Source organism: Acomys russatus, chromosome 21 (assembly GCF_903995435.1).
Source record: "Acomys russatus chromosome 21, mAcoRus1.1, whole genome shotgun sequence".
Classification (NCBI taxonomy): domain Eukaryota; kingdom Metazoa; phylum Chordata; class Mammalia; order Rodentia; family Muridae; genus Acomys; species Acomys russatus.
Window position 1 is genome coordinate 46,398,563 of NC_067157.1, and position 1,153,433 is coordinate 47,551,995.

A 1,153,433-nucleotide genomic window follows, 5' to 3' on the forward strand; every position below is an offset into this window, starting at 1 on the left:
ACTAAAGATCATCATTCCTGTCTTTTTAAAGTTTTGACCTGAGAGTCTTTTGCTATTCCCAGATCTCAGCCGGAAGAAAGCCATATCCATAAAGCTCTCTGGGCTGTGACGTTTTCTCAGGCTTTCCTTGGTTTCCTTGTTTGAGTACCAGGGAGGTGTTCCATAGACTGTGTGCTGCCCCTTGTTGGGACTTGCCTGATAGTTTTCTCAAAAAAGTGAGACTACAGGATTCTTATAGGGAAAAACTTGCCACTTTTGTCACGCTATGTCAAGTGCACACTCCCTCAGTGTTAGGACTACGATGCTGATCTTAACTGCAGGTTGGGTAGGGCTTGTCAAATATGTCCACTGTAAAGCCTTTCACACCTGCCCTTCCACACCTTCTCCATGGAAGGAAGTCCCTGTGTGCAGCCCTTACTAAAGGAGAGGAGTTGCTTTCCTCCTCCTCCATGAGAGTACAAGATCTATGGGAATCACCAGGATTCTGCCTGGTAGATTCGTCTACTCAGCCTTATTCCTCTATCCATCCAATCATTTCATGAAATTAAAAAAAATTATATTATAATATAGCACAATATGATACAATACTACTTTATTATTCAAGTTCTTCTGGCTTTGGACACACACACACACACACACACACACACACACACACACACACACACACCCTGGAAGAATAAAGTCAACAGAAGAAAAACCCACTGTTTTTCTCAGTGGATATTGTTTCTGTTACTTGCCCATTGAATAAACTTCTGTTGACTATAAGTTAAGAAGTAGCATTTCTATGTTAGTGTATTGAGATAATAGAGGAAAAAGAAAGAAGGAAAAGGAAGGCCTGAGAGACACATTTTTTTAAAGCTGGGTGAAGTAACACGTGACTCAGGGCTGAAGACTCGCTTTCCTGTGCCCACTCTAAACCGCTGTGGTGTCAATCTCTCCTGGGACAATGACAAGTCTCTCCCTGTGGCTATCCTTGGACTACAAGGTGTTGCCACTTTGACTTCCCTAACTGCACTCCTTGAGTTCTGATGGCTGCTATTTGTTTTAGTCCTTTTAGCATGTCCTTCTCACCAAACAACTTTTGTGTCTATGAGCTCTTCCTTTCGAAATATCCTGTGTGTCCCCCCCCCCCCGACCCCCTGAACTCTATGTTTTTGTCTATATGTCTGTAATGTTCATATTTGGCTCAGGACTCTTTAGAAGATGGAAAGTTTAAACTTTGTGTGGGGTAGATGGAAATGCTGACAATGCAGACTGAACAATTTCCATTTGAATTGACTGGATGAGGCTCACCCACCTATGTTCCAGAAGTCAATGACTGTACACCTTAGCCATATTGACAGGATAATTTCACAGTAATACCCCATCTAACCAAGTGGAAACCTAAGGCTGACTATCATAGTGACAAAGATTAAAAAAAAAAATGCTATGAGCCAGCCCAGAAATAGAACAGTAAGAAAGAACCTGGGTGAAGGGGAGGGTGGATCACAGGCAGAGTGTCTCAAACAGTCAGTTATTCCAAGGCATAATGGCATTTCTACAGTTACCAGATAATCTTGGTGTATTTGTCCCAGGGAGCTAACTGAAGAACCACTAATTCTGAGTATACTTGTTTCATTCCACAACTACTCTTGGGAAGGCCTGTGTGGTGGTTTGAATAAGATTGGCCCCCATAGGCTTAGTTACCAGGGAGTGGCACTATCTGAAGGGATTAGTAGGGTTAGGAGGTGGGGCCTTGTTGGAGGAAGTGTGCCATTGGACGTGAGTTTGAGCTTTCAAAAGTCCATGCCAGGCCCAGAGGTCTCTCTCTGCTCTCAGATCAGGATGCAGCTCTTAGCTACTGCCCCAGTGCCAGGCTTGCTACCTTGCTCTCTGCCATGATGATGATGATGATGATGATGATGATGATGATGATGATGGACTGACCCTCTGAAGTTGTAAGCCTGCCCCAGCTAAATACTTTCTTTGATAAGAGTTGTGGCCATGCTATGTCTTCCTAGCCATAGGAGAGTGGCAAAGATAGCCTGTTAGCCTGTTAGAGCCATTACTTCCCCCCAGAAGGCTCCAGGTGCTGCAACTTTGTGGAGAAGACACAATTTCAAGAGAAAAGTGGCAATAAGGTGCTGCTGCCGCGTGAAGACGAGGCACAGACGGGGTTGACACTGAACACAGATCCCGGCCATTTTAATGAGATATGACCATAGCTCTGGGTTGTCACTCTGGACAAGGCAAGAAGCCATTAGGTCCTCAGTTTCCCCATTGGTTCAAAGAGGTGGACATGAATAAAATCATTCTAAACTATATTTTGATGATACGCTCGAGTAAAGGCATGGTTTAAGACATTGCTATCTAGTGAGGAGTATGTGTCGTGTGTGGAGGTAGTTCACGTATTTGCGTCCTGCTCCTCCTCTGTAGCTAGGAGCTCACCAAACTCTTAAAAGCCTTGCCCTTCACATGTGTTGGAATGGGATGGGTTCAACCACATGGCCTCCGTTGTCATCCCAGCCCCGGTGTCCTCTAGAGACTTGTTGCAAGGTGCTCAGAACGCTTCTCACATTGCCATGCTTTTAAATATGAATGCCACTGTGCTCTAGGCCAGGGCCGCAGCTTTGCAAAGCCTGAACCTCTCTCTCCACCCGCCACCCCTCAGGATGAGGTTTCCCATTTTGGTTCCACCTTGTTGTTCTGGTGAGCTGCAGAGCAGAGGGCCTTGCTTTTCCAAAGAGTGGTTGACCCAGGAGTAATCATGGCTTCTCTTAACTGAACACATACTTTCTTCACCCCATTCTACTGCACTTGGTTTACAGAGCAGCTAGGAAAGAAAGCGATCACTTTTCTCCCAATTTCATGTTTTTAAACATCAACGGACACCCAGTTATGCACCCAAATGACGATAAAGGAGGCATTTGGCTTCACACGAGGGTAAAATGAACAAACCTCGGGCGCATTATTTGTTGACTGATTTTAAAAGTTTGTGGTTTCATGTATAAAAGAATATTACTACACTATTTTTTTCTGGTAGGTATCAAGTTGGCCATTGAAATAACTGCTATACTACACATAACATACATATCTGCCATGTGATCCCCTGAAGGGTCGTGACCCACAGGTTCAGATATGCTGGTCTAAACTATTGGCCACGAAATCCACTTGTTCAATTTGTTAGCGGGAAAAATGAGGAGGGAAAAAGCCTAATTCTTTGAGAGACTGTTAGTGTGACCCTTATGCTGGAGGGTGGGCTGCATGATGCATAATTGTGGAATATTCTTGTGCCTCTGCTAGTTTCATGGGGTTTTTTCCTTCCACAAAGTTAATGTAAAGCAACTTCAAGGATTTCTGGTCACATTTCTGGTCCAAGCATCAGAGGCCCTCTAGTCACTAACTAATACAACCAGTCCAGTGTAAATATGGAGGTGTAGGTTTCATTTAATGTACAACCCTTCACCTTTCCAGGACTAAGCCCAGACAAGCTTGCTTACTGCCGGCAGTGTGGTAGGGGAAGTCAGCCTCTTCTTTCTTCCCTCACATTGATTTATCTTTGTGCATCTGCCAGCCCATACTTTATGATCCCTGTGGCGTTGGCACACGTGGACCAGGAGCAGAGGGAGGGACCCGGAACACTGGTATGAGCTGGCCTCATGTTTTCTGAGTCTTTTTTTTTTTTTTTTCTCTTCGAGACAGGGTTTCTCTGTGTCGCCTCGGCTGTTCTGGACTCGCTTTGTAGACCAGGCTGGTCTTGAATTCATAGAGATCCACCTACCTCTGCCTCTCCAAGTGCTGGGATTACAGGCATGTGCCACCGTGCCCAATTGTTTTCTAAGTCTTTAGCACGTGTTAGAAGCTGTCCCCCTTTTGGCTCATTCCGAGACTTTCTGGATACGCTCTTTTGTACGCCAGTTCTGGGTCCTGGCACCTGTGGACCCCTCGATGCAGGTAAAGGCACACCCTCTGCCTACATTTAGGAGTCAGCTCTCGAAACTACAGAGTAGCCGTTGTCTTCGTCCAGCAGCCTTCTTGGGGTGGATCCAAATTGCAACGATCCTGATTTTCTCTTAACAAAATCCTTTTACGGGAGGAAGTACTTTTCCAGACTCATGGCTCAGGAGACAAGAGCCCATTGTGGTGGAAGGGGCGTGTGGCGGTCAGGGAATCAATAGCTGGGGCTGAACTGGCTTCATTATCCTCTGACCTTACTCCTACAGCCTTGTGACTGCCAGCTAGTCCCCACGTCCCAGATATTCCACAAGCTTCCCAAACGGCACCGCCAGCTGGGGACCAGATGTTTATACGTGTGAGCCCGTGGGCGACATTTTACATCTAACCCATATCAGTCCCTGGTTGCCATAGGCTCATGGCCATCCCATGGTGAAAAACCATGTTCAGTCCAAGTTCAAGATTCCCCATAGCCTTAACAGTTCCAATACTGTTCAAAAGTCCCGAGTCCAGGGAGCCTTCGGGAAACGCGGGGCAGCCTGCTAGCTGTGAGCCTGTATGGATGAGGCATTTGCTTCCTCGCCCCCTGCCAAGCTTTGGTGCTTGCTCCTTTCTGTCGGATGGCGCTTCCATTTCCTCCACACTTGCATCCACACTCTGGTTTCTGATTCTCGTCCATTCTTCATAATAGAGTTGGTTTTTGTCTTAGGGCGACTCCTTCGATCCATTGTGTGACATCTGCGCAGCTTCTTATTCATCTTGCACCCCTGTATCTTACTGGGAACTCTCCTCTTAAATGCGTACGTATTCTGCTTTGCACACACTCTGTAACAGTTCTGCCTTTGGCCCGCATACACTTTGAGAAGCATCCAATCCTGGTATTATCTCTTCTCTCTAGCCCTCGGGATAGAGGCCAGGATTGTGAGTCATGTACCTGCTGCCTGCCTGTGAATTCTTCATCTGGGGGTTGAGTCAAGCCTCTTTTTCTGGGCTTTGGTGAGGCAGGTTTGGTCCACTTCTGCATGGAAGAGATTCATTAGAAGGAAGTTCTTCAAAACCCTCTAATTCCCCATTTCCTGATGCTTTCATAATGGTCTTGAGGTGCAAGAGGTGTCCGTCATCACGCATGGTACAACTTTTGCATTATATTGACACCAACAATCAGATCACCTAACACAGTTAACCGAAAGACTAAACTGAAAGCTAGTTTTCCCAATACACACCGCTCCACAGCGGGCAGACCTGAGTGGAATCCTGGCTTTAGGAATCCTATGCTCAAGGAGTTTTGTGATTGCATTTGGTGGCTTGTTCTAAAATGCAACTTTCAGGACCCACGAAAAGACTGTATAGAAAGTTAGATTGCACCTTCCTCCAAGAGCATCAGGTCCAAGCAGTAAATACTATTAAAGGTCTTGAAGAGGTAGGTAGTGGCTGAGCGGAACTGAGCTTGACCAGGTGCAGAGACACAGAGAACCTGGAAGTCAGTTATCCCATTTGTGGGTATAAGGCTTTAGGGGGACCCTAGGTTTGCTCTGTTGTTCCATGTCTTAGCTTTATCAGCCATATTGTGAGTCTGTTTATTGGGTCACATTGTTATGAAATTCTTTAAGTCGTTAAGGTGCAATATAAATGTGGGCTGATCGTAGACTCAAAATCTCAGGGCAACCACCAGAAAGCTCATGTTGACTCAGGAGTACAAGGCGGGCCTGTGGGACACATCACTCTGAATCCATTGCTTATTACTTGTCATCTTGCCCTGTAGCCTAGCTAGTTGATAACATTCTATGTTTCAGACACCAACAAACACTTGATAATTGCTTCATGACCCCCAAGCAACAGATACAACATTTAAAAACACCTTAGATGAAGCTAAACAGCAAATTTGATTATTGTATTCACTCATTCATTTTCTTCCAGCATATTTGCTGGCTACTAAATATATGCCGGTTAATATGGTACTGGCTGCAAGGGAACTTAAAATCTAGTGAGGAATTCAACATGAAACATATGTAATTCAAAGAAAAAAAAAAAAAAAAAAAAAAAAAAAAAAAGGCCTGTGCGTAGCAGGCTGCCAAACTACTTCCCTGTAGAAAAATTAGGTTTACTTAGTTGGTTTTTAGAAGTGTAGTATGCAGTATGAAAACATGTTTAAAATGCTGTGTGAATATGATGTTGTTAATAATTTCCTCTTCATTGAGTCCTACAAATTTGGGATATAGTGTATGCAACTATGGAAAATGTCCATCATATAAACTGTCCTTCATATCTTGATATGGATAAAAATTTCATGAATGCACAATAGGTTGGGTTTTGTCTTAATATTAAAAAAAAAAAAACCTATTTGGGCTCTTTAGAAAAGATGGAAACCAGCCACAGGCACATGACCTCTTCTTTCTACTCAACAAAGGTCACAATCATTGTTTTTCTCACATTGACTTCAGTTGGTTTCTGTACCCTTCAGACATAGTTTTTCATTGATTATATGAATAGAAAGACTAAAGGTTATGCTTAGGACAAACTGGATGAAACGACATTAGATCCTTTTGCCATTCGTGTTCCAAGAGCCTTAGCTGTATAGAAAAGCATCTCACTCTAAAACTGACAGGCTACTTCCAAATATTTTCCTTTTCTTTGTGTCAGCCTCATTCCTTCTCTCAACATGTCAGTGAGGATTTTGTCCACCAATCTTTCACTTAGTGGAGGAGGTTTAATAGCTTGTGATTGGCATTTGCTCATGTTGTAAAATATCCCTGCGGGAACAATGGAAGGTGGTTTTCAATGGCTCTGTCAACATCGTTTAATAGTAACAAGTGACACTACAACCATTCATCTCTGTAGCCACACAGGAGGAGCGATTTCCCGGTTTATGTGACTGGCTTCAGATGCCATTATGCATGGTGATCTTTTATCCCCAGGAAATAGTCCTGGCTTGTACTGTACCACAAGGACATCGTGCTAAGCAAACAGTCCTTCTGGAAGTGTCACAAGCAAGTTTTGGACAATAGATCCTCATTGCATCCAACACTTCATTTTGATAAGGTTCAGCCTTCCACTACCCCCACATCTACCCCCCCACCACCTCACCTCCTCACCCACCCAACTTGGGAGTTTTCTTCTTCTTCTTCTTCTTCTTCTTCTTCTTCTTCTTCTTCTTCTTCTTCTTCTTCTTCTTCTTCTTGTTCTCTTCTTTCTTCGTTCTTCTTCTTCTTCTTCTTCTTCTTCTTCTTCTTCTTCTTCTTCTTCTTCTTCTTCTTCTTCTTCTTCTTCTTCTTCCCTCCCCCCATAATCCATTTGTGTTATCAAACTACTCTTGGGAGTGAGGAGAACCTTCCAAGGGCCACATAATCCAAGAGAGATGATGCTCTTTCTCCCAGTAGCTATCAAAGGCCAATAGCCCCTCAGCTAGTGGTGGGATTTTGTAGCCATCTCCTCCCTCAACTACATCCTGGGAGTTTGGCTAAAGCTTGCCCTGGACTTGTGCATGATATCACAATTGCTATGAGTTTCTTTGTACAACTACCCTGTTGTGTCTGCACAACACTGTTTTCTGTGATGTTATCCATTTCCTCGGGCTCTTAATCTTCCCACCTTTCTTTTCTGCTAAGATCCTTGGCCCTTTTGGGGAGCACTGTGATATGTAAGTCCCATTAGGTCTGAGGACTCCATAGTTTTTTAATCTTTGAGCGTTGATCAGTTGAAGGTCTCTGTCAATTGTCATCTACTGCACAAAGAATCTTCTCTTACCGAGGTTGGGAGATGCACTCACCTTTGGGTATAGCAACAAGTCATTAGGGCTCATTTTTAACACTGTGTCCATTTAACAGAACAATAGAATTAGGTTCTCTAGGGTCTATGAACTTCTTGGCCTTGTTGGCAAGACAGGAATGGGGTCTGTCTATTTTAGAAAATATATTTTGTGCTTGTCTTAATTTGGGTTTCTATTGCTGTGAAGAGACACCACAGCCACAGCAGCTCTTATAAAGAAAAAACATTTAATTGGGGCTGGGTTAAAATTTCAGAGGTTTAGTCCATTATCATCATGGCAGAAAGCATGGCAACAAGCAGGCAGACATGGTGCTGGAGAAGGGGAGTTCTGCATCTGTATTGGCAGGCAGCAGGAAGTGAAAGGCAGCCACTAGGCTTAGAAGCCCACCTTTCCAGTGACACACTTCCTCCAACAAGGCCACACCTACTCCAACAAGGCCACACCTTCTAATAGTGACACTCCCTATAGGCCTATGGGGCCATTTATATTCTAACACCACACTGGTAAAACGTATTTGAAAACAACAACAACAACAACAACAACAACAACAACAACAAAACTCTGATGAGATGGTCTTGTTCACACTGCACTTATCAGAAGGGAAAAGAAATAGTCTTCACCGTTACTCTACTCACAAGGAAGTTACTGCAATCTGGTTGCCTTGGCCAACTTTCTTCCTCTCTACCTCCAAATTGGAATGAAAGCAAAACCTGCCAGTGAGGTCTATAAGGCTTCCTGGTAGAAGACTTGAGGATGTTTTGGAGCATGCTCCTCTTCAAGAAGAAGAAGAAGAAGAAGAAGAAGAAGAAGAAGAAGAAGAAGAAGAAGAAGAAGAAGAAGAAGAAGGAAGCTCAAGTATTGTCTGATGACACCGATGGGCAGCTGTGGTGATGGACAGAGAGGCAAATCTAGGACTGAGTGATGGTGGATTGCAGCAGGTTGAGAAACACTTGCTGGAATGAATTCACCCTTATATACAAGAAACAGCATGTCCAGGTTCACTGAGCGAGAACTGTACTTAATTTAGTCAACCTTACATCCATTCAGAAAAAGCTGTGTTATCATATCAGGAGTCAAAGATCTCCTGTGAAAGAGAAACGAATGGAAATGGGACCATTAGATTGCAACTTTGGGGCATTTTATACTAGTGTTTGTGAAGAGGACCTTATTGCCACTAATTCTGTTTACGTACCCTGCAGCCAATGAGTACATGGGCTTTCCATTTTCTTTTGATTGACTCATTAGCCTCTTTAATCTAATGGTGAGTTGTCTTTGCTCATGGCCACAGGTGATGTTCATGCTTGTTCTTCATATGCTATTCATTATTAGCATGTGAATAAGGACTCTACCCCCATGGAGGTAAGCGGGACACATCCTTACTGAAACACAAAGAGCAGTTGTCTTGGAAAACCCTAGAATGGTTTAACATGGCTGCTACCTCCTCCTCTCTTTAGAATCTCTTTTACTTATAAAAATACAATATATTTTGTTCATATCCACCTCAACTACTACTTTCCTCTTCCTCTGGACATATTCTAATGCATTACTCCCCAAAAGTTGTTGTTGTGTGTGCGTGTTCTATTTCTTCTCCCTTGTCTCTGAGACATGCTATTCTCTCTTCCTCTTTATCGATTTGTCAATGAGACAGGACTTGCCTCTGTGCTTTTTGTTTGATATTCTGAATTTTTCCTTTCCAGTTACATTTGTTTGGCTATCCTTCAGGGGTACTATTGCTTTACTAAATTCTCTTTTCATATCTTGAATTGTTTCTATTATTCCCATTCAACTGTTTGTGGTTTTCTTTTGGTGAAGTCTTTCATTCAGGTGTCTATTCATATCCTCTTTAAACTCCTTAATCACATTTATAGTTACTAATTCACAGTGCTTGTCTTGTGTATCAGCCATCTCTCTTTTCTTGAGGCTATGATAATGGGGTGCCCGCTGAGTCCCACTAGTGCTGCCTGATGGGATGCTGACTGATTTGGCTGGCTTGCCCTTGTGAAGGAGACCATAGCTACAGTGAGTTCATGAGCGCAATGGCCACGTTTTGTCCAGATGACAGCATTTCATATTGTTCCTCCCCAGATTCTGGCTCCTACAAGATACCCAAGCTTTGCTGGAAGGGAGGGGCTATGCTAGCGGCTTATTTTCATTAATGATGATACTTTATGTCTTGAGAGAGAAAAGTAAGGAATGTCTTCTTTTACGGAAATGCTTCCTCCCAACACCTATGCTTTCTTCCCTATACATTTGCAGTTCTATAAGTTAGAGTTGCTTTCATTTAATGAGCTCTCTCTATAAGAGTCAAGTTCCTGCGTGAAAGGCAGGCTGGAAATGGGTTCAATTAAGATAGTACCCCTGTGCTGTTAGTGGAATGAGGGTGTGGGGACTGAGCCAGCTTGGATGTTGCTCTTAAACTGGAAGGAAGGGCCACGAAGGCTGTTTAAGAAGGGGTATTGTTGGCTGGATCTGTGGAAAGCAGAGTTCAAGGAGGGGCACTGAGGACTCCAATGTCACAGAGCATCCCAGCTCATCAGATGCTTTCTCTGATGGCACGATCTGGTCAGAATCTGGGGCTGGTGGGATGTCCCATGATGTACAGCAGGAACATGGCCCTGCTTAGGAAGACCTCAGGGAACAGATAGGCTGGACCCCATGATAAAAGAAGATGGCCTGCTGTAGGACCTGGAAATGGAGTAGGACAGAATGCGGAAAAGGGGCATGGGAACTGTACGATTTGTACAGTACAGCTATTTGGTAGCCTCTGTATACGTGTTTGTGGAGTTTTCAGTCTGGATTTGTGGCTCCAGAATCTATTGGCAAGTGTCAGTAAAGTAATCTCTTCACGCTGCCGCTTCCTGGGAGTCCGCCGGTGAGTTCCCCTGAGCCTGTGCATGTTTCTGCTCTTCCGAAGCAGCTTCCCAATTCCTTTAAAGCGGCTTCCTTCATGGCTGTGGGAGCAACGTAGACAGGAGCCTTAGCGGCTCTCAGGTTCCATTCCCTTGGAGATGGAAACATATCGCTTCAAGTCAAGTAGTTAATTTTGGCTTTGTTGTTGTTGGCTAAAGGTCTTACATTTGCAAGTTTGTGCAGGTGAGAAGCTGCAGGAAGGATTTAGATGTGTTTTTGGGAGCAAGAAAGTTCAATTCAAATTATATGGAGAGAGAGAGAGAGAGAGAGAGAGAGAGAGAGAGAGAGAGAGAGAGAGAGAGAGAGAGAGAGACCTAAATGAACAGTCTTCTGGGGAGCCATGGATGGAGGGAAGATTACTCATTTCTTCATGGTCTATTAAGGCAAGACATGTCCCCAAACACGACTTGCTCTGATGTTTGTGGAAAACATGGTGTTCTCAAACCCAATCCTCATCTCAGTGCTAGTGATTTGGAAATGTGAAAGAGCAGTCTTCTCATGTTGCCCAAAGAAATGAGGATATTCAAGGCTCTAAGAATAGCACACGGAGCCAGCAAGACGATGCCTTGATTATATTTGTGTTGAGCATGGAGGATGTAGTACCCACGGACCAGGGCATAGCTTAGGAAGAAAGACACACCCTGAGTCAGGTGCATCTGAGGACATTAATTACACCCCGTGCTTTGCCCATGCATTTCTGGGCCCCAGTCCTTCACACACGCATGCCCAGAAACCTGGACGCGATGAGCAGATGTGCCATTAGTCGTAACGACCCTTTCTTTGATAGGAAGCATGAATTGTTCTAGAAAATGCGAGTCAGTTTCCAAAATGTCTTCCAAACTCTAGATCTAGATTTTAACAGCAGTGATCACGCCTTCCAGGCTAAGCCGTTAGGGATGCCAGTTACAAGGCAAAGCTTTCTCTAGCTATTATTCATATGGTATTTGTTGGGGTTCAACTATACCTCAGGTGCCTATGCCCTGAGACTTTGAAAACCACATGTGAGCCTGTTCATGCATTTACAGGCCATGGAGGGGCAGAGACAGTGAATAGGAAATCCAGACTCACCCGGGCAGGGCAGGAGTGGTGCTGTGTATTATGTGTACTATATCCAGAAGGAATGTTAGCTTGAACATTAGCTTGATTCCTCTGTGCCTTACACATAAGCTTCTTCATCAGGGTAGCACCCAGAATCAGCCTTCCCACCATGGGCGTCCAGCTTCCAGAATCACAGCCAAATTAATTCTCTCTCTCTCTTTTAAGATTTTATTATTTTATGTATATGAGCGCTCTGGCTTTTCATGCACACCAAAAGAGGGAATCAGATGCACATTACAGATGGCTGTGAGCCACCATGTGGTTGCTGGGAATTGAACTCAGGACTCCTGGAAGGGCAGTGCTCTTAAACCACTGAGCGTCTCTCCAGCCCTCCAAATTAATTTTTATTGTGTATTATTATTACATGGTCTATGGTGTTCTCTGAAGGCAGCAGGACAGACAAAGACCAGGGAGATATAGGCGTTTTGTACAAGCATCCAAGAGGAAATCAATCAAGGCAGGCTTCCTGATGGCTGCACAGTTTTCAAGGAAGACTACGTGGGAGACAGATTGTAAAGGGAAGTCAGAAAGGTTCCATTCAGAGCAACCTGCATATGAGAAAGCTCAGCTCAAAAGAAAGCCTAGTGTAAGTATTTGCACAACACGGAAATTATCTGCCTGCAGGATTGTAAAGCCTCTGGGATAGGGGAGAGGAAGTGACTTCTGAGAATCAAGGATCGCAATACAAGTTCCTTCGCTTGTGTGGGAGACTGCAGTGGATGGGAAATGCGAGCAAGGAGGCAGAGCCAGCGGCCTGGAAGGGAAGACAATGACCTGGAGGTCATAGTGTGTTTGAGAGTAGAGGTGGACTCAGAAGAGATTAAGGAGCTAGAAATAAAATAGATTTGTGATAAACCTAATAAGAGAACCAGGGTGTAGAGGGCTGAGTTTCTTTGGGCTTGTGCAGTGATATGTATGAAGCACCATCTACAGGATAGGGCATGGAGAGACAAGAACAGGTCAGGGAAAAGCGAAATTAATTATGAAGACGTTGAACATTAAATGTGAGTATAGAGCAGAGCGCTCAATTCATGTTTCTACACTGAGTGACCACGTGGTAAAGGAGTGTTCCATCTGGAAAGGGTCTTTCTTCCAGATGGGAGAATCTTGGGTTGGTGCTTTTCTACTCTGGATGTTTTCAAGGTACAGGTGAAACTGAACTTATGGGGGGTTGCCTGCTGTGGTGATCAAGAAGGGGAGACTAGAGAGTAGAGGAGGGTGTCAGGCCCTGAAATGCACATCAATGGCAACAGCAACCTCTCACCACTGGAGAACATCTCAGAAAGGCCTCAGTGCGGAGGAATTAAGACAGGCAAATGTAAGGAACGGCCTTGGATAGGGCATGGTCCGGAGGGACTTTCCATAGAGGCCCGGGGTTTGGTCCCTAATATCCACTTAAAAGTTAGATGCCTCTGGGGAGGCAGAGACAGAGGACCCTGCAGCTTGGTGGCCACTCGCCTGGTCTAATTGGAACTTTAGGTTCTGTAAGAGACCCCGTCTCAATAATAACATAGAGAGTGATTGAGAAAAGGACTCCATGTCTGCCTCTGCTAACAGAACCTTGTTCACACTGAGTGCACACACCAATAACATGTGCATAGACACAAGAGAAAAAACAAACAAACAAACAAACAAAAAACAAAAACAAAAACAAAAAACAAAACAAAAACAAAACAAAAAACAAACAAAAACAAAAACAAAAACAAAAAACTACTGGAAGAAAACAATAGAAATAAAATCCAAACTTTTGGTAGCTTGGGGGGTAGAAACCTTTGCTTGGTTCGTTTTGGGCTACTCATACCAACTGAATCAATGCCCTCTTAAAGCCATATTTGGAAATCATACCCTCCTTATAGGGTATCTCTATATAAGACCCTGGGAGGTAGTTAAGGTTGAGTGACACCATATGTCTTATTAAGCCATATCAAGAGGGAGGCAGTGCCTTCCTCTTTCTTCTCCTCCTGCTGTCACTCCGTGAGGACCCAGGCACAGGAAGAAGAAACCAGCTACCTGCCTGTTATGAAAGGGATCTTGCTCTCAGATTTCAGTTCCCTAACCAAGGGAAAGGAAATGCCTGCTGTTTGATTCCCCTCCCGCCTGTGACATTTTGTGATGGCAGCCCTGAGCTGACTAAGACAGTACCTGAGACTTCAGAGTTGCTCTTGGTAAATACAGTAATCAATATTGCTTCATTCAACGAATGAATGAGTCATTCATTGGCACAGTTACAGCCGCTCCACTCCTCGGCATAGCAATAATTGCCACTGGGCAGGGGGGGGGGGGCGGACGGCCTTGAGGGTGGAGGGGCATCTGGTAGCTAGGCTCAGGGTCCTGGATTCTTAGTGAGAGTGGGAGTCAGCACTGGCCTGTGACTAAAACACAAGTTTAGGCAAAGTCTCAAAGCTCAAGCACCCTGCTACCCCTTGGCTTTTCTCTTTAACACCATTTATTGGGCGTGGCTTTGAAATTGGAGACAATTCTTGGCAGGTTACATGTTTGGTGTGTGTGTGTGTGTGTGTGTGTGTGTGTTGGTGGGTGTGGTGTATGTGTGTGTGTGTATGTGTGTGTGGTATGTGTGGTGTGTGAGTGTAGTGTGTGTTAGTGTATGTGTGTATGTGTGTATGTGTGTGTATGTGTGTGTGTGAGTGTATGTGTGTGTGTGTATGTGTGTGTGTGAGTGTATGTGTATGTGTGTATGTGTGTCTGTGTATGTGTGTGTGTGTATGTGTGGTGTGTATGTGTTGTATGTGTGTGTGTGTCTGTGGGTGTGTGATGTGTGTGAGTGTATGTGTGGTGTGTGTGTATGTGTGTGTATGTGTGTGTGTGGTATGTGTGTATTGTGTGATGTGTGTGTGTGTATGTGTGTGTGTGTGTATGTGTGTGTGTATGTGTGTGTGTATGTGTGTGTGTATGTGTGTGTGTGAGTGTATGTGTGTGTGTGTATGTGTGTATGTGTGTGTGTGTGTGTGTGTGTATAGTCTCCTAGCATTAGATAAACTATATGAATTTAAGTGTATTTAGCCATTGGCTAGTGCACTGCACAAAGGAATAACATCCTTAAGTTGACAATGCGATTCCTCAAGTAAACAATAAGTAAAGGAAGGAAAAGGACGCTGTGGGACAATAATTGGGATATTTGCAACTCATGTGTTACTCATGGCACTTACCATAAAAGCCCTTTCTCAATTATCTTCTACCACATGCAATGTAAGTAAATAGTATAAAAGTTTCCAAGATGTTTGGAAAAAAAAATACAGTTTCCAAGAAAAGATAAGATGAAAGTGACTAAATTCTATTAAGCTGAGCATCGTCTGTGAGTCACTCATTGATCTGTAACAAAGACTGGCCGTTATGCTCAACAACCAAGAATGGGAATTGTCTTCAGTCATCATCAGGAACACAGAGAGTAGATCTGAGGTCACAGGGTTTGAAAAAGGCCATTGGAAGAGATATTGGTTTACAAATATTCTTTCTTGTATTGACAATAGGGTGAAATGATAAAGTTACCCATTGCAGGCTTCCATCCAAGCTTAACATTTCAGCATGTTAAAAGTCTACTGCTCTTAAAAGGTCTGCGAATGAAAGGATGTTGGTCAAGCTCAGGAGTTTTTGGTCCAGGGGTTCCTCCCCAGCAGGCAGTGGGCTCTGCCTGACAAAATGATAACTTTACACCCTGATGTCAGGGGAACTGATGCTGGAAGCCAGCGCCCTGGATGAGCATTGCGGTTACTCGGAAGTGGGTTATATGTGCTCCAACTTGTGATAACCTGGGCCAGGCAGAAAAAAAAAACATGGTAACAAATCAGCCTGTAAGGGTTGGGGGCATTGACTGGAAAGTGTATTAAGGGACTTCTGGGGTCAATTGAGATAGTCAAATGGTTTATTCTTTGATTGATATGGTAATTAACAGTCAGATCTATCCAGTTTTGTCAGGCTGTATACTTTTGCATACAATGTGTTACATTGTACATGAATTTTGCTTCAAAAAAAGCAAAACTCTAAGGTCCAAATCTAGGAAACTGTTAAAAAAAAAAAAACATTTCCCAAACTATCTTAAATGAGAACCTGGGAGATCGTTGTGTTTCTGCTGTTGAGGAAGACAGTACTAATCAGGACTCAAGGGGTAAGGTTCTTAGCTGAAATCATCCCTGTGATTTCAGCATTCTGCTGGCTGCGTCAGGAGGCTGGCTCATCATGAGCTTGGAGCCATCCTGGGCTTCATAGTGAGTTCCTGAACAGCCTGAGCTTCAGGTCGAGACTTTGTCTTAAAAAGCAAGAAGAAAAGAAGAAGTGAGAGAAAGGAAAGAACAAAAGTGAAGGAAGAAACACATATGCACACACATACACATAGACATATGCACACATACACACATATGCACACCAGAGGTATACACACTAATGCACACATACAAATATACACATGTATATGTATGCTCACACACACTCATACACAAACACATATGCATACATAGAGGTATATGCACAAATGCACACATGTACACATATGCTCACACACAAACACACACACATATGCACACATACAAACACACGTACACATACAGACATATGCACACACATACCCACATACACATACATCCACACCTACACACAGATGCACACACATATACACAACGCACACACATATACACACATATACACATGCACACACATATGCACATACACTATTTATAATCTGGGTAATATTCAAACTGTCCAGAGCTAAACTTTTCCCATCTCAGTGCAGGGATCATGGTAGCAGCATAAGCCACCATGCAGCAACATTCCCATATTTTTCTTTCATGTTTCTGTAGAGAGATAATATTTTTGTAAACATAAAAAAACCTCCAGTGGAGCTCGAGAGGAAGCTCTGTCTGGTCCTCGAACTGCCTGGCTAAGACCTGCAACGGAATGCTCTGGTAAGTCATGCTGCTAGGCACTGCCGCCTCTGCTGCGAGATTCGATGGATGTGACATCTGAGTTTATGGCCTCAGTTGCTAGGAAGATAGGAAGATAACATCCTAGCAAAAAACAGTTTTGAAAGTGCCGGGCAGTCATGGTCATGTGGTAAGTTGGTTTTCAGAAAGAGTCACTCAGGCCGATGGGATGTTAGATAGGAAATCAGTCCATATTTGGTGACCACACCATGGCCAGACAGGAACATTCACGTGCTCAGAGGCAGACCTTGTGTGTGAGTTGCTCCTCAGTGGGATGAGGCCATAAAAAGAGCATCAGTTCAGGGAGGAAGGTGACGAATGGTGGGGAAGTACAACTGGGACTCAGAGGAGAGAGGGCAGGGAGGGCGGCCATGAGGGCGGACGTTCTGGTGCTTGGGCCTCCAGAAGGCAGATGTGTTTGCTGCAAGCCAGGAAAGTGACTATTCTAATGAGAGAAGAAAGAAGGAAAGACAGACAGACAGAAAGAAAGAAAGAAAGAAAAAGGAGAGTAGAGTAGAGTATAGGAGAGGAGAGGAGAGGAGAGGAGAGGAGAGGAGAGGAGAGGAGATAGACTAGAAAGGACAGGTCTGGGAGAGAGGAAGGCTTCCGTTCTCAGAGAAGCTGGGATTTGGGATGTGGTGGAGCTGAGTTGTGACAAGGTAGAGTCTGCAGCAATGAAAAGCCGGGAGCAGACAGAAACTCTCCGGGACCTGGGAAGCAGTGGGGACAGAAGGAAGGGTCCTCCTCTGGAGGCTCTGTGGACAGGTGAGCTAGGAGGCAGCTGAGAAGGGGTAGGGGAATGCAGTGAGATGGGAGAGAGCTGCAAGAAGACAGGTTCAGAAATTGCTCCTTGGCTGGCTATAGAAAGAAAAAAAAAGTCAGGCCCTGGAGAAAATGGTGACGTGTTAATGTGGGTGACTGGAGGGGGCAGTGATGGTGTGTCCCTGGAGAGAGTGTGAAAGGAGCGCTGTGGTGAAGTGGGCGTAGAGTGCGGTTGGGTGCTTGTACGAGCCCAGCTCTGAGCGGGAGATCACTGGTGGGATGACCTGAAGGTTGCACTGGGCTGGAAAACCAGGGAAGCTCACATGTTTCCGTCTCACCTGGGCATGCCACGGAGTCACCCAGCACTCCAGTATGCCCAGTGCGGCAGTCAAAAGAGAGAAGAATTAAGGGATGAGAGTCCAAGAGAAAATTGGTGACTAGAGCACCAGGGGAAAACCAACATGGTATGCCGTACTTCCCGCCACAGCCCTGACCCTGGGTGACAAAGTTTACCAAGAGGAGTCCACATACTCTGGTGCCTCACATTTGACCATGTCCCCTGGAGGGTGAGACCTGGTGGCACTCAGAGGAAGGACAGCAGGTTGCCAAGAAGAGACTTGATACCCTATGAGAATATACAGGGGGAGGTAATCCCCCTCAGGAACAGTCATAGGGGAGGGGAATAATGGAAAAATGGGGGGAGGGAGGGAGGAATGGGAGGATACAAGGGATGGGATAAACATTGAGATGTAACAAGAATAAATTAATAAAAAGAAAAAAGAAAAAAAAAAAAAGAGGAGTCCCAAAGTCATTCCTGGAAATATCTTTCTTGAGATATCTCCACTTACTGGGATTGTAAACCTCACCACAGCCATTTTGCACATTTTGTTGTTGTTGTTAGACTGGCTTGATGAAGGGGTCATCCTGGTTGACCTATAGGAGGCACCACTGTTGTCATCAGGAGTCAACACTGTCCACCAACAAAAGGTTAACAACCTTTCTTTTCAATACTTGTTTGTTTCTCTGTGCAGTGCTAGAACTCAAACCCATGAATTTCCGCTGTTAGGTGAATACACCACAATGCTCAACATTTATTTCTATTTTATATTTACCATCATTGCTGATTGTTGAGGAAACTTATCTAGGTTCTGATATTATGACGTTGGGTCTTTCCAAGCGCGGAAATGTATAGCTGTGGCATGCTGTCATTAGTACTTTCTTTCTGTTTCTCTTTTTGGTACTGGCTCAAGTGCCACTCATAAATCTCTTGGTAACTGCCTAGGGTCCTAGGGCTGGAGACTGGCCACCCTGGCATTGTGACTAGAGTCACTTAATACCTTAAGGTGATGGTGATGAACTCCTGGCAGCAAAGGCTTCATTGGGTCTCCTGTGTCCTGGATGAGTAGGAGGCAGAGTCAGGGCCGCTTACTCCACTGCCTTGTCCTGTGGTGGAAATAAGAGTGAACACCAGGTGCCCCCGTGTGAGTGCTGCCGGAAGTAGGAGAGCCCTGCCTTCCAGCAACGCCAGCACAGCTGTGAACCTGTGATCAGCTTAAAGCAAAACTATTTCATGCTCCTAACTCTAAGATGAAGATAATATTTCTTTTTTTGATGTGTTTAGACAGCAGTCAGTGGGCTCTTGGCGGAGAGGCTCCTGGGTTTGGTTAATGTGGCGGCGGGGCGGGGGTGGGGAGGGAGAGCATAGCGTTTCAGTTGCAAACTTATCCCTGGAATGGCAAAATATTTATTGCGAAGTCTGACTTCCTTATGCCACCGGTAGCATGGTCACTGAGCATCTTGTTCAGAGAAGCAGGGCTAGGGTGTTTGACCCAAATGTATCCCAGAAGGCTTTTCTTGTTAAATTACATTGTTTTAGGAAGAACCTCCCCCTGGTATAGTTTGTAAACTTCATCTCCACACTTTGACTGCCTTTCCAGTTTAGCTGTGAATCTGCGATTTACAGCCATCTTCGTTTTTTAGCAGAAAACACGGGACACTTCTGGCTCCACAGGTAGGGAGCAAAGGGGGCTGGAGTTTCTTCTAGGCGCGCTGACTCTAGCTATGCTACTGCTGTCCCTCAGCAGAAAGCAAGTCGCCTGAGTCTCACAGCCATTCATCCAGTCGTTTGTGCAGAAACCCAGCTGCCGCGTCTGCCGGGAGGGGCTGCCAAGTGCCCTGCCTACTGGCTGCCACTCCACATACAAACACATCCACACGCTGTGCCTTGATCACACACGGAGCCACTCGATCATTCGAGCACATTCCTTCCTTCCTTCTTACTGTCTCGGTCCTTGACTTCTACAAACCCATGGAACATTTCTGGAAAGGCGCTCTTGAACCAGCAGGGTAGGATCTTTTTTTTTTTTTTTTTTTTTTTTTTTTAATTTCCTCTCTCTCTGTTTCTCCCTGTAGCCTGAGCATTTTGAGAAAGCAACTTACCTTTCTGCCTAGTGTCTGTATCCTAGCTGGAGAGGACGCTGTGCTATTTTTCTGTTGGGGGTGGGGGAGAATCTGTGCGGTTCCTCTTTTTTTCCCTTTTGGACTTGTAGGAGTCTCTGTGCCATTTATATATAATTTGGCAGGCTCAGATTTTTAAAAGAGCCTCATGAAGTGCTTGCTTTTGCATGTGTTTTTAAAAGGCATTTGAAAATTGAAAGTGTGATTTACGGAAACTAAATCATCTGTGAAGAGATTGCTCTAGAAAGTAATGGTTGCTGGCCATAAAGAGAAATATCTGTGATTCACCTAATGTGTTTTTAACCCTTTCCTTGCTGTCACCGACACTTAGGGATGCCAAACTGAACTTTGTCTTTCGATTTAAACCAGTTTAGGTGTGTTTCATCCAAAATGATCTGTTTTTCTAAGAATTAAATAAACAATGTACTTAGTTGAAATATTTTTAAAGTGTTACTGTTAGTAACAATAACCTTGGCATGTGCATGCCTCAGGTTCTCTTTGGGGGTATGTAGGATAGCTATTAAAGTCAAATGTTAATGATTATTTTAGGGGCTATCAGGTTGGGGCAAAGGCAGTTTATTAAAAAAAAGTACAAATTATCCAAGCTTATATCTTTTGTTACAATAACAGGTGTGTGTGTGTGTGTGTGTGTGTGTGCATGTGTGTGTGTGTGCAAAGAGAATTTAATTCAACACTGAATTAAAAGCTTCTTTAAACCTCTTTGTCATTCGAATAGCAGATTCTGTGTGCCCTTCCCTAAGTGAGCCCATAGGGTCCGTTTGTAGAATTCAAGAGCTGAAAGGCAGGGAAGCCTTTCAAAAGTTTCTGGTTAGACAGACAAGCTTACCCCATTGCCAGAGCCTTAGTTAAGGACCCCAGGTGATATGTTATGGGGAAACGTCTCCTTTCATTCTTAGTTTCCTCAAGTTTCCGTTGCATAACCTGTGGAAGGCAAGGGACACCCAAGTGTGCCCAGCCGAAGGGTTTTCTGAATCATATCCCTATGAGAATTTCTAAAGGAAGCAAATTTTGGTACCGAAGTCCAACCAAAACAGAAAAGCCATGCTGGGAGAATCTGCCATGGCTCTGCTGGAAGGAACCCCTTAGGGGAGGTTAGTTTTTTTTTTTTTTTAAATCCACACGAGGAAGCTGAAGGCAAAGGCTGGCAGTTTTCTCTTGACTCCAGCGCAGCTCTTCCTATACATGCTCTGTCTCCTCACTCCTGGCCCTAGATGCCTCCTATCTGTGTCCGCTGATGCTAAATATAGCTGTCTGTGGCTGGCTGCATATGCAATCACACACCCCATCCTATTGCCATATCTCGGTTACAGATACGGTTACCCGTCCTCCCAGGGTCATTCAATGCACACACTACGTACTTCCAGTCAACAAGAAGACTGAATCAAACAGAAAGAGAGACAAACAGAGACAGATTGGAGGCTGGCACGGGGCACACAGGCAGCACATTAAGGAGGGGGAAAAACACAAAACAAACTGCCTGTAGGGGGTGAGGACTTGGGGGGAGGGGGCGCGGCGGCTGGTGGAGAGCCCTCCCTGCCTCTCACCCCCTGCAGCCTGCAGCGAATTCAGCTGCTAAGACCAGGAAAGTTCAGGGAAGCAAGCGGTTCTTTGAGTGCGCGCGCGGTGTGATGTTTCCAGCAGTGCCTGGAGGCTGCAGCCCCTGGTCAGCAGGTTTGCTGCTGATGTCTAAGAACTGGGGAGACCAGTATGTAAAGTTGGGAGAACCCAGGAGTGGCTGGGTGCGCTCGCTGGAGTTGAGCCACCTGGGCTCTGCAGGATCCCTCTGCCCCTGGTCAAAGGCCAGCACACGCTCCAAGTGGACCTGCGCTGTGCCTCTCTAACCGCGGGCTGTGGCTTTTTTCTAGGTGGCCCATCTCTGTTGAGCCTCTGTGTGCGCGGGGAGCCAGTCTGCACCTCGCCAGTTCCCATTGACCATGACCATGACCCTCCACACCAAAGCGTCGGGAATGGCTTTGCTGCACCAGATTCAAGGGAACGAGCTAGAGACCCTCAACCGCCCGCAGCTCAAGATGCCCATGGAGAGGGCCTTGGGCGAGGTGTACGTGGACAGCAGCAAGCCCGCGGTGTTCAACTACCCCGAGGGCGCCGCCTACGAGTTCAACGCCGCCGCTGCCGCCGCCGCTTCAGCACCGGTCTATGGCCAGTCGGGCATCGCCTATGGTCCCGGGTCCGAGGCGGCTGCCTTCGGTGCCAATAGCCTGGGGGCTTTCTCCCAGCTCAATAGCGTGTCGCCCAGCCCGCTGATGCTGCTGCACCCGCCACCGCAGCTGTCGCCCTTCCTGCACCCGCACGGCCAGCAGGTGCCCTACTACCTGGAGAACGAGCCTGGCGCCTACGCTGTGCGCGACAACCGGCCCTCCCGCCTTCTACAGGTACCCGCCGCGCCCCGTCGGGGGTTGGCCCCTGTGCCAGAACTGTCCCGGGGAGGGACCGCGTGAAGGGGCGGGGGTGTGGAAACAATTGAGGGCCGCAGGTCGCCCACTCCCAACCCTAGCGGAAGTCAAGAAGGAGTCTTTGTGGAGTCCACCTTCTCTGTACTGGCTTAAAAAACACAAAACAACAACAGCAACAATAACATCTACCCCGCAGATTCCAAAGGCTCCGTGTTTCCCTCCTAACTACACAAGCATTGGAAAACAGTCCAAAGAAGTATTTATTGGGGAGAACCCGCAGAAATTAGCAACCCCCAAGTGATCCAGGTGGTTTGTGCCACTAGCAGGAACCCCTTTATTATTAAAGCTGGAAGTGTTTGGGGCTAGCAGAGCTCAGGGAGATTTATTAGTCATTATTATTATTATTATTATTTTTTAAAGTGTCAATGGTCTTTATTCACCTAGAAGTTTGGACTGGACAGAGACAAAAGTATCCTGAAGAAGTTGAGGTTTTAGGTGGAGTCCCTAGTGTCTCTTTCCCTCATTCCTTGGTTCTGGATTGAGTTCAGGTTGCTCTGAAGAGCTGGTATGGGAGTTGAATGGGTCTGAACAAGTTTTGCTTTCTGGCTGAGTTCGAGTTCGAGCAGATCGCTGGCATACGACTTCTGACAGCTGGCAATTTATAGGTGTCCGTGTGTTTAAAACATACCACATCCAAACAGCAGTGCCAAGCAGTTCCCTTGCAGCGAAGTTTTCATGCTGGTCCAGCAGGCAAAGAACGCTCTGGATTGGCATAGGGGGTTAGCTACGTCCTGCCCCGCAGGCAGGCAACTGTGCAAGAAGCCAGGGCGTTCAGGACATAGGAGAATCCAGGACACAGAGTCTCGTCGTGACCGAAGTGACAATTGTTTTGTGTCCCTCAGTTTTAGTTTCTCCTAAGAGAGACTTTTTTTAAAAAATTTAATTAATTTAATTAATTTAGTTATTTATTTTACGTCTCTTGCTCTCATTTCTGCTTATTTTCGTTTTGGGCCTGCAGAAGCTCAGGTGGGTGGGTCTGGTAAACACCTGTCAGAGTTGCCCAGGGGACAGTAAATGCAGAGGCCAGGTATAGAGTCTTCACGTGCCCTCAAGGCTGCTGAATCATGCAAACGCACTACACATTGACTCTGGCTGTTGGTTCCTGCCGCTGTTCAGAACCTTCTGCATTGCATGCCCGCGGTGGAGCTTTTTCCCCCTTATGTGCGCGTGTGCTCAGTGTTCTATTTCTAGATGTATTTATAGCAGAAGAAACAGGACTAAGTTTGTGGATTGGCCCGAGAAGATATGAAGGGTGAAATCCTGCTGTATCCCGGCTCATCTTTAGCCCACTCAGGAAACTAAAGCAGCCGACAATTGAGTGGGTCCAGGCCCAGTTTCCACATTCAGTATAAACAGTGAACAAAACTTTTAAAAAAAATTGTTGGGTTCAATTAATCTCATTCGCTTAATTCAGGGTGATATGGAAGAGGAAAATATTTATATTCTCTTGACTTTTTTCCCCTCAAGCTGGAGGAACAAAATCTAGCGATTAAGTCTAATTCATTTTTTAAATTTCTTGCTGTTAAGGACACTATTGGTAGAATGAGGATTCTGTAACCTTATGATGGAGTTCCGAAAGTATTTTCTTTTCCATTTAATTTTCAGTTCTTTTATTGCAAATTAATGCCACTCAATTTCAATGGGGACTAATGAGGCTGCTCCTTGGAGGGTTATTTACTGCCTTGCTAATAATTACAAAGTGAGCATGGGGAAATAAAGAGAGATCACATTTTATTCAACACTGTTCACCATCTCCGTGGGCAAAGAATCTCACTGTAATATAACACCATCTTAAACTTTCACTCCAATGATATTCAGATACTTTTTTTTTTAAAATACAAAATTACAAGGAGTTCTTAAAAGAAAACTTAAAAAAAAATATCACACACAGGTGGAATTCTGGCTGGAAATTTAGTTTTAGAGTGATTTTCAAAATTTAGCTTATTTCCTATAACACTTTTGCTATTTCATTTGAATTCTGCCTCTTATTAATTCAGTAGAAAGGGAATTGTCTGTGCAAATGTTTCAAATGAATGTTTTATGATAATCCCCCTTTATTTTAAATAACTCTGGATTAAACAGAAAGAAAAGAAAACAATTGAACAGGCTGCCTAACATACTTCACTTTTCCTGAGTACTTCTCAATAGTTTGGGAGCTGAAAGCTGTGATTTTAAAAACTGCTTCTTAAGATCCAGTAGATGGTGAAGTCACTTGACCAAGCTTAAGTTTTAAAAATGGAACAAACCCTGAAAGAATAGTGTCTTAGAGTGCACGATAATGCAGTCAGGGCAGGCTTTAACTTTCTGAGTGTATGGGTACTAGATTGATGAAAAATGTACTTCTTACTGTGGGTCGGGGTCAAAGAAGTTTGGAAGATACAGACTTAAAATGTTTTTAAGGGAAAACAAACCTCTGATACAAGTGGCTGTAGTTTTATTTGTACAAATCAAAAGCCAATTTGTCCATCTTCATTTTAATTTTTCCATATAGGTTGCCTTGGTGTCAGTGGGCCAGTAGGACTAAAATGTACTATATCTGATGGTAGAAGGGGGTGCTTTGTGAGTTCTTCCCCCCTTGCTTGTCCCAGTGGGTCACAGGGATGTTCAGGGAGGTTGGGTGAAGTTTGAATTATTCAGCATCTGTATGTTGGGGCCACTTTTTCCACTGGCTATTAATATGCAGCCATATTTAGCTAGGAGGAGAGGTAGCAGGTAACACTGCTTGGGGCATGTATTAAAGTGAGAAACACTGTCACCTGCCAAGGTAACTTGTTACAGAGACATGAAACCTTTGTAACAGACAAGCTATGCCTTTGTAGGTTGTGTCGCAGAGGAAATTACATGGGAGTCATTTTAGCCGGAATTCTTCTTTAGGCTTTAGCCAACTTTGAGGATTTCAAAGAGAGTGAAAGATGAAACACTTTCCTCAGCAGGTTTTAAATTCATTCGTTCTAGGTGTTTAATGCTGCCTGAGCATTTTAACTTTGGTTTAATCAGTTGGTATTTCTAAGGGCAGAGCATTGCCTGCTTCTCCAATGGAACGAAACTTGGCAAATACATGTGCAAATCTTCCACATCCGCCCTGATAATTTGGGTCCTGATGTCTGTGTAGTTTGGAGAGCTAGTTTGTCTGTGGTGACCAATGAAGGCTACCCCTCAGCTTTGAGGAGCTCTAGGAACAGCGTAAAGGAGCTGGTGTTCAGGGTCCCGGCAATTCCTTCTGTGCACTTAAACATCTGGCCACCCTTTTGGCTCATGCATGCTTGAACCCCTTAAATTGTTGCTGGCTATTGATGTGCCAAATTGGTCTAAGACTAGTGCAAAGATTCATGCATCGCTCGGGAAGGAGTGTATGCTTGTATGCAAATGGAATTGCATCTCTGAGCCCTTTCTTTCTTTCTTCTTTTCTTTCTTTCTTTCTTTCTTTCTTTCTTTCTTTCTTTTTGAGCCAGGCTCACGTAGAAAGAGCTCTGAGGGGTGACTGCCACTTACTCCCAACTTCTGTCTTGGGCTCTGTTGACTTGGATCCCAGCCATACTTGTTTGTTATTTACTTTTTATGAATATATGTGTATACTTATGAATATATAGAATATATATATATATATGCTGTGAAGTTCATAATTTGAGACAATTTAGGTTGAGTGTTTTTGGTTTCTTACACTTAAAAGCATAGAAGGAGAGGCAGCGGACAGCAGAAAGAACAGCAAACAATGTCAGCCACCAAGGATGGCAAAAACATAGGGCTACTACACACGAGCCGGGGCATGTGAAGGCAATGTGTGAGCCACACAAGGATCACACATTTTAAATTACTTTACCCACACTTGAATATCTGCAGGTACGTTTGTGTGCACTACATCAAGAGGAAGGGACATGCCTGAGTGGCCAGGCGTTTCCTCACGAATAGAGAGTGGCGGCAACATGAAATTTGTTTTCCCCTGCAAGCCAAGTGTACAACATTTATTACTACATGACGTTTGTTTGCACTCTCTTATGTGTGTTATAGGTACATTCTTAGAACTTCCAAAGTCTAAGTGATCATGTGAAAAGTTTTACACGAGGAACTTCACAGATTTGAATCACGTTTTTACCAGCTCCATACAGTACACAAGATGAACCCTCTTCTATGTTCCCGGTGGTGTCTGCATCATTCTTAGTGTAGTTTTAGAAGGGCCATGTTGAAATGTATTCCCCCTGCCCCGCCCCTGCCCCAGGAGACTGTGGATAGGGAAAAGGAAACAGGTTAACTTTTCATTTTAGTGTTGCGTTTCCGTTCACTTATTCAGGAAGGGGAAATACAGAATGGCCATGCTTGTTTAGAACCAAAATGCATACTCCCAGAGAGATTCTAGATAAATCCAAGAAGCACAGCTGTTTGCAGGCACACCGAACAGAGTGAAAGCATATGGAATTTCACCAAGAGGAGGCAGTGGCGGCTCTTCAGAGTTAGGAGTTTTATTTTATGGGTTCAGGTCTTGCTGTGACTTGATGGATGGATAATTTTGTTTTTTTGAAGAGTTCCCTCTTCATCCTGCCATCTTACTCCCGAGTGTTCAAGTAGCCTGGAGGTTACAAGATGCTTGGTCTCAGGATAGGAAAGAAGAATAGTTGCTCTGTTCGGTGCCTGGAGAATATTATTAGGAACTGCCTTAATTAGTAGTGTTCAAAATGATGTATTCTTATCTATATTTCATTAAAATGTGGTGAGTAGGAAGATACTTGTTCAGTTCCCAACCAACAGAATTTATGTAGTTGAGTGAAGTAATTTCAAGTAAGTTGGTTTAATCAGTAAGGTTGCGGGTACCATTTATAAATGATAGGGTGGTGGTGACCTGGGATGGTGGTGTGGAAGATGGTGGTGATGATGATGATGGTGGTCATGATGATGGTGGTGATGGATGATGATGATGGTGATAGAGATGACGACAGTAACCGAGTGCTGGGCTCTGTCTGGGTACATACTGCTTTCCGCGTATTGTGCACAGGAATGTTTATCCTATACAGACACCAAAGCCTTCCAACGCACTTGATTATTTGCCTATTATTTAAGAATCAGAAAATTCCTGCGATATGATGTATTGTACAAGTCAGTATTGTAATTCTCCTAAGTACCTATGACTGCTATGTGGAAACGGCAAACTTGATCAAATCACAAACAAAGGTGGACTTCCCCATCTTTGAAGGTTTTAAAGGGACAAACGTTACAAGTCTGGTCCCCAAACTTTTTCCTACTGGACTCGGCCATCTTTAACAAGGTAGTATAGACTTTTCCCCTGTAATTTTCTACTTTTGGGAGCTCCTAGGCATTACTCTTAGAAAAACTATGAGAGTTCAGTTAGTGTTAATAAAGTTTGTCAACTATTTCTCAAATAAAGTTTGTTCAGAAATATGTATATTAACATGAGTCCTTAAAGTTCTGCAATTTATTGTCGATCTGGAGAGTAGTAAGGAGCCTCTGCAGGTTTCTCCTCCGGGTTGAAAGTTGTGTAGCTGTCTGCTTTAGCTTCCGTTCTAGTCCCGCATTCTTCAGGTTTTGCTCACGGCCCACTTCCCAAAGGCCAATATGTTGTTTAGGGGTCTCGGCAGTGAGCTTGGGGTGTCTGGTGCTATTCAGGAGGCAGCTTTGTTATTACTGCTCCTTGACTCTCTTACAGGGTTTTAATTTATTTTAAGACCACAAAAGCAAAAGACAATTAATATTGCTTAGTTTCTCACAGCTGATAACCTCAATTAGTAGGTTAGAAACAGCCGTCTGTGCACTGCCCGCTTCTTTTTTTCCGGAATTGTTTTTATTTTCAATTCACTCTCATATTTTCTTTGTATTATCTTCACATAAATGAAAACTTTATACTCCTTTTAAAACAGTTTTTGGCTCTTTCTCCCACCAAACTTTCTTTTCTATTTTTTTTTCTTTTCTGTTTTAGTTCCATCTGTTTATGCTCATATTTCCCCTTCTACCTTTTCTGGCTTATTTCTTTATAGACCTCATTCATCTATTATTTTAACGACATCTGGGACAGGCCTTGAGACTCCTCTCTACCATAGGAAAGCCGATAGTGTGAGGCTTTGCCTTTGTAACTCAGAAGGCCATTAACTGGATTGAGAGGTCCAAAAAAGGATCCCCTGCCTCAGCTTTATGGATAGAAACTTGAAAGAAAATAAGGAAGCAATTTCCACTTCATAGAACGACTTGCATACTTCATCTATTCCTCCATTTGGCTCCCATGTTCCAATCTGAGAAGAGCGTAGAGGCCATATTTTACAGTAAAATACACTGTTGCATTCCCCGTGGCACCGCTTATAACGGCTGAGAAATCTTATTCACTGACGTTTCAAACATAGTTTCTTTTTTCTTTTGGGGAGAGGCACTATATATGGCACAGAGATAACCAAAAGTGCAGTTTGGGTCATTGTTCTGTGGAGTTCTAGAACCATGTGAATTTGTGCAAGACGTTTTTGCTAATTTGCTACACCAGCACCAAAAACACTCATTTGGAAAACAGTTTGAGTGTACTTATGACTCATTTTACTTATATCACGAAAGTATTTAAATAGTGCTTTGTGGAGAGCCTGAAAAACTTCCTTAATGCTTCGTTGTCAGAAATATAATTGATTCTAATGATCTTTTATGGAGATGAGTTTTGTTTCGGGGGTAGACTTTAGAGCATTTCTGCCAGGATATTTCAAACAGTGTGGTGTGGGAGGGTGCATTTCCTATGGTGAACACGAGACACACATTAGTTACATTCAGAAAGTGTTTTCTTTAGTTATAGGAAAAGGAACTGTGGGGTCTGGGGGGAGCCTCTTCGGTTTCTATTAGGCGGGATCTTTGAGCCCTGACTGCTCCAAACAGATTCCACATTTAACACAAGTCCATTTCCCTCAACTCCCACAACTTTGAAGCTGTGGAGATGAGTGTGTTGAGGCTCTGCTGGTGGGGAGGATGGGGGGTAGTGGCTGGGAAGCCCAAGCTGTGGCAGTTTGCTGGAAAAGGCCCACACAGCAAGGGCTCCTCCGACATCTTTGGAAGAACATGGAAAGTCTGTTGATCTCTCTCTCCCTGGGCAATGAATACCCAAAGAAGGATCCAGAGAGCATTCCACATACAGTCAGCCCATTGCACATAGTCAGCCATCACAGATTCAGTACTTAAAAACTCACTCACCCACTGAATTGATATGAAAACTCCAAGTCAATAGAATGTCTTCTTGGTGTTTTGCTGATATGTGTGGATTGCCAAAACCTTTTAGACATCTAGTATCTTTTTTTCTAAGGCCAAACGTGGTATGCTTCCTTCTTGCTTCATAATATAAATGTGTCCTTTTGGGGGTCTATTAGTGGCTGAGTGTTGGCATTTTTCTCCCTCTTGTTTGTGAATTTTACTGTGTGTGATGCCCGCCTGGGCACAGTGCTGAAGTGTAGCTAGTGTTTCTCAGTGCAAAAGGCTGCCAGGGATGAACTGTGTTTAGTTATAACTTGCAATGTGGTTGAATAAGTGTGTATAATGTTAGTGGAGCAACAGTTTATATTAAACGAAGCACTTTCAACAGAAACACACATAAAGTAAGGTTTTGCACTGATGGGCTGGTAAACTGTGACCAGAGTCCCTCCGAGACCCACCCTGTTTTCCTCGCAGAGCGAGGCTTTAGTACCCATTAGCCCTGCATTCACAGTGGCTTCACAGAACGCAACTACCAGGAATAATTAAGGGCATAATGAAAACACGTGTTTGGGAGCCAGGCAGCCCATGGCTCTATTCTGCCCTGACTCTTGTCTAGCTGGCATCTTTGGCAAGTTGCTTAATTGTGTGCCAAGGTATATTTACCTGAAATATGACGCCGACCAGAGTAGGAACTACATAGTTTAGATGTTGTGAGGATTAAATGCTGGAGACACGGACTTGTAACATGCCAGTGGGTTTGCGCCAGCCTTTTGTTTGTTTATTTCTCTCCCCCCCACCCCCACTCCGCATCCCTTTTCCCTCTCTTTCTCTCCCCCAGACCCCGTTTTTCTTTTTCTCAACAAGCTCTTACTATCTAACCAAGACTGTAGACTGTCCTTGAATTCACGGACCCCTTGCATTCTGGAATCACCAACCCAAGCATTATTTATTCTTTCTTTAAAAGGAAGTTGAGACCCATCCAACGGTTAAAAGAGGGGGCTCTTTTTTTTTTTTTTGAGTCCACAGTGTTTGCCCTTCTGATTAATTTGCCTACACGGAACCAACTTTAATACCCTATTGTGATGAGAAGTTAAAGTTTTCCAACCAGAAGGAAGCAGGAACTAGTATTCTTGAAATGCTTAGGGTATGCCAGCTACTGTGCAGGCAAAAAACAAAACAAGCTGCCACCTCCAAATAAGTGAGAATCATTCAGCTGATAAAGGGTGCGGCTGGGGTGGGGGGGGGCAAGGCGTTAAGTCTGATGGGGTGAAGCAATCTTAGGGAAGGGGGAGGCTGAGGTGAGCTCCTTGTGGGAGAAGCCATCACGTGCAAGAGAGGGAGGACAGTCTTCTGTGACTTGGGGCAAAGGAACATGTCTAAGTATCGGCAGGGGTGGCTTTATACTGCTGGTCCTGGAGCATGGAAGACTATTGCAGAGAGCCGTCTAGGTTAGTGAGCAATTACTCAGACCTGGTCCATATCTAAAAGACTCTGATCATTGCTCCGAGGTCAAAGTTGGAGAGGCAGTTAAAGAAATCAGCAAACAGCTATTTAGGGTTTTTCTGCTCAGTAGTCCATGGCTTTGCAGTGTCCTTGAATGTCTCTGTTACTGCCCCATGTGGTGGAATGGTCTCTGGTGGGCTCCAAGATTTTGTTCCATTTGAGACTCCAAATCGGACTTTTGACTGACTTCCTAGCCGTCCTCCCATCAGGTATGGATGCCTGAGGTAAAGAGAGCGCTGAGGACAAAAATGACGGATTGCTCCTCTGTCAAAATGAATCGGAGGCGAACAATTGCAGTTGATATAGACACAAAGAAAAGGATAGGAACAGGTGGACTTTTGGCACAGGATGTGAAATTAGGAAATAACAGAAATGCATGAACACAAACCCACACATATGCTAATTACCTTGCATGATCTGAATTTTGCTTGGGGCTTAGATTAAGGTGATGGAAGCTCCTTAGCCCCACAGCTCCATTAGAGTTCTCTTTCATTTAGGCCTTTGGGAGAGCGACTACAGCATCAGGCTGTTAGTGGCAGATATAACCTCTAGAACAGTGCTTCTCAACCTGTGGGCTGAGATCCTTTTGGGGCTTGACCAGCCCTTTCACAGGGGTCACATATCAGACATCCTGCATATCAGATATTTACCGTACGGTTCATAGCAGTAGCAAATTACAGTTATGAAGTAGCAACAACATAAATTTTGTGGCTGGGGGGAATGATCATCACAGCATGATGGGTCACAGCATTAGGAAGGTTGAGAACCACTGCTCTAGAACCTGCAGCTAAATTCACATTGATGTAAGTGATTGGCTGCATAAGAAATCTGGTTGGCCATGTGGAAAATTCCTGATTTCAAATCCTTGAACAAGTTCTTCTTCTCTTCTTGTTTCTTCTTCTTTTCTTCTCTTGTTCTTTGTTTGCTTCTTGTTCTCTGTTCTTCTTGTTCTTGTTCTTCTTGTTCTTGTTCTTCTTCTTGTTCTTCTTCTTCTTCTTCTTCTTCTTCTTCTTCTTTCTTCTTCTTTTCTTCTTCTTCTTCGTCTCTTCTTCTTCTTCTCTTCTTCTTCTTCTTCTTCTTCTTCTTCTTTCTTCTTCTTCTACTACCCATCTCAGTGAACTTCTGTACAGTTGGGTTGACCATTCTGAAGCCATGAGCTGGGAGTAGGGGTTCATACTGTTAATTACATTTATTTATGTACTTGTCCACAACAAGAGGAAAAAAATCTGCCTCAGTTAACCTAGAAAAACAATTAGCTTTAAATCCTCTTTCACAAGGTCTTCTAATCTACATCCTAACCCTCCATTGGCACCTGGTACTAGTCCTTCTTCGTTTCCTTCCTAAATGGACTACACCCATATTTATAAGTCTTTCACGCGGGAGGACTCGCTTTCGGCCTTCTGTCATGAAATATCTGAAAGATTAGTAATGCACTCAGAATGTATGATATTCTTGGTGCTTCTCCCTTTCTAATTTTTGGCTTTGTCTTAAATGACTAATTTATCAAAGGAGGAGAGGATACCATGGGCCTGTATCTTCACATATCTGCCTTGTGCTCTCTTTGCTAAGGCTTCTTTCTGCGCTGCTCGATCCTCAACCCTGTTTCCTTCTCAGCCATTAGGTCTGGAATAAGCAGCTAGAAGCAAGACTGAATTTCTTAGACACATCTACATGCATTTCCTTGGGTGTCTCCTCTGATGCCCACATTTCTTTTCCACTATGTAATATTCCTTAAAATATATCTTAGTTAATTTTCAGGAAAAAATAAATAAATGAATAAATAACTTAAAAGGAGAACTTACTATAATATATTTTGATTATACTTACCTCACATATTTCCTCCTAACTCCTCTCAAACACCCTCTTTGAATTCATGAGCACAATAGTCTTTTCATATCCTGACTCTTAAAGTCTTTCTGGTGCCTTTTGTATGATGGTTCCCCCCCCCCCCAAGCCTAGGAGAGGGACCTATTTGGGGCTGAGCATTCCATAGACGTGTATGTTCTGTACTTTGGCCAGTGGTGTGTTTCTGTGATTATCTACTGCACAAAGAAATGTCTCTCATGAGGTCTAAGAGCTGCTACTCTGTGGGTAGAGAGATATGGATTTCGAGGACAGTTTGCTACTATGTCCAGTTGGCAGAATAATAGTAGTAAGTTCACCCTTAGGGCCAGTGAGATCCCAGACCATGGGTTCTTGGCAAGATTTACAGTGCCAGGCATGTGTTTTCCTCTTGCGGAGTGGGCCTTAAATACAACCAGAAAACAATTGGTTGTCCTTGTAACATTTGTGCCACTGTTACACCTATGGCATATTCTGCTCTTTGGTTGCTATTGGACCTCAGAGGGCTCATAGGTGGACAATGACCACAGCTCTTGGTTGTCAGGATGTAGACATGAAACAATAAGGGATTGGTACTTGCTCTCTAGCCCGGTACCCTCTGGTTATTATTGTTCCTGGTGCTTAGGAATTGTGATTGATAAAGCCAAAGTAGTCCCCCACCCAATTTATTGAATTCCACCTTCTTCTAAGATTTCTGTGTTTGCTGATAACCAGGAAGTGGCCAGCAAGCTTATCCAGGGACCCTGGAACTTGTGGAAAATTCAACTTCTTGAGATCTTATAATGACCCTTATGTGATGGACATGAGGATGGTGCCAGTCAGATTATGGTATGCCTTTAAAAAACAGATATGACGGTTCTCATATGTCTCTTTTGTCACTTTCTGCTTTCTTTGCTTAAAGCTGGTCCTCCTTTACTGCTGTTGGAAATTTGGATCTTTCTGGCTCCAGAATTTATTGAATAATCTTTTAGCTTGCTGTCAGAATACCTAACTCCATGTTTGGTTTGCCCATTTGATCTGATCCTTCCCTGGCCTCAGAGTGATCACAGACTATGCATTCTAAGTAGAATGACATTCAAACTCCTGTCATTTCATTCCACTCAGTCTCCTGTTGTCCCTCCAAGACACTCTTGTCCAGAGCCATGTCCACTGTGCCTCTTCTTTGTTTAGGAAATGCCACTGGGAAGTCAAGGTGGAGTTCAAATGCCCTCTGTCCAGTGTAGTATAGAAACTGTTGTATACACCTTTGACCCTTTTGTTGTGCTATATGTGCACTTTTTTGGCTGTAAAGAGATTGGTGCCTTCTATCTGTTCAATACTTGTATTATAGATTGCAGAGATTTCAGAGGTTTTGTTAACCAACTCATCAATTTATTCACTCAGCAAACTCCACTGGATTTTGATCATGTTCTGGATCTTCCAGCAGGTACAACGATCTGACACATTGTTCTCAAGGAGTTATAGTCAGTGAGACAAATAAGATTCTATAAAGAAATGACAAGACCAACAGAGCCAACTAACCAGGGCCCAGAGGGGCTTGAGGAGACTGAAGCACTAACCAAGGACCGTGCATAGACTGGACTTATATAGCAGCCAGGCAGCCCAGGCTTCATGTGGGTCCCCTAGTAAGCGGAGCAGGGGCTGTCTCTGACACGGACTCTGCTTTTTTTAATCAACCCCCATGGTGGGGCTGCCCCTCCAGGCCACCAAGGAAGAGGATGTGCTCAGTCCTGATGGGACTTGATGAGCTGGGGTGGGTGCTTAGGTGGGGATTCCATTTTTCTGAGGAATAAAGGAGGGGGAGAGAGGAAGAAGAGCAGAGGGTAGGAGAGGAAGGAGGGGGCTGCAATCAGGATATAAAGCGAATAATAATAAAAAAGAAAAAAGAAATGACAATGGACTAAGAATTGAGCTCAGAAAGAAACCACTAGAGGTGCTGTGGAGGACATTTAATAAAATGGCCAGCCCTAGCTCACTGAGGCAAAGGGTTTGACAGAGCTAGAGATGCTCACCTGGGACTTTTGAAGCATGAGATACAGCCAGGTGCAGGAGCTGGACAAGGCTGTGAGCAGACGCCAAGCTTGGCTTGCTAAGGCAGTGTATCCTTGCAACTGTGGAGATGCAAATACTCAGAAAGCCACTTTTTTGCACTAAAAAAATTAAGGTAAATTATTAAGAATCAAAGAGATAAAAATACCAACAGCTTGTGCACTTGGGGAGTTTTGAGCACAATGTCCTGGGCACCTTGTTGATATATTTGCAAGGATGATCTTGTTTAATTTTAATGCCAGCCCTAATAGCCAGCACTACTATTGTTTTTATTTATGAATGAAGAAACTAAACTTTAGAGAGGCGAAGTAGAAGGTCAGAGGGCCAGAACTAGAGGACCAGGGACTCAAAACCTAAAGAATGAAGCAGAATGCCTTGTGGGAAAAGCGTGGATGTCTTCTGCCACTGATCAGATCACTGGCCTGTTGGTCTGTTGGATTATTGCAAATCTTTATTTTTTCAGCATGGCAATGCTTTAATCTTTGACTATGTCCTGGGGCTGCTGTTCTCGGTTTTATGGGGAATGACTATTTTTTATGATTCTTACTAAAAGAGTGTTTAAACAATTTCCCATTAAGTAGGGGAATGTTTTCTCTTCTACTATCAGAAGGAGCTATTAAATGTTATCCTAACGTTTTCTGATAGTGGACTTATTAATATCTTTGCATGTGAACCCAGTCTGAGCATTTAAAATTGGGTCAGAATCACAGTGTTCAATTGGTCCAACCCTCTGTCCATGTTTATAAGATCATAAAACCACAGTGTTTTTAATCTAACGGAGAGGCTAGGCCTGCTCTGCTTTAACCTTTTGCCTTTGTAGAGCAGAGACTACAGATTCACAGCATTTTAATCTAATGAGACATCTTAGACAGCATTTCTCTCTACTCTTTCATTCTCTGGGTAAAGGAAACAAAATCCAGAGAGGCAAAGTGACTTTTTCCAGGTCCCCCAGCTGGGAGAACCAGTCAGGGCTGTTTCAACACCTGACTCTGTTCACTCCATCACACTTTTAATACACTGAAGCGCCATCAGTCCCCAATCACACAGAGCCATCATGTCTAGCTAACTGTTGTAGTTCAGGCATTGTAGTGGAAGTGCCATGAGAACAAAGCAGAATGGGGGAATGCTTGCTTCCGGTTGCTAAGAAATTAACATGATGGCTAAGGTGAGTGCACTTGCTGCACCTGCCCAGACTGCCCTTCTGTTTAGCTGGTATATGGTCCATGTGAAAATGCTAACCTCTTTTTGAAGGTCAGTTTTAGCTCCATTGTGGAGACTCATCTCCCGTAGTTAAGTTTAGATTGTTTTCTCGCCGTCTTAAATTCGATATCTTCTTTGCTTTAGATTGAAGATGCCCTTTCCTGTTTTCCCTTTCTTTTCTCTGTTTCCAAAGCTTAAAGGTTAGGGATTACCTTGCCAGACATCTCTAGAGCCTCATGCTTACTATCTTCAGATTTCAAAAGCAGGTGGTTGCAATTTTAATTCTTCTCTTGCCGATGTGAAAAATGAAACCACCATCAGTTCATTTTAGCAGTGGCCAAGCTAAAGGAAGTCAAGTTATCTCTGTTTTAAAATTGTGTGCCTTCTCAAAGACTAATTTCTAAGCCTCGCATGGATGTTGTACTATTTACTATTCAGTTTTCCCCTCGGTGGTTGAATATTGTCCCAGAAAATGAAATGTAAGTTTAATAAGAACAACAAATGGGTGGCGACACATGTTAGGGATATAATTAGTCTTCCTGATGAATGTTTAGCACATTTCCTGTGGCTGGAGCCTTATAACTGCAAAACAAAATGACAGCTTGTTCTGTAGAAAGTTATAGTCACCAAGATTCGCTGTAGAATTTTAAGGAAGTGAACCACCTTTTTTTCCACCTTAACATTTTTAATGAGTTAAGGAGTTATTAGAACTGTCAATTAGAATATTTAAAAAGCCTCAGCAGTCATTTTGCATTTCACAACACTATAAAGAGAGCAAGTAGGAATTAAATACACTCTGATTGGCACCTGGTGTCCTCTGGGTATAAAAGTGAGATGACTTGAAGGGAGAAGACACTCTACGGACTTCTTAAGGTTGGATTTCATGTTTCCCTTGTTCTTTTGTGAACAATTCTAGATCAACAAGTCTTTTCTCCTGTTTTGAAAAACTACTGTCACTATCTTTTTGGTACTGTGATGCCCACTAGAGAAGCAAACCTTGCGATATTTGGAGAGGTGAGTGCCCATCACAACTGCAGTCTCAAGGCTCTTGGACACAAATGACACTGTGTGTAATAAGTCCAGTCACTGACACTTTGTAAGTCAATAACCCTTCTTCATGGTAGTTGATTATTTTAATCTTGAAGTCAAAGTCTCTCTCTCTCTCTCTCTCTCTCTCTCTCTCTCTCTCTCTCTCTCATATCTATCCTTCCCCTCTCCTCTCTTTCCCCCTTCCTTTTGAAAAGGTTTCACTCAATAGCTCAGCCCTCTGAACTTGTTATATAGTTAACCATGACCTTGAACTCCCTTCTTTGTGTTGGGATACAGTTGGGGGCAGTGGTCCCCACGCTTATTTTATGCAGTGATGAGGGTCAAACCTCATGTATGCTAACCAGCTCTCTTCCAGTTGAGCTATATCTCCAGCTGCTAGCCTTAAGTTTTCTGATGGGGTCTACCAAAGGATGACATAGACAGATGGAGAGCAAGTGAGAAGTCACTGAAACCGAGTGCCTCATGGAGTTTCACCAGTGAGACATCTTTTTGGTGACTGTGGTTGTTTCAATGAAAAAATGTCCTCCAATGTTCTCTGTAAAGTGAGAACTTGGTTTCCATCTGGTAGCACTGCTTGGAGAGGTGGTCTGGCATTGTAGGAGGAAGTATGTTTTGAGGGTTCATAGCCATTTCTTTCTCTGCACTGTGTTGTGGTTGAAGATGAGACCTGTCAGCTTTGCACTCTGCTGCCATTCCTGATGCTTGTTTTCAGGCCACACCCCCACCCCGTCATAACGGCTCATAAACCTCTGAAACCATAGGTGCAGATAAACTCCTTCTTCCATAGATTGCTTTTGATCATGGTTTTTTTTTTTTTTCCACAACAGCGGTAAACTAATTAATACAATAACTTAGGCTAGGGAGATCATGCACTGCAGCACCTACCTCCCAGACAAGTACAGTAAGCAGGTGAACATTAATTTAATGTCGCAATCCACTGGTCCAGGTGCATGCTCATCACTCAGATGGGATTTGGTCTCTTGATGGAGAAAATAATGAGCAAGCATGTGATCATTAACATTTTTCTGCTGTTGAGAGCTCAAGCATGCAAATGCAGTGGGACCCACCCATCTTTATGGCCTTCCTTAAAAGCATCACATGTAGGGTTTCCAGATCAAATACAAGTTGTAATGTAGGTTAAGTAACAAATGACTTGTAAACTATGCTGTATATAACAATTTCTTTTTAAAAATATCTGAAATTCAAATCTGACCAATGCCTTGCCTTTTATTTATTAACTTATTGGGGTAATCTGACAGCCTTTCTTGAGTTGCCTGTTCACTGTAATTGGGATTTGAAATGGGGGGGGCATGCATATTTTGTGTTAGACAGCACTTTCTCGTCACTATACAGATGTCACCTAGCCTCTTTTATCTGAGTTTATGGGAGACATTTTTCAAGGCACCTTGATATAGAATTCCCCTGTGTTTTCCCCATTTCCTGCCCATGAGAGTGACCTAGATCTAAATCAAGCATGGACTTTGTTGCTCTTTAGGTAATGATATGTCTTGATGATATGTCAAAATATGTACATATTTTGATTGTCATATAGTATAAGGAAAATGTTACAATATATGATGGGAGAAATCAAGGGACAGGAATTGGCACAAAAGCCTTGCTTGTCACTGTGAATGCCACTGGGCACTATAGAAACATTTCTTTTGGTTGTCACAGGTGGCTCTCTTATTTTTGTGCCTTTATTAGATTTCAGAAAATAGTGCCTCAGAAAGCAAATCTCTGAAAAATTTCCTAAATTAGGAAAGACTTAGGAGGAAGGAACACACCTTCCTTTCCAGGAGACACTGATGAGCTCGGGACCCCAGACTCCACCTGTCTGTTCCGTTTGTAACACTTTGTGTTGGTTGGCCTACAGTCGGAGAACTTGAGGTGGTCTGTCACTTGAGAAGGAGCTTGCTAGACAAACATGGTGGCACACACTTGTAATTCCAGCACTTAGGAAGGCAAGGCAGCACTCAGGAGTTTGAAGGCCAGCCTGGTCTACAGGGCAAGCCAGGACAGTCAGGGCTACAGAGAGAAACTGTGTCTCTAAAAACTGAAAACAAACAAACAAACAAACAAAAAAACAAAAAGAAAGAAAGAGAAGAGAAGAGGCTTGCTGTTTGCAGAGTTGCTTGTGTGCAGTCAGGCATGGAAGTATCAGGGAGCACTGGTGCACAGTAGAGTTTGTAGGCAAATCAAGGTCATGGCCTGCAATAATAATCACCAAAGTACAGACACCAGTTACTGTCCTTGTGTGGTATTTTAGGGTTGCTTCTCTGAAATCCTTCTGAAGAAAACACAGAGAAAAAAGAACGGGAGAGTTGCTGGCCCTCTGAGATAGCTCCTTTGACTCTGCTCTGATGCAAGGGTGGTCAAGGGTTCCCAGAAACACATTCCAAGATTTCTGGGAAATGGAGTCGGCACGAGGCTGGAGGTGTGCCACCCGTGGTTTTCAGGTGCTCAGAAAACATGTGGCTTCAGCTCATAGCAGCCCAGCCCAGTGGCTAAAAGATGAATAATTGGCCCGAGTTTGAGCCGCATTTGAAGAAACACAGGAAACGGGGAAGAGAGTGGGATTCAAGATCTCTTGTTGGGTTTGTTTCTTGGCTTTGTAACATTTTATAGCTTGGGAGGAAGTATCTAATAGGACAATCAGAATTTCCGGCCTAATAAAATGTTTGCTCTGAATGTCACATATAAGAGAAATAAGAATACATAACGTTAGTGTTGGTTTTCCTCTGCACAAGGTCAGACAGAATAGACGAACGGAAGGTGGGAACCTATGCTCTCACACCAGAAGGCTTCATGTTGCTTCTCATACAAATGTGGGCAAACCCATCACAAAGATGCTGTCTAGAAACGAGAGGGTTTTTTTTTTCAGACACAGCGACTGCCTATGCTGGGGCAACCTATGCTGACGACCAGCAACATGGCTATAGGCCGGGGTTCTCTGCTGCCTGCCTTGTTCCCTAGGCTCCAAAATCCTTATTTCATTAAGTTTGCTGATTGCCTAGGCATTGCATGGGGTCCTTGATCTTCGCTGTAAGAGAGCAACTGAAATCACTATTAGCAGTCTGATTTACAGTGACCAACACACAGCCTGCCTCTCATGCCCCCATTCCACCCAGGTGATATTGTCAAAGTCTCCAGCTAGCTTCAATGGGTGGCTGGCTCAGTTTATTCATTCATGCATTCCGCACATGCTGATTGGCTAGTTACTGCATGCTAGGCACTGCTCTAAGCCTGCAAAGAGAACAGCTAAAGAAAACTAGAAGAAAGATGACCCGAAGAAACAACGAAAAAGAGGAGGGTTTTGTAGGTTTGAAATAGTCTTGGGTCCCTGAACTCTACCAGCAGTGACTAAAGGTGGGGATTGGAAGAAAAAAAAATAAGAGCAGAGACTGCAGACCTACACAACTCAGGGACCTTGGCACTGCCCAGGTCGGCAAGACTGGCTGGAAAGAGTCCTGATGCACACACAAGATTCTGGAGAGAAATGTGGATCAAGGATGGCACAAAATGAACAGCGATTCCTCCACACGAACAGCTAGCTCAGCTATCTCCTTGTGGCAAGGCCAAATCTTAACACAACCACAGACCAGGTGCTCTGACACATACCTCTGCTCTCTACCAAAATCAAGCTCAGAGGGGGAAAGACTGTTTCCCTGCTGGCACAGCGATGACAAAACCAGTCCTGCTTAATTCTCAGAAGACATAGGAAGGGCACTGCAGTGTAACCAGGAACTGTTTACACACGGTGCCACCAGGAGACACAGGCGCACACACACTGCGTACTACGTTGGTGTCAAAGTGAGGGAAGGTTGGGTGCTGTGTGGGACGCACCTTGTGAAGGGGCAGCAATTGTGTAACCTGTTCGGGGTTTGCAATTGTGACCATCATCTCTATACCTCAGGCTGCCGAACAACGTGTTCTTTTGAACATCTTAACCTTTCCCCAGGTTTGTGTCCCCAGTGTTCCTTTCGCCCTTTTTCTGTGCACTTTGTAGTTCCGTGACCAATTAACTGCCGTTTCTCACACTGCATGCCTTGGCTCTTGTCGTATTCTGTGTCCTCCCTCCTTCTCCCCCTTCCCCCCCCCCCCCCCCCCCCGCCGAAATCCATTCCCAGGGCTGGTGAGGCCAGAGCACACCTTGGCCATTCCAGACCCAATGGCATTCCGATGCAGTTGCTCCTCGTACCCACTCTCACTGCCTGTTAATACACAATTCCTCAGTCTTCAAATCCACTGGCCTGTGAGATCCTGTGCAGGAGGCAGCCTGTCAGTCTGTTGAATGCATTTCAATGGAATTCTATTCAATTAGAATGCACGTATCTACCTCTATGATAGTCCTTTAAATAATACAAGTTGTATCAAGGTTAGATGGTAGATCGATCGATCCATCCTGACAAGTGCCCCGTGGCCTTCTCCAAATCCCCACAGCCAAGAAAGGACCATATAGAAACAGATCTTGGAAGGTTACTACTGTTTAGCAGGACTTTCCAAACTGCCACTCCGAGTCTCTAGAACAAGTGACTAAACATGTGACTTGGATCCTCTTCCCTCATTCTTCACCCTTCCCTATGGTTTCCTAAAGCGGCCTGTGTGAGGGCCAGTGCTGTGAGTAGTCACTAACAGAATGGCTCTTCCTGACCATTACCTGTGTTAGCATGCCTGGTGGTGCCACCACTGTTGGAGGACAAAAAGACTTAACTGTGGCACTTTCCTCGCCTCCAAACTTCTCTTAGGCACTTTGTTACTCTTAGGAAAGAATTCTGAGAAATGGGCTGTACCCTCATGGGGCTCATTGAATAAATTCTAGCTGGCTGCAGCTGTTCCTGCTGATCTGAGCTATGGGAGAGAATCGCAGGCACACACATGTGGTGCCAGAAGGCATTTAGGAAACACGGTTGTAATCTCTCATTTTAAAGATAGAAACAGGTTTTTTAGAGGAGGTCTGCCTATGCCATACAGCTGTTACTGGGTAGATTTCTGTCTAGAGCCTGACAGTTCTGATCAGTCTCGAACTTGGTCATCACAGTTCATTGCCCTCTGTGCTCCATCCTGAAGTTTGTCGCACTTGCAGCCATGGGATGTGTAATGGCTTCAGGTTTCCAAATGATTTGTGTAAGCAAAAGTTCCCATTTGCAATACTGGAGATGCATGTGTGTGGACTTTTATGTGATGACATATTGGCTCTCTCTCTCTCTCCACGATGGGATTATAAATGAGATGATTTACAGCTCACCCTCAAAAGCAAGCAGGAGGCCAATGCTTGAGAGAGGCTGTTTTGGGTCCTGAGTGTGGTGTGTTTCAGAAAGATGCTCACAGGACTCTGCCTGTGATTTCGTTTACCCAGGAACCTATGTACTCTGGATCGTGTGATCTGCCTCCCAATGCAGAGGCTGCTCTGTCTCTTTTTGTACTCCCGCCTTTCCTGCCCCCTCTTTTTCCTTCACTTTCTATATCTGTGCCTTCCTGGCTGGTCATACATAGCTGCCCACGCTCAGTGCTGTGAGTAGGTGAATGGATTTCTTAATAATAATTCAGCACGTACGTTGTAGATGTATTCTTCTAACACATGTCGTCTTACCCGTGGAAATTAGACTTTTCAGTCTTTGGAAGGGAAGGCGTGGAGTCAAACTGCAGCTCTCTCTGTTACTTTACCTCTTTTGTGTCCTCAACATACCCTGATTCTTGCCTCGTTGGGCTCCGGGACCTCACCATTCATTAGCGCTTGTAACAGGCTGGTGTGAGCAAGAAAGGACAGGTGATGAAATTCAAATTGGGTCATTTGGTTACACATTAGTAAGTGACAAAAGATAAAAAGATATCGAGCAAATGGGATTTTTCAGGGAACTTGAGGCCAGGCTGCTCTTGTTTCCCATTAGTGTGGAAAATCAACGCTTGCTTGTATTTTGGGGTGAAGACATTTTTCTTAAGTGAGTGGGAAAACCTCTTGACATTTCAGAAAGAGCCTCACTTTTGAATGGAGAATGCTAATGCTCTTTGTGCATAAAGAAGTTTCGAGCTCTTACCTATGAGCTTTTAATGATACACCATTTTCTATTTGCTTGTGAATTAAAATAGCTGTTTTCCAAACTGGTAGACTGGGGCATGCCAGATAGTTGAACCCTTAGAAGGCTGAGGCAGGAGGATTGCCATAAACTTAAAGTCAGCCTAGGCTATATCCTAAGTACCAGGCCATCCAGGGTTACACTGAAAAACCTTATCTCCAAAAATATGAAATAAAACCGAAACAAAGTGATAGACTCTGAAATCCCATTTTAGGAAACACTGAAGCCATCATCAGTCCCTCTCAGCTTACTAGCTCCATTTTCATGGAACTCAATTGAGTTTTCAACCTTTGCTCTGGAAATTAAATTAACATTTTCCCCTCTCCAAACATACTATTGGCCTTGTAACAAATAATTACAGGCAATTACTGATGGGATTTATGAGTCTATGGATGAGTTCCGAGGCAATGACCTTGTTTCCAGATGTGAAATCTTTGCCTTTGGCTTGCAGTGCCTTTGGGTGGGGCTCCCCAGAATGGGGATCTGTGGAGGATCCTGGGCCTCTGGGTTCAGACTGCCTTGGTCCTTAACTCCAGGGTTCACGGCTGCTTGACTGGCATGCCGTCTCCTCTCGCTGACTGGGCTCCCTTGCTTCAGAAGCAGCTGCAGCTAAATACTGTTGTCATCCTAGCAGTTCTCAGAGGGGTATGAGCTGATGTCGTGATGGCCACAGCCACCTGCATAGCGTGGAAATCTGCTTGTCCACTGGAGAGCAATTAATTTTGTCCCTTTTAAGGAAGTGTCTTTGCTGCCTTTGTTTATTAATTAAAAGACAATAAGTAAAAAGATAAGTTAATGTGTGAATAATATGAGTCAAGAGATGGCTAAGCATTAACTTTCTAGATAAACAGGGTAAAGAACTTGAATCATTTCTAAAGGGCTTTAAGTGACTTATTTTGTCAAGCAGAAAATAGTTTATAGCTTACGTATTCTATAACACAACTATTATCACTTTGAGGGGAATTTTCTAGACTTGACTCAGGTCTCTTTTAATTTGAACTTGCCTAAAAATAAACTTCGAGATTTTTCCTTTCAAGACTCTCTTAATTAAGACAGAGACCATTCTTATTCAGTATCTTAAATAATAGTTATTTACTTCCATAAAAAAAACAAAGAGAACTAGGCATGGTGGCATATTCCTGTAATTCCAGCATTTAGGAGGGTTGTCACATGTTCAAGGCTATCCTAGAACTACAACATGAAATCATGTCTCAAAAATATGTCAAGATCTAAATACAAAGTTGCATATAGATTAGATATATACCCAAGATGTGTTCCAGTCCTTGGCAGAAATCACCTTTAGTTTGTGCCCATCCATATGAATATTTAAGTCAAAGAGAACACAGGAGACCACATTCGGATAGGTTACATGGTGACAAACAACATCAAGTTGCATCAGGACTAAGTGGATCCTCTACCGAGGAGGCCTGGCAAGGCAGCCGCCAGGGGGGAAGTGATCAAAAAGCATGCAAAAAGTCCTTGTCATTTTATTGGTTACTTTCTAGTGCAAAGAGATGCAGTTGTGTGTCCTTTTAAAATTTCTGTGCCTCTGGTGGTTTGAATAAACATGGCCTCCCTAGGCTCATAGATTTGAATACTTGGTCATTGGGGAGTAGCACTATTTGAAAGGATTAGGAAGTGTGGCCTTGCTGGAGGAAGTGTGTCACTGGGGATTGGCTTTGAGGTTTCAAAAAGCCCATTCCAAGCCTGTCTTCCTGCTACCTTTGAATCTGATGTAGAAATCTCGGCTACCATGTCTGCCTGGGTGCGCCATGCTCCTGCTACGAAGATAATGGACTAAGCTTAATGAAATGCTTTCCTTCATAAGAGTTGCCTTGGTCATGGTGTCTCTTCACAGTAATAGAACACCAACTATGACAGTTGCGGTGACAATCCATGACAAAAAGCACCATAGATGAGGAAAGAATTTATTTATTTAGTTACAATTCCATGTTATACTCCATTGTTTCAGGGAACTCAAGGCAGGCACTCAAGCAGCTAGCCACATCACACCCAAAGTTGAGAGCAATGACTAATGGACTTGCAGTGGACTAAAGCTGTCCTTGTATGCTTGCTTGCACTCAGCTACCTTTCTCTTTTCTTACATTGTTTAGGGCCTCCCTTCCCCACCTAGAGAATGGTGCTGCCCATTATGGGTTGGCTTTTATGTTTCAATTCACAATAAAGACAATCCCTCATAGGTATGTTCACAGGTCAACTTGACCTAGGTAACTCTTCATTAAATTTTCCCCTAGGCGATTCTAGGTTGTGTCAAGTTGGCAGTTAAAACTAATCAGCAGAAGGTGTTACAAATTGGTGGGTGATAAAAATATGTAGACGATGGTACCTATGTTCTTGGAAAGCTTGTAATCCGCTTGGGAAAGCAAAACATACAGTGTGAGACACTTGCTCATTCCACAACCATCTGTTGAATGTCTGCTCTGTACCAGTAGCACACAGATACCAGGAGCAACAATAACTGTAGTGATGTCTCTTTTCTGGAGACTAACAGTGAATAAGCAGCTATAGAAAGATGACAAAGATTCCAGAATGGTTATGAATAAGCTATTCTATTCAAAGAGGATTATTACATTTGAACTCTATGGCTAATCCTATAGAAAGGAGTGTTTGTCTTTTGGTCAATATAGAAAGAAAGACCAAGATAGTTTTTCTGGAGGAGATGCTAGGCAAAGAGTATAGGGTTAGCTGAGCAAGCATAAAGATGTGAGTTCAATACCCACCACTCACATAAAACCCAGCATGTTGGCCCGTGTTTGTAATTCCAGTTCTGAGGAGGTGCAGGTAGATAGGTCCCTGGGGCTTGCCTGCCAATCAGCCTATCCTGATGGGCAAGCCCCAAGTCTTAGTGCCAGACTCTGTCTCAACAGGTAAGGTTGGTGGTTCCCGAGGAACGGCACCCGAGGCTGACCTTTGACTTCCACGTGCATTTGCGTACAGCTGCACCCGCAACTATATACTAACACACACACACTCACATAGACATGTCTTATAATTAAAATTGTGTTATGTTCTAGCAACTCTTATGAGTATCTGAAAGACTTCAAATGTGTGTCTTGGTGAAATATTTGTATAGTCATGTTTATATAACGTTGTTCACCAGAATTCAAAGGTATAAACAACCCGTGTGTGTGTGTGTGTGTGTGTGTGTGTGTGTGTGTGTCTATTTGTCTGTCTTTCTGTCTGTAGTCAATGTATAAATGGTTAAACAAGATCTGATAAATATATATACTGGAATATTACTCATCTGAGAAGGGAAGGAAATTTTAGCCTAGCATAGTGGTGCACACCTGTAATCCATAGGTTGAGTCTGTAGGATCATGAGTTTGAGGCCAGCTTGGGCTACAGAGTGAGCTCAAGACCATTCCAGGATACAGAACAAAAGCCCATCTCAAAAACAAACAAACAAACAAACAGCAGCAACAACTAATAAAATGGGAGCTGGGTGTAGTGTCTCACGCCCTTAGTCTCAGCACTTGAGAGGCAGAGGCAGGCGAATCTCTGAGTTTGAGGCCAGCCTGGGCTACAGAGTGAGTTCCAGGACAGCCAGAGCTACACAGTGAGACCTTGTCTCAAAGAAAAAAAAAAAAAAAAAAAAAAAAAAAGGAAGAAAGAAAGAAAGAAAAGAAAAGAAAAAAAGGGAAGAAAAATTTTAATACATGGGTGGATCTGAAGGACATTATGCTACATACACTATACCAGATACCAGACCCAAACCACTCAGATACTCTCTGATTCCATTAGGCATAGCTGTGAGAGCCAGGTCTCCGCTGACTGAGAAGGTAGGAGGATGCCTGAGAGTAGTTCGGGAAGGGAGTGATTGTTTAATGCAGGCAGCTCAGTTTTACGAGATGAAAAATCCTAAAGATTGATTGTATATCAACATGATTATACTTAACACCACTTAACACTTGGAGTGCTTAACACAGTAAATTTTGTTATGTGTATTTTTACTGCAGTGAAAGTAAAATAAGATAAAGCGCAATGCAGTTGCTTTGAACTATGTGGTTATTCGAGGCAGAACCCCTCTCCAAGCCCCCCACTCCCACCTGCCTTTTTTGTTCTCCCCTAAAAATTGAAGAACATCATTAACAAATACCTGTGGTTTGCTGACTTTGTTTTGAAAAGAAAGAAAGAAAGGAACCAAGTTGTAAACGTATATTATACATTAAAAATAAAGTTCTTGGAAGATTCAACTTGAGCAAGATATAAACAATTTAGAACACGAGAGAGACTAGGTTAAAAAAAAAAAAAAATAACCGTGTTTGCTATCACCCTGAAGACGTCACTCTGGATGAAAACAATGCAGGCTCCCCTGTGCTGCATAGATAACGTGGATCTTTGTGTTATCTGGTTAGGAGGCTCAAAGCAAGCCTGTGAGGTTCTCGGCTGTGGTCTCTTGTCTGTTGCCTGCCACTGGGATTGGAATTTCTTCTGCATTCCCTCCTGCTGGACTATGGTGAATGGAGGTTGGTGGGGATGGTGAATGGATCTGTGCTCTTCCCTGACCCTTGCAGCCTCAGCTTGGATGGATTCTCAGCTATTGGATAGCCCACTTTTGTCAATTCTCCCCTTTCTTTTCTGGGTGACTGAGTGGTAGGTACCGCAGTGAGTAGAGCACAACTACTGCCCTTGAGTCTCACCCTGAGTTTTGCATCCTCTTTCTTGACGCCCCTCTCTAGGCTGCCTTTGGCCAGTGAGAAGGGCTCCTGCAGAAGGATCGTTGTCTGTAGCTCTATTCATAGTCTCACTGGGTGCCCTGGGTTTGCGCATCCATCATTTCACCTCCCCAGGAGGGTTTGAAGCATTGTCCCAGACCTGTGGGGTCTCAGCCTGCCGGAGGGTGGGAGCCTTGGTCTGTGGTAGGGTGGGCATTGTTGCGCTAGGCCTAGGGAGAACTCTATGAACCTCTCATCTTCTCTTCTTTTTCATTTTTCTGGCCAGTTCTGTTGGTAATTGCAATCAGGACCCCTGAAGCAGGGATGGACAGTGTCTGTGCTGGGCAAAGCTGGCTCCATAGTAACTGCTTGACCTGGAACTCCATCAGGCCCTGGAGGCTCACTACTTCACGCCTCTTTCTCCTTCCGCAGTACCAATTCCAGTCCCTCCGTCTTCTGTCGCTCATGCTACTTCCTGAATCTGGGTCTTTCTGGCAATCTGGAGCACAAACCATCTTCCTTTGTGTCCTTGCTGATGAACCGTTGCGTGACAGATTCCTGGGGAGAAGTAACACATGAGTCGACTCATCCCAGGAAGAAAGCTTTCAACAGACCAAAGTAATTATCACATCAGTATCTAATTTGGTGAACCACTAAGTTTTTTTTTAGTTGGAGCTGTTATTTGGGCTACCTGTAACTCCAATCTCAGGGGAGTCTGATGCCTGTGGCCTCCGTAGATACCTTTACCCATGTGTGTGCGCAGGGGCACGTGTGGAGTTTGGGCAGTGGGCTACTTACAAGAATCTGGGGTAACTCAAAAGCAACTGCATTACCAGAAAGCCCAACCCAACATGGCTGTGACTCCCCCAAAATGCAACACTGGGGCTCTCTAGGCAGTTTGCAGGCAGCTTCTCATTCTGAACACCCCCTTCTTTCCTCAGTTTGGCTGGTCAATGTCTACCTCAAGCAACTGTTACTCCTTTTTATATTGCTGGGCAAGGACCCTCAAGAATCTTCATGTTTTGCCCTTCACCACAACATATGATGTTTTGTTACCTCCTGAGGCTCATGAACCACCTTTCCTCCTGGAGGAAATGCTTCAACTTGAGGGGTACGTTGCCGTGAGGAGGGACATAGCACACACTGCAAACCTACACACTCGTTCACTCAATCACACTGATAAAACCCAAACCCTGGTTGTGATGACCTTGGCCCCCTCACACCCCCTGCTAGTGTTTCACAGGATACCTCCCACTTTCCTGAGTCTGTGCCATGAGGCTGCATCTGTGGCTCACTCCTCTGGCATGGTGATAGTGGTCTGGAGGTATGTGACAGCCACAGGTCTGGATCCACTCAGCTCTCCATCTCCATGGGCAGTTCTCACTACCATCAAAGTCCCTGTATAACCTCTGGCTTCCTTAAAGTGACCCAAGTTCTGAGAGCCTTCCATATACAGGAAGCATCCCTGACAGTGTAGGTAGCCCAGCATTGTGTTCTATGGACCATGCAGTAGTAGACAGTGAAATAATCAACCCGGAGATGCTTCTTTTTTACTGCAAGACAATTCAATGGAGAAATGAATTGCATTTTTATTTTAACATTCGACCCACACTCTAAGGCACTGACAATAGGAGGGACCACAGTTCACAGCATTGCCACAGTTAGTTTTCCTCAGCGACAGGTTGACGCTACGCCACTGTTCTTGTTCCCATGTCTTTCAGCCTCAGATGATCTTAATTTCTGTTTCACTGTTGATACGGTTTAACTTTCTATGAGAGTTTTGTATATCTTATCCTTAATATGGAATAAATTATTGCCTGTATATATTTTGTGAATTTGTGACATGCTAACTTTTTTTCAACTTCTTCTACATGCCTAGGCTCTCGTTTCTTTTCTAGCTACATGTTAAAAAAAAAAAAAAAAAGAAACCTGTGTATCCCAAATACCTGTGGTCCAGGAGTCGCCTCTATTCTGCTATACATAGATGATTGGGAGAATATTTGGTCCGTTATCTCTTTCTTGTGTATGCTATGCTAGCAGTTATTCATTCTGCAGATTTGCACTGAATGCCTACTGCCTGCTGGGCACTGAAATAGCAGTGCAACGGTTAACAAGGTACGAGACTCGTTAGAGTTAGAGTTAGAGTTAGAGTCATACTCTGCTCTTGAAGAGGACTGGAGTTTGGTTCCCAGCACTCACAGTGGACAGCTCACCCAAACCTGTAAATCCAGTTCCAGGGGAATCTGATGCCTCTGGCCTCTATTGGTACCTTTATTCATGTATGGGCACTGTGCACGCACACACACAGACACACACACACACACACACACACACACACACACACACACACACACACAACAATAGAAATAAACATATTCTAAAAGACACTAAGTTTGTCCAGTTCATACTTATTCACAATCCACTCCCATCACCTAAGGCATTGGGATTTAAACTTAAATATTCACAGCTGCTTCCTACTGGCTTGAATCGTGCATAAGACATTAGTAAACAAACAGTAAAAAGATCCGAGGTTGACAGAGGAGTTCAACAACACGATGATGAAATGGAAAGAGACGGGTAACAGAATATGAACAAGAATTGGAGGCTTTGAGCCAGTGGCTCTCTAAGGATCATTAAAAAGTAAAGAAATCCTATTTGAGGCTGCCAACCCCAGAGCTAAGTTATTTAGAGTGGAAAAAGTTGGCCAAGTCAGATGTACTTAAACCAAGGAGCCAATATTTTGTGAGTTTTATGGCCTTTGTGGTTTATGAACCATTAAAATATTGTATACAATATTAATGAGGAAGAAGGGCAGGAAGGGTTATGAAGTCTGAGCTGAAAAGAAAGCTGGGATTCTGAGGGGAGGACCAGTGACAGCTCATGTGGCTTTGCTTTTGGGGAGATGGTGGGGCTATGAGGAAGGGAACAGGAGCTTCCTTAACCAAGATGTCCTGGGAGCTCTATCCACATCTTAGTTGGCTTTGAAAGTCTCATAGGAGCTTTCCCACTTACAATGTCATTTAACCACTTCCACAACCATCTCTGAACATTGTTTTCATTTACTTAAATATATTATTACAAAGCCCAGTGCCAGAAGCCAGTTTCCTCTTTTAGAGGTGTTGGCCCTGAGGCCTTATAGACACTCAAACAATACCAGCTGCTGCCATTGCTCTAATGTCCGGAAGTTGACATTAAGGCCCTGTTGTTGAGCACGCCACATACTTGAGCCACAGAATGTGGAGAAGTCAAGCTGGGACTATCCTAGATTCTCCATCCCTATTGGCTAGCTTTCATAGTGCTGGAAGTTGCAATGTACACTCCTGGGATAGAAAAATAATCACTAGTATTACTCAGCTGTGAACTTTGGGAGCAACAATCATTACAAACCTAGTAAGATATGTCCACTGTGCAGTAATGGCACAAATGTCCTTGGAGTAACAAACCACTTTCTGATTGAATTTAGGGCCTACTGTACAAGAGCAAGACCATACCAGATACCATTAGTGGGACAAAGAACCTGTGATAGATTGGTTATATGGTGCAGGGGATAACTTACTACTATTACTTTGCTAAGGGCGTAAATTATTAAATTCACTCCTTAAGACATTGTTATATACATAAATTAGTGTATTTTTAACCCAAATCAGTGAAGCTTCTGTTTGTGGCAATTGACAGTTAATATGGAAACATGCAATTGGCCAGTGTGCAGAGAATAAGAGACTGTAGAGTACCTAGCCCTAAATGAGATATTGGCATTGTTTCTGCTATCCTAAAACTCTTGGATCATTTTGAAAGAGGGGCTGGAAAGATTATAAGAGCGAAAGACAGTGAGTGGGGCACATATGAACTCATAACAGTTGTGACAACATGCATAAACTCAAGCTAGACAAAATTCCAGCATGGGAGGGTAGGAGGCTTACCCCTAGCTAAAGAGCTACTGGCAATTTATAGCTGCTGAGGTGGGAGAGTGTTAGCCTTAAGAGGATGACCCTTGGTAGGTTTGCTGTGTTGACTTTAATGAAGCTGGTCTCCAAGGCTCATATGTTTAGCCCCAGGTTGGGAAGGATTAGGGAGTCTGTGCTTGTTGGAGGGGTTATGGTCCTGTCAGTGTTCTCTCTCTCTCTCTCTCTCTCTCTCTCTCTCTGTCTCTCTCTCTCTCTGTCTCTCTCTCTCTCTGTCTCTCTCTCTGTCTTTCTCTCTGTCTCTGTCTCTCTGTCTCTGTCTCTGTCTCTCTCTCTCTCTCTGTCTTTCTCTCTTTCTCTCTCTCTGCTTCCTGCTTGTGGATCAGATATAAGCTCTCAGCTACTGCTCCAGCACTATGCCTTCTTGCTTGCTTGCTGCCATGCTCCCTACCATGGTGATCATGACTATTAACCCTCTGGAATCATAAGCCCCAATAAATGTTTTATTTTGTGAGGTCATAGTGTCCCTGCTCAGTAATACACAAGTAATTTAAGACAATTGCCCATACTCAAGAGGATGGCCACACATCCAAGAGTCCATGAGTACTTCAAATTGGATTTGATGTGTTTAACACAAAAAAAGTATACAAGTTAGGAAAGGAGGCATAGATCTGGTCTGGGAAGAGATGGTAGACAGTGTGAGAATATAACCAAAATACACTGTATGAGGAGCTGGCTCAGTGGTTAAGGGCACCGGCTGTTCCTCCAGAGAACCCAGCATCTACATTAGGAAGCTGAAAATTACCTGTAGCTCTATTTCTAGAGAATCCAATGCCTTCTGTCCTTCATGTGTACTAGTACATACATGGACCACACACTGACATGTGAAAATAAAATATTTTTAAAAAATATATTGTATGAAATTCTCAAACAATTAAAATCTCTATATTATTGAGTGAAAACTTCATACCAGGCACTGTGCTGGGTTTGGACTATGCACATCCAATGAATTCTCTTACATCCTCTTTTTTTGTCTGAACATGTCTTGAATGTCTTTCTTGGTCAACACATTGTCAGCCCTTTTCAGGATCAGATGAGAAATATAAACTTACCCTCCTTGATTTCAGGTATTCATTCTTTGCTGGGGACTGTTTCCTTCAGTCTGCATGAGGTCTTTGCCATTCTTTCTCATTCCGTCTTTTAGATTTTTTTAAAGCTATTCTCTTGTTTTCTCTTTCTTAATTTTCTTATGAGCGTATAAAAATGGCCTCCTTTCATCTCCACCTTCTCACTCCATCCACTCTTTGATTATGGGGTTTTGGTAGAGGTGGGTACCTTCCCCCAAAAATCCTTTGCTTAATCCCAAATTCACACTAGCACTTCTCCCAGTGGATTTCCCTGCCCCACGTGACATATTGAAAACAAGTTCCTTTTGTAAAGTGTTCTTCAAGCTTTTAACTCCCCCATTTGCTTGGCTCCCCCAGATCGCAGCTCTTTCCCTGTGCACTTTCAGCTTCATTCCTGGGATTTGCTCCTTCCACAAGGGCTTTAAAGGTTGAAGTAACCATCTGCGTTTCTCAGCTCTTCACATCCCACATTTGAATATTGAAGCATTACAGCTTCAGTTGTAGTGTCAAGTTGTAAAAATGGTCACCCGGGGTCACCTGATGACAATGACGCAAGAGTTGGAATTGTTATTGTCTGCTATGCGGAGTCTCCATAGGTCATCATTTCATCTGTGTTCCAAATCGTCCAGCTGTTGTAGGCTTTGTCTCTGTTTCCTAAAGACCTTTCGTATGGTCTAGAATGCGAATGAGACTGGTCGCTTTTTGGCTCCGAGTTGATTGTGAATCTCTCAGAAAATGAAGTTTGTTAGAAACTTACAAACTTCATTTTGTTGTTTTTATGGATACTCTGTTCTGGGAGTATGCAATCCATTTCCTAAACAAGTTTGTATAAAACAATTTTCTTCAAGGTTAATACAATAGGCGAGCACCTTTCGCTGCAGGAGTCAGCAAAAGACAATAAAAGATCAGCATATATTATGAATCACTATTTCAAAATGTCAGAATAAAGTGGGCCTGCTACACCTCCCCCCACCTGCCAGCGCTCTCACTCTTTAGGGGAGAATACAAGGCTTGCTTCTCAAATGCTAATGCATTCACTGTTTTTTTCCCCCTTGCATCTCACCCCCAGGTCCAATTCGGAGAATCGACGCCAGAGTGGCCGAGAGAGACTGACCAGTAGCGGTGACAAGGGAAGCATGGCCATAGAGTCTGCCAAGGAGACTCGCTACTGTGCAGTGTGCAATGACTATGCCTCTGGCTACCATTATGGGGTTTGGTCCTGCGAAGGCTGCAAGGCTTTCTTCAAGAGAAGTATTCAAGGTAATAGTGTGTTGTCTAAAACCCACCCTATTTATGACAACTAAAGGCAGAAGAGAATGAGAAAGGAAGAAGGCAAAGTCTTTGCACAAAGCTGTTTGTACAAAACATGAATATCTAGTGAGTCTCTGTTCTCTCTGGTAGAAACCTGGAGAAGAGAAAGACTCCTAGGAGGAGCGGTTGTGCCAGGGAAGCTGTGGCGGGCAATTTCTGCTTCCTCCTGGCAAGATACAGACAGCTTTGAGCAGCTCCACCAGAGGACCTGGTAGCTGTGGCTCTTGTGTACAGAGAAACACCTCTGGCTTGATTCAGGGCACGGCAGGCACACACTCTCATTCTGTGGGCAACTAAGCTCACACGATGTGGTGTGTTAGCGTCGGCACATAACCATCCCTCTGCCTTGATCTTGTCCAGTTAAATATTCTGTTCCGACCTTTGCTCCAGGTTGGTTCTGATTCGTGTTGTTCTTTTCCTGCTTTGCATCTCTTTCTTACCTCAATGGATGACATGACCATTTGCTAACACGAGCAGATTTAGTGTCTGAAGACTTATAGGATGGACACACCGTTGGTACCACGTTGTTACTAGGAATCAACAGTATCATTTCAGCCTCTTCCCTGCCTCAGTCCCTTTTGTATATGGCTTGCCAAATACAGCTCCTCTGACATACCATCAGCGACATCCTGTTACTGCTTCAGAAATGCCAGTACTATTACATTATACAGAGCCTCAGTGGAGGCTGTCAGCCATTTTTACTACATCAGGTACATATGCTAAAGCCCTCTTGACGGGACAGACACCTCATAGAACTTTTGGTGCTGAATTCACATTTTTTTGTCTGCACTGTGGAGGCATTTTTCTTTCTTCTTACTCCCTTACCTTTAGAGCTTAAGTAAAGCTTAGTGTAGAAATATGAAGAATACTTCTGCGGTGCCGTCTACAGAAATGCAGACTTAAGAAACTCGTTGAAAATCAGAACCCGCTAGATTAATAGACACTGACCCACGAAGAGACTCTTAGGAACTTTCTGCCGTGGCTCTTCACTGCCACAGGCTGACGACCGGGGGATGGTACACACTATTTATCTTTCCTCCACTGCTGAGAGAACATTTTAAAAAGCTGTTCATATCTTAATAGAGTAGCCTGTGAGGTCAATGTGGTCCATTTTAAAAGCATTTTCCTTGACACGTATTGCTTTCAACATCTTTTAGAATTCTTCTGTGAGACTTGGACTCTTTTGTCTGTGTTCCTACAAGAATTAATGACACTTTGTATATGTCTCTGTGTTTGAAGCAGATCACACACAGAGTATTAGTTTTATTAGCCGATACTATTTTAATTCAGAAAATAAAATTTAAAGCTGGCTTTAAGTTAGTATAGACCTTATAGGCCTTTTGACGTATTAATTTGAGATTTTATTTTTATTTGATTTGATAAAATAAAAATTATCTTTTTTTTTTTTTTTTTAACCAATGATGGGCTTACATAAAAAAAAAAAATCAATGAAAAAAATTAGCCTTTTAAAAACAGGTATCTGGACTCTAGGGAAATCGTTCAGTGAATATAGCACTTGATACCCAAGTGGAAGGTCAGAGTTTGGAATCCTAGAACCCATGTAAAATGTCAGGCAGGTGCAGCCTCTGCCTAGAATCCCAGCCCTAGGGAGTCAGAGACAGGTGATAATGGCTCATACTGGATACATCAACGAGTTAGAATTGGCAAACTCTGGTTTCAGGGGATGGCTCCACCTCAGTAAATAAATAAAGTGAAAACTGATTGATGAAGATAGTTGCTGTCAACTTTAGATCTTCACATATGTGTTCCCCTACCATGTAAACACACACACACTCACACACACACATACACACACACACACACACACACACACACACACACACGATATGATTAGTGGATATGCTCAGCTATGCAGGTTGGTAAGTCATTTAGTGAGCCTGAGTTTTTTCATCAACAAACACTATTTAGGGCAGTGGCCAGAAAGATTTTTATTTAAAGGGTCAAAATAGCAATCATTTTAGCCTTTGTATGACCATCCTGTCTCTGCTGCAGTCACCTGGGTCTAGTACTCTAGGTAGAAAAGTGGGAATAGGCAGGAGTGGCTAGGTGGGACAATATGCAAATAAGTGGGAGTAGTCTTGTTTGACAATATGCAAATGAGTGGGAGTGCCCACACACCCAAATAACTATAAATACAGGTAACTGACCAGATTTGGCCCATAGGCTATACTATTGTGATCCATGATTTAATTTTTATTTGTATTTCTATAATCTAAAGGTGTCATTTATGAAAGGTATTTTTTTTTAAAAGATAGGCATTTTTAAACCTAAAGTTTTGATTATTCATACTTTATAGGAACTTAGTCTGTATTTGTCTGGTTGTTAGGAGGGGAAGTTAAAAAATGTGTGAGACACACTGAACTACCTGAAGACATGTAGAATTTCACTTGGAAAACTAGAGACAACTTACTTTCCTGGTATGGCCAGAGAATAGGAATACACGCCTGGGCAAACATAAAGAAAACAACAGCTGATGCAATTGAAGAAACCATTGCTGGCTGTAAACTTGAAGTTGTTGCTATAGAAAGAAACAGCAGCAGTATTGTTTTAAAAATGGTTTCCATTATATTTGTATACCATTGGGGGCATGCTAAATAAAATCCCACAAAACCTAGTATTGACTTAAGGCATCAGATCAGAAAACAATAACATAAAAAGAAAAATACACTCACAAAATAGTGAAGGAAATATAAGCTTACACAGTAAAAATTTTATTAGTATAGCAGTATCTCAAGTTCAATATATTTTGAATATTTCACTTATTTTCGACAGTCAAAATATATACTTTTATCTCCATTTTATATAACAGACTAAATATAACTTCAGTACAATTGTACCACACGACAGAGCAATTTCTACGTGGTTTCAGAAACTTCTTATGCATGATGGTGTGGTCACATCTGCAGCAGAACAATTATTGAGTTCAGAGTTCTGGAAGAATCCTAGAAACAAGGCTGAGTTTTAGAGATAGCATGGGACCTAATAATGATTAAGGTTACAGTATTTGCTAAGGTCATGTAGGCATTGGATACTTGTTCTAGGCAAAGCACAGCAGATAACCTGGAGATACAATGACAGGGAAAAAACTCACACTGAGATTATAAAAATAGAGTCAGAAATGAATAAACAAACCAGCAACTAAATTACAGTGTGACAAATGTCAAGGTAGGGGTGTCTGTGGATTATCAAAGGAACCCACACTTCACTCAATCCCACAGGACAGCGAGTAAGACTTTTTTGAGAATTTATACTGATTCAAATTAAGTCTGAAGAACAAGTCTGGAGAGCAAAGTGGAGGGAGGTAAAAATGAATGTTTAGTCATCTGGTCGACCATATGACCGACACCCAGGAAGACTATAGAGGTCTTGCAAATAACAGTTAACAATATTAATATAATAATGGCGTTCCTGAGCCTGAGTGTTTGACCTGACACTGTCAAGGAGCAGTGCTTGGTTCCTTTTCCATCTTGTTAGTGTTTGCATCTACTTCATCTACTCCCAGCTCTGCAAAAGGCTTCCAGTCCTGTTTTCTCATCTTCATACCTGGAGACTAAAAGTTTCCCCGAACTCCCATGGCTAGTTGTGAATCACAGTGACCCTTGAACTCCCGTGGCTGGTTACGAATCACAGTGACCCTCCAGACACATTTAAGGACAGTGAAAGGCCTGACTCGTGGGTGGAAAGTCCTGAAGATGCCCAGTCTCTGCTTCTTTTCCTTGTTACTTAAGAAGAGAGTTAGAAAGGAGTACACGTCAGATAATTTTCTCCCTCTAAGTGTTTTGGTTGAAGAGGCAAAGTGTTTGACTTGAAAGCGTACACATTTCTATCCCTGCTTAGTGCTCAGACCTGATTACTTAACAAACTAGGTAATGGCTTCAGTTGAAAGCATTTTTTTTAATTAAAAAAAAAGCAGAATAAAGGATCCAATTTAAGTTAGAAGGATGAAACTGGATATTTTTAATTTATCAATCCTTATAGGCTTAGAACGATGTCTTTACACACAGACTGTGGACTGAGTTACCTTATCAGAATATAGATTCAATTATCAGGTATTATCTTGGGTTTTATTGCAAGGAGAAAGGACTTGATAAATTCACTGCTCCATTTTCATTTTAACCTCAGAAGACAATAGGGCCCAGTGGATACCTGATTTATCTGTCTACCATTAAACTATACAGTCACTTCACACTTTAACAGTTATGTGTACAAAATTGGTCAATATTGAATCAGTACACATGGTGAAGGCATGTGCTAGCTCACAAGGTAACTGGGACAAGGGGGAAACGGTTTAAAGATGGTCTCTACTTGAGGTTAATGCAATGGGGCCTAGAATCTAAGGAGGGAAACCTAGAAAGAGAGATCCATCTGGGATTTAGAAAGCTTCAGGGTGAGAGCATCCAGCACCCTGGATAGCTCCTGCGACAGCTGTGGTGGGCAAACAGATTTACTTTTCTTAAGAATGTTAGGCTTGGGGCTGGAGAGATAGCTCAGCAATGAAGAGAATTGGCTATTTTTAAGGAGACTCTGGTCCAGTTCCCAGCGCTCACATGGCAGTGTAAAAACTGTCCGAAATTCCAGTTCTAGATGATCTGACATCCTCCCGCAGACAGACATACGTGCAAGCAAAAAACACCAATACACCTAAAATAAAAACATTTTTAAAACTTCAGGCTCACTTAGTAGGCTCTGTATACTTGTAGAGATCTGTTTCTTTAATCTTGGGGAGTCAATTCTGCCCATTCAAAAGGGGTTGTGTTAACATTTCTTTTCACATTATTTTTTCTATCTCTGGGTGGTTGTGTGCATCCATGTGAGGTTTAGGAAGACATTTAAAAGTGGAGAGGTACTTGTTTCTTTCCAGGGCTATTTTATTTCTTAGATCCTTTTAGACGTATGTTTGAAATCCTATCAACATATGAGAAATATTAATTCTTGTTTTCCACATTTGACTTTTAGATAGTTAATTGACTCATATGGTTTTGAGTTTAAAACTCCCAATGCCCTTAGATTAAAACTTTTTTTATTGAGGCTGTAGAGATGGCTCTGTTACTACTCTTCCAGAGGACATGAATTTGATCCTCAAAAACCACATCAAGCAGTTCACAATGGCCTGTAATTACAGCTTTGGGGTAATGTAACAACCTCTTTTGGCCTCTGTGAATGTCCACATTCATGTAAGATACACACACACACACACACACACACACACACACACACACACACACACATACACACACGCATGCACACAAACACAAGAGAGAGAAATAAAAATAAACTTCTAAAAACTTAAATGATTTACATATTCCTACACATGTCAACTCCTGATAATTTCTCCCTAGTCACTGTCATTCAGCTGTATTGGTCTTTTTTTCCTCTGTCCTCAACATGACAAAGTATTCCTTCATCAGGACCTGAGTGGATGTGATTCTCTCAGTGTCTTTGCTTGGATTACTGACCTATTTTCTTGACCAGCTCCTTTTTTTTTTATATGTATGTGGTAGTGTGCGTGCATGTGTGTGTGTGTGTGTGCGCGCGCGCGTGTGCGTATGTGTGTTGGTGTGTGTAGGCTCCAGGTAGGTATCAGATTTCTTCCTTGATCACTCTTCACACTGTTTTGTGAGGCTGGCTCTTGCTGAACCTAGAACTCTGTTTTGGCTAGTCCGGCTAGCCAGATGCTTCTGCAGACTCCCTCTGTCTGCCGTCGTGTGCTGCTGTTTCACTTGGGTTAGTTTAGCAAAGAAGGTGCTAATGAAAATGTTCCATTTGATAGGTTTGGAAAGAAACCAACGATTTCTCATAAGCAGTAACAATTTTGGAATAGGGGCTGGAGAAGTGGTTCGGTGATTCAGTTTGCAGTAATGACATGGCGGCTCACAACTATCAGTCACCCTAGGACTAGGGGAAATGAAGTCCTCTTCTGGCCTCTGCAGGCACTCTGTATGACTGTGGTGAACATACATATATGCAGATATAACATTCATTCACGTAAAATAAAAATGTAAAAATCTTTTTAAAAATTTTTATTAATTTATTCAGATTACAACTCAACTGTTATCCCATCACTTGTATCCTCCCATTCCTCCCTCCCCCTCGCTTTCCCCCTATTACCTCCCCTAGGTCTATGACTGAGGGAGACCTCCTCCCCCACTATATGGTCATAGGCTATCAAGTCTCATCTTGGTAGCCTGCTTATTCTTTCTTTGAGTGCCACCAGGCCTCCCCCAAAATGTAAAAACCTTAAAAATATTTTGGACCAGATTTCTAGATGTGTAAAATAGGATAAACTGAGAAACTGAACAAGGCAGTTTGGGTTTAGGTTATTGTCTTTGGCCCATGTTCAATGCTTAGATGTGCAAGAGGGTCCTATTCCTGCCTCTGCTTCTGTCTTTTTTTCTTCTCCCAAGTTTCCCAGGATATTATTTACATCTGATACGGGTTTAACTGTGTCCTCACAAAAGAGTTGCAGATACTCGAACCTCTCATACCCCAGAATGTGACACAGCTGGAAAACAAGGTTGTGGCAAATGTAATTTATCAGTGAAGTCATTCTGGAGTATAGGGGCTTTTAACTTAATATACCTGATATCCTTGTACAAGAGGAGGCTTTGGAGCCAGCCAAGTATGGCACTGAAAAGAGACTAGAGTGATATATCTACAAAGCAAAGAACAAAAAACTGCCATTGACCAGCACCAGAAGGTAGGCAAAGAGGCATGCAGAGCAAGCTTGGCTCTGCTGACACCTTTATTTTAGAATTTCATATTGTAGCACCATGAGACAATCAACGCATTTGTGTAATTTTAAGGCATTCATTGTGGTGCTTTGTGATGGCAGGCATAGAAAACTGTAAAAGTAATTAATTATTATATATATATTAATTAATGCTGTAAATTATTACAGCAGCAATTATTCATAAACCAGCTATTTTCCAAATAAAAGACACAGAAACTTATTAGATTTATAATAAGCCTTAAAGCACTAGAACTGGGAAGATACCAGCCCTTTAAGTTATCTTGTCTATTTCCCATTGAAAATTCTAAATACTTGCACGTGTTCCATTTGGGCTGCTTCTGCTCCATCAGGCCACACGTTCCTGGTTACCCATGGTGACTTCCCATCTCCTCTTGGTCTCTGTCACCTCTGGTCTCCTCTCCTTTTGGTCCCCCTCAGACTCCAAACCCCACATCCTTAGCTTTGTCTACCTTTCTTCTGCTCAGCCCAGGCTGTCAGCAACCATATTAACCAATCAGGGATAGTTAAAGAGCATTCCTTATATCGCATGGCTACAGAGGATGACTTAATATACATAACAATGCCTGTGGCAGGGTGGTAACCAGACCTCAGGGCACTGAAATCAGCATCTAAAAACACAGCACACAAGACCCTCCTCCAACATCTCCTCTTTTTAGTCCAATGAAAAGCTTTCTTTCTTTTTCAAAAAAGATGTTTTTAGATTCGTAATGCAAATAAGGATAGAAAATAACTTAGGTACAGAATTATGAACTCATCTTGATAGATTAGATAATAGAATATTTTTCCCAAGGTTGCCAAATGCATATGAACTGGACATTGTGAATGTAAACTTACCTAATAGTTTCACCAATTGTTTAATAATTATTATTATTGTCTATTAGTTTATTATTGAAAGAAAAGGTACCTTTTATTGGACTTAAAGGGGAAAATGTTGGCAAACCACTTTTGTGGGCTGTGTACAGTTTACCCTTGTTCATTTAATGCTGACTTCTCTACCGCACTATCTGGTTTCAATCTGGACATGCATTGTAGTGTTTATTACAAGTATCTTCTGTCTAAAGTTTGTGTAAACATGCCTACCATCTATTCTTTGTTCTGCCAATAAAACACTAGCCTGCTGAACAATACAGAGAATAGGGTGGGAGATCTCGGTCCAGCAAAGGGTGGGAAAAGAGAAGAAGGAGGAAATTGAATCAGGAGGAGAGGACCAGGAAGCATCAGGAGGAGTGGACCAAAGCCAGGAGATGATTAAAAAGTAAGTATGACTGGAGAATTTGCCTGGGAGAAGCTACAGTAGCTTGGAGGTTTAGGATAGAGTAGTTATTTGCTCAATGTTGTGCTCTAGGCTAATTAAATAAATCCTGCTCTCTCTGTGTGATTATTTTGGAAAACAGCTGGTTAAAGAGTAACTGCTGCATTACTAATAATATGACTCAATAATAATTATTAATACACATTTTTACAGAAAACTGATTCTATATTTACTATATCCTACACCTGACTCCTGTCTCGTTCTGACTCCCTAGTGACTCCTGGTTGAGTCCTTATGGCACCAGCAGCTCCTGGCTACAAGGCATGGCCGTTCTTTCACTATTGCCTCAGACTTCAACTTTGGAGTTCCAGCCAGTGTTGTGCTTGCAACCCTTGTTTCTAACGTTCTCAGCAGAAATCTTGGATAGCTCTATTGACTCTATTGTTTAAACAGATACCCACCCATTTCCCATTATTCAGACTTGGCTCCTTCACCTGAGATAATCACAGCATGTCAGTCTGTCTGTCTTTCCTCCTACAACATTTCTTGGGTTTGCTTTTCTTTTCCGTGAGCCGTTCTGCACACTGCTTGTCTATTAATAATGCTCAGAGAAAATTGTTAATCTTGTTAGTCTTTTGTACAAAATCCCTTAATGGGTTCCATGGCCCAAAGAATAATCCTTAGCTAACAGTGTGAGGATTTACCTGTATGTGTCTTGTTTTAGCTTTCCTTTTGAGATGTTCTAAGCTCACTGTATGTGGATGACATGCCAAAAGTTTGATTATTGATCAGCTTATTGGTTGGAGTTCCTGTCCAGTCTTGGCTCTCCAGAATTCTTGAACTTCTTAAACATGGCTGTCATAAAAAAACAAAACAAAACAAAACAAAAAACAAAAAAACCCAAAAAAACCAAGCCCCTCACACACTTGTGCAGAAGTGTTTTGTCTCCTGGAGTCTCCGCATGGCACTGTTCCATTGGGTTGCACACATTTGTGTACATTCGTTCATCCTGTTCTGTCTGTTGTGAGCTCCTCAGAGGTTGGGACCACATCAAGATTTTGTATTGTGGGAGTCACTCAACGAGCAGACAATAGCACCAATGGAAAGTTAAGACCCACTTGTGTTGTTTTGGGTATCAAACCACAGTCGGTTTCACTGGTAAGGTATCAATTTGGTACAGCAGTCTCTGATAAAGTTTAAACTGTCAGAGGCATGTGTGAGAGGTGAGAGAAAGGGGGCAGTGGAAGAGAATAGAGATGTCAAGATGACTAGGCATTGATATGCACCTCGTTTCCCTGTTTAAAGACATGTGGTGTTTGTGAAATGAGAAGAAGGGAAATGGAATGGAAAGCATAATTAATGAAATAACATATTAAAACGAGGAAACATGAAATTTATAACAGTGAAAAGAATAATAGCTGTTCAAAGGGAAATGAAGAAACAGGGGACATTTAGAGTCTGACCAATTAACTGAGACATGCTGAGTTGGAGATAGATGATAGCTTGATATACAGAGAGGATTATTCAGCAGCCACAGGATAGAACTGGCACTCTACTCTAGTCCAGGAGTGGGGACTAGAGTCATTTCCTAAATTAGTTTTAAAGGAACTTGATGAGAAGAATGGCTTCACTGTGAGGATAGCACATTTTTAATGATGCAAAAGTAACTGTCAACCAGCTTCCCGATACTCAGAAAATACCACGAACTTAAAGAGAGGAAGGGCTTGTCTTGGCTTAGGGTTTTAGAGATCTCAGTGTGGGGTCATCTGGAGCCATTGTTTTTTGGGGCTGTAGAAAGGCAGCATATCCTGGTGGGAGCACACAAGGTGGAAGAGGCCCACTCAACTCATGGCTGGACCAGAGGGAGAAAGAACAGGCTCATGTCCCATGTCCCCTCAAAGGCACACCCTGAGTGACTGGAAGGTTTCCTACTAGGCTCTATTCCTTAAATGACCACAATACCTCTTAATAGTGCCATGGGCTTGAGGCCAAGCCTTTGACACATGTGCCTTTGGGAGATACTTACCCAAGTCATAGCAGAAAATCCAAAATCTTCCTTTTGATCCTCAGAATAACATTTTAAAAGAGATCTCTGGATTTTATTGAAACCTTGTAAAAAAAAAAGCATCTTCTTTACCAAAAGTATGTCCACAAGAACCCACCAGACAGCGAAATCATGAATTAGTTAACAAGACCAAGTGATGCTCTTTAGAATTTTATAGTTAAAAAAGAATAGGCTGGTACCAACACATTGAACTGTACAAATAGTGAGGAGCAGGAACCATTATGAGCACTTTAATGACGTTGAAGAAAGGATCAAGACTTTTTGGTGGTTTGGGGATGTGGGTTATATTGTGGGAGTTCATTGACACCTCTTGTGGCCCAGAGCTTACCTGGTCCTTTGACTTATCAGAAGTCTATCTTAATTGTTCATTCTGTGGCAAAATGCTTAAGGCACAGTAGAGAAACACTGCTATTAAGACCCAAGGCAGAGAGTCTAAGTCTGTGAGAGAGAAACAATTGCATAATTTTCAAATGAAACCCTCAGAATTAACTTTCCTCAAAGATAGATATTATCTTCCGGCACTGATACATTTTCTAGGTGTTTGACTTTCGATTCTCATTACAGAGAAAGATGGCATCAAAGTCAAGACCAGAAAACCTTATTCTGTATAAGAATTTTCATGACTGACTTTATTAACATTATGTTGTAGACAACGTTTTATACAGGCCAGGCTGCAGCTCAAACTCCTGATCCTCCTGCCTCCACCCCCCAAGGGCTGGGATTCCAAGCATCCGACACCACACTTGGCTCCATTATTGGTTTCAAATGTTTGTAGCTCTTTACTGTGACAGTGCACCATTAGACACACATGTATCCATAGGCACCGTCTGTGGCTCTAGAGAAAGATGTAGGAAGGTCAGTGTCACGCTCTTTCCGCCAGCAAGATGCTGCTTTCCACATTCTTTCTTTCTCCCTTTTGGACAAGTAATCTTTATCCTGGAGATAATTAAGATAAAATGCCTCTGGTATATGAAATCAGTATACAATCCTGCTTCTTGGCAGCCTTTGTGGACATAGCTGAAGCTTTCAGAGGCCTTTGAAAACCATGGCAACAAATGCTTCCGAAGGGTAATCAAAGGTTCCAAATGGTTTTAATCGCTGGTGTTTTTTTTTATGCTACCACTTGGAGCATTCTTCTTCACTTTTTGTTCATCTGATTGAAATTAAATTTCCAATTTCCCTACTAAGTGGTTCTCTTCTGGTCATGGCATTGACTATTTCCATTAAAGTAGTAGTTTGTGCCCATGTATGGTTGTTAAGCTCATCAACAATCCATTAGAAAGCCCCATTTATGAGTGGCAATAATTTTCTACCAAAATTATAGACAGGCTTTAATGGGCACATATTCAAAGGGCATTAACTTGTCCTCAAAAGTATTGCCTACATTGTCCTTATAAGTCTACGGTGATGGTCTATGCTGCAATCCTCCCTAAATTCCCCTTTCTTTGCAGAAAACTACTGTTGACACCTTTATATCCTTTATAAAAAAAGAGAAAGATTTGTTCTCTGATGCCCATTCATTCAGAGGAAAGTATATTCTGAAAACTAGGAAGATAATTTCTGGGCCATATCCTCTGCTATTGCAGCACCAAACATGCAGACTAAACTGCTATTTCCCTGGATATTTGTGTGTGTGTGTGTGTGTGTGTGTGTGTGTGAAAAACATCATACACAAGAAAAATTGTTTCATAAATCTGTCAACTTTGAAGAATCTTTTCCTTCTTCCATGTTAATCCTGCAACATGTGTGGGTTAGTGAGCAGATCTGGTTCATTCAAAGCAGAAGATACGTATTGCTTGAGGAAAGGACTCCAGAGAGGAAAGGAAAGCCGTTTCCCCACCTGTCCCCCTTCCCTTAGGTGAAATAAAAAGATTTTATTCTTCACTTGCTAAGAAATAAGAGACAGGAAACATGATTTAATTATTAAATTACCACCTCTCCTTCTAATAGGCACTTATTTTCTCTATTTGCTTTGAGAAGGAGTAAATGGATTTTAAATTTTATCCAATTGAATGTTATCCTTATCTCATGCACAACACAGTTCCTAATCATGTACAAAGGGGTAAAGAGTGAATGGGATGGAATGGGATCCAATTATTTAAGAATGTATAGGTGAGTGACTGGGTTACACTTATAAATATAATCCATGTGGTTGGTATGTAAACACAATCATTTAAAATGTGGCTAGGACTCTTTATGATATTCCATGGAGTGATGCACAGAATTTGTATGCCATGGAAGATAAATTATAGTTTATAAGGTGACCAAAATTCATAATGTTTTTCCTTTGACATCTTGGAGGTAGCAATAAGGGAATACATTTGAAAATGGTTATGCTTTGCTGTTCCTACGTGGTGCAATAAAATCACCCTGGAGATGGTTTTCTTCTGACTCCCAGCACACACATCACTGTTTATGCTCTCACCCGCACTGCCTCTGTTCAGTTCCTCCGTTCTCCTTCCTTCTTGTCACTTATGACCATGAGCGCCTCCCTGCCCCTGCTACTCACACCCTCTTTCCCAGAGAGGGCTATCTTGTTGACTTAAGGAATTTCTATTTTCCCGTTGTTTTCATGCAACAGATATTTATCGAATGGCATTTCATAAAGGCACCACGAGAAACTTAAAGGTAAATTATCTGCAATCTAAGGATGTGCTCAGCTGGCGACCAATGGAAGAATATAATAAATCACACATGATTTAAACCCAGCACCAGAAGAGATAGATGCTCTAAGGCCTTGGAAATGAAGACGAGGCTCTTAAAGAAAGATCAGTTAGGAGTTCAGAGCTCGGGTGTAAGGACGCTGCTCTAGAAGAAACAGGACACCGTGGAAAAAGATAGCGCCCCAACGAGTGTCTGTCCAATGCATGCCAAAGGCATCGAGTCATTGTAAAGACCCTGGAATTTGTGTTTAGTCATTTTCTGCTCAGGCCTGTGTACTACACACAGCATTGGACAGTGTGTTCATACAGTGCATGCTTTTAAAATGACTTGTTACATAATTTTAGTACAGTTCTGCTGTACCACTATCCCATTGACATAAGCAGAAGCCTCTTACGCACCCAGAAATTGGCTGATGGTCTCTTTCCAGGCTGTGTGTGCAATATGGTATTTCAATTTATTGTTTAAGTTTAACACAGGAATAACATTAATAAAATATTTAAGGTGCTCTTTCCTCTGTAGTAATAGATAATGTAGTGATGATGGACATAAATGTACTATGTTTTATTATAATATAGAAAAAAACAGTTGGTTCCAAGTAAACAGTTATTCAGTAAATCATAGCTTAGAGTCTTGTGATTTTTATGTTTATGGTATTCTTTATTTTTCCTTAGTTTCAAGTCTACAAAATATTTATGAAGGGTGTTTCATCTTAGAATTGTGCACACACGTGTATGTGTGTATGTCTGTGTGTCTGGATATGAGCATGTGAGTGCAGGTGCACACAGAGGCCACAAAAAGGCACTGGATCTTCTGGAACTGGAATGACTGTGAGTCGCCTAGTGTAGGTGCTGGGACTCGAACTTGGATTTTCTGCACGAGCAGTCGATGCTCTCCACCAGTGAGCCATCTTTTCATCCTCAATGGTGTTTTGAACACTTTCCAGGGACTTTATTTATAAGAGTTGGTTTTAGGCTTCCGTACAGAAGATGGTATGTAGATACCTCATTTAATTCATAAACTTGTGTCATTAATAACTAGTTTCAGAGAAGGTATAAAATTTGGTAAGCTCCCACCAATTATATTACAGAGCATTTGAAAGATTTCTGTTCTTTCTCCCTATGTTCTTTCAAATACTTTCCTTAAGGCTGGTATGTCTCATCAAATGCTGTACAAACAGGAGACAGAAGAAACATGTGAATCTAGACCCTGTCAGTGTGCCCCATTGACCATGTCCTGTGTTGGTATAGTATCCTGTGTTGGTGGTGTTTTGTGTTGTCTGTATCCTGTGTTGTCTGTGTCCTGTGTTGTCTGTGTCCTGTGTTGATTGACTGTGTCCTGTGTTGATAGTGTTTTGTGTTGGCTGTGTCTTGTGTTGACTGACTGTGTCCTGTGTTGACTGTGTGCCTCCTAACTGTAAATCCATAAGAGAAGCTAAGGGAGTGATATGTATGCTAGGTCAGCTTTGGGGACAAAATGCCCTTCTCCTTTTCCTACTTTTACTCCCATATTTCCTTATCAAATCAAATAAGGATACATGCCTTGATTTGGACTCCATTTTTTCCCTGAAAAATAGAAATGCTGTCAAGTGCTCTGCATGGCAGCTATTGCTTATAAAATGCTTTATAGGTGGCTGCTTTTTCTGAACAGAATACAAGAGAAAGGATTTGCATTAAATATTTTTAATAAACCATTTTTATGTGTATGTGTATATACTAGTTACATATTGGTATATATATAGTATATATATTCATATATATGTAAACGTCTTATCTATCTATCTATCTATCTATCTATCTATCTATCTATCTATCTAATTATCTACCATCATCATTGTCCATGCACACACATGTATTATCATCTATCTATCTATTTCTATTTTTTACCATCATTATCTATGCATACACTCATGTATTATTTCTCTTCTATCTATCAATCATCTATCTATCTATCTATCTATCTATCTAAACTATCTATAATATATCTATCTATCTATCTATCTAAACTATCTATAATCTATCTATCTATCTATCTATCTATCTATCTATCTATCTATCTATCAATCATCTATTTATCCATCTGTCATCTATCTATCCATCTGTCATCTATCTATCTATCTATCTATCTATCTATCTATCTATCTATCTATCTTCTATCATCTGCTATGTATGCATGTACTCCTCATATATCCTCCACTCTTACCTTCCCAGTTGTCTAAAGAGTGCATGGTATTTGAAAATGTGTCCTTTAACATATAAGTAGCAACTACCTATGAATTACAAGGTCACAGTAACCTTTGCCTTTTATTTATTGGCATTGTTATTTTCTCAGCAATCATCTTTTGCTCATGTAATAAAGCACATTGCAGATGGGTAAGGCAGCTGATCAGGTGATTTAACACCAGCATCTGGAGTGCTTGTCTCTTGTATCCCACAAGGCTTCATTCTTTACTTTGAATGCTTCTTATTTTGTTTGCAAGATGATAAGTTTGCACTAAAGTGCAACTCTCATTTCATTAGCGGTGAGTCAGTGTGGAATTGTATTGAGTAGACCTTAGGTACGTGGCTCCAGGAGACCATCATTTGTCATTGATACTTGAGACATCATAGTGGAGGAGGTGAGGACTTTGTGTTAATAAACCCACCAGGAACCTCAGTGGTTAAAGCTGTAGTACTGGCTGATCAGGTGAGTCAGTTTAGCCAATCACCCAAACTGTGACACGGACTCTAGCCACGCACCTCAATAGGGAGGGAAGAGGCAGCTTTCTGGGAGGGAGCTGGGTTGTTATCAGTGTGGCTTTGGTCATATGCCTGCTTGCCCTGGGGTCTGCACATATCAGAAAGAGGGTTGTTGTGCATAACTTGATATATGTGTCCATTGGCCCTCCTCTTCACTGCCCACCCTTTGCAATGACTCCACGTATCAATGTTCCCAAAGTAACGTATGAATGAACTCTAGGAGCTCATTCTGCTCTCACTTTTTCATTTGGGAATAATTTAACTTTTATTCTGAGAGCAGTTGGAAAAAGAGTGGAATTTATTTTGTAACTGGAAAGCAAAGAGCTATCTGCATTGACTTTAATGGATCAGTTAGTGTAATGACAATACTTTGTAGCCTTTCCTGGTCCTCCTGGTCTCCCTCCTTCTCTTCTTCCTCCTCCTTCACCACTGAAAATAAATCCGAATAAATTTAAGGTGCTCTTGGATTAGTTCCCTATCAGCTGATTTTCTGGGGTTACGACTGAAGCTCCAGGGACTTTGAGCTCAGCTCTGGTGACTCCTGGTCAGTCTAGGGTACCATCAGTGGCGTGCCTAGAGATAACGCAGGGTATCTTCTTCTATAATAATGTGCCTTTAAAACGGGCTGCCCTTTTCTTTCCTTAAAGCAGAAGTGAAGTATTCTGTTCCAGTAATGCAAGTTTCAGGGATGTTTTTGTGACTTTCTTTTTAGAGATATTAAGTTTTCTCACACCACTATAGTCCTCTACCGCTTAAGGTAATTGTAGTCTTGAGGCCATGCAGGCTTTGTTAAATGTCTTTCCATTTCAGACCTTCTCAAGGGAGTTATACATTAGAAGATAGCTCAGCAGGTGAAAGAGCTTGTGGCCAAACCTGACAATCTGGGTCGGATGGTCGAAGGAGAGAACCAACTCCTGCAAGTTGTCCTCCGGCCTCCACATGCCAGCACATTTGCGTGCACACATTGTTAAATGTATATTCAAAAACTAAATGATACATTTGAACATTGAACTTTGAGGCAGAAAGGGAACTGGATCTGCCATGTGGGTGATTCTAGATTGAGCATCCAAACATCTCTGAGAAAGGAGGAGGACACTTTCCCTGTGGTGTGACGAGGATCATCTGAGGTAGTGCTCTCAGGAAGAAGTGTAACCATACCGAGTTGGGTTGTGTGTATGCCCAGGAGGGTGTGTTTTAATGACAATTCAACTTTTGTTGAAGAAATCATCCCCAGGTTTGAGGACCATGAAACACATGGGACTGGGCACACCAACTTGGGTGACATTTACCATGCAAAGCAGCCTGTGTGACTTCATGCATCCTGTAACAGTTCAGTGGCCACGAGATGAAAAAGAACTTTCTACTCATTGGCCATATTGATTATTTCCTTTTCTTTACTCTCTTGAAATTACATGTGGAATTGAAACATTATTTCTTTAAAAACTAGGTCTTGTCATTTGCAAGAACATGGGGAAATCTTGAGGCCGTCGTGCTAAGTGTCATAGAAAGAAAAATGGCCGTCAGGAAAACTAACATTGATTAATTCCCACTAGTTAGAAGAAATTGTTGGGGTTGATAAAGTAGGTTAGCTGGTATTTCTATGGAGGACAGACTGGTGGTTGGTTTTCATATTGTTGAAGAGGACTGAGTCAAATTAAGAAAAGCAGCAATGGCTAGACTATTGCTACAGATGTGCTAGGAAAGCCCCGATTTGTGGAATCTTAAATGCCTGGCTTTTCTATCTGTGGTTTTCATCAGACTCTCTAGGCAGAGTTTTGCCTATAAAAGAACTTGGGAAAGATTCCCAAAGAAAGGAGATTTTTTTTTGAGACAAGGTTTCTCTGTGTAGCCCTGGATGTTCTGGAAGTCTTTTGTAGACCAGCTGGCCTTGAACTCACAGAGATCTGCCTGCCTCTGCTTCCAGAGTACTCGGATTAAAGGCGTGCGCCACTACACCCACCTGATCATTGAAATTCTTAGTGAGAACTTAGGAAATCAGGAGTCCATAAAACAAGAGGGGAGGGGTTTCCAGTAGTTTGAAGGACCAAAAATATCCTCATAGTCACCATCACACCTGATCTCTGTCAATGATCTTTTCCATCCCCTTAAAGCATCGAAATGACCCTGACCTGGAACATGAGCTCATCCTTGACTCTGGGGGACAGGACACTTGGCAGAACCCTGTTCAGGGTGTCTGGGTTTTATCCTATCTCTCAGATGGTAAAAGACTTTCTCTTCCTTGCTTCTCAAGGTGAGAATACTTTGACATTCTCTCTACCATCTCTGGACACCAGGGTTTGGTCTTTAAGGGGGCTGAAGTGTAAAGAAAGCTTGGAGAACTGTCTGGAAGCAAAGAGCATGAAGAAGGGCCAGGAGGTTACAAGAATGCTGCCGGCCTTTGAATTGCTCACCTCAGTTGTTATCTGTGCCCTCATGCCCCCATCCCCCCCAGACCTTGGCACTATGCCCCCAGGAGGGTCAAAGCACAGTGCCAGATGGTACCTGAGTAGGAGGAACACTTTCAGAAGGTCCTATTCTGGGTCCCGTAACAGAGCTAACTTGTGTGTGGAACTAGGAGAGGCACTGCTGAAAGCGACTCATTGTCTCTGGGGGACTGTGGTGAGGTGGTGGTCACTCGTCCCATCCTGCTTTCCTTTATTGCAGCTGTTGGCTTGATTCTGTGCCAGGTGCTTGAAACAACTGCGGCTTTGCAAATGGACCATAGAGACTGGACACGAAGGTATCGTGTCAACATCTTTAGTAGACTAGGGTCTTGTGAGGACAGAGAGAATTCCTTCTGACTTTATTTTTTTTTTTTAATGTAGAAAAGGAAACTTTCCAGGGCTGTTGTCTTTCCTAGAATTCCCTCTTTAAAAACATCTTTTGGGAATATAATTGGATATTAGTAATACTTTCTGGTTTAAAGTGAAATACAATTTGGAAGTGAGTGTTGTCTCTGATAAGATTAGTTAGAAATGACTAGTGTGAAAATAGAATTTGGGATGCATGATTAAGCATTGTGTGTGTGTGTGTGTGTGTGTGTGTGCGCGCGCGCGCGCGTGCGTGTGTGCATGCACACTGCTACATACAGATGTGGTTATGAAACAGTTCAAACCAGGGCCCACTGAATGTCCTCACTGGACTTTCAGGAATGTGTTCACTGAGACAGCCAAATTTTATTTCATTTGGTTTGGCTCATTGCACTGGCTGTGAATCAGAAAGTATTCATTTTAATATCTGAGTGGAATTTTATTTACAAACACACTGCTGCAGTTACTCTTTCAAAAGGTTTAAAGTTTTTGTTTAATTTCCCACAAAAATTGCTTTCTAGTTTTTCTTTCCATCTTCAGTTTGTGTTAGAATACCTTGAGGAGATTTTCTAGAATTAAAAAAATACAAGCCCCGATCCAGAGATGAGTGTATTATCTTTCATGTGGCTTATATTTCATGTTTTGTGAGAACAGCAGTGTTAGGAGTCAGTCTGGGGATGATTATATTGCTGATTCTGAAACACTTCTCAACGATATATTGATTCATTAAACCATTGCATTATTATTATAAGCACAATTTAATATTTAAGTATTCTGAGTTAGTATTGAGTCTTTTTTTTTCTTTTTAGGCATTTGTGGCAGTATTCTGTAAAAACGAAGACCCATGGATGAGACAGCTCTGTATTTTAATGAGGGTTCTATCATCTACCAGCCAAGAGACCTTGAGTAAATTAGTCAGCTCCCTGGAGTCTCAGGTCTGACAATGTAACTGGAGTAACCTAACTCATTGTTTATGATATGAGATGAAACAAAGAGCTGAGCTGAACAAGAACTAAACAAGTCTAGTTTAGTGAGAAGAGCATGGCACATGGCGATAGCTCTCGGCCACGTGTGAGCAAATCAGAACAGGATCAGTTCAGTTTCCAGCTTTGACTCCTTTCTCACATAGATACTTATGTCAACTCCAAGTTCATTTTTTTTCAAAACTGTAGCAAAAATAACACAACAAAAAAATTACTACGTGAACTATCTAGAGTATGTAGCTCTGTGGAATTAGGTTCAGTTATGTTGTATGAACAACTCAAGTTGAAAGTGTGCCTTTTAAGCTGTAACTCCCTCACTTTCCCAGGGATCTTGCTGGCCACTACTCTGCCACCACTGTGTATCTCTATGACTGTGACTATTTTAGGTAATTCATGAACCCAGAGTCATTTTTTATCCTTTTGTGTCTGGCTTATCCCACTTAGCATATGTTTTCCAGATTCACTCACATTGTTGTATATTATATTGGCATTTCATTCTTTAGAGAGGCTAAGTGGTAATTCTGTTGTTGTTTTTATATGCCATTTCTGTGTGTTTCCTTGAGTCAGTAGTAGGCTTTGAGTTATCTTTCTTTTCTTTTCTTTTCTTTTTTTTTTTTTTTTTTTTTTGCTATTCTGAGTCATGTTGCTTTGAGTGTGCACACACACATATCTGTTTGAACTCCTGCTTTCAATCATAGATATATATATAAATTTTTGATGTTGGAAGTTGAGGCTAGGACATTGTTCTAGTTTCATCTAAGTTGCTGTGATAAAACACTGACCAAAAGCAACTGAGGGCAGGAAAGGGCTTATGTTGTCTAATGGGTTATAACACTGAGAGAAGTCAAGGCGGAGACTCGGGCAGTAATTTGAAGCAAAAGCTGTGGGGGAATGCTGCTTGCTGACTTGCTGAAAGGCCTCTGCCTAGGTAGCTTCCTCGGGACTCTTGGCTCGGGGAGTGATGCCGCCCACAGTGGGCTGGACTCTCTTACATCAATTACTGCTCCAGACGACCTCCCACAGATGCGCCCACAGGCCAGTCTGATCTGGGCAATCCCTCTCACCCTCCAACCCCTCCACTCATCGAGTATGTTCCCGAATTACTGAGCATTTCAATTCCAATTTCATTTTGACTTGACTTTAGTGCCTCATTTACAACCCTGCCGGACAGCTGGTTGGTGTCTTACTGAGCTCTCTCTTGACTTGTTCAGAACTGTTTGACACCCACTCTCCTGACCCTCCCCCCTGAGTAAGAGCCTCCTCCTGATTAACAGTAAGGACAGCTTTCAGGACATCCTGGAGCAAAGCAGGAGCCTTCCACTTCCTCCTCCTCTTCCTCCTCCTCCTCTAACCCCAGGTACTTGGCAAGCTGTTTAAACCTCCTCATCTTCTTTAACTTCCTGTACTTTACTACTCCAAGGTGATAAGTGTCTATTTTGATATGAATTTTTCCTCAGGCATAATTATGAATACTTCTAATCTTTCATTTTTTTAATGTCAGTCATTCCTACATTCCCTCTGTCACTTAAAAATCTTTGAGCTCTCCCCGTCTTGTTAAATCCCTGGCAGTCTTTCGTTTCTTCTGCTGGTGGCCCCAACATCACTGTCTGAACCTGGGTTTTAGTTTTGCCTGGCTTCTCTCACAGCATTTTTCTCCTCTGGTCCTAAGTGATTGATGTGTGTGACATTACCAAGATGACACCCCACTTGCTGGGTAGGGGTAAACTCTGGAATGCCCCATTTTTCTCAGGGTGTAAAGCTGGGTAATTCTCATGATCCTGTGTAAGTCATATCCAGCAGCCTGGTCTGTGACTGTCATCCTTTAAGGTAACTCTTTTGTTTTTTTAACCCCAGTGTCCAATATTAGCTTGTATGGACATATCTTGGATATTTTAAAATTAAAGGCAGTGGCATCAGCTTGGCTATCTTAATGCCCTGTCTTATTTCCTTAAGCATAAGCATCCTTGGTTTCAAAACTGTCATTGGTCAGATAGTTGCTGAGCGCCCTACCATGACTGCTGGCAGGAAAATAGATACTGTTTTTGAATGAAGAGCTCACTGGACAAGTTGAGCTTTCTCATAAAGGTTGTAGGGACAGATGAGTTCCGTCTCTAACGTGAGGGAGCCCTTGATTCAAAACCCAGCAAATCTCTTTAGCTGAGTGGCTTTGAGCAGCTCTAAAACCTTTATCACAACCCTACAACTGTAAAATGTGGATTAATAGAATTCCTTTTGCATAAAGTTGACAGGGGATTGAATGAAACAAGCCACGCGGTATATAGCACTTGACATATCATGTTCAGAAGGGTAGCAGTTTATTATCATGGGGAGAATGGTCAGATGAGCTTGTGACGGGGTTTCCAGTCAGGAAGTGAGATGGACAGGCAAGGAGGGCATGCTCTTTTCCGGATGCTGCTACTCCAGTTTTGTATAGCAGCGCTTTGAAAATCTGCCCACGGTTTCTGTGATTTTTCTCAAAACAATCTCAAACTACGATGTCTCAGAACCACATCTTCCACACCTTATGGCTTGAAGGAAAACAAAAATGGTCCCTCTCATGCACGATGGGTTGACTGTAGGTTTGCTAAGTTTGGCAGTGGTGTGAAAAGCTTTATGTGTTCAGAGGACACACTTTGGGTGATGAATTTTGATTCTTTCTCATGCCAGCAATGTGCAGTTTGACTCTGTTTGTGATGGTGGGCCACAGCAGTGATCACTTCAGGTGGCCACGGGTAAAGGTTGGGCCTTAGAGTGCTCAGTGTTACACAGCCAGGATGCTTGGTGAGCCTGGTGTATGAAGCACACTTTTATTTTGCGACAATTACTGTGTGGCCAGTTTATCAGGATATATCTCTGTCATGTCATAGGGTATCTGCACACCCATTTACTAATGAATTAAAAATCTCAGTTTTCTAAGCTGGGTGTGGTGACACACACCTTTAATCCTAACACTTCGGAGGCAGAGGCAGGTGGATTGCTGTGAGTTCAAGGCCAGCCTGAGCTACAAGGTGAGTCTAGGACAGCCAAGGCTAACACAAAGAAACCCTGCCTCAAAAAACAAAAACAAAAACAAAAAATCAGTTTTCCTCACTTTTCTCCTGCCTCAATGTCTGCAAGATCTAAATGTAACTCTAATGTAAATTCTCATAGGATTTAAAGCTGTATTTAACTCTCTACAAATACATATTGATATTTAAAGAAATAAATCCAGATCTCATTTCTTATATGAGATTGTAAATGATTTAGATGAAACTCCTGGATGTTTCTAATTCTAATAAACTCTTGTTAATTTAGTGGAAAAATTTTGGTAAGGGTGTCTGATAAGGAGAAGGTGAACGTAGCTAGAGTGCATTGGTGTTTCCTGAGTAAACGGGTCAGTGGGATGTGTGGCTTCGTAGTAAAAAGCACTGGCTGCTCTTCCAGAGGACCCAGGCTCAATTCCTAGCACCAACACAGGCAGCTCACCACCATCTATAATTCTAGTTTCAGGAGACATGACTCCTTCTGACTTCTACAGGGGCCAGGCATGCATGTGATGCACAAGCATACGTGTAGGCAAACACTCATACACATAAACAATCTAAAACAGTTTTTAAAAGAGAGATTAAAATGATGTGAAATCAATGACAGTGACATGTGACTTGTGAGCCAAGAAGGTAGCTCAGTGGGTAAAAATGCTTACTGTGTAAGCCAAAGGACCGAGTTCAAATCCCCACAGCCTACGGAAACCCACTGAAAATCCCAACACTCCTATGGTGAAGTGCAAGGTGGGGACAAAATAATTACCCAGAAGCTATGTGTCTAGAGGGCACATAGTGGCCCTTTCAGCAGATGAAAGGAAAGAATGAACTCCTGAAAGTTGTCTTTTGACCACCACGTGTTCACTGGTGTGTGTGTGCGCACGCGTGTGTGTATACGTACAAAGCAATAGCAAGATACAATACTTTTTAAAGTGTTGTTGGGGTTTTCCAGTGAGGCTTTTGGGTTTTTGATGTGTGGGTATTAAGCACCTTAGATTTCCTTTGTCCTTGAGAATTTACTTTGATTTGCATGACGTCCAGTGCGGGTGAGCTAAGTGTTCGAATGTGTTAACAAGTGTTACAGACTTACTGCTCACGTTGTCCGGAGTGCTTGTAGCTTGAGTGAGAAATGTCTGCTGTAGGCTCAGGTATCTGAACATTTGGCTGCCAGTTAATGATGACAGCACTATATGGGGAAGTGGTACAGTCTTGTTGGAGGAAATACATCATGGGGGGGGTGTGGGGAGGCTTTAGGAATTTATAGCCTTGCCTCACTTCCAGCTTGCTTTTTCTACATCATTCTCAGTGTTTTTCTGTGGCTGTCAGCTGCTACACTTCCCCCACCATTATGACATTCTTCCCCCCCCATTATGACATTCTTCCCCCCCTCCCCTCTCTCTCTCTCTCTCTCTCTCTCCCTTCCATCCCTCCATCTCTTCCTCCTTCACTCCTTCTCTCCCCCCCTTCCTCTTCCTCCACTATCTCTGGAATTCTAAGTCAAAATAAACTTTCTTTTATAAGTTGATTTTGATCATGATATTTTATTAGAGCAACAGAAAAGTGACTAACACAGCCTGTTTCCTCTTGGGTCCTGAGCTGCACAGACAGGCTGGTGGAGGGACAGCCAGAGCTTTAGTATCTTTGCTCGATTCAGCTAAAAGGTGTACCCACCCAGCTCTCTAATCTACGCCTGAGGATGATGATCTCCATGTGGTTCACTGCCTGACAAGCCTAACCCCATCTGCGGACTCACACAGGCAGTTAAAAGCCAGCATGGTGAGAGTGATGATAGGACTTAAAGTAAGCTTGGTTTTGGGGGCAGAGTTGTAGAGGAGCGTATTCCTTGAATGAAAAGAAGGGATTTCATGGGGGGGGGGGAGAAGGATGAGAGAGGAGAGGATAATCTTTGCTTGAGGGTGGAGCACTTTAATCAATGAATGTCATATATGTATGAAACTGTTAAGGAATAAATACATTTTTAAAATTAAAAAAAATGTGAGTAATAGAATAGAAGACCAATGAAGAAAGACACTCCAAATCTACCTCTGTCTTACACTCGCGCGCGCGCACACACACACACACACACACACACACACACTCACTCCCATACACACTCACTCCCATACACATTTGTATTTATTTTAAATACCTGGCTTTGCTTTGAAAAAGAATCAGAATCATTGATTTGATGGCTCTTTCTCTTGGTGGCTGTGTGTATGAGACCATGTGGTGGCGGTGGGGGGTTGGGGGAGGGTCCAGTGAGGAAAGGTGATCTACAGTGATTCTGTGTGTGGCTTCCTGGTGGGTGGGTTGAGAGGAGAGAGAATGTTGATGCGCAGAGATGGTCACTGCATTGCTATATGCTGTTGCTATGACAAAAGACATGACAGAAACAATTTAGGAGATGAATGAAGATTATTTTGGCCCACAGGTTCCGCTGTTGCAGGGCAGGCAAGGTTGCAGAAAGCTTTGACCTGTGGTGGTGGGAGTCTGAGGCAGGGGCTGTCAACTGGAGTCTGACTAGGAAATATAGAGTGAGGCAGAGCCAGGTTTGGGTGTTAACTTTCAAAGATCCACCCCCTAGTGACCTAATTTCCCCAGCCAGGCCCCGGCTTTGAAACAGGGCCACAAACTGGAGACTATGCATTCCAAATATAAGCTAGCCAGGGACATGCGAGATTCAAACCACAGCAATCAGTCCAACTGGTAATGCCAGTTCCGAAGGGTCTGTGAGTCAATTCTGGGTGGATGGGTGTTGGGTGTACAGACAGGGATAGAGCCCCAAAAAGAAGATTTGCTCTGGGGCAACTGCCAAAACGCCCTGAGGGGAGAAGGTGACAAAAGGAAAAGTCCGCAGTTTGAGATTTCTTTCAAGCTACTGCTTGTTTTAATTAGGTCTGTGTTTATCTTTCTCTTAAGTGTCTGGGTATGGAACGTTGTTTATTTTCATGACAAACAAATCTAGGCTTTCTGAGTGATAATAATAAAAAGGAAACAGATGCCATGGGAAAGAATAAATGAGAGAAGGAGAACGTCAAGGGAGGCCTTCCAGAGAAGTGGAAGGAAAAGTCCTCATGTGGCAAGAGCCCCATGTTTCTCTTCTGGCTTGTAGGTATCATTGGTATGCTGTCCCTACACTTCCCACTCGTCAAGCTATATAGTTCTCCAAAGGACTTTCAGTTCCTTTCTTTGTGCGTGATGATGACGGGACCCAAGGTCTTGTATATGTTTGACCACTCCCAGGCTGGCTTTTTATTCTTGATGAGAAAGAAAACAGAGTTTAGTTTTCCATCCTTCTGCTTGACTAGTCTGTCATAGACGCATCCATTTGTAATTCTTCCAGTCTTGTCACAAGGATATAGCTTCTTGTTTCTACAGTAAAATTGCTGCATCTTTCACTCATGTAATTGAGTTAGTTTTCAAAAATTAATTCTCCTTCATTACAATTTTCTCGCAAATTATTTTTCACAAGATGAGATAGGGTTATAAAGGAGTGGGGGTAAATGCTTGCTTTAACACCAGGCATTTACAGCGTTATCAAGGCAAACCTCCAGCTTTTGTAGGAGGATCATGGGAGGGAGGAACACAGGAGAGGGAGCACGAGGAGACAGGAGGACAGGAAGGAGAAAAGGCCGGGAGGAATCATCTCTGAGGATTGGTGTTAGATAGAAATGTCCCACATGAGAAGCATGATCAAGTCTTTATGGAATTATGGATGGGAAGGAGTCCAGCTAGGAACGGCTAAAGCAAATGGAGCCGGATGTGGGGCTGGGAGGTAACAAGGCAGCGCAGGGGATTGACATCTGCCCAGCCCCAGGTTTAAGGCATATTTAAAATCTAATACGTGTTTGTGTCTTTTATCAACATTGTAGCAGGTTAGAAAAATAACTGTTATAATAATTATATGGATTAATATAGATATTAATACTTTTTTCCACAATAAGCTTTGTTACTTTTAAAAAATCTAATATTAGTTGAAGACTTAGAAATAGTCATTGCTGGTGTTTGGTTAGGAAGGATTCATTGTGACTGAAGATGGCCAACATACTTGTTAGGATCGTTTTTCTAATCAGCTATTGATTAGACATTTCAACTTATGTTGGGTGTTGTCATAAAAGTCCTGCATTCTGGCCATAATCCTGTGCCTCTGCCCTCTTTCTTGTCACTTACATAGATCCAGTGCATTTTATGTTTTAGACATGTTAGTTCAAGAATTTCACCTGGTTTCATGAAGATAGACATCTATAGTGGCTAGCCAATCCAAACAGGAGAGGCAGCCAGTTGGTCTCTGAGTCACTGCACTTCTCCCCTCTTCTCGGGCTTGCAAAATACCTAGTTATTGGAGAGAAAGTGAGTCAATGTAGTATTTTGTTTAAGTAGCTACTGATATCTTTTTCCCCTCTGAGGCTTAATGTGTACTTAGTGTTTTTGAGCTAAAGTATATCGATATATTCTGTGTAAACACCAGAGGATGTAAAACACTCAAATTTCCCTCAGAGTATCAGAATATTGAAGCATTTGCTTAGAGTTTGTAAACCCTAAGCACATATCAACTTTATTTCTTATTCCATTCCTTCTTCAACTTCTCCCTATTAGTAAAGACAATTAAAAAGGAACCACTGTGCTTGGGTACAGTGGTACCTGCCTTTACTCCAGGCAAATCTTTGGAATCTCCTCCGTGAGTTCAAAGCCAGACTAGACTACAGAGTGATACTCTGTATTAAAACAAAACAAAACAAAACAAAACAAAACAAAAGCCAAAACATAATCACTGTGTCTGGATTTTTGAGGTAGTGTGAGATCTCTGGCCAGTTTCAAATTTGTAGTTCTGGTTTCTCTCTTTACCCATCTCTCTTATGCAATAGAAGAAAGAGATGTTACTTTGATCTGAGGTCACTTTACATGGAGGCTTTCTACAAAATACACCTAAATGTGAAGTCTTGCATATCTTTTCAAATCCCCATCCCACTCTGTTTTAGTTGGGGCTGCATCTTACGTTGCCATGAGTCCATGTTCAAACATTTCACTATCTTGGATCTTGCCCTTAAGTGAGCAGGGAGGCAGAGGCCTGTATGGCGAATCTAAATTAAATATGGAATATATGTGTGCTTTGTTTTGAGAATGGAAAATATAGCATTCTCTTAGTCTTTAGTCCAGATTCAAAACTTTCCCCTATGCAGTGCTCGGCATTCTGCAGACTTCATGTAGGAGCAGCGAGTGAGAGGTAACGAGTGTAAAACTAATGGCTTGTGGTGAGCCACTCAGGAGAGGTAAGGGAAGGTAACATTTCTGAGAGTCCAGTTGGGTTAAACAGGGCAGTGACATAAGGCAGAAGTTAGCATGGAGGGACGGGTTGGGTTTGCACATGCCCAAGTCCGAGGAGAAGCATTTGATGGACAGAATCAACAGTCAAGAGAAGAAAGAAAAGGGACTCATAATTAGAGTCAATCCGGAGCGCTGTCACATCCCTTGACATGCACTGACTCATTTTTGAAGTCTTAGAATAATGATGCAACAGTTATAAAAATTATTATATATGTGTGTCATTACCTTTTCTAGCTTAGACAGGAAGACAATGTGCCTTAGGGAATGGCCAGCAGCTTACTCAGCACCTCCTAGGTAGCAGGTGACAGACTGACTTCCACCCAGCCTGCGCCTCTGACATGAATTTAGATATTCTTCAACTCACCTGAATATCTAATTAAAGATTTACAACAGTTCTTTTGAGATTGTGTGTGATTGTGTGTGTATTTGTGTGTAGCCCAAGAAATTCCAGAAAACTTAGATCAAACCAAGCCACAAAACAACAGAAAGCTTATAAAGAGAAACCCTGATCTTGTGGTCATCCATCCTTAGGACATTTTCGTGCAGAGTAGGGGTGCTGTCCAGCAGCAGGGCTTACCTAGCATGTGGGGAGCCCTGGGTTTCATTTCCTGCACTACAATCAAAACTCACTTACATTGTTCAACACAGGTCATGTGAAGGGGAGAGAGTTTGCCCCAACAACTCCTAAAGCAGTCATATGAAGCAGAAGTTAAGGACAGCAGACATCTTGTTTGCCAGTAGAAGATGGAGACGAAGGAATGATTGGGTAGCTGTTTAGTGTGGCCAGGCAACAGCAATGAAACACACCTTCCAGCAGTTTCCACGTAAAGTCTGACCTCTTAGGCCTCCCGAAATGATTCTAACATCATCCTTTTGCTTTCTTTAGGCCATAATGACTACATGTGTCCAGCTACAAACCAATGCACGATTGACAAGAACAGAAGAAAGAGTTGCCAGGCTTGCCGGCTGCGCAAGTGTTATGAAGTAGGCATGATGAAAGGCGGTAAGTGCAGGTGCCTGAGGTGCAAATGCTCACGTCACTGGCTACAATAGCCCCAGGGCTGGCTTTTTTCTCCTGTATGACAATGGGAGGTTTAGTAAATCTCTATTTTTATCTACTCCTATTTTGGGGGGGAGGGAGGGAGAATCTCACGAATCATAGTATTTTCTTTTCACTGAGAAGCAACTAGAACCAAGCAAGAACTATAACATACCACTATATGTTTTATATTTTCAAGGTAAATATTACATTTTAGATCACAAGTGTGTGGGTAGTGCTGGGTAAAGGAGGACTGTTCCATGATGCACTCTGGCAGGGTGTTGCAGTTGCTGTTGATATGGCCAGTGTTGGAAAATGATATCAGGTGACAAAGCTGTCCTCAACTGAGACTCCCACTTGGGAGAGAGGAACAGCTGCCATGTGTTTCCTTCAATTGTCTCATGTTACTTGGGAAATCTGAATTTCAATCAAAAGGTATTGCTGAGGTGAGTCAATTGCACCTTCCATAGCCTCTGTGTCTGGTGTGATACTGGGGGTGGTTGTTGGGCAGCTGAATGCCCACAGATCCCCAAGCACTCAGGTTTGGCTGTGTTGCTTTATTTGTGGTGGGGGTATGTGGGTGCACATGCACACATTCTCCTGGCTCCTCATGTGTTCAGTCTCTCAGTTTTCTTCCTGGGATTCTGGAGTATAACTTTCTTTGGGGGGATTGCTAGGTGATCCTAGACAAGGTTATTTGAGCGATTCCCTTGAGTTCTTGGGTTGGAAATCTTACCTACATGGGACGCTGGGTCTAGTGTTGTGTGGCCTTCGCTGTAGTGACAGAGAACCGATGCTGTCCTATGGAAGTGGAATCCCAGATGCACTCAGAAGGCTCCACAGTGAGGGAAAAAGAAGCCTGAGGAAAAATCTAGAAGCAGATGAAGTTTGGGAAGACCCAAAATTGTAACAAAAAAGGGGCACCTACATATGTGGAAGTCAGAGGACAGCTTCGAATGTTGTTTCTCTGGTACTATCCACTTGTCTATTTATTTCCCCCAAGACAGGGCCTCTCACTGGTCTGGAAGTTCTTTAAGTGGGCTGCAATAGCTGTTCATTAAACCCTGGTCTTGGTCTCCATCTCACCATCACTGGATATACCATAACACTTTGCTGTGATAAATAGCCTGACAAAAGCAACTTAAGGGAGAAGGGCTTGATTTTTGCCTCGTCCCCAGAGTCACGGCACCAGAAGCCTGAGCTGGCCACAATGCAGCCACAAGAAGGAGGCAGCAGATGGTGACTGCCCGCAGTCAGCTCATTTCTTTCTTTCTTTCTTTTTTTTTTTTTTGGTATTTTTTTTATTAATTTATTCTTGTTACATCTCAATGGTTATCCCATCCCTTGTATCCTCCCATTCTTCCCTCCCTCCCATTTTCCCCTTATTCCCCTCCCCTATGACTGTTCCTGAGGGGGATTACCTCCCCCCTGTATATGCTCATAGGGTATCAAGTCTCTTCTTGGTAACCTGCTGTCCTTCCTCTGAGTGCCACCAGGTCCACCCCTCCAGGGGACATGGTCAACTGAGTGAGTTAACCCAGAAGCAGAAAGACTCAAATGGTATATACTCACTTATATCTGCATACTAGCCCAAGGGGCATGTCCCACGAAAGCCTTCACTTACCAGGAAACTGGGACAGAGGGGAGGACATCCTATTGGGACTCTAGATGAGAGTCAGCTCATTTCTGTTTTCCCTTTATGAGGTCTAGGATCTTAGCCCACAGCATGGTGTTACCATACAGTAAGGGTGTGTCTTTGCACCTAAATTAGCCCAGTGTAGAAGCTCATAGACACACACACACACACACACACACACACACACACACACACACACACACACACACAGAGATTTGTCCCCTTCTTCATTCTAGACCCTGTCAGGTTGACAGTTAGACAGTTAGGTTAGTCACCACACTGGGATTGCAAGCATCTGCATCCATACTCCGCTTTTTTCATGTGTCCTAGGGATCAAACTCAGGTCCTAAGGCTTACCAGAGAAGCTATTTGCCCACTTTCCTGTCTTCTCAGCACAGAGGAAAGCTAAGCTTTAACCGATTAATTACCAGGACAAAAAGGGAAGTAGAGGGAAACCCAGGAATGGAAATCAAGATGAAGGTCAAGTTGATTACCATGCGGCTGATCACGGAAATCAAGACGAGGGTATAGTGGATTATCACGCGGCTGATCATGGACCATGCCATCATTTATGGCCAGCATGAGAATGTGAAGGCAGCATGTGGAATTGTCTCTGAGTGAAGGGTTGAAATGTTGAATTTATGCTTTGTGTGAGATGTGACTATATGTCTTAAAAAGCAGCTTTAATTCCGAGGGTAATTAATTCTAAGAATTGAACAGTCACATTCAGAGAATGACACCTTGAGTCATAAATGGATTCAATATTTAGGGAATTCATCTTTCTTTGTACTGTTGGAAAATTACTCAGGTTTAATTAAACTCACAAAAGCATCTACTGTGATTTGGTAAGTGACAGGAATGTAACAGCTGCGTGGAGAAAAGTTCAGCTAGCAACAGGAGAGTCTAAGTCTCTTTTTTGCTAACTGCAGGTAGCTTGAGCGCAGGATCATTCTCTCTGAAAGGTGCAAGAATCACTCTAAATACATCCAGAGCATTTTGAAAAATGGAATGGTACCCATACATTGATCCCCCTTCCTAAAAATTATTTTGTGTTTTTAAAATTTTAATTATTATTCAGACAGTGCCCTCCTGGTTGCATAAATATAACTATGACACCCTTATTTTTGGTCTAACAAAAATTCCAATTTACAAAGGCATAACATAAGGCTTCTGTTTTCAAATAGAAATGCAGATAATTTGCCTGTATTGGGCCAATCCGTGTCAGCACACACTTGTATATGTGCGTTTGTGACTGCAAAAATGTGTGTCTGCGTTAGTGGTCTAGGACTGTCATACCAAAATGCTGCACACTGGGTGGCTTACATGACAAAAGTAATTGTCACTCATTCCTCGAAGCTGAAAGTTTAAGGCTCATAGGCTATAAAAAGTGGTTTCTGGGGCAGGCCTCTCTTTCAGACCTGGTGTATGCTCACAAAGCATTTTCTCTACCCAAATATTCATCTTTCTCTTTCTTAAAAGGACACCAGTCCCTGCAGGTCAGGGGCCTACCCTTCTGACTTCATTTAATCTAAAACAAAACAGTTTTTAATTTTAATTTTATTTTATGTATGTGGGTACTTTGCCTGACAATGTATCTGCTCACCATTTCAATGCTTGGTCCCCATGGTCGGAAAAAGACATCAGATCACCTGGAACTGGAGTTTCAAGTGGTCATGAACCTCCATGAGGGAGCTGGGACTTGAACTCGGGTCCTCTGGAATGGCAGTCAGTGCTCTTAACCTCTGAGTCATCACCCCTCTAGTCCCACCTTCATTTAATCTTAATTATCTCCATAAATGGCCTCGTCCAAATATTGTTTTGGATGCTAGAGGTTCAATATGTGAATTTTTCCCTATGGGGGGTAAAAGTCATTACTTCACACCACAGCTCAGGCGGCTTCACGAGGGAAACAAGTCTTGTCCTGGTACCAGAGGCTGGAAGCCTGTGGTCTGTTTGGCAGCTGTGGTTTCTCCTGGTGCCTCTCTCCTTGGCTTACTCCGTGCCACCTCCCCCACATCCTCACATGACCTTTCCTCTGCCCACACACTCTTTTCCTCTTATTGTAAGGAGACCAGTCATACCGGATTAGGGCCTTATCCCTATGACCTTGTTTAAGTTTAATTAGCCCTTCAAATGCCCTGTTTTCAATGGCAGATACATTCTAAGGTCCTCAGGGCTGAGATTTCAAAACACAAACTCTGCAGGCACACAAATTCAACATTTAGTTGTGCGTTTTTAGGGTTCCCCATCCACTGTTCAGTGTCTGTCTACATACACTGAGAATGGGTCTTCCTGGCCTTTTCTGTTTACATACATATGCCTTGAGACACGCTTTAACATAAAACCATGACCTGTGAGAACATCTCTATATTTTATAAAGTCATTTATAAAGACTTGTATAAAGTACCTTTTGTAAAGTGATAGCATTTATTGCATGGGATACCTCACATGACCTTATGACACCATATGTATAAAACTCTCTTAACATTCCCCTGGATAAAAACTTAATTTATAACTGGACGTACAGTTATAACTAACTATAGAATTTGTCAAAAACAAGCTATAACTGAATACTCCTTTGTAACAAGTTCACAACAGTATAGTTTCTTAACAGGGCTGGATACCAGTTGGGATATTGTATTTTATCTCTACATACACAGCAAAGAATTAATTGGATTTTAGAGTAGGGCTCGATACATTTATCAAAGATCTCTTCTAAGGAACTAAGAGTATGTGACTTAGCTACATGGGGAGATGATTTTTTTTATTAATTTACTCTTGTTACATCTCAATGGTTATCCCATCCCTTGTATCCTCCCATTCTTCCCTCCCTCCCATTTTCCCCTTACTCCCCTCCCTTATGATTGTTCCTGAGGGGGATTTCCTCCCCTTGTATATGCTCACAGGCTGGGGAGATGATTTTTATTTGTTAGAATGTCTGCTGTCCCAAGAGTCCCACATGATTAGATTTTCTCTGAGAAATGTAGTTCCTCAAGAGGCAACATTTAGGATGTGTACCCGGGATGCCTTCCCACCTTAGTACATGTGCCGAGCTTTCTGTCTTGGTTGTTCTTCCTTCTTCATCACGTCCTTCCCCTCATGTCTTACTTAGATTGCTGATGTCTATTAATATCTATCTTTTAGGAAGGTCCTCCCCACTGTCTCATGCTGGGTTAGATCCCTGTGTTCTTGCTTACGCAACACAGCACAGCTTTCTGAGAAATCCCACTGTCTGTCTTCCAGTTCTTTCTTTAGCCTATTTAACACTAAAACAAGCCATACAGCAAAAGTTTAAGGAGACTTTCTGCACAAATCAATGAACGGACTCAATCCATTTAAATAATTATACATTTAGGACTTCTTAAATGCGAGGCATTATGGGTAAAGAGACTATGGCTAAGACCCTAGTGTCTCCCATCAGTGTCCTCACAATACAAAGAGAACATCTGCATGTAATAAAAATTCAGAAGACATGTTGAGGCTTGCCTGGGTCAGAGGATGGGTGGTTCCAATTACAAAGCAGCAAGATGGGAGTCTGAGAATCAGATATCTGCTCTTGGATTCTATCCAACCCAGCAGATCACACAGGCCATTTGATTTCCAGGTTATATATTGTTTCCTGTGTGTTTGAGAGTCTTGGTTAATGGAAAGGGGGAGACTTCAGATGTGAAACCCTGATTCAAACCCTGGTTCCTGCTCAGACTTGGTAAAGCAACTCTGTAAAAGTTATTTTTTATGAGCCATGCTGATCTCAGGTGCAAGATGAGATAAACAATTTCTACTTAAGCAGTTTGTCATGAAGACCACAAATCACAACAAATAAAAATACTTTACAAATCCGAAGTCCTACACAAGTGTGAGTGATTACATCTCTCTTCTGTATTAAGAATCCTTACCAAAGAACTTCATCATCTGTTTGCTGCTTTTTTATTTTGTTTTGAAATTGGAGGGAGATATTGTCAGGTATCCATGTCTGCCAGGTTGACATAACTAATTTCTTTGCACTAGTCAAAACCTGGCATAGATAAATATGCCTTAAAAAACCCTTTGATAGCTATGCTGTGGACAGCTGCATGATGAATGAGATTTGCAGTTTATCCTTTAATTATGCCTTAGATTTACAGACTACTTGTCACAATAGACCCAAGACATGCCGATGCCAACATCTTCATTTTGCAGATGAGGAAATTACCACAGAGATGTTAATAGATGTGCAGGGTTTATTCATTAACTATTCTGGTTAGGTTTCATCACACCTAGCAATGAAATTTGAGACAGTAGAAGTGGTGAGCTAACCTCTAAGTATTTGATGACAGTATTCTAAAATAATATACCTATTTTTAAAAGAGTCATTCTATTTTATTTATGGGATAAGCATGAGCATGAACTTTTATCAGAGTTGTCAAGTGGTTGTTCTTTAATGTTTATTAGAATATTTTCATATTTGTTACTTTTACAAATTGTTCCTTATTGTTGAACATTTTTATACATATAGTCAAATATGATATTTATACTCCATTCCACCCTGCAAGCTTCCCAATGTGGCCTTCACAACTGTGTTTTGTTTTGTTTTGTTTTTGTTTTGTTTTTACAACCCACTAAGTCCAGTTAACTGTGACCATATATACCAGGTGTGGGACACTGAAACATATCAGTGGTCACATCCCTAAGGGAAAAAGACAGATTGTCTCTCCTCAGCTGTCAACTGCAGGAAGCTCCTCAGTAAGGGGTGGGGCCTGGAGACCATCCACCCCATCTTGGCTGGCTTGACCATAGATAGGTCTTGTGTAGGTAATCACAGTGCAGTGAGATCATGATTGTAGTAGTCATGCTCAGAGGACAACATGTGCCAGTGCTCCTCCACACATCTGCCTCTGACATTCTTTCTGCCTCCTGTTTTGTCATATCTCCCGACCCTTGGTCAATGTAGATGTTCCATTTTGGAGCAAATACTCAGTCCCTTATTCTTAGCATAAAGTAACAAATTTTAAAAAGTTATAATTTTATTTTTAATCTTGGTTCTATCTGTAATGCATTTTAACAGCCTCCCAGGACATCTGTTTATTTTTCTTTAGCGTCCTGCTGTCTAATGCACTACATAATTGATTTTAAAGTTATACATGTTGGATGTCTGCCTCTGCTACTGGAAGGCATGGAGCCATTTTACAGACTTCACTCATGGATGTATTGTGGTTTTCAGTGCTTGGTTACTGCTTTTCATTGCTCAATTATCTTTTGTTCAATGGATCCAAAAGATACTAAATGGAAAATTTCTAAGTCAACTAGTCATTCTACATTTCATTCTGTCCTTATTTGTCTTGTTCAGAGCACAAATCATGATCTTGCCTACAGAATCTATGTTGTACATGATACATGTACATGGTAGACATCACAGTTGTCAGATCAGCTTCAGAAACTGCATAGCTTATATTCAAATAATACTAATGTGGTAGCCTAACCCTATGTCACCATGCCTGCCTATGCCACTTACCTCTTTCCTTATCATATAAACATTGCAAGAACTTGAAGAGACTTGTGAGGCTAGTACAATCAGGAGAGAGAGAGCGAGAGAGAGAGAGAGAGAGAGAGAGAGAGAGGGAGAGAGAGAGAGAGAGAGAGCGCTAGCATAGCACATACTTCTTATTGCAGAGTTACTGTTCAATTTATGTTGTTTATTGATGCTAATTTAAAAATTTTTTCTTCCTTTATTGCTATTTTCACAGTTCCTAATTTACAAGTTAAGCTTTATGATAGAAATGCATATATAAAAAACAGTACAGATATTACTAGAGTCCTAGACCAGAGGGTGCCCAACTCTAAGGATTCTCAACCAATCAGGTCTGTTCACTCACTACCCTGGAAAATGAGTAATAGTGAAAACAAGGAGATGAATTTGGTATTCAGTATGGACACACATGGAGAACAAGAAGACTCACCCTTAGTCCTGTCTTCAGGGATGCTGATGCAGGCCTCGGGCTTAAATAGGGTGGGCACTGGGGCCAATGACAAGCTGCATGCATGGTTAGGCAGCCTTGTCAACTCTGGATTAGTTGATCATTATCTCAGGCTTGGTTTGTGAGGACTTGCTGGTACTAAAGAGGAAGTTATTAACCGCTTGAGGGACAATTCAGTTGCCATCATGTCATGTTTGCTTGCGCTTAGAGGATCAGCCTCATTTTTCATCATGGGGTAACAAATTTTATTTATGGGGTGCAGACTCATCAGACTGCAGGAATCTGCTGTTTCTGGAATCCATTGTGACTTCAAGAGAGCATGAATAAGAAAAAAGCACACATTTTCTTCAAGTTAAGAGAAATAACTGGGGACCTTTAGGTGTCATTTCAGTGATGTGAAAGTGTGGCAAATGCTTGTGTGTGTGTGTGTGTGTATGTGTGTGTGTGTGTTGCATGTATGTGGTGAACGTGTTCATGTATGTGTGCGTGTTGTACATGTGGAGTGTGTTGTGTATGTATGTGTGTGTCTGTGCACATGTGATGGCTGACAATTTGTTACTTACACAAACCTTGAAAATCTTGAAGACACTGTAGCTTCTCTTAGTATTTTCAGTTTCAAAGCAGACTTGCCATTAGTTCAAAAGAATACTCCCTAAATAATTAGTGTGCTTGTGTTCACAGTCTGAGAGGAACCAAACTTATAAATTGTAATATAGTGAAGGTATCAGATAAAAAACAAAGGAAGAGGAGCTGGAGAGATGGCTCACAGATTAAGAGCACTGGCTGCTCTTCTAAAGGTCCAGAGTTCAAGTCCCAGAAACCACATGGTAGTTCACAACTATCTATAATGAGATCTGGTTCCCTCTCCTGGTGTGCAGCCATACATACAGGAAGAACACTGTATACATAATTATAAACAAACAAACAAACAAAACAAAGGTAGAGATTCCTGCTCTGATGCCATTTCAGTTACTCACTGGGTACCTGCAGACCTAATTCATGACATAGCACTTTTTGGCAAAAGGAGTCTCTCATCCTTCTGTATGTAAGGCGTGGTTATACTTAGATTTCAGCATCCTCTCGGGATATTAAAATGTGTAATTCACAGATATGGGAGAACTCTGTATCTCAAGCACATTAGTGTTTGTGTATAGTACAGCCAACAAAGAGTCACTGCACCTATAAATTAATGGAATGAAGAAATACATCTCAAAGTACAAATATGGAATTATGAGTTAATTATGAATCAAGAGTCCTATTTTCCGAGTTAGAGCATGTCTGCTCGGTAGCTTTTGCCATACAACAGAATCTTATCTCAGGCATCAATGGCACACAGAAGAAGACACCTGTCACTCACGTATCATGAGGATAGGCTAAGAGACTTGGCTGGTATTCACTGTATGCACTCTAGTGTTTGGGGGCGAGCTGGCTGTTTTGACTAGAGCATCTTGGAAGACCTTGGTTCACTTTGTCTGCCTCTCCTTCTGTGGTCTGGTCCAGGAACATTCTAATGATAATGTCAGAGGCCCATAGCAAGGCGAGTCCTAAAAGCCCATGGGAAGCCCTTGCTTCTATCACTGGATGAGACCCAGTGGCCCACATCAAGTCAAGTGTCTAAGTACATGGGACGAATGAGAGAAGGACTTCAAGGTTATAGGGAATAGGTTGAAAACATGGGTGCATTTTTATTTTTATTATTTTATTTAAATACATTTTTATTGAAAAATAAAATCATTCATATTACATCTCAATTGCTATCCCATCCCATGCATCCTCCCATTCCTCCCTCCCTCCCACTTTCATCCCATTCCCCTTCCCTATGACTGTGACTGAGGGGAATCTCCTCCCCCTGAATATGATGCTAGGGTATCAAGTCTCTTCTTGGTAGTCTGCTATCCTTCCTCCGAGTGCCATCGGGCCTCCCCATCAAGAGGACATGGCCAAATATGGGGCACCAGGGTTCATGTGAAAGTCAGTCCCCAGTCTCCACTTAACTGTGGAGAATGTTCTGTCCCTTGGCTAGAACTGGGTAGGGATTTGATGATGACTGCATGTATTGTCCTTGGTTGGTGCCTTAGATTGAGCAGAACCCCTGGGCCCAGATCTGCCCATCATAGTGTTCTTCTTGTAGGTTTCTAGGATCCTCTGGATCCATCTATTTCCTATATTTTTCTCACCTAGAGTCCCAATAGGATGTTCTCACCTCTATCCCACTTTCCTGGTAAGTGAAGACTTTCATGGGACCTGCCCCTTGGGCTAGTGTCCAGTTATAAGTGAGTATATATCATTTGAGTCTCTCTGCTTCTGGGTTAGCTCACTCATTATGATCATTTCTAGTTCAATCCATTTGTCCACAAATTTTGGAAATTCCTTGTTTTTAATAGCTAAGTAGTATTACATAGTGTAAATGTACCACAGTTTCTTTATCCATTCTTCTACTGAGGGACACTTAGGCTGTTTCCATGTTCTGGCTATTATGAATAAGGCTGCTATGAACATGGTTGAGCAAATTTTCTTGATGTGTGCTGGAGCATCTTCTGGGTATATTCCAAGGAGTGGAATAGCTGGGTCTTGAGGAAGCCCTATTCCCAGTTTTCTGAGATAGCACCAGATAGATTTCCAAAGTGGCTGCACTAGTCTGCATTCCCACCAGCAATGAAGGAGTGTTCCTCTTTCTCCACATCCTCGCCAATATGTGGTGTCACTTGAATTTTTGATCTTAGCTAATTTGATGGGTGTAAGATGGAATCTCAGAGTTGTTTTGATTTGCATTTCTCTGATGATTAAAGACGTTGAACATTTCTTTAAGTGTTTCTCAGCCATTTGATATTCCTCTGTTGAGAATTCTCTGTTTAATTCTGGGCCCCATTTCTCAATTGGATTATTTGGTTTGGTGCTGTTTAATTTCTTGAGTTCTTTATAAAGTTTGGATATTAGACCTTTGTCAGATGTAGGGTTGGTGAAGATCTTTTCCCAGTCTGTAAGCTATCAGTTTGTTCTTTTGACAGTGTCGCCTACCTTACAGAAGCTTCTCAGCCTCATAAGGTCCCATTTATTAATTGTTGACCTTAAGGCCTGGGCTATTGGTGTTCTGTTTAGGAAGTTGTCTCTTGTGCCATTGTGTTCCAGGCTTTTCCCCACTTTTTTCTTCTCACTGATTTAGTGTCTCTGGTTTTATGTTGAGGTCTTTAATCTGCTTGGACTTGAGTTTTGTTCATGGTGACAAGTATGGGTCTAAATGCATTTTTCTACATGTAGAAATCTGGCTAGACCAGCACCATTTGTTGAAGATGCTATCCTTTTTCCATTTAATAGATTTGGCTTCTTTGTGAAAAATCAGGGGACTATATGTGTGTGGTTTCATCTCTGGGTTTTCAATTCGATTCCATTGATTCACCGGCCTATTGCTGTGCCAGTACCATGCTGTTTTAATTACTGTTGCTCTGTAGTACAGCTTGAGATCAGGTACGGAGATTCCTCCTGAGGATCTTTTACTGTATAAGATTGTTTTAGTTATTTTGGGTTTTTTTGTCTTTCCATATAAAGTTGAGAATTGTCCTTTCAATGTCTTTAAAAAAGTGTGTAGGTATTTTGATAGGGATTGCACTGAATCTGTAAATTGCTTTTGGTAAGATGGCCATTTTTACTGTTAGTTCTCTCGATCCACGAACAAGGGAGATCCCTCCATCTTCTCAAGTCACCTTCAATCTCTTTCTTCAGGGACATAAAATTTTTTTCAAACAAGTCCTTCACTTAGTTGGTTAGAGTTACTCCTAGATATTTTAAACTGCTTGTGGCTAACGTGAAGGGCGTAGATTTTCTAATTTCTTCCTTTGTATGATTGTCATTTGTATATAGGAAGGCTACTGATTTTTTTGAGTTAATTTAAAACTGGCTGGATACAAATGGGTGCATTTTAAAAAATAAGCCATCTCAGGAAAACATTTGAGCCAAACATAGACTGTAAAATGAGCAACATCACTTAATATTGGAGTAGGAAGGGTAGGCCTCTAGTCCATAGCAACCAAAGACTCTGGAGTGCAGCTTTTATTGGGGCACAGAATGCAGATATTTTCAACTTCATCTACCATGCTTAATGAGAACACATGATAAGGTAGACAACCCAGGAATAACAGATGTGAGACGTAGGACATATTTTCAGATATGGTAGTTTTCACTAGTTTCTTAAGATGTGAATTTAGTGTGTGTATATGTTAGTTACAACTGGTTCTGAATGGAGATCTAAAAGCCAAGTAAACACAAAACTATTTTCATACTTCCGTAAAAGTTTACAGTATATATAAAATACTGTGTATATGTGTGTATGTATAGTATGCATTTTATGAGCATATAAAATATACTTTTCTTTTTTTGTTGTCCTTAATTGGAAGAGTAATTTAATTTTTAAGTTTTCAATCGACAAGCTGCTTTTATTTTATTTTATTTAATTTTTTTCTTTTATTTGTTTACTACTATTATTGGTGTGTGGTGTGTGTGTGTGTGTGTGTGTGTGTGTGTGTGTGTGTATGATGTGTGCTAATGATATAGGCTATGGTGCATAAGCAGACAGAGAAGAAGTTTGAGCAGTTGGGTATCTCTTTCTAAGAATGGATTCCAAAGAATGAACTCAGGTCATCACCTTAGTGCCAAGTGCGTTTACCTAATAAGCCTCCCGGCTGGCCCAGCAAAAGTGTTTTAATCTATAAATATTTATTGTGCACAACACAGTGTTTTGAAGTCTATGCACATCTGTGAAATGGCTTAATCATGGTAATTAATATATTATCTCACAGTTTGGAGTTAGAACTCCCACATTCTATTCTCAGAGATTCTCAAGTAGTCAATGCATTGTTAATGACTCGTTGCCACCAATTTTTAAAATACATCTCTTGCACTTACTCTGTTGTTTTGTATGCCTTGGCAATTATTTCCCCAACCCCACTTGCTTACCTGCTCCCTGTAGCTACCACTGTACTCTCTGCGTCTGTGACTTCGGTGCTTTAAGATTTCATGTGCAAATGAAATTTCATGGACCTTCTGTCCGTGTGTAGCTTTTACATGATTTTAATAATCACAGGTACCGTCCATCTTTTGCAAATCTTAAGTGTCTTTTTAAAAAGTTGAACAGTTTTATACTGTGTCTGTATCACTTTTTTTTCCTTACTCATCAGTTCAGGCACACTTGGGTTGAGTCTATATATTGATTATTACAAATAATACTTCAAGGAGCATGGGAATGCACATAACTCTTTGATACTTTGTTTTAATTCTTCTGGATGTTCATCTATCCATTAGTGAAATTTCTAGGTCACATGACATATCTCCTTTTATAAATGCTTGGGGAATATTCATGTTACTTTCCATAATGGCTGTAAAAATTATATTCTCTTCATATTCTGTGAGATTTATCTGCATCCATGCCAATGCTTCTTATCTTCCATTGCTTTGCTGACAGTCACTGCAATACACTTGATATAACATTTCATTGTGTTTTTAATGTCTATTCACTTGATGATGAATAATCTTGACCATTTAAAACATTTTTTCCCCTGCCAACTGTTGACCATTTTAACCTTTCTTTTGAGAAAGGTTTTGAGTAACTTTGCTCAGTTTTCAGTTATCAGTTGTTGAAGAGTTAGAGGTTTTCTTGCTGGGAGTCACTAAGCTCCTCATGTATTTCTAAGCCTACGCTGTTATCAAGCACACAGCTCACAGATATTTTCTTCTATTCTGGTTGCCTCCCCATTCGAACATTTTTTTTTATTTGTTCTACTAAATCCTTTTAGTTAAATGAAATCTCATTTGTCTATTTTTATCTTCATTTCCTGTGCTTCCAAGACCATATTAAGAAAAAAAAATCACTGTCTAGACCAGATGAACTCGCCTCTTAATTATTTTTTTTCTAGTAGCATTGCAGCTTCAGGGATGCCACGTCTTTACTCCAGCTGTGTTGATTTTTTATATATGGTGTGAGGTAAGAGCTGTTGTTCTTCTGCATGTGGGTGATCTTCTCCTCGGCATCATTTATTTGTTCAGAGTGCCTTTTCCCCATTTCATGTTCTCTGGACTTAGGATGAAAATCAATTGACTGTAAATACATGGATTTGTTTATGAGTTATTTGTTCGGTTGGTCAATGCATCTGTTTGTATGCAATTACCATGCCCTTGTGTTTATAATACCCTTGAAGTAGAATTTGAAGTCAGTGTGCTGCTCCAGCTTTGTTCCTCTTGTTCAAGATTGCTGTAGAAATTTAGGAATTTTTTTTACATATGATTTTTTTAGGATTACTGTATTTTTTAAAACAAGTATTCTTAAATTTTGATTTCAATTACCTTGAATCTATAAATCACTTTGGCTACTGTGGATGTTTTGACAATTAGGATTTTTCTAATCCATGAGCATTGCATGTCTTTTCATCTACTAGTGTATTCCTCAGTTTGTTTAATTAATACTTAGTTTTCTGTGGGTGGCTCTTTCACCTTCTTGGATAAAAGTATTGCCTTTTACAGCTATCGTAGATGGAGTTGTTGCTTGGATAACCCATTGCTATTTACATAGAAACACTACTGCATATCTTTAGATGGCATCTATTTATGTAGGCCAGGGCCCTGGAATTCACAGTGCAGCTCAAGTTAGGGTATTCTTGATCTTTCCTTAGTCTCCTGAGTGCTGGGTTCACAGGCACATGTCATCATGCCCAACTTGTAGTGTTTTTTTATATGATAATTTTGGCATGATAACTAAGACAGGACTTATTCTTTCCAACTTTTCTGTGCATAGTATTCAGGGTTGTCTGTTTATAAAACAATGTAAAGCATAAATAGTGATAATTTTACTTCTGGTGCTTGCATTTATCATCTATCTATCTATCTATCTATCTATCTATCTATCTATCTATCTATCTATTTATCTCCCTATTTATTTTCTATCTATCTATTTCCTTATTTATTTATTTATTTATTTATTTTTATTTTTACTTAATTACTCTAGTGAGGACTTCCAGCACTATTGTGAGTAAAAATGATAAGAGCTGGCACCTTTGATTTTCTCCTAATTTTAAGTAAGGGATATTCAACGTTTCACTATTGAATATAGTTGTGGGTTTATGGCATATGGCCTCTAGTGTTTCTTTCACCATTAAATTTATTCAGAGTTTTTATCAGGAAAATAAGCTAATCTTGATTAAGGGCAAGTTTTGTCTCTATTGAAATGATTACATATGATTTCCCCTTTATCCTGTCACATTATAGGCTTTAAAGAGTTTGGGGCCAATCAGTGTTAGTTCTTTAAACCTTTGGAACAATTGTTAACGAACCTCTCGGGCCCTGAACTCACATTTTTATGGACAACCTTTTGATACTGATTCACTCTTGTGACTCATCATTGGTTCATCTTTTATGATTCAGCCTTAATGATTTCATGTGTCTAAGATTTTGTTAATTACTTCTTATTATTTAGGTTCATTGCTATGTCTTTACCAACTGTTTCCTTTGTATTACTGTATATCATTTGTAATTTTCCATCTTCTGTTTAAGATTTTTGTTTATTTGGGTTTTATGTCCTTTCTTCTGCATCTAACTCATATTACCTATCTTAAAAATCAACTCTTAGTTCTATTGATTCTTTAACTTTTTTTTTCTAGTCTCTGTTGTTTTTACTCAGGTCTTTATTATTTTATTGTTTCTACTATTCTGCGGCTTAGTTTGTTCTTTATTACTTATCTTTCTAAGGTGTAATATCAGCTGTTTTCTTTCCATCCTTTTCTGTCTCTCTTCCTTCCACTCTCCCTTCTTTCACTTTTAGTTTTAACACAGACATTCATTGCCAGTACAAATATATCTCAGAATTGTTTCTTTCTTTCTTTTTTTTTTTTTTGCATTCCATAAATTTTGGTATGATCTAGTTTTAGGCTTTTCTTTTTCTTATTTGACTGATGACTTACATTTCCCCCCTCTTTAACTTTCTGACTAATTGAATATCTAGGGGTACATTGTTTAATTTTCATGTTTTTGTGAATTTCCAAAAATCTCTTTGGTTACTGATTATTATTTTTATGCTGCTGAGGTTAGAAAGATAGTTGGTGTGATTTCAATCTTTCCAAATTTGTTGAAACTTGTTTTGTGGCCTGGCAAGTCTGTCCTGTGTCTTGCAATGAACGTGTATTCCACTTATTGCTAGACAGGCATTATATATCTTCATCTCCTTGGTACGTTTGTGCTAAAAATTCACCTCAATCTCGAGCTTTCTTTATTGATTTTTCTGTCTGGATAATACATCTATTGCTCAAGGTTAAATATTAATGTTGCTTGCCTATTATAGTTCTGCTTTCCTTTTCAGACAGATTGATGGATGTTTTATGTATTTAGTATTTAAGTTCTTGGTTTTTGGCTGTGTATTTATTTATAGTTATTTCATTATATTGATGAATTGACCCTTTTGTCATAATAAATAATTTCCATTTCAGCTTTTGACTTAAAGTTGGTCTTATTTGAGGCAACGATGCTTGCTTTCCTGGGGCTTCAGCTTTTATGCAAGGTCAAGGCCTACTCATCTGCGTGTGATCTAGCAGCAGTGACTCTCTCGCAGGCAGCATTCAGTTGGGCGCTTTGTGTTTTGCTGGCCGTTGTGCTATTACTGAGAAAATGGCTGTTCTCAGGTCATTTGATCTGGGAATTTTTTTTCATTTATATTCCAAGAAGTAAAACTTACCGATGTTACTCTGTTAGTTGGTTTTTGTTGATCCATTGTTACTTTTGCTTTTTCTAGCTCTCTTCTTTTGTGATTAGATGATATTTTACTTTAATAATATGCCTTAAATCTTTTTCTGTTTTCTTTTTTTTTTTTTGTCTTCTGATACCCATCACAGAACTTTTGCTTTCTGATTACCATAAAGCATATGAAAATGTCTGGCAGTTATAATAGGTTCTTCTAAACATTGATAAAATTTTTCTACTTATTTAACTTTTCTTATTTAGAGGTTATTTTAATTTGAAGAAGGAAAAAGGCCCTACATTTACCTTTCAAGAATTGCCATATATTTTTTCTTCCCTCATTTTATTTTTACTTATGTGTATGCATGTGTGTATGTGTATAACACCTGTGTTGTATAGGTGACCAAAGTGCATGTGGTCTCTGGAGGCTGGTTATGAACTGCCTGATGTGGATACTGGGAACCAAACGTAGGCCCTCTCAAAGATCAGTAAGTGCTTTTAACTGCTGAGGCATCCTTCTAGTCCCATAAACAAACAGCTGTGTTTTACTTTGAATGTTAAAAGAAATGGTGGCAGTGACTCAGGACTGAGTACAATCTTCTAAATGGCTCTTTCTGTCCTTGCATCATTTCTTTGTAAGATTAAGGAGTGTTTTTTAGGATATAACTGTTCTTCCTGTGGATAGACTCTTACAAGTGCCAATGCTCGGGGAAAATGGCATGAATGAGTTGCTACTTTTGAGCTCCATAAACTGAAGACCCCAAGAAATTCCTTGTTCTTACTCTTTGCTGCAATGGCTGGATCTAGGAGAATGAATTGTTTTTAGAATGGGAAAGTTCACCACATTGTTTGTCAGTTCATTGTTCTTATCCAGATCATACAGCTAATTAACTGTCAGGCAAGAAACCAGATTGCTCCATTTCTACACCAATGATTTATTTTTCATTGTACAAAATGGTTTAGCTGACCTGTTCATGACATGGATCATCATCAAAGATAGAGGCATGCATAGTAGGATATTAATATCCACACACCGAAACTGTGCCTTATGAACAATTTGCTCTGGACACAGTATATCACTTCTCTAACAAAAGCATTGGGTACTGAATTCAGTGTAGTTGTACAGAAGAATTACTACTGTGTCGTTACATAGAGATCATGATAGGTATTTTAAAAGTACTTATAGTAATGTAATTTGAAAGGGACACTTACTCCTTTAGGCCAAAAGTCATCTTTTTGAATAGGGCTCCTCACTAATGGTCAGTATGTACTTGGGTCTTCATGTACTGCCTAAGAATCTTTACAATATTACTTCATTTTTATTCTCTATTATGAATTTGATATGGTTTGTCTCCCAAGGATCACGTGTGGGAACCTGAGCATGGTCTAGAGGGAAATCATGCAGTCCTGGAGAGAACTGTTCTAAGAAGGCATTAGCATAGTTTGCCTGGTATCCCAGCTATTATTATTTTTTCCTAAAGAGAATGATTTGTCTGTCCCTGCTCTCTGGCTTCCTGTCTTACCATGAGATCCCTTTTTCACATACTCATGACAAGACGCTACCTTCCAGGGGTCCATGGCCAAAGGCTTTAGACTTTAAGCTTCCAAAACTGTGGACAAAATACAACTATTTTTACAAGATTCAAAGACTTAAATATTTTCTTGTAACAATGAAAAATGATTTAATACTGAGTATTTGCTCCTGAAAAGTGAAGGCCCAGGACTCAGTCTCTATGGTAGCTCTCAAATCTTACATTTTATATTTTTATGATTTAAGTTCAGATAAAGACAATGGGAAGATTGTAATGAAAAAATAAAGGGGATATATATGTATATATTAATATATATAAGATTTTACATATATATATATAAAATCTAAGAACACATTCAGCAATGATCATGCTGATATTTCAAGCTAAACTTAGCATAATAATTAATAATTGAAAATACTCACTGAAATGATTAGTTTATATGAGGTATGGATATGTTCTGAATGGAATGTGTCATGCAAACAAGTCTGATGCTGTCATCACTGCAATGAGAATACTATGAGCAGATGGTCGTGAAGTTGCCACAAATTATGTAGCCACATTAAAAACAAGAATTCAAAGGAAAAGTTTGGCAAGACTCTGGGAATATAATTAAGTTATTTCTATGAGACATGTAGTAATTATGACGAAGACTTGAGTCCTAAGATCTGGTGGGACTTTTTAGTTTCTGCCATCTGGAAAGAGGAAGGAAGATTTGAATACAGGGATTGTCAAGAAGTTCCTGAATAACTACCATACAAACTGGCTCAAACACTCAAAGCCCAGTTTATTAGAGACCACAAAACATGCCCTATTTCTAAAAGGAATTCTGAGGTAAGAAGTGCAGAGGGGATATTACGGGAAGTAATGTGATAATGATGGTCTGGAGGCAACCAACTCTTTGGTTCGGTTTATGTGGAGTAAGTGAGAGGAATACAAAATCACATTCAATTTTTTATACATTTAAAAGATTGATTCATGAGATTAATGATGATTACATTTCTTTCATGTGTGTACATTGACAGTTTTACTGAGATTGTTTTTGGTATATGGTAGGGACTGAACCCAGGACTCACAAGTGCAAAGCAGGGGCTTCAAACATGGAGGTACATCCCCAGCCTCTATCTGGAAGATTTGCTATGCCTAGTCCAAGTTTTTCATTCTAAAACCATTTGCAGTTGACCCCGATGAGCACCTAGATAAGGAAGTATTAGAGAGACCAGGAACTAGAGATGGGTTCAAGCTGCAGAATTTGGACAATCAAGGTGTGGACCATGTAAAAAAGATGACCTTTGTCTCAAAAGACCTAGGGATACACTGTTTTTGTTTGTTTGTTTCTCAATTGACTCTAAGGATCAGGTGAGCTCCCTCTGGTCATTTTTCTTTATGGTGTCATTTTCTCCCTAATGTTCCTGGAGACAGATGTTATTGACAGGTTTAAGTCTTAGCCTCCTAAATCTGTTTCACACTCTTTGTAGACTCTAGTCTTGTAGAAAACATATCTGTGCAGAAATATCAAATATATTTTAAAAGTGCGCCAAGGGTCAAAGCATGAACTCTGTTTTGATATTCATAAATAAACACATGGATACCAAGTAGTAGTGTTTGTGTAAGGTATTGATATTTACCCTTTAGAGAAACTATATGGAACCAAATCTGGATATCCTTGAACAAGATACATAATATTTTCAGATATTACTTTCATACATTGTCAAATGTAAACAACAATAGGATTGTAAAAGTAACTTTTATTGCTAGATGTAATTGTTGTCCCAGGGGGTTACTGCAGAATAAGCTCACTCTTCCTAGTTCTTTCTGAACTTTGGCTGGCTGGTTCAACTCAGCTGTTTTGGCTCAAACTCCTCTCCAAGCTGACTGATTCAATTTGGCTTCTCCCAGCTTCTCAGTGAGTTGCTTTGCTTGGCCTCAAACTAGCTCTGGTAATCTGTTTTAGTTTTCTGGCCCCTTCTTACTCTCTGCCTTTAGCTGCCTCTGATGAGTTGCACTGAACTGCCTGAACTTATTAAAAACCTCAACTGCCACTCTCTGTCACTCACAGCACTGAGCTCACAGAACTGACCCTTCCCTTCTCTCCACTGCTTTTTTTTGTTTTTGTTTTTGTTTTTTTGTTTTTTTTTTCGAGACAGGGTTTCTCTGTGTAGCCTTGACTGTCCTGGACTTGCTTTGTAGACCAGGCTGGCCTCGAACTCACAGCGATCTGCCTGCCTCTGCCTCCCGAGTGCTGGGATTAAAGGCGTGCGCCACCACGCCCGGCTCCTCTCCACTGCTTTTAAATAGCTTTTCTCCTGAGAGTTGGGCGTATCCTATCTCTGCCTCATTCTGTCGAATCTTTCTCTGATTCATCACTTTGTCTGCCCCTGAATTAGACGTCCCTTACAAACATGGCTGCTTCCTTCTACAAATTAATTTTACTTTACAGGTATGCACTAAGGGTGTGTCTGTGTTCCAGCCAGAGGGATTGAAAGTCTGTGGCTTGTCTATATCCCAGCTGGATCACACAGACCTACTTGATCTTTGGATGTGATCCCTTGCCAGAGCAGCCATGCTGCTGGATTAAAATTTCTCTACATATGATAATATGATGGCTGTGTTAAGGAGGTATGTCAGGGAATACAGAGCCTTTAATGTTTTATTTAGCTTATTTAGTAAACCTTCCCTATAAGTTGGTTATGGTGAGTAATGTGAAACATACACTTAACATTTTACCTTTTGTACTTATTCTAATCTCCAAGTAAAATGCAACTGCAGAATACTATAATCCTAATTAAATAAATATTACTAAACAATTAGCCTGTATTCTGTTCCACTTGGAAAATCAATTGCATATAAAATTAGGCAGATTTTTCCCGAGGCATCTACAATTTAGTCTTCTTCATTCTTGGCCCTTCTTGTTTTCCACTTTCCGAATCACACCTAATTTTTTTCTTTTACATTCTCTCTCCTATTTTCCTAACAGAGCCATTGCCACAGTGCACAGATCTGTTTACTAGCTACAGAATATATTTTGCTGTTTTATACATACCTTCAATGAGAAGTTAGTTATTATACTTTAATTATTAGGAACATACTGTATTGCTTGCCAGATTTCCCAGATTTCCCAGAAGTGACATCCCTCCCCTTTGAGTCACTGTAACCCTCTTGTCATGTGTTTGGTCTGCGAGTAGCACGTGCTGAGGTTTGTGTCCTACCTTTTGAGCACCGCTGGATATATAGCTCTGTGGTCACTTTTATCTGAGAGAGAAGTTCCTGCCACGGTATTAGGGTGCTAGGCTCATACCCTTACTTGACCTCACTTGTCCTCTGCCCTCTGCCTGACATCCATCCCTGATCTGTGGCATTCATTCACCTGTATCCGTTATCTGGCTAATCATTTTCTTTCCTTACTCTAACTTACTTGTCTGTAGGATTTGCTCTCAGCTAGTGGGAGGTGTGCCATCTTCTCCACTCTGACCCATCCTGCCTCTGAGTCCTTTGTGCTCTCCTACAAGTTAGCCACTTGGTTTTGTTTTGTTTTTTAACTTCATTACTGAGCCTTGAATGAGATATAGACATTGCTTTCTACACACCAATGTTTAAAAATGCATTTATTTACAAAAGTATAGTTATATGTCCTATAAATACCAATAGAATTTTGTTCCTAGGGGCAACTCATCGTTTATTTATAAGACTGTAATAATGGTGAACGTTTGTTTTTGATGGAGAGTTTCGGTGACAAAGAGAGCAGGAGGGGAAGGTTGGCTTACCATAATCTGTAGCTAAGAAACTCTCCCAACATATGACCTTCATACTAATCACAGAATTATGACTGCGGTTTTCTTCCTTCCTTCCCCTCCCTCCCCTCCTCTCCTTTCCCCGTGCAATCACAGCACTGGGAATATGTACACAAGATAAACTCTGAGGCTTGCTTCTAGCCATTGTAGTTGAATTACTGAACTTCAGCTTCACCAAGAGACTCTATATTTCAAAAATAAGGTACAGAGAGATCAAGGAAGATAGCTGATGCTCACCTCTGGCCTCTACATGCATATGTGCAGACATGCCTGTGTATGCCCATCCCCATACACACACACACACACCAACATGTATACACACACACATATACCAACATGTATACACACACATACATACCAACATGTACACACACACACACACACACACACACACACACACACACACACGGAGGAAAAGAAAGAAAGGGGCAGGGAGAAGACACCAAATGCTACAACTATTACAGTACATAAAATAAACTACATTAATTAAAAGAAGCACAGATTTTTAAAGAATAAAAAGAACAATTTCCCAAATCAAGTCAAAGCCAGACTTCCATACTATTGAGTTATTTTAATGACAGTCGAAATAAGAGGAAAAGGGAATAATTTTGTTGTCAGCTGTCACTCTTTGTGGGCACTGGTTGGAGAAGTTCTGGCGGTAACATCTTTCTGTTGAATTTCCTGTTTTTATTATGCTTCAGCTTATGCTTTTGTATGCTTATTATTTTGTCTCCAGGCAGATCCGGGAACTTACAATTCATGCTATGCATGAAGAGCCTGCATAATTTCCGGCAGGATAACAGTTTCTTCATGCACTGCTCTTTCCTACAAGCTCTTCAGCTGAAATACTCCATCTCCCCTCTCTTGCCTCTGTCTCTCTGTTCTCCTTGCTCCACATATGACATTTTTTCTTTTCTTTTTCTTTTGAGACAGAGTCTAATGAAGTATGTGATTCAGGCTGGCCTCAAACTGATGCGAAATTCTTGCCTCAGCCTCCTGGGTTCTGGGATTCCAGGCATGCATTGCCACACCCACTTTTAAATATGGTTCTAATACATTAAATGAAAGACTGAAGAATGCGCTAAGCATTTTCTTTTACTAGAGTTGATTGAGCAATAACTTGTTCTGTTTGGTCTAAGACTACAGTTCACTATTTATTCAGTCCAGCCCTTCCCCAAATTAAATGCCAAATCAAATGCCTGTGGGATTGATTTGTTTCACTTGGATGCACTGTTTACTTCCAAAGGGAGAGTCTGGTTTGGAGATTTTAATAGTGATAATGAGTCAAAAAAAAAAAAAAAAAAAAAACCCGCCTGACTCTATCTGTGTTGCATTTTGCAGTTGAACCCACTGGGAAAATGGCAGAGGGAGCAATAAGACTTGGTGACTTTTTTGACTAAAGTGCAAATGAAAGGGTTGGTGGGCTGGAGGGATGGCTTGGCTGGTAAACCGCTTGTTTCTTAAGCATGAGGACCTGAGAGTTTCTCCAGATCCTACGTGCAAGGTTGGTCATGATGGCACACGCTGGCAACCCCTACCATGGCAAGATGGGAGGCAGAAATGGGGAGTCCCTGGAGCTTGACTGTTAGCAGCCTGGCATGTCTGGGGAAGCCCCAGACCAATGGGAGACTGCATCTCCAAGAAAAGGAGGAAGTTACCTTAAGAACATTCAGAATTGTTAGTTGTCCTCTGGACAATACACACACTAAAAAAAAAAAAAACAAAAAAAAAACCAACCAAACAAAAAAACCAAAACCATAATAGGCCCACAAAATATCAGTGCAGTGCCCAGTAATATAATACTTACAGTTATTAAGAATATAAAAATAATCAAACCAAGTCAAATCCTCAAGGGTACTTAAAGTATTTGTGCAAGAGACGGCACAGTTGGTTGAAGGAAACCCAGCTATTGCCCAGGGATGGAAGCCACTAGACGAGGTCGGGATGAAAAGCCATTTTTTAAAGAGTGTTGGGCCAGTGTGTGCCCTTGCAATACTAGACATAAAAATGGCAGCAAACACAGCACCCAGTTAAGTGTGGCAGCAAATAAGTATTTGTTACAGAATTTGGTTGGTTGAGACTGTGTAAAGAGTTGGAGATAATTCAAGTACACCTGCTCAAACTAAGAGTAGGAGAAATTGGTTCCAAGCTCCAGTTGACCGGGTCATAGAAGAAAATAAAACCAGCCTTAGTAATGCTGAGAGTCACTCTCACGACCAAGGACTTGGATTTAGGGCGTAATGGCCACATTAGTAAGAGAGGAAACATTCCTGTTAAAGTGTGATATGAGTCTTTTCTAAGAGTTTCCTTCTGGATGTTTGCTTCATAGAAGGATTTAAGAAGGAAGAAGAAATCTAGGAAAGCATCCATGAGAGATGCAGCTGAGTGGAGAGCCTAGGCAAGCCTTCTCTTTCAGAAGGGAGGACTATCTCAGGATTTGAAAACCAAGTTGGTTTTCAATGTTTTGGAAAAACCTAACACACACATACACACACAAACACACCCTCATGCATACCCACTCATATACACTCACACTCGCTTGAAAAGTGACTAAAGAGTTGAAAATAGGTAAAAGACATACACATTAATTAACAGAATACCGATGCATAAAGGTTGAGGCATGGAGCTGGGAATGCTGTCTTCTCATTTATGATGTCAAAACTACAGGATGTTCCAGAAGCTGCAGGTGTGGATGGTGGAGGCAGGACGAGAAGTTAAAACCCCAGCAGTCAGCTCTACAGCCCCCTTCAGAATGCCAGAGGTTTACGCATCCTGGGAAGTTTTTGAAAGTACATGCCTTGTTAACAGGGATAACTAGTTATGAAAAAAATCCTATTAGGCATGCCTGTTTTAAAGAGCCCGCTAAGGTTAATTTAAACCTCATTAGGAACGAAACCATTTAAAATACTGAAGAGGAAAATAAAGAACATAAATACGCAGTCTCAGCACTTGGAAGGCTGAGGCAGGAGCATTATAGGTGTAAGGCCAACCTGGTCCATACAAACAGACCCCATCTCAAGCAAAGAGAAACTAAACAAAACCAAATGAAAACAAAACTCACAAAAAAATTGATGCTTACTAAAAATAGACTCACTGAACGTGTGTGTGTGTGTGTGTGTGTGTTTTTAATCACTTACTTTTTATCAGTATCATCTGACAGAAAAAAGATTACTTCTAATTTCTGGAATAATTTTTTTTCATAGTTTATGCTTTGAATCAGTTTCATAGATTCTTCCCTGGCTGCATACTGTAAACGTATTTATCTGTATTTTGTCTTAGTAGCATTAAAGCTCGGTGTTTCTCAGATTTCATTGCTGGCTTCACTTAAGAGATTCCTGTGCACTGCTTGAGGAAGGGATGCCTCCTTGTTTTTTTCCACCTGCACAGCCAGACTGTCCAAGAGTTCAGGAAATAGCTTACCATTTCCCACTGACATGGGGCGACTCATCCACCACAACAGGAAAGAGATTGGCTAGGAACTTTCACTGCAGTTTTCCTGTGCTGCCTTGGCTAACAGCACAGTTTAGAGTGTGTTGGTCATTACTTTAACTTCACAGTCCTCCTACAAAAGGACTTTGCTCGCCTTCAGATGTGTTTTATCTATTCATGGCTACATTTTCTTTCAAATGAATTTCAAATCAACTACTAATGAAACCACATTAAATTTATAAATGAAGTTGACAAGGACTGACATCTTTCTGATATTTTGTCTTTCTACCTATTAACATTTTGTAATTCCTTTTATGTTAGGTCTTTAAAAATCAATTTCAGTAAAAAATTCAGATTTTTTTCCAAAGGTCTTGCAGATTTAAGAATAGTCATAGCCATCTCATTCTGTATTGTTTTAAAGAAACAGCTTTAAAAATTATAGTATCTAATTATTTCAGATATAGCATGTAATTTTAGAAATTTTGTAAATTTGGGTTACATGGCCTATTCATTTAACATTTTTCTATACAGTTCCTATACTTCAAAGACAGATTATAAGAGGGCTACACAAATAGCCTAATGTAGTAATATTGTAGTTTATTTCCTGGATAATTGAATATTTACCAAGTTTCTAACTTTTATAACATTAAACGTGGCTGAATAGCTTTAACTTGGTTAAATCTTTGTATATATTGCCTTTACTTGTTTGGATATACTTCTAGAACTTAATTTCTCAGCTGAAAGGCATACGTGTTTACTTACACACACATACACACACACACACACGTAGACACACACATAAATTGTCAAACTCAAACAAATGGTGATTAATCAGGAATCATGGGAAATAGAAAGAGCAAAACAATGCTCTGAGAACATTACATTATGTTGTACAGAAATATATTTATTGACACGGAATATGGCCTAGGTAAAATTGACAGCACTTAAGCTATAGGCAAATGAGGGAGAAAATGATCCTATGAGGTCACACATCTGTGAGAAGCAGATCACTGGGGTAAGGTGTATTTACAAAGTTATTTTCTTTTTTCTTTTTCTGTATTTCATGTTTTTAGCAATGTGTATGGATTATTTAGGAATCAAAAATGTCGATGTAAGTTCAGTGTGACATTTCTCCCATTCCAGCCTAAGAATTCTTCATTTTAACATAACACATAAAGAACTTTAAAACAGAGACATCAAAACTCAGTCAGGCTGACAAATGGAGTAGGTGAAACACAAGTGATTGACATGCACATGCACTTAAAAAAATGTTCAACAAACATTGTCACCAGGGAAATACAAATGAGATCTCATCCCACCTAACATGGCTGTCACTGAGGAAACAAATGCTGAGGAGGGTGTGGGGCAAGAGGAACCCTTGTTCACTGCTGGAGGTGTGGTTACAGGAAACAGCATGGGGAGCCCTCAAAAAAGTAACACTGGACCTAACATGGCCCAGCTGGACCACTGCTGGACACACACATCTTCCAAGGACTGTCTGTTAACAGACTGGAGACACGTGTACACACATCTTTGAAGGACTGTATGTTAACAGACTAGAGATATGTGTACATCGATGTTACACACACACACACACACACACACACGCACACAAGAATTTTATGCAACCACAGAGGAAAAAGGAACTATGACGATTTGCAGCCAAACAGATATAGCTAGAAGCCATTATGTTGGATGAAATAAGCCAGACTGAGAAAGACAAATAACATGCTTTTCTTCTATGTGCAAACCCAAGATTAAAAGTATGTGTGAGGATTTACACAAACACAGATATATGATTTGAGTGTGTACTTATATAATGTGTGTGGACACACAGCGAGAAAGGGAGAAAGTGTAAGGGAGGCAGAAAATAGATAATGTAATAGAATCCATGCCACAGGCAAGCAGAGGAGGGCACCACTGGGGAAAAAAGGAGCCAGCCAGAGAGCCAGAGAAGCAAGTGAGAACAACACAGGTCATGTATGTGTGTAAATGCCTCCTGAGGGATTTTCTTCTGATGCTAATGTAACAAGTAATAAAAAGAAACTCTCCTTCGTGGAATTTCTTTTTGTTTCTAAATAATTCTATTATTGTTTGAAAAGTGAGATTTGCCAGATACCACAAGAACAGTGCATGTTTTCATTATTGTGTGTATAACTGGTATGTTTTAGAACTGTTAATTACTTATTTTATCCTACACACACACACACACACACACACACACAGAGAGAGAGAGAGAGAGAGAGAGAGAGAGACAGAGACAGAGACAGAGACAGAGACAGAGACAGAGAGACAGCAAGAGAGACAGAGAGAGACAGAGAGAGAGACAGAGAGACAATAATTTGGGTAAAATCATTATGACATAATAACACGTGCTCTAGCACTGCCTTTGAAGGCATTTTCATAAGGCTGTGCGTACATGACCTGAGTTGCATGATTTTCTTTAAAGCATGTGTTCCCAGCAAAGTGTTTCAAGGGTATCCTTGGGGTTCTTTTCTGAGGTGATTCTACGTTTCTGGGGTGATTGCCCACCCCACTTCCACTCTGAGTACAGGCTGTTCTTGAAAAGCCTCAAAGCTGAAATGTTTTTTATTTGGGCAACTTCCGTAACCAAGGTAATCTGTCCTATGCTCAGAGGATAAAGCGGAAAAAGAGACAACACAGTGTCTGTGACCTTAAGCTTCCATTGAAACTTAGAGACTGTTAGCTCAGCTGGTGAGAGCTTGGGACCAATGATACCAAGGGTGCAGGTTCTATCGCAGGACGGAGCAGTGAATCTCAGTGGAAAAACCCATCGCATTGGCACAGACCCCCGGAAACATCTGCTATCCATACGTGACTAGGCCATGGCAGTGGGTTCTTAAGTAAATCATGTCAGCGCACAGCGAGTCTCCAACTTGAGGCTAGTTGTGAGGCCAAGACGGGAAGTCTTGAGGCAGGAAAGCATAGTGAAGAATGAGAAAACCTGAGCTTGCTTCAGGAAGAAGGCCACCAGGAGCTATGCCAAAGAAGGGAAGCTTTCCATGCTTTGGATGCTAGGGATCAAATAAGTGAGGCTCAGCAACTTGTCTGAGAAGGAGGGGGCCTCCACCATCTTCAAAAGATCTGGGGGCGGAGAGCACAGAAGTTTTAACCGAATGCCATAGAATACACTCGCAGTTGCCACTTGGGTCAGAGCGGAGAGGCACACCAGAAGTCTCTGGCTCAAGTTGTATGACTCAACTAGTATTGCCAACTGAGCCGGTAGGGAGACGTAAAGGTGATGATGGTCAGGATACTTGCTGAGCTGCATGGCTCTTTGCCTAAGCCTTGGGGTGAGGATGTCGAACTTGCGCTCTCTCTGTGAGCATCATTTAAGTTGTAACCTTCACCACGTAAACCAGCTGGAAATGATGATATTCCTGGGGCCAGGAAAGGACCGGACAGAAGGCGGCTGTCAACAGCAACGCCAGCTACAGGAATCCATGAATACGGGTTAACAATAGCCAGGAAGAGGTAGCATTACCATGGTCCCACCTGTGCACTGGAGGCAGAGAATATGTTGTTGACGACAGCATCCTTTTCACCTGTGAACTTGCTCCTGAAGTATATGCAAATCATCCAGTGTAGTGGTACCCAATAGGGCTTTCTGTGATGGTGGAAGTATTCTGGTCTATGGCCGCTTCAGTTGCCAGTAGATACAAGCAGCTATGGGGCTAGTGTGAGCAAGACACTGACATTGTAATTCAACCTAAATTACATTTAACTTTAATTAGCAACATGAAGCTGGCGGTGGCTGAATTGGACATTGTAGATCCACAGGCTGCTGTGATAGCTGATGAATTTATGTAAAGAATCATTTAAATTGAGAAGGAAAAAAAAGCTGATATGGGTCTTCCCCATTATTCCTGGAGGCATACTGACCCCTTAATGCAGCACTCATCTTTAAATTTGTAAAATGTAAACCTAGGTAGTAGTCACGACACAACACTCAAGGACAAGATAGACTAATTTTTGAGACCTCTATTATGCCACCATATGTTTGTCTGTCAAAGACAGATTAATTTACATTGAAATCTTTATTTAAGCAGTAGATGACAAATGGGCTAATGTCTAAACAAGCACTCAAGTTGTACAGCAGTTATTTTCAAAGCAGATTGGAAACAGACAACTGGCAACACAAAATGTGGGAAGAACAGAAAAGAACAGCAGGTAGCCAAGAAGAGACTTGATACCCTATGAGAATATACAGAGGGAGGAAATCCCCCTCAGGAACAGTCATAGGGGAGGGGAATAATGGGAAAATGGGGGGGGGGGAGGAATGGGAGGATACAAGGGATGGGATAAACATTGAGATGTAACAAGAATAAATTAATAAAAAAAATAATTCCCTACCCCCCCAAAAAAGTTATATTAATAACAATCCTATTTATTGCACCAATATATTAATATAATTTAAAAGTACATATCTCACTGGGTGGTGGTGGTGGTGCATGACTGTAATCCCACTCAGGAGGCAGAGGTAGGCAGATCTCTGTGAATTCCAGGCCAGTCTGGTCTACAGAGTGAGTTCCGGGACAGCCAGGGCTACACAGAGAAACCCTGTCTCAACAAACAAACAAACAAACAAACAAGCAAGCAAACAAACGCATATGTCCCTTGGGTGTACTCATGTAAATATTATTCTTCTAGTAGAGACGTACAATCAAAAACGTTGGCGCTCCAGTCAGCAGTGTGTTTCTAGAACAATCTATCTATCTGCCCACGTGGCTTGACATTTACCATAGCTTCTATGGCAAAAGGGAACACCTCTATAGGGCGTGACCTTTTTCTACAGCATCAGTAACTGTACTGGCTGGTTTATCTGTTACGAGCACTATCTGCGTTATGCTTGGTGACCAACTTTATTTCTTCCCATGTCTCTGTACCTTCACAGCTCCCTCTAATGTTCTTTCAGAGTCAACGCTGGGTTTCACAACCGGGCAGGCTCACCGCTGCCTGCTATGACTGGTTTCCTCGAGGCTTCCTCCGCTCACAGCTGCCCTTAATTGGGCTGCAAAGAGGGTACAACAGAGCTGCAATCTCCGCAATCTCCAGTTCTCAGTGTCCCCTGCTTATGCAGACTCATTTATTGTTCTGTTTCAGAGTCAGTAACATGACTCGGGGGCCCTCCCTGAGCCAGTGTGTCACCTTCTCAGAGCGCTCCAGTTATTAGAATTGTTCTTGTCGTTCCCCCGGGGTGACTGTAACATGCACCCAGGGTTATCCTTGAGCACTGCCCATGCGTCATCAGGTGCCACTTAGCAGTTGCCCTTTATTCTAGCCCACGGTCTAATAGGTAGCCACTAGCCATATGTGCCCACTCAATCTAGGAAAACAAAATCCCATCCAACTGTAAGTCCAGCTTCGGTGTAGTAACCACAGCCACATGGTTCGTGGTTATCACCTTAGCTCAGTTACAGAACCCTTGGTCTGTCATTGAGAGTCTGAGGTGTAGGGCAGGTCACAGGGAAATGGCAGGATGGAGACGTGAAGGAGCGAGGGTCCAGTGTTTCGGAACCTCTTGACGGATGGGGGTTACTGGCTCATGCTGTCTTTTACGTTCGGAACTCGGTGTATGGATTCCTTCATTTTCAAGTCTGGATGTCATCCTTTTTGGCTAGTTCAACTGAAGGATTGCCTGGTGCTGCTTTCATTTTTAACTCAGTTTGCACAGCAAGCTTTCATTTCACAGGACTCCGGCGATGGTGGTGTGCTACTTTGCACCACTGGAGTCCGTAAGGAATTGTGTGTGTGTGTGTGTGTGTGTGTGTGTGTGTGTGTGTGTGTGTGTGTGTGTGTTGCACTGTTTAAAAACAATTTAATCCTAAAGGTCATCCCTTCTGAAATCTATACGGTTTTGCGGGGGAAGTGAACAGCTGGTGGAAATAATGCCAAGGTCTCTAACCTCCCCAAAGGGAAAAATAGTATGAGTGACTGCCCCTCCCCTCCCCCACCCCGTGACGTCTGAGCAATTCTGTGCTGTAGTATATCAGGGTAGTCATGGTCACAGGGCACCCCCGAAGAGCCTTAGGGTGTCAGGAACCTGATGCAGGGCACACAGCCACTTTAAAGCCTTCTGCATTTATTTAAACGGCAAAAGCTCTCATTTTAGTTGCTGAACACTTACTGATTTGAGGAGAGAGCTACCTGAAACTTTATTCCACGATGCCCACTCGCACTATGGTGGGAACTCTCACCTACAGCTCGTATTCTGTCTCAACTGCCGTCTGTCCTGCTCTGTAAGTGACTTGCATGGAGTCCTATCCTCCGTTCTATCAGAACAGATCGGTCCACTAATGGACCTAATTATGCTCGTTTGTCTTTGACAAGAACTATTAAAAATGATCACAAATGACTATGCAATTATAATTATAACCTCACAAATGCCTATGTGCTATTTTTTTTAGCAAGTTCACTCTGCTAAGCCTCACCCCACTTTGAAAAGCGACACCCAAGACACAAGAAAGAATTATTAAAATGATAGTTTTAGTGTTATCTCTAGCAGATAAAACCCCAGCTATTGTATTCAATAATTGTAAATATTAGCTCATTATGTATAGGAAATAATGAAAACTGTTTATTCAGTTAGAATACCCGTGGCAATGCACATAATAACTCAAGAGAATTATTTTTATCAGAACAGCTGAAAAGATTAATATGAACAGCTGTTTCCCAAGATTTGTTTTCCCAGGGTCAACTTTTCCCCCACCTGTAACTTCCCATCTTCAATTATAACTTCGTTCTTCCAAAGAAGGCCAAATATCCCCCAGTATGACACTATAGATTTTTTGAAAATATAATATTGTGAAGAAGAATAACATACACTAGATTTTAAAAAACATGTATTGGGCTAAAAAATTATAAACACTATCAAATTACCAGAAAATTCTTTTAACAACCAGCTCCAAGTTCATAAATGATCCATTTGAAGACTTGTGATCATCTTAAAATTCCAAAGTATTGTATTTAGAAAGTTTTTTTTTTTAATTAAGATTCTTGTTTCCATTCATAACATTTTATTGGAACTTAAAATTTTCTCCTCTGCTGTATGTGGTCTTAATGTGCTTTCTTTCAGAAAAATAAAAACCTTTAGTTTCAGGAGCCCCGTGTTCCCTCTTCCTCTACTTTAAAATCATGGGAGAGATAACTGTCATTTCTTTATCCTGGTGTCCAATTCCCTCATCATTTTCTGCCAGCCAATTTTCTCCTCTTTCTTCTATCCAGTCTTAGGAACTTTTTACTTGGCTCTATTCTCTGCAATTCAGGGCTCACAATTTCTTTGCGCTTCTCAGATTATCTTTTGTCCTTGTGTCTACTTTTTCACTAAAAAAAAAAAAAAAAAAAAAAATGGAAGATAGAGAGAGTTAGTTCAGCTTTATTTCTTTAAAAAAGTCGTCATCAAAATATTGCCATATTTAAAATCCATCTACATATTGATTAAACCTAACTTTCCATCTGATTTAATTGTACTAAGTTAAAAGGCTTCTGAATAATTTAAATTCATCGTGTATTGCAAAGGAATTTTCGAGCATCTTCAGGTAACTGTGTGACAGCTATGAGGCTGAAGTGTAATGAACACGATACTAGGAATTAATTAGAAGCCTTGCATATCTCGCGGTCTGTGACTACAAGCCCACAAGGCAAATTGCTATGGTGCTAGAGATTTAAGGAGCCATGCTGGCATTGAGAATAGGAGTAGGGAAATGACACAAACATGGGGTGAGCTTTTGCACTCCAAGTTTTGATTCAGTCCCCAATTGTGTATGTTTTGGGAAAAGTCATTGTTACCTCCTCACTTAGTCTTTTGTTTTTTCTCATCCCTCCTTCCCTCCCTCCCTCCCTCCCTCCCTCCCTCCCTTACTCCCTCCCTCCCTCTCTCCCTCTTTCCTATCCTCTCTCTCCTTCTTTTCCTCTCTCTCTCTCTCTCTCTCTCTCTCTCTCTCTGTCTCTCTCTGTCTCTGTCTCTCTGTCTCTCTTTCTCTCTCTCTCTCCTTTTCCCTTCCCCCTCCCGCCTCTCTCCCTTAGAACCATGTTTGGTCCTTCACTTCTGCTTCCATCCATAACACATACCTAAATAATTTCAAAGTTTTCAAATAGCGTAATTTTCTGATTGTTAATTTCAGTACGCATTTTAAAAGCATAATATATTTTAATAACTTTCTTTGAAATCAAGACACACTTATATCGTTTCCTCGCACTCTTCCCTCCTTCAAAATGCTCCTATGCATGCCTTGTGAGTCTCATCAACATGGCTGCATGAGCAAGACCTGAGCAAGGATGACACCAAGCCATCCAGACCTTCATTTCCTAAATGGGGGCTAAGCAGCCAGATGTTTCAATGGAGTCATGTGGGAAACCACTCCATAGCGCACAGCAGGAGAGATGCTTTGTAGTATTCTTTGCCTTGCTAAGAGTGGTATTTGAATTTATGTTGTGCAATGTCAGCCCATTATTGGCCAGCTCAAAAAGAGACCACTCACTTCAGTCACTGCTAATAAATGCACCACTAGGAAGCTACGCTTAACTTCATCTACTAACTTGGCCTTTAGCACCAGGCTCTATAGAATCTAGTGTGAACATTCCACCACATTACATCTCAACCCTTCTTCCTGTTCAACTGTATCTCTAATTTAGTTATACAGTTATACAGCAGGTCTGTAATCTGGCTTGGATGTTTTTTCCCTCTTTTTTTGAATAATTTCGTTAAGGATTTTAAAAACACTTTTTGAATGTATGCGTGCATGCATGCTTGTGTGTCTGTGTGTATTTATATGCGCACAGGTATATGTGTGCACATAAACACTACCGTGGCATGCATATGGAGGATCTAGTTGGTTCTCTTCTTCTACCATGTGAGTTGTGGGGGCTTGAATTCAGAGCATTAGACCTTTGCCCACAACAACTAACTGGCTCCTGCAAGGTTTTTTTGTTTTTGTTTTTGTTTTTTAAATTTTTTCTTAAGTTGAACCTTCAGACTGTTTTCTTTGGCTTCAGGATCACAGGGGCCTTTTCTGGAAGGCTTGAATTGGGGTCTCCAACATTAAGGTGCTCCTGTTTCTACACTTAAAGAGGCACAAGGTAAACTGCAATGGATGTTCCTCCCTGCTGAATGTGTGCCCAATGAGAGTGTGCTAGGGTTGGTTACAGGACACACACAATCAAAGTGCAATGAGTACAAGATGGATGGCTTTTAGAAATTGGCACAGGTGCAATAAATACTAAATACAGGATCAGGGAGTCTCCTTATTATCTTCATAATAAGACATTCACATTTCATCTTCCCAGTGAAAATGTGCTTCTTATGTCAGAACTAAGTCCAAACTACAACAGCCTGCAGAAGGTATCCACGAGCCTGTAGCAAGAGATGGAAGTTGGTCATGTCTGAGGACGAGTTTCATGGAGGCAGGATGGACGGAGTCCTCTGTTCTCTCTCTAAGGGAAGTAAGTGGCCAGAGGGGGCCCTTTCATTCCTGTGAATGTCTGGAATCTGCTTATTGACTTTTCCAGTTGTAAAGACTTTTGGAACATGAACTAGTTAGCTACAATTTTGTGAGCAATGAACAAAGTCTAGGTTAGTTTCGAAGTCATGGCAGTGACCGACCCTTGCTCTCCTACCTCCTCATTTGGGGATAAAATCATTATGACTCTTAATTCTTTATCTAACTTGCAGTTTGTACTGAATACGGGTCAGATGGATGGCTTTTAGAAATGGGTTCAGGTGCAATAAATACAGGATTGGGAAGCCTCTTAATTTAGTTGGATGTTTAAAGAATCAAATGATGAACTGCAACTTGTTCTGATATGCTTTGCTTCTGGGTGGGCTGTGACCCATCCTCATAACTTTCCTAACCCTTGAGCTGCTTCTTAAACACATGTTTTAAGACTTTGAATACATATTACCTAGGTTTTTAAATTAGGAATTATATCACGTTTCTTTCTTTGTTTTACTTTTTGTTTTTTTATTTCTCTCTCTCTCTCTCTCTCTCTCTCTCTCTCTCTCTCTCTCTCTCTCTCTCTCGTGTGTGTGTGTGTGTGTGTGTGTGTGTATGTGTGTGTGTCTGTGTCTGTGTGTGTAGGAACCTGTGTACCATGATGTGTAGGTTCAGAGGGGTTGGCTTTCTCTTTTCACTATGTGGTTCCTGGGTATTGAGCTCAAGTTGTTGGGTTGGCTGGCAGGCACCTTTACCTGTTGAGCCATTTCTCTGGCCATCTTATTCAAGCTTATGACTATTGTGGCTATTTTGCATTTTTCTGAAACTGTTTTTCCCAACTGTTATGGAGATTGAGTTTTGCATTCTTTATCTCTCCACATCCCCATTCTCCATCCTTCATTCTCCACCTTCTATCCTCTCTCCTTCCTTCTCCATGCTCCATCCTCCACCTCCCTCCTTCACCCTCCATCCTCCCTCCTCCCTCCTTTACCCTCCATCCTCCCTCCTCCATCCTCCCTCCTTCATTCCTCCCCCCTTCGTCCTCCCTCCTTCACCCTCCCTCCTTTATCCTCCCTCCTTCGTCCTCCCTCCTTCACCCTCCCTCCTTCACCCTCCCTCCTCCCTCCTCTCCTCTCCTCCCTTCTATCCCCTCCCTCCTTCACCTCCCTCCTTCCCCTCCCCCTCCTCCCTCCTCCTCCTCCTCCCTCTTTCTCTTTTCCTCCTCCTCCCCCTCCTTCTCCCCCCCCCCATCCTCCTCCTCATCCCCCTTCTTTCCTCCTCCTTCACCCCCCCTCCCTCCTCCATCCTTCACCTTCATCCTCCCTCCTTCGTCCTCCCTCCTTCCCCTCCATCCTCCCTCCTCCATCCTCCCTCCTTCATCCTCCCTTCTTCATCCTCCCTCCTTCACCCTCCATCCTCCCTCCTCCATCCTCCCTCCTTCATCCTCCCTTCTTCATCCTCCCTCCTTCACCCTCCATTCTCCCTCCTCCATCTTCCATCTTTCATCCTCCATCCTCCCTCCTTAACCCTCCACCTCCCTCCTTCACCTTCCCTCTTCTCTCCTTCCTCCTCCATCCTCCCCCTCCTCCATCCTCCCCCTCCCTCCCCCATACTCTATCCCTCCAGCCTCTCTTCCTCCTCTGCCACCTTCCATCCTCTCTCTTTTGTCTGCTTTGTATGACAGTGACACTTATGTCAGCTTGCTAAGAATCTTTCAATTGAAGTGTAATTATTTGACACCAGCGTGTACTTATCGTTTGGTATTTGCTAACCAAGCTTGTTTAAGATATTTTCAATATAGTTTCTGCACTCACAAGAATCCAGTTGTTACCTGGTGAGGTGAGCAGATGAGAACGTGCAGCCTCCGTTAGGATGCATTCATTTTTTTTTTCTGAAAAGTGTGCAAGAACCCATAAGAATGAATAGTGGAATTCAAGTCAGGTTGGGTGAGATATTTGATAATCAGGAATAAAGTGCAGTGTGATACATCCAGTACTTTGTTTGGACTTCATGGGAGAATTGTTCAGGATGAAGTCAAGCCAGAAAAAAGGAATATGGGAATACCATGGAGGAGAGGCTGGTCCTGTTCTCAGTGGGATCTAGTCTTTGAGTGGCACTGGCTTGGTTAATTGTGAAATGTGTGGCTCATTACTTAGGCAGGCTCATGTTTTTAGAAGGCACAGAGGTAGGCACTGTGAATACAGAGAAGAGATGTGGTCCTTATTATTCACACTTTTCAATGTAAAGGTCTTGGCTTGAGCCAGTAGGTTATTCCTTTGGGAACAAGCATGCATGCTGAAAAAGACTGCCTTTTGGTATGACAGTGTTAAGAAAGAGATGTTTTCTTTTGGTGACCTCACCCATAAAATTACACCAGAACTTCCTAATCACTTGGACTCAATCATTCCCACCATTTTATCATCCTGCAGTACTGCAGTGAGATATTTGATATATTGATCATTAGATCAATATTTTGGGAGCCGTTCTGGCTAACTCTGTTGATTTCAGCTAACTATAAGGATGGAATAAATCTGCCACATAACTACTCTTTATTGTGGGAGTCATTTACTTCAGTACTGTAGGGCATGGAAATTTATTTGAAGTGCCACAGTTCACAAGTGAGAACTTACTCAAAGGAGTGTGCATTGGTAAGCCTCGGGAGCTATGTCCGCACTTACGTTATCCATGAAACCGTTCGCTAGGGTGAACTGTGATCCAGTGTAGGACTGTTCTGTGGGGACCGGGCAGGCACTTCTTGACTGAGAGAATGTTACTGAGTGTTGGTGACTCAGCTGAGGCTGGGAACATCCATCCATGACCAAAGTAAAGACAACAGGGACTTTCTGTGTACCCAGCTCTTCCCTCATCAGCATGAAGCAAATGAGACACATGGGACGCTGGGGGAGACCAACTGTTTCTTCTCCAAGTTACAGAAGGAGAAATGGCATGCCTGAGTCGCAGATCTGTTAAGGAATGGGAGAAGAGAGAGAGGACTTCATAGGCCGAACCTGGGTGTCTTATTTTTTTTTCCTCTTGGCTACAGAACGCCTGCCAGCGGGAGGCTCATCACTAAGATATTGCAGGGAAACGAAGCCAGGCAAGAAGACCATGGATTGCTTTTCTCCTCACCCCATAAATTTTGTTATTAATAAATCAGATTCTTATAGAACAGCCTGTCACGGCTGCCTCTGGAAACAAGGTTTTATTAGCAGAATTTCCATTAAAACAGGGTACACGGTAGTTTTAAGAGCGAAGATTGTACTTTTGAGTGGAAATGGATGTCACAGAAAGCACACAGGCCTGTCATCCACCAGTCACCAGGAGCTGCTCGCCTAGTCCTTTATGCTTGGTTTTCATTGCTGGGGTAACACAACGTGGTTTGGTATGCAGTTCGAGGTGTGGAAACCTGTGGGGAATTTTCCCCTGTCTATGTTCTCTGCCATGATGTCTGGGAAAATGCAGAAGCAGTTCCATGTTGCACAACAACTCCATCTTTGATAGCTTCAGTTTCCACAAAGGACACACATTAAGCAGAGTGACAGGGCAGGGCAGGGGTGGTGTAATGCTTCCTGTGGATTCAGTTTGGGGCAAATGCTATCTCGAACGAATTGTACCTTTCCTTTCCAGTGTGAGTTGGTTAAAAGAGAGAGATTTATACTCCCCATGAGTTCGCTTTGCAGAGCTAATCTCAAAAGTTGTATCCATGCACACATATGCTTGTTCCTGGCTGCAATAACAAATACATGGTAATTGCAGAGGAAAGCCTCCGTGGTATCACGCGGTGGTGTCTGTCAAGTGTTCTTTGTTAGATCCTGGGCTCTCTCCAGAGCATAACTCGGCTTTTGTGAACTTGTAAAGCCTTTGCTGAGACAGGCCTGGCCCGGCAGTGTGCTAATTCCATTTCTCTGGGCACATAGCTGCAGCTGTCCCTGTTTCTCACTGGAGAGTTGCTATTGCCACAGCAAGCAGGAAGCTAGCTGAGGGCCCTTAAATAAGAGGAACTCAGTCTGGGCTGGAGGTGGGGTGGGGGTGGGGCGCCATCAGCTCTGGTTATGTTGCTGCTGCCAATAGAAGATTGGGGTGAGCAAGATGGACCCTTAGTGCGAGAGGAAAGGGAAGAACCCATCTCCGGCACTCCCAGGAGGAGCCATTTCCCATACAAGCCCAGGCAAGCTCAAGTGCAGTGTCATAGCATTAGCAAAGTTGAGAACCACTGCTTTAAGCTCTCAAAGTCTCATCCTCCAGAAAGGCTGCACCTTTTAAACCTCCCCAAACACTGCCACCAGCTGCGGACCCAGGATTCCACTATATAGATAGACTACAGGTGACATATCTCATTCAAACCACCTGATCCTGCTTTGAGAAGAGCTAAAAAATATCAATAATTGATAATGCCCCAGAACATTTAACATATCAGAGCAATTATTATACTTTTCATTATGATTGTCAGTCATGCCCAGTGATGTTTAAGTATCGAACTAATGTCTACCCGTGGCCGTCTAACAGAGATTCAGGTCAAAAGCAGTACTATAAATGGCAGAAGTAGTTTGTACTCCTGATATCTGTAATTGAGCCATCTGTGACCATTTGTTGTGATTATTTTACTTCTTTAATTGGAGAAGTTTTTATTTAAAATAGTGTTAGAGAAGAAAAATGGAAGCTGTGCTTCTAGAACGCTGTAACGGTCCCGCTTTTCATTCCCGGCTGGAGGAAAATTAGTGAAAATAGGCTAGAATTGGGGGTATTATATAATCCATCATTCATTCTGGCAATGAATCTTATTGCAGTAGTGTTTGTGGTGGTCTAGAACTTTGTGAGAGTGTTAACTATGGAAATTGTTATACTCCTACTATGATGGCTAATGAGGCCCAGGACAGAATTGGATTAGATTTTTGTAACCAAGCTTACCAAATGTTATCCCTTCCTCTACTGAGCATGACCTTAGCTCTGTAATAATAATAATAAAAAAACAACAACCAACAACAAAAATCATTAAGCTTTAAGGTGATGTTTTGATTTTGGACAAGTAGGAAAGGCACTGTGTTTGAGTGATTCATCCCTGAGAGTCTGAGAAGATGTCCCGGAGGGAAAGACACTGGGCAGCACCGAGGCAGACAGGGAGGAGTTAGGTAGGTAGAGCAGGGGTGTGCAATGGAGAAAGAGCAACCTAGGCAACAGCGTGCATGCTGCTACACACACACACACACACACACACACACACACACACACACACACACACACACTTTAAGAAACAGTGACAAGCTACATGGTTTGAACTCGCACTCCCAATTACTAACTCTGAGTCTGAACACTGGAGAAGACTTTGTAGTACAAGATATAGAGTCTTTGTCACTTTGATTTACAGGTTTTTTTTAAAATCAGAACTAAGATGTCAGTTTTCTACTTTTAAATGAAATCATTATTATGAAATTACATTTTGATTCAACTGTCAAGTGAGATGACATAGCTGCCCTTCAAACAGTACAAATGGCAGGAAGTGGCCATTCTTCACACAAAAAAGCAGCAGAAAGCCAACTTTAATATTATGTAAATGCTCCTGCACTTGGCTACATTAAAATCTTATTTTGAATTAGTTAAGGATTTACAGAAATTTTGCAAAGATGGCATGATGATTAATTCAATTGTAACTGAATCACACTAAGAAATACCAGGTCCCTGTTGAAGCTTACATCTCAGTGTACCGAGCAGGGCACCGCTGGGGCGATGCAGCCGGGAGGGGAGAGACTCACGTTATGTTATCATCTCATGTGCTGGCGTCCCAGACTGAGTAAAAATGGGGGAAGGAAAGGCAGATGAGCATGGGCGCTCTCCTTCTCTGCTGCCAAGTTGGCTCTGTGCGTCAAGACACTCTTTGCTGTGCCTTCCTCTCCTACTGCATGGCTCTGGACTGTAAGTCAGGAGGAATTCTTCAAGGGATCGGGCAAGGGTTTAGCTGGTAAAGTGCCTGCTGTACAAGCATAAAGACTTGGGTTTGGATTTCCAGCACTCATGAAAAAGCTGGAGGTAGAGAGGCACTACTGTAACCACAGCGTTGGGGCGCGGGGTTCTAGAAACAGGTGGCTTGACAAGCCGGTCCAGCCAATTGATCAGCTCTGAGTTCAGTGAGAGACCCTGTCTCAAACTGTAAGCTAGAAGTAACTAAGAAAGACAACTGGTGTTGACCTTGCATCCCTCCTCTCTCTTCTTCTCCCCCTCCCTCCCTCCCTCCCTCCCTCCCCCTTCTCTCTCTCTCTCTCTCTCTCTCTCTCTCTCTCTCTCTCTCTCACACACACACACACACACAGAGAGAGAGAGAGAGAGAGAGAGAGAGAGAGAGAGAGAGAGAGAAGGAGAGAGTCACTCACATACACCATATATAGCAGGCAAATGTTTTCTGCTTTAATTTGCTTTTGTCAGGTATTTGGTCAATGATAAGAAGTGTAACTAGTACAGGGACTCAGGGGATCCTCCTATTCTGCACACATCCCTGCATTAACATCTTATACTGTGTGGTGCATTCCTCACAGTAGATGAGCCAAGTCTGTAGCATTTTATTTACTAAAGTCATACTTTATGGTGCCAACTTTCTACCTGTGCCATTAGGATGTAATATAGTTAGAAGCCACACTTTCTTATGTTTCCCTTAATTATGGCAATGTTTGATGACCAGGGCAGGTCTGGTGGGTATGGATCAAGTACTTCCTAGACTGGCTTTTGCTGTGCTCTCAGGATTTGGGAGGAATACCAGAGAGGCTAAGCATGGTTCTTGTTGCATCATGGGAAGAGAGTTGTGGCAGCATGGCCTAGCTCTACTGATGCTTTTCCTCATCATTTCAGAAGCTCCTTTCTCTCTTATATACTAGTCTTTGAAAAGACGTCACTGTGGCAGCTCACACTTAAAGATCATGAAGTTATTCTCCATTTACATAAGAGTGGATTAGCTACATAAAAATTTTCAAAGGACTTACTATATCTATTACCTATTTATTTATTTATATATCTTTAAATAATTAATTTTTTTTCATCTGCAAAATCTCCTCTGTTCCCTCTGTTAGTTCAGATCCTTTCTACCCATTGAAATCTTGACAAGTACTCCTTCTCTGTTCTAGATCTTTCTGGTATTAATGTTCTGAGCGAGCCTATTACTGCTGTCATGCAGCATATTGATGTTTCAGACTGGCTCCTGGCACTTAGGCATCTGCACCTGTTTGTTCTCATCTTTTCATGGCTTGACAACTCATTATTATTAAGCAACAAATAATGTCCATAGTATGTATCTTAAAAAAATATCTACTCAGTTGTGAAGGGCATCTTAGTTGTTTCCAGTCTCTGGCAATTAAGAATAAAATTGCTGGAAATATTTTTTACAAAGGTCTTTGCATTAGCATTTTTTCAAGGTAGAGAGAGGATACAGGGAGGTGTCTCTTACATCACATGGGAAGACGGTTCTTAGCCTCATAAGATGCTGCCATTTTGTCTCTTGACGTCGCCGCATCACCTTGCATTCCACCTGCAGGAAATGATCATCCCTACAGCTGCATGGCCTTGGCAACATTTGGTTTTGTCACATTTTAGATTTCAGCTATCCTACTATGTGTAATAAGACTTAATGGCTTCTATTTTTATGAAAAAGATTAGAATTTGTCCTTGTTGTTTCTTAAATGTATGGTAGAAACCATCATAAAGCCACATGATTCTGGGAGTTTCTTCTTTGGAAAGTTATTACATATTTATATTATAGTATTCCTTTTATTACCCTTTTATTGTTCATGGGGCTACTAATGGTGATTCTTTTTATATTTTTGACTGATAATTTATGACTTTCCTTTTTGTTAATTATCCTGGATAGAAGTTTATCAACATTATCTTGATGAAGAAACCATTTATATTTAACTTATTTCTGTTATGCTAATTTCATTATTTTAATGATAATTATATTAAATCTTTTGGAACTTTATACAACGTATTTTGTTCATATTTGTGCCTGCTCAGGTCTCCTACATACACCCTATACACCTTCACTCACCTGTCCACTCAATTTTGAGTTCTCTTCTCCCTCCCAGTTGAGTCCTGTTTGTGTTGTCCAACTATTCACAGGAACGGGGCATGCCCTGGAGTGTGGTTGACCTATAGGGGGAGGTGGTCACACCACTGAAGAAAGCTGACTCTCTTTATTGCATCAGTTTTCAAATGTCAATAGCTCCTTCCCTAACAGTGGACGCTCATGTCCACTCTCCCAATGCATGCTGGGAATTTTTTTCTGGCTTGAGACTGTGAAGGTCCCTGTGCTAGCTGTCTTCTGTGTCGAGAAGAAGCATTTCCGGTGAGGCTGAGAGATGCCCGTATCTGTGGGCGCAACAATAAGTCACCAGGAGTCATTTTAACACTATCTTCATGTAGCAGAAGAATAGCATTAAATTCACCCTAGTGCCAATGACCTATTTAGCCACAGGTGCTTGCCCCTGCTCACATTTCACAATGCAGGCCTAATTATTATTGTTTTCTGTCCCTTTGGGATACCCAACCTTTTAACTGTTTTCCCCAAAGGCTTTTAACCTTAGGCTACCGATATGATGTTTTTCCCTCTTATTTAGTGTTATGAAATTTCCAAAAATAAATAAATAAATTTCTTTCACCTTAATGCACTTTAAATTTTATTTTTATTTTCACTTAATTAAAAATACTTAAAAGTCCCTATGAGACTTCATCATCTAGCCACACAGCCTTTAAATGTGCGTTGTTTAATTTCCGAGTATTTGGGGATTCTCCAAGTATTTGTCCCTTACCAACTTCTGGCTTAGTCCCTCTCTGGTGTGGAAAGGATGCTCTCTGTGGTTCCTGTCTTATACTCGAAACTTGGCTTATCCGGTAAGTTTCATAAAAGCTTGAGAAAATATCTACTTCACCGTTTTTTTTTTTTTTTTGATGGCGTATTTTGGAAATAGCAATTAGATCCAGTTAAGTGATAACATGCTCAATTTTATCTGTACTGATTTTCTGCTTGTTTGAGCTACAAATTATGGACAGAGGAGAAAAAAAGTCTGTAATAAACTGATGGCTTTGCATCTTTCCTTTCAGTTCTAAAGCACCGTTTTTAGGTCTCTACATTATTGTTCTTGTGGATGGTTTGGGAGAATCAATGCTTATGTTTTTATGTAATCTACTCTGAACTCTTGTCTCTTTGAACAGAATTAATAGAGAGGCTACAGCTATATTTCAATCAGTGTTGCCACAGGATTTCTCTCTCCAGACTTTTACTTTGCCCTCCTTCAAGACAGGGTTTCTCTGTGTAGCTTTTGGCTGTCCTGGGCTTGCTTTGTAGACCGGACTCACAACGGTCCGCCTGCCTCTGGAATCACAGGTGTGCGCCACCGCGTCCAGCCATGCTTTTCCTTCTAATGTATCAGATTCTTAATAGCTAAAGGAAGTTCTTGTCTAAACCCATAGTGCAGTCTTGACAATCTCTGCCTTTTAATTGGAGTCTTCAGATGATTTACACTTAGGTGCTTATCGATGTATTCTGGGATCAACGAGATGCATCTTTTCTTCCCTAGTTTCATTTCAGCATTTTAAATAATCCCATTTTACCTCTGCTCTTAGAAAATCAAGTATATGCCAAAATGTTTTTGCGTAGTGCCTCTGCAGAAGTTTGTACTATACACCTTTAGCCAGTTGAGGCATATGTTAAGGTAACACAATTCCACTCTAGCAGAAGCATCTTGCAAACCAGCATCACATGCCTATCGTTTCCTGTCTCTGGAACATTGCTGCCTCTTGTTTCATTCTCTGTACGTTACACCAAATACATGGTTATTATTTTAAGCACTGAGTTATTTTTTTAGGCCTTTTCAGAAATTCAAAATATTTACTCTCTTTTTGTTCTGTCTGACCTCTTCCATGTCTCTGTAGGTGTAAATCTCTGACTCTAAAGACACGTTCATCCTACCCAAAGACAATCTTTTTGGCATTTCCCATAGAACAAGTTTCCTGGGAACAGTGGCCCTCAGGTTTTGCTTGACTGATATTTACTCCTCTTTCATGTGTAAAAGATAAGTTCCCTGGGCCTGGAATTCCAGACTGGTATCTTCTTTGAAATTTTTACTGATGTTTTCTTGCCTCCACTCTCTATTAGCAGGTGGTACCCTCTCCCTGTTAGCTTTTAAAATGACTTCCTTTGTCCTGCCACACCTTGGAAGTGCAGTTTTCTTTCTGAGCTTCTTGAATGGATAGCTTAGTGTGTCTACTGATTATGGGCAGTTCTTGGCTATTGTTAATTAATATGTTTCATATCCTTTCCTTACTGTCCTTATGCCATTCCAGTGAGCCATGTCATTTCTTAGGCTTTTTAGTTTTCCGGTCTTTTACATTTCAGTTTAGCATGTAGCTATTGACTTACCAGCCAGCTCACTGATTCTTTCTTTGGCCACATTGAAGAGCTGAAATCATCTTTTTTTTTTTTTTTTTTAACTATAGTGTTTGAGGTCTGAGGGCATAGTGGGTGGTAGACACCTGAACAGCACTTGGGAGTTTAAGCATTTGCTTAAATTTTTTTTTTTATAATTCCATTCTGTTCCTCATTTATTATTATTTGTTGTCTATCTTTCCAGCCAAGCACAGCTTTGAATATGGAATGTGAATATGGAACAATTTCATGTATTTAAACACTTGGCTGTGCAAACAGGTCACTGGAGACAGGCCCTGAGGGTCATGGCCTGGCGTCACCTCTGGCTTGCTCTCTGTTTCCTGAACATCAAAATGTGAACCAGCATCAAGATAGGAAAGATGTTTTCTTCAAGGCTGCCAAATGCAAACAGCCAAAACACTGAGAATCTAACATTTATATAATTTCTTACCATACCATGGTTCTTCTTGCTGTAGGTAGTTTATTGTATATATGTGTAATAATATAAATGTATATATAAAAAAATAAAAAATATTTAATATAAAAAAAGATGTGAACCAGCTACACATCAACCTCTCAGCTATATTTAAAGAGCCACCCTCATATCCCATGCTGGACAGTGTCCCCTAATGCGTGAGCCAAAACAAAGCTTTCATCCGCTTGGTCGCTTCTTTTAGGTATTTGTTTACAGTGTTGAGACAAACACAACACAGGAAACGTAATCATGATGATTTTAAAATTTCTCTCTAGCTGGGCAGTGGTGATGGACGCCTTTATTTTTTTTATTTTTTTATTTTTTCCATTTGTAAATTTTTTTTTTATTTTTAATTAATTTATTCTTGTTACATCTCAATGTTTATCCCATCCCTTGTATCCTCCCATTCCTCCCCCCCCCCCATTTTCCCATTCTTCCCCTCCCCTATGACTGTTCTTGAGGGGGATTACGTACCCCTATATATTCTCATAGGGTATCAAGTCTCTTCTTGGCTACTTGCTGTCCTTCCTCTGAGTGCCACCAGGTCTCCCCCTCCAGGGGACATGGTCAAATGTGAGGCACCAGAGTACGTGAGAAAGTCGTATCACACTCTCCACTCAACTGTGGAGAATATTCTGACCATTGGCTAGATCTGGGAAGGGGTTTAAAGTTTACCTCCTGTATTGTCCTTGGCTGGTGCCTTAGTTTGAGTGGGACCCCTGGGCCCAAATCTGCCTATCATATTGTTCTACTTGTAGATTTCTAGGACCCTCTGGATCCTTTTATTTTGCTGTTCTCCCATGCGTCTCTCATTTAGAGTCCCAATAGGATGCCTTCCCCTCTGTCCCAGTTTCCTGGTAAGTGAAGGCTTTCGTGGGACATGCCCCTTGGGCTAGTATGCAGATATAAGTGAGTATATACCATTTGATTCTTTCTGCTTCTGGGTTAACTCACTCATTATGATCATTTCTAGCTCAATCCATTTATCCACAAATTTCGGGAATTCCTTGTTTTTAATAGCTGAGTAGTATTCCATAGTGTATATGTACCACAGTTTCTTTATCCACTCTTCTACTGAGGGACACTTAGGCTGTTTCCATGTTCTGGCTATTATGAATAAGGCTGCTATGAACATGGTTGAGCAAATTTTCTTGTTGTGTGCTGGAGCATCTTCTGGGTATATTCCAAGGAGTGGAATAGCTGGGTCTTGAGGAAGCCCTATTCCCATTTTTCTGAGATAGCACCAGATAGATTTCCAAAGTGGCTGTACTAGTTTGCATTCCCACCAGCAATGAAGGAGTGTTCCTCTCTCCCCACATCCTCGCCAGCATGTGGTGTCGCTTGAATTTTTGATCTTAGCCATTCTGATGGGTGTAAGATGGAATCTCAGAGTTGTTTTGATTTGCATTTCCCTGATGACTAAGGAGGTTGAGCATTTCTTTACGTGTTTCTCAGCCATTTGATACTCCTCTGTTGAGAATTCTCTGTTTAGTTCCAAGCCCCATTTCTCAATTGGGTTATTCGGTTTGGTGGTGTTTAATTTCTTGAGTTCTTTATATATTTTGGATATTAGACCTTTGTCAGATGTAGGGTTGGTGAAGATTTTTTCCCAGTCTGTAGGCTGTCGCTTTGTTCTCTTGACAGTGTCTCCTGCCTTACAGAAGCTTCTCAGCCTCATGAGGTCCCATTTATTAATGGTTGACATTAAGGCCTGGGCCGTTGGTGTTCTGTTCAGGAAGTTGTCTCCTGTGCCAATATGGTCCAGGCTCTTTCCCACTTTTTCTTCTAAGTGGCTTAGTGTCTCTGGTTTTATGTTGAGGTCTTTAATCCACTTGGATTTGAGTTTTGTGCAAGGTGACAGATATGGGTCCAGTTTCATTTTTTTACACATAGACCTCCAGTTAGACCAGCACCATTTGTTGAAGATGCTATCCTTTTTCCATTGAATGGATTTGGCTTCTTTGTCAAAAATCAAGTGACCATATGTGTGTGGATTCATATCTGGGTCTTCGATTCGATTCCACTGATCAACCAGCCTGTTGCTGTGCCAGTACCATGCTGTTTTAAGTACTATTGCTTTATAGTACAGTTTGAGATCAGGTATGGAGATTCCTCCGGAGCATCTTTTATTGTACAAGATTGTTTTAGCTATTCTGGGTTTTTTGTTTTTCCATATGAAGTTCAGAATTGAACTTTCAATGTCTTTAAAAAATTGTGTAGGTATTTTGATAGGGATTGCATTGAATCTGTAGATTGCTTTTGGTAGGATGGCCATTTTTACTATGTTAATTCTCCCGATCCATGAGCAAGGAAGATCACGCCATCTTCTCAGGTCATCTTCAATCTCTTTCTTCAGAGTTTTGAAATTTTTTTCATACAAGTCCTTCACTTGCTTAGTTAGGGTAACTCCTAGATATTTTATATTGCTTGTGGCTAATGTGAAGGGTGTGGTTTTCCTAATTTCTTCCTCTGCAAGCTTGTCATTTGTGTATAGGAAGGCTACAGACTTTTTTGAGTTAATTTTGTATCCAGCCAATTTGCTGAAGGTGTTTATCAGCTTTAGGAGTTCTCTGGTGGAGTTTTGAGGGTCACTTATGTACACTATCATATCATCTGCAAAGAGGGATAATTTGACTTCCTCCTTTCCCATTTGGATACCCTTGATCTCCTTTTGTTGTCTTATTGCTCTGGCTAGAACTTCGAGTACTATATTGAAGAGATATGGAGAGAGTGGGCAGCCTTGCCTTGTTCCCGATTTTAGAGGAATTTCCTTGAGTATCTCCCCATTTACTTTGATTTTGGCTATTGGCTTGCTGTATATAGCCTTTATTATGTTGAGGAAAGTGCCTTGTATCCCCGATCTCTCTAAAACTTTAAACATGAATGGGTGTTGAATTTTATCAAATGCTTTCTCTGCATCCAAGGAGATGATCATGTGGTTTTTTATTTTCAGTTTGTTTATATGGTGGATTACATTGATGGATTTCCGTATATTAAACCATCCCTGCATGCCTGGAATGAAGCCTACTTGGTCATGATGAATGATATCTTTGATGTGCTCCTGTATTCGTTTTGCAAGTATTTTATTTAGTATTTTTGCATCTATGTTCATAAGAGAAATTGGTCTGAAATTCTCTTTCTTTGTTGAGTCTTTGTGAGGTTTAGGTATCAATGAGACTATGGCCTCATAGAATGAATTTGGTAATTTTCCATCCATTTCTATCTTTTGGAGTAGCTTGAAGAGTATTGGTATTAGCTCGCCCTTAAAGGTCTGGTAGAATTCTGCACTGAAACCATCTGGCCCTGGGCTTTTTTTGGTTGGGAGACCATCGATGATTGCTTCTATTTCTGTAGGGGAAATGGGACTATTTAACTTGTTTATCTGTTCTTCATTCAACTTTGGCAAGTGAACTTGATCAAGAAAATTGTCCATTTCCCTTAGATTTTCAAATTTTGTGGCGTATATGCCATCAAAGTAGGATCTTATGATTCTTTGAATTTCTTCAGTGTCTGTTGTTATGTCTCCCTTTTCATTTCTGATTTTGTTGATTTCAATACTGTCTCTCCGCCTTTTAGTTAGTTTGGCTAATGGTCTGTCTATCTTGTTGATTTTCTCAAAGAACCAGCTTTTGGTTTTGTTGATTCTTTGGACTGTTTTCTTAGTTTCTAATTTGTTAATTTCAGCCCTGAGTTTGATTATTTCCAGGCGTCTACTCCTCTTGGGTGTTTCTGCTTCTTTTTTTTCTAGGGCTTCCAGTTGTGTTGTTAAGCTGCTTATGTGCGATGTTTCCAATTTCTTTTTAAAGGCACTTAGTGCTATGAATTTTCCTCTTAGCACTGCTTTCAATGTATCCCACAAATTTGGGTATGTTGTTTCTTCATTTTCATTGAATTTCAGAAACTCCTTGATTTCTTTCTTTATTTCTTCCCTGACCCAGGTGTCATTTAGCAGAGAGTTGTTTAGTTTCCACAAACGTGTAGGCTTTTTGTTATTTCTGTTGTTGTTGAATTGCAGCCTAAGAGCATGGTGATCTGATAGGATACAAGGTATTATTTCAATCCTCTTGTATCTGTTGAGGCTTGCTTTGTGACCTACGATGTGATCAATTTTGGAGAAGGTTCCATGGGGTGCAGAGAAGAAGGTGTATTCTTTCTTGTTTGGGTGAAAGGTTCTATAGATATCTGTTAGATCCATTTGACCCATGGCATTGGTTAATGATGTTATTTCTCGGCTTAGTTTCTGTTTCAATGACTTATCCTTCAGTGAGAGTGGGGTGTTGAAGTCTCCCACTATTATTGTGTGGGGATCGATGTGTGCTTTAAGCTTTTTTAGGAGATCTTTTACATATGTGGGTGCCCTTGTATTGGGAGCATAGATGTTCAGAATTGTGATGTCATCTTGGTTGACTTTACCTTTGATGAGTATGAAGTGTCCTTCCTCATCCCTTTTGATTAATTTTGGTTGAAAGTCTATTTTGTTCGATACTAAAATGGCTACACCTGCTTGCTTCTTGTGACCATTTGCTTGGAATATTTTTTTCCAACCTTTTACCCTGAGGTAATGCCTTTCATTATGGGTGAGATGTGTTTCTTGGATGCAGAAGAATGTTGGGTCTTGTTTATGTACCCATTCAGTTAGTCTGTGTCTTTTTATTGGAGAATTGAGGCCATTGATGTTGAGAGATATTAATGACCAGTGACTGTTAAGAGTCTTAATTTTGATGTTGTTTCCAGTCGAGCGTTTGTGTAGTTGTGTTTTTGCCATGGGATAGTTATCTATTTCCTGGGTACTTTTGGTTGTAGCTTGACCCTTTGGGATGGAGTTTTCCTTCTAGTACCTTCTGTAAAGCTGGGTTTGTGGATAGGTACTGTTTGAATTTGTTTTTGTCATGGAATATTTTGTTTTCTCCATCAATGGTTATTGATAATTTTGCTGGGTAAAGTAGTCTGGCCTGGCATCTGTGTTCTCTTAGGGTTTGCAGGATCTCTGTCCAGGCCCTTCTGGCTTTTATGGTCTCTGCTGAGAAGTCAGGTGTAATTCTGATAGGTTTACCATTAAATGTTATTTGGCCCTTTTCCCTTGCAGCTTTTAATATTTTTTCTTTGTTCTGCATGTTTTGTGTTTTGATTATTATGTGGCGGGCAGTTTTTCTTTTCTGGTCAATTCTATTTGGTGTTCTGTAGGCCTCTTGTATGTTTATAGGCATCTCTTTCTTTAGATTGGGGAAATTTTCTTCTATGATTTTGTTGAGAATAGTTTCTGGGCCCTGGAGTCTGATGTCTTCTCTTTCTTCAATGCCTATTATCCGCAAATTTCTTCTTTTCATGGTGTCCTTAATTTCTTGGATGTTTTGTGTCAGGAGTTTTCCAGATTTGGCATTTTCTTTAATGGTTGATTCAATATCTGTGATTGTATCTTCTAGCCCTGAGATTCGTTCTTCCATCTCTTGGATTCTGTTAGAAAAGCTCACCTCTGTGTTGCTCGCCTTCTTCTCTGAGGTCTCACGTTCTCGTTTTTCTTCTGTCTGTGTGTTTATCATTGAATCCATTTTCATTTTCAGATCTTGAACTGATTTTTTGATTTCTTTCATCTGATTTTTTGTATATTCCTGAGTTTCTTCCATTGCCTCTTTATAGGTCTTCAGAGCTTGAACCGTTTTACTTATTTCTTTCATCTGGTTGTTTGCATTTTCCTGCAATTTTTCCAGTTCCACTCTATGTGCTTCTTTTATGTCTCTCACCTGTTTGTCTGCGTCTTCCTGCATTTGATTACGAATTTTATTTGTTTCCTCCATTATCATCCTCATTACTAAGGATTTGAGGTCATTTTCTTGTATTTCCGTTGTATTTGAGTTCTCTGGGTGGTTTTCTTTGCGATAGCTGGAAACTGGAGATGCCGTGTTGTTTTGGGTTTTTTTGCGTATGCTTTTTCGTTGTCCTTTAGACATCTTGCCGTCTTTGTTTTTGTTGGGTAGCTTCCAGAGTTGAATGGAGGGTGTCTGACGATAGATTCACTTGTTTTCTTACGATTTCCCTAGGCTGCGAGCTCAAAGCTTCACTGGTGTGGATGTTAGGAGGTTAGCCCTGTTGTTCTGGTCTCTCACAGCCAGTGATCCTCAGTCCCCCTCTGCTGTGGATCCTGCAATTGTTCTGGGTCTCTGAATGAGCGTTGGGTCAGGCCAAGGTATCCACAGCCTTCTGTGTTCCCTGCCAAGTCCAGCCAGGAGCACTGGGACCGAACCACGGGCAGAACTCAGCTAGATTCTCAGGGCCTGAACCGTCTGCCAAGCTCAGCTAGGGATTTTGGGCCCAAAATGCACACAGGGTCCAGCCAGAATTTTTGGGCTGGGACTATGCACCAAGCTCCACTAGGGCCTTTTGGCCCAAAGTGCGTGCTGTGGTCAGTTATTGACTCAGGGCCCGAACTGACCACCAATCTCAGCCAGGAATTCTGGATTCAAACTGCACACTGTGTCCAACCAGAGTCTTAGAGCTGGTGGAACCGAGAGCTCTGTCCAGCCTGTGCCACAGCAGGAGAACTGCGGCTGCTCTGAGTTAGCGCCAGTGGTGGAACAAGTGCTCCGCCCAGACTGTGTCACCGCAGGGGAGCTGCCGCTGAGCTGAGGTGGTGCCTAGGATGGAACCGAGCACGTCACCAAGCCTGCGCCACAGCAGGAGAACTGCGGCTGCTCTGAGTTAGTGCCAGTGGTGGAACAAGTGCTCCGCCCGGACTGTGTCACCGCAGGGGAGCTGCCGCTGAGCTGAGGTGGTGCCTAGGATGGAACCGAGCACGTCACCAAGCCTGCGCCACAGCAGGAGAACTGCGGCTGCTCTGAGTTAGCGCCAGTGGTGGAACAAGTGCTCCGCCCGGACTGTGTCACCACAGGGGAGCTGCCGCTGAGCTGAGGTGGTGCCTAGGATGGAACCGAGCACGTCACCAAGCCTGCGCCACAGCAGGAGAACTGCGGCTGCTCTGAGTTAGCGCCTGTGATGAAACCAAGTGCTCCGCCCAGACTGTGTCACCGCAGGGGAGCTGCCGCTGAGCTGAGGTGGTGCCTAGGATGGAACCGAGCACGTCACCAAGCCTGCGCCACAGCAGGAGAACTGCGGCTGCTCTGAGTTAGCGCCTGTGGTGAACCCAAGTGCTCCGCCCAGACTGTGTCACCGCAGGGGAGCTGCCGCTGAGCTGAGGTGGTGCCTAGTGTGGAGCAGCGTGCTCAACTAAGCCTGCGCCACAGCAGGGGAGCTATGGCCACGCTGAGTTAGTGCCTCAGGCAGAATTGTTTGCTGGGCCGGGCCAATACCCGGGACTCTGGGGCCGAACTGTCCGCCGAGTCCAGTCTGGGTCCAAAGGCTCCACGCGACCCAAATCCTGCCCCGAGTCCCCTCTCCCGCAGCAATTCCCACCAGCCACCACACCAATCGCCTCCCCGGAAGGCTATGAGCTGCAAACCTCAGCCGCCGCTGCTGGTGCCGCTGGTGCTGCTGCCTCTGCCGCTGCCGCTCCGATCAGAGAAAAACCACGCTCCTCCTGTGTGCAGGGGCACGCAGGTCCTCCGCACCCTGGTCCCTCCGAACCGTGGAGCACTCCTGCTGCCGTGATGTTCGGACCTCGGTGTTCCTGGCTCAGAAATCTGTGCAATTCCCTGAATTGTTCACTGGAGCCTCCAAACGTGGTCCGCACTGCTCGCCGCCATCTTGGATCCTCGATGGACGCCTTTAATCCCAGCACTCGGGAGGCAGAGACAGGAGGATCTCTTGAGTGCGAGGCCAGCCTGGGTTATAGAGTGAGTTCCAGGACAGCCAGGGTACACAGTGAGACCTTGTCTTGAAAAACAAACAAACAAACAAAATTCCCCTCTCTTCAAAGTCCACATTCAATCCATCTGCAAGTCTCTATGGCTTTACTTTCACAATACATGCAGAACTCAGGGACTGACAGCCTCGGTTCCATCAGGTAAGTAAGTACCAGTGACCTGTTATCCGGCCACCTGTGGTGACATCTGATGGCTCCTTATCCTGTAGCTTTGCCTTTGTCTCTAAGGTCCACCTAGAGGAAACAAAGTAATATTTTAAAACTATGAATTCTGGCAGCTCTCTCTTCCACTCACAGCGGCTACTCCCTTCTCAGGACTCAGGACTCAGTTCGGGTCTTTGCCCTGGTCTCCTGGGCTCTGTGCAAGTGGCTTTTCTTTTCTTTCCTCCTATTTCAGGGCTGAGTTGCTGCCCTGCTCACTTCGTTCTGTTCCCCAATCCCAGAGATACATTCGCCATTTTAAGGACCTTCCCTGTCCTTTCCTTCATTGTTTTTCCCTCCTGGCACTTCTCAGTTCCCCACATTATTCATTTGTTTCTTAACTGTCTTCCTTGTACAATTAAAAACAACGTGAGGAGAGAGACTTTGTCCTTTTGCCCTGCACCAGTGTCTCCATGAATGAATGGATGACATGAAAGCTCAATCATAGCACATCATTTCTCTGCACACGCCTTTGCAAATCACATAGAACCCTTTTCAAGGCACACGGATTTTTCTAGCATTTCTCCCTCAGCTGGGGCATGCTTGGGAGAGCTAATCTTGACCTGTCCATTCTAGCCCATCTACAACATTTGGGGGGGGGTAGCCTATCTTAATATGTTTAATAGCCCAGCCACTTAAGGCCTTCTAATATGTAAAGTGCATAAATAATAGTATTAGTTAAAAAAAATGGGGAGATACACTTTTAAATGTTTCCAGACCATGGTTTAAATAATCTAGCATCATGAGTAAGAACTGTTATAGCTGGTAATTGCAGTGATTATGCAATCATGATTGTATCTATGATGGGTCAATAGAAGCAGTATCCTCTAGGGATTCCAGGCCCTTTGTAAGCAGAGCAAAGAACACAAACCTCTTATTTTACTGATTAACAGTGTCCGTAGGGTTGCACAGATTGCACCCATGCCTGGCTCCCCAGACAGGTGCCACATGATATTTAAGTATACTCCTGAAGCCAATGTAACTCGACTCAACCCCAGCTCTCCACCTCTGTGTCCATCCTTTCCATGCTGAAGATTGAAGATGAGGCGTTGCACTTGTTAGGCAAGCACTCTACCACTGAGCTACGCCCCTGGTCTTTGGCTATATCAGTTTCCTTGGCTACTGAAAGAGGTGCTGTATCGATAACCTGACATTGTAAAAGTTAAATTATGTCAGTTAGGCCGAGAGCTTAGATGAGCTCCTGGCATGAAGCCAATACTTAACAAAGGCCAGCTATTGGTATAATGATCACTACTGCTAGTGGGTCCAAGCAATACAAACTGGTTCCATCCAAAGTGATGGGGCTGGGTCACAGATTTGATGGGCAGACTGAAGAACAGGACTTTGAAAATGGGTGGGACAAGAGATACATGGCAGCTGGCTGGGCAGTCTGCAGTAGGAGAAGCAGGCTGTGAGCAGAGCCCAAGCTACCTACTTCACCTTAGAAGCCAAGGCCACAGAAAGAAGTGGTTATCCAATTTGTACTAGAAACCAAATTTTGACTACTATTACCTCACCTATTAGGGAAATTACCCAAATGTAGGATGACACTTAAGAAGCCAGGAAGCCAAGAATTAACAAGTGCCTATTATTGGAACAATCATTGAAATTTTTTTTTATTTCAATAATGTTTGAACAACACCTGTTCACAACAGCTGAATTTGAAGTCCTGGACAAAACGATGAAATCTCCCATCGTCCCCCAGTCCTTCTTCATTCCTCTCACCTTGGATTCTTTGTGGTGATTATAATTAGCTAAAATCCTGAAGACGAGCATGTGTAGATTTTACTGAAACTCTGCCACAGTTCAATCACGCCAATCTGTGCTTGATTTCATCAAGTAGCACCGACAGGGATGTTTTCCCACCTTCTACTGGGAACCTATTCAACTCTGGGAGATATATCATCCCACTGAACAGACAGTTACATTGGCACTGTGGTACCCAAGGAGGATGGGAGGGTGCACCCACTTCTTTTGCAGCCACTGGCATGAGTTACAATTCCAAGTTCCACTTAAAAGATAGGCAGCGACATTGATCTGGAGACCATCAAATGGCACAGTCAGACAAGGAGGGAGTGTGACCTAGGAAGCTGGCAGAAGTGCATGCTGCTTGCAAGCAATAAGCCACATTGTGAAGAGGCCAAGAGAACCAGTTTCTAGAGTCTGTGCCCCTGATTTTATCACATGGGAGGAGAGTTAAGTCAGGGGATGTGACGTGGTTATTGTGCCTTACTGAAATACTTCCTCCCCACCAGGGTGTTCTAAGTCGGGCTTGGAATGAATTCAGCTCACTATTCCTTATAGAAGAGGGGAAGGGGATGCTAATAAGATCCAAGGTGGTGAAATCCCAGAAGACATGGGAAATCTCATATTGACAGTTTGGTAATTGAGAGACTAGAAGAACAGGGATTTTTTTTTTTTTTTTACCAGCCTAAGGATGAAAATAATTCTTAGGAACATCTGCATGTGTTAGAGATAGAGGGCTGGTGCTAAGTTATCATCCTGTTAGAAATACTATGGGCAAGTAAAACCTCGAAAATGATATGACGTAACTCATTTTAAATGTCAGATGCTGAGCAGCGCATGATGATTCCCCAGGGGAACAGAACTAGAAATTCCTAGTTAAAACAACTTCATTCCCTAATCCCAAATCAACATCTGTGCGAGTGCACCACTGCCTCATCCTGATTGCCTTTCCCGTGCTTCTCGTAGCCTGAGGCTCAGACTTTTTCTGTCTGACGACAAATACACCAGTCTCTGGTTTGCACTTTTTTCTATCTTTGCCAGAAGATCACATCTGTTTTTCCAGGTATATTCACACCCTCTGGGCCTAGAAAGGGGCTAGGCTCCACCTCTGCCTTGTCTCCTGCATCCTCTGATGAGCTCAGAACTCGCTAGTTCTTTTTGCTTTGTGACAAGAACCAACCAATCCCGGGCACCAGTGAGCTCCCACCAGGGAACCACTTGAGACAGAGCAGAGGGTTGACAGACAGAGCAGCAGGCAGATGAAGCAAGGGGGTGGGAGGTGGCTCACTCACCATCTGAGTAGTCCAGGAGGCATCGGACTCAAGCTCCTCTGGGTTTGCCAGTTCCCAGCTGCAGCCTGAGGACCAGTGCAGGCTGTCCTCCTCTCTCAGCACTTGTTCATGCTCAGTCTTCTCCCCACCATCTCTACCAGAATGGATCATCATAGTCACTGAAGTTGCTAGACAGAATAAGCCCTTTGTCTCTAAAGCCACTTCTGCCAGGTATTTGGTCACCTGGACCTGAAAAGGAAGACGACACTCCTGCAGAAGGTCAGTGTGCTCACTGAGTGTGTTAGAGGAGAAATGGAGCAAGTGGCTGCACTGCAGAGATTAGCCAATCACCAGTTAGTTGGATTGCAGGAGGAAGTGAAGGCAAGTAAGTGGCTGCGATGACCTGCGTAAGGAGCGACAGAGAGATGATGTAGCATAGTGTGTCAGTCAGTTTTTTATTACTATAATAAAACCTTGGAGACAATCAACTTAAAACAGAAAAAGAATGTCTTTTGGCTCCTGGTTTCAGACCATGGTTGTTTGGCTCTGTTACTAAGAAAGCGGTGCTAATAGAATGGTATGTGGTGGAGGGGGCGCACAGCAAAAGATATTGATTGGTTCATTTTATGGCATCTTAGAAATGAAGACAGTGACTGAAAAGGGCCAGTGTCCCAACAGTTCCTTCAAGGCAATGTCTCCAGTGACCTAACTCTCTCTCATGAGAACTTACACTGGGGAGTTTGAACACCTCACGATAGTACCTGCCCTTAGGGTTTTTAATTGCTGTGAAGAGATACCATAACCATGGCAACTCCTATAAAGGAAAACATTTAATTGGGGCCTGGCTTACAGTTTCAGGGGTTTAGTGCATTATCATCATGGCAGCACGCAGGCAGACACCGTGCTGGAGAAGGAGCTGAGAGCGCTTACATGCTGATCCGCAGGCGGCAGAAGGAGACTGCGTCGTCACACTAGGCACAGCTTGAGCCTAGGAGACCTCAAAGCCCACCCCCACAGTGACACACTTCCTCCAACAAGAGCACAGCTACTCCATAAGGCCACATCTTTTAATAGTGCCACTCCCTACGGGCCAAGCATACAAGCACATGAATCCGTGGGGGGGCCGTTCCTGTTCACACCTCCACAGTGCCCTAGCCTGGTGCTGGTGCTGTAACACACGGTCCTTCCGGAGACTGATTGATCATAGCAGATGGCAGAAGCAGGTAGAAGTGAAGTTAATCAACAGGTGTCTGAGGAAATGCTTGGTCAGCCTAGGTGATTCTCTTGACATGAAGGAATGTTATGCAGGCAGTGCACAGGTCCTTAGCACAGCACACCGAGAGGCTGTGGCACATCGTTCAATCACCTATGACTATCAAACGCAAATCTAGCATCATTTAATGGTGATGAAGGGCAAAGCCCCTTAAGCTGAGCGTCATTATCCTATGTGGCCAACTAAGAGGCTCTGTGAAGACTTTGTTAACACAAAGTTGCTGAATGCAGAATGACTGGAAATGAATTCAAAATCAAATACTTAATGATCCTGAGGCTTTCCGGGCAGCACTCGCCCAGGTGGCATCTCACAGCTTCTGTGTGGCCTGGGTTCACAGCGTGAAGAGTTCTTATTTCACACACCACCATGCCTCACCATGGCAGTGAGTGCTCCTTGAAACAGCTGCACCCAGAATCAAGACTTTGCGGTGTCATAAATCGCAGTGTGTTTCTGTGTGTATGAAGTTTTCTTTATACAGGGAAACTTAACGGCTTCATTCCTGAAGGCAAACACCCTTAACATTTCCTACTGTCCTTTCTCAGCATACTAAGTGTCAAATTCATGTCTTTGGAAAATGTCGTGTTAGATAAACAGCCACATCCAGATAATTACTATGTGAATCGAATTTCACCTTTGATATGGTAAAACTGTATATAGCAAAGAATTTCCTTAAATACATTTTCTTTGAGATTTATTCCGAATTTATGCTTGATTTGTATAACTATTTTATACATAACTATTTTATATACCTATATACCCTGGGGTTACATAAAATTTTCAAAGGGGTGTGAATGGGAAAAGTTCAACAAAGATTTTACAGTCTATAGGATGCTACACAGGCTCTGGAGTTGAGTGGACCTGGGTTCGAGTCCTCAGCTGGCCTTAGACAGTGTGGATGATAGCCTAAGTCTCTTTTCTGTCCAGTGGGGGCAACACGAGGTCTTACCTCATGCACTCCATCCTGAGTGTGTCTGCTTTTCTGCGGCAGCTTTATAAGGCTCTTATCTTTATTAAATTTGTACCTAATCAGCGTGCCTACTTCTTTCAACATACTGAATTTAAAAAGCTTTTAGAGTATTTCTTTGCCTGGCTTTTTAATACCTCATGAGTAATGTGAAGTTACTGAGAAACAAAAGAAATTAATTATGCAAATGTTTGAAATAATAATACATTGAAGTAGTTGCTGGGAAGTAGGGGAGATTGCTGATTTTTCTTCTTTTTTTTTTTTTTTTGGTAGAGGCATAGGTTACTATGAGAAAAAAAAAAAGATCATTCCAATAAAGGAAAAATTGAGAGACTGCATTAGAAACCAATAATCCAGAAATTTCTATCATTAATGGATATTAAGATAGTATGTTAACTTTTCCTCAGATTCAATGGCCAAATCAAGGAATTTAAAAGCTGAAAAAAAAAATGAATGATTGAACTCCAGGTGGCAGGGCAACGTGTGCCTCTGAGCTCAGCATTTGTGAGGTGCATATAAGGAGATGGAAGTTCAAGGCCAGATACACATCAAGTGCAAGACCAGCCATAATAAGACCCTATCTTTAGGACGAGGGAGGAGCTGGGCCTATAGCCCAGCGGTAGATATTGCCTAGGTGGTCGAATGCGTGCCTAGTTGTGCAGGGGTACTGAGTTTTATTTCCTCCTATTGCAAAGCAACACGAAGCCACCTTGGATAACCAGAAATCTCTTTTCAGAGTGTCTTGGGCATTTGACTTATTAGGATAAATGTTTTGGTTTAGAGCCAGGGCATAACTGTCTAAGCAGGTAGAAAGGTTAAGCCTCCTTGGGGATCGGCAACCTCTGATTTCCTTCTAGCCATCTCCCAACTCTCAGGCAGTCTTTGCAGTACTCACCAGACCTACCTTTTCTAGGGACCCTTGCCTTTTAGTCTCTGTCAGGTTGTCTTTTTTATTGGCTTATAAAATACCCTTCAATTAATGTCCCCAGGATGGATTAGTGCCACTCAAATCCACACTGGGAGCTACCAGGAGTTTTGTATGTGGATTTTCTGTGTCCTCCCAGTAGGGCGATAAGGATATTATCAGTTCAGATTGGATGCGTTTTACATTTCAGGGGTCCAGGCAAGGTAAAATAGCATTTGCCTTCTCTGTAAAATGTGTGGCTCTGTTAGGAAAATCTCGAGAATGTGTTAAATGACTTTTCAAAGGATAGCTTTGCTTTGATGCAAATGTGATCTCATCAGTCACAGAACTTGGGAGGTAACAAAGAGCAAATAGTTCCTTGCATGCCCCGTTACAGCTTTGGGATCACCCTGCTGAATATACCATTCCATCATCTGGAAAATGAACTTTATGCCACTAAATGACAGTGACAGCATGTCTCCTTTTCATTGTGCTGCTCACTACAGTGACATCTGCTACAGATAAACTTCTTGATTGCCATTAGTTTCCCTGATTAACACTTGCATAATCTAGAGCATTATGTTTTTTTAAAAAATACTTTTTTCTCCTTTATGAATTAGTGGTTTAGTCATTTGACTTTTTTCTCTGATGATTAAAAAAAGAAACAGTCAAGGAGTGGTAGGTTTCTGTTGCTGCCTTACAAATAAATCTGGAAAATGTCTGGAAAAAATGTGATTTTAGTTTTCATCTTTGGATGTTAATTATCCCCATCACTATTTATTTTTGTTCTTTAAAAAATTAAATTATGATTATATCATTTCCCCCCACTTGCCTTTCTTCACTCTAACCTCTCCCATCTTTCTCTCCCTTACTCCCTCTCAAATTCATGGCCTCATTTTCCTTATTACACACACACACATTGATAACATTTATATGCAACCTCTTCAGTCCTGTAATGTTATTTGTATATAAGTGATTTCAGGGTTTACCATCTGGTATTGGATAACCAATTAGTGGGCACATTCTGGGATTGATTTTCTTGGCCATCATTAGTTTCTGGTAGCTCTTTGTATAGATGAGGGACCCCCATGGGACTTCCTCCTCCTGTATGAGCATGTTTAGTAGTGCCATCATTGTTCAGCAGGCATGTGGTTGAGATGTCACTCATGCAGGAGGCACAATGTCACAAGAGCCTTTCTTGATGATGGGGTGAGAACATACCTATGGGTGTAAGGATAAGCATGCCTCACCCTGTACACATGAGACTTAGCTGTGCTGCCATGGAGACACAGCCTGTGATGGTAGAGTTGACCTTTTGGGTTCACTTCATGTTGGCGATATAGAAACATTAGAAACAAAAGTTGGACCTTTCTGGCTTCCAGTTTCGCCTAATTCTAGTCAGAGTTTATTTCAACTTTTATTAAATATTAATATATTACCAACACTTATAGCATGCTGGAAGACCAGCCTTTTCCTCACTGGGCCATATTCTGGGATCCTCCTGTACCACAGTTGGCCAAACAATGTGCATAATTTCCTATTTTGTCTTGCCTGTGGGGATTCTGGCATGTGTACAGCACCGTGTCTTTGGAATAAATTAGAATATTTACAGGTGCGTATGGAGTCTTCCTTTCTCGGTTTGGCTGCCTGGCAGTTTTACAAATATTCACCTCTCTCCTGTCTCCAGTGGCATCTCAGAGTTCTATATCTCAAACCTGGGGCCATTTTTGGTTTGGGTTCTATAATCTGACTCATCTTACTGTAAGAAGCAAGTAGGTATGGCAGCCCAATGCATTATTTTAAACACTACTGGAACAAAACCATGCAATCTTGTAGTGTCCCCCAAGAAAGGAAACATCTCCAGCCGGCCTACTGCCCTGGTTCATTTGTAGTCAACTTGACACACCTGGAAGGAGGGAACCTCAGCTAAAGAATTGCCTTCCCCAGATGGTCTGTGTGCAAGTCTCCGTGTATTTTCTTGATAAATGATTGATAAGGGAGAACCCAGCTCAACTCTGGATAGTTCCATCCCTTGGCACGTGGGCCTAGGCTGTGTAAGAAAAAGAGCTCTGCAGTCTAAAGAGAACAATCCAGTAGACCTTGCCCCTCCAAGGTCTCTGCTGCATTCTTGCCTCCAGATCCTTCTCTGGCTTCATTCAGTGATGGACGTAACCTGCAAAGGATCTAGCTTTTCCTCCCCAGGTTGCTTTTGGTCATGGTGTTTATCACAACAGAAGCAAACTAGGATCGTTGTACGCTTAGAAGCCTCTGGGGGTTCTGCTTGGTGTTTCTGAAGCGGCTGCCATTACAAGTGTCTTCTTGTTAACTGCAGACTGTGTCTTCCTGCTGCGTTGTCTACGGTGGTTTCTGTGTGCTGCTTCTATGCTAGCCTTGGGCTGTTAGGTCACCATTTGAATGGATGCAGGGCCCACATCTGAGGACAGTACATTTGTTTCCACTGTGGTTTCATCAGTCTAGGCTGATTTCTCTTCATGTGGAATATGTTGTTCACTTGTCACATGACCTGAAATCTTGGCTCCTCGATGTTCTAGCTATTCTAGTTGGAACACGCTTATTTCTCTTAAATATGCAGCATCCGGTAATGAGCATGATGCTCCACATACGCTCTGATGAGCAAAGTCGAGCAGGACTATTATTTCCCTCAGTTGAGATGTTGGGACATTTGACCATGAGATAATTGAAGTATGTGACCATGCACAATGGTTAGTTACGTGCTGCTGCCTTTCTCTGCTGGACTTCAGTCATCCCTAGATGTGTTAACTTTTGTCCTATGATGATGAGTAAATTCCAAAACTGGCTCATCTGAAGAACAGAGAAAAGTTGATGTCCTCTCAGAGGCAGCATGTGAATACAGAGTCATCACCGAGGGGCTCCAGGCTGCAATCTGTTAGCGTGTGGCACCAAATAAGAACCACCACTGCCTGGCAGTTTCCAAGATTCACCTCCCGAGATTACTGTGAGGTCTAATTACCTGAAAACATCCTCCCATATACTGCACACAAAGTGCTTACAACACACAGCACATGCTCAGTGCACACAGTGATCAACACCACAAGCTTTGGGACTGGAGAGACAGATCAGCAGTTCAGAGCACTGGATGCTCTTCCACAGGACTCAGAGGACTCAGGTTGATTCCCAGCACCCACATGGTGGCTCACAACCATCTGTAATTCCACTCCCAGAGGATCTAATATTCTCTTCTGGCCTCCCTGAGCATTAGTTATACTCTGGTGCCCAGGCAAAACACTACCCATATAAATCAAATTAATAATAATTCGAAACATCAATTAAATATCACTCATTATTATCATTGCTTAATCCAGGACTTACAGTAATGTTCATTTTTAGCAGGACAGATATGGTTCTTTTCATCTATACATTGTCAATTAATATATTGAATTTAGACTCAAAAACAGTAAAGTTATTCTTTTAAAAAATCCCCAGCTATACATTTGTTCCAGTTTCACTCATTTATTTATGTATTCCATTTCTTGACAAATTAGAGCAAGAAAAAAATGAAATTCTTATGTCTGCTGTGAGTGAAAAAACAGATTGATATGTGCTATTTATTTTTCATGTGTTCGGTGTTAAAAATATTTGCACTAGCCAAGCATAGCGGTACATACCTTTAACCTCAGCTCTTGGGAGGCAGATGCAGGTAGATCTCTGTTGTTCAATACCATCTTGTCTACACAGCAAGTGCCAGGACAGCCATGGCTATATAGGGAGAGCACGTCCCAAAACCAAACAGAATTAAGTGTAGTGATGTTTTACTAAAATGGCGATCCCTTCCATGTAAGTCTAAAACTTAATCTGTACCTCACTATCTATTTTTGGATAGATAAGTTTGTAAGAAATACGTAGAAACTTGGGTTCATCTTTGGCCTTTGATATGGCTATTTTTATTGATAACATTTGGCCAGAACAGAATGGCCTTTTTCTAGGTAAGGCTCTAGTCAACGGCTCAAAGACTGCACAGCAGAAAAAATTGGACCACTTGCTTCCCTTCAACCTCTAAGTGAGAGTCACAAGTGGGTAGCCCTTTGGAAGAAGATTATTTGAAAACTATTTAAAACTTTCATACTTAGAGAAATGCATTTGTGGACAACTTAAAGCTAAGAGCACTGGCAGACTTGGGGCCGGCTCCTAACACTACAGCTCAGTAGCTGTGAGAATTTGACTGAGGGTCCCGGGATCATACTGTGTTGTGAGTAGATAAGCATTCTGTAGCATTCCGCAGCTAGAAGTCCATTAGGTGGTGATGTTATCTAGTGAATGTGTGTGTGTGTGTGTGTGTGTGTGTGTGTGTGTGTATACGTGTGTGTACATGTGTGTGCCTGTGCATGCATTTTTTGTGTGTATATGTGTGTGCTGTGGGGGACAGGTGTGTATGTGAGTGTTTTGTGCATATGTGCACCACATATGTTCCTGGTGTTTGCAAAGGTCACAAGAAGGTTCCATGTCCAATAGAACTGGATTTAGGGTTGGTTGTGAGCTGCTGGGTATGTGCTGGAAACCAAACTTAGGCCCCCTGCAAGAGCATCCACTTGCTCTTAACAGTTGAGCAATCTCTCTAGCTCCTAGTAAATGTTGCTTTTTTTTTTAATGCATAAAAATAATCTCAAAGGCTTCCAAACTTAGCTGAGGGGCTGTGAAGATCTCACTTAGCGAGTGAAGTACTTGCCTTGCAAATACAAGGAGCCAAGTTGGGGTCCCAAGCAGCACGGAAAGGCTGGATGGGCGCTGTATGCACACCTGTAATCACAGCACTGGGGAGGTGGAGACAGGGTGGTCCCTGGACTTTGCCTGCCAGCTAGGTTACACGAATCAGTAAGCCCAGATTCAGGGAGAAACTCTGACTTGAAAAATAAGGTAGAGAGTGATTGAGTACTCTTCAGGCCTCATTATGCACATGCACACCCATGTACACACTCACATACATGAGTGGCCCCACAGGAACATGACACACTCACACACAAAGTTGTCTGGTAAGAAAAATTGTATACACCCCTGGCACATACATATACAGGTAAAAATAACTTTTATTCTCCAGTTGTAATTGTCTCCAAGGCTTACTGCTTTTGTCTGCTAACTTAGTCCTGGTCCTGGAAGCGTGTAGCCTCCAAACAACCTAATCTATGCCTAGAATTCTTTCAGCCTCTGAGACTTATGGATGAATAAGATCACGCTTTCTAGTTCTTCCTGAAGTCTTGCTGGCTGGTTCAACTCAGCTCTTCTGACTCAAACTCCTCTCCTAGCTGACTGATTCAATCTGTCTTCTTTCTCAACCTATGACTAAATTGCTCCGCTTGGCTTCAAACTAACTCTAGCAAACTATTCTAATCTGGCTCCTTATTCTTTGGCCTGTTCTGTCTTCACCTGTATCTCGTATGTTTCCTCTTCATCTTCTCTCTGTAAAAACTCTCCTGGTAAAAACTGCCCCTGAGTTCCATGATTTGAACTGCCACTAACTCCACTGCACTGCACTGCCTCTTCACTCCCTGACTCAACCAAACTGAATGGAAAGATCTGCTTGCCTCTGTCTCCTAGGTGCTGAGATTAAGGCTGTGTACCAGCATGTTTGGATCTAAGCTTTTCTTTCCTTAAAACTTGCTCTATACCAGGCTGGCCTCAAACTCAAGAGATCTGCTCGCCTCTGTCTCCTGGGACTAAAGTCTTGTCTGTATTCCAGCTGGATCACACAGACCTAGAAGATCTTTGGATGTGATCTCTTGCCAGGGCAGCCATGTTCTGAATTAAAATTCCTCTACATACACACACACACACACACACACACTTCTATACATATACATCATATACATATATATTATATATATATATATTCCAAAAACATTGTCCTATTTCAATAAGTGAGGGAGAGATAAACCTGTTTTTGTTATGATCCCAAATGTGGCATGGGAACGGTCTTGTGAGAGAACAGGTGATGTTAATCCACTAGAAGGCAAACCACCTTATGCGGGAGCTTGATTGTTGCCAGCTGAACAGTGAACAGACTCTGGGAGGAGATATGTAAGTGAGCCAAAAACAAGAGGTGTGGCCTTTGGAGACTTGGGATAGTTTTGGCTGTTCATCGCACCACTTCGAGACACTCCTAGAGAGAACCGCTCAGGGGAAGGCTTCGGGGGGTCCTGCTCCTGCTGAGATTCTGGGTTCTGGTTACTTCAGGTTCCAGCAGAAGAAATCCTGCTGATTCCGCCAGGAGAATCGTTCCTCGGAACTGATATCCTTACGGTTTTGTTATTGTATTTTTTAATCCTCTTCTCCCATTGTTTTGGTTAGTCGGGTTATAAGTGATGTACTCTTGGTTAATAAGTTTGTAATAAAATATATTTGTTAAGAAAATTGAGCCTACAAATAAATAGTGTAATGTTCACATTGGGGTAAGCATCCCAGTTTCCTCATAGACTGATCATTTCTCTGTACTGAAGATTAATAATTTTTAGCTTCTTTATAATACACAGTTGGTTATCATCACCTGGTTACTGCACTGTGCAACAGAGCACTAGAGTTTATTTCTCCTGTGTGACTGAAAATGCAACTTGGCCAAACTTACTCCATGCCTCTTTTACTTAACTCTCCCCAGCTTCTTGGAAAGGCCAGTCTGCTCTCAGTGTCTGGGATGACAGACCATCTTCCAGCCCCACCCAGCTTGCTGCATATGACAGAATATCACCCCTTCCTATGGCTGAGTAGTATTCTGTGGTCCATATGCACCACATCTCCTTTATTCACCCTTCAGTTTACAGATGCTTGACATCATCTCTATTTCTTGGGCACTGTATTCATTGCTCAGTTTGTGGATACTTACAATTGCCTGGTTTGTGGGGTACTATGAGCAGTGCTGTTATAGACATAGTGACACAAATGCCCTTCAACAATCTAACTTGGTTTTCTTTGGACATCTGACCAGGAATGGAACGGCTGGCTGGAATAGTAGTTCTATTTTTAGTTTAAAATTTATTTTTAAGGATTTATTTATTTTATGCCTATGGATGCTTTGCCTGCATGTATGTATCTATACATCACGTACATGCTTTGTAACTATGGAGGTCAAAAGAGGGTATTGGATCTCCCAGACCTGGAGTTACAAATGGCCACGAGCCACGTTGTTGGTCTTGGAGCTGAGCCTTGGTCCTCTGCAAGAGCAACAAAGGTTCTCAACTGCTGAGCCATCTCTCTACCCTTTAATTTTAAAAAAGGAAACTATCTACTTAAAAAAAAAGAAACTGTGCTAATTTACCACCAGGCAAGCACAGGCCAGCTTTGAGTTTCTTCACTTTCTCATCAGTTTTTCTTGTTTTTTGCCATTTTGATACTTTTGACAAATGTCATTCAAACTGGATTGGGGTGACCTCTCACCCCATTTGATTTGCATTTGTCTGGTTATTAGTGATGCAGAATATTTTTCATATACTCGTTGGCCATTATCTCTTCATTTGAGAAGTGTCCCCCTTAGGTTGCTGGTCATTTCTAATTGAATTATTGTTGCTTTGCCATTTGAGCTTATACATTATGACTGTTTAGCTTCTTTTGAGGGTACTCTTGTGTGTCAATTGTTATTAAATCAATGCTCCTGTTGGGATTTGGTCATTGGTAGGTCTTACTCCATCGTGATGCTCACGTCTTCATTACTAAAATTACTGTCAATTTGCTATTAAAGAGTCTCAATAATGGAAAATCAGTCTTTGATATTAAGCAATATTTCTTGAATAACTAGTTATTATAATTCTGTTTTATAACATTTATTGCACAGATATGTACACATATGACACATGCACACACATACACACATGCACACACAGATATATACACACAAATACACACATATACAGACAGAGACACATATACACATAAAATACATATACAGATACACATAAACACATACATAAGCATACACATATGACACATACACATATGTGTATACAAACACACACACACACACAAGTAGCAGTGTGTTAAAGACAACTGCTACTGGCTCATAAAACACCATCATTAAGTTTTGGGGATTTTGTATACATCTTGTGTCAGACAAGTGACTTAAATTTGTTATAATGATATTATTTACTCCATGAATATCAGCAAATGCCACAAATCAATGCTGCTCCCCTTTTCATCTGGAGACACAGGTATTCAACACTTGCAAGTTTGCATGTGCTCTCGGTGTTTATTTTAATAAAACAAAGGGCTATTATCTTTGAAGACAGTGTATGTACTGAAATTTTCAGGAGAAAAAGGTGATTGAATTTGTTCTTTATTCTGCATTTTCAGGGATCCGGAAAGACCGACGAGGAGGGCGAATGCTGAAACACAAGCGCCAGAGAGATGACTTGGAAAGCAGAAGTGAGATGGGGCCTTCAGGAGACATGAGGGCCACCAACCTTTGGCCAAGCCCTCTCGTGATAAAGCACACGAAGAAGAATAGCCCTGCCTTGTCCTTTACAGCTGACCAAATGGTCAGCGCCTTATTGGATGCTGAACCACCCTTAATCTATTCTGAATATGACCCTTCTAGACCCTTCAGTGAAGCTTCAATGATGGGCTTACTGACCAACCTGGCTGACAGGGAGCTGGTTCATATGATCAACTGGGCAAAGCGTGTGCCAGGTAAGGGTGTTAAACACTTCTGTTTCAGAAGTGAATTGCTTTTCAGTAATCACCTGAGATATTCTCTCTCTCTCTCTCTCTCTCTCTCTCTCTCTCTCTCTCTCTCTCTCTCTCTCTCTGTGTGTGTGTGTGAAGCATAGTAATGTCCTATGTGATTAGTGACAAGGCTACATTAGGATTTGTCAATTGCCAATATTAACCCACTATATTATTCTTGAAACCTAGGAAAAAGTCTTTAAAAATAAACACCCAGAAAAAGAAAACCTTGGGCATACTATTTTTGGTCAGTGTTCTTTGCTCAAAAGACTTGGATGTATACTACATACCACATGCACATATGTGTCTGTCATGCAGATGTCACATATGAAAAGTATTTAATGCTTAGGCATCTAGGAGAGTTTTTGATTTCTAAGATGATTATTCAAAACATCTCTATTACGAAGCATTTTTCCATAAATAATTTCTTCATCAAATATTGTTATACACTAGAGGGCGAATAATAGGATTATTTGTGGAATCCAATTATTTACTCAGTTTGCTTTCTGCATGGCGCTTTCAGAGAAAGGGAAACACAATACGAAAACAAATACAAGCAACGTCCCTGGAAACTTCCAGAAAGATCCAGAAGCTGAAGTGACACTTTGCTCCTCCTATTGGTCTCTCAAGTGCTGCTTCTATAACTCTTGACTGTTCTCATTTAAGGAGAAGGACTCTAGCAATAATAGAAACAACACTGCCTTGCCCCAACTAGTGGATTTCATATGCCGAAGCCTGTGCTGAGGAAAGGAGGAGTGGACTCTCTTTTTTGACTTATAGATCAAATCAATGGGGGATTTAAATAAAGCTTTTCCCCCTTGGGCACAAATAGATCTGAATCTAAAGATATTTCCCATGACACATAAGATATATATATAAATATATATAAATATAATGGCACACACAATATATATGTATATGTATATGTATATTTGATATATGATATAATACATGTGGAAGTTTAAGGCCTTTGTTTCCAGAGTCACTCACATAGTCTGAGTTAATGTTCATCTCCCTTTGGGAAATCTTACATGCATTTGCATAAATCCACATAAAAACACGTTGTCCTTGGAATAGGAAACTGTAGTGTAATGAGCCAATCTTATTTCAGGGCATCTATCTAGGTGGTTTTGGTAGATCAGAGTATGTGAAAAAAAAAAAAAAAAGATTGATAGAAAAAGAAAACAGGTTTTGAGGATAATTCTATTGGGCAAGCAAAACTTCTTGGCCATCTAAGGAGCTGAAAGTGTACTGAGCGCCGAGATATTTTAGCATTGCTTTGTGAGATAGATGCAAATACCTTGGGACTGGAATTGTGTGGGGCTATCTGTTTTTCCTTGAACTTTATGTCTGTCTGCTTTTGCCCTGATTTTATACTTTGAGATTAAAATAAAATAGCAATGAAATGCACAAAAGATTTAATGTTCCTCTCCCTGAGAGCCAGTTCTTGGCTGCGGTTAAGTTTTTATTATTCTGTAAACATATGCCTTATGAGAGCCTGGCAATGCTAGTTCCAGGGCAGAACTTTGAATATACGATGAGAATGAGCATATATTTTTTTGGTTTTTTAGCTGTAGAGTCCCCTCTCAATATTTTATAATGACATTTTGCTGTTGTCGTTGTCGTCCTGTGTAGCCCTGGCAGGCCATGTGCTCATCTTTCTGCTTCAGTCTGAATGAGCTAACTATATTCTTCATTATGGGAGGTCCATGAACATAGCCTCAATTTAAGATGAAAATGGAGCAGAAGTCAGGATTAGACACGCACGGTAATGAAATACCTAGCAAAGCGACCCTCATATTTCTATATGCTAATTCAAAGGGCCGTAAAATCTCTGGGTCAAACTATATTTTGTTGATTGGTCCTTTAGAAAAAAGAATTATAAAAGCAAAATACAATTATGTACAGTCATGTGCCATGTAACAACATTTTGCTTAGTAATAGGCCATGTCAGTGATTGGAGGGTCTGTGTGTTATATGGGTTGGTTTGTGGCTAATGACAGATTCACCCAGGGATACATTTTTCTAGTATGTCTCTGTCATCAAGTGACACAAGGCTGTGTGTGTGTGTGTATGTGTGTGTGTGTGTGTGTGTTTAAAATGCATCTATTGTTGGTCAAAAGCCTACTTGTCTTGGGAAAAAGAATGAAAATAGCCACTGCTTTAAAAAGGATGAAAAAACAGAGAAGATCAAAGGCCTTCGAGAGAAACCCTGAAGATGACTGTAAAAAGTTGCCGAGAAAGCTGTATTTCAAAAAGGTTTATATACTAAACACCATCTGTCATTTGAAAAGACACTTCACACTAATGAGTCAGTATAGGCAATGTCACATTCGTGAGGTGATAATTTGAGAGTAATAATGGTGATTTCAAAAACGGGACGAGAAACACCATTAAAAAGTACAATGGCAAGGAAGCCACTGTGTGGAACCAGTGATGTGATATGAATTCGAAAGAAAGCAGGGAGGGGCACAAGAAAGGTCTGAAGGGAAGAACCAGAGGAGGGGAAATGAGACAACTGTATTATAATCTCAAAAAACAGTTAAGAATATACAGAGAGGGAAGTCAAGGAAACATTTCAACAAAGAAGCCAGAAGGGAAAGGAATGACTACCAGGGTAGCAATGGACTTCATTTTGAATGATAGATTTTTAATAACCGTAATCAATACTTTGGGTCATTTAAATTTTTCCCAATGGAATATTGTTAGAATTCTCAAGCTTTGATGAGTAAAATTGTATTTTTCTTTGTCTTATCGTCTGGTCCTATTTTGTGACTTGGTATGTAGGAATTAAGAGGTGAGCATATGTAAAACGAGATGTGAGCATAGTCATTGATTCTAACCCACAAGGCACTTGGAAAGGTGACTGTAAAGGATTAGTGCTTCCTTGACACGTCGTCTAAAGAGCAGCTGGGAGAACGGCAACTCTCACCTTTCCAGTTTAGCGGAGGACAGCTCTGTAGTTGAAATTCTTTGAAATGAAAGATGCTGCATTTCTGCCATCTGAATTTAATTTGCTTAAGCCTCCAACTTGTCTTTCGCTGTGTATGTAATAGCTAGAGAGATGACTCGGTCAGTAAGGGTGCTTGCTATGTGTGCACATGCAAACACACACACACACACACACACACACACACACACACACACACACACACGTCAATAAAATGCAATTAAACAAAAATTAAATGATTATACAAAATTTTTGGTATCCAACAAGTCAAATTTTAATATAAAGATGTCTTTCACTTAAGTAAAAGTGACAGATACTCATAAAATAAGCATTCTTGTGACAAAACAAATCTTTTCTTTTGGACTTAAATATCTCTTTTGACAAATGGATGTTTTTAACAAGATAACCATTTGTACTAGACATCTGAGTTCCTTGAAGCTGTGTGACTCCTCTGGGTTTTGAGTAGCTTTCAGGGTGACTGGTCTAGGTTTTGGGGCTTTACCTTTCATGTGTCTGGATTTCTGGGATCTATTTACTCCCAATGGTGGTCTATGAAGACCTCGTAGGCCAACCTGTATGCCTTCAGTGTCACCATGGCTGACTGAGTCTGGTTTGAATTCCGCTAATGTGCAGGGAATTTACACCTCAGTGATAACAGACATTAGTTGTATAATTCTACTATTACTACTACTTACTACTATAATTTTAAGGATTAACCACTGGGGAATTGTAGAAAGGAGAGAATGTCAGTATTGGCTCTCATGAGAGCTAAGTTAGAGGAAATATAAAAGGCTATGAATCCACCTAACGCACAGCCTCAAGGAAGTGGTTGACCATTGAAAGCAACTGACAAGCATTAGACTTAGACTAGATGAAGGATAGATCCCTCCAGATCTGGAGACAATTTAGATCCAAACTACAACTCAGGGGACAATAAACAGACAAAGCGTTTTCAAAAGTGGTTTCTCTTACCTCAAATTTTACATGTGGTCATTTCTCTCAAGAAAATGTTGCTGAGACGATGAAGCGGGGATGGGAAACAACACTCAGAGCCTTCACCCTGGCCTCCTGTGGCGTTTCCTTCACATTAAGAACTTAGGCATCATTGTTACTTCCCAGTGATTACTGAGCACTGTTGCTTACTAGGTGTACTCCGTGTAGAAGGACGGACTAAGGATCAAACCGGTAACATCCTCGCCTCTGAGGAGCGTACACCCCACTAGCCCAGTCCTGCATGGGGCAAGTGAGCGCAGTTATGGGCATCTGTATTTTATGTGAGGACATGACATGTACAAATAGGAACAGCTGCTGACAGGCTCCTGTACGGATGACACTGGCTTGTGTTCATCTTATGTGTGATGATACTGAATACAAGTGGGTTCATAGGAGGCAGGTTAGCATTAAAGACACACTTTAAATTCCAGAACATTTTCCTATGTGAATCTCAACATAAGTCCATAGGGTGTGTGTGTGTGGTGTTGTTGTTGTTGCTTTTAACTTTTTGAGACAGGGTATCTTGTATCCCAGGCTAGCTCCAGCTCAATATGTAGCCAGGGCTGGCCTTGAACTCCAGCTCCTCCTGCTTCCACTGCTCAAGAGCTGGAACTATAGGTTCATAGGCTATGATAGTTACTCCTGTTGCTAGTTTTGTGCTTTTGCTGTGATTAGTTTTGAATATAAATTGTTTTGTGTGTATGTATGTATGTATGTATGTATGTATGTATGTATGTATGTATGTGTGACAAGGGTATTCCATGGCATATCTGTAGAGGCCAAAGGACAGTTTGGAGGGACTTAGTTCTCTCCTTTCATCATGTGAGTCCCAAGGATTGAACTCTAATCATCAAATCAGCAGCAAGTGCCTTTATCCATGGAACCATCTTGCTAACTTATATTTGGCTTCTTGAGGAGAGTGTCTTGCTACATTGCCCAGGCTGGCCTTGAACTTTAAATCCTTCTGCCTCAGCTCATTAAGTACTGGGATTACAGGTGTGTTCACTACATCCATCTTGAACCCAACTTTAAAGAATACAAAGAAACTGTACACTAAAATCTGAAGATAATCCAAAATTTTGTAAAAGTAGAAGAGCTAGTCTTTAAGATACATCTAAATGTCAGTTCAGCACATGTTTCTTTTTATTTGTATTTTGTGTTCTGACAGCATGAGTTTATTTTTACTTTTAAAATCATTGTCTTATCACTATGTAAACCTAATTTAAGTTTGACTGGTTTTTTTTCCTTTGTTTTCATTTTGTTTTGACAATGTATTACAATAATGAAAAAGAAAATATTTGCTGAAATCTCTCAGCCCTTGTCAAACTTCCAAGTTAAAATAAATTAGATTTGGGTCACATTTGAATTCTTGAACATATCTGACTTAAGCTTAATATATTCATACATACAGCATATTTAAGTTTAATGTATTCATGCATAGAAATATTCAAATGAGGTAGAAAAATATACAGGCGAGGAAAAGTACCTATTGAAAAATAAATCCTATAGTGAGTACAACTGAGTATTAAAACAAAGCAAGCCTCAAATAATAACAGCTCAAGCAGAACATAAAATATATTTTAATTCACATAAATGAGTCTGGACTCATAAGAGTAGTATCATATGTTTACTATTGAAGGTTCAAGGAATAATTTAACAATAGTATCTCTCACTCAGTGAATATCTGAATGTGAATTCAAAGTCAATGTATGTAAAATTCAGTTTAACTAATGTAAAATATCATGGTCAGATTATGTCTTTAAAAAAAAAAATCAAAAGTTCAGGGGTAGGCAGGTAGCTCAGCTTGTAAAGTGCTTACCGTGTAAACATGATGACCTGAGTTCAAAGCCCATGTCAAAAATATGACTCCATCCTTAGTACGGCACAAACAGGCGCGGTGGCAAGTGCCTGCAATCCCAGCATGTAGGAGGTGGAGGCAGGAGAATCAAGTTCAAGGCGATTCTCACCTGCATCGTAGTGAGTCTGAGGCCAGCCTGGGATACCTGAACACTGTCTCAACTAGAAAAGTCTCTGTGGGCAGTTATTTAGGTCCTAGCAAAGCACTGTCATTTTCATTTGGAATATATAATGTTTTATGATGTATTCTCAGTAAGGTTCAGAATCTGTAACTCAGTTCAACACAAATCTGTTGAGCTTTAACATGTATTTGAAATAATTTCAGTAGGCACTAAAAATTATGAATTAGATGTTTTTAAATTTCTGCTGAATAATTTTGTACTGTAAAATATGTCCTCTCTCCCAATTCCTTCTGCCATTCTGATATGCTCATTAAAATATTTTTGTAAGCATAAAAAAATTATGCAGAATCGTAATCCCATCTCGGGGGAGTGGAGGCAAGCTGATCTGAGGGCCCAAAGCAGGCCAGCCTCGCTTATGTGGTGAATTCTAGGCCTATGAGAGAGAGCTTGCCTCAGGAGGAACAAGGTTAATAGGTCCTGAGAAATAATCCTGTGGTCTTCCTCTGCCTGCCACACACACACATGCAGCAGTGTGCACCTGCACATGCATGAACATAGACACAGAAACACACACAAATCCATAGAGTCCATAGTAAGGTCACATTCGGGACGAAGTTTATGATTTGTTTATTATCCTCTCAACATACCTGATGTTTCCCCACTACCCCATGGCCATTTTCTGGATAAGGAAACAGAAATATATAGACAACTAGTTTCCCAGATAAGCTAGGCACTGAGAAATTGCGGTTCCTGACTGTGTTATGGTGAGGTCATCATGGAATTCCGCTTTATTTTGTTGTTCAAAAAGTATTGCATGATGTTGCAATTGACCATCACAAGCACATAAGGACCATCTTTTGGGGCTTGTGTCTACACATGTGTGTGTGTGTGCTGTGGGCATATTTCTTAAAAATGCATGCCGTACATCAAAATGTACACATTCCCATGTAACGCTAAGTTCTTCTCTGCTAAGGGGAAAGTGTTCAGATATCAAGGGATGAATAAAGTTTTTGCATACCTGTCATCAGAAAATATCACTGCCCTAAGCCACAGAGTGCAGCCTCAGCGCCAAGAATGTGTGTGTCTGATATTCTGACATGACCTGTTAGCATTATTTCTGTTTTGCCCTTTTAGGGTGTTCCAAAGATGATGAATTGCAAGTGAGTTTTATTGTTTCCACTGGGAGAGGTAAATTTTCTGAGAAAGAGAGAGGGGCGAGGGAGGAGAGGAGCATGCACAAGCTTGTGACTCTAGAGAGACACTGAATGCATCTGCAGGGGTGTTGCCATTTCTAAGAGCAGTAGCCTGTGGAGAGGCCAGGGAGGAGTGCTTGCCTCAGTGAGCTGAACATGTACCTGAAAATGCTCCCTGATGTGTGAACTGGCTGTCTAAGGACTCCAGTGCTCAGCAGGAAATGCCTCCCCTTCAAGCACTGCCTTCTGAGCTGTGGAGCTTGGCTCTGGCTTGATTCTTCCATCTTTGAATGAGCCCATTAATCAGGATTAGTGAGGGATCACTCGCTCAGTCACCTGTGGAACATAAGCCTCTGATTGTTGGGGATCACTGGTGCGATGCACAGTAAAAAAAAAACAAAAACTCGTGAACAGATGCAACCATATTTTCTCATGAATTTTTCTTTGGAAAACATTTTCATGTTAAACAATTGTAGCTTTTCCCTTAGGTTTTTTTTTTCTCACAGTCTTCTCAGAGCCTGTGTTTTGCCCATGTCACAGAAATATCTCCCATGGGAGTTTGTGTTGTGTGGCTAGTTCCTTCCTAGGTACTAGCTTTTGAAGAAATTGCAGATCTAAGTCCTCAGAGGGTATAAAGATGTATTTAGGGTCTTCCAGAAACAAGGGTGGTTAACTGGGGATCCAGAGTTCCAGAAATTGCACACATAATGGTGGTATGGTTCAAATCCCCCTCCCTAGTTATTCACATCCCTCACACAGGAGCAACATGGGATGGACTTTGGTGAGAGGAACTATATACTAAAGAAGATTTTATCAAGTAGGTTGAGCCTTGAAAGACCAAAAAACAATGACAATGTCTCTGATTTTTTAGCTCTAGAAGCAGCCTGTGACCTCCCGTAATTATTTCTTGATTCCCATAACTTACCTTGGACCTGTCAGAGTTGAACTTGCCTTGATGGAGTGAGCATATTCATGGAAGATGTCCACTTCTTGGCATGAATATGAAAGATTGAATAACATGCCTTCTATGTGTATGGGTTATATTTAATTGTTTATAAAACCATGGAACCTAGTAAAATGAAAGTTTTACAATGGAACATTTTTTTATTTCTTTTCTTTAATGTTATGTTTCTAGAGCAGTACTTAGAACCTAATAGGTGATTATGATGTATTTATTGAACGTCATTAATAAAATAAAAGCCAAACTTATGCATTAATAAACCTTGTATTTGGGGATTACTTGAAAATCCTTTTGCCGTAGTGAGCTTTAGTATGATTGGAAATGGTAGCTATGTATTCCTCCATTTCTTTGCTACTTTTGCTGGTCAGGTTATGAGCTGAGTGCTTGAGATACAGCTGGCCTACCCCTTTGGTGCTTACAGTCTATAAGGAAGATAGGAAAGGGGTGAACTCTATAGTTTGGTTAATTTTGGAAGATGGTAGAGGTGTGGACAAAGGGGAACATGCAGTGTAGATAGCAGAGTGGGTGTCTAAGGATGCTTCATGGAGTGATCATTTAGGCAGCACTCAAAGTGGGGAAGGAAGTTGTTGTCCATGAGGATGGGACAGGGTTCCAGGCAGAGACCTCAGCAACTTCAGTCCTGACAGACCCAGAACTTCTATAAACAGGGAGCTGGCAATTATCACTGGAGCAGAGGGAGGAAGGAATTGGGGGAGGGCATATTTTGAGAGGTAAGGGGATGAGAAGCCACATGAGTCCCTGTGACAGCTGGAACTCTTAGGGACATGGGGACCTGTGGCAGAAGTTGGAGGGACAAGCTTCATTGGCTATTTGGGTGAAGGAGAGATCCAAAATGGTCCAAGATCCTTGGCAGCCAGGGCAGTGAAGAGCTTTCGACAGCAACTCAAGTCAGAGGTGAGGAGCTGTGGCAGTTCTGAGGAGGGCTGTGGCAGAGGTCACTGGAGGGATGGTCATATCGTGGATGCATCCTGGGTAGAGTTGACAGGCTTCTACTCATAGGCTGGGTGAGGAGTCTGTGAGGAAGAAAGGAGTCACAGGTGCTTATCTGAACCTGAGCATTTATAAGCTGTAATTGTCAACAGTGAACAGAGGGAAGCTCTCACAGGAGGAAAATCTACCCTGTGTGTGACAAGCATTGAGACTTTTCAGGTGGAGCTGTCCAGGAGTTTGAAAGTGGGTCTACACTTGACATAAGGTTGAGTTCACAAGAGATGGGGGATGAATGAGACCACCAATGAAGCAAAGTAAGTGTGCCCCAAAGACTGAACTGTGGGACACAGGGAGTGTAAGCTAGAAAGGAGGGGCGGGCCTGGGAAATGAGATTGGCATAGAGCCCATCTCACTCCAGCATCTTCAAAAGACAAATGAGATACAGAGAGCAAAGTGAGAAACTGAGGCCAAGGATGATGAGGATTGGTGACCGCCTGCCCCATCAGGAGTGGGCTTATAGGGCACTGGGATGGAGGCACCATTGGGGTTAGTTCTTGAGAAAATGGAGGAAAATGGCTTGGAAAAAGCAAGCCTAGGAACGTCTTCCAGGGGAGGGTGAAGGAAGATGCTAAAGTCATGCCACCCGGATGATCAAAGATGGATTCTCATGCCCTGTAAGAGGAGAGTCAGTGTTGGTTGTACCTAAAGCTGGGTAGTGTGCTTCCATGATGATGCTTTGCAAATTGTCCCAGTTCTTAGGTGTTCAGAACAAGGTTTTTGACTTAGAATGAATGGAAGGAAGATGGTGTGAGAGGATGACCTGGTGAGATAGTCTTCAAGGGGACAGGGAGAATGAATGGATTAAAGCAGAGGATGGTGATCCGGGAGAAAAGAACATCTATCACGTCTGATGTCCGAGTCCTGAAGGCATCCGTGTGTCTTCTTCAGCACGCATGTCTACTCCAGTGTCCCGTGGCATTGAATTTAGCCTCATCATCAGTTCTGCAAAATGAGAAAGATGAAATGAGAGATTGACCAGGGAGTCCATTCTGCATTCAAATGATGCCTCTGGAAAATGACGAGGGTGGGAAGGGGGAGAATATGGTTGTTGAGTGCAGTGGGGCAGTGGTTTGTGTAGGATTGGTTGGTCCCTCTAGGTATAAATTGTTCCAGCCTTTTCTCAATCAGAAGAGCACACTTTCTTGTTTGATGGACTTAAAGGCAAGGTTGGAACAAAGCCCCCATTCAGATTGCAGACTGGTTTTCAGTCCCTCTGACTCCCTTTTTTTCTGTGCTTAGGATCCCAAATGTTTCCCAGAAAACAATAGTTCACTTATTCATATCCTTTGTCCAGTTTAACCAGCTGTTTCCTCAATAGTTACTCATCTGATTTCTTCATATGTGGATAGAGATTTAATATAGAATTAAATATATGCTGACGGTTTCTTACTAGATTTTGGGTTTGCATATATTCCCTTACACTCTTGGGCTATCTCTTAGCTCTGTTATCCCATTCGCAGTGAGGAAGGTTTTTAATTTGATGCAACACTATATTTGCTGTTGTTACTCTTTCTTAGTGCTTCAATATCATGTCCCAGAAAGTCCTTGCCTCCAGCAAGATTTATTTTGTGTTTTCTTTCGGTAGTTTTTTAGTATCTCTGTCTTTATCCCATTTTGCATTGATTTTTTTTTTTTTTTTTTTTTTTTGTATATGGTGTGAGACAGGAGTTTTATTGAATTCTCAGCATGTGAAATCTAGTTTTCCAAGCAACATTAATTAAAGGGATGGATCTTGACATTGTGTGTCCTTGGCACTTTTAATAGAGTTAATTGACTCCAGATGTGAGGATTTATTTTGAGTTTCTTATCTGTCCATTGCTTAATAGGCTGATTTTTATGCAGTTCCATACTGTTTTGATTATAATCACTTTCTAATACAATTTAAAAATAGAAGAGTATGATACATAAAGCTTTGTTCCTTTTGCTCAAGGTGTTTTTTTTCTAATCAAGATCTTTGTGATGCCCAATAAATTCAATGAATATTTCTATTTATATGAAAAGTATATTTTGTTAGGTATTGCATCAAATACTGTGGTGACTTCAGAAATGTGAGCAATAGCAATTCTTTTAATTAACGAACATGCTATATTTTCCACTTGTTCATGTTTTCTTCTTTATTTTTACCTTGTTGCTTAAGTTTATCCCTATGGTGTTTTTTTTTTTCTGTGTGTGTTTATTTATTTGGGTGACTATTACAATTGTCTTCTTACTTTCCTTTTTAGATAGTTTATTATTAGTGTGTAGAGATGGCAATGATTTATGTGTGTTGACTTTGTACCCTGCAACTTTACTAAATTTAAAACTAAGTTTGAACATCTTCTTGGTAGCAACTTTAGGATCTTTCTACATCAAAAGTTATGATATCACAAATAGAAAATTTTTTCTCTCTGTTTCCACAATCATGTGATATACATAGGCTTTATTGTATATAAATGTAATATAGATTTATATATTCATAAACAAAAAGAAAAAAGCACAATTATATATCTTGATTTCAAACTATGTTATTAAGTTATTGTAATCAAAAGAGCATGGTAGTTTTGTAAAAGAAGCCTACTTGTTGACCAGCAGAAGAGGTTATTTGAAAAGTTTTATGAATACATACATACATACATACATACGTACGTACGTACATACATATTTTTGTATCCCTAAGGATTCAAACCTTGACTATGCCAAGCATATGCTTTACAGCTATTTCTGGTTTTATTAGAAGTTTTAATTTATTATTAAATACTATACTGACTTTACTTATCAGCACAAGACACCTATGTGTGACTCTTCATAGAAACAAAAGAACTGTTTGTTTGCCCTTCTCCCCAAAGCTCTTCTTCTTGCCCTTTTTAATGTCACTGATTTTTGACTTACAAGTTACAAAGTACATTTCATGTATTATAAAAATTCTCATTTTACAATGAGCTACCACAACATCTTTGGGGAAATATTGATGATCATTACACAACGATGATCCAAAAGGAATTTTTGGATTCCCCTTTTAAAAAATTGGGACATATACTTAAGTAGTTCCTGAGAATGCATATACATAAAGCTTATATGTATTTTGAACTGTCCGCTGATCAAAAGCAAACTGATTTCACATTTACTAATTATTTGATTGGCTATAAAATTCCAGGTTCAAATTCCTTCCCCTTCAGGACTTTGAGGACTATAGTCTAAACCCCACTACAGCTGGTGAGATGGATTTTCCTGTGTCAACCTGAGTCATTTCGTTGCTTAATCACCTAGGAAGCCGTGATCTATCTTCTGAGCAAGGCAACTCCTCTATTGCGTCTCTGAGTTCTAGTTGCTGCTTTGTTTAATCTTGTAAATCTTCGACACATCTGTTAATGTTCAGTGGGGCCCTCAGATTTTCATCGTCTTCGTTCAGCCTTGTGAAGTGCGGTTTTGCTTTCCTCTTCCCCCTTCTCGTCCTTGTCCCCTGTTGCTTGCATGCCTTTAATACAGACTTTCTTTTTCTTTGAGACTTGGTCTCAGTTATGGCCTAGGCTGGTTTCAAACTCATCAATCCCCTGCATCAGCCCCTAGGATGCACATGACACTACCGTAACTGGCTTTGGCTGCCTTCCTTCCTTTTCTCTCTATTCTTTCCTGCGTTGTGTATGGGTATGTGGTACATGCACATGTGTGGGGGAGTATGTGTGTCTTTGGGCTCACATGCATGTGCGTACACGAGCAGGCCTGACATTGACATTAGGTGTCTTCCTCAGTTGAGGGAGGGTCTCTCATTTGGACCCACATCTAGCTGTCCGCAGGGGTCTTCTCTCTTGTCCTCCTGATGGTTGGGATCACAGATCCCACACCCCCCTGACTTGTACAAGACCACTAGGGATCTGAGCATTAGTCTTCAGGTTGGCACTGGAGGATGGATGCTTCATCGACTGGTCCATCTCCGCAGCCTGTCACTGTCTTTCTGGGGACACTGGATTCTCCCAGGTGCCTTTTATGCCTTTGAGCTTATCTCCTATTTTGTTTTTCTTTCAATACCATATTTAGGATTCTCTTACACATGAGATGACAGATACTGGATCTTCAGACCAGCCAATTCTGTTATTCATTTTATCTGCGTATTTTTATTTATCATCTTGGCAACTGTATTTTCAGTGTTTAAAAGCCTGCTGTTTGTATTGCAGTCCCCCCTCCCTACCACCACCACCCTAAACCATGCCTTTTATACCCTGCAATGCTGGAACTTTCATACCACTTTCTTCTTCTTATACACTTGTCCAGCTACAAAGAGCTGGAATTCAAGGGTGGTGGTGAGGGCTGGAGGAAGGTTGCTGATGGAGGGGACAGTGTCTGGGCCGACAGAGGATCTGAAGACTGTAACGAAGCATTCGCACCATCATGCTCTGTACCACAGTGTTTTAAAGATGTGGAAGAGTGAAGGCATACTATGGCTATGTGGCCATCAGTGGCACATTCCGTGACAATCTAGATGTGCTCTCTTCATTTAGAGCGTTTAAGGAATGAAGTCTGAAAAGAGGGAGGAATCCAACCCTCGGTACTCCTTTCTTATCACAGTTTTCTCTTGTGTTTCATCCGAAAACAAATAAATCTAAATCACTCTTCCAGTTCCTTTCCCTTTGTCTGTGGGGACAGTCCATGTGTATTTTCTTGCTTTCTTTTCTGTCCAGTGGTCCGTGGTTGGCCTATTTGTATTGTTCTTATTTATTAGTAAGTCAAGGTTGGCATGGGCAGCTGATCAGAGCTAGCAGCACAGTTGTGTAATCTTGTTCCCCTGCTGTGCTTCTCACCCTGGCTGAGGTGATATGGCGCTGGGTCAGCGGATGGAGCATTTTCTCCCTTTTTCAAAATAATAATTAATTAATAGTTGCATTGGTGTTTTGTCTGCATGAGGGTATCTGATCTTGGAGTTACAGACAGTTAAGAACTGCCATGTGGGTCTCAGGAATTGAACTCTGGTCCTCTGGAAGATCAGTCAGTGCTCCTAACCACTGAGCCATTTCTCCAGCCCTGGAGCATGTCCTCTTACGAGCAAGTCTCTGGATTGATAGTAGAGGCCAACAGGGAGTCTCGGCAGAGCTGCCTTCTTGATCTTCTGTGTGTGTGTGTGTGTGTGTGTGTGTGTGTGTGTGTGAGAGAGAGAGAGAGAGAGAGAGAGAGAGAGAGATCGATAGAGGAGCTCGAGCTCTGTAGAGCCCGAGCTTCTTATTTTTCCTTGCTCCTTCTCTCTCCCTCCGCTTGTTTTATTAATCATTTTACTCTTTTATTAATTTTTGATAGGGGATCTCTCAGTGAACCTGGAGCTCACTGACTGACTAGATTAGCCAGGGAGCTCCAAGGATTCATCTGTCTCTTTCTCTCCCTACTCAGTGCTGGGTGCCCACACTTGTGCCAGGCTTTTCGTGTATGCACTGGAGATCTGAATTCAGGGCCTCATGCTGAGCTCTATTAGCCGGCATGCTTCTTTATCCTTCACTGTAGATATGGAGCTTCTTTGTCTCCATCTGGCATCAGAACTTCTGTTTTAGCCAACAGAGCTCTGGCTGTGTATGAATGCTAACGGCTCAGGTTTATTGGGTGACCTGATCAGCATATGGTACCATTTCGGATGGTCCTGGTGATCAGCCCAGGTGCTTTGTACTTATAGGTGTCTGCCTTCTAGGAAGGATCTGGTGCCTCTCCACAGGGCCTGTGGTTTCCTTCGTTCTAATTTCTGAAGTCTGTTTCAACTACCTCTCACGCAGAGAGACAGAAGAAGCACATGGTACAGTCTTTCTCCTTCCTTAAACATGATTCTTTATTCTGAAATGACCTGAGATCCTTTTCCTTTGTTTGAGACAGGATGTGGGGGTTTGAATGAGCACAGCCATCAAAGGCTCACACGGTTGAATACTTGCTCTCTCCTTGGCAGAATGGTTTGGAATGACTAGGAAGTGTGTCACCAGAGGTGAGCTTCAAGGTATCAAAAGGCATTCCCAATTAACATTTTTGGCCTTGTCCTCGGGTCTCAAGACGTGAGTTCAACTAGTGCTCTGGCAGCCATGACTGCCCGCCTGCTACCATGCTCTCCACCATGGTGGTCATTTCGACCCTCTGAAACTGTAGGCCCCAACTTTGTTTTATAAGTTGCCTCAGGCATGGTGCCGTATCTCATCAATAGGAAAGGTAACTAAGACATGGGGTCTAGAGCTTGCTATGTTGGCCTGGCTAGGCTTCAACTCATAGAAACTGGCCTGTGCTGGAGTGTGGAGTGTGGAGTGAGCCACCATGCCCAGCTGAGATACTTGCTAAGTAAAGCCATTCAGATAGATGTACAGCAAGCCTGAAACCTTGTAATGGACTGTGGATATACACATTTGGACACACAGCTGAGTATAAACACCCAAGTTTCTCGAGTTTGCTGCTACCTAACCATTCCAGCAAATGTAGGCAGTGCAGTGAGTGGTGGCTGTGATTTTTGCCATCAGTAGTGTGTGTCCCAGCTAGACTCTGAGCAAGGAGTCAGCCATATCAGCCATAGGAGAAAATGTGGAGTCAGCTGGAGATGCGATCCCCCTACCTCCTTCCCTCTGCTCTCGGCAGCAGATGCCTCCCTTCTCTACCGGTTTCCACCATGATCCACTGACACTTCTGTTGTTCTAGGATGTTGGGAGTCAGTGAACTCTCACTGCACACACTGAGCCTGTCTCTGTTGCTGATGTGACACCCCACCCATTTGACTTTCCTCTTGCTACAACACTTGGTGTCGTCCTTCATGCTAAGTTAAGTTATTCATTGTCTTCCCAGTGTGTCCCCTCTTTTCTGGTCATATTTTCCAGTCTCTGCTGCCTCAACTTTCCAAACACTCTCCTAGTTCCTCCCTGTCTACCTCCAGAGAGGGGGGTATCCTTCCTATTGCTGGCTCTGATGGTGACAACACCGGGCACTTTTCATAGATAGCAACCCTATTCCATTTCTTGTTGCCTTGTGCCTAGTACAGTGCTCTACATTCAGGCAGTAAGGTCAAAGGGCACCAGAGGTCAACAACCAATTGAAAGAAAGGTGAGTTTGGTGGTGATGCCAGCAGTTGACAGGAAATTGGCTTCTTTCTCACTCTTGAAAGTAGCTCTGAGTTAATTAAAGAAATATTATAACGGGAAGTTGTTTCATTACTATTTTAAAAGGAATTACTCACATGCTTTTATTGGTAACAGCATGGAAAGATTCTGGACAGCTGACTGAGAAGCTAACCCTCAGTACTTTGGTGCAGCCCCAGCGCTGTGTCTTGTCCTTTCACCTTTGCTCTTTGCTGTAGTCCAGCATTTGGCTACTTTGTTGGGTAATTTTTCCTACCTCCCTATGCCACCCCAGTCCCCTCCAACCCCATAACCCTAGGTAAGAGTAAAAGAAAGATCGAGGGAAAGGGAGCATAGATCTCTTTAGACTACTTCCTGCTGATCAGGGGTGTTGAGTTCCTTGGGGCAAGTCTAATCTCTGTCATCAGGTTATCTCCAACCAGCAACCCAGCAATCCAGAGAACAGCCAATACAATTAGCAATCATCAAAAGCAGGTGGAAGGGCTTCAGTGAGTTGCTGACTAGATGGTGGTAGAACCATTACATTTTATCTGCACTCAGAAGGGGGAGCTGTATTCATCTTTCCTGGACTGTAAACAAGCTAGGAAATGCAGGCGGACGTTCAGTTCACTCTCATCTTCATAGACAAATCACAGAGTCAGAGGGGGAACAGGAGTGGGTAGAATGGAATGGGCTAGGTGAGTGTGAAGTAGGTGGCAGTGAACCTGGCATGTAAAGAAAGAACGCCATCAGCTTTTTGTGGGGGTACATCAGTGAACTCATACAGGAACCCGGGCTGGGTCTAGTATCCACAGTTGTCACTGAGCAGCTGCCATTTTTCCTGAGACCTACCGTGACAGCAGTCCAAGCTCTCTCAGGCCTCAAGTCAACAGGCCTACAACAGTCAACAGGCTTCCAGTGGACTGTTACCCTTTTCTGCAAGCTACTTAAGGCAAGCATTAATGACCAGTGAGATGGGTCAGAGGTTAGAAGCACCCCTACACCAGTCAGGCAAGTTAAGCCCCATACTCTGGACTCACATAAAGATGAAAGGAAAGGAAAGAACCGATTCTACCTTGATGTCTCATGACCTTCCTGAACACAGCACAGCACATGCCTTACCCGACACAATGCACGTGTGCATGCCCATGCGTGCACGTGCACACACACATAATAATAAATTAAAACATATTTAAAAGCAAACACTGAGAAAGTTATCCTTCCCTTCTCACAACTTTGCAGAGGCTTCTAATGAGGATATCCTGTAAACACTCTGAAATACTCCTCAACCAACAGCTCTGTGGCTGTCTCCAGTCACAGATGGACTCTGGACAGTTTCCGCTCATTAATTCCCTTTACCTCACTCTAGAAATGCAGCAGCTCATGTAAAGCGGAAGTCAGCAGAATTTCTATAAAGGGCCAGATACTAACACAAGCTTTGCAGGTATAGGGTCTGTGCCTCAAACGATCCAATCTGCCACAGTAGCACCAAATTAGCTACATGTAACATGTAAACAAATGGCCATGGACATACTCCAATAAAACTTTATTTAAAAATGGAGGGGTCAGCCTGGGCTGTAATTTTCCAATTCCTGATTGAAAGACAAAGACAAAATGTGCTCTGCCCATTAGCACTGCCACCAAGGCTTCCTCTGAGCTTTCTCTAATTTTCTAAAACTTACGGAGCAGGAAATGGCTACATTGACGACAGAGCGGTCTAATTTAATCACTGAGCTAATGGTGGCTCGCACTGCGTGTTTGCTGTGTGCCACGCATTCTGCTAAGCACTTCACACGTTTTATATGATTTGTAAAGCAAGTGCTCTTATTATTTCCATTTACAGCTCACGGAACTGAGTCACAGATCGCTTAAATAGATGGCCATGCTCATATGTCACCAATATATTAGAGCGGATGTCTGATTATAGGTTCCTAGGGCATCCGCTCAGACTGAAAAGATGTCATTAAACTGAGAGGAGGGAGTGTGAGGCTTACACACAGAAGTCTAGATTAATATCTCAACCCTGTCCTAGAACATAGCACATTAACACCGAGCCTCTCCAGTTGGCCTCAGCGTCTGCCCTTCTCCCCTGACGGATTGGTGTCAGGGTAGACAGCTGAACTGTGAGCGCTCCAGACACCTTATTAGTAGTCCTTTCCCAATGTGAAATGTAAACCTTTACGTGAGAGTCTTTAAACTAGAAAAGCTTTGCCTTTTCATTACTTTGCTACTTAGAAGACGCCATCTCTCTGCTCCCGCAGCATTCGCTTCTCTAGGTTTTCAGTCCATTGTAGCTAGCATTGAGACTGTCTTCATTACCTCACTGTGATGGAAAGGTGAAGCAAGCAAACCACAAACACACACACACACACACACACACACACGCACACGCACACACACATGCACACGCACATGCACACACATGCACACATGCACATGCACACACATGCACATGCACACACACATGCACATGCATGCACACACACATGCATGCATGGACGCATCCACACATTCACATCCATGCTAAAAAGGGAGGAAAGAGAATGCTCTGTGAAACAAGGGTGAAACTGTTTCTGAAAGACATCATCGGTACTTCAGGGATGTAGAAATGAAGTAGGTTGCAGGGAGGCTGAGGTGCAGACTGCATGCTGAGGTGCTGACAGAGCCCGTTGGTGAACCTCATGCCACCAAGTCTTGTTAGAGGTTGGCTTGACTGGCACAGTTTCCAGACAAGCACCTCCCAGTTTCCTTCACCCCTCAGCATGACACCTGGCTAAATTCTGGTACCTTCACCGTTAAGATTAGATACTCCACACCTCCCCATCTTGGCAGATAAGGATAGCAGAAGAATGGGCTCAACCTTGAATGTGTCTTTTCTACCCAGGCCAAGTTCTTCATGATCTCATGTTCAGGAAATTCCTTTCACCCCCCCTCAGTATTCAGTATTTTATATTATACTTGGTTCTCTTTCATGTCTATTAAAAATCTATAACCATTTGTTGCATCAGCCAAGGTTCTCCAGAAAATAGGTCTAACAGGAATTATGTGTATGTCTGTCTATTGGTCTATGTAGCTAGCCCCATCAATCCATCATCTATTAAAGATTTTTAAGTCTTTGTGTATATATGGTGTGTGTTTGTTTACACAATGCGTGCGTTCATGTGTGTGAATACAGGTTTACATGTGTCACGGTATGCATGTGGAACTCAGATGACAACCCTGGGTTTGTTTTTTTGTTTTTTGTTTTTTTTTACTCTTCTGTTTATCTGTTTGCGGTAGGGTTTCTCATTGCTTTCTCTGCATACTCCATGCTAGCTGTCCTGTGGGCTGCCAGAGACTCTCCTGCCTCAGCTTCTTACCTCCTCACAGGAGCACTGTGATTACAGACTTGCACTACTGTGTCATGTCCAACTTTATATGGGTTCTGGGGATTTGAACTTAGGTCCCCACGTTCCCATTCCATCCGAGATATTAGGCTTTGGGGATCGCCTCACGCAGTTGTGGTACTGGCAGATGTAAAATTTGTAGGCCAGGCTGGCAAGTGGAAATGGATAGTTTGTGTTACTAACTTAAGGCAGAATTCTTTCTAAAAGGAACCCCAAGCTTTGCCCTTAAAGCCTTCCACAGATGGGACAAGTCCCACCCCCAATGAAGTGAACTCAATCTTACTCAAGGTCATTTTAAACTGTTAATTACTTCTAAAAACACGTCCACAGACACATGACGATTAGGGATTGACCGACAACTGGACCCTGTAGTCCAGCCAAGTACATAGCCTTAGCCATCACATATGGCAACTTATATTCTATCTGTCACGCTCAACTGGAGAGGAAAGCTGGTCATTAGAGAAGGCTATGTGTGTGTGTGTGGAAGGTTTGTATGGTGCTGGGGCTTGCAGCTCACTCACTGGTAGACGTTTCCTTAGTTTGAGCTCAGCATGTAACAAGTAGGTTCCTTTCAATAATACACATTATTTGAATTATCCCAGAAATTCTAAGGGTCCCTTTCTGTCTTATCTTTCAGGGTTCTGAATTTTGTTATGTTCAGTAGAGTAAGCTCCACTATATTTTCATTAAAAACACAAAATTGAGGATGATTAAGGAGCTTATTTTGGTCAAAATCCCAGTGTGCTAGCTTCAGTGGCATGTGGGGTGATTTCAGACACTCTCTGTAGTCATCAGAAGTAAAACAAGTCTGTCAACAGCAACTCCAAAGACATTGAGCTCAGAGAGGGTGGCTAATGTATAAAGCAGATTTGTACCTAAACGGTTCACAATGAATTGATCTAATGAATTCATGTTTACCCACCATAACTAGAAAACCTCTTTGGTTTTCCAAGTTCAAATTGTTCAGAACCTATGCTGCTGCAATATATCATAATAGTATTTATTATAGTTTTTCATGATGTCCAGGGTTGGATTAATTGGCAAATACTTTAATAGCAGCAATTCCTTTACATTTAAATTTTGTTTCATATTCTGAAAACATATAATAAAGAAAATATAGTCCAAAAGTAAAATTTCTTTTTGGTTTTTTGAGACAGGGTTTCTCTGTGTAGCCTTGGCTGTCCTGGACTCACATTGTAGACCAGGCTGGCCTCAAATTCACCGGGATCCACCTGCCTTGCCTCCCAAGTGCTGGGATCAAAGGCATGTGCCACCACCACCTGGCCAAAAGTAAAATGTTTTAACCGTGAGCTGGAATTAAGCTATCTTTATCCATTCTAAGGTAATAGCTTAAATATGTACACTTTCATGCAGCATCTTTGTAACTGGTTATTTCTCAATAGCCAAATATTTTATAGCTATCTATTGCTCCAAGTTTTTAAGTGCATGCGCACGCATGCGCGCGTGCGCGCGCGCGCACACACACACACACACACACACACACACACACACACGATATATAAAGTATAAATGTATAATAGGAATTAAACCTACGATCCAACATAATGGGAAAAACTTTGAATTGAGGCTTCTTGAAGTCTAAAATTGTTTGTTATCACTTTCCTTTGCTGATCTTATCAATGCTAAGTGCTATGGAAAGCCCATTGAAAACAACTGTAAGTACTGGATAACGTGTTGAAAAGCATCTTTAACAATACATCACTGAGCTGGCAAAAGAGTACACCATTGTAACAAACAAAAGAATGTGAAAGCAGGAACCCTGGGAGGCAAGAGAGCCTACAAATATTTATAAGACCAGACAGTGTCAAAATTCCATTCTGACCTGCACACCGAAGAGGCGAATAGCTTTACATATGTCTGAAGCTCTGTGAGCTACATCCTTGGGTGGCATTGGAATGAGTGGGAAATAAGCCCTGGGCAGGAAGAAACACTAAGAAAACTTGGCCAATGCATCTTTGGCTGAGAAGAGAGGAAAAGAAGGTATGCTTGATATACATGGGGACCACAAGCCAAGCCAGTGTGCTGTTTCTTCAAGGGAGGACGTTATCAGTGCACTTTGTAGAATCCACAGCCCATGTCCTTCAGTGTGAACCTGGGGAGGGAGTGATGGCAGGACTCTAGGAAAGGAGAGACAGGGTTAGTGCTGGAGAATGGAATTTCGTGTTTTTTTTCTCAAGAATTTCTCACTGAACAGATTTCAAAATACAAGTGTCATAGTCAGGAAGCATAGAACCAACATGCAATTCCTGGCACAAACTCCCAGGAGTGAGACATACATAAAATAAGTTGCAGGGAGCTGCAAGCAGGGGTGTTTTGACATGGAAGATGTCAGGTGTAGATGAAGTAGGTTTAAGGAGTAAAAGAGGGACTTGAAGATATAAGTGAGGAGGAAGGAATGAAAAGCTGGGTGAACAGGATAGAAGACAGAATAAAAACAATATTTGAAAATAAAATAGCGTATCAATGATACCGAAAACATTACAGATGGGCTAACAGTGGAATGAATAGAGCACAAGAAAAAATGTTTAACTGAAGAATATGTATACACACAGACACACACACAGAGGCACACAGACACACAGACACACACAGAGGCACACAGACACACAGACACACACAGATAGGCACACACACACACACACACACACACACACACACACACACACACACACACACACCTGTGAGGATCACTTGAAGTGCAGTGTATGGAAGTGTAGTTCATTTTTGCCAGGGTTACATAAAACACAGCAGAGACCTGAAATGCACAATGTTCAGAGAACATAACAGGCAGCTATTTCCTAGAAATGTTAAAAGGCACCAGACATTGGATTTAGAAGCTTGTGATATACAAGAATAAATGGAAAAAAGAAATCACAACCAAGACCCATATTAGATAAGCAAAACATCAAAGTGGAAAGAAAGCTTACCTTAAATATCTCCTTCAAAGGTAGAGGCACTTCATCTGAGAAGCTAGTATATATAACTCCAGTGTGGTGGGTGAGAGGACATAACTTCCACGTTAAAGCTCTATATAGCAAAGCCATCTGTCAAATGAGAGTGATGGAGTGATGTCATCAGACTGAAAGTGTGTGTGTGTGTGTGTGTGTGTGTGAGAGAGAGAGAGAGAGAGAGAGAGAGAGAGAGAGAGACAGAGAGAGAGAGACAGAGACAGAGAGACAGAGAGACAGACAGAGAGAGAGAGAGAGAGAGAGAGAGAGAGAGAGAGAGAGAGAGACAGACAGACAGACAGACAGAAAGAGACAGAGAGAGAGATTAAAGGAAATTTGGAGCATGTATTTTAAACCTAAGAAATAAGGTTCTAACCAAAATGTCTGATCTATAAAGATAAAGAATATGTGGGAAAATGAAAACACACATGAATTCATGAGACAATGGATGTTTCAGATAAGACAACTAAATAAATATAATTGTAAATCAGGAGACAGATAAGGGGACAAAGTATCACATGAATCTTGCATGCTTGGCATCCCTTCTGTGTGTCCAGCTGTTGCCTTCTTGGTAGGGTATCAGATGAACTGATGTGGGCTCAGCTAGAAATCTCATCTGTTCTTTCTAGGCAACAGAACACAAATCTTGATATATTTGCCTCCTAAGTACTAGGCTGCATAGGGAATTAAAATCAACTGCTGTAGTTTCAACAAGGATAATTGTTAATGTTGACTGGATAATATTTGTTATTGATTATTCAATAAGAGGTATTTTTGATTTTGCTATAGGCACTATACATATTTTATTTTAGTATTTTAAAAACTTCTGAATCACAGGCTATTTCATTGTCTTAACTTTCAACAATATGCACTACTTTTTAAAATTCTTCAAAAATGTCTTCAACTTTAGCTTAAAAATAGTCTCATCAACATTCATGATAATATATCTTCCTAATTTTCCTTTTGTGAATGGTACTTATTTTAAAAAATCATTTTGCCATGTATTTAATAGTTTAGTATATAACCAAAATTCATCTGTAAACATGGCTGATTTTAAATTTTGTTTTTTTTTTTTAAGGTGAGGCCCTCCCCTAGATGAAGAGCTACAGACAATCAATGGCTGCAGAGAAAGGGAGGATCAGTTTTCTCCAGGGATGAGTCCCAGTACCGAGTGTCAGCCCTGAAATCACATACATACACACAATACTAGATGGACCCCACAGACTATACATATGTATCAATAATAATTATTAAAAGAAGAGGTCATGACTTTGAGAAGGAGAGGGAGGGGCACAGGAAGAGTAGGAGAGGGAGGGGTAGAAATGATATAAAGATAGTACTGAAAAAAATCACGCAGGAAATTTTCCCACCAAAATAAAAAATAATAAAGAAGGAAAGAGAGAACAAAACAGGGCAAGCAGACAAGTACTGGGCTCATGACTAGCAGAGAGGATGGAACGTTTGTTCCACTTTTGCGTGTTCACTCACTTTGGAAGCAATCAGACTTGATGTGTTGTATTTAACATTCCATAAAATTTTGTATAACATTTTATTACGTATTTGTTGAGTAGAATGGTTCAGACAAACAGTGCATTACTAGCTGGCATGTTTTAGAATGCCTGTGTAGGAAGAAAAGATCCCGCTGGGATGTTGGTAAGTGATGGAGCATCGAGGAACCCATTGCATGCTAACTTTACTAGAAAAGATAACACACTCAGATGGCCAGCTGCATTCCAGTTCATGTCTCCCTTTAACATCCTCTCCTCCTTTGCATTCTTGAATTGTGACACTCCTACATGCTGGCTAAAGAAGTTGTTAGACTATAAAAAAATCAGTGCAATTAATTTCTCAGTCTCTTCTCTCTTTGATGCATCACTATAGGGCTCTGAGTAATTTTTGGCGGCTGGCGGCATTTCAAGGACTGTTTCTTGAACCGTTTGGTGTTGTGGAACAGCACTAAATAAAAAAAAAAAAAACAGTATTTTTTTTCCTAAATGGGTTAAAATATGTATTAGGTTTAAATAGTCTTAAATCATCTTTCTTCTTATTAGGTGACCTAAAATGGATAAGTAATTGGGCGAGTTAAGTTTGATCGAGAGCTCTTTGAAAAGCATTGCGTGTCTGGGTTATCTCGCCCAAAAGCTCAGCTAGATAAGCCTTGCAAACCTGACTCATCTCAAGTTTTCAAATGGCTGCAGGTGTCTTAGGAAAAGACTAATTTTCTTTCCTAATGACTAGAAAGAATGACCAGATCTAAAGTCCCGCTCTGCTCCTCACGTACTGGACAACGTGTTCCGAGTTTCTATTTTCAGTTGGACACTCTTCTTGCTCTTTCTGTATCTCCACTTCAAGGCTCAGGAACATCTCATCTTATCCTAAGGCTTGAGCCCTTATAAATCTGTACTCTTCCCCCGCCCCTGCCATTGTCATTCCTATACCAGTGACGTCCCTAGTGGAGTATAGGTGAGGAAAGACAGGATACAGTTAGGGACTGGGAGGACTTACTTGTTCATGGTCTATTCTTCCTTCCTTCCTTCCTTCCTTCCTTCCTTCCTTCCTTCCTTCCCTCTCTTCTTCTTCTTCTTCTTCTTCTTCTTCTTCTTCTTCTTCTTCTTCTTCTTCTTTCTTCTTCTTCTTCTTCTTCTTCTTCTTCTCCTCCTCCTCCTCCTCCTCCTCCTCCTTCTTCTTCTTCTTCTTTGAGACAAGGTTTCTCTGTGTAGCCTTGGCTGTCCTGGACTAGCTTTGTAGACCAAGCTGGCCTCGAACTCACAGATCCATTTGCCTCTGCCTCCCAGAGTGCTGGAATTACAGGCATGTGCCACCCGGCCCAGCTTTGTTCACGGTCTTAATATTCACTTTTAAATAAACTGTATCATGTATAGTAAGTGTTACTCAGCTGGCACTTAACCAATTTTCATGGCATTGAATTAAGTTTGGTCTTAGGGTAAGTAACAATAAAAGACAATATGGTAGACACCTTCAACTCAAGAGAAATATAGACTAAAGAGTTTGACTTTCTTTTTTTTGAATGGACTGAGAGTTTTGCTATTTGAAAAACAAATTCATATTTAATTGTAAAATACTTTTGATGACAGGTCAAGTTCAATAAAATAGACTTGTGAAATATATAGATAATATCTATTAAACTGTTATGAAATATATGTAAATATGAGAGCTACATAAAAATCATTGCGTCTTTAAGAATGTTGAACTATAAAAATTTGGGCATAGATAATATTTAATATCCCTTATTCTATTGGGATATTAAACCTTATTCAACATGATTTTTTGGTCCATTTGTCTTGTTGGACACTTGTCTGTCTATCTGTAATTGATACTCCTCACATTTATCAGAAGCCCCTTTCTTACAAACGGAGTAGTTTCTTAGGTAAATCTTAAATGCCGAGATAAGGAGTTGTGCAGTGGTCCCAGGCATGTTGTGGCCCACTTTTCTATATCTTTGTTTAACTTGACATTTAAATTACTCAAAGTCCTTTACAGGATACAAACATATTTTTACAACCTTATTTTTACTCATTCACTCTGTGTTTAATTCATTCAATAAAACGTATGATGGCTGCTACTTTGTATAAGAGGCTGGTAATGTAAAGATGACAAAGACAAGACTGTGCTAAAGGTGCCCCCAGCCAAATGGACAAGATGATGCACAGACAGCAGGGATGAAAAGGAGGATGAAGGGGGTGGGACTCATAAACTTGAAAGACTTGTCCAAATTTCTCTTTAAATATACTTCTGAGCATTCTGCATGAGTTGACTTTGGGGCTGCTGGCTTTTGCATTGCTGAGATAGGCTTCGTGTATAGTGTGCTGACTTTACTGAGTGGTGCTTGAACATTCATGCAGTGGCTAGAACAGTGCTTGTCTTCCAGAGCCGAACGAATTCAGGCCTCAAGCAGCTTTAAATGTTCTAGCAGCCATACGAAGGGAGTAAATCAACCAATGTAGTTAATGGCAATAATAGCTTTTTTTTTCTTTTAGGTGAATTCTTTTTTTTTCTTTTTTTTTATTAATTTATTCTTGTTACATCTCAAATTAATAGCTTCTTTAATAGTTAAATTTTGGCATTTCAACATGTAATCAATGTAAAATAGAATTTACCAACCATTTCTCAGATTTTGTTTTGTAATGTCTTTGAGATCCAGTGTGCACTTTCTACTAATGTTCCCTTTGAATTTGGGTATTAAAATTTCTCTAGAGTATGTAATGTGTATTTTGATTATTTAACATCTAGGGCTGTAAAAAAAAAAAGATTGACATTTGCCCAATGGCAAAGACCACTATTTTGGATAATGTAGGTCTAGAATGACAATCTAGCAAGTGTTGAGGCATAGAGAGAGTTGAAAAATTATGTTGTGGGTCTTGAAAACTCAGTAGAAAGTCACCAGGTAGAGAGTGGGAAGCCTGAGTAGTAACAGGAGAGTAATTCAATTAAAGTGAATCATTTGAAAAGCAGTGAATAATTGCACATGCATTAAATGCATTGTTCGGCTGGTACCACAGGTTCTGTGACATGTAGTCTCTGGGAGCAAGAAGCTCACCATCTAAATGTCCTTCCTTGGTCCGTTTGTTCAGAGAAGGGGAGATGGATACCCCAGAATGCTGTCTGTTTCTGTGACTCAGATTTCTGCCTTATCAGCTTTAAGGTTTCCTCATTAATAAAAATTTGCATTTTGTTTGTTTGTTTCTTTGACCTACAAACAAATTATGTTGCTTATTTGTTTCCAGTGTAAACCAACCACTAAAATACGCACATGTGAGCTAGGTACAGAGAACCACTGGTCAATGGCCACCTGTGTAAGCGCGAGGACTCCAGTTCAGATCCCAGCACCTACAGAAAAGCAGATGCAGTGGTGTGTGTAGCCAGCACCAGCTCACAGTCCTGGGGTGTGGAACAAGCTGATCCAGGAGGTTGCTGGGTGGGCAGTGTAGCTGTTTGGTGCACTCCAGTTTCAGGGAGACACTGTCCCTGATCGTGGATCGTGATAGAACTCTGGCCTCCGCACACACACTCACAGTATGTGCACCCAGAATCACACAGACTCACAGCTAACACGTGCTAGTTTTGCATATTAATGGCATGCAGCATACTATTTTAATAAAAGCATACGGTATGGATGAATCAAGTCTATACTTCTTTGATGTACTCTCCCCCACCCACCTCCCAGCTCCAGTAATCCCCATCAGTATCCTACATTCAGGTCATGGTTTCTCTATTTAATTTTCAAATACAAGAGGGAATGTTTTGTGGTGAGCCATCAAAAAAGACTCCTAATGTCAACGTTGGGTACACACACACACAGACACACACACACACAGACACACACACAGACACACAGACACACACACAGACAGACACAGACACAGACACAGAAACAGACACACACACAGACACACAGACACACACACAGACAGACACAGACACAGAAACAGACACACACACACACACACACACACACACACACACACACACACACACACCACATGTATACATAAGAGAAAAGTAAAATCGAGCCCTCAGAATCTCACTTACTTTACTCAGTCCCTGGGAGACAGCTGGATTTGAAGATTTCCATCAACTCTATGGACTATAGCCATTGCTTTGTTTCAGTTACCTGTCCACAAGGATTAGACGAACCAACCAGCCAGAAAAGTTAAAGCCAAACACCCCAAATCTCACACTTAAGAATGAACTGGCAGACCTAGAGAGGTTAGAGAGATTCTGTAGACTGTTTTGTCCAAGATTGCACTTCTAGTTTCAAGCTTTTCAGTGAAGGGTTTTTTGTTTTTTGTTTTTTTAACTGTCATCCTTGATGGAGGTTTTAGCCTCCTCTCATCAGCTTTCTAGTGACAGGAATTGTTTCTTAAAATCTAGCCTGCATGTGGTTTTTTTTTTCCTCTCATGGGCATCTTTATTAAGGCTACTTTCCATTTATCACAAAATTCCCTTTGTCTTTGGAGAGATGCAGGTTAAGGCGAAATCAGAGATGTTTCATAGGAAGCTGGGCTTGCCATTCAAACCTCGGTACGAAGAAAGAACACATGGAAGCAGGATTCAGTTTGAGAGCCAAAATACCAGAAATAACAAACTTGGTAATCAGGTTTGGCACTTGAACCCGGGCTCAAATCAACAACTATGGCACCCATGCACAAGTTCTTACACAAAGTGATTTTAACCTCTGTCGTTATACACTCGCTCTGTCTCAGTAGACAGCCCAGCCCCACTCCCGGTGGCCCCCCAATGGGCTGTGTAATCTGTGCACCGGGGAACTGTTATTCTGTCATTCTGCTCCTTTGTCTCAGAGCTGGAGATGTCTACGTTCTTAATAAGAGGCTTCTTTTCCCATGGTTGCATTCTGTCTTGGCGTGGCCCCTCTTTCCACAAGTCAGCAGCCCAGAGTGAAATCCCAGATGATTTGAACAAAGCACTTGATTTTTTTCCCTTCTCTTCTGAATGTCACCTAACTCAAGCTCACCATGCATGGATACTTTGGGACAACTTTAGAGGACACAGGCCATGAAGTTTGATTTAAGATCTGGTCCCTTGTGTAATTTGGCCCAAGGAGCTTAATCGCTTCTTCATCATTAAGGTGCCAGAAAAGTCCCACGTGAAGGACATGACGGGCAGTAGGATACCATGCATATGTACATATTACCACATACTGTACGGAATTTGTGAAACATCACCCAGTGTCAGTTCATGTGCTGCCGCTCATGGTGATGAGGTTGCCCTGGCATTGTTCTCCGTGTTGGGAGGACGACCACGCTGTAAGTACGGTGCTTGGGAGTTCATCGTTGAAAGGAACATCTCCTACAGAAAGGGCCAGTGTATCTTCTGAAGGGTTACCAGGGACAGGGGTGGGCTTCAGACTAGCTTGAACAGGGCAATAGTAACTACAGCTGGGGCATCTGTTTGCCCTTGGGCATTAGACATAAGAAGTTAATTTTCTTGTTCAAGTTTTTCATTGCTTAAGTTTCCAGTGTGCTACCTTGGGATGAAGAAGTTGAGTAGTTTTGTCATTGCTGAAGGACAGTGGCATGGGTGCAGTTCTTTGCTTTATAACAAGGCCAGGACTGAAATACACGAAATATGGCACCCTAGTCTTGGGCAAAACAAAACAATCAAACAAACAAAACCCTGTAAAACAAGACTCTATATTCAAGACAGTTTTTAAATTTAGTATTTAGAAACAAAATTAATGCAAAAGTCTATGATGATAAAACTTTAAAGCAAGACCTGGGTCTCTCTTTTTTTAAAATATATGTTATAAAATAACATTGTTTAAGGGAGAATAGCCCTGGCTGGTCTCCTCCTCTCATATAACCATTTATATTCATATTAATTTCTCTTCTCTACACCTGAGGATACCTCAGCTTCATTGCTATAAGCAGCATTGATCTGTAGTGGTGAGGTTATACAGATGAATAACACAAGTGCGCCTTATTAAAAATTGAGATTATAAAATGTGACAAAATAGGGAAATGTGCAGCAGTTTTTAGACTAAACATTTGTTAAATATATTATATATATTTAAAAATCATGGAGACTTGTATATAACACCCCAAAACACTTGAAGAGTAGTTGGATATTTAATTAAAAAGTCACTTTCTGACAAACTCTTTTCAGTGCCTTTGCCAGTTGAAATCACATTATGACCATTTTCACTGTAGCCACACCATTGTTTGAACTATTTACCTGTATCTAGACACCAAGCATGTTAATTTTCTCGAATATCCTGACTTTTTTGCTATGAAAAGTGAAAAACAAGTTTCCCCCCATTTCTTTCTCTTTCCCCCCTTTCCATCTCTTATTTCTTGCTCTTTGCTCAGGCAGAGTGTGAGTGTTCGAGGGGGCTAGGTGCTCATGAAACAGAACTTAATTTCTGTTTTTTAAAAACTTTTTTATTAATTTATTCTTATTACATCTCAATTGTTACCCCATCCCTTGTATCCTTCCATTCCTCCCTCCCTCCCATTTTTTTTTTTTTTTTTAGAACGATCTGCCAATGCCTCTGTCCTGACTGTTTCAAGGATGAGCAGGAGGCTCAGCCCGGGAAACTTGTCCAGGAAGCTCACTGAGACCTTTCTGTAGACCTTCTTTTCCTTTCTTACCCTTCAGCCTGGCTCTGCTCCCAGTGGGGGCCTTTGCACTGTAGGTACCAGCTAGCCTTCACGTCAAACGTTCCATCTCATCCCTCTATAAGCACCTTTCAGTTTACTTCCTCTGAAGTCCTTTCTTGGATTTGTTAGATGCCCGTGGTGACAGCAGTTTTAAGATTTTTGTCTCTTTTGCATGTTTTTATTCTTTAAATAAGCTTTTGGGTGTGAGTGCTAAGTCTTAAAAACATACCAATGTCTTTTAAGTATCTGTTGTCTTGCTATTAGGGATTTTCATTAAGATTTATCTATCTATAATCTATCTATCTATCTATCATCTATCCATCTTCACATCCATGTATAATTTACATATCTCATTTATTCATCTATCATCTATCTTTTTTTCTTCAAATAGAGAGAAAATGTTGTAGTTACCGCTTTTGCTCACTGTGACGAGTGGAGTTAAAAGCATAAGATAGTCGTAAAAATTTATTTCTATTTATATGAGTTCTTAGAAATGTATCCTTGTACTTCATTTCATTTTTATAACAGTCAAATCAGGTACATTGATTAGGACTTTCACCAACATATTATGCAGGATTGCAGCTGTGAGTGATAAAAGTTCTTCTTAAAAGATTGCTGGCTGCTTGCTGAGCGCCACCTCTGTGAGGAATGACCCCTGTTCTTCCTTGCTGGATGCTTAGCTTCATGTCCCTTTATTATGGAAATTAAATATGAATGTTTTTAGTTAATTACTACTTCATCTGGCTCTTGCCCCAGTTAAACCCCAGGAGCATAAAGTTTAAGACCCATTAAATAAGTCAAGCATCAAAAGTATATTTTCTGTCTCAGTTATAAATATTATCTAGTTGATAAAACAATTTAAATACATGTCCTAAACCAAAACCAATGTCACTTAGTTCAGGTTGAATAAATATATTTATGATTATAGAACATTCATTTTTCATTATCATTGTTTTCTTATACCTTTCTCTAGAATGAACTTCACAAATATATAGTAGGAGTGCTTACATTGTAAAAAATAGTTCCTTCTAAACCTAAAAAGCAATCAACTTGAAAACCACTTTAAATCATGATAGTTAAAAGAATATTGCTGGCTTAAATTGCTTTTCACAGAAGCAAAAATCACCTAATGATAAACACAAGATTAGACGTCACCAGAAGTGCTTTTCTGAAATTGAGAGTCTTTCAAATATAGATAAAGGAGCTAAGTGATTGGATAGGCGCAATTCTGAGTCCTGTTATTCACTGCTTATATCTCATTGATTTCTGTCATTGCTTGAAGCCAAAGTTTTGTGCGTAGATTTGCTCTCTCTATTGGGCTTGATGCACTTTCCCTTTGTGTGACACTGGCCCTCAGTAGCTGCATTGTCTCCTTCAGAATTGTCTTCCACCACGTTTGTGTTTGTTTAGTGAAAGTTGGATGATGAACATGTGTTCTGTTACCTGCCCTCCTCAGTGGTGCCCCACTCTCCTCTTGCATAGCAGAAATCTTATTGGCCATGTTGAGGATCAGTACACAGACATTTCATTTTGGACACAGTTCTTATCATGTATACTGGATTGAACAAAGCTACACGTTGTGTTTCTTTTAAGAGCTATTCCAGGGACTTTCCAGCTTCAGATTTGCAGGTAAAATTTTCTACAGGGTACACCAAGTACCAATATCTTTGTATGTTGGGGAACTGGTCTTAAATTACGCCAGTTCATGAATTTATGCTGTATACACTAAGAAGTTCTCATATCTGCATCCCAGCTGTGTCCCTTTCCACATTCAGAGATACACTCTTTTTTTCCCTTTTTTTATTATTAATTTATTCATATTACATCTCAGTTGTTAACCCATCCCTTGTATCCTCCCATTCCTCCCTCCCTTCCGCTTCCCCCCATTCCCCTCCCCAATGTCTGTGACTGAGGGGGACTTCCTCCCCCTGTATATGCTCATAGGGTATCGAGTCTCTTCTTGGTGACCTATTATCCTTCCTCTGTGTGCCACCAGGCGTCCCCATCCAAGGGACATGGTCAAATATGGGGCACCAGAGTTTGTGTGAAAGTCAGATCTCCTTCTCCACTTAATGGTGGGGAATATCCTGTCCATCGGCTAGTCTGGGTAGGGGTTCGAAGTTTACTGCCTACATTTTCCTTGGCTGGTGCCATAGTTTGAGGAGGACTCTAGGGCCCAGACCCGCCTGTAGTTTTCCAGGACCCTCTGGATCCTTCAGTTTCCTCATTCTCCCAGGCTTCTCACACCTAAAGTCTCAATAGGATGTCCTCCCCTCTGACCCACTTTCCTGGTAGGTAAAGTTTTTCATGGGGATGTACCCCTTGGACTAGTGTCTCGATATAAGTGAGTATATACCATTTAACTCTTTTTGCTTCTGGGTGAACTCACTCATTATGATAATTTCTAGTTCAATCCATTCGTCCACAAATTTCGGGAATTCCTTGTTTTTAACAGCTGAGTAGTATTCCATAGTGTAAATGTACCACAGTTTCTTTATCCATTCTTCTACTGAGGGACACATAGGCTGTTTCCATGTTCTGGCTATTATGAATAAGGCTGCTATGACCATGGTTGAGCATATGTCCCTGTTGTGTGGTAGTGCATCTTCTGGGTATATTCCAAGGAGTGGAATAGCTGGGTCTTGAGGGAGCCCTATTCCCGTTTTTCTGAGAAAGTGCCAGATAGATTTCCAAAGTGGTTGTACTAGTTTACGTTCCCACCAGCAATGAAAAAGTGTTCCTCTTTCTCCACATCCTTGCCAGCATGTGGTGTCAGTTGAGTTATTGATCTTAGCCATTCTGATGGGTGTAAGATGGAATCTCAGTGTCGTTTTGATTCGCATTTCTCTGATGACTAAGGAGGTCGAGCATTTCTTTGAGTGTTTCTCAGCCATTTGATATTCCTCTGTTGAGAATTCTCTATATAGTTCTGAGCCCCATTTCTCAATTGGGTTGTTTGGTTTGGTGGTGTTTAATTTCTTGAGTTCTTTATATATTTTAGATATTAGACCTTTGTCAGATGTAGGGTTGGTGAAGATCTTTTCTCAGTCTGTAGGCTGTCGCTTTGTTCTCTTGACAGTGTCTCCAGCCTTACAGAAGCTTCTCAGCCTCATGAGGTCCCATTTATTAATTGTTGACGTTAAGGCCTGGGCTGTTGGTGTTCTGTTCAGGAAGTTGTCTCCTGTGCCTATGTGTTCCAGACTCTTCCCCACTTTTTCCTCTAACTGGATTAATGTCTCTGGTTTTATGTTGAGGTCTTTAATCCACTTGGACTTGAGTTTTGTGCATGGTGACAAATAGGGGTCTAATTGCATTTTTCTACATGTAGACATCCAGTTAGACCAGCACCATTTGTTGAAGATGCTGTTGTTTTTCCATTGAATGGATTTGGCTTCTTTGTCAAAAATAAAGTGACCAAATGTGTGTGGATTCATCTCTGGGTCTTCAGTTCGATTCCATTGATCCACTAGCTTATTGCTGTGCCAGTACCATGCTGTTTTAATTACTGTTGCTCTATAGTACAGCTTGAGATCAGGTATGGAAATTCCTCCAGAGGATTTTTTATTATATAGGATTGTTTTTGCTATTCTGGGCTTTTTGTTTCTCCATATGAAGTTGAGAATTGTTCTTTCAATATCTTCAAAATATTTTGTAGGTATTCTGATAGGGATTGCATTGAATCTGTAAATTGCTTTTGGTAAGATGGCCATTTTTACTATGTTAATTCTCCCGATCCACGAACAAGGTAGATCCCACCATCTTCTGATGCCATTTTCAATCTCTTTCTTCAGAGATTTAAAGTTTTTTTTTCAAATAGGTTCTTCACTTGCTTGGTTAGAGTTATTCCTAGAGATACATTCTTTACCGAGTAGGCTTCCTGCACATCTGAACAACTGTGCTTCTTAGGTTCTCGAGACATGAATGTGGTGTTAGCTGAATGGCCGATTAGCAAAGTTTAAAAGTGTGAATAGCAGTAAATCATATTTGTACTGTTGTTAAACATTAACTTAGCAAAGGTTGGTAGTTTGAAGATCTTCGGAGAGGAACTAAAGAGCATAATTGGCTGTTACCAGTGCATTTTTTTTTATTTGCTTTATAAGTGAAAGGTCTTTGGGGAACTGAGCATTCTCCTATGTATATCTATGTGTCTGTTGTACAGAGGGAGAAAGAAAAACAAAACAAAACAATAAACACACATGCACATTATTTGGAAAGAATGTTGGCTGCCCTAGCAAAACTTGCAAATTTAAGTGATTCGTTATAATAATTATTTATTGCTCACACAGGAGTTCATTTCTGGGTTTTTTGTAAAGCTGTGGCTTTGTTCTACATGATGACTCAGGAAAGCAGTGCTCTTCCCTCTTCGGTGACGCTGTCTTGTGGAGCCTTGAAGCATCGAGCTTGTGACGCCCTGCGTGTCTAGCTTGAGGAACAAAAGTTAGAGGCTGAATCCTTCTTAGTAACTTTGGCCTTGCCCCATGCATTTTTCCTGCTGTCCCTCAATTGAGAAGAGCTTGTGGTATGAAGACGGTTCATAGAGTCGGGAATGGGAGAGACTCAGAAGTGTGGTCCCCACGGAAGACACCCTCTCGTGTGGTAAATGTAACTGCAAGAGGGGCACATGTAGGTCTGTTAGCTCACAGTATTAGAAGCTGAAAACCCAAATACGATAGAGTCAGGTCTGTAAGAGGGCATCGGGTGTCTCCTACCATGGCAGGTGGAGTCATAACAGAGGGAAGTCTCTCTCTCTCTCTCTCTCTCTCTCTCTCTCTCTCTCTCTCTCTCTCTCTCTCTCTCTCTCTCTCTCTCTCTCTCTCTCGCTGTGTGTGTGTGTGTGTGTGTGTGTGTAAGTGATCACATGACAGAAGAGGATGCTATAGTGAGAGCCTCAGTCTGTTCCATCCTTTGAGAAGAATGTTAACCCTTTAAAGACTTCTCATTTCGCCATGCTTCTTAAAGGTCATGTGACATCTCAATACCTTCTCACTGGGGACTAAGTGTTCAGCACCTTCTCTTAGGGGACAAACCATGCAACCCAGAGCAGAGGTTCGTAAACAGACATATGAAGGAGTGTTGTATGTTAAGCGCAATCATCAAAGAAGAGTTAAGTTGTTCAAATCTACACAACATTCCTCCACCAGGAACCCAAATATTTGGAGTCCAATTTCAGACCTCTTTGACTGCACTAAATTTTGCTAATATGATCTCATCGGGGAATATTGTTTTAAAAGTAAATTCTGGTACCGTTCTTAGTCCTCCCCTTGGTAGAGAATAGAGCTTTGTTAGGTCAATACTTTCCAATGGTTCTCTAGCCCTTTTTGAAGTCAGAATAGAATCAGATCATTTCTCCTTTCCCATTACTTCTATCCAAACCCTCCGATATGCCCCTGCTTTCTCTGTTCCCTCTCTAGTGGAAGCAGGTCACTCCGTCCAGGGATTGTCCCCAATACTAGACAGGATGTCCCCACATTCTTCAATCTGGTTCTTCTGTAATGGTTGTCTTTTCACACCAGCTACTTGGGAGCACTAACAAGGGAGCACGTTCTTCCTTTTTAATTTTTCTTATTATACCTACCCCACGTTTTCATTGTGAATAAATGTACATGGCACACAAATTTACCATTTTAACTATTTTAGGTGTGACATTTAGCATCTTGAGTATAGTCATTTTTTTCATAAATACTGATGTCATTCTTTTGACGAACTTTTTTATCATCTCACATTGAAACTCTAAGCCCAAATGGCAGTAACTCTCTCTCCTTCATCCCTGGTGGCCTCTAATCTACCTTCTGTGTCCATGAATCGGACTTCAAAGTGATAGAGTGAAGAGAATCACACAGTATAGTATGTGTCCTTTTGTTGCTGGTTTATCTCACTTGGCTAAGGTTGTTAAGGCCTGCCCAGGCAGCTCAGTGGTTCCTGGGCCTCAAAACATGCTGTTTCTATGTGGTTTTAATTTTTAAAGATTTATTTTTATCTATGTGTGTGACTGTTTGCCTGAATGAACGTATGTGTGGAATATGCATGGCTGGTACTCATGGGTACATACACACATACATACATACATACATACATACATACATACATACATACACACATACATACATACATACACACATACATACATACATACACACATACATACATACATACACACACAGAGAGACACATTGATACACATATGTATGTAACATCATGGATCGACACTTGGTATTGGACAATCAATTGGAGGGCAGAATCAGGAGCCAGAGGCCATGAATTTGAGAGCAAGCAAGAGGAGGTAAGAGGAAATAAGGGGAAGAGGTGTAAAGGAAGGGAGGATGACGAAAATGACATATTTTTATTTCAAGAAATAAAATGATGCCAAAATTTAAAGTGAAAAATTATAACTAGTCAATTTACCGTAGAATTTTCAAATATATTCTTTGATATTGACCACCATGTATTATCCTGGCCATGAATACGCTTGATAAAAACCTGTTGACTTAAATGGCAAAATATTTCCTCAAATTAACCCAAAATTAAGAGAGAAAGGCCTGCTGATGCCCTAAGATGCCCATTATGCTGTAATTCTGGACCAGTTGGTGGCAAGTCTTCCCCTACTTGCTAGTCCAGGCATGGCTAGAGGTAGCATCCACCTAGAACCTACCACCAACAGCGAGTTCAGGGAGCAGTGTCAGAGTAAGCAAGCAGCAATCGGTGCAAATGGCTCCTTCTGTCAAGATAGTGGAATACCGTCAAGATTTTCTCTTTCTCTGGCTCACTTTCTCTCTGTGTCTCTCTGTCTCTCTGTCTGTCTGTCTCTCTACACACACACACACACACACATGTGTATGTGTGTATGTGTGTGTGCGTGTGCGTGTGTGTGTGTGTGTGAGTGAGTGCATGTATTTGTGGACTGTCTGATTTGTTTTTCTGTCCACAGGATTGTCTTTTATTTTTGAGATTATAGTAAAATTACATTATTTTTATCTTTCTATTCCTCCCTTCAAACCCTTGCCTTTCTTTGTTTGTTTGATTTTTGAGACAAGATCTCTCACTGGCCTGAAACTTGCTCACCAGTTACCCTGTTTCATTTTAAGTATCTTTTCCATTGATCATTGAAACAGAGAAAGAATAAGCGAAGAGAAAATTGCATAAGCTGGCTCTTTTTTTTTTTCTTAGTGTATTTTCACTTTAAAAATGGACATTGAAAGGTTCCATCTTCCTAATTTCCAAGTCAGCTTTCTTATCATGATGTCAAAATCAACCTTTATAAATAATATCTGAATATGTAATTTTTAGAGGCAGGGAGAACATTTCTATGCCTTTCTTGTATCCTTCACGTACCTTAAGCATTTTTCAAACTGAAGTATGGAGCGTTTTAGAGGCGGCACCAGCAGGGGGACTGGATGAAGCTGACATGGGAGATGGAGTGGGCTCACAGGGCACTCACTCTGCACAAAAACAGACCCACAAGCATGAGCGGCATCTCCAGACCAAACCCTGAGGCCATCAGAATTCCAGAGCTAGGAGAGCAAGTGACTTCTGCCATAACAACTGCTCTCCCTTCTTCCTTCATCCATCCTGCATTCCACCATCCATCCATCCATCCATCCATCCATCCATCCATCCATCCATCCATGCATCTGCAACTTATATGCCAGGGAGTGTATGTCACACATTAGGTGAAAAAGCAAGACAAATCTATGGGCGTGAAGTGGTAGTTGGGAGAAAAATCTCACATGTTCTATATCTGATGATGACATTTTAACTCCTCATAGATACTCTAAGTACATTGTAGACTTAATCTCTCTCCTTCCACTTGTTCTTGTTTTGGTCAAATCATTGAAATTTGAATTATCATTGCCATCGTTACTTATTTAACACAAGTAGCAAAGACTTCAGAGTAAGCTGAGGAACATGGAGACCCAAATGAGTTTGTTTCAAACCCGTCTTGGATAGTGATGGTTAGACTTAGACCATGCTCACTTACCCACCGTGACACCTCTATAGGGAAGGTGCTCTATTTTAGCTATGCTCTTTACTCAGAAGAAGAGACAAGTGTGGCAAGTTAGGTGTTTTTTTCTAAAAGGTGTTTCCACTGTAAAGCAGCCAAGGCTACATGTCCTTGATGCTATGATCTCAAGCATTCAGCTCTATATAGCAGAACATCTGTCTCCTCTCACTGAAGTGTCCTTTGACCTTCCCTATGAAGACCATTTGTGCCTTTTTATACAGTCTGTGTTTCCCTCATCCCTATGGTGTGAGGGACAGCCTTTTTATTTACCTGTGAGGAATAAGGACTTCATGGCCTCCTGCTGGGATGACCACAGTAGCTACCATAGAATCACATCCAAACTTCCCACCAAGGTCTGGAGGTCCTCCCGAGCTGGCCTAGATTCTACTTTGGTTAGCATTTCCTTCTCCAGGTGTATACCTCTGCTACCCAGGCCTGCAGATGCTTTTGTGGTTTCTGCTCCTCTTTACCTGAAACGCAATACTACCCCCCACCCCATCGTCACTCATGTCTTTCTGCAACTGTAGTCAGCTCCTTGCCCATTTGACACCAGCTCTCTTCTCCCAGGCTTGTAAGCTTGCAACTGTGCTCCGTCCTAGATCAGGTACTGAGTCTCACAGTGCCATGTTTTGATAAACTGTGAGGTCATGTCATGTGTCTCTCTGTGTATTATTCACATTCAAGCAATCAAGAGCATTAAGCATGTGCATAGCAGGTAAAACTGTAAATTCTATCTCAGTATAGGAAGTACATTAAATCACACTAAGTTTCAGCCCTCAACACAGTACATTGAGTACAATGGGATTTCAACAAATATCTATGGGGGCAGAGGAAGACTTCTGTCATCTTGATTTGATTAATAAACATGGAAGTGCCCCAGTTGGAGTTCAAAGAATTCTGTTGGTTTGGGGCCATTTCAAAGACATAAAGGTCTACTCATTACTAGCGAAGGACAATGAAACTTTGGTGAGCAGAAGGGTTCAAGACCATCTGAAGACGGTACTCCCTTATCTCAGATAACAAGATGGGGCCCTAAGAACCTATTCTCTCCTTGTTTAGGAGCTTTTCCATATCTGACCAAAGCAAGCAAAGCAAAAAGCAATACAATAAAAAATTGCCCAGAATAGCATTATATTGCTATGGTTTTGGTTGGCTTGCCCTACCTTCCGGAATCCCAGGATCTTTGTGGAAATGGTCTGATTTTGGCTCCTGAATTTCCCTACAGTATGATTGTTATCAATCTGTTCAATTAACATGTAATCTATTAATCAGCTGCTAAATAAATGAAGGTTCCATGGTAGAACCTTCTAGAAATAAAAAAATGAGGCATGAGGATATGGCCCAATAGAACCCTTGTACTCAAGTTAAAGAATATGAATGTGTGTGTGTATGTGTGTAGCAACCTCAGGAAAATTGAATGATTGATAAAAAGATTAAAATAAAAAAATCACATCCTTGCTGTTGCAAAGTGAGGCAGAGACGATGTCTGGAAGACTGATGTTACAGCCGTAGGAACTGAGGGTGGACAAGTAAAATCCATTACGCCTGTTAATTCCAATGTGTCAGGAGAAGCTCACCCTGAGAAATAAGTGCCGAGGAAGCTAACAGACACGGGAACCAAGGGTATTTTTCCAACAAACTCTTGTTCCACTTTCTGTCTCTTTCCTGACAGTGACTGCTTTTAGCAGGGCAAAAGGTACCTGAAATTTTCTCGGTTCAACATTTAAATCATGGCCGCTTTGCGCACGCTCACTGGAAGCAGTGAAGAGAAAAACATAGGCATGCATGTGCGGTAGTGAGAGGAAGTGCTGGAGGGCTATCAGCAGCCTGAAGGCTTAGCAAGGCAGGGATGGGCAAGGGAAGAGAAACACTTGGTGGTGCCCACCCACTTCCCTCCAGTCTTTCAGAAATGCAGAGAGAAGTCCTAGCAACTTTGGTTTTTTTTTTTTTTTATTGACATTGTCCCCCCTTTCTTAGTATCTCTGTTTTGTTTTAAGTTGGAGGCATTTTACATTTAAATTCATTTCATTTATTTTCTATATAGGGTCTCAAATAATCCAGACTCATCGCAGGCTTGCTATGTATCTAAGGATGACCTTGAACTTCTGATCTCCCTGCCTCTGCCTCTGGAATGCTGGGATTACTGGCAACATCCCATCAGTATATATGGTGCTGGGACTTAAACAAAGGGCTTCATGCATGCTAGTCAGAAACGCTACCAACTGAACTGCAGTCCAGGACTAATTTAAATTTAGCTTAAACAGACACACAAAACAAAATTTATCCGTTATCACGGGCTATAGCATATGCGTTAGCTGCTTCTCTGTTACAGACACGATGAACAAGGCAACTTATGGTTCCGCAGGGATAAATGTCTATCCTGACATAGAGGCCTGGCAGCAAGAGCAGGAAGCTGAGAGCTCAACGCTTCATCCCCAGGCATCATGAAGTATTAATAGCAAACTGGAAGAGGCTTGAGGCTTTTCATCTTAAACCCCACCCCCAGTGATGTAATGCCATCAGCAAGGCTGCACCACCTAAACCTCCCCAAACCAGGCCACAAGTTCCTAAGACTATAGGGGACACTTTCATTCAAACCACCACGTCAAGACGCTGAGTTTTGTGGTTTCCAAAGCCCGTTCCAGGCCCACTCTGTGCTCTGACTGGGAACTGGGGTGTGAGCTCACAGCTACTACTCCATTGCCGTGTCTGCCTGCCTGCCACTGTGTTTCCAGCCATGGTGGTCATGGACTGTCCCTCTGGAACTGTAGCCAAGCCCTCAGTTAAATGCTTTTTCTATAAGCTGCCTTGGTCATATCTGTTCACAGCAAGTGACGAGTAACTGAGACAGATGGTTTTATCATTGCTTCCTGTTCTGAAATAAGACTTTCGTCTGTATCAAAGACGGTTTGATGTTAGAATGTTAGAATCCATAGCTATTTTACGGAGATGTCTGAGTGGACAGTCACAGAGTGACGTCATTCATTTCAACCACTCTCTTGATTGTGGATCAACGTCAAGGGCTGAGTTCTTTTCTCTTGGTTTCCTGGTCAGTTCTTGGTTCAAGCATTGGAGAAAACTTCAATTATTAGGCCAAGTTTTATGAGAGATTTGCAAGCTGAGAAGCATTTATTTTCAAGGTCTTCCCTGTCTACATACTAATAACTTATATTTTAGTACTCAAAATTTTTAGTGAGATAATAACGAAAACATTTTTAAAATCACACTTTGTAAGCAAAAGACATAACAGAATCTTCTTGTATGACTTCTTATTCATAGGTTTTACTGTCTTTTAAATATGAAGAAAATAGGTTTTTGAGGATCTCCAGGTTACTTCTCAACCTATTAAATTAGTGACTTCTTAAATTTAAGAATTGCCACAAGTTGAGCATTCCTTTAATATCAGTGCTCAAAGTCAGAGGCCAGGTCAGACTGGCCTTTATAGAGAGTTCCAAGCCATCCTGGCCTAGGTAGAGAGACCCTAACTCAAAATAAATAAATAAGTAGATATTAGGCATTTACCTTTAATCTTCAAATCTTGATGGACTTTCAAACATTCTTTATTTAGGTAAAGGCACTGAGGATTTTAATTTCTCTTAATAAAAGGAGTCATTGCACTGAGTCACCCAGGCCAGTTCTTGGGCCTGCTGAACAGCAGTCCTGTTGGTACGTCTTCTTAGTTCCTCTTTCCGGTCTCTTTGCTTTGTACATTTCCAAACGTACATAATATGCTCTCTGATCCTCAGTGATCTCACGGAGGGTGTGTGAGGAACAGCAGAAGATGGAGGAAGGTATGCCCCATTTTGGATGTGTATGGATAATTTTCTTTTTTAGTCTGTTGAGCTTTATATCCAAGATAGGATATATGATGACAAATTGAAGGACATAGAACCTTCCAGTGCAGTCTCAGGACCTGGATGTCAATTACTTCTGTCCTTACCCTATCATGGTCTTTAATTAGGAGCCAATGAAACCTTAAGAAGAAATTGGTTCCACTATAATTCTGTTTATTGATTTAAAAATATTTAGGACCTGGGGAGATGGCTCAATGGGTAAAGTGGTGGCTACACAAACACAAGGACCTGAGTCTGATCCCCTGTACCCGTGTTGCAGAAAAAAGCTGGGTATGGTATCCTATGCCTGTCATCCCAGCACTAGGAAGATGGCAACAGGAAGGCCCCACAGTTGGCTGGCCAGGCAGTCTAGCTGCACTGGAGAACTTCTGGCTCATTACCTGACTCCTGTCTCAAAAAGTAAGGTGGAAAATTAGTAAGAAACACAAATGATATTGACTTTTTACTTCCACACTCCTGTGCACACATACAGGGACATGTACACACACCCACAGACAGAAGGAGGGAGGGACAGAGAGACAGAGGGACATACACATGGAGAGAAAGACAGAGACACACATAGGAGAGACAGAGACAGAGACAGAGACAGAGAGAGAGAGACAGACAGAGACACACAATGGGAAAGAAAGGGAGAGAGGGAGAGACAGACACACAGAGAAAGAGGAGCAGGGGAGAGACAGGATTAAGTGTGAAGCAGATGCCCAGGTGCTCGGAAGAACCCTTACGCCTTTGCAACAGTTGATACACTATGGGGAATCAGGAGGGATAGCACGGCAGGACAGCTGCTCGCTGCCACCAGTGTGTTCCAGGAGCGATGACAGTTTTCTTATAGACACTATTGTAAATTCTCATTGCTTAGATGAAGATGCTAAATCCAAGAACAGTCCATACTTTCATTTCAAAAAAAGCCATAAACCATGAAGGCTGAAGGGAGGCCATTAGGGGCGAGGAGGAAGGCTAGTGGGAGGGCAAGGAGAGACGGTCGGGTAGTGCAAGTTAACCTGAGCAAGGCACAATGATATATGTGTTAAAATATCCTAATTAAGCCCATCCTTTTACCTCCCAACTTAAAAAAAAAAAAAAAACCAGAGAGGATACAGCAGCACCAGAGACTAATTCACCAAAGGTCACATGACTAACCAACCAGTGACAAGCAAGAGACCCAACACAGCTTATTGTCACTGTCACCGACTTGGCATCTTTATAATAATCTTATTTCATGTTGGAAAAGACAAAATTCCCATTGAGATGTGTAGAATTCTGAGAAGGTAGCCCATAGACATTGTTGTTATGTATGGAAACATGAAATAAAATTAGGATTTCCTGGAAAACAACGATGCTGCTTTTCTTTACTCTATCATTGTCTGGGAAATCTGGCACACAATTATTCTGTCCTGGAATAAACCAGTCTTCTTGTAGACCAGATTCTGGTCTTGTTATGATTTAGAATAAGAACGCCACTCAATGACAATGTCTTCATGTCCTTGTACCCAAGAACACATACCTATCCCCTGCCTTGTCAAGTACTTAGAAATCTTGCCATTTCATTCATTGTATGTTATTGCAGTTTTATGGGCCTTCCTTCCTTCCTCCCTTTCTTTCTTTCTTTCTTTCTTTCTTTCTTTCTTTCTTTCTTTCTTTCTTTCTTATCTTATCTTCTTTGGTAATCCTACAGATTTCAGACCATCCCACATGTATGGCCTGAAACAGAAGAAAGAGCTTTGCTGCCTCAATAACTAGATATACTTTAAGGCAGGTTAGTGCCCCCCCCCAGTTGGTAGCGTGTTGTGATGGCAACTCTAGGAGACTAAATAACTACAGAGTCTTACGTCCTCACAGTCTTTTTAAGTAAGTATGTCTGTGGTCCTGTCATCATATTTGGGAAATCAGCGCTATGGTTGGGCAGGATCTCTGCACTGAGCTAGGAAGAAATGTAATGGTTCTTGCTTCCCAGACTGTCTTGGGCTTGGCCTAGTCCCCAGTGCATTTTCAGGGTCATTATATATTGACTTGGCAAGATCAACCAGGGTCATAAAAGAAACCAATAAGGAATTTAAAAATGATTTTTATGACCTCTTTTTAGAATAATCTGCTTGTGTTTAGGAATCGCTGACTTCAGATATTGGAAAAGGTGGAAATCATCCTTTGCTTTTCATTTTGGTGCTGAAATGTATGTAGGATGTTGTGGGCAGTGCAGAGCTGAGATGTCTAAAAGAGAGGAAATAATCTTTTTGTCATAAGCCCCCCAGCTACCATATGCTTGTAGGCCCCCAGACTTGCCTTCAGCCTCTTTGTGATACTCAGACTATATTTTGTCACCTCAAGTCTCCACTGATGTATGGCTGTGCAGTTGCACACTCAGCCTGTCCGAGACAAAAATCTGATTCTTTGAAAAGGAAACATCCTCACTGAAGTTACGAGTTTGTACTAATTTTGGTTCCAGTGGGGGCGACTTGAGCTGAGCAGGAGTAGAAGGAATTTATCATGGATCACTTTGTGTGTGTGTGTGTGTGTGTGTGTGTATGTGTGTGTGTATGTGTGTGTATGTGTGTGTGTATGTGTGTGTGTGTGTATGTGTGTGTGTATGTGTGTGTGTGTGTATGTGTGTGTGTATGTGTGTGTGTATGTGTGTGTATGTGTGTGTATGTATGTGTGTGTGTATATGTGTATGTGTGTGTATGTATGTGTGTGTGTATGTGTGTGTGTATGTGTGTGTGTGTGTGTGTGTGTGTGTGTCTAAAAAAGGAGAGTGTCTGCTTCCCTCTTGCGGTTTTTGCGTGGATGACATTTGTAGTGTTTACCCAGATCACACAGTTTGGAGAACTCGGGCTGACATCAGAGGCCTATGAGTGCTCCGTAGGTCTGCTTCAGGACAGATGGGGAAGTGGATGTTCCCTGGACGAGTGCTTGCTGTGTTTCTGAGTGTAACCAGTCTGAGCTCTTTGTGAACTAACTCCAACTCACTCCATGGTGGTTTTCTTTCCTGTCCATTTGACAAACACTTAAAAGGACAGTCTTAAGTACTTCACTTTATAGTTTATTAATATTTTTGTCCTTTACCATGCAATCTACTCTCAGAAAACTGGAAAATAATTTCTTTTACTCCCTTCCATTTCTCATTTAAGCTGAAATTGATTTCTTTCTGAGCTTGAGGGGAGGGGGAATTAAGCTGTTGTTAATACAATTGCTTGTGCTGAATAAAAAAAAAAAAACTAGTTTATCTTCAAGCTGTGGTACACCAGGGTAGAGAGCTGCTCTGTCCTTCCCAAGAGGATTGTGACATGAGACATACAGAATTTCCTAGTGTCTCCATAGAATAGCAACCAATCCAAGCAGTAGTAGAATTGTTTATTTGGGGATGGGGGATGGTTTTCAGTGTGTTGGGAAACTGGGAAACCAGGAGATACTCATGGATTCCTCGGCTTCTCCAGTACTCTCCTCAAATGCTTATTGTCATGACAACCATCTCCTCATAAACCAAGGCTCTGCTTGCAATACAGATGGGGTTGGTGGCACGGAATCTTGCCATCTGTTTTGTTTTCTCAGAGGGACAATTTTTTTTGATCCCCAAATCTGATCCTCAGATCTACAAGTCCTGACTCAACTTCTCCTGGGGAGAGAGACACAGATGTAATGGTCATTCTTTTCTCCAGCTAAACTAGTTCTTTCCTTGTCTTTTATCATATAACCTATTGTTACATGGATTTAAAAATGATAATGTTCCTTCTGCGTGTGTGTAGAAACAATGGTGCATATTTGAATGACTTATTCCTGTATGTACTTTTAAAAATGTGATTAATATAGTCAAACTGGGATGTGTAAAAGGTGGGAACAATGCAGCCATCTTTGTAGGAAGCAGATGAACTTGTAACTGCTCTTGGACACGGTTGACGCCTTTCTTGATGATGGGGCTGCATGTGGTCTGCAATGAAGGTGTGAGGGACATTTTAGCTAACCAAAAGGAGCACCGTTAGGAAAATTGTTTTTCCTCTGATGAAATTGGAAGGTAATTAGCCACATGAATGAATATGTGATGAAGGATGTATCCCAGGATCTTTCTCCACCCTTTGCCATGCATACAAGGACATTATAATTTCTTTGTTACAGAATCTGGGGGTTGCAATTTTTAAAGGATGATTCCTAGTATTCCTCAAGTTTAGTTTTGCTGGCAGCCGAACTAAAAATCTTTCTCAGCCTTTGAAGAACAAAAGGCATGCCCTAGCCACAAAATTTATGTGGATAAGTTGAACTGATAAGTAACTGTTGAGGGAAATTAAAATAAAACAGAATACCTCATTGTATTATAATTATTTTACATATTTTACAGGTTCATAACAGGAAGTATTGAAATCTTGGAGCCTGTTTACATTACAGTTCCTTTTTTTTTCATTTCAAACAGAGAAATTCTATAATTGCTATTCTAGACTAGATGTAATTTATTTCCATATGCTGTTTTTATGACCTATCTGATGATGTGTAAACATGATAAAATATTGGCAAAGTGAGTAAAATGTAATAACAATATGTTACAGAGAGAGACAGAAAAAGAGACAGACAGACAGACAGACAGACAGACACACACACACACACACACACACACACACAGAGAGAGAGAGAGAGAGAGAGAGAGAGAGAGAGAGAGAGAGAGAGAGAGAGAGAGAGAGAGAGAGAGATATTAAATAGCAAACGTAGGATGATGTCCAAAACAGGAGAGGTTGTTGGAAAACTTTTAAACTATGGCCCAAATGCACTTTAGAAGTTAAGTCTAATCATTCTCAAAGGAGCATTATAAGGACTGTGACATAGTGAGATACTAGAATAGAATTCTGGATTGGGGTCCCATACCCAGCACTAGTTAAGAAAATTTGAAGCTATTTTTATTTAAGGTAAATAACCTGTGACAATATGCCCAAGACCGTGCCATCAGAATACCTCCGTTGGCATTTAATTTATATCATATATATGCATTCATAGGCAAAGTCCAGAAAGGGCATCTAGAGAACTGTTGGGTGTTCTCTTTCTTTTTTAGATCAAATTAGGAATAAGTGGAATTGCTATAAACTGTACCAACTCTGCTCATCTTAAATATACCATAGACTCATCATCTTTAAACGTGTGTGTGTGTGTGTGTGTGTGTGTGTGTGTGTGTGTGTGTGTGTGCCAATGCCTCTCAGAGTAAATGACACAGTTTTCTGCCTTATTCTGAAGGAACTGGCAATGATGTCACAAAAGCCTTCAGTGTATCATATAAAAAATATGACATAATTTTCAAAGAACAGAGCCAAGATTCGGAACTTTAGGGGCAGAGGGGATGGCTCATTTGGCCAAATGCTTGCTTAGCAAGCCTGAAGAACTGAGTTTAAAGTCCCACTTTCAGTAAAAAAAAAATGCTGGGCATGAGGGCAAGGCCAGAGTGGCATATGCCTTTAATCCCAGTGCTCAGGAGGCAGAGGCAAGTGGATCCTGTGAGTTAGAGGCCAATCTGGTCTACAGAATAAATTCCAGGACAGCCTGGAACCCTGTCTTGACAAACCAAAAAAAAAAAAAAAAAGAGCTGGGCATGATGATGCAGACAGTTGTTGTTGTTATTGTGTGTTCATATGCATGTATGTGGTGACTATATGGAAGTGTCCACATGCCTTCATGCATGTATGGAGATCAAAGGACAACTTTTTAGGGTCAGTGAGATAGCTCAGCAGGCAAAGGCACTTGTCACACAAACCGGATGACCTGAGTTTGGATTCCTGGAACCCACCTGAAGTTAGAATGAGAAAACTGACCTGGATCCTTGTTTTTATGCAGTTTAATAGACTGTTAGTTTGCTAAATGTAATGTAGCTTTTGTTGGTAGTTATCAAAGCCAGGGCCATACACATGCCAGGAAAAGCCTCTGCCACTGAGCTACATGCCCCAGCCCTGTGCTATGGTTGTAGAATGTCAACTTTGGACTGCTCAGCTCCTTCTCTGGCACTGGTCGGTTGCTGGGCATTTACCTGCATAGCCTCGCTTGGTCTTTGAGGCTGAGCAGTCCCTGGAACAAGTCTTTTTCTGTCCATTGCAAGGCAAGTGAAGAGTATGCCAAACAGTGCCCAGTAGTGCAGACTCCATAGAAACAGCCTCCTGCTTACAGTGGGGGTGTAAGACAACCGCACTCTGGGGACATCTAACACAACGAAATGCTTTGTGTTTAGTAAAAGCCAAAATATGCTCTTTTCTCATTTTTTTCCCACATGTATATTTTAGGCAAAATATATTCCAAATGCCTTTGTTCCTATTGCTTTAAAATCTTGATAAATGTTGTTTTGTAAGAGCTATTTGATGTCCAGGAAGTTTTCTATTATTTTTATTAGTTGTTTTTTACATGTGTCATAAATAAAAAGAAAAAAGAAACAGAAAACAAGTATGACATCATGAAGTAGAGCCAACATAAATTCCCAATTAAATTAGTATTCTACATGTTATATATTTTAAACTATGTCTCTTAGTGTCTGCAGCCTGCCAGGATGGGTTAAGGGAGAAAGTAGTCACTCTGGGTATCCTGGGACATTGGCTAACCCCTTGCTTTTGTAGTAAGCCTCACTGGTAGGACTCTCCATCTGCATTCTAGAGACAGGAAAGGCTTTCAGCATCTTTTCTTAAATAATTATTTTATTTTTCTACATATATACAATAGGTTACCTATGGCAAGAAGAACCATGATACAGTCAGGGATTATATAAATGTTACATTCTTAGTGTTTTGTCTATTTGTATTTGACAACCTTGAAGAAGACATCTTTCCTATTTGGTGCATCTAAATTTCTGAATGTAAATCAATCTCCATCACATATTGTCATTATCAACTTAGAACACCTATCTAGACCTAAAAACATCTTGACCCCTAAACAATTAAGCTTCATTGTAAAACTGAGCTACCTGGTCTTCAACTCCCTCAGAGACTTGAGAAGGAGTAAACTCGATTACCTGAGTATGCCGGGAGTGCAGGTTCTTAACCTTGAGTCTATCTACAATTTACGGATGGGAGATGCTTTCAGAGATCTCAAAAATAAGCAGACTGGCGAGCCAGGTCTACTTGACTTTTCGGTTGATAGTCTTCATTATTTCTGCCCTTCTCGTTCTGCTAGGGGTGGGTGGGTGGTACCTGGGAGCATCCCATATTGGGAAGAGACTTTCAAGAAGCTTAGTCATTATATTCAAGGACAAAGACTAGCATAGCCCCAAGAAAGTAAGAGAAGGCAGAACACAGCAGTGGTGATGAAGAGATCTCTGGTATTGTGATTCACAGTGTTTATAAACAAGTGCCTATTTGTTCTATTGTTTAATTTGGGGGCTGTGTGTTTCAATCATTTTATCTTCAATGGTGGTAGTTATTTGATAAAAGTTCTGCATGACGTTGACTTAAATGAGAAAATGTATTTCTTCTTGTTTATTTTTTTAATGATTTATTTACCACTTTTAGCTACGTTTCTGTCTCTGTGTGGGTATGTACATGTGAGTGCAATGCCCACAGGATCTCTAAAGAAAGCACTGGATCCCATGAAGCTGGACTTTACAGGGAGCTGCCCATTGTGGATGCTGGGAACTGAACTCTGGTCCTCGACCAGAGCAGCAAGCACTGTTAGCCACTGAGCTATTTCTCCAGTCCTTAAACTCATTCCCTAAAGATTAAGTTTTCAATACTTATACTATTGCTTAGATGTTTTAAAGTGTTATAGGATGGAATTCACGGCTCCAGTGGGCTGCCCTGGTATGTATGGGAGAACATTCAAGAATGTTTTTGAAATGAAGGAAGGTTATATTCAACTGCATCTTGAGGTCAGTAGACTATGGCTTTAAATCACTGCTTTCTAGACTAGAATTATAAGATGTAAAGTGTGAAGACTATTTGTCAGGTGATCTAAGGCTCTTCTGATAGGCTTTGTTCCATAGCATGTCCTAGAATTTCTAGTCGCATCCAACCTGTAGCTGCCACTGTGCCTTTCATGATTTCGTATCCTCTTCACCAAGTCTTTCTCATCAAAGGGAAAATAAGTGAATTATTCATTTCTTCTTCCATCACCAGGTATTGCAAGGCAGAGGAAGTACAGCAGGCAGTTTCATAGCTGACATTTTAGAGAACATCATGGTCATATTACTGAGAACATGATTAATTCGTTTGAAGGTCAGGAAGCTAGGAGATTTGCTAAGAGATCCAAGCACCTGGCTCCTGGTTTTGTAGACAGCTCCTCTCTAAGGAAAAGCTACTCTTTTGCTCAGACTGGTGTGTGTATTGTATCTGCAGATTGTATCCGTGTGGGCTGGTGAGTTGTTCTCCCCGCTGTGATGGGACACCTGACAGAAACTACTTACAAAAAAGAGAAATATTTAAGTACACATTAAGGAGATATTAGTTCACTGTGACAGGCAGGGGATGGGAGCTGGAGGGGCCAGAACAGATTAGCATGTGGCAGAGGCATCTTGTTGCATGCTTGTTATATCTTGGTTGACCAGGAGTCAAAGAGATAGAGAGGGAACCAGAAGTGGACATCACATTCAAAGTCAGCTTCAAAAACCTAGTTATGCTAGGTAGGTTCCATGTCCCAAAACATGCACAGAGTCCCAGAGCAGTGTCACAGGCTGGGGACCAGCTGCTCAAGTGCATAACCCTGTGGGAGGTATTTTACATCCAAATGATAACTTTTTAAGAATTTTTTATTTATGTGTATGTTTGCCTGTCCTTATCTTTCTGTGGGTGCGTAAAAACATGTCCACATGCAGGTGGATGTCTGAGTCGCTTAGAAAAGGGTACTGTATCAGCTGGGGTTGGAGTTGTAAGCAGTTGTGAGATGCTTAATGCAGGTGTTGAGTACCTAATTATGGTCCTCTGCCAGAGCAGCAAGTGCCCTTGACCACTGAGTCACCTCTCCATTCCCTCAAATGATTATATTTGAGATTGGGCTATGCTGGCTGATGCAAGGCAGTCAGGGCAGCCCACGGGGCTGTAGATCCCATCCCACTTCTACTGGGAGCTCTCTGCTTCCTGATCTACCATGATGTGAGAGTAAACCCAGCTCCTTAACACCTGCCACCATAAACTCTGCCATGCCTTCTACATCATGGTAGATTACAACTTCAGAAAACATAAGCCAACATGGTTCCTCATGTTGCTTCTGTCCAGTGAGGTCCCGGCTGTGAGAAAAGTCAGTTATGCCTATCCCCCAAAGAGTTTCAGTTTTTCTTTGAGTCTCTGTAGATTGTGTCGCGTGAAATTAAGAAATAGAATCCCCCTTTCAAAAAAAGAAATAGAGTCTCTTAGGTTTCCTCATGTTTCTTCTGAAAAGCCACTCCAACTTATCATTTATTCCAAGACCGTAGAGGGCCTTTCAGGTGTGCATATTAGTCATATTATCTGACGTTCTTTGTACATTTGGACATCATTTCTGAGAACTTGGCCATAGCCAGTAAGGGAGGTCAGGCTCGAAGGATTTCTTTTTGTTGCCAAAGCAAATTGAGCAATTTCTATAGCAATTCATGGCGACCCACAAAGGAGCAGAAGGCTTTGGATCTAGTGGGGCTCAGGAAGGGGGTTGGACACACTGTAAATATCTTAATGTGTGTTTGTTTGTGTGTGTGTGTGTGTGTGTGTGTGTGTGTGTGTGTGTGTGTGTTATTTTAGGTCTCTCCCATGAACTTGGAGCTTGTAATTCATCTAGTCTGGGAACCAATTTAATTTACCCAGGAGATCCCTGCCCCAGTCTCCCATGTGCTAGAATCATTGGCAGGCTGCCACATCCACCTGGCATTCCTGTGGGTACTGGAGGCCTGAGCCACAGTATTCATACTCTCATGACAAGTGCTTTAACTTCCGAGCCCTCTCTCCAGCCCCACAATGCTGTGGATTCTCGGGAGAAGAGGACGAATCAACCCCTACCGTGTTACCCATGTGAGCATCTGCTTTGGCTGCCTTCACTTGTATCTCATAAGGCATCCTACTAAGGATGCTCTAAAGCCATAAGAAGACAGAGATTTACTTTTTAGATGCTTTTTAGAAAATCTACTTGACACAGTCATTGTGTTCTTAAGGAAAATGAGGCAAGGAATTAAAATATGATGTCTAATATATATATATATATTTGGCTATGAGCTAAAAATACTCGTGGATATTTGTCTTACATCAGAGATGTATTTATCTCCTATGTGGGTGAAATAATATTGAGACCAGTATGTTGGAAGGAAGGAAAGGCTCCACAGAACAACTTCCCTTGTCAGTAGTCACATTCATTGAGAAGGTTAATTGACAGTCTCTTTGGGAAGATCCTCCAAACCCTGTCTGAGGAACTTGCAGATAACACTTTGCAACAGGTATAATAACCCTTGTCTGTAGGCAATGTGCACAGCTGGAAACTATAATTAAACAGAATTCAAGGTGCTTTCACTGCAGAGAGAAATCCAGTGTTCCTCCTCGCCGCTGACTGTGAAGTATTGCTAAGAGACATAGTCATAATTACCCTATTTAAATGGTACATGTGGTTGTGGGGGAACTTCTTAGAATCTCCAAAGATCACTGCAAGTGCCAAGCCTAACTGGTAGTACCATTTCAAAGTCAGAGTTTAAAAATATGACACTGTTTAGAGGTAAAGTCACCACCAGGAAGCTGGCATTTGGTTTTTCAAAGTAGATTGGCTCAGTGCAGGTCTGAACACATGTGGGGACGGGTTCAGCCTCAACCTGTGTGAATAATTTTTGAATAATTCATCCTAAGTTCAAACATGGCTGACAATAACACACGATGGCATTTTAAAAAATACATACTAAAAGCTAAATATCCCAAGAAGCAAGAAACAAACAAGAAGGGAAAGAAAACCTTGATTTTGAATGTTAATTTTTTTTCTGAGGGTAAAATGAAACTATCCAAACAATTCAAGAGATGTACTCAGGAATTAGAGTGTCCCTGAGGCCTGTCAACTCATGTTCATGCCTGGGTTTGCTTTATAGAATTGGAGAGCAAGAAAGAAAACTGCAGTAAATTCTTGTTTCTCCTAGGCAAGGCTGGTCCCCTTTGACCCAATACACTCTAGGCAAACAGCTACACTTGCTGTAGATCCCTACCCCTTTCCTCCAGGAGGGACTCAATCCAGATCGTGCAGCCTGGTCACTAAGACTTTCTTAGGAGCAGATCTGCTCTTCCTCGTTTTGGTAGCTGCCAGCTCTGTGTCACATGAATGGAATCTGCTTTTGCCAATGGAAAGACACATACTGGGGTAAAGGCTACATTGCCAGGGACTGTGGAATGGCTCAGTGAGGTAGTGAAAAGTATAATAAATTAGGGCTTTAAAAAATAAGATTGGATAAAAAAAAAAAAACATGTATTTTGCGTCTTTAGGAAGTATCTGCATGAAATATCTACATATCTAGTAGGACTTAGGCATGCAGGTATAATTAACCAAAATATACAGTACCAAAAAGATCTGGTAGAAAATGTGGAAATATCTCTTATAGTAGGGAAACACGAATGAAAACAACAACAGTGTGATGACTCTGTACCTCCACTGGTATCTTTAAAACAAAAATGACTGGGCTAGTGCAGCAGCTCATAGTGTACAAACGCTTACTGCCAAGCTTTTGGCCAGAGTTGGAGCCCTGGAACCCACGTGATAGAAGAAGAGAAATGGCAAGTTGTCCTTTGACCTCCATACGTGTGCTGTGGTATGTGAACATCAGCATGAATGTGCATGTGTGTACAAATAAACACATGCAGAAAAATAATTATAAAATCCAAAGGCATAGTGAGTGCTGTCAAAGACATTTGGAGCTTGAGAGTCCGCTGGTGGGTGTCTACAGTGGCACACACCCTTTGAAAACCATTGCTAGTCCCTTACAACCATAGTGCTCTTAAATATTTGTCCAAGGGCAGTGAAAGCACTCCTTTATCCAAAGACTCATTCAAAACCTGCTAGTGACAGGTTTAGTAGTAATAGCCAAAAGATAGAAACACTCTAAATGCCCAGTGTATGTATATCTGTATGTATCTGTAGGGTATACCTGTGTGATGGAATAGCATTCAATGTACACAAAAGAACAGACATCCACATATACAACAACTTGGCAGAGATGAGTCTTAAGAAGTCAGAAACCTATGCGAGGCTACTAGGACTGGCTTTGTGTAAATATAGAAATAGAAAGATGTGTGACCACTCAGGTGGGAATGACTGTGTCTGAGAATGAAAGGATAGTAAGGAGGGGAGCGTGGCCCTGAGGTCCATGTGTGACTGAAGTATCTACATGAATTGCCACCTAGTGAGTCAGGATTAAGTAAAATGTGGCACCTCATGGACTGTATATACAGCCACAAGCTAATTGTTTAGTGCTGAGGTTTACACAACTCCCAAGATGTCCAAGAAAAGTATCTTTCAGGTAGCATATACTTACAGTCCACTTCTTAGTTAATGTTTTAGAGTTTCTATAGCTGTAAACACCATGGCCAAAAGCAACTTGGGAAGAAACAATTTAATTTTGTACATCCAGGTAACAGTCCATCACTGAGAGAAGTCAGGGCAGGAGCCTGGAGACAGGAACTGAAGCAGAGGCCATGAAGGAGTGCTGCTTACTGGATTGCTCCTGATGCCTTGTTCAGCCTATTTTATTGGAGCACTCAGGACCACCAGCCCAGGGATGGCACCACTCATAGTGATCTGGGTCCTACCACATCAATTATCACTCAAGAAAACGGCCCACAGGCTAATGTGGTTAGAGGTATTTTTTCAGTTAAGATCCCCCTCTTCCAAGATATGTCTAGGTTTGTGTCAAGTTGGCAAAATCAAAGCTCAGGTAACAAGAGTAGGTTCAGCTGGGTTGTGGTGGTGCACATCTTTAATCCCAGCACTCGGGAGGCAGAGGCAGGTGGATCTCTGTGAGTTTGAGTCCAGCCTGGTCTACAAAGTGAGTCCAGGACAGCCAAGGCTACACAGAGAAACCCTGTCTCGAAAAACCAAACCAAACCAAAACCAACCACCACCACCACAACAACAACAAACAAGAGTAGGTTCTAATGGAGGACAACAAGATCAGTGGCAAACAAAGAAGACAGCATTACAACCAAAGGATTTCCATGGCTATTCTCCCACATCAGTGAAGATGAGGAGGGGAAAGGAAATAAAGTGGGAAGAGATGCCTCCTTGTAAAGAGCAGGGCACAGATTTGGAAAGTAGCAAACTCCCCTGCCATTGCTTACTTAATAATTCTTCAACTCTGGCCTCTCTGTGGTTGGATTTATTTAGTCCAGCTCTGACCTTCTACAGCAAAGCTCAGAAGAGGTCAGGCCACTCCTGTTCAAAAGCACCGACACCCAAGACTCTCTTGCAATCTCTGTCCTTAGAAGACACGCAAGCTCTCTGAGCCTTCGTGATTCGGGAACATCAGCTCCTCGCTGTTCTGGCTGTTCTATGAGTAAAGATGAGAAGAACTGGCTAGTGGAAGCCCTTAGCACTGCCTCCTGCCCTCAGCGAGAGACTTAATAACGTGATCTTCCTCACCATCATGTCCTTCTCACTTGTTTTTCCAAATATGTCTCTTCCTCCTCCTCCTCCTCCTCCTCCTCCTCCTCCTCCTCCTCCTCTTCATGATGTTTAGGCATCTATTGTCATTAGCAGCGAGAAGGAGGCTTTAATCTCTAATCAACCACTGGAAAACAAGGACACACATCAATGGTTTCTCCAAGGAGTAATTGTAACATTACTTTTAGTCATCTGATTCATCCTCCGTATGATTTATTTGCATATGTTATTTCATTAGCCTTTGTTTCACACTTGATGAAAAAAGATTGTGGCTCAGTAATAAAATGAAGAAATAACTAATTATTTTGGGTCTACCTGGGTCCTAATTTCTGCTTAGTTAAATAATTTAAGTTTAAAGCACTTAACTGTTTTCAACTGAATAAAAATGAATAATAATAGCTTTGTAAAATCATTAGATAGGCCTAAATAGAATTTATTTACTAAATACAAATATTACAAACAGTTAAATGGGTTGTATAAATTAGTGTATTTTTGCAGATATGACATTAATGCATTAAAAAAAAAAAACCCTTAAAGTCAAGTAGAAACTCATTGACAGAGCTAGATTGGAAAAAAAAAGTCTTGCCTTTCCTGTAAAGTAGTTCTATTTGTCTCATCTTCCTCTTTATGATGTTTAGGCATCCACCCTATTGTTATTTACAGTTTTTAAAAAGCTTTAATTTCCTAGTCAGCCACTAGAATAAAGGGGAACATATCATTGTTTTTTTTTTTTCTTTATTCTGCTTACTAAAATATAAACAGCCCACTGCTTCAAGTTCATGTTCAAGTCACATTCTTGTCACCTGTGGTGGATACATTCCCTTGGAACTAAGTGGGGCTTTCCTTGTGTTTCAGGCTTTGGAGACTTAAATCTCCATGATCAGGTCCACCTTCTAGAGTGTGCCTGGCTAGAGATCCTGATGATTGGTCTTGTGTGGCGCTCCATGGAACACCCAGGGAAGCTCCTGTTTGCTCCCAACTTGCTCCTGGACAGGTGAGTGTCCTGGCTGTGACCTGGAGAAACATCCTTCGTAACCACTCGTTCAGATCCAAAGCTCCTTTGTTCCATACTCCATGGAGCTTCAAAGAGTTGTATGCTTGGGTTTACTTTACGAATGTGTGACTCGAGAGAAGCCCAGCGGCCATGCTCATGGAAAGCTTAGGTGAGCTGTCTGCTTGCCGTCTCCTCGGCCTAACCCTATCGTCTCTAGCACAAACACACAACTACAAACTGGAAGTTTCCAGCTCTACCTTTCTCTTCTGTTATATCAAAAGAAGTTACAAAAAAATAATTAAAATAATCTTTTGGTGCCTTTACATCCAAGCCACAGTGGCCTTTCCATTTCTCTGTCTAATTTTTTCAGCACTGCAGTGAGAGAATCTGGCCTGAGCCTTCTGAAGGCCACTTGCTGTTCCAGGGACTGAGTTCAGGTCCCAGATCCCTTGTTTAACATTTTACCCTGGGTTGCCTTGCACTCATGGCCCTGGGTCCTTCCTTTTTTCAATTATTTCTTAGAGCAATAGTATTTAGATATTATTCAAAGATGTTTCCACCGATAAAGCCCCTGCCTGGCACCAGCTGCTGTGCTAACTCATTTCTCAGTTACGTCATATAATCATCACAGCACCCCAAAGGAGGCAGGAGCCCTCTCATCTCCACTCTCCCAGAAAGGGGGATGACTCTCTACACCCGCCTCCTGGAGCAGATCTACCGCAAAATTCAAGTGACAAAGAACTGGGCGAGTACCTACTTTCTGCTTTATTAGATATTAATTTAATTTTTAGGAAGCTTTGATGGTACTTTCCTATAAGTAGATTAAAGGCGACATAGAATGGTTTCCCTAAACATGGGGAGAGACCACTAGGCTTTTCCTTAGAACTTCATCTATACTGGAATAATGCCCTACCATAGAGGGTGTCTTTGGAAGGGTAGACGGACGTGCTGCCCACTTTTACCCTTCTCTCTCTTCCTCATTCTCTCTTCTTTACACCCCTTTTTCTTGTCTTTTTTTTTTTTTTTTTTTTTTTTTTTTTTTTTTTTTTAACACCAAGACTGGCACTTGCGCTCAGTGTTTAGGCTTTCATATGTTAACAAGTGAGCTGCTCAGCTTGGTGGGTGCCTTTCTTATCCTTATCTCCTATATGCTTTCTGGGAATAGTCAAAAAATATTGAATTTTAAATATCAAAAGATCTTTTGCTTTCCTTCACCCGAAAAACTCATAGAGCCCACGATGGGATGCTACCTGGGGTTTTCTCGTTTACTTTTCCTTCCTTTCCACGAATTCCTGTTGTGGTTCATCACCTCATCATCTCTCACAGAAGCATGAATAACTGGGTTTTCATCTTTAGTCATTTCTACCTAAAAAAGAAAAAGACCCAGAGTTGGAGTTTCAGATCATCCTGGATGAGAATTCAATAGCCTTTGCACAGTTATCACCCAAGTCTTGTCTTTCGTGGACTTGGGGTCTGTTTTGCCAATGGTAAGATTTTGGTAGCGCCTCTGGAAGCTGCCTCCTAGACCCTGGTAGCGCCCCCACCCCAAGTATGACAAGATGATAAGTATTCAAACGTTCTAGATGTTTCCTGTCCGTGACAGGGACAGGGGATGACAAATGGTTGAATACTCGATTTCCCCAGATAGTTCTACATTATTGTACCAAACAGCATGGAGACTCATCCCCAAAACTGGCTTCATCTCCTTTCTTATCAATTCTCATTCTTTGCTCTTCTCTTCTACCTTAGCACCATTACCGCATAGATAAATTATAGCCTCCATCTCATCCATCACCAACTTGTCTAGTGACCTGTCAAGTTTTCCCCGAGTGGTTTCTGAAGCCCTCCTCATGGTCTCATCTTCTGTTTGTGTGCTTCCCCAATGCTGTCTTGCCTTCTTGTTTTCAGCTCCGTTTTCCTTAAGTCTCACATACTCACTGACATCAGAGATGATAGCCCAAAGGGCCACTGTGATTTGGTGACTCCTGACGAAGCCTCCGTTACTCTCAATTTCTCTTGAAAGTGCCACATAGGCTTCTCATGTGTGTAAATCAAGAACGGCTTTAATAAGCTCATGGAACTCAGATTTTGCAAACTCAGTCAGATGACGTAAATGAAGAAGGCTAGTGAACGGGAGTCCAGGAGGGAGGGCTGCGGGTTAGGTGACCTCGTCCAGGCTCAAGATATTTGGCAGTTGAAGTTGACCTGCCACTTGGGAACAAAAAAAAATATGTCGAATTCGAGTTTTAAAATATTAGCTTTTGTTGCTTTGTGTGATGGAGTCTCACCATGTGACATGGGCTGTTAGTGAACTCATGATCCTCCCACCTCAGCCTCGCGAGGGTTGGGGATTGTATGCGTGGCCAGCATCACAGGTTTCTTCCATGGTTCTAAAACGGCTTTCTTGTTAGAAACTCATCCAGCTTTTAAGGCTCATTTCAGGTACCCATTCTCCTTAAAGCGTTCCTTCAGGTTTTTCTTCTCTTCAGCCAGAAAGCATGCTTTTTTTTTGCCTGGGTCCTCTGTGCTCAGTGTCTCTGTCCTCTGGAGCCTCATCCTGCCAGACGAACGTGCGTCATGTTATCTACCTGCTTACAAACTTCTTGTGGTCCAGAACCAAACGCTGTCCACCTTTGTGTTCCCTCCATCATACAAAGTCTTCTGTGACGCTACACAATACTTTTTAGTGGCCCTGGCCATGGCTGTTCTGGTAGCATTTCCTGAGTGAAAAGAACCCCAAGGTTGGTGAGTATTTCAGCCTCCACTCTCGTCAAACTCACTCACTTGTAGTTTATTTCTGCTCACTGGCTACTGGCTTATTCCATTATAGTCTTTGCAGAAATTACTATCCATCTGCTTGGGAAGTTTTTTTTTTTTTTTTTTTTTTTTTTTTTTTAAACTCATAGTTGCGTTTAGCTTGTGACTGTATTCCATAGACCTCTTAAGCAACTTTTAAATTCCAAAGACGATAAGCAAGGACTCTTATTTTTCCCAGAACCTGCCCCATTATTTCAGGTCTTAGCACAATAACTGATACTTAGACAATGTGGGTCTGGTCGTACTCTTCTGTAGTTGTAGCCCGGTGGAGGATGAGACAGGGGAATACCCAGTTTGAGTCCAGCCTGTGTTACACTGTGGATAACTGTCTCAAAAATGAACAAAAAGGCCCTTAGATAAGCTTGTGAATGTAATTAGAAAATGACAAACTCGGCTTTTTCCTGTAGATGAATGTGACTGATAATTAAAATGCTTAAACAAAGGTGTATATTTCAATGTGTTTCAAAAGATAGAATATGACCTAGAACATCAAAATCCAATATCTTTCTAAGCATTGACATACTAGTCAGTCTTATTTAATTTCATCAGTGTTTCATTACTTTCTCGGTGACTGTACATGGCAGGTATGGGTGACTCTGACAGATGCAGCATAAGGAAGGGTCCTGGGAACAGAAGCTTCTTAGAAACCTTTAGAAGATGCTCTGAGGGTCCACTGACGATGTGCTTATAAACATCACTCTACCATCTTCTGACCTCCATGAAAGAGATGAGCTCTCTGGTCACGATCAGTTACCTTGTCCTTCACATCACAATGCAGATAATAAACATCTTAATAGCAAACTATAAATACCTATCAGTTTCAGTTCAGTGGTGGGTTGAGAGCTGCGAGGTAGGGACTGAATATGAACATCTTCACTGTGGCTGGGTCTTCAGCTTTGGAAAGCTGCCTCTGAAAGATGAGCCACCTCTAAAAGGACATTTCCAAGCTGTGTAGAAATGAAGAAGGGAGACAGCTTTGAGTCCTACACATCTCCGTAACACGTGGGTTCCCATGGCTGCTAACAAGAGTGGGAGCGTTACCTACTTGGATTGCACATATGCTTTGTTTTCTCGGGTTTCCCCTGCTAGTCCCAAGCATTGGTGTCTTACAAAGCCATCAGAGGAGCAATGTGCCTACCCTCTCCTTGAGTCATGGAAGTGTTTGCATTGGCAAGTAGGAGCTGGTGGTTTTGAGACTAAAACCTAGTGGTCTGCCATCCAGGTTCATGAACAGAGGGCATGATTTGTAGCCTGGGACCATTTAAAAGAGAATTGTTGCCCTAACTTACCCCCTGATGTCAACCCATGATATCTTGATTCTGCTGGGTTAAAGCTTTCCTGGTAGTCACCAGCTTGTCAGCCAATTGTGTCCTTGCCAGGCTCCATCTGCCCACCATGTCTGGTCCTTCCCTGGATCCCGCAGCAATGAGGTCCACACAATTTGTGCCATCAAGCCTTCTTCTGAAAACCAAAAAAAGAAAGGTATAAATAAAAAAGCCCAATAATTTCTTCTAGGCCGTGTGTGTGTGTGTGTGTGTGTGTGTGTGTGTGTGTGTGTGTGTGTGTGTGTTTTATGAAAGGAAAGTTAAAGATACTAAGAATGCCTGTGAAAGCAATCAGGAAGTGGCGAGAGCTCATTTTCCATTCTAGCACCTAATCCACTGGTGTGTTTTGGCACTAGAAAACACACAAACTATGCCCTCTGCGTCTACAAGGAATGAGTCTCTTCATTTAGTCCCATTTGTGTCCTCACACCAGAAAAACAGAGGCTGCACACAGTAGCAAACCTGTTCTCCCCGCGTCACTCCTTGTGGGGTCTCTTGGCGTTTGCAGGAGTGAAGTCTGACGTCTCTGGAAGGCAGATTCAGTGTGAGAGGACACAATGCTAATTGCCTGTTCCGGAGACTGTGCAATTTCCAAGGGGATGTTTTGCTGGAGCCATCCGTGCTCACCAATTCTGAGAAATATTTGTGGATTTCTCAGGAAGCCAAAGCTTTCTCTCTCTCTCTCTCTCTTGATTCTCATTCACTCTCGGAGGGGAAAAAATGATTCATACATCTGAAAAGCAGGGACTAATTCGACAAGCAGAATTCTAGCATGCCTCTGGCCAGAGTGTTGTTGCTCCAGCTCCCTCCGTTGCTCCCACATCAGGAGGCTCTGCCTACAGGAAACAGTATTGAACAACAAAAGTTCTTTTGCTTGTAGGCATGGAATGGGATAAGTTCCCTTCCCTCAAGAGAAAAACAGGTTGCTTTACCAGATAGAGTGCACTGCCTTTTCTAAGAAAGAGAGGACTGTTTTCTGATAGTAAATTCATTTCAAATGAAAAAAAAAACTCACCTCATTTTTCTAGAAACAAAAGCGTTCTCATTTTAGATTTCAAAAAAAATGTTTCAGAAAATTACAAATTAAAAAAATGTTAAAAAAAAATCCTTTTTCAGTGCTTCCAGCAGTGGTTTTATTGGCTCCCCTCCCCCTTTCCCATGTAAAACGTCATTAAATTCTTTGCAGAATTTTTTTTTTACTGGAAATAATTAAAGATATATTGTTCTGAAATAAGTTAATGAATTCAGAATGGGATCTTTCCACATGTGTTTTTAGGGTATGAGGAAACGAGCCTCCCTTTCTGTTGCCCGCTCAGAAGTGCACCCTTGAGAAGTCAGGACTCTCATGAGGCACTGAGGAGCAGGGGAGCAGTCTGTGGGTGAGCAGTGTAGAGAATAAAGCCCCTACCAGCAACACTGGTCTCGAGAAGGAGATGGCTCCAATTATTCCCTTCGCTTCGCTCTGGACTCGGCGTCACTTTCCAGAAGTATTGACAAAGCCCTGTGCCCCCAGCTTCGTCTGCCTCTGCCTCATTTGCTCCCCCAGTTGATTGTTGCACAAGATGTGAGTGTTTTAGTGGACGAGGAATCACCGTCTGCTAACCTAGCACCACATTTAGGAAACCAATTCTGCTCCTAAGTGTTTTCCTGTCCATGTTTATGGAACTGGATGGTAAAGGAGTGAGAAAGGATGCTAACATTTGTCCAGCTTTTTTTTTTTTTTTTTTTTTTTAATGTGTATGGTCCAGCTCTGGCTTTATCTTTGAAGCTATATTTCATTGAGTGCACGAGAATATAGATGTGATGGCATTTTGCTAGTTTATACTCTAGCCTGGAGCTTTTGGTTGGTTGTTTATGCCTTTGTGACTCTCATCACGTAACAGGTAGAACTAATTGATTATTTCCCAGAGTCTTTTGTTTCCTGTTCAGAGCATAGAGCTATAAACTGTAAAAGCGGCACCAAGAGAAGGAGAAACTGAGGTCTTGAAGATGCCACCATCAATAAGACGCTTACTACATAAACAGGAGGACAGCCACTTAACACCTGGGTGTGGCAGTGTGTGCCTCTAATCCCAGCATGGAGGACGTGGAGACAAAAGAATCTCCCAGGCTCACTGGTTGGTCAGCCTAGCCAGGTCGGTGAGCTCCAGGTTCAGGCAGAGACTCTGCCTCAAAAATGTAAGGTAGAGAACAATTGAGGAAGACAGTCAACATTGACCTTTGACACCCCCCCCACACATACATCACTACGCAACACACACACACACACACACACACACACACACAGAATCACTATGAGAGCCATGCCCATAAGGGGTTATCCCAGTTAGGTTAATTGAGGAAAGGAGCAGACTCTCAATGTGACTGGCCCCATTCCCTGAGATGGACAGCAAACCAGATTAAACAAGAGAGCACAGCTGGGTACCAGCGCCCATCTTCTGCTGCTTCTTCACATCGGTACTGTTACCTCTGATGAAAGAGTAATTACATTACCTCCCAGACTTAAAAAACAGCTGAACCATATGCTTTCAGTAGGTCCTACCCATGATGCAGGACTACACATTAAGCATTGAAGTGGGTACATAATTGTATGCCATGAAAGTTCTATTTGATCATCTAGACCACTGATCATGAAAGTACAAGTAAAGACTCCATTGGAAACAGTAAAAAAAAAAAAAAATCAAACCAAGATTTCCAATTAAAAGCAAAAGCAATCAGAACAACGCTGCGCTGTGGAAGTCTTAAGCCACAGGTGTTTAAGTCCTTAGGGGGATTAAGCCCATAAGCAGTGAGGATCCACTCAATATATCTAAGTGTTCCTGGGAAAGGGCAGAGTCCCAAACAAAGACTTAATCCTGTGTGGGAGGTTAATTTGGCTTTCCTAGAATCTTTATATGCTGCTTTGCTTTCAGTTGCCATGTATTTTGAGCAACGAAACAACTGCTAAATTGAAATAATATTGTCACTGCCTAATTTAACAATATGCTAATATTGTTTACATTGTAACTTACCTACACAAGCATGATCAAGTCATTTCACCATCGTGTGATTTTTATGATAGGATTTTTTCCATGTTGATGTAGTAAAGGACACTTTGAGCCCCTTGCATAATAATAGGGATTTACCCAGAAAAGAAGGCAGCATATACTCTGCCACTAAGGCAACCCCTAGTCAGATCATTTTATTCCATGAGTGCTGCTGAGGCACAACTATAAGGGAAGGTGGCTACTTTGAAGTCTGTGCTGTTTAGAACGCAATTTATTTTGATTCAGTAGGGTTATATTGAGTGTAAAAGCATACATATATGGTTGAACTTGACCTTGAACTTGACAGGACTTAGTCTCTCTAAAAAGACAAGTCTCTGGGCATGCTCATGAGAGATTATGTAGATTAGGTTAATTGAGATGTACCCCCTAAATGTGAATGGCACCATTCCCCAGGATGGGGTCCTGGACTAGATTAACAGGTGAGAGCCAGAAGAATACAATCAGACATGCTTTGTTGCTTCCTGACTTTAGATGCAATATAACCTGCTGCCTCAGGCTGCTGCCCCAAGTGTGAGCCCAGATAAATTCCTCTTCCCCTTAGTTGCTTTTGTTTGGCATTTTGTTGCATCAAACACACACGTAACTAATAGAGTCATAAGAGTTTGCATTATACTGGAAGGCACAGAAAAGGAGATAAAATTAGAGACAGGCATTTACTGTCTAGTAGTGGGGTCATCCCAGTGTACGAATGATTTGTTCAAAAATAATTGATGCTCAGATCTCAGAGTGCCCATGCCAAGTTTATCTTCTTCTGTCACTTTCTAATTACCATGGAGTCTGAGCAAAAAGCAAGCTTTCTTCAACTGTATCAATACACTGGTTCCTTCTTGATATTTTCATGTGTTTAGTGTGACTGTGCTCATTATACATACATCCTGCCTAAAAGTATACTGTACCACATGCAAGGGCATGCACACACACACACACACACACACACGTACATGCATGCACATGCACACATATACACACACAACTCCAAAGGCAAGATAGTTATATGTTCATCCTTTTGAGGCAGACAGGAAGAAAACAAAGGATGTTGCTGAGTTTATTAAAGTAGGAGACTGTAGCTTACACAGTTTTGAGATACCACGTATAGCAGAGTGTTGGTATGATTTTGTTGCTTCATTGTGACATGTGACACAGTGGATTAGGATCAAATGTTTCTGAAGATGCTTTTAGAGAGTGGTACTAAGTCAGTCTCTAGTCTCTTTTGCTGTCTTCATATTCTCAAATACACAAGAGATATTAAAACCAAATGTTCAGTGTCTTCTTTGATTTTAGTCCACAAAAATGATCTAGTTTCTTAATGTGCATGCATGTGCTTACCACTGGCACAGCATCTAAGATCTGTCCATTGGAGAGGTAATGAAGAAATTGTGGTAAGGGAAGATTTCCAACTACATTGTCAGTATTCCCGTGCTTGCTAGATGATACTAGGTATCTACCCTGGACCCTGGATAAGCCAAGTCCTAAATATGTCGAGTTTGTGAGGACAAGCATGACTACTATACTAGTGGTAGATCATGCAGGAGGGATGACTCCCAGGCCAGTGGTCTAAGCATATGGGAGTGACATTGTCCAGCTTTCCTCCCTCCCTCCCTCCCTCCCTCCCTCCCTCCCTCCCTCCCTCCCTCCCTTCCTCTCACCCTCCCTCCCTCTTCTTCCTCCTTTTCTTCCTCTCTCTCTCCCTCTCCCTCCATCTCTCTCCCTACCCTCTCTCTCTCCCTCCCTCCTTCCCTCCAGGTCACTCTTACTACATAGTCTGTACTGGCCTCCAGCTTACTTACATCCTGCTGCCTCAACTACACAAGTTCTCAGATTACTAGTGAGAGCACACTTGCCTTGGAAATGTTGATACACTGGGGAGACAGGAAAAAGAGTAATCGGGGGGTTGGAAAAGTTCCCCCTTCACACGTGATGCTCCTAGGGGTCAGGTAATAGCCTGTGGATTATGTACGTCAAGCTAGAAAGCAAAAACCTTGAGGTCAGAAGAGAGAAGAGACTTGAGGGTCCAAGCTCTGAGTGTCACCTTCCTGGCTACAACTGTGGAGTGAAAGTGGCAACTAGTTGAGATAGTGGAGAGAGAGATGTGCAAAGGCTGAGGGAAGGTTTCTAAAGATGAAGAATTTCAAGGTGCTGGGTAGACAGGAAACTTGACTGACGTCAAGGAAATGACCTAGCAGGAGGCTTGCAGAATTTCTGAGTTTAAGGACAAAGAATTTGAAAACAAGCAAGCAGCAACAGTACCAGAGAGCTGGACTTGAGTGAGCACAGAGAGAGTCTGAGGATTTGCTCCCAGAAGATCATCGTTCTGAAAGGAAGAGTATACATTTTATAAAGTAGCATAGGAGGTAGGAGAAGAACAGAGCATGATAGATCAAATAAAAGTACATCATTCAAGGAAGAATGGTATTAGAAATAGGAGCCATAAGCAGTTGAGGTGTTTGTCAAGGCAAGATGCAGGAGCGCCAGCTCTCGATAGCTGCAGCATCAAGAGGATTTTTACAATTAAAATTTCTGGAATTTTTTTCAAGTGTGTACTGAAGATCAAGCTCCATGTTTCTCCTGAATAGTTTTATGACAACTTTCCACAAGATAGAGTCATCTGAGAGGAGGAAGTCTCAATTGAGAAAATGCCCCCATAAGACCAGGCTGTAGAAAAGCCTGTGGGGGCATTTTCTTCATTAGTGATTGATGGTGGTGCCTCCCTAGGCTAGTGGTCCTGGGTTCTATAGGAAAGAAGGCTGAACAAACCATTGGGAGCAAGCCGGAAAGCAGCACCCCCCCCACACACACACACAATTGCCTCTGCATCAGCTCTTACCTCCAGGTTCCTGCTATGTCTGAGTTCCTGTCTAAGATTTTTTTGTTGACAGACTATTTTCCTCCTCAACTTACTTTTTGGGTCATAGTGTTTCCTTGCATCAATAGAAACCCTAATTAAGACAATGCCCCCAGAGATCCAAGATGGCGGTGAGTAGTGTGGACCATGTTTGGAGGATCCAGTGAACAATTCAGGGAATTGCACAGATTTCTGAGCCAGGAACACTGAAGTCCCCACACCACGGCAGCGGGAGTGCTCCACGGTTCAGAGAAACCAGGGTGCGGAGGACCTGCGTGCCCCTGCACACGGGAGGAGCACAGATTTTCTCGGATCGGAGCAGCAGCGGCAGAGGCAGCAGCAGCAGCAGCGGCACCAGCGGCGGTGGCTGAGGTTTGCAGCTCAGAGCCTTCCGGTGGAGGCAATTAGTGTGGTGGCCGGTGGGAGTTGCTGCGGGGGAGGGGATTCTGGGCAGGATTTGGGTCACGTGGTGCCTTGGGACCCAGACTGGACTCAGTGGACAGTTTGGCCCCAGAGTCCCGGGTTCAGCTCAGTGCACAGTGCAGTGGAGACGCTGGCTCAGCTCAGCAAGCAATTCTGCCCGAGGCACTACCTCAGCACAGCCACAAATCCCCTGCTGTGACGCAGGCTGGGTGGAGTGCTCGGTTCCACCAGCAGCACTAGGTCAGCACAGCTGCAGTTCTCCTGCTGTGACGCAGGCGGGGTGGAGCGCTCAGTTCCACCGGAGGTGCTGGCTCAGAGAAGCCACAGTTCTCCTGCTGTGGCGCAGGCTGGGCAGAGCGCTCGGTTCCACCGGAGGAGCTGGCTTGGCTCAGCAAGCAGTTCTGCCCGAGATACTAGCTCAGCTCGGCGGACAGTTCTGGGGCGCTGATGCAGGCTGAGGTCAGCACGTAGATTCAGCCCAGAGGCCCTAGCTGGACTTGCCAGACAGATTGGGCACAGAGACTCTAGCTGAGCTGTGCGCACAGGCTCGGCGGCCCTATGACTCTGGCTGGACTATCCACACAGTTTAGGCCCAGAGTTCCAGGCTGAACTCAGTGCGCAGTGTGAGTCCAGAGTCTGGCTGAGCTCGGTTCACAATAACGGGACAGAGACTTGGGTGGAGCTTGGCATGCAGTTTGGGGCCAGAGTCCCTAACTGTGCTTGGCGGACAGATTGGGCCCAGTGACTCTAGCTGAGCTTTAGGCACAATCCCGGCTCTAAGACTCTGGTTGGACACAGTGTGGAGTTTGAATCCAGAATTCCTGGCTGAGCTTGGCGGACAGTTCGGGCCCTGAGTCAATAACTGACCACAGCACACACTTTGGGCCAAAATCCCCTAGCTGAGCTTCGTGCACAGTCCCAGCCCAAAAATTCTGGCTGGACCCTGTGTGCATTTTGGGCCTAGAATCCCTAGCTGATGGTTTAGGCCCTGAGAATCTAGCTGAGTTCGGCCCGTGGTTCGGGCCCAATGTTTCTGGCTGGACTTGGCAGGGGACACAGAAGGCTGTGGATACCTTGGCCTGACCCAATGCTCATTCAGAGACCCAGAATGATTGCAGGACCCACAGCACAGGGGAGCTGAGGATCACTGGCTCTGAGAGTCCAAAACGACAGGGCTAACCTCCTACCATCCATACCAGTGAAGCATTAGAGCTTCCAGCCTAGGGAAATCGTAAGAAAACAAGTGAATCTATCATCAGACTCCCTCCATCCAACTCTGGAAGCTACCCAATAAAAACAAAGATGGCAAGATGTCTAAAGGACAGCTTAAAAGCATACGCAAAAAAACCCCCAAAACAACATGGCATTTCCAGTTTCCAGCTATCCCAAAGAAAACAACCCAGAGAACTCAAATACAATGGAAATACAAGAAAATGACCTCAAATCCTTAATAATGAGGATGATAATGGAGGAAACAAATAAAATTTGTAATCAAATGCAGGAAGACGCAGACAAACAGGTGAGAGACATAAAAGAAGCACATAGAGTGGAACTGGAAAAATTGCAGGAAAATGCAAACAATCAGATGAAAGACATAAGTAAAACAGTTCAAACTCTGAAGACCTATAAAGAGGCAATGGAAGAAACTCAGGAAAATACAAACAATCGGATGAAAGAAATCAAAAAATCAATTCAAGATCTGAAAATTAAAATGGATTCAATGATAAACACACAGACAGAAAAAAAACGAGAACACGAGACCTCAGAGAAGAAGGCGAGCAACACAGAGGTGAGCTTTTCTAACAGAAAACAAGAGATGGAAGAACGAATCTCAGGTCTAGAAGATACAATCACAGATCTGGAAGCAACCATTAAAGAAAATGCCAAATCTGGAAAACTCCTGACACAAAACATCCAAGAAATTAAGGACACCATGAAAAGAAGTAATTTGAGGATAATAAGCATTGAAGAAAGAGAAGATATCAGACTCCAAGGCCCAGAAACTATTCCCAGCAAAATCATAGAAGAAAATTTTCCCAATCTAAAGAAAGAGATGCCTATAAACATACAAGAGGCATACAGAACACCAAATAGAATTGACCAGAAAAGAAAAACTGCCCGTCACATAATAATCAAAACACAAAACATACAGAAAAAAGAAAAAAAATATTGAAAGCTGCAAGGGAAAAGGGCCAAATAACATTTAATGGCAAACCTATCAGAATTACACCCGACTTCTCAGCAGAGACCATATAAGCCAGAAGGGCCTGGACAGAGATCCTACAAACCCTAAGAGACCACAGATGCCAGGCCAGACTACTTTACCCAGTAAAACTATCAATAACCATTGATGGAGAAAACAAAATATTCCATGACAAAAACAAATTCAAACAGTGCCTATCCACAAATCCAGCTTTACAGAAGGTACTAGAAGGAAAACTTTATCCCAAAGGGTCAAGCTACAACCAAAACTACTCAGGAAATAGATAACTATACCACGGCAAAAACACAACTACACAAATGCTCGACTGGAAACATCAAAATTAAGACTCTTAACAGTCACCGGTCATTAATATCTCTCAACATCAATGGTCTCAATTCTCCAATTAAAAGACAAAGACTAACTGAATGGGTGCTTAAACAAGATCCAACATTCTTCTGCATTCAAGAAACACATCTCACCCATAATTCTAGGCATTACCTCAGGGTAAAAGGTTGGAAAAAATATTCCAAGCAAATGGTCACAAGAAGCAAGCAGGCGGAGCCATTTTAGTATTGAACAAAATAGACTTTCAACCAAAATTAATCAAAAGGGATGAGGAAGGACACTTCATACTCATCAAAGGTAAAGTCAACCAAGATGACATCACAATTCTGAATATCTATGCTCCCAATACAAGGGCTCCAACATCTGTAAAAAATCTGCTAAAAAAGCTTAAACCACACATAGATCCCCACACAATAATAGTGGGAGACTTCAACACCCTGCTCTCACTGAAGGATGTCATTGAAACAGAAATTAAGCTGAGAAATAACATCATTAACCAATGCCATGGGTCAAATGGATCTAACAGATATCTATAGAACCTTTCACCCAAACAAAAAAGAATATACCTTCTTCTCTGCACCCCATGGAACCTTCTCCAAAATCGATCACATCGTAGGTCACAAAGCAAGCCTCAATATATACAAGAGGATTGAAATAATACCTTGTATCCTATCAGATCACCATGCTCTTAGGCTGCAATTCAACAACAACAGAAATAACAAAAAGTCTACACGTACATGGAAACTAAACAACTCTCTGCTAAATGACACCTGGGTCAGGGAAGAAATAAAGAAAGAAATCAAGGAGTTTCTGAAATTCAATGAAAATGAAGGAACAACATACCCAAATTTGTGGGATACATTGAAAGCAGTGCTAAGAGGAAAATTCATAGCACTAAGTGCCTTTAAAAAGAAATTGGAAACATCACACATAAGCATCTTAACGACACAACTGGAAGCCCTAGAAAAAAAAGAAGCAGAAACACCCAGGAGGAATAGACATCTGGAAATAATCAAACTCAGGGCTGAAATTAACAAATTAGAAACTAAGAAAACAGTCCAAAGAATCAACAAAACCAAGAGCTGGTTCTTTGAGAAAAATCAACAAGATAGACAGACCGTCAGCCAAACTAACTAAAAGGCAGAGAGACAGTATTGAAATCAACAAAATCAGAAGTGAAAAGGGACACATAACAACAGACACTGAAGAAATACAAGGAACCATAAGATCCTACTTTGAAGACATATATGCCACAAAATTTGAAAATCTAAGGGAAATGGACGATTTTCTTGATCAATTTCATTTGCCAAAGTTGAGTGAAGAATAGATAAACAAGCTAAATAGTCCCGTTTCCCCTACAGAAATAGAAGCAATCATTGATAGTCTCCCAACCAAAAAAAGCCCAGGGCCAGATGGTTTCAGTGCAGAATTCTACCAGACCTTCAAGGGCGAGCTAATACCGATACTCTTCAAGCTACTCCAAATGATAGAAAAGGATGGAACATTACCAAATTCATTCTAATAAAGCCATAGTCACATTGATACCTAAACCTCACATAGACTCAACAAAGAAAGAGAATTTCAGACCAATTTCTCTTATGAACATCGATGCAAAAATACTAAATAAAATACTTGCAAAATGAACACAAGAACACATCAAAGATATCATTCATCATGACCAAGTAGGCTTCATTCCAGGCATGCAGGGATGGTTTAATATACGAAAATCCATCAACGTAATCCACCATATAAACAAACTGAAAATAAAAAACCACATGACCATCTCTTTAGATGCAGAGAAAGCATTTGATGAAATCCAACACCCATTCATGTTTAAAGTTTTAGAGAGATTGGGGATACAAGGCAGTTTCCTCAACATACTAAAGGCTATATACAGCATGCCAATAGCCAAAATCAAAGTAGATGGTGAGATACTCAAGGAAATTCCTCTAAAATCAGGAACAAGGCAAGGCTGCCCACTCTCTCCATATCTCTTCCATATAGTACTCGAAATTCTAGCCAGAGCAATAAGACAACAAAAGGAGATCAAGGGTATCTGAATGGGAAAGGAGGAAGTCAAATTATCCCTATTTGCAGATGATATGATAGTGTACATAAGTGACCCTCAAAATTCCACCAGAGAACTCCTAAAGCTGATAAACACCTTCAGCAAATTGGCTGGACACAAAATTAACTCAAAAAAGTCTGTAGCCTTCCTATACACAAATGACAAGCTTGCAGAGGAAGAAATAAGGAAAGCCACACCCTTTACATTAGCCACAAGCAATATAAAATATCTAGGAGTCACTCTAACTAAGCAAGTGAAGGACTTGTTTGAAAAAATTTCAAAACTCTGAAGAAAGAGATTGAAGATGACCTGAGAAGATGGAATGATCTTCCTTGCTCATGGATAGGGAGAATTAACATAGTAAAAATGGCCATCCTACCAAAAGCAATCTACAGATTCAATGCAATCCCTATCAAAATACCTACACAATTTTTTAAAGACATTGAAAGTTCAATTCTGAACTTCATATGGAAAAAAAAAAAAACCCAGGATAGCTAAAACAATCTTGTACAATAAAAGGTGCTCCAGAGGAATCTCCATACCTGATCTCAAACTGTGCTATAAAGCAATAGTAATTAAAACAGCATGGTACTGGCACAGCAACAGGCTGGTTGATCAGTGGAATCGAATCAAAGACCCAGATATGAATCCACACACATATGGTCACTTGATTTTTGACAAAGAAGCCAAATCCATTCAATGGAAAAAGGATAGCATCTTCAACAAATGGTGCTGGTCTAACTGGAGGTCTATGTGTAAAAAAAATGTAACTGGACCCATATTTGTCACCTTTCACAAAACTCAAATCCAAGTGGATTAAAGACCTCAACATAAAACCAGAGACATTAAGTCACTTAGAGGAAAAAGTGGGGAAGAGCCTGGAACATATTGGCACAGGAGACAACTTCCTGAACAGAACACCAATGGCCCAGGCCTTAATGTCAACCATTAATAAATGGGACCTCATGAGGCTGAGAAGCTTCTATAAGGCAGGAGACACTGTCAAGAGAACAAAGCGACAGCCTACAGACTGGGAAAAGATCTTCACCAACCCTACATCTGACAAAGGTCTAATATCTAAAATATATAAAGAACTCAAGAAATTAAACACCACCAAACCAAATAACCCAATTGAGAAATGGGGCTTGGAACTAAACAGAGAATCCTTAACAGAGGAATATCAAATGGCTGAGAAACACTTAAAGAAATGCTCAACCTCCTTAGTCATCAGGGAAATGCAAATCAAAACAACTCTGAGATTCCATCTTACACCCATCAGAATGGCTAAGATCAAAAATTCAAGCAACACCACATGTTGGCGAGGATGTGGGGAGAGAGGAACACTCCTTCATTGCTGGTGGGAATGCAAACTAGTACAGCCACTTTGGAAATCTATCTGGTGCTATCTCAGAAAAATGAGAATAGGGCTTCCTCAAGACCCAGCTATTCCACTCCTTGGAATATACCCAAAAGATGCTCCAGCACACAACAAGAAAATTTGCTCAACCATGTTCATTGTAGCCTTATTCATAATAGCCAGAACATGGAAACAGCCTAAGTGTCCATCAGTAGAAGAATGGATAAAGAAACTGTGGTACATATACACTATGGAATACTACTCAGCTATTAAAAACAAGGAATTCCTGAAATTTGTGGACAAATGGATTGAACTAGAAATGATCATGAGTGAGTTAACCCAGAAGCAGAAAGAGTCAAATGGTATATACTCACTTATATCTGCATACTAGCCCAAGGGGCATGTCCCACAAAAGCCTTCACTTACCCGGAAACTGGGACAGAGAGGAGGACATCTTATTGGGACTCTAGATGAGAGAAGCATAGGAGAAGAGCAAAGTAGAAGGATCTAGAGGGTCCTAGAAACCTACAAGTAGAACACTATGATAGGCAGATTTGGGCCCAGGGGTCCCGCTCAAACTAAGGCACCAGCCAAGGATAATACAGGCGGTAAACTTTAAACCCCTACTCAGATCTAGCCAATAGTCAGAACATTCTCCACAGTTGAGTGGAGAGTGGGATATGACTTTCTCCTGTACTCTGGTGCCTCACATTTGACCATGTCCCCTGTAGGGGGGGACCTGGTGGCACTCAGAGGAAGGACAGCAGGTTACCAAGAAGAGACTTGATACCCTATGAGCATATACAGGGGGAGGAAGTCCCCCTCAGGAACAGTCATAGGGGAGGGGAATAAGGGGAAAATGGGAGGGAGGGAAGAATGGGAGGACATAAAGGATGGGATAACCATTGAGATGTAACAAGAATAAATTAATAATAAAAAAAAAAAAGAAAAGAAAGACAATGCCCCCAAATGGCTCTCCAGTTGTCCCAATATTTATTCACAAGTCAAGGTATTCTCAAATGGTGTGAGCTACAAACTTCCTTGGGCAATAAAATCTTCTGTTATACTTATTTTGTTCTCAATATTTAAACACCTGCTAACATTTGTTCATTTAGAAATCACTGTCCAGTGTCACATTGCTTTAATTGTGGAAGTTCCCAGTGTTTTAAATAAGCCTGTGACATCCCTTCTAATACAACCTTTTGAAAAATTTTTTTCAGAGTTCAACAGGCAATTCTTTGTTCCTTTTTCCTTGTGACCCTTAAAATTAACACCCACTAGAATAAATTGTTTAGGGAGTGTTGACATCTTTATGGTTTGAACTTGCTATCGAAAGCAAACTGTTTCATTGTATTGTGTGCTTGCACACGTGCCTATTGAAAGTATTTTTAAGCATCCTTGAATATGTTGCACATAAAGATTATTGCCAGTTATTTTATATAAATACATAAAATTATGTATGTAAATATGATATTTCTAATATATTATACACTATGTGTATGGTGTGTGAATACCACAGTTCTTCAATTTTGTATCTTAGCTGGGTATTTCTATATTGATCAATCATTGACTTTCTGTGGTCTTACTTTAGATATTACTCTGCTTAATTCTCTTGTAAACAAAGGAGGGTTTCATTAACTCCTCCTCATTGCCTGGTACACAGTCACATAACAGCAGGTAGATTCTTCTGTCTCTTTCTTCCCATCCTCAAGCACTTAAATGTTTTAACAATGGAACTGGGAAGATGGATTAGTGGTTAAGAGTATGCACTGCTGCTGCAGAGGATCCAAGTTCAATTCCTAGCACCCACATGATAGCTCACAACCATTTGCAGCTCCAATTCCAGGGGCTTAAAAGGCCTCTTCTGACTTCTGCTGGTACCAGGCAGGCATACGGCACACATACATACAGCGGGCGAAACAATTACACGCATAAAATAAAATAAGTATATGCTCTTAGAGTATTGAATTTCTTCTTCGTAACTTGCTATCCTCCTTTTGAGTGCCACCAGGCCTCCCCATCCATAGGGGGAGGAAGTCTCCCTCAATCACAGACATAGGGGAGGGGAGAAGGGGGGAAGTGGGATGGAGGGGGGAATAGGAGGATACAGGGAAGGGCTAACAATTGAGATGTAATATGAATAAATTAATAAAAAATATGGAAAAAAAAATAAAAAAAAATAAATAAAATAAGTAAATCTAAAAAAAAGTTTTAAATGGCTATAGCTTCATTGAATACCACGTTGAGTAGCTTATAAGAATTGTAGCTCAGTCTATAAAGTGTTTCCAGCCGACTCCTCCTTGAAAAGCTGTTTCTTCCTATTATGAATGGGAGGTAGTAAGTGAAGGTAGGGGATCACTCAGCATTTTCTGGCAATGCTCCAGTTGCAGCCAAGGGTGGTATCTCTGCGAAACTTTCCAGGGTTAAGTCCATTAAAGCTCCTACTGTGTGGCTTGTCAGAACAGATGACTTCAGTTTACTTTCAGCAGATACCTGTGAGGGATCATAAGCTAATTACAGTCTGCACGGCTACTCTTTTCTCCCTGTGTTTTCCTTTCTAATCCTTTTCCTCTCTGATTTCACTCTTTCTCTTTCTTTGCTGCCTCCCTCCCGGCAGTGGTGCCCACAGACTCCTTCACTGTTAAATCCTGCCTCACTTAATCCACCTGGTGAGTCAGTCTCTTCCTTTATATTCCTGAGAACTTGAGCCATCCTTAGTTCTTACAGCTGGTGAGGATCGCAGTTGAGAACAAGCAGACACATGGCATTGGCTGACACTGCATAGAGTCAGGAGCATCTGCCAAATTAATATTTTAAATTTTATTCTTTGCCAATATCATATATATATATATATCACCTATATTGAGATAGATATAGATAGGTAGATACACAAACTTCCTTATTTTTCTTATCTTTTTCCTCAAAGAATTTAGGCAGACTTCTAATTCATCGACATGTCAGAATCAAATTTAATTCTGCCAACTTAAAAATAATCACACATATATAATGTCTGACATATATTTTGATCATATTCACTCTCAATTACTCTCTCTGCCCTCAACCACTTATTTTTCCAAAACAAGTGCCCCCCCCCGCCAAAAGAGGAATTTTAATGGCAAAATGAGTTATACTCTGGGGACCAATAGGCGGTTCCTGTGAATGTTTGTGGCTTCAGCTAACTGAGCATAAGACAGTTTAGATTGTGTGCTGTACTGTTCTGTTTTTATAGCTTGTTAGTCATGAGAGAGAAAGCCTATGAAGTTATTTTCCATTTTTCAGCAGCTGTGCCCTATAAATTCCAAAATTCCATTTTAAAAAACTATGAAGGATTATACAGATAACATATTCTGCTCAAAACATTCTTAGGTAAGAAATTCTTTATTTTCCTATAATTTGCCTCAAAAAAAAAAAAAAAAGAAAAAAAGAAAAGAAAAATTAAGCAGAGTTCTACTTCATCAACAGGTTAGAATCGAATCTATTTTTGTCAACTAAAAAGAGTTAACATTATATATTCTTAGCAATTGCAACACTCTTATAATATTTTTGAGAATAAATTTGCTAATGAAATTGTAAGAACTTCACCAAGACAATTATAAACCTTCCTTGAAAGACAGTTCATGAAGCTTTGAAAAGAGGCAAAGCATGTCTGTGATGAGGAGTATTCACTGCTAAAAATGTGTTAATTCATCATAAATTGAGCTCTGTGTGTGTGTGGGGGGGGTGTAAGCGTGCGTGCGTGCTTCTGACCCTAATTCTAGGTTCATTTTAAAGTCCATATGGGAATGTCAAGGACCAAGTGTAGCTAAAAGTACCCTCCCCATCTGAAAGGTTAGATGGCAGAGCTAAGAACACTTTAAGAAAGAAAGATCACAGTGCTGCGTCAGATTCAGACAGCGTGGTTTGACGTAGAAGTGCGCACAGTGACTACTGAAGTAGAGAAGAGATTGTGAGAGCTGGACTGCGTCACAGAGAGCACCTAAGCTCAGGGAAGGGAAGACTCATTAAATCCTCAGGATGCCGAGGGGATTGTCTCTCTCCTCAGACAAAAGGAATCTGATCCCCTCTCATATATGAAAATTTAATACTAAATGAATGAAGAACTTCAATGCCCAAGCTAAAACGTTATAGGAAAAGAGTTATCTCAAGGTTGAGAATTATGTCTTACAAGATGTACAGAAGGTTTTAAGCACAAAACAAACAAACCAACAAACAACAACAACAACAACAACAAAAACAGCCAAAAGAGTAAATCTCTTTGACAATTTCTCTAAAGAAAATGAAAAGAGAGATAGGCTGTTAAGGAAATTGTGTTTATTTTATTATGCCTTTTAAAGCTTTTATTATCAAATTCTTTTGTGTGGAGCAAATATCACAGTAGAATATAGAAAGGAAAGAGACAGCAACCTCCAGGCTTTCTAAGGATGTTCCCGTTATGTCCATCCACAGCCAAGCTGGGAACCTGCATTACTTCTAAGTTCTCAGAAACACGAAATGGAAATACTTGTGGAGGGCCCTCACGGATGCATTTGGAGGGCGTATGCCTAGGAAAAATGGAATTGAAATGTTTTTAGTAAGAGTCGAGGGCCCAATCCTTGAAGCAGATGTCTGTCGGGTTTTCTATAGCATGTAATTACAACACAATACGACTCAAAAGCATTTCAATAAAGTGTAGGTGGAAGAGAAGGACGCTGCTTCGAGGGTTTCATTAGCTCTCTGCTCTCCACATTGGGAGGAGCCCTGTTTTCCTTGCTTCAGAATCCATTTTAACCCTCCATTGGGGTCTGGGTGGTCAGAGAGTAGCCATCGTCCTCGGGAAGACTAAGAGCTGGGGGTAGGGGGGAAACAACAATGCTTCTCTAAAAGCCTGGGATGGGCTCAGGCCTTGTGTTCACTCTCGTGGTTTCCAGTATGGTTTATGTTAGTGCCAATCACTGTGGAGACAGTAGGATCCTTTGCTTTTGTTTCTCAGAGGAGCTTTAGGTAAACTAGAACAATGGCATCCACTCCGTTTCGTGTTGTCCTAGAAGGTGGTGATATGGTCTCTGTCGGTTCTGTGGCCTGAAGCTGTTCCTTTGGAAATATTTAATAAGTGGCAGCAGCAGCAGGGGTGCTATTCATAGGACTGACGAAGAGCCAACACAGTTATCTAGAAGAGGCATCTGTGTGGTCTCGTATTTCTTTCTTGAAGGTCCTACTGCACTCAACTGCTACATCCATGGCAGGAGGGGGCGGGGCAGTTGAAGCCACCCTTAACCTTGGTGTATTTCTCTCAGTTTTGTTTCACATCCTACTAAGCATACTTAAGCTCCTTCAAGCAGTATAGTAATCTATATACGTAAAGGAATACTGTATGGTTTTATAAACATCTCAGTAACAAGCTAGCTATACAAACGTTCCCCAAATTATAGTGTTCTCTTACGATGAAAGGTGATAAATGCAGAAACTCATGGTGGGCCAGGAAGAGGAAAGCAAATGATAGATATGAGCCCCATCCCTAAGCACGCTGCTTAGACCATCCCCTCTAAGGTTCAGGGATCAGTGTTGAAGAGTGGACAGAAAGTATATAAGAGCCAAAAGATAGATAGATTAGATGGATGGATGGATAAGTAGATAGATAGATAGATAGATAGATAGATAGATAGATAGATAGATAGAGTGGGGAGTTTTGAAAAGCTCACACCCATTGTAGTACTGGGCCTACATGAAGTCAAGGTCATCCTTATCAGTAATCAGGTTCTATCCTTTACTACTGAGCTGTTGGCTATTGATGATGCAGGGAAGGGGAGGGGAAACTGTCATTAGTTGTGTACCCACTGCTGAGCTCAGGTGGTTCCAGTGTTTACCCCCAAAGCCAGCACCACACAAATGTCCCTGGTTATTCTTGGTGTGTCACAAAATAAAACAAATAGGCATGAATATGAGAGAGAGAGAGAGAGAGAGAGAGAGAGAGAGAGAGAGAGAGAGAGAGAGAGAGAGATATTTATTAAGGGGGTGGAGAGAGGGTAAACAGCGATAGCTGAGCTGGGGCAGTTAAGAGTGATCAGCAGCTGGGACTGGTGGGGCACACATGCCTTTAATCACAATACATAGGGAGGTAGAGGCAGGCAGATCTCTGAGTTCGAGGCCAGCCTGGGCTACAAAGCTAGTCCAAGACAGCCAAGGCTACATAGAGAAACCCAGTCTTGAAAAGCAAAACAACAAAAAAGTGATCACCATGTGTAGTACATGTATGTAAAATTGCAAAAAAAATTAAACTTAAAAATATTTAAAGTTCTTCTGGAAAGGATAAATTTTGATTGATGACAATTTGACAATATATACTATGATTGTGGCTTAAACTGTATTTCCTAGCTTACCAAGTCTTTTATGGGCTCATTACTTTTGATTAATAGTATAGATTAATAATATAGCTAGGTATTAGGCACATAGAAAAATATGGCACATTCTTCTCTTAAGATAGTATATTCTCTGCAGGCATGGTGGTATAAACACAGCGGGAGCAGGGAGGAGAGAAGGAGAGAGAGAGAGAGAGAGAGAGAGAGAGAGAGAGAGAGAGAGAGAGAGAGAGAGAGAGAGAGAGAGAGAAATTATATATAGTGTGTGCATGTGTGTAACATATATATATATATTCACAACTATTTACAAGAACATGTGGAGGTCAAAGGGTGATGTCAGGTGTCTTTTGTTTTCTCTCTCCACTTTATATAGTGAACCCTTCACTTTCTGATTCAGCCAGTCTAGCTAGTCAACTTGTCCCGCTACCCTCAGTCTCTGCCTTCCAAGTGCTGGGATTACAGGTGCATTACCCTCTTGGCTGGCATTTATTTGGGTACTAGAGAGCCCAACTGTGTTCCTTACATTTTCATGGCAAGGACTTTACTCACTATCTCTGTAGCCCTAAGACTCCATATGTTTAAAGAGAACCAGATAGCCAGCAAACAGGAGGTAGAGATGGAATGTGCTGTCTGTGGTGCACCCTTGACCCCACCTTACATAAAAGAAATGGCCATGAGGCATGACCAGTGGAGAATCAGATAAGATATCATCAAGAAGATGATATATAAAAGTTGTAGGATCTTTAATGATGAATCAGGAAGTAAGTTGGCTCATGGCCTTGGTCATAGAACAGACAGTGAACCCTCAGAAAAAAACAGGTGTGATATCTTCAAAGCATGATTGCCAAGGCCATGGTTCACCGTACTGGTGCTTAGGTGTACTAGGACGAGAGACTCTGAAGCAGCTTGCCTGGGAAGCTGAGTATAGGATGAGATACCACCACAACCAGGGGCAGTGAAAGTAAGCTCAGCTTGAGCTGTGGGTGGCAATGAAAGTCGGTTCCACATAATGTCTGAGAGCCCCAACTCTGACTCTCATTGTAAAACTCTCCCCAACTCAATGAAACTCTGAGCAATCTCTGTGCCTCAGTTTTCTTTTCTGGAATAGTACCTTTCTCTTGGTGTTTCTAAGGATTCAATAGCTATTTCATAACTAGGCTGTTCATTAATATCTCATTTCAACTCAATAAATGTAAATGTCATAGTTATTTTATCATTGTTGCTGGGACTGGTTGAGGAACTTCACTGAGGTTTGAGCACTGAAAGAATGAGACAATGAGAAAGAGTATTTTAAGGAGTATGATCACCAGGGATGAAACTTAGTGACTGAAGAACTAAGGAGTGAACACATTTATTTCTCAAGAAAGCTAGTGAGTCCATGGTATTTGGACTCTGTATTTTAAGTATCATTTTGAAGACTTTGATTTTTATGTTTGTACTTATCCAATCACCAGGTCATTTTAGGATTGGAATAAGACACTTTGACACTGTGTTTTGTGGGAATTTCCCAGAAGTGGCTGAGGGGCTTGCCTTGGAGAAAAGAGGAAAAATTGAGTCACTGGCCATTTTCTCAGCTCTTCCAACAAAGACGCATCTTGCCTCTATTTTATAGTTGGAAGGCTACGTATTGCTTAAGAAGACCTTGCTTCTAAAGATAAATTGAAAGTCATTCATTCTTCTGAGCCTCCTAATTTTGAGACAAGAGATTCTAGAATTGCTCCCAATGGGTCAATCATCTATTGACAAGAGAACCATAATCGAAATCCCACTCCTACCCATCACTGTGCTCCTTGCCAGTTACACAAGACTACATATTGTTGCCTGATACAAGACCACTGCACCCTTGGATCTTAACATCATCAAAAGAGATATTTTAAAAATATACTTTCATATCAGTAGCTCCATACAGAAAGAATTTCAAAACAAGTTATCATTGGCATTGGCAGTTGAGTCTGCACTTCTCCTCCTCCTCTGGGATCTACTCGCTCAGTCTTCTTCAAGGCAGTGCATTTCTTTCATATCTATACTTTCCTTTGGCTAAAACTCAGATTAAGGAACATGAGCTGAAGCTGTTATGGATTAGAAATTGGACAGCACGGCTACACTTGGTGGAACTCGCCTGTGGTCTTAGTGCTTGAGAGGTTGAATCAGGAGCATCGCAAGTTCAGGGCCAGCCTGGGTTGCATATTGAGACCCTGTCTCAGAAAAGCAACAACAGAAAAAGAAACCAATGAGCAAAATCAGAGACCTCATGGTTGACGTAAGGTAAAGACTATTTGTAGTTACAGAAAAGGAAAGAAATGAAGTGAAAGAATAGTAGCGGCAAGCTGGAGGGAAGATGCTGAATGCTTGACGTGTGAGCACAGAATTCAGAGGTCCTTTAGCATGGAAAGGTTGGGAAGCTTAGGAGGGAAATGGTGTGTGAGAAGATTATAAATTCATTCAAAAATTTTTCTGGCATTATTAGTCTTCTTATTGACTTTCAAAGCCAGAGCACCTTCTCCTGTCAAATCGACTGTCAAAATAAAAACTTATTTGTTCCAGTTGAAAAAAACATATACCCATGTGACTTCAAAACATAGTAGTCAAGCCTCAGATTGTGTGTTACCTCTTCAAGGACAAGCGTGCTCAGCACCACCTACTGACTCGCTTGGTTCATTCTCAATAATTAGGGATGATCTTGTTTGTACAGCCACCTGGCTGCTATCTGCCTGTCACACTTTACTGTAAGGACCAAAGAAGGATCTAGGAGAAGCATGGGACTCGTCAGTAAGTCAGTGGGTGAGAACTTTGCCTATGGAGTGACTAGGCTACAATAGTGTGAAGTTTATTTTCTTGCTGTGGCACAGACTTAAGGAGACATTTGCCCTGTGAGTCACTTGAAAGCAAAATCAGTGTAGAACAGAAAAGCCTGCAACAGAAGCTACCTGACTTGTTAGTTGATGAATGAAGAGGCGACTAAATTAAATTGCTCCTTATATTCCTAAGGCCTATCAGAGAGTTTGGCCTATATAATAAGCACACAAAACTAAGCTCAAACAAAATTGCTTTAATGAACAAATAAAGTGATTAATTGTATTTTCTTTTGCAAAACAATGGTTGGTTTATCAAAATCCAGAAACCCTTCCCATATATATAAAACCACATTCATTCATTCACTCATTCGCCTTTATTCCAGTTAGCCAAATTGGCTCAACTGAGGAGAGTGGAGAGAAACACACCTACTTTGTAAAATTCTCAAACATCCCAAGAAAGGTGACTGACTAAGACAGTCTTTCTCATGGTCCATACTTGACGTGGGCATTGTCAAAGACTGACCAAATCTATTTTCACCCAGATCTTTGATCTTCCACAACCATGAGAGGATTTTCATCCAGGCATTTGCTTTAGCTCGCAAAGTATCTAAACTGAACAAGCAAACTCAAGTGGGCCATTTTCTACAGAAGTGCGGAATCCCATCTCCCTTTGGCAAACAGTTCAAACCCAAAAGTGCATTTTACCCATTCTGATAGAAGCATCTACAATAACCAACTCCAGCTCCTTTTTGCCACTTTATCACCCAAAAGTGTAAGAAAAGAATGCATGTTGATGCTTTTTTTCTATTAGACAATATCTCTCTGCTTAAGAGCACTTTAACTATAATTCCCCTGGTACATCAAGAGTAAATACCAAAGATGTCCATGAAGCTTTTACTTCTGTGTAACAGGAAGCTTCATAAAGATAATTGAACATTTTGTGGATGTTTGAAGCTCATGTCAAGACACATCCTTCAGTAGGTCAATATAACATTCCCTGATATGTGATTTCCACAACAACCATTTACGTTAACATAAACTCAGAGTACTCCTGGGTGAATCATAGCGGTATCAATTATCGGTCCTCTGTGACCAGGGTCTGGTGAAGGTGCACAGTGACTCCAGCAAGGCCGCTTTCCACACTTGGGGATGGTAGGGAAGAACAAGGGAAAAGAGATGAAGATCTTCTTGTCCCGGCATCAGGATGTGACTGGTGGTCAGAGTGGTAAGACCTTCATTCTGGAAGGCACTAGATGGGAATAAAGTGTGTGTGGGTGGCTATAATAGCTGAAGTCTTTAGTAATGGTGTTTATGCTCCCATAAGGCAGATGTTAGAAGGTGAATTCTCTTTCTCTCTCAAATGGAAAATATTCATTTACATTCTCTGACCAAAAAAAAATATTATTTTCTTTATTTTCAATGACTATGAACTTCACTATACTAAATGACTCCATTGCACATTCTTTCCATCCTTTCATTTCATTAAAGACCTCCTCACTGAGACCCTATGTTGATTGGTTTTTCTCAGTTCTGGCCTCTCTCGGGTTTTAAATATCAAACCAACAAACAGCAACAAAGCTAACTGCAGGCACACACTAAGAGAAGACGAATGCTGGGCTGTTCCCTCCCATGGCCCTGTTCCCCGGCTCCCTCCACATGGTCTGCTGCCTCTGGAGGGGCATTTCGAGAGTCAGCATCTTTAAACCACTGCTGGATCACTCCATGCATTTACTCCCCTCACCATCCTCCGTGAGCAGGGCCTGGCTCTCGCTGTCTCATAGCAACTCTTATCAAGGTAATGGACCAAGAATCATTTCCACTCGAAACACAATCCTCCTAAATGAATCATGAGACATAGTTATCTCCATTTTCCCATAATAACCCCAAGAAGATGATGCTCTGGCCATACTCTCAAAATTGCCTCCTGTTTGTATTTATTTTATTCCATTTTCCCTTTAATTTTCTATCTCAATGTGCCCTCTCTAAGAGGGCTGATGGGTTTTGGTAGCTATTGTTGTATTTGTAACTCGTTTTCCTTGGCATACACCTGATGGCACCCTTGTTAAAGGGCACTCATGTATGACTATACAGCTTTCCCAAGGCTGATAGGTCCCCATGTGGGCTGACTGAAGGTTGACCACCAAGGACACACACTTCCCTTATAGAGAGATCATCAATCCTGTTCATCCTTACATCTTCCATACCATTGCCTTTGCTCAGCATAGGATCTAGAAGAAAAGCCTCAAAGCTTAAAGGACCTTCCAAGAGTCAGAAACTAATGTCCCAGAGTAATTTTCTATTTTGTTTGTTTGCCAGCTTGGAAGCAGCTGTTTAATACTATGCCTTGTTCTAATTATGGGGACTTTCATCTCAATACTTTAAGGTCTGTCTTTTCATTTAAGAAATTCTCCCCTGACTTTAGAAGTGTTGCCTTGGGAGCCTCAGTATATTGAGACAGAAGAGGCCTCTCTGCAGAGCCGGAAGCTCCAAGACATCCCCTTATCTTACCCCACCCCCACTGAGCCTGTTTGATCTTTGCGATTATTGCCCCTTGTTTTTTTATCTTTAATTTAGTATTTGAAAAAGTTGTATCTGCATGTAATGTATCTTGATCATCTCCTGTTCTTATGACCTATGGTTTTATTTTATTTTATTTTTTACCAGTTCATCTCAAGTCCTGTTATCGATCACTTTGATATTACTTTTTAGAATATCTACCTCAACCTCAGTGCATTATCCAAGAACCTGTCTCCTGCCTTGGGCAACATTTGCTGTGTACTCTTCTTTCCCATCCCCAGGGACATCATCAATTCTGGCCCATAGACTCATGCCTGGCTTTCTTGGTTTCTCTGAAATGTCAACAATGCCGACACCATCTTCTTGCATTGAGATGTCCCCACTCCCTGCTTCTTTCCATCTCCTGGACTCTAACTCCCACGTGTTCTCAGCTGAATTATCTTCCTCTTGGCTATGTTGCCTCGAGATGATGTCGTTCATTTCCTCTGTGTGCTCCCTCCATTCTAGAAATGTTCAAGGCTTCATCTACAGGTGCATATGTTTTTCTGAGATCCAGACCCACCATTTCCCAATGTCCCTTTAGATATTAAGAGGTCTTTGTAGGTATGGTTTTTACACCTCTTTGGCTGTTTGGTAGCAATGTCTACAGAGATAAATACATCTTTGTGTTCCAGGTGTTTTTCTTTTTTGAGTTGGGACAGAGAGGAACAGACACTCCTAACATTTTGGTTACTTGAGTATAGTAATGGTTTCTTGTCCAGATTATTGCTCAGTATAAGCATCTCCTTTGGCCTGTAACCTTATAATTGAGATGCCCAGAATCTTCTAGTTTCCATCTCTGTCTTCTATTAGGCCTTAAGTGCTCCAGATTAAGGTATGAGGTGAAGAAAAGATCAGGAAACACATGCCTGTGTCTTAATTGACGTTCATTACAGAGATCATTTCAACAGCTTCTTCTCATTTTCCATTGGTCAGAACATAGTGACACTCTTATCCTTCCTCGCAAGAAGATGGAGGAATGCTGTCTGAAAGGAAATCTAAGAGGGCAAGGGAAAGCATTTGGTGAGCCATAGCTTGGGTCACAGTTTTCTTCTGGCTAGCAAATACCCATCCTCTACACAGAGCATGCCCTCCGACACACTGAAATGCTTGCAGGGCACATCCAGACACACCATACAAAGATGTCTCAATGGTGCCCTTTTCTCTCTAGTTTGCTAGCCTCACTCACAAGCACACCGAGTTGCCAGGGAAGAAACAAGGATAAAACTGCTGTTACAAAAATGCTCATCCAGAAAACTGGAAGAAGGGCAGGCTCTATCTCTTCCTCCTAAGAAATGGTGGAGTGTGATTGATGGGCAGGCTCCATCTTCCCCTTCTAGAGGATCTGTGGACTCTGATGGGTAGACATGGGGGGATTTCTGCTCTGACAGGTTACAAAGCTCTTTGGTCCTTAATTTGCTCCCTGAGGGAAACTCTCAGGTTTTTCATTCAGTATGTAAGTATTCTGGAGATCCTTTTTTCCCTATGATTCCCTATTACAGGTTCTTTCTTTCGTCTGTCCTCATTGGTCAAAGCTGAAGCAGAGGTGAGGTGCTTGACCTGGTGCACAGGCAGAAGCCACAGCACTTCCTGTCAGTGCACAGTGAAGACTTGACGATGGTTGAGATGTCAACAGTCAAAAGCTTTGTTTTGTAGTTCAGGCATTCCATTTGCTTGGTAAGACCGTTGTCTCAGAACACAGATGGCTTCTTGAGACAGTTCCATATGCTGAAATGTAAAAGCACCTAAAGTCTCTTTTTTTTAGACATAGTTTTCTAGACTGCTAATTTTCTTTGATTATAGTATATTTTTTAATTGACATGCATAAAATTTGTATGTGCCTATGGTGTACAACATAAAGTTCGGGGATATGTGTACACTGCAGAATGGTTAAATGAAGCTAATTAACATAAGCGTTCTCTCATAGAGTTATCTGTTGTGGTGGTGAGCAGTTTTCCTGTATACATGCACTGCTTCCTGTTCAACACAGTTCTCATATTCTTTCTACTTACTGAACCTTTAGTCCTTTGTCTACGTTCCCCCTTCAAGGCCTGGGCAACCACCATTCTCCTCCCAGCTTCTAAGAACTGGACAATGTTGGATTCCTCATGCATGTGGAGTTTGGTGACATGTGTCTTTCTGCGCCTGCCTTATTTCACTTAAAGTGATGTCCTTCCAGTTCATCCATGTTGCTTAAAATGACAGCATTTCCTTTGTTGTTAGGGCAGAGTGGTATTCCATTGTGAATAGATATTTATATGTATCACATTGTCTTTAACTATTCATTGGTTAGTGGGAATTTTAATTGCTTCCATCTCCTGGCTACTGTGAGCTATGTTTAAAAGAACAAGAGACTGCAGGTATATAGGCATATATCTATACAAGCCTAGGGGTGAGATTACTTGGTCATATAGAAGCTCTATTTTCCATTTGTTTTGGGAACTTCAGATTGCTCTCCATAGATGCTTTACCAGGGTACTACTGCTGACAGTGTATAAGAGTTTTTTTCTTCACCTACAAGTCTGATTTGTGTGAGTGAGTGAGTGTGTGTGTGTGTGTGTGTGTGTGTGTGTGTGTGTGTGTTTGAAGGCCAGAGGGAGAACGCAAATATCATGTGTTAGACCCCCTGTTCACCTTATTTTGACACAGGCCTGGAACTTACCAAGTAGTCTAGTCTTGCTGTCCAGTAAGACCCAGGGACATTCTTGCACCCACCGCCTCCAGCACTGAGGTTATAAGAACACCACCACACTAACTTTTCACACAAGTTCTGGGGTTTGAACTTGGGTCCCTGTAGTTACATGGCTAATGCCCCACTGACTGGGGCCTCTCTGCGGCCTCAAGACTCTGGCATTTTTATTTACTTCTTAGTCATTCAGCTTCCTTCATATAGGCTGTTGTTGACCACCTTAAAGATGTTGAAACAATAAGTGTGTTTCGGAAGGTTGTGTGTGTGTGTGTGTGTGTGTGTGTGTGTGTGTGTGTGTGTGTCACCCTTTGCCGTGACACTAAGGGAGAGTTGTCACACAGTGGAACTCTAAAGAATCCCCAAATCTATAGATGCTCAAGGTCATTGTATGCAATGATGTGGCATTTACATATAGCCTATCCCATAGCCCAACACATTCTTTCCCATCTTTAGAGCTTGTATGGTGTCTAAAGATGCAGATGCCATGCAAGTAGTTACTGTGCTGTATTATCTAGGGGGAAATGGCCAGCAGGAAAACCTCACGTTCAGCACAGGTTTCCATCACAGGCTGATAATACAGTAGAGGGTTGGTTGAGTGTGCAGGTGTAGGAACCATGGGCACAGTAGGCTGACTACATGCTGGAAGCTGAGCAGTCCTACTAGGTCTTTCAGGCTCAAAGGTCCTCCTCAATTTCATCTCTTTATACTTCCTTTGAGACAGGAGTGGTTAGCACTGACATACTTGCAAACCCATTTGTCTTTGGTTTCCCTTCATCCCCCTTCAGTTCTTGCTTGACGATCATTTCAATTCTATCTGCACTCATCTGCGTACTTCCTTCCTAGTGGTGGCATAGAGCCCGCTGCCTTCCATCATCCTCCAGGAATGCAGCTTGCCTTCCAAGTGCTTTCAGAGCAGTTACTTTGTGGCACAGCTGCATGACTCTCTCTTGCTGTGTCCTGGTGATGTGGCCTTATAAAAAGAGGCATTGTGTATGGTTCTATTCTTCGTCAAGTGCCAACTTATTTCTTACTCTGCCTTGGCTTAGATAGTTCTTATTGAACTTCCAGTCCAATATGGATGATTCTGTCTCTATATTCTGTCAGGGACAAATAGAGTAATTGGTTCCAAGCCCCATAGTTAGTAAGCAGTGTCATCAGGATTCAAACCCAGGCAGCTGGATTCCAGCATCTAAATCGCCTTCTTCTAAAAGTCTGTACCTTTCAGTATTTTATCACATGCCAATTTCATAACTTTCTTGCATATCACACATATGCACATCACTCAAGTGTATGAATATTCATGCAATCAGCATACTTCAGATCATGTGCTTCATGAAAGATCAAGAAGCATGAGAAATCCAGGTTTTTAAATACAATTGATCTCACCTCTGCTGATTTTTAAATGGCTTCTTCACTTGGGACCCCATTTTGTGTCCATGCTGTACATATTGTTTTCAAGACAACTAAATTAAATGTCTTATAGTTGATCTCCTAGGCCTTCTCAGATTCCACTTGCCAACTTCCTTCTACACAAAGAGAACTTTATTTTCTGTAGGATGAGTTTTCTTTAAGATGTACAAGTGCAGCTTTGGTCATTAGAGCTCTTTCTTTCTCACAAGGATGAAGTGGTGCCTTCTGAAAAACAGGCTTTCAATTTTATAGAGGAGAACTGTCCAGAATATGCTATGAGCTAATTCTCTCTCAAGTTCTGCTCCTTCCCTCATGACTTAAGGGCAAACGGACCACATTTGAAGAGCATAAGTGACAGAACAAAGCTCCCCACAAGGGGATTCTGAGGTGCGCTGAAAGGCACACTGATATGATGGCTGGTAGAGCTGGCCATTGCAGGATGTCACGTCTCACAGTGGGAGTCATAGGCTGGTCTGCCTGCTAACCCTGCCTCTGATCTATGACTGATGCTGTGCTTTTTTTTTTTTTTTTAATATAACTTGTTTTTTTCCTCCATGCCCTGTGTTTCTCAGCCTCAGGAGCATTTGATGGATTTAGCCTAATCTTGTCACTTCTATCTTCTTAGTTATCATCCATTTCTCGTACGCCTTGGGAATCTGTTCACTTGAAAACTAAATTAAGTGCCTTAGACTGATTTTTATCCTTGATGTTAGTGTAGAGAATTCTGGCAGGGATTTGAAAAGAAGCTCTGGCCACAATATGCCAGGACTTCAGCCAACAGGATTGCTTTATGTCGGGCAGGTGACCAGAGTCTGCCCTTGGTGGCCACACATTTGTGCTGGCCCACCGGTTGATACATGGCTTAACTGGATCACCAAGCATTGACTCCAAGGAAAGGCCCATAGGTGCCACACCATCACCCAGTCATCAGGGTTCAGCCCACATTCTGGGATGAGCTGATCATATCAATGGGACCATGGAAGTGCGTGACTTTCATTTAGTTCACAAGAGGTAGCTGGCTCTAGTGTCTGCACAGAGTTGCTCCCATTGAAAGGGGGAAGGAGTTCATTCTTATGAAGATGTCAGCATAAACTTCTTCTAGCCTCTCATGGCACAGTGCGGACCATTCAGTTTCCTGGCATGGATTCTTCCCCAAGGAGCTCTCAAATTTCACACTCAGAGTCCCAAACATGAAACATGTCTATTTATATGGCAGGCAGGACACTGTGATTATGCCTCTGGGGTTAGTGGTCGCTGTGTGCTCACTCTACATGCCCTAAACATACCACATACACACACACACACACACACACACACATCCCCCCACCATACACCACATACCACACATGCACACACATGCACACGTGCATATGCACACACACAATCCACATATATCACACACAGACATCACATACATGCACACACCACACCATGTATTACATATCACACATGCACACACACATGCACACACACACCACATACCACACACATTATACACACACATACACACACATAGAGACACACACACACACCCAACACCATACACCACATATCACACACACATGCACACACATGCACTCACATGCACACACATGCACTCACATGCACACACATGCACTCACATGCACACACATGCACTCACATGTGCATATGCACACAATCCACCAAATACCACACACATCATACACACACATCACACACATGCACACACCACACCATACATCACATTTCACACATGCACCCACATGCACACAGACACATACACACCACACACCACACACATCACACACATATACACACATACATACCCCCATACACCACATATCACACATGCATACACGCACACATATGCTACATGTGCACATGTGCATACGAACACACACATAACCCACCATATACCACACACATCACACACATACACACACATATACTCACCACATACCACACATATCAAACAGACACACACACACATCACACACACACACACACACATATGCACACACAGGAGAATGCCAAGGAGAATCTGAGAAGTGCACCATTTCTAGCTCGAACAGTAACTGAGGAACAAGTCTTGTGTATCTCCAAGTTATAACCACTGGGTGGGAATAGCAGGGTAGCCTGGGAGCAGGGGCTGGAGGAGTTAAGAAAATCTCCTCATGGGAAAATGTGGGAGACTTTTGAGGAGGGAGAACTGGTAGGCCATTCCTTTCTCAGTTTCTGAGCTGAACTTTTGCTCACAGCAGGTGAGCCCCGGCTCCCTCCCACACTCAGGCTCTCCCCCTGCTGCTGTGCAGTCTGTTACATAAACAGAGACGGTCTGCTGAGAAAGGAACATTTCTCTATTTTGGCTGTGACTTGTTATTTTTAAAGCTCCATCCCACAAACATTTCCCCCACCCTTGCTTATTCTTTTCACTAGAAAGAAGATGGATTGCTTTTTAAAAATTCAACTATGTAACACACACACACACACACACACACACACACACACACAATTTACCTGTACTCTGCACTGTGTAACCAAGGCCAAGAGAGACTTCCATGTGACTTCTGGTCTCATCCCAGAGTCTGGTTTTCAAAGGTCCCTCTCTGCTTACACTGAACTCCTGACACCCGAATTTCTAGTCAAAGTGAATACATGTGGCATTTCTGATACTCAAGTTCAATGGCAAACCCCCACTCCTGAAGACACATCCCTCTATTTGTCAGTATTTCTGTGTTGGATACTTAAGAGCTGTCCCTTGTGTGTGAACTCTCCATTGCATACGAATACTTAAAAACTTTAGTCTGAGCATACTAAGCCAGTTGCTGGACTATATACCCAGGTTGCATGTGGGGAACCTGCTATGTATGTAGAGGCTCTATATACCTTTGAAGGGAATATATCCATGGCGTTGTACTTATCTTTTTCCTTGTTATTTCTCTTCCATTCTTGGTGTGCTGTCATACCCATGTGTCTATTGTCCTACTTACTCTGATATCTAGACCAATAAGTAATATAAAAATAGTTCCAGTAAGCCTTGTGGGATGAGCTAAAATAGAGCGAGAAAGGAAAAGAAGAGAAATTATGTCAGTATTCTTTTCTCTGGTCAGTAAAGCTTTAGGGGCTCACTTACCAGTTTGGGTCTAAATTCTTCGATGTGAAAATGAGAAAGAGCAACTCATTAACCTTGCTGGACAGGAATGAATATATGGGAAGTACCCTGCATATTTCAGTCAGTGTGAGTAACAGTGTTTTGATTAATAAGTGACAGTAATAGAAATTATTTGCTACCTGGAAGAAAATTAGTATGCTCAATCCTATCTTACCTGTTGCACCAAAAATAGTTCCAAAGGCTGGTCACGCAACTCTGTGATCCTATGGAAAGCCGATGAATTCTGTTCTGTCAATGGATGAATGTCTGGTATGTAGTTATATCTCAAGAGTTGTCAGAAAAATGAATGTATCTCAGAAGACCAAAGATTGAAACCAAAAAAAGTGCACAATTTCAACTTGAAGGAAGCATAAGATAATTTTTAAATGCTACCAGAATGAAGAGAGATCCTCTTGAAAGTTGTTTTTGTAGAAAAAATGCCAAGAACAAAATTAAAAGAAATATATGACAAACCAAAATATCTCTCACGTGAGACTAATTGCTATAATACACAGAGAGTTCTTAATAATCAATATGGACAAGAACAATAACCCTGAGAGAAAATGTAAGTAAAGTATAAGGGTAAAATAGTCAGAGACAAAAACCATGTTAATGTACATGGGACTCCAGTAAAGCTCAGATGGTAAAACATGTTTTAGTACATGAGAACCTACATATAAACCAGGATAAAAAAGGAAAAGACTTTTTCTATCTATTTTTGTATTTATAGACATAAGCTTTTGAATGTTATATTTAAGTAGCTCACCAAAATGAAGAGCATGCATATCCTCTCACCTAGGAATTCCAATTCTAAAAGTGTGTTTTAGCTTCCTGTACACATGAGAGACAAATATGAAGGTTATGACTGAATGAATTGTTGTACCAGCATGATGCTTGAAGGCAAACTAAATTTCAGTAAAGAAATATTTCCATCACATTCTGCCTAACAGTGTTTTGGTCAGCAGTGGACCACGTGTATGACGCGGTGCCCCGAGAGTATCTCCCTTGGTAACATCACAGTTATCTTAGTTTAAGGACACTCTATGAGGTTCACATGGTGACAAAATTGTCTAATTAATGATGCACTTCTCAGAATGTGTCCCCATCAGAGGACACATGATTACAGAGAACTGTGCTCAGTGTTAACCCGAGTGGGGAACTCAGAGAAGAGACAAAATTCAATGCTCAGCAATGCATTCATGTTTATGTTTGAAATGCTTAGGCGTCTTATCATTGCTTGCGTCTGCAAAACTGTTCCAACTTTAACCTCTTCCTGTACATTCAGTTCTTCATATATAGCATGTTTCAGAATGAATGAATTTCTTTCACAGATAGTATCTCATTTAATTTTGCAAACAACCCCATAGAGAAGATATGAATGCTTGTAGTAGCCCTTTGAGCTTGTTAGCTCACTACTTGTCAACACTGAGGCTAAATTCTTGATAGTACAAGATAAAAGCCTGACTCACCCCCAAGTGATATGGAGCATGTCGTTGGCCGACAGTTTCTAATTCCTCCCAATGTATTCCTTCTCTCCTCCTCAAGCCCTGCGCACCAGTTTTTGCTCTTCCATGTGAAGTTCTGTCTCTCTCCCAATTATGGATTCTCACTTCCTGATTAAATCTTGAATCTCTTAAGATGACCTTGAATGCCACTGATTAAGCTAGCCATCACCTGCCATCCCGTGTAGCAAAGTGACCCCAGGCCAACCACATGGTCTATAGCTGCTAGAGTTTTCCTCCTCCTCAAGAGTATCTCAAGACACATTGGGAGACACTGTATATTAATGGAAAGCCACAAGCACCTTAGAACTCAGCATCTTTCGCCATCCCTCTAACAAGTGCAATGTCTAAAACAGCAGCAGTCCGTAGTTGCACCCAAACCTCAAGCATCTCTGCTTACCCATAAGCCTTAGAACTCCACATTCAACACAGCAGATCTGGCCATTGAGCATCAGAACTCTTGTAATTATTTTAAGGCTTTGTGGACCAAAAACATTTTTCTGTCTTGTCTTCTCAAATTTAAATGAGTGGTTGCACTTGCCAAAAGAAAGTGGGCTGCCAATGGTCGCTACAGAGTTGAGGCTGGGGGCGGGGCAGTTTGCGAATATGAACCTTATGTCTTACAGAAGTTTTTCTGCACCTTAATGCTATTTAAAATTTGCTTCCGTAGGAATCAGGGTAAATGTGTCGAGGGCATGGTGGAGATCTTTGACATGTTGCTGGCTACATCGACTCGCTTCCGCATGATGAACCTGCAAGGCGAAGAGTTTGTGTGCCTCAAATCTATCATTTTGCTTAATTCTGGTGAGTTGCTAATCAGAGAGAATTTAATGCTGGGCTTCTGAGAGAAATATTTACTTGTTTTTTTTTTCTTTCCTTAACTAGATCCAGTTTATTCAATATAAAGTAAAATTGTGTACATTGAAAGAAATGACACATATTTCAAATAACCCATCATCACTGTAATTAGAGACAAAGAACCATATCGACCAAATGTGGTGCATGAAGAGATGATGGTTGACACCGACTCCTGACCTCGTATTGGAGTATTTCCCAATCCTTTTGCAATATGGGGCTACTTTTCTTTGCTCATTTGTGTATCTGCAGAGAGTTATACACACTAAATTGGAGCGAGACTAAGGGATGCTCATGTAATGACATGGGCCCTGCATGTGCAGCTCAGACATGGAGCCATGCTCAGGGCTCTGAGTTCAGTGCCTAGCACTGATAGGAAAAATAATATCTTCAAGATAATAAAGAGAACATGTATCTGGTTAAACTGATTAGCTAAAGATATGCTTGGCTTAAAGATTTAGAAACAAACAAACAAACAAACAAACAAACCAAACAGTCCTCATGAAGAAATAAGGAGTGCAGCTAACAATGTTGCATTTTGTTTACGCTAAGGGGCTCATAGTCCTCCACTACTGTCCCTACGCAGGACTCAGCTGAGGAAGCCTAGCTAGGAGCCGCTGAGGTTTTGTTTTTCCTTACCTTTCCTTTCCTTTCCTTTCCTTTCCTTTCCTTTCCTTTCCTTTCCTCTCCTTATATCTCTCTTGTGAGGATGGTTGATAGTTAGATGCAGGGAGTCACCGCAGGTCACGCAGATGGGAATCGTGGCTCAGCCTGAGTTAGCACTCTCCCCATTTCCAGCCCCTCTAAGTGGTATCCAGATCGGCACAACAGGCTCAAACTCCCTCTCCGCTGCGCAGCACATGCCCTTAACCTGGGATCTTTGACCTGCAGCCCCACTTTGCTGGATCTCAATGCCACCCTCCAGTAGAAATCACATCTGTCTCAAGTCTCAGCCTGATTCACTTCCTCACCCCGTCATGCTTGGTCTCAGATTTCTCAAGTGCAGAGAGACAGCAGGGTTGCACACACACAGAGAATCGGCTCTTTCCCCACGAGGTCTGAGGTCTGTCTCCTCCTCACCAGCCCTAGACCCTTCCCACTTCCTATGACAATTTTCCACTCTGGTTCCCCACCAACTCTCGACACCCGTATTCCTTAATAGTTATCATGGCAATCATCTTCGCTTATCAACCGAGAAATGGAAATTGGTACTGCTACAGTAGGCAAGGGCTGAATTGTGGAGTGGAAGTTCCATGAGGAAATAATACGAGGCGATGGGCACTCGGGAAGTGATTACCCGCCATTCAAGTTTCTAGTCCCACTCAGGTGCTTTGTGCTTTTTCATTTGAGCCGTTTGTCCTGCGTGTTGAAGGGGCCAGATCCCACAATGGCTCTTTATTGGATGACGGTTCTGGGAGTGGAGCCACTCGTCTGCACAGCGCCAGGTCCCGATCCCACTCTTCTTCAGTGTAGGGCTGGCATATGTGGACAGCCCGCATGTAGGCAATCTGTTAACTTCAGAGACAGCATGCCTAACAAGTGTTGGGAAGTTTCTTTTTTTTCCCCAGTCCCACTCTAATCAGAAAAGATTACCCAAGACAGGAAGTAAGTAGATCATTCAGACTTGTAAAAGGAGCACAGTGGATACTCGTGGTCATGAAAACTGTTGCCCACATATCCGAGTGGCTTTTTCTTGCAGTTTCGTTGTTGCTGTTCTTATGACGGTGTGGGTATATTCTTAATATTATGCAAAAATTAAAGACAGGACCCTAGATTTGTGAGCTCTGAATTTTTACAACCCAGCCTCATACTGTGTTTTTCTACTGCAGAACTGGCTTCCCAGCTCAGTCTTTGTGACACTCGACAAGCGTTCGTGCTCTGTCTTTGTCCCTTTCCTCTGTCTCAGAAGCTCTGTGCACATGTTTGCTCTGAAAGGAGTGGGACACTGTTTGGCAAAGAGAGGCACTGTGTACCGCAGAGTTCATAGCTAAATTTTCGTGAGCTAATGGAGAGCAGTTTATCTGTGCCATCAAGGACAGAACTGGCTCCAAGAGAGCTGCGACAAAGCAGAAGCAGCTGCCCGGCCCCAACACACAAAACCACTCTCCTCACCACAGACGTGAGCTGTGTTCCGGAAGGACAGGTCTGTGCCTTGCACAGTTCCTAGTGTCTGCTATTGTTCGTGGAAAATCAGAGTGAAACAGGATGAGACTCTGAGACACAATGGGCCAGTACTGAGAAATAAAAAGAAATAAAAGTGCAATAAAAAAAAATGCCACAGGAAAGTTACCACCCCACACATACCCAACACACACACACACACACACACACACACACACACACACACACACACACACACAACTGAAGGAGTTCCAGATGTTTCTAAAACCTAAACCAACTCACAACTTTTGAGCTGGGCCAACTCCTGACCTATCAGGAGACAAATGATAAAGTAAGTAACTCCAGGGATCTCTGACAGAAGCCACACCACCATGCTGGCTGGGATTCAGGAAAGCCAGTTGTAAGCTGCCCGCCCATCTCTGGCTAAGCCTGGGGGTTGGGAGGAACCTCTCATTTTCTGCTGAGTGTCTGAGGCCCAGTTCTGAGAAGGTTTGTTCCCAGTGGCCTTGGTTTTGAGGCAGAATCGGGAGAAATGAAGGGTTTCTTTGAGGGCCTCCTCAGAATGTCTTTGTGCAAGTCGCAAGAGGATCTCCAAAGGCCAGAATTTCCACAGAAGATCTCTTCATGGCTGTTTTTGAAGACGTTTAACACAATTTCTGTGTGAGCTGGCAATGATTTACTTGCTTACCAAAGGCCAGGATCATCCATAGGACAAGCACCGGTACCACATCAAAGGAGAGAGGTGGTCTTGGTTCATCCAGATAAGGCTTAGCAAAAAAATCAACGCCAGCTTCAAGTCTTCCTGAGAACCAGCTGGACACTGTCCAAGAGGAAGGCAAACAGGAAGGGAGCAGATGAGCTCAGGATAGGAGCCTGTCGAGGAGCAGAAGTCAGGGGAAGGGTAGGCATTCTAGCCTCAGGAGGAGTGGGGTGACAGACCTCACCACACTCCTCCTCCTCCTCTCCAGTGTGACCTCGGTTCTTCGTCACTGTCATTGAGACACACCTACCTACTGCCTGCAGACAGCAAATCTGCTTTCTCTTGACTACTAGAATTCTTAGTAACACATGCCCTACCATTTCAAAAGCTGGTTGATTTTATTATTTTACTCAAAAATTTCACTCATTTCTTCAGTGATTTTTTTTTCCAGCCTCACTGAGATCTTCATGTCAAACATACCCAAATGAACATTCTGATTTTGTTTTATTTTATTTTTACTTTTACCTATACATTTATATTATTACACATATATACAATAAAGTACATGCAGCAAGAAGGAGTATGGAACAATGAGGAGTTATATAAATGTTACATTCATTCAGAGTGTTTTGCCTCTTTAACAGGAATCATTCTGTTTCTTTATATGCTTATTTACCAATTTCCCTAAGTGGTTTATTGTTCATTTTGTGTTTCTCATGGTGTTGGGGACACATATTGTCAACAGACATTGCCTCATTCAACCCTAGAAGCATTCCCGGACATTGCCAGGGGATGGGCTGGAAAACCTTCATATTGTTAGTCTCTCCCTCCCACTCTGAAGCACCTGCCTTCCCTGTGGACTATCTCTGCGCCTCAGATTGTATTGATGATGGCAGGTCACGGAGCACGGGAGGCCTCAGGCAACGAAAGCTGTCATCGTCAGAGATGAGAACCTGGCTTTTTATAGAGTGGATCTCGGCTTTTTAGAGTATGGTACTTTAAATTCCCTCAGGTAGCCCTCCTACACCAAAGAGGTGAGGAGACTCAAGGCTAATAGTAATGGGGACCATAGCAGCTACCTGGAGACTTTGTTAATTATGCTGCTTAACTGTGTGTCATTAAGTGTTAGAATGACGTTGATTGTGTGGGTTTGGCCTTATGGTGACAGACCACAGTGGCAAAGCTCTGCAGAAACACTGCACGACACTTACTAGTTTGTGCTCTTCTTAGCCTGGTGCCCATTCCAAATCCACTCTCTGGCAGAATGCTACTGTGTCACTGTTTCCCAAGCCTCAGGAGACTCATTGCCGAAGCTTTGTGTGTATGTACATCTATCATCTGCACAAGGTGCACAGTTTAGCCTTCAATTCAACTTGTCAATGTTCTCTATCATTTTTGGAGCCGTCTCTTTTCTTTTATACACACACATACACGTGCTCTCTCTCTCTCTCTTTCTCTCTCTCTCTCTCTCTCTCTCACACACTACACACACATACACGTGTGCTCTCTCTTTCTCTCTCTCTCTCTCTCTCTCTCTCTCTCTCTCTCTCTCTCTCACACACACACACACACACACACACGCCTACAACTATGTATACTGTATTCTTGAGAACCCCTCTTACTTTAGTCTCTGCTAACTTATCCCGTTGGGCCCAGGTAGCTTCTCCAGTTCCCGGTTCCAGCTCTCTGTACGGTCTGTCTTACTCATAGACAGTGTCTGTGAGCCCAGACTCCCTCTCTTCTCCTCACCCAGACTCACAGGCTAATCCCAGCTATCCACAAGTCTCAGCATATCACCACCGGCAGGCTTTCTGGTTGCTCCTGGAACGTCTTGTGCTGTCGAAACTTGACACCCTGTTACCTACTCATCCCAAACTCAACTACCAATGACATTAGTCTTCCCACAGATGGGATTTTTTGTGTGTGTGTGCTCTATTCATTTTATTTAATTTTTTAATTTATTCATATTACATCTCAATTGTTAGCCCATCCCTTGTATCCTCCCAGTCCTCCCTCCCTCCCGCTTCCCCCCTACTCCCCTCCCCTATGTCTGTGACTGAGGGGGACCTCCTCCCCCTGTATATGCTCATAGGGTATCGAGTCCCTTCTTGGTGACCTGTTATCCTTCCTCTGAGTGCCACCAGGCCTCCCCATCCAGGGGACGTGGTCAGAAATGGGGCCCCAGAGTTTGTATGAAAATCAGACCTCATTCACCACTCAACGGTGATTTTAAAAAGGAATAAGAGCTAAAACCCACAGACAACTAAAAACCACAAGGGAGAAAGAGAGAGTTCTAGAAACCAAGTGACACAGTCTCTAACTGTATAATGTTGGTGTTCATTAAGGGAAACAAGGCAAGGTTGAAGAAAAGCATACATGTTACACACACATTTTAAAAGCACGGCAGCTGCCTTCTGTTGCCTTGCTCTGTTTTTTTCATATGCATGTCTTGTTTTCCTGGTGCCCTGATGAAAAGCACATGAGGCCAAAGCTGATGAAATCCCGTTCGTGTTTGCTGCATTCACGAGTGGCCACACTCTAACATTTATTTCGTGATGAATTATAACAAGTTTCCAACATAGAGAGTGTTTCTCCCACCCCAGCCTCTCCCCCAGTTCTGAACTATGTGTATTCCGTATTATTAGACATCTGCTTGGGAGCATTTTGATTTTTCAGGTTTAGAAATAAAACAATAAGTTTGAGAGGCCTCTATATTTAGATAAAAAGAACATTTTAAAACCGTATGACTTTAAACATCAAGGATTCATTAAGTCTCTGCAGTTGAAAGTTTCTGACAAGAACAGGCCTTAGAAATAGCAAATGGACACGTTGTCAGGGATGCCAGTGTTGTCACACCAGAGAAGCTGCTTCTCTATTGTCTCTTGACTTTTTTTTTTTTTTTGTGATGCCAAGCGTCCTCTCCACACAGTCATATTATTGTCATTATTTTGAGATGAAAGGCACTTTACGGTTAGCAAGTGGTTCACTGTTGGTCCCTCTGACTGAATCCTTTGGGTCCACTCAACTTTTGGAGCCTTTCCATTGTGACAGCTTACAATGCAACCTTAAGCCTCTTGGGTGATATGGTTCTTCTACACTCCGCTATTTACTTGAGGGATGGAACCCCTTGGTAAGCTACTTCTGTAACTCTGTTGGGTACAATGACTACCCAGCAAGCCCAGGGCCTCAGAACTGTCATGGCCACTGAGAGAATGCCCAAATAGGCAGTGCAGGATCTTGGCCTGCTCTCTGCATGAGGACACAGGTGAACACTAGTGTGTTTCTTCCATGGCTCCCAAATACAAGCGCCTTCCCTTGTGTCTTTATAAAAGAAATGGCGTTTCTTTTTTTAACTTTCGCAGCAGAAGAAATAATAGTAACTATTATTACAGCATGAATTCCTGACAGGAATTCTGAGGCCAGTTCTCACGCTCGCCCTTCACTATGAAGGGTCCACTCGCATGATGAACGCACTGTTGTGAGTAGACCATGTACAGGTCTGAGATCTAGTGGCTCAGATCCTGTATATGGCTTCAGAGGTCTCAGCACTTCTGAGAACTGGGAAGGTCAACTGTATGAACTGTGTTTCCCATCGTTGTGACAGACACCTGGCAGGAGACACCTGGCAGGAGACACCTGGCAGGAGACACCTGGCAGGAGACACCTGGCAGGAGACACCTGGCAGGAGACACCTGGCAGGAGACACCTGGCAGGAGACACCTGGCAGGAGACACCTGGCAGGAGGAAGCTAAGGCTTACTTCGGCTCACAGTCTAAAGGGTGCAGTCCATTGTACCAGGGAAGACATGGCAACTGTAACATGAGGAATCAGGTCACACCGCTGCCTCCCCAGTTAGGAAGTGCTGACCCGTGAATGTTGGTGCTCAGCTCAGCTTGCTTTCCCGCCTTTAAATTCAGTCCCAGACCTCAGCGAGTAGGATGTCGCTACTCATACTCAGGGCAAGTCTTCTAACTTAAGCAACACAGTTTTGGGAACATCCTCATAGAGGAGCTATGATTCTGTGACAATTCCAAATCTAATCAAATTGACAGTGAAGGATAATGGTCATGCCAATCTAAGTTCCCATAGGCTTCAGAGAACAACACGCAGAGTTCTGGTTTTCAATATGACATGTTAAAATGCAATCCCATTAGGAGGTAATAAGAGGAGGAAAGTCAATTTGACTATGATGTGCACAGATGGGCTTTTGAAAGGTGCCTGAGATTAGTCAGGGCCATGAGGAGGGCCCAGGGTACGTACATAGGTGTATGCACACTTCACATCTTTTGGTGTATAATGCCATGTAGACTTTGGGTCCTGCCATCATGAAGACCATCATTATACATGACCTTTAACCCTTGGACCAGAACTCTGAGCCATAACAGAACTTTTGTCTCTGTAGTTTACCCAGGCCATGCTGTTGTGGTCTTATCAACAGAAAACGGACTGATAGGTTCTTGGTACCAGCAAGTAGGGCTGTTAAATAAGCAGTTCCTGAAAGTATGGGAACAGCCTTGGGACAGGGTCAGGAGCACAGCACGGGAGAATTTGGAAACTCAAGTGGCCAGTTTAGGAAGAATTCAGAGTCAGAGAAAAGGCTAGCCTCGTCATCACACTATTGAAAGAGCCTCACTGCATTATGTGCAAGCTCTAAGGCTGTAAGGAAGGCCAGAGTTACAAAGAGACAGACTAGATTATTTGATGGAGATGTCTAAACATTAAAACCAGCTAATTTTAAAATTTTTTACTTTTATTTTTAATCATGTGACTGTGGTGTGTGTGTGTGTGTGTGTGTGTGTGTGTGTGTGTGTGTGTGTGTGTGTGTGTGTGAGAGAAAGAGAGACTGTAGTGCCAATAGAGTCCAGAAGAGGGTGGAAGATCTCACAGGTAGGCAGTTATGGGCTGCTGGTGGATCAAACCCATTATAGTAGAAGTGCATTTGTTATGAGCGATAGGTATGGGAATTTGAAAAGCTATCGGTATCTGTACACTCCTGCCCCACAGACATCATCAGACCACACTTTCATCTACTGGGAAAGAACTCCCGCACACATAAGCCATTTTGCCCTGTGGACCATGAGGCAGGCAAATGAAAGCTGCGGGATGACTAGGGAGCTGATAGCTTCCTTCTTCCCACCCCCTGCTGCTACTCTTAAACATCCACAGTCAGGGATTCGACACATGCACCACATAGGCACCGCCTTTGGAAGCCGCGTTTTACCAGAATTGGACTTTACAGTGTATACGTAGGTCCTGTCTAGTTCTAAATTATGCACAGACACCATGAACATAAACTACCCTCGCAAGCACTCGACCTATTCACAGGGTTGGCTCTCTTACATGTTACGTTCTCTCACTGATTTTTTTTTAAAGCAATTATTTTCAAAGAGCAAGGCAAGCTATTTAAGAACTTCGGGGAAATAATTATAAGTGACTCCTTTGGAGGTAAAGAACTGGGCTCCTCCCATGACTTTGCCAGCACTTGTCAGTGGTTGCTCTATTGTCTGATGATGGATGAGCATGGAAGAAAGTTTGGCACATGGCTCTACCTTCAATCCAGATGCCCATTTCACTACTAATGTGGGAGTTGGTGGTGCCAGCTGTGCCCTACCCAGCACCAACAACCCCCTAAGGATCAAGGGAATTTTCTGCCTCTCAGTTATCTGCAGACCGAAGAAGACATGGCTCTGAAGGCACTAGTGTCAGGAGGGAATTTGCTGGTTTTTTTACAATTACCATGGACCATAGTGATGAATGACACCTAGAATGTCAAAATTCTTTTCATCGTGTCAGGTGAAACACAGGCCTTTCCTGCTGGAAAGGCAACGTGAATTGCTAAATTAATTGAGCCTCTGTGTTCTATGAAAGCAAAATATGTAGAACCTTCTAGAGAAACCATGGTGCTGTGTCACCCTCTGGATGTGTTCTGGGAGCCACATTGCCAGGCTTTGAAACTCATCTACTGTTGTACTTAGCTACGCAGGTCAGGTTACTGATGATGTGTTGGGATTTTTTCCAAGTAAGAAAATCACTGGGTAAATTTTCAGTGACAAATTGGTTAGCTTCATTTCCTGCTGAAACCACAAGTTTGGAGAATCTCAGAAATAAGAATCACCTTAGAGACGATGGAAATAGTTCAAGAAAATTAATAAATAATATCTTCATAACAGTCTCTGTGTTTGTTGAAGGCCCCATTTGCCAGGTGTTTTTCTCACTCAACAACTCAGGTGCTGACATAGTCTGTGAAATAATAACAACTAGAGGCACTTTTTGTAGCTTTAATAGAATTTTCATTCTTTGCTGGGTTGCAAAAGTGATGTATACTCAGTGCTTGGAACTAGGAAAATATGAAAAAGACACCAAGAAAAATAGTCTTCAGGTCATCCTAATTCCATCACATGAATGTAGTCATTGTTAACATTTTGGTGAAAGTCTCTCTTTAGCTTAAGAGACTTATAGATGCCAGGCATGATGGCACACACCTTTAATCCCACAACTTGGGAGGCAGAGGCAGGTGGATCTCTGTGGGTTCAAGGCCAGCCTGGTCTACACAGTAAACTTCAGAACAGACAGAGCTGTAGAATTTCTGTTTCAAAAACAAACAAAGAAACAAAAAGAGACTCATAGAAGATAGCCAGCTACTTCAATTTCTTTTTTTCCACACTATCCTCTAGCTTGTTTTGTTTTTCATAGACAGGGTTTCTCTGTCCTGGACTCGCTTTGTAGACCATGCTGGCCTTAGACTCAAAGAGATTTGCCTGCCTCTGCCTCCTGAGTGCCGTGATTAAAGGTGTACACCACCACACCCAGCTCTCTGGGCTATTTTGAAAAGCAGAATTGCTCATAATATTTTTCACAATTAAAATTATTTTAATGATCTCAGACATCCAAGGAGGTGAGTCTGTTGGCAGCCATTTCTGGTTTCATGTAAGCCTTAGAGCTACAGAATTCTTAGTGTAGTGTTTGGGTGCTGAGCCAGAAGTCAGGCAGGTCTGGATTCTAGTTAGGCTGTTCCACACATTTAACAGCTGGGTGACTCAGTCAGAGGAACTATTCTGCTTTCTGGAAACACCTTCTAGTCCTTGCATCTGTAGGCCCCAATGCTTCAACTTCTTGCAGCCTTTGTTTCCCAACAACTAAAATGCAATTTGCATTATTTTTCTTCTTTAAATTTTTGCTTTTACTGGTACTATAAATTTGCAAAATGCTTGACTTGAATCTGTTCTTCATTGTTCATATTCAAGGTGCAACAGTAAACATTTGTTGTTCTAGTTCAGGGAAAGTGAGGACAAGAGGGCCTTTGAGATCCCTGGCCACGCACTCTAGCCACGGGTTCGGTGAGAGAACCTGTCATAGTTTCTTGCCTTCAGGTTGTAAATGATAAATGACTGAGAAAGACTCCTGAGGTTAACCTCTCACACACACACACACAAACACACATACACACACACACACACTCATACATGTGTATGTGCAAAATTACTTCCCCTATTTAGTAGAATTTACTTCTGTGTATAGTATTTATTATTTCCTAGAGAATTTCATAAAACATATCTTGATCATAGTCACCCCCATTCCTTTTCCAGTTTTTCCCAGATCTACTCCCTCCATCCACTTTGTATCCTCTTGTTACTTTTATTTAGAAGACATTGTCTTTCAGCAACTGTCCTAGACCTCTGACCCTTAACATCTTTGTCCCATTCTTCTGTGGCCTTCCCTGAGCCTTAAGTGCAGGAGTTGTGTTGTAAGCTTATTAATTGGGAGCAAGCACCCCTACCCCTGGTCAGTTGATCTCTGTATTTTGACCAGTTATGGTTTTCTATAATGATCTCTGTCTACTATAAAAGGCACAGCTTTGATGAGGGTTGAGAGCTACACTTATCTGTGGGTTTAAGCACAAGTACTTAGACATACAACACAGCTAGGCAGGGTATTGACTTAGGAAACTGTAATACTGGTTTCTTATCTGAATTTCACGGCCTCATCAGCCACAGGTAGTTGGCTAAGCTTACAATGTCATTCATGGATTCCCTTCCATTAAGGAAGCTTTAAAACCAATTTAGTGACGGTTGGTTACCCCCAAGACACGAGTGCCACTATTACACCTTTGGGAATGTCTTGTCATTGGCCATGTTATGGCTCATTGGCTTTGTTGTTGGGTAGGGCCAACAATTGCTTTTCTTCATTGGTGGGTTGCATGGTTTCTTCTGAAACTAAGAGAGCTAGTCCTCAGCAAGGGTGCTTCCAGGCCAGATCCAGATTAATTCCTTCAAATCCCATGTCTGAAGTTCAGCAATAGGGCCATACCTTCTTTTTTTCCTGGAAGGCCCATGGGCAGCAGTAATAGCCTATATTGCTTTGGAGATCTCTTGGGGTCCCCTGAACAACAGCTCAAGCAAAGATTTCCCATACCTGACACAGGTGGTTTTGTTAGATAGTCTACACTTTTTTTAGTTAGGGAGCACTGTCACCTCAATTTGTGTAACTTCAATTAAATGCTATGTATGTGTTTGTTTAATTTTCATATATAATCATGTAAATGAATAAATGTATATATGCTGTATGTAATTTTAAATAGGCATGAAGTAACATAATTCCCTATGGAGTTTTCAAACTTCCTCAGCGTTATCTATACCTCCACCTTCCCTCTCCCTCTGCGTTGCCATCCTACCTCCCGCCCCAAATAAGTCTCCTCCACATGTTTTTCCCATTTCTTCCTTTATACTGTGCCCTACTCTATGTTTTAGGACAGATTGGGTTCATACACAAAAAAATCTGAGTGTAAGAGTAATCCCACACATCTTCAGCCTTCTTACCCTACTTCATCTTTCCTCGCTGTCAGCATCTTGTATCAGGGGTGCATTTTTAACAATAGGCCTCAATTATCATTATCACCCCAAGAGTGTGGGGGACACTGATGTTTTGTATTGTGTGGCTTTCAACAAGCATTTCTTATTATTATGCAGAATGATTTCCCTACCCTAAAAACCATCTAACCTCCTCTTCTTCACCACCCTCCCTGCTTCTGCCAATCTGCTGTGTCACCCCAGTTTTGTCTTGTTCAGAATGTCTTGTGTTTGTAGCCTTTTCACACTGACTTTTTTCCTTCTACTGGTCACATTAGGTCCTTACAATGTCTTTTCATAGCTTGGTAGTTCATCTTCTATTAGCTGTGAATAATATTCCATTGCCTGGATATACCACAATTTTCCATTCACCAACTAAAGGAAAGCTTGCTTGCAAGTTTTCATAAATGTGGATAAAGCTGCCACAAATCTATGTGTGAAAATGTGTGTGGGTATAAATTTCTATTTCTTATGTGAACACTAAGATGTGGGATTACTAGATCCTTTGGTAAGAGTTGGTTATGTTTTGTTAGAAATTGCCAAATGCCTTCCAAAGTAGCAGTAACAATTTCTCCACCAGCTAAGGATGTGTTTTCCTGTTCCTCCACATCCTTGCCAGCTCTTTGTACTGTCAATATTATGGATTTTAGCCATTCTAAGGGATATATTTTATTACTGTTTTAATTTATAATTTCCTAAGCTCATATGATGCTAGACACCTTTTTATTCACCCAGTTGCTGTCTGTGGCTCTTCTTTAGTGAGACGCATGTTGATATTTCCCACTTATTTTAAATGAGGTGATCTTTTATGGTTGCATTTAAGCAGCCTTTTATATATATTGGAGAACAGTCCTTTATTGGATGTGTCTTTTGTAAATGTTTTCTTCTCTCTATGGCTCATCTTCTCTGTTTTTGGAGACTGGTAGTTTTCACCCTTCCTTCTGCTGAAGCCGAGGTCTCTGGAAGGGGTTACCTGAGAACAGGAGACAAAGAAGCAGCAAAGTCGGAGTGCACAGGAGCTGCTCCCCACTGCTGTTGTTCCTGCTTTAATCAAAGAAGAATGACTCAACAGCTTAAATGTGAGGGTTTTACATGAGGCTGACTTTGTCTGTCTGTCTGTCTGCTTCTATATTTACCTATTATATATATGTATGTATATATATATATGTCTCTCTGTCTCTCTCTCGCTGTCTCTCTCTCTCCCTCCCTCTCTCTCTGTATCTATCAATCAGTCATCTTTTTATGCATCTATTTATCTGCCTTGCATCATATATATGTATTTCTGCCTATATGTAGATAGGCATATAGAGATCTTTTGATTCTTCAAATAATTTCTAAACTATCAAATTAGTTAATATTTTTAAAGATAATTTTTCCTTTTTCTCTAAAATTTCATACATGTTTTCAACAAAATATGATCTTATCTTTCTTCTTAATCTCTACCCATGTTCCCCTCAACCCAACCACCTCCAAACTTCATCTCCTCTTCCTCTGCCTTCTCTTCCTCTTCTTCATCCTCCTCCTTCCTGCTTCTCATATTGTTGATAACCCACGGAGCCCAATTAGCTGCTCACATGGTTCCATAACCAAACCAATTGTTCTTAAGGCATCATTTAAACACACAACTCTAGAATCCCACATCTAAGGTTTTGGAATGTAATGTAAACTTTCTTCTCCTTAAGATAAACTAAGCCTTTTGCACTTATATGATGCTTTTTCAATGGAGTTTCTATCTAGTCCAATACTCGCTTAGCATGAAGGATGGGAGGGAGACACCTAAAGGTACATGCAACCCACAAGCTCACTTGTCTCACTTGAAAATAGGGAAATTTGATACTAGTTATAAAAACACAAAACAGCAACAAAAACCTAGACCATCAACCATTTCTATTCTTCCTCGGAAAAGAACAAGCATGTTTCCCTGAGGAGTTGCCCTTCAGGGTCTCTCACACTCAAATTAGGATGGAGAGACCATGACACTTCTTAGTGCCTGGTGCCGAACACTGCAGATGCTTGAGCGGGCTGCCCAGCTCAGGGTGATATGGACGTGTTTGCATAAGTTTGTCATGTGCTCTCAGTTCTCGCATTGGCTTTTCTGGATCAGAGACTGAGTGAGATGGTGCTTGCTGGTGTTTCTGGGCGCATCTTGTCACAGTAATGGTTTACATTGAACCACAGGAGGAAAAGGGACATTTCCCCACTGTTTTACTCACTCATTGCTATCCCACAGGATTCAAACTACTTACTGAATTTCACACAGAGTGGTAAACTAATAGTTAACAAACTTCATATAAAGGAAGAGCAATGTGAACAAAACACCAACTCTGTAAGCTATATTAACACACAGAAGTATATAGAACTCTTTAAAAAAAAATTCTTCTTGATAGCCCTATGTAGAAGAAAGAATGTTAGTGGAAAAATAGAGGGGGCGGTCTTTACTTCTCCTAGGTGTTTAGGTTGATTGGGTTCTTTTGGGCTATACCTGTCTCTGTCAACAGCAGACATAGCCAGCAGTCTCCTCCAAGCCGCTGATCCTCGCAGCGTTTCTCTCCATCTGTCTGCTCCAAACTGTCTGTCTCTGGTCTCTTCAAACTGCTACACACAGTGTGTAGCCAACACTGCACACACTGCCACACTCTCTATCTCTTATTTATATCCTCAGAGCCCTAGACCACACCCCTCTCCATGCTGCCCCTGGAAAGGCCATTACCAGCTGGCAGAAGCCATGCCCCTCATGGGACAATTAACAGGTGTGGACAAGCTAAAGCTCAGACTAAAATCCCACACTCGGGATTAGAACTGTGGCATATTTACGTAACACAACTGAGTTTGCAAAGAAACCAAAACTTCCATTACAGAAGTATCTCTGTGCTATTCCTAAAACGGGCTGCAGGGTTGGGTCTAAAGTTCTTGGCCAAACCAGAGAGAAGACATTCCATTGCAAGTCTCACCGGGTTCTCAAAAAATAAAAATAAAAATAAAAATAAAGTACACTATACTAGTTACTCAGTGGAACCTCCCTGAAGGCAAATCTCTACAAAGACAACTTCTTAACAACCCGGACTTGATAAAGATTGCACAACTGAGAATTGGTCTCCATTCTCCCAAGGGAAACTGGGATGCCAATGTTTTCCAGTTAGGGGGTGATCTTAACATTTTGGTTTCCTTTCTTTGGCTGTGATAAAACACTGAGACTGAAATCAACTTAGAGGAGATAAAGTTTTCTTTGGCTTTATACTTCTAGGTCACAATCCATTATTGAAGGAAGTCAGAGCAGGAACTCAAACACTCAACCAGGACTTTCAAGCAAAACAAACAAACAAACAAACAAACAAACAAACAACTACGGAGAACTGCTGCTTGCTTGCTTGCTCAGGTTCCTGCTCAGCTGGTTTCTTTTTTTAAAAATATATTTTATTAATTTATTTATATTATATCTCAATTGTTATCCCATTCCTTGTATCCTCCCATTCCCTCCTCCCTCCCATTTTCCTCTTACTCCTCTCCCCTATGTCTGTGACTGAGGGGGACCTCTTCCCCCTGTATATACTCACAGGGTATCAAGTCTCTTCTTGGTAGCCTGCTATCCTTCCTCTGAGTGCCACCAGGCCTCCCCATCAAGGGGACGTGGTCAAATATGGGGCCAGCCAAGGACAATATGTGCAGTAAACTTTGAACCCCTACCCAGATCTAGCCAATGGACAGGACATTCTCCACAGTTGAGTAGAGAGTGGGGACTAATTTTCACACGAGCTCAGCTGGTTTCTTATACACCTTGGTACCACCTGCCTAGGGATGTTGCTGCCCACAGTGGGCTGGGGCCTCGTATGTCAGTTAACAATTCAGACAACCCACACACAGATGTACCCACAGGCCAATCTGATCTCTAAGCGCTCTAGGCCGTGGCAAGTGGGCAAAGCCAACTAGGAAACCATGTACAAGACGCTTTTATTGTCAGCTAGACTAATTTAGTGATGTCAGAAGGGATCCTGTGAAAACTGTCACCTGCACATCTATCCAGCAGCATGAACCTGTGTTCCTACCAAAACACCCATATGCCCTAGAATTTGAACTATGAAGCATGAAGTAGCCCAGGCCTTCATATCATGACTTGTGGTTCAGACCATCAGGAATTGAACTTCCAACCTGCCTCTTCTTGATCCTTTTTCTCCCTGAAATCTGCTGTGGATGGTCATCTGTGTCGAGGTTGCTGCTCTTGCAAAATCAATTAACCCCAAACATAATGCTTAAAAAATATATTTGGTCATTAATTTTGAAAGGACAGTGATAGAATGGTTTGTGACTTCAGCAAAATGTCTGGGGCCTCAGTGAAGACACTCATCAAGTGGGGACTCTGAGCGTTGCGGACGAACATCACCTTGAGGGCGCTTTGCTGACACACTGGTAAATGATGCCAGCTGGTGTCTAGGTCATTGGTGCAAGATGTCAGCTTGCATGCTGCTTGTTGTCTTCTCCACACTGGGCCTCTTGTGAGGTGACAACTGTTCCTGATACAAGTGATAAAATCAGTCCCCAAAACAGTTACCAAGGCAAAAGCTACATGGTCTTTTATGAGATCTTCTTAGAAGACATGAAGGCCATTTCCAGCCTATTTCATTGGTTACATGCAAGTAATGAGTTCACCCAGACTTGAAAGAGTGGGTCCAGATCCCCTATGTCTCCAGGAAGAGTACCAAGATCCCACTGCAGAAAACAGGTATATGAAGGACTTGGTATGATCTGCCTCTGGAAAAATAATAGTTGCCTGAAGTGATACCGCAGTGTCTTGATGTGGAGTTATGTGTGTGTGAGCATAGGTGACCACAGAGGCCGGAGGCATTTGGCCACCCTGGAGCTGGAGGTATAGGTGGTTGTGAGTCACCTGATATGGGTGCTAGGAACTGAAGGTGGGCCCTCTGCAAGGGAAATGAACACTCTTAATCACTGAATCATCTCTCCAGGCCCCAGACTCTACATTTCCTGTCATGCATATGTTTGGAATGCCTACTTTCTGACCCCAGAGGGGGAGGGTTGAATTGCTCCAAGAACAGAAGACTCAACTCTGGGTGTCTCCTAACATGTTACAGATGTAGCCAACAGAAACGAACCTCCCATGCCAAATTTATGCCAAAACCAACTTGGTCCTGAGAGATTTAAGCTAGGATTTTATCTGTGATGAAAAATAAAATCAGGGGGTTTCAAATATAGTCAAGCACATGATTCCATTTTAATGCAAAATCCCATATGGCCCACTTTGCCTCAAGTTGACTCCATCATCCTGTCCATATCTCCATGGGAAGTCATTAAGAGATTTATCTTCTGAGTCAGCTGAACGTGTTGATGTGCTACATACTTACCTGCAAGAACATCTAGTACATTTTAATAAAAATTGCACCAAATTGACAGACATTTCTGAATCAGACCTGTATGGTTTAATGGCTGTTGGTGCCAAGAACTCACTTGTGGGGATAGAGGAGTCCCAAGTGAACAGGGCTACCTGTTCCTGTGTTGGATTCTGGAAGGGACATGCACTTAAAGTTATCACTCCCACTGTGACCTGACACAGAAGAAGTTGTCCACCTGTGTCATGTGATATGCACTAGCGTCATGGTATACATGTGCACTAAGACTGGGTCCTGAGAATGTTACTCACCTTGTAGGTAAATAACTGCTATTTTGGAAAAGGATAGATGTTTCTCTTCAGTTCAGTTCTCTTCAGTCACATATTTCCCAAAGCGATACTCTTTTTTATTTTCCCTAAGCACAAAAATGTTAATTAAGTTCTTGAATGGCATAAAGCAATATCTTTGATGTCCTCGGTAATGCTGTGTCTTTGAGTCATAACAAACAAAGCATGTCAATGTTCTGGGCTTGCCCTTTCTCCTTCAAATTTGTTCTTTGAAAACCCTGGCTGCTATGAAATATGTCGGTATTCAGAATGAATAGTAAGCATGACAGGGGATGACTAAATGTTTCTAGAATCAAAATTGTGGCTTCTGTTACAAAGAATAGCAACACTGGCATTTGGGAAGAAAAAGAATTCTGAGTAAGTCATTCTTTCTAAGGCCTTAAAATGTAGAAAATGTCAATGAGAGGAGGTACACTGAATTACCCTTCAGATGTTATGCCTGATTCAATGTACTTGTTTAACCAGGAAGAAATAGAAAACACTTCTTGAATTATATTAGAATAGGACACTTACGGTAACAGAGAGACTCCACACTGTGCAGTGACTCCAACGCTCAGATGTGTCTAATAATGCTAAGTCCATGAATATGTGCATGTTTGGGATATTGTATAATGCATACATGTGTCTGTCTGTCTTGTGTTTCCTGGCATGCAATTCTTAAAGCCCTTGAAAACTCTGAAGTGATAGTGTCTTTTCCATGCTGATGGGTTTACTGGGCAGCTAGGAGCCCCTAGGAGCTGTCAGGATGTGCTTGCCCCTGGAAAGGTCAAGGCTTGGTTAAATTGAAGGTCTACTTCATCTTTGGTGGTCAATGACTTAACCAATCATTCTTAAACAGCAAAGCATATTCCCATACCCCAAAGGCTAAGATTTAGAGCAGCTGAGACTATGGAGGCATAAAGAGTACAGTGCACCCCAGCAGGGAGGGGGCACAAAAACACCACCATCCTCCCCGGACCACACATCCCTTCATATGTGTCTCTTGGCTCTTGTTCTTCGTAAGAAACAGAAACCACCATTTCCCTGAATGACATGGACCACTCCAGGTCATTAATCAAACCCAAGTCAGGAGAGAGAGTGTGTGAGTGCCCCAACTGTCGGCTGCTCAATTAGAAACACAGGGAAAACAACCTGGAGCTGGACAAGTGTCTCTGGAGGAGGCGAGAAATGGTCCTGGGGACTGAGCCCTTCACCGTGGGATAATCTGCTGTCTCCAGGAGGAGGGTGTTAGGAAGGAGTTACATCAGATGACTTGAAGTGGCTTCTGCTGGGGAGCTGCTTGATTGTTGGTGAAGAAAATCTCCCATGCATTTTTAGAGTCATAGAAATCAGCTGTGCAGGTTACTGGGGTGTGAGAACAGAGGAAAACAGTGTCTGATTTGGGTTTGTAGTCTTTTGTTTTATGGTCTTCCAGGGACTCAGGGGGAAAAAAGGAAGAAGATTCTGCCATTTATTTATTATTTATTTATCCTTATTTTTATTTTATTTATTTATTTTTGGTTTTTCAAGACAGGGTTTCTCTGTGTAGCCTTGGCTATCCTGAACTCACTTTGTAGACCAGGCTGGCCTCAAACTCACAGTGATCTGCCTGCCTCTGCCTCCCGAGTGCAGGGATTAAAGGCGTGTACCACTGCACCCAGCAGATTCTGCCATTTAAATGAGCTGTTTTGTAAAACAGCTCACAGCTCTATTCTAGCAGCCATGACTGGAAAAGAGGACAGGAGAGGCAGGGCACACCTCACTCGGGAACTCCATGGGGAAGACAGCGTTAGACTTGTAGTGTGATGACGGGACCCTTTTCAAAGAGCACTGATCCACTCTGTGTTGTCAGGATTTTGCCTTTTGGTGGTCACAAGCTGTCGTATGATTCATCATTCTGGCTGTGTGTGAGTCACCGACGCAGTCTTGTTAACAAACATCTGTCAGACTCCACCCTTGGCTCAAAATTGTTAGACTTTGATGGAGCCTGGGCAGCTGTTGCTTCTTGTAAAAATTCTCAGGAGATTCCAAGATATTCATGAGTTGAAGATAAATCAGTGTGCTTTCATAACTTATACAAAGGAGAAATTACACTAAATTCACTTAAAAATGATAATTTAATTTTTTTTTAGCAGGAGTGCATACCTGTAATCCCAGCAATCAGGGAGGCATAGACAGGTGGATCTCTGTGAGCTTGAGGCTAGCCTGATCTACAAAGCATAGACAGCCAAGAATATACAGAGAATCCCTGTCTTGGGGGAAAAGACCTGCTATGGCTGTGTACTTCAGGGCAGATATACAAGACCTGTCAAAATGTCTGTAGTATCTGCTCAATGTCACTGTAATCAATTCCAGTAAATGTGCAGTTGGAGAGTTTACATGGTACCCCAGTTGAAAGGGTGCATCCAATATTCTTTTAAAAATTAAATATTTTCAATTTTTTCTTTTTACACATGTGTGCAATATATTGTGATCATACTCAGGCCCTACCCGCTTCATGTCCTCTGAACACCCTCTTTCCCCAAGAGTCCCTCTTTTACTTGAAATGACCCAGTGAGTTTAATTAGTGTTGCTTACATGGGCATGGATGTGGAGTTCTTTACTGGATCAAGGGCAGCTTACTCACAGCTATACCACTGAAGAAAACCAGGAACCACTAAGAGCCTGTAGCTCTTCAGCCTGGGGTGGATCTTCACAAGGCACTGCCCCGGGGAGGAGCTTCCTAATAACCTTCTTCCTTAGACATTTATCTGCATACTGCATCTTATGAGCCATTGAAAACAGGTGTGTGTGTGTGTGTGTGTGTGTGTGTGTGTGTGTGTGTGTGTGTGTGTAACTGAGGATGAAATTCAAGGTCTTAAACTTGGTAGTTGAGTGTCCTGGCAGTGAGCCCCAGCTATCCTTGCAAAACTTTTTGACTTCAAATTTGTATTTAAAGTATGACTCTCCCAGGCACTAATTTTTTCCTGCTAAGCTGTACGTCGGCCGTGCACTTTGTAGAACATCTAGATGCATCTAGACCATCTTCCTGCAAAAAACAACGGCATCAACCATGGTGCTGTCTAATACAACTGGCTGTATTATCATATTTTTCGGACTTAAGATGCACCTGACCATAAGATGCACCCACTTTTTAGAGCATTAAAACAAGAAAAACAGTTAAAAACAGCAATTAGACCATAAGGCACACCCTAATCCCCCCCCCACACACACACACTTCTTGGGAGGAAAAAATGCATCTTAAGGTCTGAAAGATATGGTAGCTGCTTTTCTGTTGCTGAAATGAATGAGTGTGACCAAGGCAACTTACAGAATAGTTTCTTTCCAGATGATTAGGGTCCATGATGGTAGGGCCATCAGGTGGCAGCCATGGTGACCGGAGCAGCCCTTGAGAGCTCATATCTTAAACCACAAACAGGAATCGGGAAGGGTGCAGTTGAAACCGGACATGGTTTTAAAAACCTCGAAGTCCACCCCAATGACATACTTCCTCTAGCAAGACCACACCCCCCAAAGCTCCTCAAACAGGACCACATGTTCAAATGCCAGAGACTAATAGGGGAAACCATTTGTTTAAACCACCATACTGACCAAGGACTGCATCAGGAATAGCACTACCCCTAGAAAGAATGGCGATTGTAGGTGAAACAGAGCGCCAGCAGGGACCAATGGCAACATGGTCTGCCTCTAAGGCACTTATGAGAAAAGACCTTGGTCATAGAGACACTCCTCTGCAGCAAACCTGGGTGTGCTAATATGTCACATAGTCTTCCACGAACACTGTGACTTCCTCCTGAGTCATGCTGAGTGACAGTCTGGTCCAAGTAACTTACAACTCTGGGCTTAGGATTCTTTACCATATTTTCCCTTTGAATCCTTCCTTCTCTTTTTTCTTTTCTTTTTTATCTCTAGCTGCTATAGATCAAAGAACCTTCCCAAGGTCAGCTACTACATTATTCCTTTTGGAAGGGGGGGGGACCAATTAAGATTGCCTTGCTAGGAGAGTTTTCTCTCCAGCAGCTGGCAAGCCAGCGTCTCAGCACTCTCCTCCCCAGCAGTGAGATGAGCCTCCCCAGTGGAGGTCAATGTCAGGCCAGGCCAGGAGCCCAGCAGTTGCCTAAGCTTCCTCCTGGGTATATTCAGGGATGGAGTGCTTCTGTCTTCCTCAAACTTCCAGAAGATTCCATAGGGTGGGAAGAAACTGGAAAATAGAAATGGTATTCCTGTGAGGCACAAGTGGAAAGAACGTGAAAGAGTATTGCAGTACAAGAGGATAGTTGAGGTCACGTGCACCTGAGAAAAAACTAGAGTGTGTCAAGATCTCTAGGCTGCCCAGGGAGTGTAGTCCTGTAATCCTGGCCACTCAGAAATTTGAATCAGGAGGCTCCCAAGATTAAAGCTTGTCTAGGTAGCAAAGTATGATTGAGTCAAGTCTGGGCCTCAGACACAGTGAAGTCCTGTCTCCAGAAGAAGTGGGAGTCTGAAGGCCTGGAGGTGCAGCTCAGTCAGCAGAGGGGTGTTGTTTAGCCTGGGTGATGTGCTAACTTCAATCCCCAGTTGTGCACATGTGTGCGCACACACGTGCACACACTCATGCCTGCGTACACACACACACAGACACACACACACGTGTACATGCACACAAATACAGTCCCTTACATTTGAGGCTGTCTTTGTGCTTTCTCTGTCATTTTCTTTGACACCACATTTCTTCCTACAGAATCTTCCTATGTCTCCCCGCAGAGGCAGAATATGCTCAGTTCTGCCAACTATGCTTCAAGATAGAATCCCCCTCCATCTTTGGGTTTGGCACAGACTGCAAAGTGGCTAAAGCCTGCCCTGTTTGGTCTTTCTGAAGGCCCTTTACTCTCTCCACAGTGGCCCCTGGCTTCTGGAAGTAGTGGCGGGATCTCTGTAACGTGGCAGAAACCACCCGAGCCACGGATAAACCGACAACTTCGTTGTGCTCCTGTTTATACACAGTGGTTGCCAGAGCACCTGAAGCATTCTGGGAATCTGGGTGGCTTTTGTTTCTCAAACAGCTCCTTAAGGGTGATAGGCAGCAAACAGGCACTGTGTTTTGCCAGGAAAGTCCAATAAGGACGGTGGTGGCTGTTGTCAATTACTGGCGCTTTGACAGGACTCTGTTTTTTGTTTTTGGTTTTTTTTTCCCAAAGTCTATTTGCACAGCTAGGAAGCGCATGCCAGCAAGGATGAGATGATAAAGCTGAGGTGGCGCCAAAGCAGGACTAGAAAAACAGGCTCACTCAAAGAGAGGTTCTCCATCTCTTGGGTGTGATTTTTTTCCTCTCTCTCCATGGGCAGAATCTTCTGTTAAATTGTTAACTCTTGAAAGGAAATGAACCGTGGAATCCCTGTCAGATGGGGTGTGCTGTATAGTGGTGTATACAGTAAGTTATCAATCAATAGATGCTTCCTGGAGGAAGGAACGCAGACAAGCATGTGCACTGTGGGAGAACCCAGAGCTGGCAGCCCTGAAGAAAACTTGGCTTGCTGAGTTGGAATATTGTGTCTTTTTCTCGAATTGGGAGAGGAAAAAAAAAAAAAAAAAAAACCACAACAACAACCTGTGCTGGCCCTCATGGTTGCTGAAGTTCAGCACAAGTGTGTTTTGTCACATGGTGTACAGTGGAGAGAGAAGCAGTGTGTGTGTGTGTGGGGGGGGGGGCGCTACCTCCTTTGGAAAGAACCCCCAAACTATTAGATGGTAAGTTCTGAGGTGCTCTTGAACAAGAAAGAGGTTATCGTTGAATGAAACCATCACCCTGGGCCATAATAGAAAAGGAAGTAGTGGGTTGATATTTCATCACTCAATATGAACTAATTCAGTCTTGGGGGCTAGGCCTGCCCTCAGGACATCCAGGCCGTGGTAAGTTTTCTAGGTGGTGAGACGGTGGTGTGCGTGATGAGACACGGGATAAGCCTGAGAGGGAGACACGTGGGGAGCCCAGCTGAGGTCAGTGCTGACATCAATTCGCCAAAGCATACCTCGCCACCTCCTATTTCCAGGCCAACCACCGGAGCCCAGACTCTGGCTTCGTTTTCTGATGGGCTTTCCCTTTCTTTGTCTCTAGTCCACATGGAACTTAGACAGAACCTAAGTCGGGAATTTCTCTATAAAAAGCAAATATTAAAATATGCTGCTTGTAAATCTTACTGCAGAAGTATTGAATGTTTTTAGGGAATAGCATGGAGCTATAACTATATACATGTATATGACAACATTTTATAGTTAATGAATATGCATTACAGTAATGCTGAAGCCGTACAAAAAACACATTTGAAGTAAACTTTTAGCAGTCCCCACTTGTCTTTCCAGATCACTTCCCCTCGGCATGGAAGCCCTGTGGGAACACAAGGAAAGGGGATGCAGGCTATCCAGATGAGACCTGATAGGCTGTGGTCAGATGGTGGGAGAGGAGCATCCCATCTGTCAGATGTCTAGGGGAGGGGAATAAGTTAGAAGTCGGAGGGTGGATGGGAACAGGAAGACAAGAGTGAAGGGATTACAATCAGGAGGTAATGTGAATAAATTATAATAAAAATATGGAAATAAGAAAAGAAAGGACCCTTCAGATTGTTGTATTTAAAGAACAGAAGCGAGCAAATGTTAAATGCAGATTGTGAGGGCTGATGAGTTGGTTCAGCAGTTAGGAACACTGACTATTCTTCCAGAGGTCCTGAGTTCAATCCCCAGCAACCACATAGTGGCTCACGACCATCTGTAATGGGATTGATTCCTTCTTCTGCTGTGTATGAAGACAGAACTCTCTCTCTCTCCTCTCCTCTCCCTCCTCTCCTCCTCTCTCTCCTCTCTCTCCTCTCCGCTCTCTCTCTCTCACTCTCCTTCGCCTCTCCTCCACCTCTCTCTCTCTCTCTCCACACACACACACACACACACACACACACACACACACACACACACACATATGGATATATCTCAGCACTTTCTTTCTTAAGCCTCTGCCTATTTGGGATCCTATACAGTCTGCTGTAGATCGGTGTTCCTGCTGGTGCCAGGAGCTGTGTGATTCCCCTGAGATCCACAGCAGCCAAGATTCAGGCTAGTCCTGTGCTGCTGTTCTGTTTGTTTTAAGCATGGCCATTTTCTACTCCAGGCAATTACAACTGTTTACTATGAATTCCTCAGTGCAGGTGTTGTCAACAGCAGTGTAGGCTTTCACTTGTCACAACATCAGCAGTAGGGTCAATGTGCGATAACACCCCTGGAGCCTTTAACATGAAGGTGCTCATGTGCAAGGGCAGAGGGGAAAAAAAATCGTTATGAACCATTCAGTGGGGGTGAGGAGAGAATGAAACTGTGAGGTTGTGTTGTCGTAACTGGAGTGGTCATCCAGCGTCATGTCTGTCCTGTAAGAGCACCTGGTTAGGCTAGAGGAGTTTATTTCCACCAGAGGGAAAAGTTGAGAGAAGAGCCAGGAGCGCCCTGCTCCATCCTGCCTTGCCTTCTTTTTGTTCTCAGCGTTCCTCCCCTCCTCCTCCTTCTCCCCCCCCCCCTCCTCCCTGCTGTTGCTCTGGGACCCAGGCTGATATCATAGCTTATTCCGACCCTCATCATTCTTCCGACTGCATGATCCTAAGCAAAGAGGTACTCTGTCTAGGCTGTTAGGAGGCACACTATGAAAGCTGCAAGGGCAGAAGGGAAAGATACAGGAAGAAGGACCCGTGACTGAAACTGATGCAGCTCCTCTCCCTCCCCGTCCTTCTCGCTCTCCTTTGCCTCCTACTCTTTCTCTTTTTTCTTTCCCCTCTCTTCCCTCCTCTGTCTCTCCCACTTCATCTTTCGCCTCGCTCTCTTCCCACATCTGTCTTTTCTCTCCCCATTTTCCTCACTTCTTCGTCTCCTCCTCGCCTCACTATCTCTCCATTCCTGCCTCCTCCCCTCTCGCCTTTTACTCTTCCCTCACGTCTTCCTTCTTTCTTGACTTACCCCCAACATATGTAGCTCTTTCCTCTGCTTGTTGTTACTGGGTCTCTTTTGCGGACAGGTCTTCACAGGTAGGAAGAGGGCTGTTAGGCGTGCTAGACGGTGTCCCCTTTCCAGAGTTAGACCGGTACATGAGGACTCTAATTACCTAAATTGGGACTGGAGCCCATCGAGGAACAGAACATCATGGAGGCCTCTGCCCAGCCCACTTTTGGCAAGGACAGTAGGAGCTCAACAGAGGAACCAGTTTCCTGGCAGGAAAAACAGCTGTTCCTAAAGTGCTCTGGACACACCCAGGTCACACACTATTCAGTCGAGGCTAAATTATGTGCAGACTCCACACTTTCCCAGAAGCAGAAGCAAAATAACTTCTAATAATAACTTGGCCAATTACCTGTGACTCCTTGTGAAGCTTTTAAGGAGTGCCCTGTGTTTCCTAGTGGACAGCCTGCCCTTCATTATCAGATGTGGAGTTGGCATACTAGGTGCAGCCTAAGTACCCCAATATGCCACTTGTGTTCTCTTTGCAGGAATCACATCTCTCTGTTCCTCCAAAGGAGTAGCTATGGCTTCCCCTTGGTTGTAGTCAGCATTGAATGAACAGTTCATGCTGATGTCATATCTACCTAAGAAGGATCTACCCAATGTTCCCATTTTTGGCTGCCAGGTCACTATAGTTCTTTTTTAGAAAATCTTGGATTAGACACAAGTGGCCATCCTGGCTTCTTGAGACTGGAAGATGTGCATATCCATTAAGAATGCCTGATAATCTCTTGGTGTCAAATGTATCCACTGTATCTCCATTGTTGTCCAACTGTCTGAGGAAGTTCTCTGCCCCATTGTGGCCTACCAGAGATGTGTTCTGTCTCTATGACCCTGTCCTTCCTTGAATCTTTCTCTCTCTCTTTCTTTCTCAATGTATTCAGGAGTCTACACATTTCTATCCAGCACCTTAAAGTCTCTGGAAGAGAAGGACCACATCCACCGCGTCCTGGACAAGATCACAGACACTTTGATCCATCTGATGGCCAAAGCTGGCCTGACTCTGCAGCAGCAGCATCGTCGCCTGGCCCAGCTCCTCCTCATTCTTTCCCACATCCGGCACATGAGGTGAGGCAATCCTGGGTCCCATGGGAGAAATAAAAGATGTTGATCCAATCAACTCTGTCTGACAGCCAAAGCAGGTCGGGCTGCTAAGTAGGCAAAATACCTTTGGGGAAAAAAAGTGTCTGACTTAAAAGGCTAGGGGGAGGACAGAAGAGGGAGCATAGAACCTGCCTGGGACATTGGGCAAGCATCAAGGAGGATACCCTAGAGGATGGGATGTGTACTGCTGGTTTAAAGCACATGCAATGCTTATTGGGTGGTGAGAAAAGGCCAATCAAAGAGTGTCAATGAGCATAAGCCATCTCTCAAGACATCAGGCACATCTTTTATGGTTTTGGCATTACTCTCTACTGACAGGGGATGCCGAATGAAAAAGTCCTGGGCTAAAAACCAAAAAAACCAAACAAATAACAACAACAAAAAAAACTCATGCAGAGTCAACATTGATGTACCCATAGCTATCAAAGCCATCTTGTCACCTCTTTGGCCCTTACTCTAATTCAAGCCATCACCAGTCATTTCTGCACTACCTAAAATGTTTCTTAATTTCAGTCTTTTCTATTGCACTTCCTATAAAGCAGCTGGAGTGCTCACTTTGAAATCAAGCAAGACTGTGACATGTCTCTATTAAATTCTTCCAGTGGTTTGCTGTTCGATGAGAGTGTGTCACCCTCTGTTTTAAATATGTTATTCCTTGTGACACAGCCCTTACTGGTTATCTTTTGGGGACTCCTTTATAATTGAAGCCATGCTACAGTGGCTATTTTCAAGTCATTTATGCATTCCCACTGCTGGCTGCAGCAGTCTCTGCTGGGCTCACTTATTAGCTCTGCAACACAGGTGGGAGGCCGGTATCAAGGTCTAGCCAGGTGGCTCTGCTTTAGGTATGGTGTTCTTCTTGTACGCTAGCTTAATGAGGACATATTTTAGCATCATCAGAGGCACAAGAAGCCAGGCCAATGGAGCAAGACCATCTTGATACTTCGATTATGTCATGTATAGTAATGTTTCATTATCCAATTGTGTAAAGGCACTAAGTCCCAAATCCTAGGGAGTGGACCACAAGAGGTGATCACACCCAGGGAAAGCTGATCCAGGCCTCCTTGTTCTTCTAATAGTATCCTAGAGAAGGAAGCGAGACTAGCTCAGAGGAACATACCACTGCCAAAATGCCTGGCTGAGAAAGTGAGTTTCCCCTTGAAGAAAACAAGATAACTTATATCCTTTGTGGGATATAAAAACCATATGACCTCTATGAGTATCTTCAGTTGTTGATAGGGTTTCATGACTTCACAAATGCATTATGTGCTTTGCTTATCAATACTAGTGAGCGATAAATACGAGCCATGGCTTACTGTACCAACAGTGACAATGTATTGCAGAAGGTTTAGCATGGAAGAGGGCTTTGCTGTTGTAAAATACAAGTGAGAGGTAAATTTCTTACTCAAGGTTTGAGCCCATCTCTACTCTCTCTGCATAGTTCAAGCACACATCTGTGCCTATACAAAATACTGTTTTTGTACAGTTTGACTCCCTGTAGTCAGTCTGAATCATTGAATTCTTGTTTTGTTAGCTTGACCCTAACCATGTGTTAGGGCCATAACATAAATAATTTAATACAAGATTTCATCTGGCTGTAAGTGTGGTTCATTAGACTGTAGGAGAAAGATGGTGGCAGAGCCGAAGCACTTACCAGTGCTTTAAAGTAAGGGCAAAACAAAAGTAAAGTAACACTTCAATGCCATTGATGTTGGATTTGAGTTCTTAATGTGATTTGTGGCACTGCTCAAACCTGGACTTATTACCACCACTGATGTGAGTATGATGAGGACATTTCTCTTAGTTCTGCCTGTTCATAATTTACACTGCTATAGTCTGTTTTGTTTTATTCTAATTTTGTTATTTTGAGACACGTTCTCACTGTGTAGTTGAGGCTAGCCTAGAAAATACTACATAACTTAGGCTAGCCTTGAACTCAAAATTTTTTACCGTACCCCACTTCCAAGCAGTAGGATTGCAGGTGTGCTCCATCACACCCAGGTACATACTCCTTATTTTTAAAAAATTTCAAGCCTTGAAAGAGTTATGGTTTTCTTCCTTTACTGACTACCTAGCTGAATGGGCAAAGAGAAGTCCTTTGCCTACACCCTTCTCTCCTTTTCTCCCATTTCCTATTGGGAGCACCATTTGCTTTTCTGGGTTATGGCAGAAGATGGGTGATGTGTACGGAAACACCTGATCAGTAGGGCTGAGCCATTGCCTCGGGCCAACATAGGTCTCCTGAGCACAAGAGGTATTTGAAGATTCCGTGGAAACACATTCAGGAAACGAGAACAGACATTCACATTCTCCAGGACTCCACGGGTCTTAGTTCCAATTAGGAGCAACTCAAAGGCCAGTGGTGGCTGAGAGTCAGTCAGTGCAGAATGAAAAACAGGGTTTCTCTCTGAAGGACATGAAGGCAGATCATTTGGTCCTCAGAGAGCCTAGATTGGAAAAAATGATTTTACTGATATTATATTATTTCCTGAATATTATAAAAAGCCACTAAAGAGTTTAGGTGAAGGTGCCCACACAAGACAGAGGAAATGAGAACAAAGGGACATGAGCCCCAGCCTGAGGAGGGTCTCTGAAGCCCCTAAGCCTCTACAAATGTCATCTTAAGATGAATCATTAATGGATGAAAAGACTGGCTCACGAGTGTCCCCTCCTCCCTCCTCCTGGGAATTTCAGCCATCCTGGGGGTTCAGCTGTGGTCTAACCTGCCTCCCTCTGTGTCCCCTCTCCTCCAGTAACAAAGGCATGGAGCATCTCTACAACATGAAGTGCAAGAATGTCGTGCCCCTCTACGACCTGCTGCTGGAGATGTTGGATGCTCACCGCCTCCATGCCCCGACCAGTCGCATGGGAGTCTCCCCAGAGGAACCCAGCCAGAGCCAGCTGGCCACCACCAGCTCCACTTCAGCACATTCCTTACAAACCTACTACATGCCTGCAGAAGCTGAGGGGTTCCCCAACACGATCTGAGAGCTCCCGGGCTACCCCCCCAGTCCCCCCCCCCACCCCACGGTTCTGAGAATCCCCGAAGCATTTTGCCCATGTCATGTATCACTTTCGCAGAATTCTGTCTCCTGCAGTATACTCTGGCATGCATCCACCACCAGCGGCTTTTCTAGTATGAGTGGCAGTTCATTTGCTTGCTCAGCTCTTAGTGGCACATCTTCTGTTGGGAACAGCCAAACAGGATTACGGGGCTAAATCTTGGCGACAGCTCTCTTTCCCCACCCCCCTTCCTGCATCACTAAGTGTGAAGATTCCTATAGTTTTCACGACAGAATTGAGATTACTGCAACAAAGCTGCTTGTTGAGACCCAATCCTAGAGAGTAATCATTTCATCTCTGATTAGCACTTTGCAATGGCTCCAAGAGTAAGCCTCGGCAGAGACTATGAAGTGGCTCCTTTCATTGAGGCCATAGGGAAAGCTATCTCATGGGTTCCTGACAGCACCCCTCTTGTACTCCTGTGGCAACACATGACTTCATTAAAAAAAAATCTTGAGCCCCTGTAGGAATACAGGATGCACAAAGGAAAGGAAATTTTCCCTTATATTTGTCAAGACCATGTCAACTTAACACAGTGCGCATCCTGGCTTCTAAAGTGTCAACTGCTGAGCACTATGCACAAGCCATGGGTTCTAGAAAATTCTTACTCCTCATGACTTGTCAACTTCAAGTTAACGTATGAATTACTTTCCTTTGTGAGGGCTGCATGGTGTTTTGATTTTATTTGACTTTCATTTTATAACAGCTGTCCGCCTCTGGGGCTTGCAGTAGAGGCAGCCTGGGAACCTGTGCTAGTGAACCAAGCATTCTTCCCCATTGTGGATAGGCCTGACTTGTTCCCACATAGAGCAACCAAAGGCAGTCACATGAAGCCTGCACGCTGGCAATACCTTTTGATTTGCTTAGTTTCTTTCCTGGTTGCGGGGGCGAGGGGGAGTGCAAATAATAACTGTGTAGTGACTGTGACTCAGGAGTGTCTGAAGAAAAGAGGAAATAAGGGAGAAGAAGCAGGAGAAAGCAGGAGAAATGTGCAGGCTCCAGGCAGCGGCTTCCCAGGGATGCACTTCACAGTCTCACAGCCCCACAATTCACAATGGGACTGACCTGGGACAGCCACTGGCTGCTTGCGTTTATATTTCAGCTGTAAGCCTGATTGGAAGAGGTAACAGTAGATGCCTGGGCTCCTGGAACACCTCTAGGAGCTTGGGGGAAGTCATGGGGGCTACAGCTTAGAGCACTCATGACGTAAGCCACTGAGGAGTTGTTTAGACCAGAGTGTCCTTGACTCTTCAGAACTTATCCTAAAACCAGCTGGTGTGGCCTTGGGGAGAAAAGTTTTGCACCAGCCCTGCGAGCCTGCCGCCCCCACGGCTCATATTCTTAAACTTCATAAGCCAGAGAATGAGAGCAGGATTGGCCCATGAGCATCCTTTGCACCAAGGGGACAGAAAGAAAGGCGTACCCTAGCCACAGCCACCCAAGGCCTCTGGGTTCTTGGCCTCTCTAGTGCAACTAAGGATTACTTCCTTTTCTTCACCAAAATGAAAGTTCAGTTTCCTTCCCTGACTTCACGATCTACAGTTTGAACTCCATTGAGACCAGATGTGTTAGGCAACAACCCAGGTGAATGGCTAGGCTTCTCTTGGTCTGTCCTATTTGGAGTGGTGGGTTCCATTAATTTCTGGTCTCCCAGTTAAGTGACTACCAAAGAAGTGGGAAGCTGGGTGGGCCAATTTATTTTCCTTCTTCTTTTTTGATTTCTCATGTTTGTGCATCCAATTCTGGGACACTTTTATGTATCTGCTTTAGGAATATGTTTAAGAACATAATTCTTTTGTTTGTGTTTGTTTAAGAAGCACCTTATATAGTATAATATATATTTTTTTGAAATTGAATTGCTTGTTTATCAGACAATTGAATGTAATAGTTCTGTTCTGACTTTTAATTTGACTGGGTTAATATTACAAAAACCAAGGGAAAAATATTTAGGTTTTTTGTAGACTTTTCAAGCTACTGAGTCATGTATGCAGTTACTAATGCCTACAGCCTGGTGATTTTCATTTATATGAAGATCACATTTCATATCAACTTTTATATCCACAGTAGACAAAATAGCACTAATCCATAAGCCTATTGTTGGATGTTGAATGATAGACACTCTTATGTAGCAGAGATTATGCCTGATAAGGAAAATTATTCAGGGCAGCTAATTTTGCTTTTACCAAAATATCAGTAGTAATATTTTTGGACAGTAGCTAATGGGTCGGTGGGTTCTTTTTAATGTTTATACTGAGATTTTCTTTTACAAAAATAATAAAAAAAAAAAACAAAAATATAAAAAAAAACTTCTAGGACTTTAGATGATGTAATATCAGCTAAATCCAAACAATACTCTAGTGGAAGGTTTTACATTATCCATCTACTGTGTTTGTATTCATGTTGTGACAATGCATTTGAAATGGGCAGAGAACACCGGACAGCTGAACTGTTAGCCCAAGAGTTTCAAACAATGTTTGGAAGTCTCTTTTTACCCTTATCTGAAGTGCCAATTTTGAGCAGCTGACATAAATCAGCTGCTGTTGTGTTGGGGCGTTGATGTCAGAGAGCCAAACCTGTAACTTCCCCTCACACAGAGGCAATTTAAAATCTGGATGTCATGATCTACCTAGAGAGTCAGGATGAGGTAGGTAGATCTAGGAATAAAGGGGGGAATGGGAATTAAAAGTGTAGAAATTATTCTGGCACCTTGAATATGCCCCAGGTTTCAGAATTTCACTTCTGTCTGCACTGTACTAAAACAACACCTAGCTCCGTTGGCAGCCATTTCCAAAATGGCGGCTTGCTTCCTGAGGGAGAGTGTGGTGGCAGCAGTGAAATCCAAAGAATAATCCAGCAAGGGGTCAGCCTGAGTTACTTTTAGCTGTTGCTCATCTTGCTGATTTGATTCTTGTCATCCAAAGAGAAGATCCTATCAATGTAGGTGACAAAATCCAGTCCCCAAGGAAGTGCTATTCTTGATAGATTTCCCTGGTTAACATTGCAGATATGTTTTTCCATGCCATATCTTATGCCTTTGGGGGCTGAACAAGTGAGTGACTTATGGATAATTTCCTTTTAATCACATTGTGGCGTCCACACTTCGAAGTCTTATACATTGAAAGGTCACCAACTCCAGCCATTGGTTGGGAGTTACCCGTATCCCTGCGTGAAGCCGATTACAAATCGCTTCCCATTCGTACTTTGCAACTCTGAGATGTATCGTGGATTGTGAGGATGATCACTAGGACCATAGTAATGTCGAATATTCACAGTCAGATCTGCTTGGGGAAGCTAAGTCCTTTCAAGGCAAATAGAGTCACTAGCGCACGAGGCAACTATGATTCTCTTTGGTGCAAGTCTTGGGAGGTTGAACAGCTGACATTGCGCACTTCCTAGATTAACTCCACGAAAATGTACTCTCTTTCAACTGGAGCAAACAAATTATCCATCTTTTCATTAGTGTGAGTATGCTCTGTGTCCAGCCTCATGTCTTTTCCATTTAAATTAAAGTGTGGTCTCTTTAAGCTTGTTTTCTAAGTGATTGCTGTTTCAATTATGGCACTTCAATTTTGCACTGTCTTTCGGAGATGTAAGAGAAATTTCTATTTGCTTTTTTTCCCCCCTTCTTTCCTTAGCATCCAAATGTGCCTGAACTTTTAAAATATGTAAATGCTGCCATGTTCCAAATCCATCTTTAGTGTCTTTGTACAGAGCTGTGCACCCTGGAAATAACATACAGTCCCGTGGAGGAGGTGCCTAAGACGTGGACCCCTTTGCATTCACAAAGAGGTCATTGGTCATAGAGACTTGAATTAATAAGTGACATTATGCCAGTTTATGTTCTTTCACAGCTTACAAACAATGCTTTTTGTGCACTGCATATTCTTCAGTGTAGAGCTCTTGTTTTCCGAGGAAAGGCACAGATGCCCGATTGTGTTTGGCGGATTACTGCACTCTCCTGATGCATACGACTATTGACGTGATCCCGTTTTGTCGCAGCTTTGCTTTGTTTAATGAAACACACTTGTACGCCTCTTTTGCACCTTGAAACAGTGAAGACTCCAGCGGGATTGCTCAAGCACCTGGAAACCATCTTCCCGACATATTTGATGTTCAAATAAAAATAAACTAAAGGCAACAGATTGTGTCTGGTTTTGTTTTGTTTTGTTCTGTTTTGTTTTACTTTAATGCTCTGTTTCTTGTTAATGGCTCATTGCCGGCCGCATAAAAGTAAAGAGACTCGAGGATCTGGTAGAGATCACAGTGAGTCTAAATGCCGAGTCCTCCCCACTTACCTGGCACCGAGTTAAGAGGTCGGGATGCTGATGTTAGAGTGACTGGGCTTCAGTCTGAATCTCCATAGTGAGCAAGTTTTTGAATCGTTGTCAGTTCATCAACACTTAGTTTGCATGGGATGGCTGTGAGGATCATGTGACACACTCATTTAAAGAGAGCATCAGAGAAATTATTGCAAGTGTGTAAATACATGGGTGCATGTTCTGGAACCGAAATAATTAGTTCAAAAAATCTCTCCCCCACTGTGAAGGCGTATCAAGGTAACTGATCCACCCCAGCCCGGGTTGCCATTTTATGATTCCCTTTCCTTCTCAGAGCTACCAGCAAGATCCCTTTAACAGGCCATTTCTATGGTTTAACTGATGAAAGGGGGAGGAGGGATTGCAACACCATGTATGAACATGCTCTGCAGCTAGCTTGCCTAATTGAACCCTTTAAAAAATTTTTTAAATTTAATTAATTCAGATTAATCTCAATTGTTATCCCATCACCTGTATCCTCCCATTCCTCCCTCCCTCCCGCTTTCACCCTATTCCCCTCCCCAGGTCTAAGACGGAGGGGGCTCTCCCCCACCACTATATGGTCATAGGCTATCAAGTCTCATCTTGGTAGCCTGCTTATTCTTTCTTTGAGTGCCATCAGGCCTCCACACTAAGGGGAGGTGGTCAACTATGGGGCACCAGAGTTCATGTCAGAGTCAGTCCCTGCTCTCCACATAACTGTGGAGAATGTCCTGTCCATCGGCTAGATCAGAGTAGGGTTCGATGTTTACTACTTGCATTGTCCTTGGTTAGTGCAATAGTTTGAGCAGATCCCCTGGGCCCTGATCCACCCGTCAAGACGTTCTTCTTGTAAGTTTCTAGGACCCCAGGATGCGCAATCAAATCCTTATTAATTGAACCCTTATTCTTCCATTTGACATGTGACCCTGAGCAGTTAAATTGTGTTCCCCGGTTTCTTGACTTGTAAAGTGTGGAGCCCTGCACTTTGCGTTGCTACAGCAAAATACTTGAGACCAAGGAACGAACCAAGTAAAGTTTACTTAGCTCCCAGTTCCGAAGGCTGAGAATGTAAACAGTGTGGTGAAGCTGAGACAAAAGTGTCATGGCGGGTGAGGTCACAGTAGGAGTGAAGGCAAGAAGGACCACACAGTGAGCCAGAGAACCAGAGAGCTTGGAGGGGCCAATCTTGCGTCTTTATAGTAATCTTCCTGCCAGAGAACTAACTGGGATAAGTTAGTTATACGGCTCTTACAAGGATAAGATCTCTTGCCACTGCCCTGTTTTGAGTCTTCGGCTGTCTGTGGCACAGTCCAGTCTTCTAATGGAGTATGGTGGAGGGGGTAGTGCCTGGATTGAGGGTTGCATCAGCTCACACAGTGCCTCAGGACCAACTCCCAAGATAGCTTCTTAGGGTTTGAGGGCTCACTTACACTCAGGATCGCCACGTTTAGGTTTGATTTTCTGAGAATTCAGAATGTACAACCAGGGCGAGGCAACATTTCCATATTTTTCACGATTTGGCTCATGTGTGTTAGGTAAGGAATGACTTTCAAGTTCATGTCTGTGATGACTTTCAACGGAGAATGAGTGGTTACTGCAGAATGAGTAGAGATAAGCACAAGGGATGGCGTCCATTCACAATAAAGATCCTCTGACGGAACCACCTACAGGTTGCCTTGGACACCTGATGGAAGTGAAGGGTGGGGGGAAAATTCTCTGTCCTAGGTGGCACTTTGCATGGAACAGTCAGCAACTAAGCAAAACACACTGGGAAAAAAAAATTTTTTCTCACATTGGAAACACATTCAGTTTTCCTTTCTACCTGAGAATAAAATAACGCACGCTTCCCTACACTGAAGCTCATGGCATGCATCTGTTTGCTTCACTCCCTATTTCCTGGTCCTCTTTACAGCTTTCTCCTGACAATAAAAATGCAGTTATCCAGCCAGGCGTGGTGGTGCACGTCTTTAATCCCAGCACTCAAGAGGCAGAGGCAGGCAGATGACTGTGAGTTCGAGGCCAGCCTGGTCTACAAAAGTGAGTCCAGGACAACCAGGGCTACACAGAGGAAACCCTGTTTCAAAAAACCTTTAAAAACAAACAAAAACCCAAAACACAGTTATCCTTATTTTGTAGGTGAGAAAACAGAAGCTTAACATGTGATTTTCCCAGAGTCACAGACCTAGTGAATGGCAATTGTGGGCTGGCTCTTGCTGCATTTAACACCTTCACGACAGGAAGTGCCTGCCCCTCTTTGAGCTCCCCAAGGGCTACTGAAAGAGTACCCATGTACTGTGGATTGTGCATTTATACAGGCTTTTACATTTATGAATATAGTATAAGGAAAACATCAAATAACTCTGAAGGCAAAACATAATTCTTCCCCTAAAATGTGCCACTGTGGGCAGGAGGCTAAATGCTGTGTCCTCGGCATGCTGAAGAGATGGCTACCTATGTCCTGACGGCCTTTGCATAGGAAAGCTTGAGAAGTGAAATGCTTCCCCTTGCGTTTAGGGTGGCAGCACTTTTGGATTCAGATGTTGTCCCTGGCTACCTACCTGCCTACACTTGGAAAAGCAACAGGTGACCAAACAGCTCTTTCCTCTGGTCCAGTGCATCAGAAGGAACTGTTTCCAGCCAATATCCTAGACCGTGAAGGCTACAGGTTCAGCCTTTGTGCCACACCAGTGTCTGTCTCAGAATCTGAGCATCCCAGGGCAAGGGTCGGTGCCTCTGTTTAAGCCTCCCTCCTCTTATGTGCTGGCTTAGGATCCAGCCATAGATAAGTCACTGGGCATCTGTGTAGCACTTTACAAGACTGTCCCTTTCATCCTAGTTAGGTGACTACAAAGAAAGAAGATAAAGGCAAAGGAGTATTTGGGAAAGAAAGAAAGAAAGAAAGAAAGAAAGAAAGAAAGAAAGAAAGAAAGACAGAAAAAAGTTGCTTTTCTTATGGATGAAAGTGGGGATGAGAGCATCAGTGGTCCAGCCAGGCTGGGAGTAAAGAAAGCAGCACTGAGGGGCCAGCCCTTCACAAAGTGACAACCATCCACACACTGCAGAACAGAAAGACATCCACACACTGCGGGATAGACAGACACACATGCACTGCATGACAGACAGACATACACACACTGCAGGACAGACAGACATACACACACTGCAGGGCAGAGAGGGATCTGGAGACTGTGTAAATACACTGTGTGCTCTTAGGCCTCCCTTCCATACGCCAACTTGTCATCAGCTGCCTCTTCATTGAGATGTCAATGACACTGGGCATAGCCAGTGAAAGGTTTGTGAGCTGGTAAATGTTTTTATGGGCTGATGGAGTTCTCAAATTAGATTCAGACTCAGTGGAGTCGAAAGCTGTAAAATGCCTGAAGTATTTCCACGTTTACAAGCAAGAAGAACATGATTGAACAGCTAGGGCCTCAGACCACAGGCTGGTGGGAAGGAGGACAGGCAAATGCATGCTGTCAGCTGCAGGCCAGCAGGGCAGCAAGGACTGGGTCACTCTGCAGGGAAATCTTTCCTTTGGGATGCCTGGAGTAGATCAGTCTCTGATGCTCAGTCCTAATTGGGGAAGCATTTCCTTTAAATGGAGGGAAAGAGTGGAGTGCGAAATGAAGAGTCTACTTTTCTTAATTCTCGCTCTCTCTCCTCTTTCTCTTTCTCTCTTTCCCTCTCTCTGTCCCTCCATCCCTTCTCTCTGTGTATAGATAGGGGTAAGGAAGTACACATGTGTGTATACAGTGTACTTGCAATGTGACCCAGTATGTGCTGGTGGAGGTCAAAGGTCAAATTTGGGTGTCATTCCTCATGATGACCAACCACCTTGGTTTTTTTTTTAAATTAAACATTCTTTATTTTTACATAGACATTTATATTATTACACATATATACAAAAACTACCTATAACAAGAAGAATCATGACACAATCAGGAATTATATAAATGTTGCATTCTTAGTGTTTTGGCTATTTGTATTTGACAGCCTTGAAGAAAACATCTTTCCTATCTTGATGCGTCTAAAATTCTGAACGTAAATCAATCTTCATCACATCTTGTTATTATCAACTTAAAATATCTATCTAGACCTAAAAACATCTTAACCTTACACAACTAAAGCTTCATTGTAATACTAAGCAACCTGGTCTTCAACTCCCTCAGAGACGTGAGAAGGAATAAACTTGATTACCTGAGTATGCTGGGAGTGCAGGTTAGTAGCTTTCCAAATGAGAAGATGACAGAGACCGTTTTCTACCTGAAGAGTCACCCAAAACTCTCTATAACATTGGAGCATTTTCTTCAGCCTTCTGGCCCAATATCTCTGACAGACATATTTGTGAGACAGGAACTATGGAGAATTTACCTACCCTGTCTTGGCAGAGTTTGGCCATCGACTTTGCCTGCATCCAAGCTTGCTCTTTTTGGGCAGAATTCTGTTTGTGGTAGAAATGAGGACACTTTGCCTAGTGGCTTGTTTGCCACATTTGAAGTCATCTCCATAAGGAGGTTCTTTGATGCTCATCATCCTCTTTGAGGTAGGCTGGGTGTTGTCAGGAATTAACCTGTCTCATTGTCAATGAATCTTTAAAATAATAAAAAAATTTTAAAATGCCACATTCTGCATGTCTCTGAGGTTTTGAAGACCTTGTCTAACTATCCTACCTTATCTTTCTATAGAATCATATCTATCTGCTGCATCTAAGATGTATATTCTTGTGATAAAAGTAGACTAGTGATCGACATGACCATGATTTGATCAACTACCAATTAACTTGTATAACTTATTCATCCTAAACAGCCTGCAATAGCACTTTCAAAGTATTGGAAGTAAACTTTGTATTATAATTGAGTTATATGGGTACAATACCTCATATTAGAGTAGAAATATATATATATATATATATATATATATATATATATATATATATATATATATACACATACATATAATGTGTGTGAAGAATAAACTTACATCTGAATTCTATACCACTGTATCTAGAATTAAACTTATTTTGCCTCTATATACAAAATTCTATACCAGTGAATTAAAAATAACCTTGTGAGTGACAACTGAGACATTAAGTTGAAGAGTAGATTCACTAATCTACTTTTTGTTCTATCTTCCCTGTATATGGTTTTGAGTTATCGCCTCTCACTGGAACCTGGAATTTGCAGGCTAGATGGTGCTGGCTTGCCAGTGAGCCCAAGGCATCAGCCTGCCTCTGCCTTTCTATTGCTGGGATTACAGAAGCACGGAATCACACATAGCTTTTAAAATATGAGCTGGCCCTGAACTCAGCAACTGAATTATCTCTAAGTCCCCGACAAGGAGTTTCCAAGTGTTTCCCGAGGAGGATGGACTACAAATCAGAGTTACTTATGGAGTTATTATTTTACACCACACTACAACAACGCTTAAGAATCCAATCCATCTTTGAGTGCTAAACTGCAGTTTTGGAGAATCTGATTCCCTCTTATGGCCTCCTCCAGGACCAGGCATGCTTGTGGTGCAACACACACACACACACACACACACACACACAGAGAGAGAGAGAGAGAGAGAGAGAGAGAGAGAGAGAGAGAGAGAGAGAGAGAGAGAGAGAGAGAGAGAGAGAGAGAGAGAGAGAGAAAGAGAAAATAGTAATAATTTTTTAAAAATCAACAAAGGTGGAAAAAGCCCCAGTAGTCATCAAAATCGATCTGAAACAAAGGAAACAAGTCAAGATTATTGCCTGGTACTTGTCTTGCCCTGTTCTGACACACCGGTACCTTAATGGATTTACCCCTCAGAACAAACCATGACTGTCCCACTTACAGAGGAGGAGGAGAAGGAGGCTGAGGACCAGAAGTTTAAGTAATTTGCTTAGTGCATGACTAGGAAGTGTCTGGGCTTCAGAACACATGCTATAGGGAGGAGCACTTTCTCATAATCTTGGCCGAGGCAGGCTTTATCAAAATCTAAATCATTAGTTCCTCACTGGGATTAGGGTGAGGTCTGCTGGGGCGGGGCATGTTATAGGGAATCAAGACCATCAGAGCCAGGCAACCATGAGAAGAATGTGCATGGAGCGGCAGAGTAGGACCAGAACCAAAGGCCAAAGCAGGTTGAGTGTGCAGTGACTGTGTCTGGAAAGAAAGGTACCAGGAGATGCTTTGGTGATTTCAGGGACACTTCTATTCATCTTCTCCTTCCACAGTGACTGTTCTAGGGCTTGGGGCTATGGCGCTGCCTGCAATGGCTTGACTTCACCTTCTAGCAGCCAACTTTGGTTGGTAGGTGGAGCATAAGAAGTTCCAAGGTTTTGACCAGGTGACATCTCTTCCAGGACACTCGTTTGGGGATTCAGTGGAAGGTGAGTCTACCTCCCTTAAATGCATCATTTCACCTACTTTGTGTGAAGGCCTTTGAATGAAGCAAGCATTGTGGTGAGCACCTGGAACTGGCTAGGGTTCTGAGACTTTGCTTTGTTGTGAGACAGGGTTTCTCTATGCAGCTTTGTCTGTCCTTTTAATAAATGGCCTGTCACCATTTATTTGGAATGTATCAAAAGTTTCTTCTAAATTAAAAAAACATCAAATACCACCTATATAAGAATAAAGATGTCTTTTCCATTTTCTTTTCAACTTGTTATCATTGTAACAGCAATATGAATTTAAAAGCTAAATTATACTTTGTGTCAAATTTAAATTATAAAAGCATTTAAGTGTGTTTTTCTATAAGTTCAGTCACAGTGCCAAGCTTTGTATCTCAAATATGTCTGTACTGATTTCCTTGTCTTGTGTGATGAATACACACACACATACACACAGACACATAAATACACATATACACACACATACACATACCATACCCTCACCACACACACACACACACACACACACACACACACACTATACATAAACACCACACACACACATATACACAGCATACACACTACATATATACACATATACATACACACATCATATACATTTACAAAGACATATACACACATACACAATAATAGTAGATAAAATTTCACAAAGAACAACGCAGTTTCATTGTTGTAGATACTAAATGCGCAGTGTGATCCATCCAAGAAACCCCCTGCAGAATGACAGCGAGGTTGCTACAAAGGCAGCAGTAACAGGAGGCATCTCTGTTTTGTTCTTGATTGGTTTTGAGACAACTGTCTATTCTTCTGGAAAATGACAAAGTAATATCAAACAAACACAAATCCTTGGGAAGCCGGATTTGATGATTGGTTGAAAATGTGGCCTGGAGTCCTCAATGTTTGAAGTGCCTAGAAGACTCTGGGATGCATATGATGGCTGTCTAAATTTGATGGTGGTTCTGTGGTTTAAAAAGCAGGGCTTCAATTTAAATAAAAAGGAAAAAAAAAAAGGCAGTGCTTCAGTGTGTGACGGCTTCAAGGAAACAAGAAAACCCCCCTCCCATCGAGAGTGAGACTGTCAGTCATCATTAGTTTTGCTGGAAATAATATGGCAGAGTTTATTTAAATGTATTAATAAGGTTTACATTGAGGGGCTGGAGAGATGGCTCAGTGGTTTAAAGCACTCACTGGCTGCTCTTCCAGAGAACCTGGGTTCAATTCCCAGCACCCACATGGCAGCTCACAACTGTCTGTAACTCCAGTAGCAGAGGATCTGACACCCTCACACAGATAAGTATGCAAAATATATAACAATATAGTATAAAAACAAATAAAAGTGTAACTTTATTATTTTTTTTTTAAAGGAAGAGTTAGACTGTACGTACCTGTTGATTCTGAACAAAGGATGCTTACGGCCGTACCGCTTAGCAAACTCCACCGAGAAAACAGGTGTGAGGAAAAAGATGCTCTGTTTCAGCGAGCATAATGTCCCCCAAGCCATCCACACTGTGGTAAATCTGCAGAGGCAGAGGAATAGGCAAGGGAGAGGAGGGAGGAGCCAATATAGATGAACACACTTAGAAGCGAACGGTCAGCACCAGGAGGAATGGTACTAGAACTGCACTGCACTGCACTGGGGATTTTATTCAGCTGCTCTGTCACACAAAAAGTGGCCATGGGGAGATGATAGCACTGCTAATTAGCTTCACTATAGTAACCGCTTTACTATCTCCATATGTCCCCCAGCACCATGCTATAAATCTCAGATGTACACAGTAAAAAGAAACAAAGATATCAGCACAGTAAAGATGGTTGCACATACAAGGACATGCCTGTAGATAGGATACCATGCAATTTTTTAAAAATAGCCCTAATTTTTAAAATGTAAGTAGCAACAAGACATTGAACCAGATTTTTTTTTTTGCAGTTTTTGTGGTTTTATTTACACATAAATAAAACAGGCACTCAAGCCATCAACTCATTTTCTTCACTGCGTAGCCTGGCGTTGGGATTGGTGACTCTGATGGCCAGCTGTGCCACTCTTTCTACGATGGCTTTTCGGTTCTTGGAGGAAACATTGTGAGCAATCTCAGCACAGTAAGATTTGTTGCACATCAGCAGCACTTCCAGCTCCTTGACATTGTGGACCAGAACCTTCTGGAAGCCGCTAAACAGCATGTGCTTGGTCTTCTTGTTGCTCCCATAACCAATGTTGGGCATCAGGATCTGGCCCTTGAATCTTTTCTGCACCCTGTTGTCGATACCTCTGGGTTTCCACCAGTTTCGCTTAATTTTGACATATCGGTCTGACTGGTGCCTGATGAACTTCTTGGTCCTCTTGTTAACGATCTTGGGCTTCACTAGAGGCCGGAGGGCAGCCATGATGCCGCAAAGGAGATGGCAGCCACCTCGCTGGCAGCGCCGAGGAAGAAGGAAGAGCTGGAACCAGATTAAATGCCTATCATTGACTAGTGGATATAGAACATGTGGGATGTATGCACAATGGAACTTTATGTAGCTGTAAAAATGTGATACAATTTTTATGTACATATAAATTAAAATAAAATTAAAGAAGCCATAGAAAGGTGCACAAAGCTGAGAAGTGGTGGTATATGCTTTTAATCACAGAACTCTGGAGCCAGAGGCAGGAGGATCTTTGTAAATTTGAGGCCAGCCTGGTCGACAGAGCAAGTCCCAGGATATGCAAGGCTGTGTGGTGAAACTGTCTCCAAAAAAAAAAAAAGTACACAAAAATTGGATGTTGATCAAAAGAGGGATAGGAAATTATTAAATTTCTTTAGAAATTAAGAGAATTTTTTAAAATTTAAGTAGTTGATTTTTATAAACACAATTGAGTTAGAGTTAGTGAGATGGCTCGGCAGTTAAGACAGAGCCCTTTCCTTGTAAAGAACCTGGGTTCAGGAGACCTTTACATCCTCTTCTGGTCTTCATAAGTAGGGATACACACATGGTATAGAAACAGATGAGCAGGCGCATATGCACACACCTATGCGTACATTAAGCATAAGACAATTGACATTCATAGTGGACACATACAGAGAAATGGCACTTGTCCTGAGACTTACAAAGCCTTAATTACATACTGCACCAGTATATTAATAATTACAATGCACATTTATATTTATTTGTACCATCTGTTTATGTGTTTTATTCCAGTAATATCTTAGAAACATAAATGTTAGAATAATTAGTTTGCAAGCTACAGGTACAAATAAAACAATAGTGAAGGCGAGTGTAGTGGCGCAGACCCACCACCCCATCACTCAGGAGGTTAAGGATAGACAAGTGTTCAAAGCCAGCCTGAACCACACAGTGGTACCCATCTCAAAATCAACAAAGCAAGGCAAAACGACCAACAGGCAACAATGGGTGATGTGCTGTTTTTCTTTTCTTGTCTCTGCACAAAACACCTGAAAAACAAATTAAGGAACAAAGAATGTACTTTGACTCACAGTTCAAGCATACACTGTCGTGGCAGGAAGTTCCAGTCGTACAAGGAGGAGGCAGCTGGTCACCTTCCCTTTATAACCAGGGCGCAAAGAATGATGAACACTGGTGCCCCAGCTCACAGTCTCCTTTTTAGTCAGTCCAGGTCTACAAACCAGGGGATGGCACTATGTGCATTTGGGGTATGGGGGCGTGTCTTCCCACCTCAATCTACTCAAGAAAATCCTTGCCAGACAAAGCAACAAGTTTATTTCCATGGTGATTTGAATCTTATTAAGTTGACAGCGGAGTTTAACTATCACAGACAGGTCAACAGCACAAGGCAAGAGTAGAGATTAAAATTCCGGGCTCTTGGAAAGCTGCTTGATGAAGCTGATATGGGTGCATTGGGGGGGATGGAAACTCGCTCACACCACTTGCCATTGTGGCCAATATAGGAAGGGTCAAAAGGCTCTTATATGGGACTATCTGGGACAGGAGGTGGCCTGATATCCCAGCCTACAGTGAGTGTGGTACAGATAGAAGATTGCAAATGACACTGAGTCGGTTGATAAACAGTTGATCAGAAATCCCGGACCCTGGCATCCCTTGATGCCATCAGCCTGAACATTCTGTGGGTACCAGTGGTGGGAGCTGGGAGCTGTGCAGGCTTAGGAGCGGAGCTGGAGGTTTACGTGGCTGCAGACATGAAAAGCTGCTTGGAAGCTCTGTTTTATGAATCCAGCAATTCTATCAACAAAGTGTCTCACCAGACTTGGGTCTCACCTGGAGACCATCCTCAAAGCTCTAATGATGTCTAGGGAGCATCTGGAGTTTGTTTTTTTTGGGGGGGGGGAGAGGGGGACGGGGCCATACACAGCCTCAGATACAATAACCTCAGCATCAGCAGCTGAGGAGAGATTTCTGATATAATTGTGGTCTCAAGTCCAGCTGTGTCCTCTTGCCTGTATAGGTAACAGGTAAAGGCGGGGGAGGGGGTCTCATTTTCCCCACAACACTCATGGTTTAGAAAGATTGTATCTCAGTGTAGCCAGCTTCCTCAGATCTGACTAAATGCTCCTTGCTGCTCATTTTGCTTGGCCTGTTTTATCAGCCATGTTCAGCATCTCAGCCCTCAGTCCCCAGAGGCCTCTCAACAATACCTGCAGGCAGAGTCCTCGGGCCTGTGGTGCTTATTCATCTGAATGAGAGGGGTCTCCCTAAGTCCATCTGTCTGTGCACCCCTGAAGGAATACTATGCAATGCTGCTGGAGAAGACAGCGAGAAACCGGGAACTGCAGAATAAAAGCCATTCTTTTTCAATTTCATTATGTCCGGGTGGCAGGAGGCATGACAGCCGGAGTTATCACAGTGTATTATTAAATCTAAAATTGCAGTGACCGCTCAGATAAACACCTCCTCTCATGACCTGAATTGGCTCCTCATTGCTGCATATGACTAAGCACAAAATTGTCTCCGGGCTTTGTAAACCACCCTGCCTGGCCCCTTTCTAAGGACTTACTCTTCAAAACTGTATCCCACTCTGCTGCAAATCAGGTGCTACCATGAAGCAAATGACAAGAAGAGGGAGACCCAATCTCCCTTCTCTGCCCATATTTGATCCCAGTTCTCTGGCTTCCTCTTTGCTTTCGTTGCCTATTTTAGGATGAGGTTGGGAGGGTACTCACACTTTTCTACATGTCAGTGGGGACTGCTATGAAGGGGCAATGCACAGGGAGTAGTGAGTTTCTAGCAGGGACTTGAGTCTGCAGAGGCTGGAGTCTTTCTCTCCGCAAAGCGCACGGGCTGCACATGGTCTGTCCAGTCCTTGATTGATCTACTAGCAATGCCTTCTGGGGCTGGTGACTACAGCACAGTTCCCTGTGGCTCTTGGGTGAGGGTGACAATGCATAGGAGGCCACAGAGCAAAGAATCCAATTAGCAAACTGTCCTCAGCTGTCCCCAGCAACACCCACAGTGGTGGTAAGAATTGTAGTCTCCTTAAACACCCAGTTGTATTATGTGAATATGGTTTTTTTGTTTTAATCCCAGATATGGGATATGGGCTGCTTCAGTTTGTCCGCCTCCGTTAACTATAATTGTCTTGTGCTCTAGGAGGGGTGTGATTTTTGCCAGCTGCAGATGGTATAATTCTGGGAACTCCTGAGAGGGTATAAATGGGAGATCCCCGAGAGAGTCTGGGGGCTCTGACGAAGAAGGCAGCTGCTGCTCTCCACTGCTGCTCCTGGTTGCTGTTGTTGCAGTTTGATGAGGAGAAGTTGGAGGTATCCTGACAACAAAGGTTGGACGTGCCCCAAGGAACCTGACGACCCTAAAAAGCAGGAAGTCATCTAAAAACAACTCAATGCTCCTCTCCCCAATAACCTTCTGTCTCTCCTACCTGGTGTTGGAGTGATGGAAGGGATAAGGGTTGGGAGGGAGGTACAGATATTAAGAACTCCAATAAAACAGACTGACAAATATGCCAACACAGAGCTCCTCCAAGGTTCTGACCATGTGGTCCTGGCCAGCTCTCCCAAATTACCTCACTCCATTTTTCTTTGCTATATGTTTCTACATAGCTTGTCGATAAAATGCTGAATTCATAATTTCTTAACACGATGACTTGGGGGACAGGCTGCATATCAGTCTACCCCAGTTTGCCTCTCTGCAATAATTGCTTGCTTACTTTTCTTTGGAGCTTTGGCAAGGTGAATCTTACCTCTAACACAGGGAGAATTACTGTTGTCTGAGTACCTAGGAAGCCTAAACCTGTCCCTTCCAGAACTGTTTACCTAAAAGTTTGTCATCTCTCTCACATTTCTTAATAAGTTATGGCTTAGAGATCCTAGAGTCCCTATCTTGTATTTTTCCTGGCTTTTCTTTGTAAATTTCCTCCATGACTGTTACTTGTGACAGTTCATATTTGGCACATTTCAACACCAACATGGCCATGTTCTAACTTACCTACCATACATATCCTTGGAACCTAATTCTTCTCCCCAAAACAGGGTGGAATACTGGAGGTCCATACTATAGAAATGTGATGTCAACAACCATCACTGCCCTTTATCCTCAGTATTCTTTAGCATACCCATCCCTTCCACTAAGCCTTTGATGAACATCTCCGTTTCCAGGGTAACAGATGGGTTCAGAGGATGATGCTTCTGTGTCCTCCCCTAAGCACTGAACATGGGGAGGGCCCTGGGCAGAGGTCTCATCTGTCACTGGCATGGCAGGGCTTAAATGGCCAGGCCACCATCTCCTGGCCCCAAGACTAGACTCATTGGATTCCCTGCTTCTTTATGTATCCAATGTAGAGTCCCACTTTTAAATGTTGAATGGAAGTTCACTTCACATCCTTTGTTTGGTGCTTCATGAGGTTAACGAAAATAATTTATCTCTGTAGGATCTGGGATGTATTTCAATGGCAGTGTATGCTTAGCATGTTCGATGCTCTGGGTTTGATAACCAGCAGAGTGGAAAGGATGGTTTTTTTTTTCTTTCTGACGTACTTAACACGGGATTCTTCAGTGATATGAGAAAATGAGTCAACTACACTTGGAGAAGGGATGCCTTTGAGGTCCCTTTATGCTTGCCTTCTCCACCACTCTGCTTCACAGTGCAGCTCCATGACCTGGAAGGACTGAATGTAGTGGGAGGGCCAACCTTCTGCCTCTTGTAGGAGTGATAGGGTCACGGGAGTGGAGACCTGAGGAATGACTCATCTTAGACCCATGCCTAGGGATTCTTTCAGCTCTGATTGCACACTGCTGGCAATCTCTCAAAGCAGCCTTTCCTTTTTATAAAGTAGCATCATTCCTGGGAGTATTTAGGGGCAATTAGGTAGGAACTGACTGACAGTAGAAGGCACAGAACTCATTCTAGAAATGTCACATCAAGAAAGTTCGGTGCAGGGAAGTCAAATATTGATGAGAAGTGACCAGACTATTCTTCAACTGGGAGGTGGCTTGTGAGCTGTCTTATGAGGGAGGATGGGAGGAGTCATGAGAATAAGAGAATGGAGTAAAGAGAACACAGAGCAGTGTTTGTCAAGAGCAGGAATTGCCTCCCCCAGGTAGATGTGTAAATGCAATGCCCACAGGCCTTTCCCCAGAGATGGATGAAAGGTCTGAAGTGAGTTCAAGTTGCGCAGCTCACTGAGCCTTGGAACACACTTTGCCTGAGATGGTACCGAACCTATAGCTTCGGGGCCTTTGAGGACCCCGGGTTGGTCTAAATAATTTATCTAAAATAGAATCTATAAACCTGACTATTTACGACTAGTGTGGCACAGGTGATGAAGGAAGTGGAGAGGACATAGATGCAACTAGGAACCTGTCCCTTTGAATTCTTAGAGAGCAGCCGATGCAGACCAGTAACCAATGCAACCTAGAAGTATGTTCATGGGCCACCAGAACCTTCTATTTCAAAGGGAAGCTTCAATGTATATCTGAATACGAACCTCTTAAAATTTCTTAATGATAAATTGAAATTTCATTTGCATCAAATCATTCTATGAGGGCTAGAATTGGCAAGGTCATGGGGCAGAATGAAATCAGTTTTATTTTTTATTTTTATTTTATTTTATGTTTTTGAGGAAAGGTCTCACTATAAAAGCCCACGCTGGCTTCCAATTCTTAATCCTCCTGTCTCAGCTTGACCATGGCATGTTGGCACCTCATGTATCCAAACATAAATACAAAGAGGAAAATTGTGTCGCGCCCAGTAGCTAAGGATCAGCAGGAGGCTTAATAGAAAAGAAGGTCCCTAAAGAGAGGGCTTTGGGAAGATTCGTGGCCATGTGCACCTTTGAGGTGGTGGGCGAGGAGGCCTCTGACAGCATCTGTAAGGAACTTTGCCAACTGCACAAAGGGATGGGAAGCCAGAATCTGTGAGATCTGACTTGCTCCACGGGAAAAGGCTCCTCCAGGTTCCCTTGGGAATACACACTTCCTCTAGCCACCTTTTTTCCCTTAACGCATCCTTACCTTCCAGCTTCATTCATTTAAAAAGAAAAGTAAGTGTAGGTAAAGCACAAAAATTTAGAAAGGAGACATACGGGCAACCTAATGTGTTTCTGTCTAGTTTTCATACTGATACGTAAATTTACCTTTCCGTGTACTGAAGTAGCAGGAACCATTTTGGGTTCCATATCCCCAAAGAATCCAGCATGTGCTGTTCCTCTGAGTCATTGACTGTGAAAGCTGGATTTCTTTTTAACTCCATTGACCACCAGAGTAACAGGAGAGAGACAGGACCAGTCACCTAGTATACCTGTCATACCGATCCAGTTAGAGAGTGTAATTTGTTCTTTCAAATTTGGGGAGGGGGTATTTGTTTTATAACTTCAAATTGTTCTCTATTTTTTTTCCTGTTTTAAACTATACCAAAGCATTCTAGCTATTGCTGTTAACATGTAAATTATATTGCCATACATAATGTATGGTTTAACAATAACAACACAAAGATAATTTAGGTTGCATCATACTGAATAATGAAAATTCAAGTTATTTTTTTTTAAAGGAAGAAAAGACACATATGAAGTGCTTTATAGTATCTATAATAAATGCAAAGAAATCAACAAACAAAACTTGGCTTTAGCAAACTGTACATACATAAATATCTTTTTTTATACTATAACATTCAATTTTCGTCACATAAAGCTTTCCATGATCTTATTTATTACATCCAGGTTTTCTTTATACCTTAAAAAAAAGTGCCTTTCAGATTTACAGCTTGTGCTTCCAAAGCAACATTAAACTATCATGCCCCAAAGGAAAAGAGGGTAGAAAGGAAGCTGCCTTATGCTCCTAAAAATGGTACGTGCGGAGGTTCTAACGACTCCTGCGGGCTGGGTTGGTAGATTGTACGATACTGACATGGTGCCGGGGAGGAGGGGCTCTTCGGTTGATGGAGCAGCACCATAGGAAAGCTGCCCAGATGGCCCACTGGAGCCATTGGCTATGCCAAAGGCCCAGACTTCATGGGTCTATGGAACTCTGTATGTCCTTAACTTAATTTCTTTACTGTTAAGGCTCAGAGTGTCAAAGAACACTGCACCAATCCTGTTCGCCTCCTGTTGTTTACCATCCATGTCCAACGGCTTGATTTTTTTTTTTTTTTTTTTCCACACAGGGTATGGAGGAGAGCGGAAGCTGCCACAGCAGGCCTTCCCGAGAGATCAAAGTCTTCTCAGATGGCCTGGGAATGGTTTGGGCCTGGTTCCTCTCCACGCTGCCAGCACTTGTGCAGAGGACACCTGCTCCCTCAGAGTGGAGGAGGACCGTTGGTGTATCTGAGCATGGGGTGGAATGATCGGGCGAAGTTGTTGGAGAGGGCACAGCTGTAGTCTTCCTCAGACACGGGTACAAGGCAGGTGAGCCCAATAAGGAGCAACAGGAGCAGCTGAACAGGGAGGGCAGCCCGCAGGACCCGGAAGAGGAAGGCTCGACTCTCCCGTGCTGGCCTGGGTGGTTCAGAAAGGGAGGAATCGGAGCCACCTTTTGTGGACCTAAGGGAAGAATTGACATAAAGAACTGAATACAGGATGGGAGCTTTGCTTTATTTATTTATTTATTTTTCCTCCTTTGGTGCCTTCCTGGAACTTAAAGGGCCATGCGAAACACAACCCAATTTGGCATTGAGTTGCCAGCTTTTGCCCGTGTCATTTCCCAACCACCAAAATAAAGAGTTATGAGCTGTCTGCGGGCACACTTCCCCACTACCAAAGGAACAGTGGCTGGAAAGTGCACTAACTCAAAAATAAATATCCAGTCAGTCAATTAAAGGTGACAAAACGGATTCATGTTACACTCCCTTTAGTCAATTTGGTGAAAGAAATTCCACCAATAATGAAAACTTTAGGATAATTAAGGTGTAGATGTTTGATTATTATTGTTTTCTGGGGGGTTTCAGAACATCAGAAACACTGTTAGACAAAATTAATTCTCGGAACCCCACAGTGTGCCACTTCCAAGCATCCCACATATGGTCAAATCTATGTCGCATAAGGATAAAAATGCCCCCAGTCATGCTGCTCAGACCCAGGAAAGGCACCCCAACCTCAGAGCATGCCCTGGTCCCGTCTTGCACCACGCCAGCATCTGGTCCTGTGTAAGTGGTTTCAAAGCTGCACAGAGGACCGCAATGGACTCTGTCTTCTTTTCACATCAGTCATTAACGCTTTGTTGGGTTACTTGTGGAAACAGCTAAGAATGGTTTCTTACAAGAACTATTCTATGGGCATGTACATCTAACAGCACCCTGTGAGCAGAAGGTAACAGGTGTACAAGAAGAAGTGTCCCTGGGGACCTGGTCTGGATTCCCTCACAAGTTCAGTATAATTAAACAGAAGGATACGGAATGCTCTGTTCGGAAAAGAGGATGTAAAACCTGTGTTGGTAAATCTGCAAGTTTAGATTCTAAAAAAAAAAAAAAAAAAAAAAATACGATGTTTGTAGCTTTCCCAGTTGGCTGTGAATTTCTGAAGCTGGATTACCTGAGATTAGTGGAGAAGGGGGGTTAGCACCTGAGAAGATAAGTGTTAAAACACAAGCACAGGTGTAATCTTCTTAAGGGTACAGAGGAACCATGGAAACATGCTATTAAGATGTAAGAGGAGTCGAGGAGAGAGGCTCGTGCTGAAGTCCTAAGCATTCACACTGCCCCATGTCTCTAGTATGGTTTTGAAGTACTTGGAGGGGAAAGAAAAATCACTGGCCTAAACTAAAACCTCACTTCTTGTGTTTTCTATTTTTTTTATGTTTCTTTTTATAACATGTACATTTAGATTATTACACATAAATAAAATAAACTACACACAGCAGGAAGAACCACAAGACAATCAGGAATTATAGAAATGTTACATTCATAGTGATTTGGCTCTTTGTATTTGGCAAACTTGAAGTAAACCTCTTTCCTATCTTGTTGGGTCTAAATTTCTGAATGAAAATCAATATCTATCATGTCTCATCTCTATTAACTTAAAACATTTATCTTGATCTAAAAACATCTTAACCCCTAACCAACTAAGCTTAATTGTAAGACTAAGCTATCTGGTCTTCAACCCTATCAGAGACTTGAGAAGAAATAAAATTTAAATACTTGGGTGAACTGGAAGTGCAGGCTAGCAGCTTCCAAAATAAAAAAATGATTGAGACAGTTTACTGCTTGAACAGTCACCCAACACTCTCTATAATGTTGGAGCATCATCTTCAGCCTTCTAGCCCAATATATCTGATAGACATATTTGTGAGGCAGGAACTATTGAGGGCTTTCTTAACCTGCCTTGGCAGAGTTTGGCCATCGACTCTGCCTGCGTCTAAGCTTGCCCATTTTTAGGTGCCTCTGTTGTTGCTACCTATCAGCTTCCAGGGCAGCGTTGTAGAAAGCTTCTGATCCCAATTGGTCAGCATTTCAGACTGTCCCACACAGGACTCCTATTAAGCCTGGAATTTCTCAACATTTAGGAACTGGACCACAAATGCTATCCCTGGCTTGCTTAACCATTTCCCTATTTTTTTTTTTTTTTTTTTGTCCCCTTCAAAGGTATTATTTGTCCTAAATCAGCCTGAAGAAACCTTAAGAGAATGATGTCCCATTTCCTCTAAGGGGGATTGGGTAGGTTTCTGTTTACTCTCTTGGTATAAAGATACCTATGTTCATCAGGAGTTGGTTATAAGTTATTATTAGTCTTATACAGAGAGAAAAACTAGGTTGGACTCAGGGACATCTCTCTTTTCCTTTATCTTTCTTTTATAGGTAAGGAGAAAGGAACTGAAAAGAAAGAAAAGGAGGATATAAAAATATACAAGGAGGATAGAACAAAAGGTAAATTATTGAATCTACTCCTCAACTCAAGGCCTTAATTGTTACTCAGAAATAAGGTTATTTTTAATTCATTGGTTTAGAATTTTGTATATTGATGCAAAATAAGTATAATTCTGATACACTGGGATAGAATTAAAATCTAAGATTATTTTTCATACACATATACACATAGACTATATATATTCTAATATGAGGTATTATACCCATCCAACTAAATTATAAAACAAGGTTTACTTCTAATACCTTGAAAGTGGTACTACAGCCTATTTAGGATAATTAAGTAATACAAACTAATTGTTAGTTGAACAAATCATGGTCATGTCAAATACTAGTCTGATTTTATCACAAGAATATATATCCTAGGTCTAACAGATATGATTATACAGATATATAAGGTAAAATAGTTAAATAAGGTCTTCAAAAGCCTCAGAGAACTATAGAATATGGCATTTAAAGATTTTTTAAATTATTCTAAAGATTCTTTGACTACAAGACAAGTTATCTCCCGGCAACACCCAGCTTACCTCACTTCTTCCTGAGGCCTCAACTAAAGGCAGTGCAACCCTGTCAACTCATCTTGCCTCTGTGTGAGCCTCTTCAAGTCAGGCAAGGCATCTTCTAGTTTTCCAACTCTATGTTCTATATGACTTACAGTGTTTACTAATTTGTCAATTATAACAGGCCCCAAACTGAGAGGCCAAAAGAGTTCCATCACCATCTAGTGGGAAAATTCCTTGACTGCCCTTATGCCAAACCTATTAAATTATTCGTAATGAGCTACATGGTAGAAAATGTACATTTTAAGGATAAGCAGTAAAGCATAAAGTATGTTATGTACCTTACCAAGGGAAGGGGGACTAGAAACTTCCACAGCTACTCAATTATAAATATTTTTGCCTAGGTAGTGCCGCATATGTAACCATTCTCCTCACTTTATAGGAAAGTAGTTAAGGAGAGTTAACCTTTATTCTGAAAACCACTAGGCAACATTCTAAGCATCCTCATTTGATTCCCCACACAGACATCTGAGGTATGTACTCACAAGCTTCATTTAAGGTTCACAGAATGAAGGCTCAAGTTTATATCACTAGGAAGGAGCACAGTGAAGGAAATCACCTGAGACTTCAATGATCAAAATTTGGACTCGCTATAAGAATCAGTGTGTGTGTGTGTGTGTGTGTGTGTGTGTGTGTGTGTGTGTGTGTGTGTGTGTGTACATTTTTGTGTATGTATGGGTAGTTGTGGAACCAAATGTTGCTATCAGGTGTCTTCCTCTGATGTTCTCCTTTCTATGCTTTTGTGACAGGGTCTCTCACTGAATCTAAGCTCATGGACTTGCCATACTAGTTGAGCAATAAGATGCAGAGATCCTTCTGCCTCTGCATCCTCAGCACCAGGATTGCGTGTGTACTTTTCACTAAGATGCTGAGCATCTAAATAAGAGCCTCATGTTTGTGCAGCAAGCACATGACCAACTGAGCTATCTCCCCAGCCCCAGAACTGACTCTCACAGTAGCCAAATTACACATTTTTTTAGAAAATCTATTGAGATCTTCCCCAGATCCCTTCCCACCTTGATATACTATGATCTATTGATTGGTGACATGAATGACAGGCATACAGGTCACATGTATGTCTCATTTATTTCACATGTAAAAATAAATAATAATGCTTGCACCCTAAAATATTGGGAAGTTGTTTTCTTGAGTTTAAGATCAATGTTTCTAGTCAAAAGGGCATTTGTCACATGCCATTATATCACTATAAGGGGACTATGTTTCCGGGAAGTTGCGTAATACACAGGTAGCCACACCTATTTCTCTGGCCTTCCTTTTCTTGTTTTCAAAGATGACGGATGACTTAGCATATTAAATACTGAAGCCATCTTTTCTTTGATGGCTTATAGATTCAATGGTTTGCTTTAAAGTATCCTGAGAAATAACGGAATAATAGGATAGGACAGACCCTGGGATGATTCTTTCTTTGGTGTGATTTTTTTTTAGTATGTGTTGATGTGAAAATAGTCCCTGACAGACAACATTGACCCCTGGAGCTGGATAAGTGACAGCACAATGACAGGAGAAAACCCTCCATTTCTAACGGATGTGTTTCCATCAGGAGACATTTAGACATTTTAGTGATGGGCAAAGGCCCACGAGCAATTGATAACTGTAGTGATGGGCAAAGGCCCATGAGCAATTGATAACTCAGACAGATCTGGATAGTCCCTCTCTGTCAATTATTAGCTTCTGTGAGGTCAAAGAGCAGCATCAAAACAGATGGTTTTGTCATGTCCAGTTCATTCCTAAAGAGAACTAGAAAGGTCATCGTTTGGAGAGCATGGGTTCTCAAGTGACAGACTCTTTTGAAGGACACGGCACATTTAACAACATCAGAGCAATCTTCATTAAAATGTAACTGTCACCTGACTTGACTGTTGAAGAATGCCACCCTAGGGAGAACTAATGGGCTGAAGTTGGGACAAAGAGGACACACAGTACTTAGTGGCCGTCAGGGCAGTTGTCTAAATGGCTAATCTGCTAACTGAGAGAAGTGCCCACCCCACCTGGAGTAACTACTAGAATTTCCAAAGTTTCAAAGTTGCTTCATCAAAGCGGCTCTGTCTTAGAGATTTTAGTACCAATACGTTAATGATCTCAAAATAAAGGGGTACTTTTTAATATTAACTTATTGACCTAAGATCATGCGAGTTTCAAGAGCCCTGGGAAATTCAACAGAAGTCAGACATAGGTGGCAAGAGATCTGGTTCACAGTCCTTGTTCACCAGTGTCTGTATAGATGTGGGTGACAGTGTAGACTGCATTTGCACAGGAAAACTTAAATGTGTGACTCCACCCGAAGAACTAAATTAATGGAGATATATTTATGTAATTTTTGTCTAGACTATCGTGTGCTTATTCTCTATAAGTAAAGATATATCCTGTTCCCCTCTTCTATTTCTTTCAAACTGATGGGTAAATGATTGCTTTGTCGCTTTTCTATAACACGTATTCACTTATGGAGAGAGAAGAACAGTAAAGGAGGGATCGGAGAATAAAAACACATGACACAAAGGAAGTACACGTGACAGGAGAATTGAGGGGCCTGAGAATCTCAATACAGTGGGCCACTTATTTTCAAATTCTACAGGTCCTAGGAAGATATAAAGAAATAATCCCATGCATACACCCAATAGAGCTGAGGGGAAAGATATTTTCAGTTTGTTTTGGCACTTGTTAGACATGATAAAAAAAAATTTGATATACCAGAAATTTCTAGGTGTCCATCTATGATCGTTGAACTCCAGCACTTTTGGATAAGTGGCTCAGAAGACACATTGCAAGAATCAATTGACACCTCTATTAATCCCTTATTCCAAATTGAGCATTCACCTGGTCCTATGCACATACTGCCTGATTTACCCTACTGTGGACATCCCGTGGTAGAGAGGTCTGTCTTCACGATGGTAGTAGCTTCTAGAGTGGTGTGAGAATTCTGGTAACACTTCTAATCCCTTGTCCTTGTCTGAAAGCTGAGGGCTCTAGCCACGTCATGGGGCTTTGAGGCTAACTGAGGTAATGCATACAGTGCTTAGCATGGTGCTTGAACCACATTCAGTACTAAATAAATGCCAGCGCCTGATAGTTATTCACTGCATGACTACACTGAGGTGTACTGAGTGGCATCGCTGGGAACTCTTGAGTTCAGCCTTTTTCTCAGGAAAACAGTTCTGATTTACTAACTGTGTTTTCAAAGATATTATTTCCCAACCTGCTTGACTCCTTCCCCGTGAATGCTGGGACAGCTTACTTCAAAAGAATAAAAGAGAAGCCTGTTGGTGTCCCACCCCACAGTTGTCCTGGGGCATGAAGGCAGCTGGCCACATAAAGGCAGCTGCATTATGCTGAGGCTCTTTGGATGCTTTGAATATGTGGGTTTCCAGGAAGTCTCCAACAGAAGGAAATGGAAAACAAATTTCACCAGAATCTGAATAGCACTTATTAGCACTTCCTAGTGAAGAAGCAAAAGAAAACCCCACTGGCTTGCTTGAATATATTTGACCACTTTGAACCAATTTGAAAGGATGCCTTCTTTCTTTTTTAAAATTTTATTTACCTTTTATTTTATGGGCATTGGTGTTTTGTCTGCATGTGTGTCTATGAGCATCAGATATTGGAGTTACAGACAGTTGTGAGCTGCCATGTGGGTGCTGGGATTTGAACCTGGGTCCTCTGGAGGAGCATTCAGTGCTCTTAACCACTGAGCCATCTCACCACTCCTACCAGGACTTCAGCCAATCCTTTTTAACTCCTGTGCCTTCTCAATTCTCTCTGTAGAAGGTGCCAAACCAAAGGCCTCTGTCTCTCACTGTTCTCAGCTAAAGGGTGAAGTCATCGTTCATCTAACCTCACACAGGGCAAAGAATCACAGTCTTCCATCTTGCTGAAAACTAGTATACAGCTTCCCAGGTTTCAACCATTACTCATCATGCATATCATCTGTACGGAGGGCTTTTTGGTGACAGGCTTACCAAATCTTAAGTCAGATGCTGGTAAAAGGGACCAGCTGGACCACAAACGGTGTTACTCTGAAGCCACAATTCCATGTGCTGTTTCTTATCGTTTCAGCAAGATCTTTGGAAGTTTCTTGTAATTGGTTCTAGGAATCTCTGGGTTCTGATACATTGCAAATCTTTTAGTGGAAGAAACCATCGTGTATTGATTTTATAGGTCTCGGGCCCAGACAATGTAGGCTCTGAGTAAACCAGTGGTCTCTATCCAATTAGACTATTATAATATTCAATGAGAACATGGGATTGCTAACTTAAAATTCAAGAAATATCTAACAGGTGAGGACATAGTTAACATTGAGTTGAAACAACAACAAAATATAGCCTCTTCGTTCAAACCAATACCTTTCCAAATTAGTTCCTTTTTGGTCTGAGAACACAGATCTGTCCCTGAATCACATGCTTCTTCAATAACCATTTGGATTTGCTGGACCAGTGCAAGATCAAACACAGGGCATCTCCAGTTTCATGCCAGGGAACACCATGACAGCCTAGACTCTAAGAGAAGCTTGCTTCCCCTCTGCACTCACTGTCAGGGTTGAGTGCACCCAATCTAAGGTGCCACGGGACTAGGAAGCCCCAGAATGGCAGCCATAGGCTGTCTGCCAAGGTGTTTGATGGAGCATGTCATCCAGGTGTAGTTTCTTTGTAATCTATTCCCTCCCGAATAACCAAGGGGGCACTGGTGAATCATCAGAAAGATGTTAATTAGCAATGCTGAGCAGAACAGAGCCGATAGGAGCTTCGTGGATAGTGCAGTGAGAATGCAGCTGACCCATTGGCAAAAGCCCTGTTAGGAGGCACATGGAAGCAACCGACGCCCTAAGAAACAATGCCTTAGACATATTCAGAAGGCCTATGTGGCAGCCTAAAATAATTAGGGGAGCAGATAGATTTGGTATTTGTGAACCAACGGGTGATAGAGTTACTCTTGCTATCGCCTAACAGCTCCCCCTCCCTATCACCAGCATCACTTGGGTCAGTCAGAAGACTGGACCTGGGGTTTTCTCAAAGGAATCTGTGGGATGCCTTCTCCTCCCACCATTTTTGGGAGAAGGGGAATTATATAATACAATGCTGCCTATAGGATGTGACCGCTTTTTCTATAGGCGGCTAAGAGGCTATAAGAACACCCACAAATGTCTATCCTTAACATCCTAAGTTCCAGGGGGGTTTATTCCGCACTTCCTTCTTGCTATTTTAGTACAGATTGTTAAAAACAAAAACAAAACCACAACATTGTTTTCAACACCCCCCCCCCCAAAAAAAAAGAAAAACCAAGGGGCGGGGAATACAGTAAAAGGAGGCTTGAAACATATAATCTGTAACCTCAGCTGAGTGAGGCTGGCCACAGAAAATAGCCAGCCCTGCAGTGCTGCCGACACAGCTGGTAAAGCAAAACTACTACTGAGTTGTAGTAGTGCATTTTCTCATCTCCCCCTTCCTTGTAGGCATTTAGATTTTTTTCTCAGTGGTGATAAGTTTCCAAGAGGGGCAGATATTTCATAGGGAACTGCCTGCAACTGGAATGAAAACCAAGCTACAAGAACAATATTTTCATTTCAAAAAAAAAAAAAAAAAAAAAAAGAAAGAAAGAAAGAGAAAAAAAAGGAAGAAAGAAAAAAAATTTCTGGAAAAAAATAAGCTAAGTTGTGGGAGGGCAGAGGCATACAGACATCACAAAAACAACAGAAAAGGCGAAGCATTGCTAACTGCAGGCACATTAGGGACTTCAGAGGCAAGCCTGAGGTATGGTGGCAGTGGTGACAACTGTGGGGCATCAGCTCTCAGGAGGCCACTAAAGAGGGCAAGAGCTGGCCCTGGATTCAGAGCGAAAGGGCTCACCAAGTGGGAGGAAGGTGAGTGGCTGAGTGCGCTGACTGGAGAAGGGTGATAGTGCGGGCGAGCAGAAGAGTCTAGAAAAGTACTTTGTGATTTTAAATGAACACCAAAATTAGGCTTTGCCATTTTGAAAAATCTAAAACCCACAATCTGGATAAAACAGAAGGGTAAAATAAAAAAAAAATGGGGATGTTAGTATATTTTATGCAGATTTGTGGGTTCTGTGAGTCATGAAGTAATTCATTGATCAATTATCTGCCTTATTGTAAAATCTAGAAGGAAAGAGGATGATAAAAATCTGCCATGAATTAACGGCAGTTGTGCCACTATGAATCACATATTCATGGACACACAGAGCATCCTTTGATTAACAGGACCAGACGGGGTAAATACAGGGAAACACACTTTTGATGGAAGATGGATATCATGCACTGTGAGATTTACCTATTCTCTACAGAGAGACGTGTCACCCAATTTACTGGGAAAGGGTGAAACATGGCCGCTACCCTGAGGCACACCAGATTAGGGGTCTCCCTATATCATGGGCAATTTTTATCATCCTCTTGGGGTTCTAGAACAGGTGGAAACCAGGAGAACAAGGTACCTGCTCTTTGGGCTGCTGACAGAGGGTCCAGGCTGTGACAGACTACATTTGCCTCGTGGCTGTTTGCAATGAACAGGGGGTAAAGAAAGAAGAGAATGTTCAGTCCAGGCAAATAAAGACAAGCTAACCAATGAAAACAACTGAGAGGGCAGCAAAGGGCAAACAAACCAAACGCAATGATCGGTACCCATGGATTAAGGAAACTGGCTTTTCTTCAGTGGAAGGAGTAGGATAGACACATATTTACGGTATCAGCCATTAATTTACCATGAGCTGAGATTGTGGCATGTGCCCACAGTGGGCACAGCCTCTCCCAGTTCTCCTGGCAGAAGCACAGATGATCTGTGTTGCCTAAGATGCTCTGTGCATTTAGTGATTCTAAACGTAGCATTCACTCTATCACTCTGCATACTTCAGTGGTAATTCACACGGGCTTTTGCATTTTGGCAACTTTGAAGGCACGGAGCCCATAGTAAGAATTTTAACAGTAAACAAACACGAAGCCCAACACACTCAAGATATATCAGGCCTAAAATTTGAATCGAAAAGCCAGTATTCCTTCACATTCTTGAACTAGGATCTATAGGAAACTAGTGAATGTCGGTTAAAAAAAAAACAAAAAACAAAAACAAAAACAAAACAAAATTCTAATAAGGATAACATATGTGTCAGCATAGAACGTAAGTATATATGACAAAAATACAAATGAGATCATTACTTCTAAAATCTAAGGGGAAATGGAATGAATATACTTATAAAGCCAGACAAGAAAAAAGTCAAACAAAAAATAAAAGCAAGCTCCTAATTACACAGAGAATGGAGGTACAGTTGGGAGCAGGGGCCAATTTGCCCTTTATCCTCTGTATGCTCTGGTGAGGCAGTTCTTACCACCGGCCATATATGGGGTTGGTTTGAGTAGTGGTGCTCTCAGGGTTAGGACCCCGAAGCCTTTGGGCATCATCACCCAGAAGCCCCTTTGTTTGAGAATCAATGCAACTGCATCTGTCTTTATCCACTCAGTCAACTCACAAGATGCTCACAAGTCACCCTGTTGTTTGAGGCACCCACCTTCAGGGCACGACACCCACTTCTGTTTAGTGGACATGCTGGTGGTAATTGGAAGGAAGGAGCCACCAAGGGTATGCATGAGCACCATTTCTAGAAATGGCCATTTAAGAAAAAAAGTAAAAAGCTACATGTGGTGCTCATTAAAAGAAAAGAGGGAAAAAACAGAAAAATCACTTTTTTTTGTTTTTTTAATTGCTGAGAACATGCTACAAGGCTGGAGACATAAATTTACATGGGTGAATGCCCTTTCCTGTTTGGGAGTTCCTGTTTTGAGCCTGTGGACCCTGTAGACACAAAACCTGTCACACCTCACAGTGCCCACCCATGGACCAGTCAGAAAGGGCCAGCAGAAAGTTACCGATTTCTGTCTGTTTGGGGTACTTCTTCCTGATGTAGGACTCACGGATCCTGAGGTGTCCACTTCATCTGCAGAAGACCATGAAGACAAATCCTGCAAGAGAAAAGGATGCATTCGACAACTACACGTCCCAGAGCACCTGGGGGCTCTGTTTACACTGAGCATTTCCCACCTCAGCCCTCTGCACCTTCATCTCTACATCTCCATCATAAAGATCAGACTATGCCTGGGCAATCCTGATTCAGATGATGACAAGAACAAAACCTAATTCTTCTAGTTTATTGGGATTTCTTGGCATAAGCTTGGTCCTTCTGGGAAACATAGCTAGTGTTTTATTTTTGTGGCTTCGTTATCTTCTTAGTGACATGGGCAGAAGTGAGTTGATACTGGCTTGGGGGCTGGCGGGGTGGTGAGAAAAGTCCTCTTTACAAGTACAGGTCACTCAGGACAGACAGAATGACAGAATCCAATTCATTTACGTTTGAAGCAAGTGACAGCTGTGTAGGAGTCTGCTTTGTAAAGGTCAGGAAGAGCGGATTGCTTCCTCTCTGCTGTGTCTCGGGGGAGGCTGTGCTTTGAGCTGCTCCAGAGGAATGAACAGTTTTGTGTTCATGAAAGGGGTTGACATCTGGATGTCTGAAACCTTACCAAGCACCAAGTATCTATAGGCGCATGTCTCAAAACTAACCATCTGACCATGATAGAGTTGTCCTAAGAAAAAAAACAGGCAAAAATAAATATGTAGGAACCCGTTTAAATGAAAATCCAAGATGGCAGCACCGATCACACACTGCATCTGATTAGCAGGAAAACCAGAACTGCACAGCGACCTAAAGACCAAACTGAGAGCTACAAAACACCAGAAATCCATTGCAATGTATGAATGAATGAATGAGTGAATGAATGAGTGAATGGGTGAGTGAGTAGATTCAAAAGAAGAGAGGTCATGAACTCCTGAATGCTTAACACAAAGCTCACATGCAATGATTGTGTTTGCCTGTCACTGCTGTATAACTGAAAACATGTCACTTCCTAAATAGACAGCTGAAATGAAATGCCACAGTAGTCACAGCAACGGGGTTGACGGTAGCAGGCTGAAGAGGTCTCTTGGATTTCACAGAATCAAAAGCACTGTCCTGTTATAAAAGTTTACGAGGCTGCTTTTGTATTTTGAGACAGCTCTTGAAAGAGTGGCGACGGAGAGTGGCCACTCCGGGTCTGACAAGTGGTACATCCAAATCTTTCTATGACAGGTGGAGATGCGGTGCTTCAGGTGCCACGGTGTCTGAGAGGGCTTACCTGCTGACTGCTTGACATGTCCAGTAACTTCTCCAGACCCTTGATATGATGGCTGACCTCCTTCAAGAGAAGCTTGAGCCGGTTTCCAATAACATGGACTTTTTCTTTGGCTTCTAGACGGTCTGAGCCCTCGGCATTCACCAAGAGTTGGCGAGACATGTCTTTCAATGAGGCCACTCTGAGCTGGGAGTTCATCAGCTCCTGCTTTATTTGCTGCGTATACAGTAAGAGATATTTCTTTAACAAGTTTTGATACATAGAGGAAGTTGCCTGAGTGGGCACATGACCTCCAAACAGAACTGCAGCTCAGGGCATGTGACCAGGGAACTCCATGATATATTTGCTATAGACCCTTAAACCACTCAGGGGTCTCACTGGACACATGGTTGATATTAAGAACAGCTGGAACATTTAAACTGAGTTAAGGGACGTGACACTATTGACAAAGGAAAAGCCTAAAGAAATGGAACCTAAGACAATCTGTTACACAGAAAAATAAAACATTAAAATCCAGGTATAGCAAAACTCAAATGCATCTAGGCATGCTCTGAGATCTAGCTAAATCTTTTCAAATTATCTGTAGTGATGGATCACACGTCCCTGCCCAGAGGTCAAGGCTCAGTAAAAACACAGGGGGACCACCATTTCCTATTGGTTTCTAGATCCTTCTAATAGTGAAATAAAGGCTACCAATTCAGGAGTTTGGGCTAGTGAGCTCTAAATGCTATGACGTAACATTGAAAGACCATTATGACAGACAAGATGCAAAACATCTCATGTTCCCCTGGTGACCCTCAAGCCTGCTTCCTTGTTATCTACTACCCAGCTACATTGCCTGTTAGACTGCCTTTTATATAGTCTTGTATATGAATTTGCACAGTAAATTTCTGGTTGAGTTTAGTGCCAGAAAAAGGTTCTATCTTGTAAGAAATGGATACATTTTGGTTTTGTAAGACAAGCATGGTTATCTCATGGTTTTCTGCAAACTTGCCGCCAAGGTCTGTGTCTCTCTCTCACCTGGCTTATTTAATTCCTCTTGAGTTGACTTAACTGTGCCTCTTCATTCAAGCAGCTTTCATTTCAGTTTTACAATAAGCCACTAAAACATTGTGGTGGTTACTGTCAACTGTCACCTTAATGGATTTAGAATCACATGGGACACAAGTCTGTGGCCATTCCTGGGGCGGGGCTGGGGATTATCCTGAATGAATTCACTGACCCGTGAAGAATCATTTTAACTATGAGAGGGGTCATTGCCTGGAAAGGGGACTCTTAGACTGCACAAGTGAAGAAAAAGAGCTGACTTCTAGCATTCATTTGTTCATTCGTTTGCTCATTCATTCATTCATTCATCTCTGTGCTTCCTGAAAACCAGGAAATCGTTCCTCTCCTAAGTTGCTTTTATCAGAGTATTTTATTACAGCAACAACAACAAACAAAAAGAAAGAAAGAAAGAAAGGAAGAAAGAAAGAAACCAAGATAGACACTTCGAGGTTCCATATGTAGCAAACAAAGCTTGGATTAAAAGTAAGTGGTCTGGAGAGATGGCTCAGAGGTTAAGAGCACTGTCTGTTCTTCCAAAGGTCCTGAGTTCAATTCCCAGCAACCACATGGTGGCTCACAACCATCTGTGATAAGATCTCATGCCCTCTTCTGGCCTGCAGGGATACATGTAGGCAGAATCCTGTATATGTAATAAATAAATATTTTTTTAAAGTATAATTCACTAAAAAGGCTGCCTTAATAGACACAAGGGAACTGAGATAAAGAACACGTAAGATTAGCAGCACACTGAGCACTGGCTAATCATGCTGGCAGGTGTGTGTATACATGTTTGTATCCTGACTAGAACCCCTACAGCACTAAGTTAGGGCCTTTAGTTAGAGCCTAGGTTAAGAGCATGCAAAGGTTTCTTTTAAAAAATCTTTGTTTAAAAAATAAATACAAACAAAAGACAAAAAAAAAAAAAAGTTATCACCATGAGTTGTTTGTGATGGTCCTGAAGTGTCTCTGCGTCAAGGGTTGAATCAATTGGGACAATTTCGTTTTTCCTTCTGTCAATGTTTTCAAGCATGAGAAGCAGAGCATGGCTCATTTCATGGAAATCCTATCAAAAAACCACAGAGCACAAAATAAAATAACTGCGGATATAAAATCATTTTCTAGAGTATATTTCAAATCTTTCTTTCTTTCTTTCTTCCTTTCTTTCTTGTCTTTTTCAAGACAGAGTTTTCCTGTGTAATAGCTTAATAGTCTTGGTTGTCCTGAAGCTCCCTTTGTAGACCAGGCTGGCCTCAAACTCAGCCTGAGGTCCATCTGCCTCTACCTCTCAAGTGCTGGGATTAAAGGTGTATGCCACCACCCGGCTTCAATTCTTTTCTATGGCTTTCACCAGTAAACACACAGCACCATTGTAAGCGGTACGTGACCCCGCCCCCAGGAAGGCTCTTTGTTACAGGAAGCTATGTTACATGCACACAGCACCATAGTGAGTAGTACATGGCTCCGCCACCCTCTGAGGAAGGGCTCTGCTTGTTACAGAAAGTATAGTAGCCATGGCTGCATCTCAGCACCCCTGTTGTAACTAACGCAGCGTAAGTTCATCTTTTTATCTAAAGCGTATAACTTATCCTTGTGGATATTTAGACAGAAAGCACAGTGGCATTAAAATGCTTAATTGCTGAAGAAAACAAAACAAAATGAAACTCGGCAGTGCTAGTAGATAGTCTGAAAAGAAGCAACTCTCATCAATGTGCTCAATCTTTCTGTTTTTGTTTTTGTTTTTTTAAGACATGGGCTCAATCCTGTATTCCCTCCATTCATCCTCTGACACCCTTACTTGATGTTGTTACTGATGAGCTGCTGCATACAAGGCTTGGCCTTCAGAAGACACAGCTGGAGGGAAGGGACAGTAGCAGGGGTTCTGCTCCCCCCCCCCAGAGGCTTCCCATCCTGCCCCACCCCACTGCATACAGTCCAAACACTGGCAGAGCCTCGCTGCTCTGAGGGACCTGACCCTTGACCTTCTGATCACTTCCTGCCTTGCTGGCAATAGATAACCTGGCCGCACTGCCATCTTGCCTGCTCATAAAGAGACAAAGTCATGGACCTCCCATCTCTTGAACTTCTTCGTATCAACATCCTTCCAGCATCTTCCAGACATTTACAGGATCCTTTGCCCTCCCTCCTGTCATGGCTTTGCTCCATTGCTGTCACCACTGTGTTTATAAATGTCTTGCATAGCTATTTCCTTACCTTAAATTTTAATTACACTTATTTATTTGTGTGTGTGTGTGTGTGTGTGTGTGTGTGTGATTTACATGCCATGACACACATGTAGAGACCAGAGGACAACTTTCGAGTGTCAGTTCTCTTCTTCTACCACATGAATTCCAGGTGAGTGGCAGGTGCCCTTACCCACTAAGCCATCCTGTCAGTCTCTTCTTAGACATTGTTGCTATTGTCTTTCTAATAGAGGCAGAAGGTAGGCTGTATCTTACCTGCTTAGGGCCTTACCGGGCACACAGAAAAAACTTGGCAAATGCCAGCATAAATGAATAAACATCTGTAATGCTTTCTTTGTTGTGCAAAACTTATCTGCCTAAATGTTTGGTAAGTATGTTTTGAGTGAATACATGAAGTAAATGAATGAGTCAAAGAAGGTTTGTCAACTTGGTAAACACTGGCTTCTTATAAAGATAGGAGATTAGGCAAAACTCCTTGAACGCACGTTACAAGTACACATTCCCCCATAATAAGAAAAGCTACCTCCTTCAAATGATGCCTTGGAAGAGCAGCCACATCTCAGGTCAGTGTGCAGTCTGGTGTCATCACCTGCGCACGGCCCTACCTACCTGGCACTGCATTAGTGCGTCCTGCAGCAGGCCTCGCCAATCCTCCAGCAGAGAGCACACGCGGTCCCATCTCCCGTTCATCTGGGATAAGCGGTCCTGTAACTCACGGCTCTCCTCGCTGTCAGCCTGGGTGAACTCAGAGCTGCAGAGGTTGATGGAGAGGATGATGGCTTTGCGGTGGTCCACGGCTTTCTGGAGCTCCTATAGAGAACAATCAGGCAAGAGCAATGATGAAAACATTTTGAAAAAGCACTTTCAAGACCCTTGAAAATGTTTTAATCAGACCCGGGGAAAAAGCTGTTGTTAAAGGCAGAACTTGAGTTCAAGCCCCCAAAACCCACATAAAAAAAGAGCCTGGTGTGGTGTTGTGTGCTGGTAACTCCAGAGCTGGAAACAGGTAGACTGTCTCCAGGTCACTCAACCAGTATAGCTTACATGTTGACCTCTAGACCAGTTAGGGAGCATGTCACAGGCAAAAGGCAGAGGACATTATCAGAATGACACTCAAGGACATCCTGTGTCTTTCACATGCACATATACATATACATGTGCAACTGCACACACACACACACACAGACACACACACACACACACAGATCCATGTTAAAAAAAAAAAAGAACTGACAGCTACATTTCCAGGATGTCTGCTAGGTCTTTGCAGAACAGGAATTAACAATTACAAAGGGGAAAGGGCTTCCCAAGGGAAGAAGAGCCTTGCAGAGGGGGATGACGACCCCTGTAATGAATGAAGGAGTCTGAACAACGAACCTCATCCAGGAACGGCCAACCACAGCCAAATAGAACAGAGACAGAGCCCTACGGTTTGAAAAATAAGACAGTTTCGTTTCACTAAAACAATACCATTCAAACTTCTGTGTGTGAGAAGAAAAATGAAAAGCTCTTTACAGCTGGGCAGTGGTGGCACATGCCTTTAATCTCAGCACTTGGGAAGCAGAGGCAGGGGATCGCTGTGAGTTCGAGGCCAGCCTGGTCTACAAAAGTGAGTTCAGGATGGTCAAGGCTATACAGAGAAACCCTGTCTCAAAAAAACAAAAAACAAAACAAAAACAAGAGAGAGAGAGAGAGAGAGAGAGAGAGAGAGAGGGAGGGAGGGAGGGAGGGAGGGAGAGAAGCTGTTTGCATTCTAGTATTCTGAACACCTGTGACCTGAAATGCAGGCACACTGGCCTATAAGATAATACTGATTGTGTCATAGAATACACTGTTGCTGTAGTAAAGAAAGTTAATTGTGTACTTCATGCTATAATCAATTTAGTTTGACTTCAAAAAAGAAACAAGACAACAAAATAAGCAAACAAACAAAATCCCCAGGCAACAACAAACACTTTAGAACTTGGCACCAAGAACTTGAATTCTTAATTCTGTATAAGTCAGGGTCTCTGTGTGCAGGTAAACACCCAAAGAGCCATCCTGGGTGAACAATTCTGGACACCACACTATGCAGGGTAAATTTTCTTACAAATTCTCATGATTTCTGTTATGTTCCTAACTCCTAACTCATTTTTTTTTTTTTTAATTTTCGGATAGGTTCTCAACATGATTCCCCAGTTGCCACCACAAAGAGAGCATAAATCAAGAGATCCTTGGTTACTCCATGGCTCAGTTGACAGAGAACATAGAATAGATCTATTGACAGAGGTTTGGAAAAAGGTGCGGGGCAGGTTAACTTCTGCTTGCCACACAGGACGACATCCAAGGTCTTATAGTCTTGCCTCATTTCACTGATTCTGGTGAACAGGACATGTCTCCTTTTTAAAGAGCCTGTTTATAATGCAATCCTGTCCACTAGACAGAAGGCTTTAGGAACTGTAGAGGAAAGAACAGCTCACTATGTAGCTCTTGTAAATCACATCTCATATTTGTGCTTTGCCCTGGAGTTCAAGGAGCTGGCTCAAAGAGCATCCCCTCAGATGCTCTTATGGAGATTGGTGTGTGGGAAGATTAATTTCTGTGTCTGAAAGTTGAAAGGAAAGCAACCACACCACCAAAAGATGAGCTACAATGACATCAGTGCAGAATGAATAGTGTGTTCTAAAAACCATGGGAATTGAAAAGAAGCAGCCTTATTATCCCAGGAGGCTTTGCCCTGAGGAGAAACAGGTTTTTGATGTTCTCCAGACAAAACCACAGGGGCTACAGGACTACCAAAAAGAAATGCAGCCCCAGGCCTGCAGGGGCTCCGTAAGTGAGTGTGTGCCACTGGGTGAGGGGGGTGTTTAAGAACTAGACCTGTGACCGACGGGGACCTCCTCCCCCACTATATGGTCATAGGCTATCAAGTCTCATCTTAGTAGCCTGCTTATCCTTTCTCTGAGTGCCATCAGGCCTTCCCACCAGGGGGAGGTGGTCAAATATTGGGTACCAGAGTTCATGTCAGAGTCATAGACCTAGGGGAAGGGAACAGGGTGAAAGCGGGAGGGAGGGAGGAATGGGAGGATACAAGTGATGGGATAACAATTGAGTCGTAATCTGAATAAATTAATAAAAGTTAAAATTTAAAAAAATCAAATAAATATTTTTTAAAAAAGAAAAAGAAAGAAAGAAAGAAAGAAAGAAAGAAAGAAAGAAAGAAAGAAAAGAAGCAGACCTGTAATTACAGGACAATACCTGTGCACTCACCAGTCCAGGCCAAAATCAGATGCCAGTGGCAAGGGTTTCACCACAAAAACTCAGTGGATTTTTATTTTATTCATCTCTATGCAATTGCTCTGGACATGGCCGTAATCAATTTAAATAATTTTTGCTGACTGGAGAAGGGCAAATGACTTCAATGGGTCTCCCTCGGACTCGCACTAAAGTGATCTCGGGCATAATGTCACCACTGAGTCTCACGAGTCTCACGTGTTGAATGCTTGATCCCCAGTTGGGGGTGCTGCTTCGGGAATCTCTGGAAACTTAGGAGCTAGTGCCTAACTAGTAGAAATAGAGGAGGAAGTTGTCTCCTTCCAAGGCTGTGTATAGTCCCCAGCTTTTCCCTCCTGTCCTGTTTCCTGCATGCTATGAGCTGAATGAACAGCATCCTTCTCCACACATGCCTGCCACAATGGTGTTGTGGCCACATGAGTGAGGACAAGCTAAGCACCACTAACTCATCAGAAACCATCAGTCTTTCCTTGCCTCTTAAAGAGTTGTTTACATCAGGCATTCCGTCACGCTGCTCTGCAGACTGATGCAGATACGTTCTGACTGTGGTCCTGAGGAAGCAATGAACTAGAGACAGAAGTTATGAATGGACAGGTTGGGGAGAAGACACTGCCAGCTAATGATTCACTGTGCAAACGTGAGGATCTGAGTTTGATTCCTATGACACATGCGAAACGAAGGTTGAGGTTAACGAAGCCAGGAAAGCTCTCTGCAGGGCATGGCGGAGTGTGCTTAAAAACCTTGTGATGGAGAAGCAGAGGCAGGAAGATCCCTGAAGCTCATTGGCCAGCCAACATAGCCAACAGTTACATTCTAGCCAATGAGAGACCCTGCCTCAAAAAAGAGAAACAAACAAACAAGAAAATCTCAGCAAACAGAATGATGAATACAGAAGTGAGATTGTGTACATATATGTACTCCTGTGCCTACATAAACATGTCTGCACACATGTGTGTGCAGGCACACACACACACACACACACACACTCAGACAGAGAGAGAGACAGACACACACACACACACACACACACACACACACTCAGAGAGAGAGAGAGAAACAGACACACACACACACAGAGAGACAGACAGACAGACAGAGACAGAGACAGAGAGAGACACAGAGACAGAATGTGTTCACTGATACATATAGTCACAGTCTTCTGGCTGCCGATGGAAGGAAAGCAGGGACAGGTACCTTGAGCTTTTTGATGTGACTCTCGATGGTGTGGATGTCGGTGCGCAGGGCCAGGTGCTGGAGCCTGTCCAGTTCCTCCTCGGTCTCTCCTAGCCAGGCCCAGATGTTGTTGAGGTCGGAATTAAACTGCTGCCATTTCTGAAGGTTCTGCTTTGTCCTCAACTCCTTGCTCAGCGCCTGGGCCTGCAGGAGCTCCCAGCGGTCAATCACACCTGGCAGGGCATACAGAGAGCAGTGAGCAGGAGTCCTACCCCTGGGAGGCTTAGGAGACACTTTGCATAGGCATGGTGGCTAATTTTAAAGGGCAACGGAAAGACGGGAACATCACTGCTATCATCTGTGGTAACAGTCAAGTGGGTGTAATGGCGCTGATTTCCTATGTGTTTCTCTATTGACCACAACGAGCCTCATGAAGGAATGCACAGCGTGTGAAGAAATCAGTCCATCCTTGACATCTTTCAAGGATGTAGTACCCTGAAAACATGTACAAGACACTGACAGTGTAGATCAGACGGGGCATTGGACTAAATGGAGCAAGAGAAGACACCGTATGACACTCGCCATCTCCCTCCTCTGTTGTGGGACAAAATGGTGTAGAGGGAGGCTAAGGAGCCAGTGGGACTTGGTGCCACAGTGTGATCCGGGATCTTGAGCCTTGCTCTTTCAAGCCAAGGGAGACACACTCACCAGCCGTCTGAGTCTCAGTGCTGTTGAGGTTCACGAAGCCGGGGAAGTTCTCCTCCTCCTCCTCCAGCTTGTACTCCAGCCTCCTCACGGAGTCTATACTGCCGCTGCATTCGTCCAGCAGCTTCATCTGTGCAGACACGCAAAAAACTCAGCCCTGCCGCCTCAGTCCTCACCGGCACAGAGGGCTTTGGCGAGAGCATCTTTGTGGTCCCTCAACAGGGCAGGGGCTGTGTTTTACTTCTTGGTGTTGCTCCAGGAAAAATAAATAGTGCGCGTGCACACACACACACACACACACACACACACACACACACACACACACACTCCAACTTGTGCAAACCCTTAAAGACATGCTTTGCATACACAACAGACATGTGAAACTCTTGAACAGTCTTATAACAGTGGTTCTCAACCTGTGGGTCACGACCCCAATTAGGGTCAAATGACCTTTTTCACGGAGGTCACCTAAGATCATCATAAAACACAGATATTTACATTACAAATCTTACAGATCATAATAGTAGCAAAAATGACAGTTATAAAGTAGCAATGAAAATAATTTTTATGGTTGGGGGGTCACAGCATTACTAAGGTTAAGAACCACAGTTTTATATTTATCTAAAGAGTTCATACTGATCTGCAATGTCAAGGCCACAGTCCTTAGCTGGTGAGACAATATCTAATTTTTGGCAAAATGTCTCTTCTTTCTTGTTCACAAACCTAAATGTGGAAGCACTAACATTACCACAAATCTCATGAGAACAACTTGTACATTAAATAGCTGAAATACTTCAGAGTTCAGAGCAATATAAAAGCCAGCTGTTTTAGGAGGAAATTTACAGCCATGCTTAATAGTCATCAAGAGACTAAGTTCAAAACTCAAAGAAGAACACCAAGCCCCATTTGTAATGTTCCATACAGTATTCAAATACTGAAAGAACAAATAACAGCTAGGCTCTGTGGCACGTGAGTGTGATCCTAGCATTCGGTGGGCAGAAAGAAAGATCACGAGATCCTCAAAATATAGGAAAACAAAACAGCACAAGGTAAAAGGAAACAGAACAAAATTCTCAACACATTCTTCTTGTCAGTAGAGTGTGATCTTATCTCTCAGTGTTTCTCACAATGACAGTGTCTTTCAGTTACTTTTTGTTACTTTTGATTGAGGTTAAGTGTCACCTCCTGTGATGTCAACACGGTCATCATGAAGCTGTGCTACACTTGATTTTTGTCTTAGTGCTGGAGATTGAACCCGAGTCCTTGAGGATGCTAGGCAGACACTTTACCATGGAGCCGCATCGCCAACCCTTGTATTGTACTTTAAAAAGAGATTTTCCTGACAGAGAAGTGACTGGGAGGGTACTGGTGATGGCATGCGCAGGGATAACAGCTCTCTCCCCAATTCCAAAATGCAGAACATGTGAGTGTGATGAGACTGCTGGGGATTAACTTTCCATTCCTTTTGACCACCAAGAGCTAGGGGAGAGATTTACTTTACAGTTCTCTTGCTTGAAGTATGCACAGGTCTGTTGCTGACCAAAAAAAAATATTACATAGTCAGTGACTAGAGTGCGTCGATTTGACTGGCTGCACTAGCGGCTGAAAACACAGAACTGCTCGAGAGATCTAATCGCTTGCTACCTTCTCCTGAAGCTTGTTTTAGTCAGGATGGCTTCCTTCAGACTCAGCACCCACAGAGGAGAAGGTGGGCCTGGGATGTAGCTCGGCACCACCACAGTGCCAGCCTAGTGTGTGCAAGGTTCGGCTCGCAGCATGGCAAAATCTCCCCAGATCAAAAGCAGAAGATTACAAACACCCCCAAGGTCATTAAACGAATTAAAATTAGCTAAAAGAACAACAACAGCAACTACAAAATCTCATGTTAGTAATCTGGGGATAACCTTGGTTCAAATTTTTTTAGCTGAATACGGACAGGCACCTAGTGATATTTGGAAGTGAGGGCCTGGTGTTGTCTTCAGCTAAACAGATCATACTAAGTGCTCAGTGAAAGGGAGCTTGTGGTGACAGTCAGCTCTAGGACCTGCAAATGGATCAGTGCTCTAAAAAAAAAATATTAACTTCAAACAATGGGGTTTTGCTTCGCACATCCGTGTCTATGAGTTCAAGGGTACCTCTGGACTTCAGGCCTCACGGGCCATGTGCTGCTGACAGATGGGCTGTGTTTGGTCAGAGCTGTAAACTAGGTCCAGGGCAGAACCAGGCTGGCTAGCATACTCACATAGCCCTTGTAGCTGGTGTCCAGGTCTGACCCGGTGGGAGTTTTGCTTCTGAGGATATTTGCAGTTTGTTGAATCTGAAAGTGGCTGTCATGCAGGCCTTTGTCCAGTTGCCTCATCTGTGACTCCAGTGAGCTGGGATCCCCTGTGGTGTCAACCATAAGAGTGTTTAGTGGGTCACAATGTTTGGCTTATGTCAAGCTTGTCAGTCAAGAGGCTTCAGAAAGCGTTTCAGCTGTGGCAAAGCAGAAAGAGTATGTGTCGGGGGAATCGTAAAGCAGATTTAGTGCTATCCTGCTAGGGGGTTAGACATTTAAGGGGCCAAGCCAGTAAGTGTGCTTCCTAAGGAACTTGGCAGCCTGGGCTGGCCAGAGAGCTCCCTCGGTGGATCCTAAACAGCCTCCGAGGGTCTTGTCCTTCCTCCAGCCAGTCCAGGCCAGTCAGAGTGTTACACACAGAGGAAGGCTTTCCCAAAGGCACCAGAACACTTAGCTGGTGGGGAGGCTGAACTTTCGGACTTGGCTCTATGTTCAGCACCACTGAGCTCCCTGGTTGCATCCTTCACTTAAGCATGGGTTCAGGTTCACCAAGAAGGGGCTAGCTCAGAACAGACATGCAGAGAGGGACACTTCCTGTTTTACAGGCTATCTCAAACAACACCTGGATTCTGCCTCTTCTTCAGGCATGCTCTTTCTCGCTGCCTAGGCTCCGCCTCACCGTCTCTTAAGAGCTTCGAACTTACAGTGGGCTGTGGGCATGTGCTTGTAGGTGTGGATCTGCGAGTGCATTACACTCATTGCTGACAAGGAACACTGATTATCTGAGCAGCACGAGGGCCAAGCAAGAATAACAAAAACAAAGCATTATGAAATGCATTCCTGAGTCTCCTTAGGAGGGACCTAGCTGGAAATCATTGAGAAGGTCACAGTAATACTGGTTTGATTTTTGTCCTTGTGTTGGTCTTCAGAAACTTCAAGCTGGTATAAACCAGACTTTGACTCAGAAATATATCCAGTGGTCTGCCACGTGTCCAAAACACTGACCTGGACCGTAAGTATGTACAGGGTCTAGTGTAACCTTGAGGGAATCTGGTTTCTCTTTCCGACTCTTCTGGTTTCAGAAACAGTTCTGGTGAAGGGCAATCTAAGGATGAGAGTATTATCGAGAACACAGAGAACACTTCTCACTGGAGGAGCTAATACTTTCTAAGTCAAAAGGAAATGTTTCCTCACCTACAATCTCTTTACACCCTCATGAGGGCTGGGGTGGAGGGTGTGGTCCACATTATTTGCCTCACCAGTGGCAGGTCACAGCACCACAAAGCTAGTACCCGCTTCCACCAAAGGGAGATGAGAGCACATAGGCTGGGTTGGGCAAGGGCTTGGGCCTCCTATATTTTCAGCTCTCACTGGGCGCTGAGTTCTCTCTGTAACGAGACTGATTAGCACTTGACAGGCTGAAGAGCTATTTCATGACCTGGCTATGGAGATCATATTCTTGGTGCCAATCAACCTGCAGCTTTTTTCCCCTAATGCAGGGAGAAGAAAGAAAGGCAGTGCTTTGGCATGCCAGAGCCCCAAAGCTGTGAGAGGCAGGGAAGCTGAGGTCAGAAAGGGGGGTTGTGGTGAGACGGCAGGTGTGGGAGGCTTGCTGTCGCTTCTTTGCGCCTACCAGAAGTATTTCTGATTGCATTTTCTGTGAGTTTTACATAGGCCTCTGGGTTCTCAGGGATCACTATATCTGCAAAAAGAGCACAGTCTAAGTTGGCAGCTAAGTACTGGACACCTCAATTCCCTTGTGGCAGGAAAATAGTACGCCCAAGGAAAAAAGAAATTAGTCGCTCTTGACAGCTCACTGGCATAAGGGGAAAGTGTGCATGCTCACCAAAGGCTTCCTGTAATGAATCCTGCTAAGAATTCACACCGACTGAGTGTTTTCTAAGGCAACCACCTTTTAAAGTGCTTTTATTCCCCTCACAGGAATCCTAAGACTGCCTGGTAGTGTTATTTCCATTTTACAGATGAGAAAACAAGTGTCTAGAGCAATGTGGTGCAAACCTAGAAAGACACAAAGAGACACTAAGTGGCATGTTGGCTTTGAGAGAAGGTCTCACACAGCACAGGAAACCCTTCAGGCCTCCAACTTAACAGCATAGCTGTGGTGGTGAAAAGAAGAGATATCCCCATAGGCTCACGCATCTGAATTCTTGGTCACCAGTTCACGATGTTTCAGCGGGGGTGGGGGGGGGGTAAGGGGGTGAAGGGGAGGGCTGTGGAACCTTTAGGAGGTGGAGCCTTATTAGAGGAAGTACATCACTGGGGGCGGGGCTTTATGAGTTTATAGCTTATAGCACTTCCTGTTCTCAGGCTCTGTGTATGGATGACAATAGCATCAGCCAGTTTTTTGCTTCTGTGCCCATGCCATGCATTTCCTGCCATGATGGATCCTTATCCTCTGGGAACATAAGCCCAAATAAACGTTTTCCTTAAGTTGCGTTTGGTCATGGTATTTTTCTCGCAGCAATAAAAAAGTAACTAATACAGTAGCAGGGATTTACTCTGAAATCGCTATCCTCTGGTCTCCTCATCTTGAACACCAGGCTACAGATGACGGGCACCATGCCTGGATTAGAGCAGGAATTTCTATGCAGACATTTCTTAGAGGAGCGCTCGCTGCTCCTTATGTCTGGATGTGAACCATGTATTAAAACTTAAAGGCTTGAGAGCTACATTAGAATAGTAACAAGTGGATTGGTGTCGTGCTGAAATATGATATGTAATCAACGTAAATAACACTAACAGTTTGTGTTCATCCTTTGTACGATTGGTGTTTGCATGTGAGAGCATTTCCTGTCTACAATCAACCTCGACACAGCAGCCACTCTTCAGGGCTTTCTGGCCATCTGTGGCTGAGGGCCACATGATACACAGCACCGATACACAGCACTGCTCTCTAACCATTTATCGCTTTTGTTTACCTTTGGTAAGAACCTCTGTTCTCAGTCTTCCCCTTCACTGTTTTGTTGTTGTTCTTCCCGATTTTCTCTAGCTGCATGGTCCCTCCCCTGCACTTGGCGAATTTCTAGTTACATGTAGGAGAATCCTGACCTAATGCGCATCTTTAGCTATGTATCTAGGCACATGCGTCTGTTTCTACACCGTAGGCTCTGGAAGTTCTACAGATGTCTCAAAATAGGGATGAAGACAACTGATGTCTGTACCGCCATGTTTTTACAACTTGCTCCTTCAACTAGGTACCCCACGCTTTCTCTTCTCATTTTTCTCATAGCTTAGGACTGCTTTGACCTTCCACCAAATGCTAAGTCCAGAGTTACCCCCACCTCTACTCAGTCATCTGGTAAGAAGGAATTCGTTTCTCATGACTAGTTACCCTTCCTGGTGCTGCTTCCTTAATTCAGGCTTAGATATCATCATCATCACCACCACCACCACCATCACCACCACCATCATCATCATCACCATCATCATCATCACCATCTTCATCACCATAATCACCATCATCATCATCACCATCATCATCATCACCACCATCATCATCACCACCATCATCTAGGCTCATCAGTGTCACACATCTAAACTCTCTAATTTCCCATCTGTGTTCCAGCCATGGAGGCCACACACAGCTACACTATGACATATACATTTGGTTACTTTTCTCCATGAATCTTCAAACACTCCAGGACAAGGACCAAACTCTTCTCCACAGTGAACTGGCCATTTCATGTGCAGACCTTTGCTCACTTTTCCATCATCCATCCTGCCCACTCTGTGCTATCCAACACTACCTTATCCTTGACTGACTTCATAAGACTGAAGTACCATGTCAGATCACAAACCAGGCAGCAGCTCCTCCTTCTCCTTCTGCTGCACACTGTGTTCACCTCACAGACTCATTATCATCCCTCTAGTCTCACTCAAAAGTCTCTACCCAGCCCTGGGACAGGTATCGTATGATGTCCCCGAATGACCATGCATATGCGTATGTATGCATGTACGTATGTACGTACGTATGTATGTATGTATATATGTCTGTATGTATGAAACCTTCAGGGATGATGAGTCCACATGGATTCCCAACAGGAAGTTTTCTCTCCTACCTGACAAGCCAACAGCTCCCCTGAGGTAGAACTCCTTGTCTTCCTCACCCTCTTCATCTTCTGAGGGAAGAGTTCGAGATGCCGACTCCAGGTCCCGACTGAGATCATAATCGTGATCCCATTCCAGGGGGATGGAGTCCACGCTGGCTGGGGTGTCTCTCCCTGACCGCTCACTCCGGAGGGGCTGAGGGAGGGAGAGGGAGGGGTTGGAGGAAGGCTGTGGGGAGGGCATGCCATCTGCAGAGGGGTCCTGCCAGCGTAGGTCTGAAAGAGTCGTGGAGTCTTCGAGATCTAGCTCTCGATCTGAGAGGTCATGGTCATCATCCGGTAGCTAAAAGGAAAGTCACACCGACTCTGTTACTGCAAGAATAGCATTTGCCTCTTACTCTGAACAGGTGTGACCTTCAGTAAATGCCAGCACATTTTACTGATGACATGACATTAACTTTATCAACAAATACAGAAGAACTTCCTGGTTTCTTTCAAAATACCTTATATATTCATCTATTTCAGCCTCAGGTTTATCACTGGTAAGGTGGGAATATATTAAAACCTACTCCGTTATAGAAAACTAAATAACATTAAATTAAAATTAAATTTAGAAAGTAATACAAATAAAGGACCAAGTCATGTGCCTCCAACTCAACTGGCTTACAATGGGACGGTATCCTTTTGCTTCTAAATGTTGGACACAAAAATGTGTCTTTATCACAGAAAATTCCAAATGTTTGGATAATGGCACCTTTACAAATGAGATGAAATTGTGGGGCAAGTAGAAAAAGGATGGAGGAAAACGAGTCATTGAAAAATAATCTCACAAGCTGAGCGATTACTCCTCTCTCTTATTACATCTCCTCATCTCCCACAGAAGAAGAATGCCACACAGTCTGCCCAAGTCTTTATAGAAAAACAACACTGTCGCTCACTAAGTGGACAAAACAGTTCTCCCTACAAGGTAGTGACTATGAGTAAGTCCACTTTAAAGTTGTAGAAACTGAGGTAAGGGAGGGAAAGCAAATTCTCCAAGGTTATATAGACAGTGGTATCAAAACTTAGAACAAACACAGAAATTCTGCTTTCAGACTCTGGACTTCCTGACTACCAACTAATTCTCACCCGCCCCCCCCCCCACACACAACTAATTCTCTCTAGATTTAATGAGAAATAAATAAGTGCTGCCTACAGGCAGGCGGATCAGTTTCTTGTGGTATCTTTCCACACGTCCAAAGACTTCCTGGCAGTAGCGTCGGAGTTCGTCCAGCTCCTCTTCGATGACAGCGGCGTCCAGTGGCTCGCTCTTCTCTATCAGCTGCTCCCCCTGGGCAATGATCTGTTCAATCTTACTGTGGTTCAGGGAAATCTCCTGCTGGAAAGCCTGAAGGGTGCAAAGGCGATGTGGATTTTACACAGCTCAAAATAAGGTCATAGTAAGGCACACTTTTCTCACAGTGTCAGAAAGACCATATAGAGGATAGCTGACTTACTGTGTACAAAGATGGAGCAGTTGTTTTCTAAAGTAAAATATAATGTTAAGGCTGAATGGAAATCAGAAAGGAAAACATTAGAAAGGAGAGTTTGGTAATAAAAATTTATCACCACATATAGTGGATATTGACAACCATCAACGGTCTTAACAGTGCCAGGGATCCCTGGTAAAAATGATGGTGAAATGAGCATTTTCACTAACTCCACATAATGTACATCATACGTCATACATATACTAAAGGAGGCCACAGATTCTCAGATCATTCTTTTGTTGTTTTGGATCATAAGCATCAAAGCATAAAGATATACTTATTTGGAAAAATTACACAAATAAAATAAAAGATTATCTGTACTCATTTTGTATGATTTCAGAGAGAGACATCATTGAGACATGTTCACTCAGTATAAGAATGAACCTGGGGGGGGGGTAGAAGAATGAACTGGGGAAGAGTTAGAATTGTCTATCATGGACAAAGACTGCCAAGGAAAAAGGAGGGTACTTGGCAGGCACGGTGGTTCACACCTGTAATCCCAGCACTAGGGAGGCAGAGGCAGGCGGATCTCTGTGAGTTTGAGGCCAGCCTGGTCTACAAAGTGAGTCCAGGAAAACCAAGGCTACACAGAGAAACCCTGTCTCAAAAAACAAAAACAAAAGAAAAAAGGAAAAAAGAAAGAAAGAAAGAAAAGATAAAGGAAGGTGGTAATGGGTTCTAAGATTCTGCCAGAATCTAAAAGGAAAAGATACAAATACCAATCTACTGAAATGTCTTGTTGAAATGTCCAAACATTGATTTGCCTGTGGGATGCACTGGGGTAGTTGTGTGGGGGAGGGGCAGGACAAAGCATTGGGTGGAGCATTAGTGTTTATGACTTTGCAATCTCTTCCACCTTAATACTATTATGGGTAAATTGTTGCAGGATCTTTGATCCCTTTGTAAACTCTGAGATTGTAAACTGTTTCTTGTGGAGTGGCTCAGCCCTAGCACACGCTGTAAATCAACCCTACGTCAAGAGGCAGAGCAAGAAACCAGCCAGCTGAGATTAAACCGAAAGGAGGGACATTCAGAGAAGGGGATTTAAGACAGCATGGAGAAAAAGAAGGAGCCTTTAGCTTTTTCCTCTGAGACATGAGCTGAGTAGGAAGGTCAGCTGGGTGCTTTCTCTGCCTCTCTGAGCTAGCCGGTTTTCACCCCAGCATTTGGATCCTGAGTCTTTACTGGCAAAATTGAATGATGAGAATTTTCATTTGTTATAATAACAGCAATTTCTTTTGTTTCATCATGAAAACCAAAAAGTTTGGCCTTGTCTTAGTCACTGTTCTACTTCTGTGGAGTAAAACTATGACCAAGGTACTTCTTATAAAGTAAGGCACTTAACTGGGGGCTTGTTTACATTTTCAAGTTTAGTCCATTATCATTAGAGCAGGGAACATGGTTAACACATGTGGCACTAGAGCAAAAGCAAAAAGCTATATCCTGATCTGCAGGCTGAGAGAGAACAGGTGGGTCTGGGGTGGGCTTTTGAAACTTAAAGTGACTACTTTCTCCAACAAGGCCACACCTACTCTAACAAGGCCACACCTACTCTGACAGGGCCACACCTACTCTAACAAGGCCACACCTACTCTGACAGGGCCACACCTACTCTAACAAGGCCACATCTACTCTGACAGGGCCACACCTACTCTGACAGGGCCACACCTACTCTAACAAGACCACACCTACTCTGACAGGGCCACACCTACTCTAACAAGGCCACACCTACTCTGACAGGGCCACACCTACTCTAACAAGGCCACACCTACTCTAACAGGGCCACACCTACTCTAACAGAGCCACACCAACTCTAACAGGGCCACACCTACTCTAACAGGGCCACACCTACTCTAACAAGGCCACACCTACTCTGACAGGGCCACACCTACTCTAACAAGACCACACCTACTCTGACAGGGCCACACCTACTCTAACAAGGCCACACCTACTCTGACAGGGCCACACCTACTCTAACAAGGCCACATCTACTCTAACAGGGCCACACCTACTCTAACAGAGCCACACCAACTCTAACAGGGCCACACCTACTCTAACAGGGCCACACCTACTCTAACAAGGCCACACCTACTCTGACAGGGCCACACCTACTCTAACAAGACCACACCTACTCTGACAGGGCCACACCTACTCTGACAGGGCCACACCTACTCTAACAAGGCCACACCTACTCTAACAAGGCCACACCTACTCTAACAGAGCCACACCTACTCTAACAGGGCCACACCTACTCTAACAGAGCCACACCTACTCTGACAGGGCCACACCTACTCTGACAGGGCCACACCTACTCTAACAGGGCCAACCTACTCTAACAGATGCACACCTAATCTGACAGGGCCACACCTACTCTGACAGGGCCACACCTACTCTAACAAGGCCACACCTACTCTAACAAGGCCACAACCTACTCTAAACAGGACCACCACCTACTCTAACAAGGCCACACCTACTCTAACAGGCCACACCTACTCTAACAAGGCCACACCTACTCTAACAGGACCACACCTACTCTAACAAGGCCACACCTACTCTAACAGGACCACCCTACTCTAACAGGGCCACATCTACTCTAACAGGGCCACACCTACTCTAACAAGGCCACACCTACTCTAACAAGGCCACACCTACTCTAACAAGGCCACACCTACTCTAACAGGGCCACACCTACTCTGACAGGGCCACACCTACTCTGACAGGGCCACACCTACTCTGACAGGGCCACACCTACTCTAACAGAGCCACACCTACTCTGACAGGGCCACACCTACTCTAACAGAGCCACACCTACTCTGACAGGGCCACACCTACTCTAACAGGGCCACACCTACTCTAACAGAGCCACACCTACTCTAACAGGCCACACCTACTCTAACAGAGCCACACCTACTCTGACAGGGCCACACCTACTCTAACAGGGCCACACCTACTCTAACAAGGCCACACCTACTCTAACAAGGCCACACCTACTCTAACAGGACCACACCTACTCTAACAGGGCCACACCTACTCTAACAGAGCCACACCTACTCTGACAGGGCCACACCTACTCTGACAGGGCCACACCTACTCTAACAAGGCCACACCTACTCTAACAAGGCCACACCTACTCTAACAGGACCACACCTACTCTAACAGGGCCACACCTACTCTAACAGGGCCACACCTACTCTAACAAGGCCACACCTACTCTAACAGGACCACACCTACTCTAACAAGGCCACACCTACTCTAACAGGACCACACCTACTCTAACAGGGCCACACCTACTCTAACAGGGCCACACCTACTCTAACAAGGCCACACCTACTCTAACAAGGCCACACCTACTCTGACAGGGCCACACCTACTCTGACAGGGCCACACCTACTCTAACAGAGCCACACCTACTCTGACAGGGCCACACCTACTCTAACAGAGCCACACCTACTCTGACAGGGCCACACCTACTCTAACAGGGCCACACCTACTCTAACAGAGCCACACCTACTCTAACAGGGCCACACCTACTCTAACAGAGCCACACCTACTCTGACAGGGCCACACCTACTCTAACAGGGCCACACCTACTCTAACAAGGCCACACCTACTCTAACAAGGCCACACCTACTCTAACAGGACCACACCTACTCTAACAGGGCCACACCTACTCTAACAAGACCATACTTCCTAATCATTCTAGTCCTTTCAAACAATTTCACTTCCTGGTGAAGTATTCAAATATATGACCCTATAGGGGCCATTATATTCAAACCACTACAGGCATTATAACTATTCTTTAAAAACAAAACCGAAACCAAACAAACAACACAACAGTGGAATATTATGGGAGGTGACTAAGTGTTACAGTTTCTATTTAGCATGTGTGATAGCCTGGGTTCAATTCCCAGTACAAACAATATTAACAAACAAACAAAGTAATTAATTTTGTTGTTGTTGTTGGTTTCTTGTGTAGCGTAAGCTAGTCTCAAACTTGTTATATGGACAAATATGATCTTGAACTCCTGACTTGCCTGCCTCTCAGACTCAGGGTCAGGTGCCTTATCAATTGAGCTACCCAAGCCTGCCGCTGTGTCCCAAGTGCTGGGATTACAGAAGTGTGGCATGATCTTTTGTTTTGTTTTACTTATTTGAAACAGGTTCTCAGTTGATAGAACTTATTATCCAGTCAGGGCTGACTTCAACCTCTCAGCCACCCTTCTGTTTTACCCTCCAGGGGTGCTGCATCCTGTGTGAGCCTCCATATCCAGATTACACTGGGGATAAGACTTCAGAAACTGTCTTGAAAACGATTCAGCTTGCCACTCCCTCTCTCACACAATCTCCCATGAAGGTTTCCAGCTAGCTGCCGTGCCTGAATCATGTCATTGACGATACAATACATATTGAAAATTAACTCAGCTTCCAAGAATGCAGAATATGTGGAGTGAAATCCCAAAAATAAGAGTGTTGCAATGTCAACCAGCAAAATGGCTCAATGGGTGAAGGTATTCACCACCAAAGGTAAGGACAGACCGGAACTCAATTCCTGGAACCCACACAGTGGAAGGAGAGAACCAACCCTTAAATTAGCTTCTGACAGCCACATGCTCACAGTGGCATGTGGACTACCCTGGCCTCCACTATACAGATACAATAAATGAAAGTAATTTTTAAAATTAAAGAAAAGAAAGTTTATTATTTTTTCTGGGGGCTACTTAAACTCTGTATAGATCTTAGAAATAGGTGATATGTTCAACAAAAACAACAACAAAAACAACAACAACAAAAACAACAACAACAATAACAACAAAACAACAACAATAACAATAACAACAACAACAAAAACATCAACAACAAGAGCCTCTACCAGTGACAACCCAGTTGGTATGTTTATAAAGTGTGTATGCTAAATGGTGGATCAGCCTGGCATAGTGGCTCACACCTTTAATCCCAGCACTTGGGAGGCAAAGGCTAGCAAATCTGAGTTCAAGGCCAGCCTGATCTACAGAGTGAGTTCCAGAACAGCCAGGACTACAAAGAGAAACCCTGTCTCAAAAAATTGTTTTAAAAGAAAAAAAAAAATGAAACCCCAAAATTCAATAGTTTTAGTATCTTCTCAATAGTTTCCAGATCACAAAGAACAAAATTTTCAGCAGCCCTCTACTGTACTCCACACAAAAGGATCTGCAAACCCTTCCCTTTATAGAATTCCTTCTCACAGAAAATTTGCAGACTCATTACCTTGAGTTGCTTTATCTTAGCTTGAACATCACATTCAGAAAAATGTTCAATGTTCGTTAGCTGCAGATCCATCTCTGTGAGCCAGACAAGAATGCTGTCCCGTGCGGTCTCAAACTCCTCACGCTGGCTAATAAAATGCTGGAAGCAAGAGGGAGACATTAGGCATTAAGATGTCTAAAGTTACCCACTGATATGGCCAGCCAATTCCAACCTTCTGGGAAGTCAATTCCACACAAGTGTGGAGCACCCTAAATTGTCCGTCCTCATATTGCTCCCCCCCCCCCCGAGACACTCTCCTGCCTTTCCAGCTTCCACTGTCACCACGAACATGTCTCACTATCATGCAAGACAGTCCGGGCTTGTCCTCTACACTAAATTACAGCAAGGCTTAATGGGAACCTTGAGTCTGCGCAAGATGGAGGTGACACGCTTCTGTAGGTCATCCCATCTCTGGTTGCCTCCGTGGACCATCTGTCTGAGGCTGCACGCAGAGTCTGTACGATTCTCTCTGGCCAGGCGGCGGTATTGTTTGTTGATCAGCTCTAGCTGGGTCAGGCTTTCGTGGACCTGCCGCTGGAAAGCCTGAGGGCACAGAGAAGCGAATCAGTGTGGGAGTTCCTTGAAGGACTCTAGGCTGGGTCTGTTGTTATTTATACTGTGGAGTCAGGACAGAAGTTACGATACCACAGACACAGCAGATCAACCAAGATGCAGAATGAAAACACAGGACTGTAAGGAACCATTGTATTTATAAATAGGTACATTAAAAAGTAAAATGTACATATGTATTTGCATACACTATACACACAAGACATCACATATGTAAATATACATACATGCCTATACATATAATGTAGTTTTTATAATGCACAATAAAACGAAGCCAAGTGTGGTGGCACAAATCTGTAGTGCCAGCACTCTGGAGGCGGAGGGAAGCAGAAGCATCAGAAGTTCTACCCAGAAAAGTAGAAGCCAGCCTTGGCTACCCCAAGACCAAAAGAAAAAAACATATGAAATAAATAATAGTCTGGAAACAAATTTTTATATCCAAGAAACCATTACAAGGACATACATGTGTATTTACATGTCAGATTGAAGTGTTCTCAAGATCTCTGTGTACATACTGAGAAATGATATCTAAAATGGCACTGGTCATTTGTAGAATATGTAATTTCCTAAAAGTGCAGAAATCACCTCAATCCTGGTGTCCATTAGAATAAAACTAAAACCATCTTTAGCAGAAGTGCCTCTAATGTAAGCTGTTAACTCTACTTTTAAGAAAATCAGTTTAGTATAAAACACAAGTAATTTTCTATTAAAAAACAAAAAACCAAACCCACAACCATTTGAAGCAGGTCCTTTCTTCTCTGCTGGTGAATTGGTCAGCTTTCACAGAAAGTTCCAGAGCTGCTATACAGGTGTGCAGCATGGATGCTCTGCTCTCCAGGACATGACACAGAACGCGAATGCTGCAGATGCTAGCACTTGGTTCTAACCTTGCTGCAGAATACAGCACTAACCAACCACTCACTCACCCACCCAAATAAAAGACAGCTTCACCCTTAGTGCACGTGCCATGACTTCTGACTGACCTTTATCCCAGATCCCAACCCAAGTGTTATGAATAGTTGAGTGGACTGTTTTCATGTACATCTCACACTTCTGCTTTTGTTGCTTCTGCACACTGCTCAGAAGATCATACGCTTGGCCTGTAAATGATGTGCCTTCTGATAGCTGCCTTAAGAATACACATCCTAGCAGGTCCAGTCTTAAGTTCCAAAAATTTAGGAGGTGCTAAGGCAGGTTCGACTTTTGTTGTTATAGTAAGTCAGAGTACAGATCTGCCCACTCAGGTGATGGAACGGCACTTAGGGCTGTTCCGAACATTTATGCAATCACACGGATCAACCTTAAGCAGAATTTGTTTCTGTGATATTTCCTGTCTGCAAGAAAGCTAAGTATAAGAATAACAATATTAAAAATCAAGTATTTCAGCACTGACCATCTGAGCAACTTTTGTCAAAATCTGAGTTGAAAATAGCATCCAGAATGATCCCCTATAATCTGCTTTGTGGTATAAGCCAATTATGAAAGGCTTTAACCTTTACAAACAGAGCACTACAAGACACAGGACAGGGTCACTTCCACTAGCAATGGAATGACCTGGATTCCTCGGCAGCTTATGGTGGCTTTTGCTAGAGAAAATGTTTTACAGAGGCATTGTCCTTTTCTTAATTTAGTGGTATAGTTTCATATGGATCTATCCAGAATCACTTTTACTTGTTTCACATGGCACCAGCCACTATTATAATCAGACAGCTCGTCTTCTAGGATTCAGATCTCTAAGTCAGACAAGAACAAGAAGAAATTTCATTTGTTCCCCAGTAGCTCAAGGTTTGGTTCATTGAGGACCAGTTACAGTGAGTACAGAGGCACACGTGTATGCACAGAAGGGTTTGTTTCATCCACACCATTGTCTCTGTGGAAATCAGGGCTAGCCAAATGGCTGGACTTCAGAATACTGTAGAGTGGGCTTAAGATTGTAAAGAAGATTTAACGGTTCCTTTCTAAGTGTAATTAGCCGTTGCTGTTTTCATCTCTTGGTAATTAAAAAGAGTCCCTGACACCAGAACAGTGCTGGTGTCTGCTGCCTTACTCAAAGTTGGCTGTAATGATAAAGTTCTGGTCAATTCTGGGGCCAACTGTATGTTATCAATGACTAAAACCATCCCTGTGCATTTGATTATTTAATTCTTTGAGCTAGCACACAAAGTACATTTCTGTAGATACACTGCAGCCTGCTTTGTTCTCATCACCTCCCTGCCTGACTGCCCCGCCTTCCCTTCCTCTTGACTCTGCTGATCTCCTCTTAATGTTGTCCCATACACACTCTAACTAGGCTGAAATATGGAAATAGTCATATCTTAATCTTAGAGGAGATGGATGAATTCTGATAAAAAATAATGTCATGAGGTTTGGGGGAGAATTGTAAGTCTTGTTTTCTAAGAGAGTTCTTTCCCCACCCCCCTCTTTCCTCTCTGCTCTTCCTTAGACAGGAAGGCTTCTTCACTAGTAGGCCAGGGTAGCTTTCAACTTGAAATCCTGCTGCCTCAACCTCCTGAGCGCTGGGATCATGAGAATTTGCTACTGTTTCGAGATAACATTTTTATTTATTACTATCTTATTTGTAATTCTGATCATCTCCAATTCAAATCTTCACCAATTAAAATCTTTACCACCCTTGGCGTACTCCCGGAGCCTGTTACCCATGGCTACCAAGCCAGTCCCCAGCTATGCGAACAGATACCAAGTGGCCCATTAGTCAGTCCGTGCCCGGGGGCATCAGCTACCAGTTGGCTAGAGTCATAGCAGAATGAGCAAGTCACCTCAAACTTCTTTAGCTCTTCCTTGGCAACGGTGTAAAGCACCCCAGAAGAACTGGGGAATGCAGCCGTCCTCTCTGAGACCTTTAGCCAGTCTTCAAAACGAGAATAGTCATCCAGAAATTTCTGCCACAGTCGCCATGTCTCTTCAATTCTGAGGCAGAGGATAGAAGAACACACCCCCATTATTAAGGCTGCTGATGCTCAGAACCCTATCTGATCCTTTCAGTAGGATTAAGAGTGCCAGAGCAAGCAACTGCTGTGCACAACAGTAACAGCTTTGAGCCAAACCGCCCAGGGAAAAAGACAGACAACTGTTGCAGCTAAAATAAAACAGCTGTTGGTTTGAGGAGAAGCCCTGCAGCTCTGAATTTGGAATTAGTCAAGCTGGATATTAAAGTGCACTGCATGAGCAGCGCTGGGGTTGGCATGGAAGGTTAGAAACCCTACAAGTAGACACTGTGTTTGGGCTAGTGCAGCCCTTAAATAAAACTCAAGTTCGAGATTTCCTTTAAGACCAACATCAGCCTCAGGGATAACAGTGAACCTTGACAGGCACACATAGGACTGGCCAAAGAACAGCACAGCTTTGTGCCTTAGACCATGGAGGTTTCGGGCCACTGAGTTTTTGCCACTGAGGTTTAGGCCATTAAGTTTTTGTCGCTATCACTTTCAAAGGGCTCGAACCAAAAGTAGCACAGAAAGTGATGGGCTTCATTGTAGTGTTAATTTCCAGGTATGTGTACCACTAGGCTTCTTATCTGCTCCTCCATGGCCCTTCTACTCCTGCTGCCCCCCATTCTTTCCTACTTCTTCCCTCGTTCTGCGTGTTGTTACCCCCTTTTATCCCCTTTCTTCTAAGTCCTTCTTCCTCTCTTAGTGCCTTTTTATTTTCATGTCCTATGTTTAAACATGCTATCTACATATTTAAATCTAGATTTATATGTGTTATCTATGCATTTAAAGCTAGAGTTTTAAATCTAGATCTGGAGACAACAAAAAACATTTATCTTTTTTGAGCCTGTATTATCTCACTTAACACTATGACGAGTGGAATTTTAATAAAGGAATGTTATCTATTTATAACTACAAATTTAATAATGTTACACTTACTTTGCAAGGGCAGATTTTAATTTTCCTGTGTAGTATTTAAATGGTCAGTTTCGATATAAATTGGCTTGTTGTAGTTTTATTATCTTTATGGCTACTTACATTTGCGATTATATGTAGTGGCAATTTTGGGAAACCAAGGCTAGTTTTGGACTTTCTAATCGATGGAAAATAGTAAACAGCTGACACAATGAATGGAAAATTGGGTGGAGCCTTTGGGGGGAGGGTTGGGATTTTGTTTGCTTTGTTGTCATTGCTGTGTTGCTTTAGTCTGTAACATCACGCCCCAGCTCACTTGAGTCTCCTCTCCATGGACATTGCACAGATGTTTCTCCACCGCCGGTCCAGGTTCCGAGTGGCCTGCTGGATGGAGTCACACTCGGCATCAGTGGCACAGGCATCGCAGTCATGCAGAAGGACCTCACATAAGTTGAGGACGGAGGCAACACCTGTGCTGTGTTTCTCGATGTCTCTCTGAAGCTCCTGCACAGGAATGAAGTGTGGTTTATTGTAAAAGTCTGTATGTGTGTGTGTGTGTGTGTGTGTGTAAATGACAGAACTTCAGCTAAGCGCACTGACTGATAAATGGCTACGTTGCACTCAAAAGTAGTTCACTTTTGGGAATGAACAAGTTTCCTGAGCCTTATTTAGGACATCCAGGGAGTTCAAGGTACAATATGAGGAGATGGATCTGGAAATATTCCATGTGTAAAATGCCAAAATATAAGATAAAATGGACTACACTAGAGGCTAGAGGGATGGCTCAGCAGTTAGAATACTTGTTCCTCTACCAGAGGGCAGAGTTCACACTCCATTACCTACACTGGGAGGCTCACAAATGCCTGAAACTTAGCTTCAAGGGACTCAATGCCCCTTTCTGTCCTCTGTCCATACCTGTAGATGGACAGGCTTTAGTAATCAGTGAAAATAATGAGTCGTGGATTGTGTTGGGGGATGGCGCAGCAGGAAAGCACTTGCCACACAAATGTGATAACCTGAGTTTAAATGCCCAGAACCCATGTAAAGCTAGACAGTAAGGCAGCACTCTAAGGCAAGGTGGGAGAAATCAACAGGAATGTCTCCAGAAGTTTGTGGCCCAACAAACCTGGTATACGCAGTAGTAAGCCACAAGAGACCTAGTGTCAACCAAGGTAAGAGGTGAGGACCAACACTTGACTGGAGGTGGTCCTCTGACCTCCACATGCCTGCTGTGGCACACAGATGAAAACACACATACACACACACAGAGAGAAAGAGAGAGAGAGAGAGAGAGAGAGAGAGAGAGAGAGAGAGAGAGAGAGAGAGAGAGAGAGAGAATGTTCTTGCCCTGGTTTTTACTAATCCATCAAGTTAATTCCAATTGATCAGTTAATTAACTCTGTGTTCTGTTCATGCACCTGTGAGTAGCTCCCACTTCATAACTGAGATTTAAGCATCACAGACGTGCAAATGCACAAGACAGCGTCAAGAGGTACAATGGCTAAGAAAGGGAGGCTCCCTTTCATAAATGAGATCAGCACTTCTTCCTTGGAGCACAGTTTTAAATGTAGGACAGAAATAGAACGTTTTTGATAAAATGCAGGAAACTGGATTTTATCCATCTCCAACATATGAACTCATGTTAAATGCAGAGACTGTGAACCAAAAACATCCATTATTTTCCTCCTTGGGACTTAGTATAATTTGGAGTTTTCTCCAAAGACCCACATGCCAAAAGCTTGCTCACCTACCTGTGGTAGCACTAGGAGGCAGCAGGACCCCCCCAATAGGCAGGGCCTTGTAGCCTCTAGCTACTTTGCTGGGAGCATATCTTTGTAAAGGATATTGGGATCCCAGCCCCTTCCTACTTCTCTTTTGAGCCTCTTGGCAGCTCAGAACCAACAGTTCTCCTGTGCCTCACATGCTTGCTACAGGGCACAGTGTTTCCATAGGCCCACAGCAACAGAGTCATGTGACCACAGAATGAAATTCCTGAAACCTTTAGTCAAAATAAAGCATCCCTTCCTGGAAATGCCAACCTCAGGTAATTTTTCACAGTGATAACAAGCTAATATAAGCTTTGGGAGTCCAACCTGCTCAAATTATTCACTATTAAAGTGGGGTTTGTAGAGTCCTATTCATCCAAAGGTGCCCTTCCTAATCCTGGGTATTTTTTTTCTCACTTTTCCTTAACAAATCTACACTTTCTCGGTGTGTGTGTGTGGGGGGGGTACTTTGTAGGTGTCATACCTCCCTCCGCCCCTTTGTCCTACTTGTCAGTGCTCTTAACATATTTTCCTTATTAAAAAATAAATAGACATCGGGAGATAAATTATTAAAACATCTCAATTTGCACATCTCCACTGTACCCTCTTTAAAAAATGCATCAGACAGATATTAACCCAAAATTTGAAATAGGTCAAAATGTTAACTGAATATTTACTTAAATATAAAAATAAAGATATTTCCATGGATAAGATCACTATCTCAAAAATCAAAGAGCAGGGCTGTATATTTAAAATTAATCTCAACTACCTAAACATAATCCAAACACTCAAAACCTGGAATTGCATTCAGTTTTTCCTAAACATTCAGAACGTTTGAAGTAGCCCAATCACCGTAAGGCATGAATGATTTTGATATCATATGTAATCAGGAAACAGACTTTAGATGTGTTTTAACTTCAATTGGTGATATGGTCTTGAGTCATCGTGGTGTCTTTGAATTTAGTTCTTCAGCTAGAATACAGAGAGATCTGGCCAGGTGTTTTTTAAAGTCCCCTCAAGTCTTTATAACCTGTACCCCCAGCCCCACCAAGAAAGTCTGGAAGAATTAAGAATGTTGGCCAGAGAAATTCTACACAGGGAGAGGGAAGAAAGAAAATTGCATTTCTCTCTCTCTCTCTCTCTCTCTCTCTCTCTCTCTCTCTCTCTCTCTCTCTCTCTCTCTCTCTCTCTCTCTCTCTCTCTCTCTCTCTTTCTTTTTATGAGACAGGGTTTCTTTATAGTCTTGGCTGTCCTGGACTCACTTTGTAGACCAGATTGGCCTCAAATTCACAGAGATCTGCCTGCCTCTGCCTCCCCGAGTGCTGGGATTAAAGGTGTGCGCCACCATGCCCAGGCTGAAAATTGCATTGAACGATTTAATCTCGCCCATGAAATTTCTGTCAGAATTTTCTCCTTTAGAGACAGGTAACTTTCAATGGATCTTTTAAAACATGAATCCCAGGTGGTCCAATCATTAGAGAATCATTTCCGAACATTTCCCACAAAACAGAAACCACAGCAAACCAAAAATAATGAAAATGAAGGGTACTGGGACCAGTGAGATGGGCTGCTGAACAAACCTGACTACTTGAGTTTGATGATTCTGGGAACACAAACACACACACACACACACACACTCACACACGTGCACACACTGTGGTACACATTCCCCAATATACATTTGAGACAATAATGTCATGCTAGGCATTGTGCTCAGAACTTTGGTCATTAACATTGCAACCAAACTCTGTGGTATACGTTTTTATAATCAGTACTCTATAAATAAGGAACATGAGTATGAAAATGGCAAATTACTTTGTCCCTTGTAACACAGTTTTAAAGCTGTAATTTAAAAATGTAATTGGGAATATATGTGTGTATATAGATACACACATATTATAATCAATAAGGAACTACTAGAAGACTTTGACTGAGTGAGGCTGGGCTCTTTTGAGCCCCGACCTTCTCAGAAGCAACCATGTCTTTCCCATGTATCTCTCTTTACTGATATTTACTGCGATGCACTAACTTATATAGCCATCTGGACAGTTCTGCAATGGGAAGGTCGCCAGGCTCATAGCACAGTTAGCAGCAGCAGTAGCAGAAGCAGCAGCGATCATTGCTTTTGTTGTGATTGGACTTACTCAATGCTTTTCACATTAGGGCAGCAAAGTATGCATGGTTATACCTCATCTTTTCTGGAGTTAACAATCCTCCCTCCCTCAAATTTATATTGCTTGTTTATAATAAGGATTAATTTAAGTTCCCTGTCTTCCTGCTGGAAAGCTCACAAAGAACCGCAGGCAACTAAGGGATGCTAAGGGTGGGAGACATAGGCCTCTTCAGGGAAGGGCACAGTGAGTCACTGATTCTCCAATACCCTGAAGACATATGCATACAGGCACTAGTATACAGACTGAGCAGGTTATATTTAAAAATACTATGCATATACATGTATGCATGTAACAACAATTAGTGAATAAAGAGGCTAAGAATCTTAAAAAGAGCATGGAGGTACCCCTTGCTATGGATGGGTTTGTGGGGAGCAGAAGGGAAAGGAAAATTATTTAATTGTGTTATAATCTAAAAAAGAAAAATATTAAAATCATGTAAAAGCCTTACATCAGTTTCCAGAGTATTAAAAAAAAATCAGTAAGGGTTATCAGCGATTGCTATCATTAGCCTCACTCATTCCCTCCAAAAAAAAAAAAAAAAGTATGAATTATCTTATAGGATTTGAAAAGTATTTTGTTTTAAAGCCAAACAACTTGTCTACCATGGTGTAATTGGGCAGATTTCTCAAAGGGAATGAAGACATAGGGCAACACGTTTGTAGCCGGCAACTGGGGTCTGAATGAACTTGGTAAGAATGAACAAAGGGGGTGGGAAGTAAAAATTCCCTCCACTCACCTTTTCAGGGCCATCCTCCTTCACTTTTCTGTGTTACACAGTCTGTCAGTGAGATGTGCTGCCCTAACTGTACATGAAGGTGACCTGACTGTGTACTGTCTGAAGATGGTACAACTCTCCTCATAGGATAGGATTGTTAAGTACAAAAAAAGTATTGATTTGCATTTTTGGCCTTCTCTCAACACCCTACAGTAAATCAAGGGCTTCTTTCTAAGTCTACAGTGGTGGGCTCATGTAGAAGGAAGCAATGGCTAATGGTTTGGCTACCTTTTGCCATGTTAGATTGCTCCCTGGAGACCCAAGAAGACTAACATGGCACAGGGATCTTTAAAGAGTCAATTCTGTGGTGACACAGAACCCCACCACTCACCTACACAGTTTCGCCTTCAGTACTAGTCCTGTCTAACTTCCTCCCTTTCTTTCACCCCAAGTCAACATCTCAGACCCACCCTGTTATCCTGGCCAAGAGGACACGTGCTCGATGGCTTAGCAACCTCTTTTCTGTCCTACCTGCTGCTCACTCAGCTTCCTCTGTATTTCTTCAGAGTTACAGGAATCATAGACTATGGGCTTGGCCAGCTCCGACTCGATGTGGGCCAGCCAGGTCCTCAGGCTGCCCATGTTTTTATCCAGCTGCTGCACGGCCACCAGGGTCTCCTTTAACTTCTTCACCCTGTGGGCAGAGGCGCAGAAACATTAAGAATCAATGTGATGGTGAAAAGCACTGATCATGCTGCCCTTGTGTGCAGAAGCCAATGCTGGGCCTAAAGCCAAACTGCCATGGTCCATCCTGGCTCAGTTCCTTACTGGCAGTGTGGTCTGCTGTATGTCTTGTTTGCTTGTTTTATAAAATGGTATTTTATAGACTATACAAGGATTGATAAGGTTTATATAAGTGTGGCAATGTAGAGTGACCAGCCAAGGAGAACATTCAGGAACTATTCACAACTATTATACCTGATACATGTAATGCATAATAATAATGATGATGATGATGACGACGATGATGATGTAAGTATGACAGCAACACCACAGCTTTTGAAGAAGTCATCCCCACAAATAACACAATTTATGCTTGCAGGAGGAGGAACACCTGGGAGAAACAGTCATGCAGGGAACCTGAGAGGCCTCACAGAAACATGCAGGAATACGATTGAAGAATGAGAATACGCCATTGATGAAACTGGTCGGCAGAGGGTGGAAGCTGTGAGTGGGTGCTGATTTAGAAGAAAGGATTGTGTTTTAGGTTTCCTAAAAAAGGACTAAAGAAAAAAAAATATTAAGACATGAAGGAGGGGGCTAGGGAGTTCTGATCGTAGTACACAGAAAGAGCCAGGTGAGCTAACCAGTGCCTGTAAATCCAGTGTTTAGGGGAGCCTTGAGGCATGCTGGTCAGTCAGCTGAGCTATTATATAGGTGAGCTCCAGGTTGAGGGAGAGAGGTCATCTTGAAAAGGTGGAAGGTAATTGAGGAAGACATCTGATGTCAGTCTCTGGACAGACACAGACATAGACACAGACAGACAGATAGGCGCGCGCACACACACACACACACTCACACACAAACATTTTTTTTTTTTTTTTATAAAGAAGGTGGAAGACTGGGAGAGTATAATGTAGACCAAAGATAGGATGGTCAAAAAGGAGACTCAGTCAGTTCGAACAGGCGCTATACCAGGGTTGTCTCACATCACTCCAGACTCCTGCACTCCAGGCACAGGAGGCTGAACCTCCAGGGATAAGGCTACAGAATTAGCATTTTAAACAGATGTGCTTCTTACAAATGCTGACGTGTGGGAACTACCTTTGCGCTACAGAGCATTGTAAACAATATGAAAAGGCCCTAGAAAAGACCTGATGTTTAGCAATCAGAAAGGCTCTGCAGGCCCTGAAGGAGTGCTTCATTCAGAGCTCAGAAAGACAAAACAAACTTTTAGGCTACCTAGGATGCTCATGGTAAGGAGGTGTAATTGACTATGTTGAAGGGGGGTTATTTATTTACTTTTATTTATATTTATGCCTATGTGAGCTTACATTCATCATATGCATGTACGTGCCTACAGAGGCTAGAAGACATTGTATCCCCTGGAGCTAGAGCTATAGGTGGTTGTAAGCTGCCCTGTGTGGGTACTGGGAATCCAACACAGTCCTCTGGAAGAAAAGAAAGTGCTCACTAATTTATTCTTCTCTTTTACATCACATGCAGACTGCACTCTCCCTCCCTCCACCCCAACAACTCCCCTCTCCCCCAGATCCATTCCTCCTTCATAAAGATGCAGCCTCCAAGGGATATCAGCTGAACATAGCATAACAAGTTCCAATAAGACTAGGCACAGGAAACTCTCTTATCAGGGCTGGACACGTCAACGTAGGCGGAGGGAAAGGGTCCCAAGAACAGGCAAAGAGTCGCAGACGACCCCCCTCCCACTGTTAGAGGAGTCTCACAGGAACAGGCAAGCTACACAGTCATAACATATGCAGAGGACCTGGGTCACAGTCACACAGGCTCCCCGGCTGCCACAAGGACACTTGTTCAATTCTGCTTAGAGAAGCTTTATTCATAATAGTTGGAAACCAGAAACAACCTAGACATCCCTCCACTGAAGAATGAAAAAAGAAAATGTGTTATAGTTATACAATGGACCGTTACCCGGCTGTTAAAAAAGTGTCATCATGGAATTTGCCAGCAAATGGATGGAACTAGAAAAATTCATCCTGAGTGGAACAACCATGCATGGTATGTTCTCCCTCGTAGGTGGATATTAGCTGTAAAGTAACAAATGGAAAACCATGCTACAATCCACAGACCCTGGAGCCATCTCTTTTTAGTGCTATAACTACTTACCTTTTAAAACATAGGCAATAAGGCAAGGACATAGAACTTCTGGAAGGATATATTTTTTTAAACACGATGTAAGCACACATAGGAAATACCCTATGCGAATTAACCTTCTGGCGTATTTAAATGTAGAGGAAGAAGCCAATACAGAGGAAGAGGAGGAGAAATGTCCAGATGTATGGAAATGAGAACGCAAGGATGAAGAGGAGCTGGTCAAGGGCATCTGTGGGGACAGTTAAAATAGCCCTGAATTTATTTCGTCCGGGTGGGCAGAGCATGATGAGCAGGGGGTTGAGATGAGAAGAGACTGTGTCTCAGCTTCCTATTTGTCACGTGGTGAGTGTTCATTAGGAGTCCCTGTTTAGGGTCTGGCCAGGATGACTGGGTATAGACTATTCCACAGAACAGGCTGATGGCCGCACTGAGTACGCAGCTGGGAATTTTTGTTACAGCTCCTCTTTAGAGTTCGGCTCTCTGTGTGGGCCTCCTCCTCCTGGACCAGGAAGCACGTAGACGATACAGGAACTGCTTTTCGTTTAAGTGATCAGATAGCCGGATAAAGAAAATGCTTCAATGTCAAAGTGGCCTCATTGAAAACCTCTCTTTTTGGGGGGGAATGTCAAGAGCCACATGATGTCTAGGACCACAGGATGCTAGAAATGTAAAAGCGGATCTTCAATAGATGTTCTCGGTGAATCACAACTTCCTTACGCTCAGATGCCCCATCGCTATGACCCTGACATACTAACTGAGCTGCTCTCCGTGTGGAGGACACAATCACCCCAAGGCACTCTCAGCCCACGTGCTGCAGCTCTCGGCTCCTTCCACGCCCACCTCAGATGACGTCTATGTTTCTCAAGCCAAAAGTCACTGCTCTGAAGAAATATTTCATCAACACGGTATTTTTAGAATATTGATTTATTTTTAGTTCCTTGAAACTGATGGAAGCCATCATTTCTACCATCACAGTTCAGCAAATCAGTGCCCGTCTCAAAGGAGACTAATCCAGATGGCACTGTTACATTTTCCCCTTGGGATTGTCCCCAAATCTACATCACACAAATGTTCTTTAAAGGATTCCCACCCTGCTCCCAGCATTCCTTAGTTGCCTATAGTTCTTTGTCTAGGTTTGGGGTTCCCTGGGATTTTCCTCTTCCATGCTCTCGCATGTCTATTGGTCTCATCCTTGCTCAGGCTTTATTTGGGGAAGAGTCACACCCCCGACCCCAATTGGCTATTCAATACTGAGTAATTAGCCCTGAAATCATGTACATACATATAACAGCACATGGACTGATCCGTTTGTATTTATGTTTAGGACTAGATGCGCATGTGTGTATGTGTGTCTGTGTGTATGTGTGTCTGTGTGTATGTGTGTCTGTGTGTGTGTCTGTGTATGCATGCGTGTGTGTCTGTGTGTGTGTCTCAGTGTGTGTGTGTATGTGTGTCTGTGTGTGTGTCTGTGTATGCATGCGTGTGTGTCTGTGTGTGTGTCTCAGTGTGTGTGTGTCTGTGTGTCTGTGCATGCATGCGTATGTGTCTGTGTGTGTGTCTCAGTGTGTGTGTGTATGTGTGTCTGTGTGTGTCTGTGTGTATGCATGTGTGTCTATGTGTGTGTGTGTGTGTGTGTGTGTGTGTGTGAACAATTAAGGAACAGAAGCATGAATTTGAAAAAGCAAAGGGGATACATGTGGGGATTAGAGAGAGGAAAGGTAGAAGAAATTATGAAATTATAATTTAATTTCAAGAATAAATTATTAATTATTAAAAAGAGATGGTCAGCTATATATGCCAGTTCCCACATGTGCATCTGATTAATTTTAAGTGGTAATCAACTGCAAGTGTGTGACTATAATACCCATCTTTATACAGTGACATTTTATATCTTAAAAGCACTCTTAGGTGAGGTATCTTAGAATATTTTTTGGAAAAAAAGTGTATACTTAAAAAAAAATCTGTGTTTATATTGTCAATCCACTGTATTGATAAAGAGTAAAAATATGGTACATTGCTTATCACAACTCCTAGTTTTACTCAGGATAGGAATTTCTCAATTAGTTGTATAGGCAGAAGTCAAGCTTGGTCCTTGGGCATTGCGTGGTACCATCTTTGAATATTTCTGAGAACCTTGAAAAATCATTCATGTTCCTGTCATTCCTAAGACAAAAATTCACGTGGGTAGTTAACGAATGAAGCTTTGTAAAGGCTGCTGATGCAGGTCTCAGAAAAAGCAGGGAGTGACTGTGGCATAGGCATAGAATTTAACAGAATGCCCTAGACTACCAGTGGCCCCACGGGGGAGGACTGAAAAAACGGTGCCTGACACCAAGAAGGTACCCCGGGAAGGCTGTGTTCCCTCCCCTCTCATGGGGCCGGCTTTCTGAGTTGGGGTTTGGCAGGGACTGGACGCTAACTATGTTTTGGAGCGGACTTTTATCCTGACCTTACAGTGCCCTTAGGGTTGACTGGAGGCTGTGGTGTCTGCTTCTCCTATCCTTATTTTACTGCCTGGCACCATCTGTGCCCAAGCTGGCCTTCTCTGTAGCAGTTCTTCCGAAGGCGAGAACTGTGAATATCTACACCACCATACACCTCTCAGTGTTTTTATACACAGCTGGACATTATTTAAAAATGACTGCTGACTATTAATAACTAGTATTCTAAGTAAAATACTTTCAATTAACGTCTTCATTAAAACCTGTTTGACAACGAATGTTTACATTTCCCTTCTAGGTCTGACCTTGTCACATGATGTAAATGAACTGATTCTTTTTACTCAAGATCACAAAAATGACCAAATAATCCAGAGCACAAGGATGTGAGTAAATAATATTTCTACCAGGCCAGCAAAATTAATGAAAGGACTTGAATCCTGTAAAACATTGAACGAGGTCCAAGGCAATGTGTCAAGGGCATCGTGACACGGAAATGCTTGTTCATGTAGTCCATTAGGGACAACTTCCTCTTTCAAACTAATATGAATTCAGTAAAGTCAATGGGTGAACACTTAAGTGGTTGTCCTTTATAATGTAAAAAAAAAAGTATACTTTCTTACACATTGCATAATACATTATATGTATATTGGGGGTAGCAGAAGGAAGCATGGAGGAAGTAGCCCACAAAGCCCCACTTACTTGCAATAGCTTATTAAATTTGATATTTTCAGGGGCCATTCTTGCACAGAAAAAAGTATCTCATTTTTTCTGTATTATTTCTTTAAAATAAATATTTAAACTATCAGAATATTTATTTATTTATTACAAGAAGCTAAAAAGTTTGGGCAACATTCCTTTGGATAACATCCAGGAATTGAATTTAACGTAGATGCCTATGTACAATAAACATGTACAGGGTTTTAACAAGCTCGATTAATCTGTAAGTCCTTACAGCTTATGTGTGTCCTTCTGGTCCAAAGTGTATCTCGGGCTTTTAACCTTCTTGAGAAGAGCCGTACTACTGAATCTAATTGCCTATAACATTAACACAGTGAATATATGTGCATGTGTAATTACAAACATAGACTTAAATATAACATAGTATATATACTTCCTTCAAATAATTAGTATATCCACCACCCCAAACAAAACAGAATTCAGATTCTAAACATAATAGAACCAAAATTGCTATTAGTAAATACCACCCACCCTCCTAAGAGAATTAATCCAAGGGTGAGAAGATAAAAGAAAAACATTTAAGAAACTGAAAATAAAAATCATATGGGAAGAGCTCTGAATCCTAAGCACTAGACCATCAAGGGTGTTATTGTTATTCTACATGAAGTAAATCACAAACTCAATATTTACATTAAACAGTAATTACTATTTTTAGACCTAAATTATAGTATCTGCGTATTTTATAAGACTTGAATGCCTGGATGGCCCAAGGTGACTGACCAACTCAAACAAAAGTGATTTTTCTCTCAGAAAAAAAAAAAAATCCTCTTTCATATGCTTTTATTTACTATAGAGAAAGCTTTTGGATGCAAAGCTGTGAACTGGCTCCCGTTTGGTCAGAAGCCACCATTTAGCTAGCAGATGGTGGCCTTGCTGAGTCTCTCTCAGTCTCGTTCCTGTCTCTGCGCCGCGGCTGGAGCCATGCCCCTTGCCTGACGCCTTTGGTCCAGATACAACTGAAACATCGAGTTGATCAACCTCCTGCACATGCCCAGTAGAGAAACAAGAAAACAAACCAACAAAAAAGCCCATGGCCTGCATTCTCCTGGTGCTACTCATGTCTACTTAACATCGGCGGGAAACATTCTAGATTAAAGAGGCCAGCGCCTATCCCGTGAGCCCCACGTAACTCTAAAGCTATGCCCAACAGAAGACACTCAAGAAGATGCCTGCCTGGAGACATCGCAGTCGCAGTCTGGGAGATCAGCTTCCGCACTGCCGTCCTCCGCCATCCTCGGGGCACGCAAGTCCTCTGCCACCACCATGAAGCTTCCACTTGCAAAAGTCAGGCTCTGTGGAGCAAAAGGCTCAGTCCTTCCTAGGTGAGGAGAAAGTTTCTCTCCTTGTCTGGGCTAGAAGTATGAAAATGCTCGTGGTGGACAAATGGTGCTGGTTGTCTGTCTGTTAACATGACACTGGGCAGTCACAAGTGGTCATGTTTCTAAATAAAACCCACATTCATGAGCATGTGCCAGGCTTGATCTCCTGGAATGTAGGCCACGAGGGTAAGAAGGGAAAAGCTCGGTGTAATCTGCAGGGAGGAGCAGGTTACGGGTCTAAAGAAAGGGTCGTGGCTGCAGATGCTCTGACGTTCCTTTAGGACGGTCAGCTTTTCCTGTGTGCTGCTGGCTATGCGGGGAAAGCTCCTTGGAAAAGACAACCTAGCCGCGTGCAAAACTACCAGCAAAACCTCCACAAAGGCTGCAGATCGCAGCAGCAAACAGAGGCAGGTTCCTCTTCTCTTCGGCTCACTGTGCCAGCTCAGTGGTATGAGTAGAAGGGTTTAAGAGGTTGCTAGGGAAGGGGGGGCAGGTCGCTGCACGGAAAAGCATCTGACATCCACTTTCTGACAGACTATAATGAGGAAATATTCACTTCCACTAAACAGACCTTTGTTCTTTGTCCATTAAAAAATAACAATGAGAGGTGGTCAAAAATAACATTATGTTATTTTTGAAATGTTCCTTTGTTGGATTGGATTTCAAGAGACTTTGTTTTGTGAATTTGGGGAATTGTCAAAATGTTTGCACAAGCATATAACAAATATGGAAAATGTACAATGTGTGGGTTGGTAATGTTGCTTAGTTGGGAAAGCGCTTACCTAGCTAGCATGAGTGAGACCGTGAGTGTGGTCTTCAGCCCTGCATGGAAAGGATATGATGGTATGTGCCTGTAATCTTAGTACTGAGCAAGGAGAAGGCAGGAGGATCAGAAGTTTAGCATCATTCTTGATTACATATGGAGTTCAAGGCTAGCCCGGGCTAAATGAGTCTGTCTCAGGGGGAAAAAGAAAACGTGGGGCCTGTGAATGGCTTAGCAGGTAAAGCCAGCTACCATGCCTTTGATGATCTGAGTTCCATTGGTGCAAGAACAGAGCTCATTCTGGCAGGCTATCCTCTGAATTCCCCCAATTCCTTCCGGTGTGCCCCTGTCCCAACTCTGCACAGAAGATACAAGTAATAATATAACTCACTAAAATAAAACTCCAAAAGCATGTACCAGGTTCTGATCTGTTTCACCAATTTTTTTTTTTTTTGAAAATATTTCACCAAATTTTTGCTGGAAAGGGAGAGAGAGAGTCACGAATGGCACTGAACAGCAGAGTTGAATAATGCAGCTGGCAGTTCGCAGCTGAAGACAGGTGTGGAGGAAGTTCACCCGGCCGGAGCCCAGTAAACAAGGAAACAGAAAGCAAATGTGATAGGCAAGTGGCTTCTGGGAGAAGCTGAGAGGACACTAATTGTGTGGCCTTATGCTGCAGAGCTAGTTGACAATCGGGCTCTAGTTTTAAAGGTGGTACTTAGAAATGGACACTGTTTCTACACAGAAGTTTCCCACAGGAATGCATCTGCATGACAAGACCTAAATGGTGGACACAGAGGGACATTTTAGAGACTGCAGTACAAAGCGCCCGTGTCCTAACAACATACAGCTAGCTGACTCAAGTTTGTTTATGTATCTTTGGGGGCAGTACAAAGGACAATATCTAGAAAATCCTCACCTGAAAAAAAAATCATACAAAAGTGCTGTATATTGGCACTACTGAGGGGCGAGCATCCTCCTCCTGTGTAATGTTAGCTGACAGCTGAGCAGAAACTAAGCCAGCTGCCTGAAACTGCACTGGTAAAGCCTATTTGGGATATTTTTTTGGCATAGTGCATCTTCCCTCTCGATATCATTACGACACTGAGGTTCATGCAAGTAACCAGCTTAATGGAATTACATAGACATGCACATCAGTTCATCACACCCACACACACCCAGAGAGAGAGAGAGAGAGAGAGAGAGAGAGAGAGAGAGAGAGAGGGAGTGTACCCAGGCTGTTGACCCAGTGGGAGGTCTCTCTAAGAAGGGCATTTATAGCACAGGAGGTTTCAATTTCTGCTCCTGAAATAAGATTTTATTATGATCTTGGTGACTGAGATGAAAGACTAAACATCACATTGGGATTCTGAACCATTGGACATTTTAGCTGTGGGATAATTCCACTGGGGAGGCGCATTTCCCTCCCTGAACGTCCCTGAGTGGGGAGCTCACTGGTTTTTGCTCAATTTCTTTCCGTGTATGCACTGCCACCCTATACCCTGGGGAGGAGGCCCTCCCTGCTGGCAGTCATTTTCTCAGCCTACAAGTCTTTGTGACATTCTGGTTACTTTACAAACAAAGGGCCTTGGACAGGCTACTCAGCTGGTCTACTACTGAGCCACACCCTAGCCCTGGCTACTCTTCTTGGGCTTTTGAAATGCAATGAGCAAATGGACGGCATTGTCTCTTAGCATCTATGTCTCTACTCTGGTCAGTCCCACTTTTATTGCAGCATATCCCCTTGCATCTTTAAGTCATAGAGCATTTGAACTGATGGAAAAGGCCCTCACATGTTCTCCCTTTATGTCTGCCAACCCTTTTATTCACACTGCCTGTCTCCTGAATAAATGGGATATAATATGCCTTTCCAACATGAGGCATGTAATTATGGTCACCATTATGGCTGAGCAAAAAGTTCCAATAATGAAGTAGCTTATTTTTGTGAATAAGCAAAGTGACAATAGCCTCGCTCTCACACCCAACCAACTAAACATATGATAGGGCTGTTTCAGCTCTTCCCCCCCGCCCCCATACAAATAGCAATGGAGTAGATTTTCTTTCTTCTCCATAGGTGTTGGGATACCCCCAAATGAAGAACCTTCTCCTGTTTGGATATCACCCTTTTTTCTCTCATTTGAAGCTAATGAAAGTGCCATTCCCCATTCATGGGAACAGCAGGAATATGGTGTAGTTACCCGGACAGCGTGGAGACTCAGGGACAGGAAGCCGGCTGTTACAGCCCGTTTAGTTCAATGGTTCTCAACCTGTGGGTCATGACCCCTTTGGAAAACCTCTGTCTCCAAAAAATATTTATATTATGATTCAAATCAGTAACAAAATGACAGTCATGAACAGTCATGAAGTAGCAATGAAAATAATTTCACGGTTGGGGGTCAGCATGACATGAAGAACTGTGCTAAAGGGTCGCAGCCTTAGGAAGGTTGAGAACCGCTGGGTCAGTGGAAATGACTGAGGACTAAGAGGGCTTAGCATCCCCACTGCGGGCCTCCCACTGCACCTGGCACTCTTACCTGGCTGCGATGAGATCCAGGAGATGCTGCCACCTGTCGTTCACTTTGCCGAGCTTGTACTGAATCTCCGCGGCTTTGCTTTCATGGCTGGCTTTAGCAAGCCGCTCTCCCATTTGCTGGAGCTGGATCTTGTTCTCTTGGGCAACAGCAATTTCCTCTTGATAATCCTGTGTAATAAAAAGCAATCACGGATGTCGGAAGGCACACTCTTCATGCATTTATCTGGTTCCTCTAGAAACGCGCTAATTACAGCTTGTACTGTTTGGGCAGAGTTTGGGCCTGAGGGACAGCATGTGAACATCAGTCCATGCGCACAAGCTTTACTGGTGCCTAGTGCTCCTGGCAATGTGGAGTCCAGACTCAACTATTACAGAGATTTTTTTTTCTTAAAGGAACTGTAAGGTACTTTCTATCTACTTAAAAGGACACTAGGTTAATGTGACGGCACAGGGCAACAATCCCAGCACTTGACAGGGGGAAGAAGCAGGAGAAGCATCAGTTTTCAAGATCTTTCTCAGGAACATAGTAAAGTTTGAGACTGTCCTTGGTTTCATGAGTCCCCTTTTCAAAAAACCAAAGCTAAACAAACATATAAATAAATGAATGCATGTTGTGGCTCATTTGGGGGGAAGGAGGCCTTAAGGGAGGGAGGATGGTAAAGATGAAGGCAATCTAAGAGTAGAGAGAAGGCGATGGGTAGAAAGTAAGAGTTTCATGGGAGTTGGACACAAAATCCCACAGTTTTGGAGCTATGAGCAATTCTTATTTGCTAGGAAGAAATAGATCTAGCCTAGAGCATAGTCCTTGATAAGCTGACCATTTTCCAATGGAAGACCACACACTCAAAAATATTTAGGCAGTACAAATTTGTCTTGATGGGTTAAAAAAATAAATTAAGAAAATTAAAAAAAAAAAAAAAAAGGACACAAAGTTAGGTGGGTAGGGAAAGGTAAGTACACCTGGGCAGATGGAGTGAATTTGACAAAAGCATCTGCGACAAATCCTCAAAGAACTAATAAAAACATCAAAATAGCCTTTGAATGTCTGGGAAAAGGTATTCCTAGAAGCTGTAGGTTATTAAACAAAAACCCCAATCCTAGGGGTTGTTAGTCAGAGATGTCCTTAAAACAAAACAAGCTGTGGCCATCTCTCCTGGATACCCACCAAGCACGAGATAAGACGACAGAATTGTGGCTGGAGACACCATGCACCTTACTTGCTAAAACTGAGTTGTAAGCTCTTCCCTGTCAGTTAGCTTTCTGAGTCTTAGAGGGGTACTATGTAGGTTTATGGAAGAAAAAAAAATCATCCACTGTTAACCCTCTGAACTACAAGACCAACCTGCCAAGCAGCATGTAAAATAGTGCTGTTAGCGCCATGGAGGCAAGCAGGTGTTCTTTGGCTGTATTTGAGGCTCCTCTACAGGAGTCCATGCTAGATACTGTCAGTGTGGCCAAAACCCACAGCTGGGGAGATCACTGGTCTACAAAAGTTAGTCCAGGATAGCCAAGATAGCCAGGGCTACACAGAGCAACCATGTATGGAAAAAGCAAAACAAAACAAAACAAATAAACAAAAAACAAAACAAATACCCAACCCCACATGAAGATAGGCTTTATCTGTATATTTTAAACTCTTCCTCTAAAGTTACATATTTCTAAAGCACTTGTGTAAGGAAAGGGGCCTGAGAGAGAAGGTGGTGGGCGAAGCCCCGCTGGAGCACAGGGCTGCATGCCCTGGGCAATGCCCTGCACTCCCTGCCCATCTACCCACTTTTTCATGTTATTCCAACACACAGGCATCCAAAACCTAAAATACTGACTGAATTTATTTATGATTTTATCATTTCATCACAAAATTAGGTTGATTTTATTAAGAAATGTTGATTTCAAAAGAACTACTCTACATTTCAAAATGCACTTATAGTAAAATGGTCCTCTTGGGATGTCATCTAAATTAAACATGCTTGTGTCAATGCCAATAGACAACAATAGTTGGATTCAAGTAATTTGTCACTTGGTTTTTCCCTTTGCTGTCAGAAACACTAAGCTCTTCTTAGTAATGCCTCACATTTACAAGAAAGACAAGACCAGGTTGGACTTTTTAGTTCCACAACTTATTTTATATGCAAGCTAGTTTGTTTCTTTTCCTTCTTTACTTTGCAGTAGTGGGGTTAAACCTAGGGCTGCGTGCATGCTAAGAAAGCACTTCACTACTGACCTAGGCTCTCAATATTGCTCTCCACTCCCTCACTTATTTTTACTCTTTATATATGAGAAGGGTCTTACTAAATTGCCTGGGCTAGCCTTGCACTCAATCTGTAGCCCAGGCCAGACCTTGAACATGAGATATTTCTGCCTCAGGCTCACAAATAACTGAGAGGACAGGGCCCAAACCACTGTGCATCTCTGCTCAAAAGCATCTCTGATGTCCTACCAAATAACATAATGAAATCATCACCACAAGAGGCTAAAGTTTTATTAAGTTTAAATTCTGGCTATATTTTGTTCTAGAGTTTTTTCCACTCCTAAAAATGTGCATTCTGAATTTTATAGTCAAAAGCATTGAGAATACAGACACACCTAACCAAGAATTAGTCTTTAGCAAAGCTCATTATGGTAACTAGCACATTAGTTCTACCTAGCATGACATTCTTTGACACCTAGCAACCAGCAGTTAGTGATGCTACAGTGAGACCTGTATCGTCTTGGCCCAGGAGTAAGAGCTTTTGACACCAAATAAGCAAACTGATCACATTTTTCATATTTATATAGAAAACTGATAAAGCCATCAATGCTATGTGTTGGCTTTGGAATTTATCTCATCTCTGTATGTGTGTGCATCAAGAACAAGATGTTTTCCTAATAACCACTTGTGTGGCTTTTCAGAATGAAGAAAGCCATAACCTCTGCAGTCAGTAAATATGAACTATGTGTTTTTGAGAAGTGAGGCGCTGCTGTGGATCCAAGGAGGACAGTGTGGGACCAGACAGACAGCGTCCACTTTCCGGGGAGGTTTGCAGCCCGATGGAGCTTTCCCTCCAGACAGACAGCGAACAAGTAAATACGGAAAATACACCATATGTGTGCTAAGGAGAGACTCAAACCGACGTACTGACATGGTTGTTTGCTCAGAAGCATAGACATTACTGAACTCATGTGAACATTTAAAATTATGAGTCAGCCCAGAGACCTGTTTAGATGTAAAAATGTCCTACATCCAAATGAACCCACACAATAACTTAATAATGCACAGACAGCTTGAAATAACAGGGACCCAGGATCTCCAGGAGTGCCTTAAATCTTACTGATGGCCTAAAGATCATATTTTGTAGGGGAAACTTCAGTTTAATTCACCCTAAAGACCTTCCCTCTGAAGTCGTTTGTAGTGATGTCTCTACAAACCAGCCTATGAGGAATAAAATGAGATAAAAGTGGGATGTTTAAATGATTCCTCCATGACAAAAAAAAAAAAAAAAAAAGCAGAAAGTTTATTTCCCCACAAACTAAATGCACCCTGTAAATTTGCATGTAATTTGCATGTAAAGTTTGTCTGTCCACACTAGTCTGATGCATGTTATGAAGAAGAGGTTTAATGCACTGTCCTCCTCAGAAGCGGAAGTGATGGGGAGTTAGGCTGCTACGTCAAGTACAGGGAAGCACCGGGAAGAAGGGAGCCGCTCACCTTCCTGAGCTTTTCTATCATCTCTTCAATGAGGATGTCTCCGTTCTGGGAGACCTTGCTCTCCATCTGGGTCAGCCACTCGCACAGTTCCTTGTTCTTCTCACTGAAGACGGCCCATTCGTTCAGTCGTTCGCTCGCCTGCTGCCGTCTTAAGGAGACCTGGGAAGTTTCAAATGGGATGTTTATGAGAAGGGATCACAACAGGAGAGCAACTCGTACCCTGAGAGGGAAGGAGTAAGCTGAGATGGGCAAGACCTGCACGATCCTGCAGGCCACTGTTTCCTGAAATAAAAGATTTGCCAAGAGACACATAAATAGAGGGAAAGGAGTTGCAGAAAAGGCTCAGACCCAAATGACTGCTCTTGCAGAGAAGCCAGGTGCACCTCACACCCACATGCAAGATGGCTCGCACACCTCTGAAACTCCAGCTCCAGATGTTCTCTTAGCACGCAAGACTACTTGCTGCCCTTGCAGAAGACTCGGTCCCGCTCCTGACACACACAGGATGGCTTACAACCCTGCGCAACTCCAGTTCTGGGGCATCTGGTGCCCTCTTCTGGCCTCGACAGGCACCAGGCACACATGTGGTAGATTTACATGCATCCAAGTAAACACTCATACGTGTAAAATACAAATAAATAAATGTTTTTTTTTTAAATAAGGGGAAGGAAGGACAGAATGGAGTGGAGAGAAAAAGTCAGTTGGGCTCCTGCATCCGGAGAGTGATCTGAGGGGCTTACAGAAAGCAACCATATACAAAACGACTCCTGGACTTTAGCCCTGCCCTGACAACTTTACCCCTACCAAGCTCCTTCTTTTCTCTATTTATATAATTTTTTTCATTTATTTTTGTTTCTTTTCCTTCTTTTTGGGTATAATTTTGGTTTTCATTCTATAGATACAGTTGTTAGCTTTTACCCTTTAAATCATAAATAATCACATTTTCCCATTAAGGTTGAACAGAACACAGGATTTTTTTTTTTTTTTTTTTTTTTTTAATGTAGAAGAGTATACAAGCTGAGCGTCCTTTATCTGCAATTATTGGGACCAAGAAGGTGTTTTTCTTGTTCGTTTGTTTGCTTTTTTTTTTTTTTTTTTTTTTTTTTTGGTCTGTTTTTATTTTAGCTTCACTGAAATATAATTTATATAACACATTCCTTTTACAGTATAGAACTGAATGCACTTTTGTATACTCAGAGTTGTACAGCTATGACCATGGTCAACTTTAGAATATTTTCATGTCCCACCTCAAATAACAGTGTTGTCAGCAGTATGGCAATTAGTCTTGCTTGTCACCTCGATGGGTTATAGAATCATCTAGAAGGCACAGCTCTGGATCTGTGACTGACTGAAGGGGAAGACTCACCCTTGATGTGGGCGGCACTTGCACTTGCCAGACAGATATAAAGAGGGCACAGAAAAATGGAGCATGCCCCTGTGTGCCTTTGATGCTGGTTCCTGAAGGAGTGTGGCCACCCCTGTGCATGCACCCTCCGCGGGCATCATATTCTAGATTCTTCGGCTCTCCAGCATGAAGTAAAACCGGTGTCTCCCCAGGGAACTCTTTCAGCACTGGATTGGGACCGCCCAGGCATGTGGCTTCATATTCTAAGCAGTTTCAGCTTTTTTGTTTTTTTCCTGAGTCTGTGCAGCATGCACACAGAAGTATCAGACCACCCAACCCCCAGGTGTGAGCAATCTACTGAATCCCTTTTTATAACACACGTGTGCGTGTACACACACATTCACACGCTATCAGAGAACCCTGCCTGATACAAGCGGTTGTTCTCTTTTCTCTACACATTTCTCCAGCTGTAATCTACCCTCTCTCTGTCTGCCCATTCCCAGCACTTCATAGTTCACGTTCTCTGACGGGCTTCTTTCACTTAGCATAGTTTAAAGTTTCACCCATGTTAAAGGACGAACCTTTCTGATTGTGGACAACAGTCCACTGTACACAAGTATATTTTACTTGTCCAGTCATCTGTGGACATCTTGGCTGGTTCTAACGCTGGTTTACTGTGAATAATGCTGCCACATACGGTCATGTATAAGTGTTGGCACAGACACAGGCATCCATTTCTTTAGGTATATACTTGAGTATAACTGCTGCATGATACAGTGACATCACCAAATTCTGTTCAAAGTGGCTGTGGTGTTTTATGCTCCCACCACTGGTCATTCTTTGTCTTTTTGTCTAGAGCTGTGTTACAGGTGAAAAGTGCTCTTCCCCTGTGGTTTTCATTCATCCTTCCCTAATGGATCGTGGTACTGAGAATAGTTCTTGGTCATTTGTGTATCTTCTTTACAGAAAATCAGCCAATTCATTTGCCCATTTTAGAAACTGGGTGGTCTAGCTTTAAGTTTGACGAGTTCCTTAACCAGTGCTGACCCAATGGTTTGTTTCTCAGAGACTAGAATGATTCAGTCTAGTGTTCTGTGACTTCATAACACTGGTTAAGTTACATAGGGGTGTCTCTAGTTGAGTGTCACCCCCTGTGATTAGCATGGTAAGCAGAAGGCAGGAGGATGTCCACCCAGGCCCATGGTACTGTTACTGATTCTGATGAATGAAATATAAACCTATCTAGTTTAGTTGCTTGAATTTTGGGGGGTTTTATTCTCAATTCTTATTATGAAAAGTTTCAAATAAATTTAAATGGAAAATACTGTATATTAAGCATCCAGGGTTCTGTACATGTTCTACTATACACTAAAATTGCTGACATTTTCCTACCTATTGCTATATATATATATATACACACACATACATATATATACACACATATATGTATGTTTATATTCATATTCCTTTAGCTATTGACCTTTTCGTGTTACTGTCATTTTGAGACAGGAACTCACTGTGGACCTCAGGCTTAAGCTCGCACCACACTCCCTCCCTGTTAGCACTCCAGACTAGTGTGGAGCACACGATCCTTCTGCCACAGCCTCCCGAGTTCTGGAGTTACAGTTATTGACTACCAGACCTTGCCTGAACTTTTTAGTTTTTTATTTTTGTGTGTTTTGGTTCTTTGGTAGAATGCCTTACTGTGTAGCTCTGCCTGTCTTGGAACTTGCCACACAAACCAGAAGGGCCTGGAAGGTACGATGGCAGTCCTTCTGGGGGGTGAGATGAGAGGCATGAACCACCACACTGAGCAATGTGTTCTAAAATGTATGTTAAATTAATCTTTTTTTAATATGGAAATAAAACCACTTCACAGATGTCCTGTGTGTCTTGGTTACCAATGTTACCCAATTTGTTCTATGAGTGATTAGTAAGTAGATAATTTTTTAAGGTCCCCTAGAGCCCCATTTGTCCATGATCTTATCTGAGAAGAGCTGGGGATCAGCTGACACCATTCACAGAGCCAATCTTAGGGACATGAGCTGCCTGGACAGGAGGCCATACAGCCTACCACAGCTTTGGAGAAATTTCCTTTAGAAATTCCCTCCTTTGGAGATGGGCGGTGGTGGTGCACGCCTTTAATCCCAGCACTTGGGAGATAAAGGCAGGTGGATCTCTGTGAGTTCGAGGCCAGCTTGATCTACAAAGTGAGTCCAGGACAGCGAGGGCAACACATAAAAGGCCCTTCTCAAAAAAAAAATTTTTTTTTCAAGAAAAAAAAGAAAGAAATTAATTCCCTTCTTTGAGTTAATGATGCCTATTTAAGTAAAATATTTCTCTGGGTCGGGTGTTACTATTGAGCCTACCAGTGGTAGCTCATTAATGTAATTCAGCGCACCATTTAGTTGACCTTGAGGCAGAATGATACAGAGGCGACAAGTGCCAGTGAACTCATTTGGGGCAGAAGGGTTAACAGGGAATACAAGTTTAATAAGTTAAAAGGTCTCCAGACTGTGTTCTACAGTACGATCCATCAGCACAGAGGGATCAGCTCTTCAGGAACAGAAGGACTGTGAATTCAGCTGTCATTCACACAGCATCAGACAGGAGGGGTGGCTGTGGCTAAAACTTGGGTTCAACCGATAGAAACACGAACTCTCAGGATAGGACTCCTTTCTCAGGAAAGGATGCTCCTCCCCTTAAAAGTTGGGACGGGTTTGTCTCCCTCTGAATAGCTTCCTCCAAATGTTGGCCACAATCCGAGAGTGTACGCTAGGCTTCCCCTTCGCCAACACTGGCAGAGGGTGGTCACATCGTGGATGGGTATCAGCCATTGCTTTGAGAAGTAGATGTACCCCATCCTCAAGGGAGCTGGACAGTTTAAGGTGTTGGCTTTTGGTCAGTCAAAGGCAGGATCAGAAAAGCTAGAGTCTTTGACACAGGCTGTAATGTACAGTATGAACACATACCCAGAGGCAAGGCCTCTGAGACTCAAGGCCAGTCTCCAGTAGGCTGCTGTTGAGCACATGGTTAAGTCACCCATCCGCTCTGAGTTTTCCTCCTGTCACTTGTAAACTGACATTACATTTTCTCCAAACAGGAGCATTTAGCGTTTGCCATAAACAAACCACCTTCCACATGTTAAGTGCTGTACAGTCCAGGATGTGGTGTGCTCACAGAAAGGCACAAGCAAGCAAAAACTTAGAAAGGGTTGGTGTGTGCCACAGGTTTGACGACACCACATCTTAGTTTAATCCTTTTTCTCCTTAGCATTCATGCGCTTTACACCTCCAGGCATCAACCTGAATACACATCGTTCGCATTTATCTCAGACCATGAAGGCATTGCTTTCAGTTGTTTACTGTGGAGCTACGACGGAAAAAAATACTCACTAAATATGTGGGCTGTAAGCATTGGGTGTAAGCCAGAGCCAAAATCTTTTTGCAAAGATGTAAATTCATAAAAAGGGTGGCGTTTGATGCTGTTTAGAAATTGAATATTTAAACTATACATAAGTGAACCTTTTCTTTCCTTGGGTTCAGTTGAAACCCTGAAGTTTATCAGCTCAACACATATTTGCATTTTCCTAAGGGTACAACCACAGTGTACTGCCTCTGGAGTGAGACAGCTGAACAGGAAGTACATTTTTTTTCTAACAGTAAATATTTTTATCCTGACATTGTGGGTGTAAACACACACACACACACACACACACACACAAAACGAGCAATTCTAGTGGTGTGGTGTTGTATATTTACATTACAGACAGTTCTAGAAAGCAACAGAGGAAGAAAAGCAATGTAATCCACAGTTGGAGCTAGCTACAACAGATCCCTCAGGGTGGCTGGAAGCTGAACCCCGTTCCGTATTTACTCTGATGCTTCACCGCATCTACTTACCCGCTGTCTTCCTTGTCTTCATCTGTGGACCCAGTTACTTCTCACTTCATATCATCTACTCTGAAAGGAGCAGAGCAGGCTGTCCCCTCCTTAGCAGGCATAACGCCACCTATGTTCAGCTCAGTTCGCTGACTTATGAGGAGCTGGCCTCAGGCCTGTTTCCTGTTGTGGCTTCAGATTTGACAGAAGTTCACCGGAAACAACAAACTCAAGAGCTGTGTCCCTCCTTGAGAATTATGATGTCCTGGTGCCGGGCCTGACCCAAGGCTAAATTCTCACGGGTTTTAATAACTGGATGTAGATTGGACTGTTACAGGATAATTATGTGTTAGCTTCATGCTTTTAGACTCTGGCAGAGGAAGTTTCTAGAAATGTGTGTTCTATCGGCTTCCTCTTTTTTATGCTTTGTCCTATGCACAGGGGCAGCATATATGGAATGTATCACATGGCCGAACTCCACTTTCAAGCAGTATTTTCAAGCAGATTTATCTAAATCTAGTGGGCAATTTCAGAACATCTGAATGTGTGACTTAAGAGTTAGAAAGAGTGACACTGAAATAATGGTGCTTCCATGGCTTTATTACACAATTCTTCTGAATTAGAAACTATCACATGACTATGATTTTCTACATCTCCAAAATATTATAATTCTGTCACTATCTTATCCTCAGAGAAACATAAATGTTAGGGACATAGTACACAGCCTTCATTATTAGCCATATGCAAAGAACGTTTAGTTTCTGTAGGCACTAGCTTGTCCAAAGAAATGGCCTTTGCATCTAAGGGCCTCAAAGTCCTGGGATCAGACTACAAATATTCAGGAAAGAAGATAGGCTCCATCATGACATGGGACAAGGAGGAAATGCGGATTGCAGGGCTATGAAGATGCCAAGGGTGGAATACTTCCAAAAAGGACATCACGGGCTTGTAGCCAGGGAAAGAAAATAGGTGCGAGAACCAAGAGGGAACTAGTCACCCCAGGCAAGAGAAAAGTCATGATCAAGGCCTCCAAGAAGGGGTTCTGTGAGGGGTTAGCATGAGGAAAAATGAGGAGAACTTTGATTCTGAAGGGACAGCTCTCTGGAGCCCTTGTAGGTACCAGCTAAAGAAATGAGTCTGGAGCTGGAGAGATGGCTCAGAGGTTAAGGGCACTGACTGCTCCTCCAGAGGTCCTGTGTTCAATTCCCAGCAACCACATGGTGGCTCACAACCATCAGTAATGTGATCTGATGTCCTCTTCTGGCAAGCACTATATATATAATAATAAATAAGTAAATCTTAAAGAAATAAGTCTGGTCCAAGTTGTTTCACTTAATTACTGAAAAACATCAAGAGGGAAAGTAGTTGTACACTTCTCTCAGAATTAACAGAATAAAGACTGGGATGCTGGAGAGATGGCTCAGCAATTAAGAGTGCTTAGTGCTCTTGCAGAGGACCTGAGCTCTGTTCCCAGCACCCACACTGCAGCTCACAATGCTCTGTACCAACTCCAGTTCCCAGGATCTGACACACTCCTCTGATCTCTGTGTGATCCTGCATGTGCACGGCATATGTACATACACTCGGGCAGACACACATACACATAAAATGACTACATAAACAAATATATCTTAAAAAGAAGACGGCTGACATAGGGGCAATATTTCTGAAAGGAAGGAAGGAAGGAAGTAAAGAAGGAAGGAAGGAGTGGATTCAAAGAGGCAAATGAACAAGGTTGTCATAATTTCTTATTATTAGTGGCCAGCAAGTACTTCTATTTATGTGTGTATCAGGATAAGGCCTGTATACTATAGCATGGTAATTGTGGTAATGTTTACATGTAGAAGAGTTCAGGAAATCATTTGTGTGATGATTAATATCAATACTCAACTCTCTACGAACAACTCTGTATAGACTCCTCACTGTATAGATGGAGAACATGGCACTGGGTGAAAAGTGGCCACTTCCATGTTGATCTCAGAATGTTAACATGTTCATGAGGGCCATCTCTTGCAAGGAAAAAGCCATAGGGAACTGTTGCAACATCATTCTAAGCATGTGGGCAAATACTCTTTTGATCCATGATGTGAGCAAAATCTGGGTTTAGATTAAGTATTTTGGGGAAACTTTTCAAAAAACACATTTGCTCTGAATATCAAATAAGTCATAAGGCAGGGCCTCTCATGCTCTGTTGGATGGTTCTAGAAGCTTGAAGATAAGAATTCATAATGCCAGAGTCCTCTTTCATCAGCCCACTCCTCCACATCAAACACCCACTTCTCTCCAGCCCACCCTCCATTTCAACCTTACCAATGACATACGTGCTCCCTGTACAACAATCTCTCCTTCACGCCCCACCTTAGCACTTAAGATTTATCCATTTCAAGAAGCATTTTCTCTAGTCAGTATATACATACATAAAGGTGTATTGTTTTCATCTGTCCATATAGACTTTTCTTCATAACTATATAGGACTTTCTAGGTTGACTTTAGTTTCAATGCAATTATAAACTTGATGGTGGAAATATCTATTATAACCTATGTTCACAATAACTGAGATAACCAATCCACTGAAAAATATGTGTGTTATAGCCAACAGTGTGGCAGGCATGGTACTCAGGGTGTGTTAGAGCCTGCAGTTTGTCAGGCATGGCACTCAGGGTGTGTTAGAGCCTGCAGTCTGGCAGGCATGGCACTCAGGGCACATCCCTAAAAGCAAGGCAGAGTTTTCTGCAGGTACAGCCACAGGCTCCTAGGCAACCAGCAGTCTTCATTGAGAACCTTTAACTGATGCTCATTTTTGCCCAGGATGCTTTCTTCCTGCCTCTTTCCCCCTCAAAGCCTAAGTTATAATCTCACTTAGCATCTTACACATAGAGAAAGGCATTTAATAAATAATTAGGCCTACCAATGCCACACATCCATGAATTACTAAGGACTGACTATAATGTTCCACAGATAAAACTATCTCTAGAAGATCAACTAAACCTAAAACAATGCATTTCCTCCAAATTTAAAACATAGAACACATGGCCAGTTCCTTCCCAGCTGAAGATTTACATCTAGAAAGTACAACAGTTTGTGCCAGCCAGGGAAAGGGATAGAAATACTTCAGTATAGATGAATCCAAAGTATGATATGAAAATATAGCTGTGCTTGTCATGACATATTCTGGCAATAATCTCAGGTTCCTTTGTCTATACAGTGAGTCACAAGGTGGGTCCAGACATGGATCGAGACTGTCTGGGATCATGGGTCACCTCCCACCCCTCCCATTATGAGAAGCTACTTCCTCATTCGGACCACAGCTCACCTGGTGGCAGAGTTCTTCCCACTGCCTTTGCAGAAGCTCCACACGTTCGCTCAGGATGGAGATGTCCTCAGCACTGATGTAGACAGCCAGGGAATCCCTCAGCAGCATCAGCTCTGCCAGGTCATCTGTCCACCTCCCAACTGCATTTTCCAATTCCTACATTGAGACAAGCTCCCATGAACGCCGATGACATCTACTTTCAACCCTCTGAAGGGGCTTTGGTGACCTCTCTTACTCATTCCCTTTCTACAAACTCTTTCTGAAACACAAAGCCTGAGCTCTGTTTTATTTGCAGCCTACATAGCTTAAAAACTGGCCAATCAGTTCTTCTGATAAATACCAAGGTTCCCTGAGGAACCCTCCTATCACTTACCTGTTCATTTTAGGATGGTGTTTGTGTCCAAGTTTGTCAGTTTAATGGCCTTCTTTATTCTAAGTTTGCATTATCCAACCACTCCGAGACCACGAACACATCTCAATTGATTTCAAACCCCCTCAAGCACCCAATATTTTTGTCCTGTTCCCAATTACACAATGCTATATTTAAAGGAGGAATTTTCTAAGCTGAACGTCAGTTTTAAATGCCGAGTGGACACGTTCTGTGATACTCACTTATCATGAACTATCAAGATTTGTTGTTGTTTCTCCTGCATTCAAAACTATTCACTAAGTGCACAGTATGTGAGGTCAGATTTATTCAAGCTATTGATTATGAACCTGTCCTTTGGGGCATTATTTAAAAGAAAAAAAAATCCTGTGACAAAATTTGCATGAGCAGATGTTTCTGCCAGGCTTCGACAGGTGACCAGTTTTGTAATTTGTGTCAGTCTCACTCTCTGCCAGCTGTCGTTTTTAGATTCCAGCTCACTTAGTGTATGAATGGAGAATTTCATATGGTTTGTTCTCTGTCTTTCTTGTCTCTTCACACCAGAGACAAGTTTCTAAAGGCAAAAGTAATTAACAGTTGCTATCTGAGGCTAACTTTCCAGGCAATTTAAGCAAACAAGGTTTTAGCCTGAAATTTTCAGGTAATTGCTTTGTTTTGCTGCTGAGGGTGATTTGGGAAAGAGCGTGACAAAGATGTGTGGAAACACTTCCTCCCAACCTCCAAACTCAAAAGCAGGACAGTTGCAGCCTCAAAATGAGAATAACTGGTTGAAAGACTAAACTGTCTAGGTAAATAAACACACAGCATTCTGTCTATACTTTTAGACAGATTAAATCATTAGGCCAGTGTAAAGACCTTACTCTTTTAATATCAAGCCTGATCCTCCCCACAACTCAAGCATCACATTTCATTTGTGGATTTAAAAAAAAAACAAAGAGTGGCCAGTGGCAGCAACTTTCCTATAATCCCAACACCATCTCCAGAGGCTGGGGTACAGGGGTTCTGTAAGTTTGAGGACAGCCTGGATTCCATAGCAAAACCCTCTCTAAAACCAAACCAAACCAAACCAGACCAGTGTGTGTATGTGTACACACACACTCACACACACACACACACACACACACACACACACACACACACGTGTAATACTGCCACATAACCTAAGCCCTAGCCCACTGGTTCAGACTCTGCACACTAGCTAAGGCAGTGTGGCTAAAACACAATCTCTAAATTCAGGCAAACCTATCAATTATTATGGTGAAGCATTAGTGTTATTGTAGAACCTCCCATTTTCTTATGCAGCAAATGAGAAATAACGATGTCCCTATGAGCTTGTGTCATGCCCGCGAGATACCAGCGGCGTGCGGGGAGCCTGGGATTAGACTAGACCCATTCCTGCTCATCAGATGGTTTCTTTAGTAAATCATCAGCACTGGTTTAAAGTAAACTCCTTTTAATGTTCACAGCCTTCACATACTTTTCTTTCGAGGCATGGACTCTGTATGTTTCCCAGTCTGGCCTTGAACTCGGGGTCTTTCGTGCCCCAGGTTCTGGAATGCCACCACATCAGCTGACCTTCACACACATCTTAGTATAATACATGGAGATACTTTATTCAGCATCTTTGGTGTACTGTGGATCACTGTTTAACTTTCCCAACATTGCCTTTCTTGAATTTCAATGCCTATCTTTGATAACATTTTTTTTTTTTTAACCAGGAATGGAAAAACAACAGTGAAAATGCAGGAAATGGATACATTGGAAGAAAAGCATGTATGAAGTGACTTTTGATAGATCAGCACATTACTCTGCTGAGAAGTGCTGGGCAGGCACTCCGCTTGGCTACACAGGTGTGTGCAGAATAAATCTTACAGCCACTAAATCATGCTGATCTCCGTGACCTCATAATCCAGGGAGCGGCCTGTGTTACTACTGATTGCTTCCAAGTACGATTAGAAGTGATGATCATAATTATGACAGGAGGTGCCAATCACAGTCTTTAAGTGGCTAAAGCCCTGAGGGATTTAAGGATTGGGTGACTCTGCTTTAATAGAGATCGTCTATTGTTTCTGCTTCCTGTATAAGGGGACCAGACATGGGGGGTGGGGGGAGGAAAGGGGCGGGGAACGTGAGCCTGCCAGAGAGAGTGCTTCTGTGCCACTGTCTGCAGATTTTTAAAGATGCCAAGCCAATCCTTCTTTCCATAAAAAAAAATAGACTTTTATTTGAACTATTCCCCAGTGTAGGTATTTCATAAAGATAGCTATTTATTGCTCTTGACTCAGCTTTTAAATATCATTCATGTTGTGTTTTCAACTTTTCATTCACTTCCTCTAGATAATCCATAAACTACAACTGTGATAAATTGGCAAAGGAAGTCTCATGTAGTGCAGGCTACCCTAATGGGCTCTCCCAGGACATCACGTGCTCAAATAGTTTCTGTGAGATGTGACCTCACAGGCAGAAGGACAGGCTACAGTGACAGTCCCCATCGAGACACGTACCTTGCACCGCATCTGCTCAGCATGGAGTTCCTCGTGGTGGTCTGGCAGAGGCTGGGATAACTTCTTTTTGAAAGTTCGGAGCTTCTCCAGAGAGCCAGCTATCCCTTTGTCACATTTCTCCCAGTCCTACAATTGGTGGTGAGGAATTACAAAAATATAAAATGAAAATTAAAATAAAGAAAATAAATATTCTTTTAAGTTCCAGGGATATAATTACACTTATGCAGTATAAGAAGGCATGTACACATTCCCTGCCAGTTTGGACATCATGCCTTTGTCATCACAAGAGCTGAGTTCAACTTGACTCTGTTAATCATCAGCTGTTTACTTCTAACAAACAGATAGTAATACATTATGCCTTAGTGTTCCCTGAGAAAATGGAAATACATGCTACAATTGTTGGAGAATAAAAGTAAGCAATGAGTATCAAGGCACTGAGCAAGTAATATACCAAAGGAATTTAAACATAGTATCTGAATCAAACTCTGTGCAGAGCCAGCATGGTTCCAAAGCCTTTAGTTCCCGTTATCTCCCTTTGTCACCTGTCTTCTCTTGCCTCAGTCCCTCCCACTTTTTGTCCTGACATGTTCTTGTTAGCAAACTACAGCTAATATTACCCCAAACATCTTCAGAAAACAAAAAAACAAAAAACAGAAAACCAAAAACCATTCAAACTTAGTGTCTTTTGTTTTCTGAGAATTTTAATCCAGGTCCTCATTTCTCTTTAAATTTTCTTCACAGAACTTCATGGAAGCCAAATGCCGCCTTCTCTTCCTAATTAGCACCAACAAAGGCCTGCAAACCAAAACTGAGACTCGGATTTGTTCCAATTCCCCTCCATTCTGCAATATTCTATGTGTCATTTTGCTTGCTAATGCTCAGTATTATAGAAATGATTTGTAAGCAAATATGATGATTCTCTGCTTAAATTTAACATTTTCAATTAAATCAGCATACACCCTAAAGCTACCAAGGCATAGCCAATGGCTGTTCACAGATCTGACACTGAGGAAGTCACTCCTTAGGACAAAAATCAACAGTAGAGATGCAAGCAAAAACATGACTATTTGGGGCATACATACCCAGAGCACTAGGCTAACAGCTAAGGATGGAGGATTATTACAGCATTGATGTAAAGATACATTAAAACAAGGCTGGGTAAACATGAAATTTCTGATCAATAAAGCTTTTCTTTGGCAAACAGAAAGTAATGTACGATTCAAAATTAAAGAAATCCTGACAAGAGAAGAATAGATTCCCTTCTCCAATGATGAGTTGGATGGTGAAGCCACTACTGAGTCTTTTTTCTGCGTGAATGAAGAGGAACTAACTTCATGTACTGTTCTGCAAACCGTCCATCAGAGCGACTGCTTTATACACAAACTGACAGATGAGACAAGCGAATCTAATGACCCAGACGCCATGCATTCTTATGTCTTTGGATTACCTCCAAAAATCACATCATGAATAAAATAATATATATGACTGAAACAGTCTCACCAGAGTGAAGTTACAAAGTTTTAAATCCTTGCCTGACACCAAGATGACGACAAATGACTCAGGAGTATTATGTTACCAGTGAAATTGTTCTGTAAGCAAATAGTGGTACTTAATACATGTTCTGTGGCATTTCTGATTGACTGTTTCCCATTCAGAAGGCTATATTGCATAAGGTCCCCAAAGTGAACCAATGGGTCTGAATATTTTAAGCTATATAAAAAATATCTACTCAGTTACTGTGAATGATCTCCTTCCATCTAAAGAGATGGCACACTGTACTTAATAATCACAAAAAAATTGGTGATTGTCAAAATATATAAAATTGCAACATTTTGGGGGTACAATTTGTAAGTGTTAATGACATTAATAATGGCAACTGCTGTCATTCAGGCATCCAGTCCTTCAGTGATTTCCTAGCTTCATCTGGCCAAGTCTCATAGCAGCCATATAGAGGAGGTAGAATTATGTCCACTCTGAAGGGAAGGAAAAAACTATGGTTTTCAACACAGCCTTATCTGAATTTAGGAAACATTCTTTTTCTTGCATTTTTAATGAATGCATATTAATAATACAAAATCATGTTTCCTTATGAATTGTTCATACATTTATAACTACTGAACTAAAGACAAATTACCAATAGAATGGGCATGAGAAAGAAGTTCATTACAAGCAAGACAGATAAATCTCAGTGTTCTTAGGCTCACTGTGTCTGTGGCTAACAGAACAGCCTAAGGTGCTTCTTGGAGACTTTTGGCCAATGGCAGCCTGCTTAGATAAACCAAGGCAAATCAAGAGACTCACTGTGGGTTATTTTTCTCCAGGGTATAAAATACAAGATATTGATCTTTAGAACCATTTAGAGGCTACAATTTAGGGAATGGAATCTGTTCTTTGAGTTTCCGCCTGGCTTTCTACAACTGTCGCATGCTTCAAGGCACTTCACTGGCCATTAATCAGAATTAATCGCTTGGACAGCCTTATTAAGAGTTTAAATTACTTTGTTAGGGGGTTTTCCTGAAAGATGAAGTGCTGAAAGTCGGGAAACTTTTCCAGTTCATGCAAGATAGGGCAGAGTCTTAAATAAAGCCAAGCAGCACTGGAGGGTATTGCTCAATGGCCTACCATCATGCTTCTTGAAGTGAAACAACGGGAGGGAACAGCACCACTCCTGAGAGAAGCCTCTAACCTGGACTTACCTTCAACAGGAATGCCAGCTTTTTCTTCTGCTCCTCCAGATGCATGCTGGCTGACTTCCATTTCTCTTGGATCTCTGTGAGCTCAGCCTGCAAGGCAGCCTCGGCACCGCTGTCAGCCGAGAGCAGGAGCTGCTTGCCGGCCTCCACTGTCAGGATGTAGCTGCCTTGCTGGCGCAGGAACACCTTCTCTTTGAACTGAAAGGGACGAGAGCCTTTTACTTTTTACCCTTCTTGTTGTTATAAGCACGATTTGGATAACGTTATGGGTGAGTGTGCATACTTCGCGCTCTTGTGTCCAACAAGAGCATTTTAAATGAACCAAGTGGAAACGCATGAGAAGAACAATCCCAACATATTATGAACTCTGCTTATAAAACTAGTGCCTGGCCGGGTGGTGGTGGTGCACACCTTTAATCCCAGCACTTGGGAGGCAGAGGCAGGTGGATCACTGTGAGTTCGAGGCCAGCCCTGGTCTACAAAGTGAGTCCAGGACAGCCAAGGATACACAGAGAAACCCTTTCTCAAAGAAATAAAAAATAAAAAAATAAATAAAACTAGTGCCCATAAATCAAAGAGTGGCATCTGCCCCAGCATGGATGCTCAGAGTAGGTCCGTCTCTCAAAGCAGTCAAGACTGGATGAGCCTTGAAAGACATGTGAGTGCAAGAAGAAATGAGAACCTGGGTGTGGTGGTGCACACCTTTAGTCTCCGCTTTCAGGGAGGCAGAGGCAGGTGGATTTCTGTGAGTTCGAAGCCAGCCTGGTCTACAAAGCGAGTCCAGGATAGTCAAGGCTACACAGAGAAACATTGTCTTGAAAAACAAACAAACAACCTTCTCCCAAAAGCAGAGACGAGAATGATGAGGAAAAGAAGAGGGGGTGTCCTTCTAAATGGAAACAAGAACGGATACGTTGACCATGTAGAAATATGATGAATTCAGAAAATACAGCATACTTTTCCATGGCTGGGGCATGAAGTGGATGTGAAAGAACGGTAATAACATAGCTGGCAAGGGACTTTTTAAATTTGATTTTATCTTAGGCATCTGAGTACTTTATTTGCATGGATCTCTATGAACTGTATGCATCCAGTGCCTGAGGGAGACTAAAGAGGGGGATTAGTGCCCTGGAATGGAAGCTGCAGATAGCGGTGGCTGCAGCGTGGGTGCAGGAAGCAAACGTTGGGTTCTCTGGGAAGGCAGCCAGTGTTCTTAACTGCCGGAATTACAGAAGCATGCATTCACGCCTAGCTAGGGATTCGGCTTTTACGTCATTACAGGCTAAAAAGCAGGGGAATGATGTATTCGGATAGCAGTTACAACAACAGTATATTTACTGGCTGGTTAGAGGGTGGGATGAGGAAGGGCACACACTGTATACGATGAGACAGGGCAGGCTACTGTTTACACAGGCAGGGACTGCTGATGTAGTGGCTGCAGGATGGATGCGCACGGGAGACTGAGTATGGGGAGTGGGAGACGAGGAAGAAGATAACTGTGCAATATGTCTCAGTAGTTAAAAGTACTTAGAACGTTCCCTCTGATAGGGACCTGAAACATGGAGATAGTCTGGTCCGGAGGTCATAGGCTCTGTGTACACGGACATAAACCTAAAAGGCAGCTGCCTATATGAATCACAACCCCAGTAACTAAACATGGCCACCAGAAAACCCCAGTTTCCTCTTCTCTGTTGGTTTTGGGTAGATGAGGACATGTCAGTTTTCTTGGGGAAACCGGGAGGAGGGAGGAGCCAGGCGAGCCCTCTTCAGGAAGAAGGGCGACTGCTTGCATCTTACCTGCACTTCATCAAAGAGGGTCCTCACTTGCTGCAGTGGTACCGGGATGCTTCCGAGACCACTCAGGGGCAGGTAAGACACTTCAACCAACCATTTACGGAGCTTCTCTGCCATCTCCCTATAACGTTGCCACTGGCGAATCTGGCTATCGATGATGCCCCTTCTTTGCTGGGCCCTGCGGATCACTCCCTGCCACTGATTACTGAGGAGAGTCAACTTCAGGCTGAACTCGTCCCTGGTGAAGAAAATAATTATGTGGTGAAAGGCCCATTGTCTTGGATTCTGTCACAGTGTCAGCTAGTGTACATCTTCCATAAATGGTATGATCTGTGACAGGAGACTTCAAATAAGCCACGGTCTGTTTGCTGAGTGGCAAGCTGTTTTTAAAGTTGGACTGCCAGGCTTACAAATGGTGAGTTTTTTCATATCTCAGAAGAGATAAAAAGCAAGACCATGGCAATGTTCATATACTCCTTCCCTGAGTGTGATGGGGAGGTGGGGAGTTGTCTCAGGAGCCCGTGACAGTCTCTTGTGCCTTACAACAGGGAAGAATGTGGTAGGAAACCCACCTACAAACCCCCTCCCCAGCTAGAATCCTATCCCATTTTGGAAAATCAAAACCAAGCCACTTAAATTACACTACCTTAGAAGTTTTGGGCTTTTTTCTTAAAAAAAAAAAAAAAAAAGTAATTCTCAATATTCCCCCACAGTGATGACGTCAGTCTCAAGAAAATTATTATTAAAAATTGTCCCTTGAAACTAAGGCACCAGCCAAGGACAATACAGGAGGTAAACTTTAAACCCCTTCCCAGACCTAGCCAATGGTCAGAATATTCTCCACAGTTGAGTGGAGAGTGTGATATGACTTTCTCACGTACTATGGTGCCTCACATTTGACCATGTCCCCTGGAGGGGGAGACCTGGTGGCACTCAGAGGAAGGACAGCAGGTAGCCAAGAAGAGACTTGATACCCTATGAGAATATATAGGGGGAGGTAATCCCCCTCAGGAACAGTCATATGGGAGGGGAATAATGGGAAAATGGGGGGGGGGAGGAATGGGAGGATACAAGGGATGGGATAAACATTGAGATGTAACAAGAATAAATTAATAAAAAAAAAAAAGAAAAAAATTGTCCCTTGAATATTTTAAGTAAATTTCCTATTTTTTTTTAGAAAAATGAACTTAGTCTATGCAGTATGTATAAAGGTTGTACTGACACTGAGAGATAGTAAATTTCACTTGAACCTTCTCAAATTTAGGCTAGGAATTGCCAGTGCTTCAATGCATTCTTCCTATTTTCAATCCTAAAAAGTATTGACATTGCCTTAAAGTTTTATTTAATATCAAACTGTAGCATAGAAACGGATTTTAATAAGGATGTGTGAGGCATCGAATGGGATGAGCTCCTTGGTAGATTTTAGAGCTGGTCACAAATGCAGCTCTTCTTATATTTCTGCTACTGCCTATACTCGATGCTCTCTGGGACTGATTACTATTCTAGAACTCTACACTACTTTGGAATCCTATATTGCTGATATACCAGATTATCTGAGATGACTGTAAAGTTTGAATTTACAACCAATGTATCATCACTTCCAAAAAAAAAAATCTTATTGAATAAATGAACTGGAAGAAATGATTATTAAGCAATATAAGTCAATTAGCCACTATGAGACATTGAAAGTACTGGGTTAAAAACCAGCAAAAGAATTTCTTACACTCGTTTTTAAAATGAGTTTGCTAGGACAAAGGCAAGATTCTGATGATCACGTTTGCTCCGGAAAAGAAATCAAATCCAAGCATGGGGAGCTAGCCTTGTGACATGTCCTTAAAGGGATATTTGTCACCTCAGAAAATGTGTGACCCCAAGACTTGATAATGACAGAGAACATGAAGAAGTGCAAGAATCACGTGACATTCAAGACTTTCCCAGGAGCCCTGTCTTTACTGTGTAAACTGTCCTGATCTATCTGCCCTCGATAAGCAGCTGAAAATGACTCTTCCTGCTGCTGAGGCTTAAGTTTTAAGAACAAAACTCCATAAACTGATGTTTATAACATAAATCCTTGTCTAGAACCTTCCTGGCATCTACAGACGCTGATCCAATTTGTCCCCCCCCCACCACCACCACCACGGACAACTCTCAAAATTCTTTATTTAGTTCCAGCTCTCCCATTTTCATCTCTTTTGTGTTTCCCCACCTAAATGTTAGCATTTAAAATTTAATAGGTGTTGGCTTGAATGGGGATTTTAAATTTTATTTTACTTAATGACTTGAGTGTTTATAATACTGTTAAAGATTTGGCTACAGAATGATAAAGCAAAAGATAAAAGGTAATTACATTTGAATTTGTTTTATTCTGAGAGGTTTAAGTTCTCAGTAATGTTCACATTTAAGTTTGGCTTGCTTAAAACAGAGTAAGTGTGGCGCCACATATTACTGTTCCAATCAGGCAAATCTTTCAATGAAATAACTGGTGAAGGCTGAAATTGCTTCAAAAACACTAAATATAAAACTTCTAATAAAAATGACTTACTTTTCTAATGATTTAAAGTCACACTGTTAATTATGATCACAATATTGGTCGCAAGTATGAGAAACATATGCAGAGGTATTAAACTTAATTTCCCAAATACAAACATGGAAATTAGGTAAGTGAATGGCATTCCTAGGAAACATAGACCCATGAAGAACTCAACTCGCATGTTGGGAAAGAAGGCAGAAGTGCACATCTGTGTTTTGAATCAAGAGTGAGTTTGTTGGGACATGGAAGGGGGATGCCACAATTAATACAGTGTGGTTTAAGGTGGCAAGCGATGTCGTAACACAGAAGTGCAGTCTGTGTTATTCAGCTAGAATAAGGCCAGTTCTGGGCACAGAGCACCCTTCACACCAAGCCTGATCTTGCTCCCACTTAGCTATCCGACCTCGCTCAGATCAGCTCCTGTGACCACCGGGAGCTTCTCACCTCTCAGTCAGAGCGGGACTAGCGCTACCTCTGCTCCTTTTAGGAATAAAACTTCAGTAAGTGCAGGACGCTATCAGCAGCATCTGTTTACTGATCGTTGATGCAATCCTTTCTGATCTATTCACTAACTCCAGTGCCTGCGGACGACTAGCGAAGGTTGGCTAGGTGATTTCCAATTACCCTACGTCCTTCATATCATATAATAGCAATCTCTGCAAAGATTCAATGCTCACTCATTTTCAGAGTCTCCGACAAGCCTTTGCTCCAATTACAGAGGCCCTGTGATAGTACAATTGCCTTAGGAAGATTGGATATACGCCCTCTAATCTCTCATTAAAAAGAAAATGACTAATTTACTGGAGAAACTTTCTTCCTAATAATTTCTCAAAGATCCTACCTGTCATCAACTTGACCTTGTTCTAGAAGATGCTGCCCGTCAACAGCGATGGAGTGCAGGATCTGCTGACGACTGAACATCTCGGCTTGAAACAGCTGTAATTTGAAAAAAGAGGGATATATTTTAAAGTCCCTAATTTCTTCTGATAACTTACTGCACGGTTTGTTTACAACAGGGCTATGAAAAACATATTCAGCCCCATCTGCAGTGTGGGAGTAATTTTTTTTGAAATTACCAATTAGGATAAACTTAGAGACAAAGTTTTAGTTTGGGTTTTTAATTAGGAGACAAACATAGCCTTATTGTGCCCTACTTTATTCATTAAAAATTAACCTTATAAGGTAAGCTAATGAATTTACAATTTTTATTCTGTTTTTTAAAAAATTACTGTTTTTTGATGTAGTCAAGTAGTTAAAATCATCTCATTGTGTGTGTGTACATATATATATACATATATATATATATGTACACACACACGCAGGGATTTAAGTGTTGCTCAATATAAGGCCTGTAGCTAGTACATATGAGGCCCTAAGTTTGATTCTTATTATACTCAAAACAATGAAAGCTAAAGATAATTAAAATCTCCATACAATGATGGATATTTCTAATTATTTCTTCTGTCTGTTAGTATTGCCTATTTTGAGGTGGGTTTTCACCAAGTTGCCCAGGCTGACTCTGAACTGTAGGCAGGCACCTGTGATCTTTTTGTCTCAGTCTCCCAAGTGTCTGGGACTGCCACACATACCTCTATTCCCACCTGCCTCTGCCTCCAAGTTCTGGGATTAAAGGCCTATGCCACCACACTGAGTCATACCTGCCTTTTTACCTATAGTTCTGGAACTCGCTATAGTTCAATACCAGATTGTGACAACGAACACGGGCCTGCAAACAATGACAGAGAACCAAAGCACAGCTCTAACTTAAAATACGAAAGTTGCCAGATAAAAGAAGAGGAAGAAACGTAATGTAGAAGTAGATGGAAGCTATGAATAATCCACCGCCCACATCTTTCAAAGATCAGGCTGGCCTTGAACTTGCCACAGTCCTCTTGCCTGTGCTTCCTGAGTGCTAGAATTAGCTTGACTGATGGCTGGCTAAGGCCTAAGTTTTAAAAATATCCTTAAATTGTTTATTACCATTTATTTATTATTTATTTAAATGTGCGTGCATGTGTGTGTGTGTGTGTGTGTGTGTGTGTGTGTGTGTGTGTGTGTGTGTTGTCTATGAGCACAGGTGTACTTGCCGAGGCACATATATGGAAGTGAGAGGACCATTTACAGGAAGGAAGGAGTTCCTTCCACCATGTGTGTCCTGGGCACCAGACTCAGGGCATCTGGCTTGGGGACAGGCACCTTTACCCACTGAGCCATAGCCTCAGCCACTACAACTTTCTCTTGGCTCCACAGTGCCTTGCATCACTTACCTCATGTGCTCTCTGTTGCTCCAAAAGATGCTGATAATTGCCTGAAATTCCCACAGCTAACTTGTGTTCTGTCTGGACCAGGAATTCCATCCACGTCTCACATTTTTCCAAGAAAGTCTGGTGCTGGAGCAAGAATGACTGCAACTTGCTGACCGATGACAGACAAAGACGAATGGTTATGTGGTCACCTTTGTATCACCCAAATATAAAATTAGATTAAATATTCTCTGCCTTAGTTCTGGTCAGATGTCTACAAAGATTTCATGTGGAGTGATAAAGCTTTGAAACCCAGAACCATCAGCACTAACCTATGAACTTTTCACTCAGTGATCTCATGCCTTCTGACAGTTCCCTTTTCTGCTGATGAAGAGCATCGTCATTCAAATGCCTAATTACTGTTTTTCCAGACGCTCTTCTACATCTGTAAGACACTGAAGGGCTTTTTGATGTTGTTTGTTTGTTTGGTTGGTTTGATTTGGCCTTTTGAGACAGGGTTTCTCTGCACCTTGTCTATCCTGACCTCATTTTATAGACCAGGCTAGCTAGATTGGAACCCACAGAGATCCGCCTGCCTCTGCCTCCTGAGTGCTGGGATTAAAGGCATGAACCACCACGCCCAGCTCACTTAAGAGCTTTCTACATGCAATAGAGAGACTCTATGAAGACCCTCCACCATCTGTTCCAAGAAAGTATTGTGGGGAGCCATGGTAGAAAATCAGTTGTGCTAGAAATCCTGTGCTTAGGCTGTGCGCTGAGATCTTCAAGTTGTTGACCCTTGCTGAAGGAGGTCTTGTGTTTAGGCTATCTTTGGATGGTTTACCTTTGAAAGGATTAAGGAAGTTCTTACAGGGAACTACTCAGAGGATTGTATTCTTAGCTAGGGGATAGGGGAAGTGAGATTGTAATAGATCTTGTGGTGTCCTTGCTGCATAAACCATACTCACTTGTAATAAAGTAAGCCTTGATCAGGAAAAAAAAAAGAAAAGAAAAGAAAAGAAATATTACCTTTTGAATGCTTAAAACTAGATCTATCCTTTGAATATAATCTCCTTTTAAACATTTTTATGATTAAAATATGGTTTATATTTTTAAACATGGGAAATTACAGCTTGAGTTCTCTTTTAGTTCACATTTTGTTTGTTATTGCTAGAAAGTTCTAGAATTTGCATATGTATGTGTAGATATACACATACATATATATTTATATATGATGAATTAATTGTCTCCTGATATTATTAGTTGTGTGGTTTCCATATGTCCACTTTAAAATTCTTGTGTTAAAAATTAAAGGTAAATATGACAGCATTTCAAAGGTAGGAGTTTCAAAGGTTCATTCTGCCAAAGGCCCCTCCCTCATGAGCTTTGGCTTTCTTCCATGTGAAGAGGCTCTCTTCCCTCTGGAGGCCTCGAAGAGCAGGAAGAAAACAGCTCTCCCTAGGCAACCAAACCTGCTGGCACCTCAACCTTGGACTTCTCAGACTCTGTGGCCGTAACATGATATACTCTTGTTTGCTTTTCTGATTGTTTTTGTTTGTTTGTTTGTTTGAGACAGAATCTCACATAGCCCAGGCAGATCTTGAACTAGCCACATAGATGAGAAGGATTTTGAACATGTGGTCTTCCTGGCTCTGCCTTTCAAGTGCTGGGATCAGAGGCATTCATTGCTGCACTCAGTTTATGTGGATCTAAGTAGCTAAGGATTGAATCCAGGGCTTTACTCCTGCTCAGCAAGTATCTACCAACTGAGCTACATCCACAGCCCTGAGGAAATGCTCTACTTTACACATTGGTAGTATTTCTGACATAGCAGCATGAAGCACATGGAGACTCCTGGAGTGACTAGGATGGTGCCTCACCTGAATCTTTCTGTAGTCTGAGAGGAGGTCAGAGACCAGTGGCGGTTCAGGTTCTGCATCCTCTTGATCTCCTTGTCATTCAAGGGTAACCGGTACCCCAACTCATTGAGACGGTCTATATCTGGAGCCATGCTGCTAAACCTTAGCATCTGTCCCTGTCAGTAACATTTGAAAGAAAGTTCAGCACCAGGCCAGGGAAGGCAGAGTTTGTTTGTTTACTGTTAACCATGTATGTCAGATATCCAGAAGCTAATGGCTTTTGCTCTGTTGAGCTCCTCAATGCCAGGCACACTCCCCAGCTGAACACCTGCCCAGATCTCCACAGCTTGATTGCCGAGATTGCCACTCTACTTCACTTACTCATCATCCTTTGATGGACAGTAGAAGCTTACATGTAAGATCTCATTTACAGGGAATTTTTTACTCCCCAAAGAACAGAGAAAGGATAAAAATTATGCTGATGACTGAAAAGTTCATTGCATACTCATTAAACTTAATAGATTTATGCTAATCCACTCTTTTATTATTCAATAACGGCTGCAATATAGCTCTTGGCATGAATAAACATTGTTATAATAGGGTTAAAAAGAATCACTCATTTTCTCCTTAAAACAAATGCCATGAGGCAAGCACCACTGCAGTTCCCTCTCTCACAATGGAGAAAGGGAAGGACAAAAGTCAGTGAATGTCTCTATGTGGTAGACCCGGGTACACAGAAGCTGCCCAGGTCTTGTTAGAAGGAACACAGCTTCATCTGGGCTTTGAAAAGATCATGTATTGCCTCGAGAGCATCAGTTTTATATTCTTGATCCCAATCCCCAAGTTGGGAAGCCCCAGAAAGACAGCAGTCAGGACTTCAAACAAACTGAAGGTCTATTTCCTGTGGGGAGTTTTGTCTCCACCTAGAAAATGGGCTATAGGAAACAGAATATGTCAGCCCACCTTTAGTATTCTCCCTCTCTCTCTCTCTCTCTCTCTCTCTCTCTCTCTCTCTCTCTCTGTCTCTCTCTCTCTCTCTGTGTTTGTTTGTGTTTTCACTGCATGCTCTTTGAAAGGCTCATGACCTCTAAAAAAGTAAATTTTCCTGATTATTTTTTAACTCTTTTTTTAAAAATTATTTTATTTTTGTACATATACATTTATATTATTATACATATATACAATAGATTACCTACGGCAAGAAGAACCATGACACAATCAGTAGAGTTGGAAATACAAATTTTCCTGATTATTGAACCTAAAGGGTTCAATGGTGGAATTTCCATGGCTAGACATGCACAACACTAATGAGACCTGGCCCTTCTCCTCACGCACTGACAGGCAGGAGCTTACTGATCTAACAGGAGAAAGCCCCAAAGAAACCACCCACTCCCACAGAACTGATTAAATGCCATGATGAACAATGGGATAGAATGTGTCACTCATAAAAGTGGAAAGCCTGACCCTTGATAGAGAGGGCAGGCTTTCTTAAGAGAGCCTCGTTGAGCAAAATGGTGATGAGTTTTGTATCAAAGGAAGCCAATGAGGACAAGAATCCAGAAAGGAGAAATCTCATGTATACAGACACGCAAGTGGTGTCGCTTCCAGTCGTTGTAGAAGTAGATGGATGGTGATGCAAGAAGGAGACCAGAAGCCAGGAAATGCCAGCCTTGGTCAGTAATGATGGTCTTAGTCTTGACTGGAAACTCACTGAAGGGTTTTTTGGGCAGAGATCTATGTGTGTGCGTGTGTGTGTGTGTGTGTGTGTGTGTGTGTGTGTGTGTGTGTGTGTACATTGAAGCCATAAGTCACTTAATATCAAGAGTTCTCATTGTGTGCCAGTGTGTGTGCAGGTGCATGTGTGTGTACACTGAAGCCATAAGTCACTTAATATCAAGAGTTCTCATCATGTGCCAGTGTGTGTGCAGGTGCATGAATGTGTGTGGGTGTGTGTACATTGAAGGCATAAGTCACTTAATATCAAGAGTTCTCATCATGTGCCAGTGTGTGCAGGTGCGTGTGTGTGTGTGCACTGAAGCCATAAGTCACTTAATATCAAGAGTTCTCGTCAATCACTCTCTACCTTATCCTTTGAGACAGGGTCTCTCAGTGAACTTAGAGTTCACCAATTTAATAAGACAAGCTTTCCAGCATGCCCCAGACTTCCTCCTGTCTCTGAGTACCTCATGGGTACCAGAATTAAAGGCACATGGGGGAATGGCCCACTTTTTACATGTGTATTAGACGTCTGAGCTAAGGTCCCCATGCCCACATGCAAACACTTTGCAGAAAGACTGAGCCATCCCCACAGTTCCCACATGGAGGATTTTAAGCAAAAGGATATATGATTATATTTGCAAGCCTACTATATTTTTGAACTTGGGTCTATTAAATATTTTAAATTGGTAATAATTCAATAAAACATTTTCTCTTCTAAAAGTCATGTTAATATTACTAATTGACAAATCATACTGTAAACAGTTGTGGGATCAATGTGATGTTTTTATACAGAAACGATATAGGCTGATTGAATCTACATAACTAGGCAAGACTTTAAAGACAAAGGTTTCTCTGCAGTTGAGAGAAAGGGAGTGGGAGGGGGAGGATAAAGATCTAGAGGAGGCTGCACAACTTGAGATGGGGTAGGCTGACCCGGGAGGGGGTCATATAGAGATGGGGCGGGGTGGGGGTGTGATGGGATCTGAGGAGGAAGGGCTGCCCAGCTTGAGATGGGGTAGGCTGACCCAGGAGGGGGTCATATAGAGATGGGGCGGGGTGGGGGTGTGATGGGATCTGAGGAGGAAGGGCTGCCCAGCTTGAGATGGGGTAGGCTGACCCGGGAGGGGGTCATATAGAGATGGGGGGGGGTGGGGGTGTGATGGGATCTGAGGAGGAAGGGCTGCCCAGCTTGAGATGGGGTAGGCTGACCCGGGAGGGGGTCATATAGAGATGGGGCGGGGTGAGGGTGTGATGGGATCTGAGGAGGAGGGCTGCACAACTTGAGATGGGGTAGGCTGACCCGGGAGGGGGTCATATAGAGATGGGGCAGGGTGGGGGTGTGATGGGATCTGAGGAGGAAGGGCTGCCCAGCTTGAGATGGGGTAGGCTGACCCGGGAGGGGGTCATATAGAGATGGGGCGGGGTGGGGGTGTGATGGGATCTGAGGAGGAGGGCTGCCCAGCTTGAGATGGGGTAGGCTGACCCGGGAGGGGGTCATATAGAGATGGGGCGGGGTGGGGGTGTGATGGGATCTGAGGAGGAAGGGCTGCCCAGCTTGAGATGGGGTAGGCTGACCCGGGAGGGGGTCATATAGAGATGGGGCGGGGTGGGGGTGTGATGGGATCTGAGGAGGAGGGCTGCCCAGCTTGAGATGGGGTAGGCTGACCCGGGAGGGGGGTCATATAGAGATGGGGCGGGGTGGGGGTGGGAACTTTGAAGCTATAAAAGGTGTGATGGGATCTGAGGAGGAAGGAAGGTTGGGGCGGTCCCTATGGACTGATCCTGGCAGAGCTCTCATCACCAGCTGTCCTTTCCTCTAGGGGATGAGGGCAGGAAGGGAGATCTAGGGGGATTTTGGGGCGGGGCATGGGGGTCAGAAGGAAGTGATTGACGGCGTGTTTCCCCTGGGGTTTTGAGGAGAGAGCTAAACCCTGGAAGAAAGATTTGCACAAACTTACTTTGAGTTCTTCCATCCTTTCCTGGATGGTGGAGAGGTCTGAGGAGTGAGTGGGGTCCTGTGCTTGGAGGATGTCCTCAGCCTCCACGAGCCAGGCCTCCAAGGCTTCCAAGCTCTTGCCAAATGTCTCATAGTCAACAACTCCAGCCTATGTTTTCACAAAAGAAATTGGCATTTTAGTGGAAGAGATTGGTGCTTTTATGAAATTTAGTAAGAGGGCAGCCGTCTGCGGCGGTGCCCTTTTGTGAGGGTGCCATTCCTAAAGTGCCAAGGCAATAATGGTATTTTCCTCATCACTTATATAGGCTTCCTTTGTTTCTGTGTAGTATCCCCTAATAAAAGATTAAGGATATTTTTTACTTAAGTGCATTATAAGCTCTTTTCTAAGTAAGTATTTTGGGGTTTGCTCAAGGCTATTAAATCCCTATGGATATTGCCATGGAAACCACTTAGTGTTGGCTCACTGGGTACTCTGAAGGGAGGTCTGACTTAGGGGTTGACAGCTAAACTAATCCAATTTTAAAAGCAAGTTGCAGAGAACAGAATAAAACAACTGCCTTTCTTTGACCCCACTGGGACTTCTAAGTTTAATTCTTTTGTTGTTGTTTGTCTGTTTGTTGATGTTTCAATGTTACCGAAAGTGTCATCTCAGCGCTGATGAATCTGCTTCCCGTGTTTCCCTCCTCCCCCCCGCCAGATGTAAAAATGACCACTCGAAAACACACATACCCCCAGCTGCCTACCTGCAGCACTGCCTGCTGTTTGCAAAGCGCCTGCTCCAGGGCACCCAGGCGCTGACTGAAGCACAGCTGCTCACACTGAAGGGCCGCAGCCGTGGAAGCATCCACCTGTTGCCCAAGCTGCTCGCCCAGCTCACGGAGGACGAAAAGCGAGTCCTTGACTGTCCCCAGTCCCTTGAGGAGGTCCTGAGGGAGGAAACAATACGCTCATTGTGAAGCATGTTTCATGTCCTCCTTGGTGTCACCGGAAGTTGGCAATGGGCCACATACTTAGGAAAGATTCCTGTGTGACCATTACACCAAATACCTTCACATTTAAAAAAGGAAGCAGGGACTGGCTGTACATTAAAAAAAAATATGAATTATATGTGTTAACAATTTAACTATACATGTTATATCATACATACACATGCACGAGAGAGAGAGAGAGAGAGAGAGAGAGAGAGAGAGAGAGAGAGAGAGAGAGAGAGAGCGCTCTTCTGAGTAGGTTGGGATACAGCTTAGTGTTGGAGTACTTACTTAGAGTATACAAACCCCTATCCCTCATTCCAGGGGGGAAAAACCAGAATGCTTATAATACAAGCCATAATAAGCTCATTGTATTCTCTTCAGAGAAATGCAAATAATGTACATAAATGTGGGAGAGAAAGAAAAACCCAAACCAAGGAAGAAGGAAAAGAGAGAAGTAAAGAAAGAAAGGAAGGGAAAGAGGGAGAGAAAAAAGGAAGGAGGGAGGGAGGGGCAGAGAAGAAGAAAGAAAAAAAGGAAAGAGAAAGAAGGAAGAAAAGAGGGAAAAGGAACAGAATGTGAGGGGTGGAGGAAGAGGGAGGGGAGAGAGGGAGGGGGAGAGAGAGAGAGAGAGAGAGAGAGAGAGAGAGAGAGAGAGAGAGAGAGAGAGAGAGAGAGAGAGAGAGATTAAAAAGAAAAGAGAGGGGAAGAAAAGAAACCATGATACACCAGATGAGGCAGTAACTAGAGGGCTTAGGTCATATTTTTCTTGCCCTTTTATGCATGTAAATCTATCAGACTGGAGATATGATGCTATAATTTGCCCTTCCTACTTACTTGCACAGAGGCCTTGGCATTAGTTTACCTGTGGTCACCCTACTGTAGCTACGACAGGGCTCGGGGGCCAGAGAGGTGGAGAGGGCAGAGATGGTTCAGGTGGACAGAGCTAAGAGCCTTCTCCACCTCTGTTTCCATGGCATCTCCAGCCCGTGTCTTCTGAAATCCAATTGTACGTGAGTCAATGGGGAGTCCCTGCTTCTGGGGCCTAACAGATCACAAGGGACTGCCTACCCCTGTTAACTGTTGGGGCCCCACTTGGACAGGATGGAGAGTGCAGATCCTGCCAGGCCTGAGTAGTACTTCCTGTGAGAGATCAGCAAAGAGCACCTTTAACCTTGACACTGATGACAAAATGTGCCTCGGTTAAGGAGCCTTGAAAATGACAGATCTTGTGAAGATGAGCTATGTCAACAGAATCCAAGGTTATCTTTATTGTGCATAATTACTCTGTCACTTTAAACCCTTAGTTAGACTGAAGGTACAAGCGTGTGTTTACGTTGTTGCTTTATAACTTGGGGATTTTAATAAACCGATTTGGGAAAGCTTTTAAGATCTTTGTAACAAAGATCATTAAAATAAAGACAAATAAGGGCTGATAGTAAGAGGCATGTAATGGGTGGAATAAGAGGAGGCCTTTCTCAAAAGCCCTAAGTAGGTTATTGGCAGCTACGGTGGAAAAGAGAACCGTTTAAACGCTATTAAAAAGTGTAGCAGCTAGCTGAGACAGACTTCTCTCTGCTGTTAAATTCCTGGATGAAGCTGCTGTCTAGATGCTCTGCAGCAGATAACAAATCTAAGTGGATGAGATCTTTAACAGTGGCCTTTGCAAAGCACAGTTTCCGCTTGTGGTTACATCTGACGGTGACTATTTCAGTACAAATGGATAACCTACATTTTCCCCACGGATTATACCCCATTAGGGAAAAGTAGGGGAAACAATTCACTTTAAAAAATAAAATAATGGGAAAGAAACTCACAAATTTTAAACATGTGCTAGGAGGCTCTGTAAGACAAGCAGGCTCACCAGTAAATAGGGTGATGATTTGAGGGATAAAGTGCCTCACAGATTCAGACAGCCCCAAAGCTTACACACATCTACACTGGCAGTGTAGAATCTATCTGACTAAAGAGCATCAGGGCAGGCAAGTCCCAAACCAGTTCCTGGGCGTACATCGCAATCCTGAATCCACGTGGTGACCTCATCGTCGGCGATGTCTTTGTTAGTGGCTGCCTTCAGCAGTGCACTGGTCCGCTCCTCTTGTTTCTGGACCGCGGAGGCGCACTGCGTGGAGTAGTCCTTATATCGCTGCCAGAGCTGAAGGAGGGCCTTGCTGGCATGCAGCTGCTCTGCTATCTCTTCCAGTAAGTTACTCCACCTGCAGGCAACAGTGAAGACAGGGCCGATTACCACCTGTCACAGAACAGAACGCCTCATTTCCTATGCTTGATCCTGGGTCACATGACTATGGGTAGACCAAAGCAATGACTCCCAAGGGGATGAAAACAATCTTTGGGACTGCAGCCGTCCTCATCCTTCCTAAATGTCCCCTGCCTGATTAGTTCTCATTCAATTCAATTTATAAAATTACAAAACATTAGCAGAGTAGACTCTGGCTCTCCAACTGAAAAAAATGCTAGAAAATTTTAATTATCCCATATTTACAGTAAGATGTAAAGCTAGCAGGTTCCATACCTCATGTTGACTTCCTGCAGAGTACTGGAGAGGGTTTCTGTCACGGGTGGGTGACACTCCTTCAGTAGCTGGTTGGTGATGGAGCTGAATTTCTGCAAGCCTTCTTCCTGCTTTTCTACATCATTATGAAGATTCTGCCCAAAGAAAGAGCACCACAGATGACAAACAGGGACTAACTCCTAACAGGCAAGTTCACATCAGTTTAGTAACACACACGCATGTGTTACTCCACCGCTTTTAAAAAGATAGTCATGGGTTTTTTTTTTTTTTCTTATAATTCTGTTCTTGTGGATGGAAGAAGAGGCATGGCAGCTGAGCCCTCCTCTGCACATACACGGCTTCTCCTTTAAAAGTTCATGAAGGATGTCCTTGCCTGGGAAGGAAGCTGAAGCTATGGTCCAGGATCTGTCTGCCACACTGTGGCTCTTTTTACCCAGGCCAGGCCACTGTGTCATTAAACAGCGAGAGTTGTTCTCCCAGTAGTTGATGAGTGAGACAGCAATTGGGGATTTTCTGAGGACCACCTCTAAGTTCTGTCTCATGCAAAGAATCCTCTAGATCTACATTTTTTAACTCACAGAAAAATAACTGTACATATCTCTAGGGCAATCAATGTTGGATAACTGTCCAAAAACACTTTATCTGTTTATATTGTAGGATGGTTAAATCAACTTAATCAATACATTCTCATATACTTAATGACTTTTTTCTAGAGCAGTGGTTTTCAACCTTCCCAATGCTGTGACCCGTTAACACAGTCCCTCATATTGTGGTGACCTTCAACCAAAAGATTATTTTTGTTACTACCTTATAACTGTCCCTTTTGCTACTGTTGTGAATCGTAATATAAATGTCTATGTTTTTCCGGTGGCCTTGGGTAACACCTGTGAAAGAGTCATTTGACCCACTAAGGGGTCATGACCCACAGGTTGAGAACCACTTGTCTGGAACGACCAAACTCACAGAACTAAAATAGAATGGTGGGAGAGAGGTGGATAAGGAAAGGAGAAGTGTACCTCCATGGAGACTAAGCTAGGTGGGAGACTTCGCATTCCTGATTGGGTGGCTACGGTTAATAACACAGAAAAGTCACTTAAAGCAGAGAGGACTTATTAGATGAGCTAGCACTGGTGAGGGGATGGGAACAAAGATGGCTCCGTGGAGCAGTAAAATCATAGCACTGGAGTGGCTGAGGCAGGGGGATCGTGTGTTCCAGGTTATGCTGAGCTACGGGCTGAGACCCTGGCTCGTGTCTCTGCCTGATGGTTTCCTGGAAATAGTGCTCAAATGATTGCCTCAGTTCTCAGGAAAGGAAAAGCAGGCTATGAAAATATATTACATTTGTCATTATCTAATTGCTTGAAAGTCAAAATATTTGAGGAAAAGGCCCTTAAACCTTCCCTATCTTGAGGTATTAAATACAGAATGTGACTATTTTAAAAGTTCTCCAAATTTTAAAAAAAAATGTAATTTTACATTTACTATGCCCAAGGTGAGTTTTGATGGTTCTTTGATGGTAACATCAACAAGTATTCAAGCTTTACAGAAATATTTACACATTGAATTCTTCCTCTTTCCCAAGTCCATCCTTAAAAGGCGTCACCTTAGAAAAGTCCACCTTGGGGCTCAGCAACATGTCAATGCAGGTCAAGCCAGGGATGTGGGCTAGACATAATAAGGCACATGCTGGACTCCTGTTGGCATCCCTAGCCTGGGAGAGCCTGCTCTCCACAGCCCATTGTCTGCGTATTTTAGCCAAGAAGAAAGACTGGTAACAGGTCAGTGTGGCACAGTGTCTAGGTAAGCCAGGAGGTGAGGACAGAGACCATGAAGCTGAGAGCAGTGACCTGAGAAGTGAGCTGGAGACAAACACCATCAAGTGTATTCTGGTGAATAGAGCATTGATGGAGAGACAGGAAAGCAAACAGTGACTGTTAGAAAGAGGGTGCTATGGCCATTGCCTTGGCCAATGGGATTCTTCTGATGAAACTGAAAACTCTGTTTTAAGTATTTACCACCTTGGCTATTTTCCTCTCTACTTTCTAGTCCTTGGACGATATTTGGAGAAGGAGGGTAAAGAAAGAAAAGGGAAGGCACAATTGATGATGATGGTGGGCCAAAAAGGTAGCCAACCACTTCATAAAACATACATGTAAGTAAGTAATTTACATAGCAGGATGTTAAAAATTATTTATAGATCAGCTAATCCAGTGTTTGTTACCCAAAAGTAGGTTCAATTAAGTTAAACTTTTCTTTTAAAGCAAGAAAATTAATATTTTAAATAATTAAATGCTAAGAATGTAAGACAATACTTTAGAATGACATTTCCACTTGTTATTTTGCTTGTTTGTTTTCTTTAAGGAAAGTGATGTTAATATGGAATAAACTTTTTATTACCTGCAGATTGTCGACCTGAACTTGAACAGCTTCAGAGGAACCGGTCAGCTGACGGAATCGAGACAGAGAGTACCTGGCCTCCATCACATGACTGCTGATCTCGTCAAAGGCAGCTTTGTGATTGTCCCACTGGTCAAGTACTGAAGTCAGCAACCTCTTTAATTGTCCAACCTTTTGGGAAGAAGAACGCCTGTCATGCCTCCATATAACCTAGTGTGATGCCACAGAAAAAGTGTACGCTCTGAAATACCTCATTGTGGGTTCGAGACACTAAAACCAAATGGAAACAAAACAACTGAAGTTGCCAGGCTGCTGGGAGTTGACCAGTGTGGAGATTGGGAAGTGAACCCGGGTCCACTGAAGAAGAAGTGTTCTTAACTGCTGAGCCACCTCTCCGGCCCCAAAGGACTAAGTTTGAATTTCTAATAGTATATATTTCTTGAACCAAACAATGAATGGGTTTCATACCGACATCTGTGTTCAAGTCCTAATGTACCTTGACTATTGTGACTCCCCACCATCCTCCCTGTACACACCTTCTCCTAGCCCCCTTTCTCTTCCTTCTAATGACAGCTCACACATGTGTGATCTGACATGTAGGTTTCACATGAAAAAAACAAACAAAAGATGTGATTTTTGTCTGAGTCTGGCTTAAATTTTTTAAACATAGTTACTTCCAGTTTCACTGACTTTTCTGCAAATGACACGATTTCATTCCTCTTTAGGAATGACGAGAGCTCAGTAAGCACGTGATATACTCTTTATCCATTTATCTCCTGACACACACCTAGGCTGAACCCATGACTTAGCTGTTGTGAATGTGCAGCAATAAACATGGATGTGCATGTGTATCTGCAGCATGTTGGCTGGGATTCCAAAGACAACACTCCTGCGCCTGCTCCTTCCCTGCGTTGACTGATGGCAAAGACCATTTCACTTTGGCCTACAACACTTAAGAGCATACCAACCTTAGACTTCTGCATGTCCCTGCTAGCCCTACACAGTCGGTGGATGATTAAGGGACAATCTCATGGAAATTAATTTGCATCTGCTCTCTCTGCTTTTTTCTCAACATAAAGGGGAAATGTTGAAGTCAATTGGGATACTATCTGATGGGCCATAGGACAAAGAAAGGGCCGCCTCAGATGTAAGGCCCGGGCCACAGGTGCAGGCCGGTGCAGGGCTGTTCTGAAGAGTCATAAAGTAGACTTGACGATGAGGGAAGGTGATCAGCGAGAGGTTTTGTGTCGTCTGTTTCTTCTCTGCACTATTATTTGTTTTTCGCAGGGCAATATTCCAATGAGAGAAATGCTTAACTGATGACAATATGGTAAGTTGTTCCCAGGCCTTTGTGGTGATTTATAGAAATGCATAAAATAAAATAGATTTAAAGCCATGTCAAAGATAATACGGAGCTAAAGTGGAAAGCTAGTCTGGAGGAAAGCCCATGAGTGGTAGGAGCTGTCTGACATTTCAGGCCAGGCACATCTCTGTACCTTGACAGTATTTACTCCCCACAACCCCTGTTCATCTCCTCACTCCACGTCCCTTTTCTTTTCCAAAATAGTCCCCTTTCTGTTTGCATGATATATGTGTGAATGTGTGTGTGTGCGCGTGCGTGCGTGCATGTGCCTGCATGTGTGCATATATGGATGAATGCATGTATGTGTATGTATACACATGTGGGCATGTGCACAAGTGGGTGAGCATATGAGTGTGTGACTGCATGTGTGCACGTGTAGAGGCATGCATGTATGTGTGTATACATGTACACACAAGCATGTGAGTGTGTGTGTGTGTGTGTGTGTGTGTGTGTGTGTGTGTGTGTGCGCTTGCCCCTCAGCTCCAGTTTGTAAGGTGTGCATAACTAACTGTAAGCACTCAGATGTGTTGGGGATCAATGTGACCTTACATAGAGCATCATAGGTACTCATTGTAGCCCTTACTGCTCTTATTGGAAGATTCAAAGACTCAGCACGCTACTGGGCGTGCTATCAAGTGTCTCTGGAGAGCTTACATTCCCATGCAAGGGAAAGCTACAGTATGCCAGGAAAATGGAACAGATGATCCAAGGTACGGTTAAAGCAAAAAGACCTTTCAGGGAAATAGTAGGAGACAGGATCAGAGATACAGTGGGAAAGCGGGGTCAGCACCCAGCTCTGGTTTCATTCTCTGTGAAACCGGAAGCTATTGCTGGATTTTGAACACGGTGACATTATGATGTGACTTCATTCTAGCTGGCTCTTCTGAGCTGGAGATTGCTTCAGAGACTGTGGAAATAATCCATGCAAGAGGTGGCAGGGGCATAATAAATCAGGGTGCTAGCTGCAGGGGTGGGTTGGACTGGATCTATTATGAGAGCGTATATCTGCCAACATCTTTTGATGGACTGGGTATGAGTATGAGAGAAAGAAGTGGGGTGTGGCTTCAAAAGCTCCGGCACAAGCAATCAGCATGACAGAGTTGCCACTAACTGAGATGGTACCAAGGGGAGGTTTGTGTGTGCGGGGAAACTGTGACTTACTTTGGGCATAGGAATTTGAAATGTCTCTTGGTCTTACAAGAAGATCTCTCTACTAATTTCAGGTCTCTCTTTCTGTCTCTATTTAGGATCCTTGGAAAAAGCAAGGATGCAGACAGTCTCACTGGAGAATGACCTGTGCCTAAGCAGTGTCTATGACTACGAGGATGGATGCAATCCAGAGAGCCATGCATTAAATGACGTTGACGAAAGGGAGTCAACAATACCAAGAGGCGATGCAGGGATCTGATAATTGTTTACTCAGTTGCTTTCAGCGAACACCAGCCCTGGGTTCCCAGGAGTGGGAACTGGATCTTGGGAGCAAGCTTACCCGGTGGTCTAAAGTAGCCCAGGTCTGGCTGAGCTCCTGCAGTAAGCTCATGACACTGCGAGAGGCCTCCTCCTTCTTGTTCTGAATCAATGCAAGTCCGTTCTGCTCAATTTTCTCTACTTCCTTTCCTTTTGCTTTAATCAAATCCTCTAGTTCCTGAAAGATTAAAAAAAATATATAGTTATTTTAAATTGTTCTATTATGGAACTCTGGGGTGCACTGAAATTGAGTCATTACAGTTTCATGCGCGAAAACCCTGCTACTAATCCAAAAAGACGACCATTCTCAAATGAGGGTCTGAACAGTGAGACTTCTTTCTATACTTAAATGTTAAAAAGTAAAGAGCTTTTTATACCCATAGTAAATTTAGCATAACCTGAAAAATATAAAATCTGATTATCCAGCTGATAAAGAAATATCATTATATGTATTTTTCAAAAAGTTCTAAGGAAAGAAATACATATCCAAAATTGTAATGGCATTATATTCTTAGACCCAAACATGCCGATGGTCTAAAAGTCACATGGCTTAGCCTGTGACAGGATGGCACCTGAAATTCAGGCATAGTGTTGCTGCTCTTTGGCAGTGCCACTCTGGGAAAGTGAGGAACTTCTAGTGAGTCTCAATTTCTTCAAATAGGAGAGACTAAAGTGATAAAGAATTCCTATTATCTTCTCTTTGTCCAATACCCTGATTCTATGTGATTTGGAAAGACTTCTTTGTGTCTTAAATCCTCATTTTCTTTGGAAGGTCCCTTTGTAACTGCTAGAATAAAATGTTCAATAAAGAAAAGCAAAATGAGAAAAGCTTCAAAGATCATCCGCAAATCACACATTATCAGGCACTAGGGTGATGGCTCCATGCTTAAGGGCACTGGCTGCTCTTCCAGAAGACCTGAGTTCAATTCCCAGCACCCACAGCACGGATCACAACCATGTGTACCTCCACATCTGATGCCTTCCTCTAACCTTTGATAACAGCGCCAAGCATGCATGGTATACAGATATGCACACGAGCAAAACACGCATGTTAAAAATGGTCATTTATATAAAAACAAAAGCCATGCATGATAACCCCACCCAACTATGCAAATGCCACTGAGGCCCAGTTAAACAACCTGAGATTGCTGTCAACATCATTATAGATGGAGAACCTGGATATCAAGCCATTCAACTAATCTGGGTCACAAAGTGACTGAGGGCTGGCTGCAGTGGAAAGTGACGCTTTTTACAGAGGGCCTTGGGGAGCCCATGAGGGGTGAGGTCTGGGGAAGGGTGTGAATCTCATATTGGGGTAACTATATACTAAGATGTGGTCACACCCTCACATTCTGAAGCGCATACCAGGCATTAAAGTAGAATCCAAAGACCCTTTGGCTTAGAAGGGAGGACATTTCAAAATACTTTAAGTTCAGATAAAATTAACTATGTAAGAAAAATATTTATCCTGTGACTCCTCTCAACCCATTCACATTTTTTTTAATTTTGTGTGGGTATGTCCTTGCATGTGGGCGTATGCCTTGAGAAGCCTGAGGTCAGTCTTGGATGTCTTGCCCAGCCTTTTTAACTCATCTTCTGACTCACAGATTGCTTACCCTGACTACCCAGCAAATCCCAGGGAGCCTCCTGTCTCTGCCTCTGCAGTGCTGGGAGTCCAGACACCATCACAGCCAACTTTTATGTGGATGCTGGGAATTCAAACCCAGGTCCTTAACGCTTGCACAACGAACTATTTACCAGCTCGATGATTCACAGATGGATAAGAAATGGTGTGGTTGAGTAACTGTTCAAGTGTTTCTGAGAGGTCCCCACTAAATTAAGCACAAATATTGTACTTCTTTTGAAGTTATTATTTCTTCAGTTTGCTTCTGCTGTGACTCACCATGTAGCCACAACTAACCTTTATCTTTCTGATCCTCCGGCCTTTACTCTGGAATTACAGATGCGCACCACCACTTCCATTGTTTGAGATGCTGGGAATCAAAGCCAGGGCTTTGTGTGCTAAGAAAGCAGTCCTGCATCGCTGAGCTCCAGTCCCAGCCCTCAGACGCGTCATCTCTCACTGTTCCATTTATAAAATAGGGCCAATAATATATCGCTTGCTTGTCCCAAAGGACCAAAGTTAAAATAAATATATATAAAATATTCTTCTGGCAAAACTAGCCATATTGTATTCAGTTACTTGGTAATCTGCCATGCTATCCAGAAAATTTATTTTTCCCTCCTGAATTATCATGGAGCTAATTTTGTCATAATGCACTAATCAGAAATTCATTTAATTATTAGCATAAGGAAATGATTTTTGTTTTTATGTCATTTTCTCATTGCTACTACTTTTGGTCAATATTATGACAGCTTTGATAATCACTGAAAAAATATAACAACATAATTAACTTCACATTTTAAAATATTTCTGTATTTTTCCTAAGAAATAAATAATCATGCATGATCATCTCAATTCATATTTAATACACAGTATATAATTATATATATGTATATTTTGGTATATAATAGAGAACCACAGTTATCCTTCCTCTAAGATGCTAAAATTTGATCATTAGAACTAAATATATCCTCATTAACCCACAATGGTAAATCTTCACAGAGAGCAATACTAAATGGATCACCCAGGTATAATGCATTTCGGCAGGGCTGCCTGCAGCTGGGCACATGTACCCGTAACAGTGAAACCCAGGAGCAAAGTAAGATTGAAATATGTTTCAGTGCAAGATAAAGGTGTGCTTGCCTTTCCTTTCAAGAATAATTTTTTAAAATGTTTTGGTTCTGATGAATGGAGGCAAAGGCCAATCCTAATATTTCTGTAATAGTAAATTATGCTCAACTTGGATTGATTCACAAATATCAGTTTTTATGTTGCATCCAATCAATAAATCACCTCTAAAAGAGACTGGAAAAATATTCAAGCTGTTTAAAACAAAACAAAGCCTGAATCTAGCCACTGGCTTGAATTTCATGCTGTGGGCCAAAGAAACAATTTCTCAAAAGTGACAATAAATTTTATCAAAGTTTGTAGAACTGCCAATTAGGACCTGCCACTTAGGGATTGTGACTTACATATGATGTCCCAAAATAACTGTGTGGGCTCCTCCCTGGCTTTTCAGTCTTGAAGGAAACGGCTTTTCATTTGAACCGTGAATTGGCACCAGCATGGAGTTCCTTAAGCCACAGTGTCAGTTGTGTCTCTGACACTGCCTGAAGTGACCCGCTGGGAGCCTAAGACTTAAGTCCCACATGTAATAAAATTTGGCTGAACTTCTGTAATATTTTTCAGACTTCAATGTGTCTATTAAAAAGAATACACACACACATACACACACACATAAACTAAAGAGACAAAACCATTACAGAGAGGGGGGGAAAAACTAGTGAGAAAAAGAAACTGGGCCTGGAGAGACAGCTCAGGGATTGAGAAGGAGTACTGCTGTTCCAGAGGACTGGAGATCAGGACCCTGCACTCAGATGAGGCAGCTCACGAGCCCCTGTGACTCCAGGTCCAGGGGATGCAGTGCGCCCCTTTCAACCTCTGAGATACGCATGCACACACTCGAGGTTAAATAAGACAAATATTTCTTTTTTTCTTTTCTTTTCTTTTTTTTTTGGTTTTTTGAGACAGGGTTTCTCTGTGTAGCCTTGGCTGTCCTAAACTCGCTTTGTAGACCAGGCTGGCCTGAAACTCACAGAGATCTGCCTGCCTCTGCCTCCCGAGTGCTGGGATTAAAGGCATGTGCCACCACACCCAGCAAGATAAATCTTTCTTTGAAGGAAGAGAAAACAAGAGAAGAAAGGAAGGACAAAAGAAGAAACTATACGAACATGGATCAAAGACCAAACTCAAACTCCACGGATGATGCCGACAAGGAACCTTTCAGTAGTGCAGTGACCCTGACCAACCGTGAGACCCGGAAGCACTCGCCCTGCTGACATTAACATTTAGGGGATGCCTTTTGAAATTAATGGAAATATTTTAACTTCAAAGACTCAGCAAAACTATCGCTTTTCAACTTTAAATGTGAATTTTTGAAATGCTGGCTGGCATTTTTTCAGATTTTAGAATTTATGGCCTAAATTGGACATATCTCTGGCCTCCCAGAAGATGCAAACTCCACTGAGAGCAGTTACTGGGCATGTTTGGTCTTCAATCTTTATTATACATCCATCTTCATTCTAAAAAATGATATTTAAGAGTGTTTCTCACTGGACATAGTGGGTACACTTATGTAACCTAAGTATTTGAGAGACAGAGACAACAAGGTCAAGAGTTCAAGGCCAGCTTTCGCTACATATTGAGTTTGGAGGGCATCTTGGACTCTATGAGACTCTTTGAAAATTAAACAACTAATAATTTCAGACAGCTTCAAACCTGAAACTATTCTCGGGCCATATAGCCTTCCTCTTCTTAACTCTAAGGCTTGTGTAAGGGCTTAAGGATATATAGGTCCTCATTGCATGTGTCCCAAACAGAAATCAGGCTGCTTAGAGAGAAGTTATAACTGACAGACAAGTGAGATGTGAAGGAAGGAGCTTCCTGTAGGGACACGTCTCATGGGAGCCTTGTTCTTATGAGACACCATGAAAGAAGGTCGTAGCTCACGCTCATAGGCAAAGGTATGTGGAAATTCCCTCCAAAGAACAGAGCTAGTCAACCACTCAGCGCAAGTGAATGCTTTATTATTGTTTTATCTAATACTATTTACTTATTGTTCTGAGAGTTTCATATAGCCCAGGCTATGTAGCCAAGGGTGACCCTGAACTTCTGATCCTTCTATTCTGCTTCCTACATTCTGAGATGACAGGCATGCACTGCCGCAGCTGGCTTGAGAGCTCTGAGGTTCAAAGGCAGGGCATGGTGTTTAAGTCATCATTTAAGAATAGTCTTAGCTGTCAACATGGTTCCTTTGAGTACCAAAGGATCCCTGAGGAAATACTGAGATAATATGCACTCCTGACACTGGCATATATCTGGAATCTGGCAACCTGCCTGGGCCCTGGATCTTCATCATCACTGCAATGAGCAGCATGCATGAGCTTCCGGCTGTGACAAAGCAGGAAGCAACAATGTCACCTATGAAGCTCTTACCCTTGGGTAGAGCAAGATTCAAACTATGACTCTGTGGTAAGAACAGGTTAAGGGACATTTTAAGGAAGTAGCCAGGCCAAGGCATGGTTTAGTTAACTGCATCAAAACATACTTAAGATGCTACAGAACTCTTACAGGCACATGCAGCTGGTAGACACTGCAGCCCTATTGAATAATGATGCATTTTAAAGATAGCTAAGGGTAATTCAGGCAGATTTCTATGAGTCCAAGACCAGCCTACTTGCAAGTTCCAGGCTAGTTTGGGACTACACAGTGAGTTCTTGTCTGAAAAATATATAAATAAAAAGATACCTGAAGCCAAGTGTGGTGGTGCACACCTGTAATCCCAGCACTCTGAGAGGCAGAGGCTAGCAGATCTCTGTGAGATGGAGGCCAGTCTGGTCTACAAAGTGAGTGCAGGACAGTCAAGGCTACACAGAGAAACCCTGTCTTGAAAAACCAAAGAAATAAAAATAAAAATAAAAATAAAATAATTGAGAGAGAGAGAGAGAATATGATTATGGATTAAGCATAAACATAACATAAGGGAATTGTTAATTTTTGAGGTATATTATGGTGACACAAACTATTTCTCAGATATTACATGAATTATATATAGAAGCAAAATGATATTCACTGATGTATTACATGTACACACTGGTTTGTGATAAATTTGCACATGTGTGTGCATGTCTGCATGGCTGCACATGCACAAGTATGTGTGCATGCATGTGAAACCTAGAGAAGTTAATATCCCGTGTCGTGCTTGACTTTCCTCCATCTTATACATCCAGGCAGGTCTGTCACTTGAATCCAGAGATTGCTGGTTCAGTTACTCTGGCTAAGCCAGTTGCTCTGAGGACCCCTGACTCCATCTCCTGAGTGTGAACATTACAGGTGGGCCATCACACCCAACCTAAACTTACATGGGTTTTGGGAAACCCAACCAGATCCTAACACTTGCATGGCAAGCACTTTACTTTGAGCTGTGTCCTTAGCCCCTGTATTGACATCTTTAAGGGAAAAATTGGGGCAAAATGTACAAATATATGTTAAATATCGATAAGTGTTGGGTCTGATGGTCAGAGTATGGGATTTATGTATCCCTACTACATGTGTCTATTTGATCCTTTCTATAAACTCAAACCTTTAAAGACAGGTGATGAAGCCTGGAAGAGAAAAAAACAAAAACAAAAACAAAAAACCAAACAAGGCATGATGGTACCTAACCATAATCCTAGTGCTAATAAGACTGAGGCTGGAGGGTGCCGGGCTTAAAATCAGCACTGGCTGTATGTAAGACTCTGCCTCCAAATCAAACAAGTTAGAACAAACAAACAAACAAACAACTGCCAGATGGGCTTGTGTAATGGAAGACATGTATCAGCAGATGCAATTATTCAAAGAGAAAAGAAAAAGAGTTAGTTCATAGAGCACAGGCCTGAAGGCATGAGGCAGCTCCTGTGGTCTGCCAGACGTTTACCTGACAGTCTTTCAGTGCGTTCTGAACAGACATCTGATCGCCAATTTGCTGCTGCTCTTGCAGCTTCTTCTCCTGGGTTTCAAACCAAGCTTTCAGCGTCTGTACACCACTTTCATAGTCTGACCACGACTCCAGCAAGCCCTCCAACATCTGGATCTAAATGAGCAGAGAGACGTAAATTTCAACAATTTGTTCTAAAGACAAATCACTGGCACAAAAATTTCTTAGGTGGTGGGTGCAAGTTCTTGGGAAGCCCTGGGGGTATGGAAGGACAATGTTAAAAGGGCATCACACGCTTGCATGGAAACGGCCTTACAAAACCCCACACGGCAAATTTAAAAATGTGAAGTGAAATTCCTAAGATACAGTCTATTGCATATATAGATTAAGAAAATGAAATTTACCAAGCATCAATCAATGGCTGTTATGGGTAAAGAAGAAAGAACTGTAGTCATCCCGAAGTAAAGAGAAGAGAAATAAAGAGGCGTCTTAAGAAAAAAAAAAAAAATCAGACGCATGAAATGTGCAGAGAAGGGAGACTGTGTAAAAGAAAAAATAAAGGGGACTAAAGCTTGGTCCCCTTCGGGGTGCCGTGGGAGGCTCTCTTGTGTTTCATCTAGTCACACCGCCAGTGAAATGGCTTCCTGGCAGCCTTAGCCTACTCTCGGGGTCTGCATCAGAAGGCCAGGCCACCTGGCTCACCTTCTCACCCACTCGGCCTTGCAAGAGCTGCCAACTTTTATTCATTGCTCCAAGCTGCTCAGCAAAATCCGTCTTATCACTGCGCTTGCTCTCCACATCCTGACTGCTGATCTGCAGCACGGACTGGTTCACAAAGTCTGCCGTCAGCTGCTTGCAGTTGAGGTCTATCTTGAAACCCTAAAAGAGAGGTGGGAGAATCAGGTAGCAGGCTCCTGTGTGTACAGTCTTAGTGCATTCCCAGGGGTTGGAAAGCCCTGTTAGCACTCCCATGACTCCATCCAAATGAGTTATTTTCCAGGGTGTTATAGTTTGAGTGGGTAATGACCTTCATAGGTCCATGTGCTTGGGCACTTGGTCCCCATTTCAGGATGCTCTTTGAGAAGGTTATGGGACCGTAGGAAAGTGACACCTCACTGGAGGACCTAGAGAGTGTACAGCACCATGGGCAGCTTTGAGGCTACAGAGCTGGCCCCACTTCCTGCTCACTATCTCTCTGCTTCCTGTGTGCAGATGAAATGTGATTGGCCAGCCTCATGCTCCTATTGCCAGGCAGTTCCCTCTGTTACAAACTGTAGCTCCACTTGAACTGTTAGCCAGAATAAGCCCTTTCTTTCCTAAGTTGCCGTAGTCAGGGTATTTAACCACAGGCAGATAAAAATAACTAATAATAAGTATCTATACCTTCATACTCTTGCTTTTAAATGTCTCTTTACTGTGTGTAGGATATATACATTCTAATCCCTGCTTTGAGTTTTTGAGATCCTTCAAATCAAAGTCTAAATGTAGCTGGGCAGTGGTGGTGCATGTCTTCGGTCCCAGCACTTGGAAGCCAGAGGCAGGTAGATCTCTATGAGTCCGAGGCCAGCCTGGTTTACAGAGCAAGTTCCAGGAGGACAGCCAGAGCTATACAGAGAAACCCCGTCTCAAGAAACGAAAAAGTCTAAATGTGTAACTATAAAAACCTCAAAGTGAGCCAGGCGTGGTGGTGCGTGCCTTCAATCCCTGTACCCAGGAGGCAGAGGCAGGTGGATCTCTGTGAGTTCAAGGACAGCCTGTTCTACAAAGCTGAGTCTAGGACAGCCAGAGAAACCCCCGTCTCAAAATACCTAAAACAAAACAAAAACAAAAACTAAAACAAAAAACAACAACAAAAAACTCTCAGCGTGCCAGCTACCTTATATTTCTGAAGGTATTCGTGGATTGCCTGGTAACCTATTGCATTTTTTATGTCTTCTTCATCCTTCAGGATGACACTTTCCATTAGTGAAATCCAACTCATGACCTCAGAAATGGCATGGCGGGAAGGCAGCTTGTCCATCTGGAGCTGTGAAAGGAGAGACAAAGTGAGTCCCAAATACTAAAATTCAGACCCAACTTCTGTTAACACAGCGGTTCTCAGCCTTCCTAATGGTGTGACTCTTTAATATAGCGCCTCATGTTGAGGTGACCCCCAACCATAAAGCTATTTCTTGTTGCTACTTCATAACATAATGTTACTACTGTCATAAATTGTAATGTAAATATCTATGTTTTCCCATGGTCTTAGGAGACCCCTGTGGAAGAGTTGTTTGATCCCACCAAAGGAGTTGCCAGCCACAGTGAGAATGGCTATGCAGATATCTACTAAGATACCAAGAGAAATAATAGCCCTTGTAGTTTCAGATGTCTGAAGCTTGAAACATCAGGCAAACACAGAAACATTAGTCACCTAACACTCACTCGCTATCTAATACCATAAACATTACATAAATATTAACTAATTAATCAAAACACAAGCAAGAAAGTATATTCTTACTTTAAAGCTAGTTTTATGGGTTAAAAAAAAAACCTAACTACAAAACATTCAACAGATGTATTTTATTAATTATCTTGTAAAATCTCTGTGTACTGTGACTCAGGAATGCTAAAAGAGAAAAGCAAAACACCACCCTGCAGGCTATCAGTTCCTCTGTTCTCCAGCACTCTAATGTGTAATCCTAAGAGCCAATGAGCTTTAAGATATACTTACTCCATATGTCAAACAAGTATGCATATCATGATTACAGTGACTTGTAAAAACAAAAGCAGTTATTTAAATATGTACAAATCTAAATTGCCTGGTATGTGGCGGGTCACGCCTATAACCCTAGCCCTTTCAAAGGCTGAGGCAGGAGGATCACCACAAACTGAAGACCACCAGAGACTACAAAGCTTGTCTCCAAATACATATAATATTAAATATATATGATCTAATTTTATATGGTGCTGAAAAGAAAGGATTGCTCCTCTTTTTCTAGGAGTATATTGGAGGAAAGCAGTATGTGCATTAAGAACAGCTACCATACCTGATCTACAGTGATGGATGTTAAAGAGACAAAGACATTACAATGTTCTAGGGTTCCAGGAAGATTAGAAGTATTACCAACCAGAATATAGTCATGAGCTAAGGAGCCTGTGCTGATCTCTGAGTTGTGATAAGTACATTCTGATATTCAAACTACGACAAAACAGGCCAAGGACCAATTTATCACAATGTATTGTAAATGATGCATGACTGTTCTTATAGTGAGTAAAATCCAATTTCCTTCTTGAATGCAAGATGGCAGATCTTTTAGGTATGTAGTAGGCCTTCACAATTGTACGAGGTGCCTACATTTCCCTATGAAATGTCAATTTAAGTCAAAGTTTTCAAGTCAAGTTTCCAACACACACACACACACACACACACACACACACACACACACACACACACACAGGGAGAGAGAGAGAGAGAGAGAGAGAGAGGAAGCACACTTTAGCAAACTTTGGCAAGAAATGTCATTTGGTGTGGGATCTATAGAATGGTTCAGGATTTTGTTGTTGTTGTTTGTTATGTTGGTGGTGGTGGTTGTTGTTTTTATCTTTTTGAGACAGGGTTTCTTTGTGTAGCCTTGGTTGGTCTGGACTCTCTTTTTAGATCAGGCTGGCCTCGAACTCACAGCAATCTGCCTGCCTCTGCCTCCCATTTTAATTCATGGTGCAACAGCAAAGAGAGAAACAAGCGCCTGGTTAACTCTCATTTGCATTTATAGGGTGAAAATCACCTGCTACCAAATGAACCAGCCTTATCTGTGTACCTGATGGAGCTTCTCCTGCACCACAGGAATGCTGGTCAGTAGGTCAGTCCACTGGCTGTCCATGCAGGACAGTTCAGCACGCAGGGCGGCTGTGTCCACTTTCTTTAAGCGAAGAAGCTGGTTTCCTGTACTGGTGACTGATGACTTCAGGGAAGATTTGGCATCTACTTCTTTAGAGAACTCCTTTAAAGAAATAAAAAGTCACCATGTTCAGTTTAGCATAGAATAGCTGAGCTTTTCATCGAGAGTCCAGACAGTTACTTCCACCTACCAAGGGCCCTGTCTGTCATGTGGAGCTCTTTGGAGACACTCGAAGGCAGCACACTTTTACCTTGCAAAGAAGCTAGCCCATCACCTGAAAACTAACTGGAAGGCAGCCTGGAGCCCTGCTCATTTGCATAAGCACCAGACCCACAAAGCCAACCTCAGAACTGTCTATGGCAGGTTCCCTTCTTTTCTGTGTCTGTTGACAACTGGACACCTTTACTCTGATCCAGGGATCTGGCCTGAGGAACAAAATGAGATCAAATGCCTCAGGTTCTCAGACTTACCAGGAAAGCGTTGAGATGATCCCGGACCATTTCCAGTTCTTGAGGGACCGTCACAGACTGCTGAGTCCAGAATGCCAGCCTGTCCCTGGCAGACTGTAGCCAGTGAACCAGCTCTGCAGACTCACTTTGATACCTTCAAATGTATTTTTAAAAAAGTCTATTAATGAGACATCCCATCTCTACTGCTGGTCGTCGGTTAAAGCAAGAGTCCGGAAGGACTTGGAAGAAAGTGTACAAGGTTGGTGCTCTGACACTTTTCTTCTGACATTTATATCTTAAGTCTAGCAACCCATTGCTAAGCTGGAAATAAGAACATCTTCCTGTCTCCTTGCATAGATGCCGTTGGGGAACACCAGCTCATGGTTATGAAAAGCTGTTTGAAGTAAAGGTGACTAAGAAGCAATGCTTCACTCAATAAAGTCCAAAGAATGGCGTCCCTTGACTGTTTCCTGCTAGTGTTTCAGTGTAAAATATTCCCCTGGGCATATGTGTTGAAGGCTTAGTTCCCTTCTGGAGACTAGCAAGTGGAGACTAGCACAGAGGTATCCTTGAAAGGCCCCCTCGCGCGCGCGCGCGCGCACACACACACACGCACACACACTCACACTCACACGCGCACACACCACACTTACTTCCTGGCAGCTATAAAGTGAGCTTTTCTACCATCTCTTCCTGACACTATTCTGCTCCAGGACCCAAAACAATAGATCAGGCTGACCTTGGCCTGAAACCTCTGAAATGTGAACCGAGATAAACATTCCTTCTGATAAACTGTTTTTCTCAGCTGTCAGTCACAGCAGTGAAACCCTAACAACGCATGTCCCATGGCCCTTGAGCAGGAATCTCTTACTCAGCATTCTCCCTGTCTCCAAGGCTTTGCAGTCACTAGACAAGAAGGGATGGGAGAGCACAGGTCAGGCGCGCCGGGCGCTGTCCTCCCTGCCAGCTTTAACAGGGGTCCCCCATCCGCAGCACTCAGGTTGTCTTTGTTTCCCACACTAGGCCATTTTCTAACCTAATCGTGCAAATCTTTTCCAAGCCCAGCATCTCCTAGTCTTGCTAATCCACCACAGAACTTATGAAAACCCAGGCCAAATATTCATCCTGGTACCTGGTCCAGTGTTTCAGTATGGTCTCCAGTCTGTGAAGTTCCTTGGACACACGGTTGGTGTTACTGAGCCAGCGCTCTCCCAGCTGATTTAGCTGACTTTCCAGATCTGAGCAGCTGACGGACATCAGAAGTCGCTTTCCGTCATCCAGCACTTGATACAGTTTGGGCTGGTACTCGTTAAGGCTGGATTTTAAATGCTAAAATGGTCAAGGATGTTGGGTTAAGAGTTTGGCTCCATGCAGCTTTTGTCCGTGAGCATTATCAGTCCTCTGATATTTATTACATTTCTACTACCTGCTACCAAACAAAAGCTAGCCTCACTCTGCAGCTCTGGAAACTTGAAAATGTATTTATCAAAATATAGATGTTCTCTTTTTAGCTTGGTAGAAACTTTGGATGTGTTACAGCTCTTGAGCTAAATTATCTCTAAGGTGGGAACACCAAATCGAACTACAAAAGAATGTTTGGTGAACATACTATGAAAGGTTTCAAAATGGGATCACTTATTACAAAAATATTGTCTATTTGTTACTTATTTATAATCTATAATCTATCCTCCATTATCTTTTATCTATCTGTATACCTATTTATCTATCATGTTTATCAATATATCATCTATGGCTATCTATCATCTATCATCTCTATGATTTATCTATACCTATATCTATCTATCAATCAATCTATCTATCTATCTATCTATCTATCATCTATCTATCTATCTATCTATCTTCTATATCTGTATCAGCTATTGTTATCTATCATCTATAACTATCTCTATCATCTATTTATTAATCTTTTATTTTAATCATCTATCTATCAACTGTCTGTCTGTCTGTCTGTCTGCCGTCTATTTTGCAGAGATGAAAATCTAGCTCATGGCACATTGCTTGTCAAGAAGGCCTCTACCACTACTACTGAGCTATACAGTACAGACCAAGAAAGACTATTTTTAAAAAAAAGAAAAAGAAATTCTAATTAAACCCAATGGGCAATACCCCCTCCACACACACACAAGGCATGAAAGTAGGAGGAGGCTTGTTGGAACGTAAGGGGTGAGGTTAAAATTCATTGTATAATATATGAAACCATCAAATAATATTAAAAACATATACACTAAAAATAATACAAACACACTCTGTGTACATCCATGAATCTCAGCAATTTTAAAGAAAAGTAAAAGATTTACTTAGGTTTATCACAAGCTTGTTTAAATTCTGTTTAAAATTATTGTCCAGTTTCTGAAGGAAATGTCATTCCTAGCGCTAAGAGTCCCTTGGGAGCCAGACCTGGTAGAGACTTGTCCTTTCCATAAGCCTGTCCTCGCTCTCCTCGACCAGGCCCACACTTGGGATGCTGTTTTCCACCGCCTCCAGCTGTCTGCCGAGCTCCTGGCGATTCTCATCCAGATGGGACCACATCTACAGAAACAATAGAAATTGCCATAATCCCAGCACTAGGGAGGATCGCAAGAAGGACACAAGTTCAAGGACAGCCGGGGCTGTTAGCATCAATGGGTCTCAGAAAAACAAAACAAAGCAAAACCAAGCAACCAGTATACAAAAAAATGTAGCGTTCTTGCCTGTGTGCAAAATTTGTACTTGCCAGGTTCTGCTTCAGTGTCGGGAATGTTTCATTGGCTGTTGGTTTTGGCAAACAAATGATGGCTCTAAAGCAAGTGATGCCATGGTGGCCCTTAAAAGTGTGCACTGCGCGCGTGTGAGTGTGTGTGTGTGTGTGTACGCGTGTGTGTATGCATGCGTGTGAATACAAAGAAGTCATGAAATTAAGAGTTGGGGGGCAAGGGAGAAGGTGGGGGGTAAAATGATGTATGTGCAGTTCTCATGTATTAAATTCTCAATAAATGTTCAAAAAGAGGGGGAAGGGAGACAAACATGACTCCTAAAATATTTAAGAGAAATGGGAAGATTAAGAGAAGTGGGCCAGTTTAGGGCAACTGATCTAATTATTAACCAAAGGAAGGGACTGGTCTACCCACAATCCACCCCAGGTTCTGTGGCTCACACTTAGCCTACAGAGAGTACTTAGTTTGTAATGAAGTTAAGAGTTGATCCAAGACTCTCTGAATCTAAAACACTGGCTTGCAAACTCTTTCCACAATAGACCACGTAGTAAATATTTTTAGCTTTGTGGATTATTTAATATCTACTGCAACCAGTGCTGTCTGCCCACTGGATAAAGGCAGCTGTAGATTAACAAACAAACCAATAAAACTATTATGTCCGAATAGCCTTTACAAAACACAGGCTACATTTGGCACAGGGGCTAGAATCAGGGCCCTGTTAATAAACAGCATCCCCTTTTCTGATGCTTTCTAAGATCTGGTATATAATAGGCTGTTTGCTTCCTTGTAGAGACATTCTCCTCTGTTCTGATTGTCCCACTGGACCTCAGTATCACTGAGGACAGTTCTGGGAACATATTTGTGTTTCCCTTGCTTGGGAATCTGGTGGCAACTTGATAAATGCTGAATAAATAAATACTTGATACCTTCACTAGGATGAGTAAGCAAATGCTAGTGACAGAAGGAGGAAGCGGAAGTCCTCAGGCAGAGCAAGGAGTTCCTATCTGGGACTAAGAACAGTGCATATGGCAGCCATGACCTGAATCTGCATTTTGTTATTTCAGTTCAGAGTTTCTGAGCTGTTGCTGATTTGCTTTTTATTTATTTATTTTTTGGTTTTCCAAGACAGGATTTCTCTGTGTAGCCTTGGCTGTCCTGGACTCGCCTTGTAGACCAGGCTGGCCTCGAACTCACAGCGATCCGCCTGCCTCTGCCTCTCAAGTGCTGGGATTAAAGGCCTGTGCCACCACGCCTGGCTGCACTTCAAAATTTTAATGACGCATATGCATGCATTCACATGGGTGCAGGTGCCCACAGAAAAGTTATGTAAGTTTTAATGACATGTATATTTATGCAAATGATATGTAGATGCATGAATACAGTCACATGACTGCAGGTGCTCACAGAGGACTTTTGTGGGCCTTTGTAAGCTTCCTGACTTGGTTACTGGGAACCAAACTCACATCCTCTATAAGAATACTAAGTGGTCTTCTTAACTAGGGTTGCTATTTTACAACAAATGAATGCTTTTTTTTTTCCTTTTTCTTTTTTCATCCAGACTATAAAGATTTGTACCCAGATGGCTGTCTTCTGGCTTCTAGATTCTAGTGACAGGTCTTATCACAAGAACAACTACATTGGGGACAGAGCCAGGGATATTACATTTTCTATGTTTCATGCTCCTAATTAGGTTTTTGGTTGGCAGCCCAAGCCCACAGGCTTCTTCACACACACTCTAAGGTTGGGATTCATCCAGCTGACTCACGTTATAGATGTATCACATAGCAAGTGTAAAGGGAACATAACCACTCAAGGAAAAAATAACCCTGAATGAGGGTGCCTGGTCAGCTCCATGTTGCAGTCAGAAAGATGCCCGATGGACGGTCTCACCTCCAGGATGTACTCAAGCTCTACGCCTCTCTTGTGAGCCTGCTTCAGCACGGCGGATGCCTGAGCCATGCGGTCCGTGTGGAACTGGCTTTCCTTCACAGCCACAAAGCCAATGATCTTCCTGAAGAGTATTTCAGTCAAAATCATATGAGATTCCAGACCCTGGAAGTATTCCTGCAAGTTTTGTCAGGCAGAAGGAGGTCAGCAGCTCACTCAGACATCAGCCCTGGGTAAGAACTGTTGTTTCAACCATGGAAGCTGATAGACCGCCGTTAACCAAAGGGCACGTAATTCCACTTGCTTCTCAGCTGAACCCCCACTGTGCCTCAGGCACTCTGTGCTTCCTACAGGGGATTCCTATAGAGATGGGCTCTGAGCTCCTCGCTGGCCTTCCCTCTTGACCCAGCTCAGGTGCAACCGCAGCATCACTGTGCTGTAAACAGAAGCCTCCAAAATAAAGCCCTTCATCTGTGACTGCATGACTCTATGCTCAGGGACCGTGATGTCATTAGCACTGTCACTGACCGACCATCCCTGCCACAGCACTGGCCTCCTGTGTCCCTTAGCTACACTACTCCCCTCACCCTCGTCTTCAGCTCTTTGTACTGTATTTTTCTCAAGATGTTCTCTTCTGACACATCAGTGTCTCTCCTTCCGTGGTTGGGCTTAAGATCTACTCTTTCAACACACAGGCTATTTATTTACTTTGCGTATGACATATTACCAGCACGGTTATGCATATAATAATTTTTTAACTGATATTTTAAATTTCTCTTGTATTTTACTTTGTAGCAGAACTGTAACCACTGTATAAACTTATATTTTTGAATTACTGCTTTTTATATAACAGATCCTAGAACAAGGATATGAGCCCTATTCTGCCCATTTCCTATGCCCAGACCACGGATAAAACTGAAGGACTAGGAATTGATAATAACCCCTGACACTGAGTTCTGGGGCCTCCGTAAACTCTACCCAACTTAAGTCATCCTTACGACAACTCTGAAGTTCTTTGAAATACTTCTATCTCTCACTTTACAGATGACCCCATAAAGCCACGTGGTCTATGTGGCTGGCATAAGGCCACCCAGTTAAACAGAACAGAGTGGAGGTGTTTAATTCCTATCACATGGCTGTCTCTTTGCTCCCTACCAACTCCACAGAGGTCTCCCACAGAGCACGGACTGGCCAGCAGAGGACAGGTTCATCACCATCATCATCATCATAACTGGTTGCTTGGGCTAGGAATGTAAACCGGGGCCCAGGAACAGTAGGCAACCACTACACCCCTGAGCTATGCCAGCAGCCTATGCTGTTTCATTGTTTATTCTGAGATTAAGACCTCATGTATTCACTCCTGCTGAACTTGCTCTTTAGCCTAGGTAGGCCTTGAACTTAAAACTGTTCCTGCTCCCACCTCCCACGTAGCTGGGACTGCCATGCAAGCCTGTGACTTCGAGCCCAGCTTAGAGTCATTATTTTTAACCAATCACTAGTTGATAAAAATAATCAACTATAATGGTTGGAAAAGACCTATCAGACTCAATGTGCATTTAGAGTCAAGCTTGCTTTCCACACAAGCCTACCTCCCACTCCAGCCTTGGCAGCATTTCCCACGGCCAAAGGGTCCCTTGGTGCAGTCGCAGTGGCAGCTGCAGCCTACTCTTCTAGAACTATTCCCTGACTATTCCTCTATTGCTCTTTGATCCCTGCTTTCCCTTCTGGGATAACTCAGAGTGATCTTTTATTGCTATGGTCAGACTTGAGAAAAAACAGCTGTGAACTTTAAAGCAATGTTTTCATAGCCAAATGATAAGGTTTTAATAAATCACAAAACTTATTGGACAGAAAACTTCTGGGAAAAAAAATTAGAAAAAAAAATCTGGACCCCCTGCCCCAACAATTCTCCCATAATAGCCCACCGAAGAGCTACATAACAGCACAATGGTGAGCATCTCAAAGTCACTGAGATTGTTTTGCTTTCCTTCTGGGAACTCCCATAGCCTGGGAGGCTGACTTTGTGGCCTGGTAAACTGCATAGTCATTGCTAAAACTGTGTTATGTTAGAGGCGTGTGTGTGTGTGTGTGTGTGTGTGTGTGTGTTATGCATATATTTATTCACTGAGGAGTATTGAGCCTGAGCTTCGTCTGGGAACACACTGATGAAGCAATCTCGGGGTTCCCAAATCTGACTAGATGGTAAACATTCTCGTCATGTCCGGGAAAACATCTGAGGCCAACAATAGCTACAGGAGAATGTGCTCAATGTCCAGGAAAACTGAATGGTGCAAGTAACAGATACCACCCTACTCCCAAAGCTGAGTGGGCGGCCCTGCGTTCCCAGACTCGAGGGAGGAGCCTGTGCCAGGACAACAAAGGGTGGAAAGAGCACCAGGGGCTAGGTGGACAATGGGCCCTAAAAGATGCACAGTGGGAAATAGAGTTAAGAATGAAGCTAGGAAGGCGATGAGTTCGTGGAGTCTTTACTTCTCACACACTCATATTCCTGGGTTCTATTCCCAGGACCACATAAACTTAAGCTTAGCTGCATATGCCTTTAATTCTGGATGTCAGATGGTGAAGGGAGGAGAATCAGAGGTTCAAAGTCATCCCCAGCTATACAGTGAGTTTGAGGCCAGCTTGGGCTACATGAGACCCTGTTGTGTATTGTTTTTTCAATGAATCTGGGTCCCTCTAAAGAAAGGCTTTGAGTTTCTCCTTGGCTATAGTGTATGTACGGAGATAGTTGGGTTAATATTCATAGGGAACTGATAAGTAAAATTGCTAATGAAATTACTTTTTGTAATTGAAAATTATAAAACTATGCCCTTTACCATTTCTCTTTACTCCAGAAGCTAGAGATTTTGAACAATTATTTATAGAACACTTAGAAGAGTAATTATACAAATACAACTCATAAAACCCAAGCATATTAGGCTTGAGATACCAAACCCAGCTACATAGGGGTTTGAGAATATGCTATTTCAGCTTCATTTCCCTGCTTTCTTCTCACCTTGTGCTTGTCAAGCAGCTGCTGGATTTCCTCTTTGGAGGACACAATGACTTTCTCGCCCCCTGCCATCTTCTCTTGCCCAGTGTCCAGCAGGTCTACCAGGTCTTGCAAAGCCTTATCATACTGACTCTTGAGTGCGAGGTTCTGGTTGAGGCCGATCCTCCGGGAGCTGATGGTCACCAACAGCTCGTCATACATGTCCTGAGAAGCAGAGGAAACAGCACTAGTCTCAGTCACAAAGCTGAAGTACTGAGCCCATCACCTGCCCAATATCCCACCAAGTACACATCTTTCCACAAATATATCCTCCAAGGATTCTCTGCACAGAAGCAGGCTGCCTGTCTTTCTTATGACTCTCACTAGAAAACTCTCAGAGAGAAAGAGAGAGAAAGACACACACACACACACACACACACACACACACACACACACACACACACTCTGGACATCTCTCTCTGTGTCTTTAATACGTATGCGTTAGACTGTAGCTTTCCTGGGGTTTGATCCTTGGGTGATTCAAGTTCTTTTGTTAATCTTGCTTGACAATATTACATACTCCTTTTTGTTTTAAACTTGGTATTTCACTTAATGAAGGAATCATAAATCGTAGACGGAGAACTGAAGAAAATAAGTTAAATTCACAAAGACTCAAGGATGGGGTGACCAGGGTGAAGGGTAAAACAAGTAGATAATATAATGTGGAAAGAACCATTTGGAGAAAAGTAAAATTTGAGACTTATGCCAAATATTAAGATACAACTTATATTTATTAAGAAGTAAAAATATAGGGCTGAGAGTGTGACTCACTAGCCTAGCATGCACAAGACCCTGGGTTTGATCAGCGGCAGATACACAAGGCTTAATCTTTCACGATTCTAAGGGAGGAGCAAGGGCTAACAGCACTGGCTGCTCTACCAGAGGACTCAACACCCACACGCTGGCTCACAACCAACTGTGCCTCCAGTCTGGGGAGATCCAACAGCCTCTTCTGGCTTCTGTGGTACCAGGCACACACGTGGTGCACAGTCACAGACGTAACCCAAACTCCCATACACATAAAATGTAAAACAAATAAATTTAAAGAGCTTCCAAGCAATCCAAAAACAAAGTATTTCCTAGAAATGACTTATGAGGAAACTTCCTGTCTTCTCGGGCTGTTGATCATCCGTGATGGGATGTGGGGTTAAGATGCTGAATGAAAATGTCCCCAATGTGAAGAGAGATGTCATAGAAAGACTGATTCTTATGGGTCAGTCATGATCTTGGCATTTATTAATCTTACAGTAAATGAATGAGTAGCTTTCTGTCTACTGAACAGTACCACATCTTGGACTGCCTTTCAAACGAAGAGCCAAAAACAAAAAAGGAAGCAACTTAAAAGTGAGCAGCAAAACCTTCAAACTTAAAAAGGCAACGGTTCTGCCAAACGTGGTGAAGGAAACAACTGTTTAATCTGGAAAGACATTTTAGGAGATGGTGAGACACCAGAAAAAATTTCTTGGAGGCATATGGACCTGATTACAGCATGGTACTGAGGTGGGGCAGCCAAAACTATCCAATCTGGAAAAGTTCAACTTCAATGCTTATTTACGGCTATGACGTTGGACTCTTATGCCTGACGCCGAAGCACTGGGGAAAAGGATGTAAAAAGAAGGGCAAGCAGGTTAAAGGAGGTTTGTCCTGTGATATTTCAAAATGTTAGCCAAAGACCTGAGACAGTCAAACTGAGAGTGACTTCCTGTTTCTAAGAGCCGTTCGCTTTCCCATCAGAAGGAAGGACTTGAGGCTTTGTGTTCGAGTCACCACCATCCCCAAGTGCTCTGCGGTGGTTCTCAGAGACAAAAACTAACACACTGTGTATGTCTGCACCCAACTACACATATTGTAAAAATACAGCTTGCTTTCTATAATGTGTTAAACTTCCCTTGTTTGGGAAGGTATTTCAGTTTTGCCTTTCTCCTATCCTAATTCTGCCTGTCAGAATTAATGTTAAATGGCTTCTATCTTTCTTTTTCCTCCCTCTCTCCCTCCCTCTCCCCCCCCTCTCTTCTATGGACCCTGAAAGCTAATGAAAAATATGCATGAGTTTCCCAATTTTCTACGTTTTGTTGCTGTTCTGGAATTGAACACTTGTATTACATTCAACCATGTGTGCCAGGTAAACTCCCATTTTGGAAACCACCTTCTAAAAAGTCTCACCTTGAGTATTTACTCCCTTAAATCATTCCTAGGAATATATTACAGTATTGGATAAAAATCCTCTCATTTTTAATTTTACAAGGTAGGGGCAATGATGATAATTCTTTTTTTAAGAGCAGAAATAAACATATGCTACCATTGACCAATAGTATGGTGTTTGGGCATCATCATAAGAACACATGTCAGAAAAAAAATGTGAATGTTAGCAGGCTGAGGTATAAATCATTCTATTATATGAAAAACGGCCAAAGGTTCAGAAAAAAAAAATTGTTGCTGGTACATAAAAGTCAAGACCTAAATGGCATGGCTTCTGTTTAAGCGAATTTCCAAGACAATAGTGGAAACGTTTTCTTGATTTTAAGTTAGGGTGGGCCACTGAGGCTGAGTGGCGTCACAGCAGATGGTACCTGGAGCTTGGAGAGTTCTTGCAGCGCGGGCTGCTCCACCTGCAGCTTGTCTCCACGCCGCTTCAGCTCAGAGATCCCGCCGTCAAGCTCCCTCAGTCCTTCCTCAGCCTGCTGGATGGCCTGGGTAAGGTTTACAGCATCTAGTTTAGACTCTGAGAAACAACCCTGCTCCACAGGAGGTGAGTGTTCGACTTTCTATTCTACTTCTCCCCACCTCCCCCCAAATAATTTTAAATATATAAGAAGAGACTAAATTAAAATAAATCACCACAGACTACTGGAAAAAAAGATGTACTTATATTATATTATATTATATTATATTATATTATATTATATTACATTATATTATCTTTCTTAGGCAAGGAGGAAGGGCAGAACGAGGGTGGAGAGCTGGGAGAAGAACGGTGCTCTGAAACAAGGGGCTGTGTAGAAAACTGCTCTATATAAGAAGCAGCATGTAGGGCAGACCGTGAATAAGGTACGTCTCTGAGATGTCTAGGGGGCCATGGAGCATCCTGACATGCAATGGGACATTACTGGAGACTGTTCCAGTGTGGCAACAGGAAAGTATGGGGCAGAAAGCCTAGACAAGGGCTGGTTGTTCCTCACTGTAAAGTGGAAAAGTCAGTTAGTTAACAGGGATTAAAGTGGCTGAGCATTGTCTGCCGTGTGAGGTCGGTAAGAAGAGAAGACCTTGCTCTAGACTTGAAGGAGCTGACAGTCCTGTCAGGATGCCAGCAGAAAACAAAACAAATCTAAATATAATTAGACACTAAAATCTGTGACACAGCTCATCTCTGATGGAGGAGTGGAGGAGGGAATTCCAGAGCAACGGACCCTGGTCTAAGCAGGTTTTTGGAAGAACCCAGCTGCCCTTGATAATGGCAGGAGTCTGCACTCCAGATGGCCGATAAAACATGTGTCCACTCTTTTCTATCCTGAAACCTCTCTGCAACAATAGCAAATATTTTGTTAGCTTATTTTTGTAGTGCTTTCTTCCACAAATCTGCTGGGATGAGGAAAACAGGGAAGATGAAAAGACCAACAAATTTTCAAAGTTAGGATTCAGAAATACACATGAAACTTTACTAAGACTGAGAAAGCTAAATCCTAAGCTACAGGAGGAATCATGCCACTAAATTGAGAGCATCAGGAGTCTAGGTAACACAGAGGACAGAGACAGAGAACTGATGAAAAGCTGCCAAGGGAGTAAGATGCCCATCCCTGCTTCATGCCACACAGCCCTTTCCTTCTCAACGTTTGTTACTGGAGATGGAAATGTGCTTTCTAGACTGAAGGATGACAGATGTGGCGGGAAGTTTAGTGTTGGATTAAAAGGAGGAGAGATGGAAGTGGTGGCTCATACCTATAAGCCTGGGGGGCAGCTCACCTCTCCAGCAATACCCTGGGGAGGGAGCAAGGGAAGGAAGGAGGGGCATGGGAGGAAGGAAAGAAAGAAGAAAAGAAAGTAGAGTGTGGAGATGACAAAGCACTGACGACAGGGCCCCTAAGTCTGCTTTGCTTTGGGAAGGGCTGTGTTCACTCCTATACTGTCCAGAGGATAAGATTCACAAGACTAACTGATGATGCTGCTGAAACCTTGAACAGAAAGGTTATCCAACAAACGGCCTGAAGAACCAGCATCTCCCCAAAATTGTTTCGTCCTTACTTCAGGTTCCCCCTCAGCTGTTTAATGTGAACAGACAACAGAAGATGACCCTGTGACCAAGAGAATGCAACAGATGATGGCAGAGAAGAAATAAAGGGACCTAGGGGAAACAGATGATGTGGAGAAAAAATAAAGTACAACTGCAAAACTGTGAGTTTATACAGGTATATTTTTTAAAATGCATTTGTTTAAAGGAAAGGGAAGGGTATTGCCAAAAGAAACAGGAAGAAAAAGGTCTCTTGAAAAAAATGAGAGCAGTGGAAAAGATATGCAGTATAATATCTCATTAAGAGGAGTTTCACAAAGGGTGGAAGATGAAAAGAATTAAGTTAACCATTTGAAAAAAAATTCAAAACGGAAAGATAGAAAACCAGCCAGAAGAGCCTGTTGAGTTCCCAGTACAGGAGCTAAAAATAAGCCCTCCCCAAGGCATGCAATTGTGATATTTCAAAAGCCTGGGACCTTTGGGAATTAGAAGGATTTTTAGATTTCTCAAGTCAACATTGGAAACAGGAATCTACAACTAAAAGAAATGTATTTCTGACCTGGAGTTCCATAAAGAACCAACAATAAAGTAGGCACATTGAATAAGAACATTTTCAGGGAGCTGGGCGTGGTGGCGCCCGCCTTTAATCCCAACACTCAGGAAGCAGAGGTAGGCAGATCACTGTGAGTTCAAGGCCAGCATGGTCTACAAAACAAGTCTAGGACAGCCAAGGCTACAGAGAAACCATGTCTAAAAAAAAAAAAAAAAAAAAAAGGAACATTTTTAGGGACTGAAGAGGTGACACAGTGAATAAAGACATCTACCAGCAAAACTGGTAACCCTAGTTCAGATCCCTAGAAACCACATAAAGCCAGACATGACAGCAGGCACCTGTAACCAAGGACTCCGACAATGGGATGGGAGCTGGAGACAGGGGAAGCCCTGGAAGCTCACAGACCAGCTAGTCTGTATGCTCAGCAGTGAACGCCAGAAGAACATGCTTCAAATAAGGTGGCAGTGAGGACCCACACCCAAGATTGCCCTCTTTATTTCCTATATCACGCGGTTCATGTTTGATCTCATTTTGGGCTAGCATATTCTTTCAGATCAGCAGCTGTCACTGATGTCACTACTGACCTCACGTTCCATAGTTGTGCGTAGAAGTGACCAAGTCAGTAACATCGGGCACTTCGTTCAAACCCAGTGTCGAAACCCAAAATAAACAATAAATAAAAAAGTGCTTTTGCTGCTGGGCGTGGTGGCACACAGATATAATGCCAGCACTCAGGGAGGCAGAAGCAGGCAGATCTCTGTGAGTTCAAGGCCAGCCTGGTCTGTAAAGCGAGTCTAGGACAGCCAAGGCTACACAGAGAAACCCTGTCTTAGAAAAAAAAAGTGCTGCCCTGTGGCATTCATCAGTCAAAGAACACGTGACATCCCACAGTAAAGCAGCTATCTATACATCTGCTATTCTCGGACATAACTCATACACACTTGTATCCGGGACAGTTGTACACACCTGTATCCGGGACAGCTGTACACACCTGTATCCGGGACAGCTGTACACACCTGTATCCGGGACAGTTGTACACACCTGTATCCGGGACAGCTGTACACACCTGTATCCGGGACAGCTGTACACACCTGTATCCGGGACAGCTGTACACACCTGTATCCGGGACAGCTGTACACACCTGTATCCGGGACAGTTGTACACACCTGTATCCGGGACAGCTGTACACACCTGTATCCGGGACAGCTGTACACACCTGTATCCGGGACAGCTGTACACACCTGTATCCGGGACAGCTGTACACACCTGTATCCGGGACAGTTGTACACACCTGTATCCGGGACAGCTGTACACACCTGTATCCGGGACAGCTGTACACACCTGTATCCGGGACAGCTGTACACACCTGTATCCGGGACAGCTGTACACACCTGTATCCGGGACAGCTGTACACACCTGTATCCGGGACAGCTGTACACACCTGTATCCAGGACAGCTGTACACACCTGTATCTGGGACAGCTGTACACACCTGTATCCGGGACAGCTGTACATACCTGGATCTGTTCTACAATGGGCTGCTCGAACACATTTGCCAGCTTCTGCAGAACGATGTACTTGTTGTCAGCTAATGATGTGAACAGCACCTTCATGTCATTCTGAGGAAAAAAGCAATGGGAAGACAATGTGTGAAACAAGGAAATGGTTACAATACCATACAGGTTCATAGAGATGATACACAGATGCACACCCGAGCTGTCGCTGAGCACTCTATAGCAGTTTCCTCCAAGATTAAAGCCTTCCAACTTGGGGGAAACTGGTTAAGACACAGGATGTTAAAAGGATGGTGAAAAAACAACATCTTCTAAGAAGAGGTGAAAGACTTCACTCTATAAGAAAGCACAGTAAGGGCTGGAGAGAGGGCTCAGTGGTTAAGAGTGCTGCCTGTTCTTCCAGAGGTCCTGAGTTTAATTCCCAGCAACCGTATGGTGGTTCACAATCATCTGTAATGGGATCTGATGCCCTCTTCTGCAGGTAAAGTAGCCCTTCTCCCACATTCCTCTAAGAACGCCAAGAAAACTCACTGATTCACCAAATTGGACTTTGGTGGCATCCTTACATTGGTCTATCATTGATTTCCCCCTGGGGTAAGTAGGCATTTGTTGACATTTCACAGGAACGCAGCATTACACAACACTTTGGGAATTTCTTCTGGGACCCTCTACAGACATGAAACTCCAGGGACACTCATGTCCTTTATATAAAACCACAAAGTGTTGTATGTAACCTGTGCATGCCCTTCCAGACACTTTATCTTAACAACTTTCCTCCTTGGGCTCTGAACATCTATATTTAATTTTAAAATGTTTAAGATTTATTTTTTATTTATGTGTATGTATATGAGCATATGAGTGGGGGTATCCAGAAAGGCCAGAAGAGGGCGTCAGATACCCTGGAACAGGAGCAACAGGAAGCAATGAGAGCTTAGCAACCCCAGTCCTCTGAAGAGTAGCAAGTGTTCTTAACTGCTGAGCCATCTCTCCGGCTTGTATTTTTGGCTTTTTAGGAAGTATGGAAATTAATGCTGTTTATGTACACCAAAGATACAGGAAATGACTTTACAAAAAATTCTCAGCCAAGTCTTTGGTTCATAAACATGATTCCTCCAACTGTCCAACATATATTTATATTGAGTGAGACATATACAAAGGAGAGAGAGAGACACCCAAATTCTTACTCATTTCAAAGGGCACCGTATACTGGAACAATAATTTAATTATGAAAATGCTGATATGTTCCCAGAAATACATGCTAATAAAGTCTTTTTCTTTTCTTTCCTTTATATCTTTAGTTTTGTTTTTGTTGCTCCTCTTGCTTTGTGTCACTCAGGCTTGAGCCCAGAGCTTCTCACACGCTAGGGATATGATCTCCCACTGAGGTACCACATCAGCTCTCTCTGTTTCAATTTTCTTTACAGACTCAGTCTTGCTAAGTTGCCCAGGCTGCTCTCAATTTGCAATCCTTTCACCTCAGACTGGAGAGAACTGAGACCAAAGGCATGAGCCACCAGACCTGGTTCTATCTCTCATGAATAACAAACAGGGATGTAAGACTAAGTGTTCATCACAGGCTGAAGTGTAGTCACGGCATCCTCCTCAGTGAGGAACTGGTCATAGACCATGAGAGCATATTCCCCAATAAAGAATATGAAAATTTAGTTTCCTCCAAGGGAGTCTCACTGGGGAAACAAACTACTCTTAAGGGTAGGCTGCATGCCCAGCAGCAGATGGCCAACAGAAACTAAACACAACAACATCTTTTAAGTGGAGGTTCCTTGTATCATAATGTTGTATCTGGGATTTTTCAAAAGTTACCTTATATATGTATATATGTATATTTCCTTTCGCTTTTTACACTATAGAGCCTTTGTAGGATTCCTAACTATGCAAACAAGTGTGTCTGTTTCTTGTGTTTTCTCTTGTGCTTCTTTTCTTTCTGTTTGTTCTGTCCAATTCTGATATGTTAACTTTTGTTTTATGTCTTATACTATATTATAGGATATATATGCACATATTATATATATATGTATATGTATATATATCCCAATTTATATATTCCCATAGAAGCCTGTTTGTTTTCTGATGAGGGCAGAAAGGAGGTAGACCTGGATGCAAGGTGAGGTGGGAGGAGCTGAGGGAAGTAAAGGAAGGAGAAATGGGAAATAAGGATATATTCTGTGAGGGAAAAAAATCTATTTTTGATAAAAGGAAATAGAATGTTGATTTGTTTAAATTGGGGGGAAAGGGATGTACGTAGGGGCTGGAGAGATGGCTTAGAAGTTAAGAGTGTTTGCTTGCTGCTCTTGCAGAGGACCCAAGTTTGATTCCTAGGAGCCACGTGGTCTCTCACAACTGTCTCTAACACCAGTTACAGGGAATCCAGTGGCCTCTTTTGGCCTCTTAGGGAACTCACTATACATGAATGTTTCATATATACATACACATATATATATATACATGCATGCAGGTAAAACACTCATACAAATAAATTGAAAATGTTCTTAAAAATGAATGTATGCAGACATCATAATGCCAGGCCCATAGCTCTCCACACACACCTACAGTTGCCAGTTCACGTCATCTGAGGGATAGATGAGTAGAAATAACCTAACACAGCATATGAATGCCATGTGTACATTCCCTTTATACCCTCTTTGTCTTTTTAAGAGGCTACGTCCCCTGTATTCTATTAAGGATACCAGAAAAACAGCTCTTACGTCTACAAGCCTTGGCAACTATTAGGAGAGACTCGGGAAGAGAACAGTACTGTGGTTCATGTGAAAAATCACTGGGCAAAAATTGCTGGATGGTGGTAACGGTTTTATGCTTGTTATTTTCTTAAGAATAATAAAAAAAAAAAAACAAGAACGAATAAAATCCAAAGAATTCAACAAGTTAATATTATTATTGTTATCACTGTTGTTGTTGTACTTGTGGTGGAGCAAAGGAATCAGTGTTTAATAGATATAGCAAGTATTACAATTTATTTTTTCAATCAGGGATTAAAATGAGGGTGTGAGCCACTTGAAAAACAAATTCATAGGGATTTCAAAGCCTTAAAATCCATAATGCTGACTCATCATTATAAAAGAATCCCTTAGTTTCTCACTTTTAAAAGTCACTTAAAAATATTTGGTAGTTTTGAAAAATACTGAAATGTATTTGGGGTTAAATGTATGGGTAAAACCAGAATAGTAACAGATAATTTTATTGCAAATCTATGCACATAATACTCAAAATGATGTACAGAGCATCTGGACGTCTTTTCAGGCAGTCTTGTTGCGGGGGTGGGCGGGGGGAATTCTAGAGCAATGTTGACAAGTGTGGCAAAAGGTAGTTTTTACAGATGATGCGGGAAGCAAAGGCATGCCATGCCCGAGGCTAAGAAGTACCGAGAACACAACCGATGCTCTGTGCAAGCAAAGGAAGATGGTCCGTGACTATGAATTGAGGTTCTTTCTCTCAGTTAAACTGGATCGTGAACATTTGAATTGTCACTTTCTGCTCAAAAGCTGGCCACCAACAAGTAGAAACTTCTTGGCCGAAGAAAAACAGAGGACACGGTTTAAAGAGAATTTTGTGATTACATGTTATTTCCGTGATCCTCTACAACAAACCAAACTCCAAAGAAGTCATGCTTAGTTCACAGTTTACTGTCACTGGTTATAATTACCAAATTCAAAGCTGCCATAAGCATTAACTTGGTAGAAGCAACTAGATAAAAGCAAATATGCCTTGGAGGGGTTCCCAACTGGACAGCTAAGCAAGCCTCTTGTGTGGCTTACAGACTAAAATGCCGTAATAATCTGGCATTCTTCTTTATAGAAGACAAATTTTAAGAGTAATGAAAATTAATTTCTCATGCTATAATGGGTCTTCTCACTTTGCAGACATGGTTAGTATATATTCATGCAAAACTACCTAACACACAGATAATCGACCTGCTATTCTGACTCCAGGTGAACTTCTCTCTCCTTTCGCTGTAACATCAACCTAACGAGCAGAGGTGTGAATCCCACCACGGCCATTCCCCTGTGCCATAGAGTCGCACACTCACATGCCTACCGTGACCCTTTGCATGCAGAGCTTAATGCTGCCTATATCTCAACCACAGCACTTAGAGGCAAACAGTCGGCTTCACTGGTCAGCGGCGCTGCCGTCTATCTGCTCCCTGCTCTGTCAAGGCCTCCAGATGTGCAAGCCTTGAGTTTCTTAGCAGGCATCCCTTCTCTCGTTCCCCACGTGCACGCCGTGGCTTTCACAGTGTATCTTGAGTCGGTCTGCTAGTCTTGTCTCTCCTGCCCACCACTCCAATATCTATCACGTAATGAAGAAGTGCTCTCCAATATCACGTAATGAAGAAGTGCTCTCACTCCTAAATCCCACCCCGCCTCTTGAGTGCTGAATAAGCCTGAAGAAGTAATGTACGTTTTCCACCGACTTTTGGATCCTTTATCCTTTTTTGATGCTACTAAATAGTAAAATTGATAATTATAAAATTTGTTGAGGGCGGTTTACGTATTATGGTCTACTGATAACTTACTGAAGCCTTACAGGATGATGAACCAGTGGCTATGGGTAGGATTTAATAGTTGAGGACACTGAGGCTCAAACTAATGAAGCAACTAAAGATTATACAGCAGCAAGTGAGAAAGCTGGAATTGGAAGCTTGGCATGGAGGCGCATGCCTGTTGGGATGAGGGAGCCTGGGCTACACGGTGACTCAAAGTACACCCTGTAGGATCAGCTTTAAAACTAAGGAGAGAAAATAAAGCCAACAAAACAAACTTGAACATGTGGTTTTGGCTTTATAGAACTTAAGTCTTAATTTTCATTCTGTTTGAAGAACATTTACTTAGTGAGGATATCACAGAGATTTAAAAATGATTCATATGAAAACTTGGGGACTGAAATAAAATAAAATAAATTAAATGCCTTAATAAACATATGCACTTATTATGTTATTTATTTATAGTATGTTTGCGTGTCACAGTACATGTGTCAAGGTCAGAGGACAACATGTGGGAGCCAGTTCTGTCCTCCCAGCAAGTAGGTGCAGGGCCTCAAACTCAGGTCTTCAGAACTGGCAGCTTCTTCACCCACTGAGGCGCCTTACCATCCTTCATCATATATTTTTAAGACGGCAGATTACTTGAAAATGTTAATAATATGCCTCTTTATATAGAAAATTCCATGTTTCTTGGTAAGTACAGCATTTAATACTTCATAGTCCCTTTTTCTACGAATCAAAAATTACATCAAATTCTCTCATGGTTGCTGAAAATAGCTTCCGTTGAAACTTACATATCTCGAGAAGGATCCTAATTATTAGGCATGAAAGACATCAACAGTAAAAGTTTATCAGTGACTTTTCCATTTTTTCCCAGTGGCTCAAGACAGAAAAGGTTTCATAAGCACAAAATTGCATAGCTGGCCCTGGGATTCTAATGTGGCGGTAAAAGGTAATAAATCTGAAGACTTAGGATTGGAAAGCAAGGTGACAGTTTCCAGTGTAATTCTGAGAGAGGGAGAAGAAATAGGACCAGAAGCCATTTCAAAAACCCCGAGCAGTGAGGTCTGGGGTGTTTTCTATATTCCAGCACCTCCTGCACATTCTTTGGTAACAAGAACTAATCTGTATTATTGCCAACTGGAAATTATGATAAACCATCATTTCACTTTTATTGGTCAAGTTTAAACTTTTAGACAACTCTTAGTCTGACTGGTTTTCTCAGCCTTCCAAGTCCTAAAGCATGAGACTTGATTTCTAACTCCTTAGTTCAATCCACCTGGTTTTCTGCAACACCCCAGCTCTTTGTTATCCATTAAAAGATGCTTATAAGATGGGCTGAGAGATAGTTCAGACACTAAAGTGCTTGTAGAGACCCGAGTTGGCTCCTTAGAGCCCATGTAAAAAGCTAGCTGCAGTAATGCACTCTTGTAACTCCAGCCCCTGGGAGGCGGGGGTTAGACCCCTGGGGTTCACTGGGCAGCCTCCTATCCTAAGAACTGTGGGACTCGGGGTCCCATGAAAGACCTTGCTCCAAACGGCATGTGGATGGGCCAGAAAGGTGGCTCAGTGGGCAAAGGTGCTTCACTCCCAAGCGTGGTGATCTTCGGTTCTTGCCCAGGCCTCACACGGTAAAAGGAGAGAATGACCTCTCACTGAGTTGTCCTCTGGCCTCGACGTTCATGCCAGGGCACATGTACGCTTCCTGCCCCCGTATATGCACATTAAATAAAAATGTAATAAAAGTTGAAAGAAATATAAGGTGGATGATTCCTGAGGAATGGCTCCCCCAAGGTTGGCCTCTGTCCTCCACACTCATGCACACACTTTATATATGTACCCACGTGTGAGTGTGCATTCACACATATATACCCTCAGATACCCCACTACAAACATGCAGCACATAATGAGTGTTTCTAAGATACTCTATTGATGATCACCACTGTTCCTTGAAAATGGCAGAACCCCTTTGTGTTCTCTCAATTACCTGGAAATTGAGGATTTGCTGGAGTCTTTCTTTCATCTGATGGCATCGCTGATTCACTACTGAATCCAGCAAGGATAGTCTGCCCAAAAGACAACCCAGAGTGTCTTCGATGACATCCCGGTTGTCACCGTCCTCTGGGAATGCTTGGGAAAACCAGTTCTTCTTCCTGTCCATCTCTTCAGACATTTCCTTAATGTCTTTGGCAAGAGCCTAGAGTCGATGAAAGCAAAGTCTCACCTCCTTGCACAGACTTCTGTAAAGGAATCACCCTCCCCTAGCAAGCTGAGGAAACCTTCCACTCATCAATAACCACACTGACAGCAGCTGAGTCTCTTTGGGGAACTTCTACAGACGGCAGGCAGATTGTTCTAGCAGTGACTTTCCTCGGCGACTTTATATCATGAGATAAGAATATGCATGGATCAAAATTAAGTTTTAAAAAGCACTGCTTAGGGATTTACTCCTTGAAGCTTGTATTTCATACAGAGAGAGTCTGAGATGCACAGGAAGCAGACTTCTCCATCTCTCCTGCTCTTGTACACATATTAAAAAGGGTGAATATGTAAATTGTATGTACTTTGAGAGCTTTTTATATTTATAAACTTCTGTTCCACAGCCTATTTCTTTCTTTTTCTTCTTTCTTTTTTTTTTTTTTTCTTTTTAGTTTTTGAGACAGGGTTTCTCTGTGTAGCTCTGGCTGTCCTGGACTGGCTTTGTAGACCAGGCTGTTCTCGAACTCACAGAGATCCGCCTGCCTCTGCTTCCCGAGTGCTGGGATCACAGGCCTGCACCATCATGCCCAGCATCACAGTATATTTCTTGAAAACACACCATAGCATTTTATTAAAGCTGTCTTGTTCTTGATAGCCTTTATATATGAAGTTAATTGTCCATTATCAACATTGTAATTGCTTTTACATTTCCATGCAGTCAGAAATTGTCAACCTTACCTCCTGGTTGAAGAGACAAGCTTCCGTTTCTTCTGGCAGAAGGGCTGTGGCCACAAATAAGCGCTCTTCAACGTCATCTAACCAGGTGGAAGTGGCTGAGACTCCATCATACAACTTCTGCTCCAGGTGAATATTCTGTCTATTTGCTCCTCCATCCTGGAATAAAACACACACACACACACACACACACACACACACACACACACAAAACAGATAAAAGAATCACTTTTGATCCAGGTGTAAGGGCACACACATGGAACCCCAGCCCTTGGGAAGTGAGGACAGGAAAAACGAGGTGTTTGAGGTTATCCTCAGCTATGGAGCTCATTTGAGGACAGCTTTGGCTACAAGAGATGCTGCCTGCACCCTGCCATTCCCAATGCATCTTTCAGTAAAAAGCAATTTATTGCAGTGTTTTGAAGAACCACGGAGAAATCCCAAGCAAAATGAGGTTGAGAAATCAGCACCTTGAAGCTGTGGAACGCATCACTAGTGCTGGGCCTCAACAGTCCTAGGCAGAGACGGGATGACTTTGCAGAGAACAAATGTCTTAATCCCAGAGAGACAAGACCAGGACAAGTGCACGATGGCACAGGCATACCTGTGATGACACCTCCTTGAAGGCCTGGTTCAGTCCATCCAGCAAGGACGTCACTGAAGATTTACCTTGAGTCTGCGCTTCCCCTCTGTATGGTGGCACACCTGACAGGAGTCTGTTCGGACTGCTGTAGAGCTGCAGGCAAACAGGGGCAGTTTACTTAAGAGTAAGGGAGCCACGGAGTCTTCCAGGTTGGAAGTGCACACAAAATGGGTATTGGAAGCCTCATCCATAGAAATATGAATTTAACAACATACCACGTCACTGTCAGATCCAGAAACAACCATGATTTTTAATGATGGAATAGAAAAAAATGGTGGAAATGTCTGAACATTTACCAGGGCTACCCATGAAATGTCTTCCCAGCCTTATCTCTACCTTTAGAGAAATAAATCATGCTAACCCTCTGGTCTCTTTTCCTTAGGATTCTCCTCTTCTCCTTTAACTGCTATCAGGCTTCCCCTGTGAGGACCACTGCCAAGACAAGCATTCAAATGCTTTGGGGATGTCTCAGATCAAACTCAGTCCTGTGACTTTTCAAAACCAGTTCATTCTCCCTTGTCTGAGGTGGCTGCCCATCATCCTGTGAGCGAGCCAGGCCACTCCATCTTATAGAGTGGACATGTGTCACCCAGCCTGTCTTTATCTCTTTGGTTGTCGCAACCTTAAATTTTGTGTCTGTGATAGTGGCTTCCTGCTGTCGTTTCATCCTGCTTTCCTTTGGACACCTGCGTGTGGAGTGGAGCCTCACATGGCTACTTATTCCCCCAGGAATGTGTGAGATAGTTCCTGGGTTGGGTTACAGGTTTGCAGAAGGTGGACCCAAATTAACCCAAATTAAAAAAAAAAAAAAAAAGCTTCTGCCTAGAGGCACGAAATACAACTAAAGAGGTGAAGAAAATTATCACCTGAGAGAATGAGTCCACTCGCTCTTTGAGCTACTTAATTTTAGGTCCCCCAAAATGTATCAGACTATTCACTTGAGAGAAATAAATACATCCAATGTATAAAGTTTCCAGTCAGTGGATGAGAAAGAGGAGACTTTGGAACACACAGATCTGTATCTCAGATCATCAGATCCTGAGACTTGCATCTCCCCTCTCCCAGTTTACATGTCTAGGAGGCGAACATAAAGCCTCTCCCATCTAAGTGTTGCTAAGTGTTGCTAGGCATACTAAGATCTAAATAAAAGAGGCCTGCTAACTTATCTCCCCATTGCCTCCGAGCAGCAGGGACTCTGGACTTGTCTATTTTCTATTCACTCTTCATGCCAGAGGAAAACCAGTGGCTCCCAAAAGGGAAGTGCCCCGATGCAAAACGGGCTGCCAAAAAGGACAGTTGAGGCTTCCCGTTTGTAAGCTGAAGGGCCAAGAAGGTCAAGAACATGAACCCAAACTTGGACAACAGCCCGGGTGTCACAGTAGAATGATGGTGGAAAGGGACACAGTGGGTCTAGTGAGCTCAGCATGGAAAATGCTGCACAACACTGACAGGAAATGTTCCCCACGGTGAGCTAAGTCTTTGGTACCAGGGGAGTCATGAAGGTTCTGTGGCCTGAGTGCACATAAGTAGACTAGTAGGCTCAGGCCTCCAGCTAAGGGATGGGAAATAAGTAGGACTAAAATAAGCATGTGACACAAAATGCTTATTTGACATAGAAGAATCAGGAAAGAATGCAGTCTCCAATTCAGGGCTGTAGCTCCGGCTTACATCTAAAAGGAACTGGAAAACTCTGTGGCATGAAGGCAAGCCAGGACTCAGGAGGTCTAACTCAGTCTAGTTCTGGATGTGAGAAACATTTGACCGTGTGTGTGTGTGTGTATGTGTGTGTGTGTGTGTGTGTGTGTGTGTGTGTAAGGAAGGGCTAATTCAGACAAAGATAGGTCTGTGAAAAAAGACACAGAATACTAGTCTCAGGGTAAATATGATTCTGGCACAAAGATATCCACGGATGGGGTGTTTTCGGCCACAGCTAATGACAATCCCTGCATACTCGCTGGCCAGCGAACTGGAACAGAGAGGCAAAGGTACGGTCGGCCAGGAGTTTTTGGAAAGCGGGATATAAATGCGTGGCACTGAAGGAAGAAATGCAATCATCTCCGGATGAACTGCCACCATTGGACAGTCTCCTTTCAGTTAGTTCTGTCCTGTTGCATCCATCCACTTTACAGTGCCCGCCCTGACGGCTCTGTTCGACTGTCATCCACTCCTGTGCAGCTAGCTCCTCTATCTTACAAAGTCCTGGGCAGAGTGATGAAAACAGGAGATTTTTTCAGAACCAAAAGTAAAGATCCTAGGGCTTACCCCACTGGAAAAAAAATTTGCTATCCTAGAGTGATCTGGGTGGATACTGCTAACTCAGAACAGAGGCCTGGCATTGTGTCCAAATAACCCTCTGAGCCACACAGATGCTGGCGGCCTCACAGGTAAGCCTGGGTTCCTGGCTTACTTATTACCCCTTTCAACTCTCAAGTTCCTCTGACCTCCCGCGTGGGTCCCAGCCTCTGCAAAGACTGAACCAATAGTTATTGCTTCTCTGGAACTTTCTGTTGCCTATTGAGTTCCCCTGGATTTTGTGTGGTGGAACCAAGCCCAGTATCACACAATATCCATCCCAGGAACCAGCCTTACAGATGGGCCAGTAACTGCCTGACTTGACCGGCAGCTTCCCTTGTTTTCAAGACCCTCTAGTGTTCCAATATGTTTCTCATTAAAACCTTCTGAGAGGACTCAACACTGGAAGGAACGGTGGAAAGTGGGGCAGCCTAGTGGTTTAGTTTCAGACTTGTGGAAACCCTCTTGATATGTATATCTTTGGTTTGCAACCATGATTTTCAATGTTGAAAATTAAATTGAACCTTAATGACTCATGCTAATGAAAAATCAGACATTGATCATCTTTGAAAAAAAAATACTATATAGAAATCAGAGAGATTTTCACATTCAGGCTGGGTGTGGTGGTGCATGCCTTTAATCCCAGCACTGGTGAGGCAGAGGCAGGTGGATCGCTGTGAGTTTAAGGCCAGCCAGCCTGGTCTACAAAAGTGAGTGCAGGATAGCCAGGAGTGAAGGAAATGTGAAACATGCCTTGGTAAGAAAAATATAAAATGAGTAACTTGTTTTACATCTATTTCAGAATTATAATGAAAATAAGATTATTAGACAGTTTTACCCCCTTAGTATAAGCTGTGTACCTCTTATCCTAGTTAATATATAAAAGCTATACTTAGGCAGAGCATGGGGCGGGTTCATGCTTGTGATTCCAATCCCGGAGAGGCAGAGGTAGAAAGGTCAGAAGTTCAAGTCCACCCTCAGCTAGATAGCACATTCCAGGGCAATCTGGGTCATGGGAGACCCTGTTTCACAAACCCAAAGGGGAACAAAGAAATGAACAAAATGTCTGATACCACTTGCTCTCGTTCCTGTTCCAGAACATTCTGTAGCAGTTTCTGCTTGGTACTAAATTCTTGATGTAGGCTTTCCCATTTCATTCTCATCTGGTCTTCAGCAAATGATTTTGCCTCTTCCATTCCCAACTCCTGGGATAACACATCAGGTTTTTCACTATTAAAAGAATAAATAATCTAAGTTTACAATGTATACAAAAAGAACAAAGAAAGAAGGGAGGGAGGGAGGGAGGTGGGAGGGAGAACAATGAGACAGATAACCTATTTGATATTAATGGGCCTGGCATCAAAAATTAGAACAAGTTTGTCTTAGTCATTGCCTTACACCTTCAAAAATATAAATTAAAATAGAAATGTTAAGACTATAACCATATTCTTCATATAGTTTATCATGAAAACATAAATATTAAAAAACACATTGAAAGCCAGATGGTGGTGGCACATGCCTTTAATCCCAGCACTTGGGAGGCAGAGGCAGGTGGATCTCTGTGAGTTCGAGGCCAGCCTGGTCTACAAAGTGAGTCTAGGATACAGAGAAACCCTGTCTCAAAAAACAAAAACAAAACAAACAAACAAAGCCCCACATTGAAAATGTCTAAGTATGAAATGAAATAACTGCAACCTTCAGAATCAGGAATTACAATATGACCAGAGAGCTTTGACAAATAGCCTATGAATTGGTTCAAAATCTGGAAAACGTTAGTCTAGCGAGAGCTTTTGCCGTGATCCCACAGGTCATTCAGGACACACTGTGGAGGGACAGAAATCAAGTGACAGGAGGAGGAAGTTGTGCTGGGTGGAGGAGAGGAGGATGCTTGACCTGAGGCTGAGAAGGTGTCAGCCGTAGAGAGTTTGCCCTGGTATGCAGGATGTCCTGGGCTCTGTCCCCAGCACACAGAAAGCAGGAAGGCAAGCAGAATGCATGCCGGTGACAACAGTTAGCACGGGGACACCAGGTAACTTGTGCCACATGTTTCTGAGCCTCAGTTTTGTCACCATATGAATGAATATGACATCCATATCATGCAGTTATGAAAACTAAATGGAGCATGTATGATGCCCATAGCTCTGCGATGAACCGCTACCATTCAGCCAGGGGAGGTTAATAATCTATGCGCTGACACAGACTGACCTTAAAAACTAATGTTTTTAAAAAATGTCTCACAGGAGACGAATGCAGGTGGCCAAGTCACTATGAATGTAACATGTATAGAATTCATTATTCTCATGATTGTCACATGGTTCTCCCTGCTGTATGTAGTTTGTCTTATACATGTGTAATAAAAAAAGAAAAGAAAAGAAAATATTTCTTTTAAAACTCCAAGACCCATATTTGACCACGTCTCCTGGAAGGGGAGACCTGGTGGCACTCAGAGGAAGGATAGCAGGCTACCAAGAAGAGACTTGATACCCTATGAGCATATACAGGGGAGTAAGTCCCCCTCAGTCACAGTCACAGGGGAGGGGAGTAAGGGGGAAATGAGAGGGAGGGAGGAATGGGAGGATACAAGGGATGGGATAACAATTGAGATGTAATATGAATAAATTGATAAAATATATTTTTTTAAAAATGTGTCCAATTGTACAGATTTCAAATGAAAAAGAAAGGAGTTTGGAGCTTCCTATGAAAGTTAATTTCTTTGTTGTGTTTGCTTTTGTGCTGGCTACAGTGTGCTTGTCTCCATTCATTTCGTCCGCATCAAACCTGGGGGCGGGTAGTAACCGGCATCAAACCTGGGGGGCGGGTAGTAACCGGCATCAAACCTGGGGGGCGGGTAGTAACCGGCATCAAACCTGGGGGGTGGGTAGTAACCGGGGGGGGGGGGGGGCGGGTAGTAACCTGGGGGCGGGTAGTAACCGGCTGGGTTCTTATATTTCACCACTGACACATATAAAAACAACAGCAAATTAGTTTTAAATTAGAATGTGGTCTTTCCATTTCTCATGGGAAAGTATTCGTCCATGTCAATGAATTCCCAGTTGGTTTTCCTTCATAGCCTTAGAAGGACGCCATAGCCTAGAGCCTTGACAAGACGATGTGAACTGGACTCAATCACACTGAAGGGCCATTTTCCTAAGGAACTTATATAACCATTGAAGAATTTGCAAGTGGTGTTTCTTAAGTGAATCTTCACAGAAAGCTAGCTTTTGACATGAGTTTAATATTTGAAAGAGCAACTTGTAGATGTTTATCTGTCATCTGGGTTCTAGCCAATGCTGAATGCCAAGGAGAAGTGGGGGGAAAACAGCAACATTTTTCAAACCACAAGAAAGTTGCACAAGATTCCCACAGCTCTTTTGTGGAACCTACTGTCTGCCAAGGAGGCAGCACTAACTGTCTTATTTGTAAAAAGAGACTTAAAAGACAGAAGACGATGAGGGGTGTGTGGACACCTCAGAGGACCGAGGAGCAGGCAGAGAGGGGGAAGGCTCTGCTCTGCTGGCTGGAGGAGGAGTAGCCCCCTTGTTTAGGGCTTCACTGCTCATGTATCTTAAAGACTCTGTTTACTAATCTTTCTAAACATAATGGACAGTAGCGATTGTTTTAGCTCCTTTGTGATTTAACAAAGATTTCACAATTTTAGGGTGACAGAAATGCAAAAACTATGAATCCCATAATATCTGTATATACTGACACTCAGAAACGTACCAGTGCTGACTGCACTGCAAAGATGCTTAGTGCCCGCATTTGCTATTTCCAGACTTATATTATTTTTCTGACCTGCATGAACACGATAATTTCATTTAATTCACACTGCCCTTTAGTTGCCATGTTTATGAATTCTGATAACACGATATAATATTGTTAAGATTATAGGTACAAACAATTTTTTCTTGATGCTAGTACATAATCCTGCCCTTTCAATTATTTGGCATTATAAATAACATTTTTATAACATCTTTCTAACATATACTCTCCCTTTTATATTATTTCTGCTGAAAACAATGTTTAGATTTGGGAAACAAAGCCAAAGGTGCTTGACAAGAAACACAAGCAAATTGCAAGCCTAGGCTACACACAGACACACAGGTTTTACTGAAACCTTAAAAAAAAGTGCTTCAGAGCTGAGTGGTGGTGGTGGCGGTGCACACCTTTAATCCCAGCACTTGGGAGGCAGAGGCAGATGGATCTCCTCCATCAACCAGATCTCTGTGAGTTGGAGGCCAACCTGGTGTACAAGGTGAGTTCTGGGGAAGCCACAATTACCCAGAGAATACCTGTCTGAAAGAGCAAGAGCAAAGCTGGGCGTGGTGGCACACACCTTTAATCCCAGCACTCGGGAGGCAGAGGCAGAGGCAGGTGGATCTCTGTGAATTTGAGGTCAGCCTGGTTTACAAAGTGAGTCCAGGACAGCCAAGGCTACACAGAGAAACCCTGTCTTAAAAAAAAAAAAAAAATGTAATGTCAAAATGTTTTGTCACGGTGCTGCTATTATTGTAACTCTATAGATAAGCACGTCGGGGCCCCAAAGTGAGTGGTTCAAAATACAGGTATGTTCCAGTGGCTGGAGTCCATTTACTTTTGCAATTTGTAGATAAAAGCCTCCTGTTTAGAGGTTTCCCTTCCCCTGTCTTCTCTTCTAATATTTTGTCTTTCTGTATGGAAGACTTTCAAAGTGTCCACTCCAAACTAGTCCCCGGTCTCAAGAACTTTACATGCAGAAATTCTAGGAAGAGACCTATTAAGAAGTGGCATCACTTACCTTGCACATCCATCCTTTTTTTTTTTTTTTTTTTTTTTAACAGAGTTCTTGAGAGGAAAATGTTTTGTGGTTACATATAATCACCAGCTGGAAATATCACAGGATCGACTGGATAATGCATTTCCCATTTGATTGAGAAAATGGGTGTCCCGGGGGGGGGGGGGGCTACATGTGCATCCAGGAAGGTAGTCGCTACTACTAGCCAGTTTCTATCCACACAACAAAACGCTTGGCAGGGAAGGAGCTTTTCATATCCCTAATTGAAAGGGGGTGAGCACACCTCGTGTGGATGACTGGAAACTGTGGGGCGAGGTGCTCAATTTTTGAGATGCCAGGGAAGCACAAGAGAAGGCTGCAGTTTCAGAACATACCCAAGGCCTCCGGAGCCTTCTGCGGAGGAACGCTGGGTTAGAATCTCCTCTCCGCGGCTAGCCACGGAGCAGAGGAGGCTCTTCTGCTCAGCCAGCTCCTGTTCGAACTCCTGCACAGACACAAACATGGTTGTTACTTCAGAGAACTGTCGCTGCTCTGTATCTACAGAATGTCACGGGGCAGGGGGGGGGGCTCGATTAACTAAATCTTGGCACAGAGTAAAAGGCATGATTTAGGTAAATTCTCTTATTCTCATTAACTATCTGGGAAAAGCAACCAGAATAGAAAAGTTTTGCTGGACAATGGTGCCCCCATGTGGTAAAACACGTTCCTTCCTTTCAAAGTCAATGCTGTTTTGGGCTAGCCAGGACAGACTCTTCTGAGGCATCTACTACACATTTCATTTCTTTGAAAAATATATTTACATATTTCAGAGCTTTGCCCATTCTCAGAGATTTTCCTAAGACTTTTGTTGTACACTAGAATAGAGGCAAAGAGATCAAATAAGAAAGCAACTTGCCCTGAGGAGGCAAGGAACAGCTGAACCATACAGTGGAACATGAAACATACTAGCTTTATAATGATTAGCCATTCCACCATCCAATCAGTTATGGGGAGGCATGCCAAAAATGCTAGCTATGTCTTGTTTCATTCTGAAATAAGGTAAGGGGCTGGAGAGATGGCTCAGAGATTAAGAGCACTGGTTGCTCTTCCAGAGGTCCTGAGTTCAGTTCCCAGCAACCACATGGTGGCTCACGACCATCTGTGACGGGATTGATGCCCTCTTCTGGCCTGCAGGTGTACATGCAGGTAGAGCACTCCTGCACTTAAAAAAATACATAAACAGAAATGAGGTAAATTCCATCAGTGAAGAACTGAGTCAGTGCTGGGGGTGTGTCTGCAATGGTGCACTTGCCTGGTCTGGGTTCCATTCCCAGCATTGAAAACAAACCATAACCAAAACCATGTCAACAAAAACTGTGGCCATAGACACCTCGCTCTCTGCCTCAAGTTCTTCTTGTGGCAGACTGCCATCTAGAGGAGGGGGTGGGGAATGCTTTACTTTTTGCTGCTGGAGGCTGCTCTGCCTCTGGTGAGTCCTGGTGGTGCGGGCTTGAGCCAGCCATTCCTGTACTCCAGGGCTCTGAGTGGCTGTGAGGTCAGCGTCATTCTCCTCTTTCTCTTGTGTGGTTCCCTGCTTTGAATAAAATAAGGCAGCAATCAAGGGCCATACTACACACAGGAAAACCTCACCCTCATGGAGAGAAGTCCCTTTTGGTGTGGCTGGTATACTGACTTCAAATCACCAGCATTTGGACATTACACCACTTTTTTTTTTTTTAAAGATGGTAACACAAGATGCATCTAAGTTGTGACATTTTCAGAATCAAGAAGAATAAAGAGATGATTATGCCCATAAGCATTTGTAGGGAATCACATCTTTTCCCAAAGTAGTCATCACATATTATCCTAATTTTTTCCCACAAAATTAGGAAACTCAACCCTTTTATGAACCTCTTAACACAAAGGTAAAATGTTGCTGAGATGATCAGTACATGTCAAAATTTGCTGTCCTTCCTCTAGAAGCTTCACCCTGATGCCATGTCTGTCTGGGTCACAAGGTTATCTGTCCATAACGGGCACAAGAGCAAATACTTGCTTCTCAAGGAATTTTCTAGAAGGCCACCAACTAACTTTGAGAGACAGTACGTCCAGATTCTAGAATTCAGGAAGAACAGGGCATGATGGCTACTCCTGACTGTCACCTTGGCTGGCTGGAGGGCACATAGGCAAACTGTGAGGCATACTCCTCCACAGGTGTATTAGATAATGAGGGCTCTGACCCAGCCCATGGCTTTAATCCACCCACGGACTCAAAAATCTAAGTAGACTGTTAGCAAGTGGTGGAACCAGGGTAAAGCAGCCTGGTTAAGGGAAGGGGTCAATGGCAGCATTTGAAGGGCATTTTGTTTTCTTGCCTGAACTGAAAATGCTTTGCTCTCCCATACATTTAGCCCATGACGTCCCTGCCTCGCCACTAATGTTAACAGCAGGTCACAAGCCAAACCTCTGAAAACACAAGCAAAAATAAATGTTTCATTCCTGGAGTTGTTTCTGTCTGGCATTTAATCATGGTGCCGGGATGCTGAGTATACACAGCAAGAACGTCCAAGATGGCTGAACATGCTCTGCTCTCCCCTCCCCCACTACCACAGCCTAGTCTCTTCAACTCCCCTTTCAAGAGCTGCAGGAAGTGGTCAACCACTGGAACACTCCCCAGAGCACTTCTAGAGGCAGGAAGCCTTTACTCTCCCCTGTGCCTGACAACACTGCATTCATAAGAAGGCAGTGCTAACTTGAGTCAGTGGGTGAAAAAAAATAAATTAAAAATTAAATTAGGACATAGAGTTGAAAGAGAGGGCCCTGAGGGCAGCTGAGGAGGGGAATAAGAAGTGAACACGATCGAGACACATTGGACTCTGTATACATGTTTAAAAGTTTCAAATATTAAGCAAAAATGTAAAAAGCTATACAAAATATTAAAATGCTTATAAAATAAGTCCTACCTATGAATTGCCTAGACTTGAATTGATTTTACAACTCTTGATTTGAGAATGTCTGCTATTCACAAGTGTCTATTTGTGTATTTCTGTATGATAAACAGCGCCCAGTGGCATGGAGGCAAAGGCAAACATATCTCTGGAGTTGAAGGCCAGCCTGTTTTGCATAGCAAGTTCCATAATAGCCAGGGCTACATAACAGAGAAACCCTTTCCTCTGACAGGCACCTCTCCACACCCCCAATAATAAATAGTTTCTGTTCAAAGAGGAGTTTTTCAGTGCCATTAAATTTAGCATAATAAACTGGTCGATGGTGGTACACAAATTTAATCCCAGCACCCAGGAGGCAGAAGCAGGTGGATCTGTGAGTTCAAGGCCAGCCTGGTATACAGCCTGGTATACAGTCCCAGGACAGCAGGGTTACATACAGAAACCCTACATGGGAGGAGATTATCATAAGTGTGTTGATTAACAGTGGGCATAGTTATCCTACAAATTAAAAAAAAATGACCTGAGGGTTTAAAAAAGGACTTGGTGTGATAGTTACAGGTGACAATCCTAAAACATGCTGCTGTCTCACTTTATTCCATGACCACCCCGCCCACCCACTGTTTCCCTGCCCCTTTGGTAAAGTTTGCCTAGGGAAAGAAGCAGGAAAACAGTCACTTACGACCCAGACAACCTTCTTGCCTCGTTATTCTAATGGGCTATCAAAGGTCCAAAGAGCATCATGCTTCCCACTGAGACCAACTGAGGCACAGGCCCTGTCTTTCTTCTCCTCTGCGTTCATATGTGAAGGGACGGGTCAGGTGGTTTTTATACAGTCCACTCGTTAAATATGTACCACGCATGGGACACTGCTCTTGGAACTCAGAGTGCTATGCATGAAACAGTCAGACAAGGGCCTGGGTAGGGATGCAGATAACTTACAAACATACAGTGAGACAAGGGCCTGGGTAGGGATGCAGATAACTTACAAACATACAAGAAAGGCCGAGTTACATAGCAGGGCCAGAAGAGAGGAAAAGGAGGCAAAGAGATAGAAAGGCTTGCTCGGCAAGGCTGAGAGCACTGTCAGGAGAACAGCTGCAGGGGACATGGAAAAGAGAGAAGCCTGGCCCAGACCTAGGGGAGGGTATCCCAAACTCAAGATCAGCTATGGCCCCGCTATGGCCCCATGCAGAAACATAATTGAGATCAGCGTGGAAGAGGCCATCATGGCTACAGGTCATCGTGCTATCAACTCTTGAGACCGATACTGTCCCTTGACTCCACCCAAGCAGGAAGGCAGATAGAGGCTACCATTCCAGCTCAGCCACCCCATGGGGAGGCCCTGCTTTTTCTCCTGGTTCCAGCATTCTACCTCACCAATCCTGTGAAAGAGCTTTGGCTTTCTACGCTTGTGTTTGCTTCCTGCCCCATCTCATGAGTCATGGTTTTGCGTGCTAGTTTTATGTCAACTTTACACAAGCTGGAGTCATCCCAGAGGAGGAAACCTTAGTTGAGAAAATGCCTCCATAAAATAAGGCTGCAGGCAAGTATGTGGTACTTTTTCTTAATTAGTGGTTGATGTGGGAGGGCCAACCCACTGTGGATGGGGCCACTCCTGGACTGGTGGTTCTCTGAGTGATATAAAACAAAATAAAACAAAAAAAGCAGGTTGAGTGAGCCATGAAGAGCAAGCCAGCAATCCAATCGGCACTCCTTTGTGGCCTCTGCCTCAGTTCCTGTGTCCAGATTCCTGTCCTGATTGAGTTCCTGTCCTCCATGATGAAATGTGATTCAGGATACATAAGCCAAACAAGCCTTTTCATGCCCGAGTGGCTTTGGTCATGGTGTTTGGTCACAGAAATGGTAACCCTAACTAAGACAATGGTGGAATGGTTGACAGTCTATATCTTTGTCTCTGTACCTTGGTGTCACTGACTTATGCTGAAGCAAGCCATCAAGTGTAGAAGGAATAGTCTACATCTCCATGTGAACTCCTATGTTCTTAGCATGTGCTTCTTTTCCCACGTTACAGCTTCCCAGCTAGAGAAGTTGGATCAGGTGAAACAATGTGAGGGACCCTGGTCTAAAAGATACTATTTGTATCTTGCTACATGTTTGGACTGGGTGACTCATCACATTGCATTCACTAGATGGCCCTCCTTCCCAGGAATTTCCCCTGAAGATAAACAGTGATTTTCTGGAAAGTAAGGGCTTAGATGAGTGGGCTTCTAGCACAGGAGACTGAAGAGCACCATCTCTGCACAAGGAGCTCTCAGAGACCCTGGCTCATTCGTGAAGGAGAAGAACCAGGCTAGATAGAAACTTTGTGCAACAGGAGACACAGTGACACATCAAGGAGCTGGCACACCAAGACTCAAGTCCCCAGCCACAGCTATTACAGCTGACAAAACACTGGTCTTAGAATGACCTTTTCTGCCTTTTCCCTTGGGATCCAGGCCAATTCCTCTCTGCTATTTCATTCGGCCGAGGTGTGCTTCCCAGAGCCCATCCAGAAGGTCCCTTTAGAGACACTTCACAGGCCACAGAACCTGCTGACACTTCTAAGTAGGTTATTTATTCTTTGTGGACTGCCAATGTGTTTTTCAAGTCACCAGAAAGGTTGTACTTGTAAAAGATGACAGTTGACATGTGAGGCCTCAGAGCTGTTTCTATTCAGACAGACCTTCAGGTTCTAAGAATTCATCTGTCTGACTGAGCAAAGACACAGCCTCAGATGAAATGAACAAACAAACCAAAAAACAGCATCAAAAACTGTCATTTAGGGTGTATTTTTTTTGTGTTGTTATATTTTGTTTTTTTAGTAAATTTCTCTGACTCACTTAGTTTGGAAGCTTAAGACTTGGCCCTCAGAAAGCAAAAATGATTAAGAATCCAGTTCAAATTTCAGTTGTTTCCCCCTGGGGTAAGGCGGTGCTGTCGGAAGGAGTGCAAGCCTGTACATTGCCTGCCTTCCGGGGTCTGACTAACAGTTCTCCCTTCTGCCTCGGGAGGAAGGAGGAAGTGAGGGCAGTTCTGTTGTTACTAGAGACTCACTGCGTGAGGCTACCTGGGATGTTCATTTTGGAAAAGTAGAACAGCCACCACTTTTCTTCCTGGAATATTCCTTGGAAGAGCAGTGGGAACCAGGAAATGATAAAGCTAAGTTGAACTATTTCTTCATACAGCAATTAGTTCTTTATATAGGGTGAATTCTATGCTACTTTTACAGGTGACATTGTGTGAAAATAACCTAAGTTTCTCATGAAGACAGACACTTTGTAATTCAAGAAATATTTTTACATGTCCTTAAGTCTACATTTCTTTATGTCTTCCTTGGAGAAATGGAGAGATTGGGTCCTTACTGATACCCATGCCAGATGTAAAAAACAAAAAACAAAAAAAACAAACAAACAAAAAAAAAAACGACATAAAATAAGTGGGACAATGGCTATTACACTTCACACGTGTACAACAGCATTGAGAAATATGGGTTAAGTGTGCAGCTCTGGGTCACAGCAAATGCTGAGATCTGCAGAGCATCTGATTCTGGGGTGGGGAACCCAAGGAAAGTAGATGAAAAAAAAAAAGGAACGGAAGGAAGGAAGGAAAGGGAAGGGGAAGGGGAGGGGAAGAGAAGGGGGGAAAGAAGGGAAGAGAAGGGGAAGGGGAGGGGAAGAGAAGGGGGGAAAGAAGGGAAGAGAAGGGGAAGGGAAGGGGAAGGGCCGAGCATGGCCCCTGTGCCCTTTCCCATTTGCCCTGGGTTATGATTGTTACTTGACTTTCAGCTTCTATCCCAGACCAACTGTGGGTTACCATGTCACTCCTCTATTCCCAAACAGCCCAATGGCCTTTCATGTGCCTCACAGTTAGGATCAAAGTCTTTAGGACACCTATGATGATGTCCCAGGCCCTTTGTTACCATTGGAACCTAATCCCTACTGTGATAGTAAATGGAAGGACCGGACTGTGGGAGGTGACACTACTGCCATTAGCTTTGTTATAAAAGAGATACCAGAAAGCCAGCCAGCCTCTTCAGGGAGAGGACTGTGAATCATTGGGCAGATAACCCTCACTGGACATTGGGGGCAGCTGGCATCTTAATCAGATTTTCCTGTGGGAAGGATTGTAAGCTTTGTTACAGGTGAAAGCAGTTTTGACGGGCTTTACCCTTGGACACACCATGGATACTCCCTGAGATTAAACTTGAGATAGACTGGGTGGAGCCATCCTGGGCCTGGAATTCAGGAAGCAGACCAAAGGACTCCACCTGGACTATTGTGTTTCTAATTGACCCTCAATGGGAGAGGGAGACCACCCCTTGCACATGAGAGACAGGCAAGTAGAGGGGACAGAGAGAGGAGCAGCAGGGTCAGACCAGGCTTGAGCGCGGAGCGAACAGGCCAGACCAGCACGCAGGCCAGAGACATCTAGGGACCCATTCTGTGGAACAGATACAGGAAGGTTCACTCTTGTTTCCCTTTAACCTTTTTTTCCCTTTTGTGTAAGTTAGTTCGGTTGTATAATAAAGTTTAATAGTTAAAAAACAGAGCCAACATTTTCCAGATTCTAGATCAGTGTGCAGTACGTTTGTTGTTTATAAATTACTCAGTTTGGGGAAGTTTTGCTATAGCAACTAAACTGCTTAAGACATGGTTTAACTTCATCTGTTCCTCTTACTCCACTACAGCCACACTGGCATTGGACAGACAGAGTATAATCCCTTCTGGCAGTCTCCATGCTAACTTCTCCTTTGGCTGGACTGTTCACACACACACACACACACACACACACACACACACACACACACAGAGAGAGAGAGAGAGAGAGAGAGAGAGAGAGAGAGAGAGAGAGAGGACAAATATAGTAAAATAAAATATCACAACAAATGTAAATGGGCCAAAAATGTCATTTAGAAGTGTGAGAAAAATCCTACAACCAATGAGTAGAATAGGATGTTTTGTATAAGAAAAAAAAAATCTAAAATGTAAGGACACAGAGAAGCTGAAATCAAAAGAAGTTGAGAGACAGGTCAGCAAACAAGCCCAGAGAACTCCAACAACGTGAAGTAGAATTGACTATCAGGATTACAGGGGGAGGATTCACCTACCTGGCATGAGGGAGGATTTGAACGCAGAAACCATAAAACAGTCAAACTACAGCTAGAAAGTGGACTGTAAGAGGAATCCATAGGAAAAGCAAATTCATCATGGCAGAACTTCATCCTCAAACCTATACGTCAATCAAAACTAATAGCCTCGCCGAAAACCCAGACCAAAAGCAGAATAGAAATAGATCAATGTGGTGAAATGTTAGTGAAAGCAAGTGTGTACATATGTGCATTCAGCCTCCAACAATTTTTTTCTCCGCTGCCACACTCACAGAGATGTATGTGGTTGAGTGTGTCTTAAGTGCCATGTCAGCCCAGGCTGTGGGTGGCCTTGCTTACCTGCATGTTGAGCTGTCTGTCATGCAGGGCCCTCTGTAGTTCAAAGAGGCTGCCTTTGAGCACCCTGAGCTTCACTGCCAGCTGCTCCGCCTCATCTTTCGTGTGAGCCTTGCCCTCCAACAACAGGTTTTCATTGTGCACAGACAGCTGGGACAGGGCCACCACTTTCTGTTCTATTTCCACGAGCATGTTCTGGAACAGCAGAGCAAGGACAAAGTGAGCACATCGTGGCAGCCCCTGGAACTGTTTGCAAGCACAGTCTCCAGTAGTCACCACACAAACAGGTCTCGGTGGCCTTTTCTACTTTGAAGAAGAAGGTATATGCTTCTGGGGGAAACTCTACCTATACTTATCTTTTCCTTTAAAAAAATTAGATACTTTATAATTAAAACTACATTAGAAAAGATATATAAAAGCCACATTTGATATAGCCAACAAACAAAAAGACAGGATTACTGCATGAATGTTACACCATTATTAATTTCATTATCTTCACATTAGATTAGCAATGTTAGTAAAATTATCACATGATAAACTTCTCTGTCAATTTAAAAAGGAATTTCTTTCAAAACATTGATTCTGAGGACCACACTGCCTCAGCCTCCTTAGAGATGGGATTATAGGCTTTGTGATAGCGTGATCAGCTTCTGATATGTAACCTCCCCCCAAAGGGGTCATGACCTATAGACTGAGAACCACTGTTCTAGTGCATCTTTGTACCTGGCAGTCCACCAGCTGGGCATCCATGTCCATGGGCTCCTGGGGTGTACCGAGTGTAACATCCAGGGTGGCCTTCGTGTTCAACAGCCAGTGGTCCAGCTCATCCGCCTCACAGCGGTACCTCTGCAGAGCCTGCTCCTGCCTCTGCTCCTCCAGCTGGTCACTCAGCTTCTCCTAAGAAATTAGGAAGAAGGTAACTGTTGGCATAAGTGTTGCTGTAGACTGTGTAGAGTTTTTACCCTCGTTCGCTCAAATGCTGATTCTCTACCCCACTATCTGGTTTCAATTTGGACAAGGCTTGTAATGTATATTCCAAGTGTCTCCTGTCTCAAGTTTGTATAACCACGCCCACCACTTGATCTCTGTATTGCCAATAAAAGCCAACCAGCCAATGCTGAGCAATAACAGAGAATAGGATAGGACATCCCAGTCCAGTGAGGGGAGGAGAGGAAGTAGGAGATGGAGCCATGAGGAGAGGATGGGGAAACATCGGGAGAAATGAACTGGACCTAGGAGGTGATTACAGAGCAAGTATAATGTGGGAAATCTGAATGGGAGGAAGCTAGACCAGCTTGGAGGTATAGGATGGAGTAGTTTTCTGTCAGTATTGTGCTCTAGGCTAATCAAATAAATCCTGCTCTCTCTGTATGGCTATTTGGGTCGATAACTGGTTAAGGAGTAACTTCTCCTTTATTAATAATGTAAGTCAGAATTATATTACTATGTATATTAATTATTCATAATTATTTATTAATAATTAGTTATTAATAATCTTTCAACAGGTAAATTGGAGGGAGCAGTGAGAGCTTGAAGATTCCATATAATGGAGCAACAGTCTCAAGCCCTGGCTACCCACACAAACAGCTGGAAAACAAAACAAATGCCCAGACTCAAACCACATCTTGGAAGAGTAAATCAGGATTTGTCTCAACATTAGTGTGTGCAGAGTCCCCTCTGCCCCTTAATGAATGGACGTGCCCTGGAGTTGAGCAAGGCGTCTTCAAGATGGCAACAGACATTTAACCTCCATTTCTGTGACATCCACTCACATAAATGACCAGCATTTAGGCAGTTGATCCCGTGGGAAGCAGCGGCCACTGGTACTTGTGTTAGTATAAGGCAAAACCCCAAAGTTTTATGCTCACTTTCAAGTTTTCCCAATTCTTGCAAATAATTCATGCGGAAACACCCAAGCCAAACTTATTCTGAAACCCTACACGCATTTTTTTTTCTAGAGTAGAGATAACATGATAGAATTAAAAAGTTAACTTTAAGCCAGGCCCGGTGGCGCATGCCTGTAATCCCAGCACTCTGGGAGACAGAGGCAGATGGATGTCTGTGAGTTCAGGGCCAGCCTGGTCTACATTTCCAGGGCAGTCAGTGCAGTCACACAGAGAAAATCTGACATGGGAAAAAAAAGTTAACTTCAAGTACTTCCAATAAATCATTTTAAAAACTATCCAATTAGTAGTTGTCATTATTATTTTTAAATGTATTTACTTTATGTGTAAACGTGCTTTGCCTACACATTTGTCTGTGCACTGTGTGTGGGCAGTGCTTACAGAGGCCAGAAGAGACTCCCTGAAACTGGTTGTGAGCCACTGTGTGTGTGCTGGGAACTGAACCCGGGGTCTCTGCAAGAATAGTCATGCCTCTTAACCACTGAGTTCTCTCTCCAGTTCCAGTAACAATTATTCTTTCATTAAAATCCTAACATGGAGACTAGTGAGTAGGAAGAATGTATTTTAAGTTTATGGAGAATATGGAATAGACACCCGATTTGGCTGACCTTGTGGGTAGTTATCAGAACAAGCCTACATCTTCGGCAGGGGGGGGCCATTGTAAATGCAATCATAATGTAATCAGTAGTAAATAAAATAATACTCAGTTTGTGTGAAAATATAATGGGGAACATTATGACGCAGAGACACAAGAAGCAAGATGCTCGCAGGGCCCGTCCGAAGCCTGTGGGCAAACCAATCTGCAGAGGCAACTACACAATCACGACATGTGCTAAGGGATAGCAATTATGAGAGAGAATATATAAGGAAAAGAACAGCTGGTTTTTAGCATTATATTATCATTGCCAAAATCTACCTATCAAATAACAGGCAACAGAAGCGCAAGGGTGTTTCCATGACTCCAGATGCTTGGACTGGCTAGCAGTGTATGGGTAGACGTCGCTTCATGGAAGCAGTGCTGTTCTTCATTGCAGGCTTTTATTTAAACACAGCAAACCATCACTCAAATCTACAGTTCCGGTCCATGGGGCTCTAGTATAGCAAGTACCAGCTTTCTCCCATGTGGAGCACATTTATAGATATGCCCTGCCTGTGTTCTGTGCTCAAGCTCCTGGTGCAAACACAATACCAGCTTCTGAGGCCTGGGAAACTATAAGGGATACTGTCACCCCAGTGTCTATAACACTCATAATAGCCAGACTATGGAGCGAGCCTAGGTGTCCAACATCACAGAATGGATAAGGAAAATGTTATGTGGAGCATATGTGTCCGTGTGTGTGTGTGTGTGTGTGTGTGTGTGTGTATTCATGTGTACACGGTGAAATTTTTACAGTCATAAAGAACAATGTAATGACATCATTAGAGGAAAGTTGACATGACCAAAGGTGATATGCATTGCACCTATTGCCAAAAGACAAATACTGTACGCTTTGTCTCATATGTTGTTCCCATACTTTACAGAGATATGTAAAATTTTGCGTATATATGACATGAAAATAGAAGTAAGACTTTTGATGGGGATAAAGAGGACCAATGGGAATAAAGGTGAGAATATGGAGGTATGAGGGCAAAGATATCAAACATAAAAAGAAAAAGAGGAAGGTGGGGGGAGAGGGAGAGAGGGAGGGAATAAGGGAGAGTAAAGGCTTAAAAAAAATAGATATCAAAAAGAAAAGGGGACCAGGGACAAAAGTAAAACACCACCCATGTAGTTCCCATCAGTACCCAGAAGAACTGCTGACAGGCCCTGAAGCAGGACTCAGAAACAGGACCTGTAGGCCGCCCAAAGCTAGTTACCTCCAAAAGCTGCCGCTTGCCGGCCGCTTTCATTCTGATGGTGGACATCCGCTCAGCCAGGACGGTGAGCGTGGACTGTAGGGCTAGCTGCTCTGCAGGGTCGGACTCCTGAGACTCGGCCACCAGCTCCTCTGCGAGGGACTCCTGGAGCCCGCTGATCTCATCTTGCAGCATCTGCACCTCGTCCATCAGGGCCTGTGGGGAGACTGACTGTGGACCCAAGGCTTTGCCAGCACACACGCACGCACTGACATCACTGACGGACACGCACTCGGGTGTCATTGGTGGAGCTGGCTACTAGATTAATGATCAAAATGGCATTGTGCAGCTGAGTACTGGGACAGGTGTTAAGAACTTAAACAGCTTTGACTACATTGACTGGCATTTCTGGTTTCCAATAGGAGAGGAATCTTCAAGTACGCCTATGTTCATTTTCTTCCTTGTGTACCTAACTCAAAAACTTGCAGTATTTTGGGGCTAGCTTCTAGGCTGGTGGCTCCCTCCAGAGCCCTCGGCCATGGTTTCAAATGCTTTCTGAGGTTGACCACCTCCAAGGCATACATATCTCGAACTCAACCTCCTGCATTCAGTTTGCGCTGTTCAATGGCGTCACCATCTTATTGTGTATCTTTAAATAACAATTAAAGATTGCTCTCCTTTTGGATTAGGCTCCTTCACTGGACCATAAACACCACATTAAAACCCGAACTGGAGTAGTCACCATGCTAAAGCTGCCTGTCACCAGACACAAAGCAAGGCTTTTGACACCATTCCAAGACTTGAATCCCAAATCCCAAAACTGCCTAGTTTCAGCTCAGAAGATAACAGCTCTCCCGGCTTTATTCCTTAAACAAGAGAGTCATTTAAAGTAACTACTGAACTGAAGGCCACCTTCCCTATTCTGCCTCCCAGCTCTGCCCTTAAAAGGAGAATAACTTAGAAGTGACTCAGTCGTCCTTCATTCTGGTCTGGTTTGTTTTTGAGATAAAGTCTTACTATATAGCCCTGGATGGGCTAAAACTTACTACACAGACCAGACTGGCCTGGAACTCACAGATACCTCCCGCCCTAGTGTTGGGATAAAAGGTAATGTAGCACCACACACAACCTTGTTTTTGTTTTTGAGTCAGGGTTTCTTGTAGCCCACGCTGCCCTCAAATTCTCTTTATAGCTGAGGATGACTTTAACTCTGGTCTTCCTGCCTCCACTCTTCAGTATTGAGGTTGCAGGCACACACCACCAATGGCCTATTCATTTCGTGCTGGGATTGGACCCAGGGCCTTGGGCACGCTAGGCAGTCACTCTACTAATGGTGCATCCCCAGTTCTTTCGGTCATCTGTCTGTCTGTCCATCCACCCGTGTGTGTGTGTGTGTGTGTGTGTCTGTCTGTCTGTCTGTCTATCTATCTGTACCTATCTATCTTCTAACTAGTTTTGTTTTTGCAACCAAGGTCTTCTTCACAGGGAAATCCCTCTTTAGGAATTAAACAGCATGTTATAAAGCTAGGCAAGATAGAAAAGGGGACTGTGGCCCCGTGGAGTAATATGGATGGTGCTAACGCCTTTGCTTATATTAGTCCATATCTCGTCCACAGACTGCAGATACCACAGTAGGCATAGTACCTCCGTAGAGTGCACTGTCAATAATATTGAAATAATTAAAAATATTCAATTAATTAAAATAATTAAATTAAAACTAACAAAGAAAAAACCCACCTCTCTTCCCTAATTTTGTGACCCATCCAACTACCCAGCTGAATTTGAACTGATCATTACCTCGATGGCACTCCATAGTCCTAGACAGGAAGTAGGAAGCTGTACACCTCCATGCTGCCACCGTCCTGACCAGGAAATAGTACATTTCCAGAACTCCGCAAGGCCCTTTGGACTTCTTCCCTGTGGCTACCTCCAGGCTTCCCAGCCACCTCGTTGACATGGAAACAGTTCTGCCCTAGGCCTGCCACGTCTGTCAGTAACCTGCTTGTGTGTGGACTGAGACTTACTCTTGCCCTGTGGCGAAAGCTGCTCACTCAGCTTTGTTTAACACTGCGCTGCAAACTGCTCTTTTGGACCGTTTCAGTTTCCAGCTTTCTTCTGGGTTCCTTATTAGAAGCCCACGGAGCTTGGTTTTGCAATTTCCTGGTGACGCTTAAGACCAAACCCTCCTCTGTGGTGGCTGCTGCGTCTTTGCTTGATCTCCACTTTAGTCTTGCCTTACTCAAGCATTTCAGATGCCGGATGCCTGTCTGGTTTGGTTCTGTGTATTACCAGTGTCTGCTCTTCCTTATGGGTACTGTCTGCTCCTCCATTGTTTTTCCCCTAACAACAAAAAAGATGTTTTTAATGGTGCCTTTTGATAATCAGAAAGTGTTCTGTTTTGCTTTTTGTTGTTTGATTTGTTTTGTTTTGTTGAGATGGGGTCCCAGTCCTAGCCGTCCTGGACCTCACTGTGTATAGACCCTGATGACCTCAGCTTTCTTCTTACTCACAGAGATCCACTTGCCCTTGCTGGGATTAAAGGCATGTTCCACCATGCCCAGCTAAAATAGAAGTTTTTAATTTGATTACAGGCTGATGTTTGTCCTTCATAGTTGGAGCTTTATGGTTTATCCCCTTTAAGAAAGATTGCGAGAGGAATGTGGTGGCTCAGTGGCAGGACTCATCTGAGCATGCATGTAGCTCTGGGTTCCCCAGGGCTAAATCAAAATGAACAAATTAAAAAAAGATAAAAGAATGCTCCTGGAGCCTAGTTAATTAATGGAATACTGTTAGCTTTCAAGAGCTTCTGGAGAGGTCTCTCTCTCTCTCTTTCTTTCTCTCTCTCGTTTGTTTTTTTGTTTTTTGTTTTTTCAAGACAGGGTATTTCTATGTGTCCTAACTGTCCTGGACTCACTTTGTAGACCAGGCTGGCCTCGAACTCACAGAGACTAATGGCGTGTGCCACCACACCTAGCTAGAGAAGTTTCTAATGAGATAGAACACGTGTTAGGAGATTTTACAGCAATCTGGCATCATCATCACATAAAGAGAATTTTAATTTTTACGAAGTATTGTCATATGATCAATGAGAAATTAAGAAAAAACTCTGAGCCTGGTGGTGCACACCTACAATCTCAGCACTTTTGGAGGCATAGGCAGGCTGATCTCTGTGAGTTCGAGGCCAGCCCTGTCTACAAAGTGAGTTCAAGACAGCCAAGGCTACACAAAGACAAACTAACTAACAAAAACAAAAGAAAAGGAAAACTGTGGCACTTTGATCAGTATATTGTCTTAAGAGTTCATTTTTGTTTTGGTTTGGTTTTGTTTATCAATGCTAATTTCATACTTAGGTCCATTATAATCCAGGTACAAATGAAGGTATCACCACCCCTCCCTTTTTCTCCCTCTCCTCTCTCTAGATATTTTGCAGTGGAATCTTTTCTATGAGGCAACTGTTCCTGGAAGGCCACTGCTGTGCAAAGGACACTCTCTTCATCCTTAGAGCATTGTTAAGGCTCTGGAAGTCAGTGGCTCTCAATGTGGGTAGAGACCCCTTTGGGCATTGCATATCAGATAGTTACATTATGACAACAGTAGCAAAACTGCTGTTATGAAGGAACAACAAAAGTAATTTATGGTTGGAGGTCGCGGCAGCATGAAGAGGGTCGCAGCATTAGCAAGGGTGTGAACCGCTGCTCTAAGTGGTAGGATATATTTTTCAACCTTAGCTATCTTCTTCCTTCCCTGGAAGGAACTGTTTGTTTTGAAACATGGTCTTACACAGAGCAGGCTTGTAATTTATGTAAGAGGATGACCTCGAACCTCCTATTTTCCTGCTTCTGCTGACAAATTCAGGGGTTACACGTCCTCACCACCACACCAAACTAGAGCTCCTGTTCTTTTGAGATACAGTTTTTTTATATCTGCAGTAACTTTTGCCAGTCCATATAAAACACACTGTACTATTTGAGTTTATTTCTAAGATTTAGTCTCCGTGTATAGGCCAAGGTGGCTTTGAATGTGCAATTCTCTGTTTCATTATAGGTGCAGGCCACTTTGCCCAGCCCTGGAAGTGATGGATTTTTGAGATTGCATAGACTTTATAGACTGACTCCTTTTATTGTTCATTTAAAGTATTTTCATCCATTATTTTGTAATCATTCATTGGAGACCCAATTGTCAACAAATATAACATCTGTATTATTAGTTCAGCTTTTCTAGACTCGTCTATAGTTAGTTGGCCTCATTATGTCTCCTCTTTTTGCTATAGTTGTGATCCACGCTCAGCCTCCCCTCCTTCCCACAGCTGTACGTACAATTCCTCCTCCTACCCACCCGCCATTCCTCCAGTTCTCAGATGCATTCCTTCCCCTCCGCGCGGGCTAGATGTCGCTTCATCTACTCCTCACCCCCTTTCATATGTAGCTCACAGTAATATTTCTGTCTTCTCTACAGCAGGCTTTCAAATCATATACTTAGAAAAGCCAGTATTTGGGCTGTTGGTCTAGGAGACGGTCACTACATTTAAGTTAACTAATTATAATTCACAATAGAGTTGATGTCTGAATCATATAAGAAATACCCAGAGGGGAAAACCTGACTTCTCATTTAACCTCAGTGGATTTGGCTGATCGGGGATGTGGAGAAGTTACTGGCTTCTGTTTCTAACTACCTCTCTCCTTGTCTGAATCTTCTTCAGTAAGGAAAAGCGTGGTTTGGTTCCTTGGCTCTGCCCTTCTGAGGCAGTCCTCTCTTCTAACTTCTGGCATAGCATCCAAGCTCAAAGGGAGGCTTGATTTGAAGTGATGAAAACATTTTAGAAACAGATAGAGGTGGTGCTGTGACGTGATTGCTTTAAATGTCAATGACTTGTAATGCTTTAATTTTGCTATGTGAACTTCACTGATAAATAAATAAATATATATATATATTTATATTTATATTCCCTCAGTCTCATAATTCTGAGAAGAGTTCATGGCTTGCAGCTAGACCCCAGCAAGACAAACTGAACAGAGGGAGATGGAATCTTCTTTGGGTTGCGGACTTGTGAGGGCATGTGAATGAGAGGCACAGAGTAAGACAAGTGGTTGGAGATTACTAGAAGCTAGGAAAGGGTGTGAAAAAGGAGAAGGGGAAAAGAGAGGTCAGATTTGATCAGTGCTCATGTTATATATATATATACATACATGTTGTGCTGACCCCCAACCATAAAATTATTTTTGTTGATGCTTCCTCACTATAATTTTTCTACTGTGATGAATCATAATGTACATATCTGATATGAAGGATACCTGATGTGCAACCCCTGTGGATTCACAACCCACAGGCTGAGAAGAACCACTGGTGTAGAGGAACCTTGTAAAAATTAGGTTAACAAGAAATAACCCATCTGACAGCATTCCGGGAAGTAAGTGACAATTGAAAGCACTTCTTTCAATTATTTTCAGGTGGAAAAGGCACACTGGACATTTTCATCACTGTTCAGTAGGAACTTAGAAACAGAGATTCTATAACAAAAGACTGTTCTGGACTTGAAGAACAGATTTAGATAGTGTGTTGGCACTAGCTTTTCATGTGGGCATCTTTGTCCCAGAATTTATAGACCTTAAGCACAGGCACCAAGAGTGAACAAAGATAGCTCAGAAGGGAAATGTTTGACTGTGGGTTTATGCAGAATTGTACAGAATTCACGTTCTCTGTGTCTCCTCACCTTCCATTAGACCATTAATAAGCTACATAAGCCCTGATGTCTGGCTTACTTACATCACTGAATCAGCTGTGTCTTCCCACTGTGGTGATGGGAAACACTGTCCCTGGCAACAGCAAAGGACACAAAGCCGTGGCCTCAATTGCAAGAGTACATACCTCATGTCTTTCTGATTCCTAATGCTTAGCAAAACCATATACTATCAGCTGCTCAGACTTCAGAGAATTATTAACTGCAGAGTGATCACTTTAAACAGTCCTGAATGCTATATCTAAATCAAATGGGACATCTAAACTGAGAAAAAGAGCCAGGTTAGGAAAAGGCATCTAAACTGAGAAAAAGAGCACAGTTAGGAAACGGTGTCTGCTGGACACATCAGAGTCCTCAGACCCTCCCCTCCCATGCCTGAGAAGCTTTGGCACGGAAGGCTACTAGGGTAGGGAGAATCTGTTTGTTTGTTTGTTTGTTAGGTGATGCCTGTTAGGTAAGTTGCTCATGCTCCTATGTGTGGCCTTACATTCACATGTAAACAACACTGACCAAACTCAGTGGGCTATGAAAAGGTGACTTGATGTTGAAAGACCTGGTAAGAGAGTCTGAGAGGAGTCAGAGGAGGAATGTATGTAGAGATGATCAAAATACGTTGTACACATGTATGAAATTCTTAAAGAAAAAGTAACAAAAAACATCTAAAATGATAAATGTTCTAATTTTAGTTTTCTCCACGAAATCCTTGGACAACACTTGCTTTATGCACAGCATACATTTTCATATTAATGATGATGGCCAGGGATGTGGTGGTGCTGCTTGGAGCTGATGTGCATGTTCTTTGAGGAACTCCAGGGTATGGGGCATCGTGGCCGTTTTCTCTTGCAGTGTACCACTCCTGAAAGGGCCCCTGAAGGCTCTCCGGCGAGCTGCGGTCTACGTTAACTAGGCTACAGGGATGACAAGCTTCCAACAGAGGTACAGATTACAGAAAGTAGACAGAACACAACCGTCAACACCTTCTCCCAGGTAACTGGTTCTCAACAATATGCGTGATTCTCAAATTACCCTGATACAGCCCTTAGAAAACTCACCCTACACTCTCTTTGGACTCTTTAAAGAAGTAGACCTTCATAGGACGGCCTGCAGAACTGTTTTCAGAAGGAGAGAAACTCCTCCCTCCTAGTACTGAGAAGCCCAAATGCAGAGACAACGAGAGAAGGAACAGCAGGGCTGAGAAGAACAGGTGCACCAGAGAGCCTTCATACACGAACGAGGTGACATCAACAACAAGAAAACAGGGACCATCAGGCAAGGACTGTGACACTGAGGCCCCTCGGAAGGGAGAGCAGTGTTGGGAGGGCGGCAGTGCTCTAGTGAGGAAGTGGGTGGTGGTCAGAGGAAAAGAGCATTGCAGTAGTCACCTGGGTGCCAGTGGGACCTCACGAAAACAAAGGCTAGTCTGAAGTTTATGGTCATCTTCCTGAGCCTGGCAGACCATGGGAAACTCTAGGGTGTCTAAAAAGTACTTTGTCAAAAGAAGCTCTGAAATAGATCTATCCTGTGTATTTAAATATCTACCCTAAGTAGTTGTAAGTGTCAAAAGCCTGAAACCACCATTTCTCAATACGCCATCTGTTGATGAAGTGTGCGCATTTTTATCATATAATGAAAGACCACATATTGCAAAAGAAAGCACTTGTACTTGACAGCCCATGTGAACAAGCCATAAAGTCCAAGTTACAGTGAACTCCAGATGGAGTATAGAACGTGTGTGTGTGTGTGTGTGTGTGTGTGTGTGTGTGTGTGTGTCTCCCCATCCTGGAGATCAAACTTGGAGCCTTGAGCATGCTGGATAAGGGCTGTACATATGAATTACAGGCCCTACCCTATAGCCTCATTTGTAAAGGTGATAAATTGCATTGTCTCTGATAAGCACACCCATCATCACACTGTACTTTTATATATCTCTCCTACGAAAATTGATGTTTTGTTCTCTTTTTAAGATTCACAATTTTAGGCCTGACATGGTGGGGCATGCCTTTAATCTCAGCACTGGAGAGGCAGAGGCAGGGGGATCACTGTGAGTTCAAGGCCAGCCTAGTCTACGAAGTGAGTTCAGGGCAGCCAGAGCTACACAGAGAAACCCTGTCGCGAAAAAAGCAAAACAAAACAACATCAACAACAAGATTTCTACTTTAAGCTTGGCGTGGTGATGAATGGCTATAAACCCAGCACTCAGGGAGGCAGAAGAAGGTAGCTTACTGTGAGTTCGAGGCTAGCCTGGTCTATAGAGTGAGCTCAGGACAACCAAGGCTACACAGAGAAATCCTGTCTTGAAAATAAAAAGATTCATATTTTATTGTTTATTTATGTGCGCATATGTCTCTGTGTGCACATATGTCACATGTGTGTGGGTGAAGACAGCATCTGAACTCCTAGAACAAAAGATACAGGTAGCAATGAGTCTCTCAGAGGGGTGCTGGGAGTCAAACTGAAGTTCTCTTGAAGAGCAAAAGTGCTCTTAACTACTTGGTGGCACGAAGCCATCTCCCCAGCTCCTGCTCTGTTTTGTGACAGTTCTCCCTAGATGGACCTAGTTGCTCTGAACTGCACCTTCACTTCCTGCTTGCTAGAAATACTGGTATGGGCCACACACCTGGCTTTTATAGTTTTAATGTGTTATGCTTCATTTATTTTTATGTGTATGACTGTTTCATTTCATTTATTCATATATATGAATAATATATATATATATATATATATATATATATATATATATATATATAGAGAGAGAGAGAGAGAGAGAGAGAGAGAGAGAGAGAGAGAGAGAGAGAGAGAGAGACCCCACTTGTGTGGCTGGTGTACACAGAGGTCAGAAGAACATGCCGGATCCCTGACACTAGAGCTACACATGGGGGTGCCAGGAACTGAACCTGTATTCTGTGCAAAAGCAGCCTGTCCCACCATACCAGACCCATAGCTCAGTTAACATTTAGAGACCCCTTTCCTCCCTTCTGCTTCTTATAGGCTTGTCACTTGCTCCTGAGTCCTGGTTAGGGTTGGGCAGCACTTTCCTATGTCACACTGACTCAGTGCACAGATGGAAACAGGTCTCCATCTCCTCAGCTTTACCACATAAGTGCATTAGCGTACTGACCATGTTCGGCCGGGAACTCTACATTGTGAGCCTCCTTGGCAGCGCCCACTTCCCATGTGTGTATCTTAGCATACATTTTGAGCTGATATATTTTTAACAGCAGCTAAGTTAGATGTACAGAATCAGCTCTTTTTTCACATAGATCTGACACTTTCTGTAACTTATATAAGGTTTTTAAGAATACCGGAGTCAGAGCAACACAAGATGAAAATTTAGAGCTCCTCATTGGTGCCTGGAGGTCATTCCAGGTGAGGTGGACCTGGGATAGACTTTATTCTTACAGCAACAGCTCATGACTAAACGGTAAGGAGACACACTTTGTGTCACAAGAACCCCAAAGCCACACCAATACACGTAGCTTTTAAAAATTAGAATCCAGGTCTGACTTTCTCTTTCTTTCTTGGTTCCCACCCTGGAGGAATGGCAGCAACTCCCAGCCTTTGGACTCTTGCTCACTACAACAAGAGCTACCCCTCTGCTCTCCAACAGGAGCCTGGCAGGCCAACTGCGGTGCACACTGATCCCATCACACAGGAAGCTGAAGTCATCGAGTCTGCTATTTTTACCTGGTGCTCAGCCATCTGGCTTTCTGGACTCCGGCCTGGCTGAAGGCTCTCGCTCAGCTTCATCTCCATGGCCTCCATTTTGGTGGAGACGGACTGGAGAGAGTCTTGGTACTTATGCTGGCGTTCCAAGGCTTCGTAGAGCGTCCGCTGCTTCTCACTGATCTGAACGAGAAAGGGGATCTTACCAACGGCTTCCTACTTCTTATCTTGCAGGTTGTGACATTTCTTTCCTCACAGCTTTACCCAAGGGCATCTGACTGTGTCCTAGATGTGTAACTCTGCAGGTATTTCATAAGACAATACCTAAAGTGATGGGTGTCTGGCGAGCTTGACCAATTTGATGCTTGAAAGGCTTACCACATTTTTTAAGGTTTCCCAGGAGCGTTGTAAGTCGCCCAGCTTGGCAGTTGCTGAGGGCTCCAGTCCTGGCTCATACAACTCATGGGATGCAGCAGCGGTGGGGGTAATCCTGGCAGCATCTGTCTGAAGCCCCTCGGCAGACAGAGCTTGGTAGTACGCAATGTCCTGGGTGGAAAGCCCAGTGTCAGAGTGGGAAGGAAAGGCAAGCTCAGCACGCTTAGCAAACTATCCTCATCACTGTGGAAAGGCTTAAGATTTACATTTGTTCTTGAGTGCCACATACTCAGGAGGCTAGGACATTTGAAAATAACATTTAAAAATAAAGATTAAAAAAAATAATAAAGTGTATTACAATCACTTTAATATTCACATCAATATGAAAAGAAATCAGCCTTATCAATATTTCAAATCACCAGAATTCTTTCTTATTTTATATTTGGTTAAATAGTAATGCAAACTATTCAAGCACTAGCCTCTGTTAAGCAGGTTTACTTCTATTTAACCAGTACACCTTCTATTTAACTAGTTAACTAACACTACTAATTAACTAGTACACCTCTATTTAACCGGCACACCTCTGTTTAACCAGTCCACTTCTACTTAACCAGTGCAGCTCAAATAACCAATACATCACTATTTAACCAGTATAGCTCTATTTAAGCAGTATATCTCTAATTAATTAGGGTACCTTTATTTAGCTAATATACATCTAATTAACTACTATGTCTGTACTGAAAAGGATGAGATCTACCCTATCTAGTTCCCAAACTGTAGTTCACAACATTGGTTACAGTTTTGAACAACTACTGAAAGGATTTTTTTTGTTGTTGTTTTTGTTTTTCAAGACAGGGTTTCTTTGTGTAGCCTTGGCTGTCCTGGATGCCCTTTGTAGACCAGGCTGGCCTCGAACTCACAGCAATCCGCCTGCCTTTGCCTCCCGAGTGCTGGGATTAAAGGCGTGTGCCACCACTGCCTGGCCTAAGGATTATTTTTTTAAAGACTAAGTCTAGGTAGAGGCCAGAGGATTGAGAGTTCAAGGCTACCCTCAGCTACATAGCCAATTTGAAGCTAGCTTGGGCTATAGGAGACTGTCTCAACAAAGAATCAATCTATAGATATTAATTTTGCAAATGAGGCTATATTTCACTATTCATAAGTACATTATTCATCAGAAATAATTATTTTAAATATTAAATGGTGGAAATATAAGAAACTAGTAATCTTTATTTTATTTTGGTTTTTTGAGACAGGGTTTCTCTGTGTAGCCTTGGCTCTCCTGGACTTGCTTTGTAGATCAGGCTGGCCTCAAACTCAAAGAGATGCACCTGCCTCTGCCTCCTAAGTGCTGGAATTAAAGGTGTGCACCACCATGCCCAGCACAGAAACTAGTAATTTTTAGAGATTAGTCTATGCAGAGTAGTGGTGGTTCATGCCTTTAGTCCCAGCACTTAGGAGGCAGAGGCAGCTAGTTCTGAGCCAACCTGACCTAAAAAACAAATTCCAGGATAGCCAGGGCTACTCATAGACACCCTGTCTTGAGAAGTAAAACAAAAACCAAAAACCAAACACCCATCTATTGATCTCTTAAAAGTACATAAGAATTCAGCAAAGTTGATGTTGAAAACTCATGATTTTGACTGTTTTTTAGTTTCTTGTGTTATGTCTGTTATGTACATACATATATATTTCTTGTTTATGATGCTGCTTATTATATACTTATATAATCTATATTTTATATATTATATCTTTTCTATATTTTATCAATAGCATGTATGTGTTATGTGTACGTGTGTGTGTGTTTGCATGTATGAACTTGCACTTAGAGGCCAGAGATTGATTTTGAGTGTCTTCTTTAATCAGCCTTTACCTTATTTTTAAAACAGAGTCTGTCACTGAGCCTGAAGCCCACTGATGCAGATAGGCTGGCCAGCCATTGCACTATCATCTGTGCCTCCCTGGTGCTAGCATGACAGATGTGCGTCACCATGCCTGGCTTTTACATAGATGTGGGGGAGCCAAATGCTTGGTAGGCACTTGCTGACTGAGCAGCCCCGGTGTGTTCAATGGTTTCTGTGTGCTTTCTTTGAACCTTAAGCTTGGAGCAGTGTTGTGTATTCTGTCAGTTGCTATCTTAAATCGCACTGCATTTGCAGCTGTGCTACTGAAGGTAATTATGGCAATTTAAAACACCAAGCCTTGCTGATAATCACGAATTGTGGAAAATCTTCAGAGAAAGGTTGCAGCCACATTGGAAAACATAACAGTGGGAAGTAATCTGATGTCTGGGGTGGGGGTGGACTGGGGGTGGGGTGGCCTGTCATGGGCCAGAAGAAGGGTAAGACAGCAGAATTGGCTCAGATTGGAGGTGGGAAGCTTGAGACTGTAGCTGAATTTTCCTCCAATGCTTAGTAACTGGAACAAATGATACTTGTTTTATGATTGGCTCAACACTGGGAGCGAATGCCACCTTCTACCCATCCTGTTATTGTTGCTGAAGCTCCCAGCTAAGTCTCTAACATTTACTGATGACACAGCAACATGGGTGCGTGCTCCTCCTCATTCCTTTCCCTGCCCACCAGCTTGATCAGGCCAAACTAACTTCCCAGAGTGCATTTGTACATGGGTGTCACACATAAAACACACACACATAGAAAGCACATGCAACACACATACAATTTATGTACACAATGCACATGTCCATAACACACACATACAGATCATGCTTTGTAGTCAGCACCACTTTTTGTTTTCTCTGTGATTCCTGAATACAGATGTGATGTGACCAGCCACCTCTCCCCAACGTTGTTTGTTGGTGAACTTTATCACAGCAACAAGTAGGTAACTAATACCTCCCCCGGACACACACACACACACACACACACACACACACACACACACACACACTTCTACTCTGTCCACTGAGCTAGAATGGCCTGTTCTAACTAGGATCTGTACATAGCTGCTAGTTAAATCACTTCAGTGATTCACTGCCATCTTCTGGATGAAGTCCTAATAAGTTCGTGTGCCATAAATTCATGTACACAGTCCTTCACGGTGTGGCTCCCACATCCCCTCCCAATCTTAGTGTTTCAAGCTGTACTGAAACTGTGTAGTTGCACCCGATGCCTTGTGTTCTGCTTCCGGTTTCCCACGTGGGGTCCCTTTGACCTGAGAACACGTCAGCTCCTATGACCCCAGCATGCCCCACATACCTGGTGATGCTTCCTTCCCTAACAACTAATGGGCCAGGTCTGATGCAGATCTGAAGCTGCCTGGCTTGGCTGCTGCCTCTGTGGCCTCCCGTTACACTATGCTCCTCTTTAACAGGCCACTTGTGACCCTCTAGCCTCATCGTCCCTTTGCTCACCAACTTGTGAGCTCCTTAATGACTGTCATCATGCCTGAGGCCTTTTTCATTCTGAGCATGTTCTATGTGTTCAGCAAATAGCTTGCAGGGGGGCCATGCTTAAGGAATCTTGGCCCTAAATTCACTTTATAGCAATGGAAAGTGATACAGCAGTCAACCTTTATCAATGCATGCCCTCACTCTCCACAGTCAACCATAGCCTTGAAACTTTAAATGGGGAATCCCATAAGGAGCACTTCATAAAAAGTGCACGTTTACACTGATAGAAGTGTCCTCTCTTATTGCTGGTAATTCCTTACTTCCCTCATACCATGGTAGGTGTGTATATGCAGTAATGTGTGTTTTCATCTACAGACACTAGTACTGCCACCAAGTTGAAAATACAAAGCCCAGCTCTAAATATCATAAAATTTCTTAGTTACATACCCCATTATAAATGAAGAATATTCTCCCCCCCCCCCAAAAAAAAGCTAGAATACAATTTGTTACCAAAACAAAATTTTTTGGCTCTATGTGTATATGGCTCATGCCTACATGACAACTGGCTTCTCAGAAGGAGTTGGAAGTTCATCATCTTTTACATATGAGTAACTTGGTTCTGAGTAGAAGAACTACCTGAAATCAATGAGTAAATCACTAGGTAGCCCTATAAATAACTACTATCATCAATACTTGGTACAGTGAGGAATGACCATTAAAAAAATATCTGTCTCAGTACCCATGTGTCTAAGGTGAAGATGCTGAAGGGCATAAATCTAGATGTATCTGTCTACATTTTGGTCCACATTTTCCTAATCTTAAAAGTATTGGTTAAACAGCTCATGTAAATCCCAGCACTTGGGAGGCAGAGGCAGGCAGATCACTGTGAGTTTCAGGACAGCCTGGTCTACAAGGACAGCCAAGGCTACACAGAGAAACCCTGTCTCGAAAAACAAAAAAGCAAAACAGAACAACAACAAAAAAAAAACCATCTCATGCAATGTTCATAATTTTGTGTTGATATCAATTTCCATTTGTTCATGAGGAGCTGAGGAACTTCCCAGGGACAGTCAGTCAGCTTGGACACTGAAGAGCTATGATCTCATGAAACTTCTGACCTGAAGGCCAATGATGTGACAATATTTGTCTCAAGTCTTCTGTGGAATCCAGACTGTGGCTTGTGTCTAAGGGGGTGGCGGAGCCTGCAACGAGTTCTGAGGACGCCTCCTTGCTTCTCCTCTCTCACCATCAGCGGTGGAGGGAACACACGGACTATGAGGTGGGGAATCTGTTTGTTATGTAACAGAGATCTACTTACAGAAAGAGCAAGCCCAGAGCCTGCCCTGGGTGTGATGCTATGAGGCAGCTATGTTGGGCTCCTCCTTCAATGGCTGTGTACATTCTGTACAGCACTGGGAGTTGAAGCTGAAGGACAGAGACTCCAGAGGCTCCTCAACCCTCAAAGCCGATTCTGGAATCTAGTGCGTTGTTGACCAAGCGGTCATCATTTCTGGTTGTGATCTGATTTACGCTGTGCATGTGCAACATGTGGCCAATTGATGGGGTCTTTGGATTCATTTGATTAGACAAGGCCAAGGATCCGCCGGCCGTTTCATAGCACCCCCAAGTCAAGCTGTCTGTCTCAGGCCAAGTCAGGTCACTTCTACTAACTAACAGGATTTCCTATCTGTGGGTTCGCCTAACAATGTGATTTAGTTGACATCTCCTCATGCTCAAGGGAACTTGTTAAAACTAAGACACAGGAAGCCTAACCTAGCACAGTTTAAGAAGTGATTCTGATTGATGTCAAGAAAAATGTGCAGGTGTATTGTCATAACATACTGGAATACTCACATGTACACCCAAATTGTTTTTCAAGATGTAGCACAGAAACAGACAATATTTTTTTAAAAGGCATATACATGACAGCACAGAGTCTCACGATCAGTATTAATTGTTCTACTTGAAAATTTTAAGAATAATATGTAATCCTTTCAATATACAATCAGCTGACTATAGTCCATTTTCTCTGACTTTAGTAACATCTGTGACCACAGGAAAGAATGTATCACCAAAGGATGAGTAATTCATATTTTTAATTCAGAACTTGGGAAATAGCTTCCTAAAACTCCCAGGGAGCGCTGAACATCTCTTTTTTTTTTTTCTTTTTCTTTTTTTTTTTTTTTTCTTGTTTTTGTTAACTTTCTCTTGTCATTATTCAGTTCCTGTCGACCTTTCTGCTCCCAGCGTAAGGCAGAAGAAGGTCTTGGGCTGGTCATACTCAGAGGTGTTTTGTTTTGATTTGATTGGTTAGTTTTGACATTTTTTTTTTTTTAAACTCTATAACCCAAGCTGGAGGGAAACTCAGGATGCAGGTTGAGTTGGCTTTGAACTCGTGGTAATTTTAGCTCAGCCTCCTAAATGCTAGGATCACAGATGTGAGCCACCGTACCCAGCTAAGGATGTGTCTGATGAATAGACAAATTAGGAACTTTCCTAGAACTCTACCGATGTCTACCAACAGACTCCTACCTTATCTAAAGGCCTCAGCGATGGTATGCCCCCTTTTCGTTTGGATAGTTATTCTCTTTGTTTAACCTTTTGGCTTTAAAATAAAAGCGATATGATAGATTTACAGTGCAGCCTACAATATGCTTGCTCTAATTAGTGCCTCCTCACAATATTATTTCAGCTCTGGAGCAGTTACATAACTTCTTATCAACATCATTAAAATCTGTCAAAATGTGTTTTGGCTAAAAATACAGTGCTGCTTATCATGCGTTAGAAGTTTTTTTTTAAAAGAGTATTTTGCTTATGTTGATTATATATCGCTAAATGTTTTGACACATAACCTGGAATACGATATACATAGTATAAGGTATGTTCAAATGAAGCTCATAACGAGGTACATCTGCATTTTTTGAAAAATAAAAGTCTAATGTGAATGCAAGTTTTTCTATTTAAAGCAAGCCTGGTTAATGTTAACACTGTGCTCAGTGCATGTTAACTGAGCCACAGAACCACACCATTGTGTCCTCTGTTGAGTAACAGTACCGCATACCTGTGATTGCTTTCAGAAGCCATGGGGCCTTAAAGGGACCTTCTTTCAGCTTTAATTTGCACGAAAGAATTTGTTTATATTGGGCCGTAACTTTCATCAACTAATTTTTGCTCATTTCACTGTCAGTAACTCAGAAGAGGTGGCGATATATGAGGCCACCAGCTATCTTATGTCACAATCATAACAAATGTAACCATAGCATTCAGTGATGTACCCCTGGATCCAAATTCATGAAGCCTGAGGTAACGCCCACAGGCAGATGAGGACGGAGCGTGTAGTACAGCATGCGCCTAGAGCTCACAGTGAGAGAAATGAGAGGTGAGGTACCTGGTTAACAGATGCTTCTGTGTTAGCCACAGGTGATGGGGAGCGACAGGCAGGTGGAGAAGAAATCTCACTGTTGGTTCCCTCCTCCCCAGACTCTTCAGTGACAGGTGACAACAAAGTGTGACAGCGACCTGCAGTCATCTGCCACATAAAACGTAGCCCAGAGGCCATAAAAAGCAGTTAGCTGTGTTAGCACAAAACCTCAACAGACACACCTCAGGATGGGGGCCAGTATCCAGCCAAGGTTGAAATGACTAATTTACATATTAACTCTGGGTTAGTATTTACAAGTATGACCTTTGAGTGAATATGGTGTTAACACTACTTCTAAACAGACAGATCCATGGCAGCATACCCCACCCGAAAGTTCTGCTGTTGGTTAAAAATGTCTCTTTTTATTCAGTGCATTTGTGTCTTTATAAAATAAGTAGAAAGACTGTGACTCAAACAAGGAAAAGAATCTATGAGACAAAACTTGGTCTTTTGGGACATCTCAGGTTCCAAATGTCCAGGGAGATAAAAGCCTCTAAACAGTGGCTCTCGACCTGAGGGTCGTGACAAGGATCACATGTTAGATTTGTCACAGTAACAAAATCACAGTTATGAAGTAGTAACAAAATCATTGTGTGGTTTGGGGTGGGGGGGGGGGAGGTCACCACAAAATGAGGAACTGTATTGAAGGGTCCAGCATGAGGAAGGTTGAGAACCACTGATTTACACATGGGTTTGAGCTGGATTACATATTACCTGAGGCATGGCATAGGTGAGGAAAATAGACATCACCAGAAGACACTGTGGTTACCAAAACGCTCAGTGTATTTTAAATTGCAAAATGTATGGGGGAAATAATGGTGCCAGAGGGAGATTAAATAGAATCTCTTTCTTTTGATCCAAAACTAAGCTTTGAATTTTCAGCGTCCTTATTTTTCTCATAAAAGCTTTTCTTCTTTCTTTTTACTATGCATGTATAGGTACATGCTTATATATATTCAACTTGGAAAACAGTTAAATATATGTGTCATGACTCTCTCACAGCCCTGTGGTGTAAAGGAATTAGTTTCAAAATAAAGCACAAAGTGGGTCAGTGTTATTGCAAAATTGCTCATGAATGAAAGGGCGGATCTTAGACTCCAAATCTAATATTAAACAGTCCCAACTGCCACTGTTTACAGGGCTAAAGATCAGCGCTGGCCCAGGGGCAGTCACTGCAAATGAAGGAAAGGGCTCCTAAATCAGAATCAACACGCTCTAAAGCGAGTCTCTAAAGAAGCGTGGCTATGGCTCCTGGGCCACCAGTCCCAAGAGCGAAGCTAGCTGCCAGAACAGAGTTGATCCTTACCATGACCACCGAGGGGTGGGCCGAAGGCGTGGGGAGGAGCTCGCGATCCAGGTCCTCGGTCCCTTCCGCCAGCCCATCGACCTCTGTCACGGTCAACAGCATAGTGGCATGCTTGGCTTTCATCGTCAACATCTTGCATTTGGAATTCAAAGAGGCGATCTGCTCCTGGTAGCCCTTGATTTTCTGTGCCAGCTCCTGAGGAAACATTTTCCCCTGTGTGTCAGCGCAGCATCAGAAGGAAACAGTAGTGGCGTTCATCTTCCTGCAGCTCCGGAGCCAATGGGAGGCGGAGCCGAGCCCTGAGACGCGCAGAGGCGGTCTGCAGCTGCCGGCTGCCGCACCTCCAGCCCAGCCCAGCCAGACCACAGCGTAGCCCTGCCCAATCCCAGGCAGCTCGCCCCAGCTAAGCTTGCACTGGGAAAATGGGGTGTGCAAATGGGTTTTGAGCCCTGACAGGTGACCTGTATGCTATCGTGAGCTTGCAGCATGAGGAGATGGCGAATTTCTCCAAAATACCTGAAGCCTCTGAAATTTACCAGATGGTTCATGCCATGGAAATTAGGTCATGTGATGACCAAAAAAAAAAAAAAAAACCAATGCTCAGCTTTTATACTAACTACATCCAAGAGGTGGCAGTCACTGCTTGCTGGTTGCTGTGATGATACAACTGGTTTTGTTATTGTTGTTGTTGTTGTTGTTTGTTTTAAATAGAAAATCTGAATATTACATATGAAATCTATGATACCTTAATTCGTGACAAACTATAGGAACAATGCCTGAAATTATAGTCTTGATATCTTAATTTGAGCGCCAGCTGACCTCCCCAGTATACTGGGTTTTCCGCCAGTGTTCTTTCAGCAGACATATCACACCTCAAGTGTTTCTCATAGTTCAAGCAGTGCAAATTAACATCTTCTAAGTTCATTTTGATATTTAAAAAGTGTTTTTTTTTTTTTTTTGAGACATAATGGAAACTTTTTGCAACTGTCCTATGGGCAGCACACGACTCCTAAAAGGATTACCTACAGCTCAGTTCCAGGAGTGTCATGAATCTAAATACTACAACTATACTTCCTTGCTTGCATAAAAAAAAACTGCAGGATATTAAAATAATATTTCCTGGTGCCTTTTAACAGATTGAAAATATATGTACTGAAATAGTAATAGGAAATGCTGAACTGCCTTTCTTTCCTTTTCCCTCTGTTTGGCCCCTTAGCCTGAGAAGCTGGCCTTTGCTCTTTGTACGGAACACTTTCTGTGACTGGGAATCAAGGTCCTAGAATAAAAGTTGCATCTGCCCTAAAGACGCCACCAGGCTGGTTGATTAGAACTTTAGGACTATTGCAGGATCGGGGGAAAATTATCACAGACTGTGTTTATTACCCTTGACACGTATCCATTATCCACCTCTGTCTGACCTGACCTCACAGTTAGGTAAATCCTATGGGGAGATATTAAGTTCTCAAAATGTATCTGAACCTATAGGAGAGGTTTCCTGTCTTTTCTGTAAAAGCCACCTACCCAAGCTTCCCCCTACGGCACTTGAAAAATGTCTTGATCTAGGACTGTTCTTTTGTTCTTTGTTTTCTATAGCTATAATAACAGCACAAAGACATTTCCTCAGGGTACCATGTGACAGGAAGACCATCTGAACCCATGTACCTCGACCAGGATCATTCATAGTTGGCACAAGAGTAATCTATTGCTTATTCCCTTTGAGTCAAGACACTGAACATCAAAGTCTTTGTTTTCATTTCCCTTTTTGAGGGGTATAAGGAAGGGGGGTTTTGCTTGTTTGTTTGTTTGTTTGTTTTGAAAGATAACAAGTGACTTGCTATGTAGATTTATCTGGTCTTAAACTCACACTCTTCCTGTTTTAGCCCTAGTGCATGCATGACCATATCAGGCTAAAATTAACATTTTTAAAAGATAGTACATACACATGCACAACATTGTCTCAGGACATTTGATTATTATACATGAAAACTTAATTGTTTGGAAAATATAAAAGCTTAAATGGGCCTACCTCAAATAGGTGGTGATGCACACCTTTAATGCCAGCACTCAGGAGGCAGGTGGATTTCTGTGAGTGCAAGGCCAGTCTGGTCTACAGAGTGAGTCCTGGACAGTCAAGGCCACACACACACACACACAGACACACACACACACACACACACACACACACACACACACACACAGCTTTTAAAAAATAGCTTAAATGGATGTCAGATGCAGTTAGGTGTGGCCTGAAGAGAGGCAGCTTGGGTGTGCTTCTGACAGGCTCCATAGATAAGAATGCCAAAGAGTGGAAAGTTCCTGCCTATTTTAAGACAAACGGGTTGGGAGAGCTCTTGAGGCCTTAGCTCTATGTGTGGGGGAGCTATTGACTTGGCTTGGAAATCAACACTCCCACGGCCATCCCCATCCCCATGATGGTGACATGGTTCAGCCTGCCAAGGGTGTAGAGGAGAAGTTAGAGACTTCTATAGCAATTGGACTTTGAGCGCTCTCTCTCTCTCTCTCTCTCTCTCTCTCTCTCTCTCTCTCTCTCTCTCTCTCTCTCTCTCTGGCTTGGAAGAGCCCTTGTAGGAGGGCTTGGGGTAAGAGATAGGGATTTTTCTCTCTGGGCTTGCAGGAACAACAGGGAGGTAGCTGGTAAGATCCAGGTAGAACCACATTCTAGAAAAGAAAGCTAGGCCGGGCATGGTGATGCACGCCTTTAATCCCAGCACTCAGGGAGGCAGAGGCAGGCGGATTGTTGTGAGTTGTGGCCAGCCTGGTCTCACAGAGATCTTCCTGCCTCTGCCTCCTGAGTGCTGGGTCAGATAAAATATTTCTAAGGAGCTAGCAGCTTAATTGTAGAATCAAGCTTGTAAATATGTATTTTGTATCTAGTTAAGAAGATAAATTGCTGGGCGTGGCAGTGCATACCTAGAATCCCAATATTCCCAGAGGCAGGGGGATCTCTGTGAGTCCAGGACAGTCAGGACTACAGGAGAAACTGTCTGGGGGAGGGACGAAGATAAAATTACCTCACTTAGCTAGCAGGTTCACCTTGGTTCATGCCTTCCTGGTCTTCATTGGTACAAATATCAGAATAATTAAAAAAAGACAAATATTACACTACATATGCACCAAGCCGTGGATTAGTTTGTTTCTGACCTCCCCTCCCACCTGAGTGTGAACAAAGGGGTGGGGGTGGGGCAGTCTAGCATAATCTAGCCAGTAGCCTGTCATCTAGGTAGTAATTCACTGTAGGAATTTAAAAATAAACAGGAAACAAACAAAAACCAGAAGTCTAATTTTCACTCCTGTGGCTAAAAGTACTAATTAAATCTAAGGGCTTTGTTTGTTTGTTTGTTTGGTTGGTTGGTTGGTTGGTTTTTCTGAGACAGGGTTTCTCTGTGTAGCCTTGGCTGTCATGGACAGCTTTATAGCCCAGGCTGGCCTTGTACTCACAGAAATCCATCTGCCTCTGCCTCCCTGAGTGCTGGGATTACAGCTGTCTACCACTGCCCCTGGCTTGCTTGCTTGCTTTTTTTTTTTTTTTTTTTTTTTTTTTTTTTTTAGATGCCTTGCCTCTAAGAGCAAAGCTCAGGAATCTCAGAGTTAGGGTTAGGCTTTGCCCACCTTGTAGGCACAGGCAGGTGACGGGCCCACTGCTGTGCCCCACATAAGCAAGCCCATGCTGACAGGAAGTCATCTATGGCCTTTGTTATTACTGCTGCCAGGACTTTGGTACTTAAAGGAATCTACACTGCATGGTCAGCCTGCTTGGCAGCAGGGCTTCCTCCTGTGAAAGCTGCCTGCCTGTCCTGACTAAGGCAAATCCACTGGCTAAGGTGGAACTCGGTGGGGTTAATGAGTTATTCCTTCTCAGAAAAGAATATATCCATGCACACTTTGATTTGGGCTAGACATTTCTACAAATGATTATAAGAGTGGATATGTCAGGGCCAACATCCCCTCCAAAGAATGCAACCCTCTGGGGCTGCCTCCTGTCCTCATGTGGAGAACTAAGAAGCCGGGGTGTCCTTTTCAATGGCTTCAAAGTAGCTGGGGGTTTGTTTTTGTTTTTTCAAGTAGAATGTGCCTTTTGAAATTTTTCAAAATATAAAATAATCGCACCTTAAGAGTGGGATTGTAACTGTATCATACTCTCCTTGAAACTGAAATTCAATAAAAATTAGTCAGAAAATACAGGAAGCAACGCACATCCCAATTTTTATGTTATTAGCACTCAGGCTTTCTCTGGCCAGCCGGCACTTCCCTTCCTGTGTTTGTCTTTTCTGCACAATGACCTTCATGTGTGTCTGTATAATTATTTATATGAAACATCTTCTAAGCCACAGGGTGAAGCTGACAAATGTCAACAAGGAGACTATATGGGAAACCTGTGACAGGATGAGACAGGTCACTGAGTCTCCTAGTGACTCTGCAAAGAGGTGGGCCTGAAGCCTGGTGTTGAGCTTCCTTCCTCTTTTTATGATGATATCACCCACAGTCTCTGTTCCATGGGGGTGGGGGATACAGTGTCATCAAAATTTCAACCCCAAATACTGAATTGACCAGCACTATATTCGAGAACTCAAGGGGGCAACTTTTAAAGTAGCTGTTTTATTAATCTTCCTTCCTTTTTTTTTTTAAGATTTATCTATTTATTAATTATGTATACAGTGTTCTGTCTGCATATAACACCTGCAGGCCAGAAGATGGCACCAGATTACATTATAGATGGTTGTGAGCCATCATGTAGTTTCTGGGAATTGAATTCAGGACCTTTGGAAGAGCAACCAGTGCCCTTAGCCTCTAAGCCATCTCTTCAGCCCTTTTTCTTTCTTTAAAAGCATATTATAGGTTGGCTGTGAGAGCATCCACCTGTAATCCCAGCCACTGGAAGGCTGAGACAGAAGAATTGGGGGTTTGAGGCTAACCTGGGCTACATAGTGAGACTTTGCATCCCCCACCCACCAAATCCTCATGGGGTTGAACAAGAGAGATGTAAATTTTAAAATTGATTTGTAAAACATAAGCTTACATTATTCCAGGCAAGTTATAAAACTATTGGGTCATAATAAAAGAGTTATGAAGACAGTGTTTTGGATTTGATAAAACAGGAATAATATATGACAACATATAATATACTATGTAGACATTGATTTCAAAAATTGGTGCTATTTGTTACTAGTTCATAAAAGAAATATCTAGCAGATATTGTCTGTAGCTGTAGACGTGAATGTAAACAGAATACTGATTTTGTAAACGACAGAAATGTACTATGCTGGTTATACTGTGTCAAGAAATTGTTTACTTATATGTGGAAAGCAGACATGACATGTTCCATGCTTCAAGGGAACATTTCAGTCTTTGAGAAACTTGCTACTATATTGGGACCAGAAAGTTTGGGCTCACGATAAAAGTAAAACAGCAGATAGAAAGCAAAACTAGATGCCTGTCCATGGAATAAAAGGAGTAAGATAGCTGTCTCAGAGTCACCCACCAAAATTTAGGGCGACGAGTGGACCCCCAAGGAGAGTGAATTGACCTGACAGATAATGACAGGCCAGGATAGGAAATTCTCTGCTGAATGCCACTGGGCCTTGTCACTCCGGAGTTGTGAGACCTGGGACCAAGAACATGCAGGGACTGTCTGGGGTCAAGGTCATTGTGCTGCCAAAAAGAGGAGACACCTTTGATGGGCGGGACCCCTGATGGTTCTTGATCTTAGTGAAAGAGCCTGGGCCCCGGAGAGGGGGAGATGACTCTCCCTTTAACATGAAGCTGCCCTTTGTGAGAAGGCTGGCAAAACAGCAAAGCGTTGAACGTGGTTGTTTCTTACAAGGCTTTAAAATCAAGAGTTAGATTGCTCAGTGTGTTGATCTGTTTGCACACGGAGCACTTAGTGAGATATGTCATGAACAGCCCATAAAGGCTGCAGAATACAGGGGAATACCTGAGTCAGCAAAAAACACTTTCTAAAATGCACAAACAGCTAAAGTGCTGAACCAGAATCAAGTAGACTGGCCCCCCAACCCAGGGCTCGGGAATCTCCTCTTCCACCAAAAATCAGTGGTTCTCAACCTCTCAACACCTTTGCCAGCCCAAAGATCTTTTCACAGGGGTCACCTAAGACCACCCCCAAAACGCAGATACTTAAATTACAATTTAAAACGCCAGCAAAATTACAGTTGTGAAAAAGCAGCAAAAATTATTTTACGGCTGGGCGTCCCCACCCCACGAGGAACTGTGTGAAAGGGTCACAGCATTAGCAGGCTTGGCCACTGCTGCCCTACATGAAACCGGTTTTCAGTGCCCAGTCTTGCTCTACCCACCCTTCAGCCTCACCTCGTGCCGAGCAATCTGTGCCTGTAGCTCCTGGATGTTACTGGTGGCCACGGGTTTGTCCTCGATCTCCCTGTGGGCCTCTTCTATCAGCTGCTGAAGATGCTTCATTTCCTGCTCATACTGTCCGTGCTGCGCCACGGCCTCCTTTGGGAAGGAAAAAATGAGAGTATGGTCCTTGTTTTATTCTTTGGGGGGAGGGGGAACAGGGTTTCTCTATGTAGCCCTGGCTGTCCTGGAGCTTACTCTATAGAGCAGGCTGGCCTCGAACTCAGAGACCTTCCTGCTTCTGCCTCCCAAACTCCGGGATTAAAGGCATGCGCCACCATCACCCAGCTGAATATGTTTTCCTATGTCAGTTCTGGGTGGCTTTGCAACTAATGTTCCCTTCTGTTTACCCGTGTCCAGGAACTCAAAAAGAGATGGGTAACGTCCTTTAGATGGAGCAAATTATTAACTTTCACTTAGACACACTGACTTTATCTTTTTTGAAATATTATAATAGAATTATGAATGACATCAAAATAGATGCTTAGTCTGGATTCTCTACATCCTGCTTACATAGGTTGCCCTGGAGATGAGCTGCCAGGACAAGAGGCTTCCTTCTTTGCTCTGTATTGACTAATGGGTTGGGGAAATGGCTCTGTTGGTAAAGTGCCTGCCATGCAAACTTAAGGATCTGAGTTCAAATCCCCAGTATTAAAACAAAAAGCCACATCTGTAACCAACATTAAGAGGTGAGGAGTCAGGCACAGGAGGCTCCCAGAGCTCCTTGGTGAGTCAGCTTAAGCAAATCCACTGGATCTGGGTCAAACAGAAGACTGCCTCAAAAAATAAAGTAGAGGTCAATCGAGAAAGACACTTACCTTACTGTTGACCTTTAACCTTCACATGTATGTCCATGAACACAAACCCCCCAACACCTACATACTCACAACTATCATGTATGTAACCGCACACAAAAGTGCAAAGACAACATAAAAAAACGTTGAATAATAAGACCCCAGCTAAGAGCTCCTGTCACACATAATATTAATTAAGCATGGACTGTAGCCCAAGGGCTCCAATGTCTAAGGAACGATCAAAGATGGTTACTCAAATGAGCACTCAGAATTTTTTGTCTGTCTGTTTGTTTTTTTGTTTTTGTTGTTTGAAAACAGGGTTTCTCTGTGTAGCCTTACCTGTCCTGGATTCGCTTTGTAGACCAGGCTGGCCCTGAACTCACTCACAGCGATCTACCTGCCTCTGCCCCCACACCCAGTTGAGCATTCATGGTTTTAATGAGATATAACTATTCATAAAGCAGGTGAATGCTAATTTAAAAGGAGCGATATAGTTAGTATCATCATTTCTTCATGGAAATGATTTTTCTGTGATTACTTCAAGAGATGAAGTGCTATGCTTGGACATCCTTCTTAGGGCAGAAAATGTATAAACTGGATGAGATATGAAAGCAATTGTCTCGAGATTGTTTTCAAGTACATAGGTGACCACATGTAAAATAAATGTCTATGAGTCATTCTGTATAAAAAAAAAAAAACTCCTCACCAAAAGATGGTTTTCACTAAAAGATAATTTTTAGAGAGCCCCCTCAGGCCTTTGTGGATGATCCACATAACAGAGCCTTAATCTCTTGATTTTTACATAACTACAACAGACTGTCAAATTTAGCTCTCTGGGTGTTTTGATGGCTGAGCCCACACAATGCTAAGAAAAGCAGCCCATGACTCATGTGCACTTGCTCTGTCGGCGTGGGCCGGGCTGACTGAACTGGCTGCACAGCTGAACCTGCCTGCATGCTGTTGTACTGCTGGATGGCCGTGTGCTGCAGCTGGCTGGCTTCCTCCTGCAGCCGCAGGGCTGCGTGGCACAGAGGCAAGCTGGCAACCACATCTTCGGGGATCCGGAGAGCGCTCTGGCAGAGCTGTACAGCTTGCACCTTTGGCTTCAGTGACTCCATCTCCGACAGAAGATGCTGGAAGGGGCCATGTCAGAGTTTAAGCCTTTAGTGATTTTTATCACGCATCACATAAACAAAGACATTTCCTGAATTGTAGCAGCAGGGTCAGCTCGATTTGCAAAGAATCTATGTTCTAAATAATGCATCCGTGTTAAGACTATCACTGGGTTTAGAAAACATTTTTCTTTCTATCCTATATTTAAAAAATAGAACCCCCCACCCCATTCATCTTAAATTATTGTGTGTGTGTGTGTTTGTGTCCATGTCTTTGTGGGGGGGGGGGGTAAATGCACACGTGTATTTGAGTTCCTACTTCAAGGTACATAACGGGGATTGCACATAGCAGATTCAGATAACATTATATCTGGTTATGTTTTTCAGTTTTAAGGCATGCTGTCTCACTGGCCCAGAGCTTTTGTAGGGCTGCCTAGGTAGCCAGCCAGCCCCAGATAGTTACCAGTTTCTTTCTCCTGGGCACTGAGATTTTAAGTGCAGGACATTCTGTCTAGTTTTGTTGTTTTTTTCTGACACACGATCTCTCTCTGTAGCCCTTGCTAGCCTGGAACTCGTGTAGCACTGGGTAGCCTTGTCTGCTGGTCTCTCTCTCTAAGTGCTGGGATTGGCCATGCCCAGATTTTTAACATGAGTTCTCGGGACCAGATCCTATGATTGGAAGTCAAGAACTTTGATGACGAGTCCACCCTAAATTAATTTTTGTGTTTGTTGTTTTTATTTTTCAAGACAGGGTTTCTCTGTAAAGCCCTGGCTGTCCTGGACTCGCTTTGTACACCAGGATGGCCTCGAACTCACAGCAATCCACCTGCTTCCCAAGTGCTGGGAGTAAAGGCGTGTGCCACCACCAGGCTCCCACCCTAAATTCTGTTTGCTTACCTGTCGATGGGACAGCTGTTCCTTGAGACTGAGGCGCCCCACTTCTGGAGAAGTCAGAATTGCCTGGGCTTGTTCCAAGGCCGCCTGTAAGTTTCTCAGCTCTCCTTCAAACTTTTTCATGTCCTGGAGAGCAAACCCCGCATTGACTTTAAAGTTCAAAGTCACAGCTGAAGAAAGACATACTGAAGAAACTATCTCCTCATCACGGGTGAACACTTTCTCTCCCTGAGCATGCCAGTTTTATTGTTGTTGTGGTTTGTTTGTTTGTTTTTACCTTGGCTGCATCTTGGAGACTCTGCAAACGAATTTTGATCCTCTGCCGTAACTCCTCAGTCTCCCTTCCTAACTGTGTCACCTGCTGTGACATTTGCTCTGTACAGTACACGTTGGCAAGGTGTTGCACTTTCTCCGCCATCGCCTCCAGGTCACTGTCAATTTCTCCAGACTCTTCTAGCAGCGTCTAGAGTGAAGTGTTGATATTTGTGAAACCTATACATAGCCAGGGGATACGGATATGCAGTATGGGCATAGAAATACAGATATGTGTACACGCAGTATAAACACCAATAGACCAGGGAGGGATCAAGCAGAGCTAACACAATGTGCACTGCCCTGTATGCTGTGAGGGCTTTTATGAGCATGGTACAGCGTTTGGCCAACTCACCCCCGTGAACCCATTTACAGACTGTACATTGTTATCCCTGTTGTATAGACAACACAGTAGTGTCCAGGATCCTTAACGGTTTACCAAGGCCATTTACTGAGTGTGGGACTTGCACGTTCACGTTCTCTCATGTCCAGGCTACCTCCCCATGAGGCAGGACATGGGGATTCCAGCAGCTTCGATGCTTGGACACACTGTGTGTCTTGATTATATTTCTGGGCCTGCCTTTTCTTGAATTTACACTAAAGCATATAAAGACTTCATGAAGTGAAAGCCAGGGCTCTCTGGGGAACAAAGGAGACTGACGGGAGGGGCAAAGCAGGGAAGGCAGGGGCACAGGGAGGGCTCTGTGGTACTGGCTGCTCTTGTAGAGGACCCAGTTTCTGTTCCCAGCACCCACATGGTAGCTCACGACTGCCTATTGTTTCAGTTCCAGGGACGCCAACGCCATCTTCTTATATACACCCAGGTACACACACACACACACACACACACACACACACACACATACACACACAAATAAATACACAAATAAATAAATAATAAAATCCCACTACAGATATTAATATGACATTAAGTATTTTCCACATTTTGGACTAGCATCAGTTAAGGAATCCCGGAAATAAAATCAACGGACAGAGCCGTGCCATCTTCAATTATCACTATATATTATGGTCACGGCTTTTCAAATTTAATTGTTTTTCATTTGATCTTTCAAAACAGGGTTTCTCTGTGTAGCCTTGGCTGTCCTGGATTCCCTTTGTAGACCAGGCTGGACTCGAACTCACAGTGATCTGCCTGCCTCTGCCTCCCAAGTGCTGGGATTAAAGGCGTGCACCACCACTGCCTGGTTCTGACTTATTATCTTGACAGTTTAAATTCCCTTTATCTTTCCTGCTCTTAAGTCTTCATCTTTGGCTTCCTAACAGTTGGCTGCATCGCCACTGTTTACCAGCTAATTTGTACCATAAGTGTAGTCTGCAGACATCTAAGTGTCACCACACAGCAAGCGGTTTGAGTCGTCTGAGAGGCACAGTTGTCTGGAGCTTGGAGCCGCGTACGTGACCGAGAAGGGAGATGATAGGGGCTGGAATCTGAGCCATGGAAACATTCCAGGAGGAAAAAAAATCCAGATAGAAGGAAAACAGGAAATTTATTTATAAGTCCTATGGGAAAATACAGACTACTGAGGCTACCCATGTAACCTAAATAAAAGGCAGCCTGTATTTTGTGGCAAGATATGTTAGAAAGGTGCATTTAATTCAACCATCACTTAACTAAAAGGAGGAAATAATTTCCAGGGAGTATGACCAAAAGACAAGGAACATTTTTGCCTCCTACGTTTAGCGGAAGTGAAGTAGTGCACCCTCCGGGGTGTGGATGTAGGAGCTGGCTGCTCTGACCTCCTAAGGAAGGTACATGACTCAGCCCTGGCCGCAGCCCAGCGGAAGCAGGTATGGGAGCCTGCACGGGGCGCCAGGGGGCGCCTGCCGGGTGGGTGCCTGTCGGATGCTGGCTCCCAGGGACTCACACAGGGTTATTATTGGCGTTTTCACATGAGAGGCGAAAAAGCAGATCTGAGCGACGCAGTGTTTTGTTCCTGATCACACAGTAGCAGTTGGTAGAGTTTGGTTTTTCCTTCTTTCTGGGGGTGATGTCTCTCGTCTCTCCACACTCTTCCCTCAGGAGGCAGAGGCAGGCGGATCTTCTCTGTGTTCAAGGCTAGCCTGGTCTACAAAGAGAGTTCCAGGACAGCTGAGGCTACACAGAGAAACCCTGTCTCGGGAGGGAGGGGGGATTTCCTCACCTTTAATCCCAGCACTTGGGAGGAAGAGGCAGATAGATCTTTCTGAGTTTGAGTTCCAGGACAACCAGGGCTACACAGAGAAACCCTGTCTCGAAAATCAACAAACAAAAAACAAACAAACCTACAAGTACCACCACGGGGCACAGGCCAGGGTTGGGGGATTTGGGTGCAGGGGCTGTGTGTGTGTGTGTGTGTGTGTGTGTGTGTGTGTGTGTGTGTGTGTGTGTGTGTGTGTGTGTGTGTGATTGTTTTCAGACTCAGGGAAAGGGTTGTAGAAAGCAAGTAGAAGATATGTGTTTATACTGTCTAATGAATTCTCACCCTTAGCTACTTGTGATCAAACCAAAATAACAAGGGTTGTTTTCTTTTCCTTTCTTTTCTCTTTTTAGAATATAGTTTCTTTATTAGGAGGGGGCACATACATGCTACAGCACACATGGAAGGGTCAGAACACAACTTGCAGAAGTCAGTTCTCTCCTTCCACCATGTTAGACCTGGGAATCAAACTTAAAGTCATCACACTTTGTGGTAACCGCCTTTACTCACTGGGTACCTCAAGCATTCTTTTTATATGAAACTTACAATAGATTTACACAGAAGTTATTTAAATGCTGCATCTGTCTAACCAGCTAAATTAACTTTTTTAAAAAATTACCTGGTGTAAGATATACTGTTCTCGGAGCTGGCTTGCAGAATTCCATGCAATGCTTCCGTGCACCAAGACTTTCGCTTTCTCAATCCACTTCAGAATGGACCCGAGCATTTCATTATACTCTTCTAAGTGGGACGATGCCTGAAAAGTCAGTAGCATCCAGATGAGCATAAATGCTCTTTTGTGAGAGGGAAATTCAACCCTAATCTGTGTTGTTAATACAGCAATCTCAGAAGGTGGCAGCTACTATAGCTCTGATATAGAAAGGGACCGTGGAAAGTCAGTTGCCTATGGAAAAACATGTCAAAGATTTTCTAGTGACTTTAGGGCAAAAATCCAAGTTCATAGTATGCTTGAGTGAGTTTTTTTTTCTCCCTCTCCATTCCCATTTTTATTATTATTATTATTATTATTATTATTATTATTATTATTATTATTATTATTTTCGTTTCTATCCTCCTTCCATATCCCATTGGGTAAAGGGGGTGACAGGCAGGCACTGCATCCTGCAGGATCTAAAACTCTCATTCACAACCAATTCCTAAGCTGGGCACAGCAGTGCCTGCCACCCCAATCCTTGGAAGGTGGAGGTGGGAGGATGAGGAGATCACGGTCCTACTTGGCTATACTGAGTGAGTTTGAGGCCAGCTTAGGCTATATGAAAAAAATCACAAAGAAAAAGCTGAGCGACTTATTTTAACTTTAACCTGATTGTAAAGACTTATGCCTAGTAGATTTGAAAAAGCCAATCTACAATCAAAAATTAAGATGATGTATATGGCCATGTATGGCCATTAAAATATTTGAATCTGCCCTAAACTGATTTTATAAAACTCATTCTTGGATGGCTATTCTTTTTACAATTACACCTCTAGTTTACAAAGTCTATAACTGCCAACATGTGAAATTTTGTCAAAGGTTTATACATAAATCATAGAAACGTTGCAGAAAATAAGCTATAGCAAAACTTCTTACGTGATTGCCAGTATTGTCTTTTTATTTATCTTTGTAAGAGAATGGTAAAATGCCTGCCTTAAGGCACTTGGGTTACCAGCCTGGGCCACATACATACCTGGTTGAGCTTGGACAGCCGGGTTTCAGCCTGCCTGATGGTTTGCTGATGGAGTTCAGTCACTTTGCCTAGCTTCTTGGCCAATGGCTTGCCCAGCTGACTGTGCCGCTCCGAGAATGCCTGTATGGCAGCATCTAATTCCATTAACTTTGCATTGCAGCCATCTAACTCTTCTCCCAGCATCTAAACGGTCATCAGTATGAAAGAAAAACACAAGATTATAGAAAATCCGGGATTTTATAAGATCCGAAAGATTATATTTAGGTGGTTAGTGTTAAGGGTAAAAATTATAAAAATAATCATGCTACTGTGATTTAGCTGCTTCCTTTTCTTGAGTAAGAGTGGCAGAGCAGGGTGTGCTCTGAACCTTCTATCTCTTTCCCCATTGAGAAGACTGGTTTTTCCTTCTACCTCACCCAATGAACCTGAGCTCTTTGGCTCATCGACAGGTTACAAACACAAAATGTGCGTCACGTTGGAACTTACAAGGTGATTATGAGTCTTTTGATACTCTGTTACACACACATGCACGCGCATCTGTTACTGCGTTTCTATTACAATGATCATTTGCCTAACTGGACTAAGTGTTACATTTACATAGTGTCTTTTTTTTTTTTTTTTTTTTTTTTTTTTTTTTTTTTGAGACAGGGTTTCTCCGTGCAGCCTTGGCTGTCCTGGACTCACTTTGTAGACCAGGCTGGCCTTGAACTCACAGCGATCCACCTGCCTCTGCCTCCCGAGTGCTGGGATTAAAGGTGTGCTACCAGATGTCTTAACTACCTGCCTTTACCACTGGGTTAAGTGGTTTGCTAAGAGCTCTATGTAACCGTAAACGAGTAGCCTGGATATAGCAGCAGTCTATCCAGTAGCCAGCAGCGCCCCTTGCCTTTCCATTCCACCATTCCCTTACCTTCTGGTCAGCCTTAGCCTGAACTAGATTGTCGGTTTTGGCTTTCAGCTTTGTTAGAACGCTTGTGAGATCTTTGGCTACTTTCTGGATCTGGCGACCGAACTCTTGGCTCACGGTCTGGGCCTGCTTAATTTCTTGCACCTTCTCTTGGATCTAAACAATCAAGAGGAACATCAAAAACAGTCATTGTCGAAATCGGATAAGAGATATTAAAATTCCAAAATGATGCTGACTGGTCACATTTTAGGCGGACAGTGCTGCTTTGACGCCGATGGGCTGCATGGAAGTGCGTCCGAGGGGCTGCAGAGACAGCTCAAGGTTCAAAAGTACTTGGACAACTGTGAGGACCAAAGTTGGGATCTCAGAATCCAGGCACCTGACCATAACCGCGGTTCCACAGGGTGCAGACACAGAGGGATCACTGAGGCTGCTGACTTCCAGCCTCAATGAGAAAACAAGATCCCCGCATTCAGGAAGAGACCCTGCCTCAAAAGGATGGATGGAGAGTGATACAGGAGGACAGTGGATGCTTTCTTCTGCTCTGCCCGCCCCATATGTGCATAGGCACACATAGGAATAAATAAATACTTTTTTTTTTTTTTTAGAGGAAGCAGGTACAAGCCCCCAAGGCTTCGAGGATGATTTACTCTCGTAGCATTTACTATGCTCCTTCTGCTGTTCCAGCAAGAAAAGAATCAATGTCTGTTCTCTGAGTCATTCATGAAATATTTACAGTCATTCGCTAGCATAGCTTTGTAGGCAGCCAATCCTCACCTCGCTAATCACTGACCTGTGATACACAAACACATTACAGCCTTTTTGTTCTTGTTACTCTGTGTACGTGTGTGTCTGTGTGTCTGTGTATGTGTCTGTGTATCTGTGTGTGTCTGTGTCTCTGTGTGCCTGTGTGTAAGTGTGTGTGTGTGTGTGTGTGTGTGTGTGTGTGTGTGTGTGTGTGTGTGTATAAAACAGCACACTTGTAAAGGCCAGAGCACTGACTCCTGGGAGACAGCTCTCTCCTTCCACCATGGGAGTTCTGGGGGCCAAACTTGGAACACCAGACTTGGCAGCAAATGGCTTTTCTAGCTGAGCCATCTTGCCATCTCCTCACATTTTTTTCTTCTTCATGAAATAGAAACCTACATACCAACAGTTGGAGGCATATAGATTATTTTCAAGCATTATTTTCAAAGCGTCTGATAGTGACATATCCCAGCTGTTTCCTTAACTTCGTTAGATCCCTAGCAGATACCAACAAAGCTGGAATGGATGCAACAAGAAAGAAGCTTACAAAATGTGATTCGTGTGTCACTGGGTAGGGTACTTGCCCAGCAGCTTCTGTGAGGCCATGAGTTTAGTCCCCAGCAAAACACACACACACACACACACACACACACACACACACACACACACACACACACAGTGGAAGCTAGGCATGGTGGCACATACCTTTAATCCCAGCACTCAGAGAGGCAGAGGCAGGTGGATCAGTATGAGTTCAAGGCCAGCTTAGTGTACAAACTGAGTGTCCAGGACAGCCAAGACAACACAGAGAAACCCTGTCTCAAAAAAACCACAAAGCCGGGCGCGGCGGCACAAGCCTTTAATCCCAGCACTCGGAGAGACAGAGGCAGGGGGATAGCTGTGAATTCAAGGCCAGCACGGTCTACACAGTGATTCCAGAATATCCAAGGCTACACAGAGAAACTCTGTTTCAAAAAACCAAGAAGAAACAAAAAGAAAAACAAAAAACAAAAAACCCCACAAAGCCAAAGAAAAAATAAAATAAAAATATAAATATAATGGGTTTGATTTGATTTATAGCAACATTCACTTCATGTATTTTTTTTTTCAAGAGTAAAATTCTGGGGGGAAAAATTACCAAGAACACAAAAGTCACTAGATGTGGTAATACTCACCTATTCCCCAGCATTCAGGAGGCCGAGGCAGAAAAAGAAGGACCATGATTTTAAAGCCAGGCTGGGTTACAGTAGTGAGCCTGTCTTAAGAATAAATAAGTAAATCACAAATATTTTCCCTTAGCTACAAGAAAGGTCCTTAGGATCCTCAGAGGAGCAGGGCTGCATTAGCAGTGTCTTGGTCTGTGTCATCTTGACTTAAACCACCAAAGTAGCCAGAGTGTACAGAATAATTCTAGCAAGCAAACAAATAAACTAAAAACAAACCTAAATTTGAATTTTTTTTGTTTTTTGTTTTGTTTTGTTTTTTTGTTTTTTGAGACAGGGTTTCTGTGTGTATCCCTGGCTATAATTGAACTCACAGAGATCCACCTGTCTCTGCCTCCCAAGTGCTGGGATTAAAGACGTGTGCCACCGGGGGCTAAAGCTGATTTTTTAAAAAGCCTTCTTTTAACATGTGTGAGTGTATGTATACATGTTTGTAGGTTATAGTCCAGAAGAGGGTGCCCAAACCCCAGAAGCTGGAGTTACAGGTTGTAAGCCACCTGACAGGGGAGCTGGGGGTGAAGCTCGGGTCCCTTGCAAAAGCGGCAAGTACTTTTAAATCACCGAGCCAGCTCTCCAGCCCCCTATAAGATTGTTCAAAGACCTTAACTAGTTAATTTATCCTTTTTGACTGATCTTCCAGTGTCCAAGACGTCTAATAGGCCAGTTAAATATTCAATTTTTAAAAAAAAGCATGTCTTTGTTTAGCTCAAAATCATGGTACAGCAGAACTGGATTCTGATATGATTTTTAAGCACTTGGCCTTCTTTACTGGGGATTCCAAAGTGCAGTATTGATGTGTGAGTTTTGCAGTTTCTGTTTTCTGAACCACAAACATTTTAGCATTAGTGCATGTTGTCCCTTTGTGCCATTTAGAATGGTCTATAATTGAGCTTTGTGTTTTGTTTTGTTTTTAGAGACAGTTTCCCTGTGCAGCTTTGGCTGTCCCGCATCTCCCTTTGTAGACCAGGCTGGTCTCGAACTCACAGCGATCCGCCTGCCTCTGCCTCCAGAGTACTGGGATTAAAGGTGTGAGCCACCACTGCCCTGCTTATAATTGAACTTTAATGGCTCTAGCAATCAGCTACAAAGACAATTCTAACCACCCCCTACACTTCCACACAGATGCTACATGATGCTTTTTTTTTTTTTTTTTTTTTCCATGAAAGTGTATCCCTCTTTATAGGAGCAATATCTAAAAATCCCCTGGTCTCTGTACAGGAAAGGACTATATATTTCTTGTTTCAAACAATTTTCTAGTCTGTACTCCTGAGTTGTGACTGTGGTGTGCCTTCAGTTGGTTGGTTTTTGTTTTTGTTTTTGTTTTTGTTTTTGTGGGGGAGGAAGGGCAGAACGAAGCCCTTCCTCTGGCGGCCTGGACTCTCAGCAGGGACACTTATGATAGTGACATCCCTGGCTGTACTTTCTTCCCATGGGTGTCCCTTTCCTTCCCCCACTTACCTCATACCTCATACCTTGCTGAGCTAAAATCACAGCTTGAAGAATGACTGGTACACTCTGGTTATTCAATATTGATATTGGAACATGTCATATCTTACTTTTTTGTTTGTTTAAGATATTATTTTACATGCATGGGAGAAGCAGATAAATTTTATTTCTCTGTTTGTGCCTTGAGTGCCAGGTTCCCAGTTACTGGGTGATATTTGGGCATGTTTTGGACCTTTTTGAGCATGGGATGTAGCTGGAAAGATGTGGGTTCCGGCGGGCAGCAATTGAAGTTTATAGCCATCTCTTCTTGTAGCCCAACTTTGTTTTTACTTTCTGGTCTCCAATATATGAGTCCCAGTCACACATCCCTGCCATGCCTTCCTCACCATGACACAACGTTCCCCCTGAGTCCCAGCAACTCCTTTTCCCCTGACTTGCTTCTGTCAGGTTTTCTGTCACAGTGATGAGAAAAATAAACAGTGTACTTGTATGGCGTTATTGTTCTTAGCTGTGGTCATGTGAATGCTAACTCTTCTACAGTGGCCTATTATTTACATTGGTTTATGATTGTGCAGACCAAGGTCCATCTCATAGGACCAACTCTGTGAAAGAATAGAAAGCCACCCCCAACTCCCACCCCATGTCTGTCTGTCTGTCTGTCTGTCTGTCTGTCTCTCTCTCTCTCTCTCTCTCAAGTTTACCTGATCATGGATCTTTAGTTCTAGTGCAACTTCGGCTAGCTGGAGAGAGATTTCAGACGGCAGAATAGCGTAAAGGCCCAAGTACTTATTCTTCTGTTCCTCTGCAAGTTTCTCAATGCTCTCGCGGTGGCTGGTAGCTTCAGCCAGGAGGCTCTGAAGAAGGAAAGCAAAACAGGAAAAATCTAGGGACCCGATAAGCAATACATCTTTTATGAACATAGAGATAAAGCTATCTAGTTTTCATCAGTGTGATTAAAGGTGAAACTAGGGAAATGAACTCCAGTGTGCTCCCTTTCATCAGGCAGATGTTCCCATAAGAAATAATATATTATATCTTATAAATACCATGCATACACCACCTTGTATATACCATGTATATATAATACATGCCTAAAATTCTAATTCACAGTCCATTAAGAGTGCATACGAGCAAGCAAAGCAAAGGCAGTGTGTGACGCGGAGAGCCAGGAGACTTCTGTACCTTCAGGCCTTCCAGCTGCGTGTCTATCTCGATTGTCGGGTTCCCTAAATATTCCTTCGTTTCTTGAACCCAAGACTTGACAGAATTAATACGGCTCTCCACTGCTTCTCGCTCTTGTAGCTCCTGCTTCAGCAGCTTGCCACGGTTCTTCGCTTTCTCCTGCATGCTTCAAAATAGCAGAGGGAGAAAGCGGAAGTGGGTAAGAAGCCGAAGGAACTCTCCCGGGCATGACATGGTTTCATAAAAGGCATAGGACGGGGAAACCTAGGATGCTCTGGCAGGTAATGTTACTTCCAATTCTTGCAGGTATTGTTTAGCGGCACCAAGGATCAGTTCAAGTATAACAGAAGAATTTGCGTCATGGGAGGTGAATAATTTATCTTTGGAAATTTGAGAGTTCACTTTGCTCCCTGCCACTAAATTGCTATTTATTTCTCTATGCAGGAAACCTAGATTGCCAGACTCTCTACTTCACCTTTCAAATTTGCTCAAATAGTACCGTGTCATCACCATTTGAATGTAATGTGTCATTGGAATGTATGTGGCTGTGAGATGCAGCCTTTAAAGAGAGACTCAAGCTTTAGACATGTCACCATGATAATGTCAATGACACAGGACATAAGAAGGCCTTTCAATATATGGCATCAGCTTACCCTATCATCATGAATAGCTGAGAGGTGAATATGGATTTGTATAAGGTAATGTTACTTAATAGACTAATTAAATTATCTGAAGACATTTTCCCAACTACACAAGAAGTGAATCAGAGATGAACTTTCTCCTAGATTCACTACTAGTGTGCGGGCTTAGCTGCCTAGATTTCTGTGTCATTCTTGCCCCCATCACCCGATACCCCCAGTGAGCCTTCAAGCTTCACCAAACCGACATTTTAAATATTGCTCAGTTGCTGAAGTCCCATGTCTAACCTGGGGACTCACGACATGGCCAGGCCTCAAACTCATGATCCTCCTGCCTCAGCATGCCGGGTGCTAAGATGGGTGATAAGTATGTGTCACTATGCCTGGCACTTGTTATCTATTGGGTCACTCATCCTCTCTCCGACCACCCAAAGGCTTTCTAAGGTTTCTTTATGTCGTTCCACCCCGATGACATTCTGATGCACTCAGTCTCCAGCTGCAGGACAGACACTGTCTTTGCCGTCCCTCCTAGACCAGCTGCCTCTGCTTATGGTTTTGTTAGCATCTGCCAGGTTTAGTCTTCACTGCCAGGGTCCCTGAAAGCATACGTAGAGCAGGTTTGTAAGGGTCTTCCCAGAGATGCTGAACTGGAGAGGGATGACCTCTCCTGAGGGGTGGGTGGCTCACCTATCCCATAGGCTAGGCTAGGCCCAGAGTGAACGAAAAGGAAAACAAGAGAAACCAAACTGGGTGCCACCATTAATGGCGGTTTCCCGACTTGGATGTGATGAGTCCATCACGCCTTCCCTGCTTGGTGGACCATATCCCCTCAGACCACTGAGCAAACAGACATTTCCTTCCTCGAGGTGCTTTTGTCAGCGTGACAAGAATTGGGACAAGTTTTTGCGGTCTTCATAGTACTTTGCTGAAAAGGCTCCTTTGTTCACTTATCAGCACTTTAAAGCATGTGCAGGGAGGGAAACAGTGAGTCTGGCTTCTCTCTCTGTGTCTCTCTGTCTCCATCTCTCTGTCTCTCTGTCTCTCTCTCTCTATCTGTGGGGGGTTTGTGGATGTGGGGGGGATAGGAGTGCATGCGTATGTACAGATGCATGCATGTGTGCATGTATATAGAGGCCAGAGGTCAAACTTGGCTGCAATTCCTCAGGAGCTATTCACTTTTCTGTTTTGTTTTGTTTTTAGATAGCGTCTCTATTACCTAGAGTTCATGGACTAGGCGAAGCTGCCTGGCCAACAAGCTGCAGAGGCCTGCCTGTCTCTGCATCTCTATTGATGGGATCATAAGTATGTACTACCATGTTCAGCTTTTCCTTTTTTAATTTTTTAAAGATTTATTTATTTATTTATTACATATATTGTATTCTGCCTGCATGTGTGCCTGCACACCAGAAGAGGGCACCAGCTCTCATTACAGATGGCTGTGAGATACCATGTGCTTGCTGGGAATTGAACTCAGGACCTCTGGAAGAGCAGCCAGTGCTCTTAACTCCAGCCCCTCCTTTTTAAAAATGTGAGTGCTGGGCATCAAACTTGGATGATTGTGCTTGTACAAGAGGTACTTGACCCAGTGAGGAACCCTCCCTCCTGGCTCTTATCACTGCATAAGATCTCTGTTATCAAATATATACTTGTCTAATGACGACTGGATGAGTTAGGCAAACCCAGAAGTAGGAAGGATGGGAGTGCCTCGCCACTGTTTGTGGCTGCATGACCGAGTACTCACTCCCAAGCCTGACTGCCACCATGTCCCTTTGAGACAGAGAACAAAACAGGGATGTAATTACTTGAGACACTGATCTTGCATCGCTGTGATTTCCTGCAGGACAGGCACCTCTTCTCCATGGCTAGGGAGAGCTCCGTCTTGCAGCATGCTCAGCGCTCGCTGCTGCAGCACACCCAGGGCCAGCTGCTGCTGCTCCAGCTCCAACAAGTATGTGTCCTGGCACTCAAGCAGGGCCATGAGCTCCGCTTTTGAGGCTTTCTCTGCGGAGCTTCCAGGGAATTTACCTTGCAGCTGGTCCATCATTTTGGCGGCTTCTTTAACCTAACAGCAAGTATATAATCATATGAAGCTCAAAGTTACACTGGAAAGAACATCGCGAGTCTGGTGGGTGCCATGCTTGACACCAGTTACATGATGATGTAAACTCTAAATTTCAGAAATGAAAACTATGATGGGCATCTTTAACATGAAAGACCAACTGTCCCACTCTGGGTTTAAATTATTAATCCCCAAGGCAGTCACAGACTACAAGTGGCAGAGAAACTTTAAATGGACTGAACACATAAAACATCCACACTTAAAGTTAGCTTGAGTGTGTGCACATGTGTGCGCACACACGTGATTGTGTGTGTGTGTGTGTGTGTGTGTGAGACAAAAAAAGACATGGCTAAAACACCAAACCTTACCAAATGGGTAAAAGAAATTACACACAGATTTGAGGAGTGTGTTAAGTACTTATTTTTACAACAAAGAAAAAAAATTATTTTGAACTTTTCCCAAAATACATTAAAAACAAACGGGGCTCACCCTAGTTGTGTTCATTTCAAAATTTCATTGTTTAATTTTAATTTTAAAAGTTTATTTATATATTTATTTTTGAAGCTTTTTATTATTTGTGTGTGTGTGTGTGTGTGTGCTTGTGCTTGCACTTGTGTGCATGCACTCAGGAGGCATGCATTAAGAGCGAGAGTACCGGTGTAGGTGTAACACACAAGTGAATACCATAGGACAACTTTTCACGCTCTGCTTTGTCACTTCACTGTGGGCTCTGAGGACCAAATCAGGGCACCAGCCTGTGTCACAAGCCCTTTTACTTGCTGGCCCTGATTTATTTTAAAGTTAACATACACAACAGCAGATGCCCTTCTACCATCTCCAATCTCCCTGGCTTTCCCGTGCTGCCCCTCGCATGCATCCTTCTGTCCCTGGCACTCTGTTGTTCTGATCTCTGTCACATGCCTATTGCTCTCCACATGCCGTTTGATCCTAACTTAGAACTAAGCTGTACAATGCACATAACAGTTTGTTTCATAGTTTAGTTTTCATGAAAATGAAAAACAAATAATGAAAGTCTCATAAGACTGATTTCAAAAGAGAAGCAAGCAGGTGGCTGTTTGAATGAGAAATGCCCCATCCCCGACCCTCACTCTGGGGTATTTGAATACTTGGTCCCCAGTTGATGAACCTACTTGAGGAGATTTAAGAGGTGTGGTCTTACTGGAGGAAGTGTGTCACTGTGGCAGGCCTTTGAGAGCTCAGGGCTTCCCCTGCTCCCAGCCTGTGATCTCTGCTTAGTGCTGGTGAGCGCCAACTGCCAGGCCTGCCTCTTGCCTGCTGTCTGCTGCCTGCTGCCATGCCTCCCTGCCACTGAGGAAACTAACCCTCTGGAACTGTACACCAAGATAAACTCTTTCTTCTCGAAGTTGCCTTGGTCCTGGTGTTTTATCACAGTAACAGAAAAGTAACTAATAGGATACCAGCTTTTTAAAACACACTCTAATCTTTGAGAAAGCGAACGAAACACAGCTTAAGGCAATGTGTAATGAAAGTTACCTTATCGCTCAAGCCCCTCCACTCATCTACTGCATCCTCCAGTGTCTTCTCCTGGTCCTGGGCCACAGCACGGAGACGCGTCCAGCGCTGCCAGACAGTGGTCATCGACCTGCTTAGGGTTGCTTTGCTTGCATCGTTTCCAGTTTTCTCTAGTTGTGATGCTTTTTCCTCCAGAGCCACAATTTTCTCATGGAAAGAGTCAACTACAGACACTAAAGCCTAGTGCAGGGTTGGGGGTGAGTAGAGGGAGTTAGAGAAAGGTTGATTTTTTTTTTTTTAAAGTTCTATGGACTTGGGTAAAGCCCAAAGACATTTGCAAAAAGGAAATATTTCTGTATAAATTTAGGTTCCTCAGGCAGTCATGGTGGTACATGTCTGTAATTCTTGTGGTGGGGAGGCAAAGCAAGAGATTTGGGGGGGAGGTCAAGGTATATTTGGTTACATGGAGAGTTCAAGGCCAGCCTGGGCTACCAGGAAACCTGCCGTTAAAAACCCAAAAGTAAATTAATATTTATGAATATATTTTGTTTCCTTTAATAACTTTGCTTGTGACTTATCAGAGTTGGGCTTAGATTTATTTTGAAAGGTAAAATTATTTATTTATGAAAGACAAGTTATTTTCTACTTGAGATGAATTTTTTTTTAAATTTCTGAAAAATCAACAAAAACGATAGCAAATTGACTTTAGTAATTTAGAATGCTATAGTGTTCCTTACATTGCTAAGCTAGTTGAGGGGCACTCAGGTATCATTTTCTGGATTTTGTTTGAGTTAATCCAATTAAGCAAGAGACAGTACTCAGTGCCATGTTAAAGGGTTTAGTTATTCTGGGGGCTATGGGCAGGTGTTAAAGGTGACTTTTCATGAGTCAGTTCTCTTTCCATTTGTCTTGTAGAGGGTGCCTCCTCTTGTTTTCTGTTGTTGTACTGATTCCTGGAGCTTCCAGGAGCTTCTCCCTTCTTGCTGTGGAGGTGCTAGGATCACTAACCTGTGCCTGAGTACCTAACTTTTTATGTGGGTTCAGGGGATCCTACTCAGACTGTCAGGCTGATGTAGCGAGCACTTATACCCCATTGAGCCATCTCCCCACCCCTTTGCTGCTATTTTTAAGCACCTTATATTACTAGAAACAGACAGTTTGGATTTCTCTTTTGAGTCTTAGCTATGCGTTTCTTGTGAGCATCCCCAACTATGAGATGTGTTTTTATTGTGCCTTTATCATGCTGAAGGACGCGAGATGGAAATAAAGACTTAATGATGTGATTCTGAAAACATCATAGCACAACAAAGACTCGTGCTGTGGTTCACACGGAGAAGCGTGAAAATAACGACAGGACTGACCTTGTGTTTTGACAAGTTTTCTTCGGCTTCCCGGCTGGAAGAAGTCTTCAACACTGAAAACTCAGACAGCTTCTTCTCTGCGTCATTCATCAACTCGATCACCTCTTCCCTTGCTTTCTGATACTCTCGCCACTGAACAGCACATCTTAAAAGAGTCCAATAGAGAGAGTAAGCCACACAGACCCAGTTATTTCTACACAGAGCCCTACTGTCCGCATGTCTGACGATAAGAGAGAAAAGTGAATTTATGCACTAATGTGTGTTACTACATACATTATATAGCATGTTGCTGTTTAGCAGGAAGCTGCTCTAAATACCTCTGCAGGAGTTCCTGCTGGGCGTGGGAGTCCTCGATGACCCTCTGGCTCCTCTTTTCTAGGGAAGCCATCTTCTGTGCTAGCTCTTCCTTTCCGGTTGGCTTAATGAGTGGGCCCAGCTTGGTCACAAGACCTCGGAGCTCCTCCACATTGCTGTGGAACTGACCCTCTGTTTTGAAAAATTCCATGTGACTTTTGAGGTTTTCTTCTGCACTCTCAACATCTAGGCCGTTGCCTGCCAGCTGCAACATTTCTTGGGCATCTTCAAGCCAATCATTAGCTGCTTGGAACACTTGATAGTACCTTTGACACTGACTGTGTACTTCTGTCAAGGTCGCCTGAAAGACAGTCATCATAATAGAATCAACTTCCATTTTCAGTAGGTTTGTAAGATGTCATTTTATTTGTCCATCTCTTGTTTAGTTCTCAGCTCTATAAATGCCATGAGAAGTTCACACATAAGTTGGGAGGAATTATTTCCATGGTGAATTCATTCGAATCCTTTATTTCTCCTTTGGCTAATCTTACTAGAGTTCTATCGCTGCGGATAAAATACATCATGAATACATAAGGAGAGAAATGAACTACAAATTTATGTTAGCATCTTGACTGGTTCTGAAACTATATCTCTTTTTTCTTTTAAAGACAAGATGCAAAGCTTAGTAGCGTGTTCCTGGCCACACGTTTTGCAAAGTAGTTATGCCTCAGTGGGCTTAAAGAATGACAACACTCAACTGCCAAACCGGCCTCCGCCAGCTTCTGGAAACGAACGGATTGCCCTTGAGTCTTCATCAGAGGGAGACTGAAATAGGAGACGTAGAAATCCACAAGGCTTGCTGCCTCAGACCCAGAAGGAACAGAAATACTCTAACCAAACATGAATGAACAGACAAGCAGAGCCAAAGGGACAATGAAGACAGCAACTCGGTGGTCAGGGCCATGTGCCAACAAGGAAGCAATGGCAGCGTGAGCATGGGCCTTAAACTGCTTCCAGGAATATTGTGACCTAACAGCCATCGGGGTCGAGACAAGCAAGACACAGAGGCAAAGCAGAGATAGCCTAACAGAGAGACTTAAGACTGTGCTCAAAAAGCATCACCAACTCAAAACAAATAACCAATGGCGTAGATCACTGGTTCTCAACCTGTGGGTCACGACCATGTATAGTGAATATATACTAATAAAAATAAGTAAGTTGGGCTGGAGGGATGGCTCAGCAGTTAAGAACACTATCTGCTCTTCCAAAGGTCCTAAGTTCAATTCCTGGTAACCACATGGTGGCTCACAACCATCTGTAATGTAATCTAGTGCCCTGTTCTGGCCTGCAGGTCTACATAGAGCACTCATAGGCATAAAATAAATAAATAAATAAAATCTTTTTAAAAAGAAGTCAATTGCAAAAATAAAAAAATGTGTTGCAAGCTACATTATCAAAATCATTTATTATCTCCTCTAAAGGTGAGAAAAAATAGTATACATCACCAATCTGAGCAAAATATAGTCAATAGAGGACACATGACAACGCCCCCACATCTAAACAGTAAAACGGTCTTTAAAAATCATCATTGGGGGTGACTTGATGAACCATCAAAAAAGCAGTGTTCAAGGGTTTTTTTATTTGTGTGTGTATGGGGGGGTGGTGGTCTCTGTAGCCCGGGATAGCCTCACAGTGGTTTGTGGCTGAGGATGACCTTGAACTCCTAATCTTCCTGGCTCCACATCCCAAATGCTGGATTTATATGCATGACCCTCACACGTGAGTGAAATAAAGTACTGGAGCTTTAAACAAAGAACCAACCCAAATGAGATTCCCCCCTTCCGCCATGTGTTTACAGATAAGCAGCCTGGAAAAGAGAGGCTGAGCGCCCCCTACAGACCTGCCGCGTGCGCAGGGCTTCCTGCACGTCTCCATCTAGCTCCTTGAGCTCAGCCAGAGTATGTTCCAGGTCTGCAGAAATCAGCTCCTTGGCCCTGGTGAACTTCTCCTGCTCCTTGTGACTCAGGGCGCTCATGATCCTCAGGCTGGACAGGACCTCCTCCTGGTGGATCTGGGTCTTTCTGATCTCCTCCTGGATGTCCTGGAGGCTGAGGTCCAGGCACACTGGCCCGCTGAGCTCTGCTTTCACCCTCCGAAGCCAGTCCAGGGACCGGCTCATCTCCGACTGAAAGTCTATGCTCTGCACCATTCTGCTTTCGCACTCTGTCACCATCTCCGCGACGCCAGCTGTCAACTGTTTCAGCTCCTCCTGCCACGCCTGGACCTGACCCTTGGCTTTCTCATAAGCCGAGGGGTCGAGCTGTGGACTAAGATCTTCCAGGTGCACGGCCACTCGTTTGAGCAGAATCCCCGAGTCCTGCAGGCTGCCGGCCAGGGAGTGGAACGTTTTGAGCTTCTCCTCCGCAGGCAGTGTTTCCTCATTCACTTTGGCCTGCTCTGTTTTCACGACTTCCAGTTGACTCTCTAGCTGCCGGCACATCCTCGTATGCTCTTTGTAAGCGCTGGTGGTGTCTTCTAATGAACTGACCCTTTGCTCTGCTTGGCGCTTCAGCCTGTGATACAGGGTGGCCAGCTGTAGCATCTTCTCTGGCTGCCAAGGCTGGCCTGTGCTGCGAAAACTTTCCTTTTTCTGGTTCAGTTCGTTCACAGCTTCCCCAAGGGCCACCACCTCACCTAGAAGGGCTCTGCAGCTCTCCTGAAGAGACACACTCTCCTCGATGATCAGCTCTGAGGGCATTTTCCTCATCTTTAGGAACTGGTCTTCCAGGTCACCCAGAGCCTGGGTTGTCAACTCGATCAAAGAAGCATACTCCTTTCGGGCCAGAATTGCTTCCTGGACTTTATAGAACTTGTCCTTAGCCAAGGCAACAATGACGTTGAATTGCTGGGGAAGAGCATTCAGTTTTTCGCTGAGATAGGAATGATCGACTTCGTTTAGCGATGGCAGCATGGCCTGCCCAGTCCTCTGCAATGTGAGCAGAAGGTTCTCATACTCTGGGGACTGTCCCAGAATGCTTTGGTATTTGTCTAATTGTGCTTCGAGCTCAACCCTCTCGTTCATGAGATTGATTTCAGGAAATGTGACAATGTCCGCTTGTTTAAGCCAATGGCAGGCTTTGTCAAAATCTTCCTTAAAATGCTTTCTAGAAACCAGATTTTTCTCTAGCTCTTGCAAGCGGTGGCTACATTTCTGCAAGACGGTGTCGTAGACCCCCTGCAACCCCTGAAGCTTCTCCAGCACCTCAGCTCTTTCTTGTTCCGTGATTCCTTTCATCAATTCTCGACCCTGTGCCCAAAGCCCAGTGACCTCACTTTGGTAAGTCTTAAGGCTGGCCTGCGTGGTCTTGCACGTTTTGACCTGCTTGCTCACGTCATCTGGAAGCAGGCAGATGTAGTCCCGGAACATGATCTTTCGCTCGTGTTGCTGGATTTGGCTGGTGGCCTGAAAGACCGCCATGAGAAACTGGGTTTTCTCAGACAAAGCCTTGTTCAGGTACCTTCTCCGCTGGCCCACTAAGTCGCTGAGACAATTCACATGCTTCTGAGCATCTGACAGTGCCTTCTGGATCACTTTCCGTTCATTGAGGCCAAGGTCAGCCATCACACGATCTGCATCTTTTGTCGCTGACTTCAGGAGCAGCTGTTTGGCCTCCAACTCGCTGCAGATGGCCAGGTGGTCCGTGAGGAGGTTCTGAGCCATGTCAGGAGGTGGGCTCTGCTTTAAGGCCTCCACAAGGTTGGGTTGCTGCTCTTCTGCCCACTCCATCAGCTCCTGGAACCGGGCTTGGACCACACTTAGTTCCTCCAGGTTGGTGACCGACACCTGGATTTTCCTTTTGACAAGGTCTTCAAGCTGAAACCAGCGTTGCTCAAAGTGACTGGTCTGTTCCCTCACCAGCTCTCTGTCATCCAGGCTCAGGTGCTCTATCAGTTTCTGTTTGTGGTCTTTCAAGTCTCCGATGGCACATTTCTTCTCCTGCAAGGCCAAGGCTAACTTCTTCAGAGCCTCCAAGTGGACAGCTGTGCTTTCTGCCTTGGCCCTATAACACATAGACAACACAGGGGCAAGTCACTTGGGCATTTTCACTGAGGGGACATTCAGAGCTCAGATTCACCTTGGTTACCTCAATTTGGGGTCGACTGAGAAAGCTGTTAGCATTAGGAATTCAAGTCTTGTTTAGCCCTTGAGTCTGATCAAGTTGCTTACGTGCTGCTCAGTTCTCTTTCTACTAGGCAATGCTGCCTTCCAGTCACGGCTCCATGTGCCTTTAGCTTTCTCTGGATCTTTATGACCTGCCTGGCAACATGGTATGTGTAGTGTTACATATGGAGAAACACAGATCTACTGCCTCATAAAACAGTGTTTCATGCAATCAATAATAATCAACTTATAGTCACTCTTACTGGATCACGGGCCAATAAGTGGTAATGTGTTCAATGTCACCATCTAGAAGGTCTAACTGATGGCTTAGGGGCTGTTTATATGTGCCTGGTTAAATCTCTGTGCATCGCTATGAGGACACTTTTAAAATAAATATGTGATTTAAATCACCACTTTTTTTTTTTTTATTTCAAAGCCCAGATAGATATCATGGTCTGTCTTGAATTTATAGGTGATCAGTTCTGAAGTGTAAGAAATCAGGCTTGTTGGCAGTACGATTGAGTTTGGTCTTGGATAAATTAGGTCTAAGGTACATATAGGATTAATGTAAGCTAGATATATGAGGAGGTGGAGCTGATATTGACAGAATTTATTTTAAAAGCTCAGTAAAATGCTGAACATTAAGAAACAGTAAACAAAACAACAACAACAACAACAACAAACAACAGCCGGGCATGGTGGCACATGCCTTTAATCCCAGCACTCGAGAGGCAGAGGCAGGCAGATCGCTGTGAGTTCAAGGCCAGCCTGGTCTACAAAGTGAGTCTAGGACAGCCAAGGCTACACAGAGAAATCCTGTCTTGAAAAACCAAAAAAAAAAAAAAAAAGAGTAAATTGATGAGAAAATTGTATGGCAAAATAAACGAACAGTAAAATACCACCATGGTTTATCTACTTCTACAGTAATTTTGGCAGTTTGTATTGCAAAAACCTAATATGTTATGTGGAAAAATTCATTTTTAAGTAATTGTAGTGTCCAAAAGCTTGGGCGTGTTTTCATATATTAGTGTGTATGGAAGAAAGGTACTTACTTTTCAAAGAATAAAAGCTACATGGAATTCAAGGAGCAAACTTCTCAAAGAGCATAATTTAACTGAATCTCAAATTGATTTTCTACAATATGGATATTGTGGCTTGCCACTGAAACATTCCCCCATTGGCTCATGTGTTTGAACACTTAGCACCCAGTGTGGAGACTTGTAGAACCTTTAAGAAGTGGGGCTTTGCTAGAGGAAGTGGTCACCAGAAGGAATAACTCAGCTTGCCTTCTTATCTGCTCTCTGCTTCCTGTTCCCAGAGGTGCCGGACCAGAGGCACATCCCTACCATTCCCTCTCCAGGCGACTCTATCCCCTCACACTTGGGACCTAAACAATACATGGTCAGAGCAACAGAAAAAAAAAAAGTATGTTCTACAGTGACCAAACTTGACTATAAAGTACATAGAACCTTTGGAACATGGAAGCTCAAGGTGGCCGTGGATGGCAACCAGTAATGGACAGTTAGGCAAGAGGGAACATTCAGTGTTGCTATCTTTGGAACAGTGTTGGAGACCACAGACCAACGTGTCTCTTTTGCCTACTGGTAAGCCGTGTTAAATTGGCCCAGGAAGCCTCCAGTCTGCACAGCACGGCACTAGTGGCAGTGCGTCAGTTTCTGACTGAGCATCGTGATCGACCGACCCCTGCTACCTGGCCAGGTTATCCCACTCTGTAGTAAACTTTTCGAGAAAGGCTTCGACAATATTCATGTGGCTGTGGTAGCTGCTCGTTCTCTGAAGGTCCTGTTCTCTCTGTGCACAGAGCTTGTCAGACTGGAGGCAAAGGTCTTGCCACTGGTCGTTCAGGTGGCTTATCTCCTTGTGTTCGGGAGACTCCTGGTTCTCCGTTAATGCGTTCACCTTTTCCACAATGGCGCTCACAGAGGCCTGTTTGCCCTGCAGCTGCTTGATGAAATCCTGAAGATAACAACGCAAAACAGGAAATAAGCTATAGGCCCCCTGAATGGAAACACAGATATAATACCTTTAAATATACTAAAAAAAAAAAAAATCAAATATTTAAAAAAAGAAAACACTGTTCTTCCTTGTGAACATGAATTCCCAACTGTAGAAGAAGCATAGTAACTTCAATGTTTTCTTTTTAAAGATTTATTTATTATTATGTATACAGTATTCTGTCTGTATGTACACCTGTACACCAGAAGAGGGCATTAGATCACATTGTAGATGGTTGTGAGCCACCATCTGGTTGCTGGGAATTGAACTCAGGACCTTTGGAAGAACAGGCAGTGCTCTTAACCACTGAGCCATCTCTCCAGCCCAATGTTTTCGTGTTTTGTGTTATTTGGAGAAATACAAACAAAATCTGGAAGTGGGTTTCCTTGAAGTAAGGTCTTAGTTTTCTCAAAATTGTATTTAAAAAAACTTTAAATTAAAGAGTAAAAAGTTAATGTTTTTATGGTTCAGGTTCACCCTATTCTTTTTTTATTCTGTAATTACAAATAATATTCCAGTAGAAAATATAAATAACTCATTACCAAAGAAAATAGTCTTTTTTTTTTAACCTTTCCTCTCTTTTTTTTTCTTAAAAGAAAATAGTCTTAAAGCTTGCTTAAAATATGACCCTCTTTCCAATCAAGTTAATACACTTATAATTCAAATATATACATTATAAATGATATTTCTGCTTTATTTAAATTAATTGCATATTAAGGATGCATTTAACAAGTGGGCGTATGTTACTACAGCAGTAGCTATATGGCACTAAAGAAATCTGAATAAAACCCTATGTTGTTTAAATAGCATTTCCCCAGTTTTGTGGGCTAAGAGCTGTTTTGCTTGAAAACAGTGAATGTTTTATATGAAAATGGCCATACAGAACTCTGAGAATATTCATGAAATGTTATTTTTTTACTTACTGAGACAGGGACTTGCCACCTTGCTTGGGGGAGGCTTGACCTCAAGCCACTTTCCCTCCCTCACCTCTAAACATGGAGGACTACAACTATGCATCAGTGTGCTCAGCCTATGTTTGTCTGCAGCTCATATGCCCTTTTAAAAAAAAAAATTTTTTTTTTACGTTACACAAACAGTGCTCTGCCTGCATGTATGCTTGCTTGCCAGAAGAGGGCACCAGATCTCATTACAGCCGATTATGAGCCACCATGTGGTTGCTAGGAATTGAACTCTGGACCTCTGGGAGAGCAGCCAGTGTTCTTAACTGCTGAGCCATCTCCCCAGCCCCTTTCTCTTGCTCCTTCAGTGACTGTGCCAGTGTCTAAGGACTCACACACAGCTGGACATACAGAAGTGAATATGCTGTGTACATTGAATCTCCTGTTCTGTCTTGGCCTCCCCCCATCCCTCCCCCACCCACCCCCATGGAGGCGCCCCTTTCCCACCTTCACTTGGGAGACCGTGTTCTGAGCAATATTTAGCTCCAGCTCCGAGTGCCTCCTCTTCATGTTCTGCAGCTGTTGGTCAGCATCCTGCAGGTAGATCCAGAGCTCCGCCTTCAAGTGCTTGACCTCCTCCCAGCCCTGAGTTAAGTTCTGTGCTTGGACCAGCCTCTGTTCAACCTGGAGAAAGCACAGCTGACCGTTACCAGTTCCCTGTGGCCCCACTTTGCTGTCCAGTGACTCTGTGGGTTCTCAGTGGGTCCATGGGCAGAGCCCGGCACCACTCACACTCAGCTAGATCCGAAAAGCACTTGTTTGTGTATGCGGTTTTTTTTTGTTTTGTTTTGTTTTTTGTTTTTTTTTAAGATTTCTTTTAGCCTTAAGAGTTTCTAAAGAATTAAAACATCTGAGAGTTCTCCCATGTGATTTTAATCAGTGCTGCATAAGATCCAAGAAATTTTAGCAATGTGTGAAATCAAAGGCTTTTCACACCAGGCCATGCAGTAGATACAACTATATGGCTGGCAAATTGGTGTTTGAGGAATTAAGAAAGACTTACACCTAGTTTACATTTGTCTTTTCATCTTGTAAAACCCGAGGATTTGATGTTGTTATTTGTTTTGGGATTTTTTGTTTGAAACAGGGAATTATACAGCCTAGGGTGGCCTGGAAGTTCTAACAGCCCTCTCTCTTCTACCTCGCCCACCCACAGCCCAGTGGTGGGACCTCAAATTCTCTACACTGCCACACACTGCCCTACTAATGTTTTAGACTGTCTTTAGATCTGCTCTTCTGGCTTTTGGAAGTGTAAAATTAATTTTTTACAACTATTGATGATATTTGAATATATCACCTCTTGGAAGGACTTAAGCACTAGCCCAGTGGCAAGTCAGATATAAAGGAGCTAGGGGAAGGGTCTCTTGAGATTGAGTATTAGTTAAGGAAAAGGATGGAAAGGGAGAAAAGAACAGAAAAAAAAAAGTGCAAGGGAATTCAAAAACAGAGAGAAAGAAACTGGTAATTAAAGTGGAGGAAGGTACAAGTGGTAGGGACTGAACTACACAGTTCAGCTGTGACTCCCCTCCATTAGTATCTATGTTCTATGATGGCTAAAATTCATATATTGAAGCCAGGCGTGGTGGCGCACACCTTTAATCCCAGCACTGAGGAGGCAGAGGCAGGAGGATCTCTGTGAGTTCAAACCCAGCCTGGTCTACAAAGTGAGTCTAGGACAGCCAGAGCTAAACAGAGACACCCTGTCTCAAAAAACAAACAAACAAAAATTCATATATTGATTCATTATTATGGATCTTAGAGGATTAGAGCAAGAATATCCCAAGAAATGTATTTTTTAAACCTTATAACCTCCGAACTCAGAAGAAGAGAATATAACAGACAAAACAATATGCTGCGATCATGGGCAGGTTTTGTTTTGTGTGTGTGTGTGTGTGTGTGTGTGTGTGTGTGTGTGTGTGTGTGTGTGTGTGTGTTTGTTTACCAGCTGTTCTGTTTGCTGAATGCCTTTGGCTGTGGTTTTCACTGAGGAGTTGGACAAGTCACACATGGAGCAGAGGAGATCCAAGTACGTCCTTGCCTGCTCTTGCAAGGCTCTGAAGTGTTTGACCTGAAAAGAAGAAGAAGAAGAAAGAAAAAGTATTGTCGGAGAGAAGTAGGGGTGCACTGTTTAGGCAGCGAGCTGTGTGGTTGGTAGCATTTTATTGAGATTTCAGAAATCATCCTGTTATGTCAGTGTTTTCAACACTGTCCTGAAATATATTTGTGACTCATGGGGGAGAATTCCAAACACACTGGTGGATATGTTTGCCAGCCATCTGCTTCATATTATAATTAAAGCTGTCTGCGTGGTCCGGGAAGGGAGAAAAACCCAAGGCTTGTCTCAAGGCCTTCCGGGTATTTCTACCAGCATCCTTGTTTGTTTTTTTACTTCAGGAACAGAAATCACAGCACACTCATCTCTGCGTATTTCCATGTTTGTGTATAGTGTGGAGACAAGGCCACAGTCGGGGTGGCGGGGAGAAGCTGGGGTTCCTTCCTCTGCGAGAAATCATCACCCATTCTGCCCTAGATCAAAGCCCAAGAGGGGCTTATGTGATAGATATTTGTTTTCCTTCTTCATAGAAACAGAGAAGCATGGTCTCTTTACAGATGTTTAGCAGTGAGTATATGTTTCAGACACTAAGTATAAAGTGGTCCACACAACACAACTTTGGCTCTCATGAGACTGGCACTCTTCTAAGGACAGACAAGGTAGTGGATGTTTGGCAGACTTTCGCAAAGTACTGCGGGCGAAAGGAAAGGTGGTGAGAGTCTAAACTGCATGGAGAAAGGCCTGCTCCTCCACACACAGCATTATCTTGAAGACTGCTCAGATAGTTAGATCTGGACAGATTTAGGAAGTGAGCCACAAAACAGGATAGGGGGCTGGAGACATGGCTCAGAGGTTAAGAGCACTGTCTGCTCTTTCAGAGGTCCCGAGTTCAATTTTTAGAAACCGCATGGTGGCTCCCAACCATCTATAATGAGATCTGGTGCTTTCTTCTGGACTGCAGGCATACATGCAGGCAGAGCACTGTATATATAATAAAAAATATTAAAAAAAAAAAAAAAGGATAGGGAGAATCTAAGGTGCGTCATGGCTGCAAAGGCTGGCACAGAGGAACAGAGCAGAGGTCAAGGGAGTAATCAAGATTTGAGTTGAAACTCAACTAATCCCAACACTAGAAAGATAGAGGCAGGCAGATCCCTGTGAGTTTGAGGCTGGCCTGATCTACAGAGTGAGTTCAAGGATAGCCAAGGCTACGCAGAGAAACCCTGTGTCGAAAAATCAAATTAAATTAAATTTAAAGTAAAAAGATACAGCTGGGTGCAGTGGTGCACACCTGTAATCCCAGCACTTGGGGAGGCAGAGACAGAGGCAGATGGACTCCCTGAGTTCGAGGCCAGCCTGGTCTACAAAGTAAGTCCAGGACAGACAAGGCTACACAGAGAAACTGTGTCTCAAAAAAAAACCTTAAGAAAAAAATAACAAAAATATTTAAAATACATGTAATTTAAAGGATAACAATATATTTTGTGACTAATAAATTACCTTAATTCTGACCTATAGAAACAGTTTCAAATGATTACTTCTAGAATTAACTTCATAGGTAAATATGGCATACTTTTTCTCATCTCCCCAATTCCTATTCCATGCCTTATAAAAACATGTGATTCTGAACATAATCAGATTATTGCAGCATTTTCTTGTGGTCACTTGGAATACTGCTGGTACGTGTGTTTATGGGGTGCTTATTACAAGAGAGAGTCAAAATGGGGGAGCCAAAATGAAACTTGGGGCCACCATGCAGATGCTGGTCAAAGCTTGACTCAAAATCTGCCTCTCGTGGCTTCCTCAGTGGTGGGATGTTCCAGCCATCTGTCCGTACTAGTCCTCTGTGAGGGGCCTGTACAGTCTGGCATGAAGACAGCATCTAGCAAGGAAAACACTAACTAGTGGGAACAAAGCAAAGAAAGGAAATTTGACAAAACAAAATTCCTCCGCCTTTAGTGTCTCAGATCCAGATGGGCCACAGCCTCTAATTTCTTTCTGTGGCTACTTTCAAGTGCGAGGCAGGCATATGGAAAGGCTGTGGGCGGGCAGTGGGGCTCAGAGCACCACACTCAAGGACTTGAGAAAGACTTTGTTTAGCATCGCTTCCCTTTGTGTGGCAACAAAGGAGAAAAATTAAGTTCTGTTTTGGAACGTTTTAATTAGAATACATCAGTAATAAAGGCCACCCAGAAGAGGGGTGACTCAAGGAAGCTCATAGTGCAAAGAAAATGTAGCCAATGGACATGATGGGGATTGATTTTCTGCCATAAACCAGAATGGTGGAGCTGAAGGTCTCCGTGCTAAGCAAAACAAGCCAGACTAAGAGGGACAAGCATCATGCTTTTTCTTGAATGTGGACTCTAGGAAATTTAAAAAAAGAACAAACTTGAGAGTAAATCAGGGTTATAGGGGCATGGATGGAGGCAGGGGTAGAGTAAGAGAGGGCAGAGGCAGGGGTAGAGTAAGAGAGGGCAGAAAAAGGGCTGGGCGTGGTGGAACGCCATGGAGGCAGAGACAGGCAAATTTCTTTGAGTTTGAGGCCAGCCTAGTCTACAAAGTGAGTCCAGGACAGCCAAGGCTAAACACACAGAGAAATCCTGCCTCTAAAAATCAAATAAATAAATGAACGAATGAATAAATGAATGAACGAATGAATGAATGAATAAATAAATAAATAAATAAAAAGAGAGGGCAGAAAAGATGTGACCAGAGATGTGCAAGCATGCCACAGGGAAACCTGTTGTTTCATATAATTTTAGTACGTAATAAATTGTGTAAAATTCAAAAGTCAGAATCCAAATAGCCTTCAACTGTTTCTTGGCTTAAAAAAAAAAAAAAAGCACATTCAGTTCTTTCTGATATGGCAGTGCCTTCCAAAGTATGATGTGCATCCTGGTGTGAATGTCTTTATGACTTACATAACGCACATCACTGAAGCCAGTGCATGCTGGGGTAAATGAGCACGTTCTCTATGAGGATGAGATGCACAGGGCGCTACACCGACGTCCGAGGTAAGAAAATGGAAACGTTTACTTGATACCATTAGTTCATCTGGCAGTAATAACATCCCCAGGTGAATTCGTCTCTAATACATTCCCACAAGATTCTATGTAGTAATCTGCTAGGCACAAAGGTTTAAAAAATACTGCATATTCCACTGAAGTTTCCGTAGTAGCCTGATTATAAGCCTACAGAGATTACACTACTATGCAACACGTTCCTTTCCTGTGACACAATTAACGTTCTTTTCTGCCACTCAGCCATCACTTCCTAAGCCCCTCATTTGTGGGTGGAAAAAGGCAACAGCGGGGGAGTCAGTACGGCTTTTCTGTCTACAACTGGCATTGCTTTGTGAGACGACATTTGAACTTCAGCATAGGCCAAGGTGTGTGTACAGTTGGCCCTCCAGCCTGTACACACAGGCTCAGCCCACTAAAAGCATTGAAAAAGACCAAAATTGTGTCTGTCATTAATATGCACAGACACATTGCCTCGTCGCAGCTGCCTACAGAACGTCATATAGCAGCTATTTTTTGCAGGATTATATTGCATTAAGTATTCAGAATAATCTAAAGAAGGTCTAAAGAACCTGGGTGGAGAGAGATAAGATCATTGCTAATATCACACACAGCATTTCCAATGGGGGACTGAATTCCTGCACACTGTAGTATCCACAGGGTCATGGAAGCCAACTCCTCACGGATGTTGAGTAACAGCTGTACTTACAAGCATCATTTCATACAAGAGAGAACTCAAGCTCGGAAAAACTAAGTGATGGAGCCAATAGACACGCACTGATAAGGTCTTAGGGTTGGCCTTTAGTGAAAGAACCACTGTCTTTTTTTTTTTTTTTTTTTTTCTTTTTGTTTTTTCAAGACAGGGTTTCTCTGTGTAGCCTTGATTGTCCTGGACTCTTTGTAGACCAGGCTGGCCTCGAACTCACAGTGATTCCCCCTGCCTCTGCATCCCAAGTGCTGGGATTAAAGGCGTGGACCACCACCATCCGGCTCCCACATTCTTTTTATTCCAGTCCACACACGCATGTTCCCTCCATCTCCGTGGTCAGAACATAGACTATTAATCCTTTGCTATTCCCAGAAGCCAGCACAGTTTTGAATGAACAAATGACTCATAAGAATGACAAACTTCCAGGACTCCACTACCTGCTTAACGGCTTCCGCCCTGCTGAGAGGTGGCTGTAGGCTGGGCTTCAGGTCTGGCTGGACTGCAGAGATCCACGCCTGGCACTGCTGCAGGGTGTCTTGCCTACTTACATGCCTCTGAAGTTCGTACTCCAAACTGCGGTATACCTGAGCCAGAAAGAGCAGTGTCGGGATGTGAGAGATGGCCTCTGTCTCTACAAACGTCACTGTAAATGAATAAGCATGTTGAGCCAGTCCACTGAAATCCCCAGGACTCCCTAGCACCGTGCACATATCTAACATGGCTGCATGCGTTCCAAAATGATATAAAATGAAATGGCCACAGCCCAGTTTATAATTCCTCGATACATCCACATATATCAATATTATAAATAACAGGCCTGGTTCCTATAAGGGGCAAAATGTGTTAGGATCCATGAAGCCACTGAAATAAACTCTCAAGAACATAAGCCAGAGAGTCTGGAAGCTCTTCCTCTGTATTATAAATATCATAGTTTTTGTTTAAACTAGGAGCTAAAAGCAACAACAACAAAAAGAATAAAAAACAATTTTGTGTGTGTGTGTGTCTTTTGAGACAGGGTTTCTCTGTGTAGCCTTGGCTGTCCTGGACTTGCTTTGTAGACCAGGCTGGCCTCGAACTCACGGAGATCCACCTTAAAACATAACTAGACTACTTTGTTTCTCAAGCCTTAGTAGAAATAAGTAATAGTACATGGAGAAGTGGAGGAGTTTGAGACAAGAACTATAGTGCAGAGACTGGAGAGATGGCTCAGTGGTTGAGAGCACTTGCTCCTGCAGAGGCCCCAGGTTTGGTTTCCAGGACCACATGGCTGCTCACAGCCATGTGTAAGGCCAGCCCCTGGGGACTGACAACCTCTTCTCTGTGGGGCACTGTGCACATATATAGTATAATACATGCTGTGGTGGTTGGAATAGGTATGGCCCCATAAACTCCTGTGTTTGAACGCTTGGCCCATGGGGAACAGCACTTTTAGGAGGTGTGGCCTTGTTGGAGTGGGTGTGGCTAGGAGGTGTGGCCTTGTTGGAGTGGGTGTGGCCTTGTTGGAAGAAGTGTGTCCCTGTGTGGGCGGGCTTTGAGGTATCTTATGCTCAAGATTTTCCCAGTGTGGAACACATCCAGTCCCTTTCTGCTGCCCAAGGATTAAGATGTAGAACTCTTGGCTCCTCCAGCACCACATCTGCCTGCACACTGCCATGCTATGATGATGATGGACTAAAGCTCTGAAACTGTAAGCCAGCCCCAATTCTTTTATAAAAATTGCTGCGGGGGCTGGAGAGATGGCTCAGAGATCCATCTGGTTAAGAGCACTGACTGGTTTTCCAACGTTCTAAATTCAATTCTGAGCAACCACATGGTGGCTCGCGTCCATCTATAATGTGATCTGATGCCCTCTTCTGGCCTGCAGGTGTACATGCAGGCAGAGAACGATATACATAATAATAAAAATAATAAATATTTTTTAAAAATTGCATTGGTTGTGGTGTCTCTTCACAGCAACAGAAACTCTTGCTAAGATACATATATTCAGGCAAAACACTCATACACATAAAATAAGTCTGAAAATTTTATAAAAAGAACCACAATTGGGACTCATTCATACATTTTTTTTCTGATATGGCTATTCAATTAATTCATTTTCAACAACTTGACCAACTTAGCTACCTTGGTCAATAAAATTAGCTCAAGGCTGGCCAGTGTAACTTAGTAATCTTCATTTCAAAAGAAAAGAAAAGTATGTTTTCAAGGTGAATTTTTCAAGTCTAAGAAATCAACTAATATCTATAATTTATTTATTTTTCTCTCATTACAAATACAGATCACTCTCATTTCCAGGGTATCTCATTAGTTCCCCCTGGCCAAGCCTAATAATGAAAACACAATGGAATTCCTTAAAAACAGACAGAAACATCGGGCATCATTTAAAAATTCTACAATAGCTGGGTGTGGTGCACATACCTTCTGGCATCATTTAAAAATTCTACAATAGCTGGGTGTGGTGGCACATACCTTTACTTCCAGCATCCTGAAGGCAAAGGCAGGTGGATCTTTGTGAGTTGGAGGCTAGCCTGGCTTACATAGTGAGTTCTATGTCAGCCAGCATGATGCAGCAAGACCCTGTCTCAAACAACAAATAATCAAAACAAAACAAAACACCACCACCAACAACAAAACATCCAAGAGTGGAAATAACAAGACCTAAAACCTACAACAATAGAAATCAACTTGCTTACAATACTAGTTTTTATTTAAAGAACAATTCTTATTTATTGAGATTTATTTTTATGACATTGAGAATGTAGTTTTTGTGGAAAGTCACCCATTAAAGTACAATTCAAAACTGATGTGGACTTAATCCACTTTTTCCATTTTTATTCAAGTGCCCAAAAAATATTGAGCTAAAATAGAAACCAGCCTTCATGGTGTTAAACAATTAATGGGGGAGGGGGGACTAAAATGCATATACTTTAGTGCTACAAAATAAGTGGCAAACGATAGAAGAATTTTGATGCCGTATAAATAAATAAAAACTTAATATAACTTTTCCTTTTGCTTGCTTTGAGATAGAGTAAGAAGACATTGGGCTCAATTGGATGGACTCCCTTTGCAGCCTTGAACTCATGGCAACCATCCTGCCTATGTCTTCCAAGGACAGAAGTTATAAGCATGAGCCATCACACCCAATTTAGCAAACAATTTTTAACTTTATTTATTTATTTATTTATTATTTTTGAGACAGGGTATCACATCGCCCAGGCTAACTTGAGACTCAAAATACAATGTGATGTGGATAACTATGATTTTCAGGCCATGTGGACTCTAGTTCTGTAGTTCTAGGATTACAGACATGTGGCACTATTCTTGGCTTACGTGTGCTGAGGGTGAACTCAGGGCTCTGTGTATGCTAGGCAGGCACTCTACCAAGGGAGCCACATCTGAGCCTAATATACTTTCTTAATCAATTCTCGGTCTAAAGGATTGGATGGAACTGATGTCTGCATTCAGTCTGTCTGGAGCATACACCTGACACATTTGTTTTGTGTGAACTCCATCTTCTTATTTTCTGTCTGACAAAACCCCAAAGCTACCCCACAGATTTGGGCATCCATCTTATTTATGAAAAGCTGGCCTTCCTATTCAGCCCATCACTGCATGGGATACTCTAGAGCACTCACCCTCTGGGCTGTGCTGCAGACCGCAGAATAACTGTCCCTTGTGCCCTGGAGGTGAGCTTGTACACTCTGTTTCTGCTTTGCTTGCAGGTGGTCCGGGCACTGGCCAATCAAAGTGTCACCTTTGGTTTTAAGGTTGTCCAGGCGGTCTTCAAAACCTGCTATTTCTTCCATCATTGCCTGCAGGGAAAAAGAAGAAGAAGAAGAAGAAGAAGAAGAAGAAGAAGAAGAAGAAGAAGAAGAAGAAGAAGAAGAAGAAGAAGAAGAAGAAGAAGAAGAAGAAAAAGAAGAAGAAGAAGAAGAAGAAGAAGAAGAAGAAGAAGAAGAAGAAGAAGAAGAAGAAGAAGAAGAAGAAGAAGAAGAAGAAGAAGAAGAAGAAGATAGACAACACCCAGGATTCCATTCTCAGCTTGAAATAACCTCTTGGTTGTTGCATCAAGGTTAAGGTCTAGTTCTATTGTGTAACAAACCTTTTAAAAGACATTTGCAATGTATCTAGGTTATGCATTAAGTAAAAACAAAACAAAAAAACAAATGCATATTTCAGGAAGCCACCAATGGGAAGAGTGCATGAGTTGTGTATCAGCCACATGACAGTGAAGTGACCTTAAGACTACAGTGTGTTCAGAGCTGGTGTCAGAAAGGTGTCTGCTATGGTAATACAGCCAAGCTACAAGATGTCCATCTATGTGACAAATCTGTGTTATAACATAGGCATGGATTTTGCCTTTGACAATATAATTACTACTTACTCACTACTCTAACATGTATATGAATAAAAGTAACTATCATGTTTTCAGGTAATTGCCTGCTGTAGCCTGGAAATTAGAAATAAGTGCTAATAGGCATGGGGTGCCACTGTTATGCAGCTGAGGGGCTAAAGCACAGAGAGGTCTTTATCAAAGTAACTCAGTAGTAAACAGCCAAGCTTCCCATTTTGGGACACTTCCTTCTGGACGTCAGCTCCCACCACTGCTCTCACATATATTATCCAGTGAGGATGCTCGCAGGTTGTTCAGGAACCAAGAAGGAAGCTTGTCAAATCAGCCTTGAGTTATTACAGGGCACACAAAGCTAATGACAAACGACACATCCCAACATAAGGATGCTGGGGAAGATACATCTCTACATAAAGGAACCATGGGTGGAACTTCAGCAATGCTGAGCTCTCCTTTTGTGGTAGGGTTGGGCTAGAGGACACAAAACCCAATTGGAAATCACTTTTGTACTGCTTGAAACAGAAATATCATATCCTGGGAGGGAGAGGGGGAGGGGGAAGGAGACAAGAAAGGGAAAGGAGAGCTAGAGGGGGAGGGGAAGGAGAGGGGGAGGAGGAGGGAGAAACCACACCCTGCTGTCTACAGGGATGGACTATCTACTGGATTAGGATATGTACTGGTTAGTTTTTTGTCAACATCACACAAGCTACGGTCATCTAAGAAGAAGGAACATCAACTGAGAAAAATTACTATGAAGTTGGTCCCTGGGCCAGTCTGTAAAGCATTTTCTTGATTAATGATTGATGTGCAGGGGCCCAGCACACTGTTGGTGGAGCCACTCTTGGGAAATTGGTCCTGAGTTATATAAGAAAACAGCTGAGCAAGCCATAGAGAGCAAGCCAGTAAGCAGCATCCCTCCATGCTCTCTGCTTCTGTTCCTGCATGAGCTCCCGCCTGACTCTTCTTCATGATGGACTGTAAGCTGTGAGGTGAAATAAATCTTTTCCTCCCCAACTCACTTTTGGTCATAGTATTTATCATAGCAGTAGGATACAAAATAGAACAATCCATTTTGGCGGCCTCACAGAAAATATCAGCACAACAGTTGCTCATCTCCCACCCAAGTACTGAGCATACTCGAGCCCGCTTAGCTTCCAGGATCAAAAGGCGTCAGGTATGTCCAGGGGAGTCTGGTCAAAGGTTATTAGTTTCGATTCCTATTTGTGAGGTGAAATTTTTCCTCTGACAAAGAGGCTTATGGCATTCATGGCATACCATAAAGTATCGATAAATGATTTCTCATCAAGATCATGGCAGCTCATCCCATAAAACGATCCACAGGCCATGTGTGAGCAGGCCATATAGTTACTAAGAACACAGACCTACAAAGATAAGGTCTATTCTCAGGGCTGTTCTTTGTGGATCATGAGATTGCATTCCCTATAATTTTCAGCACAGTTATGAGGTGAGATGGGAGTAGGAAAAACTATGCCCCAGAGGCTCATGTCCCTGCTAGGACAGGTGTGTGATTGTACTGAGACTTGTGTATTCTTTATTCTCCCAAGTATCAAGTGCAATGGCTCTTTTGACGGTTTGAATAAGGATGCCCCCATCGGGTCTTGTGCATTAATGCTTGGCCCATAGAGAGTGCCACTATTAGGGAGCGTGGCCTTGTTGGAGGAAGTGTGTGACTGTGGGTACTGGCTTTGAATTTCTATGCTCAAGCTCTGCCCAGTGTGACACACAGTCTCCTTCTGCTGCCTGCTGGTCAAGACTGTAAAACTCCCACCTCCATCTCCAGCACCATGTCTGCCTGCACTCCGCCATGTTCCCTACTAATGATGATAATGGACTAAACCTCTGAAACTGTAAGCCATGGTGTCTCTTCACAGCAGTGAAAGCCTAACCAAGACAATTCTCAATTGTCAGCTGTCCTTAAGACTCACACCAGGTTCATGAAGCAGTCATTATTCACAGCTGCACTTACACACACACACACACACACACACACACACACACACGCAGCTCCAGGGAAAACAAAGCCACCCTGTGGTAAGATTAGCTGTACCTTGTGATGGGCGAGCTGCTGAGTAATGGTCTCTAGGCTGCTTGTCTCCAAAAGGTCAGGTGCCACCAGGCGGCTGGACATCTGCAGCAGCCACTTTTCTACCTCCTGGAGTTCAGTGTTGTAGTCTTCATGGTCTCTGACTTTTGCTTCCAGACTGAGGACACGCTCCTGCAAAAACCAGGTGTTTGCCCAAGTTGACTTTTGAGCCCAAAACCTACTCAAAATTCTGTTATGTGTGAAAATATCTAGGGTAACTCATAAGCTAGGCAGAGTGAATTGTATCAGAAAACTACCAGGACGGGGCTGGGGTGCAGCTCAGGGGTAGAGAGTATGGGTAATATAGCCAAATACACAGGCTCCATCTCCAGCAGCTAATAAGAAACTAATTATGTAGAAAATCATCATCGGGAATGAAAAAAAAATCAGCTATCATGCTGTTCCCTGTGCCTCTGACCCATGGCAGTCCTCAAGTCTACGCCACAGAGGAAGGAGGCAGGCTCGGTTCTGGGGAGTCAGCGCTCACAGTGTGGCCCTCTCCTTACCTTTCCTATGCTGCAGAGGTCCTGGAAGTCACTTTGAAGTTTTTGCATCTTGTCCTTTAACATCTGATCCTGTACCAGTTCCAGAAGTGCCTCGCCCTTTTCCCGCACTGAGGTCACAGACGGCTCGTGGGACAGCACCATTTGTTGTAGTGACTTGAATCACAGAGACAAAAAGGGAGGAACAACCATCTCATCCGGGTGAATTAGAAGAAAATACACAGGGGCCTGTGGCAGGCACGACACCACCAGCCTCAGAGAAGGATCTGGCAAATATTTACTGAATCAGTAAATGACAAGCATTAAAGAGAGAGTATAGCTAGTGCCATTTTCAAATATTACACAAAGGAAAGATACACACAGAATGGCCTCTCATAGCAGAGAAGAAGAAAAAAATTTCATTTAGCTAAATTGAACACAGCTCCTATTTTCTGCTTCCCTTTTTTTACATTCAGCAGAGACAAATGTCAACAAAATGCAGAGTGAAGGACTGTCTATCACTTTGGTAGTCACGAAGTCTGCTGCACCCTGAGTTAAAGGTGGCCTTGGGTAGAGAAAGTCTAGAACCATACTTGCTGAGACAAGCTTAAAACATATGTAATGGTACCGGGAATTTGATGGGAATTGGGGGAGGTGAGGAAGTGATTCTTGTGAGAGCATCTTCACTGACAAGCTGCCAGGCCTGATGGAGAGAGGGGGGCAAGCACACATAGTAGCTAGAAATACCACAAGCTTCCTTAGAAGCAGTTTGGAGTGAGCTGGCATACTGTCCTTCTTAAAGACTATTGCTAAACCTTCTTGGCTATTTCAAACCCACATGGCCTACAACTCTGTCAAGGCACTGGGCCATGAATAAATAAATAAATAAATAAATAAATAAATAAATAAATAAATAGTGTGTGTGTGTGTGTGTGTGTGTGTGTGTGTGTGTGTGTGTGTGTACTTCTATGCCAAGATTTCCAGGTGGGCAGAAATGTGTAGGCCATTCATGACAATACATCACATGTAAGCTTTGGTGATTATGTTGAAAGTATGAACAGGTAAAATAAATAATTTTCTCTACCTTTTTACATATCTTCTGTATCTTTAGAGAATGCTACTGTTCCTTCGGGAACTTAATTCTCTGGTTTTTACCTATAATTGGTCTATTAGAAGTTATTGTCTTTAACTGTGCCATCTCAATTGTAATTTGCTGTAAGTCAGAGTCTGGGACTGGTGAAGCAAACAATGAACAGAAGTGACCACATGGGCTACGCGTGTTGCAAACAACCAAGGTCACACTTTTTGCATCATGCAGTCTGGTTACAGGAAAAAAAAACTGCAAAAATCTCATAATGTTTTTAAGCTTATGATTTTGGGGTGGGCGCCATTCACGGCTGCCTTCAGCCACGTGAGGCTCTCGGGTTGGAACTGAGCACTGTTGAGACGATCCATTGAGTAGAATTGAGTAGATCAACTTTTGCATAGTAGTCCCTAATGGAAAAGGACAATGCCAAGGCAGCACATTTAGCCACACAGCTGCATGGGTCAGCAGCAAGCAGAAGGGCACAGAGGGGTACGCTTCAGCACGCTAGGAGTGACGTGATATCTCTCCCATTCGGTCCCTGCCTGGCTTCCACACGCATGCGTCAGCATCAGCGGGTAGCAAGGCACTACCTTGTATTTGGATAGCTGCGCCTTTTTCTCATACAGCTCCATTTTGGCTTCTTCGGGTGTGTGCAGGACGTCCTGGTATTCCGCCATCCATCGGGTCAGCACTTTGCATTTGTCTGAGAACTCTTTGGCTAGGTGAAGGCCCTTCTCCAGGCTCATGTGCTCCTTCCGGATGGTGCCAGTCAAGTTCTTCATCTGCTCCATGTGGTTGTGGATCTCCTTCCTCAGTGCCTCAGCCTCGCTCTCCTCCAGGAATTTCACAGCCCTCTCTCCTTTCTCCCGAGCCGATTTCAGCAAACTGTGGCCCTTCTCCATGTCTTTCAGTAAAACCTGAGGAAGAGACTGGGTTATCATTGCTGTGCTGGGACCCCATGACCAAAAGCACCTTGAGAGGGAAAGGGGGTTATCTCACCCACAGTTCCATACACAGGTCATCACTGAAAGCTTCCTGGGGAAGGATCTGGGGGCAGCAATTGATGCCCCGCCTACTTTCTTATAGAGCTCAGAACTACCAGCCCAAGGGATGGCACTGCCCACAATGGGCTGGGCTCTCCCCTGTCAATCACTAATTTAGAAAATGCCCCACGGGCTTGACTACAGCCCAATCCTGTGATCTTCTCCGTAGAGGTTCTCTCCACTGAGGTAACTTCAGCCTGTGTCAAGCTGACATAAAACCTGTCAGCACGGAGGGAAAGCGTTAAGCAGATACAGAGTGGGCCTTACTCCCTGTTCGGAGGTTTTCAGGTTCTGTTTGGAGTCATCCTGTACTTCCTTGAAGCGTTCAAAGCCTATTTCTGGGCTGACTGGTCAAGGAATCTGAAGCTCCCTTCTTCAGTTCAACAGAGGATTTAAGTATTGAGCATTACATCATTTCCAAATCATAGTCTTCAAATGGAACCCAACGTGTCTTTTATCCACAGCAAACCCCCAAAAGGTTTTGGTTACTGTGAATGCACCAAGGTGGGAACTTAGGATGGGTTTTAAGATCTAACTGCCAGGCTTTGTCTAATTAAGGCCTGGAGGGAAGCTGCACAGAGGCCATTTCGGATGACCAGACACCACACGTGAGTAGAATCTGCTTTGGCCTTGGCGTGTATGTGTGTGTGTGTGTAATACCACGTTTGGATTAAAATGATGAGCTGAAGGCCATTAGTCACTTAGAGTTGGGAAGAGCACACATGCGTCTACATCTGCACAGGGAGAGGATCGTGAGAGAAGGAGGGAGGGAGGAAGTCGAGCCAGGAGGGTGCATGTCTACCTCCAACGTCTTCAGCTTTTTGCCCATCATCGCTTCATTGACTTGATCAATTTTGGTAGCCACATTCTTGAAATTTTTGTGAGTGGAGCCATACCAGTCTGAGTAGGAACTGAGTGATGATTCTGTCTCATCGAGACACTGGATTTCCTCTTCTAAGAATTTTATTTGCTCCTGTGAAAGCAAAGAAAAGACTGAACCATAGGCAAAAGCCCTGGGGCCAGGGCCACTGTGGACCACTGGCATCTCCAGTGGATGGAGGCGGAAAGACCACGTAGGATCCCCGTGCCAGCTGGTCCTGGTGGGGAGAGGAGGGGGAAGCTCACCAGCACTTGGAGCAGCAGGGCCTGGTACCGGGATGTCAGCTGGGTGGCCTGGCAGCCCATCCTGCTGCTCACACGGCCCTCATCCAGGAGCTCCTGTGCTCTGGTTCCCACCTCCTCCACTTCATCCCTGTGTGCCGACAGGTCTTCATGCCACTTCTGAAATGACATAAGGGACAGAGAGAAAGGAGCTCACCCTGGACATTCTTAAATAAGACAGATACTGGCTGTGTCTTCTGAAGAGGACACAACTTCTACATGTGCTTGTGAATGCGTTTATTCTGCATTTATTTTGAAAGTATAATAAAACATAATCATTGTGAAAAGTCATGGTAGCAACTGTATATTTATGACTCTGCGTACTTTCCTCTGTATTTTATACTTTGGTTCAAATGCCTTTCAAATGCTTAAATGCTTCCCTTGCAGTTTAGTCGATTTTAAAGTGCTGAAATGAATAATGGAAACTAATTGTCAAGGCCTACTCATCATTTTGGATGTGCAAGGAACTAAAAATTAGAATAGAACTAGTTGTGAGTTATTAACCTAAGGGACTATGTTAAAAGCCTTTCATATCAAAACATAATTGTAAAAGATTGTCATTTACATATATTTATAAAAGTCAACAGCAGACGTGAGAATTAAACACAATAGTTTCACAAAACTGTATTCTTTTTTTTTTTATTTTAAAAATGGATTACTAATGTGTGTGTGCGTCCACGAGTGTGGAGGTCAGAGGAAAACTTTAAGGTGGTCTGTCCTTCCAGTGTAGGTCCTAGGGACCAAACTCAGGGACAGGCAACGAGCACTTTCACCTGCTCAGCCATCTCACTGGCCCGGCATGAAACCATACTCAGTTAAAGACGAGCCTAAGAAGTAATTGTTGGAAAAAAAGAGAGACCCATTTCATTTATTTTAAATGATCTCAATAAGCAGAGTAAGAGCCTGGAAGACATTCACCTTAGACAGACAGTTCCTGAATTTTTTTTTTTTTTCATGAAATGAACTATGAACTATGCGCAAGGTAACTTGCTTTGACAAGACTTGGGAATTCCCCAGAGCTGCACCTTCATCTGAAGCAACTGGGTTTCCTTGGTGGATCGGCTACTTTGGCATTCGCTCCTGACACTAATTTTCTCCTCCATTCTCTTGAGCCATTCATCAACTTGTTGGGACTTCTGCTCCATCAGCCTGAGTTTGTTCACAATGTTGTTGAACTGCGTCCGGGTCTCAGTCAGTCTGTGCTGGTAAGCCTGCCAGTCCTGACGGAGAGACTCCAACACGCGGTCCTCCGCCTGGGGGGTGCCTGATGGGATCACATCCTCCCTGGTGTGAAGGGCTGAGTTCAGCAGGGCCTGACCCTCGGCACAGTGCACTTGAAGCTCCTACAGGAGAAAGTGAACGGGCATCAGATCTCTCTCATACCATACACCATACCAGTCAGCGTGTCTCAGCTAAGCCAGCTGGGCCAGCCTGTGGTCCACACTAGACAAAAGTGATTTCATTTTGCCCTATTGAAGAAAAACACATACCTAACACCAAATACTGTCTTCCTAAGTCTAGAGAAAGGTCCTGAAAATTCCCAATTCAAAGAACAATTAATTTTTCAATTAGGTTTCTGAAATCTAATTTTTTTTTCAGCTTGTAGGCAAAAGCACTATTGCTTAGAGCAATAACCTAGCCTTATTACAGCCCAGAAGCGTCTTACACAGCATGGAAAGGCTGGTGGCCTAGGCGTTAACTGTGGGCTACAAATGTGCCAAGGGGTGGGAGACCTCTTCCAGGTGTATGGTCTAGGGTGCAGTGGAAGTTTTGGTTTCTTTAACAACTCAAGTTATGCTATGTAAATATTTTTGTTTTAATCCGAAATGTGAGATATGGGACTGCCTTAGTTTATCCACAGCTGATAACAGCCTCATGCGGGGCGTGGTCTTTGTGGGGCATGGTCTTTGCCAGCTGGAGAGAGTTTAATTCTGAGGACTTGGGGAGGGCTTCTAAGTGACAGACAGAGGAAGAAGGCGGCTGCTGGTTTGCTCTTTGCTGGACTGCTGGATGTCTTGACGACATTGGTATTTTCCCAAAGAACCCGGTGACCCTAACCAGCTGGAACTAAGTCTAAAGAGGTCTATGTCCCTTGTCACTTCTAATCTTTCTCTCCTACTTAGGGTGGGGGTGGGGGGTTTGGAAGGGTGGTAGAGGCATTAAGCAACCTCAAATAAAACAGAGTTAAAAAAATAGTGCCTACACTAGGGAATATGGTGACCCAGAAAATTTGGACCAGTGCCCCTTGTAGGAATTGAGACCTGGAAGGCTGAATCACTGCACAGCCTACTAGCTGCTCCCAAGTACAAACAGATCCCTAGATTACAGTATAAGCCTCGAAGATTCATTCTAAAGAGCTGAGCATCAACATACCTTAATTAGCATGTATTGCCTCTTATAGAAACACCATATCCTTAAATACTCTGGCAAAATGGCATTATAGACTTTAAATTCTATTCATAAAAAAAATCAATCCATATTGAATGATGATTATCTACAACAAAAATAACCATATAGAAACCCCCACCATGAACGTTAAAGGCAGCAACACGTTCTTTCAGGATGTAGTAACGTGGATGGCTGTTTTGCTTGCTCAGCATGCAAAGGCCCTGGATTTACATCCCTAGTACCATACAAACAAATGAAAAACCAATAGAACAAAACTCGCGCAACAGTGCACATATGTGAGGCCAGTATTCAGAAGAGACTGAGGCAGGAGGATCACCAATCTGTGAGCAACTTACGATATATGTCAAGGTGAAGGCCACTCTGAGCTATCAAGTGACACTGTCCTAACCCTGCCCCTAAAAGAGAGCCCTGCGCCTGTTGCCTACAACTGTTTGAGATGGTGAGCATTTGATGGGTTTTCCAGGAAGACTCAGAGCTCTCACATGCTACAAAGTTACGCAGCACCTTCATTAAGTGCAATGTCAATGTTAGCTTGTATGCTGTGTACTTGTGTGCACAGGAAACAAGACAATACAAATTTACATACTAATCACACAAGCACAAAAGCTTTATTTCAAAATTCTTAAATTTTTTTCAAGGTGATGTCTTATAAAATTCCCTTAATTTGTTTGCATATTTTTCCTGTAATAAATACTGTAGGTTTTGTAGGTCTTTGGGTTGGCCTACCATTACTTAATCCTGTGAGTGTGTCATTCAGCCACAGCAGTATCAATAAAACTTTTATTTTTTTTTAATTTTTTATTAAAATTTTTACATAGGCCTTTATATTATTACATATATACAATAAACTACCTACCACAAGAAGAACCATGAAACAATCAGGAATTATATATATGTTACAATCATAGTGTTTTGGCTATTTGTATTTGGCAGTCTTAAAGAAAACGTCTTTCCTATCTTGGTGAGCCTAAAATTCTAAATATTAATGCACAGACATTGTGGCCATAGGCTGTAGTTAACTGATACCTACTATTCTAATTTATTAATCTCCTTTCTTTCTTTCTTTCTTTTTTTTTTTTTTTTTTGAGACAGTTTTTTTTTGTGTGTGTACAGAGCCCTGGATGTCCTGCACTCGCTTTGTAGACTGGGATAGCCTGGAACTCTAGAGATTTTCCTGCTTCTGCCTCCCTGAATACTAGGATTAAAGGCTTGTGTCCCCATGCCAAGCCTGTTTGTTGGTTTATTTATTTATTTATTTATTTATTTTAATTTACATATATTGGTGTTTTATCCATATGTATGTCTGTGTGACAGTCTTGGATCCCCTGGAACTAGAGTTACAGACATTTGTGATCTGCCATGTGGGTGCTGGGAATTGAACCTGGATCCTGTAGAAGAGCAGCAGCCAGTGCTCTTAACCACTAAGCCATCTCTCCAGCCCAGTCTTCTTAATTTATCTCCCTCATGTTTTATAGAAATAGTTTTATCTATCATGTAAACTATCATTCTACCAGATAAATTCTCATCTATCTCACTATATCAAGTATTTATGCCAAAGGGAAAGCAGCATCGTTTGATACATAACTGTGCATATATGTTCTGTGAATCAGATTAGACCCTCAGCTTATGAAAAGTAATTGGCTCCTATGGTCCACAAAACTGCAATGTGCCTAACATCTAGTACTTAATTGCTTTATGACTGGATCAATTGTTTAAGGTTTTCTTATTTTTATCTACCCTCACAGTAACTGTGTGGCATCAGAGAAGCTGTCTTGTATCTGATATCACCTAGTAGCAGAGTCACACACCACTGAACATTGTGAGAATATGTAAGAATCCTAGAGCAGGCCTGTGGTGTAGCAGGGAGTTACGGTGCTTCGCCACTGTTTCCTGGCCCCGCACCCTCCTTCCTCCTCAGCATTTGTGCGGACTCAAGTCAGGTAGTGTAGAAGAATGGGTGTCAAGGGCCTGGAGTTCACCTGGAGCCATGCTAATCTGATTACAGTGAGATAGAGTCTTCTGACCAAATCAAGAGAAACCTCTAGGCAGGAACTTGCTGGCTCCCTCCATGGTAGCTTAAAGAGCTCAGCATTCGCTTTTCGGGGTGTCTGTCTGGACTACAGTGGGAAGAGAGCAATGTAAAATAAACAAAGCCGATTGCTCGCAAGCAAATGGTAACAGCTGTTGGGTGTGGGAAGCCTGCTTGTAGTGCCTGCATTCCAAAGACTGCGGTAGGAATATCCTGAGTTCAAGGCTAGTCTGGGCTGTATACCAGGTCCCCGTCTTAAACAACGATAACATGCCCATGTACACACATGTGTATGCACGCACGCACACATATGCCTGTACGGTGTCATGGATCAGGAAACATATTATTATAACGCAGGAGATGAGAATCTTAAGTCACCTAATGACATTGTGACTTGTGTAACTTCGAGTATGTATTTATCTTATGACTAGGTCAGACATTTAAGTAAGATAGTTTCTTTTCATTCAGCTGTCACAGCTGTGTGGCGGGAACTGAGTGGGAGAGTGTAGTGTCTGAGTCACCTAGAAGCAGGCCCCATGGCGAACTGGAGTCTGAGATTTCTAATGCCCAGTCTGCTCACCTCTCGTTACACCACACTTCCTCAAACTCAGCACAAAGTCAGGGGTTGTGTACACCAGGGATAACCATGAGAGTCCTTGCTTCTCCAACTCATCTTAGCTGTCGGGACAGTTTGCTACTCTTAACCAAGTCTGTTTGGGTTTAGCCATATGTTAAGGAGTTCTAGTACACTCTCTAGTGGAACATGGGAATGGTCTTCTCAGCCTTTTCCAATTCTTTGCTGTGTGTTCCTAGTAGCCTTTTCTGGGAGACCTCCCAACCCCTACCTAACTGTGGGTATCAATGATTGAGGGATCAAAGCTGCCATAAGATCCCCCGTGCTAGTCTATTACTGTCCTTACCTCACTACTTACAATAATGTACACATGGGTTCGTTTTCCTCACTAAATTGCAAGTTCCTCAACAGCTGAAATTAATGGCCAAACCGCTGTTAAGCGCTGAAGCTTGGACAGTATCTGCTTTGCGAGTAACTGGGCGAGTGAGTATGGATGTGGGCTGTGACCACTGTATCCATATCCGCTCTATCTGACGTCTTGCCCTCTGCTGTGGTCCATGTCCAGAGCGTCCACACTTCTAGCTACTATGATTTCATCTTCTAGAATTCCAAGGCAAGTTCCACACCCTCAGGAGTGCAAGAGTTTCTTGTTTGTTTGTTTGTTTTTTGTTTTTTCCCCAAGACAGGGTTTCTCTGTGTAGCCTTGGCTGTCCTGGACTCGCTTTGTAGACCAGGTTGGCCTCGAACTCACAGTGATCCACCTGACTCTGACTCCCAAATGCTGGGATTAAAGGCATGTGCCACCACTGCCCTGCACAAGAGATTTTGACTGAAGCCAGGGGCCTACAGATCATGCTATCCCTCAGAGCCTGGCATGTTTTGTTGGCTCCTGCTGTTTTAGTCTTCATCTGAAACTGTCCTTCTGAGAGCAATAGAGAGGCATGGCAGCCAACACCACGCCCTAGATCAGTAGCTACTCTGATCAGAGGCCACCCTGATAGCAGAAGGGCGCCTCCAAGGGCTGGTTTTGTTGGTTTCAATTGCCTAACAAGGGATGGGAGTGTGAATGTTCCAGACCAAGTCTTACCTTAACTGAATGTGTACCAGCTCTCTGCAGGGGGTCACATTAACTTCCTGTCACTTGAAACAATAAATTATTTTTCATAGAAAGGACCCCTTTGATTCCTGATAGAATTACCTGAAGATCTCGCAGTGTTGTCTCATGGGCATGGGTGTCACCCTCCAGAGCCAAGCATCGGTCAAGTTTCTCTTGTTCTTGCCCCAGCCAATTTTCAAATGCCTTCAGGTCTCGCTGATACTCTTGGTGAAGGCGAACCAGCTTTTCCAATTTTGTTACTGCTTCCTGTAACCGGCATTTAAAATGACTTAGGAAAGAAACATACCACCAAATGCAGAATTTGCTTTTGGAATTAAATTTCCTTGTATGTGCGTGTGTGTGTGGTGTGTGTACACATGACACTGAATGCCTGTAAAGGCAGAGAACAGCTGCTTTTAAGCTCTCTCCTTCTGACTTAGGAATCTGGATCAAACTCTAGCTGCCAGCTTCAATAACAAGAGGCTTTGCTTGCTGAAACATCTTGTTGACTATACTTTTGAAATTTTGGAAAAACATACTTAGTCATTCAATATATACTACATGAAATTCTCAAGGAACTAATAAAAAAGAATGAAAGAAACTGCATTTCTCTTTCTAAAAAACAAAACAAACAAGCAAACAAACAAACAAAAAACCCCAACAAAATAGAGAAAAAAATATCTAAGTCTACAAAGACCTCAAAGATCTTTTAGAATTAACTGCCTGACCTGTGAGTTTTCAATGAAATGTTAGATGGACATACTACAAATGAAGTAACTTTACCTTTAAGATTCACCATGGCTAGCAGTGGGAACTGAAATGTTTACATTGTGTCTTAAATGAGAATTTGGACTTGGTGGACTGATTTTTCAGGACTCTGTCTACTAAAATAGAATGTCCTCCTAAAGGGTGTTATTTTCCTAGGGAAGCCTGGGTGGCAAGTGGTAAATACTACCAGTGAGTGGCTTCTACTTTAGAAAATTCCCATAGCCAGGTATCACAGAGAATTTAAGAGCTCTCAACTCAAAGCTCTCTGAAATTTTTATGAAAAATGTTTCATCTCTAGTTGTTTTTTTTGTTGAGAATTATTTTGCCACCTTAACTTTGAGGTGCTAGCAATATTTGAAGTTTTGTTTAATTTTGTTAGTGGTATTTTTTAAAATACTAAAACTCATTTAGCTTGTTTCGTCCTGTTTTCAGAAGGTTGTCAGGCTTGGAAATCATTCAGTGTGTAAGCGGTCGCAGTCTTCCTCCACATTGGGTGAGTCCACATGACTCTGGCTAGCCATACCTTGGCCCTCTCTTTGATGGCCTGGTGTCGTTCCTGCAGCTCCTGCAGTTCTAACTGGGTGACATAATGCTCTGTCATGCCTGCCCTCTTGACTTCAATGGTCTCCAGCAGGCTGCTATGACTCAGCACTTCTTCATTCAACAGCTAGAGAATAAAAGAATAAAACAGTAAGATGAGTTACTCACGCACAAGCACACCACTGACCTTGCAAAGATATGGGAGACAAATGACCTTTAGCTATCCATATGTTCACCTGACTTATACATACAGGTGTGCATGTAAAACACTACACACACACACACACACACACATATGTATATGTGTATATATACATATATATGTATGTACATGTGTGTGTTTCTATGTGTATTTCATAGTGTCCAGGATGTCTCTGAGACACTAATTCCCAATTATCTGCTTTCTATTTCTACTTGAACATTTCAAAATTTTCTATCTAGAAATGGCCTTCCACTCTATCACCACCCCACCTTCTTCCTCAGCCATGTCTGAAACAGGAAATGCCCCACCCCCACCCCGCCACCCCACCTCTCCAGTAGGCAATGTGGGACACCGCAAAGAGTCCCTTGTTCTCTCTGCCTATTGCAGGCCACTGTTAACTTTCAATTGAATTTTCACAGGAGTCTCTGACAGAGGTAAGGATTAGGGCAAACTGGGCTACAGAGTCTACTGGAGGCCTGAACACAGTGCAAGAGAAGACACCCATGCCCTCCCTGAGGTCACCTCCTAGCACCGTCCCCTGCTGTATCTGCTTCAGCAGTCTTCATCCTATAATGCACCAGGACACTTCCTGCCTTGGCCTACCGACATGATGGAGTTCTCTGCCTTTGATTCTGGCTAGACTACTCTCTTTGCTCAGTCCTTTAGGGCACTATCTGCCTGTCTCCTGTCTCACAAACCTTTCTAGTCCCTGTGCTCTGACTCTAAACAGTCTATGTTAACCTTCCAAATTAGTGTCTCACACCATACGATCTATCATTGTGACATCTTCTCTTTGTGATATCTCCAAGTTATGATTACTTACTTAAATGTTTATTATTGAGTATACATATTCCTATCAGAATACAACCTTTGCTTGCCATCTTACAAACCCCTGAGGGAGCTCAATGTTACACTGTAAACAACAAGGAACAAGTCCAGCAGTGGTGGCGCATGCCTTTAATCCCAGTGCTCAGAGGCAGCAGCAGGAGGATCTCTGAGTTTGAGGCCAGTCTGGTCTACAGAGTGAGCTCCAGGACAGCCAGATCTATACTACTTTGTCTCAAAAACAAACAAACAAAAAAAGGGGAGGGTGGGGGAGCAACATGGGGCTCTTAGTGGGTGAGATGGTCACCTTTACAGGAATATAGCAGCCAGCTGATCGACAAGAGACAAGGTGAGGATTAGGAGCCTTGCATGATGGCTTCTATACAAAGCAGATGGATCAGCAGGAACTATTGGTGATGATATGAGGATGGGAAGGAAGGGCCCTGGGTGAGGAGATGGACCATGTGATGTTGATCAAAATTGTGCAAAAGTAGCACTATGGGGCCTACGGTTTAGCTCAGTGCTACATTACTTGCCTGACATACACAAGGCCTTGGCTTTAATATCCAGCATTGAGGGAGAGTAAGCAGGTGGGAAAGAAAAGCAGTGGTCGTGCAAGAGAATGTAAGAAAAAGAATGTATGTTTACTTCTGAAAGTAAAGAGTTATTTATTTATTTTCCATGGATGAGGGACATCTGCAGGCCACCTGCAGGCCAGAGGAGGGCATCAGATCGTAGTCTAGATGGTTATGAGCCACCATGTGGTTGCTGAGAATTGAACTCGGGACCTCTGGAGGAGCAGAACCATCTGCTTAACCACTGAGCTATGTCTCCAGCCCCTATTTCTGACATTAAGAAGTGACAAATTTTAAATGGTCTGTGTCATAAAACTTGGGTCTATATGATTATACTGGAAAAGAAAATTTTCACTCTTGAGTAAAAACAACTGCCAACAACACTGCACTTAAACATTTTTTTTTTCAGAAATTTTAGCGCAGGGTTTAATTTCTTCATGTGTATGTCTCTGTGCTTAGGTGACCACACATTGGCTTGAAGTTTATGACAGAATGCAAAGAGTGTGCAATCCAAAACCTTGGCTTTTCCGAGGGCAGTCACTTTCTCCTGCAGCTCTGTGTGCTGTCTGTCGGATTCGGTGAGGCTGCCTTCCATAGCATCCAGCCAGCCGGAGAACTGCCGCACGTCATCCTGGTAGCTTGTCCACTTCGAGAGCGCTCCTTCCAGCTGACTGCAGGGAGTTGGAAACAGCAGGTTTGTTAATCCAGGTATCTCCATGGGTCAGATGTCTGTCATGTGCACTGGGTCCCCTCGGACCCAGCAGATAGTTGAGAGGCCTGAGATAGATAGCTGGCCTTGGTTTACCAAATCCAACTCTCAATTTCTGATGAAAACAGCCACAGAGAGCAGGGTACATTTAAATCCAAGCTGCAAAATGGGACTGAACAGGATCTCTAGGGCATCAAGGGGACACCAGGCACTGGGAGAGACTGAAGGCCTCCCAGAGTCTCCAGGTCAAGTCAGAGTAGAATGCCAACCAGAGAACGCCCACTGAGACCCAGCCTGTCAACCCATAAGGCTATCCAGAGTAGGAAGGACAGAAAAGAGTGACTACCAGAAGGAATGACAAACTTTGGGAAAAATAAGCATGGTGATCATTTTGCATGGAATTTAAAAATCAGAAAATCACAGTGGAAAATGGGGCAATGTTCCCCAAAGTGGTCTAAATATGAAAGCTTAATGTTTCCTCGCAGATAAGGACTTCCTTCACTCAATACAGACATCACCTGGTTAATGCTCTGAATTACTGAGACTAATCTTCATCTTGTGATTGGCCTCTGTACACACTATTAGTGGCCACTCACAGGTCTCCTCTGGTCTCCTAAGCCCAGGACTGCCACTGGACTTCCAGTGGCTGGATACTACATCTTTCAGGCTGAGGACAGTCCCTGGTCCCTGCTGTATTCCCAGGTTGAGAGCTGAAAACAGTGAGTGACAAGGAACTGTCACCCTCTAACAAACAGCCCTCAAGCCCTTCCTGTGTCCCAGTTGTTTCTTCTTTACCAGCTTCCTCTCTTTCTGCCCTCAGATGGAACAAATCAGAGGCACCTGTGTCACCCAGGCAAGAACGTCCCAGCTGTGCACCGTGGGGCCGGTTGGGTGAGATGCCTTTTCTCATCACTCCTTGATCAGTATCTCCTTGAGAATCCTCCTGAGTGAATCACTTGGTTTGAATCAAAATATCCCCATTTTATGAAACAGTTGTTATCCTTTGTTTTTTTTTTTAAAGCATGGATCAGCAGCAAAGAAATACACAATTTAGTTATGTTCAAACATAGGCACAACATTGCAGGCCAACTGAATGCAAGGTTGCACCCTCTAGATTCTCTTGCTCTTTATAGCTCTTAGAAGAAGGGGGTGGGGAATAAGAGAGGGAAGGAGGAAAGGAAGGGAAACAGGAAGTAGTAAAAAGGAAGGGAGGAAGAAAAGAGGAAGCTAGGAAGGAAAACAGCCACCACTGATGCATTCTTTTGTCTTTCAGTCAATGGCTCCCTGGCACTGTGCACAGCATCACTCACCTTTTACATCGGATCGCTGCAGACAAGAGCGACTCCCACATGTCCTTCACAGCCTGTAGCTGCTGCTGCACAGCAGGGCTGCCTTCCGGCGAGGTGCTCTGCAGAATATACTCCCCCCGGGTCATGATCATTTTCATCTGAATCTCTTTTTCCTGTTTCACTGACAACAGAGCCTGGGAAAAACAAACACAGAAGCCCTTGTATGTGTATGTTTAATATTCTTGGCTGGCCATAGTTCAGAGGCCCTGAAGACCTGATGGTCTCTGAGTGACCTTTGCATCATAATCTCGGGCCTTCTCTGCTTAATTCCTTCCTTCATCTTTCATTTTCCTGGTTTAACAGGGGGACTATATATCCATAAACACTCCAAGTTCTCCAGATGGAAAGTCTATATGTATCTCTCCATGGAAGCTGGTCACATGGATTGAGTTTTTCATAGGAACTGTTCTTTTTGGCAGGAAAAGGAAGTTTTTAAAAAAGATTTATTTACTTATTATGTATACAGTGTTTTGCCTGCATGTACTCTTGCATACCAGAAGATCTCATTATAGGTGGTTGTGAGCCACCATGTGGTTGCTGGGAATTGAACTCAGGACCTTTGGAAGAATAGCCAGTGCTCCTAACCTCTGAGCCATCTCTCTAGCTCAGGAAAAGGAAGTTTTAAGGCATCATTGCAAGACGGTTAGTACCTGCCAAAATGCAAACCTTGTTGTCACTTCTTAACCTATGTCTTACACCTTCTGCAGCTCAGCTGAGCATCTAGTGGCCTTGTGTCTCCTGTGTCAAGAAAAAAACATCAAGCTTGCCCTCAGTTACAACAGGGTTCTTCCCTCTAGTCTTTACCTCCATTTTCTTCTCCCTTAAATTTCCACACAGTCAAATCTGCACCAGGACATACCCTTGTTCTTATAAAAAAAATGCATTTACTTCAGGGGGTGGGGGAGAGGGAAGGAGGGAGAGGAAAGGGGAGAGAGTGGGAGGGGGAGGGAGGGAGAGACAGACAGGCAGAGCTAGATATAGTGAGAACAAGTTGGGAAAGCTGGTCCTGTCTTTCTACCATGTGATCTCTAGAATTAGACTCGGGGCTAATGGTGCAATTACCTTTATACACTGAGCCATCTCACCAGCCCATCCACCCATCATTCCTAAAAGCCTAATTAGGCGTTGGACTTCATGAGGTTCTTGCTCCAATGTTCAACCCCATCTCTCCTACACTGTTCCATCCCTGTGTGTATCTATAACCTACACACACACACACACACACACACACACACACACACACACACACACACGCACGCACACCTCACTGTCTGCAACTCTTATTTCCTACACTTCAACCTCAGCTGCAGGCAACACAGCTTTGCAGAGGAAAGGTCATGGCTTATTCCCTTTTGATTCCTTCCTGTCAAAGCAGAGTGCCAGGCTACTGAGAGGCATTGAAGTTATGAAGAAGATGTGAATGGATGAGGATTAATCATTTTCATTAGAGATGCAAAATGAAATTGAGACTTCAAGGTGGGAGAAGTATTGACTCAATGACACAGCCAGAAAAGTGTGTTGAATAAATGAACAAAACGTTCCAAGAAAATATTTCCTCAGAATTCATGTGTCTGTGATGGAATTTGAAGTTAGTTTCTTGATCAAGAACTAAGCAAATCACCACATGTGCATCTTTCTTTATTGTCTGTAGTATTTGTGGATGGATGGGTCACAGTTTACATGAATGACTAAGGCTTAGCGATGAACACACCATATAAGCAGAAACACATGCGTGGAGCGTCCAGAAATTTCGTATAGACAGAAGACCATAGTCACACAGGCCTCGAGAGACTTGAGGAAAGACAATGTGTAAGAGGGATGTCTCTCAGGACACATACCTCTAGCTTTAGCATCCTGCCGTCCAGCACACTTTTGTCAGACGTGGGCAGGCAGTACGAATCCAGCACGTGTAGGGCATCTGTCATCCAGTCCTGCAATTCTTTAACGCCCAGGGAGAACTGGTTGTGCTCAGCTACAATTCTGTCCAGCCTGGACAGTTTCTCCTGGAGAGGACAAAGATGTTCTAGCTGTCGGCTTCCCTGAGACTTCACGCCCTACAGCTGCTGAGACTGGAAACTAACACTTCATGAGAAGCTAACACAGTCAGTCCAAGGCTGTCCCGAAGAGGACCAAGTCTGGCCACTGCCTGAGGTATGGGACACACCTTTCTAGGTAGTGAAAAATCTGTAGAATAACTAGGTCAAAAGGCACAACAACTTCAACTCACTGCCCTAAACAGATGTACTTAGGAGAACCATGATTTACTTCTTACTCAGTATAGTTTCTCCCTAACGTCTACAGGCATTGAACTCACAATCATCTGTAGCTTTCACATATTATATTTGGTTCAACTGATACCACATATTCTTCCAGATCTACACTGTAGACAGAGTCTTAAAGAATAGCAATTTGATATCTTGCAATAGTTCCAAATTACGTCTGTGTAATATGTGTGGGTTTTTTGTTGAAACATAATCATTTTGCGCAGGAGTGGAACAGAGTGCGGGGCCTCAGTACATGTGCACAGGACGTAATGCATGCATCTGCATTTTCAATAACAAGAGAATGTACGTGGTTTTCCTCATTGTTTCACTTCAGATCATATCTCACACGTGGGTGAAGACTTCCTACAGCACTCACGTTCTTACAGCACTCAAATATCTTCCGCGTTTTAATATCTTAGCAAATACAAATGAATAGGAAGGGTTTTGTTTGGGAAGGCTTTTGTATTTGGGGTTTTTATTTTTTATTTTTTATTTTTTTGAGACAGGGTCTTGCTTATTCAGTCCAGCCTGGCTTTTAATTCACAGGGCAACCCAATCTGGCCTTGAACTTGCAGCAATCCCCCTGCCATTTCTTCTTGAGTCCTGGGGTTCCAGATGTGCTCTCACATACCAGGAGCAAACAGTTGTTCATAATTCATTCTAACTTTAGGTATGTGCCAGATTTTCTAAAGTTAGATAAAAGCAGATTTTTTTTTTCCATCAGATAACCATGGGTACAAATGGAGATGGTTCACATCAAGACTGCGTGGAGACCCAAATAAGCAGATCAGAAGCAACTTCAAAGTAAAATGGGCGAGGCCACATTATTTAAAGATCCATACGGTAGACTCCCTCAGCACTAACATCAGACATCTTAGGGAAGGAAGTCACGGATACAGTTTATGCAAGCTTAAAAGGACTGCCTCACCCACATCTTGACTACTATACAATAAGTCTATAGAAGCCAGATGATGTTTTTTAAATTACCCTAGACTTATTCTATGGCTCTAAGACATTTTCAACTGCTTTTGGGTTCATGTTTTTGTTGTTGTTGTTCTGTTTTGTTTTTTGTTTGTTTTTAGTGTAATTTAATCTGAAACTCTGAAATTTGCTTTAGGGTTATGTATTGAACCTTCAGAATCAAAGTGCCATGTAATACATTATTTTGTTAATGATGGAGACTGGCAGTGTTTTCTGTCTTTGAAACATCCCTCGCTGACCTCGGATAGCCACATTAAGAACTATGGTAAAAGTGATGTTTCATTACATGCCTTATGGTTGACCCAGAGACACCCTTCTGTGAGAGTGTGGGGATGGATCCTGCGTGACCTATAGACATTCCAGTTCTGCGACATCAGTATCACGCTCACACACAGCACATGCCAGGCATTACCTTGGTTACATTGCTTAGCGCTAGATACCGAGAAGACAGCTGCGACACTCTGTGCACAAAGCTCTTGCTGGCAGCTTGTCCTTCCCACAGCTGCCGAGCTTTCTCCTTCAACCTGTGGAGCTGAGGTTCGTAGCACTGTATCTCCTCAAGGACAGACTGGAAAGCACAAGCGGGTTACCATTCAGAGGCTGGGCAAGCACACGGAGGACAAAGCACGGGCCCAGAGGACGCGGGGACAGTGACAAGCAACTGGAGTCCCCTGAAGACTGCGCTCATTTCAAGCTACACACAGTGGAATGCTACAGAAAGAAAACAAAGCATGCCTCCTCAGAGGTGTCTCAGGAAACATGAGCTCAGTTCTGTCAGAACAAGAAGGAACACTGTATCCTAAGGTGGTGTTAGCTAAGACCAGGCTCCCAGCATGCATTTGGCCAGAGTAGACAGAGGAAGGAGTGAAGACGAGGCCAGATGGCCCAGTCCTATCACCTGGAGTTTCTGCTGTTCTCTCCTCTTGGCGGGCAGGTCATAGAGACGATTGCTGCCTTCCTGGACCAGCCTCTCCATTTTACTCAGCCAGTTCTGCACAGGTTCTGCACTCACTTCAAAGTCTTTCATCTGGATCTTTAGATTCTGCAAGGATTTAGGTTAACGTCAGGGATGAACGAGCAAACTCAAATCCCAAGGGGCTGGGGAGAAGGCTCACCAGTAAGTGCTCCCTGAAAGAAAGAGTTCAGGGATGTGAATTTAGTTCACACAGAACCAACATAAAACAAACAGGCAAAGCTAGCGTGGTGGCACAGTTTGTAATCCTAGAGTTGAGAAAGACGTACAGGAGGATCCCTGGAGACTAGCGGACTGTGCTGTCTAGGCTCAGAAAGAGACCTTGTTGTAAAAGATGGCGTTAAATGTGACTGAAGAAGACAGTTGATGCTGATCTGTGACCTGTTTGTGACAGACACACATGGACAGGGACAGGGACACAGAAAGAGAGAGAAGGAAGGGAGGGACAGGGGGAGGGAGGGAGGAAGAGAGAGAGAGAGAAAGAGAGAGAGAGAGAGAGAGAGAGAGAGAGAGAGAGAGAGAGAGAGAGAGAGAGAGAGAGAGATCCATTTACCCACAGTCCTTCGCTTGGCGGCATTCAGTCCTTACTCTGTGTGGCCCAGCTGCTTCCTGGCTTGTGTTTATCTAGTCTCGGTGTCTAGAGCACCTCATCCTTCTTGACCGTAGCACCTAGCTGACTTTGGAATGTCCTTTAGGAACCTTTAGGCCTTCACTTTCAAACCACAGCCATTTTCTTTAATTCTCCAGATAGCTCTTTTGAATCGCAGCGAATTTGCTTTTTAGAGCGGAAGTTTTATGGTAGGCAAGGTTAGCTGTGCACTTCCCTCTGCCACAGCTGTGCCTGGCCTCTGCCCTGACACCGGAAGGTCCACAGTGGAAGGGCCACAAACGCGGTGGATATCACATTAAAGCATGCTGATCGCTTGCTATACGTCTCACCGTGGCAAAGGAATCTAGTTCTTATGAATTGCTACATTTGTGTGAATCTGTTACTGAGGTGCGGTGTGGACCAACAGACGACTGAAAGGATTTAGGTGGTGTTTAGTAAAGCACCAGGGCCAGGAAGCATTAGCTGGGAAAGAATGAGGACTGCAGAGCGCATTGGCCATGGACTCAAAGCTCTCTCTGCATCTGGCCCATAGGCAACATTTTCAACAACAACTCCTGATAAAACGTAAGAAGGTCCATCAGAGGAGACGGTTTGTTCTCATTTCCTCTCTGCTGCACCCCTAGAGTCTAAATCAATCCTTGCCAAGCACTAACTGAATAACTAAATGCACTTGTGAACCCAACGCATTTCCATCTTTCTGCTATTGCTGTTTCTTGGAGCTGTGAAACATGGTTCTGTGAGTTCCGCAGGGAGCACAGAAGAAAGATGGGTGCTTCATCTGTGCACAGCGACTGTGTGCTAAGAGTAAGCATGAGCTTGACGTGGGGTCCTGGACCCATGCACTCACTTCCTTCTATGAGAAGTGTGTGCCAATCTTGGAAAATTCAAAGGACCTTCAAGGTACAGTTTAAGTGTCACTTTTCTGGACACTTTCCTTGACTTCTCCAAATACAGTCAGCGGCATCATTCTGTGAGTGTTCATGCCTTATCATGAATACCCCTGGATTACAGTAATTTAGTCATCTCTTTCATGGGAATTACCTTCTAGAAAATGGAGTTCCAGAAATAAGACTAAGACTTGCCCTCCTATGACCAAAAGGTATACTCCATGCCTATTCCTTTTAGGAAAGGAGAGAGGGGTGGAATTGGATAAAATAGAATCGTTGTACCTGCCATGAGGCAGGACAGGTTAATAAAACTGTCAGTCCCTGAGTTCCCCTGTTCTTGGGCAACAGTTGAGTAAGATGATCTGGCCACAGGAGCCAGATTCACACACAACTCTTGCTTTGGAGGTCACACTGCACTAAGGATATCACAGCGTCACAGGGTACGACCATGTCCAGTGGAAGATGCTTGCCAGGAACACCAATGGCTTACAAGGGAGAACCCAAAGCTCTTCGCTTACAAAAGAACCAGGGAAGTGTATTTTCTCTTTCTGATAGCAAGTCCTTATTATCATTTCCTTTCTATCTTGTATTCATTATGCCCATCATCAAATTAAGGATCTATCCTGGCAGGAAATGTTTTCAAAGGCAAGATACCTTCTGTATATATGAGTCAATAAAAGAATAAATAAAGAAATTCTGCTTTGAGGCAGAAATTATGATATGACATTAGTAATTGGAGGAAATGAAATCACGTGAATGCCATCTCTCCTCATATTTACACCCCAAACCTGATGCTAGTGTGAGTTCTGTGAACCCTGAGCCAATATTTTGTAGCCTTGCAGGAATTTTTCTGTTCATTCTTCTGGAATAACTTCTCAAACCGCAGCCTTTCAAATGAAAGACTGACGGGGATGCTCAAGTGTGATGTTGACTGCTCCTGCAGGGATGTGTGTGGATGAGCCTGTGGCAATGGCCCCTGGGTAAGAAGTCATCTAATCCTTCAAGGCCACTCATGCTTCCAGCACAGTCTTTTGCCACTTTTGTCATCTGGTTGCCTGTCCCAATGCAAAATGGGATGACCAAACCATCTGAGAACCCTGAGACACTGACACCGTTTACCTGCTACCAGTAAACGCCACAGAGCATGCCCAGGGGGCGGGTATGCTGTACCTCCAAGGCAGATTCCTTCTGGTGGAGATTGGCATGGAAATTCTTCCAGTCTTCTTTTGCCATTACGACTTTGGCCTGGACCCCTTCTGCCTTCTCTTTGGTCAGCAGAGAGCTCAGCAGCTCCCCTTTGGACAGCATCATATTTAGCTTATGCTGCCCATTTTCACTTTCTGAAAGAAACTCCTACAAGGAAAGTATATAATTAGGTACCTTAAGACACACAATGATCTGATATTTGATTTTTCTGTGTATGTCTCAGTGAAATGAAAGAAAACAAAATTGCATAAGTGAAACGACCCATGTTTTCCTTTAGCAACCTAGCTGTGAAACATTTCACTTCCTAATATAACTTCTGGATTGACTGCAAAACCCTGTGAGCTACTTTTTTGAACTATTATTAACTTGTTAAAATAAATAAACAGGGGAAGTAGTCAGGGCCAAGCGATAACCAGTGATATGAAATAATCCCTGGTCAACTTTAGTTTAGTAAAATAAACGCCACATGGTTCTGTATAATTGATGGGGCTGTCTTGTGTCCTTGGCTTTGAGCATCCAAGCTGCCAAAGTGAGAAATAGCACAAGCAGGTACAGGACTTACAGAGCCCATAGGATAAAATCAAACCACCTGTTCAGCAGCGCGCAGTTATCAGAACATCATGAGAGAGCTTCCCTGGGGGTTTCCAATAGAGTAGGTGAGATTGCATGAAGCGGGCGGACATTGGTTTTAGTAGTAACAGGATACTTAATATGGTTGTTGTTACAAAGAGCAAGTTCATGACATAATGGCAACATGAAGCATGGCCACATTCTGTAGGCTTCTCAACATTTGGGTTTACCCAGAAATTCATTTTCCTCTTGAAAAGTAAGGGCATTCTACATCTTAGAGACAATGCCAATTATCACCCCCAGACATTAGGGAAGAAAGAAAGGAATAAGTAGCTAGAGGCGATTTATTTTCTGTCAAGAAACATAAACACAGAGACTCTATGCTTTGGACTTTAATGAAAGCACCTTGATTAAGTTTGAGGGGGCCAGTTGTCCCCCATGGACTCGTGTGTTGAACTCTTGTTCTTTTTTTTTCTTCTTTTTTTAAATAGTTATTTATTATGTATACAGTGTTCTGCTTGCATATACACCTACAGACCAGAAGAGGACACCATATCTCACTGTGGATGGTTGTGAGCCACCATGTGGTTGCTGGGAATTGAACTCATGACCTCTGGAAGAGCGGCCCATGCTCTTAACTGCTGAGCCACCTCTCCAGCCCTGAACTCTTGTTCTATAGTGTGGTGATGCTTACAAAGTGGGACCTGACAGAGGTCCTGGTGCAGTTAGAGCCTTGAAAGAATAAAAATCATTATTTACTTATCTACTGTGATTGCATGTGCATGCTTGCTGCTGCAAGTGTGTGGAGGTCAAAGGACAACTTTCATGAATTGGTTCTGTTCTTCCTCCATGCGTGGTTCTAGGGATCGAACTCAGGTCTGTAGGCTTGGCAGAAAGCACCTTTACTGGCTGAGCCACCTCTCTGGCCTGAAGAGACTTCTAAGGAAACAAGCTGGACACTTCCTAGTTTCTCTTGCTTCCTGTCTGATGTAGCCTGTGGTAGTCTGAGTGAAAATGGTCCCTTGGCTCCTAAGGACTAGCACTGATGGGAGGTGTGGCCTTGTTAGAGGAAGTATGTCACTGGGGGTGGGCCTTGAGGTTTCTGAAGCTCACACTGTCTGTTTCTGCTGCATGAGGATTAAGGTGCTCCTCCAGCTATGCTTCCCACCATGATGATAATGGACTGTACCCCTGAAACTATATGCCAGCCCCAATGAAATGTTTTCCTTTATGAGTTGCCATGGCCACTGTGTCTTCTCACAGCAATAGAAACCCTGCCTAAGACACGGCCCTTTCCTCCTGATAACAGGTCCATATGCCATTAGACTAAAACTGATCCCAAAGCCATTTCCTACAGCCTTTAGAACAGTCAGGTAATCAAGCTTGTTTGCTTCCCAAATCACGCAAAATAGACCGATGCAGGCCTTCATCAAGACCTCTCTTTTGATGGATGGCTACTTCATACAAGCTACCAGGCCAAGAGTCAGAGAAAAGGCTGCTGCCCAAAAGAAGAATGGGCTTTGCCATCACAAATAAACTGGTGAGTGTTCACAGTTCTACCCACTGGCCTGGAGCAAAGCTGAGGAATTTAAATGCAGCACTTTTCCGAGCACAATCTATCTTATTACACCATGAGCTGAGATTCAAAAGAGACAACTAGACTGGTGTGGACACCATTATTTCAGAGCCTGTGTCTGGCTGACAAAGTTCTCATATGAGCTCTTCCTTATTTATAGTTGGCTATATCCATATGCTTTCCAGCAAAAAATTCAAATTCATGAGCCAATGGCTCAAGACTGCTAAGATATACTGTGACTACTACTACTGATGATGATGATGGTGATGATGATAAAAATAATCAGCCACATGTGACACACATTTATGAGAAACAAAGCTGAGGTCAAGGTGGCAGCCGAAATGTCACCATCGAGCTGTAGTTAGACGAGGGAAATATTAAAATAAAACCAAACAAATAAACAAGCGTCACATGTGGCTGCAACTCTGGCTGCCTCAGACAGAAGCCTTTATCCTACGACTTCCTGAGAACAATAATCTTCCATGCCCGTCATGGTTGGAGCAAAAATTAAGTGAAAATGACCCACCAGATACTCAGGCACAATGTTATTACATACAAAGAACTCTTACTGTTTCCTGAGCCTTTTTAAAAACATAAAATAGCTGGCATACAATTATGCATATGAATGGGCTAGTTCCCCTTCAGTTGTTCCAGAGGCAAGTTTATCAGAAATTTAAATCTTTTAGACTAGCCAGGCATGGTGGCACAAGCCTTTAGTCCCAGCACTCGGGAGGCAGAGGCAGGCGGATCACTGTGAGTTCGAGGCCAGCCTGGTCTACAAAGGGAGTCCAGGACAGCCAAGTTTATCACAGAGAAACCTTGTCTCGAAAACCAAAACAAACAAACAAAAATTTCTTAGGCTAAACTTTAATCTGTAATGATTGCGGTACAGAAAGACCCAGAGCCCAGTACTAGTCTAGCTCAGCACTGCATGCAGAAAGCACTGTCAACAGAGTTCTTACCTGGATTTTCTGAAGACTGGAAGAGACTTCACTAAGATTCTGAGGTAGATCAAAACACTTGGCGGTGGTGATTTTCGCGTTAACCAGCCACTGCTGGAAGCCCCTGAAGGCCTTCCGAAATCTTTGTTGCAAAATCTGCTCTTTGCTCTGGCAGCCCTTGGAAGCTTGCAAACAGAGACTGAAAGGGTGATTTGCAAAATCGAGGACAGAAGAAAAGTGACAAAGTTGATTAAAGTGACAAGCCTAATCTGATACCACATCTCATTCTCAGTTAACTGGTATTATAAAAATGTCCTAGCTTCCTTAATTCTTTCTATACCAGGTCTTACAGCTCCACCTGGGCTGTTCCATCACATGAGCTTAGACAGCCCTCCACATCAACCTCCTGAGAAGCTAGAATCACGGACAGCCGCTCCATGCTCAGCTTAGCTCCTACTTTGCGTGAACACATTCTGAAGCCAGGCGCAGCCTCATTTCCTGGGATTATAGCGGGGCTCCTAGCTCCCGCTGAGCCTGAAGCAGGGGGATCCTGGCTACACACTGGGACTCCCTCTCAAGGGAAATGCAAATGAGAAGAAACTATGTTGAGCAGCAGGACGGGCTGGCGCTCACCAGTTATATTCTTTAATTAAGCCTGAGACTTTCCCACTGTAGGGACTCAGGTCCCTGGAGAAGCGGCAGAGTTCATTCAGCTGAGACTTGAGCTCCTCCGTCACGGGCTCGGCCTTCTGTAGAGCATCCAGGATCTCCTAACAGAGACAAACAAGACAAGCACCAAACTCAGTGACTTCCATGCCTTCACACTCTGCACACACACGTCAGAAGTTATTAGTGGGGGCGCAGACCAGCACGAGGTGAGGTCTATTTCTAGGAACTGTTTGTAGCCACACGGCACTTGTGTAAACTGGATCTACTTCTGGCCATGCGCAGACTCTCCTGCATCAACTATAAAGCAGTCAAATAACGAATTCATCAATAATTTAAAGTAAGAGCAAAGAGAAAATACTGTATATTGTTTAGAAAATGGTCCAACTAGACTGTTTGAAATTGTCTGTCATTTAAGATATTAGGCAATCATTTAAAACAGTGGTTCCCAACTTTCTAATGCTGTGAATGTTTAATACAGTTGCTCTTTGTTGTGATGACCCCAGACCATAAAATTCTTTTTATCGCTACTTAATAACTGTGATTTTGCTACTGTTATGAACCGTAAGCATCCATGTTTTTGGATAGTCTTAGGTGACCCCCATCAAAGAGTCTGTCTTTCAACCTCCAGAGGGGTCGTGACCCACAGGTTGAGAACCAGTGATTTAAAAGAAAAGCGACATATGTTTTGTGCTTACAATATGTGAGTCAGTTAATTTTATGTAGTATACGCAGTGAACACTGGTACTAACAACTTCTAACCCCACAGGTATAATTTACCTGCTGGTTCATATACCTCATGATTTCATTCATATAGTCATCAAATCTTTGCCAATGTCAAGTATGCCATTTGGGGCCACTTCACTGCCTTATGAATGAAGGTTTCGTTCGCCTCTCGAATAGCTCAGAACCTAACCCACGAACAGCATGACGATGAGCACAGCACAGGCTCACACAGTCCCAAAGAGCCCAGAACCTAACTGCTGAACAATACACAGATAAACACAGGGTTAGACACACTTAGTTCCAAAATGAGATCCTAAGACTGAGGAGTGCAAGTCTGAAATCAAAGCATGGTCAAGTGGGCTCTAGCAGGTCCTTTGCAATTAAAGCATCCCAATTACATGATTATTATCAAGGGACAACTGAGATTGTGAGTGCCCAAGTCCTTAGCACAATTCCTGGTCCACTACGCAATGCCTACTTTGTAACATTACAAGGGAAACAACAGCCAAACATATAATGGAACTATACCAATAGTGTCAGAGGACAAAAAGATATTCTTAAAACTATGTGCACACATGTATATGCGTGTGCACACACACATACATGTACAAACACACACGCACATATATGCACACATACTTATGTATACACACACACATGCATGCACACACAGTTTAAACTAGAGAAAGGACAAATTGAAGAAAAAAACTACTCCAGTAGCTATTGCTGCAACTATTGCTATTCTTAGACCTCATGAACACACCAGGTTTGTGTGTTGTCATCCTATAAATGACATCACTAATTTCTAGCTGCTGTCAATCAGAAGATCTGGCATCATGTTATGGCACAGAGTTTTTTCTTCTTAATGAAAACCTTCCTTCCTGCAGGGAAGTGAAGTGTCAGGAGATACAGGAAACCCATGAAACAAGGTTCAAGAGGGTTGTGAAACTTACACGACTTGGGAAGTTCGGAAAATGACAAGAATCACAAGGCCCCTCCCCAGGCTTATATAAGAAGTGAGTGATGGTTGGTGAGGGAGATGTTTTCCAGAGCAGCAGAGAGCACTATCGATGCAGCTTTCAGGAGAGTCCCCCACACTAAGGTGAAGTTTTCAGTGTTACAGCTGCTTCTTAGCCTCGGGGGCTTTTGGGAGAAGCCCCCACAGTACTCACTAGTTCACCATCACTACACTTGGATGGAATTCTTTTTTAGGGTGACGTCTGTGATGTGTTGGGGGTGAATGAATGTCTGCTCACATCTCCCCAAGAAAAGCCATGGTACATACTCATTTGTTCCTCTCTCGCTTCATGTAGATTAACGCAAGCTTAGCCTATTCTAAGTCCTAGGTTTTTCAACCAGTTGGCTTCTTTGCCTCCTCGCATTCTTTCTCCTGGTCCCCGCTGACATCCTATAATTTCCTAGAATGACATAGTGGCTCTTAAATGACCTCTGTTCTCTGTTCTCCTTTCTTACATTTATCCTACCTTGCTGTTATTTCCTACCTCACCTCTCTGATCAAGTTGTAATCATGTCCCAGGGTTCAACTCTACCACTGGTTCCTCAGAGGATTCTCTGTGGCCATTCTGGATTCCCAGAGATGTTTATCTGAGGATGCTGGGCCAGGCTAGCTTTAAGTCAGTTTGACACAAGCTAGAATCGTTTGGGAAGAGGAAACCCCTTCAGAAGCCTGGTTTGTAGGCAAGCCTGCAGTGCACTTTCTTGATTGATTTTTTATATGGGTCAGCCCAGCTCACTGGGGGATATAACACTACAGAAAAGGTGGTTCTGGGTGCTATAAGAAACAGGCTGAGAAAGCCACGAAGACCAAGCCAGTAAGCAGCACTCCATGACCTCTGCATCAGTTCTGGCCTCCAGGTTCCTGCCCTGCGCTCCTGCCCTGACTACCCTCAATAACAGAGCGTGTCCTGAGAGTTGTAAGCTGAAATACAACCCTCCACCCCAGGTTGTTTTGGTTTTACCACAGTAACTGAAGCTATAACTAGGACAGATGCTCTGCATGCCTGGAGCATTTGTCATAATGAGTGTCCCTACTGGTTTTATGGTTCTCTATCCACACAGATTGTGATCATGAAGACAGGGGTGACACTCACAATGTTCATGTAAAGTAGCTCAGTGTCTGAGCTCTGAACCATGTATGGCTTGCTTTCTTCCTTTCCCTCCTTTTTTTATTACCTTTTATTCTCTCCTCTTTCTTTCTTGTGGTCCTAGCAGTGGAATCCAGGGCTTCACAACAAGCCATGTGAGCATTCTATCACCAGCCTGTATCCCAAAGTCCTCTGAAACACTTTTATTTAGAAAATTCACAAAAAGTAACCATACAGTTTCTCTTTGAAACTCTAAACACTAACCCAGAGATAACCCCATTTTTAATACTTTTTAAACCATATTGAACATTTTTAAAGGGAGCATTTTTAATGAGAACTAAAGAAATGTGATTATCTACCAAATTTTTAAAAAATGAGATTTAAGCAGGTCAGTTGTAAATTAGGTGACATTAAAAGTGAAAAGATTTTTCAGCTAAAGTTGACATCTAAGAATACACTCATGGGGTTGAAGAGAAGGCTCAGTGCTGAAGAGCAATTGCTACTTTCCCACAGCATCCAGTTGGGTTCCCAGCACCTACACCCAGTGATTCACAGTGACTGAGAACTCCAGCTGCAAGTGATCTGACACCCTCTCCTGTTTCCCATAGGTACTGGTACATATATGTATATACATACATGCACATACACATACTAATAAATAAAAAACAAACCTTTAAAAATATTCATAGTGCCATCAATATTTTAGCAGAACCTTTAATCTCATGAACAGTGCATTGGTTCATATACTTTTGGTTCCATCAAAGTCTGAAGACCTTTCTGAAGGTTGTTTTCATTGTCCAGTTCAAGAAAATGGCTGCATTTTCCAAACTAATAAGCCAATAGTTTTAAAATGAATTTTATAAATGCAACCAACAGATGTTTGCCTAGACCATCTACCTTAACGGAATTTCCAGATGATGTAAGACCAACACTTACAATGGCCGGGTACTGTTTACTGTGATTGTCAGGAGTCATGGCGCCTTCCTAACAGCAAAACGTTGCTGTCAGAGCTCAAGTCCATTTTGTTACACACTCATGGAATTTGAAGTGTTAGCTTACATTTTAGATAAAAAAATTTCCATTAAATGATTATTGACTATTGGTGTCATGTAGAGGAATGTTAACTCAGAACATGGCTATCCTGGCAAGTGAGCACATCCAGAACCTTCTATGTCCATGTGATCTGGCTGGCAAGAGAGCACATCCAAAGCCATTCTAGGTCTGTGTGATCCAGCTGGGATATAAACACGCCTTTAATCCAGGAGACAGAGGCAAACAGATCTGAGTTCAAAGCCAGCCTGGTATAGAGCAAGTATCAGGTAAAGACAAGCTTAAGGCCAGGCGTGATGGCAGACACCTTTAATCCCAAACAATAAAGGTAAAGTTAGTTTGTAGAAGGAAGCACCCATGTTTGAAAGTGATGTCTAATGGAGTGGCAGAAAAGGTGACGAGTCAGAGAGGACTGGACATAATAGAATATGCCCAACTCTCATGAGAAGAGAGAGGAAAGAGAAGCTACTTAAGAGGCAGTTTTGCCAGGGCAGTAATAGAGAGAAGGTTGCAGAGAAAGAAATCAGGTGAAGATGGAACAGGCCAGAAAATGAGAAGAAGCCGTATTAGAGCAGATTGCTGAGCTAGATTGAGGCCAAGCAGAGCAATTCCAGGCTAAGAGAGAAGCCAGATTGAATAAGTCAGCTGGGAGAAGAGTTTGAGCTAGAACAGCTGAGCTTAACCAGTCAGCCCAGAGCTCAGAAAGAACAAGTAAGGGTGGAGCTTATTAAGCAATAAGTCTCAGAGGCCGAAAACATTCTAGGCCTAGGTTAGATTGTACAGAGGCTAGAAGCTTCCAGGACAAGGCCTAGGCTAGCAGAAGGAGGCAGAAAGCCCATCAGACAATTGGAACAGGCAAATGAAAGATACTTGTACTGTCCCATTAGATGACAGTGACTGGTTTGAGGCAATGTCCTATTGTCCTCAGAATCAGAGTCAAACATAGCTGTGACAGCAGGGACTGTCTGTCATCCTGGACTCAGCACAACTGAAAACCCCCACTGCTGATTCCATCAGCACGTGCATCCTCATAGCCCTCCTTAGTATCCAATACTAGCCCCAACACAGGAGACGCTCATTGAAAACAGTAATTACTAGCTACAACCAGACCTTTCTTTAAACTTCTTTTCATTCACATTAATAGAACAGAAAGAAAGGGAAACAAACAAACAAAGAGCCAAAATACTGTAATTCTTCTTTTCTTTAGATATTTAGCTATTTAGAGGTTCCAGCCCCTCTGTCTGTGCCCACACTGCAGAGTCAAGTGACTGTGATTCTGGCTCGGTTCTGACGGCAAACCTAAGAGCGAGGGTAGCGCGAAGAACACATCCAAATGGTTGAAGAACATGCTCAGTAATGCAGCACCCAGGTGGCTACGGACTTTTATTTGCTAGTGTACCACGCCTGCTGCAAAAAGTTCACTTGAACAAAACAGCGCTGGCAATGCTCCTTGACTGGAGCTATTTCGAAATGATTATAGCATAAATAGAAGCAGAGATGTTGACTTCACGAAACTTCCTTTTAAGGACGGCCATGATTGCGGGCATTCTAAAGTGGCAAGTATTGAGCATTGCCAAGGCAGCCAAGAGGAGTTATAGAGGAAAGACATGGATACACCTCGGCTCCTCCTCCCTTCCCTGCTTCCTTTTCTCATATTCTAAGAGCGGCAACAGCTTTAAAAAAGGACAAAAAGGCCCGGAAGGTGACTAGTAAGTGCTAACATGTCTTAACAAGCTAATTCAAGTTCAGCTGTCAAAACCACGGAGAGGAAAGCCGGACACTGGGAAAACTGTTAGTTGTGCTTCGGTGGCTTATCAAATGTGTCTTTCAAAGCTACACGTTCAACCACTTAGTTGTCGGAAAGAGTTAACTGGCAAGAAAGCAGCTTATGACTCTCTGTCTATTTATGCCTCTGCCCACGGGCCATTTTCCAGGCTGAATGGCTGAATACCGTATTGCAAACTCTCGCACCATCAGAAACAGAGTAAAATATCCCCAGCAGAAAGAATGTTTCCTACCGGCGTAGTAGCACCACCCTCCTACGTAGGCTAACTTTTTAACCAAAGTTTGACTTACAGAAGGGAAACAAATGGACACTTTGCAAATTTAGTAAATGCTTTTTCTCTGCCTCTGGATGCTGCATGCACTTAGTTAGCATAGGCTCATGGGGTGTTTTGTTTTGTTTAGTCTTTTTTTAGCAACCATGAGAGCCAAAGAAATATTTAGCTTATCCCCCCCAGTGGTAAACAGGAAGGCAACCACTTACTTGTCCTTTGTGCCAGCTCTCCACTATCTCCTCGTCGGTGTTCTTGCCTTCCAGGAGGGTGAGCTGCTGGGCCCAGGTTTTTAGAAGAGTGCTGAGCCTGTCCAGGGTCTGCTCTAGTTGGGACACCTGGCCAGAGAATTCCTGCTCGGAGAGGGCCATTTCGCTGACCAAGGTCTCCAGGCTGCTCTGTGCTTGGAAGAGGCAATCTTCCCACTGCCTCCAGTCAGCGCGCAGGGCCTGCATCTCCGAGTTCAGAAGCTCACACCCACTGGCAGCTGTGTTCTGTTTCACTGCCGGGGCCAGCAGCTCCACTCTGCTTAGGCGGCCTGCGCCGATCTCTCTGGAATCTATCAGTGCCTGTAATGGAATATCGCCATGGAAACCAAGGAGGCCCTTAGTCACTTGGGCTGCCAGGTTTCAGAAGTGTGTAGACCCGGACGCTGTCCTGCTATGAAGTTTGAGAGAACGTGCACAGGGAAGGAGAGCCGCTGTGCCTGCAGCCTCCCAAGTCATAGGAGCAGCCATCAGAATGAGTGTCTGACTTATTGCAGAATCACTCAGCGCCTCTCTGTGGTGTCCTCACAGGCGGGACAGGCATGCCGAACACAGACAGGCACTGTTTAGGTATGTGGAAGTGGGGTAGTGACTTAGACATTATCTGTGGTGTTCAGCTCCTCTAGACTACAAAGAATCCCAGAAAACCATATTTCCTCTTATGTGGATGGAGAAATGAACTGTGTCCTGTTTGTGGTCTCTGCTTATTCCCACCATCTTCCACAGAAGGGTGGCTTAAATCACATTTCTTCCCTGCTGGGAGTCAGGCTGACCCATGGCAAGAAAAGGATAAGCACTCCTCAATCTCAGACAGTTCTGTACCCAAGGAGGCATTTTTATGGCTACTAAAATGAATAATTCACACACCAATGCAGTTAAAAGTTTAAAGCAAACTCTAGCCTGGGTTTATTTATCATTGTCATATTTTTTCACCTTAGAAAAAGAAATCTCACTAGAAATTTGGGAATTCAGGCACCATGTTTAGTCTTGAGGCTCACATAGAGAACAGGCTTTCTGGTGTAATTAGAATATCCATTGTGAAATAGGTAACTCATGGCATTTTCTTGGGTTAAGTAGAAAAAAGGAGGTTATTGGAGACAAAAGCAAGGAGGAGGAGGAGAGGAATAATGAACAAGACCAATCACAAGTTAACAACAGAAAACCGAAACATGAGTAGCGTGTCATACATGTGTCATAGGTGTGTAAAGTAAAACAGATATTTTAACATGTCTATGTCTCAGTCCTTGCATTTCATTTAGTTAGCCTGAAGTTAATCTGTCTTCACATATGGCATAAACAATAGGGGCACACTTTGGTGTGGATCCTAAATAATACGGATCTAATTAATATGTAATCCCAATAATTACAGTGCCTAATTACATGGTGGCCAAAAGCACAATCATGTGAAATGTGATTTTTATATGTGTGTAAAGCACGTTTTTGCAAACAGGACTTCATGTGTATGTAGTCAGCCTTTCTTGGCAACAGGATTCTAAAAGTCATCTTTGCTTTTAAGTCCATAGAGTGGTTAGTGGTTGAAAAAAAAAAAAACAAAGAAAAATCATAACTTAGAAAGTGCTGCATCTAACAAGAGTGTTTTAGAACATAATATTCAATCCTACACTGGTTTTTGAATTTGAAATTCAGAGAGTCTCTACTGTTAAAAGTCAGGTTCTTTAAATGCCTTCCTTTTCATTTTGGCATGAAACAGGTCCATACTGGCTAACTCTCACTCCATTCACAGACTATCCTTGTGTTATTCTGTGCCTGTGCATGTGTTAGGGATAGTAGTGTACAGGTGTGCACTGCTCATACGTGTGCACACAGCAATCAGAACAGGACATCAGGAGCCTCTCTCTCTCTCTCTCTCTCTCTCTCTCTCTCTCTCTCTCTCTCTCTCTCTCTCTGCCTTACTTTCTTGAGGTAGGATGCCTCACTAAACTGGAAGCTCGCCATTTTTGTTAGGCTGGCGAGCAACTACCTGACTCCACTCAGCAGGGTTGGGGTTACGGGCACGCAGCTCTGGGTCTCCACGCATGCAGAGCTAGTGTTCTTACCCACGGGGCCATCTCCGCAGCTCTCCCCCAGGTCTTCAATAAGGGCACTGTCACATTGTAATGGCTGTGCTTCAAACTAGATTTCGCAGAGATTTTCTTGCCCTGTATTCTCATTTTCACCCTCCCTCTCCCTCTCTCCCTTCCTCTCCCCATCCCCTCCCTCTCTCTCTCTCCACACCCACCCTCATGCATTCATGTCTTCATCCATGTAGACACTGTGCTTACAAGTTACATATCCTGAATGATTGTTTCTGTGGATGGGGGTGGCCAGAGCATTGAAGGGCAGGAGAGGTACTTACTTTCCTTACCCCCTCAAAGGTTTTTCAAATTAACTTTCCAAAGGCTCCATCCATCCTTGCTGCCTCCTCTCCCTTACCTGCCACTCCTTCCTAAATCCATGCAATCTGACTGGTTCATCCCTCCCTTCTGCTGTGGAAATGGTCCAATGGTCAAACCCAGAGGTCATCTTTAGCCTCTGTGCTGATGGTGACCCTGAATTTCTCCTCTCTCCCAAAACTCCTATATGCCCTAGGTATGCCTGGATCTTGTATTTGTGGCATGGATACATCCTGTCTGGGAACTCCAACTACAGACTATGACATCATCTCTTCAAATTCCTGTGAAAGAATGACGACGTGAGTGTTCATTGTGCCCTGGACTTTACTACTGCCTGGTGGTGAAAGTTTGGTATGTCCATCACTGAACATCCCATCTCCCCCTCACCACAAGTACCCACTCTCCTTAGATAAGGGCTCCCTTAATTTGGGGTAAAGACTTAACTTTTAGCCCTGGCCATTTATACTTATCTGTTTGTAGGCTTGATTACTTATTATTATTCATTTAAAATTTTTCTTTTTTAAAAAAAGATTTATTTACTATGTATAGAGTGCTCTCCGTGCATGTACACCTGCATGCCAGAAGAGGGCATCAGATCACATTATGGATGGTTGTGAGCCACCATGTGGTTGCTGGGGACTGAACTCAGGACCTCTGGGAAGAGCAGCCAGTGCTCTTACACTCGAGCCATCTCTCCAGCCCCTTTACAATTGTCTTTTGATACAGGGTTTTACTATGTATCCCTTACTGGTCCATGACTTGCTTTGCAGACAAGGGTGGCCTTAAACAGGTGGAGTCCTCTTCCCTATCCTCTTAAGCACTCACCTTATAGGTGTGTGGCACCAGGCCTGGATCACCCTTGACTCCTTCAACTTGGCACTTACTGTAAGTCAATCCCTCCCTTTTCCAAACCTACTGGACTTTCTTATTGAGCGCACTCCATGTCCAGGCAGGGTGCTAAGTGTTTTCATTTGAATATCTAATTCAGTCCTCCAAACGGCTCTTTGGAGCTGATTCCAAAAACTATAGGTTTTTTTGGTTTGTGTGTGTTTGTTCATTTTCTTCCTTGTGTATTTCCAATGAGACTGCAGGACATTGACAAAAGTGATTTTTCCAAAAAATATAACCAGAAAGTCAGGAGATGAAAGATGCCAGGAAGGCCCATTGGCTTCAGAGCCTAAACTTTAAAAAGCTTCCTAAGCTGTGGTTACACTGGGTTTGCTGGGCCAATAGAGTGGTATTTCTCAGTCTCTTACACTACAGCAGTACGTACAGCTGCATACAGAAACACAGACAGGCAAGGCCACAGGTTGCTCATAAGTGGAACTAAATTCCTTCCGATTATTTTTCTTACACTTTGTTTAGAATTACTGATGTATGGAACAATAAAGCACCAACCAAAACCAGAACGAAAACAAACAAACAAACAAACAAAGACAAGAAACAAGAATCTTATCCACCAAGCCCTTGTCTGCCACAGAACTGCTGAGCCTATGGACCAATGCAGAGTAATAGTGGCCTGTTTGCTCACCTTAATTTTCAGTAGCTTTTTCTGGGTAGCCGAGGAGTCCCCAGATGCGTCTGACCACCGGTGGAGCTCTTCCTTTGCTGAGTGGAGCCAGTCTGTGAACTCCTGGACGGCATCTAGGTACATGAGGTGGTCTTTCACCACCTCCTCTGCTTTCCTCATTTTCTCCTAGTTAAGAGAGAGAAAGCACGTGAACACTCGTGGTCACTGCCACCATGAGATCGGGTGAATGTGCAGTGACAGGTTCCACAGAGGTTTGATGTAGCTTGGAAGGCTTCACTTTTTATGCTCGGATTCTCTGTGAATTTAGTATCTTAAAAAGAAGTCATTACTTGGGAAGCAGAAACAGGCAGATCTTTGTGAGTATGTGGTCACCCTAACCCTAGTCTACATATGAAATGAAGCTCCAGGGCCAGCCATGAATACATAGTGAGATTTTGTCTCAATGAGAGAGAGAGACAGAGAGAGAGAGAGAGAGAGAGAGAGAGAGAGAGAGAGAGAGAGAGAGAGAGAGAGAGAGAGAGAGAGACAGACAGACAGAGAGAGACAGACAGACAGAGAGAGAGAGAGAGAGAGAGAGAGAGAGAGGAAGGGAGGGAGGGAGGGAGGGAGGGAGAGAGAGAGAGAGCAGTGTGTGTCAATACTCACATTTGGATCTTTTATTTATTTGTAAGTTAATCTTAGGCTAGCACACATTGCAATGGGTTTTGTCATAGCACCTACATACCTATGCATCATTGCATGTTTCTTTCACTCCCCCCCATAGCCCTCCCACATGTCCTCTCTTCTCTCACTGGTTCTCTTTGCTTTCCTGGGCAGCCACCCCTTCTGCGTTCCTAGTTGTACTTTAGTTCCCATCTTTCTGGAAAATGATCTTTATGGGATTCCTGCCCACCAAGCTTATACATAGTTTCAGACAGCCAGCTCCAGTAATTCAATCCCTGTAAGGGTCCTTACCTGCACTTGGAAGCATTTGCGTGGGTCAAAAGTACTCACCTTGGCCACGGTCATTATGTCCTGAAACTGCGTTCTCAGTTCCTCCTGGCCGGCTTCTGTGAAAGATTCGTCCTGGGTCTTCTTGTACAGCTCCCTGGACTTGGCCGCTAGTTGCTGCAGAGCTCCTGTGTGATCCTCTGCCTCGGACACGATGGACTGAAAGTGGTCCAGCAGGGCAAACTTCTCCTTCAGCCCTGGCTGCAGCTGTAAAGGATGCTCTACTTTCTCATCCACTGATTCCATCCACTGCTCCAACTGGCTTTTCTTCTCTAGATAGTTGTTCCATTGGTCAATCACAGACTCCAGGGTGCTAGAACAAGTGTCACATACCGTAAAAATGAGTATCAACTTAGGTGTCTCTTCCAAAATACAATTACAGGGCCAACAGATCTATTTACAGTGCTTTGTTGAATAATATTGTGATGGAATGTTGTTTTGAGTGCAGGGTGAAACAACTTTTTTTTGATCTGTCACGATTAGGGTTGCTTTAAACAAAATTAATGTATGCTAGGGTATGTCTAATTCACCCCTAACTGTCACCTTCTCTCTCTGTCATCCCCTGATACCATCACTCAAACCGAAGACTTTAGCATGCTGGGAAGTAATCAACTGATCAACAACGCACAGTTACTCGCAGCTCATGCTGGGTGAAGGCCCCCAGCATCTCTTGCGTAGGACCCCAGCTATTCTGGAGTCAGGATAACATACTCAATGAGCTTCCATCACCTGTTCAAATTGTTGTACTAGCACCCCATCTTTCTGGAGCGTTTCTGAAAAGTCTACATCGATGTCATCAGACTCCAGAAGCCACCAGAGCCACCTTCTGCCACAGCTGAGGGTCTTTTGCACGCTCTTGGCAGTACAACCTGAGTCTGTGTCATCTGGAATGTGCACTTCTCTCTAGCCTCTGATCTCCTGGCAAGCAAAAAGGACGTTGTTTTGGCTCATTGTTTGCTGAAGTCACTTCAACAAGGAAACCACCCAGCATGTAGCTGTCGGATTTAATTTCTTGCTGAAATAAGAGTCAGAACTCTGAATCTGTTTCTTGGATTTAACATTTTATTGTAACATCTGAAAAAAAAACAAAAAAAAACAAAAAACCTCCCACATCCCTATTCAGTTCTACAAAGTGGAAACCTGGCCTGTTGCCAAGCACTGGGAAATTACTTGAAGCCTACTACAGAATGGGAGAGCCCCCACAGGATCTGACTCCTTTCTTTGCTGATCAATAGGAGTTATGACAAAGATGCAAAGAGACACTTCCTCTTAATGTAAAATCCAAGAACCAAAGCCAGCAAGCGAACAAAACGCCACACTAATGTCAGGTGCCCCTGCCGCTGCCTGCACGGCGGGTGACAGCTGCAGTGGGGTTTGTGACTTGCAGTGGTCCTCCACCTTCTCCCTACGTACTTGCTGTGGTCACTTTGGGACCCACTCCTGGAGTGGTTGGATGGTGGAGTGTTCAGAATCTGGGTTCTGGTATGTGTTTTAATGTAATTCTCAGTGGTCGCTATTTATCTGACAAGCCAGCTGTATATGTACAGATAACTTGAGAAGACGCCCAGGGAAGGTGAACTCTTCCATTCCTAACAAACAAAGACAAACGTTTTTCTCTAATTCTTCATCAGTAACTGATGCAGGGCAGGCCTGTGATCCCTCTCTTTGTTCTGTCTTTCCTTCTTTCTTATCAACTAAAATTAATTTTTAAATGACACAGAAAGTTATGTATATTAATGTGGCCACATTGTATTTCCATACATGGACACATGTGCTTGACACCTCACTTGACAACACTCTTGGCTTATCCTATCTGGTGAGACTTTTCAGTCCATCTCCTCCTGGGTTTTGCAGTGTGTACCACAGCACTGTGATCTTCCCTCATCCTGCTGTATATGGAGCAGCACTGCCGACTCTCCTGCTCTTATCTAACACGGTTCGTGCGCACTGTGCGTCCTTTTGCATCCTGCCTCCCTGACACGGTCCTTGGTCCCTGGTTATCACCATTCCACTGTGAGCCTTTACAGACTCCATGTATGAGTGGGATCTGACCATCATGCAACTCTAAGTACTTCCGGATGCGATGTGTTAATGAGTGGCCACATAAGAACATCCCCCACTTTGCAGGATTTCATCTCTTCCACGCCTTAGCTACCTAATGCCTGGATGTCTGCATCACTGTGATAACCAGAAACACTCCACACATGTCCTGCGTCACCAATGTGTGATGACTGCAGGGTGAGGAACAGACAGACTCTTTGAGCTTGGTTATTAGCACTGTAACTTGCCAAGAACAGTTCCTTGCACATGCCTTTCAATAGCTAAGAGCTATTAAAGAATCTCTTGACTTATTAAGTATTCTTAAAAATATTCTTGACTTAAAAAGAGACATTTTTCCAAGCTTGTGTTATGTGCAAGATTCCGTGAGACGCCGGTGTGAAGGGGGTGGAGCTTGTGAGGTTGGGGGGAATGGAAAAAAATATTTTGAAAAGAAAACATAGAATCAAAGCATCACTAACATACCAGTACCGGTCTGTGCTCCATGGGGAATAGAACACAGGCAAAGACACTCATGCCAGCACATAGCAAAAATTAACATGCTTGGTAACTCTACTGCAGGCTGCCCCGATGCTGCGCCTTGACTTTATGAAACTGCTGGGTTTTATTTGGGCAAATAAACACTTAGAGAAGATTGCTGCACCTTTGCGCATGGACAGCAGAACTCATGACGTCAGCCCACGTCGTTTTAAGCATCTGGAGCTGAGCCTGAATTGCCTGTTGACCCTCCTTGTTGCTGCTTCTTAATGCCTGGTCCCCTTTGCCAATGGCCATATTCAACTTTACTTCTCCTTCACCCTTCATCAAGAGGATGTCCTGGAGAGGGAGAAGGAGACATCATTAGTGGCAATATGAAAACCTGCTGTGCTAAACAATGGCTGCTTCTTAGAGCTAAGAGGCTGAGGTCTGAAGTGAGAGTTCAGCTCACAAGCCTACAAGCCTGAAAATCTGAGTTTAATCCCCAGAATCCACACACAAAGCTGGGAGTGGTGGCATGTCCCCATATTCTTAGCTCTGAGGAGGCAGAGAGGGGCAGACCCAGAGCTTCCAGCCTAGCCCACCACAGGAGCTTCAGGCTAATGAAAGACTCTCAAAAAACAAGGTGGATGGTGACTGAGGGGGATAGCACCACAAGCACGCAGACAATTATGCATGCACCACTTCTTCCCCTGCCAAGAAAAATTAAGGCAGGGATATCTTTCTGTAAAATGAAAGTAATAAACATACTCAGGCCCTAGGCTATAATAATATAAGCTAGATATCAGAAGTATGGGGTCCAAAGATGAACTTAAATTCTTAGAAAACTCTGGGCCACATGCCAGTAAGTACAATTTTGTTGACTGGCTTCAGTGAAAACTAATTTAGACAATGAAGACACATCTTCAAAGAGTATAACCTCGCCTCTGTGTGTTGCCTGGCTGATTCCAACTGTTCAAGGTCATGTCTTCAAGAGGTCTGTCTACTCTGTGTTTACAAAGAACCCTTGTCACTCCATTCACAGCCCAGACCTGTGCTCTGCAATAACAAACAATTCACACACTGGTCTCTGACCTGCTGGAGCATGGGTCCTAACTACTATTTCTATATTCCTAACAATTCTCATAGTAATGGAGTAAGTAGTAAACTTTGATTAACTACTGAATAAAACAAGCAACCAAACAAAACTAAAGCTATTAAAACAATATGCTCCTTTCCCCAAAAGGAGAACACTTTCTCTGAGTGTTCGATCCATCTCTCCTGTGTCTCACATATTTTCACCTGACACTTCCCAGACTACTGGGGTCCATCCTAGCTTCTGTGCATTGAGTCACGTACCTGGATCTGTGACAATCGCCCTTCCAACATCTCCTTGTTCCCACAAGTGCTGTCCGCACAAGCCAACCTGTCTTGAACATCCTTCACCCGGGACCACATGCTCTGCGTGGCTTCTTCCAGAGCTTCGTGCTCCTGCAGGGCCAGCTGACAGCTGCGCAACCTCTCCTTGGTTACCCTGAGAAGGTTCTGGTAGCTGGTAAGGAGCTGGGTGCTCCGGCGGCCTCCCTTCCCTGCGCTGTGGCTTTCTTCACTGAGAAGCTGCCCTCTCTGGGAGAGTTTGTCAAGGGATTCTCTGGGCAAACAGAATTTCTTTTTTTAGTGGCAGCATTCTGGATCCAGGGGAATGAAAAAATGACTGTTGACATTGGATCAGGAATGAGACCAGAGCTCATGGCTGATTTGACTTTCACATTAAGATGCTGGGGATCAGGCTGGCTACCTGCCTTCTTAGTGTAGTCAACATGTGTCAGGGAATATGGGTCCATTTCTGCGATGCCTCTGTCTAAATTCCAGTGGCACAGCCTACATCTCTCTCCAAATTCAGTCCAGAAAGTGGGCTCAGCTCATCTCTAGCATCTCCCCATTCCTGTTTGATACCCTAACTATGAGAAGCTTTCATGTTCTGGTATGGATGGTATAACTCAAATGTGAAGTGTCCCCCCTATTGGTTCATGGATTTGGGCACTTGGTTCCCAGCAGGTGGCAGGTGGAAGTTTTGGGAGGTGGAGCCTCTCCTTCATGACAATTCTGTTTGTGCATTAGTTTCTGAGATGCCTCTTTACAGCTCAACACAAGCATCCCATCCCTAGGCAGTAGGCATGGCAGCCGGGAACAAGCAGGCTATGTGGCTATGTGTGCAGGACTCCTGTGCCCTTACTCCATGTCTTCCTCCTAACCCAATACACCTGTCTCTACTCACAGGTCTTCACTGTCTAGAAGCCAGGGTGACTGCATCCTTCTGCATCCCCAGGATGTAACACAATGCTAGGCAGAGACCAAGGAGGAGGGAAGCTGTTTTCAAATGCTGTGGTAGGAGCCAAACAACATCTTTGGTGTACCTTGAATGCTGGGTCTCTCATACTTTGGAGTTATGTTAATTGGGTCCAGAGTGGAGAAAAAAAAAACTCTCAACCCTAGCATAGCTCGGTTCAGAGTTCTTAGTGCAACTCGGCCAGCTGGGTTTTTTTTCTATCTTAATTATAAGGTAATAATTTGTGATCATGTAAATATACGGTTGGTAAAGCGATAGTGTGGCTTATGGGCACAGCGTGCAGTGACCAAATAAAGCAGATTAATGTATCTGTCATTTCACATACTTCACATATTTTCCATTTGAGATTATTTTCTTAGGGATTAAAAAAAAATACAACTTTCTATTTTCAGCTCCATTCACATGCATTCAATAGACCTATGACAGAGGGCTGGAGAGATGGCTCAAAAAAAAAAAAAAAAAAAAAACCACAAGAACTACAACTGAAACTGAAAAAACAAGAAACCCCCATGTTCCTCGAAGGTGAGGATTGTGTTCCTTTTGTCCGTCATTTCCTCATTTCTCTTTGGTTCAAAGCCCCCGGAAACACTGACCACGGGAGCCTGAGCTTCCCATGAGTATGTGCATCTGGGGAAGCCTGGGTGCTTAGCAGCAATGAGCTGTCAGGACTGCTGCATAACTGGGGAGGCTCGGTTGGCAAAAGTGCTCCCCACGCCTGCATGGGCACCTGAGTTTCGATCCCCAGAACCTGAGGAAAGCTCTGGGCTTGCTGACACATGCCTGTAATCCTAGTCCCTCGGAGACAGAGACACACGGGTCCCCAGAGCCCTCTGGCTAGTTAGCCTAGGAGAGATCTTGTCTCAAAAACTAAAAGGGAGGAAAACTTCTGTGGATACTCATTGCTGGCCTCTGGTCTCTACATACATAAATGCAGGCATGCATAAAACACACACACACACACACACACACACACACACACACACACACACACACACACACACCACTATTGAATATACTAGAAAAAGGAACATAATGTGAACCATGTACAACTCTGGCTGGTTTCTGAACAATTCTTTTGTAAACGGTAACTTTTTACCTACTCTGGGAGACAGTTACCCAACATGACTCCCCCTCTGCAAGACATCAGGACATTTGTAATCAATCTGCTTAGTGAGCGGGAAGGTGGCGCTACAGCATACCTGTTATGAGTTACATAATAACCAATATAAGCCATTTAATTGCTACTACAAAATGGTTTGCTCAATGGATGACAAACACTCCTGAGGCTCAGGTCCTTATGCCTTTTCCATAGGGTATGTCCCTCTAATTTTTGAAGATTGCCCCACTAATTTGTAAAGATTTGGCCACTTTATGACAGAAAACGTCCAGATGATTAGGAGAAGCAAGCAACACACATGAAAGAAGTAGGGTAGCTTGGGTCAAGGTGGTGGTGCATGCTCATAATTCCACCATTTTGTAGATTCGGACAAAAAGATGGTTAGCTGGAAGCCAGCCTGGTCTACATAGTGAGACCATGAAAAACAAATAAGTAGGTGGCATAGCGTGAGAAGCTGAGTGAGAGGCTTTCTGCTGCTGCTGGAAGTGGCCAGTTTGTAAGGAAAAATCTGAGTCAAACACACTGGAGGTCACTTAGCATCTGGTCCTAGTATATCTGGGACTGACATGTCATTAATTATATATCAATGTTACAATTATTAGCAAAACAGTAAAGGCTGGACTCAGTGATGTGCACACTTACAGTCTCAAGGCTGGGAAGCAGATGGTGTCGCTAAGACTCACTAGCTAGCCAGCCTAGTTTACTTGAAGAGTCGGAGGCCAGGGAGAGACCTCCCCAAATAATAAGGTGAAGGTGTCTGAGGAATAATAGCTAATGGCATCTTCTGGCTTCCACATGCACTTACACCCATGCACACTTGGGGCAAGGGGTGATAATGAGAGGTACAAAAAAAAAAAAAAAACCCAATGATGTTGTGATGGGCCACTTCCTTCAGGGTAGTTTTAAGATAATGATGTCAGGAGGAAGGGATAAAGATAAATGGCAGTGTGTGTGAAGAAATAGGGTCAAGAAGAGAAGCCATTCTCAAAGCATGGGAGGAAGGTAGGTGTAGGTTTGTCTCTATTATCTTGTATCTAGACAAGAGTCAATATTGGGAAAGCAAAATACAGTTTCATTTTCAGAGAGTTTAGTAAGGCTGATGTTCTTGCTCTCTTAATTCTGTCAACATTTTCTATTTTTTCAGACAATGGGAATGAAAAGATGGTAAGAACTAGGGTCTCTTTTGGGCTAGTGTTCAACTATAAGTGAGTATATACCATGTGAGTCTTTCTGCTTCTGGATTAACTCACTCATTATGATCATTTCTAGTTCCATCCATTTGCTCACAATTTCAGGATTTCCTTGTTTTTAATAGCTAAGTAGTATTCCATCATGTAAATGAACCACAGTTTCTTTATCTATTCTTTGGCAGAGGGACATTTAGGTTGTTTCCAGGTTCTGGCTATTATGAATAAGGCTGCTATGAACATGGTTGAGCATATGTCCTTATTGTGTGGTGGAGCATCTTCTGGGTATATTCCAAGGAGATTGGGATATATGCGGAGACTTCCTAATGGTACTCTAGGTGAGAGAAGTATGGGAGAATGGGGAAATAGAAGGGTCCAGAGGGTCCTAGAAAGCTATAAGAAGAACATCACGATGGGCAGATCTGGACCCAGGGGGGGTCTGCTCAAACTACTGCACTAACCAAGGACAATACATGCAGTAAACATTGAACCTCTACTCAGATCTAGCCAATAGACAGGACATCATCTACAGTTGTGTGAAGAGCAGGGACTGACTTTGACATGAACTCTGGTGCCCCATATTTGACCACTTCCCCTTGGTGGGGAGGCCTGGTGACACTCCAAGAAAGGATAAGCAGGCTACCAAGATGAGAGTTGATAGGCTGTGACCATATGGTGGGGGAGGAGGTCCCCTTCTGTCACAGACCTAGGGGAGGGGAATAGAGTGAAAGAGGGAAGGAAGGATGAGGAATGAGAGGAGACAAGCAAGGAGATAACAATTGAGATGTAATCTGAATAAATTAATAATAATAAAAAAGAACTGAGGTCTCTGACAAGTGCTCAGAGACAGGACAAAGGCACCTAGGAGCATGTCTCCATAGTTATCAAACTGGAGTGCCAACAAGTCCTTGGCTGTGCTCACCTTAACCTGGGGTTCTGCACCTGCAGATTCAGCTGCAACCTACTGAATCTGTATGTTAAATAATAATGTCTGCATTGAATGCACACAGAATTTTACAGTATATTGTAAGTGATCAGGAGCTGATCCAAACTGTGGGAGGACACAAGCAGGTTAGATGAGGTAACATCCTTTCATGGAATTGAGTGTTTATGGATCTTGCTCTCCACTGGGGTCTTGGACACAGCTCCCCAGATACTGTGGGATAATTTTAGCCATGACACATGTTCTGCCAGGCATTTGTTTGCAAGATTGTTCTTCAAGACCATGGACGCTGGCATAGTAGACCATAAACCAGGCTCAGTGGAAATGGACAAGGGCCGCAATCTTCTGAAGGACGCTCTGATTTCAGTGCTTTGTTTGATTACACAGGGTGGGCCCTGCTGTTTTCTGCCTCACAGACAAGCATGGGGTGGGGCTGGGGGGTGTGGAGGGGCCATCGTTAAGGAGCCCAAGTTCCAGATCAAGCGGCACTCCTTGGCGGGAAGCCTTGTACCTTACAATACAGGCAAAAGGGGGAAGGTTCCAGAAGTGAAGCAAGAACTAACGATCAAAACACTGCAGATGGCATTGGTGTCAAATGATAAGGGGACTGTACCCAGGAGAGGAGCCAGGGCAGCAATGAAGAGAGACTGTAGGGGAGAGAGACCGAGGGAGGGTGCGGGACCCGGTGGCCACAAGTCTCACGGCACCAATGATATTGTAAGGATGTGTGAACAGCACAAGGCTGGAGGCTACAGTGTGTGAAGACATGTATGGGGGTCAGGGTGGGGCTCCAGCTGTATTTTCTCAGTGTGAATGTGTAGTCTTTTCTTATGCCAGCTTCTTCTGGTGGTAACAAACACAAGCTGATCCCAGGAGGGGAAGTTCAGCATGCCTCATCATCATCACCACCATCATCATCATCATTATTATTACTATTATTAACAGGGTTTCTCTGTGTAGCCTTGGTGGTCCTGGACTTGCTTAGTAGACCAGGGTGGCCTCGAACTCACAATGATCTGCCTGTCTCTGCCTCCCTGAGTGCTGGGATCACAGGTGTGCGCCACCGCTCCCAGCCAGTATTCTTTATAAAATCTCTAAGAGTTAGAGAGATAAGGGGAGTGGCCTAACTCAGAGCAAAGGGAGAGGAAACTAACATGTAAATGAGCTACTCACTCCTAGCCTCACTTCCTGCAGAATACCACACTACCATAAGCAAGGCAGCCTGGTAGTTGAGCTATTCAGGAACAGAAGAAATCAGTACCAACAACCAACCAGTATGAGCAACCAAGAATCAAGCCACTAACTAACTAACCAGCCTAAAGTGTTCGCAAATCAATAACCCCCTCTGTTTCTGCTCCACACCTGGCAGCCAGGAGTTCTCCCAGGAACATCTCGACTTTATGGATTTCGTGTTTCTTCTCTGGAATATGCTGTTTCCTCTCCCCCAAGTTTTCCGTGTTCAGCCTTTCCTCCATCTCATGGATCCATAAGCTCAGCTTTCTGTGCTGGTCCTCAAAGCTAGAGGAGAAACAAACATCTCAGAAAGCTCTCAATGTGTCTGCTACTGTCCCAACAGCTGAGGTCACAACCTCTTCTTTGAGGCAACTAAGGCCACATGAATTTTCAACTTATACAGAGAATTCAACAAGAAGCTTGCTTAACTGGTCGATGGTCACAAGGAAGACAGCCTGATCCTATGGATGTCCTTTCTCCCTGTACCATGGAGTTCGCTCTCCAGTGTTAAATCCTCTTCCACTGGTGTGTGTGTGTGTGTGTGTGTGTGTGTGTGTGTGTGTGTGTGTAACTGACTGGACTCTTGATCCATGAAATTCAATAGCTGTTTTCTACCAAGACTATCCCAGTAAACATGGATACAAAGGAAAAGATATTGGCTATTGTACCCTGAGTAAGCCAAATTGACTAAAATGGCATGTAGCCAGGTCATTTATGATTACCCATGGATATAATTCCTTGGCTTTTTTTCCCCTACATTGGAAATAAAGCCAAATGAGACTTTCAAAGGTAGTCATCAATTATTATTAGAAATAACCTGTTCTTAAGGCAGGTCAACATTCACTATAATTCAACCTCACGGTTCAAATACTGTTTGTGGCTTCACATGAGCTGTTCCACTATGTGTTTGAAAAGCCCTCCTCTGTGTGATGAAACCAACCCACATTTATTACAATAACCTACCTGCCAAGCTCTGCAGCACAGTCCTGGAGAGCCTGCTTATCTTTAAGGCATCGTTTCAGGAAAGCTTGGAACTCTTCATTGGCTTTTGTGATCTGCTCCTGGATGCTGCTAACGACTTGCTTGGGCAGATGTGCGTACAAAGTTTGTCCTTCCTGAGTCACCGCATCCAGCTTGTGCTGCCCATCACTGACTGAATCCAGGACACCCTGGAAGCCAAGGCAATACAGATATCTGCTGTTATAAATGAGATTCTTCATTACAGCACTGAGCTGAGACAATAAAGTGAGCAGGGAAGCAAAGCATAGTCCAGAGGGAAAAAGTCTAAAGAGGCTAGATTGAGAAGGATGGACGCAGCTGGATAAAACTGAGGGTCCTCCCTGAGGCAGTGCAAGACAGGGAAGCAACAGGAACTGGGGAGAAATGGAAAACAGTAAGCTGGATAAGAGGCAGTTCCCACCAGGGCCCCATTTTCAAGTGTTTTCCTGTTCTTAATGCTCCAGTCTCCCGGCTCAGCTCCCATTTCCTCAAGTGGTTAGTGCAACAGATCTCTAACCAGACAGCGCTCTGTCTCTTCCTCCTCATCTCTGGTCTATTCTACACGAAGACCAGTCCTCAGGACAGGACCTTCCTGGCCCTGCACGCACCTCTTCTTTGGAAGATCTGTGCCCAGCCTTCCACAAAACAAGGGGAACTCAGAACTCAATGCTGATAATGTCTCCCTTGAATTCCAGAATGTTCCTTCAACTGTCATCTGGACATTTCTGTGTGGAATTCCACAATGTGGAGGACAGTTCTATGTTTGAATTTACCATCCCTCTGCAAAACCAGCCCTGTGCATGAACCAATAACCTGACTCCCAGTACAGTGGGTTACTGACAGTATTTTATGATCCAAGGGGCCATACAATTCTCCTGTACCTTAATGGGGAATTTTGGGGGATAGTTGTTTTATGGAGTATTGGCTAGCCTTAACTTAAGAGCCTCTTGTGTTGGCATCGTGGGTGCTGAGGTCACAGACTTGTACCACCACAATGGGCCCCATTGATTTAAAAAAGTAAATAAACATTGGCTTTTACAATACTTATCATTGTGCTGTATTCAGATAAGTAGCTATGAATAATTGACCAAAATCTCACTTGATTCTATCTTCTGAAAGCTCATCTTGACTTCTGCTTTAAAATAGCTGTCTTCCTGTATGCATATATTTTCCTTCATTAGTCCAACTCAAATAGCCTGTAATAGCCATTATTCTGATTTGAAAATATTTTCAAACTTAGACCACGAATTAAAAAAATAGGAAAAGAGAACAAGGCAATTTTTCCTTTTAAAAATAGACAATAAAAAAACTCCTAAAAGTTGCTAAATAGTGCTGGAAAAATACGTTTTTTTTTTCTGCGACAACAATTAAAATAAAGTTTTACTTTGAATGACTTTTACAGGATTGTCAGGTGGTTAAAAACACAAGAAGATGGATCTAGACAGTTTCTAGCTTGCTTTTGTTTTATCTATGACTTCTCTTGTTGCTTAACCCGGTCCAACTCAACAGCCCAACTCCATGATGGGAAGGAAAAGAGATGGACCAAAATAAGAAGGTTCAGGAAAAGAAACAGTCAAGGTCTGGCTCAAGGAAGTGTTTGGGAGAAGGAACGGTGTAATCAGCACCACAGCATCCATATCAGCACCACAGCATCCACATCAGCACCACAGCATCCATATCAGCACCACAGCATCCATATCAGCACCACAGCATCCACATCAGCACCACAACATCCATATCAGCACCACAGCATCCACATCAGCACCACAGCATCCACATCAGCACCACAGCATCCATATCAGCACCATAGCATCCATATCAGCACCACAGCATCCACATCAGCACCACAGCATCCATATCAGCACCACAGCATCCACATCAGCACCACAGCATCCACATCAGCATCACAGCATCCACATCAGCACCACAGCATCCATATCAGCACCACAGCATCCACATCAGCACCACAACATCCATACCAGCACCACAGCATCCATATCAGCACCACAGCATCCATATCAGCACCACAACATCCACATCAGCACCACAACATCCATATCAGCACCACAGCATCCACATCAGCACCACAGCATCCACATCAGCACCACAACATCCATACCAGCACCACAGCATACATCTAAGGACCACAACATCTGTACCTGAAGATCGTGGAGCTTGGCTTCTAGAACTTGGCTGTCACCAGTTAGATCAGACGATTTTCTGGCTGCTTCTTTTGCTCCTAAAAACCATTCTTGGAATTCTTGCATAGAACCTTTTGAAAATAATGAAAAGCAGAGATAAATCCAAAATGCTGAGTAGGCTCCCTGGACTTTTACAATGAATTATTTCTCTATTCCATCCCTTTCCATCTTGCTTTGTAAAACACTCCAAAAAGAAAATAATATGGAAAGTGGTATAATGTGATCTGCAGCCAGGCATATTTATGGTGGAATGGAGAAGTTACCTCTAAGAGACTGAAAAGTAACAGAGTGACTGGAATGCTTGACTTCCCACTATGTTCCTTTATTTTGGGAAAGAGTTTATAAGAATGCCAGGAACAACATTCTCAGGAGTGTTAAAGACACGTGTGCACATGTGCATATGTGGGTATGTGCACATGTATGCATGTGTGTGGAAGCCAGAAGTCTACCACAGCTGTTTCCCTCTCTTTCTCTCTGACTTTATTTTGTATGATAGAGTCCATCAGTGAATGTGTACTTCATAGACTCAGCCAGAGGGCTGTCTAGGGTTCTCCAGGGATCCACCCAGCACTGAGAAAAGAGACACATGCCACCAGAGTCAGCTTTTGATACAGAGGCAGGGGCTCCCTACTGGGCTGGCTCCCCAGCCCTGAACAGCCCTCTCCCAACCCTGAAAGACTGGCTTTCCTCAAGGCCTTGGCATGAACCACTGACTTAGAAAGCCACTATGTTCCCACAGAATGGAACATGGCTTCTCAGAAGCAAAGATGGGAAGTGGGAAGTTTCTGGACCATATGGCTGCCATTGCTATGGCTTCTTCTAGCATCCAAGTTTATGGCAACAATCCATCCTAGCATGACAAAGTGTCTCTAGCTGTTTGGGTAACAGCTGCTGACTGCGTGAACGGAGGTAGTTCTTCACATGCATAAGCTACTATGTAGAAGATCCAGATAAAATTAAGAATCATCAAGCCGGGAGTGGTGGCACATGCCTTTAATTCCAGCACTTGGGAGCCAGAGGCAGGTGGGTTGCTGTGAGTTCAAGGCCAGCCTGGTGTAAAACGCAAGTCTAGGACAGCCAGGGCTACACAAAGAAACCCTGTCTCAAAAGAAAAAAACCCAAAATAAATAAATAAATAAATAAATTCAGAATAATCAAAATGGGTATACTCCTGGTTTCACAAGGAGAAAGGGGGAACATTCTCTGAAAGGTTAGAGCATCTGGAATAGAATTTTTGTTACCCAAATCTCAGAGCATAAATGAATTTAAGTCTGATGGAAGGTTTGTTCAAACTTTTGCTGGCAGGTTCTAGCAGCATTTGGTCCAAATCCCTTCTCATAAACAGATGATTCAGACTAAAGCCCTTCAGCTCACCACTGAAGTGTTTTTCCAGAGAGTCCTGCACGCTGGCCTGGGTTTGGGAGCATAGCTGGCTTGTGGCTTCATGTTTCTTTATTAGCCCAGTCATTGCCCGGCCCAGGCTCTCCAACTCCACTGAGTGGTACTTCCGGCACAGACTGTTGAGATTTTCTTGGGTGGAGCTGATGTTGTTTTGTTGACTTTGAAGTTCTTTTTGTATGTCCTACATGATGAAAGGACACTGTAAATATACTGTGACGGATGCTCTTTCTGTTCAAGAGCTATACAATAATTATTGGACTCTGGTATGGATTTAGGATCTGAAATGAACAGTGTTGAAATTTCCCGAGTTGTATATACCTGTGGGTGGGGTTTTAAAGCTTCTTCTATATGGTGAGCCACTGTACCCATGAAATCTTATCAGGGTGGTCCCCTAAGCAAGATATGGACAATGAAATGACTGCACCAGTTGCCATCTCGTCATGGGTGGAAGGACTCTCACGAGGCCTCACCCCTAGACAAAGAGCTACAGGAAGTCAATGGCTGCTAAGAGAAGGAGAAACAACTCTCTATGGGGACAGGTTAGCCAGTCTCAGGTAGTTAGCTCTAAACACATGTATATATGATCAACACTAAACAGACTCAGTAGGTCACACACACACACACACACACACACACACACACACACACACACACATCAATAATAATTAAAGATGTCATGAATTTGAGAGGAAATGGGGGACACAGAAGCAGTAGAGGAGATTAGAATAGAAATTATGTAAATATAGCACAAGTAAAATCTCAAAAGTAATAAAAATAAATATTAGGAAATTGAAAAGAATTTGTATAATAGGCAAAATAACAAATTTTATAGACTATCTATATTCTATCTTTGCGTATGTGTGTGTGTGTGTGTGTGTGTGGGTGGGTGTTCCTGTGTATGCATGCAATGTATATGTATACATGTAGCGTTTAGAGGACAGCCACCAGGATCTTTCTGTCTTGATTTTGAGACAGGATCTTTCCCTGGACTGGTGCTCTCTGACTTACCTAGGCTGACTGAGTCACAGGGGTTTATCCGTCTACAACCAGCACTAAGATTGCAAGATTACAAGTTTGAGTCTCTCTCTCTCTCTCTCTCTCTCTCTCTCTCTCTCTCTCTCTCTCTCTCCCTCCCTCCCTCCCTCCCTCCCTCCTTCCCTCCCTCCCTTTCCCTCCTGTGTCCTTCTCTCTCTAAAGACAGTTTGGGTCCCCATGCTTGTCCAGCAGGCAGGTTACCAACTGAGCTGTCTCACAGTCCCTTGGGAACAAAAAGCTATTGGAAAGTAGTTGGAATCTGGGCTACAGTCTGTGATCTCGAACAAACTTAGCAGGTTGTCATAGTTGCTCAGCTACGACCTTGAGTTCAAGTTCTACATTAGGAACTAGTGCAGCTCACAGTGGTCGGTGGGTCACTGCGTGCTTTTGTGTAGGGATCAGAGGCCATGTGGACACACCAGCAGTTGATTTAAAGCCCTGCGACCTTGGCTGCACTGTAGTATAAAACTATGCTAAGGAAGAAGAGTGGCCAGGGCTGGAAAGCTGGCTCAGTGGCTAAAAGTTTATGCTACTTTCACAGAGAACCCAAACTGGTTCCCAACACCGAGGTTGGGAGGCTCACAACCACCTTTAACTCCTGCTCCAAACCCTCTTCTGCACCATATGGGCACCTGGACTCACATGTGAAAGCACACACACACACACACACACACACATACACACACACACACACACACACACACACACACACACGATGAAAGAAAGAGATCTTTTTTTGAAAGGACAATGTTAAAAAGTGAATACAATATGGATACTCAACAAATGGTTGAGCGGAACTGTCATCTGTTAAAGAGAGGCCAAAGGATGATTTCTTCACTTAAAAAAAATTACAGCATTCTATAGATGAATTAAGCACAAAGATAATTAAGTGGTGAAAAACTACTTGAGGTTCAAGCTTAAAAACTGATACAAAGTCAAACAAGCTTTCCACAGGCTTCACCCTTTTACAAAAAGAAATATATATATATACACACATTTTCGACATTGTTCTTTTGAAAAAGATCTCTTTCCCTCTTCCTGTGTGTGTATATGTATATATCATGTAATATATATACACTATGTACATATACAAAAATAGATACTATATACATAACACATACCATATAAATACAAATATATACACACATATATGCATAGCTGGCAGGTAGGGCCTACAGCAGTGTATGCTGTCTACCCATCTTTCACTTCTTCATGCTTGCATTTAGTTCTCAGGCCACTTTCTCTTCTTTGCCTAATATTATGAGTTAGTCTGGGTGTTAATACTTGAAATGTGGGCAACTGAAAGCAGACGTTATATCTTTATCATAACTACAAAATAGGAGAACGGACATAGACTTCAAGTGGAAATGATGAAAGCTAGTTTTCGACCTACCTTGACTTTCTTCAGCCCTTCACAAGTCCCGGTTTGGGCGCATCTGGTCAGTGATTCCTCCACATTGGTCAGCCACGTTGTTATGTCCTTGACAAATCTCTCCACTTGGGCGCTTTGAGTAGTGAAATCCTTCAGGGTTCCCTTGGCTTCCTCGGTGACTTCTTTGGCGTGCTCGAGCATCTGCCGTAAGTCTGCTTCTATAAACTGAATACAAAGCTCGGTTTCGTGAAGACCTGGAAGGACTAAGAGCACACTCACTCGCTAGGAATTCTATTTACGTGTGACTCCATCACGAACAAGGTCGGCTTGCCAGGGAAGCCATTCCAATACTAACAGTTTTTCTCAGGACGGGAAAGCAGGGAGTGTGGGCTGCCAAGAGTAGCGTGTGAAGGGAAAGAGCAGGGCTGCAGCTAGCCCTTCACCTGAATGGAGTGTGGTTTTGATGGAGGTTCCAGGGAAGACGAAACGGTATCCTAAAAGAAAAGCTGGACCAGAAGCCTGCTGCTGAGTCTCCACAAGGGACGCTCACTCACACAGCCATGCCTGGAAGTGGCTCTGACTGGGGAAAAACCCATCATAGGATTCAACGGCGGAGCAATTCTATCCTGTTAGATGTGTGGTACAGCTATTTGTTTTCTTCTGGGATGAGGTATTTCAGGAAAGTTGTTTTTTGTGGCTCTTGAGTTAATAAAGAGACGTAATAACTACTCTAAGCCAAAAGATAGGTCTCAATCCCACAACGCAAAGATCAGTGCTGTTTGGCAAAAGCATCAAACATAAAGGCTTGCTGTGTTTTTTAACTCCTAGCTCAGAGCAGCTGTGAGCCACTAGCTGAGAGCCTCTTTTCTTCTTGCTTTGCTGTTGCTGTGCTCTTCCATCCCTGCTTGGCACAGCTGGAGCCTCTACAGACCTGGACTGGCTGGAGGTGGGAGAGGGGCTCTGAACTGCAGACTCACGGATGAGTGTGGGCTGCCTCTCACAGCCCCTGCTTTTCTCTCTCGGCTGTGGGTTTTTTTCGGAGAACGCTCTCACTGCTGACTCCCCAGCTGAAGGTTGCTGGATGAACGCATACACTCTGTACTGCCTCTTTACTCCGTCTTTTCTCAGGCCTCAGCATCTCTGAGTTTATCTTCCTAGGATGCCTTCTTAGTTAGGCCAGCTGTCCTCACACTGTGGGCTCTAAGGGTGGTCTCTACACTTCTAGGCTGAGGCCACATGCTGGCATTCACCCCCACCCCAGCTGCCACCACAAGAGCTGCTGACATGGCAGGCCACCCATACCAGCATTTACATCAGAAGTCAGCCAGCCAGCTTGGCAAGGGTCTAGAAACCAGATGCTAGTGGCTGCCAGCTGCAAGGGGCAAGTTATGCTGCCCTCGAAGTGGTGTCACAGAAATCCTTCTACCTATACCATACTTGAGGGCAGCGATTAAGCCCTATCTATCACCATACTTCCTTGGGGTGGGGGAGGGGGCAAGAGAGAGAAAAGCAAGGGGAGGTGCCGAGGAACAAATAGTTGCTTTCACACCAAATCCTTGCTGAGTCCTCACTGTGTAATAGCTTGTTTGCCCACAGATGTCCCACATATATGTGACAGTGGTCATCATCCCCTTTTGTCAGTTGTGAATAGGAATGTCGCTTCCTTTGCTTAAAGTGACATGTCCCACACTCCCATACATGTCTAAGATCAGTGCAAGACATGGCTAAGTCAGTTAAAGAGAGAATCAAAGACAGTGGTACAAGAAGAGAAAATACAGAGAAAATCCATGAATATAGCTTCTGAAAAAAAATATGGAAAGGTACCCTAGGGACCAGAGACCTCAGCCAGGAGCTAGTGAGGCTGTTGGCCAAAGCAGACCTACCACGGTGGGTGGGTCTAGCCAACCCAGCTCTTCCCTACCGGCCTGTCTCGATGTTCCTGGGACTGGGACAGGCCGTGAAGGGAAGGTAGCAGTCCTGACTCTATTCCCAGGCCCAGTTACTATGTAGACAAATTAGCATATTATTAGTAAGAACACATACACATTAAGGGGGGGGATTCTATTCATGTCTAAACAGAAAACGTATCAAGAAACAATCAGGTTGATAATGCATCCAAAATTTAGTAAGAATAGGACTACTCTTATTATGACGTTATAATGTTTAAATTGTAAATATATAATAAATATTAGCACCTAGAATCTCACTGGTGTTAATGTTTAACCCCTATATATGAAAAAGCCTACATTTGCCAGGAATTATGGTGATACACACACACACACACACACACACACACACACACACATTTTGGGAGCAAGGACGTATGTGATTGGCTCTCATGTGATATTTATTAGAAATATGTGCTTACCTGAAGGTCTGTTGGTGTTTCTGGATTTTTTGTTAGTTCTTTAAGATCGCTGATTTTGGAATGCAGTTCTTCCAATTTCAAGGCTTTGTTTTTAACTTCAGACTATGAAAGCAAAGACACAGGGAAAGGCATCACTAATCTAAAGATGGACAGGCTATGCTTGGCCTCTCATGCTGAGAGCTGTCACGATGCCAGCTTCAAGCAGTACTTAGAAAATCTGCTCCACTTCTTCACAAGCATGGAAAATGTTACCATTAAAGTTCACTGAATAAGAGGGGATATGAGGGGATTTCTTCCTCCCTAGCCTCCTTTACTGGAATAGAAGATCCCCTGGAAAAAATGAAACACTGACCAAAAGTGGTGAGTCAGTGAAGATGTTCACTAGGCCACAGTGTATTCATTAGCAGTATTATTACTAGTTACTATGGCAACAGTAAAGTCTTACAGAAACATGCTCACACAAATGCACACCAAACTGCCCAGCGACTGTCAACAGTACACAGAAGACACACTTCAAACAAATATTTACAGGATCTTGAAGCAGAAATCATTTTGACATGTTATAGGTTACCTCCCCCACCCTTTTTTTTGAATCAACAATTAACACACAAAAGAATATCAAACCAAAAACCCTCATTGAGTAAAGATGCTTATAAATGTCATAGTTTCAAGTCACAAAAGAGGGATCAAAGAGCCCTCTCGGCTTGAAAAACAGAATTTAGTGTTTTGTGATCACAGAGCCTCCAATGGCCTGAGCCCAGGATGCAGTTCACTGTGACAATGTGGAACTCACTGCCTGGCTGGGTGGCCTTTTACAGAAGCAGCTAGCAGTTAGGGAAGTCACCGCTGAGCTACACTCATTTGGGGCAGGTGGGAAGAGAGGCCCAGCGGTATGAAGGACAGCGCCAGGTACTGGGTTGGTTCCAGTGTACTGATTCACTAACTGGCATGTCACAAGGTCAGCGACAAAAAGCCCATCTCAGAGAGACTGGGTTAAGTGAAAAATGTCCCCAAATGCTCCTGTGTTGGAAGGCTTGCTGGCCACTTGGTGGCGCTGCTTGGAAAAGTCATAGATGCTTTAGGAGGGAAGCCTTGCCAGAGGGTGGGGTGCCAACGGGTCGGACTTCGAGGGTTTATACCCTAGCCCTACTTTCAGATTTGTCTCTACTTCCTATGTGGAGATGAAATGTGCTTGGCCAGCCTCACACTCCTGCTGTGTGGAGATGAATGTGGGCGGCCAGCCTCACACATGCTCTTCTTGCCATGATGCACTGAGGGTAAACCCCTTCTCTCCAAAGCTGATTTCTGTCAGGGTATTTTATCACAGCAACAGAAAAGTCACTAATACAAGCCACAGACTAAGAAATAATTTTTTAAAAAAATGTTCAACTAGAGCCTAATATATGTTTTAAATCAAAAGCTGAAGAAGTTAGGTGACTTTTGTCATGGTCATCCATGTCTTGGAAAGACAGCATGGACTTAGGAATACCCATTTTTTTTCTCTTGTTTTATATAAAGATGTATCCCTACCTCTAGGTGTACAGATTGTCAGTTACCTCAAATTCTTTTAGGAATTCCTCAGCTCTGAGGCTGTTGTTCAGGTCGCTGATGTTTTCAGCCAGCTGTGGAAGGGAGCTGTTGGACCAGCCTTCAATCTCATCTTTACTTGAAAGGACGTCATCCCAGATGGACAGGCTCACCCTCAACCTGTCCATGTTTTCTTCAATTCTCTCTGAGACCTGGCAAAGAAAATAGGAGCCGGGTCATGAAAATATGAGGTTCTGGGACCCTCACTCCGCCCAAAAATGCTTTCCTGGTAAGACAAATTATATTCTGACAAAATCTTAAAGTAATTATTGTACATTAATTGGTGTACCTTAAATGCTAACCAATATGAAGAGTGAATCCTTTGATGGGAAAGTCATTTGAATTCTGAGACATTCACTTTTCATTTATTTAAGTTGGGGTACTAATGACAAAGGGTATGTTAGGATGCATAGAAGTGTCCCTTGCTACATAAGAGAATAGAGTAATGAGCTCTCTCTCTCTCTGCAGGTTGGTCTTTTACTTTCTTTCTTTCTTTTTAAAAACTTATTTTATGTGTATGGCTGTTTTGCCAGCTTGTACATATGTGTACCTGATGTGTGCAGTGCCTGCAGAGGCCAGAAGAGGGTGTCGTGTATCCCCAGGGACTAGGGTTACAGATGGCAGTGAGCCGCTGTGTGAGTGCTGGGAATCAAACCTGGGCCTTCTTACACGAGCAGCCAGTGCTCTTGACCTCTGAGCCATCTCTCCAGCCCTGTGTTTATTCCCAGAGCATCATTAAAGGACGTTATTTGTTAAGCTATGATATGCCTGTGGGCGTTAATTAGACTTGAGCATACCTATGATGAAGAAAATATGCAGCATCTGGCCATGGGCTGCAGAATAATGGTGCAAGAGGTAAAAGCCACACCTTTAAACTACAAGCTTGATGCTCTTCAGTGCAAACTACAGTCTCTGCCACTGTAAGGTGCTACTTATTGTGATTTGATTTTCCATAGGAGGTGGATAAATTATCTGATTTTTGCTGATTTAACACCAACATTTGGAGATGGGAAACATTCTGAGTTGTAACTTATCATGCTTGGAGTTATTAAATAGAATTCCAGAAACCTGTCGATAGGTTTTGTCAACTATTACGTGAATGTCATTTCCTTCACTTTGGAGTTGACTCAGCTCTCTGGTTAATCCTTTGCCAGCTGGACTGAGGGACCTGTGCATAAGCCACTCAGGGACACCAGGGGGCGCGCTTACGTCCAGCCACTTGTCCAGGGTGCTCTCCATGTCTGTCTTGACCAAGCTGAAATCCCCGCTGTGGATTTTTTTCAGCTCGGATAGCAAATGTTTGCCTTTGGTGGTAAAACTATCCAGTTCTTTCTGTTTAGAATTCATCTCGTTCCTGGCAGTTTCATGCTGTGGACATAAGTGTTTCTTTAATTAATAAAACAACCAGTGGTAAGGATTTAAAAACATTTGCCTCTAAGAGATGCATTTTGTTCTGTTTCTTGCAGAAATTAACAATCATATGTATGTGCATATATATACACATATACGTATATATAAGCATATACAGACATATGTATATGTGTATGTATAATTTTTTATTAAAAAATTTAGGATACTAGTGCTCTTAAAAAACAGTTGAAGCTGTTAAGAGGAATTATTCACACTAAGTGTACTAACAGAAACAACTGTGCAGAAAATTGCGTGAAGAGTAAAATGCATGAGCAAGCATGGTAGACCACTTAAATAAAGGCACTTGCATTTTTACCTTGGAAAAAGCCCACTTAAGGTCCTCTTGGTCCTTTATTGTAGCTCTCATCGCAATAGTGTTGCTAGCATTTTCCAGAACTTTACACACTGCTGACTTCAAATTCTGATATTCTCTTATTAAGTCAATCAGTCCACAGCACTGACCCTGGCTGTAATGATTAAAGAAAACATCTCACTTACCACGCATCAGGATGGGGATGGGTGCGCTTGGGCTAGACCCAATGTACCATTGCACAAACGCATTCTGAGGCCGGCATGGGCACCAAGAGAAAACCATGCCCTCCCCCGTGGTTCCATAGTTCCCGATGCCAGGCTGCTACCAAGCACTGCACCGGAAGTACATGCCTCTTTTGCTGGACAGTCTGAGCACTGCCAGCTTCCGAGTGGAAACAGGAACCTCAGAGTTCCAGGTTCCGCTTCCCTCAGGAATGACTAAAGCACGTATAGCAAGGTCTGTGCACAAGACTCCCAATCTCACAGTGGGTATGGAAAAGAGTTTTTCAATCGTGTTACTCTTTTTAATGAGATTGCCAGTAGCAGATAGCAGTGGAAATTTGAAGTTCTGAAGCTGGCGGTGATATTGCAGTGTTACAGCCCTTCCGTTCAGCCACTGTACTAATGGCAGAGGGTGCAGGCAAACACCCACTGTGCCTGTTCGGTTTAAGGTCGGAAGGCAGGTCTGGCAGCTGCTTTGTGGTGACCTAGGCAGCTATGGCTGCCTAGCCAGAAGTCTAGTCCAGGAGACCTATAGTAAATCCTTCATGGAGAAGAGGAGCCCCTCTTTTTCCAGAATAAATGACAAGTTGCATACGATCTTTGATGAAATAGGTGGTGCACTCTCTTTATTTCATGTGAACCAGAGACTTATAAACCTTGGGCAGTGGGGAGGGGCTTTGAGGATGAATCCATCTGATTGGCTGAGGCTAGGATGCTGGCGATGCTTGATTCGCATGGGGAAAGATAGTGGGAGACAAGGTCATGTGACAGATCAGCTGCAACCTTGGGCCTGTGTCACGTGCTCCTGAGGCAGGCACAGAAAACAGTGAGAGCTTTGTCCCACCTCTTCCGTTCTCAGGATGAGATTGTAAGTCTCAAATGTGAAGAAATTTCTGGGGTTTGAACATGTTTCATCTCTGCAGTCCGTGCCACTTCTCCTGGAGGCACGGTCCAGGAGCCCCACACTCCCCACTTACATCAATACTGCTGTTAGTTAATACTCTGTCACATAAACTCCAACCTGCTCCCCAGCTCAATCTTACAGAAGTCGCTCAAATCTTTCAAGTTTTAAAATGGTTTTTCATGCGGCTTTAGGGTTTTTTGTTTTTGTTTTTGTGGTTTTTGTCTTTGTTTTTTTTTTTTTTTTTTTTTTCAATGCCATAATTAAGAGAGGAAGGTAGGAAGAAAAAAACAGCACGTAAAACAAAACAATGTTTATGTGATCTGGTTAAATTAAAAACATATGTTAACATGTTAACAGTCATGATACAAGGCATTCCTAATTTTGTTTCAAAGACCTTTGTATATGACTTAATGGGGTCTGAGGTTCACTTCTTTAAAGCAAAAATGAGTGGCCAAATTTCCCAGCATCCTTCATTGAAGAGAACCTCTCCATCAAGTTGCTTATGGGGCATCATCAAAAGTGAGTTGATTGTGAGTGAGTGAGTGCATTTCTCTATCTTATTTGTTCTCTTGCTCCATTTAATTATTCTTCAACAAACAAACAAACAAACAAACAAACAAAAAACCACCGTGACCCAGGTCATCAGGTCATGTGAATCCTACGATCCCTTTTAAAAAATTAAAAAAAAAAGTTATGTGTTGCTGTTAGTGTGTGAAGGACAGAGCAATGCATCTAAAAAAACAAAAACAAAAACAAAAACAAAAACACACACTATTTTTTGGGCCAGGCTCTCTCACTGAACCTGGCTCTTGGCTGAATGTCTGAAGTGTTAACATCACTAGCAGGGTCTAGAACACATAGACTGGCTGTTGAACATGAGCTTTAGTAAGCAACAGGCAATTCATAGTGTCACAAAATGAGTTGGAAACTTTGACTTACTTTTCGTGAATTAGTCTTTTAGTGTCATCCCAGGCCGCTTCTAAGTGGTTTAGCTCCTTATCCACTTCAGGTGCGATCGCCACATCCTTCTGGGCAATTTGTTTTGCTTTGTCTTTCAGCCAGCAGAGCTCGTGCCCGTGGGAGTTTAGCTCATCCTCCAGCTGGTTGAACACTCTCAACCTGTAAATTCAAATGGGAGTTTAGTGTTCATCTAGTGAAGCCGTGAACTGGTACTTCCTAGTTCTCACTCCACGAGCTCAGAAAGCACATAATTAACATGGCTAGCAAACCTTCCAGCACAGCAACTAATGTGTTATCAACTGATAAAGAGGCCTTTCAAAATGATTTTGCAAAATGACTGTATTTCAGAAAATGCTGAAAATCACCCTCACTATTTATTGTCAACCTTTTCTTGAACTTTCATCTCTTTTTTGATGGTAGAAGTCTTCTCAAAGAAGGCTAATCTTTAAGGCTAAGTAGGTGAATTCTTTTTGTTTGTTTTGGTTTTTTTGTTTTGTTTTGTTTTGTTTTGTTTTTGAGACAGGGTTTCTCTGTGTAGCCTTGGCTGTCCTGGACTCGTTTTGTAGACCAGGCTGGCCTTGAACTCACAGAGATCCGCCTGCCTCTGCCTCTGGAGTGCTTGGATCAAAGGCATGCACCGCCACCCCCACCCCTGGCGATTTCTTTTCCTTTTTCTTTTTTTCTTTTAAAGGTCATCACGGGAACTCTTTCTGAGCTCTGGGATCCAGGTCACATGAATAATTATACTTCAGCATCATAGTTGTTTCACCTAAAATCAAAAGACCTCCACCATAGCCTTATTGAAAAATCTACTTTTAAAACCTAAATTCCCTCTTCTAGTAAAAAAATTACTGTGAGAAAGCAATCCTGATTTTATGTCCCCCAATGTATAAGCATTTGCAGATCTACGTATGTGGACACTCAGGAGGCCCCTGACTCATTCATGCATACTGGTGTAGTGAGAATTGTGGTTTCTTTCAAAATCCAGTTATGTTATATGAATATGTTTTTGTTTTAACCCCAGGTGTGGGATATGGGGCAGCTTCAGTTTGCTCACAGCTGTTAGCTATGGTTGTCTCGTGCACTAGCAGGGACGTGACCTTTGCCAGCTGTGGATAATTTAATTCTGGGGACTCTGCCAGAGCCCAGAGAGGGACAGGGAGCTCCAAAGAAGAGGAAGAGGCTACTGTTGCCCCTTGCTCTTGGTTGCTGTTTTTGTGGTTTGTCAATTGGTCAAGAGCAAAGAAGAAGAGAGTGGACATCCGGACCAGGAAGCTCAAACTTGCCCCAAGGAACCCAGTGACCCTAGGCAGCAGGAAGTAATCTGAAGGTCGACGCCCTCTCTCCCCACTAACCTTCTGTCTCTCCTATTTGATGTTCGGGGGTTGGAAGGCTTTAGGATGGAAGAAGGGTTGGGAGGGAGGTAGAGATACAAGAAGCCAAATAAGATTTAAAAGCACACCTACATTTTGGTGCTATGCTGAAGAGTACAATATGCACTGGCCCATCTATTCCCCAAGTGGCTGCAGGCAAATGCTCCCATTCTCTGCACCCAGCAAACATTGGGACAGAGTGCTCACAGCACCACAGCGAGGATCCCATATAGCCAAGACTGGATACGTTCAGAAATGCTTTTTAGTGGAATAGAGACAGGGCTCTTGAGCCCAATTTGGACCTTTATCTCCAGCAGCTCCAGGATTCCCCCCACCTGCTTGGCCTGAGCTGACCAGAGAGACTCATGGTGTCTTGCACTGCTGGTAGCTTCCTGGATGAGCTCCAGGAAGCATTTGCTCTCTTTACTTGGAAAGTTAGTTTTACTTTCTCAAGCCTTATTCGTTCTTGCTGATATGTTGTTGAGCTCCTCTGATATGTTATTATATCAAGCGATCTGATAAGGGGCATTCTGTGGTCCTGGGATTTTGGCTTCCTGTGTGCTTCTGATTAGAACAGGATGAGTGACAGAGGCCTTGGCGGGGGACAATGACCCTCACCCACCATGGACGTAGGTAGGAGTGCACCGCAGAGTTTCTCTGCCCTCAAAGCCTAAAACTGACCTCAAGTTTTTCAAAAGGGCCAAGGTTTCCTTCATGAAGTAAAGGAAGATTGCAGAGGGGGCAGCAGAAGATGAAAAGCACTTCCCACTTTACTACAGGAGCTGGCTCCCGGCTGCTTTGCTTTTCCACTGGAAAAACCCCAACTTTGCCGGAAGCCTCTCATCTGCCTCCTTACCTCCAGACAGAGTTAAAAGCAGTGGCAGAGAACCATTTGGTCAAGCTCACTGACTTCCCCTTAAATGGATGAACACAGACCTCAGATGGCCACCTGCCTCTCCGCTAAACTCCCCTTTGGAAGGAAGAACCATTCCATGCATGTCTTCGCCTCTGCCATTTGTCATCTGCTCACAATGATGAGCTTGCTCAGTCCTTACTGAAACACTCAACCTACCATATGGATCTCTGCCTGCACTCTTTATTTAAAAAAAAAAAAGATTAATGTGTACTTTATGTGTATTTGTATGAGTAAGCACTTGCATGTCTGGTGCTCAGGGATGCCAGAAGAGGGTGTCAGACCCCCTGGAACTGGAGTTAGTTATAGGTGGTAGTATGGCACCATGTGGGTACTAGGAACCAACCCCCAGGCCTCTGTAAGAGCAGCAAGTGGTCGTAACTGCTGAGCCATCTCTCCAGCCCTTCTGCATGCATTCCTGAGAGTAAGAAACTGCTTGCAATGGGTAATAGGATGTTTGGAGGACTCTCCTGTAGGTAAGGTCTCGGGGTGTCCATACATTGTCCTTAGGAAGGTCCTTAAGGAAATCAAAGAAATTTCTTAACAGTTCCCAAGTGTCACAATTAGAAAGAGAGAGAGAGAGAGAGGGAGGGACACACACACACACACACACACACCCAGAGGGGGGGAGGGAGAGACAGAGAGAGAGAGAGAGAGAGAGAGAGAGAGAGAGAGAGAGAGAGAGAGAGAGAGAGAGAGAGACAGAACAGAGAGTAGAGAAAGTTGTCCACCCACATAGGGCCCTATTAAAGCTTTGCAGGAAAACGAATTTCAGAACACACAGAAGAGACCAAGCAGCCTCCACAGGTTTCTGACCTGTGCTGCAGAGCCTGGCGGGTGGGTTCCTTTAAGCGCTCCTTGTCAGCCCTTTCTTCAATGTCTTCAATGCTCCTTAGCAGCTCTTCTTTCTGCTCCTGGAATGCTTTTTTCATTATTGCCAGGGCATCCGCCTCACTCTGCTTGGTTCCCAGAAGGTTCTGGATCCTCTCTACTTCTAAAGCGAGCTGGTCAGTGGTGGCTCGGCAGGAGGTCCTCTGCTCAGGGCTCCCACGTTTCAAGTGGAATTGGGCTTTGGTCAGGGTGCCGTCCAGACTGATGGCACTGGGTTCTAATGTCTTCACGTCTTGAATAGCTTCATTAAGCTCTTTTTTCAGGGACTCTGACTGTTTCTTATTCATGCTTTTGGTGGCTTCTACAGTTTGCCTGAGCTGGTGGAGAAGAGTGGACACAGAGGCGTGGCTCTGGAGGAATTCGGCTAGCTGTGACAGCGCCAGCTTCCGCCTCTCCACTACCTGGCTGGCCTCCTCAAAGAGCCGGAAGCAGTCATCAGCCTTGCTCTGGAGCGGGTGAAGGTCCTCAGCTCTGCCCAGAGACCGCAACTTAGCTAAGTGACCCTGCAGACTGTGTACATCTCCTTTTTTCTTCTCTATTTCTGCAGCGTGGTCCTGGAAGGGAAGAGAGTCTCTGATTCTCAGACATAGTATAGATACTACGGATAAACAACAGGGTTTGCAATGTCAAGTACATAGTGCAGCAATGGATAGCCTAGCATTTGTTTGTTTGTTTGTTTGTTTTTAATTTGCTATATTTCCATGTGTATATGTATATATACTTATTCATGTGTGCCTTGGCATGCATGTGTGCATGCATACATGTGAAGGCTAGAGGTCAGCACTGGCTATCTCCCTCAGTTGCTCTCCCCTTCATGGTCTCTCAATGAACTTTAAGGTATCTGACTTGGTGAGACTGGCTGGCTTGCGTGCCTCAGGGATCATCTTATCAGTGCCTCCCCGAAAATAGGATCCTAAGCACATACCCCCATGTCTGCCTTTTTTTTTTTTTTTTTTAAACACGAGTGCTGAAGATCAGACTTTGGCCCTTGTGCTTGCATGGCCTTTACTGACTGAGCCCTTCTCTCGGCCTTTAGCTTAGCAGTTAGAAGTTATCCATGGGTGCTGGAGAGATGATGCCTCTGTTCTTAGAAGTGATCATGCTATTTCAGAAGGCTCACAATTGCCTACATCTTCATCTCCAATAGAGTCAGTGGCCTTTTCTGGCCTCTATGGACAACTGCATTCAAGTATATAAACTCACACATCTACACACGCACACACGCACACACACATACACAATTAAAAATAAATGAAATATTTTTAAGTTATCTATAGTGAATTATTCAGAAACAGTCAAAGGCTTTCTCATTTTGCTCATCTACAAATGCCATATAGAGCATAACTCTGACCTAACTACTTTTAGATCATGCTTGATTTGAGACAACTGAGTAGGATTTTGACCAGCTCACAATCCAGCAGAAGATTGTCATCGGTTTTAGTGTGGCTCCCACCATAGAGAAACCATTACCTTTTAAAGCTTGATCATGATTACTTTAGATCGTGCCCAGTTTGACCATTAAACCACTTCTCTCTCTCCAGATCCCTTCTTTGTCCTTAAAGTGATTTTCCCGTAGAAAATCTCAGTTGTGTCCATTCTCTCCGCCCCTTTGGTTCTGGCCTCTGAACCATCCCTTTGAAATACAGTTATTCAGAAAATAGCCACTCTCTCACAGTCTCTTTCGGGTGCCAGAGGTAAGCCAGTGGTTCTCAACCTTCCTGATGCTGCGGCCCTTAATACAGTTCCTCACGTTGTGGTGACCCCAAGCATAACATCATCTTTATTTCTACTTCATAACCATAATTGTGCCACTGTTATGGATCGTAATGTAAATATCTGATATGCAGGATAGCTGACACGAGACCCCTGTGAAAGGGTCATGCAAACTTCCAAAGGGGTCGCGAGCCACAGGTTGAGAAGCACTTCCGTAGCTGTAAAACAGTTTCTGTTCTGTGGAATAGATGATTGTTTTCCCTTTTTAGAGAGGGCACAAAGCCAGTATAGAAAAAACACTCAGAATTATCTATATAGATTCTATATAGAAATTCCATCGTCCCAAATGTGTGATCAATATCTGATTTTGAACTCTAATATTACCACGGTAGATATTATTCATAGGTTCCAAGTAAGGGAAAATACTGATAATCCACGAATTTAGGACCATTCTCACACTGAGTGGTTAATTCATAAAAAAAATAATAATAATGAGCCTTTAAACACTGGGATCGGTATTAGTCTTTGGTTTTAGACTGAAACAAAATGGATATCCTTAACAATTTATGCTATAATTTTTTTTTTCCTGGAGTTAGCCACCTGCCTTATCCAAAGTGATTTTCATCTGCTTCATTTACCTGCCAAACACATTGGCTGGATCCATAAGTTCAATTATTAGGTCATTTTTCATACAAATTAAAAAACCTAAATTAGTGTCATGTATGTATTTAAGTGTGCTGTCCCTTTGAATTCAAAGGCTCTAGTCAGAATACTAGCTGAAGAGTGGCCCACTGTGAACAGTGCTTGGGGAACTGAGAGAGGCTGTGGGGGGAAAACACAGTGGAGATTTCACCTCAGGTCTGCTCTGTTCCCTGGATTGTCCTTGGGTATGATTTTGTGCCTCCTCTGACGAGCATTGAGATTTAATTTCTAAGACATGTTTATTCCTGTTGAATGTCAGATCACAGCTATAGTACCCGATCTGGCCAGTGCACCCTGACTCTGCATATGGCCTTGGGTCTCGCTTTTGTGCTTTCCCAGAAAGACTCTGTAGTGCATGCCAGACAATTGTGTTTGACTTGGTCTGTCCTGAGAGAGTTCTGGGAAAGGGCCGCTCCGTACACACTGAAACTGAAGGAAGGTCTTCTACAAATTCTTCCACATCCTCAGATCTCAGGTCAAGCAGACAAGATCTGCCCAGTTGGCAAAAGTCAACAGACACTTTTCTGAATATATCTGTTTTCCCGTCTTTAGAGAATCCATTTTACCTTGTGCCGAGTAACAGCCACTTGATGGTCTCTTAAATTTATATCCGAAGTCATTTGCAGGTCACTGAGGAACTGCTTAATCCAGACAGAGAAGGAAAATAGCAGCCCATCAAACTGCTTGTGCTCAGCCAGCACTGTCTGGAGGAAGTGCATCCTGTGGGGAGAGAGAGGCTTTAAAAGGCCTCCAGGAACAGAAAGGTTCCTGCTCTACCTTGGGAAAGAAGCTTATTCCCGGGCAAAGTAAACCAGCTATACAAAGACACGCCAGACCTCTGAACACATTCAAATCCCCATGCTCTGTCTTTCTCATGGTTTTCCTGGTCTCAGTGAACCACTGTCTACTCTGGCGGGTTGTTCTTCCTCCTTGGTGCTACCCCACCAGGTCACCCTCACCACATCTCAGCTGTGCCTGTTGCTCCCACAGCGTCATCACCACAAGCAAAGTGGTACCTCTCCCTGTCCCACCCAGCTCCAGTCTAAGTTTTATCTTCCCTTGCCCAGTTTCCAGAAGCATCCTGAAACAGCAGCCTTGCTGCACCCATACCCTCCACTGCCTACACTCAAGGTGACAGCCAGAATTGATATATTGGATTAGAGAATTCCTTTTTGTGTTTCCATGCCACTTCCTGTTTGCGTCTAAGGACATCCTTGGATTCAAACATGACTGATAAAGTAGTTTTCATCTCTTCTAGAATCATCCCTTGAGCAGCCGTGTTAAATGAGATCAAACAAAACACCCGGCTCACGCTTGCAGACACGTGAGCGTTATTAGAGGCCCTTTTGTAAAGAAGGACCAACCTTTTGCTGAGCATCTGCGGCAAGTCTCCCCAGCGCTCATCCAGCTGTTCCAGCTGCAGCTTCATCATCGCCACGTCATCTTTGGAGGCCGCTGAGAACAGGGCTTCCTTCAGCTGCAGGACATTGCTGTAGAATGAAGCCTGGGACACAACTTCATTTTGCAGAGCCTGAGGAACAGAGCGCAAAAGAGGCCTCACTCTAATGGGACTGACCCAGAGGACTGCTTGAGGCTGGCATTGCATTCTTCTGAAAACGGTTATAGACAGTTGTTACATGGCTTACCATTGGCTCTAGATCACCTTTAACACAATTCTTTTTGAAATGCTAGTAAGGCCTGTAAAGTTTTTCAGTATCCCAATGCTACTGTGTCTGTTAGTTAAGAGTGCCCTCTTGGTTTCAGCACATCTTGCTGTCAAATGATGCTTTGTGGATGGTTAAAAAAAAAATTAAGGGACTTAGATATTTCATTAATTTACTTTAAAAGGCAACCACTCTCCTTGAACTTGCCTGTATTAACTGCAGTTCACTTTCTACTTTGGCTCGGTCTGCAGAAATGTCCTTTTCTGGTGAGCTGGCTATGGCTTCACATCGCTCTAACCAGGTTAGAAAGGGTGACAGTCCCTTCTCCAACCTAAAGACAGAGGGGGAAAAAAAAACATGACTTCATTGAAGATGAAATCTCTCCAGGTTGGCAGGTCCAACTTTAACTGTTACACACGATGCACATTGGCTGTGTTATTTCTGCATATTAAAGTTATACACTTCATTCATTTTCGAGTTAATCTTTACACGGTTGCTCACATCTATGTAAAGATACATATGCTTCCTCTATACTCTCAGGCCTACGTCTCAATAAATATCTCACAGTAGACATCCAAATCCACTCATAATCTAGGGTTATTATTTCCTACCACCTAGAGCAGTGGTTCTCAACCCTGTGGGTCACAACCCCTCTGGCAAACCTCTATCCCCAAACATATTCACACCATGATTCATAACAGTAGCAAAGTAACAGTTAGGAAGCAGCAACAAAATTAATTTTATGGTCAGGGGGTCACCGCAACACGAGGAACTGAATTAAAGGGTCGCAGTGTCAGGAAGGTTGAGAGGCACTGACTTGGCGAACAGCTCACCTGCGTGCTCCTATCCACCATGGAGAGAAAGCCAAGAGTTAGCCCTGCTCACCTCTGCCAGTGGGCCAGCAGATCCTCCAGTGCCCTCTGTCTCTCTTTGGCTTTGTGTAGTATCTCCTCGTACTGTTGCTGTAGGGCCGCAGCCTCCCGGGTGCAGGCCTCTCTGTTCACCACCTTCTGGGCACTGGCTGAGAAAGTGGTGACCGTGCTGTTCAGAGACTCCAGGTTTTGACAGAGATCCTGTGGAGAGATCAGAGGGAACACAGGAGCTTCCTACTTCACAGGAGGTGTGGGCTGAAGTGATCTGCAGTACCTATAAATGCAGATGGCAGCCTATGCACAGTACGTTTTCTCTATGCCCGTGTCAAGTTTAATTTACAAGCCAAGAATAGCAAGAGACTGACAACATTAACTAAGACACAGCAATTGTAATTATGCCTGTGATCGTGATGGTTGGTTCTGGTTTTCAACTAGACTGGATTTGGAATCAACTGAGAGACACGCCTCTGGGTGAGTCTATGAGAATATTTCCTGGGAGGATTAACTTTTCACTACCTATGATATAAAAAAGAATGGGGGAAAAAGTTGTCACATTTTGCCTTTTCACCTTCATCCTTTGCTGGTGAGTATACCTACCCTCCTTCTGCTGCTGCCGCCGCCACATCCTTTGCTCTTCCAATAAGGAAGACAGTAGCTCTCTAGGAAACCTCTAGACCTTCCAGTGCCTGACTGGACTGTGGACTAAGTAGTTATCAGATTCTCAGCCACTAGAGCAGACAGCCATGCTGGACTACCCAGTGTGGTCCATGTGAGTCAGTCTAGTCAGTTCCCTTTGTAATATATGCTCATTCTGTCACGTCTTTTCCTATGGCAATGAAGGTTATATGAAATGTATGAGCTACTTATTTCTAGAATTTCCCTTTAGTTTCTTTAGCCTGTGGTTGACGTCAGGTACCTGAAATCATGGAAGTCAAGACTGTGGCTGAATAAGACAGCTGGACAACAGCAGCAGCACAGCAAGAACAGCAAGGGCCATTTTTCAGTGAGACCCATCATGGTTTATCCTTCAGCTGTGAAGGCAGCCATGGTACTAAACAGCATCTTGCCATGATTGTCAACAAGACATGGTGAATGTGAAGAGAAAGTTACTGCAGGGATGCAGAAATATGAAAGGAACTAGACGCTCTCCAGTCAAGAATCTAAGGCTAGCACCTGTGAGCCGGCTCGCTGGGTAGAGGTGCTTGCCACCAAGCATGATGACTTTGTTTTCGTTTTAAAGATTTAGTTATCTATTATTATGTATACAGTGTTTTGCCTGAATTACACCTGTACACCAGAAGAGGTCACCAGATCTCTTTATAGATGGTTGTGAGCCGCTATGTGGTTGCTGGGAATTGAACTCTGGACCTTTGGAAGAGCAGACAGTGCTCTTAACCTCTGAGCCATCTCTCCAGCCCATTCATGATGACTTTAATACCCCCGACCCACATAGAGAGAACTGATTCTGTAAGCTGTCCTCCAACCTCCACACTATCCCTGGTAAGAATATGTAAATGTCATTTTAAAAAAAAAAAAAAAAAAAAGTCATGACAAGTGTGTTCAGAGCAAGATCATGTCTTGTACATACATTTTCAAAAAAGAGTACGGAGCTGTACAAATAAACAACCTCAAAGTTAGACAATTTGTGAAAATTATTATTCATTATATACTGACTACATGAAACTTTAAAGTCCTAGTCTTCCCTTACAAAAACCACACGTAAGATGCTATAATACTTACAGAAATATATCCAGAGGTTCATAGACATGGCCTTTGGCAGGGGTGGCGTTGACGGTGCTGGTGATAAAGGAGCTCAGAATAGAGCAGTCGTGTTGTGTTGTGTTGTGTTGTGTTGTGTTATGTTGTGTTGTGTTATGTGCACTGTGTGAGTTACTTGAACCTTTGTGGCTGGGGAGATGGCTCAGCAATGAAGAGCCTGGAATGTGCTTCTAGAGAACCCAAGTTCAGATCTTAGCACCTGCACTGCGCAGCTCACAGCCATCTCTGTCTCTAAGCTCTGGTCTCTGCTGGCACTGCCCTTATGTGCAAATACTTCCCCCTACATAATACTTTAAAATATATATATAAATAAGATCTTTAAAAATTAACCTTCATAAAAATCTGAAGACATTTTAAATTTTATTTCGTTTGTTTGTTTGTTTGTTTGTTTGTTTGTTTAACATCAGAAACTCAAGACAGAAGAATGACTTATTCCCAAAAACCTAAATATTGAAAACCCAGAATGTTTTCCCGATATCTTAACATTAGTTGAATGTTAGAATAACTTCATCAAATTGGATTTTCCTACTTCCCTCTCTTTTATATTAAAATATGTAAATAATGAGAAGCTTTCTTGCCAAACATATTCAAGCAATCTGGAACCCACCACTCTTTCCAGGTGTGCATTTGGTAATATTTGTTTTCTGCTCCTGCAGCTCCCTTCCTCTGTAATAGAGACATGTGTGCATGCATGCTCCTAAAAGACAGTGTATGTGGTTTTGCCTATCAGTCAATGTGCTTCCTGTTAGTGTCTCTTTGTGCATGGTTCTTGATTTTTGCACCTTTCTTACTGAAGACTGAACACGAACTGGAGCTAAATAGCCAGGACAAAAACTTGGGTTCTCAGAGACCTGTTAGAAGAGACATGTTCCCTCACATCTAAATGTGGCTGTTAATATCTCCCCCCTTCTCTCTCTCTCTCTGTGTGTGTGTGTGTGTGTGTGTGTGTGTGTGTGTGTGTGTGTGTGTGTGATGCAAGTGTATGTTTGCATGTGTGGTCATATGGTGGATATACATGTAGAAACTCAAACTTGAGGTCAGGTGTTTTTCTCAATCATTCTCCACTTTGTTCATTGAGGCAGGCTTTCTTCTGAACCTGGAGCTGCCAGTTCTGACTGGTTTAGCTAGCCAGCTTACCCCTATGCTTCTGGCTTTGCCTCTTGAGTGTTACAGGAGGTCATTGTGCCGGTCCTGATTTTCTGTGGGTGCTTGTCCCAACGGGTACTTACATACGAGTGCTTTATCAACTGACCCATCGCCTCATATATATACATATATATTAATGGAAACTCATTTGCATACTTGAGTGCCTTGTAACAAGAAATGATGCTGATGGAACCATTTAATTCCTCAACTAACATAAAATAGTTCCAAGTTTAACTCTCTAACAATATTTACTGTTTTCCTTTCAAGTAGGAGTAACCAAATTTTTGAGTAGCTAAATATGAAAAAGGGTGGTGGTACACTCTCACCATATGCTCTTGGAGAACTTTGTATGTCTCTGCAGCTGAGGAACATATTTTAATCGGATCAGCCAGCCTCTCTGCAAATTCAGACACAGATTGCCGGATCTAAAAAAAAAAAAAAATGGTGGGACATAAAAATAAGTTAAGATACATAACAAGGCAGAGGAGATTATAGAGAATACAGCAACCTATCTGTTGGGGATGATTTTAACTAAATCTAAAATCATGCATCAATGAAATCTAAAAGTCAATGCATCTTATTTGAAAGAAAAAATATTAAGACTTAACTTTAACACAACGCACAATGACGTTTGTGTATCTCTTCCCAGAGATGCCCCATAAGCAATTCTGAATTTAGTGACCACTTATTCACATGTGGTCTTTCTTTATTCTCCCCTTTCTGGGGTGTTCACTATCCGTCTATATAATATCAAATATGTAACTTCAGCATGCATGGGCCAGTTCTTACCTTCCTCAGATTCTCTTCAAACTTTTGCTGCTGTGATAAATGCCCCAGGATGGTCCCCTCTAGTCCCTGTGCATGCTCTTGGAGTTCCTCCCAATATCTTCTTATTTGTGTCAACTTGGCTTTGATGCGAGCCGACTCTCCTGTGGTGATGAACTGGGCAAAGGACTGGGCTTCCTCTTCTAGCCCTACAACGCTGTCGACTTTACTTTCTATTTCTTGGATTGTGGCCTAATATTTAAAAGAAGAAAAAAAAAAAGTCAATGTGGGCAGAACCGGCTGGCCTTCACGAAGTGACAGAAACACCAGCAGAGGACAGTTTGCTTAAGTGACATCTGACTGGGGCAGGGGAAAGCAGCTGTAAACAGATGATACTACCTGCCTCCCTAACCTCATTTGGGGAGGACAGATGCATAGAAACTTACAAAAAGTGCATAGTAATGGTGGTTGCATTGGCTGGATGGCGAAGACAGAGAAATGGCCACTTCTTGTGGTGAAACAAGCCAGAAGCTATGCCTGGGTTCTCAGAGTGCCTCTGAAGACAGACAAGTGTCTCAGCTGATCTGGGGAAGCAGTGTGTTCCAGGAACTCACAAAAGTGGTAATATTTGAATGTACTTTTCCAAAAGTAATCCAATATGCTGTATTTACTAAGCCCTTTGCACTCATACAGGAAAACAGCCGTTGACAATGTATCATTTGTTTCCTAGGCCCGTGGTTTCCCAATATACAGCTGATCAGCATACTTATCCTCTATCATTGGGGACCAGACACCCTTAGTCTAAGAATTTTAATATCTGACAAATTCTCACGGGATCTGGGGACTTTACTGCTTTCTTCACTGGCTGGGTAGTCCCCAGGAAAATAATGTGTGCATATCATCCAATTAATTTGGGATAGAAAAGATACTTTATATACTATTAGCCAATGCAGGCAAAGAATTGAGAGCTACTTAGGATATCTGAGCCACCGTTGGGGAAGGGGTGTCTAATAAACATAAGGAAATGCAAGCCATTTCTCTAAGGAAGGCCGCAGAACAAGATGATGTAAAAATATTATGTCAAGTTTCAGATGCAAGTAAGTGGGAAACATTGGTACCCTAGGAAAAATAAATTTGTGACTTCTGTTAAGATGAGACAATTAGAAAGAGCTCATGTCACCTTAAATTCGGCTTGGCATGCCCTTTTCATTTTCATCTTTTCATACAGCAGAGTGCTTGCCAGACATTTATTATCTCAGCATAATTGGAGATGCTATCCTTTTTGTTTTTGTTTTTGTTTTTTTTGTTTTTTTTTCGAGACAGGATTTCTCTGTGTAGCCTTGGCTGTCTTGGACTTGCTCAGTAGAACAGGCTGGTCTCAAACTCACAGAAATCCACCTGCTTCTGCCTCCCTGAGTGCTGGGATTACAGGCATGAGCCACCATGCCCAGCTCCTTTTTTGTTTTACCAAATTCTTTCTCTTATAAGCTCAAAATGTACGTTATCTCATATGTGTTAATAATTTGCCTACATAATCACAATGCATAACAGAAGGAATGTTAACTAAAAGCGAAATTACGAGTTCTCAGAGCCACTCGTGTCATCAACAAATTCATGAACATGGCCACCCAGTTAGATTGTGCGGTTGTGGTAAAAAGAAAAAGAGAATTCTCTCAGAGTGAAGATGCAAGATGAGGCAAGAATATACTGTTGCTATTTATCAGTATTGGCTTGAAATCTCATATAATGGTGAAGGGGCTTGTCTTCATAGACATGCAAATGGTCCACTCATTGTTAACTGTAAGCTTGAGTTAAGGTGAAAACAATATTGCAAATGTGCTTTTAATCTTTCTGAATAGTGCTCCTCAAACCATCAGTTTGGAATTAGAACATGAACCTTCTATCTAGATCAAAGTCTGTTGGGCTCCACTCCGTTGTTGCCTCTGTTGATAAGTATCAATTTTGCCATTTATAGCTACTTAATGTATTTCAGATCATTTTTGAAGTGCCATTTTGGATGTGCCAAAATGTATTTCCATTACTGTTTTTCCATGACTATATTAACAATTAAATATTCCTAATTTTTCTGAGGAATGGGGTGGCATTTAATCAATTTTAAAATTCAGAAGTGCTTTAATAAGACTAAATTCAGTAAATGAATTACTGACAAAATAAAGTAAGTCATAAAGTGTTTGATAATTCATGGAAGGAGAAATTTTGAGATGAAAACAATTTAAATGTGGCATTTTCTTTTTCTTAGAACTCAGGGGAAAATGCTTAAATGGCAACTTTTTATTAAAGAGTTAAAAATAGTTCGTGAATTTTATTTTAGGGCCTGGCAGCTGTTTTCCTGGACAGGACAGAGGACAGAGGACAGCAGGCTGCATTTGTCACGTCCTGTGGATCTGCAGTTGTACCGGACCATCTGACAGGGATAGCATGTTCCCTCCCACCCTGCACATGGCTGTCATTCTGAGTCACAGCGAAAATGTGTCCTTGCCTTTATTTTGTTATATTTAATAGAACACAATGGCAAAGAGGTTTTTTTTCCACTTTTGTTTTGTTTTGTTTTGTTGGTTTTTTCCACTTTAAAAAAAAAAAAGGCACAGAGCTAGCGGAAGGAAGTGGCTGAACCTGAACCCGCATGGCATGAGATTGCATAAAACACAGAGTGTATATTTAAAAAGGGAAATAGAGTTGGAAAAGGAGACATGGCGGAGGTTCTGGAAGGAGTTAGAAGGGAGACTGGCTGGTGGATATGATCAAAATACATTGTACACATATAGAACATTCTTAAAGACTCTGTGTGTGTGTGTGTGTGTGTGTGTGTATGTGTATGTGTGTGTGTAATTATTCCAATCTCAGCTTTTCAGCCCATATTTTTTAATTGTTCTACTAAGATGGTCAGCTTAGTTCTTAGTTCTTTTGGCAGCAGGAAAGCTTATGCATCAAAAATACTCTGTCCAGTCAGGAAGATCATAAATGAAATGAACAAAGCAACCAGGTCTAAGAGCTTTCCTATAGGGAAGAAAAAAAAATCTTTCTAGCTCCCTCTTCTGGCTAAGTGGGTAGACGCCACTTACTTCTGAGTGTCACTAATACATTTTTGGAAGGTAGAGAGTGTTATTTGCTTTTGGCAACAGGGTCTCACTGCGTATCCCAGAGGGGCCTGGAACTCACTATGTAGATCAGGCAGAGCTTGAACTTGTGGCAGTCTTTCCTCCCTTTACCTTGTGACTTCTGGGATTAGAGACATGTGCCACCATGCCTGGCTAACACAGCTCACATCTGAGTCTGACATCTGGGATGATTCTTAAAACGGACAGTGGTAGATGATGAACACATTTCATGATGTGTAAATGTATAAACTTTGAACTCCATGGGTGTCAAACCAAAACCAAGGAAAAGAATAATGCAACCATAAAAATAGTTTAATGATATTGCACACAGTATTGGCTTTTAGTCTGTGAGTCAGACAGAATTAATACACAATTTCATCTATAAAGTATCATCAATCATGACCTCTTAGCTTGGCATGAATTTAATTTAAAAGAGCCACGGCAGAATGGCAGATTCGTCCTGGGGTCAAATAATGTTTGGTGATACAAATGTAAGAAAGGCATTTGTAAAGGAAGAGAGATTAAGCATAATGTGTGCGCAGGTCACCTTAATTTGGCTGATCTGCACGTCCAAGGCAGATGCTGATGTTTCCAAGGCATTGAGTTCGTTTTCTTTCTCAGTTATCCAGATGGACAGGGTCTCAAAATTACTGCCAAAATGATCCCACTTGGTTTTCACCATTTCCATGGTTTTAATACTAAAATTAACCAAATTAAGTTAAAATGCAGTATTTCGATAAAGAATAGCAAGACAGTTTTTTCCCCTACCCATGACCAGGTGAAAGGGTTTTGAAGATATTTATGTTTCTTTCAGAGCAGGAACTCTTTAAGCAGAAAAGTACAGGTGCTTGAGCTGAGTTGCCTATCTGACCCGAGCCTCCCTGTGTCTTCTGGGAAGGCAGTACAAGGGCTACACTGTAAGTGGCACTGTGCTTCGGATGCAGTGCACTGCACTGGCTCCAAAGGTCATAGCCCACATGGCCCAGCTCTGCATAGGAGCAGCCATCTTCAAAACTTCAAATAGGGGACTCTCCCAGAATAGCTTTTGGGGTTTGATAGTTCGACATATTGCCTTTGCTTTCAAGGAGGGTTGCTACCGGAACACATTCTACTAAAATATTTTGGTAAAGCACATGTTTGAGAATCAGGACAGAGCTATGGTCTAACTGCAGGCTGCAGGCAGTGCAGCACGTGCTCTCGTCTGCTTGGTGAAGCCTTTGGTTTATAACTGGTAATGTTTTCAGCGACTTGCAGACTTGCCTGGTTCCAAAACACTCTAGCAAACTCTCGTTTTTGAGCTCCATAACTATTGGCAGACAACACTGGGTCTCTGTGTAGCAAGTCTAAAAAATAGGATTCCAACTGGAGAGTCTGAGGTGGTATTAGCTCTGGATAGATAATGAGGAGACCATGGCTTTCAGCGGAGGAAGAAATTTTAGCACTAAACTAACTGATGTCCTTGGGTGAAGGGAAAGTATACCTGACTATAAAAGGCACTTGATGCCAAGAACAAATAATGGCATCAATTGATTGTCAAATCCAAGGGTCACAGTCTCAAATTTGTACCCTGTGTATGTCTAATGCACTTAGCAGTGTAAGAAATTCAAATGCAATCTATCTTATAGTTCAGGTTTTTTTTTTTAAATATAAAAGTTAGCTTCTAATGGATGTTCTAATCCATTTAGAAGCAGCTTATTTTCTAATATATTCTCAGATTTACTGTTTACATAGTTTGGTGGAGGACATCAAATATAAAGTTGTCAAGGTTTGAAGCCAGATTTGGTTTCAAATAAAATATGGATCAAAGTTTAAAGTTTAGACAAATATAAAATGTTCAATGCATGGCCCCAAGAGTACTAAAAATAGTTTTCACATCCTGAATTCCGACTTGTGAGTACAGTACTGTTTCTTGAGAGTCACACACTAGTATTCAATGCTAGCAATATTATTTTAAGGAATATTGACTATGATATCAAAAGCTGTCTCCTTCAAACTGTATAGAAGGATAATTCAGGGACACAAGATTGTTTCTTATTTTCAGATAAATATTAAATGTTTAAAAGCAAGATAGCATTTTGCAGGTAATTTCTGGATGGGTTATATGAGTCCATGGTAGTTTGAATACAGAGGCACTATGGACACACTCATGTGCTTTGAGTCTAAGATTTGTATTCTACATTATGTGTGCTTAGGCCTAGAAACTATGCTATCAGAATACCTCCCCTTCTAACTGGTGACAATAGAATAAAATAGTAAAAAAAAAAAAAAAAGAAAAGAAAAAAAAAAGAAAATGAAAGAAAAAAAAAAGTAAGTAAATGTGGGTTATTTTTGAGATTGCCTCTGCATCTTATGAAGGCCACAGAAATGACTAGATATGGCTTAGTGATGAATATACCAGTTCAAGATATGAACTCCACAACCCTTGTACACTTTTGTCATTTTAGACACCAGCCCCTGGGCTGAGGACAATTTCGCTTTGAGCTGGGAGTTGCTTCCTTAAGACAGCTTGAAACAGACCAACAGACCCCTGGAGGTTTTTGAGAGACCGGGATAGGAGACACAGGAGATGCTGCTCGGGGGGGTTCACCCCAGAGAGGAAGGTTTAGAAGTTGTGAAGCACGTACTCTTCTTCAAGCGTGTCTTCCAGCTTTTTGACCTGCTCCTTGATTGACTTGGCCTGCCTCTGAAGCCTGTGCTTATTCCTGGGCCCCAGTGGCATCTCTGAGGCTTCCTTGACGAGGTTCTCAGCCTGGTTGGCAATACTTTCTGTCCGCTTAGAAAACTCCTATTTAAAAAAAGGGTGGAGGAAGGGGGAAAGATGGCAGAGCTGTTAGGTGGGCATTTTAAACTCTTGGATGGTGCACCCAAGTCAAATGCATATTCTGCAGAGATTGACCAAGAGATGGCCATACACTGCTCTTTTTATTTATTTTTTTATTTTTTTGGGTTTTTCGAGACAGGGTTTCTCTGTGTAGCCTTGGCTGTCCTGGACTCGCTTTGTAGACCAGGCTGGCCTTGAACTCACAGAGATCTGCCTGCCTCTGCCTCCCGAGTGCTGGGATTAAAGGCCTGCGCCACCACGCCCAGCCATACACTGCTCTTAGTGGTAAGAAACACTCATTCTGCAGGCCAACTTAGATGGTTTGTCAAAACACTTCGGCTGGCTCTTGTAGGATGGTTTCTCCTTTCTCTGCTGATTGGGGCTTATCATCTTGAAATCTGTGATACTTATATTCATTAACTTATCCTCAGATATGGTTATTTACTACCAGCCAGCACCCAAAACAACCAGTTGTTATTGATTCATTAAACATAGGGACAGTAGATCTCTGGGCCAAGTAATAGATTGTTTATCCAATAGAGGGCTAGCGTATCTGATACAGAGCATCAGGGATTTTTCTCATATATTTTTCCCTGTAGGAAGAAGTTGTTAGTTCCCTGAGAAGTAATGTAGATCACACACACACACACACACACACACACACACACACCATGATGGCAAGAAGCTCAGGTCTTAGGGTAATTGAGACAGAAGCCCACATGAGCCAAGCAGGTCACTAGCTTGCTCTTGAACTGATCCCTCTGTCTCTACCTGCTGAGCCCTGGGATCATAGGTATACACTACAACACTAGGTTTACCCACAGAGGACTCTAGTCAGGGCTTCCTGTGTGCTGCGTGGACACTCTTCCAAGTGTGATCGATGTGCACCCAGCTCTTGCAAAGCTGCATTTTGAATGAGTCAAGCCTGTGCTACAGTTCAGAACCACTGTTTGCTCACACTGGTGAATTGCTTTTCAGGCTCTCTTGTGTGCATGTGAAAATGTGCACATATCACATTTTCCTGGAAGGGGAAGTCAGCATCCTTCAGCAGATTCTTTTCTAAGTGCCTGGCACTGGCAGGTACCAATTATCATTTTTACATCTTTCATACGGACAAAAACTGGTTTATTCTTCCTGTTGATTTTCAGCAGCTCTGAGCTATTTTAAATTCCGAAGTCTTAATTTGTATGAGGCTCTGCTATGCTCTAGGTGCTAGCTGAATTTTGTCAGGTAAATAATGTTGAATATTAAATTAGAAAAGCTAAACCTTGGTGATAACCTTCAGTGACGAAAATTAGTGTCTTATTTCTTCTCATGCAAAAGAAATCTGACAAGAGGTTTAAATATTCACCAGTCAATGCAGAACTTCCATGTAAATATTTATAAAAGGCAGCCTGCCATTCTAAGCATCTCCCCAAATTATTCTACAGTACCATGAAAGCCTAGACTTCCAAAAATCATTTGAAAGTCATTATAATGCAGTAACAGGCAAAATTACAACATAGAATCATTATAGCTTTTTGTTTGAAAGACTTAATAGCGCCGTGTAGGTATCACCATTACTACAGAGAAGCCACCTATGGTTCAAATAAAACCAGGCAGAGTTTCCTGTGGTACAGAGATGTATGGTACCCTAAAGTATGATGCTTACTGATGTCATAGCACTGAATCTCTCTTATGACCACCTGTGAGCTCCCAGGTGTTGCTGGTCTATCTTTAAAGACCATGAAACAGTGTTATTAATTCCTCAAATTCCACAAATGCAATCAGAAGTGTCATTTAGTGTTGTCATGCCCCCATCTTCTCCAGAGGCATGGAGAAGGCAATGTTTAAAAAAAAGTGTACGTGTGAATATATATGTGTGTGTGTGTGTGTGTGTGTGTGTATATGTTTTGTATATTTGTGCAATATATATGTGTGCACATATATATTAAAATATGTAATATTTTGCCTGAGCTACCCACAGTAAGTTGCAATGCAGAGGACGTCTAAGACCAGGAGAAGGTGGGCAAAACAAAATTAAACACAAATAGAATGATGTTGTAAGGTGTTGTCTCACTGTCCAGAGGATATGACGCATGGGTGGCAATGAACATATCAGGAAAGAACTGGTTTCACCAGGTAGAACTATAGGCTCTCCTGTTCGGTAGTGGAGTGACCTTGAGTTTCTCTGAGCATTCACTTTCATGGCAGGCCATGTTTGTTATGAAAATTTAACTTGCCATGTGAACATATCACACACCAGCACATGGAAGAAGCCAACATCACTTAGCACAGCTACCCAAGGGCTGCTGAATAGACTACGAATGCAGAAACTGTGTAAGGCGAGCAAGGAGGTCAGAGGGAGACATAAGGCTTGCGTGACAGCATCTGCAAGTACAGAGCAAAGCTCTGAATGCACTTTCTATCTGTACCCAGAGACCCATTCTCTCACTCTTTCCATTTGATTTCTATATCTGCCTAGACATTCACTGCCCTGAGGCACAGCTCCAGCTGTGTGACCTTCTAAAGAACGCTCCAGTGATCCAGCTCCATGCTGCCAGGAGAGTAACATTTGAGGTTTCATTGCCCAGACTTCCAAGCTAACATCCCTTTGTCTCACGCTACAGCACAGAACCATCATGTGTAGCACTTTCACACCGGATGGCACTCCTCTTTCCAGGATTGTCTGTCTGTCCTCCAGCTCCAAACCCTGCTTCTTTCAGACAGTTATAAATATCACTCACTCCAGAAATCCAACAGTTTATACACACCTCTGTCAGAGAACTGACACCTTCGGGGAAATCTTAGTTCTTAAGGTGCAAATCCTACTCGTACGAATCCTTGTTTCACCATGGACTGAAAAGAGTAGGTCATCAATAGAAAGCAAGAATTGCTAGGCCGGGAAATGGTGGTACACGATTTTAATCCCAGCATTCGGGAGGCAGAGGCAGGCGGATCATTGTGAGTTCAAGGCCAGCCTGATCTACAAAGCAAGTCCAGCACAGCCAAGGCTACACAGAGAAACCTTGTCTCGAACCCCCCACCCGCAAAAAAAAAAAAAAAAAAAAAAAAAAAAAAAAAAACCAACAAAACAAAACCAGTTGCTTAAATGTGTAATGATAATTAGTTACACTACTGGAGGAAAGGAGTTTCCTGAACGGATAACCAGGAAACACGTGGCCTTGACATACCTTTGTCTGCTCCAGCTCTGAGGACAGGCTTTCCAAACTGCTGAAGCTCAGGAAGCGCTCATGGCTGGACCCTGTCTGGAAAAGGTACCTGACCACCGTCTCCTTGTTTGTCTCAAACCGCTCCCATTTCCTCAAGCTGACCTAGATTAAGAATAAACAAACAGCACATCACGTCACATTACAAATGACCAGACTGAACCCTAATACACTGAGGCCTTCTCATTCGTTTTCCTAAGCTGACAGCTGTGGCGAGTGTGATGTCACACAACATTGCCTAAGGGTGACACTGGTGTCTTGATAGCATTTTCTTCCTACGTCTGGGTCTTCAGATGACCTGTGAGTTCCCCAGCAGATGCAAAGTCTTGTGTTTCTACAGATGTGGTTATAAAATGTAGATATATGTAGTTATAAAATGGAGTTTTAAAAATGTAGATAAATGACAAGGGGGAAAGAGCTTTTCAATCATTGTCAAGAAAATGTCGGGTAGGGAGAGGGAAGAAGAAAGGCGAGCAAGAGCGAGAAGTAGCAAAAATTCAAATCATTTTCAGGGCGATAAATCAACAGCACACTCAAGCATGGAGTGGCTTAAAGGTGAAGCTGCTGGACTTTCTGGATATGTGCAAGCTCACGGATCCAGACAAGTGTGCACTGCATGCTGGTTCACCATCAAACTGCGTGCGACACGGGGGACAAGCCACTAAACTCTCCTAAGCATTGCTGTGGGATGTGAAATGTTCTTCCTGTTGGCTCATGTCTTTGAATGCTTGGTCCACAGCTGATGAGACTGACTGGGAAGGCTGTGGAAACTTTAGGGGGTGGAGCCCTGCTGGAGGAAGTGGGACGATAGGGGTGAGCCTTGAGGTTTCATGGACAGTCTCTGCTTTTTGATTACTCTGTTTTCTGACTGTGGATGCAACAAAACAAGCTCCTGCCTCTGCTGCCATGCCTTCCTCACCATGATGGATTGTATACCCCTTGAACTGTAAGAAGAAGGAGAAGGAGGAGGAGAAAGAGGAAGAGGAAGAAGAAGAAGAAGAAGAAGAAGAAGAAGAAGAAGAAGAAGAAGAGGAGGAGGAAGAATAAGAATAAGAGGAGGAGGAAGAAGAAAAGGAGGAGGGGGAGAAGGAGGAAGAAGAAGAAAAGAAGGAGAAGAAGAGGAGGAGGAAGAAGATGAAAAAACAAGAAAAGAAGAAGAGGAGGAGAGGATGAGGAAGAAGAAGAAGAAGAAGAAGAAGAAGAAGAAGAAGAAGAAGAAGAAGAAGAAGAAGAAGAAAGAAGCAGCCCTTTTATCTGTAAACTTCTACTTCTTTCTGGGTATTTGATTACAGCAGTAATAGAAGCAATTGACATAAACCTCTGCATGTGCGAAATATGCTGTCGACAAGCCCCACCTTTGGAAGTTTCTGTCGTGACAAAAACAATCCGGGTAAAGAAAGTGCTTAACAAAATGCCACCATCAGCAGTGGAGGTGAACACTGGCTCTTGCTACAGACAGAAAGTCAAAGTGAGAAACCAAAGTTACTCCGTCTTAGAAGGCCAACTGCCATCTTTTGTGAAGGGTGACCTAGCCTAAACTCTAGTTCCTAGAAAAACCACAGTATGTACATTTGGCACAGGTGGAGACCAACTCCCCTAGCAAGAGCCAATCAACTTTAAGTGAAATAAGCCTCCCCAAACTTCCAGGTATACTTTTAGATATCATGCTGACAGTTTTTACTTTGGCCCCAATGTTTTGACCAATCAGTTTAAAGAATAATGTGCTCAACACCGTGTGACCAATTAGATGCTTGCCAAGCTGAAAATCCCTTAGCCTGTGTTTTTTGTCCTTAAAAACCCCACTCATCCTAAGTTCGGGGCCTCACATCTATGATCCGCTGCGTTGGTGACAGTATGTGCCTCTAGCTTGAGCTTGCAATAAAGACCCTTGTGTGTTTACGTCAGAATTGGCTCCCTGGTGGTCTTTTGGAGTCTTGAGACCTGGGCACAACAAAAGCACTTAGCCAGCTCTTGACAGCCTAGCCTTACCTGGATGCGTCGCTCCTGCCTCTCCCTGCTCTGCTCCAGGCCAGTAAGGGTGCTCTCCAGTTTCTGTAGCTCCTCTTGGCCTGGGCCTGCCTGCCCACCCTGCTGCACCTGCTTCATCTGCTGTTGGAGGTCTCTCTTTTTTGCTGAGATCGTCTTTGTCTTTTGCTGGGAACAAGTATTCAGTAGATGAATATAAACTTGTTTGTTATTGGTTTTTCAAGACAGGGTTTCTCTGTGTAGCCCTGCCTGCCCCAGAACTCGCTGTGTGAACCAGGCTGTCCTCGAATTCACAAAGATCCTCCTGCCTCTGCCTCCTGGGTGCTGGGATTGAAGGCGTGTGACACCGCCACTGCTAGGCTTGTAAACTTTATTATCTTTGAAGCTAGGCAGGCTATAATCGTGCCACTATCAGAAGTGTGGAAGGCGAAGACTCACAAGGTGTAGGCTCGAACTGGGTTTTAAAGTAAAGATCAACAGTTAAAAAATTAACACCAGGAACCCTGAATTAATCAAAGATGGGTGCTACTTCAACATAGCTTGTGTTCTGAATCGCCAAGATGTAAATAATTCGGCTTCCACATTTTAATTGTGTGTGGATTTAGAGAACATTTAACATATGCAACACTCCAAAAATACTTTGGTAAAACAATTGACTTGACACTCTTATTAAAATAATTGTTTTTGTCTTTAAAAAAAAAATCCCAGTCCATTTTTCATCTGCGATGTACAAATGCAAATATTAATAATTTTCCTCCTTGGGTATATATTCGAATGGTTAATATACTGAGCTTTCAGGGAAAAGCTCTGCATTTAAGAACAAAACACTAAGCAATTTTAATCACGCCATACAATTGTATGTAAATATTATTTTCAGATAGAATGCTGCACATATCGCCAGTGTTGAGTTTATATATCTTTACAAAGTTAGCATGCTCATGTAATCAAGTCCTGGCCCAGCCAGTTTTAAAGCAATACAAATACAAATATCTTGTTTGACTTTGGGACACTGACACGTTTCTAGTGATGGAGAGCTACGGACTTTAATTCCTTGAATTCCACAAAACTTAGAGGCTGATGATTGGCACATACTTCTAAGGCAATTAATGTTTTGTGTGTAGTATATAGCATTAGCATTTTCTACATTAAATTAGCTAGAAGTTCATCATTAAATATTTTATTTGAATGTACTTTGATTTATAGAGTTTGACAAGCACTATTCTCATATATACTACTTTACATAAGTATTTATATATTTATGTATATTATATATATCACTTATAATTAAAGTATATATGCAGATGTGTATATAAGTATATGTACAGTTATATATACCTATAAATTTATATACCTACATATGTGTATTTATATGTAAGTAGAGCATATATAAATACACTTATATATAAATAGTATATTCCATCCACACATGTCTACCACCAGACTACCAGGAAACAAAATTAATTAAAATAGCTTATTATTGGGGACCAGGGATTATGTTCAGTGGAGAGTTGGAGCTTAAAGTTGAGGTCCTGGCTTTAATCCACCACGAAAAACAAAGGTTGTTTATAAATATAAGCATATATACATACACATATATACACATACATACATACATACATACATACATGCTCACATATACAGCTATACTTTTATATTCACACATATATTCACATGGATATACATACATAATATATATGCACATGTGTATCTATAGATACATATAAAAATGCACACATATGTACATACATATAGATATACATATATATAATTTCTCTGCTTTCAGTTCTAAGCTTTTGCAAGAGCAAACTCACCTGAAACATCTGGCACTTCAAGGAAGTTATAAATTTCAAACTAAACTGTCTAGGAATTTGCCATCTAAAGTTGTCTGAAATATGTAATGTTTATCAGAGGGTGCAGAGAACAGAACTGCCAAGTGCCTGGAACCATCAGACCAGGACCCTCTCCTTTCCCTCCCTCTCCATCCCCCAGCCTCAGAACCTACTCTCCGGCTCTCATGGACACTGTGCATGTGGTGCATGGAGAGGATTCTGTACCTGGTGATGGAGCAGCAACTGTTGGGCCTCAAACAGAGTTTCCGTGTCTAGGATCTTCTCAGCCTCTTCCTGGCTTTCTTGGGAGCCGGACATCAACCCTTCAAGGGAACTTTTCACTATTTCTTTGTACTGAACACATTCTCCAAAGTTGCTTAACATCTTTTCAACCTAAATTTTCATAGAAAAGAAGAAGTAAATAATAAGCTACTTAGCAAAGGTTGTGGAATATTTTTAAATGGAGATGAGACTGACAATACTGTAGACAGCTAAAGTGCACAGTGAGATGCTTTAGGACACATGAAGTGGCCTAAAATGAATTTGCATTTTATGCGAGTGCTTTTTTTTTTTTTTAAACCTCTGCGTTCCTCCAGAGACCAGAAGAGGGCATTACATACCCTGGCGCTGGAGTTACCGGTGGTTGTGAGCTGATGCTTGGGTGGCAGGAACCTAACCTGGCCCCTGAGAAGAGCAGCCAGTGCATTTGCCTGCAGGGCCAGAGCTCTAGCTCAGAAATAACTTCTCTAATTAAGCTAATTAGTCCTTCAATCACTTTGCACATGCACACTTTGTGTTTGTGAGAGACTCGGGGTCTATTGTCTTAGATAATTTCAAATATATGAAACAGTTGTTTACCATACCACACACTACACCTATAGAACTCATAACGTTACAGTTTATTCCCTTCGAATAAAATTACTTCAATGAAGTCATGACACATAAGTGTATACAAAAACTGTGCCTCAACAGATAAAAATAGATTACTATATATCTAATTTCTATTACTTTGCATAGTTTTAAGTTTATTTAATTATTGTTCAGTGGTACAGCCACTGAGAATTTCATTTTACTGGACAGTATTCTGCACCCTATTAAAAACCTATTCTAAAATTAAGAAAAGAAAAATGTACAGGGCTTGATAGTCAAAGTAGAATAATAATTGTATCTGGTTTAAACTTTAAATCTTTGGGTCCCTTGATTACAACCCCATGAATATCATCTGACTATGATAATGCCTTATATAAAATATTGAGTCTATACTATTCAAAACCAATAAGGGAGAAAAATAGAAAAAAAAAAAACCAATAGAGCATTTTTTGAAAATGTCTTTCCAATCTTAGTGTATGGTTCTTTTCTGCCTTCCCTCTCACAAACCCACGAGCTTTAACTTTGCTCCATATTGCTTTTTTAATCTTCCTACTTGCACACTGAGTGAGTGAAAGAGGTTGTACTAGACAAAATGTTCCTACAATGGAATTATTATTATTATTTCTATTAATAATATGATTATTATTAATATTGCTGGTTATCAGCTAATGAAGACTTATCTGCCTCAACATTCTTCTTCCAAGTGCTTTATCTATGACATTGAATTTAGTCTTTGTTACTCTCTCATTGGTATATTTTATTTATTTATTTTTAATTTTTTAATTTTTTAATTCTGTTTATTTTGTAACACATTTGTTTTTCCTAAGGCTAAAATCAAGTCAATGTGCTTGACTGTCATTTATTTTTTTCTTATACATTTATTTTATTACACGTGCATAAACCAAACTACATATAGCAGGGAGAACCATGTGACAATCATGAGTTCTATAAATGTTACATTTGTAGTGATTTGGCTATTTGTATTTGTCAAACTTGAAGTAAACATCTTCGCTGTCTTGTTGGGTCTAAATTTCTGAATGAAATTCAATATCTATCCTATCTCATCTTTTTAAAGTTAACTCCTTTATCTTGTCATTGGTGTATTTTAAATTCTGCTTTAAAAGTAAAGAAACTGGGGCCTTGAGACCCTGATAAAAAACTCAAGATTATATCGAAGTAGGATATAAAGTTTAAGCTCTGTTATTGGGTTTCTATGACTTTTAAGGATATTTCTTTCCTTTTTTTTATTTTTATAGATAGGACTTTTCCATGTAGCTTAGGCTGGTCTTGAACTTGTTATATGTAGCCCAAGTTGCCCTTGAACTTTCTAGCCTCCTGCCTCAGCTAGGATTACAGGTATGCACCATCATACCAGGCTTCTTAAACTAAACGTTGAATTGTATCCTTAGGTATTCATGAAATAATGATGCTTTCAGTAAGAGCAAAAACCATCTGACTGATCATCTTTGGACTTTAGTCATGGGCCATTAGCTCAACTACTCAGCCATCCTGCTCATCTTTCCTAACAATCACCATATAAAGAACTGTGGTTACTTTGTAAAACTACTTGCTAAACTATATGTATCCAAAACAGAGATGGCCTTGCAGCCTCCTTCCCCAGAATGCCATTTGGTGCAATAAGTGACAAACCTCTGACAGTGAAGCCACAAGAGCCTTGAAAGAGCTTGACAGTTCTGCCAGCTCATCTCCTCGCTTTTGGCCTTCGTTCTCAGAAGAAACATCAATCAAATGTTTAAGCCTGGATTTCAGCCAGCTGAGAAGCTCTCCTTTTTTGGTGATGTCATTTCTGATCTCCTGGAATGAAAGGACACATTTTTAAAAAGTTAATAAAGCGTTATCACAAGTTGCAGCTTTCTAGCAGGAATGACCTGGACCCGAGAAGTGTAAAGTGATTGCAGTAGTGTGAGCTAGCTCTACACAACAACAGACTGACAAGAAGGAGAGAGCTAACAGTGTTCTTTGTACTCACGTGACACATGCCAAAAGGAAGGGCATTCCGGTGCCCACACCTAATGGGCAAACATCACCTTCAGCGTTAGATGAGATGCTTATAGATGTTTCCTTGAACATATCAAACTTGAGTTGAGCTTACATAAAACTAGGCAGAAAAGATGCCTAAGTGGGACCATGCTCTAACTAGCAAGGAGGGTTCATTAGCCATGATGGTGTTGGGGAGATTCCACAGCCTTAAGTCTCCATAACTAGTAGTGGAGAGCATGGCTCCTGGGGCAGCCACCTATACCAGCCATGGTTAGCCTGGCGCAGGGCAAAGTGCATACCAGATGGGAAGCAGCTGGCTTCAAAAGTGATCTGTGCATTCTAGGATAAGATTAAAAAAAAAAAAAAACTTAAACAGCAAAAGCAGAAAAACCTATTTTATATAATTACACAGAAGACAGTCGCACAAGGACAAAGCTCGTTTAATAGTAGGATGTGACTTTCAGGGGTCAGAAATGCCGAAGGAGAATTGAACTCTCTGTGTACCAAGTGGAGGCCCTACTGAGAGAGAGGGCTGCTGTGTGCTAGTCACAGCATGTGTGTGATATGCAGATCTGGAGCTCTGTTTCCTTGGCTGGGTTTGTCGCCTCTAAAGCAACTTGAATGAACCACTCCAGCCTGATTACAACAGATAACACCCAGGGAATTCCCTGATTCCTCTGTGTCCTCACGTTGTCTGCTTAAAACCGTATTGTACAAAACCACAGAGTATGCTTTTTTCCTGTGACAATTTGTGTTATTTATTTAACTTATTTGGTTTTCCAAGGCAGGGTTTCTCTGTGTAGCCCTGGCCGCCCTGGAACTCATTCTGTAGACCATGCTGGCCTTGAACTCATAGAGATCTACCTGCTTTTGCCTTCCAAGCACTGGGATAAAAGGCATGGGCTACCACAACTTGGCCATGACAATTCTTAAATCTATGCATGCATGCTGTTTCTTGCTCCAGCATTCCTTATTAGGTAAAGCTGCATTTATGGGCAGCGCTAAGAGTATTTAAATCTCAAAACTATCAATAGCTCCACAGAGGAGGAAAACCTACCCTTCCCCATAGCAATACAAAGAGATGTTGTCTTTAAAGAAATATAGAAACCTGTTTTTTGTAGAAAGCACACACACACACACACACACACACACACACACACACACACACACACACACACACACACACACACACACCAAACAAACCAATTACATTATGAGTAACTTAATTGAGTTACACTATGAATGCTTAACAATTAGATTATTAGAAATTATTTAAAAAACTTATTATTATTAGAAACTATTAATTATTAGAAGAATTAGAATTTTTCCTCCAGCAAGGACCAGCTCAGAACTTACATCCACCGCACTCTTAACCTCGTCGTGGGTGGCGGCAGCGATGGGCTCATCCTTGATCTTCTTCAGCCACGCCTCCTTCGCAGACACCCAAGATGAGAACTCAGAAAACCTGAAAGCACCCGAGCATTTTAAATGAAAAGGGACAAACTCTCAGGATGGTTGAGGATACACTTTCTATTTTGAATTCATGTAAGTGGGGCAAGTGATGACCAAAGTGATGACATTTGCTGGAAACCTTAACATGAAGCCCAAGGCAAGTGTGTTGCTATCCGAGGTCGCTAAACTAAGGGGAGCTTAGCTGAGGACAGTGATGTGTCTCGGGGCCTGAGAGGGAAGGAACTGCTTGAGGTCTGACTTCATATATCTCACCAGAGCAATAGCAGTCAATAAAGGCAGACACCCCCTTGGGAGGGAGGGAGATGATAAAACCGAGAAGAATGAGATTGTTTGGTCTCAACATCTAGATTATTTTGAAGGAAACTCAAGACCCTGTTTTAGACTGAAACCCATTTAAAAAACATAAAACCACCACCAACAAAACAAAATACGTTTATACAAAAGCACGGGTAAGATTAAAGCAGTCTGATTTACTTATTGCCTGAAACGAAATCTATACCATCCCATTTTGTAACGATCTCTGAAGGAGAGAGTTAAGATGGAGCAGAGTCTTCTCCGGACATGCCCCAGTACCTGCTAGCATAGTCTTTCCACTTGTCTGGGTCATCCATGAGCATCATGTATGTGTTTTCAATGGAAGCTTTGAGCTCTTTCAGAGCCGTGTGACAGGCTCCAGATGTGTCCCTTACTGGGTCCCGGACTGGGAGCTTCACACACAGGTCCTCTATGAGCTGTAGCCTCTTCTCAGAGAGATGGTGAGGGCCCTTGTCACTGAAGAAAACCTAAGGCATGAGAAACACTTTCACTACCTCGGTGAGAAGCCATAAAACACCTGTACGTTCTCATAGAAAAACTAAAGGCAGAGTCACAGAGAGAACGGGTGTAATGAAACCATTTCCCTCAGACCACTGTATCTTTACATTTCTTTACGTAGTTATGCGCTTTACATATTATGGCACATACCCTGTGTTCCTTGATGATTTTCTCGCTGCCTTCTTGGGGAGCCAGCTTGGTCTCTCGCTCCAGCTCGGCTTTGCACTCTTCCACAGCAGCTGAGAATCTGTTCTTCTCCACAGCAATTTTCAGATGGAGCAAATGATAAGGTGCTTCTCCCTGGAGATCCTGCGTGAACAGAAAGATCCGGAAAAACAGAATGCGCATTCCAACCAGGTATGCATCCTGCTGGGATGCCAACAGGTCCTGAACTGAGTCCTCTCTTACATCCAACTGCAGAACAGATTCTAGGACATTGATTTCTCACACTCCCGTAATTCCACACTCACCTTCCACTGTTTGTGCAGCTTTCTAACGGCCTCTTGCAGCCCCTGCTGCTCCTGTTCCGGGAGGATGTCAGTGAGCTCATCACAGGCTTTTAGGAAAGCGTTGAGGACCCTCTGGTCCAGCTGGCTGAAGAATTCCTGTCACAGAGAGAGGGAGCACAGTCAGGATGCTGTGCAGAGTAAAGACACCGGAAGAGACATCTCGGTGAGCCTGGTAGCCAGCAGCCGCCTTCACTGAAACTTTAGGCAACTCTATTTTTCTTTGGGCACAAACTATGACCATTCACAGTTTTGCATCAGAAGGCATCTCACTTGGCATTTCACTAGTACTGGTTACATTTTAAGGAGAAAAAAAAAAAAAACATGTCTTCACTGTTCCTAAATTTGGTAGCATAATCTGACAGTCCACTGGACTATCCTCAGATGCTGATTCCTTGGTGGTGGTGATATGGGTCCTTGATGGTAAATTCGGAATTGCAGTACCATATTTCCATAATCCCCTCCCTTACCTGTAATGTGTCAAGTTATGATGGTCATCATGAACACCTCACATTCCCCATGTGTGCACGTTAATACACATGCTGTGGGACGTCGCACCCTAAACCTAAGGGTGGGAGGATGTGGAGACAGGGCCTCAGAGAATATTATATTTAAGTGAAATTATGAAGGTACCTTCATAAAATTATTGAGGTAACAGGAAAAAAGACCTGACAGGGCAAGGTCTTCTTTCTGACCATTAACAACATGGAAAAGAGTTCATCTGGAAACAAGAAAGAGTCCTCGCTGGAATCCTTCCATCATGGTGGGCTGACCTCAGACTTTAGAATGGTGAGAAAACCCACTTCTGCCTTCAAGGCCAGCTACCTGCTATTTTCTTACAGCAGCATGAGAGAGAAAAGCACCACACGTGTACACACAGCCCTTCTCAAACAGTCTCAGCCATGTGTATGCAGAGAGATTTTTGAAACCAGGGTGATTCAAAGCAGAGGAGACATAATATTCACAATTATAAAATGAGTCAGATAGACGTTTTGTGGCCAGAGACGACAGCGGGCTCTAAAAAACAAAAACAGTGCCCCTTCTACGTGCACCATTGCTTGACATTAAGACTTACATTCAAATAACTCTCAAGTCTCAGTCCATATAGAGTACGTATTCTTATTACACTGTCTGTCGCTCTGTATCATTCAGCCATTACAAGTGTCCTCAGTACTAAAGTGATTTGAACAAGCGGGAGAAGAACGAAGGTGACTTCTCAATCTTTCTTGACAGAGTGTCAACTACTAAATGCCAAGGGACATGGCATCTATACTATGATGTGATGTGCCGTGGTGCTTTATTAAATGACCAGAAAGGACTTAGCTGCTCAGCATACGCTACTTATGAATACCTTTGGCTATGTCAAACTTTCTGAGCTAAACAGTGACCTTGTAGTTTGAGAGCCTGTGTCATCCTTACTCTATGCTGTCGCAGGGGCTCAAGAATGCTCTCAAATAACCCAACAAAGCTGTTTCTCTTGCAGTCTTGTCTTGTTTTTCATTGTTTGTTTGTTTGCTGCTGTCTTTCTGGGTTTTGATGCCCTTAAAATTCATGTGTTCCTGACTCCCCCTACTCCCCTCCATTAGGTCAAAACAGACTTTGTTATGTTCCTCTGAGATAGGCTGTCCCCACGCACAGGCGAGGTGTACTACACAGGGCAGACTCACTGTGTGCTTCCGAAGAAGTTCCTCGGGGTCCCCCTTCTCCTCCAAGCCCTCCTGAGCAACCCGCAGCACCTTCTCCAACTCTGCCCGAGACTCCTCAAATTTCTTCATCAGTCGACTGTTGGCTTCCACATGCTTCTTCCAATCTCCAGTTTTCTTGATCATGTTCTTAATGAAAAAAAAAAAAAAGAAAAATCCGTCTTCTACCCTTGCATTTGTTCCAGGAGCCCCAGAGTACACCAATGCCCACAAAGACCAGATTCTGTCTCATACAATGAGGTAGGGACAACAGGTAATCTAGGCACATCATCCCGCATACTCTAAAACTAACTTATCCCTGGATGACTTTTAATAACACATCAGAAATGTTACATAAGTACTTGTATCATTTAGACAATAGTAACAAAGAACCAAAAGATATATATGATATGTTCAGTATAGATGTTATGGTTATTTTTACAAAACAGAGTTTGTTCTCAGTTTATCTCTTAACCTGGCTATCACATAAATAACTGAGGCTCGTTTATATTTATTTAATAATAAGCTTCCCAACACAGTAACTGAGCAGTTATTACTCTATTCTTAACCATCTACACTAATCTGGTTTCCTCCCAGCATACATCCCAGAGATACTTGCACTGTGTGGCTTTCCTTGCTCCAGCTCTATCTTCTGATCTCTCTTGGACCTCTCCTGTTGCTGAATCCCCTACTTCCTCCTCTAACTCTTCCTCCCATGGCTGGCAGGAAGTCCAGCTCTATTCTCTCCCCTGCTCAGTGATTGGCTGTAAGCTGCTTTATTGGCATATCAGGGAACAACTGGGGAGCAGTGTTTTACACAAGATTGAGACAAGAGATTCTCAGGACAAGGATTGCAACCAGATATGGGGTTGTAGAATAGCCATTTGAATTACACAATAATCTTATGCTTACATACAGATGTGAATTTTCTCTTTAACTTTCAACTTGCTGTGGATACAACCTCCAGATGGGCCACCTGTATGTTTGGAATATACTAAAGACCACAACAGTAAACTGTTTTCTTCATTTTGGTATTGAGGCTTCATTTAGTCAGATGGTATTATGGTGTCACTATGAATTATTAACATTATTATTTGTTTGGAAAGGACCTGGAGGGAACATACTTCATTATAAGGATAATGAACAGTTCTGAATATTAACATTAGAAAAAAGGCAATGAAATGTTTGGTTCTCAAGTACCAGAGAGGGAGGTGTTTGAGGTACAAGTGTTTTGTCTGTCTTCACTGTATTTTCCTGGACTTACAGGTCTAAGGCAGGGAGAGAAACTTACCTGGAATGCGTGATGAACATCTGCTATCTGTCTCTGCAGCTTTGCATGGTCCCAGTGCTTCAACACGTGGCTCAGGGTCACGAGCTTCTGAACACTCTGACTGCCCTTCTCAATGAGGGTCAAGGTTTTCTTACAGCTTTCTTGACAAGCTAACAGTTCCTACAAAGGAAGGAAAGACACAGTGGCATTAGTTACTTATGCCTGAATGGAAGAGGATGGAGGGGAGATGAAAGGGGGGAAGGGAAGGGAGGGAGAAAAGGGAGGGAGGGAGGAAGGGAAGAAAGAGTGTTACAAGTAACAGTATTGTACAGCCCTCATGCTTTTAATGGATAGTGAGCAAAATCAAAAGTACAGAGAAGCAGTTCTTTTCAAAAGAACTTGGTTTAAGCAGTCATTGAATCCGTGCTTTTTATATGAGGCATTTAAATGCCACAGTGAGGTTTTATACTCCCTTATGTTTCATGCACATCTTACTTACAGAGTAAAAAATTGTCTAGTTTCTGCATTCCAACAGGCTGACAGGTAGGCCTATGGGTTTTCAAAAGAACAATTGAAACTAATATGCTTGTCGGGTTTTTAGTGACACTAAATTTAACACAATGCACACTTCCTTTAGCGAATCCAGTGCAACAGTTTTTCCATTGCTCCTGGATGCTAGATTTGAATGGATACAGTTACCAAGCTATCCACCTTCCTAATGAGATCCAATCAAGCAGGAAAGAGATTCACAGGCCTGTGTGCTCTTGCCACATCCCTCCAAATGGGATGTGGTGGTGATGGCCAGGACCTGCATCGAGTGGACACAGTCTAGTCCTCCTGAGATAGAAGGTCACTTCTGTCTTGAATGCAACACTTACATTTCTGCATTTCTAATGTCTTGAAAGGACTGTTCAAACCATTCCTTTGGATGCTGTTTTGGTCAGATAGATTTAAATATTTAAAGCAGGCCTCTTGCTCTGACAAAATAGAATTGGGGCATACCTTCTCCTTTTGAGCAATGAGAAGAAGTTCAAAAGGAAATCGAAAGTATTTTATAACACATTAATATTTATTGTCAATAATATACGACTTTAATGATGAAAAGAATATTTAAGCATACAATGCCATTAGAATGGAGTTTTCTAATAATGGTTGTGATTATACTACTACTACTAATAATAATAATGCTGTGAGTTATTTAATGTTAATTATTAGGTGTAAACACTGCTATTTGCAAGCTAGGACTATCCTGTCCCTCATTTCAGACACTCTGAACATCCTACTAGCTGAGGTCCCTTGCATGAACTTGTTTCAGTTAGTGTAGTGGCAAAGGTTTCCTACAGTTACGCTCTCATCTGAAGGACAGGCCTGTTCACAGTAATTCAAGTAAAGTGCACCTCTCACTAGGGGCTTCTGAGCACACAGATCAGCCCACTATATCTAAATATAAAATTTCATACTAAGAAAACTTCCATAATTTTTTGGTTAATCAGGTGTATTCCTATAGTCAAAGAAAAGAGATCATATGATATGTATTATAGACACATGGTTGAGGTGGAGTACAATTACCTACTTAATTTATACATTTTATAAAGCACAAAAGGAACCAAGGCATGAAAAATGTGCAGTTTTAGAAGAAATCAATCGTTTCATCAGCTAATGAGGTACCAGTAAGGCCCAAAGACATGTGTGCAGAGCGTCTCTAAGTGAATTCCTAAAAGAAAGTCAACAGAAAGATAAGAAACTTGAACACTTACATAGTTTCTATTCCTCTAAAAGTACAAATTAAAAAAACTTTAATTAAGCTTTATTTTGGAATTTTATTCATGAAATATGATCCATAGATACACTGGAGGAAACACGGGGTTAGACAATTAAATAGATGGTAGAGGAGCAAAGAGAAGCCCTTCTACCGTGTTTTTATTTTGTGACAGCTGAAGATGTGGCTCTTCCAGGTACATCAATTGTTATAGCGAGCCACCATGGAGACCCCTCCTCCCACACTCAGTGTTCAGAGCAATTTGTCTAAGTGGAAGCAGAGAAGGCAACAAGAAACGGTACTGAGCGCCATCAGCTCATGTGGCCAGTCCCAAGATGCAGAGGCAGTTGCTCAAAACACGCTTTCCTCTGTGTACTCAACTCAGAACTTCTCTCCAAATGAGTACACAAAGTAAGAAGCTTCTGGATGTCATTTTCAGACACACTTAGTTTTGAAGCCTCCACTTCTCTGTCTGGCTTCCCCTTCCCGCATCTCCCAGGGAACTTCTTACCTCAGAACTGTGGAGCTGGTTCTGACTAGCTCAGCCTGATCTAGTGTCCAACCTGACTGTCCCCTGGAAACAGTTCAAATCCCCAGTCCTTCCACTAAGCACAGAGCAGGGTTTCATCTCTGGATAAGACCTACACTTAGGCTTGAGTTATTAGTACCCTACTATTCTGAAAAAAAAAAAAAAAAAAAAAAAAAAAAAAAAAAAACCAAATGCTTTTATACTAACTGAATTTCTAATGCAGTGAAAAAATGCCCCAAACCTTACTAAATACACTTTAAAATGAGGGTATTTCTAAAAGGGATTTTTTTCTTTCTTACCTGGTGTTTTTGTTTGAATAGAGTGCTAGATTGTGCTTCATGTTCAAGGGCCGCTATGATACCATTGACTTTCCCAAGTGAGTCGTAGAAGGACGTGATCTGTGTCTCCAGTTCTTCCAAAGGAGCTGACAGCTGCTGGGCCTCGTGCAACAGTGGGGAGTAACATTCTTTGACCTTTGAGAGTGCAAAGAGCAAAACAAATCCCATGAGTGGCCTCTGGTCCTCAAAGCGCCCACCTTGTGCTTGCTTCTCAAGACCTTGCTTTTAGTGAGATGCTCAGGTGGTACCTAGACATCTCTGAAGGTGGCTCTCTTTTATTTTGTGCCAAGCTTTGCTGCTTAAATAAATAAGCAAATAAATCCCACAGAAATACTACACCACTGAGACAAATGAAGGGCTGTGGGATTTTCTCATGAAAATTCATCTGAGTTCTCCATCTGGATGCCACTTCCCCTTGTAAATTATTACAGTCAGAGAGGCAGATGGCATCAAATTCCCACTTAGACACCACGGTATTCACTGTCACTTTGGCCTTGGAATCTGATCCGAGATAGTCACGAATTATTACCACATTGCCTAGATGACATGAGTCTTCAAGCTGATGTTCCCGAGTTTTTTTTTTACATGAACCCTGAGCCTAGAGAAAGGTGTTACCTACCTCTTCCTAGATCCCCACTTTCCTCTCTCTCTCCAGCTCTAGGCTTTGCCTCGCTCTTTTGTCGATGTCCTACCCATCTCAAGGACATGCTGTGTACCCACTTATTCATAAAGGGTCTCACATCATAGGATGTCCACTCAGTCTAAACTGCCTAGTACTCATCTGTCTTTGTTTTCAGCATCTATACACCTATATTATCTTCATGGCAAGGGCCTACGTTCTTGGTACATCAGAGCTCTCTACCGTCTGTCTGGCTGCCTTTGTGTTGAGCTCTAGGATCTTATAGTTGCCAGGGAAATTTCCTCCCTTCTTGTTATCTTAAGGTTTCATTCAAAATACCATTAATACTTTCAGGCGACCAAGAAAAAAAGAGATACTCTACACTAACAATAAAATCTGTGATGGGCTAACTACATCAACAGTAAACCACAAACAGTATTCGAAATAAATATTGCCTTTTGTTACACTGTTGCTGAGGTGCATTTGCAGAAATGCATTCATATTCTAGTATACACTATTGAAAGATAAGCTTATCGGCTGAAAGCTACTATCTCTCTACTGCAACGAGACTCTACAGTCATTTGCTTGAAGGCCCCAGGAGAATCCGCCGATATGCATGAAGTCATGTTTTATTGATCTCTCCTGGGTTGGAACGGAAGGATGTCAGTGTGCTGCATCCTGACCTTATGTCAGCCTGTGTAGACATGTCCATTATCTCAACACCAAGGAAACAAAGGCAGAAGGCTGGACAGAAGGGTGGATCTCATTTCAACCTAATAAACTCCAGATACATAGGGAGATCTTGGCTCTAAGAATTGTAATAATGTCAACACCAACAAAAGAGAGAGATGAAAGAGTGGGGGAGGGAGGGGGAGAGAGAGATAGATAGAGCACTCTTAGATGAACACAAGGAATTAACTTTCTCATGGGTGGTCCCAAATCACTGCACCTAGACCAGGATGAGAGGTGTAAACTGTGAAGCCATGGAATTACAGCATGATGTTGGAAAACTGAAAATGCTGGCTTTTTTTTTTTTTTTTTTTTTGTACCTTTGTTCCAGCAAATTTTGCTGTTATGTAAGAGTAAAATTGATCAGTACCATTAAGTTAAAACTACTGGCAACTAGAATGTGTGAGAATAAGATCAATTGAAAATGATATTCTAAGTCAGGCATGGTGGTACACACTTTAATCCAGGTACTGGGGAGGCAGAGGCAGGCGGATCTCTGTGAGTTCTAGGCTAGCATGGTCTACAAAGCAAGTCCAAGACAGTCAGAGCTACACAGAGAAACTCTGTTTAGAAAAACAAAAACAAAACAAATAAAAAAAAGACAGAAGTTACATTTATAGCTAGGCATGGTGGTACATGCCTTTAATCCCAGCACTCAAGGAGGCAGAGGCAGGTGGATCACTATGAGTTCAAGTCCAGCCTGGTCTACAAAGCAAGTCCAGGACAGCCATGGCTACACAGAGAAACCCAGCCAAACAAACAAACAAAAACAAACAAATAGAAAAGATATCTACAAAATATGCCAGATTGACAACATTTTTCTATTTTAGGCTTTTTTATTCTTCTATTTTCACTTTTCTTTGCACTTGTTCAACTTTTCTATTAATTCTTCAATACCAATTTCACTTGTTGGTCTCTATATTCAAGCTCGTCTCTCCTACTTCAAAGATACCTCCAGCCTTCCTTTGGTGTCTGACTCCTGCTCACACAGCACTGCGACTCACGGGCTTACTCCATATGCCTCTCGTTTACTGGACTGCAATTACCCACACTTAGTGAATTTTCAAAACAATGAAGCTTTCTCAAAATTCAGGTTTTGGTAAGAGATTCCAACGGAACACTCAAAGCTCTTAATGAACTGTCTCTCAACAAAAGGGGCCATGTTATCAGAAGACAACATGAGTAGGCAGACTGGATTTATATTAAGCAAATCTTAAAATCTCAGTGCAATGTCCAGTCTTCTCCTCTTCCTCTTCTCCTGCTTTTCCCTCTTCCTCTTCCTCCTCTTCTTTGCCTGCATCTGTCTCCACCTCTCTTCCCACACTCTCTGTTTTATAACATTCAACAGCTCTTTCCTGGAAAACCCAGGTTTTCCTACTGAAGCCGAAAGTCTAGAGCATCTCTGGGCTTCACCATCCCATTTTATTTTTCAAATATATATCAAAGTTTCTACATCAAGAATCTCAATACGGCTCATAGGTGAACTAGTGAAGGATGTGGGTACAGGCAGCCATGGAAACAGAAAGAATCTAAACGTAGTATGATTACCCCAAAGCATGTTGTAGCACAGATCATTTTCCTACCTTGAATAGCTGTTCTTTGAGCCTGGACATGGTTGTAAACATTTCATTAGCTTCTTCTTGGGGACTTTCTTTGGCAATGAGATGTGCTGTCTTGGTAATCATCTTGTACTGAGCGTCCATCACAGGCACCCTCTTCTCAATGTCCTGTGTGTCATCGGAGCCACCCAATTAGTGCATGATCCATCTCCTATCTATTGCAGAGTCCCACAGATGTCAGGACAAAGATTAAAATGTACAGTCTAAAATTCTATTCTCACCACCAACTCCTATAGAAAAGACATTACTTTCCTTCTTAACTGTCACAGGCAACACTACACTACATGCATACATTAAAATTTCTGTCTTAAAGTGGTCAAATATTTTTACATCAACACCAAGGTTACCTGATATGCTCTTTATACTTTCTAAAATATGTTAATGTATATTGAAATACTCACACATATAATACATGTAAATAATGTGGGTGAAATCCTGACCTTAAGAATTAAAATGATATTTACTTTAAAAAACCCACATTGTCATTGGAGAAAATTTAGAAATTTAGCATGGTAGAAATTTTATTTTCTTATCATCTCATGTGGTGGCAACTAAATCAATACCTTACTAAAGTTGCTACTCTTTTTTATGTGTATTACTTTTAATTTGTTTTTTTACAAAAATTAAAAGGACAATATTTTGGTCTACTTACTTAAGAAATTGTTCACACTTCTCTTGTTATTAAACAATTCCATTATTTCACTTTTGAGAGATATAAACTCTTACGAAGATGTAAATGTCAAATTCATGCAACAAACCCTTTATTGTTCAGGGCGGCTATTTGGAAGTCCTGTCTAACATTTTGTTTGCTTGCTTAAATATTTTGCAATTCATATGTAGAAAAATTCCATGTTGAAACATTATTTTGAAGTTACTTCACATGTTCAAAGGATGTCTTTAAGAAATTCAGATTTATTTTCTGTGAAGGTCAATAAATATGTAGACTTGTTAAAATGATCTCTAGGATATGAACATAGTTTTTTGAAGACCTGAGCAGCTGGCTAGTCTTTATTTTCATGATTTGCATTTCAGTTTTGATCCAGAATGCCCTTACCTCCAAGTCTTGAATTAATAATTTGACATTAATAAGAGAGACTTCTAAGGGTTCTGAGAGTTTCCTGCTGGCTTCGGTGGCAAAGGCAGAGAGGGTGGTAGTGACGTCTGTATATTCTTTCTTCATTCTGTCGATCTCGTCAGCTCTTGCATACTGTGAGGAAAGTGTGGCGGGAAGCATTTGAAAGTCATTATGCTGATTCTGGAAGCCCACACCCTCACTGTGACACAGCCTCATGCATGGTAAGAAAAATTCTAATTCCCAACTCTTTTTTTCCCCTTTTTTTCCGACTCTTATTTTAAATAAGTTTGAAATAAATCCAGCCACTTTGACAGGGGGGGAAAAAAAAAAGGAATAAGCAAGCAGGAAGAGCTAGAATTTGAAAAGCAAATTCTCTGTCTGTGCAGGCTCCGTATGTCAACATAATCCTTAACCAAAAGCTATGTTCTGCTAATGCACTTTCACCATAAACAGAAAAGAATGAATAATTTACAATAAAACACAAGCAAGTTTTTAAAAAAACACTTCTACATTCTACCTTAATAAGCCCAGTAAAATGGCCTGTCAGCAACTGCTTCTCACACTGATGCCACACACATTTAAAGTGGGTGTAGATTTGAAGGACATACTTGCTTGACTTCCATGAACAGCTCCCTCCATCGCCCGTTCAGCAAGAGCAACTGTTGTTTAAGGTCACGCGAAACGATCTCATCGCACGTCTCAATCAGGAAGTTCCCAGCATCGTTCATGGCTGTGTGCTGCTGGATCCAGTGAGGCAAATTCCGAAAAAAATCCTAAGGGAGAAAGGACAAGCACTGGTAAGCCATAAACCAAGCCCTAGCCATGGGTATGAAGATAACCAAACCAAGGGGAAGATCTGCTCAGATGTGTGTGGAAAGGCTGGCGAGATGGCTCAGCAGTTAGGAGTGCTGACTGAGCTTCCAGAGGTCCTGCCCAAGTTGGGTTCCCAGCAAACACATGGTGGCTTACAACTGTCTATAACAGCATCTGATGCCCTCTTCTGGCCTGTAGTGTACATGCGCATAGAGCACACACACACACACACACACATACACACACACACACACACACACACACACACACACGAGTCTTGAAAAAACAAAAAACAAAAAACAAAAGTGTATGAAGCTTTAAGATAGACGTCAAATCTTTTTCAAAGCTCAGACTTTAAATAAAAATTCAAAATATGGGCTAGAAATGCCAGATGTTGTTGTTGTTTTTTCCCCTTTTTTATGTGTATACATGCACGTGCATCTGTATCCACACTCAGGGTTCTTTGGCTGCATTTGTGTGCACACATATGTGCATGTGGAGGAAGAAAGACAACGTTGGACGTGAGGTGTTTTTCTTCAGGTGTCAGTGATTACATCATTTACCTTTCATTTTTCGCTTTTCTTTTGAGCCGGGGTCTCTCACTGGCCTGGAACTTGCCAAGCTTGTCAGACTGGCTGGCCAGTGAGTCATAGGACCCATCTATCTTTGGCTCCCCAGCACAGGAATTGTAAGCATGCGCCATCACACATGCTTAGTTTTACATGGCTTCTGGGGACCCAGATCAGGTCCTCGTGAAGCACTTTTCTGGCTGGTCTGTCAACCAAGCCTGCCTTTTTGCTTTCTACAACTGCGCTCCACTCTGGTACTCAAACCAGTAGGCTTAGGCAACTCTCCACCCTGAGCCACCAAACATCTGGGAGTCCAGGTGCAAGCCAGTGCACCTGGCTGTTTGTGTTATCATTTATGGCTTATTTTGCTGAAAACAAAATAAAGAGGCCACTTTATTATACCCATTTTATATAGGAAGCAGCAAACAATCATTCAAATGTCAGAGGCTTTTTCTTGCTATCCAGACCAGTAAAACTGAGTGCAAGCAGTCTAAAATTTGAATATATATGCATACATATACGTACATACATACATACATACATACACACATACACACATACATACACACACATACACACATACACACATTATATTCAGATATCAAAAGAAACAGTTTTAGGTCAGACAATGAGGTCCACAACATTGAACACGGCAGCACCCTTTCTTATGTATGTAAGGGAATACACTTGGCAGTAAAACAGCTTCCATCTAATTTCAGATTAAGCACATGTGTTCGTTCACACATGCATACACTCAACACAGTGCAAACCTAACTCAAACTTCATTCCATAAGCTATGTGTGGGAGGCTTTCCCACGCAAATAGCTGAGAACACTCTTGTTTCTGGTTGCTACATTTCTTTGGATCAAGCTAACACATCTGACGTGTGCCGGGGCGTTATTCACCCGAGGAGAAAAAGGCAAAATCTGTACGAGTCCATGCTTAGTGCATTCTTTAGGTTTAATCTATATCAATGAAGAAATGAGAGAACAACATTAAAATGTTGCATCTGTTGGTGCAAACAGCAACAGATGAAGCAATCTTAAATAATTGATTAATATAAAGGTGTAATTGTTCTAATGTGTGTATTGTACTTCTCATTGTAATGTCTTTTATACCTGCAATAATTTTCCATGTGAAAATATAGGCTTACATAAAAATCATAGAGATTGTACCTACAAAACACACACACACACACACACACACACACACACACGCATGCACACGCATGCGCACGCATGCGCGCGCGGGCACATGCAACTGTCCATTTTGTTTGATATTTCCATGTAAAGGATGTTGGAGTAAGACAGTTACTACCACGCCCACATGCATACATGTTTAAGCACTGTTAAAAGAAAAGGAGAGAAAGACCTCACTGCCATGCAGAATAAGACTCTTGATAGAGCAGTTATAAAATCCAAAAGAGAATATCTAAAGAGATCAAGGCCATGATGGTCCAGCTATGGATGTGTACTGTCACAGGCATGTGCGTGCGTGCGTGAGTGTGTGCGTGAGTGTGTGCGCACGCGCCCTGTGTAGTCAACCACAGCTGGGAATAGGAAATCTAGACAGACCTCAGTGCGCAGGCGATGAAATTCATGTGCTTCCCGTTAAGCGTGGCTACCCCTTGCTGCCCTTCTGAATGGAAAGGTTGAATGGGTTGATCACACAAGGAGCTGTTTTTACAGAGCTTTCAGTTGCCAGTTCCAAGATCTGATCCCATCGAATTCACCTAGGGCTACATCTCTTAAGTGAGAATTCCTGAGTGACACCTGCAAATACCTGATACCCGCTAATGGCCTACACTGTGAGAGTCCTCTCCTCTTCTGGGATCCCTCTTACCTTCTTGGCGTTTTCTGACTGGCTCAGCATTTTTTCGGCATCTTCTAGCCAGGCTTGAAGGCTCGCCACGGTGTCACCATAGCGATCCCAGTTGGAGAGCACTTCCTCCAGCATGCTCCTCACGCTCCTCACCTCCACGGAGAGATTCCTCCACTGGGCAGTGGTTTCGTTCATGAATTTCATCACGTTCTCAGCTTCTTCCACTGAACCAGAAACAGCCAGTTACAGCCTCCATTCTGTACTTAAAGCCCTCCCTATTTTTTCCTACATTCCTATGCACCAGAGCAAGGGCGTCTATCAGAAATACAAGATCCGAGTTCCCACAATTACGGCAGGCATTTACCAGCTGTAAGCAAACATATCTTCCAAAGTTTATCTCCACAGAAACTTAAGCTCTCATATCTATATTAAATTTATTCCTTTTTTTTTTTTTTTTGCCTTTAATCCCCCTGGAGTTGAAACTAGGCTGAAAAATCGCAACTTAGGAAAATGAATGCTTATTTTGTTCAATCTTGAATGATTACACAGAGAACGGGGGCCGTTATTCAAGACAGACACCTCCCAGAATCCTACTGTCTTCTCTGAGATAAAAGCATAATCACAAAGATTCTATACAGGAAAAAAATAGTTGCTCTGACCCCATTGAAACCTGCTGGTTTTAAATTCTTAAGGGAGCAGCACCACAAGTTATAGTTTTTTTTCTTTGTTTGTTTTGTTGTTTTTGTTTTTTATTTTTATCATGAGCACTATCTCTTTAGGATGTTTTATCTGTTTAGGATGCTAAGTATGGCATCTTCATACATGCAGATAAAAAAAATCTTGGACCCTATTCACCCCAGTTATCCTCACTCAGTCCTTCCCCCTCACACCCCAGCACCCTCAGCAAATCCCTCCAGTGTGCTTTACCTGAGCCTTCCGCTTTGACGTACATCTCAGCTGTCTGCTTCAGGATCTTGTACGTCACTTCATACTGTTCAAAGAACTTGCTGTTCTCTATAAAAGACTAGGAAAGGGCGCACTCTGGGTGAGTAGGTAGCAAACGTTAGGCTTCCGCACAAATGACAAGATTTAATTTCCTTCATAAGCTAATGGGTGTTTTATCCAACTCTGACAACCTCACTCGATTGGAAAATACAAAATTAGTTCCACTGCCACGGATTACCCAGGTTATGTTCAGCCCATATATCGGGCCTACATATTCAATACCGACTCAACACCAGACTGAGAACACATTCTATTTCTTTACCACGCAAAGGTTTGTTTTTCCCAAAGAACAGACTTCTCTCCAGAAGGATCTGGGCCTAACATTTAGAACGTGCTAAATTTGGGGGAACATTTTAATGTCCCACTGTGCTGGAGCTGCGGAAGTCTGCCGTTCTTTGAACGTTAGCCCTGTGGGGGATAACTGACTGCCTTGAGGAACTTCCAGTTAAAAATAAATGACAGTGAAAAGCATTTTCACTAAAAATAAGAAGTAGAAAGTTTAAAAATAATTGCATATGCTGCCCATATTATCGATGGTTTCATATTCCAATTACCTAGCATGAAGAAGTACAGACTAAGATACAGCTGGATGTCAATCTGCACAGAATCTACAGGCATAATTAAATCAGTGTTAGCACCTGCAGACCATAGAATTGAGAACTCAAAATAATCTTAGGTAAATTTTGTTTTTATTAATGGTCAATGCCTCCTCCTCCACCCCCGTTCAAAAGTAGAAAATTAGTCCAAGTAGAAAATTAATAAAATTATAACTGATATCTTGTATCCAAAGCCTCCTTAAACTGTCCTACTAGCAGAATGGAATTTAAAGAGTTTAATCAATTAAAATGGTTGGCTGAGCTGCCTCGTCAGGCCATAGGGGAAGAGAATGCACTCAGTCTTGATGCCACTTGATGTGCTGGGGTGGGTTGGCGTGGGCTCCACTTTTCTGAGAAGTAGGGGAGAAGGTATGGAGGAAGAGGGAGGGAGGGTGGGCAGGCAGGAGAGGAGGGAGGGGGTATGATTGGGATCAAAAGCGAATAAACAAACAGATAGTTAAGCGGGATCATCACTATGATAAAAAGAAAAGTTATGATTCACAAACTGGAGCCTTGCACAGTGTGCTAGGAGTCCTGTAAAATATGCTAACTGATGCTTCCTAGAGAGACAAAGCAATTTCACAGACCTCCTTAGATTTTTACCAGTACTTACATTGTTTCAATATAAAACTTTAAGAGATTATATATTAGTGACAGTGTAGACTCTTTTATATTTACAGAACATTCATAAATTATTTTCTAGAAATAAGATGAATGCAGAAAGCTCTGAATCCCATGCTATGAGAGGCCTCTGTGATTGATATTTTATTGGACGTTTATGCATTGTGTTTGGCTGAGAATAGAGTATGAGAGTAGCAGTCTAGAAAATTCCTTACTTGGTCTCCAGTCCTAGTCTTCCTCTCAAATTAGAGAAAGAATGAACCATCTCAACCAACCAACCAAGCCATTTTTGTTTTTAAAAATGGAATATTATATGTAACACTTAAATGTGTTTAGACAATTGAAGAAACGACTGCATTTGACAAAGCTTTAAAAGTTGTCTCTGTGGAGGTAATGGAAACTGCAAGAAGCTGATGAAAAGACAGCCAGTGGGTAGCACAGTAGAGTCGGAACTGTAGTGCCCAGGTCGACATAAAATATTATTTGCCTGACTAGTCTGCAAATTAAATATAAATTAATACAAAATGTGTAAGAGGCAAGGTAAGAATACAACCAAACAATTCGTTATCTTTGAGCTTTCCTATTAGAACAATTAGACAATTGATTTTTTGTTTGTTTGTTTTTTGTCTTTTTTTTTTTCAAGGCAGGGTTTCTCTGTGTAGACTTGGCTGTCCTAGACTCACTTTGTAGACCAGGCTGATCTTGAACTCACATCGACCTGCTTGCCTCTGCCTCTTGAGTGCTGGGATTAAAGGTGTGCATTACCACGCCTGGCTTAGATAATTGATTTTTAAATAAAAAATGTTATTGGTTATTTCAAACTTTTATTGGCCCATGTAATTTGGTCTCTCTCGTTTTTTTTTTTTTTTTTTTTTTTTTTTTTTTGCTAACTTTGGAGAAGTCATTGAACAATGAGGTTTGTCTGGGACAGCCATTTTCACAGGAAGCTTGCTAAGCATCCCTTTTACTGTGCTAGACATGTCTCCTAGGAAAATGTATACTTTAAATGAAAACAACCCAGTTAATTTACTTATATTAAAAATATGGCTAAAACTGGGTTTCTGAATCAAGTAGAATATTAACGTGGATGATAAGACAAGAAAAGTTAAGGTAGCACTTATGATGTTGGAACCAAAGTATTAGAAGTAAGAATATTTCTGTCTTCAAGGTATAGACATAGTAAATAAAAAAACCAAGAAAAGCTAAATCAGATAATTATAAATCCTTTAGAATGTCTTCAGGTTGTCTATTTATTCCAAAACTTGTTGTGAATTCTATGATAAATATTCATGTTATATTGGACTTGAAATTTCTACAATTCCAAGAGTGGACATTGCAGGTTAACTAGCAAGTCAGCTGTAAACAATTCTAACACTGAGGGCTGAATCAATGCCTTCTGCCATCACTGGTCAGTAGCATATGGTCTAACATTTAAATATTTAAGAACTACTTTTAGATTTATTTATTTGTGTATGTGCTTTGCATGTCAGCATGCCTGTGCCATGGTGTATATGTAGAAGTCAGAGGACAGCTTGGGGGAGTTGGTCCCTCCTCGTCCACCTTGTGGGTCCCTGATCTTACTTAGGCTTACAGCAAGAGTTTTCCTGAGGAGCCATCTTAATGACCCACATATGCTTTCATTGTTTTCATAATGAGCATAAAAGCATTTGCCCGGGTTGAAAGTACACATTGGGCTCACAGCCCAGCCAGAAAGCACATCCCATCACTCTCCAACTGCTAAAACACATATTACCTTTTCCTTTTGAATGTGATTAATGTCAAAATTGAGACCTGATACCAAGAAAGATAATTTTGGACTCATTATAGCCTCTGGTTATTTTGTTTATTGGAAAACATAGTAAGGTGCCATGTTTATATTTTTAAGGGAGGGGGAAAATTCAGATATAAATATTTGACTTTAAATTTTATTGAAAGTATCTACACTTTTGGAAATGTTCTGTCCTGAAATGAATGTTTTCTTTTTCTCTAAAGCACCAAAAGGATGGGAGACACTTGTGGGGTGTGACCCCGAAGGAAGGCAGTACACAGGTCTGCCCTTTGGAAGAATCTCTTTTATTCTACTACAACCATCATCATGGTAAAATGGGGAAAAAACAGGAAATATAGATCATAGAAACTTGAATCATTCACAAGGTTCCATGGGTAGTGAATTGCTGAAACGTGACTAGAACACACACCTCAAGACAATGCTTCCGTTTCCCCAGACTTTCTACCATGTTGCCCACAAGTAAATGGCAGTGGCAATCAAACTGCTACAGTGGAAACATATTAAAAGGAACTAATATTTATGAGACCATCATTCTTTAATTCATACCCCCAATGTATTTACAGAATAATATTGGTGCCTGCCTGCAAGGGGTTTTGATTTGGAAATACCTAGACTCAAATCCTGACTCCACTTGTGTCACCTGGAGCATGGAGTTGGGACATCTGAACTCCAGAGCCAGTTCCACAGTGTCTCATCAATGTGGGTTGCATTGTAAAAACACAATTTGTTGAGTCTTCATTGAGCTGAAAAGTGAAGTACCCCAGGGGCCCACAGCTATTAAAATTACTCAACAAGAAGGGCCCTAAAGCCACTGAAGGAAGCGCTAACTTGGTCCTCTTCACTGGGTCTGGAGTCTGCACACTGCTGCCTGCTGGGAACGGAGGATAACTGTCTACTCTATGTGTACACGACATTTGCAGAGTAGTTTGAACTTAGCATCCCGGGAACTCTTTAACTTTATGGAGTAGGCCAGAAGCGCTGACATTAACACTATCTCTCTATTTATATATCTTTTGAGGAGTTTGAAAAGAATTATTAATATCATTGTTTTGGAACATCGACCTGGTAAAAGGTACTGAAATCTGATTGGCTGTTCTTAAATAGCTAGAGCAAAGGATGCAGTCTCTGTAATGAACTCCGTGCTCAGAGAGCATCACTTGCTATGACTAAAACTGAAGGTATAAATCCGTTCCTCCATTTAATTATTTATGAGACTAAAGCAATTAGTAGAATTTTTAAAATGGCTTTCTTTTCCTAACCAAAATAGCTACAAAGGAACAAAGTAACATATCCTAACAGGGTTCGCAGTTTTTGAAATAACTGTTACCTAGGGCATTTTAGTGACTGTAAAAAGAAGATGTACTAACCACTGGGTAAAATTTTTAGTTTCAAATTCATGCAGTTCAAATAACAGTTAAAGAACAAAAGTAAAACATAACAAAGCTGATTGTGGTTCCGTGGTGCTTCCAAAAAGACACCGTTTTAATATGAATTTAAGCACGCACTGTGTAGGTCACTGTGACTGATAAGGTTACAATAAGAAGGTTTAGAGTTTAGACCCTGTGCTTACATGGAAGTGTCAGAGAGCAGGGCAGAAATGCCCCATTAATGGATATTTTCAATCAAATATTGCAAATAATTTATGTAGCAGCATGACTGGTTCACTAAGAGGAAACAAATTATCTCAGAACATGAGATAATATTTAAAAATTATGTTGGTACAGAGGTTTGTAGACAAAAGTGCCCAGTGCCTGGGAATAAATAGACAGGTACACCAAAGTCCAGAAGGGAGACTCAGGCAGAAAATCTAACTCGGTGACAGTCCCATGGGGACAACTGAAAACAGTTCTGCTTCACTCACATTGGAAGCTTAGAGGACAGGGAGACAGTCTCTGAGTATGACAGTTTAATTTTAAAGGACTAATGGAGCTGCAACTAAGGGGATGTGAATGCGCGCGCATGCGCACGTGCGCGCACACACACGCACACACACACACACACACACACACACACACACACACACACACACGTGCATGCATACAAACCCTTTTGTAAGTAATAAAGCCCAGCTCTCGGGTCGGAAACAATTAATACTGGAAACCCTCCCAAAGTCAGGATTTACAACAACAAATTCCAAAGGCTCCAAGTTGATACTCCGGCTGCTAGTGAAAAGCTCCACACCTCACATGCAAGCCGCTTCCCAAAGCGGTGTTTTCCCACTTCGTAAGGTGGACCTCTATCAGAGCGCTAGAGACTCACAATATAGCTCTGCAGCAGCAGCTCCACAGACTCGCGTCTCCCGTACTTGATGATCCAGGACTTCAGCTTGGACTCAGCGAGGACCAGCAGGGACAGCAGACGGTACTTCAGCTCCAAAAACTCCATTTTCATCAAGTGCAGCTCGGATGTGGAGGACACAAAATGAAACCTAGGAACAGACAGGGAGAATTCACAGGACGTTACTAATAGTAACAGCGCTGGCTGAACCTGTTAACCCAGCAGCCTTCTAAACTCTCCCTGCTCACGGTCAGGGGATCTGATTCCTTCCTTAGCTCAGGGTTTCAAGGGTTGGGGGAACCCAGGACGGACTGAAGCCTTTGATTTAGCTCGCTTCCCTGCTAACACATCTCTCATCTGTTTCTTTTACAAGCTGTTTTTGCAATGTTACATAATGTTCCTTACAGTATTGAATAAAAATACAGCCTATGATGAAGCGAGCGTTTCTGTGATCTGCAGGCTGTGGGAACACTCTAGCTCGCTCTCTCCAGTTAATAATATATTAGAATGTTGGCACTCTTAGCATCTGTGTGGGAACCTACTTTGCATTTACCCAATGCAAGCATGCCTGTTAAAATTATAACAATTCATTTTGGAAGAGAAAAAAATACGAAGAAGAATACAAAAGCATCCATCTAACATATTTTGTAAGAGCCTCCATATAAAATCAGACATCCTCTTACCTCTCAGCCATGTCCTCTAGCTGGTCAGGAGGCATTGGGATCCCATTGACAGACCTGGTCCGGTAGATTTCATGGAATGCTCTTTTGTGGGCATCTGTATTTTGAAGCAGATCCTAACACGCAATTAAAAAAAATTTTTTTTAAAACAAGGAAACATGTTCCCAAGAGGCTGAGAAGCATAATTTTCAGGCTGCACTGATGAGTCAGTGTATTCAACAATTTGTTCCTGCCGCTACCTTCACACGCAGCCAGCGCCTGTCACAGGCTTTCACCTAGAACGGCAGCCCATGCCTGTGGAGAAGCCACTCTACTGGAGCTGTGTCTAACAGTCGCAGCACCTTTAAACACGCGCGGCACTTGCCCAGCAACGCACTCAGACCTTTTGAAGGTGTAAGATCCAAGCACTGTGCAATCAATGCTGGAAACAACCATGTCAGTGTTTTGCCTGGGCTTTGGAGATGCTGTTTGTTTGTTGTTGTTGTTGTTGTTTGTTTTTCCTGAAAACTGAGCACAACACACTTAACCCCTTAATGGTAACGGGGACTAGCTTCTCTGCTGCTATTTTCAAATTGAACGTGTGAGGGCTACTTTAAATACTACCTGCCAGTTACAATGTACTTTGAAAACACAGTTTGGTCAAAGAATTTGCCAGATGTACAAAAAGCAACCCCCCTAGCTAACAGCGAGGAGAGCAAATGTGTTTATGCATCTATTGATGCTGTTTCCCAATGCTATACAGCAGCAATGCAAATCTTTATTTGTCTACTGTGTATTTTGCCAGCTGCACACTTATTTATAAAAAGAATACATCTTTGCTACCAGCCCAAGCCCATTCCTCACGTACGTAACAAGAAAGGAAAGAGCTGGGGGAAGAAGTGGATATCTTATTTGCTTACATTTACTCTATATCCCTAAATCAAAATATAAAATATATGTCAGTCATGGAAAAAATTAAGATATGCTAACCCACCAAGGTTGCTAATTCAAATTAATATTATTTCTCTTATCTATTATTGACTAGTACTTTAGAGCAAGAAGCAGAAAGACAAAAGGCAGATACTTAAGCAAGTAGACAAATAAAAGTATTTAGAATATGAATTAAACTTTTAAAGCTCTTAGCTAGCAAGATGGCACAGAGGGTAAGGGCACTTGACACAAACCCTGACAACTTGAATTTGATCGTTGAAAACTACACGGTGGGTGGACGGGAACGACTGACTCCCACAAGTTGTCCTCTGACCTCCACATGTGTGCAAACATGTACATGCACACAAATAAATACATAGAAAGCTGGCTAAGAAAATAAATAAAGCAATAATATTCAAGGCTTGACTACATGAGAGGCACGTTAATTTTGTCACAAACCCCAGTCTGATCTATTTATATCCTAATATATTTTTTGTAATGTTCACATTTTGAAGTATTTAGGTGCATTAGTAAACACACAGACACAGACACACACACACACAGACACACACACACACACACACACACACACACACACACACACACACGTCATTCATACCAGATGGAGGGATCTTTGTCCGCAAGAGGAAAGAGGTTGAGACAGGGCTGTTCTGAGAACAGCTGCCAGTGGCGAGCCCTGAAGTCACTCTCCCAGCTTTTCAGCATGCCAACACACCTCCATGGCATCTGGTCTTGCCTGATACTGCTCTCCAGTGACCTCAGAGAATTTATGCCTTCACCGCTACTTCTCATTTGTTATGCCCAGTGCACTGGGGAAATTCCTTACATTCCACAGGTATGTAAAGGAGCTTTTATAGCTAGCATACATTGCCTGTTCCTAGGATGGGTGTGATCACTTTAAAACAGCTGGATACTGAGCAAAACATAAAACTTTAATTTCACTAGGCTTGCAGGCCAAACAACTGCTTAGATCTTCCCACAGTTAGCAAAATATGCTCCAAAATAGATCACAGACTGGAATCAAGAACAAAATTTTCAGACCTAAGGCAGGTCTTAGTCCAGCACTTTGGGACACTGGACTTAGGAATGAGAACCAAAGGAGACACTGAAAATGCATCTCCTGGATAACGTCAGAATCCCTAAAGGATGGCTAAGACCAGCTTGTAGCAAATACACTGGGGTGGGGAGAGCCAAAGTCACCAACATAAGAGACTAGCTACCAAGAGTGACAGCCAGTGGCACATGGATACTGCCAGCCATTCAGTGATGAACACTAGTGTGTAAGTAAGGGGTCTTGCTTCTTACAGTGATTATAGACAGTTAAAGCACCGATTTCCAATACTGTTAAATATCTGTGGTTGAGCTTCAAGGATGACCTGTGAGTGACAGTGTCAACCCAGCAGAGGGAAAGCTATACAGGAATGCAGACAAGCTGCGCTGGCAATGGTGGTGGCTGCCATCTATGATAGCACCTCGGGATGCTGTGAGTTTGAACCTCAGCTGCAGAATAAGACTTTGTCTCAAGAAACCTAAAAGAATGGATGAAAGGGAGGGAGGGGGAAAGGGAGAGAGAGAGGGAGGGAAAGGAGGAGTGAGGAGGGAGGGAGGGAGGGAGGGAGAGAGAAAAGGAGGGAGGGCATGAGTGAGGGAGGGAGGAAGGGAATGTTAGAAAACAACAGCCAGACAAAAATTACTCTGAAAATTTGTAAATAGCAAAAAGTAGGGAGGGGGGGCAAAAAGTAAATAGTCAAATGATTTTTAAAAATCCCCCAGTACAGAATATACTACAAATAAATGTAAAGTGCATAATTTTATGAGACAAAAGACTGAGATTGTCAGATCAGAGGAGCAAACAAAATCAGTTGAAATGAGAAATAAAAGAGTATATTTGTATGTGGATGGAGAAAACTTATACAAATCCTCCCTTTTTCATTCTAAAGGGAGGATTTGTGTAAGAGATCCATCTAACATTAGGGAAACAGAAAGGCTGGAACTTCTAGAGTGTAAAATACATCCGGAGACACTAACTGAAAAGCTGCATAAGCACCATAAGTTGGTGATCAGAGCCCCACATTACTAGAAGACATATTAATCCAGATATTGAATGTACATAGTAAGTTTCACAGTGTATAAAGCTGATAAAACAGCATAGGAACTCACAAGCCTGCATTGCTGTGGGAACCATCAGCACGTATCCTTCAGTTACCGTGATGGAGCAAGGGTAACAAGTGGATCCCGGATCCCACACTGTGGAATAAGGAAGGTGTAGGGAAGGCCCAAAGAAGAAGAGAAAGCGGGAAGCAGGAATGTCACTGGGAAAGGCATTTCCTTAGGGGTGGCCGTGGCAAAGACCTCATGGTGGAATATACTTGCCTCTTGGAGGTCATCATTACATTAAGTTTTCACTCACCTCATATTTAAAATCAAAACATCAACATTCCTTGTCTTTTTTTTTTTGTCCCCGGATTTTTATTTACTTATTTATTACATTTTATTATTTTTATCTTCATCCTCGCAAGACAAATCATGTCAGGGAACTGTGTCTGTCTTCGTGCATATGGTCATACCATAAATGCTCTGAACACTACTTGGTATGGTGCAGGTGCTCAAAAAAAAAAAAAAATCAAAGAAAAGCTAGAGAGAAACATATAGGAGTATAGAAAGAAAAGCAGGGAAACAAACAGAAGAGGAGTTTCATGCACACGAGAGCAGTTTGTAAAAGGTGTCTGATGGAAGAGGAAGGAGGGGGGCCGAATAACTAGACAACTTTGTTCAACCTGGCCTGGGTCACTAGGTGGCAATGGTTCATTACAGTAGTTTATGTAGAGAGAACTTGGTAATCAGAAAAGGAGACAGAAAATTCTTAACAGCTTCTTTGTATCAACGGAAGGAAGGCGTTTGGGCAGTACTTGGGAAGGCAAGTAGAGTGAAAAGAAAGACTGTGAAAACGTGTGCATGCACGTGTGTGTGTGCGTGTCCATGCGTGTGTGTGTGCATGCATGTGTGTGTGCATGCGTGTGTGTGTGTGTGTGCGTTTGCATGTGCGCGCGCGTGCGTGCGCATGTGTGTGGAAACCGAATGCAGAAGACAATGGAACAAGGGACATATATCTGCACTCTTTCAGAGAAAGGGTAAGTATAGTATCTAAGCCTCATAGGAGTAGCTGGCCTTGGTTGGGAGCACAGATGGTTTATCCACAGCAACAGAGTGAGGATCGAGTATTTGGGCACAGATGCAAGTGTGTAGGTTGATGGACTCGTGGGAGCTTGCGGATATTCTTTTCTGATCGTTTCTATTTTTCTCTGAGAAATAGGAAGCGGTGTCATCAGCTAAGAGAGAGGATGGGAAGGAGGTGAGGAAGGCCGAGGAGACAAGGCACGAAATAGATGTCCCAGAAATGGACAGGGCGTAGAGTTGGGAAATGCCTGGTGACTGTTACACAGCATCAGGAGCCCAGTTGTGTTAGTCAGTGTGTCAGAAAGTGTGGGTTCTCCAGCTTCATCGGCTGCCTGTCGGGGGGGGGGCCAGGCCTATGCAGAAACTGTTTTTAATCAGTTTTATATTTTTACCAGTTTAGTAAGAAAAAGAGAGATGTGGACAATGGAAGTGAAGATGTATCCAGTGGGTACATTTTATAAACCCGCAATTAAAACAGCACAAAGGGGATGGCCGAAACGATGAGGAAGACAGCAGAGCCAAGGGTGAAAGCACTAAAGAATTACAGGGTCCAGATGGACGCAGGCTTGCTTGACTGGAGAGTGGAATGCTTGACAGGGAAGTGATGGAGGGCTTCAGCTACTGATGATGATGAGTTTCGGCAAGGATGAAGGAGAGAATGGCGAGGGTAGGATGTGGTGGAGGATGCCAGAGAAAAGAAGGTGAAGGCGTTGACAGGCTGTGGCAGAGCGAGGATCATCCATGGCCCGCTGAGCTTTCCAATCATCATGCCAGGCATCATCAGGAAAGAAAAGCTCTCAAGAAGGAGAGAAAATGGCATGGGTGGGGTTGATAGTTCAAGATGGTGGGACCAAAGCCCTCTCTCCTGGTGCCTTACAACTCGCCTTGCCAACACAATATGGCTTCTGCTAAACCGTACATGTGCAACAACTTTGCGGGCATGTTTAAAGCTTGGCACTTGACATAGTTATGTGGCTTTGAATAAGGGACTTACTTTTTCCTGCCTGTAGTACATCCATCTACAAGAAAGGATGGCAATAGCTACATCATATTGTTACATTAAATACTCAGTAAAATTGCAAAGACTGAAACATGGCTGAATCCTCCATAATTGCCTGTAAGAGCTCTTCTCTCTTTCTAGATAACTAAGAATTAAGTTGTCTAAAAAACAGAAAGACCAGCAGCTATACATTGTATATTCTATATATAATTAATGTAGTCTGATATGCATATTAGTTAACTTTAAAAATATAGTAAAAAGAAAAAGTGGATTAAAGGGACTCACTGCCCTCTTCTTGCTTCCACAGGCACCACACACACATTCACATAGACACAGACATATGCACACAAACATAGAAATAAAACAAAATCAATTTCTAAAACCTAGATTATAAAAAAGACCATCAAACTGTTTATAAGTGTAAATTTTTATTAATATTTCTTTAAATATATTTAAATATTTAATTAAAAATTTTCTGTTTATAAATAAATAATAACAAATAATAACAAATAATAACAAAGAGTAATCATTTCTTTTTTTAATGATTTATTTATTTCTGTCTTATGTATGTTAGTGGTTTTTTGTGTGTGTATTTTTGTGTGAGGGTGTTGGATGCCCTGGAGCTAGAGTTAAAAGACAGTTGTGAACTGCCATGTGGGTGCTGGGAATTGAACCTGGGTCCTCTGGAAGAGTAGTCAGTGCTTTCAACTGCTGAGCCATTTCTCCAGCCCTTGCAGTATGCATTTTTAAAGAATAACTCTAACTTCTACCCTCTGGCTATGTACTAAGAAAATGTGCTATGTAAATATTCTTCTTTCCTGTGTGGCAAGTTCAGAAAACAAGCATTCTAGGTTTATGTAGCACGTTTAAGTTTTCTGAAATCGGAATCACTTGGTATACTAGAAAGGCAAGACAGTGCTTTCAAGCAGCCCTGTATATGTGCGCAGACTTCCCCTGCAGTCCCCAGGCTACTGACTCTCAAGTGAGTCCAATATGCCAGCACAGACTAATTACATCGCCCGGATGGACTGACTTTGCGCTGTTGAGAAAACATAGAATTTTAATTAACAGTGATCCAAATATCCTGTCTTCTCAGCTTAGTTTTTGTTAAGTACCTAATATGTATATTCTGAATAAACAAGAATTAATCTCATAATTACCATTATATTACTTTATGAATATGCTACTCTAAACACTCATAGCACAGTTTATTAAAAGGTCTACCTCAATAAAAAGATCATTCTGTATTTCACCCTGAACTTGGCTTTGCCTCCTACCTGCCTCTGTTTGTTTCCTGTTGTCTCATTACTGGATTCTTCAGTTTCCTCACTATCTTGTTTTCCCCCTAGATTTCAGACCCTCATCTTCTCTATCACTCACTCCTACACATCGCTCTTCTTCCCATCCTTTCTGTTTACTATGTCTTGTATGTCATATTTAGGTAGATAGTTGCATGGCTGGTGCAGGCACATGAGGTGCTCTCTCTTTCTCTGTCTGTCTCTGTCTATCTTTCTCTCTCTCTCTCTCTTCCTCTCATCAGAATGGCTTATGTGGTCAGCGACCCACACAGTGAAGCACATGAATCGGCCAACTGAAAACTCATCCTGTGAGGTGATTGACACCTTCTACAAAACCTTCTGTAATGTTTTAGTAAATGGCACACTTGCATTGATCTATGCTACAGCATTTAAATCCGATTTGAGTCCATAAACACCAGTCACATGGGTGTTTGTCATACCTCCACACTCTGTTTCCCCAGGGCTGGAAAGCTACCATAAAGGAGACCTTTCATGGACATCTCCCCAGCTAACACAAGAACTCACAACCCGTGTACATTCTACATTGCATGTAGAATTCTAAGGCAACTTGTTTAGTGTCAGACAGTCACATTAAGTTCAAGTACTTTCAGTTGTTACATAGTTTACATGAAACCATTATATATAACACATTTAATTACTAATGTGTGAGTGCAGAAGTATTTGTGCAGTCCCGTTTAGATTTTTTTCCCTATTTATATATACTTTGTATGTCACGATGGGATGGACCTAGTGTTTCTGATTCTGAATGTGTGATGCCTCCTGAACACAGTCTGGTCCTCCACAGCTTGGCCCCCAACTGCAGAGAATCGAGGCACAGACAGGAAGATCCAGACTGTCTGCACGTATTCACACAGATGGACCTCAGAGTTATCCTGTCAGTTGAGAAAGCAGATGACAGGAAATTCTGTATGTCTGTTTGTGCGCATTCATGGTGGCAGAGAGGAGAGGTGGCAAGAGATGATCATCAAATCAAAGGTTGCCTGAGCACAGTCACTCACGAAGCAGGGCAAGGAGCCCAGCAACAAGCCCACATGGCTATGATCAATTGATTTTTGGCAAAAGTGCCCAAAATACACAATTGGAAGGACAATCTGTTTAATCGACAGTTAGAAAAGCTGAAAATTCACACTATATAAAAGTAGATTCTTATCTCGCCTCGTGTAAAAAAATCAGCTCAAACAGTTTTTTAAAAAAGATTTATTTATTACATATACAGTGTTGTGCTTGCATGTATACCTGCACACCAGAAGACGGCACCAGATCTTATGATAGATGGTTGTGAGCCACCATGTGGTTGCTGGGAATTGAACTCAGCACCTCTGGAAGAGCAGACAGTGCTCTTAACCACTTAGTCATCGCTCCAGTCCAGCTCAAACAGTTTTAAATGAAGGACCTAATACTATAAAATGACAATAAACAAACAAACAAACATGCCTAAGAGAAGCTTAGAGTGGCCAGGTCTTTAATCCCAGAACTTGGGAGGCAGAGGCAGAGGTAGGCAGATCTCTATCTCTGTAGGTTTGAGGTCAGCCTGGTCTACATATCAAGTTATAGGCCAGCCAGGGCCACATAGTGAGACCCTGTCTAAAACAAAAAGAAAAAAGATAAAAAATGAAGGAAGGAAGGAAGGAAAGGGAGGGAGGAATGGAGGGAAGAAGGAAGGAAGGAAGGAAGGAAGGAAGGAAGGAAGGAAGGAAGGAAGGCTGGCCTGTGACATTAGGCAGAGATTGCTAGGGCCCAAGAAGCACAGAGGACAAATACAAAAGGAGGCAAATGGGACTGTGCCTTGCTAAAATCTCCTGCAGGATGAAGAGAGTACCAGAAACAAGTCATCCCAAGAGTTGAGGGGGCTTAGCAGACTCTTGTCCCTGTGACAAATTGTTTTCTATAAACTAGCTAAGGAGGGTGGTAGGCAAAGCCTCAACCACAATGTAGGCCTGGTAGGATGCTAGTCCTAGATGCAGGAGAGATGCACAGTCTTCCTAGGACTTGAAGTTATCATAGGGTTTGGTGTGACATTGAGTGCTCCTGTGTATATGCCATCATCATAAAAGAGGGACATGTAGCCACTCCCCACATCTGTGGCCTGGCTTTGCATTTGGAGGAGGCATGTTGAAACTGAGTTGCCCTCTCAGACGTGAAAACAAGGACCAAACAAAACTGAGGGAGGTTGGGGAGACATCCTGCTACAAAGGCAGTGTAGGAGATGGCACACAAGCGTCATAGAGAGGAATGGGGGCGAGCACAGAATGAAGGAGAAATGTAGGTCTCACCTCCTTGTTCTCTGATATACTTGACGATACTCCTCCCTTGGCTTGCATGTTGTTAGCATGTTCACATAGCAAGGCATTCTGGAGTGAGTGGAACCCTCCCCAGGACACACAAGAAGGTCATCTGAGCCAGCAGCAGTTCCCAGTACACAAAGGAACAAAGCTTATAAAGAAAATGCAGGGACTACATTCTTCCTGCACTCCTAGAGGCCTGTGGCCATCAGGGACCACTGGGTGAGACCCCACTGTCCACAATTCCCAGCCTGCCCTGTCCCCCTGGCAAGCCCAGGAGCAATGAGCCCTGCCCCATCCCCTATGCACGGATTCCTGGCCCACAGCTCAGCTTCCATCCAAAGAGGCCTGTGGCTGCCCTGGACAGGCAGATGAGAGCTCTATAGCCCAGCCCCTTGCCTGCTGGGTCTCCCTGCCAGCCCAGCAGCATGAGATAAATCCTGTACCCTGGGGGTCCTATCTCTCAAACCCAACACTACTACCTGCATTCCCAGAGGCCTACAAGCATCAAGGACCACCAGAGGTAAACTGAACCTGCTCCTTGGGGCTCCATTTTATGGCCCACAACTCACCCTGCATTACCTGAGGCCTGCAAATACCAGAGGCAATCTGATGGCTAAATGCCAGTGTAAAAACACAAGAACCAGGGCAATATAGCACTTCTAGAACCCAGCTATCACACTACAGCAAGCCCAGGATATCTTAACACAGCTGAAGCATAAAAAAATGACCTTAAAGAGAAGTTAATAAGTCCCCTAAAGAAATACAATAAGATACAACCAAACAGATAGAGGCCTTTAAAGAGAAACGAATAAATTCCTTAAAGAAATGCAGGAAAACACAATTAAACAGGTGACAGCAATGAATAAAACTGTTCAGTATCTGAAAATGGAAGTCGAAGCAATAAAGAAAACACAAGCTGAGGTGATAGTGGAGATGGAAAACCTAGAGAAAAGAACAGGAACTACAGACATAAGTATCTCAGGCCTAGAAGGTAAGATAGGAGAAAGTGACACATCAGCCAAAGAAAACGTTAAATCTAAAAAAAATCACTGACACAAAACATCCAATCAATCTTGAATACTATGAAAAGACCTACCCTAAGAATAATAGGAATAGAAGAAAGTGAAGAGCACCAGCATCAAGGACCAGAAAGTCTTTTCAACAAATTAATAGAAGAAAATTTCCCCAACCTAAAGAAAGCAATGCTTATAAACATACAGGAAGCCTGCAGAACGCGAATTAGGTTGAATCAGAAAAGAAAATCCTCCCACCACCTAATTATCAAAACATTAAATCTACAGAACAAAGAAAGAACATTAAAAGCTGCAAGGAAAAAAGGCCAAGTAACTCATAAAGGCAGACTTATTAGGATTACACCTGTCTTCTCAACAGAGTTTTTAAAGGTGGAAGGGCCTGCACAGATGTCTTGCAAACTCTGAAACCACAGATGACAGTGTAGACTACTATAACCAGCAAAACTTTCAATCACCGTAGATGAAGAAAACAGGATATTCTAAGACAAAACCATATGTAAACAATGTCTACCCAAAATCCAGCCCTACCAAAAAAAAAAAAAAAAATACTAGAAGGAAAACTCCGACCCAAAAAGGTAAACTACATTCAATAAAACATAGGAAATAAATAATTTCACACCAGCAGAAACAAAAGAAGCGAAGCACATACACATTAACACCACCCACATCAAAATAACATGAATTAACAATAGTTGATAATTAATATATCTCAACATCAATGGGCTCAATTTCCTAATAAAAAGACACAGGCTAATAGAATAGATGTAAAAATAAGACCCATCATTCTGCTGCATACAAGAAGCACACCCCAGCAACTAAGATAGACATTACCTCAGAATAAAGGGCTGGAAAAAAGATTTTCCAAGCGAATGGACCCAAGAAGCAAGCTAGAGTACCCACTCTAATATCTAATAATATAGACTTTCAACCAAAATTATCAAAAGAGATGGGGAAGGACACTTTATTCTCATCAAAGGAAAACGCCACCAAGATAAAATACTCGCAAACCAAAACCAGGAACACATCAAAAACATCATCCACCATGATCAAATAGGCTTTATCCTAGGGATGCAGGGTTGGTTCGACATATGAAAATCCATCAATGCAATCCACCGTATTAAAAAAAAACTGGAAGAAAGAAAAAAAAAACACATGATCATCTCACTAGATGCTGAAAAAGTCTTCAACAAAATCCAACACCCTTTCATGTTAAAAGTCTTGGAGAGATCAAAGATGCAAGGTGCGTATCCTAAACACAACAAAGGCAATATACAGCAAGAAAACAGCCAACATCAGACTAAATGGAGAGAAATTTAAAACAATTCCACTAAAATCAGAGATAAGGCTGCCCTATTCAATATAGTGCTTGAAATTCTAGCTAAAGGAATAAGAAAACCAAAGGAGATCAAGGGGCTACAAATTGTAAAGAAAGAAATCAAAGGATTACTATTCATACATAATATGATAATATTCATAAGTGACCCTCAAAATTCTACCAGAGAGCTCCTACAGCTGATCAATACTTTCAACAAAGTGGCTGGACACAAAATTAGCACACACACACACAAAATCAGTAGCCCTCCTTTATATGAGAGATAAACAGGCTAAGAAAGAAATTAGGGAAGTAACACCCTTCACAATACCACAAACAATATAAAATATCTTGGTACAATTCTAACCAAGTAAGTGAAAGACCTGTATGACAAGAGGTTCAAGTCTCTGAAGAAAGAAATTGAAGAAAATATCAGAAGATAGAAAGATCTTCTATGCTTATGGATCAGTGGGATTAATATAATAAAAATGGCCATCTTACCAAAAGCAATCTAGAGATTCAATGCAATTTCCATAAAAATTCGAACACAATAATTTACAGACCTTGAAAAAGCAATCCTCAACTTCATATAGAAAAGGTTAAAAGCCAGGATAGCTAAAACAATTCTGAATTGTAGAAGAACTTCTGGAGGTATCACCACCTCTGAGTTCAAGCTGTACTACAAAGCAATAGTAATAAAAACTGTATGGTATTGGCATAGAAACAGACAGGTGGCTCAATGGAATTGAATCAGAAACCCAGAAATTAACCTACATACCTATGGGCATCTGATTTTTGACAAAGAAGCCAAAACTGCATAACGGAAAAAAGAAAGCATCTTCAACAAATGGTGCTGGTCTAACTGGATGACTGCATGTAGAAAAATGCAAATAGATCCATATTTGTCACCCTGCACAAAACTCAAGTCCAAGTGTATCAAAGACCTTAGCATAAAAGCATACACTAAATCTAATGGAAGAATAGCCTTGATTGCATTGGCATAGGAGACAACTTTCTGAACATAATACCAACATCTCAGGCATGAATATTAACAATTAATAAGTGGGACTTCTTGAAATTGAAAAGCTGCTGCAAGGCAAAGTATACTGTCAATAAGAAAAAATAGCAGCCTACAAAATGGGAAAAGATCTTTACAAAGACTACATCCAACAGAGAGCTAATATCCAAAATATATAAAGATCTCAAGAAATTAAATGCCAACAAAGCAAATAACACAACTGAAAAATGGGTACAGAGGCAAACAGAATTCTCAATGGAGGAACCTCTAATGGCTGAGAAACACTTGGAGAAATGTTCAAAGTCCTTAGTTATCAGGGAAATGCAAATCCAAATGACTCAAGATTCCACTTTAGACTGGTTAGAATGGCTAAGATCAAACACTCAAGTGACAGCACATGTAGGTAGGGGGGTGGAGCAAAAAGAATACCTTGCCATAACTGGTAGGAGTGAAAATTTGTAAAAACAAAACAAAACAAAAGAAAACAAAAAAAAACCAAAACAAACAAATAAACAAACAAACAAAAAAACCCTACTGTGGAAATCAATCTGGACGTTTCTCAGAAAATCAGGAATAGATCTACTTCAAGACCTAGCTGTACCACTCCTAGGCATATATGTAAAAGTTACCTCATCATACAAGGATATTTGCTCAACAATGATCATAGCAGTTTTATTTATTTAATTTTTTATTTTTAGTTTATGTGCATTGGTGTTTTGCCTGCATATCTATATGATAGTGTCAGACCTTGGAGTTACAGACAGTTATGAGCTGCCATGTGAGTGCTAGGAATTGAACCAGGGTTCTCTGGGAGAGCTGTCAGTGATCTTAAACTCTGAGCCATCTCTCTAGCCCATCAGCTTTATTTTTAACAGCCAGAAACTGGAAACAACCCAGATATCCCTCAACTAAGGGGTAGATAAAGAAAATATGGTACATTTAAACAATGGAATACTACTCAGCCATTAAAAGAAAGACATAATGCAATTTGCAGGAAAATGGATGGAACTAGGAAAGTATCATCCTAAGTGAGGTAACCCAGACCCAGACCCACATAGCATGTATTCATTTATAAGTGGTTATTAGCTTTAAAGTAGAGGATAACCAAGTTATAATCCACCCACCCAAAGAGGCTGAGGAGAGCCCAAAAAAGGATGCTTGACTCTCATTTCCTCATGAAGAGGAAATAAAAGCCATCTGAAGTAAATGGAGGGAGGGAACTTTATGGGAGGCTTGAGACCCACCCCATTAGAGAGAACTTAACATTGTCCCTATTAAGGATACTATGCTATGCTTCCAGACTGGACCCTAGCATAGCTGTCTTCTGAGGAGCTTTATCCAGCAGATAATGGAAACAGATGGAGAGACCCACAGCCAAACAATAGGCTGAGCTCAGGGAGTTTTGTAGAAGGGTGGAAGGAGGGAGCCAGAGTGTCAAGGCCACCACAAGAAGACATACAGAGTAAACTAACATAGGCCTATGGGGCTCATGAGACTGAACCACCAACCGAAGAGCATCCATGCGATGGACTTAGATTCCCTACACATATGTATCAAATGTGCAGCTTGGTCACCATGTGGGTCCCCTAACAATGGGAGTAGAGGCTGTCTCTGACTCTGTTGCCTATTTTCGGGTCACTTTCTCCTAACTGGGCTGCCTTATCTGGCCTCAGTGGGAGAGGATGCACTTAGTCCTGCTGCAACTTGAGGTACCAAGGAGGATGTACCCTTGGAGGCCTCCCCTTATCTTAGAAAACGAAGAGGGCAGAGTGGGGAGAGGGGTGTGAGGGTGGGACTAGGGGGAGAAGAGGGCAGGGACTGTGCTCAGGCTGTAAAGTGATTAAATAAATAAATGAAATAAGATAAAATAAAGTGCAGCCTGGAGGTGAACACTGATGTTTGACACGCAACATGTCTAAACAGCCTCAGCATTATGTACTAACAGGCTCCAGCTATGACTGTGACTTATATACCTGGACACAATGGGTTGCAACATTGGAGGAGTTGGAAAATGGCTTCCTCCATCCTTTCTCCTTGAAAACAAACAAAAACCATGCTTTCTTTGCTTTTTCACTCATTTTAGTATCCTTTTCCCATTCTTTTGTCATCTTTTCACCAGTTCAACTTTATTTCTCCACTTTCCTTTAGGTTTAATCCTATTTTTGTGGCCTGGTTTTTTTTTTTTTTTTTTTTTTTTTCCTTTCCTTCATATACTATTGTTTTTCTCAAACTCTCTTCTTTCCCCTCTTTTCTTGTCTCAAAGATCATTATTAATTTTACTTTTATTCATATTTATCCTCCATTATCTCTGCCATTTTTTCCTCTGTAGACAGAGTGACCGAGAATACCTAGAGAGCAGCCATGTCTGCAAAGACTGATGGGTGGATGAGAACTGCAGTGGTGTGAAGCAGGGTGGAATGCTGTGGGTGCAGAGCTTAATCGTACCTCATCTTGGGCTAGCTTTGGCCCCCTTTAGCCCTGAAAGGCCATGTCTCGCCACCGATTTACAGGACATTCTGTTTTGTCACCTTGCACATCACTAGCTTCTGCCAATCCAAAAGCTAAAATTGTCACTAGATAGCATCCAGGGCTGTAGAAAGTTCCTCACCTTGCTGCCACTTGTTCTCTGATGTTTTCATCAATGTTTTCTTTAAATGTTTACATTTATCACTCTTTTTTTTTTCTGTTACTATAAAAACTCCATGAAACTGGAACACAGAACCTGGGGTCACGTGGATCCATGCTTCCCAGGTTACTCAGATATGGCTCCAGAACACCTTTATCATCTTTGAGGGAAGAACGCTGTATTTTGTGTTGAGAATGCTATTCTATTTACCTTTAATTTTACTGTATTTCTTTTGTTATTTTCCTTCTCCCTGCTTGGAAGGCTAGAATGGAGCCCAGAACACCGCACTTGTGGGGACCTGTGCCTTCTGGCTTGTTTTCAATGGTTCCATGTTTGGTTTGGTTTGGTGATGCTGCTGTCATGGGTATTATCCCGCCTCTGGGTGCTACTGGATACTGAGTCCTCAAGGAGAAGCATCTCACTGATAAGACACCCATATGGAGATATTCTCCACCATAGATATGTACAAGTTGCAACTTAGAAACATAAAACATATGAAAGAGCAAAGCAACATGATTCCTCCAAAAGTTAATAACTGTACAAAAATGGAATGGTAAAATGTTAAAATGTCAGCAATTTCAGGTAAAGAATACAAAAGTCTAGCTTAAAAATGAGCTAAGACCATAAAAGGGATCCAAATTAAAAAAAATATCATGGTTAAGAAATTCAACAAAGGGGAATCTATTCTTTAAAAATAAAAGGAAATGTTAAACATAAAAAGTTCAATTTATCAAATAAGATACTCAACTGAAAGCGTTACCAATAATAGCAAGACCAGATGAAAAATATATTAGTAATAAGGACAAAGTTGAGGAATCGTCATACTCAGAAAGCAATGAAAATAAAAACAAACCCACAAACAAAAAAGCAATCATAGTGACAACATTCAAGACCAAACCTACAAATGGATGGTATTTAAAAGGCTTTTAAAACTATAGTTTAAAGACAGAGAGAACTGATTCAATGAAATAATAGCAGAACAAAATCCTCAATCTAGGGAGGAGGATGAGAGGAACATCTGAGGATATAAGGCATTTTAATCCTAGATAGAAAGAACCAGAAAAGGAATCTAAGTTTTATTATTAATTTATATGATTATGAAACTTACAAGGAATTCTGAAAACTGCAAGAAAACCCCAAGCAACTTACAATCTGCCAGGATGAAGCAGATATCTCAGTGGAAACCTTAAAAGCCAAGAGAGCCTGGACTGCTGTAGTTCAGAACTTGAAAAAAAAAATAGCTGCCAACCTAGACTATTATAACCACCAAAACTGCCAACCCAAACTATTATAACCTGCAAAACCAAAGCAGAAATAGAGATTGCTCACAACGAGTAAAGGAAATCATCACCACTTAGTCAAAATTGTAGAAGATACTTAAGGGAACTACATAGGAAAAGAAAAAATACCATATATACAACAGTAAAAAGAGATTGAAAATAATAAAGAAAGGTCACAATATGAAAGACCATAGGGGAGAGGAATAGGGTGAAAACGGGAGGGAGGGAGGAAGGAGTGAATACAAGGGATGGGATAACAATTGAGATGTAATCTGAATAAATTAATTAAATTTAAGAACAGTTGGATTCTTTAAAAAAGAAAAGAAAGAACTAAATACAATTAACTCATTAACCTGCAAATCTGAAAGACAAATTTAGCACATAGCTTCTAACAATTATCTTAAAAATAGAGTCTTAAATCTCCATTTAAAATACTTTGCCTTAATAAATGGATTAAAAAAACAAGTCCCAACTATTTACTATATCCATATTGTCAAAGAAATTCATGGAGTGAGTCTTCCTAACAACACTCCCCCAAAGAACCATTGATTAACTATCAGAAACTCCAGCACCTGGCATGAGAAGGCCTCTTTTGAGTTCTTGGTCAGGGTTGCCCAAAAGACTCCTAAAATATTACATCCTTCAGGTATCCAGAAACACCTCACGCATTTGGAAGAAACTTATTTTTTGACAGCTATAGGAGGAGAAGTCTCTACATATCAGCTTGTTTTCATATATATGCTAGAAGCAAAACACTGGCAGAACAAAAGGGTAAAATGTGCACTGTTGTCTTAATGATTTGTTAACCAAAAATAGCATGTTTAGTGGATTTAGCCTGTATCATTACAAAATGTTTGAGGACAATCTAACCACACACATCACTAGTAGGTCATTAAAGTCCTCAACTGCATCTCAAGGCCTCTACTCCCCACACACAACCAAAGCACCAAAGGGCTGCAAGTTTTTGTTTGTCATCCTTTAAGAAAGAATATGGATATGAGGTATAGAGCCAATGGACAATCATATAATTATATAAATTCATATCATCTGTAAGCTTATCTTTTAATAAAAAACATAACCTATAGCAGCAGAAGTAATGAAGGCTACAGATACAAAACCCTGCTCCACAGTTATTGGAAAATACCTTATGAACCCAATGTACTAAAATTGTCAGTAGTGGGTACAGGCAGGAGCACTCCTGAGAAGAGAGTGTGTGAACCACATAGGATGGATGTTTACAGGGGCACACCCATGCCGATACTGATGAGGGCGCATCTCCAGGATGGCCATACTGAAAAAGTTTCTGTGGTGGTTCAAATGAGGATGGTCCCTATAGGTCCATGTATTTGAGTACTTGGCTCCCGAGTTAGTGGAAAGGTTTGGGGAGGATTACGAGGTGTGGCCTTGTTGGAGGAGGTGTGTCATTGGAGTGGACTTTGAGATTTCAAAAGCTCACCCCACTCCATTAGTTCTTCCTCTACTTCCTGCTTGTGGGTGAGATGTAAGCTCTCACCTACTGTGCCAGCACCGTTCCTGTCTTCCTGTTGCCATGGTCCCCCTTACAATGGTCATGACCTCTAACCATCTGGAACTGTGGCACCCAAACTAAATGCTTTCTTCTGTAAATTGCCTTGTTCATGGTGTTTTGTCATGGCAATAGAAAAGTAACTAAGATAGGTTCTAAGCCCAACTTTACCTTGTGTTGCTCAAGTTTCCGTTGTATGGTGTTTGCTGTCTCCTCATGGGCCTGCTGAACAGTGATCTCTTCTCTCAGGGCAACCTCTGCCCTGTACAGCCAGGCACCTATAGTGCCCAGAGGTGCAGGAAGAGATTTATCCAGCTGTATATGCCAATCGAAGAGCTGAAACAGGACAATAAAATGTCTCTGGTATAGAAGACAAGGCCTAAAAGTCACCCTTGATGAACTTAAAAATCTACAAAAAGACTCCCAGAGGGCCTGGGAAGACAGGACTGGGGAACATGCTCCCCATGTGAGCATGAGGATCTGGGTGGGACCTACACAAGAACCTGAGTTTGGAGGCAGCTGCTCATAACTGATCCCAGCTCTGAGGAGGTAGGGACAGGTGTGTTCCTGGGCTCTATGTGAGCCACCCCACCCTCTAGTCACAATTTAAAGCTGCAGTCCTGTGAGAATTACAGATGTGCATAAGCACAATCAACCGTTTACATGTGTTCTAGGAATTGGGTTTGGGTCGCAAGGCTCATACAAAAAGCACTTTTATCCACTAGAATTCCAGATTTCCATTGCTGCATCTCACTTTTCACACACATTCCAGGGGATTGAACTCAGGTCCTTAGGCTTGTGTGACAGGTGCTTGTAGCAGGTGACTCATCCCCCTTTGTCCAGAAACCAAAGGGCTTTTTTTTTTTTTTTTTTTTTTTTTGGCTAAATTTTCTTCATTTCTTCTATTTACCCAGATTCTCAAGTATAGTTTTCTGGTCTACAGGAATTCCAGCTTAGAAACTGTCCTACTTCTTGGTAAAGTTTGTAGGAAATATAAAATTATCTAATTAAATTACATGGTAAATTCAAGTAAAATATTTGTTAGTGCTGGAAGATGTTCAGAGCTTGGAAATCTTCATGGTTAAGGCTTGATGAAGGACATTATTGTTAAATAGGTCAAGCACCTCTTCCTTCACACTCAAGAATGACCAGACAAGCAGAGATGCTCCAGTGACAGAACATGAACTTGCCCATTGGAACACAAAGGTCCTGAGCTGCTGGTAAAGCAAGACTACAAAACATGAGATGTGCCGACTCTTCCAGGAAGTCTTTAAGGCAAAGGTTTTGCCTTTTCTACAACTGGGCAGTAAGGTCTGGAAGGAGACAGGACTCAGGAGGTCTTTCAGGAGTTTGGCCTGCCACCCAACTGATGCAGTCAGGTTAGGGATGGGAAAACAATAGAAGAACTGCTAGAGCAAGCACTTCCGGCAATGCCCAGGGAAGCCTGGCCAGAAGGCAGATGTGCTCCCACACGGTTAGTCGTTACCAGCCTCAGTCAGAGGCAGCAGGGCTTTGTGCAATAACACTGTGTGAAAGCTGGTGAGACAGAGCTTGGCTAAGACAGACCAGTCCAAGCAAAACCAACTTACCCTGGAGGACACTCTCTCCCAGCATTGTTTCACCAAAGCTTGGTCAAGCGACAATTTGCCGTCTTTCTGGAGTGGCTGTATTAAATGTTCCACCTGCTTCCTTTTTACTTCATACTGAACTCTGAAGTGCTTAAATGACTAAAAGAAAAGAGGAAGCATGGAGACAATGCAGCAATGAGTACCCCAGAAGCAAAAGCAAAGGAAAGCACATGTAAGTAACGGACCTTTCCGTTTGGGGAGCACTCCGCTATGTTGTTGGTAACATTGCCCACAGCAGTTATGACGCTGGCCCTGCCTAGGAGCTTGACCGTATAAGGTACTTTCTACATATCACTCTCCCTGGCTCTATTTATAGACACACACAAATATTATTGGGCATCCCATAAGTGATCTGACAGAGACAAGTAGCAAAATCAGGACCAATGCCCAGAAATTATGAGGTCTGCCTAAAAATGGATGGCACTGGAAAATGCCAATTATCCTGAGTGAACTCACTAGACCCACCATGTTTGTCACCAGCTCAAAGACAACCGTGGGAAACTCTGGCCTATGTGCATCTTCCCTTTGAATATTTGGTTTTGTGTATTTATCCCAGAGCCCATGTGGAAGGTGGGAAACTAGCAATGGGCCACTGAAGGTGAGAACCAATGGGCGAGGACAGCAAAATACAGGTAGAGTAAATGTAGAAAGTTTGAAAAACATGGGGGTTGATCAAGCATAAAAAGGGGTGGGGAACAAGAAAACGAGGTATTAGAGGAAGGCTTAACTGAAATGAAGGGTACGTGCAAATGCTATACGGAAGCCTGTGATCTTCTACACACACCCCATTCAATTAGAGAGACATACGACACAGGTGGCATGAGAGGAGAGCTGGACTATCCTCAGGGTTAAAGGGCCACGCTGAGGTGTGGGGGAGAAGAAGAGAGGAGGGGGTGAGTTAGCCAAAATTAAAGATCCATGATAAAGCCTATGGAAATCAGCTAGTTTGTAATATCACACACACACACACACACACACACACACACCACCACACACACACACACAGAGAGAGAGAGAGAGAGAGAGAGAGAGAGAGAGAGAGAGAGAGAGAGAGAGAGAGAGAGAGAGAGAGAGAGAGAGAGAGAGAGAGACAGACAGACAGACAGACAGACAGACAGACAGACAGACAGAGAGACAGACAGACAGAGAGACAGACAGAGACAGAGACAGAGACAGAGAGACAGAGCGAGGTACTAATTGGATTCAAGGGTTTTTAATAACAATAGTAGATAAGAGAGCACATGAGGGTAGGAGGGGAGTGGGGCCAGGGTGGGAGAGGTTGGGAGAAGTGGTGGGTGCATATATGTTGTATGATACACAAAACTTGGAAAGAGTAAAACTGTTACTTAAAAATAAATTGAAAACATTCAAAAGGACTAATTCTAGTTAAGAAATTTATGAGCTAGTTCATGTTTGTCAGGAAAACATAATTAAATACAAGTATGAATTTACATATACTAATGATGCAAATTGTTGCTTTATCAATAATTATTACTATTAATAATATATAACATTATTATATATACATTATAATATCATTATATATACTACATATGTCAAGTAATAGTGAATTAAACATGCCTAGATTTCCATTTAAGCAATCATGTGTAAAGAGGTTTACTTTCGGTGCCTTATTACTTTTATATTAATCATTTAATTTTATGCAATGAAATTCTTAAGTATGCCACAGACTATTTAAAACTTATCACTTGGACCTAACCCTGGGCTTAATATTAACATAAAAAAGTCATTCTGAAGTTGTACTCTTTTCTTATAATAACTTAGCACATCTACAAAGGGATTCTATTCACGTATGTCCATTGAAAATAACCATTAATTGTAAATTTGCACATCTCAAACATGACTCCACATCCAGATTTGAACTACGAATGCCATTAAGACAGACAATTGGATCCCAGAGCAGGGAGAAAGCCCTATGGAGTCTAGCAGATTCTGGAAGGAATTTCAGCTACAAACATGTAGATCCACTTCAGAGAATGGGGTGGGGTTGGGGGTGGGGGGAGTTAGGAACACTTTATAATTTCCTATAATCATGTTCTCGGCTTGCTGGATTGATCATCTTACAATGAAGCTAATCGTGGTAATGTTTATTTTGGGGGAAACAAGAAGACTATACTAAAAAAGCTGTAATAATGGTGGCATTTAGGTATATTTATACACATGTATAACATGACCCACACATGCTGTAAGTTGTTTATTGTCTACCATATTGGATTGAATCTTTTTTGTAGGAAAAGAAAAGAAGAGAAGAGAAAAATGATTGAAATGTAACATGGTGGAGTATGTGAGAGTACATGGCTCAGAATGTGTTACATTTAGCTAATCCAAAAAAATGAAGTGGAACTTGAAATAGAAGGAAAAAACGGCAACTCGGCAGGGAAGAACTCACAGGTTTTTAATGGGAGAAGCCTGCTGTTACAAGATCTTCTGTGAAGTGTAAATTGAAAGCAGAACACCAGCTTGTGGCACTGTGAGCAGACTGGACACCTCAACAAGAGACCTCTGGTCTTGGGCTAGACGGGTCACAGTGGCGACCCCTCCGTGGACCCTCGGCAAGCACGCAGGCTCAAAGTCTTTCCTAAGTTGCACTTATTTCAATAGATTTCTCTCGTCTCAAGTCAGTTATTCATTTTAGAGGCCTATTGTGTCAGTTGACATCTGTAAACCCAAAGGGTCTCTGAAAACAACACGGCTGTGTTTTTGCTCTGTGTTGTAGGTAAGATTGAGCTGTCAAAAATGATGAGACTTCAACCCCTCTGTACTATGCAACTTGAAAGGACCCACTGTGATAGAATCAGCATTGCTCTTTTCAAACTTAAAATAAAGTGTTACTTATTTTTTAAAATTCTCATTAACAATTTGGATTATTAGAAATATATTATATGAGATGGCTTCGTCTCATCCACAAAAAGCTTTAGAAAAATCTAACCCTCTTTGCCACACTTACCTGATATCTGTCCTGCAGACTGGACTCAGTCATCTGTGCCCTTGTCAAATCTCTCTCGAATTGTTCTATCCAAACTTTTGTTTCCTTCAGAATTAGTCTGTCATCCCGCTGGAAAGCAGAAAAAAAAAGTGAAATGTTAATAGTAACAGTAAAACCAGTCCCCGATTACAATGAGTGTTTGGTACACACCAGGTGTTTCTGAAAAGTGTCCTCTCTTTATTGTCCATCTTAATGCAGTATAAGAAACAAAACTGATGCCAGAGAAAATGTCTTCTAGGCACTAAAGTTATACTTCTCCCCTTCCCCCACTCAACATTAAAGAAAGTTAGTGTTGGCTTAACCTAGAGCACCAACCTCTTAATAAGGAAAAAATGTGCACAAAACAGAACTTCCTGCACCCAAATTATACTCAGAAAAAGATCTTTCTAGAACAGAAACATAAGTATGAGGGTTGCTTCCCAAGACAAGGTCACTGATGACCTAAGGGGCTGCTATGGATGGGGGTAAATGTCAGTTGTCGAGAGTCATCATCACGCTAACAGTAGGCAAAGCCGTCACATTACTATTGTAAATATACTTTCACTATATTTACTATATATAGACAGCACAATATTGTTCTCCTACCACCTGGCTGCACAATTCCTATTACAGCTTTGCCAAGTCATCTGTAGAATGAATTGTCTAGTATTCATTTACTTACTCATATCCAAAAATAAAAACAGGAACATTCCAGTACTGATGAAGTGAAAATTTTAATGGAATTCTTATATGAATGCCAAGGTAAACAGACAGAGATTTCACATGACTTTGTGTATGTGTGTACACATGTATGCGCAGGTGTGTACATGTGTGTACACGTGTGTGCACATGTGTGCACGAGTGTGTGTGTACACGCATGTGTGCATGTGTGCACTTGCACATAGCTTTCAACTCCAGCATCTCTCTGGCTTGACTGATCCATCACACACCCTTCCTGTGGTTTGGGCAATAAACTGAGGTCACCTTCTGTCGCACACCCAGAACAGAGATAGTCACAAAGTATTGGTGTGATCCATGTCTTGTCCCATCATCGGGTCTTGAGACGAGGCTATCCTTTTCCTACATACTTATTGTCCCCTTTTCCTGAGATCTTCTCTGAGAACTTCTTCCTGGCATCCAGGCCTGAGCTAGGAGTTGCTAGGCTAGCGCATCTGAACATTGAAGAGGCATTCTACTCATATGGAGGGACTGTGACGACCCAGATGGTGAGCATGCTCCTGGAATTCCTGGTTCACTAGACATGGAAAGACATCACAAATAGATATTCAGATGGCCCCAAGACAACAAGGTTAACAGAACTGGCCACCTACAGTGTCACGCAGAGGACTCTCTTCTGTGAACCTATAACAACAGCCTCAGCCCCTATACCCATCTCCAGCAGGCAGTATGGGCCTTGTCATTCGGTGTCTCTCAACAGATGACCAAGGAACAATGATTACTTGGTAGTGTATTTATTAAGAAAACATTGAAACTGGGACCACACTGCAAAGCCTCAGCTGTTCTGAATTAGCAGGGAAAATGTAATCAAAGGTCACTTTTTCTTATTGGTTAGCTTCATGCCCATCAATGAACTAATAATGAATCCACAGTTGTGATCTCAGAGGGAAAATGTCCCAGTCTATCTTATCTCCTAGGAACGAGAGGGTAGAGCGGCCACTTGTCTTCCCTGACCTTTGTCACAGTGAGCTTAAGACAGCATTGCCAGCCTCCCATGGCAAGCACCTTGTCTGTCGGCATCTGCTTCTGACACACACTGGGAACTGACCCTAAGAGCAGCTGCTGGTTGCTAATTGAAATTACTTCATGAATCATCTGAGGACTGGGCTCTGAAGTGACTGTATCAGAGTGTGTTCAGCAGCCCCTTGGCAGGGTCTGTTTGCCTACAGAGAATGACACTTCATGCCAAACATATCACATCAAGCAGCTAAATTGTCAGGACTCCCTTCCTTTCTCTCTCTCTCTCTCTCTCTCTCTCTCTCTCTCTCTCTCTCTCTCTCTCTCTCTCTCTCTCTCTCTAACACAAAGACGAATTTACTATTTTATGTCATGTTTATATATGCAAGAACTTATGTTGTATGAATCATGAAATACTCATAATGTTTGACGTAATACTCTCCTCCCACATGGTCCCCACTCTCGTTCCCCTCCCCATCCCCTCTCCAACCCTCCAACTCTCTCTCTTCATCCACTTCCAATGTCTATTTTCTTTTCCCTTCTAAGGGTTCCAGATTCTGGCTATTACAAATAAGGCTGCTGTGAACATAGTTGAGCAAGTGCCCTTGCTGTGTGGTGGAGCATCTTTTGGGTATATTCCCAGGAGTGGTAAAGCTCAGTCTTGGGGTAGAACTATTCCCAGTTTTCTGAGAAAGCACTAGCTCAATTTCCAAAGTGATTGTAAAAGTCTCCACCCCCCACTAGAAATGGAGGAGAGTTTCCTTTCCTGCTAGCATGTTGCTGTCACTTGAGTTTTTGATCTTAGTCATTCTAACTAGTCTAAGGTGCAATCTCAAGAGCTGTTTGGATTTACATTTTCTTGGTGACTAAGGACTCTGAAATCTCATTAAGTGTTTCTCAGCCATTAGAGATTCCTCTGTTGAGCACTCTGTTTAGCTCTGTACCCCATTTTTAATTGGATTATTTGGTTTGTTGGTATTTAATTTCTTGAGTTCTTTATATATTTTGGATAGTAGCCCTCTGTTGCATATAGAATTGGTGACGATATTTTTTCCCAATCTGTAGGCTACGATATTGTTCTATTGACAGTGTCCTTTGCCTTACTGATTGTTGATCTTAGATCCTGAGCTGTTAGCGTTCTGTTCAGGAAGCTGTCTCCTGTGCCAATGAATTCAAGGCTTCTCTTCACTTTCTCTTCTATTAGACTTAGTGTATCCAGTTTTATGTTGAGGTCTTTGACGCACTTAGACTTGAGTTTTGGGCAGGGTGATAAACATGGATCTATTTGCATTCTTCTACATGCAGACACCCAGTTAGACCAGCACCATTTGTTGAAGATGCTTTCGTTTTTCCATTGTGTGGTTTTGGCTTATTTGTCAAAAATCAAATGTTCATAGGTATGTGGGCTTATTTCTGTCTCTTCAATTAGATTCCATTGATCAAGCAGTCTGTTTCTATGCCAATACCATGCGGTTTTTATTATTATTGCTCTGTAGAACAGCTTGAGCTCAGGGGTAGTGATACCTCTAAAAGTTTTTTCATTGTACAGAATTGTTTTAGCTATCCTGGCTTTTCTTTTTTTCATATGAAGTTGAGAATTGCTCTTTCAAATTCTGTAAAGAATTGTGTTGGAATTTTGATAGGAATTGCATTGAATCTGTAGATTGCTTTCAGTAAGACAAACGTTATTACAGATCCATGAATATGAGAGGGGTAGGAAAGAGAAGGGTAATCAATTGGGGGGCATCTCTGGGACAAGGTAGAGACCTGAAAATGGGGTAGGCTCCTAGGACTATATGAGTGTGACTCTGCCTGAGACTCCTAGCAGTGGGGGGATATGGCGATGGAAGTGACCACTTCCTATAGCCAGATAAAACTTCCAGTACAGGAAGGGGGACAGCAACCCATCCACAAAACTTTCAATCCAAAGTTTACCTTACCTATAATGTGTGCAGGGATAAAGATGGTACAAAGATTGAGAGAAGAGCCAGACAATGACTGTCCCAATTTGAAACTCACCTCATGGGAGAGAGCCAACTTCTGACACTATCAGTGATATTCTGCTATGCTTACAGACAGAAGCCTAGCATAACTGTCCTCTGAAAGGCTCCACCCAGCATCAGATCGAAAAAGATGCAGAGACTCACATCCAAACATTAGGTGGAGGTAAGGGAGTCTTATGAAAGAATTGGGGGAAGAATAGAGGGACTTGGAGGGGACAAGAACACCAAAAGAAGACCAACAGAGTAAAACTGAGGACCATGAGGTCTCACAGAAACAGAACCACCAACTAAAGAGCAAGCATCGACTGGACCAAGCCCTTTTCATATATGTAGCTGATAGGAAGCACAGTTTTCATGAAGGTCACCTAGCAATTAGAACAGGGGATGTCTCTGACATGGATTCTGTACCTGTTTCTGGATCACTTTCCCCTAGCTAGACTGTCTCCTTAGACCTCAGGGGAAGAGGATGCTCCTAGTCCTGATTGTATTGATGTGCTGGGGCAGGGTGGGGTTTGTGTGTGTGTCTCCCCTCTTCTGGGGAGAAGGGGAGGAGGGAAAGGGGAGAGGATAGAAGGATGGGACCAGGAGGAGAGGAGGGAGGAGGCTGCAATAGGGATGTAAAGTGAATAGGTAAATTAATTTTAAAAATTGGTTACTTCTAGCTTTCTAACCCGCACAAGTCTATTGCACTGATAGATGTTTATTCCCAGGGCTTAGAAGTTATACAAAGGAGTGTAATAAAGGGAGGTTAAAAGATAGGCTAAGCGTGCAACAACTTGAATATGAGCAAGAAATTAAAATATTCATTCTGTAAATGCTTATGAGCACTTACTTCATGTATGGACCTTGCTGAGCCACGTGACTCAATGTGGAGCCAAAAAGATGTGAAAAAACTGAGGCAGAGAATACACTGGATTCTTACCATTGTCACTGCTTTTATGCTTCATATTTTAAGATATCAAAATAGTCATTTCACTTTATTTCTATTGTGTGTCACACTTCAAAAATACAACATAATCATTATAAATCTCCTCTTTGTGGTGTTGTTAAGTATGGTATTTGATACCATGTTGTATTTAAAAGTTAGTGGGCTTAGCTTGGCACTAATGTTGAGTTGCATGGACACATATTATTTTTTTAGGTTAGAAAGTAAAGGAATTAACATGATGAAGATATTAAAAAGAAGGTGTGCATGAACAAATACATGCAAAGGAATGGCAAAGAAGCTAAGGAGTGAAAAATATTTGGAACGTTCAGTTAAGACTCCTTAAATCTTACCTTAGAATTTTGTATATAATTTGCAAAAGATGGGTAAACTGGAAATGTTTCCTAACAAATATACAGACACAATATACATCAGAAGCCCAATTATATAGATAAAATAAAAATCATTGGTGAGGCATTTGTCTATTAATAGACAACAATTTAAGACATATAATCACTTAAAATGTTTACCTAGCTTCTACCAAACCACTGACACTATCTTGCCAGTGATGTTTTTATTTGAAGTTTAAATAGTTATGTGTGGAAACACATATAATTTGTAGGTGTGCTTTGAAATAATTTCAAATACTTCAGGTGAAATATGCAAGGAAAGACTCTACAGACTCATATCTTCCCCTGTGAATACATTGACAGAATATGCATCTCTTTGTCAGTACGCTCTGTACACCCCAAGATAAGCCAGTAATATTCTGAGTTGGGGGAAAATGGCTGAATGTTTATTAGGTAATTGAACTGAGTCAACAGCCTTTTTCATTTATTTATGACTTAGTACAAACTACCCAGGGAACATCTTATTGTTTGTTTGTTTGTTTTTTGTTTTTCGAGACAGTTTCTCTGTATAGCCCTGGCTGTCCTAGACTCGCTTTGTAGACCAGGCTGGCCTCAAACTCATAGAGATGCACCTGCCTCTGCCTCCAGAGTGCTGGGATTAAAGGCATACACTAACACACCTGGCCTCCAAGGAATATCTTTCTTTCTTTCTTTTTTTTCTTTTTTGTTTTTGGAGATAGAGTTTCTCTGTGTAGCCTTGGCTATCCTGGACTTGCTTTGTAGACCAGGCTGGCTTCAAACTCACAGAGGTCTGTCTCTCTCTGCCTCTCAAGTGCAAGGATTAAAGGCGTGTGCCACCACACCCAGCTTTCCAAGGAATATCTTAAGTGGAAAAGTTTCTTCATTAATTTTATTGGTTGAAGAACAGCATGGTCAATGTATCCTTCCAGTAAGAAAATGTACATATAAATAAATTAATATAAATAATATGTATGTTTATTTACATTCTACCTATTTTGTAATCTGTAAGGATTAGGTGGGATAACATGCTTCCGTAGGTCAAAGGTCAGAGGACCATTTGCAAGAGTCGGTTCTCTTTCTTACCATGTGGGTCCAGGGATTTGAACTCATATCAAGGCTTGGCAGCATGCTTCTTTAGCCACTGTGCCAAGTCACTGGCCCAAGAAGACATATTTTCAATGCATACATAACATATCTTATTTAAACAGAGTCATAGAGGGTGATATAGAAATAAAATATGCAAAATAAGCTGACATTACTAAGACCCACGTAAACAAATACCAAAGGTTCTGAGGCGACGACATGTGTCACTCTAATACAGACACCAGTAAAAGAAAATCTGCAAAGTTCATTCACACCATTATATACCTTAATGACATTGACAAATACAAGCTCTAACATATATTTTAAGTCTTAAAATATTTAACTTTAGATGCTTATCTAAATCTCATACTAATGGGCTAAGCTTATAAAACATTTTCTTAAAATTACTCTTAAGATGACCTTGAAGATGTCATCTGAGTCTTCGTATGAGAAAAAGGATAGGGAAATATTTTTTAAGTAATCACAATTTCTTACAGTATTTTTAATCTCTTAATATTGAGGCCTCTTTAGTGAAGTGTACTAAAAAGCATGTGTCCTCTGTATGTGTGTGGGTATGTCCTATTTGTGTGTTCCCTGTGTCTGTGTGTCGTTTGTGTGTGTTTCTATGTGCGTATGTCCTGTTTAACCTGTGGGTGGGGTAGGGGAGGGGGTGAGGTGTTTTCTCTTCTCTAAGAATTTTTGTCTTAAGTTCTTGCTCACAGGCATCCTCTTTTGCCCACAAGATGTCTCTAGTGTAGAGTAACTTGTCTGAAAGGACAGTTCACATCAGAGACATCCCCACAGTCAACACTGAGAGCCCAGAAAGCTCATTAATACACCTGGGAAACACACACACATTTCCCACAGAAAAGGCAGCTGTAAACCTGTATCATATGGGAATCCGGTACTTTACATAAAACTCAGACACACAGAAGCTTGCAAGTCCAGGGTTACCACCAAACCCCATAGGATCGATCTGCAACGCCCAGGTTATGGGTCTACACTAGCAAGGGTGTGGCCTTCACTTGAGTCTTTCCTGCACTGCTTGGGAAGATTTGCTTCATGCTCTTACTAAACTGACTTTAAAAGTCAGTCTCTTCCTTGATGCTGGAAAGAACAACAACAAAACTATCACTCTAGGAAGTGCAGTTCTAGCAACCACTCTAGAAACTTGGCCCAGGAGCATCTTGGAGCAGCAGACATTTTTGCTCCACTACATTTTATCCAGAGTGAGTGGCTGAGTTATCTTGTCAGTGCAATTCCTGCTGTTGTTGCAAACTTAGCTTCTGCCCCCTGGCTCTTCCTTTCTTGGGCCTGTTTGTAAGCTTTCATTATTTATTTATTTATATAATACAAATATATTTATTATTTACTCCTTTAAGAACATTTGCTTTGTATACATTTTCTCTATAGTCTCCAACAGCTCCAAAAGTCCAGTTGAGATCAGGGAAACTGAGTCAGAAGCACCTTGGAAACTCGTTCATCACTTGCCATGAAGCATTTAGCATTAAAATAAAATTACAATTTCATGGAAAATCCATTAGCTAGAGTTTCAAAAATGCAATGGAACTTTTAAGTATTAGGACATTGTGTCCATCGCTGTCACATGTGCAGGAACTGAGGCATCTGGTGTGTTGACTAGCACTCTACACAAAAGCTGAACAAGACTTCAAATATCACTGATGATTTGGCATTCAAATGGGAGGAGGAATTCCATGCCTAAGAAATAATCTTATGAGAAAATTTTATCCTGTTATTTGTCATAGGTAATTGGAAATTTACAGTGTTTAAGTTTATAAAAATAAACACACATAAGCCGGGCATGGTGGCGCACGCCTTTAATCCCAGCACTCGGGAGGCAGAGGCAGGCGGATCGCTGTGAGTTCGAGGCCAGCCTGGTCTACAAAGTGAGTCCAGGATGGCCAAGGCTACACAGAGAGACCCTGTCTCGAAAAACCAAAAAAAAAACCCAAAAAACAAAAAAACAAAAAAAAACACACACACATATGTAAACTGTACAGTTTTCCATGTTAATAGAAAAATAACTAAAGTTGTATGGATGCTTGTAATTTTTTCTAAAATGCTATGAGTATACATATACATAAAGAAGTTAGAAATTAAAACCAACATATTACTCTAGTTTATATTGCCTATAAAATATTTTATGTAGAAGACCATATACAGGTCATTTCCTTTTTTCTCCCAAGATTTTAAGTGTCGTGACAGTGAACATATGCCATCTGATCATGTTGAGAAGTAAAAATGTCATTTAAACTATTGAAGGCTGAACAATCTAATCACAATGTGCAAATTATGCCTTGTTTCCGTGTTTGCTGTGGCCTGATACATAAACTTTGAATTCTAAATTAAATTTCAGCAGATCAAGTAGAGCAAGGAGCCCCCGGGCCGCATGTACACTTACTGTGACCTCTTAAAACCTTAAACTGCTGCCTCCTCTTAATTTCAACTTAATTATAATGTTTATCACTGGCAGTGTTATCTCTGATGCACTAATCCCATCATATCTGCTGATATCTACTTCTTACTTAATTGTAATTATCTTTACACCCTTGGTCTCATGGTACAAAGCAGTCTGGTTAACTTCTTAAAAAGACAGCATGCATGTATACACGTGTGATCTCACAGTAGGATTGACCCTCAATTCAGAGAGACGTCAAATACCTACATCGTCTTCTCGCACATCGCAGCCTGCACCGTGGATGTCAGGGTACTGTGTTAGAAACTGGGCCACATAGGTCATAATAGACTTCTCATCCGGCTTGTCCACATCAACATCTGTAAAGATAAAACTCAAGTAGAAGTTAATTCATTCCTCAGGTGTTCATTACCATACGTTTTGAAATGTAGCTGCCATACCTCAAGGCTCCATCCTCAACCAGGAAGAACACAGACTCAATAGGAATAACAGTATTTCCTTGAGAGACCGCCTTAAAGCATCTCAGTCACCACAGTTATTAAAGCTGCTGATATTAACTCAAAATCAGCATATGTCAAGTAAAAAAATGCTTACGTGTTCAGTAATTACATATGGGGTGAAGGTACATAAGCCACTCAAATGAAAATAAGTTAGTATCAAAAAATGACAACCCATTTGCAAAGCAATGTGTACATCAATAGCAACCAAAACAAACTCCAAATGCCACAATCAAATATAAAACCAACTCGTTATTTTGTAAAGAGCCTTTAGAGTTGAAATATCATTTCTAGGGACTGTGGATGTTGGATTTCAAAGGTGAGACCACTCCAGGGAGTTACCAAAGTAACAGAAGATCTGGAATCCCTAAGATGAATTACAGCTTTGCAATGTCAAGATCCCTGATGTAGAAGACACAATGTGAAGAGGGAATAAAATTACTTCAATATGAAAAAAAGGTTATATTTAATGTATGACATATGTCATGATTTAATACATTTTGCTAATTCTGTGCTTACATGTAATATGTAATTTATTGATACCTAGTATAATCAATTTGTTACATACACACACATATACATACATACATACATACATACATACATACATACATACTATCTCCTTCATTAACCAAAGATTTTTATAGGCCTCTCATCTTAGAGGGAGCTCTAACAAGTCTCTTGAGTTTTTCTTGGAAATGCAAGAAAATATTCTTTCTTGTAGAGGTATGAGACCCCATTCTGAAATCTCATTTTTAACAAATTTGTTTTCACTGTATGTTTACATTTACATATTAATTAGTAAAAAGTCCCTAATTTCCAAACCAAATCAGAAATTATCTACAGGAGTTGGATAACCTACTTTGCTGTTTTAATTTCACCATAATAAACAACTTGTTCTTTTATTAACACCTGTTGAACACATCAGAATAGTCTTCGAGGGGTTGAAAGAACCAACTATACTTCTAACATGTCTTTGAGCGGCCTGTCTTTGTGACAGAGTGCCAAACAGCTGGTGTGATGAACAGCAAGCACCCCTGAGAACTTCGCTGATTGGCACCGAAACACCGGGCAGTTAGCGTTTCTAAGTGTCGCCCCCCTCCCCTTTTTTCTCATCTTCTATTTCTTCCAGACTTTAGGCAATTCTTTTAACCTGTCACAGCCCTCCCCCCTCACACATATACCATGAAAATATTTAAGCAGAATATCTTTTTTAAGCAATACCTATTTAAGAATTTCATACAATGTATTTTGGACATGTTTATCCTTCAACTCCTCCCAGCTCCATTCCTACCTCCCTAGGAGCAGACTTCATGTCCTTTAAAAAAGTAACCTATCAAATTCAGTTTGTACTGCCCACAAAGTCCTAGGTGTAGAACTATCTACCGGAGTATGGTTGACTTCCCAGAAGCTCTACCCTTAAAGAAAAGTGACTCTCCCATTCCCCAAAGCCTTCTGCAGCCCATAGCTCCTCAGGTATGGATGGTGCTCACGAACTCCATCCAACTCTATTCTAGAATGGTGACTAATCTGGTGTCATGCAGGAAATCACAGCTGCTACAAGCTCATGAGTACACAGTGGTCTTGTCATTCCAGAAGACACTGTTTCACTGTTATTCTCTCCAACAACGGACGCTTACAAGCTTTCCTCCATCTCTTGTGCATGTTCCATTAGTCTTGGGGAGGCAGGAAGGACACAGGAGCCTCACTTGTGTGTATGTGTAAGGGAGGTAATTTACTGACATTTGTTCTGGGCACTTTGGTCAGCTTCTTCAATAACCACTTTCCACTGCTCAAAGAAATTTTGATAAGGTCTGAGAGCTGCACTGATCTTTAGGGAGAGAAATAGGAATTTAGAGGCATCAACGGGTGTTTTAAGTTCTGGGCATCAGGCTGAGATGCCAAGGGCAAAGAGTTGCTTGCAGCATTGACATCATAGCCCATTCCGCAACAGGGTGGCAAGGACTCTGAAGAAACAGAGTGGGGGGCGTTATCATTCAGCCATGCACTCTTCCATTCCCTGTTTCTTAGCGGAATCTCAGAAGTCATGCAATGTGTGGATTGAGAACATGGAAACACACTACGGCCTATACATGTCAGCTGAGGATCGTTTGTGTACCTTCTGGATCAAGTAGTCTAGGGATGCCCAGTTGTGTTTCGGCGATAGTGAAGGCGTCCTCCAGGTTTTCTCTGTTGGATCTGCTTTTCAGCTTCTCCAAGTCCACCAGCTCAGGCCGGATGGCATGGATGACTGAGTGAAAGGCCAACCCACTTCTCCAGCTCTTCCCGAAGTCTTTCACTTCTACTCCGAGCTGCCTTAGTGTGATAAACACAGAAAACAACGTCAAAGTCTGAACTCAAAACAGCACTTTCTTTAAGGTTTTGAACAAAACTCAGTCACTTTACCCAAAGATGAACTATGTCAATCAAAGATAGAGTTTATCAATTGAATTTTTAGAAAATTAACCTGAACAAATTTTAATTATATCGTTTCCTTTCTTTTCTTTCGCTCTTCATTTCTTAATTTGTTTTGAGAGAGTCTTGCTAAGTGGGCCAGTTTGAATCTGCTTATTCTCTTGTTTCATACTTGGAGGTAAATACTATCATGCAGTATTTTCTAAATGATGTTTTTCAATTATTGTAGTAGACATTTAAAATACATTTTATGCTTGTTTTTGAAAGAAAATGGAATTATATTAAAATGTGAAAACATTTTTTAAAAAGGAAACATTAAGATATAAAATATAATGAATCACTTTGTCTTATGAGCACAGATTTTTTTCTTGCTTTTTTTTTTTTTTTTTAATTTTGGTTTTTTATGACAGGCTTCTCTGTGTAGCCTTGGCTGTCCTGAACTGCCTTTGTGGACCAGGCTGGCCTCGAACTCACAGAGATCTGACGGCCTCTGCCCACCTGAGTCCTGGGATTAAAAGTGTGCACCACCATGCCCCACTGAGCATGTATTTTTTTAATAGATTAAGATGATATGTCTAAGTCATGTCAAGTGCATTATAGAATGTAAAGGCAAGTCAATGCAATCACATATGCAATGAACGCAATCACATATGCAGATCTATGCAGTCATCTATGCAAAGTGCTCACCCAGAAACACATCCAGACGATAACTCCAGTTACTCCACCAATCAAATGGTCTGCAAACTTTTTTTTTCTCCCCAAAAGAAATGCCCTACTGGTGAATCTTTTTTCTTGGGTGGTAAATTTAATTAATGCAAAACCAATTCTAATGGATGCAGCCATTCAAGCTGGTGAAGATATTTTCTTGTTGAAAACAGAAGCATCACATGCTTTCAGTGGGAGCTTCCTCAAGTGTGTAACTTACCAAGTCTAAAGGGAACTCAGGAAGAGAGCTGCAGAGCACAGTGACCAGGGGCAGAACCTTATGGCTAAGCGAAAAGCTAGCACTTAGGTCACAGGTGGCAAACAAAGTTTTCCACGGTTTCTTTTCTAAAAAAATTGGTGTCAACAGGCCAGTGAAGTGACTCAGCAGGGAAAAGCACTTGCCGTGGAAGCCTGACCACCAAACGGAGCAGAATCCCACACAGTGGAAGGGGGGCAATCACCTCCCAAGGCTTCTCCTCTGATGTCCACCTGCATGCAGTGACAGGAGTGACTCCCCCATGTCTCAAATACACACACACACACACACACACACACACACACACACACACTCACACACACACACACACACACTCACACCCACTCAATCAATTAATAAATTTTAAGAAGTTAGTCTTATTGACTTTATAGATGTTTCTAAAGGAAGCAAAAATATCATTTAGGTTTTTTTTTTAAGCAGGTTTTTAAGGTTTCCATGAACAATATATTCTGACACATTCATGAGTAAGTTTGGTAGGTGCCCAACAATCTTAGCCTAAAGAATACAAGTTTGGTTCTCAAACAGACTGCGTCAGTGTACACTGTTTGCACAAAATATATATGCTAAAAGTAGCATCTTTGGAGCTGATGTTAACTTCTGAAATAAATATGGTAAAAGTATCTGTTAAGGCTTCTATAATTACAAATCAGATTTGAATATTCTCTTAACTCATTAGGAGTGTCAACCTTCCCAGTACATATGTGAATTTTTTTTTTCAGCAGACATCGGGTACCCCACACTCCATCTTTGTTTTCTGTTCATTTGAACATCGCCCCTCCATCTTTCTGTCCTCCTTACACTTTCCCTTTTCTCACATTTCTGCATGTAAAACGTTTGCCTCTTTAGACCACTGCAAATTAGCCTTTAACAGAGTAGGGTTGAGGAATTAGTAAGTAAGCAAGCTCATGAATATTTACCATATAATTACCTACTTTTCTGATTATCTTGGACTTACATTATTCAAATGAAGCATATATGGGTTCCTTAAATATTTACTCTCTTAGAGTAGTTCAAAATGTTAGTGTATTTTCTCCTGTTTATTGAAGCATACATGGAAAATGCATGTATGCATAAAAAGGCATATACATTGTTTTTCATCAGATAAAGCAAAGAGTTTGTCTTTCTAAAATAATTTTGGTTTCATCTCAAATTTGTCAGTAATTTTATACAGAGACACAAAAAAAGCTTAGATACATCACTCAAAGAAGTGACAAATGTATCCAGTACATAGGTTTTTTTTTTTTCTTCTCTGTACTATAAATCTACTTTGTGTTAATCTGGACACACACAGCTTCATTTGTTTTATTATACTATTAATTTCTGTCCCCAAATATAACTATTTTTAGCTGTTAATAACACACTAATGTTATAACTCAATGCTTTTATTTCTGATAATATTCATGAAACTTGCTCAAAACCTGAAGGACTTAACTATTTTGCATTCTAAAAGACATTTTTCACATAGTTTTGTGTATTGCTAAAGTCTATGTGGAGAAAAAAAAATCACATTTAGGCCAGTGACTACTGATGTAAGTCTCACAGAAGATAATTTCAGGGACATTGTCATTCACATGCTGATATGGGGACAGAATCTAAAGCCATCACTCTCTGTCAGATAAGAAACTGAGAATCACAGATTGGGATAACATAAAAGCCAATTTATACAAGAACTATTGACAGGTTAATATCACATGTTCTTGAATAATTTTTATAGCATAGCTTCCCACCCCACTACAGTTCATGTCAATACCCATGAAATAAATCTTATTATTGCATTGATGGGAAAAGGCATCTCAGGCCCTAAATTATATGTACATATATTTAAAGACAAGGAAAATACAAATTTCATTGATATCAGCATACAACTTGTAGGTACAACCCTGAGATGTCACCACATCTATACTCATGGCAGTGTCCATAACGCAAGCACATCATGATGGATGCGAGCATGAGATCGCCAGTCTACCTAGGCTGTGTCTTCTCCCTGCCCAATAAGACTGCACCAGATTCAGGGCTGCCCAACACATCGGCAGTTAAGTAACATTTTAGCAATGTAGGAGTGCTCCCAAATTTAACTTCTTCTACAGAATCTAAAGAGAAACAAAACTTTGCTTTTGGAAATATTGCTGATGATATCTTGCATCCTAGTCTCCTAATAAAAAACCGTCAACACGCTTTAAAAGCGAATCAAAACCACATGCACTACTAACGTTAATCAAATCTTCTCTTTTCAACTTCTCTCTGTTGAATTTTGCTCTTTGAACATTAAAAAAAAAAAAAAAAAAAAAAAAAAAAAAAAAGAACTCCCTATATTTAGTGCCTCAGTATTTCATAATAAGGTCTTGTTTGTAACATTTTCCAGAAGTAGATAAGTGGATTCAGACTGGACTTATGCAAGCAAACCTGGGGGGAAATGAGTTCGTTTTTCATATGATTGAGGAAGAACAAATGAAAATGCCACTTGTAAGTGAGGAAACGTATCCCCAGTAACAGCAACCACAACATAGTCATGATCAACTGAAACCCCCTGAAACTGAGATTACTAAATTTATATCCACTCTAATAAAAAACTTGGACCTATGAGGCAAGGCATAATGTGCACGCCTTTAATCTCCGCACTTGGGATGCAGAGGAAGGTGGATCCCTATGAGTTCTAGGTCAGCCTGGTCTACAAACTGAGTCCAGGAAAACCCTGTCTTGGGAAGAATGAAAGAAAGAGAGAAAGAAAGAAAGAAAGAAAGAAAGAAAGAAAGAAAGAAAGAAAGAAAGAAAGAAAGAAAGAAAGATGGACCTATGTAAATGTCGGTTACATGCAATAAAGCTAGAGTGGAAGTGCAGAGTTCTTGTTCTAGATGAAGACCAGAGTGGAAAAAAACCAAAAAAACAAAAGAGGGAGCAAAAGGTGTGTAGAAGGTTTCAGAAACTGCAAACCTGAACTTTTGCTTACATTGCCATTAAATAGAATTCAGTAGTTTAATGAAGAGATAATCAAGTATGAACTTTTTGTAATCTTTTAAATGAGAAGAGAAATCCAAAACAATGGCCTGATTAGCGTTAGCCTTCGTGCTGTGAATCAAATATAAATGATTAATTAATTTTATTCATCAGGCATAATCACATAAAGGAAGAGTTAATCATATTAGTATTTTCCTAGAGCATTAGTGTTGATTTTATGCTTATATTTAGTTTTTATTACTCTCTGGGTACCCTGGTGTGCACGTTGAGGTCGGATGACAACTTGGAGCAGTCCTCACCTTCCTATTCTCCTGGCATCTAACTTGGGCCGTCAGGCTCACAAAGCAAGTGCTTTTACTGGCTGAGCCATCTGGCCAGCACTTGCGTTTCTAGTGTAATCAGAGGAGAGTGAAGCAGTGCTTGAAGCAAGGACACTCCCACAAGCGTCCCTTCAAATTTCGCAACCACGAGAAGAAGCAATAGGAACATCATATTGTCATTGAGACGTGGTGTCCAGGGTTGCAGGTTGAGTGAACGGTTGGCACTTACTTGCCCGCTGTGTGCTGGACCCACTTTAACAGTGTCTTCTTGGCGTTTCCCTGGATCTTGGTGGTCACCTTGCGTTTGCTCGGAGGGCTGGCCGTCTCTGTGCTGACCATGCTGTCCACAGAGGAGGCGCTGCTGGACAGAGACTGCAGCTGGGGAAGGTTGCTAGTCAGCTCCTCTATCTGTTTTTTTTTTGGGGGGGGGGGAGCGAGCAAGCAGAAAAACAGTTAAAGTGACCTTTGTTCCTTAAAGTTTACTTCCCAATGGGGAATGACCGATCTTAGCATCCTTTATACCCCAAGAAAAATAGTAATTCTTACAGGGTATGGTTGATAGCTTTTTTTAAAAATGCTTTTTATTTTATTTTATGCTATTTATTTTCTTTTATGTGTATGAGTGTTTTGTCTGTATGTATACATGTGTGCCATGTGTACCTCTGGTGCCTCTAGAGGCCCTCAGATGCCCTGGAATTGGAGTTACAGAAGGCTTTGAGCTGCCATGTAGGTGCTGGGACTTGAATGCAGTCCTCTGGAAGAGCAGCCAGTGCTCGTAACCACTGAGCCATCTCTCCCGCCCTCTTGGTCTTTCTTGTACTTCCTATTGCATTGATGGGTGCAAGGTACTTATTTTCCATATTTATTACATATTTATTTCTATAACTATTGCCTGGCTAAGGGGATAAGTTGATGCTACAGTTTGAGCTGTTTTGGGAGGGTTGGGAGTTTTGTGTGGTGATATTGAGAGGTGCTGACATAGTCAAAGGCAGATCCTGGAAGGAACGCTTGGGAAGCTGGCTGGGGAAGGAGGTGGTGAGTCTTAGGGTTAGTTCTCATGAGTACAAGCCTGGCATGTCGCTCGTCTCTATGGCTTCTCTCATCATGCCATTTTTCCTTCTTGTTCATACCCTTGCTGTGGTGTGATGAAGCCAAGGAGCCCTTCCCACAGCTACCACATACTGTTCAGACTTTAAGTTTCCAAAACTGTGGCCTATAAATTTGTTTTCTCTGTAAGTTGCTGAGCCTCAATTGTTTTACCATAGTAATGAAAAAGAGATTGGTATAATTAATAAAGCAAACTTAGCGATTACTGTAGAGACAAAGGCAGGTAAATTCCTCCCAACCACGTCTAATAGGACTTAGAACTGTTCCTTGTGCAGACAAGAATAAAATAAAATTCTCCTGTGCCCCTTGTATAACCACTTATGTCTACAATTCAGATTGACCACCTCTGGTTTTCTATGGGTGGAGGGTTCACAGATAACACCCTTGAGTGGGAGAAACAGAAATATATCTCTTAAAATATGAATGTGGGGATCACTCCTCCCCTGAGGCAAGGCTCAGCCAAAGAGTATGGAAAAGCAGGTGTTATGAACATCTGCCACCTTCTCCCTCTTTGATGTTATATCAATCAAAACACTAAATGTTTTATCAATCAAAACACAATACCTGGAAATACAGGATGATGGTCCACATCAGCCCAAGAACAATTGACGGCCGGCCATCCGCAATATCAGTAGCATTAATGTTGACTAATTTAATCTGTTTAAAAAGAAAAACTGTGCTAGTAGCTCATCAGAATATTGTGACTCATGTAACCATGCAGTAAGTCGGATGCTGTTAGATAACACTGGTATTTGGTCATGCCTGTGTACTGGCACACAAAAATCATAAGGCAAAGCCATAGAGACAAACAGGCACATGCATTTATGGAAATTCCAGGGGCATTGGTTAAAAATATAGACTGAAAACAACTATAAGATTGATCCCAAATTTTTTATTTTGTTTAAAGTTAAAAAGCACAAAAAATATAACACCATGCAAGGAACTGCCAACAACAACAACAACAAAAATCAAACAAAAAAGCAGTTATTCTTTATATTTAGAAGTTGACTAAAATGAAAGGTAGCATTAAAAGATTATGTTTTATTTATTTTGTTTATTTATTATTTATTTTGATGCTTTTTACCAAATCAAAAAGAAGTTTATGTTCTCTTTTACCTATAAAAGTCAGCAGTTGAAAATTCTAAATTTGTACTAACCGGCGATCCTCTGTATATGGACTGACATGGAAAACAAAAGGAGAAGATAATGTGCACATGTAAACAAACTTTAAGAGTATTCAGTTGTCAGTGGGAACAAAGGGTAGACCAGTTAGCCCATGGCAAGGGGTTAGGAGTTAAAGAAGAACCAAGGAAAGTCAGGCAACTAAAGAAAGGAGATTGTTATCACCATGGTGTGAAAATATAGAGCTTGCAGAGTAGAGTTGTCTTTCCATAATTGTTTCCAATTGTCCACCAGGAAGCTTTCCCAACTATTAAAAGTTATTTCCTAAGAAGCGCCATGGGCTTAGAGGGTGAGGTGCTCTGTCAGTCTCTTGACATGCAAAGGGTGTTGGCCATCATCCTTCCCACAGTCCCTAACAAAGACAGGAAAAGGCCATCTGCAGCATCTCAGACTCCTCTCTCCGTAACTCTCAGCCAAGTTTTCAAAGACTGCGTCACCAACAAAGTCCAGAAGATTGTAAACAGTTTTCTTTAATAAAACTTTAATCAGAGTCTGACTTGCATTACTTTCCATGCTTAGTCAATACAATATTTAATGCATGATTCCTGTAGTTTGTTTTTAAGTGATATGTGGTTGTTCTATTAAATCAGACATTGGCTAAGGACGCCTTCTCTTTATATATGAAACTTCTATAAATTAAGTCATTAAAGTCTTCACTAAGACATTAATTAACGAGAGGGAATTTGTTCTTATATTGACTACTAAATGTTCCTCAGTATGAAATACAGCACTATTGCCAGACAGCTCAACAGGGGATGGGATAGCCTAAGTGCCTCTGGTGTCTTGTCCACTTCGCTTTCTGTGGAAAACTCACTGAGGATGAGTGAGAAGAGAACCACTCTGACGGAAGATGAGAGAGATCTGAATACAGTCCCAACTCTGCACAAGCAGCTACAGTTGTTTGTGTACATATCCCTATTCCAGGGCATCAAATTCATAAGATCCATTATATCTCCAATTTACCAAAATGTAAACTAGTTAAAGGATATGAGCTAACTTTGCTTCAAGTTTCTAAGTGCTAGAAAATATCCAATTACACATTCATGGAGCAATGAACTTATGCAGTGGATATGGACTGGAGAGAAAGTAATTTAAACATCCTGACCTCGGGAAGTGTGTGGGTGTCCACTCATAAAGCTGGGTGGGTATTGCTCCACGCAGACATTCTGTGCTCCCACAAATTACACAGGGATAAATCTGAGAGCTACAGCCTGTTGGGAGGGAAGTGTGTCACTATGTAATGTGTGCGCACTGACCTTTGACCTAGTAGCTACATCAAGCAAGCTACCTAGCAATGGACCTTCAGAGCTGCGTAAACATTTTTACCAACAGTTACAAATTATATCATTATTTCTATCTGAAAATTAATCAGAACTGAGAATGACTTACAAGCTACGTCATGCCCAGGCAGAGGGACACTATGCGACTGGGAAAAAATGAAGAAGGTAATACATATAAATTGATTTGGGGTGATTTCTTAAACACACCTCGAAATAGAAAAGCAAAGTACACCTATGGTATTTCTACCTTCATGTAAGAAAGGAGGAGGTGTACAAAAACGCACCTTACTTGTGAGAAGAGATACAGAAAGGAAGTCAGAAACTCGAGGCTGGTCACCTTGAGGGTGGCAATAGGAGAGGTGAAAATGGAAGAGTGGGGGGAGTGCAGAGAGCATCTGCAGTGTTGTTAGGCTTTCCCTCAAAAAACAATGGTGATGGGCAAGGTCTCCCAATAAACAAGAAACTAAAGGTAACTTCTGTACGTGTACGTGTGTGTGTGTGTGTGTGTGTGTGTGTGTGTGATTCAAAATGGAATAGAAACAGTAACAAATGAGCATGAGTCTTTTATATATAAAACGTAAATCATTTCAGTGGACAGGGAAGGACAGAACAAACCTAGGCCATAAAGAAAATAGTTTGTTTTTTTTTTTTTTTAAAGAAATAGATACCAATTGTAATGTTAAACACAGAAAGACTTGGGCAAAGAAAGATACCTACCTCTCTCTCTCTCTCTCTCTCTCTCTGCTCATTACAGTTCTGAATGGCACATGGATTAGCAATTCTAAAACTATTTTGCATTTAGATTAGAGTTGAAAGAGGAAAATACATTGTTGATGAAATCTAGGTTTCTCACTATCAGAGAAAGCTGAAACAAATGAGCATGAAAGTCCAGAGGAAAGAGTTTGGTGCTGGCCTGGAATCAGAAATAATATAAGTGAAAACTAGTAGTTAATGTACACACACACACACACACACACACACACACACACACACACACACACACACACATGAGAAGCTATATATGTGGGTGTCTGTGTGTAAAAGGGGGGAGGGAAGGAGGGAGGGAGATAGTGAGAGAGAGGAGGAGGGAGGAGTGTAGATAGGTGTACACACACGTGGATTAGGAAACACGTGTATTTTCTAGACCTGTGTTCCAAAAGAGCCTAGCTGCAATGACATCCCAGCAGCCATGCGTATCTAACACACAGATCTGGCTTGTAGGTACCGTTCACAGATAAAAAGAAAAGAACCTCCTTGGCGAAGGGGTCAGTTTCAGACCTGCGGAAGAGAAAATATGAGATAAGCCTGAACACATGTGGCTGTGTGACACAAGAGAGATGAGGCCAAGTCTATAGGATGCAGACACCAACTGAGGAACAGTCTCAACAGCCAGAGCCAGAGTATCAACACAACACAGCACACAACCAGAATAACCAGAAAATAAAACAAATATGTAGAGTTACTACCAACAAAAGTAAGTAGTAAATAAGCAATCCATTTCTTTTTAAAATAGTTTTGATATGCACACACAATGAGAACATAAACTCACCAGCAGGCAAGCGGAGCATTAACTATTTGAAGGGAATGAAAATTACATTTTTGAGAACTAAGTCATAGCATGGTTGCAATTATCTCCCTTAAATTATTTCTCAGCTATAAGTGGGAAAGTGGCAACATCATCGTATGACAACATTCAGATGCAACCTACTTATGATTTGAATGTGTCACTGACTTTTCATGTGAAAATATGATCCATAAATTCATGTCCATAGTATTTGTTGAATCAGACTCTGGTAGGTTACGAGGGTCAGATAAGGGCATTAATATGGGGGTTCATAGAGCAGGAAGGACAAGAGACTTGGGCTGACACAGGGTTGCCCTGTCTCACTGTATGAGATTCTCTAAGACGTTGTGATGCAGCCAGAAGGCAGATGCTGGCACCCCACGTCAGGCTCTCGGATAGATCAGCTTCCAGAACTGTGAGAAAATGATGTTCTAGTCTTTATAAGCCATCCAGTCTTAAGCGTTTTGTGATAGCCACAGAAAAGAGACTAGGAGACCAGTTTATCAAGCAACGAGTGGTCACTCCATCAGAACTCAATCGGGAGAAGCCTGGATCCGTCCACAGGATATCGTAGGAAGAATGTTACATTCCTTCCCTGGGATCCTTGCCAAGGGTGTGGAACTACAGTCTAATGGGAAGAGCATGCCACATAAGCCCAAACTGAGAGTCTCAAAAAATAACTAACTAGTGGTACGCAACATGAAAGACCAGAAATGCATGGAAACTTGCTGTAGAATGGGGTATTGGTACTGAATTGAATCCTGAGACAGTGTTTTCATTAATGATGATGTGCTGGCTTAAATTTTCTCATCTTGATAACAGTTCATAACATATGTTGTTTGTTTTGTTTTTTGGAGACAGGGTTTCTCTGTATAGCCCTGGCTACCCTGGAACTCATTCTGTAGACCAGGCTGTCACTCTGTAGACAACTGCCTGCCTCTGCCTCTTGAGTGCTGGGATTAAAGGTGTTGGCCACCATGCCAGGCTCATTTCATATGTTCTTAACATGGAGGTTGTTGAGTTGTATGTAGCTGTGGCCCATTTTTCACAATCTTTCTGTAAATCTAAATTGTTTTATTCCACTACTGCATGGCTTTGTTGTATAGACAGCATGTAGTTATAGCCTTACAGACAACATTGTGAATACCAGTATACCCAAGCTTTCTTCTTCACTGTTTTCATTTTGTCTCTTACCTTCCTCCCTTCAAGGAACTTGAGTGCGGTGCCAATGTTCGCCACAGCATGAATGCGCTTCACCCGGCGTCCTTGTTCACAGGGCTGGGGAAACGGGAAGTATGGTCATTTAATCGTTTCAAAGTCCACTTGAAGAGCAACCACCATGACTTCACCTCAGGGACTTGAGCAATGTCAGAGGCATGATATCCCAGCAGCACTTGGGAGACATAGTAATTTTCAATAGAGCATCAATCTCGGCAGCTTGTTCTCCTCCATTGTGTTTTCCTGGCTGTCTTCCAAGAACTAACATTCAACAAATTCTCATGCTGTCTATCGCAACAGTCCTCCCCCGTGGCAAGAGATAGTTATATGAAAAGTGCTTTTGCTCACTCAGCCCCTTTTCTTTAGCTATGAGGACATGCAAGGATATTGACCATTATTAGTGATCATTACTCAGTTGAACAACCAAAACATTTGAACAAATGAACCAAGAATAAAACTCCAAATGTAAAAATACACTTTCTTTTCATTCATTCATTCATTAATTCTTTCTTTCTTTCTTTCTTTCTGCATGTGTGTGTGTGTTCAACGCTGTCTATGTTTACATGATGAAAGTCAACCGTGTGCATTGTCTGTCACAAAAGTAACTTCAGTGATGTAGCTGGTCCATGAAGTTAACATTTTTCTTTACTTGCACCACCAGCATGAATGAGATGAAGTTTTTTTTTTTCCTCAAGGTTCTCATCTGGTAAGATGGCCCTCTTCTCTGTGAGCCTAGAGGCCTAAATATTACCCCAGGAAATCCAAAACCAGGCTCTCTGTTTCCACTGGGCGACAATTTTAGATTGTGATATTTTTTAAATATTTAATAGAAGCTATTTTTATGTGGTGGCTGTTGTTCTTCTCTAGGAACTTCTTTGTATCGGTGTATGGTTGGCTCATTACTGCACCATGCACCGAACACTGCCTTAGCTTATTTAATTTAACCATGCTTCGCCACGACAGAGCACTGTGAACCCGCCAACTAAGATAGCGCAATGTTCTTTCATCCCGCCCATATCCATTCTTACTTCCTGTCCTCCTACACCCTTGGCAAACATTTTAAATCCAGCCCAACACTTGCCTTCCTATGCAGACTCACTTCATTTATATGCAGTCTTGAAAGTACTTATTTTAAGCCACGCACAAAAAAGCCCACATCTGTCAGCCTGGCTTCCAGTTGGCTGATACAAGAGGATTACCATGAGGTGAAGCCAGTCTGGGCTAAAGACTGAGACCATATCACAAAAAAGAGAAACACACCAAAAAAATTGAGCTTTGACTTTATTTAAAGGGCATATCTGTACCCATCCCTTGAGGTATTAACTCATCCCATTTCATTGACAATATCTACCTCACTGTTTCCTTAAAGATCCCTCATTCATAGTCAGCCGTGTATGCATGGGCCATGTACAGTCTGCTCACGGGAGCTAGATTTGTTCCAGAGCACTGCTGACTAACACATCTCATCTCTCAGCTTTTGTACAAGCACCATTTCTCTTGGACACACCCCGCATTCCCAGAATTGCTGAGTCGGGGGGGGGGGGGGCGAGGACGGCGGGGGCAATACAACTTTCACTGTTTAAAGCCGCACTTTCCCACAGGTTAGAGCTATGTTCACTTCTGCAAGAATTGCAAAGATAATTCCATTGGGATAAACCCCCTTTAGCACTTGATTTGTCAGATGGTTTTTCCAACTTCTCACTTCAGCATATGTACTGTTCCCACTCCAGTGCACAGCCACGTATCCCTGAGCAGCACTGGAATAAGTGTCTTTTCCCCTGACTTGTGGATTTCTTCTGTCAAATTCCTTCCCATATGTCCTGTTCAAGTTTTCCTCTAGGTCATTGCTATCTTATTGATTAGTAAATGCACTTTATATATCCTTGCTCCAATCATTTTTTAAGCCCTCCCACACTGTACACTGTGTCAGCCTTAGGCAGGTAGGCAGCTTCCTTTGTTGCTTTATTTTGTTTTTGTTTTAAAGTGTTCTGAATTTAATTTTAATCAAATTAAATCAAGACTTTTTTTCATAGAACTTTTTGTCATATATTATTTTTAAACTCTATTCTGTAAAAGATAACTCACCTATCTTCTCTAAGTGTGACAGGGCCTTATGCCACTGGATGCTGAGAATACACAGAGATGAACTGTGCATATGTGTAGGTTCTAAAGAATAATTTCATTTTTTTAAATTTAAGTGTTTCTCTATTCCATTTATTGGATAATCCCTGCTTTCTCTGTATCTTACATGAATCTGTAAGTTATGTTGTAAAGTTTCATTATGTTTTTCCTATTTCTCAACTCTATTAAATTTATCAGAATGAAATCCCTGTACCAACCAGCACACATTCTAAATACATCTACAAATATTATCTGATGTCTCGTCAGCAAATACCTTCCTTCTGCCTTTCTTCCTCAGATGTATGCCAGCTCAGTGAAGAGGAGACAAGCATCTGTTGTATTATGTCAGCTCATATCTGATCTCCACACAATAACCAATCCTAGCTAGTAGCTAGTCTCAGTTCTAGGCTGTCAGCTCTTTGCGGGAAACATCAGCCATATTTCATTCACCCATGTTTCCCCAGAGACATAAGGTAGTGTCAGTTGTACAGATCTGAGAAATGTTAGCTAGCCAGCAGGCAATGCACGTAGCAGAACTGAGGTCTGCTTAGTGATGCTGAGGGACTGTTGGTGCTCAGGCTTTTCCAGTTGTCTACGGTTCACGTTCATGCCTGAGTGAATTATTAAGCAGCCCTGAGTGCAAAGTGCTAAGGAGTCTTGCCAAAAGCGTGGCTCTGGGTCAGCAGGACAGATTAGAAGAGGCTTCTCCACGGTCACTGATATGTGTCCGCGGCGTCTTAGTGTTGTTCTTTCTCCCCCACGTGGCAAAGGCTCTCGTTCTTTAAATGTCTCAAACTGATACTCAACCAAACAGGGAATCTCAGAAGAATAACTTGAAATGTTTAAAATTTCCTTAAATAAAGCCAAAGCCAAGGGAGCTGCAGCAAGTTATTAAACGGGACTAGACTATGGAGGCCTCATCCTGCCATGCTAGCAATGGGGAGAATGCTCAGGCGTTTGGCCACATTTCCTGAATGCTTATCAGAGCCAGAGGCCTGGGCTGTGCTCCTGTGATGCTCAGGGCACTGCTTACTACAGAGCTCCCCCCACACCCTGGGATAATTACAGAGTTGCCCTGCTGTGACACTCCTCAGGACAATGCTTTGTTAGCATTCTTGCTTTGAAAGGGCCTCTGTGCCTTAGCACTGCAGCCTTCATCTTCCTGGCATGCTGGACCACAGCACACGCATGTGCAGAACTGAAATCGCCCATTGGTAATCTCCAAGTAGCTTAGTGCATGTGGCTAAGCATCTTAAAGGGTTTAATATCAACAAGTAATGGGAAGGTCAGATCACGAGCTGTCCTTATGCCTTGGTTCCCCTCGCTGCCAACTGAAGCTGTAAAATGTGTGTTGCCTTTGTGATCCTGTAATCCTAAGGCATTGTGAATGAGCAAGGGCACTTGTACAGAGGAATTGTTTTATTGAAAGCGAACTACTTTTCTTTTCTAGAATAATTTAACCCAGAATTTAAATGCCCGTGGGCAAAAATTGATGGACAATTGGTCAGACACAACGGTGGAGTTATACTTGACACTTGGACTGACAAGTGCACTCTCTAACGCTCATGTCAGGGAGACTTAGGAGGATTTGCATCAGGAGGTCCAGGCAGTGTGCTTTCATTCTGGTGTTCCCACATGTTCCTGCTTCTCCCATGTCCTTAGCTCATTTACATGGCCACATGGCTGTTCACGTGTGATCTGATGGCCTCGTCCCATAGCACAGCATAGACAATCATATGGCTGTGTGTGCTTGATTGAGGTGGCATTCCTGGGTAGCTAAGGGGGAAGGACGTGTTAGGGGTAAGATTTAAAGAAGGAAAGCTAATCAAACGTATGTTCTGGAACTTTTTTAAAAAATAGATTTATTTACGTTTTGTATTTTATGAGTGCTCTATCCGCATGTACACCTGCATGCCAGAAGAGGGCAACAGATCCCAGTTTAGATGGTAGTGAGCCACTACGTGGTTGCTGAGAGTTGAACTCAGGACCTCTGGAAGAGCAGACAGGGCTCTTAATCTCTGAGCCATTTCTCCAGCCCATCCACATTGGAACTTTCTGCTGAGGGCAGCTGGGTCTGGGTCCCAATGGAGACTTTAATGAGAATACCTCTGTGAGTACCCCGCCTACCGCCTGCTCCCACCTCTCCCCTCTTGCCCTCTCCCTCCAATCCCCCCCCCCCACTCACACCCCTGTACATGTCTCCAAAACATACTTCCTAAGACTTTAAGGATCAAGCACCCATTCCTGGGCTCCTATTTTCACTACATAAAAATCCTGAGGGTGTTTTGTTTTTGTTTTGTTTGCGACCTCTGAATTCTCTCGCATTCCAGACTGGCAAACCATCCTTGAGGCTCTGATCAAGCCTGAGGGAGCAATCCAGAGCAGTGTCGTCACAGTATGCACAGATGTGTCTCCCGTCGCCAGAAGCAGAAATCAAAGGTGAGCCAAGATGCTGGGTGCCTGTCCACAAGCATCTGCTTCCCTATGAGTATAATTAAAATGACATGCACAGAATTCTCTCAAGCTTGTATTTCAAACACTTACAGCTTGCTCTGTTCAGGAGGGAAAGAAATAAAAACGTGATAATCTCTGTGACAATGGCTGTAAAGTCTTAAAGGATGAGTTGAGGAAGCCCAAGCCCTTGTGTACCTGGAAGGAACTTAACACTGTTCTAGATGTAGTCCGTCCCATCCTCGAGGAGAAAGAACCCAGGGTCAGGTCTCAACTGCTGCTGTGCACCTCCTGTCCTGGCTTGTCTTACTGGCTGTCCCATTTTCATTTTTTTCTGGAATAAACTCTGTGGAGCCCCCACAAAAGCAGTACCTGGTCACCTAGACTTTAAACTAACCTAAGGACAGAAGGCTTCATGGCAGATATGAAGTCCCTCTCCTTGGAGGAGATTGGAGTGGCCCAAATACCTAGGTGACAGCTCCAATCCATTCATCTTCTCTAGCTGTCAAGTGTAGAGCATGGATTTTGCTGCTGCAAAGGATGAGCTTCAGCTGACGTGGGGTAGATCCCAAGAACGTTGAAGTTCCCTATGTTATCTGTGTGAGCAGTTGTCAACATATCAGGGGTGAGGGAAGCCCTAAGTTAGCACATCTACTTACCAGACACACAGCATTAGCAGTGCGGTAGCAGACACCCATGCTGTAGTCTCAGCTACTTCTGTTGTCTCAGCTACTCCTAGACTCTGAGCCTGAGGGACCATGTGAGCATGAGTTAAGAGTCAGTCTGGTCAATGCCTGAGGCCTCACTGTGCCACCCTCTACCTCCAAGAAGCTACATTTACTGACATTTATTTTCTCTCACAAGCACACTGTTTTATCAAAAAGAACATAATTAAAGAAAGAAAGGGGAGTTTTGTCAGTTCCAGACTTCATATGTAGACTGTCATAAGTCATTTTGAAATTGTTTCCTGAACTCTGTTTCTCAATTATACCATCTATTTATTTATAAATACTTTATGTCTGCAAGCTACTTTCTCTTCCACTCTGATATGGAAAACAATACATATTTTATACATAATATACCATTCAATAGTGTAATGGAAATATACTTCACTGCTCACTGGCAATGTTGTTTGCCACTCTGTTGGTTCCGTGGGATAGGAAAACGCCTCTCTGAGTATTCTGTCCTTGTGACAGGTATTTGGTGATAGAAGATGTCAGTGAGAACATGGTAGATGCTGTATTGATTTCAAACATAATATCCAGCAGATAGCTATCTAAACACTCAAAGAAAAGTCAAGTTTTTTTTTTTTTTTTTCAGGGAGAAAACAAACATAGTTATGGTTAGGTTTTGTTGTTGTTGTTTTTGTTTTGGGGGTTGTTTTTCATTGGTTTTTTGTTTTGTCTTGTTGTTTTTGGGTTTTTTGTTTGTTTGTTTGTTTGTTGTCAATTTGACACAATCTGGAGTCATCTGCGAAGAAGGAGACTCAATTGAGAAGAAAGATGCCTCCATCATATTGGCCCATGAGGACATCAGTAAGACATTTTCTTGACTAATAATTGATGTGGGCAGGCCCAGTTCACTGTGGGTGGGGGCAAGCAATACTGGGTTGTATAAAAAGCAGGCTGAGCAAGCTGCAGAAAGCCAATAAGCAACATTCCTTCTCTGCCTCAGTTCCTGCCTCCAAGGTCTTGCCTTGAGTCTCTTCAGTGATGGACTATGACCTGAGAGTTTTAAGATCAAACTAACTCTTTCCTCCCCTAAGTGGTTTTGATCAGACTTCTATCACAGCAATAGAAAGCAAAGGAGAAGAACACTTTAGGTGAATTAGTTGTTGATCTGTAACTTATGACCCAGGTGACTATCCCAGAAACCATAGAGATGCATTATTCCTCATCTCAGGATATTGATAACATCTTCCCTCTTACATATGCCATGACAGTTCTTCTCACCGGAACAAGATGGCTAGCATACTCTTCATTTCCCAAAGGAGGAGCTAGGCCAGTGACTCCGGGATATTAATAATTACTAAGGAGAAGGCTTCTCTCCTGTTGGTGGTACCCCTTAGGCACACAATTCTGTCATTTCAGAGGGACACTACTGAGTTAGGTATTATGGTCAGAAAAGATCCTTACCAGTTTCTGCCCAGACAGGACCTCCAGGAGAGCAAGCAGCTTGACACCATCTTTCATGTCTTCAAAAAGGTCCTCCACCACCATGGGGGGCTTCCGCTGGAAGACCAAATGCCATTCATTGGGGTGAAAACTGTATATGCCTTATTGTTCACCCATCCATTCATCCATTCAGCTCTTATCTGTGTTATGAGTGGAACCAATGCCGTATTTTTTAAGCATATGCTTTACCACAAGCTATACTCCAGGCCCCTTGACTGCTTTTTTTTTTTAATGTAATTATCAGTTACATGTTGAAAGTTTCAAGAAGAAAATTCGATTGAGGTAAGTAAAGATGGACATCTAAAAACGTCATCGTACATGATTACTGAACACAGAAAGAAATAGAGCTGGTGTCTACCCAAGAGCCTTCACTGCTACTGACTAGTTAGTATTCATGGTACTGGAAGGTAGTCTGCAGACCACCTACAGAGGAGAAAGGTAAACACCAACACAGCTACAAACCCTGAGATCTGCAATGGTGACCTGCCTGCCAGATACACTGGTGCAATAGTGGCACAATAATTGTGGGAGTAACCAACCACTACCTGATTGGGATTAAGGCTCGTTCCATGAGATGGAACCCATGCCTGACAGTGCCCAGGTGGCCAAGAACCTGAAACAAGATATGCCAAGGACCTACAGGAAGGGAAAATACTACTGTTCTGCTAAAAGAACATAGAAATAAATGGGTCCTAATGGCATTCTGCTATACTCATCGTTCAGTGTCTTAGAGCTGTGCCGTCATCAGAGAAGTTCCTCCCTGCAGCAGATGGGAATAAATACAGAGACGCTAAGAGATCTTGGATCACTTATCCATAAATGGGATGCTTCTGTCATATGCCTCCCCGCAGGTCTCAGGGACCTCCGCAGCAGAGGAGGCAGAAAGATTGTCAGAGCCAGTGGGGATGGAAGACAGAAAGGAAACAAGGCCTGCTAGACCCAGCAGGACTGACGAAAATATGTACTCAACGGAGCCTTCGGCAGCATGCACAGGGCATGCGTAGGTCTGAGAAAGATGGAGGCCCAATGCTAAGAGGGGAAGTGGACACAAGCTCCCATCTCTAACCCAGAAGCTATCTGAAATTGGTAATCACTCACACATGGAAAAATTAGGTTTCTCCAATGGAGTCTCACTGGGGGTGGCCAACGCAAAACAAACCCAGTGGTGTTTATGGAGGTGTTTGAGTCCTACAGTGCTTTAACTGGGGTTTTTCCTCCTTTACAGATCTTTTGCTTATCTACTCTTGCTTCCAGTTTTGGTTTTATGTGCTTTCTGTGTGTGCAAATGTATGTATCGCAGTGTCTGAGCATATTTCTTGTGCTTTTTCTGTGCCTCTTTCCTGTTTGTCCTATTCTGGTTTATTTGTTTATAGTATTACTATACTGTTATTATTATGTTTATGGTTTTTAACAAAGGGTGGGATGGTGTCAGATAAGGGACAAAAGTCAAAAGCTAATAGAGATTAAGGCAGCTCCTGACAAAACACCAGAGTTTTCTCTAGACCAAAGGGGATCAGTGCCAATTCACTGTGAACAGGGCACCTTAGGGGACCCCAAGGAGCTTCGGCCTCTGAAGAACTTTTCCCTGAGGCTACGGAAACACGTAAGTTACTCCTGGAATATGCAGGCAGGCTGCACTGTAACTCACAGTCTGGTACACCTACCACCCCTCCTCTCGGAGGAGCTGAAATCAGGAGGCAGATGCCCAAGGGTACAATCATCTGAACCTTCCCATTGCCTGTATGTAGAAGAAAGGTCTGGCCAGTACAAGTCCTCCAGGTAATGATGTATTGAAATGCTTAGTCGCCTGGATTCCCCAGTGACCTGGGAAGAGTCAGCAATAGGTCAAGAAGCAAAGGTAGATTTGTCCACAGAGAGAGGGATGTGCTCACCATGGAGGCCCTGAAATCAAACTTCGCCCCTTCGTCAGAGTTCAACCTCCACAGTTTTCTGATTGGTACTGAATTTTGTTAAAGGCCTAATGCTTCCCTTTCAGCTGTTTGTCCTTTCTTTTCTTTTTAAAAATGTGTTCTGTGTAGAGGGCCAGTGACACACCATGTCCTACCAAGGTCCACTTTCTCATCCACCCGCTGACAGGAAGCGTTTATATTTCGCTCGCTGACTGCATGAGTTATGGAGGCTGAATGCTATAGTTCTAATTTTAAATGTATTTCTCTTTAAGAAGTGAACAGCTGAAGACATTTTGTCCTCATGCTGTGCGTTGCATGTTCAAAAATAACAGCGTTTGCATTTTCAGTCATTCCTTGTTGGATCTCAGCATTCCTGCTGCTTCTTAATTATATAGCAAAAATTAATATTGACTTTACATCCTAGGCATGTAAATAAAATTACTTAGAATAAAAAAGCCATTACAATAAAAATCCATGTGATATCAGGCAAATTATTATATCACCCACATGTTATCATTATAAACGGAATACAGGCTTCACTCAAAGTACTCACTTGTATCCTAATAAATTAAGAAAAACAGTAAAGAAAAGCTTATAGATATATGATAAATTTAGAGAGAAAATACAAGTTAAGTTTTACCTAGATACATAAAGAAAACTTTAAAGAAACTGGAAATTCTCATAAAATAATAAACATTATAAGAACTATGTCACCAAAGCTATGATATTGGATGGGTGATAATATGCATGGGTGATAACATACGTAGGTGACAACATGCATGGGTGATGACATGCATAGATGATGACATTTGTGGATGACAACATGCATAGATAATGCCATATTTGGGTGACAATATACATGGGTTATAATATGCATGGTTGACAACATACATGGCTGACAACATACATGGATAATAACATACATAGATAATAACTTATATGGGTGACAGCATGCATAGATAATATAATATGTAGGTGACAACATACATGGGTTATAACATGATTGGGTGACAACATACATGGCTGACAACATACATGGGTTATAACATGATTGGGTGACAACATATATGGGTGATGACATGCAAAGATGGTAACATACGTGGATGACAATATACATGGTTATAACATGCGTGGGTGACAATATACATGGCTGACAACATGCATGAGCAATTTCATGTGTAGATTATAGCACCCATGAACACCCACTCTGGCACTAAACACACACAGCTCTCTGCTTCTCTGGAGTCCAGCACTCCATGGCACTCCTGGAACTGGCTGTGGGAAAACCCCACAGTGGCTGCTGTCCAGGTCTCCAGCCACCTGGCCTGGCATCGCTGACACCATTCTCCTAGTGACAAGCCTCTGAGATCAGCTAGCTGGGGTCACAACCTTCCCCCTCCTCTCTTTTCTCTCTTGCTCCATCTTTTCTTGCCCAGCCTCCTCATCCTCTTTATCTTTTCATTTCCTTCTCCCCATCTTCCTTTCTCTCTCTTCTTTTCTTCCTAGCTGTGGTCAAACTCAACTGGGCATCATGTTCCTCACAAAATTGTCTGCATAGACATGACCCTTGAATCCTGCCTTTCAGCAGTGAGCGCCCTTAAAGACTATCAAAACTATGACAGATACTGTGTATTGTTTGTGGCTGCCTGCTTGGATGACGCAGTCAATGAAGGTGAGTATTATGTGACGCTAAGACTATATGCGTTTATCACAAACTACTCCAGAATTAAAGAGAGATCCCATTTTAAATCAAGTATTATCTCTGCACAGCACATGATAACTTGATGCCCACAGCACATTTATTTTTCAGGAGCAGTCAGATATGAAATTGTGCAGCTAAAGTGTCTCTGCACTTACATGGGCAGATACAGCAACACTATGACTTCTGGGGCCAGACTTGGATCCTAGGGCTGGAAGCTAGCCAAAAGGCAGACAGAAATGAGGATAATTGCTTGGAGCCTGTCTTAGCAGAGAGTAAAGGCTGTGATTTTGTTCCTGCTGCTTTCCAAGAACTGCATAGAATATGTCAAGTACCTCTCATGACCGTGATTTTGCTAAGTCGTCTTAAGTGTGTGTGTGTGTGTGTGTGTGTGTGTGTGTGTGTGTATGTGTGTGTGTGTGTCTAGAATATTTAGTAATCTCACTCACCACAGCCCCCTTGAGTCTTGGCAATCCATACTTAGTGGAAACAGAACATTTTCCTGTCCTGTCTGGGGTTTTCAAAAATGGACCTCGTCATTGCTTTACTTTTGTGCCATTCCTTCTAGATGCTTCCTCAAATAAGGTCTGTGTCCTACGAAGTGGCTCTGAAAAGATCTCCTGCCCACTCAGATTTCCAGGAGCTCAGAGCACGTACACAGATCTGTGTGACTGAGGAGTTAGTGTTTCCTGGTGAGCCCCTGGGTGGTGCATTTACTCAAGAGGGTAAGCCAGGGTGTGGTTCTCTGTTTCTACCTGTAGGCCTTTGTTTTAGCCACAGTAGCCTGGGATGCTTTGTAACAAGGACCACTGTCTTCTTTCTTGGACTGCAAGGAGATCAAATGTCTGTCTTCTTTTAAAAAGATTTGCTTTTATTTATACAAGTGTGTGTGTGTGTGTGTGTGTGTGTGTGTGTGTGTGTGAATAACTTGCATTTCCTTACTTGTCTGTAGGAGGCAGTGCATATTGATCTCTTATCCACCATTTTCTTTGGACTGTAATTTCATGATAGGATGGCCATATTTGCTATGCCATATAAATTTTATGTCCTGAAAAAAAAATCCTTTACAGGGAGAAGGAATAAGAGAATAATTTGAAGAAAAACATGTCAGACAGAACTGTTTACATGGCATGAAAATTTAAAGAACCCACACTCTTAAAAAGTACATATGAAATTAAAATATTAGTGCATAAGGAAAATATGACAAGATGGTCACAGAGTCTATGTGTATGATACCTATGCTTGGCACCTACAGCTTAGATGTTTATACACTTAAGCCTGCTAGATCATCCAATAAAGAAGAGAACAGAGTAGAGTGGGGAAGAAAGAATGGATAGACTATGGCTCAGACTCTGGGATGGACTACGCATTTGTCTTCCTTTGTATTTGCAAACAAGGAGCCTGAGTCCCAGCAAGACTGCATCCCCTGGCCAGAATTACATATGCTGAGTAACTAGGATGGGAGCCCAGGTTTGTTGTCACAGGAGCCACCAGGTAGCAAGCTGAGGAGAAAGGGAAAGGTATTACCATTAAAACTATTGGCTGATGAGCTGGAGTACTGGCTAACTCTACTGGAAAAGAGGACTTTATTAACTAGCCCCACTGTCCCATGTGGATCTGAGCAAGTCTGGACTGTAGGAGTAGAAGCATCCTGTCTGTGTCTTTACCATACTGGCATAGATACAACTCAGGCGGGCTCACAGTGTGTTCCCTAACAACCATGTTGTGCCATAGTCCATGATGAGCATGTCACATCCTCTGCTTTAGTAGAGGTGACGGCTAAAGCCAAATTGGCTCATGGCGGTGACATAAGGATGCATTGCCAGGCTCCTGTAGCTGAGGTTGCGATGCTACTCTACGCTGTGGCTTTCTGCATAATGGCTAAGTCAGAGTGGCGAGGCCTCAAAGTCATTCTCAGGCTGAGTGAGTGCCTCACAGGACACAGGAAAACTGTTCCACTCATGGTGACAGATGACACCTATTTCAATAAAAGGCATATGAATTAGATCAGTGCAGGGGAGAAGCACCCAGAGAGAAGTGTGAAGGAAGTCAAAGGCTGCCAAAGTGAATCACTGGTCTCCTCCAAGTGGATGCTCATGGACAGGCATGTGCACACACCTCAGTATTTTCACAATGACCTATGGGAAGATAACATAAGTACTGACAGCTTGGAAAAGCCACCCAAGTGTCCAGGATCTTTCATGGGAATCTGCATGCCCCCAAGACTAACTCTAGACACTCAGAATTTCCCCCTTCATCTTTCATCAATTTCAAGAAAAAAAATGGTGGTTACGCAAACCGTGATGTTTGTATGTAATGGCATAACCGAAGCGGAACAGTATGACTGAGACCCTGACTCTGAAATGACATTTCTTATAAATAGTATAAAGCACAGGGTCTCAGCATACTGATTCTCATCAGGCACACAGCCCAGGTGGCAGAAGATTTTCCCAGAAGACACTCTGTTTCCTAAAGACAAGCCATCCTCCCCCAACCCCGTTCCAGAGCAGGCCTAGGGCAAAGGAAGCCAGTAGAGTGCTTTCCTTCTTAGACTGGGACACCTGGGATTCTTTCAACAACATCTCCTTTGGGGCAAATCTTCAAAAATTAATTTTGTCCATTTGCTCAAGCAACACCTGTATGCCTCACTCTTGGTTAGCCTTCTTGAAGCATTGTTCTGGGTGTGGTAACTAATATTTGTGCTATTTCTCCCTTCCCACTGGATGATGAATTTGAGTAAGTGACTTCTGTAAGATGGGACTGTACCTGGTCAGAGGAACCAGATTATGTCTTTATACCAGTTCAATTATTACAATTTTAACTATGCTAAAGTACTGATAACCCAAGATTGGCCATTTCAAGTGTGTAGTTCAGTCATCAGATATTCCCATAGGATTGTGTTTTCGATCTCCAACTCTGTCCTCGTCTTGCAAAGCTGAAACTCTAAACCCATTAAGTAACTTCCTTTTCCTTCCTCTCAGGCCCTGACAACCACCTCCTGTTCCTCTTCAATGACTTTGACTGCTGTTGGTACCTCCTATAAGTAGACCGATGACATATTTGCCATTCAGTGACTGGCTTATTTCACTTAGCACATGTCTTCAAGATTCTTTTACTTAGCAGCAAGTAGAAGAATTCCCTCCCTCTTCTTCCACTGAGTAAGATTCCACTGTTGGTACACACCATATTCTGTAAATATAGTCCTGTCAGTGTGTTGTTTTGACCTTCTGGAAACAGTTGCAAATTGCTGCCATCAATTAGGGGTAATGATACATCTTGACCCTTTGGCTTCCCATTCTTTAAGTATAAAACCAGCAACAAAGTTGCTACATTATATAGTAATCCTGTTACCAATACTTTGAGGAAGAAGCCAATCCAGTTTTTAAAAATATCTTATTTAATTTTTCATTTATGTGCATTGGTGTGAGGATGTCAGATCTTAGAGTTACAGACAGTTGTGAGCTGCCATGTGGATGCTGGGAATTGAACCCAGGTCCTTTGGAAGAGCAGGAAGTACTCTTAACCACGGAGCCATCTCTCCAGCCCCAAACCCAGTTTTTATAGTGGTTTTGTTAAGTAGGAGAAGAGAAACCTACTTTCAGCACGACCAGAATGCTATTAATACATTAGTGAATTTTGTGGTGGTTGGGATGTAAAATTTCTCCCACAGGCGCATGCAGTTGAATACTTGGCTCTCAGATGTAGGGAGGTTATGCATTTTTCAGGTGTGGAGTCTTAATGGAGGACACATGCCATTGGGAGCGGGCTTTGAGAGTCTGTAGCATTGTCCTACTTTCAGTTCACTCCTACTTCCTGTATGTGGCTGAGATGTGGTCTCTCGGCTTCCTACTCGGGCCGCCTACTCCCAAGCCTCCAGGAACCATACTCCAAAATAAGCTTTCTTCCTTAAATCGCTTCTGGTTACAGTATCTTATTACAGCAAAAGAAAAGGAACTAATGTCAATATCTACATATCTTATAGACTTCTTGAGTCTTTATTGATTGATGTCATAAAGTTATAAAGCAGAGTTTCAGCATTAAGGATTTAGTCTTAATGCAATGTAAAAAGTGAAAAAAAAAAAAAAAAAGAAAGAAAGAAAGAAAGAAAAAATTCTGTCACCTTCCAGGGCCACTGTCTTTGGTCATCTACTAAGGATTTTGTTCTCCATGGGCAAAGGGTTGATCGAATGATTTATTATGCCATGAAATGCTAGGGTATGTCATTTTGAAATGATGACCACATTTCCTATGGTTAATATCACTGATTAGTGGAGATTTAGTGTCATCAGTAAAGCTGGACTAGAAAATGTCTAAGGGGTAGCCCATGTCACAAATGAAACCTTCTTTAGGTGGGACACAATTTATAAACAGGGTCAAGGGTTGCTAAGTAGGATACAAGGCCATGGCTTAGTGTAGTCACAGTGCTGCCTTCTGCACAGGGTGTCGGAATATGCGAGGAAAAAGGATGAGTCACGTCTTATTCTGGGTCTTATCCCTGAGCCTTCTGTGCAGACCATGGTCCCTCATCCCCAGGAACAGACAAACCGCTACATCTGACTTACATAAGCCTTAGGTAGGGATATAAGCTAAGGGAGAGTACAGCGGATACTTTTCCCATCCCAGAGCCAGGCAGAGGGAGCCCCATTTCCTGATGGTTATCTTCAGGGTGGGGCAACATGTAAAACAGGAACAGAGAGAAAAGCGGAAAGGAAAGAGAGGTTGACCAGCAGATGTTGCGTGAGTTACCTCTGGAAAGGTCGGCCAAGGGCCCACTGCACTACAGTTCAACAAAGTACCAAGCTAGTCTTGGACCAGATTAATCACGACTGTGTTGACCCCCACAGGCAGAACTAACTGAAAATAAAGGGACATCTGAAAGACCTTGCCATCTCATTCTGAAAACAGACATTCCCCGGAGCTCCACAAACAAGGTGAAGTGATTCAGACATTTTGCATGGGTCTGCTTCTCACTCAGTGTTTTTACGGAAGCGCTCCTACTGTTATTTTCCACCATTCTTTGCCACATGTGGGAAGATACTTCCATTCTATTTCATTTCCTCTATGGAGAGCATAGCCGTTTCCACTTCCTCCATTATTTAATTCAACATCAATTAAAGGCCCCAAAGACAACAGCCCCCTACGGCCCAGTGTCAAATCTGCCAGAGAACGCTCTGCAAGTAATGAGCTAATGGTACAATAAAATGGCTTCTACCGTGCACACAGGGTAAGCAGGTTCATCATTTCTTTCCTCTATATAGTAGACTAGTGTTGTACTTGACACCTGTCTATCGGGCACACCCAGCTCCTGATGATCCATCCACAAACTGTACTGGCTTCATTTTCAAAGCTCATCCAGAATCCTGTCATATGCAGCCACCCACGCTGCGGACAGAAATCGGTTTTCTTTTGTTCATGGTTTTGTGGACCTAGAATATAACCTAGGCTGAGAAATAACATTCCAAGTACATGCCGATATGTGAATATGATATAGTTTTAAAGAGGAAGCTTTGCCAAATTTTATCAAAATACTCATTAATCTCCATAAACCTTGGTTATTCGTGCTCTAACAGTTCCCAAGTTAGTGAATGTGATACATTTTGAAACGGGTTTCTTTTGTAACCATTTAATTGAATATTCAGAAATAATTAATTTTCAGTTCGACTCCTTTAGATTTATTAAGGTATAATAGCTAAAGGTTGAATATATTTACAATTTATTCTTGTCTTGCTTTGGTTTGTGCCCATATCCTAAAAATATTAAAATCAAGCTATTTAAAATATTCATGACCTCACATAGGTACTGTAGCTTTAAGAAAACAAGTGACGAGTGGGCCGGGTTATGACATTATGTTGACCCACTTCCTTTGCCATCTTCTTGCATGGTTGACTAATAGGCCCACCAGGGTGTATGAAAGGAAAAGGATGGGAGTATGCACATTTATGTAATAAGCTGTTGGTGGGAAGATAACTGGGAAAATTAAAGCAGCCATTAAAGTGATGTTTTATATCAGTGAAAACATCACTTAGTTTAATTAGCACAGATTTATAGAGTTTCAACCTGGAAATCCTAAGTTATCTTTTTAGAGTAATAATGCTATTGAACTTGGTATAAAACCGAAATGTATTCTTAATTGATGTCTTCTGTACGATGTTACAATTCCTCACAGTGTTTGCCAAAGACTTCAACTCCCATTACTTTAGAATGTTGCTGTATTTGGAAAGAGGGTCTTTACAGAGCTTGTCAAGTCAAAATGAAGTCACTAGCATGGACCTTATTCCAGTGTGGCTAGCATCTTCATATGAAGAGGCAATTGGAGCTCAGGTCATGATATGCACAAAGGCAGAGACTGTGGTGTTGCAAGCCCAGACCTTCACCATCAAAAGTTAGACAGAAGCAAGGACGATGCATCCCAGAGTCTCAAGGCACTGATGGCCTTCTTGCTCCCAGAATGTAACACAATACATTTCTCATTTGCTCTGTGAACAAGCATGTGTGTTGGGGGTTGTGGAGGTGGTGATGTGTGTTTATGGTGTGTGTGTGTGTGTGTGTGTGTGTGCATCTGTATGTATGTTATTAGCTTGCATGTGTGCACAGGTGTATGCAAGTGTGTGTATACACATGTGCACATGTGTGGAGCCAGAGGTTGATGTCAGTCTCTTTGCTTACTCCTCATCTTTCTTATTTTTAAGACAGGTCTCTGTGTCAACCTGATTCAGGTAGACCAGCTAGTCAGTGAGTTCTAGGAAACCACCTGTCTCTGACCCCACGGTACTCAGGTTACAGGCATTTAATGTGGTCAGATTTTCCCATGGTTTCTGGGTGGGAAGTCAGAACTCAGGTCTTTGTATTGGGTGGCATGCACTTCACTCTCAGGTCCCTATCACTGTATCGACTTCTTGATCTTAGTAGATGCCTAATACACACCTGATGAGTGAATATATAAATAAAGTACAGATTCAAGTACAGCACAGTGGTCACTGCTTGTTGAAGACAAAATGTCTGTACCCAATTCCAGTTTATGTGCTACAGGTTGACTCTTCTGTGTGGAAGCAGGTTGGGGGTGGAATGCTGGGAAACAAGAGGAGATCATGGATGTAGGAACCCTTGGAGGAGATTGATGAATATCCTTATAGCAGAAGGAAGAGGGACCAGCATCCATTCTCTGCCCAATGAAGACAGAAAGGACAGCAGCCGCATAAGCTAGAAGATGACTGTCACGGAGGCTGAGCCCCACCCTCACCCCCACCCCTAGCCCCTTGACCTTGGGCTCCTTAGGGTTCATAACTGGGTAGTAACTGTTGTGCATGCCAGCCTGCCTATGCTATTTCCTTACCATCGCCAACCTGATTGACAACATCCATGTTTAGGAAACTCAGGACAAACCTCAGCTTTGTTGTTCGCTGAATTGCCAAGCTTATTAAGTAATTCTAAGCTTCAAGTACTTCGCCTAGACTTTGATAGAAATAACACACGTGGTTGTCGTGAGAATTAAGTAAAACGTCAATGGCTGAGGCTCCATAGTCGGCGCATGTGCGCTCGGCCCCCGGCAGCACTGCAGTGTGAAGTGGGACTTCACGACGCATGCCTACAAGCTAAATGCACATCTGCCACCTCAGCTTGAGCATCTTATCTCTAAAAATCGCTGTCAGCATCAGGACGATGAAAACCACTCCCTTTGGTTAGCAGAATTAAAGAATAGAATGATATAGTTCCTTTTTTAATCGCTAAAAAGAGAATTAGTTTCCTCACATAAAGGAGGAGTCTCATCCTGGAAAAAATGATCAGTTTCATGAACCCATGCACTAGTGAACTGAGGGCAACAGTACATGGCATCAATCATCTGTGCTTTCCAATGGTGCAGATAACTGCAGAAGCATAGAGTCCAGAAACCAACACAAGAAATGTACAATTACACATACAACTTTGAATAATTTACAGCTGTGTACTAAAAATTATACACAGAAAATTCTTAGGTTTTCTCCCCTACCTCTTTAAGATATATGAGTTAATAAAAGTGTATTTTCAAAAGTCATGTGTGCCCTTATATACATGCCATCTTTTCATAATAGCTAAAAAATAAAAAATTGTGATAGCAGACTGGATGCCTGCCATCAATAAAAGAGCTGATTATTTAATTATAAGTCATTTCTAGCACTACAATTGAAGAAAGCAGAAAAGAAAGGAAGGAAGGAAGGAAGGAAGGAAGAAAGAAAGAAAGAAAGAAAGAAAAATTCCCATTAAAAACCCTCTGGGAGGGTGGGACTGGGAGGTCAGAGGGGATGGGGCTATGGCCAAGATGTAGAGTGAATAAATAAATAAATAAAACAAAAAAAATCCTCCTTCTAGGACAGAGGAACTCAGCATGTAAGGTGCTTGCCTTGTGAGCCTGAGGACCTGAGTTTGATCCCTAGTGGGTGTGACAAAGCCAAGAGTACTGGGGGCACTGCTTGACAAAGTTCCCGTGTCAGGACAATCATGTGTCCTGAAGACACTGCTTGACAAAGTTCCAGTGCCCTGACACCTTAGATTGACCCTTTACCCGCCCCTCGATGGAAATTTCTTACTTTTAAAAGCCTCTCTCCAAAGGTTAGAGTGGGACTAATGTAACAAAAGCTGGTGCTAATAAAAATTAATAAAACTAATAGTGGTTCCCTGGGGAAAACAGCTGTGCAAAAAAATTGAGTCTTCCATAGAATCTATTTAGATTTACTTTTAGATTATTAATGATATTAGTAAGCATAAAATAGAGGATCTGAGAAATTGTTTAAAGAGAAAAACTTAGGGAAGTTTTGAATGCTGATAAGCTCTAAATTTTGAAAGCTTACAAGCTGTAACTGAGCCACTAGTTTTTGGCACAGCCATATCTAATGCGAACAGCGAAGGCCATAGAGCCAGCACAGCTGGTTGACAAAGCTCCAGCGAAGCCGAGCAGAGTGATGCAATCACTGTGATAAGGCCCCCTACTTTTTGGTCTTGATGTCTATGTGTCACATGTTTGGAGAGCCTCTATTATTTGTACAATTTGGGGATATCGGATTGATGGAGATCTTCTTATGAATCATTTGTGTCCTCTTCCCGAGTACTGCTTCCTAGCTTCCCCAGGAATGTCCTGTCCATCTTAGCCCTCCCACCTTTAGGGAGATATCTTTATCCTTATGTCCTGGAGGTTGTAAATCAAATAATTATGCCGGAGACCGCCTTATGAGGCTCTGACTCAAAGACACTCTTTGGCACATCAGCCCCTGGATGTTCCTTACTCAGGAACAATATAATAAAAGTGAAATAAACTTATAAAGGTAAAAAATAAAAAAATATATTAAAAATAAATAAATAAATAAAAATAAAGGTAAAAAATATCTGACAGTAAGATAGAGAAGTTGGCAGCAGATCAAATTAAAAGCCTTTTCCTTATAATGATGGACAAAGAATGGTGTGGGTAAATGATAAAAGAAGAAAATATTAAGGCCTCCTTTTCTTAGAAAAAGATAACTCACATAGGACCACGACGCTGTCTTATGACGGAGGAAGGAAGAATACCAACATTAGATATTTAAGTAAATTCTGGAAGCATATAAAATAGAAACATTGTATTGTGGCAGAAATTGAATAATAACTGTAGTAACTTTGGTCGGAAGATTGTTCTTGGGCCTCTGACTATTAAAAGTTAATAATGCACTGCTTGGGACATGACAATTTGCCCAGGCTGGCTTAGAGATTTTCTTTCTGTCTAGTGCCCTTGAAACCACAACAGCCACCAACCTGAGAACAGGCTGTCATGTTTTGACAAACTATGCCCTTGAATCTTCAATATTGTTAAAAGTTGAGTTATGGGGTTGATGAGAAAAAATGATTGCAAAAGACAATTCTGTTTTGTCATGGTTAGTCAAGGATGACTAAACTTAAGACCGAGCAGAAGTTACAACACATGTTTGGGCACAAAAATGACATAGTCTATGTTTTGGACCAGCATGCATCCATCCCTGCCTGCTGAGCTTTGTATAGATAAAGAAGCACTGTGTCCTCCAGTCAGTCAGGCTCCCCCTCGCCTCCCTCACGTCCCTGTTCCTTCCCCTGTTGCTCTCGTGTGCACCCTTCTTCAAACCCTTCCCTCATCCCGGGACAGGACCCCAGCATGGGTGTATTAACATCCAGCACGGCTGAGTGATCTTTAAACAGAGCTGGGGATCCCTGGAGTTCACAGACCAGCCAGAAATAAGATAAAGCTTGGATCTTTCAAATTGTCTGAACCAGTGACCTCTGGGATCAGTGAGTGATCCTGTCTGAAAACATAATAGGGAGAGTGGCTGAGGGAGCACACATGGCCTTCTGGCCTTCACATGTACACATATGCCACACAAACACACACACACACACACACACACACACACACGCACACATCACACACCACATACCCAGGCACCCACCACACACAGACACACACATGACACACCACACCCCCAGACACCCACCACACACATCACACACCCAGATACTCACCACACACAGACACACACATCATACACCACGCACCCAGACACCACATACCCAGACACACACCACACAGACACACATATCACACACCACACACACACATCACATGCCATACATACACACATACACACACCACACAGACACACATATCACACACCACACACACACATCACATGCCATATACACACACATACACACACCACACAGACACACATATCATACACCACACACCACACAGACATACATATTACACACCACACACACACACACATAAACACACCACACACACACATCACATGCCATACATACACACATACACACACCACACAGACACACATATCACACACCACACACCACACAGACACACATATCACACACCACACACACACATCACATGCCATACATACACACATACACACACCACACAGACACACATATCATACACCACACAGACATACATATCACACACCACACACACACACATAAACACACCACACACACACACACACATAAACACACCACACACACACATACACACCACACCACATACTACATGCATACACACCATACACATACACCATACACACATCACACATACCACACACACACAACACAAACACAAACACAACATACATGACACACATCACATACCATACAAGCACACATAGCATACACACACAACACACCAAACACACCACACATACCACACCACATACACTAGACACAAACACACCACATACACAATGCATACAGACAAACCACACACAACACACAGATACCACATACACAACACGTACAGACAAACCATACACATCACACACACCACACACCACACGTCACACACACATATAACATATACACACCGCACACCAAACATCACACACACACACACACACACACACACACACCCTCCTCAAATTAATCTACATAAGTATCCCTGAATATATCCATAAGTACCCAAACCTAGATGAACTCAGATAGGACAGAGGTACCAACATTTCTGTACCTCAACTCTGCATCCCTCCTCCTATACCTGCCAGGAAGTTGCCTTTTATTATATTCAATTTCCTAAGTTGGTTTTGAAGAAATAGATAATATTCTTTTAAAAAAATAGAGGCAGTTAAATTATTCTTTAAAGTATTTTAAAAATAAGTATAGTTTGTTGAAACACTAAAGATAGCAAGATACCGTCACAGAATTTAAGGTTTATTGTTATAGTTTAAATATACAAAAAATTACTATAATTGTACAAAAGTTCTTAGCAAAATTCCTGTAAAACACTTACAAATGGTATTCCAGAAATAAGTTTTTTTGTTTTTTTTTTTTCTGGCTAATTCAACACTTTTCTCCTTTCATGTTCGTTCACAAAGTAAAATGACCTGGCCTATCATGGAGCATTTAAAACTAACATTTCCATTATCGAGAGGAAAAAAAAAAAAAAAACCCAAAACAATTTTGAAGCATTGGTCATTTTTCTTACTTTCATTGGTAGCCATCAACAGAAAGTTGCAGGGCGTGTATGGAGACAGGTGGGGGTATAACAAAGGAATACCCCGCAGTTTAGCTCTTTTCCATTGCTTCATTGCCAGCTTATCTTCAGCAATTCCAACGCACAAAGCTGTCTATACTAGAAATTACTACACAGGGAGTAGTGGGTCTCCATGAGGAGATGGATAGGTCTTGTAGGATGAGAAAGACCAGAGCTCCTTCTCTGTCATCCATGTGAGGAGATGAGAAGAAGGCAGCAGATAGCAAGCCAGAAAGGCCTTCATGAAAAAACAAAACAAAAGAAAACAACAAATCTTTGCTCCCTGAAATTGTGAGACAGTAGCACTCAATTGTTGAAGCCACTAGGCTTCTGAGGAATATTTGAGATTTAAACTATAGCAGAAGTCTCCCAGAAAGATTTGCCTAATGTATTCTGGTCACCACTCTCCTCAGCAGGTCATTAGCCGGATTCAGACAATTGTCCTGGCCTCAGTTGAACCTATTTTTTCTTAAATATAATGTCTTTTGGTTTGTTTGTTCTCTTTCTCAATTAGCAATGTGGGGGAGTAATTTCACTGTGACATGCTACGTTTGAAAGTCACATTGTGACATGCTACATTTGACAGTCACGTCATATTAACATACTCATTCAAAGACAGTACCACACGAGGAGGCGCATTCACCTGCCAACCTAAGGTAGACACTCTTGGATGACACGATCACCTGCCAAACTAAGGTAGACACCCTTGGATGACATGATCACCTGCCAACCTAAGGTAGACACCCTTGGATGTTTGAGTGTTTCTAGTGTCCTGTTACCTAGGTTACATTTTTACCAAGCTCCAAGGTCCAACAGTCAGGACCTACTCAAATAAAGCACAGTGCAGACTGTTCACTGCTGCTTTCTGTATTATCTCAACTGACACAGCCAAGTAAAACCCCAGTGTGAAGCCTCTCTCTGACACAGTACACACTGCCGTAGAAGCAATGATTGAGTGGATTATTTTTCTCAAGGCTCATAAAAATTACATAAAATAGTGTCTCTTGGACCAGCTGTCAACTCATTTTCCCCCCATAGGTGGTTACCAAACACCACTGTTAGGGAACAGCTTGCTAACCCATAATACCACCAACATCATGATCAATAATGATGACAGCAGCCTTTATAATGTGCCCCTTGTGGGCCTCATGGACACAGAGCTCCATAATATGAGCCTCTATCACTGGGTGGTTTTCTTTACCTTGGCCAGGTGGGAATTGATCCATTTTGTGAAGGTGCGTTTCTGTACAATCTCTTGTTCATCTAGAATGAAAAAAAAATTTTTTTTTGATTAGATAATCTGATAGGTTACAAGGTCATATTACCAAATGTTTGGTTATATTCCTTTAAAAGAGATCATAAAATATTTTATCTTCTAACTCAACTTACTAATTGTTGCCAAGTAAGAATAGACTTGAAGAAAAGTAAAGGCAACCAGGTGACATCCAACTGCAGCTGTTAGAAAACTGTGTGGTCCCTCTTGGTAGTCATATGAATGAATACAGACACATAGAACGGAATGCACATCCCGTCCTTGGGACACACACACTTGTCTCTCTGAGATAGAACTGGGTGATGGTGTTACCTAACGGAAGCGGAAAATGCTCCAGAGACTGTATAGTGCTACTATAACAAAATTCCAAAAGATGTGACATTGGCCTTGGGACCAGATGATGGAAGGAGGCTGGCAGGGCCTAGATGAGGAGCTTCCGGAGAGAGATGCGCCCTGTGTGTATATGTTCTGTCACTCATAGCACCTCTAATTGCTGTATCAAGCTATAGATCCCTGAAGAACTCTGAAAGCATCAAGTGGCTTCTTCTCGCTGCATCTTACAGAACACTAAAAGAAAGAGAGACGAACCTAGGAAGGGACTGATTTGCTTGCAAGCACAAGCTAGAAACAAAGGCAGCCCAAGCTTCAGTGGGTTGTGAGATAAGATGGTTAACTTTAAACCCCTTCCCAGATCTAGCCAATGGTCAGAATATTCTCCACAGTTGAGTGGAGAGTGTGATACGACTTTCTCACGTACTCTGGTGCCTCACATTTGACCATGTCCCCTGGAGGGGGAGACCTGGTGGCACTCAGAGGAAGGACAGCAAGTAGCCAAGAAGAGACTTGATACCCTATGAGAATATATAGGGGGACGTAATCCCCCTCAGGAACAGTCATAGGGGAGGGGAATAATGGGAAAATGGGGGGGGGGGGAGGAATGGGAGGATACAAGGGATGGGATAAACATTGAGATGTAACAAGAATAAATTAATAATAATAAAAAAAAAAGATGGTTAACTATTCTTGATTCTTTCCAGGAAGAGAATGAGCAAAGGAATAGCCTTGGGTAGAACAAAGCAAGAGTGCACCTGTAGATTCCATGGCTAAGGACTCAGAGTCGGATGGTTTTAGACCCCCCTCGTACATGAGCTCACATTCACTCTTTCTGTGTCTGGCTTATTTCATTTGATGCACTATTGGTCAGGATCACCCTTGCAGCAAATGGCAGCGCTGCTTTCTTTTTACGACAGAATAATGTTTCCTGGTTTTCTTAATATTACTGAAACGGTAATGAAACTACTACGGCCAAATCAACACGGGGAGGGAATGGTTTGTTTGTTTTACACTTCCACATCACTGCTCATCACTGAAGAAAGTCAGGACAGGAACTCAAACAAAGAAGGAACTTAGACGCAGGAGCTGCTACAGAGGACACAGAGGGGTACTGCTTACTGGCTCGCTCCTCCTGGCTTTCTCAGTCTGCTTTCTTATAGAACCCAGGACCACCAGCCCAGGGATGGTACAACCAACAATTGCCTGGATCCTCCCACATCAATTACAAACTAAGAAATGCCCTATTTCTCAACTGAGGCTCCCATCTTTCGAGTGACTCTAGCCTGTGTTAAGTGGACATAAAATTAGCCAGCACATTTCCTTTATCCATTCATGAATGTATTATTTTTTATTTTTGTATGATTTCACATTACATACATATGTCAAGTTATCACACCATACACACATAATATTTCAATAATACTGGAAAGTAAAAGAGAGAATTCAAAAGGTTTTGGGTATCACTGATTTCACCAGACAAACCAGCTTCTGGGAATCTCCAAGATATTTTCCCAAGCAGACTCGCATATAGCCAAAGTTCCTTTCAAACTTTACATTTGGAAGGGGCATATGATGAATTCCAAACATATTATTTTAGTGCGTCAACTTACACTAAAGCGACAGGACAGTTCAAATGAGCAGACGGCATCAGACTCTTGACTTTGCACTGGGATAACAGCTAAGAAAACCTAAGTTGCAGCCAAGAGCCACTCTTAACCAGGAAAGTGAGGCGTGTCCTCGCCTGTAGGTTACGGCGGTCGCAATGCATCTTGGGGAAGCGTTAAAGGACTCTGAATGTGACCTCTACCTTCTCTCTATTTTGTTCATTCTAGAACAGAAGTCCACACTACAATTCCCGGCCTGTCTCCTCATTGCGTGTTAGACAGATGGGGGACAGATGACCACTTTATCTTCCAGGTCTCTGGAAGTGAAGGAATTAGCTTGGCGCCTTGTCTGTGCCTGAACCTGATATGGACGACATAATCTAAAGCTTAGAGCTTGATACCAAGAGTCATGGCAGATGACACTTTGGGGATCTTAAAGGAAACTTGTATTTTACACGTAGAAAAATACAAATAATAGTAACCTGAAATCGGGTTTAAATTTTAAGCCACAAAATCCTGTGGCTCCTGGCTGCATCCACCTTTGTAGTATGAATTTGTACTTCCTCCCACCAAAATTGATGTTTTCCTTCCCTTGAGTTGATCTCATATTGTATTGGTGGGATTAATAATGCAGCAAGAATGACTTTTTGTTCTGACTCCAGGCTCTAGGAGATCAGCCATCCCATCTTAGTGTCCAAGATCTTTGCTGGAGAATTACTGTGTAAGAAAAGGAGTTGACGGCAGAGGGCTGAGAAGAACAGAATGTCACATCTTGTGGTCAGAGCCAATAGTCAGATGAGTCATCTTGGATGCTAGAGTTCAGCAAATGCTGCAAGTGAATCCTTGCAAATGCCCAGAGAAGCCAGAAAGCCTGGGCACCTGATAGTCACTGTCTCCCACACCCTGACAAACTTGCGTGCATAGTCTTCATGGGAAGAAAGCTTTCTCCCAGAGCTGTATCCCAAATAGCTCACTTCTTGTCACATTGTTTGGGTAGGTGTTCTTTGTAAGCCTGTCCACATCGGCTTGGAAGTTAGCCAGCTGGGCATACTCTGATCCAGATGTGAGTTATTTTAATGTAATTTTCTTCTTTATGTATTTTTTTAAGACAGAGACTCGTTATATAGTCCTATCCAACTGGGTTAGAACTCACTCTGTAGATTAGGCTGGCCTTAAACTCAGAGAACCACCTGCCTTTGCCTCCTGAGTGCTGGGAGGAAAAGCTTGTGTCACCATGTCCCGCTGGTCACCATTTTAAGGCACAACAAATATACATTTTACTTATGTGACAGATCCATTAATAGACAAGTGTAGTGTGTGTGTGTGTGTGTGTGTGTGTTATGGTGTGTGTGTGTGTGTGTTATGGTGTGTGTATGTGTGTGTGTGTGTGTTATGGTGTGTGTGTGTGTGTGTGTGTGTGTGTGTGTGTGTGTGTGTGTGTGCGTTTTCCTTCTGTGATGAAGAGATTCCAGTCCAGGTTTACTTGCTTACTTGCATGGGCTCATCCTCTTGGATTTTGGTGTTCTGGTGAATAAATAATGAAGGAACAGGACACTGAAATTACTGCACATAATACCCAGCAAGAACTAATGGTCAAGTTGAACAGAGGGGAGAGGGAGCAAGGATCAATAGACTTCCAGAAAGAGGGGTGCCCTTGAGGGGAAAGCAAGCAGGGCACATTTTTAGGACACTGCACGCTCTGACTACTGCTTACACTCACTTTCAAGTAACTGTCAGCAAAGACAGACTTTTCGTAAGACTTTGGGAATTGGGGTTGTATTTATTTCTTCAGTGTGTAAAGCCAGTGACTAGATCAAAAGACCCTGGTTTCGTTAAAATCCCATTGCATCACATAGTCGTACCCATCACTTTAGTGGAAGGCTCACAGCATGAGGAGGGTGTAATCATCAGAGTCCCTGAAATAAGGTTTCTTAGGCCAGAACTGTTGACATTATGAGCAAGATAAAATTGTTGTGGCAGGGGCTGGAGAGATGGCTCGCTCAGTGGTTAAGAGCAGTGGCTGCTCTTCCAAAGGTCCTGAGTTCAACTCCCAACACCCACATGGTGGCTCACAACTGTACCTGTAGTCCCATGGGATCCAGTGTTATCTTCTGGTGTGCAAATGTACACGCAGGCCAAACTATCCATATACATAAATAAATAAATCTTTTAAAAATGTTGTGGCAGGTTGTCCTGGCCATTACAGATGTTTGACGGCATTCCTGCTCTCTGCCCTTTAGATGCCAGCAGCACCCCAACTCCACACCACTCTAGCCTGGTAACTAAAGGCAATTTCTACTGGAAGTGTCCCGGCTAACAGCCACAACCTAAACTATGCCTTGTGCATCTACATCGACCAGCATGAACCCTGACTGTTACTGTTAGGATATTTTTTGAGATAAAAACTCCGTGAGTAGGTTTTTTTTCTATTTAATTTAATTTCATCTCAAACTATCATATTATGCTATTCCTACAATAATCTGTTTATTTGAGCAGAAATCTTTGATCTTATAATACGTTGTTTGTTTTTCTGTGTGCGTTATTTTTTAATTTTTAATTATATATGTATATATATATATGTATGTGTATGTGTATACGTATATAAAATGTTGTTTTGCAAAAGGCCAAAATTCAGTGAATCTAAGAACTTTGGTGAAAGTTATATAGAGCTAATACAACTTTATCTAATCTAATTTAAAATTTATATAAATCTGACAAACTCTGCCAGCCAAATCTAATCTTTTATGATAGAAACAAAATGGGCAGGGAGAAGGTATATCTATCTTAATATTGTGTTTGGTTTATGCTGCTATTATAAATTTTTAAAATATATTTTCTAAAAACACACAAGACAAATTAATAAAAATATAGTTGATAAACTTGAGGTGGTTATTGTTAGCTAAAAATACATTCTGAACTAATTATTATAACATTCTCCACTTGTCATTCTCAGTGCAGGAAAATTATACAGCATTATATAATTATATACAGCATAAAATTATGCTCAGCTATGTGTGAGAATTTTTTTTCTTTTCTTTTTTTTTTTTTTTTTTTTTTTTTTTTTTTTTTTTTTTTGAGACAGGGTTTCTCTGTGTAGCCTTGGTTGTCCTGGACTCACTTTGTAGACTAGGCTGGTCTTGAATTTACAGAGATCTGCCTACCTCTGCTGGAATTAAAGGTGTGCACCCCCACACCTGGCTGAGAACGCTTTCTTATTTGAAGAATGCATTTGTTAGGGGGGAGGCAGTCAAGCACAGAAGGTTTAGTAAGGACACACACAGGCCAGACGGTGTGCCCTGGGTGAGGTGCAGGCATGAAGCTATGGGGAAAGACTTGGATCCGGTGGGTGACCTTAATCTCTTAAAGAGGCACACTAGCTAAAACCTGAATCAAAACTATTTGTAATTGTAATTTTTATCTGATTTAATGTTAATACTTTTCTCAGGCGTATAAGTGTCTTTGGTTCCCAAGGGCTGCCACAGACTCGGAGGAGGGCCATACATACTAAATGGCATGGGTCCCATGTGACAATTGGAAAATTCTAATGATTCTGGCGTTGGAAACAGAGCTGATTGCTTAGCTGTCTTCATAAAGTACTACGTACGGAACAGTGGTAGAGGTGTGTGCTCAGAAGAAACAGTCATAATACAGAGATGGAACCGAGACACAGAAGCCAAAAGGCAGATGGCAGAATCTTCTGTGGCAGCTCCTGCTCAGAGCTCCTTCAATGCTTCTTAGGTTTAGAGAAAGATAATAATTTGAGGCTGTTTCAGCAAAATTTTTATACTTTTGGATATCATTTATTTATGGATACAATTGTGCTGTAGCTTTTGCAAAGGAAATGGCCACATAGTGAGACAATCTGAATGCTTTGTGTCTACAGAACAAGCAAACTGACACATTCCTGAATATTTGTCTCATTTGATCTCTCAAGCAAATTGCTGAGCACAGCAGAGCGGGTGCTGTGAACCCTGAAGCCGGATATAAACAAGGAAACTAAAGCTGAGTGGAGGTGACGCAATAAAGATGCCACTTTGGACTTGGAGGGACTGTGGTGAATGAAATAAGAGACAAGAGCCAAAGCGCCCTGTGAACTCACTCACATGGGAATAGAAGGAAGGTGACTTCATAGAACCAGGTAGAATGGTGGTTACCCCAGGCCAGGGAACATGGTGGGAAGAAGGGGTCAGAGGTTAACAGGTTCATGGGTCATAGATAATATGGATGAATTTGCGGGTTGGATGGCACTAGAGCGTAACATGTTTGATAATAATGCATCGTACCCTAACGTAGCTGAGGGGTTCATCTGAATGAACTGCTTTATAAGGAAATGACAAAGAGCTAAAGTGACCTATATGCTAAGTGCCCAACTTTAGCCAGTATCCAATGAATGCACACATCAAAACAGAGCCTCATAAACATGCAAAAGAATCATGTATCAGTCAAAAATAAAATTAACTTTAAAAGAGAAATAGATAATTATGGATGTAAAGAAAATTATAAACAAAGATATTTATAAAATCCAATGAAGTCTAGAGAATAATAAAATTTACAGAAATCAGCAGTCAGGTGTTCAGGCTCTTGCACTAAGTTAACTTTAACCAGATACATAAACCGATTCTTCGGTTTGCTGAAGTGACAGATTTTCCCATGTGGATCAAACTGACGGGGATGAGTTTGCGTTCCTGAGGTCTAGCCTGGGAGACAGAAATCAAAAGTAACTGCAGCATAGTTCAAGTTTTGTATGGAAAAATAAAAATTAGCATCTGAACAAAATGCATTAGCAGGTTTACAAAGAAAGTTTAAAAAGTGACTGTTGCTGGGGTTGAAGACAACGTGGATGTGGAAACTCCCCCACAAGCTCCACCGTGTGCCAGTATGAAAGCTACGGGAAATGCTACTCCTACAGCTGAGGGGAAGTTTTCCCTATTCAGTTCCACAAGAATGCCATGAAGACAATGGATCCTGGTGCATTTCCAGTTAGCATGGAGGCTACAGAAGAGATGGACCATTCTGCCTCATGCAAAACAGTCATTCTGCAAACAGACGAATGACGTCTGATTTGGCAAGAAAGAGACCACAACTATGGAACCTCTTTTTCCAGTTGCAAGCTCTCAGCAAGACCAACACAGTGAAAGGACGTGGCATTAAAAGTTTCCTAAAATACTTTGATATCAGCACTTACTTCAACATGAATGCACCAACATGCTACAATTTGGGCTAGTGAGGTGGCTCCGCGGGGAACAGGTGCTTGCTGCCAAGTTCATTCTTCAGGATTCATATGGTGAAAGAGGAGAATTTATCCCTTAAAAGTTGTACTCTGGCCTCTACCCATGTGCAGTGACGTAGGTGCCCCCATCCATCCATGCACCCAAAATAAATAAATAATATATGAAAGGCTATCTGTGGGTCAGAATACAGTGTTTTATTTTATGTAGGCAAGAAAAGAGGAAAATGATGCATCACATTGTCAGGAACCTTAGTACCTCAAAGTCAGTGTAGTTTTTAAAAAACCTACGAGCTTAAAGAGCTCAAGTTGAACATCTCAGTCTCAAACAATTCAGTCCCCGCATGTGCGTTCAGAAGGCTGCTGGAGGACTTCACTGGGTGGCAAGTCAAGTAATGACCACCAGAGGGCACTGTAGCTCGTGGCTGCTTCAGGGTTGCAGTGACAAGCAACTTGTTAGTGAGGAAGACTCACTGGTTCCCAGGGCCCTGTGCCAATTCTGCTGGCAGGGACTTCCCTGACAGATAGCATCTGCTATCCCTAGTGGGTCCCAATCAAAACATATGCTTAAGTAAGCTTATTTGTAATGTACGTGTGGTATAATATAATTCTATCATCTAGCTAGAACCTATGTGGCTGGCACAGTGCTGCAGGTAGTCATCTCTTCCACTTCTAATTTGCACACTGCAAACACTCAGTGAGGCGAGATCCACACCAGGCTCTCCCAATCAGTCTCCCGCTGGTCGCTGGGAGGAAATGGCACTCCTTACTGCTGAGTCTTTTCCTACTAGATTCTGAGTAAAGGAACGTGTTGAAGGCATCATGAGGGGACAACCGAGCCCTTCCACCCCACCCCCCACCCCCACCCCCCGCCTAACTGCATACACTAAGATGCTGGGGCTAGCAAGGCCAATCAACTTGCCCAAGATGGCACCAACACCAAATGATGAGCCACACACATTTGTTTACACCCTGATCCTCCCCTGCCCCCCCCCCACAACCTGAGTCTTCAATCACTTCATTCTATTCTCATGGACAAGTTGAAAAGAGTAGTTTCCAAAATATTTTGAGCTGACAACAGGCAAGGTAGACCCTATTCTAAGCCTAGAGATGGGGTGCCGAGAATAGTGTCCCAGCAAGTAAATGTTTTAAGCCAATTGATAAGCAAGTCATGCGAAATCCTTCTAGCACGCTGGCCCCCTCTCCCACGTTAGCAATGACGTGTCTAGATCCCAGCTGAGAGGTAGATTTGGCTGCTCAGCTAGGCAGATAGATTCCGCCATTGTTCTGAGCTACAGAGTGCCCTGCCTGGCGACACTTTGACTTTACTTCTCTCATTTTTTCCATCCTAATGGTCAGTCTATCCCATGGCTGCCCTGGGCCCCTCAACAGGAAACACAGTGCAACCAGATGTTCTTAGAAGTTGGCTCGCATGGGAATCCATGGTGAAATTTCCCTTCCACACAACCATGTCTGCAGCTGCCTCATAATCGTGTGTATCTGTGGAGACACTGTCTGGGAGAAGAGGGAAGAGGGATGTGCTCTCAGTAACAACTTTATGGGTATGAGGGAAACAGGACTGCATTGTTGGGGGTGGGGAGGAGGAGAAGCCAAGCTGAGGTGCAGTTTTACCCCTGAAACTGGGGTAGTATCGAGTGATGTTCTCAACAGGAGCAAAGAACAGACACTTTGCAGCAACCGGTCTGTGGGAGGGGCAAGGCTGATTCCTCCAAGGCTGATGGTGAGGTCCTGAAGGACTAATCTGGTAGCTTCAGCAAGATGGAGAATAAATGCCTCCAAACTGAAGGGCACAACCCAGGATGTACCAGAGAATGTCAGCTGTGTGAGCTCCAGTGTTCGCTACTAAGTCCAAAAGACAAAGAGGAGTGCTGCTCCCATTTGTTGCATGTCACATTAGAGACTACATTCAGAGTGATTGCCCCCAGGGATGCTTGGCACCAGAGCCAAGCCCTTCATCACCAGGAGACGCTGCCCCCTCTACTTATTTCAAAGCGAACAATGTCTCCAAGGCCCTCTTTGTGAGTCTTGGATCCAAATGAGTGCCAACACATTGGGTGGAGCAATCAAAGGAGACGGCCACACTGTCAGGAGCCTGGGCTGCCAGTCACGTCAAGTTGCCCAAAGAGGCCAAGCACATTAGTTCATTTACTACTTGGAGCCTTTCCTTGGTGATTTATATACTTCCTAAGTCTAACCAGTGATGCATTGGTGTGGCATTTCCACACCACGAGCCAGCCAATGCATCCTTCGGAATTCTCCCACCACCAAACACCATCTACTGCCGCCCTCCCCCAGGCCTCTATATTGCCACCCATTCGTGCTTGATGGTCAAGTGATGCCCCTCTCTGAGCTTAAAAATGTGATCATCCGGGCTGGAGAGATGGCTCGGCGGTTAAGAGCACTGTTTGTGATTCCAGGGGACCTGAATTCAAATCCCAGCACCTACATGTCAGCTCACAACTGTCTGAAACTCCAAAACCTGGCACCCTCACACAGATGTACATGCAGACAAAACATCAATGCACATAAAATAAAGGAAAATAAAATTTAAAGATAAATATTAAATAAGTAGACAAATAAATAAATGTAGTCACCCAGGAACCCATGGAAATAAGAACTGAGAAATGCCGCAGAGTGATATGCAGGCAGAATCTGAACTGACATGTGTTTTTAAATTTATGTGTAGTGGGGTGTGTGTGTGTGTGTGTGTGTGTGTGTGTGTGTATGTGTGTGTCTGTGTATGTGTGTCTGTGTGTTTGTGTGTAGGAATGCGCTTGAGTGCAGGTGACCTGCTGAGGTCAGAGATATTAGATTCCCTTGCGCTGGAGTTATTGACCATTGTGAGCCTACATATGGGTTCAGGGAACCAAACTCTGGTCCTCTGGAAAAGCAACAAGTAAGTGATCTGACCTGCTGAGCCATCTCATCTCTCCTTCCTTCCTTTCCTCCTTCCTTCCTTTCCTCCTTCCTTCCTTCCTTCCTTCCTCCCTCCCTTCCTTCCCTCCTTCCTTCCTCTGGTTTTAATTGTTGATCTTTTGGAGACAGGTTCTCACTGTAGCCTTAGATGACGCAGAACTTGCTGCATAGACCAAGCTGGCCTCCAACTCACAGAGAACCTCTTGCCTCTGCCTCTGCCTCCCCTGTGCTGCAATTAAAGATGGGTCCCACCACATCCAGCCTGCAGCTCTACTTTTGTTATTTTAAATCACATTATGTGAGTTTATCTGCATGTGGGTATGTGGACATGACTGAGGGTGTGCATGGAGGCCAGAGATGTGGGGTTATTCTGGAGTTAGAGTTTCAGGTAGTTGTAAGCCACTTGGGGTGTGTGTCTCTGTGTGTGTGTAGGGAACTGAATTCTGCAAAAGCAATGGTCTCTCTTAACCACTGAGTGACCCTTTCAGCCCCTAGGAAGACCACTTAATTAGAATATATGTATTTTTTTACCTTCAACTTACTTTACCTACCTTTTTCAGACCCATCACTCTCTGCTGTATTAAACCAGCTACTTTTCAAATCACCTGGGCATAGGTGATGAGTTTAAGGCAGTCGGCAAGAAGATGGACCTGCCATCAATGCTGGTGAGAGGTGAGAGATAGAGGCAAGAGAATAGGAAATCACAGAAAGGGGCAATTAACAAAATCGCCCCTTATTCACTTAACCTATTCCATTCTTAACAAGGAAATTATTTTTATTATGAGATTTGGTTGTAGTTTTTCTTATGGTTTTTATATTTCTGTGATTCCTTTTACCAAAAGCATAAGAGGGTGATTATTTAAAAATCACATTCTTATATTTTCACTCCATCCCAGTATTTTAATGTTTTGCATTTATGAAGGCACATTATTTCATGGGAATTCTGAATGATTATAAACAAAGAATTCTTCTCTGAAATTCTACAAGAGATAAATAAATTTACACCATTTAATAAATGTGTGATAAAGACCATAAAATATGATCAAAGTACACAGTACACATGGATGAAAATTCCAGAGATTAAATAAATGTAAAAACTGTAAAAATGGTATTTTATGTGTAACCAATTGACATATTCCAAATTTTAATTAGTTCTCAAGTATATGGTACATTTTATTTAAAAATAATAAACCTGGCTGGGTGGTGGTGGCATGCACCTTGAATCCCAGCACTTAGGAGGCAGAGGCAGGAAGATCTCTGAGTCTGAGGCCAGCTGGCTAAACCGTAAACCCTGTCTCAAAAAACAAACAAACAAAGTGGGAGGCATCAGGGCAGCAAAGAACTAGTGTGTTTGTGTCTGCTTCCCAGGTGGAGGGACTGGCTCAGCTTCCATTTTATATACCTCAAATTAGCACTGAGCAGTTTCTTGTGATGCTACAGCTCCAGGATTCAGGACTGCTGTGGTGGACTCAGATCCAGTCCCACTCCAGCTGAGGCAGGCTTTCATGAATGCAGCCAAGGGTCCAATCTAGGACCAGGACAGCTGCTGTGGCATCTGAATACTTTCTATAGACCCTATTTCCATGCTCATCATGGGGGACAATAGCATAGGCCCATCTCAGTGGTACAAGGTGTTGAGAAAGCCCCTGGATGTCCAGGTAACAGATCCATACGCTCCATGATCTAACCATCAGGCCATCCTGCTTTAAGACCAGAGCGAACCCTTTAGCTGGTTTGCCTATGGGCGGGCTGAATGGTGGGAGAATGGTTCTGTCTGTGAAGACTGGAAGAGACATCAATGACTTCAATTTCTCAGGCACCAAGAGAAACACAGAAGGTTGGCAAATAATTATGTGACAGCATCAAAGGAACAAATTAAGACAATAGCAAAAATACATGGAAATCTATGAACTGCCTGACAAAGAATTCAAAGTGTTTTTGAGTAAGAAATGAGAACATTTCCAGGTAAAAGCTTAGAGACTTCATAACTTCTACCTTTCAAGAAATGTTAAAGGATGTTATTCAAGGAGAAACAGAAAGAGTCTAAAGCATAAAATATGAAACAATAAATTCACTATAAAGCTAACAGAAGTCAAATTTAGAGCACTCAGTACTGTGATGGCCAGGCCAAGGCAAAAAACTAAAATCAAAAGTGTTCAAGATAACTATGATTATAAGGTGTTAATAGTTAAGTAAAAATATGTAAATGTTGATATCAATAACAGAACGTGAGAAAAAACGCTAAAGCAAAATTTTATTATAGCCAAAGTTACAACTATAGGATGTTACATATAAATTTCATGATAATCATAAAAGAAAAAATGTATAGAATTTTCTACACAGAATATAAAGGTGAAAGCAAGCATGCCATTTGCAAGCAATCATCAAGTCACAAGAGAAAGAAGACAGAAAAAACAGGCAAAGGGGGATGCAGGATAGTCAGAAAACAACGAAGTGGAAGAAATAAGTCCCTGCATACTAATAACTCTAAACATATATAGGTTAATTTCTCTAATTAAAATACATAAAAATTATGGGGGTGGAATTAACAGATCTTACACCAGATTAATTTAAGGGTACACAGAGGCTGACAGTAAAGAGATGTATTAACCAATGCCATAGAAATTGTGAATAAAAAGACCAAGGATTGCTACATATGTCTCAAGCAACATATCATGCAGGTGAGAAGTGTGAGAGAGTACATAATGACAGTAGCATCAGTTTACTAAGAGGCTATCACGTGTCGGATATCTATGTATATGTACCTTAGCATTAGATTACTTCAATATACACGACAAACACTAATATAAATAAAGGTTAACATAAATTATATAGTACAATAATAGTCTGGTAGTGGAATTAAATACTTCACTTTTAGCAAGAAACAAGTCACTGTGATAGAAAAATAAAGAAACAACAGCGAATAACACCTTAAACCATAAACGCTTAAAAAACAGGAAAATATGCATAAAAACAATATTGAGAAAGAAAGAGAAAAACTGGATGAATCATCCCGACTAATTTCACATTATCTTTAAAACTACAATAATCAAATTGTACGCTATTTGAATAGGAACGGAAGCAAGCATGGGGGCGGGGGGGGGAATCATGTGAAACACAGTGAATTAATCTTCAACAAGGTGCCAAGAACACACAATGGAGAGGGTGCCTCTTCAATAAAAGGTGCTATGAACACAAGGTATATACATGGGAAAATTAAGGTGACTCGTACCTTAAATTACACCCAAAAATCAAATTTAAATGGAACAGGGATTTAAATGTTCCAAATCTCAAAGCCGGAAAACTACCAGAGAAGCACATAAGGTGAAAGGCTTTTTTGACATTGGTCTGAAGAGTAGTTTTCTGAAACACACTCCCCACAGCAAGAGCTGAGAGGGATTATATCAAACCACAGAGGTCCAAAACTGTCCAGCAAAATGAACAACCCAAAGACTGAAGTGTCAGCCTTTGGACAGGGAAAGATACCCAGAAACCATATAAATGCTAAGATATGTGATCTAGATGAGGATGGTGGTGATGATGATGATGAGGAGGAAGAGGAGGAAGAGGAGGAAGAGGAGGAGGAGGAGGAGGAGGAGGATCTAAGACATGCAGGAAACAGAACAACTCCAGAGTAAGAAACACACAACCTCATGCAAAAGGGGCAAAGAACCTGTGCAAATATCATTCAAAAGAGGCCATGGAGAAGATTCAACATCAAAGACACTGTAATGTTGACCTTACATGTGGGACAATGGCTGTTACCAAACAACTAAAGAGAAGTGTTAAGAAAGATATAGCAGAAAGAAATCACCTGTTTTCTTGTGGCTGGGAACGTAGCGTGGTGCAGCCATTATGCGGTACAGTGTAGAGGCTCCTCATGAAGTTTACAACTGCTCTGTATATGATAGGACAATCTCAGCTCTAAGATACACCGTAAGGCTATGAAGTCGGTATGTTAAAGAAACGGTAGCTACCCTTCCATGTTCATGTAGCCTTGCTTATGTTATGTGTTATATGTCCATCATTAAGTAATAGGATAGAGCAAACATCTAGATAGATGATGGATGTATTATCAATAGATAAATAGATATAGATAGACAGACAGATAGATGGATGATAGAGTCAACATTATTCTGACTTCATAAAGGGTAACCTGTCATTTGTGATACGAAAGAAACAGTGATGTTATGGTGAGTGAAATAAGCCAGATACAAAAAGACAAAGCTGATACAGCTTCATCTGTGTTTGGAATCTGAGGAAGCTGAACTGAAGAGGGGCAGACAGAGGAACACGGGTTACCAAAACTGGGGTTTGAGGAAGATGTAGGTACGTTTCTGTGTCCAGAGAATGAAAAGGATGTGCCGCTCTGCTGCCCGAGTGATGAGCACAGCTAGTAATTAACATTACATGCTTAAAGTTGGCAAGGGTAGAGTTCAGCAAACACACAGACACACACACACACACACACACACACAGTAACTTTGTGAGGTGATAATATGTTAATTATGCTGTTACTGATAATCACTGTTTATGTTGATCAAGTCATATACATCAAATATATACAATTTGCTGTATAAAAAAATCAGAAATAGATATAATGAAATAATTCCATTATAGTCACATAACATGAAATATGTCAAAGCGCTTAAAAGTTAGACTTTTAAAAGCCATTCTATAAGGGGGAAAAAAGAAAATAGATTCTTGAAGAGACTATGACCACCTTTGTCCTGTGATTCAGGTTTCAGTAGCATCCTTATTTACCTGTTTAATCATCACTTCTAGCAAATCGGTCAGTCTTCATGCACTGATGTTTTTTATTTTAGATACTGATGAGGAATCATACAAAATTTTGCTATTTAGGTCTTCATTATAAACAGGTCTTTAGTTTTCCAAAGCCATAAATACAACTAATAGCATTCACTTCACTTCTATTCATTTTTGATTCATATACAATAATAAGAAAAAAATACTTTAAACTTCCTGAGTTGTTTTAAAGTCTATTCCAAGCATTCTTTACATTTTTGTAACCTTGACTTGCATTGCAGCAAGAAACAACTACTCACACACGTCCCAACAGTCACAACAAGCCGTACCTTTGATCACACCCGCAGTCCTGTAGTCAGTTTTCCTCATATTCCTCCTATTTTGATGACTTTTGAAAGTTGTCTCAACTCAGTAGCTAAACCAAACACAGTTTTCACTAAGGGAACGTCAGCTCTCTTAGCAGCCCTCTCCTTCAAGGGTCACTATAGCAACACGTCTGTGCAGGAATTCAATTCCTTCCTTCCTCGCCTTACCCCCTGTGTACAGACCAAATGCATCACTCCTGTGCCAGCTTTTCTCCAGGAGCTGTTTGCACATCAATTTATGAAAAATGCTTTAGTGGCATTTTCAAGGTAGGGGAAAAGGCCAGCTTCCGTTGTATAATTCAGGACCCAGGTATTTTTATGTTCTGCTCTTATTGCTGATTCCACTAGGGCAGACATTTCACAGTTTGTGCAAGCATCAAGTCACCACACCGTTCACCTTGGAGCACACGGTTTTGTCAATTAAAATCTAATAAAGCTAGAGGAAATAAAACACAAATAATTTCTAAAGATCTTGTTTGTTTGTTTGTTTTAAAACAACCATTCAAGTTAAAGAAAAACACCTGAACTTCTCACTTTAAAAATATTTTTTCAACCTTAATTTTACACTATGAGAGAAGAAACTACATGAATTTATTGTAGACTAATATCACAATGCTTTTTATTTGATTTGTACTATATACGGGTATATTAATGTTTGTTCTTAATTTGTTAAGTCAAATTCCTGATTTGTCTACAAATTTGTCTACAAAGCTGATATTGACACATGCATTGAAAACTATGATTAACACATTTGCCATGCACATTATAGCAAGTTTGCAGGGTAAAAGAGTAAATATTTTTCAAATGTATTAAATCAATAGTAGAGAAATTTTTACATTATTTGAGCATAGGAAGTGTCCGTAAGGAAAAACTCATATAAAAGGCAAATATTTGGAGTGAAAAGGCCCAAAGGGGGTTTAAAGTTCCATATAATAATGCCCAGAGCAGTTCAAGATCAGATGACCAAACAAGAGATGTTCACGGGTGTGCCAGCCTTTCCAGGACTAAAATAAAATAATTCCTTGACTTAAAACTTCCATTCAAAACAGGAATCAACCAGGACCATGCCTGTGGCTGTTAACCTGATATCAAAACAAGACGAATACAATCATTTTTCTTTCCCACTTATGATATCAGTGTTTATTGTTAATATCAAGCTTGTAAGTGGCCTGGAGTTCTTGGAGTAAAGGGTGTTGACTATTCCACCGACTTATAGAAAAACAACATCTAGTCTTCAGGAAGGCAGAAGGAAATGTGTTTTCTCAGCAGTGGATCTGGGGCCACATGTCTGACTCAGACTCAGACTCCTAGTGGTGTTATTTACTGTGAGACTTTAAGAAATTGAATAGCCTCTTCGTGCCTCAGTTTACCCATTTGGAAGAGAGAGATGAAAATTACATCAAAAAGCCTCACAGAAAAACTACAAAAAATTCACTTGACATTTTAACACTTAATTTTTTTGGTGCTTTATTTACTCTTTTGTTTTATGCATACGGGTCATTTTCCTGCATGTGTGCCCTGCAAACTGTGCATTCAGTTCTCGTGGGAGCCAGAAGAGCATGTCAGATCCCCTTAGTACAGGTACAAGTGGCTGTCTGTCACCCTGTGGGAGCTGGGAATTGAACCTGGGTCCTTGCGAGCAGCAAGTGCTCTTTACTATTGAGTGATCTCTCCAGGCCTTCACTGGGTGTTTCATAAAAATGCTTTGTTAGTTTTTTACCTTCATTTTGTCCATTTAACACCTGTGTCAGGAGAGAAGCACTGACCAGCTTCCTCAGACCTGGTTAGCGGCCCGAGCTTGAGCTAAGGCAGGCAAGCTCTGCCCTTCCTACAGGCCAGGAGAAGCTGGAGTCTCTATTTATAAAGTGGCCCTCCCTTTCTCGGTAACACCAAGAATCGGGGCTTCTTGGGAGACTTAGACAACTCAGCGTGTCTTTTCCGAGCAAATCTGAACCATTATGTTTCCTTTATCTTGGTATGTTCAGAGCAACAAAATTAAGTAATCATAAAATCATCCTGACACCTGAAGGGCAAGGTACTTCTGTAGTACGCAGCCGCCCCCACCCCCACCCTAGGGGACAGCATTTGTCCTCTGGAGTAGCCATTTTAAAGCCAGTGAAAAGATGGCATGGGATGCTTCCATGTTCATTATCAGTTCGTCTTTTCTACCTGCTATGTCTCTCCCCGCCCAGTCCCAACATCATCAACACTGGCTCTTCAGTCTTATTATTTCAGTCTCTCTTGAATTTAGGCAAGACCCGCTCCCACCCGAGACACTCAAAGGGTGCAGAACTTTAAATAACTCTCACGTTGCGTTACTTTCACACCACTGACCGAATAAGGATGTTCCTGAGAGACTTAAACAATACTTAGGAGATTTTTTTTTTCACTCCTTTCAAATTTCTCATTTAAACGTCATCCTCATTTGGGTAAGCAGCTAGGTGGTGCTGGGTAAGGGATGTGGGGGTGAAAAGTTACACTCAAAAGGAGTGCTGTCTAGTCTGGGTGCATGGGGACCTTCCCGTGGGAAGAGACACACCGGCAAGGAGACGATGTAAGATACAGAATCGGTACCCAGCATCTTTGAATGATTAGCTTTTCAAAAGCTCTAGAAAGGGTTTCTTGGTTTAGGGTTTTCTATGTTTGGGGGTTTTTTTCCCCTCCAACAAACAACAGTACCTAAGTGTGGTCGCGGCAGGGGGCGGGGTGGGGGGGGAGGAAGATTGGGTCAAATGGAGGCTATTTCCTCACCATCTTGTCATCTGACACAGAAAACTGGCATTTATTTGTTAATTATAAGTTGAGCACCTCTGCACATAGTGGGGAAAAAGTGAAAACAAGCTTGGAAAGACAGGGTTGGGGGAGGCACTGGCTTGTTTTATAATACCCTGCTCCCTCTTCTTAAACTCTAGTGAGCCACCAATTTGTCCTTCCCTTTTATTTTCGCCTCGCTGGGCTTCAAGGGTGGTGTTTCTTTTTGGCGAGAAGTAATAGCAACTTCAAGACTCAGTAACCACTTAGAAAATAGCAGCAGCAGGGGGCGGAGCTGGAATGAGGCACAAGGGGGAACAGGAAGACTCGACTCCGGGGCTGCGAAATATAGATTCCGAAGCAATTTCCGTCCAGCCTACCACCCTTCAAATGGCATTAAAGCGTGGTTAAAGTAGATGCTTGGCACCGAATCTCAGGTTTATGGTGCTGTGGGATGAGGCTTAGTGGAGTCTCAATGATCCACGGATGCCAAATGGACATCAGGCAGGAAGAGAAACCACAAATGAACTTCCAGCAAGGTGTCTTTGGGGCATCTCTCCAAGATGAACCTCACTAACGATGGTGGCCGCAGGAGGGCCTCCCATCACCTGAGGGTATAATTTCTGAGGTCAAAAAAGTTACAAAAATAACAACAACAACAAAAAACAAAACAAAACACTGCCCCAACTCTTTTTGTGTGGGTGCCTCACAAGAAAGTATCTTTTCATTTTTCAGCACATTATTTTAAGCATTGACTTGTTAATTTTTTTTTTTTTTTTTTTAGAATATCTACAATACCATTTGGACACATACACTCATATATAGGGTGACATGATCAGCAAAGTCAGCCATTATTACCTTTTATGTTTGTTAAGAGGACCTGAAATCTACTCAGAAAAAAAAAATCAGTGCCTTAATTTGTTGTTGTTGTTGTTGTTGTTGTTTTGGTTTTTTAAGACAGAGAGTTTCTCTGTGTAGTCCTGGCTGTCCTGGAACTTTCTCTGTAGACCAAGCTGGTCTCGAACTCACAGACAGCCTTTGCCTTCCAAACATGAGAACCACCCCTGCCTGGCTGCACTAAGACATAACTAGCAATAGTCAGCAAACCGGACCTTCAGTCTCTAGATCGTGCTGTCATGCTGCCTCACAGAATTGCAACAAGTCTCCCCACGGTCCAAACCTTCCTGCCTTACCTTCTCCACATGTACCTGAACCCCTGTTCTATTGTTTCTATGAACTGGTTACTTATTAGATTTCAAAATTTATGAAAATAATTTTCCTATGTCTAGCAATTTTACTTAGCATAATGTTCTTCAGGATCACGCATGTTCTCAAAAGTAGATGATTCTACTAATACTAATATGTGTATTTATGTATATGTGTTTGCGCACATATATGTGTGTATATAATGTCATGATACCCTTTTTCTTTCTTTTCTTTAATTATTTTATTTTTGTACATATGCTTTCATGATACCCTTTTTCATTAAGCCACAGGGATGGATGGGTTGCCATTAACTTTCCAATCATGCTACTTAATATTTTTTTCAAAATAGTATAAACCATTTCCTTAACCTATTACTGCTAGAAATGTAAAAATCTTTTTAAAGATATATTTTTTAAATTATTTTATTATGTTTCTTTTTTAACATATACATTTATATTATTACATACAGCTAAGATAAACTACATACAGCGGGAAGAACCATGAGACAATCAGGAGTGATATAATGTCACATTCATAGTGATTTGGCTGTTTGTACTTGACAAGCTTGAAGTAAACATCTTTCCTACCTTCTTTGGTCTAAATTTCTGAATGAAACTCAGTGTCTATCATATCTCAGCTCTATTAATTTAAATCATCTATCTTGATCTAAAAAGATCTCATCCCCTAACCAACTAAACTTGATTGTAAGACTAAACTATCTGGTCTTCAGCCCTATCAGAGACTTGAGAAGGAATAAAACTTAAATGCCTGAGTGAACTGGAAGTGCAGGTTAGCAGCTTCCAAAATGAAAAAAATGACGGTTTACTGCCTGAACAGTCACCCAACACTATAATGTTGGAGCCTCATCTTTGGCCTTCTAGCCCAATATTAAAGATATATTGATTATGTATACAGTGCTCTGCCTGCATGTACACCTACATGCCATAAGAGGGCACCAGATCTCATTATAGATGGTTGTGAGCCACCATGTGGTTGTTGGAAATCAGACTAAGGACCTTTGAAAGGGCAGCCAGTGCTCTTAACCTCTGAGCCATCTTGTCAGTCCCTGAAGAACTATTTTTTTTTTAATGTCATGATGACTTTAGCCCCAAACTCTCCTATCTGAACGGCAGCTAGGTATTACAGCGGCAGATTGGCATTTATTGATTTTCTTGGGTACCAAATCCAAAAAGTAAAATGTGATCATTAAAGCAAAGAGAGTATTTTTGGTATTCTATAAAGATGAGAGGCAAGACCCCCTCTTCTTCACGATTGTCTCAGGCCTGAAGTGAACCAGGAATGGCTATACCACGTTTCTTCTATCAAATGTTAAAATAAATGAAAATGAATATTTATTCCTTAGCACCTTGTGATAACAGAAGAAAGACATGGCACAGAGTGGAATAGAATACAGAGCCCAGAATGATGGTACAGTCCACCTTAACAGTGGAGAAGATCATTCAAGACTGGTTCTGAGAACCATCCAACTGGTTTGGATAATGAGAGGAAATGAAGTGACTAACAATTGCCCTGAAACATAGTAAGAACCAAGGCTTACTGGATGAAGAGGGTCATTCTGAGCCTGAAGTAACATAGCAGGGCGGCCTTGCTCGCCTCTCCGTTGCTGGGCTAGAACTCTAACCAAAAGAGAGCTGGGGAAGGTTACAGGTAGACTCTCACCATCGAGAGAAGCTGAGGTGAGAGCCCAAGGCAGGCGATGGAAGCAGAAACCAGCAGATGAAAGCTGCCTGTGGGCTTGCTTGGTTTGCTCAACTGCCTTCGTTATACAGCCACGGCCCACCTGCGCGTGGATGGTTGTATAAGCCCGGATATTATAAACAAAAACGGAAATGTGTGTCAGGATATATTTTTCCAAATAGAAGTTAAAAATGTAAATAAAGTCAATAAGAAAAACTTTAAAACCTATTACATTGCAATATACAAACCAGCAATTTGGCCATCATCTGGGCTGCTCGTGGACAGCCCACATTGACCCACAGTAGCGCAGACTGCAGAGTTTGTGTTGCTGTGTTGCAGCCCAGAGCTGGGTTGGTGCTGCCGCTGAGGACCATGGATGGGTGCATGGTCCTACTGCAACTGAGGTCTGCACTGATGTCCACGGCCAGAGTGAACACCAAAGGCCATGAGGATGCTCACTGTCTGTGCTGGTGCCTGAAGCCATGTTGATGTCCATGGACCATGCTGGTGCTGGGGGCTATACCGATCTGAGTGGTTTTCACTGGCCCCAGGGACATGCTGACATCTGTGGTCTGAGCTGCTTCTGATGGCCTTGTCTGGGTCTGTGGTCCTGGAAGCCAGGAGTCAGGAGTTGTGTTTGGGGTCTGTGCTGTCACCAGAAACTGTGTTGAGGCCCATGGTCCGAGCTCCTGCTGAATACAAAGAGCATGGGGGCTACTTTTGCTATGATATGGATGGCCGTAAGTGCACAGCTGAGAGGGCGGGACAGGAAAGGCTCTGTGCCAATCCCCTATTCCCACTCTAAAGCCCAACCCCAAAACCTAACAGCCTAGACAGGAAGCCACCAAAGATGGGGATATGCTGAAGGGCCATCTTCACAACTAATGGTTTCTGGCCACTGAGAGTTTGCCCATTCTCCAGTAAGTTTATCTACAATACAAAACAGATTTTTTTTAAACTTATTTTTACTTATTTTGGGGTGTCAAGGGGGGCAGGTAACAAGAGGGCAGATATGGAAAGACTGGGAAGTGAAGTGAGTGTGACGGGGATTCATGATATGAAAGTCCCAGTGAATCAGTGAAAATGTTATATTAAAAAAAAAATACCAATTCACAAAATGGATTTTAAAACTTGTGAAACAAAGCAATACTGAAGTTAAAAATAGAGATTGAAACAGTGAGAGAGATTTTTGAACATCATAGAGCTTCTATTTTTAAAACCAGATTTTTTTTTTTTTTTTTTGGTCCATCAATGGTTCTCAAAATGCCTAGGCCAGCCACACTGGCATCATCAGGAAGCTGGTGGTAGACATCTCTGGTGCTCAAGTGGCCTCCAGCATCAGATATGCCGTCCCCACTGAAAAGCCTGCCAGGGTGAAGAGCTAGGGAGGTGGTGACATTAGTAGAATGCTTGCTGTGCGACCACGAGGACCTGAGTTCAATCCCCAGCATTCATGTAAAAAGCTGGATGCAATGCTGCCCACCTGTAATCCCAGCGTGCGTAAAGAGGGAGGCAGAGACAAGAGGGTCACTGTGCCCTTCGGCTAGCCAGGCTAGATACAAGGGATAGCTGCTGAGAACAGCAGACGTCAACTTCTGGTCTCTGAAAGCTCGTGCACATACACGCATGTTCATCTGCATGTGCGCACGTGCACACACACACATACACACACACGCACACATACACATATATGTACACACACACAAATATACAACTCTCAAGTCATTTTTTGCATAATAAAGCTTAAGAATCACTTCCTGAATCACATACACTAGAAAGTTCTCTGAGTTTAGAAGCAGGTATCAAACTCAGTATTTTTCCCTCCTCTCCTTGGACGTTAGTACAGACTCAGTTTCCTCATGCAAAATGTGAATATTACCAACATCTGCCTCGTAATGTTATGGCAGACCTGGAGTTAATAATTAAATGCACATAAAACACTGCTTGGTGTATAGCCCTGTTTGTTATTAAACAAAACAACAACCACTTTTAATCAGGAAGGTCAAAGGTCCTATTAAATCTGTTACTAATGACATAGAAGGCACACTGTTAAAAACAACGAATGCTTTCATATATCTGTAACTGGAAGGGAAAAATAGTCCAGAATAGGTTTTGACTATGTTGAAATGATGAGGAAAAATAAAGCAAGGTGGGATAAAATAAATAAATAAATATGCACAAATCACATGCAGTATATCCTCAAGTGGTTCTGACAACTGAGAGCCCCGTGCCCAGTTCGCACAGAGATCTTCTGGGAGAAAACGCTAGAAGCGTGAGTTCTTATGTTCACCTAAACTGTGTCAGAATAGTAAGTGCCCGTCTTTGAGAGACTTTACATGCTGATGAAACGTCTACAAGGAACAGCAAAAAGCCAGCCGGAAGACACGCTTTAAGCAAGTAAACAGGTTCTCATTAAGTAACTAGGATTCAAATGAGATCTTAGCCTGTCATCAAGACGTGTTCTTAAGGATTTTAGTCTAATTAATTACTTGTTGGCTTTACACTTTACTGAACAATATATTTTTAAAACCAAAAGGAAAAAACCTCCACAAGTCTAGAAATGATCTCACTTGTTGTCTAGACTGTCTGACAGCTTCCCTGAAATTCTTCACTGGGTTAAGTCATTAAAAAGATCCAAATAAATTACCATAATTTCAAAGCAAAATAAATGAAAAAAACAAAATCATGCTTGTTTTTATTCTTTTGTTCAGCACCGAGTATTATAGAAGTTAAAGTCCTGATACTTCGCCTGCATTGTGTAAGCATTCAATGGTCGAAAACACATCAAAATATTTTTGTTATGCTTTCAAGCACTCCTCTAAGCTCTTTCTCCTACCCTCAAGTATCATTTTCATATCAACAGCTTACCCAGTCTAGCCTGTGCCTTTTGAGTCTCATAGATAGGAAGTCACTGGGGCCCATGAAGAGGTTACAAGGACCAAAGTGGATGGCTGAGCCCATCTGGAGATGCCCAACCAGTCTTGCATCACTGGGGACAGGGCTCACAGAAGCCATCTTGGGTCACTAGCTTCACAGCGCTGGGTCTTTCATATCCTTCAGTCAGAACAAGGTGGGGGGTGGGTGTACTCTACCTGCTCTAATGGGGAATTCAGGCTTGCTCTAGTAACTTTTCACGGGAGCAAGTGAAACAATGAACCCCTGTTCCTTCTACAGGGGAGACAGAAAGTACCAGAAAGCTTTCTCTGGTCACTACCCTTGATGCAGAGAGGCCCATAGTGAAATTGGTGTCCACAGCATCATGGAGAGTGGCGGGAAGGTGAGCATCCACTGTGGGCCTTTTCTTCCAAAGGGGCCAAAGATGGAAAGACTAGGGTGACATCACCACTTTGCGAAGATTCAAGAAAAGCTGGACCAAGAAAGACATGTCTCTCAAGGTGGGAAGGGTCTTAGATGAGAAATAAAACTGCTCCCTCAATGTAATGTTTTCTCTGGCTTTTTTTTTTTTTTTTATTCTTATCCAGGCAGGAATATAGAGATATTTTGGAATTGACAATTCTCTATCTCACTGACCTAATTTCAGTCAATGCAACACTAAATACTCCCCTACAGTGTATTCCTGAGGGTCCTTGCAAACCAGGAGAGTAGGAATGCTCCCTGTTGCTCTGGTCTGTATTTTGTTTGCTTGGTTGATTGATTTTGTTCTCTGGGGCTGTTTAAAGCCAGGAAATACAGCATACATGACTAGCCTTGCTCTTAAAAAAAAACAAAAACAAAAAACAAAAACAAAAACAAAAAAACACCTTGGCAGTGACCCCTCACTGAGAAGCACTAGTCTTCAGTTGTACCAGCGTATTTATAAAAAGAAAATCAAGCAACAAAATATAACATATAATAACCAAAAGAGCCAAGTGATTCCTTAGGGAATATGACCACAGAATCACAAGGTGGCAGCAAGTGAGTTACACATCTGTAATGTTTGGAAGGATTTTAAGATGAAGGGTAGAATATGTATATACTTCAATCCCATCTGAAAGGAGTGTTGCTGGCCAGAGAGTGAGCTCAGCAGCTAAAGGCTTGTTCCTAATGCCTAGTGCCTTCAATCCCTGGACCCACATGGTAGAAAGTGACGACTGAATCCTACCTACATCTTGTCCACTGGCCTACACATGCATGCCATGAAATGCACATATGCATGTGTGTAGATGCATATATATACAAATATGCTAAACAAACAAACAAATAAACAAATAAAACAGAAGGAAGACCACTTATTACCTTCTTGTCTTGAGATGTAAACACTTGACTGTGTGGCAAAGCCCATGGCTGTAAAGTATCCACACAGACAAAGGAAAGACACTCTCAGGAGCAAAACTAGTCTACTATGGTTGTGTTTGTATTGGGTCCATCACTGGGAGAGAGGTGGCAATTTCTGTGGCCGAAGAAATATTATCATTTTATTGTCTTAAATTATCAACAAGGAAAGTAGCATGTGACTAAGCTTAGTTTTAAGTTGTTACCTGTTTTCTGGCAATATGTAACTTTTTTGTTATTTAGAATGAATTATTTTTGAAAATTGATCATAGTCATCCCCACAGGTTTTCTAACTGTCTTTGCCAGGAGATCCACCTGCCCGGAGGCACAAGAACTCAACTTTTTCCTTTCACTTTTTCACTTAAGGGAAGAGTGGGGCAGCTTCCTAACCATACTGGGACTGTTCTTTTGCCTTGAGCACTTAAGAATTAGAAATTACATTTGTATATCATACCTGCATTTAATGACTGAAGGTGTCTGGCTGATATTCTCCTTTTTTCATTGTGTATATGATAATGGTATATATATGTACATATATATCCATGTATCTACACACACATATATTATATACGTGTTATTCATTTTTGTGTGCTGCTATTCATCTCATGAACACATGCAGGCCAGAAGTCAACATCTGGTGTCTTCTTCTATCACTTCCACCCTACTTTGGGGGAAGGTTTTCTCTTTGAATCTGGCACTCACTGACTGGCTGAAGTGGCTGGCTCCAAACCCAGAGAGCCTCCTGTCCCACTTCACAGTGTTGGGATTACAGGCATGTGCCACCCACTCCAGCTTCTTAACTGGGTGCTGGGAATCTGATCTCAAGTCCTCATATTTACACCACAGGAACTTAACCCAGGCCCTGGTGGTGTTTCTATTGTCATTACATAATACTCAATATTTCAGATGCAGCAACCAAGCTGATGCCTGGCACATGCTTATGCAAATCAAAACATCTACAAATGAAAATGCGTTTCTGCTTTTCTCCATAATGTCCCCTTTGGCTCTTTTCATGATCCTGGTTTAAGAACAGCTCCATTAACTGTCATGAAGCTCAGTCCTTCAGGCTTTCTCTCTCTCTCTCTCTCTCTCTCTCTCTCTCTCTCTCTCTCTCTCTCTCTCTCTCTTTGGTAAAAATGATCATTTCCTATTCTTAATAGCAGAGGTTCAAATTGGAAGAACTTCAAGGAAAATAAAGAGAATAAAAGAGTTCCCCTACTGAATTAAAAACTATACTGCTTTTGTGGATTAAGAAACAATTACAGGGTTCATGACCTGCCCAGTATCACAAAACAAGTCTATCACAGAAAGCCATAAATGAAACCCATCACTGCCCACACCCAAAAGTTCCTTCCTCTTGGAAAGACTAGCCACTGAACAAAGCCTTTCCAGAAATTAACTTATCTTCTGCTAGGGAAAGCTGAAACACCAAATGGGGGAAAGTAATGAGACTTAATTAATGCAAAGCCCAAAGCTGTAGAATAAGCTGGCTCCCTGGACTTTGCTGACTGATGTTTTATGCTAAGTAGGTGATGTGCATGTTGGTGTCTTGTCCTGTCATTTACCTCACTAGAGGGCACAGGGAGCATAAAATCTGTATCAGTCACAAGTGCTGGAACAGGAAGCTGCTTCTGGTCCAGTAAACATTCCAGGAACTAACACAGAGCAGAGAGGGCAGGTCTGTGAGTCATTCACACAACAGTGCCAATTACGCTAATTAGACAACACCTCCTGATCACCTCAGGCTATGGAAGACAACAGTATAAACCATGGAGGGAGAAGGGCATATTTTCTCAGGAGGAGGCACTCAGAGACAAACTCTATAGTGGTAGACTAGTTGATGAGAGTTCCTGTAGGAGAGACAAGCACCCACTATTTGATGGGAAAGTGAGAGGATTCTGAGAGGATTCTGTTTCCTATAACTTCTTGCTATTGGCCTCTATTAGCCAGTCTCCATTTTTTTTTTTTTTTTTTTTTTTTTTTTTTTTTTTTTTTTTTTTTTGGTTTTTCGAGACAGGGTTTCTCTGTGTAGCCTTGGCCATCCTGGACTCACTTTGTAGACCAGGCTGGCCTCAAACTCATAGCGATCTGCCTGCCTCTGCCTCCCGAGTGCTGGGATTAAAGGTGTGAGCCACCACGCCCGGCTCAATTTTTGATTTAGTGATTAATGCTAGAGAAGCTTCTACGACTCATCCTAAAGAAATATTGACAATCTCACTTTAGGAATCCCCCTGTCTCTACCTCCAGTCTTGCCTCCTCAGTGTTGGAATGGCAAGTGTACATGGCCGTGCCCAGCTTCACACATGGGTTCTAGGAATCTGAGCTCAGGCCCTCCTCACTCATATAGCAAAAGTTCTACCCAGTGAGACATCCGTCCCAGCCCAGGAATAAAAGTTTTGGAAAAGTGAAAGCATTGGAGTTGGAAAGGCAGCTCAGTGGCTAAGAGTACTGGCTGCTTTTGCAGGGGACCTTGGTTCTGATCTCAGCACTGTGGTGTTTCACAGTAGTCTATCACACTTGTTCTGGAGGATCTGATGCCCTTTGTTGGCCTCTGGGGACACTAGGCACACAAGTGCACACATAAGCATGCAGTCAAACATTCAGTATTCATAAAGTGCAAATACATTTTTTAAATAAAAAGCATTAGAAATATCCCACCAAGCTCTGCATCAACCTTATTAGTGGTACATTCCACAAAACAAATTACAGGAGGCCCAGATGTGCAACTTACAGCAAGGCCCAAGTGTGTAGGAGCCTCTTGCATCCAGCCATGGAAGCAGAAGCTGACGCCATTTAGTGATTACATTTGAGCTTCAGCATAAAAGAAGAGAGAGGTAAAGAAATCAGGCTGGCACTCAGCTAGAAGCTTCATGCCTGCTGACTAACCTCCATGATGCTGAAAGGTGCCATCCATGCATACCACTGGAGGTGAAAAGAATGGCCAGTCTTACCCAGCTGTGGACCCCAAAAGCTACAAACACGGCTGGCCTGGCCCAGTGGCATGAATGTCATAGGAATTACCAACCACTTTATGGTTGCGTTTAAGGCTCTGCAAATTGGAACCCATGTCTGGGGCTGTTACAGGCACTAAGAACCTGTGGCTGGATTGGTCATTGGCGCTAAGAGAGAACCTACTACCTTGACTCTGCTAAATGGGCATGCTCTTCCACCAAAACAGACTGCCAATGACTTGGTGTTAGATTCACAGGTTAGTGGTCTGTCAACCTTCATCAGAAAAGGCTTCCTTTTTGCAGCAATTGGTCATTAACTTAGAGACCCACAGCTAGTCAAAGTGTGAAGAGTAAGAGACTGTGGGTCACTCAGCCATAAAGGAGACGTCTACATCACAATCATCCTCCCCTGACAAGGGCATCACTGTAGGTGAGGAGAAAGAAAGATTATTAGAGCCAAAGATGGCGAATGGCTATTAGAAAACAGTGAGTTTTCTGGGCGAGGCAGAGAAGTTTCACATATGAACTCACAGCAGTTGAGACAGTGTATACAAGACCCATGCAAGCTTGAGGCAGGCAAGATCTCAGCAAGGAGGTGGGCAGAAACTCTAATCCCTTGCTCGTGAGCTATTGGCTAGTATTTACTATTTAATAAAGCTTCCTTCAAATTTGACCCAAAATGGTGGAGTTTGTTTTTCTGGCACATCTCAGGATTAACAGACATCTGGGCTTTGCTTCTCTACTTGTGCTTGAGAAACAGAGACACAAGGCTGAGAAGTCTGACAGGAACACTCCTCATGTAAGTCCTGTGCAAACTGAAGCCAAACAAACCTCTGCCACCTTCCATCCTAGAAGCTGCGTGACAATGTTGGTTGTGGTGGAAGTAGAAAACCATCCTGTTGAGATCAGGCCTTCCCTACACTAAGTTACTCCCTATGGTATAAAAGAGTTTTTCAGGCTGTGCCTTGGCCTGAGTGACAAGTAGCCCTTGACTCCATTTGAGGGTGGAGAAGGACTGAGCTCCTAGGTGGAAAAGTAATAGCATCTGTGTAGCATGGCCCACCGAGCACAAACTGATAAATGATTTATTCCTGGGAATAGAAAGAGTACTGCTTTATACATTTATCGGAGTGGATTAAGACTGCAGGGGGCCCACGGCTGTATTAAAGTCATATCAGGGAAACAGGCTCAAGAAGTTATCAGACACATAAGATTAAGGCATCATACAGAGTGGATACAAGTTAAAGAGGTTACAGCTGAGGTCAAGAGGTCTCCAAAGAGGGCTAAGACAAATGCATGTGTGCTCTGTATTGATAATACGAGGAGCTCAAGACCAATGGTGGGAAAGAGATGCCGCTGAAGCCATGGTGGGGGGGGAGGGCAAGCATTGAGAATGAAGAGGAAGGATTGAATCTAGCTGGGAGATGAAAGGCAGAGTCAGTGCAGGAAATCCGGTTCAGTTTCTAATAAGTGTATTGGTTAGGTTTCCTATTGCTGTGGTGAAACGCCATGGCCTAAAAGCAAGGTGGGGTGAAAAGGGTTTATTCAACTTACACTTCCTAATTGCTGTTCATCGTTGAAGGAAATCAGGACAGAAACTCAAGCAGGACAGGAACCTGGAGGCAGGAGCCAATGCAGAGGCCATGGAGGGTGCTGCTTACTGGCTTGCTCCCATGGCTTGCTCAGCCTGCTTTCTTATAGAACCTATGGTTGGCTCCACCCACCATGGGCGGGGCCCTCCTCCACTGATCACTAATTGAGAAAATGCCTTACAGCTGGATCTCATGGAGGCATTTCCTCAACTGAGGCTCCTTGCTCTCTGATGACTCTAGCTTGTGTCAAGTTGACACACAAAAGCAGTCAGTACAAGCTCCCCCACCTTGACCCACAAACTGGTGGACACCAAACAGTGTGCTGGCAGCAACCTCACATTAAGCTATAACCCAGTGCCTGGGGTGAGCACTGAAGACCCATAGACGGGGAACTCCTGACTCCCTGGGCCTTCAGCTTAGCTCAGTCCTTTCTGTTCATGCTGCCTACTAGACCACTATCTACCCATCTAGTTGCTCGCTTGTCTGAACCTGGACCAGAGATTTTCTGCACCATCCCTGCCTTTCACCGCCCAGCCTGATCCAGGCCTTCATCTTCACTCTCCAGCCTGACTCTCCTATAACCTCAGTGGCATCTGCTTTTCAACATTGGTCTCAAGTTCCTTGTATTAGCAATACAGACTTGCACATGCATTTCCATTAGCCCTCGTCGGAAACCTCTTGCGCTCTGCTGTAACCTCTTTAACTTGTATTCATTCTGTAAGATGCATATATGCATAGACAGGATATAGACAGATAGGTAAATACATAGGTAGGTAGAAAGATCAATAGATAGATAGATAGATACATACATATATACATACATACATACATACATTATTGTAGTTTGTATGTCAAGAGGTAATAAATAATTAGTAACTAGGATTGGAACAAAAGAATCTGCAATCAACAATATAGGTGGAATTACCTGGCAAACTGCTGGCACTGAAACTACTGTACCATATGAATTTATTGCTAGCCAATAAATTCTGCTTTTTGTAGGAAGACACAAAAGTGTTTTCCTTCATCTCAGGCATAGCATACTTGTGACACAACTCCTGAAGATTATCCTCTGACCTCCATGCACATTGGCATTCACACACACACACACACACACACACACACACACACACACGTGTTGAGATCAGGGCATGCCTTACTTCAATTGACTCCATTTTGTACTAAACACTGGAGATTCAAATTCACAAGCAGCCCACGACTCCATTCTGAGGGGGAAGGATGGCCGCTAACCTCGGGTGGCCTCGGATGGCATGGTTCCACACTGGCCCATCACCTGGTATGCTGCAAGGGCTGAAGATTCCCAGACGGCTCCCTCCCTTGTTGTTGACCCAGCCTACTGGGCTGCTTGCTGGCCCACCTGTTTGCCATCTGGACCTGGGCCTGACCGGCTGCCTCTCCTGCTCCCGGCCCTGCTCACTCTGTTCATCTAACTACTGAATTGTGCATTTTACTTTCAAAGCTGAGGCCTGCAACTCCAACAGCAACCCCCACCCCCACCCCCATCCCTACTCCACCCCACCCCACCCCAGCACTGCTCGGTCATCTTATCAATACAGACTTTCTCAGCCTACTTCTGAACCTTCTTAACTCTGCAGCTGTGTCTTCTGAATCGTAGATTTTATTTTTATTTTATGTGTGTCTACCTGATGTTTATCTACACGAATGTCTTATATCCAAAGCATGCAGGACTCTGAGAGGCCAGGAGTGTTGGATTCTAAGGAACTGGATTACAGATCGCTGTTAACATCACGCAGGTGCTGTGAACTGAAACTGGGTCTCCCAGAAAAGCAGCCAGTGCTCTGAACCACTAAGCCATCTCTTGAGCCCCGTGTCTTTAACTTGTATCCATTCTGTAACCCATCTGTATGTGGGATACATAGATGTATTCACTGTGTGCCCTGTGGGGTATGATGCAAGAGTACATGTGAGCCGTTAAGATTAGACTGAGGGCCGGGCGTGGTGGCGCACGCCTTTAATCCCAGCACTGGGGAGGCAGAGGCACGTGGATCGCTGTGAGTTTGAGGCCAGCCTGGTCTACAAAGTGAGTCCAGGACAGGCAAGGGTACACAGAGAAACCCTGTCTCAAAAACAACAACAACAAAAAAGACTAGACTGAGGAACTTGCACTCACCTTGGTCAAGCTCCCAGGGCAGGTGGGTTTATGACAAACCATTGTCATTGAAACCGCTAAACCTTTTATTTATTTGTTTGTTTGTTTGTTTATTTATTTATTTAACAATAAATAAACAATCAATACATTCTGACATAGTGGAAAGACCCACATGTGTTCATCTATGTCTTTGGCATAGCAGTGCTCATGACACACAGACACACAGCAACAATAGAGAGTAAATAAAATTTCTAAAAATTAAAATGAAACAGCAGCAGTAGCCACAGCCGCCTTCAGGATTCAGGACCTACACTGTGCTTTCACTACGGCATCAGGACCACATCTCTCACTGACCACACCTACACATTACTGTCATTATCCAAATCTTAGCAGCTTGCTATGGCTACGTTCATGTTTAAAATATTCAGTTTAAATGAAGTTTCTCTTGTAAGTCTTGGAGATTGATCAGTAATGCTCTGAGAAACAACATTCATAATCTGCCAAACAGGGACAGAGTAGAGCATGAGCCATCAGCGAGCATGCCCATGCATGTCTGTCTGGCGGCCTTCCTGCGATGCGATCACTCCTGCTGCGGTTTGTGTTTGGTTTCAATGTGTACAGAAGTGTCTTTCTTCACTGACGCTGACTGTAATCCACACTAACTCTTTGCCTCCTGCACCACTTCTTCCTGTGCTTTCACACTCTGTGACTTAAGGACTGGTCCAAAAAACAAAGAAATCAAACTGCATGAGCGCATTGTCAAGGGATCTAGCAGAGGCTCAAGGTTCCAGGGACAAGGAACAAATCCACCAGGGGGCATGATGAGGAAGGCTGGGGGCAGCTCAGGAACGGATGCAAGGGCACTTAAGGCATCACTATCGGTGGGCGCGAATATCTCGATGTTTAAGTCCTGTTGTGTGTACTTTGCAATACTCCCATGTGTATGAAGTACCCAAGAAAGAAAACCACACTTACATTAGAGACTTTTGCAAGGCTGCATGACTAGTAGAACTTCGTGATTCAGGGACCTTCACTGCAGACCCCGAGCCAAGTTATCTGCAGCTGTCTCTGGTCCCCCTTGCTACCTATTCATTGTCCACCTGTGTCTAATTCAATGTCTCTAGTTTTCAGGCAAAACAGTTGCTATGTATTAACTTGGCGGATCACCAGCTTCCACCAACACCAAAGCTAAGAACATCCTCGGATACCGTCAAAACTCATGGCAGAGTTTTATTTCACTTCATTGTATGTAACCCCCTGCGTGATGTTTTCATGAACAGATTTGAACAATGCCTTGACCTATTAGTTTTAAGACATAGAACTACTTCCACATGGGAGTACATTATTGCAGTAACCTGAGTCTATGGCCAGGGTCTTGGTCATTTCTATTTAGTTCAGAATAGATTATCACTTATTCTCTTTGAGGTGAGGGCCGTGTGTTCTGCTGACATCATGTTGCTTTGGTTTCAGAAAGTTCCCAAGAGGGCATCCTACCCAAGTTTCTTACTGTGATCCCTGCAATGATTAGCTTTCAAAACCTGCTTGATTTTTGGTTTGTTTCTTCTTTCAGACCAATTTGTCATGTTTTTTTTTCCTAAATAGGTAAGACAGAGGTCACTGAAGAATCATTACTGTGAAAGAATGGCTTGACCACAGGACAAAATGGTTTCCAATTAAGAATGATACACCAGCTGGGTATGGTGGTATTTTCCTGTAATCCCAGCACTCTGGAGGCAGAGACACGAGACTTCTCCTGAGTTCAAGGTCATTCTGGTCTACAAAGGGAGTCCAGGACAGCCAAGGCTACAAAGAGAAACCCTGACACTGTCTTGACCCCCACAGCAACCAAAGGGCTTTTCAATCTAAGATATATTGGGTGGGTGTGGCAGATGCAAGGAAGGACAGACAGATTTTTCATCTTCCTATTAAAAGCAGCCAGAGGAAGTACAGACTTTATTTTACAACCTCACCCCTAAACTGAGAGTCAAGAATTGTTGGAGAACCCAGCTTCATCTCTGAGCTTCCGTGGCTCCAGTCACACACGGCCCAGTTAGATTAAAGAAGAGTAGCTATCTCCAAATGCAAGCAGCAGGGACAAGATGCAATTTGATTAATGATTGAACGCTGGCAACTATCTATAAAAAGTAGATTGTGAACCTAAGAGAATAGGATTTGAAGCCATTATCTTCATACAAAAGGACTTTTTAGAAATAAATTGAAGCATGCAGAAAACACAAGCTTTTACTGTCAGGTGATTAAAATGTTCCATATTTAGGAAGAGACTTTTGCTCATTTTTAAAGAATTAAATGGAAAGCCAGGCATGGTGGTGCACACTTTAATCCCAGCACTTGGGCAGCAGAGGCAGAGGCAGAGACAGAGGCAGGTGGATCGCTATGAGTTTGAAGCCAGCCTGGTCTACAAAGTGAGTCCAGGACAGGCAAGGCTACACAGAGAAACCCTATATTGAAAAACCAAACCAAACAAACAAACAATTAAATCAAGTGTTGGAAAGAGTGAGTGCTAAGTCTTAATCACTGGGGCTAGTGGAACAATTTCGCTACTTGCCAAGAATAAACTTGCTACCATAGGTTCCACACTAGGAAGGATTTTCTTGGGGGTCATAATTAGCAGTTCCCCAAAGAGGCTGCATAACTGTTTTAAGGCACAAATACATTTTATATCATTAGACGTGTTCCTAAACAATGCAACAGTTTTTCCAGACAAGATTTGGAGTGATGCAATGATTGCCGAACTGATCTCACATTCCCTTGTTGCCAGAGGCTGGGGCATTGTTTATTTGCATATGTGTTTTGCTTTCTTAGCTTTGTAAATGATGTGCCAATGAAACACTTTGGGTATAGGTTGTATTCTATATCGCCTGCTTACAAAGGCTTGTACTATGTAAGAGGTCTTACTCAGGGGTAGCTATCAGAAAACAGCATTTCTCAGAAAAAAACAACTCCACACTTTCCTTTGCATCTCCCTTCTCTCCATACTGTTGCAACTTGCCATAGAGTTTGTGCGAGGTAGATGGAATATGTACAGCTCTGCGCATCTGTGAGGGTCACTGTCTCTTCCAAATACACATATTAGATACCAAGGAACAACAACAAAATATTTTGTATTAAAACCACACAATCCATATTTCCATATTCATTAAGTCCAATATTTTGACTTCGATATTAAGGTGTCCACTTGGAGAGGCGTTACGCCCTTTGGCCCCTCTGCAGATACTTTATACAGCTCTGAGACCCTTGTCTGTATTGCTTTCAGCAGTGAGGGGAGCTACACAACTTTTTAAGATTTACTTGACTTTTGTTCACTTGACTTGTGAATGTTCGCTGTGAAGAGGGTGCCAGATCCCCCGAGGTACCAGCACTTATGAGCTGCCAGGCGCAGGCGCTGAGAAGGAGGCTCAGCCCTGTGTCATCACTACTGTCTTCAAGGGCTGCCTCTTCTTTCTAAGTTGTCCACTTAAAACTCTAACATCTCAGTACATGATGGTAATTTAATATTCACAATCACCTCAAAAGACTTTTGATTTCACAGGCCTACTCAAGAAATGTGAAACTTCAAAAATACAATGAAACTTATCCATAACTCCTTACTTAATACACTTTGTTGGCTCAAATTTAGCAACAAGGATATTTCTTTATTTCTTTTTTTTTTTTCTTACCATTTTGCTTCTTGATTGAGTAATTCCTGACCAGCTCCAAGTGCCCAGTTCCTAGAAACTCAGAAGAAAACACGCTAGAGCGCCAGTTGGGAATTCCTTCTATTAACATCCGACTTCAACAAGGTTTTGAAATGTAAATATCTATCTTCCATAGCTTTCCATATTCATTTCTAAGGAATAAGTGATGGCTCACAATTTATGTAATTATGAAGAGCACCCATCATGGGATGTGTATTTTGTTTGGGCACAGTTGTGCCATGTCAGTTGCTCATCTTCCCAGTTCAGTCACTGTGGCGCACTTCACACCACAGCCTTTTAAACACCTGCTGGTGCTCATAGTTGTACAGTGAAAATACATTTTGTAGTTTTTAAATGCTTTATGGGAAAGTTTCGATCACAGTATCTCAAGGTGTTCTCTTAAAATCAGTTCTTTGGTGGGATTTGGTGGCCTTGGTTTTGGTTTGGACACGGTGTCTTCCTGAATCTCTCAGGCTAGCTTCACACTTCCGATCCTCCTGCCTCAGCCTTCCCAGTGTTGGGATTACAGGCATGTGCCCATACCCAGGCTTACTACTTTAAATATTTCACCAGGTTGTTACATGTACCATTTGTTGTTGATAATCATGGAAAAGCCATTACAACTTTATTAATGTTGTTTCTGAAGGGTTATAAATCATATGGACTCCATAATTATTAACAGCGAGTCATAGCAAGGTGGTCCTTAGTAATAGAAAATTTATTTTGCACCAATGGAAATGAGATTGTATATTCGGAGTTACCTTTGCTCAGATTCTAAGACAGTTCTTTTCATTAAGAAATGACTTGTTATCCACCCTGGCACCAAGGGTCATATGCTAGAATTAAGGAAGTTTGCTGCGGTAGAATGCTCATTTAAATTTTTTATTATAATTTATTCACATCCCGATTGTCATCCCCTCGCTCGTATCTTCCTGTTCCTGTCTTCCCTCCCTCTTCCGCCCTATTCCCCTCTGACACGTGGGATCCTCCTCCCCCACCTTCTGACAGCCTATCAGGTCTCATCTGGATAGCCTGCATCCCCTTCCTTTGTGTGTCTGCAAGGCCACTCTGCCAAGAGTCAGTAGTCTAGTCGTAGGCAGTGTCAGCGGCAGTCCCCTCCCCCCCCACCTCACACATGGAGAATGAGTTGTCCATAGGCTACATCTGAACAGGGGGTCTAGCTAAGTCCTCTACTTGTGATGTCCTTGGTGGGTGCACCAGGTTGTGTAGGCCCTCTGGGTCCAGATCTGCTCACCTTGACGCTCTCCTTGTGGAGCTCCTGAACCACCCCCGTCCATCCATCTCCCAACTCTTCTATACAACTCTCAGCGCTTTGTCCACAGTCCAGCTGAGAGTCCCAGTATCTGTCCTGATCCCCCACCAAGGGAAGTGTCTCAGAGGACATCTATTTAGGCCCATCACATTCCGCATTATTGAATCACACCACAGTCTACAGTTATTTCCTCTGAGAGTGTGGACATCGCATGACATCTCTAACGTTACCAGCTGAGTAACCTTGAGTAAATTACCACGCTGCCTCCACTTCCTTGCTTCTGAGGATGCTGATATGCCTGCCAGGGTCCTAAAGTTCTTCTAAGGAGTAAGGAGAATCATATGACATATACACTTATCATCCATCCTAACGCGTCTAACATGTTTAAAAAGTCTATCCAGAAACCTTAAAGAAGCAGGTGACTCCCCACCTCCAGAGGTTGGCAAACAGGTCCTATCTGTATTGGCAACTTCTAGAAGCTCTCCTGCCTTGCATGCCCTGTATCAGTCTCCGGTTCAGATCCTCCCCAGCTAGAGAATGACTTATCTGCTGGGCGAAAGAAGGTATTTAGAGAGGAGTGCGTACTGCTCACTCTACACCAGTAGATCTCAACCTTCCTATTCTACCCTTGATAAATAGGTTCCCCTAACTCTATTTGTTTTTGTATTGTACACATTTCCTTTCCATTTAACCTATTTCATAGACACCTATCATTTGCATGTATTTATGCAGTGTGTGGTAATTCAGTTCATACCTACACTGTGTGGTGATCGAATCAGGGATATTAGCACTTCTAACATCTAAGTATTTCTCATTTCATCATGTCAGGAGGCATCGAACTCTTCCTCCCCTCTCGTTCTTTATAAATCAAATGGTAAAGCGTCATGAACACTAGTCATCCTATGCTTCTGTACATCAGAGCTAATTTTCCTATGTACCTCCACTTTGGTGCTTAGCATCCAACCTGCCTCTGCCCCCTCCATTCGCCTCCCTAATGTCTAATGACGGCACTTGTGTTCTCTGCATAAATAGGGTTAACTTTTTACATATGAGTGTGAACATTTGCCGGCATATTTATATATTCAAATGTACAAATCAATTTCTTCTGTGTTCTGGGCTTTTATCAAGTGAGGAAAGGAAGGCCCTACTACTACTCTATAAAAGAGAAACCTTGCTTCCATACTTTCTTACAACAATTCTATGGTTTGTTTCCTTTTAAAAATATACTTTAATTATCTGTACCTATGAATGTCTGTGGGTAGGTATGTACATGTCAGTGCAGTGCCTGTGGAGGCCAAAAGAGGTCAGCAAATCCCCCTGTGGAGACCAGAAAAGGTCACCAAATTCCTTACAGCTGGAGACAGAGGCTGTTTGGATCCAACAGCTATAAATGTTGGGAACTGAATTTCTGTTCTCTGGCAGAGCAGTGTGTGCTCTTAACTGCTGGGTCATCTCTCCAGACCCTGCAGGTCACCTATTAAAATGTAAGATTAAAATGCATTAAATAATCAAATGATAATTTTTGCCTGTAAAATGTCAGTTTAAAATATATACACTCATACACACAAAATATATATGTATATGTATGCACACAAATATATATGTATGTGTACATATATTTATATATGAATGCATATACATGCACATGTATATATATGTGTGTGTACATACATGCATACATGTATATGTGTATATGTATATACATATTTGTGTATGTATGTATTATGTATGTAACTTTGTTCCACTTAAATGTCCCTGTGTATGTCTGAGCATGCCTGGACACATCAGTGAGGTCTGAAGACATGTTCTACCCCATGACTCCAGATCAGTCTCTTCCAAGGTGGAGCCTGTTTTGGACTACATACTCCAGCCCAGGAACGGCTTTGAATTCTGGGTCCGTCAGATACATCTCAGTTCTTTGTGGATCTGTTTCCCCTGCAGCCCTTTGTCCCTGAATGTTACATAACACTTATTCTGCCAAACGAAGACAATTGACAGAATTCTAAATTCTAAGAAATCTGTCTCTCGACTAATAATCTCAGCTTAGTTCAAGGAAATATGGCATAGTCCCAGTGAGTTTTTCCTGCCCAAGAGCAAAATATGTCTTTCAATTTAATTGTCATCTTACATATTTCTCGAACATACGTTCAAATGTTTCTTTGGATCATTTTTCCACATTTGAAACCTACCATCTGGTCAAATTTTCTTAGCAGTGCTAACAGTTATTCTTTTAATGTCATTATTATGACGGTGGTTATGATTATTTTGTGCTACTGGAGATCAAACTCTTTCACTTACACATGAATATTATGTAAGTGCTACTTACCACTATCTCAAAATATAAATACATATGCAAGTATAAATTCCATATGATTAGCTTTATACTTGGACAGGTGTATTATTTTATCTTTTGATTAATCACTAAGTCATATTAATAAAACTTATTACATTGAAATAGCTTTACTTTCCTAGAACAAATTTCATGTAGGTGTTTCTATTATTATTATTATTATTACTACTACTACTATAACATATTTTATTATTATTATGTTTTCTACATTCTATTTATACCACACCAAAAAGAATAAAAATCATCAGCCATCTTCACATCTCACTGGTTGATGCTCATGCATAGGGGGAAAGTCCTGTTGGAGGCTCTCTACAGCTACAGTGGCTTTCTCACAGGAATCTTTGGAAAGGGGCACTGAGGACCGCCATGCTTGCTGTCACCACCGTCACCATGGTCTGTGTCCTCCTTCTCGGTGCTCTGGATTCTGCCCTTGGTTTGCTCCAATGTCACTGTGTTTTGGCATATCCTTTGGAGTTGGATTATGGCCATTTTCAAGTGTGCCAACAGGTTCCCATTCTGTTTACTGCTTAATTTGTTGAGTATTTTTATAAGACTCAGCAAAGAATAAAGATATTGCTCTTCACCGGCCATTACTGGCACAGCCACTCTATTACTCTAAAGATGAATCTTCACTCCCTTGGGGTTCCTTACTTATCCATCAACCTCCTACTTTTAGATATTTAGGTTGTTTCAATTTTTTACTCTGTCTAATGTCCCTGAAAAAAAAAGTTAACTAGACTAGGACTGGAAAAAAAGTCCAGTTCAGTCACACAATATAATGACTAGCAAGGGAACTGGGGGATACACAATTACAAGGGAGCTAACGGGGGAGGTTGCTTTTCAGGGGTGAGCCACGCTGGCAGAGCAGAACAGAGAGGGAAGGAATCTGTGTGGCAAGTTCCTCTTGTTTAATGCCTCCTTTGCTTTCCCTCCCCCACATCCTCTTGCAAGCTGTGGCAACAGCCTAGAACAGCAGTTCTCAACCTGTGGGTCCAGTGCTTTGACAGGGCTTGCATTTCAGATATCCTCTATGTCAGATTTTACATTACGGTCCATAACAGTAGCAAAATCACAAGTATGCCGTAGCCACGGTATAGTTTATAGTTGGAGGCGGGCAGTGTCACCACAGCATGAAGAACTATATTAATGGGTCACAGTGCAGCGTTAGGAAGGTTGAGAACCAGTGGTCTAGATGGTGCTAAGCTAAGACTTAGGAGATGGCAATGGATATGATTCTGTTTCCTGTTGTTCTAGATTATTTGGGAATTCAGGGTTGTGCCTAGCCAACACAGGGATGGTTTGTGGGATAGATTGCTGCATGGAGGAGGCTCCTATGTGGAGATGTGGAAGTCAAGTGCACTGCACTGTGACTGTGAGATAGTCTGTGGACTTAGCTGGTGCTCCGTCTTCTTGGATTCTTTTTTTTTTTTTTTTTGGTTTTTTGAGACAGGGTCTCTCTGTGTTAGCCTTGGCTGGCTGTCCTGGACTCGCTTTGTAAACCAGGCTGGCCTCAAACTCACAGCAATCTGCCTGCCTCTGCCTTTTAGTAGACAGGAAAGAGCAGGCATTCTAGGAACAGTGGCAAAGGTGTAGTTTGGGCCACCTGTCCTGGACACAGGTGGTAGTGAGCTTTGAAGATGTTTCACCCTTGGTCTTCCCCTCTCTGAAGAACCTATAGAGTGATAGTCTCACCAGCATTAAAACTCCTCTTCAGCGTCTCCCCCACAACTCAGATGCAGATGGCTCAAATCAGACTGAGTAGTAGACAGACAGCTGGAAGTAAACGAACTTGAACAGCAAACTCCAAAGCCACAGAGCCTTTTAAAGACCTGCAGTGTTGAGTCAGTGGGAATAAAAAAGACGTCATGGAGTTCTGCCTTGTGTCTAAACTGAGTAAGAGAAAACATTCAGGCAGTGACAGCATTTGATGTGTGAAATAGGCAAAGACTGGTGAAATAGCATCACCTAGAAGCACGATAATGACCCTATGTGTGCTTTAGTCTGAATTCTTTGCTGTTTACTTGAGCAGCCAGGAGCCAGACAGCTAAGGAGAAACTTGACTAGTCATTATTACCAGACTGTCCCATGAGGCCCAGATTACACCTGGAGAAGCGGGGACACATTCTTTTAGAGGGCCAGGTTGGCCCTACACTACAAATAGCACTGGCTTGGGGTGGGAGGACAAGGGGAGGGGAAGGGTGAAAGGGGACAGGGAGAGAAGGAGCAAGTAGGGAGGGGAGGGGGGAGGAGACAGGGGAGGCATAGGGGGAAGTGAGGGGGAGGGGCCCTCTAAGACTTTGCAGATAAGCTCTTTGGAAACACATGCCTGGTTTCCTCCTTGTGCAGCCCTGATAAAGCATTGTGGAGAGAAAAGCATGCTGGTTTCAAAGATGCTCCCAAATTGACTCACTTCCATCCTTCCTTCCCTACTCTTCACTTACAGAAGCAGAATGTAATGTCCTTGTCACTGTCTCATGGAGAATCTAGAAGCCAGCGGATTTGACAATGTTTCTCTTACATAGACAGCCCTTTGGCTCTGTGGGTTTCAGATGCATAGATTCAATCAGTCATTGCTCGATAATGTGTCATTGCGGATACTTATCATGTGCATGGGATGGCATCTGTGAGGGACACAACAGTGTTTGCTCTTGTCATTATTCCCTGAGCAACGTGACATAACCGCTATTCGAACAGCATTGGCACTTCGTTGGGTCCTCAAAGTGATCGGAGGGTAATTTAAAGGATATAGGTAGACCTGCATAGTTTATGTGCAGATATTATGTGATTTTGCATATTAGGTGTTATGTTTTGACTTGGGCATCTGCACATTAAGGTATTGCAAGAGGAGGTGCTGAATCAATTGTCTATAGCTATCAAAGGACAACTATATTATTAACTGTGTATTTGGTATTTTCAGGTATATCCAACCTATCTCCACATTAACTTCCCTCCCCTCAGTGTTTCAGGTTAGGAAACTAGTCACACACACACACACACACACACACACACACACACACACACACACACACACCATCCATTTTGTTCAATTTCTATTTAGTTGGATTCTGGAGAGGCTGAAGTGAAGTAAAGAATCATTACCTGAGGCATAAGTTCTAGGAAATCTACTGTGTGTTGCATTTTATTGGAATGTAATCTACTAGAAGTGATATTTTACCATCTTATTTCTGTATAGAGTTGGAAGCCTTTCATGCAAAGAATAGATGACAGACAGGAGAGAGTGCATGTTGGTTAATGTGAAGTGCTGAGGAACCCAGATGTGGTCATGAACAGGTCTGACGGAGGTTGAGTAACCCAATGGGATAAAAACAAGATACAGACACGAAGCAACAAAGAGAACAGCCTCTACTTGAGACATGTGAAGAACCCTCCTTTTGATCCTCCATCTTTCCAGAGATGGCTAGGCTGGGTGGTCTGAAAAAATGTCGGACCCTATGCATTTAAAGTCATCTTAAACGTGCTACCTAATAGATGCATGAAATCCTTAGAGAACATTTTTGTGCTTGATGCTATAAAAGACTCGACTTACTGTAAATGCGATAGGCTATCTAGTTTGTAGGATCTTGAAGAAATTTTGTCATAAAGCATCTTTCAACTGTCCATTAGAATTAACACCTGCCCCCACTCCAGTGCCCTGTCTTCCTGGAGGGACCATCACTTTCTCTCAGCTCTACCATGAACGTTCTTCCAATGAATTCCCAATACACAGACACCAACTTCTTAACTCCTTGGTCCCTCTTGTCCCCTTTAGATTTCTGCTCTTACAGTTTCAGTGAAAACACTCCTGTGGGTGTCACATCTCCACCTTACAACATTAAAGGAGCAAGTCTCTTCTCACATTATAGGACTTTTCCACTCGGGGGCCTTGCTAGCTCCATTTCCACTCTCAAAACTCCATTTCCCCGGATGCCAGCCAGCCCTCACCACTTGCTCTCTATATATTCTCTCCTTCTGTAGAAGCTCTGTTGCAGTCATGCACTGATCTGCTTACATTGAGAGTGCTACATTACTCTTCATAGAGATACAGGAATGAAAGCCTTTTCATCACAACAAGTATATTGACAGATCAAAGGAAGGATCCCATCCAAGTACACCTTGATGAATTAATGAGTATGTCTGGGTTACAGGAGAGCGTGGAAGGGGCTCTATGCAGGAGCGCAGCTGAGACACTGCTTGCAAGGGGATTGACAAGTCCAATGCAGCTGCACCAGGGAGCAATCTCACCTCGGCCTGGGTGGTGACTCATGAAAACTACCATCACCCAAGTCCCATCCTTACTTGATCTTGTACCTCTTCTGTACTCCAGCATCCCCTTTGAAGATCATGTGCAGCTAAGAGTGCAGGAGGGAGCAATGGGTGGAATCACAAATAAGAGTCAAGAAGACCTGTGAACGGCGCCATTACTGTTATCATACACCTAGTTACTATGGTGTTATTTGCTTATCTTTCAGCCGTGACTATAGGCCGAGGGTATGCTTTATATAACCATGGCATCTCTGTCCCATGGTGCTTCACAATTATCATGAGAATCTCAGAGAAGGAAATGGTTCCACCACTAGAAGGACGGACAAATGAGATGTGAGCAAGACCACTCCCTTCCCCACTGACACTCTTCCTTCGATGGATTCCACCCAGATCAATGCTGTCGATTAGCTGCTCAACCACTATATTCTCAACTTCAAAGTTGCCAAGCCCCAGCCTGCTCCATAAAACTGATTTCGAAACACCTCCTAGGAAGACTCACAGCATCTCAAAGTGAGCGTTCTAAACCTCAACCCTTGGTTCCAATGCCTTCCTCATCCAGCTCCAGGTGTACTGGGTAAGCTTGTGTGGGAATTTGCCCATGCTCATCATGAGCCCTGGAGTGTGTCGCCATTAGGCCAAGGCTACATCCTCCCCATCAAGCCTTGGACAGAGCATTACTTTCAAACAATACTCTCACTGATGACAAACCTCATCTCAAGTAGTGCTGGAACAGTTTAATGAGTAACTAAATGAACAATCTGTGCTTTTTCTTTTATTTTTTTCATTATAATGCCCACAAAATGCTGATACTAACTATTCCAAACTGCCTTGCCAGAATCTATATATTCTTTCCCGGATTTGGAAATGCACAAACAGAAGTCTGCCAACAGAGTTGTTGCAGGGAAATGCAGTTGGTGCTGTATCTGCCCATCGTGGTGGTAGCTCTGTGAACCACAGAAGGTGACAAGGGCAGCTACCCAGAGGTCAGGTCCTGACAAGGCATTACAATTCAACTTGTAGTGCCTCAGAAAGATGTGGTTGGTGGGGATATGCTTTCTACCCAACTCTAATATTCTGTTTTTATGCTTCAAATGCCTACATCCTAATTAATTGGAAATGCTGGCTTTCCGTTTACTTATACATAGTAATGACTTGAAACTTCAAGCTGGCTTCCCTAGTGAGAACCATCAGTGGAGGAGAGCTGAGAACTGAGACTGGTCCAGCACACTTTTTCTCTAATGCTTGGCTTAATCTTCCAACAGTATGCTTGTCCCAAAGGATGATCCTGGCACAGTGGCCCTCCTCGGACCTGTGTTCCCTGTATGGAACGTCTTTTGAAGAGAGTAATGACTGGTATCTACCCAAGGGCTAATTTCACATGATGTGTTTTGTTTGTTTCTTTTAACTTTAGGAATGTTTACAAGCTGCCAGGCATGGTGGTGCATGACTTTAATCCCAGCACTAGGCTGGCAGAGGCAGGTGGATTGCTGTGAGTTCCAGGCCAGCCTGGTCTACAAAGCTAGTCCAGGACAGCCAAGGCTACATAGAGAAACCCTATCTCAAAAAACAAAAACAAAACAAAAGAATGTTTAATGTTCTGTGGACTATGCAGTAAGCTTGTTTAGTGGCGTAGTTGCCTGACATACACAACAGCTAAGTTTGCCCCTCTGGTACCTTGTAAATGGAGTGTGGTAGTCCATATTTTCCCATTACTAGGGTAGTAAAGGCTGGAAGAAAAGGAATTTAGGGTCATGACCAGCTAAGCAACAGGAGACTCTTATCTCATTTTTTTAGAAGTTTAAATGTCTTAAGAATAAAATAAAATAAAATGGTTATGGTTCTAGTTTTCTCCTGAGTCCACATCTATTCTTTTCATCTGAGCTTTCCATTACATTCAGTGAATGAAACATTCTATCTAGTCACATAAGTATTATTTTTAAGCACAATAAAAGGAAAAGGTTCAGAAATCACGATTATGTGGGGCAGTTTACTTGTGTCATTGTAGCTCTGATAGTCATAAAACAATTATTTAATGTAATGCAGGAAAAAATGTATTCTTCTCTCTTCAGGTTGGATTGGGCAGTCTAGCATTTAGACTTTCTCATTTAATGTAGATCTTAGCTTATTTCATAGAAGACTGGAGCTCTGTGATGGCTTAGAAATGGTATAAGCTAAAACTTATTCTGTACCAGGAATGTGACTCCATATGTGTAGAAAATGTGACCATCAGATTGGTGGGCAAAATAAAATCATTTACTCTCTTTTTACCGTACAGATATTTTTAACCAGGTGCATGCCTTTAATCCAGCACTCAGGAGGCAGAGACAGGCAGATCTCTGAGTTCAAGTCCAGCCTGGTCTATAGAGTGAGTTCCAGGACAGCCAGGAGCTACATAGAGAAACTCTGTCTCGAAACATCAATCTCCCCTGCTCCCAAAATGCAGATAATTTGATGACATGAAAATCTTATTAAATTGAATATAAAATGGAATCTTGTATTTATAGCATCGTTATGAAAGGATCTGGCTATCTAAGTAACCAACAGACCCTCAAGGTTTAAAAATCAAGATGTATTTCCATTAAGCTCACATGGGAGGTTAATTTTAGAGTATTAAACAGACAGACAGACATAATCTACTAACTAAAATTCCTAAAAAACAATCTCTCTGCCACAAGTATGAAAGCATCACTTTGCATCTGAGCAAGCATAGGACAGACATTTGTTTAATTGATTGACGAACTCAGTGGTCCAGGCACGTGCCATGTTCTGAGTTAGTTCAGGGGTAAAAACTCCAAAGACCACCTGGATTTACCCTAACTATCAAGGGTTTCCTCCCCAGGAAAGAGCCTTGTGTGAAGAATGTTATCTTTTTGTTGTAGTTATTACAAACATAGTTATATGGCTAAATCTCTCAAGGTGCAGCTCAGATATACAGTGTTACAGTCAGGTCAAAGTTTTTTCTCTCCTTAAAACTTCCCTTCTCGCTTTAAAACAACAATGGCGTTACCATTTGCTCTTTATATTAACAGGATCCGTGTAGATCTTATTTTGTGTTTCCTTTCCCTTTTGAATGTGTGTGTGTGTGTGTGTATTTATGTGGGGGAGGTATGTATTCAGGTGTGCATACATGTGTGTGGGGGTCAGGGAGAAACCTCCGGCATCTTTCCTCAGATGTATTACACCTTCTGCTTGAGAAGGTTCCCTATTGGCCTGTAGCTTCACCTATGAAGCTGGGTTGGCTGGCCAGGGAGCTGTGAGTGTATGCATGTGCCTCTGCCCCCAAGCTTGCCAATTCTGGGGTAACAAGCCACACCCCTGCCTTCTTTTGTGAGTTCTAGTGATCTGAACTCAGATTAGTAAGGAAAGCATGTTATGGACTGAGCCTTCTTCCCAGCTTTATTGTTCTTCTTATTTCTGAGACCAGAAACAAACTCATGAGCTCCAGTTAATTTGGCTGCAGAAGTGATGAAGGCACTGACGAACGCATTGATGAAGGCATTGATGAAGGCATTGATGAAGGTATTGATGAAATGGGGACAGCTAAATGGCCCTCTCATTGCATTTAACCAAGAGAATGGATGATTTCCTGAGGCTGAAGGAAGGGCAAGTTTAGAATATTCACACTCTCAGAAGCTGGCTATGCATACTAAAATACTGAAATGGTTCTTTAAGTAATTTAATCAGACACATTCCTGCATTCCTCCTGGAACTCAGAATGAACACTATCCAGTAACAATATCTCTTGCAGTAAAAATGGTTTCAGATCCAGAGATTTTAACACAACATGGTGTAAGCAGGGCACCCAGTCTTGGTTTTCTAGAGTAATTAAAGCATGTTCTATTTGTGGAGCACAAAAGGAAGAGACAGCATGAAATTAGCAGTTACTCATCACCCAGGACCACTCTCACAGCCTCTAAAATCTTTTCTTCTGCAGGAAGAAAACCAGGTAGGTTCAGCATCAACGACTTGTGACTATGCATTCAATATCTGATCTCTATCTGACAGGTCGTGCAGAGACCAGAGGAATCTATAACGTAACCGACAGTGTTCCCTATCAGCAAGCTGTATCTCCGCATGGCTTGCTGCTATGTATCCACGTCACAGAGAAAAGCAGAGTAACAGAAAATCCAAGTGAGGTCATTCTCTTTTGTAAGAGGTCAGAGGCCTCTTCAGAGTCTTTTGCAATAGTCAAATCACAAAACTGAGAGAACATCTGGGTTTAATATCCACCCTGCATAGAAGCTAAGTAAACAACGCAGTCCAAGCAGATGTACTAGGTTAAAAAATAACCCCAATAATAAAAACTCATGGGAGGGGAAAGGCACCATGCTACATGTCTTAAAAGCACTCATTGCAAGCCCTGTGAGCGCCTCACATTTTCACCACCCTCTGGCTAATTATGGCTATCCCCGAGTGCCAAGGAAAACATGGTCACAGGCAGCTTTCAGATGCTCTCAGAACACAGGAGCAACGTTTTTGTGGAGTCCTGTTTGGACCTCCTTATCTGATGGCGTTGGGTTATCACCCACGCACAGGGCTTTCTAGACCTCCCCCCGCCCCCGCCACTTCCCTCACCGGACAAGCTGAGTAATCCAGCCTCCCTAATATCATCAGATCAAAGAACTAAAAATGTCTTCCATTCCCTAAGGAACTGTGGCAAACAATCACGACTCTGGGACTTTGTGCTCTGAATATGTTTTATCTACCATGCCAGTGTTCCAGCTTCATTTCTGTTGCTGTGATAAAACACTCTTGACAGAAAGCAACTTATGGGAGAAAGGGGTTTATTTCAGCTCACAATCCCAGGTTAGAGTCCATCACTGTGGGGGAAACCAAGGCAGGGATTTCAAGCAACTGGTCCCAACATAGCCACAAAGGGGAGAAAAGAGTACACACAGGCTTGCTTTTTTTGTGTTCAGCTTGACTTCTACACTCTTAGGCAATTCAGGAGCCCCTGAGTAGGGAATGGGACACCCACAGTGGGATGGGCTTTCCCATATCCATTTGCTTAATACAATCCCCAACAGAAAAGCCCACAGGTGACACAACACAACACAACACAATCTCTCATTGAGACTCTCAGGTAATTCTGGGTTGCATTTGGGCTGACAATTAAAACTGGCCATCACAGCCAGACAGATCAGTAATTTTATAAATACAAATGAGTAAATTGCAGAACGCTACATGAGACATGCTCGATTTCCTCAGCAAGAATCTATAAACCACAAAGTACAAAACTGATGATTTATCAAGTTAAATTTCTTCTATATGTGCATCTCCCTCTTTGTGCGTGTGTGTGTGTGTGTGTGTGTGTGTGTGTGTGTGTGCGCGCGCACACGCACGTGTGTGCGCGTACAAACACAGGAGTGTGTGAAGGTCAGAAGTCATGTTAGTCATCCTCAATCACTATCCACCTCATCTTATGACACTGAACCTATAGCTTTCCAATTCAAGAAAACTGGCTTCTCAGCACACTCCAGGGCTCCACCTGCATCAACTTTGCTAGGCATGGGGTTGCAGGCATGGACCACTACACTTGGCTTTTTATATGGATGCTGGAGACCTGAGCCCTGGTTCCCACATTTGTATAATCAGTGTTTTACAAACTGAATCATCTCCACAGCCCCACAAAACTAAAGTCTGTCACCTTTCAGTGATAAGAATTAGAGTCCATTAGATGAGTCCATTTGAGTTGAGTTTATTCTAGGCTATAGCTATACATTATTGTGCCTTCTACTGTCTATGGAAGTCAGTGCTTCAAGTTAAACTAAGCTTTTTTTAAAAAACACATTTTAATAAAAAAATTATATCACAGTGGCCAGCAAAAGGGCTTCAAGTTGACACAAAAGTATTAAATTCATGGACTGGTATCTGGTAAGTGGAAGAGCAGACAAATGACTGAAGGCAACTGTGCAGATTGAAGGAAAAATTATGTGAGGCTTGTGGCGATTCACTAATTGCTGTGCACTTTCCCCTTTGGTGCTAGCAAAAAGCCAGCCACACCAATAACACTAGGCAAGAATGAGCATTTTGCTAACTGTCCTATGCACTAAGGGGGTCCTAAAACTTTACACACAGTTTGATGGGCAGAGAATAGTCTGGATGTGAAAAAAAGCCAGTGGAGAAGTAACAAGACAAGACACCAGACTACAAGGCTATGAGGAACAGACAGACACTGCCCAGGCAGGAAGGAATCAGCCCCAAATTTTCTATTTGCATTATTTTCCTCTAGACATAAGGAGTCTAAAAATGCACCATGCAAATGTGTATTCTAGTTCTGGTTGGTTGTAAATGGTGATGATTATGTTTGTAAACATTTCCTATAGACAAGTACATAAAACCAAGCCACATGCAGTAGTGCATGTCTGTAATCCCAGCACTCGAGGAGGCAGAGTGGGGAGGATCTCTGTGAGTTTGAGGCCAGCCTGGTTTACAAAGTGAGTCCAGGACAGCCAAGGCTAACACAGGGAGATCTCGTCTCAAGAAACAAACATGTCTCCTCTTTTACAGTGCAGAGAGAGTTTAAAGCAGAATATCAAAAGTGATCCTGTCTGGCTAGTAGGTATGTTAACTTTTCATGTCTATAGCAGAAATGTTTGCTGACAATATGCAAAACAGAAGTAATATCTGATGAAAATCTGCCCTGTGTCTTTGCAGTGGTCCCCAACCTTCCTAATGCTGCAAACCTTTAATACAAGTCCTCATGTTGCACTAGCCCCCAGCCATAAAACTGTTCATAACTGTAGTTTGCTGCTGTTACGAATTGTAATGTAAACATCTGTGGTTTCTGATGGTCTTAGGTGACCCCTGTGACAGGGTCGTCTGACTCCTCCCCCGCAGGGGTGGCGACCCACAGGTTGATGAGAACTGCTGTGAGGAATGCCAGCCAATTGTCAGCTCCAGCTTCTATGTTCATGTTCCCTCTTCTTCCTGACGCTGATCCGGGCTCTCTACATTGTCTCTGAGGCTCAGAGAGATGAGTAAATGGGAATTAATTAAAAGAGCTGGGGTGGCCGTGGAAACATCTTTTTCTTGGTGGATCTTCATTTCATAGAGGAAAAAGGATCCTGGAAAGTTCCAGAGATTAAAAAAAAAAAAAAAATCTATGCGTGGTGAGATTAAAAGCTCTCGCTTAAATCCAGCTACAGTAAAAATATCACTAAGAAACTAAAGGAACAAATTGATTTCATCTTCTTTTTTTATATTTACTTATTTTTATGTGTATGTGTGCTTCGCCTGAATATATGACTGTGTACCACTTGCATGCCTAGTGCCCAGCCCAGCTATGGCTGAAGTTACAGATGGCTGTGAACCACCTGTGCTAGGAGTTGAACCCAGGTCCTCTGGAAGACTAGCCAGTGCTCTTAACCACGGAACCATCTTTCTGCCCATCCTTCATCTTTTCTTAGTGGAACTCATTCTATAATCTTCCCACATATTTCTCTTTTATTGAAAATAATTTTTCCCTCACATAATACATTCTAATTATGGTTTCCCTTGCCTTTATTCCTCCAAGCTCCTTCTCCCCTCCCCTCCCATCTGGATCCACCTCTTTTCTGTCTCTCATTCAAAAACAAACAAACAGGCTTCTATGGGAAATAATAAAATAAAATATAATGGAACAGGGCTGGAGAGATGGCTCAGAGGTAAGGGCACTTGACTGTTGCTCCAGAGGTCCTGAGTTCAATTCCCAGCAACCACATGGTGGCTCACAACCATCTATAATGTGACCTGGTACCCTCTTCTAGCCTGCAGGTGTATATGCAGGCAGAGTACAGTATACATAATAATAAATAAATAAATCTTTAAAAAAATATAATGGGACAAACACAAAGTAACAGATCAGAGTTGGACAAAATAAACAGAAGGAAAAGAGTACAAGAGAAGGCACAATAAACCAAGAGCCACTCATTTGCACACTCAGGAATTCCATCAAAACAAAACTGGAAGCCATAATATAGACACGGAGGACCTGTAGGGTTGAAAGAAAAGAGAGAGAGAGAGAGAGAGAGAGAGAAGAATACATACATACATACATACACACATACATACATACACATATACACATATATGATACAAAATTAAATAATAAGTAAGATAAAAATTTAAAGTAGGAAAAAAAGAAAGGGCCCTTACATAACATTATGGAGACAAGGAAACTCCAAAGATGCAGCAGAGCTCATTTCCGGATGGCCATTCACCCCTGAGCATCTATCCTTCTTGCTGTAGGCTTAAAGTTGGCTAATTTGGGAAGACCAGTCACCCTCCAAATCTAAGATGACAGCCCAGGTATGCGGAAAGGAGAATGACATCGTTGTTCTGCCATTATCTGAAGTGGGGGAGCCTTGCTCAGTCACGTGAGGACACAGTATATGCTAATGATGTGCTCACAGACAGGTGCAGGCATTCCTGTCAAAAGCAGGAACCTTGGTAGCAATTCAACAGGGAGTTACACGTTTAAAAAATGAGGGAGATGAGCATCTGATGCCTATTTCAAGAGAGGGGTAATGGGTGATGGTGACAGGTGTCAGGACTATGAGCGGAAAACGACCTACTTGGATAGAATCCCAATTTCAGTAAGAAACTGAAGCTCACCCATCCAGATTTCAACCTGAAATATGGAATAATAAGTACATTTTAAATAACCGAGGAAAGGGAACAGAGGCTGGGGCCATCAATGAGAAATGGTGTTGAGATACCTAATAGGGAAAAAGTAAACAAACAGGAGAATTCATGGCAGTCCATAGGAGGTGAAGGAGGCTGGGAGTAGCGTAAGAACGTCGATGCTTTATTTTTCTCAAAGGATGGAGAGTCCGGGTGGTCCCGTGGCACAGCGAAGAAGAAAATAATGAGATTCAAGCTGAAGGCACAAGGAATGCCTTGAACCCTCAGAAAGGGTAGCGAGTCATCACCAGCAGCTTCAGAAGCATCACATTCAGCAATGGTTCCCATGGCAACCTTACTTGGGTACAAGTTCAAATGGGGCTGAAGCATCGGTGGACTTCAGGCTAAAAGAAGGAGTCTGCCAATAAAAATGATTACACGTGGGGCTGGAGAGATGGCTCAGCCACTAGAAGCACTTTGCTGCTCTTGCAGAGGACCCAGGATTGGTTCTCAGCACCCACAACTGTCCAGTTTTCCATGGGTACCCTTATAGAAATGCAGCCAAAACCCTCATATGTGTAAAATAAAAATAAATATAGCTTTAAAAGCTATGGTACTATGGTGCCTCACATTTGACCATGTCCCCTGGAGGGGGAGACCTGGTGGCACTCAGAGGAAGGACAGCAGGTAGCCAAGAAGAGACTTGATACCCTATGAGAATATATAGGGGGACGTAATCCCCCTCAGGAACAGTCATAGGGGAGGGGAATAATGGGAAAATGGGGGGGGGGAGGAATGGGAGGATACAAGGGATGGGATAAACATTGAGATGTAACAAGAATAAATTAAAAAAAAAAAAAGCTATGATATGCTTGCCAGAAGGAAGAAGGTGGCTGTCAGCATCTCTCCCCTGTCTATTCAAGACCTCATACAACTTCTTATTTCCATTCACAGAAAAGATGAGAGCTCAGGTGGTTGGATGTGGGGGTGGCCTTGTGCCTCAAGGGGCCAGAAAAATTAAAGCCATTTTCCCTACTTGCCTGCCCAGCACATGGTAGTTGAGGGCATTTTTCACCACTGTATCTTGATCTAGATGCTGTGTTTTGCATAACGACTAAACTCAGCTTTATGGTGCTACAATATCCTGCTGAACTCTATTTGTGTGTTTTAAATGAGGTGCTGGCAGGTCCTGCCCTCAGACACAGAGGACTCATTCTGAAGAGAAGAAAAGGGTGTGTCGGATCCTGGCAGGGTTTCCCTTCGGTCCTTCCCTGAGGCTGGGCACTGAAGCCAGGAGGTTCTGTGCTTCTGGGTTTAGTAGTTTGGGCACTTGAGAAAAAGAGTTGGGGACTTGACTGGAAAACAGTCCACAATAATGGAAAAATGACCCAATTTACTGTGACTGTTTAAATCACAATCATTACCATGGTCAGGGTACCATGATCTTGGACTCTCAGTTGTTTACATGATTATAAAACTAATTCTCAAAAAGTATAAAAATATTTCTTAAAGGAAAATTTAAATCAGAAAGAAAATATAGTAAAAGATGGCCAGATTTATTTGTAATACATAGTTGATATCAAAACAAAGGCATTACATTTGTAAGATAGAATCTTACCAAATATTCAGTTACTCAATGACAGTATAGATTTATATTTATTGATAATGCATAAAGCTGTGTCTATGCACTGCTTTCTACAAACGTCCTAGATTATAAAGCAGCATTCATACCATAATTTTTGAACATCTTTCTTTTTTATTAATTCATAAATTAATTTTTATGCATAAATATTAGAGGTACTATTCCACAAAATATATTCACCTGTCTATGCATCTAGTCTCTACCTCTCTATCTAGTTGTGGGGGGGCAGATTTATCACTTTTTATTATTTTAATTGGATATATTTATTTTATTGGATTATATTATTTTATTATATTATATTATTGATTGGATCTTAGGAAATTTGAGTTAGAATAAGTGTTTATATCTTCTTTTAAGAGGGGAAATGAATCCCTTTCCCCCTTTTAAGTCATAGAAGACAGCAAAGTGGTTCTACAGGGTCCTGGTTGTCCTTGACACTGAGAGGTGTAGCTACATTCTGTACCAATAATCTGACCTACATCAGGGCCTATTTTGGATAAGAGGAAATAGTTATATTTATCAAACATCTAAAGGCTCACATTAGTGAGCGGCTGATTATAAAGTGGCTTTGCCGAGAAGAACTGCATTCTGACTCTTTAGTGGCTATTTAGGCTCAGGAAGTGTTTCCACTAATAAGCTTGAGTTTTGAGTATCAACAATTGAGACACTTAAAGCCAATTTCTCATTAAAACTCTGAAGATAGTTTTCCAGGAGGAAAGTTGCCTGTAGAGTGTGACGCATACAAAAGCATTACTTTTCTGAGTATAGATCCTTAAATTTATTTTCATAGCTGTAATTAAGTATTTACACTTTTATAAATTTTAAAAGATCATCACCCTGGAAATATAGATTATATGTAATAAATGCAATATATTCATTAATATACTATCTTGTTTTAAATTAAATGAGCAAAGCATGACATTCAGTAGCCCATATCTTCCCAAGTCAAAAGTTAAATATTATAAGTAATATTTACTAATTGCTATTCTCAAAGGTTGTACACACAGAATAAAAGCCAGCATCCCCCAGCATAACGAAGACTAGGTTAACGTTACAAATCTGTAGTATAAATATCTCACCGATGCACCACAGGGAAGGAAGTGAGCAGCTTTCATCCTCCGCATTCACAGTCTATGGCTTGGCAGGGCTTGAGGGGACACAAGCCAGCTTGCTGCCTGCAACCCCATGGCCATCTGGAGTGTGACGGGGAAGGAACTCATTGGCAGTTCTGTCAGACTGTGGCCTAGTTCCTAACAGTGGAAAGAGCCAGCCCAGCACCTACACAGGGGGATCTGCACAGCACAAGCCAGAGAGACGTTGAGTCTGTAAGGATCTTGGATGAGCATCTGGAAGTGCCCTGGTCCTTGCACTTTCTGGGGAGACTGCTCACAGGCAAAATTGTCATTACAATCTCCCCAAAGGCAAGGTCCTGAGGGGTCAGGAAACAGCAAGCAGTGCAGTGTCAGAGTTGGAGCTCCAAGATAGGACTGGATCTCAAACACTGAGGCTTTTCCATATGTGATGTGAAGGAAGGAAAGTGCTCGCTTGCCTCCCATAGCTGCCTTTTATAAACCAAGATCACAACAGGCAGGAAGAAACAAATCAGACACTCAGCGACACTTTCCAGAGGAGAGGTATTAGATAAACCCCAGACAATAGTAACCAGTTCAAGTGGCAAACAGAGTGAACGGGAACTTTAAAGAATCTTGCCATTTTGCACAGCCCTGCTAAAAGCTGGAGTTAAAAACTACTAGAAGTTAAAGATTTGATCGCTTTGCTCTGTGTCTCATTATCTTGTTCTGTCTCAATCTTTACCTCTGTTCTGCTTCTGGTACTCTTTAAAGGTGCACAGTGAATGAGATGGGCCTGGCTAGTCTCATATGCATTCAGTAAGTGTCCAGAGGGGCTGGAGAGATGGGTCAACAGATCAAGACACTTGCCTCCAAGGCTGAGAACCAGAGCTCAGTCCCCAGGATCGATTTGATGGGAAGAGAAAACTGACCGCTGAAAGTTGTCCCCTAACCTCTACATGTATGCTGTGATATATGCTCTAGAGTGCATACACACACACACACACACACACACACACACGTAAATAAAATGTAAATATATATATTTAGGAAACATTTGCCATATTTTGCAAATTGAAAAAGATACTAGGTATGGATGGGTGAATTAAGGTAAAGGTCTAGAATCTCAACCAGGCTGAGGCAGGAGAATCATAGTTTAAGGCTAGCTTGGCTGGGCCATATAGGAAGAAGCAAGCAAAACAAAACAAAAACCCATGTCAGATGCACAAATTCCCACAGAGGCACTGGCTGTGTCCTAAGGGATGTGTAATATGTCCTAATTGTTAGTTCCATGGCTTGAGGTTAACCGGCCCCCAAATGACCCTGTGTTTAAGGTACATCCCTGGGAAATATAGTGATCTCAGAATGCAAATCTTGGAAGGTTTGTATGACATGAGGGCGGGTCCTCAGGTGCCATTGTAGGACCCTAGTCAGTCCCACTTCTCTTTGCTGTCTGCAGTTGGTATGACTGCATCCACCTCCACCATCATGAGAGTCCCAAAGCAATGGGGCTACTTAATCTTGTAGTGGGTCTTGATCTCCACAACTGTGAGCCAAAATAAACCTCTCTAAAATGATATTGTTTCAGGTATTTCGATGTAGTAATGGAAAATTAATATGATGGGTAAAGTTCACAAATTTACATCAGTGAAGCACACACTGTCAGTCTTGTTTTTCAACCATATAATTATCACAAATCCATCTGGAGGCAGGAAGAGTAAGTGCTCCTTTATCGTCGTGATTAATCGGTTTGACCTAAATGTTTTGGTAGGAAACGGGATATTAAAATAATTAACATTCAAAAGCTAAACCGGCTGGTTTTTTTTTTAAAAGAGAAGTATATAATTATGATCATTGGCAATTTTGTAACTATAGAGACAGGCTATATAGGTTCTAGCATTATTTTGCTTTAACTAAATACATGGTTTTGCATTAAGCAGTCTCAGAAACCTGAACTATTTATCTTTACAAAATGAGAGTTAGACAAGCTAATCTTTATCACTCCAAATCATGAAACTATATCCCCCTCAAAACAAGTACATTCCAGTGGTGGCCCCCCCCCCAGTACATTGTAAAAAAAAAAAATACACATCGTGCTTATAAATCAGGCAAATTGCTCAAAGTTTAATTCTTAATATAATGGCTCAGCCTCCAACATCTTGCTGTATGACTCAAAGCTGTAGGCTTAAGTGAATCCCTCAGCCTCCTGAGTAGTAATGACCACAGGACTAAACCATCATGTCCCATTTCAAACATGCATAATACTAAAGAGAGTATGATGAGATTACTATCATCATAATAAGCCTAAAGAACAATCCACAGGGCACTAAGGCATGAACCTATGAGTATCGTTACCCCCAATGTACACAAAGGCCGATGCCCTTTAATATCTAGTAAGGACCTTGGTCACTCACTCCACTGATGGAGAAATTAGTTATTCCATCTCAAAAATAAAAAAAAACTAAATTGTGAACTCTAAGATTCTATTTAAAAGCACATACCAAAAAGAGGAAAAATATATGAAGTTTCAAAACACACCAGAGGTGGTAGTTCTTCTTTGTTGGAATAGGGTCATGGTGGAGCTAGCAATTATTAGGAAGAGAAGTCATCACACAAACGGGATGTACTTCATAGAATATGTGTCTTAGTCTAGTAAGGCCATGCTTCCTGTTAAGTAGGAGCCCACAGTCAGGAGGTGAATGAGCCAGCAGCATCATTAGTGCACAGCGCAGAGGAATGCCAGGGTAACCTGTTTATACCATGTGAGAGCCGTGAACCTTGGCAAAGACTTCTCAACAACATATTTCCTCACCTTATCATTTGGAAATCCAAGACCCGTGCACTCTGTAGGGATTTTTCACAACTTTGCTGAATGAGATAAAATCAGAAAAAAAGAAAAAAACTACAAATCTCAACACTTTTTTTTTTTTTTTTTTTTGGATGTATGGTCTCATATAGTTCAGGCTGGCCTGGAACTTACTATGTAGCAGAAGATGATCTTTAACTCCTAATTTTCCTGCTTCTGCTTCCTGAGTGCTGGTATTATAGGTATGGGGCACCCAATTCAGTGCTAGGGACCAAACCCAGGGCTTCCTACATGTGGGCCAGGCCTCTAACCACTAAGCTATATCCCCTACCCAATTTATCTTTTTTTTTTTAGTTCTGATGACTTTTTTATTATATATTTTTTACTTTAGATATACATTTATATTATTACACATACATACAATAAACTACAGCAAGAAAAACCATGAAACAATCAGGAAGTATATAAAGGTTATATTCTTAGGGTTTTGGCTATTTGTATTTGGCATCCTTGAAGAAAACATCTTTCTATCTTGGTGCATCTAAAATTCTGAATGTAAATCAATATCTAACATCTCTCATCTCTATCAACTTAAAATATCTGTCTAGACCTACATGCCAACTGGATACAAGAAATAGAAGAGAGAATCTCAAATGTGGAAGATATGATTGAAGTTATAGATACATCAATCAAAGAAAATGTTAAAACTAAAAAGTTCCTGACACAAAACACCCAAGAAATCTGGGACACTATAAAAAGACCAAATCAAAGAATAATAGGAATAGAAGAATGAGAAGACTCCAAGTTCCAAGGCTCAGAAAACATTTTCAACAAAATCATAGAAGAAAACTTCCCCAACCTAAAGAGAGAAAAGCCCATAACCTACAAGAAGCCTACAGAACTCCAAATAGGTTTGACCAGAAAAGAAAATCCTCCTGCCACAAAATAATCAAAACATTAAATGTACAGAACAAAGAAAGAATATTAAAAGCTGCAAGAGAAAAAGGTCAAGTCACACATAAAGGCAAACCCATCAGAATTACACCTGACTTCTCAGCAGAGACTATGAAAGCTAGAAAGGCCTGGATGGATGTCATGCAACATTAAGTGACCACAGATGCCAACACAGACTATCGTACCCAGAAAAGCTCTCACCATTCATGGAGAAAACAAGATGTTCCATGATAAAACCAAGTTTAATCAGTACCTAGGCACAAATCCAGTCCTACAGAAGGTACTAGAAGGAAAACTCCAACTCAAGGAGGCTAACTATACCCAGGAAAACACAGGAAATAAATAACTCCACATCCACAAATCCAAAAGAAAGGAAATACACACACACTCACTCACTCACTCTACCACCACCAACATTAAAATAAAAGGAACTAACAGCCACTGGTCATTAGTATCTTTATAATATAGCAGTTGTTACAAAATTGACTACTGTATTACTAATTGTAGGAGTGAAAAAAGGATGCAATTAGTGTGTGTATGTCTAGAAATAAAAATAATGGCTACTTTATAATAATTCATCATGTTCATTGGATATAACCTAAATATTTTGGGTATTAAACAATAATACTCAAAATGATTTTTGCTTCTGAAGAAAGACACAGACAATTTTCAGCTGACTAAGTGGTCATGGATTTGCTTTTATGGTTGGTTATTTGTACTCTGAATGGTTAGGCCATCAATAATCCCAGGGACTATTCAGTCCTTGGTGCGTTTGGCTCATTTTACTCAAGGATTAGCTGTGAGTTCAGCCATGAGCTGAGATGCAGATGAGAGACTGTCCCCTCACTCCTCTTCCATGTAGAACCAGTTTTTTGGATCATCTAGATTTAAGCAGCTCTTAGTGGTTTGTTTCGCCTCCTCATTCTTCCCCACCTCATTCTGGACAGCCTAGAATTCCCAGGACCACAAGCTCTACAGAGCAACATCTCCTTGGGCTGGCTTCATGGCCGTGTAAGCTGAGTCACACAACAGTGCCCTGCATCTGTGGACTGCCCCCAAACCTGCGTCATGCCACATATAAAATCAGTCTTAGCGATTGAATGAAGGAGTTCAGTGTTTGGCTTGCTCTTCTAGACCAGCAATTCTCAACCTGTGGGTCACAAGCCCCACAAGGGGTCACATAACAAATATGCTGTGTATCAGATTTTTACAGCACGATTCATAAAAGCAGCACAATTACAGTTAGGAAGTATTAGGAATAATTTTATGGATGGGCATCAATACAACATGGCAAATGGAATTAAAGGGTCACAGCAATAGGAACATTGAGAACTATTGCCCAAGATACTGAACTTATATAACTACACTTGTCCCAGTCTGTGAAGACCCTGGCATCGGGAACAAGTAAGAAAGCTCAAAGCAGTGCGAACTATTTTAAGGACATCTTATTTCCTTAGAGTTCCTCAGAGACTTAGAACCATGTCGACGCCCATCGAGACTTTGGTTTCTCAGTTCACAGCCCTAGACCTCTATTTGCTCATTTCCAAAGTAAGATATCAAAGTGTAACTTTTAATTCCACTTCCTATGTAAGTAAGCAGAAGAGCTTACGTAGAAGTAAAAGGCTATGCTTCACAAGAGCAAGATGTGTTCAGGAGGCAGAGGCAGATGGTCGCACAAACGTAAGACAAGCTTAGGCTATATAGCAAGATCCTATCTCAAAATTAGTAATAATAATGATGATGATGATGATGATGATGATAACAAAGGAAGAAAACAACCAAAAATGAGTGATCTTCAACTCTGAGTTTAAAAAAAAAAAAAAAAAAAAACGCCAGAAAATAATCTAAGCAGTTTTTCCATGTGCTTAATTTGTGCAAGTATACCTATCCATTTTGTGGAAATGTATGGACTCATTCATTCATCAAATTTGTACTCACCCATCACCATACCTGTTGCTATTAACCAATTCTTTGATAATTATCTTCTCATTGCTGTGCCCTAAGCATAGGCGTTCTGAGCTTTTTTTTAATGTTTGTATTGAGAGGACCTGGGCTCAATGGATAGCCATGAAATATTTGTTAAATGCATAAACATGCAGTTGAAAAGACTGAGCCATCAACTGACAACATATTTATGGCAAAAAAAAAAAAAATTGGTCTTAGAAGCTAAATCATCTACTCTGGATTTTTTTCAAGCTCAACAAACATAGATAAAGGAGTAAAGCCCCTATAGACTGGCACATCAGATGCTTTAATATAAAAAAATTGTTTAAAGTGGACCATGAAAAGAGAATGTCTTATTCTGACTGGACATACTCAGTATTTGCATTTCCCAGAGGGATATTTGAGCTGCACCCTGAAGCCTAGGAAAGAAAGACTGAGAGAGAAAGAGGATGACGTGAAAAAACAAGTGAGCTCAAGGCTCCACTAGAAAAAAGCTAGGAGTAAAGCTTCATATGCAGAGGTGAATAAAAAGGAAGGGAAGTGGTCAGTAGGAGCCAGATGATGAAGATCCATTTTATCAAGGTGAATGGGCCTTGAGGGTCACAGTGAACTGACCCAGGCTTTCAAATAAGGAAAAGGAACAGAATGGAATTGAGCTGTGAACGACCCATTGCTACAGTACCCAGGGTAGAGCCTAGCCAAGCTCCCTGTCTCTGGCAGTACAGTCAGAGTTCCACTTTTCTACTGCCTATCCAAGCAGTGCAAGCCTGTCTTCCGTGAACCTAGATAAAATGAGATAATCTGCAAGTCTGAAAAAGAAGACGATCTGAAGATGGCTGGCTGCAAACACGTGGTGCGGGAAATTCTTGGCAAGATGAAGCCGCTGTGGCTCACACCGAGTAAGAGCATGTATAACCATAAACAAAGCCAAACAGCAGAAACAACTGAGATAAGTGCTGGAAAGTGTGGGGCTCTTCCCAAGTCAGTGAACCCGTCAACACAACAACAAAGAATAAGCCTATAAAAGGCCTTACCGGCACATGAACAACCTTGCTGAGTCCTCTGATGACAAAGAAAGTGAACAAATGTGGGTGGTTGCAAAACTCAAGGTAAACACTTCTTAACATGGGTGGAGACCAGTGTTTACTAAACACAAAAGATTAATATCAGAAGAGGAAGGAATTGTTTTTGATCTAAGAGGTCATTGTGAACAATAGGGAAAAGGAAAAAAAAAAAAACAGAAATTAGGATAGAAACTACTTTTAAAATAGTTAAGGAAACTTCACTACACCCAAATTCTGTCATACGTAGACCAAAGTCACACATAGATCATTTGATACTGAATCTGTCTGGTCCCAGGTCTAGCACCAACTTCTTTCATGTCTCTATTTATTTATTTGAGAAAGCAAAACCATACTGTTGGCCTATCTTCAGCCTTTTTTAATGTCTGTTTGGATTCTTACCATAATGACTCAACTGTTCAAAATAAAATAGTGCATGGCTAATTAAATATCAATGAATAGCAACTGTTTAAATTGTGGATTATCATTCAAAGGATGAGAAAAAGATATTTATGTATTTAGATGTGAATATACACAGGGAAAAAAAGTTTAATTCTTTCTCAGCCCCATTCTGAAAGAAGACAGGAGACAATACCCTGAGAGGTAAAATTTTTATTGTTGTTAAGTCTCATAAAGCATATAAGAGATCTGACACTCCTTTTTTTGTCTTTCTCTATAGCTAGCTGATCCCTTATACATTTTTGAAAATCTGAAGTCAATGGGGGGGTTTGTTTATCTTACAGAGGGCATTCCAAGGTTCGGGTCAGATCCATGACAGGCAGGCTTGAAGAGCTACCACCATAGCGACTGATTAGAGTCTTCCCAAACACAAACACAGTTCTGCCAATTTAATGACACTGCTTTTGGGGAGGGGAAATCCTGTAGTTCCGACAGTGTTTCAGCTATTCCAAAAGATACATGACATCACACCCTCTCTTCCCTGCCCATGAAGCTGGACCTTAAATGAGACAAATAAACAATGACAGATTCTAAGAAAACAATGTCACCTACCGCATAACAGTATGTGAGAATAATCTAGAAAAATAAGGAGGGCAAGTGAAGATCTATGAAAGAAAGAGATATAAGGAAAGACATAGAAGGAATGTGACAGTCCCATCCAGGTATCTGAAAACAACAAGAGTAGCCCTGGTCCCATGAGAACCATGTTTAGTTCCAAGCAGGAAACCAAACTCCATAAAGACAGAACACTGAATAGACTAGATCGTGGAAGTGGTTGAAGAAAGGGGAAAAGACAGGAGAGGGAACTCAGGGAGAAATGAGGGTGGAGATCAGACCTTGGCAGAGAGGGGGGCGGGAGGACAGTGAGCCTGCAGAGAGAAGAGAAACTATGGGCAGAGGTATCTCTGTGAAAATCTGGAGACCTAGGACAAAGTAAGCACCTGGGAGGATATGGGGTGACTCTAGCTGAGATTCCTAGTAGCAGGAGTCATGAAGATTGAAGAGGACACCCTCTAACTAGACAGAACTCCTAGTGGAGGGAGGGGAACACCAACCAGCCCACAAAACTTTAACCCAAAACTTACCCAAGCTGTAAGATGTGCAGGGATCAAGATAGAACAGAGATTGAGGGAATGTCCAAGCAACACCTGGCCCAACCTGAGATATATTACATGGGAGAGAGCCAACCCCTGACACTATTAACAACACTCTGCTATGCTTGCAGACAGGAGCCTAACATAGCTGTCCTCTGAGAGGCTCCACCCAGCAGAGGTTTGAATCAGATGCTGTGATTCATGGCCTCATGGCCAAACATTGAGCTAAACATAGAGAGTCTTGTGGAAATGTGAGGACTGGGTGAAAAGGACCTAGAGGTAACAGGACCTCCACAAGAAGACCAACAGAACCAACTAACCAGGGCCCACAGGGGTTTGATGAGACTGAAGCACCAACCAAGAACCAGGCATAGACTGGACCTAGGCCCTCTACACAGATGCAGCAGATGGGCAACTCAGGCTTCATGTGGGTCCCTAGTGAGGGGAGCAGGGGCTGTCTTTGACTTGTCTTGGACTCCCTTGCTTACTTTTTAATCACTCTTCCCCCACTCTGCTGGTGGGCCTGCCTTGCCAGGCCACATGGGAATAGGACAAACTCAGTCTTGGTACAATTTGATGAGCTAGGGAGTGGGGTGGAGGGGCTCCCTTTTTCTGAGGAATAGGGAAGGGGGAGGAGGAAGAAGGGAGGAGAATAGGACCAGGAAGAGAGAAAGGAGGGGGCTGCGATTGGGCTCACTTTACATCCCAATAAATTTTTAAAAAAGAAAGACTAAATCTTGTCTCCCATTTCCACTTAAACTCCACATAAGGGGCAGAATTTTATTTAAGATCTTAAGGAATTTCTCTTATTCAACAACTTCTGAGACTTTTGAAACCCCTTGCAGCCGTGAGCACAGCCATCTTTGTTTTCCCAGCAATAATTTTGAGCTTTGGGATCATAAATATGTACATACATGGGCCTGATAGTCAGTAGGTAAACACATGTAGACATTTGTGTAGTGAACTTACAAAAAGGGACAGACATAAACATCAGTGACATTCAACACCACCAATTATTTCCTCGCTGATGTAGCCCCCAGCTTCTGTATCTCCTGTCTCTCAGTCTTCCTTTGATACTAGCTGCAGCATTTCAGTCTCCTATGTTGAACCCTTCCTGGGAAACGTGAGAGGCCTCTAAAATACAAGGTGTTCAAGATGAGCTTCAGAATTGTTTTTCTTACAACAGTTTCTTGTTATGAGAAAAAAAATGAAGAGAGAGAGAGAGAGAGAGGGAGAGAGAGAACAACTTGTATGCCTCTCTCACAAAGCACTTCTAATGTATTGGCAAAATCGTGAGTTACTTTGGTCACACTCTCAAAATTGCAAAGCAACAGAACATACTGCCACCACGGTGCTATAGTGTGCTAGAGGAGCTGAGAGCAAAGAGTGAGAATTGCTTATCCTATTGATGAAAAAGCGTTCCCAGACACCTCTGTATTTAAGTTGGGATTTGAAGGTAACCAAGGTTCAGGAGCTCTGAGCTGAACTCATCCTCTCAGTGCTTCAGATAGCAGCATACCTTCAGGGCACGGGTGAAACACAGGATGTGCCTGGGACCTAAAATGGCAAGTAGTCAAATGCGCTGAAATAGGGAAGCCAAGCAGTTGGCTGAGACTTTGTTTGGCAGCTTGAGGAAATTATTTTATGTTCACGTGGGTAAGAAGCTTAAAGTAGCCCATTGAAGATAACTCACAATCCACATTGAGGCGTAAGACGCATTGGGATGTGTTGCTTTATAGGCCGTGGACACTGAAAACGTTTAAACTACCTCAAGTGTGATGAAGGATTCCCATACCCTGTACAAGATTTATTTATACACAAATAATTTATGATTCAATTTGATTTCTGTTTGACCAGCTGACATAAAGCATTGGAGAACTTTTCTGGCTTGGGTTTTAACATTTCTTTTCTGTTTGATAGGCAGTATTTAATAGGTCAGCAAAGACCCTGAAGGCCCGTGACCTTCATGTAACAGGCGAGAGCAATTAGAAAGGCTGCAGCCCAAAGCGTTGTATAAGTATAGATACTTTACTACGTAGGAAGGTACTGTGGATGTACAAATATGCCCCAGACATCGTAGTCCCAAAACAATCCACATATCTAAGTGGCAACAAAATATAGTCACTCATTTGGGCAAGATGTGTGCTCTCAAAGGAAGAGGTTTTATGTTCAAAACCTTCTTATAACTGAAAACTAGTTCAGATTTTTTTTTAAGGGTAGATAAATTGGTTTCCAATTTAAATAGTTTCTTCCATTGTTTATAAATGTCTTGACTAATTTTATCTTAAGGTCATCACTTAAGAGGTCACAACCCATTCTTTTTGTTATCAAATATTCATTTGACTATGATTTTTCCAAAATATAGAGGAATGACTAAAGTCTGTTCCAGTTTGAGATATTGTCATATAACGTTCATATAGGAAACGATGGGACTCCAAAGTCTGCCTTCTGTATATATGGAATGATTTGGGCTTGGGTATTGCTTTGTGGTTGTATAAGAGGTGACATTGGGTGAAAGTAATAAAGGATACATTTTAATATCTCAAAGAATTATAAAAAGAATCAGAAACTTCCAAAGTTCCTCATTGCCCACATTATGTGCATATTTCCTCATTTTCAGTAGCAAGAAAGTGAGTTTTTCATTTTTTATTATTTTATTCTACTTTCTAATCAAATGTTTTGTTAGTTCGATGCTTCATTTTAGTGGATTTAGGAAAAACACAAAATTTACTTTACTCATAATTGTTTTGTTTGGTTTTGGGTTTTTTTTTTCCCAAGACAGGGTTTCTCTGTGTATCCTTGGCTACCTTGGATTCCCACTGTAGACCAGGCTGGCCTCGAACTCATAGAGATCCTCCTGCCTCTGCCTCCCCAAGTGCCGAGATTGCAGGCATGGGGCGCCAAGCCTGGCATCATTCTACTTTTTTTTTACACACACACACACACACACACACACACACACACACTCGAGCTTTTTTTGTTACATGGTCTAATTTTCCAGCCTAGCTCATCTGGAACCCTCAACCCTCCTGCCTGAGCCTCCTGAAGTAGGTCCCACCAATGCTGGTTTAACACCACACACTTATAAAACTGCTTTCTGTATGTGGTTTAGCATGCTGAGGTCCAACTGTTCTGTTTATTGGCACTAGTTCTACTGATGTCACCCTGTTGCTGACATATTTATCCAGACATCCATGAGATTCGACATTTTCAAATGAGAGAGAAGTACCTCAGAAAAATCAACACGTATTCAAAGTAAATGTGACTCAGAGGCACTGTGAAAAATCTTTAAAATACAGCCTATGCCTGTAAAAATATTTGTAAACAAGAGAGTTGAGACATTTTTTAAGTATATCCAAAGTAACCCCAGAAGCCTCTATTAAGGTGTCTCCTCAGCATTCAAAATATACATAGACATATATGATACATACACTAATTTTATACATTTAAATGTTTAGATGTCTATGTTATATAATTTCTGCCCATTTTTTTTCTTTTAAGCTTAGATTGAAATTGATGGCCTAAGTTATAGAACAGTTATTTTTTTCTGAAGAGCAAATGAACTCTGCAATGCAGTCTGACTGCTCATCCATAATGCAGGATCCCGGCCTAAAACATTAGCCTCAGACAAGCACAAATATTGGCAAAGGTGAGAGATTGAACTGCTACAGTAGCAGCAGAGCTATGTCACAGTCTCTCTGTACACTTGAATTCTGAGAGCTAGGGCTACAAATTGAAAGAGAAAACAGTCAACAATGTAGTTGTAGATAAAGCAGGCAAGAGAGTAGGGCCACTGTTGGAAGAAAGCCCCTTCCTCTTTAGTCCTGATTCTGAAGTGAAAATAAAATCTGTTTGGAGAGATTTTTTAAAATGTATCTTATCTACGTGGGCAATGAAAAAGGAGGTTCTAGAAACTGTCCTTATGAATGTCTAACTTTGAAAACAGCAAACCCAACTCTATTTAAATTAGCACAAGTTCATCTCTCCTCAAATTGATATCTTTGTTTGTCTTAATTTTCTGGCCAATAATGCCAGTCTGCTATTTATGAGGGTGTTGGTGGCTCAGCAGCAGGTTCCAGTGAGTAAGCAAGGCTTCTGAGTTCCCCTGGCAGATGACTCTTCTCCTTTGCCTGAGGGCTAACTCCCTGTGGATGCGAAGCGTCTTAAGGACACACAATGAGAACAGAAAATGCGCCTTGCTGCCTGAATCAGCAGAACTGACCCAGCAGATCAATGTGGAGCCGATTCCTGGCACTATCACTTTCGCTTCCTGCCCTCTCTTCTTTGTCGAGGTCAGTTAGAGGTGACATTCTGCAGCAGACCCCACAGCGATATGCACAAGCTGATCTATGCTTAGAGATGCTCTCTTCCTAAGTCTCAGGCTTCAGCATTCTAACCTTGCCAGATGGCCTGCTGACTTCCCGTAGCCTTGGTTACAAAGAAGAGTGACTTATATAGCCGCTCAGGTATATAACAAAATCACCAGCTTTACACAGCTCCGAATACCTAAGACTATTAATGATCACTAAAAAAAAAAAAAAAAAAAAAAATCTAAACAATCAGAGAAACAAATCTGACACATGATCAAGCTATCATTTCTCTATGACCATCTGAACAATTCACCGTACTACAGTGATAGATCATATCACCAATTCCATTGAATATACTCCATCCTTGAACACCACAGCGTAGTCCTGAGAGGGTCCAAGAGTCAGGACTGTCTGGTTCCCAAAACTGTCCTACGTTTTGCAAATGGGACCTGTAAATGCCGAGACATCAAGCCAACCTGGTGTGGAGTAGAATTGGGGTCTCTGCTCTCTTCCCTCCTCAACATGAGTCTCATAAAAAGCAACTTTAAAAATAACATTAAACATATATTTTTAAAAACCCAACATTAAAACATAAATACTCTTCAGTCCTGTTCACCCCCCCAAGCAAGGCCTCTCTAATTAGGACTGCCATTGTCATCTGACCCTGAAGGAGTCCCTTCAAATCTTTCCACATCCTTTATTTAGTTTTATCTGGAGAATTTCGCCTTTAACCAACTTATAGGTAAATCTTCCATGACCAAAACAAACTGCCTGCACATTTTGACAGGGTTAGGTTTCCTGTCTACCATTTGTAAATGATGTCACTAGGGCAGGATATGATTCAACAATCCCCGCCCCCGCCCCGCCCCCGCCCCCCCCCCCGCCCCAGGCGTATGGCAAAGGCATGTAGTCAGAGGAAGCAATCCTATCTACACAGATCAAGATGTACAAGTGAATTCTAAGATCACTGATGCTGAACAAAACCAATCAGAATTTTCAGTCTTTGGTGTTGGGGAGGCCAGAGGGGGTCCATGTCTTACTTTCAGCACAGCTCTGTTGTTTTCCTGAACAAGGTTTTTAGAGGATTCTTCCAACAATAATCAGGAGAGAAGTCCAACTAATACTGACGTCACAAATCAGTACAGACAGATAAGTTCAAGATAAGGGGCCCTGATGGTGGAAGTTCTCAGGGAACCTGAATCTTCGATTAGACATGGAGTCGTTTGTGCAGCATTGCCATGGCAACACTATCAGTACAGCACTGGCATAACTGACTTTGCAAGTGGGCACTAAAGCAGGCACACAGTCACTATGAGCTATGTCTGTCTTTTCTTTTCACATGACACACACGACATCTCGAGACGGCATAGACTTCTTAGAACTACTGAACTAAAGATACCCAGTCTATTCTCCTCTTTGCTGGAACTCCATAAAGTTGAATGAAAGGCCAAGAAAACAGAGGATAGTCTGACACAAACCAATCCTTCTATTTGAGCATATTTTAAAACTGCCTTTCTGGCTTACCTTGCAGCCTCTGCATCACGTTGGTGATGTCCCGATGGGACCTGGAAGATGCCCTTGAAGTTGCCATGGTCCTCCTTGTAGCATGGAAGCAACACCAAGTGATGATCCTTGTGGGGTATACTACACAGCTTCAGATAACATATGCAGTCTTGTCTACACCCATCGAGTCTCTGACATATCCCAAGCACTCACGGCGATCAGCGAGAAGACGTCATTCTCACAGGGCGAGACGCACGCTCTGCTCTTTTTGCCCTCTTAGGTAGACTCAAGAACCTGAAAAGCAAAGCAACAAAAAGTCACAATAAGAAAAATACCTACCTTACGGTGCAGTAGGAGAACATCCCTGGTCCATTGCAGCATCCGAGTCACTATCAAACTAGTATAGAAAACGCTAGAAAGTTGAAAGCGCTGAGCAAGTTCTAGGAGTCCTATGGCATGTGTGGTGGGTTCAATGAGAAATGCCCTGATCATGTATACAGCACTTGAGCCCCAGCTGGTGGGGCTGTCTGGTAGGGTACGGAACCTTTAAGAGGCGGAGAGTTGCTGGAGGAAGACCATCCCTAAGGAGGGGCTTTGAGCATTAATAGCTTCTGCCCACTTTCTTGTCCCTCTCTCTGCTTCCAGGTGTGGAAGGGATGTGATCTCCCTGTCCTACACCTGCCAGCACGCTGTCGCCCCCGCCCCCGCCCCCGCCCCCGCGCGAGGCATCTTAGCTTATGCCTCTGGAACCATAAGCTAAAATAAGCCCCGCCCCTTATCTCTGGTTCCCTTTAATCTTGCTCTTTTGTCTCAGCAACAGAAAAGTAACCAGTACAATACCCGATGAAATAGAAAGCAGGCCACCTAAAATACATCAGCTAGTGAAGTCTTGACGTTGAGAAACGTACTGTGAACAAGAAATGCTCACTTGCGCTGTTTTCCTTCTACTGTATGAATTTACCGATTTATAGCTTACAATCTAAACACTGAACTTTGTTTCTCATTGCTTAGACACCCTCCCCAAACACACACCTATGATATTTTAATTACTTTACAAACATTTTGTTGTTGTTGTTGTTTCATTTCATTGTACACTTTCCAAGAAGGGCACCGTGTCCTAACTTCTACTAACAATTTGATGAATTACCACAGCCCAGATAGGGCTGGGGTTAGCACGCTTCACTGGACTTCACTAGTAGAGTGCTTGCCTGGATATCCCCAGCACTGTCCTGGGGCTCCTGATGTAGAAACGGGCAGTCCAGGCATCCAAGGTCATCGTTTTCTCTGCACATTTCTCAATGTCAAGACTTTGCTATCTGACATATTTTTGGCAGCCAACTTTCTATTTGATTTTATTTTGTCACACACTGTATTAGTTCCTTTTCTTCTGCTGTGATAAAATGGCATGGTTAAGAGGAACTTGAGGGAAAAAGGAAGGTTATGATAGCTTAGGGTTCCAGAGCCATAAGCTAAAATGCATCGTAAGGGACGGTGTGCTGGGAGGTGTAGGAAACAGAGAGATCACATTCCGTTCACAAGGGGTTGGGTGGGTGGGTAGGGGGGCAGTGTGGTTTTCAAAGCCAGCCTAGGGTATATGATTTATCTCAAAAAGTAAAGCAAATAAGAAACCATATAAGTATACAAATGATCTCATTCCAAATATGACTTCAAAATAATCTCATTTTATAAGGTAAGAATGGACCTGGCTTAGTTTATTTCTTACCGTTACAGTTCTAAAGTAAATAGCAAGACTGGGATGAGGTGAGTTAACCAGACAGGACATCATCCTTCTAACCTCTCTCTCAATTTTCTGCTTTGCTGGTGCAACTGATCCCTCTCATTTGGGGTGGTGAAAAAGGGAGACAAGTAGCTAGTGAAACCATGACATTGGGAAATGTACTGTGAACAAGGTTTCCGAACCCTGGGGAAAGCAGAACAAAGTCTTGCTATGAACAAGATAATTAGAAAGAAGAGTAATGCCTCCAGGGACAGATGCTGAAGGAGGGTTATACTGAGGCCTGTGTGCAGCTGATCTTTATGCTAAGTCACAACCCATACCTCCAGCAGAGGATGCTGATGGAGAAAAATAAGGAATACACATGGGGAGGGAAAGGACAACGGGCAAGTCAAAAGTCTAAAGCAAGCACAACACACACACACACACACACACACACACACACACACACACACATATACACACACACATATACACACACACATACACATACACACATACACACACATATACACATACACACACATATATACACATACATACGCACATGCATGGGATGTTCCATTTGACTGAAGAAAAATTGCAGTAATAGGAATCTGTACGTGTTGTACAAAACAATGGAGGAATAAAGGAGGGGTTAAGTAAACATAGTGGCACACTGTTATTTATTTTGAGTTGCATTATAAATACTCGTCCATGTTGGTCTCTGGTTGGAATGCTTCAATCCCATCTGCAAAAGCTTGGAAAACATTGATTCTGTGTGTTCACATATCAGAAGGGCGTAATGAAGCAGAAGGCCTCACTAACCTTCAACTCAGGAGACAGAGATGCACTGAGCAGGTTCCTGTGTTAGGGAGGCAGGGCCTACTGCAAAGAGTATGTGTGAGAAATAGACTCGGCCCTTGGCATCTTGTGGGTAGGAGAGGTACTATGCTGAGGGTGGATCTTCATGAGATGTGTAGGGGGAGAAATCGCTATGTGTGTATATATGTGTATGTAGGGAGGTATAAATAACCACACATCATGACCTATCCCTTTACCAAATAGCAGCCCGTGTTTCCTGGCATTCCACCTGCCTACATACAAGAGTGTCTGTAACAGGGAGGCCAAGGATGAGAAGCATTTCAAGGGGCCTCACAATAATTCACTCCTTGTAGTATTAGAAACTCGGGTTCCTCACATGCAAGGGTGGAACTCGGTGACCTCCCTCCCAGCCTACTCTATCTAGAATCTACCCTCTGTGTTTGTATCTATCGACATCACTTATACATCACACACAGTAGAGGTAAAGAAAAAACGTGCTGAAACATAGCTCCGTACCAGGGCACATGCCTACTATGTGCAAGCCCCTAGTTTAATCCCAGACACTGAGAAAAACAAAACAAAACAGAAATTTGTTTCAACACAGCTATCTCATATCAGTTCCTGACCAGCCCTAGAGTTCATAGATGCCTAAGACAGCTCCATACTTTCTATCCAAAATTGCAGAATTAAAGGGGTTTCCCCCCTGTAAATCATTGTATCAGCATATTCCTATACATGTCTCAAAAAAGACTGATCTTAGAATCAGTTGATCCCACATCTCTCTGCTCATCTGTCCACATGTACCCAGTGTTACTGCCACTGTATAACTCACACATTCTGAGATCCTGAGCTCAGTACCTATTTTTTGGGTGGTGAGGGTATAGAACATAATGAGAGGAGCAAAGTAGAAGAGACAATCTCTAAAAACCCAGAAGTAAATATGGATGTAAAACTAGAGGGGTAGCTGGGCATGGTGGTGGCACACGCCTTTAATCCCAGCACTCAGGAGGCAGAGGCAGGTGGATCATTGTAAGTTCGAGGCCAGCCTGGTCTACAAAGCGAGTCCAGAACAGTTAAGGCTAACACAGAGAAACTCTGTCTCGAAAAAACAAAAACAAAACAACAACAACAAAAAAAACAAAACAAAACAAACCAAAACAAAACAAAACAAAAAACAAAAAACTAGAGGGGTACAGAAAATAAGGGCTATGTCAATCTTGAGGTTCTGCAATGATGCGCTGAGAAGGATTTGACATCTAAGCTAAGTCTGGGTAAAATGGATCAAGTGAAAAGATGAATGCTGCTTTGTAGGCTGCACCTAGCTTCAAGGAAGGCATCGGCACGAGGAACAGCATGGTACCTTGACACTGAAACAGTGTGTTCTGGAAGAGGCAGGCTGATGGAAGGCCCTTCAGTCTGTACTCAGACATGTGGCTCAAGGTCTCTGGGAGACAGCAAGAAGCCATTAGGGGACCCTGGGCCGGAAATGAGAAGACTCGATTTAGAATAACAACTACTGGCTCTTGTCTGCTTGATATTGGATTTCACAGGGCCCAAGCTGGCCTCGAACTTGATATGTAGCCGAGGATAACCTTGGACTTCTTATCATCCTGTTCCCAACTCTTTAGTGCAGGAATTGTGGGTACATACTACTATGCTTCACCTATGCCATTCTAGGGAATCAAAATTATAACTATGTACATGTTGGGGAAGCAGTTTACTAACTCAGCTACACCCCTCAATCTGGCTACTGTTTTCAAGGATGTATTTGAGGTGGCTAAGGTTGGAAGATGCAGGAAGCTGGGTGAGGAAGGGTATCTCAGGAATAAAGGAGGGAGCTGGATGGAAGAGACAATGAATAGACAGACGGTGCAGGAAATATGTAGGGAGCGAATTTACAAAACTTGGTCAAGAGTTGGCTAGGACTGAGGAGGTCTGGGACTGCTAAGAAAATAGGGGCTGGAGATATGCGTTTCCATGGTGGGAAAAGGAAAGAAAGATTTGTCAGGAGCCACTAAGGCTTCATGGTGCTATCAGTGATGCTCTGTGCATCTCCAGGGTCCCTTCCTATCACCTCTCCATGAAAACCCCAAGTTGAAGAAAGCAACAGCATCACTAATTATGTAACCCAGGATCCTTAAGCCTAACCCCTTCCCCGGCTGGCCCCAGTGCATGTTGCTCTGCCAGTGATAATCCATCTGAGGGTAAGTACGTGTTGGCTTGTGTTCAGCACACCATAAGCTCGCTTCACTCTAACAAGGCTCTGAGCCTCACTGATCTAGGGACTGTGACCTGTTTTCTTTCTATCTTGCTGGGGATGGCACCTAGAGATTGTGTATGTTTAAAACTGTGCCCTAGTCCTGGGACCTTAGCTTTTCTCACCTTTCTCTTTCAGCCATTGATACCAACTATATCCATGGACACATGCTGGACATTTAATATTGAAATTTTAAATTATTTAATCGAGTTCATAATATATTTTTTTTGTCTGTTGGATGATATCCCTCACCAAACCCCTTCCTCTCTAACACACGAGTTGGGGCAATATCCTTCCCTTTTCAGGGCTAAGATAAACTACTTCAATTTCGTCATTTGCCTACGCACAAACACGCGATATTGGGGAACCATGCTTTCTGTGCTTTTGGCTGAAACAATAGGGACACACAATTAATAAGAAATTTCAAGTTAATGAAACAGAAGTATAAGAAAGAGATGGAAAATTCAGATCTATGAGTTCTAGACTTCACTTGATACCAGCTGGAGGGGTAGTTTGCTGAGGATCTCATATGTGGAAGCTCTCAACAATGGTGTGTCAGAGAAAGTGAAGTTCATTATCTGGTGTCTCCCTCAACCACTGTCAGCCTTATTTTCTGAGATGCCGTCTCTCACTGAACCTGGAACCCATCGGGTAAATGTGGGACTGGGGCTATGACACTGTGACATGCTATTTGCCTGCCCCATGTAAGGTTCTGGGTTCACCCCAAGCACTGTTAAAATAAAAATGTAGGTAAATACGTAACATTTGGTATGAAGTTTCAACAAATCCCTGTGGGTTTTTTTCCCTTTGCCTCATTTTCTTCTACCTAAAATGGGGGGGGGGGGGAAAGCTCCCAAGTGTGCTTATTAAAGACAGCATGAGTGACAGCCAGGCAACCAGGAACATGTGGTTCTCAGGCCTTTGAAGAGACTGGTCCTACAGCAACAAACATAGCTATGAGCTGTCCAAGCACATCACCATGGGCAGATACAGAACTGCCATCATCTCATTTTGCTAGTGTTGTAAAGGTGGTTTTCAATAGATGCTGGAAACTGTAGGGCAATGGATGGAGGCATGGGGGATAAGGCTAACTTATTAGGATGGGCAGGAAGGACAACAGTGAGTTGTATGCCAATTGACAAGGCAGCCCCTGCCCCATCTTCAAGTCTTCTCAGAAACTACTCAGAGTCGGTGTGGCTGAGTATACCTACCACAGCACACAGAGGAGGAATAGCCCTGTGTTTATTAGTTCACAAAAATATGGGAGAAGAGACTATTTGTGAGGGATGGTAGTAGAATATTCAGTGAGTCCCTGTAGTGACAGAGGCAGACACGCCTCTCAGTGCTTAGGTAGCGGAGCAGGAGATGACCTAAACATCAAAGCAGGATGACTTTGTGAAGTTGCAGCCTAGGTCAACATGGGAACAGCCACCATCTGTTGTACTGATGCCACAGGGGCAGAGCAGGGGGCAGAGGCCCCTGAGCCTCTGTTATGTGGATTCTCCTAGCTTGAATGCTTCTCTCCTCTCAACACTAGTACCTGTGGAAAGCCCAGTGGTGAGATGTCACAGTGTCCCTTTCCCAGGCACTACTCAAAATACACAATAGGCTACTCTGGCACTTTCTTGTTTGTGCAACTCAAAAATAAATAAATAAATAAATAAATAAGAAAAGAAAAAGAAAGAAAGAAAGAAAGAAAACTGAGGAAAGCAGAGGGGGAAATAGTACTGGACCACCACAGGGATTCAACCCCAGAGCAATATAAGTGGCATTTTCAGCACTAGGAGAAAATGGCAGAAAAGTCCAACCATTAACCAGGTATGATGTCACTAATTTATAAACTGAGACCACAAGCATTTAAGAAGGCTTACAACAGTAAAGTATGGCTATTAATTCAGTGTCTAAACATGAAGAGAAAGCAAGCTATCTCATTCTCTTTTATATTCATGTCCGTTTCTGGAATAAGTTCAAAACAATACACGATATTAAGTCCAATTATTTTTCTCTACCCACCCATTAGTACTGATATGAATTAATAAACATTAAGATGGCTAAAACCAGAAAAGGACTCCCTTGGGTTAATAGAAGTATATTACTAATGTAGGCATGGGGTTGTCCGAAAAGTGCTGCTCATTATTCATAATTAAGAATGACTTGGGATAGTAATAAGAAATGATGGCGTTCATAGAGAGAAAAGGATATGAAAAAGAATCACAAGACGTCCCCCTCCCCCTGAAAACCAGTGTCACGATTCAAGCTTTGTGAATTTAAGCCTGCAGTGTGAGTTGCACCCATCGCTACCCATCATCCTTGTTCCTCACTTAGGGGTACACATGTACCTCGCCCCTTGCTCAACATCAGCTCTCATTAGATTGGACCACAAGGAAGCATCGTATTTAAGAGAAGGATGTCCACACAGGCCAGGCTTGAGTCCTGCATAGCCAGTCCCAGGCAGGCTACTGGGTGTGGCATGTGGAGGTGGAGCTGTGAGCATGCTACCCACCTTGCCCTGCCCAGTGATGGGTTTGTTGCGTTCTGCTGGGTCGTACCTCCTCCTTGGAAGAAGCTGGGTAGACAGGGTGATTATGAGACTGCAGGACCCAGTAAGGTAGCAAGCAGCAAGCTGGAAGCAGCTCTAGAGGATCTTGAATAAGCGAATTAGCTTTTCCTGGACCTCACTCCCTGGGAGTAAAAGGGGACAGTGGGGATGTGAGGGAGCTCGCAGAGATACAAGTTTAAAAAGAGATACAGTTGAAAAAGATACAAGTGAGGCTGGAACCCCAGAGCTAAACAAATGTTTCTTAATGACTAACCCTGTCACAAGCAGTCTGAAGATTTTTCTTTATCTTCAACATGAAACATATTAAGTTAGTCATGGCCTGGCACATTTTGTTCTTCATCTGCCACAAAGTAATATGAACAGACATCAAGCACAAGAGAAATACATGTGTATTTTAGTTGAGTGTTCTGATGTCAGGGTCTTTTTAATCCACATTATTACATTTTTTATCATGGAGAATAAATGGCCTCTCACAGAGAACAATCCTCATGACTCACAATTAAATCAGCATTTCATGGAGATGTAGGTCATATTAATAACCTTTGCTTGATTGAAAATTGTGTTTTCTATTTGCAAGGTCTGGCTCCTCCTCCTCTATCAAATGTTGACTTGAACATACTCCATAGGCCAAGAGAAAAATAAGTGGCCCTTAAGAAAATAGCATGTGTGTGTGTGTGTGTGTGTGTGTAAAACATTCACAGAATAGCTTCAAATACAGAAAAGTTTTCCACCCCAAACTGGAAAAGCTCAGAAAAACACGGTCCAGGCAGCTAAGATTGCAAACTTAGGATGGACCTGACGCTGTAGATCAGACCTGAACTTGAAGTATTCAGGACCAGCAAGCTCGACCTCCTTTCCCAGGGGAGTTTCTTTGCTATTAACTACTGCATTTTGCACTTTGGTTCTGCCCTTTGCGCTGCACCTGCCTCCCTGTGAACCGCCATTTCCCCGGACTCTTCCCTCAGAGGTGCAATGCCTCCCTGGAAAACCTCTTTTTTTGGAGAGTAGATGGAAGTTATCTTGTCCTCTAGAGTAGGCTCCGCCTGGAAGCAATTGCACCGGGGGAGTCTCCTGGGCCTCCAAACAATCTTCAAGCCTTAGGCTCAGATACCCAACTTCCCTCCCCCAACCCTTCCTAAAATAGTCTGGGGGTGGAGGAAGGGAGGATCCTAGAATTTGTTCAACGCCTTATATCTAGCATCTGATAGTAGCAACTGTGCGGGACCATCATAATAAGAGAGAGGCTACCCGTCGCTTGGGCATCTCTGGCGCCCAGGATATGTGCAGCAGGCGGAAATGACAACCCAGATAGCGGGTATCAATAGGAATGTGTACGTACTAGATGCAAAGAGGCTAGCCAACCTCCCTATCGCCTTCTCCAGGAGTGTCACACACGTACACACACCGCTGTCACCCCCCCCCCCCCGAGGTTCGCAGCGCATCAGAGCACAAGCACAAACTTGCTGCAGTGTGTTGCTTTGCACCTGTCATGCCTCCTTCTCTCTCCTCTCCGTCTCTACCTTTGCTATTTACCTTGATCCGGCCTTGTTCACGTTCCAAGCTGCGAGGTGACGCGAGCAAACGCCTCCTCCCGGCTGCCTGCGGCTCCGGGTACCGTACGCGCTGCCGCCTGGCCTTGTAACTGGGGCTCTGGCGCTGTCTGCAGGGCTGTGAGAGCCAGGATGCCCCTGGTGACAGAGTACAACAATCCCAGCCCAGTGTGGGCCGGTGCTCCGGGCTGGCGCACTAGCACTGCTCTGCGCTGGCTGCTGGTGGCTATGCCCTCCCTCCCCGCCTAGAGGACCGGTCCCTCCTCCAGGCTGCACACCAGGGGGTTAGGCCTCCCCCACCTCCCGCCCCTGCAGCTGCTGCTCCAGTCGCCAGTGGAGGTCGCCTCAGCGGGTTCAGCCTCAGAGCACCCGCCCAGTACCTCCCCCTGCCCGCCACACCCCCTCCTCAGGCCCAGGATGTGCAGGTCACCACGCAGAGAGCTAGGGGCGGGGACCAGGAGACGCTTCACAGGCTTCCCCCGCCCCCCTCCCCAATCTCTCAGAGAAGCTGTGGCCACTTCTCTGACAGCCAGAGTCCTGTGACCCACTCTGCGCTAGCCTCCTCCAAGGGGCCCCCTTCCTGGGGGACACGGTTGCTTCAGCAGCTTGGAGATGCTGTATCTTACTGGGTGCTAACTTTTGCTCACGTTTTCCACAGCCCAATTGGCCTCAGAACAGAACTTGCCTGGAATGACCTGGAGGTTCCTGATGCTCCCAAGAAGGGCATGACGCAGTTTCAGGGACACAGGTGCTGCGGGCTCTCTGAATCTGTCTCCTAGGGCATTCTAACTGCTGTCAAATCAACCACAGGCAAGACGGGGGGTGGGGGGGTGGGGGGGTGGGGGGTGGGGGGGGCGGGGGGGGCGGGGGGGGAGGAGAGAGACAGTCTTTCTATTTTGTTACTTGGATTTATAAAACTTAGAGTTCTTAAAGAGACACCTGACACCATTCTGTTAATTCCTCATTATCAAGAATGACGCTTTGGGGAGCATCATTAGCTTCTTTGGGCCCACTGTTCACAGGGTGGAGCCGTCACAGTCCTTCCCAAGCCCTTCTCCTGGTGTGAGAGAGCCCATGTTGCCTAGTAGCTCTAGGGATTTATTTTGTTGTGGTATGATGGTTTCCAAGCAAAGTCAAACACGGCTTCCCCCCCCCCCTCCCCACAATGAAGCACACGTCTAAAAGGATTACGGAGCCTAGTTGGAGCTCTGTTGCAAGAATCTTAGAGATAACAACAACCCTCTGAATTGTCAACAGAAATAAAAGCACGTTTATTCTCTAAACCCACTGAGTGGAAGCATTACTTTGTAAAGTGGATGCAGTGTCGCCTTGTCACCTGCCTCTGTCACCTGCAGCCATCGTACCCACAATTTACCTTTCACTAAAAAAAAAAAAAAAAAAAAAAAAAGGTCTTTTTCTAGATCCCATCAAAATAACATCTGTAATGGTTACTTCTAAAGGTCAATTTAGATTCTCGAGATCAGGTTGGATGGTGGGCATGTCTATGTGAGACTGATTTGACTTTTCGTTTACCTAGTGTTTTGATTAATAAAAAGAAAATAAAATGATAAGATAATAAGATGCCAGGCAACAGATATTATATTATACAAGGTTTATTAAGTGAGTATGGGGAGAAAGAAATAGGGGAGGGGTACCCCAAAGAGAAAGAGAGAGAGGAAGAATAAGAGAGGAGAGAGAGAGAGAGAGAGAGAGAGAGAGAGAGAGAGAGAGAGAGAGAGGAAGCGGGTAAAGAGGTAAGGGAGAGGAAGTAGAGAGAGACCAGGAGGAGGGTTTATTCTTTTATATGGCCCTGGGCAGGGCCACGCCCCCATGGCAGGTAAGCAATGACATCACAAGTAGGCAGACTGAAGCAGAATCCTAACACCCAGCCCACTCTAGTGGGAGAATCATTCCCCAGGTTTGGCCCTGAACTACATAGAGAAATGTAGCTGAGCTAATGAACAGGCAGCAGGGATACATTCATTTCTCTTTCTCTCTGCTCTTGACTTTGAGTGTGCAAGGGTGGATAGTAACCTGGAATTGTTTGTTAAATGAAGCCTTTCCTGTCCCATGACTTTTTTATTTTTATTTTTTTGAGGGGAGGTTTGAGGCAGGGTTTTTCCCAGGCTGTCCTGAACTCCCTTTGTAGACCAGACTGGCCTCAAACTCACAGAGATCTGTCTGCCTCTGCCTCTGTCTCCTGAGTGCTGGAATTACAGATGTGCCCCATGGCCCTGGCCCTCACCATGCTTTTCATCAGCGTATTTGACACAGCAAAAGAAATAAAACTAGAATAAAATCCTGGAACAAATCTGCTAAACCTGTGTTCTCTTTCCTTGAGTCTCATTTTTCTTTGCAAAAATGAATGGTTTCTAGCACAATAGATATATCATCTATCTGTATCTACCATCTATCTATCATCTATCTATCTATCTATCTATCTATCTATCTATTTGCCATCAGTCTGCCACCAACCACATTCCTATCCCTGAAATGAATTCTAACTGTAGAACCTTATGGTTCAGGATGTTTGGGTTGAAGGAGATAGAGTTGGAAATGGCAACTAATGCCCTGCCTGCCTCTCCCTCTCCTTGTCCCCACTCAGAGCAGTCCTGTGGGGATAGCCACCAGAGCCTAGGTGTTCTTGGCCAGCATTCTGTCCTCCCAGGTGGCCACCACACTGCAAGCCTTTCCCTCAAAAGGAAAATACCAAACACACTGGGTTTTCCCTATTAATCACCACAGTCACGGGATCATTTTGCCTGGCTGGCCTTGAAGATGGAGGAAGATGAGCTATGTGTGGCTCTGTGAACTCTGAACTCGACTTATCTGAGAAAGAAGACATTTCAGCAGAAGTCTGAAACATCGCTCTAAGTACGAGAAAGCCCCTCACCTCTCTTCTTCCAGACCAGATGGGAATACTGCCCATGTGTGGCTAATGATAGTTCCCTAATCAATTGGCCCACAATCAGCTCAACCTGACCCTCTCCAAAAGGACTAAGCTCATTTCAGACTTCTGGAAAGGGGTTGTCTTTTTTCCTCAACTGGGCAAGGCTGTGATAGCTCCATTTATCAAAAAAACAAAAACAAAAACAAAAACGCAAAACCAAAACAAAACAAACAAAAAAAAACTGTTGCTTACACTCCCAGCACCTGGCTAAACGCATGCTGAGCACTGTGAAAACAATGGTGAGCTTTAGTAGACTGTAGAGTGTAACCAGGGACAGGGCAAGGTTGGTCATATGTACTTATGGAATCCCATTCTCCAGGGAAAGGCAGGCGTGGTTACGTGAGCTTCCGTTTAATTTATTCCAGAGGTCAACAAGACTTTGCCAGTGAGATAAAGCTGAACCAAGACTTACAGGCAATGGTACCAGTGAGGTTAAAGAGAGCTGGAAGCTGAGGTGGGGGAGACACGTCAAGGTTCACAATCTAATGCTAATCAATATCGCCCTTCAAAATTACAAGGGATGGATACATACCTTAATCCAGTAGAGTCTTCTAGGTAGCCAGCTAGTGCAGAAGAATCAGGTTCATGCTTCGAACTTCTCCTTTCAGGTAGAACATGGAACCTAGATTGGAAGTGGGGCCAGATCCATGAATGTAACGCAGCCAGGATCGTCCAGCAGCCAAACTTTAAGGAAGATCAGCACATTTTTCCAGGCAATGATGCAGCAGGGAGCGTGTGTGGAGCGATCTGAGAGAGAGAGAGAGAGAGAGAGAGAGAGAGAGAGAGAGAGAGAGAGAGAGAGAGAGGTGAGAGAGTTTACAAGGCATGTGCTTGTACGCGCTGCTATTGGCCGCATGCTTCTGTTAACACCCCGACCCCCTCAAGTCAGAGCTGGAGGTGGTGGTGGGATCTGAAAGATGATTAGGTGGAGAGAGATAAGCCCCCCCATGAGAGAGACGTGGTGATTATTGTATCCGTTCTGTCATATAAACACAGCAAGAGAACAGCTACCTGTGACCCAGTCATTCTAGAAAAGCTCTCGGACTTCCCAGCCTCCAGAACTCTAAGGAAGGACGCTGTATACAAGCTGCCAGCCTATGTATGGTCTTAGTACAGAAAAGCCCCAGCGCTGCTCTGAGGCGTAAACCCAAAGAAGCAAGGAAAGTTGCACTTTGATAGGATAGTGTTTAACATCACAGACTTTGAGAAGGGAAAGCCTACTAACAACAGCTCTTGCATTGACTTCTCGTGTGTCGTCAAGCTGGTAATTGCCTCTTACAGATTCAGATGCTACAAACTGCTGATTCGGCATCACAATAGTGCATCAAGGGCAGTGCTCTTATGGGGACTCCGTGAGCTAATTCCTGGGAAGTCGTTAGTACTTCAGTGCCTGGCATGTGCAGCGAGTGCATGATGTAATGAGTGGCATTATCGTGGGTATAGTTATTACTACTGTCCAAGATGTTTCTGAAGTTGGCAAGTTAAGGCAAAGTTTTAAGTTTTTCCCCTTTGTAATAGCCCGGCTGAGCTAAGAACCCTGGTCCCCAAAATAAGCCATCACAATATGACCGGCGCTAGGCAGGAACCTGAGTCCCTCCTCCACAAACCCTAGCTGTTGGTCCTTTATCCTTGCTTTCTTCTCACAGGGACCCACTGTATCTACATATGCTCCTCATACAGCCCTGCGGCCGGGCCTGATGTTGAAGACTATTTTCAGTCTAGCTTTATTCTAAAGCCTGCATCATCCTGTCCTAGACATCCTGTCCTACCATGTCAACATGAAATCAGCAAGTGACCATTGCCTTTTCTGTCATGGCCACTTTATGTAATTGGGGTAATGCTCATGGGGAATTTGCCATGGTTTAATTTTTTTTTTTTAATATGATTTCTCAAAAGTCCTACCACTTGTGCATTTTTGTCCATATAAGCACATGAATTCTGTAACAAGTAGGTCTTTTTTCCCCATATCCCCTCCTGGTCTTAACAGCATTCAAAACTGATCTGTTTGCAGTGTGTGGTGGAACTCAAGCTAACAGTTTAGCCACAGTCTCTTGGTCTGTTTAAAAAAACTGGGGTTCCTCTTTCAAGACAACGGCCTCAATGGAGAGTCACAGACACCAGGAAAGATTAAGTAAAGCCTAGAGCAGTGGTTCTCAACCTGCGGGTCTCGATCCCTTTGAGGATGTCTAATGACCCTTTCACAGGGGGTGCCTAAGACCGTTCAAAAGCATGAATGTTCACACTTGGGTTCATAACGGTAGCAAAATTACAGTTATGAAGTAGCAGTGAAAATAATTTTATGATTGGAGGCCAACACATAAGGAACTGTTTTAAAGGGTCGCAGCATTAGAGAGGCTGAGAACCACTGTCTCAGAGGGTCTCTGGATCTCAGACCATGCTCTGATCTAAATAATATGCTTCCCAGTTTGCAGTCTGAGCCACATGTCAGAAGTAACTGGTGTTCCTCGTAGCTCTCACTCCCTTTCTTCCACAGGAAGGTACAACCATAGGCAACTTGACTTCTAAATTACTTTCTTTTCTGCTTTTGTTTTGTTTTTGTTTTTGTGTTTTACTTCAGGTAATTAAGGTACTTTAGAAACCTAAAGAGGTCATCATCTCTTTGCAAATAGAAGCAAATTGAATGACAAGCGTCCCACCTTTGGAATTCTAGAACTTACCTGCTATGAAATGTGTCAGTCAGGAGTCACAAAGAAAAACACCAGCAAGGCGAGGGTATGACACAGGGACAAGATCCTAGCTTTTCTGTGAGAGTCCAGGGCTGTTGTTCTTGTGAGGACCCTAGCTTTCAGGAAGCAGAGCCCAGGGGCACATAGACCTCCAAAGGTGGCTGCTGCCACCCAGAGGTCAGGATGCTGCAGCAAGTGCTGCCTTACACAGCCAGGCTCTGAGCTGGTCCTGCTGTGAACCACGTGGAAGCTGGAGGGAGAATTTCTTAGCTCTCCTTGCCTTCTGGCAAAGCATGACAGAATGTGTTTCATCCAAATTCGCAGGGGGAGAAGGCTGAGGAAATGTAATCTCTAGACTTCTGGATACAGGAGAGAGGAGAGAAAGAAGTTCCTACAAAGAATCCTCTCCCAAAAAACCACTACTCCCCTGCCAGACACAACCTTGAGTCGAACAGTTCTCTGCAAATGCTAGAGTTAAAACTGAGACATTTCTCTTCTGAAAGTTGGATCTCTTTAATATGTTATAATCTCATCAGAAGTACTTCCTTGTTTTAAGTTAGGACTTTACAATTAATTTTAGAATGAGTTTAAAGTGTACCATTCACTCATTTGCTCAAAACCCTCTAAAGCGTTCTGTGTTCATGATCCCTGTATAACTCTACATGTTTCCCCGCAACAGCCCCATTAACCATCCTCAGCTGCAAGCCTCCCCTCACTCTCCTGCAACCACCAGCATGCCTCCATGTGTCTGAAGATCATGGAGCAAGATCCTGCCTCAAGATCTTCTCATAGAGTGCTCCCCTTGCTCTGACATTAAACTCTGAGTATTAGTCATGGCTAATACAGTAACATTTTCCAATCATTGTCTTAGAGAAGACTTTTCTGAATGCCTTTGTGCAACATTTTAAAATATTCTCCACTCTAGGGTCTGACTTTCACACAAACTCTGGTGCCCCATATTTGCCCACGCCCCTGGATGGGGAGGCCTAGTGGTACTCAGAGGAAGGATAGCCGGCTACCAAGAAGAGACTTGATACCCTATGAGCATATACAGGGGGAGGAGGTCCCCCTCAGTCACAGTCATAGGGGAGGGGAGTAGGGGGAAAATGGGAGGGAGGGAGGAAGGGGAGGATATAAGGGGTGGGATAACAATTGAGATGTAATATGAATAAATTAATAAAATATATTAAAAATATTCTCCACTCTGCTTTTGACAATTCTGCTGTACTTAGCAGTATTTAGTTCTTAGTCCTAACAATGTGCACCCATTTATATAGTTTATTATCTGATAGCTCTAAAATATGAGTTTCTCTGGAGCAGATGCTGTTTCCTATTAGCTCGTATATTCTCGGCACTTAAAATACTCAACCCATAAAATTATTTAAGAATATTTGTTGAATAAAACCACGTATTTATATTTGCTGAAAAAGTCACTCATTGCTGTATGCAATTACTAATATGAGCTCATGTATGCTCATACATGAATAATGTGTACTAGAAATTAGACACCGTTAGATTAACATCAAACTCACCAGAAATTACGTGCATCTCTGGGAAGTCCTGATTCTCAATGGATGATCTGCCCAAGAGGATCTCATGTCTCATGGTAAAAAGTGGGAGAAAATGGTCTTTTTCTTCTTTCTTTCTGGCTTTCTTTTTAGTCGAGATTTTAGCATCTCAGAATTACTTCTTCTACAGCTATACTTTCAGGAGTTTGGGAGCATTATTTTGTGACTGAAGTGGGTCCTGAGAGGCTAACAGCTTTGTGAAGTCCCTTGCTAGGTGGACTTCTGAGACCACGTGACGCTGGCTACAGTCCCCTTTGGTTGGTGTCTCTGCCTACTTGGATTGGAACCCTTTCTTACATGACTATCATCTGCCTTTTTTTCAAAAGGTTATAACGTTTTTGAAATATTTCTAAAGATAATCCCATAGGCCATCAGCATTCTGTCCAGTCTTGTGAATGACAAATTTCCTAAAGAACTGTTTATAGCTGAACATTTGTTTATACAACAATGGTGCCAGTAATGATGTCAGGCCATGGATGACTTTGCAAATGGAAGAGGTCATGTGACTTGGAGAACTTAATTAGATTCCTTCAACATATGTTCTAGAATGGCTGAATAAGCTCACTGGCACAAGGCTTATGGGCCACTGGAAACACTTTCCAGAATCTCTGAGAGGGAGAAATTATTCTTATTAGTGAGCTTCTCCTTCCTGGCTGATCTGGTTATCCATTCTTGATAAGCTGGGAAAAAAACGCAAGAATTATAAAATCAAATTTAAGCTCAGACCCATGATGACCCAAGGAGAGAACGGCCAACTGACTCTTGCGAAAGCTATACCAAGCAATTATTAGCTCATGAAAACCCAGAAAGGTATGCTACAAAATTCACTGCTGGCTTCCTCAAGTAGTCTTCATATCGTTGTCTGTTCTGATGTCCACATGCTGGGTTTCTTCTCACGTGACTGTTTGTAGGCTCTCTATTAGTAGTAACAGGGACAGAACATACTTGGTTTATCCATTAAAACATGTAAAAGTGCCAGGTGAAGGTCTTACCTTATGTGCTCAGCAAACCCCTTTCATTAGTCACTGTAGCCAGGAGGAATACCATGGTCTAATTTACTTTTACTTAACTGAAGTTCATATCTGGCGTTCAACTTGGCATATCTCCCCAAAGTAAATGGCCTATACATGCAAGGTATAGATATTTGCATCTGTTACCAAAGGAAACACAGGTGATGTACATTACATCAGGACCATTTGAGGTGAGGTGTGCTTGCTTCTCGCTTCTCCTAAATGTCAGAGTACAAAGTGTGAATTAGGCATAGCTGAAACATTTGACACAATGTAGGATCTTGGAATAGACAATAAAAGAGCGATTGACATCCTAGATGCAAAGGAAAACAGAGAGAGGGTAGTCATTTGGGGGTGGGCTTTGAGGTCTCAAATGCTCAAGCCAGGTCTGGTGTAACATGCACTTCCTGCTGCCTACAGATCCAGATGTAGAATTCTCACTTCCTTTTCCAGCACCATGTCTACCTGCACACTGTGATGCTTCCTGCCATAATGCCCCAGGCTGCTTTGGACGCCCTCACCAATATGTTCCGTTCCATACAGTCTGAGTTCTAGTGACTACCCTCTCTCTGTTTTCCTTTGGGCCTAGGATAGCAATGGCTCTTCTGTCGTCTGTTCCAAGGTCCTATGTCGTGTCAAATGTTTTAACTGTGCCTAGTTCACACATGGTCCCTACTTGGTAGCGATGGTTGCGTCAGTTACGAGACTTTTAATACATGTTATCTTGCTAGATAGGATGGGCTTTGGGAGTTTATATTCCTCCACATGTACTCAGTTTACTCTCTGCTTCCATTTGTCAGAGAAGATGTGACGTCTCAGCTTTCTGCTCTAGATGCCTGCTGCCACGCCTCTCCTGCCATAATGGATCCTGTTGTTGTAACTATAAGGTCAAATAAACTCTTCCTTCTAGAAGTTGCTTCTTCTGGTCATGTTCTTTTATCAGAAAAAAAAATAGCTAATATAGCCTCCACCTTCAGGAGCTCATGTGTCCTTAATTACCCCTTTAAAGGCCCTATGACCACATAGGGCTTCATGCGTGAGTCAGGAAGGTGGCATCACTCAGCCCCCCCCAAAAAATAGGGACATGAAAGTCATGCGAAGATATCATCGGGTTCCTAGATGAGAGACACTGAGCTCTGAAGTAAGCTGATGGCAGCTGCACGGGAAGGAGACAATAGCGGACAGCACTTCCCCCATACAAGCTTTAACCACTGAGCAGCAGATCGATGCCCAGGCATCAGGGTTAAACCTGCAGCACTGTGTCTGGGGAGCAAACAAAATGATGCGTGTTAAGGAAAGAACAGGGCTTTGTTCACGTGCATTTCCGTGTTTCCTCTACAAACAAACTCCACCCCTCTCTGATTTTGTGTTTTTTCTATCACCTTCAAACTGCTAAGTTAGCAGAAAGGCTGATCTTCATAGATGTATCTTCCTTAAGACAATCCCAGGAAACTAGGTCCTCCTGTCACTCTTCCCCTGCCCCCTACTTCCTCCCTCTGTCACTGTCACTGTGGCTGTTGCAATTGTTCTTTTTGACTAATTTATCTGCTTAGTGGTTCCTCTGTTTTTCTTGATTAATGCTAGTCCCTCCAGTATCTGCTGTCCTGTACTATTATGCTCCTTAGGAATGCTTATGTCTAGGCCAGCAGGTAAAAGCACTCGCTACCAAATCTGATAAATTATGTTCAACCTTTGGAACCCACAAGGCAGAAAGAAAGATCTGATTCCAGAAATATGTCCTCTGACTTCCATGTGGGTACCCACAGAAACACGCTCACATACACACATGTATGAGCACGCATTAGTGCACACACACACCGCATACTTTTTATTTTATTTTATTTTTCATTTTTTGAGACAGGTTTCTCTGTGTAGCCTTGGATTCCTAGACTCACCTTGTAGACCAGGCTGGCTTCGAACTCATAGAGATCTGCCTGCCTCTGCCTCCCAGAGTTCTGGGACTACAGGCATAAGCCATCATGCTGTGCCTGGCTTTTCATGTTTTGTTTTTTCCAAGACAAGTTTGAAGGAGAGATAAACATGGTTTTTTGTTTAGATCACAAGTAGGGGATAAGAAAAAGACTTGTGAGAAAGCAGGTGATATTTATCTCCTTAGAAGTCGAACCCCCATGTGGGGGAGATTGGTTATTAAACAGCTTGCACTATACTGGAGAAATAGGTATAAGATGAACTCAATGTTAGACTTTCTACTCACGGGTGGGGTTGTTAAGGTACAGACACAGGTCCCCTTCTCTAGAAAGGATGTCCTTACCTGTCTTAAAACACAGCACCCCTAGAAAAATTTAACCGAATTGGTAGGCTCTTAAGCCTACAGAACATTCTTCTTTTAAATCAGGGTACTAAATACATATTACAAAGATATTTAATGTACTCACTGCTTCCTGCTCCCCAAGCTGAATTAGAATAATGTTATCAATGTAGTGGACCAGTGTGGCATCCTGCGGAATATCAAAATGATCAGCTGCCCAGCTATGTTAGGATAGCACTAGAATTGATACAATCCATTTGTACTGCTCTTTGTGATGTTTCATAGAAATGAAAACTTTGTTCTAATTGCCTTGCTAAGGGTACAGGGAAAATGTCCAGGCCGGCATCTGCATACTAAGTTCAACGGGCTGTTTGTGTTTGCACCAGCAGAGATAACACATCCAGAAATGGAGGAGTGGTTGGCTTGACAACTTAAGGTGTTGTAATCTGCTATTATTCTCTGTATCTCACCTGGCATGAGTGGATGGTGAAATGGTAAGAAACACTCTTAAGTCTCAGATGGGGGGTGCTTATATATGGGTGTCTCCACATATTCAGGGCTGCATACTGTTTACCATTCCAAAAGAACCTGTGGTGGGAGACGGTCAGGGTCAGGGTCAGGGTCAGTTCTCAGAACATTCAGTTTGCTCTCCCTGCCAGACTTATCCTTACTCTTCATGAGAAAACCGGCAGAAAATTTTTCAGGCCCTAGCTATATTGTTTCTCCTAGACATTTGGGACATTGCATTTCAATATGTTGGTAGGCGATATCTTAAACACATACTGAAGGCGAGAGAGCTGCAGTACCCGTATCACACCAGGCAATATGTAGGCCTGGATGAAGACCATCACTCACAATTGATGCATCCAGAAACAAAACACCCAGTCATTTCCAGAAACATTGGGTATTTCTATTCCCAGGAACTCTTGGCCACAGTCTTACCTTTTCTTTTCTTTTTTTTTTTTTTTAATTATACTTATTTTTATTTTATGTGCATCAGTGTTTTGCTTGCATGTATTCCTGTGTGAAGGTTTTGAATCTTGAAGTTACAAACAAGCTGCCATGTGGATGCTGGGAGTTGACTAAGGTCCTCTGGAAGAGCAGGCAGTGCTCTTAATGGCCGAGCCATCTCTCCAGCCCAACCTTAGCTTTTCTTGAGAAGGCTCTGGATAAGACAGTTTTCACTGTGGGCAAGTTCTAGAACCCTTCTTCAGTGGCACCTGATTTTTCCTCTGGAAAAAGATTGAATATCCAATGTAGTTAGATCTGAAAACCAAAGCTGCATGTCCGGACTTTGCCTGTTGGAATTATTTCTGCTGAATACACTTAGAGTTTTTCTTCCACAAATGTCACTTTCCTATTGGTATTAAAGCATTCTACAGTCTTTTGATGTTACTTAGTTGTTACATGAATCCATGAATTCATTGCTGTGATGAAGTATGCGAAACTGAGAAGTTTTTAGAGGAAAAAATGTTTATTTTGCCAATTTCTAGGGCTCAAATGCTTGATGCTGGTGTTGGCTTGTCTCTGTAAAGGATGAGATGGTGAACAAAACCAGAGTAAAGGCAGTTCCTGTGATCACGTTTTAAAACAAGAATCTGGTGTATGATTCAGGGGTCCAGGATGCTCTGATAGCAACTCACCCCTCACAATTCCTTCCTTAACGACTTCTAAGAACACAACTTGCAATGACTTTAGAACCACATGTCCCACCCACCTCCTCAAACCCCCCTCTCCCCCTCCCACCTTCCAGCATCATTGTATTGAAAGCCAAGCACACAACAAGTAGAGTTGCTGTCTAACAAATCAGAACACGTATATGAAAGACATGATGTGAAAGAGAGTCCTGATGGACCTCCTTTCTGCATAAATTTTCCTTTTCCTTTTAATAGCAGTTAAAATATTTTTCTTTGCTATTCTGAACAGGATGGTGCGACTCCTGGCTCATCTTTAAAGTTTCTGTTTTAAGCGTGTTGGGTGTGTCCTTTCTGAGGAAGCCTCGCCTACTTCTTAGTCACAGCAGTCTCAACTCTGCTCTTCTTCTGGGGGAATATTTACCGGATGCTGGACTTTGAGAGTAGTTTTTTTCCCCCTCTTACTTCTACCCTAATTATTAAAATCTGTTGTCCATTCTCCTGTACAATACGCTACTTTTTGTCCTTTAAGATTTCTTTCAAAATTATCATTTTTCATCTTGAAATGCCCTTTCTCATTTTGTGCTGCGGCATCTGCCTTGTTTACGGCACTAACGACGTCTGAAGCTCTCTGGGTGTTAATCTGGGCACCTGAAGTAGCTCAGCTTCCTCTGAGAAGATTTTTGCTGCTTCTTTTTCTCTTTTACCATGGCCATTCTTCTCACGTAGTTGCTGGTTCTTGCTTTTTTTTTTTTTTTTTTTTAATGTTTAAGAAAGACAGAAGTTTTTCTTCTGTCCTATTAAATCAGGTTTTTAAAATATTTTAAAACATTTTTTCTTTACTTGTGAGTACATAGCCGGACGTTACATGGATAAGGGTGGGCTTTTGCTTGAGAAGTATCTCGATGGGAGTCCCCACTTACAGGCAACTCAGTCACCAGAGGGAGGAGCTCTTAATTCTTGGACACCAATATTTGGTTTTTTGTTTGTTTGTTTGTTTGTTTGTTTTGATTTTTTAAAGCTTTATATAAGCCCGTATTTTTTTTCCCCTTTTTTATTATTAATTTATTCAAATTACATCTCAGTTGTTAGCCCATCCCTTGTATCACATTCCTCCCTCCCTCCCGCTTCCCCCCCTATTCTCCTCCCCTCCCCTATGTCTGTGACTGAGGGGGGACCTCCTCCCCCTGTATATGCTCATAGGGTATTGAGTCTCTTCTTGGAGACACCAATATTTGAAAGGGAAGCATTAGCTTTTCCACCAGACCAATTCAAACACTTCAGGGGCATCATAACATTTGCTTCTCCTCACCTACTCCCTTCCGTCACTTTAGTCCTAGGCAAGCTGGGGCTGTCACTCATTCTAGCTACGCAGGCACAGTGGGACAGGAGGGGGCTGGACAAGGAAGGAGTGTAACGTTCTTGGTCTGTGCCCACATACATCTTCAACCGAGCCCCCCATCCACTATCGCACTCTGCTTTGCTACCTGGCCTTCTTCACCAGTTTCGTCATCAATACACATAGCGGCACACACACTTCACTTTGCCTTCAAAAAAATCTGCAAAAGTTTCTTCTTCAGTAAAAGTCCTCACATCTAGTCTCTCTTCCTATCTATCTATCTGTCTATCTATCCATCTATCGTCTATCATCTATCAATCATCTATCTATCTATCAATCATCTATCTATCATCTATCTATCGTTTATCATCTATCTATCATCTATCTATCTATCAATTATCTATCTATCTATCTATCTATCTATCTATCTATCTATCTATCATCTACCTATGTATTGAACATCTAGTTATCTCCTTGTCTATCCACATACACAGCAATCATCTGTCATTTCTCTATCTATCCAACTGTTATTTACCTATCACCTATCATTTTTATCTGTCTCTGTCATCTCCCTGTCTATTTGTCTGTCTGTCTGTCTGTCTATCTATCTATCTAATGGTCTTCTACTTGTCTATCTATTGTCTATCTACGTGAAGAGATTTATTATGAAGTGTTAGCCCATGTGATCTTGAAGGCTAGAAATCCCACTGCCAGCTGTCTGTAGCTTAGGGACCCAGAAACTAGCTGCTGCTATAATTATAGCCCACATGTGAAGACCTGGGAACCAGGAGAGCCAACCACACGAAACCCCACCTACCAGAGAAGGGCGATATCCTAGCACACGCAGGCAAACAAGAATCAAGCAGGCACATTTCTTCTTTCTCTCCCTTGTGAATGGATTGGGCAATGCCCACATAGGGAAAGAAAATCCGTTTTGCCGAGTTTATAACCCACTTTTACTGAGTTTATTATTGATTGATGGTACACTTACAGACACTCCCAGAAGTAGCATTTGATCTGAGTACCCCCTCCCCTTTGCCCAGTCAAATTGTCACGTAAAATTAACCTTCACACTAACATCCTGGATAAATGGCTTTGTCTCTCGTGTAAGCGGAGTCAGCTCCAGAGTTTCCATTAAGCCCAGGCAAGGTCCTTGCTGGGATTCTCTGAGTTGTGTAAAGGATAGGACATCAGCTAATGGCAGAAAGCATGGGACTGCTTTTTGTTCTCTTCACTAAGCTGTGAGCTGTGGTTGGCTTTTAGGGGATGACAGCCTGCTGCCTTTACTATAGTGTTCTTTTTGAGCTTTCCTCTTGGTGGGCTTGCCACCGATAACCTCTGCTTTTGTTTGTTTGTTTGTTTCAGTAAGCACTGCAATTTTATTTTTAAAATTCTATGACTTCCCATGCACTCAGTACTCCATTGTCTTCTGCAAGAAAACTGGCTAGTTGAGAGATAAGTCCCAGTGCCTGACTCTTTGTTTAGTTTTCAGGTAGAAATTACTAAATTTTTGTAGGTTTCCCCGATTGCCATGTTGATCTTTTCTCTCTGAAAGAATCATTTCAAAGGAATATTAAAATTGCCTGGTGGTAAGTTTTGTTTTTAAGTTCAAGTTTGTTTATTTCTAGACTTACCATCTATTAAATAATTTCTTTCATTGTGTAGATCTCAGGTTCTATACAGTACTATAGTTTACCCTGAAGGACCTTTGGCGGGCTACTGGATAGCAGTGTGCCTGGAACTGAAACTGGTTGACAGATAACTTAAATGTCCCTGATGCAAATAAGTCTAGTTCCCAGACAGAGGCCAGTGACACACAGAGAGTCTCTTGAGAGGGACAGCCCAGGTCCTTTTAAGAATGAGCATGAAGGACGGACACAGCCTGGGCAATTCTGAGCCCCACTGCCTGCTAGCATGTGCGGGAACCAACAAGTCCCAAGAAAAAGGAAGTATTCTGGCTTTTCCAAGAAAAACTGCACTGTTGTCTCTAAGTAGACATGGTGTGGAGAGATTTCTTGATATAACAGATATGTTTAGGCTGGCTGTGGTGGCGCATGCCTTTAACCCCAGCACTCTGGGAGGCAGAGGCAGGCAGATCACTGTGAGCTCAAGGCCAGCCTGGTCTACAAAGTGAGTCCAGGACAGCCAGGGCTACATGGAGAAACCCTATCTCAAAAAACAAAACAGAGAGAGAGAGAGAGAGAGAGAGAGAGAGAGAGAGAGAGAGAGAGAGAGGGAGGGAGAGACGGAGGGAGGGAGGAGAGAGAGAGATGGTTAGTCTTCTACTTAGAACTAATTAATCTTGCACATATATGTGTGTATTTCATCCTTGCTAATGTAGTGCTTCTTTTTCTGACTCCTTCAGGTATAAAGTTGTCTATATGAAATCATTCATCTCATAAAATAGGCATGTGGTACATTTCAGAAAAGTTCAGTTTTGTCTAATATCATATTATATAAAACACATGAATATATCTAAGACCAGAGTTTTCAAATAAAACCTTTTTTGTCGTTGTTGGCCAGGGGAGTCCAAGAGAAAACGCCCCCCATGCCCCTCACCCCACCAAAATCAATCTAGGCTATTGTGGCTGCCTTTGATGCCTTGCAGAAAAATAAGATCCTTATTGCTGAAGATGCCATTCACTTCAGACACTAGGCTCGGGGAAGTCTGTCACAGTCTATCCTAGAAGTCTCTTCCCCGAGTACTGGCTCTCATAGTATTGGAAGGAGCTATGCGAACTGCCAGAAAAGAAAAGCAGTCAATGGTCCTATGCATTTGTAAAGCCTGTAGACAAGGTGCAGTAGTGGCACTTGTATCATGGGAGTAACCAACAGTCACCTAGTTGGATTTAAATCACATTCAATAGGAGGGAACTTGTGCCAGGTACTGTAAACCTGGCCAACCACTCATGGTTGGTGAGGCGTGGATCCTAGAGAAGAGCCTACGACTTACTGCCTCTTTCCTACACCAGCACAATCTCTCGCTGTACTCAAAATGTTTATTCTATGCATACATACATGTAGTTCTCAGCCCTCATGAAGAAGCTGCTGCTTCCTCTTCCTCTTCTTCTTCCTCTTCTTCTCCTTTCCTTCTCCTTCTATGTATACAGTGCTCTGCCTGCATGGATGCCTGCAGACCAAAAGAGGGCATCAGATCTCATTATAGATGGTTGGGAGCCACCCTGTGGTTGCTGGCAATTGAACTCAGGACCTCTGGAAGAGCAGCCAGTGCTCTTAGCCTCTGAGTCATCTCTCCAGTCCCTCAAGAAGCTTCCTGATGTAGCAGAGAAAGCCACAACTGGTCAAACTTCAGGCAACAATGGACCATGGGGTGCTGGCCACCAATTACTACATTGAGAAAACAACATCTACACTTAAAGCTCAGGGAACATTGTAGAAAGTGGGGTGGAATAATTGTAAGAGCAGGAGGAACAGGGAGCCTGCTGTGTGCTGTTTATTCTTTAAAATAAAGAAGACTCAAACTGGGGACAGGGGAGTAGCAGAGAGGATGGGGTTGATCTGGGAGGAAATGGGGAGAGGAGTGGGGGTGAATATGATCAAAATATATTGTATGAAACTCTCAAAGGAATGTATGTATGTATATATAAATATATATACATATATATATACATATACATATATAGACATACATATATATAGACATATTTATTTATCTAAAAGCACTGGTTTTACGAGGATAGCTCCACTTTATGTCCTGGGTCTTGTTATTGTTGATCCCTCTGGATTGTTGGAAATCAGGACAGGGAGAATAGCAAGAAGATCGCGGGATAGCTTCCTGAGGCCTTGAGATTTGAGATTTTTCTTAACATTCCCTCACACAGTAGCACTGGTAAAAATCAATGTCCGACAGCGACTGCACTGCCTGGTGGCAGAGTGTGCAAAGCCTGCCCTGTGCACATGGCTGAAGTGAGGCAGGCGCTGTCGACAGTTATAACACAGGCACTGTGCCCTTGAGTGTGGAGCACAGATGTGGTGGCAGCAGCAGAGACAGGGAGCCCTGTGTTGCCATCTTCTGGTGAGAATGGGCCATGCCTTCTTGCACTCGCTGGAAGGGTCTGAGGATAGAACTTACATGGCTGACTTTCAGTGTGTGCCCACCCATGGAAGTGCACGTGGGGGGGGGGTCAAAGGTCACATCAGGCTTTTCTTTTTCCTATTGCTCTCTACCTTATTATTCTTTTTGACATGTGGTCTCTCTCTCTCTGAACCTGGAGCTCTCTGTCTCTGACAGACTATCCGGTCAGTGATCTCCTAGGACCTGTCTGCCTCCATGCCCACCCCATCACTGAGGTTACAGATGCATGCTGCCACACATGTGGGTATTTGAACTCAGGTCCTTATGCTTGCAGCACAGGCCGTTTACTCACTGCCATCGTCCCCAACCAACAACAATAGATTTTATAACTGCTGTTAAAAGTCCTGACTTGACTTCTGCGAATAAAATGGAAACCAGATCCTCCATCTGAAGCCTCAGAACTATCTTAACATTTTCTACCCAAGTTCTCAGCACCACACTCAGCTTCACACAACTTCAGGTGTAACATGTCATTGTAACACATGCCTCTGGTCTCCAGACCTATGCTTTTTTTTTTCTCTCTCTACAGATGCTCTCCACTGCCAATGGGTTTCTCTGTCTTGACTGGGCTCTGTTATTGAGGCAACATCTCAGAGACTTCATGTCCTGACTGGCAGAGCCAAACTGGTTACAAAGAAGGGATATGTGTGAAACCCAGATGTCTGTCATCTGGCCAACTGAGCTCATTTTGAAAGGCATGGTACAGGGGCCGAGCGGTTTGAAGACTTGCTGAGCCCTTTGACGTCCAGCACCCATGCGGGTTCTTTGCTTGAGCCATCCCCTCTTTCCCTCTCAAATCTGTTACACATGCTTGTCACGGTAAAATGCTTTTCTAACAAAGGCTTTTCCCTGTGTTTTTGCAGTGGGAAAGCATTCCTCTTTTCCTATCGCCCGTGGCATTAGGCTGCCGCATGTTTGCTGGTACTTTTCCAGGAGGAAATCTGCCTCAGATTAGCTCTTCCTCTTCTGCTCTTGTGCTCTGGGCCCTTCTTTATAATCTCTGTCTTTCTCCTTCACACCCTGTTAAGGTCTCTTCGCCCTTTCTCCCAACGCACAGACCACAGCTTCATGGTGATGCTTTCCTGGCACAGCCCTGTCATTTCCTTACTGCTGTTACTGTGATCACAAACATTTTTAGTGTGAGAGTTCAGAAGTGAACTAAGGGCCTGTAAGATAACCTTCTTTGGAAGTCCCAGGGACTGGGAGGTGGCTCAGTCAGTAAACCACGTGCCACAGAAGCATGAGGACCTAAATCCAATCCCCAGAATCCAGTAGAAAGCCATGTGTACACTTGTAATCCCAGCACTGGGGCAGTGGAGATACTGGGCAGCGGGGCTAGCCCAATAACCAGCAAGCCAAAGCTCTCAGGTAGATGACTCAGCAAGCAAGGTGGAAGGCTTTGAGGACTGACAGGGAAGTTGCTCGTTTCTTTGGTCTCTGCACACATATTCCTGTGAGCACTCACGTGCACATGCGCTCTTTCTCCCTCTTTCTCTTCTCTCTCTCTCTCTCTGAGAGAATTGATACCCTATTTTAAAAAGGATGATATGTATGCGTGTGTCTGTTTTGTCAACTGAAACAATGGTTACTGTATCTGAGATAACATGAGAAACATTTTCCATATTTTAGTACTAATGCAAATTCATTATGAAATCAGCTAGTTGTCACTCCGTTTTATAAGTAAAGGAACAACGAATCAGAAACCAAAAGTCATAGTAAGTCCTGGGTCATTCAGCTGGGGTAAGACAAGAATGCAGAAATACGTCAACCCAAATTTTATAATCTCTTATCATGACATAGCCTTTTAACACTACAGAGTCACCTTTATATTATTACTATAAAAAAAAAACTAAATAAACCCAAAGACATCATCTATCATTGGTTAATGTATTCTCAAAATTTGGTGATTACAAACTGGCACTGGCCAATAAGGTTTTTGTCCAGATAGGAACCTATGTCTTTGATGCGCCTGTGAAAGCTGTGGGTTATCCGGGATGATTGTGGGTTATATTGGATGACTGAACAAATGAACCGTGCCTGACATGACAGGTGTCTTGGTTAGGTTTTGGTTTTTTATTTTGTTTTCTATTTTAAAACACCATGACCATAAGCAACTTGGGGGCTTAATTTATCTTATACGCCCAGGCTATAGTCAAACATTGGGGGCAGTCAAGGCAGACACTCCAGGAGAGCAGGAACCTGGAGGCAGGAACTGAAGCAGAGATCATAAAGGCACATTGTGGACTGCCTTACTCTCCGTGGCTTGCTCACCATCCAAGACCACTTGCCCAGTGGTGACAATCACCCACAGTGGGCTGGGTCCTCCCATGTCGATCATCAATCAGTGAAACACCCTACAGACTTGTCTACAGGCCAATCCAAGGGGACATAAGTTTTTTTTTTTTAATTTCCTCTGACAGAAGGAGACCTCCTCCCTCACCATATGAGCACAGCCTATCAGGTCTCATCTGGATAGCCTGCTTTCCCTTCCTCTGTGTGCCCACCAGCCCGCCCCACCAAGGGAAAGGGATCAAATTGGGGCACCAGAGTTCATGTCCTAGGCAGACTCTAATCTCCTCAGAAGTGTGGAGAATGCTCTGTCCATTGGCTAGATCTGACCAGGGAGTCTACGTTTACAGCATGCATTGCCCCTGGTTGGTGCAACAGTTTGTGCAGGCCCCTGTACGAGGGCAGAAGAGGAAGGGAGGGAACAGGAAGATAAAAGTGAGGGGATAACAATTGGGATGTAATCTGAATAAATTACAATAAATTAAAATCAAAATCTTTTTTTAAATTCCCAAATGACCCTAGCTTGTGTCAAGTAAACAAAACACGAGCCAGCACAAGAAGAGAAGAAATTATAATATATTTTTTTCAGATAACTCAAATTTAAATATGAAGAATCAAACATAAATAGCATGTTGAATAGAAGGTGAGTGACCACCCAAGATTCATCCTGCCTCACCTGTGGACTCTCAGGGCTCCTGCCTTGCTCAGGTCATCCACTTTGAAATGACAGTGGGGACAAAAGGAACCCCTTGAGTCCCTGACCACTACCATAGGAATAAGGGCTAAGAGATTTCTCTTTTAAATATGAACTCCAAAACAGTCTTTGCCCACACCAGAGTCTCCAGCCGCTCTTGCTGAATTCTGCTTAAGGTTAAGACCTCAACACCTTTGTCTCTAATTTGGACTTAATTAGCCACAGGGTGCAATGTCAAGGTTTTCTCTTAACACCGCTAATTCGCGGCTTATTTATCTTGCAGCTTAGTGTCGCTTTGCGTCCTCCGTTCTCTCTCGGCTTCCCAATGCACTCAGTTTGTGTTTGTACTGCAAAGATGGGAGGTCTAATCTTGCTCATTTTTGGAGCCTTGTCTATGTTAAAAATCACTCCTTTAAAAATGACTTGCTTTGTGTGTGTGTGTGTGTGTGTGTGTGTGTGTGTGTGTGTGTGTGTGTGTGTGTAGGTGCAACCAGAGGCCAGAAAGGGCATCAAATCCCCCTCGGAGCTGGCCTTACAGGTGGTTGTCAGCTGTCCAGCATGGGTGCTGGGGACAAAACCCAGGCCTTTGGCAAGAGCAACAAGTGCTCGTAAGTGCTGAGCCCTCTCTGCAGCCCGTAGAAATCCCTCCCACATGGAAACCTTAAGTGCAGAAAAACCCACAGTCAATGGAGGGAAGCTGTTACTCATTAAGAACTGTAAATACACTTCACAAACCATTCAGTAAACAAAAACATAATGTTTAAAATTTAAAAAATTAAAAGTTAAGTAAGGACATAACACAGTATGTGCTTCTGTGTTGTCATTTTAAGCTCATTGTTATTGAAAATACTTTTTTGCATATGATGTATTCTGATCATGGCTTCCCCTCCTCACCCCAACTCCTCCCGGATCCTCCTCATCTCCTCACCCATCCAACTCCTTAAAGTATCATTTATTTGATTTTGTGCTACTGTGGTCATCCTTTCCGGAGAGATGATCTACAAGAGACACTGGTGTCCTCACCTTCGGCTATCAGACTGCTGGGGAAAAAGGATCCCAGGAATTAAATTTCTCCAGGATTGTCATGCTGGGGAAAGAGAGATATTGGAGCCCTGGGGCTAGCCAGAGGAGGAAGGAACTTCTCTCCCAGGAAGAGAGTTCAGACAATTCTGACAACTTATCTGACCCCATTGCAGATGACATTGGAGCCAAGACAATGCTGTATCAGTGGTGGGCGGGACTGTATCTTGACTAGGACATTATAGCTATACACATCTCTGGCTGTCTATTTACCCCTAAGTATTATATCAGCATCCTAAAGACAGGCTCGGCCTGGGTGAGTGTTAATTGGACCTCTTTCCCAATATGGTCACGTTGAATAAACTTTTCTCTGTTTTCCAGTATTGTCTCTCTGATTAATAAATTTAGCATAAGTGGCTGAGCCTGGTGTATTAGGCAGCCAGAATTCTAAAATCTTCATTAATATGCAACAGATTTTACCACAATAATGTTCTAAAATTCTCATTAAATATGAATTCACATACCGTGTCAAGTAACTTATAGAAGGGCTCTGGAGAAATGGTTCAGCAGTAAAGAATACATGCTGTTCTTCCAGTGGACTGGAGTTCCATTCCCAGTTCCCACAGCAAGCAGATCACAACTGCGTATAACTCCAGGTTCAGGTACTCTGGTGCCCCCTTCTGGCCTCCACAGGAACCTGCACTCACACTTACGTACACATGTGCCCCCACTCCCCCTCCCGGCCTCAGCTCCCTTGCCAGAGGCAGGCAGCTCTCTGAGTTCAAAGCTAGCCTGGTCTACAAAGCAAGTCCAAGACAGCCAGGGCTACATAGAAAAACACTGTCTCTATAACTCCTCCCCCAAAAAGTTTAAATTAAATTATCATTTTCTTTCTGAGAATATATTTAATGCTGATATAAGATACACCTAAAATTATTTTGTTAAAGGCCAATTTGGACTAAATAATGCATTAGTCATTACAAGTTAATATTTGTACTACAGAGTACATCAGAATACTCTAGTCCTCAGATGAAAACTGTCCAGGTTTTGCATGCTTTGTTAACCATAGGTTTAAACTGTGTGTGCTTATAAAAAAAAAAAAATCACTCCTGGCAAAGTACTATTCTAGTGATTATCCACAGAACTTCTGAGATGCTTTCTACTGTGTTCCCTGCTGAAATTGTCTCTGAGGGTGTGGACAAAGAGGAAATGAGTCTTTTGTATGACTTAAAGACAATGACTCCAGAGATAGCTGGCTTTCTGCTTTCAAAATTATAGTGACCCATGAGTGATAGGGAAAACCACGGATGGAAGAAAAACAGGAAAAAATAGAATTGTGTATTTCTTTTAATGTAACAACTCCATTTTAACTCTCAGAATGTGTTCCATTTATACCACCACCAACAACAACAACAAAAAGCATGACTGGTAAAAAACACAATTGGGAATATTTTGTTTCCAAGAAATGTGTATGAACTTGCTATCAGGCACTTAGAAGCTGGTTTTCTTTGCTGCTGTTGGTGTGTGTGTGTGTGTATATATATGTGTGTGTGTCTGTGTGTGTGTGTCTGTGTGTGTCTGTCTGTGTCTGTGTATGTGTGTGTCTATCTGTGTCTGTGTGTGTCTGTCTGTCTGTGTCTGTGCGTGTGTGTGTCTGTGTCTGTCTGTGTCTGTGTGTCTGTGTTTGTGACTGTGTGTGTGACTGTGTGTGTGTGTGTGTGTGTCTGTCTGTCTGTCTGTCTGTCTGTCTGTCTGTGCAAAGGCACTGGTTCCTCACTGGAGCTCACAGAACCATGGAAGGAAAGCCTGCCATCTCTGTGTCTTCACTGTCTGTCTGCCTCCTTTACCTTGGCTCAGCTTCCTGCTTCACTCTGTACAGCCAGCACTCTCATCAAGGAGTGTCTGTCTGTGGCTTATCTCATGCCCTTTCAAAGCCTTGGGCTCAAAAAATAAGTGTCTGTGCTTAACCTTTCCTCTGAAGTTACCTTGGAGTCAGGGAACAACAGGACATCTTCAGATCCATAAGTATCATTGCAACAAGGGACTGGGTCTACCTGCAAGGCAAGGTAAGCTTGCAAGACACATACTTCCAGAAGCAATTATCTAGGATGGAGAGGTTACACCTTATGGGAACTGAATGCTTTAGACATTTCATGGACCCTCTGTTTTGTTTTTGTTTTTGTTTTTGCCTGTTGAAGTCTGCCATTTAAATAACTATCTTCTCATGTTAACTGACTATATTTGAAAATACTACACCAATTATTATTGTCAGAATTTAAGATTAGAGAGTCTATTTGGTGAGTCAAGTCATAGTTAACTATCTAGTTGATAAGAAGCTATGGCTGGACAATTAGATATGTCTACTAAGGGTACATTGGTGATTTAGTTTTCCCACACTCTTGCCAGAATTTGGAACTGTCACTCTCTTTATCTTCTTGACTTCGCCATCGTAGCTGCACAGCAGCAATGCTTCGTGGCTGTGCAAATGGCATTGTCCTGTGTCCTACTTGGTGAACTGTCGACTACCAGTCTTTTGCTCAATGTCAAAATGTGTTCTCTTTAACCTCTGAGTTTTGAGTGGTCATACTATATTTTTAGTTTTTATTCTTTTGTATAATACATGTACTTAGAATATGCTCCCCCAAATCCATATGGCTTTTCTTTCTTTCCTTTTTTTTTTTTCTGTTTCTAGTTATTTGTTTGTTTGTTTGTTTGCTTCCAGAGAGCAATGGTTACAGTTTTGTTGAACTCTAACCCACATAGTTTCTGACTTATTGACTGTATTTTCACTGTCTCACATAAAAATTGTTTACCTAGCCCTAGTTTCCAAGTGTTTACACTATATATATTTAAAATTTTTCATTTTAGTAGTATACTTACACTGTTATATCTTCACATTAAAATTCATAGCTAAATTTAAGTTAATCTTTGCATAAGACATGAGATTTAAGTTGGAGCATTTTTTCTTAGTATTAACTTGTTGGACTATGGTTGTTCAGTTGCTCCAGCACTGTTTGACTGGTGACCCTTCTTTGGATTGCTTTTGCAGATAAAAAAAACCAAGTGATTTTTATGCTTTTATTTTTTAGTCTCTGCTCTGTTCAGTTACCCTGTGTGATCTTTGCTTGCAAACACCATGTTGTCTTAATTATGATAGCTATTCCGTGAACCTTATTACTGAGGAGATGGAGGACTCTAACTTTAAGCTTATAGCAGCTATCTTTATTCATAAAATTACAGTAAACTTGTTCATATACTCTAGGAACTGATTTGTCCCCAGGCAAGAATGTGCTGGAATTGACACCCTGTGTGGAGAAACTGTAAACCACAATAAAGTGTTCCATCCCAAGACAAAGAATGTAAAGGGTTGGAGGTTCAAAGTTGCCATCAGCTACATGGCCAAATCGAAGTAGACTGGCCTATACATGGTCCTTAAAAAAAAAAAGAAATCCCACAGATTATCTTCAGCCAAATATAAATTCATAATAAAAGCATTGCTTAGTATGGGAAAGAGCGAATGAAATTTAACAGAAAAGACAAGAAAAACATGAAAAGGCTTAAGAATTGGCTTAACCAGAGCCAAAATGTTAAGTAGTTGGATAAAATAGTTAAAGAAATAACAAAAGTTGGGCAGGGAATAAATGACTCTAAGTATAACCTAGTACGTGTTAGTGAGAGTTAATGTATTTTCTTCATGAAATAAATGATATAGAAAATTGTAACGGGTAAAATATTATCTAATAGACGACATATTTGTACCCAGAGAGAATTAGGAGTCAGAGACAGAATGGGGTGCAGAGCACAGTGATGCTTATTAAAATTGTGTGTTCTTCATGGACCAACCTAAATAACAATATTCAGATATGGCTCAATCTCTAAAAGCCATACTTCTTTTATCAAGGATGCAAGTTCAGTTCCAAGTATTCATGTCAGGTGAGTCATAACCACCTCTAACTCCAGCTCCATCTTCGGGTCTCTACAGAAACCACAAGCATACACACACACACACACACACACACACACGCACGCACACACACGCATGCACCTTTACAAAGAGAGATTCCAAGTTAGATGAGCATTAAAGGCAATAGGAACATTCCATCATTCCAAGTTAATTTTTCAAGTCTTGGAGTCAACTAGATCAACATTTCAACAAACCTCTTCTACACTGAGCAAAGAACTTTCTCGCCCACTGGGCTGGACTTGCCACAGCGACAGCAACCAAAGCAGATATCACCACCAAGAGTGGTGTTTTCCTCCAGGCAAACTGCGCTAAAGTATTCTGACCAGGAAACCCACAAAAGCTACAGCTTGTAAGAAGTTCAAAAAGGGGGTGGGGTCCCCAGGGACTACTGCCAAGGCTATCAAGAGCACCTCAACAACAACAACAACAACAACAACAAAAAAGGTGAAAGTTTGAGAGCTAAACAGAAAACAGAGTTTTGCAAAGGCACCACAGGGCCAGCAGGGGCTCTAAGCCACTTTGAGGACTCAGTAACAACAGCTGGGTGGACTTTGCTTCAGCATCCACAGCCGACAGACCAGAGTCAAGAAAACCCCATCCCCAAGGGGAACTCGGAGTCCCCAGTTAGAAGAAAACAATGGGATTGTGGAAAAGCAGCACAGTGTACAATCAGGGCCAGGAACAAGGAAAAACAGCAGCAATCTGCCAGGAGAGGAGATCCACACTTAAGCCAGTGACCTCATTTCTATTTCTGTTCTGTTCTCTCTCTCACTAGAGCTATTCCTCATCTGCCAGAGTCCGTTATCTGTGTCTCCTCCATCCAGCATACCCATGGCCTCCAGTCATCTCTTACCTATAGAGTAAGGAGAGCGTGGGAGCGGCCAACACTGCCCCCTATCGGTTGTGCTCTTTATTCACTTTCGCGCTCTGTTTTTCTTTTATTTCATTCATTTCTCCTTTCCTGTACCCACTTCTCTTACTGTGACAATCCACAAGACCCAGAGGAGGACCTGGTTTGCATCTTTTTACTTCCTTTTTTTAGTTCGCCATTAACCAAGCCTTCCACATATTCATCTCATTTTTTTTTTGTCTTGGCCCTGTCTCATGACATAGTATCGTATTGCTCTTTAAATTAGAATCTCTCTACCTGTATATTAGTGCAGCTCTCAGATCTCATGGTGGGGGTACTTTGTACACAGGGGGGGTTAACATGGAAACTCACTATTGGTCAAGTGCAGAGAATAAGCTCAGCCAGAACAGGCATCTATGTCATACGCGCGCGCGCACACACACACACACACACACACACACACACACACACACACACACACACCAAAGCTAAGAGACTACTACAGAAGGGCAGGGGGAGCAGAAATATCATTAAAAACCACTGATTGATAAGGATCATAACAAAAGACCACTGTACATGTGAACTCACGACAGTTGTGGCTGGCCGTACAAGCTTTGCCTCATGACAGCTGTGACCAGCCGTACAAGCTCAGCCTCAGATCAAGGCAGTCAACAGACGTGGAGTAAGAAGAGGTCCATGACCCCACAATCTAACTGAGAAGCTATGGGCAGCTGATGGATTTTGGGGGTGGGAAGTTCAGTTGTCTTTAGGGGTGTGATTCCTGGTAGATATGATACCATGTCATCGTGGATGGCCCCACACCTAGAAGTATAAGAGCAGCATGGACTGGAATCTAGGTAGGTGTGTGTGTGTGTGTGTGTGTGTGTGTGTGTGTGTGTGTGTGTGTGTAGCCTCAGGCTTTTCCTCTCATGCCCCAGTTCCTGAAATAATGACTCTGAGACTTTATTATTTATGAATAAATGTCCAGGCCATAAGCTTTGACTCATTCCCAAACTAGCTCATAACTTATTTTGTCCAATTATTCTATGTGTGCCATATGACTGATTTCCTCTCTTCAGCTTCATGCACCCATCTTCCTCAGAGTCTTGAGGCAAATCTCTCCTCTCACCCTGTTCCATAGCTCATCTCTCTCTAGAACTCCCACCTCCTGCTTCTTGCTTCAGTTAATAGGCCATCAGCTTTTTATTGACAGATGATGATTCCATACAGTACACAGAATTTCTCTCTGCTTATGCGTGTGTGTGTGTGTGTGTGTGTGTGTGTGTGTGTGTGTGAGAGAGAGAGACAGAGACAGAGAGACAGAGACAGAGAGACAGAGACAGAGACAGAGACAGAGAGACAGAGAGAATATCCCAGATTTTGCAATTTTTAGACCCTGAAAAATAAATTTTTTGCTGTTTTAAAAGTTTCTGCCTCAAGTATATGGGTTTTTTTTTTTTGCCAGAGCGACTGGAACAAACAAATCACATATACAATGTGATGGTTTAAGTACAAATGGCCCCCATAGGCTCATATATTTGAATGCTTGGTCATTAGGGAGTGGCACTACTTGAGAGGGATTAGGAGGTGTGGCCTGTTTGGGGTAGGTGTGGCCTTGTTGGAGGAAGTGTGTCACTGAGGGTGGGCTTTGGGGTTTTAAAAGGTCAAGGAAGTCCCAGTGTCTCTCTCTTCCCGCTGCCTGAGGGTCCAGATGTGAAACTCTCAGCTGCTTGTCTGGGATCACATCTGCATGCATATTGGCATGCCCCCCCCCACTATAATGATAATGGACTAAACCTCTGGAATGGAAGCCAGCCCCAGTTAGGTGTTTTCCTTTATAAGAATCGCCATAGTCATGGTGTCTCTTCACAGCAATAGATCACTGACAGAGACATACAGCAGAAAGCCAGAAGGTGGGGAGAGTCCTAAATAAAATAGTCACAGAGAGTCGGGGACAAGGGCATGGCAGCTGACAGCCACTGAAGCACTGACTTCTGGGAGAAGCCTAAATGAAGACAGCAAATAACTCCTGGAATTATCTGAGTTGAGAACATTCATCCAAATTCATTTCATGAGTAATGGAGAACTCAGGTCAAAAGACCCAAGTTGTGAAACAATGAAAAGCAGAAAGGCTGACCTGACATTTTTGTGAAGAGAAAAAAAAAATCAACTTCCTGTTATGGCAGGATAAATCATGAGACCTGAAAAATCACACAGACATAAGCATTCACTTGTGTGGATCTGTGCCAGGGAAAAATATGAGTCCTTACTGAGCAAATTATGTGCACAGGCAAGAGCTGAAGCTGCAAACAAGCTCTTAACGCAAGAGAAATGAATCCCGAGGTCACAAATGGACAGAAAGCAAGTTTTCTTCTGGGTTCCAACCATCTGCAAAAGTGAAAAAGCATTGGCAGAAAGTCTGGATAGCCAAACACAAAACAATGACAGGAAGTCTCTGCCTCCATCCCAACCCCGAGTCAGAATAAGCTCCACTCCTGGACAGACAAAACCAGAGTCCTCCCTTCCACTCCCCAAATCGTCTGACTAGATCTTATGAAGTTAAGAATACTTGGGTATGATTTATTTGACATTAAGTAGCCTTAGGTTAAATAAAACACACATTGAAAATATGTACAGCAGTTGAAGAATCCTGTCTTGTGCCTAGAAAGGTGGGAAGCATTTCAACACACTTGTATCTCAACACAGCAAATCCTTTCAAGGTTCTATTTTTACACACTTTGTCAATAGTAATAGGGGACTGTTGAAACGTGAGCCCTTTTGCCCTTCTTGAGCAATAGCATGATTTTTTACTAGAAAGTGTAGAAGTAAACAACTGGAAAAAAAATATCATAAAGATGAGTCTTCCTGATTGCTCAGTGGATTCAAGTTTTCTATAGTTGCTTCATTCTCTTTGACCGTAAGTTGTATACATTTGTAAGTTGTATAAATTTGTGGTAAACTTGCAGTTAACTTATCTATGAAAATTGATTTTAAAAAGTGAGCAGAAACCACCACAACTTTGGAGACCTAGGGCTGCCAAATGAGTTGGCATGTTGCCCTTTAGGTCTTGCCAGGCTCCTTAGGAATGTGTCACAGAGTTCAGAAGGGTGGCAGTTGCTTCAGCTGACCAGCCTCCAACATCCCAGGTCTCACCCAAGGCTCTCAAGAAGGCATGCTACAGGTTTTCAACCTAGAGATGCGTTTTAGTGCATAAGCAACATTTAGCACCTCCTCTCCCGACTTTCAGTGTCTCCCAAAACCTGGGGGACCTACCCTCTTATAATGAATGTACGAAGGACACTGACTATAATTTTCACTAGCCACAGGAACACTGCATCCCTGGCCAGGCACTGAGACACTGCTGTAATTGAACGTTTTGCATTTCCGTTCCCTACCTCCTCACACAGAAATGATCTTAATTTCTCACATTTGAATCCCAATGAAAACAGTCACAAAATCACAAGCATATTTAAATTCCCATGAATAAATGGACCGGATACATTTTCAAAATCTACCAGATAGAGGAGGATATTACCTAGGAAGTTTGTTATCTGAGATTTACAGCAAAATATATTAGGTAAAAAAAAAATGTAACTGGAGGCCGGGTGTGGTGGTGCACACCTTTAACCCCAGCGCTTGGTGGCAGAGGCAAGTGGATCACTGTGAATTCGAGGCCAGCCTGGTCTACAAAGAGAGTTCAGGACAGCCAGAACTATTACACAGAAAAACCCAGTCTCAATACACACACATACACACACACACACATCAAATATAATTGAATATGGGCTTCTGAAAAACCCCTCACTGACTGTATAACACAGTTTTCAACATCGGAAAGCCACCTACTGCTCAGCCCTACACATAGGTGAGGTTAAGTGCGGTAACAAGGATCCTGCTTTCTCCCTAGATGTGTAAATGGAGGTTGGGGACTCAAGAAAAAGCCTCTTGTCCCTAACCAGCTTTGGACGTGGCTGAAAGGAGGGCAGTTAGTAACAAGGGGGGAAATGACGAGAAGGAAATAGTTTTGTGTCTGGGAGCCGTGTGGAATTCCAAGATAAGAAAAACAGTTGCTAATTCGAGTATAAAAGCAGGAAACATGATACACTTGCTTCCTTTTATGTAAACACAAGTATATGTGGGGTTGCGTGAAAATTATTTTTCTCTTGCCCAACCACAAAGGCATAAAATCAAGCTGCTTGATTTGGCCACATTGGTTTCTTCTGTTTCTTGTGGATATTATGGCTAATAACACAACAAGTTTAGGGAGCCCATGGCCAGAAAACTTTTGGGGTAAGCTATCTTTCCTTCACTGCTTTTAATTTAAATTAAAATGTGCAGAAATTCTTTGGCATAATTTATGACAACACTGGGAATCTCTGGATCATTTTGCTTGCCGTAACTGATGCAACAGTTTTCATAAATTTATTTAAAGAAATATACTCATAAAAATGTTGTCAGAATAAGCTACAGAAACATTAAAGAAGAATCAGGCATGTAAAGTTTGGCTGGTGTTAACAAAGCCTAGTTAGAAAATAAGGAGACTTTTTAAGTGAAAAATTAGAAAAACAAATATTGTAGTTATTGTTAAGTGGGGCATAACATGTAGGGGTTTGTTGGAAATTTATATTTTATTTGTCTGAAAGTGATGAACTGTGTATTTTATTTCATGAAACCAAGGTGTGCTGCCAAGGGTTTTACAGTCTGTGTTTTTCTCAACGTTATTCTTTTTAATCTTCAAAGTGAATCCAAGCAACAAATCTATACCCGAATGACTTTACAGAATGGTGACACAGAGAAAATGTGGAATTAAAAATGAAAATATAAATCTAGAAAAGATGAAGCAGAAGTAGCACATACTATTACAATGAAAACTTGTCAGAAAAGGAAGAGAAACAGTACCTGAGCACACTTGGGCTGAGGCTGCTCAGGTCAAGGTCTAGCGTTCAGGGATGCTAAGGGCAGGAAGGTGCTGAGGTCCAAACCACCATCCATTCCAGGCCAGATGCAGGAGACAGAAGCTGGGGTGTGCAGTGACATTGACATGTCTCTGTGGTCTGCAGAAATTTATAAATAAATGGAAAGTTTTAAGTTAAATCCAGAAGGAACTTTAAAGGGAAACTGGGATTTATTACGAGATCTATAAGCCTATTGTGTGTGATATGAGTTTTTAATTACCTCAGAAAACTATACCAGGCTTCCTGTTGTGGTTGGAGGTGCTCTGGAAACTCTCTGGTGAATAGTGAGCCCTGATGGCAACCTGGCCCTGACAATCTAATGTAGTTATCTGTTATCCCAGGTATGAGCATGAAGGGAATTTACTAATTAATATTTTTATTAATTAATGTGCTTGCTTCAAGCTTTAAGAGATTTATTGATGATCTAGTAACAAAATTGCATAATAAAATTAGTGAAAAATCAGTCATTCCTGAAAATTGTAGGTAGTCATCAAGAGATGAGAAGCCATTGAGTTCTGGATGGTCTACTGGCATATTTGTGAAAATATCATTTATTGTCCTCATTTATATTAAATGATGAGCACAGCTAGAATGCATCTAAGTAAACCTTTTATCACAAAACATTTGTAAGTTATCCCAAAGTTACATAATTCCCAGTGTAAGATTTAACACAGAAAAGCCGGCTCTATCTTTTGAAATTATTAAGGTTAATCTCCAGGTTTACATAGAAAAACTAATTCATTGTTCATTGGTTAGAGCACATATGATTTTCATTTAAAATAAATCTTACACTAATAAGTTCTTCATTTTGATTTCATTTCTTTATCCTAGCATTTAGATGTCTTAATAAGGAAATCTGTGCTTAAGATGGAATTCAAGATTCCTGTGTCAAAGTTATGGATGTGATAACGGTCCCTTCTTTGGCATGTAGATATGGTGGGCCATAAATGAGAATAGGAAAATACTGAACCAAAAACATGTTTGATGCTTTGTGTGAAAGAAGTAAAAGATGGCATTATTATTTCTTGGGTAAAATTGTGAAGTATAAAATGAGATTATAAATTTAGTGTATGAAATGTAAATACTTCCTAACATATAAATGCCAGTCTTCTCTACTTTCATTTATGTTTGGCATCTCAATTGATATCTGTCTTGATCAGTGGTCCTCTCAAAATATTACTGTGAAAACCATGCACAAGGCAGTGGAACCTGCTTCTGAAAGGATTCTTTTGTGTGGCCCTTTGAATTAAGAGAATTTTTTTTAAATGGCATAGACTATAACAACTCACAAGGAGCCGTAGGAACTTCTCAGACTTAACAGTTGAGATGCATAAAAAGTTCACGGTATAACTTTCTGCTTTACCTAAGGAATGCAATAAAATAAGTAATGATATTCAGTTGCCTTGAACAATGGTAGATTGCCCCTTTAATGAGCTATCATTCGTTCAGACCTACTGACAGTTGTGGAAACACTAAAGCCATTGGTGCTAGCCCTTAGCAAATGTGGCCTGAGATGGACAATACAGTTGGCTCCACCTCTATTAACTCACTTCCCTTCTCTGCTAACCATCCTGTAAAAGCAGCAGGCAACAGAAACCCTCAAAGTTTATTGGGCTGACAGGTGACAGTATTGTGGCCCCCTCATGTTCTCTTAGTGCTTGGGAGTCCACACAAGGCGCTTCTGTTTCTCTCGGCCATCTTATTATTGTGCTGTTGATGTTGTTATTTTCCACCAGTTTGGCCAGTATTGTGAAAGGCTGAGGTAATATATTGGTGTATGGGCTTGCATTTATTTGTCTAATTGATGATTTTTCTTTTAAAACGATTATATTCGTGGAGGCGATTAGGTGTTCCTCAATATGCAAATAGAAGCCTATAAATAAGTCAATTATATGCACAATGACTAACAATGAGCACATGCTATAGAAGTTAAAATATGACGACATAGCCCCTGAATCACTTTTAGAAAAAAATAGTATATTACCTATTCTTAGAAAAGCAAGGAAGTTCCAAATCAAAAGGTACTTCTAAGGAAGACACTCTGGTCATTCGTTTCTGTCGTGCTAACTCTGCCCCCTTCACTTCATTCTTTCCTCAGCTCTGGCTGACCTTATTGGGCAACATATTGGCTGTGACCTTGGGGGCACTCAGGAGCGCTGTTAAAAAAAAAACACCAGGGCCTGTGTGCAAAGATGCAAATGCCTGACCAGAACATCCATAGATGCAAATTACAGGGACCGACTTGGAAAGTCAGAACAGCGGCAGATTTCTTAAAGGTTTGGAGTGGCAATGTTGACCTTTGAATTAATAAGACAGACTGCCATGCACTGCAGTGACTTCAGGGCTCCTCCTCACTGTCTTTGGGTTTCTCCCTAAGGTTGGAACTAGCCTCTTAGGAGCAGACCAGGAGTTCTGGATCAAGGTCCTCTGCTGACATCTACTGACAAGTGTGCCTCAGCTGCTCTAGGGATAGTTTTCTCTCCAGCTTCATTGCTGGAGCTTTTAACTGCAAAACCAGGTTCTTGTGATCTGTGCAATTCTAAGTAAGAGCATGATATATTTTTTTTTCCTCGTGAGGCTATCCGGTTGGTCTACTGGAACTTTGGGAGCCTCGCTCTTGTTCTGCCCTCTTCTGGCATCCAGGGCTTCTTATGGGGGCTTGTTATCCTCTCTACATGTTATCACCCAGGAATCTAGGTGTGGACACCAGCTACTGGAATTCCCTAAGGCACACGTAAGAATGGAGGGATGGAGGTGTGGCCTCATTCTGCAGAGCCCTCATTACTCATATACTGTAAAGCTGTTCTCTTCCTCTCTTCAAAACTTCTCTTTACACTGCTCATGAAAAGCCACGCAGGCTATACCCACCTTTCTACTACTGTTTATGGCAAGAGCTTATATTTTCAAGCTCCTTAGGCTTCCCGCGTTACGAAGCTGAAACAGAAAAAGAAACAAACCACAAATACCATCTTGGTAATAAAACACCTAGTTATTGCAGTGCGGTGCTGGCTCTCGAAATGATGCTACAGTCTTTGTGTGTAAAGAGGAGTACAACCCCTGTTGCTGTGCATCCTTGCTTATTGCTTTACCCTGCTCTGAGGTAGCTGAAGGCAACAGAGGGTTACAAATTGATTTGTTGGGGAGCTAGGGCTATCAAGTGGTGGGATGCTTAGCTAAGATTCTTCAGCCTGTAAAAACAATATTATGCCTCGACTTAGAGCAAAGGATGTGCTGTAGCTTGTAGAAAAACCATGGCTTTTATGGTCTAGCAAGAAGATGAGATAAGATTATTGGGGTGGGGGTGAAGCAGGCATGGGCAGTGCATGGGGCTCCGTAATGTTCTCTCAAAATAGCAAGCAAACACTGCCCATATTTTAAGCTCTTTTCTTCAGTTGTATATAAAGAAAACGTCTTCAGCTGGTATGCATCATTGCCTATGAATAGCTATTAATTATTTCCTCACATCTGTTACTTAGGAACATTGAAGTATAAATGTTTGCAAGCTTAGGTACTTAAAACAGCTGCATCAGGGCTGGAGAGATGGCTCAGAGATTAAGAACACTGGCTGCTCTTCCAGAGGTCCTGAGTTCAAGTCCCAGAAACCACATGGTGGCTCATAAAACAACTGCGTCTAACTTTCATCTCTCACCGGGCTTCACAGAGCTGAAGACATCTCTGAGGTAGAGCTCACAAGGCTGTGTGTACTTCTTGGTGCATGCCCGATCTCTAGACATCAGCATTACAACTATGAGAATTGTCTTTGCTTATCATAGCTAAGTTAGATTTGGGTATCAATGCCATGCAAGTCTCATAAAAAAACAAGTCCAAGGTATTCATTACCTTTTGACGATCAGAAAGAGTTCATGTAGAATTGGGTTGTGTGGCTACTTACTATCTAAAAAAAAAAAATGCACTGGTGGTGGCATTACACATGACGTATATGATATTTGGGGCTAGAAGTTTTAAAACGACACATCTACTTAAAGCAGTTTTTAACTGTGGTGTGTGTGGAGGTCATTGCCCACATGACAGAAGGAGCCCATGGAGGCCAGACATGTCAGATTCTTCCAGAGATGGAGTTAGAGGTGGTTGTGAGCTGGCCTATGTGGGTGCTGGAAACCATACTTGGGTCTTCATCAAGTACAGCGAACCCTCTCAACCATGGAGCGATCCCTGCAGCCCCACATTCATCTTCTTTAAACAATAGGGGGCCACTCAGACTGTCTACTGACTCCTTTCTCGGTTATGACAGTTTGTGTTTTCCAATAACTTGCCATTTGTCTTATATTTGCAAGCACATCAGGTAAAAGCCACTTATACTATGTTGGCATGCCTTCTCAATGCTCTACTATGAAAATGTTCACTGCGCAGAATCCCTTGAAGAATTCTGCAGCGAAGACTCACCCATTCTGTGCCCGGCATGTTTCCATTTCCATGGCATATTTCAGATTCATCTATATTATTTTAAATTACATGATTTTCTTTTTTTTTTAGGTTCGATAACAATATTCTGTTATTATTTGAGAATGGCATTGTTTGCAACTTGTCACAGAAACATTACGGACGGTAGGCGCACAGACTAAAATGGCTTCCACGGTGCTGGGTCTTTTGAAACCGTTGTTGTAAAGTTGGCCGAACTCAACAAAGAGTCATAATGTTACTCAGGGCAGCAGAGGCTCCGATCCCCTCAACTGACTACTCATCTGGGGACGGGCATTCAGGTTGATTCTGTGTCCTGGACCTTGTGACCAAGTACTTGTTGGATAGAACCACTTCCGTGTCTGCTTGTCCACTACTCTACTCAGGGCAGCGGCTCTTATATTGCTGCTTTATTTATTCCTCCCTTTCTTACCATTACACGCATAAGTCAGCCTCCTACTTTTCAAATCTAAGGGCCAGTTATAGCTTGTAATGAGGTGGTGGCTCATTTACTTATTTTTCAGAAATATGAATTGAACTCACTTCCCTGACTGGGGAGGGAGATCCAGTTAGGTGTAAAAAGCGGGTCAGCATCTAAGTTTGGAATGAGGAGGCCTCAGCAAGGTTAGAAAATACCTAAAGAAAAAAGGAATTCTGTAGGCATCTGCGAACATATTTTTGAGAGAAGAGATTAGAACCAAGGATCAGGCCTTAATCAAAAGCATATTTGGCGAATAACAAGATAGAGGACTCAAATGGTGAAGTCGGCGCACGGGGCAGTGGCTTTCTGGTAGGAGATTTTAAACCACTTTTAGGAGTTTGCCTTTACTCTGCGATGGTGAGGCTGCGGACACACATGTGATGTGACTGGACTTTGCTTGATTGAAAAGAGAAGGCAGCTGGGTACAAATGGATGACGCTGCAAAGGAAAGGAACATAAGGCAGGGAGCCCAGCTGGAGAAGTTGTCATCTCCCGGACCACGCGGTGGCGCGCATGTGTGGCCACAGCACAGGAAGGGGGACGCTGGATCCCGTTCTGTTGTTGGACTCAAGAGAATTTCCCAGCAGATGTGATAAACAGAGACCCCATTTACTCTTTGCATAGTCAGCTAATTGTAATTGTTCACATTTCAGTGCGTTACCATCTATTCCCCAAAATTCCTTTCATTATAACCTTTCTATCGTTGACACCATCCACTTCTGCACGTTAGGGAAAGGAGAACGCATAATCTGTTTCGAGAGGAAGTGAGCTTATGATTCCTGCACTGTATAGCTTTGAATATATTAACCAGCGCACTATTTTCCGATCACTTAAGAAAATCACTAACAGTTCAACAATCGCCCACTAGATGGTGCCCTCTACTAAACGTTCGCACCATTTTATGCTTACTGAAAACCAAGCTCAATTTTAAGACCTTGGAGATGGAAGGCAGGGTACTGGTGGTTGTTAGGGGTGCAGGGCAGGGCAAACCCCTTGAGTGTGCCATACAACTGCCAGTAAGAGGAGCTGTAATTTCCTGAGGGCTTAGATGCCAGCCACTTGCTGGTTATATAGGCATAAATTACCAATTAGTATAGCAATGCTTAGTATCTGTGCCGTGTCTCACCGACATTAGGGTCTGTTCCTTTTTCCTTGAGAAGAACTGCATTTTAATTGTTTTTCTCGTTGACCGTAATATATTCAAATTATAAGAAGTAGCATTGTAGCTTTGTTTTCTTCCCTAAAGTTGTTGAGAAGTAAGATTAATGGTTTTCAAAGAAACATTATCTGTGCCAATGTCTTTATAATTAGAGGCGCATTGCATTCTATGTTAGGCTTTCTAAAAGTTTCTAACATTTATTGCCGGAAACCTCATGGAAAGGATTAGATATGTGAAATATTAAATATGTGTGGGCAATAGATGCTGCTACCAGTGTGTTATTTCCTGAATTATACAGGGTGGATAGCTCAGGGGAGGAAAATGAACTTTAGTTAGAATCCCTGTGGAAAACAATTGGAAAAACAGCCTGCAATTCGGTTATGACCTTACACATTTTTTCCTTGTTAAGTTAGGGAATTTAACAAGACAGGCAAGTTCTTGATGGACAGCAAAGGCAGCGTTCATAATTCTGCTATCAACATTAGTGACGTTTAAACATCTAAAACAGTCTGCATGTTTGTTGAGGTTATAAGAATTAGTACAATCATTTCTAAGCTATTTGTTGGACGCACATTATAAGTTAGGAAATAATTTTTATTTCTGTTTGAGAGTTTTACACGTGTATGTAATGTGTTTTGATCAAGCCCTCCCCCGTACCGTCCCTTTCAATCCTTCCTATATCCCCCTGGTCATCACAATTCTCTCTCAATTCCATGTGTTCTGGAGATGCTAGAACATTCCTGAGTATACGACAGGCAGATGCTAGATCATCTCTTGGAGCATGGCTAGCCTCCAAGGGAAGACACCTTAAAAAAAAAAAAAGCCCGACCCTCCCATCTCCCAGCTGCCATCCATCACCAACCACTCTTTCAGCTAGTAGTGCAATCCCATGCCCACGTGCCCACTCTAGTCTGAGACTTTGTCTAGCTTGGTCTTGTATGGGTCTTGTGCACGCTGTCACATGTGCTGTGAGTTCACATGTGCCACTGCCCTGATGTACCTAGCAAACAGTTTTGTTGCAGTCAGATGCTCACAGCCATGCTTTCATTTTACTGAATGCCTGAATCTGCTTTCCTCTTTCAGATTAACTTCATTTTGCAGAAGTAAAGTAAATATATTCCTTTAAAGTCATCTCTTATTCTTCTCTATGCTCTGAAATATTTAGAGTATTTGGTTAGATCTTGGTTGTAATTAAGTTTGTACACAAAAGCAAGGCTATGTGACCTGCACATTTGAGTCTTTGTCCTCTCGTGGTGTGTTACATACAGAATGTGAATAACAGTCTTCCGGCCAGTGGCACATGTCTGAGTTATTGAACTAAATCAAATGTTATTTCTACAACTTAACCTTAACTTTGGTTTCAATATCCACAAAATAAGAAACTTGAACCATGTATCCTTTTGCTTTTATTTTTGTTTTTCACAGACAAGACTCTAACTTTGTAGACCAAGCCGGTCTCTGCCTTACTGTGTGGCTCAGAGTGACTTTGAACTCACAACCACCTTCCAGTCTCAGCTTCCTGAGGTCAGGGGCTTACTGGCCTATGACGTCATGGCTTGAGTACCACATTTTAAAGGATTTTTTTTTTTTTAAGCTGAAGTCCTTTTCTGTGATTCTTTCTATTTTCAAAGCTGTTAGTACTTAAAATTCTCTGCTTGAGGTAATTAACCCAGGAACCATAGCTAGAGAGCACACAGTAGGGTTTTTCCCTAGAACAGTTTGCCAGAGAGATTATTATTTTCTTACATTAAATCCAAGATCTAGGCAAAGAATTGAGCAATTCTTAGTCCCTAATCCTCAGCTGGCCCTGAGTGTGGTGGTGCACTTGCTCTCTCTGTAGGGTAACATTAGCACTTCCCTTGGGAGGGGGGGAATGTTTGGATGCAGTGACCTCACACACTTAAGACAGCACCTAGAGGCTGGGCATGTGGCTTAGTAGCTGAAGCTGACAGCACAAGCATTCTAATTGATGATTTGAAACGTGCATCTGTCAGAATCGAGACTGCTTCCTTCATGGCGATCTGTGTGTGTTGGTGGTGGTCCTATCATATATTTTAGATATTCCCTATGCTAAACAAATGAGTTGCTGAGTCTTCCCGGGACAGCTGGTTGCTAACCATTTTTACCTGTAGTCCCTGGCTCGCTTTGATGATCCAGGGTAGTAATCTTCCTGTTCTATTCATTTCTCTATAGTCAGTTCTTGTTTTCCTTGTTTATTTCTGATTTTCTTGGCTGTCTACCCTTACCACGCATCTTTAAACACAATCCCCTACTTCTGAGTCCAGGGTTTCTAGGGATGGGAAAATGCCCCTAGTTCCTAAAGACTGTTTTGTTTTATTTTCTCCTCCTCCTATAAAGTATATACTTAACCTTGACACACCAAATAAATATCACAGAAACACTTAAATCCAACATCTTTCTGACGTGTGTACCATCCCTAGTCCAACCTTTCCCCATCTCTTTCCTGTCTGCTGTAGACACTGGGATCCATTCTTGCTTGGCCACGCCTCCACCCCGGGTTTATCTCCACCCCGTGCACCCAAGTGTGCCTTTCTCAGTGGCAGACTTTAATTTTCACTAGGCAGATGTAAGGCGGGGGAGGGTGGGGGGGGGGGGGGGGGGCAGAACATATATTCTTTGAATATTTTAAATTTCGTTTTGTCTCGAAGGTTTCCACATTGTGTCATCCTGCCTCCTTTTCTTTTGTTGTATGGTTTCTAAAAGGCGCCTTCCCCATTCCCTTCTTTTTAAAAATGGGTCTAGTATTTGGCGAATGTTACATATGATTTGCCTGCTTGCGCGCCTACGTGGTTTTGCTTGCCGTCTTACAGTTAGTGATCATCATCATACCCTAGGAATATTTTTGTAGCCCACCAAAGAAATTCTTTACCGACTTGTCTACTCTTTCCCCCTCTTCTCCTACGCACAGACTTAGGCAAGCCTGCCTTATGTTTTACCAGCTTTGCCAGTCCTAGCCAACTCGCACATGGGCAGGTGTGAGGCAGATTTTGGAACAGCAGTACTGACTTGAGCATCTTTGTCCTAAACCGTGTTAGAATTTAAAAGCCGCCTCATGAAGAACTTAGTTTATGGCTGGTGTAAAGTGTTTAGAACGTTTTGATGTGGTTATATTTGGGCATCTTTATAACAACAAAGGCAGATTTGCCATAGGATGCCTACATGGCAATAGGATGTGGAGGAGCACAGGATGTGGAGGAGCACCATACATAAATCTGAAACTAGCAAGTAGTGGTTGTACTTATGTATTTATTAACATTTATGCGTTTTGCTTCTGAATTCTAGATATTCTATTTGCTACAACAATAAGCTGGGGAAAAAGCCTTGGCAATTATAAAACCGAAGTCCCCCTGTCCTTTTTAAAAATAAAATCAGTGAGATTAAACAAATCCACCAACATTTATTCAAGCAGCAAAGGGATAGGGCTGGGTCTGCAATTGTTTTACATTACAACCAATGAGCATTTGCTAACCAATAACCACCTAAAATAGAGTTGCTTAGGATAATAATCAGATAATTGGCTCCTGGTTTGGGGTTGGCAATTCAGCATTGGTTCAGCAAGATGCCATGTGGTTTGTCCCATGGTTAGACAGGGTTTGCCAGCACCTGACTGACCCAGAGCAACTCAGTCGGTTGACATGTCAAGGATACAAGGCTCTTCGTCAGAGTCATAGGAATAAAATACAGGATAGCCCTGTATGTGTGTCACTGGCCACCATGCTAGCTTAGTTTTATTCCTATGTCTACCATGGAGAGGTTCCCAAACTACACAGAGTGGAAGCTGAAAGGCTCTTGCTGTTTAGGCCTGAACTTACAAAGCTCTGGTTCTATTGCATCTCATTGGTCAAGTGAGTCCCAGTGATAGCCCAGAGGATAGGGAAATAGACTCTACCTGCTAATGAGATTAAAAATGGAGCATCTGTGCCTGTGGCCTTGGTATGAAAGCCTTCAAGAGGCTTTTTTTCCAGGCTATGGCTCTTGGCCTGCAGCGTCCTTACATAGGCAGTTTAACGTACACATTGTCTTTTACTTAGCACCAACTCACCTCTGTACGAGAAAGACAGTACTTGGAACAGTTCTCTAAAAACGAGTTGCCCAGACAATAAATCTCATGTCAAGATATAAGGAAAAATATGTGTGAAAGCACAGAGGATTGGAAAACATGCCGGAGAGCAAATAGCGCAATTTGGGATTGGCTCCTGGAGGGGGAGGTGAGGACTTTGAATTTGTAAGGGGCAGCCTTACCAGCTGAGGTAGCACTTCCATTGAGGAGAGAGGAAGATGCGTACATATGACTTGCTTGCAGAGGAATTCTGAACAAACCCAAGCTCTGTGAGTTGGAGCACACTGGTGGGCTGTGGGAAGTCTGCGGTGGTTCATGAGGCAGTGTTTCGCGGGCACAACACAGACAGTGACAGAAGTATGAGCTAGCGCCTGCATAGGTCACGTCATGGCGGAGTCAGGGATCTGAGTGTCTGGGCACTGAGGAAGTATGGCATAAATCAGTCAGCCCTCCAGATGGTTCTAGCTCTGCGCTTCCTTCCTACCTCAGATAGGAAGTGAGGTGCCGTAATGACTGCAGGTGGGACAAATCAGCGTTGACAGAGCAAAGCATTCAGAGGAAACAGCACGTTTAACATTGGCATGACCTTCTTTACCGAGAGGGCACATTAGCTACAATCATAATTCAAAGGGAAATGAGCTGGGGACATTTGCAGTTCTGTAAGAAAAACAGGTAAATTAAAGTCCAACTCCACTGAGGCTTTTTTTTTTTTTTTTTTTTTTTTTTTTTTTTTTTTTCAATTTCTAAAGATGATAAACACAAGCAAACAATGTTTTTCGGGTTTTTGTTTTTTGTTTTTGGGGTTTTTTGTTTGTTTGTTTGTTTCGTTTTGTTTTGTTTTTGTACCTTTCTGTTTGAAGACCTAGGGGAGGGGAATAGGGTGAAAGAGGGAGGGAGGGAGGAGCGGGAGGATACAAGTAAGGGGATAACAATTGAGATGTAATGTGAATAAATTAATAAAAAAAATGGGATCCTGATCATTCTGTTTCCCCAATTCAAAACATGTTAAAATTCCATGCTCATTCCACGAGGGTTCCTACTACGCCCTGTGTTTTCACCTGGATGTCTTTGAAATTGAAACTATCCATTTATTGGCTGATTCTTTGTTTCAGAGGACCTTATAATGTCCTTCACTGTATCCATGGCGATTGGGCTTGCAATCGGAGGATTTCTCTGGGCGCTGTTCGTTTTCCTGTCTCGAAGAAGAAGAGCCAGTGCGCCCATCTCACAGTGGAGTCCCACCAGGAGACCCAGGTCTTCCTACAACCACGGCCTCAACAGAACTGGATTCTACCGCCACAGTGGCTGTGAACGCCGAAGCAACCTGAGCCTGGCGAGCCTCACTTTCCAGAGACAAGCTTCCCTTGAGCTGGCAAACTCCTTCCCCAGGAAACCAAGCTTCAGGGCTTCGACTTTCCATCCGTTCCTGCAATGCCCAACGCTTCCAGTGGAAACTGAGAGTCAGCTGATGACCCTGCCCGCTTCCACCGCCCCATCCACCATCAGCACCGTGCACAGTCAGAGCCGGCCGGACTTCCGCTGGTCCAGCAACAGCTTGCGGATGGGCCTTTCCACACCACCCCCACCTGCCTATGAGTCCATCATCAAGGCATTTCCCGATTCCTGAGCTTGGGATTTCATTGTCTTTGATTTTTTTTTTTTTAATGTTTCTTCTAGAAAGATATATAGGGTAAACAGAATTTGGGGGCCATGGTCCTAATGACTGATTTTTCTGACTTAATAGGCTCATGAAAGCTGAACAGTACTGAGTTAGGCACAGTTCCTTATGAACACATTTTTCTCACTCAGATCTCACAAAAGTATTTTTTTTTCTCAAAAAGTTCCATACTTATGTATTTTGAATTCAGCATGAGGCATTGAATTAAGGACACAGATGAAAGATTCTAACATAGAAATCGGGCACATCTCTATGTTTTCAATTTAAAAGACTTTAGATGTCCCCATTCACTTTTCCTGTAATGGCTGATAGACAGAAGTCACAGTAATAAGGAATTCTAAATATACTTTCTGGGTGATGACTGAATCACCAACACCCTAGAATCTTAGAGTTTTCATGATGTGTGTTTACAAGATGATCAAACAGTGGGTGTTCCAAAATCTATGATTCTACTCAGTAGGAAAGCCAAGCAAAGATGCCAAGCTCTGTTGATGTCACAGGATGGTTCAATTCTGACACTTGTTTCCCCAACTCCTCCATCCCAGATAGACTCACTTTGTAGTTCTACTCAATAGAATCACCCGTATCATTGCTGTAAAAACCCTGGGAAGTAGTAACATGAGGATTTAACACAACTGTTGTTGTGATGCAATCACTACCACAGCAATAGCAGCTCCGGTTCGTTTGTTCTAAGCATGACTTTTTAATTCAACATCAGGTGATATTTTTCTTTTCTTGGATTTGGATCCAACAGCCAGGAAAGCATTTCGTCTAAAGCAGCCATTCTCAACCTGTAGGTCATGACCTTTTGGGGGTCAAACGACCCTTTCACAGGAGTCGCCTACGACCATCGGAAAACACAAATATTAACATTATGATTCGTAACAGTAGCAGAGTTACAGTTATGAAGTAGCAATGAAATAGTTTTATGGTTGGGAACACCATGACGCGAGGGACTGTATTAAAGGGTGGCAGCATTAGGAAGGTTGAGACCCACTGCTCTAGGGGAAACTTCCCTGTTAACTCTGCAGTCAATTAAGGCTTGTTTTACAGAGGTAGTCCACAGTGAAAACATGCTGCGTCTCTGGGCAGCAATTCCTCTTGGGTCGTCTCAGCTCCAAGGCACCATCCCCTGGGTGATGGTCTGGAGTCCTAGCCCCACATTCTCTAAGGTCTTTATAAGGTGACTAAATGATCACCTCAGAAGCAGGCTAAAGGTCACTGTTTCAGTGGCTACTCAAGGAGTCCTCACCTTCAATGTGGATAGCAGAGACTTTGGTCCTTTTGCTTCAAGGACAGGAGCTCACTGGGCTTTGATTTGGAAATCTTGTAGTTTGTATTTGACACACCAAGTATTTATCTTGTGCAGTTGTTTATTCTTCCGCACATTGGGGTGCTCAGTGCTACCTGGTGGTCCCAGATAATGGTGTCTGGGCATAGCTCAAGAATGTAACTCGTTGGCATTGGCAATCCTCTATAGCATTTCTTTGTTGTTTTTATAGAATTTGTGCTATCCATTGTTCCTCAAGAGAGATTAGCCTTAAAAATGCCAACCCAACCTATCTTGCAATTAAATGTGCAAGAAAAAAGGGAAGGAAAAATATAAAGCAAAATAAGAAGCTGAGAGGCGAGCCGATACATTGCCAGCTGACTTTTCCTAAGGAAACGCAGAAGCTACAACCTAAGATTTCCTGAGAGTTTCAGCTTAGTAACAAGGCTAATTTTAGGCTGCTTGTCATCCTCAGTGTTTAACATGAGAAGCAAAGAAGGCATGCTTTTTATCATTGATTTCTGTTGGAAATGAAAACTGTTCCTATCTCCTCCCAAGGGAAGGAAATGAGAGCAGAGGTCCTCTGGTTCATTTGGCAGAATTCTTGCCTGATCTTCAGTCCCAGTTATAAAATGACCAAGAGGAGTATTTTATAAATATTGTATATTATATGAAATGTGAAGTTAAAACCAAACTAGAAGTGTTTTTAGTTGTAATTGTTTACTTTGAAATATTTTGTTGATTATGAAATAAAACATATTAATTTCAATTTGCAGTTTGTTTATTGACCAATAAAAATATTTTAAATCAAGAAGTAATTAATAAAACTAAAATGTAAAACATAAAAATATACAATTTTTGAGACAAAGTCTCACTATTAGCATTGGCTGATCTAGAGCTTTCTAAGTAGATGAGGCTAGCCTGGAACTCATGGGATCTGCTTGCCTCTGCCTCCTGTGTGCTGGGATTAAAGCCTTGTACTGCCATGCCTGCATTTAAAAAATCTAATGATGAAATAATGTGGAGTTTAGCAATTGACCTTAGCATGGTGACACATACTGGCAATTCAAAATCAGAAGGCTAGTTCATCATGGCTTTGAGTCCAGCCTGGATTATACAACAAGATTCAAACTTTAAAAGCACAACAATTGTCACTGAATAAAAACAACTGGGAGGTCACTGTAAATGAATGTGCCAAGTTCTTTCCCCACAAGAACACCTGGCAGAGACAAGGTAAAGACTAATTTAGAAGAAAAAGAAATAGTAATAAGTATTTACTGTAGAACATAATGTTTTCCCTAAGAGTGTACCTGTGTGCATTCAAAATATTCTAACTGATTTTTTTGTCTACTACATTAACTATTTATAAGAGAACATATCACATCACTGTTAACAAATATATGAAGAAATGGGGGCCTTTCCCATGTTTCTGATGAGCAGGTACATCAAGACTGCACTTTGAAAAGAGGGTCTAACAAAATGTACCAAGAGCCTTGAATATCTGGGTGTTATGCTACATGCCTACAGTCCTAGCACTTGAGAAATAGAGGCAGGAATATCAGGAGGTCAAGGTCATTATTAGCTATATAGCAAGTGTGAGACTATAATAAACTATAGGAGATCTTGTCCCAAAAAATAAAGTAGAATAGATCCTTGTACTGACCTCATCATGCCAATCCGGCACACATTTTTCTACATGAGAAATTCTGATATTTTTTTTTAGTCAGACCAATCCTGATAGAATAGCCTTGTATATCTGAGCCAGAACATTCTATGATATGGTATGCAACTAACCAAATTCACTCTGTTGTTCTTTGAGGCAAGAAATAATTAAGAGGAAGGGAGAGAGGATAGAATGGCCACCATTGGTAGCTCGGATGGGGAGAAGACAGTGGAAAGGCAGAGGCATGGAAAACAGAGGTCACAGCTTCCTTTTAGCAAACCCTCATTCCTGAAGGTGATATGTACCATTTTATGACTCTACAACTTGGAAAAAATGACCCCCAAACGTGTTAAAATAACAGGAGATGAGACATACATCCTTAGGGTGTGCCTTAGGATAGTTCCTCCCTGACTCAGACAATTAGACCTTCATGACAGACAGGAGCCCTCTCCTGGAAACACTTTCTTTAATTTTTCTAAACCTCGCTCAAGAGTGGAATGCTGTCCAGGACTGACCATGTTCTCTGAGACAGGACACGCATGAGGATACCAGCCCCTGATTCTCTATTTTCCCCGTGCAATATGATCCTTCATCTTCTAGGCAAGGTTCTCTAGGTGCTCTGGGAATGTGGTGACTTCTGTGAATCCATACCTGAACAGGAGCTGTGGAAACACCTAAGTGGGGATCATGGGCTCCCAGAGACTGAAGTGCCAATCACAGAGCCTACGGGAATCTACATGAGGTCCTCTGCATCTATGTGATGGTTGTTAGCTTAGTGCTTTTGTGGGACTCCTCACAGTGGGGGTGGGCTTGCTGACTCCTGCTTGCTCTTGGGACCCTTTTCCTCCTCCTGGGTCGTCTCTCTCCCAGCCTTGATGTGAGGGTTTGTGCCTAGTCTTTTTTTTTTGTTGTTGTTGTTTTTTTGTTTTGGTTTTTTTTTTTGTTTGTTTTGTTTTTTCAAGACAGGGTTTCTCTGTGTAGCCTTGGCTATCCTGGACTCACTTTGTAGACCAGGCTGGCCTCGAACTCACAGCAATCCGCCTGCCTCTGCCTCCCGAGTGCTGGGATTAAAGGCGTGCACCACCACACCCGGCCTTGTGCCTAGTCTTACTGTATCTCGCTCGGCTGTGTTCTGTTGGTATCCCTGGGAAGCCTGTTCTTTTCTGGAGGGAAATGGAGGAGGACTGGATCTTGGGGAGAGAGGATGCCGGGAGGGGCTGGAGGAGCAGAGGGAGGGAACATTGTGGTCAGGATATATTGTGAGAGAAAAATCCATTCTCAAAATCTACCACTGTGGCAGAATCTCAGAAGACATCTCTGCAGAGAGGGCTTCGTTTCCTTCCTGGAAATCTGTGGCAAGGGACCAGCAGAATAGAACTTGGCTGGCATGTGATTTTTGCATTTCTCCATTCAGGGTAAAGAATACTCACAGGCACTGACAGAATGGTGATCAACTGCAGACATAGTTCTTCTCTTCCCATGAATTTTGTAAAACCTTTTTTTTTTTTTTTTTTTTCACACAAGGCAGTGCCATATACATAGTATTTTTCCAGGGGTTGGTTCATGTACCTTAGGTGTGTTGCTGCATTGAGATAATGTAGAAAAATATAGTCCGTTTGTCTGATTTTATTTGAAAAGCAAGGCATCCCTAAAGGAACGACATCTCTGTGCCTTTGAGTATAGACACTGTGTTTCCTAAAGAACATTTACTATTGTAGGGGATACCTTTTGACATGGGCTCCACAGTCAAGACTATGTAGGAGACAGGATTCTTTCTTATTTGGGCAAGTGAATAGAAAGTAGCTACGGGAAGCTCTCTCCTGCTGAGGCTGTTGTAAGATACACTGTGGAATCAACTGATGGCACTCTAAAAGGTGTGAACAGGAAGAACCATGACTAAATGGTTAGGTAGGGTCACTACAGCTCGATGACTTTGCTGCCTTAGTTTGTCCTCTACAACTATTAAAAACAAACTGAGAATTGAATATATTTAAAGATGACTTTGTTGCCTTAGTTTGTCCTCTACAACTGTGATCAACAAACTTAGAAATGAATATAGTTATGAGCTCTGGGATCCCCAGAATGCTAGGTACAGGAGGTCATGTTCTAGAGACTTTATTGAAAATACAAGCCATTCAAGGAACCCTGTGCTTGGCTAAGACTGGCACTGGGATGGCTGAAGCCTACATTGATTTCCTGACTACAGTGGGGACAGGGGAGCTGGATCTGCCCCTATTGCCAATAAACATAAGGCAAATTGTGAAAGCATCAGAGCAGTCTATGGTGGCCACAGCCAGATGTTCCCTCAAAGATGAAGAACAAATTGAGAGACAGTTTTGATGCAATGCAGAACAGAGAGTTAATGCTGTTTGAAGAAAGAGCAGGAAGATCAATGGGAAAGTCATTATGAGAGAAAAGTTGGAAAATTCAATAACAGAATTTAGCAAAAAGTATCCTAAATAGAAAAACATAAGAACAAAAGCGGCAAAATGATGATGACTCTGAAAGTAAGGGCACAATCCAAAACAACAAAGAAATGCTCTGACACCAAAGATGTACAACAAGGGAGGGACACGTAGCTCAGTGGGTACAGCTGTTGCTTAACACACTTGAAGGCCTGGACTTCACTCAGCACCACATAAGCAAACACCTGCCTCCTCGCGCTAGGGAAACAGAGGCAGGAGAATCAGAAGTCCACGGTCACCTTCTGTTATGTAGTCAGCTTTAAGTCAGCCTGGGATGCACAAGAATTTGACATATTCCTCTCTCTCTCTTCTCTCTCTCTCTCTCTCTCTCTCTCTCTCTCTCTCTCTCTCTCTCTCCTCTCTCAGTCTCCCTCCCTCTCTCCCTCTCTCTCTCTTCCCCTCCTTTTCCCTTTCCTTCTCCTTCTCCCTCTGAACCTGTTATGGCATTTCTTCTTTTGTTTCACCAAATGAAAAAAAAAAAATGTGAAGACATGCTAGTGGACAACATAAAGCTAGAAGTTTCCAGAATGACTTCACCGGACAATGGAAGAATAAGATCATGTCGAAACCATATAACATTGCTTTGTTTCCTCTAACCACTTCTCAAATGTGAGTTCTCACCACTGATCATCTGCACGTTTGTGGCAGGAACAATCATTTCATGAAAGGCATCTCACTGCTTAGTATAAGAAGGCTTGGAGGCGGAAGAGATGGCTCAGTGGTTAAGAGCACTGTCTGCCCTTCCAAAGGATCAATTCCTAGCACCCACATGGCAGCTTACGACTCTGGAACTCCATTTCTGAGGGATCTTACACTTTTATACAAATGCATATTTAGAAGAAGGAGGAGGAGGAGAAGAAGGAGAATTAAGCTAGCCCTCACAAGAGAAGAAAAACAGTGAAGTGTCAGTCGTGTTGAACCTCTTCACCCCTGTACACCAGGAGGCCTGGCCACACCTCCTTGCCTCCTATGGCAAGGGTTGTTCAGTTATCCATTAGGCACAACAGCAAGTTTCTGTCAAATTCCTAGTTCCATATAAATAATGCTAGGTTAGATTATTAAAACCTGTCAAAATGTTTCTAAAAGCACAGAGGTTTTATATGTGGTGCTTTATTTCCCAAGCTTGTCAACTGGAAAATATGTACATAAGAAGCAGTAAGAGCGTAAGCTAGCAAATGACCTATTTTTAGGAAAATAGGTATGAACACAGATAAATTACAAGTCATGTAGAGAGTGGTAGAAAACAGAAAATAACAGGAATAAAAAGTGAAAGTAGAAGATTTCAGACACAAAATGAAGTCAGTTATAGTCAGTCCTTATAAAAAATAAATCTGGTGAAATACACTCAGGCTCACTAAATGACAGGCTTCTAATTGACAGAACTTTCTAGCCATGGCCAATCACAAATCTTACCTAAATTGAAATGTCTAAGCAGAGTTAAAAGTAAAACAGATTGGGGATATAGGTCAGCATTAGAGGGTCCCATGTAGCATGTGTGAGAACCTGGGTTCCATCCACAGAAGCACAACCCCCCCCACACACACACACTGTCTACTAAGGTACCTACTATGACTATCCAGAAAGATGGTCAAGAATGTGACACCAGAACACAGTAGCACTTGAAAATGCTGGAGCAGCCACAAGCCAAGCAGTCCTAGCAGCTATCAGACCCCAGAAGAGGGACAGATACATGTTCTTGTATTAACTCAAAGTGAACCGGAAGTGAGATCCTCCCTGTCCATGTGCAAAATTCACTCCTGTGTGCATTTAGAGACACCCAAAAGTATATTAGAGCACACTATAGAACAGAGATTCTCAACCTGTGGGTCGTGAACCTACTGGGGACTGAACAACTCTTTCACAGGGATCGCCTAAGAACAACAGAAAACACAACTATTTATAATTCATAACAGTAGCAAAGTTACAGTTATGAAGTAGCAACCAAAATAATTTTATGGTTGCAGGTCACCATAACATGAGGAACTGTTTTAAAGGGTCACAGCATTAAGAGGGTTGAGATCTGCTGCAATTGACACTTCACTTCCCGTATCTTCTTCATGACTCTCTTGGTTATTATGGGATTGGCGTTGTAATGTCAAACAACTACTGTTGGTTATTTTCAACAAATGCCTGGTGAAACGGACCCTGAGCCTAGTGAGCTCTGAATGGGCTTGGGGAAAGACAGGCCATGGGAACAGGGCTTTCACGGGTCAAGTCGGATACTGGCTCTTTAGGGAGCACAGTTTTCTCTCACTTTAGCTCATATTGACTTCTCTGCTGACCTGTGTGGGCAGCTGGTTTGAACAGACACTGTGATGTCAACTCTGATGCCTTTCAAAGCTGTCATGGAGCTGATAAGAAGGACCGGAAATGGGCGGATTAAGATGGCATAAAACTCATTGTTCTTATTAAGATTCCGTCATTTTTCTTTGCTTCTTGAGTTCAGGTTTTGTTTCCGGATGACTGAACAAGAGACACACAGCCCCAAGTGTCCCCACTGCTCATTATGAATGAGTCATTTTCCAGAGCTCAGCCTGTCACTCCAAGTGCTTCTGCTTGGTCTCTGGCAGTCTTGCTCTTACAGTCTGTGGGACAAAGTGCAAGTGTGGCCAAAGATTAGAAACAGGCTTTACCGGGCCTGCACTAAAATGGTGTGGGACCTTGTCTGGACTCTGCTTCTATCCTGCCATTAAATGACATGTGTGGATGAGCCTCTGGAAGCTTTTAAGGCCATAGTCCTCTTCGACCAGGGTCCTCTAGTGAATGGGATTGTGGGATTCCTGCAGCTGATTTAACCTGGTAGCCAAGTTCACAATCTGGATTATGCCATTGCAAGAATTTTAGACATAGCACCTAAGACTAAATTTCCACCTTCACTGGACCCATTTCTTCTGAACAAAGAACAGAGTTTTTTTTGTCTAACTTCTCCCACTAAAGTGATTTTGAAGTAAAATATAATTTTTTTTAATAAGTGATACAGTTAAGGGCAAATTCATTGCTTGAAACAAATTCATTTTGGTGTTTAGACATTCCAGCTTCTACCCAGATGGCAGGGGTGGGGGGGGCGATGTGGGGGGCGATGTGGGGGGTGGGATGTGGCTAATGCTCTTGGGTAGAACCCACATGTGATGGCCTCTCCATCCTTTTCCACTCCTCCACATCTGCTTTCTCACCAATGATTCTATGCATCCATTTTCTTTGAGACACTCTGGAACGATTTCCCACAAGCTTTGATATGCTTCTGGGAATTTGTTTTTTTCATTCTATTGGGTTAATTCCACCCTAAGGTATTGACATGAGTGGTGTGGCTCTGGCCTTTGACGTTATCTCCTTGAGCGCCCACCGATTACTCACTCGGGCAGATTGTAGACACACCGTCTCATTGAATCTGCGCTATCTTTGCCAAATCAAATCTGTAAAGTTCACTTGCAATTTAACGTATTGTTTTTTGAGTCATCTTGACATTTTGACTTCATAAGTGTAAACTGAAAGCTGCATTTGCTGGGAATTTGTTTTTTAAATACAAAGCAACATATGCCAGATCCCTCAACTACAGATGCTTTATAAGATTAAGCAATGCCCATGAGGGAATGCTCCTGAAAGAAAATGTAAAAACGAAATTTATCTCTAATATCTCTGTGGCACATGAAAGATCAAGCCTGTGTTAAACACCAGAAGAAACCATACAAGGAAATTATAAACTACCATCATGGAGTACCTATTTCAAGGACAAGCACAGCAACACAAAACACTAATGGGAAAAGCTTACCATTGCTGAAAGAACTTGCAAGAAGACTGTCTTTATTTTAGTGTTGCAAACACTATAAAGCAATGAATCCCTTAGATAGTGAGCTTGTATTGTATTAAGAAATCAGTGGACCCAATGCAGTGGGGACACACCCACACCTACAACCCCAGTATCTAGGAGGCATAGAGAGGAAGATGTAAAGATTCAGGCTAGCCTGGTCTACGTAGTCAGAACCCATCTCAGAAAGAATGGAGCTCCACCAGGAGACTATCAAGGCTGGCGGATCTGGACCCAGAGGGGCCTTCACAGACTGATGCACCATCCAATGACAACGCATGCAGAGAACCTAGATTCCCTGTTCAGATGTAGCTGATGGTCAGCTCATGCTCCGTGTGGGGGAGGTGGGGCCAGGGCGATGAACGGGGACTGCCTCTGACATGAACTCTGGTGACTGCGATTTGATCAATGCCCCCTTGGCGGAGAGGATCTGTGGGAACAGAGAGGAAGGGGATGCAGGCTATCCAGATGAGACCTGATAGGTTGTGGCCAGACAGTGGGCAACGGGGATGCCCCTGCCTGAGGTCTAGGAAAGGGGAATAGGGCAGAAGAGGAAGGGAGGGTGGGGACAGGTAGATAAGAATGAGGAGATTACAATCAGGATGTGATATGAATAAAAAGCCTTAAAAAAAAAGAATCAATGTACACTGGTAGGAATTAATAGAAAGTCTGACATTTTCATGGAAGATTCTTACTGTTAATGACAGGTAATTTAAAACGAGCTTTTGCAAACGAGTAGGCTGAGCCCATACTTCATGCAGATTTTTTGCTAGACCCATGCCTTCTGATGCTCAGTGGCAAATAGAGCCAAGGGATAGTAGGTTTTTACTGTTTACATTTATTGATTAAAGTATGGGTTTCTTTATGCCTTCATGCATGCCTATCAGTGTACTCATCGAGCATTCATTCCACTCCACTTCTCTTGACCCCATCTTCTGTTTTCTGCTTACCTCCTTCTTCTTCTGAAATACTGCCCCTTATACATTCATGTCATAAATGTATACATACCTATGTACATGTGTCATCAAAATACATATATGCTCACATGCACATATGAATGCATTAGATATTTCACATATGGGAGAAACGTGTGATGTTTATTTTTATGCATCTGGCTTATTTCTTGATGATATAATTTGTTGATCTCCAGTTCTGTCCATTTCCCTACAAATGACATAATGTCAGTCTTCTTTAAGGCTGAAAAAATCCAGTGTGTGTGTGTGTGTGTGTGTGTGTGTGTGTGTGTGTGTGTGCGCGCACGCGTGTGTGCGTGTGTGCGCGCGCGCGCATCTGCCACAATTTTTTATCCATTTATCTATTGGTAGTCATCTATACTGAGGCTATAATGTGTTTGTTGGCACAATGCACAATATATTTGTATCTCTGTTACGTGATGACAGGTTGTACCAATTATATAATTGGGAGTTTTATCTCACATGCTCTAAGGCAGATACTGGGCTAGGGTTATAGCTCAGAGTTAGAACAGCTATGTGCAAGAACCTAGGTTCAGTTCCCAGTGTGCATGCTTGTGTACACATATTCTTTGGCAATATGTATGTTGTTGCCATCAAAGTGCCAAATAAATCGATAGAATTAGGATTATTTTCTTGCTCAGTTCCAAAATTTTTAATCTTATAAAACTTTAAAAGTTTTTATCTACTTAGTTGTTTTCATTGAAAGAGATCAAAGCTATAGATTATATTACACTTTATCTTTTTAAAATGTCTTAATTCTATCTGCAATTTCTCCCTTCTTGACACTGCTGAACTACATGTATAGAATGCTCCTACACATGGTACCATAAATAAGTAGTAGATGTAAAGTTAGGGTCAGAAGCAAATAAGTGCGCTAGTTCTCAAATAGCAGATCAGTTTTCAAAAAAAAAAAAAAAAAAAAAAAAGTGTCTTCCATCCTAACCAACCACAGACCACAAAATAGCTCTTGGAATTCTACAAAGGGATAGGAACAGAAACATCGCAGCTCTCACAAGATTAATCCAAAAACTTTCATTTAAGAGAGCAGCGAGGTCTCGGTAGCTGAAGTTGGTCATAGAGAGATCTACGTGCTATAATAACAGAATGCTAAGGGGTTCCCTTAGGGAATCTGCATCAGGAGGTTTTGCTGCAATGGTGATCACCATGAAGGGCGAGTGGAAATAATCACATCGAGGCAAACAGCACACTTGCGTTGAGTTTGGCGGCAGCACATCGGTGGTCCTAAGGGAGATTCCCAGAATTCTTCAGTGGATGCAAAAGCCCAAACACGTGAGGATCCTTCAGTACGTGCACATTAGAGCGTGTTTGAAGGCACGGCTGTGTTTTCTGAGCCTTCCGAAACCATTTTTCACAGAGGTGGAGCAACATTACGAGGCACCACACACTCCCCAGATATAATTTTTAATAAAGGACTTTCCTCAAGCGTGTATAATAATCAGCTTTGAGTTTGTGCTATCTGCTGTTCCTTGTGCCAAAGAAATTTCTGGATGTCACGGTAAAAATTAAAGCACTCACTGTAAGCATTAGCCAGCCACAGTCAATCTCACCTTCTCTTAGGAATGCCAACAGGTTGATTTAAGGCCAATTGGGAAGCAGCTCTGGGTGCTGGGAAGGTAAGCATAGGGTGCTGATCTTCATATACACAATATGTTTTAAATGAAAGTCCAGAGACATCAAGAACATTGTCACATATTAGTGAGTTTATGTTTGTTTAAAGCAGTCATAGCCAACAGCCATCTCGAACACTGCAAAAGTAAGAATAGAATAAATCAATCACAGACTGTTTGACTTTGAGCAATGCAGTTCCCTGGGATAGGGTAAGATAAATTGTTGGCTATATGCAGTCAGTCCTCTGTAGGTGAATGAGATACCATGCGGAGTGGGACTGCTCGCTCTAAGTAAATTAAAAGTTTTCTTTCCAGCGATAATGGCAGCTGAGTCAACACAATGAAACATTATTTAAATACTAGAGCTAATTATAAAAATAGTGTAAATGCATGGAACATGTCTATCTGAACACAACAGAAGGAGAGCTATAAGTTTTAAAAACACAATTTTGATAAAGAGTACATTTCAAAAATCATAGTAAATATTTTTTATCCCTTCCCCTTAATATTTTGACTTTTGTCTTTCCAATGAATCATTTAAAGTTCTTTGATGAGCTCTGGAATTTGTGAGTCACCAGGAGACTTTCTACCTTCCATGTGTTACTTTTTGCACCTCTCAGCTGAGTGGGTGTGCCAGTTAAGCTGAGGTTTCTTCTTTGCTTAAAATGAAGTTATAAAACTTACCTAGCTGAGTTGTTTCTTATAAAATAATCCTTAAGAATGTCTCAGAATATATATTAAGTTCTCAAAACACATCAAATAAACACAAAGAGATTATCAAGCTTGGCTATTATCTGTTGAAGGTTCATAATTTTATATTAATGTATAAGATAGTATCATTTAGTAAGGTAAAATGTAGCCAAGAAAAATTGATTTTAACCCCATGTTTATAGATAGTGAATGATATCTCAGAATTACAAATAGCACATATAAAATCATTTTTCTAATATTTTAAGAAACAAGGGAGGAATGGGAGGATACAAGGGAGGGGATAACCATTGAGATGTAATATGAATAAATTAATAAAATTTTTTAAAAAAGAAACAGATATTTCAAATAAAACCAGCCCAAGCTCAAATAAAATTTGAAACTACAGACAAATTATTATCAATTGACTATTCCAGGACTATAACTGCTGTTACCATTTTGCATTTCACACACACACACACACACACACACACACACACACACACACACACACAGTCTGTTTCATCGCAAGCTATGCCTGGCTTTTCACTAGTGAAGGTAAGGCTATGTTGAGCATTGTTTTGTTTATTTGTTTATTTTGTTTTAATTTTTTTAGCATTAGTCTGTTTTTAAAAGGTGCTTCATTATTTCTTAGGATGTTATTCTAGAGTCAGATTCAAATTACAATTTGTATTATAAATATGCATTTACTTAAATTACAAATTACAAATATGTAATTGCTAGTCCTGGGGATGGAACACAGGCTTTGCAGCTGTTAGATATCTGCGCTTTACTACTGAGCCATAGCTCCAGTCCAACCATGGCATTTTCAAGTTATTTCCCTCTAGAGTTATATACCATATTGCTGGCAAAGAATGAACTAAGTGAATACAGTTACTCTTTTGTTGCTGTGGTAAAACACCACCACCATGACCAAGATGACCTATAGGAAGAAGGGTTTATTTGGCTTACAGTTCTAAAGGGATATGAGTCCGCCATAGTAAAGAAGCAGGCAGCATGCATGGCTGCAGGAACCAGATGATAAATGTTCACATCTTCGACCATGAGCAAGATGCAGAGAGAGCAAGCCGGGAGCAGGACAAGAACTTAAGCTCCTGAAGTCTACACCCAGTGACATACCTCCTCCAGAAAGGCTGTACTTTTTAAGACTCCCTAAATAGCAATACAAATTGGGGACCAAGTGTCCAAATACACTAAGCCTATGGGGGACATTCTCATTAAAGCAAAAGCAGAGATTACAAACTAAGGCAAACACAATACAATAAGATAAGAAGAAAATCAAAATGGGGACCTTTGAATTGCCAGCCTTCTTGTCATTCTAACTTAAGTTTCTTTTATCTGTGCCTGCATAATGAAAGAATTTTTACTGTATTTGTTGATCATTTATTTTTGGTAACTAAGTTATCTATTCCTATTTCTTAGCTCTTTTTGGGCACTTAAGATTTATTGCCAGGGCTGGAGATTTAGCTCAGTGATAGAGCACTTGTCTAGCAAGTGCAAGGCCCTTGGTCCAGTATTCAGCTCTAAAAAAAAAAAAAAAAAAAAGACTTAAGGCCAATTACATAAACACCTTAGAATAGGCAGATGTTAATACTTTGCTGATTTTCTTCAAGGATTTCCCCAATGACTCTCCTGTTAAGTATACTATTTTTAAACAGACAGAAAATTTAAATGTGTATTCAAATGGTGTCATAGCATCCTTCACAGACAACACACATTCTAACACATGCTTTCTACAAGCGTTAGTCACTCACCTCATGCGGACAGAGGAGCCGAGCCCAACACCTTCCCAGCTAGTGGTTGGGTAGAGGCAGTTTCCTACTTTCCACCTCTTCTTCCCGGTGAGTGCAGTGAAATCAAGACATCACTAGTTTTCCTAATTTTGTGTGTGTGTGTGTGTGTGTGTGTGTGTGTGTGTGTGTGTGTGTGTGTGTGTGTTTCTTTATGGCACTAAACTTCTGGCCAAAGTGCTCAAGAAGAAAGTCGGTGGCTTTTCTCACTGCCATGACTAGATTCCCAACAGAAACAACTGAGAGAAAAGCAGCTGCGCTTTGGCTCATGGTTTGAGCGCGTCCATCATGATGGAGAAAACATGGCGGCCCGAGTGTGTGGCACCTGGTCACATGCCCACGATCAGGAAGCAGAGACAGATGAAAGCTGCTGAGAGGTTGGTTCTCTCCTCCTTCCTCGTTTCTTTGATCAGTTAACAGCCTCAGTCCACAGGATACTGCTGGCCACGCCTCAGTTAAATTTACCAGGAAATATTCTCATAGACACAACCTAGAGGTCGGTGTCCTGGGTAATTCCAAGTGTAGTCAAGCTGCCCCCGGATTTAGCCATCACAGTGGGTGTTCAGAGTAAGGGGCTGGGCTGTCAGTAGCTTATGTCCAGGTGCCTGAGAGGTTCCAAAGGGAAGATCTCACGAAGGCAGGTTTCCGGGAGGCAGGGAGGTTTCATTCCGCTGCTGTGACAAATAACATGGCCAAAATCAGCTTCAGGCAGGAAGGGGTTTATTTCCTCTTACAGTCCCAGGTCACGGTGCATCACTGAGGCACAGGAACTTACAGACTGACTCACTTTACCCAACACTAGCATTACCTTTGACCAGTGAGCTATTTCACAGCAGATGAGTACAGCAAAGAGCGTGGAGAATGCCACTTGCTAGCTGGCTTAGGAGTCAGCATCTGCTCAGCTGCCTGTTTTATACAGATTAGAACTATTTGCCCCGGGGATGATGCTGCCTGCTATGAGGTGGGCTCTCCTACATCAATTAACAATCAAGACAATCTGTTAAAGAGAATTTATAAAATTGTATCTGTTTCTCAATTTCTCTCATAACCCGGCTATCACATAAATAATTGAGACTCATATTATTTAAACAAGGTTCACAGCACAAGAACTGAGCAGTTATTACTCTGTTCTTAACCCTCTAAGCTAATTTGGTTTCCTCCCAGTGTACATCCCAGATACTTGTACCTGGTGGCTTTCCTGCTCCAGCTCCTTTCCTGATGTTTCCTGGACCTCTCTCTGCCTGTGGCTGAATCCCTTACTTCCTCCTCTAACTCCTCCTCCCCTGTCTGGCAGAAAGTCCAGCCCTCTTCTGTCTCCTGCTCAGCAACAGTCTGTAAGCTGCTTTATTGGCACATTAAGAGACAGAGGAAAGCAGAGTTTACACTGCATTGAGACAGTTAAAGTCAACCAGGACAGGAATGAACAAAAGACCCTTCAGGGAGCAAAGAAAGCCAGACTGGGTAGAGGAGAGACTTAACCACAACATAGATTTTTATAAAGGCTTTTGCTGATGCCTTGGGGAATTATGGAACCATTTTGACTTTTCAGAGCTGTTCCGATCTGAGGCAACTTGGTTATGAATCATAACCTCACGTTGGCGCACCATATGAGCGGACCACTGCTTGGGCAACAAAGCGTGGGCTTGAACAAGGTGACTCTTGTTTCCTAGATGAGTTCAGCAATTCTCAGAGGACCCCCCCATCACTCCCAGCACAGGGTTGGTCCTCCTTTCACCTGTCAGTTCCAGCATCTTCTGGGAGGTGCAGAGGAAAATTCCACCAGTGGTCAGGCAACAAAATGGCCATATCCTCCCCCTTTCTGTCCCCATCACTTCTGTCACTACAGCGTGCTCTCTATTCGGTGGGTTGTTAACTAGAAGACTTCATAGTCCACTTGAAGAAGGAGACAAAGCAGGCCAGTTTCTCCTCATGTGAAGCCACCTGCCCCCCTTGGATATGGAATTGTTACAACCTCTCAAAACAATAGCATTTTAAATCCTTTGCTAGCTGAAAGCTATGGTTTTATGTGTTAGAAGGAGGACATTGGTCTCCTAAACTAATAACTGACATGAAATGGTTGAGCTACTGGATAGTAGAGTGGGGACTAAGAAGAGATACGTTGACGAAAAGCTATGTCTCCCGCTTTCTAGAAGTTCAGAATATCTTTCCTAAGTGGCAAGTGCCAGGAGCTAGGGAAGTGCGCAAGCTGCGTTTACCTTGGGTCTCCTTCCCCACAGCTGTTCCACATCTGGCAAGTTGCCAAGTCATGATCTTGTGTAGGGCTTCCACCCACACTGACCTTTCCCCTGGACATGTGTCAGCAGCGAACCCAGCCTCCTTTCCTAAAGGAACTTGGGTGACATGAAAGGCTTCTAGTTTAATTATGTTTTAACCACGGTCTTCAAAAAAATCAATTGCTCATCAATCTGACAGCTTGCTAGGAGCTAAAATGACCTTTCTCGGTGCTTCTGTGCAGAAACTGTTGAAGATTTGTGCAAGGAAGACACTGATGTCAATATAGAGATTGGATAGACATTGCCAAAAATGGATCAGGACACATGACTGTCAACAGCATGGACAGTCTACTCCAGGAAGCAGCTTTGTGACCAGGCTTATGTCCCTTTTAAGCTGGTTTTGACACTACATGTGGTACAGAGTCCCGGAAAGCTCCCCCTAGCCACTGCCAAGTAGCAGGATAAATATTCACAGATTGTATATTATTAAGGCATTTGCTCATATCTCTGTTTCCAAAGAAAATTTAGCCCTAGTTATTGATGTATAAGTGCAATCATTTTCAGTCCTGTCATTCCATGCTTTGCCTACTCTTTCCTGTCCATCACTAAGTGTTTGTACTTGCCTTACAGAATCTAGATAAACACTGAAGCCATGCTGCCCTCTACCGTTCAGTCTTAAGCTTAGTGGATAGAATAGGTGGCTAAGGCCCTAGGGCATAGAGGTGCTACCCCACCAGGTTCCTCTTCTCTGAAGGGTGGGTGTGATGGCGCAAAGCCCATGAGAACAGATATTCTCATCCATTTGTCCACTTTAACAACAGATGGCAGAAGTTTTAAGCCAGCCACTGGACATTATTGTTTCCCATTTCCCCTGTTAGTAAGTCTAGAAGGCCACTGATTTAAAGACTGGTTGCAGGGTTCCCGGCATGTCTGAGCAGCCTGGGTTTTAGCGTATGAAGAGGTTGTCCTCAGTCATGTCCCTGACATCATTGCGTTCCCAGTTGCTTAAAATTAATCAAATCAGTTACTTTTCTCCTCTCTGTGACCAAATACTTAACAATAATCAACTTAAGGTTGATTCTGACTCACCATCCATCATGACCGGAAAAGCACCGGCAGCCTAATCATGGCAGTTGAGCACATTTCATCTGTAGTCAGTAAGCAGAGAGATGAATGCTGGCTCTCAGCTCATTTCCCCCTTTCACTCCATCGAACACAGGATGGGGCTGTCCACATTCAGGGTGGGTTTTCCCTTCTCAGTTAAACCTCCCTCAAAACAGCCTTGCAAATAGACCAAACGGTGTGCCTCAGTAAAGCCCACTTACTTTCTTAATCAGTCCAATGGATAATTAAATGAGCCATCACACCCATTATGGAATGTTAGAACACCAAGTTAATTCTAATAGCATGATTTAAAGAGGAAATTTACCATTACTATAACACTATTTTCACCAAATCACTAATACGGCAAGAATATAAGAATTCAGAAAATAAATCCAAATTGTCAAAGCTAAACGAATTATTCAAATTTCTTTGGCTGTAAGAGACAGCTGAAATAATCAATTTACACAAAGAGCAGGATTCTTTTGGGCTCATCATACTGTGGGTTTCAAGCCCTGCTTGGTTGATCTAGTACCTTGGGGCCCATGGTGGAGAGGCACATTACATGGAAGAGATGCCCAATAGCATCAGCACACACATGTGTCAAGCATCACAGTGATGCAATAAAAAGGAAAATCGAATTACAAGTATATGTATTCCCTATATATTAGAGTATAAAGAATACTTGCATACATATTTTATATTACCTTTACCATAAAGATATAATATACATGCATACTTTTAAGATATAATACAACTTAATTATTTAAACTACAGTAATGAAGGCTATTAAATATTTTCTTAAACAGGAAGTTCTAAACTAGAGGCTGAGGAAGTGCTTTTAAAAACATTTCTTTATGGGCTGGAGAGGTGACGCAGAGGTTAAGAGCACTGGCTGCTTTTACAGAGGACCTGGGTTCAATTCCCAGAACATACATGGTAGCTCTCACCATCTGTAACTCCAGTTCTAGAGGATCTGACACCCTCAAAGGCAAATACTGCACATGAAAATAAATAAATCTTTAAAAACATTTTACTTGCTTTTGTTTTATGTGTATGCCTATATGCCACATGCAGGCGGTGTGTGCAGAGGCCAGAAGAGGGCTTTGGGTCTACTGGAGCTGGTGTCCCAGAAGGTTGTCAACTGCCATGTGGATGCTGGGAACTAACCCAGTGATTTTTAATTGCCGAGTTCTCTCTCCAGCCCCTAAAAGCTGTATGTAATGAAAGATCAGAGGGAACATCAGCATTTGAAGGTTTCATGGTATTTGTTGTAATTCAAAAGAAGCCACAGCATGCATGAATATGACAAGTATTTCCATGTTCCAATCAACAAAATATGAACATGGACATTTAAATTGCATATAATTTTTGTATGTCCAAAATACTTTTATGTTTTTTTATCACCTACAAATATAAATGCCACACTCATCTTGAGAGATTTAAAAATCAAAGGGGTGGGTCTATTTGGTCCAAATGTAGGCTTCACTCCTGTGACTTCCTATGGTGACAAGGATATAAGGGTTTCAAGCTGGGATTGAGTGCAGGTGAATTACACAAACACAGGTGTCACAGGCACAAGAATAAGGCCACAGTGAGGGCTTCATTCTACACTGGTGACAATGGTGCTCAGGTCCCCATTTGCAGTAAGAAAATGAGGGCAAACCTGGATCTTTGCCTTAGCCTCAAAGCTACTTCCACATGACCTCCCTTCAGTTTATAGAGCGACTGTTTTCTGAGATTGCTCTTGGCTCCTTTGGTAAGGAGATGCTAACATCTTCACAAGCTATTTGTTTGTCTGACATGTTAGCACCATGCTGATTACACCAGGAGCAACCAGAACCCAAAACCTCAGCCTGAAGCCTTCCCTTGAGCGAATCTCTCTAAGAGCATCTCGAAGTGGAGCAATGAACAGCTAAAACTATCCCAAGTCTCTAAAGGCCCCGCCTCTTGTTTTTGGCTCACATTTATACCTCCTCTCAGAATTTGTTCAAGGATGTGTTTTTTTTTCCAGCTGGTTAACAACCCATCTCCCCCACATGGTGGTTCCACTTCTAAGGGGATAAACATCACCTGCTCTCTCACGAGTCTTTTTCTCATCCCCCACTTGTGATCTAAACAAAAGAACATGTTTATCTCTCCTTCAGCACCAAGACTGTTGGTGATGATTGTAGAATAGGGCTAGTTCTTAATGGAAAGACACCCTCAGAAACCTGGATTCCAACCTCCTAGTCATTACTAAACATGGGAGTGATGTAAAAACTACTGTAGGCATCAGCTTATTTATTTGGGAAAGGAATATATTACCATGGCTGTATAGATGGATGAGAGCTTTCTATATAACAAATATGACTGTGCTGAGATGGCGTGCATAGGGAAAGCATTTGGCAATCTCCGGATAAATGAAGGTATTCGAAAGTAACAAGGAGGCAGAGCTAAACAATAAATTTGGGTTTCTTTACTGGATTTTATAATAATAGACTATTTATGACAAAAATCAGTATAGCCATCTTCCTTATGCTTAACATAAGAAAAAAAAAATCTCTACCTTAGCTGGCCAGCAGATCTCTGGCTTGAAACAAAACAAAATAGAATAGAAACACTTTTTTTTTTTTTTTTTTTTTTTGAAAATCTGTGAGTTGAGACTTTGAACTGCAGATGGTGCTGTGGTTCTACTTGAAATGATTTTGTGTCCTGCTTAAATTCATAGCAAGTATTAATTTTTTGATTTAGCCTATTCTCCCCCATAGGTAAGAAAATTAAGTTCTCTTTATTATTTTGTTTTCTTGTGATGACAAGAGAAACCATTTTATGATTGCAGAAATATATCACAGTTATTCATCATGAATGCTGAGTGCTTGCTTAGACCACGTGACGAGAAACCTTAATGTCATTTTTCTCCTTCTCGTCCAGGATCGATTCCTCTATGATCCCTAATCTATTTATTTCCCTGGTGCAGCTTTTAAATGAAATTGCTTCACTGAGGATTTGGTGACAATGAGCTCAGAATAAAAAATATATATATATATATGTACATATGAAAACCATTTTAACCTCTAGTTTGTAACAATTGGTTTAAAAAAAAAAAAAGATTTCCTGGAATTAAGCCACAGGAACTCTGGCTTAAGTCAGAGCTGTCAACTGGGAAACAAAATTCCAGACATTTTGAAATTTAATTCGTTTAATTTTTCTTCTAACTGGATTAGACAATATGATTAAGCCTAGCAAGATAGCTCTTACTGCATCAGTCGGCCCTGAGTGCAACAAGGAGACACTAAAGTCCTAGAGTGGAAGAAAGTGGAGGGGATTGAGACCTCTATATCCCTGAGGAAAATGCAAAAGAAGTATAACAGAATGCACACACCAGGACTTTTAAATGAAGGACATTGTCTTTGTTTTCTGTGGCTCTCTTAGGATAGCTGCATTTTAGTATTAAGTCCCAATTAAGTTTATGCCTGGCTACTTTGGGTGTAAAAAAAAATCAACAAAAGTAAATTAAGCAGTTGTCACAGGACTCCTCAACGGTTTTCTAACTCATCCTTTGAAATGGTCTTTGTGAGTCAGGGAGGGATGCTCAACCTCTGAAGTAGGGTGAGTTTTTGAGGGCAGCGTAGGAAACAAAGTGATTCAACATTATGCAGAGACATGCAATGAGGAGAAAATCTTTGAAGAGAAAGAAAAATTCAACCCCTGGAGCATACAGTCTGATCATTATTTATTTTTGGAACATTTGATATAGATGTGAAGAAAAGCAGTGGGAGTTACAGTATTTTAAACAAGGTGTGGAAGACTGATCATGCCATTGCTTATATGACGGTGTGCATACTGTAGCATTTTAGAAACTTAACGAACCTTTCCCCTGAGGATTAGCATCAACATAAAAGCAATGGACTAAGAGAAAGGGGCAACATCACTTATGGTTGTTTTAAAAATTAGAATAGGTTTAAAAAAAAGAAAACCTTTAATCCGGATCTGCATAAACATCATAAAGATTTTAAAAAGCATTAGAGGAATTGACACCTTGTGGAAAAGAGGAATTTTTCTTTAAGCATAACAAACACAGGGTTTTTTGGTTTTGGTTTTTGTTTTTGCATTTGTTGCTGGAGGAAGTCCTTATTTTCTAAGGGACCCTGAGTCCCTGGCTATAACATAACAATCATCCTCTAATACATTACAACTAAGTAAAAATAAAGCATTGCACACCCATCTCAGTAATTTTTGTTTTTCCAAAAAAGTACATTTCCTCTGTCTTGAACTTGTTTGCTATAAATGTATATAAATCAGGCCTGATGACAATTTAATAAGAACTTCAAGACCTGTTCATCCCATGGGATCACCATTGTGACGTCTTTCGGCCAGCCTTCTGATTGCTCAGCCCTAAGCACAAGCCCTATAAAATGAGATACTTTGCAATGCTGGTCAGGTTGGAGTGCAGAGCACTAGCTGGCGACAGCAAACCCTTCCCCAGGACCAGAGGCAGACTGGTGGAGCCTTCGCCTTTGCAGGACTTCAGCACCCTAGACAGCTCCCGCGCGCCCCAAAGACAGCCCTGCCTGAAGGAATCAGCCAAAGGTAAGTGAAGTCTTTTCCTTCATTTCCTCTCTACCTTTGGAATTTTGCATAGCATTTTCTGAAATTTTCTCTCTTAAAAAAGAATTTTACAGTGTTCGTCTTTTGCAATAGCCAAATAAAGGAATGATGACACTTGATAGAGATAGAAATGCCTCACTTTTTCTCTTATGGACCTATCTGCTTAGAAATTTCCTAGCCTGACTTTTAACCCCTCATTAAATATTGACTTTTTGAATGAAATAGGGTGAGTTTTTTTGTGTGTGGAGTTTTGAGCAAAGGGTTAAGTTTGGTGCATTTGTTTTTGAGGTTTCCAACTTATGTTTAAAGTGCTTTTCTTTCCGTTTCTCATGTTGATTAAACCTAAAAAGAACTCACCTTCTTCATCATTTAAATTTTAAATGCTGTGACTTTTATAGATAACAAGAGACAGAATCCTTGAACACCTGTATGTTAACTCTAAAGTGTTTAGAAATACAGTGTATGAATGCATCAAGTGCAAGATACATGGGCTACAAAGACAGATGCATTTTTTTTTTTCTGGAAAAACCAATGACAAGAGACTCTGAGGCCATTAGCCTTCATTCTTGAACTAATCTGCTTGAGCCTTGGCTTAAAGAAATAGGTTCTCAGAGTTATCTGTAATGAATACAGGAAAAATAAGAATTTAAATATGATATGTATACACGATTTTTGCCTTATGACACATATTTATATTTTATATCCATATGTGTACACATGAACATGTAAACTTGAGAATATAATTTACTAGAAGAATTGTTAAGTGGGTAACACTCTAGTTTTATAACAATTAGACATTAAAGTTTAGAGGGGGAAAACCCAACAAATTCCTTGAAGCTGTTTCCCTTCAACAGAAAAGACACCAAGCTTGGATATTACAACTCTGTTATCAAAACAGAGTCTGGAGTTGGTTGTCTCCACCACGACAGAAGTGTAGCCTTGAATCAGATGCTAAAGTCAACTGAGTGCCTGCCGAGGGAAAGCCGAAAGTAAACTTAGCTCACACTCTAACAACTTAACCTGGGGGAAAATATTTATTTTTAAAAGTCATCTTATGCCAATCAGTTCAACTCTTTCCTGAGGATGAAGTGACCTTTTCTCAATTCTGCAACAGCCCTAGGAAGTGTAGCTAGACCCTCAGAACTTGGCCAAGGATGGCTGGGAGAATCAGCATCCTCTCTCTTTCCAGGGTTCCTGAGATGGAAGGCAGAAGCAAGCCACAGTTCCTGGCCCTGATGACACTCTTCAATGTCCTGATCTCCCAGGCACTGGCCTGGCCTCTTTTTGGACCACCTTCTGCCATGAGGTAAGTTTCATTCTGTCAAAGTGCACCCTTAATTCACATAGGCAGGCACTTTCTCTGTGTCTAAATGAGAGTCTCCTCATGCTATTTTGGAGAGTGCTCGGTTTTAAATTACATATTATTTATTCCAGTACTTTGATGTAGTGGGGAGAGCATTCAAAACGCTTGTTATGAGCTCCGAAATCATCCTCTAACACATGAAAATAACATTGGTGGTCAGTTTAGCACACCAGATGGGTCCCACTTTCAAACTTGTGTTAGAAAAATAACAAACTCCCATGTAACTTCATCCCAGGTCAGGTTCTGTTTCTGGCAGAAAAATAGTTGTTTACTTGCCAACTTCATTTAAATTTATACTTAATAAAAATGATTATGAGGTTAATAGTTTGCTAGTGAGGTATACACACATGATATTTTGTTGAATAAGAATAGGTTTAGGAAGAATCACCCTGCCAAGATTAGAGATCATGAGGAGGTATATGCACTAAGATACAGTCCTCATAGTATTCTCTGTTTGAATCAAAATTCCTTAGTTTTACTGTTTGACACATTGAAGATCATGCTCCATGTTCATAAGGCATACCATAGCTCACCTTAACCTAAGTCAAGACAAACGTATGCTAATAGTCAATGTATACGTGACCTTTCTAATCGGCAGGGTCACTAGTATCTAAAGGCAAATCGTCATTTCCTTGGTTATTGTCCATTTTTATGCTCAGTAAAATGAGTAGATTCTCAGCTATTAATGTTCTCTGTTAAACTACGTAGCATGCTGCACCCCCATATCATGCTGTGACAAGTAGAGCCCAGACGCCTATATCTCAACAGATCAGCAAGTCATAGGAATGTTAAAGTTCATACTGACTGTTCAGCCTCATGCCCATGGATGATGACTTTTTACCATCCGCTGCATCTTCACCCAGAGAGACCAAAGTGCCCTGGAGCTAAAACTCTTTGGAGGTTTACGCCAATGTTGAACACACACACACACACACACACACACACACACACACACACACACACACACACACACACATTTTTAGAAAACTGCTCGTATTAAAGATCCACATGCATCCACAAGTAGGTTATATTCCATATGTCATAAATGAGATTCTTATTTTGCAGTACAGCATAATACATTTCTAGTCAGAATGTGCTAATAATACAACACGAGGAGCCAAAGCTCCTTAAATTCAGTATATTGGGATAGCCTTTCACGAACATGGAGATCTTTCGGTTTGAATCAGTAAAGAGATCATGTAAAGCTTTGTGATGCGCATTAGGGAACTAGAGAGAGAAAAGCAGCTGGTAACCTGCTTCTGCCCTATATTTGAGCAATTGATACTAAATATCAGCACTTGCATGAATAAGTATCTGATTTCATGTTGGATATATCTGCCTTGTATAACTCTGTCTACCTCTTAATACCACTTCACAAATGGAAATAGTGAGGTACACCGACATAATGGGCTTTGCTTATAGCTTTTATATAATTGAATTAAGTATAATTTATAGCTTCTAGGAGTTGAATGACATCATTTTGTGAGCTCACACAAAATTACTACTTATGTGCTCACTAAACATGGAAGTCATGGGTCAAATTATCCTATTCTTGTCTTGCAAATGGCTGATATGCTCCCATATCTTGTTCTCCTGTTTCAGATAGTTGTAGGATCATAAATACCACTTTCTAGGAAAGACTGTAGTACATTTCCACTGTTTTTTTTTTTTTTTACCTTAATAGGTTGGATGACAGGGTGCAGTTTGAAGGAGCAGGGGACCCTGATCAAGTCTCATTAAAAGCAGAGACTGACATCTTGCAGAATGCCTTAGCAGAAAATGACACGCCCTATTATGATGTATCCAGGTAAGCACACTCTTGTTTATCTTATTTAGGACACATATCTAAATAGATAAATAAATGCTTTAGTTTTATCTTACAAGGGGATAGATTTCCACAACTCCAGTCAGTATGGTTGACATCAGCTCTAGCAACTGCTCCTGATAGTCATATGGAAAGATTGAACACAGCAGGATAAAGACGCTGTTCCCTGCATCCTATGAACATCATTTCAGTGGCTCAGATTATTCAAATCCCAGATCAAACCCAGCAGTTAGGATTTCATGAGAGAAGAGATGCAAAGGAAAGATCCCTCCTTATAAGAGTCAAGGTTTTCAACATGCTGCCCATTCATGCAATTGCTTGACTGGAACAGTGTTTCAGAGTAGACTAAAGATGTCACATTGAAGACCAAGTATAAAAAAGGTCCCTCATGTTAAAGTTTCCTAATGGACATAAGATCTTCTCTATTGTGAGAGATTCATTCCCCATTATTTTGGTGGAAAAGAATAACAAAAGATACAGAACACCAGTGAGATTGACTAAATTAACAGATTTTTAATGGTATGCATTTTTATTTAATGAAGCATAAAAACTACATAAACATATAGAAGCTATAAATGAATTTTAGGTCAACTTTATTAGAAAATTCATTTTAAATAACCTACCAGGGAACAAAAATGAAGCATATATCTAAAATAGCCCATTTTTTTTTCAAGATGTTGGGATAGAGACATATAGATTATATTCTGCTCCAAGTGACTAGGCGTTGCCTTTGCTATGGTGTCAGGGAGTTTCCGTTTGGCTTAAGTTTCAGTGAGCTGTTATTCTGTAAGTAGCTTGCAGGTTTCTTTGCCATTAAAAAAGCTAGCATAACTCTGAAAGGAAACTTTACTACCCAATCACTATGTTTCTGTCCTTGTTTTAGAAATGCCAGGCATGCTGATGGAGTTTTCACCAGTGACTACAGTAGACTTCTGGGTCAGATTTCTGCCAAAAAATACCTGGAGTCACTCATTGGCAAACGGATCAGGTAGAATACTATTTTTTTGTTTGTTTGTTTGTTTAACAAACACTCCATCTCCAAATTCTTTTCTCTTTCTAGAATGTCATTTTCCTTGCTCAGGGCTCACAACTCTTTGATCATGTTCAATTAATCTAGAGAAAATAGTGCATGTTACTGTGTAAAACACACCAGGCCCACCTGGGGTGAGAGAGAGCTTTTCATACTTACTGACTTTAAACAGACTGTTCTTAGGTAAGTAGCGAACGTTTACAAACTAGTCAAAGAGAGCTAAACTCAGTAGGAGAAGATACAGAACACTGACGCATCGCCTACTTCTTGTTGGTCTCTTTAATTTCATTTTTCCCCCCACCTCACCTTCTTCAGCAGTAACATCTCAGAAGACCCCGTGCCAATCAAACGACACTCTGATGCAGTCTTTACAGACAACTACACCCGCCTCAGAAAGCAAATGGCTGTAAAGAAATACCTGAACTCCATCCTGAATGGAAAGAGGAGGTAGGGGAAATGACAACCTTCAACTTCTAAGCTCTATTTGGAGACCTGATCATGTCTCCTTCACTTCATGTGCTTTGTCTGCTAAGTGTCAACTTCTTCCTTGTTCTCAACGTTGACTGATACCAGGGTTCCCTGGCAAACTTTTACAATACTGATACATAAGTGTGAGCCCAAAGACATTAGAAAGCAGCATTTCTGGAGATGTTGACCTGAACACTCTGTTTTTTTTTAAAGTTCCTTCCTTTGAATTTATTATGTCAACAGGGTTAAAAAAATGATGGCTTCTACAAATCAGGGAGTGGTTTAATCAAGTGTTCACCTTTGAAAATGTGTGAAGTGTAATTGGCAACTTTGTCATGCAAGGGAACCCTACCATATTTATATCCAACAACTCTGCTTTATCACATTTACCCATGATGCATCTGTGTGTTTCAGTTCTAAAAGCATGTGCCTGTGTAGTGTGTTAACACTGGACACAGTGATAGGGAGCCAGGGCTCTCTCGTTCCACTCCAGTTGCCTTTGTGTGCATGCTGAGCATTGAGCATAACTCTGGTAGAGTGAAATCAGACATGTGTCTTCTCCTTGCCCTCTAAATGATAATTCCATAAGGCTGATTTTAGACACTGTGGTCTTGGAACAATACACGGCCAATCACTAGCTGCAGAGACCATTGTTGATCTCCAGTGTGTCTTACACAGCGTAAACAATCACCTCGCCATGCTGTCATGATTGTTCCTCTGGAACTTTCCCCAGTTGAAAATTTTAACACGTGCATTTTCCTTCTGGTCTGCAGCAGCGAGGGAGACTCTCCAGACTTCCCCGAAGAGCTGGAAAAATAATGACGAGGCTCCTCTGAGCAGAGCCGAAGATCAGAGGTGAGTGTGCCTCTGCCCCGTACTGTGGCCTCAGAGCTGCCACGGTGAATCAGTGCAGGAAAGAGCCAGTGGGTGATAACGTCTTAGGGCTAAACGTTCTTCTACTCAGAGATTACCTAGTCCACACAACACCTCTACCTGAGGCAGACTCCATCCCAGTGAATACCTCAGGCACTGTTTACCACAAAGTTTGGCCTCTACAAGGTATTTCTTGTCTATCTGCCTTTCTCCCACATGCGTGTTGAAACTCTAAGATGTCCTTTTGAGACTCATGCCATGCTGTTTTTATTAGTTTAAGATTTAGTCCAAAGACTGCCTGTTAGATCATCAGTTAAGCATGGAGAAATATCACAGAATCATAGCATGGTAATGTCAAAGCATTCTGAGTTTAATTATATTCCTTCAAACACAGTAGCTTTCATAGAGCAAAATTCAAAGTTTGACCTGGGAGTGAGTAGAGGCACTGTAGCTCCAGCAGCATTAATTATGGAATATTTTTAATTAAAAAAAAAAAGATGTGCTATTTTTTCTTTTGTGAAGGTGTATAGGCAGGTTTTAAAAATTGTTTTCCTATAAATGTGGACACAAGGTGTATCTTTTCACAAACTACGTAGACGTGAACAATTTCATTATTTCATCTGAACCTATTCACAGTACTTGGAAAGTGGCAAAAATGTCATGTCACTGTGTCAAAAGTCAGTGCACTTTTCTTTAATGAGCTATGGAGAAGATGGTGACAGTTCTGTAGGCCATCTGGTTACAACCACTTAGCATGAAAGTAACCAAGGAAAGATATAAAATGGACGGGAGTGCCTAGCCCCAATAGAACTTGGTTTCTAAAACCTGAAAGTAGGCAGAATTGCAGCTTTGGCTAAGAATATGAAAATAGGTAGCCTGTTGTGTGGGCTGAAGGTAACCCAGCCTCATTTTGGTTTCTAGTGTGGTCACCGAGCATTTTAAGAGAGCTGTCAGGAGCAAACTAGTTTTCAGAGTTCATTTACCTGAATATTCTCTTCCATCACTTAGATTAATTATCTCCTTATCTATGAGGGACACATGGGGTCAGGAGCTTGCCATAACAATATTATCACATATAGACATTCCTTGGCTCAAAGATAAAAGCCAGGTTGAGGGTCTCGTGTAGTGGGAGAGCACTTGCCTGGCCTGTGCAAAAGCCTTGGGTTCCATGCCTAAAACCAAGAGAAATAAATACTGCTTTGTAAGGTGACTGCTTCTCTGTCAGATAAAGAACATGGCGGACACCAACATACAAAGGTGGATTCCTTCATGAAGTGTGAGGTCATTTACAGGAGCCTATCGTTATTGCAGAAGGGTCACTTTGGCCAAGTCCTACAGGCCCTGCTGCAGGTGGCTCACTTGTGCAAGGTACAAATGCTTCATTCTTAGTGATGAAGTCCAGAGCCCCTTCACCCTCCAGCTCCACTGCGACAGTCAGGGTTCTGGTAGGTTCTCTCTGACTCAGCTAGACTCGATCTCGTCAGAGGCTGTCGACAGAGGGTAAGGGGAAACCGATGTTTGCTAAATTAGTGAATGAAACTAATATTACATAAATGTAATAGCTGTTTATGTTTAAAGCACTAATTGTTTCTCTCTCTCTCTCTCTCTCTCTTTCAGAATTCTTGAAGGAAAACAACCAAGTGGTTACATTATGAGTTCCACATATCTAATTCAAGAAAACTTCCATAGCCAAACCAAATAAAATGTGTTGTGAATATTGTGATTTCCTTTATGTAATAACTGTGATGTTTACATTGTAAATATTATTTGAGCACTCTAAAATTCATCCTTAGCTCCCGAAAGGCTTGTAATTTCATATGCTATATATATATATATATATATATTCTTTCAAAGAAAAATATATTTAACGATAAGTAGATACTAGATTAACTCAAATTATCTCAAGCTTTCTGCAAGGGTAGCAATAGAGGAAAATTGATGTGTTTATTTATAGCATGTAGTTTAACCATTCAAAAGAGCAGGACAGATAATCAGTGTGACTAAGTCTGAATGTGAAGCAGACAGGCTATTGTGTTAAATAAAGCAAAATATGCAAGGGAAATAACAAAAAGAAGGATTTTCAGAATTGTATTTGTCTGGTGATAGGAACTCCATCTTTCATGGATTCCTCTCTCTGACTAGGATTTGCAATCCCCAACGGCTTCTTCAGAGATGCTTCCATTAAAAAAAGCTCAACTTCAGACCTGGAGCGTCCCCTTTCTGCCTGTGCTGTGGGTGTGTGAACTAGACGCTGAGCAGAGTATTTGATTTCCAGTCATAAACACATTTTCCGTAATCACTCACAATAATATTTTGTCTTGTTTGGCATCCTTTTGCTGAAAGTACATTTGTAGACACAACTATTTTTCCAATGTGGTTGTATGAAATTAAAGACAGGAATAAAGACCTTTGGTTATCATTGCAAATGTATCTTCTTGTTTGGATTCTTTGAGGGATCCAAGGGGGTACCTCCGCTTACCTCTCTGCCTGCGGATTTGGGGCTGCTTTTGTGTGATGCTTGAGGTGGGATTACATTTGTGAGTCCCCAGCTAACAGCTATTTAGGTGAGAGGGGGATCTCTATCTTATGTAAGGTGAGAGGCAAGAGGCAAAGGTTTCTATCGTGGCTCATCTCCACAAAGCTCTATCTGAAGAAACTAATTGCTCCCTGGCTTATCCTTTATCTCCCAGAGACTAACCCTCTGCTTTGTGATCCAGAATCACAGCTAGGTTTCCAGCCATGGGGTCTGGATTTCAGGCAACTGAATGCATCTATGTTACAAGAACTGGGGTGCCCTTGAGGTTCATGTTCTACACTCACGTTCCTTCCACGTGGACACTAGTATTAAGGCCACAGGTCATTTGCAAGAAAGGCAGGAAAATGTGGTTGCTTTCCTTAGGGGGTATGCACTCAACTATAATATTAGGGTCCATCAACATAAAATAGTGGAAGAACGGATGAATAAGTACATTGGTTTTTTAAACTCTTACATTCTTACCCTATAAGTCTTAAAGAATAACAGAGAAGGTTAGACTCAAACTCTAAACATCAATGAAAGAGTGCTTAGTAAAAACACAGATAAATACTCTTGGTTCATTCTCATTATTTACAAGGGAGGGCCTGATCCAGGAGTCTTTGTGATGAGAAAGTAGTTCAGTCAAGGAAAAGAAATTTTGTAAAAATTCTATCTGAATCTATAACTTTCCAAATACTTCCTACAAGCTCTTCTTAGTAAAAGGAAACTCAAGACAGAAGCCGAAAACTAACACATATTATCTGGATACAAGGACCTTATAAGAATCAGTTGGGACTTAATATGGAAGCAAAGCTAAAGAGTTTCAATTCTCTCTTACTCATATGAACCTTTACAGTTTACTCCCCGTTTCTTCAAGGTGTCTTGCCTGAATCACTATGATATCCAATGTACACTCTGGAAAAGGGTTCTGAGCACAAGAAACAGTGAGTAGAGATGAGAAATAGGCTTGGTATTGCTGTGCAGCAAAAGAGGTTATGTGCCCAGAGCAGCGACAAATAGGAGATTTGGCTAAAGAGTTGATACGGGACTCTACAGATATGACCACAAAATATTTTAACAATAAATTAAAATTTACTTTTGTGGCTACATATTAAAGCATTAATAGATACATTGGCATATTATATGCCAAAGATTAAATGTGTTATGTCACTGTGTTAGGTAGACTAAAGATCTCTGAAGTTGGCCATGCCTTAATGCCTAGACCCTGTGAATGGCTATGTTGCTTTCACATAGCATAAGATATGATCACTTTCAGATCAGCACGGAGGTTAATCTGGGCTACCTAAGTAGCCTAGTATAGTCACGCAGGTCCATGAAAGTAGTCAAGGAAGACGGAAGTCAGAGAAGGAACTGTGACAATATCACAGAGACTGCTGTAACACAAATGGTTGGTATAGACCGGAAGTCAGGCTACATAGATTCTACAGGAAGCTGAGGAAAGGAAGGAAAATATTCTTCCCAAGATGCTCAAGGAGAGTCACAGTGCTACTGACTTCTTGGTGTTAGCCACAAGACACCAATACTCAGATTTCGGATCTCCAGAGTGCACAATCATAGAGATCCACTGTTTTACGCTCTCTAGTCTGCGGTAGCTTGTCTCTGCAACAGCAGAGTTGATACAGTCATCGTTCCAAGAGCACCATCGAACTTGAGTCTATTTAGTGTCCACTGAATTAGGGAAGAACAATCTACCAAAGTTAAATAGTCCTTGAGGCCGTGGTAGGGTCCTAGAGAGAATGAAGTGTCAAAACACTAGGCAATTTGCTTCAACATTTCTTCCGTTGTCTCAATGAACATGAGTTGATTTTAATTGGCAGGAGGTAAGCATCTAATCTGAAAGATGCTTGAGAGTTACTTCATCCTAGGGATGCACATGGTTCAGTATATGTTTGTTGGTAAGTTGTTAGTACCATATAGATGGAACTAAGGGCAGAAATCACGTGATCATCAGTGGGTTCAGGAAAAAGCATCTGACGTAGTCGAACATACCCTCATGATAAAAGCCTTAAAGAAACTGTCTGGGTGATTACATACATTAGTCCAAGCACTGAGATAGCCTGCAGGATGAAAGAAAATCTCTACTTGCTGTTGTCCAAACAGGAGGGGATAATATCTAGAATAGAATAAAGCTTACAAAAACTGAATATCAAAATGTAATGTAAATCAAGTCTCCCATTCAGTAACTGGGCCAATGAATAGAAAAGGTGGTTCTCAAAAGAAGTGCAGATGACCAGTGACTTCCTGGAAAAGTCACTTCATTTCCATCAGAACAGCTAACACTAAAAAGGTTGTAAATGTTCCTGGTGATATAGAGACATAGAAACTCCTACTGCTTATGAGAGTGTAAACTAGTGCAGGAAAAATAGAAATCAAAATTGAAGTTTATTTTTTTTAAAGCCAACTACTAAAATAGAATTACTATATGACCCAGCTATATGAGTCCTGGAATCTACACATTAGACTCTTTCTATATCCTATGACAGAGAGGCTTTCACATCTGTGTTCACTGCTTCACTGTGCACAATATCTAAAAAGGGGGAAGCAGCCTAGATGTCCACCAACAAAGAAATCATAAAAATGCATCATATATACAGAATGGAATTTTGATCAACTGCAAAGAAAAATGAAACAATAGCATGGGCAAGAACATGGACGAAAGAGGAGATTATTCTGTTTAGTTAAGTAAGCTAGGCTGAGAAAGATAAGTACACATATTTTCTTTCATGTATGTATTCTAGATTTTAAGTGTGTGTATGTGTCTGTGTATGTGTCTGTGGGGTGGGGGTGGGGGGCGGGGAGGTAGGCCATGAGACTATAAAAGGAACCAGGATAGAAGAAAAGGAGATGTTAAGAGAGGCGGGGAAGGAGGGTCACAGAGTATGTGTCATGAAGGCTGAAGGTTACAGAGAGAAGCAAGGGGGACAGACGATAGGGCCAAGAGGAAAAGGTGAGGAGAGTGGGTGGAGGCCTAACAAAAACCAAGGGTGTAAGAGAATGCCATATGAAACCCATTCTTCAGCTGCTTATTTTAAAGACTAATAAAAACAAAAACAAAGGAGAGAAACACTACAACACAGAGAAATTAGAGGGAAAGATGACATTCCAACCAGGTTCCTAGTTACTGCAACATTGCTCTGCCTTTCCTTTCTTGATTATTTATCAAACAGACCTAAGTTTGGGGTGGAAGGTGCCTCTGTAAATGCTGAAATGGGACAGAACAGCCAAGGATCTGACAGCATTCGAGGAGAACCGGAGGGGGGAAAAGAAAGATCAAAGTTGTTTTCAATGAGTATAGATGAAAAAGAAAGGCTAGGGCGCAGAAGACAAAATCTCAAAGCTAATTAGGAAAACAGTGTGAGTACAGAGCAGAGATGCAGTGCAGAGAAAGAGCAGGTTTCCTGACTTTACAAACAGCCAAGATAAAGTGAAGGCCTGTAAAGGCAAGAGTGCAGCTCCATCGCAGACTACTACACAAGGCTCTGCTTCAACCCCGGCCCCAGAAGCAAAAAAATAGATTCAATAAATAAGTAAAATTTAATAAAAGGTTCTGTCAAAAATCAAGCAAATGGCCTAAAAACCTGGGCATGAATCAGAAGTTAAAACACTGCCTGCAAAAAAATGAATAGAAATCCCATGTCTCATAAATAGAGGTTTCAGAAAAAGATGATGGAGCAAAGGAAAAGAGGAAATAAATAACATAAAAGCAATTTTCACTTCCTCTGGGTTGTAGCTTTAGGAGGCTTGGCTACACTTCTTCTTCATCCATGAACTAGTGCACATACTGTATGAAAGTGGCTGCTCCTCAGTAAGATTGTTGCAGGCATCACTTTTAGACAACATGCTTCGATGAAGGGAATTGATTTCCTTGATACCTAGTTATTAGTGTGGTAAATTGATTTCTTAAATATTTCTATATACCTTGATGATATTTATGGCATATTTTGGCATATTTGGCATATTTGTGGCATATTACAGCATGTTTTAAATATTTAGCTTTTAAGTATTTCTATAATAATTAAAGTGAATTGATCTATTCTAGTTAACAAGGTTCTATTTTTTCTGCTATTATTTTTCATTAATATAGTATACAATCTATTACTGTAAGCACTAACATGCTACATAATGTTAATACTAACATACACTCTTTCTGAATAGGGAAACAGAATTTCTGTCTTGCAGAATAGATAAAAAATGGAGCCTAAGAATTATATAATCATATCTATTAATTACTAAGAACTTTGAAACTGCACATTTCAGCAAATCTACTTGTTAGGAGAAAGCATATCCAGTTACTTATTTGCCTATTATGTATTTGGTGTAGCCAACTCAAATAGTAGCCTGTCTGGCTCACCAATAACAGTTGCACTTTTTTTTAAGGAGAAAGAGGGAAGGCCTTATTAGAGGCACCTGCCTTCTGCTACCAGCTTTTTCTCCCCCATTATTAGGGGAATGTGTCTTTGGTCCCTCTCTTTCAGCTGTGTAATTGCAAGTCCCCTGAAAGGCACATCTCTTTTCATAAGTTAGCTTCTCTCATTTTCCCACACACAATTGTGTTCTTTCTGCATCTCTTCCATGGCCACCCACCCTGGTTCCATAATTTTATTTCTTCTGCCTTCGTTTTTCTCTTCTCTGCAGGGTTATGGGCTCACTCATTTGAGGTCCTTGCTCTGAGATACGCCTACCTATAAGTCAGCCCACTTGTTGCCGTGGCAGGAGGTGCATATGAATCCCTCAGATTTCATTTTGTCTCTTGGATTTTTCTCTCCACTCAGCATATGATACTAGGGATGTATTTACCCATTTATGTTGCATTTAACTGTCTGCTAAATATTATAAACTCTGAAGCAGATGTTTCTCCTAAATGTAGGCTTATAAATGATGGCAAATGAAATAATTGCCATGTTTTTTATACCTCAAAAATATCTCCCCACCATTGCATTTAACACATAAAGGAATCCTAACCATACCCTTATGAATATGGGTAGAGATTAATGGAATGGAGATGAGCAGGAACAAGTGTGTAAGGAGACATCAAGGGGGCAGAGGGAAGGCGAGATGGACAGGAGAGATGGACAGGAGAGATGGACAGGAGAGATGGAGTGTGTGGGAGGGGAGGATTTACCACCATGAGTAAATCCGAAATTATGCACAGGCAAGGTTAAGGCTTAAGGCAAATGGAGTAGAATGGGGGCCATTCCTATCTTCAGATCTCAGGTCTTAGTGGAGGGCTGGCCTAAGACTATACCTGAAAATGAGGGTATTACTTACAAAAAATTGTAAGTAATATCTGAGACAAACAATTGGCTACATCCAGAGACTGGCCTCTCTCCCACCATCCTCCCCCTCTCTCGCACACGCACATCTATCTATCTATTTATCTATCTATCTATCTATCTATCTATCTATCTATCTATCTATCTATCTATGTGAGACAGAATTTCACCTTGCATTCAGTGATGGCTTTGAACTCCTTTCTCCTTCCTCAGAATCCTAGATGCTGAGATTAATTAATAATCATATTTTTAAACATTACATATCATGGTTTTAAAAATGAAATAAAAGTGAGAATCTTTCTATAATTGAATATTATTTAATAAATTGGGACAAAACTGTTAAGTTGTTAACAACTAGGAAAAACATTAGAATTTTATAACATGACTAATTTGTAATCAAAGCAATATTATGGAGATAGCATTAGTTCACGCAGTTATGTGGGCGAAAAGGTAAATTCAGGTTTACCAGGAAGCAATAACTATTGATAACAAAAGCTGCAAAGAAACAAAACCAAATTATCACGTCCATTTTGCACTCCCTGCCATTCACTGTACAACCAGCATCAGAGCTAAAGAAGAGATGCTGTTTCTCAGTGCATAATAGCCAGATAGGAGTCCAACTCCTTATACATTATCATGAATAAACTAGGAAATTATCAATAAACACTATGTATTTGTAAGTGGTTCATTTGTGCAGTCTATATTATAAAGAGTGAAATAGTACTTTAAAGGCAAATTACTACAAAATTATATATGTATATATGTATACACACACACACACACACACACACACACACACACACATATATATATATATATTGGTTTTCCATTGTTGGGACATGGTATCCCTTGTCACCGACTTGGCCTTACAGTATAACAGTGAATGCTGAGAGTCCTTTCCTATAACTTCTGATGTTATTATTCATTACTGTTGGGACATAGGAACACATGTTTAAGCTTCCTCTGACCATAATTATGACAAGAACATCCATCAGTCAGAACTACAAACCAGAGTCTTGAACCCACTGTTGACTAGAGACCAGAACTACTTAAGTGCACACACAGATATCTGAATATACAGTGAAGGACAGATACAATCTCCTTGCAGTCTTTTTTTTTTTTTTTTTTTTTTTTTTTTTGCCTCCTTTAGGTCATGGGTTTCTTCAGGACAGAATGGAGACTGTCTGACTTCTGAATCAAGGTCTAGTGAGACCACCGGTATCACTGCTGGGAAATGCACCAGAATAGCATGCTTGAGAACACAGATGTGATAGTGTGTACATCTACAGACCTGGGCCTGCCGAGAAGCGAGCTTAGCTTTGCCAGGAAGCAAACACTCTAAGTATTAATCGAGATCTTGCTTGGACAAGGGCTCCCTCCCCAGAGACGTGCTGAGGCCAAGGAGCTGCAGAAGTCAAGGTTTGCTTTTGGTCTCTCAGCAAAGTGACCTTTCCGCTGGCTCACTGGCCAGCTCCCCGACTGTGCTCTAAAGAAGGTTGGGTGGCCTCTAGAGCCTGCCTAAAGCTTCGTCAACAATCCATTTCTGCTCAAGGACCACCTGCATAGATGCCGCTTAGCAACCCACCCCACAGATGAACTCAGGGACAGAAATAGCTCTTCCTGGTTCCTGATTCAGTAAAACAAGAGGGAATATTGCTGTGGCCTTCACTTTCTCATAATGCTGGGGCCTAATCCATGTTCAGGGTTTTCATAACTGTTTCAGCCAGCTCTCCCTTAATATACAGGAAATGCTTGCAAAGAAATAGCAGAACAAGATTTAGGCAAAAAGAACCATCTTGAGTTTGTGTGTCAATTTTATTATTCAGCTCAATGAAGAGGAAATCTGACCACAAATTCTCACTGTGGCTCAGAGCACAGAAAATTGTCCCAAAATTTAGATGACTTGCTAGCCCATCATAGTCATCTTGTTTTAACTAGCCCATTTTGATTTTAAAAAAAATTACCAGGAACAAAATTTAAACACACTACATAGAAAGTGTATGGTAATTAGGGCATTAATAATTTTTAAATGTGCTTAAATGGAGTTAAACTTTATTATTCTCATCAATAATATAGTATGCTAAAGACCCCCACATTCCAAATTCTCTCATCCGATTCCACAGTTACTTTTGTTACCTAAGAAGTCTGTTGATATCATTGCTGGTCATGTGGGGTGTGGCCGGGCACCATCTTTGAATATAGCATGGCCATTGCATGATGAACGCACAGAAACTGAGGCTCCCCACATAAAGCCTAAAAGCAGAAGCAATAAATGAAAGAAAAGCAGGGACCTGGGGTTGGAAGCAGAGGGGACTAACTAGAAAGAAGAAAGGGATTGGTAGAAATGGGATGGGTGTGGAGGAGCCATAGGAATGGGTGTGATCACAGGGCATGGCATACAAGTGTGATAGTTTAAAATATATATTAAGGTCTTGGGGCCTCACAGATACAGGACAAATGCCATTGAGGTTCAGTCTGACATAGGTACTGAAGCACAGCTGTGGAAAATAGTAAGAATATGAATATGCTAAGTTGCTTCAACCACTCCCATTACTAGTAACTCTGTCTTTTCTTAATACACAGACTATCACTTCCATTTTACTTAGAGACATATCATTTTCCTGAAGAATCAATGGAAATATGATTGACCATCAGTGATGACAAACACACTATATCAGAAGAAGACATGTATCTGTACACAGGTGTTCACAGAAGTGTTCTTCACCATCCAAAGATAACCAAGGGAAATAAAGACCAGGGTATATGTAATAGACCTCACCATAGAAGCAGCCACAATGTCTGTGGATAAATGGGTAGATAGTCAGATAGTCAACATAGGCAATGGGTCTCCTCTCAGCACTGAAAATAGGGGAGATATAACATGTGAAGGAGCCTTGAAGAGATTATGTGAAGCAAGCTGTCAGAAATCAAAAGAATTTTTAAAAAATGCTGTGTTGTTCAACTACTGTGAGAATCCCTAAAGTGGTACGTGCGCGCACACACACAAACACACGTGTAATAGTGTTTTCGCAAGGCTTGGAGAAATGGGGAGGAGGAGCTGTTTAATGGCTGACAGCCTTTCAGTTCTGTGAGATGAAACACTTGATTGTTCAATAGTGTCACCACCGCTACTCAGCCCTACCTAAGTGTACAAATCAGAAACAACTTCTTGTTGGCATGAGGAAAATGTCACAATGGAAACCATACAACAATCTGGACACGTTGGTACACACCTGTAACACCAGCACTTGGGGAACAGGCATTAGGGTACTGTAAGATCTAGGACAGGCTAGCCTCATAGTGAGTCCCAGACCAGCCTCGGCTATGAGACTCTGTTTCAATAAAAACAGAAATACAAAGATCACAGGGTTTTAGAAAGTAGTAACAAATAAAACTTTGCTACAAAAGACTTAAAAAAAAAAAAAACAACTACAACAACAACATAGAATCATATCTCAAGAATTTAGATCATACAGGGCTAGAATACTACACTTATTCACTTCTTTATCCATAATTGGAAAAATACTTTGAAATTGATCTAGGTAGAGTTGTGGCAGTTTCATCAAGATCGCCATGTATAACAGTCAATTTAGTTCAAGGTCACTTTGAATGCTTTTATGTTATCATTCTAGCTCTTGTTCTAGAAAATTCTATTCAGTAAAATAGCAAACAAAAACACCAATTGAAGGTAATTTTAGAAGATTAAAGGATTTGAGCTGTGATCCTTTCTAAACAGCCATGTCATTGAAGTGACACACACTGTTGGACAATGGTCAACCCTATTCTTTGAATGCACAGAATTGGAGAAAATTGGACTCCTATAATTTCAGGAAGATATTTCAGGAATTTATGCATGGACCACAGAATGGCTTATGACCTACCTAGTTTTCTGATCTTTTTTTTTTTTTTTTTTTTTTTTTTTTTTTTGAGCCTCGGATCTCTGCTTTAAGAGGAAAAGCTAGGCTAGTGTTTCTTTTTGTTGTTTTGTTTTTGTTTGTTTCATTTTTTTGAGGCAGGGTTTCTCTGTGTAGCCTTGGCTGTCCTGGACAGCATTGTAGACCAGTCTGGCCTCGAACTCACAGAGATCTGCCTGCCTCCCTGAGTGCTGGGAACACAGGTGTGTGCCACCTCACCTGGTTTAGACTAGTGTTTGTTATCTATTCTTATCACTCAAATTCATCTGATTTTACCTTCCTATCCACTGATTGACCTACTTATTGCTCGTTTATATATTTGTTACATGATTATTCAGTCAAACTTAGTAACACATCAAGGTATTATGTGTTAGAGGAAGCTAAACTACAGAAATACATATGACAAAACCATGATCACTGTCACCTAAGAGCGCGCACACACACACACACACACACACACACACACACTTCTAACATATAACATGTAAACATTCCTATTCCCCTAGAGAGAGAAAAGAAAAAGTAGACCAAACCAAAGCTGGAAGCCAACATCAACACTAGCAAACACAACCTAGTAAACATCAACACTAGCAAATGGCGCCTGGTGCTACTCCCTGTTGCTGGAAGCCAAGAATCACATTAGCTTCCAAGTACCAGGGAAACTATTGGTTAAGATCCAGTCTGGGTGTCTAGAGCTTCAAGTACAGGTTTTGGGATCTGGGGCTGTGACTGTTAGCACAAGACTCCAGGTCTTAGACACTCAACGGCCCAGGAATGCAAACATATAAACATCTTTTCTACTCATAATTTCTATCTGGGTAGAGCAAACCAACTGATAGCAAAATCAACCTTTCTTAGAAAACAACAGAAGCTGTTTTCCTAAATTAATAATTTCCCCTTTTTCTAAGAAATAGGATTTGCGTGTCAAATGTCCTAACATTTGAGGTACCAAAGATGTCTACATTCAATAGAATTCTCATAATATGAGGCATTAGTTAGTTTTAGGCTTAGATGATTCAGACAAACTGTAAGTCTTAGCCGAGCAATGGTGGCACCTGCCTTTAATCCCAGCACTCGGGAGGCAGAGGCAGGTGGATCATTGTGAGTCCAAGGCCAGCCTGGTCTACAAAGTGAGTCCAGGATAGTCAAGACTACTCAGAGAAACCCTGTCTCAAAAACAAACAAACAAACAAACAAAAACTGAATAACTATAAGTCTTTTTTTAATTATTTTTTAAAATTTTTTTATTAATTTATTCTTATTACATCTCAATTGTTATCCCATCCCTTGTATCCTCCCATTCTTCCCTCCCTCCCATTTTCCCCTTATTCCCCTCCCCTATGACTGTTCCTGAGGGGGATTTCCTCCCCCTGTATATGCTCATAGGGTATCAAGTCTCTTCTTGGTAACCTGCTGTCCTTCCTCTGAGTGCCACCAGGTCTCCCCCTCCAGGGGACATGGTCAAATGTGAGGCACCAGAGTACGTGAGAAAGTCATATCCCACTCTCCACTCAACTGTGGAGAATGTTCTGCCCATTGGCTAGATCTGGGTAGGGGTTTAAAGTTTACCACCTGTACTGTCTTATGTGTGTATGCCTTCAGTTTTCTGAAGGGTTCTAAAGATAGAAATACCTGTTCTTATATTCACTTACTTCCTAATTTTACCATCCGCACTTGAGATCAGCCCCTTGGAGCTGTGTGTCAAAACCTGGAACAGAAAACATGCAAACTGGCCAGTCACTTGTTTGCAATTATACAAGAAGAAATAAATCTAATATATAATGGCGGCTTATTTCTATGTCAAGAATTTAAGGATGGGAAATGTGAGGTAAATTACTGAGGAAATCGAGCCAAACTTTATGAAAGAGTTTGCCTGTGCCCATTCACCCAAGGGCATGCTCCCTACTGCCTAAGAAGCACTTGAGCTGGGCGTGGTGGCACACGCCTGTAATCCCAGCACTCAGGGAGGTAGCAGCAGGCAGATCTCTCTGAGTTTGAGGCTAGCCTGGTCTACAAAGCGAGTCCAGGACAGCCTAGGCTACATAGAGTAAACCTAGTCTTGTAAAACCAAAAGAGAGAAAGAAAGTAGGGAGGGAGGGAGGAAGAAATTAAAGAAATAACAAAAGAAAGAAAGAAAGAAAGAAAGAAAGGAAGGAAGGAAGGAAGGAAGAAAGGAAGGAAGGAAGAAGGACGTGCTTGATCTTGCCTGGTCCTGCCTTGGATTGAGGGTGTAGAAAAACAGGTTACCTGCCCTCAACCAAGAAGTGAATCTTTTCTAGAAGATACATGCTATCCATGAAAGATGTGGTCCTGAGGCTGCAGTTCACACTGTGAAGGATGATGTCATCATGTGTAAACTGAGGCTTCCCACCTTCATGCTCCTATTTGCTGATTTTACCCAGTTGGCTCGATCCCTGTGTCCCCATAATCTCAACCTTTCCCACTCCACAAATTTGTGCCAGTCAAGGGAAAAATTGTCATCCAATGATAATTTGAAAATGACTTTGGTTTTATTTTATATAAACAATTCATTCTTATGGGGGAAGTCTCTCTTGCTGTGTACAGACCCTATAGCATGTATGATACTGGGTAAGAAATAATTAATAGTCTGCATTTCTCTTCTATTTCTCTAGCATGGCACTGGTAATAAAATTCCTTTTTGTTGTTGTGATAATCTTTGTGTTGTGTTATTCTCCTTGTCTTGTTTTATGTACAAGGTATAAAATCAACTTCTCCCAGCATTAAATTTGTTTATTATGCATACCATCTAATGTTGAAGTTGATATTCTTCATTTGTGTGCATTTAGATCCCTTTCCAGTCATTATCTAGCAGTCAATTCTGCATCCTTATTTTAGCATTTTAAGTCCCGCTGATTTCTGGGACATTCGCATCTTTTTGAAGAATAGTGGATTATACACAAATTTTTTGAAAACACTTGTACCTTAAATCATCAGTTTCAGTGTGTGTTGGGGATCACTTTCATTTTCACTGAAGACTTGTCTGGAAATTATTGTGTAGCCCATGTTGAAGACAAAAAGTCAAGCCTGGATATTTGTTTTGAATGTGAATCTAATAAAAGAAAAGGCAAGTTTCAATTTGAAAAACCTTCCTGTGGAGCTACTGGTCTCATTTTTAGACCCTGTCGCTTGGCAAGTGGCACATTATTACAATGAGAGAGAGAACAGACTGCGAATACAGACATGATCTGACTGCACCACTGACCATGACAGCCCAGAGACAAGCATCCTCAGCCCCTTTGGTGACAGGTCTGCTTAGCATCCTGCCTGGCCAGCAGCCAGCTCTTACCAATCAGGGGTGATGTTTCCTCTCTGAACTAATTTTAAATCATTTTTAAGAGTCCAAGCAATGAAGGTTACCTTGCCCTAGATGCTATCACTGGGTGCTCTGACATGTCTAATGTGAGTGATTTTGCCTATTAAGAAGGGAGCAAAAACACTACAGTATAATTTGACCCAAAGCCTTAAATATCTATATTCATTTATAGTGTATATATTCTTTATTTTTCCAAGTACTTAATAAAATTGAATTTACGCTATGCTACTAGATTAGAAACAATTATAAAATACCCAGGGCCCTGCTAGACATTAGCTATATGGATCAGCTGTTCCACAATGAAGTGCTGACCACATAAAAATTCATAATCATGGGTTAAAGAAATAATAGGTTTTGGTATAGCAGCTGACATCCACCAGGAGAACAGAGGAACAGATGGCTAGTAATGCACTGGAGTTATTTCTTTGCTTTGAGGTTAATTGCCTCCATGTATACTTGCTCCTGTGTCTTCCAAAGATGACTAAGTTTGATAGTGACTACAAGCAGGAAGAACCAAGGAGACAGAGACCAGCCAGTAGATTTTTAAATCAGTGGGGTGTGTGTGTGTATGTGTGTGTGTGAGATGTGTGTGTGTGATATTTGTGGTGTAGGTGGGTTTGTATGTATAGTTTGTGTGTATGTGTGCATGTGTGCCTGTGTGTATGTGTGATGTGATGTGTGTGTATGTGTGATGTCGTGGTGTGTGCATGTGTGTATGTGTGTATGTGTGATGTGGTGTGTGTGTATGTGTGATGTGTATGATGTGTGTGTGCATACACATGTGTATGTATGTGTATTTTAAAACATCAGCTTTAATGTGTGCTGAGGATCACTCATTTTCACTAACATTTGTCTAGAAATTACTGTGCAGCTCATGTTGAAGATAAAAGTCAGGTGTGTGTGTGTGTGTGTGTGTGTGTGTGTGTGTGCGCGTGTGTGCACGCATGTCTGAGTGTAAGTGGCTGCAGAGGCCAGAAGAGGGCATTAGATCCTCTGGAACTAGAGTTACAGGTAGTCATAAATTGCATGAAGAGGCTTCTGGGAACCGCACCCAGGTCCTCTGCAAGAGCAGTACCAGCTCTTACGCACTGAACCATCTCTCCAACTCCACATCCAATAGACTTAAGGTCTGAACTTTGAAGCTTTTGACACAATCAGAATGCTTACAACCCTAACACTGTTGGAAATTCCTATGTGAGATTTTTCAAATAGAAATGAGGGAACTTGTTTGACATTAGATACAGGAAAAGTCAAGCAAATATGGACAAAAGGTTTAGCTATCTGAATGTCTAAAATGATGAACACTAATATGAACTACACAGAGAAACCAGCTAACCCTGAACCACAGAACACAGAGATGCTCATAAGAGCTCCAGTACTCACGAGCTTATTGCAGAGACTGAAAATCTCAAGAGAGAAGAAACAAACAACCAGGGAACCAGGGAAGCAGCCTCATAATTGATAAATTTAAACAGCCTGGCAGCATAGGGTGGGGAGATAATTCTACATTATTTAGTATATAATGATGGTCTTAGCATTATCCACTGAACTTCTGCCATCATACATAGTGATCTTGTTTAGATCCCTGATAATTTTTTTGCCCTGGAAGTGAAGAACATTACAGCTTAGAGTTACTAGACAATTTTCCCCAATGTGCATTACTCGTATGTGCAAACAAGGGATTTTAATTCTGATCTTGTGACTCTAACAGTGAATCTTTCAAGAATCAAATAGCTTCCTGTGTGGAAAAAAGGGGCAGCGCAGTAATGCCTGAGAGGCAGCTCTGTGATGGGGTAAGTGGTCATCAGACCTGAGTTATGCCTCCAGGAGTGTTCAGACCGGATGATGTCCTCAGTCCCTTCCAATCTGAGTGTCTGTGATTGTAATGCTCCGTAAGAAGTGGCCTTGCAGAATGACTCAGTGGCTTAAGGGAAAAACATTGCTCTGACTCACTGTAACCCTTCCATTGTTTGACAGCTACATTATTAGGGGCCAGTGTGAAGGAGAAGGGCAGCAAGCTTACTTATTGTGGTAAGAAACTGTGTGCTCATCTTGGGAAATGGTCAAGGAAAATGAGGAAAGAATAGTTGAAGAAGAATCTGGAAAAATTTGTTTCACAGCTGAAGTGTCAGCTCTGGATTTAAGCTATATGTCTTTCTGTGTACACTTACATGAGAAAAAGTATGATTCCTTCAGATTTTCTCAATGTCTCTTTACTCTGTAAGAGTAAAGAGTGATCTGAACATGGTGGGCACTTAGGAACTTTCTACTTCCTGTTCTACATTTTTGTGGACAGATACGTCCATGTCCTTAGATAGTCACTCAGTTTCCACACCTCAAGAATAGTCTAGAAATATTTTTTATTCTATCTACTTCTGGAATGAACTGAATTTAAATTTTTCATTCATCTAAATAACTTAAAACAACTGCTTGACCAGACAGTGTGAATGTATTATATATATTATGTTGTAAGGATGATAATACTGGAGTTTTTTTTTTCTCTTCTTCTTCACTTAGTTTAAATTCAAGGAGGGAATCTCTCCAAAGAGATTAATATCTGGTAAAGTTGGCCCTGAGGGACTGATGCTGTATATGACACAAAAGGTAAAAGTGAGATAGTCTGAGACTGTTCAGTGTCACACAGGGAGGAGAGAGGAGTTCCCAGGTCAGACAAGGATGCTCTTCACCACTGACTTAGAACTGGATTCTGCCCTGGTCTGTCATAGGTGACTTAGCGTAAGGGGACCAATAATAGGCCTGGGCTGCAGATCATTCTTGTGATGATTTGGCAAAAAATGTGGCTGTTTTCTACCCTTGTCCTATGAACTTGCCTGAGGTTAAATTTTAAAGGAATCGACTGATCCCTTTGGCAGAGGAAAAATTTTAAAGTATTAATTTTAATTTATGTGCACTGGTGTGAGGGTGTCAGATCTTGAAGTTACAGACAGTTGTGAGGTGCCATGTGAGTGTGGGGAATTGAACCCAGGTCCTTTAGAAGAGCAGGCAGTGCTCTTAACCACTGAACCATCTCTCCAGCCCCAGCAGAGGAAATTTTAAGACAGCCTCATATTGACTCTGTCATGCAGTTATTAGTAATGACTTATGCAGGTCTACAATGAAGAAGAGGAAATAGGCAGAAAGAAATACTAATGGTTAAGGTGATTAGAAATATAAGGAGATGTGAATTATGTATTGGAATAAAGGGAAGGGTGTTCTCAGGGCAAGACCTCACCCAATTAAGCTTTCAACTTATGATAGGAAAAGGCATAAGGAATTTTGTTTCTAGAAAGAAATAAACAAACAAAAAATGTTGAAAATGTGGTTTGAGGGGACCAGGGTCTATACCAATCTGGCAGTTGAACTTGGAAGTGTCTCCCATGGAGTTCTGCCTTTAGAATCATGAAAAATACAAGAGTAAAGGAGACATGGAATCTTCCTCTATGGTTTCAGAGAGCTTCTGAAGCCAGGCATGTGGCTTAAAAGCTCCTGAGTAGAAACATCCTCCATCCCCAGAGGCTGCTGTGTGGCACTGAGGAGGTGATTTACATTGGAGACTCCTGAAGGGAAAAGGTTGTCAGAGCTGTGAGGTATCTGCCAAGGAAAGCTGCAAAGGAAATAGAACCTGTGTGAGGAAAAAGTATGGGTGGGAGGAATCCCTCTGCACAGGGAAACCACCACAAGGGAGGCTCTACAGTGGGAGTAATGTCCTTGACAGTCACACTCCACATAGGGGCTTAATGTACAAAATATGTAGAGAATTGCAAAATTTAAACCCTCAAGACCCCCAAGTATTCCAGCCAATAAATGGAACAATGAAATGAACAAACATAAATGACAGCTAAGCATTTTTTAAAGTGTTGAACATTTTAGCGATCAGGGAAATGCAACTGAACTATTTTTCTTTTTCAAACCGGAGTAAGGCAATCATTGTGATTTGTGTTTGCATTTTCTCTTGATTTGTGATGTTGAACGGTTTTGTTTTGTTTTTATGTGACTGATGGTTATTGGCCTGTTCTGTTCTTCCTCAAATCAACATAGTTTGGTTTTGCTATTAAGTTGTTTGGACTCGTTCTGTATTCTAGATGCTAAGGCCTGCGTGGATGTGTAGGTTGTTTTCTCCTGTCCATTAGGTTGCCTCTTAGCTCTGTTGATTCTTCTGCTGGCTTTGCAGAAGCTCTTTTGTGTAAAAGTAATTTTATTCTCCTGGCTCAATTGTTGTCTGGGAGGCTTATTGCCTCCTTCTGCTAACCTAGTCCTAGTCCTGGAAGCTTCTAGCCTCCTTGCAATCTAAATCAGGCCTAGAACGCTTTAGTCTCTGAGACTTACTCACAAATAAGCTCACCCTTATTTGTTCTTTCTGGGCTCTGGCTGGTTCAACTCAGCTGTTATGGCCCAAACTCTTCTCCAGCTGACTTATTCAATCTGATTTCTCTCTCGGCCTGGAATTGCTCTGCCTGGCCTCAAACTAACTCAGCAATCTGCTTTAATCTTCTGCCCTCTTCTCATTCTCTGACTCGTTCCATCCTCATCTGAGTTCTCTCTCTGCAGCCCATCTCTCTATTACTGTCCTGGTAAAAACTCCCTCCTCTCTTTGAAAAGGTGCCTTTAATGTAGCTTCCCTCTCCACTCTCTTCTTGAGAGAGCTGGGCATATTCTACTACGTCAAATCAAATCTTCTACGATTCGTCGCCTTTTCGGCAACTCAATAGACGTCACTTCCAAACACGGTGCTTCCTTCTACAAACTAACTCTACCTTTGTTTGGGATTAAAAGCATGCATCACCACACCTGGACCTAAACTTTTCTTTACCTGATACTTGCTCGATATCAGGCTGTCCTTGAACTCAGATCTGTTCGCCTCTGTCTCCTAGATTAAAGGCGTGTTTGTATTCCAGCTGGATCACACAGACCTAGAAGGTCTTTGGATGTGCTCTCTTGCCAGAACAGTCACGTTCTGAGTTGACATTCCTGTATACTTTTGGCTGGAGGTAACCTTATTTATCTATTTATGTTTATGCTTCCCAACCTTTTATGTTATTTTCAGAGCTTTTACCCACTCCAGTATCATGGAGTATTTTTATATGGTATAGCTATACTTAATTATGAGTATAGATGATCTATTCAAGCTACCAATATTCTTGAATATGTTTTGTCGTCTGCCAAAATGATGGGACGCACAGTCCTTTACATGAAAATGAGACTTTGCTGACTTTCTTTAAATATTAGCTGAGCATCAAGTAGCAGCCCCCATTCCTCACTCTTCATGCTAACAAAGCGTCCTATTACTGTATGTGCGTTGGGTTGGCTGTTATCCACCACTTGCGTTTCTTTTTTCTGACTTCAGTGGTCTTAATGAAAAGCTTTGTGCCATGTGTCTGCTGGGATTGTCCGATTGTGTGCCTGCGATCACATGTGTCCTTGAATAAAGGTGAAGGGCATGGCTTTGTAGGCAGGCTTTGAATTTCTTGACTTCAAGTCTTACTTCTAATCACTGAGGCAATTGGAATTTTTCTTATGGTCATTTCAGGGACTATTATCAACTGTCACTATCTACCTGCTTTTCAGAATTAAAGAACTTGAAGCTCTCCCTTTATCTCTGAAAGGAGGCAGACATCTCTATTGTCAAACCCTGCCTCCACACAGCGTGATGGCGATAGCCATGTTTTCTTCCTGGGGAAACTGCACTGTCATTTGGCCTGCCCAAGATTTCAGATGTGATATTTCTTATCTGTATTTCCAGAGACCAGTAAATATAATTTAATAATTGTGATGAATTCAGTCACCAAGATCTGGCTTGTAACATTTACTCTGTTTAATTACATAAAGAAATAAGCATTAGTAGAATAAGGTGAAGTTTTAACCCTACAAACTCCAAAATAAAAAATCTTTACATTCTCCCACATAGGGTGTTTCTCTTTTCCTCCTTTTATTTTCCATTTTTTCGGACTGAATTCAGATATGCCCTCATACATCCTTATACATTTTAGATTGTTCATATCTATCCATCTTGCATACTGTTGTTTATTGACATGATTTTCTTTTTCTATTTGTTTTTTCTTTCTTTTACACAGTGATAGAGATAAAACCCAGGGCCCTCCCATGCTAGGCACCTGCCCTTTATCAGGAAGCTACATCAGCAGTTCCTGCTTCCTTGCTCCTTCACTTCAGCCATCTTTAAGAATACCTGAGCACTGACTACTTCATCTTTCTTCCTCTCATGTCTCCATGTGTCTTCCCTTTCCAGCCAGTTGCTAAGCAACCGGTGGGTGGGACATGGAAAATGGTGTCAACCTGACATTCAAGCATCACAAATGCTTGAATTTATGATATATAAACAAAGTTTCCCTTTATTTTTAATATGGATAAATAGAGGCACAGAAGTCTTACATACACAGAAGTTTGAACCCAGATTCTCATAATATAATCCCTTAAAATGCCTACCTCCATAATAAATATAATATAAATAATTATATATTAAAATATATGTAAAACAAGAGTTTTCATTTATTTATACATCTACCAATGTATTCAATAAGCATTGCTAGGAGTTTGAGGTTGAAGACAAGAATCATACACAAAGTCCTGGACTGAGCTACCTTTTATCTGGGTGGTTTTTCTCCTCTGTGTTCTGGCATAATGGCAATTACAAATCAGCCAAATAGGTTCATTTACCAGCAGATGCATGAAATTCCAATATAGCCTGACAAGTACAGGCTCCTGCATCCTTGCATAAGTGTTGTGTCTGGAAGAGATTTCTTGACACAGCATTTCCCATATTAAATGAATTTATTTAAAGGAAAGATGATCTTTGGGAAATGGGTTGAGGTATAGCTGTCTTCTGAGGGTTAGAACTCAGAGAAGTACCTAGTATATTAGTCTGTGGAAGTGTGTGAGAAGTGAAATGAAAGATACAATATGTAGGCACATTCCTGATTCCTGCTGAGGGAGGATGTCAGGGTCAGGGTTCTGATTTTTTTTTTAAAGTTAAGCACTTTATTTATGTATGTATCTTAATTTATTTATTCACTTTACATACTGGTTGTATCCCGCTCCCTCCTCTCTTCCCAGTCCCACACTCTCTCCCCCACTTCCCCTCACCTATTCCTCAGAAAAGAGGAGCTCTCCTAACCCACCCACCCCAGCTCCTCAGGTCACATCAGGATGGAATTTGTCCTCTTCCTCTGTAGCCTGATGAGACAGTCCCGTCAAGGGGAAGTGATCAATGAACAGACAACAGAGTCTATGTCAGAGACAGCCCTGGACTCACATGAAGCCTGAACTGCTCATCAGCTACATCTATGTTCTGACTTTAATCTTACAAGTTAAGGAGCACTTGGCGGTGTTGATTGACAAGGGAAACAATCCAAAGATGGCTAAGTGTGCCCTAACATCCATTTAAAATTGCTTAGATAGAGCTGCTAAGCACCCGGGAGCAAGCAAGCACACACAAACATCTCTGTGAACAAACGTCTCTCTGCTTTGGAGAAAGTTCAAGTGGAAAGCTACTGCAGTTCTGCTTCATAAGCAACGGCAATTTGTGACAATCACCGACTATGCCGGGCCTCAGCGGCTGCATTGTTATCTGTGGTAGTAGCACAATTTAATTAGCGGGCCTTAGTTTGATTATCTGCCAGCGCATACTACCTTAACTGCTCTGGTCCAGTTGGAAGACTGAATTGTATCTTATCATACTAACATATTTAAGAAGATACCTAAGCATTCTCAAGTGTTTTACTCTTCATATTATGCCCCCTCTCAGCACAATTGCATTACCAAAAAAAAAAAAAAAAAAAAAAAAAAAAGAAATATTTGACGTCAGTTTGAAGTAGTCTCAAAAGAATCAAATATTTATTTCTGGACACAAAACACCTTAATTTCATTTCAGATGTAATTTCCTAATTTGTAGTGCTGTTTAATTCAGGCGGACATTAAGGGGTGCATTAGTGATGTAATTTTAAGGTAGTTTTCAAGTGTGTGTGGTAAGTATGCATGGGGGGTGTGGGGGGTGCTGAATACTGGTTGGTTTTGTTTTGATTGGTTGGTTGGTTGGTTTTGTTTGTTTGTTTGTTGAGATAGGATTTCTCTGTGTAGCTGTGGCTGTCCTGGAACTCACTCTATAGACCAGACTGGTCTCAGACTCGGAGATCTGCTTGCCTCTCCTTCCTCAGTGCTGAGATTAAAGGCTGTGCCACCACCACTGCAAGCAAAGTACATGCTTGCAAATGGCTCTACTTGGAGGCTGGGAGCCATAGGAGCAATCAAGTGAGGTGGAGCAGATTCTTCCAGATATGTCTGGCTTCAGATAAAGAAAGGAAGTCTGGGCTGACAGGAAAGGAACAAAGTTTCTGGAAAATCAGATGGAAGATAGTAAAGAACTGGTCCTGGCAAGGAGTTGAAACCAGGAAAACCAGGAAAGGGCTGTCGGCACAGTTGCTGGAGACATGGGGGAAGAAGGTAGCCACATCAGCAAGATTGACCAGAGAAGCACTTCTGATGTTTCTGACGCCTATATGATGAGAGATCTCAGCCTTTCAACATAGCACTCCTCTCTCTCCCTCCCTCCCTCCCTCTCTCTCTCTCTCTCTCTCTCTCTCTCTCTCTCTCTCTCTCTCTCTCTCTCTCTCTCTCTGCCTTTCTTACTTTTTTTCTCCTTCCTTCCTTCTTTTCTTTTTTTCCCCTTTTGGGGAACTCATGCCTTTATGCCTCCTTTAGTCCAGTTAGTGATGGCCATGTGTGAATGAGTGTGAGGTCACCCCCTGGGGCAGGAGCAACAGGGGCAACCTACCAGCAGCTACACACAGCCCCTCCCTCAGAAGCCATGCACAGCCAACAGCTAGAGGTGGATCCAGGAAGTATTTCTTCCAACCACGCTGGAATGTTGCCTAGTGAGATCTTTTACAGTTCGTTTTCAACAATGCCATGTCCAGAAGACAGGATGTCACACCTGTGGCTCTCACACCCTTTCTGTCCTTTCTCCTGTGATGATACTACAATTTTTAAGCCTTTCCTGCAGGCTGATATTTTCACAAATGAATGTAACTTTGCTGGCCTCCATTCCAAGTTCGGGTTCCACTCTTCTCCAGGTGTGCTCTAAGACAATGATTATCTAATTCAACTTGTAAATTTCAGGAACCACGTTTTTTTCCCCATTAAGAAATTATCTAGCCAAACTCAAGAATCATCATCTCTAGTCTTGATCTTTGTAAACATATATTTTCACTGCTGCTTAACTAATGGTTCCTAGCTCTTCTGTCCTGGAAATGCATAATAACAAAAAAAAAAAAAAAACAAAAAAACAACAACAACAACAAAAAAACTCTAAACTCTACATGTATTCTGCCTTTGTTCCCCAATATGTCAAAATAGCTCCACCTCAAAATTCCTGGTCCTGAATTTAAAAAGAAAAAGTAAGGTATTTCTTTTTCTCATAAGTTGTGATGATTTTTTCCATCTATTTCACCAACCATAGAGACTTATATAATGAGCGAGCTCCACTTTAAATTCAGAAAAGATACAATTTATATTTAGACAAAAGAAGACATATGGGCATCCGCACTAAGGAGGCCTGCACACAATAACGTGGGTAATAAGTCTCATTTGCTTGGCTAGGCACTTGCTTGCAGTAGGCCACTACTGTTCTTGTGTGTTGTACATTGTGACTCACTGAGCCTTCGAACAGCCCCATGAGATGGGAATTAATTGTGTCTTTACTGTTGTAGTAGAGAAACCAATCAACGGAAGATGTTAGCCACTTAAGGGTTGGTCTAGCTGGAAACACAACCAACCTATTAGCACTGGTAGAATTTTTCTTTCTGGAGACAGGATCTCATGGCCTAAAACTCACAACATAGATGAGGCTGGCCTTAAACTCACAGATATCCTGGCTTTGCGTGCCGACATTAGAAGTGTGTACCACTATGCCTGGCCCTGCAATTAAAAAAAAAAAATCTTTGACACTGAACAACTTATACCTTAAGAGTGAGACAACTCTTAAAATATTGATGATCTAAGTAAAGACAATGACTATCTCTCCCCCAAGAACCCATTAGTAACCAACAGTTAAGGAGGGAGTGGCGGCAACTATGAGCCTCTTCCCAGTCTATCCTTGACTGTGGACATTCCCAATCCTGTACAAGCCTAGTACAACAATCACAGATGCTGTGAGATTGAGTTAGCAATATCTGTGTCATTCCCTGAAGACAATATTTCACAGTCCTTCTTATCTTTCGGTCCTTGTGTTCTTTCTGTTCCCTCTTCCAGGAAGTTCCCTGAGCCTTATAGGGCATCATAAATGTCCTGTTGAAGACTGAGCACTTAGCTGTCACTCATTTTTAGTACACTGAGCATTCCTTGTTGTGAATTCACCTCACTTCACTGCAAAAAGAAACTTCTCTGATTAAGAATGATGGTAGCATTTGTTTGTGGGTACAACTATAAATATTTAGAAGACTGTTTAATACAATGTCAGTAGTAAGTTCACTTGAGCTATGATCCCTCCAGCCATGAGTTTTTGACTAGGTTAACAGTACCAAGAATGCATTCTCTCTTGTGAGCTGGGCCACAAATCCAATCTAAGTGCTGATGATTATTCTTATAACAGACATGCCATTGTTGCACCAGTAGACACATCTCATGTGGAAAGTTGGCACTGTAGTGCTTACAGCTCCAAATAAACCTAGTTTTGCAATACTGATATGACCAGTCTGTCAACCCAACTAAATTTCTCAGAAAGAGTTGGCATATGCCCCAAAGAAAGTTGAGTAGAACAAAATGGCAACTAAACTGAGATTGGTTGTCTGCTTGTTACAGTACTAGAAATTAAACTCAAGGCCTTACTCACCAGTCAAGTGCTCTGTCTAAGGGATATGTCCTGCAGGTCTTGAGGTTAACATTGAAAAACAAGTTTCTCTGCTATGGACACAGAACATGCTAAACAGGTCAACACTTCTGCAGAACTTGGCTTCCACTGCTGACAGAGATAGCTCTGGGAGAAGAGAGGGTCCCAGGTGGCCCACAAGTAGTCCTGGGAACAGTGTTCAGAGTTTTGGCATCTTCAAATGTTGCTCTCTTCTTTCTACCTCTCTACCTTTCTCTTTTCTTCTTTTGGCTGCCAAGATGATGGAACGTATTTTGTGATACAATATCTGTCTCTCATCATCTCTTCATGGAATCAGTTCTTTCCCTCTCAGACATTTTCTGCTTGGAAGCAATTTACTCTGCATAACAGCCCATGTTCCACGAAACTGAGTTTGTTCAGGTCAGAGATGATGCCAGCATATTCCACAGCAGTCAATTTTGGTGTGCATTCAACTAAAGAGTCTCACACTCAACTTTAAAACCTTCCCCCAAGAGTGTGTTCCAGCCACACAGTTTGATGTAGCCCCAAACATGCTACTTATCAGTTTTTGCTGTTTAAACTGGTTTTCCTCCTTAATTCTAGGTATATCTCAGTGTCTTTTTTTTTATAAATACAAACTGTAATAAACATGGCTTATGGGATCAAAAGAGAAAAAAACTGTTACTAAAATCAGATATTGAAACAGAAAAAGAATAGAAGGGGAAGGAAAGGAGGAAGATAGGGAACGGAAGGGTGAGTGGGGCAGAAAAGGAAGGGGCATGTGGAGGTGAAAAAGTCTTTCCAATCCACCTTTCCTGAGCTTTACTGTAGAAGCTGAAAAATTATCTTCAGGCTGCTGCATTGAGAATCAGGGTACCCGTCCCTTCCGTCTCCAAAGCAAAACGACACATTTTGAAAAAAACATGTGTTCTTCTATGAGGAAATTAAAAGCGATGAAAACCATATTAAACATGCCCCAAATATATTCCTGATTCATTGCGATGTCTGTGCCTTTTGCACCAGGCTGAACAGCCTCATCATCGTGATTCCAACATTTAACCCCAAAACACAAATTCAATACATCCTTTGGAGCATGTTTAAAACGTCTTCCATGGGTGTGCCTCCAGAGAGTCAAAGCTATCTGTTTAATACATACTGGACCATTCTGCAAAGGTAGCAGCTGATAGCCCACTTTCACCATAAAACAGACAGTGCAAACATAGACCAAAAAATCTGAGCATTCATTAGTGATATACAGACAGGTGATAGATAATGCATAGAGAGGTAGATGATAAATAGACAGACAGACAGACAGACAGATAGATGATATAGATAGATGATAGGTGATTTCCAGTAAGTATGGCTTATTTCTTTATTGTATTAATATCTTTCTTGGTCAAAACTCATCTATTCTCTGGACTCTCTCCAGTCTGAATTGTCACTAGGTAAACTTACTTACACTCCTGGAAGACTGTATTTTCAAACCGAAAATGCACATTCTAAAGTGGGTGGTGCTGGTGAGTGCTCATTTCGACAGAGTGAACTTCACAGTCGGGTCAGGTGTATCCAGTAGCTCTTCAACAATAAACATGCAAAATGAAATCAGCTGCTTGGATAAGGAAACCCTGTTTGCCTCTCAGCGGCTCTGGAACCAAACTGTTAGGTTCACTCTTGAACATAATATCTAGTTCATTAAAAGCAACATCTGGTAAAGCCAATTCCATCTACTCAAATGCATTTGATTTACAGAGGCTAGACACCTGTTTGCATTAAGTCTGTTGTGATAGGCATCATATCAAATGTGATCATTTATAATTAGTAAAATTAATAATAATAATAGCTGCAATGAAACAGAACTTCAATGAATTGTGGAGAAACATATCTTGAGAAGGTTTTCTCCCTTAAAAAATTATCTTTTATAACTTTTTTTTTTTTTTGTATTTCAAGATAGGGTTTCTCTGTATATAGCCTTGCCTTGCCTGTTCTGGACTCACTTTGTAGACCAGGCTGGGCTTGAACTCACAGAGATCTGCCTACCTCTGCCTCCGGAGTGTTGGGATTAAAGGCATGCACCACCACTGGCCAGCATATAACTTTTTAGAAGATTTGTTTTGTGTGTGTGTGTGTGTGTGTGTGTGTGTGTGTGTGTGTGTGTGTGTGTGCGCGCACATTTTCCTACGTGCATGCACGGGCCTGTGGAGGCTAGAACAATTGAACCCAGATCCTCTGAAAGAACAAGCAGTGTTCTTAACCACTGCATCAGCTTTTAGGGCCCTTATTTAATGTTTAAATACTGAAACGTTCTGTATAAAGCCTTTCAATTATGAAAAATTAAGGTTACAAACTTTCAAATCATTTTTTGGACCAGTAATTTTTAGAAGGTTTTATTGTCTTACAAGGCACATAATTTATGAGCTTTAGCTATGGCCACACTCTCCTCATATACAATATTTCAGTATGGATAGAAGTGTAAAGGTCTGTAAGAGCTCATGAATTCTGGGCCTACTTATGACACAACAGCCAAACAGAGGCAGCAACCTGTGACTGTGTACATTAGTCACAATCAGCCCCACCCTTTCTCTCACACTGACAGAATTTACCAAAGTCTGACAATAGTAATAACCATGCTGTAGTTGAAAATATATATCATTTCAATATTTAAATATTCATAATAATAAGTTACAAGTGGTATGGTCTACTAGTGTCTCATTAATCTGAAATGAAAACCTTCTGTTTGAGAAAATATTTATTCATTCTTCTAATGCTTGCATGAAATGTTTCATGTTTAAAACGTCAAGATTTGATCCATGCTTGATACATCATAAATAATGCCACTCTGGAGCAAATAAGTTCAGGTATATTAATATTAAATTTATACATATCTCCAGATCAAGGAGATTAAAGTACTAGACCATATTGGCCCATATTAGAAATAAATTTTTAAATTCCAATTATCTAATTGAAACTTTTTCTGACTTTAGGAAAAAAAATAAAATTTGTCAAACTTCCTAGGGTTCACATTTTACAAACTAAAAAACAATTTAAGAATTTAACACAGTAAATAGCTCCAAAAATTATACAAGGAATCTCTTTAAAAACAACTAAATCCTCCAAATATTTCTTTAGTCTCACTTTGCAGAGATAAATAAATATGTATACATAGGTATAGGTGATATTACGTGAGTTATATTACATAGGTTACTTATGTAAACATTTGCATGTACATTGTACAGTATATGATATCCCTACAGAAATACGGAAATTTTCCCTGAGCAGTGTAGAGTGGATGGCAATTACAATTAAATTCCAAACCCTGAATTCTCTTAAGGAGAAAATCCCCGTCTAACCACAGAACTGTGATCAGAATCAGGAAATGAACTTTGGTATGCTATTATCTCATGCACAGACTTTATTCAAATCTCATCAATTTCCCATTTAATGGTCTCTTTTATTTTCAAAAAGCGGGGGGATGCTCACTGTGCTAAGTCTAATCCAAGACTGGTCCTTTCCTACCACTGTCTCCATCTTCACTTTCTTTAGGTTTGGGGTTGCTCTTTAGTGTTTTGTGACCTTCACATTTGAAAGCAAAGATCACTTTTTTCTAATCTATGTTGTTTCTTTTTCTTAATCCAGCATTTCCTCATAATTCGAGGAAGCTAATTGTGCAGAAGCAGCACCTTGTTCAACATGAGCTTCGTCTGATTTCACGTCACCATTCCTTCATGATCCCTTGCCTCAGCCTGCCACTTTTCTCCACCACCATGTCTCTGTTTTCACTGTGTCTCTTCCGATCACTTTTTGGATATACACTGGGATTCTCTAAAATTATCTTTGAGATCCACCCAGTTCAGCTTCCAGAGAAGGCTGTTGTCTGACACTATTGTTGTTATGGTTGCACAAAATTAATTTTTTTATTTACATTTTCCTTTGAGTGTGTATTATCCAACATTCCTCTATAAGGAGTGCCACCATCTGCTTTTTATTTTAAATTTTGATGGGTTCTGCTCACTTCTACCATTATCTCTTTACATACTAACTGCTGATGTTAATGAGACTTGTTGTGATTATTCTGTAAATTCATAAGACCATAATGGCCTCCCCAACCACTGTTCTACCTTCAATCAGAAAAATACAGGAAACAAAAGAGAAAAGAAATGAAATTATATCAAACTCAAAATGCCTCTGCTTAACCATCAACAGAGTAGAGAGACAACATGGAGAATGAAACTATTTACCGGCTGTCTATCTGAAATAAGGCTTATATCTAAAATATAACGTACCCAAGAGAGTTGGCAGTAACCACATGTGTGCACCTGCACAGGCACAGAGGGAGGGGGGCCAAGTAGAAAGACAGAGAGACAAAATTAAGTTGGTTTTAAAAACCCTCCAAATTATTATTATTATTATTGTTGTTGTTGTTGTTGTTGTTGTTGTTGTTGTTATTGTTATTATTGTTATTGTTATTGTTATATTCAGAGTAATTATGTTTGGCCAGCTGGTATCTTTCAGATTGACTTCTGAATCCTTCCACACATTCTCAGCAGTCTTTGAGGACACTCATACAATCTGTCACCAAAAGTTGCTGCAGACTATTGTAACCCTTCATCTCATTCTCTGAAATTATCCCTCATCCTTTGCGAACCTTTTAGAGGAGTCTAGTACTTATAAATCAAGATCTAGGGGCAAATGAATGAATGAATAAATAAATAAATAACCTGGAGACAACCTACAAAGATGGTTCCAGCTACTCCCAGTGCACATAGCTAGGGAGTATTTGTTCAAATACATATTTACACACACACACACACACACACACACACACACACACACACACACACACGGACGTTTGTGTCTGTGTGCCTTTACCACTACCTCCTCGCCCCCACTGCTCCAGTTCCAGTAGAAGGCTGCATGGGAACCTAGCCTCCTTCCGGTGCTGATGAGATTTCCCTTATCTGTAATCTAGCAAGTTAGCGGGTCACTGTTTCGTGGATGGTGGGTGCTCACAGAAGGCAGAAGACTTAAGAGTCAGAGACAAAGGGTGTCCAGCAAACAGCATTGTTTATCTCAGTGCTCTCTTGCACTCAAGTCCCCCAAAGATAATACCAGGAGTCAAGTGGATACTAGACACAGACACACATTGGAATGTCATCCTGTCTGAACAGCCCCAGCTTACCAGAGCTCATTAGCTTGTAGCACTCACATAAAGCTTCTTTGTCATGAAAGCTGTGACTTCATCCTTCAGATTTGTTTACACACTCCAGCCCTGAGAATACCCTCCTGAAATGTAGTTGAGGCTGTACTCTTGGCAGACTCGGAAATTGTTTGCACATATACTAAGGGATCCTTGTCAGTCACCTTTCTGATACTTAGCCTTTCGGCTTGAAAATCTGAACCCCAAATGCTCCAAACCCTGATAGATTTTCAGGATCAACATGGCACCACAAATGGAAAATTCCTCATTTGCCTCCATACAATAGAGGCAAGACCCCGCTGGCCTCACATGACACGTGAAAGTATTTTCACCACATATGTATAGGGAGCATATGAAATACAAATATATTTCTTGTTTTATCTTTGAGTCTTGTCTCAAAGATTATGTATGTGCCCAAAACCATGAAATCTGAAAAATTAGTACCAAGTATTTCAGATGGAAAATATTCACCTTGTCTGGTAATAAGAAGCAGAGTCCTGTTATAATTACTGTACTGATGTGTTTGCTCAACCCCTAGGCCACAAATTACATGATGCAGGATGTCTAACTTATTATTCTTGTGAAAACTGAGCTAGGTTTGTTCGTAGTTCTTGTTCCTCCTGAATGAATAAAACTGAATCACTATGTCCAGTTGATTAACTGTGTTAGATCTCCTTCCTGCTTGAATGTGTCATATTCTTCTTTTGGTTCTGTTTCTTTTCCATGTTCTTCTTTATTTTATTTATTTCCTGTCTTAATGTTAAAAATATTGGGTTTGAAAATCACAAGCATACAAAAAACGCACTCTGAGAGAAGATTTGGCATTGTGTTCACCATTTCAATTCACCCCTTTATAGTGCAGCTTTTTATTATAGCTCAGACCGTTCTGTCACTCACACTGCCTCACCCTCTCAGAAGATACAGTCTTCTCAGGCTACCTTGCCCTCTCAGACCACCATACCCCCTCTGACCATCCTGTCACTCAGACTACCCCATCCTCTCAGACCACCCCGTCCTTACAGGTCACCCCATTCTCTCAGATCAGCCTATCCTCTCAGACCACCTCATCTCCTTAGATCACACCTGTCAGAAATTAATTTCTCACTCTCCTGTTTTATTCCCAACTTCACCAGCTCTTCACTGTCTCTATCCTCACACTTTCAGTACAGTTTCTTTGAAAGCACTTAATCAGGATTTTGAGCTCCTTTCCTGTACCCTGTGAATGAGAGCAACAAGGCAGCTGATAAAAACATGGTGTCAAGGAAACAATTCTAAGAGATTCAGAGAGATTTTTGAAATGTGTAGTAGTAGTATTGCCAAGATGAGATTTTCTGCACCTCAGCATTCAGCCATGTTGTTGCAACAGGCGGACAGGATTGATCCCACAGGAACTCATGGTCCCAGTCTCACATCCCTGGGCAGAGGTAGAATTACCAGATACTGCTGAAAGTGGCGACATGCCTGTAGCCCTGAAACTCAGGAGGCAGAGGGAAGAGGAGCTGCAGGAGTGAAAAGGCAGCCTGGGCTGCAGTGTAAGACCCGACCCTAGAAATGGTGAGAGATAAAAGGGAGGGGAGGATGAGAAAGGAAAGGAAGAGAGGGAGAGAGGGAGGAGGGGAAGAAAGAAAAGATGAGAGAGGAAAGAAAAATAGGAAGGGAAGAAAAAAGAGGGAGAGAAAAGAAAGAAAGAGAGAAGATAGTGGGAGGGAGCAAGAAAGGGAAGGAAGGAAGAAAAGGAGAGGGAGAGAGGGAGGGAGGAAGGAAAAGAAAGAAAAACCAGATATTATGTGACGACAAGAGAAGCAAACACCTATGAAGTACTCACATCCAAAGAATTAGGTGCGTATACTTAGTTTGCAATACAGAAGAAGTCCATATGTCTAAGAAACATATCTAAACAATATTAAAAGCCATTATCCAGATTGTGGAGAACAGCAACATATAAATTGCAACAGGAAGTGGGGGAGGGGAATAATTGTTTGACAGACACATTAAAAATATGCAGTGGGTAGACATGTGTCATGATTTGAATACTTTCACTGAAATAGTACATTATAATACATTCAGAAAAACACAGAACGAATGTCCAGTCAAAATATTTTAAGTGCCATAGACTTCAATTCAGTTTCTAGATAGGCTTTTTATAGATATACTGTTAGGTACTTATAGGTAGAACAATTACCTAAAAACCAAGTTTAATTTACTTGGGATTCCTCTACAAGCATGGTAATGTAGGGCATCACTGGATAAAAGTGTGGTACCAGAACACAGAGGATGCTAGAATGCCAGATACCTGCACTGAAGCCAGGGCATCCCCAGATAAAAGTATGGTACCAGAACACAGAGGATGCTAGAATGACAGATACCCTCAGTGACGCAAGAATGCGAGTGAAACTCAATTGTTGTTCATAGAGTTACAATTTTAAAATATCTCTAAAGAATTGTATCTTGGATTTTCTATGATGAACAGTTTTTTTAAGGAGAATAATTAATTTGTTATTGCTTAATTTTTAAATTTTTATTTAAGTAATTTATTCAGATTACATCTCAATTGTTACCCCCTCACTTGTATCTTCTCATTCCCCCCTCCCTCCCTCTTTCATCCTATTCCTCTCCTCTAGGCCTGTGATAGAAGGAGCCTCCACTATAAGATCACAGCCTATCAGGTCTCTTCCTGGTAGCCTGCTTACTCTTCCTCTGAGTGTCACCAAGTCTTCCCACCAAGGGGAAGTGGTCAAATATGGGGCACCAGAGTTCATGTCCAAGTCAGTCCTTGCTCTCCCCACAATTGTGGAGAATGTGCTGTCCATCAGCTAGATCTTGATAAGGGTTCTAGGTTTACTGCATGCATTGTCCTTGGTTAGTATAGTAGTTTGAGTTGACCTGCCTAGGTCTAGATCTGCCAGCCTTAATGGTCTTTTTGTAGCCTTCTAGGGCCCTCTGGAACCTTCTTTTTCCCCATTCTTCCTTACCTCTCTCACCTAAAGTCTCAGTAGGAAGTTCCAGTATCTATCCCCATCTCTGGCTAAGTGAAGACTTTCAGGGGACATCTCTGTTGGACTAGTGTCCAATTATAAGTGAGTATATTCCATGTGTATCTTTCTGGGTCTGGGTTAACTCACTCAGGATGATCATTTCCAGTTCCATCCACTTGCCTGTAAATTTCCGATTTCCTTGTTTTTAATAGCTGAGTAGTATTCCATAGTGTAAATGTACCACAGTTTCTTTATCCATTCTTTGACTGAGGGACATCTAAGTTGTTTCCAGGTTCTGGCTACTATGAATAAGGCTGCTATGAACATGGTTGAGCATATGTCCTCATTGTGTGGTGGAGCATCTTTTGGGTATACTCCAAGGAGTGGTATAGCTTGTAGCCCTATTCCCAGTTTGATGAACAGGTTTTAAAATCAGATAACACCAACTTTTGATCCCAGGGACAATAAGGAACTCTGAACAGTGATAAAAATGCTTTTACCTTAAACTCTTTAAAGCTCTTAGCAGATTTTGGCTGAGGTTAGAGAAGACAGTTTAGTCAGGAAAGTACTTACTTCAAGCCCAAGGCTCTGAGGTTAATCTCAGATGTCAAACCCAAGTGTGGTGGTACACACACTTGTGATCCCAGTGCCAGAAGGAGGCTTGGGGTTCTCTGGTCAGCTAGCCTACCCAACTGTGACCTCCACATGCCAATGAGGAACACTGTTTCAAAACAGGATGGAGGTCCATCCAAGGAGGAAACCCTAGTCTGGTCTCTGAGTGTTACGCTCATATGCACATGTGCACACTACATCTGCACACACAGATATTTCAAAAAACATTTTTTTTCTCTGCTAAATTCTATGTAGCTGAGGAACTTCTTTTTCTTTTTCTCTTGTTTGTTTTTTTTTTTAATTGTTTGGTCTTTGTTTTTCAAGACAAGGTTTCTCTGTATAGGCCTGGCTGACCTAGAGCTTGCTTTGTAGACCAGGCTGGCCTTGAACTCACAGAGATCACCTGCTTCTGCCTCCTGAGTGCTAGGATTAAAGGTGTGCACCACCACACCTGGCTGCTAAGGAATTTCTAATGTCTGTTAAGAACAATGCTCTGTTGCCACTATTCCTTGGCCTCTATGACTCACTGCAGCCGTGGAAGTCCTGCTGTAAATACAGAAAGGATGGGAAAAACACATAGATCCAGACAAAACGTATTTGCGAAGAAGCCAATGAATCTGCATTCTAGACTTACGGTATCTTTGTATCATAAACATCTTAAACCTCAGAACACAAAAATTTTCCATGTAAAATGTGGATTCTGGATAATTTCCTGCTTATTTATTTATTTATTTATTTATTTATTTATTTCACACATTCACACATCACATACACATGCATGGCACTGATCAATCTCAGGTCTGTTCTTTCGGGTTGCCTTCCATCTTGCTTTGAGACAGAGGTCAGAGGACAATTTCTGTGAGTTGTTTCTTTCTCTACCAAATGGGTGCAAGGAATCATACATGGGTGGTAGGCTTGATGGCAAGTACCTTTATCTTGCTGGTCCCAATTCAGGATAATGTTTCATGACCTTAGAAGCTCTGAGAAAAAAAAGTGTGTTGACACAGTATGTTAATCAGGTCCTTGTCAATGCGGCAAATACCCAAGAAGAAGACTTGAGGTGAGGTGACTCTTATTTTGCCTCATAGCTTTGGAGAGTTGGTGTCATGGTTGGCTGGCTCCTTTGATGTGGGCCTGCGGTGAGGCAGGATATCAAGGTGGCAAAAGCATGCAGCACAGAAAACAATTGCTTAAGAGGAGAGAAAGCAAAGGCGTGCAATGACTGGAAAGCATGTTCCTAGAGGCACTCCCTCAATGACTTCTACACCTTAAGGTTCTACCAGCCCCCCTCCAAACAGCTGGGGACTAAGTTCCCTAGGCAGGAGCCTAGGATAACTTTTCGTACTCAAAATACAATCCTTCTCAACCTCAACTTCCTCCACCAGTCCCTTGACCCTCGCCCTCCCAGCCCCTCTCCTCCATCACTGTCCTCCCTCCCCTCTCTCTGCCCCTTTATTCCTTCCTCTTCCTCAATTTTTATACTTCTCATACTGTGTCATCCAGCAAGACAACATAGTACTGATATATAGAAGACTGTAAAACTTCAGACCCTCACTGTGCACTTCATGTCACGTGGCTTGATAGACTATTCTTTTCAGCCCTCCATAGGAGTGCCTGCTGTGATCATGTACAAGTAACACCCCCCCAAAAAAATACTTGATTTTCTTTCTCTGTAGTATAAGGGACATAGGTCTAGTCTGTTGAACTGATGATATTCATAAAATTTTGAAGAGAGATGAGCCCCAGTCAGTAGAAACCCTTGCTGAATGGGTGTGCTGTGAGAACACTAGGGCCAAGATTTCAATAGGAACCCTGCCATTAGTTTGGGGGCAGGTTTTTTAGTCCTTTGTATGCCTATGAGGGTATTTCCATAGTTTGGTTTAAGAGCTGGAAAGTTGTTCCAGGGTCACAGCAGATAATTGAATATAATAAAGGATGCCTGTAATCGGACGGCAGGCTCCTGACTTCACTGGTGCAACCTTTGCTAAACAGCAGTTTCCTGTGTACAAATAGCTTGGAAATTGGAAATTATCAGGAAATTGCTAAAAAATGACAGAATGGCTTAATACTTTAATGCCAAGTAGTTAAAACAGTTGCACTGGAGACATACACAACCCAGAGGCCAGTTCTGAATTGCATAATTGAGTTTAGTTTTTCAGGATTCTTTTCCACCATAGGAGCTTGAGAGCTTAATCACACAATACCTAGGAAGAGACATTTTTAAATGTTTTGGAAGAAAGAAAAATACTTAGTTACAACAGGACACAGATCTATTAAAAAAAAAAAGGTTGTTTACATCATCCATTTCAGAAGCCAGAATGCCTCTAACTATTGAGTGGACACAATAAAAACGGCCAGAGATAAGGAAGACTTCTGCTGTTTATAACAAGGTCACTCTCCAACCTCACACAGGTGCCACTTTGCAAAATCTGCATACAACTGTAGATGATTTACTTAAGGCAAGAGACTAGCTCAGGTGCATATCTTAATATACTTACAAACCCAGAGAATACAAAAATCAAGCAGAAAGTACTAGAAGTTCTGTTTCAATAACCGAGACCAACCAATGCTCAGTCTAAGATGGGAGGGTCACATGGTAGATTTGTTGCTGTGATTTTCTTTCAAGGAATATCTACTCAATAATAATTCCATAGCTCTGCCATTCATTAAGCATGGCTAACCAACAGTGTGCATGGGTTTTGATTTCCCCAGCAGTCACTGCTCTTTCTTAGCTGGTGTATTTCTTCCCACCTGGGGAATTCTTTACTAAATCTGCTAGGCTTGAACTCCAAGACCCATCAGAAGCCCACTTGGTTTTTAAAGTTTGTCTCCTTCAGGGAAAAGCAAAGAGCCAACAGGAGAAAGAATCAAGTTTTGAAAAGTCGCCTAACTGGGTAGATTCCTGTAATTCAGTCACATCAGCCCTTGCCTTGTCTTCTCCTCCGAGCTGAGCCAATCCTACTCTCCTGGCATGCACCCCACCCTTTGGGCATTCATTTGATTCTAGTTGTTTGGAATCATCCTTATTCTTCGGGCCTACTACCATCAAAGTGAGTGTGAATTGAAGGGGCAGGGGCCATCAACGTGACTTCCGACCTAAGCAACTAGAGGAAATATGGGCAACTGCCACTGATGTGCTGATTGGTCTGAGGTCCAGAACGACACAGTCTAAAACCCAGTTCTACAAGGTATGGATTAGAACCGACTGAAGATGCAGACCATGACCCAGAACACTTTTTCTACATCCAAATTTTCCTTCAAGCTCTGGCAACCGGCTGAGAGATACAGAACCTTCCCTTCCAGACCAAGATCCTGGCGGGCAGAGACATAGGAAGGTATGGTTTAAGGATACAAAGTCAGGGTTGTACCGAAGAAAACACTGATATATATTGAAAGGGTATGTGCTGATTGTCTGGGTTCAATTATCCCACATTATACCTGTTGCAGTCACTGCCCTAGTGCAGTCACCATTCCTCTGTAAACTAAGCCTGAAGCAGACAATGTAGTTACAGCATCGTTAACACTGGCATCCTTGACTGCTCTCTAGTCTCTTTAAGCCAAGCTGTGTATGTGAAAATAAACAATCAAGATAGTTAAAGATGGAGTCTGTAAGGCTCAGCATCGAAGCTATGACAAGACAGCATCCACTGGACTTGGTATCGTGTTCTCCTGCCCTACTAGATCCAGGCCTGTGTGGTGACCTCCTTATGTTTGGGTACAAAAACAAAAAGAAAACACTTATTTCAGAATATATGAATTGGAGCTGGAGAGATGGCTCAGCAGTTAAGAGCACATACTGCTTTTACAGAGGACTGGAGTTTGGTTCCCAGGATCCACCTCAGGTGGCTTCCAGCCCCTTGTAAGCGCAGTTTCAGGGGGATATGTGCACCTACACACAGTGCACACACACAAAAGCAAAAAAATAAAAAGAAGAAGTCAATGTCTTCAAATATGTACATTAGTTTCAATATGCTGCTTAATTATACTTGATTTTACTTTTCTTCTAGTTTCTTCTCTTTGTACTAGGGACAGAACCAAGGCTGTGGACGTGCCAGGCAAGCACTGCAATTCTGAGCAACATCCCAGCCCTCAAATCACTTCACTGTCAACATATTAGGCAGCAAAGAGTCATTTCCCATACATTATATTACAAAGGATTTTTTACAATTTAAGAACAAATTTTTCAGATGAGACCTCATGAAACTAAAAAACTTCTGCAAGGGAAAGGACAAAATGGCAGACAAAAGAATGGGGAAAGATCTTCACCAACTCTACATCTGACAGAAGACTAATATCCAAAATACATAAAGACCTTAAGAAATTAAACACCAACAAACCAAATAACCCAATTAAAAATGGGGTACAGAGCTAAACAGATGGCAGAGAAACACTTAAAGAAATGCTCAACATTGTTAGTCATCAGGAAAATGCAAAATAAAATAACTGAGATTTCATCTTACACAGTTCAGAATGACTAAGATCAAAAACTCCAGTGATAGCATATGCTGGTGATTATGTGAAAAATGGGGGGCAGGGAACACTCCTCCATTGCCAGTAAGAGTGAAAACTTGTACAACCACTGTGGAAATCAATCTGGAAGTTTTTTCAGAAAATTGAGAATAGATCTACCTCAAGCCCTAGCTAAACCACTCCTGAGCATATACTCAAAAGATGCTCCACTGTACCATAAGGTGCTTGATTACAAAAATGCAATTTGCAGGTAAATAAATGAAACTAGAAAATAAAATCCCAAGTGAGGCAACAGACCAGAAAGATACCTATGGTAAATACATACTTATAAGTGGATATTTGCCATAAAGTACGGGCTAACAATGCTACAATCCACAAATCCAAAGAAGCCAGGAAGGACCCATGGGAGGATGCTTAAATTGCACTCAGGAGAGGAAATAAAAAGACATATAAAGTAGATGGAAGGAGAGAACTGGGTGGGAGAGGGGGTGAGGAGGGACACAGGTGTGGGTAGTCATGGGGGAGGACTAGAGGAGAGAGAACAGAAATCAGTGTTAGGGCATCTCTGGGACAGGGAAGGCTCCAGGGAGTTGATCCTAGCTGAGACTCCTAGCAGTGGGGGTTAAAGAGCCAGGTGGGACTTCCAGTGGAGGAGAGGGCAACCAACCCACCCATAAAACCTTCAACCCAAAATGTGTTTTGCCTATAAGAAGTGTAGAGACAAAGATGGAACAGAGAATGAGGGAACGGCAAATCAATGACTGGTCCAACTTGAGACCCACCCCATGGGAGAGAGCCAACCCCTGTCACTGTTAACAATACTCTGCTGTGTTTGCAGACAGGAGCCTAACACAACTGTCCTCTGAGAGGCTTCATCCAGCAGCTGATGGAAACAGGTGCAGAGACCCACAGCCAAACAATAGGCCAAGCTCCGGGAGTTTTATGGAAGAGTGGGAGGAAGGATAGAGGGAGCAGACAGGGTCAAGGACGCCACAAGACCTACAGAGTCAATTAACTCTGTTGCCTGCCTCTGGTTCCCTTTCCCCTAGCTGGGCTGTCTTCTCTGGCCAAAGTGGGAGAGGATGTGCTTAGTCTTGCTGCAACTTTGAGGTGCCAGGATGGGTTAACACCCCTTGGGTTCTCCCATTCTCTGAGATGAGAGGGCAAAGGATGGGGGAAGAGGACATGATGAGAGTGGGACTGGGAAGAGAGAAGGGAGGGCACTGGGATCATGTTATAAAGTAATTGTGTGTGTGTGTGTGTGTGTGTGTGTGTGTGTGTGTTTTAAGTATAGCTTTATTATTACATGACAGTTCACTGCCAGTGCCTCACCCCGGATAACAATTTTTAAAGTGTGTTGTCCCATAGAGATCCAGGCAATAGAGGCACAGCAAGCACACGGTGAAAACATGTAGCATTTTAAGAGATGAATTCCAAAGCCGGATAAAATAAAATCATCAGCGAGTAATGAAATAGAAGGAGAGAAACATGGACCTTTAGTTGCTGTTCAGAGACTTGGAAATCAAATCATGGCAATCTAAATGGAGCAAGCGCATGTTACTGCATCATTTAGCATCCCCTCGAGGTCCTAATACCTAAGTATTTGAGGGCAGGTAAGACTTCTCTATAGAGATCTTATTCCAGCTCAAACTATCTTCTTTGACCTGAAGCACTGGAGCTGTATAAACCTACAGCACTATGGGATTCCTATAGAAACCACCAGGGTGGCTCACCAGCCTGTAAGTGATAAGCAACCCACAGGGGCAGCTCCTTTAATAAGTCTGCATGTGCAAATCTCAGGAAGCCACAGAGTGGATCTAATAACATCCCCTCTGAGGAAGAACCATCCTTGTTGTCTGTGTGAAACACCTTAGCTGAGATACTGTGGGCCTTGGAGGATTTTTGAAAATCTTGCTTCACTCTTAACATGTAACCCAGAGATGGACAAGAATTCTGACTTCTCTTACATACAGATGTTAGACCTTTTTGGTTGAAAAAAAAATGTAGTTATGCTGCAAAAGGAAACTCCTAGTGGGATGGTGATGACAACGGGAGTCAGTGGCCACCATGTGTGACAGACTTGGTTCTGCTAGAAAAGGAACTAGGTGGGGAATGTGTTTGCAAACTGAAGAGCACAGGGGCTTGAGGACCTGAGAGACCGGTATCTCTTTACTTGAAACGTTTTTGTTTTTTCGGTTTTTTTGGTTTTTTTTTCCCCGGAAAGCAAAAGACAAGCAAGGAACTGTGTTCTGTATATTGCAGTGTTGAGAGGAGAAGAGAGCTGTGAGGGTGTATGGGAAATAACCTTGAACGTCATGGAGTCCCACTTACCCTTGAGTAGTGGAAAGCAGTGGATGGACAGAGGGATAAGAGAAGTGAGAGTGTGTCCATTGCTTTCCTAGCCACTGCAACTAAATGCATAAGAACCCACGCATGGAGAGCTGGGCTGTTCTGGCTCATTGTTTCTTGCACAGATGGCATGGTGGCCAGAGAAGCTGAGATGGTGGGAGTCTGTATAATGGTTTACTCACTTCTTGGTGGACGCGATTCACAGAGATTGCGCAGTACCGGAACAGATTTAGCCTGCAGGACCTCCCCACTCCCCACCCCCAACCACCACCCCCAGTGACCCAATTCTGCTAGCTAGACCTCCATCTCAAAACTCTCACAGCCAGCAGTAACTTGAATGGTGTGGCTCGGATGACTCGGGAGTGTGTGGAGACACAAGCACAAGCACAAGGCCTGCAAGGAATTGCATCTCGCTACAATTCAGCACCAGCAAAAAAAAAAAAAAAAAACTTGCAGTAGGTGCTCACTGTGTGTGCTTTAATACCTAGGAGAACAAGAGACTAGATACCAAGGCCTTCTCTCAGGGGCAAACTCTGCACCAATTTTTATAGAAACATTTTTTTCCTCTGACACAGTAACTTGACTACAACAATGACTCACAAGATTCTTGTTTTTAATGGCATGTAAAATGAGTATTTTTTTCCTAAGTCAAAACATTGGATTTTACAAAACATTCACACATTCACACATAAGCTACATGTGTGGTCAGCATTCATTCCAAGAATGAGAGTTCCTTTTCCACCACTAACGGTATACTAGAGATGTTTCTATGTTCAGAGGCATTAAGTATGTGTGACAAAATTTAGCTATGAATGAATGATAAAATAATGTTATCTCTTAGAAGAAATTGTTAGGAGACACAAGAAATTTCCAAACACCCAGGTTCTGTATATTCTTTGCGGCTGACGGAAGGGCACACAAGGGCTTCTGTACATATTGTAGGGAAGGGTGTGTGCAGTCCTGTCACTGGCATAATTAATTTGCTATCACCATTCTGTGATGAGAATAAAAGTTCAGAAAAGGAATAGGGACATAATTGCTGACAAATACGCCATGTGTATTGAAAACCAGAATACATGCAGCTGCCACCCAGACACCCCCAATGTACCTTGGCAGACAATAGTTTTCAACTGGGACTCGGAACAATGAGCCACAAAATGAGCATGAGGTAAATGTGGGGTGTGCGCAGCAGGCCATTCTGATGAACTATCTAGGGGACAATTTAACAAGAAATATCAGCTGGTAAAAGGGACCAGCTGCTTACTAAGGAGGATGAGTCAAGCTATAACCCCAACTCCTATTTTATAATGACACTGGCAAAATGTGGACTTTTATTTAGGGAAGAAAACTGCTGAGTTTGAATGTGTCGTGGGTATGCCTGCAGACTTCAAAGTTCTGAGGAAGCATTGCTCTCCTGGGCTGAGTTAACACTGGGAATCCAGCAGGCAGAAGCTCCCTTAGATGCCGCGCCTTTATACCTAATCATTCATTCCATCTAAACTGGAGCAACTGTCAGGGTTGTCTCAGAAATATAGACTGAAATTTTCATACCGAGACAGTGAGCCAATCAATCAGTAATCCTCCTGTCTCAGCTTCGCGGTGCTCATTATCAGGGTAATAGACGTAGCCAAAGGGTGACAGTTTGCAGCACACATCATCTTGTCCTTGGATACCCCCCACACACACATACACGTGGAGTATTGGGCTCTCTTCACCCTACAATGTTTGTACCTTATATTTATTGTCTTTCTAGCTTCCAGATGTTTGTTGCTATCATCTGGTTGTACTTACGGCTAAAAAAAAAAAAAAAAAAAAAAAAAAAAAAAAAAAAAAAAACTCTTACAAACACAGGCGCCCACTCAGCCCAATAAAATTAACTAGCAGTTCTGTTCATTTTGAACACAAAACATTTCAGTAGAGAATTCCCTGTCAAATGTTGGAATTGTGAACACTTTAATGATAGAAGAAGAAGAAGGAGGAGGAGGAGGAGGAAGAGGAGGAGGAGGAGGAGGAGGAGGAGGAGGAGGAGAAGAAGAAGAAGAGAGAAGAAGAGAAGAAGAGAAGAAGAGAAGAAGAAGAAGAAGAAGAAGAAGAAGAAGAAGAAGAAGAAGAAGAAGAAGAAGAAGAAGAAGAAGAAGAAGAAGAAAACACAATGTCTCAGCATGCTTCATACTGTTTTGTATCTACCTGGTCAAAGCACTCATGATTTCACAAACTCATATCCTGAACCCCAGTTTTCTTGTTTGCCTTTTCCAGTGTCTCAGCCCTTCTGTGAGGAGACGTCAGTTGTCTAGTTTCCTGTGTAGGCTTTACTCATTTATTCCATATACATTTCTTCCCCCCACTCTAAACCCAGGTGTTTCCTTTTCTTTTCAAATGACCCTTCTTCCCTCCTGTTTTTAAAACTATAGACTTGCTTGCTTGCCCGTAAACTGTGTTTTCCCCTTTCTAATCTTTGATTCTCAGTCTCTATAAATTGGCCCTTTGCCTAAAACCATCATATTTCCCTAAAACAATAAAAATTGAAAAAAAAAATATTGCTGGCAGGTGGGTGGCGGCTGTGTGCATTTCAAAGCCAGAGGTCAACCCTGACCCTCTTCCTCAATCATTCCCCCACCCTATTTATTCTTACATTATAACAGTGTCTCTTTCCAGCCTTGGAACTCACCAACTCTGCTGAACTAACTAGCCAGAAAGCCCCCATGATCCTCTTGTCTCTGCCTCCCCAGTGCTGTGATTACAGATATACACCGCCCACACCCAGATGTTCATGTAGATGGTGAGAGTCTGAACAGTCTGAGCTCAAGTCCTCAACACTTTGCCAAAGGAGCCTTCTCGTAGCTTCCTCCTGTTTTGTTCCCTGAGAACGCTGCTGTGACTGTCTTTCTTACCATCCACCCTTAACTGACCTCACTTTCTATTCTTCTCAACTACTCTTTAGCCTTTTAAAACCAAAGTTCTGTGTCTCCAGTCCACTTAACCTGTATTCAAAGATACCCAGATACCTAGTCATCAAGAAAGCCTGCCCCTGTGGAAGGTTTTCATCTGTTTCCTGCTTCCAGGCTCTCTGGCCTCTTTGTAGGTGTTTACATTTTCTTCTCTTCTAGTTCTCATTCGAACTTCCACCTGTTTATGCTCCATTTTGTTGTTTGTGGCAATCAGTTCACAATGTCATGGAAATTTTAGAACTTGAATTATCGTCTTCCCATCTGGACACAGTACTGTTCATGGGTACCATCTATCTACCCCTAGCAATGGTGAGAGCAGGTAGGTTCTACAGATAGACAGATAGACAGACAGACAAAGTTTCTAAAAGTCATGGAGATTATCTGACAGAGAAAATTAATGTACAGAGGAAGGGGGGCCATTAATAAGAATTGCCAGGGGGATCCAAGATGGCGGCGAGCAGTGTGGACCGCGTTTGGAGGCTCCAGTGAACAATTCAGGTAATTGCACAGATTTCTGAGCCAGGAACACCGAGGTCCGAACATCACGGCAGCGGGAGTGCCCCACGGTTCGGAGGGACCAGGGTGCGGAGGACCTGCATGCCCCTGCACACGGGAGGAGCGTGGTTTTTCTCTGATCGGAGCGGCAGCAGCAGAGGCAGCAGCACCAGCAGCACCAGCAGCTGCGGCTGAGGTTTGCAGCTCATAGCCTTCCGGTGGAGGCAATTGGTGTGGTGGCTGGTGGGAATTGCTGCGGGAGAGGGGACTCGGGGCAGGATTTGGGTCGCGTGGAGCCTTTGGACCCAGATTGGACTCGGCGGACAGTTCGGCCCCAGAGTCCTGGGTACTGGCCCGGCCCAGCAAGCAATTCTGCCTGAGGCACTAACTCAGTGTGGCCACAGCTCCCCTGCTGTGGCGCAGGCTCAGTTGAGCTCGCAGCTCCACACTAGGCACTACCTCAGCTCAGCGGCAGCTCCCCTGCGGTGACACAGGCTGGGCGGAGCACTTGGTTTCACCACAGGCGCTAACTCAGAGCAGCTGCAGTTCTCCTGCTGTGGCGCAGGCTCAGTTGAGGTCGCAGCTCCACACTAGGCACCGCCTCAGCTCAGCGGCAGCTCCCCTGCGGTGACACAGTCTGGGCAGAGCACTTGTTCCACCACTGGCGCTAACTCAGAGCAGCCGCAGTTCTCCTGCTGTGGCGCAGGCTGGACAGAACTCTCGGTTCCACCAGCTCTAAGACTCTGGTTGGACACAGTGTGCAGTTTGAATCCAGAATTCCTGGCTGAGATTGGTGGTCAGTTCGGGCCCTGAGTCAATAACTGACCACAGCACGCACTTTGGGCCACAAGGCCCTAGCGGAGCTTGGTGCGTAGTCCCAGCCCAAAAATTCTGGCTGGACCCTGTGTGCATTTTGGGCCCAAAATCCCTAGCTGAGCTTGGCAGACGGTTCAGGCCCTGAGAATCTAGCTGAGTTCTGCCCGTGGTTCGGTCCCAGTGCTCCTGGCTGGACTTGGCAGGGAACACAGAGGCTGTGGATACCTTGGCCTGACCCAACGCTCATTCAGAGACCCAGAACAATTGCAGGATCCACAGCAGAGGGGGGCTGAGGATCACTGGCTGTGAGAGACCAGCACAACAGGGCTAACCTCCTAACATCCACACCAGTGAAGCTTTGAGCTCGCAGCCTAGGGAAATCGTGAGAAAACAAGTGAATCTATCGTCAGACACCCTCCATTCAACTCTGGAAGCTACCCAACAAAAACAAAGACGGCAAGATGTCTAAAGGACAACGAAAAAACATACGCAAAAAACCCCAAAACAACATGGCGTCTCCAGTTTCCAGCTATCCCAAAGAAGACAACCCAGAGAACTCAAATACAACGGAAATACAAGAAAATGACCTCAAATCCTTAGTAATGAGGATGATAATGGAGGAAACAAATAAAATTCGTAATCAAATGCAGGAAGACGCAGACAAACAGGTGAGAGACATAAAAGAAGCACATAGAGTGGAACTGGAAAAATTGCAGGAAAATGCAAACAACCAGATGAAAGAAATAAATAAAACGGTTCAAGCTCTGAAGACCTATAAAGAGGCAATGGAAGAAACTCAGGAATATACAAAAAATCAGATGAAAGAAATCAAAAAATCAGTTCAAGATCTGAAAATGAAAATGGATTCAATGATAAATACACAGACAGAAGAAAAACGAGAACGTGAGACCTCAGAGAAGAAGGCGAGCAACACAGAGGTGAGCTTTTCTAACAGAATCCAAGAGATGGAAGAACGAATCTCAGGGCTAGAAGATACAATCACAGATATTGAATCAACCATTAAAGAAAATGCCAAATCTGGAAAACTCCTGACACAAAACATCCAAGAAATTAAGGACACCATGAAAAGAAGAAATCTGCGGATAATAGGCATTGAAGAAAGAGAAGACATCAGACTCCAGGGCCCAGAAACTATTCTCAACAAAATCATAGAAGAAAATTTCCCCAATCTAAAGAAAGAGATGCCTATAAACATACAAGAGGCCTACAGAACACCAAATAGAATTGACCAGAAAAGAAAAACTGCCCGCCACATAATAATCAAAACACAAAACATGCAGAACAAAGAAAAAATATTAAAAGCTGCAAGGGAAAAGGGCCAAATAACATTTAATGGTAAACCTATCAGAATTACACCCGACTTCTCAGCAGAGACCATAAAAGCCAGAAGGGCCTGGACAGAGATCCTGCAAACCCTAAGAGAACACAGATGCCAGGCCAGACTACTTTACCCAGCAAAATTATCAATAACCATTGATGGAGAAAACAAAATATTCCATGACAAAAACAAATTCAAACAGTACCTATCCACAAATCCACCTTTACAGAAGGTACTAGAAGGAAAACTCCATCCCAAAGGGTCAAGCTACAACCAAAACTACCCAGGAAATAGATAAACTATCCCATGGCAAAAACACAACTACACAAACGCTCGACTGGAAACAACATCAAAATTAAGACTCTTAACAGTCACTGGTCATTAATATCTCTCAACATCAATGGCCTCAATTCTCCAATAAAAAGACACAGACTAACTGAATGGGTACATAAACAAGATCCAACATTCTTCTGCATCCAAGAAACACATCTCACCCATAATGAAAGGCATTACCTCAGGGTAAAAGGTTGGAAAAAAATATTCCAAGCAAATGGTCACAAGAAGCAAGCAGGTGTAGCCATTTTAGTATCGAACAAAATAGACTTTCAACCAAATTAATCAAAAGGGATGAGGAAGGACACTTCATACTCATCAAAGGTAAAGTCAACCAAGATGACATCACAATTCTGAACATCTATGCTCCCAATACAAGGGCACCCACATTTGTAAAAGATCTCCTAAAAAAAGCTTAAACCACACATCGATCCCCACACAATAATAGTGGGAGACTTCAACACCCCACTCTCACTGAAGGATAACTCATTGAAACAGAAACTAAGCCGAGAAATAACATCATTAACCAATGCCATGGGTCAAATGGATCTAACAGATATCTATAGAACCTTTCACCCAAACAAGAAAGAATACACCTTCTTCTCTGCACCCCATGGAACCTTCTCCAAAATTGATCACATCGTAGGTCACAAAGCAAGCCTCAATAGATACAAGAGGATTGAAATAATACCTTGTATCCTATCAGATCACCATGCTCTTAGGCTGCAATTCAACAACAACAGAAATAACAAAAAGCCTACACGTACATGGAAACTAAACAACTCTCTGCTAAATGACACCTGGGTCAGGGAAGAAATAAAGAAAGAAATCAAGGAGTTTCTGAAATTCAATGAAAATGAAGAAACAACATACCCAAATTTGTGGGATACATTGAAAGCAGTGCTAAGAGGAAAATTCATAGCACTAAGTGCCTTTAAAAAGAAATTGGAAACATCGCACATAAGCATCTTAACAACACAACTGGAAGCCCTAGAAAAAAAAGAAGCAGAAACACCCAAGAGGAGTAGACGCCTGGAAATAATCAAACTCAGGGCTGAAATTAACAAATTAGAAACTAAGAAAACAGTCCAAAGAATCAACAAAACCAAAAGCTGGTTCTTTGAGAAAATCAACAAGATAGACAGACCATTAGCCAAACTAACTAAAAGGCAGAGAGACAGTATTGAAACCAACAAAATCAGAAATGAAAAGGGAGACAGAACAACAGACACTGAAGAAATTCAAAGAATCATAAGATCCTACTTTGAAGGCATATACGCCACAAACTTTGAAAATCTAAGGAAAATGGACGATTTTCTTGAACAATTTCACTTGCCAAAGTTGAATGAAGAACAGATAAACAAGCTAAATAGTCCCATTTCCCCTACAGAAATAGAAGCAATCATCGATGGTCTCCCAACCAAAAAAAAAGCCCAGGGCCAGATGGTTTCAGTGCAGAATTCTACCAGACCTTTAAGGGCGAGCTAATACCGATACTCTTCAAGCTACTCCAAAAGATAGAAATGGATGGAAAATTACCAAATTCATTCTATGAGGCCATAGTCTCATTGATACCTAAACCTCACAAAGACTCAACAAAGAAAGAGAATTTCAGACCAATTTCTCTTATGAACATAGATGCAAAAATACTAAATAAAATACTTGCAAAACGAATACAGGAGCACATCAAAGATATCATTCATCATGACCAAGTAGGCTTCATTCCAGGCATGCAGGGATGGTTTAATATACGGAAATCCATCAATGTAATCCACCATATAAACAAACTGAAAATAAAAAACCACATGATCATCTCCTTGGATGCAGAGAAAGCATTTGATAAAATTCAACACCCATTCATGTTTAAAGTTTTAGAGAGATCGGGGATACAAGGCACTTTCCTCAACATAATAAAGGCTATATACAGCAAGCCAATAGCCAAAATCAAAGTAAATGGTGAGATACTCAAGGAAATTCCTCTAAAATCGGGAACAAGGCAAGGCTGCCCACTCTCTCCATATCTCTTCAATATAGTACTCGAAGTTCTAGCTAGAGCAATAAGACAACAAAAGGAGATCAAGGGTATCCAAATGGGAAAGGAGGAAGTCAAATTATCCCTCTTTGCAGATGATATGATAGTGTACATAAGTGACCCTCAAAACTCCACCAGAGAACTCCTAAAGCTGATAAACACCTTCAGCAAATTGGCTGGATACAAAATTAACTCCAAAAAGTCTGTAGCCTTCCTATACACAATGACAAGCTTGCAGAGGAAGAAAAGAATTAGGAAAACCACACCCTTCACATTAGCCACAAGCAATATAAAATATCTAGGAGTTACCCTAACTAAGCAAGTGAAGGACTTGTATGAAAAAAATTTCAAAACTCTGAAGAAAGAGATTGAAGATGACCTGAGAAGATGGCATGATCTTCCTTGCTCATGGATCGGGAGAATTAACATAGTAAAAATGGCCATCCTACCAAAAGCAATCTACAGATTCAATGCAATCCCTATCAAAATAACTACACAATTTTTTAAAGACATTGAAAGTTCAATTCTGAACTTCATATGGAAAAACAAAAAACCCAGAATAGCTAAAACAATCTTGTACAATAAAAGGTGCTCCGGAGGAATCTCCATACCTGATCTCAAACTGTACTATAAAGCAATAGTAATTAAAACAGCATGGTACTGGCACAGCAACAGGCTGGTTGATCAGTGGAATCGAATCGAAGACCCAGATATGAATCCACACACATATGGTCACTTGATTTTTGACAAAGAAGCCAAATCCATTCAATGGAAAAAGGATAGCATCTTCAACAAAGGGTTCTGGTCTAACTGGAGGTCTATGTGTAAAAAAATGAAACTGGACCCATATTTGTCACCTTGCACAAAACTCAAATCCAAGTGGATTAAAGACCTCAACATAAAACCAGAGACACTAAGCCACTTAGAAGAAAAAGTGGGAAAGAGCCTGGAACATATTGGCACAGGAGACAACTTCCTGAACAGAACACCAACGGCCCAGGCCTTAATGTCAACCATTAATAAATGGGACCTCATGAGGCTGAGAAGCTTCTGTAAGGCAGGAGACACTGTCAAGAGAACAAAGCGACAGCCTACAGACTGGGAAAAAATCTTCACCAACCCTACATCTGACAAAGGTCTAATATCCAAAATATATAAAGAACTCAAGAAATTAAACACCACCAAACCGAATAACCCAATTGAGAAATGGGGCTTGGAACTAAACAGGAATTCTCAACAGGGAGTATCAAATGGCTGAGAAACACTTAAAGAAATGCTCAACCTCCTTAGTCATCAGGGAAATGCAAATCAAAACAACTCTGAGATTCCATCTTACACCCATCAGAATGGCTAAGATCAAAATTCAAGCGACACCACATGCTGGCGAGGATGTGGGGAGAGAGGAACACTCTTCATTGCTGGTGGGAAGGCAAACTAGTACAGCCACTTTGGAAATCTATCTGGTGCTATCTCAGAAAATGGGAATAGGGCTCCCTCAAGACCCAGCTATTCCACTCCTTGGAATATACCCAGAAGATGCTCCAGCACACAACAAGAAAATTTGCTCAACCATGTTCATAGCAGCCTTATTCATAATAGCCAGAACATGGAAACAGCCTAAGTGTCCCTCAGTAGAAGAGTGGATAAAGAAACTGTGGTACATATACACTATGGAATACTACTCAGCTATTAAAAACAAGGAATTCCCGAAATTTGTGGATAAATGGATTGAGCTAGAAATGATCATAATGAGTGAGTTAACCCAGAAGCAGAAAGAATCAAATGGTATATACTCACTTATATCTGCATACTAGCCCAAGGGGCATGTCCCACGAAAGCCTTCACTTACCAGGAAACTGGGACAGAGGGGAAGGCATCCTATTGGGACTCTAAATGAGAGACGCATGGGAAAACAGCAAAATAAAAGGATCCAGAGGGTCCTAGAAATCTACAAGTAGAACAATATGATAGGCAGATTTGGGCCCAGGGGTCCCGCTCAAACTAAGGCACCAGCCAAGGACAATACAGGAGGTAAACTTTAAACCCCTTCCCAGATCTAGCCAATGGTCAGAATATTCTCCACAGTTGAGTGGAGAGTGTGATACGACTTTCTCACGTACTCTGGTGCCTCACATTTGACCATGTCCCCTGGAGGGGGAGACCTGGTGGCACTCAGAGGAAGGACAGCAAGTAGCCAAGAAGAGACTTGATACCCTATGAGAATATATAGGGGGACGTAATCCCCCTCAGGAACAGTCATAGGGGAGGGGAATAATGGGAAAATGGGGGGGGGCAAGGAATGGGAGGATACAAGGGATGGGATAAACATTGAGATGTAACAAGAATAAATTAATAAAAAAAAATAGTCAAAAAAAAAAAAAAAAAGAATTGCCAGCAGGAAAGGCTTTTAGGAAATTGTTTCTCAGACACATTTGTTTTGTTTATTATACAAAGGAAATAATGAGTACTTCTTATTGATTTGTAGGTTTGTTAAAGTCAACTCAAGGGAAAGTAAAAGAGAAAATTCACCTAAAATAAAATTAGTAGCTGGGAGGCAAGAAAGGTAGTTTGTTTGTTTGTTTGTTTGTTTGTTTGTTTAGATAAGCCAGATATCTCTGACGCTTGCTTCAACAGACAAGATTGGATTTAATATAATAACTCATTGGATCTACGTCACTGGGTGGGCACAGTAAATGGCTACTAGATCATGGGATAAATCTGCGTCATGATCCCCAACAACAAGTTGGCTGTTCTAAGAGGATGTGACTTTCCTGTGCTGTGTTGACGCTATTGCCAAGTTATAGTCACTGCTATTGCAAAGTTATATTCCATCCGGAAAGACAAACAAACAAAAAACCTTCAGAGAAAGGCAATGAATGAGCTCTCCTCGTCCCTCCCCTCATTCACTGTAAGTCCCCCATTAAATATGTCAATAAGAAAACCAATGGGTCTGAGTGGTTCCCTTTGGGAAAATATATTCCTAGAAAACCCACTGTAGACTGGGTCAGTTATAGATACGTTCCTTGGTTTATCAAATTCCTTAACAAAGTTAACTTTCAAAGCAGATTCTCTTCTCCAAAAGATAAACCTGCTCTTGTGAGCATCCCTAATTATAAAAGCACGAGGATGTTTATGGCTGACAGCGCTAACTCACCACACAATACACAATAATACCTGCCTATACACTCCACCTCGTGGGTGAAAAGTCAAGCATACAGCCCAGGGACTTTAGTGCACAAATATTTCTAATACGTCTAAGAGAAAGACATAAAACTTACACTGAAATTTGTTTCAGAAAAGACAGTCTAAAATGTCATTACCAGCTTAGAGCTTAGAGCCTGGTCCTCACAGAATGTAAGTCCTTATTCTGAAAGTCTTCCTCTTTCTAAACTTGAAATCATTTGGGGAGGGGGTCTATTGGGCCTAGAGGGCAACCTGATGAGTGTCAGACTTGGTCTCCTACTGGATCTGGGGTTTGCTTGTTAGACTAGAACAGCTGGGCAAACAGCCCCAGGCATCTGTCTCCACTCCCCCGGCACTGGGTTGGCAAACACACACCCTCGCTCCTGGCTTTTATGTAGTCACAGAAGAGAGAACTCACATTCTTCACCTTTGCACAGTCTATCCTCTCCCCAGGCCTCTACACTTTTTCTCAAAGACCTAAAAGTGGGCATCTAAATTCAGCATAATAAGTGGTTACTAAAAATTTTTTACTTATATAGATATTAAATATTGTTAGCCATTTAAAAAGAAAAAAAGAAAAAGCACCAAGATGATTAACCTTAGCTCATGCTCAGGGCTGTTGAATCTTCTGGAATCATTTTAACCAACCCACCTGTATGCATGCAGTTGTCCCAGAGACATAGATTTTAAAGGGGAATTCAAAAATCAGTGCAAAAGTTCTAACACACTCACTGAGGTGTAAGAGCATTATTTCTACTCAGAGAATTAATTGGCCCAGAAAAGGAAGAATGAAGAGAATTCCCTTAATGACTTAGTCTTTTTTAATTGTCAGAGTCATGGAGAGAAGGCGTTAATCTTATTAAACAGTGCTTAAGCACTGAATGGAACCGTTTGTCCTAGTGTTGGTAACACACCTGGTCGTGTGTATTTCTCAAATTTTTGTGCCAGACATACCAAAAGCATTGCATAGTTTTCCGAACACATTTCTATTCTTAAAGTCCTCTCCTAACAAGAGATGAATTACACTCTAGCGGAGCACATCTGCGTTCAGTATCGAAATCAATAAAACAAATTAATGATCGTCATTAAGCAGCTGCCTACTTGGGTGAATGAGCTGCGTTATTTGGTGGGAACTGCACTTGTTCTGCACTCAGATCTTAGAGGACATTCTATTTTTCCATTCCTGTAGAATTTAAAGCATTGTACTGATTCTTTTGCAATTATATGTATACTTATAAAAATAAATAAATATTTAAAACAATCACCGTGTTTGTGAAGACCAGATCTTACTATGTTACTCAAGTCATTGCCTTTGTTTAGGTAACTATTTCTGGGCTTGCCTAGAAACAGAAACCAGAAATATTACCAAGTCATGGTCCGTGAAACTAACTTATTTTTGTGTTTTCTCCCTCTTTGTCACTTACCCTATTTCTGTCTCCTTAAATCTCAACTAACATTTTTTCACCTTGGCTGTCTTTGCCTTGATAGCAACTGAAATCTAAAAGCTGAAACAGGGCTCAGTTACTCTGAACCCTAAACTCAGGCTGCTGACCAGTCAGTGTAGATTCCTGATAGAATTGACACTCCTCAGGCAAGGAGCGTGTGGGTGGAATCTGGAAAATGTGACATTTGGGACTCTGGAGCCAGCACCTGGTACATTAACTGCTCCCTTGTCCTAAAGACTCCTTAGCACATCGGATGAGCCGCCGTAAGCAAACAGACAGAAAGAACTTTCCATAATGACTTTCTATTCTTTGTCCTATGTGAGGCTGGGATCTATCTTTCTTACAAACACTTAGTAATCGCTGAAGAAGTTGACAACGTGTCACAATACTCCAATAGCTTTTCTCCTAAGTCCTAAAAGTTCCAGCCAAGGCTGGAACAAAAGTGTCATCAGCTCATTTCACACTTCAGCATCTATCCTCTGCCAAAGTTACCCACCTCCATTCCATTCAGAGTAATATCCACGGCCAAGAACACATTTCTCTGTTGGGACATGATAGGTGGAAGGGACTCAAAATATTTGAAGCAAGACCAGGAAGTCCAGCATTACTGGTGTGGTAGCTTGAATCAGAATGGTTCCCATAGGCTCATGTATTTGAATACTTGGTCATTAGGGAGTGTCACTACTTGAGAGGGATCAGGAGGTATGGCCTTATTGGAGGAAGTGGGTCACTGGAGGTGGGCTTTGATTTTTCTAAAGCCTAATCCAAGCCCAGTGGCTCTCTCTTCTTGTTGCCTACAAATCCAGATGTAGACTCTCAGCTCCTTCTCCAGCACCACACCTGTGTGTGACCCACCATGCATGCTGCCATGCTTCCTGCCATGCTGATAATGAACTAAACCTCTGAAACTATAAGCAAGCCCCAAGTAAATGCTTTTCTCTATAAGAGTTGCCATGGTCATGGTGTCTCTTCACAGCATGAAAACACTAACTGAGACAACTGGCTGGAGTACAGAAAGCCCAAAAAGCCATCAACTTTATGTCTTGTTTCGGCTTTCCAATCAGTGCTCAGTTTTTTGCTATGGGTCAAACAAGGCAGCTCTCAGAAGCTTAACATTCACAGTGTTTAATCATGACCACACAAATGGCTTCTTGTTTCCAGAACAAAATTTCTATCACTAATCTCGCCCCCCTCTCTGTTTCTCCTTGTATGTGTGTGATGTGTATGTATCTGTGTGTGTGAGTGTGTGTGTATGTGTATCTCTCTCCTCTCTCTGTCTCTGTCTCTGTCTCTGTCTCTGTCTCCGTCTCCGTCTCCGTCTCCGTCTCCATCTCTCTCTCTCTCTCTCTCTCTCTCTCTCTCTCTCTCTCTCTCTCTCTCTCTCTCTCTGTTCTTTGTTGCACTGTGCACTCTTGACTACAGACATAGCTTGCCACGGACTGGCTCAGTCACGGATATGTCCTTGTCAACGGAAGTTCTTAAAGCATCAGTGCACAAAGATAAGGCGAGTGACAAACAGAGCATCCCAGAATTGAGTTTGCATCTAAGTGTATTTTTCAGGAAAGCAGTCTAAATTTTTATACATACATTTCAAAAACAGGGGTGGAGGGGGGTTGTTTGTTGTGGTTACAGTTCCCACGGAATAGATTCAAGGTTGTCAGTGAGGAACCAACCCTACACAGTACAGGTACAGAATGCAAATAATAGTGTTGTCATATTTTGAATTACAACTTTAAATGAAACAATATAGGGTATAGAACACGCAGCAGAGACATCATCACTTCTAAGTTACTGGCTTGGTATCAATATGCATGTGCTCTCTTTGTCCAGGGTCAATGTTCTCCCATAAACGGAACTGATGCCCAACATCTGTGTGTCAAGACAGCTTTTTCTTTTTGTTCTCTTTTCTAATATCTGAGCGCCATTACCTGGAGCTTTCTTTTGAAACACTTTACTTCTTTATAAGCCATAACACAAATTATTAACTAATAATTAATTTTCAGTCATGGTTCTTTAAATAAGTGAAAGTGAAACAGAACCACGCCAGTCCTTAACAGTCCCTGGCTGCGGTCCTGAGTTAGGGTCGTCTCATAGCAACATGGTCCTGACTGAAAAGCCCTGACTCGGGAGTGAAGCAGAGTTAACTTAGAAGAATAGGGACAGAATCACAATGAGAGAAAGGAAGAGCTGCAGTCAGTTTCTCCTGGCAGAAACATCAGCCCCAGTCCACGAGGCTCTCCCTTGGGTAGGGGTCGTAGCCTCAGGCCATGTAGTATTTGTCACACAGACTCCACTGGAGGGGTCGTGACAACAACTAATTGATCCAAGTTTCTTCCTTGGTTTCCATACAACAATGGATGGTGACTTGAAACTGTGAGCTAAGACAAACCATTTCTTCCCAAGTTGCTTTCATCATTTTTTTTTTTTAAAGCACAGCAATAGAAATGAAACTAGAACACTGAGCATGTTGGCAGGGAGAAACGTAATTCTCTTTATGGTGATGTGGAAACAGTAACACTGATATCTTTTTGAGAATGTCTCTCTAGCACTCTAACACACGTTTCTGAAGTCAGTCAATATCTAGTTTCTTTCTCCTTGGAGACTTAGGACAGCTTTGGAGACTGAGGCATTGCTGCAGTACACATTGTTTTTAAAAACTCAATTTTTAGTGTTGTCTAAATCATATCTGCTGAACGATTTGCAAACTGAATCTACAAAGAATCCCTACAAATCCCTAGAAAAACACAGTGAGATACAAAGGATCAGCTTTGACATTTTAATAGGATTTTTGGAATAGTCTTTCTTTCATCTCTTGTAAAACCCTTCATCTTTGTGGAAAGATTTTCTTTCTTGTTAGCTCTTTCAAGGAAAAAAATTAAAATACCTCGAATCACTACTTTTATATTTTACAAAATGGATTTCGGACAAACTACATGATTTTGCCCTTCCTCCATGTCTATGTTTACTCCTATATTTTAGTGGATAAACATTTTGATCAAGCACTGTGTTGCATGGCCATGTTACTACCCCAAGCACTGGCGATGTAGGCATTCCCTGAACCAGAGTATGCGCTCAGGCAAGATAGACAGATAGATAGACCTTGAAAAGGGATGAGGTGATGCACAAAAAACAGAGGATGATGACAACTCAGAGAAGAGCAAGGGGCGTGCAACTAGGGAAAATCAGAAATACAACTAACATTTGGACTAAAATTTGACACATTTATCATGTGGCTACTTGAGTGCATTCTATTGTACCTGGGCATATCAGACTTCAATGAACCCAAACTTGAAAAGTATTATCCCTAGGGCTGGGGAAATGGCTCAGTGGGTAAAATACTTTCCTACTCAAAAAATGAGGGCCTGAGTTTGGATACCTAGTACCCATATACAAATTTTGGAGCACCTGGGATCTCAGTGTTGGGAAAGCAGAGACAGGAAAATCCCTGGAGCATACTGGCTAGTCAGATTCATCACACTGGGAACCTCCAAGCTCAGTGAGAGAGTCTGTCTCAATAAGGTGGAGAGTGATTAAGGAAAATACCTAACTTTGACCTCTGCCTTCCACATGCATGTAGGTGTATGTGTGTGCCCACTCCTCCCCACACCCCACACCATATCGATCTCCAAATAGAAGCTGTGCTTAGTGAGATGAGCCCAGCAGTCAGACCTCTTTCCTAAATAATGATCTGGCAGAAACTTGAGCAGAACGACTTGGGTACTTGCTAACGTTTTAAACTCTTGAGATCATTTCCCAAGGTTTCTGATTTACAGATCTAAATGAACGAGTGCAAAAATCCATGTGGCCAGTGATGCCAAAAGTCCTTGTCATCCCTAAATTTGAGACTTTATACAAAGGGCTGAAGTCCAGTGGCAGAGCAGAAAAGCATTGGAGGCCTGCACATGACATCCTACCTCTTGCATGGCTCTGAGTGCTAGAACTCTCTTCCATTGGGAGCCTAAGGAAAATGGCAACTGAGAGAAAAGATGTAAACATAAGAGTTAAGGCACTCTGTAGGGGACTGGGACAGTGGAGAACGGCCTCCAGATTTGGTTGCTTGAAGCGAGGATAGGAAAACAGAAGTTCACAAGAGGCTATTTTCCCTACATTTGTTTTATCACAGCTGATTACTGTAACTACATAAGAAGATTTATAATAATATATTCCATTAAGCCCCACACTGTCTTAAGATCTGAATCATGTAATCAGAGATATGAATTTTTGTAAGAATTCTTCTAGGAAATTATGATATAATTCCATCTTGAGACGCAATATACAAGCCTTAGGAATCTCTCTACAACCCAGTAACTCCCACCAGTTATAGGTGACAAGGGAAGTCAGACCTGTGACCTGAGTCACACAGCAAAGCAAAGTTACACCTCCAGAAATCAAAATATTTCCAGCACTCAAAATCATCAAAGTTCAATGTTAGTTCCGCTTTGCTTTGTTACAGTCTTCATAATTCAATGCAAAAACAAAAACAACAAATGAGCAAAAAACCTTGATCTTTACTCAATCTCTTCTACCTACTATAGCAAAATGCCATGAACTTGGTGAATTATGAATAACAAAGAATTTATGTTCTCGAGGGATGGCTATCCAAGATCAAAATGCCTACAAGCTTCATGCCTTGGTGCTGAGGCCCTTTTCCTTGTTCAGAGATGGTGCCTTCTTCCCTCATCCTGACAGTGCCAATGGAGCAACGCACTACTTTGTGCCTACTTAATAAGGCTGCTAGTCTCACGTGTGAAAGTGCAACCTCACAATCGTATCTCCTAAGGGCCACCTTCCCACCCCATCACAAGGGGGTCCAGTATCTTCCCTCAATGACTGTCACTTTCTGCCTCAGACTTTTATCTTTCAGAGTGGCTATTTGAACACTCTGATAAACTCAACAACAATGACAAAAAATTAAACAGTACTCTTTCTGATAAATTAAACACAACAACATTGGCAGCATGCAAGGGATTTATATGCTTCTTCTATAGTTTCACATCACATCTTACTATCTTTTTTAACTAAAATTTGACTTTCATCTTTATCTTTAACTTGTCTCTACTGCTAGAACGTTCTTCTAGGAAATTGTGATATAATTCAAGTTTGGGAAAGAAGGAAAACTAGAAACGCTGAGCTGCCAGCTAAAGAGTCTTCCATTTGAAAGGAAAGAGCAAGCTGAATTAAAAACCCAGTAAATTTATGCTAATTGTGTCCAGTTCTGTGAGTTCCATCCCATTGAGTTTTTGCCAGGCCACCTGATTTCTTCTTCTTTCGGTAAAGAACATCTCAGATGGACCAGCTGTCATGGACACGGTTCAGAAAACTGACCCTGAAAAGAACCCTGGGCCATCTGTGCTTGGCGTTCTATTCATAGGATGCTCTCCAAATAATATACCTCTTTCAGGAATCTCACAGCAAGGCCTTCTTCCATTGGATCTCTGGAAAACATTGCTCACTAGCATCTCTTGCAGTCCCTGGGGGTGGCAGTGCGGTGATTTCAAGCACAGACAGCTCAAGGGTGGGGTGGGCAACAAACAAGACTGGGAACTTCCAGAGTCCGGAAGCATCCTTCTCCCATTGCTTTTACATTGTCAGGCTCCTGATCGACAAGTCATTGGGTGAGGATTGTGTTGGAGCATCTTGTGAGCAGTGAGCACTCCAGGAACATTTGCACGGTTGCCTTTGTGATGAGGAATGCCATTTATATGATGAAATGAACACAAGGGAGTACTTAGTCTGATCCTTTAAGTAACTTGACCACATAGACACAAATGGTGAGCCCTTGATCTAAAGTTTAGTCACAGGCCTTTGTTTGCATGGCTGGTGAGGTATGGGTTGGTTTATACCTTCTCATACTTTAGCAAAAAGAAGTTTTATTTATCTTTTAGTTTTTCACTGATGTGTATAGATGTCATGTTGGGGAGGTGTCTGTGAAGGCCAGAAGAAGGCACTAGGTCACCTGAAAGTGGAGTTACAGGCAGCTGTGGCACACCTGACATGGGTACCAGGAATTGAGCTCGGGTCCTCTGCAAGAACAGGAAGCAGTCTTAAATACCGAACATCTCTCCAGCACCATTTCTAGTATCTTTGTTGTTGTTGCTCTATACTTTTGTTCTTGGGAGGTTGAGCTTGGAGTGTGATTTATTTTTCTCTCGTTAATCTTTGACAAAATTTTTTGTGACTCCAGAAAAAGGTAAAATGATGAATTCAATGAGGCTGAAATAGCAATGCGGTTTCTAAAAATTTATTTGTAGCATATGGTTTTAGCTTAAGGCTCATAGAAATCATACCAGGGGATATAAAATACAACATAGTATCAAGCCAGGTGAAAAACTACATCCTTGAAAAACAAGAGAAAATGTTAACAGAGAGAAACGATGGAAAGACTATTTATGATAGGTAATTTTTAACATATATATTTGTTTTATTACACATGAATAAAACAAACTACATATAGCCAGGAGAACCATGAGACAATCCTGAGTTATATAAATGTCACATTCATAGTAGTGATTTGGCTGTTTGCATTTGTCAAACTTAAGGTAAACATTTTTCCTGTCTTGTTGGGTCTAAAGTTCTGAATGAAATTCAATATCTATCATAGCTCATGTCTATTAACTTAAATCCTTTATCTTGATCTAAAAAGATCTTATCCCCTAACCAACTAAACTTAATTGTAAAACTAAACTAAACTATCTGGTCTTCAACCCCCCTCAGAGACTTGAGAAGGAATAAAACTTAAATGCCTGAGTGAACCGGTAGTGCGGGTTAGCAAGCTTCCAAAATGAAAAAAATGAAAGAAACAGTTTACTGCCTGAACAGTCACCCAACACTCTATAACGTTGGAGCCTCATCTTCGGCCTTCTAGCCCAATATCTCTGCCAGACTTATTTGCGAGGCAGGAACTATTGAGGTCTTGCTTACCCTGTCTTGGCAGAGTTCGGCCTTCGACTCTGCCTGCATCTAAGCGTGCCCATTTATAGGCAGAATTCTGTCTGTGGCAGAAATGAGGGTATTTTGCCCAGTGGCTTGTTTGCCACATTTGAACCCAACTCCATAATGAGGTTCTTTGATGCTCATCATCTTCTTTGAGGTCGGCTGTGTATTGCCAGTAGTTAACTTGTCTTGTTGTCAAATAATTTTTAGAATAACAAAAGCATCTTTAAATGCCATACTCTGTGGGTCTCTGAGACTTTTGAAGACCTTATTTAACTATTTTACCTTATGTATCTGTAGAATAATATCTATCTACTTGACTTAGGATATATATTCTTGTGCTAAAATCAGACTAAGATTTTGTTAAGATACTTTCTTTCTTCAGGGCCTTGTAAATCCATGTAACTGAATTCCAGAAGCATTGCAAATACATCTAAATATATTGATGTGAAATTATAGGCATAGCATCTGTGTATAAATTTGCTTCTACTATGCATATTACCCATAGATTAGGGGCCTTGGGTTTTAGCAATTGTGAAAACTATAGAAGGTTGTAATTAAGAAGCAGGGATCCGGACAAGGAAAAGAGATAAAAAGAGGAGAGTATAAGAGATGAGGATGAATCGGGGCTGGAGAGATGATTCAGAGAACCCAGGTTCAGCTCGCAGCACCAGCATGGCACCTCACAACTACCTATAACTCCTTTCCTAGGGGATCCAAGGCCCCCTTCTGCCCTTCATGGGCACCGTCATTACACATGGTACAATATATACACATAGGCAAAACACTCATAAACATAAAATAAATCTATTTTAATTAAAATATAAATAAATCTTTTTAAAATGTGAAGTGAGTGTTTTAATAAATGATGGTTTATAACAGGCTAGAGGAAGAGCAATCAATAGCTCAGTACTCTTTGCCATAATCATTAAATATCGCCTTTAATTATCAGTATTGTATGCGATCTTACTTTTCCAACCACTGTGGTCCTTTTGCTCTTTGAAGGAATCCTTCAAGGAAATGTATGACTTCATGTGTGAAGGGTTGGGTCCCTTTGGCAATGCATCATGATGACAGGACCTTGCCTACAGTGATGTGAGCTGCAGCCTACCCACATTTGCACAAATACAACCTTTAGTGACCTTTGGAATTTGAAGACTATGAACCACCACTGTAGGAAAATTGAACTGAGGCAACGAGGCAGTTGTTTTCCAGAGGATTAACTACACCCTGGCTCACGAGTGATCGGCAAAGGCATGTGTAGAACTGCATCTTTTGTCAGCCCAAGAAAATGTTCTTTGAATCATTTCATCTATGGTAAGCATTACTGTTATATAAGCTCTACATATCAAAAAAAAAAAAATCAAGAGCATGACTGATCTTATGTTGGCAGCATTTAAAAATAAACTTCATTAATCTATTGTGCCTTTGTAACTCTGAGTGAAGGTTCTTGTGATACACAAAGCTCACGTCTGGAAGAACACTTCAAGATTAGCTTTCCAAAATTACTATAACTATTAGTATATGTGTTTTCTAAATATGCCAGTGTATTTACAAGGGATGACAGGGATTGTTTAAGCTTGCGTGAGAAATAGCCCTTAATTTGAATTATATAAGAGTTTGTTGAAGTTTGGCTTTAGGGAAATGACTTATCTTTCTAAATAAAATAACTGTATTACTGGGGTACATTTTTACCTTTACATCAGGATAATATTTATTCATCAGTAATAAAATATTAATAAAAATTTCTCAAAAGATTGATAAAGCTACCAGTATAAGATACAGTATCTAAGAGCCAGTTCAGAAATTTTATACATTTTCCCCTGCGTGTGAAGTACATCCTTCCAAGTCCGTCTCCAATTTGTGCTGGTTTGAATGAGAATGGTCTCCATAAACTCATGTGTTTCCATGCTCCGTCTCCAGTTACTGGAACTGTTCGGATAGGAGTAAGAGTAGGCGTGGCTTTGCTGGAGGAAATGTGTCCATGGGAATGGACTTTGAGGTTTCAAAAGCCCACACCAGGCCCAGTGCCCCTCTGCCTTCCTGGCATAGATTAGGATCTCTGCTGCATGTCTGCCTGCTGCCATACTCCCCACAATGATGCTAATGGATGAATCCTCTGAAGCTCTAAGCAGATATCCAAGTAAAGAAGTTCTTCCATCAGCTGCTTTGGCCAAGGCACCTCTCCAGAGTGATAGAACAGCAGCCAGGACATTTGGTGAAGGCTTAGCTGATGTCAAAAGATCTTCATTGCTCTCACTGGGTCTCACTCCTGAGCCTCAGGTATATGCCTGAGCAGGTCTCTACTGTATTAAACTAATAGGGTTGTGAAGTTAGGATATATGTCAGTTTTCCAAGAACACTGAAGACAGGCGGTCCTAAATCCTTATGAGTGATGAATTGCTTTCTGCCACTGCAGAAGTACATCACGGGACTCAGACAGAGCACATGCTTATTGTTTTAAAATAACTCAAAATATCTCATGACTAATTTTTAAGTGATTTCTATTACTAATGAAGTTGACATTTTAAAAAAAGGTATTATATTGAATCATTTCTCAAATAGAATATGGAGACTTTTATAACAGTATGTTGTTTTGTTTTCAACATCTCGTTTGTTCATTTGTTGCGTGTGTGTGTGTGTGTACACACACGCCCATGTGTCCACTTGTTCATGAGAAGTCAGAAGAAAGTTTTCAGGAGTTAGTTCTGTCCTCCCAGCACATGGGTTTTAAGTATTAAATTCAGTTCATCAGACTCGGCAGCACACGCCTTTGCCCAGAGAGGGATCTTACTGGCCCTGTGCTTTTGTCTTGTAAGTCAGGGTCTTGTGCAGCTCGGGTTCCTGCTGGCCTCAAATTGACTATATAGCAATGTTGGTCTTGAATTTCTAATATTTGTGTCTCCATATTCCTACTTGTAGAACTACAAATATGGGCCACTACCCTTTGTTTATGAGGTGTTTAGGATCACATATGGGGCTTTGTGCATATACAGAGCTATGTAACCAGCCCAACAGCATTTTTCAATCACTCCATTTTTCCTGCAGCTTGGTGAACATCATATGTTCAAAGGAAAAGCTACAGAGTTGCTTCTCATAAGCTTTGTGTTCCAGGGCCCTGCCTTCCAGCACACTGCCCAGAATCCATAGGAAGGTAGCGGATACATTACTACTGTCATCAGAGCTCAGAATTTGTATTACTCAGGCTGGAGAGATGGCTCAATGGTTTAAGAGCGCTACCTGCTTTTCCAGAGGTCCTGAGTTCAATTCCCAGCAACCACATGGTGGCTCATAAACATCTATAATGAGATCTGCTGCCCTCTTCTGTAAAGCACTCATACGCAATAAATAAAATAAATAAATCTTAAAAAGAATTTGTGTTGCCAGTGATCGACACAGGCATTCCAAATTGCCCTATTTTGGTTACATACCAAAAATAAACAAGCAGAAATGATTCCATAGATAAATGCGTGCTGTGGAACAAAATTCAATGAAATGTAAAATATGGTATTGTTCCCGGGTTTACTGCTCCTCAGTTGACCTTTGCATGGGACACACTTTATAGTCACCATGTTGGTGCACATAAGACTGTCACCTGGTAACTCTCCTATGAGCCACTTGCCTAAGTACCATCCAAAGCATTTCTCTAGCCTTTTGTTTAAAAAGATGATGTCCAAGGCAAGCCAAGAAAAACATTGTGTTCCTGGTACTCTATGTTGCCCATAGATGCATGAAATAAATTATATTATTAGCCCAAAATTCAATATTTTCAACTTATTCTTTCATTTGGGCCAGGCATAGGAAAGCAAGAAAAGCAATTTTCTTTCCTTACTTCAGATACTCCCAGAAGACCCATTTCCCCCCCTAAATTTCCTAAATCACTCCCTTAAGCTTGTCACTAACAGTAATAAAGACAACATTAGTGAGCAAATAACTGCCAGAACTATGGTGTGACAAAATGTTGCCTGTTCTCACATATTTCTTTACTAAATGTGGTGTCCTGTTTGTGGAAGAACAGTAGGGGCATCTGTACTGCTATCTCTTTCTTATACCTCTTGCTTTTATAGTATCTACAGCCCAGTTAATAACATCCCTTGAGGTCACTGCAGACTATGCATTTAATCTGCTGTCCTACTAGGTGCTTCATCTGACTAAATTTAATCTGCCTTTATGAAAAGAACGTAGCCAACCTTACTACGCCTTGGATTTCCCATGTACTCATCTTTTACAGCCTAAGTTAAATGTATAGATTTAATCTTAAGTATTTATTCTTCCATGTCCCTGACTCAAACTTAAAATAAAGTGTCAGTGTGTGTGTGTGTATGTGTGTGTATGTGTGTGTGTGTGTGTGTGTGTGTGTGTGTGTGTGTGTATGTTAGTAATCAACTGTAAAAACAGGCAACTGATTGCAAAAACCTTAAACAACATGCAGATATAGGTCGATAACATCTGTGTGCAGCTTGGATGTACTATTCTGGGTTAATTAGGGACAGACGACAACACACACACACACACACACACACACATACACACACACACATGACAGCAGATAGAACAGCCAGTGACCACAAACTATAGACAGATGGAAGACATGGATAGAAGTGTAGAATTTAAATTTAGGTTTGTCCACCAACCAAAGAATTCACAGGCTGGGCCTAGACCCCCTGCGCATACGTAGCAGATGCACATAGCTTGATCTTTATGTGGATCCCCAGCAACTGGAGCCAGGGTGGGGGGTCGTGGAGGGGAGAAAGGGTAGAGGCAGGCTGATGTCTCTGACTCTGATGCCTGTCTTTGGATCCTGTTCCCCTAACTCCTCCTCTGACCTCAGTGTGAAAGGATATGCCTAGTCCTGCAGCGACTTAATGTGCCAGGGTGGGTAAGTACCTGTGGGGGACTTCCCCCTTCTCTGAGGAAAAGGAGAGGGGAGAATAGTGGGTGTAGGGAGGGACTGGGAGGAGAGGAGGCTGCAATCAGGATGTAAAGTGAATGAATAAGTAAAGTTTTAAAAATTTACAACGTTCTATTCTTGGTTCACTCTTGACCAAATGACTCCAGGAGGAAGTGTCTTTCACATTCCTTAATGTGACATTGGTACATTAATCTATGCAGAAAGAAGGTTGAGGCAGGACCTCAGTGAGTGCATTAATTATGTATGAGGAGCATAGTATAAGTTATAATCAGGAACTCGGAAGCAATAAAAAATCATTTGTAGGTATTTCCAAGTTAGTAGTAAAAGCAAGAATAGCAGAAATAGGAAGTGAAAAGGTATATACCTCACTCTATTCCCCTTCTACCAAAACTATATGCTTACCTATATATTCATGATATATATCTGTAAAGTATTATTGGTAAACAAAAATGAAAGAAGAGCTAAAACCAGGAAGAACACCATTATCTTATTAGATTGTACAGTCATTGTGTTGGGTTAAAACTGTTAAATGTAGCTGAGCGTGGTGGCACACACCTGTAATCCCAGCACTCAGGGAGACAGAGGCAGGCAGATTTCTGTGAGCTTGAGGCCAGCCTGGTCTACAAAGCAAGTCCAGGACAAAGAAGGCTTCACAGAGAAACCCTGTCTTGAGAAACAAGCAAGCAAACAAACAAACAAACAAACAAAAAACTGTTAAATATATTACTTGTTAGGAAACTAGTACCTAGAATGGATGCACTACTTAATGTTTGAGTGGTCAACATATTATTTAACATATCTCAGGAAAGAAGATTATGAAATATAACTCAATTGCATAGATTAAATCATATTTACAACTTACGCTGTGGAAGCCACAAGTGTCTACATCTCCATTAAAGCTATCTTTGTTTCTTTGGCTGCCAAGTAGGAGACAAGACATGCCAACACATTTAGCCCCAGGAGGATCTCTCTCAAAGACATAATGCTGGTGGAGTGGAGTCAGCCAAAGGGCACCTGCTAAGAAGCAAGAAGGCCACGCAAGCAGGAGCAGAGGATGCTACAATGGCTATTTTGGTCTAGTGAGTGTTGACTGAGGAAGAAGAGGATTTACATTGCTGTAATTACACCTGTCTGACAAAGGCTAAAGATTTCTAGGTCACCACGTACTGAGCTTTCTCAAAGTGACTTTCAAATGCCACATAGCTATATAATGTATCTTTTGGTTGAAATTAATCGAATAAAGTAGGAGGTCTTTAAGGACCACACTGACCCTGACCTGCTCTATTCATTCCCCGTGGCTTCTTCAACGAGGAAACGAGTTCAGTCTTCAGCAGTCTTAAAAATAACAGAAGGAACGCTTCGACAGAACCTATACATTAGTTAAGGGGAGAAATAGCCATTCTCAAATGCCTTTTCTTTCCTCCAATTGGTTACACTCATTATGGCCTGACGTTATACTTTCAAGGTGGCCAACGCTATAGAGACGTGAAAAGAAGGACTACACTGACTGCTCGTAAACACCACAGTCTTACTGGGGGCGGGGGGGGGGGCGCAGGGGGGGGGGTGGGGCGGGGGGGCAGGGCGGGCCAGGGAGCTGGTGAAACCAACACAGTTAGAATCTGGCAGTAGGGATAGCCAACTCCAACCTGAGGGATCATAGGAAAGAGAGTCACTGGTGCCAAGATGGAGCGAGAATAGTCCCACCTGACTGCAGAAGATCACGAGTCCTCAAAAGCTATCCCTGTGTGACATGAGAGGGATGACTACAAAAGCAGGGTTCCTTTTTTGTTGTTGTTTTTGTTTTGTTTGTTTGTTTGTTTTTGTTTTACTACCATTTATGCATGATTTCTAACCCATTCACAGCGCGCCGAGTGTACGGTAAGTTTCATTTAGGGGGCTGGAGGATACAGCTCAGCTCGTTAAGTGCTTCTATACAAGCAGGAGGGCCTGAGTCCAATACCCTAAAAAATGTCAAAGATGGCGGCACTTGCTCATAATCTTAGTCCAGCCTTGTTCTAATTAGTGAGTTCCAGGCCAGCAAAAGACTTCTCTCAAAAAAACAAAACAAAACAAAAACAGTGGATGCAGTCTGAGAAATGATGACATCTGACCATCTGACCTACACACACACACACACACACACACACACACACACACACACACACACGCATACAAAAAGATGAGTTATATTTTTATTAAATTATGTGAACTATAAAATTCTTGCTGTAAAATATATTCATTCATTTATTTTATGGTTATTTTCTCAAAATACTGCTCAGGCATAATAAAAAAGAGTCAGGAAGGCCGTTGTTCCAGCATTGGGTGCTGGCCTGAGTTATTCTACATGTCAAGTTAACAAGGAAACCAAGACTAAGACAGGGGAAGGAGGAAGAACAGAGCAAGGAGAAGTCAAATTTTCTCAGGAACTGGGGATAAGAATACAGCACCCATTAAAGGTGGGGAGAACATTTTATTAGGGAAAATATTTTTTTATCAACATCTCAACATTTAATGTTCTTTTTTGTTTGTTTTGGTTTTTTTTGTTTTGTTTTGTTTTTTCAAGACAGGGTTTCTCTGTGTAGCTCTGGATGCCCTAAAACTTGCTATGTAGATCAGGCTAGCCTCGAACTCACAGAGCTCTGCCTGCTTCTGCCTCCTTCTTAGGGGCTGGGAGTAAAGGCATGAGCTGTGCCTTTAGTTTTAACTGCATACACACTTGAAGATGGAAATGTAAATGTTTGCAAGTTATCCAATCACGTGATGAGGACTTGTGACTGCACTTTTTTATTTTTTATTTTTTTGCCTGCTTGAGCCCTGTCGCTGCATGAGGGAAGATTGTCAGGAAGCACATAGGACCTTTTTAATGGTGTATGTGCACATGAAACTTGTAAATGGCATCTTGTAACTCGTTCTTTTCCTTTGTTACTTGGCCCAGAGATGCCAGGAGATTCAGTCATTTATCACTGTATCTGTAAGTTTGACAGAAACGATCAAAAGCATCAAGGATAAAGTTACTACGGCCATTGCCTCTCACAGGGGGTAGAACAGGGATCTCAGTTGCATTTATCTTGTACTTTTTTAAACAGTTCATGTTATGGATTATCAACACTCTATACTACAGGGGACCTTGAGCAACTTCAGGTGTCATCTAATTAGACAGCCAGCTCCGGGAGACACCAAGCTCATTAAGGAACTTCATCCTTACATTTTGTTTTGTTTTGTTGAGACAGGGTTTCTCTGTGTAGCCTTGGCTGTCCTGGACTCAGTTTGTAGACCAGGTTGGCCTCGAACTCACAGAGATCCACCTGCCTCTGCCTCCCGAATGCTGGGATTAAAGGCGTGTGCCACCAATACCTGGCTATAATTCTTTCTGTAGCACCACTTCCAGTAGCAATACCTGCATTGGTTAAGGTTCCTTAAAAAGACAGATCAATAGTGTTTACTGAATACATTCACATATTATAAAAGAGAATTTATTGGATGGCTTCTATGGCAAGGTTGGTGAAATCTAAAATTCATCATCTGTGTGCTGGAAAAAAAGAGTTTCCGGTAGCTGCTCAGGCCAAGAAACGATGCCTGAGCGACTGTAATTGCACAGGTATGTAAGGTGTAAGCAAATCTAGAAACCCTCTGAATGTTTTCTGGTCTTGTGTCTACATTAAAGGCTGAAGAAGCTGGGGTCTGAAGTCACAGATGGTAGCGGCCCTGGCACACACATTCAGAAAGAAAGAGTCATAGCTGGTTTTCTCCTTCAACCATTACAATCCCACATGGTCAATCCTATCTGACAACCCCCCAACAGACATACTCAGAGGTAACCTAGATACATGTAAGTTTGGTGGTGCACTCCTTTAAACCCAGTACTCAGGAGGCAAAGGCAGGTGGATCCCTGTGAGTGAAAAGCCAGCCTGGTCTACAAAGTGCGATCCAGGGCAGCCAGATTACACAGAAAAACATTGTCTTGAAAAACCAAAAAGTTAAAAGAAAGAAAAGAAAAACCAACACCAATGAACCATTTCAATCTGTGATGGTGTTTCCAGGTTTGATTTGATATAAGGGCTATGACCTGGGCAATAGGTTAAATCCCTTGATGGATTCATAATATGATGGCATCCTCAGAAGGTGGCAGTAAGGAGCAGATAGAACCGAGATTGAAGAAGGTAACCAGGTGCAGGTGCATGTCTCTGAGGCTGACTCTTGCCCTAGCCCCATTCTGTACACCCCCTCCCTCTTCTTCATATTCCTGAAATGAAGAGCCACTCTACCACGTGATCCTCCTAGCATGATGTTCTGCCTGCACATATGTGACCAAGCAATCATGGGCTGAGCCCTCTGAAGCTGTGAGCCCAAATAGCTGTTTCCTTTTCCTTAAAGTTGTTTCAGTCAAGAAGTAGAGCAATGAGAAATCTAGCTAACACACATCATAAGGCACACTTTCTGGTTCCTGGGATTATTTAAGTATGTTGTTATTTGAAGGTCTCATTTGCATTTGGTAATCATGGGAGGCTTGATGGCCAGGAAAAGTAAAGGGTGGGTAGCTTGAACAATACTTTCTCACTGTCACCCATTGCTGTCTTTATCGTACATTATAGATTCAGGTAAATCATATAGATCTATTCTGAAATTCCACCAATGTTTGAAATCCAATTATATTGCATCTCTCTCTTCTTTTTGACAAGTTCACACTTTATGATGTGCCTTCTTTGCCATTTAAAGCTTCTGGAATGACACTCAGAACAATGGAACTTATCTCCAAGTAATATTATTTAATAACATTTGAGAAGGCTGTTTCATTCTAAAAGTTATGTACGGAGAATTAGTACTGCATCATTCAATCTAATCACATATTATTAAATTTTATATCTCCACTAGAGTTGTTGCATTGCTTAAAATACTGTTTAAAACTTGAAATGGTATTTTCTGTATATAAATTCTTTTTTTTTTTTTTTAGACAGGGTTTCTCTGTGTAGCTAGGCTTGGCTGTCCTGGGCTCATTTTGTACACCAGGCTGGCCTCGAACTCACAGAGATCGCCCTGCCTCTGCCTCCCAAGTGCTGTGATTAAAGGCGTGTACCACCATGCCCAGTTAAAAATTCTATTTTTGTACTACGACCTCATCAATTTTTTAATTCCATTTTCTTTTGATTATTTATTTAATCACTTTATAGCCTGATACCAGACCCCTCCTGCCTCTCCTTCCAGTCCTACCCTCACACTCCCTTCTCCCCATGCCCCCTCTCCCTCTCAGAGAGAAGGGGGTACCCGGGGGTACCAACACACCCTGGCAGCTCAAGTCACATTAATTACACTTTGATCTTAGGCCAACAGCTATTATGTTCTGCATGGCACTGCACAGTGTCTTCTGAATGCTGAAGCTCCCACTAATGTTTCATGGGAGACTCGTCACTCGGGAGTCTTGCTCAAAGGACAGCTGCTGAAGCTGTAGCCACACTAGACTTGACTCAGGTTTACCAGGAAGTGTCTTTCCATATTCCAGTCTCTGACTGCCTTCTCTTGCTAACAGGTGAGTGAAGTATGCAACATTTCCCCCACAACCCCCTGCATATCAAATGAGTTATTTTCCCTGAAGAACATGAGAAAACACAGCTAGTATTTCAAAAGCTATGCCCTGCAAATGCTGTGACAGATTGCTGCTGCAGCCCAACGCGGTGGCACAACCCTGTGATCCCTACATTCGGGGATGCTGCCTGGCTTACAAAGGGAGTCCACCACAGTCAAGGCTACACAAAGAAACCCTGTCTTGAAGATCCAAAAACATAATAAAACACACACACACACACACACACACACACACACAAACCCTGCTTTTAAAAAAAAAAATAATGTTTAAGGGATGAAAATGTTGAGTCTCTGAAAACTATCAATTAAGAAAATTTACATGCCTCAGTGGATAAAAGACTTGCCCTTCACGTTCCAGGCCTCTCAGCCAACGCGAAAGGGCAGGCAGGTGTGTCAGCTGCCTGGAATCCCAGCTCCCAGCACTCAGGAACAGAAGTAGAACATCCTTGGCAAGCTCAACTAGCTCGAATCTGCAAACTCTGCGTTAACTACTGACTTCACCTTAACTAATAAAGTGGTGAGTGGGCCTGGTGTGGTGGAGCCTACCTTTAATCCCAGCACTCAAAGGCAGAGGCAGGTGGATCTCTGTGAGTCTACAAAGCTAGTTCAGGACAGCCAAGGCTACACAGGGCAACTCTATCTTTAAAAAAAAAAAAGTGGAGAGTGAGCCAGGAAGAAACCCAGTATCAGTCTCAGGGGTGCACACGCATGCAAACACACACACACACACACACACACACACACACACACACACACACACACAAGCACATGAAACACATGAAAGAGAAAACTTACATATCGACTTACTGTGACTGTGCTCTGTATAAATGCATACCATAAAGCTTAAAGAATATAATGAATCTAAATAGTAGTGAACAATGAATTTAAAATAACTAAAGATACAATAGTGTCCACCACCTTCCAGTTTAGAATACGTTTCTAGTTTTGTAGCAGCCAACGTGTTGTGCATATAATAAATTGTAAGTTTTAAGAGAGGAATTTGAAAAATAAGTTTTACTGAGAAAGCAGTGCTGTGCCCATATAGTATGGAAATAGGCACTGTGTTTGAGCCAACAGTAGTTAAAGCCATTCAAATGCAATTAGTATTCAGACTTTCAGAATAAGAGATTTCCAACTCCATTACACTAACTCAGGAGTTAATTACTAGCTTAAAAGTGGTGCCAGGCACTTGCATTATGTTCAGGGGACAGCTGCAGGCCAGAGTGAAAAAATAAAAAAGTGAGAGAGCATCCATATACTTTCTCAAAGACCTACAAATCTGCAGGGGGAAGGCCATGTGAAGCCTTGAGAGCCTATGTCTCAGCCACAGCATATTATTGTCAATACTTACAACTGAGAGAGCCTGCCTAGAGTCTCAAGTGAGAAGGTTAACCTGGAGTTGTCAACAATTTTGGAACAGTTAAGATGAGACTCTTAAGTCAGGTGATGGTGGCACACACATTTAATGCCTGCACTTGGGAGGCAGAAGCAGTCAGATCTCTGAATTCTAGGCCAGCTTGGTCTACAGAATGAGTTCCAGGACACCCAGGGCTACACAAAGAAACCCTGTCTTAAATCCTTCCCTCCAATAATACTGGAGTCTTGATTATGTAAGATGGACATGTACCCTGGAAACCAGAGGCAGAGAGCTGAGGTTAGGGTGTCTTTGAAAGTCTCCAAAATGTTCATTTATATCAGAAGCTTGGTCCCCAGACTGGACCCAGACTGGATTCCTAAGACAGCAGCCTTAGTGAGAGTTTCCTATGTGGATAGGGTGGGCCTTAGAAGGGATCATGAGACGGCATTCCCTGTTCTGATCCCTCCAGGCCATCTGTCAAATAAGAACTGTCAGATAAAAACTGGCATCCAGGCTTGTGGGCTGTGTCCTTCCAAAGGGAAGACAGCCACTGTTGGAGTATCCAGCACAGTTAATGCAAGCCAATGTAATAAAGCCCGTTTGTAATACGTATTCATCCTATGGGTGCCCAGTCAGAAGGAGCAGCTCAGTTCTGCTGGCCCGAGAGATGATCTTCCCACCACAGATGCTCCACCTTCTGCTGTTCGACGTGAGAGCCCCTCCATGGTCTTGAACCTTTAAAGCTGAGTTTGGTAAGTTCTTGGTCTTTCTCGTAGCTGGTGCCAGGCATTTCATCATAGCAACGAGAAGTCGATTAACACAATATAGATGTGAGACTCCCAGATGCACACCAGCAAACTGGATTTAACAATGCATTAAAAGGTCGCATATTGTAACCAAGTTAGATGCAATGATTTGGCAAATGAAAATCAATTGAGGTGACATACTGCATTAATAAAACTAAAGATTTTTGTAAACCTCTATGGTTATCTCAAAAGAAGCAAAGAAAGAAAGATAGATAGATAGAAGGAAAGAAAAGAAAAGGAAAAGGAAAAAGAAAATTAAACGTTCAGAAAAATTCAATGGCCTTTTTATGAAGTGTTATTACAGGACCCTCGGCAGATGTGAAGTGGGGGGCGGCGAGGCAGCTGCTATACAGAAGCCACCCACTTTGTAATAAGATACATCTTCACCCAGTGAGAGGGAGGCAGACATCAGGTAATTCCCTTTGGTCCTTCTTTCTTTGTCATAAGTTGCAATTAAATTAGGATCAATTTATAGACATTAGCCCTCTGACAGCTGAGGCACACAAATCAAGCCCCTAATATTTGCCTTCCTGGAGCTACAGGTGGTATGCCAAGATTCGGGCCCACTTTTTTACGGCTAACGTTTTATCTGTTCCTCAAGTATCACAAGAGTATCACTGTACAAGAGTAAGATCTCAGATATTAAAGAGATTGGAGAAGATGGAAGGATTTTCTGAGAATGGCTGATCATGCGTCCTCTTTTTCCTTCTCTTGTGAAAATTTTTTTCATCAAACACTGAAGAATTACAGGAATGAGATGCAGAAGGCGGTTAGTCTTCTTACAAAGAGGATTTAAAAAAAAAAAATGTTCTGGTAGACCAAAAATGAAAATCACTATAGGATCTTAATGTCTGAATATTATTTAATACATTTTGCTGATATCATCCCTTGATATTTTTTTCTCATTTTGTTCACAATGAAGGTTGAGGTGTACACAGGCTTTCAGTACATTTAGGTAAAAAGAAAGAACTAAACCCAAACTCCATCTGCCCCTGATTGGTTCATTTTTCCATACCACCAACAATGCTGTCGACCTCACCCTATGTCTGTGTGATACACAAAACATGTGCATGGTTTATGGGTCTTCATATAGTTTGGCTTTATTCTGATCAACCTAGCTTTCCATCAGACTCCTACAACGCCTTGGATTGAAAATGCGTCTGCTGAAAAGGCTCCTGTGTTGACAGAGTGGTCCGCAGGTGGTAACCCCTGTGCATGAACCCTTTGGCGAGCATAGACTGAGAAGTGGGGCTGGGTTAGAGAAAATGGGGTCCCGGCATTGGCTCCGACCTGTGTGTCTTTCTATTTCCTATGCAACAGAAGCAAGTGAGCACTTCAGTAATGGCCACAGGCCAGGAGCACATAGGAACTGAGCCCAAAAAAAAAAAAAAAAAAAAAAAAAATCCTTTCCTCCACAGCTGCAGTGCACTGACAGGGCCTCCTTACAGTGCCACACCCTGCCCTCATTGTGTCTTAGAGACCCCTCCCTCTCCTCATTCATCAGTTTCCATTCACCACAGTCCAGATCACATTACTTCTCTTCCCGTGCTGTCCAGAAGGCCCTTTCTCTTATCTTTTCTCCTCATGTTCCGTCCTGCTCGGTTCACCCCCAAAATGAGCTTTCCCCTGTCTCAGACTCTTGGACTTACAAAAATCTCTCATGCCCAGCATCACTATATAAAGTTAGTAGCCTATGACCATATAGTGGGGGAGGAGGTCCTCCTCAGTCATAGACCTAGGGGAGGAGAATAGGGTGAAAGCGGGAGGGAGGAAGGAATGGAAGGATACAAGTGATGGGATAACAATTGAGTTGTAATCTGAATAAATTAATTAAATTTTAAAAATATAAATAAAGTTAGTACTACATAAATGTAGCTACTGATTAGTTGATCACAGGTAAAATGATAAGATGAAGGGATAAATAATTATGTTGGAAGAAAAGAAAGTGTCATTGTGCCCCAGGATATAGCAAAATATAAAAGTCCAACTTAACGTTTTAGAGAAGCTTAAAACTTTAGAAAATGCAAGTATATATATTCAGTTACTCATTAAAATATTCAGTGATAGATGCAAATCAGCTCTGAAATGTAAAGGAGTTTCTATGCAGAAACACGGGTGCTATGGCAAGGAGTCGCATCTGAAGACCTAGGTCTATGTGATTTAGCTAGAAAGCAGACATGCCACACACCTTAAATCCCGCTGGCTGGAATACAGACACACCCTTAGTACACACCTTTAATCAACTTCACTGGAATACAGACAGACACACCCTTGTACACACCTTTAATCCTAAATAATGAAGGTAAAGTTAGTTTGTAAAAGGAAGCACCAATGTTTGAAAATTATGTCTATTTATTATTTTGTATACAGTGCTCTGCCTGCATGTACACCTGCAGGCCAGAAGAGGGCATTGGATAATCACATTATAGTTGGCTGTTAGCCACCATGTGGTTGCTGGGAACTGTACTCAGGACTGTGAGTTACCCACCATGTGGTTGCTGGGAACTGTACTCAGGACCTCTGGAAGAGCAGCCAGTGCTCTTAACCTCTGAGCCATCTCTCTAGTCCCTGAAAGTGACGTCTAATAGAGGGGCAGACAAAATGACAAATCAAAGAAAGATTTCACAGAATGAGCCAGAGTTAGGAGATGCCTAACTCACCAGAGGAGGCAGGAAGAAGACTTAGGAGAGCAGCACAGATGGAGAGAGGGAGGAGACAGTTGTGTAGAGACAGGTTGCAGAGAGAGAACAAACTACACACAAATGAAGACAGAATGAGCCAGAGAACGAGAAGGAGCCAGAAGATTGGGACAGATTGACAGGTAGTATAAGGCCAAGTAGAGCAATTCACTCAGAAGCTGAGAGAAATCCATTTGAATCAGTCAGCTTGGAGAGGAGTTTTTGAGCCAGACAGCTGAGTTGAACAACACTGCCAGAGTTTTGAAAGAGCTAGAAAAGGTGATCTTATTCAGCAGTAAGTCTCAGAGGATGTCACCAATTCTCACCAGCAGGAACCAAGTTCTCCACTCTATTGTGTGCAGTGCCTCGAACATACTGGTTATGCAACCTGTGTGTTTGCTGATTGAATCCATTGACTAGCTTTATAAGACTTAAGTTGAAGGTGTCGATACTGAATCACAGCTGGCGTTATTTAAGTTTAATTTAACTTTCATGCTAAGATGCATTTGCTTAGCATTTTAAAACCTTAGCAACTGTGAGCTTACAGAACAAACAGTTTCACGTTCTCAACCAAATAATTTAGGTGTGCAAATATCTTTATATATTTGTTCATTTCTGGGAGAGGTTGGGTACAACAGAAGCGTGTGTGGTAGGGGTGTGTGTTTATAGAGATGGGTGTGTGGAGACTAGAGGTCGAGGTCAAAGTTGAAGTCTTCCTCTGTCACTCTCCACCTTAGCTTTGGAAACAGACTCATTGAGCCTAGAACTCTTGTTTCAGCTACATTGGCTGGCCAGACTGATCCTGGGATCCACCTGTCTGATCCACACCAACACGCAACTGTTACATTACATGGGTGCTAGCAGTCTGAACATAGGTCTTCATGATTACAGAGCAAGGACTTTACTCGCTGAGCTGTTTCCAGCCCAGGGCTTAAATTTTTTGCCTAAGTATTTGAAATTAAGAAAAAAGAATTGAAGCAAGAAACAGGTTAAGTTCTCCTGGGACCGGAGAGATGCCATCTTTGGTAAGGTATGTGCCATGCAAGTATAAGAAAAAGGGTTTCAAAGCTGTAGCATTCACCTAGATCCCAGGTGAACATAGTACCCTGCCTGTAGTCCTAGCAGAGGCAGAGGCACAGACAAGGGAGCCTCAGAGCAAGCCAGATAATTAAACTAGCCAAATTGGTGAACTCTGGAGTCAAAAAGAAAAAAAGAGCCCCAACATATAAGGTGGAGAAAAATTGAGAAAAACCCCCAGTGTTAATATGGTGCTCCCACACAGAGGTACACATGTGTACACACAATATACATACACGTGCACTGAAAGATTATCAGGCAGCCTGTATTAATAGTTTGGATTCATAATGCTATTACTCCAGACAGACCTGCTGGCCTATAAGCGTAGAAGGCAGATCCCAAATTAAAAGATGCTTGTGAGGAGGGAAAAAAGGCCAAACATCAAATAAATGATGCCAGCTAGGCCTGAGGACAGGTGCTAATATCTGACAGGTAATGGTTTGCCCTGCAAGCATTGGCAAAGCCACCACTCATCCCCTGTGGTATTAAAGTGGTATACAGCAAAGTGACGGAGAGCAAAGAAATACTGTGTGTGTAGGGGTGGCGGTGGGGAGCAGCTGCGTCGGGTTCAGGTTTTTGGGGGTTTTATTTTTAAGATTTATTTATTTATTGTTATGGCTACAATGCTCTGTCTGCATGTACAGCTGCAGGCCAAAAGAGGGCATCAGATCACATTATAGATGGGAATTGAACTCAGGACCTCTGGAAGAGCAGCCGGTGCGGTGCTCTTAACCTCTGAGCCATCTCTCCAGTCCCCCACCCTGACCCCGGGTTCAGGATTGAACTATTAAAGCACAAATAAATAAGGCACACAAGACTCACGGTAATGAAGCCAGAACAAGCGGAACTGGGATGGGAGCTGCTGACGAGGAGGCTCTTGTGTCCTCTGGGCTCATGCCCAGGGCAGGTGGGATCATTGTCTCTGAAGGAAGGAGTCAATGAAGACAGAGATGGAGGATAGGTGGTCCCAGTGGCTATGGATTTGGGAACTGGAAAAGAAAAATAGGCCATTGCAAATCACAAAGTTGACATAGCCAAGTACAAATGTATTAAATGTGTGCAAATCTTAGCTGAGCCTGAAACCTCAGTTGTTTTTCTACTGCCCCAAAAAATGCTGCAGATTGTCAGGTAACAAAGCTGATGTTCCGTACTCACTGACCTACAGCTACCACTGCCTGCCCGTAGTGCTTGCCAACCAGGGCCTGGGTGTGTGTGTGTGTAAATGGACTCACACAGAATATTATTAAGACCAAGAAGGAAAATTGCAGCAATGTAAATGATCCGATCCACTTGTGCTTGGGTGTGAAGAAAAAGGTTTCTATAAAATTGATTATACTTTATTATTTCTGCTTCATTCCATTCTGGACTCTGTGAGGGGAAAGTGCCTGCATCTGCCATCTTCAAGAATGAATCTCCCATGCTTAACAAAGTTCAGCACCGCATGTATAATAATCTCTTGAATGAATGAATGAATGAATGATCAACACGTGCTGCCACTGATGCTGCCATCTCCCTTCAGAGCTCTCTGAACTCAGAAGGCGCATGCCTAGTGAGATTAGCCTACATCCAGCCAATAATTGTCCTCACCGCACCTCTCCAGTGCTCTCAAATGCCTTTAAATAAAAGACTGCTCTTACCTCCTGAGCTTTTAAAACTACTTTAAACATTCTAAGAAATCTTTGGAGCTGGAGAGATGGATCAGCAGTTGAGAGCACTGGCTGCTCTTCCAGAGGATCAGGGTTCAGTTCTCAGCACCCACACAGAGGCTCACAACCACCTGTAACTCCAACTCCAGAGGGTGCAGCTCCATCGGGGAGTACTACACACACATGGTGCCCATACATGCAAGAAAAACAACCATAAAATAGAACAATAGAAACACATAAGCTGGGCGTGGCAGTGCATGCCTTTAATCTCAGGACTTGGGAGGCAGAGGCAGGTGGATCATTGTGAGCTCGAGACTAGCCTACTCTACAAAGTGAGTCTAGGACAGCCAAGGCTACACAGAGAAACCCTGTCTCAAAAACAAAAAATGAAACAAAACAAACAACATATAGCATGTTCTACTAACTAAGGATGCTTTGAAAATGAATCAACCTTCAAAGTTCGGAAAGAGAGAAAAGTAATATTTTGACAAATAAGTTAGGTGTTTTTGTCATATATTAGCTTTGGATAACATTTGGTCAATCTAAGCCTCTTGGGAGTTTTCTGGTTTTATTATTTTCTTAATTGTACAGACATTATGAGCACACTAAAATAACAGAATGATTTAGTTAATGTATGTTAGTATCGTATTATAAACAAGGAAAACATCCAACTATGAAGACTGTTCCAGAATTTTAAAGAAATATTTCTCCCAGCTGAAATGCACAGTAAGGATCAAATTATTCAAAGTTATATTGTCTTACAATCAGTACAAAGATCTTAGTAACGCCTGCCATGTTCGTTCTGCCTGAATAAGCCTGTCACTTTGGATAATGTGATCACTGTTTCAACATCATCAATCATTTCTCGTTAGTGGAGATTTACTTTATAGAAGATCCCAGGTCAAGGATATTACACAACAGAAGACCTTGTTCTAAATACATCCCAAGTGGATTTAAAGAATAATCATAAAGACTTCAGATAAACCTGGAACAAAATAAAAACTGCAGGGAATGATGATAAATTACGAATTACTTCCCCTAACTGGACATATACTTCTGTGAAAACGCAGAAAATCCCCATCCTGAGAGCCAATTGCGTGCTGTTAAGTCACATTTAAAGTATCATTTTGTCTCTGATATATTCTTCTCCTATAATCCTGTTAAAATGCTATCATCTGCAAGATTCTGATAGTACATTAAAGCATGTGATTTTTGTAATAACAGTTCTGCCCACTTGCTCTCTGTGATGAAAGGTAGATTATTCTAAATATAATGGCCATTTGGAAATAGATGCATTTTTCATCGTCTTCCTGTGACTCACTTCCACGTCATAGCATGCTTAGTGCTCTTTATTTTTTCTCTCTCATTTGAGAAGGTTGTCAATAGCTCCAGGGCTGAGAACAAAGGAGCCAATATTCTCTATAAAGGTCAGTCTTAGTCATAGATTAAGGAGATGGACACTGGGGTTTTAGAGATCTAATTTAAGAGGTATCGAGATAAGCTTCAATTCCCCCCAAATATCTTCTCATCAATCCAAAATTTCTCCCACAAGCCATATTATCTTATTTCACTTAGTAATAGGGCCAGCAGGTAAGTGTTCAGAAGACAAGCTACTTGGGTTTACAAACATACTTCAGATCATGGGATGGCAGGTAGAACGTGCCTTGCAAAGCCAGAGATGAGCGTGAGCTAAGTGTGTAGGTGGAGCTCTTGGGAAGAGTTTACACACCCAAGCCTCCTGCAAGTCAGGTAGATTTGACTAAGTAACTTAGTCTCTGTGGATCCTCAGATAAGCATTTATAAAATAAGGGAACCGAACTTAAAGGTGGAGGGGGTACAGAGACAGAGGGATTAAATGGGTTCAGTGAGTCTGCCCCCTAGAAATTGCTTAACTAAGAGCTGGAAATGTAGAGGCCACTCTGCTGTTAGTTGTCCAAAAATATCTCAACTTCTGGGAGTAAAGCAGAAAATTCTCATGACGGAGACTTCATGTGCACACAGCCGTGTGTCTGTCAAATGGATAAAGGGGAGTTAATGAGGCTTAAGTACATTTAAGATTGCATCCTGCCTGAAGACTGTCTGGTCCTATGGAATTCAGCCACCTAATAATACTAGCTCTTCACAGCGCCATCCTGCAGCTATTCCTGGCAGGAAGGGTGTATCACTTTGCTTCTCTGGGTAAAGATATGAACATTTTACGTTACTCTCAGGGGTAATTCAATTCAATTAAGATTACATGGCTGACACCCAGAATGGCAGCTTATCCAGTAAAGCATTTGGGCCTTGGATTCAGAAACGCGTTCATTAGCGAATGCATAGAAATCAAACTTTTAATTAAGTAAATAGTAAGATATGATTGAGATATGGGAGAATCAACTGCAAACAGTGTGTGTACTGAGAGAAGGCAAACAATCTGTTCTTACAGTGTCTCTGCATGTGTAATCGATGTGACAGAGAGCCTGTCACAAGGGGACTAGCGAGATAATAGCACGAGTCAAACCATGATGTACCGAAGGTCCAGTAGGTAAAGACAGAGGCTAAATGAATTATGGGAAATCTCCAAGGAGTGAGAAATGGAAAGCTAGCCATTTCTGGGAAATGCACCCTCCTCCCCACAGGTGGGAAATGTAAAGAATGTGCTAGAAAAGATGCTTAAAGTAATCACGCAAGCTCTTCACAATCCCGGCTTCTCTGCAAACCCTTCCCCCCCCTGGGAAGAATGTGCTGAGTCAGGAAAAGAAAAAGTTCAGTAGAAAGATCATTTAAATAAAATGAAAATATTAACACACAACTCGACAAAGTAGATGTAGAGGGAGGAGCTAATTGAAACACAGTTTGTCTTTAGTTGATGGCTGCATCCCCTAACTCAGTACATGCTTCCATTAGTGCACAGAAATTACCTCACCACTGGGCTCAGAAGGCTTATGTAGCTTACAGGCAAAGCACGGGAGTCTTTCCCTATGTTCTTCAGCTCAAATCCCAGACCCAAGGATTCCTCCTCACTGCTTGACAGAATCACCAGCAGAAAGAGTAAGAGAAAGATATCGAAAGTGGAGAATTACAATTGATGGAGAATCTTTTAAGAGAGATTATGATGTCTATTTGATACACAACAGTTTGTGATCTCCCCGTCAGCTACAAATGAATTTGTGCCAAGTGGCGGTGAGGTACGCCTTTAATCCCAACACTTGGGAGGCAGAGGCAGACGGACTCTGTGAGTTCAAGGCCATCCTGGTCTACAAAGTGAGTCCAGGACAGCCAAGGCTACATAGAGAGACCCTGTCTTGAAAAAAACAAAGCAAAAAACAAAACAAAACAACAACAACAACAACAAAACCCAAATGAATTTGCTTATATTGCCCAGGAAGTTATGCGAACCCTGAATTACTGGATTTCCTTGGGTTCACTGAGCATCCAATTCCAGATTCCCCCATTTCAGATTCTCCCTTTTCCTTACCAAAAATACTCTAAGTAGTAGAGAACTTGGAATCCTATTTCAGCTTCCTTTATCCCAGTGACACATTTACCCAAAATAATGGGGCAGCATCCTTAAAAACAGTAAAATTGCTGTACAGTTCTTTTCTCCAAATTGAAACACTCCCCTCTGAAGTGAGGACAGGGGCTTGTTAGGACTGAAAGTAAACTTGGAAGGCTCAGGAAGTCAACAAAACTCACAAGTCTCAGGAAATTGCTAAGCAAGATTCCTAAGCCTCCTTCCAAGGCGACATAAGGAGTAACAGTTGCTAGGAAGAGACTTTCCAAGCAGCCAAGCTGCCTGCCAGCCATGCAGGGAGCTCTAAAAATGTAGCTTTTGTAAGGTGTTGCCAAGGCTTACAGCTGTCTTTGAGTCACCCACACTTCCATAATTTACTTAGCTCAAGCTAGAGCCATCTAAGAAGAAGGGATCTCAATGGCGGGGTTGCCTCCATCCGCTTGGCCTGTGGACATGCCTGTATGGCATTTTCTTGATTAGTGACTGATGTGGAAAGGCCCAGGCCATTGCACACAGTGCCACACCTGAGCATGATGTCATGAGTTTATAATAAATGTGGCAAGCCAGGGGAAGCAAGCCTGTAAACAGCACTCCTCCATGGCTTCTGATACAGACCCTGCTTCCAAGTCCCTCCCTGACTTCCTGACCTGGCTTCCCCTGAGGATAGAACGTTATCTGTATGATGAAATAAACCCTTTCTTCCCCAAATTGCTTTTGGTCATGGTGTTTATCATAGAAAAAAAAAAAAAAAAAAAAAGACAAACTAGTACCAACCCCCAGTAAATTTACTAGTTCAGTGAACTCAATAAATCTCAATACAAATTGACAAATATGTTTCAAAGCAAGTAAGAATTTAGAACATTTAAGTGATATATTTGAGTAGCATAGAAACAAGTTTATATCTAATAAGTTAGTAACAATGTCTATACTGAAACAAATATGAATCATTTATAAAAATCGAGCACACACTAATCTCCAAAGCAAACGTTAGAAAAGTAAATATATATTATCTTCTTGTATTTTATAGTATAAGATAGTTAAAAAGCAAGAGCAAATAAGATGGATGTGAAATTCTATTCATTTAGGAATTTTAAGTATTTGTTTGAGGCTGGGCATGTTAGTGTATGCCTGTATTCCGAGCACTCAGAGGCAGCGGTAGGTGGATCTCTATGAGTTTGAGGGCAGCCTGGTACACATACAAAGCCTGGGTCAACTCCCAATACTGCAAAAATAACAAACAAGCATAGTTACAAAGATCTGTATGCATTCACACACACACACACAGAGTCACTCACATACTCCCACATACATGCATATATACACACACTTACACAAACACACTCAAACACACTCACATAGACAATCCCTTGTATACATATACACTAGAAGGTCATATGTGAACACCACAAACTTTTGAAAAGACATAATAAAACACAAATATTATTAAAAATACTATGTACACTTGAGTTGCAATAAAATGCCATTAAATGATGCCTGTATAGCATGTATTTAATAATGGATATTTCTGTAAATTTATGATACACACACACACACACACACACACACACAAAACACAGTAGGCAATAAAGCTTTCTCTGTGTATCTCCATGCAACTGAACCGTATATGCAAAGATCACTTCAAGTTTCTTTGGCTTTTCACAGGTGGAGGAGCTTTATAACCCAAGTCAAGCCATTCATCCTGCAGAATGACAGCTCCACGGATTCCTGCCCGGCTACTCGCCTCCAGCTTGGATTTAAGAAACACATCTTGATGATTCACACACAAAGCAGAAGGTAGCCTTGACAGATGCCTATATATAAAGTGAAGTCAGCCCTCTGTCACAGGCAAGCCACACGAAAACCCTCCCTGTAAAACTGTAGAAGCTTGGTCTACATTGACACAAGCAGAAGACCCTAACAAGAGGAAACACATACATTTGCAGTTTTTACTTTCTAATACAACCACACAGAACGCAATTCTCCACGTTAGCTCCCTTTTTGAAATATTACATTGCCCAGGATAAGCTTTCTCCCAATGCAGTGCTTTTTGAAACATGCTAAGATGGTCATTTCTTAGGTAAGGGGCATCCGCCCTTGTACAGCTATGTTATGCAGTTTGACCATATATACAAAGTGGGGCTGCTCACACCTTCATCAAGTCGCCCAGGGATAGTGTTAAATGTCCCTTTCTTTAGGTCTGGCACGAGACTGTATTCCTAGCAAGTTCCCAGAGGCTACTGATCTTCCTGGCCAACAGAAAAGACACTGTGTCTCAAAGCACTAGAATTGTTTAGCCACCGTTACCAGTTTCCATTCCCTGACTCAGACATTCAACAAGGACAAATGGAAGATGGGCTGTGTGAGCCAGCTATTCTGTTCTCCCAAAATGTTAATTTTAAGTTTTTTCTCCTCTCCTCCTCCTCTTCTTTCTCCTTCATGAGATGTCTCTCAAGATAGCCAAAGCTAGCTTTAAGTTTACTGTGTATCCCAGGGTGACCTCAAACTTGGAGCCTTGACTGCTTCAGTTTCATGGGTGCTGAAATTACATATATATATATATATATATATATATATATATATATATATATATATATATATTTCACTGATGCCATTTGGTTATGGAAGATAGTTGTGAAATGCTTTTATGAAAGTCTGTTAGGAATATTCATTAGACTTGAGTGTTCTAGTGCCTGAAGTTAATTTTTCCCCCTGTTCCATCTGGTAGACATAAACCTCAACAAGTTATTACTGCAAGGAGTGCCTCACCTCCTTCTCCCTAAACTCAGGCAGGTGGTCAGCTGTAAGAGTCAATTAGGTGCTCATTTTCGTTAACTTCTGAATCTGTCTTCAAGGTAGCAAAGCCCCATGGGAAAAAGTATGATGGGATTTAAGTTTAAACAGATTTGGGCTAAGGTACAACAGACTCTACTTATCCTTGTGACCTGGGAGAGTGGTACCAACTTCTTGCGTTCTTACGTCAATATACAGATATGTGTGCTAGGTTTCCATCACTATGAAAAATACCCTAGACAACACATTTAAAAGAAGACATGCTTATCTTGGTTCCCTGCTGCAGAGGTTTCATTCTATGGTCACTCAACCATGTTGCTTTGGGCACAGTAGAGAGTGTGCAGAGCAACTGCCTCCTCGGGCAGCTCAGAATCAAAAGGGAAGTCCCAATATCCCTTTCAAAGACATAATCCCAAGGACCTAACTTCCTCGCACCAAGCCCTTCCCACTAAACACTCCACCTTCTCTTGATGGTTTTACGGGTGGAGACAAAGCTCAGCTGTGTGGCTATGGGAGGCATTGAGACCAAAACTGTAGCAAGGAGTTATTAATCTTCTGCTTATTGAGCAATTATTTATTGAGAGCCTACAACCTGTTGGGCATTGTTCTAGCACTTGAGAAAAATCAATGAACAAAGGAAATCGAGTTTATCTTCTTCAGTGGGAGGCAAAGTGGATGGAACTTATACGTAGAAGTAGGAGCCTCACACACACACACACCTGAGCCCCCAAAACAGGTAACTTTGTTTAGTACCTTTTCACTTTGCTGTTTTCCAGGTAGGCCCGAGGTAATACGAAACTCTCGTTTCCATAAATTCCACAAGGATTCTCTCTTGCATAGCGCGTAACACGCCAAACTTGACTTCAAGAGTTCCACACGTGTCTACACTTACTTAATCCTCGAGCTGCCCCCAAAGGCAGGCTGCTGCTTTCCTTTTTTTTTTTTTTTTTTTTTTTTTTTATACGAATGAAAACACTGTTGCTCAAAGAAAAAACAAAGAGATCCTCAAAGTCATTAAACAGTGACCTGCAGAGCTCTACCTCAGAGCTTAGCTTTGGGCACCTCGACAGCGGTCCCTCCTCGGAGTAATGAAATCCCAACTATTTGAAAGAAGCCCAAAAAAATTTCACCAGAAAAACTGAAGAGCGCCACAAGCTGGGTATTAGGTGGGCTGGTTCTGCCCTCTGGTGGAAAGTTGGAGAGGGGCAGGACATGAAAGAAGAAAGGAAAACCGCAGGTTGACCTACATCCTCAGCTCTTCCGAAGTTTAAATACTTAAGAAAAGGACAGGAAGCTGAAAAGAAAACACTTAAGAATATAAAGTCCGTTTCCAAGTACCTCACACCACACAGATCCCTCACGTTCTAGCTGCAGAGGCAAAGTCCCCAGAGTGTCGAAGGGAAAGGAAACAAGGTAATATGCTGAGCAAGAAACAGCAAAGGCTAACATTTCACTAGAAATAATTCTAAGTAAAACAGCTCTGTAGGTATTGAAAAGACATTATGAATCTACAGCACACTGTGTCGTAGGAATGCATCCTCGAAAAGAAATGTGCTGCTTTCGTCATTATCCCGCTGATGAGGTCCTGGGATGGTGTCCCCATGGGCCTTACTGGCATTTTCTGCATTCCTGTCAGCTCCCTAGTAAGAACCTGTGTGGAATACGACACCACTCCTCTTACAAGCTAGCCTAACACCTACAGGCGCCAAATGTAAGATGGCTGCTGCAAACTGACAATAGCACAAGATTTGCATGAAGTCCCCTACATGGATACATTTTATTTGTGCTCCGATAGCTGAAGAAGGGGGTGTTCTAAAAGAAGAAGAAGAAGAAGAAGAAGAAGAAGAAGAAGAAGAAGAAGAAGAAGAAGAAGAAGAAGAAGAAGAAGAAGAAGAAGGTGTTCTTCCCTCTGTTCCTCGATCACAGCGATGTCAAACACCCTCATTTCTTGTGGGCCAGCAGGCTCTCAGAAAGACTGTTTCTATTCCTTGGAGTGCTGAGAAACCATCACCTTCAACTACTCTCTTAGCCTAAACAGTCCCTCATCTCTTCCCAACTGGATCTTTCCGGAATGTAAGGCTGGCATAGCTATTGCTCCTGCATCTGTGTGCTGAGTATCTGTGGCTTTATGTAACTGTTGGTTTACCTGGGGAAGGAAGGCATGCTCCCCTCCATCCTGGGTGTAGAAGCCAAGACGCAGTAGCCTGGTCCCATAGTGCTCTCCTCGTGTGTTCTCCTCCAACCACCTCCACCACCTTAAAGCACTTCCAACCCACCCTCTAGCACAAGTCCATCATCGATACAACTGAAACACTTGTGCTTAGACATTGCTAGCCAGCGTGGGCGTCCCCCTAAGCCATCTGTTGTTATCTGTAAGGAGGTTTTGTAGCTGAGTCCTCTGATGGAACTCGGACATAGTCTATGCATTTGACATTAGCCAGCAACTCACACTGTATACAGAAGGAACTCAGTAGATGTTCTAACTATGGACAAATGAACATCTTTAAATGTCTAAGTTAACACTTCGAAGGTATTGAAAGTAGCTCCATACTGTAGCAAAGTTCTTACCTGGCAGTAACTCTATTTTCTCTTGTTGTCCTACTACAAACAGCTTTTTGTTTTTTCAGTAGCACAGTAATACAGATGCTAGAAAATGTAATACAAGATTATTTTGGCTAAAAAAAATCATAATAACCTGGTATTATGTTTGCCTTTAGCTATTTATTCACAATTGCTTTAGTGTTTCTCCTGTATTTTCTAGTTTAATCATTGTGGTATTAATATCAGGTAGGCACTATTACTCTTTATGATATAGAAACAGAAGCTTATTCACAATTTAAAAACAAATCTTGTACAAAGTTAAAGAATGAGAGAGCAAGAAATTGAAGCCACAAATAGCTGATGGTGAGGTATCAGGTGTCACCGCTGTGTCACAGGAGCTTTGGGAAAATAAAAGCTCCCTGTAGGGCTGGAGAGATGGCTTAGAGTGCCTGCTGCTCTTACATAAGATCAGAGTTCAGATCCAGCACCCATGTCATGTGGCTCAGAACTGCCTGTAACCCCAGCTCCAGGGGATCATATACCCTCTCTGGTCACCACAGGCATTCCTTTTCCATATCCACATACATGTACGCGTACAAATAAAGATGAAATGTGTCTGTGCATGTAACATCTGACTACATTTCTTCTGTTATGGATAAAGTTACCTTTTACATAGTAGCAACTCAGAATTACATCAACAGAACAGTGACTGTTTAGCCTCAGTGTTGATTTAAGATCTTTTGAGGTCAGGCATGGTAGCCCAACCATTTAATCCCACCACTGAGCAGGCAAAGGCAGGCGGATCACTGTAAATTCAAGGCCACCCTAGCTTACAAAGTGAGTCCAGGATAGCCAGGGCTACACAGAGAAAAACTCAGTCAAAAAAAAAAATCTTTTTAGATACTTTTGTTCATTTCTCTAGTAAACGTACTCTCCTCGACATATCTACTGAATAAAATTATTTCTTTTAAAAATAAAACAAAAACTTGAGCTCTGAGCGGAGTGTTAGTTTCCTGTATCTTGACACATCACTTATGGTGCAGGAAAAGACTTCTCTGGAGCTCGGGTGAACTTCGTAGTGTTTTAATTACCTAGTAAATATAATACATGATTGTTTCTATGAACAGTCAAGATGAAAATTCTCCATTTGATTTTGTTTTCCATTGTACAAAGTCTCCAAAATCTGTTGTTGTTCATCGTGCATTCACAATGCATCTCACTCTGGACTTGGATGGGCTGTGTTTCAAGCATCCTCTAGCTACATACTTTGCCATACTTGGTTAGCACAACTTTGCAAAGAAACAATGCTTTCAAATATTGAACAGAAGTCAGACTTAGCCTTCACGTCTGAGACCAGAAATTAAATTGTTCAAAATATAATTATCCTAATGGAACGATATATATGTATTTGATTTTCTAATCTGACAACATGAATAGAAAAGCAATAGTATTCTTCCAACTTTTTACATTAACTGCGCAGGAGTGAACGGACACGCAAAAGGACAATGTTGAAATGGCGCCATCTCGTGGTGAGGTGTTCAAACTGTTGAAGACAGAATTTGAAGAAAAGGGACCCATGCCATGCAGTCAGGGCAGGCAGGGCCCTAAGCTGCTTCAGCAGAGAAATGAGCGGTCTATATATATTTAGTGTTTAGAGCAGGCCTTCGATATGTGTGAAAAGGCAAGACAAGCTTCCTAAGCCGAGACCTGGAAATACTTATACTCCTGTTACCCAGTAGCACTCCCAACAGGGCCATAGGTTCGTGGTAAGCTAGTGAAGACAGCGGTTGAATCTATGAAGTCGGTAACACTGAGCCTGAGAGCACCCCGAAAGAGCAAAGCATATGGGCTTACTGGGGTTTTAGCAGGAACACTAGCCTATCATTTCCAACATTCGAGATCAGAGTTAACACGGGACTGCCACATCTGAACTGTCTTCGTGACGAGAAAGGCCTCAGTGAAGCTGCACCTGCATTGAAAGGCTATCTCAGCTACTCAAAAGACTCACCTCACAGGCTGGCAGGCTGACGCAGCCCAGGCAGTGGAGAACACAGGCTGCTCTCTGGCTTGATCAGAGGGGCCATGGAAGTTCGTTGCAGCCAAGCTGACCTCCCAAGCCGGACTTCGCTTTGCCAAGGCCAGCCAGCCTTTTCCTGAGTAACGTGTGCTCTTACTCCAACACGCACCGATTATGGCATCTTGTAATCTAGATTTTGTGTAGGTTCGATCCAGACAGTAGGGCCATCTGAGTGTTACGAGAAGTTTCTGCAAGCTTTAAGCTAGCACAGGCAAATATATACACAGTGTGTACCTAGTCACTGCAACCAGGAAAATGATGCCATCTAAAAGTTATCTGTCTTCCTAGCACATCAAAGTGAGTTGAGATCAAGCTACTGGCAAAATTCTAGCTAGACTAACCAGTAAAACAAGAAGAACAAAGCCGGGCGTGGTGGCGCACGCCTTTAATCCCAGTACTCGGGAGGCAGAGGTAGGCGGATCACTGTGAGTTCGAGGCCAGCCTGGTCTACAAAGTGAGTCCAGGATGGCCAAGGCTACACAGAGAAACCCTGTCTCGAAAAACCAAAAAAAAAAAAAAAAAAAGAAGAACAAAAGGGACGGTTCTGACCCCTCCATGGTCATCAATTCAGTAAGTATTGTTCTTGAAAAGTCATTGAAGAACGAAGAGAAACTCACTCAATGAGAAATGAATAAAAATGGAAAACTCAAAGAGCCTTGTGTCTATCTAAAAACACACATGTAAAAACGCTTCCCCATGATGGGGCTGAAGAGACAGTACATCCGTTGAGAGCACTGTCTGCTCTTCCAGAGGTCTTGAGTTCAATTCCCAGAAACCACATGATGGTTCAGAACCAACTACACTGCCATGCTCAACCTGGAAAACAAGGCTGTTGAGACATCAGTACTTGGCATATTAATATGGTCCCTGAGATGCCAATCAAAACTAATGTGCACCGATTATAAGATTTGTGTAGAAATACATTAGGTGACATAACTTGGAAAATGTCCAAGAAACATTAAACAGCTGCCATTGTTAGATTATAAAACTCAAGGGTGGTTATGATGGAGTCCAAGAGGCATTTCAGTCAATAAAGGGCTACATGTCAACAAATGATGCTGGGACAAGTGGGTACCTATTTCAATACACTCCACCCATTATTATAAGAATTGCAAACTAATCATAGACTCTAAATATAAAATTATAAAGAATACAACTGGGCTGGCAAGGCTCATGACCTGAGTTCAATCTCTTGGACCCACAAGCTACAAAGGAGAGAACCAACATCCACAGGCTGTCTTCTGACCTGCACATGTATGCCCGAACGCATGCTTCCACCCACCCGGGTAGATCGGTGTGATCATTTCTTAAATGTAAGACTCCTAAAAGTGAGTGTAGAAGAAGATTGTGTGTGGAAACCAGATACATTTCTTAGATACAGCATGTAAGGCAGCATGATCTAGACAAGGCAAATCATTTGGAATGGTAAAACAAATTAAAATATTTCCTCCAAGCTCCGGACGCATTGAAAGACAGGACCCAGGTAAATGATTACACCTATCAAGAGTTTATACCCTTAAACGTCAGTACAAAAGCAATACTGACACAGACAAATCACTGACGTTCACACTTCACCAAGGAAATGTGTGAAGCCAAGATGCTCAGCACCCATCGCTAGGACATAAATGAAAGCTATAGGAAGATACTGCTACCGCCTGGCCAGTGCATATTGGCCAACACATATTGTATTAAGTGCTGACAAGAATTCAGAATAAATGAAACTCTCATACATTTCTTAAGAAAAGGTGCCAAGATGGCTCGGCGGTTAAGAGTACCGTCTGTTCTCTCAGAGGTCCTGAGTTCAATTCCCAGCAACCACATGGTGGCTCACAACCATCTATGATGAGATATGGCGCCCTCTTCTGGCCTGCAGGTGTACATGCAGGCAGAGCACTGTATACATAATAATACTAAATAAATAAATCTTTACAAAAAAGAAAAGGTGCCAGTTTGGGAAATATCTTGGCATGTCCTTTAAAAAAATTGCTTTCCAATCTGTGATAAAACACCACAACCAGGCCAGGTATGGTGGCACACGCCTTTAATTCTAGCACTGGGGGTGGAGGCAGGGGATCTCTGTGTGTTTGAGGCCAGCTTGATCTACAAAGAGAGTTCCAGGACAGCCAGGGCTATTGCATAGAGAAACCCTGTCTCGGGAAAAAAACCAAACAAAAACAAAAACAAACACAAACAAACAAACAAAATCACCACAACCAGAAGCAATTTAGGGAGGAGAGGGTTTGTTTCACTTTACAGTTGCAGTGCACCACGAAGGGAAGTCAGGGCAGGAACTCAAGGCAGGAGCTGGCCGCAGGAACTGAAGCCGAGACCATGAAGAGGTCCTAGTGTGCTCTGTGGCTTGCTCAGCGTGCTTTTTCATACACCCCAGGGCCATGAGGACAGGAGTGGCACCAAGGACGAGGGGCTGGCTCTTCCCACAGCAACCCTTAATCTAGAAGATACTCCGCAGGTTTGTCTACTGATCAACCTTGTGGAAGCATTTCCTCAAGATTTCCCTCTTCCCAGGTGATCTCAACTTGTGTCAAGTTTTAAAAAAGAAAGGAAGAAAGAAAAAAAGAGGGCTGGAGAGTTGGCTCAGAGGTTAAGAGCACTGCCTGCGCTTCCAAAGGTCCTGCGTTCAATTCCCAGCAACCACATGGTGGCTCACAACCATGTAAAATGAGATCTGGCGCCCTCTTCTGGCCTGCAGGCGTACATGCAGGCAGAATACTGTAAACATAACAAATAAATACATCTTTTAAAAGAAAGAACACAAACAAAAACAAAACAGATTTTTAAAAACCAACAACAACAAACCAACTGACCAGAACACCAACACACTCACACTGACATTTTCTTCAGAAACTACATGTACTGCACTAGAAGTTTCTTCCGAATGACTCAGTAAAAGTTTTGGTAACAAAGGGAAACAGGATCCCAAGGAAAGAAGAGTATTAGAAACCAATAGAGGTGACAGGATGGCTAAGCCTACAGAAAAGACATTTAAGGAGAGTGGGAGGCCTACATACTGTGCAGGGTCTATAGCCCTGGCTGTGCGTGTGTGTCCAGGGTGAAGAGGGGCGCTGTCACCTTCCCAGGTGACAGCCACTTGGTTTCTTTTGAGGGTAGTACTGGAGAGTAACCCCTCAGAAGGCTGCTGTCACGCACCCCGCTCCCCCACCCACTAGACAACGAGATCTCCATCACAATAAATATGGCAATCCAGAGCCGCAATAGGAGACAGCCCTGCAGCATGGCACTTCGAAAGGTTGGGAAAAGCTATTGAAAAGGTTGAAATACAGAACCAAGAATTTCAGTTGGGTTTTAAAACTGATCAGTAAACTTAATTTTTTTAAACACATTTTTATTGAAAAATAAAACAATTCATATTACATCTCATTTTCTATCCCATCCCATGCATCCTCCCATTTCTCCCTCCCTCCCACTTTCACCCCAATCCCCTTTCCCTATGACCGTGACTGAGGGGGACCTCCTTCCCCTGAATATGGTGCTAGGGTATCAAGTCTCTTCTTGGTAGTCCGCTATCCTTCCTCCAAGTGCCATTGGGCCTCCCCAACAAAAGGACATGGCCAAATATGGGGCACCAGAGATCCTGTGAAAGTCAGTCTCCAGTCTCCACTTAACTGTGGAGAATGTTCTGTCCCTTGGCTAGATCTGGGTAGGGGTTTGATGATGACTGCACGTTTTGTCCTTGGTTGGTGCCTTAGATCAAGCAGAACCCCTGGGCTCAGATCCACCCATTGTAATGTTCCTCTTGTAGGTTTCTAGGACCCTCTGGATCCACCTACTTCCCTATCCCCTATATTTTTCTCACCTAGAGTCCCAATAGGATGTTCTCACCTCTATCCCACTTTCCTAGTAGGTGCCGACTTTCATGGGACCTGCCCCTTGGGCTAGTGTCCAGTTATAAGTGAGTATATACCATTTGAGTCTCTCTGCTTCAGGGTTAGCTCACTCATTATGATCATTTCTAGTTCAATCCATTTGTCCACAAATTTCGAGAGTTCCTTGTTTTTAATAGCTGAGTAGTATTCCATGGTGTATATGTACCACAGTTTCTTTATCCATTCTTCTACTGATGGACACTTAGGCTGTTTCCATGTTCTGGCTATTATGAATAAGGCTGCTAGGAACATGATTGAGCAAATTTTCTTGTTATGTGCTGGAGCATTTTCTGGGTATATTCCAAGGAGTGGAATAGCTGGGTCTTGAGGAAGCCCTATTCCCAGTTTTCTGAGATAGCACCAAATAGATTTCCAAAGTGGCTGTACTAGTTTGCATTCCCACCAGCAATGAAGGAGTGTTCCTCTCTCTCCACATCCTAGCCAGCATGTGTTGTCACTTGAATGTTGATTTTAGCCATTCTGATGGGTGTAAGATGGAATCTCAGAGTTGTTTTGATTTGCATTTCTCCTGATCAGTAAACTTAAAAGGGGATCAAAATAAAACGAGTGAAACAAAGAAGGCAAATCAAGACCTGTGTGAGAAAAAAAATCTGATTTAAGAAACAAACAGCAACAAAAAACGATTCAGAACTCTAGAAGGAAAGCTCAACAAGTCAGATAAAAATCGAGAAAAATCAATGAAAGGTCTCTCTGTGCTGGCTAGTTTTGTCAACTGGACACAAGCTAGAATCATCTGAAAGGGGGGGACCCAGGCAGAGAATGTGCCTTCTAAGACTGGGCTGTAGGCAAACATGTAAGGCATTTTCTCAGTGATTGGATGGGGACAGCGTGGCCTGTTGTGCTTGATGACATGCTTGGTAGTTATGTTCTGTAAGAAAGCAGGCTGAGAACCTGGCGAGGGTGGGGTGGGGGTGGGTGAGATGCCACATGCCTTTAATTTCAGCAAAGGCAGGCAGTTCAAGGGCAGCCAAGGCTACAGAGACACTGTCTCAAACCAAAACCAAAGTGGGGGAATGGATCACTCCAGGATGCATTTGGAAATCAAAATTGTCAAAATACAGAAACAAAGACCCTGCTCATCCCCGATTACATTTAAGATGCCAATCGTACAGAATATGGAAAGCTTCAAGGCGTCAGTTTCCATAGCAGCCCCTCCCATTAATTTGTTCACCAGGAATTCCCAAAGGCAGGGAAGCACTGACTGATTTCAAATCTGAAAACAAGCCAGGCATGGTAGCACACGGTGGGAGTTCAAGGACAACCCTCCCTACAGAGCTCCAGGACAGCCAAGGCTACATGGAGAAACTACCTTGAAAAACAGACAAAAAATTCAGAAGTAACCACTAAGACCACTGTACGAAGTTATTATTTAAAACGGAAGGACATGTCTGGTGTGGTGGCCTTTAATCCCAGCACTGGGGAGGCAGAGGCAGGCGGATCTCTGGGAGTTCTGAGGCCAGCCTGGTCTACAAAGCAGACAAGACTACACAGAGAAACCCTGTCTCGGAAAAAGGAAAAAAAAAGAAAAACGAAAAACTGAAGAACACATTTCTCAGAAGCGAATGCAAGACAAAACCACTAAACCAGCACTGCAGGCTAAAAACTCTCTTTATGGGTAAACACATGAAAATTAGAAAATAAAATCTAACAAGTGCCCACTACTTGGCAAACATGGAGAAATGGAATTAAATGCCCCTTAGGCTCCTTGCTGGTTTTGGATTTTTCTTGACAGGGTTTCTATGTAGCGTTTTGTAAACTAGACTGGCCATGAACTCAGAAAATGCAACCTGCCTCTGCCTCCCAAGTGCTGGGATTAAAGGTGTGCGCCACTACACCCAGCCAATGCATTGTGTTTTGCTAGGACAGAAAACACCCTCTCTGCTGGTGGATGAATTAACACATGGGCACTTCAAGCAGCCTACAGCTTTACATGACAAGGCCTCTGAGCTATGATCCACCCAATTCCCTTCACAGCTCAATGCACGTGTCTCCAAGGCTAATGTGTTCACACAGATAAGCCGCACACACCACTAAACTTATTAACAATTTTATTTGTAACAAAGTTATGTGTTTTATTTTCTTTGGCACGTAAAAACAAAAATATTTACAGGTATAAAAAACATTAAAACAGACTTCAGAAATAAAGTAAATAGGACTTTACAAAGGATACTTTCAACACTGAAAAAGGCTCACATTGACAATGACAAACATTTAAATCGACAGACTCAAGTTGATATGAACACAATCCAAATTTGGTAAAGTATACCTTAGATGCTAACCCTGAGAACCACATCTGTTTTCAAGACTCCATAAAAATCACTCACCTTCCTTCAACAGAAAAATCCAATCAATTTTATCTTAGCACCTAACTACAAAGATATCCAGTTTCTTTTTCTTAAAATACACCAATCTTGGCATTCGCATGGACAATTTTAATTTTTTAAAAATATTACGCTATTTTAAGAAGCTGTATGTCCTCTATTCACAAAGAGGCAAAAAGGTGTCATACAGTTATCTTTACTTTCTTAGGTTAAAATCTAACTTTCATTTTTTTTAAGTAACCCTTAGGATCTACAGTTGATATACAAAAATGTCACAATCTTTGTAAATTTTTTTTACTCTTTTTACTTCCAGGCAAAGGGCCCATTTTACAGCTGGATTTTAGGAGCTTGCCATTCAAACAGTCTCTGTTGTTATGATAATCGCACAGGCACTTTGTGCAATATTCAAATTTACAGCTTTCCCGTTTGCAGATTGCTCGCTCTAAATAGTGGTCATATTTTGCTGGGAAGTTACATCGAATACAGGCTTTGAGGCTTTCGTTGTTTTTCAATGTCTTTGCCACCTAGAAGAGAAAAATCCATACATGTATTTTAGTGGAATGAATTTCTTCTCCCACACCAGGAAAGGCAGCCATGCCTCCAATATAGAGAGAGTCCTGGATCAGAGTACCAGGAAGCCTTGCACATCTGAAAGGTTCACCTTTTCTCAAGCTATTCTCCCGACAGTATCAACTATAAAATGTAGTGGGGAGAACATGAGACATTTCAAGGTCACTACTGAGAGTAGACAAAAGGAGCAAAGATGTGACTTCTAATAACGGCCTTAATGTTTACCATAAAGCCAAACACCATGTGACTTAAGTCAGTAGCTAATACTAGATACTATGTAGTGCCAAATGTATTCTGCAGCCCAATTTCTCACTTTAACTCTCTTTGACAGTAAGTGACCCTAGGTCTACATGTACTTTTTTATTTTATGTACATTGGTATTTTACCTGCATGTGAGGGGGTCAGACCATAGAGTTATAGACAGATGTGCGCTGCCATGTGGGTGCTGGGATTTGAACCTGGCTCCTCTGGAACAGTAGTCAGTGCTCTTAACCGTGCTACGCCATCTCTCCAGCCCCCATTCCCCAAGTTTCTAATAATTTATATAGACAGTTTTACCTCAATGAACTCACTGTGCCGGCTGTAGGCAGAGCCCTTCTGACCACGCTGACTGGGGGGCTTGACTTGAGCATCTCTTTTGGGAGGCGCCCAGGTCGATGACTTCTGAACAGAAGTTAGTGCGGTTCTGCCCACAACGAATCCCCTGGTGGTAGTATGTAGCGATAGCTTACTGTTTTCCTGATTGAAAGGTTAACAGGGGATTTTTTTCAGTTATTTTTTGCACTCATTACATGTGCCGCTGGTAAAAGGATCTCAGTAATGCCCAGCCCTCCATCGAGCTGCAGAGGTTTAAATATGACTGGACAGAACTATGCACAGAAACACTCCATACAAACTCACTGCAAGTGTAAACTAGAAATTAAGCATTCTATGAGGAATCCAAGGTGCCTTTAAAGTAGCCAAGGCCAAGACCAAAGTCCTGCCCACAGAACAAAGGCCATTCTTGCCATTACCAGTAGATGGCAGCAGTCAGTTAACAAACAGGCATTTATTTTAGATTTTTGAGCTTTCAAAAAATAGCTCAGGTTGCCCCCAAATGTCTCAGGCCTTCCAGGATCATAGACACTTGCCACCACCTTACCTTAGGGGCATATTTTAAGGTAACCTTTGACTACATTTCCACTAAATCCTATCATATATCCATATATTGACCACTTGTCAGAAATACAATTAGCAAGCACTTGAGAAATTTAAACATTTCCTCTATGCCAGTTCTCAACCTGTGGGTCAAAACCCCTTTGGAGGAGGAGGGGTAAAATAACCCTTTCCCAGGTTTCATTAGATATCCTGCAGAGCAGATACTTACAATTCATACCAGTGGCAAAATTGTGTTGTAGGCCCCACCCCCACCCCCCCACCAGGCAGGGTCTCAGTGTTAACTTTGGCTGTTCTGGACTCACTTTGTAGACCAGGCTAGCTTCGACCTTACAGGGATCCGCCTGCTTCTGCCTCCCAAGGACTCGGATTAAAGGCGTGAGCCACCACGCCTGGCTTGCAAAATTGGTTATCAGGTAGCAACAAAAGTATTCAAGGGTGGCAGCATTGGGAAAGCTGAAAACCACTGCTCTATACACTAAGAGTCTTCCGTATGCTGATACTTCACCATTCTCCTTGTAATTGACAGTTAATGCACGCTACTGATTTTAATCAGGCAGACAAAGTATAACCTGTTAAACTCGGGTTTATTAGTGAGGTCTACAGGAGGCCCACACACTGCTGGCCTCCCACACTCTTTCTCTCCAGCCCCGGGAGCCTGAAGTGAATGAATTCAAGAGATTTACAAACATTCATCTCTACTTCTCAACAAAAAAGCAGGCGCGGCATAAGAGACCACCACTCAGAAAGACTTACAAGGACTCTTTGCATGGCTTTGCTGTATAGCTGGAATGCTCCTTTATCGTTTTCTAGTATCTTCTTCCAAATTCTGCTCACTTTAGACAGACTAGAAAGCAAAGGAGACAAAAATACTCAGTCCGGCCGAGAACAGAAGCAGAGAGGGCCACGCTAACCTGACTACACCTGAACAGTTAAACAAAACAAACCCAAAAAGATTTAAGAATAACCTAGTTATTATGTTTAACCAGATATTTTAAGTTGCCCCCCCCCACCCCAGACAAGGTTTCTGTGTCAGTCCTGGCTGACCTAGCCTCACTTTGTAGACCAGGCTGGCCTAGAATTCATACCTGCATCTGCCTCCTGGAGTGCTGGGGTTACAGGCATGTGCCACCATATCCTTTTAAGTTTTTAAAAGCTCCCAGCAAGCTTCTGCTGTGACCACTTCTTTCCCTTTGAGTATTCTATCTGGATAACCAATCTCACACCAGTAGAGTAGTGCACACCTCCACCTTAGCTATTTGATAGATTTTGAAAAATTGTACATTAACTGAAATGGCTGGCACACCTCATAATGCTGATTACAGAAACCAGCCAATAGAAGGCACCCATTCCATTGCACCTAGCCAGATGATTCGGTACAGAACAGATCCTTCTAGTAGGACTATGAAATTCAAAGTGACCAGAACAGATTCAAATCTCCCGAAATTTTCTCCCATTTCAAATGCCACCAATCAAATACAAGTCTGCACTGTAAGGCCACTTTACACCTGTCTGCACAAACGGGCCCTATTATCCAACAGGTGCAGTGTGTCACATTCTCACACTCACTTTATTAAGTCCATGTCGCTGAGCTTGGTCAAAATATTAGCCAACAAGTGTTTGAATCCCCTCCGGGAAAGCTCTGTAAGGATATCTAGGTGTTCCAGGCCCATTTTCCTGCCAATTATGTTTTGTAGTCTGAAGTTTCCACTGGCGATAACTTCCTTCAGCATTTCTCGATCCAATTTAGGGTTTCGTTTGCCATTTTTTTTTAACGTTGAGCAAACCACTCTTTCAAAATGCAGGACGGGCAGCAGGTTTTTGTTGGGATACTGGTCTGGGCTCTGTGCTGGCAGCAGGCGCGGCTGGGGACTGTTTCTTAAATTCTCCAGGATACAGAGGTCATCCTCCTGTTCACTTTGATGCGTGAACGATGAGTAGCCGCTGTCTTCGTGCAGTCTGCTGGCCGCTAGCTCCTCTATTTCACTTGGACTACTGAGTATTTTCTGCACGTGCTGATTTTCCTTGTTGTCATGGCCCACAATTGGTGACTCAGTGTAAGATAGCCTTTCATTGTTTCTAAGGCAGTCCTTACAGGAGGGCTCCAAACACACCGGGCTGTAGGAACCTTGTCGCCCACTGTCCTCAGATTTAACCACTTCCAGGTCAGAAAGATCAGGATTGCAATGAAAACACTTCATCTTATCAGAAAGAACAGGGCTTTCTTCTTTACAACCTACAAAAAAGAAAACAGGAAACATACTAAAAATCATTTTTGTGCTACCATGTTTCCTTACCCCTTGCTGGGGACTGAGCACAAGGTCTTTACAGTGACTCCCATCGTCCTTACATACTCAGCACCAGAAATGGACACCTCTCACTACTATGGTGTGTGTGTCCCAATAAACAGAATATCAACCCAATACTATTAACCAAAGCCCATAGAAGCGATGGGTCTTTGGGGTTTTGTCCTACCTGGTCCAGGTTGCCACAACCCATCTAGCTATCATCTCCTCAGCCTTCCCTGAACTAAGTCCCCTCTCCCTGATTTTATGACTGTGTGGCCATGCACATGGCCCAATGCACAGGTGGTCAGAGGACAACAACTTTGAAATGGTTACCTATCTTTCTATGGGTTCTAGTGATTGGGCACGGGTGGCGAGCCGGTGGGCAAGCACGGCTCTGTCAATTTCACCACCCCTCACTTAGCCAGTACCTCTGAACTGAGTGAGACTCGTTGGAGACAGAGGACTTATGGGAGCAAGAACACCTTACCTAGTAAACACCACCTAGTCCAGGGACAATGCCCTCTACCCACCTTTGCTCAAACTGCTACAAGTGTTGCTCTCATGAGCTTTTCCAGTTGGCTTGGACTACATTTCACATGCTGGCATCTTTGTTTTCCAAGGCCCCCCCCCCACCAACTTTTCCAGACTAAAGGATCATCTTGCTTTTGTCTTCTAAATTAGAAAGATAAAAATATGGATTCTAGATATATATCCATCTAAGATCAAGAACTTTGCAAAGATCAAGCTAAGTGCTCCTAAGTGATAACACTTTGCATTCTGTTCATGTAACTCACCACACATAAAGGCAGATTTCCTAAATTCCATACCCCCCCCATCAAACAAATGTGGGGCACATATCTACTTCTACCATTTAATTCATCTGATACACACTTAATGAGGGAGCTGGGTGTCTGACTGCAGTAGGAGCCCAGGCAAGGGACCCTGATTACCTAACACACAAGAAATGTATTGCTAAGCAGAACATAAGTATTCTGTGGTTCAAGGCTCCAGCAGTTAAGATACAGAGAACCATTTACTAAGTAGGGAGAAAATGACAAAAATAACTCAAGTCTCAGTTTTCCCATCCACAAAACAGGAAAGAAAATAAAACTATATTAAATGAATGACCTAATCAATACCATCTGTTTCTTATATTACTCACAATAAGGTACCTTTCTTACATTGCAAATCAAAATAAATTCCACACAAGTACAAATTTCATTTAGTTATTTGGTTTTTGTTGTTGTTGTTTTTAAAGGCAAGGTTCCTCGAGCTCACAGAGATCCATCTATCTGCTTCTGCTCTCCCTTAGTGCTGGAAGCCAACACACCCGGCTACAAGCACAAACTTAAAAAGCAAGAGTTCAGCCGGGCATGGTGGCGCAGGCCTTTAATGCCAGCACTAGGGAGGCAGAGGCAGGCGAGTCCCTGTGAGTTCGAGGCCAAGCCAAGGCTACACAGAAAAACCCTATCTCGAAAAACCAAAAAACAAAAAAACAAACAAACAAACAAAAAAAAACAAACGAAAAATCTTTACTGAACTTTCTGATCAATTTATTCTACTTTGATTGGGGTTGATCAATTTATTCTACTTTGATTGGGGTAGTGGTGGTGGTGGGGAGTCCTTAAAGCAAACCTACAGTAAAACTCAAATAGTTCAATGTTTAGCATTCAGTTACCAGCCTCAGCCCAATCATCCGGTGGGGGAAGGTCCAATAGTTCTGAAGTGCACCAAGTCTGACCTTTCATTTAACTTATACATACAGACTTAACATTCCATAATTAAATTCGTTATTAAAGTTGGCTAAAGTCTATTTAGCATTTCCATATGTTAACAAGTTTCACTCAGTCCCCAACCATGTGGCCAAGGTCAAACTCCATCACTTCTCTGCTTAAGGGTGACTGAAAGTAGAATGTGAGAGAAAACCCTTAAGCTCACTTTCGAAAACATTTCAACGTACTAATTTAAAAAAAATTTTTTTTCTTCAAAGCTCTAAACCAAATGGGAGAGGGGACTCGGAGGCAGCAAGTATTTCCTGAGGAGGAAAGTTGAGCAAAAGAATCCCATCATAAAACCATTCAAATTCCAATTTTTAAGGGAGCCTTAGGATTCAGGCTGTTTTACAAACACAATCTGCTTTGCTACTAGTTTCTTCCCCTCAAGACTTAATTCCTCTGATGAAGATGATCAAACAGTTATATATAGAACTGCTTTTTTCCTTCAGTTCGACATTTTCTAGAGTAAAACCGATGCATCTGTCTTTAACTGAGGCCAAGAAAAAGATAAAAAAATAAAACACCAAACAACGCTCTCATCCAAGCTTTGGAACAAGTGATCAATACAAAGGAAAAAATAAACAGCTCCTTTTCCATTCTCATCAGCTAAAGACTACAGGCACTTTTTTTTTTTTTTTGGTAGGTGAAGGCGACTTTTTCTTAAAGCCCTCCACTGAAAACTCCAGGCTTTAAGACTGAGAAACAGCAAAAATAAAATCTTTTTTCATTGAGCTTGGTTCCGAGGGCAGGGGCGGGGGTCTCTATATTTGGCGGGAGCTGGAAAGGAGCCCCTAGGAACCTTGACGGGGTCGGTGCTGGGAGGTGCCCCGAGGGCGCAATGCACGAGAAGGGCGGGAGATAAGAGCGAGCGTAATCTCCCGCGCTCTCTAGCTGGGACACTGAGGGAGAAAAGTTCGGGAAACTGAGTTTTAGTGTGAGGTAACCAAAAAGCTGTGAAAGGGGGGCGCAGGGGCTAGAGATGATGAGGCCATCTGGCGAGCCAAGAATCCCGCAGCCCTGTCACTGGCCCCGCAGGAATTGGGGGAGGGGAGGGGACATTTGGCGCCCATGCTGGAGATGGGGTGGAATCCGGCGCGCAGATGCCACCACCTGCACGTCCCCGGTGCGGGGTTCCTGGGTGGGATGGGATGGTGGGACCCCGTGCAAGCCAGATCACATCTATCCCAACCAGCCAACTCTGTCCCTGCGACCCCAGCATTTTCCCTTCCTGCCCCGTGCCCGGTTGGTCGCCTGAAGCCCGGAACTCCGCGATCTGCACGCACCCTGTCTCTGAGGCTGGGGTCACAGAGTGGGGATTCCCCCCCCCGGGATGCCCGCCTCACACTCACCGTCCGCGGTGTTCCGCGCGCCAAGTCCGCAGGGGCAGGAGGATGGCCGGGGCAGACCACTGTAGGCACGCCGGCTCATGCCGGAGACCGCGGGCTCCAACTCAGGTGAGGTAGCCAGCCGCGGCGCCGAGCTGTAGCTCTTAAAAGGCGCCAGCTGGTACTTTTAAAATCTTTGAATTTGGTGCCCAAATCAGAACAGACCAATGGGGCGCAGCGTCCGCACGAGCGCGCCAATAGACAGGCGGCGTGGGACGCCCTTGCTCGCCCAATAGCAGGCTGCGGGGGCGGAGCCAGCTGCGGAGCCGAGGCCCCTCCTACCCAGCAAGACCAAGGCCTTCCCAAAGACGCCGAGCGTGTAGGCACGCCCCTGTGGGCGTGGCCTGCGCAGGAGGCGGGGCGCCTGCTCATACCCGCCATGCCGCCCTCCCCCGGCTGTCCCGCGAACCAGCCTCCTGGGAGTCCTCGTGTCCTGGGGACAGCTCCGACTTCGGCCAGCAGGTCTGTGATGGGCACAGACGGGTCTGCGGTCTCCCTCCATCATGTTAAGTGCGAGTTTGGTGAGCGACAAGCTCGCCACCCGAAGTCCACACCTTCCGGCAAACAGGCCCTTCCCCTGGCTCCCGACCCGCCTCTCTAGGATTTAGGCGCGCTCCACTCTTCCCTCCTAAGTTGGCTCCGCCCCCTGCCTAGGGCTCCTGCGCTTGCGCCCTGCCCAGCAGCGGCGGCGGTGGCTGCGGAGTTGGCGGGTCGGCGCATGCGTGCTAAGTGCCTGGCGGTTCCCTCCGGGCGGGGCGGACGGGCGGGACAGGGCGTGACAGGACAGGTGGCGGCCGGAGATCCGCCTTTGCCTTCGGGATGGCGCGCTGCCCGACTCCAGCCATGCTTTCCTCTGCGCCTCCTTAAGGCTGAGGGCGTGGCCTAGTATCTACTCCATGCCCCAGCATTCTACTGGGTTTTCTATCACCACGAATTCTTAAGAATGTTAATTTCTATTTTCGCTTTTCTGTGTTCTTAACCTTCGTATGCTTAAGCGCAAGAGACAGCTAACCCGTTCCCCCCAAAATAAATGAGTCAAACGCCCGTTTCTTTGGGCTGGAGGGCTTGGCTAGGTAGATGTTTTTGTGGCAAGGACAGAAGTGAAAGTATTTCTAAGTTTGATGACAAGTTGTAATGCACCACGCATAATGCCGGGCTTTGCAGATGGTTTAATTTGTCTCTTAAGTAGTGACAGTACACTGCTCTGTAAAGCTACAGGACGCTCGCCCTAAGACACGCCAACCCACTCCACTTTCCATCCCCTCTTGCTTTTCTGCAGGAGTACTTGACTGGCAGTGTTTCACACACCTAATGAGAGCTCCCGTCTAAGTCCGGGCCAAGATTGGACCGAGTCATACAAGTGCTGGGTGAATCCAGTCTTTATTTAAATTGTTTTAGTTTATCCCAGGTTATTGGCATTTTTACGTTTGAAATGTTGCATGAAATGGTGATGGATAGTGTTACCAAAGGCTTGGCAGCTTTTTCTATTTTGTACTCGAGAACTGAGCCTCTTAAGTATACAGGGGTGAAAAGACCCAAGTCCTGTCTTTCTGTGAGTTTATGTGCTAATAAGAACGAATTTGGCAATCTAAATTTTCATTCAGTAAATGAAAAAAGATACTAAACCTCGTGTTAAAAGAACTGTTACTAGAGACGTGGATTGAGAATCTTGGTCATTTAAGTTTGAGACTTTGAACCATAAGCCAAACATCGTATTGGCCTTGCGAAAAACTGCATGAACCGTCCAAAACTCATCAAGCAAAGGGGTCAGCAAAGGGGTCAGAAGTGTGATCTTGTAGTATCTGTAGATTTCTATGTGAAATTGTAAATTTCTTCTGATCACACTACAATAAGGATTTTAGCTGGAGTAATTTGCTAAAAGAATATTAACATGTTGTCTGGTCGGTCATGGTGGCACTCACCTTTAATCCCAGCACTCAGGAGGCAGAAAAGCTAGTTCTAGGAACTCAAGAGCTACACAGACAAACCCTGCCTCGAAAAACGAAAAAAAAATTTTTTTTAAATGCTGTAGCAGAGAGACCCTTGTATAAAATATACTTCCTTGTGGAGAAGTGTGGAACAACACTAGATGCAGACCATTGGTGTATTGTGTGTACAGTAATAGATTTGGGGACTAAAAGCAGTGGAAACCTACCACAGTGCTGAGGAATGACATTCTTAAATAACCTTAGCATTATTTTCACGTTATGATAGTGCTGAGAAGTCTGGGTATCCTGAGGAGGGTAAAAAGAGCCCAGTTCCTCTCAGCAAAAGCCCATGCACTTACTTCTGTTCTGCTGGGGAGTAATATTCGTTAAGAGTCCTGGTTGTTGATAGTGCACATTCATATTTTTTCTCTGCTTGACCTCAGGGCCTCCTTATCACCTTTTATTTGCATATGGGGAGAATTGGAATTTTGAGCCAGGAAGGAATGCTTAGTAAATTCTTTGAGCCCCTGGAATGTAACCTTTGGTTCTTCTCTAGTTTGAAAGTATTTTTCAGCATTTTTTTCCCTTCCTGAAGAAAATGGCTGATAGGTTGTTGGAAAAACTCAAATTTCTATAAGGAGACAAGCGTGTTTCGTAACATGCTGTAGTAACTTGTCAAAGTTATTTTCGGTTTGCCAGGTTAATTAATTACTGATTTAGTCAGCCCCGCACACCTTTAATCCTACCACGTGAGAGGAATAGGCAGGCATATCTCTATGAGTTCAAGCCAGCCTGGTCTACAGGTGAATTCCAGGACAGCCAGGGCTAAACAGAGAAACCCTGGGGGCTGGGGGTGGGGGAGGGGGAGACAAAACCAAAACAAAATTAGTCACATAGATGATATTTGAGTTTAATTGTGAAGAAACATTGTCACTCCCAACAGGTTCCTGGACACTTGTTAATTTCGCCCTCAATGAGATAGAGGGCCATTTTGCATTTCACTAGATGCCAATCTTTCCATCCCAATTCCTGTCAAGTTTTAGGTGAAATATGAAGCACAGAGAGAATTGCTTTCACCCCTTCACGAAACACTGACTTAAATGGAGATAATCAAGGCTGGCAGCCTGCCCTGACTTGCTGTCTATGGTCTTGATCCATAAATACCAGATTCTGCAACTCGTTTATGAATAAAACAACCATGAAGTGCAGGAGTGGTGAGATGCACCACCGCCCAGAATCAGAGCAGATGGTCTTACGATAAGGTTGAAAAAATTATACAAGTTAGGCCATTATTAGTTTGCGACTTTATATATTTTCACCCTACTCTATAACTGAACCTTTTCATTTCTTTTTGTTGTTGTTTTTGTTTTTTGAGACAAGGATTCTCTATGTCACCCTGGTTGTCCTGGACTGGCTTTGTAGACCAGGCTGGCCTGGAACGCATAGGGATCCACCTGCCTCTGCCTTCCAAGTGCAGGATTAAAGGCGTGCGCCATCACTGCCCCACACTTTTTCTTTATTAAACATACAAACTTGGGACGGAAATCAACCAGTAAATGTATGTTGCAGTACATAGTGCTTCTTAGGTGTTATCTTGGTTTGCTTTGTATTGCTTATAGCAGTATCATGGTAACTTCTAGAGTGGAAACTTAACTTAGGACGGTGAAGGAGAAGGCAGCAGTGTGGGTGAGCGCTGCTTGATGCCTTTCAGGCAGCTTCTAGGTGCAGAGGGGACTAAAGAGGAAAAGGCAACAAGGCCCAAACCTGGAATCTTTTGTCCAGCCACGTATAAAAGCTCTTAACACCTTCTAGAAGGTGTAGGTCCACATACCTACACACCATTGTATTGGGATTAAGTTTTCAGTTCTTGAATTTGGGAGGACACATTCACACCACAGCATATAGGGAAGTGATGTGGGGTAAGATAAAAGGTGCTATTACTTCCGTCTTGAGAATAAGGCGTCCTTTGGGTGGGGGCCTTGCCATCTGTCTGTAGAGGTAAGCAGTTTCTAGGATTGGGCAGGTAGGAGCAACTGCATGGCTGGTGAGACACTGTGTACACCATCCCAAGGATCTTAACATGGCGTGGTTCTACTGGGCTTCTATTGCTGTCACTGTAACTCTTTATTGACTTCCATATCGCATTTGAACCAGGAAGTCCACAGATGGAAATCTGCCAGTTACTCTGCATGGGCTGATAATGGACTCAATGGTATCTTACCTTCAAATATATTATTTTTGCAGTCCTGAGTATGCAGACCTTTGAAGACCTTGAATCTGCTCACAGGTAGTTTAAAATTTATCTAAAACCCTTTCTGACCTGTAATTTACAAGTCTCCCACCTTTCTCTTCACAGGAGTGACAGCTTTCCCTTACTGTAATTGTAATATTAAGGCTGATGCAGAAATTAATAAAATGTGGGAGATGCTGGATAGTTGAATATCAATCCTGAGTTGCATGGGTTACTGAAAGATATTACCAACTCTTCTTAAAAACATAAAGGATGGCTGGGTGAGGTGGTGGACTCCTTTAATCCCAAACTCAGGGGCAGAGACCAGCCTGGTCTACAAAGTGAGTTCCAAGGCTGTTACAGAGATACAATGTAGGGGTGGGGGTGAGGTACCCACAAAAAACAAATTAAAAAACCCAAACTGTAAAATAAGGGGCTGGAGAGATGGCTCAGAAGGTAAGAACAATGGCTGCTTTGTCAGAGACTCTGGGTTTCCGTCCCAGCACTCTCTGGGCAGCTCAACTGTCTGTAGCTACAATCGTAGGGTTCAGACACCCTAACCTGGCCTCCATGGGTACTACAGGCACACAGTGCAGACACACATGCATGAGAAACACCTATACATATAAAGAGAAGATTAATAAACTTTTTTAAAGGTAAAGTACCTTTCGTAAGATTAGAAGGAATGTTGTTCCTATTACCTGGTTAATGTGCTAAGCAATGTAGGCATCTTAGAAACCCTTGCCTATCATTAATGGTTTTGTGCTACTTCCTTTCAGAGACAGGCTTTTGAAGTTTGGTTATATTAAATTTTATATATATATACATAAAGCACATTATGTATGTTCCTGAAAGTGTAGATTATTGTTGATTCTAGCAACTTGGGGAAGTACCTCATGATTCCTTTATTTAGGCTTGAGCCCCTAAGTGCTATTAACAGCAGCATCAACAGTCAAGCCTTCCCCTATTTCAATACAGACTTTTGTAACAAAAACACTAAGTCACAAGAAAAGATGTAGTAAGTTTAAACTGGTCAAGTCTTAGGCGTTAATGTCCAGTAATGCCTGAACAATTCACATAGTACCAAAAATATCTAATTTGATCTTCATAGATGAAAATCCAGTGCAGCAACTTGACAAACAGGATGGGATTAGGGGTCTGATAAGGGTAAACCCATTGGATATATGGGTTAAAGCCAGCTCTAACCCATCTAGGGAAGGAGAGAAATCGGAGCTGTTAGGTATTACAAGTATTTGGGACTTTGCATGAATTGTGTCATGTGATGATATATATTTAAGGAGAATTGTATGTAAGTGCCAGCAGACATGTGAGAAAGTGAAACGTCATGTTTGCCATTTATTTCAGACACTAAAACGTATGAAAACATTATTGAAACCGGACAGTGACTCTGGGTGTTTAACAGTTTGCAGACATTACCACCGTTCATAAGGACCTCTTAAAACTTTAGTTGTGAAGCTGACACACTTATTAGCACATTGGGTTTTGGAGGGGGCACATTCCACACCTGAAGCCTGTACATTCCTTTGATGCTAGTATGTGAACGCTGTGAGTCGTAGGTGATGGAGACCCCCTGTAAGTCTGAGAGGACACTTCATTTCCACTTTCCATGGCAGCCTCTGGGTACACTTGGACACCACCATGGTTATTTTGTAGACTTGGCTTTTACCCATTGCAATGGCTATTCCTGGTTGTTACCTTGACTGTATAAGGAATGAATTAATCTATATAAAAATATCTTTACAAAGAAGCTCAGTCTTCTGCGGCAATCATTTCTACTAGAGATTCATAGTCCGCATAGTCCTTCAGTGACTGTATCAGGTCATCCAGAAGACAGTCTCCCTGCATGAAGCGCTCAAGGTCATGGACTGATGCGTTTATTCTGTGATCTGTGACCCTGTTCTGTGGAAAGTTGTATGTTCTTATTTTCTCTGATCTTCCTTTAGTTCCAACCTAAAAAGAAAAGGGGGTGTGGGGTGGGTATGTGAGATACATTTAGACCCAGGACAGCTTAAACTTCAGCAGCGCAAGAACCAAGTGTAAAGAAAGCCCAGACTCCCCAGGTAACATGGGTTTGGTGCAGAGAGGGAAGCATCTGAGTGCCACCTCTGCCCCTCAGTGCTCTATGACTTAAGGCTAACCCTTGATTTCCCATCAGCAGCATATTGATTACTTAATGATGGAGCAGGCAAATGGCTGGTATTTCAACAGAAGCAGCAACATATTTACATGTACAGTTGACGTATATGTAATCTCTGGGAATTAATGTCATCCTGGAGTGGAGGTACGGTGTACATCCTAAAAAAGCCATGGAAGGATGCATATGGCATAAAATCAAATACGAGTGTAAGTACCAGGTCAGTACTCTTGTTTCCATAAATTCAAAGGACTGAAAACTGAGTAGAGATTTGGTACACTTGGACCAATCTGAGAAAAAGACCTTTGACTATAGAAAGCAGGATAAAGCTGTACACAGGTACTGCCCTTGTAATAACACAAGAATAGTAATAACAGTATAGTAAAAATGACATTACCTATCAGTATTATTTTTATAAGTGTTTCTTGAATTCACTTTTACCTGGATCTTTCGAGCATTGTGTCTTTTGGTAGTTTCTTCCTCTAGGTGCATGCTATACAACCTTGCACGTAACTTCTTCATAGCCAGTTCCCTGTTCTTCAGTTGAGATCTCTCTTGCTGACATTCAGAAATAATACCTGAATAGTGTTATAAGAATCAAAGAGTTTTAAGACAAACTCTTCTTTATTATCAAGGACTCTTTCTTTTTCTTCCTTTTTAAATGAAGTAATAAAAACAAGAATCTAACAGAAGACTTTAATTTTTTTCCCCCAAGACAAGGTTTCTTTATGTAACAGCCCTGGCTACCCTCGAACTTCCTTTGTAGACCAGGCTGGCCTCAAACTCAGAGAGATCCACCTGCATCTGTCTCCCTAGTGCTGGATTAAAGGTGTGTGCCACCATTCCTGGCTGGCTTTAACAGACTTTTTTCACAGCTTCAGCTATTATGATTTTTTAAAAGACTTACAGAAATGAACATATATAGGAGCTAGAAATCCTACTATTAGAGTAAACAATTAGTTGAGGATGTCCTTTTTAACCTATTTTTATTTAGAGAACCCACTTATCACTGCAATATTTAACAGTTCGGTTTTCAATATTAAAAAGGACAATGTCCTACCTGCCCACCTGACTTCTTAATTCCTGCTTAATAGGAACTATGACAGTTTGAGACCCGTGTATGTAGTTAAGGAATAACCAGATGTTCCTTGTCACTCACAAATCACTCCAGGACTCTAGTAATACTTAAAAACCCAGTTCTACTTACCAGTGTACAGTCATTTTTGCCCAGTCATCTAGATTCAATTCCCTTGCACTTTACAGTCTCAATAGAAAGATGCTACTGAAATTGTATCCAAAACTGTCCATGCATCATGCGTCTGTGCAGAAAATCTAGTGCTTTTACTGCCTGCAGGGTCCGTGTTACTACCAATAACTAGTAACTTAGACCATTTTCTGACAAATAATTCAGATAACTATCTCTCTGAGGATTTTGGGGACTAGCAAGATCTATTGAGTATATACCCCATAACTCAGCTGCAGGGCTCTGCTCTCTTCGGAGTGAGTAGGGTGGCAACTGCTCTGCTTCTTTCCTGGTTTTGTAAGTATCTTACATAGTATCAGCTATAGAACTTGCAGATCCAAGTGACTAGTTAAGAGCCCTTAATGGTGTATTTTGGTAACTGAAGGAAACTGATCTTGATTCAAAGTTTTATGCTGGAAAACTAAGTACACACCTGTAGGAAGATGAACTATCCGCACAGCACTGTCTGTGGTATTGACGTGCTGACCTCCAGCTCCACTTGCTCTCTTAGTATCAATTCTCAAATCTTTGGGATGAATCACCAATTTAAGCTATACATACAAAGAAAAGTGGGAAGTGTAAGAAACAGTTCCATGTACCAACTGTCTTCAGGCGAGACCTACATATTGTAAATACACACCAAACATAGACTTCCCATAAAAAGTACAGTGTGTAAGGAACATTATTCAAATGGTTTCTTTTTTGCTCTTAAATGAATAGGGAACAAAAGCAGCACACCCGAATCCTCTGAAGTTGAGCTTTCTGCCACACAAACAATAGAACTGGGGACTGTGACAACAGGAAGTTTGGGGCTGGAGAGATGTCTCAGTGCCTCTGAGTTCAGTGAGCACATCAGGTGACCCCAGCCTCTGTTAGCCTAAGCCTCAGGCGATCCTCACTGTCTTCTGGTCTCCACTGGCCACATGTGCACAGATTCACACACATAAACATGATTTTTTTTTTTTAAATTGAAAATGAAGAATTTTGCTGAACTCAAAGACTTTAGCAGAGGAGTAAAAAAATAATAGCAATTTGAGTGCATGATACTATTTTGGAGAGAGAGGAGATATTAAAAATATTATATACATATTTGGAGGCAAAAACCATGAAGCCAGGTTATACATTTCATAAACACCAGAATCCAACAGGGTTATGAGATGTCGCAGGAGATACCATCAGAAGCACATGTCTAAAAAACGTCTGTTCCGTGAACAACTAGAGACTGCTCTATGGCATACCAAGCATCCTGCAGTAAGATAGCCCTTGGAGTTGCTAGAAAAGCTATAGAGAGGACCTAGACCACAAGTTAGCAAGGCTGCTGACCTCGACTCTCCTGCACTTCCTCACTTAGCGCTTCTGTTCTTCACTCAGGCTTCTCAGGGATTAAACCCAGGGGAAAAAGCCACCAACCCTACCACATACCTAAACAGTACCTTTTCTTAAAATTAGTGAGTAGAAGCCCTCAAGTCATTCATATCTCATTTTTTAGTGAATTAACTTGTCACTTTTAGCAGAAGAGAAATGTTCTCTGAGAATGAGGACTTGCTTTTTGAAATAAGGCCATATACTCAGGCCTTCTTAATACAACTGGGTTATGACGCAGCAACTGTCCTGACCAATCAGCCCTTTACTGATGGCAACTGGAGAACCATCCCTGCAATGCAAAGTGAGGCTGGTGACCGTCACAGCCAACACTATATGACCTGCCTCACGGGGGAGGCTTACAATGCCCATTTTACTGGTGGAGAAAAAAAATCCAGTGTGTATTTAGACAGTCTACAAACATTTTCATTCTTACTATCTGTTGTAAAATTACATTTCTTGAGCTAAACTTTCAAGGGTAGCTGAAAATATGAAAGGGAGGCCAAATCCTAAGGTTACACAGTTGCCAGGAGAGGGGCCCTGGACTCGTGGCAGTACTGTGCTTTACCTCAGTAGGTTGGGGCAAAATTGCCACTGTCATGGTGCTAGTGTGGATGCGGCCTTGCTTCTCTGTCTTTGGCACTCTTTGTACCCTGTGCACTCCTCCTTCAAATTTCATGTGTTTATATGCTTCGGGACCTCCGATGCTGGCTGATGCGTGTCTAAGGCCACCTTGAAAACAGAGAGAGAATTGAATTATTTTATCATTCCTGCCGTGCGTAAACAACTGACCACCACATGTATTCTCATGAAATAAAGTTAAAAGAGCCACAAAATAACTAAGTAGAGAGTGCAAGCATATCACAAAACAAGTTTATACCTGCTGTTTTCATGCATATCCTTAAGTTTTAAAAAATTTATGTATTTAATTTTCTGTCTGAGTATTTTAACTGTGTACATGTATGTGTGTATGTGTAACACATGTGTGCCAAGTGCATAAGGAGTCAGAAGGCAGTATCAGATCCACGGGAAATGGATTCATGCGTGGTTGTGAGCTGCCATGTGGATGCTGGGAACTGAACTCAAGTCCTCTGCAAGAGCAGCCAGTGCTTTAACTACTGAACCAGCTCTCCAGTGACTTAACATAGAGCTGTTTATGTCCACTTATTAAATTACGTGGTGATGAATTCACATCAGCAACAGCTAAGGCCACCTTTTTGCTGTCTTTCTGAGAAGGCTCTCCTGTAGCCCAGGCTAGTCCTGAACTTGGTACATTCTCCTGCTTCAGCCTCGTGGGTGCTAGGATGATAGAGTGAGCCAGAGTAGCTAAACTACTTTTCAAATCTGTAAGTCCTTATCACGGACTGGCTTTTCACATACTTTACAGGAAATTTGAGGATTGTGTTTTTATTTAAAATCATTAGGTAAATAATGAGCATGTCACTACTGAGTCCTTAGAGATAAGTTCCGACCGTCGTCTTGCCAAGCCTTTCCCTAGGACCTGCTGAAATAAACCAACCTACGCTGTACAAACACTACCAGTCCACTTCCTGACTGTGCTAAGGAGCGACTTCACTGGGAAGGGCCCCACAACACTGACCTGCCTGTGTCGTTTTCTTGGCTGATGTCTGTTGTGGGAGGACCAGCTGACTGGTGGGCAGGGTGCTGCTACCCGTGAGCAAATGGTCTTGGGGTGCTAAGAAAGCAGGCTACGCAAGCCAGAGGGAGGAGGCCAGTAAGCCACTGGGCTCCATGGCCTGTGTTTCAGCTCCTTCCTCCAGGTTCCAGCCTGGAGTTCCTGCCCTGACTTCCCTTCAGGTGCTGCACACTGAAAGATACAATAAGTGCTTTCTTCCCCAGGCTGCTTTTGGTCATGATGTTTTATCACAGCAATAGAAACCTAACTAAGACACTGACCTAGTTCACTTGGGAAATATTCCAGGGTTTCAAAATGCCATCTTTTAAATGCAGCATACTGCTGGTACATGTCAAACATCTCAGAGGTGAAAAGCATGGCTTCCTGACCACCCACACCCGCAGTCACCTCCAGGATCAAGTCACTCTCATCTGTTTCTTCTGAAGGAACCAAAAGTGAGAGGATCTGTAAAGAAAAGATAGCACCTTCCTGTAATTAAAAACTACTCAAAACGAATGCCCAACGCTACGAACTGAGGGAACGTAGCTATGGAACCTAAGTTTCTTAAACAAATGATACTGCTCTTCAATCGTTTGACCATCTGGCTAACTAAAAATGTATATGAGTAACTTCCAGTAAGGTATGAACGTCACAGTTACACTTTAAGCGTTGCTACTTTCGATAGGGTTTTTTTTTACTTCTTCTGGGAATGCCTTGTTTTGTGTTTTTGATGTTCCTGCCTCCACACCACACCAGCTTTTCTGTGGTGCCAGGGACAGAACTCAGGGCCTCATGGTGCTGGATGAACACTCTAATACCTAAGCTACACCCCAGCCCCACGTGGGAACTCTTCCACACTTTCTATCAACTCCTTGTTCGGTTAGAAATCAGTGTCTGTGAGCAGGACATTACACGGCGTGTAGGATGCAGAAAAAATTCTCCTGTCTTGAAACACAAGGCCCAATATGGAAGGGAAATGGATTTGCCAGTTAAGCTTCCTTAACATGGAAGAGAGAACGTTTGGTTTTGGAAGTTTAGGACTGGCACTCAATCAGTGCTAAGATAACACCATGATCTCACGCCTGGAAAGTCCAGTCCTCCGTCACACTGTCATCTTTCCTGTCCACAGTGCAGGAGATGCAAAAGCAGATCTGCCTGTGTCCTTTCACGTTTCTAATAAGAGCTGGGACAAGAGTTTATCAGCGAGAGTTACACAACATGCAACTCTTGTAGCATCAAACACTGGGACGCTAGGAAGCATGTCTTTCCTGCTTTAAAATCCTCTTGGACACTGGTAATTCCTTCATGGAGTGAGCATACAAAAAAAAGCATCACATCGTATGCCTGTGATAGATAAAAGTTTGTCACCTATGGAGAGAGCTGAAGGGTTAAGAACAAGGACTGAGTTTCCAGAGGCCTCGGTTGGCTTTACAGCCCCCACATCAGACAGCTTGCTCCTCTGTAACTCCATTCCCAGAGGATGGGACACCTCTTCTGACCTCCAAGAACACAAGGCATGTTTGTGGTTCACTTACAGACAAATACATACAAATATAAATCATCAGCTACAAAAAGTCTGTCTAAACAGCAATAGGCTACTTTTCTGGACTCATTTATAAGCCTGCAATGAACTGTGAAAGGAGTATTGCACGATGCTTTGTTCTTCACCTGTAACGTACCTGATGCTTCAGCTGAATTATTTCTCTCTGACACAAAGCTATTTCACTCTCTGCAAGTTTCTTTAAATCTTCATTCTCATCTAGGTAAAAGAGCAGCAGTTAAATTTTTCTTAGTGTTAAATTGTCAATAGGTTTCAAGTTTGTGTGTTTATAGTTACCACAGCTGAGGGAAAATATTTTTCTTGTTCTTTTCATAGTTGCCACTAGTTAAAGTTATTGATACAATAGTTTTTACATTATGTCACTATTAAAAAGCTTTCAGTTTTTAAAAAAGTTAAATGAAAAAAGCTCCAATGTAAACATTAAGATGTTCTCTATTATTTTCACCTCCACAAAAGCTGTAATAATAGACTTTAAAGGAAAAAATAAAAGGGCTGGAGAAATGGCTCAGCAATTAAGAGCACTTGCTACTCTTGCAGAGAACCCAGGTTACATTCCCAGCACACACATGTTGGCTCACAACCATATAATTCCAGTTCCAGGGGATCTGACACCTTATCTTTTTGGGTACCAGGCACGTATGTGGTACATGTGCACACATGTACTCATATACATACAATTAAAATTTCGTCTTACTTAATATGTATATACGCCTGCATGTCTGTACGTGTAGTACATGTATGTTGTGCCCGCACAGGGGAGATGGGGTGATAGGTCACTATGACTGGACCACAGACAGCTGTGAGCCTCTACGTGGATGCTGGGAACGAATTCTGGACCATCTGCAAGAGTGCGCCTCACAGTTGTGCTGTCTCTCCAGCCCCAATAAACAGATCTAGTTCACCATGTTAAGTTGTCCATTACCAAATGGCTGCACTGAAGTAGTTAGAATGCCCAGGAGGGGCAGAGGATTTGAACAGCTAAGCCAAACTGAAACCTACAATGGCAAGTTAGTCTTAGTGAATGTGTCTTTAGGATAAAGTATCCTGCCCAATGTTTATATAAAATGTTCTTTTCATCTCTGGTTTTACAATTATCTTTGAGTTTTCACTTTTGACATAGATATACTTTCTTATTTGTTTCTCTGTTCTACGGACATGTGCAGCCTGGGAGAGAAGGGGGATTACAAACTGTTTTCTCTACAAAGCATCAAATGCACGCACAGCTTAAGTGTGTGTTCTTATCTATCAAGAATCTGCATTGATACGAAGTGGGATGGCACATGTCCTGCTACTTCCTTAGAGCAACAGTACAGCGCTAAGTTCTTTGGTTCTCCACTCTAGAGGGAGGGCTTTGTTTTCTCCAATTCTTTAAGTAACTGCTGTGGTCGACCAGTTTCCCCACCCCAACTGGTGGGAAATAAAACACCAACTAACTCTTGATAACTAGAGTTTATGTTTGGGATTTCTTGATTATAATAATCAGAGTTTTACTTAAAATTCTCATTGGCAAAATTGCCAAATTTAAAGGTGTTTCTCAGTATAAAGTGAAAAAGGTGAGCATAACCTTTTTACGTGGGCTGTCAGCTCGCTCCTGGTACTGGCTTCTACAGATTCATTTACGTGTAGTTCATGGTGGAACCAATGGTTTTTCCTCTTGCCCCAGATGTATGGTACTATGCACCTCTGCCTTGGTACTGTCTCTACATATTTCCATCTTTTAGTATGTACTTTGACTTCTCTAACTATTCAGGATTAACAGCTTTCTCCTATGCTGTAGGTCTAGACGAATATAGAAATCTCTACCTGTGTTCTTAGAGGGTTACTTTTATCATCTAAATATACCTTCAACAGCAAAGCTCTTCTCCCTCCTCAATGAAACTCAGCTTTTGTATCCATATCTTAAATTAAAGATAGAACTCATTCTGATGATGGGAGCTGCCCCCAACCCTCGGTAATTCCACTCTACTGTTTTATGATATAACACAACAAATCTTTTTCCTTAGTGTTTTCATACCGTTGTCTTTCCTTTGGACAGTAAGCAGCTTCCTCCTGACTCATCCTCCACACAAATGTCAGTGGACTTTCCCTAGATAATGCCACATCTTTGACTAAATGTGAGGCATTGCCCATGGTCTAGAGAAACCATGCTAACCTATCCTCGTTCTGATTTCATGTTTGTGGTGGTTGGAACAGGAAAGGCCCCCAGACCCATACGTTTGAATGCTTGGCCATAGGAAGTGGCACTATTAGGAAGCATGTAGGAAGTGAGTCACTATGGGGTGGGCTTTGAGGTCCCATAGGCTCAAGCTATGCAGAATGTTCAACAAAGTCTCCTGCTGCCGCCTGTGGATCAAGATGTAGAACTTTCACCAGGCGTGGTGGCGCACGCCTTTAATCCCAGCACTCGGGAGGCAGAGGCAGGCGGATCGCTGTGAGTTCGAGGCCGGCCTGGTCTACAGAGTGAGTCCAGGACAGCCAAGGCTACACAGAGAGACCCTGTCTCGGGGGGAAAATGTGGAGCTCTCTTGGCTCCTTCTCTAGTGCCATGTCTGCTGCGTGGGGCCGTGCTTCTCGCCTTTAGGACAGCAGACTGAACTTGCGAGTGTAAGCCAGCCCCAATTACATGTTTTCCTTTGCAAGACTTGCCGCGGTCAAGGTGTCTCTTCACCGCAATAGAAACCCTAACCAACACGACTTCCCTTCCATTGCCATCTCCCAGGCCTATTCTATGCGTCCACCATCACTGTACTTCTAAGTGGTACCTTTCTCTATGTTGGTCACCTTTGCCTTCCATTCCCCTCTCTTACACCACCTGACCACCACTTTCTTGTCTTTAGAGACTCCTTTTAATGCTACTTTCTGCTTTTCAGCACTGCCCTTTATATTGAAATTAAAAGTCTTACTTTTTAATTGTTCCCGTTTTCGTGTGTGTGTGTGTGTGTGTGTGTGTGTGTGTGTGTTTGCACACGTGTGGCACCTGAACGTGAAGCCTGGAGATTCAGCAATCAACCTCAATCCGTCTCCCCACTTTCTTCAATCAAGTAGGTTGGGTCTCTGAATCAAGCCAAGAGTTCCCAAGTGTGGTGTACAGGGCGAATGTCTACACTTCAGCCTCTGACTTAGCCTCGAGGAAAAGTGCAAAGAACACGGACTTCCAGGTCTCGGATTCTAACTATAGAGTGCATCGCTCCTCACATTGCAGCGGGTCAATACCATAAATTATGTCACCGGGCTGCAGCGCCCAACGCAGGGACTACCTAGACCTTCCGCAGCATCTGAGCTCCTGAGAGGGGAGGAGAGGCGGGACTGACGGGCAGACCTCAAGCCAAGGGAGCTCTAGAGAGCCCTCGGGAGGGTCCTCAGGCATCAGAACGCAGACGGCTTCCACACTCTCCCGGAGAGGGCGCCTTACCGTGCAGCAAGGATTCGGTGTCCCGCAGCTCCCGCTCCTTCTCGCTCAGCAGTCGCGCCGCCGCCGCCAGCTGGGGGCCCCCGGCGTCCACGCCAGCGCGGCGCTCCAGGAAGGCCCGGAGGGGCCCGCCGCGGGCGAAGAGCTCCTCGGGAGGCGGCGTCATGCGGCTGAGGGCGCGGCGGGCCCACAGGCGCCGGGCACCGCTCAGAAACCCGGTCCGCATCCTGGCCGGCCGCCCACCGGAGCCGAAGTAACCAACGCAGCCTACCCTTGGAAGGCCTCGGATTCAGTCGCCAAGGCCGGATTTTAATAGCTCTACCGGAAATGTTGCGAGAACTTCCGGCGAAGGGCAGGAAAGCGGATAGGTTGTCAAAAGCCAAAAGGTAAGGGGGCGGGGCGGTCACGACCATTTGCCCCGCCTCCAACCCAAGCTCCGGCGCCTCCGTCCGCCTCAGGGGAGGGTCCCCAGCTCCTCATCCCCCACCTCCTGGGTGGGGCGTTCTAATGCCTCGGCCCCGCCTCCGGGGGGGAGAGCTGAGCCACGTTAGCCGGGCCTCCATAGGGAGAGCCCCAGCACCGGGACCCCGCTCCCAGAGGGCGATCTCCGCTGCTGCCTAGGCCGCTGGAGAGGTCCTCCAATGCCTCGGTCCGCCTCCAGAGAGGAGCCCACCGCCTTAGCTCCGCCTACAGAGAGGAGCCCCACCGCCTTAGCTCCGCCTACAGAGAGGAGCCCCACCGCTTTAGCTCCGCCCACAGAGAGGAGCCCCACCGCCTTAGCTCCGCCTACAGAGAGGAGCCCCACCGCTTTAGCTCCGCCCACAGAGAGGAGCCCCACCGCCTCCGGGGAGGAGCCATCGCCTTAGCTCCGCCTCCGGGGTGGGGCTCCTGAGCCCCGCCTCCAGGGGGAAAGCGTTCCACCGTCTCAGCCCCGCTTACAGGCTGAACTCAGAACCCTTGGCCCCGCCCTCACAGGAAGCTACAAAGCCCCAACTCCACCTCCTCGGCCCCGCCTCTGGCGAGGAGCTCCAACGCCTCAGCTCTACCTCCAGGGGAGGAGCTCCATTGTCTCGGCCCCGCCTCTAGGGTGGAACTTCCCCGCCTCAGCTCCGCCTCCTGGAGGAGGGGCTCCAGCACCATAGTTCCGCCTCCAGGAGCGGAATTCTGCCGCCTCGGCCGCTCCTACAGGCTGAACTCAGAAACCTCAGCTCCGCCTCCAGGCCGAGCCTGGAAGCTCACCTGGGCCGGTTCCAGGAAGGACCAGGCTGGAAAAGAACAGCCTTTCTCTGCAGTCTAGAAGTGAAAGTTTGCTTCCCAAGTCTGCGTTGGGACTTGAAAAGCCTAGAGGAAAGTCAAGTGCGAGGCAGGTGCAGAGGTCCCAATCACCGAAGTCATCTATCCCCAGTCGCTAAGGGTTATTTAGGATGGTCATCAGTGTTTTCTCCTCTTCCTTTTCCTGACATGAGTTAGGTTCCTCTCAAGGACAGGCGTATCCTACTACAACCTCTGAGTGATGCTACCAAACGTAAGTTTTCCTATCGTCTTTTACCACATCAATCCATAGCTTTCTCATGGTTTCCTGACTCACATTCTGTTCCATTCTGTCCAATTCTCTATTGTTCTCTCACTTTGCTGCTTTCGCTCCCCGTTCCCAGTTCTGCAAATCCAAGTTAAAACTAACAAACTACAACATAGCAAAGCCGTCAAAACAAAAAACAAAAAACCTTCCTTCCTTCTGCTCTGGAGTTGTAACTCCCTGGGAGTACTCTCTTAACTTGCTCAAGGCTCAGTCTTGCAATGAAAAAAACCAAGACCAACTAAGCAACCAAAGGCCTGCCTCTGATACCCATCCCATCCTCCTCAATGGCTAACTGATGCGTTTGCAGCTTCAGAAGACTTAGCCACCGCCCAGCAGAGAAGTGGCCAACAAGAGGGGAATAAATACAGCCAAGCCAGTTTGGGAAAGAATAGGTGCTCTTAAGAGAAAAGCTAATCAAAACTGTTAATTACAAGATCCTAAAAACAAAACAAAAGCCCCGAACTTTGCATCGTATCTTGTCAATCCTTAGCATCACATACAAGGGCACTGAAGTGAAGAAATGAAGTGCCTCCCAATAGCCCTTCTCTTTGCGCATTCAAATGATGCCATGTAAATGTCTACTTGTAAAGTGGAGGTTAAGACCCGGTTTGTTTTAATTCTGACATGAGTATAGAAAAGCATTGTGTATTTTCTATCTCCACCAGGAAAAGTTATTTCCAGTTCCACACTCCATTTTGAAGGTATTTTTCGTGTCATATTAGTGAGAGTGCTCTGAACTTAGCGTGAGGAAACCCTCCACTGCACTTTTTAAGACATCAGCTATCTCAAGAATATATTTTATTGCTTATAAAAGTTACTCTAATGGCACATAAGAGTGGAAAGAACCTACCCAGACGTCCTCATACTTGGGTACTGTCACACCACTGAGCCAACAATGACTTGTCTAAGGATACATGGGAGAATTCTTTATTAATTCAAAACACTTTAAGAAAATGAGTGTAATGCATACACATTTTACAATAATACCCATAAATCTCCACAGTATAGTTAAATGAAAACAACTGTTGTTTGATTTACTTTGAAAACTCAGATAGACTTAGAGACTTCTGAGTTCTCTTACATTGTTGTCATGCTCAAATCTATTACATGGTAAAAATTGTAGCACTTTCAGGAAGTCTATTATTGTACATAGGTAAATGATGAAATTGATTCAGTGTAGTAAAAACCCAGAAAAACTTAAGCTGCAGGAAAAAGAATCCAGATTATCTGTTCAGTTATGAGTACCCACAGGTATTTTGGTGTTACAAAATAGCCAAGCTTGGTTACTCCCGTACTCATGTACTCAGAAACGTTTTGTGGTCCACTAATAAATGTACAAAATGTGAAGTAGATTACTAAATTGAATGAACAGGGAAGTAAGAAATTGTACATGTTCAAAATGATAAAGTTCACAGAGGCAAAGTCATTAAAATACTTTTTAGTGTTTTGCAAACACTTTAAAATCATACACAAGAAACACTATGACAAACAGGTAAAGCTTGAGAGACGACATCAGCTCTTCTACACTTCAGCACTGTACACGTGGCTCAGTGGATGGATATAGGAAAGCATTAAACACGAGTAATATATAACCTCTTGCTATAAGTAATCAGACTAAACTCTTTAAATCCAGCATCTGTGCAGGATCTAGGTAAGTACACGGGGTGTTTTGGTGAGGAGGAAGTCAGTTGTACTTTATTAAGTGCATATTCAAGCTAACACTTGACCCATTTCACTTCCTATTTTATTGTTTTTATAGTATTGGTTAGTAATCCTTTAAAGGAGCCTGGTATTCACGCTAAGAAGTCCTCTGGAATTGTTTTGTTGTTGTTGTTTGTTTTTCTTGCCCAGTTAAGCACAGAGTCTGTTTAACTCTGAGACACTGTCTTTGCATGCGGATCACCTGACAGCAAGAGGCTGTGCTCAACAGGCAACGCTTAAAACGGCGATGGGGTGAACAGCAGCAGCAGGGAGGGGTCCAAAGCAAGAGGAAGTGCCTTGGTGGCCTTTGGTGTCATGTAATTAGATCAGCACTAGTCAGGGCTGGGCAGGTGGCCACACAGTTAAGAGTGCATGCTGCCCGTACAGAGGACCCTGATTCAGTTCCAACCACACACAGGGGAGGCTCAAGACCATCTGCAGCTCCAATTCCAGGGGACTTTTCTGGCCTCTGAGGTGCTGCCCACATGTGGTCATGTACATTTATGCACACAAAACACTCCACACACATAAAATCAAGATGAATCGTTACAATAACAAGAACAAAATCACTCCATTCCTTCTGGAAACCAAAAACTCTTGTCTAAACATGAGAAAACTAGACAAATCCCACCCAGCAGAGTGATGCCAACCCCACTCAAAACTGCCAAGGTCTTGAAAAAAAAAAAACAACAACAAAACAAAAACCAAGACTGTCTCTAGAAAGTCACATCTGAAAGGAGCCTAAGGTGAGATAACAAGAGGTCACGTGGTCACAGGATGGAAGGGCAGGGAGAAGACGTCAGGTGTAGCGGTAGGGTGTCAGAGTGGACTACAGACTGTAGTCAACAGTACTTAGTAATTGGGAGCGGACCAGTTGCTTCCCGGAGGTGTAGCGCCTACAAGGGCATTCGTACTATCTCTGTAATTTTTCCATAAAGTTGAAAATATTCTAAAATTTGATATAAACACATGGCTAATAAACACACGGCCACATTTATTAACCCTTCTATTCGCAGTTTGATGGTAGAATTGACAAAATCATGCTAATATTGAAAGGATTTTTTTCTAATCATGCTTTGTGAAATCACTTTTAACTCTATCACCCACTGGCATACTTGGTATATTGGTAACTAACAGTTTGATTTTATTCCAACCCTTGGGGATTATTGATTTTATTTCCTATGTCTCCTGTGTGTGTGTGTGTGTGTGTGTGTGGGTGGGTGTGGGTGTGTGCGCGCGCCCAGGTACTTAGATTTTTCAAGTATGTTTCAAAAAAATTAGCAAAGGAAGTCAAGTATGGTGGCGCACGCCTTTAATACCAGCACTCAGGAGGCAGAGGCAGGCGGATCTCTGTGAGTTCGAGGCCAGCCTGGTCTATGAGGCAAGTTCCAAGACAGCCAGGGCTACACAGAGAAACCCTGTTTTGAAGCAAACCAACAGGAAGGAAAGGAAGCAAAGGACACAGGGAAAGGCAGGCAGCGGGGGATAAATGAGAACAAGGTAGAACAAGACCTTGGACGGAAATGTCCTCGTGCAACACTTTTTGTATGCTAACCTAAAACTTCCAAGGTAAAATAGGGAGAAAGTACACTAACCTGACTTTGACTACAGACCTCCCTAAAAAAACGTGACTTCTGCTGGGCTGGAGAAGTTTGATAAATTATCTTATGCAACATCATTGTCCCCACGGCCGCCCCATAATCAACACTCCCCATTTTCAGACAAAGAAATAGATTCAGAAAGGATAAGTGATTTTTCCACCATGTCTGGGTATAGGTACAACTTGAATTCGTCTCTGTCATTTCAAATGCAAATGTGCCCAAACATTAGACAAGTTCTTTAGTTATTAGTTTAAAAACACATATTTCTAACTGTTTAAAGAGCTGAAATGCTGTACTAAAGGTGTAAATCAACTGAAAAAATTGCAACGGGAAACATTTACTATAAGACACCAGGGAGAAATGAATTCCAGATTGTATACATGACATTACGATGGTACATTTTGTTATCTCCATCAGCGCTTCAGATAACCACTGTTTGCAATGCCGAGCTTTTGACACAAGAATCAAATGAGTCCCCAGCCCCATTTGCCCAACCAAGGCAACGCTCCATTTCCCAGTGTTCTCCCTAGCACGATGGGCTGCCATATTCTCTAAAACTGATGGGAAAACATGTCACAATGGTTTTTTTTTTTTTAGGACTGTATCTGTAGAGTAATATTTTTAAGATACACAAAAACCAGAGCCAGTGCTCCTCCGTGCACTGTGTGTGCTGCAAGGACATTATAGTCCATTACAGTCCTGCAGATAAGCTCTGAAGTAATGTTTGGTATGTTTTAGTGGTACATATTTGCAATTGTGGCAAGTGTAAAATTACTAAAACCATTACATGTGGTATACTCCTTTCTAAGGATAGCATTATATATTGACCAGAAATTTAAAAGCAGGAAAGAGTACTCAAATAGATTTTTTAAAATATGCTTTGGAGATTTGTCATTAATTGTCAGTCTAAACAGATAGGAAACCCAATTTTTTGACAGGCTTTCCTATTTCAAAATAATATGCCAATATATAAAGCTTAAGGGATTCAAAATTCTGGTTATGATGGGTTCTAGGTATATCTTGTACCTGTTTAAAAAACAAATTGTTGGGGTTTTTTCAAAAAATTTATTTTTCTATGCTTTATTATTTTTAAATCCCTTCCACTTAAAAACTCTCACCAAAGCACCTCATATTTTTTATTTGTTGTAAGTGTAGTTCCCACAATTACTATGTGACTTTTTCTGAGAAGATTAAAGACTTCTAGGAAAAAGACATACATTTAAATTAAGATTCAAGTATTATTTTAAAAAAGCACAATGGGGAGAGATGTGTATTTGTCTTCAACAAATAAACCTTTATCTATTTCTACACTGCTTTGACACTGAACTATCAAATAACTAGAGCACATACTTTATACAAGAGGTCATTGAAGGGCGCTGATAACGGGTCCAGGCACAGCGACTCACTGGTAGAACTGGTCACATATAAATATTGTAAGAATGTTTTTTAAAGGCCATATTATGATTTCAATTTTTATGTTTCATAATTTCAGCATCAACATCCTGTTTTGCTTACATTCATACATGCCTTGTCTTGCTGCCAGGGCCTCTGTGCTAACTTTGGATGACATCATAGTAAGCCAGAAAGAGAAGACTCATTCACCCAGCGTTAGCACATCTGTGTGTAAGATCCACCTATGAAGATGTCTGTCTTCAAGTCACCTCTGTATACATCATCCACTTTTCTCTACATAATTGATATGCCTATAGATAGGTACCATAGAAAGTGCATTAGCCTCTCCTGTGTGCATTAGCAGATTCTAACAACATACACAGTGACCTTGGCAATCTTAAGCACAAGGTGCTTCGTTTAAAGTGCTTGGGTTTCCCCCCAGGGAGTGATTTACTCACTAGGAATTAAATCAAACGTGAATAAAGCAAATGTTGTGCTCTTGAAATGGTGGCAGAGACACCAGTTGAGGGGCTGTTGTTTATTATAGCTCTGTGACTTACAGAGAAGAAATCATATCATACTTTAAAAACTAACGTACTCACAAGTCCACAGACACACTCTTCAAAACCTGCAACATTCTGAAATCAAGTAAGAAGCCACTCATTCCTTCGAAACAGGAATTTGGCACAGACCTGATCACACAGCACTGCTAATGACACGGACCGTAACATAGACCTGTGCAAATCGGCTCTAGAACCTTCCCAGTGGGGCTCCTAACCAGGTTCCAAATGGACACAGCAACTTTGAAATGCAGACACCGCAAACGCCTAGGTTAGAGGCAAGGGCTCTTTGTAAAGGCCTTTACCTTTTACATTTGGTAAACTACCCAATGCATTGTCACACAGACAAGTCGCCCAATAGCCCAGAGCATCCTGTAAAGATAACCTGTGACAGTAAGTCACCAGCATCCACAGTCACAGGAATATAAGGTCTATGTAAAAAACAACTACGCATGCAGGGTGGCGCAGTATATTATACATCTCCTGGTCATGTGCACCAAATCATTGTGCCTCAAACACAGAAACAAGCGTGATGCTAAGCTGTACACGTGCACACACCGTAGTAGCATAAGAAACACTAATCAAAAAATGATTAAATGAGTCTGAATGATGTGACTTCACAAGAGAAGCAATGGTGCCTTTAAGTTTTCTCAACTCTCGAGGAAAAAAAATAGGATTTTTTGTAAACATCTTCATAACTATCTCTCAACATGTTACTGAAACTATTTAGATAGTGAATATCTAGGTGACACGAACAAAGCATACCTTACACATACTAACACTGTCAGAAAAAAACCCACAGGCATCTGTTAAAAGATAACTATTATAAATATTTTCTATCTTACATTTTAACTATGTTTTCATAAATAATGTATTTAAAAGTGCTGAATGTGGTAGGATAGTCAGTGACGCCAGTGTAAACAGAACATTTTGTTTCCTACTCTGCAAATTGTTTTTTAAAATCCCATTTGTCAAACACTGCAACAGTTAAAACATTTGCATAGGGAGAGGAGGTAATAGCCCTTTAATCAAAGCTCCTGAATTCTATATAAATTAGAAAATCAGATTCACTTAAAAAACAATTCTTAAAATGTCTTAAATTTATGGAAAAAGAAATATGATGCCAGCCTTTCAAGTAAAATAAATTTAAAAAGAAAACTCCAAACTTGCTTTTTAAAAAAATATGTTTAATAAATTAAAAAAAAATGAGAGGTAGTTAAAAATGACAAATAAAACCTATAATTTTAATATCATCCTTAATATAAGGCCAGTATTCTCAGTGGATATAAATCTTTTTAAATCTTTTGCTTTTTAGGTTACTCAATCTATATTCATTGAGTTTAAGATTAAAAAAATAGTCTCCGGGGATTTTTGATATTGAACGGTAAGACCTTGATATAAATATGACACTGATTGTAATTTTGGTTTTGTGCATGATGCGATGCTGTTCTGAAGGTCAGAGATACATGCCAAGGTCAGAGGAGTATTTCATGTAAAGAGTTAATGTAATTATAAAAAATAACATTGGTGACTAAAAGACAAGCATTGTACTGCCTTTTAATTATGGACGAAAGTTAATAATTTGTTTTCTAGCAATGTTAAAATAAGTCTTTCTTGAGAGACTACATGGAAACAGTTAAGATCTGACATTGAAGGTTTTCTTCTTCATAACCCCTCATAAAATGTTGCTCAGGAAAAACATAAGCTTCTCACTGGATGATCCGTCCAAGGCGAATACGCCACATGCCACATGCAAGTCTTCAAGATGTTTTTTACATTGCCACGTGTAGGCATGCCTTCAGTAAATCTTTTCCTTTTTATTCCCAAACTGGATAACTGAGCTTATTTTGGTTTCCTTGCTGGCATACATAAGTTTACACAACTCTTTTAGAACTGCAGAGTCATTCTTTAATAAATTAATTGCAGTATCGGACATTTGTGATATACATAGAGTCTTCTTTTATACCTAAAAACAGTACCGCTCTTGGAATTTTCAGTGAGATAGGATATCTGTAGATTGTTTTGTGCTTTTTAAATTTTTTCTTATCATTGGTAATTTTCTTTTTTGTTTTCCTTTCTTTCTTTCTTTCTTTCTTTCTTTCTTTCTTTCTTTCTTTCTTTCTTTCTTTTTAAACATAGCAAACTCTTCTGAAATGAAAACACCAGAATTTGGGCAATGAACAACCAGAGGTCTCTCATGATAAGATCCTTCAACCGGCAGAGATAAACAGCTACTTTTTTTTTCATGTACAGAAAAATTGGCTTCAAAGTCCGTATACTACACACAGTATGCAGCATGGTTAAATATCACTGTTATGTGTTTAAAATAGCCATTAAAAAAAAATCAGATTATGCTTAAAAAATGCAAACCACAGCCAATTTGTTGGCAATTGTTTCTAAGAGACCATATTGCACAAAAGTCCTTAAATACAGATACAAGGAATGCTACTGATATATAGTACAGCTAAGTGGCAGACAAAGCAGTTTTACTTTGCACATGCAGCCTCTGGGGATGCACTAGGGGGCTGATCGGAGGACGAGGAGCACGGTTTGCTTGCAAGTACAGCAAGTATTGAATCAAACAAACAATTTGGCAATTCATTGTATTATATAGGCTTTCCTCCAACAGAATCATGGATAACCTTGATTAAAAATGGAGACAAAAGACCTTCACAGTTGTCTTTTCCCAGCAGCCAACCTGTAGTTCTCCAGAAACTTAATTTCTGATGTTACTTAACTACTTTTATTTCCCAGCCCAGCCCTCTGAAATGATTTTTTTTTTTTTTTTTTGGCCTTTCAAATGAAAATTAAGATTCAGAAGTAGAGGTGGCAGTACTTTCGACAAAAGCTTTATAGATTTGCGAGTTCAAGAATCTTGGGAAAGAATCTCTGTGCATCAGGGTGTAGATCTGAAGCTGGGCGTCTTCATACATGTGAGGGCTAGGGTCCAGCAGGTTCCGGTTGATCACCTCTCTAACTCGAGAGTCGAGGCTGACCTAAAAAGGGACAGAAGCAGATACGTTCATTTGGATTTCAAACAAAAGATCTCAGTTAAGTAACCATAGGTTCATGACATCTCAAAGAGACTTCATAAAGTAAGTCTAACATCATCTAGAATACCAGAAATCGTCCTTTCAAAGGCTAAATAATGGTTTATCCAGCCAGGCATGGTGGCACACGCTGGTCATCCCAGCACTCTGGGAGGCAGAGGCAGAGGCAGAGGCAGAGGCAGAGGCAGAGGCAGGCAGATCGCTGTGAGTTCAGGGCCAGCCTGGTCTACAAAGCGAGTCCAGGACAGCTAAGACTACACAGAGAAACCTTGTCTCAAAAAACCACAATCAATCAATCAATCAATCCATAATGGTTTATTATTTTCTTCCCTTCTAATATGAAATAACAGAAAAAAGAAAAGAAAACAGAAAAGAAAAAAAACCCTAGAAAATTGGTTCACAGATATCTTGGCTTTGTGTTTATCTTCTCCAATGCATTTTTAGAGTGCCAGCGACTAATCAGACTCCGAATTCAGCCCTCACTTCCTGTGAGTGTTTGGGGGTGACTCTGCTGACGACGGGTTACAATTCTGAAAGCAGAGAAGAGTTCTGTAACCCAGATCAACACATAGATCATATGTGGTACTCATTAGCATCCTATTCCAGTGGTCTCCCCAAGCCAAGGGTAGGAGAGCAGGGGCACTGGAGAGCAGAGGAAAGCAGAAAGAGAAGTCGGTTTAAAGTCCTGCCAAGTGGACACATCCAGGAGACACCTGCAAACGAGCTCTATCACACAGACACTAAGATAATGAAGTGTAATATTTAAAGAATCTTCCAAATTCAGAATGCTTATTAAAATTTCAATGCAGTGTTACTTTAAAACTATACAGGAAGGTGGGCATGGTGGCTCACGCCTTTAATCCTAGCACTTGAAAGGCAGAGGCAGGTGGATCACTGTGAGTTCGAGGCCAGCCTGGTGTACAAAGTGAGTCCAGGGCAGCCAAGGCTATACAGAGAAACCCTGTCTTAAAAACCTAAAATAAATACATAAAAAATATCAATGAATCAAACCATCTTTAAATTGTGTTTTGAGGGGAGCGGGACATGGTAGCTCACGCCTTTAATCCTAGCACTTGGGAGGCAGAGGCAGGTGGATCACTGTGAATTTGAGGCCAGCCTGGTCTACAAAGGCAGTCCAGGACAGCCGAGGCTACACAGAGAAACACTATCTTGATGTGAAAAACAAAACAAAACAAAACAAACAAGCAAACAAACAAATATACAGGAATTAAATTCATTAAGAAATTCAGTAGGGCATTGGAGAGATGGCTCAGAGGTTAAGAGCTCTGGCTGTTCCTTGAAATGTCCTGAGCTTAATTTCTAGCAACCACATGTTGGCTCCTGGCCACCTATGCCTTCTTCTGGCCTGCAGGTACACATGCAGGTAGGATACTGTATAAATAATAAATAAATCTTAGAAAAAGAAAAGGGAAATTCAGCAGGAAGGTAGAGGCAGGAAGATTGCTGTGAATTCAAGGCCAGCCTGGTCTACAAAGGGAGTCCAGGACAGCCAAGGCTCCACAGGGAAGTCCTGAGTCAAAAACCAACAAAACAAAACAAAACCAGTCCATCACACGCCCCTATTGCTGGACAATTCCTTTGGGACACAAAGGCCATGTTAGAAAGGAAAGAAGGGACAAATACATAGCGTTAAGGCCATGGTTAGAATGAAGGATCTGTCCTGAAAGTCTACATGAGAAAAAAAAAAAACAAACCCTACAAATGCAGGAAGCTTCTATCCCCCAGCACAGTCAAAATAAAAGGATAAAAGGGAAAACCCTACCACAGACAAAATAATCTTGACTGCTTTCAACTCTGACCAGGGTGTTGTGGTCCATGGCTGAGTGTCTCTTAACATACACAGCCTCTCTTGTTTCCACAGAAACACCTTGACATAAGCATGTTGAGACAGCATCTTGATTCTGGCTGCTTTTCTCCTCCCTAGACAGGACTGTATACTGCCTGTAGCGATTGCAGAGTGAAGCGATCTCTTGTGGATCTACCTGGATCTACTGTGTCCCTGAGCTCAGTAGAAGAACACGTGAGACTGATGGAGACACTAAACAGCAGTTTGCTTTGTTGGGAACCGGAGATCAGCAACTAGTTTCCTCAATTTGACCTACCCAACTTAAGCAAAGAAAAACATACCCATCTCTTTGCTGAACTACATGTTCTTTGTTGGTTATTCCCTTTTTAAAAGGTGTTTTGCAGCCCAGTGCAGTGCAGTAGCGCATGCCTTTCATCCCAGCACTCAGGAAGGAGAAGGAGGAGCTCTGTGAGTTCGAGGCCAGCCTGGTCTACAAAGCAAGTCCAGGACAGCCAAGGATACAAAAAGAAACCCTGCCTCAAAAAACAAAAACAAAACAAAACAACTCCCCAAACAACAACAGAAACCAAAACTAAAAACCAAGCCAAAACAAAAGCAGGTTTTGCAAATGAACTCTTTACTTCTTTTGATTTTTCATGCCACATGAAACTCACTACCAACTACAAAGTAATAAAACATGTGGCGCTTTCCCCTAAGCTTTTTTATTTTCTTTAAAATATTGGGCTGGAGAGATGGCTCAGAGGTTAAGAGCACTGCCTGCTCTTCTAAAAGTCCTGAGTTCAATTCCTAGCAACCACACGGTGGTGCACAACCATCTGCAATGAAATCTGGTGCCCTCTTCTGGCCTGCAGGTCATGCAGGCAGAACATTGTATACATAATAAATAAATAAATCTTAAAATCTTAAAAAAAATATCTTTGTATGTCCCTACCCTTTTAAAAAGTGGCATTGGAGTTTAAAGTAGATCGTCTTATTCTGTAATGTCACTACCCGGTGGCATCCTACCAAGCACACACCTTTAGCTCTGTGGCTGTGCTCATAGTCTCATACTTGAGAGAACTCTGTGAATCAGTGGAGAAGGAAACTAAAGACTTGTGGCCAAGAAGAGAGGTTGTCAGTAGCTGGTGTCACATCAGGTGGTGTGATTTTTAGGACAAATCAAACCACTTTGATCATTACACGTGTTGAAACCTAACATCATTTTTTGAAAAATAACAGTAACGAAATACCATAGAAAAGAACGAATAGTCCAACATTTAGCAACAATGATGTCTTTTCTTTGGCCTTTTGAAAAATAAAATATGTACCCCCCCTTCCTTCTGCAGGTTGCTTTTGGTCAGTGTTTTATCAACAACAGAGAAACAGCTTGGGCAGAAGAAGGTTTGTCGAGCTGTAGAGAAAATACAAATCCTGGTATACTAGTGACATTTCAATAAGAAAACTGAGGTCACTCAGCAGCAATTCATTGGGTGTGAAACAGTTGTGGTCACACTCCCAATTTAGGGATTGGAAAGGAGTCTGTATTTTACATGTCTCAAAGAAGGAGTGAGGGGAGAGAGAACGACGTCCTGCCGAGAGCTGGACAGTCCAGTTCGAGGGGACTTCAGACAGGTAATGCCCAAGAGGCTAAACTCTGGGAGAAGCAAAGGAACACTAGATCTGGACATCCGAATGCGCATGTGAGCACCATGGACAGAAACAGGGAGGGCCGGTAGGGAGGGGAAGGAAAGGCTTTATTGAAGCCACTTGTGTTTTCTGGGATTGGTGGGTGTGTCTAGAGCTCTGAGCCCCAGGCTCCAGGGGACTGGGCCATGGCGTTATTCTAACCTCCTTGAAAGCGACGTTTCTCAAGAGCAAATTATCTTTTACAAACTTAATACGGTTGCCAGAATTACTCCTTAGGAGTTCATTTAGATAGCTAGGAAAACAGGCTGGCACTTCTTAGAAAGCGGACGGGAAGAAAAACAGTGCCTGCTCTGCATTTCTGTCCAAGAGTTAGTGGTAAGGAAAGGAGGAGAGGGAGACCTTTAGTACTGAGAAAAGAAAGAAAAAAAAAAAAAGAAAAGAAAGAAAAGAAAAAGATCCCAGCATGAGAGTCAGCAAGGATGCCATGGGGTTTTATTATTTGTTTGTTTTGAGCCATCATCTGAAGAAATGCTTTCAAACTACTATTTATGTCAACAGCTGGGTTGACCTTGCCTGGATGAATAAGGTGGAAGGACAAATAGGAGGATTCCTGATGCATGTGGAACACACACTCACACACACACACACACACCCCACACATTACACATTCACACACACACACATATTACACACACACACACACACACACACACACACACACACACACTCAATTCCTAGGCAGGCTTCAAACGATTTGCTTTTAGACAAATGACTCAGGTGACTCACAGGCACATGGCCTGAACATCATGCTTGAAAACATATCAACTTCTTCACAGTGTTAGTTTTGGAAAGCAAGTACCCGTCACACACCTTTTAGCCAGAGATAAATGATCAAAGCACAGTGGGGAGACCAGGCCTTCACTATATCTGGGGGGGGGGGGGGACTCTGAATGAAAAGTGTTCTCTGGGTTCTTACCTCTTTTGGTGACAGTATAGAAATGTAGTCTTCATATATAATCCTGGCCTTTTCTTCAACGACTTTTTTGTTCTGCTCGCTCTTTAAGTCTTCGCAGGCTAGCCAGAAGAGTAAGTTCTCTTCGCTGTATTCTGTTCGAAGGAACTCACGGAAAAGGTTTCTTCCTGCAGGCGCCTTCATCATCTTGTCAAAGTTTTGAGACCAGGACAGGACTTCATCTGCAGTGGGGTTTTGGCTGAGGAGACAGAAGAAGCCATTAGGAGCGACATCCCCTGGTGAATGCTGGCAGAGGGCGCAGCCGGAGATTTGCACTTCATAGCCATGTGCTGCCCTCTAATGGTCACACTTTTGCTCTGCAGCTTGGCTTCATCTGGCAAACCATCTGAGGGACTCTGAGTAAATGACCCTGTGGGTGCAAGATGTAAGGGTGGGAGCTGAGGGTTAGAACAGTAAGGAGCTAGGTACCACGTGCTCATGGCTGTCAGGCACACTCCTGCAAGTGGTGATGTTTCTTAGCAATTTGTTGTAACTGGACAGGAACACTGTGTGAATTCTGTCTACCTCATTTCAATTGTCCACCCATAAGAGTTTATTTTTCATCTCCAGTACTCATTCCTTATTATTTACACAATCTAAATCAGGAAAACACATGTGCACTTGTCACAAAATATCCATAAATGCTCAAAGTATTCCTTGAAAAGCAGAGAGCTTTTAGAACAGCATGAGGATTTTTCTGGACAACCATATATAATAAATATAATAATACTTTATTGCCAAGACCACCAGTCACTGATTCATTTGCTCTCACACAAGGAGAAGCACAAAGCTTGGAGAGTTTTTTTTTCTAACATGATCTAGAATCTAGGCTTTTGACTCAAAATATATTTGATTAGAGTGCGTGCTATTTTATTTTTCTTAACACTTGGCCAAGTATCTTAAACAGACCTGCAGTCGTCTCACAATGCCTGAACCTCTTTATTCATTTACAGTGTTAAATTTGGGTTCAGGGAGACAGTTTGGTGGGTAGAGTGCTTTCTCTGCATGGGACCCTGAGTTTGAATGCCCTGTGGCCATGTAAACCCCAAGTAAGATGGTGCGCCTCATAACCCCAGTGCTAGGAGAAGGAGCAGAGGGAGGTCGGTGCCAGGGCCTCACAAGCCAATACGTTTAGCAAGAACCCTGAGCTCCATACTCAGTGAGAGACCCTGCTTAAAAAAAGAAAGGTAGAGAGTGATAGAGAAAGACACTGGATGCTCACCTCTCACACCCACACATTTACACATGAGAGAGCATCCCCCCACATATGTGGACACACACACACACACACACACCACATACATACATACACATCACATGCACACACACATACCACACACATACACCACACACACACCATACACACTACTACTCACGTATACATACAGACACACTGCATGCACACACACATACCACACACATACAGACACACACCACATCCATGCACGCACACATACATAAACACACACACACACACTTTTTCTCACCAAAAATTAAATGTGCAAATGTTTGAAAGCACAATGAAACTCATTAAAATTTCTGTAAAAAGCAAAAAAAAAAAAAAAAAAAGAGGCATATATAATTATGTGAACTACCTATTTATCCTTTAAAATTGCATTTCAAATTCTCATTTCAGAAAGACTGGGTTGAGGGCTGTTCTGATGGTTAAAAAATTATGATCTGGCTAGCTGGATGTTTTTACTGGCTGATTTTAGTAATCTAGTGTGTGTATGTGTGTGAGTGTATGTATGTGTACATGTATGTGTGTATCTGTTCATGTGTGTTCAGTGTGTATACATGTACACATGCATGTGTGAGTGTGCATTGTTCATGTGTGTGTGTTTGTGTCATGTTCATTATGTGGTTATGTATATGCGCATGTGTGCTCACATGTATGTGTGTATGCACACATGTGTGTCTATACATGTTTATGTCATGTGCACATATGTATATTGCAGTGTGTGCCTGTGCATGTTTGTGTTGTGTGCACATGTGTATATGTGAACATGCATGTGTATACACACGTGTGCCTGTTAATGATTGTGTCATATGTGTACATGTGTGCATGTATGTGTGTGTGTGTGTGTGTGTGTGTTATTTGTATTCTTCTCTTATAGAATGAACACACATTTTAAAATATTTCCAGCCAGGCTGGAGAGATAACTCAGTGGTTAAGAGCACAGGCTGCTTTTCATGCAATAATCTGTATTTACTAACAGAGAAAGATAAATTTAGACAATGCTCCCTCCGGCTTATAAAATACTTATTAAAAAACCTGGTGAAAAGTAATCGCAATCACAGAACACCTTCTCTGAGCTGAGGTGCTGTTTATTTCACAGAACCATTTGTGGAAGGCCCACAAAGTGGTGGGGCTTGGGCACTGGGTGGACATAAGTATCCCTTAAACACAGACACGACTCTGGTGGGCCGTCCCACTCACCACTCCTCTAGGACCTGGATGCTCTCCATCTTGGTGGTGTGTGGGGGTCTCCCCGCAGAGTCTCCTCTCTCCTCATTCCTGACGGTGAGGCTGTAACGTAACACACTCTGTCAAGGGAGATGCAAGCAGCCAAAGAAAAGCATCACTTTTGCAGGAGAAACATGTCACAGGAGATTTTGCTGCTAGCCTTGTGGGATGATTTAAAACACAGAAAGAGCAACAACACTTTTAAATGATGGTGGAGAGTGAGGGTCCGTACAAAAGAAAAAAAAAGAAAAAGAAAAAATAATTCAGAATCCTCACATGGACATCGCTATCCATTCTGATGTCATGATTACATAACTTAAATTATTGTACATAAATGTACCTTTATAGCTTCAAGACTGAACATGCCTCAACATCTGACATGTTGTTGTGCTGCCTTTAAAAGTGGAGAGTCATTTGATTTTTGCTTAGTTCTGTTCAGCTTTTCTTTTTTATTTTCTCCTTAGTAGCAGATAAGAAGATAGACTATATCAGAAGCCAATATAGATTTAGATTACTTCCTACCATCCTTCCTTTCAAGCTATATTTTTGTCATCAATACCATCACTCTTCCAGTCTCTAAAGGTTGAGCAACTGCCCTGGGTTCTATGCCAGGCAATCCCCCAGTGTCTTGGGAGAGACAAGGAAGCAATTTTGAGGGTGTGGAGCAGGAGACCACTGGGTAAGTGAGATGGCTATTTTCTATTGTCACCTTGACATCTGGGAGACAGGTCTCTGGCCGTGCCTGTAGGGGAAATACCTTGACTATTGTTCACTGCTCTGAGGGAAACTCCTTTTAATTGTGGGTGGGGGGCATTCTTCAGCCAGAGGTCCTGGGCATTATAAAAATTCCTGCATTCACCTGGAGAGGAATGTTAATTCAGAACATGGCTGCTCTGGCAAGAGATCACATCTAAAGACCTTCTAGTTCTGTGTGATCCAGCTGGAATACAAACACACCTTTAATCCAGGAGACAGAGGTGAACAGATCTGAGTTCAAGGCCAGCCTGGTAAGGAGCAAGTATCAGGTAAAGAAAAGTGTCCAGGTGTGGTAGTACATGCCTTTAACCACAAGCAAAGGTAAAGTTTGTAGAAGGAAGCATCCATATTTGAAAGTGATGTCTAACTGAGTGGCAGAAAAGGTGACGAATCAGAGATTTGACAGAACAGGATATGCACAACTCGCACGAGATGAAAGAGAGAAGGGAAGCTACTCAAAAGGCAGTTTTACAGAGAAAGGAGGCAGTTTTACCAGGGCAGCAATAGAGATGGGTTGCAGAGAAAGAACTAAGGTGAAAATGCAAAAAGCCAGAAAACGAGAAGAAGCCAGAAAATTAGAGCAGATTGCTGAGTTAGTTTGAGGCCAAGCAGAGCAATTCTGGACTGAGAGAGAAGCCAGATTGAATAAGTCAGCTGGGAGAAGAGTTTGAGCCAGAACAGCTGAGTTGAACCAGCCATCCCAGAGCTCAGAAAGAACAAGTAAGGGTGAGCTAATTAAACAGTAAGTCTCAGAGGCTGAAAACATTCTAGGTCTGTGTTAGATTGTACAGAGGCTAGAAGCTCCCAGGCCAAGGCCTAGGTTGGCAGGGGGCAGTTAGCCTCCCAGACAACAGTTGAGCCAGGAGAATAAAGGTTGTTTTTACATTCACTCCCCTCTGTTTCTTTAGTATCAGTGTGATGAGCCAGTTGCTTCAAGCTCCTGCTGACTCGACTTCCCCACCATAAGGGACTGTACCTTGAACTGTGAGCTAGTGACCTAGAGTGAGATGCGAGGAACTAGGAAAGTCTTGCTTGTTTCTTTAACCCAGAATAGTAGGGATTGTTAGACTGAGGTAAACTTAAGCTTAACCATGCCCTCTGGTAGAAACCAGCATCAAGACAAAAGCTAGAGATAATGAGATCATCTGTAGAGATATTAAAGGAAAGATGGGGGTAGTCCCGGACCAGGTCTAATTGGTTAAAGCGCCTGCCCAGTGAAAGAAAAGTTAGGAGGATGACTCCATGGTCCTTCCTCAGTAGAAACTCAAGCTCCCAAGTTAACAAACTGATATTTCTGCTGAGAAGATGACCAGCTTCGTGAGAGCTTATCTGAAGCAAAAGGAGGCCTCATCCTACTCATTGGTTCACTCATTCATACTCTCCCAGAGGCAACGGAAGTTATCTTTCAGTGACATCATGCCCTTTGCGTTGATGTTCTTATGCCCATCTTACAGGCAAACAAAGTAAAAGTAGGAGTGGTCTGGCAAAGTGACTGCTGAAAACAGAGCGTTAGCTGTGTGGTATGGCTAGAGTTTGAACTCTGTCACGGTGCATTTCTACCGAGTGCTGCTACACACCAAGCACTCTGTTGGGTGCAGTCATTACCTGCCACTAAATATGACTGCAGTAGAAAGGAAGGTTTTGGGGTTGGCGAGGTATCCATGAGCGGTCCTCCTCAATCTGGAAAGTCGGGCTAGAGAAATGGAGAGACAGTGTCTCCCGACTGTATTTTTGAACTCCCAAGCTGTGGGAGGCAAAGATGAATAGAATGTAGCAGAGAAAAGAATCTAAAGACTTCACGTTCTTACCGGGGAAGCCAAGCTATCTCAAGCTACTCTTTGAGTTTGACTAGGCAGGAAAATTAACCAAAGAAAGTACATCCTTTGAAGAAAAGAGACTAATCCATGTTGGGAAAGACCCTTTAATTGGAAGCCCTATAGCTCTCAAAGGAAAAAAAAAAACTTAATAATGAAATAAAGTACATTTTCTTCCTCCCACTCTGGGGAGCAGTGGCATGCTTTCTGGTATAGAGCCACAGGAGGGAATGTAAACCTCTGAGAAAAGTGACATATTCCCACGACTCTAGCAAGCCAACCAACAGCTGGCTGGTTTCAAGAGGCACCAATACTGGCAGCTCTTCAAGGAGAGTCCAGGAGAGGCCATCATCCCCAGGCAAGAGAAGCAAAGACTTTAGTGCAGTGCAGCCCAGGAGAGAGAGTACCAGAGAGAGCAGCAGTGCTTGCTTCAGTCTAAGCACATAGGTATTGAGAATGTATTTGGAGCCCGAGGTAGCCTGGGACCCTGCAGCCTTCTATACCTGCAACCCATTTAGGCATGTGTCATCAATGAGATCCACCAGTGTCTCCCCATGGCGTTGAGTGAAGGCATATCTCTGGAATTTTGAATGGGTGTTTGGGTGAGATCTACCACATCACTCACATTATTCTGTCATGCTTCCTTCCCCACATACGTCAAATATGTGCCCTTTGTGACTTCTACAAAAGATCTCATTGAAATAGGAAGTCCCGAGTTTCCCTACAGTAGCCCCAAGAGTGGACCACACAAAACCCAGGCCATCACTCATTTCATGCAATGCATCTTAGACATTCCTTCCTTCCGTGCTTCTGCTGCAGAGCAACAAATCTGGAGTCAATGTGCATGATTCACACCGCTCTGAGAATAAATCCTGGCTCCCGTGTCTGCTGGCTGATGTTTACAAACATTGCAAATGCTACCATATTAGAGCCATCAGCATAAAAATATTGGATTGTGTTTACGCCTCTCGTTTCTACAGATGGTAAAATATGGACACACATTTGGACTAAAACTAGTTATGACATTCAGTAAATGCTTAGCTGTTCACCAAGGGTGCCATCCTTTATTTAAACCTGGGCATAGTCTTACCCTTCAGCAAAAAAATTGAACTTAAGCAATGGTAACTTAGAAAATAGGATGAGGATTGTCAGACAGCTAACTATATAAACTAGCCAAATGGGTGAGCTCTAGCCTCGATTGAGAGACGCTGCCTCAAAGAGTGAGGAGAAAAAGTAGATTATCTGACATCAATCTTGGGCTTCTAATAGTTCCTGCATGCATGTGCTCTATCATAAAAACATGCGTTCATACGTGTGTGCACTCGCCATCCCCCCTCCCGCTCCCAAGAGAGACACAGAAAGAGACAGAGAAAGAGCAAGAGGAGAAAAAAGATGAAGCAGCAGCAAAAAATATCACCTAGAGATTGAGATGGAGAAAATGAGGGAGGAACTGTTGCTGGTCTGGCTGCCTGTCCTAGTTGTGACATACGTACTCTCATTTTCACCTGGTCCCGTTCCAAGGATCCATGGGCTTGGGGCTGTTTTTGAAGTTAACGGATTATGACTCATATTTACTCTCTGCTCCTCAGCTTTCTATGTGTTTGAAAAGGTTGAAATGGAAGGCAGTAAACATAAGAATTGTGACTTCTCAAAGCGCCACGTCCACTGTGACAGATTCTAGAACCACTGGAGAGATGGGTCCCTGAGCTGACCTGTGGGGTTATAATATCCCCTGTGCTCACCTGTGGGGGTTGTACTGATTGTATTAGACCCATCTTGATTGTAGGTGGGACTAGTCTCGGACAGAGAATTCTAGACTATATAAAATGGGGTACGTGAGTTGAACATTAAGGCACAGTCATTCCTATTGCTTGACTGTGGATGTGATGTGACCAGCCACTTCAAAGTCCTGATGTCTTGATCTCCCCCCGCCCCATAAAGACTGTACCTTGAAATGTAAATCAGAATCAACTTTTCCCTCATTAAATATATGGGTTCCCCTCCCCCCACTTTCATGTAGGTACCATTTTAAATTAGCATCTCTGTTTTTCAATCTAAGACACAGAGAGAATGAGACACACCCACAGCACTCACTGTGAGAATCTAGATCAAAGTCTAAACACTTCAGGGAGTAGAAACGCCAACAACCCAGGCTGGGTCTACCAAAGCAAGTACGGACACACAGTGGAGCCTGGTGACCTTGAGAGGGGAGGAGATTCCTTTAGTACACTTCAGAGAATGAGGAAAATGAGCTCTGCAGATGGTGGGCTGTCCGTAAAGAGTAACGACGTGGGGGATTGTGGCGGGGGACAAAAAACCTGCAGCAGCTGCGGGTGGGTCTCCTCGATTGCCATCAGGCATAACACACAGTCCATTTCAGAAGGTAGCCGGCCCACTGTGGTAAGAAAACAATCCAGGCTTGAAGAAAGTGCTAAATTGCACAAAACCTTTGCAGCAGCCAAGGTGGTACTGGAATACCAGATGATCACATATAGCCATGCAAAATGCATGAGAGGAGTCTGTACAGTGCCTGAATGTAATCCATTTCCACAGCAAAGCTGCAGGAAGGTAATAGGAATTACATTACCAACCAATACCATTTCCTTTTCAAGGACACAGTTATTCTGGCTGACTCCGGCGGGCTGGCGCTAACTTCAGCCCTCTGACTTCTAGTCTCACACAAGCTTTGCTCTACAGCATGACCACCGCCTCTTCTTATAAAAGCTGTCTGGGATGTTTTACCTTTTTAGTCATTCACAAAAAAAAAAAAAAAAAAAAAAAAAAAAAAAAAAGGAAAGGAAAGGAAAGAAAAGAAAAAAAAAAAAAAAAAAAAAAAAAAAAAAAAGAGGCCGATCTTAAAGCTATGGGAGGAAGACCTTCAATTTCAGACACAGAATAAATCACTTTCAAGCCTAAGATGTAGATATCTTCATGTCCACATTTTTAAAATATAACTTGGTTTTGAGAGGCATTTAGGGAGCAGACAGTTGTGAAATTTGTATCTGGAAATACCACATAACACAAATGCATAATTTTAGTGTGTTTAATGACATTTTAAAGAAAAAAACCCACCCTGCTAGTTTTGAGAATATAGCTCAGCTGGTGCAATGCTTGCCTACCATGCACGAAGTCTTGAGTTCAATTCCCAGGACCCTGCAAAACCGGGTGTGGTGATGCATTCCTGCAGTCCCAACACTGGGGAGGCAGAGGCTGGAGGACCAGAGGCTGAAGGTCAACCTCAGCTATACAGAAAGCTTGTTCAAGCTTGGACTACAAGCCTGGACTGTGTAGACTCAGCCTCAAGAGAACCGACCAATCACAGGACACCACATCATAAAGACTCTTTTTTTTTACAATCATATTAAGTAATGAAGTAAGAACTCATTCCTGTTTAAATACCTGCAGTAAGACAATCTGCTTTTAAAGATCCTTCCACTAGATGGCCCTGTTACCTTTGGAAATACAAAGTTAAGTCCAAAGAGGCAGAAAATCTGAGTGTAATTACCCTTATTTGGAAAAAATAAATATTTTCTAACATGTAAGACATTTTGACAATTCTGCCCTTTCAGGTGGTTTGATAATAGCTGTCCAGTTTTTCTCTGGACATATTAATCAGGATGGAAAGAGCAGGTGGATTTTCACCTTGAGCTGTGTGCAATCCTGGGGTTATTTCCCACTTCCGGTTTTCAGAATGAATACTCTGGCCCCAGTCACTCGATTTGGGAAAATAAAGTCCCTTACTTTAGTCTTAAAAGATGTTGGCAATGCTTTGTGTCTGGTGCACATCTTTAATCCCAGCACTCACTCAGGAGGCAGGCAGAGGCAGAGGCAGAGGCAGAGGCAGAGGCAGAGGCAGAGGCAGGCAGATCTCTGAGTTCAAGGCCAGCCCAGGGTCAGAGTGAGTTTCAGGACAAAGAAACCTTGTCTTGAAAGCAAACAACAATAAGAACATTAAAAAATGATTCTAGAATAATCTTATTAACATTGCCAGTATGCTTTCCAATAATTCATTTTGCACTGTATGTGGTTATGGAAAATGGTCACATATACTTACAGAGGTTTTTTGTTTGTTTGTTTTTGCTTGTTTGCTTTGTATTTTCAGTGTTTTAAAAAAGCCATTGTGAGAGTAGATTCTCTACACTACAATTTCAGCTTAGCTTGGGCATAAAGACTTACTTTGTGCCAGGCACAGTAGGGCATGCTTTTAATTCTAGCACTTGGGAGGCAGAGGCAGGTGGATCTCTGTCTACAAAGTGAGTTCCAGGACAGCCAAAGCTACATAGTGAGATGTGGTTTGAAAAACAAAAAACAAAACAAACAAAAACCTTTTATTTTTATTTTTTTAAAGACAGCGTTTCTCTGAGTAGCCTTGGCTGTCCTGGACTCACTCTGTAGACCAGGCTGGCCTCAAACTCATAGTGATCCACTTATCTCTGTCTCCCTGAGTGCTGGGATAAAAGGCATGTGCCACCACACCTGGTAACAAAAAGCCATTTACTTCCTTTTAATACATGGAAAATTAGAGACATTTGTTTTTCAGCCTGACTAAGTTCTTCTTTGTTCTTGATTTCTCTCCTATGTACACATGATTTTAAAGGTAGGTTTCAAAAATATCCTTTTTATCTGTATCCAATTTTATGCCAATTTAAAAAACAGGTATTTTAGGCCCACTGACAAGCTTATTAGCTTTGGAGTTTCCAACTTCATTCAACAAACTAGGTAGTTAAAATCTAGACCTATTGTGTAAGCTGATGGTCAGTTAGAGGAATAAAGTTTTGTAGTTTGCATGAAGAAGAGATCTTTGTTTTCCTTCAAAATGAACAGAATTACAGGGCCACAAAATATAGATACTAATACTATAAAACAAAAAGTCAACATCAAATCCTTTCATTCTCAGAGTGGTTAGAAAGCTGGTTTAAGCTTCTCTTTCAGCCCACTGTCAATTTCTCTGCAATTTATGTTGTTATTGGATGCTTCTTGTAGAAAAACAAGTACTTTGGGTTGAGAAGGCCAAAGGCAGAGACTCCTGGAAATGGCGTGTGAGCAAGCATCCTGTCTGTCAACGTACCCATTAGGCTGGAGCTTGGCCTTGTGATTTAGTTATGTTGTGTTCCTGTCATGAACAGCCAGGTGGAGACATTGCACTGGCAGCTGATCTACAGAAATGTGTTGGGCAGTTGGCAGGGGAACTTCTTCGCCCTTCCCCCCAGTGATACCTAGACTGGGGCTTCCAGTTACTGTGCACATGATTTCCTGTGGCATGGAAGTGGAGGACGTCTGCGGGGACACGTATGATTGACAATTAAACCAATGTTAAGCTATAGGGACATTTGAGTGCGGTCTCTAGAATTTCTGAGGCTCTGGGGGTTTTCTTGCTGTGCGGTATACCCTTCAAGGACAGTCCAGCTAATCAGAGAACCCAAGAGAAATATCATAGCAACAGAGAAATGCAGAAATGGTGTCGGAGACATCAACTAGTGACATGCTAAGGGAGCACGGGCAAGCACTCGGTGGTCAAATCTTACATGTCCAGTAAATCCCTTGCACACTGAGACCTGTGAGGAGGTCATGATAACCCCAGGTGTGGATTACTCATGTGCAGACTGTAGGCCAAAAGATTTGTATCTGCACTAGGGCTGGGAAATAGAGCCCTTGCTCTACTAACTCAAGGACATGAGTTCAAGACTCGGTGCCCATGTGAAAACACAGTGCACAGCTGTAATCCCAGTGATTGGGAGGCAGAGCAGGGGCTTCCCTGGGGCTCACTTACCTTCCAGTCTAACCTCAGTTTTGAGGACCAGAGCCCAGGGATAGGCCCTATTTCAACAAACATGGTAGATGGCTCTTGAGGAAAGAGTATATGTGTATGCACATGAAAGTACATGCAGGTTACATACGTGTGAACATGTGTGTGTGTGCAGAGCACACAGATCTACTTATGCTCTTAGTCACATCTCACTGAGGAACAAGCGGAGTATCATAGGGCTTAAGTGACTTGGCAATTTGGCTCCATGTTTGCATGGGACAAACTGGGACACACCAGATCTGTCTAATCCCAGGTTGGCTAGTCTTCTCCTGTTTCATGTTGCCTCCTGAAAGTCAGTTTTATTCAAGGGGAAACATATCATGAGAACTTTCAGGTTACCCTTAAATGTGGCAGGGCAGCTTCTACTCAGGCTCAAGCGCATGGCATTGCCATTGTAACTGCTGCTTACAGAATGGCTCTATAATTTTATGTAATATATATGGGTTTATACCAAAAACCAATGGTAGGCATTTGCTTTCTCCTTAGCAACAGATGCTGCCATCCACGATGGGTATGTCCATATAACATATATGGACATAAAAAACAAGTAGGAATGTGATAGTTAATATTAATTATGAATTTGACAAAATCCAGAGTTACCTAGGAGACATCCCTCTGTGAGTGCCTGTTAGGGACTATAAAGAGTAGGTCAAATTCTGGTCACTAGGTTGATTCACGTGGGCAGATCCATCCTAAAGGCAGGCAGCCCTGTTCCCTGGGATAAGATCCTCAGTGAACAGCAGAGCCCAGGAGAGGCCTGGCGTTACTGCCCCTTTGCTTCCTGACTGCAGAAGCAACGTGACCAGCAAACCCAAGCACCCGCTGCCAGGACTCCCTGCACTAGTGGACTCTACTTTGAACTATGAGGCAAAATTTAAAAACAAAAATTCTTTCCTAAGTTGCTTTTATCAGGTTGTTTTTTGCTTGTTTGTTTGGTTTGGTTTGGTTTGGTCTTTTGCTTTTTTAATGGCAGCAATTTTCGTTTTTCTATCTTAGTTTCTGACCCAAGCAACCTAAGGGAGGAAGGGGTTCTGTCCACTGTTGTGGGGAAGTCAAGGCAGTAGGAACTTGAACCGCCTGATCACATCATCTTCAGAGTCAAGAGTGGAGGGCGATCCATTACTGTATGCGAGTGTTTCCGTTAGCTTTCTTCTTTTTATTCAGCCAGAACCTCAAATCGAGGGCAAGGTGCCACCCACAGTGGGCAGTCCTTTTACACCAATTCCTGTCCTAAAGCCATCCCTTCCAGACATTCTCAGGGGTCCATCTCCCCAGTGATCCTGCACTGTGTCCAGTTGGCAACTGAAGCTAGCCATCGCAGCAACAGAAACAGAAGTAAGACAACAGGGGTGTCGAAGCATTGATCACAAACCAATTTCAGCTGGATAATTATAGCATAAGCCTTATCTCACCAAAGGTCAGTTGTCCTATCTATCAAGGAAACAAGATAAAATGCTTGAATGATGTCTTAAAATAGTTGACAGATTGCCAAGGACAACTACGCCTCAACGATGAATGAAATTAGGCTAGGCCCTAATGAAAGAGTGAAGAGTTTTAAACCGGGTGGTGGTGACGCACACCTTTAATCCCAGCACTCTGGAGGCAGAGGCAGGTGGATCTCTGTGAATTCGAGGCCAGCCTGGTCTTCAAAGCATGTCCAGGACAGTCAAGTTTACACAGAGAAACCTTGTCTTGAAAAACCAAAACCAAAACAAACAAACAAAAAAATCAACCAAACAAAAAAGAATAAAGAATTTTAATGAGGACTGAACTTCCGGTTGTCTTTGTCACGAAGTAATTTACTTTAAGCAAGAACCGGAAATCCATTTCCCTTAGAGCGACCTTTTACTCCAAAGGATCACAGAGTCTCTGACCACTTAAAGAGGGTTGACTTATTTTCTCCATCAGCAGCTTTTCTCTGTCTAACTTCCTCCTTGCACTTAGGGAGAAAATTGGTTCTTATAACGTTCACCAATAACTTGTTGGTTGGTCAGATCACCAGCTGCTGTGGGGTCCTTATGGGACTGGACATCCTGGGCTATCTGTGCCTTCCCCCTGCTTTCGTGAGACCCCACTCTCTTAGTTTTGGTAACACTTGCTTTGACGTGCTCTCTGTGAGACCTCTTCAGTAGTCTTACCTTCGGGCCTCATGAGCAGCGTCTCCACTCTCTCTTTGTGTATCACTGCGAGTCTGTCCTAGTGCTCAGCACACTGGTCAGGGCCATGGCTCTCATCTTCTGGACACTGAATACACATGGCATAGAGATTACCCCCACTAATGCCAACTTACTCCATGGGTTTTGCATTTGTTCCACAGCCAATGCATGGGTACCACAGAGAGGGTGTGGAAGGCCTCACTTTATTTTTGGACTGAACAACTTCCTCCTCTCTCATCTGAAAGATCGATCTTTCAAAAATTGTATTGCACACTTATACATCTTGTATGTGTGTCTATGGAGGTTGTTCTCTTCTGCCACCTGGGGATTGAACTCACGGCATTGGGCTTGTTGGCAGGTGTCTTTACCCACTAAGCCACTTTACCAGCCTATTGGGCTAAGACTCTGGGCTTCTGTACTGGCAGGTGACACTTTAGACTGTCCTCAGAATGGACTGCCATGTCATATCTACTCTTCTTTACCCCGCACCTTCAATGGCCTTCTTCCTCCTGTTGCTCTCCCTGGTACCCAGCACTGCCCCTCTAAGGAGCTGTATATAGGCCACTTCTCCCACACATGCCACAGGGCAAGGCAGTGGATAGGAACAGCATCTTTCTCCCAAGGCCTCTGATGCTATGCCATCTGACTTCCCACTCCTCTCCACTATTGCTGCCTCCGAGGAGTTTGCCAGGCCAATTTCTTTCTTCTGCACTGAACTAGCTAATGTATATATACAGGAATGTCTCAGCTCCCAAGCTGGCTCTCTCCTTACCTGAGCCGACTCGAGTTAATCATCTCTCTTCTGTCCTGATCACATCACTTTTTCTCTCCTAAATATGCCCTCAACATGATTATTTTATCTATTATTTCACTTCTTTCCTTTCCATCTTTCCACTGGAAATCTAAATTGTGCAATATGAAACTTGGAAAATATTCACTCCTAAAAGATTCTTTTTAAAAAATGTATATATATATGATTGCTTTGTCTACAGGTTTGTAACTACATGGAATGTGTGCCCAACACCCACAGAAGCCAAAAGAGGAGTGATGGATCCCCTGGGACTGGAGTTAGGGGTGGTGGTAAGCTGCCATGTGGGTGTTGGGATCTGAAACAGGTCATGCTCTCAACAACTGAGCCATCTCTTCAGCCATAGAAAAGATATTTACTTCTTTTTTATTATTATTAAGTAAATGAAATAGTTAAAAAAAAAAAAGCAAATGGGATATTTCTGTGATGGACACAGGCCAGTTTAGTTTTTGTTCTGACAGCTTTACAATAGACAGGAGCCGGTCAAGTATGTTTCCCACATGACCAGAGGTGGCTATCATCCTGAACTCTTTGAGAGGCTAACCGGGTAGTCAAAACAAGTGCCCATTCCTGGAATGTCTAAGGACTTTCTTCTCTATCACCATGGAGGCAGGAAGAACCTCATGACTGAAGGCTGATGAGAGAAAACTAACAATGGATGCTTGATCAATTGTCACCTTGTGATTTAGTGAACAGATGCTGTGTAGGACTTCCAGAGTCCCAATGCATGCTCTCTGGCTCATGTCTATGGCTCATGAAACCTACCAGGCCTCCGTAGCTGGCTTCCCGACTGTGTGAAGCTCACACAGTCAACAGGAGCTATTCAGGAAATCCCTCACAGCACTGCAGAAAGGAGTTCCAAGTCTCCATCTCTTTGTAAGCTATGTTCAGGAAGATCCTGTCGCAAGCACTTTGGAAGCTCTGTGCAGAGCGTTTCAGAGGAATGGCTTACTCCACGCAGGATGAATCAGCTCTCTGCAGGCGACAGGGACACAGGAGAAACTTCTGCACTGCTGCCTCGGATGAGATGACTCAGCTTGCATGTTGTGAGCCTCGGTATTTCCAGGGAGTGGCTTCTTCACCATGGTGCAGACTTGTATTTTTGTTTTCTTTGTCAAAAAATATCCTTTGGCTTTAAAAGCATGCATCTTAGTATTTCCATTGGCAGGCGGCTCAAGTGTGACAGCCTTGGAGGATAAAATGGGACATTCTTTTTGCACTGTTTTGGATTACAGAGGCTGTGGGTGCCTTCTAAAAGTGGACGGAGGGACAACCAAGAGCATATTTGTGAAGGTCCCAACATTTACTTGGTGAGATCTATCCCACGGTCTGGGAATTCTGGGAACTAACGCGTCTAAAATGAGAGACAGTTTTAGTTTCAAAGGACTGGTTAACTTACTAAATTTATTCTGTGACCAATCTTTCCTACAAAGTCTCCGCTGTCACAGGCCAAATCTGGTGAGCAATACCCCAAGTAGCACTTGAGACTGTGAGTTAGACTGGGAAAGCTGTACTGATCAGTAATTCACATCAAACCAGGCATGCAAAGCTTGAAAGTCCCATGTTAAGGGGGACTAATCAATGCCATCTAATCTCACTTTTACAGCAGTTAGGTTTTCTGACCTATGAAATTAAAACATATTTCTAACACCACCACCATCACCACCACCACCACCATCATTTTTTAAAGTGAAAGTAGTTTTATTTTAAACAAAAGCTTTTTTTTTTCTTTGTTATTGTTTTGTTTGGATTTTTTGAGACAGTGTTTTTCTGTGTAGCGCTGGCTGTCCTGGAACTCACTCTGTAGAACAGTCTGGCCAGGTTTAAGAGTGTGTGCCACCACCACCACCAGGCTCAAACAGAAGCTTGGCTCTAAGTATGTTGTCAGTCAATGTTCCTGTGGCTGCAACCAAACACACACCTGACAGAAGGACTCTAAAGAGGAGAGGCTTATTTTGACCTACAGTTTCAGGAGACATTGACTCATCCTAGCAGGGAAGGCATGCCAGCTAAAACAGCTTCTTCTGTGGAGATGGGACCTTGTGGTGGCTGCTCTCTCCAGTATAGGGAGGAAGTAGAGAGAGGGGTAGGCTTGAATGAGGTCCACGCCAGCTAGCCCATGTCTGCCAGCTAAGCCTTGCCTTTTAAAGGTTATGCAGCCTCCTGAAACAGTACCATCAGCTAGTCACCAAATCTTCAAATACATGAACCTGTGGGGAACATTTTATCTGCAAGTTGCAGTACTAACTCTGATACATAAAATAACCAGAGGAAGAATAATTCCATGGAACATAGAAGCTAAAGATCCCAGGAAGGCTTTGGCCAAGAATCCTTTATTCCCTATAGCCATGACCTGACTGGGCTGCCTAGTTTTATGTCAATGTGACACGAACTAGAATCACTTTGAAAGATGAAGCCTTGATTGAGAAAACGTCGCCATCAGCTTGGCTTGTCAACAAGCCTGTAGTGCATTATTTTTTTCTTGATTGGTGATGGATATGGGAGGGTCCAGATTACTGTGGGAAGTGTCACTCCTAGGATGATGGGCTTGGGTGTCTTAGGAAATCAGGCTGAGCAAGCCAGGAGGAGCAAGCCAGTAAGCAGCACCCCTTTATGGCCTCTGTTTCAGCTCCTGCCTCCAGGTTCCTGCCTTGCCTGCATGCCTGCCCTGACTTCTCTCAGTGATGGACTATTACCCGGAAGTAGAAAGTGAAGTACAGTTCTCTCCCCCCCCCTCCCACAAGGTGCTTTTGGTCATAGTTGCTTTATTACAGCAATAGAAACCTTCACCAGAGTAGTGACCACCACTCTTCGTCAAACGGAGGTCATGTGCATGTGGGGGACAGACAGGTAAAATATGATTCTTGAGTTCTAATTTTTAACCTTCTTTGGTTGGTGGACACCACTAAAAGCAGGCAGCTTTTAGGGATAATTAGCAGGCAGACGAAGGGATAATTAGCACCCAGTGACTTAGGGGGAACTAGCCTGAATTATTTTAATGCAGCCTCTGCTATCATGAGGGCTTTCACAGACCGTTTAGACTATAGCTTTAAGTTAAAACAAAACAAAACAAAACAAAACAAAACAAAACAAAACAAAACAAAACAACCCAAAACATTTGAAAGCTTTACTCTGTGAGCTTTTCTGTGCCCTTTATGTTTGTGAATACAGAAGTTTCTAGTCTCCAGTGCATTTGTGTATATGCTATCTTGGGTACAAGTTTTTCCAGAAGTTTCTATACTTTATACTATCCTTATATTGGGTGGTAAGGAAGGCTACTAGCTGAAGAGGGAAGTTAGGGTCAACCTTGGACCTTCAGATAAGTGGTGCTGTCAAGGCTTCCTTCTTCTTCTCCTGCAGAAAAGGCTCAGTTCATGTGCAGATTTTCTTCTTCACTGTACTCTGGGCATTTATGACTCATTTATAAGATAGGGAAAGGATATAAACCTCATTTTCTTGCCATTTCTTCTTGAAATGGAGGCCATGAGGGCACAAAAGAAAGAGACCTCATTAGGGAAGAAAGAGGCGACAGGCAGTTCATGACAGCCATAAGGAACTATGTCACACTCTAGACTTCAAGTAAACTTTAGGGATACCCAGCAGGTATGTACGCTATAGACTTTTCTACAATGAAATGCTGATAATTTCATGAGGAAGGGTAAATTATAAAAAATGAGAGATAGGCCATGAGTGAAGAATGACAAGAAACACAAATTTGAAAGAAATGCTACATTATTTTAAAAGCCCGTAATGTGAAGCTACAGCAAAGCATTTACGTTTATTTCTAGTCACAGAAATTTATTTTTTTCAGCCCTTTATTTCCTTAAAAGGAAGTGAAACCAGCCACAGGACAGCAGTCCTCATCCATGGTGACAGCTATTTTATGTTTTGATTCCTAACGCTTTTTAGGCTCCAAATGACATTTTTTTTTTTCATGGTGCTTTTTGTTCTGCTCCTTGACCTAGCCTGGAAATTCTAAAGAACATTTATTTCTTTTATTTTCTTTCTTTCTTTCTTCTTTTTATTTCTCACTCTAAAAGGGGCACTTACAATCTTCTTTCTTAAATTTAAAGTGCAAAATTAGGGAAATTCTAAAAACTTTATGTCTAAGGGAAATTTTCATCTGCAATTATGAAAACAATTTTATAATTAAAATCTACAGTACAAGGCAATTGAGCTTTTGTGCTTTCTAAAACAAACAAACAAACAAACAAAAAACCAAATTACTTATACCTGGAGGAACAAATATGAGCAGGGGTGTGGAGAGATGAAAGAGGTGAGGGGACAACTGTAGTCACCTGGTCCACATGGACAAATGTGTCCTCACGGGCTCTGCCACAGTATACAGTAAACATAAACAAGAACGTTTTATATAAGAGGAGAAGCTACGTATCATGTGTCTTACATGCTTTGTAAATGTATAGATTATAACTGTAAGGCCAAGACTCAGGCAGTCATGAGCCATTAATGACAAGTGCAGCTTTTGACAAGTAGACACTAGTTTCAGACTAGCTAACAGAGCACCCAGGTCAGGCAAGGCATCATGTCTTTGTGGGCATCTAAAATACTGTATTTTGGGGCAATAAGATATACTTCCCCCCAAAAAGTGTGGGGGGCAATTAGGGTACACCTCATGGTTTGATTGTTGTTTTTACTGTTTTTCTTGTTTTACTGATCTAAAAACTGGATGCATCTTATGGTCAGGTGTGTCTTATAGTCTGAAAAATATGGTATTGTCACTTAAAAGGTGCTGAAGGCTGATGAAGTTTCTGAAAGCTACTTTGTTCTTGATCCTTAGTCTGTGTTTTGTGGCAATTTGATGATTATAAATGAGTGGGAGGGTTTGATTATTCAGTGCGTATGGTCACATAGATATCTATATGCAAGGGAATCAAATCTCATGGAATGTAGTTACATAGCACATAAGAATTGTTTCAACCAGTGAAAGATCATACGTAACAATGGTCCCTGATTATAACGGAGCTTAGAAATCCCTCTCTCAGAGACAGTGTAGCCACTTTGTGTCACGGTGCAACGCATTGTTCACTCACCTGCAATGATACCGATGTAGACAACCACCTGCCCCGTAGGCCATATGAGCACCAATACACACAGTGATGCGCAGTACACACTTGCTAATGATTAACTATGTTGTTCCCGATTTTTTTTTTTTTTTGGTAGTTACTATATTGTACTTTTTATTGGCAGAGTACACTAATACATATACTGTCATGGAGTGGAGAGGTGGCTCAGCAGTTAAGACCACTGGATGTTCTTTGGAGGAACCATGTTCAGTTCCCAGTACCCACGCAGCGGCTCACAACCATACAAGAGGACCTGGTGCCCTCTTCTGGTATCTGCAGGTACTGCATGCATGTATTGCATAGAAACACACATAAAGCACCCACATAACAAAATAAAATAAAATAAAATAAAACAAAAATTATATCACCCTTAAAAACAATCTCAGGGACTGTAAAGGCAGCATCCATCTCTTGCCTACTGAGTTCTCAGGAGGCACGTGGAGTGACTGGCCTGCATTATCTAGGTGTATTTAGGTCCAGCATAAAATGCTATCTAAAGGAAGAAATGGCCCTAGTCGTGATTTTCAGAATTTATCCCTATTGATAAAATGACAAATGCTTGTATTTTTTAGGCATATAACCGAGTGTAACTCATCTTCAAGATGATTGTACAGTGTTTTAATCCTGAAAATAATGAAGAACTAAAGAGATAACTCCGTGGTTAAGAGCACTGGCTGCTCTTCCAGATGATCTAGGTTTGACTCCTACCACCCATATGACAGCTCATAACCATCTGTGACCCTGTCCCTGTCCTTGGGGAGCTGATGCACTCGTCTGCTCTTTCTGGATACTAACAAGGCACACGCTGCATAGACATACATGCAGGCAAAATATCCACACACATAAAAATAAATTTAAAAAAAAAATCTAAGGTTTACCAAGTAAATAAAACAATAACCAATTTCAAGTGTGTGGCAAAGCAGAAATGAGAAACAGAAGCACAACTTTTATACTGCGTAACTGTAGTTCCAATGTTTATACAGAATTTAGAATATGGTTTTTTGTTTTTTTTTTTTCTCTTTTGGGTTTTCAATACAGGGTTTCTTCTCGTGTAGCATTGGCTGTCCTGGACTCACTTTGTAGACCAGGCTGGCCTCAAACTCACAGAGATCTCCTGACTCTGCCTCCCAAGTGTTGGGATTAAAAGTGTGCACCACCACTGCCCGGCCCAGAAAGGAAATTTTATGCTTATAGAAATAACCATTCTGAGCCTACCTACTGACTGCACTATTCTGAAGGCTTTTTGAGTCTGCAGTGCTCTTGGTCAGCTGCAGCGCTTTCATCATGGAGGGAAACAACCAACACATTATGATGACACTGTCTACGCTCTACTCTCTACCCTGGCAACAATGAGGCTGGATCCTATCAGAAGACCAACCTCAGGGGATGCTGGAAAACCGTGGAGGCCATGCAGAAGACAAGGACTACCACGTGGGCCTTTGATCCAATTTCAAAATTAGCCAGGAAGACCCAGTAGCCACTGATCTCCTGGAAGCTCTACTTATAAAGCTGGGTCTTGAAAGATCCCCAACTGTAGGGCTCTATGGAAAGTTCCAGTAAGCCTGGTCTCAACTTGAGATCTCTCATCTGCATGACCATCAAGGGTTTTGAACTGACTGATTGTCTTACTAAGCACACTTTGGGAATCTGGGCCTAGAAAGAGCCCTGCATCATGGAGAGTTAGCATACGACCCTGGAGACCAGCTCTCTCATTATGTCTTGTCTCATTGCAGTTTGAGGGGAAAAAAAGGAATAAATAACATCCTGCAGTCTGCTAGTGTTAAATTGCAACAAGAATCAGATCTTTTGGCTCAAATTCCAGAGGTTTTAGTCGACCAACTGGATCTTCCTTCTGAGCACAGTTCTGGCCTTTCAGACTGGTGGTCATAAGCCCCTCCCACTTCACTTCCTGTCTTTGTTGGGAGAGTGCTGCAGCTGAGACAACCGCTGGCTCACAGTGTCCTTACCATGCAACCGGATGACCAATCCCTATGAGGGACCATGTAATGGATCACTACATTGAACGCCATGTGCAGCCGGATGCGGTGGCGCATACCTTTAATCCTGCCACTCAGAAGGCCGAGGCACTCAGATCTCTGTGACTTAAGAGGCCAGCCTGGATGGCCAGGACTCCACAGAGAAACCCTGTCTCAAAAAACCAAAAGTAAATAAATAAATAACACTGTGTATAATAGTATTAGATATTTCCTCAATATTCTTGGCTCTTGAACCATCACGACACTGTTGTTTATTGGTAGGTAATCCTATAATTATAATCTTATGTCTACCTGTATCGATAAGAAGCATGCATGGAAGAAGACATGACACAAAGTAATTTTCCATTCTTTACATTACTATCATTTTAAATGTACGTTCTGAAGGAGTTAGCTTTGCTTATGGGATGTGTGTCTCATGTCAGAGATGGTCTTCGGTAATTCCGACATGACATACACAGTGGGCAAACCAAACAGGTCGGGAGGGTTCTGTGGGATGGAGGTTTGGGACATCTGCTCACATGGGGTCTAGCATAGACTTACCAGGAGCAGCTGCAGCAGCAGCACCAGCAAAAGCAGCAGGTATTGTTGGGCCTTTGATTTCCAGGTGCTTGAGACACAGCTGGTGTTCCTTCATTTTGCGATTGCTGCCTTTTTCGCATTTCAGCTACTTCAGAACCCAACTGGCAAAAAGAAGACAGAAAATATAAGGTGTGAAAGGCGGTTGTAAAGATAAATGGAAGGAGAGAAAATTAGACACAATGAATGGAAAACCCAAAAGCACTGCAATGGTCTCGTCTCCAAACAACTCCCAGGAGCTGGAGAGATGCTCCGTGGTTAGGACTACTGCCTGCTCTTGCAAAGGACCCAGATCAATTTCCAATGTCCACAGGGGACTCACAAACAGCCTGCAACCCGAGTTCCAGGAGATCTGATGCCCTCGTCTGGCCCCTGCGGGCACTGCACACACATAAAACACTAATGCACATACAATAAATAAATCTAAAACAATAGTACAAAAAAAAAAAAAAAAACAAACTTCAGAAGAATTAACTTACAGTATCAAGGAATATATAGAGAATGCAATAAAGCCAAAAGCAAAAGATTAAAGGAGCATGGGCCAAGTAGAGGGGAAACGCAGAGGCCCCAGCTCAACAATATTTTTAGCCTGAGGAAAGAATTAACAGATTGTCGGGAAAATGATACTTTAAGGGGAGTTGGCTGGGAACTTCTCAAAACAAAGGCTCACACTGAAAGAACACACCACATGCTGAGCAGGATGAATAAAACAAAAATAAACTCACACTAACACATATTATACTAAAACACGGATTCACAAAGTAAAGGGGGGGTATATGGAATTAATAACAGAAACAAAATTTTGATTGATGGTAAGCTGTTAACAAGTATGGTAATAGGGAGAGAAAATACTGTTTTCCATGTGCTGAGAGAGAGAGAGTAGACATTCAGCAATTTTATATTCAGCTAAACAAAAATTCAGGCATGGGGATTATCGCTGACAGATTCACTCAGGGTATTACTTAAGCCCGCTGGACTCTAGTCAGAAAAAACCAAAATCACACAGAGGGAGTCATGGCATGGTAACAATTAACCATTGAAGTTGGTTAAATATGACACCAGACTTAATTACTGGCTAAGAGAAAGCCTCTAAGTTTCTCTGTTTAGAAGAAATCAGATTTAAATTTAAAACTACATAAATTAGGCAAAGGGGACACCACCCTTCCCTTCTATTGAAATGGATTTTGTAGACATCTCTCCATCTTGGTATTTTTTAATGAGTAATTTTTTCCTTGTTTACTGCACCGTGGTGGGTTGAATGTCATATTCTCTCAGTAAAACTCACTCTGAAGCTTAACTCCTCAACGTGATGGCATCAGGGGCAGTGAACCCCACCCCCTGCAGCAAGTGCTTTTATCATGGTGGGTCCCACTCTTATGAAAGTATTACTGCACTACTAATGACATTGACCTAGCTATCACAATAGTAGATTGTCCGTAAGTCCGCTTCCCCTGAGTCCGCTCTTTCAAATATGCCTGTTTGCTACCTGGGTTCTGCCCTGTGTTGAACTAGCATGTGGCCTGCACCAGAAACCAAGCAGATGTTGGATCCCAACTTCAAATTTCTCAGCTTCTAGAACTGCAAAGCCCAAAGCAAACTTTTCTTTCTTCATTGCTGCGCTCTGGGTATCCGTTATAGCACGATAGGAAAGATTAAGACATAGCAGGTCTAACTGGTAGCATTTGTTGTTAACATGGACTGAACTTATGACCCCCAAGTTTCTAAATTGAACTGCTGGTCCCTAGCGTGATGGTACTAAAAGGTAAGGTTTGGGGAAGATAACTAAGTAAGGAGGATAGAGTCCATGACAGTGAAATTACTATCTTCATAGTAAGGATGACACTTTCCTATCTTTTTCCATGTGATGACACGAAGAGAGGTTAGCAGTTTATCAGAACCTGGCAATTCTGGGTCCCAGATTTGGATTTCCAGCCCATGAAGCCATGAGAAACACACCTCCTTTTCTGTACAAACCGCCAAGCCTATGGAGATTTGTTAGGGCAGCCTCAATGTGAGGTAAGTAAGAGAGACACTGGTGACTCTTGGAGGCACTGTCCTCGCTTGCTTTCCTGGGCACCACCCTCACCTGTTTTCTGTCTCACTTGTCTCTTCTGGGCCACCATCGGTGCTGTCTTTTCAGCTCCTTCCCCTTCAGAATTAGGATTGACACAGCAGCCTATCGTTAGAACAATTCTATTTTTTTTCTTGAAATAATTGATTAATTAAAAAGTGGATCTAAGCCAGGCGTGGTGGCACATGTCTTTAATCCCTGCACCCAGGAGGCAGAGGCAGGCGGATCGCTGTGAGTTTGAGGCCAGCCTGGGCTACAAAGCGAGTCCAGGACTGCCAAGGCTAACACAGAGAGACCCTGTCTCCAAAAAGAAAAAAAAAAGTGGATCTAGTAGGTTTCTATTAAAAAAAGAATCCTCAAAATATGGTGCCCAACTGAGACTTTCTTTTCTTTCAGAATCTAGGACCTGCAATCCAGTCTAGTTGACATCACCTCACAGCTTTCTTAAGGCACCTCAAATACAGCATGCCGCAATCAGACCACGATCTTTTCCCCAAACTTTATTTCTCCCAGTTTTCTTAATTTCAGCAAGTGAAACAGCCCTTTCTTCTAATCACTCAAGCCAACATTTTCAGTTCCTCATACCACCCCCCCCCCCCGCAAGACCCCTCAGTTCTATCCAGATTCGGCATCAGCAGGTCAGCAAATGTGAGGCCTGTTAGCAGATCTCCTCTGTTTTCCCTGGGGCTCTAGCTCTTCCCCATCCCGTCCCACTTACTCCTAACTCCTAAGCTACTTTGCCTTTTAAAACAAAAGTTGAATCATTTCAAGCAAAGAGTCTTCCCTTTGGCCCTGCTCAAAAATCTTTCCGGCAGTTTCTCATTCTTACAAGTGGAGCTGGGATTTTTTTTTTTCTTTTTGGTTTTTGAGACAGGGTTTCTCTGTGTAGCCTTGGCTTTGTAGACCAGGCTGGCCTTGAACTCACAAAGGTCCACCTGCCTCTGCCTCCCAAGTGCTGGGATAAAAGGTGTGCGCTGCCAAGCCTGGCTGGGATTCTTGCCTCCATCATTTTTCTCTGAAAGTAACAGTTCTCTCCTCTTCATGTGATGAGATCTGAGCTTCCATGGCTACTCCTTAGCAATAGCTGGTGCCCACAGGTGTGCCCACAGGTGTGCCCACAGGTGTGTCGGAGCCTTTGTGCCTGATCCAATGCCACAGTCTCCGGGTAACGTTCCACAACTGCTTTATTTACAGTTCCAGCTCCTTCTGCCCCTCTGGTGAACTGCCATCTTTCCCCCCTGACTTCTTTCTCTAGTGGAGTGCCATCACTAGGTTCCTACAGGTTTTACCCATTTTCCCAACCAACTAGAAAGTAAATTCCCTGAGGAGAAAGACTTTGTTTCCTGCCTTTCTTTTCATTGTTGTGGCGATGTGTGGCATCTAGAAGGCAGTCATAAATATTTGTTAAGCTGGTGAGTTTCCCACAGAGTCCTATGAATGACAAGGAAAGTACAGTGAGGTCTTTTACACCTGACATTTATTTAAAATTATCAATTTCCCAGACAGCTGATTCAGTTATGTGATAAAAAGCGAGTACCGTGCGAAAGAAAAGCAGGTACTTGCTGACTTATGTGGCATTGCCTATAAAGAAATTCCAAAACATTAAGGAGTCCTTCATCACAGAATCAATCCTGCAAAGCTGTTTATTTCTAAAACCCTAGTACCGACGACCATCAGAATATATTCTGAAAGGCACAATTCAAATAGCAAACTTTAAAAAAAGCACTGTACCTAAAGATGATATAAATGCTTGATGGAAAAAAAAAAACCTACAAAAGTCTATAAAAAAGTCAAGGCCTTCACGGAGACTGGCTGTTTTTTCAGACAGTAGCATCAAATGCTAATCGTCATCGAATCATTTGAAAAATCCAGTGTGCATGTGATAAAAATATTAGTTTGCTCAGAACTTAATGGAAGGATTTTTAAAAGAGGCATTAAACACAAACAAACAAACAAACAAACAAAAACCCCAAAGACAAAGAACAATGTGTAAACCAGGCACTTCTGGAAGAAAGAAAATACAGGGGTGCTTGTCCTACCTATCAATGTAATCCTATGATTTGTTTTATGTATGTACATGTTTGCCTTCACTGCATGCATTCTTGGTGGCTTCAGAGGCCAGAGGAAGGCGTTAGATTACCCCAAACTGGAGTTATGGTGGTTGTGAGCCATTATGTGGGTCCTCTGAAAGAGCCGTAAGAGCTCCCTTAACTACTCAGTGCTCTCCCCCAACCCCTGTAGTCAAGATAATTTTAAAAGTGCAGAATAGCAATGAAATCGATAAATGGATCAACAGACTGACCCCAGAGTGTTGAGAGACTATGAAAACCCCTCTTGCAATCATGGCTGAAATGCAGGATGTTCCCACGGGTGTGCCCCTGAAAACAGTGGTGTTGGAGGGCATGGCTGGGACTTATCAGTACATATACAAGAAAAATCGGGACGACTCATGTTTTTATCCTCTAGACCTCATCAATCTCAGTTCTGAAGCAAAAACAAATTTTAATGTCATAAATAAAACATGAAAGCGTTGCATTAAATGAGGCGTAATTCTCAAATACTTTTGAATATGTGCAAGCTGATTCTTTTCATCTCTCTCCTCAAGTCTTGGGGAAAAGTAAACAAGAAGCCTTGCCTCCCCCACCCCCCACCTCATTGCCTGTCTTTAAAAGAAGCATGCAGCTGCTCCAAATGCTGACTTTACATCATCAAGCTCTCCTCGAGCATCCCAGGATCCAGAGTGGAGGAGAGGAGAGCAAGCAAAGTGTCCAGCTTGCAGCCCTAAATGCTTCTCTCACAGCAGCCACATTCAGAAATGCTTCATTTCATCTTAATACTAAGGGGCTGGGTAGGCTGTAGCGTATCCTGTATCAACGGTCCCGGCATCACTGTGCCCTCCCAGAGCCTAAGCAAACTAGCTAATAAGAAAAACCTACAGATCAGATACAGTGACCAGAGAGAGCTGACTCTCTGTGGTGTAATACTGTGTCTTTCAAGGAATGTTAACAAAATTCGGACCTCATTTCTAGCTGCACAGGATTTTATTCTTCAATCTCTCCTCCTCCTCAGGTTCCCTTTGGATCTGACGCGGTGACCAAGATCATTATCCGTATAATGATCTTGAAGGCTGAGCCATATAGAACAAGATACAATTTAACTTAAAGGGACAGACCCAAGGATGATGATTTCCTGTCTCAAAGCAGCTGCTTAAAATTAGGGTGAGAGAAACACAGCTTTACTGCAGAACATGAAAATGTCTAGGTATTTGCAGGATTATATCAACCAACCACATGTTGTTCCAGATAAAATAATTCACAGGAATTGAGACTCTGTTACCAGAAGGGTATTTTCTAAGAAAAGCTGAGGTGTGTTTTCTTTGGGATGGTTTAAGCATTATGTCCAATTCCTGTCACCCCATTTAGAAAACAAATTGAAATATTTTCAGAAAACTAAAAGGAGAATTTAGAAATGTCTTTACAAAAATATCATTACACAAATACTTTTTTTTAGAATTCCATTTTCATAAGACAAACATACCCTAGACCAATGGTTCTCAACCTCCCTAATTCTATGACCCTTTAATACAGTTCCTCATAGTGTGGTGACCCCTCTACTACAAAATTACTTTCATTGCTATTTCTTAACTATAATTTTGCTTGTTATGAATCATACTGTAAGTATTCTTGGAGATAGGTTTGCCAGAGAGGACAAGACCCCCAAGTTGAAAACTGCTGCACATAATCCTGAATATGAAACGATGGCACGAGGATGGGTATGTGGATTTGCTTTGTGAGGACTGCAGGCGTCAGAAGACGGTCAACAAATCGGCTGAGCTTAGGCTTAACTGTGGGTGAGCCTGAAGTGACCGTGACTGTGTGTGTGTGTGTGTGTGTGTGTGTGTGTGTGTATGAGTGAATGTGTGAGTTGTGTGTGTGAGAGTCTGTGTGTGAGAATCTGTGTGTGTGTGTCTATGAGAATTATGTATGAGTGTGTGAGTGTGTGTGTGTGTGTGTGTGTGTGTGTGTGTGTGTGTGAGAGTGCACAGGTGTGTGTTTCCTGGAATCGCACAGTGCTGTCTTTCTTTAGTAGGCACACAGTGAATACCGATTACTGATAATGGTCGGCACTGAAGATTCATTCCTCTGATCGTTCAGTTGTTTATTTCTCCAAGATGAGGTTTGGAGATTTCACCTGCAGCCCTCCAACTCTAAATACATTTCGCATTGAGGTTGAGTTTGTTCATCACCGTTTCCCCAAATCTCCCTCATAAAGGATGAGTATAAGCCTCAGTTTTAGGTCCAGAAAACTAACGAAAGGTCGCTTCAAGGGAAACACTTGTATTTTATCTGAAAACGTATACAAAATTTGGCTTTTAAAAATCTTTATCGCATATAAATATGAGAGCAATGAGTTTTATGTGTTCTTATTTCAGAAGAAAAAGAAAGCCCTTTCAACTTCTTGACTAGCTAGGATACTGTGATAATGAAACGATCTGTTTTGGGAAATTAGGAAGACTTGGGGAAGAACTGACTCTGTACATCAAAGTTAGTTTTTGTTTTTGTTTTTTTTTTGGGTAAGGGTACTGGCCACACAAGCGTAAGGACTTGAGTTCATGTCCTCAGAACCCGTATTAAAAACTGGGTCTAGATTTGGGAGCACCTGCGAGATCTGATGACCTGACCCGAAACCTTCTCAGAAAGTTTAAGGCCCAAAGGAAGTCTCAAGGCCAATGGCCTGAGCGGGGCGACAAGGCTGCTACAAAAGGAGAAAGGCTGTTACAGCTCTAGAGCTGCAGACTCTTACTGGGAACAGGAGGCCTTTCTGTCTGCGCATGCCCAGTGGCAACGAGAGGCGTTACTCAACAAGATGGTGCATATTCATATGACAGATGGAAGAACACTAGTCGGTTGCTTCTTGTGCATAGATCGCGACTGTAATGTCATCCTGGGCTCTGCACAGGAGTTCCTCAAGCCATCTGATTCATTTTCTGCAGGGGAACCCCATGTGCTGGGTCTGGCCCGTAGTACCAGGACACTACATCTTTTCCATTAAAGTCCAAAGGGAGAGCCTGGCTGACTCCATTGCTCTTCTCTTTGAGACCATTAAACCCTATTACCCAAACCCACCGCCTCCGCCGCCGCCGCCGCCGCCACCACCAGCAGCAGCAACAACAACAACAACAACAACAACTGGGTCTACATAAGCACTGTCTGCAGTGCCAGATCTATGGGGTGGAAGAGCTAGAAGCACAAGGACCTCTGGGCCCCACTGGATGCAAGCCTAGGTCCAGCCTAGGTCCAGCCAGGTTCATTGGCACACTGACATGTATTACGTGAACAAGCTCCCAGTTCACATTGCCTGGGTCCAAGTCTTAAGTCTATCATTTATAGGGAGACCTTTCCGTACTTATTTATTTTGGTGGCAGTTTCCTCACTGGCAGATAGAAGTTAACACTAATAGACTGCAGCAGCAGATCAGCGTTAACTGTGGGGAGTAAAAGAATTCGATGCATTAAAGACTTGGACCGAATCCCGCACTCACAGTAAGTATTGGGTAAGTGTCAGCTCTGTCAAGTGAATTCCAAAGCAAGTCGCTCTCTCCCATGTGCCAGCAAGCTGGGTGCCACAGTGTTTCCAGGCTACAGATGGCAAAGATTTTCATCAGTATCTTCTTTCTTAGGAACATTTCAGTTCCTCCGTGGTAGGTTTTTATGTGCATTGGTTAGGATTTTCCTGTCTGGAGGGAGCTACACAAAAGCTTACTCAGTGAAAAAATAAGACGAACGCAGTTTGGCTCTTTCTGTTTCACTACTATGCTGTAATTTTATCGAATGTAAATGAACTGAGTCTCTAGTGACTCATAGCACCCACAATCAGCTCGTTATCCAACAATGCACATCAATATAACTGTGGCCATCTTGCCATGTTTAAGGGAGGCATTCTGCTCCATTATGTCCTCGCAGACTCCGTGTGGAGTCCCTAAAATGTATTTGCCAAACCATCCAGATTTGTGAGTCGCTCTCTAGCAGCATGGGGGACAAGGGAAGCGATTCACCACACAAAGATATTTTAGTCGTGATGTGTTTTCGCCCCTACCCCTTGGAGAAAAGCAACTCCTTAATGCAAATTTGCTGCTCAGTCCTCTGCTCCAGCTAGGTCAGCATGCGTTTCTAACTGAGCAGGTTATCTGCTAGATACCACTTAGTATTCCATGACTTTATTATTTTGTTAATATAAAATAATATAAAATATAAAATAATATAAAATAGCTGTACCCAAGTGAGCTATTGGGCTGGGAGAGTATATAATTTAGTGTTGTTTTACAAAAATCAGTGTGTGTATATATATATATATATATATATATATATATATATATATATATATATATATATTCTATTTATTTTTTTGTGCGTGTCTGTGTACACTCATGCCACAGTGCGTGTGTGGAGATCAGACGACAGTTTGAAGAAGTTGATTTTCTCCTTCCACCATGTGGTTTCTAGGGATTGAATTCAAATTGTCAGGTCTGGCAGCAAGTGTTTTTACCCGCAGAGCCAAATTGCTGCCCCCACCTCCAAACCAATATACTCGTGAATATATTAAAATACCAGCACTAGGGAGCCAGACTGCTTATCAAAGCATATCCACACAAGCACAAGGCCCTGACTTTGATCCCCAACACCCAGGGAAGAAGCTGGAATGGTGACGGGACACTTGTAGTTCTAGTGCTAGAGAGGAGATATGGGGATCCCAAGGGCTGGCTAGCCAGCCAGTCTAGTCAAACTTCGGAGACTCAGGTCTCAGTAAGACACCCTGTCTCAATAAGTAAGGTGGATAGCGATGGAGGAATGGCACCCACATGCATCCACACATACATATGCATACATGCATAGTTAGGCTTAGACATAAGGCATAAGACATGAGGAAATCCACACAGGACTGGTTGAGCTCTAGTCACCCCTAATTATCTATACTTTTGCTTTGTGGGATTTCAGTTTTGCCCTATCCTGTATGACTCACCCCAGGATGTGAACTTCCTTTGAGAACATAGCTGTGATGTATGAAACCACACACGTCCATCACTCAGTACCACTTGTGGTATGGCATGACATCCCCTACAGCGCCACCGTCGATCTGTGTGTAAACAGGGCACGAGGAGCAGACCCAGGCATCCACCGTGGGTCTCATGATGTGGTCTCTGCCCTCTCATCTTCGTTCCTGTTTGGGCAGAAGCGGGACATTTCCCTCTGTGTGAATCAGCCACGTGCAGCTACAATTTGCACGTAGGCCACATTTGTTTGCTGGATTCCTATTCCTTCCCTCCCTCTCCCTAGCACCCTGAAGAAGTGCTTCCTCCAGCCAGTCCTGGGGGACACTCTCAGCCTCGGGAAGGCGCCATTGCTTTATCTTTCCTGACATCGCCCAGTGATGTAGAGCTTTGCCGTTTGTGCGATGTCCTCCAAGACGCTCCGGCTCTGCCACCTCAGTGCTCTTGTCTGTGGGAGAAGAACCGAGAACCCACTGCGCCCCACTGCGCGCTGAGAGGTTCTCAGACGCAGCTTGCTTTTCTCAGAGGCAAAACGATTTAACTGAGAAAACACCTCTCAAAGTGATTTCACAATTTTTATGATTCTGTTGCTGTTGTTTTTTTGAGACAGGGTTCCCCTCGCTTTGTAGACCAGGCTGGCTTCAAAGTCACACTGATCCCCCTGTCTCTGCCTCCTGAGCGCTGGGATTAAAGGTGTGCACCACCACACCCAGTTAATTTTTATGATTTCAAAGTGACTATTCATATTTGTGTATTAAAAGGTAGTATGGTTTGGTATTTAATTTTCACATATAACTTTTTAAAATTAAAATACAGTTATATAATTTCCCCCTAATTACTTTCCTCCAACTCTTCCCATTTCCACACCCTTCAAATTAATGGCCTTCTCTTCTTATTGCTACTGTTGCACATATCTATATCTGTATGAATATGTAAATACAGCCTGTGAGTCCACTCAGGCAATACATTTTAACATCAGCAGTTTCGACACTCTCGCTTTGTATGATTATGTTCAACTGGCGATCTTGGCTGTTATAATGTATGTTAGCAGAATGAAGCAAGAGAAAGCAAGGTTTCTTTCTAGTCAGGCTGGCATCCAGGCTCCCTCACAGAGAGCAGGTTTACATAGATAAGGCAAAAAAAAAAAGATGATCCCATTGCTGAGACATTTAGGAGCACCTGGAAGGCCGATTGATAAAATAGCATTTCTGGGGTAGGTTTGGTTTGCTCTGCTTTTAAAGATAAGATCTCACTGGGTAGCCCTGACTGGCCTGGAACTCACTATGTAGACCACTCACAGAGACCCTCTTGCCTCCACAGTCCTGGGATTAAAGACATCTGCTACCAGAAGCCACTACAATAGTGTTTTTAAAAATGTGATTTTCATGGCTGGGGAAATTGCTCAGTAGGTAAAATGCTTGTTGTTCAAGCATGAGAACCCATGTGTATCCCAAGAACACACACACACACACACACACACACACACACACACACGCACGCACACGCACACACAATTTTTGCCTGATCTTGTTCAGGATTTGTTTTATTTTGGAACACCAGTTTACCTTAGGGTAAATGTTTTGAACATGAAGAAAAAATACAGCGAGAGCCGCTTAGTCATAGACACTACATGGTAACAAGAATCTATTATCATGGCCCCATTATTAAAAGAAAAAGCCATTTTTAATATAGAGCCATAATGTGATCATTTAGGAAAGGACAAACAAAACACTCGTTCATATGACGTGGGCATTTTAATAAATAATATCCAAAGCAGGTGTGCTCTTTATCTGCCTCCCTCCCCCAATAAAGAATATGAGCTAGGTTAAAATAAGGTGAGGAAAGCAAACCTCAGATATGAGAAAAATTAAACAGGAAAACAAAACTGCTGCAAATGAAAATGTGCGGCGGAACAATTCTCTTTAACAGCAATGGTCACATGGTTCTTAATGGGGCTGATTCAAACAGGGAAGTTGCTATGGAGACAACACATAGCAATGCTTACCATGTAGAGGGCAGGATGTCACTGTGATGGGGAGGTACCCATGGAGAACTCAGCACATTGGACATGTCCTCTTTATGCCTGTGTTTGATGTAACACACCCAAATGTGACTCAGCTATTTGTGGTTCTGTATCCATGCAGCATGCTACAATTCTCTCGTAGTTCACAGCACCTTGTGTATTAAAGAACAGCTCTGTTTTGGGATGCTCTCAGATGTGTTCATCAGCATAGGAGAGGCTGTGGGACCATGTCTTTCTGAAACTAGATAACGTCTATCTAAGCTAATAGGGATCTGAAGAGGGTCTATAAAGATGTGATCGAATAGTGAGTAGTTTTTCAGAAGCCTGTGTTCCACTCAATATAAAACCCACCCTGGAAGGTTTACGTCATCTTTCCTTCCAGTACATGAAACTACCATATATTTAATCAAAATAATGTGCTTTTAGCAATAGTATGTTTTCAGCACGCTGGCCCTGACTTGCTGTAAAGTTCATACCAGGCCAATCACATTTTGTAAAATCAACACACTGACATCCAGGATGTACCCAAGTGATAAAAGCCATCCAAGCAGAGTTTTTCATGCACATTGCCAAAGATTTTCATTCATCCCAGGAGCAGAGGGCAGTGGCCATCAAGGGCTGTGCTTGTCAGTGAAAGAGGCTAGGCTCCACCGTAAAGCCAGACAGCAATTCCCAGACTCCTAGTAAAGTCCTCTCTAAACACTGGGGCGAAGATAAGAAGTAAAACAGCAGCCCCTGCTCTTCTCTTGGGTGGTGAGGAACTTCCGTAGCCTTTCACATACATGCAAGATCGCTGATAATGATGGGTCTAGCTTGCAGCAGAGCCTAAAGCTGGGCGAGCTGGGAGAAGTGAGCCTTGCCAGCAATGTTTGAAATGCAATTAGATAAAGCAAGCCCTGCCAGGGCTCTAGATGCTCCAGGGTTGCTATGAAGGTACCAAACAATCCCTAGACAACGGTTAGATAGCAGGTTGTCCATCACCACTTAACAGTTCTCCTGGAGACCATGTCATTTCTCTAACGTCTGGGTTAAAGTGTCACTTTCACAGGATTGCTTGTGAAGGATCAGGGCTATTGTAGTTGTTTTAATCTGTAACCAGCCATGTAACAAGATTTCCATTGACTACCATAACAACAAATAACACAATGAAAAAAAAAAAAAAAAACCATGCAAAATTCAGTCCCTGATTAGTTTTTAAATGATATTTAATAGACAGAAAAGTCCTCTACCAAATGGCTATGAAGTTTCTAACTTGTACTCACACTGTTGTGGTGTATTTTTTTTGTCGTAAGTCAGAGGTTCTCAACGTTCCTAATGCTGTGACCCTTTGATACAGTTTCTCATGTTGTGATGACCCCCCAACCATAAAATTATTTGTGTTGCTACTTCATAACTGCAAGTTTGCTACTGTTATGAGTTGCCATGTGAATTTCTGATATGCAGGGTATCTGATATGTGCCCTGTGAAAGGGTCCTCTGATCCCCTCCAAAGGGGTAGTGACCCATAAGTTGAGAACCACCATTGAAGACTAATAACAAGCTTTTGCCAATGAGAACAGATGACACAGAGAACAGCTATGTTTCAGCACCTGAGAATGAACCAGAATGAACCACTTTTACAGAGCACTGTCACACTCTCTTGTGATCCTCTAGCTGTTTGGGAAACCATGTTGAATCCTAGGCCAAGCAGTTTTAAAAACCAAAATTGTGGCATTACCTAATTTACGGAATTCCACTACAGTAATCAGCACAGAAGTAGGCCCAGGATGAGCTGTCGATGTATGTAAATTCTCTTTATTTTTAAGCTTTCGTACTTTCTCTACATGTGATTGGAGGATGAGAAATCTTTGAAATTATTATTTTTGTCTTTAGCATCCAAGGCAGTGTCCAACTGCCACAGGGAGATCAGTTAATGCTGGTGATTTCTCATGTAGAAATAGAAGTATGTCTAAAGCACAGGAAATGTCCAAACAATTCACAAGATGTTGGGAAAGTGCCAGAGAACTGTGTATTCCATGTCATTCGCAGCCATTAGAACATTAAACTCACATTCAGACACAGCGAAGTCAGCGCAGGCCTCAGAAAGAGTCAGCCATATGAACAGCCTGTGTCAGGGTGCCACAGGATGGTAGAAACGGGTTGCGTAACTAACAGAGGTGGGGCGCAGACACTTCTTTCACTACTGAGGACTTTCTTTTGCATTCTCATGCAATCTCCAGAGCAAACTCATGTAGCAAACATTGCTATTTTACCAACAGGAAACCAGACAGATCATCCAGACACTGGCTATTCTAATACCAATTAAAACTGCCTGTTTCCAGAACCTATGATACTTTCTTTCTGAGTGGACAAGCTTCTAGAGCAAAACTCATAGAAGATTGAAGAAGTAATCTTAACAAAAATAATAACCCTAATCTGGGTGTGGAGGCACACTCCTGTAGTTCCAGCACTCAGGGAGGCAGAAGCAGGCAGATCTCTGTGAGTTCGAGGTCAGCCTGGTCTACAAAAAGAGTTCAGGACAGCCAAGGCTACACAGAGAAACCTTGTCTCAAAAAGCAAAAACAAAAACAAAATCCAAAACCCCTCAAAACCAATCTAAACCAAACCAAACCAAACCCCTCTTGCAAATGTCTCTTTAAGGAACGGGCATAGTTCAGATGCCTTAAAGGGCTTGTTGGCTGTGGTCCTCCATGCTGTGAATTCTTGGGTGGCCCAGACTGCAGTACCTCACCACTGCGGCTTGAAGCCAATGGAATTATTTACCTGAGAAGTCTCCTGAGATACCTGCTAAAGGTCTGTCATAAAAATAAATTTATAGTGCTTGATTTCCATCTTGTATGAATTATGAAACATTTGATCTAAATGGAAAAGAAATAGATTTGCAAATTTCTGATGTCAGTGAAGACACATGGGTGCTTCTTCTGTACAGCTTCCATCGGGGCCTGAAGATGATGGCATCTTGTTTTCCATGTGAATAGCTGTCTGCATGGGTTCACAACAAAGGAGCATCCCCCCTTCACTGCACAGGTTTCCCTACCGGGAGTCTGCAGTGTTTCCGAGAACAGTGTAAGTGTAGTCACTAGAATTCCCCTAAGGAAAAGTTTCTTTCTCTATTTTGTATATTTATTTTGTTTTATTTTGGTGTGGGGGAACTCACGCCATAGTGCATATGCAGATAACTAGAAAGAGCTGGTTCTCTCTTTCCTCTCGTGCTGTCTTGTCCCGCTGAAGCCTCTCTCGCACTCTTTCGTCAGCCCAGCCAGGAGATGCAGGTAAGTGGACTTGCTTCTGTTTTTCCTCCCTGTGCTTCAGGTGCCACTGTCCTATCTTTCCAACCATCAAGATACTGTGAAATCTTCAGAGGGTCAGGCAGTTAAGATTTCCTGAGGTAATTGATAGGACCATCAAATTTAAATAATAGGTTTTTTTTTTTTTTTTTTTTAAATAGGTGTGGGCAAATGCAGCGCCCCAAGGTATGGTGCCCTACACAGGAACTAGGTAATCGGTAAGAAATCAACAAACCACTGAGTCACAAGGGATGGGAGAGATGATGACGACTGAGAGGAGCTAGGGTCAGAGCAGCTGGTATACAGAAGCCTCAGTTCAAAAGTGGCCTTGGGTCAAGAGCGGCAGCCTGCCCTGGGGATTGTACATTCCACACAATGGACCCCAGCTCCTCCCAGTGACCTCCCTTTGATCTCTTGACAGTGCTAAGGCCTGGCTGCACCTACAGAAGAGAAGAATCACTCCCAGACCAGGCTACCGGGACAAAGGGGAACAGGAGAGAGACTGTCCTGGAGGAACCACTGTTGGATGTTGCTCCTCCTGGATGTTTTTGTACTCAGCCACTTGTGACAGAATGTTCCTGACTACTCGTCACGTCACAGTCAGTTTTCGTTGTCAACTTGACACCAGTCTATGATAACCTGGGAAGAGAGACTCAGTGAGGGACTGTGTAGATGAGCTTGGCCAGTGAGCATATCTGTGGGGACTGTCCTGAATGGTTAATGGACGTGGAAAGGCTCAGCACACCATGGGGGACACAGTCCCCTGGGTTTGTGTCCTGAACCCTATTAAGAAGAGAGCAAGTGAGTTGAGCTGTGGCCACACACTTGTTGATTGTCTCTCTGCTCCTGACTGTGGATGCGGCTGGCTGCTTTGAGTCCCTGCTCTGACTGCCCCCACAATGATGGACTAGGCCCTCGAATTATAACCCAAACAAATACTTTCTCCCTCAGAGATGCCCTTGTCAGAGTATTTTACCACAGCAACAGAAACAAGAACAGGGCACGCAACGCGTGTAATACATGGACCTAAAAACACGAGGGAAATAAAACCCTAAGGTGTGTGCTGAAACGATGCTTGCTAAGCTTCAATAAATTATATTACCTGTCACTCTTGAAATATAAATCAAGAGATTTTTTTTTCTAGGATTAAAAAGTTACTTTTAAAGACAAGGCCTCACACAACCTGGGTCGGTCTCAAACTCATTATTTATCTGAGAACGACCCTGGACTCCTGTTTCTGCTTCTCCTTCCCAAGGGCTGGCTTCACAGGCATATGTCACCACGCTTGGCTTGTGTGACTCTGGGGATAAACCCCAGGGCTTTGTGAATGCTGTTCAAACACTACCAACTGAACTACATCTTCAGCCCAAGGAGAAGTAGCTTAAAAAAAAACCCCGAGGAGCTAAAGTTCCTACGTTTCCCAAGCTGTGCCTTGTTGACTACCAGTTTCCTCAGGGCTGTTCATTTACCCATAATCAGCGCAGCCAAAAGTCAGCACAGTGCAGTGGATCCCAGTTTTTGATGGAAGTCGGAATCAATTCCACACTATTCTGTTTTCCTTAATAATAGATTGCCTGCATAGTTTTGGCTCTGTCTCCCTCATTCTTAATGAGACATTCAAAATACATGATTACAAACACTGCATTTTCAACAGCTTCCTCATGAGAAGTCATCCTGTTAAAACAGGATGGATGCCAGACATGGGGACCCTCCAGTTAATATTTTGATCAGACTGTGAAGCAGACGAAAAGACACCTTTCCTTAATTCTCTAATTGGCAGGAAGATTAGCATCACAAATGCCAGATGTGCAGACACGATAAGCATAGCGCAGTTTATTAGAAATTTCTGCCTCACCTTAGTAAATGGATTTTTGTGAGAGACCTTTATTCTCACAGATAACAGCCTTGATAACACCTAGGAATGCATTTTTTTTTATAACTATTCATGGTTAACACCAAAGTAAGTTGCTCATTGGCTGATGGGGGCAGAGGGTGATGGGTGAATTGCATTCTGTGTGAGAACGTGAGGATAGGAAAAGGATGAGAGCTTCTTTTGAAGCAGCCTAAGGGACAGAAGTTTGGTGGGGCTGAGGAGGTGGTTCGGTGGGTGAAACACTTGCTGTAAATCTGTGCAGACCTGTGTTTGAATTTCCAAAACTCACATAAAGCTGGTTATGGTAGTACATGTGATTCCAGTATTCCTAAGGTGAGATGGGAGACTCCCTGGAAGCTTGTGGGTCAGCTAGCACCCAGGACACAGCAGTTAGCAAGACAGACACGGTTTCAAACAGGGTGGAGTGTGAGAACTGACACTAAAGATTGTCTTCTGACCTCCATGTGCGTGCACCCACAGCCACCACAGAAGCAAGCATGTACACACACATTGTACACTTACAGAGAGAGATGAGGGAGAGGGGAAATAGAAGAGGGAAGAGGGGAGAGAGGAGAGGGAAGAGGGAGAGGGAGAGCGGGAGGGAGGGAGGGAGGAAGGGAGAGAGAGAGAGAGAGAGAGACAGAGAGAGAGAGAGAGAGAGAGACTATAGGATGGGATGGGATGGGACGAGAGAGGGAAGGGAGAGGAGGGGAGGAAGACCATAGGAGAGAGACTAGGAGACAGAGAGACAGAGACCCTGGCCAGACAGACATCATCTTCCGCTTCAGGGAAATCATGAGTTTGCCCTTCCCCATCACTAATCAGAACAGAGAATAAAATTGAACTGATTATCTCAACTGGGCAAATTTACAAAATGAGGTATAAAAAGGAGTCCATGGAGTTTCCTGTATCACAAATTATCTACATAAATAAGATTAGACCAATGACTTGACAATAATTTCACTTATTATTAGCCACAAGTTAAATTTAGAGAACCACTGACATTATTTACAAAGAAAATTTGAAAATAAATATACAAGTGAGCATGTATTTTCAAGTAGCAGTAGAAAGAAAGTTTAAGCATTTACAAAAGGCTAAAATTCAGTATGACCTTAAAGTTGTGGCTCAGGCAGGGCATGACGGTGCATACCAGTTATCCTAGCACATGGGAAACAGACACAGGCATAGTTCTATGATTTCAAAGCCCATCTGGTCTACATAACAAGTTGCAGACTAGCCAAGGCTACATGGAGAGTCCTTATCATGAAAGGGGGCATGGGGGGGCGGGGCTGTAGGTGGCTCAGTACTTAAGAGCACTGTTTGCTCTTCCAGAGGACTGCGGTTCAATTCCCAGCATCAATATGGGAGCTCACAACCCTCTATAACTTCTGTCCTAGAAGATCTGATGCCCAATGCCCTCTTCTGACCTCTGTGGGCACTCACACACATGGTGCAGTCATACATACAGGCAAAATACCCATGCACTAGATATAATAAATAAAATGTTCAGAAAATCCACTGTGTCCCAGAATATAGTCTAAACATGTTCTAGACAGAAATTCAAATTTTTGTTTTCTACCACAGACCAGGAAAATCTGAATGAAACTGTACACAATCCGGAGGAAGCCAAGTCCTCCGAACCACACTGAAATTATATAGAGAGGCTCCACCTGGCAGAACCAAATCAAAACCCGGTGTTATGTGCATAAACGATGACAAAATGTTAGAAAACAAGTGTTCCTTAAAGTGCAGAGGTTAATTTTCAGATAATAGAAGTGTCTAAAACAGAAAGAAGGGAGAAAAACTCTACTAAAGATGAAACAATATATACACACAAAAATATGTATAATTGTATTTTAACATTAAAAAATGGGTTGGGGAGATGTAACTGTTCCTGGCATCCCCAAGTTAGCTGACATATTGCCTAGAACTTTCGTTCCAGGTGATCTGATGCTTTCTTCTGGCTTCTGTGGGCACCTGGCATGCATGTGGTACAAGTACATATATGCAGGCAAAACACTCACACATGTAAATGAAGATAATTAAGTAATTAAGTGAAAAGAAATTGAGTCATTCTGGTGAGACGGCTTGGTGAGTAATGGGCTTGCTACTAAGCCTCATGACCTGAGTTGTTTCTCTGGGTCCTTCACAGTGGGCAGGGGGGGGGGGGAGGAGAGAGAGAGAGAGACAGAGAGAGAGAGAGACAGAGGGGGGCGGGGGGAGGAGAGAGAGAGATAGACAGAGAGAGACACACACACAGAGAGACACACAGAGAGAGAGAGAGAGACAGAGAGAGACACACACACACAGAGGGGGGGCGGGGCGGGGGGAGGAGAGAGAGAGATAGACAGAGACACACACACACAGAGAGAGAGAGAGACAGAGAGAGAGAGACACACACACAGGGGGGGGGGGGGCGGGGGGAGGAGAGAGAGAGATAGACAGAGACACACACACACACACAGAGAGAGAGAGAGAGAGAGAGAGAGAGAGAGAGAGAGAGAGAGAGGAGAGAGAATTTTCTTCTAGCCACCTCACACATACTTCCGCATATCCACCTGCCCCATATTAAAACAAAATGCAGTTTAGAAAATGACATGAAATCTAATCTCGTATATAGAATAAGTTCTCACGAGAGCTCACTGAGACACCATTTTTTAAACACTAGATGCAAGCATTGAGATCCAGATAACACAGCCCCTTAGCAAAGCTGGTATAAAGCATGAGTTTTCACAGTAGGAGAGATGGCAAAACCACTCAGCCCCTGCAGAGGGAATAAGGTGCTATGTGTGATCTCTTTGATACAGCCAACCTCACCTCCGAGAGTCTCCTTGAGCACTCATTCATTGCTGCGAGTGTGGAAAAGCTTGGCTCAGTCATGTAGTGCAATGCTCACTGAGCTGAGAGATCAGAAGGAACCCAGACACCCATCAGTATGAGGGCTGGTGGAATAAACTGCGGTCTATGTTCTGTGGATACCATTCTGTTCCATTCTGGGTGGGGATTTTGCTTAACTGTCACTCTGTACTTACTCCTGGCAACTCCACAAAGTTAGGAAGCTCACTATAGCCCCGTGTAATATAAGCAATCACAACTTATAAAATGTGACTTGGCTGGGAAGGTTATGTACACACACACACACACACACACACACACACACGCGCGTATATAACTTGTTACTACCTTCACAGACAAGATATATATATATACATATGCAACCTTTTAAACTGGGCATATGACTAATAGTGACAGTTAAGATTATATGCCTATCAGGACCAGGTGTGGTAATGAATATCTTTAATCCCAGCACTTGGGAGGCAGAGGCAGGCAGGATCCCCAGTTCAAGGCCAGCCTGGTTTACATTGGAAGCTTCAGTGCAGTTAAGGCTACATAGGGGGATCCTGTGTCAAACAAAGCAAATTGTGTGTGTGTGTGTTGTGTATTTTTACTAGACGTACTGGCTTCTTTGGGAGCCGGGAGTATCCATGCCCTCCCAATCTCTCCCTTGCTTCTTCCTGTCTGATGTGGAGCTCCTTTGCTAGCTCCTGACATGTCACCTGAGGAACGGAGCTCCTGAGCTGCCTTCTGGGCTGTGGACAGCAACCTGATGGTTGCGTGGATTGCTGCTGAGAGCGACAACGGATGCTGCCCACAGGCTTCTATTGCTTCTGTTTTGTCAGCAGCTGGATAGTCTTTTGAGTGGATGGCTAGCAGCACCTAGGAACGCTCCTGGAGGCACTGCACATCCACAGAGTGGGGAGCTGTGCACATGAAAGAATGACAGGAAAGGTCTGTGAGCATGTTAATCCACAAAAGCAAAGCTGTGTGTCCTTCAGTGCATAGAAGTGTCCTTTAGAGTGTGTATGAAATGAGAAAGCAAAAAGGAAATACATGTGTCACATACAAATAAAGATGCAAGTGTGAATGCTTGCCGACTTTTGTTTTTAAAAAGTGACACAGAGAAGAGAAACTAGACAACACAGTGGTTACTTGTAATGGGACCAAAGCAATTGGGACAATTAGCAGCAGTGTTCTCAGAATATAACCATTTATGTTCAGTTTATTTTTGAGTTCCGTTTTCCATGTTTAAAAAACAAATAAGTAAAACCTACAAAATGAAATAAAATGAGCATATAGTGGTGCATGCTTTTAATTCCAGGACTTGGGAGGCAGAGGCAGGTGGATCTCAGGGCACTTTCCATAAATCTTCTATTGTCTGCCTTTTTACCTTTGCGTACTATTAATTCTCAAGTCTGGGTCTCTGATATTGATGCACTCCTTCAGATCACTGACAGTTATTCATTTCACAGCGCACCTTTGTTAACCCTTTTAAACTTTACTTGTACCCTTTCTGTTCGTTTGCTTTTGGGTTTTTGAGACAGGGTTTCTCTGTGTAGCCTTGACTGTCCTGGACGTGCTTTGTAGACCAGGCTGGCCTTGAACTCCCAAAGATCTGCCTGCTTTTGCCTCCCGGAGTGCTGAGATTGTAGGTGTGTGCCACTGTACCCAGCTTTGTACTTGTTTTAATTTTTTTAACTGATTTTTTTTTTTTTTTTTTTTTTTTTTTTGTAATTCAAAGCTACAAGCACTATGCTGGGCAGAATCTAAACTGCTACTAATGTACTAAACTTCCTCATAACCTACTATAATCCAACTATAATCCAAGCACTTGCCCATCTGATGGTTCTTGGGCAGCTTTCTCTCCACCCTCAGCTGTCAACTCCTAGCTCATCCTTCTCTTCAGAAAGCCTCGCCTTCCATGCCCTGTCCTTCTGCCTAGCTGATTGGTTAAACTGTGTGTTTATTGACAAGTGTTACATCCATTCAAGGCATTCCTCCACAATTCCCCTTTTTAGTCTAATAAAAAAGAAAAAACATAGGGTATCAAGTCTCTTCTCGGTATCCTGCTGTCCTTCCTCTGAGTGCCACCAGGTCTCCCCCTCCAGGGGACATGGTCAAATGTGAGGCACCAGAGTACGTGAGAAAGTCATACCCCACTCTCCACTCAACTGTGGAGAATGTTCTGTCCATTGGCTAGATCTGGGAAGGGGTTTAAAGTTTACCGCCTGTATTGTCCTTGGCTGGTGCCTTAGTTTGAGCGGGACCCCTGGGCCCAAATCTGCCTATCATAATGTTCTACTTGTAGGTTTCTAGGACCCTCTGGATCCTTCTACTTTGCTATTCTCCCATGCTTCTCTCATCTAGAGTCCCAATAGGATCATATACAGGGGGAGGTATTCCCCCTCAGGAACAGTCATAGGGGAGGGGAATAAGGGGAAAATGGGAGGGAGGGAAGAATGGGAGGATACAAGGGATGAGATAACCATTGAGATGTAACAAGAATAAATTAATAAAAAAGAAAAAAAAAAGAAAAAATCTTTCCCCTATACATTTATATTATTAAACCAATATTCAACACGCACACACAAGAACCACGAAGCAACCATTATGTTCATGTTATACTCATGGTGTTTTGCTGTCTTCAACCCCATCAGAGACTTGAGAAGGGATAAAATTAATTACCTGAGTAAACAGGAAGTGCAGGTTAGCAGCTTCCAAAATGAAAAAAAAAAAATGACAGGAACATTTTGCTGCTTGAATAATCACTCAAAACTCTCTAACACGTTGTAGCGGCATATTCAGCCTTTTGGTCCAGTATACCTGATGGACATATTTGTGAACCAGGCATTTATTGACGACTTGCTTACCCTGTCTTGGCAGAGTTTGGCTGTCAATTCTACCTGCATTCAAGCTGGTACATTTCAGGCAGAATGCTATCTGTGGCAAAAAAACAAAACAAAACAAGGACATTTTTGCCCAGTGGCTGGTTCACCACATCTGAAGCCATCTCCATAAGGAGGTTCCTCGCTGCTCATTACTTTCTTTGAGGCAGGCTGGGTGCTGCCAGGAGTCAACCTGTCTCATTTTCAAAGAATTCTCAAAACAATTAAAAAAAAAAAAACTTTAAATGTCATATTCTGTAGGTCTCTGAGGTTTTTGAAGACCTTATCTAAATATTTTACCTTATCTATCTACTGAACCTAGGCTGTATATTCTTACGATAAAACTGAGTTGTACTTATTTTTAGTGCGACTATATTAGATCACATACGAAACACAGCCAAGTCTTGTTTGTTTATATATTCTATCGTCTAAGAGTAATCAAAAGAACATTCAAATGGTCATTGATTTGGGTGTGGTTATAGGTGGAAAGAAGCCCAGGGTTTTGCACATGGTGGGCAATTGCTCTACCACAGAGCTACAAGCCCAGCTCTGATAACCTTAATCTTAACTTTAATACCATCTTGCTACTGGTAATCTATTCCCAGCATCTCATCAGCACCCTTTATATGTATTGAAATTGCTATAAATTTTTTTTACATGACACTAGTATATTTGTTTAACCAACTGACAAATATTTAAAGAACACGAAAGTCACGAGGAAAAACAGTATTTCATGTTTACTCAGATTTTTTTTACTACTTGGGAAAATATTTTGGTGGTGCTCTGGTTTCCTGCATACCAATTTTTCTTTATGACTGAGCAAGCTCTTGCATCATGTACTGGCTTGCAACACTGATTATCACAAATGTTATCCGCTGTACCATCCAGGCATTAATCTGCAAGAAACATGGCCGGGACAATAATTCTGGGTTATAATTTTCTGCACCTCCATTGGTTATTCCATCATCTCACGGCTCTCATAGACCTTTAGTAAGCTTTATGGTTCTCTTTATTTTATTTTCATGTAGATATCATATATGCCCATGAACATATTTTGGCTATATTTACGTTCCTTTTTATTATCAGTTCTTATGATAATGTTTACAGTAAATGTGGTGTGGTTATATCTTGGAACTGAGGTTTCAGAATTCATCAAATTTGAAAAACTTCCAGGCATCATCCCTTCAAATATTTTTTTGTGTGTGTATCCCTTCCAAATTTGGGTGCTGGAGCTGTGTGTATGTCATGTGGCTTAACAGAGACCCTTGAGATTTTATTTTGATTTTTTCTCTCTCTGGGTTTTAAGCTGAATAGACTTATTGGTCAATCTTGAAACTAAATTTTTATTGTGTAATCTAATTTCTGGCTAAGCCAATATAGTGGTTTTATTTGACTGTGGCATTGTTTTTTTTTTTTTTTTTTTTTTTTAAATTAGGTATCTGTGGTTTAGCTTCTGATTGTAGTCCAATTTTCTTCTGAATCCCTTAGCATTTCTATAGTGGTGGCATTAATGTTTCTCTACTATTTCTATCATCGCTGGCTGGTGACAGCTCCACTGGCTGATATTTCTCCAGGATAGAAATCATACTTTACTGTGGTTTTTTTTTTTTTTTTTAAACACGTCTAGTAATTTCACATCAGTACAGATGGTTGGAGCCTAATTTTGGTTGGGGTTGGGGTTTGCTCTGGCAGCTACTAAGTTCCTTACAGAAAGGAGCATAGAGCCACTAAGGCCCACTTCCCATAGTCACCATGGCTCCAGGAAGCCCAGGCCTAGCGATGCTCACTGCTATAGGCAGTCACTTGAATTCTCTAGCGTGCTTATCTAGAATTTCCCACCCCACTGTAAATTCTTGCAAATATTTGGTTTACATTCTCTCTCTTTTTCTTGAATTGTGAGTCTCACTTTTTTTTTTTTTTTTTTTTTTTTTAATTCATAGGTTGGTTGTCAGAGAAGACTCCAAAGGACCTTAGTCAGAGTTCTGGGGTTCTTTTTCTAAAAAGAGACCTTCATTCTGTACCCTTCTCCACAAACTCCACTCTCTGTCTCCACCAGCATAAATGTGCATCTCTAAGTAAATGTGCATCCACATCTTGCAATGAGGCTAAGAAATTTGTCTTTATTAGTTTTTAGGAAACAGATTCATGAAAATAAGTTAATTTATATCATACATTTAAAAGTTTCTGTCTGTTGAAAAAAAATGCTAAAACTGGCCAATGACCATGTTCTAGGAATTAATAATTTTTGTTTTATTTTGTTACTGATGGTTCATTTCCTACAGGAGAGCACGCAAAAGGAAAAGCTGGCAGAATGGTGAGTGTTTGGTGGAAAAAAGGTCATTAGTACTAATGTAAGGGACACAATCCATTAACTTTCGGACAATATTGATGAAGGAGAAGAGAAAGACATAAACATAAGAGGAATCAGCAATTATTAGTCTGTGCTCTTGACCTTGGAGCTGAATGACCAGCACTGCTACAGCAGTTAAATCTCAACACCAAAAGCCTAATTCTATCAAAACAAAGTGTGAAATGACAAAATAGACTTGCTTGACTAATTGAGGTTGTTAGGGGCTAAAATGGTATCCTCATCTTGGCTACATGGTGTTAGGTCTGGTATTGCAGAAGCCACTGTCCCTGCCTCTTTATGAGGTACTGGGGCATTAAACTCAGGACACCATGCTTACATGATAAACACTTTACTAAGCCCCTCTGGCTCCTAATTCAGGAGAGAGAGAGAGAGAGAGAAGATAGATAGATAGATAGATAGATAGATAGATAGATAGATAGATAGATGATAGATAATAGATGATAGATAAATAGATACATACATACATACATACACACATACATACATACATACATACATACATGATAGATAGAGACAGATAGGTGATAGCTAGATAGATGATGATAGGTAGAGATAGATAGATAGATTGATAAAAGATAGATGGTAGATAGATGATAGGAGATAGATAGACAGACAGACAGACAGACAGACAGACAGACGGAGAGTGTATGGCTCATGTGGATGTGGAACCATGTCATGGTATGCCTGTGGAGGTCACAGGACAACCTTAGGTGTTGGTCCTTGTGTTCTATCTTGTGTGACCCAGCATGTCTACTGCATACACCAGGCTGGCTGGTCCATGAGCTTCCATGCATTCTCCTGTCTCAATCTCTGATCATGCCTGAGGAACATAGGGATTACAGATATGTTCACTACTGTTTCTGGCTTTGTATGGCTCTGGTGATCTGAACTCAGGCCCTTGCACTTGGTATGCCAAGTGTTTTATGTACTGACTATATTAGTGAGTTTTGTGTCAACGATGCAGGCTAGAAGCATCCGAGAGGAGGGAACTCCAATTGAGAAAATGCTTCTATAACCTAGTCCCAGAAAGACATGCATGGTATATACTCACTTACAAATGGATATTAGCCCAACATAGGTATCCTCTGAGAGGCTCCACCCAGTGGGGGATCAGGATAGATACTGGCACTCGCTGCTGGACTCCAGGTGAGAGTGGTATGGAAGAATGGTGGGGATGGAAGGACCCAGAGGGTTCAGGATCCCCATAAGGAGACCATCAATGAGAGCAGATCTGGACCCAGGGGGCCCTGTGCAAACTGTTGCACCAACTAAAGACAATGCATGCAGTAAACCTAGATCCCCTGTTCAGATCTAGCCAATGGACAGTGCATTCTCCTGCCTCTGACATGAACTCTGGTGTCCCTGATTTCATCACTTCCCCTTGGTGGGGAGGCCATGTTGGCACATGAAGGTAGGGGAAGCAGGCTATCCAGATGAGACCTGATAGGCTGTGGTCATATGGTGGGGGAGGAGGTCCCCTTCTGTCAGAGGTCTAGGGGAGGGGAAGAGGGAGGAAGAGAGAGGGAGGGTGGGAATGGGAAGATACAAGCAAGAGGATAAAAATCAGGATGTAATATGAATAAATTATAATAAACTAAAATTAAAAAAAAAAAAAGACTGGGCTGTAGGCAAGCCTGTTTTCTTAATTGGTGGTTGACTTGGGATGGCCCAGCCCATTGTGGGTGGTGCCATCCCTGGGCTGGTGATTCTGAGTTTAATAAGCAAGCAGGCTGAGCAAGCCATGAGGAGCAAGACAGTAAGCAGCACCCCTTCATGGCCTCTGCATCAGCTCCTGCCTCCAGATTCCTGGCCTGACTCCCTTTAGTGATGAACTGAGAATGTGGATGAATAAGCCAAATAAACCCTTTCCTCTCCAATTTGATTTTGGTCATGGTGTTTCATCAGAACAATAGTGACCCTAACTAGGGCTGACCTATTTTCCAGCCTTATTCTGTATTTTACTAGCCAATTGATTTTCCTATTCTTAAAAAATTTCCTTTAAAAACCCACAAGAGATTGAGTATTTGAAAACACAGCATCAGGTGGGAAAACACCAAATGGCGATGACGCCAGTGTAGTAGGAAGGCCCACAGGACCAGGATTAGGAGGCCAAGGCTTCAGACAAGGATTTAGCAGTGGTCTTGGGGGCCAATGTTGTGGCCATGGCCATGGGGGAGGCCGAGGGGGGCTTTTGGAGGTAAAGCTGAAGACAAGGAGTGGATCCCCATCACCAAGCTTGGCCACCTGGTTAAGGACATAACAATCACGTCCTTGGAGGAGATCTACCTGTTCTCCATGCCCATCCCTGGGTGCATTCCTGAAGGATGTGGCTCTAAAGATCATGCCAGTGCAGCAGACACGGGCTGGCCAGTGGACCAGGTTCAAAGCTTTTGTCACTACTGGGGACTACAGTGGTCACATTGGTCTTGGTGTTAAGTGCTCCAAAGGAGGTAGCCATTGCCATCTGAGGGGCCATCAGCTTGGCCAAGGTTTCCATTGTCCCTGTGTGGAGAGGCTACTGGGAGAACAAGCTTTGCAGGCCACATGCTGTTCAGTGCAAGGTGAGCAGGTATCGTCTCTGCTCCTGTGCCCAAAAAGCTACTAATTATGGATAGTATTGATGACTGTTACATATCAGCCAGGGGCTGCACTACCACCCTGGGCAACTTTGCCAAGGCCACTTTTGATGCCATCTCCAGGACCTACAGCTACCTGACACCCAGCCTCTGGAAAACAACTATATTCACCAAGTCTCCTTATCAGGAACTCACTGATTAGCTTGTGAAAACCCACACCAGAGTCTCTGTTCAGAGGACCCAGGATTCAGCTGTGGCTACCACGTAGGGGTATATACAAGAAAAATAAAGTGAATTAAGTCTGTTAAAAAAAAAAAAAGAAAATGCAGCCTCAATATCCCATTAACAAGTATGAGATTGCCATGCTAATTGTGATGGTTTAAATGAGTTTAATTACTTATTGTAATGGTTTAATAATGGCTCACCTAGGAAAATGGAGGCTCAAGAGGATTCTACCCGCTCATCTCAGTTTCTTTCACTGTTGTAAAATTCAGTGGAGATATTGGGGTGCACATGCCTCTCCGTGTGACTGGAAGAAAGTGACTCTCGTAGGATATTTATGACTCCGCTAAGTCACATGCTTCCGTTGTTCCTCTGACTACTACTAAAATAGTTGTTTCAAGAATTATTTTATGGGTTTAATCACAAAATGAGCCATTATAATCCTGCTCTGTTTTTCTTAATTAGGAGAAAATGACAGCATAAAATATAATAGTGGATGTCAGGATGGGATGATTCATTGCCCTCACGCTGAGTTGATTTTGAGAGTGGATGACAAATTTGGGTACTGTGATTTAAACATATACTCTACAGTTCATAGACTATCTGAAGAGAGACACTACACACGCGAGAGATTGTTTTCATTTCCTAGGGTGATATGCAGCATTGGTGGTCACTAATCGTATTCCTTATCAGCAAACCAGTCTATACATGAGTCATGCTGAAGAGAAAGAATATATCCTATTGTGTAAGACCTGTAGAAGTGACAGCACAATCACTTAACCATGGTGCATACTGTATCCCTGACCCTGGGAAGAAAACCACAGCTACTACCATGTCCCATTCGAGTTAGATACCATATTTTGGTTCTGAAATAATTCTTTCTATCTATCTATCTATCTATCTATCTTTCTATCTATCATCGTTCTATCTATTATCTAGTTAATTTTCATGTGTGTGTTGCACATGTGTGTACATGCATATTTGCATGTTTGTAGGCACACTAATATGTGTATGTGTGTGGGTATGTGCATGTGTGCACACTTGTATGTGGTGACCCAAGATGGATGTTAAGAATTATCTTCAATCCTTTTTTTCCCACCTTATTCATTGAGGACGGGTTTCTCAAGGAAAGCCCCAAGTTTGCCGATATAGATAATCTTGCTAGCCAGCTGGGTTTGGGGATCCAATGTCTGCCATCTGAGGCTGGAATAGCACGTGTGCTGCCAGGTCCACCCAGCATTTATGTGGCGTCTGGGGATCTGAAATCTGGTCCTCATGCTTGAGCTACAAGCATTTTAATAATTGAGCAATCTCTCCAGTACCATGAAATATATATATATTATATACAGTTTATATGTAATAATATATAAATTTTATATATAATAAAGTACATACATATGCATGTATGTATGTATATCAACTGAAATTCAAGCTACTAAATTGTATCATCTAAAAATTTGATAATAGAAGATATGTTTTTTTTTAACACAGAATAGTTAGAATTGAAAAAAAAAATACTGCTATGCAGAGAAACTCTGCCTCAAAATAAAAGAAAAAAAATACTTTCCCAGTTTTAGTCAGTGCATGGCTTGACAAACTGACTAAACAGTGCCCATCCCTGTACGATGGCTACATCCATATCCTTTTCCAATAACTTCACCTATTAGTCTGACTTGACATTTACCCAGTGTCTTAGGGATTTATTGTTGTGGCTTTCAGATTATCATTATGGTGGGAAGCATGGCATCATGCAGGCAGACTTGATGTTGGATGGGCCAAGAGTTCTACATCTTGATCCAAAGGCAGCCAGAAGGAAAGTATCCTCAGCAGGCAGCCAGAAAGAGGCTCTGATTGCACAGTGGGCAGAGCTTGAGCATAGGAGACCCCAAAGCCCACCCTCACAGTGACACACTTCTCCCAACAAGGCCACACCTACTCCAACAAAGCCACACTTCTGTGGGCCAAACATTCAAACAAGTCTATGGGGGTCAAACCTACTCAAACCACCACACCCAGGAACCTCTCATTATGGTTTGGTCTTCTTATATTCAAGCCAGGAAAGATGCTAGTGGCAACATTCCTTAACATTTATTAGTAACAGAAAGTGGTTGTCCATGTTATACTGTCTTGTAATCTGGTAGAATAAAGTAGTTCATTACATTCAGGTATTTGATTAAGTTTATTTCTCTCACCTAAAAATATTTTAAAGGGTGTATAGCTGCAAAAGCTAAAAAATGCTTATTAGAAAATTTTTTTAAAAACACAAATATTCACTATAATAAACATTCTATCATGGAAAACCAAGTATTAGTGTTTATCTCTCCAGTCATCTATCTATCCATCCATCCATCATATATCTATTCATCCATTAAACATCCACCCATCCATCCATCCATCAGCCCATTATCCATCCATCCATTCATCCCCATCCATCCATTCATCCATCCATCCATCCATCCATCCATCATCTATCAATCCATTCATCATCCATCTATCATGCATGCATCCATACATCCATCACCCACTCACCCACCATCCATCCATCATCTATTAATCATCTGTCAATTCATTTATCATCCATCTATCACCAATCCATCCATCCATCATCCATCCATCAATCCATTAAACATCCATATATATCTGTTAGTCATACATCCATCTATCCATCTATCCATCCATTATCTATCCACTCACCCATCCATCCATCTATCCATCCACCATCCATCCATCATCCACTCATTCATATATCCATTATCCATTCACTCACCTATCCATCCATCATCTAGCCATCCATCCATTTAATCATTCACTCATCACCCATCCATCCATCATCTATATACATATTCATCGTTTATTGATCTATCCATCTATCATCCATCCATCATCTATCCACCCATCCATCCATCTGTCATCTATTGATCCATCTATTCAGCCATCATCCATCCATTTATCCATCATCCATGCATACATCCATTATTTATTGATTGATCCATTCATGCATCCAACATCCATCCATCCATTCATCTACCCATCTTTGTTCAGCCATCATCAGAGAGGTTTCTACCCGTAGCAAATGTGAAAAAATACAGACAACACACAGCCATACAATACATAGAGAGTGAGAGACCTTGCAACACTCATCCCATTTGTATGTCTCCATCAAATCCATCCCCTTGAGTTTCAGGGAACCCCCTGGAAGAGCTGGAGGGGATGAAGGACACCGAAAAAGCAAAGATCTCTACATCATCATTAACAAACACATATGAACACATAGGGATGGAGGCAGGATACAGGACCTACACCGATCTGCACTGGATGGAGCCTTAGACCTGAAAGGAGAAATGGACACATTCCCTTGTCCCTAACCCAGAAGCTACCTCCAATTAATAAGCACTTGCAAATGAAAATTTACTTTCCTCCAAGGGAGTCTCAAATAGGAAACAAATTACTATTAAGGGTAGGCTGCATGCCTAACAGTAGATGGCCAAAAGAAAACAGACTCCAAGGCATCTTTGGAGGTTCCTCGACTTACAATGTCATGTTAGGTCTCTTTTTCCTCTACAGGGTCTTTGCATATATATTATTGCCTAGAGTTTAGTGTTTTTTTTTAAATGGGATTCCTGAGTGTGCGAACAAGCCAGACCTTTAATCCTAGCACTTGGGGAGGCAGAGGCAGAGGCAGCTAAATCTCTGTGATTCAAGGGCAGCCTGGTCTATAAAGTGAGTCCAGGATAGCTAAAGCTACACAGAGAAATCCTGTCTTAGGAAAAAATGAAACAAAACAAGAAATGCTGTTGTTGGTGTTAATTAGTCTTAGATCCTCTTACTAAATACCAGAAGCCATTTTAAATTAGAAAACACCTTATGTTCCAGGTCCGAGTGTTATCTCCCTGCCAATATTTTGACCAAACATTCATTTTGTTTGCAGGCAGGTGACCTGCTTTAGGCTACTAGAATTACCTGACTCTTTCTATATCTCGGAAATCTATTGTTTTCCAGGCACAACTCCATGGTCCGAGAGATGGTGAGCCTTTTTTCTAAGCCAATTCATCATATTCCAGTTTGAATTATCTTTCCCTCTTTGCCAGTAAAGTTCACTTTATAGTCCATGAGTTCCTTAACTGCCAGGCAAGAGACCCACGCTTAATTATGTTCATTCTTCATCCTAGCCAAAGACAAGGAAGAAACAAAGGGGTGTGTGGTGAGGATACTGGGCCCCATGTGAGAAAGGTAATTAAAGGCTAAGATAAATAATTCACATGACAACAAGAAGAGATGGGCTCTCAGAATTGGCACCTGTTCAACATGCTCTTGATTTGAGAGCTGAGGGCTTAAAAACATGGTGGATCCTAGTTTACAGCTTTCTGGAGATACAGAGAAATCAGATAGAAAAATGCTTAGTCTAAAGACCAGCTAAACCACACTGCAGCCTTACTAGTACCAAACAGTAAACCACAGACAGGGTAAACCATGCACATCAATTTAATTTACTAAGTCTTCATTTCTTCATCTATGGTACTAAGATAAAACCAATACCTTGCTGAATTGTTCTGAGTTCCAAAAGTCATAATGTGAAATGCACTGATGTGCCCTCCATAAGTACAATCATGCAGTATTGGGCACCATCAAGGAAAAAGGTTCTGTGTGCTGCCTTCCAACCTGTGTCAGCCACATCCATGACTTACAGAAAGCTTGTTAAGCTATGTAAATAAATGATATGCATTTGAAGTTAATATTTAGAGAGAAGTATTTCCACTCCATTAATAATTTTTCAGACTTTGTTCTTCTGCTTCCCCACACCTAATTTCCACATTTTTTTTCCTCATGAGTTTTGAAAATGAAATGTAGAAAACATCCAGAGCACGAACACTTGCAGGAAGGATGACTTTGTTACCAGAAGACAATCCTCACTGTCATCCCATTCTCTGGGTTTTCTCCTTATGCTTTTAATGCTCTCAGGATGATGGTGACTTGAAAATTACGCCATTAATCTATGGGATAAAAATTGCAGAAGGTCTCTAGTCTTCTGGCCCTCATTTCCCCTCCCTTCTTTACTGAGTATAGACAGCTATTTCAAGTCCAGTATTTTGTATTTTCTCCAAATAGCATATCAGGTTTTATTGACAATAAAAGCTCTACAAATAATTTTGCTTTTGTTTACAAAAAATTAAGCTATTTTATAACCAGTACATTCACAGATAATTTGGGGATTAGTACAAGTTTTAGTGATAAAAATAAACTAATATTTATCACTAGAGATTACAATATTAACAAAGTAAAATCTCACGTGTATCCATAAGAATTTAACCTAAGAATTTAATGTGCAGAAGTTCCTGGATGGTCATATTTTTAAAAGCAATATAGAGAAAAAATAAATTATAAATCCATTATACTTTATGAGTGTGTGCCATTTGTAAAATTCAGTTGTCATCAATTCGAAGCAAGTGATTTAGACACCCTGATATATAGGGAGACGCCATAATGAAAGACTCGGTGGTGCTGAAGATAGGGTACATAAGGTACATTCAGAGGGGTGCATGAGATAGATTTTGGCCATCATATGCTAGATATTTATCAAAAGAAAACATGGAAGCAGCAAGTGAATGCACAGTGGCTAGGAGGCAGGAAGACCATTACTAAAACTGTATTATTATGTTCACAACTTTAAACATCTCTACTTTGTGTTCTTGGAAGTGTTGCAATTAAAAGAATTATTTAGAAATTTAATGTCAGGTATGTTGACTCTAGGGAGAGGAAGCCATGTAGTACTTCAGTCCGTAGTATAGCTGAATATTACACACACCGGACTCCATAGATACAGAATTGAATTCTTTTGTTTTTTTAATTAACTGGTGGATTTCCTTTTTAAACATCCCAGTTAGCACACCTACAGACTTCTCTCTCCTGGTCCCTGTCCCTCCTTAATTCTTTAAGGCCCAGTCACCCTCTCTTCTTTCTTTCATATAGCATATATAATTTATCTATTCAGCTTATATACGAATACCAGCCCCCCCCCCCTTCTCCTTCCAGTGGACTTCCAATGGAGGGAAGGGGACACCAGCCCATCCATAAAACTTTTGACCCAAAATTTACCCTGCCTACAAGATGGGCAGGGACAAACATGTAGCAGGGTTGGAGGAAATGGCCAACCAATCCTGGCCCAGCTTAAGAACAGCTCCATGGAAGAACGCCAGCCCCTGTCACAATTAATGATATTCTACTATGACTGCAGACATGAACCAAGCTAACTGTCCTCTGAGTGGGTCCACCCAGCAGTGGATTGAGGTCCACACCCAAACGTTAGACAGAGATCTCAAAATCTTGTGGAAGAGTTGAGCACAAGAACCCTATAAGAAGACCAACAGAGTTTTAACTAACCTAGGGCCGTGGAGGCTCACAGCGACTGGACCACCAACCTAAGCATATGCACGGACTAGACCTAGGCCCCCTACACTTATGGAGCTGATGGACAGCTCAGTCTTTACGTGGGTCATTTAGCGACTGGAGCGGGGGCTGCCACTGACATGGGTGCAGTTGCCTGTTATTGGATTACTTTCCCCTAGCTGGGCAGCCATGTCTGGCCTCAGTGCAAGAGGACAAGCTTAGTTCTGATTCAACATAAAGAGGCATGGCACGGGGAGGGCGAGAGGGGCCTCCCTTCTCTGAGAAGAAGGGGATGGGGGATGGGGAGTAGGGATGGGGGAGGGGGATGGGGTGGGGGAAAAGGGTGGGACTGGGAGCAGAATTGAATTTCTAAAACTGCTTCAGGAAATTCTCTCAATGAAACATTTAGTGGAAAAGATCCCAACCTGGCTATCAGAATGCCGAATCCCAAATTTTATTGGTGGATCTGGAAAAAAAAAAGATCTAATTGTATACATATTGCTCATATTTTCTGTGTCATTGAAAAAGATGTAGAAATCCTCATCCAGGAAAACACTTGGCCATTTGGAGGCTAAAAGAAATATTCATACCTTTCGTAACTCCAAAACAATACTTAGAACCCAAATTGTTTCAGCTCCTAACACTTGGATATAACGGCTGCAGGTCTCTGGAACCCTGTTCAGACACAAAAGCCTGTCACAGTCACACAGCTCATATTTTCTAAATGTATTCTTTGTCTTAGAATGGCTTTGGTGCAAGAAATACAAGGGCAAATAAAAAACATTAGTCTTCCTGGAGCCAACAGCCCTGTGTGAAGAAATGTACAAGGTACTGGTGGGTTACTGGGTCAACTTAGGATTCCCCAACACACACACACACACACACACACACACACACACACACACACACACACACACACTACAAGTCACTCATTTTCTCTTTCTTTTCTGTAACAGGAGATGTATCAAATAGAAATTGATTTCTGGTTTCTTCTATGTCACATTTATCACAGATACATGAATGGCCATTGCTAAATAAACAGTAGTTTGTACTAACTTCTAAAATTTAGAAATATTTTCTGTAAGTAATGTCGTATTACAAAATTTTAATATGTCAAGTCTGATGACTTAAAAGAGTCAAAGAATTTGCTTTCATTTCTTCAGCTTGGATGACTCATGCAGAACTGAACACTTTTTTGTGTTTACTTCAGATAAGTGGGCTTTTCCCCCCAACCTATTTCAGCAATGTCATAGACAGCATATCTGAGAAACATGGCCAAGATAGAGTTCACCCCTTCTTTTTCCATACCAGGGCCTCTTCCTCTTAACATCACATGAGTAAGTGATAAAGGGCCACTTAGAACATGTCTGCTATGTGTCTATTTTACCGCGGCGTCTCACTGGTTTGCACCCTAAGATGTTTATTGGTTTTTTTGAGACAGGGTTTCTCTGTGTAGCCTTGGCTGCCCTAGACATGCTTTGTAGACCAGGCTAACCTCAAATTCACAGAGATCTACCTGCCTCTGCCTCCCGACTGCTGGGATTAAGGTGTGTGCCACCACACCTGGCTGCAATTTAGAAGTTTTGAAACGTAATGCCTTAGCAGGCACCTGGATTAGTTTGTTCTGAATAAGGCTCATGAAAAACCATGAGTTTGCCAATTGTTACTTATGGCTTTTTCTTTAATACATGGAGAAATAGTCCATGTTTTTTTTTTTTAAGTTTTATTTTGTATGCTTGGGTGTTTTGCCTACCTGTATGTGTGTGTACTATGGGTGTGCCTAGTGTACATAGAGGCCAGAAGACGGTCAACCACAGCTCTAGACTCTGAGTTATAGTCAGTTCTGGGCCTCCATGTGGCTACTGGGAATCTAAACTGGGTCCTCTGGAAGAGCGATCACAGATCTTAACCACTGAGCCATCTCTCTAGCCTCTATTTGTGGTTTTAAAACATGCATGTATCATAGATTAAAAGAAAGAAAACAAGTATTTCTTGTTTTTTTTTTCCTGAAACAGGGTTTCTCTGTGTAGCCTTAGATGTCTGGTCACTTTGTAGACCAGACGGGCCTCGAACTCACAGTGATCCACTTGCCTCTGCCTCCCGAGGGCTGGGATTATAGGCCTGTACCACCACCACTTGGCTGGAAAACAAGTATTTCTAAAGGCAAAATCAATAGGATTCATCACACATATTTTGACTTATTTAATTCTGTTAGTGGCTACTGAAAGCACAGATTCATGTAATTGTATATATACATACATATATATATGTATATATTTACATGTATATATTAAATATAAAAATACATTTAAATATGTAGTTAACATGAATGTCATATATATTACTTCAAGGTTTTATTGAAAATATTTTATTTATTTTTGAATTTTATTTATTTATGATTATTATTGAAAACCTTAAGATTAATTTTTAAAAATTAAAAGCTTTAGCACCCAGAAGTAAGAAAACATTAAGGGTGTAAAGTATGTTGAATTAAACTTAGGTCCTATATAGGCAAATGAGTGTTGGGAGTCCACGTCAAGGTGAGAATGGGGCATTGGAGTCAAAAGACAGGGCAGTATTGAGATGCTGGAGGCGCCATAGAAGGTCATCATTTCTTTAGCCTAAGGAGGTGTGGCCTGGGAATGAGTGTCTGGTGTAGAGCAGGTCACGTGATCACTAAGAAAAGAGGGAATCAAGACACACCTGGAGAGATGGCTAAGTTAGGAATGAGATGAAGAAAGTGAGAGACACAGAAGCAAGACTGGTGACAAGAGAGGGCCACTGGCCCAGGGCAAGCAGGCCAAGGCAGCAAGGACAGTTACAGAGCCATAAATCTAGAGGCTTTTAGCAAGAAAAGAGGAAGATGGCCCTAGGAAGGGCAGTGGTGAGCAAAAGTGATGATAGCAGCGGAGTCTAATTCTGTTTGAAGACCAGTTGACAAGTCTGTTTCAAGGAAGAGCAGACAGAGCCAAGTCCGAGAGTGACATGGCCTGTCAAGGGAGGGAGTTTGAAAGCAAACTTTCAATCCTACTACCAATATACCACTCTACGACCTTCAAAGATTAAACTTGAACTTGGAATCAACTCAACCAATCAGAATATTATCTAGAACTACATGTTTGGTGACTAAGTCTAAGGAGATACAGAGATGGAGCCAAAGAAAAATAAGGACAAACATCAGGATGGAAGCAGGTACCATAGCTACATGCACTTAGTAGGACTTGCTTGGAACTACCTGTGTCCACACGCCTCATGGCCTAAATGTAACGGTTTCTGGTATTGCCTTCCATTTCCTAAAATGTGATGGATTCGACCAATAAGGGATGTGACAACACTACCGATAATGGGGTTGTGAAATGACAGCGAACGCACTGATGACACATATGTACATATGACAATCAGTTAGAATTAAAGTCTGGTCCAACCATGGCCACTTTAAAACAGAAGCCAGCCGGGTTTTGCTCACTTGTCTTTTACTTCTAGCAAAGATGGAGTTTAGGCAAAGGTGACCCTTTCTCTGATTTTTGTTAATTAATTGGGGTTCTTTTTCCATTTGAGAGGCAGGGTGTTTGTCTTTCACACTGTCCTTGTTCTTACGATGTAGTCAAAGGTAGCCTTGCATTCCTGATCCTCTGGTCTCCACATCCCAAGTAAGGGTTATACCCCACCCCTAGCTATGTTTCTTTACTCTTCTTTTAGTATTTACTTATTAATTTATATCCACTTGCTTTGGATATATCTTCAATTCTTGTTCAAAGATTTATCAGGAGAGATTTAGACTTAGTTTTAAACATGCCTGGGTCAAAATAAAATTCAAGTAAATATAATTTTGGCTTACTTTGAATTATTTTTCTACTTTGTCACAATTAAATAAGAATACTCGAGATAAACTATTATCTAGAATTTATTCAGGGGGGCAAAAAAGGGAAGAAAACTGTTGCCTCCACCTACTTCCCTCCAGCTGGTATCTAAATGGCTTTGTATGTGATGAGTGGCTTTGCATATGCTAGAGAATTTGAGTGCTGGATAACGAGGTGAGGGTTTGTAGACAAACTTCTCCCATGTAGTTTGTCTTATTACCCAACCTGTGAGTTCAATAGGGAACTCTAGGCACATTAACACAGTCCCTAAGTTCACTTTCTTCCTTCCCACAGGGCAAGAGACTTCTCAGAGCAATCAAGGCCAAGTGAAAGAGCACTTGTAAAAGGGCCTGTCCCAGTTCCGACTCCAGGCTACTGCCTGGTTCACATCAAGCTTTTAGATGGAGGGAGAACCGGGGTTAATAGTGTACCTCAGATGCCACAGGTTCTTCTATCAGATGGTATACTCAGGACATTCTCTTTAGGGCAGAAATGTGGATTAATACATTTTAACTTGACAAGATTCCTGCCTCCCCTCCCCCAAGAAATTAAACATGCTATAAGCCTGAATTAACCAGGTAGACCATCAAAAGCCTAAATCAAGCGGCGTGAACAGCGGTTCTCAGCCTGTGGGTCACAACCCTTTCGGGGACTCACGTATCAGATGTTTACATTATGATTCATAACAGTACCAACATTACAGCTATAAAGTAGCAAGGAAATAATTTTTTGCTTGGGGGTTATCACAACACAAGGAACTGTATTCAAGGGTTGCAGTGGTAGGAAGGTTGAGAACCACTCTAGCTGGGAGAGGCCCATTTCCTGAACATTCCAATAAATCAACATTTCATGTTGAATATTAGGCAATTTATACTTTTTACTCTTTTTATTTTCTGTGCTTCAACAAATTTTACATGTGTTTTACAGGAAGCCAGCACTCTGTCTGTACCAAGTTCTCGTCCTTCTGGCATCTATTAATTTCAAAGTTACAGGGGTAGAGGAAGCACCAAGTGAACGTGTGAGGAGTGTCTGAAGTCCTGAGTGAACTTGTGTCATTTGACATGGTGTTCAAAGCCAGAGCAAGGACCCTAGTTGCTCAGATCCACTGGAGTGGCTAAGCTTGCTCTCTTGGGTGTGAGGCTCCGAAGGCTGGGAAAGACTTCCTCTGATCAGCATGTCAGTGTTGACAGCATATGCAGAGATAACCAACCACAGCTTCCCCCTGCCTTGCCCTACCCTCCCTCCCCACCCCCCAGTGTCTGGATGGAACTGTTCCCCTAGAGAGATCACCTACCAAGGTGAGCTAACCATGCTTCCTTATTCAACTGTATACCATAAGCCCGGTCGATAGTCAATTCAGATGGATGAAATAAAAGTGCTGAGCTTCTGGGTTGCTCACATGCACCTGGTGTACATCCTCAAGGGTGAGCACAGCCCACCAGACCCCAATGTTTATGCATATATACATGTCTGTTCTCTCTTCATCCCCTCATGGTCCCAGTCAGGTCAATCCCTGAAGCAGGGTATGGCCAAACAGTAAAGGCAGGTGTGCTTGCATTCTGAAGCATACTCCCTTCCTAAAATGGAGCAGGATTCAGGTTTACCCTAAGCCACTTCCTGTATTTGCTACTAGTCGTAACTTGCTGTGACTTTGCAGGGAGCTCCCATAGTAAGATAGCAAATCCATTCCCTAGCACTCATGCCACCCGTGGAGTTATCTTCCTTTCGGCTTGAAGGCGTTTGGGTCCTCTTCTGTGATGGGAGACAATAAGCCTTATCACATAGCTGCTAGATAAGTCTGAAGAGCCAGGCCCCAGGCCACACTGTGAGAGGGGCTAATGGAACACAGCCAGAGGACCTGGAACAGGACATACTTTGTTCTGTTCCCCTAACCTCAACCTCTCCATGTCACTGTAGGAATAAAGTGGACAAAACCATGAAAGTCAAAACAGCTGCATATGGGGCCAAACAAGAACACACAGAGAGCTCTCCCCTACCGTTACCACGCTCCTAGAGATGCGACCTGGCTGCAAAGGAGCAGACTAAACTCAGACTCCTCAGGACTTTTCATCCGACCCATCTTTAATCCTTATGTCTTACATTTTAAGTTTACGCTGAGTTGCAGCCCCGTGGTCCTCTAAGCCACTTCCATTTTTTAGCTTGGATGGAAGTGCATTCAAAGGAAAGGTAACGTCCTCTTTCCTCAGTGTTCAACTCAAAGGGAAAGGGAGCTGCAAGTGGATGGTTTAGCTTCTTAAGTTAGAAAGAGTTTCCCAGAGGCCAACCTGATCATTCGGGCTTTCAGGGAGAAAGGAGGGGAGAGGACTCTTAGAGACTGTCTGACTTGCAACTCCATGACCCCCCCCGGAGTATAGCACACAGATGTGGGGTGCAAGAGGCACACATCTGAGTTGTGGACACGATCAGAATTGTATTCAGTACGGAATGAAAACAGATAGAGAAGAAACCCTGGGCTTTACTAAAAGTGTCCCAACATAGTTAGTGGATACTTCAGGAGCCCATGTCACTCTCCATATCTCCGGAGGGAGATGGTCTCTTCGTATTCCCACAGGCCCCTCTGCGCGTGTGTAGGATTCCAATAAACTGGCAGCTGGCCTAAGTGAATAGATTGTAAAACATTTTTTCCCAGAATATTGTTTTCTTTCAAATGTTAATATTTGCAAACTCCAAAGCTTTGTGTGCCCTTTTGATATAGGGTAAAACACAGCATGAACACAAAGCACTCTGTTTTCATTGTATCTGTGCCTTGTTTTGTGTTTTCTCAAAATATTTATTTTTAGACCTTTCCCTGATACCCAAGGGTTGACACTGCATAGACTGCCAGCCACAACTGCTGAATGAATAATATGTGATGCACTGAGATTTTGTTATTAGAAATCATTATGGAAATGCACCTCAGATTTTCTCTATTTCATGGAGCAAAGACTGTGGCGAATGTGTTTAGAATTTCCTCCAAGTATCCATCTGGCTCTGGTTATTCTTTTCCAGTTTTATTAAGTGAAAACCAGGAACTTTACAACCCATCACGAGACTCAGAATGCCCACTTGTGAGTAATATCCTCCCGTTAAAGGGCCAGCAGCTTCTGCTCAACGGAAGATCACTCAAGGAGTAATGAGTCTGAAATGTCACATTGTCACTATGATCTCTAGTAACAGGTCCCTTTTATTTCTTTGTCTTTGCTGTTTGTTTGAAACAGACTATAACATATTGACACCGATTGACTGAGGGCATGATAAGATAGCTGGATTTTCATGAGCTTTAGCAGAAGACAGAGAGGGTGGAGACGGCTTCTCTGAGCCCAGGCCTTCTGCCATAACCCGCTGTCTCTTCCAGGACAGCAGAGCCACACATCCGCTCACATGCTGTGCTGTCCTGTCCTTTTCTCCTAGCAACCATATTATGCTAAAGTGCAGTCTCTGGGGTTGCCAGGATATTCTTCTATTCTTGTCTTCCATAACCAGGCCTCAAACCAGAGAGTGTAAAGCAGATGAGAGGCATAGATACAGGTAGCAGGACTCAGAACAGAAAAAAAAAAAATGCCTTTTTAATAAGAGGAAAAAAATATATCAAACCATTTTGCTGTTGATGTTTTCAAACTTTACCTTTTCCTTTAAATCTGGACAGACCAACAGCAAAGATAAACTATAAAAATCATGACTATTAAACACTGTAAAACACAACTCACCACTTTGTCTGTTAGAAGTCACTTTTTCCCAATAGAGGAAGAAAGTCAAATTTCTTGGGATTATCAGTATGTCCCAAAAAATTCTGAACTGTAATTAATATCCTGCTCTGCCAAGATCAACTCTGAGGTAGGTACCACATACTATACAGATATATATATATATAAAGAGCACTGATAACCAAATATATGCTTTTGAAATGTTAAAGTGTATGAAAAATGTGTACCTTAAAAAGGACAATTGGTGGCAGCACACACCTTTAATTCCAGCACTTGGGAGGCAGAGGCAGGCAGATCTCTGTGAGTTGAGGCCAGCCTGGTCTACAGAGTGAGTCCAGGACGTCAAGGCGACACAGAGAAACCCTGTGTTAAAAAAAAAAAAAAAAAAAAAAAGAGTTGAATCATGATTTCTTACCTCATTTGATATCTTAATGGACTCTGTGTTAAAATGTCCCCTGGTTTGTAGTAAAGGAGCCTACCTAGGCTTTTTAGACCCACACAGACAAAATGAACTTAAGACACATCTGAGATCCTTATCTGTTTTACGCTGACACCAAGCCCCATTAAGCCATGCTTGCCTCAGTTGCTTACACAGGCAATAGATTAAAAATAGCCAGCTGACATGCTTACAGAGCTTCTGAGGCAGCTCTGTGTTTGTAGGGGCTCTTCGTGATTCAGTAGGTGCCTTTGTCCTGTTTGTCACAAATGGGAGAAAGCGGTCCAAGAATGACTAGATGACTCAGCTGAGGTCACGTCATTAGAAAGTGGCAGAGCTAGGAAGGAAGCCCAAGATAAATGGCTCTTAGTCCAGAACATGTTTGCCTAAGGTCAGACATTAACCAACTGTCAGATCTGATATTGGATCATGGGTGTAAAGATAATTCAAAGAGCACGGTGTTATTCAGATACGTAAGAAGGGCTGGCACACAAGTCCATGGGATTCGTTGATTTATTCAATACATATTTATTGAGTGACTGACTCCATTTGGGCACCTGGGATACAGTGGCAAGTAACAAAAACAAAACAAAACAAAAAACAAAAACAAAAACAACAACAACAACAAAAAAACAGAAGCACACAGAACTTCTAAGCTGAGTGGACACAAAGCACACGTGTGTCTGGGGTCGGGTAGTGGCTTTAAATAGTGGGAGGCATCCCTGAAAATGTGATGTTTGAGCAATATGAGGGAGGTAAGAAAGTGAGCCACATGGATGGCTATGGGAAGAACACTGTGGTCAGGGGTTCAAGGATGAACTGGGGGTATCCTGGCTCTATACAGGATCAGAGAAGAGATTGTAGGAACGGGCAGAGGGGAGGAGTGTTGAAGATGCTGAGCATTTAAGGTTAGAAAGAAGGGTTCTGTAGATAGACCACAGAAAGGCTTTGGGAACCCAGGTTAGGACTGGAATTCACTCAGGGCTGAACAGCTATCCTAGCCCAAGCAGCCTCATAACAGTGAGCCACTGCAGCATCAGTGACTATGCCCCTAGGATCCCACATCAGTCCACGTCATCAGTCCAATTTGACCTTTAGCTACCTGGAAGTCAGATGCCACTTCTCCTGTTTGGTTATTGGGTTCTGAGGTAAGATCTGCTTTCGGAAGTGACTGGAACCTTGTCAGCAAGACGGCTAGCTAACAACAATGTTGAACGTGGTCAGGAGAGTCTACCCCTACCCCAACAAAAACAGGTTTGGTCCCCTTTATCAGTGAGCTTATAACTGAACTATGAAATCATAAAGTTTTCTACCAAGTGTCCATTTGTGGAGGAGTGTGCACAGGGTTCTGGCTAGACCAAGTTACAGCCAGAGACAGCATTATTGAACATTGTGTTTGAGGGGAACTTGGATGAGACCATGTAAGGTGAGGTAAACTATTCTGTATGTGGGGCTGGAGAGACAGCTCAGCAATAAAAAAATCATCATTGTTTTTACAGAGAACCCAAGCTCAGTTCTCGGCACCCACATAGTGGACCATAACCACCCATAATCCCAGTTCCAGGTATGTGACACGCTCTTCTGACCTCTGAGGTCACTAGGCATGCACACGTGCACATACATGCACGTGGGCACTCACATAACATATGAAATAGAAATGAGTCTTTTAAGTACCTGCACGAAGCAAGCTGTCACACACCCACAATATACTTGAGAGGCTGAGGCAAGATGTCACTGAACCTGAAGACTGTGTCGGGGTACAGAGTGAGACCTCGTATAGGAATTGTTGGTTTTTATATTTTATAGAGATTAAGATGTGGAAAACAAATGGACGCGAAGCAGGCAGAGACCTGTAGGCTAGAAGCAATGTGAGCAATGGCACCCTGAAGAGAAAGCTTAGAGGACATTTTCTGGGGGGATCTGCACAAGGATTTGTTAAGAGTGGATTGGAGTTAAAAACAAAGTGACAAAGAGGCCGACCTATGAGTGATACGAGCTCCACATCTGGAAGTTTTCTTTAGCAGAGAGACAATGCATTATTTTGCAGTCCCTCTGTGTCTACCACCTACCACCCTCTCCTGGATGCTGAGTGAAAAGTGTCACACCACTGACACTGATCTCGAATGGACACATTACTGCGCAATGTTTTCCCTCCTGGAACTGGAGCTATTGTCAGAACTCCACTCTCTAACTCTCAGGGTAAAATATTTTAGGAATTTAGCCCATATCCACTGATGTTGTGGGTTCTCCAGCATTCTGCATACACAAAGACTTGAAAGCAATCTTAACAGCTTTTGTCTGATTTTCATTTCATCTATCTTTATTTATTTATTGGTATAGGCTTATAGGCTTAACTCAATAAATTCTATAATGAGTGTCTTATACTTTAAAATATAATTCTGGAGCCGGGCGTGGTGGTGCACGTCTTTAATCCCAGCACTCCGGAAGCAGAGGTAGGTGGATCTCTGTGCATTCAAGGCCATCTTGGTCTACAAAGCTAGTCTAGGATAGCCAGGGCTACACAGAGAAACCCTGTCTTAAAAAACCTATAAAAAGGAAATCTGTGCACTACATAAAGATGTCTACACGTCTGCAGAGCTAATCGGACTCACGGAACTTAAGAAAGGAAGGAGGAGGACACAGTGTTGGGAGGGTATAAACTGGGGTAAATCTGGGAGAAAGTGGGGAGGGGATGAATCTGAACAAAATAGAATATATAAAATCATGAAAGAATTAAATAAAACATCTTTAGACTCCACATTATAGTTCTGTTATATCGGGTATTACGATCATCAAGTTAAAATTCCATCCGAATTACATGTGACATCTTGGAAAAATCCATCTTTAAAAGTCTTGCCTATAAGAAGCCATTGCTCACTGTGTTCAGCCTTACATAACTTCCAGGCAATGGTGGAGCGCACGCAGTATCTTACCCACACCCATCATTTCCAAACAAAGAGACTACCAACGAGGGCACCAGCTATCACTACACCTTTTCCTGGAATACATTCATGCTCACTCTCACTCCTTCCCTTGACAACAATCAAATCCCTAGCAGCTCTCAGTAATCCATCATGTCTTGCTTTGGTGCTATTTTTGAAAATAAAGCAATCTTTCTTTTTTCCCTGTGTATACCACTATGAACCAGAAGAGAAGAAAAATCAGATAAAAGTTCAGATTGCTCCATTTTTTTTGTTTTGTTGTTGTTGTTGTTGTTGTTTTAAAAATTATCTTTCTGGGAGCTGGACACTTGAGTGCATGGCAGCTACAGAGAATTTTGAAAACTACCTGCAACCACTCTCCAAAAAAGAAAATACCATATTGTTGATGCATTAAACTGGCCCTGCCATCATTTCATCCCACCATGGTTCTCTGCTTTAGACAGCCTCCATCTGTAATTTCACCTAGAGCTAAGGCAATATAAAACTGACTCCCTACCCGACTGCCTAGATATGTATATGTGATTTTTTTCCCCCTGACTTCTGTTGAATATGATTTTCATTTTCTGATGCATTACAGAATTTCTGCCTCAGTTAATTATGGTCTAAATTTTCTGGAATATTCCTCCGAGCCTAGAGCACTTGGAACCAGGTTTGGCAGGCCAAGTGCAGGAACAGTTAAGGGATGAAGCTGAAACATGAAGCTCATTCCTGGGAAATTCCTGGACGGAAGTCAGATTTCTAGTCTGAGAAAAAAATGAGCTGACTTCTCCCCCTTGTGCCCAGAATGTCAATGTGACAAGCCATGCATTTTCTTCAATGGGAGCATGGGAGGGTTGTGGGGTGGGGAGAAAAAAAAAAAAAAAAGGCGGGGGGGGGGCCACAGGAGGGAGAATTTGCCTTCTTCTGTTAATACCTCATTCCGATATCTTTCAAGCTGCACTTAATGATTTTCAGTAGAGTACTGGGTTGAGAGGGATGGGCAGCTAGCTATGCCAATCCTTAGGTCCCCATTATCGTCAGCTCCCAGCCTGATCGAGCCAGGGTTCCTTTCATTCCTCTTCATCTGATCTCATTCATTTGCACCTAATGTCAGCTCAGCATCCCTCTTTCACAAAGGACTCCAGATTCGGATCTCAGACTCAAAATGGAAGCAGGGATGCCTGCTAGAGCCAAGTATTTCTGTTGTTTTCTTCCTTTTAACAAATCAGAATCTTCCAGAACATGATCTGGTGCATAGTAAGTGCTAGATGAGTATCTCTTACAAGAGAAGGTCAATAGGATGAATGTACGCAGAATTTCAGCACGACCCCCTGGCATTTATTTATTGTGTTTTCTCCCCTACATGCCTACCTCTCGTTCCTAGTTTACGCCTATAGAAGGGAAGGCAATGAAGCAGCAAAATGAACAAGTGACACACAGAAGGTGAATTTAGCTTCTGCTTTATGTTTGAAAGACATGTAGCTGTATTCCAATGTTTAAAAAAATTTTTTTATTCTCTGAGCTTCATTGATGTCCTGTCTCCATCATCTTTGGGATGACAGTTCTTCCTTATACAGGACAATGAGCGTGCAGGGAAAGTTACTGTGTTTCAAAGTTGAATCAAGGGTCTTTTCCCAAAGCATTTTGAGGTCTTTCTCCTGCAACATTTGTTTCCACTTTGAAGAGTACATTGTTTCCCTGTGGAAATAGCAATCTACTTTTGCTTGGTGCATGAAGACGATGCTCATTAGCCTGCTCATTTTCTTGCAGAGCACTTGAACATATTCTAATGAGGATAGCCTTTGGGGTTTTTTGTTGTTGTTGTTGTTTTGTCTTTTGCTTAAAAAAGTAAAATAAAAACAAGGAAATTTGGTTGCACTGACTTACTAATGCACTCAACACTAGGATCAAAGCTTGTTCAGCATATAAAATATAATATAGTCATTAAACTCTATCTTTTTCTCAGCTGAAAACTACGAGAGAGGAGGGTGAGACTCGGCTATGTCAAATAAAGCTTCTGGAAAAACGTCAGTTTGTAATAGCTGCTACACAGCATCTTTCTTCTGGCTATCAGTTAACTTATTAGAGATAAGACGACGAGGGAAATATCCATTTATTTCTGCAGACTTTGATGATTTCAAGATGGCTTTTAAACCCATCATGCTCTGTGATTCTAAGCTCCTCTGCTTGTCCCCAGCTTTGGGGAAATTCCACTATCTCTACTTTGCAAACTTGCAGCCTGGAGCCAAAGCCCCATATGGTGCCAAGATCATCAGAATTCTTCTCAGGACTAGGTCTAAGCCAACAAAACAACACAAACAAGCCCCGTAAGTAGTGTGTACTATCTCCTCGTCTATGTTTTTATTTTGATTTTAAAACATTTAAAATTTTTCAGGAATGACTAAAACTGAACCCCAGGACATCCCTTGATACTTCTTAATGTTTCACCATTGAAGACTGCTTCTCACGGCCAAGAAGCTTGGGACACTCTAAGCTCTCTAGTAAATGTTAGAAAGTTCTCTGTGCTCCGCAATACACTTCAGTCTGTTACTTCTTCACTAGTGGGTCTGCTAGTTCCTGCAAGCGTGGTGTTCTCTGCCTCACCTCCTGGTCTTTCTCTAGGCTGCCAGCTCCTGATTCCCCTTCATCTTTAATTCTAAGGCATTCCTCTACACTCAGTGTCAGCTTTCTGTTCGTCAGCAGCTTAGCTTACCTTTTAGGCAAGTTTTGAAAGATAGTTTTCACAGTTTTAATGGGCATCTGGGGAGATAGCTTAGTAAGTAAAATGCTTGCTTTTCAATCATGAGGCTCTAAGTATGGAACAAATGGTGGTGCCTATTTGTAATTCCAGTGCTAAAAAGGTATGGATAGGTGGGTTATACATGCTTGCTGGTCAGCCAGCCTAACCACACACTGAGCCCCAAAGCCTCAAGAAAATAAGGTGATGCCCCCCCCCCCCGCCAAAATAACACCAGAAGCTGATCTCTGGCCTCCACACAAATGCAAATACATGCAATGCACACACATAAGTGTGATGTACTTTTATGTAATAAAGAAAATGGCACTGATACAAATGATGGCTCTTACACTCTTTCCTCTGAGGCCCTAGCCCATATTAACACAGTCAATTAATATTCATGATTTTTCCATTCCTATTAGTAAACTAAGACTCTTGAGCATATAGGAAAGAGTATACACAGTAAAGCGTGCCCTCTCCCCAGTGTTTTCATTAAAAAAAGAAATGCAGCATCACTATAGTCATCGTTTTCCTTTCAACTCTATAGCGGGAAGCTTCGGTCCAGCCCCTCCTCACATCCACCTTCTCACATCAGCACAGAGCTGAATTCTTTCCTACACTGCAAGTTTTCATTCCCCCCAGCATACGAAGCACCTACTGTGTCTCTGGCACTAGCTTACATTCTTCTGTTTGGGAGGAGGGAGACGGAGAACATGTAAAATAATTAACAGAACAGCAAATGCTGCAAAGCGCGGAAATGGCTGACGTTGGAGAAGGACAGCAAAGGAGAAGGGGAGAGCGCACCTTAGGCAGAGTCCAGCAGAAACAAGTCTGTTCGGAGTGGAAGTGACTATTGACCAAGGGTAGCCGGTTCAGATAGAGAAGCGACAGGGTTCTGGTTTCTCTTGCTTTCCCTAGAGATCCTCCTGGAATTGCCCCAATGCTCACTTATCTTCACTTTTCACACCAAGAAAGTGTCTGGAAGTCTAACTAGTCTTTGCCCAAGGGAGTTGCCACTGCAATACTGGAAATCCAAGAAGGGCTTCATCCTAACCTTGCACACTGACCTTAAAAGGCTTAAAGGAGAAGCAGCAATTCTAGACAAGGCTGGGGTTTCATGCACTTTAGCTACTATGTCAGTGTCCTTTTCTAAGAATCCATACCATAAACTCTTACAGAATTGGATGCCAGGAAAGAAAGTTTGCATTCGAAAATTACCTTCTTCCATTAACTAATGGAGTTATAGAGACTTTGACTGCTTACCCAGAAGCCTTAGTGAATATGCAGGGCTCCTGTTACAAGCAGTCTTATCTAAGCCTTGTGGTCCTCTCCACACTCACCCTGATAATCTCTCTTTCTGCCTCCTTGTCTTGGCCTTGCTTCATTTCCATCGCTCTGCTGAATGAAAGCCCTTCCATTTAAGCTGCTTGAGGGTGTCAAACATAGTGTAGAAACCCCTCAACACCCAGGCTTTCTAGACCATAGCAAGTAACATCCTCACAGCAAACTCTGACAGTTCACGTTGGTTTTGATGTTACTCAGCTTGCTCCATGACGTAAGTTACCTGCTCTTCCTGGTATAGCAATCTCTTTTTCCTAACTCTTTCCACAAGTTTTATACATATACCCTATTTGTTTTTATGTCTCTATATATGTGTATTTGGATAAAAATCTTCTCTATCTCCTTGGCTTGAGCACACTAGAGTATCTTCATCCTTTCTTTAACACTACCTGTAACACTTCTGATGACCTCATGCATGACTGCACATGCATAAAACATACATGTGTATGCATGCATGCATGCACATGTGGTCCCCCTTCTTTGCCCCCCCCCCCCCCCCCCGACATCCATTCAATTCTGATAAGGACACTTGTCATTCTGGTTAGGTTTCAAACCTAGGGCAAATGGCTGAGATGCCTATTTAACGTATCAAAGTAGACCTGGCCACCAGGTTCTCCTTGCATGTGTCAGTCTCTACCTATTATAGGGCCCTCCTGGCTGGCATGCCCCACCCCCTACTGTGCATACTCCAGCCCAGCACAGCTTGGCTGCTCTTCCCTATAGAATCCAACCACTTTGGTTACCCACTCTTCGTTTACCGTTGGGCCTCCTGGCTGTTGCACCTGTTTCCCCTCTCTCCCCTCTCCCTTTTCTTCTCCCTCTCCACATGGCAAAGTCAGTCTGGTCCTGTGTATTCTGGACTTCTGCAGAGGTCCCTGCCCCTGGCTATGCTCTCTCACCGATCTACAACAAACCGTCTCCTCCACCATGCCTAGGAGCAGTCACATTGACTTTCCTTTCCTCCTTCTCTTTTTTTTACTCAGCTTCCACTCCGTAAACCTCTTCCAGCACATCTCTGCCAGTGTCTGCCTCCAGCTCTCCGGCACAGCTTACTCAGCTCGTTGCCTTTAAAGGCAGATCACCTCACTAGCAGGCTGTGACTATTGCAACGGTATCCCCAGTGGGACAGCTAAACCTCTCACAGTGCTGTGTGACCATGGGTCCCAATGTTACTCCCAGGAGTCACAGTAAGAACTTAGATGCACCGGCAGCAGCTGTACGCCAGGAAGTTGCACATATTATCCCTGACCAACTCTGTCTTGAGGTTTTATTGTTTCCATTATACCCTGTGGTAATTCTGATTGAGTCTAATTATTTCCCATGGCTTTTTTCCAAGAGGAAAAACACACCCATCCTCCAGAGGAACCACTCCATTCCAGTCTCGGAAAGCACAAGGTCCTGTCTTGTGTGAGCTATTTTTCTTCTGTGAGTTCATTTGACCATCTCTAGTCCACTCCAGTTGTGATATGAGTGGGCAGAAGGGAACAGACTTGTCACTTGCTTCATTCTGACCTTGTGTGCCTCTACTGACACAGCCTGAGCACATCTTGCTCTTCCTGCTGCTTTTTAATTATAGTGTGTTAATCATCTAGAAGACTTCTCATGGATGTACAAAACAATTTCTCAAACTTTATTTCATTCTTAATGCTTCATCGCCTTGCTTTGCCCTGTTTAGCGGTATCTTCCTTCCCAGACACTAAGGCTTGACTCCTACACATTAGCTTTATGGCTCCCATTAACTCGTCTAGGCCTCTCTATTGATGAGATCTAGAAGGTTCCATATATCCTCTCCTAGTGTCCCCTTTGTAGAGGTCAGGCTTTGCTGTCTCTCCCCTCTCCTGCCCAGTACACAGACCTGCTTGCTGGAGTGCCCTTCCCAAATGCTCCCTGCAATCCAATAGCCCTCCTTCGACAAACAGTATTTGCTTATTAAGGAAACAAAGCTTCCGAGCCTGGAAGGGCCTCACGGCATAGATCTGCTTTTCCTCCATCACCCTTCAATGTCCTGCTAGGCCTTTGTAACAATTAAGCCACAGAATATTCTTAGGTTTTCCCAGTGTTTCTCTTTTAAACTTCCACCTTGTGCCTTTATTATTATTATTATTATTATTGTTGTTGTTGTTGTTATTATTTTGTTTGTTTTTGTTTTTTTGGTTTTTGTTTTTTGAGACAGCCTTGGCTGTCCTGGACTTGCTCTGTAGACCAAGCTGGCCTTGAAATCACAGAGATTCACCCAAGTGCTCGGATCAAGGTGCACGCCACCATGTCCAGCAGTCAAACTCCTTTAAAAAAATTCTTCCTATTACTCTAAGGAAAATTTTAGATTAAAAAGTTCACAGCATCTTTTGGTCTATATTTAAAAGTCTCATTTGAAACTTGAATAACATAGAAAAAAATTTCACTGGGGGCTAAAGTCTTGTCTGTATTACATACATTTCTAAGCAAACATCATTTTAAGCTTGTGCATTTTAGACCATGCTTTCAGAATTATTTCATAGGACTGTAAGATGGTGTGGTATTGTTTCTTTTGTGGTAGTTTTAATTTTATCATCTAAAATTTGAAAATGATATTGTGACATGAGACCACAGAATTATCTTCACTGATAAAGAACTGAGTTGAATTCTTAGCCATACATTTCTGAAGCGTTCAGTGTCATATGGTTGGAAGATTATTATTGAAACAAACTTTTCTACATGTCAGTCTTCCAGATATATATGTCCTGCTAGGCCTTTGTAACATTGAGCCACAGAACACTCTTAGGCCCCAGAACACTTGTAATTAATATTTTAGCTTAGAAGATAATCAGACTACAGCATAAAAATAATATCTTTGAGTGAACACATGAGCATTGTGCATTGACGTTACTCCCCGAAGGTTAAATATTCTGCTTGCTTGAAAAGGGCAATGAATCAGCCTTCATGTGCATCTGAGTTCTATTTCTCTTGTAAACATTCTTTCACTAATTTATTTCAAAGAGAGTATATGCTTATGGACATCCTCAGGCCCAAGAATTCTTAACAGTGTCTAAGTTCAAAAAGATACTCTGCGTTTCTTCAGTCTAAACCACCTATATTTAAAACATCATTCAGCAACGTCTTCCTGAGGTACAGGACCAAAATAACTAGGATCTCATCGCAAGCCCAAAAAATAGTGGCATACAGGACGGTATTAGTATGAGGGCTTCGGGATTTAAAAAAGAATAACTGCTATGGTTCTGTGGCTACCTTTCTTTCCAGTGTCAAGTGTCTGTTTGAGACCTTTCCTGTTGGAAGTTTATAAGCAACATTCTGTCTGCAACGTGGCCTTTCAACCAGCCACAGCACTCCAGGCTTTGCCAAGTCTCTTGCTCCTGCCTCAACAGTCATATCCAACACAGGGATCTGTCTGCCACCCTAAACCCACAGCTTCCCCACACTCCTCTGCTCTAGAAGCGGTGGACACTGTGTTGTGGTCCCAGCCCATTGTCCACGGGGCATTGCGGTCTCCAAGATGTAAGTACCCGGCACCTTTCTTTTTATTACTCTTGAGCTAGGAAAGACCTTTTTTTTTTTTTCTTTTCTTATCAAAATTCTTTCAATACTTAAAAAAATCACACCCTCCATGGAAATTTCCCCCAGACTCTGGCTCATCTCACATGGTCTCAGTATTTGAATTCACAGGGCCCTCTGTTTCTCTCTTAGACTATTTTATAATAATAAAAGATAATATATATCTTCTGTCTTCAACTCATCTCCCTGAGACTCGACTGTGTCTTATATAATTTCCATATTCCCGGTTGCAGATCAGGTCTCCAATTACTCGGCACATTAATTAAGAATGAGGAGGAAGGACACAGAAGAGGTGAAACTGATGAGCAGCCGAGCCTGAAGAAGACATGGAGGTTGGATGCAAACACATGGAAACCAGACCCGGCTCCTTGCTCTCTTTCCATCACATCTGCCTTGAAGATGTGAACTATACCCTCAGGCACATGGTCTCTATTTTTTCCCCTGAAATCTAACCAGACTAGAGTTCTTTTGGGGCTAAGTGGTCAGAGGCTAGCACACCAAGTACCGAAGTTGATTTCAGTTATAATCAGCGGCTCTACTGAGTGACAATCTTGGCAGTCCTACTAAGCCAAACAACACATTCTCTTCAAAATAGTCTTAGGCACAACAAATGTCATAAAGTTTCTCCATGCACACTTGTCACACTTGTCACTCCTCCAGAATCTTAATAAATAGTTTAGACATTAAGTCACTGAATGGCCCTGCTAGTCAATAAAGAAAAGCTTAGCTTGCACATTAATTTATTGCGGCTATTTAAATATACGCATGGGTGTGTCAACACCATAAAACCAGAACAGGGACTTACATACATCAGACACACAAATAGTTGCAGGTAAAAAGATAGGCTTGGAATAGATATTTTACCGATGGGACAGAATTTTGGTATCACTTATAAAATGTTACCAACTATTCCCAGTAATGTACACATCAGGGGAAAGATGGCTTCATGCTTTTTTCTCCTTCCTGGAACTGACATTTATTTAATGGGATTCTAACTCATGACAACCCACTTGCATCACTCAGATGTTTAGTCGATGAAATTACTGAATTAATGGGGAAATTTACCTTCTCAAGACTGGATTGCATGAATCCCCAGAACTGGAAGTGGTTTACATAATATAACCGCTGTATAAAAACGTGGTGAATGGTATTATGCTTGAAATGCAGCGAGTTTTATCTGGGAGTCTCATTTTCTGGTTGTAGCCATGCATTTTTCTACTTTAGCCTCTGTTACCTCCTTGGTGCCATCTACTTATTTCCCAAGAACACAACTTTTTTCCCCCAAATACTAAACTATGGTCGTACAAGTGTAACACAAGTTGCTTATCTTTCCATCCATGAATAAAACACACATACGTGCACATACTGACGCATGAATCATCTACACCAGACATTACACTTGGGAGATAATTCCAATCTATAAGGGATTTTCCATCTCGTGGCTTTCAGTACTAAATAATTATGTAAGTATGTTTTTCAATGAAGTCACTCATTTTGTTTTGTATAAATATAGGTAAATCATTAGACACTGACTTTACTAAAGATAATTTTACCTAAAGAATTTCTTCACCAGTGAAAATTGGGGTTATGTGGCTTTTATAGCTTGAGTAAAATTGTCAATATTAGTTATTTATAAATTCACACAGACAGGATGAAGTGAGCAGTCAGTTTGTAGTTATACACCAAATAGATAGCAAAACGGCATTTTGTGTTTTAATTCTTGTTGTTGTTTTAATTTGTCCTGACAGACTAAAACATTTGTGCTTAAGTAGATTAAAGCATTGATATGTTTAAATTTTCTGATGTGAACCTATTTTACAGTTGCCCAGATAATGTGAAATAGGGTCAGCAAGATGGCAGAGCAGGTTACCACAGAGGCATTTACCACAGAAGCCTGACAATCTGAGTTCAAGCCCTGAAGCCCTTGACAAAAGGAGACTCTTTTCAATCTGAGACAGTCATCCTATCACTTTCACACACACAGTATTAATAACAAATAAATAGTTAAAAATATAAAATAACAGTCAATGCCAATGTTTTTCTGATGTGTTAGGTATTTTTTTAAAAAGAATATATATTCCTACTCTGCATGAGAGGCTTGGGGGAAAACAGCTCACTGGGTATGGTACTGGCTGCACACATAGGAGGATCTGAATTCTGATCCCCAGAACCACATAAAAGTAAAACTCTGGGTGCAGTCAGGCACCTCCATAACCCCAGTGCTGGGAAGGCTGAAACAAGCAGGTCCTAGGGGCTCCTTGGCCATTGAGTCTCCTCAAAACTCTGATGTCCAGGTTCAGTGAAAGACTGATGCCTTGAAATATAAGGTGAGAGAGTGATTGTGGAAGACATCTTCTCACCCCAATAGTGAGCATATCATCTACAGATGTACACACACACACACACACACACACACACACACACACACACACACCCCTCACATACACTCATACAACACACACACACACAGGGAGATATACTCTGCTTAGCACTACGACTAAAAATACTGACACAGGGAAGGGAATCAAAGGTCAACATTCACAGGAGAGCAGGCTCTCCTCAGAGACCCTTCAGTACTGTAACTTATGGTCTCAAACGCTCTAGCTCACAGAGCACCAGAGCAGGAAGTTGTGCCAGTTTATAAATGATACAAGTGACTATACATTGATTCATGCAGGTCCACGCCTTAGGGCCTTTATGAAAGCTACTAGTTTTCCCTTTGCATTTTATCCTGTCAATCTTGGCCATACACAACTCAGACATTACAGGTAAAATGTGGTGGAACAGTCATGGGGAGCAATGATTTAAAAAAAAAAAAAAGAGGTTCAACCTTCAAATTAGAACACACTGTTATTTATTAATAACCCAGTCAAAGGTTTAATGACAAGCGTGTAAAACCTAGCGCCTGACACTTATCTTCAGGCTCATTCATTCCTACCGCGGACGCCTGTTAATACCACAAGTAAGCAAACCAGGGTGTGTGTAGAATACTGCCTAGGAGGAGTACATCTTTACTGTTCTACAGATAATAGTAAATCTTGTAAATCTGGGTGACTGGTTTAGAAATCACTCTAGTGATTACAAAAGATAAGATTTAAATATGTTTTTACGTCTCCAAAATCAAAATTTTCTTTCTCAACGGAGTTTTCTGGTTGAGCATCAAAGCAAACACCTATAATTCCAGCATGCAGGAGCATGGAGGTGGGAGCATCACTAGGTAAAGGTTATCCTTGGCTACCTAGTGTATTCAAGGCCAGCCTGTGTTATGTGAGATCCTGTCTCACAAAGACAAAACAAAAACAAAAACAAAAACAAACGGATTAATTAATTTAAAATAAAAATATGCTGGATTTGAGACTTCTGGTTTTTTGTTTTTGTTTTTGTCTTTGTTTTTGAGACAGAGCTTCTCTGTGTAGCCTTGGCTGTGTTGGCCTCACTTTGTAGACCAGGCTGGTCTTGAGCTCACAGAGATCCTTCTGCCTCTGCCTCCGTGAGTGCTGGGATTATAGCCCTGTGCCACCATGCCCTGCTGCTCTGTTGTTTCAAAGACAGTTTGCTGTCGAACACGGAACTGGAACAACATTAGGAGAAGAGTGTGGATCATTGTACTGCATAGGAGACACAGACAACGCTACAGAGCACACACAACATGCTGGCTCCTGGTACACTATGTTGCGCAAACTGCAGGACTCCTTATGTCCTTTCAGGACATCACCCCAAAGGGACTTTTAAATGGAGGGCAGGCGGGTGTAGCACAGCTGCAGCAGGAACTCCAGACTCTCCCTGTTTCTAAGTTCACTAAGAGGCTTAAGTTTGCTATCTTTCACTGCTTACATGTGGTGGCGGCTGGCTGTTGCTCAATGGCTGGCCAGGCACCAACAAAGCCACTTCCTGCTTTTCTCCTTATCTTTGAGTCTCCTTTCAGCAGCTCCCTTGCCCCTTTTGAGGTAGCGGCTTCTGAATTTTGAGATCTAACTAACTTAAGGTCCTAAAAGCTTAAGAAATTCCTCCCCTCTTGCTCCCATATGATAAAGTTTGTTGAAGAAATATGTGTGAAATTTCTAGGTAAAGGGGTTAATGTTTGTATCCAAAATTCATACCACAGAGTCTATGATATTAGTTACTGGAAAATATTTGTGATTGAAAAATATTCACTTCAATGGTTAGGCAAACTAGTCAGAGAAAGAAAGAAAAAAAAAAAAAAGAAAGAAAGAAAGAAAAAGAAAAAAGAAAAAAGAAACGGACAGGGAGACAAGCTTCAACATGGATAGGGCCCATTGGTTAAGACAAGGACTTCTAAGAAAGTAAAATCTTTCATATGTGTAACATCTATGCAGTGTTTCTTGTATTTATTTATTTAACTATAGTATAGCATGTAATGCTTGCAGAGTGATGGCCAGTCCCTGGGGCATTTGACATAGATGTGTCCTCTAGTTTATTCCCTCAGCATTTTTTTTTTTTTTTTTTTGAAAATTATCACTTTCAGTATTATAGATGGAGTGATAACGGGGCTCAAAGAGCTTAAGGCTAAACTCCTGGCTATTTGCGATAAAAGCCTTGGATCTGCATACAAGTTACACTCGGCTGATTTTCAAATCTCTGTCAGGGACAGTTTTCCACACGTTGATTACACCTGTTATTTAAATGAAATGTCAAATGTCAGACTTTCATTTTGGCTAACTAAATTAAAAAATAAGTAGGTAACCCATGCCAACAGTAGATGGCTACCACAAAACAAGCCCAATGATATTTTTGCAGATTTTAAAAATATCTGGTTTTTTTTTTTTTTTTTTTTTTTTTACTTAAAAATCTTCTTGTTCTTTTACTCATATATTATGGTTTGTGGTTTCATGTTTTTAATGGTGTGTGTGTGTGTGTGTGTGTGTGTGATCTTCTTGCCTTTTCTTTCTATTCCTTTTTTCTCTCTTCATTTACATGTTGGTTTTCTAAAGAGATGAAGAGAAAAAAGGATAAAAGACATGGAGCCGGGTGCTGTGGTGCACAACCGTAATCCCAATTCTCTGGGAGGCAGAGGCAGGTGGATCTCAGTGAGTTCGAGGCCAGCCTGGTCTACAAAGGGAGTCCAGGACAGCCAAAACGACACAGAGAAACCCTGTCTCAAAAAACCAAAAAAACAAACAAAGGACAAGTTGGATGGGTAGGGAAGTGAGGAGGGTCTGGGAGTAAATGGAGGAGAGGGGTCTCTAATCAGAATACATTATATAAAAATATTTTTAATTAAACAAGAAAGAAAAAAAAGGTGAGTTGGGGAAATAGAGATGAGGAGTAGATACTTTGCACTAAATGAGACTGGATAGTTAGACAGGGTCTCACTATGTAGCCCTGGTGGCCTAGAACACACTATGTAGGCCAGGCTAGCCTCAAACCCACAGAGATTCTCTTCTCTCTGTTTTCTCAGTGCTGGGATGAAAGGGATGTACCACCACGCCCGGCAAGACTTTTTATACTATGCCAAAAATCAAGCTCATGCTTTTCACTGAGACATGACGAACCGGTAGAACATGGTTCTAGTGAATCTCCATCAGCAAACTAAGGAGGTCGGGGCAAACCGAAGAAATGGAATAAACACTCAACCTCCTCTCTTGCCAATGCCATAATTTCCCCCTGGGTTGGGCCTGCTGTATCATGATGCCACAGATCTTGAATTACAGCCCGTGTATTTCAATGGTCAATCAGCAACACTATAAAAAAAAAAAAGTAAATATTTGCTTTGCTAACCACACTCATTGTCCATAATAAAATTATATTTATTGACAAAGGGATTTAAAAGAAAACATCACATGCAAAGTTTAAAGAAAGTCAAGGGGATTTTGATGTCAGTGCCTCGTGCTAGAAATCCCAATACAAGATGGTTGAATAATTTTATGAAAACCCTGCATATCAACATGAGTAATAACCCAAACCTAGTTCTATTGGAAACAGAATTTTGTTTCCCACTGCTTTGCTCATAAGGACCTCCCACCTAGCATGCGAAAGCTCAGGGCCACTTCCGGATCTCTGCAGGTTTCACTAAAGCGGATACAGGAAAATAGGCGATGACTATAAAACTCTGTGCTCAGTAGTTTGTTTAGTTTTTAGAGAATGCCATTGGCTGCCCAAGTTCAGTAATTAAACTTCGAGAGCTAAGGTCATCAAAAGTCATCAAATTTTAAAGGTCAAAACTATAAGCTCAGAAGGCCATTGCTTTGTGCAGGTGAGGAATCCTCGGGCTGTGCAAGCTTGGGGACCCGAGTCTGACTCTAGAAACCATGTGAGGATGGAGGGGGGATGGGAGTGGGAAACTGACTTCAAAGTTAACCTTTGACCTCTATGCATCTGTTGTGGCATGCTCTCTAAATATCTCTGCCAGCCCCCTTCTCTCTCCCGCACGTGTAAAAGTGTCTGTTGTTAAAGCCCACTGATTCTTGAGACACAGTCTGGTGGTTTCAATGAGCAATGTTCCCCACAGGCTTGTGTACAGGAACACGTGGTCTCTAGCTGCCTGGGATGCTTGGGCGGTAGGAGGATGGTCAGCAGATGTAGTCCTGTTGGAAGAAGTACTTCACTGGAGCAAGCAGTGAGAGTTCATAGCTCACCGCATGCCCCCTGCCCCCCAACCTGCAACACACACGCTTCCAGCCCTTGCTCCCTGATTCCTGCATGCAGCCTGCTCCCACAGACACCCCTTCCCTGCCATTCCAGACATCTAGTCCTCCGGGACTACAAGCCAAAATATACCCTCCCTTAAGTTGCTTTTGGTCATGGTGTTTGCTTACAGTAACCAAAACACTGTTCACACACACACACACACACACACACACACACACACACACACCACTGGACATAAAAGTCATTAAGGTAACAAGTTAGACATTTGCCTTCTAAACTATTTAAATTTTACATGCAGCTTAAATTTAAGGACAGGACCTGACACTAACCTGAGTTGATTTTATAACTCACTTTAAATATTTTATTTTGATGAGAATGTCACTCAATCACCTCATAGGATTCACTATTATGCCTATTTTCTTTTTTTTTTTTATCCCATTAAAATTGGAAAGTTCCCTTTATGACATCAGCAACTGATAGAAAAATCTGCAAAAGCTAGAGAACTTTCTGTATTGAACCGTTCAGACTAAAGCCTAAGCGTAAGCTTGACAGCCATTTAGTGCCCGGCACTTCAAACGGGAACTGTGTGGGCTGGAACGGAAGCCGGACACCAGGGCATGAGTGTGGAGCACCAGGGCATGAGTGTGGAGCACTGTGCTGCCTCAGGCCATTGGGCTCCAGTCCATCAGCGGTAACCATGGTAATTTCTCTAATCTTTGCCATTGAGCATTTCCTTTCCTTGTTTACACTTCCTTTTGGGAACAGGAATCCTATCACTCAAGGAAGAAAAAAAGCATTTGAATACTCTTCCCTACTTCAGGATGTGTTTGAAACAAATGGTTACAAAACAGCAACAACAGCAGCAGCAGCAGCAGCAGCAGCAGCAGCAGCAGCAGAAACAAAAGAAATAAATGGTTAGAAGCATGTCCTGAAGTGATCATCTTTCTCAGTAAAATGTGAGGAATTTGAAAAAGATCAACTTCACCTGCAAACTTAGCAATGCTTTAAAAAATATGTTGATGAGAATTATATAGTGTACATATACATATCAAACCTAAAGAAAAAAGGTCCACTACAGCTATGCATAAAAAATAAGAGAATAAAGGCATATATCTGTTAAAATAGGAAAATACTAGAAAAAAAAATATAAAAGCCCACAAATAAAAGGACGGTTAGTAAACTAAATCATGTATATACTATGAGTTGTTTTGCAGTCACTATATCACACTAAAATACAGAAACAGTAACAAGGTAACAGGAGCTTTTTAAGGAGCAAGAATGGCATTAATTATTCAAACAATGGTATAGTTATGCATATGATGAATTGGTGGTAATGTATATCTTCTGTACAGTGTGTTCTATCTGTGCTTAAAGCTATCCCAGGATTTCTGCACTGAAGGAAACTGAGGCTGGGGGCAGATGAATAACAAAGTCACTAAATGGTGGATCAGGACATAAATCAGAACTGTCTTGACAAGAAATATTCTCGTTTATTATATCGACATGTGTTCTCATTTCATATAAGTTCCTGTGTTCTAGAAGACCTAAAACAAGCAAACATGGTTTTATCACCCAGAAACAAACCAACCTGGTAAGTGTTACATCAGGAGGATGCGTTCACAATTCTAAAACTTGCTTCCTCCAAGATATAGGACCATAGCATGAGTGGTGTGTGTGTGTGTGTGTGTGTGTGTGTGTGTGTGTGTGTGTAAATAAGGACTTCCTGTCTCCACCTTAACTTTTGAGAGAGGGTCTCTCCCTAAACCTGACATTAATAGTTTCTGCCAGGTTGATTGGCAGTTAATTCCTCCTATCCTCTCACCTGTCTCTCTGAATCCTAGTGTTGAGGTTACAGGCATTCAGAACATGCCTTGCTTATATGTGGGTGCTAGAGATCTGATTTCAGGTCCCCTTGATTTCAAAAGCATTCTTACCACCTAAGCCATCTCCCCACCCCCTCCACCTTAGTTCTTTAAGCACTGTCTCCCACACAACCTGGAGGCCACAATTTCAGCTAAGCAGGTCAGAAGACTTTTCTGAGCAATGTCAGTTTTTCAAAGTTAATTTATTTAGGAAATATTTAGTACTTCCCTTTCTTTGTTACTATGCTGAGTGCTGGCAGTGGCAAGCATAATAATCTAAGTGGATTTTTTTTTTTTTTTTAAGTTGCTAAAATGTCTTTAGAGGAGGTAAGGGGAGACAGGAAATATGGGCATCATATCCGTCAACATCACATCAAAAGTCCTACCGTCTACTCAGGGAAAATGATGCAGGTGTTTTGAACTCTTTCTGTAAAAGCTCATAATATAGTCTTGTAGTAACCAGAAAACAAATCCATTGGTCCTCACACTTTCTCTTCTGAAGAATGGGGTTATCTTTATTGCTTTGTAGCCAGAACTAGGGTACCCGGATCCCATGTAGAAATGCTGTGGAATGGTTTCCTATCCCTCTTAGCCCCACGCTTCACAGATAGTGACCAGTTCTCCAGGATAAAGTGCAGGCATCTCAGCAAGTGGACTTCTAAGGCAAGACCGACTCACTGTCTTCACAGCAGAGCGTTCACACCTAACCTCTCCCTTACTCTTCACTCTGTGAGTTAGGACAGGGATCACTCACTTGTACTCAGTCCTATAACAAGGCTAAGCTAATAGGAATGTACCTTTTTGTTTTCAAAGTATCTAGCTCTGGGGTAGGAAAGGCTAATGGGATTCACTTATGAAAATGATGATGGTGTAAGCTAGACCATTTTAATACTATGAGCTTAAGTGAACTAAATCCTGGATAGGACGGCCTTCCAACCCTGAGGACGGGGAGCCATTTCTTTGCCATAGAAATGATCACAGACCCCAAAGCAGTGACTAAACCAAGGAGAAGCTAAGGCATCACAACAACAACAAAAAAAATGGTTGAAATGGGCAAAATGAACACCTTGCACTGCTGGTTTGAAAGGGAGTGGCTTTTCTTTATCTTTTGGACACAACGTCAAGAGGGAAGTTGGCTATTGGTGATCTGGGCTCACTTATTATCACCAAGAAGAGGCAGCTCATTTAACAAAATATGCCATCTGATCCTTTTCTGTAATAATAAACACTTGTTTTCTTAGCTCCAAAAACAGTGAGTAAACCTGGCCCACAGGCCCTAAATATAGTCCTTAGGATTATAAATCAGTAAATACGTCTACGTTGCCGCGAGTGGGCTAATTTCTGCTTTAGTTCACGCTAACAGAAGAAACGGCTTTACCATTCCAGCTTACCAGGTCGAACTTCTCAGTCATGTGACATGACGAGTATGAATTAACCTTTGATTAGTTATCAGTGTTATAATGCACGCTCCGTGCATAGCTGCTACGATTACTGTGACAGACTTTGGCAATGCACACAAAGAACTTGGAGAGCGGCACGGTTTGTACATACTTTAAGACATGCAGCAGCTAGCGGCTCTGAACCTATGAGAAAAGCATCATCTTCATTATACGAGTGAAAATTATTTCTCGTTTCGCCAATTAAATAGTTTTCAGAATGGTTCAACACCCTGAAAAAAAAAAAAAACCAAAACCAAACCAAACCAAACCAAAACAACAACAACAACCCCAAAAAACAGTGTGCCTGAGGGCCGGAAATGCAGCTGGACTCCAGTCTCAGAAGTGTTTATCAGCTAAGGTTTCTCTATCTGTGATAGCCAACCTACGATGGACAGATTCTAGGTGTAAACGCCGCCCCCCCGCCCCCCCCCCCAGACGGAAAGAGGCAGCTAAAAGCTTGCAAAGTTCTCCAGGCAAGATTTAGAAGGATAAATTTACTGAAGGGTCCGTAGGGAGTTGGAAACACTATGCCCAGAGACAGAGACAGGGTTCCTAGGTGACCGGGATCTGCCGAGAGAATCACCGGCATCCCTAGGTCTCAGTGGAGTTAAAAGATACTGGATGGTTTTATGCTGGCACCGTTTAGACCAGGTGAATCCTGCGTGGTTTCTAGGAGCCCTCAGACTCCTCAGACTGCCTGGGACTCGCGGCAAGCAGCCTCCCAATACCGAGGAGCAGGTCCCCACCCGCTGCTCTGTCCTTCCGCCACCCTCAGGTCCTCCGACATTTTCCACCAAGACACAGAGGTAAGGAGAAGAGGAGACAACAGGGAAGTGTCTGCACCCAGCCTCTGCGGCAGCCCGAGAAAAAAGAGGAGGGGGAGGAGAAGGGAGACTAGTGAGGAGGCAGCTAGAAGCTGCGATCCACCCAGAATCAAGAGAACCAGCTCCCACAGCAAACTGATGCACTCAGCGGGGCAGCGGCTGGGGGTTGGTGGGCGTTCCTGGTTCACACACCACCTGGGTTGCTGTAAAACCGACCCGGTGCCATGCGCATCAGAACTCGCTTTCTCTGGACTAAGGGATTGGGGAGGAACAAAAGAGACTCTCACCTTCTGCACAACACACACACACACACACACACACACACACACACACACACAGCAGCTGCTGCTCAAGGTATTTGTAAAGCCATCATCTGCACCTGAATCGCTCATTTTCCCTAAAGGCACCAAAAGATAAAGGGAGAAATGAGACTGTCAGAGGTGGTCGGCGGCTGAGACACTGTTCATTTCACCTTCGATTCTCTACCAACCAAACAGCCACGAAAAGCCTGAGGACCCCGAGCCCCTGCGCGTTTCCCCTCCCGCCACCGCAGCGCCCTCTCACTTCCAGGTCTCCAAAGGTGCTGTGATTTCTGCCCGCGGGAGCGGGGACACCGGAAAACGCTACCCTGCAGGAGAGCGGTCCAGCCCCTCCGCAGAGCGGGGAGACGCGAGTGGACCGAGCCCTGCGGCGGACCACGCGGGGTTCAACTTCACGGAGCCGCGACGCGGTGCTGCCCGTCGAGACCCTTGCGCCCCACTGCTCCACCAGCCAGAGAACAGGCGAGAAGCGCCCCCTCCGCCCCCTCTTTCCTGCACCTCCCCCTCGTGGGGGGGGGGTTGGTGAACAAAATGAGAAAAAAAAAATCAAACCCACCCATCAGAGCAAAGCAGACATTTTTCTGTCATTTCTTATCCTCTCCGGGATTCAGAGGTCGGGTCTTACCGGGTGGCCTGGGGTGTGGGCGAGCGCACCGCGGTCCCAGTCCAAGGGTGCGCGAGGCTGGGCTGCTCGGTCCTCTAGCGGAGCCTGTTCGCTGCCATCCGCCCAACTTCAGCACCAGGCGAGGGAGAGAAGGAGACAGGCCAGAATAGAGGCGAGAGGGAGGAGGCTGGGGTGGGCGGGGAGGGAGCGGAGCGGCTCGCAGCGCATGCGTCTCGCAGCCGGGCGCAGCCCCTCGCCCCGCGCGGCCGGAGGTGAGACGTCCTCCTCTCCCGCCGGCGCGTGGCCCTGTGAGTCACTGTCGCGTCTCTACCCGGCGTGCCTGCCCGCGGACCGAGCTCACGGTGTAGGGGTGTCTCGGTTCTAGGTGGCTCTAGCCGACACCAGTGGGGAGGTTCGGGGCGCGCGCGCGCGAGATGGTTATTCCTGGAGAGGGCATACTTTGTGGAGTGGACCCTCCAAATTCGCTTTCACCCACATCCCACATAGTGTTCACCTAGTCCCTGGGACCACACTTGCAGGTCTTTCAGGCATTCAATGCGACTTAGCCTTGCCTGGGGAGATTCAAGAGATTGTAAAGTTAAATAAGTTCGAACCTTTTTACTTTATTGATGTCTTACCAAGAAATAACGAAGAATTCCTTCAGGCGCTCTTGGGCCCTAGGTATATGCACCCTCTTGGCCACTGGAGCTGGGGTTCTCAGTGAGAGAAACCTAAAATCAAAGCAGGAGACAAGAACTCTTAGCCGGGCATGGACACCTGGGGCATAAAGCATCCTTATAGGACCACTTGGCAGACACAGGAATTGCTCATCTTTCAGGTCTCAGAGCCCAGTTTGGTGGTGAAGGAACCTCAGGTGGTTAACGCATTGCAAGCTCTAGATTGTAAATCCTATGACTAGCCTCAAGTGTTTCTGAGGGGGCGCGAGGAAAGCGGATGTCTTTCTCTTTAGATTCCACATCTGTGGAAGAGGAGAGTTCCTGCAGGAGTGATGAGGCTCTTTCCTCACACCTGTGGGGTCCTCCTGGAAGCAAATGAGGTTGGTATTGCAGTTAGAATAATTCAGGGTCTGTTTTCTCCAGCTACATCTTCTGCTTTGGATACTGATGTCCTGAAAGCGCACTCCTTGGAGCTGATCTAGAAACCTCTACTGGTCTGTAATGAGAAATAAATACAGAAACGAAGAGTAAAATTTAGAAAATTTTGTAGGGATGTACCATTGCCCTGGCTTCGGAATGTTTTAGTCAGTTGTACTTGGCATGCTTTATTTTAAGGCGAATTCGTTTTTGTTGTTGTTGGAGATGACGAAAGTTTACCTTAGTTCATTATGGCTGCTCTATCAAAATATCACAGAAAACACAGATTGTGTGTTTTATGAGTCCTGACCTATGGGCTGCTCTCTCCTTGTGCGTTGGAAGTAGGCAAGACAGCTCTCCCGTGTGACGCTTAGAAGACCACTACATCCACACATGCGTCTTCATCCACTTGACCTAACCATGTTCAAAGCCAACATCTCTTACTATGCCTACTTTGGGAGTTTAGGTGTCAACATAAGTATTGAAGAAGACAGGCATTCTATATTATTGGTCCATAATAAGCAAAAAGAAAGATTAAAAAAAAACTTCCAAAATGGTATGAGCAGCAGTGTAACACCCTGGTATACCTGTATCTTTATTCTTAATCTCTAATGAGCTTCTGCTGAGCCGCGTTAAATCTACAGACGTTAATCTTCTTGAACAACATTCTCGAACCTTTGCTTCAACAGCTATCGTTGTTAATATTTATTGAGCAATTACTTCCTGCTTGACACTGGCCTAAATTCTTTTCATGTGTTTCCTACTCTCTTCACAACCCCACAAGGTAGCTACTATTCTTACCACGTTTAACAGGCATCTCAGAAGCTGAGCGGCGGAAATCCACCCCCTCCAAACCTGTTCCTCCTTGGATTGTTCAACCCAGTTATTCAATCCAAAAATGTAGACGTCGTCCTTCCTTTGCCTCCTTACTTTCATCCTCATCCAGTTAATTAGCAAGTCATATTTCCTCTACCTTAAAAATATATGTCCAATTTGCGCACTCTATTCCCACTCCACTGCTGTAGCCTTCGTCCAACCCACTCTCTTCTCTCACCTGGACAACTCAAGAGCCACCTATTTGGATTCCTTGATTTTCTCTTCCAGACATTCCAAATAGCAGCTTAATGATCTCCTAGAAGCACACGGATCATGTCGTGAGCCTGCTTAAAAATCCTCCAGTAGTCTTCCGTGCAGTTTAAATACAGCCCATGATCCATCCCCTAGTGTGGAAGGTTCTGTTCAATATCCTTCAAACTTTATTTGCTGAATCTTGCTTCCAGGGTCCATAGCTGTGAGTGTTCAAGCTGCATAGAGATGCCAGCATATGATACCCATTGCTCTTCCTTCCTAGAGTCCTATACACACACAGTGCTAATGAGGCAAGCAGTTCTTTTTTATTGAAAAGAATCCCCTTTTTTTGAAAGAGTAAAGTCTTCCAAAATTTCACTTTCCCTGTTTCATCTCTGGGGTCCAGAACAAGATTCAGCACATAACATCAAGTTGATGACTATCTGTTGAATGAAAACGTGAACGATTGAATAAATCACAAACCTAGAAAAGGTGCTAATGTTCTAGGAACAGACATGATGGCTCCCATCTGGGAGATGGCAAGATGGTCAAGTCCAATCAGGGCCTTCAAAATAATCTTCTTGTAATTCTCTCAGTCTCTGAATATATCTTGGTCTTAGCAAATATCTGTAATTGTCTTGACAGAATGATACCTAGGTCAACATCTAAATACGCTTTATGAATGTCTCCTACTTGCCCACCCCTGTCATCTTTTAAAAAGTGTTGTTGATCTACAATTACCTTAGGCGAATCAGTAATGAATTGCTGCTCATCTGGACAGCAGGGGCACATGTTGTACTGTCTACCCAGACCTCACAGCCAGTTTGAACTGATTAGCATTAAGCGTGTGTGTGGTAACTATGGAAAGCAGAATCTCACCCAGGAACACCTCCAAATTGCAACAAATGTATTTCTCAAGTAGGAGAAGTCTGGGCACAGTAGTAGGTTTGATACAATGTTTTCATAAAAAAGTAGGAAATTTATAGACAAAACGTTCTCAGATCTAAGATGCTGGAAAAAAAAAAAACACCAGTCAAACACCTGCAGTGCACTTATTCATAATTACAGATATTTGTCTTTATTAGGAGGAGTGGAAGTCACCCCAATAAATCTGGTCCCCTTAAAAGGTTATTCCATTTTTCTTCTTTCAGCATGCTTATCTGAAAGTAGCTACTTTATCCTTAGAAAGAACAAGGGAAAATAAAGATATTTAGAATTTAGGAAGTTGTGACTGCTACATCCAGGGAAACTTCTACAGAACCATGGGGAAGTATCACCTGACTAAGAACTTATGGACACGTTTTCTATGACATTAGTCAAGGAGCTTACAGTGTTTCTTTATCTTCTTTCAATCCAGAGTGTAAGACTGGCTCTTTCCTGAGAACCGGATGTGGAATCCCTTGGGTTTCTTTATGGATATTTGAAAAAGACAAGATAAAGGGAAAAAGAAAGAAAAAGCAGACCACTTCCCAAATATGTAAACTGGAATACAGTTTCATATTTTATACATACTTTTTTTTTTTTTTTTACAGTTTATTTTTTACTAAAGTTGCCTGAAGTGCTCAACTTGCCTGAGTTGGGTTGAAAATCTCTGTGTTATTACTACAGGTTCCCAGTAAAGAATTTGTATCTCAGGGAAGTTAGATGGCTCTGTAAATATATACATAAACATCTTTATGTAATGTCTATTGGTTGCTCTCAAGTTCATATGAGTTCCCACTTTTGCTTGAGGATGCAGAGTTGTTTTTGAGACTATGATGTCCAGGCTCCATAGCTGGAAAAGAAAGAGGGCTATGGGCAAAGCAGATGCCAGCAGGTTACCCGGGCACAGGCTGGCATACCCCAGGTCACCGAAGGGCAGGCATAGGCAACACTCAGACCAGCACATGGGCCTCATAAAGGTAGCCATTCAGGCCTATAAAATGACACATACAGAAGGGCTGGCAAAGGCTCTGGAACCTCGGACATCAAGATCGTAATCATGTAAAACCCACACAAAAGTAGTGCAACACCAAAAATTGTTATATAACCGATCGTAGCACTGGTCACTAGGGGTTCCTTGCATATTTCGTGTCAACCACTTTGTGCTGACTTAATATTCCCTGGGTATCGGATGTCAGCCATGTTTTAGCTGACTCACAGCAGATATCCATATCAACACAGTGTAGCCTCAGCATAAATCCCTCTTAGGACCTTTTGTTTCCAGCAGAGACATCTGGAGTTGCTTCAGGAGAACGCTCAGTTGATAGAATCTTCACCTTTACATTCTGTTTGGTTTGCTACACTGTACTGTGAGAGGACACACATTTGCTCCTTCACAGCGAGAACATATCTTTTCTGTGTGTTTACCTCCTGCAGAAAACATGGTAACTTTCCATTATTACAGTGGGATTCACGGAAGACTAGCAATTTCCAGAAGTTAATAGTGAAGGGTATGTTGTCTGGAGACTCGCAAAAGCTCTTCCTACATGAGAGTTGCTGGTTTGTGGAGTGATCTCCTCCCTTATCAGATCTCCCTCCAGGGCCGGAAGGAAGTAAAGATACAGGAAAACCATGTTTTGATTTTATTTTTGCAGGGTTTTTGGTATCTTTATTATGTTTCAGTTCATGGTAGAGAAAGCTTGTGAAGTTAAAGGAGGCCTTTGAATGTGTGTGTGTGAGAGAATTAGCACACTAAGGATATTCAACACAGAGAAGGGTTCACACGGCTGGTTTTGAAATGCACTTAAGATGCAGAGCAGAATGTAGACTCATTTTTCTACAAGACAAGTCTTGTTAAAGACTTCCTGGTTTCCTGATTATATGTGTGTGTGTGTGTGTGTGTGTGTGTGTGTGTGTGTGTGTACACTAGTCACAGTGTGAAATATGTGGGACAGATAGACAAAAGTGCTTTACAGAGTCCTGCCTAAATCTTTATGTGTGAATAGTAGTAGAATTTACTGGATATGGAGTGGTTGCCCATTCAAGTTTCATCCAGTCACCCATCTACTCTCCCACGTACTTGAGCTCTCTTAGGCAGCATATGCCTGGCATTGTGGGGAGTGGAAATATCATGGAAAAATAATCTCGAAGCTAGGTAAAGTAGGTGTTATGCATATGGTATGAATATTTGACATTTTCTTTTCTTTTTCAAATTCAAGCCAGAAACTTACGGAGAAGGAATCTTCAGAACTCTCAATTGCCCAGTACAGAATTTCCAATGATGAAAATGTCCTACTAATGTAATACAGTAAGACAATTTTGTCTTCAGTAAAACTGGCTCTAATGTTTTTCTTTTTTCAACATCTAAAGCCTTTTTAATAACAATAAGATCCAGGGTTAGTTTTTATAGCCTTCGCTGGCCCTTCGGCCTATTTCATAATTAGTTGACTGACTTGGTGAGAATTGCAGGATATTTGGCTGTTATGACTCCACTGGAGTACTCATTAAAGTAAAGTTATAAAGTTGCAAATGTGATGAGAATGGGGTTGAGGGCTCATTACGGGACATTTGTTCATCTGTGTTCTGAGTCTAGTTGATTGCAAATAGTGTTGTGTTAGGTGGGATTCTAAGGTGGTCACTATTGGGAGTAAGCAAGAAGATGATTATTATCACTAGCCCTGCACGACATACTGTGGGTGCTTTGTGCTTCGTTTGAAATCAATTGGGAGGTCGTGTTAGTTACTTTTCCTTTCAGTGTAGCAAAATACCTAACAGAGGAAGATTAATGGAGAAGAGGTTTGGGCTTACAGTTTCAGAGGGCACAGTCCATAACGGTAGGAAAAGCATGTTGGCTGGAGCTTATGGCAGGGCCTGCTGATAGCCTGGCTTGTAGGAAACAGAGAACCAAAGCAGGGATGGAGCCCAAATCCTCAAAGGCCCACCCACAGCCACCCCCGTGTTAGCTGTGGCTTGTCTCTCAGAGGGCCCACAACCTTCCAAGACAGCACTGCCAGTTGGGGACCATGTGTTCAAACTCATGAACCTGTGGAGAACACTGGATATTCAGTTGGTTTTGAAATGAAGAGGCCACATACATCAAGGCATTAGTTACTGAAGAATTCTCAAGTTGTTTCCTCCCTTGCCTAAAACTGCCACTCTAAGAGCCATGCTTTCATGTGTCAAATAAACTTGAGTAATGACAGCAGACATATAAATGTATTTAAGATTTGATAAATTGGCATATTAAAAACTCTGAAAAGCTCCAAGATGAAAATTTACAACGGCCTCTATGAATAATGAGGAAACCCCTCTCTCATTTCTCACACATGCATGCGACGTTATCAGAACCAGAATATTATTTGTTTAAAAGTGTAATTAAGCTCCACTTTCCTTATTTCATCCAGTCACTATGTATGGGGAGCCTATCATATGGCCTGTAATAAGCGCTGCTTTAGACACTATAGATGAGGCGAGGAAAATATACCACAAAGCTCTTCCTACATACAGGCCATATTCTAATGATCCAGATGAATAAAGTAAAATATTTTATGAGTCAGCTAGCAATAAGTGCTGATGGGAATAACTAACTCTGAAAAGGGGGAGAAGAAGTTGGCATGCATGTGGGCTAGGAGTTCTCGAGTTAGGTATAATCCCAGAAACAACCTTCCTGAAAGGTGATTTGTGAGTCGAGATCAGAAGAAAGAAAGAGATTAAGTTGGAGAACTTTTTGGAGTATAAGAATTCCCTCCCCGTGTCAGGAGAGTGGAGGTGAGGCTATAGCTCAGAGGTAGAACAGCAGAGAACAGGGAGGGAACATCTTCATCCACTTAGTTATGCAGACTATAACTGAATACTCAAGGCTAAGCAACTAATAAAGAAGAGAGTTTATCTGCTTCACAGTTCTGGAGACTGGGAAGTTCAAGGCTATGGTGTTAGCTTCCACTTGTCATCTTTATGTAATATGGGATCATATTACATATGGAAGATGGCATCAGATGGTGAGGCAGAACAAGTTGCCTATCTCTTTCTCATCTTAAAAAGCCACTAATGTTTCCATGGGTGCCCCACCCTTACGACCTCCTCTAATTCTAATAATGCCTGGGAGACTCTGAGCCAAACACCACTGACATACACCTTTACAGACACATTAAAACTACAGCAGAGAGAGTGGTGGCCACTGAGGTTAGACAGTGAAAAGGAGTCAAGTCTTACTGTACATTTTGTGATGCCGGCTTTGTGTTCTGGGTGACTTGAAGGAGCGCTGGAGGATCTTGAAAAGGACTGCTGTAAGGCGGAGCCATAGTCAACGCAAGAACGCAGTGGCAATACACGTAAGTCAACTTTATAAAGGTCTCTTGAATATCAGAGAGGGGGAAATCCAAACAGAAAAAAAAGTGAGGCAAATGAGACGATGATTATTTTGCACACCACAGTGGGGAAAGACAGGCTGGGGAAGCTATTTAAAGTCTACAAAGGGGATGGCAGGGATCAGGGTCATAGTAGGGAAAGTGTTCGGGAGAAGGCTGATGCTGTGTGTGTTTCCAGGTAGTCCATCAGATTGTGAGCCAAAAGAATTCAAGGGACCAAGAATACACCATTGGATTTACTGTTATGAGTTAGGGTGTTCCTTTAATAATGATGGGTCTTACTTCTGGGGTTAGTGCTCTCTGAATCTTATAGCTGAGGGCAATAAATTACTATAAGCAGCCTTTACCTAGTCTCTCAGGGTCCCCTGGTGTAACGATCTGGAAGAGTTGTAGGTAGAGTAAATGAATCCAGAGAGGTGCTGCGCAAATGTCTTGCTGCCAATGATGTGAGTCAACCTTGGAAGTTTGGCCACACTGGCCTTGCATCCTGGCTCTGTATATCTTGGGCCTTGTGCTTCCGGATGTGGGCTTGAGTAGTCTAGGGCAGGAACGCCACTCTATCCACAAAAGTCCTTCAACACAACGAGGTCCTGCAGCGCTCTTCTGTACCTGCCATCTTGTTCCACAGTCTTTGGTGCCATCTACCTCCCTGTCTGCTGCCATCTGCTTTGTGTGTTGATAAATCTGTGGACACAGACATTGCTGGCCCATTAAAAATTCTGTCTGTTGCCGGTGGTGGGAGTTCCACAATGAGAACAGCTTGCCACCCTAGCCCAAACCTTCCATATCACCATCTGCTGCTGTCTTCTCAAGCTTTATTTTTGTTCCCACGTGTTTAATACCGAGCAGTTAATTCATTCAAGTGTGGTCCCACTCTCTGTTGGATGGTACAGGTCACCTACCCGTTGGGGACTATAGGTAAGGGCTCCAGACAATCCTGCAGTATATGGAGGAACAGTCATCTGCTGTTTTAAATGAAGATCCCAAATGTTCTTTTTTTTTTTTTTTTTTAACCAACAAAGATTCAGGAGCCAGATTTTGGGGTGAAACCATGCTAGCTCAGAGAGGCAGAGAAAGCACCCAGCTGTCCTTCCTACTCAGCTTACGTCCTGATGGAAAAGGCCCAAAAGACTCACTAGCTTAGTTTATAGCCCAGGAGGAAAAGGCCAAAAAACTCAAGGCCAAAGGCTTGCTAGCTCAAAGTTTAAAAAAAAATCCCAAAAAACAAAAACAACAACAATAACAAAACAAACAAATAAAAAGGCAAAGGCCAAGCAACTCAAGAGCTCAAGAGGAAAAGCCCAAGAGCCTGTCTACTTCTACATGATGTCTTAAATACCCTCAACTCAAAGTCCCTCCTAGTCTCTAATCCCTGTCAGCTGGTTTCTTGCTCCACCTCTTGACCTAAGGTTAACTTTATTAAATCCTGTGTACAGATAGGTTTGGACTAAAGGTGTGTATTAGGGCTCAACTGCACCAAACAAAAGACAGGATTTTACAGTTCACAATCTCAGTGATCACAACGGGATCAAGGATCCTGCAACACTCTTCCTTAGTGAACTGTGCTAAATGCAACTTATGTACCGGTATGTCATACTCTTAAAAAGCAAACACTGTATAAAGATTGTAGTGTGTGTTTTTCAGTCTGACATCAGAGCGGACTTGACACTGATTGTCACTGCCATGTGAATTTACACTTGTTTCGTCATCTTTTTAATGAGGATATAACCAGATGTATTTATAGTCCGTTTTTGTTAACCCTACACAAAGTAAGAAGAGCAAGCCTCAGCTGAGACTTGAAATTGCCTGTGAGAGTGTTTGTGGAGTATTTTCTTGACTGTCAATTGATGTTGGAGGGTGTGGCTCTGTGTGGGCGGTGCCATGGCTACCCAGGTGGGTCTAGGCTAAAAGAGAAAGGTAGCAGAACTTGTCAGGGGAAATGTCCTGTCAGTAAATTGTGATCCTCCATGGCCTCTGTTTCCCACCTTCAGGCTCCTGCCTTGGCTTCCCTTGATGAGAGACTGTGGTCTGTAAGCCAGATAAACCTCTTCCTCTGCAAACATGGTTTTGGCTAGTGTTTCTCACAAGAATGGAGAAACAAGCCAGGATAATGTGATGCAGGGCTATGGTCAAGTAAAGTGCTTTACAGGAGATGCTGACACATCCTAGGAGAGGAATACATTTTGACTAATCTTTGTTTTCCTTTCCTGACACTAGGGGTTGGGGCTCAGATCTGGCATGGCACCCTATTCTGAGCTCAGTCGTATCAGTACCTTGGCAGGTGTCTGTTTATTTAAGCTTTCCTCACTGAATGTTTGCCTCTGCAGAAGGGTCTTTACATTCTCAATTTTGCAGCCCAATGCCTTGTATGGTACTATGTGCAAAGAGCCCAATATATATTTATTGAATAATAATAATAATAATAATAATAATAATAATAATAATAGTAACAACAACAACAACAGTAATAACTGAATAACTGACATGGCTTCCTGATAGTGATGCTGGCTGAATTACATTTTTTTAGAGAAAGAATAAGATGGTTTCAAACAAGAAGGAGTGCATGGAGACCCAAAAATGAGTTCAAGAAAACTCAAGCAGCAAAGGATACAAGTAGAACAGGAGAGGCTAGATTTTGGGAGGTGTACAGGAACCAGATTAAAAGGTTTGTGTTGGATGCGAACTAACCAGCTTGTGACTTTTCCTGGCAGGATTTGAAGTACACCATGAAGGCTTTCACTGTCTAGGCCTTACTTTCCCTTAACATTTTATCTTCCAGCCATGCTAACACCTTCGCACACCTCACACCTCCTTTCCTCATGTCGGGGCATCCCTGTAGGTCACTTTGCTTCTGCCTCTTGCTTTCTTTGCATATGTTCTTTCCTCCTTCCATCACAATGCTTGATGTGTGTGTGTGTGTGTGTGTGTGTGTGCCCATTTGTGTATGTGAGTGCCTGTGTGGTAGGTGCACATATATGGGCATGCGTGTTGAGGACCAACAGCAACTTCAGGTGCCATTCCTCAGGATATGTCTACATTTGTTTGTTTGTTTGTTTGTTTATGTTTTTAGACAGGATCTCTCACTGGCCTGGAGCTGTGTAGCTGACTACATAGGTCATGGCTGGCTGGCTAACGAGCCCTGGGGATCAGTCCATCTCCTATAAGAATCTGTCATTACACTCAGTGTTACGTGAGTCCTGGGGACCAAACTCGGGTTCTCTCACACGGGAGTCACTTTATTGATGAGCCATCTCTTTAGCTTCTCCCTTTGAGTTTCATGAGCCTGAGTCATTAAAGTTCACCTCTCAGGCAGGCTAGCTTTGTGTTTCTTCTTTGTATTGCTCCTCACACCTATCCTGTAGAAAGGTCCTGTTTTATTATCTGTCTTTTAAGCTTGAGCAGACTGACAGTGCTTTAAAAGGAATGTTTCATTGTGTAGGTGAGCAAACCCGAGCAAGAGCATTTGGCGTGGAAATCTATGCTTTCTACAATCTTTGAACATGGACATTCCCTTCCTTGCTTAGAACAAGTCATATGACTCTTCCATATATGTCCCACAAATATGTATGGGATATTTTATCAATCGAACTTGTCTCTGTTTCCTTTTTTCCAACTACAGTTTTAATCTTCCCTGTGTGAAATCACTCTCCCCACCCCCTTCCTTGATGATAACTTTGGAAGATTCCAAAAATTATCAGGTCACTTTCCGTTATTAAATGCTAGTGCAGTTTATAATCCAATTCCTCTTTTTTTTTTTTTTTTTTTTTTTTTTTTGGAAACATTTATTCTTCCCAGTGGCAGGGCAAGCTTCTGGCTCAGGAGACTTGGAATAAAGACTGGACACAGCTCTGTCATTCCCTCCCCCACCTCTCCTAGCTGTGATTCAGCTCACACTGGGTTAGAGGTGAGCAGGGGAGAGAGATGTAGAGGAAAGGGTAAACAGCTCTTCACTGAGCTAGTCTTGGCCACAGCTCTCTGTTGGCCGTTCATACTTAGAAACAGACGCCCGACACTGGCATTTGCATGGGCTGTAGCAGAGGTGCAGATGCTAGTAAACCGTGGACAATGGCAGGGTCTTCAGAAGGCAGGGCATGGTCTCTTACCACACAGGTCCCGGATACTTGAGGGCCTGCTTCTGCTGCCGAACTTCTCGAAGCTTCTCTTACAACAGTTCCTGCCACCGAGGCTCTATCCATAAACTCCTAGGGCTGGATTCTCCTTCCTAAGCAAGCTGGCACTTTGCTGGCGACTCCAGCCAATTGTCCCAAATGTAGGTAAGTTTTACTAGACATACAGCCACTTGTCACCCAGTTTACCTCCTCCCTGGCTACCCTCCTCTTCTACTGTCACCCTTTAGTCGTAGGGCAGTGAGTCTGCCCACAACCCAAGCAGCTGCCCATGCCCTGTCCTGAGGTCAACACTCTTCTTGCAGACACTTCTGTTTACTGCTTTGGTTGTTTTAAAGGGGTGCGTGTGTGTGTGTGCTTGTGTGTGTGTGTGTGTGTGTGTGTGTGTGTGTGATGTGTGTTTATGAAATTCAGAAGGTGTCCACCTTATTTTTTGAGACCTGCCTCTTTCTCTCTAGTGCCTGACATCACAAACATGCACCACTTCACCCCGCGTCTTACATGACTTCAAAGGATCAAACTTAGGCCTTTATAGTTGTGGGGGAAAGCACTTCACCAATCTCTCTAGTCGCTCTTAAAAGTTTTTTTGTTTTGTTTTAAAGACACACCTTTAGTCCCAGCACTAGGGAAGCAGAGGCAGGTATATCTATGTGAGTTGGAGGCCAGCCTGGTCTACAAAGTGAGTTCTAGTACAGCCAGGACTATACAGAGAAACCCTGTCTCAAAACACAACAACAAGAAGAAAGGTTTCGTTGTTGTTGTTGTTGTTTTGTTTTTGTTTTTCAGTAGGCAGGCGGTATGCCTAGCACTTGTAAGACTGTGCACTCAGTCCTGGCACTGTTGAAGGCTTCATCTGAAGAATACATTGTTTATGATCAATGCAGCCACAGTTTCAAGCACACCAGTAAAATACTCAACTGCATGGTTTCCCTTTTGAGAACTGAAATATTTCCCAGTGCATCTTCTGAGTCTAGATTTTGTGTTAATTCATTCCTGTACACCAAAAAGATATTTTCAGCACACTTACTTGTGTCTACTATCATAAATTACAAGGAGCCACAGGGCTTAAGGCAATGCAAATGTACTATTTTACAGTGCAGGAGATCTTGGGTCATGCAAAGGTGTCTCTGAGCTGAAGTTAAAACTGTCAGGAGGTCTGCATTTCCTTCCGGAGGCTCTGGCAGAGACTATTCCCTCCCCTTTCTTTTTCTAGAGGCCCGTGTCTTTCTTGGCTTGTGGTCCCTTCCATTTTTCAAACCAGCAGCATGGCATCTCTGATACCTCTGCCTGCTCTGAGTTAAGTACCGCTGTGACTAGACTGGGAACACCTGCTTCGCTCCTTACCTCAGGGTCCTTAATGTGACCTCATCTCCAAATTTTCATCTACTGTGTGGGTGACAGATAGACTAGTTCTCAAACACAAATGCAGGCATCTGGGAAGGTGGGATTATTTTAAAACACACACACACACACACACACACACACACACACACACACTTTTCCTGAAGGTAAATTTTGAACAATTTATTTTGTGTCCACACACACACACACAAAAGAATTGAGCAGTACATCTTGCTCTTTGTATTTAGTCCTTTTAAACAGCTGTAGTTTAGTTGGTGCTTAGTATTCTATGGTCTGAATATAACATTATTTATGTGTCTATTCAACTCTTAATAAAAAATTAATTTTTTTGTTTAAGACTCTTAAGAGCATTGCAGGGCCAAATCATCTTGTAAATACCCCCTGATTCATATGAACACATTTTTTAAAATGTTATTTTATTTATTGATGCGTGTGTGTGTGCATGCACGTGCGTGCATGAGTGGTTATCTCTGGGGGCCAGAAGAGGGCATCAGACTCACTAATGCTGGAGATACAGGCACTTGTGAGCCAGCAGACATAGGTGCTGCAAACTGAACTCGGGTCTTCTGCACGAGCAGTATGTGCTTCTAACTGCAGTGCCCAAACAGGCATTTCTTTACTGTTGTAGCAAGTCCTGAAATTGAACCTGTTTCTTGTGTTTCTTGAGTATCTGTTAGGCTACTTTGTATTTTCTTTTCCTTACCTGATTTTTCCTTACCTGGACACTTTTGTGACCATCTCTTGGTCTTTCTTCTTCCGTCAGTTCATTTCAGGGCCAGCGTGGATCTCTTTGCATTTCTGTGATTCTGAGAATAGCTTAAAACAAATCCAGTGGGCCTGGAGAGATGTCTCAGTGGTTAAGAGCACTGACTGCTCTCTTTCAGAGGTTCTGAGTTCAATTCCTAGTAACTACATGATGGCTCACAACCATCTATAATATGATCTGATGCCCTCCTCTGGCCTGCAGATGTGCATGCAGGCAGAACACTGTATACATAATAATAAATAAACAAATCTTAAAAAAAAAAAAAACCTGGTGGCCTTTGTCCACCAAGGGTACATTGTAAGACTCACTGTGGATGTCTGAGATCATAGGGAATCCTGAAGCCGATATATACTATGCTTTTTCCTTTATACAGTCATAACTTACAATAAAATTTAATCTTTAAACCAGGCAAGAAGACTTTATCCTAACAGCTAACAATAGGATAATTGTAACAGTCGGTTATAATAAAAGTTGTGTAAATACAGTCCCTCTTTCTCTCTCAGGATCTCAGGCTCTAGTCATTGTCCTTGTGAGGATGGGAGGTGAGGATTCAATGCCTGAACAGTGACATGAGAGGAGATGAGTGATTCAGACGTTGTAATGCAGCAGCCTTAGATTGCCATGGAAGTTTTCCTTGAACACTAGCCCTGCAATGCCTGGAGCTCACTCAGTAGACCAGGCTGGCCCCATTTAAATAGAGATCCACCTGGCTCTGCCTCCTGAGCGCTGAGATGAAAGTGTGGCCACCACGCCTGGCACCTGGGGATTCTTTTCATGTTTTTATGCGGCGGAAGATGGGGAATGTTGTCTGTTTGCATGGCAGACAAGCAGTGAATCCTGTAAGTGTCCTGTCAGCCCCTTTCACAGCAGCATCCATCGTTCATGAGCACAAACTTCACAACCTAAAGGGTCCTCTTAGAGCCAATCTCCCAAGTGGCTTTGCGCTGGAGGTCAAGTGTCTTGACCACGAGTTGGGGGGTGGGAGGAGGCAGTCTAGTTTATAACCACTGGGGAGCAGCCATGGGATTAGGGGCAAGTTAGAATTTCAGAAAGCTCACAGCATCACCATTTCAGACCTTGAGTTCAGACAAAAGCTGATTCTTCTTCTTCTTCTTCTTCTTCTTCTTCTTCTTCTTCTTCTTCTTCTTCTTCTTCTTCCTCCTCCTCCTCCTCCTCCTCTTCCTCCTCCTCCTCCTCTTCTCCTTCTTCTTCTTCTTCTTCTTCTTCTTCTTCTTCTTCTTCTTCTTCTTCTTCTTCTTCTTCTTCTTCTTTGCCATTTTTGTTGCATTTTTAAAAACTGGCAGATAGCCTTTTATACTCTGTTTTATTTTATCTCTATTGGTTTTTAGTTTATACATATCTTAATTTTTCCCCAGGAATGACAACGCATACTCTTAATTGATTTCACTTATCACAATGAATCTTATCTATTACTTCATGCATAATTGAAGAAGGTTGAAATAGATTTCTTTTTGCCTACACCCCAATTTTAGCTATTTTTATCAGATGTGTCATAAACCTCATGATTCAGATTTTTCTTTTAGATTTAAATAGCCAGATGTCCTTTAAATAAGTCAGAAAAATAAAAGACCTTGCTTTTCCTATTCACTGGCATATTTACCACTGTTCCAGACATTCAGTCTTTCAGTAGCATTCCCCTGCACCCGGAGAAATGGAAGAAACACTGGAACTTAAAAGTAAGACCTATTTCTTGCAGTGTAGCATTCCAATAACTAATTCTATCAGCTTTTATGTGTGTGGAGGTGTTTCCATTTCCTGCAATAAACAATTTGATTTAAAAAAATTTCCAGTCTTAGTAGTGTTTTTTTTTTTTTTTTTTTTTTTTTTTTTTTTTTTTTTTACACACTTTGCTCATGACGGGAAGTCAAGAACGACATCTTCCTTATTATTGTCTTGAATGAAGCAGGGCTAGCTTTTCAGTTTCTCTTGCTACTTTCTTGTATTCTCTTTGGTTTCTGTTCCTATTCAATGGATCACCATGTGGTTGTGTAGGCGCTTCTTTAATTTATGTTACTTGAATTTCATTAAGCATGTTACATCTCTAGATTGATGTTTACCAAAACAAATATACAACAGTGGGACTTCTGCTGGTATTAATTTAAAAAATTCTTTCTTCTTCTCTGCTCAAACTGTATTGGGAATCTAATTTTATGTATGTAAAACTAAAACACAATTCTTACATTTCCTGTTCGGTGTCTTTTATGTCTTCTGTTCTGTTGAGTAATTTGTTCACTGACACATTTTTTTTCTTGTGTCATTTTCAGATATTGTGATTTTTTTCAATGACCTTATGTTATTCTAGAGGCACTCTAGCTGTGTTTTGGCCTCTGCTGTCCCTCACACACACCAAACTCAAGGCTCTCAACATTGTGAATGTTCACGGTGGCAAACGTTTCTCATACTTTGGTAGTCACCAACCTTTTCTCTGTAAACTTCGGAGTCCTGATACAGAAGGGCCACTAGCTCAAGAGAGACAAAACTGTACAAAAAAAAAAAAAAAAATTAAATCAAAGCAAAACGTTTATAACGTTTATAAATGATTAGTACTGATGACATTGAAACATAATTATCAGATTTTTTAAACATTTAAGAAAGGACTTAATTTCAAACCTGCTAGCTCATTTCAGTAAGTTTTAATGACATTACTTATAGGTCCCAGAAGACATTTTTGTTAAAAATTAAATGATGGGCTAATACTGCTAGTTTAAATTCAGACAAAAATTCTTGGTGTCATTTAATCAGTCAATAAATACTCCGGAGGCATGCTTCTTAAAAATGAGTTTTATCTTGTTGATGGGGCCAAAATACTTACAGGGAGGGAGATTTATTTCAACTCAGGTCTCACAGGGTGCTGTCCACCATGACGGGAAGGCCAGGGGCCGAACAGCCTCCTCCTGAGTGGTGGATCCTCATGCCTTGGCAGAGAGGCAAGAAAGGAGGCACCAGGAGTGGTAGAAAATGATCCTGTCTCTAGGGACCTAGCAAGTCCCGCCTCCTAAAGTGTTTATTGACTTTCCCAGCTGCCTTGCAGCTGGTAAGTAAATGTTCTAAGCAAGAACTCCTGGGGGAAATAACAGATTCAAACCCTAGCATGAATGAAACTTGTAATAAATTTTACACGTCAACATAAAGGACCTGGAACAGGAAAAGCAATCTTGGAAAGGAAGAAAAAATTGAAAGACTTGCAATATCTGATTTTTAGCATTTACAATAAAAGATATAATAACTCATATTTCATTTGTCAAAAGCGGTCACTCATCAATGACACAGATTTTTTTTATCTAGAAAAAGATCCATAATATTATATTTAAATTTCAACAGAATGACCTGAGTGAGTCAATGAAGAAAAAAAAAAAAACCTTTTAATATACACTGCTACATATTCATATTGGAGAAAATCACACAAAACCGATGCCCATTTACTTTATATTAAAATGTCTGAAGTACGTTAATTAGTATCTATAGTATAAAATGTACTTGATATTGATGCATGTAACACATGTAAATATGAAAATATTATAAAGAGAATTTGATTTAGTATGACACCCCCACCCTTTTTTGGTTTGTTTGTGTTTTTATTTTGTCAACTTGATACATGCTAGTGCTTTCTGAGAACAGGAGACCTTAACTGAGAATGTGCCCTCACCAACTTAACCTGTAGTCACGTCTGAAGTGCGCTTTATTGGTTAATGATTGATATGGGCATGGTGCCACCCATGGGCAGGTGGTCCCATGGGCGTGTAAGAAACCAGGCTGAGCAAGCCATGAGTAGCGAGCCTGTAAGCCGGCCTCCTCTATGGGCTCTAGGTCAGTCCCTAGCTCCGGGGTTCTGCCCTTACTGCCCTCATGGACAGACTGTTACCTGGAAGTAAAAGGCAAAAATAAACCTTTTTTTCCTCCGAGTTACTTTTGGTCATAAAGTTTATCACAGCAGTAGAAATAAATAAAAGACACAGTAAAATTATGGGACTTTACCTCTGAGGAAAACTGGGGCTTATTCACTGTTACATTTTTGGTATATAGATATTTAGTGTATTTCATTTCTAAAAATGTAACTTTTAGCATTATGAAATGGATTTTAATAGATGTTTCCTCAGTATTTCTTGATGCTATTTGCCTGTACATGTTAGTTGATACTTTATGTTCTATTGATTTGGTTATATTTGTTCACTCTTAGGTTTTAAATTCTATCCAAAATACCTTTTTTATTGGTATGATAAAGAAATTAGTTTTGTAGACATGTTGGTCAACTTTCTTATTGCTGTGAGAAAATATCCCACTAGAGCCACTTAAGAAATCAAGGCCCGTCTTGACTCATGGCTTAAGAAGGGGCGCTGACCAACACGAGCCACTCCATCTGCAGTCAGGAAGGAGAGACAGAAAAACGCTGGTGTTCTACGTTAAGTCCTCCTCTGTGTTCAGATTGCAGCACCACAGTATTGATAACACCACTCCCATTTAGGGTAGCTCTTCCCTGATGAACTAAACCCTCCTGGAATCAGACATATAAATTATTCCTGCATATATGTTTTTGTGGTGAGTTTAAATCCAGTCACATTAATAATGAAGATTATCAACAACTCCATCCTTTGCCCACCTGACACCCAAACATGACATTTTATATCAGAACATTCTATCTTGTTCCCCGACAGTCTTATTTTTGCCCTTCATAATGCAAAATACATTTAGCCTGCATTGAAATGTCCCAAACCATAATCTTTTCATGGTTCTGACACTTTTCAAAAGTTCCAAATCCTAAGTCTCTACTGAGACCCAAGGTAATCTCTTAGTTACTAGCCCCACTAAAATGAAAACAAAGAAACAAACAAAGAACAAACAAACAAAATTTCTAATACAAGTGACATAGTGAGGAGCAGAAGGATGGTAAGGAAGGATTGGCTCAAAACCAAAGTGCAGTAAGGTGAACACCAGCTGTTACAGCATTCCATCTAGCACCCCGGGGGGCAGGGGGGCTCTTGATGGAATCACCTGGGCTCAAACAGCCTTGGGAACGCCTGTCCCTCTTGATCTGTCAACTAAAGACCCATGTGGCTTCTCTTTTGTCCTGGTTCTTCCCTGTTTCTGCTTTCCCTTCATTGGCAAACATTACATGGTCCTGGCTTTTCCAGAATCATGGTGTCTCTACTACAAACTAGGTTCTACCTTTCCAAATCAGTATACTTACCCCTCAGGGCTTCCTTAAAGGTTGAACGTATCATTTTGTTTTCCTCCCACTAAAATCTTTTAAAGTAGTGCTTCATTTTGTGTCTAGTGTCTATGACTTGAGTTTTATTACTGTGATAAAAGACTCAGACAACTTTTACGGTAGCCTTTCCATTAAAAAAATGTGTGTATGTGTTTTTCCTGCATGTGTTTGTCTGTGTACTATGTGCACTCAGAGGCCAGAAGAAGACACTGGATTCACTGGGACTGGAGTTACAGATGGTTGTAAGCAAATGGGTTCTCTAAAAGAGCAGCCAGTGCTTTTAGCCACTGAATGTCTTTCTTAAAAGATATTCTCTCTCTCTCTCTCTCTCTCTCTCTCTCTCTCTCTCTCTCTCTCTCTGTGTGTGTGTGTGTGTGTGTGTGTGTGTGTGTGTGTGTGATAGCTTCAGATGGTTTATTTTCCCTGTGGTCCCTTTGCCCCACGTGCTTGGACAGAAGACTGTGGTGATGGACAATGTATAGAGACTGCTCTTTACTTCCCGGCAAACAGGAAGAAGGGAGAAAGGAACACAGGAAATGACTAAGGCAAGGTAGATGTCTCTATTGGCCTGCGTCCTTTAGCTGGGCCTGCCTCAGTATCCTGAGACTGGTTGCGTTCCATGGCTTGGCATGTGCTGTCTTACACCCCTGGGCACTGAGCTCCCTCATGTATTCCCACCTCTGAAGTCCCTGTGCCTTGCAAGGCAACATTTTCACCTCTTCTAGGGATAAAGGTGGAGACGGGGACATCTGTGGGAGTCATTATTCTGTCCGCCACACAGATTTCTCAAATCTTACTTCTGCTTCATTTTTCTTCTGTGGATTATGTTCTTTCCTATTCTACTTTCCTCCCTGTGACTTTTATAGTCTCTCCGGGCTCTTTCAGCTTTCTAATTCACAGTTTTAAAAATGAAATATTGTTTTCTACATTTTGTTGTCTTTTTATAGATACCTATTGATTTGTTCTGAAATTTTTTTATTTCTTGTTCCTTCTCTTTTAATGAAGACTAAAATTAATCTCTAGTACTTACCTATTTTCATCTGATTCATGACCTTGTTTTTCTCATGAATTCTCATTGTTTGTCTTAGTGTCATCAAGGTTTTATTCATGACTTCCTTGTAATAATTTCCTAAGGTGTTAGAAAACATTTCTTTGTTCCCTTTATTAGAATAAGAACTACAATAAAATGAGATTTCTTGGATTATTTTGAGACTGGCAAGGCACACTGGCTTTCTCTGTAGAATAACAGAGTAATAATTTCTTTCTACCAGGAAGGATTCCAGAACTGGCCTATTTTTCCTAGCCACACACACACTTCTCTCAGCCTTAGCTGGCTTAGGAGAGCTTTCAGTCACTATTGTTTTCTGGCCATTTTCACAATATCACTTGAGGATAACGATGAATTTTAGGTTTTTATTTTATACTTATAACTTATCACATTCTTTTCTTGTTTTATTATATTACCAAGAGTGCAGAAATACACCTATATTTCAGTGATGTGATTACTTTTGCTTCTGTGACTGTTAAATTCTGTCATTGGGAGCAGGAAGTTAAGTTCCATTTCCTGCTGGCCAAGAGTTTTGAATCAATTATGACTACAAATTGGTTTTTACAGGATGAACACTTTGGTCAACAATCACCTCCCATTTAACTTCCTATAATTGAAGTCCCAGGGAGAGTCACAGAACCTCAGTGTGCTAGTGTCACATGTAACACCTTCATTGTAGTACAATGAAAAAATGTGGATCATTATAGCTCCCACCTGTACAGAAACTCATAAGGTCATATTTGAAAAATAATCATTTTCTGCTCAACTCCTAATTAAGTGTTTCTTTTGCTTTTAGACAACACCTTTCTAACAAGTGATTGACTTGAAATTTTTAGATAAGAAGTTTGCAGCTTTCATGGTGCTCTCTGACTATACTGATAAATTATTACTTTCACATGGTGTACCAGGAAGGACCAAGGACAATTCCCCAAGTGACAGACATCCTTTCCTTGTCTCTGCTCATGTATCAGCAACCTTATACAGCTTAACAGAAATATTTCCTAGAGGTAGCTAGGAATGAACTGGCACTTCAATTGACACTGCCTCCCAGTGGGAGGAGCTCCTATGTCTACTGTCCCTCGGGGATGGGTCTACGTGTATAAGGCAGAGGGGTGGCTGTTCTGCTTGATACCAGGATATAATCAACCAGCCAAGAGGTTGTTTCTTGAAGATTTCTTGGGGGTGCGGGGGTGGGTGTGGGGGAAGGGACGCAATTCTGAGTGAGGCCCAAGTGGCCTCTGAAGGCTGACACGCATGCGTAGAGGAATCCTGACCACGTGACGCTTCGGCCCATATTACAGTGCACTCCTCCGAACTCGTGTCAGCTGTGAAAGGGTGCCTCTTCCACTTGGATACAAAGCTTGATAACATACTTATCATCCAGGGTGAACCAAATTATGTCCACTTGGTTACACTTGTCGCAGGTCACTTGACAATATAGTCGTTGAATCTTCGAGAGAATTTAAGAACACGTACAGAGCCCTTTCCCCAGCCCATAAGGAAGCCTGCTGAGGAAAACTTAACTTTCCCCCATGGCTTCTTGTCTGGTTTTGAAATTAAACTCTCTAATAGGATCGTTAGAGAGATCTAGGCAAGGTAAATGTAATATAGATACAGTCAGAGTCGGCCGGCTGTCATGGCTGAGCATAGCTGCGTAGTCTTTATTAGGCTTATTGGCAAGTATTGTAATTCCTTTCCACTTGACTCGGGAACTGGTCTCTTAACTCAAGGGACCACTAACGTATGGCAGGAGGATGGAAAGCCAATGAATCTTCACTAGTGAGCCCTGAAAAATGTTTCTATTCTGTGAGGTAAACATGGGATTGGTGGGTTTCATATGGTTATAACTTGGGATGGGTGGTTACACCACCTAGTTTACACAACATCTCCTAAGGACTGCTTAGCACAAATCACACCAATGTGTGCCTGAACTGAGCCCAGTTTAGGGTCCTGAACCTATCGACTGCAAAGCTGTCAGCTGTAGTTTAACTGTATACTGTGGGGTTAAGCAAGTTTTTATGCTGACCTGAGCTGTAAGAGCCTGGAAAATGTTATCATAGACAGCTGGTAAGTAAAGGCTTTTGAAACTTGGTTAATCACTGTGTGAGAACTGATCACACAGATAAACCCAAGGTATTCCATTTGAGTCTAGTAAGGAGTAGAATCCTGGTAAGAATTTCAAGTTTGCTGTTCATGTGTGAAGTGTCTTCCAGGGTTTTGTTTCTATAGTAAAATGACGATTCTTTACTTTTTTCTGAAAGCACAGAAGAGAGATGAAAAGAAATCTTTCAGCATTAGTTCTAGCAGTGTATATATGAAACATAATGTGTTACCAACTGTACTTACTGTCACCATTACTATACATGTTACAAACTGTACTTACTGTGGCCATTACTATACGTGTTACAAACTGTACTTACTGTGGCCATTACTATACATGTTACAAGCTGTACTTACTGTGGCCATTACTATACGTGTTGCAAGCTGTACTTACTGTCGCCATTACTATACATGTTACAAGCTGTACTTACTGTGGCCATTACTATACGTGTTGCATGCTGTACTTACTGTGGCCATTACTATACATGTTACAGACTGTAAAGGAACCAAATCACATGGATATAGTTCCATTAGTGTCTGCAACTTACTAAGACAAGGCTGCAGTGTAGCAGATGCTCAGAATCTTCAATTAAAAAAAAAAAAAAAAACAAATGAGAAATCTACACAGCAGGCTACACCTAAATATTCCATCCCTTGATCTTTGACAGAACTCCTCTTAGGTATGCCACAGTGAGCTGTTTTCTTATCTCACCACCTTCCAATTCACTTTTAGAGTGTATCTGTGCATGGTGTGTCCGCACTATCTCAGATTCCTCTGGAACCCCCACACTTAGCTAAAAGCAGAACCCCCTGGGTCACTAAAATGCAAGTAAGGGGCCAGAAAACAGCGAAGGACTCTGGTGTTCACTGCCTGACTTTATTCCCCAGGCTTGAACTGAAGACCAATTTATTTCTAAAAAAGAAGTTGCCAATGGGTCTCCCTGAGTGGTGCAACCTTCTCCGTGGGTCACGGGGGTCAATTAGCTGTCACTCATCTCTAGGCCATGTCACGATATACCCTGGGAGCCTCAGGGAAAGGCACTACTGTTCGGTCATCCCATTTTGTGGGTCAAGCCTTTTACAACCAGGCACAACTAATTAATTGTCTTACAGGAGCAAAGGCAGAGGCCACTCGAAGTGTGGCTTTTGTTGTCTGTGTTTATTTGTTTATTTGTTGATGTTCAGATAAGAGTGCACAAGCTGCTATGGCGTCATAATAGTTACATACTCTCAAGCCCTATTTCCTCATTAGCAGAAATACAAATAGTTTAGGCCAGAGCCAAAAGTTTGCCAAATTTTAGTTTTTGGCCAGTTATTTCTGCTTTGGGTGAAGTTCTGTCAGTTTCCACTTTGTGAAAGTGGAAATAAGTGTTGGTAATAAATAATTCTTAAAAAAAAAAAAAAAAAGGAAAACAGTGAAGGGCATTCTTAGATGTTACTACACTGTACTTTTTTTTTTTTTTTTTTAATTCAGCAAGGATTATTCACGTCTTTCATCATCATCTTAACAAGAAAAGAAACCCTGGCCCCTGGATTCCAAAGTTAGGGCTGTGATAGAATCCTCCTCCCTGCCCAGCTGATCACCACACAAACCTGCAAGTGAAGAATGCTGGGGAAAGCAGTCTGTGCCGACATTTTATAGGCTTTGTATCTGATTGAAGCTGGAAGTGGGGCAGCTGTTCCTGCCTCCCCTCCCTGATGAGGATCTTGCCAAGTTCCAGAAGCCTCTTGTCAGTGCTTCTTGTGGGTGTGGATGCTGGAAAACCCCAATGATAACCTGGCAATTCTCGCCTTTAATGGCTCGGATTTTAAAACCAGGAAAGCACCCATTGCTCCTTACTTATAAAAGTTTTAATGGAATGCAGTCACAAGATGAGATATCAATGTTGTGTAGCCATTTGATGACTAAGAGTAAATTTGTCACATTATCTGTCACTCATTTTATTCTCTATACTCAGACAAACGAGGGAATTACTAAATGATAAGTGAATGTATACTCTAATAGAAATAATTTATAAAAATATTATTTCAGTGAGTTTTATATTACTACTGTATTAGAAACAGATCACCCACATGTCTCTGCTCTGAGTTCAGAGTTTAATATGTTTAATTATTAGGTGCATAAATTATGGGTTAATTACCTGGTGATCTACATATCATATTTTTAGAATTATATTGCCTATGTTTAAAGGATGATCATGAATTCTTATGATGTCATGAATAATGAAGTCCAATTTTTATACTCTGAGTGTAAGAAAATAACAATCCAAAAATCTACACAGAGAGGCTTGATGATAGAAAAAAATATTTTAAAAATCATTTTAAAGTGCTCATTTCAAGCGTACGGGTGTTTTGCCTGCATGTAGGCCTGTGTTCCTGGTGCCTTCTGAGTCTGAAAAAGTCATTGTGAGCTGTCACGTGAGTGCTGGGAATATGATGCAAGTCTTCTGGCAGAGCAGCAGGTGGTCCTGATGGCTGAGCCATCACTCCAGCTGCTTGACAAGTATTTTCCTTTGTATCTTACAAGTTCATGGACAGAGAACATCTGCATTAGCTTTCTCGTAGCCAAGACAAAGTCCTCTGACAAGAGCAACTGAAGGAAGAAAAGGGGAGCCATGATGCAGGAGCCTGAGGCAGCCGGTCACGCTGCGCCCACAGTCAGGAAGTGGACAGAGAGGATCATTTCTTCTCAGCTCAGCCTACTTCTTCTTTTTGATGCAGTCCAGGAAGCCAGCCCACAGAACAGTGCTCCCTTCTTTACCACGAACCTTCCAAATTCAATTAATTTAATTAAGATACTCCCTCCCAGATGTGCTTCGTGATTTGTCTCCCAGGTGACTGCAGAGTTGTCAAGCTGCAGATCAGTACTGACCCGTATAACATCCTTAAGCTCTTTTAAAATAAAACTACATTTAAAGATGAAGTGATATGTCTTTTTAGTAAAAAAAACATGAATATAAGAAAAAAGTCTTAATAGAACCGTCTAAAACAAATCTCTTAGAATTAGAAACACATTCCGTATTTCTTAAAAGAAGTGAATGAGAACGCTTCTGAGGAACTCTGACATGATACTTTCATTAGATGTTCTTTGCTACTCTTGATTTTTATAATCCCGGTACGTGTTTGCACTCTATTAAAAGCTATGACTGTGTGTTTATGTCAAGATGCTGCTGTCCCTTGGCTTCAGAATACACTCGGAAAAATATCAACAAGGCTATTCTTGCCTGTGAAGCACATTTAGAGTGTTGATGCAAGAATATACAATCGTCCATTTTATGAAATAAAATACCAGAAATGATAAAATACCCAGAAACATGCCTTACTAAGCATGGACTTTACAACTAGACCTAAATTAGTATTGGGATTACAGAGGTGAAAAATCAAATTATGACGACCCCTTCCTTTATAGCATTGGAAGTTGGAAGACTACGGCAAAACAAAACAAACAACAACAAAACAAGACAAAAAAAAAAAAAAAAAAAAAAAAAAAAAAAAAGCCCAGAAAAGTTAAGCAGGTAGTAAGACACTGAAACTCCTCTGAAGGATGTAAATGTGACTCCTGTGCAAAACCTGGGGACCACTCAAATGGCTGATCACACATTTACACTGGAACCTGTAATTAATCCCACTTGTAGTCATTAGACTCGTGAGAGGGGAAAAAGGACTCGACTTGATATTTGCTTGTCAGTGTCCACTGCAGCACTACTTACCGTAGCTAAAAGGTAGAAGCGAGTAGATGAGTGGATGAACAAAGTTGGATTGCACGTGGAAGGGTAGTATTTGTCTATGAAGAGGAATGGGATTTTGATAGACACTGTAAAACATGCGTGGGTCCTGTGCACTAAGTAAAACAAGGCAGATTAAAAATGGATGCTGACCACGTCCCCTGGATGGGGAGGCCTGGTGGCACTCAGAGGAAGGATAGCAGGCTACCAAGAAGAGACTTGATACCCTATGAGCATATACAGGGGGAGGAGGTCCCCCTCAGTCACAGTCATAGGGGAGGGGAATAAGGGGAAAATGGGAGGGAGGGAGAAATGGGAGGGAGAAGGGATGGGATAACCATTGAGATGTAATATGAATAAATTAACAAATTATATTTTAAAAAATGGATACTGATGTTGTGATTCCATTTTAAAAAATCTTGTCATAGTGACACAAACTGCAGGCTATGAGTATGAGAGGCAGGTGTAGGAGACAGGTCATGGGTGTGAGGTAAGGCACACAGGTGAGCAAGTTCTATCAAATAGGTGCAAACAAGTATTTCGCGTAAACAGGTCCTTTAAGGATGCCAGACACCACAGCGGGCCTTCATTCCCGATCCTAGCCAGGAAGTTTCCCAAGCTAAAGGAGGAAGAGTCTGAGAACAAAGGGAAGTTTTTTTTTCCCCCGTTTAGAGGTTTCTCAAAAGAGTTGGGGCTCTAAGATAATAAATGGCCTCTCTGTGAGGAATGCATCACTTGAAGGCACAGACAAGAAAGGGGCGCCTTTTGGCCTGGGTTGATAGAAGCAGGCTGTGCTTGCTTCTAGCCACAGAGACGGAGATGTATTTGTTAGCTCACTGTATGGTACCCACAGAAGAAAACGGACCAGGGCTCGGGGAAGCGGGCCTAGATGGCTCATTCCCATGATGCTCTGTCTCTCTCTTTTTTAAAAATATATTTTATTAATTTATTCATATTACATCTAAATTGTTATCACATCCCTTGTGTCCTCCTACTCCTCCATCCCTCCTATTTCCCCCTTACTCCCCTCCCCTATGACTGTGACTAAGGGGAACCTCCTCCCCCTGTATATGCTCATAGGGTATCAAGTCTCTTCTTAGTAGCCTGCTTTCCTTCCTCTGAGTGTTGCCAGGCCTCCCCATCCAGGGGAGGTGGTCAAAAATGGGGCATCAGAGTTCGTGTGAAAGTCAGTCCCCACTCTCCACTCAACTGTGGAGAATGTCCTGTCCATTGGTTAGATCTGGGTAGGGGTTTGAAGTTTATTGCACATATTGTCCTTGGTTGGTGCCATAGTTTGATCAGGACCTCTGCTCTGTCTCATAAAGCAATTGTATCTAAAAGTCTCAGTTTCATGGGTCCTCAGTCTAACGGTGAGGACTTAATGTTTAATGAGTAGAGCTGAGGATGACAGGCTTCTGGGTAATGATGACGCAGCACAACATAACCAATACCTCGGAACATACTGTCTGTAAGGGGCTTGGAGATTTAGCTCAATGGTAGAGTGCCTGCCTAGCAAGCACGAGCAAGGCCTTGGCTTTGGCACTGGGTTTGGTCCTCAGCTCCAAACAACCAAACCCAAACCCAAAAAACTTAGTGAGAAGAAAGTATGGTGATGCATCTATTTGTGGTAAGAGAAACTGTACACACAAGCTCAGAAGGCTTTACTGTAAAACAGACAAAACATTCGTAGATTTAGTGTGAGGATAATGCTCAAAGAAATTAGAAATAACTACATCAGAGGGCTAAGGTATAGCTAAAATATGAAGGTATAAAGTGACATAAAAGAGAATGCAGGGTCAAGTTTCCTTTTTGTTGTTGCTGTTTTTGTTTTTTTCTAACTGCTGGTGGCAGTTGCAGAGGATTTAAGGTCTAGCTCATAATGCTTCCAGCATATGCTGCCTTCCAAGCCATTCCAAAGTTTTTGTTTTGTTTATTTTTGAGATTGTATTTTAATTACAATGTTACTCCCTCCCCTTTCCTCTCTCCAGGCCCTGAATTTGCACATCAATTAAACACTTAAAATGATTAACATGGGCAATGTGCTATATATTATTACAATAAAACAGCAAATGGAAGGGCAGAGATAAAATCAGGGCTGCTCCAGTTGGAGTTTTGTGTCTTTGCAAATCCAATTGCCCCTTTTATGTGATGATTCCTCCCTATGCCAGACTCCTTGAGTTGTACAAATGGTTTCTAGACCAATTTCCTTGTGAGTCGTATAAGTGTTTTTTATCTGAAACTTGAGTGCATCCCTAAATCCAGGCCCAAAAGAGCCACAGTTTCCATTCCAGTCAAAGGATTCTGAAAATGGGAGAAATTGCTCTAAGAATTAATATTCACCTAACTTGTTTCAGTAACTTGAAAAATGAAGGTTAGAATAGTGAAATCTGAAATGTGCAATACATTGGGGAGTTCTTAAAAACTAATAAAAGATGAAAGCTAAGAGGCTACGAATTCCAAGAGAGCAAGGAGGATGTACAGGAGAGCTTGGACGGATTAAAAAAGGGAAGGAGGAGCCGGGCGTGGTGGCGCACGCCTTTAATCCCAGCACTCGGGAGGCAGAGGCAGGCGGATCACTGTGAGTTCGAGGCCAGCCTGGTCTACAAAGTGAGTCCAGGATGGCCAAGGCTACACAGAGAGACCCTGTCTCGAAAAACCAAAAAAAAAAAAAAAAAAAACAAAAAAAAAAAAAAACAAAAAAGGGAAGGAGAAAGGGATGTGATTGTATTATGGTGTCAAAAAAATGTTTTTAAAAAGAAGAGGTGTTTCCTCAATTTCAAATTGTCTGCATAACAAAAGCAGTTAATTAAATAGATAATTCTGCTAGATAAAGAATATAGAAAAGTGTTATGATGATTTTAGTTGTAACTTGAAAGTTTCCCCTGAATATGCAAAGGTTGGCTGGCCTTATTCAAACTTTTAAGCCAAATTGAACTTCAGAAAAGCTGTTCAACACCTCCCCCAAAAGCTCCCATTCCTACAGACAGGATTGTCAGGGCAGTGAACACCGCATCACTTCCTCAAACTCACAGTCACTCTATTCCACCTGCAGTGATTTTCCCAGCCCCTTGCATGCCTCTCCCACGGCTTTCCAAGTTGGCTTCTTATTCTCTTGAGTCTTTTAAAAAACATGTATATTTATTTTATTATACATGAATAAAACAAACTACATACAGCAGGGAGAACCATGAGACAATCATGAGTTCCATAAATGTCACATTCATAGTGTTTTGGCTGTTTGCATTTGTCAAACTTGAAATAAACATCTTTCCTTTCTTGTTGGGTCTAAATTTCTGAGTGAAATCCAATATCTATCATATCTCACCTCTATTAACTTAAATTCTTTATCTTGATCTAAAAAGATCTTATCCCCTAACCAACTAAACTTGATTGTAAAATTAAAGTACCTGGTCTTCAACCCCCCTCAGAGACTTGAGAAGAAATAAAACTTAAATGCCTGGGTGAACCAGTAGTGCAGGTTAGCAGCTTCCAAAATGAAACAATGACTGAGAGAGTTTATCACCTGAACAGTCACCCAACACTCTCTATAACGGAGCCTCTTCTTCAGCCTTCTAGCCCAGTATCTCTGCCAGACTTATTCACGAGACAGGAACTACTGAGGACTTGCTTACCCTGTCTTGGCAGAGTTCAGCCATTGACTCTGTCTGCATCCAAGCTTACCCGCTTTTAGGCAGAATTCTGTCTGTGGCAGAAACAAGGACATTTTGCCCAGTGACTTGTTTGCCACATTTGAAGCCATCTCCATAAGGAGGTTCTTTGATGCTCAGCATCTTGTTTGATGTAGGCTGGGTGTTGCCAGTAATTAACTTATCTTGTTGTCAGAGACTCTTTAGAATAATTAAAATGTCTTTAAATGCCATATTCTGTGGGTCTCTGAGGCGTTTGAAGACCTTATTGGTACATATACACAGTGGAATACTACTCAGCTATTAAAAACAAGGAAATTTTGAATTTTGCAGGTGAATGGATGGAACTAGAAACAATCATCCTAAGTGAGATAGCCTAGACTCAAGAAGACATGCATATGCTCACTTATATGTGGATTTTAGCCCAACATAGATGTCCTCTGAGAGACTCCACCCAGTGGGGGATAGGGACAGTTACAGAGACTCAAAGATGGATACTGGGCAGAGGGCTGAGAATGTAGGGCGGCCTTGCCAGGCCACAGAGAAAGAGGAGCCTTACTCACCAGCAGCTTATGTTAAGATAGGCTCACTGCATCAATAAAGAACACATGCTGTTTTATTCCAGCACATGGGCTGGCCATCTACTACCCATCATGTTACTTTATTCATGAGTTTTGATCCTAGCCAGTCTCTTTGGGTGACTCTCTTGGCATCATGGATGGTTTGTTCAGCTTTGCATGAAGTTTTTACTAAGAGTGGTGGGAGTGATGGGCAGTACTGGGTTAGGGAAGAGATGAGAGGTGGACATCTTCCATGCCTAGCCTCTTATTTGATTCAGTCTAATGAAATGGCCGTTTAGTCGATCTTGTGCGGTACAGGCTTAAATCTACTCTACTGCCCTTCGAAAAGATGTTTCAGAATGCAGGAAGCCAAGGATGTATATCTTATTTAATCTCTATCAAGCAAATATAAGCAGTGCAGGGCAAGAAAGAGGGAAATCTTGTACTTTAAGGCGACTCCTTGCTAAACTTCTCAAGACTAGATGTTAATAAACATCAAATAAACAGGAGCACTTGCATCCCAATCGCCTTCTTGAAAAGCAACATGGAAGCTTACAGTTATTTGCTTTCAACGTAATAGGCTTAAATAATATTCCTTTCTGGCTTGCATGCCTGTTGTTTTCCTTCAGGAGTTTATGTGAATCTTGTCAGTTAATTGCAAACACTGTAGAGGGACTGGCTAGGGCTAAAGTTTTACCATGATTAGTGTTTTGCAAACAAACATCCCTGCTTGGACTATCATAATCCTCAAGAATTATGTGGCCTACCCTTGCCTAATAATTCAGATTCTAATAAATATCCAGTGCCAGCTAGTTTCTCAATCTTAAGCTCCGGTCTTCCAAAGTGATTGCATCTGGTTTGGTTTACACTGATTACACACCACTCTAAGGGCATGGAGGTGATCTTCGTTCTCAGGCAACATTTTAAGGATGATATTTGTTTGCATTTGCAAATGTATTAATGACTTGCTGTGTTAACTGCATTTGTGTGGCTGTGACCAAAACATTGGGAGGACAAGCTCATAGAAGGGCTGTTTACTTTGCCTCATATTTTGGGGAGTTCTGAAGCATCTATCTTTGAGAACACAGCATCCCTTGGCTGAAAGCAGCACTCGATCTGAAAGCTTGAGGAACACACAGATGTTAATGTAACCAGGAGACACAAATTCTAAATTAATTTCAGGAGACTATTATCTCCCAGCTCTACTGATTATAGCACTACTGACTTGCAAGAATTATATTCACCATTATCACCCAGTCTCTGAACAAGCTGCCTTGGAAAGAGGGACCAGAATGCTCTAGCAGGACAGCCTGTAGCATTGCTAAGCACACAGCTATGTGGAAATATCCTTCTATTTCCTATCTTATAGAACGAAGGGAAGTAAAGCTTTATGACTGGGAATGAGTTGGAAATATCAGTAAAATGACCCCAGTAACTGTCCCTTTAAGCTTCAGTGACTGGTAGTCCCTGCTACGCCTGCTGGAAGTCAGATAGAGGAAGCGTTTAGTCATTAGTGCTAAAAAACACTGGTGGCCTTAGTCATTTTGTAGAGTGAATCTATACATGTTTACAGGCCATGGTGTAGAAGCTGTCTTCATCCGATAATTTGTGTTCATATAAACATTTAAAAATTAATATAAATATCTCATGCTATATGTTTGTTTTGCTGAAGTGTTCCTCGTGAGAATTAAGCACTTAGTCATAGAAACATCTGGGCAAAACTGTGGATGACTCAGGACAAAGTCATTACCATCATTGAAACTAAAAGAGCAGGGCTTCCTGACCATGAGTCACAAGTACCATATTCTTAGGCAAAGGGTCGTGGTCTCACTACGTGTCCACCCTTGCATTGCTGCCTTACCATGGTATTCATATAGAATTGCAGGCGCCCCTGGTAAAATATCATCAGTAAAAAGAAAATAGCACTGAATTTTATCATAAGTTTGTGTGTGTGTGTGTGTGTGTGTGTGTGTGTGTGAACATTGCTTAATGGCATCCTATAGTAACAACCACAAAACATGACTTTTCTCTGTAAATGACGCTGATAAAGGAGTCAACGATGACAATGACGAATAATAAATATGTTAGCCACTGTTTGAATGCCTGCTTCTGCTATAACTCAAGACAAAAACAACCTGGGAACCAGTTAACCATTTTTATTTGAACAAAAACTAAATCTTCATTATTAACCTTATTAATGCTAATAAAAATTAATAAAAATGTTGTCACTGTCAAGTCTAAGTCATTTTCCCATGATAATGTTTAATGTTTAAATAAGAATATAACATGTGTGAACACACTCTTTTGAGATTGAGTAATTGAAAACTTGCATAAATCTGTCTTTCGGAAACTCTTGCATAAACAGAGTTTCGATGCTCCATGACTCCTGTGCCACAGGGTTTAGATCACAGCTTTGAATCAAGCTGTTTCTAGTCAGGGGAATGCTTGTATGGCAAAGAGTGCTGGCTTTTTGTTTTTTGTTTTTGTCTTTTTCTTTCTGGCGCTTGTGATCACTTAGTATATAGGCTATGCTTCTGATGTACAGGTAAGGTTCGGATTATCCGTTAGTGTTTTTAGTCTGTGATTTATGATCTAGATTGAGGATAACATTCTGCGTATTTGAAAATATTGTATTTCTTTTTAGAAAGAGAGACAGGAATTGGAGAAGAAAGGAAGGAAGGAAGGAGGAAGGAAAGAAGAAGAAAGGAAGGAAGATAAGAGGAAGGAAGGTGTTAGGAAGGAAGGAAGGAGGGAGGAAAGAAAAGAAGGAAGGAGGAAAAAAAGAAAGCCAGTTTCCGTCCTAGACCAACCATCTGGAGGTTACTTAATAACAGTGATAAGATAATAGTTGGCATCTTTTCAGTAGTATCTGAGGTGAGCGTCCAGTTTCATAGAAAGAATGGCTTCATCTATCATTGACCTTGTTTCATGATCAGAAGCCCAAAACATTGCTGAGCCATGACAACACTTATCTGTTAATCAAGAATCTGGGGGGGAGGGGTGGTTGAATAGTTTTTTTATTTTTTCATTTTCATTTTTTAAGTAATTTATTTATATTAGATCCTGATTGTTGTCCCCTCACGTGCATCTTCCCGCTCTCCCCTCCCTCCCTCTTTCACCCTATTCCCCTCCCCTAGACCTGTGACAGAAGGGGACCTCCTCCCCCACCATAGGATCACAGCCTATCAGGTCTCATCTGGATGGCATGCTTTCCCTTCCTCTGAGTGCTGCCAGGTCTCCCCACCAAGGGGAAGTGGTCAAATTGGGAACAGCAGATTTCATGTCAGAGACAGTCCCCGCTCTCCAAACAATTGTGGAGAATGTGCTCACTGTCCCTTGAGTAGTTTTTCTGTGTGCGTTGTTTTATTCTGGGCAGGTTGGCTGTTGTGAGTTTGTAAAATTTATCTCCATCCAGATTGAAAGACAAAATAAATTCAACCAATTTGCTATGATCTCTGAATTCTAATGCCAAAGCAAACGTACCACTCATTCTTTAAAAATGAGAAATATAGTCCAGAATGGTGGGTCTCTTGACAAGGATGGATGTGACTCGCGTTACCGTCTCGCCAACAAGAACGACGCTGCACACACAGGATCCTTCTGCAGTAAAGCTTTAATGCGTCTTAAGAGGGAGAGCATAAGCTTACGACAAGTAAAATGGAGACTCCAAACAGCAGAAACCCATCCCTTATATAGGAAACTGTTCTCCGCTTAGGATGTGTCAGTCCCTGATTGGCTGTTACTCATCAGGCGATATGACGCCACGGGAGAGGCAGAGCACAACAAGTGGAAAGTTCCTTCGCACATGCGCAGATTACTTGTTTACCAGTTTGGGACACAGGATGTCAGCGCCATCTTGTAATGGCGAATGTGAGTGCGGCCTCTCACAGATGGAGGTCTGCATGAAGATTGGGGGCCATAGCTAAAGCATAAATTTGGGATGCCTGATGACTCTATGATCTTATGTTAGATGAAGACAATACCAGCCTTCCGAGCTCAAGGTCAAGTATTTGGTCTTAGTGTTGAAAAATATTGAGTCTTAAGGTGGAAGAATATTAAGTTGAGGTGGAAAAGGGAAATGTATGTTGGTGGAACTGTAATAATTTCACATGGCCTGGTAGGAAGATGATAGTCTGTACAGCTAGTTTATCCAAAGACTGACATTTATTAAGCATGCATTTGAAAGAGAACATTTTTATTTTCTCTATTTTACTCTCTCCTTTTACTTCTTTCTAATAAACCACAACAGGCCATGTTTCCCTTAGCCTTAGTGATGCTTAGACGGGTGTGTTCCAAGACCTTAGTCAGCGTGGACAAGCTGAGCCTATCTACAATATTAATGTCATGCTTACACTCAGATCCCTTCTCTCCTCTTGTCATTCTCATCTGCCATGCTGCTTCAGAACCTTCTGTAAGGAAAGAGTGTCCTGCTCACTCTCCACCATCTCTTTTCTGTTAACTCCTCCTCCCTTGGTACGCTCTGCCCACTCAGAAGAGAACAAAGGAGGAATGATGATATACCCTTTCTTCAGTTGGTGATGATGTCATCTTCTTTGACCACATTGTTGCTCTGGTGAATTCCTGTGGCCAAAACAGCTCCGAGGGGAGACCCTGGTAGTGCTGTTTTTATGGACCACGTGTGGGCCTGCTTCACTATGCCTCAAGGGTTTAGCGGTTGTCTTGCTGCTCCAGTGTTTTATTTTTTTTCCCGCCTCCCATCTCTCATCTACACTTTTTCCCTCATAGACTTGTTTATGTGAACTATTGATTATTTGGGGGAAATAAAGAAGAACTCAGAAAACATATCCACTTGCAGCTACATCCCTGGACAACCAGAACCTCATTTTTCTTGTGCATAGATGTGTAAGGACTCCATGGGCCCAGTAAACATCACAAAGTTCCTTTGGTGTGAGTCACTTAACTAGTATTTAAGCAACGAAGAACTGAATAGCATCTTCTGGACCCGTGAACTACTTACACGAGCTAAACTGTATAAATGATGGTGGAGAGAGACTATACCTGCCTCAGAATACAGCTTCTGGCAGGAGCAGACGTGTGTCGACGACCTTAAGGTAAAAATGAAGATATCTAGACACTGCAAGAGGCAAATGGGGCGGCAATAGTTGACATCTGCATCAAAATTAGTGATGCTGAGTTGAACTCGGAGTGTGGGTCAGAGCTTTGTGATGAGATGTCAAGGCCTGAACATGGTTCTGTTACTATCAGTAAACATTTCCCCCCTAAGGTACTTATTTAATATAATTAATGTAGAATTACTGAAGTCCACTATTAAAGATGAAAGAAAAGGTGCAGTGGTGAATAATAGTGATAGCACGCACTTTTCACTAGTGAGCTACCTATGACAGCAGCCGGGAGATCCTGCTCACACATGGCAGAGGCAAAGATGTATGGAAATGCCAATCTCAAACACTGAGGAGTACATAGTGAGAACTTATCTTCGCCAACTGTGCAGCTGTTTGTTGGTTATTATTAATAAATCTTTTTCACGGTCATTTAATGAAAATTTGAGGTTTTAATACAGGAGCATATTTTTTTTGCATAGGCCCACATGCGCATATTAATTTGAATGTTTACATGGCTTTAGGGTTCCTATGACAAAGCTGACTTTATTATAGATCTCTCTTTTCCCCCTCTTGGTGTTAAAAAGCATTCAGGATTAGAAGATAGTTGTTTCTCCCATGGGGTGGGTCTCAGGTTAGGACCTACCCCATGGGAGAAAGCCAACTCTTGACAACTGTTGAGGATACTCTGCTATGCTTGCAGATAGGAGCCTAGCACAGCTGTCCTCTGAGAGGCTCCACCCAGCAGCAGATCCAAACAGATGTGAAGACTCACACCCAAACATTGGGAGAAGCAAAGGGAGTCTGTGGAAAAGGAGAAAAGGACCTGGAAGTGACAGGAGCCCCACAAGAAGACCAACAGAGCCAACTAACAGGGCCCCGGGGGCTTGCTGAGACTGGAGCATCTTTCAAGGACCATGCATAGACTGGACCTAGGCCCCCTACACAGATGTAGCTGATGGGCAGCTTAGGCTTCATGTGGGTCCTCTAGTAAGGGGAGCAGGCACTGTCTCTCACATGGACTCTTTTGCCTGCTTTTCAATCACTTCCACCTGGTAGGGCTAACCGTCCCCCCCACCCCCGCAGGCAACAGGGCAAGAGGACAGGCTCAGTCCTGATGTGACTTGATGTGCTGGGGTGGGTTGGTGTGTGTGTGTGTATGTGTGTGTGTGTCTTCCCCTTTTCTGAGGAGTAGGGGATGGGGGATGGAGAAGAAGGTGGGACCAGGAGGAGAGGAGGGAGGGGGCTACAGTCAGGATATGAAGTGAACAAATAAATCAATAAAATAAAGAAAATAGTTCTTTACATAATTTTTTTTCACCTAAAATACATTCAAACTAATGGAAGAGAGTTATTTCCAAACCATTGACTCCTTTATTTATTTTTTGTCTTTATGCACTAACAGAATAATTTATTTTTGGTATGCAAAAGTGTCACTAAAAGCAGTGTTTTCTCTTGCGATTAATTTCATCTCAGGGCTTCCATTATTTCTGTTATTTCCTGGTTTCCATTTTATTCATAGGAAAGGCTCCTCTGTTGTACACGCTCTCTGAATGTTTATCAGGGTGCTGTGTGGACGAGGCCTGCATCCAACTCCCCATGAGTTTAGGTTCCCGTACGCCAGGCACCCCCAGTTCTTGGAGCACAGGAAGGGAAGTGATGGGGTGTGCATTGCTGTGGATCAGCTTTCATTGCCCTGTGACTCAAACACTGATGTCTTGGATACACACACACACACACACACACACACACACACACACACACACACACATATATATATATTTTCAAGGTCCTCTGACTATATAGCAAAATCCAGTGATGAAGACAGATTGGAGCAGTTGGTACAGTGGGGTGCAGTGGTCAGGGAGGCAGGGAGAAGCCCGTTTTATGTAAACCAACCTTTCCCATATACCCCTCCAGGAACGTGAAGATGTATCATGGGAGGAAGAGTGTAAGCTCTGAGTGCCGTCCTATGCGTCAGCCTCCGGCAAGCTTTCCCTTTCATATTCTCCCTGGGAATAGCTGAGGCCTGCTGTGTAACGTGATTTGAAAGTGGCACTTCTAGGAACTTGAAAATGCACACACGGGAAATAAGTGGGAGGCTCGAAGAGTTTACTCCTCTTTTGGTGATTTAGTCAATGGGGGAAGAGAATACTTTAAAAATGTCATCTCATGTATTAACACTTGAGAACGTTCTCTCAGGATCCACGTGGTGCTCAGCACTCACACTGACCTGCTTTGAATGGTTTACAGAGCTGCCTGAGTGTACGAATTCCCTGGAAAATTAAAATTCCTGGCAGGGTTCTCTATCTCACTGCAAGAATATTACTTCGCCCACCCCCCCCCCCCGAATGCCATGATATAAAAGGGAAAGGAAGCATTATCTAAGGTTTCCTTTCATTCTCTGATGTTTCCAAGGAATCTCTGGGATTTGAATCTGCAGACACACACCAATGTATCTTCTTGTTCAAAAGAGGCAACCTGTCTACTCACGGTGCAGAAAGGCATTTCTGAAATATAAATGACTCAGAAATATCTGACGGTCAGGTCCACCTGTTCCCCGAAGCTGTGGGGAGTAGCTCGCCATCTTATCTGAGTACAGAGCAGCTGCTGCCTGCCCTCCACTCTACCGATGACTGCTGTTGGTGCTACAGAAGTCATACCACTTAGTAACGAGTGGGTTTGCAACTAACCTGGTGTTCAGCAGTGTTGGCACAATGTCACTTAATACCATTGTTCTTGGGTTTCTTAACCTGTGCATGTCTGAGTGTACACACACACACACACACACACACACACACACACACATACACACACACACATGCACACACACATACATGAAATATATATGAAATCTAAGCCAATTATAATTTTTATCTCATTAGCTTTGTCAAGGTGAATGAACTTATTAGTTGACACAAGTGAGTATCCTTGGTGAGAATTATTATCTTTGGGAATTCTAAAAAGTGACAGTTTGGGGTATGCATTACAAAACTATCAGCTGTTATGTTGATTTTCAGAGAGCCCCAAGGTGGTTGAGAGCAGCTGTCTATCTCCAGATCCATAATGTTGCTGAGCCCTGAGATAACTTCCTGCATCTGGGATGTCCGTGGTTCAGGCCCAGGGTTGCTGCTCTGGGCGGAAAACTGATGTGTGCTCTCTCACTCACTACCTTAGATTTCTGAGCCTACACTCCAGGTCTCAGCTACCCACAGCCTTCTGTTAAATTCCCGTTCTGTCTGAATGACCTGTTGTTGGTAAATTTCAGACCCGCTGAGGAGCAATCCCCATTTGGCTGTTTCAGCCTAAGAGATTCAGAAAGGTTATGCATCCTATTCGAGGCCTTTATGAAAGCCCACAGATTGTCCAGATGGATCCAACATGGACTTAGACTTTAAAAAGACAAAGGGTTAAAATTTTTTGTATGTGTTCATGCCTCTGACCTCTCATAATTTTCACTTGTAGATGTACAAGAATGAACTGTATTTGACCGGGGGCTCCAACAATTCCATTAACCTTTAAAATATTTTTATTAATGAATTTATTTATTAACTTCACATTTCTACCGCAGCTTTCTCCCTCCTCTCCTCACAGTCCCCGCCTCCCTCCCTCTCCCCCTCCCCCTCCCTGATCTCCTATTCCTCAGAAAAGGGGAGGCCCCTCCTACCCACCCACCCCAGCTCATTAGGACTGAGCCTGTCCTCTGGCTCTGTGTCTTGGTGAGGCAGCTCTAGCAGCAGGGAGTGATAAAAAAAGCAAGCAACAGAGTCCATGTCAGAGATGGCCCCTGCTTCCCTTACTAGGGGACCCGCATGAAGCCTGAGCTGCTCATCTGCTTCATCTGTGTAGGGGGCCTAGGTCCAGTCTTTTATTCCCACCCGTTCCCCCTCCACAACAAGGTTTCTCTGTGTAGCCTTGGATGTCCTAGACTTGCTTTGTAGACTAGGCTGGCTTGGAATTCACAAAGCTCTACCTGCCTGTGCCTCCCCGAGTGCTGGTATTACAGGCCTGAGCCAGTGCCAGCTCCTGGGTCCAGTCTTATTGGATCAATTCATCAGGTGTTCATAGAGAACACCTAGGTTGCCTTGGGAACAGGACGTAACGGCGGCAATCTTATATGTAAGCCATGGATCCTGAAGGAAGTTTAAATCATATTTTACTGTCTCACTTTTCTGCCTTTTCCTGGCTGCTCCGAGTCTGTAATCTCTCTGAAGTCTCTGGAAGGATAGACTCTCTTTTGCTGTCTTTTCTCTTCTGTCCTGTGCTGTTTTCAATCTGCAGACGGAGTTTTACTGTGTACCTACCTATTAAAAAAACTCTTTATTTTTGTTTTGACCACATTCCTTATCTTATCCTGTGTGTGTGTGTGCGCGTGTGTGCGTGCGTGCGTGTGTGCGTGCGTGCGTGTGCGTGTGTGTGTGTGCGTGTGTGTGCATGCGTGTGTGCGCGTATGTGTGTAGGCGCACGTGCGCGTGTGTGTGCGTGTGTGTGCGCGCATGTGTGTGTGTGTGTGTGTGTGTGTGTGTGTGTGTGTGTGTGCACGCGCGCACGCTTGGTTGGGGAACATTGGCAGGGATGTAGAAAAACACTTAACTTCACCGTTTCATTCTTGTGAGACCTGCTCAGGCTTGCTCAGACTCCATCCAGAAATGAACAATGACTTTTTGACATCTCTTTGGAAAGATCCCCTAAACTCTCTTCAAAGGAGGGGGGGAGAAAAAAGAAATTAAGTTGCTAAATTTATGATGCCTTGAAATATGCATGAAGCTACTTACATTTTTAATATGATTCACCAAGGACACAGAGCTCCATCCCAATCTGATACAATAGAGGCATCGGTTTCTCCATCAGACCAGTCCCTGAACATCTCCGAGAAGATAGAATATGATCTATGTGTAGTCCCTAGAGTGAATTTCTGACATTTCTCATGATGCAGAGTCAAAATTGTTTTTGTTTGCATTGTAGATTTTTGTCTCTGATGCAGGGAATAAATAATTGAGAAAAATCTGAAAGAAATTCTTCATTTGAAATGTTTAAGACCCACCTTGACTCATTTCCTGTCTGATTGTTTTGAAGTTCCAACATGTCTCATGGGGTCTGATACCCATGCTGAGATGAAAATTAAAGATACCATTTTAATTTGCAAGGCGAGCATGAAAGAGAGCAGGCTTAGCAGTAAAAGAATTCAAACAAATGCAAGACCAAAAATTTCTGACAAATAAAAACTAAGAAAGGACTTGAGTGCAAATCAAAACAGTTGCTCACAAAGAATTATTGGGTTCTGGGAAGGCAGATCAGTGACTGCTGAATGCATCTTGTTCTTGAGGACTCAAGTTCAGTTCCCAGCACCTGCTTGTAACTACTGGTCCATAGGAGACAGTGCCATCCTCTGGTCTCCATGGGTACCTGCACTCATAAGTGCAAGCACAGACCCCTTACAGACATAATTAAAAACAAAAATTTAAGAAAAAGAAGAAATACAGAATTATTGAACAATCTGGCCACCCAGTTCATATTTTCAAACTCAGTGAGTATTTGAGCTAAGGACTCAAAATCAGTCCCCGAGAGTCAAATTTTTATCAACTTATTTAATCATTTATTTATTGATTCCACCAATACTTGTTCAGCATATTTTATTTACTATGGGAAATCTGAGGATCTGTTGGCAGGAAATACAGAATTTATTTGTTTTTCTTTCTACTCATAGAGAGATTAAGGTGCAATGCATATCTCAGTAATTATATAGACTCTGGTCCTTCCTAAGCTGGGGTTGGAGGCAGAGCACACGGGGGTGAGTCTGCAGACATGCAGGATGGATATGGTTTTGTATGCCAGCTGTAGTGGAGCAACTCAATATTAGATCAATTAAAAAGCAAATACATTAATTGGACTATGGGAAATTTTAACTGGCTTTTGAAAGCCACCTCTGAAACATATTGTTCTCACCAATACTTACGTACAGATTATATGGGCTTCCAATGTTTGTAAAGAGAGATTACCCCTAGTTTCCTTAATCACTTAATGACTCCAAAGGGGTTGATGGACACATATATTTTGGATTATTTCCAGCTTGGAAAGTAGATATAAAATCTGGTCCATTCTTGTTAGACTTAAGAAGGGATGTGTTCATTTTTTTTGCCCAACCAACATTTGCCCTCTCCTTACCTGTATGTCTGCTTGCAATTAAGAGATTCCACAAGGTAAATGGAAAGACTTGGAGGAGGCTCTAAAATACTCTCTACTTTAGGAATCAAGCTGAGAAAAATGTTGGTGACAAGAAGTGACCCCAGTGTGCATTTAGCAAGCTAGAGTTATACCAAGGGGGCAAGGAGGGACTGCTTGGTAATAAAAAATGTTGCTTTGATTGAATCTTGGCAAGGAGCCAAAGGTACCAGAGACTCTGAAACATGGTGAATCATTTCTTCATCAAGCACACCACAGACCTGTGGTAAATTGTGCATGTTTTTCTCTCTCATAGATGGAGAGGCTGCATCCCAATAGAATTCCAACAGAGGCTCTGACCTTAAGGCCTCACAATGTTCCTGTGTTACTAAATAAATAATAGATTCATCAGAGATCAACAATGTTTACAATTTTCTCATCTGAAATTCTAAATAAAAGGCTTTGAGGGGTGGCATGATGGCTCAATGGTTAAGAACACACACTTCACTCCCCAGCACCGACCTTAGACAGCTCACATCTTCCTGTTACTCTAGCTCCAGGGGAATTGGCTGCCCTCCTCTGTCCTCCATGGGTCCAGGACCCACTCAGGCATTACACCACCCATAACAGGCTGGGCCTTCTCCACCAATCACTAATTAAGAAAAATGCCCTACAGGCTTGCCTACAGCGTGATTCTATGGAGGCATTTTCTTGATTGAGGTTCCTTCCTCTTCAGTGACTCTAGCTTGTGTCAGAGGCTGAGGAGGTAGGCAACTTGTCAGGGAGAAGATGAGAATTGTGTCACCCATAGCCACAAAGCACCAGGAGCTCCCAAGAATTGGGAGAATCCAGTCACAACACAGGGCAAGACTGGGTAAAAATTGGTTTACTTTTTAATTTTTTTTTAATTTAAATTTATTTTTTAAATGTATTCACTTTGCATCCCAATCGTTGCTCCCTCCCTTGTTTCATCCTGGTCCAATCCTCTCTGCCTCTTCTCTGCCTATTCCCTTGCCCTAGTCTTCAGAGAGGGGGAGTCTTTCTCCCCTACTAACTGACCCCAGCCTATCAAGCCTCACCAGGACTGCCTGCATCCTCTTCCTCTGTTGCCTGGTAAGGCACCCCAAGGGGGAGTAGTCAAAGAGGAAGCAACAGAGTCCATGCCAGGGACAGCCCCTGCTCCCCTTAATAGGGGACCCACACGGAGACTGAGCTGCCTATCTGCTACATCTGAGCTGAGGGGGTTTAAGTCCTCTTCTTGTTTTGGTGCATCCATCTCTGCTGACCCCCCTGGGCCTAGATTTGTTGGCTCTGGTGGTCTTCTTGTGGAGCTCCTGCCCATCTGGGTCCTTGTATTCCCCCGACACTTCCAGTGTCTGTCTATTCTATTTGCCCTTCTGAATGAGAATTAAACACCTGCCCAAGGGTCCCCTTGTTACTTAGGTTCTTTAGGTCTGTGGATTGCAATATGGTTATCTTGTAGTATATGGCTATTATCCTCTTAAAAGCGAGTGTAGTTTTAAACTTAAACTTAGAAAATATTAATTACTTATCTTTGACAGTATCACACTTGTACACAATGTCCTGTGACCACACTTACCCCACTAACTCCCTCTATCTTTTTATTCTCCCATCTCTGCTCACCCATCCCTTCCTCCCAATGAGTCTCCAAGTCCCCTCCCACCCATCACGTACCTCTTTTCCCTTTTTTTGTCAATTCCCAGGCTCTCTCATTGACCATTGCCCTGTGTTCATGATGACAGGAGCCATGTTGTAGCTAGAAGACCACTCCAATGCCCCACTGCTTGGTTCCCACAGCTCTTCTGCTCACTTCTTTTGCAATGTAGTCTGGGCTACTTAAGGCCTTAAAATTGGTTTTATTTAGAAAAATATTTGTTTCCCCATGGCACAGATATTGGAAAGTATAGAAAATAAAAGCCAAGGTAGGATAATGCTGATTTAAAGGGTGCACAGAAGGAAAACTGGCTTTTTCTGGACTTCAAAGGAAAGAGAAGTGTTCTTGGCATCTGATACCAAGGCAGCCACAATATCAGGAAATCACATGTTGAATGCATCCTGCATATACATCTCCTACTCAGTAGTTTTGGTGCATTATTTGTTCTGTGAGGTGTGAGTGCACCCTGCAGGTAAAGAAGCTGTAGGTAAGACAACTCAAGCTCACCTGGAAGGTGCAGGCGAGGACTCAGATTCTGACAGCCTCTTTCTAAATCCCAAGGCCACAATCTCTGTGTAACATTCTCTCATCCTAGAGAAAGAAGGCCCAGGAGATAGCTCAGCAGCCGGTGAGGCTGTCAGCCACGAGGCCTGCAGTGAATCCTGGACTCCGCTTGGTGGGAGGAGAGAACTGATTGCCTCCACTCATCCGTACACTCTGGCACGCAGGCAGGCTCCCGACCCTCACAAACAAATACATGTAAAGAGTGGAGAGAGTAGGTTAGGGAAAGGGGAGGGTGGAAGGGGAATGAATAAAAACAAAGATGATATACATACTGTGTAAAATGCCACAGCAAAACCCTGTGCTTAATAGCCTAACTTTAGAAAGTTAATTAAAACTATGCCTCCAAAAACCAACTACATTTGAACTTCAATGCAAGACTTTTGGGGCGGGGTACAATCTATCCAGTAACAATAATACAATAAGCATCCAGGAGAGTTGGGAGCTAATTATTCTACATAAAGAACTTTATTAGATACGAGAGTTGGGGAATTCATACATAAGTTTAACTACCACCTATCCAGCAGCTCTAAGCAGAACACTTCAATCTCTCAGCACCCGAGATAATGTAAAAATATGGAAGCTCAGACGGCAGTATAAGAATAAACAAAATACACAGTGATAAGGAGATTAAAAAGAGAGATTCACTAGGAGAGGGGAGAGCTCTGGCAGCTGTCGGTTCTAGGGATGGAGTTCTTCAATTCAGGGACACTAAACAATGGGTAGAACAACACCTGGCATGGCCTCGAACCACATCAATTTATCACCTGTCTCAGTTTCTTTTCCTGTTCTTGTGTTAAGATATCCTAATAAAAGAGCTTAGTTTTGCTTATAGTTCAAGGGTGCTGTCCGTCATGGCCAGGAAGCCAAGGTGGCGGGAGCTTGAGGCAACTGGCCACACTGCATCTGTCCCATCAGGACCAGAGTGATGATGGATACTCAGATCCCTCTCCACTTTAGACATGCCAGCATCCCCTGGCTAGGGAATGGTCCCACCCATCAATTAATGTGATAATGATAACCCCACGCAGGATGTTCCTCCCCCAGGTGATTCTAGATTTTTAGCACATTGAGAATACTAGCCGTCTTATCACTGGGGACTGTGGCTGCCCGAGGGTTTCTTCACAAGAATTTACTCTCCAGTTATCAACGTGAGAACCATCCACAAGACTAACAGCATCATGGGCAAGGCACTGAAAGGATCCCTCGGAGAAAGCTTCATGCCTTTGTACTCTGCTTTATTCAAGGACAAGACAAGGAATAAAACCCATGTGGAAAACTTCTGGGCCAGGAAAAGGAGCATAATTATAAAGAGAGAGAAAATGGAAACCAAAAACATTACCATGAAGCGGTTGAAAAAAAAAACTTATGGAGTGTAAGAAAAAAAAAAAAATAATTGCAATGAGAAAGGATCTAAAAGTCCCAAAGAAATACCAGGCAAATATTATTAAACCAAAGGATGCACTAAAAAAGCTATCAGAGATACACTGCATAGGAGGGTATTTAAAAATGAAATAACACTGTAATAGCCCAATTATGACTGGTCAAAAATCAGAACCAGAAAGTAGACAATGTGTTAGTGATCTGGCAGCACAGACTCTGAAGTTCTTTGAGAATTCAGAAGCAAATGACAGAAACGAGGGAATGAATAGACAAATTTTATTGCAGACTATAAAAACAGACAACAATAATCCAAGCCATAACCAATTAAACCTCTTTGCATGTGCCAATAGAAAGATGCAAGGGCAATGGGTACAAAACTTACTGTGGCATATTTTGAGCCTAAAAAAGAGAAAAAATATAAAAAATAAAATAAGCAGCTCCTTTAAATTTGCATGGAGGGAAAAGGAGACTATGACTATAGCATTTTATGTGGGCCTAAATGACAGAGATGCTTTGTAAAGCCTTATGCGATGTGATAATAAAGCCAGATAGTTTGTTCCTTGATTATGAAGGGATATAAAAGCATACTTATTAATAACACTGGTACCTTAAATGCTACCTATGTGCTGTCGTCTTTTAAAAAATCACCGGATGACACATATTATCCAAAGTGAAGGCAAATCAGAGGGAGTGTTAGGCTGAGATGATTAAGGATACAATGTGGATAAACTGTGGTATCGTGACTCAGCAAAAGGGTGTGTACTATGGACTATAAAAATGGAATACAGCCAAAATAGCCGATGAAAAACAAGAATGGAAACATTTAAATACGTAGTGTTTAAATCTCATTATGGCATTTGCCATATAAAACCCCAGTTTATAGGCAACAAAGCCAGGAAGTATAGGAGAAAAAAAAACCCAAAACTTAAGAGTTAGCACTAGCAAAATAAATTTTGCATGTCTTCAAAAACATTGGCGATTATATAAGCAAAGGAAACTTTTGAAAGTCCATGTATTGAAGAAAACAAAGGAAACTACATGAAGTAGAGCAAGGAATTGTAGGTAGACAAAACAGAAGCCAAACTTGTGCTGAAAAAAAATTTTGCTTGTCCCACTCAAGAACAAAGTCATTATAAGGAACCATATTAAAAGACACCTATCTTGGGCCTAGAGAGATGGCTCAGTGGCTAAGAGTGCTTGCTGCTCTTGCAGAAGACCATAATTTTGGTCTCAGCATCCACATTGGCGGCTCACAACTGTCTATAACTTCAGCTCCAGAAGATCTGGTGCCCTTTGCTGGACTTGGTGGGCACTACAGTCACATGGCACATACTCACATAGACATAGACCTACTCGTGAATAAAAATATGATACAAGCTAAGAAGGTATACCAAGAAATATGATACAATTATAACAAGCTGTTGCATACCATTGCATCGGCTAGGTTATCTTGTCAGAGACAAAACCTGGGAAGGGAAAGGGAAGTGAGAATGAATGGCGCTCCATTTTTGAAACCTTAAGACTCAAGCAAATGAAATGAATAATAGAATTAAAAGTTAATGACAGACTTGACAAATATTTGCAAAGTTGATGGCAGTCAAATATACGGAACTTAATAGTTTAATAATTTACCAAATTGTTGATAAATATGGAATGTAATTGTATTATTCTGCGTGGAAATGATTGAAGATCAAGACAAACACAGAAATAGAAGGAGCAGGTGAATATGAAGTTTACCGCCATTAAGGATCGCAGCAACGTGGAAGAAAACGTTTTTAACTACTAGATAGAGGAGAGTAGACATTGTTTTAGCTTGAACCCATTTGCAAACTCTAAACATTGCTGACAGCAAAACAGTAACAACAAACCTATCTATCGTTTTTGAAGGCATGCTGGTACTTTGTATTTAGTGCCCCAAAATATTCATTTCATCTGATTCAGTAATTTTAGTTATGGGAATTTATATTAGGGGAAGGACGTCTGTATTCACACAATAATATATTAAAGACGTATAAGAGCTTGGAGAAATGTCCTAAACCTGGTAACTAGTCAGTTAGATTATAGACCTTGAAAACTAGGTGGGATGTAGAGCTGAGAGTAAAGGAAGAGAGCGCTGTGTGTAAATAAACCACAAACTTTAGATATAATATCTGTCTATCTGTCTGTCTGTCTGTCTGTCTGTTGTCATCTATCTCCCTATCTATCTCTCTATGTTATCCCTCTCAATCATCTATCTATCCATATACACATATATTTAGTACATATAAATATAAAAATGTGTGTATATATATATATATATGTATATTCACTCCTTAACTGTTTCAGCCTCAGAAAATGATTAATAATATAATACAGAACATGTCACAGTCTTTATGTTTTTCCACAATGGAGAAATCAAAATTTTAAGCTGGATGTCAATAATAAAATGATTTTTTTAAAAAAATGGGTATTTTAACTTTTCTTTTCATGTGTAAATAAGTGATCTGCACATGAATAATGGAATGTTTGAAAAAATATACACAGGTGTGCTGAAAGTGTTGCTAAGGGTAGCATTGCAGAGATGAGGTCAAGTTGGAATTCTGAATTTCCCGAGTTCGGCACATGTTATCTTTGTTGAAGTTCCGTAATGTCTAGCCTTACAACCATTGACCACATGAAGCTGCACATAGGTGAGGAGAGCTGTAAATTTGTTCAACACAAAATTGGAACCGTGAAATCTTCTGTAATTGATTCCATGTGTTGTGAAAAATAATTTTTTTTTGATGAGGGGTGAAAAATTTTTTTTGCAATTTTTTTTTTTTTTGGGTAATTAGATCAGAGCAAATGCTTCTTCCCAGGCATGAACTTTGTAGATGACAACATCATGTCGTGATGTCTGAAGGTTGGATGCTTGACTGGATGAGTTAAATGAAGAGTGAGCAGATAGAAACGTGCTCACTCACGTTCCTCCATGAGCACTTTCAATGACGTAAGAGGAGGGCAGGCAGGGATGGAGGCTGTCTATGGATTCACACCCCCTTGTGCATCCTTATGAGAGACACTCATTCCTAGGGGAACCAGAAGGAGGCATGGTGATGGATTGGTTCATCAAGCTGTTCCTGTCAGCGGCAGTCATCTTCACTGGCTGAGGCCATTGTTATAAGAAGAACTTGCCTTTCAGGCTCCTGACACTTCACCAGCAGCACTCTTAGTACGACAGGGAGCCTGGAGCTTGCCAGTTTAGTTAAACTGCATGGCCAGTGGAGCTCCCAAAATCCTGTCTCCATGCTCCAGTACTTAAGTTCCACATTTGCTCAGCCATGTTGGTGTTTTCCCATGTGCAGAGAACTTGGACGCATGTCCTCATGCATGTGCATCAAGCACTTTACTCTTTGAGAAATTCCTTGGCCCCCAAAATATTTTAATAAATGTTTATTTGATAAACATTCCTAGATTGTGTATGTTCCTACCCCTTACTGTCATCTAACATAGGCATAATCTCTTTTCTTTTTCATAGTCCGTTAGCTATTCAAAATCGCCATCGTTTATGGCCTGTCCCAGTTTTAAAGATGGATCTTTGTCCATTCTGTCATTTGTCCTCCATATTGCTCAGTAGCAACTAAGGTATGTTTTCCTCCTTAAAGTGAGGTGTCATCAAAAGAGTAGGTGAGTAGCTTAAACAGAGCTAAGCACCGTGATTGAGGAGTTTCCCAACAAAGAAAAGCCCAGAACTAGACAGATTTACCACTGAACACCACTGCACTGGTTAGTTTTAAATTTCAACACACCACAACTTTAGAATTATCTGGGAAAAGAGTCTCAATTCCATAATTATCTTTATCAGATTTGCCTGTGAAGGGTTGTCTTGATTGTTAACTGAGGGAGGAAGATCCAGCCCACTGTGGGTGACACCATTCCCTAGGCAGGTGATTCTGAGCTGTACAGGACAGGGTGAAGCTAGAAACATCATGTGGGCATTTGCTTTTCTCTGGTCTTTGACTGTAGGTTTGGTGTGACTAAGCTGCAAGCTCCTGTCTCTGTATTGTCTGCGCAATGATAGAACGTAGCCTGGGACGGTGAGCTAAAATATACCCTTTCTTCTCTACAGCAACAGAACTATCTAGGACAACTATCAAGCCTCTAAAAGGCTAGCACATTTTCCATAAACAAGAAAGCAAAAGAATGCCTCAACACTCATTTTGTGGAGCTACTAAGACCCTGATACCAAAAGTGCTGAGAACACAACAGTGAAAATAGAACATTGCATACAAGTTTCCATGATGACAAAAGTTTTAATACATTAGTTTCAAATAGAATCCAACAATCCATTGAAAGAATACATCACACAATTAAGTTGGCTTCATTTTAAGGTCCAAGGGCTGCAGTATACACTGATCAATAAGTCTAATGCAGCTTATGAATAGCATCAGCGACACAAGTCATGGGATCCTCCATTACCTGTAGAAAAGGTCTTTGACAAAGTTCAGTATTCCTTCATGATTAAAGCCCTGCAGGCACTAGAAACACAAGAAGAAGAAAAAGCGAACCCACATTGTATAAAAGCCACAGAGGGCAAATCTATAGCCCTTACTGTATCAAGTGTGTGTGTGTGTGGGGGGAAGGTGAGTGCGTCTCATCTAAAATCAGAACAGGAGTGTGGCTCAGCGCTCTCAGCTTTTATTCTGTAGCACTTGAAGTCTTAGCTAGAGAAGTAAGGCATGAGAAAACACAAGAAGTGCAAAGAGGAAAGGGAGACACGAAATAGGCACCATCTGCAGATGTGTACGAAACAGTCCCAAATGCTTCAGTCCCAGGACCTTAAAAATAACCCAACATTTTAGAGAATTCATTGTTATCAATGAGAAGGGTAGCAAAGAAAATTAAGATTTGGGTACAGAAATCTGTGTCTCTGTTTTGTCATAGTTCAAGAAAAAAAAAAAAAGAAAAAAGAAAAAGAAATTTACTTGTGGAATTGTTCCAAAGTGACATACGAGGCCAATGCAGGCATTATTTCCTCTTCCTTTCCCAGATCCTGTGTTTCGATGCTTTCCCGGTATGGATTTTTATTCTACATGATGTTCTTTGATTAAGGGAAGAGTTGTCTGGCTGCAAAGTAAGATAGACATTTGAGAGCATAAGTGTGAGATTCAACCAGTATAGTAGCATTAATCTCTGTATCTAGGATGCTTGGCAAAGTGCCACTGACAGCTGACATAGGCGATTTATACACATGGAAGTAGGACCCCCTTCAACCCTCAGCTAAATCGTCAGTGTTTCAGCATAAGGAAAAAAATAGCACTAAGCTTAGCTGAGGAAGAATGAAAACAAAGCCAAAACCAAAACAAAACATGACAACCAAAACCCTGAATAACTAAGTGTTTGGAGCGCATTCCAGTGTGGTGGTTACTTCTCTTAGGACAGCCTTTGTAGTTTCTTGGTGTTTTCAGTTGAAGCTACCAGGGGTATTCACGCTGTAACTTGATCTTGCAAGAAGGGATGCTTAAGACATCAGAAAATAGCCAGGCATGGTGGTGCATGCCTTTTAATCCCATCACTTGGGAAGCAGAGGCAGGAGGATCACTGTGAGTTTGAGGCTAGCCTGATCTACAAAATGATTCCAGGACAACTGAGGCTACACAGAGAAACCCTGTCTCAATAAATAAATAAATAAATACTTCAGAAAGTAACATGCTGAATGAGGAGGGGCAGCTCACTTAAAAACTAACAGCTGTGGCTAGAATTTCTTTGCAGAAGGAGACACAAACAATGTCAGCCCCCTCCCACAAGGCTTTAACTATAAACCGAGGCAGGATTCTCTGGGAAACCAATGGTCCATCTGGCTTCCTTATAGAACATAAGAGAGTTCTTATGTACAAGGTGTGGGTGCTTCTCACCCCAACATGGCGGGGCTTGTAAAGCCTTTACCCAGAAGGGATGGGGGCTCCCCCCTAGTGTTGGGGGGGTCTATGCTCTGTCTTCCCTGACCAGATATAAGATATGTACTCTAGAGCCTCTCATCCAGACCACTGCAGTTAAGGCAAAGCTGTGCACAACAGGTGGCAGGGAGCAGCCAGACCTGCAGGTGAGAATCTTGTACTCATATCTGCCCCTATATGTGAGGCTATAAAACATCAACAGGCCCAAGTAGTAGGATCTTTTGTAAGGGAGTGGAGTTGAATGCCCCAAGATGGCAGTTACTTAAAATGGATTTAAGATAAAAAGTACACAGTATTACTAAGAATGGCACATCTCTTCTCACTGTCTTTTCCTTTGGATATATTAAGCCAGATGTCGTAAAAATATCTGTGCTGTTTACACATGATATTTAAAAACTATATACTCTCTGTGTTAGCATCCACTAATGTTTACTCCTTTCCCATGGGAGGAGATGGAAGAGAGGTCTCTTGCTCTGCATCCAAACCTGCATCACTCAACGGCATCCGAAAGCATGTGCACCAGAAGTTTAGTCAGCTGAGTGTCATCTCTTCTCTTTGCTTACCTTACCCCAGCATTCCTGTCCATCTCACAGGCCAGTGAGTCAGTGCTGTGGACCACACCCTCTGTCTATGTGAAGTCTGCTCATGACTTCTCACCAGCCTTGTTGGCTTGGAATTGAACCTCCTCTGCTGGGACTTCTGAGTCTTCATTTATTTAGCAGCTGTGTATGGAGTCCCTTTCTGCCAGAGCTGGGCGTGGAGTTCAGAACCTGGCAATGATGAGACTCTCTGGCCTTAGTGAACTAACTCATAGCTTAGAAGATAATAGCATTAGTCAAATATTTACTTAATTTAACAAAAGTTTGTATAGATTCATAATGGGCTCCATGATATTTCAAAAATGAAGAAATAGTTAAATTAAAGAAACCCACATGCATTCCTCACCGGTTTTCTTTCTTTTCTTTCTTTCTTTCTTTCTTTCTTTCTTTCTTTCCTTCTTTCTTTCTTTCTTCTTTTTGGGCTGGGTAGAAGACTTTTAAATCTGTTTAAAACATTAATAAATATGTTATTTTATGTGTTGTTTTTCTATTTGGTGTGCAAATTAGACAAAAGCACCTTAAGGAAGGGAGGGTTTACTCTGGCTTGTGGTTGAAGAACAGCACAACCCACCACATCACAGTAGCACACAATGAGATCAGGAGTGTGAGGCATTTACTCACAACCTATCTGAAGCCAAGAAGCCGAGGAATGCTGGCACCACCTGGATATCCCCTTTCTATTCAGTCCAGGACTCCAGCCCGCCAGGTAAGGCTGCTCATATTTGGGGTGGGTCTTTTCTATTCAGTTGTACCATTCTGGAAAGTCACTTACAGGACCACAAAAGGTGTGTTTCCATAGTGATTCTAAATCCAGTCCAGTTGACAGTAAAAATTAGCCATCACTGATATTTATAACGCACGAGACCCTGTTCCAAGTGTCCATATCAAAACAATGAGAGAAAACAAAAGAAAAAAATACTAGTAGAAATGACTATCACTTCAGCATGTGTAAAAATTAGCCATTGATACACCAGAGGACAGCCAAAGTACTGCAACACAAACCAGGAGACAGAGCCTGAGCTGGTGGCCGTGGCATCTAAGCTGAGCCCTGAAAGATCAGAAGGAATTAGCCTGGGCAAAGATGCTCAGCAAAACATATTTTAGGCAGAAAAAGTATATATATTACAGACCTTACCTAATAAATGACTATAGGAAAATACGCCAAAGTAATTAAAGGGATAGTAGTCGAATCCACACTCTTACTGGCAATGGAGCTAGGATCATTTGCTTCTTTTGGCATCATTATGTAAAATCAAAACACAAATAATTGTATGTAAGAGACCATTGGAAATGAACTCAGTGGACACAACCCCGTCTAGACGGCTCTAGAGATGCCTGTCCCTAGGTTCCCACATACACAGAAGGTCAACCAAGTTCAAGACCCTCACCCCACTTGGAGGCTGATCAGATGCCACAGGACTGACCTCAACTGGGTCCTGTTAGTGGCTCAGCTGACCTGCAGACTCTAGACCCCTAATAAATGTTTAGTGCTTTTAGCTCACTGAGTTCAGAATTCTTTTCCTTTTTTAATATATTAAAAATTAATTTAACCACAGAAGACTTGGAAAGGATAACACAAAAGAATTTTTGTGCTAGGCGAGGAAAAAATGATTCTCTAAATATGTGACACATAAGTGGTTGAAGACTTCCAAAATTCAGTGATGAACCACTCACATTAGAAGTACCCACATCTTAAATCGTGTTGCATTTGAGAGGAGTAGAAATACTGAAAGTAAACAGCTACCATTGTTGTTGCATGATCTTTTAGTTATGGGTTTAATGACAATTATTATATTTGGTTAAGTAACAAAAAGACAAATCTTTAAGTCTACACATTTCTCAGGAATAACTAGTTTTCTCATCCAGGTGTGATTCTCCATATAAAGTAATTTAGACTCTAAACCTGAATGTTGTTCCTGAGTAATTAGAAGGCAACAGTGGAGGAAAATCCATCCTATTAGGATACAGAGCCTGAGTGGTGATGCAAGTATGATCTGACTTTTCCCAGACAATGACATTAAGAGTCAGCTCATTTCTGTTTAGTGACACATCTCACTCCTGCTGCATCTTTATTTTTTGATAAATGCTGTTTTTTTTTGTGATAACAATTACTCAGTCATAATCACTTCACACCATATTTTCTATTTGATCAACAACTTATTTGAAAGTGTGATATTACTCACTTAAATTTTTATTGGACTAACTTATTCTATTATTTCTGGAGTGGATCAGATAATAATGTGTTTGCACTGTCCTGAGATATTACAATGAGGCACAGCATGAAGCTGGTTTAGAGTGCTATGATTTATTTCAGAGTCAAGGCACATAGCGAGAATCCTGGGATTTTGGTTATATAAGAATGTGTTTTTGTTTTAATCCCAGGTGTGGGGATATTGGGCTACTTCTAAACAGCTCACTGTGATTTGCCTCGTGCTCTAGCAGAGGCGTGGTTTTGCCAGCTGCAGACAGTTTCTGTAATTGTGTGGCATTTGGAATTCTGGGAACTTTTCAGAAAGTATATAAAAGACCCTGATAGGCAGGGTTGGTGGTTGTTGGTCACTCAGGGACTTGGCTGCAGTTTGTTGGTAGTTGTGCTCAAAGAAGAAATAAGAAAGAATTTAAGGATCTCTCTCTCCCTTCCATTTTTCCTTCTCTCCTATCTGGTGATAGGGGTGAAGCCAGGGGCTGGGGTGGGGGATAAAAGGTTGGAAAAAGAAGGACCCACAAAGTAGCAAAGACTGGCTACCGTGGAGATGCTGAAGGATCCGTAGCTATTGAGTTGGTATGTCAGTGCTATCACTCAGACCTTCTGTACTTTCTCTGTTTTTGTCTGTATCCATTTCTGAGACTTCTAAACCAGTTTACCCAGGTAATGGTGGAGAACTCAAGCTCTCATTTCAGTTCCATTATGTCTGATTTAGCTTAAATTTTCATCTGTCCAAAAGCTGTGCAAAACATACTCTTTTAAGTTAACACTACCAAATTCTCCATTCTCACCTGCTGACAGACAGAAAATGGAAACAACTGAGGAAGGCATTCCACACTTTCTCACCAAATCAGCCATCTACATGCTGTTGAACCCAAGAGTTTGTGGTCACCTCTCTAGATAGATAAAGACTTGCCTTTGCCATTTTCCCTCATCATCAATTTATTCCTAGACTTTCCTTTTCATCCTACCTTTCACTCAAGAGATGCTAAAGACAAAAGGAATCATAGAATTGATTATGTAGTGATATAGTTAGGTCTGCCACTTTGGGACCATCTCTTGTTCCCTAGTTTGTATTTGAGCCACACAATAAAATATGATAGGGGCTAGAGAAATGGCTAAACAGTTAAAAGTGCTTGCTGCTCTTGTCAATGACCTGATTTTGGTTTCCCACACCCATGATTGGTAGCTCACAACTATCTACAACTCCAGTTCCAGGAGCTCCAATGCCCCCTGCTGGGCTCCACTGGTACACACACACACACACACACACACACACACACACACACACACACACCCCTGAACATCTTGGTCAAACTTTTCCTAACATTTGAAATGTAGACCTGAGGAGAATTCCTGTAGACCAGAAGGGGAGAATATGGAAAATTTCCAGCCTGACTGCCTACTTCCAAAGACTTCTCCCAGAGAGGCAAGAGCAGAGTGAATGGATGAGTGGATTCCTGCAACACTATGCGTGAAATCTTTCCTTTAAATACCGAACATCTTCTGTCTCTGCTTCAATGGATGCCATGTAATGCGACTTCTGTTTCCTTAACCTCAGATCTGGGTTCCTCTATAACCCCTGTCGTCTTTTAAGCTGTGGTGCTTCTGGGGACAAGCGGTGGCTTTTGGTCACTCTCAGAATGGGGAATGTAGTTTTCTTCCAGTGAGCCTCTTGAGAAAGGTGCTGACTCCCGTGTTAGATTATCACCTGAGTGAGAAGTTGGGGGAGAAGCTGTATTTATAGTTAGGAGTTCTGGCTTATTATAATCATTACAAGAACAAGGTTCAATCAGGCCTTGTGTCCAGTCAAGTAGGTCAAGGAATTGCTGTTATCAAGTAGTGCCTATTTTTTCACAGTTTGTGAAAGGACAGAGGCAACCGATTGGATGGGTCTATACATTTATTCTAACTAACAGGAGATTCTTTGATTAAAGTTATGCCAATGTACATTCCAGAAAGAGAGGACAAATATTCACACCCTTGAATCTAAAGATTGCATTAGTCTCTGAAGGTCCCCAGAGTTGAGTGATGAGATAGTTTTAAGAAGCTAAACACAGTAATCAATTGCTCTAAGCATGACATTTCCATTGGCGATGAACATTCCTCATTAGACTGATGTGAGAGTAGGGTCACCAGATCTTCATCTGAGATTCCAAATGCTAGCTCCTCCTATTTCCCAGGCTTAAGGTCTTTAACACATTTTTTTCTAATTCAGATTCTTTTTGTTATAAATCACACTTTAATAATTAATTTTGTGTATATGGGTATGTCAGTGTGGATTTGTGCACATGAGAGGACTTCAGATTCCCCACACCTGTACTTACAAGGAGTTACAAGCCTCGTGGGTGCTTGAAGCTGAACCCAGGTCCTCTGCAAGAGCACTAAATGCTCTTACCCATTGAATCTTTGCTTCAACCTCATAATTTGCCATTGTAATACTTAATTTTGTAAATAGTTTTATTATTTATTTGACTTTTATATTAACCAAAGAATGAGTTTCTTCTTCAAATATTTTATTGTTCTTTTTTCTTTTTACGTGTTCATGCAGTTTTATATGAGATCCTGGTAGGTTATCTAACACTTCAGTTTTCTGCAATTTCCTTATTTACACAGTGAGTATAATGTATACCTTACAAAGTTGTGTGGAATAAACGGCCACTGTAAAAAAATCTGAGTAGCATATTTTAGTAAATAATATTGTTATTAACAACAAAAAGAGCTACACAAAAGAAAAGTAAGAAAGTAAAACCGTTCATAGTTGTTACACAAAAAATTGGACCTGATATGCATACAGATTGTTTTGCTTTGGGAAGGGCCTGGTTTGCCCAGTTTCATAACTTCATTGTTCTGTCATGGGAGCCTTTTAGTGTCAGACATTTTAATGGCTTTTAATTGTCTGACTCATGCCGGCTGATTGATGGAAGACAACAGAAAATCTAAAGATGAAAGGAGTAGCCGAGCAAAGATACTGGAGGGAAAAAAGAGCCACTGGCCAAGGCCTCCTGATCGGGGAGCTAAAAGGTGAAAGGCCATCATGCCAACAGAGGCATGGCTTGGCTTTCCCCAACCATGTGACCAGACGCAGGTGTGCTTTCCCCTCACCTCTCAAGGGTCATGTGTAGCCAGAAACATAGTCTTATGTAGTCAGCGCCCATAGAGATTTTAATTTTTTCCTATTAAGTCCCTTTCTTGCCTCATACAAGCTACCACAGCAGACTATGTCACGTTATGAATGTTTAAATTCCAGGAATAGACATCCATAATTCAGACATATGCACAATTAAAGAGAAGTCAGGAATAAAAGAAAAGGGAAATAAACTTTTAAAACCAAACTAAGAACTGAATTAGGTTCTGTTCTGGAGAGCAGAAACAATTCTAAGGCGAGGCGGGCATGGCGGAGGGTCTTACCGTGTTCTTGGTTAGGCAGAGATCCCTGTGGCCTGCTAACTTTCTTGTCGGTCTTTATCTCAGGTGAAACAGCTTGCAAGGGATGCCCAGCTGCGCTCACCTACCGCTCACCAGGACATGCATCTTGGCGTGCTTTCTACCACTGCCTATCCTTCATGAGCCAGGCAAAGGAAGGGAAACACACAGCCTAGCAGTTCTCTAAGCAACCTGGGTACTGTGGCTTGCTGTCAGCTACTGACATGAGAATGAAATGGAACTGAGGGGGAATTTTAGGCAGCAAGATAGCAAAAGTGTGTTTCCTCACCTCCTGGATGGGGGTCACATATAGCAACTGTGTTCTCGGTTGGAGCTAAGTGTTCCCAGCCTCTTGGCCTCTTATATAAACGCTTTAAGTAAGTAAAACACAGATATGCAAAACCTAGCAAGATGGCTTTATTTGGGGTGGAGTGAGGGAATGGGTGAGGGAGGGATATTCTGTCAAGATTGGTGGTGGGGTACATTCAGGAGGGTGTTCAAGGGCCCTGATTATATGTTGGGTTCCTCTTTTCTTTTAAATTTTTTATTTAACTAATTTATTCAGATTACATCTCAATTGTTATCCCCTCACTTGTATCTTCCCATTCCCCCCTCCCTCCCTCTTTCACCCTATTCCCCTCCCCCTAGGTCTGTGACAGAAGGGGACCTCCTCCCCAACCATATGATCACAGCCTATCAGGTCTCTTCCAGATAGCCTGCTTACACTTTCTCTGAGTGCCACTCAGCCTCCCCACCAGTGGGAAGTGGTCAAATAGGGGGCACTAGAGTTCATGTCAGAGTCAGTCCCTGCTCTCCACACAACTGTGAAGAATGTGCTGTCCATTGGCTGGATCTGGATAGGGGGTCTAGGTTTACTGCATGCATTGTCCTCGATGGGTACAGTAGTTTGAGTGCTTTGATGGTCTTCTTGTAGGTTTCCAGGACCCTCTGGATCTTTCTATTATGTGGTTCAAAACAAGTAAGAGATTGCTTGCTGAGGGGTCTAGTTGTGGTGACTTTCTTTTTTTGCTTGATAGATTAGGTAGGCCATCATAGAATCATTTTCCCAGTACATATTTCCCTTCCCCTATAATGCATCTGATTCTAACTACATGCTCTAGGCACAAGATGTTAAGTAGGGGGGGTCTCCCTAAAAGTTCGAAGGCACAGTTTGCTGCATTGCACACAAATCCATGTCAGGCCAGATCAGGACTTCTAGTCTACAACCTGGTAAACCGAGTCATGCTTGAATAGAAACTCTCTCAGTAAGTTTGATCATTGTTAGGGAACCTAGCCCATTGTTCAGAGAGGGCTGTACATGTAGCCTGAGCCCAGGAGCATCTGAAGTTGCTAGGTGCATTGCTTAGCAAGGACTGTGTAGGCATAAGATCTGAAGGGAAAGGGTCAAGACCCCCCACCAAATGCTTTGTTAGAAAATGGGGACTAAGCAGAGTCTCGGGTTTCTGAGCTGTTCCCTACGCTGGCTCCCTTCAGGATTTTCACTCCCAGCTGTTCTGTTGCAGTGTTGTTCCCCAAAAGTCACAAGGGCAAAAATCAGTAATACCATATTCAGTTTTATTTCACATACTACTGCATCTGGAGTATGTAATATATGCATATTCTTTGTGACTTTCCTGGGAGGGTGATGTTGTGTGCCTTACTATGTAATACACTTTTTTCTGGTATGATTTTTATCACAAAATCATAGTACCTTGGTCAGTGAGGACAGAGCTTCAAAAAGGACAGTCGCCTGAACCACATATTTCTGTCCTGATAGAATCGTGGCATATGCATGTGTGGGGCTCAGGCTGGTAAGGAAAAGTGAGATTGGAGAATTTTTAGTTTATATGTCCTATCTGACCACTCCAAAATATTAAAGTTGCTTTCATGGTCTCAAAAACAAACAAACAAACAACCCCCCCAAACAAAAACAAACCCGAAAACCAAAAACAAGCAAACACTCTAATCAAACAACAACAACAACAACAACAACAACAACAACAAAAACCTGTTTTTCACCTCATCTACTTTACCCACTATTGATTTATTTCCTTCACTGGATCACAAGGAAATAGAAAAATCATTTATCTAATGGATGTTTTGGGTTTTGTCTAATGGTAGCAATGTTGGTGAGGTTCTGTAATGGAGCTAAACTTTGGAGTCATACAGAAATAGTTCAAAATAAATAAGTTATCTGTAGTTGTGCCATTTTTCACCTGCTGAGTGTCCACAGCAATGAGTTAGAGCCTCCTAGGATCCTCTACAGGGGATTGGAAACATAGCCAAGCCTTTTGTCTTTTTCCCCCTCCCAGCTTTAACTGTTCTGCCTCGTCTCCCAAGTGACACAGCTGAAGGATGTCTGGGAGAGGCTATACTTACAGCTGTGGACCTGCAGTCTTTGTCTCAGTATTTGAGCTGATGGGGCAGGAAGCACTCTTGATACTCCAGACAGTGCCAGGAATCCTGTTCCAAGTGTGTTTGGGTAGAGCAACCTTTAAGATGGTACGAGGGGAGGAAGCTCTGCTGAACATTTCCTCAGATAGTCATGGTCTCATTCCTAGCAGATCTATATCTAAACCAGCACAGGGTACACTTCCAAAAATAGCTTGTAATTTTTTTCCTTTTCCCTTTATGCAGACGTATTTATCCAAAACCCCATCATGCATAGGGAATACTTGTGGACTAGCAAGTCGAATGAGATGTCTGCACATTGTTGCATGTTGTCAGTTGGCAGCTGGGAGCTTCTTCTCTTCCTGCACAGCTGTTCCCTCTGTGTGTGGCAGCCCACCCAGGCTGGCCCAGGACAGCGAGCCTTTGCCTCTGTCAGGTGCAGAGCTAGAGAGGGTGTCCTCTGTGTTTGTTTGTCCTAGATAGGACTGCTGGTCTACAGACCAACGAGAAGGGATGAAGTGACTCCCTACCATCCCACACAAGGATGGGATCCTCCCGAGAGATGACAACAGCCAGTGTTCTCCCATTTCATCTCTGGAAGGAGTTACTAGTCCGGAGGGAATAGCTCAGGGTCCAGAAACAACGTAGGAGGGGTGTCCATGGTATAGGGCTGTGGGATATTTTCTAGTGGTAAGAATTAGCCATATTAATATGAATAAATTAATAAAATATATTAAAAAAGAATTAGCCATATCTTATTCTGTCCATGAAACTGCCCACCCCAAAAAGAGTCCGCTCAGTTTCCTTGGACTTGCTTTCATATCTATGTGACACTATTCCTTCTTGATTCTTGTTTGAAAAGTGAAGTTATTGACATTTTAAGATTGTTGTTGGCAATAGCCATCGTGAGAACTAACAATAGATGTGCTGTCTTTAAGACAACAAACATTTATTTTCTCATAGTTTTGGGGTCCAGAAGTCTAAGTGCAGGTATGCACAGGGCTGTGCACCATCTGAGTGCTCCAAGTGCAGGGTTCTTCCTTATCCCTGCCATTTTGTGGACTGCTGCCATTTCATGTCTTCTTATTGCTTTGTTCAAATCCATTTCCATCTTCTGGTTGCCTTCGTGTGTGTGTGTGTGTGTGTGTGTGTGTGTGTGTGTGTGTGTGTGTAAGAGGTGTATGACAAGGCTAGGGATGCAGTTCAGTTGGTAGAATGCCTGCTTAGTAGACCAGAAGTCCTGAGTTTAGTCCCAAGCACTGCATAAAACTGGCTACAGTGGCATACTTTCAGGATGGAGACATAAGAAAAAGCAGTTCAAAAATGATTCTCTGCTACCTAGTGGGTTCAAGGCCAGTTAAGTCTTTATTGAGACTCTTTCTCAAAAGCCAGTCAATCAACCCACCAGCCAACAAAACAATAACAAATGTGTAGGATGGCATTTAAAGTTACTGTATCACTGGGGTGGCTTTAGCTCAATGCCTTTAACTTAATCACGCCTACAAAGTATAGATTTTCAAACAAGGTAAGAGCCATTTGTGTAGTTTAGGGAAAAGAGCCTGAGGTCTTTTGGGCCACTGTCCAGACAATCTGTCCAATGGTGAAGGAAACACTTGTCACAGGATGGTAAATGCTTCTGCTGATCATAAATATGGTGCATATGATGAAAAATGCAAGCCAATTTAAGCTGTCTCCTGAGATAAAATATCAAAGATGCATTTAAGGGCAGGAGAAAAGTAAATTTGTGAATGAAGTCGTGAGGGGCGGCAGCAAGAAGACAGAAGCCAAGAGACTAGATCCTGAGAGTATTCAAGTCATTCCCGTTGCTAGGAAACCATTTCACAACTTCCGGTGTCTGTCTCAGCTCTAAACAGCTGTTCTGTGATTAACTTGGCTTCCCTGAAGGACTTTCTAGGTGAAGAAAAAATAAGAGCTGTCAAGTTAGAATGGAAGGGAATGGAGGTCACGCAAAACAACACAGAATCAAGTGCTTTAAGGGAGTCGGTAAGGTGAGTGGGCTTTTGTTTGCTTGAGACAGGGCTTCTTTGTGTAGCCTTGGCTGTCCTAGAACACATTTTGTAGACCAGGCTAGCCTCAAGTTTGGAGATCTGCCTGTCTCTGCCTCCAGAGTGCTGGGATTAAAGGTGTGTGCCACCACCACCCCAGTGAATGTTTTTTGTTTTGTTTTGCTTTGCTTTTTTGGGGGGGGGGCTGGCAGTGGTTTCTTTGTGTTTAATCTTGAGTGTCTGGAACTCACTCTGTAGACCAGGCTGGCCTCTAACCAGGTGCTGGGAATAAAGGCTTGTGACACCTCTTCTCCACACTGTTCCCCTCCTCCCTGCCTGCCCCAGGTGCGAGCATAGTGTTTTTTGTTTTTGTTTTTTTAAAGGCTTATTTTTCTTCCCAAAAGTCTCCTAAGAACAGAGACAGAATTAGTGAAAGTAATTTCTCAAGTCTGGGGTTTTTAGATTTTGTATGATGGCAAAAATGTAAACCAATGCTGTCAGTTCATTTTCATCACTCCACTGCCTTAATAGCTAACACTAGTTGACTTTCTCTCCTTTTGTTGACTTCTACTCAAAATGAACATGAGGCTGGAAGCCTCAGTGCACCTGTGAAGTAGGAGGAGGAGGAGGGATAGCTCCAGGTGAGCAAGCATTGGAGCCAGAAGCGTGCAGTCTCCAGGGGAACATAGTTATAGCTTGGGCTTTGTCAAGAAGATCTCTACCAGGGAATCTTTCCATCCTCTTTCTACAGTGTCCCCTTCACATGTGGAACAGAAGGATCATGTGGCCATAAATTTCATCCCCTCCCCCACTACCTCCAACACTACTGAGGGACTGTGACTTTCTCTTCTCTTCTTCCCCGCCCCAACTCCCCCAAAGAATTCACTTGCCCCTTTATACATATTCTTTACAAGGTAGGGACTGGTTGTCGAAATAAATAATTATACGATATGTGCCATTTCATCTAGGAAAGAACAGACTGAAATCTAGAATAACTTGATCTTTTATCTAGTGAAATGGAGAATTATCGTCAAGTGCCACTCCCTGCGAAGACCTCAACTTGTCTCTGATCGGTAGTGTCTAGTTGAGAGAGCAGCACTCACACATTGTGTGACAGCCACCTGCTGCTGATTGCCACGGGAGTGGTTGCCGTGACCAAGGAACAGACTTTCCTATTTTGCTTAACTTTAAATTTAAGATCTATAGAGATGGCAAGTGGTTTCTGTGGTTGGAGCTTGTGGCTCTAGATGAACTAGCACAATATTGTCTTATTTATTCTTACTTTCATAGTACTGCCAACTTTGTTGGTACTTTTTAACCTACTGAGGGTTACATAGGAGAAAGAGTCCTGTCTTAAAGACCAAGACATTCAAAATGCATGTAGAAATGACCTGGGATTGGACAGTATGCATCTGATTTCTGGTTATTATGTAGGTAGTAAATAGTAGATATGTCACAAGATAGTAGGGATGGTGTTTTCATTTTATTTAAAATTTAAAATACCTACCTGCTCATATGCAATCAATATCTCATGGGTGCCAGACTTGGCACTATACTATCTCAACTTTGTTCATGTCATTTGACCATGTGTCACAACCCTTAGGTAAGAGGTAGACAGGCTAGGAACAAAGCCGTCACTCTTGCTCTTGGGTACAGTATGGGAGAGGGCCAGTTGCTGGGATTTGCAAACTCTGCCAGGACTTGTTGAAAGTTCAGATAAGATGTAAGCCAACGTTACTTGGGCTAGTCCCCAGCCGCGGTATCTCTCTGCAACATCTTTGTCTGTCGATGAGCTGCCCTGCCCCATGCCACTCAGAGTTGCCAGGGCTTCGGGAATGTTATTTCCCTCTGCTGCTGTCTTTGTCTTCTTGTTCTGTCATTCACAAACGGAGCTGGGTGATCTACCACAGACTGTCAGGTTTCTAGCAGATATGACCGCTCATCACTGTCATTGCAGTACCAATCTCATGTCACAAACAGCTCTGGGTGCCTCATTGCCTCCTCTCCCTGCCCTGAGGGAAGGGAGCTCCGAGTTGCGGCAAGAAGAACATTTTATTCTTTTATTATTGGCATCCGCTGAATGATCGTATCCAAGCCACTTGGAAACACTTTTAGTATGTCACGTATATATTAGAGTGAGAGAAATACAGGAGGAATGGAATGTGTGATGGTGAGTGCAGCTCTTCCTGAGAATGGGGACTTATCAGAGGGATGAGTAGGCCCAGTCTAACTTCTCAAACCATGTTGCTGTTAATGGTGCAAGGTCTGAATTCCCTGATCTGGACTGAGTGACCGATTGCGTCCATTCTTAGGTTGTTTTTAAAATGTGTTATGAAATCATTGGGTGTTGCTTGTTTCAAATTGTGAATGTGATGTTGAGGGTAAGGGATAATTAAAAAACAACAACTAAAGTGTTCTGAACATCAGCTTGCAAAGTTTTGTTTTCTTCCTCTGGGGTCACTCCTGGTATCTGCGCCCCTCCCCATCCCCGCTCAGTGTTGAAATCCTCTACTGTTTCCTTAGCTCCCTGTTGAGATATCGAGGATCCTCCATGCACCATAGGGTTCTGGAGCTTCAGCAATTAGCTGCTGGCTCCCACTTTGGTATTAATAAGAGAGGTGAAAATGAACGGTAATTGCTACTTCATGGAACAGTTCTGCAGATAATTAATGAAAGTAGTTTTCCTTAGGAAACAACAGATTACCAATTAATTTTGTGAAAGGCCTGAAGAGACTGTCTTATTCTTCCTGGATCTGTTTTTCCAGGTAATGTGAGATAATTAACAAGTATCATTCAGCATTTATATAAGGAAAAAAATTATAATACCCAGGACGTTATGGTAAAAGCCAAGTGAGTTAGGAGAAAGCTTACAGTAAAGAAAACATCCATTTCCAGTTGTTGTTATAGAGCTGTCAAATTCAATTAAACTCAGCCTTCAATGTTCTAACATGTCTATATATACATTTATAAATAAAATATACATGTGGCTTAATGTGTGTGTGCAGGTGTTTGTATATGCATGTGTAAATATTGTATACACACATGTACACACAAACACCTGTACACACATGACTTGGCACATGGAAATGTATAATGTATATATACATGTGTGTATGTGTATGCTCTTATTGTTGAGTGACAACAAAGGATGCTGAACAGTGTGCATAGTATGTTCCTATTTATATTGCCAAAAATATGACAACATACAGAAATATACATGTGTAATTGCTTTGCTGTCATTTTACAATTGATATGTCTGTAATTTATGTCTGTGAAAGCATATGTTTGGTTTTGAATTTTTTCCCCCTAGGTTAGCATTTTGTCCTACCGTTAGGCTTGCATACTATTTTCCTTTGTTTGAGATTCCACCTTTGTTACTTACTGAATTCTCACATCTGCTTTGTTGTTTAACGAATGCCCACAACTGCTTGGTTCCTTCTCTTGTAAGTACGAGGTGGCTGTCTCCTGTTCCCCTGGTTGTGTCATCTGAATTGCTAGACTTCAGACTCCTTAAGAGCTGTGGTTTTCTTTCGTTGCTAGGGGACCCACATAAAGACAAAGAAGCCCATCAGGTATATATGGGTAGGGGGCCAGGGTCCTTGGTTGGTGCTTCAGTCTCTGCAAGACCACCCTGGGCCCTGGCTGGTTGGTTCTGTTGGTCTTGTGGAGCTTCTGTCTCCTCTAGATCTTTCTATCCTCCCCCCACCTCCTGGGCAGTGCAGAGAATCCCCAGAGAAGTCTGTAGGGATGAGAAAACATTAACACAGAAATCATTAACAAAATTATTATTGACATTATTTTTATAGTGTGTGTGTGTGTGTGTGTGTGTGTGTGTGTGTGTGTGTGTGTGTGTGTGTGTATGACCCCAGGAAGCCAAGAGAGGATGTTAGAACCCTGGAGCTGGAGTCACAGGTGATTCTGAGTCACCTGATGTGGGTGCTGGGAACCAAACTTGGATTTTCTGTAAGAACAGTGCATGATCTTAATCAACGAGCCATCTCTTTAGCCCATCAAAATTACTTTCAGCAAGATGTGCTTTGCAGATGACAAAGCAAATTATGAATCAAAATGATTTCAGAGTTTAGGAAATACTTTAAATAAATTACACATACTATATATATATGTTATATGATCTATCCTAACAGATACACAGACACATACATGTATAAACACATATGTATATCTAAAAATTCTGAGTATTACTCACACAGAATTTAGAGCAAATTTATAGACCTAAATGCTTATTTTAGGAAAATTATTAAAAATAGATGATATATGGCAAGAATAAATTTTTCCTTGAGAGTGTCAAAGAAAGCAAGACTTTTAAATAAAAATAAACTTGACACAGCTTTGGCAAGATAACATGAAAAGTCAAAAATACATTTTCAAGGAATTTTACAGGACTATAAATAGCTATAACGATGTAATACCTCTTTTATTGGCTAGAAGTTAAGAATACAAAGCATATCTTACTAGGAAAAGTACTAGGGGACTCTTTCAGGAGGCTTAGGAATCAGGAAGGATCTTGTACCATCAAGGAAGGGCAGTGATGGCAAAGTCTTCACATTCACAGATGATATAATTAATTGGACACACAAGATGCAAATGTGTTCTTTAATTCCCTTTTAATGAATACCCAGTGAAGCTATTGCCAGGTAACATGGCAGCATAGTCAAAAGATGTAGAAAGGATGCGTGCTCTTATGTTTCCATTGCAGCTTTACCCACACACATGACAACATCAACTCAAGTTTTCGTCAACCATGGGCGAAGATATGCTACTCGGCCTTAGGAAGGATGACATTCTCATAGTTTGTGAAAACATGAATGAAGCTAGCTGGCATTAGTTATGGGATCTAAGTCAGATGTAAGGATGGACACCCCATGTTTCCTCTTGTGTGCGTTATGCAAAACAAAGTCATGGAAATAGAGTAGAATGGTTGTTACCAGGGCCTTTGTGGAAGTGAAACAAGAGACGTGAGTCAAATGATATGGAATTTCAACTGGATGAGAGGAAGAAGCTCAAGACACATGTTTTACAATAATGTATTGCATGTGGCAGATTGTAGAAAATTCCATTATAAGTGTTCTCATTGCATCGAGACATGTGAGTTAATGCGTGTTGGTCGCTCTCACTCAGCCATCCTACAGGCTGTGCATGCTTTAAAACGGCATGTGCACCATATGTTATGTAATTTCTATCTGCCAATTAAAATGATGATAACAAAGAGAACAGACACTAAGGATAACGGTACAGATAATTTTCGAGGAAGACATAATGGTGAGCTTAAAAACGTTCAGTTGCTAACGGTACGAGTCTCTTCTTAAGGTTGAGGAACTAATATCATACTTGTAGCTGTAGACAAGACATGCTTTCCCCCCCAGCCCCCCCCCCAGACAGGATCTCACTGTGCAGCCCTAGGTGGCCTAGAACTGGGTATCTAGACAAGGCTTACCTCAAACGTACAGGAAATGTACAAGCCTGTCTCTGTGTCCTGAGCACTGGGATTAAAACTTGCATTACCAAGTCTGTCTAGAACAGCACGGATATTTACATCATGGACCTTTGAAAATACTTGTTAATTGGTGTGATCCTGGTGTGATTGTGTGTGTGTGTGTGTGTGTGTGTGTGTGTGTGTGTGTGTGTGTGTGTGCGCGGTGTCTTACACTGTGTTATAATTGAAACAATAGTACACAAATTAACAATTAGATATGTGAACAGAATATAGAACCATCTAGTAACTATAAAATTACTTGAGATAAAAACATGAGAATCTTGGTATCTTGATTATGTTGTAAAATGTTGAATTGTGGGATAGATAACATGAGCAATTGGCCACTCCTCAGGAAACCCCAGGTAGGCTCTAACTGTATACCTTCTTTTCCTCAGGAAGCCAGATAGATTCCAACAGTATACTTCCCAGTCCTCAGAAGGTTGCAGATAAATTCCGACAACATATCTCTTGCAAAAGTTTGTCCTACTTAGATTACAAGCAGAAGTGTAAAAATTAAGAAAATAAAATATTAGAAAAATATGTTATGCCAACTTCTATATAATTTGGTTGAAAGAAGGAAAAAATTCATAAAGCAGTTATTTCAATACCAAAATTAAAAAACAAATGTTATGACCAGACAGCTGAATGAAGTATATGCAGGCCAGATTGCCATGGGAAACCTGCTTCTGCAAGTGTTTCAGGACTCAGCTCTCACTGGCAACAGTTATTCAAAGAAAACCACATATCTTTTTGTGGGCAGTTTTCCATGCATCTCTCATATTTCTGCATCTTTCAAAGTAGGGACACTGATCATTTTCACTCCAAACTTTTTTTCCAAGGATGTTTGCTCAAGGGGAGAATTGCAGAGGAGAACCTAGCAGCCCCTCTTCTCCCCCGCTGCCTGCCCCAACACCCACTGAAGCCACCAGAAGGTACATTTGCAGGCTCAGGCTATTTCTGTTTCTTACTGTGGGTGCCCAGAGCTCTTTCTATCTGTGAGAATGGGATAAGGGGGAGCTGAGGTAGATGCAGAGAGCATGGGTGTGCTGTTATGATCAGAAACAAGACACACTGTCTTGTTGTGTGTGTGTGTGTGTGTGTGTGTGTGTGTGTGTGTGTGTGTGCGCGCGCGCACGCGCATGCATACGTGTGCATCTGCGCACACACGTATGGGCACACACATATGTGTATACATGACTACAAACATGCCTGTGGGTACATGTGTGTGTAGATGCACATGTGTGTGTGTGCCTGCATGCTCAGGTTACAGGTGACATCAGGTGCCTTTCTCATAGTTGCCCACTTTATTGGCTGAGGCCTGCTCTCTTGCTGAGCTCAGAACTGAGGCACTACAGCTACAGTCGCCAACCAGCTTGCTCAATGGATCTGTGAGTTCTGGGTAACAGTCAGGCCTCCATGACCACTTGGTGTTTGCACAGGTGCTGGGGATCTGAGCTCAGTCCTTATGGTTTTGAGAACAGAACTTAACGCACGGAGCCATCTCTCCAGCCCAGCACATTGTCCTTATCCATGAGTCTCTTGTGTACTGTCTTTTACAGCATAGTGTAGGCTGCATTGTTAGTTTATAAATGGCACAAACTTGGATCCATCACTTTCCCTCTTCTTCCGTGTGAGAATCTCATCCTTAAGAATCTATGCGATAGAAATGAAAGCAATGAGGCATGGTGGCCATCCCTCTGCTCTCAGCACTTGGGAAGCTGAGGCAGGAGGACTGCCATGAGTATGAGATGACACTGTCTTAGAAACACCGAATAACAGCCACAGTAACGATAATAATGCCTAAGGGTATAATTTTAGGACCATGGAAACATAGTAACAAAAACCTAATTACATTCTGGATGTTTACCTGCAATGAGGTATTGGGGTTATTTCCTTAAATAGTATGAAAAGTTAAAATAGGTTTGAATCTGTATCTTTTAAAATATTATTTCTTTTCTTTGTTTAAAATTATATTATGATTACATAATTTCCTCTTTCCTTCCACCCCCCCAAACATTCTCATGTGTCCCTGCTTGTTCTCCTTCAAAATCATGGCTTCTTTTTTCATTATTCATTTCATGCATATATGTTCCTAAATGTTAATTTTTTATTGTTTTATATGTTTTTTAACATATACATATTCCTAAGTATAATCTGTTCAGTTTGTCTAATGTTATTTCTATGTATGTTTTCAGGGCTACCATTTGGTATTGGATAACCAACTGGGTGCCCTTCCCTGAGGAAGACTATTTCTAACACTCTCAGTATTCCTTAGATACCTGTAGTTCTTTATGTAAAGCTGAATATCTTTTGCAATGTTGGGTGATCACTTTTACAGAAGAAACGTAAATTGCAAAGCAGTGTGTTTGACTCCGTGGTTTTTAAATCAGAGCAAAATGGAATACCACCCCACCCTCGTGTGTGTGTGTGTGTGTGTGTGTGTGTGTGTGTGTGTGTGTGTGTGAAGAAAGAGGTAAGGCATTCACTATCCCTGGACAGCTGAGAAGGCTACAGCTTAAGGGCTTACAGAGTCTCATGCCTTTATCCCCCTCACACAGTCACCTGAGTGGTCCCCTTCTCTACACATAAAGAGCAGGGTTGCTAATTAACCTGTGGACTGTCTGGTAGCTCGGCTTCTTCAGAGTGCATAGTTTCGCTCCAACAGTCTCGAGTCAGCATCCTTCCTGTTTATATCTCAGAGTTCTCTCTTGATCCAGCAATGGAGTAAAAATGTGCAAATAACAAGTGACAATTCCCATGTCTCTGCAGTTAGTTTTTGATGAAGATCTAGCCCAATGGGAGATAGGTGAAAATACTGCTGCCTTCTACCCCCCCCCCACGCCGTTCTACTTAAGCAGATGGATGGTCAATATGAGTCTGCATCATATTTTAGAGTGTTCATTTTATACCAGAAATGCACTTGTATCTTAGCCTACTATTTTATTATTTAACAACACATTGCTTATGTTGTTCACATTTCTATGGCTGACTCTACAGGTGACAAAAGCAGCTTCCTCTAAGGCTTTGACTTCAGGGAGCATCCTTACTTTTTAAATGTGTTTGGTAGACTTTTATCCAGTTACTCACAATTTTTCTTGCATTTATTGTTTCTCTGATAGTATTTAACCTGGTGCCAACATTCTTTTTCCTATCAACTATTTTATATAAAGGCTTCAAGTTTCTTCCTCTCTAATTAGCTCTTGTCAGGGGGTTCAGATTGGGCAATTTCCACCAAGGTGGCTTATACGCTATTTCAGATGCAACTTCTGCACTGGCCCTGGAAGGCATGACATATTTGTAAAACATGTGGTGTCTACTTAAAAGCTGAGCTCATGGTTAATATTTACTGGGAAATCCAAAACACTTTTCCAGCTTAGTTAGCCGGCATAACGCTGCACAGATCTGGTTTTGTGCCTGGAACATCTAGTACCAAGCCGTGTGTTTCCTTCAAGTTGAAATTCCAATCTCAGTTTGGTCTCCACAATATCCCTCTTATTTTCAGCTGGTGTTCCAAGCCCGTCCTGCTCATGTGGGGTCCAGGTTTCTCTTCGTTCCTCTCCTCAGGATGTAGGGAGCCATGGCAAATTCACCTGCTGCTTAGATGGAGGGGGATGCTTTTAGCCTGAAATCCAACTGGGTTCGGTCCCTAGGTTTCAAATTCTCACTTTGCACCCATCTCCAACTTCAAGCATAACATTTTAAAGTATTGATCTTAGGTGACTCAACACCACTGTTGAAAGGAAAGTGTCCTGGAAAGCAAGAGCAATTTCATAATAACACACTAAAGGGAACACTTAGTCCCCAGCACTGTCTCAAACGTCCATTGTGTCCTTTCTCTGCTACTAGGATCACACCAAGGACCATCGTGCTTAATTCCCAAGGGATTCTGCATTCTTCTCCTGGGTGAGTCTCTTGTTTTCTGTCATGCCTCCTGTTGCTGCTTTATAAAAGCTCCAATTCCTGGCCTACTAAGAAAGCCTCCTCCAAAGAGCACATAGAAAAGAAAAGAGAGTAAAACAGAACAAGACAGAGTCCTTTGTTGAGGTTAGAAGAGAAGATTAGAAGCAATTATAAAATAATAATAATAATAATAATAATAATAATAATGATAATAATAATAATAAAAAAAATAACCACCCAAGGGCCTAATGTAGCCTAGGCTGGCCTTAGACTTGTTATTTGGCTAAGGATAGCCTTGAACTCCAGATATGCCTGTTTTCACCGCCCAAGTGCTGGGATTACGGTTGTGCCTCCATACTTGGCTAAGTTCACACATTTTATCTTGGCACAGAGACAGATGAATATTCATCCTTTTTTTTTCCTTGTGGATTTGAGGCCACCAGCAGAGGCTGTGGTCACGAAAATCACCCACCGCCGCTGCTTGTTGATGCTATGGTTGTAGCAGCAACACTTTTGGTTCATATCCTAGAGCAAGGCAACACTGCAAATGTTGACAGTAGTTACAATATGTACTTTACACCAGATGTGGAATCAGCGCATCAAAAAGGGTGGATGGGCCTGGGAGTTCACAGAAGAGGTAAATTCTTTTTCTTTAGCACATAATATTTTTGGAGAAAATGGACTATTTTTCAGGGATAAACTTCAATTATCAGGAGCAGATTAAAAAGTAATAATGGGAAAATAACGGAAATTACCGGAACCTTCTCAGTTCTTCATCGCACTCCGCAAAAGATGATAAAGGGCTTTACTGCAGGCATGGCGACTTGATGGCCCAATGCCCAGAGAGAAGCTTTGTGAAAACATATGTCAAAGGGCTCAGGGGCCAATTTGTAGTTTTTTGTTTTTTGTTTTTCTCTGAGACAGGGTTTCTCTGTGGAGCCTTGACTGTCCTGGACTTAGTTGGTAGACCAGGCTGGCCTCAAACTCACAGAGATCTGCCTGCCTCTGCCTCCCTGAGTGCTGGGAATAGAGGCATGCGCCACCATGCCCGGTTCATAGTTCTGTTTTTAAGCAGTTTTGAAGGTGGGCATTTCACTGTTATCATGAAGCAGAGGAGGAACTGAGTGGATGTCCCAGAGAGTACCTTAGAAGAGACAGGCTCTTCTTAGACAACGTTTTAGTAGTATGATTTTAAATTACTTTAAAAAAATCAATGAGGAACAGTAAAAGGCGAGGTATACTAAATAAAGTATTGAGGAATACATGATAAATTGACAGAAAAGCCACCTGGGAGTACATAAAATGTAAAAAAAAAAAAAAAAAAAAAAAAAGGAAAATGTCAGCCCAATGAAGAATAGAAAGTCTTATTTTTCCACAGAGTCTTTGCAAGCACGGAAGGAACTGATGTTAATATGTAAAAGGTGGGGCCCTAAGCCCTAAGGCAATGTTCTCCCATGAAGGCCAATAAAGGCCTGCACTGTGAAGGCACAGTGAGGAAGGGCCTACCTGCAGACGAGGAAAAGGCCTCATCTGAGATCAACCCTGTGGGCACCTTGACCTTGAGCTGTAGCTCTGGAGCCTTGAGAAAACAGAACGGCTGTTTAGGCCCCATTCAGCGCAGCCCTAGAGAGTAAAACATGAGTGAGTTCACAGGGCTGGGACCATAACTGTCAAGAAGGCGTGGTGTGGAAACACCTCAGAGACTCCCTCAGAATGAAGAGCAAGATCTAAGGGGGGAAGGGGGAACAGGGAAGATGTGGGACACGGGGAATTTTGAGTATATCTTTTTACAAGAAAACGACACCCAAAATAGTGTCTAAAAATATTTACCAATGTAAATTGCAATATTTAAATGATCTAACTGCAACTGATTACTTGTAACTTATGAGAAAACAATTACGAGACTAACAACTTCCTTTAGTCTTACAATACTGAGCAGGTTCAAGATTGGAGAACCTTCTAAACCCTGGCTCCCAAGTGGGTGTTGGATGTCTCAGGGCACCACAGAAAAGCCCTAGGGCACAGTGGGGGATATTTCACACTCTGAGGGAGACACAGGGACACTGGCATGCCTTGGGCACTGTAAGGTTTGCTCTTTGAGGTAATCCATAATTAGGATTTTAGGTAGTGTTATATTCCTTTTTATGATATCACACTACTGTGAAACTGCATTCCTGATGGATGCAGTGATTAAAGAAAGTATATTCTATGTGAAAGCTAATGGATGGCAAGAAATGAGGCTGGGGTTGGCCAGTCTGTTTCTGAGATTTTAAAGTACTGTAAGCAAGAAGACACACATTATTATTATATAATTACGCTTGTTGAATAACTTAAGGGTGATTGTTAAGTACTGTGAAGTTTGGAGACTCCTAAGTAAAAGGATACTTGAGGAGGGGAAAAATAAAAGAAAACAAAATCATTTATTATAAGAATAATGGGAACTGGAGAGATGGCTCAGTGGTTAAGAGCACTGACTGTTCTTCCAGAGGTCCTGAGTTCAATTCCCAGCAACCACACGGTGGCTCACAACCATCTATAATGAGATCTGATGCCCTCATCTGGTGTGCATGAAGACAGTGTACTCATACATAAATAAATAAATCCTTAAAAAATAATAATAGCAGCTTGTTCTAAAGTTAAGTAAACTACACCAACTAGTGAAATATACATTAATATATTTATAATGAGTAATCTCATTAACCTTTATTTCATGAAAGAAGAATATGGTTATGATGTATTATTCTCTCTGTTCTTGAGTGTGTTTTTTAGTTGAATGCATTCATACAGCAATAGATATAATTGTTAAATGATATTAACAGAAGAAACATGTAGGCACAGCAAAATATTAATCAAGACCACTGAGGTTGTGAGTTTCATATAGAAATGCATCAGAAGCACAGTTATTTTGTATATATTATTTCTAATCCACTTAAATAGGAAATTATTTTGAAAAAAAATTTTTAAATGCAAGCTTAGTGCATTGCCTTTTCAGATAATATGTACAATAGGAGTAATTCAAATCCTTTATTGGCATCTACTGAAATTTCTTTTTGTATGCATTATTGCAAGAAACCATGCTCTGAGTGCTTTGAGGGCACTGAGATGATTTTTTTATTATGTCAGAAATGTCCCAAAACATTTTTATTGATGCTCTTAGCTTATTTAGGAAAACTTTCAGAAGTCATTAAAAATGTGATTTTCAAGACAACATATTCTTAAATTGAGAGAAGAAAGTTGGATATATGTAGCCAGCTTCTTTTATTTCTTAGATTCAAAAGCAAAATGTGTGGAGAAAATGCAATAAAACATGGTGCTTTCACTGTGCTAGTGGTGAGTCTAATGACAGACATTTAAACGATAAAATATTTTAAAAGTCTAAGTAATAGTTAATATTTTCCTTTTACTGAAAAGAGCTGCTTAGAGTCAGCCAATTTAGTAGCACAGTTTTAATGATTTTATAAATATCAAAGTGTAAGTGGTTAGGCACGTGCCCCTGGCTCTTATTTTATAAACTCATTTATCAAATTGTTTTGAGATATCTAAGTGATATCATACGAAACCAAAACTGATACCAAAAGCCCAAATGTATGGATTTAAGCTTAATGAGACAAATGCCAAAGATCAATGCAAAACACAGAAAAAGTAAAATATTAAGATGACAGTAAATCCATGGACTTGCTGAGGCCTTGTTTGGAAGTGGGCAGAAGAGGAATTGGTGTAGGAAACATGGATTCTTTCTCTAAATCAACAGTTTTTAACCTGTGGGTAGAGACCACTCTGGGGAGGCCGCATATCAGACATCGTACATATCAGTTATTTATAGTGCGCCTCATACAAGCAGCAAAATTACAGTTATGAAATAGCAATGAAATAATCTTATGGTTGGGGGTCATCACAGCATGAGCTGCATTGAAGGGCTGGAGTATTAAGAAGGTTGAGAGCCGCTGTTCTAAATTGATCAACAAAGCCTTGCTAACATGAACACAGTCTTTTTACTCTTCAGAGACTTTTCCCACTCTCCTGTGATTTGGTTAAGTCGAATCAGGGACTTATCTACCTCAAGGGAGCCAAGCCAGGTTCTCAAGCAAAACATCTGGGGTTTGCTTCCTGTGTTAAAACACTCCAAGATGTGCTGCAGAGACCAGATGGCTACACAGCATTTTGACTTGTGTCTCGTTGACAGTCCTTCTTTTTCCTGGACTTACAGAAAGGAAAAGCAAAGGATGAGACAGAAGAGCTCCCCATGGCTGAGTCAGCTGTACATGCATGCTGGAGGAGACCAATGGATGCTTCAGCTCATCCAGGACAGGTGTGGGTGCACACCCCGGAACCTGTGAAATCACGAGACCTGACTCAGAAAGAGGACCTTAGTAGCCTACTATTGCAAGAATTGTTGGCTTCAAGAACCATTGTTGCTAGACATAGAGCCAATGGCAAAGAAAGAAGAGCAATGTGTGTGTGTGTGTGTGTGTGTGTGTGTGTGTGTGTGCGCGCGCGCGCGTGTGTGTAATAACCTGCAGGGAACCCATGACTCAGGCCCCTCTTGCCGCAGCCTGTGTGAGCATCCTCTGTGTTGCAGGTGCCATCTTGAAGGCATATATGAATTAAAGCACAGCTATTTCATAAACATGAACACAGTTGCCTCTTTATGGTAACCAGGTCTCACGGTTACTTTAAGTAAAGACACGGTAATGATTTCTTTGAATGTTACTTGACTAAAAGCTAAACAGTAGAACTTTAAGCTCCAAACCCAGAAACCGTTGTTTGCTAGTTTTTGCTGTTGTTTTGAGGCAGGGTCTCTCTCTGTAGTTCAGCCTGGAATGGAATATACCATACACACTACCAGTCTTAAGTTCATGGCAGCCCTCCTGTCTGCGGCTTTCCAAGCCACTGTCTATGTTCGAATTGAATTAAGAACATTTAAAATGTCAATTTAATGTTAAATTGCACATGAAAGGGACATGGATTGGGCTCACTTGCCTCACAGGCAGGAGGCATTTGGGTCTCAGTTCACCTAGGGATTTCATATTCGAGATATTTTAGAAAGAGCTCTCTCAGCAGGTTGATGAGGATAAGATCTTATCACATCTATTTTACCTGTGAGTGGGAGCCCATCACATTTGTAAAATGGGAAATAAATCTGGGGATATTAAAATAATCTGTATTTCTGAAACTTATCAACGACCAGATTCTAGGCAGAGCAGCTGGCTTTAAAGCTTCTCTCCCCACGCCCATGAGATGCTGGCTTGGGCCATTTTTACATTATAGAACATTTAAGATGGTCCAAAATGTCTTCCAGAAGAAATCAGCTTGCTTGTAATGTGTCATTTTGACAGTAGAATTCTCCTAAGGAGACATGGATGGTAGAAAAATGCTGGCTTTCTAGGGCTTTAATAAGGTATGGATCCACTCACTGGAGAGCCTCCTTTGCAAGGTGGATTTTTGCATCCTGCTATGTAAGTTCAGCCTGGTTTGTCCTAGCAGTATCTTGATTTAGGCCATTTCTCCTGTTGTTTTCCCACGGCATATAAAGTAGCACACAGGCACTTGATGATTCTCTGGAAAGACAAATCAAGCTCTTTTTGGTTTGTGTATATTTCAGTATTTTATTTTTAAAGCTGATTATCTGAGACTATTTGTTATCTGTGGAATTTGAGTTAGTTTATGCAAACAAATGATTTAAAATGGAATGGAGTAATTATAGTCCCTTCAAGCTCTTCATTGTGTGTGTGTGTGTGTGGGGGAATTTATGTTTATAACAAAACAAAAACGTGAAAGAATCCATTGATAAATTAGACATGACCTCTGCATTTATTCACGGATTACATTATAAAAGCATTTTATACACAATGTTAAAATTTCTTTCTCCCAGTGACATGCTATGAACATTGTCTAGACATAAAATGAGGTAGTTTTAAAAGCTTTTATTGAGATTCTAGCTTCTTTCAACAATAAAGAAATGGGCTTTTGTGCAATGCGAGTGTTCATTTGTTTGCCGCAGAAGAAATTTATTAGCAAAGGAGAGATCAGTGAACCCTGCATGCTAAAGGGATGAGTTTTGCAGCTGCGCTTCTAGGCAGCAGCACCAGGAGGCGCTAATGCACCGCAGTTCGCTGTCGCCTTGCCAACCCAGGTGTTCCCAGGCTGCTCAGAGCTCAGCCTGCTCTGCACTGGCTCTACAACCTGGGGCCTGACAGTGATGGGCAAACTGCAGCCACAGTGGACATTAGATGATGCTGACACACCGGTGTAATTTAGTGTCCTTGTGTATCTGGGAGGGAACTTCGTGAGGTGAGCTGGAGGACGCTGTACTCTTTGTTTCTTCTCGGTCCTCATGGCAAGAAATAGGGGCTGATGCCTGGAATAGAGGGGAGAGAAAACTGTTTGCTTTTGCTTGAACTAATCACTGGCCATAAATATTTGAAGAAGATCAGAAATTTCTGGCTATGGAGCAGGAATTATTAAGAACCAAAAGCAGCAGCTCAAGAGTGCGATTGAGAGGCAACTTATTTCCTTTGAAAATGATGACACTAGAAGACTGTGGTTATGTGATTATGATCACGTGATCATCATAATTATAATGTTTGATTTTATTTCCTTATATATTTTTAGGAAAAGAAAACAGTCTTGTTTTAGGCTACTTCTCAGAACGTGAAATGATGGGTCACTGCTGTGGTTTGGATAAAAAAAAAAAAAAAAGGTTCTGGGGGAAGAAATAATCAACAGACTTAATTCAATAATCACTCACATTTGATCAGGTGTGCTGGGTAAGGCAACAAAAGCAAAGAGAGTTGGTCCTGTAAGTGGTGTGAAAACCTTCACATAGCATCAAGCATACAGTTTGCTTTCTGTTGTTTGTGATATTTGCAGGGGCCTGGCTGCCCCCAGGGATGGATTCGTAGACCTTGGTAGCCATGAATGGGCATGGTGTGGGCTGTGCCAGGGCTGAGGTAAAGCTTATTCTGCTCTGTGGGTTTTCCTGACCTCTGTAACCAAGTTATTTATCAATGAAACCCAGTGCCTTTAATCTCTGAACCATCTCTCCATGCTCTCACTTAAAATGATTAATTTTTAGAGACTGCATGGACCAATAGCATCTTAATAATACATTTTGAGCTCTTGTCTTATTAATAAGGAGAGAAATCTCCAATCATTGAGAGTCTTTGGATGTAAAATATGAAAAGATAGCATTAGAAGGCTGAGATTTGCAACCATGATGGGTTTTATGTGGTATACGAGAATGTGATAACTACATAGCTATCTCACACATCTGTGATCTCACATTTGAGAATTTCCAAGTGAAAATGTGTCAAGTGTCTTCTTCTTCATCTTTATCATCATCTTCTTTTCTTTATTTTCATTATCATCTTCTTCTTCTTTATCGTCATCATCATCATCACTGTTATATATAAACATTAAAGATTAAGGCAGATCTTAGGATATAAGGTACCAGGCAGATATTATGTTATACAGAGTTTATTAATTGAGTATGGGGGGGAGAAGGAAAAGGGGGAAGGGAGAGAGAGAGAGAGAGAGAGAGAGAGAGAGAGAGAGAGAGAGAGAGAGAGAGAGAAAGTAAGATGAGGTCGAGAAGTAGAGAGGTAGAGAAATAGAAAGTGAGATGTCTTTTATATGGCCCAGGGCAGGGCCATGCCCCCGTGGCAGGTAAGCAGTGACACCACAGGTAGGCAGACTGAAGCAGAATCCTAACAATCACCACCATCATCATCATCATCACCATCACCATCATCTTCAGCAATGGCTGTGAGTATTGGACAAATACACAACCTCCTCCCCTGCCATATACAAACAGTATTCTGAGTCGTTCTGTCTTCTGACATGTTCCCTACATAATTTGTTTACAAACTAAAGTTGATTTGAAATCTCTTTATTATAGGATTTATTCTATGAGAGTGTTTGGATTTTTTTTTTTTTTATTCTTACCAAGAGTGCCTTAATCTGTACCAGCTAGTTTTATGCCAACTTGACGCAAGCCAGAATCCGGAGAGAGGAAGGAACATCAATTGAGAATGTGTCTCTATGAGATGCATCTGTGAGGCATTTTCTCAATTAGTGATCAATGGGGAGGGCCCAGTCTATTGTGGGTGGGTCCACCCCTGGGCTGATGGTCCTGGGTTCTATAAGTAAACAGGCTGAGCAAGCCATGGGAAGCAAGCCAGTAAGCAGCACCCCTCCATGGCCTCTGCATCAGCTTCTGCCTCCAGGTTCCTGTCTTGCTTGAGTTCCTGTCCTGACATTTTTTTTTAAACAGCACATGTCCATTTGCAGAGAACAGCTTTGTGTGAAGGAAACCTTGCCTTAGAGGTTGCAACTTCTCTCAAATTACTTAGTTAGAACTCGTTAAGCTTAAGTTAATCAGCACAGTAGGTCTCAGTGGCCACTGGTTTTGTCTTTGAGGAATGTTTGAAGAACACTTAGGGTTTGGGAACTGAAGCTTGTTGAATAAAATTGCCTGTGGATAGAGGCCAAACACACGTCTAAACATCCTCAAAAGGAAACACACTCAAGAAAAAGAACCAGCATTTCTGAGAAGTGAGTGGGAGCAACGTGAAGAAACCCTGCTGTGACATGGCTCCTCGCTAGCAGCATCGGAGTTAAGTAGAGACTAGGTGGAATCAACTCTCAAAGAGCTACCTTAGGAAACAGCACAGGACTCAGTGCACAGGGAGGTGAGAGATCAACCACGGAGCCTACGAGACTCAGAACAGAAGCCACAGTTTTAAGGGAGGAAGACAAAGCCCAATTACGTGGAATGACGGCACATGATGTGCGGTAAGTAAGGCTGTGCGCTGATCAGGATGCTCAAGCACGGCTCGTGGGATTGGAAATTCGTACAAATGCTGTGAAAAGTGGACTAGCCATGTCTAGAGACATGAGTGCCCATAGCCTCTGACTTAGAATGCAAAGCTCAGGACTGCAGCCTAAACACCCTTATATGGGCACTGGGAGACTCATTCCCATTATATGGAGTAACATGAGCAGCAATTTTTTAAATTTAGATTTTTTACATATACATTTATACTATTAACATATACACAATAAACTACATACAGCAAGAAGGACCACGAAACAATCAGGAATTATATAATGGTTACATTTATAGTGTTTTGTCTATCTGTATTTGGCAACCTTGAAGAAAACAGCTTTCCTATCTTGGTGAGTCTAAAATTCTGAACGTAAATCAATTATCTGTCATATCTCATCTCTACCAATCTGAAAACATCCATCTAGACCTAAAAACATCTTAACTCCTAAACAACTAAGCTTCATTGTAAAACTATCTGGTCTTTAACCCCATCAGAGCCTTGAGAAGGAGTAAAATGAATTATCTGAGTAAACAGGAAGTGCAGGTTAGCAGCTTCCAAATGAAAAAAGGACAGAGACAGTTTGCTGCCTGAACAGTCGCCTAAAACTCTCTATAACGTTGGAGCATCATCTTCAGCCTTTTAACCCAATATAACTGACAGACACATTTGTGAGGCGGCAATGATTGAAGACTTGCCGAACCTGTCTTGGCAGAGTTTGGCCGTCAACACTGCCTGCATCCAAGCTTGCCCTTTTTTTGGGCAGAATTCTGTCTGTGGCAGAAACATGGACATTTTGCCCAGTGGCTTGTTTGTCACATTTGAAGCCATTTCCATAAGGAAGTTCTTTAATGCTCATCATCTTCTTTGAGATAGGCTGTGTGTTGCCAGGAGTTCACCTATTTTATTGTCAGTGAATCTTTAAAATAATAAAAAAAATCTTTAAATGCCATATTCTGTAGATCTCTAAGGTTTTTGAAGACCTTACCTAACTATTTTACCTTATCTATCAATAGACTCATATCTATCTATTAAACTCAAAATGTATATTCTTATGATTAAAAATAGACTAGAAATTGACACGACCATGAGCTGATCAACTAACAATTAACCTGTATTACTTAATTATCCCAAGGAATATCAATTATAATTATAATTGTCGCTGCAGTAGTAAAGTTGGGAGACAAGAAAGCTTTCTTCAACAGCAGAACACACCTAATTATGGTCTGTTTTACAGACGGATGCCACAGACAAAGGAAAGTAAGTAAATCACAGCTGTGTGTTGGTACTCTTGTTTTTATACACCACAGTGGGGAAAAAGGGGCCCTTGTTTCAAAAATTGTTCATAGACTAATTCTTCAACAGTTTAGTAATATCTTTTGTTATTAGTGTACATGACATTCATGTTACATGACATGCATATGTCCTTCCTTTATGTGGCTGATGTGGCAGAAGCCCAGGCAGTTAGGCTTGCCTGTAAAGTGGCCTCATCCACTGAGCCAGCTCACCTGCCCTATATACATGACAATTCTGTTAAAATGTGTTGCATGATAGAATCTGGTAAATGCATATCTAGTGGAACAGAAAAAGGGGAAACGGCACGAGGAAATAATAACACCATATGTTGGGATGCTGGTTTTCTAAGCATTTGGGTAGAAAACTATGGTGACAAGAGCATTGGGGTCTCTGTGGCACATTGCTAGAATGCTGCCCAATCTTCATGCCAGCTGTATGACTTTCACTTAACCATTCCTGGATCAATCACATGCCTTTGTTTGTGCTACAGTTTTCTTCGTATGAAAGCCACCTCACTGTTTAAAGATAGAGACGAATACTATGGAAGAACGCAGTGCTAGGGAGTAATACTGCTCCAGGAGAAATACTTAATACGGAATTCCAAGAAAAGGGATGTGTCATACGTATACATAGCACCTACTGTAGAAAGAAGACTGAGAAGTTGTGGCAGAGGTCACAAAAAAAGAGTCATGAACAGCTCATTTTCTTTTTAGTAATATATTGCCAGTCTGTTCCATAGTTCAGCTACCAGCTAATTATCACACTAACTCACATGGGGTACCAAGGATGGCAGAAAGTGTTCTTGTTATGAGGATAGTTCCACAAACACATCAAAATTCTGGTTGATCATCGGTCTGTGTCAGTCTCCATGATGTGGCTAGCCCCTCGTGGCTTTCTTAATCATCAAAACTCAAGATCTCTTGCATAAGATGACGCCCCACAGGCTGTCATCTGCATCTCATCCATTTCTCATCCATTCAACCTTTGCCACCATCTCTGCTCATGACTGCTGCTGTGAAAGTGCAGAGAGCCCGTGACGTGTGTCAAATTTGCTCATATTGGAATGTCCTCACCCAGAGAAATAAGTGTGAGAACCATAATTATTATCCACCTGCATCAGATGAAAAATAAATAAGCCAAGGGGCAGACGCGGGGGTGGTTGCTAGGTAGTTTAGCTGTGTGCCCAGCAAACAGACTTGAGAAACAAAATATAATCATAATAGCATCAGGGATGAGAACAGGACAGGGTGCATAAGATAATTATAAGCCCCAGGGAACAGCCCCTTGGGAAGGGAGGCTAAGGATTGGGAGCAAAAGAAAACCAGAAATAATAGAAATACAAGGACAGCCAACTCACAAAGCTAAAATGATTTGGAATAAACTGATGGGACTTTGTGTGTGTGTGTGTCTTCTTGGTTTTGAGTAGTTGCTTTTTTCCTCTTGCTCACTAACTGAGTTATTAAAATAGCCAATATTAGAACCTGGGCCTTCAGAATGAAATATAATTTAAAAAATTAAATTAACTTTCATCTTAAACTTTGTATGTGTAAATAGTAACAATTATAGAAGGACTTCAAGAAAACAGGAGCTGGAGAGGTGACTCAGAGGTTAAAAGTGTGCACTGCTCATCCAGAGGGCCTGAGTTCAGTTCCCAGCAGCCATGTCAGGTGGGGACCCAGCCACCTACAACTCCAGCTCTAGGGGATCTGGTGCCTCTGGCATCCGAGGGCATCTGTGCTCACATGGATATGTCTACCGCCTTCCCTCACACATGTACGTAATAGAAAACAATAAAATTGCAAGCTACAATTTTTACCCTTAAAAAACTAAGGCAACTTTGGTATAAAAACAGAGCAGGAAGTAGTTACTGTATCTAAGTCACAAGAATCGCCTGCTTTGGTTATCAGCTGAGGGTGTGTTTGAGATAAACCACATAACAAAATCTTTGAATTCTTTATTTTATTAGTCGTACATTTTTGTGTGGGCTATGAGGTTTTAAACAAATAAAGTCCAACTGATGATTTTTGAAAATAGTGAAAAAAAATAGTATAAGGTAGTTGAGAGTGCCAAGTGTGAAGGTTTGGATGTAAAATTTTAGATTAGATGGCTATGACAAAACTCACCAAAAACTTGACATTGAACAAAGACATGAAATGGAGACAGTTATCCATGAGGGTCCCTATTGGAGGAGACTCACAAGTTACTAAGAGAACCCATGAGCATTGCTGGTGCAAACAATCCCAGAGTGGACCAGTTGTTGAGTTTAAGCAGGTTTGAGAGGATGTTACACATCCAGGAGAGGGCTTGTCCCAGGGGGTGAGTCTCTGAGTCTGGGTTTCAGGAGAGATTGCTATGAAGGTTTGGGAGGTTTGGGCATTTATGTGTCTTTCCAAGCTATTCTGTGATGTCGTCTCTAACAGAGTGTTTGGAGCTGGAATGAAACCAACCAACATTAATGATAGGTAGCAGATCAGCTGTGCTCCAGGGGCCAGCCCCAGACCCACCCACATGTATGGGCAGCACAAGCTGTATTGGGTGGCGTGCTAAAAATAAAATAAGAGGTCATGAAGGTGGGGCATGGACAGGTGGATCTGGAAGGCATTAGAGGGAGGAGTGGAGGTGAATATGGTCAAAACACATTTACAAAATTCTCCAAGAAGTAACTATTTAGAATTATGCCAAGAGCCATGTAACGAAAGTGCCAAGTAAGAGAAAACTTGAATATAGCAGGTGAGAAAAGGGAGGCACAAGGAAGCAGTTAAATTCGTATTTGTAGGTAAAAACAAAGTAGAAATATTGTATCTTAATTGTCTGGAAAATAAAATTAAAAAAAAAATGAAAGGCTACAAAAATAGAAGTTTACAGGGCTAAAATACTTAACAGTGGAACTGGCATGTAGGAGAAAATGCGAGTATGACCTTGAGGTCAGCCTACTTGGCTCACCGTGACTCTAAATAAGAAGCGCAGCGTACCTTGATCCCGAAGTCGGAACACGGAAAGTAGCTGACCTGTTTCACTCTCCACGTGTCCGTTAACACGTTTCTTCTGTGTAGAGACTCTGGTGGTGTGAGCCCTCATTATGCAGTCCGAGGTACGGCGCTTAGCCATCACGGTAGATAGGCTTCCACTATGTAAGTGGTTGCTCACTTACAGAAAAGCAATTGTTGATTCCTGAAACCATCCCTGCAGTGGTTTATCTTCGCGCTCTTCACCGACCCACGCTCAAGCATGGCATTCTTGCAGGGGCCGCCCTGGTAGTGACAGCACTAGTCAAAGTAGAACCAACCAGAAGAAATTCGTGATGAAAAAGAAATGCGTAACTTCAGTGACCTTGGAGACAGTCTTACTGGCTCAGCTAGTGTGTTGGAGTCTAGGGAGGGAAGGAGGAAGAGAAAAGAAAGACACTTTGCTGCTGCTTCTTGTCACAGCTAGATGATGTGAGGGAAGGCTCCTGGGAGAGTCACTGTCATCCAGCCATTACACCCAGTCTGTTCTGTCTGCACAGCTTTAGGGAAGCGCTACTGAGTTCCCTGTTCTCAGATGGAAGGTGGTGGGAGGGGAGAGCCTCTCCTCTGAGAATGCTTTTTCTTGATGTCTCCTCCTTGACTGTTGCTTCTTCAAGGTGGCTGAGAGAGTGTAAAGCCTGCTTCTAATCTCCCCACTTCCAAATCCCACAGCTCAGCTGGAACTGGCATTTCTGCACTCATTATTTTGCTATAAGCATTTCAAAACCCATTTAAAAAATCTTAGCATAATTTAAAAATTGACTATAACTTTGGTCAACCCTGACCTACTCTTTCCCTTAAATTAGAAATACTGTTATATTAAATGAACTTGTGGGGTTCCTTGGACATTCTTAAGACTGTTGTATGCTTTCTGAGCATTAGGTAATATGCTTTGAAATAGATTTGACAAGCTGACTGCCATCTTGTAGGACCCACGTAAATGACTGTTTGCTAAAAGATGATATGAATTGGTCATTCATTGTGAGAACAATGCAGCTGATTTTAAAATGCTAAAATGATATACAGTTTTTAATTTCGTCACAAGACTGTGACCTTCTGTACACTATATTTTTGTCACGTTACTGTCGCTTTTACCTTGAGATGTTTGTTTCCAGACAAACTCTTTGCTTGGATGAAACAACTTTTCCTTATTTGTCTTTCTGAAGGGTCAAATACTACCTTGTCCTCAGTTTCAGGTTTCAATTACTGTGTCTCACTATATGCCCCCCCCCCCCCCGCCCTCTCCCGCTTCTATAATATTGATTACTTTTTATCTTGAATTGTCATACAACTTGGGCTTTGAGCCATGGAACCAGGACATTACTGTTAGCTGTGACCTAGTGCTGTGCTTCTTCAGTTTAAGAGACTTTTCAGAGTGAAGGAGGTACCTGTGCTGGTGGCATGAGGCCAGTGGCATGAGGCCAGTGGCATGGTGAGCTGCAGGCTCAGAGACTGCCCTCCCTTGCGTGGATTCTTTGGCTGGATTCAGTATCACTCTCTCTGCCTAGACACCCAGGTGTTCCACCTCCCCATTCTGATCTCAGAATATCACAGTTCTGGTGTTTTTCTTAAATCACCAAGAACAACAGATCCATGACTTAAGAGCGATTCAAAGTATGGTGTACAAACCAAGTTCATTTCGGTTTCTCAGGCATTATAAAAGCCAAAAACCAACAAATTATTTGCCTGGAAAGACAGATGAGATTCCATGTTACAGACAGAAATAAACACAGAGAGTGCAGGAGCCAAATGAATGAAGTGAACGCATACAATTTTAGTGTTTTGTGGCCACGAGTGTCTGATACATCGTCTCCCACAGTAAGAGCTGCCAACTGGGCCAGGTTGCTCTTGTCTTTGGGCCAAAACTATCTCTTTCCTGGACCAACAGAGGGCTGCCGTTGGTTCTGGCTTTCATCATGTTTACTTTTATATTATTTCTGGACTGGGAGAAAGCATGTGTTTTGGACAGCTCACTCACTCATTTGGATGACAGTAATTTTTCTATGATTCCAAGACATTGTTTCTGAGGTGATTAAAAATATTTCAAATCCACTAGATACTGACTTCATAATTCAATGTTTTTTTTTAATTATTGGTAAACTTTCTAGTGTATAAAAGACTTTATATCAACTTATTCAGTGCTATCTTTCTTCATGGGGTGTGAGTGAGAGTTTGTAGGGGAAAGTTGATCTCTATTAAAGACTTCAAATGGTTTGTGGACTTTAGTTGAACGATGAGTATAGTTATACTTGGTTAATGGAAATATTAAGTTAGACATTTTATTCTGATTGAGAATGTTCTCTCTGCACAGAAATATCCCTTGTCATGCCCACTCTTGAAAATTCTGCAAGCATTCCTTCTCACTTTCCGCGCTCGTGTGTGCATGTGCATGTGCGTGTGTGTGTGTGTGTGTGTGTGTGTGTGTGTGTGTGTGTGTGTAGTTTAGTGAGTGAACAGCTCTGCCTGGCTGTATTGCTTCTGTATATCTAGAGTAAACCTCTACTTTATATCTCCGAGATGCCTTTTGTCTTCTCCCTTCTGGTCACACTCTACTTCAGAGCCTTGGCTTCTGTCAGATGCCACTTTAGAAAGGAAACTTCTTTCATTTCCCTTCGTTGGTGACAATATTCCTTTTTGTTTCTGTTGGAGAGAAGGTTTTTTTGTTTTTGTTGTTATTTTTAAAAAGATTTATTTTTAATTACAAATTTATTTAAAACGTTTTTCTTTCCTTTTTTTTTTTTTCCCCCTTTTTGAAACATGGTTTCTCTGTGTAGCCCTGAATGTCCTAGAACTAACTCTGTAGACCAGACTAGCCTCAAACTCACAGAGATCCGCCTGCCTCTGCTTCCTGAGTGCTGGGATTAAAGGTGTGTGCCACCACTGCCTGGCCTGTTTTAAACATTTTTATGCAGTGATGTTTTTTCCTTTCCTAACTCCTCCGAGATTATTCCCTACCCCTTCCCTACCCACCTGACTACAAGTCCTGTACAAACAAATAAGAAACCAGTAAGACAAAAATGCTAAAACAACAGGAAGAGAACTGAAAAGCCCCTGCCGCGCCCCCCCCCCCCAGAAACCCTGAGGAATCTGCGTGCGTTGGCCAGCATGTGTGGCTGTGTGTGGGTGTGTGTGGCTGTGTGTGGGTGTGTGTGGCTGTGTGTGGGTGTGTGTGGCTGTGTGTGGGTGTGTGTGGCTGTGTGTGGGTGTGTGTGGCTGTGTGTGGGTGTGTGTGGCTATGTGTGGGTGTGTGTGCATGAACGCAAGTGCTCAGAGAGGCTGGAAGAGATACTCTGTACCCAGGAGCTGGAGTTACCAGCTGTGGTGAGTTGTCTGATATGGGTGGTTGAGCAATCTCTCCAGCCCTAATCAGAGTAGTTTAAAAAGAAAGAAAGAAGAAAGGAATGAAAGTAAAATTAAAACTGAAAATAACATAGAAAACACTTGTAATATTTGACTCATTTTTGTTTTTACTCCTCAGGTAGATAAAGGTTAAACTGTAAGTGTATGTGAGCACGACTGATAAGTCTCGTGCAGAGCATCAATTTATACTTCCATGTGTTATGAATGTGAAGGCTGATAAGATTTGCAAATCAATAGCCATCTCAGTGATGTTAACTTCCTTGTGACTAATACTATATATCAATCTCTCTATGTACTATATGTGCATATATATATATATATATATATATATATATATATATATATATATATATATATATATATACTAACATATAACTTGTAATGGAGCTCAGTATATAGAATTAGAAACTCAGGGCAGCATAAAGCAAATACAAATCTCTGTGGTTTTCTGCCTCCCTCCTCTATCCCGCCACAAGACATATTCTCTAAAGAAAACCACTGTTAACAGCTTCCTATGTTTCTCTACTGTTTTGAACCTTGACTTTAGTAGCTTAATGGGTAGTATTTTTAATTCTACGAATGGTTTTCCTGTGGTAATTTTGAAGGTACTTGAACTGATTTCAATCTTCCAGTGGTTGTCTTTAGGGCTTCGTTTAAGGCAAGGTAATTCCACCAGGGAACACATCGACACTCTTAAAGCCTAATAGAAATTCTGTATTGCTGGCTGGTGGCTGCTGGAGGAACTTGTCCCAAAACATGCAGCCCTGAACTCACTGTTCTTTGCCTTCTATGCACAAAATCCACATCCTAGCTGACATACTTAGGTTAGCAAGAACAGTTGACAAGACAAAACTACAGAAGCCAGAAAGCAAGGTTGGTGCCTTTAGGGACTTTCCTGGAGCTACGGCCTAGGTTTTTGATGGATTAGACCTTCATTACTATTTTGGCGTGTGCTGAGGCTTACAGTGCCTGCTGCAAGAACTTCTGAATTTATTAGACCTGCTTAGATAGACTGTATTGCCTCCCTTTTGAGGAAAATAAGAAAATTCCTAGACTCAGCTCTTGGCTTATTTTCCACACACAACTACCATTTTGCTTTATTGCTTTATGTCATTTCATTTACAGCTCTAAATAATGCCTCCCTGTATATTTCTCAACTAATTTTAATATTTCCTGTGAGCTTAAATGACATAAAGAAATAAATGGAATTGCAAAAAAAAATGTTTTTCAAACGTTTGTTTTCATTTTGCTCATTTTTAACTTAATTATTGGATTTTTATGTTTTGCAGGCTGACATTACCGTGCTGCTCCATATCCGGGACATCTTTCTGCAGGATGCTTTAACAATATAAAGGTCTAATGTGCCCCTGGCTCGGTTCCAGCTCAGATTTTAAGCATCTGAGTATGCAGGATAAAGAACCATGCTTAGACTGCGCACTCCACCCCAGCTGTGATGTAGCATAGTTTCCAAAGAAGACAGACATGCACATCCCCGGTTCTCCTGACTATGCAGCCTGCAGTCATGCCTCGGCCACTCACTGGAAGGCACATCTTCCTGTTAGGAGTCTTATCGATGGTTCTCCTGTGGACTTGATGTGTGGCTCTGTTTCCCATCAGGCTCAAGGCAAAGCATGCATTATCAGGTCTTCTTGGTACAGATGGAGTGAGTGTTCTGGGAATTGATGTGAAGGTGATTTAGAGAGTGCTGACAAACAAATAGATAAGTAAATAAGTAAATAAGTAAATAAATAAATAAATAAATAAATAAATAAATAACCAAGGGGCGGTGGGCGGCGGCAACAAATGCTGGACAAATGGACCAGGACCAAGTTTCCAAAAGCTTGTTTATTTTGAAGTCAGTGTTGTTCCGCACTCACTGCTAATGTAATCCTCATAATTACTAGCTTATGGCTGCACCTGTTTGGAATCCTTCATTGGCAAGAGTGTAAATAAACTTGAAATTTGATGTGTGTCTCTGTTCCCCTATCATGGTCGGGGTGGGAGGGGGAAGCACCTTCAACCCCATGCACATGTTAAATTAGTTAATAACAGGGCTTAAATTCCCTCCCCCAAATAGTGTTAGCTACCTAAGATCAAGGCCATTACCCAGCTGTGCCAGGGATGTCGTGCTTGCACGCTTCATTCAGTTCAGCTTATGAAAATGACAAGTAATAGTTTTTTTCAAAAGCCTTTAATTCCTGATTTGAAATCGTACTTTTCTCTTTTAGAGTTGTTTGCTTGTTTGTTGTTCTTGTGAGACAGGGTTTGACTACATAGCCCTAGTTGTGCTGGAACTCACCATCTAGACCAGACTGGTCTTAAACTTGCAGAAGAACCTGACGAATATGGGAGACAGAGCAGGCTTTACGGCCAGGAGCCTCGCGAAGACCTGACCTTAGGAGGGGTCTGCTCACACTGCATGGCTTTTCCATCTGAGTTCCCGCCTGTTGTACTTACAGAGCTCAGGTATTTTTGGATCCTTGCTTATGCATAAGTCAAGGACCAATTTTCTAATTCTGTGTTTTCACTGCTGATTGCCTTTTAAGACTTTCCCACTAATGCACCAGCTTTCTAATTATGTGAATTAAGTTTTGGAGGCATCTCCTTGCCAACATTCAGAGCAATTATTTGTCTTCAGACTTTGCTTCAAAGACAGCTTCATGATGAGAGGGTTTTTTTTATACCATTATTCTCAATAAATTTCAAAATAAATAATTAGATTAGATTTTTATCTTGTTTTCTTTTGTACCATACAAATCAAGGTCTTTCATTGAGTACCAGCTGATTTCTAGACTCTTCTATTGAAAAGAAATTAAATATTAACTTTCCTTAACTTTGGAAGCCTTTCCACTTTTAATGCTTTTTTTTTTTTTTTGCAAAGTCTTTCTGCAAATATTTTCCAAATACCTATTAAAGCAAATACACACTTTTCCTTTTTGAGACTTGGACATTGATTGTTTTCTATGCTGAGGTTTTGTTTTCATATGTGTGTGTCGTGATGTGTGCATGTGTGTACTGTGTGCAGGCATATGGTGTGTGTGTGTGTGTGTGTGTGTGTGTGTGTGTGTGTGCCCACACATGTGTAAGTGTGAGTGCACACATGTGCATGCAGAAACCATAAGTTGGTTTTGTGTGTCTCTTTTCATCATGCTGGACCTTACATTGAGACAAAGCTTCTCATCTGAACACAGAACACAGTGAGTCAGTCAGCTAGTATGGCAAGTCAGCTTGCTTTAGGGCTGTCCTGATTGCCTCATGAACACCAGGGTTGAGGGCAGGCCTACCCTGCTGAGAACTTATGTGGGCACTGAATGTCTGAATTCCACTCCTTAAACTTACACCACAAGGGCTTTGGTCATGGAGCCGTCTCCCCGGCCTGTACGCTGTGGTTTTATTGAGTTAATAATAAGCTATCTTTCCTAGATTGTTTAAACTTACATTTTTACTCTCAAGAAGTAGTTACGTAGATTTTCTTTATACTGCTCGACAGACACTGGAGACTTGAACTGTGTGGACGCTCCAACTTTTATCCAGGCAGTAGGCACCAGCTTTCTGACCATCCTGTATGCCAGCAAACACACCTGAGAGCCATGCTGGGTGCTTCCTATACCAAGAGAGGAGGAACCACAGCTGATAAACACATACCAAGTCCAGACACCGTGCACAAGTCCAGACACCATGCAGCTGAGTTAAATACTTTCTCTGAAGCGTCATGGGACCACACGGTGTGGTAATCTTATGGGTCTGTTACAATGAAGGAGATGAAATAAGACAGTCTGAGGACCTGTCCTTAGTTCAGCAGTAAAGAGAAGCAGGGGTCTGAAGTCAGCATGGCGGTCTCTGGAACCCCCTTAAGCTATGTGCTCAGACAGTCCATGGTATGTGAACGCAGGGGGTTACCTCACCTTCTCTGTTTCCTGCTCAGTGCTAGTAGCTGGCTTTCTTATTTTCTCCTGGTATGGCTGGTGTCACTTTATGAACCATAGGAATATTTCTCCTATTCTTAGCAGTCCTTAGGAGCATGTAGTTTTTTAACAAGTGCTCTGCTCTGAAAATATTTACACACAAACAATGCTATACAAACTGAGAAAGCTGTCTTTAGGAACATATATTATATATATATATATGTTATATTTCTATTATAGGTATTTGCCATCCTGGTGACCACGAGGTGAAGCGGTTTCCTTTGCTGGAACTCCTGCAGTGATGTTTCTGCCACCAAATCTCAGAGCAATGACACCAGGTGACCAAGGACTGAGATAGTAAGACTGCATTGTTCAAAGTAACCTCTCTAGCTGATAGTCTGGTTATCTCATACACTGTCACAGTGGTTTTTCCACATGGGTGGCAGGCGGGAGGCTCAAATGAGTGTCCTGGGTGCGGGCCACGTGAGGCAGCATGCCAGAGAAGCGTACTTACTTGATACCACTAAATCAATAGATCTACAAAATGTACTATTTTCCAAGCAAATGTCAGGATATATCCATTCTATTAAATTGTTATTCCATTTATTCCTACTATTTATGCACACATCCGTAATAGCAAGATGGTTTGTTTCCTCACTGAAGACCAAGGTAGTTCTTACACTTCACTAAATAAGCTTAAAGTCATTGCTCTTGCCTTCTGTAATGTAGGCAAGTCTAGTTAGACTGTGGCTGCACTCGGCATTTCTACAAGTTAGAATTTTATTTCATGAGTTCTATCACACCCTACTGATGGCCTCTGATTATCTGTGCATGCACACGGGAACACGTAGTAAATCTCATGAGCCTTTATACCTGTGCGTGTGCTTAACATAAATATTCATCCTGATTTCTTCAGGGACCATCCACATGTTCATAAAAACTGTGAATCTGGGGGAAGGCAGAAAGAGGGGAGCACCTATTTTTTTATTTTATTTTATTTTATTTCCAAAGGAGATTAGCCAGATGGCTCCCGAAGTTGTTTGTCCAGCTGTGTACCATAGAATGTCTTCAAGGGCAGCGTATATCCTATAAAGCATGTAATGACCTCTATTGTAGACGCCATCCTTTGATGTCTTCTTTGTAAAGCCAGGCTGTGGAAGAAGAGCTAGGGCAGATTTTCTTTTCTTTTTTTTTTTTTTCCTTCCTCTTTTTAGACCCATAAATAAGAATGCTGCTATTGAGCTGCAGCCTGTACAACTGGGACCAATGTGTTTGATTCATAAACCTTTGCAGCAATTTCGGCTCCATCGATTCAGCACCCCGCTCCATGCCTCCTCGCTTTTTGTAACCTGGTATCAGGTGCATTCAGCAGAGGTGTGCCTTTAACAGCCTCGTGGCTCCTTTAAGAAATGAAAATGAAACAAAACACATTCGGTGCCGAAATGTGTTCTGGAGCAAGCATGCGGCGCAGTATAAAGCTTCCTCTCACCTGACTCCGAGGCCATTTATTGTTATTTGTCAGTGTGTTTGGCCTGGCTCCTCTGCTTGCCACACAGTGGGAAAATAACCCCGACCCTGTTGTAAACACCATCTTTTACTCCGGGAAAGCCCTTGCTTTTATTATTTTGTTCTACCATCATATTGCTTGGACCTCTGAGAACCATAAACTCAGGAAGTTCCGAGCACCTCCATGCCAGTGTGAGAGAATCCATCCATTGAGGGAGGGGGTCTGGGGGCAGGACTTCACCCCCACTTCTCTCTCGGCTGAGATGGGAATCACTGATCCCTGCATCCCCCAGAGGTGCTGCTCTTCCGGCTGCCCAGTCTCCCCAGAATTCATAGCTCAGGGAAACAGAATATATGTCTGTTGTCCAAACATTTGAAGAACAGTGCTGTAATGTTTGATTTTAAGTTGTTTTTTTTTCATTTTTCAAGGGAAAATATTTCTGTCTTGTGAGCATATCAGTGGATGACAGAGAGGATTCACTGCCATGGCTTGTTCTCATGGAGGCTGTAATCTAGCAAGGAAAATGGTGTGTGTGATCTGTTAGCAAACATAGGAGAGATGTAGTGACATCGGCAACACCTTCCAACCCTGCTGCCATGTCCTCCCTCTCGCCCTCTTGCCCTCTCTTCTTCACAGACCTCCCTGGCTCCTTGGGTTAAGCAGAGAGGACATAGGTTAGTTTTTATTACTAGAAAAAGATGTAGCTCAGTGACAGTGAGTGCTTTACACAGATGAGTCCATGGTTACAGTGACCTTCAGTACACACACACACACACACACACACACACACACACACACACACAAAAACATACACACATGCATGCATGCACACACACATACACACATGCATGCATGCACACACATACACAAACACACATGCACACACATGCATGCACACACACACACACAAACTCACATACGCATACATACTAAATCAGTTGGCTCAGCAGAAAATAAGGTTTTATGATGTAAATAGAAAAATCATTTCTGGCTGATTGTGTTTATAAATACCAAAGAAAGTAACAAGTCTCTCACATTACAGTTTTTTTGTAATCTCTTCAAGTTCATTTCCCATACTTATCACTTCTCAAAACAAAAATTTTACTGATAAAAGTCTGTTTTATATATGTATATATAGTATTAATTTTTAATATATTTTATTTATGTGGCATGTAAGTATAGCATTGTTTGTTATAGCTGTTATAATAAACATGTTGTTGAGAAAAGCAAACATACCAAGGTGCCAATCCTGTAATCATGTATGACATATAATTGTATACAGGACACAATGCTTGATGAGTAGTCTGTGTAAGTGAGTGACTGTGGTTGTTAATTTGAGTCATCTGCTTGACTGGGCTGACAGGCACTTAGCAGATCAGTAGACCACTTCTGAGTGTGTCTGTGAGGACCTTCCCAGAGAGGCTTACCCAGGCTCACCCTGAGCGGGGCAGCAGCTTGCAGCAGACTGCGGGAGCCTCTTAGCATAGCTTGTCCTCCCTCTACCTCTGGCTCTGTTGCTGCCTTCCACCTGTTGGAGTATTCTGCCTTGCCTCAGATCCAGAGAGAATGTGCTCAGGGCCAAAATGCATTACAGCTTATTTTTTTATTTTTTATTTTTTATTAATTTATTCTTGTTACATCTCAATGTTTATCCCATCCCTTGTATCCTCCCATTCCTCCCTCCCCCCCATTTTCCCATTATTCCCCTCCCCTATGACTTTTTTTAATTAAAAATTTTTGAGAATTTCGCATATGGGTACAGTACTTGTACCACTTTCACTTTCCTTCTCCCCCTCCATCTCATCCCAGCCACCCCCAACTCCATTTTGAATTTATAACCACTTCTTCTGTAATTATTGTCATATATAGCACATATACTTTTACTATCCAGGCTTCTACTGAGAATAATACATACTTGCTTATCTTTTATAATTTGCTCCTGAGTAGATTCTATTTTGCCTTTGGTTCATTATCAGTTCGTACATTCACCAAATAGAGGGCAGCTGAGGTGTTTTTCATTTGAATTTGTTGTAGAATTGTATGCCCATGTTAATAGAAATGGAATGGGCCCCACTTACTTTCTACTGCAATCGCTGAAACTATAAGTTGAAGGCGACTCTTCCTCCTCTATACTGTTTCTATCAGGCATTATCTCCGTAATGAACAGCATGGCCCTCACATAGACCTACATATTTATATTTACTATATATATATTGTATCATTGTTTTAAGTGATGCTTCTACTTAAAAGTTGGCTGTAAACATTATGCTACATTATGTAGAGAGCTGTCTTATGCATCTCATGCTTGCACACGGAGCCTGGGTGTAGCATTGGGGTACACTGTTCAGCTTCATGTCAGTACATTTTAGAAAATTTCCTTGACAAAAATTGCCTGACAAAACCCGCCACTGAACTAGGCACTCTAAAAGGATGTTTGGTCATACACATATCTATAGATGTCAGAGTCTTCAGTTGCTTATACTCACACACAGAATTTTGTAACGTACTTAAAGGTTTTATTAATCCCATTGGTGAAACACTAGGGATGCTTCTACCTCCCCCCATTGTAAGCAGAATGCTGTGCCTCTCTGTTCACAGATGGTGGTTTTTCCATTAGGGCAGAAATAGATAATAGTATTTGGGGTTTTACTTGTGTTATATTACATTTCAGATTGTAATGTGCACTTGGAAAATTTCTCTTCGTTCCATGAATATTTCCACTGCAGCAGTTTATATCTTTCTTATTCCTTCAACAAAATATAGTGTTATATGAGAAGAAATGGAAACTATGGAATTACAGATGATTATATTTAAGGGAAAGATGAAACAATTAATCAAGTGCATATTTCATTTCAGTATTTGCCTTTCCAACTCGTGCCATTATGGTCAAGTACAGTATTTTAATTCATGAAAAAGGTATAGGAGGTGTACATAGCAAACCCATCTCTGGGGAGGAAAGGTTTTGTTCCATTTTAGGCTTCCAGGCCACAGTCCATCACTGTTGAAGGCAAGGGAAAGAACTTAAGGTAGGATTCTGGAGGCGGGACATGAAGCAGGGACCAGGGGGGAATTCCGCTTACTGGCTTGCTCTTTCTAGCTCATGTGCAACCTACTTTCTTTCAATCAAATTTATTTTAATTAAAATATAATTACATTATTTCTCTCTGTTCCTTTCCTGCCTCCAGCCCTCCCCTGGCTCTTTCCATAAATCTGTCCCATATTCTCCACTCTCTTTCAATTTCATTATTATATCTATATACATGCATAAATATACAAATATAACCTGCTGAGTCCATTTAGGGATGCTGATATGTATATGACTTCAGAATGACCAGTTGTTTTTGTTAACATGGAAAAGTAGGGGATATTATTAGAGTTGGGGAGAGAGCTGAGACTCTGTTTTCAGTTACATACTTACATTTTCCAAGCAATGTGCACACATGACTTCTGACACTAAAAGACATTTTAGGGGCAGGAGAGAGAAAGCTCAGAAGTTAAGATCATCCACGTCTAATTCTTAGAACCTACAATGATGGCTCACAACTGTCTGTAATTCTAGTTACAGGGGATCTGACACTCCATTTTGTCCTCTGTGCCCCCCCCCCCTGTTCATATGGTGAACAGACATACTTATAGGCACAGCACCCACAAAAATCAAGACATTTAAAATCTTACATCACATTTGTTATTATCTGACCCATATTTAATTTACCTTTAGGCAGTAAAAGATGAACATAAAGCAATATACTGTTTTCTTACCATTCCCATGTTTAAATGACATGTTCCATGCATTGAATATTTTGAAAGTTTTTGGAAATGGATTTTATCCCTGCCCATATTAGCATTTTTTTATCTTCCCTCTCTGAAATGCTCCAGTTCACAGGATTCTGTTTTACAGCCAGGTGCACCTTTCCATACCAAGCAGTGCACAAGAGCCAGCAAACACTCCACATGAATGCAATGAGCCAACAAAATGGTGTAAGTCATGGCAGCGCTCGTAGCCAGATAGACAACGGGTGACTTGCCAAATGGCATTCAAGCCCAGTAAATAATAATTTTATTTTTAAAAAGTGAAAGAAATCTAGAGAAGAGAAAATGCATTAATTTTCCTGGATTGCTGTCGGGCGTCTTCTGTTTTCTCCTCTGTAGAATGCAGCCTCCATCTCCCATACTCGCCCCACAGCTCACGAATCTGCTCTTCAGGTTCCTTTTTGAGTGGCAGACTGTGATCCAAATGAGACACCATTCAACTCTCAAACCCTGCAGGAAGGCAATTCCCTCTTTGTCCCACATATAAAGACACAAACAGATTTCTTGAATAATACAAGAAACCTTGAAACTAAATTGGAAGGTGTTTCTACTACTTAAACCTTAAGCGGAAGGATATGTGAACAAATACAAAAATACGAAATGTAGTTAAATCATCGAATTCATACCAATAAAACAGAGTCGGTCATCACTACATGCTGAGTATCAATTCACTGTCAATTAAATAGGGGGATCCGTTATTTGTACTAAGTTTTTGAGAAGTTTTATAGTATTTTTAATTATATGTGTGTGTTCCACGTATGTGCCTGTGAGTGTAGTTGGCTGTGGAGATGCGAAGAGGGTGTCAGATCTCCTAAAGCTGAAGGCACAGACCCTTGTGAGCTGTGGCTGCTGGAAGGAGTACTCTATGTTCTCACCGCTGAGGCACCTCTCAGTTCCACGTGCTGATTCTTTAAAATTGGTTCTTTGTGAATGTCTCATTATGCATCCCAATCTCACTCATCTCCCTCTTCTCCTCGTATTCGCCCTTCACTCTTACAACCTCTCCTGCCAACAGAGGAAAATGAAATCGCTTTGTGGAAGCTGTAGCGTGTCACAGTATGTCACATAGTATGCCTCTTTGTCCAAGCTTCTTTGCTTGCAGATGGTCGCTGCAATGCCAATGACTTGTTGGTCTGTTACAAGACCTCTGGCTTCTGTTACTCTATCAATAAATAGCAGATCTTACTGTTGCCTTGTGTCATGGAGATCCTGTGGTTTTGGATCTCCTGGACCAGTCCCTTCATGCACTCCAGCTGTTCATCAATGGGGTAGATGTTGAGGTGGGCCAATTCAAAGCCCTGGAGCTGGGCCTGAAAGGTATTTGAGAGAGTCAGCCTGAAAGCTCTCCATGTCTTGTGCCTTCTGGGAGGCTCACTTGCAACCCCCTCTCCTCCTCCCCCTCTTACCAACCAGAGCCAGTTCTACCATGCTGCCCAGGTGAGGTGCAGGGACTTGGCCAGTTCTCCCACTTTCATGACTCTGGGGCTAGTTCTCCTATCTGCTATAGATGGTAAAGGATGAGGGAAGGGATGAGGATGTCTCTCCCTTCTCTGTACCACTGCTCTGCAGACTAGAGGCAGGGCAGGCTCTCCTGTAAACTCCAGGACCAGCTCTACTGTGCTGCCTGGGGGAGGTGCAGACAGAGCCTGCTCTCCCAAGTGCCTCAGCAGGTGAAGGGCAGGGCCCGTGACCACCTCTCCTACCTGCCATAGGTGGCAAGGGGTGAGGTTGGGGAAGGGCATCTCTTCCTTGCCTGTGCTAGCATACAATAGACAAGAGACAGGGCCATCACTCTCACACTCACACCCTTGTGGCTAGCTCACCTGCACCCCTGCCATCGAGGTCAGCTCTACTGTGATGCCCAGGTGAGGTGCCAGGCCTGTTTTCCAGAGTGCTGCAGGTGGTGAGGGGTAGGGCTGTGCTGAAAAAAATTTTATGTTTGTAACTGGCTGATCAAATAGGAAAAAAGGAGAAACTTTCAATTTACTTTTACTGTGGGCACTGAATAGAATAGAAATGAGCAAGTACTTAAATCAATTATTTTTTTAATAAGAGAAACTTTATAGCTAAATAATCAAGCAGTACTGAAAGAAACAACCTTTAAGAATCAATTTGGATAATACATATAAAAATGATGGAATTATAATTTACTCAAATGAATGAAAGTATCTTGGCACTCAGTATCAGTTGCTATTTTTTAAAAAAAGGGGGCCATGTGAGTTTTTTTCTTTTTGGTTAGTTTATTTATTTATTTATTTTTTTTGTTTTTATAAACAGAGTCTCACTTCATTTTCCAATCTGGCCTTGAATTTACAATCTTCCTGCCTCAGCCTCCCAAAGGCTAAATTAGAGGCAAACTCCAAGGTACCGCATTCAAGTTTTCATTTGCAATTTAATTAGTATTACATAATTTAATTGTTCTAGGTAAGTCCTGTTTATGGAGAAATGTTGTAGCATTCCATGTTTGCCTGCAAATAGTAATAAATACCAGCTGTGCTGTGATTGGTAAATGAACATCCATGGACTGATGCTCACTCAACTTTTGTGTTAGATATACAAAAATTCATTACAAAACTTTGTATTCAAATTATAAATATTTCTACCTAAAAAGAAATCACACAACTTGGTGCAAGTAAAAATCTCTGGCTGAGTTTTTTATGTTAATTAAGAAAAGTCATTTGGGTCTATCAGTAAGTCTAGGAATTTAAGCAAAAACAAATCAAAGAAGGTTTACTTGATGACTGCAAAATATTTACACCAACTATATTTAACTAACGGTTAACTTCACAGTTAATGAATGCAGGAAACTTAAATATTCTTTGATGTACGTGCGTAGAGTATTTGTCAAGTGTTCGGCACAGAGGAACTCCACTGCGATCTGCATTAACTTCCTGACGCAGGGAGAGAAGATGTAGATGGTAATGGTTCTTTTTTAAAACTTGTGAAGTTGTACAATAACCTGTAGCCATCAAGTCTGGTCAACTAGGAAGGATTTCTTGCCCAGGATGTATAGCAGTTGACTTTCTTTCCCTAGCTGAAGAAAAGTAGAAGTAACCAGATGGGAGAGGGGAGGAGAGAGAGAGAGAGAGAGAGAGAGAGAGAGAGAGAGAGAGAGAGAGAGAGACAGAGAGAGACAGAGACAGAGACACACAGAGAGTAGATCTCCAGTTGTATTGATTAAAATACAATTGTTTTATACTTTTCAGCCTTTGATTTCTTTACGGTTAGGTATGACACTTCAATCTGTGGTTGTTATCAGTCATCAATGTATAGCTGAATGTACATACTATTATCCTATATTTGGTTTATTCTATTGTGTTAAAAGCACCCAGTATGGCCCTAGTTTCACTGCTTTGTTTCTCAGGTCGTTACTCCATAAGTATCATACTTGCCTTTCATTGGTAGGACAAACTAAGTCACAGATAACATGGATAATAAGAAGACTTTGCCCAGCACGTTAATATGCAAGTGTTACTCTCTGCGTTATATTTATATAGACGTTACATTAATGCTAATCCTTATGTAATTTCATTCTTTTGGGAAAATCTCATTATATTAATTAGAGACACATTATTGTTTCAATCTCTAGATTTTCGTACAGTATCATTTCATCCTTCAGGTTTCCTGCTTTGGCGAAAGATTCCTTTATGTGCTGTGGTATATCACTGTGTTCTGAAGGACCTCTCAGAACACCCTGGCACTTCATCACTTTCCCACAGTTAGAGGTGTCTGTAGCCCCGGCATTAAATTTAATAACTCTCATAAATTTCACTGTGGGAACTATAAATTTATTCTGCCCCTTATTTTTTTCCTATCCCAAGTCTGTGCCTTGGAGACAATCTTGCCAGATTCCTAAGTCTGATGATCTCAGAAAATAGCCTTATTAGTTTTCTCTACTGTGCTCAGCACTGGGCTATTCATGGAAGTGGACGGACCTGCTATCCTTAGTGGTTGCCATGGGATTGAGTGACGCTAGCTTTGCTGTTGGAGAAATGAAGGGTTCTCCTGTTCCCCTTTAGATTGTTAGGTGATAGAGCGTAGGCCTGAGAGAGTGGGGGGCAGCCATACTGTTATGGGGCATTCTGAACTTGGACAGCATGAAAGAGAAGAGAGAGTGTAGGAAAACCAATGGGCGTGTCCGTTCCCCAAGGTTAGTAAATGCTCATCATTATTACAAAGCTAGTTGAAATTTGTAGTGATATTTATGAACTCCCAAACTCGTTGCTGATACGTACCTTACACTTGCTTCCAGATGATCTTGTTGAAATACAGTGTCACTAGTATTTAAAATTATATTTGAAAAGGTGTGTGTGTGTGTGTGTGTGTGTGTGTGTGTGTGTGTATGTGTGTGTTTTCTATTTTAGCCTAGTATAGAGTTTTCATAGTTTGTGTTTATACTGTTGGTTTTGAAGAGAGGAAGAAGAAAAAAAAATTAAAAGGCGAAGTTCAGTGTTAAATACATGAGATGATTTGGGTTAAATAAACCTGACATTTCCTTACTGTGGATCTTTTAAAAAAAATGTTAGCTGTTAATGTGAAAACTGAAAATTGAAATTTTTACGCAACTCTTTATTTTGCCTTATAATCTATGGAAAGGGGGATAGACAGAAGGAGAAAAAGAGAGGAGATAAGGAAAGGTAACCAAAACTAAGGATATAGAAAAGGCCCATAAGGAAATAGATTCATACAGACTGACTCTGGGTAGGAAACCATTAGACATTTTAAGTTAGTTTATTTAACCCCCTACTCATTCTGGTAGATGATGATATAAATAAATAAATAAATAAATAAATAAATAAATAAATAAAACCCTAAGAGATCAAAAATGGAATGCTTGGGGGTCATATAGCTAGTAAGGCTGATATGGTTTTAGAGATTGAATCTGAGGTTTTGAAGACTCCAAATTCCATTCATGCACTTTCTCCATTTCTGCATTTTTGCTTCTATAAATGTTTTGAGTTCCTTCTTATTAAAAAGACGTGTCTTCATTCTTGAGAATTTCATTTGTGTATACAACAAAATATAGTTGTATTTGGCACCTCTACCCCACATTTGTCTTATATGCCTGTCAACAGGTCCTTCTAAATTCATGTTTTTTTTTTCATAACCTACTCCAACCATTGCTGCCTGCATGTGCCTGGTGCGGGGTGATCCCCTAGATCAGTGGCCACATCCTCAGAGGAGAGTGAGTCTCCCTTCCCCAGCAATGTCATCCAGCCCGTTCATGCTATTAATTCTGGGTGAATCTTCTGTGGGTCTTACGCATTTAATCACAACTGCTGTCAGCTCATGAGTGTGACAGCCTGGCTTCCTTCTTAACTAGAAGTTCTCCACCAAGTAATGGCATCAAAGGTCATAGGCTGCATTCTTTTTTGACTCCAGAAAGGAGAAAGGGAACTTTTTCTCCATATATATTAATAAAAGTTTTCTTAGAGTGATGAATGTGTACGATCATATCAGGAGTAGAGGAAGGTAGTAACGTCATCAAACCCATTGTCCTTAATGTGTACGATCATATCAGGAGTAGAGGAAGGTAGTAAACGTCATCACACCCATTGTCCTAATGTGTAAGATCATATCAGGAGTAGAGGAAGGTAGTAACGTCATCAAACCATTGTCCTTAATGTGTACGATCATATCAGGAGTAGAGGAAGGTAGTAACGTCATCAAACCCATTGTCCTTAATGTGTACGATCATATCAGGAGTAGAGGAAGGTAGTAACGTCATCACACCCATTGTCCTTAATGTGTACGATCATATCAGGAGTAGAGGAAGGTAGTAACGTCATCAAACCCATTGTCCTTAATGTGTACGATCATATCAGGAGTAGAGGAAGATAGTAACGTCATCACACCCATTGTCCTTAATGTGTATGATCATATCAGGAGTAGAGGAAGGTAGTAACGTCATCAAACCCATTGTCCTTAGTAACTGGCCTTATAAAAAAGTCTCCGCAATTAACAGAGCATCAAAATTGCAGTGGGAAGGATTTTTTATATATTGGATTTTTTAAATACAAAGTACAGGGTAAAGAATCTAGCAGTGGCTGGGCGGTGGTGGTGCACGCCTTTAATCTCAGCACTTGGGAGGCAGAAGCAGTCAGATCCCTGTGAGTTCAAGGCTAGCCTCGTCTACAAAGTGAATCCAGGACAGCTAAGGCTACATGGAGAAATCCTGTCTCAAAAAAGCTGGCTGTCGACAAAGAATGATGTACATGAGATGCAGTGAGGTTTTTTTTTCTTCTTTAAATGATATTGTGCTCAATACTGGACCATTTTATAAGTTGCATATTTACTATAAATTAAAAAGGCTCACTTTTACTAGTCCTAGAATTATTTATTACTTATCTCTCTTAAACAACTATTGAAAGATGAATTTATTCTCAAGTCCATGCTTAAGTAATTTTGTGAATGCCTTGCATCAAAATTCTATTAACTAACAATAAAATGACAAAGATGATTTAAAGGAACAGGCAGAAAAAAACTTTTATGATTTTCAGATTAGCAGAGTAAACATAAATTTAGTATATACTACAGTAATAACTATCTTATTAACACATGTTAATAATGAACACATGATGCAAGAAGACAACAGTGACAATTATTATATCATTCATAATGCAACATTTTCTTCTTGCTAACAATGAGCAAAAATATTGTAATCATTTTGAAATGGTGTGAATTTTAAAATTGTTTTCCAAGTAAGCATTAATTGTCATTAATTTCCATTGATTTAAACTAAACCCAAAGGCATCAGATTTATAACTATATTAAACTGCAACATTTTGTTTAAAATACTTTGAAATGAGCTATTAGGTGAAACTTATTTCTGTAAGTGTAATTAAGGAGAAATTAGAAAACAAATTTATCTCTAATTTTTTAATGACTGTCGAACACTTATGTCAAGCACTACAGTTCATGATTCCATTGTATCAGTTTCATGAAATAGTATTTTAATCCCTTATGTAGGGTTGACAAACAAGGAAGGATCAGATGACCTTAAGCACTGCACCTGGGTGATGAAAGCTGGCTTGCCAGACCAGTAAAGTCAGTTTTCGTTCTCATGATTAGACTTCAGTTTTTAATGATATCTAAGTCCCATAATAGGTGTGTGGAAGAAAGGGAGATGTCCCATAACCATAATCACATATGTTCTCTTCATCCAAAAAGGCCAAAGTTCCTCCAATGAGGCCACAACTCATAAGCCTTCTCAAGCAGTGTTGCTAAACACTCAACTACATGAACCTGTGGAGGCCATTCTTACTCAAATCAGCACAGAGTCCCAGGAAATAGTATCCAATAGGAGTTGACAGGGCTGTAAGAGCTGAAGGGCAGGGTCAATGCAGTGAGGTTTTTGTCTTCTGGGTATGACATGACCATGACAATCACAACTGTAAAGCAGATGTGGGTGCCTGCATGAGACTCACACACGTGCAGACAGAAGAGATAAGAAAGCAGGAGTCAGAGTGGTTAGGAAGAAGGAGGAAAACAGGAGTGAGGGTGGGTGGGACAGAAGGCTATGAGGGGAAGGGATATTACTGCATTGCATTGTATAAAAGGAATAAGTTACGCAAAGAAAAATAGTCTCCCGGTACACTGTACGTATTTATAACTGGTGAACTTTCATTGACACTTTATCCCCACAAATTAATAATGTTTATTATTCATGTCGTCATTCTATGGACTTTGATAAATGTATGCACCTACTGGTATAGCATTAAATAGACAATATTTACTACCTACAAGTCCTTTATAGTAACTTATTTAGCCCTCCTCTTCTCCAACCTCTGGCAACCACATACCTTTTCACTGTCTTTGAGATTTTGTTAGTCCAAAATTCCATCTATTTTGTATCTTTCCGGATCATGTTTCTTTCATTTGGTAGTAAGTTTCTGCCTATATTTTCATGCATTTAAAATCCATTTATTTTTAATGCCGCATAGTATCCTACTGTCTGAATATACCCCAATCCATCTATTATTCACCTACAAAAGAATATCATGGTTCTAGTAAAATTTTGGTAGTCGGAGTAAATAAATTAATACTTTCTTTTGTGTGGCAAACCTAGCCGTTTATTTTTTCTGTACAGATGCTATGAAATATGCTACAGGATGGCATTTGTGTTTGTGCACCATTATATATTCATAACAGGAGTGAGTGAAAAAGTCCTGTTGCTTTACATCCCAAAAAAGTCCTGTTGCTTTACATCATCTGTGTGCAAAATATGCATTATTGAACCTGGTAATTCCAGATCTTTTGTTCATGCTTTCAATATTTATAATAGAGCAGTAGATGAAAACAGTTGTATCTTTGAGAGTATAGATAGATCTAACAAAAATCTAGAAACTTATAATTGAAAAATTTTTTTTTTTTTGCTGGATACTTTCTGAACATAACACAAAGATTTCTTCTTTCCCTTATGTGTGTGTGTGTGTGTGTGTGTGTGTGTGTGTGTGTGTGTGTGTAACATAGTTGCATTCAGAACCCAAAGATGAAAACAAAGCAACATTACTTTCCAAAAGATTTTATTTCTCCAATTATCAAATCCAAGGTCACTAAAATGTATAAAATACCACATAAAGAATTTAATTTATTGATTATAAGAATGATCACTGGATTAAAATAGGTTGTAAACAAGTAGATTCATAGAGTATAAAACCAACTGAGAGTGTGGAGCATTCAGCAAAACAGGTGAGAAATAATTAGCCAAGCTAAACAAAAGAAATATACAAATAGCAAAATTAGGAATGATAAGTGATTCATTATAGTAGATATAAATACAGTTCAGAAGATCAACAGGGAATACTTTGAAAAA

General features: G+C 42.2%; 9 protein-coding genes and 1 long non-coding RNA gene across 15 annotated transcripts; 4 read left to right on the forward strand and 6 right to left on the reverse strand.

Annotated features, from left to right (window-relative positions):
• Nucleotides 1-21,771: 21,771 nt before the first annotated feature.
• LOC127205166 (estrogen receptor-like) lies at nt 21,772-85,492 on the forward strand. The gene is given in 7 exon segments (XM_051164352.1): nt 21,772-22,250; nt 22,252-22,274; nt 54,012-54,202; nt 82,766-82,882; nt 83,699-83,760; nt 84,948-85,079; nt 85,484-85,492. Coding segments are annotated over 7 exon segments (969 nt in total). The 5' UTR covers nt 21,772-21,815.
• A 65,295-nt stretch (nt 85,493-150,787) lies between these two features.
• On the forward strand, nt 150,788-275,307 carry Esr1 (estrogen receptor 1). Its single transcript, XM_051164124.1, has 5 exons — nt 150,788-151,119; nt 208,014-208,152; nt 245,670-245,803; nt 272,085-272,268; nt 275,058-275,307. Exons 1-5 carry the CDS (start codon nt 150,813-150,815, stop codon nt 275,290-275,292), a joined length of 999 nt encoding a protein of 332 aa, XP_051020081.1. The 5' UTR covers nt 150,788-150,812; the 3' UTR covers nt 275,293-275,307.
• A 12,705-nt stretch (nt 275,308-288,012) lies between these two features.
• On the reverse strand, nt 288,013-288,480 carry LOC127205075 (60S ribosomal protein L32-like). Its single transcript, XM_051164234.1, has one exon. The coding sequence runs from the start codon at nt 288,427-288,429 to the stop codon at nt 288,013-288,015; it is 417 nt and encodes a 138-aa protein (XP_051020191.1). The 5' UTR covers nt 288,430-288,480.
• Nucleotides 288,481-295,689: 7,209 nt separating this feature from the next.
• Nucleotides 295,690-749,935, reverse strand: Syne1 (spectrin repeat containing nuclear envelope protein 1). Of its 5 annotated transcripts, XM_051164671.1 has the most exons (146): nt 749,771-749,935; nt 680,819-680,880; nt 663,951-664,046; nt 657,220-657,303; nt 653,157-653,177; nt 652,564-652,656; nt 651,122-651,300; nt 646,340-646,536; nt 643,973-644,082; nt 640,186-640,236; nt 635,192-635,299; nt 632,185-632,322; nt 630,767-630,931; nt 613,093-613,205; nt 612,392-612,560; nt 607,049-607,145; nt 606,143-606,345; nt 603,527-603,691; nt 602,898-603,050; nt 601,808-601,951; nt 598,838-599,011; nt 596,272-596,430; nt 594,966-595,130; nt 593,263-593,397; nt 592,943-593,101; nt 592,553-592,761; nt 591,863-591,971; nt 590,156-590,320; nt 587,861-588,028; nt 585,810-585,974; nt 583,785-583,925; nt 580,415-580,575; nt 578,338-578,488; nt 574,696-574,923; nt 574,233-574,331; nt 570,995-571,182; nt 570,317-570,440; nt 569,810-569,976; nt 569,012-569,165; nt 565,956-566,584; nt 562,833-563,012; nt 560,772-560,922; nt 560,255-560,413; nt 559,015-559,197; nt 557,459-557,560; nt 555,112-555,315; nt 552,657-552,864; nt 551,241-551,353; nt 549,046-549,251; nt 548,212-548,367; nt 542,612-542,903; nt 541,440-541,612; nt 538,742-539,051; nt 537,749-537,913; nt 533,771-534,127; nt 527,591-527,727; nt 526,979-527,156; nt 523,835-524,017; nt 521,093-521,236; nt 520,607-520,762; nt 518,788-518,952; nt 516,911-517,083; nt 515,409-515,562; nt 513,273-513,416; nt 512,084-512,248; nt 506,899-507,216; nt 505,838-505,993; nt 505,515-505,685; nt 504,260-504,586; nt 502,607-502,759; nt 502,065-502,232; nt 499,281-499,457; nt 496,086-496,232; nt 491,809-491,934; nt 490,314-490,490; nt 488,603-488,868; nt 484,630-486,790; nt 482,753-483,090; nt 482,436-482,580; nt 481,096-481,314; nt 479,324-479,583; nt 476,884-477,049; nt 476,403-476,555; nt 472,289-472,441; nt 471,379-471,561; nt 470,310-470,447; nt 467,458-467,643; nt 467,184-467,306; nt 466,125-466,307; nt 464,336-464,479; nt 457,991-458,185; nt 456,652-456,792; nt 449,915-450,082; nt 449,558-449,719; nt 440,158-440,352; nt 437,120-437,293; nt 436,400-436,591; nt 429,465-429,596; nt 428,401-428,510; nt 424,326-424,482; nt 420,922-421,053; nt 420,321-420,476; nt 419,371-419,580; nt 412,871-412,972; nt 409,147-409,266; nt 406,541-406,741; nt 403,528-403,701; nt 401,342-401,473; nt 400,056-400,252; nt 398,945-399,077; nt 398,394-398,576; nt 396,473-396,622; nt 395,299-395,475; nt 394,597-394,752; nt 388,017-388,172; nt 385,165-385,335; nt 382,768-382,901; nt 382,246-382,450; nt 380,010-380,192; nt 379,268-379,414; nt 375,612-375,766; nt 373,756-373,903; nt 372,330-372,424; nt 368,962-369,196; nt 367,168-367,362; nt 364,472-364,597; nt 361,580-361,735; nt 353,041-353,199; nt 349,357-349,523; nt 339,240-339,402; nt 334,370-334,557; nt 332,968-333,118; nt 329,981-330,163; nt 329,582-329,719; nt 324,004-324,195; nt 322,821-323,151; nt 320,375-320,443; nt 318,706-318,848; nt 316,467-316,593; nt 315,780-315,991; nt 311,922-312,122; nt 310,046-310,174; nt 308,068-308,280; nt 306,769-306,861; nt 305,343-305,401; nt 295,690-296,008 (listed from the first exon to the last, which is right to left on the reverse strand). In XM_051164671.1, exons 1-146 carry the CDS (start codon nt 749,835-749,837, stop codon nt 295,765-295,767), a joined length of 26,478 nt encoding a protein of 8,825 aa, XP_051020628.1. In that variant the 5' UTR covers nt 749,838-749,935; the 3' UTR covers nt 295,690-295,764. The 5 variants fall into 5 exon arrangements, with proteins under 5 accessions (XP_051020628.1, XP_051020627.1, XP_051020629.1 ...); XM_051164670.1 differs by lacking the exon at nt 640,186-640,236; XM_051164672.1 differs by lacking the exons at nt 320,375-320,443; nt 464,336-464,479; nt 466,125-466,307; ... (86 more) ...; nt 680,819-680,880; nt 749,771-749,935 and having other exon boundaries at nt 457,991-458,440.
• Nucleotides 326,899-327,832, reverse strand: LOC127205390 (uncharacterized). Its single transcript, XR_007832607.1, has 4 exons — nt 327,805-327,832; nt 327,605-327,644; nt 327,485-327,524; nt 326,899-326,945 (listed from the first exon to the last, which is right to left on the reverse strand). It is a non-coding gene; the product is annotated as an uncharacterized LOC127205390 (long non-coding RNA).
• Nucleotides 749,936-789,155: 39,220 nt separating the features above from the next.
• Nucleotides 789,156-801,991, forward strand: Myct1 (MYC target 1). Its single transcript, XM_051164445.1, has 2 exons — nt 789,156-789,315; nt 801,233-801,991. The coding sequence occupies exons 1-2, from the start codon at nt 789,159-789,161 to the stop codon at nt 801,745-801,747; spliced, it is 672 nt and encodes a 223-aa protein (XP_051020402.1). The 5' UTR covers nt 789,156-789,158; the 3' UTR covers nt 801,748-801,991.
• A 23,203-nt stretch (nt 801,992-825,194) lies between these two features.
• Vip (vasoactive intestinal peptide) lies at nt 825,195-831,411 on the forward strand. The gene is made up of 6 exons (XM_051164269.1): nt 825,195-825,332; nt 827,074-827,196; nt 828,098-828,202; nt 828,560-828,691; nt 829,486-829,567; nt 831,203-831,411. Exons 1-5 carry the CDS (start codon nt 825,226-825,228, stop codon nt 829,529-829,531), a joined length of 513 nt encoding a protein of 170 aa, XP_051020226.1. The 5' UTR covers nt 825,195-825,225; the 3' UTR covers nt 829,532-829,567; nt 831,203-831,411.
• A 94,071-nt stretch (nt 831,412-925,482) lies between these two features.
• On the reverse strand, nt 925,483-933,084 carry Fbxo5 (F-box protein 5). Its single transcript, XM_051164472.1, has 5 exons — nt 932,945-933,084; nt 929,102-929,768; nt 928,289-928,379; nt 926,936-927,115; nt 925,483-926,331 (listed from the first exon to the last, which is right to left on the reverse strand). Exons 1-5 carry the CDS (start codon nt 933,021-933,023, stop codon nt 926,080-926,082), a joined length of 1,269 nt encoding a protein of 422 aa, XP_051020429.1. The 5' UTR covers nt 933,024-933,084; the 3' UTR covers nt 925,483-926,079.
• A 5,285-nt stretch (nt 933,085-938,369) lies between these two features.
• On the reverse strand, nt 938,370-948,739 carry Mtrf1l (mitochondrial translation release factor 1 like). Of its 2 annotated transcripts, none has more exons than XM_051164291.1 (7): nt 948,508-948,739; nt 945,214-945,293; nt 943,816-943,999; nt 942,467-942,630; nt 940,970-941,087; nt 939,735-939,871; nt 938,370-939,109 (listed from the first exon to the last, which is right to left on the reverse strand). In XM_051164291.1, exons 1-7 carry the CDS (start codon nt 948,728-948,730, stop codon nt 938,909-938,911), a joined length of 1,107 nt encoding a protein of 368 aa, XP_051020248.1. In that variant the 5' UTR covers nt 948,731-948,739; the 3' UTR covers nt 938,370-938,908. The 2 variants fall into 2 exon arrangements, with proteins under 2 accessions (XP_051020248.1, XP_051020249.1); XM_051164292.1 differs by lacking the exon at nt 948,508-948,739 and adding an exon at nt 948,073-948,200 and having other exon boundaries at nt 938,372-939,109.
• An 8,724-nt stretch (nt 948,740-957,463) lies between these two features.
• Rgs17 (regulator of G protein signaling 17) lies at nt 957,464-984,415 on the reverse strand. The gene is made up of 4 exons (XM_051164457.1): nt 984,282-984,415; nt 965,294-965,383; nt 962,818-963,052; nt 957,464-958,333 (listed from the first exon to the last, which is right to left on the reverse strand). Exons 1-4 carry the CDS (start codon nt 984,398-984,400, stop codon nt 958,145-958,147), a joined length of 633 nt encoding a protein of 210 aa, XP_051020414.1. The 5' UTR covers nt 984,401-984,415; the 3' UTR covers nt 957,464-958,144.
• Between the last annotated feature and the right edge of the window lie 169,018 nt (nt 984,416-1,153,433).

What these genes read in the sequence shown, in the direction of transcription:
- Esr1 (XM_051164124.1), top strand. Translation starts at nt 150,813, where the DNA reads ATGCTGAAACACAAGCGCCAGAGAGATGACTTGGAAAGCAGAAGTGAG. An exon ending in CCCAACTTGCTCCTGGACAG is followed by an intron (nt 208,153 to 245,669) that starts GTGAGTGTCCTG and finishes TTGCTTCCGTAG; the next exon opens with GAATCAGGGTAAATGTGTCG. An exon ending in TATCATTTTGCTTAATTCTG is followed by an intron (nt 245,804 to 272,084) that starts GTGAGTTGCTAA and finishes CAATGTATTCAG; the next exon opens with GAGTCTACACATTTCTATCC.
- LOC127205075 (XM_051164234.1), bottom strand. Translation starts at nt 288,429, where the DNA reads ATGGCTGCCCTCCGGCCTCTAGTGAAGCCCAAGATCGTTAACAAGAGG.
- Syne1 (XM_051164671.1), bottom strand. Translation starts at nt 749,837, where the DNA reads ATGGCAACTTCAAGGGCATCTTCCAGGTCCCATCGGGACATCACCAAC. An exon ending in CGTCAAAGCGGAAGGCTCAG is followed by an intron (nt 606,346 to 607,048) that starts GTAAAGCACACT and finishes TTTCTGGTTCAG; the next exon opens with TGGAAGAAGCTGAGAACGTG. An exon ending in TCAAGGAGGTGTCATCACAG is followed by an intron (nt 420,477 to 420,921) that starts GTATGCCTGTGC and finishes GTTTTATTCCAG; the next exon opens with GATGGAGGAGCAAATAGACA.
- Myct1 (XM_051164445.1), top strand. Translation starts at nt 789,159, where the DNA reads ATGTGGGGTTGCGTGAAAATTATTTTTCTCTTGCCCAACCACAAAGGC. An exon ending in ATGGCCAGAAAACTTTTGGG is followed by an intron (nt 789,316 to 801,232) that starts GTAAGCTATCTT and finishes TCTTTGTTTCAG; the next exon opens with AGGACCTTATAATGTCCTTC.
- Vip (XM_051164269.1), top strand. Translation starts at nt 825,226, where the DNA reads ATGGAAGGCAGAAGCAAGCCACAGTTCCTGGCCCTGATGACACTCTTC. An exon ending in CCCTATTATGATGTATCCAG is followed by an intron (nt 827,197 to 828,097) that starts GTAAGCACACTC and finishes TCCTTGTTTTAG; the next exon opens with AAATGCCAGGCATGCTGATG. An exon ending in ATCCTGAATGGAAAGAGGAG is followed by an intron (nt 828,692 to 829,485) that starts GTAGGGGAAATG and finishes TCTGGTCTGCAG; the next exon opens with CAGCGAGGGAGACTCTCCAG.
- Fbxo5 (XM_051164472.1), bottom strand. Translation starts at nt 933,023, where the DNA reads ATGAGCCGGCGTGCCTACAGTGGTCTGCCCCGGCCATCCTCCTGCCCC. An exon ending in CGCGCGGAACACCGCGGACG is followed by an intron (nt 929,769 to 932,944) that starts GTGAGTGTGAGG and finishes TCTTTTTTGTAG; the next exon opens with GTTGTAAAGAAGAAAGCCCT. An exon ending in GGCACAGTGAGTTCATTGAG is followed by an intron (nt 926,332 to 926,935) that starts GTAAAACTGTCT and finishes TTTCTCTTCTAG; the next exon opens with GTGGCAAAGACATTGAAAAA.
- Mtrf1l (XM_051164291.1), bottom strand. Translation starts at nt 948,730, where the DNA reads ATGCGGACCGGGTTTCTGAGCGGTGCCCGGCGCCTGTGGGCCCGCCGC. An exon ending in ATATTTCCCAAGTGAACTAG is followed by an intron (nt 942,631 to 943,815) that starts GTCAGTGTCTTA and finishes TCTGTTTTCAAG; the next exon opens with GTGGCCTTAGACACGCATCA. An exon ending in GATAGTTCATCTTCCTACAG is followed by an intron (nt 939,872 to 940,969) that starts GTGTGTACTTAG and finishes AACACTATTCAG; the next exon opens with GTATTATTTCTGAATGTCAG.
- Rgs17 (XM_051164457.1), bottom strand. Translation starts at nt 984,400, where the DNA reads ATGCGAAAAAGGCAGCAATCGCAAAATGAAGGAACACCAGCTGTGTCT. An exon ending in TGCTGCTGCAGCTGCTCCTG is followed by an intron (nt 965,384 to 984,281) that starts GTAAGTCTATGC and finishes GTTACGTTACAG; the next exon opens with CCTCACCGTCAGGAATGAGG. An exon ending in CTATACTGTCACCAAAAGAG is followed by an intron (nt 958,334 to 962,817) that starts GTAAGAACCCAG and finishes GTCCCTTTTTAG; the next exon opens with GTCAGCCTCGACTCTCGAGT.